Source organism: Pseudophryne corroboree, chromosome 9 (genome assembly GCF_028390025.1).
Source record: "Pseudophryne corroboree isolate aPseCor3 chromosome 9, aPseCor3.hap2, whole genome shotgun sequence".
In the NCBI taxonomy this organism is placed as follows: domain Eukaryota; kingdom Metazoa; phylum Chordata; class Amphibia; order Anura; family Myobatrachidae; genus Pseudophryne; species Pseudophryne corroboree.
Window position 1 is genome coordinate 62,896,392 of NC_086452.1, and position 1,153,433 is coordinate 64,049,824.

Sequence of the window (1,153,433 nt, forward strand, 5' to 3'; positions counted from 1 at the left end):
GGATAACTAAAATTCCCTTCCTTCGAAGGAGTATCATCATTTCGGCCATTACCTTGGTAAAGACCCGGGGTGCCGTGGACCATCCATACGGCAGCATCTGAAACTGATAGTGACAGTTCTGTACCACAAACCTGAGGTACCCTTGGTGAGAAGGGTAAATTGGGACATGAAGGTAAGCATCCTTGATGTCCCGAGACATCATGTAGTCCCCTTCTTCCAGGTTCGCAATCACTGCTCTGAGTGACTCAATATTGAATTTGAACCTCCGTATGTAAGTGTTCAAGATTTTAGATTTAGAATCGGTCTCACCGAGCCGTCCGGCTTCGGTACCACAACAGTGTGGAATAATACCCCGTTCCCTGTTGCAGGAGGGGTACCTTGATTATCACCTGCTGGGAATACAGCTTGTGAATGGCTTCCAAAACTGCCTCCCTGTCAGAGGGAGACATCGGTAAAGCAGACTTTAGGAAACGGCGAGGGGGAGACGTCTCGAATTCCAATTTGTACCCCTGAGATATCACCTGAAGGATCCAGGGGTCTACTTGCGAGTGAGCCCACTGCGCGCTGAAATTAATTGAGACGGGCCCCCACCGTGCCTGATTCTGCTTGTAAAGCCCCAGCGTCATACTGAGGGCTTGGCAGAGGCGGGAGAGGGCTTCTGTTCCTGGGAACTGGCTGATTTCTGCAGCCTTTTTCCTCTCCCTCTGTCACGGGGCAGAAATGAGGAACCTTTTGTCCGCTTGCCCACAAAAGGACTGCGCCTGATAATACGGCGTCTTCTTATGTTGAGAGGCGACCTGGGGTACAAACGTGGATTTCCCAGCTGTTGCCGTGGCCACCAATTCTGAAAGACCGACCCCAAATAACTCCTCCCCTTAATAAGGTAATACTTCCAAATGCCGTTTGGAATCCGCATCACCTGATCACTGTCGTGTCCATAACCCTCTACTGGCAGAAATGGACAACGCACTTAGACTTGATGCCAGTCGGCAAATATTCCGCTGTGCATCACGCATATATAGAAATGCATCTTTTAAATGCTCTATAGGCAATAATATACTGTCCCTATCTAGGGTATCAATATTTTCAGTCAGGGAATCCGACCACGCCAACCCAGCACTGCACATCCAGGCTGAGGCGATAGCTCGTCGCAGTATAACACCAGTATGTGTGTAAATACATTTTAGGATACCCTCCTGCTTTCTATCAGCAGGATCCTTAAGGGCGGCCATCTCAGGAGAGGGTAGAGCCCTTGTTCTTACAAGCGTGTGAGCGCTCTATCCACCCTAGGGGGTGTTTCCCAACGCACCCTAACCTCTGGCGGGAAGGATATAATGCCAATAACATTTTAGAAATTATCAGTTGTTATCGGGGGAAACCCACGCATTATCACACACCTCATTTAATTTCTCAGATTCAGGAAAACTACAGGTAGTTTTTCCTCACCGAACATAATACCCCTTTTTGGTGGTACTCGTATTATCAGAAATGTGTAAAACATTTTTCATTGCCTCAATCATGTAACGTGTGGCCCTACTGGAAGTCACATTTGTCTCTTCACCGTCGACACTGGAGTCAGTATCCGTGTCGGCGTCTATATCTGCCATCTGAGGTAACGGGCGCTTTAGAGCCCCTGACGGCCTATGAGACGTCTGGACAGGCACAAGCTGAGTAGCCGGCTGTCTCATGTCAACCACTGTCTTTTATACAGAGCTGACACTGTCACGTAATTTCTTCCAACAGTTCATCCACTCAGGTGTCGACCCCCTAGGGGGTGACATCACTATTACAGGCAATCTGCTCCGTCTCCACATCATTTTTCTCCTCATACATGTCGACACAAACGTACCGACAGACAGCACACACACAGGGAATGCTCTGATAGAGGACAGGACCCCACTAGCCCTTTGGGGAGACAGAGGGAGAGTTTGCCAGCACACACCAGAGCGCTATATATATATATATATATATATATATATATATATATATATAGGGATAACCTTATATAAGTGTTTTTCCCCTTATAGCTGCTGTATTATTTAATACTGCGCGTAATTAGTGCCCCCCTCTCTTTTTTAACCCTTTCTGTAGTGTAGTGACTGCAGGGGAGAGCCAGGGAGCTTCCCTCCAACAGAGCTGTGAGGGAAAATGGAGCCAGTGTGCTGAGGAGATAGGCTCCGCCCCCTTTTCGGCGGCCTTATCTCCCGTTTTCTGTGTATTCTGGCAGGGGTTAAATTCATCCATATAGCCCAGGAGCTATATGTGATGCATTTTTTTTGCCATCCAAGGTGTTTTATTGCGTCTCAGGGCGCCCCCCCCCCCAGCGCCCTGCACCCTCAGTGACCGGAGTGTGAAGTGTGCCGAGAGCAATGGCGCACAGCTGCAGTGCTGTGCGCTACCTTGTTGAAGACAGGACGTCTTCTGCCGCCGATTTTCCGGACCTCTTCTGGCTCTGTAAGGGGGCCGGCGGCGCGGCTCTGGGACCTATCCATGGCTGGGCCTGTGATCGGTCCCTCTGGAGCTAATGTCCAGTAGCCTAAGAAGCCCAATCCACTCTGCACGCAGGTGAGTTCGCTTCTTCTCCCCTTAGTCCCTCGATGCAGTGAGCCTGTTGCCAGCAGGACTCACTGAAGATAAAAAACCTAAACTTAAACTTTTCACTAAGCAGCTCAGGAGAGCCACCTAGTGTGCACCCTTCTCGTTCGGGCACAAAAATCTAACTGAGGCTTGGAGGAGGGTCATAGGGGGAGGAGCCAGTGCACACCAGGTGACCTAAAAGCTTTTACTTTTGTGCCCAGTCTCCTGCGGAGCCGCTAATCCCCATGGTCCTTACGGAGTCCCCAGCATCCACTAGGACGTCAGAGAAACTATTGGTAGTTTTTTCTCCCCAAACATAATACCCTTTTTTGAGGTACCTGGGTTTATATCAGAAATGTGTAATACCTCTTTCAATCATGCAACGAATGGCCCTAGTGGACATTAAATTTGACTAGTCGTCGACACTGGTATCAGTATCCGTGTCAACATCTGTGTCTGCCATCTGAGGTAGTGGGCGCTTTAGAGCCCCTGATGGCCTTTGAGTTGTCTGGGCAGGCACGAGCTGAGAAGCCGGCTGTCCCGCATTTGGCATGTCGTCAAATTTTTTATGTAAGGAGTCGACACTTGCACGTAATTCCTTCCATAAGTCCATCCACTCCGGTGTCTGCCCCGCAGGGGGTGACATCACATTTATAGGCATCTGCTCCGCCTCCACATAAGCCTCCTCATCAAACATGTCGACACACCGCACACACACAGGGAATGCTCTTAAAGGAGACAGGACCCCACAAAAGCCCTTTGGGGAGACAGAGAGAGAGTATTCCAGCACACACCAGAGCGCTATATAATGCAGGGACTAACTGAATTATGTCCCCTTATAGCTGCTATAAGTTATACTGCGCCTAAATTTAGTGCCCCCCCTCTCTTTTTTACCCTTTCTGTAGTGCAGACTGCAGGGGAGAGCCAGGGAGCTTCCTTCCAGCGGAACTGTCAGGGAGAAATGGCGCCAGTGTGCTGAGGGAGATGGCTCCGCCCCTTTTTCGGCTGACTTTTCTCCCGCTTTTTTATGGATTCTGGCAGGGGTAATTACCACATATATAGCCTCTGGGGCTATATATTGTGGTTATTTTACCAGCCAAGGTGTTTTTATTGCTGCTCAGGGCGCCGCCCCCCCCCCAGCGCCCTGCACCCTCAGTGACCGGAGTGTGAAGTGTGTATGAGGAGCAATGGCGCACAGCTGCAGTGCTGTGCGCTACCTTGGTGAAGACTGAAGTCTTCTGCCGCCGATTTTCCGGACCATCTTCATGCTTCTGGCTCTATAAGGGGGACGGCGGCGCGGCTCCGGGAACGAACACCAAGGACGGGTCCTGCGGTCGATCCCTCTGGAGCTAATGGTGTCCAGTAGCCTAAGAAGCCAAAGCTAGCTGCAAGCAGGTAGGTTCGCTTCTTCTCCCCTTAGTCCCTCGTTGCAGTGAGCCTGTTGCCAGCAGGTCTCACTGTAAAATAAAAAACCTAACATATACTTTCTTTCTAGGGGCTCAGGAGAGCCCCTAGTGTGCATCCAGCTCGGCCGGGCACAGAAATCTAACTGAGGTCTGGAGGAGGGGCATAGAGGGAGGAGCCAGTGCACACCAGATAGTACCAAATCTTTCTTTTAGAGTGCCCAGTCTCCTGCGGAGCCCTTCTATTCCCCATGGTCCTTACGGAGTTCCCAACATCCACTAGGACGTCAGAGAAAAGAAGTGATAATGCCACTGTATAGGTCATTGGTACGGCCCCATCTGGAATACTGTGTCCAGTTCTGGAGACCATATCTCCAGAAGAATATAAATACACTAGAGAGTGTACAAAGAAGGGCAACTAAAAATGGTGCATGGCCTACATCACAAAACATACCCAGAAAGGCTAAAAGATCTTAACATGTATAGTTTGGAGGAGAGAAGGGAAAGGGAAGACATGATAGAAACTTTCAAATATATCAAGGGTCTTAAAGTTCAGGAGGGAAACATTCTTCAAAGGAAGAGAAGTATTAGAACTCGAGGACATACATTGAGACTGGAGGAGGAGGGGAGGGGGGGGGGGGTTCAGGGGAAATTTAAGGAAAAATTACTTCACAGAAAGGGTAGTGGATAAGTGGAATAGCCTCCCATCAGAGGTGGTAGAGGCTAAGACTGTAGACCAATTTAAACATGCTAGGGATAGGCATATGAATATCCTTACAAAGAATTAAGGTTCAAAAAGGGTTGAGATTGCCTAAAGGATAAAAAAAAGAAAAAAAGGGGGCAGATTAGATGGGCCAAGTGGTTCTTATCTGCCGTCAAATTCTATGTTTCTATGAAAGCAGAACGGCTTTCTTTCCTTCCTACCTACCTACCCAGCTGTCGCTCTCTCATCCACCAGCCGCTGGACCAGTATATGCGACTGGCTGCCAAGACGGTGTGACAGCAAAAGTGATTCACCAATGGGCACACTAATTTTCCTCCCACTTGAATTCCGTTGGGGATTATTCTATGATTTATAGCTGCATAAAGGGCAACACTGAGACTACAGTGATAAATTCCTTTACAATCTTAATACTTACCATGGTTAAAATAAGAATTTACTTACCGATAATTCTATTTCTCGTAGTCCGTAGTGGATGCTGGGGACTCAGTCAGGACCATGGGGAATAGCGGCTCCGCAGGAGACAGGGCACAAAAATAAAGCTTTAGGATTAGGTGGTGTGTACTGGCTCCTCCCCCTATGACCCTCCTCCAAGCCTCAGTTAGGATACTGTGCCCGGACGAGCGTACACAATAAGGAAGGATATTGAATCCCGGGTAAGACTCATACCAGCCACACCAATCACACCGTATAACTTGTGATCTGAACCCAGTTAACAGTATGACAAACGTAGGAGCCTCTGAACAGACGGCTCACAACAATAACAACCCGAATTTGTTTGTAACAATAACTATGTACAAGTATTGCAGACAATCCGCACTTGGGATGGGCGCCCAGCATCCACTACGGACTACGAGAAATAGAATTATCGGTAAGTAAATTCTTATTTTCTCTAACGTCCTAAGTGGATGCTGGGGACTCCGTCAGGACCATGGGGATTATACCAAAGCTCCCAAACGGGCGGGAGAGTGCGGATGACTCTGCAGCACCGAATGAGAGAACTCAAGGTCCTCCTCAGCCAGGGTATCAAATTTGTAGAATTTTGCAAACGTGTTTGCCCCTGACCAAGTAGCAGCTCGGCAGAGTTGTAATGCCGAGACCCCCCGGGCAGCCGCCCAGGATGAGCCCACTTTCCTTGTGGAATGGGCCTTGACAGATTTAGGTTGTGGCAAGCCTGCCACAGAATGTGCAAGTTGAATTGTGCTACAAATCCAACGAGCAATCGTCTGCTTAGAAGCAGGAGCACCCATCTTGTTGGGTGCATACAATATAAACAGTGAGTCAGACTTTCTGACTCCCGCCGTTCTTGAAATATATATTTTCAATGCCCGGACCACGTCCAACAACTTGGAATCCTCCAAATCGTTAGTAGCCGCAGGCACCACAATAGGCTGGTTCAGGTGAAACGCTGACACCACCTTAGGCAGAAAATGAGGACGCGTCCGCAGTTCTGCCCTGTCCGTATGGAAAATCAGATATGGGCTCTTATATGATAAAGCCGCCAATTCTGATACTCTCCTGGCTGAAGCCAGGGCCAGTAGCATGGTTACTTTCCATGTAAGATACTTCAACTCCACCGATTTGAGCGGCTCAAACCAATGGGATTTGAGAAAATCCAAGACTACATTAAGATCCCACGGTGCCACTGGGGGCACAACCGGGGGCTGTATATGTAGTACTCCTTTTACAAAAGTCTGGACTTCAGGAACTGAAGCCAATTCTTTCTGGAAGAAAATCGACAGGGCCGAAATTTGAACCTTAATGGACCCCAATTTGAGGCCCATAGACAATCCTGTTTGCAGGAAATGTAGGAATCGACCCAGTTGAAATTCCTCCGTGGGGGCCTTCCTGGCCTCACACCACGCAACATATTTCCTCCAAATGCGGTGATAATGTTGTGCAGTCACCTCCTTCCTGGCTTTTACCAGTGTAGGAATGACCTCTTCCGGAATGCCTTTTTCCCTTAGAATTCGGCGTTCAACCGCCATGCCGTCAAACGCAGCCGCGGTAAGTCTTGGAATAGACACGGTCCCTGCTGAAGCAGGTCCCGTCTTAGAGGTAGAGGCCACGGATCCTCCGTGAGCATCTCTTGAAGTTCCGGGTACCAAGTTCTTCTTGGCCAATCCGGAGCCACTAGTATCGTTCTTACTCCCTTTTGCCGTATAATTCTCAGTACTTTTGGTATGAGAGGCAGAGGAGGGAACACATACACTGACTGGAACACCCACGGTGTTACCAGAGCGTCCACAGCTATTGCCTGAGGGTCTCTTGACCTGGCGCAATACCTGTCCAGTTTTTTGTTGAGGCGGGACGCCATCATATCCACCATTGGTTTTTCCCAACGGTTCACAATCATGTGGAAGACTTCTGGATGAAGTCCCCACTCTCCCGGGTGTAGATCGTGTCTGCTGAGGAAGTCTGCTTCCCAGTTGTCCACTCCCGGAATGAATACTGCTGACAGTGCTATCACATGATCTTCCGCCCAGCGAAGAATCCTTGCAGCTTCTGCCATTGCTGTCCTGCTTCTTGTGCCGCCCTGTCTGTTTACGTGGGCGACTGCCGTGATGTTGTCCGACTGGATCAACACCGGCTGACCCTGAAGCAGGGGTTTTGCCAGACTTAGAGCATTGTAAATCGCTCTTAGCTCCAGTATATTTATGTGAAGAGACATCTCCAGGCTTGACCATACTCCCTGGAAGTTTCTTCCCTGTGTGACCGCTCCCCAGCCTCTCAGACTGGCATCCGTGGTCACCAGGACCCAGTCCTGTATGCCGAATCTGCGGCCCTCTAACAGATGAGCACTCTGCAACCACCACAGAAGAGACACCCTTGTCCGTGGCGATAAGGTTATCCGCTGATGCATCTGCAGATGTGATCCGGACCATTTGTCCAGCAGATCCCACTGAAAAGTTCGTGCGTGGAATCTGCCGAATGGAATCGCTTCGTAAGAAGCCACCATCTTTCCCAGGACTCTTGTGCATTGATGCACAGACACTTTCCCTGGTTTTAGGAGGTTCCTGACAAGTTCGGATAACTCCCTGGCTTTCTCCTCCGGAAGAAACACCTTTTTCTGAACCGTGTCCAGAATCATTCCCAGGAACAGCAGACGTGTCGTCGGGGTCAACTGAGATTTTGGAAAATTCAGAATCCACCCGTGTTGTTGCAGCACTAGTCGGGTTAGTGCTACTCCGTCCTCCAGCTGTTCTCTGGACCTTGCCCTTATCAGGAGATCGTCCAAGTAAGGGATAATTAATACGCCTCTTCTTCGCAGAAGAATCATCATTTCGGCCATTACCTTGGTAAAGACCCGAGGTGCCGTGGACAATCCAAACGGCAGCGTCTGAAACTGATAATGACAGTTTTGCACCACGAACCTGAGGTACCCTTGATGTGAAGGGCAAATTGGGACATGCAGGTAAGCATCCTTTATGTCCAGGGACACCATAAAGTCCCCTTCTTCCAGATTCGCTATCACTGCTCTGAGTGACTCCATCTTGAACTTGAATTTTTGTATGTACAGGTTCAAAGATTTCAGATTTAGAATAGGTCTTACCGAGCCGTCCGGCTTCGGTACCACAAATAGCGTGGAGTAATACCCCTTTCCCTGTTGTAGGAGGGGTACCTTGACTATCACCTGCTGAGAAAACAGCTTGTGAATGGCTTCCAATACCGTCGCCCTGTCTGAGGGAGACGTTGGCAAAGCAGACTTTAGGAACCTGCGAGGGGGAGACTTCTCGAATTCCAACCTGTAACCCTGAGATACTACCTGCAGGATCCAGGGGTCCACCTGTGAGCAAGCCCACTGTGCGCTGAAATTCTTGAGTCGACCCCCCACCGCTCCTGAGTCCGCTTGTAAGGCCCCAGCGTCATGCTGAGGGCTTTGCAGAACCCTGAGGGCTTCTGTTCCTGGGCAGGGGCTGCTTGCTGCCCTCTCTTACCCCTTCCTCTGCCCCGAGGCAGATATGATTGTCCTTTTGTCCGCTTGTTCTTATAGGACCGAAAGGACTGCGGCTGAAAAGACGGTGTCTTTTTCTGTTGGGAGGGGGTCTGAGGTAAAAAGGTGGATTTTCCGGCAGTTGCCGTGGCCACCAGATCCGATAGACCGACGCCAAATAATTCCTCCCCTTTATACGGCAATACTTCCATATGTCGTTTGGAATCCGCATCACCTGACCACTGTCGCGTCCATAAACTCCTTCTGGCAGATATGGACATCGCATTTACTCTCGATGCCAGAGTGCAAATATCTCTCTGAGCATCTCGCATATAAAGGAAAGCATCCTTTAATTGCTCTATAGTCAATAAAATACTGTCCCTATTCAGGGTATCAATATTTTCAGTCAGGGAATCCAACCAGACGACCCCAGCACTGCACATCCAGGCTGAGGCGATGGCTGGTCGCAGTATAACACCAGTATGTGTGTATATACTTTTTAGAGTAGTTTCCAGTCTCCTATCAGCTGGATCCCTGAGGGCGGCCGTATCAGGAGACGGTAACGCCACTTGTTTTGATAAGCGTGTGAGCGCCTTATCCACCCTAGGGGGTGTTTCCCAGCGCGCCCTAACCTCTGGCGGGAAAGGGTATAATGCTAATAACTTTTTTGAAATTAGCACTTTTCTATCTGGGTTAACCCACGCTTCATCACATACAATCATTTAATTCCTCTGATTCAGGAAAAACTACAGGTAGTTTTTTCACCCCCCACATAATACCCCTTTTTGTGGTACTTGCAGTATCAGAGATATGCAAAGCCTCCTTCATTGCCGTGATCATATAACGTGTGGCCCTACTTGAAAATACGTTTGTTTCATCACCGTCGACACTAGATTCAGTGTCTGTGTCTGGGTCGACCGACTGAGGTAAAGGGCGCTTTACAGCCCCTGACGGTGTCTGAGACGCCTGGGCAGGTACTAACTGGTTTGCCGGCCGTCTCATGTCGTCAACTGATTTTTGTAATGTGCTGACATTATCACGTAATTCCATAAACAAAGCCATCCATTCCGGTGTCGACTCCCTGGGGGGTGACATCACCATTATCGGCAATTGCTCTGCCTCCACACCAACATCGTCCTCATACATGTCGACACACACGTACCGACACACAGCAGACACACAGGGAATGCTCTTATCGAAGACAGGACCCCACTAGCCCTTTGGGGAGACAGAGGGAGAGTTTGCCAGCACACACCCAAGCGCTATAATATATATGGGAACAACCTTATATAAGTGTTGTTCCTTATAGCAGCTTAAATATATCAAAATATCGCCAAAAAATGCCCCCCCTCTCTGTTTTACCCTGTTTCTGTAGTGCAGTGCAGGGGAGAGTCCTGGGAGCCTTCCTCACAGCGGAGCTGAGCAGGAAAATGGCGCTGTGTGCTGAGGAGAATAAGCCCCGTCCCCTATTTCGGCGGGCTTTTCTCCCGGAGTTTTAGATATCTGGCATGGGTTAAATACATACATATAGCCTCAATGGCTATATGTGATGTATTCTTTTGCCATAAAGGTATTAAATATTGCTGCCCAGGGCGCCCCCAGCAGCGCCCTGTACCCTCCGTGACCGCTTGGTGTGAAGTGTGTGACAACAATGGCGCACAGCTGCAGTGCTGTGCGCTACCTTCATGAAGACTGAAGAGCCTTCTGCCGCCTGTTTCCGGACCTTCAATCTTCAGCATCTGTAAGGGGGGTCGGCGGCGCGGCTCCGGGACGAACCCCAGGGTGAGACCTGTGTTCCGACTCCCTCTGGAGCTAATGGTGTCCAGTAGCCTAAGAATCCAATCCATCCTGCACGCAAGTGAGTTGAAATTCTCTCCCCTAAGTCCCTCGATGCAGTGAGCCTGTTGCCAGCAGGACTCACTGAAAATAAAAAACCTAAAAACTTTTTCTAAGCAGCTCTTTAGGAGAGCCACCTAGATTGCACCCTGCTCGGACGGGCACAAAAACCTAACTGAGGCTTGGAGGAGGGTCATAGGGGGAGGAGCCAGTACACACCACCTAATCCTAAAGCTTTATTTTTGTGCCCTGTCTCCTGCGGAGCCGCTATTCCCCATGGTCCTGACGGAGTCCCCAGCATCCACTTAGGACGTTAGAGAAATATCCTTTGATGCTTGTCATAAGTCCAATTTATAGGAAGGTTTGGGAACTATTATGACTTCAATATACCCCAATCCTAATTACGGTAAAGGTTTACAGCGCTGTGAAATCAGGCACTTATATGATATGATTCATTATACGGTCAGCAAGTATTTAGGATTATATCTTTTGGTGTCTCATTAAAGTTGGAGTGTAAATAGGAGGACAATATACCTATATCGGCTCAATATTTCAACACCATAGAGGCATGTTTAAACTCTTACGGAACTGACAATAGGAGCACGGTTTTATTTTGTATATAAAAGGGGCAATATGGCTCTATAACATAGTACATAATCCCATGGTACTTACGGAGCATGGATTAATACGGAAAATTTCCAGATATTACTGGTCTGTGATATACCCCTCAAGTCAATTTGATTTTGGAAATATATACGATTTTTCCCGGTGAATAATTTCTATTGAGGTGTTTAACTTGCACATTAGAACTGTACTTAGGTTCACAGGTTATGTGCTTTATATTTCATCCGCACTCCAATTGTGTCTGAACCATGTGAACATCACGGACCAATGACTCTCCAATGCTCCAGTTCCCTCGTGGTTAATGCTGAATAGGTAACTAATCCTCTTTCTGCCAGCTCTCATCCTTGAATTGCGGAGTGGCACCTTGCAATGTCAATAGACAACAGGGTGTCACTACCGCTCTAACAAGGAAAGCAGAACATCTTTCTTTCCTTCCTACCCGGCTGTTACACTCTCATCCACCGGCCGCTGGACCAGTATAGGCGACTGGCTGCCAGTCTTCTTTTTCTCGTGTGACAGCAGAAGTGATTCACCAATGGGATTCGATGGGCACACTGATTTTCCGCCCACTTGAATTCCGTTGGGGACTATTCTATGATTTGTAGCTGCATAAAGGGCAATACTGTGATTACAGCGAGAAATTCCTTTACAATCTCAATACTTACCATGGTTGAATATCCTTTGATGATCGTCATAGTAGGAGTCCAATGTATAGGAAGGTTTGGGAATTATTATGACTCCAATACACCCTAATCCCAATTAGGGTAAAGGTTTACAGTGCTGTGAAAATCAGGCACTTATGATATGATTCATTATACAGTCAGCAAGTATTTAGGATTATATCTTTTGCCGTCTCATTAAAGTTGGCGCATAAATAGGAGGACAATATACCTATATCGGCTCAATATTTCAACACCATTGTGGTGTGTTCTAACTCTTACGGAACTGATGACAGGAGCACAGTTTTATTTAGTATATACGAGGGGCAATATGGCTCTATAACATAGTATATAATCCTGTGGTACTAATTGAGCATGGATTAATACGGGCCAATTACTGGTCTGTGATATACCCCTCAAATCAATTTGATTTTGGAAATATATACGATTTTTTTCGGGTGAATAATTTCTATTGGAGGTGTTTAACTTGCACATTAGAACTGTACTTAGGTTCACAGGTTATGTGCTTTATATTTCTTGTGTGTGTGTATAGCCTAGTCTAACCCCTGTGCCCACTTTAAATGGTAACAATAAAGGTTACATTTTAATATACCCTATTTAGTTGTCTGGTCCAATTTGTCTTTGAAGTAATTCATTTTGAGTGCCCCCATAACAGTCTTCTTTTTCTCGTGTGTGTGTATGCTATTGTGTCCGACTCTGGGGAGAAACAGCAACCCTCTCGCAATCTTAAGAATTTATATTTAATTAATTCTTGAGGTATTTGGTTATGTGTCATCACCAACCTCCTTGTCTAAGTTAACAGTCTATGCCCTTGTGGCAATTTTCTATTCCAAGGAGGGGCCTTGTGCGGACTAGTGCTCGTTGTGTTATTACATAATCATCATTGTTAGCCTGAAATATATGGCTCAGTGTACGCTTTTGTGGACAAATGACAGGTGTCTGAGACGCTGGTATGGGACCTGAATGTCTATTGATCAGATCATCCACAGTCTTAATTGTTGAATCTCTTTCTCAGTATGGGACAATTTAGTAGAAATATTCAAGATCATCCCTTTTAGAGAATCCAACCATGCTGGTTCAGATCCACTAGTCAGAGAATGTGTACTACCCTGAGTACATTGGAGTGATCCCCCTGGGGAAACAAAACACACTCTGCAGTGCATGAAACACTCCTTGCCTGCCATTGTAATGTTAAAGTACACACAGAGAAAAATTATGCCCAGTTAACCCAAATAGAGCCCTTCTAGGGGGACACCGTATGATGGAGCCAGCCACACAGCACCCTTCTTGCTAAAGCTGAGCTTAGCGGGGTCGCAGACTAAATACCCCTAGCAGGGTATTAGTATTCTTATACTGCTCCCCCCCTGCTATGACCCCCTGGTACCGCTGACGTAATCTAGAGTCCTTGTGGAGGAGCCGTGTGCTCTGCCAGTCTGTTCAGTGAGAGCTGCAGAGGGAAAACAGCACTGGTGAGCCGCTGAATCCGCTCAAAGTGAAGCCTCGCCCCCTTAATGGCACGCGGTTTTCCCTGTGTTATTTTATACTGGCTGAGGTTATATTTGTGCTTTACAGTGGGTTAGAACCCCTGTAAGCTTAGTGCCAGTGTGGGTATTAGTTGTGGCTTCTGCGCGCCCCACACAGCGGAACACACAACAGCCTGCATGTCTCTGAAGCCGCAGTCTGCCCGTCAGCGCTGCGCTCCTACCCTCATGCCACCATCACTGGTGGCGACCCGCTAATCGGGACACCAGCCACCTACTCACCACTCTTCTTACTTCAGACTCCATAAGGGGTGGCGGCATGCTGCAGGACTGTACGGTCGCAGTGGTGGGGCTTGCGAATAGGTCCTTCAGGAGCTATGTCCTGTCAGTGGGGAACGGGACCATTAACCCTAAAGGAGGTTGGGACGTTTCTTCCCCTCCCGCATCCCACGAAGCAGGCAGACTGGTGCCAACCAGCCCTGCCTGAAAACAGAAAATAAATGCAGAAAAAACTCTTCAGGAGCTTCCAAGCGTGACCGGCTCCTCCGGGCACATTTTCTAAACAGAGTCTGGTAGGAGGGGCATAGAGGGAAGGGCCAGAGCACACTATTTTTTAAAGTGCCCAAGGCTCCTAGTGGACCCGTCTATACCCCAAGGTACTAGTGTGGACCCCAGTATCCTCTATGACTGGAGAGAAATGGCAATTAGGAGCTGGTTGGTTGGTTCTTTATCTCCATCCCCAACTTAGTAAATAGACGCCTGTGTCACATATTTCTGGCAGAACTGCACATGACTAACTTTTCAAAGGTGTAATTCTATATTAAAGATGTCTTCATTTTTTTATTTGTTGGATTGACCGATTATTATATAGAGGATCTCCACAGATCTAATCCCCACTAGTGTTACTAAACCTGCAGTTAAACTCCAGCAGAGGGCTGGGCATTCATACAAACAGTACATCAAGCACTATAAAGGCCAGTAATAATCATGGCTGTTTATTGCTTAATATTAAAGACAAACTGGTGTCAGTCTGTGCTCTGTCTTTATAGAAACATTGTAAACACATTTAAAAAAACAAAACCTGTACATAACAGCTTCAGTTTAATGTAGGACCTAGTCCGCAACAGAGCTGGTCATAGCATTACACTGCAGACCCAAAAGAATTAAAATCAAAAAAGGTACAGCAGCAACATACCGTATTTACCAGAATACAAGTCATAAAACCCCAATGGCCACCCTCAAAGAAGGAAAGTTAGTACAGAGTTAAAAACAAGTAGTCTTATATTAAGGTAAATTGGGTAAGCGATCTGCAGAGACTGCTGGTTCCCATTGGTCAAGCTGTTTACAAAGACTTTATTAATAGAAAGACAAGTTAGAAATGGACAATGATCACATTAAAATAAGACAAACCAACTATATATAATATATATGCAGCGATGAGACAAATTATACAGGGGGCTCTTGTAGGGTATAGTGTACATTCATTTATTAGGCTTCTGCTTTTTATTGATGTGCTTGCTGGCCTGTTCCTCCATCTGCATGGCCAAGCGCAAGGACGACACACTCTCTGCAAAGAGGAAAACGCATGTTTGGTAAATCAGACATATGGAAGATCTGTGCAGCCACAAAACACCAGGGGATGCCCAGGACGCAGCAAGTGCCCCTTTCCTTTTACTCAGCTGTCCGTGGATAACATGTGCAATACATTCTTGAACCTGCTGTACAGGAAGCCTCTGTTTCCTGCCTTGTATTGCAGATTCATGGCACGTTTTAGAGAAAGAACGCATTAGCTCTCACCGAATTTATTAACCAGACTAATGGAGGAGAGCAGAGGGCAGTGATCTCCAAGTAAGTTGTTTCTTTGTTAAACTCTTTAGACTTGGATTACTGTGCTACAAGTTTGAGGGTAGATCTGCCCCTTTCCTAGTGTAGTTTGATTTGAAGATCAGTCTACTTGTTTGATCCGATTGGCTGTTAAGGAGCCACTCCCCTCTTTGAATGTCAGATATTTAAAAAATAGGACCATTTACTCACCACCCAGGGCAATGAGGACTCTAGAGCGCTCCTGGATGAGGTACTCCGCCTGCATCACAAAACTCTCCAGGTCATAATCTGGTTTCTCAGTCATCTCCAACAAGCTCGTCCATTCCGGTTCTTTCTGCAATAAGATGAAGCCAAACGCATTCACGGACATGTAAGTGGCTCAGTAGGAGACCCATCAATCTACACAAATACAGTCTGAGACAATGATTAGAAAGGTTTACGTCATCTGTACATGGCAGTAGGTGGGAGGAAGATTAACCACTCGAGACGATGTTCCATGACAGTCTATGAGCTATATATTTGGAAATAGACATGCTACTGTTAATAGGATTTGTATTTGAGAGTTCATTGGCGGTCACATTGGCTTCCCAATAAACTCCAGTGTTAGAAATAAGTGATTGAAGCCAGAAGCATTTGGAAAGATTCCACGGAACACCGGTAACAAATAGGTATGAGGTCACTCTAAACCAGTGTACACATGATGTACCAATACAGGTCAGACACTAGAGAGTAGGAGCAGCCGAAAGCTACCAACTTCACAGAATATTACCACTGCAGAACATACCTGCACCAGCTCCTTCAGCTCCTCCACTGCTTTCTCTTCCACCTCCCCTATACGGCTCAGTGCATCCTGGAAACTGTTCATGTGGGATGAGAGTTCTTCATCCTTCAGAGACAGCTGGAGAAAGAGCACAGAGTTCAGTCGCTTTACACCAGCTGAGTAGCTCCGTTACAGAACGCAGCAGAATATGCCATCATAGGACCTGTGAGAGACATCTGCGCTGTACCAGTCCACAAGATGGCACCATGCAGATTTTCAATTTCGGTGACAGAGCCAATATACAAGAGAAAGCAGCCTCTTAAGTCAATAGATAGGACTTGTGATGCAATGTTCATGAAACTGCAGCCTAAATCCTGGAGATGGCTGCTGCCATATTGTAGATATTGGGGAAACTTGAATTTGTGGGTTATATCACAACAAGGAGATCCTAATGAATGTGAAATTACAGACTATTTCTGTATACAGTAAAGCAATAGAAAATACACTAGTCTGAAAATGGTTGAAAATACCCATTTAATCAATAAATATTGGGGTTGGGGGGGAGATATACGCAGACATTCCGTATCATCCAAATGTATGTAGAAGGGACTTAGGAGAGCTGACAGCATCCCCCCCCCCAACAACACCAGAATGGAAAGCATTCCCAAGCTCAGCCCCCCGCAGCAAACTACATCCGCTGTAGATTAATGCACCATTAACCACTTGCCTGGCATGGTCGCATCAGATGCGACCACACCAGCAAGTGTTTTATCTGACCTGGTGGCACAGGATGCGACCAGTCAGATAAAATAGGATTTTAATTACATACCGGTAAAGCCTTTTCTCATAGTCCATAAGGGATATTGAGGAGACTTCGTACGATGGGGACGTCCCAAAGCTTCCAGAACGGGCGGGAATGCGCAAAGACTACTGCAGCACCGCCTGCCCAAACTGGGTAACAAACCTGTAGAACTTAAAAAAAAAAAAAAAAAAAAAAAAAAAAGTGTTCTTCCCCGACAAGGTAGCAGCTCGGCATAGTTGCAAGGCCAAGACTCCCAGGAAGACCCCACTGATCTTGTAGAGTGGGCCTTCAGAGACTTAGGCCTGTTGGATAGTAATCCAAAGCCAACGAGCAATGGACTGCTTAGAAGCAGGACAACCCTCTTCCGCACATCAGAGTACAAACAAATAATCAGTCTTTCTGATCCAAGCCGTGCACTTGACATAGATCTCCAATGCCTCAGGAAGAGAAGTGTCAGAACTTGACGGAACAATAGGTTGATTCAGGTGAAACGCAGAGACAACCTTCGGCAGGAAGTGTTGCAGAGTACGAAGCTCCGCTCTGTCCTCATATAAAAAAAATAAAATAAAAAATAAGATTTTACTTACCGATAAATCTATTTCTCGTAGTCCGTAGTGGATGCTGGGGACTCCGTCAGGACCATGGGGATTAGCGGCTCCGCAGGAGACAGGGCACAAAAATAAAGCTTTAGGATCAGGTGGTGTGCACTGGCTCCTCCCCCTATGACCCTCCTCCAAGCCTCAGTTAGGATACTGTGCCCGGACGAGCGTACACAATAAGGAAGGATTTTGAATCCCGGGTAAGACTCATACCAGCCACACCGTACAACTTGTGATCTGAACCCAGTTAACAGTATGACAACGTAGGAGCCTCTGAACAGACGGCTCACAACAAGAACAACCCGATTTTTTTGTAACAATAACTATGTACAAGTATTGCAGACAATCCGCACTTGGGATGGGCGCCCAGCATCCACTACGGACTACGAGAAATAGATTTATCGGTAAGTAAAATCTTATTTTCTCTGACGTCCTAGTGGATGCTGGGGACTCCGTCAGGACCATGGGGATTATACCAAAGCTCCCAAACGGGCGGGAGTGTGCGGATGACTCTGCAGCACCGAATGAGAGAACTCCAGGTCCTCTTTAGCCAGGGTATCAAATTTGTAGAATTTTACAAACGTGTTCTCCCCCGACCACGTAGCTGCTCGGCAGAGTTGTAATGCCGAGACCCCTCGGGCAGCCGCCCAGGATGAGCCCACCTTCCTTGTGGAATGGGCCTTGACAGATTTAGGTTGTGGCAGGCCTGCCACAGAATGTGCAAGTTGAATTGTGCTACAAATCCAACGAGCAATCGTCTGCTTAGAAGCAGGAGCACCCAGCTTGTTGGGTGCATACAGTATAAACAGCGAGTCAGATTTTCTGACTCCAGCCGTCCTTGAAATATATATTTTCAATGCCCTGACAACGTCCAGCAACTTGGAATCCTCCAAATCGCTAGTAGCCGCAGGCACCACAATAGGCTGGTTCAGGTGAAACGCTGACACCACCTTAGGCAGAAAATGAGGACGCGTCCGCAGTTCTGCCCTGTCCGAATGGAAAATCAGATATGGGCTTTTATACGATAAAGCCGCCAATTCTGACACTCTCCTGGCTGAAGCCAGGGCCAGTAGCATGGTTACTTTCCATGTAAGATATTTCAAATCCGCCGATTTGAGTGGCTCAAACCAATGGGATTTGAGAAAATCCAAAACTACATTAAGGTCCCACGGAGCCACTGGGGGCACAACCGGGGGCTGTATATGTAGTACTCCTTTTACAAAAGTCTGGACTTCAGGAACTAAAGCCAATTCTTTCTGGAAGAAAATCGACAGGGCCGAAATTTGAACCTTAATGGACCCCAACTTGAGGCCCATAGACAATCCTGTTTGCAGGAAATGTAGGAATCGACCCAATTGAAATTCCTCCGTGGGGGCCTTCCTGGCCTCACCACGCAACATATTTTCTCCAAATGCGGTGATAATGTTGTGCAGTCACCTCCTTCCTGGCTTTAACCAGTGTAGGAATGACCTCTTCTGGAATGCCTTTTTCCCTTAGAATTCGGCGTTCAACCGCCACGCCGTCAAACGCAGCCGCGGTAAGTCTTGGAATAGACACGGTCCCTGCTGAATCAGGTCCCGTCTTAGAGGTAGAGGCCACGGATTTTCCGTGAGCATCTCCTGAAGTTCCGGGTACCAAGTTCTTCTTGGCCAATCCGGAGCCACGAGTATGGTTCTTACTCCCCTTTGCCGTATAATTCTCAGTACTTTGGGTATGAGAGACAGAGGAGGAAACACATACACTGACTGGAACACCCACGGTGTTACCAGAGCGTCCACAGCTATTGCCTGAGGGTCTCTTGACCTGGCGCAATACCTGTCCAGTTTTTTGTTGAGGCGAGACGCCATCATATCCACCTTTGGTTTTTCCCAACGGTTCACAATCATGTGGAAGACTTCTGGATGAAGTCCCCACTCTCCCGGGTGTAGATCGTGTCTGCTGAGGAAGTCTGCTTCCCAGTTGTCCACTCCCGGAATGAACACTGCTGACAGTGCTATCACATGATCTTCCGCCCAGCGAAGAATCCTTGCAGCTTCTGCCATTGCTCTCCTGCTTCTTGTGCCGCCCTGTCTGTTTACGTGGGCGACTGCCGTGATGTTGTCCGACTGGATCAACACCGGCTGACCCTGAAGCAGGGGTTTTGCCAGGCTTAGAGCATTGTAAATCGCTCTTAGCTCCAGTATATTTATGTGAAGAGACATCTCCAGGCTTGACCATACTCCCTGGAAGTTTCTTCCCTGTGTGACCGCTCCCCAGCCTCTCAGACTGGCATCCGTGGTCACCAGGACCCAGTCCTGTATGCCGAATCTGCGGCCTTCTAACAGATGAGCACTCTGCAACCACCACAGAAGAGACACCCTTGTCCGTGGCGATAAGGTTATCCGCTGATGCATCTGCAGATGCGATCCGGACCATTTGTCCAGCAGATCCCACTGAAAAGTTTGTGCGTGGAATCTGCCGAATGGGATTGCTTCGTAAGAAGCCACCATCTTTCCCAGGACTCTTGTGCATTGATGCACAGACACTTTTCCTGGTTTTAGGAGGTTCCTGACAAGTTCGGATAACTCCTTGGCTTTCTCCTCCGGAAGAAACACCTTTTTCTGAACCGTGTCCAGAATCATTCCCAGGAACAGCAGACGTGTTGTCGGGGTCAACTGAGATTTTGGAAAATTCAGAATCCACCCGTGTTGTTGCAGCACTACTTGGGTTAGTGCTACTCCGTCCTCCAGCTGTTCTCTGGACCTTGCCCTTATCAGGAGATCGTCCAAGTAAGGGATAATTAATACGCCTCTTCTTCGCAGAAGAATCATCATTTCGGCCATTACCTTGGTAAAGACCCGAGGTGCCGTGGACAATCCAAACGGCAGCGTCTAAAACTGATAATGACAGTTTTGCACCACGAACCTGAGGTACCCTTGATGTGAAGGGCAAATTGGGACATGCAGGTAAGCATCTTTTATGTCCAGGGACACCATAAAGTCCCCTTCTTCCAGATTCGCTATCACTGCTCTGAGTGATTCCATCTTGAACTTGAATTTTTGTATGTACAGGTTCAAAGATTTCAGATTTAGAATAGGTCTTACCGAGCCGTCCGGCTTTGGTACCACAATAGCGTGGAGTAATACCCCTTTTCCTGTTGTAGGAGGGGTACCTTGACTATCACCTGCTGAGAAAACAGCTTGTGAATGGCTTCCAATACCGTCGCCCTTTCTGAGGGAGACGTTGGCAAAGCAGACTTTAGGAACCGGCGAGGGGGAGACTTCTCGAATTCCAACCTGTAACCCTGAGATACTACCTGCAGGATCCAGGGGTCCACCTGTGAGCAAGCCCACTGCGCGCTGAAATTCTTGAGTCGACCCCCCACCGTTCCTGAGTCCGCTTGTAAAGCCCCAGCGTCATGCTGAGGGCTTTGCAGAACCCGCGGATGGCTTCTGTTCCTGGGAAGGAGCTGCTTGCTGCCCTCTCTTACCCTTTCCTCTGCCTCGGGGCAGATATGACTGTCCTTTTGCCCGCTTCTTATAGGACCGAAAGGACTGCGGCTGAAAAGACTGTCTTTTTCTGTTGGGAGGGGGTCTGAGGTAAAAAGGTGGATTTCCCGGCAGTTGCCGTGGCCACCAAATCCGATAGACCGACGCCAAATAATTCCTCCCCTTTATACGGCAATACTTCCATATGCCGTTTGGAATCCGCATCACCTGACCACTGTCGTGTCCATAAACTTCTTCTGGCAGATATGGACATCGCACTTACTCTCGATGCCAGAGTGCAAATATCCCTCTGAGCATCTCGCATATAAAGAAAAGCATCCTTTATCTGTAAAATACTGTCCCTATCCAGGGTATCAATATTTTCAGTCAGGGAATCCGACCAGACCACCCCAGCACTGCACATCCAGGCTGAGGCGATGGCTGGTCGCAGTATAACACCAGTATGTGTGTATATACTTTTTAGGGTAGTTTCCAGTCTCCTATCAGCTGGATCCTTGAGGGCGGCCGTATCAGGAGACGGTAACGCCACTTGTTTTGATAAGCGTGTGAGCGCCTTATCCACCTTAGGGGGTGTTTCCCAGCGCGCCCTAACCTCTGGCGGGAAAGGGTATAATGCCAATAACTTTTTTGAAATTAGCACTTTTCTATCTGGGTTAACCCACGCTTCATCACATACATCATTCAATTCCTCTGATTCAGGAAAAACTACAGGTAGTTTTTTCACCCCCCACATAATACCCCTTTTTGTGGTACTTGTAGTATCAGAGATATGCAAAGCCTCCTTCATTGCCGTGATCATATAACGTGTGGCCCTACTGGAAAATACGTTTGTTTCTTCACCGTCGACACTAGATTCAGTGTCCGTGTCTGGGTCTGTGTCGACCGACTGAGGTAAAGGGCGTTTTACAGCCCCTGACAGTGTCTGAGACGCCTGGGCAGGTACTAACTGGTTTTCCGGCCGTCTCATGTCGTCAACTGATTTTTGTAATGTGCTGACATTATCACGTAATTCCATAAACAAAGCCATCCATTCCGGTGTCGACTCCCTGGGGGGTGACATCACCATTACCGGCAATTGCTCTGCCTCCACACCAACATCGTCCTCATACATGTCGACACACACGTACCGACACAGCAGACACAGGGAATGCTCTATTGAAGACAGGACCCCACTAGCCCTTTGGGGAGACAGAGGGAGAGTTTGCCAGCACACACCCAAGCGCTATAATATATATGGGAACAACCCTATATAAGTGTTGTATCCTTATAGCAGCTTAAATATGGTAATATCGCCAAAAAAAGTGCCCCCCCTCTCTGTTTTACCCTGTTTCTGTAGTGCAGTGCAGGGGAGAGTCCTGGGAGCCTTCCTCACAGCGGAGCTGAGCAGGAAAATGGCGCTGTGTGCCGAGGAGAATAAGCCCCGCCCCCTATTTCGGCGGGCTCTTCTCCGGAGTTTGTGAGATCTGGCAGGGGTTAAATACATCCATATAGCCTCAAGGGCTATATGTGATGTATTATTTAGCCATAAAAAGGTATTATACATTGCTGCCCAGGGCGCCCCCCCAGCGCCCTGCACCCTCCGTGACCGCTGTGTGAAGTGTGCTGACAACAATGGCGCACAGCTGCAGTGCTGTGCGCTACCTCAGGAAGACTGAAAAGTCTTCTGCCGCCTGCTTCTGGACCTCTTCCATCTTCGGCATCTGCAAGGGGGGTCGGCGGCGCGGCTCCGGGACCGGACTCCATGGCTGGGCCCGTGTTCGATCCCTCTGGAGCTAATGGTGTCCAGTAGCCTAAGAAGCCAATCCATCCTACACGCAGGTGAGTTGACTTCTCTCCCCTAAGTCCCTCGATGCAGTGAGCCTGTTGCCAGCAGGATTCACTGAAAATAAAAAAACCTAAAAACTTTCTAAGCAGCTCTTTAGGAGAGCCACCTAGATTGCACCCTGCTCGGACGGGCACAAAAACCTAACTGAGGCTTGGAGGAGGGTCATAGGGGGAGGAGCCAGTGCACACCACCTGATCCTAAAGCTTTATTTTTGTGCCCTGTCTCCTGCGGAGCCGCTAATCCCCATGGTCCTGACGGAGTCCCCAGCATCCACTAGGACGTTAGAGGGGAAAAAAAAAAAAAAAAAAAAAAAAAAGTATGGACTTTTACACGATTAGGCCCCTTATTCTGAGACGCGTCGAGCCGAAGCCAGGGCCAGTAACATCACCGTTTCCCACGTGAGGTACTTGTCTTCTACAGTCAGAGGTTCACACCAGGAGGACTGAAGAAACTCCAACACTACATTCAAATCCCAGGGTGCCGTAGGCGGCACAAAAGGAGGTTGTATGTGGAGTACCCCTTGCAATAAGGTCTGAACTTCTGGAAACACTGCCAGTTTCTTCTGGAAGAAAATGGAGAGCCAAGATCTTGACCTTAATGGAACCCAGACGCAAGCCCTTATCCACACCAGCCTGCAGGAAACGTAAAAAAATGTCCCAAGTGGAACTCTGCAGGTGGATACATGTGTTCCTCGCACCAAGAGACATCTTCTCCAGATATGATGATATTTTGAAGTCACAGGCTTCCTGGCCTGAACCATGGTAAGAATAACCTTCTTGGAAAGGCCTTTGTGAGCTAGGATGTTCCGCTCAACCTCCATGCCGTCAAACAAAGTCGCCGTAAGTTCAGGTAGACGAACGGTCCCTGTAGAAGAGCTCTTAATGGTAGATGCCAAGGGTCTTCGACGGACAAGTCTAGAAGGTCCGCGTACCAAGCCCTCCGAGGCCAATCCGTGGCAATCAGAATTGCCTGGACACCTTGATTTCTGATTCACTTGGAGCACCCTTCGGAGCAATGGAATCAGAGGAAATAGGTAAACCAGTCAGTAAGGCCAAGGTGACGTCAGGGCATCAACTGCCCTCGCCTGAGGGTCCTAGATCAGGAGAAATACCAGTGAAGCTTCTTTTTGAGACGAGAAGCCATCATGTCTAATCTGTGGACTGCCCCACTGGTGGATGATCTGCTGGTGGAGACCTCATTCCCCCGGGTGGAGATCGTGACGACTCTGGAAATCCGCTTCCCAGTTGTCTACTCCCAGAATGAAAATTGCTCTTACATTTCTTTCTGCCCAGAGGAGTATCCTTAACACCTCACATGCATTCTCTGCTTTTTGTCCCTCCTTGTCGATTGAAGTAAGCCACCGCAGTGGCGTTGTCCGACTGTACTTGGATCACGTGATCCTTGAGCAGAGACGAGGCCTGAAGCAGAGCATTGTAGAGCACCAGAAGTTCCAGAATGTTGATCGGAAGGAGGCTTTCGTGAGCTGACCACCTGCCCTGGAACTGCTCCCCTTGGGTGACAGCTCCCCATCCTCTTAGACTCGCATCTGCCGTGAGGGGGATCCAATCCTGAATCCCAAAACTCCGGTCTTCTAGAAGATTGGAGGACTGCAGCCACCATAGGAGGGAAATCCTGGCCTGAGGTGACAGTCAAATCATTCGGTGCATCTGTAGATGTGAGCTGGACCACTTGCTCAGGAGATCCAACTGAAGAGCTCTGGCATGGAACCTCCCATACTGGATCGCCTCGTATGAGGCAACCATCTTTCCAAACAATCTTATGCAAAGATGGATGGACACTCGAGTAGGTCGGATGCACCATGCGGACCATCTTGTGAAGAGCTGCTGAGTTGGCTCCAGGTGGGACTTCTGTAAGTTGAGAATCAACCCATGGTGTTACACAAGTTGGATAGTGCGGTCAATATGGAGGGAGGAACAAAGCTCCTTGGATCTTGCTTTTATCAGAAGATCATCCAGTTAAGGAACAACATTGACCCCCTGGACCCGGAGCTGAAACATCTCCACCATCACCTTAGTGAATACCCTCGGAGCGATGGATAGGCCAAAGGGGAGTGCCTGGAACTTGTAGTGATCGTCTCGCAGGGCAAACCTCAGGTAGCCTGATGAGGCGGCCATATAGGAATATGAAGGTAGGCGTCCGTGATATCCAAGGAAACCATGAATTCCTGTTCTTTCAGGCCGGCCAATCACCGCTCGTAAGGATTCCATTTTAAACTTGTACACCTTCAGGTAAGGATTCAAGGACTTTAGATTCATAATGGGTCTTACCGAACCGTCCAGGCTTTGGTACCACAAAAAAGTTGAAGAAGTAGTAACCCTAGTCTCGTTGAGGTATTGGTACTGGAACAATGACATGGGATGGGACCGGACCAATTTTTGGATGGCCTGTTGCAACGTAACCTGGATATCCTCCAAAACTGGTAAGCTTGATTTGAAAATTTTTTGGGGAGGGGCACCGTCGAATTCCAGCTTGTAGCCCTGAGAAATGAGATCCCTGACCCAGGTATCCTGGCAGGAAACCTCCAGGATGCAGCTGAAGTGACGCAGTCGAGCTCACCTCGGGGTGGGCACAGTCATGCTGAGGTCTTAGTGGAAGCAGCACTAGTGGACTGTTCTTGAGAACCAGTGTTTGCAGGCTTTCGTGTCTTACCTCTAGTGCCTCTAGCCGCATTGGAGGCACCTCTGGCCCTAGATCTAAATCTGTTAGACAGAAAGGACTGAAGAGACGGTCCCGGGTAGGAGCGTCTCGCCGGTGGGGCCCCAGATGGGAGAAACGTAGATTTCCCAGCAGTGACTTTGGAAATCCACGTATCCAACTCAACCCCAAAAAGCCAATTCCCTGAAAGGGGGGGGGGGGGGGGGGGGGGGGTTTCCAGACTGTGCTTTGATTCCACGTCCGCTATCCACAGACGCAACCACAAGGCCATGGCAGAAGTCCTAGCATTAATATTCCCCATCTCCTTGAGCGAATCACAGGACGCATGTAGTGTCCTGGACGTGGTTTCGGAGGGTCACCATAGTGACCAGAGGCATAGCCCCGGAGAGGCCCTCCTGAATTTGAGTGGCCCATGAATGAATGGCATGGGTCATCCAGCAACCCACTATGACCGGCCTTTGCGATACACCTGCTGCCATGTAAATAGATTTGAGTGTAGCTTCTATTTTTTTGTCCCCAGGATCCTTTATGGTAAAGGAACCCGAGGCAGGCAGCACCGCCTTTGACAGCCGAGAGACTGATGCATCAACCCCAGGGGTTTCCTCCCAAAATTACCTACCTTCCAGGAGCAAATGGGAAAGTGCGCAAAAACGTTTTCAACACTTGGAATTTTGTCTGGATTTTTCCAGGCTAACTTGAATAAATCATCTAACTCTGCAGAATCAGGGAAAGTGACATTTGGCTTGTTTTGAGTAAAGAAAAACCAACTGCTGTGACGCAGCATCCTCTTGAGGGAGCATCAACACGTCCCGTATAGCCAGAATTAGGGGTTCAATACCCTGAGCAGAATCAGGATCTCTACTAGCGGGATCCAAGTACTCCCCATCCTCTTGTATATACTCCTCTGTATCAGAGATAGTAAAGCAGGCAAACTACGCTTCTGTGGTCTTGCATGAGTGTAGGGTGGCTGTGTAACATCTGCCCTACCAGATAAATCTGCAACAGCCTGTTGTTGTAGCTGAGTATTCTGAAAATTAGTAGTGATCTGGGATGACATATCAGACGACAGTTTTAAAGAGACCCTAGCCAGGGCGGCTCTGGACCCTCTCCCCCAGCCCCTTCACTGATTTGTGAAGATTGGCTGCATTGTTCACATGAAACAGAAATCAGATGATATGGGAGAGAATCTGGTGTGGCATGCACTGCACAGTTCGTGTTTACCCATGTTTCACAGTAAGCACAACATACACACAGACAGTAATACCGTTCAAGTCTGCCGAGAGAGAGAGAGAGAGAGAGAGAGAGAGAGAGAGAGAGAGAGAGAGAGAGAGAGAGAGAGAGAGAGAGAGAGAGAGAGAGAGAGAGAGAGAGAGAGAGAGAGAGAGAGAGAGAGAGAGAGAGAGAGAGAGAGACACAGACACCAACCTCTAGCTGTACAGCCCCAGTGAGGCAGTCAGCTAACTATATCACAGTAAAAAACACTAATAATTTCTGTCCTAGAGAGGATTCAGATAGTGGGGGTTATGCAGAGTTGTTCGCTCGGTAAATTTCTTCGCATCGCAGCTATTTTCCGCTTAGTGCGCATGCGCAATGTCCGCACTGCGACTGCGCCAAGTAAATTTGCTATGCATTTAGGAATTTTACTCACGGATTTTCCTCGTTCTGGTGATCGTAATGTGATTGACAGGAAGTGGGTGTTTCTGGGCGGAAACTGGCCGTTTTATGGGAGTGTGTGAAAAAACGCTACCGTTTCTGGAAAAAAAGCGGGAGTGGCTGGAGAAATGGAGGAGTGTCTGGGCGAACGCTGGGTGTGTTTGCGACGTCAAACCAGGAACGACAAGCACTGAACTGATCACAGATGCCAAGTCTCGAGTTACTCAGAAACTGCACAGAGATGTCTTATCGCAATATTGCGAATCTTTTGTTCGCAATTTTGATAAGCTAAGATTCACTTCCAGTAGGCGGCGGCTTAGCGTGTGCAAAGCTGCTAAAAGCAGCTTGCGAGCGAACAACTCGGAATGACCCCCAGTGTACAATAGCAGCTCTACCCCTTTGCTACACCCTGTACCAGTTTTCCAGCGTATCTTGTGAGGCACTGTGTGCGCAGTCTGTGGCTGCAGTAAGCAGAGGAAGGCGCCAAAATGCCTCTGGACCTGCTCTGAGGTAGCTCTGCCCCCTCCCAATGGCGCCGGAGCTACAGTGATTTTTTTTATACTAGCAATGTCTCCTGTTTGCTTAAAAACATCTCACAAGTGCTAGTTCAAGCTATTTTTAGCCAGTCTACACGGGGGCGCTCTAGCAGGATCCCCCACAGGAGGGTCCCATATGCCGCGCCAACGTTCAGCTGCACTTTGAACCGGAGCCCCCGGTGTGAAGTCACCATAGACGTCACATTCAGGCAATGTTAGGGGTGTGCTGCGAGTGAGACAGCCAAGGTGCAGTGCCCCGCTGAACAACCACCCCTCAGGACGGTGGTCCTGCAGTGGTGAAGGAGCTCTAACACCAAGTAAGACCGGTGACTGTCCCCATACCTATCTCCACGGTGCAGGTATGCTGTTGCCCAGACAGCATACCGAAAATAACAAACACTGATAAGAAATTGAAGAAAACTCTGGAGCTGCAGATGCGCATCCTCTCCTGAGGGCACTTTGTTCTAAATGGCCTGTGGGAGGGGGCACAGAGGGGTGGAGCCAGAACACCCAGTGAAGAAATTTAAAGTGCACCGGCTCCTTTGGACCGTCTATACCCCATCGTACCAAGTCTCCCCAAAATCCATTATGGATGCTAGAGAAAGTGTTAGCAGTGGCAGGGAAACTTCCCTCCGCTGCTGCTCTCAATGGGACTAGAAGGTCCCTCTGCCTCCCTGCACCCTCCCCTCAGTTAAAAGGGAGGGTAGGGATAGGTGCAAGTACACTAGAGCAAAAAAGGGAGCGACCCGGCACTGGTCATATAGATGATACACATTTAATCAGGAGAAACCAAAATTGGATAATTATATTTATAAATCCTAAGTTCTGTGTCCAGCTTGGTGGTGCGCCCAGAGCCAGAAAAATCATATGTACTGCAAGTACTGCAGATGGGATATAAAACTAGTTCATGATCCAATATTCTACCAGGAAATAGTTTGGGTGGGAGCCAGTGCATTCCAGGAGTCAGTTATTTCAGAACAGTTTGGCCAAGAAGGGGGGACATGGCAGCTCCCCCTTGTGCAGATTCACACAGTTACAGAGAAGGTAGAGCACATATTTAGGAGGAATTACAGCCATGCAATGTACTGAACATTTATCAGCGAGTATTCCAAGCAGCAGCTCCTCTTATATCGGGGGAGTTCCCAGTCACAACCCTGAAGTCCAGCACTAAACATGACATGAGCATTTGTGCAGTGATCATAGGCATTGCTTCGTTCTGGCGTCACCTACATCATCCTGGAAATCCAGCCCTCCCAGAGTGGACTCTGACTCAGACTCATCGCTGTGCTCCGTTTCCATCTGTTGATTATTGGTGGTCTCTGCACTATAAGGGCTCAGCTCTTTCACCCTGGGATGAAGAAAAAATTATTAATGATCAATGGCAAAACAGAAGTGTAATATGCAGAATGTTTCTGGGTTCATACCTGTCTGCATATCTCAGTGTATTGAGCGAGTACTCGCATGAGGAGAACCCTGGAGACAGCATTGCGATCTGCAGGTGACAAGATAAGTGATGGAATTACCTTCAGAGTAGCCTCTTCTACTGCACGCACACTAGTGTGGGAAAACTACCAATAATGTTTATGTAAAGGTTTCCACGCCCCATCATGCACAGACTCTGCTGTATACTGGAGACAGACTATGAGGCCACACCCAGGGGTCAGACCCAGTCTGTGTTGCAGTATAATTACCATGCATGTTCTGGAGTTCTCTCCAATAAAGGAATCTCTCAGGATTTGGGTTAGTTTGCTCTCCCGGAATGGTGTGTGCGCTTTGTTCTGTCCCAAGGCCCGGATGCATTCCTACAGCAGTGATAAAACATTAAAAAAAGTAAAAATAAAAAAGTAAAAATTTATAAATAAAAATAAAATCATCATCATCTACAAAAACAACCCAGAAACCAGACGTTCTATATATCGGGAACAAGATTTTATGTAATTTTTTTTTTTTTATATATGTGAGCAGAAGGCAGCGTTTAGTAGTGGGTGAGGAGCCAAATAGCAAACGGGTTGGGCACAAAAATAGGAATACCTACCGTTAATTCCTTTTCTTGTAGTCTGTAGGGGATACTGGGATGGTCTTCGTACCATGGGGTACAGATTGGGTTCATTGGAGCCTGGCACTTTAAAAAATTCTTCAGAGTGTGCTGGCTCCTCCCTTCTATGCCCCTCCTGCAGGCTCACTCTAGGAAAACTGTGCCCGAGGAGACGGACATACTTGGAGAGGAGGAAAATAAAGAAAAGTGGTGGATAACCAAACTAGCACATGACGAGAGGATAGCCATGCTAAACACAACTTGAAACTAGGGACAGCAACCGCAGACCCAAACAAGAAATTCAAGAATAAAGCTTGCAGGAGAGCAAACGAAGCACAGAGGCGGGTGCTCAGCATCCCCTACGGACTACGAGAAAAGGAATTACCGGTAGGTATTAAATTCCTATTTTCACTAAAATTCCTAGGGGATACTGGGACGGTCTTCGTACCATGGGAAAGTCCCAAAGCTCCCAGACCGGGTGGGAGAGTGCTTAGACCCCTGCAAAACAGAGTGACCAAACTGAAGTTCTTTAGCCAAGGTACTGAACTTTGGGAGGGGGAGGATTTTCAAAACGCGTTGGAACCAGAACAAGTAGTTGCTCGGCACAACTGACAGCCGAGACCTCACGGGCAGCCGCCTATGAAGAGCCCACTGACCGTGTTGAGTGGGCCTGAACAGATCTCAGCAGCGGCAAGGCTGCCAAAGAGTAAGCCTGCTGGATGGTCAGATGGATCCAACAAACAATTGACGGCTTTGGAGCAGGACATCAATTTTGGTAGCGTCAGAACAAAAAGCGAGTCAGATTTCCTGTGACGAGCCGTCCTCTTGACATAAATCTTCAAATCCTGAACCACGTCCCGGGACTTTGGCGTAACGGACGTGTCAGACACCATGTTAACCACTATCAGCTGATTAATGTGAAACACCGACACCACCTTAGGCAAAAACTGTGGGCAAGTTCTGAGCTTCGCTCTATCCTCGTGGAACACCAGATAAGGGCTCTTGCAGGATAAGGCCCCCAACTACAATACTTCATGTCCACCCTATGTAATGGTTCAAACCAATCCGATTAAAGAAAGGTCAGGACCAAATTGAGATCCCACGGAGCCGTGGGAGTTACAAAGGGCGGTTGAATACGAAGGACACCCTTCAAAAACATCTGGACCTCTGGGATCACAGCCAACTGCTGTTGGAAGAAGACAGACAAGGCAGAGACCTGAACTTTAAATGGAGCCTAAAACGTAGGCCCATATCCAAACCTGCCTGCAGGAAGAGTACGAACCAGCCAAGATGAAAATCTACAAGAGAATACTGTCAACCCTCACACCAAGAAACATTTCTTCCATATGCGGTGGTAATGTTTAGATGTTACCACCTTCCTGGCCTGGACCATAGTAGAGATAACCTTGGCAGAAGGCACTTTCCTGGCTAAAATCTCCCTTTCAACCTCCATGCCGTCAACCGAAGCCGCGGTAAGTCTGGATAAACGAACAGCCCTTGCTGAATATCTTCTTGAAGAGGCAGAGGCCAGGGCTCCTCGAGGGACATGACGAGGAGGTTTGCATACCAAGCCATGCAAGGCCAATCCGGGGCAATGAGCACTGCCTGAATGCTTTCCCGTTTTAGTCTTGAGAACTCTGGGAATGAGAGGAAGTGGAGGGAACAGATAGATGAACTAGTAAGCCCTTGGCACTGTCAGAGTGTCCACAGTTGCAGGCTGTGGATCCCTCATCCTCGAGCAGTAGCGACGCAGCTTCTTGTTGAGTCGAGAAGCCATCATGGCGATCAGCCGGCAGACCCACCGTTGAACAGTTGAAACACCTGCAGGTGAAGGCCCCATTCTCCTGGGTGCAGATAGTGTCTGCTGAGGAAGTCCACTTCACAGTTGTCCACTCCCAGAATGAATATGGCAGACATGGCCCTGGCGTTGCGTTCCGCCCAGAGGAGAACCCTGGATACTTCTCGCATTGCGGCCCTGCTTTTTGTTCCTCCCAGTCTGTTTATATATGCCATCACTGGCGTTGTCCGACTGGACCTGCATGGCCTGATGTTGGAGGTAAGAGGCTTGCAGAAGGGCACTGTAAATTGCCCGTAGTTCCAGAATGTTTATCAGAAGAGTATCCTCTTGGTGTGACCACCTTCCCTGAAACCGAGCCCCTTGCTTCACAGTCCCCTCCCCCAACCTCGGAGGCTCTCATCTGTTGTCAACAGAATCCATGACTGAATTCCGGCTTCGTTAAAGAACCACCTGAATTCTGCACCAGTGATCCAGCGGGCGCTGGTCTTACAAGGTTTACCTCAAATTTCCTCTCGCTGCATTTGAGGCACCCCTGGCCCTGCCTCTGAATCAGGCCACAAGAAAGGACCATAGAGATGGGCCGGGGTAAGCCTGTCTACCTGGAGGAGCCGCAGACTCAGATAGGTGGACTTACCAGCTGTTGCTTGTGAAATCCACTTGTTTAGTTCCTCACCAAACAGAGCCTCCCCCGTGAAGGGAAGATTCTCCACGCCTTTTTCGGACTCTGCATCAGCTTACAGGGCGCTATGGCTGCGACAGTGGACACAACCATACCCGTGGCACGTGAATCGATTAGGCCAATCTACTTGATTGCCTCACTCATGAATTAAACAGAATCCTGCATATGTTGTAGGAGCGTCAGAAGTTCATCCTGAGGCAGTGTTGAAGCCCTCTATTACATTACCAAACCATTTAACAATGGCCCTAGATATCCAACCACAAGCAATGGTGGGTCTTTGTGAGACTCCCACTGCAGTGTAAATGGATGAGTGTAGTCTCAATCTTACAATCAGCAGGGTCTTAAGGAGATAGCACCAGGTACAGGCAGAACAATTTTTCTTGACAGCTTGGACACTGGAGGTATCCACAGCTGGAGGATATTCCCACACCTTCCTCTCCTCAGGGGGAAAAAGGGAAGGAGGTTAGCAACCGCTTAAGGGTTTGAAATTTCTTGTCAGGATTAACCCACGTCTCTTTAAAAAGTGTGTTTAATTCCTTAGAGACAGGAAAGGTGGCAGTAGACTCTTGTTTCTCATACGTCCTAGAGGATGCTTCAAGAACCATGGGGTATAGACTGGATCCGCAGGAGACATGGGCACTTTAAAAAGGGTGTGAACTGGCTCCTCCCTCTATGCCCCTCCTCCAGACTCCAGTTAGATTCTGTGCCCAGTGAGACTGGATGCACACTGAGGGGCTCTCCAGAGTTTCTCAGAAAAAAAAAAAAAAAAGACTTTGTTAGGTTTATTATTTTCATGGAGACCTGCTGGCAACAGGCTCCCTGCATCGTGGGACTTAGGGGAGAGAAGCAGACCTACTTCTCCGAGTTCAAAGGCTCTGCTTCTTAGGCTACTGGACACCATTAGCTCCAGAGGGTCCGATCACTTGGTACGCCTAGCTGCTCGTTCCCAGAGCGGCACCGTCACCCCCCCTTGCAGAGCCAGAAGACAGAAGCCGGGTGAGTAAAAGAAGATCAGACGACTTCAGTGACGGCAGAAGACTGCTGTTTGAGGTACCGCGCTGCGGTTGCGCGCCATGCTCCCACATAAGAACGGAACTGTAGGGTGCAGGGGGGGTGCCCTGGGTAGCATAAATCCTCAAATTAGCGACTGGCAAAGTGTATAAAGTGCCTGGGCACCAATTACAGACCCCCGCCAGTATAAATATATAAATTTAAGCGGGACTGAAGTGCGCCATAGGGGGGGCGTGGCTTAGCCCTCACAGCTCTGACCAGCACCATTTTCTCTTCACAGAAGCTGCAGAGACGCTGAGCCTGGCCTCCCACACTGCTGTACAAGTAACAGGGTGCAAAACAGGGGTGGGGGGGTGGGGTGCGTGGGCACAAGAGATTTGGTGCTGATAATTTGAAAATAAAAGCGCTAGCAGGTCTGGCCAGTAATTTACTCGCTTCAGAACCGGGATAGGCGCTGGGTTGTGAGCCGGCAGAACTCCCTCTGTTTCTCCAACAGGCTTTGTTGTGGGTCTGTCTAAAGCCCAGTGTGGTTGTCGGTACGTGTGTCGACATGTCTGAGGCCGAGTGCTCTTCCCAGGAGGAGGCTGGAGTGGGGACAGAAAAAGTTGTGGGAGTGACCGTGTCCGCACCGCCGACGGCTGATTGGGTAAATTTGTTGTGTTTTGAATGCAAATGTGGCTCGGTTGACCAAGAGATTGGATAAATCTGAGTCTAAGAACCAGACATGGCGGAAATCCATGGAAGATGCATTGTAACAAATTCAGACCCCTTCGGGGTCACAGAAACGTGCATTTACCCAGATAGCAGATACGGATACCGACACGGACTCTGATTCCAGTGTCGACTAGAGTGATTCCAGAGTGAATCCTAAACTGGCTAAGAGCATTCAGTACATGATTGTGGCGATAAAAGAAGTGTTGCATATAACAGAGGACCCTGCTGTTCCTGATGCAAGGGTCTGTATGTATAAAGGAAAGAAACCTGAGGTAACTTTTCCTCCCTCTCATGAACTGAAAACTTTTTGAAGAAGCTTGGGAAAATCCTGACAAGAAGGTGCAGGTTCCCAAAAGAATTCCAGTGGCATATCAGTTTCCATTTGGGGACAGGGAAAAGTGGGAGTCAACCCCCATGGTGGACAAAGCTCTATAGAGTCTGTCCAAAAAGGTGGCGCTTCCGTCTCCTGACATGGCAGCCCTAAAGGATCCTGCGGATCGTAAGCAGGAAAATGCACTAAAATCCATTTATGTCACTACGGGTTCACTACTCAGGCCTGCCGTGGCTTCGGCATGGGTGAGTAGCGCTATTGAAAAGTGGGCAGATAACTTGTCGTCATCTGAGATAGATACCCTAGACAGGGAAAGCATGCTTTTGACTCTGGGTCACATCAGGGACGCTGCAGCATATTTAAAAGAAGCTGTAAGGGATATTGGCCTTTTGGGATCAAGGGCCAATGCCATGGCAGTCTCAGCTAGGAGAGCATTGTGGATTCATCAATGGAATGCTGACTCTAAGAAGGCGATGGGAGTCTTTACCGTTTAACGGTAGTGTCTTGTTTGGTGATGGCCTCACTGACCTGGTATCTACGGCTACCGCGGGTAAGTCGTCATTTTTACCTTATGTTCCTGCACAACAGAAGAAAAACGCCCCACTATCAGATGCAGTCCTTTCGGCCCAATAAATTCAAGAAAAGGACAAGGGTCCTCCTTCCTTGCTGCAAAAGGAAAAGGAAAGGGAAAAAGGTCACAGGCTGTGGCAAGTTCCCAAGAGCAGAAGTCCTCTCCGGCTTCTACCAAATCCACCGCATGACGCTGGGGCTCCTCTGCGGGAGTCCACACTGGTGGGGGCACGTCTCAAGCTCTTCAGTCAGGTCTGGGTGCACTCCGACCTGGATCCTTGGATATTCGAAATAGTAACCCAAGGGTACAAATTAGGAGTTTCAAGACGTGCCCCCTCACCGATTTTTCAAATCGGCCTTGCCAGCTTCTCATCTAGAAAGGAAGGTAGTATGCGCTGCAATACTAAAGCAGTGTCAAAATCAAGTCATTATCACAGTACCCCCCGTCACAACAGGGGGAAGGCTTTTATTAGAGTCTGTTCGTGGTCCCGAAGCTGGATGGCTCAGTCAGACAGAATCTGAACCTAAAATCCCTCAATTTCTTTCTGAAAAAATTCAAATTCAAGATGGAATCTGTCCGAGCAGTGATCTCCAGTCTGGAGTAGGGGGATTTTATGGTGTCTGTCAACATAAAGGATGCTTACTTACACATTCCCATATATCCTCCACATCAGGCATACCTGAGGTTTGCTGTTCAGGATTGTCATTACCAATTTCAGACGTTGCCGTTTGGTCTGTCCACAGCACCAAGGATTTCACCAATGTTATGGCGGAAATGATGGTTCTCCTGCGCAAGCAGGGAATTACAATTATCCCGTACTTGGACGATCTCATAAAGGCGAGATCCAGGGAGCAATTGCTGAAAAATGTTGCGCTCTCACTGACTATTCTGCAACAACATGGTTGGCTCCTAAACTTGTCAAAATCACAGTTGGTTCCGATGACACGGCTGTCGTTCCTGGGTATGATTCTGGATACAGAATTACAGAGAGTTTCTCCTCCAGTGGAAAAAGCTCTGGAAATACAGAACATGGTAAAACAGATTCTGAAGCTGGCAAGAGTGTCGATTCATCAATGCACTCTTGCTGGGGAAGATGGTAGCGGCCTACGAGGCCATTCAGTATGGCAGGTTCCATGGCAGGGTGCTCCAGTGGGACCTGTTGGACAAGTGGTCCGGGTCTCACCTAGACATGCACCGGAAAATAATCCTATCTTCCAGGACCAGGATCTCCCTTCTGTGGTGGCTGCACAAGTTCTCACCTTCTGGAGGGGTGCAGGTTTGGGATTCAGGATTGGATCCTGGTGACCACAGATGCAAGTCTCCGAGGCTGGGGAGCAGTCACACAGGGGAGAAACTTTCAGGGAAAGTGGTCAAGCCAGGAAGCTCGTCTCCACATAAACATTCTGGAATTAAGGGCCATTAACAAACAGCATTCTGCAAGCGGAACATCTTCACGGTCTGCCCATCTTGATTCAGTCAGACAACATAACAGCAGTGGCGTACATAAACCGCCAGGGCAGAACAAAGAGCAGAGTGGCGATGGCCGAGGCCACAAAAGTTCTTCGCTGGGCGGAAAGACATGCAAGCGCAGTCAGTGGTCTTCATTCCAGGTGTGGACAACTGGGAAGCAGACTTCCTCAGCAGACACGATCTCCATCCAGTGGGGTCTTCATCAAGAGGTCTTTGCAGAAGTGACAAGGCGTTGGGGAATCCTCAAATAGACATGATGGCGTCCCACCTAAACAAAAAACTTCAGCGATATTGTTTCAGGTCGAGGGACCCTCAAGCAATAGCGGTGGACGCCCTAGTGACACCGTGGGTGTTTCCGTCGGTCTATGTGTTCCCTCCACTTCCACTCATTCCAAAGATGATAAAGATTATAAGAACAAGGGTTCAGGCGATACTCATTGTTCCAGACTGGCCATAGAGGGCCTGGTATCCAGATCTTCAGGAGTTGCTCATAGAAGATCCCTGGCCTCTTCCTCTATGGGAGGACCTGTTACTGCAAGGTCCGTGCGTGTATCAAGACTTACCGCGGCTGCGTTTGACGGCATGGCGGTTGAACGCCAAATCCTAGCCAGAAAAGGTATTCCCAGTGAAGTCATTCCCACACTTCTTCAGGCTAGAAAGGAAGTAACTGCAAAGCATTACCACCGCATTTGGAGAAAATGTGCGTCTTGGTGTGAGTCCAAGAAGGCTCCTATGGAAGAATTTCAGGTGGGAAGTTTGCGCCATTTTTTGCAATCAGGTGTGGGGACGGGCCTAAAGTTAGGCTCTATTAAGGTGCAAATTTCGGCCTTATCAATTTTCTTTCAGAAAGAATTTGCCTCCCTTCCAGAAGTTCAGACCTTCGTGAAAAAGGTGTGCTGCACATCCAACCTCCATTTGTGCCTCCTGTGGCACCGTGGGATCTTAATGTGGTATTGCAGTTCCTGCAATCTCATTGGTTTGAACCTTTACGCAAGGTTGAGTATAAATTCCTTACTTGGAAAGTAGTCATGTTGTTGGCCTTAGCATCCACAAGGCGGGTGTCTGAGTTGGCGGCTTTGTCCCACAAAAGCCCCTATTTAATCTTCCATGCTGATAGAGCGGAGTTGAGAACTCGTCAGCAATTTCTGCCAAAAGTGGTTTCATCATTTCACGTAAACCAGCCTATTGTGGTGCCAGTGGCTACTGACGCCTTGGCAGAATCGAAGTCTCTCGATGTGGTTAGAGCAGGCATGTCCAAACTGCGGCCCTCCAGCTGTTGTGAAACTACATATCCCAGCATTCCCTTACAGTTTTGCTGCCAGTGAATACTAAAGCTGTGTCAAGGCATGCTGGGATATGTAGTTTCTCAACAGCTGGAGGGCCACAGTTTGGACATGCCTGGGTTAGAGCTTTGAAAATCTATGTCACCAGAACGGCGCAGATTAGGAAAACAGAGGCTCGGTTTGTTCTGTGGGCTCCCAACAAGATTGGGGCTCCTGCTTCTAAGCAGACTATTGCGCGCTGGATCTGTAACACGATTCAGCAGGCTCATTCCACGGCAGGATTGCCGTTACCGAAATCGGTGAAAGCCCATTCTACCATAAAAGTGGTCTCTTCCTGGGCGGCTGCCCGAGGGGTCTCGGCATTACAGCTTTGCCGAGCTGCTACTTGGTCGGGTTCAAACACTTTCAAAGTTTTACAAGTTTGATACCCTGGCTGAGGACCACCTCTTGTTTGGTCAATCGGTGCTGCAGAGTCATCTGCACTCTCCCGCCCGTGCTAGAGCTTTGGAATAAACCCCATGGTTCTTGAAGCATCCCCAGCATCCTCTAGGACATATGAGAAAATAGGATTTTAATACCTACCTGTAAATCCTTTTCTCTTAGTCCGTAGAGGATGCTGGGCGCCTGTCCCAGTGCGGGATGTATCTGCAGTTTGGTTTTGGTTACACTCATGTTGAGTTAAGTACAGTCAGTCTGTGGCTGATGTTGGTCATGCCGTTGCATGCGTTGTTGTTGAATGCCATGTTGTACGGCATGTTTGGAGGTGTGAGCTGGTATGTATCTCATCTTAGTTTAAAAATTAATTAAATCCTTTTCCTCGAAATGTCAGTCTCCCTGGGCACAGTTCCTGTAACTGGAGTCTGGAGGAGGGGCATAGAGTGAGGAGCCAGTTCACACCCCTTTTAAAGTCTTAAAGTGCCCATGTCTCCTGCGGATCCAGTCTATACTCCATGGTTCTTGAAGCATCCCCAGCATCCTCTACGGACTAAGAGAAAAGGATTTACCGGTAGGTATTAAAATCCTATTTTTACATTAAACAATCCTCATCAGGGTTCTGCCTCTTTATCAGTGATGTTCAGGACCTCCCTAATATAATAGATAAGTGCTTCCACACCCTGAGACAGAGTAATGTCTTCCTTATCAACCTCTACTTCTTCTTCCAAATCTGGCATGTCATTATCAGTGTCAGACTGGAGCACATGGGGCAGCGTGCGTTTCTGAGAAGCCAGCATAGGGGATTGAGAGACAGGTCTGAGATCAGAAGTCTGAACCAGAAAATCAGCCATAGATTTTTTAAAACACTTATCTGAACTGGCTGCTTCCAGGCAGGAAAGACATGATAGACCTGGGGTGGGGGAAAACTATGTGCCACAGGACCGACATAACATTCTTTCCAGACATGTTTATACAGCAGAACACACACACACACACACACACACGAGCAGTGAAATAATAAGATTTTACTCACCGGTAAATCTATTTCTCGTAGTCCGTAGTGGATGCTGGGAACTCCGTAAGGACCATGGGGAATAGACGGACTCTGCAGGAGACTGGGCACTCTAAAAGAAAGATTAGGTACTACCTGGTGTGCACTGGCTCCTCCCTCTATGCCCCTCCTCCAGACCTCAGTTAGGGAAACTGTGCCCGGAAAAGCTGACATTACAAGGAAAGGATTTGGAATCCAGGGTAAGACTCATACCAGCCACACCGTACAACTTGTGATAACTAAACCCAGTTAACAGCATGAACAATAACTGAGCCTCATTCAATGGATGGCTCATAACAATAACCCTTAAGTTAAGCAATAACTATATACATGTATTGCAGAGAGTCCGCACTTGGGACAGGCGCCCAGCATCCACTACGGACTACGAGAAATAGAATTACCGGTGAGTAAATTCTTATTTTCTCTGACGTCCTAGTGGATGCTGGGAACTCCGTAAGGACCATGGGGATTATACCAAAGCTCCCAAACGGGCGGGAGAGTGCGGATGACTCTGCAGCACCGAATGAGCGAACACTAGGTCCTCCTCAGCCAGGGTATCAAACTTGTAGAATTTAGCAAATGTGTTTGACCCCGACCAAGTAGCTGCTCGGCAAAGTTGTAAAGCCGAGACCCCTCGGGCAGCCGCCCAAGAAGAGCCCACCTTCCTCGTGGAATGGGCTTTCACAGATTTAGGATGCGGCAGTCCAGCCGCAGAATGTGCAAGTTGAATCGTGCTACAGATCCAGCGAGCAATAGTCTGCTTTGAAGCAGGTGCACCCAACTTGTTGGGCGCATGCAGGATAAATAGCGAGTCAGTCTTTCTGACTCCAGCTGTCCTGGAAACATAGATTTTTAGGGCCCGGACTACGTCCAGCAACTTGGAGTCCTCCAAGTCACGAGTAGCTGCAGGCACCACAATAGGCTGGTTCAAATGAAACGCTGAAACCACCTTTGGGAGAAATTGGGGACGAGTCCTCAATTCCGCCCTATCCATATGGAAAATCAGATAAGGGCTTTTACATGACAAAGCCGCCAATTCTGACACACGCCTGGCCGAAGCCAAGGCCAACAGCATGACCACTTTCCACGTGAGATATTTTAGTTCCACGGTTTTAAGTGGTTCAAACCAATGAGACTTTAGGAAATCCAACACCACGTTGAGTTCCCAAGGTGCCACTGGGGGCACAAAAGGGGGCTGAATATGCAGCACTCCCTTAACAAATGTCTGAACTTCAGGCAGTGAAGCCAGTTCTTTTTGGAAGAAAATCGATAGTGCCGAAATCTGGACCTTAATGGAACCCAATTTTAGGCCCATAGTCACCCCTGACTGTAGGAAGTGCAGAAATCGACCTAGCTGAAATTCCTCCGTTGGGGCCTTCCTGTCCTCACACCACGCAACATATTTCCGCCATATGCGGTGATAATGGTTTGCGGTCACTTCTTTCCTAGCTTTAATTAGCGTAGGGATAACTTCCTCCGGAATGCCCTTTTCCTTCAGGATCCGGCGTTCAACCGCCATGCCGTCAAACGCAGCCGCGGTAAGTCTTGGAACAGACAGGGCCCCTGGTGCAGCAGGTCCTGTCTGAGCGGCAGAGGCCATGGGTCCTCTGAGATCATTTCTTGTAGTTCTGGGTACCAAGTTCTTCTTGGCCAATCCGGAACGATGAGTATTGTTCTTACTCCTCTCTTTCTTACTATCCTCAGTACCTTGGGTATGAGAGGAAGAGGAGGGAACACATAAACCGACTGGTACACCCACGGTGTCACTAGTGCGTCCACAGCTATCGCCTGAAGGTCCCTTGACCTGGCGCAATATCTTTTTAGCTTTTTGTTGACGCGGGACGCCATCATGTCCACCTGTGGCAGTTCCCAACGATTTACAATCTGTGTGAAGACTTCTGGATGAAGTCCCCACTCTCCCGGGTGGAGGTCGTGCCTGCTGAGGAAATCTGCTTCCCAGTTGTCCACTCCCGGAATGAACACTGCTGACAGTGCTAGCACGTGATTCTCCGCCCATCGAAGAATCCTTGTGGCTTCTGCCATCGCCATCCTGCTTCTTGTGCCGCCCTGGCGGTTTACATGGGCGACCGCCGTGATGTTGTCTGACTGAATCAGCACCGGTTGGTTTTGAAGCAGGGGCTCTGCTTGACTCAGGGCGTTGTAAATGGCCCTTAGTTCCAGTATATTTATGTGTAGTGAAGTCTCCTGACTTGACCACTGTCCTTGGAAGTTTCTTCCCTGAGTGACTGCCCCCCATCCTCGGAGGCTTGCATCCGTGGTCACCAGGACCCAGTCCTGTATGCCGAATCTGCGGCCCTCGAGAAGATGAGCACTCTGCAGCCACCACAGCAGAGACACCCTGGCCCTCGGGGACAGGGTGATCAACCGATGCATCTGAAGATGTGATCCGGACCATTTGTCTGACAGATCCCACTGAAAGATCCTTGCATGGAACCTGCCGAAGGGAATTGCTTCGTAAGAAGCCACCATCTTTCCCAGGACTCGCGTGCAGTGTTGCACAGACACCTGTTTTGGTTTCAGGAGGTCCCTGACCAGAGATGACAATTCCTGGGCCTTCTCCACCGGGAGAAACACCTTCTGTTCTGTGTCCAGAATCATGCCCAGGAAAAGCAGACGCGTCGCAGGAATCAGCTGCGACTTTGGGATATTCAGAATCCAGCCGTGCAGTTGCAACAACTCCTGAGAGAGTGCTACGCTGACCAACAACTGCTCCCTGGACCTCGCCTTTATAAGGAGATCGTCCAAGTACGGGATAATTATAACTCCCTTCTTCCGAAGGAGTATCATCATTTCGGCCATTACCTTGGTAAATATTCTCGGTGCCGTGGACAGACCAAACGGCAACGTCTGGAATTGGTAATGACAGTCCTGTACCACAAACCTGAGGTACTCCTGATGAGGTGGGTAAATGGAGACATCCAAGTAAGCATCCTTGATGTCCAGCGACACCATAAAATCCCCCTCTTCCAGGCTTGCAATAACCGCCCTGAGCGATTCCATTTTGAACTTGAACTTCCTTATATAAGTGTTCAAGGATTTTAAATTTAGAATGGGTCTCACCGAACCGTCTGGTTTCGGTACCACAAACATTGTGGAATAGTAACCCCGTCCCTGTTGAAGGAGGGGAACCTTGATTACCACCTGCTGGAGGTACAGCTTGTGAATTGCCGCCAGTACTACCTCCCTTTCCCTGGGAGCAGCTGGCAAGGCTGATTTGAGGTAACGGCGAGGGGGAGTCGCCTCGAACTCCAGCTTGTATCCCTGAGATACAATTTGTACAGCCCAGAGATCCACCTGTGAGCGAACCCACTGGTTGCTGAAGTTTCGGAGACGCGCCCCCACCGCACCTGGCTCCGCCTGTGGAGCCCCAGCGTCATGCGGTGGACTTAGTGGAAGCGGGGGAGGATTTTTCTTCCTGGGAACTGGCTGCCTGGTGCAGCTTCTTTCCTCTACGCCTGCCTCTGGCCAGAAAGGATGCGCCTTTGACCCGCTTGCCTTTCTGAAGCCGAAAGGACTGCATTTGATAATACAGTGCTTTCTTAGGCTGTGAGGGAACCTGAGGTAAAAAAGTCGACTTCCCAGCTGTTGCTGTGGATAAGAGGTCCGAGAGACCGTCCCCAAACAATTCCTCACCCTTCTAAGGCAAAACCTCCATGTGTTTTTTAGAATCAGCATCACCTGTCCACTGCCGAGTCCATAATACTCTCCTGGCAGAAATGGACATTGCATTAATTCTAGATGCCAGCAGGCAAATGCCCCTCTGTGCATCCCGCATATATAAGACGACGTCTTTTATATGTTCTATGGTTAGCAAAATAGTATCCCTGTCGAGGGAATCAATGTTGTCTGACAGGGTATCAGTCCATGCTGCTGCAGCACTACACATCCATGCTGAAGCAATAGCAGGTCTCAATATAGTACCAGAGTGTGTATACACAGACTTCAGGATAGCTTCCTGCTTTCTATCCGCAGGCTCCTTTAGGGCGGCCGTATCCTGAGACGGCAGTGCCACCCTTTTTGATAAGCGTGTGAGCGCCTTGTCCACCCTAGGGGATGTTTCCCAACGTAACCTGTCCGTTAGCGGGAAAGGGTACGCCATCAGTAACCTCTTAGAAATCACTAGTTTTTTTTATCAGGGGAACTCCACGCTTCTTCACACAATTCATTTAATTCATCAGATGGGGGAAAAGTCACTGGCTGCTTTTTCTCCCCAAACATAATACCCCTCTTGGTAGTAACCGGGTTAATATCAGAAATGTGCAATACATCTTTCATTGCAGTAATCATGCATCGGATGGCCTTTGTAGACTGTACATTTGTCTCATCCTCATCTACACTGGAGTCAGACTCCGTGTCGACATCTGTGTCTACCATCTGAGCTAGCGGGCGTTTGAGCCCCTGATGGCCTCTGAGTCGCCTGTGCAGGCGCGGGCTGAGATCCCGGCTGTCCCAAGGCTGCTGCGTCATCGAACCTTTTATGTAAGGAGTTGACACTGTCGGTTAAGACCTTCCACATATCCATCCAATCCGGTGTCGGCCCCGTCGGGGGCGACACCACACTTATCTGCCCCTGCTCCGCCTCCACGTAACCCTCCTCAAACATGTCGACACAGCCGTACCGACACCACACACACAGGGAATGCTCTGACTGAGGACAGGACCCCACAAAGTCCTTTGGGGAGACAGAGCGAGAGTATGCCAGCACACACCGGAGCGCTATATAACAGGGATTTACACTATAATGAGTGATTTTTCCCAATAGCTGCTTAATTATCTTATGTGCGCCTAAATGTATGTGCCCCCCCTCTCTTTACCCTTTCTGTATCAGGATACTGCAGGGGATAGCCTGGGGAGCTGCTTCCAGCGGAGCTGTTAAGGGAAAATGGCGCTGGTGTGCTGAGGAAGAAGGCCCCGCCCCCTCAGCGGCGGGCTTCTGTCCCGCGTTTTATGTACTTTAATGGCGGGGTTTTTTACACATATACAGTTATGAGACTGTATTATGTGTATTTTTGCCAAAAGGTATTATAATTGCTGCCCAGGGCGCCCCCCCCAACGCCCTGCACCCTACAGTGACCGGAGTGTGTGGTGTGCTGTGGGATCAATGGCGCACAGCTGCGGTGCTGTGCGCTACCTTAATGAAGACAGGAGTCTTCAGCCACCGATTTGATCGCTTCTCTTCTGTCTTCTGGCTCTGCAAGGGGGGCGGCGGCGCGGCTCCGGGAACGGACGATCGAGGTCAGGCCCTGTGTTCGAACCCTCTGGAGCTAATGGTGTCCAGTAGCCTAAGAAGCACAAGCTAGCTGCAAGCAGGTAGGTTTGCTTCTCTCCCCTCAGTCCTACGTAGCAGTGAGTCTGTTGCCAGCAGATCTCACTGAAAATAAAAAACCTAACAAATACTTTTTCTAGCAAGCTCAGGAGAGCCCACTAGGAGCACCCAGCTCTGGCCGGGCACAGATTCTAACTGAGGTCTGGAGGAGGAGCATAGAGGGAGGAGCCAGTGCACACCAGATAGTACCTAATCTTTCTTTTAGAGTGCCCAGTCTCCTGCGGAGCACGTCTATTCCCCATGGTCCTTACGCAGTTCCCAGCATCCACTAGGACGTCAGAGAAAACAGGGTTAAAACCCCTTTGCTGCGCTAGCGCCAGTGTGGGTATATACAGCGGGCACCACAGCACCGAGTGCCTGTCGCGCCCTTATGCCGCTATATGAACCGGGGACCCGCTAACCACGACCCCCGATTACTGTACTCACCACACCAGTGTCTTCAGCTTTGTTAGGGGTGGCGGCATGCTGTTGGAGTACACGCAAACCCTGGGGGTAATGCGAAACACCTCAGGAGCTGTGTCCTGTCAGCGGGGATCTGGACCATTAACCCTTCAAGAGGTTGGTCCGGTCCCCTCCCCCAAAGTCCCACAACGCAGGCAGACTGCTGCCAGCCAGTGCTGCCTGAAAATAAACTAAAATAAAGTTTTGAAGAAAACACTCTGGAGCTCCAGAGATGTGCACCCGGCTCCTTGGGCACATTTTTCTAAACCGACTGCGCAGGAGTGGCAAAGAGGGGAGGAGCCAGCACACAGAAGGATTTTCCGGTAGGTATTAAAATACTATTTTCTTCAGAGTCTGTAGAGGATGCTGGGGGCTCGAAAAGGACCATGGGGTATAGACGGGATCAGCAGGAGACATGGGCACTTTAAGACTTTAATGGGCGTGAACTGGCTCCTCCCTCTATGCCCCTCCTCCAGACCTCAGTTATAGGAAAAGTGCCCAGAGGAGACGGACAGTGAGGAAAAGGATTTTGTTAAACTAAGGGCGAGATCCATACCAGCTCACACCACACCGTACAACTAAAACCAGTTAACAGCGTGAACCAAAAAGATCAGCAACAGGCTGACCTTTACCAAAACACAACCTTTGTGCAACTTAAGCAATAACTATATACAATTACTGCAGATATAGTCCGCACGGGGACAGGCGCCCAGCATACTCTACGGACTAAGAAAAGGATTTACCGGTAGGTATTAAAATCCTATTTTCTCCTTCATCCTAGAGGATGCTGGGGACTCCAAAAGGACCATGGGGTTTATACCAAAGCTCCAGACCAGCGGGAGAGTGCGGATGACTCTGCAGCACCGATTGAGCAAACATGAGGTCCTCATCAGCCAGGGTATCAAACTTGTAGAATTTTGCAAAAAAGTGTTTGAACCCAACCAAGTAGCTGCTCGGCAAAGCTGTAATGCCGAGACGCCTCGGGTAGCCGCCCAAGATGAGCCCACCTTCCTAGTGGAATGGGTAATCACAGATTTCGGTACCGGCAATCCAGCCGTAGAATGAGCCTGCTGAATCGTATTACAGATCCAGCGTGCAATAGTCTGCTTAGAAGCAGGAGCGCCAACCTTATTGGCCGCATGCAGGACAAACAGCACCTCTGTTTTCCTAACACGAGCTGTTCTGGCTACATAAATTTTCAAAGCTCTGACCACGTCGAGAGACTGAGTCAGCTAAGGCTTCAGTAGCCACATGTACCACAATAGGTTGGTTCATGTGAAACAAAAAAAACACCATTGGCAAAAATTGTTGACGAGTTCTCAACTCCGCTCTATCCTCGTGGAAAATCAAATAGGGGCTTTTGTGAGACAAAGCCGCCAATTCGGACACCCGCCTTGCAGACGCCAAGGCCAATAGCATGACTACTTTCCAAGTGAGAAATTTCAACTCAACCTTTTGTAAAGGTTCAAACCAATGTGACGTAAGGAACTGTAACACCATGTTAAGGTCCCATGGTGCCACCGGGGGCACAAAGGGAGGGTGTATGTGCAGTACACCCTTCACAAAAAAGTCTGAACTTCTGGAAGCGAGGCCAATTCCTTTTGAAAGAAAATTGACAAGGCCGAAACCTGCCCTTTAATGGAGCCCAACTTCAAGCCCGCATCCACACCTGCTTGCAAAAACTGGAGAAAACGACCCAGCTAAAATTCTTCCGTAGGAGCCTTCTTGGATTTACACCAAGACACACATTTCCTCCAAATCCGGAGATAATACTTCGCCGTTACCTCCTTCCTAGCTTTAAGTAGACAGGGGATGACTTCCCCGGGAATACCCTTTCTGGCTAGGATTTGGCGTTCAACCGCCATGCCGTCAAACGCAACCGCGGTAAGTCCTGGAACACGCACGGCCCCTGCTGTAACAGGTCCTCTCTTGGAGGAAGAGGCCAGGGATCTCCTGTGAGCAATTCCTGAAGATCCGGATACCAGGCCCCCCGTGGCCAATCCGGAACAACGAGTATCGCCTGAACCCTTGTTCTTCTTATGATCCTTATCACCTTTGGGATGAGTGGAAGTGGAGGGAACACAGACCAACTGAAACACCCACGGTGTCACTAGTGCGTCCACTGCTACTGCTTGATGGTCCCTCGACCTGGAATAATATGTCTGAAGCTTCTTGTTGAGGCGCAACGCCATCACGTCTATTTGAGGAAGTCCCCAACGACTTGTCACTCTGCAAAGACCTCTGGATGAAGACCCCACTCTCCTGGATGGAGATTGTGTCTGCTGAGGAAGTCTGCTTCCCAGTTGTCTACTCCTGGAATGAAGACCGCTGACAGAGCGCTTGCATGTTTTTCCGCCCAGCGAAGAATCTTGGCGGCCTTCGCCATTGCCGCTCTGCTCCTTGTTCCGCCCTGACTGTTTACGTGCGCCACGGCTGTAATGCTGTCCGACTGAATCAGAACGGGCAGGTCACGAAGAAGATGTTCCTCTTGCCGAAGGACGTTGTAGATTGCCCTTAACTCCAGCACGTTTATGTGCAGACAAACTTCCTGGCTCGACCATTTTCCCTGGAAATTTTGTCCCTGTGTGACTGCTCCCCAACCTGGGAGACTCGCATCAGTGGTCACCAGAATCCAATCCTGGATCCTGAACCTGCGACCCTCTAGAAGGCGATACCTCTGGAGCCACCACAGGAGAGAAACCCTGGCCCTGGGGGACAGGCTTATCTTCCGGTGTATGTGCAGATGGGACCCGGACCACTTGTCCAGCAGGTCCCACTGAAAAGTTCTTGCATGGAATCTGCCGAACGGAATGGCCTCGTAGGCCGCTCCCATTTTCCCCAGCACACGAGCGGTTTCAGAAGTTCTTTGACCATGTTCTGGAGTTCGAGCCTTTTCCAACGGGAGAAAGATCCTCTGCCGTTCCGTGTCCAGAATCATGCCTAAAAACGACAGCCAAGTTGTCGGAATCAACTGCGACTTCGGCAAAATTTAGGAGCCAGCCATGTTGTTGCAGCACCTTCAGGGAAAGCGCAACGCTTTTTAGTAACTGCTCCCTTGACCTCGCCTTTATCAGGAGATCGTTCAAATATGGGATAATTGTGACCCCTTGCTTGCACAGGAGTACCATCATTTCCGCCATTACTTTGGTGAAAATCCTCGGGGCCGTGGAAAGACCAAACGGCAACGTCTGAAATTGTCACTACCAATCACGAACGCCTGATGAGGAGGATGTATGGGGACATGTAGGTATGCATCCTTTATGTCGACTGACACCATAAAATCCCCCCCCCCCCCTCCAGACTGGAGATCAGGAGCTCGGAGAGATTCCATCTTGAATTTTAATCTTTTTAAATACAGGTTGAGGGATTTTAAGTTCAGAAGCGGTCTGACCGAGCCATCCGGCTTCGGGACCACGAACAGGGTTGAATAAAAACCCTTTCCCCTGTTGTAACGGAGGAACCGTGACAATGACTTGCTGTTGACACAGCTTTTGTACTGCCCCACACACTACTACCTCTCTCTGGGTGAGTAAACTAGTAAGGCAGATTTGAAATAAATCAGTGTGGAGGCACGTCTTGGAACTCCAGTTTGTACCCTTGTCTCCCACGGATTGTCTCCATGCTTGGGCCGAGACTCGGATTTGTCTAACCCAAGGATCCAAGCCCGAGCGAACCCAGACCTGAACGAAGAGCTGAAGACGTGCCCCCACCGGTGCGGACTCCCGCAGAGGAGCCCCAGCGTCATGCGGTGGATTTGGCAGAAACCGGGGAGGACTTCTGCTCCTGGGAGCTTGCCACAGCCGGCGATCTTCTTCCTCTTCCCTTATCTCTGGCCGCGAGGAAGGAAAATCCACATCCTTTCCTGAATTTATGAGACCGAAAGGACTGCGTCTGGTATTGAGGTGTTTTCTTTTGCTGTGGAGGGACAAAAGGTAAAGACGACGACTTATCCGCGGTAGCTGTAGAAACCAGGTCCGCGAGGCCTTCACCAAAACACTTCAACTTTGAAGGGCAGGGCTTCCATAGCCTTTTTAGAGTCAGCATCAGCATTCCACTGATGAGTCCACAACGCCCTCCTAGCCGAGACTGCCATGGCATTGCCCCTTGATCCCAAGAGGCCAATATCTCTCGCCGCTTCCCTTAGATATATTGCTACTTCCCTGATATGACCCAGCGTCAAAAGCACGTTATCCTTATCCAGGGTGTCTATGTCAGATGACGTTATCTGCCCACCTTTCAATAGCGCTACTCACCCATGCCGACGCCACGGCCGGCCCGAGCAGCGTACCCATAGTAACAAATAGATTTTAAGGTAGTTTCCTGCTTACGATCCGCAGGATCCTTTAGGGCCGCCGTGTCAGGGGACGGTAGCGCCACCTTCTTGGACAAACGCGCCAGAGCTTTGTCCACCGTGGGTGAGGATTCCCACCGTAACCTATCCTGCGAGGGAAAATGATACGCCATAGCAATCCTCCTGGGAATCTGCAGTCTCTCGTCAGGGGATTCCCAAGCTTTTTCAAAAAGAGCGTGCAGTTCATGAGAGGGAGGAAACATTACCTCAGGTTTCTTTCCCTTAAACATACAGACCCTTGCGTCAGGGACAGTGGGGTCTTCTGTGATACGTAACACCTCTTTAATTGCCACAATCATGTCCTGAATACTTTTGGCCACCTTAGTATGTAACTTGGCATCATAAAATCGACATTGGAGCCGGAATCCGTGTCGGTATCAATGTCTGCTATCTGGGTAAATTAATGTTTCTGCAACCCTGAGGAGGCCTGAGATTGTGACAAAACATCTCCCACGGATTGTCTCCATGCTTGGTTCAGAGACTCAGATTTGTCTAACCGCTTATGTAATAAAGCCACACTTACATTTAAAACACTCCACATATCTACCCAATCAGCAGACGGCAGTGCCGACGGAGTCACTCCCATATTCTGTTCAGTCTCCACACCAGCCTCCTCCTGGGAAGAGCCTTCAACCTCAGACATGCCAACACACGTGTACCGACACCCCCAAACACACTGGGCTATAGGTGACAGACCCACAGTAAGGTCCTTCAGAGAGACAGAAAAGGAGTTTGCCAGCTCACACCCAGTGCCTCACCGGTCTGAAGGAATTAAATAACGCTCCAGACCTGTAAGCGCTTCTATACCAAATAATCAACACCAAACTTTTGTGAGTGTCCCCCCCCCCCTTCTTTTCGTGCACCCAGTTACTAGTGTACAGCAGTGAAGGGCCAGGAGCAGCGTCTCTGCAGCAAGCGGTGGAGAAAATGGCGCTGGTTAGAGCTGAAGGAAGCCCCACCCCCTACATGGCGCGCTCTGGTCCCGCTTTCATTTATACTGGCAGGGGTCTGTATACATTGCCTATGCAATGTATACCGTCATGCCAGTCTCAAAGTGACGATATATTGCTGCCCATGGCGCCCCCCCTGCGCCCATATAGAGCCGCTTTTGTGAGGGAGCAATGGCGCGCAGCACTACCGCTGCGCGGTACCTCAGGAAGATCTGCAGTTTTCTGCCGCTTTTGAAGTCTTCTTGCTTCTACTACTCACCCGGCTTCTCTCTTCAGGGTCTGTGAGGGGGACGGCTGCGCGGCTCTGGGAACGAGCAGCTAGGCGCACCAAGTGATCAGACCCTCTGGAGCTTATGGTGTCCAGTAACCTAAGAAGCAGAGCCTTTGAACTCACAGAAGTACAGTAGGGTTTAAAAGTTTGGGCACCCCAGGCAAAAATTCATTTTAATGTGCAAAAAGAAGCCAAGGAAAGATGGAAAAATCTCCAAAAGGCATCAAATTACAGATTAGACATTCTTATAACATGTCAAAAAAAGTTTGATTTTATTTCCATCATTTACACTTTCAAAAGAACTGAAAACAAAAAATGGCATCTGCAAAAAAGTTTGGGCACCCTGCAGAGTTAATACCTTGTGCTGCACCCTTTGGCAAATATCACAGCTTGTAAACGCTTTTTGTAGCCAGCCAAGAGTCTTTCAATTTTTGTTTGAGGTATCTTCGACCATTCTTCCTTACAAAAAAAGTCTTCCAGTTCTTTGAGATTCCTTGGCTGTCTGATGCACTGCTCTTTTAAGGTCTATCCATAGATTTTCAATTATGTTGAGGTCAGGAGATTGTGAAGGCCATGGCAAAATCTTCAGTTTACGCCTCTTGATGTAATCCATCATGGATTTTGAGGTGTGTTTAGGATCATTATCCATTTGAAGAATCCAGCCTCTTTAAACTTCAGCTTTTTCACAGATGGCATCAAGTTAGCATCCAAAATTTGCTGGAATCTTGTCTAATCCATTTTCATTCTACTCGTGAAAATGGTCCCTGTGCCACTGGCTGCAATACAACCCCAAAGCATGATTGATCCACCCCCATGCTTAACAGTTGGACAGAGGTTCTTTTCATTAAATTCTGTGCCCTTCCTTCTCCAAACGTACCTTTGCTCATTCAGGCCAAAAAGTTCTATTTTAACCTCATGGGTCCAAAGAACTTTATTCCAAAATGCATCAGGCTCGTCTATATGTTCATTTGCAAACTTCAAACGCTGATTTTTGTGGTGAGGACGTAGAAGAGGTTTTCTTCTGATGACTCTTCCATGAAGACCATATTTGTACAAGTATCTCTTTATAGTGGAATAGTGTACCACAACTCCAGTGTCTGCAAGATCTTCCTGGAGGGATCATGCAGTCAAACATGGATTTTTACTTGCTTTTCTCACAATCCTGCGAGCTGGTCTGATATTTTTCTTGGTCTTCCAGATCTTGCTTTAACTTTCACTGTTCCTGATGACTGCCATTTCTTAATTACATTCCGAACAGAGGATATGGGCATCTGATAACGCTTTGCTATCTTATAGCCTTCTCCTGCTTTGTGAGCGTCAGCTATTCTCAGTTTCAGTGTTCTACACAACTGCTTAGAGGAACCCATGGTGCTGATTGTTGGAGCAAGGTCGGAATAGTCTGGGCTTTTAAAACCTTTGAGATTGTCTGGAAAGACCAGGTGATGTCAATGATTGAGAACAATCCATGACACTGCAAGGTCTCAGCTGTCCAAAAGGGGGAGTACAAGGTATTAACTCTGCAGGGTGCCCAAACTTTTGCAGACGCCATTTTTTTGTTTTCTGTTCTTTTGAAAGTGTAAATGATGGAAATAAAATCAAACTTTTGACATGTTATAAGAATGTCTAATCTGTAATTTGATGCCTTTTGGAGATTTTTCCATCTTTCCTTGGCTTCTTTTTGCACATTAAAAATAAGATTTTACTCACCGGTAAATCTATTTCTCGTAGTCCGTAGTGGATGCTGGGAACTCCGTAAGGACCATGGGGAATAGCGGCTCCGCAGGAGACTGGGCACAACTAAAGAAAGCTTTAGGACTACCTGGTGTGCACTGGCTCCTCCCTCTATGACCCTCCTCCAGACCTCAGTTAGGATACTGTGCCCGGAAGAGCTGACACAATAAGGAAAGGATTTGAAACCGGGTAAGACTCCTACCAGCCACACCAATCACACCGTATAACTCGTGATAATATACCCAGTTAACAGTATGAAATATAACTGAGCCTCTCAACAGATGGCTCAACAATAACCCTTTAGTTAAACAATAACTATATACAAGTATTGCAGCCAATCCACACTTGGGACGGGCGCCCAGCATCCACTACGGACTACGAGAAATAGATTTACCAGTGAGCAAAATCTTAATTTCTCTAACGTCCTAAGTGGATGCTGGGAACTCCGTAAGGACCATGGGGATTATACCAAAGCTCCCAAACGGGCGGGATAGTGCGGATGACTCTGCAGCACCGAATGAGCGAACTCCAGGTCCTCCTCAGCCAGGGTATCAAACTTGTAGACTTTAGCAAATGTGTTTGACCCCGACCAAGTAGCTGCTCTGCAAAGTTGTAAAGCCGAGACCCCTCGGGCAGCCGCCCAAGATGAGCCCACCTTCCTCGTGGAATGGGCTTTTACAGATTTAGGATGCGGCAGTCCAACCGCAGAATGTGCAAGTTGAATCGTGCTACAGATCCAGCGAGCAATAGTCTGCTTTGAAGCAGGCGCACCCAACTTGTTGGGTGCATGCAGGATAAATAGCGAGTCAGTCTGACTCCAGCTGTCTTGGAAACAGATTTTTAGGGCCCGGACTACGTCCAGCAACTTGGAATCCTCCAAGTCACGAGTAGCCGCAGGCACCACAATAGGCTGGTTCAAATGAAACGCTGAAACCACCTTTGGGAGAAATTGGGAACGAGTCCTCAATTCCGCCCTATCCTTATGAAAAATCAGATAAGGGCATTTGCATGACAAAGCCGCCAATTCGGATACACGCTTGGCCGACGCCAAGGCCAACAGCATGACCACTGTCCACGTGAGGTATTTTAGCTCCACGGATTTAAGTGGTTCAAACCAATGCGACTTCAGGAAATCCAACACCACGTTGAGATCCCACGGTGCCACTGGAGGCACAAACGGGGGCTGAAAATGCAGCCCTCCCTTAACAAAAGTCTGAACTTCAGGCAATGAAGCCAGTTCTTTTTGGAAGAAAATGTACAGCCGAAAACTGGACCTTACTGGAACCCATTTTAGGCCCATAGTCACTCCTGACTGTAGGAAGTGCAGAAATCAACCCAGTTGAAATTCCTCCGTTGGGGCCTTCCTGGCCTCACACCAAGCAACATATTTTCGCCATATGCGGTGATAATATTTTGCGGTCACATCTTTCCTAACCTTAATCAGCGTAGGAATTACTTTATCCGGAATGCCCTTTTCCTTTAGGATCCGGTGTTCAACCGCCATGCTGTCAAACGCAGCGGCGGTAAGTCTTGGAACAGACAGGGCCACTGCTGCAGCAGGTCCTGTCTGAGCGGCAGAGGCCATGGGTCCTCAGATCATTTCTTGAAGTTCTGGGTACCAAGATCTTCTTGGCCAATCCGGAACCACGAGTATAGTTCTTACTCCTCTCATTATTCTCAGTACCTTGGGTATGAGAGGCAGAGGAAGGAACACATACACCGACTGGTACACCCACGGTGTTACCAGAGCGTCCACAGCTATCGCCTGAGAGTCCCCTGACCTGGCGCAATAAAATTTTTGCTTTTTGTTGAGGCGGGACGCCATCATGTCCACCTGTGGCCCTTCCCAATGGTGTACAATCATTTGGAAGACTTCTGGATGAAGTCCCCACTCTCCCGGGTGGAGGTCGTGTCTGCTGAGAAAGTCTGCTTCCCAGTTGTCCACTCCGGGAATGAACACTGCTGACAGTGCTAACACATGATTTTCCGCCCATCGGAGAATCCTTGTGGCTTCTGCCATTGCCATCCTGCTTCTTGTGCCGCCCTGTCGGTTTACATGGGCAACCGCCGTGATGTTGTCTGACTAGATCAGCACCGGCTGGTTTTGAAGCAGGGGTCTTGCCTGACTTAGGGCATTGCAAATGGCCCTTAGTTCCAGAATATTTATGTGTAGGGAAGTCTCCTGACTTGACCATTGTCCTTGGAAGCTTCTTCCCTGTGTGACTGCCCCCCAACCTCGAAGGCTGGTATCCGTGGTCACCAGGACCCAGTCCTGTATGCCGAATCTGCGGCCCTCTGGAAGATGAGCACTCTGCAGCCATCACAACAGTGACACCCTGGCCCTTGGAGACAGGGTTATCAGCCGATGCATCTGAAGATGCGATCCGGACCACTTGTCCAACAGATCCCACTGAAAGATCCTTGCATGGAACCCTCCGAATGGAATTGCTTCGTAAGAAGCCACCATCTTTCCCAGGACTCGCGTGCAATGGTGCACCGACACCTGTTTTGGTTTTAGGAGGTCTCTGACTAGAGATCACAACTCCTTGGCCTTCTCCTCCGGGAGAAACACTTTTTTCTGTTCTGTGTCGAGAACCATCCCCAGGGACAGTAGACGCGTTGTAGGAACCAGCTGCGACTTCGGAATGTTCAGGATCCAGCCGTGCTGTTGTAGCACTGCCCCAGCTAGTGCTACTCCGATCAACTGTTCCCTGGACCTCGCCTTTATAAAGGAGATCGTCCAAGTACGGGATAATTATAACTCCCTTCCTTCGAAGGAGTATCATCATCTCTGCCATTACCTTGGTAAATACCCTCGGTGCCGTGGACAGATCAAACGGCAACATCTGGAATTGGTAATGACAGTCCTGTACCACAAATCTGAGGTACTCCTGGTGAGGGGGGTAAATGGGGACATGCAGGTAAGCATCCTTGATGTCCAGTGATACCATGTAATCCCCTTCGTCCAGGCTTGCAATAACCGCCCTGAGCGATTCCATTTTGAACTTGAACCTTCGTATATAAGTGTTCAAGGATTTCAAATTTAAAATTGGTCTCACCGAACCGTCCGGTTTCGGTACCACAAACATTGTGGAATAGTAACCCCGTCCCTGTTGAAGAAGGGGTACCTTGACTATCACCTGCTGCGAATACAGCTTGTGAATTGCCTCCAGCACTGCCTCCCTGTCTGAGGGAGCTGTCGGCAAGGCAGATTTGAGGAAACGGCGAGGGGGAGACGTCTCGAATTCCAGCTTGTACCCCTGAGATACTACATGTAGAATCCAGGGATCCACCCGTGAGCGAGCCCACTGGTCGCTGAAATTCTTGAGACGGGCCCCCACCGTACCTGGCTCCGCCTGTGGAGCCCCAGCGTCATGCAGTGGACTTAGAGGAAGCGGGGGGAGGACTTTTGTTCCTGGGAACTGGCTGTATGCTGCAGCTTTTTCCCTCTACCTCTGGGCAGAAAGGACACGCCTTTAACCCGCTTGCCTTTCTGGGGCCGAAAGGACTGTACCTGATAATACGGTGCTTTCTTTGGCTGTGAGGGAACACGGGGCAAAATGTTGATTTCCCAGCTGTAGCTGTGGAAACGAGGTCCGAGAGACCATCCCCAAACAACTCCTCACCCTTGTAAGGCAAAACTTCCATGTGCCTTTTAGAATCAGCATCACCTGTCCACTGCCGAGTTCCTGGCAGAAATGGACATTGCGTTTATTTTAGATGCCAGTCGGCATTATCCCTCTGTGCATCTCTCATGTATAAGACTGCGTCTTTAATATGCTCTATGGTTAGCAATATAGTGTCCCTGTCTAAGGTACAGAGAATCTGACCATGCAGCTGCAGCACTGCACATTCATGCTGAAGCAATAGCTGGTCTCAGTATAATGCCTGAGTGTGTATATACAGACTTCAGGATAGCCTCCTGCATTCTATCTGCAGGCTCCTTTAGGGCGGCTGTGTCCTGAGACGTAGTGCCACCTTCTTTGACAGACGTGCGAGCGCTTTATCCACCCTAGGGGATGTCTCCCAACGTGACCTATCCTCTGGCGGGTAAGGGTACGCCATTAGTAACCTTTTAGAAATTACCAGTTTCTTATCGGGGGAAACTCACGCTTCTTCACACATTTGGTTCATCAGATGGGGGAAAAACCACTGGAAGCTTTTTTCTCCCCAAACATAATACCCTTTTTTGTGGTACCTGGGGTAATATCAGAAATGTGCAACACATTTTTCATTGCCGTAATCATGTAACGGGTGGCTCTATTGGAATGTACAGTAGTCTCATCGTCGACGACACTGGAGTCAGTATCCGTGTCGACATCTGTGTCTGCCATCTGAGGTAGTGGGCGTTTTAGGGCCCTTGATGGCTTTTGAGACGCCTGGGCAGGCACGGGCTGAGAAGCCGGCTGTCCCACATCTGCTATGTCGTCAAACCTTTTATGTAAGGAGTTGACACGGTCACGTAATTCCTTCCACATGTCCATCTACTCAGGTGTCGACCCCGCAGGGGGTGACATCACATTTATCGGCATCTGCTCCGCCTCCACATAAGCCTACTCATCAAACATGTCGACACAGCCGTACCGACACCGCACGCAGGGAATGCTCTGACTGAGGACAGGACCCCACAAAGTCCTTTGGGGAGACAGAGAGAGAGTATTCCAGCACACACCAGAGCGCTATATAATGCAGGGATTCACACTACCCACAGTGATTTTTCCCTTATAGCTGCTATAATACACAGATTTGCGCCTAAATTTAGTGCCCCCCCCTCTCTTTTTAACCCTTTGAGCCTGAAAACTACATGGGAGAGCCTGGGGAGCTGTCTTCCAGCTGCACTGTGAAGAGAAAATGGTGCCAGTGTGCTGAGGGAGATAGCCCCCGCCCCTTTTTCGGCGGACTTCTCCCGCTCTTATAATTATAATGTGGCAGGGGTATTTTACACATATATAGCTTATTAGGCTATATTATGTGTGATTTGCCACTCTTAAGGTACTCTAATTGCTGCCCAGGGCGCCCCCCCCCCCCAGCGCCCTGCACCCATCAGTGACCGGAGTATGTGGTGTGCACAGGGAGCAATGGCGCACAGCTGCAGTGCTGTGCGCTACCTTAATGAAGTCAGGAGTCTTCTGCCGCCGATTTCCTGGACGTTCTTCTTGCTTCTGGCTCTGCAAGGGGGACGGCTGCGCGGCTCCGGGACCGGACGACCGAGGCTGGGCCTGTGTTCGATCCCTCTGGAGCTAATGGTGTCCAGTAGCCTAAGAAGCCCAAGCTAGCTGCAAGCAGGTAGGTCCGCTTCTCTCCCCTAAGTCCCTCGTAGCAGTGAGTCTGTTGCCAGCAGATCTCACTGAAAATAAAAAACCTAAAATATACTTTCTTTTGTAGGAGCTCAGGAGAGCCCCTAGTGTACATCCAGCTCGGCCGGGCACAAAATTCTAACTGAGGTCTGGAGGAGGGTCATAGAGGGAGGAGCCAGTGCACACCAGGTAGTCGTAAAGCTTTCTTTAGTTGTGCCCAGTCTCCTGCGGAGCCGCTATTACCCATGGTCCTTACGGAGTTCCCAGCATCTACTTAGGACGTTAGAGAAATTAATTTTTGCCTGGGGTGCCCAAACTTTCAATCCCCACTGTAGGTCTGCTTCTCTCCCCTCAGTCCCACGAAGCAGGGAGCCTGTTGCCAGCAGTGCTCCCTGAAAATAAACCTAACAAAAAAGTATTTTTTAGAGAAACTCACTAGAGCTCCCCTAGTGTGCACCCAGTCATCTCTGGGCACAGAAATCTGAGGTCTGGAGGAGGGGCATAGAGGGAGAAGCCAGTTCACACGCATTAAAGTCTTAAAGTGCCCATGTCTCCTGCGAATCCCGTCTATACCCCATGGTCTTTTTGGAGTCCCCAGCATCCTCTAGGACGAAGGAGAAAATGTAAAGTGTCATGGCTCCAATGGACCCCATCTGTACCACATGGTACAAAGACCATCCCAGTATCCCCTAGGACGTTAGAGAAATACTGACCGTGGTACACTTCACGGTAATTCCACCCTATTCCTAACCTCCCCTTTCTGAAGCCCAACCCCCTGTAGCCAGACCCCAACACTCCCCCTAGTGCCCAACCCTCAACCCCAGTACTTACCTCCTGGAGGCATCAGGATTCTGACCATAAGGATCCCTAGGGTTACCACCTCATCCCTTTAATTCTGGACACGCTAATTACACAGGTTCTGTGGCTGGCTGACTTCAAGACTCCATTTCACCTGGTTTTAATCAGCCACAGTACCTGTGCAATTAATAAGCTTCCAGAATTAAAGGGATGAGGTGGTAACCCTAAGGATCCCGCAGTTGGTCTTTTGACCGTCAGGATCCCGACTGTCTGTATTTTAACATTCCGTGAACAGATACATTGATACTACAGGTGTTGAGAAGTAACATCGCCATGTCGCCCCCTAGAGGTTACTGGTTTGATAAACAGTGTGGCCAAGCACCAGAGGGAATGTACTGTACTCAATTAAAACAGAACATAATCTAGTTAGAGACTGTAGGGTTTTGTTTTCATTTTTTGTTTTATTCTGTTTAGATTTATGGCAGATGTCTCCGGAATTATATATATTTTTTTCTTCAATATTCCTTCACTCTATGCCTATTCTATTCATGGTCTGCAATATAGTTCTCTGTATCTCTATATTCCTCAGATATAGGTTACTCTCACTTTATCCTGGATATGTGAGCTCACATGGCGCCTGTGGGCTCTTATTGCTTAATGTTATACTGCTGAGTGCTTTATATATCCTGTTTTTGTTGGGCATGTATTGTAATTTTATTTGGTATACATTGTCTGACAGTACTCCTGTCTGCATATTGCATGCTCTACTGTATCTGCCATGATTGTTTGTTGTATTTTATTTATCTTATTTTTTTTTCTTTTCTGGGGGATGTTTTAAAAAACTTACAATAAAGAATACATAATTTATAATAAAAAAAAAAAACGAACATAATCTGATTTTATAATTTACATCACACCAGAAGTTGATTATCTATCCGATTTATTTTATGTAACCATGTGCAGTGTGGCACAGTCACATTCAGAAAACATGTTTGCAGTCACTGCAGGATGATGCTGAAGCCCAGTGTAGCTTTACCTTTAAGGCCAGTAGACTGCGATTTATCTCCGCTCCTTCCATGCGTGTTGTACGGTCCGCACTGGCTGTATCAGCACCGCGCTCGTTTCCAGCCAGATCCACCAGGGAAAACTTGCCATGAAGTTTACCTCGCCGGCGCAGGATGATCTGTAAGCAGGCGTGGGAGCGTGAAGAGCTGCTGTTTGCAAAGGTCTGCCCGGACGTCCTATGGAAAAACAAAAAGGACTATCACGATACATCAGGATAACCCCAGTAACAGTCTAGAAATGAAGAAAATCTGGAACACACTGCCGACACCTGCCAATACCAAGTGCTTGGAGGCAGCTTCCATCAACTTTCCATGCGAGTACAGCGCCCAGTTTACACACCTGCAGGCACTGCCGATCTCAATCATTTTAAAGACATCTTCTGCACAAGTGACCTCTTTCTCAACCAGTCCTACAACCTGTACCTGCTGCTTTGCATCTTCCAAAACACGAAGTTTTGCTTTTTTGTTTAAAAGATCAAATACCTAAAATACACAGAAATATACAAAATGAAGTAAAAAAAAAAAAAAAAAAAAAAAAAAAAAGTGGTTTATTTTATTTTTTAATTAACAAAAAAAAAAAAAAAAATGGAAAAAAAAAAAAAGGAGGACTTTTGTAGTTACTGTAAAATCTGTCTAAAACCATTTTGGGGGACACTGCTGTACCTTGGGATATAGAGAAATCTAGCACTGGAGCAGGGCACAGCTCCACTACATACATGGTCTTTGACTCCCTCCCCCTGGAATGACTTCAGTTTATTACTACAGATAGAGTTCAACCTACAGCTCAGGTGTACTGTGGTTCCATGTCACACCGCCCAGGAAGCACTGACCGATCTGGTGGAATCTACCGTGACCCGATACTGAGCAGATTGCGACCCACCATGACCTGTGTGGAGTTTGTATATTCTCCCCATGCTTGCGTAAGTTCTCTTTACATACCAGAATATATTTTTGGATGTTAAACTGGCTCCAACAACAAAAATAAACCTAGTTTGTATGCGTGTGCACATGTAGTAGGGCAGGGGTGGACAGACTTTTGGGACCTGGGATCTAATCTTTGTTCACTTACCGGTGATCTACTGACGTCAACCACCACCACCAATACTGACGCACACATTTAAAAGTAGCATTAGTAATGACCTTAAATAACAGCACCAATAGTAGTGTCCACATTACAAAATATACGTTATGGAAAGAACTTACCGTTGATAACGGTATTTCTCCTAAGTCCACAGGATAACAATGGGATATGATGAAGCAACAGCGGATATGCACCAATCGGTCAAAGCTTTCTGGCCTACCAGCATGCAACGGGCCCGTCCATATATCCCTCCTGTCTAAATCAGTTGTATTCCAAAGCTGTAGGCAGGAGCATCACGTAGAGCCCTAATCACACAAGAAGAACACACATGCACACCCTTCCGTACAAGAAGGAAGAGGTTAGCGAGTAAAAGGATCCTCAAATCAGGTGCGTCAGGGTGGGATCCCTGTGGACTTAGGAAAAATAGTTAACGGTAAGTTCTTACCACAATGTATATTTCTCCGGCAGGGTCCACAGGATAAAAAATAAGAATTTACTTACCGATAATTCTATTTCTCGGAGTCCGTAGTGGATGCTGGGGTTCCTGAAAGGACCATGGGGAATAGCGGCTCCGCAGGAGACAGGGCACAAAAAGTAAAGCTTTAGGATCAGGTGGTGTGCACTGGCTCCTCCCCCTATGACCCTCCTCCAAGCCTCAGTTAGGATACTGTGCCCGGACGAGCGTACACAATAAGGAAGGATTTTGAATCCCGGGTAAGACTCATACCAGCCACACCAATCACACTGTACAACCTGTGATCTGAACCCAGTTAACAGTATGATAACAGCGGAGCCTCTGAAAAGATGGCTCACAACAATAATAACCCGATTTTTGTAACTATGTACAAGTATTGCAGATAATCCGCACTTGGGATGGGCGCCCAGCATCCACTACGGACTCCGAGAAATAGAATTATCGGTAAGTAAATTCTTATTTTCTCTATCGTCCTAGTGGATGCTGGGGTTCCTGAAAGGACCATGGGGATTATACCAAAGCTCCCAAACGGGCGGGAGAGTGCGGATGACTCTGCAGCACCGAATGAGAGAACTCCAGGTCCTCCTTAGCCAGGGTATCAAATTTGTAGGATTTTACAAACGTGTTTGCCCCTGACTAAATAGCCGCTCGGCAAAGTTGTAAAGCCGAGACCCCTCGGGCAGCCGCCCAAGATGAGCCCACCTTCCTTGTGGAATGGGCATTTACATATTTTGGCTGTGGCAGGCCTGCCACAGAATGTGCAAGCTGAATTGTATTACACATCCAACTAGCAATAGTCTGCTTAGAAGCAAGAGCACCCAGTTTGTTGGGTGCATACAGGATAACAGCAAGTCAGTTTTCCTGACTCCAGCCGTCCTGGAACCTATACTTTCAGGGCCCTGACAACATCCAGCAACTTGGAGTCCTCCAAGTCCCCAGTAGGCGCAAGGCACCACAATAAGCTGGTTCAGGTGAAACACTGACACCACCTTAGGGAGAGAACTGGGGACGAGTCCGCAGCTCTGCCCTGTCCAAATGGACAAACAGATATGGGCTTTTTTGAGAAAAAAAACCACCAATTTGACACTCGCCTGGTCCAGGCCAGGGCCAAGAGCATGGTCACTTTTCATGTGAGATGCTTCAAATCCACAGATTTGACTGGTTTTAAACCAATGTGATTTGAGGAATCCCAGAACTACGTTGAGATCCCACAGTGCCACTGGAGGCACAAAAGGGGGTTGTATATGCAATACTCCCTTGACAAACTTCTGGACTTCAGGAACTGAAGCCAATTCTTTCTGGAAGAAAATCGACAGGGCCGAAATTTGAACCTTAATGGACCCCAATTTGAGGCCCATAGACACTCCTGTTTGCAGGAAATGCAGGAATCGACCGAGTTGAAATTTCTTCGTGGGGCCTTTCTGGCCTCACACCACGCAACATATTTTTGCCACATGTGGTGATAATGTTGTGCGGTCACCTCCTTTCTGGCTTTGACCAGGGTAGGAATGACCTCTTCCGGAATGCCTTTTTCCCTTAGGATCCGGCGTTCCACCGCCATGCCGTCAAACGCAGCTGCGGTAAGTCTTGGAACAGACATGGTACTTGCTGAAACAAGTCCCTTCTTAGCGGCAGAGGCCATAAGTCCTCTGTGAGCATCTCTTGAAGTTCCGGGTACCAAGTCCTTCTTGGCCAATCCGGAGCCATGAGTATAGTTCTTACTCCTCTACGTCTTATAAGTCTCAGTACCTTAGGTATGAGAAGCAGAGGATGGAACACATACACCGACTGGTACACCCACGGTGTTACCAGAACGTCCACAGCTATTGCCTGAGGGTCTCTTAACCTGGCGCAATACCTGTCCCGTTTTTTGTTCAGACGGGACGCCATCATGTCCACCTTTGGTATTTCCCAACGGTTTACAATCATGTGGAAAACTTCCCGATGAAGTTTCCACTCTGCCGGGTGGAGGTCGTGCCTGCTGAGGAAGTCTGCTTCCCAGTTTCCATTCCCGGAATGAAACACTGCTGACAGTGCTATCACATGATTTTCCGCCCAGCGAAAAGTCCTTCAAGTTTTTGCCATTGCCCTCCTGCTTCTTGTGCCGCCCTGTCTATTTACGTGGGCGACTGCCGTGATGTTTTTCCCACTGGATCAATACCGGCTGACCTTGAAGCAGAGGTCTTGCTAAGCTTAGAGCATTATAAATTTACCCTTAGCTCCAGTATATTTATGTGGAGAAAAGTCTCCAGACTTGATAACACTCCCTGGAAATTTTTTCCTTGTGCGACTGCTCCCCAGCCTCTCGGGCTGGCCTCCGTGGTCACCAGCCTCCAATCCTGAATGCCGAATCTGCGGCCCTCTAGAAGATGAGCACTCTGTAACCCCCACAGGAGAGACACCCTTGTCCTTGGATATAGGGTTATCCGCTGATGCATCTGAAGATACGATCCGGACCATTTGTCCAGCAGATCCCACTGAAAAGTTCTTGCGTGAAATCTGCCGAATGGAATTGCTTTGTAGGAAGTCACCATTTTTACCAGGACCCTTGTGCAATGATGCACTGATTTTAGGAGGTTCCTGACTAGCTCGGATAACTCCCTGGCTTTCTCCCCCGGGAGAAACACCTTTTTCTGGACTGTGTCCAGAATCATCCCTAGGCACAGCAGACTTGTCGTCGGGATCAGCTACGATTTTGGAATATTTAGAATCCACCCGTGCTGTTGTAGCAGTATCCGAGATAGTGCTACTCCGACCTCCAACTGTTCCCTGGACTTTGCCCTTATCAGGAGATCGTCCAAGTAAGGGATAATTAAGACGCCTTTTCTTCGAAGAAGAATCATCATTTCGGCCATTACCTTGGTAAAGACCCGGGGTGCCGTGGACAATCCAAACGGCAGCGTCTGAAACGGATAGTGACAGTTCTGTACCACGAACCTGAGGTACCCTTAGTGAGAAGGGCAAATTTGGGACATGGAGGTAAGCATCCCTGATGTCTCGGGACACTATATAGTCCCCTTCTTCCTGGTTCGTTATTACTGCTCTGAGTGACTCCATTTTGATTTGAACCTTTGTAAGTGTTCAAATTTTTTTAGATTTAGAATAGGTCTCACCTAGCCTTCTGGCTTCAGTACCACAATATAGTGTGGGATAATACCCCTTTTCTTGTTGTAGGAGGGGTAATTTGATTATCACCTGCTGGGAATACAGCTTGTGAATTGTTTCCCATACTGCCTCCTTGTCGGAGGGAGACCTTGGTAAAACAGACTTCAGGAGCCTGCGAAGGGGAAACGTCTCGACATTCCAATCTGTACCCCTGGGATACTATTTGTAGGATCCAGGGGTCCTGTACGGTCCCAGCGTCATGCTGAGAGCTTGGCAGAAGCGGTGGAACGCTTCTGTTCCTGGGAATGGGCTGCCTGCTGCAGTCTTCTTCCCTTTCCTCTATCCCTGGGCAGATATGACTCTTATAGGGACGAAAGGACTGAGGCTGAAAAGACGGTGTCTTTTTCTGCAGAGATGTGACTTAGGGTAAAAACGGTGGATTTTCCAGCAGTTGCCGTGGCCACCAGGTCCGATGGACCGACCCCAAATAACTCCTCTTCCTTTATACGGCAATACACCTTTGTGCCGTTTGGAATCTGCATCACCTGACCACTGTCGTGTCCATAAACATCTTCTGGCAGATATGGACATCGCACTTACTCTTGATGCCAGAGTGCAAATATCCCTCTGTGCATCTCGCATATATAGAAATGCATCCTTTAAATGCTCTATAGTCAATAAAATACTGTCCCTGTCAAGGGTATCAATATTTTTAGTCAGGGAATGCGACCAAGCCACCCCAGCTCTGCACATCCAGGCTGAGGCGATCGCTGGTCGCAGTATAACACCAGTATGTGTGTATATACTTTTTATGATATTTTCCAGCCTCCTGTCAGCTGGCTCCTTGAGGACGGCCCTATCTATAGACGGTACCGCCACTTGTTTTGATAAGCGTGTGAGCGCCTTATCCACCCTAAGGGGTGTTTCCCAACGCGCCCTAACTTCTGGCGGGAAAGGGTATACCGCCAATAATTTTCTATCGGGGGGAACCCACGCATCATCACACACTTCATTTAATTTATCTGATTCAGGAAAAACTACGGTAGTTTTTTCACATCCCACATAATACCCTCTTTTGTGGTACTTGTAGTATCAGAAATATGTAACACCTCCTTCATTGCCCTTAACGTGTGGCCCTAATAAGGAATACGTTTGTTTATTCACCGTCGACACTGGATTCAGTGTCCGTGTCTGTGTCGACCGACTAAAGTAAACGGGCGTTTTAAAACCCCTGACGGTGTTTTTGAGACGTCTGGACCGGTACTAATTGTTTGTCGGCCGTCTCATGTCGTCAACCGACCTTGCAGCGTGTTGACATTATCACGTAATTCCCTAAATAAGCCATCCATTCCGGTGTCGACTCCCTAGAGAGTGACATCACCATTACAGGCAATTGCTCCGCCTCCTCACCAACATCGTCCTCATACATGTCGACACACACGTACCGACACACAGCACACACACAGGGAATGCTCTGATAGAGGACAGGACCCACTAGCCCTTTGGAGAGACAGAGGGAGAGTTTGCCAGCACACACCAAAAACGCTATAATTATATAGGGACAACCTTATATAAGTGTTTTCCCTTATAGCATCTTTTTTATATATTTCTAACGCCAAATTAGTGCCCCCCCTCTCTGTTTTAACCCTGTTTCTGTAGTGCAGTGCAGGGGAGAGCCTGGGAGCCTTCCCTCCAGCCTTTCTGTGAGGGAAAATGGCGCTGTGTGCTGAGGAGATAGGCCCCGCCCCTTTTTCGGCGGGCTCGTCTCCCGCTCTTCAACGGATTCTGGCAGGGGTTAAATATCTCCATATAGCCCCCGGAGGCTATATGCGAGGTATTTTTTGCCAAAACATATGTTTACATTGCCTCCCAGGGCGCCCCCCTCCCAGCGCCCTGCACCCTCAGTGACTGCCGTGTGAAGTGTGCTGAGAGCAATGGCGCACAGCTGCAGTGCTGTGCGCTACCTTAAGAAGACTGAGGAGTCTTCTGCCGCCGATTCTGGACCTTCTTCTCTTTTCAGCATCTGCAAGGGGGCCGGCGGCGAGGCTCCGGTGACCATCCAGGCTGTACCTGTGATCGTCCCTCTGGAGGGAATGTCCAGTAGCCAAAGAAGCCAATCCATCCTGCACGCAGGTGAGTTCACTTCTTCTCCCCTAAGTCCCTCGTTGCAGTGATCCTGTTGCCAGCAGGACTCACTGTAAAATAAAAAACCTAAGCTAAACTTTTCTAAGCAGCTCTTTAGGAGAGCCACCTAGATTGCACCCTTCTCGGCCGGGCACAAAAATCTAACTGAGGCTTGGAGGAGGGTCATAGGGGGAGGAGCCAGTGCACACCACCTGATCCTAAAGCTTTACTTTTCGTGCCCTGTCTCCTGCGGAGCCGCTATTCCCCATGGTCCTTTCAGGAACCCCAGCATCCACTAGGACGATAGAGAAATGGGATTTCCCAAAGCAATTTAGTGGTGGGGATGCTCCTGATTGGACAGGAGAATCCTTCGCCTGAATTCAGCATCATGAGAGGCAAAGATATCCATGGCATAAGGTCTAATGAATGTGTTAATGGAAGACCATTTGGCTGCCTTACATATCTGTTCTGTTGAAGCACCACGTTGTGCTGCCCATGAAGGACCTACCTTACGAGTAGAGTGAGCAGAGACATTAACCGGAACAGGGAGATCAGCTTGAGAATATGCTTCTGAAATTGTCATCCGAAGCCATCTTGCCAGTGTCTGCTTATCAGCAGGCCATTCCCTCTTGTGAAAACTGTAGAGTATGAAGAGAGACTGTCTTTCTGATGGCACTGGTACGATCCACGTATATCCGTAAGGCACAGACCACATCCAGCGATGCATCTCCCGCAGAAAGGCCCGGTACTAAAATTTCTTCATTAAGGTGGAATTTAGACACCACCTTCGGAAGATACCCAGATCTAGTTCTGAGAACTGCTTTATCTGGATTAAAAAAAAAAAGAAAAAAAAAAAAAAAAGAAAAAGAAATGGGGAACGACATGATAATACCTCTAAATCTGATACTCTTCTAGCTGACACCATAGCCAGTAGAAGTTTAGCTGTCAACCATTTAAGATCCACTTTATTTAGTGGTTTAAATGGGGCAACTTGAAGGGCTTTCAGAACTAGACTTAAGTCCCAAGGCACTGTAGGAGGAAAAAAAAAAAAAAAAAAAAGGGGAGGTTGAATGAGCAGCATTCCCTGGAAAAAGGTACGCACATCCTGCAAGTTGGCAATTTTCTTTTGAAACCATACAGTCAATGCCGACACTGCTAAGACCCTGGAAACTTTGAAAGACTTAGGGTCCATTTTCCGTTCACTGCACCAATAAATATAAAAAAGTTTGCCATATTCGGTGATAAATGTGAGCGGAGGAAGGTTTCCTTGCTCCGAGCATTGTTTGAATTACCTGTTGTGAGAACCCTCTTGACTTCAGGATAGATGTTTCAAGAGCCACGCCGTCAAAGACAGTCGATCCAGAGGTCTGCGATAACTAGGACCCTGCATCAGCAGATCTGGACGTTGTGGGAGCAGGAGAGGAGCATCCATCAGCATTCTCTGCAGATCTCTGTACCTATGTCTTCTGGGCCAAGCCGGAGCTATTAGTATCACGGCACCCTTTCCTTGATTTATCTTTCTCACCACCCTGGGTAATAGGGTGACTGGAGGAAACACATAAGACAGATTAAAGTCCCATCTCACCAACAAGGCATCTACAAAGATCGCTCTGGGATCCTCTGTTCCTGACCCGTATGCGAGCACTTTGTTGTTCAGACGGGACGCCATGAGGTCTATCTCTGGCAACCCCCACTTGTCTAGAGTCTGGAAGACCTCCAGGTGTAGAGCCCATTCGCTTGCCTGAATGGCGAATCGACTGAGAAAGTCCGCTTCCCAGTTTAGGACTCCCAGAATGAACATTGCGGACAAGGCTTGTTGAAGTTCTGCCCACTTTAGTATGTGACTTACCTCCTTAATCACTTTTCGGCTGCAAGTTCCTCCCTGATGGTTGAGGTATGCTACTGCCGTCGCATTGTCCGAGCGGATCTGAACTGGTTTTCCCTCGAAGAATGTCCTTTGCCTAAATCAGTGCCATGTATATGGCCCGAAGTTCCAATATATTTACAATGCAAAACAAACACTAAAATCAAGCGCTCTGTCACTCTAATCCATATGCAGCCAGTAACATAGGGCTACTCACCCCTATTAGAGTAAAAAAAAAAATCAGACAAAAAAAAAAAAAAAAAAAAAAAGATGAAGAAAAGACTGGTATTACAGCGCATATAGATTAGAACTAAAAAAGTTTTTTTTTATTAAAACACATACAAACATGTATATATATTTATATCTATGCACTTCGTACCACCGGCCGGTCTATCTACTCATTCAATAGTATATTTATAGGCAAACTATATACAACATACAATATAGCCTATTTCTCCTTAGCCACTTGAAGTTTTAGCAACATATGTTACTGTGATCACTAAAATGTATCTCTTCCGATGTTTACGGAGACAAAATAGCACACAGAGTTCTTCTTTCTGTAACTATAGAACAGTCACTTTGGATAATCACTTTTCTCCACAATAAATGTGCGCTCAAAGACTGTTTGACTGTCCCATTTTTGTAGACAAAGTCCGTTTTTATAATGGAAATATATTTCCTTTGAAAAGTGTCTGGCCAGACAAGTGAATAAATGCGATCTCACCACTCTTTTTATATGGATTCTTTCACCAAAAGCGTCCTCCCCGGCTGCTGGTGCTCTACCTTTATCATGCAGTCATCTCTGGGGGATCGTGAATGGAGTAAAGGATCCGTGGAGCGCTGTGGCTGGCTGATGAGATCACCGTACACAGTGGTGTAAATAGCAACTAAACGAGCAAATGACACGTTTCCCCGCCTCCCTCCTGGTTCAGCGGCTTCTCCGGGAGGCGGGGAAACGCGTAATTTGCTCGTTTAGTTGCTATTTGCACCACTGTGTACGGAGATCTCATCAGCCAGCCACAGCGCTCTGCTGAACCCGGAGGGAGGTGGGGAAACGCGTCATTTGCTCGTTTAGTTGCTATTTGCACCACTGTGTACGGAGATCTCATCAGCCAGCCACAGCGCTCCACGGATCCTTTACTCCATTCACGATCCCCCAGAGATGACTGCATGATAAAGGTAGAGCACCAGCAACCAGGGAGGACGCTTTTGGTGAAAGAATCCATATAAAAAAAATAAAAAAAAAAAAAAAAAAAAAGAGAGTGGTGAGATCGCATTTATTCACTTGTCTGGCCAGACACTTTTTAAAGGAAATATATTTCCATTATAAAAACGGACTTGGTCTACAAAAATGGGACAGTCAGTCTTTGAGCACATTTATGGTGGAGAAAAAAAAAAGTGATTATCCAAAGTGACTGTTCTATAGTTACAGAAAGAAGAACTCTGCTATTTTGTCTCCGTAAACATCGGAAGAGATACATTTTAGTGATCACAGTAACATATGTTGATAAAACTTCAAGTGGCTAAGGAGATAATAGGCTATATTGCATGTTGTATATAGTTTGCCTATAAATATACTATTGAATGAGTAGATTGACCGGCCGGTGGTACGAAGTGCATAGATATAAATAAATATATACACACACTATATAATAAATATATATATATATATATATATATATATATATATATATATATATATATATATATATATATATATATATATACACACACATATATATATACACATACATACACGTTTGTATGTGTTTTAATAAAAAAAACTTTAGTTCTAATCTATATGTGCTGTAATACCAGTCTTCTTTTTTTGTCTGATTTTTTATTCCAATATATTTATTGGCAGGTGACCTTCCTTGGTCCATTGCCCGTGGAAACACAACCTTCCTGACACTGCTTCCCAGCCATGTAGACTGGCATCTGTCAGAATTTCCCAGTCTGATATCCAAAAGGTCTCCCCTTGTCCAGATGGGATGTCTGTAGCCACCAGGCTAATGACCTTACTTCTATTGTAAGAACCATAGTCTGCGTTTTTATCATCTGATGCAATCCATTCTATTTGGCAAGAATCAGATGCTGCAGGGGCCTAGAGTGGAACTGTGCATACTCCATGTCGAAAGTGGACACCATCAATCCCATCACATGCATTGCTGCGTGAATGGATACCTTTTGACTGTGTAGCAAGTCCTGAATCCTTGACTGAACCTTGGATATCTTGTTCACAGGTAAAATTACTCTGAAGACTTGAATCCAGTACCACCCCCAAGCGAGTCATCCGCTGTGATGGAACCAGAGACATTTTGTCCAATTTATGAGCGACCTCTGCCTTTGCAGACACACTATCGTCTGTTGCAGATGACATAGGAGCAATTCCTTTGACTGTGCCAGGATTAAAAGATCGTCGAGAAATGGAAAAATTCTTAACCCCTGCTGTCGAAGATAAGGTGCCATTACCACCATAATCTTAGTAAATACTCTGGGGGGCTGTGGCTAACCCAAAAGGTAGGGCATGGAACTGAAAATGTTGTTGGAGGATAGCGAACCTGGGATAAAACTGATGGGACAGTGCTATAGGAACATGTAGGTAAGCATCCTGTATATCCAGGGATACCATAAAATCCCCTGGCTCCATGTCCAAAATGATTGAACGTAAAGGGGTATATTCAATAACTGTCGGAAGCTGCCGTCTTGTCGGAAAGACGGCAGCTTCCGACAGTTTTAGGTCGGAAGGGGTTCCGACCTATTTATTACGGCCCTGTTTGTTCCAACAAGTAGAGTATCCAGACTTGTCGGAATAAACAGGGCCATAATAAATAGGTCGGAACCCCTTCCGACCTAAAACTGTCGGAAGCTGCTGTCTTTCCGACAAGCTTCAGCCGCCGATCAGCATGCATTGTCGGAAACGGGGCCAAACCAGACAGGTTTTAGCCCCGTTTCCGACAATCTCAATCAGACTTTAAAAAAAAAAGTCAGGAGACGGGGGGAGCAGCGGGGAGAGCATGGACCCAGCGGTAGTGTCCACCCGGCTCCAGCAAGCGAGGTCCTGCTTGCTGGAGCCGGGTGGACGCTGCCGTGAGCCTCCTGTTGTCAGCAGCCTCAGCTCCCCCGTCTCCTCCCCATCTGCTCCGTCTCCACCGCCGTGCTGCCCCCAACTCCTTCTGGCGGGCTGTGCCCACACAACCCCCGGCGGGTCACCTACACCTCCTCCCGGCGCCGCAGACAGCAGCAGGGCATGACAACGGGAGCGGCCAAATCAGACAGTCGGATTTGGACACTTTTGAATAGGGGTTGTCGGGTCCATTCCGACAACTGCATGTCGGAATGGACCAGACTTATTAAATATACCCCAAAGTCTCCATGTGAAACAGAGGTACCCAAATGTATTTGTTCAGCACTTTGAGAATGGGCTGAAATGACCCATTTGGCTTCTGAACTAGAAACAGGTTGGAGTAAAAACCCTGTCCTCGTTGTGCAGGAGGAACTGGAATGACTACTCCTGACTAAAGAAATCTCTGAACCATCTCTTGCAAAGCTCTGGCCTAAACAAACCAAAAACACACCTTTCAGGAGGGTGCTTCTTGAAGGCAAAAGCATAATCTAGAGATACCGCTTCCTGCACCCAGGCATCTGTTGTAGACTGCTGCCAGATCTGTGCAAACTGAAGAAGTCGGCTCCCCACACTGGGATCCCCCAGGTGGAGACCCGCACCATCAGGCTAATGGCTTATTTTCTGTTTTATCAAGAGACTTGCTGTACTGGGACTGCCTACCATCACTTTTTCATTTAGCTTCTGTCTTGTATTTTTCAAGAACCCCTGGTGAAAGCTAAAACAATTTGCACACAAACCATCCTGAATCAGATCCTGAGAGGTTAACACAGCTTTGCAAGACAAACATGATAGGAGTATCCTCCTCACCTTTGCAGCTCTTAAACATGATAAACAAATCAACACTTCCCCAGTGTACTACACAATTTGTGACTGTAATCCCTTTAAGCTTTTTAACGTGACATACAATCAGACCCTACCCATGCACCAGCATTGAGGATGGGAATAGAACATAAACTGACTATATAGTAAAATCACACTAGCAGTCAGTCACGTTATACATTAGTATAATAAGCAATATGAGCACATCAACTACATTTCAAGAATGTAGGAAAACATATTACTGAATTATGTTTAAACAGACCTACTGTATTCAGACGCATTGCAAAAGAAACAGTAATAATATACAGACTCATATGCAATAGGCACCTATTCATACTCAAAAGGTCGATAGAGAATTAGTGCTGTATTACGCGTACTCAGAGTGGGGTACAGGGAGACTCGCCTCGCTTCCAGGACCGGTGAATACATTTGCGAACGCTGAGTGGATCCAGACGCTACTAATGTACACTGCCGCTCCATGAACCTATAGCGAACAGACGCTCCGTGAACATTGACGAACTAGTCGCACAGATGCCTATGCCGCCACTAGGTCCCCTTCATGTACAGTGTCTGAGACGGAGCGGGAAACAGTTCATGGCGGGAGACTGAGGAAACGGGTCATGACCAGGAGGGTGACCAGGAGAGCGTCTGACTCCCCACTGCTGACATCAACCCTAGGGATCGCGGTCTCATACTATTCCTGGAGCCTCTGATCCCTAAGGCCTAGCGATGGTGTACCCGAGGCGGCAGCCGCGTCAGCGACTGATCGGTAGTCTCCTCCCAAAACAGTGTGGCTGTGTCCGTATTCCCCTTCTAAGCGGAACCGATGCCTTACCTTCTCCCCGTGCTCCAGCCACAGCCTGGTAATGTCTGCTGGACCTGTTAGTTATGAGACACAGACGCCCGCCGAAACAGCACTGTACTCGTGGGTAAGCTTTGTCGCGACCCGGCAGAGAGTTGTTGGAGCGACTAAGGTACGTATAAGACGCTTTTCAGAAAGATCACTCAAAAAATAAGAATTTACTTACCGATAATTCTATTTCTCGTAGTCCGTAGTGGATGCTGGGGACTTCGTCAGGACCATGGGGAATAGCGGCTCCGCAGGAGACAGGGCACAAAAATAAAGCTTTAGGATTAGGTGGTGTGTACTGGCTCCTCCCCCTATGACCCTCCTCCAAGCCTCAGTTAGGATACTGTGCCCGGACGAGCGTACACAATAAGGAAGGATATTGAATCCCGGGTAAGACTCATACCAGCCACACCAATCACACAGTATAACTTGTGATCTGAACCCAGTTAACAGTATGACAACGTAGGAGCCTCTGAACAGACGGCTCACAACAATAACAACCCGAATTTGTTTGTAACAATAACTATGTACAAGTATTGCAGACAATCCGCACTTGGGATGGGCGCCCAGCATCCACTACGGACTACGAGAAATAGAATTATCGGTAAGTAAATTCTTATTTTCTCTAACGTCCTAAGTGGATGCTGGGGACTCCGTCAGGACCATGGGGATTATACCAAAGCTCCCAAACGGGCGGGAGAGTGCGGATGACTCTGCAGCACCGAATGAGAGAACTCAAGGTCCTCCTCAGCCAGGGTATCAAATTTGTAGAATTTTGCAAATGTGTTTGCCCCTGACCAAGTAGCAGCTCGGCAGAGTTGTAATGCCGAGACCCCCCGGGCAGCCGCCCAGGATGAGCCCACTTTCCTTGTGGAATGGGCCTTGACAGATTTAGGTTGTGGCAAGCCTGCCACAGAATGTGCAAGTTGAATTGTGCTACAAATCCAACGAGCAATCGTCTGCTTAGAAGGAGCACCCATCTTGTTGGGTGCATACAATATAAACAGTGAGTCAGACTTTGACTCCCGCCGTTCTTGAAATATATATTTTCAATGCCCGGACCACGTCCAACAACTTGGAATCCTCCAAATCGTTAGTAGCCGCAGGCACCACAATAGGCTGGTTCAGGTGAAACGCTGACACCACCTTAGGCAGAAAATGAGGACGTGTCCGCAGTTCTGCCCTGTCCGTATGGAAAATCAGATATGGGCTCTTATATGATAAAGCCGCCAATTCTGATACTCTCCTGGCTGAAGCCAGGGCCAGTAGCATGGTCACTTTCCATATAAGATACTTCAACTCCACCGATTTGAGCGGCTCAAACCAATGGGATTTGAGAAAATCCAAGACTACATTAAGATCCCACGGTGCCACTGGGGGCACAACCGGGGGCTGTATATGTAGTACTCCTTTTACAAAAGTCTGGACTTCAGGAACTGAAGCCAATTCTTTCTGGAAGAAAATCGACAGGGCCGAAATTTGAACCTTAATGGACCCCAATTTGAGGCCCATAGACAATCTTGTTTGCAGGAAATGTAGGAATCGACCCAGTTGAAATTCCTCCGTGGGGGCCTTCCTGGCCTCACACCACGCAACATATTTTCTCCAAATGCGGTGATAATGTTGTGCAGTCACCTCCTTCCTGGCTTTTACCAGTGTAGGAATGACCTCTTCCGGAATGCCTTTTTCCCTTAGAATTCGGCGTTCAACCGCCATGCCGTCAAACGCAGCCGCGGTAAGTCTTGGAATAGACACGGTCCCTGCTGAAGCAGGTCCGGTCTTAGAGGTAGAGGCCACGGATCCTCCGTGAGCATCTCTTGAAGTTCCGGGTACCAAGTTCTTCTTGGCCAATCCGGAGCCACTAGTATCGTTCTTACTCCCTTTTGCCGTATAATTCTCAGTACCTTTGGTATGAGAGGCAGAGGAGGGAACACATACACTGACTGGAACACCCACGGTGTTACCAGAGCGTCCACAGCTATTGCCTGAGGGTCTCTTGACCTGGCGCAATACCTGTCCAGTTTTTTGTTGAGGCGGGACGCCATCATATCCACCATTGGTTTTTCCCAACGGTTCACAATCATGTGGAAGACTTCTGGATGAAGTCCCCACTCTCCCGGGTGTAGATCGTGTCTGCTGAGGAAGTCTGCTTCCCAGTTGTCCACTCCCGGAATGAATACTGCTGACAGTGCTATCACATGATCTTCCGCCCAGCGAAGAATCCTTGCAGCTTCTGCCATTGCTGTCCTGCTTCTTGTGCCGCCCTGTCTGTTTACGTGGGCGACTGCCGTGATGTTGTCCGACTGGATCAACACCGGCTGACCCTGAAGCAGGGGTTTTGCCAGGCTTAGAGCATTGTAAATCGCTCTTAGCTCCAGTATAGTTATATGAAGAGACATCTCCAGGCTTGACCATACTCCCTGGAAGTTTCTTCCCTGTGTGACCGCTCCCCAGCCTCTCAGACTGGCATCCGTGGTCACCAGGACCCAGTCCTGTATGCCGTATCTGCGGCCCTCTAACAGATGAGCACTCTGCAACCACCACAGAAGAGACACCCTTGTCCGTGGCGATAAGGTTATCCGCTGATGCATCTGCAGATGCGATCCGGACCATTTGTCCAGCAGATCCCACTGAAAAGTTCGTGCGTGGAATCTGCCGAATGGAATCGCTTCGTAAGAAGCCACCATCTTTCCCAGGACTCTTGTGCATTGATGCACAGACACTTTCCCTGGTTTTAGGAGGTTCCTGACAAGTTCGGATAACTCCCTGGCTTTCTCCTCCGGAAGAAACACCTTTTTCTGAACCGTGTCCAGAATCATTCCGAGGAACAGCAGACGTGTCGTCGGGGTCAACTGAGATTTTGGAAAATTCAGAATCCACCCGTGTTGTTGCAGCACTAGTTGGGTTAGTGCTACTCCGTCCTCCAGCTGTTCTCTGGACCTTGCCCTTATCAGGAGATCGTCCAAGTAAGGGATAATTAATACGCCTCTTCTTCGCAGAAGAATCATCATTTCGGCCATTACCTTGGTAAAGACCCGAGGTGCCGTGGACAATCCAAACGGCAGCGTCTGAAACTGATAATGACAGTTTTGCACCACGAACCTGAGGTACCCTTGATGTGAAGGGCAAATTGGGACATGTAGGTAAGCATCCTTTATGTCCAGGGACACCATAAAGTCCCCTTCTTCCAGATTCGCTATCACTGCTCTGAGTGACTCCATCTTGAACTTGAATTTTTGTATGTACAGGTTCAAAGATTTCAGATTTAGAATAGGTCTTACCGAGCCGTCCGGCTTCGGTACCACAAATAGCGTGGAGTAATACCCCTTTCCCTGTTGTAGGAGGGGTACCTTGACTATCACCTGCTGAGAAAACAGCTTGTGAATGGCTTCCAATACCGTCGCCCTGTCTGAGGGAGACGTTGGCAAAGCAGACTTTAGGAACCGGCGAGGGGGAGACTTCTCGAATTCCAACCTGTAACCCTGAGATACTACCTGCAGAATCCAGGGGTCCACCTGTGAGCAAGCCCACTGTGCGCTGAAATTCTTGAGTCGACCCCCCACCGCTCCTGAGTCCGCTTGTAAGGCCCCAGCGTCATGCTGAGGGCTTTGCAGAACCCTGGGAGGGCTTCTGTTCCTGGGCAGGGGCTGCTTGCTGCCCTCTCTTACCCCTTCCTCTGCCCCGAGGCAGATATGACTGTCCTTTTGTCCGCTTGTTCTTATAGGACCGAAAGGACTGCGGCTGAAAAGACAGTGTCTTTTTCTGTTGGGAGGGGGTCTGAGGTAAAAAGGTGGATTTTCCGGCAGTTGCCGTGGCCACCAGATCCGATAGACAGACGCCAAATAATTCCTCCCCTTTATACGGCAATACTTCCATATGTCGTTTGGAATACGCATCACCTGACCACTGTCGCGTCCATAAACTCCTTCTGGCAGATATGGACATCGCATTTACTCTCGATGCCAGAGTGCAAATATCTCTCTGAGCATCTCGCATTTAAAGGAAAGCATCCTTTAATTGCTCTATAGTCAATAAAATACTGTCCCTATCCAGGGTATCAATATTTTCAGTCAGGGAATCCAACCAGACGACCCCAGCACTGCACATCCAGGCTGAGGCGATGGCTGGTCGCAGTATAACACCAGTATGTGTGTATATACTTTTTAGGGTAGTTTCCATTCTCCTATCAGCTGGATCCCTGAGGGCGGCCGTATCAGGAGACGGTAACGCCACTTGTTTTGATAAGCGTGTGAGCGCCTTATCCACCCTAGGGGGTGTTTCCCAGCGCGCCCTAACCTCTGGCGGGAAAGGGTATAATGCTAATAACTTTTTTGAAATTAGCATTTTTCTATCTGGGTTAACCCACGCTTCATCACATACATCATTTAATTCCTCTGATTCAGGAAAAACTACAGGTAGTTTTTTCACCCCCCACATAATACCCCTTTTTGTGGTACTTGCAGTATCAGAGATATGCAAAGCCTCCTTCATTGCCGTGATCATATAACGTGTGGCCCTACTTGAAAAAAGCAAATTATACTTACCGATAATTTCATTTCTCCGAGATACTTCATGGCAGCCCTTACTCTTGGGATTGTATCCCATTCCTAACTTTAGACAGGGAATTTTTTACTCACTTAGGGACCACCCACTTTGGGTATATAGCCCTGCTCCTCCCCTTCCTCCACTAGTCTTTTGAGTGTCTCCTGCGACCAGGCTATATTAAGACTTTACTAAGGGAGGGTATATTGTAGGCTGCCATGAAGTATCTCGGAGAAATGAAATTATCGGTAAGTATAATTTGCTTTTTTCTCCTACACTACTTCATGGCAGCCCTTACTCTTGGGATATACCAACGCTCAATATTGGGAGGGCAATATAAATATACAAGAGACATTGTCCTAATGCTGAAAAGCATAACTCATTTAATTCAATGCCCCCTTAAAGATACGTTTTCCAAAGTGGACGTCTACAACATCTACCACATAATGGCTAGAGAATGTATGTATGGAAGACCATGCAGCTGCTGCACATAAATCTTTCGCCGAGAGCCGTGCCTTCCTAGCCCAAGAAGCTGCAACAGCCCTGGTAGAGTGTGCCTTTAGCTCCTCCGGAACCTCACGACCATTCTGCTTGTAAATAAAACGTCAGGAGTCCCGTAATCCATCTGAAAATGGTTTGTTTCGTAGGTTTCTCGCCCTTTCTTGCTCCTGAATACAAAACAGGCGCTTTGTTTTACGAAACTCCTCAACTCTTTCAAGTAGACTGAGATTGCTCTTATTAGATCCAAAATATGCATTCTCTCCTCATTCTGCGGATGCGTGTAGAATGATATTAATACAATGTCCTGATTCAAAATGGAAATCTGACACCACTTTAGGCAGAAAATCTGGATTAGCTCTTAGAACAAGTCTATCCGGAAAGAAATTGAGATAGGGCTCCTCGGACCATAGAGCCTGTAGCTCTCCAACTCTTCTGGTGAGGTGATGGCTACCAAAAACACTACTCTCCAAGTTTAGAAATTTCATTGAGACGTCCTGTAACGGTTCAAACGGGGACAACATTAATGAATCCAAAACTAACTTTAAATCACATGGAGCGAGAACCGACCTAATCAGAGGTCTTATCCTTTTAATTGCCTGACAGAACTTCTTCACTAGGCCCTCGTCGGACAATCTTCGCTCCAACAGGACACTCAGAGCTGCTATCTGGACCTTGATAGTGGACACTGCCAGCCCCTTTTCAAAGCCATCAAACAAGAATTGTAAGACCTGAGATGTCCCTGCCTTCTGCGGGCTAAATCTTGAGTCGGACCAAGAAATGAAAGTCTTCCAGACTCTATAATAGACCTTAGAGGATACTTTTTTCTCGACTGAATCAGCAAACTCACGACTTGTTCAGATAAACCTTTGTTTTTCAATAATTGCCATCCAATTTCCATGCCGTCAAATGAAGTTGCTGTAGATTTTGGGTGCAGCAATGGACCCTGACGTAACAGATCCGTTACTAGCGGCAACATCCAAGGTTCTCCTACTGCCATCCTCAGTACTGAGGGAAACCACACTCTCTTCGGCCAATATGGGAGAACCATTATGATCTGCGCCCTTTCTTCCCTGATCTTTCTTAGAATACGTGCGATCATTGGAAACGGAGGGAAACAAATGCAAGCTTTAATCTCCACGGGAGAGAAAAGACATCCACTCCGCCACTCCTGGGAGACGATATCGGGAGAAGAACAGAGGAACTTTCGCATTGATGTGCGTGGCCATTAGATCTACCTGAGGCTGGCCGAATTTCTGTACAATCTGCCGTTCAATTCCCATTGTCCTGGTAGCACCTCTTGTCTGCTGAGGAAATCCGACAGACAAGAATTGTAAACAGAATTGTTTACTCCTGGAACATGTAGCGCTGACAGGGACTCGAAATGACCCTCTGCCCAACATAGTATGTTTGACACCTCTTCCATTAATACCTTGCCAATTGCCACTGCTACATTGTCTGAAAATATCCTGGGATGTCTCCCCTGAAATTGCTCCTGGAAATACTTCATCGCTTTCCACACGGCTCTCATTTCTCTGTGGTTTGAAGACAGTCTTTCTTCTTCCCGGTTCCACCTGCCTTGGCAGTTCTGCTGCAACAGGTGTGCCCCCCATCCGACTGCACTTGCATCTGTCATTAGAATAAGATAGTGACGATCTGACAAAGCAGTCTTTCTGTCGACCAGTTCAGTCTCCATCCACCAGTCTGGGGAGCGCCTTGCTTTTTGACATAACTTTATGCGATAATTCAGGGAATAACGTCTCCGACAGTAGCTTAGGATATCTAGCTGAAGATCCCTCATTCGCCATCTCGCCCAAGGGACCACGTCTATGGTGGAGGCCATCATACCCAAAAGACGCATCCCCTGGCGCAGTGTCACGCTGTTGCACTCTTTTAGCAGAGAAGCCAGATCCCGAATTTTTGAGCACATTTCTTCCGAAATACCTATCATATAACTGATAGTATCCACCTGTACTCCGAGAAACTGGATCTTTTGCCTTGGTTCTAGCTGGCTTTTTTTTTTTTTTTTTTTTTCAGTTTATTAACCAGCCATGCTCTTGTAGGATCTGCAGCGTCACCTCCAATGCTTCCTTTACCTTCCGAACTGACTCTCCACATACTAGTAGGTCGTCCAGACATGACCAGATCGCTATTCCTCATCCTCTTATCACGGACACCAGTGCCGACAGGACCTTGGTAAATATCCCTGGATACGTCTTCAGACCGCAAGGGAGGCACGTAAACTGAAAATGTTTATTAAATTGTCTGCGATCTAGTATAGTCCTGAAGTCTCCAGACGCCTTTTTTATCAGGAATATTGTGGAATAGAACCCGCTCTTTCTTTCTGAAGGCGGGACAGTCTCTACTGCTTTTGCCCTGATTAGTTTTTCTAAACTGTCCTCCGGGGCTCTTAATTCCAGACTCACAGTTGGTCTTTCCGAGATTACGAATTTGTCCTTTCTTGGGACCTCGGAGAACCCTATCCGGTTTCCCTGAGATATCACGTCCAGTACCCACGTATCCCGAATTGAACTCGGCCACTGACTGACAAACTTCTGGAGTCTGGCTCCTACTGGAAAGGATACTGGGACCCTGCAATAGTCATTGTCTTCGTCCACCTTTCCTCTAAGCCCAACAAAAGGGCTGCCTATTCATCCCCGAGGAATATCTCCCCGTATAAGGTCGTCCTGGCCTATAACTTCTTGCCTTCTTAACTGCTGTCTGGAGGAAGGAAATGGAAATCTATTTCTTCTGTCTTGAGGTAACCTCGCTGATTTACTTCCTTACATCTTTTGTATAATGGCCTCTAGTTTATTGCCAAATAGAGCACCCTCGTACGGTAAGGGCACCAGTCGGTTTTTGGAATGCATACCTGCTGACCACGACCGAAGCCACAGGGCCTTTCTGGCCAATACACCTGCCGCCATGGACTTTGCTGCAAAATCCAGCATATCCAAAGAGGCTTCGCACAAATACTCTATGCCTTTAAGCATGAAACCTAGACTTCTTCGCAAATATTGTCTCGAGATCTTTTCCCCCACATCTGTGGACAATACTGATCCCCAAACTCTCAATGCTCTGGAAACAGACGCAACAGCCACACCAGACTTTAAAGACCCCACTGAGGACATGTGTAATTTCTTTATTACACTCTCCATACGCTTATCCATGTCATCCTTCAGGACTGCCCCGTCCTCTAACAGAATAGTAGTTTTGGACACCATTTCTGCCACTGCAGTCGATGCGACTTTAGGCACTGCACACCAGCCCACAAATTGCTCATCCTCTATCGGGAATATACGATCAACTCGTTTAATATTGCCAAGTCTCTTATCAATGTTTTGCCACTCCTTAGACACTACCTCCTTCAATGCTTTGTGAACCGGAAACCACCTGTTCCTTCTGGATTTGTCCCCAAACAGAACATCCTCATCATCATCACCTTTATCCGCCTGCTTATAATTCATGGTCTTAAATATATTCTTTAAGAGACTGCCCACAAGTTCCAAGTTACATTTTCTATCCTCCTCTTTCTCCTCTGACTCCGTACTAGAAGCCTGATAATCAACATAATTGCAATCACCAGAGGCTGATTCATCCTGAGAATCAATACTAGCCAGGGATCTAATCTTTTATTTCCCTGCAAATCAGCCAGCTGTTCCTTAGTAACAAAGTATCTCTTAATCCAGTCCCTTAACACCTGTATCTGTCTGGATTGATTAGCCTGCTGAATATCACTCTGTGTACAGTCCTCACAGAACTTCACCTTCTCAGTAGAGGAAAAATTTTTTATCACAGGCTGCACACTGCCTATTTTTACACAGTCTCTTCTTAGGCGGAGACACACTACAAAATCACACCAAAATACTATTGAAAAAACCTACACTAACCAAGCTTTCCAGATAAAAAATTTAAAACAGAAAACAAAACTGAAAATCTAGAAAAACATGCCCTCTATGAGGACTTACCTCTTTTGGACACTGACTGGCTTTTGGGGGGAAGGCTCTCTTTCCATCCTGCTGGTAAGCACATATATCCTGCCCAGCTCATAGGAGTTTCTCATCACTCCTGGTGTGCAGCGCCATTTATTTTAAAACAAAACCATAGAGACAGGCGCTGAGCAGACCGTCCCACAGCCTAACCAGGACGGCCGCTCCAGCACTTCCGCCCGCTAGCCGCCGCACGCTGCCTCTCCTTACAGCGCTTCCGCCCGCCAGCCGTACATCCCCTTCACTGCGCTGCCCTTCCAGCCACCGCTACTTCCGGGTCCGCCGGAGACATGGGGCGCTGCGGCGAGCGGAGGAAACCTGCACCCGGGGAGACTGCTCTAGGCAGCGGTTCGGGAGGGAGAGGGACCAGCAGCATTACAGAGCGGGCGGACACCTTTAGCTGACAGCGGGGACTTACGTGACTGCCCCAAGCACACACAGCCTTCCCCAGGGAGCCACCCTCTTCCAGTACGGCTGCAATGAGGCGTATTACTGGGAAATAGAGGTAAATCCTGTAGCAAAAAACCATTACCCTGTCAAGCTAGGAGACAGGAAAAAGACTAGTGGAGGAAGGGGAGGAGCAGGGCTATATACCCAAAGTGGGTGGTCCCTAAGTGAGTAAAAAATTCCCTGTCTAAAGTTAGGAATGGGATACAATCCCAAGAGTAAGGGCTGCCATGAAGTAGTGTAGGAGAAAATACGTTTGTTTCATCACCGTCGACACTAGATTCAGTGTCTGTGTCTGGGTCTGTGTCGACCGACTGAGGTAAAGGGCGCTTTACAGCCCCTGACTGTGTCTGAGACGCCTGGGCAGGTACTAACTGGTTTGCCGGCCGTCTCATGTCGTCAACTGATTTTTGTAATGTGCTGACATTATCACGTAATTCCATAAACAAAGCCATCCATTCCGGTGTCGACTCCCTGGGGGGTGACATCACCATTATCGGCAATTGCTCTGCCTCCACACCAACATCGTCCTCATACAGGTCGACACACACGTACCGACACAGCAGACACACAGGGAATGCTCTTATCGAAGACAGGACCCCACTAGCCCTTTGGGGAGACAGAGGGAGAGTTTGCCAGCACACACCCAAGCGCTATAATATATATGGGAACAACCTTATATAAGTGTTGTTCTTTATAGCAGCTTAAATATATCAAAATATCGCCAAAAAAATGGCCCCCCTCTCTGTTTTACCCTGTTTCTGTAGTGCAGTGCAGGGGAGAGTCCTGGGAGCCTTCCTCACAGCGGAGCTGAGCAGGAAAATGGCGCTGTGTGCTGAGGAGAATAAGCTCCGCCCCCTATTTCGGCGGGCTTTTCTCCCGTAGTTTTAGATAACTGGCATGGGTTAAATACATACATATAGCCTCAATGGCTATATGTGATGTATTCTTTTGCCATAAAAGGTATTAAATATTGCTGCCCAGGGCGCCCCCAGCAGCGCCCTGCACCCTCCGTGACCGCTTGGTGTGAAGTGTGTGACAACAATGGCGCACAGCTGCAGTGCTGTGCGCTACCTTCATGAAGACTGAAGAGCCTTCTGCCGCCTGTTTCCGGACCTTCAATCTTCAGCATCTGTAAGGGGGGTCGGCGGCGCGGCTCCGGGACGAACCCCAGGGTGAGACCTGTGTTCCGACTCCCTCTGGAGCTAATGGTGTCCAGTAGCCTAAGAATCCAATCCATCCTGCACGCAGGTGAGTTGAAATTCTCTCCCCTAAGTCCCTCGATGCAGTGAGCCTGTTGCCAGCAGGACTCACTGAAAATAAAAAAACCTAAAAAAAACTTTTTCTAAGCAGCTCTTTAGGAGAGCCACCTAGATTGCACCCTGCTCGGACGGGCACAAAAACCTAACTGAGGCTTGGAGGAGGGTCATAGGGGGGAGGAGCCAGTACACCACCTAATCCTAAAGCTTTATTTTTGTGCCCTGTCTCCTGCGGAGCCGCTATTCCCCATGGTCCTGACGGAGTCCCCAGCATCCACTTAGGACGTTAGAGAAAAAAACATTAAGACTATAAAAATAAAATAAAGCCTAGGGCTGCTAAAAACCAGCAGCCCTCTGACCATGGTCTGGCTCCTGCCGCACCAAACAAAAAAAAAACAAAAACTGATTTGCCCGAGCCAGGAAGCGGGGATATATGGACAGGCCCGCTGCATCCTGGGAGGCCAGAAAGCTTTGACAGATTGGTGCAAATCCACTGTCGCTTCATCATATCCCAATGTTATCTTGTGGATAACCTATGGACCCTGCCGGAAAACAATATATCAATTAACACAATCTTGTTATGATTGTGTGCAGAACATCACACAATTGTAAAGCGCAACGGAATTTGCTGCGCGATATTATAATATATATATATATATATATATATATATATATATATATTATGAAGGCGCACTCAGTGAATCAAGGTATAAAGTAGATTTACTACAAATAACAAGCTCACATACATCAAGGTTTAAAATCACCGGCTCATGGAAATCGAAACCGCTGTCTCCAATGCCACTCGCAGCAGTCCGTCTCTCAGATTGCCGGCATGCAGTGATACTCAGGTCAGCGTCTCAGCTTACGGAACAGGTGTTCTTGGTTGGAACGAACACGTCCTTGTTTAGGCCACGCCCAACGCGTTTCGTCACTGTATGACTTCGTCAGGGGGTGTGGTCAGTATCTCCAACGATGTCTTTTTATATACGCACTGATTATTCACATCTTATATTCAGGTGTAACATATTACTATCAATCTTTATACAACAAATATATTTAGACATCTTATATCTTAATCTACTTGAATAAAAATATATATATTCTAAATAGACTTTATTTACAAAAAAGTATATACTAATATTTAAAAATATTTTCATAAAAAGGTCAGGAGAAAAAAACTATAAAAAGCATATAGCGAGCAGTAATAAAATGTCTATAACGAAGGTTCAATTAAATCAATGTAGAACTTGGGCAATACAGAGCAAATTGCTTACGACTTTTTATGGCACCAAAAACTTTAGACGATGCATATTTTATTCGGTACAAATTTCTGATGGTTTATAGAACGACTGATGGGGGTACGCGCCCACTAAGGAGGGGGCGACCGCACGAGTGAGAACAAACCAAGTCACCACCGCAACAGCCGGTTATCAATAAAAAAGATTATATGGATGAATCACAAAGAATACTGAGTGACGCGTCTACATATAAAACTCTGTGCAATGATCCCAGTGAAGGTATAATAAGTGATCTTAAGAAACTTCTAGATGATGGTTTGTTGAAAAAAAATGTATTGATCAAAATGAATATTCCTACATTCTTAATTTACATCCACGTATAGCTTTATTCTACCAGCTGCCTAAAATCCACAAGAGGTTAAATAAGCCACCGGGACGTCAGAAATTTGTACCGAATAAAATATGCATCGTCTAAAGTTTTTGGTGCCATAAAAAGTCGTAAGCAATTTGCTCTGTATTGCCCAAGTTCTATATTGATTTAATTGAACCTTCGTTATAGACATTTTATTACTGCTCGCTATATGCTTTTTATAGTTTTTTCTCCTGACTTTTTATGAAAATATTTTTAAATATTAGTATATACTTTTTTGTAAATAAAGTCTATTTAGAATATATATATTTTTATTAAAGTAGATTAAGATATCTAAATATATTTGTTGTTGTATAAAGATTGATAGTAATATGTTACACCTGAATATAAGATGTGAATAATCAGTGCGTATATAAAAAGACATCGTTGGAGATACTGACCACACCCCCTGACGAAGTCATACAGTGACGAAACGCGTTGAACGTGGCCTAAACAAGGACGTGTTCGTTCCAACCAAGAACACCTGTTCCGTAAGCTGAGACGCTGACCTGAGTATCACTGCATGCCGGCAATCTGAGAGACGGACTGCTGCGAGTGGCATTGGAGACAGCGGTTTCGATTTCCATGAGCCAGTGATTTTAAACCTTGATGTATGTGAGCTTGTTATTTGTAGTAAATCTACTTTATACCTTGATTCACTGAGTGCGCCTTCATCATTCTTTTTCAGTTAATTCTAACAGTGTGGTTACGCTGTTTAGAAGTGCCAGCACCGACATCAGAAACTACATACGGAGTTTATGGACCTATAACATTGATTGCACAACCTTGTTCTATCTATCTATCCCCCTGTGCAGAATACTCCCTCCCTGTGCAGAATATCTCGCTGTGCAACATACCCCTCTGTGCAGATCCCCCATCCCTTATGCAGATACACCCATCTGCAAAATACCCCTCTTCCCACTGCAGAACATCCTGCTGTGCAACATACAGTCCCCCTTCATGTGCAAATTCCACCAATGCAGATCCCCCTCAGTGCATAATAGACCCCTGTGCACAACTCACGCTGGCTGGACTGCTTCCCACCGCCGCTGTACTCACATCACGTTCCCAATGATGTACTGCACGGGTGCACGGCTGATGTCATGACGTCACCTGCGCAATTCATCATTGGGAACGCTCTGGGTGTGGAGCGCAGCGGCGGCAGCAAATACAGTTGTAATGAGGAAGTTGGTCGCTATCTACCGGTGTGAGCTCCTCAAGCTACCAGTAGATAGCGATCGACGTTTTGCCCAGCACTGTGGTAGGGTATACAGATTATATGCTCCACTGTGGCAGGGATTGGGCAAATATTTTCTCTGCAAAGTGCTGCAGAATGTGGGTGCTGTATCAATATATAGAAATAAATGATAACACATGAATCACAAAATAAGAATTTACTTACCGATAATTCTATTTCTCGGAGTCCGTAGTGGATGCTGGGGTTCCTGAAAGGACCATGGGAATAGCGGCTCCGCAGGAGACAGGGCACAAAAAGTAAAGCTTTAGGATCAGGTGGTGTGCACTGGCTCCTCCCCCTATGACCCTCCTCCAAGCCTCAGTTAGGATACTGTGCCCGGACGAGCGTACACAATAAGGAAGGATTTTGAATCCCGGGTAAGACTCATACCAGTCACACCAATCACACTGTACAACCTGTGATCTGAACCCAGTTAACAGTATGATAACAGCGGAGCCTCTGAAAAGATGGCTCACAACAATAATAACCCGATTTTTGTAACTATGTACAAGTATTGCAGATAATCCGCACTAGGGATGGGCGCCCAGCATCCACTACGGACTCCGAGAAATAGAATTAATCGGTAAGTAAATTCTTATTTTCTCTATCGTCCTAGTGGATGCTGGGGTTCCTGAAAGGACCATGGGGATAATACCAAAGCTCCCAAACGGGCGGGAGAGTGCGGATGACTCTGCAGCACCGAATGAGAGAACTCCAGGTCCTCCTTAGCCAGGGTATCAAATTTGTAGGATTTTACCAACGTGTTTGCCCCTGACTAAATAGCCGCTCGGCAAAGTTGTAAAGCCGAGACCCCTCGGGCAGCCGCCCAAGATAAGCCCACCTTCCTTGTGGAATGGGCATTTACATATTTTGGCTGTGGCAGGCCTGCCACAGAATGTGCAAGCTGAATTGTATTACACATCCAACTAGCAATAGTCTGCTTAGAAGCAAGAGCACCCAGTTTGTTGGGTGCATACAGGATAACAGCAAGTCAGTTTTCCTGACTCCAGCCGTCCTGGAACCTATATTTACAGGGCCCTGACAACATCTAGCAACCTGGAGTCCTCCAAGTCCCTAGTAGGCGCAAGGCACCAAAATAAGCTGGTTCAGGTGAAACACTGACACCACCTTAGGGAGAGAACTGGGGACGAGTCCGCAGCTCTGCCCTGTCCAAATGGACAACCAGATATGGGCTTTTTTGAGAAAAAAACCACCAATTTGACACTCGCCTGGTCCAGGCCAGGGCCAAGAGCATGGTCACTTTTCATGCGAGATGCTTCAAATCCAGATTTGACTGGTTTTAAACCAATGTGATTTGAGGAATCCCAGAACTACGTTGAGATCCCACAGTGCCACTGGAGGCACAAAAGGGGGTTGTATATGCAATACTCCCTTGACAAACTTCTGGACTTCAGGAACTGAAGCCACTTCTTTCTGGAAGAAAATCGACAGGGCCGAAATTTGAACCTTAATGGACCCCAATTTGAGGCCCATAGACACTCCTGTTTGCAGGAAATGCAGGAATCGACCGAGTTGAAATTTCTTCGTGGGGCCTTTCTGGCCTCACACCACGCAACATATTTTTGCCACATGTGGTGATAATGTTGTGCGGTCACCTCCTTTCTGGCTTTGACCAGGGTAGGAATGACCTCTTCCGGAATGCCTTTTTCCCTTAGGATCCGGCGTTCCACCGCCATGCCGTCAAACGCAGCTGCGGTAAGTCTTGGAACAGACATGGTACTTGCTGAAACAAGTCCCTTCTTAGCGGCAGAGGCCATAAGTCCTCTGTGAGCATCTCTTGAAGTTCCGGGTACCAAGTCCTTCTTGGCCAATCCGGAGCCATGAGTATAGTTCTTACTCCTCTACGTCTTATAATTCTCAGTACCTTAGGTATGAGAAGCAGAGGATGGAACACATACACCGACTGGTACATCCATGGTGTTACCAGAACGTCCACAGCTATTGCCTGAGGGTCTCTTAACCTGGCGCAATACCTGTCCCGTTTTTTGTTCAGACGGGACGCCATCATGTCCACCTTTGGTATTTCCCAACGGTTTACAATCATGTGGAAAACTTCCCGATGAAGTTTCCATTCTGCCGGGTGGAGGTCGTGCCTGCTGAGGAAGTCTGCTTCCCAGTTTCCATTCCCGGAATGAAACACTGCTGACAGTGCTATCACATGATTTTCCGCCCAGCGAAAAGTCCTTGCAGTTTTTGCCATTGCCCTCCTGCTTCTTGTGCCGCCCTGTCTATTTACGTGGGCGACTGCCGTGATGTTTTTCCCACTGGATCAATACCGGCTGACCTTGAAGCAGAGGTCTTGCTAAGCTTAGAGTATTATAAATTCACCCTTAGCTCCAGTATATTTATGTGGAGAAAAGTCTCCAGACTTGATCACACTCCCTGGAAATTTTTTCCTTGTGTGACTGCTCCCCAGCCTCTCGGCTGGCCTCCGTGGTCACCAGCATCCAATCCTGAATGCCGAATCTGCGGCCCTCTAGAAGATGAGCACTCTGTAACCACCACAGGAGAGACACCCTTGTCCTTGGATATAGGGTTATCCGCTGATGCATCTGAAGATGCGATCCGGACCATTTGTCCAGCAGATCCCACTGAAAAATTCTTGCGTGAAATCTGCCGAATGGAATTGCTTCGTAGGAAGTCACCATCTTTACCAGGACCCTTGTGCAATGATGCACTGATTTTAGGAGGTTCCCGACTAGCTCGGATAACTCCCTGGCTTTCTCTTCCGGGAGAAACACCTTTTTCTGGACTGTGTCCAGAATCATCCCTAGGCACAGCAGACTTGTCGTCGGGATCAGCTGCGATTTTGGAATATTTAGAATCCACCCGTGCTGTTGTAGCAGTATCCGAGATAGTGCTACTCCGACCTCCAACTGTTCCCTGGACTTTGCCCTTATCAGGAGATCGTCCAAGTAAGGGATAATTAAGACGCCTTTTCTTCGAAGAAGAATCATCATTTCGGCCATTACCTTGGTAAAGACCCGGGGTGCCGTGGACAATCCAAACGGCAGCGTCTGAAACTGATAGTGACAGTTCTGTACCACGAACCTGAGGTACCCTTAGTGAGAAGGGCAAATTTTGGACATGGAGGTAAGCATCCCTGATGTCTCGGGACACTATATAGTCCCCTTCTTCCTGGTTCGTTATCACTGCTCTGAGTGACTCCATCTTGATTTGAACCTTTGTAAGTGTTCAAATTTTTTCAGATTTAGAATAGGTCTCACCTAGCCTTCTGGCTTCAGTACCACAATATAATGTGGAATAATACCCCTTTTCTTGTTGTAGAAGGGGTAATTTGATCATCACCTGCTGGGAATACAGCTTGTGAATTGTTTCCCATACTGCCTCCTTGTCGGAGGGAGACCTTGGTAAACCAGACTTCAGGAGCCTGCGAAGGGGAAACGTCTCGACATTCCAATCTGTACCCCTGGGATACTACATGTAGGATCCAGGGGTCCTGTACGGTCCCAGCGTCATGCTGAGAGCTTGGCAGAAGCGGTGGAACGCTTCTGTTCCTGGGAATGGGCTGCCTGCTGCAGTCTTCTTCCCTTTCCTCTATCCCTGGGCAGATATGACTCTTATAGGGACGAAAGGACTGAGGCTGAAAAGACGGTGTCTTTTTCTGCAGAGATGTGACTTAGGGTAAAAACGGTGGATTTTCCAGCAGTTGCCGTGGCCACCAGGTCCGATGGACCGACCCCAAATAACTCCTCTTCCTTTATACGGCAATACACCTTTGTGCCGTTTGGAATCTGCATCACCTGACCACTGTCGTGTCCATAAACATCTTCTGGCAGATATGGACATCGCACTTACTCTTGATGCCAGAGTGCAAATATCCCTCTGTGCATCTCGCGTATATAGAAAATGCATCCTTTAAATGCTCTATAGTCAATAAAATACTGTCCCTGTCAAGGGTATCAATATTTTTAGTCAGGGAATCCGACCAAGCCACCCCAGCTCTGCACATCCAGGCTGAGGCGATCGCTGGTCGCAGTATAACACCAGTATGTGTGTGTATATACTTTTTATGATATTTTCCAGCCTCCTGTCAGCTGGCTCCTTGAGGACGGCCCTATCTATAGACGGTACCGCCACTTGTTTTGATAAGCGTGTGAGCGCCTTATCCACCCTAAGGGGTGTTTCCCAACGCGCCCTAACTTCTGGCGGGAAAGGGTATACCGCCCATAATTTTCTATCGGGGGGAACCCACGCATCATCACACACTTCATTTAATTTATCTGATTCAGGAAAAACTACGGTAGTTTTTTCACATCCCACATAATACCCTCTTTTGTGGTACTTGTAGTATCAGAAATATGTAACACCTCCTTCATTGCCCTTAACGTGTGGCCCTAATAAGGAATACGTTTGTTTATTCACCGTCGACACTGGATTCAGTGTCCGTGTCCGTGTCTGTGTCGACCGACTAAAGTAAACGGGCGTTTTAAAACCCCTGACGGTGTTTCTGAGACGTCTGGACCGGTACTAATTGTTTGTCGGCCGTCTCATGTCGTCAACCGACCTTGCAGCGTGTTGACATTATCACGTAATTCCCTAAATAAGCCATCCATTCCGGTGTCGACTCCCTAGAGAGTGACATCACCATTACAGGCAATTGCTCCGCCTCCTCACCAACATCGTCCTCATACATGTCGACACACACGTACCGACACAGCACACACACAGGGAATGCTCTGATAGAGGACAGGACCCACTAGCCCTTTGGGGAGACAGAGGGAGAGTTTGCCAGCACACACCAAAAACGCTATAATTATATAGGGACAACCTTATATAAGTGTTTTCCCTTATAGCATCTTTTATATATTTCTAACGCCAAATTAGTGCCCCCCCTCTCTGTTTTAACCCTGTTTCTGTAGTGCAGTGCAGGGGAGAGCCTGGGAGCCTTCCCTCCAGTCTTTCTGTGAGGGAAAATGGCGCTGTGTGCTGAGGAGATAGGCCCCGCCCCTTTTTCGGCGGGCTCGTCTCCCGCTCTTTAATGGATTCTGGCAGGGGTTAAATATCTCCATATAGCCCCCGGAGGCTATATGTGAGGTATTTTTAGCCAAAAAAGGTTTTCATTTGCCTCCCAGGGCGCCCCCCTCCCAGCGCCCTGCACCCTCAGTGACTGCCGTGTGAAGTGTGCTGAGAGGAAATGGCGCACAGCTGCAGTGCTGTGCGCTACCTTAAGAAGACTGAGGAGTCTTCTGCCGCCGATTCTGGACCTCTTCTCGTTTCAGCATCTGCAAGGGGGCCGGCGGCGAGGCTCCGGTGACCATCCAGGCTGTACCTGTGATCGTCCCTCTGGAGCTAATGTCCAGTAGCCAAAGAAGCCAATCCATCCTGCACGCAGGTGAGTTCACTTCTTCTCCCCTAAGTCCCTCGTTGCAGTGATCCTGTTGCCAGCAGGATTCACTGTAAAATAAAAAACCTAAGCTAATCTTTTCTAAGCAGCTCTTTAGGAGAGCCACCTAGATTGCACCCTTCTCGGCCGGGCACAAAAATCTAACTGAGGCTTGGAGGAGGGTCATAGGGGGAGGAGCCAGTGCACACCACCTGATCCTAAAGCTTTACTTTTTGTGCCCTGTCTCCTGCGGAGCCGCTATTCCCATGGTCCTTTCAGGAACCCCAGCATCCACTAGGACGATAGAGAAAATAGGATTTTAATACCCATCGGTAAATACTTTTCTCGTAGTCCATAAGGGATATTGGGGGAAACTAGTATGATGGGGTATAGACTGGGTCCAAAGGAGCCAGTGCACTTTAAATTTCTTCAACTGGGTGTGCTGGCTCCTCCCCTCTATGCCCCCTCCCACAGGCAGTTATAGGTAAAAATGTGCCTGAAGGAGAAAGGACATATGAGAGAGAGACAGAACATAACAAAAAAGGTGGTGAGACTTACATACCAGTACACCACTAACCTAGAACAACCAACAGCAGCAGCAACAGCTGAACAGGTAACTATAGAACAAGAACCTGCAGCAAAGTCACCGCACTGAGGCAGGCGCCCAATATCCCTTATGGACTACGAGAAAAGGATTTACCGGTAGGTATTAAAATCCTATTTTCTCTAGCATCCATAAGGGATATTGGGGGAAACTAGTACGATGGAGACGTCCCAAAGTTTCCAGAACGGGCGGGAACATGCGAAGACTGCTGCAGCACCGCCTGCCCAAACTGGGTATCCTTTGGCCAGGGTATCAAACTTTTAGAACTTCACGAAGGTGTTCTTCCTTGACCAGGAAGCTGCTCGGCATAGTTGCAAGGCCGAGACTCCACGGGCAGCCGCCCAGGAAGAGCCCACTGATCTTTTAGAGTGGCCTTCAGAGACTTAGGAACAGGTAAGGCTGCTGACACACAGGCCTGTTGGATAGTGAGCCTAATCCAACGAGTAATGGACTGCTTTGAAGCAGGGTAACCCTTCTTCTGCGGATCATAGAGCACAAACAAGTAATCTTTCTGACCTGAGCCGTGCGCTTGATATAGATCCTCAAGGCATGCACAGCATCAAATGCCTCCGGAGGAACAGAAGCGTCAGAACTGAATGGAATTTCAATAGGTTGATTCAGGTGAAACGCGGAGACAACCTTCAGCAGGAAGTGCTGCCTAGTCCAGAGCTCCGCTCTGTCCTCGTAAAAGACCAAGTACGGACTTTTACATAAGGCCCCCAATTCGGAGACACGCTTAGCAGAAGCCAGGGACAGTAACATCAGTCTTCCACGTGAGGTACTTGTCCTCTACTGTCAGAGGTTCATACCAAGAGGACTGTAGAAATTCCAACACCACATTAAAATCCCAGGGTGCCATAGGCAGAACAAAAGGAGGCTGTATGTGGAGTACCCCTTTCAAGAAGGTCTGAACTTCTGGCAACACTGCCAATTTCTGCTGAAAGTAAAATTGAGAGAGCGCTGAAATCTGGACCTTAGTGGAACCCAGGCGTAAGCCCTTATCCACACCAACCTGCAGGAAACGTAAGAAATGTCCCAAGTGAAACTCTGCAGGTGGATACGTGCGTTCCTCGCACCAAGAGATATCTTCTCCAGATATGAAGTTACAGGTTTTCTGGCCTGAACCACGGTAGCAATAAAGTTTTTGAAAAGGCCTTTATGATCTAGGATGTTTCGCTCAACCTCCATACCGTCAAACGAAGTCGCCGTAAAACCGGGTAGACGTACGGTCCTTGAAGATCGGCTTTTTAGTGGTAGAGGCCAAGGGTCTTTGACAGACATGTCCAGAAGATCCGCGTACCACACCCTCCGAGGCCAATCAGAATTGCCTGTACTGTTGAACTCCAGCCTGTAGCCATGAGAAACAAGATCACAGGCATCCTGGGAGGAAACCTCCCAGACGCAACTGAAGTGAAGCAGTCAAGCTCCCACCTCGAGATCCCCCTTGGGTGTGGATGGGCACCGTGATGCTGAGGCCTTTGTGTAAGCAGAACCGGTGGACTGTTCCTGAGAGCTGGTGCTTGCCAGTTTTCTGGACTTCCCTCTGGTGCCTCTAGCTGCATTGGAGGCACCTCTGGCCTTAGATCAAAACCTGTGAGACCGAAAGTACTGGAGAGATGGCCCCGGATAGGAGCGTCTTGCCAGCAGGGCCCCAGCGGGGAGAAACGCACAACTTTGGAAATCCAGGTATCTAATTCGAACCCAAAAAGCTATTCACCAGAAAAGGGGGAGGGATTCCACACTAAGTTTAGATTCTGCATCCGCAATCCACGGACACAACCACAAGGCCCTGCACGCCGACACTGCCATGGCAGCTGTCCTAGCATTAATGTTCCCCATCTCCTTAAGCGAATCACAGAGGACACAGGTAGTGTCCTGAATGTGCTTCAGGAGGGTTACCACAGTAACTAAAAGCATATCCCCAGAGAGGCCCCCCTGAATTTGAATGGCCCAAGAATGACTAGCATGGGTCATCCAGCAACCCGCAATGACTGGCCTGTGTGTTATATCGGCTGCTGTGTATATAGATTTCTCTATCGTCCTAAGTGGATGCTGGGGTTCCTGAAAGGACCATGGGGAATAGCGGCTCCGCAGGAGACAGGGCACAAAAGTAAAGCTTTTACAGGTCAGGTGGTGTGTACTGGCCCCTCCCCCTATGACCCTCCTCCAGACTCCAGTTAGATTTTTGTGCCCGGCCGAGAAGGGTGCAATTCTAGGTGGCTCTCATAAAGAGCTGCTTAGAGAGTTTAGCTTAGGTTTTTTATTTTACAGTGATTCCTGCTGGCAACAGGATCACTGCAACGAGGGACAGAGGGGAGAAGAAGTGAACTCACCTGCGTGCAGGATGGATTGGCTTCTTGGCTACTGGACATGAAGCTCCAGAGGGACGATCACAGGTACAGCCTGGATGGTCACCGGAGCCACGCCGCCGGCCCCCTCACAGATGCTGAAGCAAGAAGAGGTCCAGAATCGGCGGCTGAAGACTCCTGCAGTCTTCTTAAGGTAGCGCACAGCACTGCAGCTGTGCGCCATTTTCCTCTCAGCACACTTCACACGGCAGTCACTGAGGGTGCAGGGCGCTGGGAGGGGGGCGCCCTGGGAGGCAAATGAAAACCTTTAAAAAGGCTAAAAATACCTCACATATAGCCCCAGAGGCTATATGGAGATATTTACCCCTGCCTAAATGTACTAAATAGCGGGAGACGAGCCCGCCGAAAAAGGGGCGGGGCCTATCTCCTCAGCACACGGCGCCATTTTCTGTCACAGCTCCGCTGGTCAGGAAGGCTCCCAGGTCTCTCCCCTGCACTGCACTACAGAAACAGGGTATAACAGAGAGGGGGGGCAAAATAAATGGCAATATATATTAATATAAAAGCAGCTATAAGGGAGCACTTAATCATAAGGCTATCCCTGTCATATATAGCGCTTTTTGGTGTGTGCTGGCAGACTCTCCCTCTGTCTCCCCAAAGGGCTAGTGGGTCCTGTCTTCGTATAGAGCATTCCCTGTGTGTCTGCTGTGTGTCGGTACGTGTGTGTCGACATGTATGAGGACGTTATTGGTGTGGAGGCGGAGCAATTGCCAAATATGAGGATGTCACCTCCTAGGGGGTCGACACCAGAATGGATGCCTTTATTTGTGGAATTACGGGATAGCGTCAACTCGCTTAAGCAGTCGTTTGCCGACATGAGGCGGCCGGACACTCAATTAGTGCCTGTCCAGGCGCCTCAAACACCGTCAGGGGCTGTAAAACGCCCCTTGCCTCAGTCGGTCGACACAGACCCAGACACAGGCACTGATTCCGGTGGTGAAGGTGACGAATCAACCGTATTTTCCAGTAGGGCCACACGTTATATGATTTTGGCAATAAAGGAGAGGTTACATTTAGCTGATACTACAGGTACCACTAAACAGGGTATTATGTGGGGTGTGAAAAAACTACCAGTAGTTTTTACCGAATCAGAAGAATTAAATGACGTGTGTGATGAAGCGTGGGGTGCCCAGATAAAAAACTGCTAATTTCAAAGAAGTTATTGGCTTTATACCCTTTCCCGCCAGAGGTTAGGGAGCGCTGGGAAACACCTCCTAGGGTGGACAAAGCGCTAACACGCTTATCAAAACAAGTGGCGTTACCCTCTCCTGAGACGGCCGCACTTAAAGATCCATCAGATAGGAGGATGGAAAATATCCAAAAAGGTATATACACACATGCAGGTGTTATACTACGACCAGCTATTGCGACTGCCTGGATGTGCAGTGCTGGGGTAGTTTGGTCAGAGTCCCTGATCGAAAATATTGATACCCTGGACAGGGACAATATTTTACTGTCGTTAGAACAAATAAAGGATGCATTTCTTTATATGCGTGATGCACAGGGAGATATCTGCACACTGGCATCACGGGTAAGTGCTATGTCCATTTCGGCCAGAAGAGCTTTATGGACACGACAGTGGACAGGCGATGCGTAGAGGAGTTATTTGGGGTCGGTCTATCGGATTTGGTGGCCACGGCTACGGCCCGGAAATCCACCTTTCTACCTCAAGTCACTCCCCAACAGAAAAAGGCACCGACCTTTCAACCGCAGCCCTTTCGTTCCTTTAAAAATAAGAGAGCAAAGGGCTATTCATATCTGCCACGAGGCAGAGGACGAGGGAAGAGACAGCAACAGGCAGCTCCTTCCCAGGAACAGAAGCCCTCCCCGGCTTCTACAAAAGCCTCAGCATGACGCTGGGGCTTCGCAAGCGGACTCGGGGGCGGTAGGCGGTCGTCTCAAGAATTACAGCGCGCAGTGGGCTCACTCGCAGGTAAATCCCTGGATCCTGCAGATAATATCTCAGGGGTACAGGTTGAAATTAGAGACAGAGCCACCTCGCCGTTTCCTGAAGTCTGCTTTACCAACGTCCCCCTCAGAAAGGGAGACGGTTTTGGAAGCCATTCACAAGCTGTATTCTCAGCAGGTGATAGTCAAGGTACCTCTTCTACAACAAGGGAAGGGGTATTATTCCACTCTTTTTGTGGTACCGAAGCCGGATGGCTCGGTAAGGCCTATTCTAAATCTGAAGTCCTTGAACCTGTACATAAAGAAGTTCAAGTTCAAGATGGAGTCACTCAGAGCAGTGATAGCGAACCTGGAAGAAGGGGACTTTATGGTATCCTTGGACATCAAGGATGCGTATCTCCACGTTCCAATTACCCCTCACACCAGGGGTACCTCAGGTTCGTTGTACAAAACTGTCACTATCAGTTTCAGACGCTGCCGTTTGGTTTGTCCACGGCACCTCGGGTCTTTACAAAGGTAATGGCCGAGATAATATTTCTTCTTCGAAGAAAAGGCGTATTAATTATCCCATACTTGGACGATCTCCTAATAAGGGCAAGGTCCAGAGAACAGCTAGAGATGGGTTTAGCACTATCTCAAGAGGTGCTAAAGCAGCACGGATGGATTCTGAATATTCCAAAATCCCAATTAATGCCGACAACTCGTCTGCTGTTCCTGGGGATGATTCTGGACACAGTTCAGAAAAAGGTTTTTCTTCCCGAAGAAAAAGCCAAGGAGTTATCTGACCTGGTCAGGAACCTCCTAAAACCAGGAAAGGTGTCTGTACATCAATGCACAAGAGTCCTGGGAAAAAATGGTAGCTTCTTACGAAGCAATCCCTTTCGGCAGATTCCATGCAAAGGGATCTGTTGGACAAATGGTCAGGGTCGCATCTTCAGATGCACCTGCGGATAACCCTGTCGCCGAGGACAAGGGTATCCCTTCTGTGGTGGTTGCAGGAGGCTCATCTATTGGAGGGCCGCAGATTCGGCATGCAGGATTGGATCCTGGTGACCACGGATGCCAGCCTGAGAGGCTGGGGAGCAGTCACACAGGGAAGAAATTTCCAGGGAGTGTGGTCGAGCCTGAAAAAGTCTCTTCACATAAGCATTCTGGAACTAAGAGCAATCTACAATGCTCTAAGCCAGGCGGAACCTCTGCTTCAAGGAAGACCGGTGTTGATCCAGTCGGACAACATCACGGCAGTCGCCCATGTAAACAGACAGGGCGGCACAAGAAGCAGGAGGGCAATGGCAGAAGCTGCCAGGATCCTTCGCTGGGCGGAGAATCACGTGATAGCACTGTCAGCAGTATTCATCCCGGGCGTGGACAACTGGGAAGCAGACTTCCTCAGCAGACACGACCTTCACCCGGGAGAGTGGGGACTTCATCCAGAAGTTTTCCACATGCTATTAAACCGTTGGGTAAAACCAATGGTGGACATGATGGCGTCTCGCCTCAACAAAACACTGGACAGATATTGCGCCAGGTCAAGAGATCCGCAGGCAATAGCTGTGGACGCGCTGGTAACACCTTGGGTGTACCAGTCGGTATATGTGTTTCCTCCTCTGCCTCTCATACCAAAGGTATTGAGGATTATACGGCAAAGAGGAGTAAGACTAGTGGCTCCGGATTGGCCAAGAAGGACTTGGTACCCGGAACTTCAAGAGATGGTCACGGACGATCCGTGGCCTCTACTTCTGAGAAGGGACCTGCTTCAGCAGGGTCCTTGTCTTTTTCAAGACTTACCGCGGCTGCGTTTGACGGCATGGCGTTTGAATGCCAGATCCTAAAAGGAAAAGGCATTCCGGAAGAAGTCATTCCTACCTTGATAAAGGCAAGGAAGGAAGTCACCGCGAAGCATTATCGCCGTATTTGGCGAAAATATGTTGCGTGGTGCGAGCAGCGGAGTGCTCAGATGGAGGAATTTCAACTGGGTCGTTTTCCTACATTTCCTGCAATCAGGATTGTCTATGGGTCTCAAATTGGGATCTATTAAGGTTCAAATTTCGGCCATATCAATATTCTTCCAAAAAGAATTGGCCTCAGTCCCTGAGGTCCAGATTTTTATCAAAGGAGTACTGCATATACAGCCTCCTGTGGTGCCTAAGGTGGCACCGTGGGATCTAAATGTAGTTTTAGATTTCCTCAAATCCAATTGGTTTGAACCACTAAAGAATGTGGATTTGAAATATCTCACATGGAAAGTGACTATGTTACTGGCCCTGGCTTCGGCCGGGAGAGTATCTGAACTGGCGGCTTTGTTTTATAAAAGCCCTTATTTAATTTTCCATTCGACATAGGGCAGAGCGGCGGACGCGTCCGCATTTTCTCCCTAAGGTGGTATCAGCGTTTCACCTGAACCAGCCTATTGTAGTGCCTGCGGCTACAGACGACTTGAAGGACTCCAAGTTGTTGGACGTTGTCAGAGCCTTAAAAAAATATACATTTAAAGGACGGCTGGAGTCAGAAAATCTGACTCGCTGTTTATACTGTATGCACCCAACAAGTTGGGTGCACCTGCTTCTAAGCAATCGATTGCTCGTTGGATTTGTAACAAAATTCAACTTGTACATTCTGTGGCAGGCCTGCCACAGCCTAAATCTGTTAAGGCCCATTCCGCAAGGAAGGTGGGCTCATCTTGGGCGCCTGCCCGAGGGGTCTCGGCATTACAACTCTGCCGAGCAGCTACGTGGTCAGGGGAGAACACGTTTGTAAATTTTTACAAATTTGATACCCTGGCAAAGGAGGACCTGGAGTTCTCTCATTCGGTGCTGCAGAGTCATCCGCACTCTCCCGCCCGTTTGGGAGCTTTGGTATAATCCCCATGGTCCTTTCAGGAACCCCAGCATCCACTTAGGACGATAAGTAAATTCTTATTTTCTCTACCGATAATTCTATTTCTCGGAGTCCGTAGTGGATGCTGGGCGCCCATCCCAAGTGCGGATTATCTGCAATACTTGTACATAGTTATTGTTAACTAATTCGGGTTATTGTTTAGGAAGCCATCTTTCAGAGGCTCCTCTGTTATCATACTGTTAACTGGGTTTAGATCACAAGTTGTACGGTGTGATTGGTGTGGCTGGTATGAGTCTTACCCGGGATTCAAAATCCTCCCTTATTGTGTACGCTCGTCCGGGCACAGTACCTAACTGGAGTCTGGAGGAGGGTCATAGGGGGAGGGGCCAGTACACACCACCTGACCTGTAAAAGCTTTACTTTTGTGCCCTGTCTCCTGCGGAGCCGCTATTCCCCATGGTCCTTTCAGGAACCCCAGCATCCACTACGGACTCCGAGAAATAGAATTATCGGTAAGTAAATTCTTATTTTTAGTGTAGTCTATCTTCCTATCCCCAGGATCCTTCATGGTAAAAGGAGCCCGGGGCAGAGAACACCGCCTTTTTAGACAGGCGAGATACAGAGACATCCACTCCAGGGGGTTCCTCCCAAAATTAACTATCTTCAGGAGCAAATGGGAAAGTGCGCAAAAACTTTTTGGACACTTGGAATTTGTCTGGATTTTTCCAGACCTGTTTGAATAAGTCATCTAACTCTGTAGAATCGGGGAACGTGACACTAGGCTTGTTTTATACAAAGAAAAACGACTGCTGAGACGCAGTGCCTTCTAGAGGGAGCTTCAACACATCCCTTATAGCCGAAATGAGGGGGTTCAATACCCTGAGCAGCATCTGGATCCCCACCAACGGGATTCAGATCATCCCCATCATCCTGTATATCATCATCTGTATCAGATAGTATAGCAGGTAAACCACGCTTCTGTGGACCTGCATGAGAAAGGGGGGCTGTGCATCTGCCCTAGCAGCTAAATCTACAACAGCTTGTTGCAGCAGCTGAGTTTTCTGCACATCAGCAGTGAGCTGGGATGACATATCTGACATCAGTCTTGAGACCCTAACCAGTGGGGCTCTATACCCTCTTCCCCAGCACCTTCACTGATTTGTGAAAATTGACTGCATTGTTCACAAGAAACAGGGTCATTAGACAAGGGAGAGAAACTAGTGTGACCTACACTGCACAGCTTGTGTTTACCCATATTTCACAGTAAGCACAACATACACACAGACAGTTATAATGCAAGCCTTCCCTACTGTATGTGAGAGGAGACAGGTAGTAAGGACACCAGCATACCCCGAGCTGCACAGCCCCAGTGAGGCTATTAGCTCTCTATAATACAGTAACACTAGCAGTTATTGTCCTAAATAGGCTCAGGATAGTGTACACAAGCAGCTCTCCCCCCTTTGCTACACCCTGTACCAGATATCCACACAAGTGCTAGTCAAGCCCTGTTGTGCCAGTTCTACACAGGGGATCTTAGCGGGGACCCCCAGAGGGTCCCGTACGCCGTGCCCGTGGTCAGCTGCACTTTAAACCAGGGGACCCCCCCTAGCGGGGCCCCCGGTTTGTACCCACATCCGATGTCACCTTCAGGCAGCGTTAGGGGTGTGCGGCATGCTGCAGCTGTGACAGCCAAGGCAGTGCCCCGCTGAACCACCCCCCCTCTAGACGGTGGTCCTGCAGTGGTGAAGCGGCTCTGCACCTCATAAGATCGGTGAAAGCCAAAATCTTTACAGGGAAGGGGAATATGGGGAGAATGCAGAGACCAACAAGTCTCTAGTGTAGTTGCACCATCTAAATGCCAAGGTACAGCAGTGTTCCCCAATATGGAAGAAAGTTTACATTCTATAGATAACATGCAGAAACCACCTTTTATGGAAAATGTGTAAGAAAAATTAGTGACATGAAAAGGAGCAAGTTCAGAGCAGTTACAGCAGATTTATGGGGGGTACTTTTTAAAGCTTGGAGGTATTTTTCCAAACTCTGCCTCCAAACGTTAAGTTAGGAGCGGATTGGTTGTACTTTATAATAAGAGAGCGCAGTGGTTCTCAAACTCTGTCCTCAGGACCCCACACAGTTCATATTTTCCAGATCACCTGTGGATCTTTGAATTGTAAGATTTGTTCATATACCTGTGCCCAGCTAGACGACATGGAAAACGAGTTGTGTGGGGTTCTGAGGACAGACTTTGAGAACAACTTTGTTAGGGGAACAGATTCCTATCCATCAGCTTCTCCAAGCAATAGGTATGAAGTGGTGTAGTTTTAAAGCCTGTCAATGGCTCCATGGATCTAAAAAGGCAATATTGGATGCAAAAGGGAGTATTTTGCAGTTATCATAGCCCTTTAATATATTAAGTCCATAACGCAGCAATAAACTCACTTCAATCGCCTGAAAGGAACTCACCTTTCCATTATAGATCTCAAAAAAGGTCACAAAAACATCAAGATCCAAATCATTGTATCGAGGTTGTGAGAGGAGAAGAAACACGTCACGTGCTGCGGGGAAAAATACAACATAAAGAACAAGACTTAAACGACAATGCCCTCCAACCCACCTGCTTCCCCTCTAGCCGGTATACAACAGAGGAAAAACAGGCAGCTGTAGCCCTTCCACACAACAGATAATTTGAGGTCTTGAACTGGTAACAATATCCCCCAAAATTCTGCATCCAAGGGAAAAAAATAAACGTTTAAAAAAAAAAAAAAAAAAAAAAAAAAAAAGATTAATGGTAGACTCACCATTGTTAATTCTTTCTGTGAAGTACATTGGGTTCCACAGGGAAACATCGGGTGTAGAGATCGATCTTGATCCAGAGAGGCACCAACAGGCTAAAGCTTTAGGCTGTCCCAGGTTGCATTGGGGCCTCCTCTATAACCCTACTTCCAGGCGCTGGAGCTCAGTTTCGTTAACCAGTCCAATGTAGGAGCAGGTAAAAGAGAAGGCAGATGTTAGTCACATAGAACCACATTCTCACAACAGGAGAAGGGTCCAGCGGTTAATGCCATACAAACCCATAAAAGCTAGGTGCGTCAGGGTGGGTACCCTGTGTAACCAAATGTACTTGGCAGAAAGATTTAACAATGGTAAGTCTACCATAACTCCTTTTCTGCAGCAGGGTACATTGGTTTCCACAGGGAAACATCAGGTGATGTCCTGAAGCAGTTCCTCAAGGGAGGGGACGCGCCTTAGCGGGTATGAGAAACCAGCATCCAAAGGAAACATCCTGGGAGGCGGAAGTATCAAAAGGTATAGAACCTAATAAACGTGTGCAGAGAACCACATAGCCGCCTTGCACAATTGTTCAGCGGATGCGCCATGGCGGGCTGCTCAAGAAGGTCCAACAGACAGTAGAATGGGCAATAATAGCAGCAGTCCAGCCTGCACATTCACCATTGTAATCCATGTGGCCAGGGATTGCTTATTCGCAGGCCAGCCACATTTGTGAAAATCAAACCGTACAAAAAAGGGAATCTGACCTCCTGATATAGAGGTAGTCCGCACCCCATATACAGTACAAGTCATAAGGTTGGACACCTTTTATTTGAATGAGGAAGTGTCCAAACTTTTGACTGGTACTGTATATGGACAGCCTGTACCACATCCAAAAGACCGCTCTTTGGAGGATAAAGCCGAAGAGATGAAGGCCGAAACCACAATCTCTAGGTTAAGGTGAAAAGACGGCATCACCTTAGATAAATAACCAGGGCAAGTTCCAAGAACTGCCCGGTCATGATGAAGTATCAGAGAGGGTGGACGACAGGACAAAGTACCCAAGTCTGACACCCTCCTAACAAAGGCAACAGCCAGTAAAAACCGGACCGTGCCCGTAAGCCATTGAAGGTTCACAGACCCAAGAAGTTCACCGAGACTCTTGCAGGGCAATTAGGACAACAGACAGGTCCCATGAAGCCACAGGACAGACATAGGAAGGCTGAATCCGTAAGACACCCAGAGTGAATGTATGAATGTCAGGTATAGACAATCTTTCTCTGAAACCATACAGACAAGGCAGATATGAACCTTGAGGAAGGCCAGACGAAGGCCTAAATCCAGGCCTCGCCACAGAAAAGCCAGATTCTGGTAAACAATCTGACAGTGATCAGGATCGAATCCAGGTCACAGAGTCAAGCGGTGGGTGCTTTCAGTCCACTAGGCTATAGCCCCTAAGATCTGTAAAAGTCATATTTCTTATCAGCACACCAGCTGAAGTAAGAATTCCAGACCCTGTAATAAATCCGGGCAGAAGCCGTTTAGCGAGCTTTCAACACCGTATGGAAAACAGCATTGGAGATTCTCCGGTACTCAGGAGTGACGCTACAAGAGCCACGCCGTCAAAGCCAGTCTGAATAGACACAAGGGCCCTGTACGAGGAGGTCTGGGCATTGAGGAAGTAGAAGGACGCTCTGTCGACAGACCCTGCAGGTCTGAGAACCATTGCCGCCTAGGCCACGAACTTCCGCAGAATCCTGGGCAGGAGTGACACTAGAGGGAACGTAAAAAGCAGCCGAAGTTCCATGGAATGGCTAGTGCGACCACGAACTCTGCTTGAGGATCCATGGTCCTTGATCCGAAGACCGGAACTTTGTGATTATGTCAAGATGCCATCAGGTCTATATCTGGTAAGCCCCACTTGTCCACTAGGAGTTGAAAGACCACCAGATGAAGTCTCCACTCTCCAGCGACCGAGGAAGTCCGCTTCCCAGTTTGGGAATGAACACTGCCGATATTGCTGGCAGATGGCGTTCTGCCCATTGAAGGATTTGACACTTCCATTGTCATGTGGCTTTCAGTGCCGCCTTGATGGTTATGTATGCCACCGTCGTGGGGGCCTGACCATACTTGAACGGGCCTGTTCTGTACTATAGACGGGGCAAGTGAACGCATTGAATACTGCCTGCAACTCCAGATTGTTGATCGAGAGGAGCGATTCCTCCGTGGTTGGAGAGCGTGTTGCTCCAACACCGCATCCCATCCCCACAGACTGGCATCTGTAGTCAGTAGGACTCAGTCTGGGTTCCAGAAGGGACGGCCTCTGTGTAGTTGCTGGTCCTGTAGCCACCAGGTCAGCAATAGACTATCCTCTGGAATCAACGTGATCATGTGAGACCAGATCCGAGGTAGGCCATCCCACTTGTAAAGGATTTACCGCTACAGAGGGCGGGAATGAAAGCGAGCGTACTCTACCATGTCGCAAGCAGACACAGTCAGGCCAAGGACTTGCATTGCCAAGTGTATAGACACTCTGGAGCGAGAAAGGAAGCATCTAATCCTGTCCTGAAACATCAGGACCTTTCCTGGAAACAGAAATAGCTGTTGACTGTGTCCCCAGCAGTGCCCCCCAGGTGCACCATACTTAGCTGTGACCAGCGAGGACTTTTTCCAATGATGACCCACCCATGGGCTTGTAGGAAGCTTACCTTCAGTTGCAGATGACAGAGGAGGACATCGTGGGAGTTCGCCAGAATCAGCAAGTCCTTCAAACACAGCAGGATCTTGACTCCCTGGCGATGTAGATGGGCCGTCATTACGCCCATGACCTTGGGGAAAATCTGAGGAGCCGTAGCCAGTCCAAGTGGCAGAGGTTAGAACCAATAGTTGAGGTAGCCATAAGCAAACCGCAGATACTGCTAATGCGACATGGCAATAGGCATATGCAGGTACACATCCTGTATATCCAGGAATACCATATAGCATCCGGGTTCCATAGCCAGTACAATTAAGCGAGTGTTTCCGTACGGAACTTGGACACTTACACAAACTTGTTGAGAGAGGATGAGAATAGACCGGAAAGACCCATTCGGTTTCGGACTAGAAACAGGGACAGTAACCGCTGGCTCTCTTGACAGAGGTACCGGCTCTCCCACTCCTATATCCGGGAGGGAACTCCTGTTTGCGCCTTTGACAGATCCGAAGGGATAACCATGGAGCAAAACTGGCGAGGGGGATGTCTCCTGAAAGACATTACGTACCCGTGAGAGACCAATTCCAGCACCCATGCATCTGAAGTAGTCTTCAACCAGATACGGGTGAACTGTAGAATTCGGCCTCCCAACTTGGGGTCCCCCAGGGGGAGGCCTGTCCAGTCATGCAGCAGGCTTTTTTCTAGAAACAGGCTGACTGGCAGCCCAGGATTGTTTGGCCTTGGGCTTTGTGGTTATGGGAGCAAGAGATTATCTTGTGTATGCCTGACCTTTGCTTCACCTTGAGGTCGAATGGAGCGAAAGTGGTACCTTAAACCTTCTGTGCAGAAGTAGTATTTGGGAAAAAGGCAATTTTAGCAGCCTCCATTTCCGACACCAACTTATTTAGGTCTTCCCCAAATAAGATGACCCCAGTAAAAGGGAAGTACTTCCAAGGACTTTTGGAGTCCAGTTCCACTTTATGACCTCCGTCACGACGAGCCAGGACAGACATAGTCGACGCCTTGGCTGCTAACACACCCGCCTCAAGGGATGCATCCCAATGTAGTAGGCAGCGGTGGTATTGTGAGACGGTAATGTCTGGCATTGTCAGATATATCCTCGGGCAGCTCTTCCTCTAATGCCTGAACCCATTCTTCAATTCCTTTTGTAGCCCAAGAGGCTGCAACAGTGGTTCTATGTACAACCCCAGTAAGGGAGTAAATAGACTACAGGCATTCCACCACACGCTTATCTGCCAGTTCCTTCAGAGAAGTGACAGTGGTGACAGAGTGGATGACACCACTAGGCAGGTGACACGAGAACCCACCAGCGGCGAATTCTCCCTTGTTACATCACTCTGCAGAGAGGGGATAGCGATCGAAGGCCCTGTTAGAGGGCATTTCTTCCCTGGATTAGACCAGGGTTCCAGCCTGATGTCCACCTAACGGCCAGAATGGAATAGATTTTTAGCCACCTTCTGCTGTTTGAACATACCAGTTTTCTTAGCAACAGTAGTGGAATCCTCATCAGTGCTTTGTAGGATTTACTTAATAGCAACCACAAGGGCAGGGACATCATTTGGCAATGGAGAATCCTTGTCAGAAACACCTGTGCAGTGTCTGACCAGACCTTATGCTCCCCCTCCTCTTCAGATGAAACATCTGAGACATTAGTGGATTGTGAGGAGGAAGCAGTCAGCTTAGAGGACACAGACACAAGAGTGTGACCTGGGGTAGATTCTTCCCTGACATACGACAGAGGTTCCTGCATTAGGAGGTGGTGCAGGCCCTGACATGCCATATGGAGCATTATGAGGTTGCTCCAAGGTAGGTAGCTCTTAAAATAAGAATTTACTCACCGGTAATTCTATTTCTCGTAGTCCATAGTGGATGCTGGGGACTCCGTAAGGACCATGGGGAATAGACGGGCTCCGCAGGAGACTGGGCACACTATAAGAAAGATTTGGTACTACCTGGTGTGCACTGGCTCCTCCCTCTATGCCCCTCCTCCAGACCTCAGTTAGGATACTGTGCCCGGAAGAGCTGACACAACAAGGAAGGATTTTGAATCCCGGGTAAGACTCATACCAGCCACACCAATCACACCGTATAACTCCTGATATTAAACCCAGTTAACAGTATGAAATATAACTGAGCCTCTCAACAGATGGCTCAACAATAACCCTTTAGTTAGGCAATAACTATATACAAGTATTGCAGACAATCCGCACTTGGGATGGGCGCCCAGCATCCACTACGGACTACGAGAAATAAAATTACCGGTGAGTAAATTCTTATTTTCTCTGACGTCCTAGAGGATGCTGGGGACTCCGTAAGGACCATGGGGATTATACCAAAGCTCCCAAACGGGCGGGAGAGGGCGGATGACTCTGCAGCACCGAATGAGAGAACTCAAGGTCCTCCTCAGCCAGGGTATCAAATTTGTAGAATTTAGCAAACGTGTTTGCCCCTGACCAAGTTGCAGCTCGGCAAAGTTGTAAAGCCGAGACCCCACGGGCAGCCGCCCAAGATGAGCCCACCTTCCTCGTGGAATGGGCTTTCACCGATTTAGGATGCGGCAATCCAGCCGCAGAATGCGCCAGCTGAATTGTGCTACAAATCCAGCGAGCAATAGTCTGCTTAGAAGCAGGAGCACCTATTTTGTTGGGTGCATACAGGATAAAAAGAGAGTCAGTTTTCCTGACTCCAGCCGTCCTGGAAACAAATTTTCAAGGCCCTGACTACGTCCAGTAACTTGGAATCTTCCAAGTCCCTAGTAGCCGCAGGCACCACAATAGGTTGGTTCAAGTGAAAAGCTGATACCACCTTAGGGAGAAACTGGGGACGAGTCCTCAATTCTGCCCTATCCATATGGAAAATCAGATAAGAGCTTTTATATGACAAAGCCGCCAATTCTGACACACGCCTGGCCGAAGCCAAGGCCAATAACATGACCACTTTCCACGTGAGATTTCAGATCCACAGTTTTAAGTGGTTCAAACCAATGTGATTTTAGGAAACTCAACACCACATTGAGATCCCAAGGTGCCACAGGAGGCACAAAAGGGGGCCGAATATGAAGCACTCCCTTTACAAAAGTCTGAACTTCAGGCAGTGAAGCCAGTTCTTTCTGGAAGAAAAATCGACAGAGCCGAAATCTGGACCTTAATGGAACCCAATTTTAGGCCCATAGTCACTCCTGACTGTAGGAAGTGCAGAAAACGACCCAGCTGAAATTCCTCTGTAGGGGCCTTCCTGGCCTCACACCACGCAACATATTTTCGCCAAATGCGGTGATAATGATTTGCGGTTACTTCTTTCCTGGCTTTTATCAGCGTAGGAATGACTTCCTCCGGAATGCCTTTTTCCTTTAGGATCCGGAATTCAACCGCCATGCCGTCAAACGCAGCCGCGGTAAGTCTTGGAACAGACAGGGCCCCTGCTGTAGCAGATCCTGTCTGAGCGGTAGAGGCCATGGGTCCTCTGATAACATTTCTTGAAGTTCCGGGTACCAAGCTCTTCTTGGCCAATCCGGAACCACGAGTATCGTTCTTACTCCTCGCCTTATTATTCTCAGTACCTTTGGTATGAGAGGCAGAGAAGGGAACACATAAACCGACTGGTACACCCACGGTGTCACTAGAGCGTCCACAGCTATCGCCTGAGGGTCCCTTGACCTGGCGCAATATCTCTTTAGCTTTTTGTTGAGGCGGGACGCCATCATGTCCACCTGTGGCCTTTCCCAACGGTTTACCAACAGTAGGAAGACTTCTGGATGAAGTCCCCACTCTCCCGGGTGTAGGTCGTGTCTGCTGAGGAAGTCTGCTTCCCAGTTGTCCACTCCCGGAATGAACACTGCTGACAGTGCTATTATGTGATTTTCCGCCCATCGGAGAATCCTTGTGGCTTCTGCCATCGCCATCCTGCTTCTTGTGCCGCCCTGTCGGTTTACATGGGCGACTGCCGTGATGTTGTCTGATTGGATCAGAACCGGCTGGTTTTGAAGCAGGGGCCTTGCCTGACTTAGGGCATTGTAAATGGCCCTCAGTTCCAGAATGTTTATGTGTAGGGACGACTCCTGACTTGACCAAAGTCCCTGGAAAATTTCTTCCCTGTGTGACTGCGCCCCAGCCCCGAAGGCTGGCATCCGTGGTCACCAGGACCCAGTCCTGTATGCCGAATCTGCGGCCCTCTAGAAGATGAGCACTCTGCAGCCACCACAGTAGAGACACCCTGGTCCTTGGAGACAGGGTTATCAGTCGATGCATCTGAAGATGCGATCCCGACCACTTGTCCAAGAGGTCCCACTGGAAGGTCCTTGCATGGAACCTGCCGAATGGAATTGCTTCGTACGAAGCCACCATTTTTCCCAGGACTCGTGTGCAGTGATGCACCGATACCCGTTTTGGTTTTAGGAGGTCTCTGACTAGAGATGACAGCTCCTTGGCTTTCTCCTGCGGGAGAAACTTTTTTCTGTTCTGTGTCCAGAATCAACCCCAGGAACAGTAAGCGTGTGGAAGGAACCAGTTGTGACTTTGGAATGTTTAGAATCCAGCCATGCTGTTGTAGCACTTCCCGAGATAGTGCTACTCCGACCAGTAACTGCTCCCTGGACCTCGCCTTTATTAGGAGATCGTCCAAGTACGGGGTAATTAAAACTCCCTTTTTTCGAAGGAGTATCATCATTTCTGCCATTACCTTGGTAAACACCCTCGGTGCCGTGGACAGTCCAAACGGTAGTGTCTGGAATTGGTAATGGCAATCCTGTACCACAAATCTGAGGTACTCCTGGTGAGGAAGGTAAATTGGGACATGCAGGTAAGCATCCTTGATGTCCAGGGATACCATGTAATCCCCCTCGTCCAGGCTTGCAATAACCGCCCTGAGCGATTCCATCTTGAACTTGATGTATGTGTTCAAGGATTTTAAATATAAAATGGGTCTCACCGAACCGTCCGGTTTCGGTACCACAAACAGTGTGGAATAGTAACCCCGTCCTTGTTGAAGTAGGGGTACTTTGACCATCACCTGCTGGGAATACAGCTTGTGAATTGCCTCTAGTACAGCCTCCCTGCCCGAGGGAGTTGTCGGTAAGGCCGATTTGAGGAAACGGCGGGGGGGGGGGGAGGCGCCTCGAATTCCAGCTTGTACCCCTGAGATACTACTTGAAGGATCCAGGGATCCACCCGTGAGCGAACCCACCGATCGCTGAAATTTTTGAGGCGGCCCCCCACCGTACCTGGCTCCGCCTGTGGAGCCCCACCGTCATGCGGCGGATTTGGAAGAAGCGGGGGAGGACTTTTGTTCCTGGGAACCTGCTGCGTGGTGCAGCTTTTTTCCCCTTACTCTGCCTCTAGGCAGAAAGGACCCGCCTTTTCCCCGCCTGTTTTTCTGGGGTCGAAAGGACTGTACCTGATAATACGGCGCTTTCTTAGGCTGTGAGGGGACATGGGGCAAAAATGCTGACTTCCCAGCTGTTGCTGTGGAAACAAGGTCTGAGAGACCATCCCCGAATAACTCCTCACCCTTATAAGGCAAAACTTCCATGTGCCTTTTAGAATCTGCATCCCCTGTCCACTGCCGAGTCCATAAGCCTCTCCTAGCAGAAATGGACAATGCACTTATTCTAGATGCCAGCCGGCAGATCTCCCTCTGTGCATCTCTCATGTACAAGACTGAGTCTTTTATATGCTCTACGGTTAGCAATATAGTGTCCCTGTCCAGAGTGTCAATATTTTCCGACAGGGAATCTGACCAAGCAGCAGCAGCACTGCACATCCACGCTGAAGCAATATCTGGTCTCAGTATAACACCAGTGTGTGTATATATAGACTTTAGGATAGCCTCCTGCTTTCTATCAGCAGGTTCCTTTAGGGCGGCCGTATCCGGAGACGGTAGTGCCACCTTTTTAGACAAACGTGTGAGCGCTTTATCCACCCTAGGGGGAGTTTCCCAACGTGACCTATCCTCTGGCGAGAAAGGGAACGCCATTAGTAATTTTTTTGAAATCAACAATTTTTTATCAGGGAAAGCCCACGCTTCTTCACACACTTCATTTAATTCTTCAGATGGGGGAAAAACTATTGGTAGTTTTTTCTCCCCAAACATAATACCCTTTTTTGAGGTACCTGGGTTTATATCAGAAATGTGTAAAACCTCTTTCATTGCCTCAATCATGCAACGAATGGCCCTAGTGGACATTAAATTTGACTCATCATCGTCGACACTGGTATCAGTATCCGTGTCGACATCTGTGTCTGCCATCTGAGGTAGTGGGCGTTTTAGAGCCCCTGATGGCCTTTGAATTGCCTGGGCAGGCACGAGCTGAGAAGCCGGCTGTCCCACATTTGGCATGTCGTCAAATTTTTTATGTAAGGAGTCGACACTTGCACGTAATTCCTTCCATAAGTCCATCCACTCAGGTGTCTGCCCCGCAGGGGGTGACATCACATTTATCGGCATCTGCTCCGCCTCCACATAAGTCTCCTCATCAAACATGTCGACACAGCCGTACCGACACACCGCACACACACAGGGAATGCTCTTAAAGGAGACAGGACCCCACAAAAGCCCTTTGGGGAGACAGAGAGAGAGTATGCCAGCACACACCAGAGCGCTATATAATGCAGGGACTAACTGAATTATGTCCCCTATAGCTGCTAGAATATTTACTGCGCCTCAAATTTGTGCCCCCCCTCTCTTTTTTACCCTTTTCTGTAGTGTAGACTGCAGGGGAGAGTCGGGGAGCTTCCTTCCAGCGGAACTGTGAGGGAGAAATGGCGCCAGTGTGCTGAGGGAGATGGCTCCGCCCCTTTTTCTCCCGCTTTTTTCTGTATTCTGGCAGGGGTAATTACCACATATATAGCCTCTGGGGCTATATATTGTGGTTATTTTGCCAGCCAAGGTGATTTTATTGCTGCTCAGGGCGCCCCCCCCCCCCCCTCAGTGACCGGAGTGTGAAGTGTGTATGAGGAGCAATGGCGCACAGCTGCAGTGCTGTGCGCTACCTTGGTGAAGACTGAAGTCTTCTGCCGCCGATTTTCCGGACCATCTTCTTGCTTCTGGCTCTGTAAGGGGGACAGCGGCGCGGCTCCGGGAACGGACACCAAGGACAGGTCCTGCGGTCGATCCCTCTGGAGCTAATGGTGTCCAGTAGCCTAAGAAGCCCAAGCTAGCTGCAAGCAGGTAGGTTCGCTTCTTCTCCCCTTAGTCCCTCGTTGCAGTGAGCCTGTTGCCAGCAGGTCTCACTGTAAAATAAAAAACCTAACATATACTTTCTTTATAGGAGCTCAGGAGAGCCCCTAGTGTGCATCCAGCTCGGCCGGGCACAGAAATCTAACTGAGGTCTGGAGGAGGGGCATAGAGGGAGGAGCCAGTGCACACCAGGTAGTACCAAATCTTTCTTATAGTGTGCCCAGTCTCCTGCGGAGCCCGTCTATTCCCCATGGTCCTTACGGAGTCCCCAGCATCCACTAGGATGTCAGAGAAATATTTTTAAGCCAAGTAAGGAGCCATTATCATGTGGCTCCTTGCTGGTTAATCATAGACCCAGATTGGGGTAATGGAGGTGTGGGGTGTGGTGCCTCTGGACTGGCTGAGCTGGATGGCTTTAGTGTTGCATACCTTTACATTCTATTAACACTTACTACTTACTAATTTCTTTTACACTATTTCTCCATTTTAATTACATCTCATTTTTGTATCACTTCCTTTATAGCTTCGGCTTCCGAACACTAATTTATTAACACTAGTTAATTCACTGGTATGCTGCACTTGACTTTCTGGCTTATGCTGATTTTTTGGGGTGCCACACCCTGCACCTAGATATAGCGCTAGGGACTCCAAATATACAGAGATACCTCGACGCGGCTTTGGGGCTTAGTCATACATTTGCGCAAATATATGTAACCGAGAGCTCTGAATTCCAATAGTGTGGGATTTAAATCTGGTAACTTATCATTCAGGGTGCTGGGGGAAGCCAAATGCCTTTTTCTAGCGTAGATTCTTCCCTGACCAATGAATGCATTATTTGCTGCAGTTGGTTAGACAAATAATCCACCTAAGGCGGAGTAACCATAGGGACAATTTGTGGCTGTAATGGCACAGGTGGTCCCATAGGGGGCATAAGGCATTCCACCGGAGTACCTAGTAGGTTTGTGAACGCAGCCCAGGTTGACTCCTGATTGGTTACAGGAGCTGCGGACTGACTGGGAGATGTATGACTCCATACACAGACCACCATACAAAAACTTCCCCCTCTGGTAAATCTCTGGCGCATGCTCTGCATGATGCAGGAGCATCCCCAGATATACTGCCCTACATTTTAGACATTATACACAAATGCAACAGAGCGGTAATAGTACGATGAAGCCAGACAGTACAATACCTGCGATTAAATCCTTTAGTATGTGATCGAGTACCCAGTACATAACACCTGCGATTAAATCCGGTATTATGTGACAGTGTACAGTAGAATACACATAATGGGTAAATACTGTGACGCACTATAAATGACCCTGATGCACCTAGCCCCTTACGGTACAGAATATAGTGATAGACATATCTGGGAAACACTGAAAGTGAAACCATATAGCAGATACAGACACACAGTGTCAGGATTACAATGCAAATGGTTATCATGACAATAAAATTGCACTGGAACTGTATGTATGTATGTATGTATGTATGTATGTATGTATGTATGTATGTATGTATGTATGTATGTATGTATGTATGTATGTATGTATGTATGTCCTGTAATAGGTACAATCTCTTAACCAACGCTGTCTGTATAAAGACATGTAGAATACTGAAGTGTTTGTAAAGACACAGCACTGTATACAGGCGGCTTTACAAGGGAGACATTGCCCTGCAGTCCTGGAGACCAAGCGCAGCTATGCTTATAAGATGGCACCCAGCGTCTCAGTCAGGGAGTGAGGGAGAGAGTGTGCGGAAGCACCGGGGCGGGAAAATCTGCTCAGCGATGGCACCCTGGGCCGGGACTACAGGTCAAGCGCCGACTCCCCTATGCTGGTCCTCACCACCTGGTACTACGGAGTCTTATTAAACTGGGCGTTAATACCCCCGACCTGTACTCCTATGCTCTGGCAAATATAGTGGGGTCCCTGTGCGTAACAGTGTCCACGCCAGCGTCACAGTCAGTCTCCCTAGACTGCGACCGGAACGCGATTTAGTAGCGGGTCCCGCCTGGGGGACCCTCTTACCTCCTCCCTTCTTAGCAGCCACGCGAACCAGGAGAGCGCCTGCGACAGTGTACCTAGAGCCGGAGCGTCTCCGCCGCAAGCACTGAGAACTGAGCCACGGGAGTATGCAACGTTGCTTGGGAGACGACGGAGCCACAACACAGAATGTCACCCTGACATGTAAGTGCTACGGCCCTTGAAGGCTTCTTAAAAAGCTTTTTCAGGGCTGCCCAGCGCAGCCCTACTGTTAGTAACCTGCTTACTACAGGCACCAACTCAAAACCGAGCTCCAGTGCCTGGAGGTGCGATTAGAGGAGGCCCCAGTGCATCCTGGGACAGCCTAAAGCTTTAGTCTGTTGGTTCCTCTGGATCAAGATCCATCTCTACACCCGGTGTTTCCCTGTGGAAACCAATGTACCCTGCTGCAGAAATAAATCTGCATAGTAAGGTGGACTTTTATATAGACATTAACAAAGCAGGAGAGTCTTTTTACTGCAAAGCACAGATTTCCCACCCAAGCCACTTACATGCAAAAGCATAGACTCCTTTAGTAACATTCTGATTTTTCCCTAAGAAGTCGCCACCCATCGTCTGTAACACAAGAAGCAAACCATGGTTAGTGATCGTCACATAGGGAAAACCTCCTGACTTCCTTCTGGGGACCAAACGTTTTTAAGGGACCCATCTGTCACATGCTGTAGTGAAACCTACACAGCACTGGTATCTTGCAGCTGGCTGTGCACCCTCCCCACACCGCGCAACTGCAGATGTTCCCTGTTCTACACTAGATATGAATAGCAGCAAGTAGTATCATTGTTATTCCTCCATTTTTGGGCCAAGCATAAAACCAGTACAGTTATGTTCCTAAAAATGCAGTGCGTATACTTCAATAATTTTGGGGTCTATGTGGAGGGGGAGAATATTATTATAATATTAAATAAGATTTTACTCGCCGGTAAATCTATTTCTCGTAGTCCGTAGTGGATGCTGGGTACTCCGTAAGGACCATGGGGAATAGACGGGCTCCGCAGGAGACTGGGCACTTCTTTAAAGAAAAGATTAGGTACTACATCTGGTGTGCACTGGCTCCTCCCTCTATGCCCCTCCTCCAGACCTCAGTTAGGGAAACTGTGCCCGGAAGAGCTGACATTACAAGGAAAGGATTTGGAATCCAGGGTAAGACTCATACCAGCCACACCATACAACTCGTGATAACTATACCCAGTTAAAAGTATGAACAACTGAGCCTCAGAACAAAAAACCCTATAGTTAAGCAATAAACTATACACAAGTATTGCAGAATTCTGCACTTGGGACGGGCTCCCAGCATCCACTATGGACTACGAGAAATAGATTAACCGGATGCTGGGTACTCCGTAAGGACCATGGGGATTATACCAAAGCTCCCAAACGGGCGGGAGAGTGCGGATGACTCTGCAGCACCGAATGAGAGAACTCCAGGCCCTCCTCAGCCAGGGTATCAAACTTATAGAATTTTGCAAACTTGTTTGATCCCGACCAGGTAGCAGCTCGGCAAAGTTGTAAAGCCGAGACCCCTCAGGCAGCCGCCCAAGAAGAGCCCACCTTCCTCGTGGAATGGGCTTTGACTGATTTAGGATGCGGCAGTCCAGCCGCAGAATGTGCAAGTTGAATCGTGCTACAGATCCAGCGAGCAATAGTCTGCTTAGAAGCAGGAGCACCCAGCTTGTTGGGTGCATGCAGGATAAACAGCAAGTCCGTTTTTCTGACTATAGCCGTCCTGGAAACATAGATTTTCAGGGCCCGGACTACATCCAGCAACTTGGAAGCCTCCAAGTCCCGAGTAGCCGCAGGCACCACAATAGGTTGGTTCAAATGAAACGCTGATACAACCTTAGGGAGAAATTGGGGACGAGTCCTCAATTCTGCCCTGTCCATATGGAAGATCAGATAGGGGCTTTTACATGACAAAGCCGCCAATTCTGACACACGCCTAGCCGAAGCCAAGGCCAAAAGCATGACCACTTTCCACGTGAGATATTTCAACTCCACGGTCTGAAGTGGCTCAAACCAATGTGATTTTAGAAAATCCAACACAACGTTGAGATCCCACGGTGCCACTGGAGGCACAAAAGGTGGCTGAATATGCAGCACTCCCTTAACAAACGTCTGAACTTCAGGCAGTGAAGCCAGTTCTTTTTGAAAGAAAATAGACAGGGCCGAAATCTGGACTTTAATGGAACCCAATTTTAGGCCCATAGTCACTCCTGACTGTAGGAAGTGCAGAAATCGACCCAGCTGAAATTCTTCTGTTGGGGCCTTCATAGCCTCACACCAAGCAACATATTTTCGCCATATGCGGTGATAATGTTTTGCGGTCACATCCTTCCTAGCTTTTATCAGCGTAGGAATGACTTCAACCGGAATGCCCTTTTCCATCAGGATCCGGCATTCAACCGCCATGCCGTCAAACGCGGTAAGTCTTGGAACAGACAGGGCCCCTGCTGTAGCAGGACCTGTCTGAGAGGCAGAGGCCAAGGGTCCTCTGAGATCATTTCTTGTAGTTCCGGGTACCAAGTCCTTCTTGGCCAATCCGGAACGATGAGTATAGTTCTTACTCCTCTCTTTCTTATTATCCTCAGTACCTTTGGTATGAGAGGAAGAGGAGGAAACACATAAACCGACTGGTACACCCACGGTGTCACTAGAGCGTCCACAGCTAACGCCTGAGGGTCCCTTGACCTGGCGCAATATCTTTTTAGCTTTTTGTTGAGGCGGGACGCCATCATGTCCACCTGTGGCCTTTCCCAACGATTTACAATCAGCTGGAAGACTTCTGGATGAAGTCCCCACTCTCCCGGGAGGAGGTCGTGCCTGCTGAGGAAGTCTGCTTCCCAGTTGTCCACTCCCGGAATGAACACTGCTGACAGTGCTATCACGTGATTTTCCGCCCATCGGAGAATCCTTGTGGCTTCTGCCATCGCCATCCTGCTTCTTGTGCCGCCCTGTCGGTTTACATGGGCGACCGCCGTTATGTTGTCTGATTGAATCAGCACCTGCTGGTTTTGAAGCAGGGGTTTTGCCTGACTTAGGGCATTGTAAATGGCCCTTAGTTCCAGAATATTTATGTGTAGGGAAGTCTCCTGACTCGACCATAGTCCTTGGAAGTTTCTTCACTGAGTGACTGCCCCCCAACCTCGGAGGCTTGCATCCGTGGTCACCAGGACCCAGTCCTGTATGCCGAATCTGCGGCCCTCGAGAAGATGAGCACTCTGCAGCCACCACAGCAGAGACACCCTGGCCCTCGGGGACAGGGTGATCAGCCGATGCATCTGAAGATGCGATCCGGACCACTTGTCTAATATCCCACTGAAAGATCCTTGCATGGAACCTGCCGAATGGAATTGCCTCGTAAGAAGCTACCATCTTTCCCAGGACTCGCGTGCAGTGATGCACAGACACCTGTTTTGGTTTCAGGAGGTCTCTGACCAGAGATGACAACTCCTTGGCCTTCTCCTCCGGGAGAAACACCTTCTGTTCTGTGTCCAGAATCATACCCAGGAACAGCAGACGCGTCGTAGGAACCAGCTGCGACTTTGGGATATTCAGAATCCAGCCGTGCTGTTGTAGAACTTCCCGAGATAGTGCTACTCCGACCAACAACTGCTCCCTGGACCTCGCCTTCATAAGGAGATCGTCCAAGTATGGGATAATTATAACTCCCTTCTTTCGAAGGAGTATCATCATTTCGGCCATTACTTTGGTAAATACCCTCGGTGCCGTGGACAGACCAAACGGCAACGTCTGGAATTGGTAATGGCAGTCCTGTACCACAAAACGGAGGTACACCTGATGAGGTGGGTAAATGGGGACATGTAGGTAAGCATCCTTGATGTCCAGTGATACCATGTAATCCCCCTCTTCCAGGCTTGCAATAACCGCCCTGAGCGATTCCATTTTGAACTTGAACTTCCTTATATAAGTGTTCAAGGATTTCAAAATTAGAATGGGTCTCACCGAACCGCCTGGTTTCGGTACCACAAACATTGTGGAATAGTAACCCCGTCCCTGTTGAAGGAGGGGAACTTTGATTATCACCTGCTGTAGGTACAGCTTGTGAATTGCCGCCAGTACTACCTCCCTGTCCTGGGGAGTAGCTGGCAAGGCTGATTTGAGGTAACGGCGAGGGGGAGACGTCTCGAATTCCAGCTTGTATCCCTGAGATACCACTTGTAGAACCCAGAGATCCACCTGTGAGTGAACCCACTGGTCGCTGAAGTTCCGGAGACGGGCCCCCACCGCACCTGGCTCCACATGTGGAGCCCCAGCGTCATGCGGTGGACTTAGTGGAAGCAGGGGAGGATTTTTGTTCTTGGGAACTGGCTGTATGGTGCAGCTTTTTCCCTCTACCCCTGCCTCTGGGCAGAAAGGACGCGCCTCTAACCCGCTTGCCTTTCTGAGGCCGAAAGGACTGTACTTGATAATACGGTGCTTTCTTAGGCTGTGAGGGAACCGGAGGTAAAAAAGTCGACTTCCCAGCTGTTGCTGTGGATACGAGGTCCGAAAGACAGTCCCCAAACAATTCCTCACCCTTATAAGGCAAAATTTCCATGTGCCTTTTAGAGTCAGCATCACCTGTCCACTGCCGAGTCCATAATACTCTCCGGGCAGAAATGGACATTGCATTAATTCTAGATGCCAGCCGGCAAATGTCCCTCTGTGCATCTCTCATATATAAGACTACGTCTTTAATATGCTCTATGGTTAGCAATATAGTGTCCCTGTCAAGGGAATCAATGTTATCAGACAGGGAATCAGACCACGCTGCTGCAGCACTACACATCCATGCTGAAGCAATAGCAGGTCTCAGTATAGTACCTGGGTGTGTATACACAGACTTCAGGATAGCCTCCTGCTTTCTATCTGCAGGCTCCTTTAAGGCGGCCGTATCCTGAGAAGGCAGTGCCACCTTTTTTGATAAGCGTGTGAGCGCCTTGTCCACCTTAGGGGATGTCTCCCAGCGTAACGTATCCGTTGGCGGGAAAGGGTACGCCATTAGTAACCGCTTAGAAATTACTAGTTTCTTATCTGGGGCACCCCACGCTTCTTCACACAATTCATTTAACTCATCAGATGGGGGAAAAGTCACTGGCTGCTTTTTCTCCCCAAACATAATACCCTTTTTTGTGGTAACCGGGTTAATGTCAGAAATGTGCAACACATTTTTCATTGCCGTAATCATGCATCGGATGGCCCTAGTGGATTGTACATTTGTCTCATCCTTGTCGACACTGGAGTCAGACTCCGTGTCGACATCTGTGTCTGCCATCTGAGGTAGCGGGCGTTTTTGAGCCCCTGACGGCCTCTGAGATGCCTGGCAGGCGCGGGCTGAGATGCCGGCTGTCCCAAAGCTGCGTCATCGAACCTTTTATGCAAGGAGTTGACACGGTCGGTTAATACCTTCCACATACCCATCCATTCAAGTGTCGGCCCCGCACAGCCGTACCAACACACCGCGCACACACACAGGGAATGCTCTGACTGAGGACAGGACCCCACAAAGTCCTTTGGGGAGACAGAGAGAGAGTATGCCAGCACACACCAAAGCGCTATATAACAGAGGGATATACACTATACACAAAGTGAATTTTCCCCCTATAGCTGCTTATATCACAAATTGCGCCTAAATTTATGTGCCCCCCCTCTTTTTTTTTTTACCCTTTCTGTAGTGTATACTGCAGGGGAGAGCCTGGGGAGCGTCCTTCCAGCGGAGCTGTGAAGAGAAAATGGCGTTGGCTGTGCTGAGGAAGATAGCCCCGCCCCTTCAGCGGCGGGCTTCCCGCTCTTTATAACGTTAATGGCGGGGGTTTCTGCACATATACAGTGTTATACACTGTATTATGTGCTTTTTTGTGCCAAAAGGTATACTAATTGCAGCCTAGGGCGCCCCTCCCCCAGCGCCCTGCACCCACCAGTGACCGGAGCGTGTGGTGTGCTGTGGGAGCAATGGCGCACAGCTGCAGTGCTGTGCGCTAACTTATTGAAGACCGGAGTCTTCAGCCGCCGATTTTCTCCGGTTTCTTCCGTCTTCTGGCTCTGCAAGGGGGACGGCGGCGCGGCTCTGGGAATGGACGATCGAGGTCGGGCCCTGTGTTCGATCCCTCTGGAGCTAATGGTGTCCAGTAGCCTAGAAGCACAAGCTAGCTGCAAGCAGGTAGGTTTGCTTCTCTCCCCTAAGTCCCACGTAGCAGCGAGTCTGTTGCCAGCAGATCTCACTGAAAATAAAAAACCTAACAAATACTTTTCTTTATAGTGAACTCAGGAGAGCCCACTAAGTGCATCCAGCTCAGGCCGGGCACAGATTCTAACTGAGGTCTGGAGGAGGGGCATAGAGGGAGGAGCCAGTGCACACCAGATGTAGTACTTAATCTTTTCTTTAAAGAAGTGCCCAGTCTCCTGCGGAGCCCGTCTATTCCCCATGGTCCTTACGGAGTACCCAGCATCCACTAGGACGTCAGAATAATAATAATAATAATAATAATAACAAATAAATAAATAAATAAATAAATAAATAAAAGTGCCAATCATTGGCTGGTGCTTCATCTCTTTCAAAAGCTTAGTACATAGACCCCTTAGTCCTATACGGTGGTCCCCCTCACGAAATCAGAGTTTGACATTATTGCCCTAAAGTAGTCAACAGCTCCCACGCCAAAACCACCAACCACAGCCAGTGCTCAACCCAAACCCATAGATCTAAGCATCACACCGCAAATCCCTGCTTACTTTGGGGGAGCATTATCAAAGCTTGGAGAGGTAGTCATTGTCATTTTACTGGCAGTATTTGAAAAAAATAATAGCTAATTTGTTGGTACTTTCTCTCTTCATTGTATTTCTCTCCGAGCTTTGATAAGTCTCCTCCTATATATATCAGGCTACAATCTACCAACACAACCTACATTATTCGAAGTTCACTTACATGAGTTTTCCCGCTTCCAGTTTGCCCATAAGCAAAACAGGTCGCTTTCCCGCCTTCAAATATGGACTGAACCAGAGGCCGGGCTGTAAACCTGATGAAAAAAGACAAACAATAGAATCTTTCACTCATGAAATTCAACATTTATACACCGCAGAGGTAGTTTAATGGTGCCGCACCTATAAACCATGTCATTTGTCGCAGTCTCATCAAATGTGAAATCAAAACGGAACGCCTGGTTCTCCAGGTACTTGGTCAGATCCACTTTCAGTTTCGGCTCATGCACAAGGACCACACTTCTACTCGGAACAGATATGATGTCAAACTCCTTCTTCGCCAGCTCTGCCGAGGAACAGGAAGTTACGGAAACTTACAGCAAGTAGAGCAAGAGGCATTCCCAGCACAAGGGACAGTGTGTTACCTTGCTTGTTTAAAGGCCGTTTACGGACGCACACACACAGCCGATGCTCTTCTGCCTGCAAATATCAAGAAAAATAAAACCAGGTCGGTCAGAACTGGTTGTCCAAGAGATACTGTCTACACAGTGCTACATTTAAGCCACCATATAGCAATCTACAATATTCTCAGTGCATTACCGTGTCCGCCATGCTGATTTTCTGACAGTCCAGTGTTGCTCTAAATTCTTTAATCATCTTTCCAAACTCCCAATTCGGTACACTTGTGTCATAGTCCTGTACAGAGTATTGTACGGTTAACAGACAAGATACAATAAATCCAGTGGACTGATTGGTTGTTAGTGGGAAGGAAGGAGGAGATTATGCACCAAGGGTACCAACTCCAAGCATGCATTTAGTTTTAAAACACAATTGTTATGCAGATAATTGGTGAGGAGCCCCCCAACCCACCAAGTCCACCAGTGCTGTAGGATTCACAGCTGAAATTTTGGAGGCCTTTGAATTCTATGCCATGTATCATAGACCACAATCTCGGCACTATCCGCATATATGCCACAAGAGATGAGGGCACGCCCTTTAAACCTTTCGCTGTTCTGCAGACATCCCCCCCCCACTAAACAAACCTGCACTCGTTTGGTCCTTAACTCTGTGTGTTGTGTTCTCTGTTCATGACGTTTGCTTTTCATTTTTTCCATTTCTTTAACTATATTTGATTTTCTTCTGGCTGTGAAAAAACAAAAACACAAAAGTTAAGTAGGATTTTAAATTACCTACCGGTAAATCCTTTTCTCATAGTCCATAAGGGATACTGGGGTTCACTTCGTATGACGGAGCCCAAGGTGCACTTTAAATCTTCAAACTGTGTGTGCTGGCTCCTCCCCTCTATGCCCCCTCCCACAGCCAGTCTAGGTAAACTGTGCCTGAAGGAGATGGACATACGCGAGAGAAGGAACATAAGATAACGAGTGGTGAGATTAACACATCACAACAGGAAACAGACCAGCAACATCTGCTTAATATGACCACAACAGCTGATACAGACAAGAATCATACAAGAACAACCTGCAGAAAAGTCAAAAACGCACTGAGGCGGGCACCCGGTATCCCTTATGGACGAGAAAAGAATTTACTGGCAGGTAATTAAAATCCTATTTTCTCCAACATTCATAAGGTATACTGGGGTTCACTTTGTACGATGGGGAGGTCCCAAAGCTTCCAGAATGGGCGGGAACGTGCAGAGATATCTACAGCAATGCCTGCCCAAGTATACTAAATGGTAAAACCACTGTGTCGTCAGAGCGTCCACTTCTGTCACCCGAGGGTCCCTGGTCCTTGAACAATACCACTGAAGCTTCTTGTTGAGCCAAGAGACCATCAGATCGATCTGTGGACAACCCCACTGGTTTGCGATCAGTTGAAAGACCTGTGGGTGGAGGCACCACTCTCCCGGGTAGAGGTCGTGTTGTGTTGACTTAGGAAGTCTGCCTCCCAGTTGTCTACTCCAGAAATGAATATGGCAGATATTACCTTTGCCTTTCTTTCCAGCCAGAGGAGTATCTTGGACACCTCTCGCACGCACACTCTGCTCTTCGTTTCTCCTTGTCGGTTGATGTACGCTACCGCTGTGGCATTGTCCGATTGCTTCAGAATCGGGCCGTTCAGGTTCAAAGGAGAGGCCTGAAGCAGAGCATTGTATATTGTCCAGAGTTCCAGAATGTTGATTGGAAGAAGGGCCTCATGGGTTAACCACCTGCCCTGGAACTGCACCCCTTGGGTGACACAGCTCCCCAACCCCTCAGACTTGTCCGTGGTTATGAGAATCCAATCCTGAATCTCAAAGCTCTGACCTACCATCAGACTGGAGGACTGCAGCCACCACAGGAGAGACATACTGGCCTGAGGTGAGAGACGTATGATCTGATGCATCTTAAGATGTGACCCTGACCACTTGTTCAAAAGATCTAGTTGGAAGGTTTTGGCATGGAATCTTCCGTATTGGACTGCCTCGTATGAGGCCACCATCTTTCCTAAGAGGCATATGCAAACCCGATTCGGTTTTAGAACCGCTCAGAATATTTCCTGAAGCGTCCTCACTTTGTCTGCTGGGAGGAACACCTTCTGAGCCACAGTGTCCAGAATCATTCCCAGAAACTGAACCAGTTTAGTTGGCTCGAGGTGCGATTTTTGCAAATTGCCTAATAGCTGCCTAATGAGGCAGATATTGGTCAATAAACACTCCCTGGATCTTGCTTTTATCAAAAAATCATCCAGGTAGGGAACAATGTTGATCCCCTGAACACAGAGCTGAAACATCATTTATACCTTCGTGAAGACCCTTAGTGCCGTGGAGATACCAAAGGGTAGTACCTGGAATTGGTAGTGATCGTACAGCAGATCAAGCCTGAGGTAAGCCTGATGGGGTGGCCATATTGAAATATGGAGGTAAGCGTCCTTTAGATCCAGAAACTCCTTCTTCCAGGCCTGAGATCACTGCTCGCAAGGATTCCATCCTAAAATTTGAAAACCCACAGATAAGGGTTTAAAAGGATTTTAGATTCAAAATGGGCCGTACCGAACAGTCCGGCTTCGGTACTACAAACAGGTTGGAATAGTATCCCTCTCCCTGCTGTTGTAGTGGAACCGGAACAATGACCTGGGTCCGAACCAATTTTTTAATGGCCGCCTGCAGCGTAACCAGTTTCCCCTAAAGCTGGCAAGCTTGACCTGAAATATCTGTGAGATGGAGTACTGTCGAACTCCAGTTTGTAGACCTGGGAGATCAGATCTTTTACCCAGGCATCATGGCAGGAGTTGCCCCAAATACGGATGAAGTGCCGTAACAGAGCTCCCACCTAGAGATCCCCCAGGGATGGAGAGAGTGTCATGCTGAGGCCTTGGTGGATGCAGAGCTAGTGCTCTGTTCTTATGAACCTGAAGCGGCAGGTTTTCGTGTCTTACCTCTGGCGCCTCTCGCAGCATTTGAGGCACCTCTGGCTCTTGGCTTAAACCTCGTGGTCCAAAAGGACTGCATGGAGGGACCAGGGTAGGAACGTCTGGCCGGTGGAGCCGCAGAGGGGAGATACGTGGATTTCCCTGCTGTAGGTTTTGAATTCCATGTGTCTAACCCCCAAATATCTCCTGTGAAAAGTAGAGCTTCCACACTGCGCTTTGATTCCGTGTCCGCTATCCATTAACGCAACCACAAGGCCCTGCATGCAGAAGCCGCCATGGCAGTGGTCCTCGCGTTGATAGCACCTATATCCTTGATAGAGTAACAAAGGACACGTGCAGTATCCTGACTGTTTCACCAGCGTCACTATTTCTACTAAGGACTTGTCACTTGTTAAGCCCTCCTGAAACTGAGCAGCCACTGTATGAATGGCATGCATCATCCTAAAGCCTGCAATAACAGGCCACTGGGATGCTCCCGCTGCCGTGTAAATAGACTTCGGATTACTTTCTATTTTCCTATTCCCTGGGTCCTTTAATGTAGTAGCTCCAGGAACCGGCAACATTGTTTTCTTAGATCGGCGTGAGACCGAGGCATCCACAGCAAATGGGAAAGTGCCTGAAAAGGTCATCTAATTCTTTGGAATCAGGAAACGTGACATTAGCCTCTCTACGAAGGGAAGAATGACTGCTGTACCTCAGTATCCTCAGCAGGAATATTTAACACATCTCTTATAGTGAGTATAAGGGGTACAATACCCTGTGCTGGAGAGAAATCCGCTAATAAGTTCTAGCTCCTCCCCCTCCTCTTCTGGTATCTCCTCGTCATAGTCTGAGAGGATGTCCGGCAACCCACGCTTGTGTGGCCCTGATTTAGAGAGGGGTGACCCTTCTGTCATCTGCTTTACTAGACAGATCTCCTACAGACTGTTGCAGTCTCCATGTCCCCCGTCTATTAGCAGCTAACTGATTTGACATGTCAGCCATCATGGTCTTTATAGATAATAAACAAGATGGTTCCTGTATATCCCCCCCCAGAAACCCCACTAAGTTGTGAGGACTGGCTGCATTGTTCACATGAGGGAATCATCAATGGAGGGGGAAAACCTGGTGTTACATACAATACATAGTACTTGTTTCACCATGTTGAAAGGAGACAGAAACCCACACAAAGTGCAAGGAAGCCTGCCAAGACTGGTATGTGTGGAAGGGACCAGCACACAAGCCAAGCAGACTCCACAAGACTGCAAGGCTACACTATGTACAATTTAAGCTGTGCACAAAACAAAAGCTTATGAATGTATATATCAAGCATCTCTCCCCCTTTTTACACACGTGTACCAAGAAACCTGGTTGCTGGAGTGTCCCTGGAGGAGCTGGCAATCATGCTGCAGCTGCTGGAATTCAGAAAGAGGCGCCAGGAAGCAGCTGGTACTGCTCTGAGTAAACTACGCTTCCTATAATGGCACCGGAGCTCTCAGTTATACTGGCCAAAGCCTCACAAGTGTAAAATCAGGCCCCAATCACCTGTTTTCACTAATCACTGCCAGTCTACGCGGGAGGAAGGGGGGGGGCTATGGGATCACCCCAGGGAGTGTCCATATGCCCGCCCCAAAGACTCGGGAAACCCCTAGTGGGTCCCTGGTTGTCACTCACCACTCTTCTCATCTTCAGGCTGCTCTCAGAGGTGTATAGCGCAACGCCATGTGGTACACTGCCCTTCAGGGCTGATGTCCTGTCAGCAGGGGATCGGCTCAGGCACCTAATGAGGTCGGTATCAGTTATACCCCTAAGTCCCTCAACGCAGGAAAGCTATTGCCCGGACAGCCTACCCGAAATAACATTTTAAAAACAAATTGAAGAAAAAACCCTGGAGCTTTAGAGTGTGCATCCTCTCCTGAGGGCACATTTTCCTAAACTGGGTGTAGGAGGGGCATAGAGGGGAGGAGCCAGCACACCCTGCTTGAAGATTTAAAAAGCTCCAGCTCCTTTGAGCCCCATCGTACTAAGTGAACCCAAGTATCCCTTATTGATGCTAGAGAAGAAAAAGGAAAAAAAAAAGGGTAACCCCCCCCCCCCCCCCCCCACACACACACACACACACACACAGTGTGAAAACAGTGCAGACCTTGCCAAGAGCTTTACCTTGACCGTTTTTTGCATTCGGAGGCGCAGACTCCTCGACCACTTCAGTCACACGCGGTAGTAGCCTCTGATCACCGATGCTGCTGAGCTTGGTGGATCGGGTTCGTACACCTGTGGAGTAATAAATACAACCTGAAGGATCATTTCTAGAAGAAGACCCTTTTAAATGGTGAAAAAGACGGCTGGGCTACAAGAGGCTGCACCAGTCTAAGTGAGGCATGTTACACCAGGTTGTGAGCAGCTCATAGACCCATATCTGCAATTTGTTTAGGCTTTTTTTGTAGAGAAGCACAATTTAAGCTGCAAGGCCAATAAGGGAAATACACAGCTTGTGAAGTAAGAGGGAACTAAAAAGGTTCAGTACTGTAGCTACCCTAAGAGGTCAAAGGACATAGTTATTACCCACAGAACCTGTATAATCCATCTGTTCCGGTTTAAAAGGGACAGTAAGGTAATTATATATACACACAGTATTCAGAGACTGGATTCGGGTGGGATACAGGGCTATATAAATGTATATTCAGACACTGGATCTTGGGTGGGATACAGCTATCCAGACTACAGTGAGGGAATCTTACCACCTCAGAGGCTGTGAGGTACGTGGTCATTAGGCGAGAGGGACATTAACAGGTGTAATTATCCTGCTCAGTGCCAAGATCAGAGGGTGTGCAGTGCATTATGGGATCAGATCAAGAGAATGATTTACAAGCATGTTATTCAGTCTTATTCATATTTTCTGGTCACATGTTTGGAAAATCTAGAGAACACATGAGCACAATTATTAATCTCTCATACACACATCTGACAAAGGGAAATACAGCACTCACTGGCACTTGTAATTTGCTGTACGACAGGCTGTGGTGCAGGATCCACATCCATCTCATGGTCAGCTGGACGGGTCTCGGGAATGGAGGTCATCCTGGTTGAGCGTGCTCGCAGTGCTAAAAGGTGATCTTGAACAATTAACCGGTGAAGAGCACCAGGCTTGATGATGCATGCAGTTAAAGCCCATGGGTAAGCGAAAGCAACATAACCGCTATCACCAGTAGGTCAAGATCAGATACAGCGATGTACATAAACTTAATTAAAATGGAGGCCACCCTGTTAGAGCTCACAAAAGTTTACTGCCAGGGCCGAAAGCTTTGGAGGCATTTGTATTGGGCGTAAGGTCACACTGGCTTCTAGGTCCTTTCATTCTGCATTATTTTGTCAGTTACGAAACAGATTCAGGGGGAAAGGGGGGGGAATAAATAATAATTTCAACACAGGGTATTCAATTGCGGGCGTTTTATCCTGTTTTTTAATCCATTTTCACCCATGCAGATTCACTTTTGTCAAATCGGCATGGGTGAAAATTGTGCCATATATGGGCAAGAACGCCTGCAAATTCGCCTAAACACATGTATCAGCAGCAAATTCGCCAATATACGTGGTTTTTACTAGTGCCGGATTTTCCGACCAGTCAAAAAAATAAATAAAAAAAAATTACAAATAAATACACCACACGGCAAGGGCATTGAATAAATTGAATGTGAATTAGAGTAAAAATGGAAAAAACAATCACAATGCGCTACCAATGGTGTAGGAGCAGCCTACCACTGACACAGGAACCTTCACCAAAATTCCAAGATATACATATACAAAGAAAAATGGAAAGTGGTGGGCACAACACCATATAATCTTACATATAAGAAAACGATGGACTGAAGGATTCACTTGAGAATTCACTTCAGACCCACTAAGCCCTTGCTGTCGGACTAAGAGAATCCTTCAGTCCATCGTTTTCTTATATGTAAGATTATATGGTGTTGCGCCCACCACTTTCCATTTTTCTTTGTATATGAATGTGAATTAGACCTAAAAACGGGCAAAGAGTGCAGTTTTTTCGAATGGACGAAAAAAAAAACGGCACTAATTGAATACCCTCCTTAGACTAAGGTTTTGTGATGCAGAAAATGAAGGGAAAAAAAAAAAAAAAAAAAAAAAAAAAAACACATTTGTGAAGATTGGAGGGCCTTTAAAATTAAATGTAGCAAATACCACATAAGTGATCAGGGTAGGCAGGCCAGCGGTAGACTTGAAATGTGAGAGAGCAGGGTGAAGGCACCAAAGTATTTAGAAAACCCCATTGTGATTGGTTGGGATTAATGGTTCCATGAAGTTTATCCAGAATGTCACTTTCTCGCAGATTACACATGCATGTCCCTCCTCGCACACTAGTTATATCACTAAATCTATGGAAGTAAATAGAAGTTAATTTAGTTCTATTCAGTGTGTGGTGTTACAGATTGCTTACCCCCACGTAGAACCGCCCTTTTATCTACAGTGGTAAGAACTGTAGAACAAGACTGCAGCCTATCAAATTAGGAACTAGTGAGGTCGCTGGAGGCATGAGGCACACAGTGCCTCAGTGAGGTCAATAGGTTTATAGTGAGACTTGATAGGATATTGGTTAAGCCAATACTCATCCTGTGTAGGACAGACGTGGCCATCACCACAGTCTGCAGAGATCACTAGTAAGGCATGTACAGTCCGTAGGGAAATTCTGGATAAACTCTGGCGGGAAGTATTATGTGCTGAAAAGAGGAGACTGCATTCATCCCATTACCTGTCTGTGCTCCAATCTCCGCTACAACAGAATTCTGCACGGACACTTCAGGGACAGAGAGTGAATTCTAATTAGGCTCAGTCACTACAAATTCAGACTTAATCTGCAAGGTATTATTCATGGCAATAATATCGGAATTCTGGTAGCTGCCATACCCTAGAGCAGTGATGGCTAACCTTGACACTCCAGCTGTTGTTGAACTACACATCCCAGCATGCCCTGCTACAGTTTTATTTGGCCATGCTAAAACTGATGCAGGGCATGCTGGAATGTGTAGTTCAACAGCTGGAGTGTCAAGGTTAGCCATCACTGCCCTAGAGCGACCCTTACTTATATTGGGTGCAGTACCTGCAACTGCCTGTAGGTCTGGTGGCACTGTAGAATGATCTGCCATATACAAAGACAAGGTTGCAAGTGCACAAGTCGAACACTACCAATTCATTAATAATCATTGCAATAAAATTTTGCATTGTCAGAGAGGTTCTTCGCATAATTGTGGCCATAAAAATAGGGATTTATCAGTAGGTATTAAAATCCTCTTAGTCCATAAGGGATATTGGGGAATTTGTACAATGGGGGTATAGACGGGGTCTAAAGGAGCCAGTGCACTTTAAAATTTCTTCAACTGGGTGTGCTGGCGCCTCCCCTCTATGCCCCCTCCCACAGGCAGTTATAAGTAAAAGAGTGCCCGAAGGAGAAAGGGACATGAAAGGGAGGAACATAATGAGTGGTGACATTCAAACACCAACATCAAACGACTAGCAACAGCTGGGAACAAAACAGCAACAGCTGAACAGTTAAATCATATAAGAGACAACCTGCAGAAAAGTCAAAGCACTGAGGCGGGTGCCCAATATCCCTTATTGGACGAGAAAAGGATTTACTGGTAGGTAATTAAAATCCTATTTTCTCTAGCATCCATAAGGTATATTGGGGAATAAGTACGATGGGGACGTCCCAAAGCTTCCAGAATGAGCGGGAATGTACGGAAACACCTGCCGAAACTGGGTATCCTATGGCCAGGGTATCAAACCTGTAGAACGTCAAAGGTGTTCTTCCCTGACCAGGTAGCAGCTCAGCATAGTTGCAAGGCAGAGACTGCACAGGCAGCCGCCCAGGAAGACCCTACTGATCTTGTAGAGTGGGCCTTCAGAAGACTGTGGAACAGGTAAGGCTGCCAACACGAAGGCCTGTTGGATAGTCAACGAGCAATGGACTGCTTAGAAGTAGGGCAACCCTTTTTCTGTGCATCATATAGCATGAACAAGGAACCCATCTTTCTGATCAGAGCCGTTCTCTTGACATAAATCTTCAAGGCTTGCACGGCATCCAATGCCTCTGGAGGAGCAGAAGTGCCAGAACTTGACGGAACCACAATACGTTCATTCAAGTGGAACGCAGAGACTACCTTCGGCAGGAACTGCTGCCTAGTCCGGAGCGCCGCTCTGTCCTCGTAAAAGACCAGGTAGGGACTTTTACACGATAAGGCCAATTCTGAGACACACCTAGCAGAAGCCAGGGCCAATAACATCAGTCTTCCACGTGAGGTACTTGTCTTCTACCGTCAGAGGTTCAAACCAGGAGGACTATAGAAATTCGAACCCCACATTCAAATCTCAGGGTGCCAAAAGGAGGTTGTATGTGAAGTAACCCTTGCAAGAAGGTCAACACCTGGAAGAAAATGGAGAGAGCTGAAATGTGGTCCTTAATGGAACCCAGGCGTAAGCCCTTATCCACATCAGCCTGCAGGAAACGTCCCAAGTGGAACTCAGCAGGCGGATACGTGCTTTCCTCCAGATATGATGATCGTGTTTTGACGTCAGATTTCCTGGCCTGAACCATGGTAGCAATAACCTTTTTGGAAAGGCTTTTGTGAGCTAGAATGTTCCGCTCAACCTCCATGCCGTCAAAGTCGCCGTATGTCCAGGTAGACAAACAGTCCTTGTTGAAGATCTCTTCTCATTGGCAGGGGCCAAGGGTCTTCGGACATGTCCAGAAGATCAGTGTACCACGCGCTCCGAGGCCAATCAGAACAGCCTGGACTTTGATTCCCGATTCACTTGCGCACCCTTGGGAGCAATGGAATCAGAGAAAAACCAGGTAGACCAGCCGGTAAGGCCAAGGCGACGTCAGCGCATCAACTGCCCTCGGCTGAGGGTCCCTGGTTCACGAGCAATACCAGCTAAGCTTCTTGTTGAGTCGAGAAGCCATCATGTCCATTTATGGGCAGCCCCACCGATCGATGATATGCTGAAACACCAGACAGTGGATTCCCCACTCTCCCGGGTGGAGATAGTGACAACTCAGAAAGTATGCTTCCCAGTGGTCTACTCCCAGAATGAAGATTGCTTGACATTGCTTGTGCATTTCTTTCTGCCCAGAGGAGTATCTGATGCCTCTTGCATGCAAGCTCTGCTTTTTGTCCCTCCTTGCCGAATGATTCACGCCACTGCCGTGGCATTGTCCAACTGAACCTGGATCGCGTGATCCCAGAGGAGAGGCCTGAATCAGAGCATTGGCGATCACCTGAAGTACCAGAATGTTGATAGGAAGCAGGGCTTCGTGGGCTGACCACCTGCCCTGGAACCAAGCCCCCTGGGCAACAGCTCCCCATCCTCTCAGACTCATCCATCGTGAGGAGTATCCACTGCTGAATCTCAAAACTTCGACCTTCCAGTAGGTTGGAGGACTGCAGCAACCAAAGGAGGGAAATCCTGGCCTGAGGTGACAGCCGTATTATCTGCTGCATCTGAAGATGTGATATGGACCACTCGCTCAGGAGATCCAATTGAAGTGTTCTGGCATGGAACTTTCCATACTGGATCGCCTCATATGAGGCTACCATCTTCCCCAACAATCTTATGTAAAGATGGATGGAAATCTGAGTAGGCCGGAGAACCATTTATACCATTTCCTGAAGTGTTCTCGCTTTGTCCTCTGGGAGGAACACTTTTTGGGCCACAGTATCCAGCAACAGGAGCCACTGAGTTGGCTCCAGGTGGGAGTTCTGTAAATTGAGGATCCACCCATTGTGTGACATAAGTTGGATAGTATGGAGTGATAAAAGCTCCCTAGATCTCACTTTTAAAAAGAGATCATCCAGATAAGGGACAATATTGACCCCCTGGATCCGGAGTTGGAACATCACCTCCGCCATCACCTTTGTAAAAAACAAACAAACTCGGAGCTGTGGACAGGCTGAATGGTAGCGCCTGGAACTGGTAGTTATCATCCAACAGGGCAAACTTCAGGCAAGCCTGGTGAGGTGGCCAAAAACGGGATATGAAGATAAGCGTCCTTTATATCCAGGGAGACCATGAACTCCCATTCCTCTAGGCCCGCAATCATTGCTCGCAAGGATTCCATCTTGAACATGAAAACCTTTAGGTATGGATTCAAGGATTTTAGAGATTAAAAATGGGCCTTACCAAACCATCCGTTTTTTTTGATACCATGAACAGGTTGGAGTAGTAACCCTTTCCCTGTTGCAGTGGCACTGGAACAATGACTTGGCACTGGACCAATTTTAGGATGGCCTGTTGCAGCGTAACACGCCTTTCTTCCAAAGCTGGTAAGCTTGATCTGAAAAATTATTGGGGAGGAGCGCCGTAGAACGCCAGCCTGTAGCCCTGAGAAATTAGGTCCTGCACCCAGGTATCCTGGCAGAAGCTTTCCCAGATGCGGCTGAAGTGACGCAGTCCAGCTCCCACCTAGAGATCCACTCAGGGTGGGTGGGCACAGTCATGCTGAGGCCTTAGTGGAAGCTGAACTGGTGCTCTCCAGAGAACCTGCGACTGCTGGTTTTCTTGTCTTACCTCTGGTGCCTCTAGCCGCATTGGAGGCACCTCTGGCCCTAGATCGAAATCTGTTAGACCGAAAAGGACTGGGTAGACGGCCCCGGGTAGGAAAGTCTAGCCGGCAGGGCCCCAGAGGGGAGAAACATGGATTTCCCCACAGTAACTTTAGAAATCCACGTATCCAATTCCACCCCGAAGAGCCAATCCCCTGAAAAAGGAAGAGACTCTACGTCTGCTATCCACTGATTCAACCACAAAGCTCTGCACGCCGACACTGCCATTGCAGTGTTCCTAGCATTAATACTGCCTATCTCCTTGAGAGAGTCAAACGGGACAGGTGTAGTGTCCTGAAGGTTTCTTATGAGTCACTGTAGACATATCCCCTGAGAAGCCCTCCTGAATCTGAGTAGCCCACGTACGAATGGCACGAGTCATCCAGCAACCTGCAATGACCGGTCTTTGTGATATACCTGCTGCAGTGTAGATAGACACGTGTAGTCTCTATTTTTCTATCCCCAGGGTCCTTTATGGTAAAAAGGAGCCCCGAGCTGGCAGTACCACCTTTTTAGATAGGAGAGAGACTGATGTCAACAGCCAGGGGTTCTTTCCAGATTTTCCTGCCTTCAGGAGCAAATGGGAAAGTGTGCATAAACAGTCTTGACACTTGGTATTTATCTGGATTTTTCCAGGCTAACTTAAACAGGTCATCTAACTCTGCAGAATCAGGGAAAGGGACACAGTTTGTTCTGTGTTAAGACCCTCCCCTCCCCCCAGGCCCCTCACCGAGTTGTGAGGGCTGGCTGCATTGTTCACACGATATGGAATCACATGTACACTGAGAATCTGGTGTGACATACACTGCATAATTGGCGTTTTACTATGTTCACAGTGACCACTATAAAATATATACACATACACACATATATACACATACACACACACACACACACACACACACAATACAATAGCAAACCTGCCCTTAATGTATGTGCGAGGGAGACAGAAGGGAACAGCACACCCAAGCTAAACAGCCCCAGTGAGGCTGCAAGCTGTTATATCACAGTGTAACAGCAGAGTCTGTCCTTTTAAAGGCACAGATTGTGTACAATAGCAGCTCTCCCCCTTCGCTACACCCCTGTATCAGTTTTCCTGCGTATCCCGAGTGTCTGGAGGAGCTGTGTGTGCATGCTGCTGCAGCTGTAAGCAGAGGGTCCCGTATGCCACCGTATGCGTCTTGCCACACCAAGAACCAACCCCAACTTCCCCCATGGCGCCTGAACAGAACACTTGTGGGATTCAGACACTGGTCTTCTGACCATTGTCGGGATTCTAGCATAGGTATTAGACTACTGGCATCCCAAACTCCAGTATGCTGACCAGATCCCACAGTGATATATTTGTATAAATAATCACAATGCAGACACTCTCTCCTCTCCCCCCGCCCCCCACTGAAGTGTTGCCACACTGATTCTATAGGCTGTGACCTGGGAATAGCCCCGTACCAACAGCCTTCGAGACACTCCTACAATGGAGCTTCGGGTTCTGTCTTTGCACCATCCTGATACTTGACCAGTTCACACTTCCACATTAGATTGCATTTCAGCCATAAAACATGCTGGACCCTGTAAATAGACATCCAGCAGCCCACATGACCAGCCACCTTTCTACAGAACTTGCGCCAGCAACCAAACCTGCTCCAATATGGAAATGCAATTAAAGTCCTATTTATAACTCAGCCTCATTCTGCCTAGAGGACTTCTTGGTTACATCAGGAATGAGTAAACACCCGAAAACCTACTTACAGACAGAGTACAGGATACAACTATAATTTGAAACTCACATCACAGGGTATTAAGTGTAAGATGCCTTCAAGGATAATGCAGCTCCACCTGGCTTAACCAACATATAAACAGATGATGGTACTCCCTATTAACACCGTACAGATCTGTGGCCCATTGCGGACAGTTGCTTACCACATTCAAACAGACACAATCACCCACCTCCCCAGCATGTCCCAAACAATATCAATGTCAGTTTAAAGTAAGAGGGAGGGGAGAAGGGACAATTAAGATACATCTCCAGTAACAATACAGACAGCTTACCTTCTTTGGGAGCGGGGATTCTGGAGACCGTTTTCCTTTTCGGATTCTGGAGCAAAAATAGCTTACATTAGTAATTGCATGGATGCACCAACATAGTAACATAGTAACATAGTATCTGAGGTTGAAAAAAGACAATTGTCCATTGAGTTCAACCTATTTGTGGTGTCCTATGCATGATGATTTGACTAAAATTTCTGACTGATGCTGCTGTCAGCCATTGCATTTTATCCCTATTTATAGTAACTATAATGCATGACTATGCACCATACCCCTGGATATCCTTATCCAATAGGAATTTATCTAACCCATTCTTAAAGGTGTTGACAGATTCCGCCATTACAACTCCCTCGGGCAGGGAATTCCAAACACGTATTGTCCTTACCGTGAAAAAGCCTTTACGCCGTATTGTGCGGAATCTCCTCTCCTCTAACCTGAGCGAGTGTCCACGAGTCCTGTGTTGATCTAACCAAAAACAGATCCCGCGCAAGCTCTGTGTATTGTCCCCTTATATATTTGTAGATGTTGATCATATCCCCTCTTAGTCTCCGCTTTTCCAATGTAAACATGCCTAGTCTTTCAAGCCTTTCCTTGTATTCCATCGTCTCCATGCCCTTAGTTTGGTCGCCCTCCTCTGTACCTTTTCAAGCTCCAGGATATCCTTTGTAGTACGGTGCCCAGAACTGTACACAGTATTCAAGGTGTGGCCTCACTAGTGATTTATATAACGGGAGTATAATACTCTCGTCCCTAGCATCAATACCCCGTTTTATGCATGCTAATATCTTATTAGCCTTCTTTGGGTACTACTGCTTAGCTTGCTATCTATGAGGACACCCAAGTCCTTTTCCAGTACAGAATCCACTAATTTTACCCCATTTAGTAGGTAGGTGTAATTTTTGTTCTTGTTACCACAGTGCATTACCTTACACTTGTCTGTGTTGAAGCGCATTCTCCATTTGGCTGCTCATGCTTCTAATTTAACTAAGTCGTTCTGAAGAGACTAGGCATCCTCCTCTGTATTTATAGCCTTACACAATTTGGTATCCTCTGCAAAAATTGACACCATGCTCTCTAGACCTTCTGTTAAGTCGTTAATGAAAATATTGAACAATAGCGGTCCTAATACTGAGCCTTGCGGCACACCACTTAGCACTTCAGTCCAAGTTGAAAAAGATCCATTAACCACAACGCGCTGCTTCCTATTATCTAACCAGTTTTTGACCCAAGTGCATATTGTGCTTCCTAGCCCTGATTCTTGTAGCATGTATATAAGTCTCATGTGTGGTACAGTATCGAACGCTTTGGCAAAGTCTAAAAAGATTACATCCACGTCTTTACCCTGATCTAGGTTTGCGCTTAATGTTTCATAAAAGCCAAGTAAGTTGGTTTGACAGGATCTGTCCTTCATAAACCCATGTTGATTCCTTTTAATGACCTTAGTTTTCAGAAGCTCCTTGAAACCAATATCTCTTAGAATACCTTCCAATACTTTCCCCACTATAGATGTAAGACTAACTGGTCTATAATTACCTGGTTCAGCTTTACTTCCCTTTTTGAATATAGGCACTACTTCCGCTATACGCCAGTCTTTGGGAACCATACCCGATATAACTGAATCCTTAAAGATCAAAGATAGCGGTTTTGCCAGTTCAGAGTGAAGCTCCATTAGAACCCTTGGATGAATACCATCGGGCCCTGGTGATTTATTAATCTTTAAATGTTTTAATCGGTCACAGACTACTTCCTCGCTTAAATAAGTACCTATCAGTGTGATATTGTCATTATTGAGATTGTGTGTCAGTCCCTGAATTGGGTCCTCTAGTGAATACTGTTGAAAAAAACTCATTTAGTGTGTCCGCTATGTCATTATCATTTTTGCTTAAGACTCCCAACTTGTCTTTCAAAGGGCCTATACTCTCCTTTTTTAATCTCTTGCTATTAATGTATTTAAATAATTTTTTGGGATTCGCTTTGCTACTAGTTTTTCAGTTTCTACTTTAGCCGCTCTTATTTCCTTTTTGCAATTTTTGTTACATTCCTTATAGTGCTGAAATGACTCTGCTTCCCCGTCAGATTTGTATTTTTTAAATGCTCGCCTTTTCTTGCCCATAAGTTCCTTAATCTTTTTGTTAAGCCACATCGGTTTATGATTTTTATTCCCTTTTTTGCTACTCAGGAATATATTTGAGTGTATTTTTAGCTAGCAGGAATTTTAGTACCTCCCATTTCTCCGTAGTATTTTTTCCTAAAAACAAACCTTCCCATTCAATATCCCTGAAAAATACCCTCATCTTTTCAAAATTTGCTTTGCTAAAGTTTAAAGTCCTAGTTGAGCCAGTATAGGGCTGTTTGTAGAAACCGATATTGAATGTGACCATATTGTGGTCGCTGTTTCCTATGGGTTCTCCTACTATAATACCCGATACCAAATCCTGATTGTTTGTTAATACCAGGTCTAAGATTGCATTGTACCTAGTTGGTTCCTCAATTAGTTGGACTAGGTAGTTATCATTTAGTGTGTTTAAAAACATACTGCCCCTAGCAGTATCACATGAATCGTTTTTCCAGTTTATCTCTGGATAGTTAAAATCTCCCATCACTACTATGTCTCCTACTCCTGCTGCTTTTTCAATTTGCTTTAGTAACAATTCATCATCAGATGCGTTGATACCAGGCGGCCTATAGCATACACCCAATACTAACTTTTTTGTTCCTTTTTCCCTGCATGCAATTTCTACCCATAATGTCTCAACAGTGTCTACAGTCCCCTCCTGAATATCTTCCCATATATTAGGTTTTAAAAACAGCTTTACGTACAGACACACCCCTCCACCCTTTTTATTTAGTCTGTGTCTCCTAAACAGTGTATAGCCCTCTAGATTGACTGTCCAATCATGAGATTCATCCCACCAAGTTTCAGTAATGCCTATAATATCATACTGTTTGCTTGCTGCAAGTATTTCTAGTTCACCCTTTTTACCAGTAATGCTTCTGGCGTTTACATACATACAACCAAGATAAGTATTTTCCCTTGCGTTAGGGACATCTTTCACCTTATGTGGCAAGGATGACCTGTAATCGTTATTGGTTAGTGCTTTATTAAAATCCCTTTTAGTTCCCATGTTAGTAACCTTACTGCCTGCTCTTACCCTCCCCCCAACTTCTCCCCCATTTCGTTTACTACCGCCATCCCCACTATTCTCACTGCATGACCCGTAGTTTCTAGCTAAACCCTCCCCCCAGGCTCCTAGTTTAAAATCTCCTCCAACCTTCTAACCATCCTTCCCCCCAGCACCGCTGCCCCCCTCCTCAGTCAGGTGCAATCCGTCACGACAAAAGAGATGGCGCCTGACTGAGAAGTCCGCCCAGTGTTCCAGGAACACAAACCCCTCTTTCCTGCACCAATCCCTAAGCCACACATTTACCTCCCTAATCTCCCTCTGCCTCCCTGGACTAGCGCGTGGCACGGGTAATAATTCCGAGAATATTACCTTAGATGTCCTTGCCTTCAGTTTCTTTCCTAAGTCCCTATAGTCTTTAAGGACATCCCACCTTCCGCTAACTTTGTCATTGGTGCCAACGTGCACCAAGACCGCCGGGTCTTTGCCAGCCCCTCCCAACAATCTATCTACCAGGTCCGCGATGTGCCGTACCCGAGCACCCGGGAGACAAACTGTACGGCGATCACGGTCCCGGTAGCAGATTGCCCTATCTGCCTTCCTGATGATAGAATCCCCATTGTGCTACTTTGGCAGTTCTACTCCCATAAATAAAAATAAATAAATAAATAATAAGATTTTACTTACCGATAAATCTATTTCTCGTAGTCCGTAGTGGATGCTGGGGACTCCGTAAGGACCATGGGGAATAGCGGCTCCGCAGGAGACAGGGCACAAAAGTAAAAGCTTTAGGATCAGGTGGTGTGCACTGGCTCCTCCCCCTATGACCCTCCTCCAAGCCTCAGTTAGGATACTGTGCCCGGACGAGCGTACACAATAATGAAGGATTTTGAATCCCGGGTAAGACTCATACCAGCCACACCAATCACCCTGTACAACCTGTGATCTGAACCCAGTTAACAGCATGATAACAGCGGAGCCTCTGAAAAGATGGCTCACAACAATAATAACCCGATTTTTGTAACAATAACTATGTACAAGTATTGCAGACAATCCGCACTTGGGATGGACGCCCAGCATCCACTACGGACTACGAGAAATAGAATTACCGGTAAGTAAAATCTTATTTTCTCTGACGTCCTAGTGGATGCTGGGGACTCCGTCAGGACCATGGGGATTATACCAAAGCTCCCAAACGGGCGGGAGAGTGCGGATGACTCTGCAGCACCAAATGAGAGAACTCCAGGTCCTCTTTAGCCAGGGTATCAAATTTGTAGAATTTTACAAACGTGTTCTCCCCCGACCACGTAGCTGCTCGGCAGAGTTGTAATGCCGAGACCCCTCGGGCAGCCGCCCAGGATGAGCCCACCTTCCTTGTGGAATGGGCCTTGACAGATTTAGGCTGTGGCAGGCCTGCCACAGAATGTGCAAGTTGAAATGTGCTACAAATCCAACGAGCAATCGTCTGCTTAGAAGCAGGAGCACCCAGTTTGTTGGGTGCATACAGGATAACAGCAAGTCAGTTTTCCTGACTCCAGCCGTCCTGGAAACCTATATTTTCAGGGCCCTGACAACATCTAGCAACTTGGAGTCCTCCAAGTCCCTAGTAGCCGCAGGTACCACAATAAGCTGGTTCAGGTGAAACGCTGACACCACCTTAGGAAGAAACTGGGGACGAGTCCGCAGCTCTGCCCTGTCCGAATGGACAATCAGATATGGCTTTTGTGAGACCAAGCCGCCAATTCTGACACTCGCCTGGCCGAGGCCAGGGCCAACAGCATGGTCACTTTTCATGTGAGATATTTCAAATCCACAGATTTGAGCGGTTTTAAAATGTGATTTGAGGAATCCCAGAACTACGTTGAGATCCCACAGTGCCACTGGAGGCACAAAAAGGGGGTTGTATATGCAATACTCCCTTGACAAACTTCTGGACTTCAGGAACTGAAGCCAATTCTTTCTGGAAGAAAATGGACAGGGCCGAAATTTGAACCTTAATGGACCCCAATTTGAGGCCCATAGACACTCCTGTTTGCAGGAAATGCAGGAATCGACCGAGTTGAAATTTCTTCGTGGGGCCTTCCTGGCCTCACACCACGCAACATATTTTCGCCACATGTGGTGATAATGTTTTGCGGTCACCTCCTTCCTGGCTTTGACCAGGGTAGGAATGACCTCTTCCGGAATGCCTTTTTCCCTTAGGATCTGGTGTTCCACCGCCATGCCGTCAAATGCAGCCGCGGTAAGTCTTGGAACAGACCTGGTACTTGCTGAAGCAAGTCCCTTCTTAGCGGCAGAGGCCATGAGTCCTCTGTGAGCATTTCTTGAAGTTCCGGGTGCCACGTCCTTCTTGGCCAATCCGGAGCCACGAGTATAGTTCTTACTCCTCTACGTCTTATAATTCTCAGTACCTTGGTTATGAGAAGCAGAGGAGGGAACACATACACCAACTGGTACACCCACGGTGTTACCAGAACGTCCACAGATATTGCTTGAGGGTCTCTTGACCTGGCGCAATACCTGTCCAGTTTTTTGTTCAGGCGGGACGCCATCATGTCCACCTTTGGTCTTTCCCAATGGTTCACAATCATGTGGAATACTTCCCGATGAAGTCCCCACTCTCCCGGGTGGAGGTCGTGCCTGCTGAGGAAGTCTGCTTCCCAGTTGTCCACTCCCGGAATGAACACTGCTGACAGTGCTATCACATGATTTTTCGCCCAGCGAAGAATCCTTGCAGTTTCTGCCATTGCCCTCCTGCTTCTTGTGCCGCCCTGTCTGTTTACGTGGGCGACTGCCGTGATGTTGTCCCACTGGATCAATACCGGCTGACCTTGAAGCAGAGGTCTTGCTAAGCTTAGAACATTGTAAATTGCCCTTAGCTCCAGTATATTTATGTGGAGAGAAGTCTCCAGACTTGATCACACTCCCTGGAAATTTTTTTCCCTGTGTGACTGCTCCCCAGCCTCTCAGGCTGGCATCCGTGGTCACCAGGACCCAGTCCTGAATGCCGAATCTGCGGCCCTTTAGTAGATGAGCACTCTGTAGCTACCGCAGAAGAAACACCCTTGTCCTTGGAGACAGGGTTATCCGCTGATGCATCTGAAGATGCGATCCGGACCATTTTTCCAGCAGATCCCACTGAAAAGTTCTTGCGTGAAATCTACCGAATGGAATCGCTTCGTAAGAAGCCACCATTTTTCCCAGGACCCTTGTGCAATGATGCACTGACACTTTTCCTGGTTTTAGGAGGTTCCTGACTAGCTCGGATAACTCCCTGGCTTTCTTCTCCGGGAGAAACACCTTTTTCTGGACTGTGTCCAGAATCATCCCTAGGAACAGCAGACGTGTCGTCGGAAACAGCTGCGGTTTTGGAATATTTAGAATCCACCCGTGCTGTCGTAGAACTACTTGAGATAGTGCTACTCCGACCTCCAACTGTTCTCTGGACCTTGCCCCTATCAGGAGATCGTCCATTTTCTTTGAAGAAGAATCATCATTTCGGCCATTACCTTGGTAAGGACCCGGGGTGCCGTGGACAATCCAACCGGCAGCGTCTGAAACTGATAGTGACAGTTCTGTACTACGAACCCGAGGTACCCTTGGTGAGAAGGGCAAATTGGGACATGGAGGTAAGCATCCCTGATGTCCCGGGACACCATATAGTCCCCTTCTTCCTGGTTCGCTATCACTGCTCTGAGTGACTCCATCTTGATTTGAACCTTTGTATGTAAGTGTTCAACTATTTCAGATTTAGAATAGGTCTCACCGAGCCGTCTGGCTTCAGTACCACAATATAGTGTGGAATAATACCCCTTTCCTTGTTGTAGGAGGGGTACTTTGATTATCACCTGCTAGGAATACAGCTTGTGAATTGTTTCCACTACTGCCTCCCTGTCGGAGGGAGACGTTGGTAAAGCAGACTTCAGGAACCTGCGAGGGGGAGACGTCTCGAATTTCCAATCTGTACCCCTGGGATACTACTTGTAGGATCCCGGGGTCCACTTGCGAGTGAGCCCACTGCGTGCTGAAACTCTTGAGACGACCCCCCCCACCGCACCTGAGTCCGCTTGTACGGCCCCAGCGTCATGCTGAGGACTTGGCAGAAGCGGTGGAGGGCTTCTGTTTCTGGGAATGGGCTGCCTGCTGCAGTCTTCTTCCCTTTCCTCTATCCCATGGCAGATATGACTGGCCTTTTGCCCGCTTGCCCTTATGGGGACGAAAGGACTGAGGCTGAAAAGACGTTGTCTTTTTCTCCATTATACGGCAATACTTCCATGTGCCGTTTGGAATCTGCATCACCTGACCACTGTCGTGTCCATAAACAACTTCTGGCAGATATGGACATCGCACTTACTCTTGATGCCAGAGTGCAGATATCCCTCTGTGCATCTCGCATATATAGAAATGCATCCTTTAAATGCTCTATAGTCAATAAAATACTGTCCCTGTCAAGGGTATCAATATTTTCAGTCAGGGAATCCGACCAAGCCACCCCAGCGCTTTTACTCTAAGCAGCTCTTTAGGAGAGCCACCTAGATTGCACCCTTCTCGGCCGGGCACAAAAATCTGAGGCTTGGAGGAGGGTCATAGGGGGAGGAGCCAGTGCACACCACCTGATCCTAAAGCTTTTACTTTTGTGCCCTGTCTCCTGCGGAGCCGCTATTCCCCATGGTCCTGACGGAGTCCCCAGCATCCACTAGGACGTCAGAGAAAAAATGAAATACACGGCAGAAAACCATCTTTGTTTTTTGGAATGGTGAATGATCATCTTTTATTTCATCACATAGCCCCAAAGGTTAAGCATAACTCAAAAACAATTGGTCTGACCTATTGTTAGGCGAGCTATGCAGCAACATAAAACTTGATTGTTTGGAATGCCGAGTGAACGGTCTTTTTTCGATTTGATTCTTGCGCATCAGGATTGGAATCCCCTCCGTGATACCACGTCTAAAAGCACCCCCAAGATGTTTGTGCAACATGTGTACGCTGAATTTATGTACATGTAACATTCATAATGGAGTATACATCTGTACATTTTTTGCAAGTTATTCTGCATTAACTCACTGATTCACCAAGGATCATTAATGTGACCCTCCGTGCATTTTCCCACTGTTCAGGAAACTGCGCATTTGCAGAATGGGTCCTGTGTTCGCATCGCAGGAATGAGAACACCTCTGCCTGGTTGACAAGCAAGAGGTGGTCGGAGGGAGGGACTGGGGGACGGCGTGGCGGCAAGGCCAGGGACTGCATTGTGGATGCAGTTTCCATGACCACTTGTGATGGTAAATGCAGGTAGGAGGCGGTACGCACCTCCTCCAGCATTTTCCTTGCAATGGATCGCAATTAGAGCTTTGCAAATTCAATCCTTACTGAATTAGGCCCTGTAAATGCATGTCATCAACCTGCAGCCCCATACACTTAGAGGTGGAGCAGACATCCACAGGAGAGCACATTAATGGGCTAATTTGGACACAGGGGCGCCTTTTGCCACAGTGGCATCTGCGTTTTATGCTAATACTGCGGACGATTTCACAGAACCAAGTTGCCCACTTGCAGCGTCTTGAGAAAGCTCATGGAAGGTGCAGTTTCTCCATGCGAGTGCGTAGTTCTGTGCGAGCAGCTGCGAGTCTTTGGATGCAGAAACTTTCAGTGACATGCGTGTTGGCTTAGCCACCTGTTACTTCCCAGGAATGACCACACAAACTCAGAGCCAGTACTGTGTCTGAGCGCCGACAGGATGCCTGCGCAGTGCGACTCTGAAGCAAACTAAACACCCGCTAAGTGTGTGCGGAATTGGCACCGAGTCCGCCTCAGTCATTCCCTACATATGCAACATAATTAGATGTCGTCACATCAAAAGCTTATAGGCAGTTCCTCTTCCAGGTGCTGAAGGGCTGCTGCAATAATCCACAATAATAAAGGCAGACATCAGCAGCTTTTGATTGGCTGTTGGTGTATTGACCCCTTCCAGCTGACCATACTTATACCATTAGCGTCACTGCTAGATTATAGGAAATGGTGATTGACTGCAGTGTTCGTCACCTGACCTTCCCTATTGTATTTTTGTGGCCATTAATAACGGTCAAAACCCCATTCTGTTTAACAATTACACTACATAACATTAGTATATGGTGCTAAAAAGGGTAATACGACTATCAATAACACTGCTGCGTCATATCTGGAGACTGTCATGCGGCGCAGTTACACACATTTGCAGAACAAATGCACAACCTCTAAACATCAGCCATTTTAGCCGGAAAAAAAGAAAAAATAACCCATACACAATGCTTCCATTGCATTATAGTTTATTCAGATTCCAAAATATTTGTAATATTAGAAGTTCAAATTTAAATGAAAAAAAAAAAAAAAAAACCCTATGAAATGTTCTAACTCAAGTGGAATTGGCTGTTTGAAGGTAAAGATAATAGGTCCAGATTAGACATTCAAATATATATAGGCTGATGTGTTCACATTTAAATACATACAGCCTTGGGATACACAGGTTATTTTGCGATTAACACAAAAAAAAAAAAAAAAAGTTACTGACTGTCAGAAAATGAGGTCAATTACTCCATTTCTGAACACCCCTGCCACCATTACAGTATTATTGCGTCACTTACTTGGGTAGACATATTCCTTTGAGGTGGCATGTTCTCTTTTGCACTTGGGGCGTCAAAGGTGGCTTCCAAAAACTCTGGGTTCACAGTCACCACATCGATGAACGAGATCTGCAAGAAACAGTTGACGTATTGCGTGTTCAGTACATGAGGCAGGATGAAGAGCTGGTATACAAGTATATGATCTGGGAACCAGTCCCCATAGGAACATTAGTTTAGTATCCCAGCAATAGAGTGCTGCAGGTATCATCCGGTATCCTCAGTCAGGGCGAGGACTCATTACACGTCTGTGTTCACACAGCAAAGCATTCTCTGTACCAACTCTCATCCCCAGTTCCCAGCAGCTAATCTTAGTAAATCTCTAATCACATCATTACAGTACACGAGCAGTGGGCTGCTGAGGCCAGGAGTCCAATTACCTCAAGAAAACATTTCTTGGATTCCCATTCAATTACACAGGCACAGATATTGCCATCCCAGGCTTTCAGTGACAGATGCTGTATAGAAACTACATCACAGTTTATTTATATAGAGCACACATGACGCAGGCCAATGACAGAATATTTAGTCATTCACATCAGTCCCTGCCCCAGTGGGGCTTACAGTCTATGGGTGAGATTCAAATGATATATCACGCCCAATTTCCTTTCTAAATTGATCTCCGTTATTGCGCCCTTAGTGATCAGGTTTAGCTGTGTAAAGGGTCGGGAGCCTCCCTACTCCGGTGGTAGCGAGCTGAAATAATGATACCACGCCCCTAAAGGCAGAAACAGAACGGGTGTGGAAAGGGGTGAAAAGAATTGAATCCCGCCCTATATGTCCTATCACCTGTACACACACTATGATTAAGTTGTTGGAAACCAATAAACCTTGGAGTGTGGGAAAAAAAACAAAGCACACAGGAAACCCATACAAACATCGGAACGTACAAACTCCACACAGAGGACCTTAGTCAGGAATAGAGGACCTCAGGGGTGTGTGGCAGTAATATTATGCACTACAGCAAACGTATTTGTACTAATCCAAGTACGTTGAAGAGGTAGATATTAACTGATGCATGGGATTACATGGACATTCCCAGAGACTGTATTACAGATACCATGCCGATTTACAGAACATCTGCAAACAGAATCATAGGCACTATATGTTTGGAATCTCTGCTTATTTAATCTATATAATACATCAGTCAACAAGTAGTCTGTTAGCAGACGCATATAAACCCAGCAAGAACAAACCACCCTATATGTTGCATTTTAATTACAACCCCCCCCCCCCCAAACTGTGCTCGCCCTCCTGCCAGCATTCTGGCGGTCGGGATCCCAGCATCAGTACGCTGACCGCCAGGATCTCGTACCCAACCCCCACAACACAATGACTGGATATAGCAGCTTTAATTTTTCATATTCCGTTCATTTAAGCACCTGAACTGACCAGTAACACTCACCTCTTTCCCTTTACTCGTGTCTGCTTCTTTCCATTCTACATGGACAGATGAACGGTCCAGATTGACGGATGTTATGCTCGCGCTGTGTACGACTCCTGAAATGGGCAAGACACGTGACTTACAGCAGAGTCTGGTACTGGACACGAAACCCACACCCATCTATATTCACTAAACTTCAGCAATTACGGCACATTTTTGTATCTATTCTTGTGCTAGATAATTAGAACTGTATCACAGCAGTAAGAAATTTAGGTTCACCCAAACAATCGAAAAATCACATCCAGGGCATGCGAATTAAGCACATCCCTGTGATGCAGCATAAGTGAAATTATCGCCAAGCGGTTCATTAGGACGTGACTGTGCGGGCAGCCATTGCCAGGGAGGGATTCTACCATTACCTCTCCCAGTAAATTCTGTTATGTGGCCCGTAGGCTACAAAGGATAACGTCATCTGAAGACTGAGTTAGCTACCGGGGCCAAGCTCTGGTAAATTCGGCATAAAAACCTATGGGAGCTGGAGTTCAGTATGACTTACCAGCGGCTGGGATACTGGCAGTCAATATACTGACAGCAGCATCCCAGCCAACATTAAGCCTGCAGCGGGGCGAGCGCAAAGAGTCCCCTTGTGGGCTCGGTGGCTAACTGTACTAGTGTTCACTCTAGGAGTGAAAAGGGGCAGGGCGCCGGACTCAGGGGGGCACATGTGCGCGCGCAACGAAGCCGCGCGCGTGCCCGAAATGGGGGCGCGGCCATGCAAATTAGGGGGCGTGGCCACGCCTCTGTCATTTTAGGGGGCGTCTGTGGGCCGCACCGCTACTATAGAGAGCGTCTGTGGCCGGCAACGTCACTGTTGGGGGCGTGCCCAGCACCTCCGTCGGTGCTGGGCTTCCCCCCAGCCCACTCCCAATGCGTGAATGGATGCCGAGCGCATGCGCACGGCATCTATACACGCCGGGAGGGCAGGGAGCGGGCGGCTGTTCTAGCAGGGTGCCGCAAAAGGGGCAGGGCGGGTTTTGCCTGTTAAAAAACGGGCAGGGCGCGGTGCCCTGCTAAAACAGCCTAGAGTGAACACTACTGTACTCGCCCCAGGTTCTATTCCAACTCTATGGGTGTTGTGGACACCCACAAGTGGCAGTAGTCCCATTGCACTGGTATTTCAGCTGCCGGCATTGCCTGCTGTCAGGATTCCGGCGTTGATATCCTTATTGCCGGGATTCCGACAGGTGGCAAACTGAACGTATACTGGAGCTGCTTATCCACATCAGACTCCCCAGGATCTCACCGATGCCTGCAAGTCGCAGGCTATGACATTTATCCCATTGTTTTATAATCTGGTGCGGAGAACTGATCTCTCTGCTGTCCTCACTGGGTTTCGAGCCTATCCATGGTTATTTTGTTATGCATTTTACAGTATCATAGCAGATTACCAGAATCTTGACCAACAAGTGGTCACTACTCCTGCCAACACAGTATTATTTACCCCTATTCCTCACATTATTTTTCTCATTTATTTAGGACAGTCATTCACTTCTGATATTATCTATTGTGTGAAACCACCAATAGGGTGTATAAGGAACACATGGTAATAACAGTAGAGCAGCAGTGGCCAACCTGTGGCTCTTAAGCCGCACGCGGCTCTCTCTTTATTCAAATGTGGCTCTCGACGCTCAGTCACCTGACCACAACACATCCTGGAAACTGGTTCACTCCAACCAGACACAGCAGCACTATGGCGACTGAAAACTGAGGGTGCCAGATACTGGGCTGTAGTGACACAGAAGGATCCTGGTAGGAGAGACATAATGGGGGAGCTGACTGGAGTGATACAGGAGGGTGCTGGCAAGAGTGACACAATGGGGAGCTGGCTGGAGTGACAAAGGAGAATCCTGGCAGGAGACACACAATGGGGAGCTGACTGGAGTGACACAGGAGGGTGCTGGCGGGAGTGACACATTGACACATGGGGGAGCTGGCTGGAGTGAAACATGGAGGAGCTGAAATGTATTATGTGAACATGGCTTTTTCAATATATGTTATGTGGGTCTGGATTTTTTCATTATTATGTGGAAGTGTCTTTTTCAATGTATTTTATGTTGATTCTGGCTTTAAAATGTATTTTATGTGGATCTGGCATTTTCATTGTCTTTTGTACAAGGGGTGTGGCCTAGCAGACAAGGTCACACCCCATTTTTGCACATGCGCCTTCAGCTTGATGTCGGCTCTTTGACGTACCCAACAAGATTTTTTGGCTCTTTGTCTCCTTGCAGTAGAGGGTGCACCAAATCATAGAGAGACCAGGCATATTGGCAGAGATGCCGCCATTAAACGAAGGCACATATCCAGTGATTGTTACTCATTATGTATGCGCAATTGAGTCAGTTTTGTGCATGTGCAATGCTACTGTGCTGACGACACCACTGCTGGGTGTCTACAGCCAAATTTACTAGTTGATTAATGTAAAGTCACCATTGGGAGGAGGTGCACAATGGTTAGCACCCACTGCAAACCCAGCAATGAATGGAAAACCATTTATATTGTGCTAGGAACATGGATTTCTGATGTCCACCTGTAAACAAGACTGGGTAATAACAGGCAAAAAAAAAAGAATTTACTCACCGGTAATTCTATTTCTCATAGTCCGTAGTGGATGCTGGGAACTCCGTAAGGACCATGGGGAATAGACGGGCTCCGCAGGAGACTGGGCACTCTAAAAGAAAGATTAGGTACTATCTGGTGTGCACTGGTTCCTCCCTCTATGCTCCTCCTCCAGACCTCAGTTAGGGAAACTGTGCCCGGAAGAGCTGACATTACAAGGAAAGGAAATTTTGAATCCAGGGTAAGACTCATACCAGCCACACCAATCACAACGTACAACTTGTGATAACCTTACCCAGTTAACAGTATGAACAACAACTGAGCCTTACTCAACGGATGGCTCATAACAATAACCCTTATTTAAGCAATAACTATATACACGTATTGCAGAAAGTCCGCACTTGGGACGGGCGCCCAGCATCCACTACGGACTACGAGAAATAGATTTACCGGTGAGTAAAATCTTATTTTCTCTGACGTCCTAGTGGATGCTGGGAACTCCATAAGGACCATGGGGATTATACCAAAGCTCCCAAACGGGCGGGAGAGTGCGGATGACTCTGCAGCACCGCATGAGCAAACTCAAGGTCCTCAGCCAGGGTATCAAACTTGTAGAACTTTGCAAATGTGTTTGAACCCGACCAAGTAGCCGCTCGGCAAAGCTGTAAAGCAGAGACCCCTCGGGCAGCCGCCCAAGAAGAGCCCACCTTCCTTGTGGAATGGGCTTTCACAGATTTTGGATGCGGCAATCCAGCCACAGAATGAGCCTGCTGAATCGTGCTACAGATCCAGCGAGCAATAGTTTGCTTTGAAGCAGGAGCACCCAGCTTGTTGGGTGCATGCAAGATAAACAGCGAGTCAGTCTTCCTGACTCCAGCCGTTCTGGAAACATATTTTCAAAGCCCTGACTACGTCCAGCAACTTGGAGTCCTCCAAATCCAGAGTAGCCGCAGGCACCACAATAGGTTGGTTCAAATGAAACGATGACACCACCTTTGGGAGAAATTGGGGACGAGTCCTCAATTCTGCCCTGTCCATATGGAAGATCAGATATGGGCTTCTACATGACAAAGCCGCCAACTCGACACACGCCTAGCCGATGCGAAGGCCAACAGCATGACCACTTTCCACGTGAGATACTTTAGTTCCACGGTTTTAAGTGGCTCAAACCAGTGGGATTTCAGGAAATCCAACACAACGTTAAGATCCCAGGGTGCCACTGGTGGTACAAAAGGGGGCTGAATATGCAGCACTCCCTTAACAAATGTCTGAACCTCAGGCAGTGAAGCCAGTTCTCTTTGAAAGAAAATGGATAGGGCCGAAATCTGGACCTTTATGGACCCCAATTTTAGGCCCATAGTCACCCCTGACTGTAGGAAGTGCAGGAAACGACCCAGTTGAAATTCCTCTGTAGGGGCCTTCCTGGCCTCACACCAAGCAACATACTTCCGCCATATACGGTGATCATGCTTTGCCGTCACGTCTTTCCTAGCCTTTATCAGCGTAGGAATAACTTCATCCGGAATGCCTTTTTCCGCTAGGATCCGGCGTTCAACCGCCATGCCGTCAGACGCGGTAAGTCTTGGAACAGACAGGGCCCTTGTTGCAGCAGGTCCTGTCTGAGAGGCAGAGGCCATGGGTCCTCTGTGCGCATTTCTTGCAGTTCCGGGTACCAAGTCCTTCTTGGCCAGTCCGGAACAATGAGTATTGTTCTTATTCCTCTCTTTCTTACTATTCTCAGTACTTTTGGTATGAGAGGAAGAGGAGGAAACCCATATACCGACTGGTACACCCACTGTGTCACTAGGGCGTCCACAGCTACCGCCTGAGGGTCCCTTGACCTGGCGCAATATCTTTTTAGCTTTTTGTTGAGGCGGGACGCCATCATGTCCACCTGTGGCAGTTCCCATCGGTTTGCAATCAGTTGGAAGACTTCTTGATGAAGTCCCCATTCTCCCGGGTGGAGGTAGTGTCTGCTGAGGAAGTCTGCTTCCCAGTTGTCCACTCCCGGAATGAACACTGCTGACAGTGCTTGCACGTGATTCTCCGCCCATCGCAGAATCTTTGTGGCTTCCGCCATTGCCATCCTGCTTCTTGTGCCGCCCTGGCGGTTTACATGAGCGACTGCCGTGATGTTGTCTGACTGAATCAGCACTGGCCGGTTTTGAAGCAGGGGCTCTGCTAGACTCAGGGCGTTGTAACCGGCCCTTAATTACAGTATATTTATGTGTAGAGAAGTCTCCAGACTTAACCACAGCCCTTGGAAGTTTCTTCCCCGAGTGATTGCCCCCCATCCTCGGAGGCTTGCATCCATGGTCACCAGGACCCAGTCCTGAATGCCGAACCTGCGGCCCTCGAGAAGGTGAGCACTCTGCAGCCACCACAGAAGAGACACCCTGGCCCTCGGGGACAGGGTGATCAGCCGATGCATCTGAAGATGCGATCCGGACCACTTGTCCAACAGATCCCACTGAAAGATCCTCGCATGGAACCTGCCGAAGGGAATGGCTTCGTATGAAGCCACCATCTTTGCCAGGACTCGCGTGCAGTGATGCACAGATACCTGTTTTGGTTTCAGGAGGTCCCTGACCAGAGATGCTAATTCCTGGGCTTTCTCCACCAGGAGAAACACCTTCTTCTGGTATGTGTCCAGAATCATGCCCAGGAAAAGCAGACGCGTCGTAGGAATCAGCTGTGACTTTGGAACATTCAGAATTCAGCCGTGCTGTAGTAACACTTCCTGAGAGAGTGCTACGCTGATCAACAACTGCTCCCTGGACCTCGCCTTTATGAGGAGATCGTCCAAGTACGGGATAATTATAACTCCCTTCTGCCGAAGGAGTATCATCATTTCGGCCATTACCTTGGTAAATATTCTCGGTGCAGTGGACAGGCCCAACGGCAACGTCTGGAATTGGTAATGACAGTCCTGTACCACAAATCTGAGGTACTCCTGGTGAGGTGGGTAAATGGGGACATGCAAGTAAGCATCTTTGATGTCCAGCGATACCATAAAATCCCCCTCTTCCAGGCTTGCAATAACCGCTCTGAGCGATTCCATTTTGAACTTGAATTTCTTTATATAAGTGTTCAAGGATTTTAAATTCAGTATGGGTCTCACCGAACCGTCCGGTTTCGGTACCACAAACATTGTGGAATAGTAACCCCTTCCCTGTTGAAGGAGGGGGACCCTGACAATCACTTGCTGGAGGTACAGCTTGTGAATTGCCGCCAGCACTACCTCCCTTTCCATGGGGGAAGCTGGCAAGGCTGATTTGAGTTAACGGCGGGGGGGAGTCGCTTCGAATTCCAGCTTGTATCCCTGAGATACAATTTGTATAGCCCAGAGATCCACCTGTGAGCGAACCCACTGGCTGCAGAATTTTCGGAGACGGGCCCCCACCGCACCTGGCTCCGCCTGTGGAGCCCCAACGTCATGCGGTGGACTTAGTGGAAGCAGGGGAGGACTTTTGTTCCTGGGAACTGGCTGCATGGTGCAGCTTCTTACCTCTACCCCTGCCTCTGGCAAGAAAGGATGCGCCCCTGACCCTCTTGCCTTTTTGGGAGCGAAAGGACTGCATTTGATAATACGGTGCTTTCTTAGGCTGTGAGGAAACCTGAGGCAAGAAAGTCGACTTTCCAGCTGTCGCTGTAGACACAAGGTCCGACAGACCGTCCCCAAACAATTCCTCACCCTTATAAGGCAAAACCTCCATATGTTTTTTAGAATCAGCATCTCCTGTCCATTGCCGAGTCCATAAGACCCTCCTGGCAGAGATGGACATAGCATTAATTCTAGAGCCCAGCAGGCAAATGTCCCTCTGAGCATCCCGCATATATAAGACCACGTCTTTGATATGGCCCAGGGTTAGCAAAACAGTATCTCCGTTGAGGAAATCTATGTCGTCTAACAGAGTATCTGTCCACGCTGCTACAGCACTACACATCCAGGCTGAAGCAATAGCAGGTCTCAGTAGAGTACCAGAGTGTGTATACACTTACTTCAGGATAGCTTCCTGCTTTCTATCCGCAGGCTCCTTAAGGGCGGCCGTATCCTGAGACGGCAGGGCCACCTTTTTAGATAAGCGTGTCAGCGCCTTGTCCACCCTAGGGGATGTTTCCCAACGTAACCTGTCTGTTGGCGGGAAAGGGTACGCCATCAGTAACTTCTTAGAAATCACTAATTTCTTATCAGGGGAACTCCACGCTTCTTCACACAATTCATTTAATTCATCAGATGGGGGAAAAGTCACTGGTTGCTTTTTCTCCCCAAACATATAAACCCTCTTGGTATTAACAGGGTTACTCTCAGAAATGTGTAATACATCTTTCATTGAAATAATCATGTATCGGATGGCCTTGGTCATTTTAGACTGTAAATGTGCCTCATCATTGTCGACACTGGAGTCGGACTCAGTGTCGGCATCTGTGATCTGAGATAGAGAGCGTTTATGAGCCCCTGACGGTTTCTGAGTCGCCTGGGCAGACGCGGGCTGAGACCCCGGCTGTCCCAAGGCTGCAGCGTCATCAAACCTTTTATGTAAAGGAGTTTACATTGTCATTTAAGACCTTCCACATATCCATCCAATAAGGTGTCGGCCCCGACACCACACTTATCTGCCCTTGCTCCGCCTCCACGTAACCTTCCTCAAACATGTCGACACAGCCGTACCGACACACCGCACACACACAGGGAATGCTCAGACTGAGGACAGGACCCCACAAAGTCCTTTGGGGAGACAGAGAGAGAGTATGCCAGCACACACCACAGCGCTATATAACACAGGGATTTTCACTGCTAATAAGTGATTTACCCAATAGCTGCTTTTTTTGTATTTGCGCCTAAATTTATGTGCCCCCCCCCTCTTTTTAACCCGTCTTGTACCTGGATAATGCAGGGGAGAGCCTGGGGAGCTGTGAAGAGAAAATGGCGCTGTTGTGCTGAGGAAGAAGGCCCCGCCCCCTCAGTGGCGGGCTTCTGTCCCGCTTTCCATGTAAAAAAATGGCGTGTTTTTTTTACATATATACAGTGCTAGACTGTATATATGTATGTTTTTATGCCAAAGGTACTTCAATTGCAGCCCAGGCGCCCCCCCCCCCCCCCCCCCTGCACCCTACAGTGACCGGAGTGTGTAAGTGTGCTGGGAGCAATGGCGCACAGCTGCGGTGCTGTGCGCTACCTTAATGAAGACAGGAGTCTTCAGCCGCCGATTTCGTCGTCTTCAAGCTTCTGTTCTTCTGGCTCTGCAAGGGGGACGGCGGCGCGGCTCCGGGAACAGACAATCGAGGACAGGTGCCTGTGTTCGAACCCTCTGGAGCTACTGGTGTCCAGTAGCCTAAGAAGCACAAACTAGCTGCAAGCAGGTAGGTTTGCTTCTCTCCCCTTAGTCCCACGTAGCAGTGAGTCTGTTGCCAGCAGAAGCTCACTGAAAATAAAAAACCTAATAAATACTTTCTTTACTAGTAAGTTCAGGAGAGCCCACTAGGAGCACCCAGCTCTGGCCGGGCACAGATTCTAACTGAGGTCTGGAGGAGGGGCATAGAGGGAGGAGCCAGTGCACACCAGATGTAGTACCTAATCTTTTCTTTAGAGTGCCCAGTCTCCTGCGGAGCCCGTCTATTCCCCATGGTCCTTACGGAGTTCCCAGCATCCACTAGGACGTCAGAGAAATAAGAGGGCACGGCTCACTGGCTAACAGATTATAGGGAAATGAGAATCTGACACAACGATATCCACTACCTTACAATGAGGAGCCACAGAGTTTATGTACAGGTGAGAGGCATGTGGTAATGGCAGAACAAGGTACATAGGGGTTACCCCATACAGTTATGGGAACACCAGGTGTGTGGGGTAAGGGCAGTAAAAGGCACATATGGGCTACCACATACAATTATGGGAACACCAGGTATATAGGGGTGATGGCAGTACAAGGTACATAGCAGTTACCCTATACAATTATGGGAATGCCAAGTATATGATGCTCCTAAAATAACAGTACAATAAGGTATGTACACCATACAGATAGTGAGACACCAGGTGAATAAGAGACGGAGGCACACACAGATGAACACAAGACAGGGTCCAGGGGAGACTCTGGCCAGGGTGGGTGGGTGGGTGGGTATGTATGTATGTATGTATGGCGCCATCTATCGGTAAGAGCACAAAACTACACAATAAGCTTTGATTGAGGCCTAGGGCAGCCAATGGGGTTAGGCGCATGGAGCAGTCTGTCAACAGCTGTCCAATCACAGGACACAATGCCAGCCTGGATGGGCGGGCGCACCGTTTAAATTTTCCATGGCAGCAGCATCTCCGCTGAGCCTGAGGGGAGTCAGAGCTCCCCGGGCCCCACTCACCGTTACTCCGCATGATGTTAATGTCGAGTCCAGCCACCAGTTTTCTCATCACCAGCTGCTCCATAGCGTCACACTGACCGGGCACAGCTACCACAAAGCCGAGGAGAGAGATTCGTCAGACCGCTTCTACCGTATCGCGCTGCCTGCTCTGTTAGTTCTCAGTCGTTTCCGCTGCCCGGAACCGTCACCTCGGGATCATCCGCCGCCACTTTTTAAACAGCGCACACCTCCCGGGCCAACGTCATCGCGCACTGCGTCACGTAAAACTACAACGTCCGTGCGGCTCGGCCTCGGATTCTCGGCGCGCATGCGCACTAGAGGTGGAAAGCAAAGCTACTACTGGAAGACTGTACAACTTGTCTTCAGTACATCCGCCATTTTGTTGGTGTCAACTGGATGCAAAGTATCAATGTATTTGATTCAATCTGTTTCTGCAGTGGATCCCTCACTGCTTTCCATGTGCCCCAAAATATCTGTGCGCTGTAGAACTTCTTTTTTTTTATTTTATGCTTTTAACCTCTTCAGTACTAAGGCCAAGTGGGACTCAGCCTCTACACTGTAGGGGTTCAAATTAGTGGGTGGGACTGGACAGTACTTACCTAAATGTACCCGCCAATATCTACATGCCGACTTTCTGAATGCCCCCCTACAGTACATGAGCAGGTGCATGGTGCAGCATTGGTGGGTCACGCAGATGGCGTGATTGCGCGATTGCATTGTTGTGGGCCCCGCCCCTGCTATACAAAACAGAGATTACAGGCATTGTAATGGTTGAGTGAGGCTACGATGACGCAATTCAGGGAGTATTGTGTCATGGCCTCCTGGACCTCTGATTTCATTTGGGAAGTGGGTGGGTGTTTGGTGGACACTGGCAGCTCTGGGTGACTTGAATAGTCTCGTGCAGCTGGGATCTCCATTTCGAGATTCGGACATTCCAGGAGAATAGGGAAGTCTGCATTAATAGTTGCTACCACTGGTATACAGCAGGAAGAGGGAGTGCCCTCTTTCAAATGATGTCGCCTCTTAGTGCTTATTATCTGGTGATCACTTCATACTTGCTAACATTTCTCTGGCCAGCTCTGGGCCGCTATATAATGCTGCTATTTTTAGCATTGCGCTGTGCAATGAAGTCGGGCCACGATCACGCGTTGCGCCACATCTTCACACCTGCACATTCTCAGGGGTGGCCTTGCTTGAAAAAGGGAAATCTCTTCTTTCAAAGTCAATAGCACCCTGTAGGCCAACTATAGACCGCTTGAAGAAGTCCAGAGATTGGGGAGTTTCTTTCTGATCATCCTGGCATTAATAGACACTGGTGTCCCTTCATCTTGTTTGAAAGTTTACCTTTCAAAATTATGTGCTTTGTTGGGCTAGCATAATTTCTGCTGCGGGGTACACTGGGCTCCACAAGGATAGACATTGGGGTGTAGAGTAGGATCTTGATACGAGGCACCAACAGACTCAAAAGCTTTGACTGTTCCCAATATGCATAGCGCCGCCTCCTCTATAACCCCGCCTCCCTGCACAGGAGCTCAGTTTTGTAGTTGGTGCTGCAGATAGAATGTACATAACAGAGGGGCTGCTCCAGGCAGCCCTAAGAAGAGCTTTTTGTGAAGAAAAAGCGAAGATTACAAGGTCAGCAGCAGTGTGTACATGTCAGGAGACATTCACTGCTGCAGCTCCATCTCTCCCCAGCGGCGCTGTACACTCCCCTGCCCTGGTTGCCGGGTAACTACAGCAGGAGGCTCCGGTTTTCTTCCAGTTAGACACACACGGCTGGGGCTCTCCGGGATCGCATGGCCACGCTTCGGGAGGTGGTAAGTGGGTCCCGTTCGCGGGACCCGCACTGTATCGCGATCCGGCGCGGCAGGTGGGAGGTGGGCCGCGCGCGCTGGCGGTGGACACTGTGGCATGCAGTCAACCCCACTAGGCCACCAGGGCATGGGTACAGGTCAGGTTTTCTCTCATAAACCTATTTATATTGTCCCGCATTACCAGGTGGTTAAGCCAGCAGAGGGGATAAGGCTTAGACCTGTAGCCCCTCCCCCAGTGCGCCATTTACAGTAAATGTTCCCGCCCTGGCACTGCATATCTGTCTCTCCCAGTCAGTGTTTGGGTGCCATTTCTCTCAGCTACACTGTTCCTGGGACTGCTTGGGCAAATCCTCCTTTGTAAAGCCGCCTAATAGTCAGCGCTGTGACTTTACAAGACACTTAAGTATTCTACATGTCATTTAGACAGTGATAGTTAAGAAAAAGTGCATTTAGTCAGGGTTCTCTGGTACAAGTGCCCTGTGATATACATCCAGTTTCTCTAACGTCCTAGTGGATTCTGGGGACTCCGTAAGGACCATGGGGAATAGACGGGCTCCGCAGGAGACAGGGCACTTTAAGAAATAATTTGGATTCTGGTGTGTTCTGGCTCCTCCCTCTATGTCCCTCCTCCAGACCTCAGTTTGAATCTGTGCCCGGACGAGTGTCACGATCCGGGTATCTGGACGCCATTTCTTACCCATCAGATGCCTCCTAAGGCTGGCTCAGCGCTCCAGGACCGGATCCCATCTGTTATCCTGATGTGTACATTCCTGTATCCTCTCCTGTCACTCTGGGACGCTGTCACAGTAAACGCCATATTACACCTGGCATGGCGTCTCCCGCGGCCTCCGCCGCCGTCCCTGCTCTTCTGCATGCAGAGTGTCTGAGTGGCGATTACGTCAGCCGCGGCCTCCGCTGTGTCCGCGTGGTTGGATGTGCATCTGTCAGCCTGGCGCCTCCTGTCTCCGGTGGCCGGCGCCGCCATTACTGTTTTCATTACCACATGGATTACAAACCAAACTTCCCTCCAAGTGTCTGCATGGGCGCAGCCATCTTGGATTCTGTCAGCTGATCATTTCCACCAATCTGTTCTCAGTATTGATAATCTGCATAATTGCCTAGCCAATCCCTTCCTTGCTGCAGGTATAAATACACTGTGCCTGAGCAAGGAAGGCGTCAGTGCTTTGGTTGTCAAACCTAGTTCCTGTTTGTCTCTCTCCTGTGATTGTCTTCCAGGTTCCAGCTCCTGTCTCAAGACTTCCACCATAGAGACCCGCACCAGCATTCCACCTGCGGTGTAGCCTGACTCTCCAATCCATTGTGGATTCATCTGTTTCCAGCTACAACATTACCTGCTTCCAGCTCAGCTTCCAGCAGAGTACAGCTTCCCTTAAAGGGCCGGTGTCCTTTCTACACTTTACCACTCTCCACCGGTATTATTATTTCTCCGCTCTCAAGTTCTACATTTCAGTTCATATTTCATCGCTCCCAAGTTCATTTATTATTTAACTGGTTCCAGCCAGTATCCACTCCGTGCTAACAACAGTCTGGTTCCAGCCAGTATCCACAGCAGCTGTTTTATCTTCAGCAACCCAGCTTTTCCTGGAACACCAGCTGGCACAATCCTGGGTTATCTCCATTGCTACAGTCGGGCCTGGTAAGGACTTTCCATCTAGAAGATCATAAGAACTATCTCACACTACCAGTGCCCTGTGGCTCCTGCCATCCTGTAGTACCCAGGAACTGTATTTATTCTTTGCTGACTTTTACGTTTTCTTTTACTGCTGCTGTGTTGCGGAGTTGTCATAATAAACATCATTGACTTTTATCCAAGTTGTCGTGGTCACGCCTTCGGGCAGTTATTATTTATGTTACTTACATGTCCAGGGGTCTGATACAACCTCCCAGGTTCCGGTACATCTCAGCCCCTACAACTGAGGCTGCCTCCCGTCAGCTCAGGCCCTCAGTTGTGACAGTAAGCACTGACCTAATGAATCCAGCCGGAGACCAGGATCAAGCGGCCAGGCCGATGCAAGAACTGGCAGCCCGACTAGAACATCAGGAGGCTGCACAGGGCCACATCATCCGCTGTCTCCAGGATCTCTCTACTCGGCTGGATGGGATTCAGACAACTCTCCGTGGATCAGGCGCGTCTGGTGCGTCAACCACAGTCACTCCAGCTATAACCCCACCCACCTTACCCATTTCTGCTCCACGTCTTCATCTTCCAACGCCAGCAAAATTTGACGGATCTCCAAGATTCTGCAGGGGATTTCTCAACCAGTGTGAGATTCAGTTTGAGCTACAACCTGGCAATTTTCCCAGTGACCGTACAAAAATTGCCTACATTATTTCTCTTCTCAGTGGCTCAGCCCTTGATTGGGCATCACCGTTATGGGAGAGGTCCGACACCCTGCTATCTTCCTACACTGCCTTCGTGTCAACATTCAGGCGCATCTTCGACGAGCCAGGCCGGGTAACCTCAGCTTCATCCGAGATTCTCCGTTTACGCCAGGGGTCACGTACTGTAGGACAATATCTGATACAGTTCCAGATCCTGGCATCCGAACTGGCATGGAACGACGAGGCCCTGTATGCTGCATTCTGGCATGGCTTATCTGAGCGTATTAAAGATGAGTTAGCTACCAGAGACTTACCTTCTAAGTTAGATGAGCTAATCTCACTCTGCACGAAAGTTGATTTACGTTTCAGAGAGAGAGCAACTGAGCGTGGAAGATCATCTGCTCCAAAATCTTCTGCTCCTCCTCCTCGTCAACTGTCACCATCTAGAGATGAGCCCATGCAACTTGGCCGTTCCCGTTTAACTCCTGCTGAGCGCCGAAGACGTCTCTCCAAGTCTCTTTGTCTTTACTGTGCAGCTCCGTCTCACACCATCAATGCCTGTCCCGAATGTCCGGGAAAACTCCAAACCCTAGCTCGCCCAGGAGAGGGCCGGCTAGGAGTAATGATCTCCTCTCCATCTCCTCATGATTGTAATCTCCCAGTGTCGCTCCAAATTGCTCAACGTTATCGGAACGTCATTGCCCTCCTTGATTCCGGAGCAGCTGGGAACTTTATTACCGAAGCCTATGTTAAACGGTGGTCCCTACCCACCGAGAGACTTCCTTCGTCCATTTCTTTAACTGCCGTGGATGGCAGCAAAATTTTTGATGCAGTTATTTCTTTAAGGACTCTGCCAGTTCGTCTGAGAGTGGGAGTTCTTCATTCCGAACTTATTTCTTTTTTAGTGATTCCAAGAGCCACACATCCTGTGGTCCTGGGCCTTCCATGGCTCCGTCTTCACAATCCTACAATTGATTGGACGACTACGCAAATCCTGGCATGGGGTTCCTCCTGTGCTGAGACATGTTTGTTTAAAGTATTGCCTGTCTGTTCTTCCTCCCCCAGGTCGTCTGATGTTCCACCTCCTCCATATCAAGATTTCACGGATGTGTTCAGTAAAGCTTCTGCTGATATCCTTCCTCCTCATAGAGAATGGGACTGTCCGATTGATCTCGTTCCAGGGAAGGTTCCACCTCGAGGCCGAACTTATCCGTTGTCTCTGCCTGAGACGCATTCTATGGAGGAATATATTAAAGAGAACCTAGCAAAGGGGTTCATTCGACCTTCTTCTCCAGCCGGCGCAGGCTTCTTTTTTGTAAAAAAGAAAGATGGTGGTCTGCGGCCGTGCATCGATTACAGAGGTTTGAACGACATTACCATCAAGAACCGTTATCCTTTACCCCTGATTACTGAGCTCTTTGACAGAGTTAGCGGAGCTACCATCTTTACAAAGCTGGACTTGCGAGGTGCATACAATCTCATCCGGATCCGTGAGGGTGACGAGTGGAAGACCGCCTTTAACACCCGTGACGGACATTATGAGTACCTCGTCATGCCCTTCGGATTGAGCAATGCTCCAGCTGTCTTCCAGCATTTTGTCAATGAGATCTTCAGAGACATTCTATACCGTCATGTCGTGGTCTATCTAGACGATATCCTCATTTTTGCCAACGATTTAGAGGAACATCGTTTTTGGGTTAAAGAGGTTCTGTCCCGTCTCCGTGTCAATCATCTCTATTGCAAATTAGAAAAATGCGTCTTTGAAGTCAAGTCCATTCCGTTTCTAGGGTACATTGTGTCCGGTTCCGGACTAGAGATGGATCCTGAGAAACTACAAGCAATCCAAAATTGGCCGGTACCCTTAACCCTCAAAGGGGTCCAGAGGTTCTTAGGGTTCGCCAACTATTACCGAAAGTTTATACGAGACTTTTCCACCATTGTGGCGCCTATTACTGCTTTCACTAAGAAGGGTGCTAACCCGTCCAAGTGGTCTGAAGAAGCCATGCAAGCATTTCATCTTTTAAAACAAAGGTTCATCTCTGCGCCTGTTCTGAAACAGCCTGACATCGACTCTCCTTTCATCTTAGAGGTGGATGCCTCCTCCGTTGGAGTAGGAGCGGTGTTATCTCAGAGGGCTAAAGATGGCCATTTACACCCTTGCAGTTTCTTCTCCCGGAAGTTCTCCCCAGCTGAGCGCAACTATGCCATTGGCGACCAGGAGTTGCTAGCCATCAAGCTCGCTCTAGAAGAGTGGAGGTATCTGTTGGAGGGAGCTTCTCATTCAATCACCATACTTACAGATCACAAGAACCTTTTATACCTGAAGGGCGCACAATGTCTCAACCCTCGTCAGGCCAGATGGGCACTTTTCTTTTCCAGGTTCGACTTTAAACTCCAGTTCTGTCCGGGCTCTCAGAATCGCAAGGCCGATGCCCTTTCCCGCTCATGGGAGCAAGAAAATGAGTCAGAGTCTTCAGACAAGCATCCTATTATAAATCCGTTGGCATTCTCCACGGTAGGGATGGACTCTACGCCCCCATCAGGGAAAAGTTTTGTGAAGCCGATGCTAAGGAAGAAGCTCATGCATTGGGCCCATGCTTCCCGTTTTGCCGGACATACAGGTATCCAAAAAACCCTGGAGTTTATCTCTAGGTCCTATTGGTGGCCAACTCTGAAAAAGGACGTCTTGGAGTTTATTGCATCTTGCCCAAAGTGTGCCCAACATAAAGTATCCCGCCAGTCGCCTGCGGGGCAACTGGTTCCACTATCCGTTCCCCGTCGACCATGGACCCACTTGTCGATGGATTTCATTACAGACTTACCCATGTGCAACAAGTTCAATACCATCTGGGTGGTAGTTGACCGGTTCACCAAGATGGCACACTTCATTCCTCTCACCGGTCTTCCGTCAGCTTCCAAGTTGGCTCAAGTATTCATACAAGAGATCTTCCGACTCCACGGTCTTCCTGAAGAAATTATCTCAGATCGAGGAGTTCAATTCACAGCCAAATTCTGGCGAAGTTTATGTCAAGTCCTCCAAGTCAAGCTAAAGTTTTCCACGGCTTACCATCCTCAGACCAATGGTCAAACCGAGAGGGTGAATCAGGACTTGGAGGCCTTCCTCCGCATCTATGTGTCCTCCTCTCAAGATGACTGGGTTCAATTACTTCCCTGGGCCGAGTTCTGTCATAACAACCAGTATCATTCTTCATCTGCTTCAACACCATTCTTCACTAACTTTGGATTCCACCCTAAAGTCCCTGAGTTCCAACCGCTTCCAGCAACTTCTGTTCCCGCAGTGGATATCACCTTGCATCAGTTTGCCAATATCTGGAAGAGCGTACGATCAGCTCTGCTCAAGGCATCGTTCAGGTACAAGAAGTTTGCGGATAAGAAGCGTCGAGCAGTTCCTGCTCTCAAGGTGGGTGATCGGGTATGGTTATCCACGAAGAATTTGAGGTTAAGAGTTCCCAGTATGAAGTTTGCACCTCGCTATATCGGTCCTTTCAAGATTGAACAAGTCATCAATCCTGTTGCTTACAGACTCCAGTTGCCTCCCTTCCTAAAAATACCCAGGACATTCCATGTTTCCCTGTTGAAACCGCTGATCTTGAATCGGTTTCATTCCTCACTTCCTCCAACTCCGAAAGTCCAAACTCAACGAGGCGTTGAGTATGAAGTGGCCAAGATCCTGGACTCACGTCACAGTTACGGTCAACTACAATATCTTATTGACTGGAAAGGTTATGGTCCTGAGGAACGTTCATGGACCAATGCTTCTGATGTCCATGCTCCTGCCTTGGTCCGGAGATTCCATTCCAAGTTTCCTCAAAAGCCAAAGAAGTGTCCTGGGGCCACTCCTAAAGGGGGGGGTGCTGTCACGATCCGGGTATCTGGACGCCATTTCTTACCCATCAGATGCCTCCTAAGGCTGGCTCAGCGCTCCAGGACCGGATCCCATCTGTTATCCTGATGTGTACATTCCTGTATCCTCTCCTGTCACTCTGGGACGCTGTCACAGTAAACGCCATATTACACCTGGCATGGCGTCTCCCGCGGCCTCCGCCGCCGTCCCTGCTCTTCTGCATGCAGAGTGTCTGAGTGGCGATTACGTCAGCCGCGGCCTCCGCTGTGTCCGCGTGGTTGGATGTGCATCTGTCAGCCTGGCGCCTCCTGTCTCCGGTGGCCGGCGCCGCCATTACTGTTTTCATTACCACATGGATTACAAACCAAACTTCCCTCCAAGTGTCTGCATGGGCGCAGCCATCTTGGATTCTGTCAGCTGATCATTTCCACCAATCTGTTCTCAGTATTGATAATCTGCATAATTGCCTAGCCAATCCCTTCCTTGCTGCAGGTATAAATACACTGTGCCTGAGCAAGGAAGGCGTCAGTGCTTTGGTTGTCAAACCTAGTTCCTGTTTGTCTCTCTCCTGTGATTGTCTTCCAGGTTCCAGCTCCTGTCTCAAGACTTCCACCATAGAGACCCGCACCAGCATTCCACCTGCGGTGTAGCCTGACTCTCCAATCCATTGTGGATTCATCTGTTTCCAGCTACAACATTACCTGCTTCCAGCTCAGCTTCCAGCAGAGTACAGCTTCCCTTAAAGGGCCGGTGTCCTTTCTACACTTTACCACTCTCCACCGGTATTATTATTTCTCCGCTCTCAAGTTCTACATTTCAGTTCATATTTCATCGCTCCCAAGTTCATTTATTATTTAACTGGTTCCAGCCAGTATCCACTCCGTGCTAACAACAGTCTGGTTCCAGCCAGTATCCACAGCAGCTGTTTTATCTTCAGCAACCCAGCTTTTCCTGGAACACCAGCTGGCACAATCCTGGGTTATCTCCATTGCTACAGTCGGGCCTGGTAAGGACTTTCCATCTAGAAGATCATAAGAACTATCTCACACTACCAGTGCCCTGTGGCTCCTGCCATCCTGTAGTACCCAGGAACTGTATTTATTCTTTGCTGACTTTTACGTTTTCTTTTACTGCTGCTGTGTTGCGGAGTTGTCATAATAAACATCATTGACTTTTATCCAAGTTGTCGTGGTCACGCCTTCGGGCAGTTATTATTTATGTTACTTACATGTCCAGGGGTCTGATACAACCTCCCAGGTTCCGGTACATCTCAGCCCCTACAACTGAGGCTGCCTCCCGTCAGCTCAGGCCCTCAGTTGTGACAGCGAGCTGGGTGCTACTTAGTGGGCTCTCCTGAGCTTACTAAAAAGAAAGTATTTTGTTAGGTTTTTTATTTTCATAGAGATCTGCTGGCAACAGGCTCTCTGCTACGTGGGACTGAGGGGAGAGAAGCAGCCCTACTCTCTGAAGCTAGGTCCTGCTTCTTAGGCTACTGGACACCATTAGCTCCAGAGGGATCGTACACAGGATCGCACCCTTGGTCGTCCGATCCCGGAGCCGCGCCGCCGTCCCCCTCGCAGAGCCAGAAGACAGAAGCCGGTGTCAGAAGCAAGAAGACTTCGAAATCGGCGGCAGAAGACTCCAGTCTTCATATGAGGTAGCGCACAGCACTGCAGCTGTGCGCCATTGCTCCCACACTAAACCCACATACTCCGGTCACTGTAGGGTGCAGGGCGCAGGGGGGGGGCGCCCTGGGCAGCAATTAGAGACTTTGGCAAAAGTTAGCATAATATACAGTTGGGCACTGTATATATGTATGAGCCCCCGCCAAAATTGTACATGAAAGCGGGACAGAAGCCCGCCGTCGAGGGGGCGGGGCTTCTTCCTCAGCACTCACCAGCGCCATGTTTTTTCTCCACAGCACCGCTGAGAGGAAGCTCCCCAGTCTCTCCCCTGCAGTTACACGGTAGAAGAGGGTAAAAAGAGAGGGGGGGGGGGGACATAATTATGCGCAAAAATCAATATAAACAGCAGCTACTGGGTTAACATTAAGTTACTGTATTATTCCTGGGTTAATAGCGCTGGGGTGTGTGCTGGCATACTCTCTCTCTCTGTCTCTCCAAAAGGCCTTATGGGGAAATTGTCTTCAGATGAGCATTGCCTGAGTGTGTGGTGTGTCGGTACATGTGTGTCGACATGTCTGAGGTAAAAGGCTCCCCTAAGGAGGAGATAGAGCAAATATGTGTGTGTGAGGGTGTCTCAGTCGACTACGCCGACACCTGTTTGGATATGTGTAATTAAGTGCTAAGGTGAATTTATTGCACAAAAGATTAGAGAACAGACAGGGAATCTACCCATGTCTGTCCCTATGTCACAGAGACCTTCAGAGTCTCTCAATGATCACTATCCAAAATAATAGACACTGATATCGACACGGAGTCTGACTCCAGTGTCGACTACGATAATGCAAAGTTACAGCCAAAATGGCAGAAAAGTATTCAATATATGATCATTGTAATAAAAGATGATTTGCATATCACTGATGACTCATCTGTCCCTGACACAAGGGTACACATGTTTAAGGGGAAGAAAGCTGAGGTAAATTTCCCTCCTCTCATGATGAAAAAGAGCGGGAATCTCCAGACAAGAGACTGCAGTTTCCCACAAAGAATTCTCAGGCAGTATCCTTTCCCCACTAGGGCCAGGATAGGATGGGAATCTTCCCCTAGGGTGTCACGTTTGCCCAAAAGGGTAGCCCTGACGTAACAGCTATTCTCAGGGATCCTACAGATAGCGTGCACATTCTGGTACACTACTCAGACCGGCGATTGTGTCGGCATGGGTTTATAGCGCTGTGGCAGCGTGGACAGGTACCTTATCAGCAGAGATTGAGACCCTAGTATGTATATAGATATATATATATTGAAGATGCTGTCTTAAGAGATATGTATATCTAAAACATGCCCAAAGAGACATGAGTATACTGGGTCCTAGAGTCAAAGCTATGTCGATTTCTGCTTGACGTGTCCTGTAGAATATGCAATGGACAGATGATGCCGACTTAAGAGGCATATGGAAGGCTGAGGATTGTGTGGAGAAGGGTTCTCGGACCTGGTATCCACAGCTATAGCTGGTAATTCTGATATTTTGCCTTAAATTCCCGCACAGCCTAGGAAAGCACGACATTATCAAATGCAGCCTTTTGAATAAAGAAACAAGAAGGTCCGAGGTGCGTCTTTTCTTGCCAGAGGCGGGGGCAGAGGAAAGAAGCTGCACAACACAGCTAGTTCCCAGGAACAGAAGTCCTCCCCGGCCTCTACAAAAATCCACCGCATGTCGCTGGGGCTCCACAGGCGGAGCTAGGCCCGGTGGGGGCACGCCTTCGTAAGTTCAGCCACAAGTGGGTTCACTCCCTGTTAGATCCCTGGGCAATAGATATTGTGTCTCAGGGATACAAGCTGGACTTTGAGAAGATGCCCCCTCACCGACGGCCCTGCCGGCTTCCCCCCACGAGAGGGAAACAGTGTTAACTGCAATTCACAAATTGTATCTTCAACAGGTGGTGGTCAAGGTTCCCCTCCTTCAACAAGGAGAGGGTTATTATTCGACCATGTTGTAGTCCCGAAACCAGACGGTTCGGTCAGACCCATATTGAATTTAAAATCCCTGAACAAATACCTGAAAAGGTTCAAGTTCAAGATAGAATCGCTAAGAGCGGTCATTGCAAGCCTGAAAAGGGGAGATTTTATGGTGACTCGGGACATAAAGGATGCATACCTTCATGTCCCCATTTATCCACCTCATCAGGCGTACCTCAGAATTGCGGTACGGGATTGTCATTACCAATTTCAGACGTTGCCGTTTGGTCTCTCCACGGCCTTGAGAATATTCACCAAGGTAATGGGGGAAATGATGGTGCTCCTGCGGAAGCAAGGTGTCACTATTATCACGTACTTGGACGATCTCCTCATAAAAGCGAGATCAAGAGAGCAGTTGCTGAACAGCGTATCACTTTCTCTGGAAGTGTAGCGGCAACACGGCTTGATTCTATATATTCCAAAGTCGCAGTTGGTTCCTACAGCTCATCTGCCTCTCCTAGGCATGATCCTAGACACAGACCAGAAAAGGGTTTATCTCCCGATAGAGAGAGCTCAGGAGCTCGTGTCACTGGTCAGGAATCTATTAAAACCAAAACAGGTGTCAGTGCATCACTGCACTCGAGTCCTGGGAAGGAGGGTGGCATCATACGTGGCCATTCCCTTCGGCAGGTTCCATGCGAGGACCTTCCAATGGGACTTACTGGACAAGTGGTCCGGATCACATCTTCAGATGCATCGGTTAATCACCCTATCCCCCAGGGCCAGGGTGTCTCTCCTGTGGTGGCTGCAGAGTGCTCACCTTCTCAAAGGTCGCAGATTCGGCATTCAGGACTGGGTCCTGGTGACCACGGATGCAAGCCTCCGAGGGTGGGGGGCAGTCACACAGGGAAGAAATTTCCAAGGGCTCTGGTCAAGGCAGGAGACTTGCCTTCACATCAATATCCTGGAACTAAGGGCCATATACAACGCCCTAAGTCAAGCGGAGACCCTGCTTCGCGACCAACCGGTTCTGATTCAGTCAGACAATATCACCGCAGTGGCTCATATAAACCGCCAAGGCGGCACAAGGAGCAGGGTGGCGATGGTAGAAGCCACCAGAATTCTTCGCTGGGCGGAGAATCACGTAAGCGCACTGTCAGCAGTGTTCATTCTGGGAGTGGACAACTGGGAAGCAGACTTCCTCAGCAGGCACGACCTCCACCCGGGAGAGTGGGGACTTCATCAAGAAGTCTTCATGCAGATTGCAAGTCGGTGGGAGCTGCCCCAGGTGGACATGATGGCATCCCGCCTCAACAAAAAGCTGCAATATTGCGCCAGGTCAAGAGACCCTCAGGCGATAGCTGTGGACGCACTGGTGACACCGTGGGTGTTCCCGTCGGTCTATGTATTTCCTCCTCTTCCTCTCAGACCCAAGGTGCTGAGAATCATAAGGAAAAGAGGAGTGAGAACAATACTATTTGTTCCGGATTGGTCAAGAAGGACTTGGTATCCAGATCTGCAAGAAATGCTCACAGAGGACCCGTGGCCTCTGCCTCTAGGACAGGACTTATGCAACAGGGGCCCTGTCTGTTCCAAGACTTACTGTGGCTGCGTTTGACGGCATAGCGGTTGAACGCCGGATCCTAGCAGAAAAAGGCATTCCGGATGAGGTCATTCCTACGCTGATAGAGGCAGGAAGGATGTGACGGCTCAACATTATCACCGTATATGGCGAAAATATGTGGCTTGGTGTGAGGCCAGGAATGCCCCTACGGAGGAATTCCAGCTGGGCCTTTTCCTTCACTTCCTACAGTCGGGAGTGACTTTGGGCCTTAAATTGGGTTCCATTAAGGTTCGGATTTCGGCCTTATCCATTTTCTTTCAAAAAGAACTGGCTTCTCTGCCTGAAGTTCAGACGTTTGTAAAGGGAGTGCTGCATATTCAGCCCCCTTTTGTGCCTCCAGTGGCACCTTGGGATCTTAACGTGGTGTTGAGTTTCCTGAAATCACACTGGTTTGAACCACTCAAAACGGTGGAAGTAAAATATCTCACGTGGAAGGTGGTCATGCTATTAGCCTTTGCTTCGGCTAGGCGTGTGTCAGAATTGGCGGCTTTGTCACATAAAAGCCCTTATCTGGTTTTCCATGCGGATAGAGCAGAATTGCGGACCCGCCCACAATTTCTGCCGAAAGTGGTTTCATCCTTTCATATAAACCAACCTATTGTGGTGCCTGTGGCTACTACTGACTTGGAGGATTCCGAGTCACTGGATGTGGTCGGGGCTTTGAAGGTTTATGTAGCCAGAACGGCTAGAGTCAGGAAAACTGAGTCGCTGTTTATCCTGTATGCATCCAACAAGCTGGGTGCTCCTGCTTCAAAGCAAACTATTGCTCGCTGGATCTGTAACACGATTCAGCAGGCTCATTCTGCGGCTGGATTGCCGCTTCCAAAATCAGTAAAAGCCCACTCCACAAGGAAGGTGGGTTCTTCTTGGGCCGCTGCCCGAGGGGTCTCGGCATTACAGCTTTGCCGAGCGGCTACTTGGTCAGGTTCAAACACTTTTGCAAAGTTGTACTAGTTTGATACCCTGGCTGAGGAGGACCTTGTGTTTGCTCATTCGGTGCTGCAGAGTCATCCGCACTCTCCCGCCCGTTTGGGAGCTTTGGTATAATCCCCATTGTCCTTACGGAGTCCCCAGCATCCACTAGGACGTTAGAGAAAATAAGATTTTACTTACCGGTAAATCTATTTCTCGTAGTCCGTAGTGGATGCTGGGCGCCCGTCCCAAGTGCGGACTTCTTCTGCAATGCTTGTATATAGTTATTGCTTAAATAAGGGTTATGTTTGGTTGTATCAGGGTTGATCTGATGCTCCGTTGTTGTTCATACTGTTAACTGGGTAAATTTATCACGAGTGATACGGTATGATTGGTGTGACTGGTATGAGTCTTGCCCTGGATTCCAAAATCCTTTCCTTGTACTGTCAGCTCTTCCGGGCACAGTTTCTCTAACTGAGGTCTGGAGGAGGGACATAGAGGGAGGAGCCAGAACACACCAGAATCCAAATTCTTTCTTAAAGTGCCCTGTCTCCTGCGGAGCCCGTCTACGGACTACGAGAAATAGATTTACCGGTAAGTAAAATCTCATTTTTTTACTGTGCAGTGTTATATCTATTGACTACATAGCTATATATAAGCTAGTCCAGTGCAGTATTATTGTTTGTAATAACCTCTGCATTGTACAACTGTGACTATATGTGTGTGCATTAGCTTGCTGGGTGAATTTCATTTCGTGTCTCTCACTCAACTTGCTATCCCTATATTCTATAACCTGAGGGGGCTTGGTGCGTCACGTTTATAATACTGTAATATAGGATATTCACAAGATATACTCATTGTATTTTTCTCTATGATTTCAGTCACCATATCTCTCCTGTATCCCTGCTTGTGCTGACTACACTGCGCAGGGGTTTGGGCAAGAGGTATTGTGCTGCTGACAATTGTACTGCAAGTTATATCATGTCTGCTTCTGAGGGTAACGGTTCTGGGGCTGAACACACTACCGGCGTTGCTGACGCCACAGATCCCTATGAGGATAATATAGCAGCTGAGGGCTCTGGTTCTGGGAGCTCTTTGCCTCCCAGTGGGACTGTGGGGGTCCATAATGACCCGCTGTGGTCTACTTTCTCAACACTTCTGAATACGCTAGTTACTAAACTAATGCCCCCTATGGGACCTCCTATGCCGGTTCAACCGTATGTGGTCCCCGCGGCTAACCCGCCATGGACAGATAACTTGTCTGCTCAATTGAAGAAATTGAACCAGTCTTTGACTACTAAAAAGTCTGACCCTAGCTCGCCTAAGACCAAAGGGTCCTCTAAGCGAGCTCTTACCTCCTCACAATCCACTGCTGTCACTGACACCTCGTCTGATGAAGATGGCGCTTACACTGACCCCACAGATTCTGACACAGATACTGCTGATGGGGAGGGTAGTTCACAAGTGGATGTTCCTGATCTTTTGGAGGCTATTAAGTTGATACTACAGATTACGGATGATCCCGAGCCATCCGTCCCTCCTAAGAAACCAGATAGGTTCAAGCGTCAGAAGGTGGTTAAACAAGTTTTACCTCATTCTGATCAACTGGTGGATATATGTCAGGAATCCTGGGAAAATCCGGGGAAGAAGTTTGTGCCTCAAAAGAAGATGCTGGCTCGCTATCCCCTCGCGCCAGAGCTGTCAAAAAATTGGGAGACGCCTCCTCCAGTGGACTCGCTGTTACGATCCTGATGCTCAGGACAGGGGAGATCTTATGTAGTGAGTCCTGAGCACCAAGACGGAATACTGGGATTGGGAAATGGGAAGGAAATAGCCCCTAGCACCCTACCTCCGTTGTCTTACCCATGTTATCAATTCACGCCTGAACGACTATGGTTTCTTGGGCCCATGGCAGCCGCGTTTGAAGGGCAGATTAGGTCTGCCCAACTCCGATGCCCCCTCAGGTCTTAAAGAGAGACAAGGCGTGAACTGAGACAGGGTAATAACAAGGGGACCTCTAACTGAAACAACCACGCTAGGGGCTATAAACTACCTAAAAACTAAACGTATGTGCGGCACGCCGCCAAAGGAAAAGAACTACAAAGAAACCACTGTCCACTCCCCTACACGGCACCGCCGAGTTCCGGGGAGGACAGTGAAAGCGGAAACCTCCGCAAATGCACCAATTCACAGTAAAGTAAACACTAAGCGGCATAGGCCGCAACACGCGGCAGAAGCCGCTACTCACGAAACCGGGCGAGAACCCCAGATGACAAACAGGTTCGCAAGGACTAGAAGGATTCCCAGGACCGGCTTCGGACCTCCAAAGTACCAAAGGGCAGGGAGCAAGATCCACCAAACACGGCTGACAGGAACAGAGTTCTGCAAGGCAGGAACAGCATACAAGAAGCTATCACCGGCGGGGCTGCAGTGTGCTGGCTCACATAAAAAGGCCCTGCTGGCCAATAACAGGAGGGCCAGCAGGACCAGCCCCCAGACCCTAATTACTAGTTGCCGTGCAGCTACCCTGCTGCACGAGCAACCTAATTAACTATTCTTAGCAACGGGGAACGCGGTCCACCTGTGGCGTCTCCGTTGCTATGCACCCGGCGGCCCTGCACGCATGGCGTCCTGCGTTGCCAGGGACCCGGCGGCTATCGTGCGCACGGCGTCCTGGCGTTGCTAGGCGCCGTGCGGGGAACAGGGAAGGAGAGAGGCGCGGCGGCCGTGACCGCTGCTCAGTCAGGGCACGGCCGAAGACCGCCGCGCCTAACACTCGCATGTGGCAAGGATGGTGGTTTCCTCAGCTCTACCTGTCACTACCGTCACGTCTCTGAAAGAGCCTACGGATAAACGTGTGCAGGGTTGTCTGAAAGCGATTTACACCCTCACGGGTGCTGCGCAAAGGCCCACTATTGCAGCGACAGGGGTTGCAGAAGCTATTGAAGCGTGGGCCCTAGAGTTGGAAGCTGAAATCTCTTCTGATCATGCTAGACAGTGCTTGTCATATATTGTCACAGCTTCTCACTATATTAAAGAGATGGCTTCTGATGCCGGTATTCTAGCAGCCAAGGCTTCTACTACGTCAGTCCTGGCCCGCCGGATATTGTGGCTGAGATCCTGGTACGTGGATCTGGATTCTAGAAAAACCCTGGAGGTACTCCCTTTTAAGGGAGATATTCTATTTGGGGAGGACTTAAATAAGATAGTGGCTGATTTGGCTACTGCCAAAACTGCCTGTCTGCCAAGTACCGCTCCTTCTGTGCCGAAGGCTAAAAGTACTTCCTTTCGTCCTTCAGGTAAAGCAAAAGGTCAGGCGTACCACAAACAGGCCCGCACTTCCAAACCTGGTAAGCCGAAGCCCAAAAGAGCCTGGGCTGCCCGTCAGCCAGCTTCCAAAACCGATAAGCCTGCCGCATGACGGGTCGGGCCTCCCCCTGGGGGACCCCAGAGTGGGGGGGTCGGCTTCTAGGGTATACCCAGGAATGGTTGAAGACCACTTCAGATGCCTGGGTACGGGAAGTCGTCACTCGAGGTTACGCCATAGCCTTCCAAAACCGCCCCCCTCGTCGATTTTGCCTGACAGACGTTCCTTTGGATCAGGTGAAGGCAAAGACTCTACATTCGGTGATAAAGACCCTCCTGGACACAGGAGTGGTAGTACAGGTGCCGCTTGCTCAGAGGTGCCAGGGGTACTATTCTCCGCTGTTTCTAGTCCCAAAACCGAATGGGTCCTTCCGGCCCTTTCTCAACCTCAAGGCATTGAACAAGTTTGTGAGAATCTCCAAATTCCGTATGGAAACCCTTCGCTCTATTGTTCTGGCCTTAGAACCTGGGGATTATATGGTCTCCCTGGATATACAGGATGCTTACCTGCATATTCCTATAGCAGTGTCACACCAGCAATACCTGAGGTTTGCGGTTGACAACCTCCATTACCAGTTTCGGGCGTTACCTTTTGGTTTAACCACGGCTCCGCGAGTCTTCACCAAAGTTATGGCGGTGATGACAGCGGAACTCCGCCGTCAAGGGGTCAGGATCCTACCGTATCTGGACGACTTGTTGATCCTGGCAAATTCCCCAAAAATTCTCCTACGTCACTTGGATCTGACTGTCCGGTTTCTGCAAGCCCACGGGTGGTTCATCAACTGGAAGAAATCCTCCCTGGTCCCTGCTCAGAGCATGGTGCACCTGGGAGCGATATTGGACACTCACAACCAGTGGTTGTTCTTGTCTCAGGAGAAAGTCCTGAAGCTTCAGGACAGGAATCGTTGCTTCCTTTCTCGTCCGCAAGCGTCGATACATTCGGCGATGCAGGTGCCGGGCCTCATGGTGTCAGCATTCGACATGGTGGAGTATGCTCAATCCGACTGGGTCCTGTTGACGACGGATGCCAGTCTAAGGGGTTGGGGCGCGGTGTTGGAGCAACACTCCCTTCAGGGTCGGTGGACCAAGGAGGAGTCTCTCCTCCCGATCAACATTCTGGAATTGCGGGCGGTCTTCAACTCATTGAACCTGGCCCAGCATTTAATACAGAACCGTCCTGTTCAAGTACAGTCGGACAACGCCACCACAGTGACTTACATAAATCAAGGCGGCACTCGCAGCCGCTTGGCAATGAAGGAAATCTCACGGATTCTTCAATGGGCGGAACGCCATCTACCGGCCATATCGGCAATATTCATTCCGGGAGTCCTGAATTGGGAAGCGGACTTTCTCAGTCGTCAGGACGTACACGTCGGAGAGTGGGGCCTCCATCCAGAAGTGTTTCAACTCATAGTGGAAAGGTGGGGCCTTCCAGACGTGGATCTGATGGCGTCTCGACACAATCACAAGGTTCCGGTCTTCGGAGCAAGGACAAGGGATCCTCAAGCAGCATTCGTGGATGCGCTGGCGGTGCAATGGAGGTTTCGGCTGCCGTACGTGTTCCCTCCGGTGTCACTCCTGCCCAGGGTAATTCGGAAGTTCAAGCAAGAAGCAGGAATCCTGCTTCTCATAGCTCCAGCGTGGCCCAGACAGCATTGGTTCTCAGACCTGCAAGGCCTATCGTCAGAGCATCTGATTTCTCTAACGTCCTAAGTGGATGCTGGGGACTCCGTCAGGACCATGGGGTTTAGCGGCTCCGCAGGAGACAGGGCACAATAATAAAAGCTTTAGGATCAGGTGGTGTGCACTGGCTCCTCCCCCTATGACCCTCCTCCAAGCCTCAGTTAGATTTTTGTGCCCGGCCGAGAAGGGTGCAATCTAGGTGGCTCTCCTGAGCTGCTTAGAATAAAAGTTTAAGTTAGGTTTTTTTCTTTCAGTGAGACCTGCTGGCAACAGGCTCACTGCTACGAGGGACTTAGGGGAGAGAAGTAAACTCACCTGCGTGCAGGATGGATTTGCTTCTTAGGCTACTGGACACCATTAGCTCCAGAGGGAGTCGGAACACAGGTCTCACCCTGGGGTTCGTCCCGGAGCCGTGCCGCCGACCCCCCTTGCAGATGCCGAAGTTGAAGAGGTCCAGAGGTCCAGAAACAGGCGGCAGAAGACTTTCAGTCTTCATAAGGTAGCGCACAGCACTGCAGCTGTGCGCCATTGTTGTCAGCACACTTCACCAACAGTCACCAACTGTCACGGAGGGTGCAGGGCGCTGGGGGGGGGCGCCCTGGGCAGCAATGTATAATACCTTTTTACGGCTAAAATACATCACATATAGCCCTTGAGGCTATATGGATGTATTTAACCCCTGCCAGATCTCACAAACTCCGGGAGAAGAGCCCGCCGAAAAGGGGGCGGGGCCTATTCTCCTCAGCACACGGCGCCATTTTCCTGCTCAGCTCTGCTGTGAGGAAGGCTCCCAGGCTCTCCCCTGCACTGCACTACAGAAACAGGGTTAAAACAGAGAGGGGGGGCACTTATTTGGCGATATGATTACATATATAAAAATGCTATAAGGGAAAACACTTGTATAAGGGGTTGTCCCTGTATAATTATAGCGTTTTTGGTGTGTGCTGGCAAACTCTCCCTCTGTCTCCCCAAAGGGCTAGTGGGGTCCTGTCCTCTATCAGAGCATTCCCTGTGTGTGTGCTGTGTGTCGGTACGTGTGTGTCGACATGTAGGAGGACGATGTTGGTGAGGAGGCGGAGCAAATTGCCTGTATTGGTGATGTCACTCTCTAGGGAGTCGACACCGGAATGGATGGCTTATTTAGGAATTACGTGATAATGTCAACACGATGCAAGGTCGGTTGACGACATGAGACGGCCGGCAAACAAATTAGTACCTGTCCAGGCGTCTCAGACACCGTCAGGGGCTTGTAAAAACGCCCATTTACCTCAGTTGGTCGACACAGACACAGACACGGACACTGACTTCAGTGTCGACGGTGAAGAAACAAACGTATTTTCCTTTAGGGCCACACGTTACATGTTAAGGGCAATGAAGGAGGTGTTATATATTTCTGATACTACAAGTACCACAAATAAGGGTATTATGTAGGGTGGGAATAATCTACTTGTAGTTTTTCCTGAATCAGATAAATTAAAGTGTGTGATGATACGCGGGTTTCCTCCGATAGAAAATTATTGGAGGTATACCCTTTCCCGCCAGAAGTGAGGGCGAGTTGGGAAACACACCTTAGGGTGGATAAGGCGCTCACACGCTTATAAAAACAAGTGGCGTTACCGTCTCCAGATACGGCCGCCCTCAGGGAGCCAGCTGATAGGAAGCTGAAAAATATCCTAAAAAGTATATACACACATACTGGTGTTATACTACGACCAGCAATCGCCTCAGCCTGGATGTGCAGCGCTGGGGGGGCTTGGTCGGATTTCCTGACTGAAAATATTGATACCCTTGACAGGAACAATATTTTATTGACTATAGAGCATTTTAAGGATGCATTTCTATATATGCGAGATGCGCAGAGGGATATTTGCATTCTGGCATCAAGAGTAGATGTGATGTCCATATCTGCCAGACGATGTTTATAGACACGACAGTGGTCAGGTGATGCAGATTCCAGACGGCACATGGAAGTATTGCCGTATAAAGGGGCGGTCCATCGGACCTGGTGGCCATGGCAACAGCTGGAAAATCCACTTTTTTTACCCCCAAGTCACATCTCAGCAGAAAAGGACACAGTCTTTTCAGTCTCAGTCCTTTCGTACCCATAAAGGCAGGCGGGCAAAAGGCCAGTCATATCTGCCCAGGGTTAGAGGAAAGGGAAGAAGACTGCAGCAGGCAGCCCATTCCCAGGAACAGAAGTCCTCCACAGCTTCTGCCAAGTCCGCAGCATGACGCTGGGGCCATACAAGCGGACTCAGGTGCGGTGGGGGGTCATCTCAAGAGTTTCAGCACGCAGTGGGCTCACTCGCAAGTGGACTCCTGGATCCTACACGTAGTATCCCAGGTGTACATTGGAAATTCGAGACGTCTTCCCCTCACAAGTTCCTGAAGTCTGCTTTACCAACGTCTCCCTCCGACAGGGAGGCAGTATTGGGAAAAAATTCACAGGCTGTATTCCCAGCAGGTGATAATCAAAGTACCCCTCCTACAACAAGGGGAGGGGTATTATTCCACACTATATTGTGGTACTGAAGCCAAACGGCTCGGTGAGATCTAAAAGATTTGAACAATTACATACAATGGTTCAAATCAAGATGGAGTCACTCAGAGCAGTGATAGCGAACCAGGACGATATGGTGTCACTGGATATCAGGGACGCTTACCTACATGTCCAAATTTTGCCCTTCTCACCAAGGGTATCTCAGGTTCGTGGTACAGAACTGTCACTATCAGTTCAGACGCTGCCGTTTGGATTGTCCACGGCACCCCGGGTCTTTACCATGGTAATGGCCGAAATGATGATTCTTCCTAAAAGAAATATGGACGCTTTCCTGATAAGGGCAAGGTCCAGAGAACAGTTGGCGGTCGGAGTAGCACTATCTCAAGTAGTTCTACGACAGCACGAGTGGATTCTAAATATTCCAAAATCGCAGCTTTTTCCGACGACACGTCTAATGTTCCTAGGAATGATTCTGGACACAGTCCAGAAAAGGATGTTTTCTCCCGGAGAAGAAGGCCAGGGAGTTATCCGAGCTAGTCAGGAACCTCCTAAAACCAGGAAAAGTATCAGTGCATCATTGCACAAGGGTCCTGTGAAAAATGGTGGTTTCTTACAAAGCGATCCCATTCGGTAGATTTCACGCAAGAACCTTTCAGTGGAATCTGCTGGGAAAATGGTCCGGATCGCATCTTCAGATGCATTAGCGGATAACCCTGTCTCCAAGGACAAGGGTGTTTTCTTCTGCGGTGGCTGCAGAGTGCTCATCTATGAAAGGGCCGCAGATTCGACATTCAGGACTGGGTCCTGGTGACCACGGATGCCAGCCTGAGTGGCTGGGGAGCAGTCACACAAAAATTCTTTTTTCCAGGGAGTGTGATCAAGTCTGGAGACTTCTCTCCACATAAATATACTGGAGCTAAGGGCAATTTACAAGGCTCTAAGCTTAGCAAGACCTCTGCTTCAAGGTCAGCCGGTATTGATCCAGTGGGACAACATCACGGCAGTCGCCCACGTAAACAGACAGGGCGGCACATGAAGCAGGAGGGAAATGGCAGAAACTGCAAGGATTCTTCGCTGGGCGAAAAATCATGTGATAACACTCTCAGCAGTGTTAATTCCGGGAGTGGAAAACTGGGAAGCAGACTTCCTCAGCAGGCATAACCTCCACCCGGGAGAGTGGGGACTTCAGCGGGAAGTCTTCCACATGATTGTAAACCGTTGGGAAAAACCAAAGGTGGACATGATGGCGTCCCGCCTGAACAAAAAACTAGACAGATATTGCGCCAGGTCAAGGGACCCTCAGGCAATAGCGGTGGACGCTCTGGTAACACTGTGGGTGTACCAGTCAGGGTATGTGTTCCCTCCTATGCATCTCATACCAAAAGTACTGAGAATCATAAGAAGGAGATGAGTAAGAACGATACTCGTGATTCCGGATGGGTCAAGAAGGACTTGGTACCCGGAACTTCAAGAGATGCTCACGGAAGAACCGTGGCCTCTACCTTTAAGAGAGGACCTGCTCCAGCAGGGGCCTTGTCTGTTCCAAGACTTACCGCGGCTGCGTTTGACGGCATGGCAGTTGAACGCCGGATCCTGAAAGGGCATTCCAGATGAAGTCATCCCTACCCTGGTCGAAGCCAGGAAGGATGTAACCGCAAAACATTTTCACCGCATTTGGCGAAAATATGTTGCGTGGTGTGAGGCCAAGAAGGTCCCTACAGAGGAATTCCAACTGGGTCGTTTCCTACATTTCCTGAAAACAGGACTGTCTATGGGCCTAAAATTAGGGTCCATTAAGGTTCAAATTTCGACCCTGTCGAATTTCTTCCAGAAAGAACTGGCTTCAGTGCCTGAAGTTCAGACGTTTGTAAAAGGGGTACTGCATATACAGCCTCCTTTTGTGCCACCAGTGGCACCTTGGGATCTCAATGTTGTTTTGAGTTTCCTAAAGTCACATTGGTTTGATCCACTCACCACTGTGGAATTAAAATATTTCACATGGAAGGTGAAGATTCTATTAGCCCTGGCTTCAGCCAGGCGTGTGTCAGAATGGGCGGCTTTATCATATAAAAGCCCTTACTTAATTTTTCATTCTGACAGGGCAGAATTGAGGACTCGTCCTCAATTTCTCCTTAAGGTGTTTTCTGTTTTTCACATGAACCAACCTATTGTGGTACCTGCGGCTACTAGGGACTTGGAGGACTCCAAGTTACTTGACGTTGTCAGGGCCCTGAAAATATATGTTTCCAGGACGACTGGAGTCAAAAAATCTGACTCGCTGTTTAGCCTGTATGCACCCAACAAGATGGGTGTTCCTGCTTCTAAGCAGACGATTGCTCGCTGGATTTGTAGTACAATTCAGCTTGCACATTCTGTGGCAGGCTTGCCACAGCCAAAATCAGTAAAAGCCCATTCCACAAGGAAGTGGGCTCATCTTGGGCGGCTGCCCGAGGGGTCTCGGCTTTACAACTTTGCCGAGCTGCTACTTGGTCAGGGGCACACCCTGACTGAGGAGGACCTGGAGTTCTCTCATTCGGTGCTGCAGAGTCATCCGCACTCTCCCGCCCGTTTGGGAGCTTTGGTATAATCCCCATGGTCCTGACGGAGTCCCCAGCATCCACTAGGACGTCAGAGAAAATAAGATTTTACTTACCGATAAATCTATTTCTCGTAGTCCGTAGTGGATGCTGGGCGCCCATCCCAAGTGCGGATTGTCTGCAATACTTGTACATAGTTATTGTTACAAAAATCGGGTTATTCTTGTTGTGAGCCATCTTTTCAGAGGCTCCTTCGTTGTTATCATACTGTTAACTGGGTTCAGATCACAGGTTGTACGGTGTGATTGGTGTGGCTGGTATGAGTCTTACCCGGGATTCAATATCCTTCCTTATTATGCACGCTCGTCCGGGCACAGTATCCTAACTGAGGCTTGGAGGAGGGTCATAGGGGGAGGAGCCAGTGCACACCACCTGATCCTAAAGCTTTTATTATTGTGCCCTGTCTCCTGCGGAGCCGCTAAACCCCATGGTCCTGACGGAGTCCCCAGCATCCACTACGGACTACGAGAAATAGAATTATCGGTAAGTAAATTCTTATTTTTACTTCCACAACGCTCAGATCTCCTCGTTCAGGGCCCCTGTGTCTAACAGGACCTGGCCCGACTGTCTTTGACGGCGTGGCTCTTGAAGCTTCCGTCTTGAGGGCTAAAGGTTTTTCTGAGGCGGTCATTAAAACTATGTTGCTGACTCGGAAACCGGCTTCTGCTCGGATTTACCATAGGGTCTGGCATTCTTACTTTGTTTGGTGCGCATTTAACAATTATGACGCTTCCAAGTTTAGTACGGCCAAACTTTTGGCTTTTCTGCAGCGGGGTCTAGATGTAGGCCTGCGTCTGGCTTCCCTCAAGGTTCATATTTCTGCCTTGGTGTGGTTTCAGAGAAAAATTGCGACCTTGCCTGATGTTCATACCTTTACTCAGGGTGTGTTGCGTGTCCAACCTCCCTATGTCCCGCCTGTGGCTCCTTGGGACTTGTCGGTGGTGTTGGAGGCGTTGCAAGAGTTCCCATTTGAACCTCTGGGCTCAGCTGACCTTAAGTGGCTTTCCCTTAAGGTGGTGTTTTTGCTGGCTATTGCCTCCTCTAGAAGAGTGTCGGATTTGGGTGCCTTGTCCTGTAGTTCCCCAACTCGTCCCGGATATTTACCTAAGGTGGTATCTTCGTTCCACCTTAACATGGAGATTGTGGTTCCGGCCCTGGTCTCTCCTGACTTGTCTCCCAAAGAGCGGACTTTGGATGTGGTTCGGGCTCTCCATATCTATGTGAAGAGAACTGCTTCTATTAGGAAATCTGATTCTCTCTTTGTTCTGTTCGGTTTTCACAAACGTGGCTGGCCTGCTCACAAGCAGACTTTGGCCAGATGGATTAGAATGGTGATTGCACATGCTTAAGTGAAGGCTGGTCTGTCAGCTCCTGCTCACATTACGGCCCATTCTACTCGGTCTGTTGGACCTTCTTGGGCGGCCCGCCGTGGTGCGACCCTTGAGCAATTGTGCAAGGCGGCTACATGGTGCTCAGTGAACACGTTCATAAGGTTCTATGTCTTCGATACTGCCGCTTCCCAGGATGCTTCCTTTGGACGCCGGGTTCTTGTGCCCGCTACAGTGCGTCCCCTCCCATAAGGAACTGCTTTAGGACATCCCCAATGTCTATCCTTGTGGAGCCCAGTGTACCTCGCAGCAGAAAACGAGTTTTATGGTAATAACTTACCTTTGTTAAAACTCTTTCTGCGAGGTACACTGGGCTCCACAAGGCGCCCACCCTGACGCACTTAGCTTCTTTGGGTTGGTATGGCATTAGCCGCTGACACTTCTCCTGTCGTGAGAATGTGGTGTTTGTGGCTACTAACTTTTGTCGTCTCTTTTCCTGCTACTGCATTGGGCTGGTTAACTAAAAACTGAGCTCCTGTGCAGGGAGGCGGGGTTATAAAGGAGGCGGCGCTATGCATCTTGGGAACAGTCAAAGCTTTTGAGCCTGTTGGTGCCTCGGATCAAGATCCTACTCTACACCCTAATGTCTATCCTTGTGGAGCCCAGTGTACCCCGCAGCAGAAATTATGCTAGCCCAACAAAGCACATCATTTTGAAAGGTAAACTTTCAAATAAGATGAAGGGACACCAGTGTCTATTAATGCCAGGATGATCAGAAAGAAACTCCCCAATCTCTGGACTTCTTCAAGCGGTCTATAGTTGGCCTACAGGGTGCTATTGACTTTGAAAGAAGAGATTTCCCTTTTTCAAGCAAGGCCACCCCTGAGAATGTGCAGGTGTGAAGATGTGGCGCAACGCGTGATCATGGCCCGACTCCATTGCACAGCGCAATGCTAAAAATAGCAGCATTATATAGCGGCCCAGAGCTGGCCAGAGAAATGTTAGCAAGTATGAAGTGATCACCAGATAATAAGCACTAAGAGGCGACATCATTTGAAAGAGGGCACTCCCTCTTCCTTCTGTATACCAGTGGTAGCAACTATTAATGCAGAGTTTTTTTTTTTTTTTTTATTCAATATGTTTTTATTGATTTTTCCAGACAAACAGACAAACCATAACAGTGCATACTTTTTTTTTTTTTTATTCAATATGTGTACACAGAGAAAAACCAACGAATGTTGTATGCATCAACAGACATACGTAAATAAAGTTGCAAACAGCTACAAGTTATACATAACGAGTGTCGTGATTTCTTTTCATTTGTTCATACAATAGTGTTACATTAAGTGACCAGATATCAATGCAAGGCAGAAACACGAGTACACTGGTAGAGTGGAGACGATAACCACCTATCCCATATCTTGTATAATTTATCCGGGGCTTTCCTAGAAATATAAACAAACTTTTCATGGGACACAACCGAGTTCACTAACGGGATCCATTTATTATCAGGGCCCGTAGTCGCCATCCATGAGCGTGCTATCAATACTTTGGCCAAAGCGCACAAATTAAGAATATATCTTCTAGAATGTGCATCCAATATCTCCTCATCTATGACCCCAAGGATACACACAAGGGGGGTAAACACGTCAAAGGGGATTCCTGTAGTGGCTATTATCCATATCACCGCCTGCCAAAAGTCCTGTACCACCGGACAAGCCCACAATAGATGCCAGAAGGTACCATCCGGAGAGGCGCACTTCGGGCACCTAGAGTCACTCCGTCCCCCTATACTGACAAGACGGGTGGGAGTGATGTAGACTCGGTGTAATATAAACAAATGTATCTGTTGAAAACGAGCCGAGGTGGTAGCGGTGCGTGAGGTCCCCAAGGCCTCCTCCCATATATCTAGGGAAACCGGTCCCAAATCAGCTTCACATTTAGATTTAAGGTGTGAGAGACTGTCAGAATGATGGGCACCGAGCAGAGCAGAGTAGAGAGCAGAAACAGTCCCGGAGCCCAGGGTATCAGCCAGGAGCAGGTGTACCGGTGACTTCTGAAGGAGAGGTGGAGCAGCACTAAACTGAGACGCGCATGCGTGGCGAAGCTGAATATATCTATAATAATAGGACGTGGGTATATTAAACTCAATCTGCAGTTGTCCAAAAGAAATAAATGTGCCCGAGGAGTACAAATGATTGAGGGAACAAACACCCTAGCGTCCCCACACCGATCCCATTTGTAGGGAAGTGAAATGAGTAAGAGCACGAGTGTGCATCAATGGGGTGTCAGGATCCCATCCCCCCCCCCCCCCCCCCCCAACATAGAATGTACCTGCCTCCATACCATAATCGCTTGTTTAACCAACGGCATCTTAAGGAGTGCAACATTATCACTAACTAGGGGCTGCAGGGGTGACAAATTGATTTTAGATGCTAGTAATACAGTAGAGATTAATAAATACCCAGACGAGTCAGAGACCCAAGGAATTAGATGGAATAACTGAGCCACTAAGTAATAGAATCGAATTTTAGGAAGGGCCAGACCACCCGAGTCCCGAGGTCTAGTTAGAGTATCTAATTTAATCCGAGCTCTACGGTTGGACCAAACCAGTGATGACAAGAGACCATCTATGATACCAAATAATCTCTGGGGGAGATAGACAGGGGAATGTTGGAGGACATACAGCATTTTAGGTAATACAACCATTTTAATGAGGTTTATCCTACCCGTAACAGAAAGTGGCAGTTTACTCCACACCCTGACACGAGACCGTAGATAGTCCATTTGTGGACGTATATTCAGATCAATAAATTGCGAGGACCGGTTGGTAACCCATACCCCCAGGTATTTAAAAGAGTCCACCCAGCGAAGCGGCAGGTCACCGGGAGGGCAGACAGGACAGAGGCCTCTAAGCGGAAGGACACAGGACTTGTCCCAGTTAATGGACAAACCAGAGAATCCCCCAAAAGTGTTAATTACTTCCAAGATATGAGGCATAGTGGTAAAGTAATCAGATACAAACAACAGAATTGTTAGGCGCCGGGGTCCGCTTGATGGTCTGCGCGGCCCGGCGCCTAGCAACTAGAGACGCCGTGCACGTACAGCCGCCGGCTCCCTAGCAACGCTAGACGTCGGGCGCGCTGAGCCGCACGGACCCTAGCAACGGGGACGCCACTGGCGGACCGCGTTCCCCGTTGCTAGGCTTTAGGAAATTAGATATTCACCTGCTCTCTGGCCGTGCAGCAAGGCAGCTGCACGGCATTTATTCTAATCAGCCTTTAGCAGCTGATTGGAGGACTCCTTGTTAAATACACTCCCAGGGCTTCTCACAGACGCCGGTAATAGCTTCCTGCATGCTGCCTTTGTTTGCTGAGAGTCTGTTTCCAGTCCTGCTGTATCCGGTCATTCCAGTCCTCAGAAGTCCGGTATTCGGGAGTTGTCATCTCATCCCAAGAGGTCGTTTGGTTCCCTGGAGTCCTGACTGTTCACCGTTTTATATCCAGTGGTGTTCGTGAGTTGCGGCTCTGCCGTGTGTTGCGGCTTAGCCGCTTTACCTTTTATATTTTGTGTTTGGAGCATTTGCGGAGGGTTCCGCTTCCACAAGTCCTCTCTGGTACTCGGCGGTGCCGGGTAGGAGAATTGGACAAGTGGATATTTTGGTTGTCCTTTTCCCTGGCGGTTTCTCCGCACATATTATAGTTTTGAGTTTGCTTAGCCCCTGGCCTGGTTGTTTAGTTAGAGGGCCTCTTGTTATCACCCTGTCTCGGGTTTCCCTTTGTCTCTCATTAAGACCAGGGGGCATCGAAGTTGGGCAGACATAATCCGCCCTTCAAACGCGGCTGCCAAGGGCTGAAGAAACCATAGAAAAAGAACAAACGGCTGCGCTGAATATCACGAACGAAACATAATGTACAGAGAGCCAACGTAAAAAATAACAATGTTTATTAATAAAACATATAAAAAGATTAATTATCAAATTACCGGTGAATAATATATATAAATATATATAAGAACAATCACTAGACGTGAACTAGTGGTATATTGTAATAACTCAGCTTTTTGGGGTGAAAAGTTCCGTGATTCACTTGTTAGATAGTTGATAAATACCAGGTGTGTTGGTAGGATCCTAATGAATTAAAAGTCCCTCAGTTGAAATTGATATTCAATACCTTTCCAAAATGGGCTGGTAAGAGCCGAGCGCCCTCGGCTTCAATGTCCTGCAATGCCCATATACGCTGTGCAGCGGAAAGGAATGGACCGTCTCTCTCACAACCCGGTCGTGGCGGCGTGTGCGCTGAAGCCGCTGATGTCGGATGCTGTAGACGGAGGGTGCAGCGGGGACCAAGGAACACCTGGAAGATTTCACCTGAGCTGAGTGTGGATAGGGGCGGGTCCTGACGCGTTTCGTCACGTTCACGTGACTTTCTCGAAGGTAGATACCTGCCTCCTAGGTCATCCGGTATTTAAAGGCTGAGTTGATTAGTGTGGACAGGTGAATGTCATCAGCAATGTTAAAAGCAATAAAAATGCAAAAAACGAAGGCTCTCATGTACTAACACATAACATTATACAGGTTGAGTATCCCTTATCCAAAATGCTTGGGACCAGAGGTATTTTGGATATCGGATTTTTCCGTATTTTGGAATAATTGCATACCATAATGAGATATCATGGCAATGGGACCTAAATCTAAGCACATAATGCATTTATGTTTTATATGCACCTTATACACACAGCCTGAAGGTAATTTTAGCCAATATTTTTTATAACTTTGTGCATTAAACAAAGTGTGTGTACATTCACACAATTCATTTATGTTTCATATACACCTTATATGCACAGTCTGAAGGTCATTTAATACAGTATTTTTAATAACTGTGTGTATTAAACAAAGTTTGTGTACATTGAGCCATCAGAAAACAAAAGTTTCACTATCTCACTCTCGCTCAAAAAAGTCCGTATTTCGGAATATTCCGTATTTCGGATATTTGGATATGGGATACTCAACCTGTATATAGTTGGCAGAAATGACTAGAAAAAGATACATTTATAATAGACTTATTGGTGTCAAAGAAAGGTGTAAATTTAATGTGGTTATACTTTATATTGTAGTAAATAGTAAGCCATTGCAGATCATGGTTTCAGTTCAGGTGTCATGACAGGTGTATTGATTCACCACAAATTAGATCACCTAATAGCTTCACCTATAATGAGTAGCAGACATTTATCACAAGGTTCACTGGACAAATATTATTATAGTTTTACTATATCTAATAACGATGTTGCATACAAAGGATGTTCTAATCACTAATCAGATTCATCTATAGAATTAGGAATATGTCCTTCTATATGAGATATCCATTTGTTAAGGGGGGTACTCACGGAGCGATCGCTGCTTAAAATCTAAGCAATCTGACTAGATTGCTTAGATTTTAAGCACGATCGCTGCGTGTGTAGCCCCCTCAGCGATAGCGATGCGCAGCCCCGCGCATCGCTATCGCTGCTGCTAGATTGGCCTGCATGCAGGCCAATCTAGCGGGTCGCTCACTTCACCCGCTGGGTGAAGTGAGCGGCCCCCCCGTCTCCCCCCGCACGCTCAGCACAGATCGCGCTGTGCTGAGCGCCGGGAGAGATGTGTGCTGAGCGGTTCGCTCAGCACACATCTCTCTGACATCGGCCAGTGAGTACTGGCCTTTAGACTACTCTTACCCTTGTTACAATATATTGAAACAAGCTAATTACTGTGTTTATCTCTCAGTCTGTCCTCTGTATAATCATCAGACTCAGTGGTGCATCAGGTTAGAGGACAGACCAGCATTAGTTTTGAATCCTAGAGTTCGAATCATGTCTATACCAACATTTAAAAAGTTTTCCCTCTTGGTCCGATTTTTTATGCAGAGGTGATTTATATAAATAGATATACTTTTTTCTCTTTGATTAAATTTCTCTTAACCTAAAACGGCACCACTAGTATATACACGGATAATAATATTTGTCCAGTGAACCTTGTGATAAATGTCTGCTACTCATTATAGGTGAAGCTATTAGGTGATCTAATTTGTGGTGAATCAATACACCTGTCATGACACCTGAACTGAAACCATGATCTGCAATGGCTTACTATTTACTACAATATAAAGTATAACCACATTAAATTTACACCTTTCTTTGACACCAATAAGTCTATTATAAATGTATCTTTTTCTAGTCATTTCTGCCAACTATATATAATGTTATGTGTTAGTACATGAGAGCCTTCGTTTTTTGCATTTTTATTGCTTTTAACATTGCTGATGACATTCACCTGTCCACACTAATCAACTCAGCCTTTAAATACCGGATGACCTAGGAGGCAGGTATCTACCTTCGAGAAAGTCACGTGAACGTGACAAAACGCGTCAGGACCCGCCCCTATCCACACTCAGCTCAGGTGAAATCTTCCAGGTGTTCCTTGGTCCCCGCTGCACCCTCCGTCTACAGCATCCGACATCAGCGGCTTCAGCGCACACGCCGCCACGACCGGGTTGTGAGAGAGACGGTCCATTCCTTTCCGCTGCACAGCGTATATGGGCATTGCAGGACATTGAAGCCGAGGACGCTCGGCTCTTACCAGCCCATTTTGGAAAGGTATTGAATATCAATTTCAACTGAGGGACTTTTAATTCATTAGGATCCTACCAACACACCTGGTATTTATCAACTATCTAACAAGTGAATCACGGAACTTTTCACCCCAAAAAGCTGAGTTATTACAATATACCACTAGTTCACGTCTAGTGATTGTTCTTATATATATTTATATATATTATTCACCGGTTATTTGATAATTAATCTTTTTATATGTTTTATTAATAAACATTGTTATTTTTTACGTTGGCTCTCTGTACATTATGTTTCGTTCCTGATATTCAGCACAGCCGTTTGTTCTTTTTCTATGCTATCACCACAATACTACACATAGTATTCCGGCAAGCGCAGACTATCAGGAACATAAAATTGTGATTATCTAATTCTATGAAACACGTATTGGTTTTCACTTTTTATTTTGATGATTAGGCGCTCGTTTGTTGCAGTTTTTTGTCTTGCTCAAGAAACCATAGTCTCGCAGGGGATTTCTGACAACACGGGTGAGACAACAGAGTTAGGGCGCCAGGGGCTATTTTCCTGTCCTGCTCCCTTCCCCAGCATTCTGTTCCAGTGCTCCGGTCCTTGCCATAAGATCTCCTCTGACCAGAGTGCTGGAATCATAACAAGAATATCATCTGCATAAAGAGCAATTTTGTCTGTCCTGCCACCCAAACGGAAGCCCGCTCGCACAAAGAGTTTTAACAAAGGTAAGTTCTTACCATAAAACTAGTTGTTATTATTATGACACTTTTTTTTTTCTTTAATCAACACTCAGGAGAACAAGGGCAATATAAACTAAACATTGGTTTGCACCCAGGATAGGCTTACCATACTATCCCTTTAAACAGGACACTCATGAATTACACAGACTCTGTGGCTGGCCTACTTCAAGACTGAATTTCAGCTGGTTTTAATCATACCCCTTTCACATCGCACAAATATATTGCCGTGTCGTCACGGGTCAAGGTGCGGTGTGAAAGGGGTATGTTACAATTTCCTGGGTTGACTGACCCGGTATTTCAGTTTGGGAATAAAGCAGGGTTATTCCTGGGTTGAAGTGTGGTGTGAATGGGTTGCCGGGACGATGCAACCCCGGACCCCTGTTCACACTATAGCATACCTCCCTACATGACCCTCTCCAGGAGGGACAAAATGCTCTGCTTCTGGACTTTTCTCTTAATTTATGTTTGCCGGCACCTGTTTTAAACAGGTTAATGAATAAGAAAAGTGTTTCAGCACAGGTGATGTCAATCATAAATTAAGAGGGAAGTCCAGGAGCAGAACATTGACCCTCTCCAGAGGGACAAAATAATGCCATTTAATATTATTTACATTCTTCCAGAGGAATGAGAGGTACCAGTAGAAGAGACTGAAGGTGAAAAAGTGGTGATTCTGCTGTTAGTGTTATAATCAGATCACCGAGTGATCTTGGAAGCCAAACAGTGCAGGGCTGGATCAGTACTTGGAAGGGAGACCTCCAAGGAATACCGGGTGTTGTAGAAACGTATGGATTAACATGGGTCAGTGATCTGATTATAACACTAACCGCAGAATCACTACTTTTTTCTTCCTTCATTCTCTTTCACTGGTATCACTCATTCCCCTGGAAGAATGTAACTCATATTAAATGGCATTATTTTGTCTGGTCCAAAAGACTCTGCTTTGAGTCACTTGACTCTGTATTGGTCAGGATAAAACATAGCACCAGTATTTATTAAGCCATTTGTATCATATTACCAAACTATTTAATGATTTGTAACATACTATCTCCATACTCAGTGATTTGCAACATATTATCTCTGTAGGTATAACGATTCTCTCTTGAGCTATCTGACCCTCTCAGGGTCTCATTAATACAGCTTCGTCTTTACTGGTCAAGGTGAAATTGATATAATACTATACTATCCATGTCTACATCTTTTCAATCCATCAGTGATATTGAGTGACCAGAACATTTTTAAATTTTTAACGTAAAAATCCTATATTTTTTCTCTCTCAAGTATTTTACATTTGTTGTCTAGTGGGGACGTATTTATCTTAATAATTACAATAATAAGTTATATTTTATGATCCTGTTTGAGACTAACAATACTGATTGATTAAAACAAGAGTGCGCCCACACAAGAGCTTTCTTTCTCTCTTCTTTTATTTAAACAGCTGCATAGTGTATCCAGCAAGATTTACCACACAAAGTCACCCTTTACATTGTCATAGAAGAATGGTCGCTGTGTATATTGTAGAAGTTCAGATTTATAGAAGAAATATAATAGCACAGAATTATACTTACTCATGCCCACTGGCTGCATCCTGACGTAGTGATCGGTTAGTATAATGTTATTATGAGGCTCGTAGAAATGGGATGTGGTGACCGACCACGGAATCCAGCCCCGGAACCCTGACTGACGGCAGACGGCATCCCGATGGCATTAGGGTTAGGGCCGGGGGGTGGGGGGAGGTTTAGGGCTAGGCACTACAGAGGTGGTTAGCCGCAGCCACCACATGAGGCTTAGCCCTAGCTCCCACCCCTGTGATTAGCCTTAGCCGACACCCCGTGTCCTTAGGCTTAGTCGACACCCCAGGTGGGTTAGGGTATGGGGCATGGGAGGGGTAATTTAATTACCCTGTCCCCTGTCAGCAATCTAAAAGTTAGGATAGTCCTGTGACCACTGGCCAATAGTCATGTGACCGCTGGCAAATCATATCACACCCATACAGAAAGTACAATCTACAGTATGTGGAACTATTGGCAATTATTACCTATTATAAATCCTTTGATTGTCTTGCATGCTTGCTGTTCATTTTCATGATAAGACTTACTTTATGCTACCTTGGAGCCTAGTTCAGATGTAGGCTATGCCAATATTTATGGAACTGAACCATTATCTCACGACTGCGCACGCTTTATGGTCGTACTGCGCACGCACCAAGGTACCTTAGTGATGCTGCTTGCAATGAGGATTCCTTCGCAAAGTGATTGACAATCAGGGGCCATTTTGTGGAGTGGCAGCAAAAACGCAGGCGTGTTAGGACCTTTTTGGGGCATGTCTCAGCCTATAACTGTGATCCAGTACGCAGAAAACATGGCGCCAGCATCTCAGTTACCGTATCTATACTGGGAGATGATTATGGAACTACCTGTGACCACCGCTGCATATTTGTACGCGGTTACTTGGATCTGCAAAGCTGCCCGTGGATATCTCAATACATTTCCAGATGGCCGAGGCATTAGCATATTTGCGTACATTAGCTGCGCATATATTCATAGCTGTGATTGCATTAGAGTACCTCTCTGAGTCAGGCCGTTGGTCCCTCTGGCACCCTACACTTTCACCCGTTCTCTATCTCCCCTCTACCGTGAGATTTGCGAACACCGGGCCTGATTCAGAAGTGGCGCAGTGTTGCGGTCAGACGCAAGCCAATGTTTTAAGTCTGGGCGTCAGCCCGAGTTGCATTGTGCATGTGTTCTGACGGCTGTCTCCGGGGATGCAGAGAGAAAGGCAAATTCAGTGGGTGTTTTTGGGAGGCCAGATGCGGGCGTGTCGCAGTTAGCAACTGCATCTTTTTCCGCAGTTGCGATGATTTCAGCGCCCATTCTGCGCCTCCATAGGGCTGGTGCAATGTCCAATGGTGTGACCGATGTGCAACTGATGGTGTATCATTTTACGCACAGCGGCGGATCAGCGAAGCAGCCGATGAGCCTCTCAGTAGGAAGTCCATCAGCCTGCAGCAAAACTAGTCAGTACGGACAGCATTTTGCCCTGACCTTTTCAATTATCATTGTGTTTTCTGTCTCTTATGTATATTATTTATGTCTAACTTCCAGTAAATAAAGTTCTTAAAAGTAATAATGTCATTTACTAAAAGCTTTAAAGCTCTACTGGGAGACAGGAGTAAACTCGTCCATTGGGAACATAGCAGACATTGGTCTGCCTGCAGCAGGTACAACTTACAGCTCACATTCTAAAGGGTATCCGTTTGGATGGTCGAGCATGTTAAGGTAGACAGTCATTAGGTTGACAATGACATGGTCGACACGGACAAATGGTCGACACAACATATTGACACGTGAAAAAGGTCGACATAGCTTTAAAAAAATCGGCATGGCTTTAAAAAAAAATATTTTTAACTTTTTCATACTTTACCATCCACGTGGACTACGATTGGGAATAGTAACCTGCGCCTAGCGCAGCGGTAGTGGAGCGAGGCACCTTGCCCGCAGCCATGCAAGGGGAAGCGGTACACTAATTGGGGTTACTGGTCATGTTACGGAGAACATGACACCAAAAACAGTTCAAAAAGCCGTCTCGACCTGTCATGTGTCTACCATTTTCATGTGTCGACCATGTCAATGTCGACCAATAGTGGTCAACCTAATGACTGTCGACCTTAACATGGTCGACCATTCATACCGGAACCATTCTAAAGCTGGGTACACACTGGCCGGTCTGTCTGCCTAGTGTGTACCCAGCATAAGATTAAGACAGTATGGAACTTATCGACTAAATGGGGCAACAGGACACACTGTGGAATGTGTGTGCGCTATATTGTACACTTGTTCCTCAACCACAGGGCACAAGGACACAAAATACTGGCAGTGCCAATCACTGGTCAATGGCATAAGTACAGCCCAGTCACTCCTCCGAGTGTCACACCCGATTCCCCACTCTGTTGAGTACCACTCCCCCCCCCTCCTCCCCCCAACAAAGCATTGAGGCTACCTGGCCATAGAAGAGACCTATTATTTTATTCTTAAAAGTTTTATGCAAAGAAGTTGAAAGTGGAGACGGAAAGTGATAATATAGAAAAACAATAAAGGAAACCCAGCAGGAATAATGGGATAAATATATTATTTACTGCATGATATTACATTACATGTCATTATTAAACAAAAACATTCTATTTCCATATTCAATATATAATATACTCCTGGGGCGAGCTGGGGTCTGCACTGGGTGATTGGTGGATTCTTCTCTCGCTCCCTCCTCCGTATGAGTGCGGTCCATCCTGAGATCACTCTGTCACCTCTGTTACTGCAGGAGAAAGAAGATGTCACTGAGACTGACCACTCACTCAGCAGAGCTGATAGACGGAACATCCAGGACTCGGACAGTACTTACTGCCAGGGATGTTCACTTGGTTGGAGATTAGAATTTCAACTTGTACACTGTCCAACTTCATATACAGTATTTCTGCATTCTCCTGCAAGAAGGACGGCAATGGTTCAGTCCAGGTGTCAAAGATATCACTTATCATGTGACTTATGGGGTATTAGATGAACATTTACTGAATACTCTGAAAATTGATAAAAGAATACATAAGGGGCTTATGTAATAGCCAGCGAGATGCAGGCAGGAGTGTGATTCTGGCAAGACTGCCTGTATTTTTAAAGAGGCAATCATTTAAAAGGCAAAACCAACCTGATAGTTGCCTGACCCCTTTACCACTTTTCCACCACGGAAGTGGATCTCAGAGCCGCTGCATATATCTCTAGAAGCTGCGGCACTTGGGACTGGAATATTAGTAACTGAGGGCTCATGGAGCATAGAAGGTGAGGAGCCGTTACACTTCTTGATCAATTTAAAGTGCAAGCTCCCTGTCTATACCCCAGTGTCATCATCTACTCCAGTATCCCCTAGTGGCTGAATGAGAAAAACGAGTCTATCATCTGTGTGTAACCTGGAACTTGTGTTCAGGTGTAGCCCATGCCTCTCTAAGCAAACTATTTATTTATAATAAAAAATAAATACAGCTGCCCAGAAGGATCAAAATCAAGCACCTGACCTGGGAGACTCAGAAGTGTGGAGAGCTGCCCGTCTGCCAGGACGTGTACCCAAAACATCCTGAGCATCACTGAAGCTGCACCACTGGCCACAGGGTACAATTCTGGGCACCCTGCTAGTGAGATGCAGGGGTCATAGGGTTGCAACGGTGCCACCCCGGGGCCCTGCCTTCTGGACAATGGAAGCTCACACAACCACTCCCTATGGCCCTGAAGGTTGGCTTCAGGCTAGAATCTTCAGTGATCAGAGTCCCCTAGTAACATGTATTGCCCCTCATATACTACCCACATTCCATCAAGTTGAAAGACGACTTATCTTACCATCAGCATCTGGAAGAGTTTGTCCCCAATGGTCGTCCTCACTTGTTCCTCAACCACAGGGAACAAGGACACAAAATACTGCAGAGAAAGCCAGAGACATCCGTCAGTATCTGCACATTTACCCCGGTGTCTACAAACAAAGTGTAACCAATCAGCAATTAGCTATCATCCATATAGTGTGAACTAGACAATGAATGCAAGGCTCTGATTGGCTGCTGTGGGTTACTGAATATGTATGCTTTGTTAGTAAATAACATTGTTTTACACTACACTGTGCGTGTATCGGGTTAGTGTTAGGGGCTTATTTCAGTAACAAAGCGAAGCTGCGCAGACGCTCTGACCTCCACGGCAAGGCTGGCCTGCCTTTGGCTCTCTGTGTGTTCCTTATTCCCCATGACAAAGAGCAGATGATGTATCACTCTCAGCTGTATCAGCTCCTCACACAACTCTGTGGATTCACGAGCCAGCGTCCTGAAAACAGATGAATGTATTAGCCTAGTTAGATAGGCACTAGGTAAAGTGCCAGGGCCATGAAAGATACTGCAAATTTCTAACAGGTTGGTATATTTCACTGCAACAAGCAGCACAGCTTCCAGGTAACAATACAACAATGTTTTGTCAAACGAAAGGAGATGAAAATACAACATTCAATGGGGCCGATTCAGCATGAATCGTAGAAGTAGCGATTTCCGCACTTCTGCACGCAGCGGAGACACATCGTTTAGGGGGCAGCGTTGTGGGACACAGTCCGGACATGCCTCCATTTGCTGGGCAGGCCTGGCGATAGCTTGGAAGGCAGGGGCAACCCTTAAGATGCGAGCGCATTGCTGTTTAGCGATGCACTCGCATTTCTGTGGGGGTAGGGGGGGCCCTGCATGCGGAGCGGCCTTTGCCCTGTGCTGGGCGGCCCCCCGCATGCTAGAGAACGGAGTTGTAGATTTGGGAATTCTCGCAAAACTACAACTCAAACTGAATTAGGCCCAATATTTGTTCAGAAAGGAGTTTAATATTTGGTGTTAAATAATGCTGTAGTGATGTAATGGAGGAGAAGGAATATACAGGACATACAACAGGTGACATTTATGAAAACGGTTCTACAGGCAACTGTGTATAGAAGAAGGTAAGTAACCAATCAGAAGTCTGCTCTCACTTTAGTAACTGTACTAGAAAGAAACATAACTACAGTCTGATTAGCAGCTCCAAGCAGCATCTGCTGCAAACACATTTCTCATTGGCATTAAAATGTCAACAGCCCAAATGGAAATATCTGGACCTGAGCCTCGAGCCTAATATTCCGTCCACATATTGTGAACCCTGCTCCTTATTTTACAACACATGTATGCGGCTGCTTTTCTCAGGAACATAGAATATCAGAGGGGATCCGTTCGGGATCCCGGCAGTTGGAATGCCGACGCCAGAATCCTGACACCGCTCGGGACACCGATGCCAAAATCCCAACATGAATCGAAATGCCGGCGCCAGAATCCCGAAAGAAGGACTGCCAAATCATCCATAGTTTATGGTCGATGTTGAATGCTTTTGCCATCGATGGGAGAGAACCAGATGGTTTCCCTCCATCAATGGCACAGTCTAAACAAATATTTTTTATTCTTTTTTTTTTCAAGGTGCCGGGACACGGAGCATGATCACGCCACAGACACCCACTCTGCCCCACCCCCATTTTTTTTATTGGTCCGCGGATCAGCAAGCACGTTTCAGCGGTGGCCATCTAGTGGTGCAAACCATCGGTGGCTATCCCTACTGCGGGTGGGTGGGTTGTGGGTTAGGCTGCGGGTAAGGTGGTTTACCGTTATGGAGGTTAGGGATAGGGGTAGTATACTTATCAACTAGGTGTCGGGATCCTGAGCGTCGGGATGGCGCTGTCGGTATTGTGACTGCCAGCATTCCAAGCACTGGGATCCCACTACCATATCGATCAGAGATATAAATAGATATAAGTGACAACTGCAGGCCAGAGACTAGAGGTTCTTGGTGCAGCTATCCCCATACATACCCTATGGCTTTAGCACAGGCCGCTTGTTGAATAAAAGCCGGCAGTGAGCCCGTCATCTGAGGCACATCAGGATCTAAGAGACAAACACAAAACAAATGACTACAGTTACTTATTTTTACTCGGTATTACATAGATCACAGCCCACTGGTGTGGCATCACTCACTCACAGCATTAGCATATGGAATAGTGGAGGAAATGCAGCTTATTGTGAAGATATCTTCATAGTTTATTACCAAGGAAAAGAGGTAAAAAATACATAGTGTTGGTAATGGGAGAAAATCGAGCCTGCGGGGGCCAGTAACTGGGTGGATGGGGGGCGGGGGTAGAGACTTGGGAGTTTGTAATCACTTACTGAACTCCACTCAGAACTTAACATTAAGTTGTAGATGGAATTAATCTTTAAATGGGTACGTTATTCGTCTGTCTCACAACTACAAACTCCCACACAGGGCCCAGGGACACGGCAACGCTAGATTTTACATCTATACCTCCCAATTTTGAATGAACTTGCGAGAGAACCTGCATAATGGAGGTAGTATACAGAATAAATATTCCGTGCTTAAGAATTGACGTAACATGCTTTTCTACTTAAAACGCTAATCAGTTCGTATTACCTCCTACCTTACGCACAATGGGGGTCATTCCAAGTTGTTCGCTCACTAGCAGTTTTTTGCAGCCATGTAAACGCTATGCCGCCGCCCACTGGGAGTGTATTTTAGCTTAGCAGAAGTGCGAATGAAGGGATCGCAGAGCGGCTACAAAATAATTTTGTGCAGTTTCAGAGTAGCTTCAGACCTACTCAGCGCTTGCGATCACTTCAGACTATTCAGTTCCTGATTTGACGTCACAAACACGCCCTGCGTTCGCCCAGCCACGCCTGCGTTTTTCCTGGCATGCCTGCGTTTTTTCCGAACACTCCCTGAAAACGATCAGTTGACACCCAGAAACGCCCACTTCCTGTCAATAACTCTGCGGCTGCCAGTGCGACTGAAAAGCTTTGCTAGACCTTGTGTAAAAACTACATTGTTCGTTGTAATAGTACATCGTGCGTGCGCATTGTGCCGCATACGCATGCGCAGAAGTGCCGATTTTTTTGGCTCAGCACTGCACAGCGAACGAATGCAGCTAGCGATCAACTCGGAATGACCCCCAATATCAAGAAATGTTCTTAAACCTATTTCATAGAGCCTATTATTCACCTATTCACCAGTATTTGTCAGGCATGTCCGCCTATAGTGAATGTTGCCGCTGTTGTACACCAGAAACAGACCTGATTCCTAGCCATTGACACAAGAGGCCCAATTCAGACCTGATCACTGCTTTGCGTATTCGCACAGCGTACGATTATCGATAGACTGCACATACGCATGCACCGCAATGCGTACGCTTGTTGCCAAACAACAGGCATCACTGAACAGCGACAGGATGGTGCAAAAAATTCAATCGCACAGCCATTCGCATGCTGATTGACAGGAGGAGGCCGTTTGTGGGTGGTAACTGACCGTTTTCTGGGAGTGTCAGGGTAAACGCAGGCGCTCCCAAGCGTTTTCAGGGAGGGTGTGTGACGTCAGCTCCGGCCCCGATCAGCCTGATTCTATCACACTGTATGAGTAAGTCCTGAGCTGCGCACAAACTGCACACAGTGGTAAAAACATTCGATGGTGAGTGAGGTGCGAACGGACTTGCGGCTGTCCACTGACTGACGGACATTTGTAGCACGGCGTATATATGCGATCGCACACTTACACAGTGAATATATACTCCCCTTGGGTGGCGACTATCTGAACGCAGGACAGCAAAATTAGCAGCCCAGCGATCAGGTGTGAATCACCTCCATAGTTTTTTTGGTTGCAAATTCTGCGTTATTCGATGAAACATCTAGTAAACTATTTGCCTTTTATTGCGAAATGGGCGATTTTTGGAATTCTGGCAACTAGAGGGTCACCAAAGGCTGTAAGAAACTATTATCGGCCATTAGTACAGCAGCCCATAAAACTATTTTACCATCATGGATCCTTCCCCATCCACCTTGCCTAACTCTTTTTTTAAAGAGAAACGGTTTAATATATTCCAGATGGATTGGATGGAAATGACTTTAGACAAAGAGAAAATAGCTTCAAAATGTTTTTGATTCTTGGGAGAGCTATAATGTCACTACTCTTACAGTAGACATTCAAATACGGATTAGGGTCTCCCTAAATATATACGGATTGGTATGAGACTAGACTGCTGCTAGGGGATACCCCCATAGTACTTGATAACCACACTTTTTGAGACACTGCGACTTTGGGCTCCTCCTATGCCTGTTAGAAGGGATTCGCTGATTACTGTTTACAACATGTACCAACATCAACTGATTACCCAATGGTGGTCATTCCGAGTTGATCGCTTGCTAGCTGTTTTTAGCAGCCGTGCAAATGCTATGCCGCCGCCCACTGGGAGTGTATTTTATGTTAGCAGAAGTGCGAACGAAAGGATCGCAGAGCGGCGGCAAAAAATTTTTGTGCAATTTTAGAGTAGCTCAATACCTACTCAGCGCTTGCGCTCACTTCAGACTGTTTAGTTCCTGTTTTGACGTCACAAACACGCCCTGCGTTCGCTCAGCCACGCCTGCGCTATTCCTGGCACGCCTGCGTTTATTCGAACACTCCCTGAAAACGGTCAGTTGACACCCAGAAACGCCCACTTCATGTCAATCACTCTGCGGTCAGCAATGCGACTGAAAACCTTCGCTAGACCCTGTGTGAAACTACATCGGACGTTGTGAAAGTACGTTGTGCATGCGCAGAAGTGCCGATTTTTTTCCTCATCGCTGCACAGCGAACGAATGCAGCTAGCGAACAACTCGGAATGACCCCCAATGTGTGCTTGTGACATGCAAACAGGGTATACTTCTGTTAACGATTACTTATGCTACTATGTGTAATTGTGGACATGGAACTGTTTTTCTATTCTTATTGTTCACATCTGAAATTATACTGTATATTGGATGCTTGTGATGTGATGCTTCAAGAAAATAAGAATTTACTTACCGATAATTCTATTTCTCATAGTCCGTAGTGGATGCTGGGGACTCCGTAAGGACCATGGGGAATAGCGGCTCCGCAGGAGACTGGGCACATCTAAAGAAAGCTTTAGGACTAACTGGTGTGCACTGGCTCCTCCCCCTATGACCCTCCTCCAAGCCTCAGTTAGGATACTGTGCCCGGACGAGCGTACACAATAAGGAAGGATTTTGAATCCCGGGTAAGACTCATACCAGCCACACCAATCACACCGTATAACCTGTGATCTGAACCCAGTTAACAGCATGATAACAGAGGAGCCTCTGAAAGATGGCTCACAACAATAATAACCCGATTTTTGTAACAATAACTATGTACAAGTATTGCAGACAATCCGCACTTGGGATGGGCGCCCAGCACCCACTACGGACTATGAGAAATAGAATTATCGGTAAGTAAATTCTTATTTTCTCTAACGTCCTAAGTGGATGCTGGGGACTCCGTAAGGACCATGGGGATTATACCAAAGCTCACAAACGGGCGGGAGAGTGCGGATGACTCTGCAGCACCAAATGAGAGAACTCCAGGTCCTCCTCAGCCAGGATATCAATTTTGTAGAATTTTACAAACGTATTTGCTCCTGACCAAGTAGCTGCTCGGCAAAGTTGTAAAGCCGAGACCCCTCGGGCAGCCGCCCAAGATGAGCCCACCTTCCTTGTGGAGTGGGCATTTACAGATTTTTGGCTGTGGCAGGCCTGCCACAGAATGTGCAAGCCGAATTGTACTACAAATCCAACGAGCAATAGTCTGCTTAGAAGCAGGAGCACCCAGCTTGTTGGGTGCACACAGGATAAACAGCGAGTCAGATTTCCTGACTCCAGCCGTCCTGGAAACATATATTTTCAGGGCACTGACAACGTCTAGCAACTTGGAGGCCTCCAAGTCCCTAGTAGCCGCAGGCACCACCAATAGGCTGGTTCAGGTGAGACGCTGAAACCACCTTGGGGAGAAACTGAGGACGAGTCCTCAATTCCGCCCTGTCCGAATGGAAAATCAGATAAGGGCTTTTTCAGGATAAAGCCGCCAATTCTGACACGCGCCTGGCCCAGGCCAGGGCCAACAGCATGACCACTTTCCATGTGAGATATTTTAACTCCACAGATTTAAGTGGTTCAAACCAATGTGACTTTTGGAACCCAAAGCGACATTGAGATCCCAAAGTGCCACTGGAGGCACAAAAGAAGGCTGTATATGCAGTACCCCTTTTACAAACGTCTGAACTTCAGGGACTGAAGCTAATTCTTTTTGGAAGAAAATTGACAGGGCCGAAAATTTGAACCTTAATGGACCCCAATTTCAGGCCCATAGACACTCCTGTTTGCAGGAAATGTAGGAATCGACCCAGTTGAATTTCCTCCGTCGGGCCTTACTGGCCTCGCACCACGCAACATATTTTCGCCAATTGCGGTGATAATGTTTTTGCGGTTACATCCTTCCTGGCTTTGATCAGGATAGGGATGACTTCATCCGGAATGCCTTTTTTCCTTCAGGATCCGGCGTTCAACCGCCATGCCGTCAAACGCAGCCGCGGTAAGTCTTGGAACAGACAGGGTCCTTGCTGGAGCAGGTCCCTTCTTAGAGGTAGAGGCCACGGATCCTCCGTGAGCATCTCTTGAAGTTCCGGTTACCAAGTCCTTCTTGGCCAATCCGGAGCCACGAATATAGTGCTTTCTCCTCTCCATCTTATCAATCTCAGTACCTTGGGTATGAGAGGCAGAGGAGGGAACACATACACTGACTGGTACACCCACGGTGTTACCAGAGCGTCTACAACTATTGCCTGAGGGTCTCTTGACCTGGCGCAATACCTGTCGAGTTTTTTAATCATGTGGACGACTTCTGGGTGAAGTCCCCACTCTCCCGGGTGGAGGTCGTGCTGAGGAAGTCTGCTTCCCAGTTGTCCACTCCCGGAATGAATACTGTTGACAGTGCTATCACATGATTTTCCGCCCAGCGAAGAATCCCTGCAGCTTCTGCCATTGCCCTCCTGCTTCTTGTGCCACCCTGTCTGTTTACGTTGGTGACTGCCATGATGTTGTCCGACTGGATCAACACCGGCTGACCTTGAAGCAGAGGTCTTGCTAAGCTTAGAGCATTGTAAATGGCCCTTAGCTTCAGGATATTTATGTGAAGTGATGTATCCAGGCTTGACCCTAAGCCCTGGATATTCCTTCCCTGTGTGACTGCTCCCCAGCCTCGCAGGCTGGCATCCGTGGTCACCAGGACCCAGTCCTGAATGCCGAATCTGCGGCCCTCTAGAAGATGAGCACTCTGCAACCACCACATGATGGATACCCTTGTCCTTGGTGACAGGGTTATCCGCTGATGCATCTGAAAATGCGACCCGGACCATTTGTCCAGTAGGTTCCACTGGAAAGTTCTTGCGTGGAATCTAACGAATGGGATTGCTTCGTAGGAAGCCACCATTTTTACCCAGAACCCTTGTGCATTGATGCACTGAGACTTGGTTCGGTTTTAGGAGGTTCCTGACTAGCTCGGATAACTCCCTGGCTTTCTCTTCCGGGAGAAACACCTTTTTTCTGGACTGTGTCCAGGAACATCCCTAGGAAACAGAAGACAAGTCGTCGGAACCAGCTGCGATTTTGGAATATTGAGAATCCAATCGTGCTGCCGCAACACTACCTGAGATAGTGCTACACCGACTTCCAACTGTTCCCTGGATCTTACCCTTATCAGGGAATCGTCCAAGTAAGGGATAACTAAAATTCCCTTCCTTCGAAGGGATATCATTTCGGCCATTACCTTGGTAAAGACCCGGGGTGCCGTGGACCATCCCTACGGCAGCGTCTGAACTGATAGTGACAGTTCTGTACCATAACCTGAGGTACCCTTGGTGAGAAGGGTAAATTTTGACATGAAGGTAAGCATCCTTGATGTCCCGAGACATCATGTAGTCCCCTTCTTCCAGGTTCGCAATCACTGCTCTGAGTGACTCAATCTTGAATTTGAACCTCTGTATGTAAGTGTTCAAAGATTTTAGATTTTAGATTTAGAATCGGTCTCACCGGGCCGTCTGGCTTCGGTACCACAATAGTGTGGAATAATACCCCGTTCCCTATTGCAGGAGGGGTACCTTGATTATCACCTGCTGGGAATACAGCTTGTGAATGGCTTCCAAAACTGCCTCCCTGTCAGAGGGAGACGTCGGTAAAGCCGACTTTTGGAAACGGCGAGGGGGAGACGTCTCGAATTTCAATATGTACCCTTGAGATATTACCTGAAGGATCCAGGGGTCTACTTGCGAGTGAGCCCACTGCGCACTGAAATTCATTGAGAACGGGCCCCCACCGTGCCTGAGCTTGTAAGGCCCTAGCGTCATACTGAGGGCTTTTGCAGAGGCGGGAAAGGATTTCTGTTCCTGGGAACTGGGTAATCTCTTCAGCCTTTTTCCTCTCCCTCTGTCACGAGCAGAAAAGAGGAACCTTTTGTCCGCTTGCCAACAAAGGACTGCGCCTGATAATACGGCGTCTTATTTTGAGAGGCGACCTGGGGTACAAACGTGGATTTCCCAGTTGTTGCCGTGGCCACCAGGTCTAAAAGACCGACCCCAAATGTCCCCTTTCAAAGGCAATACTTCCAAATGCCGTTTGGAATCCGCATCACCTGACCATTTTACTGGTAGAATTGGACAACGCACTTATACTTGATGCCAGTCGGCAAATATTCCGCTGTGCATCATGCATATATAGAAATGCATCTTTTAAATGCTCTATAGGCAATAATATACTATCCTTATCTAGGATATCAATATTTCCAGTCAGGGAATCCGACCATGCCAACCCAGCACTGCACCTCCAGGCTGAGGTGATTGCTGGTCGTAGTATAACACCAGTATGTGTGTGAATACATTTTTGGATACCCTCCTGCTTTCTATCAGCAGGATCCTTAAGGGCGGCCATCTCATGAGAGGGTAGAGCCCTTGTTCTTACAAGCGTGTGAGCGCCTTATCCCCCCTAGGGGGTGTTTCCCAACGCACCCTAACCTCTGGCGGGAAAGGGTATACAGCCAATACTTTTTAAGAAATTATCAATTGTTATCGGGGGGAAACCCACGCATCATCACACACCTCATTTTATTTCTCAGATACAGGAAAACTACAGGTAGTTTTTCCCTCACCGAACATAATACCCCTTTTTGGTGGTACTCGTATTATCAGAAATGTATAAAACATTTTCCATTGTCTCAATCATGTAACGTGTGGCCCTACTGGAAATCACGGTTGTCTCTTCACCGTCGACACAGGAGTCAGTATCCGTGTCGGCGTCTGTATCTGCCATCTGAGGTAACGGGCGATTTAGAGCCCCTGACGGCCTATGAGACGTCTGGACAGGCACAAGCTGAGTAGCCGGCTGTCTCATGTCAACCACTGTTTTTTTTTTATACAGAGCTGACACTGTCACGTAATTTTCAACAGTACATCCACTCAGGTCTCAAACCCCTAGGTGGTGACATCACTGTTACAGACACTCTGCTCCGTCTCCACATCATTTTTCTCCTCATACATGTCGACACAAACGTACCGACACACAGCACACACACAGGGAATGCTCTGATAGAGAACAGGACCCCACTAGCCCTTTGGGGAGACAGAGGGAGAGTATGCCAGCACACACCAGAGCGCTATATATATATACAGGGATAACCTTATATAAGTGTTTTTCCCCTTATAGCTGCTGTATGTTTTAATACTGCGCCTAATTAGTGCCCCCCTCTCTTTTTTTAACCCTTTCTGTAGTGTAGTGACTGCAGGGAAGAGCCAGGGAGCTTCCCTCCAACTGAGCTGTGAGGGAAAATGGCGCCAGTGTGCTGAGGAGATAGGCTCCGCCCCCTTTTCGGCGGCCTTATCTCCCGTTTTTCTGTATATTCTGGCAGGGGTTAAATGCATCCATATAGCCCAGGAGCTATATGTGATGTATTTTTTGCCATGTAAGGTATTTTTATCATGTTTTATTGCGTCTCAGGGCGCCCCCCCCAGCGCCCTGCACCCTCAGTGACCGGAGTATGAAGTGTGCTGAGAGCAATGGCGCACAGCTGCAGTGCTGTGCGCTACCTTATTGAAGACAGGAACGTCTTCTGCCGACGATTTTTCCGGACCTCTTCGCTCTTCTGGCTCTGTAAGGGGGCCGGCGGCGCGGCTCCGGGACCCATCCAGGCTGGGCCTGTGATCGTCCCTCTGGAGCTAATGTCCAGTAGCCAAGAAGCCCAATCCACTCTGCACTCAGGTGAGTTCGCTTCTTCTCCCCTTAGTCCCTCGATGCAGTGAGCCTGTTGCCAGCAGGTCTCACTGAAAATAACAAACCTAAACTAAAACTTTCACTAAGAAGCTCAGGAGAGCCCCTAGTGTGCACCCTTCTCGTCGGGCACAGAAATCTAACTGAGGCTTGGAGGAGGGTCATAGGGGGAGGAGCCAGTGCACACCAGTTAGTCCTAAAGCTTTCTTTAGATGTGCCCAGTCTCCTGCGGAGCCGCTATTCCCCATGGTCCTTACGGAGTCCCCAGCATCCACTTAGGACGTTAGAGAAAAAAAGGTTTATAAAAAGAAGAAGAAGTGACGTTACATTATTGACACAAAGTGGCTTTTAGCAGATACAAATCCCGGGAAAGAGGTCACGCACCATCTAGGATCTGAGGTTTTGTCTTAAAATGTTCTTTGCGCGACGGCCTCAGCAGAGCTACGAGTCCCTGTAACAAGGCCGGACGCACCTCCGTGCTCATCAACTCTTTTATCAGCTGCAGAGCTGTAACCAATAGAAACACAAACATGTCAGTCGCAAATACGCAACATTTATCCACGGCTGGCGTAAAAATAAAGCAGTATATAGCACATTCCATGCAAGGGCGTAGCTACCATGGGTGCAGGCAGTGCAGCTGCTATGGGGCCCAGGGTTAAGAGGGGCCCCTTTTACCTGTCAAAGTTATATGTGTTATATATATATTTCATAATTCGGTGGTACATAAGGGCACTTACAAATATTTAACTTGGAGCCTGCAATCTATATAGTTATGCCCCTGGACCTGTTCATTGTAATGTGGTATAAAATTACCTGGAGGGGAATTATAATGTTGTATAATATGAACTGGGGCCCTGAAATGTGGCACAATATGAAGTGAAAGTACTGTACTGTAGTGTGGCATTGGGGGTCATTCCGAGTTGTTCGCTCGTTGCCGATTTTCGCAACGGATCGATTAAGGCAAAAATGCGCATGCGCATGGTACGCAGTGCGCATGCGGTTAGTATTTTAGCACAAAACTTAGTAGATTTACTCACGTCCGAACGAAGAATTTTCATCGTTGAAGTGATCGTAGTGTGATTGACAGGAAGTGGGTGTTTCTGGGCGGAAACTGACCATTTTCTGGGAGTGTGCGGAAAAACGCAGGCGTGCCAGGGAAAAACGCGGGAGTGTTTGGAGAAACGGGGGAGTGGCTGACCGAAAGCAGGGCGTGTTTGTAACGTCAAACCAGGAATGAAACGGGCTGAGCTGATCGCAGTGTAGGAGTAAGTCTCGAGCTACTCAGAAACTGCTAAGAAATTTCTATTTGCAATTCTGCTAATCTTTCGTTCGCAATTCTGCTAAGCTAATATACACTCCCAGAGGGCGTCGGCCTAGTGTGTGCAATGCTGCTAAAATCTGGTAGCGAGCGAACAACTCGGAATGACCCCCATAATATGAGCTGGGGACACTGTATGCAGGATCGGACTGGCCCACAGGGGTACCAGGGAAACCACCGGCCCACTGCCTGAGGGCCCACTCTTTCCTCTAGGGATCAGGTTCCAAACTATGCACTTGTATTATACATGGTAGATATGTTGCATTACACTGCACTAAACTATTGTGTATTTCAAGCCTCTATGGAGGCTGGCCACACCCCCTTTGTAGGCTGGCCACACCCCTAAGTATGGGCCCCTATAACTGTATCCCCCCCGGTGGGCCATTCATGTCCCAGTCCGACACTGACTGTATGTCATAATGTGAATTGATACTGTGTGGCATAATGTGTACTGGCAGCTCTACAATGTGAATTAGAGCGCTACTATGGTTCACAAGATGAATTAAATCACTGCTATGGGGCATAATATAAACCAAGGCACTACTATGGTCCAGAAAATTAACTAGGGCATTATTATGGGGCATAAAATTAGCAACTGCTGCGGAGAGGTGTCTCTAGAAGTATTTGGGTAGGTGTCCCTTCAAAATGTTGCTATGGGGCCCCGCAAAGTTCTGGCTACGCCTCTGATTTCATGTATAATTCCAGCATGTGCCCTCCAGGAAGAGGGAATTCCATTTTACTGACCCTGAAAAGTTTAGCAATGTTAAGGGCCCTACACACTGGCAGATAATACTGCATGATATGAACGTTCTCGTTCATATCGTGCAGTGTGTAGGCACCAACGATGCGTAGCCCCGCGCTCGTTCATCATTGGTGCCCTGTCGCTTATGCATGCAGGCCAATATGGACGAGATTGGCCATATTAGCATGCATTGCTATGGCGCCGGGTGACAGGGAGAGTGAAGAAACTTCACTCCCCCCGTCACCTCCCCCCCACCGCCGGGTCGCCCCTCGGCCATATCCGCCGTCGGGCAGCTCGGCGGCGGATCTGCCAGTGTGTAGGGCCCATTACAGTGGAACCAAAACTGCAATTAAATCAGCTTTCTATAATCACCTGTGGCAATTTGTACTGTATCTATGTAATAAGGGCAACAATGCTTGGGTTATATATTTATTAAAATGTCTCTACTTGTTTATTAACACTGTGGATTGTTCTGATGTGAGGTCACCATTGTCACACTTTAACAAACCATGCAATTATTAAGAAATATTTTATTATACAAATGGACATCACATAGAAATAACATTTTGTATAGCAACAGTATATGCCACAGGGCTTTACAGTAGGGCAGTGGTTCTCAATCTGTGCCGTGGCACCCTGGGGAGCCTCAGGACACTTGCAGGGGTGCCTTGGATGGGATCCGGCCTCTAGGTCGACAATGTTTAGGTCGACCACTATTGGTCGACAGTAACTAGGTCGACATGCTCTAGGTCAAAAGGTCGACATGTGTTTTTCACATTTTTTTCTTTTTTTGAACTTTTTCATACTTAACGATCCACGCAGTCTACGATTGGGAATAGTAACCTGTACCGAGCGCAGCGGTAGCAGAGCGAGGCACCTTACCCGAAGCATGGCGAGCGAAGCGAGGGGACACGGTGCACTAATTGGGGTTCCCGATCACTGTACAGAGAAAACAACACCAAAAAAACATTAAAAACTCATGTCGACCTTTTGACCTGTCGACCTAGAACAATCACATTGCTCCCCACATAAATCATATTGCTCCCTATATAAATCCTATTGCTCCCCACATGAATTATTGACATTGTTCCCCCCATATATCCTTATTCTCCCCACATAAGTCCTATTGTTCCCCATAGGAGAAATAAAATAACAAATATTAGCCCCTACCGGTCACTGTCCCTCAGTGGCGGGGGTTGTTCATAGTGGAGTGCTGTGAATACTGAGCAGTGGGCGGTCGGGCAGGTGTGGATGTAGGTGGGCAAGGAAAGCTGTGCATGCAGGCAGGAACTGGTAGATGTGTATGCAGGCGGGTGGGCTGGCTGGGTGGTGAGACGCGGCGGCCGTCACCTATGATATCACACCGCTGCGTCTTCAAGGCACAGGTCACGGCCAGAGCACGACTGATCCTCTAAGAAGAGCCCGGGCCAACAATTCACTCTGAAGGTGCAGGAAGCTGCTCTGGCTCCGCGGCACACCTTGCAACTGGTCGCGGCACACTAGTGTGCCACGGCACACTGGTTGAAAAAGCCTGGTGTAGACCTTCTCTAAGACAAGTTTATTCATATGACTAAGAGAGATGCCATGTTTAACAGTTTTTAATATAAATATATGGAACAGACAATTTCAAACAAGTTGTTTGAAAATTAATTCAACTTAAAAGAAAACCCCCCTGAATTTTATGAAACTTGGTTGACAGGTAACTTGTAGGTGATGGACATTGGTTTCCAATGGTTTGCAACCATCAATGTTTTTCTTCCAATGTTAGTGTTTTCACCATTCGATTGCAGCTTTCCGATGGCAGCCATCATCGAATGGTGTGTATGTGATGGCCATCCTATGTTAAAATACAGCTGAATTCAGCTGTATAACATCTGGGATGGCCATGGCTTGCTTTTGCACATGCTTCCAATGTCCATCCCTACTCCGATGGCACATGATATATCAGAATCAAGGGGCCAAATGTAATAGCTTCTGATTTTCCAAAAAGTACAGTTTTGCAACTGAATTTAAAGCGGCGATTTGTCTAAAGGCACAACCGGATTGAGTGTGGCCATATGCTCCACCTACTGCAATGTCCCTGCAGGCTTACAGCTGATAGAACATGCTGGGACATGTAGTTCGCAGCAGCTGGATACGCACAGGTTACTACTTATGGAGTAGAACACACAATGAAATGGCAGAAGGCTCACACAGCCGTCTGGAAATGTCAGGTGCTGTGCGGAAACAGGACAGATTGAAAATAGAGATGCGTCTGATTACCATTTGTTAATCGGTAGTTTTACTTACATTCGGGAGGCCATGCCAATGACATCAATGTGTTAAACACATTAAATGAGGAAAGAAGCATTGGGAAAACCTCAATGGTGCTGGAAATGCGGCCAAACGCAGGGGGTATGAGAATATTGCAAATAGGCACAGGCAATTGGCGGTCCACCATCGATCTTTGGGATCAGCGTGGGATTGCCATATCTGCATTCAATGCAGTAGAAGACCAGGAAAATAACATTGATCTTCTCTGTGATCGTTATATTTGCCACACGTGCTGTTATGGCGTTAGGAAAGGATTGCGCAAATGCATGCGTAGTGGAGCGAGAAAAGCCAGGAAGCAGGTAAGAATATCACAGGTCTTTAGAATTTATTTAAAAAGAAAAAAAAAAGCATCGGGGATAAAATCTTCTTGTTTTGCAATCATCAGATACTGATGGCCATCGCTAATTGGTAAACAGCAGTAAGTGCATTTAGGGGTCTATTCATGCAGCAGAGAAAAGCCCTGTTTTGCGTTAAACAGGGCTTTTCTCTGCTTACCGCAATTCAGAGCCGGTTACCGTGGAGAAGTCTCTGACTTCTCCAGCGGTACCTCCGCTCTCTGCCTGAATCGCATCACCATACCTTTGTATGGTGAGTGCGATTCATGAAGGTGCGGAAAGCTCTGCTTTCCGCTTCTCCATGGAGTTCAGGTTCGCCATCTGAGGACGGCGTAACCTGAACTGCGGTGCGGAGACGTCAGGGAAGCTCATTGCTTCCCTGATCGCTGCTCTGCACCTCGTGCTGGCTCCGCCCCCCGACCTCCCAGCAACCACTGCGGCCTGCCGGGAGGTCATCCAGCTGCGCATGCGCAAAGGGACCCGCCGCTGGACACCGCGCATCGCAGGGAGGGACCGCCGGAGAAGACCTCACCGCAGGAGCCCCAGACACCGCAGCACATCGTCGGAAGGGTGAGTATACATGAATTGCTACTTATCACAGCTATACATCGCATCGAAGAGATGCGATGTATAGTAATAAGTAGCAATTATGTTTTCGTTTTCTACATGAATAGACCCCTTAATTTCATATTTCTACACTCACTTCATGGTTGGTTCTAAATCGAAGTGGGGTAAGGGACCTCTGACGTCACCAGGGGGGCGGAGCCACGGCCGAACAGGGTACCCAAAATGTATCCTCGCGGGCTCACCACGCTTCGGGCTCGCTCCGCTCGCCACCGGATTACTCGCCCTTGTGTCGTGGCTCCTCCCCTGACGTAAAGGGTCCCTTAGGCCACTTGAATCTAGCATCTACCCTCACTTCATCTCTGCAGCCATATAGCATCTCGAATATACACTTGGAATACAGCGCCACAGTAATTAGTAGTAGTAATACTGCTGCCGCAGGACTACAGATCATTTCATTGTGAGGGGGGGATGGAGGGAACAACAACAAAAAGAGCACAGTATAAAATTCTAGAAATATTTGATAATGCCAATAATATGCTGTAAGCAGAACACCTGTATCTCACTGTTTCTCTGCAATAGAAAGTGATCCATAACCCAGCAGCAGCAGAACCTTCCTTATATAACATTACTATTCCACTCACCTACTGCGCTCATTTCTTCTATGATAATTCTATTTTTCACCAGAGAACAAGCCCAGCAGCAGCCGGGCATCAAAAAATTATATTAAACTCATGGTTGTTCCTCTCCACGGAAATCTTTAGTAAAAGGCGAAAGATTTATTCGATCTGAAGAGAAACCAGAGTATACTATAAACAGCGCGAAGCACCAGCCCAGCCGGGAGCGGAGTCTATCACACTCATGGAGAGCTCACTCTACTGTCACTGTCTCCCAGACTATAAAAAACAATCAGACCTGTTTCACATCAGGATTTTCTTTGACCTTCAAAGAATTATAAAAATTAATATAAGAAGAGACGTGCCCCGACGTCCGTGGTGCATCATGGGTATGCAAATGAGCCACAGCAGCTGCAAAGGCTTCAGCTTAATGCACTGTGAGGTAAAGAGATTAATTTCCGTTACACCTACAGCGCCAGCTAGTGGCAGTGCAGAGCTGCTGCAAGTTTGTTGGGAGTCACTGTCAATCCCCTCACAGATAGGAACATGACACTTACAGATAGGAACATGACACTTATACATTAATATTAAACAGAATGCGGCACAGGTAGCAGACATAAAGGTGCAGGAAAAAAAGAAAGAACTTTATTTGTAACAATACATAATGCCAACTTTATATTATTATTACTCATATCTCATCTTATTTAAATCTGGGCTCTGAGTCTCAAGACAGGAAAGATTCCGGATGTTAACGTGAAGCCGCGAGGGACCCCTGTGTAGGGGTGTAGTATGTTATGCCGGCGCTCAGCATACCGGCGTTAGGATCCCAACCGCCGGCTTGCCGGCAGCAGGGCGAGCGCAAATTAACCCCTTGTGGGCTCAGTGCGCTCGCCACGCTGTGGGCACGGTGGCGCCACGCTATTTATTCTCTCTCCAGGGGGGTCGTACACCCCCAAGAGGGAGAATAGTTGTCGGTATGCCATGTGTCGGGATTTCGGCGTCGGTATACTGAGCACTGGGATCCCAATAGCCGGCATACCGAATACCACCCCTGTGTTGGGACCCCACTGGTCTGAAGACTACTGCCCTTAAGGAGCCTTACAACTTTGGGGTCAGGGACATTGGGAAGGGATTTTTTCCTTTCAAAATGACATCTGGCGGTTTCCTCTGAACACTATGCGTTGTAGGGAATCTTAAACCTCCACACACAGCGGCAATTTGAGTTCAGACCCTACGAACACAGGATAATACACCTGGCGGCTGGCGATGAGCAGCAGTTTCAAAACGGACAAAAAGAGCTTGATACATTCCCCCTTATACTGTACATTTCCCCTGGGTAGGAGCTGCCTGCAGCCTCCGTGTGTGGGGCCCGCAGCCTCCGTGTGTGGGGCCCGCAGCCTCCGTGTGTGGGGCCCCCAGCCTCCGTGTGTGGGGCCCCCAGCCTCCGTGTGTGGGGCCCCCAGCCTCCGTGTATGGGCAGCCTCCGTGTGTGGGGCCCCCAGCCTCCGTGTGTGGGACCCCCAGCCTCCGTGTGTGGGGCCCCCAGCCTCCGTGTATGGATGCACTCGCTGCTACAGGACATTTGCTGGTGTCACAGAACGGTCACACATACTGGTGCGAGTTACCACGGAAAGGAAGAGTGTGGGTGGGTTTGTGTGTGTGGAGGCTGCGTCGTGTTACATAGCGCCGATGCCTTTCTTGCTATTAGCCAGAGAAGTAAGAGAGCCAAAGCTGTTTCTTTCTTGATACAGTAAAGAAAATAAAAATATTAGATATGCATTAAAAGAAAATGATTGACTCCCATCACCAATATTCATTAATTCATTTTATTTATTGGCCTTTAACATATATATTATCAAGATTGTGGGCGGGATGTACTAACCCTGGGGTGTACGTCCCACCACACATCGCATCAATACCAATCTCATATGCACTAACATATGCGGTTGGTATTGTGAAGGACAGCTCTCCCGATAAGAGCCGTCCTTCATGATCTGCTCCCTTCCCTGGACTTCCGGGTTTATGACCAAACTGTGCAGCCGAGCGCAGCAAAAACATTTTGTGCAGTTTCTGAGTAGCTCTGGACTTACTCAGCCGCTGCGATCACTTCAGCCTGTCCGGTCCTGGAATTGACGTCAGACACCCGCTTGGACACGCCTGCGTTTTTCCAAACACTCCTAGAAAACGGTCAGTTGACGGGTGTGGTTAGTTTTATCGACAATGTTTAGGTCGACCACTATAGGTCGACAGTCACTAGGTCGACATGGATGGAAGGTCGACAGGGTTTCTAGGTCGACATGTGCTAGGTCGACAGGTCTAAAGGTCGACATGAGGATTTTTTTTGTGTGTGTGTCGTTTTCTTCGTAAAGTGACCGGGATCCCAAATTAGTGCACCGCGTCCCCTCGCATGGCTTGCTTCGCTCGCCATGCTTCGGGCATGGTGCCTTCGCTCCGCTACCGCTTCGCTCGGCACACTTTACCGTTCCAATCGTAGTCCACGTGGATCGTTAAGTATGAAAAAATAAAAAAATAAAAAATTGTGAAAAACTCATGTCGACCTTTAGACCTGTCGACCTAGCACATGTCGACCTAGAAACCCTGTCGACCTTCCATCCATGTCGACCTAGTGACTGTCGACCTATAGTGGTCGACCTAAACATTGTCGACCTAGACACTGTCGATAAAACGACCGGATCCCCAGTTGACCCCCACAAACACCTTCTCACCGCTCACTGGACGTCGGCGTACAATACAGCGCGCTAACCGGGCAGCAGCTGATGTGACTGATGCAGATGAAGTCTGCCCACCAGGCACACACAGGGTTGCTGTCGTTAGGTCGACATGCATTGGGTCGACCACTAACGGTCAACATGCACTAGGTCAACATGGTGTCTAGGTCGACAGGTTCATTAGGTTGACATGTGCAAGGTCGACAGGTCAAAAGGTTTTTCACAATTTTTTTCATTTTTTGACCTCTTTCATACTTTATGATCCACGTAGACTACTAATGGGAACGGTAATCTGTGCCGAGCGCAGCGAGGCACCTTGCCTGAAGCATGATGAGCGAAGCGAGCCATGCGAGTGGACTAATTGGGGATCACCGTCACTGTACGAGAAAAATAACACCAAAAACAGTCAAAAAAGTCGACATTTTGACATGTCGACATTGCACATGTCGACCTAATGACCCTGTCAACCTAGACCATTTGGACCTTTAGTGGTCGACCCAATGCATGTCGATCTAACGACAGCAACCCTGTATGCATGGTGGGCAGACTTCATCTGCATCAGTCACATCAGCTGCTGCCCGGTTAGCGCGCTGTATTGTACGCCGACGTCCAGTAAACTGTCAGCATTGAGATTACATATAGTGTCCATACAGCTGATATTTTGCAAACAATCGACCCAACGACCCATACCCCACACACACGTACGCTGTCATGTCCAGCTATCAGCTCCTGTGTCCCTGTACCAATTCCCTGACCCTGTATCCCTGCACCAGCCCCCTGCCCATGTCCTTTCTGCAGCTCTCTGGCTTTGTGTCCCCCAGCAGGTCATCTCCCTATGTTCCCTTCCCCCAGACCCCTCTAACCTTCTTCTTGTGTGAGCCACAGGATGGGAAGGCTGGGCCGGGCAGAGGAGGACCGTCACCATGGAGCCACTGGGATCTGGCGGGCGGGCGGGCTGGGCGGAGGATGACCGTCACCATGGAGCCGCTGGGATCTGGCGGGCAGGAGGGCCGGGTGGAGGACCATCACCATGGAGCCGCTGGGATCTGGCGGGCGGGAGGGCCGGGCGGAGGAGGACCGTCACCATGGAGCCGCTGGGATCTGGCGGGCAGGAGGGCCAGGTGGAGGAGGACCGTCACCATGGAGCCGCTGGGATCTGGCGGGCGGGAGGGGCGGGCGGAAGAGGACCTCACCATGGAGCCGTTGGGATCTGGCAGGCAGGAGGGCCGGGCGGAGGAGGACCGTCACCATGGAGCCGCTGGGATCTGGCGGGCAGCTGCGGCGCTGTACAGTGACCCACTCACTGTCAGCAGCGGCACCCTCCACTGTCCAGCGCTCTACGCGGTTGCGTAGCCCGTGTATGCGTCAGGCCGGCGCTGGCACCCTGGGGTGCCTCAGGACACTTGCATGGTGTCTTGGATTGGTGGTCCAGGACCAATTCAAATTATTTATGGTCAATGTAACAGGATAATGTAAACCAGCGCTGGTGGCTGCCAATCATACAATATGTGGACGAACAGAAGTGAATATTGTCCCTCACCGCACAACTGAACCTAAGGATGACATATTAACACAATTTACTTCACTTAATATTTCTTTTGAAATTTCTCAAAAAGAAACATTTGGCCTAGGGGTGCCGTTTAAAACAATTCCGATACTCCAGGACGCCGTGATTCCAAAAAGTTTAGTTACCACTGCAGTAGGGGACAAACATTAATACAAGAAGACTGGGTATGAACAGACAGACACTTATAATAAATACTCTGGAAGGAAATCAGCTGCAATAATATTAGATGATTCCTGTAGACATTCTATAAGACAAGTTATATGACTAAGAGATGCCATGTTTAAGAGTTTTTAATATAAATATATGGAACAGACAATTTCAAACAAGATGTTTGAAAATTAATTCAACTTAAAATATATATATTTTTTTAATGATACTTGGTGGACAGGTAACTTGTAGGCGATGGACATCAGTTTCCGATGGTTTGCAAAAATCAATGTTTTTCTTCCAATGTAAGTGTTTTCACCATTCGATGGTGGCTTTCCGATGGTAGCCACCATCGAATGGTGTGGATGTGATGGCCACCCGATGTTAAAATGCAGCTGAATTCAGCTGTATAACATCTGGAACGGCCATGGGTTGCTTTTGCGCATGCACAAGTCAAATGAATACTTTTTTCCATCAAATTCTTTTGATGTGATGGTTAGTTACCATCCCATTGAAAGTTTCAATGGCAGTAGCCCAGCCATCATTTGATGCTGGGCTTCCGATATCTATCCCTACTCTGATGCTGCACTTACTGCAATGTCCCTGCAGGCCTACAGCTGATAGAACATGCTGGGACATGTAGTTCCGCAGCAGCTGGATACGCACAGGTTACTACTTACGGAGTAGAACATACAATGAAATGGCAGCAGCCTCATTGCAGAAGGCTCACACAGCGGGCTGGAAACATGAGAATATCGCAAATAGGCACAGCCAATTGGAGGTCCCGCATCGATCAGCGTCCTTAATATAACCAAGAGTTAGCAGTACATTATCTTTATCCAGAGTATCTATATCATTTGCTAAATTTTCAGCCCATTTAGCAATGGCACTACTCACCCATACCGACGCCACAGCAGGTCTGAGCAATGCACCCGAATTAGTGAAAATGGACTTCAGAGACGTCTCCAGCTTGCGATCCGCCAGATCTTTAAGAGCTGCTGTGTCTGGAGACAGAAGCGCCACCTTCTTAGACAAACGAGATAAAGCTTTGTCAACAGTTGGAGAAGTCTCCCATTTTTCCCTGTCATCAGTGGGAAAGGGATATGCCATGTAAATCCTCTTGGGAATCTGCCATTTCTTATCCAGCGACTCCCAAGCCCTTTCGCAAAGAGTATTCATTTCATGAGATGGAGGAAATTTTACCTCAGGTTTTTTACCCTTGAACAAGCAAATCCTTGTTTCCTGTACCGCAGGTTCATCAGAAATGTGCAAAACGTCTTTTATAGCCACAATCATGTACTGAATACTCTTAACTAAACGGGGATGTAACGCAGCCTCAGTGAAATCGACCTCGGAATCAGATTCCGTGTCGGTATCAGTATCCCCCACCTGATTAAACGGCCGCTTTTGGGACCCAGATGGGGTTTGAACCTGAGACAAAGCCTCTTCCATGGACCTTCTCCATTCCTGGGTCTGCTCCTCAGAATTATCTAACCTTTTTGTCAATGAAGTTACACTCGAGTTTAACGTACTCAGCAATGTCATTAAATCTGGAGCCGGCTGCGTCGACATTCCCAAGTCTAGCCCTGCATCTACTCCCCCAATAACCTCCTCAGGTGAATAAGTTTCAGCCTCAGACATGTCGACACAGAGTACCGACACCACACAACACCTAGAATGTCCCTGTTAGGTGACAGGCCTATAGGAGAAGCCAGATAAAGGACACAGAGGGAGTATGCCAGCTCACACCCCAGCGCCCATATATCGCAACACACGATATATGTGCCCAGCGCTGTTCACCCTAACAAGCACCCAGTACTTTCGGCCCCCTTTAGTAAAAAAGCCCCCGTTTTACTTGTAAGGCAGGAGCGTGGAGGTCCTCCGCAGCGTCTCTCTCTGACCACCTCGTGGAGCAGAGAAAATGGCGCCGGTGAGCTGCGGACCGAAGCTCCGCCCTATTCCCAGCGCGCTTCGGCCCGCCAAATTCAAAAATGTTAAAATGCCGGCGGGGGTCTTTGCTGAGTGCCGAAGCACTCAGGATCCATATGCCGCCCCAAGAACTTCAGTGACATGCTGCCCAGGGCGCCCCCCCCCCCCAGCGCCCTGCACCCAGTAAATACCGTTGGTGAAGTGTGTGGGAGCATGGAGCACAGCGTGACCGCTGTGCTGTACCTGCCGTCTCTGAAGTCTTCTGCCGTCCTGATGTCTTCTGATCTTCTCATACTCACCCGACATCTTTCTTCTGGCTTCTGTGAGGGGATGGACGGCGTGGCTCCGGGAACAAGCAGCTAGGCGCACCAAGTGATCGAACCCTCTGCAGCTAATGGTGTGCAGTAGCCGAGAAGCAGAAGCCTTGAAACTCACAGAAGTAGGTCCTGCTTCTCTCCCCTCACTCCCACGCTGCAGGGAGCCTGTAGCCAGCAGGTCTCCCTGAAAATAAAAAACCTAACAAAAGTCTTTTCTAGAGAAACTCAGTAGAGCTCCCCTAGTGTGTGACCCATCACTCCTGGGCACAAAGTCTAACTGAGGTCTGGAGGAGGGGCATAGAGGGAGGAGCCAGTTCACACCCAGTCTTAAGTCTTTTAGTGTGCCTAAGTTCCTGCGGATCCCGTCTATACCCCATGGTCCTTTTGGAGTCCCCAGCATCCTCTAGGACGTAAGAGAAATACCCAGACGAGTCAGAGACCCAAGGAATTAGATGGAATAACTGAGCCACTAAGTAATAGAATCTAATTTTCGGAAGGGCCAGACCACCCGAGTCCCGAGGTCTAGTTAGAGTATCTAATTTAATCCGAGCTCTACGGTTGGACCAAACCAGTGATGACAAGAGACCATCTATGATACCAAATAATCTCTGGGGGAGATAGACAGGGGAATGTTGGAGGACATACAGCATTTTAGGTAATACAACCATTTTAATGAGGTTTATCCTACCCGTAACAGAAAGTGGCAGTTTACTCCACACCCTGACACGAGACTGTAGATAGTCCATTTGTGGATGTATATTCAGATCAATAAATTGCGAGGACCGGTTGGTAACCCATACCTCCAGGTATTTAAAAGAGTCCACCCAGTGAAGCGGCAGGTCACCGGGAGGGCAGACAGGACAGAGGCCTCTAAGCGGAAAGACACAGGACTTGTCCCAGTTAATGGACAAACCAGAGAATCCCCCAAAAGTGTCAATTACTTCCAAGATATGAGGCATAGTGGTAAAGTAATCAGATACAAACAACAGAATATCATCTGCATAAAGAGCAATTTTGTCTGTCCTGCCACCCAACCGGAAGCCCGCTCGCACAAAGAGTTTTAACAAAGGTAAGTTCTTACCATAAAACTCGTTATTGTTATTATGACACTTTTTTTTTCTTTAATCAACACTCAGGAGAACAAGGGCAATATAAACTAAACATTGGTTTGCACCCAGGATAGGCTTACCATACTATCCCTTTAAACAGGACACTCATGAATTGCACAGACTCTGTGGCTGGCCTACTTCAAGACTGAGTTTCAGCTGGATTTAATCATACCCCTTTCACATCGCACAAATAACCGGGTATATTGCCGGGTCGTCACGGGCCAAGGTGCGGTGTGAAAGGGGTATGTTACAATTTCCTGGGTTGACTGACCTGGTATTTCAGTTTGGGAATAAAGCAGGGTTATTCCTGGGTTGAAGTGTGGTGTGAATGGGTTGCCGGGACGATGCAACCCCAGACCCCCGTTCACACTATAGCATACCTCCCTACATGACCCTCTCCAGGAGGGACAAAATGCTCTGCTTCTGGACTTTTCTCTTAATTTATGATTGCCGGCACCTGTTTTGAACAGGTTAATGAATAAGAAAAGTGTTTCAGCACAGGTGATGTCAATCATAAATTAAGAGGGAAGTCCAGGAGCAGCGCATTGACCATCTCCAGAGGGACAAAATAATGCCATTTAATATTATTTACATTCTTCCAGAGGAATGAGAGATACCAGTAAAAGAGACTGAAGGTGAAAAAGTGGTGATTCTGCTGTTAGTGTTATAATCAGATCACCGAGTGATCTTTTGAAAGCCAAACAGTGCAGGGCTGGGTCAGTACTTGGAAGGGAGACCTCCAAGGAATACCGGGTGTTGCAGAAATGTGTGGATTAACATGGGTCAGTGATATGATTATAACACTAACAGCAGAATCACTACTTCTTTCTTCCTTCATTCTCTTTCACTGGTATCACTCATTCCCCTGGAAGAATGTAACTCCTATTAAATGGCATTATTTTGTCTGGTCCAAAAGACTCTGCTTTGAGTCACTTGAACCCTGAAAGGTCTTAGCAACAGAGACTGGTCTGTATTGGTCAGGATAAAACATAGCACCAGTATTTATTATGCCATTTGTATCATATTACCAAACAATTTAATGATTTGTAACATACTATCTCCATACTCAGTGATTTGCAACATATTATCTCTGTAGGTATAACGATTCTCTCTTGAGCTATCTGACCCTCTCAGGGTCTCATTAATACAGCTTTGTCTGTACTGGTCGGTATCCGGACTCCAGGTCGACAGCACAAAGGTCGACACACCTTATGTCGACGTCAATTGGTCGACGCACCTTAGGTCGACATGGACAAACGGTCGAGAGGAACAAGGTTGACATGGAAAAAGGTCGACATGAGTTTTTCACAATTTTTTTCTTTTTTGGGACCTTTTCATACTTAACGATCCACGTGGACTACGATTGGAACGGTAAAGTGTGCCGAGCGAAGCGGTAGCGGTAGCGGAGCGGAGGCACCATGCCCAAAGCATGGCGAGCGAAGCAAGCCATGCGAGGGGACGCGGTGCACTAATTGGGGTTCACGGTCACTCTACGAAGAAACGACACAAAACCCCCCATAAAAAACTCATGTTGACCTTGTTCCTGTCGACCTTTTGTCCATGTCGACCTTTTGTCCATGTCGACCTAAGGTGTGTCGACCAATTGGCGTCGACCTAAGGTGTGTCGACCTTTGTGCTGTCGACCCTCAGTCCCAGACCCTACTAGTCAAGGTGAAATTGATGTAATACTATACTATCCATGTCTACATCTTTTCAATCCATCAGTGATATTAAGTGACCAGAACATTTTTTTAATTTTTAACGGTAAAAATACTATATTTTTTCTCTCTCAAGTATTTTACATTTGTTGTCTAGTGGGGACGTATTTATCTTAATAATTACAATAATAAGTTATATTTTATGATCCTGTTTGAGACTAACAATATTGATTGATTAAAACAAGAGTTTTCTTTCTCTCTTCTTTTATTTAAACAGCTGCATAGTGTATCCAGCAAGATTTATAACACAAAGTCACCCTTTACATTGTCATAGAAGAATGGTCGCTGTGTATATTGTAGAAGTTCAGATTTATAGAAGAAATATAATAGCACAGAATTATACTTACTCATGCCCACTGGCTGCATCCTGACGTAGTGATCGGTTAGTATAATGTTACTATGAGGCTCGTAGAAATGGGATGTGGTGACCGACCACGGAATCCTGCCCCGGAACCCTGACTGACGGCAGACGGCATCCCGATGGCATTAGGGTTAGGGCCGGGGGGGGGGGGGGGGGGGTTTAGGGCTAGGCACTACAGAGGTGGTTAGCCGCAGCCACCACCTGAGGCTTAGCCCTAACTCCCACCCCTGTGATTAGCCTTAGCCGACACCCCGTGTCCTTAGGCTTAGTCGACACCCCAGGTGGGTTAGGGTATGGGGCATGGGAGGGGTAATTTAATTACCCTGTCCCCTGTCAGCAGTCTAAAAGTTAGGATAGTCCTGTGACCACTGGCCAATAGTCATGTGACCGCTGGCAAATCATATCACACCCATACAGAAAGTACAATCTACAGTATGTGGAACTATTGGCAATTATTACCTATTCTAAATCCTTTGATTGTCTTGCATGCTTGCTGTTCATTTTCATGATAAGACTTACTTTATGCTACCTTGGAGCCTAGTTCAGATGTAGGCTATGCCAATATTTATGGAACTGAACCATTAACTCACGACTGCACACGCTTTATGGTCGTACTGCGCACGCACCAAGTTACCTTAGTGATGCTGCTTGCAATGAGGATTCCTTCGCAAAGTGATTGACAATCAGGGGCCATTTTGTGGAGTGGTGGCAAAAACGCAGGCGTGTTAGGACCTTTTTGGGGCGTGTCTCAGCCTATAACTGTGATCCCGTACGCAGAAAACATGGCGCCAGCATCTCAGTTACCGTATCTATACTGGGAGATGATTATGGAACTACCTGTGACCACCGCTACATATTTGTACGCGGTTACTTGGATCTGCAAAGCTGCCCGTGGATATCTCAATACATTTCCAGATGGCCGAGGCATTAGCATATTTGCGTACATTAGCTGCGCACATATTCATAGCTGTGATTGCATTAGAGTACCTCTCTGAGTCAGGCCGTTGGTCCCTCTGGCACCCTACACTTTCCCCCGTTCTCTATCTCCCCTCTACCGTGAGATTTGCCAACACCGGGCCTGATTCAGAAGTGGCGCAGTGTTGCGGTCAGACGCAAGCCAATGTTTTATGTCTGGGCGTCAGCCCGAGTTGCACTGTGCATGTGTTCTGACGGCTGCCTCCGGGGAATGCAGAGAGAAAGGCAAATTCAGTGGGTGTTTTTGGGAGGCCAGATGCGGACGTGTCGCAGTGAGCAACTGCATCTTTTTCCGCAGTTGCAATGATTTCAGCGCCCATTCTGCGCCTCCATAGGGCTGGTGCAATGTACAATGGTGTGACCGATGTGCGACTGATGGTGTATCATTTTATGCACAGCGGCGGATTAGCGAAGCTGCCGATGAGCCTCTCAGTAGGAAGTCCATCAGCCTGCGGCAAAACTAGTCAGTACGGACCAAATTTTGCCCTGACCTTATCAATTATCATTGTGTTTTCTGTCTCTTACTATTATTTATGTCCAACTTCCAGTAAATAAAGTTCTTAAAAGTAATAATGTCATTTACTAAAAGCTTTAAAGCTCTACTGGGAGACAGGAGTAAACTCGTCCATTGGGAACATAGCAGACACTGGTCTGCCTGCAGCAGGTACAACTTACAGCTCACATTCTAAAGGGTATCCGTTTGGATGGTCGAGCATGTTAAGGTCGACAGTCATTAGGTTGACAATGACATGGTCGACGCGGACAAATGGTCGACACATGACAGATTGACACATGAAAAGGACGACATGGCTTTAAAAAAAAAAGACAAGATTTTTAACTTTTCATACTTTACCATCCACGTGGACTACGATTGGGAATAGTAACCGATGCCGAGCGCACCGGTAGTGGAGCGAGGCACCTTGCCCGCAGCCATGCAAGGGGAAGCGGTACACTAATTGGGGTTACTGGTCATGTTACGGAAAACATGACACCAAAAACAGTTCAAAAGCCGTGTCGACCTGTCATGTGTCTACCATTTTCATGTGTCGACCATGTCAATGTCGACCAATAGTGGTCAACCTAATGACTGTCGACCTTAACATGGTCGACCATTCATACCGGAACCATTCTAAAGCTGGGTACACACTGGCCGGTCTGTCTGCCTAGTGTGTACCCAGCATAAGATTAAGACAGTATGGAACTTATCGACTAAATGGGGCAACAGGACACACTGTGGAATGTGTGTGCGCTATATTGTACACTTGTTCCTCAACCACAGGGCACAAGGACACAAAATACTGGCAGTGCCAATCACTGGTCAATGACATAAGTACAGCCCAGTCACTCCTCCGAGTGTCACACCCGATTCCCCACTCTGTTGAGTACCACGTCCCCCCCCTCCTCCCCCCAACAAAGCATTGAGGCTACCTGGCCATAGAAGAGACCTATTATTTTATTCTTAAAAGTTTTATGCAAAGAAGTTGAAAGTGGAGACGGAAAGTGATAATATAGAAAAACAATAAAGGAAACCCAGCAGGAATAATGGGATAAATATATTATTTACTGCATGATATTACATTACATGTCATTATTAAACAAAAACATTCTATTTCCATATTCAATATATAATATACTCCTGGGGCGAGCTGGGGCTGCACTGGGTGATTGGTGGATTCTTCTCTCGCTCCCTCCTCCATATGAGTGCGGTCCATCCTGAGATCACTCTGTCACCTCTGTTACTGCAGGAGAAAGAAGATGTCACTGAGACTGACCACTCACTCAGCAGAGCTGATAGACGGAACATCCAGGACTCGGACCGTACTTACTGCCAGGGATGTTCACTTGGTTGGAGATTAGAATTTCAACTTGTACACTGTCCAACTTCATATACAGTATTTCTGCATTCTCCTGCAAGAAGGACGGCAATGGTTCAGTCCAGGTGTCAGAGATATCACTTATCATGTGACTTATGGGGTATTAGATGAACATTTACTGAATACTCTGAAAATTGATAAAAGAATACATAAGGGGCTTATGTAATAGCCAGCGAGATGCAGGCAGGAGTGTGATTCTGGCAAGACTGCCTGTATTTTTAAAGAGGCAATCATTTAAAAGGCAAAACCAACCTGATAGTTGCCTGACCCCTTTACCACTTTTCCACCACGGAAGTGGATCTCAGAGCCGCTGCATATATCTCTAGAAGCTGCGGCACTTGGGACTGGAATATTAGTAACTGAGGGCTCATGGAGCATAGAAGGTGAGGAGCCGTTACACTTCTTGATCAATTTAAAGTGCAAGCTCCCTGTCTATACCCCAGTGTCATCATCTACTCCAGTATCCCCTAGTGGCTGAATGAGAAAAACGAGTCTATCATCTGTGTGTAACCTGGAACTTGTGTTCAGGTGTAGCCCATGCCTCTCTAAGCAAACTATTTATTTATAATAAAAAATAAATACAGCTGCCCAGAAGGATCAAAATCAAAATCAAGCACCTGACCTGGGAGACTCAGAAGTGTGGAGAGCTGCCCGTCTGCCAGGACGTGTACCCAAAACATCCTGAGCATCACTGAAGCTGCACCACTGGCCACAGGGTACAATTCTGGGCACCCTGCTAGTGAGATGCAGGGGTCATAGGGTAGCAACGGTGCCACCCCGGGGCCCTGCCTTCTGGACAATGGAAGCTCACACAACCCCTCCTTATGGCCCTGAAGGTTGGCTTCAGGCTAGAATCTTCAGTGATCAGAGTCCCCTAGTAACATGTATTGCCCCTCATATACTACCCACATTCCATCAAGTTGAAAGACGACTTATCTTACCATCAGCATCTGGAAGAGTTTGTCCCCAATGGTCGTCCTCACTTGCTCCTCAACCACAGGGAACAAGGACACAAAATACTGCAGAGAAAGCCAGAGACATCCGTCAGTATCTGCACATTTACCCCGGTGTCTACAAACAAAGTGTAACCAATCAGCAATTAGCTATCATCCATATAGTGTGAACTAGACAATGAATGCAAGGCTCTGATTGGCTGCTGTGGGTTACTGAATCAGTATGCTTTGTTAGTAAATAACATTGTTTTACACTACACTGTGTGTGTATTGGGTTAGTGTTAGGGGCTTATTTCAGTAACAAAGCGAAGCTGCGCAGACGCTCTGACCTCCACGGCAAGGCTGGCCTGTCTTTGGCTCTCTGTGTGTTCCTTATTCCCCATGACAAAGAGCAGATGATGTATCACTCTCAGCTGTATCAGCTCCTCACACAACTCTGTGGATTCACGAGCCAGCGTCCTGAAAACAGATGAATGTATTAGCCTAGTTAGATAGGCACTAGGTAAAGCGCCAGGGCCATGAAAGATACTGCAAATTTCTAACTGGTTGGTATATTTCACTGCAACAAGCAGCACAGCTTCCAGGTAACAATACAACAATGTTTTGTCAAACGAAAGGAGATGAAAATACAACATTCAATGGGGCCGATTCAGCATGAATCGTAGAAGTAGCGATTTCCGCACTTCTGCACGCAGCGGAGACACATCGTTTAGGGGGCAGCGTTGTGGGACACAGTCCGGACACGCCTCCATTTGCTGGGCAGGCCTGGCGATAGCTTGGAAGGCAGGGGCAACCCTTAAGATGCGAGCGCATTGCTGTTTAGCGATGCACTCGCATTTCTGCGGGGGTAGGGGGGGCCCTGCATGCGGAGCGGCCTTTGCCCTGTGCTGGGCGGCCCCCCGCATGCTAGAGAACGGAGTTGTAGATTTGGGAATTCTCGCAAAACTACAACTCAAACTGAATTAGGCCCAATATTATTTGTTCAGAAAGGAGTTTAGTATTTGGTGTTAAATAATGCTGTAGTGATGTAATGGAGGAGAAGGAATATACAGGACATACAACAGGTGACATTTATGAAAACGGTTCTACAGGCAACTGTGTATAGAAGAAGGTAAGTAACCAATCAGAAGTCTGCTTTCACTTTAGTAACTGTACTAGAAAAAAACATAACTACAGTCTGATTAGCAGCTCCAAGCAGCATCTGCTGCAAACACATTTCTCATTGGCATTAAAATGTCAACAGCCCAAATGGAAATATCTGGACCTGAGCCTCGAGCCTAATATTCCGTCCACATATTGTGAACCCTGCTCCTTATTTTACAACACATGTATGCGGCTGCTTTTCTCAGGAACATAGAATATCAGAGGGGATCCGTTCGGGATCCCGGCAGTTGGAATGCCGACGCCAGAATCCTGACACCGCTCGGGACACCGATGCCAAAATCCCAACATGAATCGAAATGCCGGCGCCAGAATCCCGAAAGAAGGACTGCCAAATCATCGATAGTTTATGGTCGATGTTGAATGCTTTTGCCATCGATGGGAAAGAACCAGATGGTTTCCCTCCATCGATGGCACAGTCTAAACAAATATTTTTCATTATTTTTTTTTTCAAGGTGCCGGGACACGGAGCATGGTCACGCCCCAGACACCCACTAAGCCCCACCCCCATTTTTTTTATTGGTCCGCGGATCAGCAAGCACATTTTAGCGGTGGCCATCTAGTGGTGCAAACCATCGGTGGCCATCCCTGCTGCGGGGGGGTTGTGGGTTAGGCTGCGGGTAAGGTGGTTTACCATTATGGAGGTTAGGGATAGGGGTAGTATACTTATCAACTAGGTGTCGGGATCCTGAGCGTCGGGATGGCGCTGTCGGTATTGTGACTGCCAGCATTCCAAGCACTGGGATCCCACTACCATATCGATCAGAGATATAAATAGATATAAGTGACAACTGCAGGCCAGAGACTAGAGGTTCTTGGTGCAGCTATCCCCATACATACCCTATGGCTTTAGCACAGGCCGCTTGTTGAATAAAAGTCGGCAGTGAGCCCGTCATCTGAGGCACATCAGGATCTAAGAGACAAACACAAAACAAATGACTACAGTTACTTATTTTTACTCGGTATTACATAGATCACAGCCCACTGGTGTGGCATCACTCACTCACAGCAATAGCATATGGAATAGTGGAGGAAATGCAGCTTATTGTGAAGATATCTTCATAGTTTATTATCAAGGAAAAGAGGTAAAAAATACATAGTGTTGGTAATGGGAGAAAATCGAGCCTGCGGTGGCCAGTAACTGGGTGGATGGGGGGCGGGGGTAGAGACTTGGGAGTTTGTAATCACTTACTGAACTCCACTCAGAACTTAACATTAAGTTGTAGATGGAATTAATCTTTAAATGGGTACGTTATTCGGCTGTCTCACAACTACAAACTCCCACACAGGGCCCAGGGACACGGCAACGCTAGATTTTACATCTATACCTCCCAATTTTGAATGAACTTGCGAGAGAACCTGCATAATGGAGGTAGTATACAGAATAAATATTCCGTGCTTAAGAATTGACGTAACATGCTTTTCTACTTAAAACGCTAATCAGTTCGTATCACCTCCTACCTTACGCACAATGGGGGTCATTCCAAGTTGTTCGCTCACTAGCAGTTTTTTGCAGCCATGTAAACGCTATGCCGCCGCCCACTGGGAGTGTATTTTATCTTAGCAGAAGTGCGAATGAAGGGATCGCAGAGCGGCTACAAAATAATTGTGTGCAGTTTCAGAGTAGCTTCAGACCTACTCAGCGCTTGCGATCACTTCAGACTATTCAGTTCCTGATTTGACGTCACAAACACGCCCTGCGTTCGCCCAGCCACGCCTGCGTTTTTCCTGGCATGCCTGCGTTTTTTCCGAACACTCCCTGAAAACGATCAGTTGACACCCAGAAACGCCCACTTCCTGTCAATAACTCTGCGGCTGCCAGTGCGACTGAAAAGCTTTGCTAGACCTTGTGTAAAAACTACATTGTTCGTTGTAATAGTACATCGTGCGTGCGCATTGTGCCGCATACGCATGCGCAGAAGTGCCGATTTTTTTGGCTCAGCACTGCACAGCGAACGAATGCAGCTAGCGATCAACTCGGAATGACCCCCAATATCAAGAAATGTTCTTAAACCTATTTCATAGAGCCTATTATTCACCTATTCACCAGTATTTGTCAGGCATGTCCGCCTATAGTGAATGTTGCCGCTGTTGTACACCAGAAACAGACCTGATTCCTAGCCATTGACACAAGGGGCCCAATTCAGACCTGATCACTGCTTTGCGTATTCGCACAGCGGACGATTATCGATAGACTGCACATACGCATGCACCGCAATGCGTACGCTTGTTGCCAAACAACAGGCATCACTGAACAGCGACAGGATGGTGCAAAAAATTCAATCGCACAGCCATTCGCATGCTGATTGACAGGAGGAGGCCGTTTGTGGGTGGTAACTGACCGTTTTCTGGGAGTGTCAGGGTAAACGCAGGCGCTCCCAAGCGTTTTCAGGGAGGGTGTGTGACGTCAGCTCCGGCCCCGATCAGCCTGATTCTATCACACTGTATGAGTAAGTCCTGAGCTGCGCACAAACTGCACACAGTGGTAAAAACATTCGATGGTGAGTGAGGTGCGAACGGACTTGCGGCTGTCCACTGACTGACGGACATTTGTAGCACGGCGTATATATGCGATCGCACACTTACACAGTGAATATATACTCCCCTTGGGTGGCGACTATCTGAACGCAGGACAGCAAAATTAGCAGCCCAGCGATCAGGTGTGAATCACCTCCATAGTTTTTTTGGTTGCAAATTCTGCGTTATTCGATGAAACATCTAGTAAACTATTTGCCTTTTATTGCGAAATGGGCGATTTTTGGAATTCTGGCAACTAGAGGGTCACCAAAGGCTGTAAGAAACTATTATCGGCCATTAGTACAGCAGCCCATAAAACTATTTTACCATCATGGATCCTTCCCCATCCACCTTGCCTAACTCTTTTTTTAAAGGGAAACGGTTTAATATATTCCAGATGGATTGGATGGAAATGACTTTAGACAAAGAGAAAATAGCTTCAAAATGTTTTTGATTCTTGGGAGAGCTATAATGTCACTACTCTTACAGTAGACATTCAAATACGGATTAGGGTCTCCCTAAATATATACGGATTGGTATGAGACTAGACTGCTGCTAGGGGATACCCCCATAGTACTTGATAACCACACTTTTTGAGACACTGCGACTTTGGGCTCCTCCTATGCCTGTTAGAAGGGATCCGCTGATTACTGTTTACAACATGTACCAACATCAACTGATTACCCAATGGTGGTCATTCCGAGTTGATCGCTTGCTAGCTGTTTTTAGCAGCCGTGCAAATGCTATGCCGCCGCCCACTGGGAGTGTATTTTATGTTAGCAGAAGTGCGAACGAAAGGATCGCAGAGCGGCGGCAAAAAAATTTTGTGCAATTTTAGAGTAGCTCAATACCTACTCAGCGCTTGCGCTCACTTCAGACTGTTTAGTTCCTGTTTTGACGTCACGAACACGCCCTGCGTTCGCTCAGCCACGCCTGCGCTATTCCTGGCACGCCTGCGTTTATTCGAACACTCCCTGAAAACGGTCAGTTGACACCCAGAAACGCCCACTTCATGTCAATCACTCTGCGGTCAGCAATGCGACTGAAAACCTTCGCTAGACCCTGTGTGAAACTACATCGGACGTTGTGAAAGTACGTTGTGCATGCGCAGAAGTGCCGATTTTGTTCCTCATCGCTGCACAGCGAACGAATGCAGCTAGCGAACAACTCGGAATGACCCCCAATGTGTGCTTGTGACATGCAAACAGGGTATACTTCTGTTAACGATTACTTATGCTACTATGTGTAATTGTGGACATGGAACTGTTTTTATATTCTTATTGTTCACATCTGAAATTATACTGTATATTGGATGCTTGTGATGTGATGCTTCAAGAAAAAAAGGTTTATAAAAAGAAGAAGAAGTGACGTTACATTATTGACACAAAGTGGCTTTTAGCAGATACAAATCCCGGGAAAGAGGTCACGCACCATCTAGGATCTGAGGTTTTGTCTTAAAATGTTCTTTCCGCGACGGCCTCAGCAGAGCTACGAGTCCCTGTAACAAGGCCGGACGCACCTCCGTGCTCATCAACTCTTTTATCAGCTGCAGAGCTGTAACCAATAGAAACACAAACATGTCAGTCGCAAATACGCAACATTTATCCACGGCTGGCATAAAAATAAAGCAGTATATAGCACATTCCATGCAAGGGCGTAGCTACCATGGGTGCAGGCAGTGCAGCTGCTATGGGGCCCAGGGTTAAGAGGGGCCCCTTTTACCTGTCAAAGTTATATGTGTTATAATAAGATTTTACTTACCGATAAATCTATTTCTCGTAGTCCGTAGTGGATGCTGGGGACTCCGTCAGGACCATGGGGAATAGCGGCTCCGCAGGAGACAGGGCACAAAACTAAAGCTTTAGGATCAGGTGGTGTGTACTGGCTCCTCCCCCTATGACCCTCCTCCAAGCCTCAGTTAGGATACTGTGCCCGGACGAGCGTACACAATAAGGAAGGATATTGAATCCCGGGTAAGACTCATACCAGCCACACCAATCACACCGTATAACTTGTGATCTAAACCCAATTAACAGTATGACAAACGTAGGAGCCTCTGAACAGACGGCTCACAACAAATAACAACCCGATTTTTTTGTAACAATAACTATGTACAAGTATTGCAGACAATCCGCACTTGGGATGGGCGCCCAGCATCCACTACGGACTACGAGAAATAGATTTATCGGTAAGTAAAATCTTATTTTCTCTGACGTCCTAAGTGGATGCTGGGGACTCCGTCAGGACCATGGGGATTATACCAAAGCTCCCAAACGGGCGGGAGAGTGCGGATGACTCTGCAGCACCGAATGAGAGAACTCCAGGTCCTCTTTAGCCAGGGTATCAAATTTGTAGAATTTTACAAACGTGTTCTCCCCCGACCACGTAGCTGCTCGGCAGAGTTGTAATGCCGAGACCCCTCGGGCAGCCGCCCAGGATGAGCCCACCTTCCTTGTGGAATGGGCCTTGACAGATTTAGGCTGTGGCAGGCCTGCCACAGAATGTGCAAGTTGAATTGTGCTACAAATCCAACGAGCAATCGTCTGCTTAGAAGCAGGAGCACCCAGCTTGTTGGGTGCATACAGTATAAACAGCGAGTCAGATTTTCTGACTCCAGCCGTCCTTGAAATGTATATTTTCAATGCCCTGACAACGTCCAGCAACTTGGAATCTTCCAAATCGCTAGTAGCCGCAGGCACCACAATAGGCTGGTTCAGGTGAAACGCTGACACCACCTTAGGCAGAAACTGAGGACGCGTCCGCAGTTCTGCCCTGTCCGAATGGAAAATCAGATATGGGCTCTTATACGATAAAGCCGCCAATTCTGATACTCTCCTGGCTGAAGCCAGGGCCAGTAGCATGGTTACTTTCCATGTAAGATATTTCAAATCCACCGATTTGAGTGGCTCAAACCAATGGGATTTGAGAAAATCCAAAACTACATTCAGGTCCCACGGAGCCACTGGGGGCACAACCGGGGGCTGTATATGTAGTACTCCTTTTACAAAAGTCTGGACTTCAGGAACTGAAGCCAATTCTTTCTGGAAGAAAATCGACAGGGCCGAAATTTGAACCTTAATGGACCCCAATTTGAGGCCCATAGACAATCCTGTTTGCAGGAAATGTAGGAATCGACCCAGTTGAAATTCCTCCGTGGGGGCCTTCCTGGCCTCACACCACGCAACATATTTTCTCCAAATGCGGTGATAATGTTGTGCAGTCACCTCCTTCCTGGCTTTAACCAGTGTAGGAATGACCTCTTCTGGAATGCCTTTTTCCTTTAGAATTCGGCGTTCAACCGCCATGCCGTCAAACGCAGCCGCGGTAAGTCTTGGAATAGACACGGTCCCTGCTGAATCAGGTCCCGTCTTAGAGGTAGAGGCCACGGATTTTCCGTGAGCATCTCCTGAAGTTCCGGGTACCAAGTTCTTCTTGGCCAATCCGGAGCCACGAGTATCGTTCTTATTCCCCTTTGCCGTATAATTCTCAGTACTTTGGGTATGAGAGGCAGCTGAGGAAACACATACACTGACTGGTACACCCACGGTGTTACCAGAGCGTCCACAGCTATTGCCTGAGGGTCTCTTGACCTGGCGCAATACCTGTCCAGTTTTTTGTTGAGGCGAGACGCCATCATATCCACCTTTTGGTTTTTCCCAACGGTTCACAATCATGTGGAAGACTTCTGGATGAAGTCCCCACTCTCCCGGGTGTAGATCGTGTCTGCTGAGGAAGTCTGCTTCCCAATTGTCTACTCCCGGAATGAACACTGCTGACAGTGCTATCACATGATCTTCCGCCCAGCGAAGAATCCTTGCAGCTTCTGCCATTGCTCTCCTGCTTCTTGTGCCGCCCTGTCTGTTTACGTGGGCGACTGCCGTGATGTTGTCCGACTGGATCAACACCGGCTGACCCTGAAGCAGGGGTTTTGCCAGGCTTAGAGCATTGTAAATTGCTCTTAGCTCCAGTATATTTATATGAAGAGACATCTCCAGGCTTGACCATACTCCCTGGAAGTTTCTTCCCTGTGTGACCGCTCCCCAGCCTCTCAGACTGGCATCCGTGGTCACCAGGACCCAGTCCTGTATGCCGAATCTGCGGCCCTCTAACAGATGAGCACTCTGCAACCACCACAGAAGAGACACCCTTGTCCGTGGCGATAAGGTTATCCGCTGATGCATCTGCAGATGCGATCCGGACCATTTGTCCAGCAGATCCCACTGAAAAGTTCGTGCGTGGAATCTGCCGAATGGAATTGCTTCGTAAGAAGCCACCATCTTTCCCAGGACTCTTGTGCATTGATGCACAGACACTTTTCCTGGTTTTAGGAGGTTCCTGACAAGTTCGGATAACTCCTTGGCTTTCTCCTCCGGAAGAAACACCTTTTTCTGAACCGTGTCCAGAATCATTCCCAGGAACAGCAGACGTGTTGTCGGGGTCAACTGAGATTTTGGAAAATTCAGAATCCACCCGTGTTGTTGCAGCACTACTTGGGTTAGTGCTACTCCGTCCTCCAGCTGTTCTCTGGACCTTGCCCTTATCAGGAGATCGTCCAAGTAAGGGATAATTAATACGCCTCTTCTTCGCAGAAGAATCATCATTTCGGCCATTACCTTGGTAAAGACCCGAGGTGCCGTGGACAATCCAAACGGCAGCGTCTGAAACTGATAATGACAGTTTTGCACCACGAACCTGAGGTACCCTTGATGTGAAGGGCAAATTGGGACATGCAGGTAAGCATCCTTTATGTCCAGGGACACCATAAAGTCCCCTTCTTCCAGATTCGCTATCACTGCTCTGAGTGATTCCATCTTGAACTTGAATTTTTGTATGTACAGGTTCAAAGATTTCAGATTTAGAATAGGTCTTACCAAGCCGTCCGGCTTCGGTACCACAAATAGCGTGGAGTAATACCCCTTTCCCTGTTGTAGGAGGGGTACCATGACTATCACCTGCTGAGAAAACAGCTTGTGAATGGCTTCCAATACCGTCGCCCTGTCTGAGGGAGACGTTGGCAAAGCAGACTTTAGGAACCGGCGAGGGGGAGACTTCTCGAATTCCAACCTGTAACCCTGAGATACTACCTGCAGGATCCAAGGGTCCACCTGTGAGCAAGCCCACTGTGCGCTGAAATTCCTGAGTCGACCCCCCCCCCCGCTCCTGAGTCCGCTTGTACAGCCCCAGCGTCATGCTGAGGGCTTTGCAGAACCCTGGGAGGGCTTCTGTTCCTGGGCAGGGGCTGCTTGCTGCCCTCTCTTACCCCTTCCTCTGCCCCGGGGCAGATATGACTGTCCTTTTGCCCTCTTGTTCTTATAGGACCGAAAGGACTGCGGCTGAAAAGACGGTGTCTTTTTCTGTTGGGAGGGGGTCTGAGGTAAAAAGGTGGATTTTCCGGCAGTTGCCGTGGCCACCAGATCCGATAGACCTACGCCAAATAATTCCTCCCCTTTATACGGCAATACTTCCATATGTCGTTTGGAATCCGCATCACCTGACCACTGTCGCGTCCATAAACTTCTTCTGGCAGATATGGACATCGCACTTACTCTCGATGCCAGAGTGCAAATATCCCTCTGAGCATCTCGCATATAAAGAAAAGCATCCTTTAATTACTCTATAGTCAATAAAATACTGTCCCTATCCAGGGTATCAATATTTTTAGTCAGGGAATCCGACCAGACCACCCCAGCACTGCACATCCAGGCTGAGGCGATGGCTGGTCGCAGTATAACACCAGTATGTGTGTATATACTCTTTAGGGTAGTTTCCAGCCTCCTATCAGCTGGATCCTTGAGGGCGGCCGTATCAGGAGACGGTAACGCCACTTGTTTTGATAAGCGTGTGAGCGCCTTATCCACCCTAGGGGGTGTTTCCCAGCGCGCCCTAACCTCTGGCGGGAAAGGGTATAATGCCAATAACTTTTTTGAAATTAGCACTTTTCTATCTGGGTTAACCCACGCTTCATCACATACATCATTCAATTCCTCTGATTCAGGAAAAACTACAGGTAGTTTTTTCACCCCCCACATAATACCCCTTTTTGTGGTACTTGCAGTATCAGAGATATGCAAAGCCTCCTTCATTGCCGTGATCATATAACGTGTGGCTCTACTTGAAAATACGTTTGTTTCTTCACCGTCGACACTAGATTCAGTGTCCGTGTCTGGGTCTGTGTCGACCGACTGAGGTAAAGGGCGTTTTACAGCCCCTGACGGTGTCTGAGACGCCTGGGCAGGTACCAACTGGTTTTCCGGCCGTCTCATGTCGTCAACTGATTTTTGTAATGTGCTGACATTATCACGTAATTCCATAAACAAAGCCATCCATTCCGGTGTCGACTCCCTAGGGGGTGACATCACCATTACCGGCAATTGCTCTGCCTCCACACCAACATCGTCCTCATACATGTCGACACACACGTACCGACACACAGCAGACACACAGGGAATGCTCTTATCGAAGACAGGACCCCACTAGCCCTTTGGGGAGACAGAGGGAGAGTTTGCCAGCACACACCCAAGCGCTATAATATATATGGGAACAACCTTATATAAGTGTTGTATCCTTATAGCAGCTTAAATATATAAAATATCGCCATAAAAAGTGTCCCCCCTCTCTGTTTTACCCTGTTTCTGTAGTGCAGTGCAGGGGAGAGTCCTGGGAGCCTTCCTCACAGCGGAGCTGAGCAGGAAAATGGCGCTGTGTGCTGAGGAGAATAAGCCCCGCCCCCTATTCCGGCGGGCTTTTCTCCCGTAGTTTGTAATATCTGGCAGGGGTTAAATACATCCATATAGCCTCAAGGGCTATATGTGATGTATTTTTTAGCCATAAAAGGTATTTACATTGCTGCCCAGGGCGCCCCCAGCAGCGCCCTGCACCCTCCGTGACCGTTGGTGAGAAGTGTGTGACAAACAATGGCGCACAGCTGCAGTGCTGTGCGCTACCTTCAAGAAGACTGAAGAGCCTTCTGCCGCCGGTTTCTGGACCTTCAATCTTCAGCATCTGCAAGGGGGGTCAGCGGCGCGGCTCCGGGACGAACCCCAGGGTGAGACCTGTGTTCCGACTCCCTCTGGAGCTAATGGTGTCCAGTAGCCTAAGAAGCCAATCCATCCTGCACGCAGGTGAGTTGAACTTCTCTCCCCTAAGTCCCTCGATGCAGTGAGCCTGTTGCCAGCAGGACTCACTGAAAATAATAAACCTAAAAACTTTTTCTAAGCAGCTCCTTAAGAGAGCCACCTAGATTGCACCCTGCTCGGACGGGCACAAAAACCTAACTGAGGCTTGGAGGAGGGTCATAGGGGGAGGAGCCAGTACACACCACCTGATCCTAAAGCTTTAGTTTTGTGCCCTGTCTCCTGCGGAGCCGCTATTCCCCATGGTCCTGACGGAGTCCCCAGCATCCACTTAGGACGTCAGAGAAATATATATTTCATCATTCGGTGGTACATAAGGGCACTTACAAATATTTAACTTGGAGCCTGCAATCTATATAGTTATGCCCCTGGACCTGTTCATTGTATGTGGTATAAAATTACCTGGAGGGGAATTATAATGTTGTATAATATGAACTGGGGCCCTGAAATGTGGCACAATATGAAGTGAAAGTACTGTACTGTAGTGTGGCATTGGGGGTCATTCCGAGTTGTTCGCTCTTTGCCGATTTTCGCAACGGAGCGATTAAGGCAAAAATGCGCATGGTACGCAGTGCGCATGCGCTAAGTATTTTAGCACAAAACTTAGTAGATTTACTCACGTCCGAACGAAGAATTTTCATCGTTGAAGTGATCGGAGTGTGATTGATAGGAAGTGGGTGTTTCTGGGCGGAAACTGACCGTTTTCTGGGAGTGTGCGGAAAAACGCAGGCGTGCCAGGATAAAAAGCAGGAGTGTCTGGAGAAACGGGGGAGTGGCTGACCGAACGCAGGGCGTGTTTGTGACGTCAAACCAGGAATGAAACGGGCTGAGCTGATCGCAGTGTTAGGAGTAAGTCTCGAGCTACTCAGAAACTGCTAAGAAATTTCTATTCGCAATTCTGCTAATCTTTCGTTCGCAATTCTGCTAAGCTAAGATACACTCCCAGAGGGCGGCGGCCTAGCGTGTGCAATGCTGCTAAAATCTGCTAGCGAGCGAACAACTCAGAATGACCCCCATAATATGAGCTGGGGACACTGTATGCAGGATCGGACTGGCCCACAGGGGTACCAGGGAAACCACTGGCCCACTGCCTGAGGGCCCACTCTTTCCTCTAGGGATCACGTTCCAGACTGTGCACTTGTATTATACATGGTAGATATGTTGCATTACACTGCACTAAACTATGGTGTATTTCAAGCCTCTGTGGAGGCTGGCCACACCCCCTTTGTAGGCTGGCCACACCCCTAAGTATGGGCCCCTATAACTGTATTCCCCCCGGTGGGCCATTCATGTCCCAGTCCGACACTGACTGTATGTCATAATGTGAATTGATACTGTGTGGCATAATGTGTACTGGCAGCTCTACAATGTGAATTAGAGCGCTACTATGGTTCACAAGATGAATTAAATCACTGCTATGGGGCATAATATAAACCAAGGCACTACTATGGTCCAGAAAATTAACTAGGGCATTATTATCGGGCATAAAATTAGCAACTGCTGCGGAGAGGTGTCTCTAGAAGTATTTGGGTAGGTGCCCCTTCAAAATGTTGCTATGGGGCCCCGCAAAGTTCTGGCTACGCCTCTGATTTCATGAATAATTCCAGCATGTGCCCTCCAGGAAGAGGGAATTCCATTTTACTGACCCTGAAAAGTTTAGCAATGTTAAGGGCCCTACACACTGGCAGATAGTACTGCACGCCGTGCAGTGTGTAGGCACCAACGATGCGTAGCCCCTCGCTCGTTCATCATTGGTGCCCTGTCGCTTATGCATGCAGGCCAATATGGACGAGATTGGCCATATTAGCATGCATTGCTATGGCGCCTGGTGACAGGGAGAGTGAAGAAACTTCACTCCCCCCGTCACCTCCCCCCCACCGCCGGGTCGCCCCTCGGCCATATCCGCCGTCGGGCAGCTCGGCGGCGGATCTGCCAGTGTGTAGGGCCCATTACAGTGGAACCAAAACTGCAATTAAATCAGCTTTCTATAATCACCTGTGGCAATTTGTACTGTATCTATGTAATAAGGGCTACAATGCTTGGGTTATATATTTATTAAAATGTCTCTACTTGTTTATTAACACTGTGGATTGTTCTGATGTGAGGTCACCATTGTCACACTTTAACAAACCATGCAATTATTAAGAAATATTTTATTATACAAATGGACATCACATAGAAATAACATTTTGTATAGCAACAGTATATGCCACAGGGCTTTACAGTAGGGCAGTGGTTCTCAATCTGTGCCGTGGCACCCTGGGGAGCCTCAGGACACTTGCAGGGGTGCCTTGGATGGGATCCGGCCTCTAGGTCGACAATGTTTAGGTCGACCACTATTGGTCGACAGTAACTAGGTCGACATGCTCTAGGTCAAAAGGTCGACATGTGTTTTTCACATTTTTTTTCTTTTTTTGAACTTTTTCATACTTAACGATCCACGCAGTCTACGATTGGGAATAGTAACCTGTACCGAGCGCAGCGGTAGCAGAGCGAGGCACCTTACCCGAAGCATGGCGAGCGAAGCGAGGGGACACGGTGCACTAATTGGGGTTCCCGATCACTGTACAGAGAAAACAACACCAAAAAAACATTAAAAACTCATGTCGACCTTTTGACCTGTCGACCTAGAACAATCACATTGCTCCCCACATAAATCATATTGCTCCCTATATAAATCCTATTGCTCCCCACATGAATTATTGACATTGTTCCCCCCATATATCCTTATTCTCCCCACATAAGTCCTATTGTTCCCCATAGGAGAAATAAAATAACAAATATTAGCCCCTACCGGTCAGCTGTCCTCCTCCCTGTCCCTCAGTGGCGGGGGTTGTTCATAGTGGAGTGCTGTGAATACTGAGCAGTGGGCGGCCGGGCAGGTGTGGATGTGGGTGGGCAAGGAAAGCTGTGCATGCAGGCAGGAACTGGTAGATGTGTATGCAGGCGGGTGGGCTGGCTGGGTGGTGAGACGCGGCGGCCGTGACCTATGATATCACACCGCCGCGTCACCAAGGCACAGGTCACGGCCAGAGCACGAATGATCCTCTAAGAAGAGCCCGGGCCAACAATTCACTCTGAAGGTGCAGGAAGCTGCTCTGGCTCCACGGCACACCTTGCAACTGGTCGCGGCACACTGGTTGTAGACCTTCTCTAAGACAAGTTTATTCAGAGAGATGCCATGTTTAACAGTTTTGAATATAAATATATGGAACAGACAATTTCAAACAAGATGTTTGAAAAGTAATTCAACTTAAAAGAAAAAAACCCTGAATTTTATGAAACTTGGTTGACAGGTAACTTGTAGGTGATGGACATCTGTTTCTGATGGTTTGCAACCATCAATGTTTTTCTTCCAATGTTAGTGTTTTCACCATTCGATGGCAGCCATCATCTAATGGTGTGGATGTGATGGCCATCCTATGTTAAAATACAGCTGAATTCAGCTGTATAACATCTGGAATGGCCATGGGTTGCTTTTGCACATGCTTCCGATGTCCATCCCTACTCTGATGGCACATGATATATCAGAATCAAGGGGCCAAATGTAATAGCTTCTGATTTTCCAAAAAGTACAGTTTTGCAACTGAATTGAAAGCGGCGATTTGTCTAAAGGCACAACCGGATTGAGTGTGGCCATATGCTCCACCTACTGCAATGTCCCTGCAGGCCTACAGCTGATAGAACATGCTGGGACATGTAGTTCGCAGCAGCTGGCGACGCACAGGTTACTACTTATGGAGCAGAACACACAATGAAATGGCAGAAGGCTCACACAGCCGGCTGGAAATGTCAGGTGCTGTGCGGAAACAGGACAGATTGAAAATAGAGATGCGTCTGATTGCTATTTGTTACTCGGTAGTTTTACTTACATTCGGGAGGCCATGCCAATGACATCAATGTGTTAAACATATTAAATGAGGAAAGAAGCATTGGGAAAACCTCAATGGTGCTGGAAATGCGGCCAAACGCAGTGGGTATGAGAATATTGCAAATAGGCACAGGCAATTGGCGGTCCACCATCGATCTTTGGGATCAGCGTGGGATTGCCATATCTGCATTCAATGCAGTAGAAGACCAGGAAAATAACATTGATCTTCTCTGTGATCGTTATATTTGCCACACGTGCTGTTATGACGTTAGGAAAGGATTGCGCAAATGCATGCGTAGTGGAGCGAGAAAAGCCAGGAAGCAGGTAAGAATATCACAGGTCTTTAGAATTTATTTAAAAAGAAAAAAAAAAATGCATCTGGGATAAAATCTTCTTGTTTTGCAATCATCAGATATTGATGGCCATCGCTAATTGGTAAACAGCAGTAAGTGCATTTAATTTCATATTTCTACACTCACTTCATGGTTGGTTCTAAATCGAAGTGGGGTAAGGGACCTCTGACATCACCAGGGGGCGGAGCCACGGGCGAACAGGGTAACCAAAATGTACCCTCGCAGGCTCGCCACGCTTCGGGCTCGCTCCGCTCGCCACCGGATTACTCGCCCTTGTGTTGTGGCTCCTCCCCTGACGTAAAGGGTCCCTTAGGCCACTTGAATCTAGCCTCACTACATCTCTGCAGCCATATAGCATCTCGAATATACACTTGGAATACAGCGCCACAGTAATTAGTAGTAGTAATACTGCTGCCGCAGGACTACAGATCATTTCATTGTGAGGGGGGGATGGGGGGAACAACAACAAAAAGAGCACAGTATAAAATTCTAGAAATATTTGATAATGCCAATCATATGCTGTAAGCAGAACACCTGTATCTCACTGTTTCCCTGCAATAGAAAGTGATCCATAACCCAGCAGCAACAGAACCTTCCTTATATAACATCACTACTCCACACACCTACTGCGCTCATTTCTTCTATGATAATTCTATTTTTCACCAGAGAACAAGCCCAGCAGCAGCCGGGCATCAAAAAATTATATGAAACTCATGGTTGTTCCTCTCCACGGAAATCTTTAGTAAAAGGCGAAAGATTTATTCGATCTGAAGAGAAACCAGAGTATACTATAAACAGCGCGAAGCACCAGCCCAGCCGGGAGCGGAGTCTATCACACTCATGGAGAGCTCACTCTACTGTCACTGTCTCCCAGACTATAAGATACAATCAGTCCTGTATCACATCAGGATTTTCTTTGACCTTCAAAGAATTATAAAAATTAATATAAGAAGAGACGTGCCCCGACATCCGTGGTGCATCATGGGTATGCAAATAGGCCACAGCAGCTGCAAAGGCTTCAGCTTAATGCACTGTGCGGTAAAGAGATTAATTTCCGTTACACCTACAGCGCCAGCTAGTGGCAGTGCAGAGCTGCTGCAAGTTTGTTGGGTGTCACTGTCAATCCCCTCACAGATAGGAACATGACACTTATACATTAATATTAAACAAAATGCAGCACAGGTAGCAGACATAAAGGTGCAGGGAAAAAAAGAACTTTATTTGTAACAATACATAATGCCAACTTTATATTATTATTACTCATATCTCATCTTATTTAAATCTGGGCTCTGAGTCTCAAGACAGGAGAGATTCCGGATGTTAACGTGAAGCTGCGAGGGACCCCTGTGTAGGGGTGTAGTATGTTATGCCGGCGGTCGGGTTCCTGGCGCTCAGCATACCGGCATTAGGATCCCAACCGCCGGCATGCCGGCAGCAGGGCGAACGCAAATGAACCCCTTGTGGGCTCAGTGCGCTCGCCACGCTGTGGGCATGGTGGCGCCACGCTATTTATTCTCTCTCCAGGGGGGTCGTACACCCCCAAGAGGGAGAATAGTTGTCGGTATGCCATGTGTCAGGATTTCGGCGTCGGTATACTGAGCACTGGGATCCCAATAGCTGGCATACCGAATACCACCCCTGTGTAGGGACCCCACTGGTCTGAAGACTACTGCCCCTTAAGGAGCCTTACAACTTTGGGGTCAGGGACATTGGGAAGGGATTTTTTCCTTTCAAAATGACATCTGGCGGTTTCCCCTGAACACTATGCGTTGTAGGGAATCTTAAACCTCCTCACACAGCGGCAATTTGAGTTCAGACCCTACGAACACAGGATAATACACCTGGCGGCTGGCGATGAGCAGCAGTTTCAAAACGGACAAAAAGAGCTTGATACATTCTCCCTTATACTGTACATTTCCCCTGGGTAGGAGCTGCCTGCAGCCTCCGTGTGTGGTGCCCCCAGCCTCCGTGTGTGGGGCCCGCAGCCTCCGTGTGTGGGGCCCCCAGCCTCCGTGTATGGGCAACCTCCGTGTGTGGGGCCCCCAGCCTCCGTGTATGGGTGCACTCGCTGCTACAGGACATTTGCTGGTGTCACAGAACGGTCACACATACTGGTGCGAGGTAACATGGAAAGGAAGAGTGTGGGTGGGTAACATACTGGTGCGAGGTAACATGGAAAGGAAGAGTGTGGGTGGGTAACATACTGGTGCGAGGTAACATGGAAAGGAAGAGTGTGGGTGGGTAACATACTGGTGCGAGTTACCACGGAAAGGAAGAGTGTGGGTGGGTAACATACTGGTGCGAGGTAACATGGAAAGGAAGAGTGTGGGTGGGTAACATACTGGTGCGAGGTAACACGGAAAGGAAGAGTGTGGGTGGGTAACATACTGGTGCGAGGTAACATGGAAAGGAAGAGTGTGGGTGGGTAACATACTGGTGCGAGTTACCACGGAAAGGAAGAGTGTGGGTGGGTAACATACTGGTGCGAGTTACCACGGAAAGGAAGAGTGTGGGTGGGTAACATACTGGTGCGAGTTACCACGGAAAGGAAGAGTGTGGGTGGGTAACATACTGGTGCGAGGTAACATGGAAAGGAAGCGTGTGGGTGGGTAACATACTGGTGCGAGGTAACATGGAAAGGAAGAGTGTGGGTGGGTTTGTGTGTGCGGAGGCTGCGTCGTGTTACATAGCGCCGATGCCTTTCTTGCTATTAGCCAGAGAAGTAAGAGAGCCAAAGGTGTTTCTTTCTTGATACAGTAAAGAAAATAAAAATATTAGATATGCATTAAAAGAAAATTATTGAATCCTATCACCAATGTTCATTAATTCATTTTATTTATTGGCCTTTAACATATATATTATCAAGATTGTGGGCGGGATGTACTAACCCTGGGGTGTACATTCCACCACACATCGCATCGATACCAATCTCATATGCACTAACATATGCGGTTGGTATTGTGAAGGACAGCTCTCCCGATAAGAGACTTCCTTCGTGATCAGCTCCCGTCCCTGGACCTCTGGGTTTATGACCAAACTGTGCAGCCGAGCGCAGCAAAAACATTTTGTGCAGTTTCTGAGTAGCTCTGGACTTACTCAGCCGCTGCGATCACTTCAGCCTGTCCGGTCCTGGAATTGACGTCAGACACCCGCCATGCAAACGTTTGGACACGCCTGCGTTTTTCCAAACACTCCTAGAAAACGGTCAGTTGACCCCCACAAACACCTTCTCACCGCTCACTGGACGTCGGCGTACAATACAGCGCGCTAACCGGGCAGCAGCTGATGTGACTGATGCAGATGAAGTCTGCCCACCAGGCACACACAGGGTTGCTGTCGTTAGGTCGACATGCATTAGGTCGACATGCATTGGGTCGACCACTAAAGGTCAACATGCACTAGGTCGACATGGTGTCTAGGTCGACAGGTTCATTAGGTCGACATGTGCAAGGTCGACAGGTCAAAAGGTTTTTCACCATTTTTTTAATTTTTTGACCTCTTTCATACTTTATGATCCACGTAGACTACTAATGGGAACGGTGATCTGTGCCGAGCGCAGCGGTAGCGGAGCGCGGCACCTTGCCTGAAGCATGATGAGCGAAGCGAGCCATGCGAGTGGATGCGGTGCACTAATTGGGGATCACCGTCACTGTACGAGAAAAATAACACCAAAAACAGTTAAAAAAACCATGTCGACATTTTGACATGTCGACATTGCACATGTCGACCTAACGACCCTATCAGCCTAGACCATGTTGACCTTTAGCGGTCGACCCAATGCATGTCGATCTAACGACAGCAACCCTGTGTGTGCCTGGTGGGCAGACTTCATCTGCATCAGTCACATCAGCTGCTGCCCGGTTAGCGCGCTGTATTGTACGCCGACGTCCAGTGAACTGTCAGCATTGAGATTACATATAGTGTCCATACAGCTGATATTTTGCAAACAATCGACCCAACGACCCATACCCCACACACACGTATGCTGTCATGTCCAGCTATCAGCTCCTGTGTCCCTGTACCAATTCCCTGACCCTGTATCCCTGCACCAGCCCCCTGCCCATGTCCTTCCTGCAGCTCTCTGGCTTTGTGTCCCCCAGCAGGTCATCTCCCTATGTTCTCTTCCCACAGACTCCTCTAACCTTCTTCTTGTGTGAGCCACAGGATGGGAAGGCTGGGCCGGGCAGAGGAGGACTGTCACCATGGAGCCGCTGGGATCTGGCGGGCAGGCGGGCGGGAGGAGGACCGTCACCATGGAGCCACTGGGATCTGGCGGGCGGGCAGGAGGGCTGGGCGGAGGAGGACCGTCACCATGGAGCCGCTGGGTTCTGGCGGGCAGGAGGGCCGGGTGGAGGAGGACCGTCACCATGGAGCCGCTGGGATCTGGCGGGTGGGAGGGCCAGGCGGAAGAGGACCTCACCATGGAGCCGCTGGGATCTGGCAGGCAGGCGGGCAGGAGGGCCGGGCGGAGGAGGAGGAGGACAGTCACCATGGAGCCGCTGGGATCTGGCAGGCAGCCGCGGCGCTGTACAGTGAGTGACAGTGACCCACTCACTGTCAGCAGTGGCACCCTCCACTGTCCAGCGCTCTACGAGGCTGCGTAGCCTGTGTATGCGTCAGCCCGGCGCTGGCACCCTGGGGTGCCTCAGGACACTTGCATGGTGTCTTGGATTGGTGGTCCAGGACCAATTCAAATTATTTATGGTCAATGCAGCTGATGGCTGCCAATCATACAATATGTGGACGAACAGAAGTGCATATTGTCCCTCACCGCACAACTGAACCTAAGGATGACATATAAACACAATTTACTTCATTTAATATTTCTTTTGAAATTTCTCAAAAAGAAACATTTGGCCTAGGGGTGCCGTTTAAAACAATTCCGATACTCCAGGACGCCGTGATTCCAAAAAGTTTAGTTACCACTGCAGTAGAGGACAAACATTAATACAAGAAGACTGGGTATGAACAGACAGACACTTATAATAAATACTCTGGAAGGAAATCAGCTGCAATAATATTAGATGATTCCTGTAGACATTCTATAAGACAAGTTATATGACTAAAGGTGCATACACACGGAGCGATATAACTGAGCGATTTTGACTATATAGTCAAAATCGCTCAGAAAGTTAGTGCAGATCGCTCCGTGTGTACACAGGCAGCGATAGCGATGCGCGTCCCCGCCAGGTCGCTATCGCTGGGAAAAATAGTCAGTGCAGGCAAGTCAATTTTGGCTATGTCGCTGGGAAAGTTAGTTAAAATCGCTAGAGGCCAGCGATTTTTCCCAGCGATAGCGATGTTGGCGGTGGTGCGGGCGGCGGCGGGTGGTGGCGGCGGTGCGGGCGGCGGCGGGTGGCAGTGTGGGCGGCGGCGGGTTGCGGTGGCGGTGTGGGCGGCGGCGGGTTGAGGCGGTGGTGCGGGCGGCGGCGGTGCGGGCGGGGGAAATTTACCTTTATCTTGCAGAGTTTGGCAGCGGAGCGGTACCAGTTTCAAAAATGGCGCCTCAGCGTCATTTTTGAAATTCAAGATGGCCGCCGCGAGCCAATCACGGCTCGCCGCGTCATCGCCCCGCCCCCTCCCGCTGACTTATATAAGTCAGCGCGAGGCAGCGGCTTTCAGTCCGACGGCGGAGGAGGAGCGGAGAAGAGCTCCTGAAGACTGAAGACGCCGTGGAAGTCCTGGATGGGCGGCGGCTATGCAAAAGAGCTTAGCGGCCGCCGCCCACCAGGTGAAGATGCTGGAAGTCCTGGGAAGGCGGCGGCCATGCAAAAGAGCTTAAAGGCCGCCGCCTCCCAGGTGAAGACGTCGTGGAAGTCCTGGATGGGCGGCGGCTATGCAAAAGAGCTTAGCAGCTGCCGCCCACCAGGTGAAGACGCCGGAGCAAGACCCCAGAAGCCCTGGGGAGGTGGCGCCCCCCCAGGTGAAGACGCCGGAAGCCCTGGGAAGGCGGCGGCCATGCAAAAGAGCTTAAAGGCCGCCGCCTCCCAGGTGAAGACCCAGTTTAATAAAGGATTTTTTAAAGAACGTGTCGTGGTTTTTTTCCAATATTTTCTTTACAGGTGGAGTACAGGTGCCAGTGGGCCCTTTATGTCCGGGCATGCTGGAACTTGTGGTTCTCCAAGTGCCAGCATGCTGGGGCAGGCTTGCTGGGACCTGTAGGCCACCTGTAAAGAACAATATTACTATTGAAAGGCTATCAGCCTCCCATCCACCGCCCACGGATGGGGGGGACAGCCTCGGGCTTCACCCCTGGCCCTTGGGTGGCTGGAGGGGGGACCCCTTGATTTAAGGGGTCCTCACTCCTCCAGTGTACCCCGGCCAGGGGTGACTAGTTGGGGGGGTAATGGCACGGCCGCAGGGACCAATATAAAAGTGTCCCCCGGCTGTGGCATTATCTCCCTGGCTAGTGGAGCCCGGTGCTGGTTTTAAAAATACGGGGGACCCCTATGTCTTTTGTCCCCCGTATTTTTTAAACCAGGACCGGACGCAGGTTGTCTAAATATGGGGGAACCCTACTAATTTTTTCCTCTGTATTTTAACAACCAGGACTGGCTCAAAGAGCCCGAGGCTGGTTTTACATAGGAGGGGGGACCCCACGCAAATTATTTTTTTAACTTTTAGCTATTTAAATACCAGCCACCCTGTAAAATCGTCCTATATATGACACTCATCCCCTTATTTAAATGAGATAGTCAAAATCTCCCATAGCCAAAATCTCCCATAGCCAAAATCTCTTGCATAGTTAGACAAAATCTCTGGTAAAGTTAGTCAAAATCTCCTACTGCCAGTTCAAGGGAAAAGTTAGTCAAAATCTCTCCGTGTGTATGCACCTTTAGAGATGCCATGTTTAAGAGTTTTTAATATAAATATATGGAACAGACAATTTCAAACAAGATGTTTGAAAATTAATTCAACTTAAAATATATATATTTTTTTAATGATACTTGGTGGACAGGTAACTTGTAGGCGATGGACATCAGTTTCCGATGGTTTGCAAAAATCAATGTTTTTCTTCCAATGTAAGTGTTTTCACCATTCGATGGTGGCTTTCCGATGGTAGCCACCATCGAATGGTGTGGATGTGATAGCCACCCGATGTTAAAATGCAGCTGAATTCAGCTGTATAACATCTGGAACGGCCATGGGTTGCTTTTGCGCATGCACAAGTCAAATGAATACTTTTTTCCATCAAATTCTTTTGATGTGATGGTTAGTTACCATCCCATTGAAAGTTTCAATGGCAGAAGCCCAGCCATCATTTGATGCTGGGCTTCCGATATCTATCCCTACTCTGATGCTGCACTTACTGCAATGTCCCTGCAGAACTACAGCTGATAGAACATGCTGGGACATGTAGTTCCGCAGCAGCTGGATACGCACAGGTTACTACTTACGGAGTAAAACATACAATGAAATGGCAGCAGCCTCATGGCAGAAGGCTCACACAGCGGGCTGGAAACATGAGAATATCGCAAATAGGCACAGCCAATTGGCGGTCCCGCATCGATCTTTGGGATCAGCGTGGGATTGCCATATCTGCATTCAGTAGAAGACCAGGAAAATAACATTGATCTTCTCTGTGATCAATATTTTTGCCACATGTGCTGTTATGGCGTTAGGAAAGGATTGCGCAAATTCATGCATAGTGGAGCGAGAAAAGCAGGTAAGAATATCGCAGGTCTTTAGAATGTATTCAAAAATATCACAATACATCGGGCATAAAATCCTACTGTTCTGTAATCATCAGATATCGATGGCCGTCACTAATCGGTAAACAGCAGTAAATGCGTTTAATTTCATATTTCTGCACTCACTTCATCTCTGCAGCCATATAGCATCTCTAATATACACTTGGAATACAGCACCACAGTAATTAGTAGCAGTAATACTGCTGCCGCAGGACTACAGATCATTTCATTGTGAGGAAAACAACAAAAAGAGCACAGTATAAAATTCTAGAAATATTTGATAATGACAATCTCACTGCTTCCCTGCTACAGAAACTAATCCACAACCCAGCAGCAGCAGAACTTTGCTTATAGAACATTACTAGATCACAATAAACAAACATATCTTTCACACATACTGCTCACTTCTCTTCTATGATAATTCTATTCTTCACCAGTGAACAAGCCCAGCAGCAGCCGGGCATCAAAAAATTGTATGAAACTCATGGTTGTTCCTCTCCACGGAAATCTTTAGTAAAAGGCGAAAGATTTATTCGATCTGAAGAGAAACCAGAGTATACTGAAAGCAGCGACAAGCACCAGCCCAGTCGGGAGCGGAGTCTGTCACACTCATGGAGAGCTCACTCTACTGTCACTGTCTCCCAGACTATAAGATACAATCAGACCTGTCTCACATCAGGATTTTCTTTGACCTTCAAAGAATTATAACAATTAATATAAGAAGAGACGTGCCCCGATATCCGTGGTGCATCATGGGTATGCAAATGAGCCACAACAGCCTCAAAGGCTTCAGCTCAATGCACTGTGCGGTAAAGAGATTAATTTGTTACACCTACAGCGCCAGCTAGTGGCAGTGCAGAGCTGCTGCAAGTTTGTTGGGTGTCACTGTCAATCCCCTCACAGATAGGAACATGACACTTGTACATTAATATTAAATAAAATGCAGCACAGGTAGTAGCCATAAAGGTGCAGGGAAAAAGTGCACTTTATTTGTAACAATACATAATGCCAACTTTATATTATTATTACTCATATCTCGTCTTATTTAAATCTGGGCTCTGAGTCTCAAGCCAGGAAAGATTCTGGATGCTAATATGAAGCCGCGAGGCACCCCTGGGTGGGGACCGCTACTGGTCTGAAGACTACTGCCTCCAACTTTGGGGTCAGGGACATTGGGAAGGGATTTTTTACCTTTCAAAATGACATCTGGCGGTTTCCCATGAACACTATGCATTGTAGGGAATCTTAAACCTCCTCACACAGCGGCAATTTTAGTTCAGAGCCTACGAACACAGGATAATACACCTGGGGCTGGCATGAGCACCAGTTTCAAAACAGACAAAAAGATAAGAGCTTGATACATTCCCCCTTATACTGTACATTTCCCCTGGGTAGGAGCTGCCCGCAGCCTCCGTGTGGGGGGCCCGCAGCCTCCGTGTGTGGGACCCCCAGCCTCCGTGTGTGGGGCCCCCAGCCTCCGCGTATGGGGCCCGCAGCCTCCGTGTGTGGGACCCAGAGCCTCCATGTGTGGGGCCCGCAGACTGTGTGTGGGCAGCCTCCGTGTGTGGGGCCCGCAGCTTCCGTGTGTGGGACCCCCAGCCTCCGTGTGTGGGGCCCCCAGCCTCCGCGTATGGGGCCTGCAGCCTCCACGTGTGGGACCCCCAGCCTCCGCGTGTGGGTGCACTCGCTGCTACAGAACATTTGCTGGTGTCACAGAACGGTCACACATACTGGTGCGAGTTGCCATGGAAAGGAAGAGTGTGGGTGGGTTTGTGTGTGCGGAGGCTGCGTCGTGTTACATAGCGCCGATGCCTTTCTTGCTATTAGCCAGAGAAGTAAGAGATCCAAAGGTGTTGCTTTCCAGATACAGTAAAGAAAATAAAAATATTAGATATGCATTAAAAGAAAATGATTGACTCCTATCACCAATGTTCATTAATTAATTTTATTTATTGCACTTTTACATATATATTATAAAGATTGTGGGCGGGATGTACTAACCCTGGGGTGTACGTCCCACCACACATCGCATCGATACCAATCTCCTATGCACTAACATATGTGGTTGGTATTGTGAAGGACAGCTCTCCCAATAAGAGCGGTCCTTCATGATGTGCTCCCTTCCCTGGACCTCCGGGTTTATGACCTGGGAGTCCATCTGCGCATGCGCAGAGACGCGGTGGTCGCGGGGCATGCTAGGAAGGATCCGATCGGTTCCCTCTGACAGCATCCGATGCGGAGTGAAGCCCATAAGCTTCTATAGGGTAACATCGGCTTTTGCCGACATTATCGTTCTGCATCGGAATCCTGGTGGCCGAGGGATTAGTGTATACGGGAAATGCTGCAAAACCCCCAAACCCGGGTTTTTACTGCATTGTCCCATTAGTACATCCCACCCTGTACAGGAACACAGTGGAATATAAAACCAAAGCCATAGGATGTAGTGTGAGTGTATTACACAATGGGGCATAATCAAAATGACCCCAAATACCCCGATATTTGAGTATCGGAGTCGCAGCACGTTGCAGTGTCGGATACCGACTGACTAGAGAAAATAAAGATTTCTCCGAAGCAGCGACATTTGCACGGAAAAGCAGCCGTTCTCACAAACCCTAACACATGCAGTAATGCCGCTGTGCGCATGTGTGACCCGAGTTCATGTACACAGCGGGCGGGTAGGGGAGGAGGTATAAGATCGGATTCTGGCGCTTCTTCTTTCCATAGGAAGCAATGCCATCTTCATAGGTTCCAGTAGGCAAAGACAGAAAACGCTAAATATTAGGTGGCTCCATCCGGCCCCTAATAATGCACAAGGAACAGGCCCATTACTTATGATGAATATGCCCCAATGAGAGCAAAATAAGGATTAAAAATAGGATCCCAAGCTATCCCCCCCCCCCAAAAAAAAAATAATAATAATAAAAAAAAATATATATATATATATATATATATAGATATATATATGTATATATAGATATATTTCATAGGTATACAGTACAGCCACTTGGTAACGGTCTGTCAAATGTTGATATTCATAGAGAAATGTTTCACAGTGTTATAACATAATACCTATTGTCCATTGGCAGCACAGCAGGGTCACAGCTCGGCGCACACGTGGGTGGCCCTGTTCTTCTGGGACATTAGTCCTGAATGGTCTTGATCGTGGAAAGATCAGCAATACTGAGAACGACAGGAGGCTCCCCCAGCAAGTAACCCCTCACCCAGCACACGCAGTCTAAATCCAGCGGAACAGCCCTGATCACATCCTCAGACTGGGCAGCAGGTGGTGAGAGTGAGGAGCCTCTGAGATGGGCAAAACAAGTGGTTTATACATGGTCCCTGAAGGTGATCTCCATGAAAATGGTTCCCTGACTCCTTGGCAGCTGTCACCCAGCTATCCAGCAGGAACGGCTAGGTCCCGTGGTGCAGCGGGTGATCACACAGCAGGCACCCCCAAAATCTTTGCACCCTGATCAGTATATTGATTGATTAAGCGCTGCTCTTAATTGTTAGTTTTTATTTCCAAGTGTAGATCTGATTCGAAGTGATTTACTATATTTACACAAATTAAACTGGAATACTCTATAGCAGGTAGGGTAAATAGTAGGGTAAGTAAGGGGGCCTATGTAATCTATCAGGGGTTAAATATGATATAGCAATTTGTATAGCATTTAGACTTTATTTATAGAGCAACCTGCATTTCTGAATGACCAGACACAGGTGTGCGGCTCTTGGTAGGGGTATTAGGTCTCTCCCAAGTAGCTAGGGGTGGGCGACATGGTGCAGCATATCAGCGACTTCTGTCTCCCCAACAGTTCCAGCCCAGGAATCCAGGACAGCGGGTACGGTCTCAAACAACTGACCAGTGACAATGTAGACATACCACCTGCAAGTTTTATTGAACTACCTACGGATGGTGCTATATTACACCTCACAAGTACCATATACACATGTGCTCACACAGTGGGATCGGTATGTGATCCCAGCGGACAGTATGTCGGCAGTCACAATACCAACACCGGCATCACGATGGTCGCGATCCCAACAGCGGTGAGGTAAGTATTCCACCTAGTGTCGGGAAACACAGTGGTAGAGACCCATATTTAGGGGTGTGGCCAGTCTCCAGAGGGGGTGTGGCCAGCCACCATATTTGTTTTCTTAACCATCAGAGAGTGCATTGGCTGGGAGCTTTGATAAAATATTTAGTAAATTCTGTTAGTGCATGCATGATAATGTAGCAGATTAATAACAGCAATACACCGTAGACAATAAACCATAGTCCTGTGCAGTATTAGGTAACATATTTATAATGTATAATTCAAGAACATAGTCATAAACCTAATCCATAAAGGAGGGGGTGGGGGCCCCAAGAAGTGAGGCCTACTGGGGGTCTCCCCTGTACCCCTGTGGGCCAGTCCAACCCTGATTCCACCTCCCCCCTAATCTTCCCTTAACACAGCCTAACTCTAACCTCCCCCGTAGTGTCTAAACCTAACCCTCCGCCGGTGGTGCATTACCCAAGCCCCCCACCCCCACCCAACTTCCACTCTGTGTAGCCTAACCCCTCCCCTTTTCTGCAGCCTAAACATAACCCTCCCGGCTATACTTACCTTAAAGATACCAATGCTGACTTGATCGGGATTCCGGCGCCAATGTTCTGGCAGCTGTTGGGATCTCTGCGTCGGTATTCCGGCTGCCGGGATCCTGTACGTATACCCGCACAGTTACCGGTTCTGCAGATGGGCACGTGCTTGTAGGGCCGCCAGGCTCCTTTCTGCTGTAACTAATAACCTATAATGGCAAATATCATTGCAAAAAGTTGCTGAGACGCTGATTAACCACTTGGCTCCTGAACCTATTCCACTATATTTCTCCACATCTCACTATTTCAGTGAAATTGATAAGACTATAGATGAATCAATATCCACAATAACTGCTGGGGTTTGGTACATTTTGCTGACATAATATCGACATGGTTGTAATGTCAACATTCATTATAATACTGATAAAATGTCAGCATAACTAGAATGTCAACAAAAAAAGTCCCCAAGGTGCAGCAATCGCTGTGTTCCCTTGCTCTAGAGTTGAACATTTCATAATCCGAGCAATAAATAATTAAAATAAAATAAATAATAATAATTATTAAAAGTTCTGCCTTAGGGATGCAGCAGAAATGAGTACAGCCACATGTCGCATTTATGGCATATCCAGATATGGCCCGGATTAGCAGATTATTATTTGCTGCCTGCAGCCCCATAGTGCCGCATACAAGAATCTGCGAGTCCAGGCTGAGATGGGGCGAGAGGAGGTGCTGTTGCCAGAATTTCCACAACATTGCAAATGGCACCATCTGTCCCGCAGGCCTATAACGGCAACAACTCCAAAGATGTGGGAGGCAGCTTGTTTTATAGGATTGTGCCCACATGCTGCTCTAGGTGTAGCAGAAACGTAAATTCTGCTTGATGTTATGTCCCTGCAGGCCTTTAGCTGGTACATGTAGTTCCACAGCAGCTGAAGACTCATAGGTTGCCTATCAAGGCCATCTTAACAGCATTGCAGGTCCTCGGCAAAGCAATGCACTGGGACCCCCTTTCAATCCGATCACATAAATACATTAAAATAATAACTTATCCACCCTGCAATCCTGCGCCGTCTCTCCACATGCTGCCACACAGTGAATGGCTGTAAGCACTCTGATTGGTAGATTGCTCCAGCCATCCACCAATCAGCATGCTAATAGCCAGGTAGAGATTGCTGTCTAGCTGCTCTGTGTAATTCATAATTAGAGCAGCTGGGCCGCTTCTCTACCTGCCTCACATGAAACTCAGGAGGCACCGGCCATGGGGACAAATGTCCCCTACCCATGCACAAAAGCGCCCCAAGAATTGTAGGGCCCTGGGCAGCTGCCCAGTCAGCCTATATGTTAAAATGGCCCTGTGCCTACTTATGCAGTAGAAAGACACACAATGAAACGGCAATAGACCCACTGCGCATCAGAAATTTTAGATCAATTCTATTAATATAGCATGTCTGCAGAATTGATTTAACAATCACAATGCATGTGGTATTAACAAATCATTGTATGTGCCTTAAAAAATAAGATTTTACTTACCGGTAAATCTATTTCTCGTAGTCCGTAGTGGATGCTGGGGACTCCGTAAGGACCATGGGGAATAGACGGGCTCCGCAGGAGACAGGGCACTCTAAGAAAGAATTAGGAATACTGGTGTGCACTGGCTCCTCCCTCTATGTCCCTCCTCCAGACCTCAGTTAAGGAAACTGTGCCCGGAAGAGCTGACAGTACAAGGAAAGGATTTTGGAATCCAGGGTAAGACTCATACCAGCCACACCAATCACACCGTATAACTCGTGATAAACTTACCCAGTTAACAGCATGAACAACAGAGCATCAGATAACCCTGATGCAACCATAACATAATCCTTATTTAAGCAATAACTATATACAAGTATTGCAGAAGAAGTCCGCACTTGGGATGAGCGCCCAGCATCCACTACGGACTACGAGAAATAGATTTACCGGTAAGTAAAATCTTATTTTCTCTAACGTCCTAGTGGATGTTGGGGACTCCGTAAGGACCATGGGGATTATACCGAAGCTCCCAAACGGGCGGGAGAGTGCGGATGACTCTGCAGCACCGAATGAGCAAACACAAGGTCCTCCTCAGCCAGGGTATCAAACTTGTAGAACTTTGCAAAGGTGTTTGAACCTGACCAAGTAGCCGCTCGGCAAAGCTGTAATGCCGAGACCCCTCGGGCAGCCGCCCAAGAAGAGCCCACCTTCCTAGTGGAATGGGCTTTTACTGATTTTAGAAGCGGCAAGCCAGCCGCAGAATGAGCCTGCTGAATCGTGTTACAGATCCAGCGAGCAATAGTTTGCTTTGAAGCAGGAGCACCCAGCTTGTTGGATGAATACAGGATAAACAACGACTTAGTTTTCCTGACTCTAGCCGTTCTGGCTACATAAACCTTCAAAGCCCTGACTACATCTAGTAACTCGGAATCCTCCAAGTCACGAGTAGCCACAGGCACCACAATAGGTTGGTTCATATGAAAAGATGACACCACTTTTGGCAGAAATTGTGGACGAGTCCGCAATTCTGCCCTGTCCATATGGAAAACCAGATAGGGGCTTTTATGTGACATAGCCGCCAATTCTGACACACACCTAGCCGAAGCCAAGGCTAACAACATGACCACCTACCACGTGAGATATTTTAACTCCACGGTTTTAAGTGGCTCAAACCAGTGTGATTTCAGGAAACTCAACACCACGTTAAGATCCCAAGGTGCCACTGGAGGCACAAACGGGGGCTGAATATGCAGCACTCCCTTTACAAACGTCTGAACTTCAGGAAGAGAAGCCAGTTCTTTTTGAAAGAAAATGGATAGGGACGAAATCTGGACCTTAATGGACCCCAATTTTAGGCCCAAAGTCACTCCCGACTGTAGGAAGTGAAGGAAACGGCCCAGCTGGAATTCCTCTGTAGGGGCATTCCTGGCCTCGCACCAAGCAACATATTTTCGCCATATACGGTGATAATGTTTAGCCGTCACGTCCTTCCTAGCCTTAATTAGCGTAGGAATAACCTCATCCGGAATCCCTTTTTCTGCTAGGATCCGGCATTCAACCGCCATGCCGTCAAACGCAGCCGCGGTAAGTCTTGGAACAGACAGGGCCCCTGCTGTAACAGATCCTGCCTTAGAGGCAGAGGCCATGGGTCCTCTGTGAGCATTTCTTGTAGCTCTGGATACCAAGTCCTTCTTGGCCAATCCGGAACAATTAGTATTGTTCTCACTCCTCTTTTTCTTATGATTCTCAGCACCTTGGGTATGAGAGGAAGAGGAGGAAACACATAAACCGACTGGAACACCCACGGTGTCACCAGTGCGTCTACAGCTATCGCCTGAGGGTCTCTTGACCTGGCACAATACCTCTGTAGCTTTTTGTTGAGGCGGGACGCCATCATGTCCACCTGTGGCAGTTCCCAACGACTTGTAATCTGTGTGAAGACTTCTTGATGAAGTCCCCACTCTCCCGGGTGGAGGTCGTGCCTGCTGAGGAAGTCTGCTTCCCAGTTGTCCACTCCCGGAATGAACACTGCTGACAGTGCTTTTACGTGATTCTCCGCCCAGCGAAGAATTCTGGTGGCTTCCGCCATCGCCACCCTGCTCCTTGTGCCGCCTTGGCGGTTTACATGAGCCACTGCGGTGATGTTGTCTGACTGAATCAGCACCGGTTGGTTGCGAAGCAGAGGCTCCGCTTGACTTAGGGCGTTGTATATGGCCCTTAGTTCCAGAATATTAATGTGCAGACAAGTCACAATTAGTATTGTTCTCACTCCTCTTTTTCTTATGATTCTCAGCGGTGATGTTGTCTGACTGAATCAGCACCGGTTGGTTGCGAAGCAGAGGCTCCGCTTGACTTAGGGCGTTGTATATGGCCCTTAGTTCCAGAATATTAATGTGCAGACAAGTCACAATTAGTATTGTTCTCACTCCTCTTTTTCTTATGATTCTCAGCACCTTGGGTATGAGAGGAAGAGGAGGAAACACATAAACCGACTCCGCTTGACTTAGGGCGTTGTATATGGCCCTTAGTTCCAGAATATTAATGTGCAGACAAGTCACAATTAGTATTGTTCTCACTCCTCTTTTTCTTATGATTCTCAGCGGTGATGTTGTCTGACTGAATCAGCACCGGTTGGTTGCGAAGCAGAGGCTCCGCTTGACTTAGGGCGTTGTATATGGCCCTTAGTTCCAGAATATTAATGTGCAGACAAGTCACAATTAGTATTGTTCTCACTCCTCTTTTTCTTATGATTCTCAGCGGTGATGTTGTCTGACTGAATCAGCACCGGTTGGTTGCGAAGCAGAGGCTCCGCTTGACTTAGGGCGTTGTATATGGCCCTTAGTTCCAGAATATTAATGTGCAGACAAGTCACAATTAGTATTGTTCTCACTCCTCTTTTTCTTATGATTCTCAGCACCTTGGGTATGAGAGGAAGAGGAGGAAACACATAAACCGACTGGAACACCCACGGTGTCACCAGTGCGTCTACAGCTATCGCCTGAGGGTCTCTTGACCTGGCGCAATACCACTGTAGCTTTTTGTTGAGGCGGGACGCCATCATGTCCACCTGTGGCAGTTCCCAACGACTTGTAATCTGTGTGAAGACTTCTTGATGAAGTCCCCACTCTCCCGGGTGGAGGTCGTGCCTGCTGAGGAAGTCTGCTTCCCAGTTGTCCACTCCCGGAATGAACACTGCTGACAGTGCTTTTACGTGATTCTCCGCCCAGCGAAGAATTCTGGTGGCTTCCGCCATCGCCACCCTGCTCCTTGTGCCGCCTTGGCGGTTTACATGAGCCACTGCGGTGATGTTGTCTGACTGAATCAGCACCGGTTGGTTGCGAAGCAGAGGCTCCGCTTGACTTAGGGCGTTGTATATGGCCCTTAGTTCCAGAATATTAATGTGCAGACAAGTCTCCTGACTTGACCACAGACCCTGGAAATTTCTTCCCTGTGTGACTGCCCTCCACCCTCGGAGGCTTGCATCCGTGGTCACCAGGACCCAGTCCTGAATGCCGAACCTGCGACCCTCGAGAAGGTGAGCACTCTGCAGCCACCACAGAAGAGACACCCTGGCCCTGGGGGATAGGGTGATCAGCCGCTGCATCTGAAGATGCGATCTGGACCACTTGTCCAACAGATCCCACTGAAAAGTCCTCGCATGGAACCTGCCGAAGGGAATGGCTTCGTATGACGCCACCATCTTTCCCAGGACTCGCGTGCATTGATGCACCGACACCTGTTTTGGTCTTTAGAGGTCTCTGACCAGAGTCATGAGCTCCTGAGCCTTCTCCACCAGGAGAAAAACCTTCTTCTGGTCTGTGTCCAGAATCATGCCCAGGAAGGGCAGACGCGTCGTAGGAATCAACTGCGACTTTGGAATATTCAGAATCCATTCGTGCTGTTGCAACACTTCCCGAGAGTGTGCTACGCTGATCAGCAACTGCTCTCTGGACCTCGCCTTTATGAGGAGATCGTCCAAGTATGGGATAATTGTGACTCCTTGCTTTCGCAGAAGCACCATCATTTCTGCCATTACCTTGGTAAATATTCTCGGTGCCGTGGACAGACCAAACGGCAACGTCTGGAATTGGTAATGACAGTCCTGTACCACAAATCTGAGGTACTCCTGATGAGGTGGATAAATAGGGACATGCAGGTAAGCATCCTTTATGTCCAGAGACACCATAAAATCCCCCTCTTCCAGGCTTGCAATAACCGCTCTGAGCGATTCCATCTTGAACTTGAACCTTTTCAGGTAAATGTTCAGGGATTTTAAATTCAATATGGGTCTGACCGAACCGTCCGGTTTCGGTACCATAAACATTGTGGAATAGTAACCCCTTCCCTGTTGCAAGAGGGGAACCTTCACCACCACCTGCTGGAGATATAATTTGTGAATTGCCGCTAACACTATTTCCCTCTCTATGGGGGAAGCTGGCAGGGCTGATTTGAGGTAACGGTGAGGGGGCATCACTTCGAATTCCAGCTTGTATCCCTGAGATACAATCTGTATAGCCCAGGGATCCACCCGTGAGCGAACCCACTGGTGGCTGAAATTTCGGAGACGCGCCCCCACCGCTCCTGGCTCCTGTGGAGCCCCAGCGTCATGCGGTGGATTTAGTGGAAGCCGGGGAGGACTTTTGTTCCTGGGAACTAGCTGTATTGTGCAGCTTCTTTCCTCTACCCCTGCTTCTGGCAAGAAAGGACGCACCTCGGACTTTCTTGCCTCTTTGTGATCGAAAGGACTGCATTTGGTAATATGGTGCTTTCTTAGGTTGTGAGGGAATATATGGCAAAAAATTTGACTTCCCAGCCGTAGCTGTGGAAACTAGGTCCGAGAGACTGTCACCAAACAATTCCTCACCCTTATAAGGTAAAACCTCCATGTGCCTTTTTGAGTCGGCATCACCTGTCCATTGCCGAGTCCACAGGACCCTTCTGGCAGAAATCGACATTGCATTTATTCTAGAGCCCAGTAGGCTAATGTCTCTCTGGGCACCTCTCATATATAGGACAGCGTTTTTTATATGCCCCAGGGTCAGCATAATAGTATCCCTGTCTAAGGTATCCATTTCTTCAGACAGATTATCTGTCCACGCTGCTACAGCACTACACATCCACGCCGACGCAATTGCCGGCCTCAGTAGAGTCCCTGAATGTGTATAAACGGACTTCAGGATACCTTCCTGCTTTCTATCATCAGGATCTTTTGAGGTGGCCGTATTCTGTGACGGCAGGGCTACCTTCTTAGATAAGCGTGTCAGAGATTTATCTACCCTAGGGGAGGATTCCCAGCGCACCCTGTCCTCAGGCGGGAAAGGATATGCCATAAGCAACCATTTGGAAATCTGCATTTTCCTATCTGGAGATTCCCAAGCTTTTTCACATAACTCATTTAACTCATGTGAAGGGGGAACGGTCACCTCATGCCTTTTTCCCCCAAACATATAAACCCTCTTGTCAGGGACTGGGTTTTCCTCTGAGATGTGCAATACATCCTTCATTGCTATAATCATGTAGCGGATGGCTTTAGCCATTTTAGTCTGCAACTTTGCATCATCGCCATCGACACTGGAGTCAGAATCCGTGTCGATATCTGTGTCAACAATTTGGGATAGTGGGCGCTTATGAGACCCTGACGGCCTCTGCGCTGTAGGATCAGGCATGGGTTGAGACCCTGACTGTCCCAAGGCTTCAGCTTTATCCAACCTTTTATGCAAGGAAGTAACATTATCATTTAAAACCTTCCACATATCCATCCAATCGGGCGTCGGCGGCGATCCCACATTCATTTGTATCTGCTCTGCTTCCACATAGCCTTCCTCGTCAAACATGCCGACACAAGCGTACCGACACACCACACACACAGGGGATGCTCTCTTTGAGGACAGAACCCCCACAGGGCCTTTTGGAGAGACAGAGAGAGAGTATGCCAGCACACACCCCAGCGCTATATGACACAGGAATTACACAGTAACTTAGTGTTTACCCAGTAGCTGCTGTATACACTGGTTTTGCGCTAAATTTATGTTGCCCCCCCCCCCCTCTTTTTACCCTCTTTCTACCGTGAGTCTGCAGGGGAGAGCCTGGGGAGCGTCCTCTCAGCGGAGCTGTGGAGAGAAAATGGCGCTGGTGAGTGCTGAGGAAGAAGCCCCGCCCCCTCATCGGCGGGCTTCTGTCCCGCGATTTTGTGTAAAATAATGGCGGGGGCTCATGCATATATACAGTGCCCAACTGTATATATGCTGCTTTTGCCAAGAGGTACCTTATCGCTGCCCAGGGCGTCCCCCCCTGCGCCCTGCACCCTACAGTGACCGGAGTATGTGGGTTTAATGTGGGAGCAATGGCGCACAGCTGCAGTGCTGTGCGCTACCTCATATGAAGACTGGAGTCTTCTGCCGCCGCTTTTGACGTCTTCTTGCTTCTCACGCCGGCTTCTGGCTCTGCGAGGGGGACGGCGGCGCGGCTCTGGGATCGGACGACCAAGGGTGCGTTCCTGTGTTCGATCCCTCTGGAGCTAATGGTGTCCAGTAGCCTAAGAAGCATGACCTATCCGCAGTTAGTAGGGCTGCTTCTCTCCCCTCAGTCCCACGTAGCAGAGAGTCTGTTGCCAGCAGATCTCTCTGAAAATAAAAAAATCCTAACAAAATACTTTCTATTTAGCAAGCTCAGGAGAGCTCACTAAGGTGCACCCAGCTCGTCCGGGCACAGATTCAAACTGAGGTCTGGAGGAGGGACATAGAGTGAGGAGCCAGTGCACACCAGTATTCCTAATTCTTTCTTAGAGTGCCCTGTCTCCTGCGGAGCCCGTCTATTCCCCATGGTCCTTACGGAGTCCCCAACATCCACTAGGACGTTAGAGAAAAAACCATTGGAGATCGATCAGTTCCCGACCCTAATCGGGAAAAAAGTTAATCCCAGTGATTAGATGGTTTGTGTTCCATCGATGGCCATCCCTACTCCAATCACACAGTGTCACATAAATGCTGAAAATTTGAACACCTTTCTGCATCTTTTAGATCAATGACTGTCAGCTGCAAAGTACACAAGTAAGATGTATGCATGCAATGCTACCACCGAAAATGCTAAATCTATTTTTCACCAGAGAACAAGCCCAGCAGCAGCCGGGCATCAAAAAATTATATGAAACTCATGTTTGTTCCTCTCCACGGAAATCTTTAGTAAAAGGCGAAAGATTTATTCGATCTGAAGAGAAACCAGAGTATACAGAAAGCAGCGAGAAGCACCAGCCCAGCCGGGAGCGGAGTCTATCACACTCATGGAGAGCTCACTCTACTGACACTGTCACCCAGACTATAATATACAATCAGTCCTGTATCACATCAGGATTTTCCTTGACCTTCAAAGAATTCTAAAAATTAATATAAGAGACGTGCCCCGACGTCCGTGGTGCATCATGGGTATGCAAATGAGGTGCAGTAGCTGCAAAAGCTTCAGCTCAGTGCCGTAAAAAGGGATTCAGATTCTACACAACACAGCAAGTGGGACACAGTCTGTCCCGACTGAGGCAGCTGCAAGATCCAGCACAAACGTCGCTCATTCACACAGAACTCTTGTCAGTTCTATATTAAAGTGAAACGAAACACGCAGGCGTAAGGTGCAGTAACTCATATCTTGTCTTATTCAAATACGGGCTCTGTAACCCAAGAGAGATTCTGGATCTATGTGAAGATCCCAGGGAACCCAGGGTAACGGGACCACACTGGTCTGCATCATGTTACATAGCGCTGCTGACTCTTATTAGCCAGAGAAGTGAAAGATCCAAAAGGTTTATTGATGGGGTAAAGATCTTACAAATATTAAAATATCTGTAAGATATGCATTAAAAGAAAATATTTGTTTCCTATCGCCTATGTTAATTTTGACATTTTACATAAATATTATCAAGAATGCATAAGAGTACAGCGCAATCTAAAACCAAAGCAATGTGACACGCCCACGCTATACACTACATTATATCACACACAATGGGGTATATTCATCAATATGCCCCTAACAACCTTGCAGGCTGGCAAAGGTGGGGAAATCCAGTCAGTTCCCTCTTCGGAACCTGGGACTCCAAGAAGCAAAGATCGAAAAATAATAAAATTTTCTGCAAAATAAGCTCATTTATCAACACTATGCTGACAGGTCCCTGGATGTCAGAGTTATATTACAGTACTGCGCACTAATCAGGCAGCATTGGAAGTGACTGATGTAGATGAAGTCTTCCCACCACGCGCACACACGTACGAGGGGCGTTTCTAGAGGAGGAGGTCCGTGTGCAGGCTCCGTCTAGGCCCCTTCCTCTCTAGCCTGCAGCGCTTAACTCTGGGCACTAGGGTCCCTACGGGATCCTAGCACTGTCCCAGAGACTATAGCGCATGTGCGGATCTCCAGGAAAATGGCGCGGTGGCCATTTTCCCAGTGAATTTTCTACTGCGCATGCGCGAAGCACCAGGAAAGTGGTGCAGCGCCATTTTCCCAGTAATCTCTGCAGCGCTGCTGCTGCACCACGGGACTCCGGAGGGTAAGTATTAAAAATAATGGGAGCAGGGTGTGCGGGATGGGCCCCCCTCAGGGGCCCGTGTCCATCGCACATGCTACACCCATTATAAATACGCCAGTGACACGTATGCTGTCACGCACACACTCTGAGCCCACCACCAACCCAACACAATGTATGGACTCTGAGCCAGGACCATAAGTCTCGCCTGCCCTGACAGCACTCAGCGTCACAGCTTGACGCACACATGGATGGCCCTTTCATTCTGGGACATCAATCATGAAAAGTCTTGATCATGTGGGGATTCCCAATTGAAAAAACACTCATATACGGTGGTGGATTTCCCACTAGGCAAGTGAGGCATGTGTCTAGGGGCGGCACACAAGGCTGATGAGGCATGTGTCTAGGGGCGGCACACGAGGCATGTGTCTAGGGGCGGCACACGAGGCATGTGTCTAGGGGCGGCACACGAGGCATGTGTCTAGGGGCAGCACACGAGGCTAATGAGGCATGTGTCTAGGGACGGCACACGAGGATGATGAGGCATGTGTCTAGGGGCGGCACACGAGGATGATGAGGCATGTGTCTAGGGGCGGCACACAAGGCTGATGAGGCATGTGTCTAGGGGCGGCACACAAGGCTGATGAGGCATGTGTCTAGGGGCGGCACACGAGGCTGATGAGGCATGTGTCTAGGGGCAGCACACGAGGCTGATGAGGCATGTGTCTAGGGGCGGCACACGAGGCTGATGAGGCATGTGTCTAGGGGCAGCACACGAGGCAAGTTGATTTTCTTTTGTCTCATTAGGACTTATTTTTTATATTTTATTTTGCAACTGACGGGAGATGGCCAGTGGGCATCAAATTGTGGTCCGGGAGCTGGTAGTGGGGTGAGGTTGGGGCTGCTCTGGTGGGCTCCAGGAATTCGGACTGGCCTCAAAATAATGGGGGTAGTGATGTAATATGGGGGGAGGCGGCATCCAATAATATGACTAGGGGCCACCTGACCCTTAAATCCGCCCCTGCTCATATAGGAAAACTGAGTTTGCTCTTTGGTGCTGGTACAAAAAGGTCCTGATATTATGCACGCCACAGTAAAGGTGACCTAGAACTTTGCAAGCCCTAGTTCTGGCATCTGATTCTTGTGAACGGGTGAGATGACAGGTCTATCCTACTTACAGTACTAGAGGGAATTAACTGCATCCCCTGCGTTGCCCCCGCCTCTTACATTGTGCGTAAGAGCCGGGAATAGGATGCCCCTCCTCTTTCAAAGGCTGAGCTGTCATTCACAGTTTAGCCCCGGCCCTCGCACGGAATCACCGCCAGCAGCCATGCATGTGCATTAACAAGGATGGTAAAACCATCAGTCTCAATGCACAGAATAGTTTCCCAACATCGATGGAGTGAACAGCAATAGCCCACCCTAGTGTATCCACTATATTTCTGCACGTTTCTCAAGTTCAGTGAAATTGATTCGACTGTATATGGACCAATACCAATAATGTCCACGTGGTCATAATGGTGACATCATGTAGACACTGGTTAAAATGTAGACATGAGTAGAATGCTGACAAAACAGTGCAGGTGGTGCATTGATCACTTACCTGCTAGCGGGTCTGCAGCGGTGTCTTCTGTGTCTGGCAGACTTGCCGGGAACCTGACACTGCCTGGTGTTCGTAGGCTAGTACACTTACCCCATGGAGCCTGATTCAGCGGTGCACGAGGTGGCATGTGCAGCTGCGGTTTTCTTGGCAGTAGGCATGCACAAATATGCTACTGACTCAGCCGCCGCCTTGTGCACAGAGACGCCCGCTGCTGGCCTCTCACATACATAAACGGAAACCCTGGACGAACATCGGTCCATTGAGCAACCCTACGCTGTCTCAGACAAAGCAACGCTCTTCAGACAGGGATCGGTATGAAATACTTCCGGTCGAAATCCCGACAGCAATTGACCGATGGTCAAAATCCCGACAAGGTCAAAATCCCGACATGGACAAAATCCCGACATTTAAAATACCGACAAGGTCAAAATACCGACATGTAAAATGCTGACAGGTCAAAATACTGACATGCCGTTTTCGTTGGTTTTTGTGTGTATGTCGACATAGGTCGACATGGACACCATATAAGTGTACCGCTGCGCTCGCCATGCTTCGGCACGGTGCCTCGCTGCGCTCGGCACACTATTTATTGTATTCCCCCTCCAGGTCCACTGGGATGGTAAAGTATGAACAAGTCGGTTTCAATGAAAAAAATCATGAAAAACTCATGTCTGTATTTTGACCTGTCGGCATTTTACACATCGGTATTTTGACCTTGTCGGTATTTTAAATGACGGTATTTTGTCCATGTCGGGATTTTGACCTTGTCTGGATTTTGACCGTCGGCCAATTGCTGTCGGGATTTCGACCGTCGGGATTTTGATTGGAGGTAAATTGACTGCAACCCCTTCAGACACCGGGGCCCCTCCTGCTGCAAATAAAGCCGTAATAGCTGACTCAGGAACAACCATTAATGGTCCCGACAGGCCTGCATATTTCAAGACGCTCACTTTCCAAATAAACCCTCTGTACGTCTGCAATCGCTAATCATTCTCTGCCCGTGTGCCATGGCAAAAATATAGATCACTCCACTGTGTCAGACTTCAACATTCCACGCAGCTCACAGTCAGGCCTATAAGGAGAAGTGGTACGTTTCAGAGCTTTGTGGGCAAGAGAGGCGTTTGGACAGATAATTAATAGATTGCATTTATTTTCGTTTGCAAAATAGTGGGTGATATTTCTAATTTAAAGAGAGGACATGATCATTTGTGTGGTTACCCTATATAACTGGTTCATGTTCTTATCAGACACAAAATCAAAGTGATTGGCAGAGACATCCATTTTCATCATTATTTTATTATAGCCATCCAATTTCTGTTTCACCCAAATGCCCAAATGGGGGCAAAAGAACAATAGAAACATAGAATATGACGGCAGATAAGATCCACTTGGCCCATTTATTCTGTCTTACATACATGTACATATATACACTTACACACTGGAGTTCATTTTCTTATTGGGAGCCAATAATCTACCAGTATATTTTTTGGATTGTGGGAGGAAACCGGAGTACTCAGAGGAAACCCACACAAGCACAGGGAGAGTATATAAACCCTACACAGATAGGGCCATGGTGGGAATTGAACCCATGACCTCGGTGCTGTGAGGCTGTAATGCTAACCATTACACCAGGCATTCCCAACCACGGTCCTCAAGGCACACCAACAGGGCAGGTTTTAGTGATATCCAGGCTGCAGCACAGATGGTTAAATCAAAATAACAGAGCTACTAATTAAGTCACCTGTGCTGAAGCCTGGATATCACTAAAACCTGCACTGTTGGTGTGCCTTGAGGACCGTGGTTGGGAATGCCTGCATTACACCATACATACTTACTTTTTGAAAACGCATTTTATTGAAGGGATGAGGGCAGTACATAAACAACCTGTGCAGAGGTCCATAAATGAAAGGAGGCACAGCTATAGTACATGTGAAAACATATAAATTGTCACATACAAGTTAAATAGTTGTATGCCCACAATTAGCAATTCTCAGCAGGGATATCCATTAACCATTGATTATTCCAAATCATTGATAGTTTATGACCGATGATGAATACTTTTTCCCATCGATGGGGGAAGAACCAGGTGGCTTACCGCCATTGATGGTACAGATCCACCATTTTTTTTCTCCCTCTACAAGGTGCCAGGGCACAGAACACAGCACCATACGCGCATGTGGGAGGGTTTCCGAGTACCTAGAAATCCCCCCTGCACGCCGATCCATCGCCTCAGCTGACAATGTTTGTTAACCTATGTTTAATCATAGCCGCAGAGAGACTGTGCGGCTGCTGGCAGCTGCCTCCACTGAGTAGGGATAGCCATTGACCATCGATGATTCAAAATCATCTATGGTCTATGACCGATGTCACATACTTTTACCATCGATGGGGAAGAACCAGATGGTTTCCCTCCATCGATGGCTAGGCCTAAAAGAATATTTGTAAAAAAATTTTTTTTACAAGATGCAAGGACACGGAGCATAGCTCCGCTCCGACACCCATGAAGCCCCGCCCCCAGGACTTGATTGGCCCGCGGGTCTTTCACAGAAAGAACAGGGATGGCCATCGATGAGGGAAACCATTGATGGTCTCCCATAGCATTGTTAGTGACCATCGATGGTTACTCTCCATTTCACCATTGATGGTGAACACACCGATGGCCATCCCTACCACTGATTGAGGACGGAGGCAGGCTGGCTGAGTGAAGGGGGAGCTAGCTGTAGAGGAAACTGCAGCTCCTCCCAGGCAGACCTCCCATGTGGTCATCCAAAGGATCTCTGTCATTGATAGCAAAACCATCGGCCATTGGTGGTTAATCAGTGATGGTCGATGGCCATCGCTAAATCATGCTCTGCTTTGGCTAACCATCTCATCGTAACCATTCAATGTTATAATCATCAATGTTTAAACTGTGCAGTCAGAGCTTTGCGCATGTGCACATTAGCTGAGCTGCAGACACCAATTCCGGTAACCACAGCTGAAAAAGAACAGCCAACCATCGGATGGGCATCGTAAAGCTGCATCTGATGGCTGACAACCAGCAGATACGCGAAAATCGCTGGAAGAAGTATTTCAACATCAAAAACGGTAATAAAACAAGACTGACAGATGCAGCCATGTTCTGACAGTGAAATTGCACCAGCCATAGGGTAGAAGCAACCTTAGCTGTTGCGACTGATTCCACTACAATGGTGCATCTTGGTATTTGCTGCAACTGATGGCACATACCACGTGGGCATCTCAGGCTGAGAATCTGTAACAGCATAAAGATGCAGATGATGTTGCAGAAAAAGACAAGAGTGCAAGCACCGCTGAATCGGGCCCATAGTTTCTCCTTTCTGATATACGCAGCAGGAATGACATCAATGGATGCCTATCGATAGTTGACCAACCGATGATGTACTGGATGACAGAAGGGCCGATGGCTTGATGGGCCAGTCCGGCCACCTGAAGGCCTGGCCACACAGCTACACTTATCGGTGCTCTACTCAGCTGGCATACAGAGCCGAGGTGTGTTGCAAGGCCACGCCACATGACTCGTAGCACGCCGCTGTTACCGCGCACACACAAAAAAAAATGCCTAAGCTAATTCTCGCCCCTACTGTGCCCCTGGAAATACCATTGTATACAGTGCTGGAATAACAGAGTATTCAGGAGAACTGTCTACAATAGAAGAAACAATATTCTTAGAGCTTTTCAATAAAATGAACATTTAATGTCAAAAATAATCCTGAAAAATCAGGAAAGAAATAAACAAAAAACAATTTCCATGATACCCGTGGTTGCTTCTCTGAATTCTTTAATACAAGAAACAAATCTGTTTAACGTTTACAAGGTATTACGCACTGGCAGGAATAAGTCATTTATTTATTTATTTTATGTGCTTGTGCTGACCTATACCAATAACAGAGGACAAGCACCGGTGACAGACTCTAGACTCAAGTTAGATTATGTCAGATCTTTAGTGAAAGTGATGTCGAAAGTCCTTTCTACATAAAAGGCCAATGGAAACAGTAATCCAGGAGATGTGGAAGAATCCAGGTATAATATTTCATGTAACAGAAGAACTTGCCAAGATGGATCCACTGCCGGAAGAAGAAGCTGTGATACATCTTCAAATGCGTACAAGTCTAGTGTGTATATGGCAACATTTGGAGTCTTTAGTCCTTTTCATTTATGTATCGATATCTTTGCAATATGCCTGTCTTATAGCAAGTGTGCTGTTTATGTAAAATGGATGAAAACAGAGATTTCAAAAATATAAATCTATGTATTGTCAGCCTCTGAGTTGGGCCCTCCAACCGGGATGCAGTTAAAATGCCGGCTGTCTGGATCACAGTGTGCAGGAAACTGATGCAGGGATCCCAACAGTTGGTGAAATACCAATAGAGGAAATCCTGACCGCCGCCAAGTATACCTAATCGGTTGCTGGGTCCACACCACTAACCGAGTGGGAATAGAACCTGTGGCAAGCGAAGCACAGCGACCCTGCGAGATGACTCACTGCCAGGATTACAGCCGACGGGATGCCATTGTATACTGACAGCCGGCATCCCATCTGCCGGTAAGTCCTTCGGGGTCATTCAGACCCGATCGCACGCTAGCTTTTTTTGCAGCGGTGTGATCGGGTTTGAACTGCACATGCTCCGCAATGCGCAGGCGCATCAGCCAACGGAGATCGCCGGACAGCGACAGAACGAAGAGAGCGATCGCACTGGCGATCGCAAGAAGATCGACAGGAAGAGGCCGTTTGTGGGTGTCAACTGACCGTTTTTAAGGAGTGTCCGGGTGAACGCAGGCGTGTCCAGCCGTTTCAAGGGAGGGTTCCTGATGTCAGCTCCAGGCTGGATTGTCGCAGTGGCTGAGTAAGTCCTGAGCTGTGCAGAGACTGCCCAAACTTTTGTTTGTGCAGCTCTCTGCACAAGCAATCGCACCCCTGCACAGCGACTACCCCCTGCCCCTGTAGGCAGCGACTACCTGATCGCAGGGATGCAAAAAACTGCCTGCATGCGATCAGGTCAGAATCACCCCCTTTGTCTGGTTGTTATTACTCTGGCCCTCATTCCGAGTTGTTCGCTCGCAAGCTGCTTTTAGCAGCATTGCACACGCTAAGCCGCCACCTACTGGGAGTGAATCTTAGCTTAGCAGAATTGCGAACGAAAGATTTGCAATATTGCGAAAACATTTCTCTGTGCAGTTTCTGAGGAGCTCGAGACTTACTCTTCCAGTGCGATCAGTTCAGTGCTTGTCGTTCCTGGTTTGACGTCACAAACACACCCAGCGTTCGCCCAGACACTCCCCCGTTTCTCCAGCCACTCCCGCGTTTTTCCCAGAAACGGTAGCGTTTTTTCACACACTCCCATAAAACGGCCAGTTTCCGCCCAGAAACACCCACTTCCTGTCAATCACACTCCGATCACCTGAACGAAGAAAAAACCTCGTAATGCCGTGAGTAAAATACCAAACTTCTTAGCAAATTTACTTGGCGCAGTCGCAACATTGCGCATGCACAATTATCAGAAAATCGCTGCGATGCAAAGAAAATTACAGAGCGAACAACTCGGAATGAGGGCCTCTGTCTTTTTTTTTCTCATTACGGCTTTATTGACAAATGTAAAGTGTAACCGAATATGCTGGTGCTTTAAAAATAAAGGTTAATAAATAATACTGGCACCAACAATTTTCTTGCATTGCTATTCTCTAAAAGACTTTAAATTAAACCTGCAAACAATAATGAACAAAAATACTAGTATAAAAATGAAAAACTGATTAAGCTAACAAATTCTTGTTGCTAAATAATTATAAAATGTTCACTTTAAAGGTGTATATCAATATTAATATTTTACATCCTTCAAAAAAGTTTCAGGATTGCCAGAAAGATTTTAATTCAGAGATTTGAACCTCATCGCTTCTTCCATTTTTCACTAGTGAATAAGCCCAGTGTTAGCCAGGCAACAAAAAATGACATGAAACTCACGGTTGTTCCTCTCCACAGAAATCTTTAGTAAAAGGCAAACTATTTATCCGATCTGCAGAGAAACCAGAGTATACCAAAGAGCGGTCGCGATAGGGATGACCATATACCATCGATGATTCAAAATCATTGATGGTCTATGACCGATGTTGAATACTTTTACCATCAATGGTGGAGAACTAGATGGTTTTCCACCATCGATGGTTCAGTGCTACCACATTTTTTCCCCCCATCAAAGTGTCAGGGACGGAGCTTAGCCCCGTCCCCCGACCAGTGCCGTAACTAGGCATTTTAGCGCTGTGTGCAAGAAATGGCATCGGCGTCCCCCATGCAAGATAGGGGCATGGCTTCATGGGAAGGGGTGTGGCCACCAAATAATATCAATTCATACTACGGCGCACAGTAGTCTCCATCATTCAAATTACGCAGCCCAGTAGCGCCACTACACCAGGTAGAGCCCCTTTTACACATTATGGCAGACAGTCCCCCTTTTTACACATTACGGCAGACAGCGACCCCTTTTAACACATTACGGCAGACAGTGTCCCCTTTTTACACATTACGGCAGACAGCGTCCCTTTTTTACACATTACGGTAGACAGTGTCCCCCTTTTTACACATTACGGCAAACAGCGTCCCCCTTTTTACACATTACGGTAGACAGCGCCCCCCTTTTTACACATTACGGCAGACAGCGGCTGCCTTTTTACACATTACGGTAGACAGCGTCCCCTTTTTAGACATTACGGCAGACAGAATAGATAGAGAAATAGGGGGAGAGAGAGAGAGAGAGACTTACCATCTCTCCCCGCTGGCAGTCAGGCTCCTCGTGCTGGCAGATCCCTCGGTGCAGGCAGGGGAGAAGGAAGAGGAAGGAACCGCATCCCAGCATTCACAGCAGCACCGAGCAGCCAATACGGAAGGAGAGGGGACTGCTGCAGCTGCATCTCTACCAATTACATAGCGCTGCTGCGGCTCCAGTCCCCCTCCCTTCTACTCCTTCTCCGCTGCATCCGGTGCTGCTGCTCTCCTCACCAGCATGGCGCACACAGCAGAGGCGTCTTGTAATGAGTCAATTTGACTCATTACAAGCTGCTGGCCGTTGCGCCCTCAGGGCAACTGCGCTGTGTGCCAGGCACACCTGGCACACACGTAGTTACGGCCCTGGAATGCATGTATGTATGTATGTATGTATGTATGTATGTATGTATGTATGTATGTATGTATATATGAAGCAATTTTACCCGGCACTCCAGACCCACTGTTTAACTGCCTTTGGTGCCCTCCTCAAAGGCATAGGCCCAGATAGGCATACATTACATGTGGTGGGTGGCACTTAGACGGACATACAGATAGTTAATGCAAAAAAAACCCTGTAGAGTGTTCTTTTAATGTGACGTTTCGGGGTATTTCTCAGTTTCTGTCTGAAGAAGGGGAGAAATACCCCAAAACATCACATAATAAAAGCACACCCTACGGGTTTTTTTTGCAATAACTATCTGTATGCCAGTGTCTGAGTGTCGCCCACCACATGGAATAAATACATACACACATATCCACATATTATATATACACACACACACACACACACACACACACACACACACACACACACACACACACTTTAAATACATATATACACACACACACACTATAAAATACACACTGTACATATATATACATATTCATTTATGTTTATAATAAGATTTTACTTACCGATAAATCTATTTCTCGTAGTCCGTAGTGGATGCTGGGGACTCCGTCAGGACCATAGGGATATAGCGGCTCCGCAGGAGACAGGGCACAATAATAAAAGCTTTAGGATCAGGTGGTGTGCACTGACTCCTCCCCCTATGACCCTCCTCCAAGCCTCAGTTAGGATACTGTGCCCGGACGAGCGTGCATAATAAGGAAGGATATTGAATCCCGGGTAAGACTCATACCAGCCACACCAATCACACCGTACAACCTGTGATCTGAACCCAGTTAACAGTATGATAACAACGAAGGAGCCTCTGAAAAGATGGCTCACAACAAGAATAACCCGATTTTTGTAACAATAACTATGTACAAGTATTGCAGACAATCCGCACTTGGGATGGGCGCCCAGCATCCACTACGGACTACGAGAAATAGATTTATCGGTAAGTAAAATCTTATTTTCTCTGACGTCCTAGTGGATGCTGGGGACTCCGTCAGGACCATGGGGATTATACCAAAGCTCCCAAACGGGCGGGAGAGTGCGGATGACCCTGCAGCACCGAATGAGAGAACTCCATGTCCTCCTCAGCCAGGGTATCAAATTTGTAGAATTTAGCAAACGTGTTTTCCCCTGACCAAGTAACTGCTCGGCAAAGTTGTAAAGCCGAGACCCCTCGGGCAGTCGCCCAAGATGAGCCCCCTTCCTTTTGGAATGGGCTTTTACCGATTTTGGCTGTGGCAGGCCTGCCACAGAATGTGTAAACTGAATTGTATTACAAATCCAGCGAGCAATCGTCTGCTTAGAAGCAGGAGCACCCATCTTGTTGGGTGCATACAGGCTAAACAGCGAGTCAGATTTTCTGACTCCAGCCTTCCTGGAAACATATTTTTCAGGGCCCTGACAACGTCAAGTAACTTGGAGTCCTCCAAGTCCCTAGTACCCGCAGGTACCACAATAGGTTGGTTCATGTGAAAAACAGAAAACACCTTAAGGAGAAATTGAGGACGAGTCCTCAATTCTGCCCTGTCAGAATGAAAAATTAAGTAAGGGCTTTATATATGATAAAGCCGCCAATTCTGACACACGCCTGGCTGAAGCCAGGGCTAATAGCATCGTCACCTTCCATGTGAGATATTTTAAGTCCACAGTGGTGAGTGGTTCAAACCAATGTGACTTTAGGAAACTCAAAACAACATTGAGATCCCAAGGTGCCACTGGGGCACAAAAGGAGGCTGTATATGCAGTACCCCTTTTACAAACATCTGAACGTCAGGCACTAAAGCCAGTTCTTTCTGGAAGAAATTCGACAGGGCCGAAATTTGAACCTTAATGGACCCTAATTTTAGGCCCATAGACAGTCCTGTTTTCAGGAAATGTAGGAAACGACCCAGTTGGAATTCCTCTGTAGGGGCCTTCTTGGCCTCACACCACGCAACATATCTTCGCCAAATGCGGTGAAAATGTTTTGCGGTTACATCCTTCCTGTCTTCGACCAGGGTAGGGATGACTTCATCTGGAATGCCCTTTCAGGATCCGGCGTTCAACCGCCATGCCGTCAAACGCGGCCACGGTAAGTCTTGGAACAGACAAGGCCCCTGCTGGAGCAGGTCCTTTCTTAAAGGTAGAGGCCACGGGTCTTCCGTGAACATCTCTTGAAGTTTCGGGTACCAAGTCCTTCTTGGCCAATCCGGAACCACGAGTATCATTCTTACTCATCTCCCTCTTATGATTCTCAGTACTTTTTGTATGAGAGGCATAGGAGGGAACACATACTCTGACTGGTACATCCACAGTGTTACCAGAGCGTCCACCGCTATTGCCTGAGGGTCCCTTGACCTGGCGCAATATCTAGTTTTTTGTTCAGGCGGGACGCCATCATGTCCACCTTTGGTTTTTCACAACGGTTTACAATCATGTGGAAGACTTCCCGATGAAGTCCCCACTCTCCCGGGTGGAGGTCATGCCTGCTGAGGAAGTCTGCTTCCCAGTTTTCCACTCCCGGAATGAACACTGCTGAGAGTGTTATCACATGATTTTTCGCCCAGCGAAGAATCCTTGCAGTTTCTGCCATTTCCCTCCTGCTTCTTGTGCCGCCCTGTCTGTTTACGTGGGCGACTGCCGTGATGTTGTCCCACTGGATCAATACCGGCTGACCTTGAAGCAGAGGTCTTGCTAAGCTTAGAGCATTGTAAATTGCCCTTAGCTCCAGTATATTTATGTGGAGAGAAGTCTCCAGACTCGATCACACTCTCTGGAAATTTTTTCCTTGTGTGACTGCTCCCCAGCCACTCAGGCTGGCATCCGTGGTCACCAGGACCCAGTCCTGAATGCCGAATCTGCGGCCCTTTCATAGATGAGCACTCTGCAGCCACCGCAGAAGAAACACCCTTGTCCTTGGAGACAGGGTTATCCGCTGATGCATCTGAAGATGCGATCCGGACCATTTTTCCAGCAGATCCCACGTAAAGGTTCTTGCGTGAAATCTACCGAATGGGATCGCTTTGTAAGAAACCACCATTTTTCACAGGATCCTTGTGCAATGATGCACTGATACTTTTCCTGGTTTTAGGAGGTTCCTGACTAGCTCGGATAACTCCCTGGCTTTCTTCTCCGGGAGAAAACATCCTTTTCTGGACTGTGTCCAGAATCATCCCTAGGAACAGTAGACGTGTCGTCGGAAAAAACTGCGATTTTGGAATATTTAGAATCCACTCGTGCTGTCGTAGAACTACTTAAGTGCTACTCCGACCTCCAACTGTTCTCTGGACCTTGCCCTTATCAGGAAAGCGTCCATATTTCTTTGAAGAAGAATCATCATTTCGGCCATTACCTTGGTAAAGACCCGGGGTGCCGTGGACAATCCAAACGGCAGCGTCTGAACTGATAGTGACAGTTCTGTACCACGAACCTGAGGTACCCTTGGTGAGAAGGGCAAATTTGGACATGTAGGTAAGCGTCCCTGATATCCAGTGACACCATATCGTCCCCTTCTTCCTGGTTCGCTATCACTGCTCTGAGTGACTCCATCTTGATTTGAACGCTTGTATGTAAGTGTTCAAATATTTCAGATCTCACCTAGCCGTCTGGCTTCAGTACCACAATATAGTGTGGAATAATACCCCTTCCCTTGTTGTAGAAGGGGTACTTTGATTATCACCTGCTGGGAATACAGCCTGTGAATTGTTCCCAATACTGCCTCCCTGTCGGAGGGAGACGTTGGTAAAGCAGACTTCAGGAACTTGTGAGGGGGAGACGTCTCGAATTTCCAATGTACACCTGGGATACTACGTGTAGGATCCAGGAGTCCACTTGTGAGTGAGCCCACTGCGTGCTGAAACTCTTGAGATGACCCCCTACTGCACCTGAGTCCGCTTGTACGGCCCCAGCGTCATGCTGCGGACTTGGCAGAAGCTGTGGAGGGCTTCTGTTCCTGGGAATGGGCTGCCTGCTGCAGTCTTCTTCCCTTTCCTCTACCCCTGGGCAGATATGACTGGCCCTTTTGCCCGCCTGCCCTTATGGGGACGAAAGGACTGAGACTGAAAAGACTGTGTCCTTTTCTGCTGAGATGTGACTTGGGGTAACAAAAGGTGGATTTTTCAGCTGTTGCCATGGCCACCAGGTCCGATGGACCGCCCCTTTATACGGCAATACTTCCATGTGCCGTCTGGAATCTGCATCACCTGACCACTGTCGTCTGGCAGATATGGACATCACATTTACTCTTGATGCCAGAATGCAAATATCCCTCTGCGCATCTCGCATATATAGAAATGCATCCTTAAAATGCTCTATAGTCAATAAAATCTTGTCCCTGTCAAGGGTATCAATATTTTCAGTCAGGAAATCCGACCAAGCCCCCTCAGCGCTGCACATCCAGGCTGAGGCGATTGCTGGTCGTAGTATAACACCAGTATATGTGTATATACTTTTAGGATATTTTTCAGCTTCCTATCAGCTGGCTCCTTGAGGGCTGCCGTATCTGGAGACGGTAACGCCACTTGTTTTTATAAGCATGTGAGCGCCTTATTCACCCTAAGGTGTGTTTCCCAACTCGCCCTAACTTCTGGCGGGAAAGGGTATACCGCCAATAATTTTCTATCGGAGGAAACCCACGTATCATCACACACTTCATTTAATTTATCTGATTCAGGAAAAACTACAAGTAGTTTATTCACACCCTACATAATACCCTTATTTGTGGTACTTGTAGTATCAGAAATATGTAACACCTCCTTCATTGCCCTTAACATGAAACGTGTGGCCCTAAAGGAAAATACGTTTGTTTCTTCACCGTCGACACTGGAGTCAGTGTCCGTGTCTGTGTCGACCGACTGAGGTAAATGGGCGTTTTTACAAGCCCCTGACGGTGTCTGAGACGCCTGGACAGGTACTAATTTGTTTGCCGGCCGTCTCATGTCGTCAACCGACCTTACAGCGTGTTGACATTATCACGTAATTCCTAAATAAGCCATCCATTCCAGTGTCGACTCCCTAGAGAGTGACATCACCAATACAGGCAATTTGCTCCGCCTCCTCACCAACATCGTCCTCCTACATGTCGACACACACGTACCGACACACAGCACACACACAGGGAATGCTCTGACAGAGGACAGGACCCCACTAGCCCTTTGGGGAGACAGAGGGAGAGTTTGCCAGCACACACCAAAAACGCTATAATTATACAGGGACAACCCCTTATACAAGTGTTTTCCCTTATAGCATTTTTATATATGTAATCATATCGCCAAATAAGTGCCCCCCCCTCTCTGTTTTAACCCTGTTTCTGTAGTGCAGTGCAGGGGAGAGCCTGGGAGCCTTCCTCACAGCAGAGCTGAGCAGGAAAATGGCGCCGTGTGCTGAGGAGAATAGGCCCCGCCCCCTTTTCGGCGGGCTCTTCTCCCGGAGTTTGTGAGATCTGGCAGGGGTTAAATACATCCATATAGCCTCAAGGGCTATATGTGATGTATTTTAGCCATAAAAAGGTATTATACATTGCTGCCCAGGGCGCCCCCCCCAGCGCCCTGCACCCTCAGTGACAGTTGGTGACTGTTGGTGAAGTGTGCTGACAACAATGGCGCACAGCTGCAGTGCTGTGCGCTACCTTATGAAGACTGAAAGTCTTCTGCCGCCTGTTTCTGGACCTCTGGACCTCTTCAACTTCGGCATCTGCAAGGGGGGTCGGCGGCACGGCTCCGGGACGAACCCCAGGGTGAGACCTGTGTTCCGACTCCCTCTGGAGCTAATGGTGTCCAGTAGCCTAAGAAGCAAATCCATCCTGCACGCAGGTGAGTTTTCTTCTCTCCCCTAAGTCCCTCGTAGCAGTGAGCCTGTTGCCAGCAGGACTCACTGAAAATAAAAAACCTAACTTAAACTTTTATTCTAAGCAGCTCAGGAGAGCCACCTAGATTGCACCCTTCTCGTCGGGCACAAAAATCTAACTGAGGCTTGGAGGAGGGTCATAGGGGGAGGAGCCAGTGCACACCACCTGATCCTAAAGCTTTTATTATTGTGCCCTGTCTCCTGCGGAGCCGCTATATCCCTATGGTCCTGACGGAGTCCCCAGCATCCACTAGGACGTCAGAGAAATTATTATTATTATTATTATTATTATTATTATTATTACATTTGGAGTAGAAAAATAAATAAAAAAGTTTAGAGCAGCCCCCAGGCAGCCAGGAGGTATGGGTTGTCTCACCTCGGTCACTGCAATCAGGAGGATCATCAGAGGCTGGGCCGGCCTTCAACGAGCAGCAACCCCCATCATGCTTGTATAGACTGTGTGTGCTTGTACCTTGTGCTGTGATGTGGAGTGAGAAGCGCGGTGGTGCCCTAGCAGAAGCTTCATGGTGTCACGCAGCGTGAAGTCATGTGTTGCGAAGGAGGATGCGGAGAGTCTCCGTGCATACATACATATGCGGCGCATGGAGGACTAGGAGAGCCTTTCACTGCACCGCCTCCATAAGCAAGATATCCATACTGGTGGCATTTGAGCCACCTAATCGCGGCAGTGGTGGGGGAGGAGCGTTGAGGCCGGATGGGGTGCGTCCTGGGACGCTGCAGTAGAAGGAGTTCTTTCCCTTATCTACTGCAGCATACAGCTCTGAAGAATGCGGTGGGCCTATTCGGAGTGTGGGCTTGGAGCTGCAGCTCCATCAGCCCCTTTGTTAATCTGGCCCTGACGCTCCCATGCTCTGTAGTACGGAAGGACCCGCCAACATACCCCAGCCGCTGAGGCGGCTTGCTGTGCTGGGGCGGGCTGCGGAACTGTACGGAGCTCTGATGCTCCGTACAGTGTTGAACAGGGCCGTGACTGCGCTCCCCAGGGCTCTGCGCTGTGTGCGAGGCCCCTCTCGCACACACCTAATTACGGCCCTGCCCCTGACACCCATGAAGCCATGTCCCTGGGCTCTGATTAGCCCGCAGCTCATTTTGCAGTAATACAGGTGTGACCATCAAAGGGTAAAACCAGAAATGGTTCCCTTACAGATGGTTTTATACCATCAAGATTATCCATCAATGGTCACCATTGAAGGTTAACCCCCCAATGACCATCCACACCTAACATAAAATGATTATATTCTTTCACTAACCACTGAACAAGCCCAGCAAAAGCCAGGCATCAAAAAAATTACATGAAACTTATGGTTGTTCCTCTCCACGGAAATCTTTAGTAAAAGGCAAAAGATTTATTCGATCTGAAGAGAAACCAGATTATACTAAGGAAGTGTCAGGATTATCTCTGCGGATTCAAAAAGACCTCTGTTTACCAAAAGAGCGGACAACACAAAAATAGAATGTTCAATGTACAATTTTGAAACGTAGCCTATCTGATTCTAATATATGTACAACTTAAAAGATAAATGTAACTTCTACAATGTAAAAAAAAAAACCCACTGAAATATATCTGATGCATCATGGGTAAATATGCATATGATACTACCATGCAAAGAAAGAACTACATGTCAGAAAGACATTTAAAACCAGTTATTCAACTTGCTAGACTGCCTCCAGACAACATCCTGGTGTACAGTGCTGAAAGATCTCAGCAACAGAGTAGTCAGGAGAATCATCTACAAGAGCAGAAACAATTCTCTTTCCTTAGCTTTCCATCAATAAAAGTCAACAATTAATGTTAAATTCTAAAAAATCCTGAAAAAGAATTTGTGAATTTAACTAGTAAATAAGCCCAGTGTCCATCAGACAGGCAAGAAATTAAATAAAAAACCCATGGTTGCTCCTTTCTTAGAAATCTTTAGTAAATGGTAAAAGATTAATTTGCTCTTCAGAAAAAAAAAAAAGGACTATACCAAGTGTCACTGTTACATCCCCAAATTCAGACAGGTGTCAATTTACCAAGAGAGAGGACAAAAACAAACTCATAATTAACCATTTTCATTCCTATTCTATATAGCCTAAAATAAATGTAATATTTTTCTAAACTACAAAATGATGTTGTGCCTCTTCTGCAATGCTTCTGTCTATATTGGAAGTGATATGCTTATGGATTGTTACTTTCAGACGCCGACAATCTGTGACTGTGTGATTTACGAGACAATATATTCACTTGATGCTTTATCAGTATCATATATGTACAGCTGTTCATACGCTTTATGTGTGTGTATGTAATTTTCAGTTGTGTTTATGTAAATTGTCAATGTTTACTTTGAAAATCTAATAAAAACTATTGAATTTAAAAACTACAAAATGATAAACTTGCAGAGAACCCATGAAATAGACCACTTGCAGGGTGCACTTTGCACTACAGACCAGAGTTTCTACCTTCAACTTTCCAGTTTAATTTTTCCTGGTCAAAACCTGGTACTTAAAATGCTGTGGTACACACATAACATAACATGGAAGATAACAAAACTGCAAGAGTTGACAATATAATTTTAATAGATACGAAGGAACATTTTGTCATAATCAGAATCCAATTTCATTGTAAAAAAAAATAATAATAATGGGAAACCGTAAAACTACTTCTGATCATGGTCAAATTTTACTGCAAACAGTAAAAAAACAAAACAAAATCAGTCCGCTTTATTGGCCAGGTATACTTGCGTATACTGGGAATTTGTCTTCGGTTTGCTATACAACAGCCAAGTAGGTATCAGATAAGCAGGTGGTGTGTGTGTGTGTGTGTGTGTGTGTGTGTGTGTGTGTGGGGGGGGGGGGGGGCAAGTAAAGTCAGACAGATAGGTATACCGTAGGGACACAAGTGAGTTACATGTATGTCTAGTCAGTCAATGTTCAGGAGTTCAGCAGGCAGACCGCTTGGCCAAATAATTTTTTGAGGCTTCCGGTGGACCCAGCGGGGACGGCCCTGTAACGCCTGCCTGAAGGAAGTTAGACATGCTGTGGCCGGGGTGTTGCTGGTCCTTTACTATCTTTGATGGCCGCTTTTTAGCTCTGGACAGATACAGGTCCTGAACTGAGGGAAGGTCGGCCCAATAATCTTCTCTGCGGTTCTGACCACCTTTTGGAGCCTGCACCTGTCCCTCGCGCTGGCGGAGTCGTACCATACCAGTGTCGAGGAGTACAGTACCGACTCCACAATTATGGAGTAGAAAAGGAGCAGAAGCTTCTGTGGGATGTTGAACTTCCTTAATTGCCTGAGGAAGAACAACTTCTGCTGCGCTTTCCCAACAGTGGCGTCAGCATTGGACCCCCATTTAAGGTGCTGGGAGATTGTGGTCCCCAGGACCTTGAAGAAGTCCACTAGCGATACCACACTGTCAGCAATCATTAGTGGAGCTGCACTAGCTGACTTATTCCTGAAGTCCACTATCATCTAGATAGTTTTGAGGGGGTTGAGCTCAAGGTTGTTGTGGCTGCACCACTGGGCCAACTGGTCTACTTCCCGTCTATAGGCCGATTCGTCCCCATCCTTGATGAGGCCGATGACGGTGGTGTTGTCGGCGAATTTGATGATCTTTACTGATTGCGCCTCTGAGGTGCAGTCATTTCTGTACAGGGAGAAGAGCAGGGGTAAGAGGACACAGTCCTGAGGGGCCCCTGTACTAATGGACCACGCTTGGGAGGTGAATTTCCCCGCTTTCACCACCTGTGTCCTATCTGTCAGGAAGTCTACTATCCAGGACCAGGTAGCTTCAGTAACCCCTAGCCAAAGTAATTTGGGGTGGAGGATACTGGGGATTATTGTATTGAAGGCCGAGCTGAAATCGACAAACAGGACCCTCGCGTAGGTACCGGGAATGTCTAGGTGCTGTAAAATGAAGTGCAGGCCCAGGCTGTCTGCATCCTTGACACACCGATTTGATCGATAGGTGATTCAGAACCAGACATTCAAATGTTTCCATGACCACAGACATCCTTGCTATCGGCCTGTAGTCGTTTAGGTTTGTGATAGAGGGTTTCTTGGGGACCGGGATGATAGTGGACCTTTTGAGGCAGGAAGGGACTTTCTGTAGCTCCAGCAATTTGTTGAAGATCTTGGTAAATATGGAGGCGAGCTGACCCGCAAATGCTCTCAGGGCAGATGGTGACCCGAAGCTTTCCTGGGTTTGGCTCTTTTGAACAGTACCTCCACCTCTTCTTGGATGACTTGCAGTGCCTGGAGTTGGCCGTCAGTGTTCGGGGCATCATAGAGGTGATTGTTTGGGTCGCAGGGGACTTCTTTTGCAAACCTGCAATAAAAGTGTTTCAGGTTGTCTGCTAGATCTTGGAGCATGGTGGTGGACTTCGATGTTTTCTTATAGTTGGTTATGGATTGTATTCCTTTTCATACAGATACTGGGTCATTGGTGGAGACCTCGTTTGTCAGCTTGTCCGAGAACCGCTTTTTTGCTAGCCTGATTTCTTTAGTCAGAGAGTTCTTAGTTCGGTTGTATAGTGCTCTGTCACCACTGCTAAGGCCTCCTCTTTGGCCCGACGAAGTTGCCTGAGCTGGGCGCTGAACCAGGGCTTGTTGTTGTAAATGCGGTAAGTCTTGGTAGGTACACACATGTCCTCGCAGTAGGATGTGACAGTGTCTGTCAGGTCATTCAGGTAAGTTGCAGAGGCTTCGAAGACCCACACTTTCTGTGCAGTCGAAGCAGGCCTGGAGCTTCATCTTAGCCTCATTGGTCCATTTCTTAAATCTAAATTTAACTTCCTTCAGATAAAATTGGTGCAATCATCTTGGTAACAAAGTATTTGGCAAGAAAGAAATTTCTACAAATACTGGGGCAGATGTATTAACCTGGAGAAGGCATAAGGAAATGATAAACCAGTGATATGTGCAAGATGATAAAGGCACCAGCCAATCAGATCCTAACTGTTAATTTACATATTGGAGCTGATTGGCTGGTGCCTTTATCACCTTGCACATATCACTGGTTTATCACTTCCTTATGCCTTCTCCAGGTTAATACATCTGCCCCACTATGTCTTTAAGTCAATTGTTATAGTCCATTTTATTTTATTTTTTGGTGCGGCGCTTCATCACCCAGTGAACAGTGCAAAACCGAGCTTAAGGTGTAGGACCCTCTCCAAAAGGGGATAGCCCTGTTACTCCCTAACCCCTCAGAGCCAAAAGGCCGATTGAGGGGAAAAAGGATCTTCGAGGCCCCCTTAAATCACCGACACCCGGAGCCAAAAGGCCCCTTAGCGGGCAAGGGTCTTCAGAATTCCCTTCGCCTCATGGCTCTTTCTTCCCAGGGTTCGACTAAAGCTTTCACCTAGAGAACGAAAACCTTCAGCCTTCCCCAAAAGCAGCGGGCCTCAGCAACAAGTGAAGAGGGTGGCCCATAAGGGTGTTACCTGAATACCACAGAAACGTGACTGACACACACACAAAATTATAGTCTATATTTCACCAATAAATAAGCCCAGCAACAGCCAGGCATCAAAAAATTACATGAAACTCATGGTTGTCCCTCTCCACGGAAATCTTTAGTAAAAGGCGAAAGATTTATTCGTTCTGAAGAGAAACCAGAGTATATACTGAATAACTTTCATGATTATCTCCCCAGATTTACACAGACCTCAATTTACCAAAAGAGAGGACATCACAAATGTAAATTTAGCAAATTTGAAATATAGCCTATTTAATCCTAATATATTTACAAATTAAAAAAAATTAAAAGTTCAAAATGTAACTTACAAATTGTGACAAAAAAAGCAACAACCCTGTATCAGATGCATCATGGGTAAATATGCAAATGTCACTACCAAGCAAAGAAAGAATTACATTTCAAATTCTCAAATGGTTATTTAAAAAAAAGTCCTTTCAACTTGCTAAAGTGACTACAAAGGGTTGGGTACAGAAAAGATCCCGACACATTTTTAGTAAGTCTGCTAACCCTTCTCCTTACCCTCCCCCTAACCCTCCTTACCAACAGCCTAACTCTAACACTCCCATCTCACAGCTTAACTCTAACCCTCCCACAGGCTAACCCTGAACGGCATACTTATGTACGGGATGGTGACTGTTGGGATACAGGCCCTCATTCCGAGTTGTTCGCTCGTTATTTTTCTTTCGCAACGGAGCGATTAGTCGCTAATGCGCATGCGCAATGTCCGCAGTGCGACTGCGCCAAGTAAATTTGCTATGCAGTTAGGTTTTTTACTCATGGCATTACGAGGTTTTTTCTTCGTTCAGGTGATCGTAATGTGATTGACAGGAAGTGGGTGTTTCTGGGCGGAAACTGGCCGTTTTATGGGAGTGTGTGAAAAAACGCTACAGTTTCTGGCAAAAACGCGGGAGTGGCTGGAGAAACGTAGGAGTGTCTGGGCGAACGCTGGGTGTGTTTGTGACGTCAAACCAGGAACGACAAGCACTGAACTGATCGAAGATGCCGAGTAAGTGTGGAGCTACTCAGAAACTGCTAAGAAGTGTCTATTCGCAATTTTGCTAATCTTTCGTTCGCAATTTTGATAGGCTAAGATTCACTCCCAGTAGGCGGCGGCTTAGCGTGTGCAAAGCAGCTAATAGCAGCTTGCGAGCGAACAACTCGGAATGAGGGCCACTGAGCGGTCTTGGGATTCCGGCAACGGTCTTCTGACTGCCGGCATCTTGACTGTTGCCAACTACATCTCCCTACAAACACCATGATGTATTGTACTGGAATAACATCTCGGCAACCAAATATTCAGGAGAATCATCCACGAGAGAAGAAGAAAAACATTTTTTCTCCACATTTTCTCATAAACAAACATTTAACATCAAATTCTTAAGAATTAATAAAAAAATAAAAAAATACATTTCTGAATTTCACTAGTATATTAGGCCAGTGTCCGTCAGACTGGTAGGATTAAAAATAAGAATTTACTTACCGATAATTCTATTTCTCGTAGTCCGTAGTGGATGCTGGGGACTCCGTAAGGACCATGGGGAATAGCGGCTCCGCAGGAGACTGGGCACATCTAAAGAAAGCTTTAGGACTATCTGGTGTGCACTGGCTCCTCCCCCTATGACCCTCCTCCAAGCCTCAGTTAGGATACTGTGCCCGGACGATTGTACACAATAAGGAAGGATTTTGAATCCCGGGTAAGACTCATACCAGCCACACCAATCACACTGTACAACTTGTGATCTGAACCCAGTTAACAGCATGATAACAGAGGAGCCTCTAGAAAAGATGGCTCACTACAGCAATAACCCGATTTTTTGGTAACAATAACTATGTACCAGTATTGCAGACAATCCGCACTTGGGATGGGCGCCCAGCATCCACTACGGACTACGAGAAATAGAATTATCGGTAAGTAAATTCTTATTTTCTCTAACGTCCTAAGTGGATGCTGGGGACTCCGTAAGGACCATGGGGATTATACCAAAGCTCCCAAACGGGCGGGAGAGTGCGGATGACTCTGCAGCACCAAATGAGAGAACTCCAGGTCCTCCTCAGCCAGGGTATCAATTTTGTAGAATTTTACAAACGTATTTGCTCCTGACCAAGTAGCTGCTCGGCAAAGTTGTAAAGCCGAGACCCCTCGGGCAGCCGCCCAAGATGAGCCCACCTTCCTTGTGGAGTGGGCATTTACAGATTTTTGGCTGTGGCAGGCCTGCCACAGAATGTGCAAGCTGAATTGTACTACAAATCCAACGAGCAATAGTCTGCTTAGAAGCAGGAGCACCCAGCTTGTTGGGTGCATACAGGATAAACAGCGAGTCAGATTTCCTGACTCCAGCCGTCCTGGAAACATATATTTTCAGGCCCTGACAACGTCTAGCAACTTGGAGTCCTCCAAGTCCCTAGTAGCCGCAGGCACCACAATAGGTTGGTTCAGGTGAAACGCTGAAACCATCTTAGGGAGAAACTGAGGACGAGTCCTCAATTCCGCCCTGTCCGAATGGAAAATCAGATAAAGGCTTTTACAGGATAAAGCCGCCAATTCTGACACGCGCCTGGCCCAGGCCAGGGCCAACAGCATGACCACTTTCCATGTGAGATATTTTAACTCCACAGATTTAAGTGGTTCAAACCAATGTGACTTTTGGAACCCAAAAACTACATTGAGATCCCAAAGTGCCACTGGAGGCACAAAAGGAGGCTGTATATGCAGTACCCCTTTTACAAACGTCTGAACTTCAGGGACTGAAGCTAGTTCTTTTTGGAAGAAAATTGACAGAGCCGAAATTTGAACCTTAATGGACCCCAATTTCAGGCCCATAGACACTCCTGTTTGCAGGAAATGTAGGAATCGACCCAGTTGAATTTCCTCCGTCGGGCCTTACTGGCCTCGCACCACGCAACATATTTTCGCCAAATGCGGTGATAATGTTTTGCGGTTACATCCTTCCTGGCTTTGATCAGGATAGGGATGACTTCATCCGGAATGCCTTTTTTCCTTCAGGATCCGGCGTTCAACCGCCATGCCGTCAAACGCAGCCGCGGTAAGTCTTGGAACAGACAGGGTCCTTGCTGGAGCAGGTCCCTTCTTAGAGGTAGAGGCCACGGATCCTCCGTGAGCATCTCTTGAAGTTCCGGTTACCAAGTCCTTCTTGGCCAATCCGGAGCCACGAATATAGTGCTTACTCCTCTCCATCTTATCAATCTCAGTACCTTGGGTATGAGAGGCAGAGGAGGGAACACATACACTGACTGGTACACCCACGGTGTTACCAGAGCGTCTACAGCTATTGCCTGAGGGTCCCTTGACCTGGCGCAATACCTGTCGAGTTTTTCCCAACGGTTTATAATCATGTGGAAGACTTCTGGGTGAAGTCCCCACTCTCCCGGGTGGAGGTCGTGCTGAGGAAGTCTGCTTCCCAGTTGTCCACTCCCGGAATGAATACTGCTGACAGTGCTATCACATGATTTTCCGCCCAGCTAAAAAATCCTTGCAGCTTCTGCCATTGCCCTCCTGCTTCTTGTGCCACCCTGTCTGTTTACGTGGGTGACTGCCGTGATGTTGTCCGACTGGATCAACACCGGCTGACCTTGAAGCAGAGGTCTTGCTAAGCTTAGAGCATTGTAAATGGCCCTTAGCTTCAGGATATTTATGTGAAGTGATGTCTCCAGGCTTGACCATAAGCCCTGGATATTCCTTCCCTGTGTGACTGCTCCCCAGCCTCGCAGGCTGGCGTCCGTGGTCACCAGGACCCAGTCCTGAATGCCGAATCTGCGGCCCTCTAGAAGATGAGCACTCTGCAACCACCACAGGAGGGATACCCTTGTCCTTGGTGACAGGGTTATCCGCTGATGCATCTGAAGATGCGACCCGGACCATTTGTCCAGCAGGTCCCACTGGAAAGTTCTTGCGTGGAATCTGCCGAATGGGATTGCTTCGTAGGAAGCCACCATTTTACCCAGAACCCTTGTGCATTGATGCACTGAGACTTGGCTCGGTTTTAGGAGGTTCCTGACTAGCTCGGATAACTCCCTGGCTTTCTCCTCCGGGAGAAACACCTTTTTCTGGACTGTGTCCAGGATCATCCCTAGGAACAGAAGACAAGTCGTCGGAACCAGCTGCGATTTTGGAATATTGAGAATCCAATCGTGCTGCCGCAACACTACCTGAGATAGTGCTACACCGACCTCCAACTGTTCCCTGGATCTTACCCTTATCAGGGAATCGTCCAAGTAAGGTAACTAAAATTCCCTTCCTTCGAAGGAATATCATCATTTCGGTCATTACCTTGGTAAAGACCCGGGGTGCCGTGGACCATCCATACGGCAGCGTCTGAACTGATAGTGACAGTTCTGTACCATAAACCTGAGTTACGCTTGGTGAGAAGGGTAAATTTTGACATGAAGGTAAGCATCCTTGATGTCCCGAGACATCATGTAGTCCCCTTCTTCCAGGTTCGCAATCACTGCTCTGAGTGACTCAATCTTGAATTTGAACCTCTGTATGTAAGTGTTCAAAGATTTTAGATTTAGAATCGGTCTCACCGAGCCGTCTGGCTTCGGTACCACAACAGTGTGGAATAATACCCCGTTCCCTGTTGCAGGAGGGGTACCTTGATTATCACCTGCTGGGAATACAGCTTGTGAATGGCTTCCAAAACTGTCTCCGTGTCAGAAGGAGACATCGGTAAAGCCGACTTTAGGAAACGGCGAGGGGGAGACGTCTCGAATTCTAATTTGTACCCCTGAGATATCACCTGAAGGATCCAGGGGTCTACTTGCGAGTGAGCCCACTGCGCGCTGAAATTCTTTGAGACGGGCCCACCACCGTGCTTGTAAAGCCCCAGCGTCATACTGAGGGCTTGGCAGAGGCGGGAGAGGGTTTCTGTTCCTGGGAACTGGCTGATTTCTGCAGCCTTTTTCCTCTCCCTCTGTCACGGGGCAGAAATGAGGAACCTTTTGCCCCTTGTCCACGAAAAGACTGCGCCTGATAATACGGCGTCTTCTCATGTTGAGAGGCGACCTGGGGTACAAACGTGGATTTCCCAGCTTTTGCCGTGGCCACCAGGTCTGAAAGACCGACCCCAAATAACTCCTCCCCTTAATAAGGCAATACTTCCAAATGCCGTTTGGAATACGCATCACCTGACCACTGACGTGTCCATAACCCTCTACTGGTAGAAATGGACAACGCACTTAGACTTGATGCCAGTCGGCAAATATTCCGCTGTGCATCACGCATATATAGAAATGCATCTTTTAAATGCTCTATAGGCAAAAATATACTGTCCCTATCTAGGGTATCAATATTTTCAGTCAGGGAATCCGACCACGCCAACCCAGCACTGCACATCCAGGCTGAGGCTATTGCTGGTCGCAGTATAACACCAGTATGTGTGTAAATACATTTTAGGATACCCTCCTGCTTTCTATCAGCAGGATCCTTAAGGGCGGCCATCTCAGGAGAGGGTAGAGCCCTTACAAGCGTGTGAGCGCTTTATCCCCCCTAGGGGGTGTTTCCCAACGCACCCTAACCTCTGGCGGGAAAGGATATAATGCCAATAACATTTTAGAAATTATCAGTTGTTATCGGGGGAAAACCACGCATCATCACACACCTCATTTAATTTCTCAGATTCAGGAAAACTACAGGTAGTTTTTCCTCACCGAAAATAATACCCCTTTTTGGTGGTACTCGTATTATCAGAAATGTGTAAAACATTTTTCATTGCCTCAATCATGTAACGTGTGGCCCTACTGGAAGTCACATTTGTCTCTTCACCGTCGACACTGGAGTCAGTATCCGTGTCGGCGTCTATATCTGCCATCTGAGGTAACGGGCGCTTTAGAGCCCCTGACGGCCTATGAGACGTCTGGACAGGCACAAGCTGAGTAGCCGGCTGTCTCATGTCAACCACTGTCTTTTATACAGAGCTGACACTGTCACGTAATTCCTTCCAACAGTTCATCCACTCAGGTGTCGACCCCCTAGGGGGTGACATCCCTATTACAGGCAATCTGCTCCGTCTCCACATCATTTTTCTCCTCATACATGTCGACACAAACGTACCGACATACAGCACACACACAGGGAATGCTCTGATAGAGGACAGGACCCCACTAGCCCTTTGGGGAGACAGAGGGAGAGTTTGCCAGCACACACCAGAGCGCTATATATATATATACACAGGGATAACCTTATATAAGTGTTTTTCCCCTTATAGCTGCTGTATCTTTAATACTGCGCGTAATTAGTGCCCCCCCTCTCTTTTTTAACCCTTTCTGTAGTGTAGTGACTGCAGGGGAGAGACAGGGAGCTTCCCTCCAACGGAGTTGTGAGGGAAAATGGCGCCAGTGTGCTGAGGAGATAGGCTCCGCCCCCTTATCGGCGGCCTTATCTCCCGTTTTTCTATGTATTCTGGCAGGGGTTAAATGCATCCATATAGCCCAGGAGCTATATGTGATGCATTTTTTGCCATCCAAGGTGTTTTTTATTGCGTCTCAGGGCGCCCCCCCCCCAGCGCCCTGCACCCTCAGTGACCGGAGTGTGAAGTGTGCTGAGAGCAATGGCGCACAGCTGCAGTGCTGTGCGCTACCTTGTTGAAGACAGACGTCTTCTGCCGCCGATTTTCCGGACCTCTTCTGCCTTCTGGCTCTGTAAGGGGGCCGGCGGCGCGGCTCTGGGACCCATCCAGGCTGGGCCTGTGATCGTCCCTCTGGAGCTAATATCCAGTAGCCTAAGAAGCCCAATCCACTCTGCACGCAGGTGAGTTCGCTTCTTCTCCCCTTAGTCCCTCGATGCAGTGAGCCTGTTGCCAGCAGGTCTCACTGAAAATAAAAAACCTAAACTAAAACTTTCACTAAGAAGCTCAGGAGAGCCCCTAGTGTGCACCCTTCTCGTTCGGGCACAGAGATCTAACTGAGGCTTGGAGGAGGGTCATAGGGGGAGGAGCCAGTGCACACCAGATAGTCCTAAAGCTTTCTTTAGATGTGCCCAGTCTCCTGCGGAGCCGCTATTCCCCATGGTCCTTACGGAGTCCCAAGCATCCACTTAGGACGTTAGAGAAAAAACAAATTAAATTCATTGTTGCTCCTTTTCCCATCTTTTCCTGCCTCTGTGGGCATGTGAATAAAAACAACAACAACAACAATGGTAAGCAACTGTGCGCACCCTCTTGGTGTATAATCAAGAAAAAGTATATGTATAGTAGCATAGAAATGTATATGTCACAAGATTACACTAATCCCTTTGTATTGGGAATTATAGTGTTACAGTCCAAATCCAGTTCGGTCTCAAAAAAATGGGCTCAAATGTCCGTTATTTTATCTCAATCGTTCCAATTCTCTCCTTTCTCTTGATGGAAGACCAACTCCATATAAACCCAAAAATTGGAAGAGAAAAGAAGATATATAGTGTAATACAGTTTTATTCAATGATTCCACAAAAAATTAAAATGCAACAGGATTTCGCACACTAAATCCACCAATGACTAGGCAAGAAAGCGTACCGGATAAATGGGGGTGTCATATAGTGTCCACCCAAATAAGCATAGTGGTATCCCACGGGTACCTCTCGATCTTTCCAGGTGCCGTGTTCTTCTCTGGATCTGCAGTATCCAAAAGACAAAGTACCTGTTTGCTACAATCTCCCCAATCAGCTCACCAACGCGTTTCTGCTCCCTGGGGAGCCTTTATCAAGGTATAAGGTGGAATAGAACTGGTCTGGGTATTCCCACCAGAGTGGTCTGATTGGTCGAGACTGTGCAGAGCCTAATTAGTATCTAAACCTTTTAGTTTCACTGATTCCCATCCTCTCCTTATGATGTACAGTCAAATCGTTTATTTACTGTCCTCTATGAGTGTATTTAAACATCATAAACAGGCTTAAAATAGCCTTTTGCAGCGTGTGTTCCAAACCCTGGAACACACGCCACTTCCTACTTCCGCCCCTGGCTCCTAACATTGCGGCGTGCGTTCCAACTCCCTGGAACGCACGCCGTTTCCTGTATCCGCCCGCACTATTACCTCGTGGCTCTCCCCGGCGGAAGTGCGTCATTGGAACGCATATTGCTTCCGCGTTCCATAGTGCGCTATTAAAGCACCTCCCCTTAAAACCCCTTTATCCTGTGCAAATACAGCATGATTTCATTAAAAAGATATTTCCATCAGTGCATATAGCTAAAAAAGTGGGCATGTGGTTTCCTCCTCCTGACTCACTGACTCAGTACTGCTCGGCTGCTGTGCACTGTCTGCCAGCTAGCCTGAGCAACCGGCCAATGCCATGTCGCTCTTCTGCGCATGCATGAAACGTTAATTATAGGAATCAATGGTATGACTTTAAATGGTTTCATACCACTGATTGATGAGACACCATCCAGTTTCTCATCTAAAACAATAGAAACATCAGTTCCAGAACCAATGTTTTGCGACCATTGCTTAAAAAAGAGGATTTTGGTACTTACCGTTAAATCCATTTCTCGGAATCCACTCGGGGACACTGGAACTTCTTCATACAGTTGGGGTGTGAAGTATGCAAACAGATGTTGGCACAATCTAACCTAAAAAAAAATAATAAGAATTTACTTACCGATAATTCTATTTCTCATAGTCCGTAGTGGATGCTGGGGACTCCGTAAGGACCATGGGGAATAGCGGCTCCGCAGGAGACTGGGCACAAAAGTAAAAGCTTTAGGACTACCTGGTGTGCACTGGCTCCTCCCCCTATGACCCTCCTCCAAGCCTCAGTTAGGATACTGTGCCCGGACGAGCGTACACAATAAGGAAGGATATTGAATCCCGGGTAAGACTCATACCAGCCACACCAATCACACCGTACAACCTGTGATCTGAACCCAGTTAACAGCATGATAACAGAGGAGCCTCTGAAAAGATGGCTCACAACAATAATAACCCGATTTTTGTAACAATAACTATGTACAAGTATTGCAGACAATCCGCACTTGGGATGGGCGCCCAGCATCCACTACGGACTATGAGAAATAGAATTATCGGTAAGTAAATTCTTATTTTCTCTAACGTCCTAAGTGGATGCTGGGGACTCCGTAAGGACCATGGGGATTATACCAAAGCTCCCAAACGGGCGGGAGAGTGCGGATGACTCTGCAGCACCGAATGAGAGAACTCCAGGTCCTCCTCAGCCAGGGTATCAAATTTGTAGAATTTAGCAAACGTGTTTGCCCCTGACCAAGTAGCTGCTCGGCAAAGTTGTAAAGCCGAGACCCCTCGGGCAGCCGCCCAAGATGAGCCCACCTTCCTTGTGGAATGGGCATTTACAGATTTTGGCTGTGGCAGGCCTGCCACAGAATGTGCAAGCTGAATTGTACTACAAATCCAGCGAGCAATAGTCTGCTTAGAAGCAGGAGCACCCAGCTTGTTGGGTGCATACAGGATAAATAGCGAGTCAGATTTTCTGACTCCAGCCGTCCTGGAAACATATATTTTCAGGGCCCTGACTACGTCCAGCAACTTGGAGTCCTCCAAGTCCCTAGTAGCCGCAGGCACCACAATAGGCTGGTTCAAGTGAAATGCTGAAACCACCTTAGGGAGAAATTGAGGACGAGTCCTCAATTCTGCCCTGTCCGTATGAAAAATTAGGTAAGGGCTTTTATAGGATAAAGCCGCCAATTCTGAGACATGCCTGGCTGAAGCCAGGGCTAACAGCATTACCACCTTCCATGTGAGATATTTTAAGTCCACAGTGGAAAGTGGTTCAAACCAATGTGATTTTAGGAATCCCAAAACTACATTTAGATCCCAAGGTGCCACTGGAGGCACAAAAGGAGGTTGTATATGCAGTACCCCCTTGACAAACGTCTGTACTTCAGGAACTGAAGCCAGTTATTTTTGGAAGAAAATCGACAGGGCCGAAATTTGAACCTTAATGGACCCTAATTTTAGGCCCATAGACAGTCCTGTTTGTAGGAAATGCAGGAAACGACCCAGTTGAAATTCCTCTGTAGGGGCCTTCCTGGCCTCGCACCACGCAACATATTTACGCCAAATACAGTGATAATGTTGTATGGTTACATCCTTCCTGGCTTTGATCAGGGTAGGGATGACTTCATCCGGAATGCCTTTTTCCTTCAGGATCCGGCGTTCAACCGCCATGCCGTCAAACGCAGCCGCGGTAAGTCTTGGAAGAGACAGGGTCCCTGCTGGAGCAGGTCCTTTCTTAGAGGTAGAGGCCACGGGTCCTCTGTGAGCATCTCTTGAAGTTCCGGGTACCAAGTCCTTCTTGGCCAATCCGGAGCCACGAGTATAGTCCCTTCTTATGATCCTCAGTACCTTGGGTATGAGAGGCAGGGGAGGGAACACATACACTGACTGGTACACCCATGGTGTTACCAGAGTGTCCACAGCTATTGCCTGAGGGTCCCTTGACCTGGCGCAATATCTGTCTAGTTTTTTGTTGAGGCGGGACGCCATCATGTCCACCTTTGGTCTTTCCCAACGGTTCACAATCATGTGGAAGACTTCTGGGTGAAGTCCCCACTCCCCCGGGTGGAGGTCGTGTCTGCTGAGGAAGTCTGCTTCCCAGTTGTCCACACCCGGAATGAACACTGCTGACAGTGCTATCACATGATTTTCTGCCCAGCGAAGAATCCTTGCAACTTCTGTCATTGCCCTCCTGCTTCTTGTGCCGCCCTGTCTGTTTACGTGGGCGACTGCCGTGATGTTGTCCGACTGGATCAGCACCGGCTGACCTTGAAGCAGAGGTCTTGCTAGGCTCAGAGCATTGTAGATGGCTCTTAGCTCCAGGATATTTATGTGAAGTGATGTCTCCAGGCTTGACCACAAGCCCTGGAAATTTCTTCCCTGTGTGACTGCTCCCCAGCCTCTCAGGCTGGCATCCGTGGTCACCAGGACCCAGTCCTGAATGCCGAATCTGCGGCCCTCTAGAAGATGAGCACTCTGCAACCACCACAGGAGAGACACCCTTGTCCTTGGAGACAGGGTTATCCGCTGATGCATCTGAAGATGCGATCCGGACCATTTGTCCAGCAGATCCCACTGAAAAGTTCTTGCGTGGAATCTGCCGAATGGAATCGCTTCGTAAGAAGCCACCATTTTTCCCAGGACCCTTGTGCATTGATGCACTGACACTTGGCCTGGTTTTAGGAGGTTCCTGACTAGCTCGGATAACTCCCTGGCTTTCTCCTCCGGGAGAAACACCTTTTTCTGGACTGTGTCCAGAATCATCCCTAGGAACAGCAGACGTGTCGTCGGAATCAGCTGCTAAATTTGGAATATTTAGAATCCACCCGTGCTGTCGTAGCACTACTTGAGATAGTGCTACTCCGACCTCTAACTGTTCCCTGGACCTTGCCCTTATCAGGAGATCGTCCAAGTAAGGGATAATTAAGACGCCTTTTCTTCGAAGAAGAATCATCATTTCGGCCATTACCTTGGTAAAGACCCGGGGTGCCGTGGACAATCCAAACGGCAGCGTCTGAAACTGATAGTGACAGTTCTGTACCACAAACCTGAGGTACCCTTGGTGAGAAGGGCAAATTGGGACATGGAGGTAAGCATCCTTGATGTCCAGAGACACCATATAGTCCCCTTCTTCCAGGTTCGCTATCACTGCTCTGAGTGACTCCATCTTGAATTTGAACCTTTGTATGTAAGTGTTCAAGGATTTCAGATTTAAAATAGGTCTCACCGAGCCGTCCGGCTTCGGTACCACAAACAGCGTGGAATAATACCCCTTTCCCTGTTGTAGGAGGGGTACCTTGATTATCACCTGCTGGGAATACAGCTTGTGAATGGCTTCCAATACCGCCTCCCTGTCGGAGGGAGACGTTGGTAAAGCAGACTTCAGGAACCGGCGAGGGGGAGACGTCTCGAATTCCAATTTGTACCCCTGAGATACTACCTGCAGGATCCAGGGGTCCACTTGCGAGTGAGCCCACTGCGCGCTGAAATTCTTGAGACGACCCCCCACCGTACCTGAGTCCGCTTGTAAGGCCCCAGCGTCATGCTGAGGACTTGGCAGAAGCGGGGGAGGGCTTCTGTTCCTGGGAAGAGGCTGCCTGCTGCAGTCTTTTTCCCCTTCCTCTGCCCCGGGGCAGATATGAGTGGCCTTTTGCCCGCTTGCCCTTATGGGGACGAAAGGATTGAGCCTGAAAAGACTGTGTCTTTTTCTGCTGAGAGGTGACCTGGGGTAAAAAGGTGGATTTCCCAGCCGTTGCCGTGGCCACCAGGTCCGATAGACCGACCCCAAATAACTCCTCCCCTTTATACGGCAATACTTCCATATGCCGTTTGGAATCCGCATCACCTGACCACTGTCGCGTCCATAACCCTCTTCTGGCAGAAATGGACAGCGCACTTACTCTTGATGCCAGAGTGCAAATATCCCTCTGTGCATCTCGCATATATAGAAATGCATCCTTTAAATGCTCTATAGTCAATAATATACTGTCCCTGTCCAGGGTATCAATATTTTCAGTCAGGGAATCCGACCAAGCCACCCCAGCACTGCACATCCAGGCTGAGGCGATTGCTGGTCTCAGTATAACACCAGTATGTGTGTATATACTTTTTAGGATATTTTCCAGCTTTCTATCAGCTGGCTCCTTGAGGGCGGCCGTATCCGGAGACGGTAACGCCACTTGTTTTGATAAGCGTGTGAGCGCCTTATTTACCCTAGGGGGTGTTTCCCAACGCGCCCTAACCTCTGGCGGGAAAGGGTATAATGCCAATCATTTTTTAGAAATTAGCAGTTTTTTTATCGGGGGAAACCCACGCTTCATCACACACCTCATTTAATTCATCTGATTCAGGAAAAACTATGGGTAGTTTTTTCACACCCCACATAATACCCTTTTTTGTGGTACTTGTAGTATCAGAAATGTTCAAAACCTCCTTCATTGCCGTGATCATGTAATGTGTGGCCCTACTGGAAAATACGTTTGTTTCCTCACCGTCGACACTGGAGTCAGTGTCCGTGTCTGGGTCTGTGTCGACCATCTGAGGTAACGGGCGCTTTAGAGCCCCTGACGGTGTTTGAGACGCCTGGACAGGTATTAACTGTTTTTCCGGCTGTCTCATGTCGTCAACAGTCTTTTGTAAAGTGCTGACGCTATCACGTAATTCCTTCCATACGACCATCCAGTCAGGTGTCGACTCCCTAGGGGGTGACATCACTATTACAGGCAATTGCTCCGCCTCCATACCATTTTCCTCCTCATACATGTCGACACAACGTACCGACACACAGCACACACACAGGGAATGCTCTGATAGAGGACAGAGGGGAGACAGAGGGAGAGTTTGCCAGCACACACCAGAGCGCTATATATATACAGGGATAACCTTATATAAGTGTTTTTCCCTTATATAGCTGCTGTATTATTAATCTGCCAAATTTAGTGCCCCCCCTCTCTTGTTTTACCCTGTTTCTGTAGTGCAGGACTGCAGGGGAGAGTCAGGGATCTTCCCTCCAACGGAGCTGTGAGAGAAAATGGCGCTTGTGTGCTGAGGAGATAGGCTCCGCCCCCTTCTCGGCGGCCTTTCTCCCGCTTTTTTAAGGAAAAACTGGCAGGGGTTAAATGCATCCATATAGCCCAGGAGCTATATGTGATGTATTTTTAGCCATCTAAGGTGTTTTTATTGCGTCTCAGGGCGTCCCCCCCCAGCGCCCTGCACCCTCAGTGACCGGAGTGTGAAGTGTGCTGAGAGCAATGGCGCACAGCTGCGGTGCTGTGCGCTACCTTATTGAAGACAGGACGTCTTCTGCCGCCGATTTCCCGGACCTCTTCAGTCTTCTGGCTCTGTAAGGGGGCCGGCGGCACGGCTCTGGAACCCATCCATGGCTGGGCCTGTGATCGTCCCTCTGGAGCTAATGTCCAGTAGCCTAAGAAGCCCAATCCACTCTGCACGCAGGTGAGTTCGCTTCTTCTCCCCTTAGTCCCTCGGTGCAGTGAGCCTGTTGCCAGCAGGTCTCACTGAAAATAAAAAACCTAAAACTAAACTTTTCACTAAGCAGCTCAGGAGAGCCACCTAGTGTGCACCCTTCTCGTTCGGGCACAAAAATCTAACTGAGGCTTGGAGGAGGGTCATAGGGGGAGGAGCCAGTGCACACCAGGTAGTCCTAAAGCTTTTACTTTTGTGCCCCGTCTCCTGCGGAGCCGCTATTCCCCATGGTCCTTACGGAGTCCCCAGCATCCACTTAGGACGTTAGAGAAAATGTATTCACAGCCAGCTCCTCCCCCTTCACGCCCCGCATCCCTCAGTTTGAAAAATTTGAGAGAAGAGGGAACATGAAATTGAAAACAAAGCCCTATGGAGAGGAACCAACCATAGCAACAAGTCAAACAGCTAACAAGAACCACTAACTGAATAATTCAAACTGTTTGAACTAAATTTAACAAGAACACTGCGGGTTGAAAGCACAGAGATGGGCGTCCAGTGTCCCAGAGTGGATTAAGGAGCTCTTTCATCCACTAGGGAACACTGGAACTTCTTCATACAGTTAGGGACGTCCCAAAGATACTCCCATGGGCGGGAGTGCTGTCTGAAGCCTGCAGAACCAAACGTCCAAAACTTGTATCCCTGGATGCAAAAGTATCAAACTTATAGAAACGAGTGAACGTGTGTGCAGATGACCACGTTGTCACCCTGCAAAGTTGAGTAGTGGAGGCTCCTCTAGCCGCCACCGTCGAAGCGCCCACTGATCTGGTGGTATGAGCACCTACCCGAAATGGAACTCTCTTACCCTTAGTGATATAAGCTTGTCGGATGGCAAACCGTATCCATCTGGCTAGAGTCTGCTTTGAAGCCAGCCAACCCTTCTTGGGCCCATCGTACGAAACATCGAGTCAGACTTTCTTATAGAGGATGTAGCCTGTACATAAATCCTCAAGGCTCTGACCACATCCAAAGACAATTCCCCCTCCGCCAATACCTGGAAGGAGGGAACAACAATGGGCTGGTTAATGTGGAAACAAGAAACCACCTTAGGTAGAAACTCTGCTCTTGTACGGAGTCCCGCTCTGTCTTCGTGAAAAACGAGGAAAGGACTCTTACACGACAAAGCTCCCAACTCCGAGAACCTTTTTGCTGATGCCAAAGCTAATAACAGGGTATCTTTCCAGTATATATATTTAAGATCCGCTGTGTCTACCAGCTTGAAAATTGCGGATCCCACGGGGTCGTGGGGGGATGAAACAATGGTTAAATTCTCAACACACCCTGCAAAAACGTCTGAACCTCCTGCAAGGACCCCAGACGTTGTTGAAACAGAATAGAGAGGGCAGAGACTTGTACCTTCAAGGATCCCAACCTCAAACCCCCGTCTAGTCCAGCTTGAAGAAATCGTAAAAGTCTATAGAGGCGGAATTCCTTGGAGCTCCACCCCTTAGAGTGACACCCAGAGGCAGAACTCTGGGAGGCAACGGAGTCAGCTGCCACCGGGCTCCTGCTTTGAAAGGGGGCACCTCTCCTCCTGTTCCGTGTGTTCAGCGACATTAATCAATTAAGTTAATTGACAGCAGCCGGTATCTCTACTGTTGCCGACTTCTCCACTAGTCACTGCACCTTACAATCACGCCCTCTTTATTATAGATATACTGGAAGCAGACACCTTACTGATGAAGCTAATTGCTCCTATAAAGGAAGCATGAGAATTCTAACTACTGTATATGAAGTTATTTCTCTGACAATTACAAGTAAGTTCATATAGTTAGAATTCTCACACATCCTGTGCAAGAGCAGATATCTCCATCAGTAAGGTGCATGCTTTCAGTGTAATAGGTTGTGGGTTCTAATCCTGGATATGACACTTGCAAGTTAATTGTCAGAGAAATAATCAGCATTGTGAGTGACTGAGCAGATCTATGTAGTGTGTGGTTGGACCCCTACATAGTTCTGCCTAATTGCAACTGGTTTTTTAGTAGCTTCATATAGTTAGAATTAGAGATGAGCGTGTTCGATTTTACTCGGTTCTCAAAACGGCATCTTATTGGTTCACGGGTGATATATGGGGGGAGGGGAGGGGGGGGGGCACCAATATTTTTCTTGCCTCCAGGCAACTGGGACAAACTTACACCACTGGTGACACCAGTCCATATACTTCTTCCATATTCTATAATAATGTGTCACTGGGACTGGTTTCCGTGCAGCTAGCATGTTGGGGATAGCCGATTTCGGAATACCCTTGCTTCTTAGAATCCTGGTCTCAATAGCCACGTCGTCAAACGTAAATGGGTCAGGTCTGGATGAAGGAATGGGACTTGTGACAAGTCCTCCCTCTGAGGCAGCCTCCAAGGCTCTTCCGCCAGAAGTCCCATCAGGTCCGAGTACCAAATCCTGCGAGGCCAGTCCAGTGCTATTAGAATCACCCACACTTTTCCCTTTTTTACCTTCTTTAACACTCTAGGTATATGGGGAAATGGCAGGAAGATGTATACCAGATCGTATGACCAAGGAATCGCCAGCGTGTCCACTGCTTCGGCTGCTGGATCCCGCGTTCTGGCTACATACCTTGGTAACTGTTGGTTGTTTTGAGAGGCCATTAGGTCTATCTGTGGTAGACACCACCATTGCGCTACTGTCTCGAAAACCTGTGGGTGTAGACACTATTCCCCTGGATGCATATCTTGGATACTGAGATTGTCCGATTCTCAATTTTCCACTCCTGGTATGAAGACTGCTGACAAGATTATGCTGCGCTTTTCTGCCAAAGGACAGAATTTTTGTGGCTTCCCTTAAAGCCATGCAGCTCTTTGTTCCTCCCTTACAGTTTATGTAAGCCGTTGCTGTCACATTGTCCGACTGTACTCTCACATGTTGCGCCCTCACTAGTACTTCCGCCAGAAGAAGAGCATTGTAGATGGCTCAACTCCAGAATATTTATTGGGAGACTGCTCTCCTGTGGTGACCATCTTCCCTGAAACTGATGGTTCTCCAGTACTGCTCCCCATCCTCTGAGACTGGCATCTGTTGTCAGAATCTTCCAATCCCAGATTCCAAACCTCTTTCCAGCCGCAAGGTTCCTGTGGCCGAGCAGCAAATTTACGAGGTCCTGATTTGGGGCAACAAGCGAATCCTTTGATGGAGAAACCAGTGCATGCCTGCCCCTTGGGCAATCAGATTCATCTGAAAAGTCCTGGAATGGAGCCTGCCGTATTGGATCGCTTTGAAAGATGCCGCCATCTTTCCCAAAAGCTTTACACAAAGATGCAGTGAGACAGTCTGGTCCTTCAGAACCTGACGTACCATTTCCCTGATAACCCGAATCTTGTCTTCTGGGAGAAACACCTTCATATGTATGGTGTCTAAAATGAGACCCAGAAATTGAATCCTCTGTGTTGGTTGAAGGTTGGATTTCTTGAAATTCACGATCCAGCCGTGTCGAATCAAAAATTGATGAGTGGTCTGAGCATCTCGGATCAGTTGTTCCTGAGAGGGAGCCTTGATTAGAAGGTCGTCCAGATATGGGATGATCGTTACCCTTAACAATCTCAATTTTGCAACCATTATAGCCATGATCTTTGTGAAGACTCTCGGAGCTGATGATAAGCCAAATGGTAGGGCTCTGAACTGGTAGTGATTCTTGTCCACTGCAAATCCTGCGTAAGCTTGATGTGGGCTCCAAATCGGAACATGAAGGTACGCATCCTTTTTGTCCATGGACTACATAAACTCCTCCTGTTCCAGTCCTGCAATAACAGATTTAATTGACTCTATCTTGAACCTGTAAACATTCAGGAACGGATTTAAAACTTTTAAATTGAGGATTGGCCTGACAGACCCATCCGGTTTTGGTACCACGAAAAGACTGGAACAGAATCCCGTTCCTCTTTGAGAAGTCGGGACCGGAATAATTACTTCCGTCTGAAGTAACTTCTGAATTGCCGCATCTAAGGCCCTCACTTTCTGAGGACACAGAGGAAGACCTGTTGTAAAGAACTGACTGTGGGGTCATTGTAGAAAATCTATTTGGTATCCCTGGGATATAATCCTGCTGACCCATACTTCTGGAGAAGTTTCTGCCCAGGTGTCCCAAAAACTTTTCAGCCATGCGCCCACCAAAGGAGACTCAAGGTGAGCAGGAAGACCGTCATGCCACGGTCTTGTCAGCAGGCTTAGGGTCTTGCTTTTTGGTTGTAGCTTGGGAGCGTCCTCTACCTCTACTTCCACGAGCCTGACTGCCATAACCTCTTCCTCGGGCTCGAAAGAATTGAGACCTAAAGGAGTTAAATACCGGTCCCGAATAATTTCTTCTGGCCGGTGAAGTGGTCCTAGGATACGCTGTTGGTAGAAAAGTAGACTTCCCTGCTGTTGCCTGAGAAATCCACTTGTCTATCTCCAGACCAAATAATGTCTCTCCTAAAAAGGGCCTCAACTGCCTTTTTGGAGTCAGAATCAACTTGCCGTTCTCTGAGCCACAGAATTCTTCTAGCTGATATGGCCGAAGCCTAAATGCGTATTGCTATTCTGCTAGCGTTTTTTGACAATCTAGCCAGTGAGGCATCCACAATCGGCGGAACCTCCCACTTAGACATGACAGCTTTGGGTAGAGAGTAATTGGTCTCGAACTTCTTTGGAATTTGGAAGCGTTTATCCGGCTGCTTCAATGCTTCTCCCATTTGAACCTGGAGAGTCTGAGGAATTGGAAAAACCGCTGCTAGTGGTTTCTGCGACTGAAATAAATTAAAACCTTCAGATTCCTTAACTTCTTCCTCATTGAAGTTAAGGACCTTTTTTACCGCCTCAATAAGAGAATCTAATCCCTTAACTTCAGGATCCTCCTTCTGCGGACCGACGTCCAATATTGCCTCTACTGACTCACCTTCCTCATCATCAATTACAAGACCCTCCTCCTCCGACGACTCTTCCTGTAGGATAGGGAGTGGTCTCTTCACTGACTTACGCACAGTCTTTTCTGGTTGTGCGGGCCGAGTTATTCTAATTAAGAATTCCTCCATAGTCTTGGAAAACCCTGCTGTCCATTCCGAATGCTGCCTGTGGGATTCCGCCATCTCTCTGGAAATATCAGCTAGGGCACCTTCCCATAAAGCCGACTGACGACTACTCCCAGGTTGGGCACCCATTCCTAAACATGAGTTGCACACCCCGTTACTGCCAACATTAGTGCTCTTCTTACCGCATTTTGAACATACGTAACAAGTCTTGGTGGTCTTGGCTGGTGCTTTTGACCAATGACGTGCGGTGAGGGCAGTGACTAGTGAGGCACTGGCGCCACCCCCCCAAAAAAAACAACAACAAATAGGGTTCCCCTTCTTTTACAAAGACCAGCACTAGGCTGAACCAGACAGGGAGAGTAATGCCATAGCAGGGGAGACATTCAGTATGGGGTCCCCCCTGCCATAGCATTAAACACCCCCCAAACCAGTCAGCCCAGGGTTGGAATTCCTCAGGAAGTGGGGACCCCAAAAATTTTAATGGGGTCCCCCCTTCTGAGCAGCAACCAGCACTGGGCTCAAAAAACCCAGTGCCATGCCCCGCACCTCTGGTGGCGGTGGGTGCGGGGTTCATGGTGTAATAATATTGTGGATCCACTGACCCAATCACATCTTGGGGACTGACAGGGGCGTGCATTCATGTGGGCTGAATGCACGCCCCTGTCATTGAGGCACCTGTACTGGTGCCGCTTCCCCATACAATTTCAATGGGCTTTTAGAGCCCATTGCTTCACCCTGCCACCTGCCCGCCCCCCGCTGCCCGGACTTTAATGTTAGCAGTGGGAGGCACCTCTCCCGATGCCTCCCATCCTACGATGCAGGGGGAAAATGATTAAAAGACTAAAAGATATTTAACAGACTCTGTGGTATAAATATCTTCTTTTTATTATTTTAATCATTATGACAGGGAAGGCACTGCCTCCGCTGACTGCACGTCCCTGGTTTTTAACATATTTGACATACACGCCACTAACAGTCAGCAGTGCTTTCACCCAATTAAAGTAGGAAGAGAAAGACCATAGGGATATAGGGAGCAAGTGAAACTGGTTTAGATACACAGCTGGAACTAATATAAAAAAAAAATTTTTTAAACCAGCCTGACATCTGCAATCCCCACAGCACCCACTGTTAAAACAGCTTGGGTAGACTGGATTGTAATCCTGTTGCTCCTCCTCCTCAGGACCTTTCAGTACAGTCCTTTGGAAGACAAATAAAAGCACTTATTCCTTTTTTCAAGAGATTCAGCAGCAGCAGCAGCAGCAGCAGCAGCAAAGCTTTTGCCCAGCAGAATTTATGTTGCAATCTGCTTCTCTGTGATTGGCTAGCGGAGGATCCTCTCAGAGAGCCTGCATATGCGCGACTTCTAAAAAACCAATATGGCCACAAATTAAATTTTAAGTTAACATCATTAAATCCCCTCAGAGAGATCTCTCTGAGAGATTGCCCTGTCCGCTGCTGTACTCAGAGATCAGCTTCCCTACTGAGCGGCTCTATCCGACGCGCCAGACTGCTAGAAATGAATAGAGCTGCCGAGTCCCTGTACCCTGAGGGAACTCTGTGGCTAACAAAGTGTTCGGGTCCCCGCTGCCTTCTACCCCACCCCCCTTCCCCGCACCCTTACTACAGTGCGCGGCTGCAGGTATATATGGAAAGGGGATTGTTCTGTAAATACTACAGTGCGCGGCTACAGGTATATATGGAAAGGGGATTGTTCTGTAAATACTACAGTGCGCGGCTAACTGTGCTCTCCCTTGCAGCCTGACAAACCGCTGCCCTGGAGGAATACATCTTTCTGACAGACAGCGTGCAACACAGACGCCTTAGCTCTGTGCCCCTGCTGATGCTATTCTACTAGTATCTACTCACAGTTGTTGTCGCTGCTGTCTACTGAGAGAGATGACGACCCCTTCAGTCAGGGTCTTTGTCTCTTAAATAAATAGAAGCTTTTGCCCTCCTTTTAAATAGGCTGGCTCGGCCTCAGATCAATTTTTATAAGAATTATTCTAAGTGGAGCAGGAGCTCCTTTCTTCTGTGTTACACCTCCTAGCACAATTTTTCAAACTGAGGGATGGGGGGCCGGCTGTGTATAATTTTTTTTAGGTTAGATTGAACCACCTCCGGTCTCCATACTTCACATCCCAACTGTATGAAAACGTTCCAGTGTCCCCTAGTGGATGAAAGAGAAATGCAGGTATCCTCAATGTTTACTTTCATAGATTAATACCTACTATCTAATTATATTATTTTATTAACCAGTGAACAAGCCCAGCAGCTGCCAGGAATCCAAAAAATTACATGAAACTCATGGTTGTTCCTCTCCATAAAAATCTTTATTAAAAGGCAAAAGATTTCTTTAAACTGAAGAGAAACCAGAGTATACTAATAGAGAAGTGCCATGATTATTTCCCCCAAACATACCTCAGTTTACCAAGAGAGAAGACAACAAAAATGTATAACAATTTTCAAATATAACCAATACAATCCTATTATATTTACAACATATCAGTTAAAAAAAAAAGGACAATATTTCAATTGCAAAATACTATAAAAAAAACAACAACCTTGAAATGTATCAAATGCATCATAGGGAAGAATGCAAATGAGGCTACCAAAGAGATTTAAATTTCGAATGGTCGAACAGTAATTTAAAACCAGTTCTTCAACTTGCTAGAGTGCCTATAGACATCACCATGTTGTAACAGTGCTGGAATAACATCCCAGCAATAGAGTATACAGAAGACTCATCTATGATAGAACAATCATTGAATTCCACAATTTTTCTAATTAAAAAAAAAATCAAAATTTAATGTCAAATTCTAAACGACTCATGAAAAATTACCAATTTCTGAATTTCACTAGTAAATAAGCTCAGCGTTGGTCAGCCAGCCAGGAGGGAGACAGAAAAAAAGCCTTTCACTGTAAACAGAAAACAAAACCCAAAAAATTGTAAACAGTAAAACTAACTACTTCTGATCATGGTTACATTTTCCAACAAACAGGACAAGAAAATAAGAATTTACTCACCGGTAATTCTATTTCTCGTAGTCCGTAGTGGATGCTGGGAACTCCGTAAGGACCATGGGGAATAGCGGCTCCGCAGGAGACTGGGCACAAATAGAAAGCTTTAGGACTACCTGGTGTGCACTGGCTCCTCCCCCTATGACCCTCCTCCAGACCTCAGTTAGGATACTGTGCCCGGAAGAGCTGACACAATAAGGAAGGATTTTGAATCCCGGGTAAGACTCATACCAGCCACACCTATCACACCGTACAACTTGTGATATGAAACCCAGTTAACAGCATGATAACAGAGGAGCCTCTGAATAGATGGCTCACAACAATAACCCGATTAGTTAACAATAACTATGTACAAGTATTGCAGACAATCCGCACTTGGGATGGGCGCCCAGCATCCACTACGGACTACGAGAAATAGAATTACCGGTGAGTAAATTCTTATTTTCTCTGATGTCCTAGTGGATGCTGTGAACTCCGTAAGGACCATGGGGATTATACCAAAGCTCCCAAACGGGCGGGAGAGTGCAGATGACTCTGCAGCACCGAATGAGAAAACTCAAGGTCCTCCTCAGCCAGGGTGTCAAATTTGTAAAATTTTACAAAGGTATTTGACCCTGACCAAGTTGCAGCTCGGCAAAGTTGTAAAGCCGAGACCCCTCGGCAGCCGCCCAAGATGAGCCCACCTTCCTTGTGGAGTGGGCTTTTACAGATTTTGGCTGTGGCAGTCCTGCCACAGAATGCGCAAGCTGAATTGTACTACAAATCCAGCGAGCAATAGTCTGCTTAGAAGCAGGAGCACCCAGCTTGTTGGGTGCGTACAGGATAAACAGCGAGTCAGATTTTCTGACTCCAGCCGTCCTGGAAACATATATTTTCAGGGCCCTGACAACGTCCAGCAACTTGGAGTCCTCCAAGTCCTTCGTAGCCGCAGGCACCACAATAGGTTGGTTCAGGTGAAACGCTGAAACCACCTTAGGGAGAAACTGAGGACGCGTCCTCAATTCTGCCCTGTCTGTATGAAAAATCAGATAAGGGCTTTTACAAGATAAGGCCGCCAATTCTAACACACGCCTGGCTGAAGCCACTTTCCACGTGAGATATTTTAAATCCACAGTTTTAAGTGGTTCAAACCAATGTGATTTGAGGAACCCCAAAACTACATTGAGATCCCAAGGTGCCACTGGAGGCACAAAAGGAGGCTGTATATGCAGCACACCCTTGACAAACGTCTGAACTTCAGGAACTGAAGACAGTTCTTTCTGGAAGAAAATCGACAGGGCCGAAATCTGAACCTTAATGGATCCCAATTTGAGGCACATAGACACTCCTGTTTGCAGGAAATGCAGGAATCGACCCAGTTGAAATTCCTCCGTCGGGCCCTTCCTGGCCTCACACCACGCAACATATTTTCGCCAAATGCGGTGATAATGTTTTGCAGTTACATCCTTCCTGGCTTTGATCAGGGTAGGGATGACTTCCTCCGGAATGCCTTTTTCCTTCAGGATCCGGCGTTCAACCGCCATGCCGTCAAACGCAGCCACGGTAAGTCTTGGAACAGACAGGGTCCCTGCTGGAGCAGGTCCCGTCTTAGAGGTAGAGGCCATGGGTCCTCTGTGAGCATCTCTTGAAGTTCCGGGTACCAAGCCCTTCTTGGCCAATCCGGAGCCACGAGTATAGTTCTTACTCCTCTCCGTCGTATAATTCTCAGTACCTTGGGTATGAGAGGCAGAGGAGGGAACACATAAACCGACTGGTACACCCACGGCGTCACCAGAGCGTCCACGGCTATCGCCTGAGGGTCCCTTGACCTGGCGCAGTATCTTTTTAGTTTTTTGTTGAGGCGGGACGCCATCATGTCCACCTTTGGTTGTTCCCAACGGTTTACAATCATGTGGAAGACTTCTGGGTGAAGTCCCCACTCTCCCGGGTGGAGGTCGTGCCTGCTGAGGAAGTCTGCTTCCCAGTTGTCCACTCCCGGAATAAACACTGCTGACAGTGCTATCACATGATTTTCCGCCCATCTGAGAATCCTTGCAGCTTCTGCCATCGCCCTCCTGCTTCTTGTGCCGCCCTGTCTGTTTACGTGGGCGACCGCCGTGATGTTGTCTGATTGGATCAGTACCGGCCGGTTCTGAAGCAGGGGCCTTGCTTGACTTAGGGCATTGTAAATGGCCCTTAGCTCCAGAATATTTATGAAGCGAAATTTCCTTGGAAATTTCTTCCCTGTGTGACTGCACCCCAGCCCCGAAGGCTGGCATCCGTGGACACCAGGACCCAGTCCTGTATTCCGAATCTGCAGCCCTCTAGTAGATGAGCCCTCTGCAGCCACCACAGCAGCGACACCCTGTTTCTTGCTGACAGGGTTATCCGCTGTTGTATCTGTAGATGGGACCCGGACCATTTGTCCCACAGGTCCCACTGGAACGTCCTTGCGTGGAACCTTCCGAATGGAATTATGCTTCGTACGAAGCTACCATTTTTCCCAGGACTCGTGTGCATTGATGTACCGACACCTGTCCTGGTTTTAGGATGTCTCTGACTAGAGATGACAACTCCTCGGCTTTTTCCACTGGAAGAAACACTCTTTTCTGGTCTGTGTCCAGAATCATTCCCAGGAACAGAAGACGCGTTGTCGGGACCAGCTGTGACTTTGGAATATTGAGAATCCAGCCGTGCTGTTGTAGCACTTCCCGAGAGAGTGCTACCCCCACTACCAACTGTTCTTTGGACCTCGCCTTTATCAGGAGATCATCCAAGTACGGGATAACAAAAACTTCCTTCTTGCGAAGGAGTATCATCATTTCGGTCATTACCTTGGTAAAGACCTTCGGTGCCGTGGACAACTCCAACGGCAGTGTCTGGAACTGATAGTGACAGTCCTGTACCACATCTCTGAGGTACTCCTGGTGAGGAGGGTAAATGGGGACATGCAGGTACGCATCCTTGATGTCCAGGGAGACCCTGTAATCCCCCTCGTCCAGGCTCGTAATAACCGCCCTGAGCGATTCCATCTTGAACTTGAATCTTCTGATATAAAAAATTCAAGTATTTTAATTTTAAGATGGGTCTCACCGAACCGTTCTGTTTTGGTACCACAACCATTGTGGAATAGTAACCCCTTCCTTGCTGAAGGAGGGGCCCCTTGACAATCACTTGTTGTGATTATAGTGTTGAATAGCCATCAACACCGCCTCTCTGGAAGAGGGAGGTGCCGGTAAGGCAGATTTTAGGAAACAGCGGGGGGAAGAACGTCTCGAACTCCAGCATGTACCCCTGAGATACTACTTGAAGGACCCAGGGATCCATGTGAGAGAGCCCACTGGGCGCTGAAATTTCTGAGACGGGCCCCCACCGTACCCGGGTCCGCCTGAGCAGCCCCAGCGTCATGCTGTGGGCTTACCGGACGCAGGGAGGACTTCTGCTCTTGGGAACTAGTTGTTTGCTGCAGCTTTTTCCTCTACCTTTGCCTCTCGGCAAAAAGGATGAGCCTCTAGCCCTCTTGCTTTTCTGGGGCCGAAAGGACTGTACTTCTTTCTTTTGTTGTGGGGTAACCTGTGGCAACAAAGTCGATTTCCCAGCAGTAGCTGTGGAAACGAGGTCTGAAAAAACCATCCCCAAACAGTTTTACCCCCTTATAGGGCAAACTTCCATGTGCCGATTCAAGTCGGCATCGCCTGACCATTGCCGAGTCCATAACCCCCGTCTGGCGGCAATGGACCTAGCGCTTATTTTTTATGCCAGCCGGCCAATATCCCTCTGTGCATCACGCATGTATAAGACCACGTCTTTTGTATGCTCTATTGTCAGCAAAATATTGTCCCTATCCATAGTTATTTTCCGACAGGGAATCTGACCACGCAGCGGGAGCACTGCACAACCATGCCGAAGCAATGGTTGGTCGCAATATAATGCCCGAGTGTGTGATTATATCTTTTAGGGTAACCTCCTGCTTTCTATCAGCAGGTTCCTTCAGGGCGGCCGTATCCGGAGACGGTAGTGCCACCTTTTCTGATAAGCGTGTAAGCGCTGTATCTACCCTATGGGGTGTTTCCCCACGTGACCTATCCTCTGGCGGGAAAGGGTACGCTGCCAATAACCGTTTAGAAATTATCAATTTTTTACCGGGGGAAGACCACTCTTCCTCACACACCTCATTTAATTCCTCAGATGCAGGAAAAACTACTAATAGTTTTCTCTCACTAAACACAATACCCTTTTATGTGGTACCTGGGGTGTTATCATAAATGTGTAATACATTTTTCATTGCCTCAATCATGTAACGGGTGGACCTATTTGGAGGGTACACTAGTCTCATCGTCGTCGACACTGAAGTTGGTATCCGTGTCGACATCTGTATCTGCCATCTGAGGTAGCGGGCGTTTTTAGAGCCCCCCATGACATTTGAGACGCTGGAACAGGCCCAAGCTGAGTAGCCGGCTGTTCTGTGTCGTCGACCTTTTGTGTAATGGGTTGACACTTTCACGTAATCCTTCCATAAGTCCAACCACGCCGGTGTCGACCCCGCAGGGGGTGACAACATATTTACAGGCATACGCTCCGCCTCCACATCATTATCCTCCACATACATGTCGACACAGCCGTACCGACACACAGCACACACACAGGGAATGCTCTGACAGAGGACAGGACCCCACAAAGCCCTTTGGGGAGACAGAGGGAGAGTATGCCAGCACACACCAGGGCGCTATATGTCACAGAGATATCACCTATAAAAAGTGTTTTCCCTTATAGCTGCATATATATATATATTGTATACTGCGCCTAAAATGTGCCCCCCCCCCCCCTCTCTTTTTAACCCTTTCTGTAGTGTATTAACTGCAGGGGAGAGCCAGGGAGCTTCCCTCCAACGGAGCTGTGAGTGAAAAATGGCGCCAGTGTGCTGAGGGAGATAGCTCCGCCCCTTTTTCGCAGACTTTTCTCCCGCATTTTTATGGATTCTGGCAGGGGTTAAAAAGCACCTATATAGCCTCTGGGGCTATATATGGTGCCAGTTTGCCAGCCAAGGTGTCAGTATTGCTGCTCAGGGCCCCCCCCCCCCCCCCCCCCCCCAGCGCCCTGCACCCATCAGTGACCGCAGTGTGAGGTGTGCATGAGGAGCAATGGCGCACAGCTGCAGTGCTGTGCGCTACCTTGGTGAAGACTGATGTCTTCTGCCGCCGATTTCAGGAACAACTTCTTGCTTCTGGCTCTGTAAGGGGGCCGGCGGCGCGGCTCTGGGACCGGACTCCGAGGCTGGGCCTGTGTTCGATCCCTCTGGAGCTAATGGTGTCCAGTAGCCTAAGAAGCCCAAGCTGGCTGCAAGCAGGCAGGTTCGCTTCTTCTCCCCTTAGTCCCTCGTAGCAGTGAGCCTGTTGCCAGCAGGTCTCACTGAAAATAAAAAACCTAAAAATAAGAATTTACTTACCGATAATTCTATTTCTCGTAGTCCGTAGTGGATGCTGGGGACTCCGTCAGGACCATGGGGAATAGCGGCTCCGCAGGAGACAGGGCACAAAAGTAAAAGCTTTAGGATCAGGTGGTGTGCACTGGCTCCTCCCCCTATGACCCTCCTCCAAGCCTCAGTTAGGATACTGTGCCCGGACGAGCGTACACAATAAGGAAGGATTTTGAATCCCGGGTAAGACTCATACCAGCCACACCAATCACACTGTACAACCTGTGATCTGAACCCAGTTAACAGCATGATAACAGCGGAGCATCTGAAAAGATGGCTCACAACAATAATAACCCGATTTTTGTAACAATAACTATGTACAAGTATTGCAGACAATCCGCACTTGGGATGGGCGCCCAGCATCCACTACGGACTACGAGAAATAGAATTATCGGTAAGTAAATTCTTATTTTCTCTGACGTCCTAAGTGGATGCTGGGGACTCCGTCAGGACCATGGGGATTATACCAAAGCTCCCAAACGGGTGGGAGAGTGCGGATGACTCTGCAGCACCGAATGAGAGAACTCCAGGTCCTCCTCAGTCAGGGTGTGCCCCTGACCAAGTATCAGCTCGGCAAAGTTGTAAAGCCGAGACCCCTCGGGCAGCCGCCCAAGATGAGCCCACCTTCCTTGTGGAATGGGCATTTACATATTTTGGCTGTGGCAGGCCTGCCACAGAATGTGCAAGCTGAATTGTACTACACATCCAACTAGCAATCGTCTGCTTAGAAGCAAGAGCACCCAGTTTGTTGGGTGCATACAGGATAACAGCAAGTCAGTTTTCCTGACTCCAGCCGTCCTGGAAACCTATATTTTCAGGGCCCTGACAACATCTAGCAACTTGGAGTCCTCCAAGTCCCTAGTAGCCGCAGGTACCACAATAAGCTGGTTCGGGTGAAACACTGACACCACCTTAGGGAGAAACTGGGGATGAGTCCGCAGCTCTGCCCTGTCCGAATGGACAATCAGATATGGGCTTTTTTGAGACAAACGCCGCCAATTCTGACACTCGCCTGGCCGAGGCCAGGGCCAACAGCATGATCACTTTCCCTGTGAGATATTTCAAATCCACAGATTTGTTTAAACCAATGTGATTTTAGGAATCCCAGAACTACGTTGAGATCCCACAGTGCCACTGGAGGCACAAAAGGGGGCTGTATATGCAGTACTCCCTTGACAAACTTCTGGACTTCAGGAACTGAAGCCAATTCTTTCTGGAAGAAAATCGACAGGGCCGAAATTTGAACCTTAATGGACCCCAATTTGAGGCCCATAGACACTCCTGTTTGCAGGAAATGCAGGAAACGACCGAGTTGAAATTTCTTCATGGGGCCTTCCTGGCCTCACACCACGCAACATATTTTCGCCACATGTGGTGATAATGTTGTGCGGTCACCTCCTTCCTGGCTTTGACCAGGGTAGGAATGACCTCTTCCGGAATGCCTTTTTCCCTTAGGATCCGGCGTTCAACCGCCATGCCGTCAAACGCAGCCGCGGTAAGTCTTGGAACAGACATGGTACTTGCTGAAGCAAGTCCCTTCTTAGCGGCAGAGGCCATGAGTCCTCTGTGAGCATCTCTTGAAGTTCCGGGTACCAAGTCCTTCTTGGCCAATCCGGAGCCACGAGTATAGTTCTTACTCCTCTACGTCTTATAATTCTCAATACCTTGGGTATGAGAAGCAGAGGAGGGAAGACATACACCGACCGGTACACCCACGGTGTTACCAGAAACGTCCACAGCTATTGCCTGAGGGTCTTTTGACCTGGCGCAATACTTGTCCAGTTTTTTGTTCAGGCGGGACGCCATCATGTCCACCTTTGGTCTTTTCCAACGGTTCACAATCATGTGGAAGACTTCCCGATGAAGTCCCCACTCTCCCGGGTGGAGGTTGCCTGCTGAGGAAGTCTGCTTCCCAGTTGTCCACTCCCGGAATGAACACTGCTGACAGTGCTATCACATGATTTTCCGCCCAGCGAAAAATCCTTGCAGTTTCTACCATTGCCCTCCTGCTTCTTGTGCCGCCCTGTCTGTTTACGTGGGCGACTGCTGTGATGTTGTCCCACTGGATCAATACCGGCTGACCTTGAAGCAGAGGTCTTGCTAAGCTTAGAGCATTGTAAATTGCCCTTAGCTCCAGTATATTTATGTGGAGAAAAATCTCCAGACTTGATCACACTCCCTGGAAATTCTTTCCCTGTGTGACTGCTCCCCAGCCTCTCAGGCTGGCCTCCGTGGTCACCAGCATCCAATCCTGAATGCCGAATCTGCGGCCCTCTAGAAGATGAGCACTCTGTAACCACCACAGGAGAGACACCCTTGTCCTTGGAGATAGGGTTATCCGCTGATGCATCTGAAAATGCGATCCGGACCATTTGTCCAGCAGATCCCACTGAAAAGTTCTTGCGTGGAATCTGCCGAATGGAATCGCTTCGTAATAAGCCACCATTTTTCCCAGGACTCTTGTGCAATGATGCACTGACACTTTTCCTGGTTTTAGGAGGTTCCTGACTAGCTCGGATAACTCCCTGGCTTTCTCCTCCGGGAGAAACACCTTTTTCTGGACTGTGTCCAGAACCATCCCTAGGAACAGCAGACGTGTCGTCGGAAACGGCTGCGATTTTGGATATTTAGAATCCACCCGTGCTGTCGTAGAACTACTTGAGATAGTGCTACTCCGACTTCCAACTGTTCTCTGGACCTTGCCCTTATCAGGAGATCGTCCAAGTAAGGGATAATTAAGACGCCTTTTCTTTGAAGAAGAATCATCATTTCGGCCATTACTTTGGTAAAGACCCGGGGTGCCGTGGACAATCCAAACGGCAGCGTCTGAAACTGATAGTGACAGTTCCGTACCACGAACCTGAGGTACCCTTGGTGAGAAGGGCAATTTGGGACATGGAGGTAAGCATCCTTGATGTCCAGGGACACCATATAGTCCCCTTCTTCCTGGTTCGCTATCACTGCTCTGAGTGACTCCATCTTGATTTGAACCTTCGTATGTAAGTGTTCAAAGATTTCCCATTTAGAATAGGTCTTACCGAGCCGTCTGGCTTCAGTACCACAATATAGTGTGGAATAATACCCCTTTCCTTGTTGTAGGAGGGGTACTTTGATTATCACCTGCTGGGAATACAGCTTGTGAATTGTTTCCAATACTGCCTCCCTGTCGGAGGAAGACGTTGGTAAAGCAGACATCAGGAGCCTGCGAGGGGGAGACGTCTCGAATCTCCAGTCTGTACCCCTGGGATACTACTTGTAGGATCCAGGGGTCCACTTGCGAGTGAGCCCACTACGCGCTGAAACTCTTGAGACGACCCCCCACCGCACTTGAGTCCGCTTGTACGGCCCCAGCGTCATGCTGAGGACTTGGCAGGAGCTGTGGAGGGCTTCTGTTCCTGGGAATGGGCTGCCTGCTGCAGTCTTCTTCCCTTTCCTCTATCCCTGGGCAGATATGACTGGCCTTTTGCCCGCTTGCCCTTATGGGGACGAAAGGACTGAGGCTGAAAAGACGGTGTCTTTTTCTGCTGAGATGTGATTTGGGGTAAAAAAGGTGGATTTTCCAGCTGTTGCCGAGGCCACCAGGTCCGATGGACCGACCCCAAATAACTCCTCCCCTTTATACGGCAATACTTCCATGTGCCGTTTGGAATCTGCATCACCTGACCACTGTCGTGTCCATAAACATCTTCTGGCAGATATGGACATCGCACTTACTCTTGATGCCAGAGTGCAAATATCCCTCTGTGCATCTCGCATATATAGAAATGCATCCTTTAAATGCTCTATAGTCAATAAAATACTGTCCCTGTCAAGGGTATCAATATTTTCAGTCAGGGAATCCGACCAAGCCACCCCAGCGCTGCACATCCAGGCTGAGGCGATCGCTGGTCGCAGTATAACACCAGTATGTGTGTATATACCTTTTTAGGATATTTTCCAGCCTCTCAGCTGGCTCCTTGAGGGCGGCCCTATCTGGAGACGGTACCGCCACTTGTTTTGATAAGCGTGTGAGCGCCTTATCCACCCTAAAGGGTGTTTCCCAACGCGCCCTAACTTCTGGCGGGAAAGGGTATACCGCCAATAATTTTCTATCGGGGGAAACCCACGCATCATCACACACTTCATTTAATTTATCTGATTCAGGAAAAACTACAGGTAGTTTTTTCACACCCCACATAATACCCTTCTTGTGGTACTTGTAGTATCAGAAATATGTAACACCTCCTTCATTGCCCTTAACATGTAACGTGTGGCCCTAAAGGAAAATACGTTTGTTTCTTCACCGTCGACACTGGAGTCAGTGTCCGTGTCTGTGTCTGTGTCGACCGACTGAGGTAAATGAGCGTTTTACAGCCCCTGACGGTGTTTGAGACGCCTGGACAGGTACTAATTTGTTTGCCGGCCGTCTCATGTCGTCAACCGACCTTGCAGCGTGTTGACATTATCACGTAATTCCTTAAATAAGCCATCCATTCCGGTGTCGACTCCCTAGAGAGTGACATCACCATTTCAGGCAATTGCTCCGCCTCCTCACCAACATCGTCCTCATACATGTCGACACACACGTACCGACACACAGCACACACACAGGGAATGCTCTGATAGAGGACAGGACCCCACTAGCCCTTTGGGGAGACAGAGGGAGAGTTTGCCAGCACACACCAAAAACGCTATAATTATACAGGGACAACCTTTATATAAGTGTTTTTCCCTTATAGCATTTTAATATATATATACATATCGCCAAATAAGTGCCCCCCCTCTCTGTTTTAACCCTGTTTCTGTAGTGCAGTGCAGGGGAGAGCCTGGGAGCCTTCCCACCAGCATTTCTGTGAGGGAAAATGGCGCTGTGTGCTGAGGAGAATAGGCCCCGCCCCCTTTTCGGCGGGCTTCTTCTCCCGTTTTTCTGAGACCTGGCAGGGGTTAAATACATCCATATAGCCCCCAGGGACTATATGTGATGTATTTTTAGCCAGAATAAGGTACTATCATTGCTGCCCAGGGCGCCCCCCCCCAGCGCCCTGCACCCTCAGTGACCGCTGCTATGAAGTGTGCTGACAACAATGGCGCACAGCTGCAGTGCTGTGCGCTACCTTATGAAGACTGAAGAGTCTTCTGCCGCCGTTTCTGGACCTTCACTTTTCGGCATCTGCAAGGGGGGTCGGCGGCGCGGCTCCGGGACGAACCCCAGGGTGAGACCTGTGTTCCGACTCCCTCTGGAGCTAATGGTGTCCAGTAGCCTAAGAAGCCAATCCATCCTGCACGCAGGTGAGTTCACTTCTCTCCCCTAAGTCCCTCGTAGCAGTGAGCCTGTTGCCAGCAGGACTCACTGAAAATAAAAAACCTAACAAACTTTTACTCTAAGCAGCTCTTTAGGAGAGCCACCTAGATTGCACCCTTCTCGGCCGGGCACAAAAATCTAACTGAGGCTTGGAGGAGGGTCATAGGGGGAGGAGCCAGTGCACACCACCTGATCCTAAAGCTTTTACTTTTGTGCCCTGTCTCCTGCGGAGCCGCTATTCCCCATGGTCCTGACGGAGTCCCCAGCATCCACTTAGGACGTCAGAGAAACTAACTTTCTATCTAAGAAGCTCAGGAGAGCCCCCTAGTTTGCACCCAGCTCGGCCTGGCACAAAGATCTAACTGAGGTCTGGAGGAGGGTCATAGGGGGAGGAGCCAGTGCACACCAGGTAGTCCTAAAGCTTTCTATTTGTGCCCAGTCTCCTGCGGAGCCGCTATTCCCCATGGTCCTTACGGAGTTCCCAGCATCCACTAGGACGTCAGAGAAAAACAAAAACTAATTTGTTCAACTTCCTTCAGATACCATTAATACCGACATAGCAACAGAGTATTCAAGAAAATAGCTGACCATTTTCATAAATAAAACTCATGAGTGCTCCTTTCCCCATCTTGCCCTGCCTCACTGACTCAGTGTTGCTCAGCTGCAGTGCACTGTCTGCAAGTCAGCCTGAGTATATTGTATCGTTTCCTAGCATTGATTAATGATGTCCTAACCCTGCACAAAATTTTTAAGTAGCCAGTTTACTTTACACCTATAAAAATATAAACATCAGGTTTTAGAAACAATGTTTTGTGACCATGGTTTCAAATCATTGGTTCTATAAATGAATACTTCTGATGCTCAAGCCCTACTATAATATTATATTCTTTTATTAACCAGTAAACAAGCCCAGCGTGAGCCAGGCATCAAAAAATTACATGAAACTCATGATTGTTCCTCTCCACGGAAATCTTTAGTAAAAGGCGAAAGATTTATTCGATCTGAAGAGAAACCAGAGTATGCTAAAGAATTTAGTGATGGGTAGTTCATGAATGATTAGTTCAAAATGAACTAATCTTCAAAGTGAACTAGTTCGTTCAGTTCACAGCTTTGGCAAAGATTAGTTCATCAGGAAGGAGGAGTCAGACACAGACAGAATAGAGCCAGCAGCTGCATTAGGCTTCTCACTGTCTCATTCACTGGATTTTCACTTCCTGAATCTGATGCTGTGAAATGAAAGTTAAAAGTACAACACAGCCCAGCAATACAGATCTAATAAAAAATAGCATCTGCACTGCCTAGCCAAAGTCTATAGGGGTAAATTTACTAAGGTGGGAGAATTTTAGAACTGGTGATGTTGCCCATGGCAACCAATCAGATTCTACTTACCATTTATCTAGCTGCTTCTAGCAGATAATAGATATAATCGGATTGGTTGCTATGGGCAACATCACCAGTTCTAAAAAATCTCCCACCTTAGTAAATTTACCCCTATGTGTGTCTGTGAGTGAGCATGTGTGGTCATGCTGCTCACCTTTCTGTGATACAATCACTGTCCTATTAGTCCAGATGTCCAAACACTTGCTGCTACTTCTGGTACTACTGGCTCCTGTGCATACTGCTGTGCACTGCTGGGTGTTGTGTAGGTGCTGCTGCAGCACTGTTTTTATTCAGCTGTCACTCAGCAATACTCATGAGTCAGTACATCTCTGCTGCCACAGGGGTCACTGCTGTGCTTAGACATGGAGTGGACTCACTGGGGTAAATTTACTAAGATTCGTAATTTCCGAAAAAAGGTCAAAGTTCAATCACGAATGACATCGACAGTGTAAAACTGCAACTTTTTGAATTGATTACGATGGATTTACTAAGCTGTCGTATTCGGGTTTTTCTTTTCTTCCGATGTCGATGTCATTCGTTTTTTTTAACCTATTTTTACGGCAGTGATTAGCAAAACACTGCCGTTTTTTTTTACAATCAATCTCGGCCGGATCTGTGTGATCCGTGCTGGGGTTCTTATTTTTTTTTTTTTTATTAAACAATGTAAAATCCCAAAAAAAAAATGCGTGGGGTCCCCCCTCCTAAGCATAACCAGCCTCGGGCTCTTTGAGCCGATCCTGGTTGCAGAAATATGGGGACAAAATTGACAGGGGTTCCCCCATATTTAAGCAACCAGCATCGGGCTCTGCGCCTGGTCCTGGTTCCAAAAATACGGGGGACAAAAAGAGTAGGGGTCCCCCGTATTTTTAAAACCAGCACCGGGCTCCACTAGCTGGACAGATAATGCCACAGCCGGGGGTCACTTTTATACAGTGCCCTGCGGCCGTGGCATCAAAAATCCAACTAGTCACCCCTGGCCGGGGTACCCTGGGGGAGTGGGGACCCCTTCAATCAAGGGGTCCCCCCCCCCAGCCACCCAAGGGCCAGGGGTGAAGCCCGAGGCTGTCCCCCCCCATCCAATGGGCTGCGGATGGGGAGGCTGATAGCCATTTGTGATAATGAAAAGATATTGTTTTTAGTAGCAGTACTACAAGTCCCAGCAAGCCTCCCCCGCATGCTGGTACTTGGAGAACCACAAGTACCAGCATGCGGCGGAAAAACGGGCCCGCTGGTACCTGTAGTACTACCACTAAAAAAATACCCAAAAAAACACAAGACACACACACCGTGAAAGTATAATTTTATTACATACATACACACATACATACATACTTACCTTATGTTCTCACGCAGGTCGGTCCTCTTCTCCAGTAGAATCCAAGGGCTACCTGTTGAAGAAATTCTACTCACCAGATCCAGTGGTCCAGGCTCCTCGGCAAATCCAGGGATAATCCACGTACTTGAATAAAACAAAAAAACGGTTGCCCGACCTCGAACTGAAAGGTGACCCATGTTTGCACATGGGTCACCTTTCCACGAATGCCAGAAACCCACTTTGCCTTCTGACTAAGTGGGTTTCTTCAGCCAATCAGGGAGTGCCACGTTGTAGCACTCTCCTGATCAGCTGTGTGCTCCTGTCCTCACTGACAGGCAGCACACGGCAGTGTTACAATGTAGCGCCTATGCGCTACATTGTAACCAATGATGGGAACTTTCTGCCCTGCGGTTGACCTAAAGTGACGTCACCGCTGAGCAGAAAGTTCCCAGCATTGGTTACAATGGAGCGCATAGGCGCTACATTGTAACACTGCCGTGTGCCGCCTGTCAGTGAGGACAGCAGCACACAGCTGATCAGGAGAGTGCTACAACGTGGCACTCCCTGATTGGCTGAAGAAACCCACTTAGACAGAAGTCAAAGTGGGTTTCTGGCATTCGTGGGAAGGTGACCCATGTGCAAACATGGGTCCCCTTTCAGTTCGTGGTCGGGACACCGTTTTTTTTTATTTATTCAAGTACGTGGATTAACCCTGGATTTGCCGAGGAGCCTGGACCCATGGATCTGGTGAGTAGAATTTCTTCAACAGGTAGCCCTTGGATTCTACTGGAGAAGAGGACCGACCTGCGTGAGAACATAAGGTAAGTATGTATGTATGTGTGTATGTATGTAATAAAATTATACTTTCACGGTGTGTGTGTCTTGTGTTTTTTGGGGTATTTTTTTAGTGGTAGTACTACAGGTACCAGCGGGCCCGTTTTTCCGCCGCATGCTGGTACTTGTGGTTCTCCAAGTACCAGCATGCGGGGGAGGCTTGCTGGGACTTGTAGTACTGCTACTAAAAACAATATCTTTTCATTATCACAAATGGCTATCAGCCTCCCCATCCGCAGCCCATTGGATGGGGGGGGGACAGCCTCGGGCTTCACCCCTGGCCCTTGGGTGGCTGGGGGGGGGGGGACCCCTTGATTGAAGGGGTCCCCACTCCCCCAGGGTACCCCGGCCAGGGGTGACTAGTTGGATTTTTGATGCCACGGCCGCAGGGCGCTGTATAAAAGTGACCCCCGGCTGTGGCATTATCTGTCCAGCTAGTGGAGCCCGGTGCTGGTTTTAAAAATACGGGGGACCCCTACTCTTTTTGTCCCCCGTATTTTTGGGACCAGGACCAGGCGCAGAGCCCGATGCTGGTTGCTTAAATATGGGGGAACCCCTGTCATTTTCCCCCCCATATTTCTGCAACCAGGATCGGCTCAAAGAGCCCGAGGCTGGTTATGCTTAGGAGGGGGGACCCCACGCAATTTTTTTGGCAAAAATAAGCACTTTCCCACCCCTTCCCACTGATATACATGCACGGATCTCATGGATCCCTGCATGCATCTCAAATCACGGAAAAAAAAGCAGGTCTGTTTTTTTTAGGACTTTTTTACGAGTTGTAATTTTTCACGGCAGTGTTTTGTGTTTTTTTGCTTTGCACTTCTTAGTAAATGACCGAGATTCATATCTAAACAGGCGTAATTTGACCGATGGTGTATTCATTCGTAATTTTTTACCTGAACTAGCAAAAAATTACGAATGCCCTCATCACTGCCGTGATTAGTGTTTAGTAAATGACCGAGATTAACCGAGATGACACTTTGAAGAAAAAACGGCATCTCGGTCAAAATCGGGAGCTTAGTAAATATACCCCACTCTGTGGAGCTGAGTGAACTGCATTGTCCTGACGACTCGTGAGTCATTCTCCTTGCAAGTAGTTCAGTAGTTCAGCAAGTACAGTAGTTCAGTAGTTCAGTGATTCATTACAGTTCACTGATCAGTTCACTGACTCAATGACTCATACAGCCATACGAGTCAGTGCAGTACCTCTAAGCTACCATGTGTGGCACTGCTGTGCTCAGGCATATGCATTGTATGGAGCTGATACTGAACTGCATGTAGCCATGATTAATTCACCTAGCATATTAGGTGGTCACAAGGTACACTGTCACTACCAATCAACCAAAGACAAATTCTGAGTGCTGCATGCTATCCTGTAGGGCAGGCATGTCCAAACTGCGGCCCTCCAGCTGTTGTGAAACTACATATCCCAGCATGCCCTGACACAGTTTTGCTGTCAGAGAATGCTAAAGCTGTGTCAGGGCATGCTGGGATGTGTAGTTTCTCAACAGCTGGAGGGCCGCAGTTTGGACATGCCTGCTGTAGGGTCTGATTACTCTACACAAGACATAGGGGGATATGTATGTCTGTCTGATGAACCTTCAGTCTTGAAATAATTAAAAATATGATGGTACATATACTTAGGTAGTTCTATAGAAGTGATGTTGCCCATAGCAACCAATCAGTGTGTGTGTGTGTGTGTGAGAGAGTGAATACTGAATACTCATGAGTCAGTTTACCTCAGCTGCCACAGGGGTCACTGCTGTGCTCATGGAGTCAGTGGACTCTGTGAAGCTGATTGAACTGCATTGTCCTGACGACTCACGAGTCACTCTCCTTGCAAGTAGTTCAGTAGTTCAGTCAGTGATTCATTACAGTTCACTGATCAGTTCACTGACTCAATGACTCATACAGCCATACGAGTCAGTACAGTACTTCTCAGCTACCATGTGTGGCACTGCTGTGCACAGGCATATGCATTGTATGGAGCTGATGCTGAACTGCATATAGCCATGATTCATTCCCCCAGTATATTAGGTGACAAGCTACACTCCCAATCAGCTAAAGACACAGTGCTGAGTGCTGCATGCTATCCTGTAGGGCAGGCATGTCCAAACTGCGGCCCTCCAGCTGTTGAGAAACTACACATCTCAGCATGCCCTGACACAGCTTTAGCATTCTCTAACGGCAAAACGGTGTCAGGGCATGCTGGGATATGTAGTTTCACAACAGCTGGAGGGCCGCAGTTTGGACATGCCTTCTGTAGGGTATGATTACTCCACACAAGACACAGGGGGATATGTACTATGAACCTTCAAGTGACATAAAGTTGAGCAGTTGCCCCTAGCAACCAATCAGCTTCTGTCACTTTATATACTGTTGAAGATAAATGACAGAAGCTGATGGGTTACTTTGCAACATCTCCACTTTATCTCTCTAAGGTCTGTTACATTGGGGCAAAGGGACTTTTTCTTTTCTTTTAATTACTGTATTTTAAAAGCAGAAAAAACTAAAAGTGATTTATGACATTACTCTGGATTTGGGTCTTTCACATGCATATTTATGAAGTAAAAAGGAGTACCAACAATGGGATTAATATTGCAGAGATACATATGTCACTATAAGGTTGCTATATAACTTATTGCTTTTCTTAAAAATAAAAAATCTGACATATTACACACATCTGATCATTTGAAAAAGATTATAACTCCTACAATGAGCTAGTATTAGAAATGCCTACTCTATGTGTAATAGTCTAGACTAGTTCTAAATCTAATCACTCCTTTCAGTCTCAGAGTCAGTGAGTGAAATGATGAACTAAATGAACTAGATGAACTAATCTTCTGAACTAATATTTTCAGTGAACTAGATCATAATGAACTAATCACTGAACTGAACTAGATTTCCCATCACAGTAAAGATGAGTCAGGATTATCTCCCAGGATGCAAACAGACCTCAGTTGACCAAAAGAGAGAACACCACAAATTTTTTAAATATAGCCTATACGATTCTAATACATTTACAACTGAAGCATTTAAAAAATAAGAATTTACTTACCGATAATTCTATTTCTCGTAGTCCGTAGTGGATGCTGGGGACTCCGTAAGGACCATGGGGGGGTAGCGGCTCCGCAGGAGACTGGGCACAAAAGTAAAGCTTTAGAACTACCTGGTGTGCACTGGCTCCTCCCCCTATGACCCTCCTCCAAGCCTCAGTTAGGATACTGTGCCCGGACGAGCGTACACAATAAGGAAGGATTTTGAATCCCGGGTAAGACTCATACCAGCCACACCAATCACACCGTATAACTCGTGATCTAAACCCAGTTAACAGCATGATAACAGAGGAGCCTCTAGAAAAGATGGCTCACTACAGCAATAACCCGATTTTTTGGTAACAATAACTATGTACCAGTATTGCAGACAATCCGCACTTGGGATGGGCGCCCAGCATCCACTACGGACTACGAGAAATAGAATTATCGGTAAGTAAATTCTTATTTTCTCTAACGTCCTAAGTGGATGCTGGGGACTCCGTAAGGACCATGGGGATTATACCAAAGCTCCCAAACGGGCGGGAGAGTGCGGATGACTCTGCAGCACCAAATGAGAGAACTCCAGGTCCTCCTCAGCCAGGGTATCAATTTTGTAGAATTTTACAAACGTATTTGCTCCTGACCAAGTAGCTGCTCGGCAAAGTTGTAAAGCCGAGACCCCTCGGGCAGCCGCCCAAGATGAGCCCATCTTCCTTGTGGAGTGGGCATTTACAGATTTTTGGCTGTGGCAGGCCTGCCACAGAATGTGCAAGCTGAATTGTACTACAAATCCAACGAGCAATAGTCTGCTTAGAAGCAGGAGCACCCAGCTTGTTGGGTGAATACAGGATAAACAGCGAGTCAGATTTTCTGACTCCAGCCGTCCTGGAAACATATATTTTCAGGGCCCTGATAACGTCTAGCAACTTGGAGTCCTCCAAGTCCCTAGTAGCCGCAGGCACCACAATAGGTTGGTTCAGGTGAAATGCTGAAAACCACCTTAGGGAGAAACTGAGGACGAGTCCTCAATTCCGCCCTGTCCGAATGGAAAATCAGATAAGGGTTTTACAGGATAAAGCCGCCAATTCTGACACGCGCCTGGCCCAGGCCAGGGCCAACAGCATGACCATTTTCCATGTGAGATATTTTAACTCCACAGATTTAAGTGGTTCAAACCAATGTGACTTTTGGAACCCAAAAACTACATTGAGATCTCAAGGTGCCACTGGAGGCACAAAAGGAGGCTGTATATGCAGTACCCCTTTTACAACGTCTGAACTTCAGGGACTGAAGCTAGTTTTTTTTTTGGAAGAAAATTGACAGGGCCGAAATTTGAACCTTAATGGACCCCAATTTTAGGCCCATAGACACTCCTGTTTGCAGGAAATGTAGGAATCGACCCAGTTGAATTTTCTCCGTCGGGCCTTACTGGCCTCGCACCACGCAACATATTTTCGCCAAATGCGGTGATAATGTTTTGCGGTTACATCCTTCCTGGCTTTGATCAGGATAGGGATGACTTCATCCGGAATGCCTTTTTTCCTTCAGGATCCGGCGTTCAACCGCCATGCCGTCAAACGCAGCCGCGGTAAGTCTTGGAACAGACAGGGTCCTTGCTGGAGCAGGTCCCTTCTTAGAGGTAGAGGCCACGGATCCTCCGTGAGCATCTCTTGAAGTTCCGGTTACCAAGTCCTTCTTGGCCAATCCGGAGCCACGAATATAGTGCTTACTCCTCTCCATCTTATCAATCTCAGTACCTTGGGTATGAGAGGCAGATGAGGGAACACATACACTGACTGGTACACCCACGGTGTTACCAGCGCGTCTACAGCTATTGCCTGAGGGTCCCTTGACCTGGCGCAATACCTGTCGAGTTTTTCCCAACGGTTTATAATCATGTGGAAGACTTCTGGGTGAAGTCCCCATTCTCCCGGGTGGAGGTCGTGTCTGCTGAGGAAGTCTGCTTCCCAGTTGTCCACTCCCGGAATTGCTGACAGTGCTATCACATGATTTTCCGCCCAGCGAAGAATCCTTGCAGCTTCTGCCATTGCCCTCCTGCTTCTTGTGCCACCCTGTCTGTTTACGTGGGTGACTGCCGTGATGTTGTCCGACTGGATCAACACCGGCTGACCTTGAAGCAGAGGTCTTGCTAAGCTTAGAGCATTGTAAATGGCCCTTAGCTTCAGGATATTTATGTGAAGTGATGTCTCCAGGCTTGACCATAAGCCCTGGAAATTCCTTCCCTGTGTGACTGCTCCCCAGCCTCGCAGGCTGGCATCAGTGGTCACCAGGACCCAGTCCTGAATGCCGAATCTGCGGCCCTCTAGAAGATGAGCACTCTGCAACCAACACAGGAGGGACACCCTTGTTCTTGGTGACAGGGTTATCCGCTGATGCATCTGAAGATGCGACCCGGACCATTTGTCCAGCAGGTCCCACTGGAAAGTTCTTGCGTGGAATCTGCCGAATGGGATTGCTTCGTAGGAAGCCACCATTTTACCCAGAACCCTTGTGCATTGATGCACTGAGACTTGGCTCGGTTTTAGGAGGTTCCTGACTAGCTCGGATAACTCCCTGGCTTTCTCCTCCGGGAGAAACACCTTTTTCTGGACTGTGTCCAGGATCATCCCTAGGAACAGAAGACGAGTCGTCGGAACCAGCTGCGATTTTGGAATATTGAGAATCCAATCGTGCTGCCGCAACACTACCTGAGATAGTGCTACACCAACCTCCAACTGTTCCCTGGATCTTACCCTTATCAGGGAATCGTCCAAGTAAGGAATAACTAAAATTCCCTTCCTTCGAAGGAATATCATCATTTCGGCCATTACCTTGGTAAAGACCCGGGGTGCCGTGGACCATCCATACGGCAGCGTCTGAACTGATAGTGACAGTTCTGTACCATAAACCTGAGGTACCCTTGGTGAGAAGGGTAAATTTGGACATGAAGGTAAGCATCCTCGATGTCCCGAGACATCATGTAGTCCCCTTCTTCCAGGTTCGCAATCACTGCTCTGAGTGACTCAATCTTGAATTTGAACCTCTGTATGTAAGTGTTCAAAGATTTTAGATTTAGAATCGGTCTCACCGAGCCGTCCGGCTTCGGTACCACAACAGTGTGGAATAATACCCCGTTTCCTGTTGCAGGAGGGGTACCTTGATTATCACCTGCTGGGAATACAGCTTGTGAATGGCTTCCAAAACTGTCTCCCTGTCAGAAGGAGACATCGGTAAAGCCGACTTTAGGAAACGGCGAGGGGGAGACGTCTCGAATTCCAATTTGTACCCCTGAGATATCACCTGAAGGATCCAGGGGTCTACTTGCGAGTGAGCCCACTGCGCGCTGAAATTCATTGAGACGGGCCCCCCACCGTGCCTGATTCTGCTTGTAAAGCCCCAGCGTCATACTGAGGGCTTGGCAGAGGCGGGAGAGGGTTTCTGTTCCTGGGAACTGGCTGATTTCTGCAGCCTTTTTCCTCTCCCTCTGTCACGGGGCAGAAATGAGGAACCTTTTGCCCGCTTGTCCACGAAAAGACTGCGCCTGATAATACGGCGTCTTCTCATGTTCCAAATGCCGTTTGAAAACCGCATCACCTGACCACTGTCATGTCCATAACCCTCTACTGGTAGAAATGGACAACGCACTTAGACTTGATGCCAGTCAGCAAATATTCCGCTGTGCATCACGCATATATAGAAATGCATCTCTATAGGCAAAAATATACTGTCCCTATCTAGGGTATCAATATTTTCAGTCAGGGAATCCGACCACGCCAACCCAGCACTGCACATCCAGGCTGAGGCGATTGCTGGTCGCAGTATAACACCAGTATGTGTGTAAATACATTTTAGGATACCCTCCTGCTTTCTATCAGCAGGATCCTTAAGGGCGGCCATCTCAGGAGAAGGTAGAGCCCTTACAAGCGTGTGAGCGCTTTATCCACCCTAGGGGGTGTTTCCCAACGCACCCTAACCTCTGGCGGGAAAGGATATAATGCCAATAACATTTTAGAAATTATCAGTTGTTATCGGGGGAAACCCACGCATCATCACACACCTCATTTAATTTCTCAGATTCAGGAAAACTACAGGTAGTTTTTCCTCACCGAACATAATACCCCTTTTTGGTGGTACTCGTATTATCAGAAATGTGTAAAACATTTTTCATTGCCTCCATCATGTAACGTGTGGCCCTACTGGAAGTCACATTTGTCTCTTCACCGTCGACACTGGAGTCAGTATCCGTGTCGGCGTCTATATCTGCCATCTGAGGTAACGGGCGCTTTAGAGCCCCTGACGGCCTATGAGACGTCTGGACAGGCACAAGCTGAGTAGCCGGCTGTCTCATGTCAACCACTGTCTTTTATACAGAGCTGACACTGTCACGTAATTCCTTCCAACAGTTCATCCACTCAGGTGTCGACCCCCTAGGGGGTGACATCACTATTACAGGCAATCTGCTCCGTCTCCACATCATTTTTCTCCTCATACATGTCGACACAAACGTACCGACATACAGCACACACACAGGGAATGCTCTGATAGAGGACAGGACCCCACTAGCCCTTTGGGGAGACAGAGGGAGAGTTTGCCAGCACACACCAGAGCGCTATATATATACAGGGATAACCTTATATAAGTGTTTTTCCCCTTATAGCTGCTGTATCTTTAATACTGCGCGTAATTAGTGCCCCCCCTCTCTTTTTTAACCCTTTCTGTAGTGTAGTGACTGCAGGGGAGAGCCAGGGAGCTTCCCTCCAACGGAGCTGTGAGGGAAAATGGCGCCAGTGTGCTGAGGAGATAGGCTCCGCCCCCTTATCGGCGGCCTTATCTCCCATTTTTCTATGTATTCTGGCAGGGGTTAAATGCATCCATATAGCCCAGGAGCTATATGTGATGAATTTTTTTTGCCATCCAAGGTGTTTTTATTGCGTCTCAGGGCGCCCCCCCCCAGCGCCCTGCACCCTCAGTGACCGGAGTGTGAAGTGTGCTGAGAGCAATGGCGCACAGCTGCAGTTGAAGACAGGACGTCTTCTGCCGCCGATTTTCCGGACCTCTTCTGTCTTCTGGCTCTGTAAGGGGGCCGGCGGCGCGGCTCTGGGACCCATCCATGGCTGGGCCTGTGATCGTCCCTCTGGAGCTAATGTCCAGTAGCCTAAGAAGCCCAATCCACTCTGCACGCAGGTGAGTTCGCTTCTTCTCCCCTTAGTCCCTCGATGCAGTGAGCCTGTTGCCAGCAGGTCTCACTGAAAATAAAAAACCTAAAACTAAACTTTTCACTAAGCAGCTCAGGAGAGCCACCTAGTGTGCACCCTTCTCGTTCGGGCACAAAATCTTAACTGAGGCTTGGAGGAGGGTCATAGGGGGAGGAGCCAGTGCACACCAGGTAGTTCTAAAGCTTTACTTTTGTGCCCAGTCTCCTGCGGAGCCGATACCCCCCCATGGTCCTTACGGAGTCCCCAGCATCCACTTAGGACGTTAGAGAAACAAAGAACAAATGTAACTTACAACATGTAAAACTTAACAAAAGCAACTTAATAAAAAAAAAAAAAAAATTCTAAAATGTATGCAATGCATCATGGGTAAATATGCATACGAGACTACCAAGCAAAGAAAGAATTACACAGGAGGAAAGAAATCTGAAACCATTTCTTCAACTTGCTAGACTGCCTCCAGCCAACACCCTGGTGTACAGTGCTGGAACAACATATAAGCAAAAGATTATTCAGGAGAATCATCTACAAGAGAATAAACAACTCTCTTCCATTAGTTTTTATCAATAATATCAACAATTCATGTTAAATTCTAAAACATTCCTGAAATAAATAATTGTGCATTTAACTAGTAAATAAGCCCAATGTCCGTCAGCCAGGCAAGAAATAAAAAAAACTTTGCTCCTTTCTTGGAAATTTTTAGTAAATGGTAAGAGATTTATTTGATCTTAAGAAAAGAAAAAAGGAACTAAAGAACGCATCACTGTAACAGCCCCAGTTTCAGGCAGACCTCAAGTTTACTAAGACAAAGGACAGAACAGACTTATACGGATGGTGTAATGGTTAGCATTACTGCCTCACAGCACTGAGGTCATGGGTTTGATTCCGACCATGGCCCTAACTGTGTGGAGTTTGTATATTCTCTGCGTACTTTCATGGGTTTCCCCCGGGTTCTCTGGTTTCCTCCCACAATCCAAAAAAATACTGGTAGGCTAATTGGCTCCCAACAAAAAAAATATTATCCCTAGTGCAGGCCTGGCCAACCTGTGGCTCTCCAGCTGTTGTAAAACTACAAGTCCCATCATGCTTTGCCACAGTTTTGCTATTAGGGGATGCTAAAACTGTGGCAGGGCATGCAGGGATGTGTAGTTTCACAACATCTGGAGAGCCACAGGTTGGCCAGGCCTGCCCTAGTGAATGTGGCTGTGTGTACATGTGATAGGGAATCTAGATTGTAAATTCCACTGGGGAAGGGACTGATGTGAATGGGCAAAACAGTCTCTGTAAAGTGCTGCGGAATATGTGTGCGCTATATAATAACTTGTAATAATAATTTTAATTCCTATTCTATAAAGTCTGAAATAAATGTAATAAATTTCTAAAATTACAAACCGAGAACCCATGAATTATATCAAACTAGTTACCAGCCCGTCAAAATGACCGAACAACATAACAGTAAATTCAGCACCGGCGTCTGTGCATGCCCGAGTGGAGTAACACTTGAATTCTGCCATATAGAGGCTGCTGGTGCACACAACACTTGATTTCCTCAACAGAGGTGAAGAGCAGCGTTAACCTTTTATTATATAGGACTAGGCGATTCATCGCGCCCTACGGGCGCTCTTCACACCGTCGTTTGTGGCTACGCCCCGTTAACCCCTGCACTCCTTTGAACATACGCAGGCCGGTAGAGAACAGATGCAGAAATGCAGGGCAATATAGAGGGCATACAGAAAAGAGAAAGGTGTAGGGGGGAAGGGGGGGGGGTGTACAGAAACGCTGTGCGATGGGTAAAGGATAGGGAGAGGCAGGGTGGTAGGGAGAGGATAAAGAGAGGCAAGGTGTTACAAAACAAAATACCGCTGCAAAAGGCTACGACCCGTTAACCCCTGCAGGGCTTAAGCTGTGCTAGAATTGTTATTATATGGAGTATTACCTGCCAAAAAATTTATGCTAGTGGGTAAATATTGCAAGGGGGAAAGGCGTGCGATTGTCAAGGGGGCGTAGGCCTTTGTGAGGGGGTGAAGAGTGGCCGCAGGGCACAATGAATAACATAGTGTAGTATATACTGCTAGTGTAATGCAGCGCAGCTTATACACACAGTGGGCACAGGTAATGGAGCAGCGTATACATACAATGGACACAGGTAGCAGCGCAGCTTATACACACAGTGGCCACAGGTAATGGATACGTGTATCCACACAGTGGGCAGAGGTAACAGCGCAGCTTATACACACAATACCCAAAGGTAGCAGAGCCGCTTATACACACAATACCCACAGGTAACAGAGCCGCTTGTACACACACAGTGCCCACAGGTAGCAGAGGCGCGTATACACACACAGTGCCCACAGGTAGCAGAGGCGCTTATACACACAGTGCCCACAGGTAGCAAAGCCGCTTATACACACAGTGCCCACAGGTAGCAGAGCCGCTTATACACACACAGTGCCCACAGGTAGCAGAGGCGCTTATACACACAGTGCCCACAGGTAGCAGAGGCGCTTATACATACAGTGGCCACAGGTAGCAGAGCCGCTTATACACACACAGTGCCCACAGGTAGCAGAGGCGCTTATACACACAGTGCCCACATGTAGCAGAGGCGCTTATACACACAGTGCCCACAGGTAGCAGAGCCGCTTATACACACACAGTGCCCATAGGTAGCAGAGCCGCTTATACACACAGTGACCACAGGTAGCAGAGCCGCTTATACACACACAGTGCCCACAGGTAGCAGAGGCGCTTATACACACAGTGACCACAGGTAGCAGAGGCGCTTATACACACAGTGACCACAGGTAGCAGAGCCGCTTATACACACACGGTGCCCACAGGTAGTGGCCACAGGTAGCAGAGCCGCTTATACACACAGTGACCACAGGTAGCAGAGCCGCTTATACACACAGTGACCACAGGTAGCAGAGCCGCTTATACACACACAGGGGCCACGGGTAGCAGAGGCGCTTATACACACAGTGGCCACAGGTAGCAGTGGTGCTTATACACACACAGTGACCACAGGTAGCAGAGCCGGTTATACACACACAGTGCCCACAGGTAGCAGAGGCGCTTATACACACAGTGGCCACGGGTAGCAGAGGCGCTTATACACACAGTGGCCACAGGTAGCAGTGGTGCTTATACACACAATGACCCCCGGTAGCAGCGTCACTTCTAGACACAATTCCCATAGGTAACAGAGGCGCTTATACACACAGTGGCCACAGGTAGCAGTGGTGTTTATACACACAGTGCCCACAGGTAGCAGCGCCACTTATACACAATGGCCACAGGTATCAGTGTCGCTTAGACACATAATGGGCACAGCATTAGTGTTTCTTATGAATCCAATGTACATTGGTAGCAACTATACTCACAGAAGTTCAGTGTGTGTGGGGGGGGGGTTTGGAAAGGGGGTGGGTTCAGTGAGGTGGAGGTGCGTATCCGTGCCGCTGATCACCGCGATTCAGGGAATCACTTGTAGCGGCTGCGGATGGTGTCCGAGGTGCTACGTGTGGTGGTGGGGTGGGTGCGGGAGGGGGGTATGGGGGTGGGGGAGGTGTGGGGGTGCAGTGGGCGGGGGAGGGGCATCTGAAGCAGATGTGGTGGGTGCTGTGGGTGCCACGGGTGGGGGAGAGGCGGGTGGGTTGTAGGGTGCAGGGGCGAGAAGTGGGTATAAGGGTGGTGCGGGGTTGCCGCAGGTGGGGTGGAGGGTGCGTGGGTGTAGGAGGGGGGGGAGGTGCAGGGGTGCCGCCGGTGGGGGGGTTGTGGGTTGTAGGTGCTATGGGTGGGGGAGGGGGCGTGTCCCGCGGGTGAGGGACGGATGTGGTAGGGGGTGTTGCGGTTGGGGGAGGGAGTGCTGCGGGTGGTGGAGGGGTGGGGGTGCTGAGGGTGTGGGTGCTATGGGTGGGGGAAGGGGCAGGAGTGCCGCGGGTGGGGGAGGGACGTGTGCCACGGGAGGGGGGCGGATGTGGAGGATGCTGTGGGTGCCGTGGGTGTTTAGGTGGGGGAGGGGCGTGTGCCACGGGTGGGGGGCGTATGTGGTGGATGCCGCGGGTAGGGTGGTGGGTTGCAGGGGGTAGAGGTGGGTATGGGGGTGGTGCAGGGTTTTTGGGGTTGGGCCGGTGGGTTTTGCGGGTTGTGGGTGTTACGGGAGGCGGCGGGAGTGCCGTAGGTGGGGGAAGGGTGTGTGCCGTGGGTGGGGGGCGAATGTGGTGGGTGCTGTGGGTGGGGGATGGGCGGGGGGGTGCGGATGTGGTGGATGCTGTGGGTGGGGTGGAGGGTGCGGGGGGGGGGTTAGATAGAGGTAGGTGTGGGGTGGGGGAGGTGGGGGGGGTACTGCGGGTGGGGGATGGGTGGGTGGGGTGGAGGGTGTAGCGGGGGGAGAGGTTGGTCTAGGGGTGGTGCGGGTGGGGGAGGGGCATGGGGTTTTGCGGGGTGTGGGTGTTACGGGTGGGGGAGGGGGCGGGAGGGCCGCTGGTGGGGGAGGGGTGTGTGCTGCGGGTGGGGGAGGGGTGCTGCGGGTGGGGGAGGGGGCGGGAATGCCGCAGGTGGGGGAGGGGGTGGGAGTGCCGCGGGTGGGGGAGGGGTGTGTGCCGGGGGTGGGGGAGGGGTGCTGCGGGTGGGGGAGGGGGCGGTAATGCCGCGGGTGGGGGAGGGGGCGGGAGTGCCGGGGGTGGGGGAGGGGGGGGTGCCGGGGGTGGGGGAGGGGTGGTGCGGGAGGGGGAGGGGGTGTGGCGTGGGTGGGGGAGCGGCGGGAGTGCCGCAGGTGGGGGAGGGGTGTGTGCCGGGGGTGGGGGAGGGGTGCTGCGGGTGGGGGAGGGGGCGGGAGTGCCGCGGGTGGGGGAGGGGTGCCGCGGGTGGGGGAGGGGTGCATACAGCGTAATACGCCTTCTGTATGTGATTCTACAGGATCACATTCATTATATCAGGGTCTGCGCTACTAATATGTACATTGTCTGACACTTAAATGCTTGTGTCTCACTCCCCTGATATCAGTCACTTATCTAGCCTCTTATTTAGGTATGTCCAATATTGGCCGTTTAGCTAAATTTAATGCTGTTCGCTCCATTCACTCTAGTCTGTTCCTTTTGTCCCATTCCAGCACCCGTATACTGGTTTCCATGGTGATAGGTTTACACTGCGTTCTCACCACGCCCCCTGGAGACGCCGGGGCGCCGGCGCGCGCCCATGACGTCAGCAGGTCTCCCGGAGAGCGGTGGTCGTCTGCACATGGGGTGTCACTGGTAATGTATAAATGTCTGTTTAATTTGTGTGTACAGTTGGTCTTGATAAAAGGGCACAGCCCTGAAAATAAGATTTTACTCACCGGTAAAACTATTTCTCGTAGTCCGTAGTGGATGCTGGGGACTCCGTAAGGACCATGGGGAATAGACGGGCTCCGCAGGAGATAGGGTACTCTAGAAAAGAATTAGGTCTACTGGTGTGCACTGGCTCCTCCCTCTATGCCCCTCCTCCAGACCTTAGTTAAGGAAACTGTGCCCGGACGAGCTAACATTACAAGGAAAGGATTTTGGAATCCAGGGTAAGACTCATACCAGCCACACCAATCACACCGTATAACTTGTGATAACCAAACCCAGTTAACAGTATGAACAATTACAAAACATCAGACAACCTGATGTAACATAACATAACCCTTTGTTAAGCAATAACTATATACAAGTATTGCAGAAGAAGTCCGCACTTGGGACGGGCGCCCAGCATCCACTACGGACTACGAGAAATAGATTTACCGGTGAGTAAAATCTTATTTTCTCTAACGTCCTAAGTGGATGCTGGAGACTCCGTAAGGACCATGGGGATTATACCAAAGCACCCCAACGGGCGGGAGAGTGCGGATGACTCTGCAGCACCGAATGAGCTAACTCAAGGTCCTCCTCAGCTAGGGTATCAAACCTGTAGAACTTTGCAAATTTGTTTGAACCCGACCAAGTAGCTGCTCGGCAAAGTTGCAATGCCGAGACCCCTCGGGCAGCCGCCCAAGAAGAGCCCACCTTCCTTGTGGAATGGGTCTTTACTGATTTTGGATGCGGCAACCCAGCCGCAGAATGAGCCTGCTGAATCGTGTCACAGATCCAGCGAGCAATAGTTTGCTTTGAAGCAGGAGCACCCAGCTTATTGGATGCATACAGGATAAACAGCGACTCCGTTTTCCTGACCTTAGCCGTTCTGGCCACATAACTCTTCAAAGCCCGCACTACATCTAGTAACTCGGAATTCTCCCAGCCACTGGTAGCTACAGGCACCACAATAGGTTGTTTCATATGAAAAGATGACACTACCTTCGGCAGAAATTGCTGACGAATCCGCAATTCTGCCCTGTCCATATGAAAAACCAGATAGGGGCTTTATATGTGACAAAGCCGCCCATTCCGACACACGCCTAGCTAAAGCTAAGGCTAAAAACATGACCACCTTCTACGTGAGATATTTTAACTCTACTGATTTTAGTGGTTCAAACCAATGTGATTTCAAGAAAATCAACACCACGTTCAGATCCCAAGGTGCCACTGGAGGCACAAACGGGGCTGTATATGCAGCACTCCCTTACAAAGGTCTGAACTGCAGGAAAAGAAGTCAGTTCCTTTATAAAGAAATGACTAAGCCTGATATCTGGACCTTAATGGATCCTATTCTTAGGCCCAAAGACACTCCTGATTATAGGAAGTGAAAGAAAACGGCCCAGCTGGAATTCCTCAGTAGGAACATTCCTGGCCTCACACCGAGCAACATTTTTTTTTTTTTGCCATATACGGTGATAATGTTCAACCGTCACATTGAACACTGTACATTATAGTAGTCTACACTGGAGTCAAACGCAGTGTCTATCTCAGCGTCCCTTATTTTGGATAGTGAACCTTGAGAGGCTCTAACGATCTCTGCGACATAAGGACAGACATGGGTAGATTTCCTGTCCGTTCTCCAAACTCAGGTGCAATAAATTCACCTTAGCACATATCCAAACAGGTGTCGGCGTCGTCGACGGAGACACCCACTCACACACATATTTGCTCCATCTTCTTGGAACATACAGGGCCCCTGTTGCAACCAAGCCTGTCTTAGAGGCCGAGGCCATGGGTCCTCTGTGAGCATCTCTTGCAGATCTGGATACCAAGTTCTTTTTGGCTAATCCGGAACAATGAGTATTGTGCAGACCCCTCTCTTCCTTATGATTCTCAGTACCTTGGGTATGAGATGACGAGGGGAAAATACATACACCGACTGTAACACCCACGGTGTCATTTGCGTATCCACAGTTATCGCCTGAGGGTCTCTTGACTTGGCGCCATACCGCCGTAGTTTATTGTTGAGGCGAGATGCCATCATGTCTACTTGTGGCAGTTCCCACCGACTCGCCATCAGCGTGAAAACTTCTTGATGAAGTCCCCACTCTCCCGGGTGTAGGCCGTGCCTGCTGAGGAAGTCTGCTTCCCAGTTGCCCGGAATGAACACTGCTGACAGTGCGCTTACGTGATTCTCCGCCCAGCGAAGAAATCTGGTGGCTTCCATCCTCGCCACCCTGCTCCTTGTACCGCCTCGGCGGTTTACATGAGCCACTGCGGTGATGTTGTCTGAGTGAATCAGAACCGGTTGGTCGCGAAGCAGGGTCTCCGCTTGACTTAGGGCGTTGTATATGGCCCTTAGGTCCAGGATGTTAATGTGAAGGCAAGCCTCCTGACTTGACCACAGACCTTGGAAATTTCTTCTCTGTGTTACTGCCCCCCCCACCCTCGGAGGCTTTCATCCGTGGCCACCAGGACCCAGTCCCGATTGCCGAATCAGCGGCCCTCGCGAGGGTGAGAACTCTGCAGCCACCACATGAGAGACACCCTGGCCCTGGGGGATAGGGTGATTAACCGATGCTTCTGAAGCTGTGATCCGGACCACTTGTCCAGTAAGTCCCACTGAAAGGTCCTCGCATGGAACCTGCCGACGGGAATGGCCTCTTATGATGCCACCATCTTTCCCAGGACTCGAGTGCAGTGATGCACTAACACCTTCTTTGTGTATATAGATTTCTGACCAGTGTCACGAGCTCCTGAGCTCTCTCTATTGGGAGATACATCCCTTTCTGGTCTGTGTCTAGGATCATGCCTAGGATGGGCAGATGAGCTGTAGGAACCAACTGCGACTTTGGAATATATAGAATTCAGTCGTGTTACCGTTACACTTCCCGAGAAAATGATACGCTGTTCAGCAACTGCTCTTTTGATCTCGCTTCTATGTAGAGATCTTCTAAATACGTGACAATAGTGACACCTTGCTTCCACAGGATCACCCTCACTTCCGCCATTACCCTGGTCTAAACTGGTAATGACAATCCCGTACCGCAATACTGAGGTACGCCTGATGAGGTGGGTAAATGGGGACCTGAAGGTATTCATCCTTATGTCCCGAACCCCCTTTCAGGCTTACAATGACAGCGATGCCATCTAGAACTTGCCCCTTTTCAGGTATATGTTCAGGGATTTTAATTCAATATGGGTCTGACCAAACCTTTTGGTTTTGGGACCACAACATGGTCAAATAAAAATAATCCCCTCCTTGTTGAATGAGGGGAACCTTGACCACCACCTGTTGAATATACAATTTGTGAAATGCAGTTCACACTGTTTCCCTCTTGTGAACCTTTCCGTCAGGGCCGTCGGTGAGGGGGCATTTTTTCTTGTATCCCTGAGACACAATATCTAACAGGTAGTGAACCCACTTGCGGCTGCACTTCCGAAAGCGTGCCCCCACCGGGCCTAGCTCCGCCTGTGGAACCCCAGCGACATACGGTGGATTATGTAGAGGCCGGGGAGGACTTTTCTCTGCCCCCGCCTCTGGCAAGAAAGGACGCATCTCGGACTTTCTTGTTTCTTTATTCGAAAAGCTACATTTGATAATGTCGTGCTTTCCTAGGCCGTGCAGGGATATAAGGCCAAATATCAGAATTACCAGATATAGCCGTGGAGACCCGATCCGATAAACCATCTCCACCCAATCCTCAGCCTTCCATATGCCTCTTAAGGCTGCATCGTCTGTCCATTGTACAGGACACGTCAAGCAGAAATCGACATAGCTTTGTCACTAGGACCCAGTATACTCATGTCTCTATGGGCATGTTTATATTTATATATATATATATATATATATATATATATAAAAACACACACATCTCTTAAGACAGCATCATTAATAAAATATATATATCCCTACATATATATATATATCTCTATACATACTAGGGTCTCTATCTCTGCTGATAAGGTACCTGTCCACGCTGCCACAGCGCTATAAACCCATGCCGACCCAATCGCCGGTCTAAGTAGTGTACCATAATGTGCACGCTATCTGCAGGATCCCTGAGAATAGCTGTAGCATCAGGGCTGCCTTTTGTGACACCCTAGGGGAAGATTTCCATCTTATCCTGGCCCTAGTGGGTAAAGGATACTGTCTGAGAAATCTTTGTGGGAAGCTGCAGTCTTGTCTGGAGATTCCCGCTGTTTTTCCTCATGAGAGGAGGGAAAGTTACCTCAGCTTCCTTTCCCTTACACCTGTGTGTCAGGGACAGATGAGTCATCAGTGATATGCACATTTTATTACAATACACATATATTGAATACTGTACTGCCAATCTGGCTTTTGCATTATCATAGTCGACACTGGAGTCAAACTCTGTGTCGATATCAGTGTCTATTATCTTGGATAGTGAACATTGAGAGACTCTGACGGACTCTGCGACATAGGGACAGACCTGGGTAGATATCCTGTCTGTTTCCTAACCTTCTTTGTGCAATAACTTTATCTTAGCACTAAATTACACATATCCAAACAGGTGTCGGCGTTGTCGACGGCGACACCTTCTTACACACATATTATCTCCATCTCCTCCTTATGGGAGCCTTCTACATCAGACATGTCGACACACGCGTACCGACACACCATACACACAGGGGAAGCTCTTTTTGAAGACAGCTCCCCCACAAGGCCCTTTGGAGAGTCAGAGAGAGAGTTTGCCAGCACACACCCCAGCACTATATGACCCAGGAAAAAAACACAGTAACTCAGTGTTTACCCAGTAGCTGCTGTATTATATGATTTGCGCCTAAATTTATGTGCCCTCCCCTCTTTTTTTCACCCCTCAATCGTCTGGGGAGCTTCCTTCCAGCGGAGCTGTGAAGAGAAAATGGCGCTGGTGAGTGCTGAGGAAGAAGCCCCGCCCCCTTCATGGCGGCTTTCTGTCCCGCGATTTTGTGTGAATAATGGCGGGGGCTCATGCAGACATACAGTGCCTACCTGTATGTCTGCTTACTTTTGCCAAAAGGTACCTTATTGCTGCCCAGGGCGCCCCCCCTGCGCCCTGCACCCTACAGTGACCGGAGTGTGTGGTGTGCTGTGGGAGCAATGGCGCACAGCTGCAGTGCTGTGCGCTACCTTATATGAAGACAGAAGTCTTCTGCCGCCGATTTCACTCCACGCCGTGCTTCTTGCTTCTGCTCTGCGAGGGGGACGGCGGCGCGGCTCTGGGATCGGACCGCCAATGGTTAGTACCTGTGTTCGATCCCTCTGGAGCTAATGGTGACCAGTAGCCTAAGGAGCGCAACCTATCCCGCAGTTGGTAAGGTTTGCTCCTCTCCCCTCAGTCCCACGTAGCAGAGAGTCTGTTGCCAGCTGAAGCTCTCTGAAAATCAGGGACGTGCAGTCAGGGGAGGCAGGGGAGGCAGTGCCTCCCCTGTCATTAATGAGTAAAATAATACAAAGAAGATACTTATGACACATAAGTATCTTCTTTATTATTTTACCTATCATTAATGTGTGTTAAAATCACTTTGGGAGGCACCGATCGTGGTGCCTCCCGTAGTGATTAGGAAAAGTATGGGGAGCGGGGGGCGGGCGCAGGCGGGCCCTAGCAATGGGCTGGAAAAGCCCATTGAAATAACATGGGAAAGCGGCACCATTAGTGGTGCCGCTTTCCTACAGGGACGTGCTTTCAACCTATGAAAGCACGTCCCTGTGAGTGAGGCCACAGTGATTGGCCAGCGGATCCGTCACTGGATCCGCTGTCAATCACTGTATGGGGCGGCATCGGTACCTGCGGAGGTGCGGGCGGCGGAGGTGCGGGATGCGGCGGGATGCGGCGGGATGCGGCGGAGGTGCTGGCGGCGGAGAGGCGGGCGGCGGTAGCGGCGGCGAGACGCGCTTTCAGGCTCCATGTGCAGAGTTTGGCAGCGGAAGCGGTACCCATTTCAAAAATGGCGCCTCAGCGTCATTTTTTAAATTCAAGATGGCCGCCGCGAGCCAATCATGGCTCGCCGCGTCATCGCCCCGCCCCCTCCCGCTGACTTATATAAGTCAGCGCGAGGCAGCGGCTGTCAGTCCGACGGCGGAGGAGGAGCGGAGAAGAGCTCCTGAAGACTGAAGACGCCGTGGAAGTCCTGGATGGGTGGCGGCTATGCAAAAGAGCTTAGCCGCCGCCGCCCACCAGGTGAAGACGCCGGAGGAAGACCCCAGAAGCCCTGGGGAGGTGGCGCCCTCCCAGGTGAAGATGCCGGAAGCCCTGGGAAGGCGGCGGCCATGCAAAAGAGCTTAAAGGCCGCCGCCCCCAGGTGAAGACCCAGTTTAATAAAGGATTTTTTTAAAGAATGTGTTGTGTTTTTTTTTAAATATTTTCTTTACAGGTGGACTACAGGTGCCAGCGGGCCCTTTATGTCCGGGCATGCTGGCACTTGTGGTTCTCCAAGTGCCAGCATGCTGGGGCAGGCTTGCTGGGACCTGTAGGCCACCTGTAAAGAACAATATTACTATTCTTTGCAGGTGGACTACAGGTGCCAGCGGGCACTTTATGTCCGGGCATGCTGGCACTTGTGGTTCTCCAAGTGCCAGCATGCTGGGGCAGGCTTGCTGGGACCTGTAGGCCACCTGTAAAGAACAATATTACTATTCTTTGCAGGTGGACTACAGGTGCCAGCGGGCCCTTTATGTCCGGGCATGCTGGCACTTGTGGTTCTCCAAGTGCCAGCATGCTGGGGCAGGCTTGCTGGGACCTGTAGGCCACCTGTAAAGAACAATATTACTATTCTTTGCAGGTGGACTACAGGTGCCAGCGGGCCCTTTATGTCCGGGCATGCTGGCACTTGTGGTTCTCCAAGTGCCAGCATGCTGGGGCAGGCTTGCTGGGATCTGTAGGCCACCTGTAAAGAACAGAACATACAATGAACCCCGCACCCACCGCCACCAGGGGTGCGGGGCATAGCACTGGGCTATCAGCCCAGTGCTGGTTGTTGCTCGGGAAGGGGGACCCCATTTTGATTTTTTGGGGGCCCCACTTTCCGAGGAATTCCAGCCCTGGGCTGACTGGTTTGGGGGGTGTTTAATGGCATGGCAGGGGGACCCCACACTGAGTGTTTCCCCTGCTATGGCATTATCCCCCCTGGCTGGATCTGCCTGGTGCTGGTTTTAGTGGTGTGGGGGGATTGCACTTTTTTTTTTTTTTTCGGGGGGGGGGGGGGGGGGGGTGTTGTTTAGCTGCAGTGCCTCCCCAGGCCCTGACCTCACCGCACGTCACTGCTGAAAATAAAAAGCCTTATCAAAATACTTTTCTCTCAGCAAGCTCTGTAGAGCTCACCCTTCTCGTTCGGGCACAGATTCTTAACTGAGGTCTGGAGGAGGGGCATAGAGGGAGGAGCCAGTGCACACCAGTAGACCTAATTCTTTTCTAGAGTGCCCTATCTCCTGCGGAGCCCGTCTATTCCCCATGGTCCTTACGGAGTCCCCAGCATCCACTTAGGACGTTAGAGAAACGTTGACTTAAGCTACTGCATCCTTGTCTTGTTTAAAAGTCTCCATGAGTGCCAGCCTTCTCTCGTATATATATATATATATATATATATATATATATATAGAAATAGGAGTATAGCGCCACGTGTGAGGGAAAACAACACCTGAAAATAAAATATATGTTTATATGTAAAAAACACTCCCTTATAGGTAAAAAAGGGTGTCAGCCGTCCCCTAAAAAGTTTTTCAGCATTGGTAAGGTGCTGAATAGGTTTAAGATGAATATGGGTGGATAGGGGTGATGGCGACCAACTGGTGTTTTTAAATACCAAAAATATTTAGCGGACTAAGGTGATGTATATAGTGGACTGGATTTAAGAAAAAACTCTTTTTTTCGTAAAAAAGAAATAACAATTTATTTTGCCAATAATAAAAAATAAATAGTAATATTTTTTGCACTTGCTTTCTAAACAATATATAAAACCGATTCCTCTACAGTAATAAAAAATGTATTAAAACGGATTATATATTAAAAAAGCAGTTATAAAAATATATTAAGACATAAAATAGAAATTGAATTAGAAGTTTTTTAAAAACAGCTTAACTTGGAGTGGAGGGTCATACAGGAGATCCCAACGCGTTTCGTCTGTCTGACTTCATCAAGGGGTAGTAGCAGAATGATCATAGAGGGTTTAAATACCCACTGATAAGGAGTTAATAGCTATGACATCACTTCCTGTCAATTATTGTTAAGGCGATGTGTTAACATATAGTGCACATATATATCATAAAAGCATAAAAGGAGCAGTGTTAAGACAGGCATGGGGAGGCTTCCCATGCTTTTATATTGAAAAACGAGTACTTTAACATGTTAAAAAACAGTATTATCTAAATTTCAAATTGCGGGTGCGCACTTCCGCCCCACTTCCGGTTCTGGCGGCTTTGAAGTGCGCATGTGTATATATATATACACACACACAATGCAAAACGACCCGGCACTCAGACGTCCTTGTAGATATAGCTTGCTGCCGGTGCCCTCCCTCTAGGTGATAACCCAGAATAATAGAGCAACAGAAGGGCGGCACTCAGAGACTTGGTTTTAACAAATAAAGTGCAGTGACTTTATTGTGAACATCAACGTTTCAAGGTCTGCGCCCCGTCGTCATATATATATATATATATATACACACACACACACACACACACACATACATACATATATATATACTAGGTGCTTCATCGCGCCCTACGGGCGCTCTTCACACCGTCGCAAGGGGCTACGCCCCCTTAACCCTTACATGCCTATCTGCGGTTCAATATTTGTATTATATGGAGTATTATCTGCATTCCTTTGTTAGTGGTTAAATATTGCACAATCAAAGGGCGTGCGATGGTGAAGGAGGCGCAGCCCCTTGCGACGGCGTGAACAGCACCTGCAGAGCACAATGTACAGAATGTAGCGGGTGCGGGGGGGACTGCGGATGGGGGTGGGTGTCTGTAGATGCTGCGGGTGGAGGGGTGGGCCAGGACAGGGGCGACGGGGCCAGGACAGAAATGATAGGGACAGGATAGGGGTGACAGGGCCAGGGTAGGGGCGGCAGGACCAGGACAGAGGTCACAGGGCCAGGATAGGGTTGACAGGGCAAGCACAGGGGTGACAGGGCCAGGATAGGGGTGACAGGGCCAGGATAAGGGTGACAGGGCCAGGATAGGGGTGACAGGGCCAGGATAAGGGTGACAGGGCCAGGATAAGGGTGACAGGGCCAGGATAAGGGTGACAGGCCAGGATAAGGGTGACAGGGCCAGGATAAGGGTGACAGGGCAAGCACAGGGGTGACAGGGCCAGGATAGGGGTGACAGGGCCAGGATAGGGGTGACAGGGCCAGGCCAGGGGTGACAGGGCCAGGTTAGGGGTAACAGGGCCAGGATAAGGGTGACAGGGCCAGGATAAGGGTGACAGGGCAAGGCCAGGGGTTACAGGGACATGACAGAACACAGGGCACGGGAGAGATTGGTATTAGGGACAGAACAGTGGTGACAGACAGATGTGTCTTACCGGAGTCACTGCTGCTGGCTGCTGCTGTTCCACTCCAGCCTGTTGGCATCTGCTGCTGGTGGAGACTTGGCATGGTTGACTCTCTCAGGCTGGAGTCCTGCTTCCTCTGCCTGCCCGCATCCCTCCCCCCTCCTCAGTCACACACCGCGGACCTCGTGCGGCTGCCGGGCACTGTGGTAAGGGGAGACTGGGAGTGACTGGTTAGCCCCCAGGAGACGCTGCGGCTGAAGGGAGGAGGGGGTCGGAGCCTGCAAGCAGCGCGGACTTCTGCAGCGCTACCAGCCGGCTAAAGTGTGTGAAGGAGCTGGGTGCACCTCACTGCGGGTGGTAGCGCAGCAGCTAGCGGTGGGGTTGCCGGGGCTGGAGATAACAGAGGCAGTATGGAACCTGCACAGCGTCAGGTGCCCCACAAAACTGCAGCTAAGAAGCGTGGTGTGTGCCAGAAAGTGACGCTCCTCCGCGCCAGAGAGCCCCTGCTGAGTATGCTGATGTGGGTGGTCAAGCACACAGTGAGCCGTTGCCCGTCTGTCTGTACCGCATACCCCCTCACACACCCCCATACCTCCTAACTGTCCCGATTTTCGCGGGACAGTCCCATTTTTGGGGGTCTGTTCTGCTGTCCCACCAGCAGGCCGCAGTGTCCTGCGGTGGTGGTGGTGGGGGGGGAAGGCAGTTGGGAAGCTCCTGTACTCGCTGTTCTGCTTAGCAGAGCAGCGGGAATAGACTATTTCGTGGAGACAGAGGGAGAGGGGGCATCAGGGGGTACGGATTAAGGGGGGGGGGGTCCGGCAGCAGAGCCGGATTAAGGGGGGGGGCCAGGGGGTACGCACTGTGGGCTCCACAGTTTTAGGGGGCCCCCCGGCTGGAGTAGCTCTGTCCCAGCTCTGAAGCTCCCCCGTCCTGCCAGCAACAGCATTGTGCTAAAGTCAGCACACGCTGCTGCGTGTTGGCAGGTCTGTGGTGTAGCAGGCAGGCAGCAGCCTCCCTGCTTTCTTCTGCCTGTGCGGGTGAGTAGGGGGGAGCGACCACCCCCTCTGGATTTACCCCTAGCTGAGGGGCCAAAATCCCATAAAAAAAAAAGAACCAATTCCCGGAATTTGCATAAGGGGGCGTGGCCACGTGGACACGATTAGGCCACGCCCCCAAACCCACAGCAGGCACAGCAATGAGATAGGCCCCCTGTCTCAAGTGCCCTGAGCCCCCCGGACTCATAATCCACCCATGGGGGCATGCCAGCAGCACATAGAGCGCTGGGCATGCCCCCTCACTGACGAAAACGGGGGCGTGGCTGGTGATAGTGGGTGCTCCCTCAAAGCCACGCCCTTTCCGTTGGCCACGCCCCCTTTTTGCCGTGTGTGTGTGTGTGTGTGTCCCTCCTTCTGCCTGAAGAAAGCTGGGAGGTATGCACCCCTGCCTGTGACATGCCCATACCATCTACTTCTGCTCCTAGTCTCCTATAGATTTGCCCAGATCTGTGACTCATTTGACTAACTCCGCCCAGTGTTGTGACTCCGCCCAGCGTTAGCAAATGAAGCACAAAGTCACAGATCTGGGCTATTATATAGGAGATATATATATATATATATATATATATATATATATATATGAAATTTATGGTTGCTCCCTTTCCCATCTTGTCCTGCCTCTGTGGGCATGTGGTTTCCTCCACCTGCCTCACTGACTCAGTACTGCCCGGCTGCTGTGTACCGTCTGCCAGCTAGCCTGAGCAGCTGGCCAGCGCCATGTCTCTCTTCTGCACATGCATAAAACTTCAATGGTTAGGAATCAATGGTATGATTTTGAATGATTTCATACCACTGATTAATGAGGTATAATCCAGTTTTTCTTCTAAAAAAAACATAGAAACATCAGTTCTAGAACCAATGCTTTGCACCCATAGCCTCAAAATACAAGTTTTCTCAATGTTTACTTACAAAGATTAATACCTACTAATTATATAGTTGTTATATTCTTATATTACCCAATGAACAAGCCCAGCAGCAGCCAGGCATCAAAAAATTACATGAAACTCATGGTTGTTCCTCTCCACAGAAATCTTTAGTAAAAGGCAAAAAATGTATTCATTCTGAAGAGAAACCAGCAGTGTTGCCAACTCTGAAATGAAAAACAAGCAACCGATGTCTGAAAAATAAGTCCAAAACAAGCCCAAACCAATCCTAAAAAGCCCAAAAAAAAGCCCAACTCAAGTTTTTTTTTTAATATAAAAACAAACATTATTGTTTGTCTTATTAAAATACATATCATTATTTATATAATCTGCCTTTAAGGTCTTTACAATGATATTTATCAGCACAAAACTGGCTTTTAAAGAATACTGGAATTTGTATAAATATTATAGTTAGAGTTGTGAATTTAAGATACTATACTTTCATGTTTCCTCTAAAGAAAAATCTCAAGTGAAAATTGCCAGCTGTATATACTGTATCTGTGGTCATTTGTATTCACTGTGAAATATTTATGCGATGGAAAGATAAAACAAATAATCTTACAACATCCAACTTTGTACTTATATTAAATAAATAAAGAGGCCAAATCAAGGTAACAAAACAAAAGATTATTAAGACAATTCAAAATAATAAATGCATATATAAATATTAAATAGTAACTCAATTCAATAAATAACAAAGGAATTACTGAGAGGTAAAGTGCATTGCAGATGGCATACTATGTGAGGTAAAGAGCATGGCACACTGTGTGAAGTATAGTGCATTGCAGATAGCACACTGGGGGTCATTACGAGTTGTTCGCTCGTTGCCGATTTTCGCAACGGAGCGATTAAGGCAAAAATGCGCATGCGCATGGTACGCATTGCGCATGCGCTAAGTATTTTAGCACAAAACTTAGTAGATTTACTCACGTCCGAACGAAGAATTTTCATCGTTGAAGTGATCGGAGTGTGATTGAAAGGAAGTGGGTGTTTCTGGGCGGAAACTGACCATTTTCTGGGAGTGTGCGGAAAAACACAGGCGTGCCAGGATAAAACGCGGGAGTGTCTGGAGAAATGGGGGAGTGGCTGGCCGAACGCAGGGCGTGTTTGTGACGTCAAACCAGGAACGAAACGGGCTGAGCTGATCGCAGTGTAGGAGTAAGTGTGGAGCTACTCAGAAACTGCTAAGAATTATTTATTCGCAATTCTGCTAATCTTTCATTCGCAATTCTGCTAAGCGAAGATACACTCCCAGAGGGCGGCGGCCTAGCGTGTGCAGTGCTGCTAAAAGCAGCTAGCGAGCGAACAACTCGGAATGACCCCCACTGTGTGAGGTAAAGTGCATGGCACACTGTGTGAAGTAAAGTGCATTGCAGATGGCATACTGTGAGGTAAAGTACATAGCACACTGAATTTCAAAGGTTTTATGTAAAATGGATATAAGCAAATTCATCTGAGCTGTCTCCATCGTCTATAGAAGCTTCCATGTTATATATTCCTGAGTTGAAGTGCTGAAGCATATTGGTAGTTGGTTTAAAATCCTTGCAACAAATACCCAAGCGTCTTAAACCATATCTGACATAAAACCACATAAAGTGGTCCTAAATTGCTTCACTGTTGTGTGTCTGGTCAGTGTCTTTGTTGTTGTCATTGTTAAAAACAAATTAGCCCTACTGAATACACACATCCGGCAGTCGGCAACAATAGACATAATGAATGACTCATCATCATTTCTTTAAGACTCTATTCATCCACAACGTCTCACCTACAGTATGTCTGTGTGAGGATCTGTGTTATATGGATGAATGACTAATTATCTCTGAAAGTCGGTGTCAGTGATACCTAAAAACAAAAGAAGCCCAAAAACAAGCAGCAAAAAAAATTATAAGCCCAAAAACAAGCAACAAGCAACCACCCAAAAAAAATAAGCAACCAGAAGAAAAAACAAGCCCAATTCCGCTTGTTATAAGCTGAATTGGCAACTATGGAAACCAGAGTATACTAGAGAAGTGCCACGATTATTTCCCCAGATTCAAACAGACCTCAGTTTACCAAGAGAGAGGACAAAACATATGTATATTTAACAATTTTCACATATAACCAATACAATTCTAATATATTTACAACATATAAATTTAAAAAGGACATTTAAATTGCAAAATGCTATAAAAAAACAACAACCTTGCAAAGTATCAAATGCATCATGGGGAAGTATGCAAATGCGACTACCAAACAAAGAAAGATTTACATTTTGAATGGTCGAATAGTAATTTAAAACCAGTTCTTCAACTTACTAGAGTGCCTACAGCAGTGGTTTCCAAACTTTTTTGAATCACGGCGCCCTAGAATATCAGAATTTTTTTCACGGCACCCCTAGGCCAAAAATTTCTTATTGAGAAATTTAGAAAGAAATATTACATTAAGTAGATCGCGTTTATATGTCATCCTTAGGGTCAGTTGTGTGGTGAGGGACAAGATTTGCTTCTGTTTGGCCACATAGTTTATGACTGGTAGCCACCAGCACTGGTTTTGCCTATTATATTGACCATGAATAATTTTAATTGGTTCTGAACCACCAACCCAGGGCACCCCTGCAAGCGTCCCGAGGCACCCCAGGGAGCCACGGCACACAGTTTAGGAACCTCTGGCCTACAGACATCACGATGTTGTACAGTGCTGGAAAAACATCCCAGCAATAGAGTATACAGGAGACTCATCTATGATAGAACAATCATTGTATTCCACAGTTTTTTCCAATATTAAACAAAAAAAAATCAACATTTAATATCAAATTCTAAAAAACTCATGAAAAATTTACAATTTCGGAATTTCACTAGTAAATAAGCTCTGCGTTGGTCAGCCAGGCAGGAAACAAAAAACAAAAAAACTAACTACTTCTGATCATGGTCAAATTTTCCTACAAACAGGATAAGAAAAACAAAAACTAATTTGTTCAACTTCCTTCAGATACCATTAATACCGACACAGCAACAGAGTATTCAAGAAAATAGCTGACCATTTTCAAAAATGAAACTCATGAGTGCTCCTTTCCCCATCTTGCCCTGCCTCACTGACTCAGTGTTACTCAGCTGCAGTGTACTGTCTGCAAGTCAGCCTGAGTATATTATGTAATTTCATAGCATCGATTGATGATGTCCTATCCCTGCTCTATATTTATAAGTAACCAGTTTACTTTACGCCTGTAAAAATATAAACATCAGTTTCAGAAGCAATGATTTGTGACCATGGTTTCAAATCATGGTTTCTACAAATTAATACTTCCGATGTTCAAACCCTACTTTAATATTATATTCTTTTATTAACCAGTAAACAAGCCCAGCGTGAGCCAGGCATCAAAAAATTACATGAAACTCATGGTTGTTCCTCTCCACGGAAATCTCCTATATATTTGCTTTAGTCTGTGACTCTGTGCCCGTAACGCTGGGCGGAGTCACAGGCACAGATCTGGGCGGCTGGACAGTCCCCTCCCTCTGGGACCGCTGCCCGTCTCCCCCCAGCCGCCCCCGCACTATGCCCGCCCTGCTCCTCCTGCTCCGCGCTGCTCCGGGCTCTGGGACCGCTGCCCGTCTCCCCCCAGCCGCCCCCGCACTATGCCCGCCCCGCTCCTCCTGCTCCGCTCCGTGCTGCTCCTGCCTCTGGCCAGTAGAGCGGACGCGTCCGGCGCTCGGCAGCTCAGGAAGGGAGCTCGCTGGGCCGGGTCCCGCCTCTCCATCCTGCTTCAGCGGCTCTGGGACTGGCTGACATCCGAGGAGTTCCGGCAATCTGTACTGAGCTGCATGCTGTGCGTGATGCGCCTGGCCCGAAAGGTGGGTGCTCTGATCCGGGACACTGCTGGGGATTTGGAAGACAGGAATCCACCCCACCCAACCACGGCACACGGCCCGCGGCATCCACCCAACCCGCGGCACTCCCGCCCCCTCCCCCACCCGCGGCACGCACCCATCCCCAACCCGCAACACGCACCCCTCCCCCACCCGCATCCCGCACCCTCCCATCCGCGGCATCCATCCAACCCGCGGTACTCCCGCCCCCTCCCCCACCCGCGGCACGCACCCCTCCCCCACCCGCGACATGCACCCCACCCGCGGCACGCACCCCTCCCCCACCCCCAAAATGCACCCCTCCCCCTCCCGCACCCCTCCCCCACCCGCCACCCGCAACCCTCCCCAACCCGCACCCCTCCTCCACCCGCAGCACCCCTCCCCCACCCGCTGCACGCACCCATCCCCCACCCGCGGCATGCACCCATCCCCAACCCGCAACACGCACCCCTCCCCCACCCGCGTCACGCACCCCACCCAACCACGGCACACGGCCCGCGGCATCCCGCACCCTCACATCCGTGGCATCCATCCAACCTGCGGCACTCCCGCCCCCTCCCCCACCCGCGTCAAGCACCCCTCCCCCTCCCGCGGCACGCACCCCACCCGCGGCACCCCTCCCCCACCCCTGGAACGCACCCCTCCCCCACCCGCCACACGCACCCCTCCCCCACCCCCGGAACGCACCCCTCCCCCACCCGCCACCCGCACCCCTCCCCCACCCGCAGCACCCCTCCCCCACCCGCCCCATTCCCACCCCCTCCCCCACCCCCCGCACACACCCCTCCCCCACCCACGGCACTCCCACCCCCTCCCCCACCTGTGGCATTCCCGCCCCCTCCACCACCCGCAGCACCCCTCCCCCACCCGCAGCACACACCCCTCCTCCACCCGCTGCACTCCCGCCCCCTCCCCCACCCGTAACACCCACACCCCGCAAAACCCCATACCCCTCCCCCACCCCGATACCAACCTCTCCCCCCGCTACACCCTCCACCCCACCCACCCCTCCCCCACCCGCAGCACCCCCCACCCAACACCTACCTCTACCTACCCCCCCTGCACCCCACCCACAGCATCCACCACATCCGCACCCCCCGCCCCTCCCTCACCCACAGCACCAACCTCATTCGCCCCCCACCTGTGGCACACTCCCCTCCCCCACCCACGGCACTCCCGCCGCCTCCCGTAACACCCACAACCAGCAAAAGCCACCGGCCCAACCCCAAAAACCCCGCACCACCCCCATACCCACCTCTCCCCCCTGCAACACACCACCCTCCCCGCGGCATCCACCACATACGCCCCCCACCCGTGCCACACGCCCCTCCCTCACCTAAACACCCACAGCATCCTTCACATCCGCCCCCCTCCCGTGGCACACGTCCCTCCCCCACCCCCGGCACTCCTGCCCCTTCCCCCACCCATAGCACCCACACCCTCACCTCCACCACCCGCAGCACTCCCTTCCCCAACCGCAACACCCCTTCCCCACTCGTGGCACCCACCGGTATTTTGTTTTGTAACACCTTGCCTCTCTTTATCCTCTCCCTATCCTTTACCCATCGCACAGCCCCCCCCCTTCCCCCCTACGCCTCTCTCTTTTCTGTATGCCCTCTATATTGCCCTGCATTTCTGCATCTGTTCTCTACCGGCCTGCGTATGTTCAAAGGAGTGCAGGGGTTAACGGGGCGTAGCCACAAACGACGGTGTGAAGAGCGCCCGTAGGGCGCGATGAATCACCTAGTCTTTAGTAAAAGGCGAAAGATTTATTCGATCTGAAGAGAAACCAGAGTATGCTAAAGATGTGTCAGGATTATCTCCCCGGATTCAAACTGACCTCAGTTGACCAAAAGAGAGAGCAACATAAATGTAAAATTTTCAATTTTGAAATATAGCCTATATGAGTCTAATAAATGTAAAACTTAAATATTAAAAAAACAACAACACAGAATAAATGCAACTTACAAAATGAAAAAATATAAAAAAAAAACCAACACAACACCTTCGAAAATGTATCCAATGCATCATGGGTAAGTATGCATACGAGACTACCAAGCAAAGACAGAATTACACAGGAGGAAAGAAATCTGAAACCATTTCTTCAACTTGCTAGACTGCCTCCAGACAACACCCTGGTGTACAGTGCTGGAACAACATCTAAGCAAAAGATTATTCAGGAGAATCATCTACAAGAGAATAAACAACTCTCTTCCATTAGTTTTTATCAATAAATATCAACAATTAATGTTAAAATCTAAAAAATTCCTGAAATAAATAATTGCAAATTTAACTAGTAAATAAGCCCAATGTCCGTCAGCCAGGCAAGAAATAAAAAAACTTTGCTCCTTTCTTGGAAATTTTTAGTAAATGATAAAAGAGTTATTTGATCTTAAGAAAAGAAAAATGAACTAAAGAAAGCATCACTGTTACATCCCCAGTTTCAGACAGACCTCAATTTACCAAGACAAAGGACAGAACAAACTTATAATTAACAATTTTCATTCCTATTCTATAAAGTCTGAAATAGATGTAATACATTTCTAAATTACAAACTGATATGCTTATATAATGGTAGATGCTCAATCAGCTTAATGATATCATTCAGGTGCTCGAAAGGGAGGGGTATTTCTAAGCAAGAAAAAAAAAAGAGAGAGAGAGAGACATTGTTACCCCCAGCACCCTGAATGATAACAGTAACCAGATATAAATCCCACATAATATTAGAATTCAGAGATCTTGGTTACACATATTTGCGCAAATGTGTGAATAAGCCCCAAAGCCGCATCAAGGCGTCTCTGTATATTTGGGGTCCCTTAGTGCTATATCTAGGTGCAGGGTGTGGTACCCCAAAACACCAGCATAAGCCAGAAAGCCCAGGGCAGCATACCAGTGAAAAAACTATAGTATTAATAAATTAGTATTTAGGAAGCCGAAGCTATAAAGAAGGTGATACAAAAATGAAATGTAATTAAAATAGAGAAATAGTGTTAAAAAATGAATAAGTGAAAAGTGTTAACAGAATGTAAAGGTATGCCACACTAAAGCCATCCGGCTCAGCCAGTCCAGAGGCACCACACCCCACACCTCCATTTCCCCACTAAAGAAAGCATCATTGTTACATCCCCAGTTTCAGACAGACCTCCATTTACCAAGACAAAGGACAGAACAAACTTATAATTAACAATTTTCATTCCTACTCTATAAAGTCTGAAATAAATGTAATACATTTCTAAATTACAAACTGATAACCTTGCAGAGAAACCATGAAATATATCAAACTAGTTACCAGCCCGTCAAAATGACCGAACAACATAACAGTAAATTCAGCACCGGCGTCTGTGCATGCCCGAGTGGAGTAACACTTGAATTCTGCCATCTAGAGGCTGCTGGTGCACACAACACTTGATTTCCTCAACAGAGGTGAAGAGCAGCGTAAGCCTTTTATTATATAGGATTATTCTTGGTTAAGAGTGCACTTTCCAGATGTCTACCCATTTTTCCTCCTTAAAACTTTGTACTTAAAATGCTGTGGTACATACATAATATGGAAAATAACAAAAACCGCAAGAGTTAAAAATATAATTTTACTAAATACAAAGAGACATTTTGTCAGAATCAAATTTAATTGTAATGAAAAAACAAAACAAAAAAAGGAAATCATAAAACTACTTCTGATCATGGTCAGATTTTCCTGCAAAAAGGGGGGGGGAAAGAATGTGTTCAACTTCCTTTAGATAAAATTAATGCTGTTATCGGAGCACCCGAGTACAACAATTTTTTCTAAAACTAGTAAATTTCTTCACCTCAGATCTTGTAGTCTATATTTCACCAGTGAACAAGCCCAGCAGCAGCCGGGCATCAAAAAATTACATGAAACTCATGATTGTTCCTTTCCACGGAAATCTTTAGTAAAAGGCGAAAGATTTATTTGATCTGAAGAGAAACCAGAGTATGCTAAAGAACTGCCATGATTACCTCCCCGGATTTAAACAGCCCTCAGTTTACCAAGAGAGAGGACAACACATATGTAAATTTTGCAAATGTAAAATATAGCCTATATAATGCTAATATATTTACAAATTCTAAATTTAAAAAAAGGACAAAATGTAACTTCCAAAATGTGAAAAGGACAAAAACAACAACCCTGAAATGCATCAGATGCATCATGGGTAAATACGCAAATGTGACTACCAAGCAAAGTCAGAATTATATTTCAAATTTCAACTTGCTAAAATGCCTAAAAAGGGTTGGGTACAAGATCCCGACAGCCGGGATGCCGACAGAATCCCAACACATTTTTAGTAAGTCTGCTAAACCTTCTCCTTACCCTCCCCCTAACCCTCCTTACATACACCATGGTGTATTGTACTGGAATAACATTTGGGCGGGTGGTCTTCAGTATGCCGGCGGTCGGGCTCCCGGCGATCAGCATACCTGGCGCCGGGAGCCCGACAGCCGGCATACCGACACTTATTCTCCCTCGTGGGGGTCCACGACCCCCCTGGAGGGAGAATAAAATAGTGTGGCGCGCGTAGCCACCGTGCCCGTAGCGTGGCGAGCGCAGTGAGCCCGCAAGGGGCTCATTTGCGCTCGCCACACTGTCGGTAAGCCGGCGGTCGGGCTCCCGGTGCCGGTATGCTGGACGCCGGGAGCCCGACCGCCGGCATATCGTAATGAACCTCATTTGGGCAACAGAATATTCAAGAGAACAAAACCATTTTCCTCCACATTTTGTCATAAACAAAAAAACATTTACCATCAAATTCTTAAGAATTCATGAAAAAAAAAACATTACATTACTGAATTTCACTAGTATATTAGCCCAGTGTCCGTCAGACAGGTAGGAATAAAAAGGAATTTTTTTTTTTATATATATATATATATATATATATATATAGAAAAACAAATGAGAGAGGCGCCCCTAGTGCAATACAGACAATATAAAATGAACCTCCACCAATAGCACCCTAAAATTAGAGGTGTACCGTGTGGGGTGGTCTCATACCACTGTTGATCAACGTTTCTCAGAATAAACAAATGTCGTTCCCCGCTTCTGATAATGGACGTTTTGGTGTACCGGTCACGTCTGCACTTGTGGTCTCACAGTGTACAATGTAAAGGATAGAGTAAAGTACAACATAGTGTGATACCGTTTAAAAAAATTTATTTATCATTAATACATAAAAACAAGTTGCCCGTACCATGAGTTAAACATAAAACAGCTTATCTGTTAATAGGTGTATCCGTCTGTCACGGACCCCCACGAGGGAAAATAATTGTCGGTATTCCGGCTGTCGGGCTCCCGGCGCCGGTATACTGAGCGCCGGGAGCCCGTCCGCCGGCAAACAGAAGACCACCCGTTTTAACAAATAAAGTGCAGTGACTTTATTGTGAACATCAACGTTTCGAGGTCTGCGCCCCGTCGTCATATATATATATATATATATATATATATATATATATTTATATCGAGAAATGGACCGGCACTCTTCTAACTGGTTTTTCTTACCCCGGTGCCTTCTGGTATAAATTTGTAGATTCCAAAAGAAGACCTCGAGTGCCGCTGTCTTCTTTTGGAATCTATCTATCTATATATATATATATATATATATATATATATATACAAATGTACACATCCGGCACTCTGTGCAACAATAGAAATGCCTGGGTGCCCTCCTTGAGATAATGCAGTATCTGTACCTTCCCCACCTGTGGCTCAGGTGTGTCTGGAAAAGGACAAAAGGCGGCACTCCGAGGTCTTGAAAAAACTTTTATATGCAAAGCATAGTGCAAAACAGGGCAATAAAGTGCAAAAAACTAGAAAAACATGGAGGTCTTACGACGTTTCAAAGCATCAAGCCTTTTCCTCAGGTAAGCATACCCATGTGCAGTGTAGTGTGCAGAAAGAGAGAACCAAACCCACAGAATGAATCACTCACCTTTTAAAGCAGTGCAGGAGCAGGTATTCCCGGCGACTGTGTCCGGGACTTCCGGGTACGTCATGCGGGCGGCGCATAGCTGACGTATCCGTTGCTAAGCAACGGTTGCGCAAACAGGCGCCGGGGAGACCCGTCAGGACTGTGAGGGAAATATAAACAGGTCCCGGCCCTGCTTTCCCTCCCTTTCCCCCCCGCCTTACCCATCCCCCACTAACCCATCCCCCACTAACCCCTCCCCCCTCCAACCCCCCCCTCCCCCTTCCCTGCCATTGCCTCACCCCCCCCCTCCCTTCTCTTTTCCCTTCCTTCCCACCCCTTTTCTTTCTCTTCCTCTGTGTCGAGGTGCAGTAACCTAGCTGGGATCCAATCTAATTGCTTATCATCGCTCGTTAGCCCACTTTTCTTATTGTACAACTAGTTGCTATGTATGCATTTTAATCCTTTGTATATATATATATATATATATATATATGAAATTCATGGTTGCCCCCTTTCCCATCTTGTCCTGCCTCTGTGGGCATGTGGTTTCCTCCACCTGCCTCACTGACTCAGTACTGCTCGGCTGCTGTGTACCGTCTGCCAGCTAGCCTGAGCAGCTGGCCAGCGCCATGTCTCTCTTCTGCACATGCATAAAACTTCAATGGTAGGAATCAATGTTATGATTTTGAATGATTTCATACCACTGATTAATGAGGTATAATCCAGTTTTTCTTCTAAAAAAAACATAGAAACATCAGTTCTAGAACCAATGTTTTGCACCCATAGGGGTATATGCAATTGCGGTCGAATTCCCGAAATTGTCGAATTTCGGGTAATTTTCGACCAAAAAAAAAAATTTGCCTATGCAATTCAGTGCTTTCCGACCAAAAAACGGACTTTCAAAATTCGACTTTTTGAAATTCGAATTTTTGCAAATTCGACTTTTCTGCAATGATACAAGTGCTGCAATTCGACCAAAGCATATTCAATTCAAGTTTGGAAATTCGACAGCAGTGCTTTTAGACAGCAAATTCGTCATTTTCAATCCGCCACACTTTGGAGGGTGAAAACAAATAAAAAAAATTTAAACATGTTTTTTTTTGGGGAATAGCAGATCTATTTATATTAGAAGGGATTAGGTACTTTTTTTTTTTTTTTTTGGAGGCACAAATATTATTTATATATTTTTTAAAATATTTTTTTTTTTTTTTTATTGCTGGAACGGTAAAATCCTAAAAAAAAATGGCGTGGGGTCCCCCCTCCAAAGCATAACCAGCCTCGGGCTCTTCGAGCTGGTCCTGGTTCTAAAAATGCGGTGAAAAAATTGACAGGGGATCCCCCGTATTTTTAAAACCAGCACCGGGCTCTGCGCCTGGTGCTGGTGCCAAAAATACGGGGGACAAAAAGCGTAGGGGTCCCCCGTATTTTTAACACCAGCATCGGGCTCCACTAGCTGGACAGATAATGCCACAGCCGGGGGTCACTTTTATGCCGTGCCCTGCGGCCGTGGCATTAAATATCCAACTAGTCACCCCTGGCCGGGGTACCCTGGGGGAGTGGGGACCCCTTCAATCAAGGGGTCCCTCCCCCCCAGCCACCCAAGGGCCAGGGGTGAAGCCCGAGGCTGTCCCCCCCATCCAATGGGCTGCGGATGGGGGGGCTGATAGCCTTTTGTGATCATGAAAAGAATATTGTTTTTTCCAGCAGTACTACAAGTCCCAGCAAGCCTCCCCCGCAAGCTGGTACTTGGAGAACCACAAGTACCAGCATGCGGGAGAAAAGCGGGCCCGCTGGTACCTGTAGTACTACTGGGAAAAAAATACCCAAATAAAAACAGGACACACACACCGTGAAAGTAAAACTTTATTTCATACGTCGACACACACATACTTACCTATGTTCACACGCCGACATCGGTCCTCTTCTCCATGTAGAATCCAGGGGTACCTGAAAATAAAAGATCAATATACTCACCTCAGCCATGGTCCAGAGATAAATCCACGTACTTGTAGAAAAAAACAAAACGCAAATACCCGCTCCATGCCGGACTGAAAGGGGTCCCATGCTGACACATGAGACCCCTATCCCCGAATGCAGAGAGACCTGTCAGTGACAGCTGTCACAGAAAGGTCTCTATAGCCAATCAGGAAGCGCAACTTCGTTGCGCTCACCTGATTGGCTCTGCGCGTCTGAGCAGACAGCGCATCGCACAGCCCAGTCCATTATATTCAATGGTGGGAACTTAGCGGCTAGCGGTGAGGTCACCCGCCGGTCAGCGGCTGACCGCGGGTTAACCCCACCGCTACCCGCAAAGTTCCCACCATTGAAAGTAATGGAGCGGCTTTGCGATGCGCTGTCTGACAGCTCAGACAGCGCACAGCCAATCAGGTGAGCGCCACGGAAGTAGCGCTTCCTGATTGGCTGAAGGGACTTCAGTGACAGGAGTCACATGATGTCCCGGGATTCGGGAGAAAGGGGTCTGATGTGAAAGCATGGGACCCCTTTCTTAGTCCGGTATGGATCGGTGTTCGTTTTTTTTGTTTTGCCAAGTACGTGGATTATCTCTGGACCTGGATGTACCTCTGGACGCTGGAAGGTGAGTATAATTTTTTCACAGGTACCCTCGGATCGTCGGAGACCGTGGCAGTCGGCGTGTCAACATAGGTAAGTATGTGTGTGTCGGTAGTGTGTAATAAAGTTTTACTATCAAGGTGTCTGTGTACTGTTTTTATTTGGGTATTTTTTTTTCAGTAGTACTACAGGTACCAGCGGGCCCGTTTTTCTCCCGCATGCTGGTACTTGTGGTTCTCCAAGTACCAGCTTGCGGGGGAGGCTTGCTGGGACTTGTAGTACTACTGGAAAAAACAATATCTTTTTATTATCACAAAAGGCTATCAGCCCCCCCATCCGCAGCCCATTGGATGGGGGGGGGACAGCCTCGGGCTTCACCCCTGGCCCTTGGGTGGCTGGGGGGGGGGACCCCTTTATTGTAGGGGTCCCCACTCCCCCAGGGTACCCCGGCCAGGGGTGACTAGTTGGATATTTAATGCCACGGCCGCAGGGCACGGCATAAAAGTGACCCCCGGCTGTGGCATTATCTGTCCAGCTAGTGGAGCCCGATGCTGGTGTTAAAAATATGGGGGACCCCTACTCTTTTTGTCCCCCGTATTTTTGGCACCAGCACCAGGCGCAGAGCCCGGTGCTGGTTTTAAAAATACGGGAGATCCCTGCCCAATTTTTCCCCTGCATTTTTAGAACCAGGACCAGCTTGAAGAGCCCGAGGCTGGTTATGCTTTGGAGGGGGGACCCCACGCCATTTTTTTTTCCGGGTTTTTCCCGTTTTTTCCCGTTTTTAAAATCGCGGCAAAATCCGCCAAATCGGCCGATTTTCGCCCGCGATTCTGGCGAATCCGTTTTTCATTGAATATGGTGAATTCCGGAAGCCACCTTCCGGAATTCACCTGTCGAATTAAGTCGAATTAAAAAACGGCGAAAAATTGCCGCGATTCGCCGTGAATTGCATATACCCCATAGCCTCAAAATACAGGTTTTCTCAATGTTTACTTACAAAGATTAATACCTACTATATAGTTATTATATTCTTATATTACCCAGTGAACAAGCCCAGCGTGAGCCAGGCATCAAAAAATTACATGAAACTCATGGTTGTTCCTCTCCACGGAAATCTTTAGTAAAAGGCGAAAGATTTATTCGTTCTGAAGAGAAACCAGAGTATACTAGAGAAGTGCCATGATTATTTCCCCGGATTCAAACAGACCTCAGTTTACCAAGTTAGAGGACAAAACATATGTATATTTAACAATTTTCACATATAACCAATACAATTCTAATATATTTACAACATATAAGTTTAAAAAGGACATTTAAATTGCAAAATGCTATAAAAAAACAACAACCTTGCAAAGTATCAAATGCATCATGGGGAAGTATGCAAATGCGACTACCAAACAAAGGAAGATTTACATTTTGAATGGTCGAATAGTAATTTAAAACCAGTTCTTCAACTTACTAGAGTGCCTACAGCAGTGGTTTCCAAACTTTTTTGAATCACGGCGCCCTAGAATATCAGAATTTTTTTCACGGCACCCCTAGGCCAAAAATTTCTTATTGAGAAATTTAGAAAGAAATATTACATTAAGTAGATCGCGTTTATATGTCATCCTTAGGGTCAGTTGTGTGGTGAGGGACAAGATTTGCTTCTGTTTGGCCACATAGTTTATGACTGGTAGCCACCAGCACTGGTTTTGCCTATTATATTGACCATGAATAATTTTAATTGGTTCTGAACCACCAACCCAGGGCACCCCTGCAAGTGTCCCGAGGCACCCCAGGGAGCCACGGCACACAGTTTAGGAACCTCTGGCCTACAGACATCACGATGTTGTACAGTGCTGGAAAAACATCCCAGTAATAGAGTATACAGGAGACTCATCTATGATAGAACAATCATTGTATTCCACAGTTTTTTCCAATATTAAACAAAAAAAATCAACATTTAATATCAAATTCTAAAAAACTCATGAAAAATTTTACAATTTCGGAATTTCACTAGTAAATAAGCTCTGCGTTGGTCAGCCAGTCAGGAAACAAAAAACAAAAAAACGAACTACTTCTGATCATGGTCAAATTTTCCTACAAACAGGATAAGAAAAACAAAAACTAATTTGTTCAACTTCCTTCAGATACCATTAATACCGACATAGCAACAGAGTATTCAAGAAAATAGCTGACCATTTTCAAAAATGAAACTCATGAGTGCTCCTTTCCCCATCTTGCCCTGCCTCACTGACTCAGTGTTACTCAGCTGCAGTGTACTGTCTGCAAGTCAGCCTGAGTATATTGTGTCATTTCATAGCATCGATTGATGATGTCCTATCCCTGCTCTATATTTATAAGTAAACAGTTTACTTTACACCTGTAAAAATATAAACATCAGTTTCAGAAGCAATGATTTGTGACCATGGTTTCAAATCATGGTTTCTACAAATTAATACTTCCGATGTTCAAACCCTACTTTAATATTATATTCTTTTATTAACCAGTAAACAAGCCCAGCGTGAGCCAGGCATCAAAAAATTACATGAAACTCATGGTTGTTCCTCTCCACGGAAATCTCCTATATATTTGCTTTAGTCTGTGACTCTGTGCCCGTAACGCTGGGCGGAGTCACAGGCACAGATCTGGGCGGCTGGACAGTCCCCTCCCTCTGGGACCGCTGCCCGTCTCCCCCCAGCCGCCCCCGCACTATGCCCGCCCCGCTCCTCCTGCTCCGCTCCGTGCTGCTCCTGCCTCTGGCCAGTAGAGCGGACGCGTCCGGCGCTCGGCAGCTCAGGAAGGGAGCTCGCTGGGCCGGGTCCCGCCTCTCCATCCTGCTTCAGCGGCTCTGGGACTGGCTGACATCCGAGGAGTTCCGGCAATCTGTACTGAGCTGCATGCTGTGCGTGATGCGCCAGGCCCGAAAGGTGGGTGCTCTGATCCGGGAAACTGCTGGGGATTTGGAAGACAGGAATCCACCCCACCCAACCACGGCACACGGCCCGCGGCATCCACCCAACCCGCGGCACTCCCGCCCCCTCCCCCACCCGCGGCACGCACCCCTCCCCCACCCGCGGCACGCACCCATCCCCAACCCGCAACACGCACCCCTCCCCCACCCGCGTCACGCACCCCACCCAACCACGGCACACGGCCCGCGGCATCCCGCACCCTCCCATCCGCGGCATCCATCCAACCCGTGGCACTCCCGCCCCCTCCCCCACCCGCGGCACGCACCCCTCCCCCACCCGCGACATGCACCCCACCCGCGGCACGCACCCCTCCCCCACCCCCAAAACGCACCCCTCCCCCACCCGCCACACGCACCCCTCCCCCACCCGCCACACGCACCCCTCCCCCACCCATCCCCAACCCGCACCCCTCCTCCACCCGCAGCACCCCTCCCCCACCCGCTGCACGCACCCATCCCCCACCCGCGGCATGCACCCATCCCCAACCCGCAACACGCACCCCTCCCCCACCCGCGTCACGCACCCCACCCAACCATGGCACACGGCCCGCGGCATCCCGCACCCTCACATCCGCGGCATCCATCCAACCTGCGGCACTCCCGCCCCCTCCCCCACCCGCGTCACGCACCCCTCCCCCTCCCGCGGCACGCACCCCACCCGCGGCACCCCTCCCCACCCACGGCACGCACCCCTCCCCCACCCGCCACACGCACCCCTCCCCCACCCGCGACACGCACCCCTCCCCCACCCCCGGAACGCACCCCTCCCCCACCCGCCACACGCACCCCTCCCCCACCCGCACCCATCCCCAACCCGCAACCCGCACCCCTCCCCCACCCGCAGCACCCCTCCCCCACCCGCCCCATTCCCACCGTCTCCCCCACCCCCCGCACACACCCCTCCCCCACCCACGGCACTCCCACCCCCTCCCCCACCTGTGGCATTCCCGCCCCCTCCCCCACCCGCAGCACCCCTCCCCCACCCGCAGCACACACCCCTCCTCCACCCGCTGCACTCCCGCCCCCTCCCCCACCCGTAACACCCACACCCCGCAAAATCCCATACCCCTCCGCCACCACCCCCACCCCTATACCAACCTCTCCCCCCGCTACACCCTCCACCCCACCCACCCCTCCCCCACCCGCAGCACCCCCCACCCAACACCTACCTCTACCTACCCCCCCTGCACCCCACCCACAGCATCCACCACATCCGCACCCCCCGCCCCTCCCTCACCACCAACCTCATTCGCCCCCCACCTGTGGCACACACCCCTCCCCCACCCACGGCACTCCCGCCGCCTCCCGTAACACCCACAACCAGCAAAAGCCACCGGCCCAACCCCAAAAACCCCGCACCACCCCCATACCCACCTCTCCCCCCTGCAACACACCACCCTCCCCGCGGCATCCACCACATACGCCCCCCACCCGTGCCACACGCCCCTCCCTCACCTAAACACCCACAGCATCCTTCACATCCGCCCCCCTCCCGCGGCACACGTCCCTCCCCCACCCCCGGCACTCCTGCCCCTTCCCCCACCCATAGCACCCACACCCTCACCTCCACCACCCGCAGCACTCCCTTCCCCAACCGCAACACCCCTTCCCCACTCGTGGCACCCACCGGTATTTTGTTTTGTAACACCTTGCCTCTCTTTATCCTCTCCCTATCCTTTACCCATCGCACAGCCCTCCCTTCCCCCCTACGCTTCTCTCTTTTCTGTATGCCCTCTATATTGCCCTGCATTTCTGCATCTGTTCTCTACCGGCCTGCGTATGTTCAAAGGAGTGCAGGGGTTAACGGGGCGTAGCCACAAACGACGGTGTGAAGAGCGCCCATAGGGCACGATGAATCACCTAGTCTTTAGTAAAAGGCGAAAGATTTATTCGATCTGAAGAGAAACCAGAGTATGCTAAAGATGTGTCAGGATTATCTCCCCGGATTCAAACTGACCTCAGTTGACCAAAAGAGAGAGCAACATAAATGTAAAATTTTCAATTTTGAAATATAGCCTATATGAGTCTAATAAATGTAAAACTTAAATATTAAAAAAACAACAACACAGAATAAATGCAACTTACAAAATGAAAAAATATTTAAAAAAAACCAACACAACACCTTCGAAAATTTATCCAATGCATCATGGGTAAGTATGCATACGAGACTACCAAGCAAAGACAGAATTACACAGGAGGAAAGAAATCTGAAACCATTTCTTCAACTTGCTAGACTGCCTCCAGACAACACCCTGGTGTACAGTGCTGGAACAACATCTAAGCAAAAGATTATTCAGGAGAATCATCTACAAGAGAATAAACAACTCTCTTCCATTAGTTTTTATCAATAAATATCAACAATTAATGTTAAAATCTAAAAAATTCCTGAAATAAATAATTGCAAATTTAACTAGTAAATAAGCCCAATGTCCGTCAGCCAGGCAAGAAATAAAAAAACTTTGCTCCTTTCTTGGAAATTTTTAGTAAATGATAAAAGAGTTATTTGATCTTAAGAAAAGAAAAATGAACTAAAGAAAGCATCACTGTTACATCCCCAGTTTCAGACAGACCTCAATTTACCAAGACAAAGGACAGAACAAACTTATAATTAACAATTTTCATTCCTATTCTATAAAGTCTGAAATAGATGTAATACATTTCTAAATTACAAACTGATATGCTTATATAATGGTAGATGCTCAATCAGCTTAATGATATCATTCAGGTGCTCGAAAGGGAGGGGTATTTCTAAGCAAGAAAAAAAAAGAGAGAGAGAGAGAGAGAGACATTGTTACCCCCAGCACCCTGAATGATAACAGTAACCAGATATAAATCCCACATAATATTAGAATTCAGAGATCTTGGTTACACATATTTGCGCAAATGTGTGAATAAGCCCCAAAGCCGCATCAAGGCGTCTCTGTATATTTGGGGTCCCTTAGTGCTATATCTAGGTGCAGGGTGTGGTACCCCAAAACACCCGCATAAGCCAGAAAGCCCAGGGCAGCATACCAGTGAAAAAACTATAGTATTAATAAATTAGTATTTAGGAAGCCGAAGCTATAAAGAAGGTGATACAAAAATGAAATGTAATTAAAATAGAGAAATAGTGTTAAAAAATTAATAAGTGAAAAGTGTTAACAGAATGTAAAGGTATGCCACACTAAAGCCATCCGGCTCAGCCAGTCCAGAGGCACCACACCCCACACCTCCATTTCCCCACTAAAGAAAGCATCATTGTTACATCCCCAGTTTCAGACAGACCTCCATTTACCAAGACAAAGGACAGAACAAACTTATAATTAACAATTTTCATTCCTACTCTATAAAGTCTGAAATAAATATAATACATTTCTAAATTACAAACTGATAACCTTGCAGAGAAACCATGAAATATATCAAACTAGTTACCAGCCCGTCAAAATGACCGAACAACATAACAGTAAATTCAGCACCGGCGTCTGTGCATGCCCGAGTGGAGTAACACTTGAATTCTGCCATCTAGAGGCTGCTGGTGCACACAACACTTGATTTCCTCAACAGAGGTGAAGAGCAGCGTAAGCCTTTTATTATATAGGATTATTCTTGGTTAAGTGTGCACTTTCCAGATGTCTACCCATTTTTCCTCCTTAAAACTTTGTACTTAAAATGCTGTGGTACAAACATAATATGGAAAATAACAAAAACCGCAAGAGTTAAAAATATAATTTTACTAAATACAAAGAGACATTTTGTCAGAATCAAATTTAATTGTAATGAAAAAACAAAACAAAAAATGGAAATCATAAAACTACTTCTGACCATGGTCAGATTTTCCTGCAAAAAGGGGGGGAAAAAGAATGTGTTCAACTTCCTTTAGATAAAATTAATGCTGTTATTGGAGCACCCGAGTACAACAATTTTTTCTAAAACTAGTAAATTTATTCACCTCAGATCTTGTAGTCTATATTTCACCAGTGAACAAGCCCAGCAGCAGCCGGGCATCAAAAAATTACATGAAACTCATAATTGTTCCTTTCCACGGAAATCTTTAGTAAAAGGCGAAAGATTTATTCGATCTGAAGAGAAACCAGAGTATGCTAAAGAACTGCCATGATTACCTCCCCGGATTTAAACAGCCCTCAGTTTACCAAGAGAGAGGACAACACATATGTAAATTTTGCAAATGTAAAATATAGCCTATATAATGCTAATATATTTACAAATTCTAAATTAAAAAAAAGGACAAAATGTAACTTCCAAAATGTGAAAAGGACAAAAACAACAACCCTGAAATGCATCAGATGCATCATGGGTAAATACGCAAATGTGACTACCAAGCAAAGTCAGAATTATATTTCAAATTTCAACTTGCTAAAATGCCTAAAAAGGGTTGGGTACAAGATCCCGACAGCCGGGATGCCGACAGAATCCCAACACATTTTTAGTAAGTCTGCTAAACCTTCTCCTTACCCTCCCCCTAACCCTCCTTACATACACCATGGTGTATTGTACTGGAATAACATTTGGGCGGGTGGTCTTCAGTATGCCGGCGGTCGGGCTTCCGGCGATCAGCATACCTGGCGCCGGGAGCCCGACAGCCGGCATACCGACACTTATTCTCCCTCGTGGGGGTCCACGACCCCCCTGGAGGGAGAATAAAATAGTGTGGCGCGCGTAACCACCGTGCCCGTAGCGTGGCGAGCGCAGTGAGCCCGCAAGGGGCTCATTTGCGCTCGCCACACTGTCGGTAAGCCGGCGGTCGGGCTCCCGGTGCCGGTATGCTGGACGCCGGGAGCCCGACCGCCGGCATATCGTAATGAACCTCATTTGGGCAACAGAATATTCAAGAGAACAAAACCATTTTCCTCCACATTTTGTCATAAACAAAAAAACATTTACCATCAAATTCTTAAGAATTCATGAAAAAAAAAAACATTACATTACTGAATTTCACTAGTATATTAGCCCAGTGTCCGTCAGACAGGTAGGAATAAAAAGGAATTTTTTTTTATATATATATATATATATATATATATATATATACACACAATGCAAAACGACCCGGCACTCAGACGTCCTTGTAGATATAGCTTGCTGCCGGTGCCCTCCCTCTAGGTGATAACCCAGAATAATAGAGCAACAGAAGGACGGCACTCGGAGACTTGGTTTTAACAAATAAAGTGCAGTGACTTTATTGTGAACATCAACGTTTCGAGGTCTGCGCCCCGTCGTCATATATATATATATATATATATATATTTATATCGAGAAATGGACCGGCACTCTTCTAACTGGTTTTTCTTACCCCGATGCCTTCTGGTATAAATTTGTAGATTCCAAAAGAAGACCTCGAGTGCCGCTGTCTTCTTTTGGAATCTATCTATCTATATATATATATATATATATATATATACAAATGTACACATCCGGCACTCTGTGCAACAATAGAAATGCCTGGGTGCCCTCCTTGAGATAATGCAGTATCTGTACCTTCCCCACCTGTGGCTCAGGTGTGTCTGGAAAAGGACAAAAGGCGGCACTCCGAGGTCTTGAAAAAACTTTTATATGCAAAGCATAGTGCAAAACAGGGCAATAAAGTGCAAAAAACTAGAAAAACATGGAGGTCTTACGACGTTTCAAAGCATCAAGCCTTTTCCTCAGGTAAGCATACCCATGTGCAGTGTAGTGTGCAGAAAGAGAGAACCAAACCCACAGAATGAATCACTCACCTTTTAAAGCAGTGCAGGAGCAGGTATTCCCGGCGTCTGTGTCCGGGACTTCCGGGTACGTCATGCGGGCGGCGCATAGCTGACGTATCCGTTGCTAAGCAACGGTTGCGCAAACAGGCGCCGGGGAGACCCGTCAGGACTGTGAGGGAAATATAAACAGGTCCCGGCCCTGCTTTCCCTCCCTTTCCCCCCCGCCTTACCCATCCCCCACTAACCCCTCCCCCCTCCAACCCCCCCCCCCCTCCCCCTTCCCTGCCATTGCCTCACCCCCCCCCCTCCCTTCTCTTTTCCCTTCCTTCCCACCCCTTTTCTTTCTCTTCCTCTGTGTCGAGGTGCAGTAGCCTAGCTGGGATCCAATCTAATTGCTTATCATCGCTCGTTAGCCCACTTTTCTTATTGTACAACTAGTTGCTATGTATGCATTTTAATCCTTTGTATATATATATATATATATATATATGTATATATATATATATATATATATATATATATGAAATTCATGGTTGCCCCCTTTCCCATCTTGTCCTGCCTCTGTGGGCATGTGGTTTCCTCCACCTGCCTCACTGACTCAGTACTGCTCGGCTGCTGTGTACCGTCTGCCAGCTAGCCTGAGCAGCTGGCCAGTGCCATATTTCTCTTCTGCACATGCATAAAACTTCAATGGTAGGAATCAATGTTATGATTTTGAATGATTTCATACCACTGATTAATGAGGTATAATCCAGTTTTTCTTCTAAAAAAAACATAGAAACATCAGTTCTAGAACCAATGTTTTGCACCCATAGCCTCAAAATACAGGTTTTCTCAATGTTTACTTACAAAGATTAATACCTACTATATAGTTATTATATTCTTATATTACCCAGTGAACAAGCCCAGCGTGAGCCAGGCATCAAAAAATTACATGAAACTCATGGTTGTTCTTCTCCACGGAAATTTTTAGTAAAAGGCGAAAGATTTATTCGTTCTAAAGAGAAACCAGAGTATACTAGAGAAGTGCCATGATTATTTCCCCAGATTCAAACAGACCTCAGTTTACCAAGTGAGAGGACAAAACATATGTATATTAACAATTTTCACATATAACCAATACAATTCTAATATATTTACAACATATAAGTTTAAAAAGGACATTTAAATTGCAAAATGCTATAAAAAAACAACAACCTTGCAAAGTATCAAATGCATCATGGGGAAGTATGCAAATGCGACTACCAAACAAAGAAAGATTTACATTTTGAATGGTCGAATAGTAATTTAAAACCAGTTCTTCAACTTACTAGAGTGCCTACAGCAGTGGTTTCCAAACTTTTTTGAATCACGGCGCCCTAGAATATCAGAATTTTTTTCACGGCACCCCTAGGCCAAAAATTTCTTATTGAGAAATTTAGAAAGAAATATTACATTAAGTAGATCGCGTTTATATGTCATCCTTAGGGTCAGTTGTGTGGTGAGGGACAAGATTTGCTTCTGTTTGGCCACATAGTTTATGACTGGTAGCCACCAGCACTGGTTTTGCCTATTATATTGACCATGAATAATTTTAATTGGTCCTGAAGCACCAACCCAGGGCACCCCTGCAAGTGTCCCGAGGCACCCCAGGGAGCCACGGCACACAGTTTAGGAATCTCTGGCCTACAGACATCACGATGTTGTACAGTGCTGGAAAAACATCCCAGCAATAGAGTATACAGGAGACTCATCTATGATAGAACAATCATTGTATTCCACAGTTTTTTCCAATAATAAACAAAAAAAATCAACATTTAATATCAAATTCTAAAAGACTCATGAAAAATTAACAATTTCGGAATTTCACTAGTAAATAAGCTCTGTGTTGGTCAGCCAGGCAGGAAACAAAATACAAAAAAACAAAAAGCCTTTTACTGTAAACAGAACACAAACAGCAAAAAACTGTAAACAGTAAACTAACTACTTCTGATCATGGTCAAATTTTCCTACAAACAGGATAAGAAAAACAAAAACTAATTTGTTCAACTTCCTTCAGATACCATTAATACCGACACAGCAACAGAGTATTCAAGAAAATAGCTGACCATTTTCAAAAATGAAACTCATGAGTGCTCCTTTCCCCATCTTGCCCTGCCTCACTAATACCCCTTTTACACCTACGAGCACGGGTCGCAGCCGGGAGCCTGACACGGGAGCTGCCCCCTGCTGCGACCCGTGCTCGGTCCCTTTCCCATCAGCAGTCACAACCCGGCATATGCCGGGTTGGTGACGCTTCTAGCTACACGGCAGGGGCGGCGCAGGGAGATCACATGATCTCCCAGCGCCGCCCATCCATACAGTGTAAACGGGAGCCGTGTCGCATCGACACGGCTCCCGTTTACACTACACCCTACCCGGATCATTCCCGTGTCCTACCCAGGTAAATAGCCGGGTAGGATTCACGGGTCACTTGATCCGGGTTGACCCTTTTCCACTTGCCAAAAACACGGGTAAATGCGCGCCCCCGTGCATTTACCCGTGTTTTTTGAGCTAGTGGAAAAGGGGTATGACTCAGTGTTGCTCAGCTGCAGTGCACTGTCTGCAAGTCAGCCTGAGTATATTGTGTCATTTCATAGCATCGATTGATGATGTCCTATCCCTGCTCTATATTTATAAGTAACCAGTTTACTTTACGCCTGTAAAAATATAAACATCAGTTTCAGAAGCAATGATTTGTGACCATGGTTTCAAATCATGGTTTCTACAAATTGATACTTCCGATGTTCAAACCCTACTATAATATTATATTCTTTTATTAACCAGTAAACAAGCCCAGTGTGAGCCAGGCATCAAAAAATTACATGAAACTCATGGTTGTTCCTCTCCACGGAAAACTTTAGTAAAAGGCGAAAGATTTATTCGTTCTGAAGAGAAACCAGAGTATACTAGAGAAGTGCCATGATTATTTCCCCAGATTCAAACAGACCTCAGTTTACCAAGTGAGAGGACAAAACATATGTATATTTAACAATTTTCACATATAACCAATACAATTCTAATATATTTACAACATCTAAGTTTAAAAAGGACATTTAATTTGCAAAATGCTATAAAAAAACAACAACCTTGCAAAGTATCAAATGCATCAAGGGGAAGTATGCAAATGAAACTACCAAACAAAGAAAGATTTACATTTTGAATGGTCAAATAGTAATTTAAACCCAGTTCTTCAACTTACTAGAGTGCCTACAGCAGTGGTTTCCAAACTTTTTTGAATCACGGCGCCCAAGAATATCAGAATTTTTTCACGGCACCCCTAGGCCAAAAATTTCTTATTGAGAAATTTAGAAAGAAATATTACATTAAGTAGATCGCGTTTATATGTCATCCTTAGGGTCAGTTGTGTGGTGAGGGACAAGATTTGCTTCTGTTTGGCCACATAGTTTATGACTGGTAGCCACCAGCACTGGTTTTGCCTATTATATTGACCATGAATAATTTTAATTGGTCCTGAACCACCAACCCAGGGCACCCCTGCAAGTGTCCCGAGGCACCCCAGGGAGCCACGGCACACAGTTTAGGAACCTCTGGCCTACAGACATCACGATGTTGTACAGTGCTGGAAAAACATCCCAGCAATAGAGTATACAGGAGACTCATCTATGATAGAACAATCATTGTATTCCACAGTTTTTTCCAATAATAAACAAAAAAAATCAACATTTAATATCAAATTCTAAAAGACTCATGAAAAATTAACAATTTCGGAATTTCACTAGTAAATAAGCTCTGTGTTGGTCAGCCAGGCAGGAAACAAAAAACAAAAAGCCTTTTACTGTAAACAGAAAACAAACAGCAAAAAACTGTAAACAGTAAACTAACTACTTCTGATCATGGTCAAATTTTCCTACAAACAGGATAAGAAAAACAAAAACTAATTTGTTCAACTTCCTTCAGATACCATTAATACCGACACAGCAACAGAGTATTCAAGAAAATAGCTGACCATTTTCAAAAATGAAACTCATGAGTGCTCCTTTCCCCATCTTGCCCTGCCTCACTGACTCAGTGTTGCTCAGCTGCAGTGCACTGTCTGCAAGTCAGCCTGAGTATATTGTGTCATTTCATAGCATCGATTGATGATGTCCTATCCCTGCTCTATATTTATAAGTAACCAGTTTACTTTACGCCTGTAAAAATATAAACATCAGTTTCAGAAGCAATGATTTGTGACCATGGTTTCAAATCATGGTTTCTACAAATTGATACTTCCGATGTTCAAACCCTACTATAATATTATATTCTTTTATTAACCAGTGAACAAGCCCAGTGTGAGCCAGGCATCAAAAAATTACATGAAACTCATGGTTGTTCCTCTCCACGGAAAACTTTAGTAAAAGGCGAAAGATTTATTCGTTCTGAAGAGAAACCAGAGTATACTAGAGAAGTGCCATGATTATTTCCCCAGATTCAAACAGACCTCAGTTTACCAAGTGAGAGGACAAAACATATGTATATTTAACAATTTTCACATATAACCAATACAATTCTAATATATTTACAACATATAAGTTTAAAAAGGACATTTAATTTGCAAAATGCTATAAAAAAACAACAACCTTGCAAAGTATCAAATGCATCATGGGGAAGTATGCAAATGCGACTACCAAACAAAGAAAGATTTACACTTTGAATGGTCAAATAGTAATTTAAAACCAGTTCTTCAACTTACTAGAGTGCCTACAGCAGTGGTTTCCAAACTTTTTTGAATCACGGCGCCCAAGAATATCAGAATTTTTTTCACGGCACCCCTAGGCCAAAAATTTCTTATTGAGAAATTTAGAAAGAAATATTACATTAAGTAGATCGCGTTTATATGTCATCCTTAGGGTCAGTTGTGTGGTGAGGGACAAGATTTGCTTCTGTTTGGCCACATAGTTTATGACTGGTAGCCACCAGCACTGGTTTTGCCTATTATATTGACCATGAATAATTTTAATTGGTCCTGAAGCACCAACCCAGGGCACCCCTGCAAGTGTCCCGAGGCACCCCAGGGAGCCACGGCACACAGTTTAGGAACCTCTGGCCTACAGACATCACGATGTTGTACAGTGCTGGAAAAACATCCCAGCAATAGAGTATACAGGAGACTCATCTATGATAGAACAATCATTGTATTCCACAGTTTTTTCCAATAATAAACAAAAAAAAATCAACATTTAATATCAAATTCTAAAAGACTCATGAAAAATTAACAATTTCGGAATTTCACTAGTAAATAAGCTCTGTGTTGGTCAGCCAGGCAGGAAACAAAAAACAAAAAAACAAAAAGCCTTTTACTGTAAACAGAAAACAAACAGCAAAAAACTGTAAACAGTAAACTAACTACTTCTGATCATGGTCAAATTTTCCTACAAACAGGATAAGAAAAACAAAAACTAATTTGTTCAACTTCCTTCAGATACCATTAATACCGACACAGCAACAGAGTATTCAAGAAAATAGCTGACCATTTTCAAAAATGAAACTCATGAGTGCTCCTTTCCCCATCTTGCCCTGCCTCACTGACTCAGTGTTGCTCAGCTGCAGTGCACTGTCTGCAAGTCAGCCTGAGTATATTGTGTCATTTCATAGCATCGATTGATGATGTCCTATCCCTGCTCTATATTTATAAGTAACCAGTTTACTTTACGCCTGTAAAAATATAAACATCAGTTTCAGAAGGAATGATTTGTGACCATGGTTTCAAATCATGGTTTCTACAAATTGATACTTCCGATGTTCAAACCCTACTATAATATTATATTCTTTTATTAACCAGTAAACAAGCCCAGCGTGAGCCAGGCATCAAAAAATTACATGAAACTCATGGTTGTTCCTCTCCACGGAAATCTTTAGTAAAAGGCGAAAAATTTATTCATTCTGAAGAGAAACCAGAGTATACTAGAGAAGTGCCACGATTATTTCCCCAGATTCAAACAGACCTCAGTTTACCAAGTGAGAGGACAAAAAATATGTATATTTAACAATTTTCACATATAACCAATACAATTCTAATATATTTACAACATATAAGTTTAAAAAGGACATTTAATTTGCAAAATGCTATAAAAAAACAACAACCCTGCAAAGTATCAAATGCATCATGGGGAAGTATGCAAATGCGACTACCAAACAAAGAAAGATTTACATTTTGAATGGTCGAATAGTAATTTAAAACCAGTTCTTCAACTTACTAGAGTGCCTACAGCAGTGGTTTCCAAACTTTTTTGAATCACGGCGCCCAAGAATATCAGAATTTTTTTCACGGCACCCCTAGGCCAAAAATTTCTTATTGAGAAATTTTGAAAGAAATATTACATTAAGTAGATCGCGTTTATATGTCATCCTTAGGGTCAGTTGTGTGGTGAGGGACAAGATTTGCTTCTGTTTGGCCACATAGTTTATGACTGGTAGCCACCAGCACTGGTTTTGCCTATTATATTGACCATGAATAATTTTAATTGGTCCTGAAGCACCAACCCAGGGCACCCCTGCAAGTGTCCCGAGGCACCCCAGGGAGCCACGGCACACAGTTTAGGAACCTCTGGCCTACAGACATCACGATGTTGTACAGTGCTGGAAAAACATCCCAGCAATAGAGTATACAGGAGACTCATCTATGATAGAACAATCATTGTATTCCACAGTTTTTTCCAATAATAAACAAAAAAAAATCAACATTTAATATCAAATTCTAAAAGACTCATGAAAAATTAACAATTTCGGAATTTCACTAGTAAATAAGCTCTGTGTTGGTCAGCCAGGCAGGAAACAAAAAATAAAAAAACAAAAAGCCTTTTACTGTAAACAGAAAACAAACAGCAAAAAACTGTAAACAGTAAACTAACTACTTCTGATCATGGTCAAATTTTCCTACAAACAGGATAAGAAAAACAAAAACTAATTTGTTCAACTTCCTTCAGATACCATTAATACCGACACAGCAACAGAGTATTCAAGAAAATAGCTGACCATTTTCAAAAATGAAACTCATGAGTGCTCCTTTCCCCATCTTCCCCTGCCTCACTGACTCAGTGTTGCTCAGCTGCAGTGCACTGTCTGCAAGTCAGCCTGAGTATATTGTGTCATTTCATAGCATCGATTGATGATGTCCTATCCCTGCTCTATATTTATAAGTAACCAGTTTACTTTACACCTGTAAAAATATAAACATCAGTTTCAGAAGCAATGATTTGAGACCATGGTTTCAAATCATGGTTTCTACAAATTGATACTTCCGATGTTCAAACCCTACTATAATATTATATTCTTTTATTAACCAGTAAACAAGCCCAGCGTGAGCCAGGCATCAAAAAATTACATGAAACTCATGGTTGTTCCTCTCCACGGAAATCTTTAGTAAAAGGCGAAAGATTTATTCGTTCTGAAGAGAAACCAGAGTATACTAGAGAAGTGCCACGATTATTTCCCCAGATTCAAACAGACCTCAGTTTACCAAGTGAGAGGACAAAACATATGTATATTTAACAATTTTCACATATAACCAATACAATTCTAATATATTTACAACATCTAAGTTTAAAAAGGACATTTAATTTGCAAAATGCTATAAAAAAACAACAACCTTGCAAAGTATCAAATGCATCATGGGGAAGTATGCAAATGAAACTACCAAACAAAGAAAGATTTACATTTTGAATGGTCGAATAGTAATTTAAACCCAGTTCTTCAACTTACTAGAGTGTCTACAGCAGTGGTTTCCAAACTTTTTTGAATCACGGCGCCCAAGAATATCAGAATTTTTTCACGGCACCCCTAGGCCAAAAATTTCTTATTGAGAAATTTAGAAAGAAATATTACATTAAGTAGATCGCGTTTATATGTCATCCTTAGGGTCAGTTGTGTGGTGAGGGACAAGATTTGCTTCTGTTTGGCCACATAGTTTATGACTGGTAGCCACCAGCACTGGTTTTGCCTATTATATTGACCATGAATAATTTTAATTGGTCCTGAACCACCAACCCAGGGCACCCCTGCAAGTGTCCCGAGGCACCCCAGGGAGCCACGGCACACAGTTTAGGAACCTCTGGCCTACAGACATCACGATGTTGTACAGTGCTGGAAAAACATCCCAGCAATAGAGTATACAGGAGACTCATCTATGATAGAACAATCATTGTATTCCACAGTTTTTTCCAATAATAAACAAAAAAAATCAACATTTAATATCAAATTCTAAAAGACTCATGAAAAATTAACAATTTCGGAATTTCACTAGTAAATAAGCTCTGCGTTGGTCAGCCAGGCAGGAAACAAAAAACAAAAAAAAACAAAAAGCCTTTTACTGTAAACAGAAAACAAACAGCAAAAAACTGTAAACAGTAAACTAACTACTTCTGATCATGGTCAAATTTTCCTACAAACAGGATAAGAAAAACAAAAACTAATTTGTTCAACTTCCTTCAGATACCATTAATACCGACACAGCAAGAGAGTATTCAAGAAAATAGCTGACCATTTTCAAAAATGAAACTCAAGAGTGCTCCTTTCCCCATCTTGCCCTGCCTCACTGACTCAGTGTTGCTCAGCTGCAATGCACTGTCTGCAAGTCAGCCTGAGTATATTGTGTCATTTCATAGCATCGATTGATGATGTCCTATCCCTGCTCTATATTTATAAGTAACCAGTTTACTTTACGCCTGTAAAAATATAAACATCAGTTTCAGAAGCAATGATTTGTGACCATGGTTTCAAATCATGGTTTCTACAAATTGATACTTCTGATGTTCAAACCCTACTATAATATTATATTCTTTTATTAACCAGTAAACAAGCCCAGCGTGAGCCAGGCATCAAAAAGTTACATGAAACTCATGGTTGTTCCTCTCCACGGAAATCTTTAGTAAAAGGCGAAAGATTTATTCGTTCTGAAGAGAAACCAGAGTATACTAGAGAAGTGCCACGATTATTTCCCCAGATTCAAACAGACCTCAGTTTACCAAGTGAGAGGACAAAACATATGTATATTTAACAATTTTCACATATAACCAATACAATTCTAATATATTTACAACATCTAAGTTTAAAAAGGACATTTAATTTGCAAAATGCTATAAAAAAACAACAACCTTGCAAAGTATCAAATGCATCATGGGGAAGTATGCAAATGAAACAACCAAACAAAGAAAGATTTACATTTTGAATGGTCGAATAGTAATTTAAACCCAGTTCTTCAACTTACTAGAGTGCCTACAGCAGTGGTTTCCAAACTTTTTTGAATCACGGCGCCCAAGAATATCAGAATTTTTTCACGGCACCCCTAGGCCAAAAATTTCTTATTGAGAAATTTAGAAAGAAATATTACATTAAGTAGATCGCGTTTATATGTCATCCTTAGGGTCAGTTGTGTGGTGAGGGACAAGATTTGCTTCTGTTTGGCCACATAGTTTATGACTGGTAGCCACCAGCACTGGTTTTGCCTATTATATTGACCATGAATAATTTTAATTGGTCCTGAACCACCAACCCAGGGCACCCCTGCAAGTGTCCCGAGGCACCCCAGGGAGCCACGGCACACAGTTTAGGAACCTCTGGCCTACAGACATCACGATGTTGTACAGTGCTGGAAAAACATCCCAGCAATAGAGTATACAGGAGACTCATCTATGATAGAACAATCATTGTATTCCACAGTTTTTTCCAATAATAAACAAAAAAAATCAACATTTAATATCAAATTCTAAAAGACTCATGAAAAATTAACAATTTCGGAATTTCACTAGTAAATAAGCTCTGTGTTGGTCAGCCAGGCAGGAAACAAAAAACAAAAAGCCTTTTACTGTAAACAGAAAACAAACAGCAAAAAACTGTAAACAGTAAACTAACTACTTCTGATCATGGTCAAATTTTCCTACAAACAGGATAAGAAAAACAAAAACTAATTTGTTCAACTTCCTTCAGATACCATTAATACCGACACAGCAACAGAGTATTCAAGAAAATAGCTGACCATTTTCAAAAATGAAACTCATGAGTGCTCCTTTCCCCATCTTGCCCTGCCTCACTGACTCAGTGTTGCTCAGCTGCAGTGCACTGTCTGCAAGTCAGCCTGAGTATATTGTGTCATTTCATAGCATCGATTGATGATGTCCTATCCCTGCTCTATATTTATAAGTAACCAGTTTACTTTACGCCTGTACAAATATAAACATCAGTTTCAGAAGCAATGATTTGTGACCATGGTTTCAAATCATGGTTTCTACAAATTGATACTTCCGATGTTCAAACCCTACTATAATATTATATTCTTTTATTAACCAGTAAACAAGCCCAGCGTGAGCCAGGCATCAAAAAATTACATGAAACTCATGGTTGTTCCTCTCCACGGAAATCTTTAGTAAAAGGCGAAAGATTTATTCGTTCTGAAGAGAAACCAGAGTATACTAGAGAAGTGCCACGATTATTTCCCCAGATTCAAACAGACCTCAGTTTACCAAGTGAGAGGACAAAACATATGTATATTTAACAATTTTCACATATAACCAATACAATTCTAATATATTTACAACATCTAAGTTTAAAAAGGACATTTAATTTGCAAAATGCTATAAAAAAACAACAACCTTGCAAAGTATCAAATGCATCATGGGGAAGTATGCAAATGAAACTACCAAACAAAGAAAGATTTACATTTTGAATGGTCGAATAGTAATTTAAACCCAGTTCTTCAACTTACTAGAGTGCCTACAGCAGTGGTTTCCAAACTTTTTTGAATCACGGCGCCCAAGAATATCAGAATTTTTTCACGGCACCCCTAGGCCAAAAATTTCTTATTGAGAAATTTAGAAATAAATATTACATTAAGTAGATCGCGTTTATATGTCATCCTTAGGGTCAGTTGTGTGGTGAGGGACAAGATTTGCTTCTGTTTGGCCACATAGTTTATGACTGGTAGCCACCAGCACTGGTTTTGCCTATTATATTGACCATGAATAATTTTAATTGGTCCTGAACCACCAACCCAGGGCACCCCTGCAAGTGTCCCGAGGCACCCCAGGGAGCCACGGCACACAGTTTAGGAACCTCTGGCCTACAGACATCACGATGTTGTACAGTGCTGGAAAAACATCCCAGCAATAGAGTATACCAGGAGACTCATCTATGATAGAACAATCATTGTATTTCACATTTTTTTCCAATAATAAACAAAAAAATCAACATTTATTATCAAATTCTAAAAGACTCATGAAAAATTAACAATTTCGGAATTTCACTAGTAAATAAGCTCTGCGTTGGTCAGCCAGGCAGGAAACAAAAAACAAAAAGCCTTTTACTGTAAACAGAAAACAAACAGCAAAAAACTGTAAACAGTAAACTAACTACTTCTGATCATGGTCAAATTTTCCTACAAACAGGATAAGAAAAACAAAAACTAATTTGTTCAACTTCCTTCAGATACCATTAATACCGACACAGCAACAGAGTATTCAAGAAAATAGCTGACCATTTTCAAAAATGAAACTCATGAGTGCTCCTTTCCCCATCTTGCCCTGCCTCACTGACTCAGTGTTGCTCAGCTGCAGTGCACTGTCTGCAAGTCAGCCTGAGTATATTGTGTCATTTCATAGCATCGATTGATGATGTCCTATCCCTGCTCTATATTTATAAGTAACCAGTTTACTTTACGCCTGTAAAAATATAAACATCAGTTTCAGAAGCAATGATTTGTGACCATGGTTTCAAATCATGGTTTCTACAAATTGATACTTCCGATGTTCAAACCCTACTATAATATTATATTCTTTTATTAACCAGTAAACAAGCACAGCGTGAGCCAGGCATCAAAAAATTACATGAAACTCATGGTTGTTCCTCTCCACGGAAATCTTTAGTAAAAGGCGAAAGATTTATTCGTTCTGAAGAGAAACCAGAGTATACTAGAGAAGTGCCACGATTATTTCCCCAGATTCAAACAGACCTCAGTTTACCAAGTGAGAGGACAAAACATATGTATATTTAACAATTTTCACATATAACCAATACAATTCTAATATATTTACAACATCTAAGTTTAAAAAGGACATTTAATTTGCAAAATGCTATAAAAAAACAACAACCTTGCAAAGTATCAAATGCATCATGGGGAAGTATGCAAATGAAACTACCAAACAAAGAAAGATTTACATTTTGAATGGTCGAATAGTAATTTAAACCCAGTTCTTCAACTTACTAGAGTGCCTACAGCAGTGGTTTCCAAACTTTTTTGAATCACGGCGCCCAAGAATATCAGAATTTTTTCACGGCACCCCTAGGCCAAAAATTTCTTATTGAGAAATTTAGAAAGAAATATTACATTAAGTAGATCGCGTTTATATGTCATCCTTAGGGTCAGTTGTGTGGTGAGGGACAAGATTTGCTTCTGTTTGGCCACATAGTTTATGACTGGTTGCCACCAGCACTGGTTTTGCCTATTATATTGACCATGAATAATTTTAATTGGTCCTGAACCACCAACCCAGGGCACCCCTGCAAGTGTCCCGAGGCACCCCAGGGAGCCACGGCACACAGTTTAGGAACCTCTGGCCTACAGACATCACGATGTTGTACAGTGCTGGAAAAACATCCCAGCAATAGAGTATACAGGAGACTCATCTATGATAGAACAATCATTGTATTCCACAGTTTTTTCCAATAATAAACAAAAAAAATCAACATTTAATATCAAATTCTAAAAGACTCATGAAAAATTAACAATTTCGGAATTTCACTAGTAAATAAGCTCTGTGTTGGTCAGCCAGGCAGGAAACAAAAAACAAAAAAACAAAAAGCCTTTTACTGTAAACAGAAAACAAACAGCAAAAAACTGTAAACAGTAAACTAACTACTTCTGATCATGGTCAAATTTTCCTACAAACAGGATAAGAAAAACAAAAACTAATTTGTTCAACTTCCTTCAGATACCATTAATACCGACACAGCAAGAGAGTATTCAAGAAAATAGCTGACCATTTTCAAAAATGAAACTCATGAGTGCTCCTTTCCCCATCTTGCCCTGCCTCACTGACTCAGTGTTGCTCAGCTGCAGTGCACTGTCTGCAAGTCAGCCTGAGTATATTGTGTCATTTCATAGCATCGATTGATGATGTCCTATCCCTGCTCTATATTTATAAGTAACCAGTTTACTTTACGCCTGTAAAAATATAAACATCAGTTTCAGAAGCAATGATTTGTGACCATGGTTTCAAATCATTGTTTCTACAAATTGATACTTCCGATGTTCAAACCCTACTATAATATTATATTCTTTTATTAACCAGTAAACAAGCCCAGCGTGAGCCAGGCATCAAAAAATTACATGAAACTCATGGTTGTTCCTCTCCATCCACAGAAATCTTTAGTAAAAGGCGAAAGATTTATTCGTTCTGAAGAGAAACCAGAGTATACTAGAGAAGTGCCACGATTATTTCCCCAGATTCAAACAGACCTCAGTTTACCAAGTGAGAGGACAAAACATATGTATATTTAACAATTTTCACATATAACCAATACAATTCTAATATATTTACAACATCTAAGTTTAAAAAGGACATTTAATTTGCAAAATGCTATAAAAAAACAACAACCTTGCAAAGTATCAAATGCATCATGGGGAAGTATGCAAATGAAACTACCAAACAAAGAAAGATTTACATTTTGAATGGTCGAATAGTAATTTAAACCCAGTTCTTCAACTTACTAGAGTGCCTACAGCAGTGGTTTCCAAACTTTTTTGAATCACGGCGCCCAAGAATATCAGAATTTTTTCACGGCACCCCTAGGCCAAAAATTTCTTATTGAGAAATTTAGAAAGAAATATTACATTAAGTAGATCGCGTTTATATGTCATCCTTAGGGTCAGTTGTGTGGTGAGGGACAAGATTTGCTTCTGTTTGGCCACATAGTTAATGACTGGTAGCCACCAGCACTGGTTTTGCCTATTATATTGACCATGAATAATTTTAATTGGTCCTGAACCACCAACCCAGGGCACCCCTGCAAGTGTCCCGAGGCACCCCAGGGAGCCACGGCACACAGTTTAGGAACCTCTGGCCTACAGACATCACGATGTTGTACAGTGCTGGAAAAACATCCCAGCAATAGAGTATACAGGAGACTCATCTATGATAGAACAATCATTGTATTCCACAGTTTTTTCCAATAATAAACAAAAAAAATCAACATTTAATATCAAATTCTAAAAGACTCATGAAAAATTAACAATTTCGGAATTTCACTAGTAAATAAGCTCTGCGTTGGTCAGCCAGGCAGGAAACAAAAAACAAAAAAACAAAAAGCCTTTTACTGTAAACAGAAAACAAACAGCAAAAAACTGTAACCAGTAAACTAACTACTTCTGATCATGGTCAAATTTTCCTACAAACAGGATAAGAAAAACAAAAACTAATTTGTTCAACTTCCTTCAGATACCATTAATACCGACACAGCAACAGAGTATTCAAGAAAATAGCTGACCATTTTCAAAAATGAAACTCATGAGTGCTCCTTTCCCCATCTTGCCCTGCCTCACTGACTCAGTGTTGCTCAGCTGCAGTGCACTGTCTGCAAGTCAGCCTGAGTATATTGTGTCATTTCATAGCATTGATTGATGATGTCCTATCCCTGCTCTATATTTATAAGTAACCAGTTTACTTTACGCCTGTAAAAATATAAACATCAGTTTCAGAAGCAATGATTTGTGACCATGGTTTCAAATCATGGTTTCTACAAATTGATACTTCCGATGTTCAAACCCTACTATAATATTATATTCTTTTATTAACCAGTAAACAAGCCCAGCGTGAGCCAGGCATCAAAAAATTATATGAAACTCATGGTTGTTCCTCTCCACGGAAATCTTTAGTAAAAGGCGAAAGATTTATTCGTTCTGAAGAGAAACCAGAGTATACTAGAGAAGTGCCACGATTATTTCCCCAGATTCAAACAGACCTCAGTTTACCAAGTGAGAGGACAAAACATATGTATATTTAACAATTTTCACATATAAGCAATACAATTCTAATATATTTACAACATCAAAGTTTAAAAAGGACATTTAATTTGCAAAATGCTATAAAAAAAACAACAACCTTGCAAAGTATCAAATGCATCATGGGGAAGTATGCAAATGAAACTACCAAACAAAGAAAGATTTACATTTTGAATGGTCAAATAGTAATTTAAACCCAGTTCTTCAACTTACTAGAGTGCCTACAGCAGTGGTTTCCAAACTTTTTTGAATCACGGCGCCCAAGAATATCAGAATTTTTTCACGGCACCCCTAGGCCAAAAATTTCTTATTGAGAAATTTAGAAAGAAATATTACATTAAGTAGATCGCGTTTATATGTCATCCTTAGGGTCAGTTGTGTGGTGAGGGACAAGATTTGCTTCTGTTTGGCCACATAGTTTATGACTGGTAGCCACCAGCACTGGTTTTGCCTATTATATTGACCATGAATAATTTTAATTGGTCCTGAACCACCAACCCAGGGCACCCCTGCAAGTGTCCCGAGGCACCCCAGGGAGCCAAGGCACACAGTTTAGGAACCTCTGGCCTACAGACATCACGATGTTGTACAGTGCTGGAAAAACATCCCAGCAATAGAGTATACAGGAGACTCATCTATGATAGAATAATCATTGTATTCCACAGTTTTTCCCAATAATAAACAAAAAAAATCAACATTTAATATCAAATTCTAAAAGACTCATGAAAAATTAACAATTTCGGAATTTCACTAGTAAATAAGCTCTGCGTTGGTCAGCCAGGCAGGAAACAAAAAAACAAAAAGCCTTTTACTGTAAACAGAAAACAAACAGCAAAAAACTGTAAACAGTAAACTAACTACTTCTGATCATGGTCAAATTTTCCTACAAACAGGATAAGAAAAACAAAAACTAATTTGTTCAACTTCCTTCAGATACCATTAATACCGACACAGCAACAGAGTATTCAAGAAAATAGCTGACCATTTTTGAATCACGGCGCCCAAGAATATCAGAATTTTTTCACGGCACCCCTAGGCCAAAAATTTCTTATTGAGAAATTTAGAAAGAAATATTACATTAAGTAGATCGCGTTTATATGTCATCCTTAGGGTCAGTTGTGTGGTGAGGGACAAGATTTGCTTCTGTTTGGCCACATAGTTTATGACTGGTAGCCACCAGCACTGGTTTTGCCTATTATATTGACCATGAATAATTTTAATTGGTCCTGAATTACCAACCCAGGGCACCCCTGCAAGTGTCCCGAGGCACCCCAGGGAGCCACGGCACACAGTTTAGGAACCTCTGGCCTACAGACATCACGATGTTGTACAGTGCTGGAAAAACATCCCAGCAATAGAGTATACAGGAGACTCATCTATGATAGAACAATCATTGTATTCCACAGTTTTTTCCAATAATAAACAAAAAAAATCAACATTTAATATCAAATTCTAAAAGACTCATGAAAAATTAACAATTTCGGAATTTCACTAGTAAATAAGCTCTGTGTTGGTCAGCCAGGCAGGAAACAAAAAACAAAAAAACAAAAAGCCTTTTACTGTAAACAGAAAACAAACAGCAAAAAACTGTAAACAGTAAACTAACTACTTCTGATCATGGTCAAATTTTCCTACAAACAGGATAAGAAAAACAAAAACTAATTTGTTCAACTTCCTTCAGATACCATTAATACCGACACAGCAACAGAGTATTCAAGAAAATAGCTGACCATTTTTGAATCACGGCGCCCAAGAATATCAGAATTTTTCACGGCACCCCTAGGCCAAAAATTTCTTATTGAGAAATTTAGAAAGAAATATTACATTAAGTAGATCGCGTTTATATGTCATCCTTAGGGTCAGTTGTGTGGTGAGGGACAAGATTTGCTTCTGTTTGGCCACATAGTTTATGACTGGTAGCCACCAGCACTGGTTTTGCCTATTATATTGACCATGAATAATTTTAATTGGTCCTGAACCACCAACCCAGGGCACCCCTGCAAGTGTCCCGAGGCACCCCAGGGAGCCACGGCACACAGTTTAGGAACCTCTGGCCTACAGACATCACGATGTTGTACAGTGCTGGAAAAACATCCCAGCAATAGAGTATACAGGAGACTCATCTATGATAGAACAATCATTGTATTCCACAGTTTTTTCCAATAATAAACAAAAAAAATCAACATTTAATATCAAATTCTAAAAGACTCATGAAAAATTAACAATTTCGGAATTTCACTAGTAAATAAGCTCTGCGTTGGTCAGCCAGGCAGGAAACAAAAAACAAAAAAACAAAAAGCCTTTTACTGTAAACAGAAAACAAACAGCAAAAAACTGTAACCAGTAAACTAACTACTTCTGATCATGGTCAAATTTTCCTACAAACAGGATAAGAAAAACAAAAACTAATTTGTTCAACTTCCTTCAGATACCATTAATACCGACACAGCAACAGAGTATTCAAGAAAATAGCTGACCATTTTCAAAAATGAAACTCATGAGTGCTCCTTTCCCCATCTTGCCCTGCCTCACTGACTCAGTGTTGCTCAGCTGCAGTGCACTGTCTGCAAGTCAGCCTGAGTATATTGTGTCATTTCATAGCATCGATTGATGATGTCCTATCCCTGCTCTATATTTATAAGTAACCAGTTTACTTTACGCCTGTAAAAATATAAACATCAGTTTCAGAAGCAATGATTTGTGACCATGGTTTCAAATCATTGTTTCTACAAATTGATACTTCCGATGTTCAAACCCTACTATAATATTATATTCTTTTTTTTTTTGTACAAACATTTTATTGAGTTTTCACAGTTGTACAGATTCAACAATACAAACGGAAGACATTCCTCCAAACTGGTCAACGTTAGCAGTTACAACATATATAATTTCAAGTGTTGATCGGGGAATGTCCGTTCTTCCAATCAGTTGAAAAATTTTATTACTTTAACCATTTGACAGACAAGACATACAACCAGACAGGAACACTTAGGGCCACATATAGGAAGGGGGGGGGGGGGGGTGGAGTATAACCGGGGGGGAAATAGATGAGTAAAAGCGGGAAAGCCTGGGATACCCGAGTAACATGTTATTGAAAACCTTTACTTTACATATGGATATGGTCTAAAACTCTTAAACTGTAGGTGCTAGAAGGAGATTGTGGGCGGGTGCCTGTTCCTAGTGTTGTGGGGGGGGTGATACAGATAAGGTGGATTATCTTTGGTTGCAAGAGTTACAGGTAGTCAGCAATCAAAGTGGGTTTTTATTCTGGACCAGTCCTGGTTACCAAAAAATAGCGAGAAATTACTTTTAGACTGCGGGTCCAGCGATCTTATGAATGCGTCCCATTTATTATGATATGTAGCGAGAGTTAATGGTTCATTAAGCAGCAGTGATTTCATATCAAAATACATCATTTGGAGGAGGCGAGTTTTCAACTCTAGAATAGTGGGAGCTGTTTTCTTAATCCAGTGCTTCAGAACTAATTTTTTAGCTAGAGTTAAAATAATGACCAGAAAGGGTATTCGGGCGTGCATGCTAGGTCCCAACTTCCATTTGTCAAACCAGAATAATAAGCAAGCCTCCGGGGAGGGTAATAAAGAGACATTGAGAATTTCATTAACATATGTTATCAGCTTGCACCAGAATCTATAGATTTTGGAGCATTCCCAAAAGCAGTGGTAAAACTTTGCGTTAGACATAGAGCATTTCAAGCAGATACCTGATTCCTTATCAGCCATGTGTTTCCTCTGGGCAGGTGAGATATAGGCCCTATGAATGAATCTAAAGTGTGTTTCTTGTAAATAAGCAGATTGCAGATGTTTTGCATATGTGAAATATCTTGTAAACAAGATATCTGGGCTCGCACTGAGAGAGGGTATATCTGTAATCCAGCTTCTAAGAATCTTATTTGAAAGCTGGGTGACCTCTGGTTTCGCGGAGATGAGTCGGGGGTATAAGTAACTAAGTCTATACCCAATGGATGGGCGAGCTTGTAAGAGTTGGATAATGATGTGTGTGTTGGCCGCAGTAGAGGCCTGTCGAGGGAGAGATTGAGCATAGTGTCTGATTTGGAGATATAGGTAAAACATGTTACTGGGAAGAGAGAATTGTTGCTGAATGTCAGCAAAGGGGATAATTTTCCCACCTGGGTCAAAGACCTTGTTCACGAGAGCCACACCTTTCCTCCTCCAGACCCGGAAAGCTGGGTTGTTCAGGGAGGGGGAGAAATCTGGATTACCCCACAGGGGAAGATAAGGAGAGTATCGAAAGTCTCTTTTTAATTTCTTGTGGAGGCTTATCCAGTTGGTGTAAGTGTCATGGAAGATAATATTTGTATAGACTGAAGGTGGTATGATTGAGGACTTGAGGTGTAGTAGAGCGGCGGGGGAAAGGGGAGCAAAAATGGCATTGTCCAGCGCCACGTCTGTGAAAGTGGAATCGTCTAGCAACCAATCACCAGCATAACGGAAGAAAACCGCAGTGGAGTAGGATTTGAAATCAGGAATCCCTAGTCCTCCTAGTTTCTTGGGCAGCATGAGTTTGGTCAGGGCTATTCTAGGGCGCTTTCCATTCCATAAAAAGGAGGAGATGGCAGAGTTGATGGAGAGAATATCACCATTGGAGAGAGCTACAGGGAGCATTTGGATCAGGTAAAATATTTTGGGGAATATAACTGTCTTGACCGCCGTCGCCCTTCCCAGCAAAGAGAGGGGCAGAAGATTCCATGCCTGCATTAAAGCTGTCACTTTTTGAATGATGTGTGAGAAGTTTGCCCTATATATATCCTCCACTTTTCTAGTGATATGAATCCCTAGATATTTAAATTGGGACAAACTAATCTGAAATCGGGAGAAAGCAGAGGTTGATGTTAAGTCCAAGGTATATGATCCTATCGGCATTAATTCTGACTTTTCTACATTAACTTTGTAGCCGGAAACTGCTCCAAAGGCTTCTATCAGAGTCATAATGTGTGGAATTGAGGTGAGTGGGTCCGTGACAAAGAGTAACATGTCATCTGCATATAGTGAGACTTTTAATGTGTAATCAGAGATGGTTATCCCTTTAAACCCCTTTGAGTTGCGTAGGTGGATGGCAAGAGGCTCAATAGCAATTGCAAAAAGGAGAGGAGAGAGAGGGCAACCCTGACGCGTGCCCCTGTGTAGGGGGAAGCGGTCCGAGATCTGGCCGTTACATAATATTTGCGAAAGGGGATTAGTGTATAGGAGTTTAATATATGAGATAAAAGTGGCGGAGAACCCAAAGGAGGCCATGGTTTTGAAAAGATGTGGCCACAGAACCAGGTCAAATGCCTTTTCTGCATCTAGTGAAAGGATGACCCCTGGTGGGGAGGTGTCTGAGGTGTGTTGTAAATGTTGTATTGCTGCAATGACCTTCCGCACATTCAGGACTGAATGTCTACCAGATATAAACCCAGTTTGGTCTGGGTGAATTATAGACGGTAGTACCTTTTTAAGCCTTTCAGATAGGATTTTAGTAAGAATTTTATAGTCCGAGTTCAGCAAGGAAATCGGCCTATACGAGGCTGGTAGGGTCAGATCCCGGCCTGGTTTGGGTAGTACTCTGATATAGGCAGCATTAAAATATAAAGGGGCTTGTCCTGACTGCAGTATGTGGTTAAATACTAGTACTAGTGTGTCCTGAATGTACGGAAGCATCAGTTTGTAGAAGCTGCTACTAAATCCATCGGGGCCCGGGGCCGTTCCCTGCTTTAGGGAGCCAACCACGTAAGTGACCTCCGCTAGGCTTATGGGGGCTGTCAGCCCTGCATCTACCGGTGCATCTAGCTTAGGAGGGGTAAAGTCAGAGGCTGCGTCAGAGGCGAGTAAGTTGGTTGAAAAGGAATCATTCCCAGGGGGTTGAGCAGGGCCCGGGGAGTAAAGGGTAGCATAGAAGTCTTTGAGGACAGAAACTATTTGGGTATTAGAGGATGTCATGGATCCGTCAGCTGTCTGCAAGGGGTGGACTAGAGAGGATGCTCTGGTCCCGTTTAGCATATTAGTTAGCAGTTTGCCAGACTTGTTACCAAATCGATGGTAGCGATAATTGACCGCATATAACGATTTATTACCTCTGGCGTTTAGAAATTCATTAAAGTGAGTCTTGGCATTGAGATAATCTTGCTTATTGGTTGCATGGGGAGTTTGGCAAAATGCTGAGTAAGCAGCGGATAAACGACTCTGCAGTAGTAAGTAGGTGGCAGCATATGATTTGTTTAGCCTTGAAATATAAGACAGTATATGTCCCCGTAGAACCGACTTAGCTGCTTGCCAGAAAAGTGGAGGGTTGTCAGTAGCATGAGACTGATTGTTTTTGTAGTACTCCTCCCACCCAGTCCTAAGCATCGCTTTAAAATCTTGGGATGTCAAAAGGTGGGATGGAAAACGCCATATTATTTTGTTAGGGGGTTCGTCTGATACATGTAAGGCGAACCATTGTAAAGAGTGATCCGAGACAGAGATCGGCTCAATCTCCACTGAAGAGACTCTCGTGAACAAGGACAGTGACAGCAACAGGTAATCTATGCGTGATAGGGTGTGATACGCTGCAGACATACAGGTATACATTTTGACTGTGGGATTTGTGGTTCTCCAAATGTCAACTAGGGATAGTTGTGTGGAGAAATGGGGGATACCATATTTGGGGAGCGTAAATGTGTGTGAGGGGGCAGACGATCTGTCTAGGTAAACATCTGAGACGAGGTTGAAGTCACCACATACTATCAGACCATCATTCATGTATGGTGTCAGTAGTGTGATTAGTTTATTAAAGAAGTGTCTTTTGTATACTGTCGGAGCATATATACTGCATAGCGTGTATTGTTTGGAGAAAAGAGTAATGTGAGCTAAGACATATCTACCTTCTGTGTCGGGAATCACCTTACGAAGCTCCACTGGAAGATGACGTTTAATCAGAATGGCGACACCGCGTGACTTTGAGTTGAAAGATGCACTGGCTAGTAGCTTCCAACCTAACATTTGTAATTTCAACATTTCCGCCTGAACCAAATGTGCCTCCTGCAAAAAAACAATGTCTAAATGCAATCTATTACAGTACAGCAAGATTTTCCTTCGCTTCGCTGGAGAGTTGAAGCCACCTACGTTTAAGGATCCAATCTTAATTTCAGCCATTACATATACACATGCGTTTTAATTTGAACTGTGAGGTATCCCGGGTGAGATAAAATATGACCGGTCTGAGGAAGAGGGGAAACGCTGGGGAGGAAACAAAGGGGAGGGGGGGACACACAAACAAAGACTTAACATTAATGAACACGACTAGCGCGTTCAGGACCGATATGCCGGGTTCCCATAGCTCCCGGGAGCCTGGGACAAATAGGCGCACCTGTAGGTGCCGAGAACAGAACAACATAAACCCGAAGCATTACTCTCTCCGTGCCCGGAGGGAACAGATATTCATGAACCTCAATTGCGCATGTGAGAGATGGAGCTAAAACTTCATAAGAGACTAAGCAACCTAAAACCAAACTTTAGAGTCACCGAACAGCAAGCTGTAAGTTAGGACTCTATGCAGTCGGTGCGCAGCATTCGTGAAGAGACAATTATTGCGGTTTCATTGCTTCAGTTAGTATCAGAGATGTCAGTTTCTGAGCGAGGGCGGCTTTCACATAGGAAATCTGCTGCGTCATCTGGAGTGGTGAAGTCAAAATGTTTATCTTTGTCGAAGATCCGCAATTTGGCGGGGTATATTAATGCAAATTTGATCTTGTCTGCTACAAGCCGGGTACAAATAGGGGAGAAGGCACGGCGTGCTTTTGTCAGTTCAGCAGAAAAGTCTTGAAATAGCCTAAGATTTTTGCCTTCCCAGTTTAGGACAGGCTGTTTCCTGGAGGCCCGCCATATTTCCATCTTATGTATGTAGCTCAGACATTTAAAGATGGTCACTCTGGGGCGTGTGTCGTTCTGGCGGGGAGTGGGGCCAATGCGATGCACTCTTTCTATTACCATTTCTTTACAAGCCTCTTGAATTCCGAGGAGGGAGGGGAGAGTGTTACTGACAAAATTCTCCAAGGAGGCCCCTTTCAGGGTTTCAGGGAGTCCCACAATCCTGATGTTATTACGTCTGGAACGATTTTCAATTTCCTCTAGCTTGTTAATACAGGCGTAGTTGTCTTTTTCCAGACGTTTTATCTCCCTTTGCATATCTGCCATATTGTGGGCTATAGAGCCTATTCTGTTCTCTGCAGTGGAAACCCGTGTATTTAAGTGCTGTAGCTGCGCTGTAATGTCACTCACCGCTTTTGTCAGCAACGGGCCCATGGTGGTTGAGATAGCGTCCACCAGGTCACCATAGAGAAGGGGGCTATCGCGGTGTCTGGGGGAGGCCTCCGGGGAGCCATCCTGCGTATCTGCTACTGACTTCTTGGACGCCGGGGAGTGATCGCGGGAGGCGCCGTCCGGCGCCATGGCTGGAGCCGCTCCTCTCTTCACTTGTAGCAGCGCCTGCTGCTGCGAGCGCGGCGGCTGCGTGGCTGTCATAAATTTGTCCATCTGAAGTTTCCTCAGGCGGGGAGGGTAGTGGGAGTGGAGATTGCGGAGGTTTGGAGGCTTAAAAGCCTTGTAAAAGAGGCAGAATAGCCGGGCACGGAGCGGAGCAGTGAGAGGGAGCAGCTCACTCCATGCACCCGGAACCGGAAGTCAATATTATATTCTTTTATTAACCAGTAAACAAGCCCAGCGTGAGCCAGGCATCAAAAAATTACATGAAACTCATGGTTGTTCCTCTCCACGGAAATCTTTAGTAAAAGGCGAAAGATTTATTCGTTCTGAAGAGAAACCAGAGTATACTAGAGAAGTGCCACGATTATTTCCCCAGATTCAAACAGACCTCAGTTTACCAAGTGAGAGGACAAAACATATGTATATTTAACAATTTTCACATATAACCAATACAATTCTAATATATTTACAACATCTAAGTTTAAAAAGGACATTTAATTTGCAAAATGCTATAAAAAAACAACAACCTTGCAAAGTATCAAATGCATCATGGGGAAGTATGCAAATGAAACTACCAAACAAAGAAAGATTTACATTTTGAATGGTCGAATAGTAATTTAAACCCAGTTCTTCAACTTACTAGAGTGCCTACAGCAGTGGTTTCCAAACTTTTTTGAATCACGGCGCCCAAGAATATCAGAATTTTTTCACGGCACCCCTAGGCCAAAAATTTCTTATTGAGAAATTTAGAAAGAAATATTACATTAAGTAGATTGCGTTTATATGTCATACTTAGGGTCAGTTGTGTGGTGAGGGACAAGATTTGCTTCTGTTTGGCCACATAGTTTATGACTGGTAGCCACCAGCACTGGTTTTGCCTATTATATTGACCATGAATAATTTTAATTGGTCCTGAACCACCAACCCAGGGCACCCCTGCAAGTGTCCCGAGGCACCCCAGGGAGCCACGGCACACAGTTTAGGAACCTCTGGCCTACAGACATCACAATGTTGTACAGTGCTGGAAAAACATCCCAGCAATAGAGTATACAGGAGACTCATCTATGATAGAACAATCATTGTATTCCACAGTTTTTTCCAATAATAAACAAAAAAAATCAACATTTAATATCAAATTCTAAAAGACTCATGAAAAATTAACAATTTCGGAATTTCACTAGTAAATAAGCTCTGTGTTGGTCAGCCAGGCAGGAAACAAAAAACAAAAAAACAAAAAGCCTTTTACTGTAAACAGAAAACAAACAGCAAAAAACTGTAAACAGTAAACTAACTACTTCTGATCATGGTCAAATTTTCCTACAAACAGGATAAGAAAAACAAAAACTAATTTGTTCAACTTCCTTCAGATACCATTAATACCGACACAGCAAGAGAGTATTCAAGAAAATAGCTGACCATTTTCAAAAATGAAACTCATGAGTGCTCCTTTCCCCATCTTGCCCTGCCTCACTGACTCAGTGTTGCTCAGCTGCAGTGCACTGTCTGCAAGTCAGCCTGAGTATATTGTGTCATTTCATAGCATCGATTGATGATGTCCTATCCCTGCTCTATATTTATAAGTAACCAGTTTACTTTACGCCTGTAAAAATATAAACATCAGTTTCAGAAGCAATGATTTGTGACCATGGTTTCAAATCATTGTTTCTACAAATTGATACTTCCGATGTTCAAACCCTACTATAATATTATATTCTTTTATTAACCAGTAAACAAGCCCAGCGTGAGCCAGGCATCAAAAAATTACATGAAACTCATGGTTGTTCCTCTCCACGGAAATCTTTAGTAAAAGGCGAAAGATTTATTTGTTCTGAAGAGAAACCAGAGTATACTAGAGAAGTGCCACGATTATTTCCCCAGATTCAAACAGACCTCAGTTTACCAAGTGAGAGGACAAAACATATGTATATTTAACAATTTTCACATATAACCAATACAATTCTAATATATTTACAACATCTAAGTTTAAAAAGGACATTTAATTTGCAAAATGCTATAAAAAAACAACAACCTTGCAAAGTATCAAATGCATCATGGGGAAGTATGCAAATGAAACTACCAAACAAAGAAAGATTTACATTTTGAATGGTCGAATAGTAATTTAAACCCAGTTCTTCAACTTACTAGAGTGCCTACAGCAGTGGTTTCCAAACTTTTTTGAATCACGGCGCCCAAGAATATCAGAATTTTTTCACGGCACCCCTAGGCCAAAAATTTCTTATTGAGAAATTTAGAAAGAAATATTACATTAAGTAGATCGCGTTTATATGTCATCCTTAGGGTCAGTTGTGTGGTGAGGGACAAGATTTGCTTCTGTTTGGCCACATAGTTTATGACTGGTAGCCACCAGCACTGGTTTTGCCTATTATATTGACCATGAATAATTTTAATTGGTCCTGAACCACCAACCCAGGGCACCCCTGCAAGTGTCCCGAGGCACCCCAGGGAGCCACGGCACACAGTTTAGGAACCTCTGGCCTACAGACATCACGATGTTGTACAGTGCTGGAAAAACATCCCAGCAATAGAGTATACAGGAGACTCATCTATGATAGAACAATCATTGTATTCCACAGTTTTTTCCAATAATAAACAAAAAAAATCAACATTTAATATCAAATTCTAAAAGACTCATGAAAAATTAACAATTTCGGAATTTCACTAGTAAATAAGCTCTGTGTTGGTCAGCCAGGCAGGAAACAAAAAACAAAAAAACAAAAAGCCTTTTACTGTAAACAGAAAATAAACAGCAAAAAACTGTAAACAGTAAACTAACTACTTCTGATCATGGTCAAATTTTCCTACAAACAGGATAAGAAAAACAAAAACTAATTTGTTCAACTTCCTTCAGATACCATTAATACCGACACAGCAACAGAGTATTCAAGAAAATAGCTGACCATTTTTGAATCACGGCGCCCAAGAATATCAGAATTTTTTCACGGCACCCCTAGGCCAAAAATTTCTTATTGAGAAATTTAGAAAGAAATATTACATTAAGTAGATCGCGTTTATATGTCATCCTTAGGGTCAGTTGTGTGGTGAGGGACAAGATTTGCTTCTGTTTGGCCACATAGTTTATGACTGGTAGCCACCAGCACTGGTTTTGCCTATTATATTGACCATGAATAATTTTAATTGGTCCTGAATTACCAACCCAGGGCACCCCTGCAAGTGTCCCGAGGCACCCCAGGGAGCCACGGCACACAGTTTAGGAACCTCTGGCCTACAGACATCACGATGTTGTACAGTGCTGGAAAAACATCCCAGCAATAGAGTATACAGGAGACTCATCTATGATAGAACAATCATTGTATTCCACAGTTTTTTCCAATAATAAACAAAAAAAATCAACATTTAATATCAAATTCTAAAAGACTCATGAAAAATTAACAATTTCGGAATTTCACTAGTAAATAAGCTCTGTGTTGGTCAGCCAGGCAGGAAACAAAAAAACAAAAAGCCTTTTACTGTAAACAGAAAACAAACAGCAAAAAACTGTAAACAGTAAACTAACTACTTCTGATCATGGTCAAATTTTCCTACAAACAGGATAAGAAAAACAAAAACTAATTTGCTCAACTTCCTTCAGATACCATTAATACCGACACAGCAACAGAGTATTCAAGAAAATAGCTGACCATTTTTGAATCACGGCGCCCAAGAATATCAGAATTTTTTCACGGCACCCCTAGGCCAAAAATTTCTTATTGCGAAATTTAGAAAGAAATATTACATTAAGTAGATCGCGTTTATATGTCATCCTTAGGGTCAGTTGTGTGGTGAGGGACAAGATTTGCTTCTGTTTGGCCACATAGTTTATGACTGGTAGCCACCAGCACTGGTTTTGCCTATTATATTGACCATGAATAATTTTAATTGGTCCTGAACCACCAACCCAGGGCACCCCTGCAAGTGTCCCGAGGCACCCCAGGGAGCCACGGCACACAGTTTAGGAACCTCTGGCCTACAGACATCACGATGTTGTACAGTGCTGGAAAAACATCCCAGCAATAGAGTATACAGGAGACTCATCTATGATAGAACAATCATTGTATTCCACAGTTTTTTCCAATAATAAACAAAAAAAATCAACATTTAATATCAAATTCTAAAAGACTCATGAAAAATTAACAATTTCGGAATTTCACTAGTAAATAAGCTCTGCGTTGGTCAGCCAGGCAGGAAACAAAAAACAAAAAAACAAAAAGCCTTTTACTGTAAACAGAAAACAAACAGCAAAAAACTGTAACCAGTAAACTAACTACTTCTGATCATGGTCAAATTTTCCTACAAACAGGATAAGAAAAACAAAAACTAATTTGTTCAACTTCCTTCAGATACCATTAATACCGACACAGCAACAGAGTATTCAAGAAAATAGCTGACCATTTTCAAAAATGAAACTCATGAGTGCTCCTTTCCCCATCTTGCCCTGCCTCACTGACTCAGTGTTGCTCAGCTGCAGTGCACTGTCTGCAAGTCAGCCTGAGTATATTGTGTCATTTCATAGCATCGATTGATGATGTCCTATCCCTGCTCTATATTTATAAGTAACCAGTTTACTTTACGCCTGTAAAAATATAAACATCAGTTTCAGAAGCAATGATTTGTGACCATGGTTTCAAATCATTGTTTCTACAAATTGATACTTCCGATGTTCAAACCCTACTATAATATTATATTCTTTTATTAACCAGTAAACAAGCCCAGCGTGAGCCAGGCATCAAAAAATTACATGAAACTCATGGTTGTTCCGCTCCACGGAAATCTTTAGTAAAAGGCGAAAGATTTATTCGTTCTGAAGAGAAACCAGAGTATACTAGAGAAGTGCCACGATTATTTCCCCAGATTCAAACAGACCTCAGTTTACCAAGTGAGAGGACAAAACATATGTATATTTAACAATTTTCACATATAACCAATACAAATCTAATATATTTACAACATCTAAGTTTAAAAAGGACATTTAATTTGCAAAATGCTATAAAAAAACAACAACCTTGCAAAGTATCAAATGCATCATGGGGAAGTATGCAAATGCAACTACCAAACAAAGAAAGATTTACATTTTGAATGGTCGAATAGTAATTTAAACCCAGTTCTTCAACTTACTAGAGTGCCTACAGCAGTGGTTTCCAAACTTTTTTGAATCACGGCGCCCAAGAATATCAGAATTTTTTCACGGCACCCCTAGGCCAAAAATTTCTTATTGAGAAATTTAGAAAGAAATATTACATTAAGTAGATCGCGTTTATATGTCATCCTTAGGGTCAGTTGTGTGGTGAGGGACAAGATTTGCTTCTGTTTGGCCACATAGTTTATGACTGGTAGCCACCAGCACTGGTTTTGCCTATTATATTGACCATGAATAATTTTAATTGGTCCTGAACCACCAACCCAGGGCACCCCTGCAAGTGTCCCGAGGCACCCCAGGGAGCCACGGCACACAGTTTAGGAACCTCTGGCCTACAGACATCACGATGTTGTACAGTGCTGGAAAAACATCCCAGCAATAGAGTATACAGGAGACTCATCTATGATAGAACAATCATTGTATTCCACAGTTTTTTCCAATAATAAACAAAAAAAATCAACATTTAATATCAAATTCTAAAAGACTCATGAAAAATTAACAATTTCGGAATTTCACTAGTAAATAAGCTCTGTGTTGGTCAGCCAGGCAGGAAACAAAAAACAAAAAAACAAAAAGCCTTTTACTGTAAACAGAAAACAAACAGCAAAAGACTGTAAACAGTAAACTAACTACTTCTGATCATGGTCAAATTTTCCTACAAACAGGATAAGAAAAACAAAAACTAATTTGTTCAACTTCCTTCAGATACCATTAATACCGACACAGCAACAGAGTATTCAAGAAAATAGCTGACCATTTTCAAAAATGAAACTCATGAGTGCTCCTTTCCCCATCTTGCCCTGCCTCACTGACTCAGTGTTGCTCAGCTGCAGTGCACTGTCTGCAAGTCAGCCTGAGTATATTGTGTCATTTCATAGCATCGATTGATGATGTCCTATCCCTGCTCTATATTTATAAGTAACCAGTTTACTTTACGCCTGTAAAAATATAAACATCAGTTTCAGAAGCAATGATTTGTGACCATGGTTTCAAATCATGGTTTCTACAAATTGATACTTCCGATGTTCAAACCCTACTATAATATTATATTCTTTTATTAACCAGTAAACAAGCCCAGCGTGAGCCAGGCATCAAAAAATTACATGAAACTCATGGTTGTCCCTCTCCACGGAAATCTTTAGTAAAAGGCGAAAGATTTATTCGTTCTGAAGAGAAACCAGAGTATACTAGAGAAGTGCCACGATTATTTCCCCAGATTCAAACAGACCTCAGTTTACCAAGTGAGAGGACAAAACATATGTATATTTAACAATTTTCACATATAACCAATACAATTCTAATATATTTACAACATCTAAGTTTAAAAAGGACATTTAATTTGCAAAATGCTATAAAAAAACAACAACCTTGCAAAGTATCAAATGCATCATGGGGAAGTATGCAAATGAAACTACCAAACAAAGAAAGATTTACATTTTGAATGGTCGAATAGTAATTTAAACCCAGTTCTTCAACTTACTAGAGTGCCTACAGCAGTGGTTTCCAAACTTTTTTGAATCACGGCGCCCAAGAATATCAGAATTTTTTCACGGCACCCCTAGGCCAAAAATTTCTTATTGAGAAATTTAGAAAGAAATATTACATTAAGTAGATCGCGTTTATATGTCATCCTTAGGGTCAGTTGTGTGGTGAGGGACAAGATTTGCTTCTGTTTGGCCACATAGTTTATGACTGGTAGCCACCAGCACTGGTTTTGCCTATTATATTGACCATGAATAATTTTAATTGGTCCTGAATTACCAACCCAGGGCACCCCTGCAAGTGTCCCGAGGCACCCCAGGGAGCCACGGCACACAGTTTAGGAACCTCTGGCCTACAGACATCACGATGTTGTACAGTGCTGGAAAATCATCCCAGCAATAGAGTATACAGGAGACTCATCTATGATAGAACAATCATTGTATTCCACAGTTTTTTCCAATAATAAACAAAAAAAATCAACATTTAATATCAAATTCTAAAAGACTCATGAAAAATTAACAATTTCGGAATTTCACTAGTAAATAAGCTCTGTGTTGGTCAGCCAGGCAGGAAACAAAAAACAAAAAAACAAAAAGCCTTTTACTGTAAACAGAAAACAAACAGCAAAAAACTGTAAACAGTAAACTAACTACTTCTGATCATGGTCAAATTTTCCTACAAACAGGATAAGAAAAACAAAAACTAATTTGTTCAACTTCCTTCAGATACCATTAATACCGACACAGCAACAGAGTATTCAAGAAAATAGCTGACCATTTTCAAAAATGAAACTCATGAGTGCTCCTTTCCCCATCTTGCCCTGCCTCACTGACTCAGTGTTGCTCAGCTGCAGTGCACTGTCTGCAAGTCAGCCTGAGTATATTGTGTCATTTCATAGCATCGATTGATGATGTCCTATCCCTGCTCTATATTTATAAGTAACCAGTTTACTTTACGCCTGTAAAAATATAAACATCAGTTTCAGAAGCAATGATTTGTGACCATGGTTTCAAATCATGGTTTCTACAAATTGATACTTCCGATGTTCAAACCCTACTATAATATTATATTCTTTTATTAACCAGTAAACAAGCCCAGCGTGAGCCAGGCATCAAAAAATTATATGAAACTCATGGTTGTTCCTCTCCACGGAAATCTTTAGTAAAAGGCGAAAGATTTATTCGTTCTGAAGAGAAACCAGAGTATACTAGAGAAGTGCCACGATTATTTCCCCAGATTCAAACAGACCTCAGTTTACCAAGTGAGAGGACAAAACATATGTATATTTAACAATTTTCACAAATAACCAATACAATTCTAATATATTTACAACATCTAAGTTTAAAAAGGACATTTAATTTGCAAAATGCTATAAAAAAACAACAACCTTGCAAAGTATCAAATGCATCATGGGGAAGTATGCAAATGAAACTACCAAACAAAGAAAGATTTACATTTTGAATGGTCAAATAGTAATTTAAACCCAGTTCTTCAACTTACTAGAGTGCCTACAGCAGTGGTTTCCAAACTTTTTTGAATCACGGCGCCCAAGAATATCAGAATTTTTTCACGGCACCCCTAGGCCAAAAATTTCTTATTGAGAAATTTAGAAAGAAATATTACATTAAGTAGATCGCGTTTATATGTCATCCTTAGGGTCAGTTGTGTGGTGAGGGACAAGATTTGCTTCTGTTTGGCCACATAGTTTATGACTGGTAGCCACCAGCACTGGTTTTGCCTATTATATTGACCATGAATAATTTTAATTGGTTCTGAACCACCAACCCAGGGCACCCCTGCAAGTGTCCCGAGGCACCCCAGGGAGCCACGGCACACAGTTTAGGAACCTCTGGCCTACAGACATCACGATGTTGTACAGTGCTGGAAAATCATCCCAGCAATAGAGTATACAGGAGACTCATCTATGATAGAACAATCATTGTATTCCACAGTTTTTTCCAATAATAAACAAAAAAAATCAACATTTAATATCAAATTCTAAAAGACTCATGAAAAATTAACAATTTCGGAATTTCACTAGTAAATAAGCTCTGTGTTGGTCAGCCAGGCAGGAAACAAAAAACAAAAAGCCTTTTACTGTAAACAGAAAACAAACAGCAAAAAACTGTAAACAGTAAACTAACTACTTCTGATCATGGTCAAATTTTCCTACAAACAGGATAAGAAAAACAAAAACTAATTTGTTCAACTTCCTTCAGATACCATTAATACCGACACAGCAACAGAGTATTCAAGAAAACAGCTGACCATTTTCAAAAATGAAACTCATGAGTGCTCCTTTCCCCATCTTGCCCTGCCTCACTGACTCAGTGTTGCTCACCTGCAGTGCACTGTCTGCAAGTCAGCCTGAGTATATTGTGTCATTTCATAGCATCGATTGATGATGTCCTATCCCTGCTCTATATTTATAAGTAACCAGTTTACTTTACACCTGTAAAAATATAAACATCAGTTTCAGAAGCAATGATTTGTGACCATGGTTTCAAATCATGGTTTCTACAAATTGATACTTCCGATGTTCAAACCCTACTATAATATTATATTCTTTTATTAACCAGTAAACAAGCCCAGCGTGAGCCAGGCATCAAAAAATTATATGAAACTCATGGTTGTTCCTCTCCACGGAAATCTTTAGTAAAAGGCGAAAGATTTATTCGTTCTGAAGAGAAACCAGAGTATACTAGAGAAGTGCCACGATTATTTCCCCAGATTCAAACAGACCTCAGTTTACCAAGTGAGAGGACAAAACATATGTATATTTAACAATTTTCACATATAACCAATACAATTCTAATATATTTACAACATCTAAGTTTAAAAAGGACATTTAATTTGCAAAATGCTATAAAAAAACAACAACCTTGCAAAGTATCAAATGCATCATGGGGAAGTATGCAAATGAAACTACCAAACAAAGAAAGATTTACATTTTGAATGGTCGAATAGTAATTTAAACCCAGTTCTTCAACTTACTAGAGTGCCTACAGCAGTGGTTTCCAAACTTTTTTGAATCACGGCGCCCAAGAATATCAGAATTTTTTCACGGCACCCCTAGGCCAAAAATTTCTTATTGAGAAATTTAGAAAGAAATATTACATTAAGTAGATCGCGTTTATATGTCATCCTTAGGGTCAGTTGTGTGGTGAGGGACAAGATTTGCTTCTGTTTGGCCACATAGTTTATGACTGGTAGCCACCAGCACTGGTTTTGCCTATTATATTGACCATGAATAATTTTTATTGGTTCTGAACCACCAACCCAGGGCACCCCTGCTAGTGTCCCGAGGCACCCCAGGGAGCCACGGCACACAGTTTAGGAACCTCTGGCCTACAGACATCACGATGTTGTACAGTGCTGGAAAATCATCCCAGCAATAGAGTATACAGGAGACTCATCTATGATAGAACAATCATTGTATTCCACAGTTTTTTCCAATAATAAACAAAAAAAATCAACATTTAATATCAAATTCTAAAAGACTCATGAAAAATTAACAATTTCGGAATTTCACTAGTAAATAAGCTCTGCGTTGGTCAGCCAGGCAGGAAACAAAAAACAAAAAAACAAAAAGCCTTTTACTGTAAACAGAAAACAAACAGCAAAAGACTGTAACCAGTAAACTAACTACTTCTGATCATGGTCAAATTTTCCTACAAACAGGATAAGAAAAACAAAAACTAATTTGTTCAACTTCCTTCAGATACCATTAATACCGACACAGCAACAGAGTATTCAAGAAAATAGCTGACCATTTTCAAAAATGAAACTCATGAGTGCTCCTTTCCCCATCTTGCCCTGCCTCACTGACTCAGTGTTGCTCAGCTGCAGTGCACTGTCTGCAAGTCAGCCTGAGTATATTGTGTCATTTCATAGCATCGATTGATGATGTGATGTCCTATCCCTGCTCTATATTTATAAGTAACCAGTTTACTTTACGCCTGTAAAAATATAAACATCAGTTTCAGAAGCAATGATTTGTGACCATGGTTTCAAATCATGGTTTCTACAAATTGATACTTCCGATGTTCAAACCCTACTATAATATTATATTCTTTTATTAACCAGTAAACAAGCCCAGCGTGAGCCAGGCATCAAAAAAATTACATGAAACTCATGGTTGTTCCTCTCCACGGAAATCTTTAGTAAAAGGCGAAAGATTTATTCGTTCTGAAGAGAAACCAGAGTATACTAGAGAAGTGCCACGATTATTTCCCCAGATTCAAACAGACCTCAGTTTACCAAGTGAGAGGACAAAACATATGTATATTTAACAATTTTCACATATAACCAATACAATTCTAATATATTTACAACATCTAAGTTTAAAAAGGACATTTAATTTGCAAAATGCTATAAAAAAACAACAACCTTGCAAAGTATCAAATGCATCATGGGGAAGTATGCAAATGAAACTACCAAACAAAGAAAGATTTACATTTTGAATGGTCGAATAGTAATTTAAACCCAGTTCTTCAACTTACTAGAGTGCCTACAGCAGTGGTTTCCAAACTTTTTTGAATCACGGCGCCCAAGAATATCAGAATTTTTTCACGGCACCCCTAGGCCAAAAATTTCTTATTGAGAAATTTAGAAAGAAATATTACATTAAGTAGATCGCGTTTATATGTCATCCTTAGGGTCAGTTGTGTGGTGAGGGACAAGATTTGCTTCTGTTTGGCCACATAGTTTATGACTGGTAGCCACCAGCACTGGTTTTGCCTATTATATTGACCATGAATAATTTTAATTGGTCCTGAACCACCAACCCAGGGCACCCCTGCAAGTGTCCCGAGGCACCCCAGGGAGCCACGGCACACAGTTTAGGAACCTCTGGCCTACAGACATCACGATGTTGTACAGTGCTGGAAAAACATCCCAGCAATAGAGTATACAGGAGACTCATCTATGATAGAACAATCATTGTATTCCACAGTTTTTTCCAATAATAAACAAAAAAAATCAACATTTAATATCAAATTCTAAAAGACTCATGAAAAATTAACAATTTCGGAATTTCACTAGTAAATAAGCTCTGTGTTGGTCAGCCAGGCAGGAAACAAAAAACAAAAAGCCTTTTACTGTAAACAGAAAACAAACAGCAAAAAACTGTAAACAGTAAACTAACTACTTCTGATCATGGTCAAATTTTCCTACAAACAGGATAAGAAAAACAAAAACTAATTTGTTCAACTTCCTTCAGATACCATTAATACCGACACAGCAACAGAGTATTCAAGAAAATAGCTGACCATTTTCAAAAATGAAACTCATGAGTGCTCCTTTCCCCATCTTGCCCTGCCTCACTGACTCAGTGTTGCTCAGCTGCAGTGCACTGTCTGCAAGTCAGCCTGAGTATATTGTGTCATTTCATAGCATCGATTGATGATGTCCTATCCCTGCTCTATATTTATAAGTAACCAGTTTACTTTACGCCTGTAAAAATATAAACATCAGTTTCAGAAGCAATGATTTGTGACCATGGTTTCAAATCATGGTTTCTACAAATTGATACTTCCGATGTTCAAACCCTACTATAATATTATATTCTTTTATTAACCAGTAAACAAGCCCAGCGTGAGCCAGGCATCAAAAAATTATTTGAAACTCATGGTTGTTCCTCTCCACGGAAATCTTTAGTAAAAGGCGAAAGATTTATTCGTTCTGAAGAGAAACCAGAGTATACTAGAGAAGTGCCACGATTATTTCCCCAGATTCAAACAGACCTCAGTTTACCAAGTGAGAGGACAAAACATATGTATATTTAACAATTTTCACATATAACCAATACAATTCTAATATATTTACAACATCTAAGTTTAAAAAGGACATTTAATTTGCAAAATGCTATAAAAAAACAACAACCTTGCAAAGTATCAAATGCATCATGGGGAAGTATGCAAATGAAACTACCAAACAAAGAAAGATTTACATTTTGAATGGTCGAATAGTAATTTAAACCCAGTTCTTCAACTTACTAGAGTGCCTACAGCAGTGGTTTCCAAACTTTTTTGAATCACGGCGCCCAAGAATATCAGAATTTTTTCACGGCACCCCTAGGCCAAAAATTTCTTATTGAGAAATTTAGAAAGAAATATTACATTAAGTAGATCGCGTTTATATGTCATCCTTAGGGTCAGTTGTGTGGTGAGGGACAAGATTTGCTTCTGTTTGGCCACATAGTTTATGACTGGTAGCCACCAGCACTGGTTTTGCCTATTATATTGACCATGAATAATTTTAATTGGTCCTGAACCACCAACCCAGGGCACCCCTGCAAGTGTCCCGAGGCACCCCAGGGAGCCACGGCACACAGTTTAGGAACCTCTGGCCTACAGACATCACGATGTTGTACAGTGCTGGAAAAACATCCCAGCAATAGAGTATACAGGAGACTCATCTATGATAGAACAATCATTGTATTCCACAGTTTTTTCCAATAATAAACAAAAAAAATCAACATTTAATATCAAATTCTAAAAGACTCATGAAAAATTAACAATTTCGGAATTTCACTAGTAAATAAGCTCTGTGTTGGTCAGCCAGGCAGGAAACAAAAAACAAAAAGCCTTTTACTGTAAACAGAAAACAAACAGCAAAAAACTGTAAACAGTAAACTAACTACTTCTGATCATGGTCAAATTTTCCTACAAACAGGATAAGAAAAACAAAAACTAATTTGTTCAACTTCCTTCAGATACCATTAATACCGACACAGCAACAGAGTATTCAAGAAAATAGCTGACCATTTTCAAAAATGAAACTCATGAGTGCTCCTTTCCCCATCTTGCCCTGCCTCACTGACTCAGTGTTGCTCAGCTGCAGTGCACTGTCTGCAAGTCAGCCTGAGTATATTGTGTCATTTCATAGCATCGATTGATGATGTCCTATCCCTGCTCTATATTTATAAGTAACCAGTTTACTTTACGCCTGTAAAAATATAAACATCAGTTTCAGAAGCAATGATTTGTGACCATGGTTTCAAATCATGGTTTCTACAAATTGATACTTCCGATGTTCAAACCCTACTATAATATCATATTCTTTTATTAACCAGTAAACAAGCCCAGCGTGAGCCAGGCATCAAAAAATTATATGAAACTCACAGTTATTCCTCTCCACGGAAATCTTTAGTAAAAGGCGAAAGATTTATTCGTTCTGAAGAGAAACCAGAGTATACTAGAGAAGTGCCACGATTATTTCCCCAGATTCAAACAGACCTCAGTTTACCAAGTGAGAGGACAAAACATATGTATATTTAACAATTTTCACATATAACCAATACAATTCTAATATATTTACAACATCTAAGTTTAAAAAGGACATTTAATTTGCAAAATGCTATAAAAAAACAACAACCTTGCAAAGTATCAAATGCATCATGGGGAAGTATGCAAATGAAACTACCAAACAAAGAAAGATTTACATTTTGAATGGTCAAATAGTAATTTAAACCCAGTTCTTCAACTTACTAGAGTGCCTACAGCAGTGGTTTCCAAACTTTTTTGAATCACGGCGCCCAAGAATATCAGAATTTTTTCACGGCACCCCTAGGCCAAAAATTTCTTATTGAGAAATTTAGAAAGAAATATTACATTAAGTAGATCGCGTTTATATGTCATCCTTAGGGTCAGTTGTGTGGTGAGGGACAAGATTTGCTTCTGTTTGGCCACATAGTTTATGACTGGTAGCCACCAGCACTGGTTTTGCCTATTATATTGACCATGAATAATTTTAATTGGTCCTGAACCACCAACCCAGGGCACCCCTGCAAGTGTCCCGAGGCACCCCAGGGAGCCACGGCACACAGTTTAGGAACCTCTGGCCTACAGACATCACGATGTTGTACAGTGCTGGAAAAACATCCCAGCAATAGAGTATACAGGAGACTCATCTATGATAGAACAATCATTGTATTCCACAGTTTTTTCCAATAATAAACAAAAAAAATCAACATTTAATATCAAATTCTAAAAGACTCATGAAAAATTAACAATTTCGGAATTTCACTAGTAAATAAGCTCTGTGTTGGTCAGCCAGGCAGGAAACAAAAAACAAAAAGCCTTTTACTGTAAACAGAAAACAAACAGCAAAAAACTGTAAACAGTAAACTAACTACTTCTGATCATGGTCAAATTTTCCTACAAACAGGATAAGAAAAACAAAAACTAATTTGTTCAACTTCCTTCAGATACCATTAATACCGACACAGCAACAGAGTATTCAAGAAAATAGCTGACCATTTTCAAAAATGAAACTCATGAGTGCTCCTTTCCCCATCTTGCCCTGCCTCACTGACTCAGTGTTGCTCAGCTGCAGTGCACTGTCTGCAAGTCAGCCTGAGTATATTGTGTCATTTCATAGCATCGATTGATGATGTCCTATCCCTGCTCTATATTTATAAGTAACCAGTTTACTTTACGCCTGTAAAAATATAAACATCAGTTTCAGAAGCAATGATTTGTGACCATGGTTTCAAATCATGGTTTCTACAAATTGATACTTCCGATGTTCAAACCCTACTATAATATTATATTCTTTTATTAACCAGTAAACAAGCCCAGCGTGAGCCAGGCATCAAAAAATTATATGAAACTCATGGTTGTTCCTCTCCACGCAAATCTTTAGTAAAAGGCGAAAGATTTATTCGTTCTGAAGAGAAACCAGAGTATACTAGAGAAGTGCCACGATTATTTCCCCAGATTCAAACAGACCTCAGTTTACCAAGTGAGAGGACAAAACATATGTATATTTAACAATTTTCACATATAACCAATACAATTCTAATATATTTACAACATCTAAGTTTAAAAAGGACATTTAATTTGCAAAATGCTATAAAAAAACAACAACCTTGCAAAGCATCAAATGCATCATGGGGAAGTATGCAAATGAAACTACCAAACAAAGAAAGATTTACATTTTGAATGGTCGAATAGTAATTTAAACCCAGTTCTTCAACTTACTAGAGTGCCTACAGCAGTGGTTTCCAAACTTTTTTGAATCACGGCGCCCAAGAATATCAGAATTTTTTCACGGCACCCCTAGGCCAAAAATTTCTTATTGAGAAATTTAGAAAGAAATATTACATTAAGTAGATCGCGTTTATATGTCATCCTTAGGGTCAGTTGTGTGGTGAGGGACAAGATTTGCTTCTGTTTGGCCACATAGTTTATGACTGGTAGCCACCAGCACTGGTTTTGCCTATTATATTGACCATGAATAATTTTAATTGGTCCTGAACCACCAACCCAGGGCACCCCTGCAAGTGTCCCGAGGCACCCCAGGGAGCCACGGCACACAGTTTAGGAACCTCTGGCCTACAGACATCACGATGTTGTACAGTGCTGGAAAAACATCCCAGCAATAGAGTATACAGGAGACTCATCTATGATAGAACAATCATTGTATTCCACAGTTTTTTCCAATAATAAACAAAAAAAATCAACATTTAATATCAAATTCTAAAAGACTCATGAAAAATTAACAATTTCGGAATTTCACTAGTAAATAAGCTCTGTGTTGGTCAGCCAGGCAGGAAACAAAAAACAAAAAAACAAAAAGCCTTTTACTGTAAACAGAAAACAAACAGCAAAAGACTGTAAACAGTAAACTAACTACTTCTGATCATGGTCAAATTTTCCTACAAACAGGATAAGAAAAACAAAAACTAATTTGTTCAACTTCCTTCAGATACCATTAATACCGACACAGCAACAGAGTATTCAAGAAAATAGCTGACCATTTTCAAAAATGAAACTCATGAGTGCTCCTTTCCCCATCTTGCCCTGCCTCACTGACTCAGTGTTGCTCAGCTGCAGTGCACTGTCTGCAAGTCAGCCTGAGTATATTGTGTCATTTCATAGCATCGATTGATGATGTCCTATCCCTGCTCTATATTTATAAGTAACCAGTTTACGCCTGTAAAAATATAAACATCAGTTTCAGAAGCAATGATTTGTGACCATGGTTTCAAATCATGGTTTCTACAAATTGATACTTCCGATGTTCAAACCCTACTATAATATTATATTCTTTTATTAACCAGTAAACAAGCCCAGCGTGAGCCAGGCATCAAAAAATTACATGAAACTCATGGTTGTTCCTCTCCACGGAAATCTTTAGTAAAAGGCGAAAGATTTATTCGTTCTGAAGAGAAACCAGAGTATACTAGAGAAGTGCCACGATTATTTCCCCAGATTCAAACAGACCTCAGTTTACCAAGTGAGAGGACAAAACATATGTATATTTAACAATTTTCACATATAACCAATACAATTCTAATATATTTACAACATCTAAGTTTAAAAAGGACATTTAATTTGCAAAATGCTATAAAAAAACAACAACCTTGCAAAGTATCAAATGCATCATGGGGAAGTATGCAAATGAAACTACCAAACAAAGAAAGATTTACATTTTGAATGGTCGAATAGTAATTTAAACCCAGTTCTTCAACTTACTAGAGTGCCTACAGCAGTGGTTTCCAAACTTTTTTGAATCACGGCGCCCAAGAATATCAGAATTTTTTCACGGCACCCCTAGGCCAAAAATTTCTTATTGAGAAATTTAGAAAGAAATATTACATTAAGTAGATCGCGTTTATATGTCATCCTTAGGGTCAGTTGTGTGGTGAGGGACAAGATTTGCTTCTGTTTGGCCACATAGTTTATGACTGGTTGCCACCAGCACTGGTTTTGCCTATTATATTGACCATGAATAATTTTAATTGGTCCTGAACCACCAACCCAGGGCACCCCTGCAAGTGTCCCGAGGCACCCCAGGGAGCCACGGCACACAGTTTAGGAACCTCTGGCCTACAGACATCACGATGTTGTACAGTGCTGGAAAAACATCCCAGCAATAGAGTATACAGGAGACTCATCTATGATAGAACAATCATTGTATTCCACAGTTTTTTCCAATAATAAACAAAAAAAAATCAACATTTAATATCAAATTCTAAAAGACTCATGAAAAATTAACAATTTCGGAATTTCACTAGTAAATAAGCTCTGTGTTGGTCAGCCAGGCAGGAAACAAAAAACAAAAATACAAAAAGCCTTTTACTGTAAACAGAAAACAAACAGCAAAAAACTGTAACCAGTAAACTAACTACTTCTGATCATGGTCAAATTTTCCTACAAACAGGATAAGAAAAACAAAAACTAATTTGTTCAACTTCCTTCAGATACCATTAATACCGACACAGCAACAGAGTATTCAAGAAAATAGCTGACCATTTTCAAAAATGAAACTCATGAGTGCTCCTTTCCCCATCTTGCCCTGCCTCACTGACTCAGTGTTGCTCAGCTGCAGTGCACTGTCTGCAAGTCAGCCTGAGTATATTGTGTCATTTCATAGCATCGATTGATGATGTCCTATCCCTGCTCTATATTTATAAGTAACCAGTTTACTTTACGCCTGTAAAAATATAAACATCAGTTTCAGAAGCAATGATTTGTGACCATGGTTTCAAATCATGGTTTCTACAAATTGATACTTCCGATGTTCAAACCCTACTATAATATTATATTCTTTTATTAACCAGTAAACAAGCCCAGCGTGAGCCAGGCATCAAAAAATTATATGAAACTCATGGTTGTTCCTCTCCACGGAAATCTTTAGTAAAAGGCGAAAGATTTATTCGTTCTGAAGAGAAACCAGAGTATACTAGAGAAGTGCCACGATTATTTCCCCAGATTCAAACAGACCTCAGTTTACCAAGTGAGAGGACAAAACATATGTATATTTAACAATTTTCACATATAAGCAATACAATTCTAATATATTTACAACATCAAAGTTTAAAAAGGACATTTAATTTGCAAAATGCTATAAAAAAAACAACAACCTTGCAAAGTATCAAATGCATCATGGGGAAGTATGCAAATGAAACTACCAAACAAAGAAAGATTTACATTTTGAATGGTCGAATAGTAATTTAAACCCAGTTCTTCAACTTACTAGAGTGCCTACAGCAGTGGTTTCCAAACTTTTTTGAATCACGGCGCCCAAGAATATCAGAATTTTTTCACGGCACCCCTAGGCCAAAAATTTCTTATTGAGAAATTTAGAAAGAAATATTACATTAAGTAGATCGCGTTTATATGTCATCCTTAGGGTCAGTTGTGTGGTGAGGGACAAGATTTGCTTCTGTTTGGCCACATAGTTTATGACTGGTAGCCACCAGCACTGGTTTTGCCTATTATATTGACCATGAATAATTTTAATTGGTCCTGAACCACCAACCCAGGGCACCCCTGCAAGTGTCCCGAGGCACCCCAGGGAGCCAAGGCACACAGTTTAGGAACCTCTGGCCTACAGACATCACGATGTTGTACAGTGCTGGAAAAACATCCCAGCAATAGAGTATACAGGAGACTCATCTATGATAGAATAATCATTGTATTCCACAGTTTTTCCCAATAATAAACAAAAAAAATCAACATTTAATATCAAATTCTAAAAGACTCATGAAAAATTAACAATTTCGGAATTTCACTAGTAAATAAGCTCTGCGTTGGTCAGCCAGGCAGGAAACAAAAAAACAAAAAGCCTTTTACTGTAAACAGAAAACAAACAGCAAAAAACTGTAAACAGTAAACTAACTACTTCTGATCATGGTCAAATTTTCCTACAAACAGGATAAGAAAAACAAAAACTAATTTGTTCAACTTCCTTCAGATACCATTAATACCGACACAGCAACAGAGTATTCAAGAAAATAGCTGACCATTTTCAAAAATGAAACTCATGAGTGCTCCTTTCCCCATCTTGCCCTGCCTCACTGACTCAGTGTTGCTCAGCTGCAGTGCACTGTCTGCAAGTCAGCCTGAGTATATTGTGTCATTTCATAGCATCGATTGATGATGTCCTATCCCTGCTCTATATTTATAAGTAACCAGTTTACTTTACGCCTGTAAAAATATAAACATCAGTTTCAGAAGCAATGATTTGTGACCATGGTTTCAAATCATGGTTTCTACAAATTGATACTTCCGATGTTCAAACCCTACTATAATATTATATTCTTTTATTAACCAGTAAACAAGCCCAGCGTGAGCCAGGCATCAAAAAATTATATGAAACTCATGGTTGTTCCTCTCCACGGAAATCTTTAGTAAAAGGCGAAAGATTTATTCGTTCTGAAGAGAAACCAGAGTATACTAGAGAAGTGCCACGATTATTTCCCCAGATTCAAACAGACCTCAGTTTACCAAGTGAGAGGACAAAACATATGTATATTTAACAATTTTCACATATAAGCAATACAATTCTAATATATTTACAACATCAAAGTTTAAAAAGGACATTTAATTTGCAAAATGCTATAAAAAAACCAACAACCTTGCAAAGTATCAAATGCATCATGGGGAAGTATGCAAATAAAACTACCAAACAAAGAAAGATTTACATTTTGAATGGTCGAATAGTAATTTAAACCCAGTTCTTCAACTTACTAGAGTGCCTACAGCAGTGGTTTCCAAACTTTTTTGAATCACGGCGCCCAAGAATATCAGAATTTTTTCACGGCACCCCTAGGCCAAAAATTTCTTATTGAGAAATTTAGAAAGAAATATTACATTAAGTAGATCGCGTTTATATGTCATCCTTAGGGTCAGTTGTGTGGTGAGGGACAAGATTTGCTTCTGTTTGGCCACATAGTTTATGACTGGTAGCCACCAGCACTGGTTTTGCCTATTATATTGACCATGAATAATTTTAATTGGTCCTGAACCACCAACCCAGGGCACCCCTGCAAGTGTCCCGAGGCACCCCAGGGAGCCAAGGCACACAGTTTAGGAACCTCTGGCCTACAGACATCACGATGTTGTACAGTGCTGGAAAAACATCCCAGCAATAGAGTATACAGGAGACTCATCTATGATAGAATAATCATTGTATTCCACAGTTTTTCCCAATAATAAACAAAAAAAATCAACATTTAATATCAAATTCTAAAAGACTCATGAAAAATTAACAATTTCGGAATTTCACTAGTAAATAAGCTCTGCGTTGGTCAGCCAGGCAGGAAACAAAAAAACAAAAAGCCTTTTACTGTAAACAGAAAACAAACAGCAAAAAACTGTAAACAGTAAACTAACTACTTCTGATCATGGTCAAATTTTCCTACAAACAGGATAAGAAAAACAAAAACTAATTTGTTCAACTTCCTTCAGATACCATTAATACCGACACAGCAACAGAGTATTCAAGAAAATAGCTGACCATTTTCAAAAATGAAACTCATGAGTGCTCCTTTCCCCATCTTGCCCTGCCTCACTGACTCAGTGTTGCTCAGCTGCAGTGCACTGTCTGCAAGTCAGCCTGAGTATATTGTGTCATTTCATAGCATCGATTGATGATGTCCTATCCCTGCTCTATATTTATAAGTAACCAGTTTACTTTACGCCTGTAAAAATATAAACATCAGTTTCAGAAGCAATGATTTGTGACCATGGTTTCAATTCATGGTTTCTATAAATTGATACTTCCGATGTTCAAACCCTACTATAATATTATATTCTTTTATTAACCAGTAAACAAGCCCAGCGTGAGCCAGGCATCAAAAAATTACATGAAACTCATGGTTGTTCCTCTCCACGGAAATCTTTAGTAAAAGGCGAAAGATTTATTCGTTCTGAAGAGAAACCAGAGTATACTAGAGAAGTGCCACGATTATTTCCCCAGATTCAAACAGACCTCAGTTTACCAAGTGAGAGGACAAAACATATGTATATTTAACAATTTTCACATATAACCAATACAATTCTAATATATTTACAACATCTAAGTTTAAAAAGGACATTTAATTTGCAAAATGCTATAAAAAAACAACAACCTTGCAAAGTATCAAATGCATCATGGGGAAGTATGCAAATGAAACTACCAAACAAAGAAAGATTTACATTTTGAATGGTCGAATAGTAATTTAAACCCAGTTCTTCAACTTACTAGAGTGTCTACAGCAGTGGTTTCCAAACTTTTTTGAATCACGGCGCCCAAGAATATCAGAATTTTTTCACGGCACCCCTAGGCCAAAAATTTCTTATTGAGAAATTTAGAAAGAAATATTACATTAAGTAGATCGCGTTTATATGTCATCCTTAGGGTCAGTTGTGTGGTGAGGGACAAGATTTGCTTCTGTTTGGCCACATAGTTTATGACTGGTAGCCACTAGCACTGGTTTTGCCTATTATATTGACCATGAATAATTTTAATTGGTCCTGAACCACCAACCCAGGGCACCCCTGCAAGTGTCCCGAGGCACCCCAGGGAGCCACGGCACACAGTTTAGGAACCTCTGGCCTACAGACATCACGATGTTGTACAGTGCTGGAAAAACATCCCAGCAATAGAGTATACAGGAGACTCATCTATGATAGAACAATCATTGTATTCCACAGTTTTTTCCAATAATAAACAAAAAAAATCAACATTTAATATCAAATTCTAAAAGACTCATGAAAAATTAACAATTTCGGAATTTCACTAGTAAATAAGCTCTGCGTTGGTCAGCCAGGCAGGAAACAAAAAACAAAAAAACAAAAAGCCTTTTACTGTAAACAGAAAACAAACAGCAAAAAACTGTAAACAGTAAACTAACTACTTCTGATCATGGTCAAATTTTCCTACAAACAGGATAAGAAAAACAAAAACTAATTTGTTCAACTTCCTTCAGATACCATTAATACCGACACAGCAAGAGAGTATTCAAGAAAATAGCTGACCATTTTCAAAAATGAAACTCATGAGTGCTCCTTTCCCCATCTTGCCCTGCCTCACTGACTCAGTGTTGCTCAGCTGCAGTGCACTGTCTGCAAGTCAGCCTGAGTATATTGTGTCATTTCATAGCATCGATTGATGATGTCCTATCCCTGCTCTATATTTATAAGTAACCAGTTTACTTTACGCCTGTAAAAATATAAACATCAGTTTCAGAAGCAATGATTTGTGACCATGGTTTCAATTCATGGTTTCTACAAATTGATACTTCCGATGTTCAAACCCTACTATAATATTATATTCTTTTATTAACCAGTAAACAAGCCCAGCGTGAGCCAGGCATCAAAAAATTATATGAAACTCATGGTTGTTCCTCTCCACGGAAATCTTTAGTAAAAGGCGAAAGATTTATTCGTTCTGAAGAGAAACCAGAGTATACTAGAGAAGTGCCACGATTATTTCCCCAGATTCAAACAGACCTCAGTTTACCAAGTGAGAGGACAAAACATATGTATATTTAACAATTTTCACATATAACCAATACAATTCTAATATATTTACAACATCTAAGTTTAAAAAGGACATTTAATTTGCAAAATGCTATAAAAAAAACAACAACCTTGCAAAGTATCAAATGCATCATGGGGAAGTATGCAAATGAAACTACCAAACAAAGAAAGATTTACATTTTGAATGGTCGAATAGTAATTTAAACCCAGTTCTTCAACTTACTAGAGTGCCTACAGCAGTGGTTTCCAAACTTTTTTGAATCACGGCGCCCAAGAATATCAGAATTTTTTCACGGCACCCCTAGGCCAAAAATTTCTTATTGAGAAATTTAGAAAGAAATATTACATTAAGTAGATCGCGTTTATATGTCATCCTTAGGGTCAGTTGTGTGGTGAGGGACAAGATTTGCTTCTGTTTGGCCACATAGTTTATGACTGGTAGCCACCAGCACTGGTTTTGCCTATTATATTGACCATGAATAATTTTAATTGGTCCTGAACCACCAACCCAGGGCACCCCTGCAAGTGTCCCGAGGCACCCCAGGGAGCCACGGCACACAGTTTAGGAACCTCTGGCCTACAGACATCACGATGTTGTACAGTGCTGGAAAAACATCCCAGCAATAGAGTATACAGGAGACTCATCTATGATAGAACAATCATTGTATTCCACAGTTTTTTCCAATAATAAACAAAAAAAATCAACATTTAATATCAAATTCTAAAAGACTCATGAAAAATTAACAATTTCGGAATTTCACTAGTAAATAAGCTCTGTGTTGGTCAGCCAGGCAGGAAACAAAAAAACAAAAAGCCTTTTACTGTAAACAGAAAACAAACAGCAAAAAACTGTAAACAGTAAACTAACTACTTCTGATCATGGTCAAATTTTCCTACAAACAGGATAAGAAAAACAAAAACTAATTTGTTCAACTTCCTTCAGATACCATTAATACCGACACAGCAACAGAGTATTCAAGAAAATAGCTGACCATTTTCAAAAATGAAACTCATGAGTGCTCCTTTCCCCATCTTGCCCTGCCTCACTGACTCAGTGTTGCTCAGCTGCAGTGCACTGTCTGCAAGTCAGCCTGAGTATATTGTGTCATTTCATAGCATTGATTGATGATGTCCTATCCCTGCTCTATATTTATAAGTAACCAGTTTACTTTACGCCTGTAAAAATATAAACATCAGTTTCAGAAGCAATGATTTGTGACCATGGTTTCAAATCATGGTTTCTACAAATTGATACTTCCGATGTTCAAACCCTACTATAATATTATATTCTTTTATTAACCAGTAAACAAGCCCAGCGTGAGCCAGGCATCAAAAAATTACATGAAACTCATGGTTGTTCCTCTCCACGGAAATCTTTAGTAAAAGGTGAAAGATTTATTCGTTCTGAAGAGAAACCAGAGTATACTAGAGAAGTGCCACGATTATTTCCCCAGATTCAAACAGACCTCAGTTTACCAAGTGAGAGGACAAAACATATGTATATTTAACAATTTTCACATATAACCAATACAATTCTAATATATTTACAACATCTAAGTTTAAAAAGGACATTTAATTTGCAAAATGCTATAAAAAAACAAAAACCTTGCAAAGTATCAAATGCATCATGGGGATGTATGCAAATGAAACTACCAAACAAAGAAAGATTTACATTTTGAATGGTCGAATAGTAATTTAAACCCAGTTCTTCAACTTACTAGAGTGCCTACAGCAGTGGTTTCCAAACTTTTTTGAATCACGGCGCCCAAGAATATCAGAATTTTTTCACGGCACCCCTAGGCCAAAAATTTCTTATTGAGAAATTTAGAAAGAAATATTACATTAAGTAGATCGCGTTTATATGTCATCCTTAGGGTCAGTTGTGTGGTGAGGGACAAGATTTGCTTCTGTTTGGCCACATAGTTTATGACTGGTTGCCACCAGCACTGGTTTTGCCTATTATATTGACCATGAATAATTTTAATTGGTCCTGAACCACCAACCCAGGGCACCCCTGCAAGTGTCCCGAGGCACCCCAGGGAGCCACGGCACACAGTTTAGGAACCTCTGGCCTACAGACATCACGATGTTGTACAGTGCTGGAAAAACATCCCAGCAATAGAGTATACAGGAGACTCATCTATGATAGAACAATCATTGTATTCCACAGTTTTTTCCAATAATAAACAAAAAAAAATCAACATTTAATATCAAATTCTAAAAGACTCATGAAAAATTAACAATTTCGGAATTTCACTAGTAAATAAGCTCTGTGTTGGTCAGCCAGGCAGGAAACAAAAAACAAAAAAACAAAAAGCCTTTTACTGTAAACAGAAAACAAACAGCAAAAAAATGTAAACAGTAAACTAACTACTTCTGATCATGGTCAAATTTTCCTACAAACAGGATAAGAAAAACAAAAACTAATTTGTTCAACTTCCTTCAGATACCATTAATACCGACACAGCAACAGAGTATTCAAGAAAATAGCTGACCATTTTCAAAAATGAAACTCATGAGTGCTCCTTTCCCCATCTTGCCCTGCCTCACTGACTCAGTGTTGCTCAGCTGCAGTGCACTGTCTGCAAGTCAGCCTGAGTATATTGTGTCATTTCATAGCATCGATTGATGATGTCCTATCCCTGCTCTATATTTATAAGTAACCAGTTTACTTTACGCCTGTAAAAATATAAACATCAGTTTCAGAAGCAATGATTTGTGACCATGGTTTCAAATCATGGTTTCTACAAATTGATACTTCCGTTGTTCAAACCCTACTATAATATTATATTCTTTTATTAACCAGTAAACAAGCCCAGCGTGAGCCAGGCATCAAAAAATTATATGAAACTCATGGTTGTTCCTCTCCACGGAAATCTTTAGTAAAAGGCGAAAGATTTATTCGTTCTGAAGAGAAACCAGAGTATACTAGAGAAGTGCCACGATTATTTCCCCAGATTCAAACAGACCTCAGTTTACCAAGTGAGAGGACAAAACATATGTATATTTAACAATTTTCACATATAAGCAATACAATTCTAATATATTTACAACATCAAAGTTTAAAAAGGACATTTAATTTGCAAAATGCTATAAAAAAAAACAACAACCTTGCAAAGTATCAAATGCATCATGGGGAAGTATGCAAATGAAACTACCAAACAAAGAAAGATTTACATTTTGAATGGTCGAATAGTAATTTAAACCCAGTTCTTCAACTTACTAGAGTGCCTACAGCAGTGGTTTCCAAACTTTTTTGAATCACGGCGCCCAAGAATATCAGAATTTTTTCACGGCACCCCTAGGCCAAAAATTTCTTATTGAGAAATTTAGAAAGAAATATTACATTAAGTAGATCGCGTTTATATGTCATCCTTAGGGTCAGTTGTGTGGTGAGGGACAAGATTTGCTTCTGTTTGGCCACATAGTTTATGACTGGTAGCCACCAGCACTGGTTTTGCCTATTATATTGACCATGAATAATTTTAATTGGTCCTGAACCACCAACCCAGGGCACCCCTGCAAGTGTCCCGAGGCACCCCAGGGAGCCAAGGCACACAGTTTAGGAACCTCTGGCCTACAGACATCACGATGTTGTACAGTGCTGGAAAAACATCCCAGCAATAGAGTATACAGGAGACTCATCTATGATAGAATAATCATTGTATTCCACAGTTTTTCCCAATAATAAACAAAAAAAATCAACATTTAATATCAAATTCTAAAAGACTCATGAAAAATTAACAATTTCGGAATTTCACTAGTAAATAAGCTCTGCGTTGGTCAGCCAGGCAGGAAACAAAAAAACAAAAAGCCTTTTACTGTAAACAGAAAACAAACAGCAAAAAACTGTAACCAGTAAACTAACTACTTCTGATCATGGTCAAATTTTCCTACAAACAGGATAAGAAAAACAAAAACTAATTTGTTCAACTTCCTTCAGATACCATTAATACCGACACAGCAACAGAGTATTCAAGAAAATAGCTGACCATTTTCAAAAATGAAACTCATGAGTGCTCCTTTCCCCATCTTGCCCTGCCTCACTGACTCAGTGTTGCTCAGCTGCAGTGCACTGTCTGCAAGTCAGCCTGAGTATATTGTGTCATTTCATAGCATCGATTGATGATGTCCTATCCCTGCTCTATATTTATAAGTAACCAGTTTACTTTACGCCTGTAAAAATATAAACATCAGTTTCAGAAGCAATGATTTGTGACCATGGTTTCAAATCATGGTTTCTACAAATTGATACTTCCGATGTTCAAACCCTACTATAATATTATATTCTTTTATTAACCAGTAAACAAGCCCAGCGTGAGCCAGGCATCAAAAAATTATATGAAACTCATGGTTGTTCCTCTCCACGGAAATCTTTAGTAAAAGGCGAAAGATTTATTCGTTCTGAAGAGAAACCAGAGTATACTAGAGAAGTGCCACGATTATTTCCCCAGATTCAAACAGACCTCAGTTTACCAAGTGAGAGGACAAAACATATGTATATTTAACAATTTTCACATATAAGCAATACAATTCTAATATATTTACAACATCAAAGTTTAAAAAGGACATTTAATTTGCAAAATGCTATAAAAAAAACAACAACCTTGCAAAGTATCAAATGCATCATGGGGAAGTATGCAAATGAAACTACCAAACAAAGAAAGATTTACATTTTGAATGGTCGAATAGTAATTTAAACCCAGTTCTTCAACTTACTAGAGTGCCTACAGCAGTGGTTTCCAAACTTTTTTGAATCACGGCGCCCAAGAATATCAGAATTTTTTCACGGCACCCCTAGGCCAAAAATTTCTTATTGAGAAATTTAGAAAGAAATATTACATTAAGTAGATCGCGTTTATATGTCATCCTTAGGGTCAGTTGTGTGGTGAGGGACAAGATTTGCTTCTGTTTGGCCACATAGTTTATGACTGGTTGCCACCAGCACTGGTTTTGCCTATTATATTGACCATGAATAATTTTAATTGGTCCTGAACCACCAACCCAGGGCACCCCTGCAAGTGTCCCGAGGCACCCCAGGGAGCCACGGCACACAGTTTAGGAACCTCTGGCCTACAGACATCACGATGTTGTACAGTGCTGGAAAAACATCCCAGCAATAGAGTATACAGGAGACTCATCTATGATAGAACAATCATTGTATTCCACAGTTTTTTCCAATAATAAACAAAAAAAAATCAACATTTAATATCAAATTCTAAAAGACTCATGAAAAATTAACAATTTCGGAATTTCACTAGTAAATAAGCTCTGTGTTGGTCAGCCAGGCAGGAAACAAAAAACAAAAAAACAAAAAGCCTTTTACTGTAAACAGAAAACAAACAGCAAAAAAATGTAAACAGTAAACTAACTACTTCTGATCATGGTCAAATTTTCCTACAAACAGGATAAGAAAAACAAAAACTAATTTGTTCAACTTCCTTCAGATACCATTAATACCGACACAGCAACAGAGTATTCAAGAAAATAGCTGACCATTTTCAAAAATGAAACTCATGAGTGCTCCTTTCCCCATCTTGCCCTGCCTCACTGACTCAGTGTTGCTCAGCTGCAGTGCACTGTCTGCAAGTCAGCCTGAGTATATTGTGTCATTTCATAGCATCGATTGATGATGTCCTATCCCTGCTCTATATTTATAAGTAACCAGTTTACTTTACGCCTGTAAAAATATAAACATCAGTTTCAGAAGCAATGATTTGTGACCATGGTTTCAATTCATGGTTTCTATAAATTGATACTTCCGATGTTCAAACCCTACTATAATATTATATTCTTTTATTAACCAGTAAACAAGCCCAGCGTGAGCCAGGCATCAAAAAATTACATGAAACTCATGGTTGTTCCTCTCCACGGAAATCTTTAGTAAAAGGCGAAAGATTTATTCGTTCTGAAGAGAAACCAGAGTATACTAGAGAAGTGCCACGATTATTTCCCCAGATTCAAACAGACCTCAGTTTACCAAGTGAGAGGACAAAACATATGTATATTTAACAATTTTCACATATAACCAATACAATTCTAATATATTTACAACATCTAAGTTTAAAAAGGACATTTAATTTGCAAAATGCTATAAAAAAACAACAACCTTGCAAAGTATCAAATGCATCATGGGGAAGTATGCAAATGAAACTACCAAACAAAGAAAGATTTACATTTTGAATGGTCGAATAGTAATTTAAACCCAGTTCTTCAACTTACTAGAGTGTCTACAGCAGTGGTTTCCAAACTTTTTTGAATCACGGCGCCCAAGAATATCAGAATTTTTTCACGGCACCCCTAGGCCAAAAATTTCTTATTGAGAAATTTAGAAAGAAATATTACATTAAGTAGATCGCGTTTATATGTCATCCTTAGGGTCAGTTGTGTGGTGAGGGACAAGATTTGCTTCTGTTTGGCCACATAGTTTATGACTGGTAGCCACTAGCACTGGTTTTGCCTATTATATTGACCATGAATAATTTTAATTGGTCCTGAACCACCAACCCAGGGCACCCCTGCAAGTGTCCCGAGGCACCCCAGGGAGCCACGGCACACAGTTTAGGAACCTCTGGCCTACAGACATCACGATGTTGTACAGTGCTGGAAAAACATCCCAGCAATAGAGTATACAGGAGACTCATCTATGATAGAACAATCATTGTATTCCACAGTTTTTTCCAATAATAAACAAAAAAAATCAACATTTAATATCAAATTCTAAAAGACTCATGAAAAATTAACAATTTCGGAATTTCACTAGTAAATAAGCTCTGCGTTGGTCAGCCAGGCAGGAAACAAAAAACAAAAAAACAAAAAGCCTTTTACTGTAAACAGAAAACAAACAGCAAAAAACTGTAAACAGTAAACTAACTACTTCTGATCATGGTCAAATTTTCCTACAAACAGGATAAGAAAAACAAAAACTAATTTGTTCAACTTCCTTCAGATACCATTAATACCGACACAGCAAGAGAGTATTCAAGAAAATAGCTGACCATTTTCAAAAATGAAACTCATGAGTGCTCCTTTCCCCATCTTGCCCTGCCTCACTGACTCAGTGTTGCTCAGCTGCAGTGCACTGTCTGCAAGTCAGCCTGAGTATATTGTGTCATTTCATAGCATCGATTGATGATGTCCTATCCCTGCTCTATATTTATAAGTAACCAGTTTACTTTACGCCTGTAAAAATATAAACATCAGTTTCAGAAGCAATGATTTGTGACCATGGTTTCAATTCATGGTTTCTACAAATTGATACTTCCGATGTTCAAACCCTACTATAATATTATATTCTTTTATTAACCAGTAAACAAGCCCAGCGTGAGCCAGGCATCAAAAAATTATATGAAACTCATGGTTGTTCCTCTCCACGGAAATCTTTAGTAAAAGGCGAAAGATTTATTCGTTCTGAAGAGAAACCAGAGTATACTAGAGAAGTGCCACGATTATTTCCCCAGATTCAAACAGACCTCAGTTTACCAAGTGAGAGGACAAAACATATGTATATTTAACAATTTTCACATATAACCAATACAATTCTAATATATTTACAACATCTAAGTTTAAAAAGGACATTTAATTTGCAAAATGCTATAAAAAAAACAACAACCTTGCAAAGTATCAAATGCATCATGGGGAAGTATGCAAATGAAACTACCAAACAAAGAAAGATTTACATTTTGAATGGTCAAATAGTAATTTAAACCCAGTTCTTCAACTTACTAGAGTGCCTACAGCAGTGGTTTCCAAACTTTTTTGAATCACGGCGCCCAAGAATATCAGAATTTTTTCACGGCACCCCTAGGCCAAAAATTTCTTATTGAGAAATTTAGAAAGAAATATTACATTAAGTAGATCGCGTTTATATGTCATCCTTAGGGTCAGTTGTGTGGTGAGGGACAAGATTTGCTTCTGTTTGGCCACATAGTTTATGACTGGTAGCCACCAGCACTGGTTTTGCCTATTATATTGACCATGAATAATTTTAATTGGTCCTGAACCACCAACCCAGGGCACCCCTGCAAGTGTCCCGAGGCACCCCAGGGAGCCACGGCACACAGTTTAGGAACCTCTGGCCTACAGACATCACGATGTTGTACAGTGCTGGAAAAACATCCCAGCAATAGAGTATACAGGAGACTCATCTATGATAGAACAATCATTGTATTCCACAGTTTTTTCCAATAATAAACAAAAAAAATCAACATTTAATATCAAATTCTAAAAGACTCATGAAAAATTAACAATTTCGGAATTTCACTAGTAAATAAGCTCTGTGTTGGTCAGCCAGGCAGGAAACAAAAAAACAAAAAGCCTTTTACTGTAAACAGAAAACAAACAGCAAAAAACTGTAAACAGTAAACTAACTACTTCTGATCATGGTCAAATTTTCCTACAAACAGGATAAGAAAAACAAAAACTAATTTGTTCAACTTCCTTCAGATACCATTAATACCGACACAGCAACAGAGTATTCAAGAAAATAGCTGACCATTTTCAAAAATGAAACTCATGAGTGCTCCTTTCCCCATCTTGCCCTGCCTCACTGACTCAGTGTTGCTCAGCTGCAGTGCACTGTCTGCAAGTCAGCCTGAGTATATTGTGTCATTTCATAGCATTGATTGATGATGTCCTATCCCTGCTCTATATTTATAAGTAACCAGTTTACTTTACGCCTGTAAAAATATAAACATCAGTTTCAGAAGCAATGATTTGTGACCATGGTTTCAAATCATGGTTTCTACAAATTGATACTTCCGATGTTCAAACCCTACTATAATATTATATTCTTTTATTAACCAGTAAACAAGCCCAGCGTGAGCCAGGCATCAAAAAATTACATGAAACTCATGGTTGTTCCTCTCCACGGAAATCTTTAGTAAAAGGCGAAAGATTTATTCGTTCTGAAGAGAAACCAGAGTATACTAGAGAAGTGCCACGATTATTTCCCCAGATTCAAACAGACCTCAGTTTACCAAGTGAGAGGACAAAACATATGTATATTTAACAATTTTCACATATAACCAATACAATTCTAATATATTTACAACATCTAAGTTTAAAAAGGACATTTAATTTGCAAAATGCTATAAAAAAACAAAAACCTTGCAAAGTATCAAATGCATCATGGGGATGTATGCAAATGAAACTACCAAACAAAGAAAGATTTACATTTTGAATGGTCGAATAGTAATTTAAACCCAGTTCTTCAACTTACTAGAGTGCCTACAGCAGTGGTTTCCAAACTTTTTTGAATCACGGCGCCCAAGAATATCAGAATTTTTTCACGGCACCCCTAGGCCAAAAATTTCTTATTGAGAAATTTAGAAAGAAATATTACATTAAGTAGATCGCGTTTATATGTCATCCTTAGGGTCAGTTGTGTGGTGAGGGACAAGATTTGCTTCTGTTTGGCCACATAGTTTATGACTGGTTGCCACCAGCACTGGTTTTGCCTATTATATTGACCATGAATAATTTTAATTGGTCCTGAACCACCAACCCAGGGCACCCCTGCAAGTGTCCCGAGGCACCCCAGGGAGCCACGGCACACAGTTTAGGAACCTCTGGCCTACAGACATCACGATGTTGTACAGTGCTGGAAAAACATCCCAGCAATAGAGTATACAGGAGACTCATCTATGATAGAACAATCATTGTATTCCACAGTTTTTTCCAATAATAAACAAAAAAAAATCAACATTTAATATCAAATTCTAAAAGACTCATGAAAAATTAACAATTTCGGAATTTCACTAGTAAATAAGCTCTGTGTTGGTCAGCCAGGCAGGAAACAAAAAACAAAAAAACAAAAAGCCTTTTACTGTAAACAGAAAACAAACAGCAAAAAAATGTAAACAGTAAACTAACTACTTCTGATCATGGTCAAATTTTCCTACAAACAGGATAAGAAAAACAAAAACTAATTTGTTCAACTTCCTTCAGATACCATTAATACCGACACAGCAACAGAGTATTCAAGAAAATAGCTGACCATTTTCAAAAATGAAACTCATGAGTGCTCCTTTCCCCATCTTGCCCTGCCTCACTGACTCAGTGTTGCTCAGCTGCAGGGCACTGTCTGCAAGTCAGCCTGAGTATATTGTGTCATTTCATAGCATCGATTGATGATGTCCTATCCCTGCTCTATATTTATAAGTAACCAGTTTACTTTACGCCTGTAAAAATATAAACATCAGTTTCAGAAGCAATGATTTGTGACCATGGTTTCAAATCATGGTTTCTACAAATTGATACTTCCGATGTTCAAACCCTACTATAATATTATATTCTTTTATTAACCAGTAAACAAGCCCAGCGTGAGCCAGGCATCAAAAAATTATATGAAACTCATGGTTGTTCCTCTCCACGGAAATCTTTAGTAAAAGGCGAAAGATTTATTCGTTCTGAAGAGAAACCAGAGTATACTAGAGAAGTGCCACGATTATTTCCCCAGATTCAAACAGACCTCAGTTTACCAAGTGAGAGGACAAAACATATGTATATTTAACAATTTTCACATATAAGCAATACAATTCTAATATATTTACAACATCAAAGTTTAAAAAGGACATTTAATTTGCAAAATGCTATAAAAAAAAACAACAACCTTGCAAAGTATCAAATGCATCATGGGGAAGTATGCAAATGAAACTACCAAACAAAGAAAGATTTACATTTTGAATGGTCGAATAGTAATTTAAACCCAGTTCTTCAACTTACTAGAGTGCCTACAGCAGTGGTTTCCAAACTTTTTTGAATCACGGCGCCCAAGAATATCAGAATTTTTTCACGGCACCCCTAGGCCAAAAATTTCTTATTGAGAAATTTAGAAAGAAATATTACATTAAGTAGATCGCGTTTATATGTCATCCTTAGGGTCAGTTGTGTGGTGAGGGACAAGATTTGCTTCTGTTTGGCCACATAGTTTATGACTGGTAGCCACCAGCACTGGTTTTGCCTATTATATTGACCATGAATAATTTTAATTGGTCCTGAACCACCAACCCAGGGCACCCCTGCAAGTGTCCCGAGGCACCCCAGGGAGCCAAGGCACACAGTTTAGGAACCTCTGGCCTACAGACATCACGATGTTGTACAGTGCTGGAAAAACATCCCAGCAATAGAGTATACAGGAGACTCATCTATGATAGAATAATCATTGTATTCCACAGTTTTTCCCAATAATAAACAAAAAAAATCAACATTTAATATCAAATTCTAAAAGACTCATGAAAAATTAACAATTTCGGAATTTCACTAGTAAATAAGCTCTGCGTTGGTCAGCCAGGCAGGAAACAAAAAAACAAAAAGCCTTTTACTGTAAACAGAAAACAAACAGCAAAAAACTGTAACCAGTAAACTAACTACTTCTGATCATGGTCAAATTTTCCTACAAACAGGATAAGAAAAACAAAAACTAATTTGTTCAACTTCCTTCAGATACCATTAATACCGACACAGCAACAGAGTATTCAAGAAAATAGCTGACCATTTTCAAAAATGAAACTCATGAGTGCTCCTTTCCCCATCTTGCCCTGCCTCACTGACTCAGTGTTGCTCAGCTGCAGTGCACTGTCTGCAAGTCAGCCTGAGTATATTGTGTCATTTCATAGCATCGATTGATGATGTCCTATCCCTGCTCTATATTTATAAGTAACCAGTTTACTTTACGCCTGTAAAAATATAAACATCAGTTTCAGAAGCAATGATTTGTGACCATGGTTTCAAATCATGGTTTCTACAAATTGATACTTCCGATGTTCAAACCCTACTATAATATTATATTCTTTTATTAACCAGTAAACAAGCCCAGCGTGAGCCAGGCATCAAAAAATTATATGAAACTCATGGTTGTTCCTCTCCACGGAAATCTTTAGTAAAAGGCGAAAGATTTATTCGTTCTGAAGAGAAACCAGAGTATACTAGAGAAGTGCCACGATTATTTCCCCAGATTCAAACAGACCTCAGTTTACCAAGTGAGAGGACAAAACATATGTATATTTAACAATTTTCACATATAAGCAATACAATTCTAATATATTTACAACATCAAAGTTTAAAAAGGACATTTAATTTGCAAAATGCTATAAAAAAAACAACAACCTTGCAAAGTATCAAATGCATCATGGGGAAGTATGCAAATGAAACTACCAAACAAAGAAAGATTTACATTTTGAATGGTCGAATAGTCATTTAAACCCAGTTCTTCAACTTACTAGAGTGCCTACAGCAGTGGTTTCCAAACTTTTTTGAATCACGGCGCCCAAGAATATCAGAATTTTTTCACGGCACCCCTAGGCCAAAAATTTCTTATTGAGAAATTTAGAAAGAAATATTACATTAAGTAGATCGCGTTTATATGTCATCCTTAGGGTCAGTTGTGTGGTGAGGGACAAGATTTGCTTCTGTTTGGCCACATAGTTTATGACTGGTTGCCACCAGCACTGGTTTTGCCTATTATATTGACCATGAATAATTTTAATTGGTCCTGAACCACCAACCCAGGGCACCCCTGCAAGTGTCCCGAGGCACCCCAGGGAGCCACGGCACACAGTTTAGGAACCTCTGGCCTACAGACATCACGATGTTGTACAGTGCTGGAAAAACATCCCAGCAATAGAGTATACAGGAGACTCATCTATGATAGAACAATCATTGTATTCCACAGTTTTTTCCAATAATAAACAAAAAAAAATCAACATTTAATATCAAATTCTAAAAGACTCATGAAAAATTAACAATTTCGGAATTTCACTAGTAAATAAGCTCTGTGTTGGTCAGCCAGGCAGGAAACAAAAAACAAAAAAACAAAAAGCCTTTTACTGTAAACAGAAAACAAACAGCAAAAAAATGTAAACAGTAAACTAACTACTTCTGATCATGGTCAAATTTTCCTACAAACAGGATAAGAAAAACAAAAACTAATTTGTTCAACTTCCTTCAGATACCATTAATACCGACACAGCAACAGAGTATTCAAGAAAATAGCTGACCATTTTCAAAAATGAAACTCATGAGTGCTCCTTTCCCCATCTTGCCCTGCCTCACTGACTCAGTGTTGCTCAGCTGCAGTGCACTGTCTGCAAGTCAGCCTGAGTATATTGTGTCATTTCATAGCATCGATTGATGATGTCCTATCCCTGCTCTATATTTATAAGTAACCAGTTTACTTTACGCCTGTAAAAATATAAACATCAGTTTCAGAAGCAATGATTTGTGACCATGGTTTCAAATCATGGTTTCTACAAATTGATACTTCCGATGTTCAAACCCTACTATAATATTATATTCTTTTATTAACCAGTAAACAAGCCCAGCGTGAGCCAGGCATCAAAAAATTATATGAAACTCATGGTTGTTCCTCTCCACGGAAATCTTTAGTAAAAGGCGAAAGATTTATTCGTTCTGAAGAGAAACCAGAGTATACTAGAGAAGTGCCACGATTATTTCCCCAGATTCAAACAGACCTCAGTTTACCAAGTGAGAGGACAAAACATATGTATATTTAACAATTTTCACATATAAGCAATACAATTCTAATATATTTACAACATCAAAGTTTAAAAAGGACATTTAATTTGCAAAATGCTATAAAAAAAAACAACAACCTTGCAAAGTATCAAATGCATCATGGGGAAGTATGCAAATGAAACTACCAAACAAAGAAAGATTTACATTTTGAATGGTCGAATAGTAATTTAAACCCAGTTCTTCAACTTACTAGAGTGCCTACAGCAGTGGTTTCCAAACTTTTTTGAATCACGGCGCCCAAGAATATCAGAATTTTTTCACGGCACCCCTAGGCCAAAAATTTCTTATTGAGAAATTTAGAAAGAAATATTACATTAAGTAGATCGCGTTTATATGTCATCCTTAGGGTCAGTTGTGTGGTGAGGGACAAGATTTGCTTCTGTTTGGCCACATAGTTTATGACTGGTAGCCACCAGCACTGGTTTTGCCTATTATATTGACCATGAATAATTTTAATTGGTCCTGAACCACCAACCCAGGGCACCCCTGCAAGTGTCCCGAGGCACCCCAGGGAGCCAAGGCACACAGTTTAGGAACCTCTGGCCTACAGACATCACGATGTTGTACAGTGCTGGAAAAACATCCCAGCAATAGAGTATACAGGAGACTCATCTATGATAGAATAATCATTGTATTCCACAGTTTTTCCCAATAATAAACAAAAAAAATCAACATTTAATATCAAATTCTAAAAGACTCATGAAAAATTAACAATTTCGGAATTTCACTAGTAAATAAGCTCTGCGTTGGTCAGCCAGGCAGGAAACAAAAAAACAAAAAGCCTTTTACTGTAAACAGAAAACAAACAGCAAAAAACTGTAAACAGTAAACTAACTACTTCTGATCATGGTCAAATTTTCCTACAAACAGGATAAGAAAAACAAAAACTAATTTGTTCAACTTCCTTCAGATACCATTAATACCGACACAGCAAGAGAGTATTCAAGAAAATAGCTGACCATTTTCAAAAATGAAACTCATGAGTGCTCCTTTCCCCATCTTGCCCTGCCTCACTGACTCAGTGTTGCTCAGCTGCAGTGCACTGTCTGCAAGTCAGCCTGAGTATATTGTGTCATTTCATAGCATCGATTGATGATGTCCTATCCCTGCTCTATATTTATAAGTAACCAGTTTACTTTACGCCTGTAAAAATATAAACATCAGTTTCAGAAGCAATGATTTGTGACCATGGTTTCAAATCATGGTTTCTACAAATTGATACTTCCGATGTTCAAACCCTACTATAATATTATATTCTTTTATTAACCAGTAAACAAGCCCAGCGTGAGCCAGGCATCAAAAAATTACATGAAACTCATGGTTGTTCCTCTCCACGGAAATCTTTAGTAAAAGGCGAAAGATTTATTCGTTCTGAAGAGAAACCAGAGTATACTAGAGAAGTGCCACGATTATTTCCCCAGATTCAAACAGACCTCAGTTTACCAAGTGAGAGGACAAAACATATGTATATTTAACAATTTTCACATATAACCAATACAATTCTAATATATTTACAACATCTAAGTTTAAAAAGGACATTTAATTTGCAAAATGCTATAAAAAAACAACAACCTTGCAAAGTATCAAATGCATCATGGGGAAGTATGCAAATGAAACTACCAAACAAAGAAAGATTTACATTTTGAATGGTCGAATAGTAATTTAAACCCAGTTCTTCAACTTACTAGAGTGCCTACAGCAGTGGTTTCCAAACTTTTTTGAATCACGGCGCCCAAGAATATCAGCATTTTTTCACGGCACCCCTAGGCCAAAAATTTCTTATTGAGAAATTTAGAAAGAAATATTACATTAAGTAGATCGCGTTTATATGTCATCCTTAGGGTCAGTTGTGTGGTGAGGGACAAGATTTGCTTCTGTTTGGCCACATAGTTAATGACTGGTAGCCACCAGCACTGGTTTTGCCTATTATATTGACCATGAATAATTTTAATTGGTCCTGAACCACCAACCCAGGGCACCCCTGCAAGTGTCCCGAGGCACCCCAGGGAGCCACGGCACACAGTTTAGGAACCTCTGGCCTACAGACATCACGATGTTGTACAGTGCTGGAAAAACATCCCAGCAATAGAGTATACAGGAGACTCATCTATGATAGAACAATCATTGTATTCCACAGTTTTTTCCAATAATAAACAAAAAAAATCAACATTTAATATCAAATTCTAAAAGACTCATGAAAAATTAACAATTTCGGAATTTCACTAGTAAATAAGCTCTGCGTTGGTCAGCCAGGCAGGAAACAAAAAACAAAAAAACAAAAAGCCTTTTACTGTAAACAGAAAACAAACAGCAAAAAACTGTAACCAGTAAACTAACTACTTCTGATCATGGTCAAATTTTCCTACAAACAGGATAAGAAAAACAAAAACTAATTTGTTCAACTTCCTTCAGATACCATTAATACCGACACAGCAACAGAGTATTCAAGAAAATAGCTGACCATTTTCAAAAATGAAACTCATGAGTGCTCCTTTCCCCATCTTGCCCTGCCTCACTGACTCAGTGTTGCTCAGCTGCAGTGCACTGTCTGCAAGTCAGCCTGAGTATATTGTGTCATTTCATAGCATCGATTGATGATGTCCTATCCCTGCTCTATATTTATAAGTAACCAGTTTACTTTACGCCTGTAAAAATATAAACATCAGTTTCAGAAGCAATGATTTGTGACCATGGTTTCAAATCATGGTTTCTACAAATTGATACTTCCGATGTTCAAACCCTACTATAATATTATATTCTTTTATTAACCAGTAAACAAGCCCAGCGTGAGCCAGGCATCAAAAAATTATATGAAACTCATGGTTGCTCCTCTCCACGGAAATCTTTAGTAAAAGGCGAAAGATTTATTCGTTCTGAAGAGAAACCAGAGTATACTAGAGAAGTGCCACGATTATTTCCCCAGATTCAAACAGACCTCAGTTTACCAAGTGAGAGGACAAAACATATGTATATTTAACAATTTTCACATATAAGCAATACAATTCTAATATATTTACAACATCAAAGTTTAAAAAGGACATTTAATTTGCAAAATGCTATAAAAAAAACAACAACCTTGCAAAGTATCAAATGCATCATGGGGAAGTATGCAAATGAAACTACCAAACAAAGAAAGATTTACATTTTGAATGGTCGAATAGTAATTTAAACCCAGTTCTTCAACTTACTAGAGTGCCTACAGCAGTGGTTTCCAAACTTTTTTGAATCACGGCGCCCAAGAATATCAGAATTTTTTCACGGCACCCCTAGGCCAAAAATTTCTTATTGAGAAATTTAGAAAGAAATATTACATTAAGTAGATCGCGTTTATATGTCATCCTTAGGGTCAGTTGTGTGGTGAGGGACAAGATTTGCTTCTGTTTGGCCACATAGTTTATGACTGGTAGCCACCAGCACTGGTTTTGCCTATTATATTGACCATGAATAATTTTAATTGGTCCTGAACCACCAACCCAGGGCACCCCTGCAAGTGTCCCGAGGCACCCCAGGGAGCCAAGGCACACAGTTTAGGAACCTCTGGCCTACAGACATCACGATGTTGTACAGTGCTGGAAAAACATCCCAGCAATAGAGTATACAGGAGACTCATCTATGATAGAATAATCATTGTATTCCACAGTTTTTCCCAATAATAAACAAAAAAAATCAACATTTAATATCAAATTCTAAAAGACTCATGAAAAATTAACAATTTCGGAATTTCACTAGTAAATAAGCTCTGCGTTGGTCAGCCAGGCAGGAAACAAAAAAACAAAAAGCCTTTTACTGTAAACAGAAAACAAACAGCAAAAAACTGTAAACAGTAAACTAACTACTTCTGATCATGGTCAAATTTTCCTACAAACAGGATAAGAAAAACAAAAACTAATTTGTTCAACTTCCTTCAGATACCATTAATACCGACACAGCAACAGAGTATTCAAGAAAATAGCTGACCATTTTCAAAAATGAAACTCATGAGTGCTCCTTTCCCCATCTTGCCCTGCCTCACTGACTCAGTGTTGCTCAGCTGCAGTGCACTGTCTGCAAGTCAGCCTGAGTATATTGTGTCATTTCATAGCATCGATTGATGATGTCCTATCCCTGCTCTATATTTATAAGTAACCAGTTTACTTTACGCCTGTAAAAATATAAACATCAGTTTCAGAAGCAATGATTTGTGACCATGGTTTCAATTCATGGTTTCTATAAATTGATACTTCCGATGTTCAAACCCTACTATAATATTATATTCTTTTATTAACCAGTAAACAAGCCCAGCGTGAGCCAGGCATCAAAAAATTACATGAAACTCATGGTTGTTCCTCTCCACGGAAATCTTTAGTAAAAGGCGAAAGATTTATTCGTTCTGAAGAGAAACCAGAGTATACTAGAGAAGTGCCACGATTATTTCCCCAGATTCAAACAGACCTCAGTTTACCAAGTGAGAGGACAAAACATATGTATATTTAACAATTTTCACATATAACCAATACAATTCTAATATATTTACAACATCTAAGTTTAAAAAGGACATTTAATTTGCAAAATGCTATAAAAAAACAACAACCTTGCAAAGTATCAAATGCATCATGGGGAAGTATGCAAATGAAACTACCAAACAAAGAAAGATTTACATTTTGAATGGTCGAATAGTAATTTAAACCCAGTTCTTCAACTTATTAGAGTGTCTACAGCAGTGGTTTCCAAACTTTTTTGAATCACGGCGCCCAAGAATATCAGAATTTTTTCACGGCACCCCTAGGCCAAAAATTTCTTATTGAGAAATTTAGAAAGAAATATTACATTAAGTAGATCGCGTTTATATGTCATCCTTAGGGTCAGTTGTGTGGTGAGGGACAAGATTTGCTTCTGTTTGGCCACATAGTTTATGACTGGTAGCCACTAGCACTGGTTTTGCCTATTATATTGACCATGAATAATTTTAATTGGTCCTGAACCACCAACCCAGGGCACCCCTGCAAGTGTCCCGAGGCACCCCAGGGAGCCACGGCACACAGTTTAGGAACCTCTGGCCTACAGACATCACGATGTTGTACAGTGCTGGAAAAACATCCCAGCAATAGAGTATACAGGAGACTCATCTATGATAGAACAATCATTGTATTCCACAGTTTTTTCCAATAATAAACAAAAAAAATCAACATTTAATATCAAATTCTAAAAGACTCATGAAAAATTAACAATTTCGGAATTTCACTAGTAAATAAGCTCTGCGTTGGTCAGCCAGGCAGGAAACAAAAAACAAAAAAACAAAAAGCCTTTTACTGTAAACAGAAAACAAACAGCAAAAAACTGTAAACAGTAAACTAACTACTTCTGATCATGGTCAAATTTTCCTACAAACAGGATAAGAAAAACAAAAACTAATTTGTTCAACTTCCTTCAGATACCATTAATACCGACACAGCAAGAGAGTATTCAAGAAAATAGCTGACCATTTTCAAAAATGAAACTCATGAGTGCTCCTTTCCCCATCTTGCCCTGCCTCACTGACTCAGTGTTGCTCAGCTGCAGTGCACTGTCTGCAAGTCAGCCTGAGTATATTGTGTCATTTCATAGCATCGATTGATGATGTCCTATCCCTGCTCTATATTTATAAGTAACCAGTTTACTTTACGCCTGTAAAAATATAAACATCAGTTTCAGAAGCAATGATTTGTGACCATGGTTTCAATTCATGGTTTCTACAAATTGATACTTCCGATGTTCAAACCCTACTATAATATTATATTCTTTTATTAACCAGTAAACAAGCCCAGCGTGAGCCAGGCATCAAAAAATTATATGAAACTCATGGTTGTTCCTCTCCACGGAAATCTTTAGTAAAAGGCAAAAGATTTATTCGTTCTGAAGAGAAACCAGAGTATACTAGAGAAGTGCCACGATTATTTCCCCAGATTCAAACAGACCTCAGTTTACCAAGTGAGAGGACAAAACATATGTATATTTAACAATTTTCACATATAACCAATACAATTCTAATATATTTACAACATCTAAGTTTAAAAAGGACATTTAATTTGCAAAATGCTATAAAAAAAACAACAACCTTGCAAAGTATCAAATGCATCATGGGGAAGTATGCAAATGAAACTACCAAACAAAGAAAGATTTACATTTTGAATGGTCGAATAGTAATTTAAACCCAGTTCTTCAACTTACTAGAGTGCCTACAGCAGTGGTTTCCAAACTTTTTTGAATCACGGCGCCCAAGAATATCAGAATTTTTTCACGGCACCCCTAGGCCAAAAATTTCTTATTGAGAAATTTAGAAAGAAATATTACATTAAGTAGATCGCGTTTATATGTCATCCTTAGGGTCAGTTGTGTGGTGAGGGACAAGATTTGCTTCTGTTTGGCCACATAGTTTATGACTGGTAGCCACCAGCACTGGTTTTGCCTATTATATTGACCATGAATAATTTTAATTGGTCCTGAACCACCAACCCAGGGCACCCCTGCAAGTGTCCCGAGGCACCCCAGGGAGCCACGGCACACAGTTTAGGAACCTCTGGCCTACAGACATCACGATGTTGTACAGTGCTGGAAAAACATCCCAGCAATAGAGTATACAGGAGACTCATCTATGATAGAACAATCATTGTATTCCACAGTTTTTTCCAATAATAAACAAAAAAAATCAACATTTAATATCAAATTCTAAAAGACTCATGAAAAATTAACAATTTCGGAATTTCACTAGTAAATAAGCTCTGTGTTGGTCAGCCAGGCAGGAAACAAAAAACAAAAAAACAAAAAGCCTTTTACTGTAAACAGAAAACAAACAGCAAAAAACTGTAAACAGTAAACTAACTACTTCTGATCATGGTCAAATTTTCCTACAAACAGGATAAGAAAAACAAAAACTAATTTGTTCAACTTCCTTCAGATACCATTAATACCGACACAGCAACAGAGTATTCAAGAAAATAGCTGACCATTTTCAAAAATGAAACTCATGAGTGCTCCTTTCCCCATCTTGCCCTGCCTCACTGACTCAGTGTTGCTCAGCTGCAGTGCACTGTCTGCAAGTCAGCCTGAGTATATTGTGTCATTTCATAGCATTGATTGATGATGTCCTATCCCTGCTCTATATTTATAAGTAACCAGTTTACTTTACGCCTGTAAAAATATAAACATCAGTTTCAGAAGCAATGATTTGTGACCATGGTTTCAAATCATGGTTTCTACAAATTGATACTTCCGATGTTCAAACCCTACTATAATATTATATTCTTTTATTAACCAGTAAACAAGCCCAGCGTGAGCCAGGCATCAAAAAATTACATGAAACTCATGGTTGTTCCTCTCCACGGAAATCTTTAGTAAAAGGCGAAAGATTTATTCGTTCTGAAGAGAAACCAGAGTATACTAGAGAAGTGCCACGATTATTTCCCCAGATTCAAACAGACCTCAGTTTACCAAGTGAGAGGACAAAACATATGTATATTTAACAATTTTCACATATAACCAATACAATTCTAATATATTTACAACATCTAAGTTTAAAAAGGACATTTAATTTGCAAAATGCTATAAAAAAACAAAAACCTTGCAAAGTATCAAATGCATCATGGGGATGTATGCAAATGAAACTACCAAACAAAGAAAGATTTACATTTTGAATGGTCGAATAGTAATTTAAACCCAGTTCTTCAACTTACTAGAGTGCCTACAGCAGTGGTTTCCAAACTTTTTTGAATCACGGCGCCCAAGAATATCAGAATTTTTTCACGGCACCCCTAGGCCAAAAATTTCTTATTGAGAAATTTAGAAAGAAATATTACATTAAGTAGATCGCGTTTATATGTCATCCTTAGGGTCAGTTGTGTGGTGAGGGACAAGATTTGCTTCTGTTTGGCCACATAGTTTATGACTGGTTGCCACCAGCACTGGTTTTGCCTATTATATTGACCATGAATAATTTTAATTGGTCCTGAACCACCAACCCAGGGCACCCCTGCAAGTGTCCCGAGGCACCCCAGGGAGCCACGGCACACAGTTTAGGAACCTCTGGCCTACAGACATCACGATGTTGTACAGTGCTGGAAAAACATCCCAGCAATAGAGTATACAGGAGACTCATCTATGATAGAACAATCATTGTATTCCACAGTTTTTTCCAATAATAAACAAAAAAAAATCAACATTTAATATCAAATTCTAAAAGACTCATGAAAAATTAACAATTTCGGAATTTCACTAGTAAATAAGCTCTGTGTTGGTCAGCCAGGCAGGAAACAAAAAACAAAAAAACAAAAAGCCTTTTACTGTAAACAGAAAACAAACAGCAAAAAAATGTAAACAGTAAACTAACTACTTCTGATCATGGTCAAATTTTCCTACAAACAGGATAAGAAAAACAAAAACTAATTTGTTCAACTTCCTTCAGATACCATTAATACCGACACAGCAACAGAGTATTCAAGAAAATAGCTGACCATTTTCAAAAATGAAACTCATGAGTGCTCCTTTCCCCATCTTGCCCTGCCTCACTGACTCAGTGTTGCTCAGCTGCAGTGCACTGTCTGCAAGTCAGCCTGAGTATATTGTGTCATTTCATAGCATCGATTGATGATGTCCTATCCCTGCTCTATATTTATAAGTAACCAGTTTACTTTACGCCTGTAAAAATATAAACATCAGTTTCAGAAGCAATGATTTGTGACCATGGTTTCAAATCATGGTTTCTACAAATTGATACTTCCGATGTTCAAACCCTACTATAATATTATATTCTTTTATTAACCAGTAAACAATCCCAGCGTGAGCCAGGCATCAAAAAATTATATGAAACTCATGGTTGTTCCTCTCCACGGAAATCTTTAGTAAAAGGCGAAAGATTTATTCGTTCTGAAGAGAAACCAGAGTATACTAGAGAAGTGCCACGATTATTTCCCCAGATTCAAACAGACCTCAGTTTACCAAGTGAGAGGACAAAACATATGTATATTTAACAATTTTCACATATAAGCAATACAATTCTAATATATTTACAACATCAAAGTTTAAAAAGGACATTTAATTTGCAAAATGCTATAAAAAAAAACAACAACCTTGCAAAGTATCAAATGCATCATGGGGAAGTATGCAAATGAAACTACCAAACAAAGAAAGATTTACATTTTGAATGGTCGAATAGTAATTTAAACCCAGTTCTTCAACTTACTAGAGTGCCTACAGCAGTGGTTTCCAAACTTTTTTGAATCACGGCGCCCAAGAATATCAGAATTTTTTCACGGCACCCCTAGGCCAAAAATTTCTTATTGAGAAATTTAGAAAGAAATATTACATTAAGTAGATCGCGTTTATATGTCATCCTTAGGGTCAGTTGTGTGGTGAGGGACAAGATTTGCTTCTGTTTGGCCACATAGTTTATGACTGGTAGCCACCAGCACTGGTTTTGCCTATTATATTGACCATGAATAATTTTAATTGGTCCTGAACCACCAACCCAGGGCACCCCTGCAAGTGTCCCGAGGCACCCCAGGGAGCCAAGGCACACAGTTTAGGAACCTCTGGCCTACAGACATCACGATGTTGTACAGTGCTGGAAAAACATCCCAGCAATAGAGTATACAGGAGACTCATCTATGATAGAATAATCATTGTATTCCACAGTTTTTCCCAATAATAAACAAAAAAAATCAACATTTAATATCAAATTCTAAAAGACTCATGAAAAATTAACAATTTCGGAATTTCACTAGTAAATAAGCTCTGCGTTGGTCAGCCAGGCAGGAAACAAAAAAACAAAAAGCCTTTTACTGTAAACAGAAAACAAACAGCAAAAAACTGTAAACAGTAAACTAACTACTTCTGATCATGGTCAAATTTTCCTACAAACAGGATAAGAAAAACAAAAACTAATTTGTTCAACTTCCTTCAGATACCATTAATACCGACACAGCAACAGAGTATTCAAGAAAATAGCTGACCATTTTCAAAAATGAAACTCATGAGTGCTCCTTTCCCCATCTTGCCCTGCCTCACTGACTCAGTGTTGCTCAGCTGCAGTGCACTGTCTGCAAGTCAGCCTGAGTATATTGTGTCATTTCATAGCATCGATTGATGATGTCCTATCCCTGCTCTATATTTATAAGTAACCAGTTTACTTTACGCCTGTAAAAATATAAACATCAGTTTCAGAAGCAATGATTTGTGACCATGGTTTCAATTCATGGTTTCTATAAATTGATACTTCCGATGTTCAAACCCTACTATAATATTATATTCTTTTATTAACCAGTAAACAAGCCCAGCGTGAGCCAGGCATCAAAAAATTACATGAAACTCATGGTTGTTCCTCTCCACGGAAATCTTTAGTAAAAGGCGAAAGATTTATTCGTTCTGAAGAGAAACCAGAGTATACTAGAGAAGTGCCACGATTATTTCCCCAGATTCAAACAGACCTCAGTTTACCAAGTGAGAGGACAAAACATATGTATATTTAACAATTTTCACATATAACCAATACAATTCTAATATATTTACAACATCTAAGTTTAAAAAGGACATTTAATTTGCAAAATGCTATAAAAAAACAACAACCTTGCAAAGTATCAAATGCATCATGGGGAAGTATGCAAATGAAACTACCAAACAAAGAAAGATTTACATTTTGAATGGTCGAATAGTAATTTAAACCCAGTTCTTCAACTTACTAGAGTGTCTACAGCAGTGGTTTCCAAACTTTTTTGAATCACGGCGCCCAAGAATATCAGAATTTTTTCACGGCACCCCTAGGCCAAAAATTTCTTATTGAGAAATTTAGAAAGAAATATTACATTAAGTAGATCGCGTTTATATGTCATCCTTAGGGTCAGTTGTGTGGTGAGGGACAAGATTTGCTTCTGTTTGGCCACATAGTTTATGACTGGTAGCCACTAGCACTGGTTTTGCCTATTATATTGACCATGAATAATTTTAATTGGTCCTGAACCACCAACCCAGGGCACCCCTGCAAGTGTCCCGAGGCACCCCAGGGAGCCACGGCACACAGTTTAGGAACCTCTGGCCTACAGACATCACGATGTTGTACAGTGCTGGAAAAACATCCCAGCAATAGAGTATACAGGAGACTCATCTATGATAGAACAATCATTGTATTCCACAGTTTTTTCCAATAATAAACAAAAAAAATCAACATTTAATATCAAATTCTAAAAGACTCATGAAAAATTAACAATTTCGGAATTTCACTAGTAAATAAGCTCTGCGTTGGTCAGCCAGGCAGGAAACAAAAAACAAAAAAACAAAAAGCCTTTTACTGTAAACAGAAAACAAACAGCAAAAAACTGTAAACAGTAAACTAACTACTTCTGATCATGGTCAAATTTTCCTACAAACAGGATAAGAAAAACAAAAACTAATTTGTTCAACTTCCTTCAGATACCATTAATACCGACACAGCAAGAGAGTATTCAAGAAAATAGCTGACCATTTTCAAAAATGAAACTCATGAGTGCTCCTTTCCCCATCTTGCCCTGCCTCACTGACTCAGTGTTGCTCAGCTGCAGTGCACTGTCTGCAAGTCAGCCTGAGTATATTGTGTCATTTCATAGCATCGATTGATGATGTCCTATCCCTGCTCTATATTTATAAGTAACCAGTTTACTTTACGCCTGTAAAAATATAAACATCAGTTTCAGAAGCAATGATTTGTGACCATGGTTTCAATTCATGGTTTCTACAAATTGATACTTCCGATGTTCAAACCCTACTATAATATTATATTCTTTTATTAACCAGTAAACAAGCCCAGCGTGAGCCAGGCATCAAAAAATTATATGAAACTCATGGTTGTTCCTCTCCACGGAAATCTTTAGTAAAAGGCAAAAGATTTATTCGTTCTGAAGAGAAACCAGAGTATACTAGAGAAGTGCCACGATTATTTCCCCAGATTCAAACAGACCTCAGTTTACCAAGTGAGAGGACAAAACATATGTATATTTAACAATTTTCACATATAACCAATACAATTCTAATATATTTACAACATCTAAGTTTAAAAAGGACATTTAATTTGCAAAATGCTATAAAAAAAACAACAACCTTGCAAAGTATCAAATGCATCATGGGGAAGTATGCAAATGAAACTACCAAACAAAGAAAGATTTACATTTTGAATGGTCGAATAGTAATTTAAACCCAGTTCTTCAACTTACTAGAGTGCCTACAGCAGTGGTTTCCAAACTTTTTTGAATCACGGCGCCCAAGAATATCAGAATTTTTTCACGGCACCCCTAGGCCAAAAATTTCTTATTGAGAAATTTAGAAAGAAATATTACATTAAGTAGATCGCGTTTATATGTCATCCTTAGGGTCAGTTGTGTGGTGAGGGACAAGATTTGCTTCTGTTTGGCCACATAGTTTATGACTGGTAGCCACCAGCACTGGTTTTGCCTATTATATTGACCATGAATAATTTTAATTGGTCCTGAACCACCAACCCAGGGCACCCCTGCAAGTGTCCCGAGGCACCCCAGGGAGCCACGGCACACAGTTTAGGAACCTCTGGCCTACAGACATCACGATGTTGTACAGTGCTGGAAAAACATCCCAGCAATAGAGTATACAGGAGACTCATCTATGATAGAACAATCATTGTATTCCACAGTTTTTTCCAATAATAAACAAAAAAAATCAACATTTAATATCAAATTCTAAAAGACTCATGAAAAATTAACAATTTCGGAATTTCACTAGTAAATAAGCTCTGTGTTGGTCAGCCAGGCAGGAAACAAAAAACAAAAAAACAAAAAGCCTTTTACTGTAAACAGAAAACAAACAGCAAAAAACTGTAAACAGTAAACTAACTACTTCTGATCATGGTCAAATTTTCCTACAAACAGGATAAGAAAAACAAAAACTAATTTGTTCAACTTCCTTCAGATACCATTAATACCGACACAGCAACAGAGTATTCAAGAAAATAGCTGACCATTTTCAAAAATGAAACTCATGAGTGCTCCTTTCCCCATCTTGCCCTGCCTCACTGACTCAGTGTTGCTCAGCTGCAGTGCACTGTCTGCAAGTCAGCCTGAGTATATTGTGTCATTTCATAGCATTGATTGATGATGTCCTATCCCTGCTCTATATTTATAAGTAACCAGTTTACTTTACGCCTGTAAAAATATAAACATCAGTTTCAGAAGCAATGATTTGTGACCATGGTTTCAAATCATGGTTTCTACAAATTGATACTTCCGATGTTCAAACCCTACTATAATATTATATTCTTTTATTAACCAGTAAACAAGCCCAGCGTGAGCCAGGCATCAAAAAATTACATGAAACTCATGGTTGTTCCTCTCCACGGAAATCTTTAGTAAAAGGCGAAAGATTTATTTGTTCTGAAGAGAAACCAGAGTATACTAGAGAAGTGCCACGATTATTTCCCCAGATTCAAACAGACCTCAGTTTACCAAGTGAGAGGACAAAACATATGTATATTTAACAATTTTCACATATAACCAATACAATTCTAATATATTTACAACATCTAAGTTTAAAAAGGACATTTAATTTGCAAAATGCTATAAAAAAACAAAAACCTTGCAAAGTATCAAATGCATCATGGGGATGTATGCAAATGAAACTACCAAACAAAGAAAGATTTACATTTTGAATGGTCGAATAGTAATTTAAACCCAGTTCTTCAACTTACTAGAGTGCCTACAGCAGTGGTTTCCAAACTTTTTTGAATCACGGCGCCCAAGAATATCAGAATTTTTTCACGGCACCCCTAGGCCAAAAATTTCTTATTGAGAAATTTAGAAAGAAATATTACATTAAGTAGATCGCGTTTATATGTCATCCTTAGGGTCAGTTGTGTGGTGAGGGACAAGATTTGCTTCTGTTTGGCCACATAGTTTATGACTGGTTGCCACCAGCACTGGTTTTGCCTATTATATTGACCATGAATAATTTTAATTGGTCCTGAACCACCAACCCAGGGCACCCCTGCAAGTGTCCCGAGGCACCCCAGGGAGCCACGGCACACAGTTTAGGAACCTCTGGCCTACAGACATCACGATGTTGTACAGTGCTGGAAAAACATCCCAGCAATAGAGTATACAGGAGACTCATCTATGATAGAACAATCATTGTATTCCACAGTTTTTTCCAATAATAAACAAAAAAAAATCAACATTTAATATCAAATTCTAAAAGACTCATGAAAAATTAACAATTTCGGAATTTCACTAGTAAATAAGCTCTGTGTTGGTCAGCCAGGCAGGAAACAAAAAACAAAAAAACAAAAAGCCTTTTACTGTAAACAGAAAACAAACAGCAAAAAAATGTAAACAGTAAACTAACTACTTCTGATCATGGTCAAATTTTCCTACAAACAGGATAAGAAAAACAAAAACTAATTTGTTCAACTTCCTTCAGATACCATTAATACCGACACAGCAACAGAGTATTCAAGAAAATAGCTGACCATTTTCAAAAATGAAACTCATGAGTGCTCCTTTCCCCATCTTGCCCTGCCTCACTGACTCAGTGTTGCTCAGCTGCAGTGCACTGTCTGCAAGTCAGCCTGAGTATATTGTGTCATTTCATAGCATCGATTGATGATGTCCTATCCCTGCTCTATATTTATAAGTAACCAGTTTACTTTACGCCTGTAAAAATATAAACATCAGTTTCAGAAGCAATGATTTGTGACCATGGTTTCAAATCATGGTTTCTACAAATTGATACTTCCGATGTTCAAACCCTACTATAATATTATATTCTTTTATTAACCAGTAAACAATCCCAGCGTGAGCCAGGCATCAAAAAATTATATGAAACTCATGGTTGTTCCTCTCCACGGAAATCTTTAGTAAAAGGCGAAAGATTTATTCGTTCTGAAGAGAAACCAGAGTATACTAGAGAAGTGCCACGATTATTTCCCCAGATTCAAACAGACCTCAGTTTACCAAGTGAGAGGACAAAACATATGTATATTTAACAATTTTCACATATAAGCAATACAATTCTAATATATTTACAACATCAAAGTTTAAAAAGGACATTTAATTTGCAAAATGCTATAAAAAAAAACAACAACCTTGCAAAGTATCAAATGCATCATGGGGAAGTATGCAAATGAAACTACCAAACAAAGAAAGATTTACATTTTGAATGGTCGAATAGTAATTTAAACCCAGTTCTTCAACTTACTAGAGTGCCTACAGCAGTGGTTTCCAAACTTTTTTGAATCACGGCGCCCAAGAATATCAGAATTTTTTCACGGCACCCCTAGGCCAAAAATTTCTTATTGAGAAATTTAGAAAGAAATATTACATTAAGTAGATCGCGTTTATATGTCATCCTTAGGGTCAGTTGTGTGGTGAGGGACAAGATTTGCTTCTGTTTGGCCACATAGTTTATGACTGGTAGCCACCAGCACTGGTTTTGCCTATTATATTGACCATGAATAATTTTAATTGGTCCTGAACCACCAACCCAGGGCACCCCTGCAAGTGTCCCGAGGCACCCCAGGGAGCCAAGGCACACAGTTTAGGAACCTCTGGCCTACAGACATCACGATGTTGTACAGTGCTGGAAAAACATCCCAGCAATAGAGTATACAGGAGACTCATCTATGATAGAATAATCATTGTATTCCACAGTTTTTCCCAATAATAAACAAAAAAAATCAACATTTAATATCAAATTCTAAAAGACTCATGAAAAATTAACAATTTCGGAATTTCACTAGTAAATAAGCTCTGCGTTGGTCAGCCAGGCAGGAAACAAAAAACAAAAAAACAAAAAGCCTTTTACTGTAAACAGAAAACAAACAGCAAAAAACTGTAAACAGTAAACTAACTACTTCTGATCATGGTCAAATTTTCCTACAAACAGGATAAGAAAAACAAAAACTAATTTGTTCAACTTCCTTCAGATACCATTAATACCGACACAGCAAGAGAGTATTCAAGAAAATAGCTGACCATTTTCAAAAATGAAACTCATGAGTGCTCCTTTCCCCATCTTGCCCTGCCTCACTGACTCAGTGTTGCTCAGCTGCAGTGCACTGTCTGCAAGTCAGCCTGAGTATATTGTGTCATTTCATAGCATCGATTGATGATGTCCTATCCCTGCTCTATATTTATAAGTAACCAGTTTACTTTACGCCTGTAAAAATATAAACATCAGTTTCAGAAGCAATGATTTGTGACCATGGTTTCAATTCATGGTTTCTACAAATTGATACTTCCGATGTTCAAACCCTACTATAATATTATATTCTTTTATTAACCAGTAAACAAGCCCAGCGTGAGCCAGGCATCAAAAAATTACATGAAACTCATGGTTGTTCCTCTCCACGGAAATCTTTAGTAAAAGGCGAAAGATTTATTCGTTCTGAAGAGAAACCAGAGTATACTAGAGAAGTGCCACGATTATTTCCCCAGATTCAAACAGACCTCAGTTTACCAAGTGAGAGGACAAAACATATGTATATTTAACAATTTTCACATATAACCAATACAATTCTAATATATTTACAACATCTAAGTTTAAAAAGGACATTTAATTTGCAAAATGCTATAAAAAAACAAAAACCTTGCAAAGTATCAAATGCATCATGGGGATGTATGCAAATGAAACTACCAAACAAAGAAAGATTTACATTTTGAATGGTCGAATAGTAATTTAAACCCAGTTCTTCAACTTACTAGAGTGCCTACAGCAGTGGTTTCCAAACTTTTTTGAATCACGGCGCCCAAGAATATCAGAATTTTTTCACGGCACCCCTAGGCCAAAAATTTCTTATTGAGAAATTTAGAAAGAAATATTACATTAAGTAGATCGCGTTTATATGTCATCCTTAGGGTCAGTTGTGTGGTGAGGGACAAGATTTGCTTCTGTTTGGCCACATAGTTTATGACTGGTTGCCACCAGCACTGGTTTTGCCTATTATATTGACCATGAATAATTTTAATTGGTCCTGAACCACCAACCCAGGGCACCCCTGCAAGTGTCCCGAGGCACCCCAGGGAGCCACGGCACACAGTTTAGGAACCTCTGGCCTACAGACATCACGATGTTGTACAGTGCTGGAAAAACATCCCAGCAATAGAGTATACAGGAGACTCATCTATGATAGAACAATCATTGTATTCCACAGTTTTTTCCAATAATAAACAAAAAAAAAATCAACATTTAATATCAAATTCTAAAAGACTCATGAAAAATTAACAATTTCGGAATTTCACTAGTAAATAAGCTCTGTGTTGGTCAGCCAGGCAGGAAACAAAAAACAAAAAAACAAAAAGCCTTTTACTGTAAACAGAAAACAAACAGCAAAAAAATGTAAACAGTAAACTAACTACTTCTGATCATGGTCAAATTTTCCTACAAACAGGATAAGAAAAACAAAAACTAATTTGTTCAACTTCCTTCAGATACCATTAATACCGACACAGCAACAGAGTATTCAAGAAAATAGCTGACCATTTTCAAAAATGAAACTCATGAGTGCTCCTTTCCCCATCTTGCCCTGCCTCACTGACTCAGTGTTGCTCAGCTGCAGTGCACTGTCTGCAAGTCAGCCTGAGTATATTGTGTCATTTCATAGCATCGATTGATGATGTCCTATCCCTGCTCTATATTTATAAGTAACCAGTTTACTTTACGCCTGTAAAAATATAAACATCAGTTTCAGAAGCAATGATTTGTGACCATGGTTTCAAATCATGGTTTCTACAAATTGATACTTCCGATGTTCAAACCCTACTATAATATTATATTCTTTTATTAACCAGTAAACAATCCCAGCGTGAGCCAGGCATCAAAAAATTATATGAAACTCATGGTTGTTCCTCTCCACGGAAATCTTTAGTAAAAGGCGAAAGATTTATTCGTTCTGAAGAGAAACCAGAGTATACTAGAGAAGTGCCACGATTATTTCCCCAGATTCAAACAGACCTCAGTTTACCAAGTGAGAGGACAAAACATATGTATATTTAACAATTTTCACATATAAGCAATACAATTCTAATATATTTACAACATCAAAGTTTAAAAAGGACATTTAATTTGCAAAATGCTATAAAAAAAAACAACAACCTTGCAAAGTATCAAATGCATCATGGGGAAGTATGCAAATGAAACTACCAAACAAAGAAAGATTTACATTTTGAATGGTCGAATAGTAATTTAAACCCAGTTCTTCAACTTACTAGAGTGCCTACAGCAGTGGTTTCCAAACTTTTTTGAATCACGGCGCCCAAGAATATCAGAATTTTTTCACGGCACCCCTAGGCCAAAAATTTCTTATTGAGAAATTTAGAAAGAAATATTACATTAAGTAGATCGCGTTTATATGTCATCCTTAGGGTCAGTTGTGTGGTGAGGGACAAGATTTGCTTCTGTTTGGCCACATAGTTTATGACTGGTAGCCACCAGCACTGGTTTTGCCTATTATATTGACCATGAATAATTTTAATTGGTCCTGAACCACCAACCCAGGGCACCCCTGCAAGTGTCCCGAGGCACCCCAGGGAGCCAAGGCACACAGTTTAGGAACCTCTGGCCTACAGACATCACGATGTTGTACAGTGCTGGAAAAACATCCCAGCAATAGAGTATACAGGAGACTCATCTATGATAGAATAATCATTGTATTCCACAGTTTTTCCCAATAATAAACAAAAAAAATCAACATTTAATATCAAATTCTAAAAGACTCATGAAAAATTAACAATTTCGGAATTTCACTAGTAAATAAGCTCTGCGTTGGTCAGCCAGGCAGGAAACAAAAAAACAAAAAGCCTTTTACTGTAAACAGAAAACAAACAGCAAAAAACTGTAAACAGTAAACTAACTACTTCTGATCATGGTCAAATTTTCCTACAAACAGGATAAGAAAAACAAAAACTAATTTGTTCAACTTCCTTCAGATACCATTAATACCGACACAGCAAGAGAGTATTCAAGAAAATAGCTGACCATTTTCAAAAATGAAACTCATGAGTGCTCCTTTCCCCATCTTGCCCTGCCTCACTGACTCAGTGTTGCTCAGCTGCAGTGCACTGTCTGCAAGTCAGCCTGAGTATATTGTGTCATTTCATAGCATCGATTGATGATGTCCTATCCCTGCTCTATATTTATAAGTAACCAGTTTACTTTACGCCTGTAAAAATATAAACATCAGTTTCAGAAGCAATGATTTGTGACCATGGTTTCAAATCATGGTTTCTACAAATTGATACTTCCGATGTTCAAACCCTACTATAATATTATATTCTTTTATTAACCAGTAAACAAGCCCAGCGTGAGCCAGGCATCAAAAAATTACATGAAACTCATGGTTGTTCCTCTCCACGGAAATCTTTAGTAAAAGGCGAAAGATTTATTCGTTCTGAAGAGAAACCAGAGTATACTAGAGAAGTGCCACGATTATTTCCCCAGATTCAAACAGACCTCAGTTTACCAAGTGAGAGGACAAAACATATGTATATTTAACAATTTTCACATATAACCAATACAATTCTAATATATTTACAACATCTAAGTTTAAAAAGGACATTTAATTTGCAAAATGCTATAAAAAAACAACAACCTTGCAAAGTATCAAATGCATCATGGGGAAGTATGCAAATGAAACTACCAAACAAAGAAAGATTTACATTTTGAATGGTCGAATAGTAATTTAAACCCAGTTCTTCAACTTACTAGAGTGCCTACAGCAGTGGTTTCCAAACTTTTTTGAATCACGGCGCCCAAGAATATCAGAATTTTTTCACGGCACCCCTAGGCCAAAAATTTCTTATTGAGAAATTTAGAAAGAAATATTACATTAAGTAGATCGCGTTTATATGTCATCCTTAGGGTCAGTTGTGTGGTGAGGGACAAGATTTGCTTCTGTTTGGCCACATAGTTAATGACTGGTAGCCACCAGCACTGGTTTTGCCTATTATATTGACCATGAATAATTTTAATTGGTCCTGAACCACCAACCCAGGGCACCCCTGCAAGTGTCCCGAGGCACCCCAGGGAGCCACGGCACACAGTTTAGGAACCTCTGGCCTACAGACATCACGATGTTGTACAGTGCTGGAAAAACATCCCAGCAATAGAGTATACAGGAGACTCATCTATGATAGAACAATCATTGTATTCCACAGTTTTTTCCAATAATAAACAAAAAAAATCAACATTTAATATCAAATTCTAAAAGACTCATGAAAAATTAACAATTTCGGAATTTCACTAGTAAATAAGCTCTGTGTTGGTCAGCCAGGCAGGAAACAAAAAACAAAAAAACAAAAAGCCTTTTACTGTAAACAGAAAACAAACAGCAAAAAAATGTAAACAGTAAACTAACTACTTCTGATCATGGTCAAATTTTCCTACAAACAGGATAAGAAAAACAAAAACTAATTTGTTCAACTTCCTTCAGATACCATTAATACCGACACAGCAACAGAGTATTCAAGAAAATAGCTGACCATTTTCAAAAATGAAACTCATGAGTGCTCCTTTCCCCATCTTGCCCTGCCTCACTGACTCAGTGTTGCTCAGCTGCAGTGCACTGTCTGCAAGTCAGCCTGAGTATATTGTGTCATTTCATAGCATCGATTGATGATGTCCTATCCCTGCTCTATATTTATAAGTAACCAGTTTACTTTACGCCTGTAAAAATATAAACATCAGTTTCAGAAGCAATGATTTGTGACCATGGTTTCAAATCATGGTTTCTACAAATTGATACTTCCGATGTTCAAACCCTACTATAATATTATATTCTTTTATTAACCAGTAAACAATCCCAGCGTGAGCCAGGCATCAAAAAATTATATGAAACTCATGGTTGTTCCTCTCCACGGAAATCTTTAGTAAAAGGCGAAAGATTTATTCGTTCTGAAGAGAAACCAGAGTATACTAGAGAAGTGCCACGATTATTTCCCCAGATTCAAACAGACCTCAGTTTACCAAGTGAGAGGACAAAACATATGTATATTTAACAATTTTCACATATAAGCAATACAATTCTAATATATTTACAACATCAAAGTTTAAAAAGGACATTTAATTTGCAAAATGCTATAAAAAAAAACAACAACCTTGCAAAGTATCAAATGCATCATGGGGAAGTATGCAAATGAAACTACCAAACAAAGAAAGATTTACATTTTGAATGGTCGAATAGTAATTTAAACCCAGTTCTTCAACTTACTAGAGTGCCTACAGCAGTGGTTTCCAAACTTTTTTGAATCACGGCGCCCAAGAATATCAGAATTTTTTCACGGCACCCCTAGGCCAAAAATTTCTTATTGAGAAATTTAGAAAGAAATATTACATTAAGTAGATCGCGTTTATATGTCATCCTTAGGGTCAGTTGTGTGGTGAGGGACAAGATTTGCTTCTGTTTGGCCACATAGTTTATGACTGGTAGCCACCAGCACTGGTTTTGCCTATTATATTGACCATGAATAATTTTAATTGGTCCTGAACCACCAACCCAGGGCACCCCTGCAAGTGTCCCGAGGCACCCCAGGGAGCCAAGGCACACAGTTTAGGAACCTCTGGCCTACAGACATCACGATGTTGTACAGTGCTGGAAAAACATCCCAGCAATAGAGTATACAGGAGACTCATCTATGATAGAATAATCATTGTATTCCACAGTTTTTCCCAATAATAAACAAAAAAAATCAACATTTAATATCAAATTCTAAAAGACTCATGAAAAATTAACAATTTCGGAATTTCACTAGTAAATAAGCTCTGCGTTGGTCAGCCAGGCAGGAAACAAAAAAACAAAAAGCCTTTTACTGTAAACAGAAAACAAACAGCAAAAAACTGTAAACAGTAAACTAACTACTTCTGATCATGGTCAAATTTTCCTACAAACAGGATAAGAAAAACAAAAACTAATTTGTTCAACTTCCTTCAGATACCATTAATACCGACACAGCAACAGAGTATTCAAGAAAATAGCTGACCATTTTCAAAAATGAAACTCATGAGTGCTCCTTTCCCCATCTTGCCCTGCCTCACTGACTCAGTGTTGCTCAGCTGCAGTGCACTGTCTGCAAGTCAGCCTGAGTATATTGTGTCATTTCATAGCATCGATTGATGATGTCCTATCCCTGCTCTATATTTATAAGTAACCAGTTTACTTTACGCCTGTAAAAATATAAACATCAGTTTCAGAAGCAATGATTTGTGACCATGGTTTCAATTCATGGTTTCTATAAATTGATACTTCCGATGTTCAAACCCTACTATAATATTATATTCTTTTATTAACCAGTAAACAAGCCCAGCGTGAGCCAGGCATCAAAAAATTACATGAAACTCATGGTTGTTCCTCTCCACGGAAATCTTTAGTAAAAGGCGAAAGATTTATTCGTTCTGAAGAGAAACCAGAGTATACTAGAGAAGTGCCACGATTATTTCCCCAGATTCAAACAGACCTCAGTTTACCAAGTGAGAGGACAAAACATATGTATATTTAACAATTTTCACATATAACCAATACAATTCTAATATATTTACAACATCTAAGTTTAAAAAGGACATTTAATTTGCAAAATGCTATAAAAAAACAACAACCTTGCAAAGTATCAAATGCATCATGGGGAAGTATGCAAATGAAACTACCAAACAAAGAAAGATTTACATTTTGAATGGTCGAATAGTAATTTAAACCCAGTTCTTCAACTTACTAGAGTGTCTACAGCAGTGGTTTCCAAACTTTTTTGAATCACGGCGCCCAAGAATATCAGAATTTTTTCACGGCACCCCTAGGCCAAAAATTTCTTATTGAGAAATTTAGAAAGAAATATTACATTAAGTAGATCGCGTTTATATGTCATCCTTAGGGTCAGTTGTGTGGTGAGGGACAAGATTTGCTTCTGTTTGGCCACATAGTTTATGACTGGTAGCCACTAGCACTGGTTTTGCCTATTATATTGACCATGAATAATTTTAATTGGTCCTGAACCACCAACCCAGGGCACCCCTGCAAGTGTCCCGAGGCACCCCAGGGAGCCACGGCACACAGTTTAGGAACCTCTGGCCTACAGACATCACGATGTTGTACAGTGCTGGAAAAACATCCCAGCAATAGAGTATACAGGAGACTCATCTATGATAGAACAATCATTGTATTCCACAGTTTTTTCCAATAATAAACAAAAAAAATCAACATTTAATATCAAATTCTAAAAGACTCATGAAAAATTAACAATTTCGGAATTTCACTAGTAAATAAGCTCTGCGTTGGTCAGCCAGGCAGGAAACAAAAAACAAAAAAACAAAAAGCCTTTTACTGTAAACAGAAAACAAACAGCAAAAAACTGTAAACAGTAAACTAACTACTTCTGATCATGGTCAAATTTTCCTACAAACAGGATAAGAAAAACAAAAACTAATTTGTTCAACTTCCTTCAGATACCATTAATACCGACACAGCAAGAGAGTATTCAAGAAAATAGCTGACCATTTTCAAAAATGAAACTCATGAGTGCTCCTTTCCCCATCTTGCCCTGCCTCACTGACTCAGTGTTGCTCAGCTGCAGTGCACTGTCTGCAAGTCAGCCTGAGTATATTGTGTCATTTCATAGCATCGATTGATGATGTCCTATCCCTGCTCTATATTTATAAGTAACCAGTTTACTTTACGCCTGTAAAAATATAAACATCAGTTTCAGAAGCAATGATTTGTGACCATGGTTTCAATTCATGGTTTCTACAAATTGATACTTCCGATGTTCAAACCCTACTATAATATTATATTCTTTTATTAACCAGTAAACAAGCCCAGCGTGAGCCAGGCATCAAAAAATTATATGAAACTCATGGTTGTTCCTCTCCACGGAAATCTTTAGTAAAAGGCAAAAGATTTATTCGTTCTGAAGAGAAACCAGAGTATACTAGAGAAGTGCCACGATTATTTCCCCAGATTCAAACAGACCTCAGTTTACCAAGTGAGAGGACAAAACATATGTATATTTAACAATTTTCACATATAACCAATACAATTCTAATATATTTACAACATCTAAGTTTAAAAAGGACATTTAATTTGCAAAATGCTATAAAAAAAACAACAACCTTGCAAAGTATCAAATGCATCATGGGGAAGTATGCAAATGAAACTACCAAACAAAGAAAGATTTACATTTTGAATGGTCGAATAGTAATTTAAACCCAGTTCTTCAACTTACTAGAGTGCCTACAGCAGTGGTTTCCAAACTTTTTTGAATCACGGCGCCCAAGAATATCAGAATTTTTTCACGGCACCCCTAGGCCAAAAATTTCTTATTGAGAAATTTAGAAAGAAATATTACATTAAGTAGATCGCGTTTATATGTCATCCTTAGGGTCAGTTGTGTGGTGAGGGACAAGATTTGCTTCTGTTTGGCCACATAGTTTATGACTGGTAGCCACCAGCACTGGTTTTGCCTATTATATTGACCATGAATAATTTTAATTGGTCCTGAACCACCAACCCAGGGCACCCCTGCAAGTGTCCCGAGGCACCCCAGGGAGCCACGGCACACAGTTTAGGAACCTCTGGCCTACAGACATCACGATGTTGTACAGTGCTGGAAAAACATCCCAGCAATAGAGTATACAGGAGACTCATCTATGATAGAACAATCATTGTATTCCACAGTTTTTTCCAATAATAAACAAAAAAAATCAACATTTAATATCAAATTCTAAAAGACTCATGAAAAATTAACAATTTCGGAATTTCACTAGTAAATAAGCTCTGTGTTGGTCAGCCAGGCAGGAAACAAAAAACAAAAAAACAAAAAGCCTTTTACTGTAAACAGAAAACAAACAGCAAAAAACTGTAAACAGTAAACTAACTACTTCTGATCATGGTCAAATTTTCCTACAAACAGGATAAGAAAAACAAAAACTAATTTGTTCAACTTCCTTCAGATACCATTAATACCGACACAGCAACAGAGTATTCAAGAAAATAGCTGACCATTTTCAAAAATGAAACTCATGAGTGCTCCTTTCCCCATCTTGCCCTGCCTCACTGACTCAGTGTTGCTCAGCTGCAGTGCACTGTCTGCAAGTCAGCCTGAGTATATTGTGTCATTTCATAGCATTGATTGATGATGTCCTATCCCTGCTCTATATTTATAAGTAACCAGTTTACTTTACGCCTGTAAAAATATAAACATCAGTTTCAGAAGCAATGATTTGTGACCATGGTTTCAAATCATGGTTTCTACAAATTGATACTTCCGATGTTCAAACCCTACTATAATATTATATTCTTTTATTAACCAGTAAACAAGCCCAGCGTGAGCCAGGCATCAAAAAATTACATGAAACTCATGGTTGTTCCTCTCCACGGAAATCTTTAGTAAAAGGCGAAAGATTTATTTGTTCTGAAGAGAAACCAGAGTATACTAGAGAAGTGCCACGATTATTTCCCCAGATTCAAACAGACCTCAGTTTACCAAGTGAGAGGACAAAACATATGTATATTTAACAATTTTCACATATAACCAATACAATTCTAATATATTTACAACATCTAAGTTTAAAAAGGACATTTAATTTGCAAAATGCTATAAAAAAACAAAAACCTTGCAAAGTATCAAATGCATCATGGGGATGTATGCAAATGAAACTACCAAACAAAGAAAGATTTACATTTTGAATGGTCGAATAGTAATTTAAACCCAGTTCTTCAACTTACTAGAGTGCCTACAGCAGTGGTTTCCAAACTTTTTTGAATCACGGCGCCCAAGAATATCAGAATTTTTTCACGGCACCCCTAGGCCAAAAATTTCTTATTGAGAAATTTAGAAAGAAATATTACATTAAGTAGATCGCGTTTATATGTCATCCTTAGGGTCAGTTGTGTGGTGAGGGACAAGATTTGCTTCTGTTTGGCCACATAGTTTATGACTGGTTGCCACCAGCACTGGTTTTGCCTATTATATTGACCATGAATAATTTTAATTGGTCCTGAACCACCAACCCAGGGCACCCCTGCAAGTGTCCCGAGGCACCCCAGGGAGCCACGGCACACAGTTTAGGAACCTCTGGCCTACAGACATCACGATGTTGTACAGTGCTGGAAAAACATCCCAGCAATAGAGTATACAGGAGACTCATCTATGATAGAACAATCATTGTATTCCACAGTTTTTTCCAATAATAAACAAAAAAAAATCAACATTTAATATCAAATTCTAAAAGACTCATGAAAAATTAACAATTTCGGAATTTCACTAGTAAATAAGCTCTGTGTTGGTCAGCCAGGCAGGAAACAAAAAACAAAAAAACAAAAAGCCTTTTACTGTAAACAGAAAACAAACAGCAAAAAAATGTAAACAGTAAACTAACTACTTCTGATCATGGTCAAATTTTCCTACAAACAGGATAAGAAAAACAAAAACTAATTTGTTCAACTTCCTTCAGATACCATTAATACCGACACAGCAACAGAGTATTCAAGAAAATAGCTGACCATTTTCAAAAATGAAACTCATGAGTGCTCCTTTCCCCATCTTGCCCTGCCTCACTGACTCAGTGTTGCTCAGCTGCAGTGCACTGTCTGCAAGTCAGCCTGAGTATATTGTGTCATTTCATAGCATCGATTGATGATGTCCTATCCCTGCTCTATATTTATAAGTAACCAGTTTACTTTACGCCTGTAAAAATATAAACATCAGTTTCAGAAGCAATGATTTGTGACCATGGTTTCAAATCATGGTTTCTACAAATTGATACTTCCGATGTTCAAACCCTACTATAATATTATATTCTTTTATTAACCAGTAAACAATCCCAGCGTGAGCCAGGCATCAAAAAATTATATGAAACTCATGGTTGTTCCTCTCCACGGAAATCTTTAGTAAAAGGCGAAAGATTTATTCGTTCTGAAGAGAAAACAGAGTATACTAGAGAAGTGCCACGATTATTTCCCCAGATTCAAACAGACCTCAGTTTACCAAGTGAGAGGACAAAACATATGTATATTTAACAATTTTCACATATAAGCAATACAATTCTAATATATTTACAACATCAAAGTTTAAAAAGGACATTTAATTTGCAAAATGCTATAAAAAAAAACAACAACCTTGCAAAGTATCAAATGCATCATGGGGAAGTATGCAAATGAAACTACCAAACAAAGAAAGATTTACATTTTGAATGGTCGAATAGTAATTTAAACCCAGTTCTTCAACTTACTAGAGTGCCTACAGCAGTGGTTTCCAAACTTTTTTGAATCACGGCGCCCAAGAATATCAGAATTTTTTCACGGCACCCCTAGGCCAAAAATTTCTTATTGAGAAATTTAGAAAGAAATATTACATTAAGTAGATCGCGTTTATATGTCATTCTTAGGGTCAGTTGTGTGGTGAGGGACAAGATTTGCTTCTGTTTGGCCACATAGTTTATGACTGGTAGCCACCAGCACTGGTTTTGCCTATTATATTGACCATGAATAATTTTAATTGGTCCTGAACCACCAACCCAGGGCACCCCTGCAAGTGTCCCGAGGCACCCCAGGGAGCCAAGGCACACAGTTTAGGAACCTCTGGCCTACAGACATCACGATGTTGTACAGTGCTGGAAAAACATCCCAGCAATAGAGTATACAGGAGACTCATCTATGATAGAATAATCATTGTATTCCACAGTTTTTCCCAATAATAAACAAAAAAAATCAACATTTAATATCAAATTCTAAAAGACTCATGAAAAATTAACAATTTCGGAATTTCACTAGTAAATAAGCTCTGCGTTGGTCAGCCAGGCAGGAAACAAAAAACAAAAAAACAAAAAGCCTTTTACTGTAAACAGAAAACAAACAGCAAAAAACTGTAAACAGTAAACTAACTACTTCTGATCATGGTCAAATTTTCCTACAAACAGGATAAGAAAAACAAAAACTAATTTGTTCAACTTCCTTCAGATACCATTAATACCGACACAGCAAGAGAGTATTCAAGAAAATAGCTGACCATTTTCAAAAATGAAACTCATGAGTGCTCCTTTCCCCATCTTGCCCTGCCTCACTGACTCAGTGTTGCTCAGCTGCAGTGCACTGTCTGCAAGTCAGCCTGAGTATATTGTGTCATTTCATAGCATCGATTGATGATGTCCTATCCCTGCTCTATATTTATAAGTAACCAGTTTACTTTACGCCTGTAAAAATATAAACATCAGTTTCAGAAGCAATGATTTGTGACCATGGTTTCAATTCATGGTTTCTACAAATTGATACTTCCGATGTTCAAACCCTACTATAATATTATATTCTTTTATTAACCAGTAAACAAGCCCAGCGTGAGCCAGGCATCAAAAAATTACATGAAACTCATGGTTGTTCCTCTCCACGGAAATCTTCAGTAAAAGGCGAAAGATTTATTCGTTCTGAAGAGAAACCAGAGTATACTAGAGAAGTGCCACGATTATTTCCCCAGATTCAAACAGACCTCAGTTTACCAAGTGAGAGGACAAAACATATGTATATTTAACAATTTTCACATATAACCAATACAATTCTAATATATTTACAACATCTAAGTTTAAAAAGGACATTTAATTTGCAAAATGCTATAAAAAAACAAAAACCTTGCAAAGTATCAAATGCATCATGGGGATGTATGCAAATGAAACTACCAAACAAAGAAAGATTTACATTTTGAATGGTCGAATAGTAATTTAAACCCAGTTCTTCAACTTACTAGAGTGCCTACAGCAGTGGTTTCCAAACTTTTTTGAATCACGGCGCCCAAGAATATCAGAATTTTTTCACGGCACCCCTAGGCCAAAAATTTCTTATTGAGAAATTTAGAAAGAAATATTACATTAAGTAGATCGCGTTTATATGTCATCCTTAGGGTCAGTTGTGTGGTGAGGGACAAGATTTGCTTCTGTTTGGCCACATAGTTTATGACTGGTTGCCACCAGCACTGGTTTTGCCTATTATATTGACCATGAATAATTTTAATTGGTCCTGAACCACCAACCCAGGGCACCCCTGCAAGTGTCCCGAGGCACCCCAGGGAGCCACGGCACACAGTTTAGGAACCTCTGGCCTACAGACATCACGATGTTGTACAGTGCTGGAAAAACATCCCAGCAATAGAGTATACAGGAGACTCATCTATGATAGAACAATCATTGTATTCCACAGTTTTTTCCAATAATAAACAAAAAAAAAATCAACATTTAATATCAAATTCTAAAAGACTCATGAAAAATTAACAATTTCGGAATTTCACTAGTAAATAAGCTCTGTGTTGGTCAGCCAGGCAGGAAACAAAAAACAAAAAAACAAAAAGCCTTTTACTGTAAACAGAAAACAAACAGCAAAAAAATGTAAACAGTAAACTAACTACTTCTGATCATGGTCAAATTTTCCTACAAACAGGATAAGAAAAACAAAAACTAATTTGTTCAACTTCCTTCAGATACCATTAATACCGACACAGCAACAGAGTATTCAAGAAAATAGCTGACCATTTTCAAAAATGAAACTCATGAGTGCTCCTTTCCCCATCTTGCCCTGCCTCACTGACTCAGTGTTGCTCAGCTGCAGTGCACTGTCTGCAAGTCAGCCTGAGTATATTGTGTCATTTCATAGCATCGATTGATGATGTCCTATCCCTGCTCTATATTTATAAGTAACCAGTTTACTTTACGCCTGTAAAAATATAAACATCAGTTTCAGAAGCAATGATTTGTGACCATGGTTTCAAATCATGGTTTCTACAAATTGATACTTCCGATGTTCAAACCCTACTATAATATTATATTCTTTTATTAACCAGTAAACAATCCCAGCGTGAGCCAGGCATCAAAAAATTATATGAAACTCATGGTTGTTCCTCTCCACGGAAATCTTTAGTAAAAGGCGAAAGATTTATTCGTTCTGAAGAGAAACCAGAGTATACTAGAGAAGTGCCACGATTATTTCCCCAGATTCAAACAGACCTCAGTTTACCAAGTGAGAGGACAAAACATATGTATATTTAACAATTTTCACATATAAGCAATACAATTCTAATATATTTACAACATCAAAGTTTAAAAAGGACATTTAATTTGCAAAATGCTATAAAAAAAAACAACAACCTTGCAAAGTATCAAATGCATCATGGGGAAGTATGCAAATGAAACTACCAAACAAAGAAAGATTTACATTTTGAATGGTCGAATAGTAATTTAAACCCAGTTCTTCAACTTACTAGAGTGCCTACAGCAGTGGTTTCCAAACTTTTTTGAATCACGGCGCCCAAGAATATCAGAATTTTTTCACGGCACCCCTAGGCCAAAAATTTCTTATTGAGAAATTTAGAAAGAAATATTACATTAAGTAGATCGCGTTTATATGTCATCCTTAGGGTCAGTTGTGTGGTGAGGGACAAGATTTGCTTCTGTTTGGCCACATAGTTTATGACTGGTAGCCACCAGCACTGGTTTTGCCTATTATATTGACCATGAATAATTTTAATTGGTCCTGAACCACCAACCCAGGGCACCCCTGCAAGTGTCCCGAGGCACCCCAGGGAGCCAAGGCACACAGTTTAGGAACCTCTGGCCTACAGACATCACGATGTTGTACAGTGCTGGAAAAACATCCCAGCAATAGAGTATACAGGAGACTCATCTATGATAGAATAATCATTGTATTCCACAGTTTTTCCCAATAATAAACAAAAAAAATCAACATTTAATATCAAATTCTAAAAGACTCATGAAAAATTAACAATTTCGGAATTTCACTAGTAAATAAGCTCTGCGTTGGTCAGCCAGGCAGGAAACAAAAAAACAAAAAGCCTTTTACTGTAAACAGAAAACAAACAGCAAAAAACTGTAAACAGTAAACTAACTACTTCTGATCATGGTCAAATTTTCCTACAAACAGGATAAGAAAAACAAAAACTAATTTGTTCAACTTCCTTCAGATACCATTAATACCGACACAGCAAGAGAGTATTCAAGAAAATAGCTGACCATTTTCAAAAATGAAACTCATGAGTGCTCCTTTCCCCATCTTGCCCTGCCTCACTGACTCAGTGTTGCTCAGCTGCAGTGCACTGTCTGCAAGTCAGCCTGAGTATATTGTGTCATTTCATAGCATCGATTGATGATGTCCTATCCCTGCTCTATATTTATAAGTAACCAGTTTACTTTACGCCTGTAAAAATATAAACATCAGTTTCAGAAGCAATGATTTGTGACCATGGTTTCAAATCATGGTTTCTACAAATTGATACTTCCGATGTTCAAACCCTACTATAATATTATATTCTTTTATTAACCAGTAAACAAGCCCAGCGTGAGCCAGGCATCAAAAAATTACATGAAACTCATGGTTGTTCCTCTCCACGGAAATCTTTAGTAAAAGGCGAAAGATTTATTCGTTCTGAAGAGAAACCAGAGTATACTAGAGAAGTGCCACGATTATTTCCCCAGATTCAAACAGACCTCAGTTTACCAAGTGAGAGGACAAAACATATGTATATTTAACAATTTTCACATATAACCAATACAATTCTAATATATTTACAACATCTAAGTTTAAAAAGGACATTTAATTTGCAAAATGCTATAAAAAAACAACAACCTTGCAAAGTATCAAATGCATCATGGGGAAGTATGCAAATGAAACTACCAAACAAAGAAAGATTTACATTTTGAATGGTCGAATAGTAATTTAAACCCAGTTCTTCAACTTACTAGAGTGCCTACAGCAGTGGTTTCCAAACTTTTTTGAATCACGGCGCCCAAGAATATCAGAATTTTTTCACGGCACCCCTAGGCCAAAAATTTCTTATTGAGAAATTTAGAAAGAAATATTACATTAAGTAGATCGCGTTTATATGTCATCCTTAGGGTCAGTTGTGTGGTGAGGGACAAGATTTGCTTCTGTTTGGCCACATAGTTAATGACTGGTAGCCACCAGCACTGGTTTTGCCTATTATATTGACCATGAATAATTTTAATTGGTCCTGAACCACCAACCCAGGGCACCCCTGCAAGTGTCCCGAGGCACCCCAGGGAGCCACGGCACACAGTTTAGGAACCTCTGGCCTACAGACATCACGATGTTGTACAGTGCTGGAAAAACATCCCAGCAATAGAGTATACAGGAGACTCATCTATGATAGAACAATCATTGTATTCCACAGTTTTTTCCAATAATAAACAAAAAAAATCAACATTTAATATCAAATTCTAAAAGACTCATGAAAAATTAACAATTTCGGAATTTCACTAGTAAATAAGCTCTGTGTTGGTCAGCCAGGCAGGAAACAAAAAACAAAAAAACAAAAAGCCTTTTACTGTAAACAGAAAACAAACAGCAAAAAAATGTAAACAGTAAACTAACTACTTCTGATCATGGTCAAATTTTCCTACAAACAGGATAAGAAAAACAAAAACTAATTTGTTCAACTTCCTTCAGATACCATTAATACCGACACAGCAACAGAGTATTCAAGAAAATAGCTGACCATTTTCAAAAATGAAACTCATGAGTGCTCCTTTCCCCATCTTGCCCTGCCTCACTGACTCAGTGTTGCTCAGCTGCAGTGCACTGTCTGCAAGTCAGCCTGAGTATATTGTGTCATTTCATAGCATCGATTGATGATGTCCTATCCCTGCTCTATATTTATAAGTAACCAGTTTACTTTACGCCTGTAAAAATATAAACATCAGTTTCAGAAGCAATGATTTGTGACCATGGTTTCAAATCATGGTTTCTACAAATTGATACTTCCGATGTTCAAACCCTACTATAATATTATATTCTTTTATTAACCAGTAAACAATCCCAGCGTGAGCCAGGCATCAAAAAATTATATGAAACTCATGGTTGTTCCTCTCCACGGAAATCTTTAGTAAAAGGCGAAAGATTTATTCGTTCTGAAGAGAAACCAGAGTATACTAGAGAAGTGCCACGATTATTTCCCCAGATTCAAACAGACCTCAGTTTACCAAGTGAGAGGACAAAACATATGTATATTTAACAATTTTCACATATAAGCAATACAATTCTAATATATTTACAACATCAAAGTTTAAAAAGGACATTTAATTTGCAAAATGCTATAAAAAAAAACAACAACCTTGCAAAGTATCAAATGCATCATGGGGAAGTATGCAAATGAAACTACCAAACAAAGAAAGATTTACATTTTGAATGGTCGAATAGTAATTTAAACCCAGTTCTTCAACTTACTAGAGTGCCTACAGCAGTGGTTTCCAAACTTTTTTGAATCACGGCGCCCAAGAATATCAGAATTTTTTCACGGCACCCCTAGGCCAAAAATTTCTTATTGAGAAATTTAGAAAGAAATATTACATTAAGTAGATCGCGTTTATATGTCATCCTTAGGGTCAGTTGTGTGGTGAGGGACAAGATTTGCTTCTGTTTGGCCACATAGTTTATGACTGGTAGCCACCAGCACTGGTTTTGCCTATTATATTGACCATGAATAATTTTAATTGGTCCTGAACCACCAACCCAGGGCACCCCTGCAAGTGTCCCGAGGCACCCCAGGGAGCCAAGGCACACAGTTTAGGAACCTCTGGCCTACAGACATCACGATGTTGTACAGTGCTGGAAAAACATCCCAGCAATAGAGTATACAGGAGACTCATCTATGATAGAATAATCATTGTATTCCACAGTTTTTCCCAATAATAAACAAAAAAAATCAACATTTAATATCAAATTCTAAAAGACTCATGAAAAATTAACAATTTCGGAATTTCACTAGTAAATAAGCTCTGCGTTGGTCAGCCAGGCAGGAAACAAAAAAACAAAAAGCCTTTTACTGTAAACAGAAAACAAACAGCAAAAAACTGTAAACAGTAAACTAACTACTTCTGATCATGGTCAAATTTTCCTACAAACAGGATAAGAAAAACAAAAACTAATTTGTTCAACTTCCTTCAGATACCATTAATACCGACACAGCAAGAGAGTATTCAAGAAAATAGCTGACCATTTTCAAAAATGAAACTCATGAGTGCTCCTTTCCCCATCTTGCCCTGCCTCACTGACTCAGTGTTGCTCAGCTGCAGTGCACTGTCTGCAAGTCAGCCTGAGTATATTGTGTCATTTCATAGCATCGATTGATGATGTCCTATCCCTGCTCTATATTTATAAGTAACCAGTTTACTTTACGCCTGTAAAAATATAAACATCAGTTTCAGAAGCAATGATTTGTGACCATGGTTTCAAATCATGGTTTCTACAAATTGATACTTCCGATGTTCAAACCCTACTATAATATTATATTCTTTTATTAACCAGTAAACAAGCCCAGCGTGAGCCAGGCATCAAAAAATTACATGAAACTCATGGTTGTTCCTCTCCACGGAAATCTTTAGTAAAAGGCGAAAGATTTATTCGTTCTGAAGAGAAACCAGAGTATACTAGAGAAGTGCCACGATTATTTCCCCAGATTCAAACAGACCTCAGTTTACCAAGTGAGAGGACAAAACATATGTATATTTAACAATTTTCACATATAACCAATACAATTCTAATATATTTACAACATCTAAGTTTAAAAAGGACATTTAATTTGCAAAATGCTATAAAAAAAACAACAACCTTGCAAAGTATCAAATGCATCATGGGGAAGTATGCAAATGAAACTACCAAACAAAGAAAGATTTACATTTTGAATGGTCGAATAGTAATTTAAACCCAGTTCTTCAACTTACTAGAGTGCCTACAGCAGTGGTTTCCAAACTTTTTTGAATCACGGCGCCCAAGAATATCAGAATTTTTTCACGGCACCCCTAGGCCAAAAATTTCTTATTGAGAAATTTAGAAAGAAATATTACATTAAGTAGATCGCGTTTATATGTCATCCTTAGGGTCAGTTGTGTGGTGAGGGACAAGATTTGCTTCTGTTTGGCCACATAGTTAATGACTGGTAGCCACCAGCACTGGTTTTGCCTATTATATTGACCATGAATAATTTTAATTGGTCCTGAACCACCAACCCAGGGCACCCCTGCAAGTGTCCCGAGGCACCCCAGGGAGCCACGGCACACAGTTTAGGAACCTCTGGCCTACAGACATCACGATGTTGTACAGTGCTGGAAAAACATCCCAGCAATAGAGTATACAGGAGACTCATCTATGATAGAACAATCATTGTATTCCACAGTTTTTTCCAATAATAAACAAAAAAAATCAACATTTAATATCAAATTCTAAAAGACTCATGAAAAATTAACAATTTCGGAATTTCACTAGTAAATAAGCTCTGCGTTGGTCAGCCAGGCAGGAAACAAAAAACAAAAAAACAAAAAGCCTTTTACTGTAAACAGAAAACAAACAGCAAAAAACTGTAACCAGTAAACTAACTACTTCTGATCATGGTCAAATTTTCCTACAAACAGGATAAGAAAAACAAAAACTAATTTGTTCAACTTCCTTCAGATACCATTAATACCGACACAGCAACAGAGTATTCAAGAAAATAGCTGACCATTTTCAAAAATGAAACTCATGAGTGCTCCTTTCCCCATCTTGCCCTGCCTCACTGACTCAGTGTTGCTCAGCTGCAGTGCACTGTCTGCAAGTCAGCCTGAGTATATTGTGTCATTTCATAGCATCGATTGATGATGTCCTATCCCTGCTCTATATTTATAAGTAACCAGTTTACTTTACGCCTGTAAAAATATAAACATCAGTTTCAGAAGCAATGATTTGTGATCATGGTTTCAAATCATGGTTTCTACAAATTGATACTTCCGATGTTCAAACCCTACTATAATATTATATTCTTTTATTAACCAGTAAACAAGCCCAGCGTGAGCCAGGCATCAAAAAATTATATGAAACTCATGGTTGTTCCTCTCCACGGAAATCTTTAGTAAAAGGCGAAAGATTTATTCGTTCTGAAGAGAAACCAGAGTATACTAGAGAAGTGCCACGATTATTTCCCCAGATTCAAACAGACCTCAGTTTACCAAGTGAGAGGACAAAACATATGTATATTTAACAATTTTCACATATAAGCAATACAATTCTAATATATTTACAACATCAAAGTTTAAAAAGGACATTTAATTTGCAAAATGCTATAAAAAAAAACAACAACCTTGCAAAGTATCAAATGCATCATGGGGAAGTATGCAAATGAAACTACCAAACAAAGAAAGATTTACATTTTGAATGGTCGAATAGTAATTTAAACCCAGTTCTTCAACTTACTAGAGTGCCTACAGCAGTGGTTTCCAAACTTTTTGGAATCACGGCGCCCAAGAATATCAGAATTTTTTCACGGCACCCCTAGGCCAAAAATTTCTTATTGAGAAATTTAGAAAGAAATATTACATTAAGTAGATCGCGTTTATATGTCATCCTTAGGGTCAGTTGTGTGGTGAGGGACAAGATTTGCTTCTGTTTGGCCACATAGTTTATGACTGGTTGCCACCAGCACTGGTTTTGCCTATTATATTGACCATGAATAATTTTAATTGGTCCTGAACCACCAACCCAGGGCACCCCTGCAAGTGTCCCGAGGCACCCCAGGGAGCCACGGCACACAGTTTAGGAACCTCTGGCCTACAGACATCACGATGTTGTACAGTGCTGGAAAAACATCCCAGCAATAGAGTATACAGGAGACTCATCTATGATAGAACAATCATTGTATTCCACAGTTTTTTCCAATAATAAACAAAAAAAATCAACATTTAATATCAAATTCTAAAAGACTCATGAAAAATTAACAATTTCGGAATTTCACTAGTAAATAAGCTCTGTGTTGGTCAGCCAGGCAGGAAACAAAAAACAAAAAAACAAAAAGCCTTTTACTGTAAACAGAAAACAAACAGCAAAAAACTGTAAACAGTAAACTAACTACTTCTGATCATGGTCAAATTTTCCTACAAACAGGATAAGAAAAACAAAAACTAATTTGTTCAACTTCCTTCAGATACCATTAATACCGACACAGCAAGAGAGTATTCAAGAAAATAGCTGACCATTTTCAAAAATGAAACTCATGAGTGCTCCTTTCCCCATCTTGCCCTGCCTCACTGACTCAGTGTTGCTCAGCTGCAGTGCACTGTCTGCAAGTCAGCCTGAGTATATTGTGTCATTTCATAGCATCGATTGATGATGTCCTATCCCTGCTCTATATTTATAAGTAACCAGTTTACTTTACGCCTGTAAAAATATAAACATCAGTTTCAGAAGCAATGATTTGTGACCATGGTTTCAAATCATTGTTTCTACAAATTGATACTTCCGATGTTCAAACCCTACTATAATATTATATTCTTTTATTAACCAGTAAACAAGCCCAGCGTGAGCCAGGCATCAAAAAATTATATGAAACTCATGGTTGTTCCTCTCCACGGAAATCTTTAGTAAAAGGCGAAAGATTTATTTGTTCTGAAGAGAAACCAGAGTATACTAGAGAAGTGCCACGATTATTTCCCCAGATTCAAACAGACCTCAGTTTACCAAGTGAGAGGACAAAACATATGTATATTTAACAATTTTCACATATAACCAATACAATTCTAATATATTTACAACATCTAAGTTTAAAAAGGACATTTAATTTGCAAAATGCTATAAAAAAACAACAACCTTGCAAAGTATCAAATGCATCATGGGGAAGTATGCAAATGAAACTACCAAACAAAGAAAGATTTACATTTTGAATGGTCGAATAGTAATTTAAACCCAGTTCTTCAACTTACTAGAGTGCCTACAGCAGTGGTTTCCAAACTTTTTTGAATCACGGCGCCCAAGAATATTAGAATTTTTTCACGGCACCCCTAGGCCAAAAATTTCTTATTGAGAAATTTAGAAAGAAATATTACATTAAGTAGATCGCGTTTATATGTCATCCTTAGGGTCAGTTGTGTGGTGAGGGACAAGATTTGCTTCTGTTTGGCCACATAGTTAATGACTGGTAGCCACCAGTACTGGTTTTGCCTATTATATTGACCATGAATAATTTTAATTGGTCCTGAACCACCAACCCAGGGCACCCCTGCAAGTGTCCCGAGGCACCCCAGGGAGCCACGGCACACAGTTTAGGAACCTCTGGCCTACAGACATCACGATGTTGTACAGTGCTGGAAAAACATCCCAGCAATAGAGTATACAGGAGACTCATCTATGATAGAACAATCATTGTATTCCACAGTTTTTTCCAATAATAAACAAAAAAAATCAACATTTAATATCAAATTCTAAAAGACTCATGAAAAATTAACAATTTCGGAATTTCACTAGTAAATAAGCTCTGCGTTGGTCAGCCAGGCAGGAAACAAAAAACAAAAAAACAAAAAGCCTTTTACTGTAAACAGAAAACAAACAGCAAAAAACTGTAACCAGTAAACTAACTACTTCTGATCATGGTCAAATTTTCCTACAAACAGGATAAGAAAAACAAAAACTAATTTGTTCAACTTCCTTCAGATACCATTAATACCGACACAGCAACAGAGTATTCAAGAAAATAGCTGACCATTTTCAAAAATGAAACTCATGAGTGCTCCTTTCCCCATCTTGCCCTGCCTCACTGACTCAGTGTTGCTCAGCTGCAGTGCACTGTCTGCAAGTCAGCCTGAGTATATTGTGTCATTTCATAGCATCGATTGATGATGTCCTATCCCTGCTCTATATTTATAAGTAACCAGTTTACTTTACGCCTGTAAAAATATAAACATCAGTTTCAGAAGCAATGATTTGTGACCATGGTTTCAAATCATGGTTTCTACAAATTGATACTTCCGATGTTCAAATCCTACTATAATATTATATTCTTTTATTAACCAGTAAACAAGCCCAGCGTGAGCCAGGCATCAAAAAATTATATGAAACTCATGGTTGTTCCTCTCCACGGAAATCTTTAGTAAAAGGCGAAAGATTTATTCGTTCTGAAGAGAAACCAGAGTATACTAGAGAAGTGCCACGATTATTTCCCCAGATTCAAACAGACCTCAGTTTACCAAGTGAGAGGACAAAACATATGTATATTTAACAATTTTCACATATAAGCAATACAATTCTAATATATTTACAACATCAAAGTTTAAAAAGGACATTTAATTTGCAAAATGCTATAAAAAAAACAACAACCTTGCAAAGTATCAAATGCATCATGGGGAAGTATGCAAATGAAACTACCAAACAAAGAAAGATTTACATTTTGAATGGTCGAATAGTAATTTAAACCCAGTTCTTCAACTTACTAGAGTGCCTACAGCAGTGGTTTCCAAACTTTTTTGAATCACGGCGCCCAAGAATATCAGAATTTTTTCACGGCACCCCTAGGCCAAAAATTTCTTATTGAGAAATTTAGAAAGAAATATTACATTAAGTAGATCGCGTTTATATGTCATCCTTAGGGTCAGTTGTGTGGTGAGGGACAAGATTTGCTTCTGTTTGGCCACATAGTTTATGACTGGTTGCCACCAGCACTGGTTTTGCCTATTATATTGACCATGAATAATTTTAATTGGTCCTGAACCACCAACCCAGGGCACCCCTGCAAGTGTCCCGAGGCACCCCAGGGAGCCACGGCACACAGTTTAGGAACCTCTGGCCTACAGACATCACGATGTTGTACAGTGCTGGAAAAACATCCCAGCAATAGAGTATACAGGAGACTCATCTATGATAGAACAATCATTGTATTCCACAGTTTTTTTCCAATAATAAACAAAAAAAATCAACATTTAATATCAAATTCTAAAAGACTCATGAAAAATTAACAATTTCGGAATTTCACTAGTAAATAAGCTCTGTGTTGGTCAGCCAGGCAGGAAACAAAAAACAAAAAAACAAAAAGCCTTTTACTGTAAACAGAAAACAAACAGCAAAAAACTGTAAACAGTAAACTAACTACTTCTGATCATGGTCAAATTTTCCTACAAACAGGATAAGAAAAACAAAAACTAATTTGTTCAACTTCCTTCAGATACCATTAATACCGACACAGCAAGAGAGTATTCAAGAAAATAGCTGACCATTTTCAAAAATGAAACTCATGAGTGCTCCTTTCCCCATCTTGCCCTGCCTCACTGACTCAGTGTTGCTCAGCTGCAGTGCACTGTCTGCAAGTCAGCCTGAGTATATTGTGTCATTTCATAGCATCGATTGATGATGTCCTATCCCTGCTCTATATTTATAAGTAACCAGTTTACTTTACGCCTGTAAAAATATAAACATCAGTTTCAGAAGCAATGATTTGTGACCATGGTTTCAAATCATTGTTTCTACAAATTGATACTTCCGATGTTCAAACCCTACTATAATATTATATTCTTTTATTAACCAGTAAACAAGCCCAGCGTGAGCCAGGCATCAAAAAATTACATGAAACTCATGGTTGTTCCTCTCCACGGAAATCTTTAGTAAAAGGCGAAAGATTTATTCGTTCTGAAGAGAAACCAGAGTATACTAGAGAAGTGCCACGATTATTTCCCCAGATTCAAACAGACCTCAGTTTACCAAGTGAGAGGACAAAACATATGTATATTTAACAATTTTCACATATAACCAATACAATTCTAATATATTTACAACATCTAAGTTTAAAAAGGACATTTAATTTGCAAAATGCTATAAAAAAACAACAACCTTGCAAAGTATCAAATGCATCATGGGGAAGTATGCAAATGAAACTACCAAACAAAGAAAGATTTACATTTTGAATGGTCGAATAGTAATTTAAACCCAGTTCTTCAACTTACTAGAGTGCCTACAGCAGTGGTTTCCAAACTTTTTTGAATCACGGCGCCCAAGAATATCAGAATTTTTTCACGGCACCCCTAGGCCAAAAATTTCTTATTGAGTAATTTAGAAAGAAATATTACATTAAGTAGATCGCATTTATATGTCATCCTTAGGGTCAGTTGTGTGGTGAGGGACAAGATTTGCTTCTGTTTGGCCACATAGTTAATGACTGGTAGCCACCAGCACTGGTTTTGCCTATTATATTGACCATGAATAATTTTAATTGGTCCTGGACCACCAACCCAGGGCACCCCTGCAAGTGTCCCGAGGCACCCCAGGGAGCCACGGCACACAGTTTAGGAACCTCTGGCCTACAGACATCACGATGTTGTACAGTGCTGGAAAAACATCCCAGCAATAGAGTATACAGGAGACTCATCTATGATAGAACAATCATTGTATTCCACAGTTTTTTCCAATAATAAACAAAAAAAATCAACATTTAATATCAAATTCTAAAAGACTCATGAAAAATTAACAATTTCGGAATTTCACTAGTAAATAAGCTCTGTGTTGGTCAGCCAGGCAGGAAACAAAAAACAAAAAAACAAAAAGCCTTTTACTGTAAACAGAAAACAAACAGCAAAAAAATGTAAACAGTAAACTAACTACTTCTGATCATGGTCAAATTTTCCTACAAACAGGATAAGAAAAACAAAAACTAATTTGTTCAACTTCCTTCAGATACCATTAATACCGACACAGCAACAGAGTATTCAAGAAAATAGCTGACCATTTTCAAAAATGAAACTCATGAGTGCTCCTTTCCCCATCTTGCCCTGCCTCACTGACTCAGTGTTGCTCAGCTGCAGTGCACTGTCTGCAAGTCAGCCTGAGTATATTGTGTCATTTCATAGCATCGATTGATGATGTCCTATCCCTGCTCTATATTTATAAGTAACCAGTTTACTTTACGCCTGTAAAAATATAAACATCAGTTTCAGAAGCAATGATTTGTGACCATGGTTTCAAATCATGGTTTCTACAAATTGATACTTCCGATGTTCAAACCCTACTATAATATTATATTCTTTTATTAACCAGTAAACAATCCCAGCGTGAGCCAGGCATCAAAAAATTATATGAAACTCATGGTTGTTCCTCTCCACGGAAATCTTTAGTAAAAGGCGAAAGATTTATTCGTTCTGAAGAGAAACCAGAGTATACTAGAGAAGTGCCACGATTATTTCCCCAGATTCAAACAGACCTCAGTTTACCAAGTGAGAGGACAAAACATATGTATATTTAACAATTTTCACATATAAGCAATACAATTCTAATATATTTACAACATCAAAGTTTAAAAAGGACATTTAATTTGCAAAATGCTATAAAAAAAAACAACAACCTTGCAAAGTATCAAATGCATCATGGGGAAGTATGCAAATGAAACTACCAAACAAAGAAAGATTTACATTTTGAATGGTCGAATAGTAATTTAAACCCAGTTCTTCAACTTACTAGAGTGCCTACAGCAGTGGTTTCCAAACTTTTTTGAATCACGGCGCCCAAGAATATCAGAATTTTTTCACGGCACCCCTAGGCCAAAAATTTCTTATTGAGAAATTTAGAAAGAAATATTACATTAAGTAGATCGCGTTTATATGTCATCCTTAGGGTCAGTTGTGTGGTGAGGGACAAGATTTGCTTCTGTTTGGCCACATAGTTTATGACTGGTAGCCACCAGCACTGGTTTTGCCTATTATATTGACCATGAATAATTTTAATTGGTCCTGAACCACCAACCCAGGGCACCCCTGCAAGTGTCCCGAGGCACCCCAGGGAGCCAAGGCACACAGTTTAGGAACCTCTGGCCTACAGACATCACGATGTTGTACAGTGCTGGAAAAACATCCCAGCAATAGAGTATACAGGAGACTCATCTATGATAGAATAATCATTGTATTCCACAGTTTTTCCCAATAATAAACAAAAAAAATCAACATTTAATATCAAATTCTAAAAGACTCATGAAAAATTAACAATTTCGGAATTTCACTAGTAAATAAGCTCTGCGTTGGTCAGCCAGGCAGGAAACAAAAAAACAAAAAGCCTTTTACTGTAAACAGAAAACAAACAGCAAAAAACTGTAAACAGTAAACTAACTACTTCTGATCATGGTCAAATTTTCCTACAAACAGGATAAGAAAAACAAAAACTAATTTGTTCAACTTCCTTCAGATACCATTAATACCGACACAGCAAGAGAGTATTCAAGAAAATAGCTGACCATTTTCAAAAATGAAACTCATGAGTGCTCCTTTCCCCATCTTGCCCTGCCTCACTGACTCAGTGTTGCTCAGCTGCAGTGCACTGTCTGCAAGTCAGCCTGAGTATATTGTGTCATTTCATAGCATCGATTGATGATGTCCTATCCCTGCTCTATATTTATAAGTAACCAGTTTACTTTACGCCTGTAAAAATATAAACATCAGTTTCAGAAGCAATGATTTGTGACCATGGTTTCAAATCATGGTTTCTACAAATTGATACTTCCGATGTTCAAACCCTACTATAATATTATATTCTTTTATTAACCAGTAAACAAGCCCAGCGTGAGCCAGGCATCAAAAAATTACATGAAACTCATGGTTGTTCCTCTCCACGGAAATCTTTAGTAAAAGGCGAAAGATTTATTCGTTCTGAAGAGAAACCAGAGTATACTAGAGAAGTGCCACGATTATTTCCCCAGATTCAAACAGACCTCAGTTTACCAAGTGAGAGGACAAAACATATGTATATTTAACAATTTTCACATATAACCAATACAATTCTAATATATTTACAACATCTAAGTTTAAAAAGGACATTTAATTTGCAAAATGCTATAAAAAAACAACAACCTTGCAAAGTATCAAATGCATCATGGGGAAGTATGCAAATGAAACTACCAAACAAAGAAAGATTTACATTTTGAATGGTCGAATAGTAATTTAAACCCAGTTCTTCAACTTACTAGAGTGCCTACAGCAGTGGTTTCCAAACTTTTTTGAATCACGGCGCCCAAGAATATCAGAATTTTTTCACGGCACCCCTAGGCCAAAAATTTCTTATTGAGAAATTTAGAAAGAAATATTACATTAAGTAGATCGCGTTTATATGTCATCCTTAGGGTCAGTTGTGTGGTGAGGGACAAGATTTGCTTCTGTTTGGCCACATAGTTAATGACTGGTAGCCACCAGCACTGGTTTTGCCTATTATATTGACCATGAATAATTTTAATTGGTCCTGAACCACCAACCCAGGGCACCCCTGCAAGTGTCCCGAGGCACCCCAGGGAGCCACGGCACACAGTTTAGGAACCTCTGGCCTACAGACATCACGATGTTGTACAGTGCTGGAAAAACATCCCAGCAATAGAGTATACAGGAGACTCATCTATGATAGAACAATCATTGTATTCCACAGTTTTTTCCAATAATAAACAAAAAAAATCAACATTTAATATCAAATTCTAAAAGACTCATGAAAAATTAACAATTTCGGAATTTCACTAGTAAATAAGCTCTGCGTTGGTCAGCCAGGCAGGAAACAAAAAACAAAAAAACAAAAAGCCTTTTACTGTAAACAGAAAACAAACAGCAAAAAACTGTAACCAGTAAACTAACTACTTCTGATCATGGTCAAATTTTCCTACAAACAGGATAAGAAAAACAAAAACTAATTTGTTCAACTTCCTTCAGATACCATTAATACCGACACAGCAAGAGAGTATTCAAGAAAATAGCTGACCATTTTCAAAAATGAAACTCATGAGTGCTCCTTTCCCCATCTTGCCCTGCCTCACTGACTCAGTGTTGCTCAGCTGCAGTGCACTGTCTGCAAGTCAGCCTGAGTATATTGTGTCATTTCATAGCATCGATTGATGATGTCCTATCCCTGCTCTATATTTATAAGTAACCAGTTTACTTTACGCCTGTAAAAATATAAACATCAGTTTCAGAAGCAATGATTTGTGATCATGGTTTCAAATCATGGTTTCTACAAATTGATACTTCCGATGTTCAAACCCTACTATAATATTATATTCTTTTATTAACCAGTAAACAAGCCCAGCGTGAGCCAGGCATCAAAAAATTATATGAAACTCATGGTTGTTCCTCTCCACGGAAATCTTTAGTAAAAGGCGAAAGATTTATTCGTTCTGAAGAGAAACCAGAGTATACTAGAGAAGTGCCACGATTATTTCCCCAGATTCAAACAGACCTCAGTTTACCAAGTGAGAGGACAAAACATATGTATATTTAACAATTTTCACATATAAGCAATACAATTCTAATATATTTACAACATCAAAGTTTAAAAAGGACATTTAATTTGCAAAATGCTATAAAAAAAACAACAACCTTGCAAAGTATCAAATGCATCATGGGGAAGTATGCAAATGAAACTACCAAACAAAGATTTACATTTTGAATGGTCGAATAGTAATTTAAACCCAGTTCTTCAACTTACTAGAGTGCCTACAGCAGTGGTTTCCAAACTTTTTGGAATCACGGCGCCCAAGAATATCAGAATTTTTTCACGGCACCCCTAGGCCAAAAATTTCTTATTGAGAAATTTAGAAAGAAATATTACATTAAGTAGATCGCGTTTATATGTCATCCTTAGGGTCAGTTGTGTGGTGAGGGACAAGATTTGCTTCTGTTTGGCCACATAGTTTATGACTGGTTGCCACCAGCACTGGTTTTGCCTATTATATTGACCATGAATAATTTTAATTGGTCCTGAACCACCAACCCAGGGCACCCCTGCAAGTGTCCCGAGGCACCCCAGGGAGCCACGGCACACAGTTTAGGAACCTCTGGCCTACAGACATCACGATGTTGTACAGTGCTGGAAAAACATCCCAGCAATAGAGTATACAGGAGACTCATCTATGATAGAACAATCATTGTATTCCACAGTTTTTTCCAATAATAAACAAAAAAAATCAACATTTAATATCAAATTCTAAAAGACTCATGAAAAATTAACAATTTCGGAATTTCACTAGTAAATAAGCTCTGTGTTGGTCAGCCAGGCAGGAAACAAAAAACAAAAAAACAAAAAGCCTTTTACTGTAAACAGAAAACAAACAGCAAAAACTGTAAACAGTAAACTAACTACTTCTGATCATGGTCAAATTTTCCTACAAACAGGATAAGAAAAACAAAAACTAATTTGTTCAACTTCCTTCAGATACCATTAATACCGACACAGCAAGAGAGTATTCAAGAAAATAGCTGACCATTTTCAAAAATGAAACTCATGAGTGCTCCTTTCCCCATCTTGCCCTGCCTCACTGACTCAGTGTTGCTCAGCTGCAGTGCACTGTCTGCAAGTCAGCCTGAGTATATTGTGTCATTTCATAGCATCGATTGATGATGTCCTATCCCTGCTCTATATTTATAAGTAACCAGTTTACTTTACGCCTGTAAAAATATAAACATCAGTTTCAGAAGCAATGATTTGTGACCATGGTTTCAAATCATTGTTTCTACAAATTGATACTTCCGATGTTCAAACCCTACTATAATATTATATTCTTTTATTAACCAGTAAACAAGCCCAGCGTGAGCCAGGCATCAAAAAATTACATGAAACTCATGGTTGTTCCTCTCCACGGAAATCTTTAGTAAAAGGCGAAAGATTTATTCGTTCTGAAGAGAAACCAGAGTATACTAGAGAAGTGCCACGATTATTTCCCCAGATTCAAACAGACCTCAGTTTACCAAGTGAGAGGACAAAACATATGTATATTTAACAATTTTCACATATAAGCAATACAATTCTAATATATTTACAACATCAAAGTTTAAAAAGGACATTTAATTTGCAAAATGCTATAAAAAAAAACAACAACCTTGCAAAGTATCAAATGCATCATGGGGAAGTATGCAAATGAAACTACCAAACAAAGAAAGATTTACATTTTGAATGGTCGAATAGTAATTTAAACCCAGTTCTTCAACTTACTAGAGTGCCTACAGCAGTGGTTTCCAAACTTTTTTGAATCACGGCGCCCAAGAATATCAGAATTTTTTCACGGCACCCCTAGGCCAAAAATTTCTTATTGAGAAATTTAGAAAGAAATATTACATTAAGTAGATCGCGTTTATATGTCATCCTTAGGGTCAGTTGTGTGGTGAGGGACAAGATTTGCTTCTGTTTGGCCACATAGTTTATGACTGGTAGCCACCAGCACTGGTTTTGCCTATTATATTGACCATGAATAATTTTAATTGGTCCTGAACCACCAACCCAGGGCACCCCTGCAAGTGTCCCGAGGCACCCCAGGGAGCCAAGGCACACAGTTTAGGAACCTCTGGCCTACAGACATCACGATGTTGTACAGTGCTGGAAAAACATCCCAGCAATAGAGTATACAGGAGACTCATCTATGATAGAATAATCATTGTATTCCACAGTTTTTCCCAATAATAAACAAAAAAAATCAACATTTAATATCAAATTCTAAAAGACTCATGAAAAATTAACAATTTCGGAATTTCACTAGTAAATAAGCTCTGCGTTGGTCAGCCAGGCAGGAAACAAAAAAACAAAAAGCCTTTTACTGTAAACAGAAAACAAACAGCAAAAAACTGTAAACAGTAAACTAACTACTTCTGATCATGGTCAAATTTTCCTACAAACAGGATAAGAAAAACAAAAACTAATTTGTTCAACTTCCTTCAGATACCATTAATACCGACACAGCAAGAGAGTATTCAAGAAAATAGCTGACCATTTTCAAAAATGAAACTCATGAGTGCTCCTTTCCCCATCTTGCCCTGCCTCACTGACTCAGTGTTGCTCAGCTGCAGTGCACTGTCTGCAAGTCAGCCTGAGTATATTGTGTCATTTCATAGCATCGATTGATGATGTCCTATCCCTGCTCTATATTTATAAGTAACCAGTTTACTTTACGCCTGTAAAAATATAAACATCAGTTTCAGAAGCAATGATTTGTGACCATGGTTTCAAATCATGGTTTCTACAAATTGATACTTCCGATGTTCAAACCCTACTATAATATTATATTCTTTTATTAACCAGTAAACAAGCCCAGCGTGAGCCAGGCATCAAAAAATTACATGAAACTCATGGTTGTTCCTCTCCACGGAAATCTTTAGTAAAAGGCGAAAGATTTATTCGTTCTGAAGAGAAACCAGAGTATACTAGAGAAGTGCCACGATTATTTCCCCAGATTCAAACAGACCTCAGTTTACCAAGTGAGAGGACAAAACATATGTATATTTAACAATTTTCACATATAACCAATACAATTCTAATATATTTACAACATCTAAGTTTAAAAAGGACATTTAATTTGCAAAATGCTATAAAAAAACAACAACCTTGCAAAGTATCAAATGCATCATGGGGAAGTATGCAAATGAAACTACCAAACAAAGAAAGATTTACATTTTGAATGGTCGAATAGTAATTTAAACCCAGTTCTTCAACTTACTAGAGTGCCTACAGCAGTGGTTTCCAAACTTTTTTGAATCACGGCGCCCAAGAATATCAGAATTTTTTCACGGCACCCCTAGGCCAAAAATTTCTTATTGAGAAATTTAGAAAGAAATATTACATTAAGTAGATCGCGTTTATATGTCATCCTTAGGGTCAGTTGTGTGGTGAGGGACAAGATTTGCTTCTGTTTGGCCACATAGTTAATGACTGGTAGCCACCAGCACTGGTTTTGCCTATTATATTGACCATGAATAATTTTAATTGGTCCTGAACCACCAACCCAGGGCACCCCTGCAAGTGTCCCGAGGCACCCCAGGGAGCCACGGCACACAGTTTAGGAACCTCTGGCCTACAGACATCACGATGTTGTACAGTGCTGGAAAAACATCCCAGCAATAGAGTATACAGGAGACTCATCTATGATAGAACAATCATTGTATTCCACAGTTTTTTCCAATAATAAACAAAAAAAATCAACATTTAATATCAAATTCTAAAAGACTCATGAAAAATTAACAATTTCGGAATTTCACTAGTAAATAAGCTCTGCGTTGGTCAGCCAGGCAGGAAACAAAAAACAAAAAAACAAAAAGCCTTTTACTGTAAACAGAAAACAAACAGCAAAAAACTGTAACCAGTAAACTAACTACTTCTGATCATGGTCAAATTTTCCTACAAACAGGATAAGAAAAACAAAAACTAATTTGTTCAACTTCCTTCAGATACCATTAATACCGACACAGCAACAGAGTATTCAAGAAAATAGCTGACCATTTTCAAAAATGAAACTCATGAGTGCTCCTTTCCCCATCTTGCCCTGCCTCACTGACTCAGTGTTGCTCAGCTGCAGTGCACTGTCTGCAAGTCAGCCTGAGTATATTGTGTCATTTCATAGCATCGATTGATGATGTCCTATCCCTGCTCTATATTTATAAGTAACCAGTTTACTTTACGCCTGTAAAAATATAAACATCAGTTTCAGAAGCAATGATTTGTGATCATGGTTTCTACAAATTGATACTTCCGATGTTCAAACCCTACTATAATATTATATTCTTTTATTAACCAGTAAACAAGCCCAGCGTGAGCCAGGCATCAAAAAATTATATGAAACTCATGGTTGTTCCTCTCCACGGAAATCTTTAGTAAAAGGCGAAAGATTTATTCGTTCTGAAGAGAAACCAGAGTATACTAGAGAAGTGCCACGATTATTTCCCCAGATTCAAACAGACCTCAGTTTACCAAGTGAGAGGACAAAACATATGTATATTTAACAATTTTCACATATAAGCAATACAATTCTAATATATTTACAACATCAAAGTTTAAAAAGGACATTTAATTTGCAAAATGCTATAAAAAAAACAACAACCTTGCAAAGTATCAAATGCATCATGGGGAAGTATGCAAATGAAACTACCAAACAAAGAAAGATTTACATTTTGAATGGTCGAATAGTAATTTAAACCCAGTTCTTCAACTTACTAGAGTGCCTACAGCAGTGGTTTCCAAACTTTTTGGAATCACGGCGCCCAAGAATATCAGAATTTTTTCACGGCACCCCTAGGCCAAAAATTTCTTATTGAGAAATTTAGAAAGAAATATTACATTAAGTAGATCGCGTTTATATGTCATCCTTAGGGTCAGTTGTGTGGTGAGGGACAAGATTTGCTTCTGTTTGGCCACATAGTTTATGACTGGTTGCCACCAGCACTGGTTTTGCCTATTATATTGACCATGAATAATTTTAATTGGTCCTGAACCACCAACCCAGGGCACCCCTGCAAGTGTCCCGAGGCACCCCAGGGAGCCACGGCACACAGTTTAGGAACCTCTGGCCTACAGACATCACGATGTTGTACAGTGCTGGAAAAACATCCCAGCAATAGAGTATACAGGAGACTCATCTATGATAGAACAATCATTGTATTCCACAGTTTTTTCCAATAATAAACAAAAAAAATCAACATTTAATATCAAATTCTAAAAGACTCATGAAAAATTAACAATTTCGGAATTTCACTAGTAAATAAGCTCTGTGTTGGTCAGCCAGGCAGGAAACAAAAAACAAAAAAACAAAAAGCCTTTTACTGTAAACAGAAAACAAACAGCAAAAAACTGTAAACAGTAAACTAACTACTTCTGATCATGGTCAAATTTTCCTACAAACAGGATAAGAAAAACAAAAACTAATTTGTTCAACTTCCTTCAGATACCATTAATACCGACACAGCAAGAGAGTATTCAAGAAAATAGCTGACCATTTTCAAAAATGAAACTCATGAGTGCTCCTTTCCCCATCTTGCCCTGCCTCACTGACTCAGTGTTGCTCAGCTGCAGTGCACTGTCTGCAAGTCAGCCTGAGTATATTGTGTCATTTCATAGCATCGATTGATGATGTCCTATCCCTGCTCTATATTTATAAGTAACCAGTTTACTTTACGCCTGTAAAAATATAAACATCAGTTTCAGAAGCAATGATTTGTGACCATGGTTTCAAATCATTGTTTCTACAAATTGATACTTCCGATGTTCAAACCCTACTATAATATTATATTCTTTTATTAACCAGTAAACAAGCCCAGCGTGAGCCAGGCATCAAAAAATTACATGAAACTCATGGTTGTTCCTCTCCACGGAAATCTTTAGTAAAAGGCGAAAGATTTATTCGTTCTGAAGAGAAACCAGAGTATACTAGAGAAGTGCCACGATTATTTCCCCAGATTCAAACAGACCTCAGTTTACCAAGTGAGAGGACAAAACATATGTATATTTAACAATTTTCACATATAACCAATACAATTCTAATATATTTACAACATCTAAGTTTAAAAAGGACATTTAATTTGCAAAATGCTATAAAAAAACAACAACCTTGCAAAGTATCAAATGCATCATGGGGAAGTATGCAAATGAAACTACCAAACAAAGAAAGATTTACATTTTGAATGGTCGAATAGTAATTTAAACCCAGTTCTTCAACTTACTAGAGTGCCTACAGCAGTGGTTTCCAAACTTTTTTGAATCACGGCGCCCAAGAATATCAGAATTTTTTCACGGCACCCCTAGGCCAAAAATTTCTTATTGAGAAATTTAGAAAGAAATATTACATTAAGTAGATCGCGTTTATATGTCATCCTTAGGGTCAGTTGTGTGGTGAGGGACAAGATTTGCTTCTGTTTGGCCACATAGTTAATGACTGGTAGCCACCAGCACTGGTTTTGCCTATTATATTGACCATGAATAATTTTAATTGGTCCTGAACCACCAACCCAGGGCACCCCTGCAAGTGTCCCGAGGCACCCCAGGGAGCCACGGCACACAGTTTAGGAACCTCTGGCCTACAGACATCACGATGTTGTACAGTGCTGGAAAAACATCCCAGCAATAGAGTATACAGGAGACTCATCTATGATAGAACAATCATTGTATTCCACAGTTTTTTCCAATAATAAACAAAAAAAATCAACATTTAATATCAAATTCTAAAAGACTCATGAAAAATTAACAATTTCGGAATTTCACTAGTAAATAAGCTCTGCGTTGGTCAGCCAGGCAGGAAACAAAAAACAAAAAAACAAAAAGCCTTTTACTGTAAACAGAAAACAAACAGCAAAAAACTGTAACCAGTAAACTAACTACTTCTGATCATGGTCAAATTTTCCTACAAACAGGATAAGAAAAACAAAAACTAATTTGTTCAACTTCCTTCAGATACCATTAATACCGACACAGCAACAGAGTATTCAAGAAAATAGCTGACCATTTTCAAAAATGAAACTCATGAGTGCTCCTTTCCCCATCTTGCCCTGCCTCACTGACTCAGTGTTGCTCAGCTGCAGTGCACTGTCTGCAAGTCAGCCTGAGTATATTGTGTCATTTCATAGCATCGATTGATGATGTCCTATCCCTGCTCTATATTTATAAGTAACCAGTTTACTTTACGCCTGTAAAAATATAAACATCAGTTTCAGAAGCAATGATTTGTGACCATGGTTTCAAATCATGGTTTCTACAAATTGATACTTCCGATGTTCAAACCCTACTATAATATTATATTCTTTTATTAACCAGTAAACAAGCCCAGCGTGAGCCAGGCATCAAAAAATTATATGAAACTCATGGTTGTTCCTCTCCACGGAAATCTTTAGTAAAAGGCGAAAGATTTATTCGTTCTGAAGAGAAACCAGAGTATACTAGAGAAGTGCCACGATTATTTCCCCAGATTCAAACAGACCTCAGTTTACCAAGTGAGAGGACAAAACATATGTATATTTAACAATTTTCACATATAAGCAATACAATTCTAATATATTTACAACATCAAAGTTTAAAAAGGACATTTAATTTGCAAAATGCTATAAAAAAAACAACAACCTTGCAAAGTATCAAATGCATCATGGGGAAGTATGCAAATGAAACTACCAAACAAAGAAAGATTTACATTTTGAATGGTCGAATAGTAATTTAAACCCAGTTCTTCAACTTACTAGAGTGCCTACAGCAGTGGTTTCCAAACTTTTTTGAATCACGGCGCCCAAGAATATCAGAATTTTTTCACGGCACCCCTAGGCCAAAAATTTCTTATTGAGAAATTTAGAAAGAAATATTACATTAAGTAGATCGCGTTTATATGTCATCCTTAGGGTCAGTTGTGTGGTGAGGGACAAGATTTGCTTCTGTTTGGCCACATAGTTAATGACTGGTAGCCACCAGTACTGGTTTTGCCTATTATATTGACCATGAATAATTTTAATTGGTCCTGAACCACCAACCCAGGGCACCCCTGCAAGTGTCCCGAGGCACCCCAGGGAGCCACGGCACACAGTTTAGGAACCTCTGGCCTACAGACATCACGATGTTGTACAGTGCTGGAAAAACATCCCAGCAATAGAGTATACAGGAGACTCATCTATGATAGAACAATCATTGTATTCCACAGTTTTTTCCAATAATAAACAAAAAAAATCAACATTTAATATCAAATTCTAAAAGACTCATGAAAAATTAACAATTTCGGAATTTCACTAGTAAATAAGCTCTGCGTTGGTCAGCCAGGCAGGAAACAAAAAACAAAAAAACAAAAAGCCTTTTACTGTAAACAGAAAACAAACAGCAAAAAACTGTAACCAGTAAACTAACTACTTCTGATCATGGTCAAATTTTCCTACAAACAGGATAAGAAAAACAAAAACTAATTTGTTCAACTTCCTTCAGATACCATTAATACCGACACAGCAACAGAGTATTCAAGAAAATAGCTGACCATTTTCAAAAATGAAACTCATGAGTGCTCCTTTCCCCATCTTGCCCTGCCTCACTGACTCAGTGTTGCTCAGCTGCAGTGCACTGTCTGCAAGTCAGCCTGAGTATATTGTGTCATTTCATAGCATCGATTGATGATGTCCTATCCCTGCTCTATATTTATAAGTAACCAGTTTACTTTACGCCTGTAAAAATATAAACATCAGTTTCAGAAGCAATGATTTGTGACCATGGTTTCAAATCATGGTTTCTACAAATTGATACTTCCGATGTTCAAACCCTACTATAATATTATATTCTTTTATTAACCAGTAAACAAGCCCAGCGTGAACCAGGCATCAAAAAATTATATGAAACTCATGGTTGTTCCTCTCCACGGAAATCTTTAGTAAAAGGCGAAAGATTTATTCGTTCTGAAGAGAAACCAGAGTATACTAGAGAAGTGCCACGATTATTTCCCCAGATTCAAACAGACCTCAGTTTACCAAGTGAGAGGACAAAACATATGTATATTTAACAATTTTCACATATAAGCAATACAATTCTAATATATTTACAACATCAAAGTTTAAAAAGGACATTTAATTTGCAAAATGCTATAAAAAAAACAACAACCTTGCAAAGTATCAAATGCATCATGGGGAAGTATGCAAATGAAACTACCAAACAAAGAAAGATTTACATTTTGAATGGTCGAATAGTAATTTAAACCCAGTTCTTCAACTTACTAGAGTGCCTACAGCAGTGGTTTCCAAACTTTTTTGAATCACGGCGCCCAAGAATATCAGAATTTTTTCACGGCACCCCTAGGCCAAAAATTTCTTATTGAGAAATTTAGAAAGAAATATTACATTAAGTAGATCGCGTTTATATGTCATCCTTAGGGTCAGTTGTGTGGTGAGGGACAAGATTTGCTTCTGTTTGGCCACATAGTTTATGACTGGTTGCCACCAGCACTGGTTTTGCCTATTATATTGACCATGAATAATTTTAATTGGTCCTGAACCACCAACCCAGGGCACCCCTGCAAGTGTCCCGAGGCACCCCAGGGAGCCACGGCACACAGTTTAGGAACCTCTGGCCTACAGACATCACGATGTTGTACAGTGCTGGAAAAACATCCCAGCAATAGAGTATACAGGAGACTCATCTATGATAGAACAATCATTGTATTCCACAGTTTTTTTCCAATAATAAACAAAAAAAATCAACATTTAATATCAAATTCTAAAAGACTCATGAAAAATTAACAATTTCGGAATTTCACTAGTAAATAAGCTCTGTGTTGGTCAGCCAGGCAGAAAACAAAAAAACAAAAAGCCTTTTACTGTAAACAGAAAACAAACAGCAAAAAACTGTAACCAGTAAACTAACTACTTCTGATCATGGTCAAATTTTCCTACAAACAGGATAAGAAAAACAAAAACTAATTTGTTCAACTTCCTTCAGATACCATTAATACCGACACAGCAAGAGAGTATTCAAGAAAATAGCTGACCATTTTCAAAAATGAAACTCATGAGTGCTCCTTTCCCCATCTTGCCCTGCCTCACTGACTCAGTGTTGCTCAGCTGCAGTGCACTGTCTGCAAGTCAGCCTGAGTATATTGTGTCATTTCATAGCATCGATTGATGATGTCCTATCCCTGCTCTATATTTATAAGTAACCAGTTTACTTTACGCCTGTAAAAATATAAACATCAGTTTCAGAAGCAATGATTTGTGACCATGGTTTCAAATCATTGTTTCTACAAATTGATACTTCCGATGTTCAAACCCTAATATAATATTATATTCTTTTATTAACCAGTAAACAAGCCCAGCGTGAGCCAGGCATCAAAAAATTACATGAAACTCATGGTTGTTCCTCTCCACGGAAATCTTTAGTAAAAGGCGAAAGATTTATTCGTTCTGAAGAGAAACCAGAGTATACTAGAGAAGTGCCACGATTATTTCCCCAGATTCAAACAGACCTCAGTTTACCAAGTGAGAGGACAAAACATATGTATATTTAACAATTTTCACATATAACCAATACAATTCTAATATATTTACAACATCTAAGTTTAAAAAGGACATTTAATTTGCAAAATGCTATAAAAAAACAACAACCTTGCAAAGTATCAAATGCATCATGGGGAAGTATGCAAATGAAACTACCAAACAAAGAAAGATTTACATTTTGAATGGTCGAATAGTAATTTAAACCCAGTTCTTCAACTTACTAGAGTGCCTACAGCAGTGGTTTCCAAACTTTTTTGAATCACGGTGCCCAAGAATATCAGAATTTTTTCACGGCACCCCTAGGCCAAAAATTTCTTATTGAGTAATTTAGAAAGAAATATTACATTAAGTAGATCGCATTTATATGTCATCCTTAGGGTCAGTTGTGTGGTGAGGGACAAGATTTGCTTCTGTTTGGCCACATAGTTAATGACTGGTAGCCACCAGCACTGGTTTTGCCTATTATATTGACCATGAATAATTTTAATTGGTCCTGAACCACCAACCCAGGGCACCCCTGCAAGTGTCCCGAGGCACCCCAGGGAGCCACGGCACACAGTTTAGGAACCTCTGGCCTACAGACATCACGATGTTGTACAGTGCTGGAAAAACATCCCAGCAATAGAGTATACAGGAGACTCATCTATGATAGAACAATCATTGTATTCCACAGTTTTTTCCAATAATAAACAAAAAAAATCAACATTTAATATCAAATTCTAAAAGACTCATGAAAAATTAACAATTTCGGAATTTCACTAGTAAATAAGCTCTGCGTTGGTCAGCCAGGCAGGAAACAAAAAACAAAAAAACAAAAAGCCTTTTACTGTAAACAGAAAACAAACAGCAAAAAACTGTAACCAGTAAACAAACTACTTCTGATCATGGTCAAATTTTCCTACAAACAGGATAAGAAAAACAAAAACTAATTTGTTCAACTTCCTTCAGATACCATTAATACCGACACAGCAACAGAGTATTCAAGAAAATAGCTGACCATTTTCAAAAATGAAACTCATGAGTGCTCCTTTCCCCATCTTGCCCTGCCTCACTGACTCAGTGTTGCTCAGCTGCAGTGCACTGTCTGCAAGTCAGCCTGAGTATATTGTGTCATTTCATAGCATCGATTGATGATGTCCTATCCCTGCTCTATATTTATAAGTAACCAGTTTACTTTACGCCTGTAAAAATATAAACATCAGTTTCAGAAGCAATGATTTGTGACCATGGTTTCAAATCATGGTTTCTACAAATTGATACTTCCGATGTTCAAACCCTACTATAATATTATATTGTTTTATTAACCAGTAAACAAGCCCAGCGTGAGCCAGGCATCAAAAAATTATATGAAACTCATGGTTGTTCCTCTCCACGGAAATCTTTAGTAAAAGGCGAAAGATTTATTCGTTCTGAAGAGAAACCAGAGTATACTAGAGAAGTGCCACGATTATTTCCCCAGATTCAAACAGACCTCAGTTTACCAAGTGAGAGGACAAAACATATGTATATTTAACAATTTTCCCATATAAGCAATACAATTCTAATATATTTACAACATCAAAGTTTAAAAAGGACATTTAATTTGCAAAATGCTATAAAAAAAACAACAACCTTGCAAAGTATCAAATGCATCATGGGGAAGTATGCAAATGAAACTACCAAACAAAGAAAGATTTACATTTTGAATGGTCGAATAGTAATTTAAACCCAGTTCTTCAACTTACTAGAGTGCCTACAGCAGTGGTTTCCAAACTTTTTTGAATCACGGCGCCCAAGAATATCAGAATTTTTTCACGGCACCCCTAGGCCAAAAATTTCTTATTGAGAAATTTAGAAAGAAATATTACATTAAGTAGATCGCGTTTATATGTCATCCTTAGGGTCAGTTGTGTGGTGAGGGACAAGATTTGCTTCTGTTTGGCCACATAGTTTATGACTGGTAGCCACCAGCACTGGTTTTGCCTATTATATTGACCATGAATAATTTTAATTGGTCCTGAACCACCAACCCAGGGCACCCCTGCAAGTGTCCCGAGGCACCCCAGGGAGCCAAGGCACACAGTTTAGGAACCTCTGGCCTACAGACATCACGATGTTGTACAGTGCTGGAAAAACATCCCAGCAATAGAGTATACAGGAGACTCATCTATGATAGAATAATCATTGTATTCCACAGTTTTTCCCAATAATAAACAAAAAAAATCAACATTTAATATCAAATTCTAAAAGACTCATGAAAAATTAACAATTTCGGAATTTCACTAGTAAATAAGCTCTGCGTTGGTCAGCCAGGCAGGAAACAAAAAAACAAAAAGCCTTTTACTGTAAACAGAAAACAAACAGCAAAAAACTGTAAACAGTAAACTAACTACTTCTGATCATGGTCAAATTTTCCTACAAACAGGATAAGAAAAACAAAAACTAATTTGTTCAACTTCCTTCAGATACCATTAATACAGACACAGCAACAGAGTATTCAAGAAAATAGCTGACCATTTTCAAAAATGAAACTCATGAGTGCTCCTTTCCCCATCTTGCCCTGCCTCACTGACTCAGTGTTGCTCAGCTGCAGTGCACTGTCTGCAAGTCAGCCTGAATATATTGTGTCATTTCATAGCATCGATTGATGATGTCCTATCCCTGCTCTATATTTATAAGTAACCAGTTTACTTTACGCCTGTAAAAATATAAACATCAGTTTCAGAAGCAATGATTTGTGACCATGGTTTCAATTCATGGTTTCTACAAATTGATACTTCCGATGTTCAAACCCTACTATAATATTATATTCTTTTATTAACCAGTAAACAAGCCCAGCGTGAGCCAGGCATCAAAAAATTACATGAAACTCATGGTTGTTCCTCTCCACGGAAATCTTTAGTAAAAGGCGAAAGATTTATTCGTTCTGAAGAGAAACCAGAGTATACTAAAGAAGTGCCACGATTATTTCCCCAGATTCAAACAGACCTCAGTTTACCAAGTGAGAGGACAAAACATATGTATATTTAACAATTTTCACATATAACCAATACAATTCTAATATATTTACAACATCTAAGTTTAAAAAGGACATTTAATTTGCAAAATGCTATAAAAAAACAACAACCTTGCAAAGTATCAAATGCATCATGGGGAAGTATGCAAATGAAACTACCAAACAAAGAAAGATTTACATTTTGAATGGTCGAATAGTAATTTAAACCCAGTTCTTCAACTTACTAGAGTGCCTACAGCAGTGGTTTCCAAACTTTTTTGAATCACGGCGCCCAAGAATATCAGAATTTTTTCACGGCACCCCTAGGCCAAAAATTTCTTATTGAGAAATTTAGAAAGAAATATTACATTAAGTAGATCGCGTTTATATGTCATCCTTAGGGTCAGTTGTGTGGTGAGGGACAAGATTTGCTTCTGTTTGGCCACATAGTTTATGACTGGTAGCCACCAGCACTGGTTTTGCCTATTATATTGACCATGAATAATTTTAATTGGTCCTGAACCACCAACCCAGGGCATCCCTGCAAGTGTCCCGAGGCACCCCAGGGAGCCAGGGCACACAGTTTAGGAACCTCTGGCCTACAGACATCACGATGTTGTACAGTGCTGGAAAAACATCCCAGCAATAGAGTATACAGGAGACTCATCTATGATAGAATAATCATTGTATTCCACAGTTTTTCCCAATAATAAACAAAAAAAATCAACATTTAATATCAAATTCTAAAAGACTCATGAAAAATTAACAATTTCGGAATTTCACTAGTAAATAAGCTCTGTGTTGGTCAGCCAGGCAGGAAACAAAAAACAAAAAAACAAAAAGCCTTTTACTGTAAACAGAAAACAAACAGCAAAAAAATGTAAACAGTAAACTAACTACTTCTGATCATGGTCAAATTTTCCTACAAACAGGATAAGAAAAACAAAAACTAATTTGTTCAACTTCCTTCAGATACCATTAATACCGACACAGCAACAGAGTATTCAAGAAAATAGCTGACCATTTTCAAAAATGAAACTCATGAGTGCTCCTTTCCCCATCTTGCCCTGCCTCACTGACTCAGTGTTGCTCAGCTGCAGTGCACTGTCTGCAAGTCAGCCTGAGTATATTGTGTCATTTCATAGCATCGATTGATGATGTCCTATCCCTGCTCTATATTTATAAGTAACCAGTTTACTTTACGCCTGTAAAAATATAAACATCAGTTTCAGAAGCAATGATTTGTGACCATGGTTTCAAATCATGGTTTCTACAAATTGATACTTCCGATGTTCAAACCCTACTATAATATTATATTCTTTTATTAACCAGTAAACAAGCACAGCGTGAGCCAGGCATCAAAAAATTACATGAAACTCATGGTTGTTCCTCTCCACGGAAATCTTTAGTAAAAGGCGAAAGATTTATTCGTTCTGAAGAGAAACCAGAGTATACTAGAGAAGTGCCACGATTATTTCCCCAGATTCAAACAGACCTCAGTTTACCAAGTGAGAGGACAAAACATATGTATATTTAACAATTTTCACATATAACCAATACAATTCTAATATATTTACAACATCTAAGTTTAAAAAGGACATTTAATTTGCAAAATGCTATAAAAAAACAACAACCTTGCAAAGTATCAAATGCATCATGGGGAAGTATGCAAATGAAACTACCAAACAAAGAAAGATTTACATTTTGAATGGTCGAATAGTAATTTAAACCCAGTTCTTCAACTTACTAGAGTGCCTACAGCAGTGGTTTCCAAACTTTTTTGAATCACGGCGCCCAAGAATATCAGAATTTTTTCACGGCACCCCTAGGCCAAAAATTTCTTATTGAGAAATTTAGAAAGAAATATTACATTAAGTAGATCGCGTTTATATGTCATCCTTAGGGTCAGTTGTGTGGTGAGGGACAAGATTTGCTTCTGTTTGGCCACATAGTTTATGACTGGTTGCCACCAGCACTGGTTTTGCCTATTATATTGACCATGAATAATTTTAATTGGTCCTGAACCACCAACCCAGGGCACCCCTGCAAGTGTCCCGAGGCACCCCAGGGAGCCACGGCACACAGTTTAGGAACCTCTGGCCTACAGACATCACGATGTTGTACAGTGCTGGAAAAACATCCCAGCAATAGAGTATACAGGAGACTCATCTATGATAGAACAATCATTGTATTCCACAGTTTTTTCCAATAATAAACAAAAAAAATCAACATTTAATATCAAAATCTAAAAGACTCATGAAAAATTAACAATTTCGGAATTTCACTAGTAAATAAGCTCTGTGTTGGTCAGCCAGGCAGGAAACAAAAAACAAAAAAACAAAAAGCCTTTTACTGTAAACAGAAAACAAACAGCAAAAAACTGTAAACAGTAAACTAACTACTTCTGATCATGGTCAAATTTTCCTACAAACAGGATAAGAAAAACAAAAACTAATTTGTTCAACTTCCTTCAGATACCATTAATACCGACACAGCAAGAGAGTATTCAAGAAAATAGCTGACCATTTTCAAAAATGAAACTCATGAGTGCTCCTTTCCCCATCTTGCCCTGCCTCACTGACTCAGTGTTGCTCAGCTGCAGTGCACTGTCTGCAAGTCAGCCTGAGTATATTGTGTCATTTCATAGCATCGATTGATGATGTCCTATCCCTGCTCTATATTTATAAGTAACCAGTTTACTTTACGCCTGTAAAAATATAAACATCAGTTTCAGAAGCAATGATTTGTGACCATGGTTTCAAATCATTGTTTCTACAAATTGATACTTCCGATGTTCAAACCCTACTATAATATTATATTCTTTTATTAACCAGTAAACAAGCCCAGCGTGAGCCAGGCATCAAAAAATTACATGAAACTCATGGTTGTTCCTCTCCACGGAAATCTTTAGTAAAAGGCGAAAGATTTATTCGTTCTGAAGAGAAACCAGAGTATACTAGAGAAGTGCCACGATTATTTCACCAGATTCAAACAGACCTCAGTTTACCAAGTGAGAGGACAAAACATATGTATATTTAACAATTTTCACATATAACCAATACAATTCTAATATATTTACAACATCTAAGTTTAAAAAGGACATTTAATTTGCAAAATGCTATAAAAAAACAACAACCTTGCAAAGTATCAAATGCATCATGGGGAAGTATGCAAATGAAACTACCAAACAAAGAAAGATTTACATTTTGAATGGTCGAATAGTAATTTAAACCCAGTTCTTCAACTTACTAGAGTGCCTACAGCAGTGGTTTCCAAACTTTTTTGAATCACGGCGCCCAAGAATATCAGAATTTTTTCACGGCACCCCTAGGCCAAAAATTTCTTATTGAGAAATTTAGAAAGAAATATTACATTAAGTAGATCGCGTTTATATGTCATACTTAGGGTCAGTTGTGTGGTGAGGGACAAGATTTGCTTCTGTTTGGCCACATAGTTTATGACTGGTAGCCACCAGCACTGGTTTTGCCTATTATATTGACCATGAATAATTTTAATTGGTCCTGAACCACCAACCCAGGACACCCCTGCAAGTGTCCCGAGGCACCCCAGGGAGCCACGGCACACAGTTTAGGAACCTCTGGCCTACAGACATCACGATGTTGTACAGTGCTGGAAAAACATCCCAGCAATAGAGTATACAGGAGACTCATCTATGATAGAACAATCATTGTATTCCACAGTTTTTTCCAATAATAAACAAAAAAAATCAACATTTAATATCAAATTCTAAAAGACTCATGAAAAATTAACAATTTCGGAATTTCACTAGTAAATAAGCTCTGTGTTGGTCAGCCAGGCAGGAAACAAAAAACAAAAAAACAAAAAGCCTTTTACTGTAAACAGAAAACAAACAGCAAAAAACTGTAAACAGTAAACTAACTACTTCTGATCATGGTCAAATTTTCCTACAAACAGGATAAGAAAAACAAAAACTAATTTGTTCAACTTCCTTCAGATACCATTAATACCGACACAGCAAGAGAGTATTCAAGAAAATAGCTGACCATTTTCAAAAATGAAACTCATGAGTGCTCCTTTCCCCATCTTGCCTTGCCTCACTGACTCAGTGTTGCTCAGCTGCAGTGCACTGTCTGCAAGTCAGCCTGAGTATATTGTGTCATTTCATAGCATCGATTGATGATGTCCTATCCCTGCTCTATATTTATAAGTAACCAGTTTACTTTACGCCTGTAAAAATATAAACATCAGTTTCAGAAGCAATGATTTGTGACCATGGTTTCAAATCATGGTTTCTACAAATTGATACTTCCGATGTTCAAACCCTACTATAATATTATATTCTTTTATTAACCAGTAAACAAGCACAGCGTGAGCCAGGCATCAAAAAATTACATGAAACTCATGGTTGTTCCTCTCCACGGAAATCTTTAGTAAAAGGCGAAAGATTTATTCGTTCTGAAGAGAAACCAGAGTATACTAGAGAAGTGCCACGATTATTTCCCCAGATTCAAACAGACCTCAGTTTACCAAGTGAGAGGACAAAACATATGTATATTTAACAATTTTCACATATAACCAATACAATTCTAATATATTTACAACATCTAAGTTTAAAAAGGACATTTAATTTGCAAAATGCTATAAAAAAACAACAACCTTGCAAAGTATCAAATGCATCATGGGGAAGTATGCAAATGAAACTACCAAACAAAGAAAGATTTACATTTTGAATGGTCGAATAGTAATTTAAACCCAGTTCTTCAACTTACTAGAGTGCCTACAGCAGTGGTTTCCAAACTTTTTTGAATCACGGCGCCCAAGAATATCAGAATTTTTTCACGGCACCCCTAGGCCAAAAATTTCTTATTGAGAAATTTAGAAAGAAATATTACATTAAGTAGATCGCATTTATATGTCATCCTTAGGGTCAGTTGTGTGGTGAGGGACAAGATTTGCTTCTGTTTGGCCACATAGTTTATGACTGGTTGCCACCAGCACTGGTTTTGCCTATTATATTGACCATGAATAATTTTAATTGGTCCTGAACCACCAACCCAGGGCACCCCTGCAAGTGTCCCGAGGCACCCCAGGGAGCCACGGCACACAGTTTAGGAACCTCTGGCCTACAGACATCACGATGTTGTACAGTGCTGGAAAAACATCCCAGCAATAGAGTATACAGGAGACTCATCTATGATAGAACAATCATTGTATTCCACAGTTTTTTCCAATAATAAACAAAAAAAATCAACATTTAATATCAAAATCTAAAAGACTCATGAAAAATTAACAATTTCGGAATTTCACTAGTAAATAAGCTCTGTGTTGGTCAGCCAGGCAGGAAACAAAAAACAAAAAAACAAAAAGCCTTTTACTGTAAACAGAAAACAAACAGCAAAAAACTGTAAACAGTAAACTAACTACTTCTGATCATGGTCAAATTTTCCTACAAACAGGATAAGAAAAACAAAAACTAATTTGTTCAACTTCCTTCAGATACCATTAATACCGACACAGCAAGAGAGTATTCAAGAAAATAGCTGACCATTTTCAAAAATGAAACTCATGAGTGCTCCTTTCCCCATCTTGCCCTGCCTCACTGACTCAGTGTTGCTCAGCTGCAGTGCACTGTCTGCAAGTCAGCCTGAGTATATTGTGTCATTTCATAGCATCGATTGATGATGTCCTATCCCTGCTCTATATTTATAAGTAACCAGTTTACTTTACGCCTGTAAAAATATAAACATCAGTTTCAGAAGCAATGATTTGTGACCATGGTTTCAAATCATTGTTTCTACAAATTGATACTTCCGATGTTCAAACCCTACTATAATATTATATTCTTTTATTAACCAGTAAACAAGCCCAGCGTGAGCCAGGCATCAAAAAATTACATGAAACTCATGGTTGTTCCTCTCCACGGAAATCTTTAGTAAAAGGCGAAAGATTTATTCGTTCTGAAGAGAAACCAGAGTATACTAGAGAAGTGCCACGATTATTTCCCCAGATTCAAACAGACCTCAGTTTACCAAGTGAGAGGACAAAACATATGTATATTTAACAATTTTCACATATAACCAATACAATTCTAATATATTTACAACATCTAAGTTTAAAAAGGACATTTAATTTGCAAAATGCTATAAAAAAACAACAACCTTGCAAAGTATCAAATGCATCATGGGGAAGTATGCAAATGAAACTACCAAACAAAGAAAGATTTACATTTTGAATGGTCGAATAGTAATTTAAACCCAGTTCTTCAACTTACTAGAGTGCCTACAGCAGTGGTTTCCAAACTTTTTTGAATCACGGCGCCCAAGAATATCAGAATTTTTTCACGGCACCCCTAGGCCAAAAATTTCTTATTGAGAAATTTAGAAAGAAATATTACATTAAGTAGATCGCGTTTATATGTCATACTTAGGGTCAGTTGTGTGGTGAGGGACAAGATTTGCTTCTGTTTGGCCACATAGTTTATGACTGGTAGCCACCAGCACTGGTTTTGCCTATTATATTGACCATGAATAATTTTAATTGGTCCTGAACCACCAACCCAGGGCACCCCTGCAAGTGTCCCGAGGCACCCCAGGGAGCCACGGCACACAGTTTAGGAACCTCTGGCCTACAGACATCACGATGTTGTACAGTGCTGGAAAAACATCCCAGCAATAGAGTATACAGGAGACTCATCTATGATAGAACAATCATTGTATTCCACAGTTTTTTCCAATAATAAACAAAAAAAATCAACATTTAATATCAAATTCTAAAAGACTCATGAAAAATTAACAATTTCGGAATTTCACTAGTAAATAAGCTCTGTGTTGGTCAGCCAGGCAGGAAACAAAAAACAAAAAAACAAAAAGCCTTTTACTGTAAACAGAAAATAAACAGCAAAAAACTGTAAACAGTAAACTAACTACTTCTGATCATGGTCAAATTTTCCTACAAACAGGATAAGAAAAACAAAAACTAATTTGTTCAACTTCCTTCAGATACCATTAATACCGACACAGCAACAGAGTATTCAAGAAAATAGCTGACCATTTTTGAATCACGGCGCCCAAGAATATCAGAATTTTTTCACGGCACCCCTAGGCCAAAAATTTCTTATTGAGAAATTTAGAAAGAAATATTACATTAAGTAGATCGCGTTTATATGTCATCCTTAGGGTCAGTTGTGTGGTGAGGGACAAGATTTGCTTCTGTTTGGCCACATAGTTTATGACTGGTAGCCACCAGCACTGGTTTTGCCTATTATATTGACCATGAATAATTTTAATTGGTCCTGAATTACCAACCCAGGGCACCCCTGCAAGTGTCCCGAGGCACCCCAGGGAGCCACGGCACACAGTTTAGGAACCTCTGGCCTACAGACATCACGATGTTGTACAGTGCTGGAAAAACATCCCAGCAATAGAGTATACAGGAGACTCATCTATGATAGAACAATCATTGTATTCCACAGTTTTTTCCAATAATAAACAAAAAAAATCAACATTTAATATTAAATTCTAAAAGACTCATGAAAAATTAACAATTTCGGAATTTCACTAGTAAATAAGCTCTGTGTTGGTCAGCCAGGCAGGAAACAAAAAACAAAAAAACAAAAAGCCTTTTACTGTAAACAGAAAACAAACAGCAAAAAACTGTAAACAGTAAACTAACTACTTCTGATCATGGTCAAATTTTCCTACAAACAGGATAAGAAAAACAAAAACTAATTTGTTCAACTTCCTTCAGATACCATTAATACCGACACAGCAACAGAGTATTCAAGAAAATAGCTGACCATTTTTGAATCACGGCGCCCAAGAATATCAGAATTTTTTCACGGCACCCCTAGGCCAAAAATTTCTTATTGAGAAATTTAGAAAGAAATATTACATTAAGTAGATCGCGTTTATATGTCATCCTTAGGGTCAGTTGTGTGGTGAGGGACAAGATTTGCTTCTGTTTGGCCACATAGTTTATGACTGGTAGCCACCAGCACTGGTTTTGCCTATTATATTGACCATGAATAATTTTAATTGGTCCTGAACCACCAACCCAGGGCACCCCTGCAAGTGTCCCGAGGCACCCCAGGGAGCCACGGCACACAGTTTAGGAACCTCTGGCCTACAGACATCACGATGTTGTACAGTGCTGGAAAAACATCCCAGCAATAGAGTATACAGGAGACTCATCTATGATAGAACAATCATTGTATTCCACAGTTTTTTCCAATAATAAACAAAAAAAATCAACATTTAATATCAAATTCTAAAAGACTCATGAAAAATTAACAATTTCGGAATTTCACTAGTAAATAAGCTCTGCGTTGGTCAGCCAGGCAGGAAACAAAAAACAAAAAAACAAAAAGCCTTTTACTGTAAACAGAAAACAAACAGCAAAAAACTGTAACCAGTAAACTAACTACTTCTGATCATGGTCAAATTTTCCTACAAACAGGATAAGAAAAACAAAAACTAATTTGTTCAACTTCCTTCAGATACCATTAATACCGACACAGCAACAGAGTATTCAAGAAAATAGCTGACCATTTTCAAAAATGAAACTCATGAGTGCTCCTTTCCCCATCTTGCCCTGCCTCACTGACTCAGTGTTGCTCAGCTGCAGTGCACTGTCTGCAAGTCAGCCTGAGTATATTGTGTCATTTCATAGCATCGATTGATGATGTCCTATCCCTGCTCTATATTTATAAGTAACCAGTTTACTTTACGCCTGTAAAAATATAAACATCAGTTTCAGAAGCAATGATTTGTGACCATGGTTTCAAATCATTGTTTCTACAAATTGATACTTCCGATGTTCAAACCCTACTATAATATTATATTCTTTTATTAACCAGTAAACAAGCCCAGCGTGAGCCAGGCATTAAAAAATTACATGAAACTCATGGTTGTTCCTCTCCACGGAAATCTTTAGTAAAAGGCGAAAGATTTATTCGTTCTGAAGAGAAACCAGAGTATACTAGAGAAGTGCCACGATTATTTCCCCAGATTCAAACAGACCTCAGTTTACCAAGTGAGAGGACAAAACATATGTATATTTAACAATTTTCACATATAACCAATACAATTCTAATATATTTACAACATCTAAGTTTAAAAAGGACATTTAATTTGCAAAATGCTATAAAAAAACAACAACCTTGCAAAGTATCAAATGCATCATGGGGAAGTATGCAAATGAAACTACCAAACAAAGAAAGATTTACATTTTGAATGGTCGAATAGTAATTTAAACCCAGTTCTTCAACTTACTAGAGTGCCTACAGCAGTGGTTTCCAAACTTTTTTGAATCACGGCGCCCAAGAATATCAGATTTTTTTCACGGCACCCCTAGGCCAAAAATTTCTTATTGAGAAATTTAGAAAGAAATATTACATTAAGTAGATCGCGTTTATATGTCATCCTTAGGGTCAGTTGTGTGGTGAGGGACAAGATTTGCTTCTGTTTGGCCACATAGTTTATGACTGGTAGCCACCAGCACTGGTTTTGCCTATTATATTGACCATGAATAATTTTAATTGGTCCTGAACCACCAACCCAGGGCACCCCTGCAAGTGTCCCGAGGCACCCCAGGGAGCCACGGCACACAGTTTAGGAACCTCTGGCCTACAGACATCACGATGTTGTACAGTGCTGGAAAAACATCCCAGCAATAGAGTATACAGGAGACTCATCTATGATAGAACAATCATTGTATTCCACAGTTTTTTCCAATAATAAACAAAAAAAAATCAACATTTAATATCAAATTCTAAAAGACTCATGAAAAATTAACAATTTCGGAATTTCACTAGTAAATAAGCTCTGTGTTGGTCAGCCAGGCAGGAAACAAAAAACAAAAAAACAAAAAGCCTTTTACTGTAAACAGAAAACAAACAGCAAAAGACTGTAAACAGTAAACTAACTACTTCTGATCATGGTCAAATTTTCCTACAAACAGGATAAGAAAAACAAAAACTAATTTGTTCAACTTCCTTCAGATACCATTAATACCGACACAGCAACAGAGTATTCAAGAAAATAGCTGACCATTTTCAAAAATGAAACTCATGAGTGCTCCTTTCCCCATCTTGCCCTGCCTCACTGACTCAGTGTTGCTCAGCTGCAGTGCACTGTCTGCAAGTCAGCCTGAGTATATTGTGTCATTTCATAGCATCGATTGATGATGTCCTATCCCTGCTCTATATTTATAAGTAACCAGTTTACGCCTGTAAAAATATAAACATCAGTTTCAGAAGCAATGATTTGTGACCATGGTTTCAAATCATGGTTTTTACAAATTGATACTTCCGATGTTCAAACCCTACTATAATATTATATTCTTTTATTAACCAGTAAACAAGCCCAGCGTGAGCCAGGCATCAAAAAATTACATGAAACTCATGGTTGTTCCTCTCCACGGAAATCTTTAGTAAAAGGCGAAAGATTTATTCGTTCTGAAGAGAAACCAGAGTATACTAGAGAAGTGCCACGATTATTTCCCCAGATTCAAACAGACCTCAGTTTACCAAGTGAGAGGACAAAACATATGTATATTTAACAATTTTCACATATAACCAATACAATTCTAATATATTTACAACATCTAAGTTTAAAAAGGACATTTAATTTGCAAAATGCTATAAAAAAACAACAACCTTGCAAAGTATCAAATGCATCATGGGGAAGTATGCAAATGAAACTACCAAACAAAGAAAGATTTACATTTTGAATGGTCGAATAGTAATTTAAACCCAGTTCTTCAACTTACTAGAGTGCCTACAGCAGTGGTTTCCAAACTTTTTTGAATCACGGCGCCCAAGAATATCAGAATTTTTTCACGGCACCCCTAGGCCAAAAATTTCTTATTGAGAAATTTAGAAAGAAATATTACATTAAGTAGATCGCGTTTATATGTCATCCTTAGGGTCAGTTGTGTGGTGAGGGACAAGATTTGCTTCTGTTTGGCCACATAGTTTATGACTGGTTGCCACCAGCACTGGTTTTGCCTATTATATTGACCATGAATAATTTTAATTGGTCCTGAACCACCAACCCAGGGCACCCCTGCAAGTGTCCCGAGGCACCCCAGGGAGCCACGGCACACAGTTTAGGAACCTCTGGCCTACAGACATCACGATGTTGTACAGTGCTGGAAAAACATCCCAGCAATAGAGTATACAGGAGACTCATCTATGATAGAACAATCATTGTATTCCACAGTTTTTTCCAATAATAAACAAAAAAAAATCAACATTTAATATCAAATTCTAAAAGACTCATGAAAAATTAACAATTTCGGAATTTCACTAGTAAATAAGCTCTGTGTTGGTCAGCCAGGCAGGAAACAAAAAACAAAAAAACAAAAAGCCTTTTACTGTAAACAGAAAACAAACAGCAAAAAACTGTAAACAGTAAACTAACTACTTCTGATCATGGTCAAATTTTCCTACAAACAGGATAAGAAAAACAAAAACTAATTTGTTCAACTTCCTTCAGATACCATTAATACCGACACAGCAACAGAGTATTCAAGAAAATAGCTGACCATTTTCAAAAATGAAACTCATGAGTGCTCCTTTCCCCATCTTGCCCTGCCTCACTGACTCAGTGTTGCTCAGCTGCAGTGCACTGTCTGCAAGTCAGCCTGAGTATATTGTGTCATTTTATAGCATCGATTGATGATGTCCTATCCCTGCTCTATATTTATAAGTAACCAGTTTACTTTACGCCTGTAAAAATATAAACATCAGTTTCAGAAGCAATGATTTGTGACCATGGTTTCAAATCATGGTTTCTACAAATTGATACTTCCGATGTTCAAACCCTACTATAATATTATATTCTTTTATTAACCAGTAAACAAGCCCAGCGTGAGCCAGGCATCAAAAAATTATATGAAACTCATGGTTGTTCCTCTCCACGGAAATCTTTAGTAAAAGGCGAAAGATTTATTCGTTCTGAAGAGAAACCAGAGTATACTAGAGAAGTGCCACGATTATTTCCCCAGATTCAAACAGACCTCAGTTTACCAAGTGAGAGGACAAAACATATGTATATTTAACAATTTTCACATATAAGCAATACAATTCTAATATATTTACAACATCAAAGTTTAAAAAGGACATTTAATTTGCAAAATGCTATAAAAAAAACAACAACCTTGCAAAGTATCAAATGCATCATGGGGAAGTATGCAAATGAAACTACCAAACAAAGAAAGATTTACATTTTGAATGGTTGAATAGTAATTTAAACCCAGTTCTTCAACTTACTAGAGTGCCTACAGCAGTGGTTTCCAAACTTTTTTGAATCACGGCGCCCAAGAATATCAGAATTTTTTCACGGCACCCCTAGGCCAAAAATTTCTTATTGAGAAATTTAGAAAGAAATATTACATTAAGTAGATCGCGTTTATATGTCATCCTTAGGGTCAGTTGTGTGGTGAGGGACAAGATTTGCTTCTGTTTGGCCACATAGTTTATGACTGGTAGCCACCAGCACTGGTTTTGCCTATTATATTGACCATGAATAATTTTAATTGGTCCTGAACCACCAACCCAGGGCACCCCTGCAAGTGTCCCGAGGCACCCCAGGGAGCCAAGGCACACAGTTTAGGAACCTCTGGCCTACAGACATCACGATGTTGTACAGTGCTGGAAAAACATCCCAGCAATAGAGTATACAGGAGACTCATCTATGATAGAATAATCATTGTATTCCACAGTTTTTCCCAATAATAAACAAAAAAAATCAACATTTAATATCAAATTCTAAAAGACTCATGAAAAATTAACAATTTCGGAATTTCACTAGTAAATAAGCTCTGCGTTGGTCAGCCAGGCAGGAAACAAAAAAACAAAAAGCCTTTTACTGTAAACAGAAAACAAACAGCAAAAAACTGTAAACAGTAAACTAACTACTTCTGATCATGGTCAAATTTTCCTACAAACAGGATAAGAAAAACAAAAACTAATTTGTTCAACTTCCTTCAGATACCATTAATACCGACACAGCAACAGAGTATTCAAGAAAATAGCTGACCATTTTCAAAAATGAAACTCATGAGTGCTCCTTTCCCCATCTTGCCCTGCCTCACTGACTCAGTGTTGCTCAGCTGCAGTGCACTGTCTGCAAGTCAGCCTGAGTATATTGTGTCATTTCATAGCATCGATTGATGATGTCCTATCCCTGCTCTATATTTATAAGTAACCAGTTTACTTTACGCCTGTAAAAATATAAACATCAGTTTCAGAAGCAATGATTTGTGACCATGGTTTCAAATCATGGTTTCTACAAATTGATACTTCCGATGTTCAAACCCTACTATAATATTATATTCTTTTATTAACCAGTAAACAAGCACAGCGTGAGCCAGGCATCAAAAAATTACATGAAACTCATGGTTGTTCCTCTCCACGGAAATCTTTAGTAAAAGGCGAAAGATTTATTCGTTCTGAAGAGAAACCAGAGTATACTAGAGAAGTGCCACGATTATTTCCCCAGATTCAAACAGACCTCAGTTTACCAAGTGAGAGGACAAAACATATGTATATTTAACAATTTTCACATATAACCAATACAATTCTAATATATTTACAACATCTAAGTTTAAAAAGGACATTTAATTTGCAAAATGCTATAAAAAAACAACAACCTTGCAAAGTATCAAATGCATCATGGGGAAGTATGCAAATGAAACTACCAAACAAAGAAAGATTTACATTTTGAATGGTCGAATAGTAATTTAAACCCAGTTCTTCAACTTACTAGAGTGCCTACAGCAGTGGTTTCCAAACTTTTTTGAATCACGGCGCCCAAGAATATCAGAATTTTTTCACGGCACCCCTAGGCCAAAAATTTCTTATTGAGAAATTTAGAAAGAAATATTACATTAAGTAGATCGCGTTTATATGTCATCCTTAGGGTCAGTTGTGTGGTGAGGGACAAGATTTGCTTCTGTTTGGCCACATAGTTTATGACTGGTAGCCACCAGCACTGGTTTTGCCTATTATATTGACCATGAATAATTTTAATTGGTCCTGAACCACCAACCCAGGGCACCCCTGCAAGTGTCCCGAGGCACCCCAGGGAGCCACGGCACACAGTTTAGGAACCTCTGGCCTACAGACATCACGATGTTGTACAGTGCTGGAAAAACATCCCAGCAATAGAGTATACAGGAGACTCATCTATGATAGAACAATCATTGTATTCCACAGTTTTTTCCAATAATAAACAAAAAAAAAATCAACATTTAATATCAAATTCTAAAAGACTCATGAAAAATTAACAATTTCGGAATTTCACTAGTAAATAAGCTCTGTGTTGGTCAGCCAGGCAGGAAACAAAAAACAAAAAGCCTTTTACTGTAAACAGAAAACAAACAGCAAAAAACTGTAAACAGTAAACTAACTACTTCTGATCATGGTCAAATTTTCCTACAAACAGGATAAGAAAAACAAAAACTAATTTGTTCAACTTCCTTCAGATACCATTAATACCGACACAGCAACAGAGTATTCAAGAAAATAGCTGACCATTTTCAAAAATGAAACTCATGAGTGCTCCTTTCCCCATCTTGCCCTGCCTCACTGACTCAGTGTTGCTCAGCTGCAGTGCACTGTCTGCAAGTCAGCCTGAGTATATTGTGTCATTTCATAGCATCGATTGATGATGTCCTATCCCTGCTCTATATTTATAAGTAACCAGTTTACTTTACGCCTGTAAAAATATAAACATCAGTTTCAGAAGCAATGATTTGTGACCATGGTTTCAAATCATGGTTTCTACAAATTGATACTTCCGATGTTCAAACCCTACTATAATATTATATTCTTTTATTAACCAGTAAACAAGCCCAGCGTGAGCCAGGCATCAAAAAATTATATGAAACTCATGGTTGTTCCTCTCCACGGAAATCTTTAGTAAAAGGCGAAAGATTTATTCGTTCTGAAGAGAAACCAGAGTATACTAGAGAAGTGCCACGATTATTTCCCCAGATTCAAACAGACCTCAGTTTACCAAGTGAGAGGACAAAACATATGTATATTTAACAATTTTCACATATAACCAATACAATTCTAATATATTTACAACATCTAAGTTTAAAAAGGACATTTAATTTGCAAAATGCTATAAAAAAACAACAACCTTGCAAAGTATCAAATGCATCATGGGGAAGTATGCAAATGAAACTACCAAACAAAGAAAGATTTACATTTTGAATGGTCGAATAGTAATTTAAACCCAGTTCTTCAACTTACTAGAGTGCCTACAGCAGTGGTTTCCAAACTTTTTTGAATCACGGCGCCCAAGAATATCAGAATTTTTTCACGGCACCCCTAGGCCAAAAATTTCTTATTGAGAAATTTAGAAAGAAATATTACATTAAGTAGATCGCGTTTATATGTCATCCTTAGGGTCAGTTGTGTGGTGAGGGACAAGATTTGCTTCTGTTTGGCCACATAGTTTATGACTGGTAGCCACCAGCACTGGTTTTGCCTATTATATTGACCATGAATAATTTTAATTGGTCCTGAACCACCAACCCAGGGCACCCCTGCAAGTGTCCCGAGGCACCCCAGGGAGCCACGGCACACAGTTTAGGAACCTCTGGCCTACAGACATCACGATGTTGTACAGTGCTGGAAAAACATCCCAGCAATAGAGTATACAGGAGACTCATCTATGATAGAACAATCATTGTATTCCACAGTTTTTTCCAATAATAAACAAAAAAAAATCAACATTTAATATCAAATTCTAAAAGACTCATGAAAAATTAACAATTTCGGAATTTCACTAGTAAATAAGCTCTGTGTTGGTCAGCCAGGCAGGAAACAAAAAACAAAAAAACAAAAAGCCTTTTACTGTAAACAGAAAACAAACAGCAAAAGACTGTAAACAGTAAACTAACTACTTCTGATCATGGTCAAATTTTCCTACAAACAGGATAAGAAAAACAAAAACTAATTTGTTCAACTTCCTTCAGATACCATTAATACCGACACAGCAACAGAGTATTCAAGAAAATAGCTGACCATTTTCAAAAATGAAACTCATGAGTGCTCCTTTCCCCATCTTGCCCTGCCTCACTGACTCAGTGTTGCTCAGCTGCAGTGCACTGTCTGCAAGTCAGCCTGAGTATATTGTGTCATTTCATAGCATCGATTGATGATGTCCTATCCCTGCTCTATATTTATAAGTAACCAGTTTACGCCTGTAAAAATATAAACATCAGTTTCAGAAGCAATGATTTGTGACCATGGTTTCAAATCATGGTTTCTACAAATTGATACTTCCGATGTTCAAACCCTACTATAATATTATATTCTTTTATTAACCAGTAAACAAGCCCAGCGTGAGCCAGGCATCAAAAAATTACATGAAACTCATGGTTGTTCCTCTCCACGGAAATCTTTAGTAAAAGGCGAAAGATTTATTCGTTCTGAAGAGAAACCAGAGTATACTAGAGAAGTGCCACGATTATTTCCCCAGATTCAAACAGACCTCAGTTTACCAAGTGAGAGGACAAAACATATGTATATTTAACAATTTTCACATATAACCAATACAATTCTAATATATTTACAACATCTAAGTTTAAAAAGGACATTTAATTTGCAAAATGCTATAAAAAAACAACAACCTTGCAAAGTATCAAATGCATCATGGGGAAGTATGCAAATGAAACTACCAAACAAAGAAAGATTTACATTTTGAATGGTCGAATAGTAATTTAAACCCAGTTCTTCAACTTACTAGAGTGCCTACAGCAGTGGTTTCCAAACTTTTTTGAATCACGGCGCCCAAGAATATCAGAATTTTTTCACGGCACCCCTAGGCCAAAAATTTCTTATTGAGAAATTTAGAAAGAAATATTACATTAAGTAGATCGCGTTTATATGTCATCCTTAGGGTCAGTTGTGTGGTGAGGGACAAGATTTGCTTCTGTTTGGCCACATAGTTTATGACTGGTTGCCACCAGCACTGGTTTTGCCTATTATATTGACCATGAATAATTTTAATTGGTCCTGAACCACCAACCCAGGGCACCCCTGCAAGTGTCCCGAGGCACCCCAGGGAGCCACGGCACACAGTTTAGGAACCTCTGGCCTACAGACATCACGATGTTGTACAGTGCTGGAAAAACATCCCAGCAATAGAGTATACAGGAGACTCATCTATGATAGAACAATCATTGTATTCCACAGTTTTTTCCAATAATAAACAAAAAAAAATCAACATTTAATATCAAATTCTAAAAGACTCATGAAAAATTAACAATTTCGGAATTTCACTAGTAAATAAGCTCTGTGTTGGTCAGCCAGGCAGGAAACAAAAAACAAAAAAACAAAAAGCCTTTTACTGTAAACAGAAAACAAACAGCAAAAAACTGTAACCAGTAAACTAACTACTTCTGATCATGGTCAAATTTTCCTACAAACAGGATAAGAAAAACAAAAACTAATTTGTTCAACTTCCTTCAGATACCATTAATACCGACACAGCAACAGAGTATTCAAGAAAATAGCTGACCATTTTCAAAAATGAAACTCATGAGTGCTCCTTTCCCCATCTTGAACTGCCTCACTGACTCAGTGTTGCTCAGCTGCAGTGCACTGTCTGCAAGTCAGCCTGAGTATATTGTGTCATTTCATAGCATCGATTGATGATGTCCTATCCCTGCTCTATATTTATAAGTAACCAGTTTACTTTACGCCTGTAAAAATATAAACATCAGTTTCAGAAGCAATGATTTGTGACCATGGTTTCAAATCATGGTTTCTACAAATTGATACTTCCGATGTTCAAACCCTACTATAATATTATATTCTTTTATTAACCAGTAAACAAGCCCAGCGTGAGCCAGGCATCAAAAAATTATATGAAACTCATGGTTGTTCCTCTCCACGGAAATCTTTAATAAAAGGCGAAAGATTTATTCGTTCTGAAGAGAAACCAGAGTATACTAGAGAAGTGCCACGATTATTTCCCCAGATTCAAACAGACCTCAGTTTACCAAGTGAGAGGACAAAACATATGTATATTTAACAATTTTCACATATAAGCAATACAATTCTAATATATTTACAACATCAAAGTTTAAAAAGGACATTTAATTTGCAAAATGCTATAAAAAAAACAACAACCTTGCAAAGTATCAAATGCATCATGGGGAAGTATGCAAATGAAACTACCAAACAAAGAAAGATTTACATTTTGAATGGTCGAATAGTAATTTAAACCCAGTTCTTCAACTTACTAGAGTGCCTACAGCAGTGGTTTCCAAACTTTTTTGAATCACGGCGCCCAAGAATATCAGAATTTTTTCACGGCACCCCTAGGCCAAAAATTTCTTATTGAGAAATTTAGAAAGAAATATTACATTAAGTAGATCGCGTTTATATGTCATCCTTAGGGTCAGTTGTGTGGTGAGGGACAAGATTTGCTTCTGTTTGGCCACATAGTTTATGACTGGTAGCCACCAGCACTGGTTTTGCCTATTATATTGACCATGAATAATTTTAATTGGTCCTGAACCACCAACCCAGGGCACCCCTGCAAGTGTCCCGAGGCACCCCAGGGAGCCAAGGCACACAGTTTAGGAACCTCTGGCCTACAGACATCACGATGTTGTACAGTGCTGGAAAAACATCCCAGCAATAGAGTATACAGGAGACTCATCTATGATAGAATAATCATTGTATTCCACAGTTTTTCCCAATAATAAACAAAAAAAATCAACATTTAATATCAAATTCTAAAAGACTCATGAAAAATTAACAATTTCGGAATTTCACTAGTAAATAAGCTCTGCGTTGGTCAGCCAGGCAGGAAACAAAAAAACAAAAAGCCTTTTACTGTAAACAGAAAACAAACAGCAAAAAACTGTAAACAGTAAACTAACTACTTCTGATCATGGTCAAATTTTCCTACAAACAGGATAAGAAAAACAAAAACTAATTTGTTCAACTTCCTTCAGATACCATTAATACCGACACAGCAACAGAGTATTCAAGAAAATAGCTGACCATTTTCAAAAATGAAACTCATGAGTGCTCCTTTCCCCATCTTGCCCTGCCTCACTGACTCAGTGTTGCTCAGCTGCAGTGCACTGTCTGCAAGTCAGCCTGAGTATATTGTGTCATTTCATAGCATCGATTGATGATGTCCTATCCCTGCTCTATATTTATAAGTAACCAGTTTACTTTACGCCTGTAAAAATATAAACATCAGTTTCAGAAGCAATGATTTGTGACCATGGTTTCAAATCATGGTTTCTACAAATTGATACTTCCGATGTTCAAACCCTACTATAATATTATATTCTTTTATTAACCAGTAAACAAGCCCAGCGTGAGCCAGGCATCAAAAAATTATATGAAACTCATGGTTGTTCCTCTCCACGGAAATCTTTAGTAAAAGGCGAAAGATTTATTCGTTCTGAAGAGAAACCAGAGTATACTAGAGAAGTGCCACGATTATTTCCCCAGATTCAAACAGACCTCAGTTTACCAAGTGAGAGGACAAAACATATGTATATTTAACAATTTTCACATATAACCAATACAATTCTAATATATTTACAACATCTAAGTTTAAAAAGGACATTTAATTTGCAAAATGCTATAAAAAAACAACAACCTTGCAAAGTATCAAATGCATCATGGGGAAGTATGCAAATGAAACTACCAAACAAAGAAAGATTTACATTTTGAATGGTCGAATAGTAATTTAAACCCAGTTCTTCAACTTACTAGAGTGCCTACAGCAGTGGTTTCCAAACTTTTTTGAATCACGGCGCCCAAGAATATCAGAATTTTTTCACGGCACCCCTAGGCCAAAAATTTCTTATTGAGAAATTTAGAAAGAAATATTACATTAAGTAGATCGCGTTTATATGTCATCCTTAGGGTCAGTTGTGTGGTGAGGGACAAGATTTGCTTCTGTTTGGCCACATAGTTTATGACTGGTAGCCACCAGCACTGGTTTTGCCTATTATATTGACCATGAATAATTTTAATTGGTCCTGAACCACCAACCCAGGGCACCCCTGCAAGTGTCCCGAGGCACCCCAGGGAGCCACGGCACACAGTTTAGGAACCTCTGGCCTACAGACATCACGATGTTGTACAGTGCTGGAAAAACATCCCAGCAATAGAGTATACAGGAGACTCATCTATGATAGAACAATCATTGTATTCCACAGTTTTTTCCAATAATAAACAAAAAAAAATCAACATTTAATATCAAATTCTAAAAGACTCATGAAAAATTAACAATTTCGGAATTTCACTAGTAAATAAGCTCTGTGTTGGTCAGCCAGGCAGGAAACAAAAAACAAAAAAACAAAAAGCCTTTTACTGTAAACAGAAAACAAACAGCAAAAGACTGTAAACAGTAAACTAACTACTTCTGATCATGGTCAAATTTTCCTACAAACAGGATAAGAAAAACAAAAACTAATTTGTTCAACTTCCTTCAGATACCATTAATACCGACACAGCAACAGAGTATTCAAGAAAATAGCTGACCATTTTCAAAAATGAAACTCATGAGTGCTCCTTTCCCCATCTTGCCCTGCCTCACTGACTCAGTGTTGCTCAGCTGCAGTGCACTGTCTGCAAGTCAGCCTGAGTATATTGTGTCATTTCATAGCATCGATTGATGATGTCCTATCCCTGCTCTATATTTATAAGTAACCAGTTTACGCCTGTAAAAATATAAACATCAGTTTCAGAAGCAATGATTTGTGACCATGGTTTCAAATCATGGTTTCTACAAATTGATACTTCCGATGTTCAAACCCTACTATAATATTATATTCTTTTATTAACCAGTAAACAAGCACAGCGTGAGCCAGGCATCAAAAAATTACATGAAACTCATGGTTGTTCCTCTCCACGGAAATCTTTAGTAAAAGGCGAAAGATTTATTCGTTCTGAAGAGAAACCAGAGTATACTAGAGAAGTGCCACGATTATTTCCCCAGATTCAAACAGACCTCAGTTTACCAAGTGAGAGGACAAAACATATGTATATTTAACAATTTTCACATATAAGCAATACAATTCTAATATATTTACAACATCAAAGTTTAAAAAGGACATTTAATTTGCAAAATGCTATAAAAAAAACAACAACCTTGCAAAGTATCAAATGCATCATGGGGAAGTATGCAAATGAAACTACCAAACAAAGAAAGATTTACATTTTGAATGGTCGAATAGTAATTTAAACCCAGTTCTTCAACTTACTAGAGTGCCTACAGCAGTGGTTTCCAAACTTTTTTGAATCACGGCGCCCAAGAATATCAGAATTTTTTCACGGCACCCCTAGGCCAAAAATTTCTTATTGAGAAATTTAGAAAGAAATATTACATTAAGTAGATCGCGTTTATATGTCATCCTTAGGGTCAGTTGTGTGGTGAGGGACAAGATTTGCTTCTGTTTGGCCACATAGTTTATGACTGGTAGCCACCAGCACTGGTTTTGCCTATTATATTGACCATGAATAATTTTAATTGGTCCTGAACCACCAACCCAGGGCACCCCTGCAAGTGTCCCGAGGCACCCCAGGGAGCCAAGGCACACAGTTTAGGAACCTCTGGCCTACAGACATCACGATGTTGTACAGTGCTGGAAAAACATCCCAGCAATAGAGTATACAGGAGACTCATCTATGATAGAATAATCATTGTATTCCACAGTTTTTCCCAATAATAAACAAAAAAAATCAACATTTAATATCAAATTCTAAAAGACTCATGAAAAATTAACAATTTCGGAATTTCACTAGTAAATAAGCTCTGCGTTGGTCAGCCAGGCAGGAAACAAAAAAACAAAAAGCCTTTTACTGTAAACAGAAAACAAACAGCAAAAAACTGTAAACAGTAAACTAACTACTTCTGATCATGGTCAAATTTTCCTACAAACAGGATAAGAAAAACAAAAACTAATTTGTTCAACTTCCTTCAGATACCATTAATACCGACACAGCAACAGAGTATTCAAGAAAATAGCTGACCATTTTCAAAAATGAAACTCATGAGTGCTCCTTTCCCCATCTTGCCCTGCCTCACTGACTCAGTGTTGCTCAGCTGCAGTGCACTGTCTGCAAGTCAGCCTGAGTATATTGTGTCATTTCATAGCATCGATTGATGATGTCCTATCCCTGCTCTATATTTATAAGTAACCAGTTTACTTTACGCCTGTAAAAATATAAACATCAGTTTCAGAAGCAATGATTTGTGACCATGGTTTCAAATCATGGTTTCTACAAATTGATACTTCCGATGTTCAAACCCTACTATAATATTATATTCTTTTATTAACCAGTAAACAAGCCCAGCGTGAGCCAGGCATCAAAAAATTATATGAAACTCATGGTTGTTCCTCTCCACGGAAATCTTTAGTAAAAGGCGAAAGATTTATTCGTTCTGAAGAGAAACCAGAGTATACTAGAGAAGTGCCACGATTATTTCCCCAGATTCAAACAGACCTCAGTTTACCAAGTGAGAGGACAAAACATATGTATATTTAACAATTTTCACATATAACCAATACAATTCTAATATATTTACAACATCTAAGTTTAAAAAGGACATTTAATTTGCAAAATGCTATAAAAAAACAACAACCTTGCAAAGTATAAAATGCATCATGGGGAAGTATGCAAATGAAACTACCAAACAAAGAAAGATTTACATTTTGAATGGTCGAATAGTAATTTAAACCCAGTTCTTCAACTTACTAGCGTGCCTACAGCAGTGGTTTCCAAACTTTTTTGAATCACGGCGCCCAAGAATATCAGAATTTTTTCACGGCACCCCTAGGCCAAAAATTTCTTATTGAGAAATTTAGAAAGAAATATTACATTAAGTAGATCGCGTTTATATGTCATCCTTAGGGTCAGTTGTATGGTGAGGGACAAGATTTGCTTCTGTTTGGCCACATAGTTTATGACTGGTAGCCACCAGCACTGGTTTTGCCTATTATATTGACCATGAATAATTTTAATTGGTCCTGAACCACCAACCCAGGGCACCCCTGCAAGTGTCCCGAGGCACCCCAGGGAGCCACGGCACACAGTTTAGGAACCTCTGGCCTACAGACATCACGATGTTGTACAGTGCTGGAAAAACATCCCAGCAATAGAGTATACAGGAGACTCATCTATGATAGAACAATCATTGTATTCCACAGTTTTTTCCAATAATAAACAAAAAAAATCAACATTTAATATCAAATTCTAAAAGACTCATGAAAAATTAACAATTTCGGAATTTCACTAGTAAATAAGCTCTGTGTTGGTCAGCCAGGCAGGAAACAAAAAACAAAAAAACAAAAAGCCTTTTACTGTAAACAGAAAACAAACAGCAAAAGACTGTAAACAGTAAACTAACTACTTCTGATCATGGTCAAATTTTCCTACAAACAGGATAAGAAAAACAAAAACTAATTTGTTCAACTTCCTTCAGATACCATTAATACCGACACAGCAACAGAGTATTCAAGAAAATAGCTGACCATTTTCAAAAATGAAACTCATGAGTGCTCCTTTCCCCATCTTGCCCTGCCTCACTGACTCAGTGTTGCTCAGCTGCAGTGCACTGTCTGCAAGTCAGCCTGAGTATATTGTGTCATTTCATAGCATCGATTGATGATGTCCTATCCCTGCTCTATATTTATAAGTAACCAGTTTACGCCTGTAAAAATATAAACATCAGTTTCAGAAGCAATGATTTGTGACCATGGTTTCAAATCATGGTTTCTACAAATTGATACTTCCGATGTTCAAACCCTACTATAATATTATATTCTTTTATTAACCAGTAAACAAGCCCAGCGTGAGCCAGGCATCAAAAAATTACATGAAACTCATGGTTGTTCCTCTCCACGGAAATCTTTAGTAAAAGGCGAAAGATTTATTCGTTCTGAAGAGAAACCAGAGTATACTAGAGAAGTGCCACGATTATTTCCCCAGATTCAAACAGACCTCAGTTTACCAAGTGAGAGGACAAAACATATGTATATTTAACAATTTTCACATATAACCAATACAATTCTAATATATTTACAACATCTAAGTTTAAAAAGGACATTTAATTTGCAAAATGCTATAAAAAAACAACAACCTTGCAAAGTATCAAATGCATCATGGGGAAGTATGCAAATGAAACTACCAAACAAAGAAAGATTTACATTTTGAATGGTCGAATAGTAATTTAAACCCAGTTCTTCAACTTACTAGAGTGCCTACAGCAGTGGTTTCCAAACTTTTTTGAATCACGGCGCCCAAGAATATCAGAATTTTTTCACGGCACCCCTAGGCCAAAAATTTCTTATTGAGAAATTTAGAAAGAAATATTACATTAAGTAGATCGCGTTTATATGTCATCCTTAGGGTCAGTTGTGTGGTGAGGGACAAGATTTGCTTCTGTTTGGCCACATAGTTTATGACTGGTTGCCACCAGCACTGGTTTTGCCTATTATATTGACCATGAATAATTTTAATTGGTCCTGAACCACCAACCCAGGGCACCCCTGCAAGTGTCCCGAGGCACCCCAGGGAGCCACGGCACACAGTTTAGGAACCTCTGGCCTACAGACATCACGATGTTGTACAGTGCTGGAAAAACATCCCAGCAATAGAGTATACAGGAGACTCATCTATGATAGAACAATCATTGTATTCCACAGTTTTTTCCAATAATAAACAAAAAAAAATCAACATTTAATATCAAATTCTAAAAGACTCATGAAAAATTAACAATTTCGGAATTTCACTAGTAAATAAGCTCTGTGTTGGTCAGCCAGGCAGGAAACAAAAAACAAAAAAACAAAAAGCCTTTTACTGTAAACAGAAAACAAACAGCAAAAAACTGTAACCAGTAAACTAACTACTTCTGATCATGGTCAAATTTTCCTACAAACAGGATAAGAAAAACAAAAACTAATTTGTTCAACTTCCTTCAGATACCATTAATACCGACACAGCAACAGAGTATTCAAGAAAATAGCTGACCATTTTCAAAAATGAAACTCATGAGTGCTCCTTTCCCCATCTTGAACTGCCTCACTGACTCAGTGTTGCTCAGCTGCAGTGCACTGTCTGCAAGTCAGCCTGAGTATATTGTGTCATTTCATAGCATCGATTGATGATGTCCTATCCCTGCTCTATATTTATAAGTAACCAGTTTACTTTACGCCTGTAAAAATATAAACATCAGTTTCAGAAGCAATGATTTGTGACCATGGTTTCAAATCATGGTTTCTACAAATTGATACTTCCGATGTTCAAACCCTACTATAATATTATATTCTTTTATTAACCAGTAAACAAGCCCAGCGTGAGCCAGGCATCAAAAAATTATATGAAACTCATGGTTGTTCCTCTCCACGGAAATCTTTAATAAAAGGCGAAAGATTTATTCGTTCTGAAGAGAAACCAGAGTATACTAGAGAAGTGCCACGATTATTTCCCCAGATTCAAACAGACCTCAGTTTACCAAGTGAGAGGACAAAACATATGTATATTTAACAATTTTCACATATAAGCAATACAATTCTAATATATTTACAACATCAAAGTTTAAAAAGGACATTTAATTTGCAAAATGCTATAAAAAAAACAACAACCTTGCAAAGTATCAAATGCATCATGGGGAAGTATGCAAATGAAACTACCAAACAAAGAAAGATTTACATTTTGAATAGTAATTTAAACCCAGTTCTTCAACTTACTAGAGTGCCTACAGCAGTGGTTTCCAAACTTTTTTGAATCACGGCGCCCAAGAATATCAGAATTTTTTCACGGCACCCCTAGGCCAAAAATTTCTTATTGAGAAATTTAGAAAGAAATATTACATTAAGTAGATCGCGTTTATATGTCATCCTTAGGGTCAGTTGTGTGGTGAGGGACAAGATTTGCTTCTGTTTGGCCACATAGTTTATGACTGGTAGCCACCAGCACTGGTTTTGCCTATTATATTGACCATGAATAATTTTAATTGGTCCTGAACCACCAACCCAGGGCACCCCTGCAAGTGTCCCGAGGCACCCCAGGGAGCCAAGGCACACAGTTTAGGAACCTCTGGCCTACAGACATCACGATGTTGTACAGTGCTGGAAAAACATCCCAGCAATAGAGTATACAGGAGACTCATCTATGATAGAATAATCATTGTATTCCACAGTTTTTCCCAATAATAAACAAAAAAAATCAACATTTAATATCAAATTCTAAAAGACTCATGAAAAATTAACAATTTCGGAATTTCACTAGTAAATAAGCTCTGCGTTGGTCAGCCAGGCAGGAAACAAAAAAACAAAAAGCCTTTTACTGTAAACAGAAAACAAACAGCAAAAAACTGTAAACAGTAAACTAACTACTTCTGATCATGGTCAAATTTTCCTACAAACAGGATAAGAAAAACAAAAACTAATTTGTTCAACTTCCTTCAGATACCATTAATACCGACACAGCAACAGAGTATTCAAGAAAATAGCTGACCATTTTCAAAAATGAAACTCATGAGTGCTCCTTTCCCCATCTTGCCCTGCCTCACTGACTCAGTGTTGCTCAGCTGCAGTGCACTGTCTGCAAGTCAGCCTGAGTATATTGTGTCATTTCATAGCATCGATTGATGATGTCCTATCCCTGCTCTATATTTATAAGTAACCAGTTTACTTTACGCCTGTAAAAATATAAACATCAGTTTCAGAAGCAATGATTTGTGACCATGGTTTCAATTCATAGTTTCTACAAATTGATACTTCCGATGTTCAAACCCTACTATAATATTATATTCTTTTATTAACCAGTAAACAAGCCCAGCGTGAGCCAGGCATCAAAAAATTACATGAAACTCATGGTTGTTCCTCTCCACGGAAATCTTTAGTAAAAGGCGAAAGATTTATTCGTTCTGAAGAGAAACCAGAGTATACTAAAGAAGTGCCACGATTATTTCCCCAGATTCAAACAGACCTCAGTTTACCAAGTGAGAGGACAAAACATATGTATATTTAACAATTTTCACATATAACCAATACAATTCTAATATATTTACAACATCTAAGTTTAAAAAGGACATTTAATTTGCAAAATGCTATAAAAAAACAACAACCTTGCAAAGTATCAAATGCATCATGGGGAAGTATGCAAATGAAACTACCAAACAAAGAAAGATTTACATTTTGAATGGTCGAATAGTAATTTAAACCCAGTTCTTCAACTTACTAGAGTGCCTACAGCAGTGGTTTCCAAACTTTTTTGAATCACGGCGCCCAAGAATATCAGAATTTTTTCACGGCACCCCTAGGCCAAAAATTTCTTATTGAGAAATTTAGAAAGAAATATTACATTAAGTAGATCGCGTTTATATGTCATCCTTAGGGTCAGTTGTGTGGTGAGGGACAAGATTTGCTTCTGTTTGGCCACATAGTTTATGACTGGTTGCCACCAGCACTGGTTTTGCCTATTATATTGACCATGAATAATTTTAATTGGTCCTGAACCACCAACCCAGGGCACCCCTGCAAGTGTCCCGAGGCACCCCAGGGAGCCACGGCACACAGTTTAGGAACCTCTGGCCTACAGACATCACGATGTTGTACAGTGCTGGAAAAACATCCCAGCAATAGAGTATACAGGAGACTCATCTATGATAGAACAATCATTGTATTCCACAGTTTTTTCCAATAATAAACAAAAAAAAATCAACATTTAATATCAAATTCTAAAAGACTCATGAAAAATTAACAATTTCGGAATTTCACTAGTAAATAAGCTCTGTGTTGGTCAGCCAGGCAGGAAACAAAAAACAAAAAAACAAAAAGCCTTTTACTGTAAACAGAAAACAAACAGCAAAAAACTGTAAACAGTAAACTAACTACTTCTGATCATGGTCAAATTTTCCTACAAACAGGATAAGAAAAACAAAAACTAATTTGTTCAACTTCCTTCAGATACCATTAATACCGACACAGCAACAGAGTATTCAAGAAAATAGCTGACCATTTTCAAAAATGAAACTCATGAGTGCTCCTTTCCCCATCTTGCCCTGCCTCACTGACTCAGTGTTGCTCAGCTGCAGTGCACTGTCTGCAAGTCAGCCTGAGTATATTGTGTCATTTTATAGCATCGATTGATGATGTCCTATCCCTGCTCTATATTTATAAGTAACCAGTTTACTTTACGCCTGTAAAAATATAAACATCAGTTTCAGAAGCAATGATTTGTGACCATGGTTTCAAATCATGGTTTCTACAAATTGATACTTCCGATGTTCAAACCCTACTATAATATTATATTCTTTTATTAACCAGTAAACAAGCCCAGCGTGAGCCAGGCATCAAAAAATTATATGAAACTCATGGTTGTTCCTCTCCACGGAAATCTTTAGTAAAAGGCGAAAGATTTATTCGTTCTGAAGAGAAACCAGAGTATACTAGAGAAGTGCCACGATTATTTCCCCAGATTCAAACAGACCTCAGTTTACCAAGTGAGAGGACAAAACATATGTATATTTAACAATTTTCACATATAAGCAATACAATTCTAATATATTTACAACATCAAAGTTTAAAAAGGACATTTAATTTGCAAAATGCTATAAAAAAAAACAACAACCTTGCAAAGTATCAAATGCATCATGGGGAAGTATGCAAATGAAACTACCAAACAAAGAAAGATTTACATTTTGAATGGTTGAATAGTAATTTAAACCCAGTTCTTCAACTTACTAGAGTGCCTACAGCAGTGGTTTCCAAACTTTTTTGAATCACGGCGCCCAAGAATATCAGAATTTTTTCACGGCACCCCTAGGCCAAAAATTTCTTATTGAGAAATTTAGAAAGAAATATTACATTAAGTAGATCGCGTTTATATGTCATCCTTAGGGTCAGTTGTGTGGTGAGGGACAAGATTTGCTTCTGTTTGGCCACATAGTTTATGACTGGTAGCCACCAGCACTGGTTTTGCCTATTATATTGACCATGAATAATTTTAATTGGTCCTGAACCACCAACCCAGGGCACCCCTGCAAGTGTCCCGAGGCACCCCAGGGAGCCAAGGCACACAGTTTAGGAACCTCTGGCCTACAGACATCACGATGTTGTACAGTGCTGGAAAAACATCCCAGCAATAGAGTATACAGGAGACTCATCTATGATAGAATAATCATTGTATTCCACAGTTTTTCCCAATAATAAACAAAAAAAATCAACATTTAATATCAAATTCTAAAAGACTCATGAAAAATTAACAATTTCGGAATTTCACTAGTAAATAAGCTCTGCGTTGGTCAGCCAGGCAGGAAACAAAAAAACAAAAAGCCTTTTACTGTAAACAGAAAACAAACAGCAAAAAACTGTAAACAGTAAACTAACTACTTCTGATCATGGTCAAATTTTCCTACAAACAGGATAAGAAAAACAAAAACTAATTTGTTCAACTTCCTTCAGATACCATTAATACCGACACAGCAACAGAGTATTCAAGAAAATAGCTGACCATTTTCAAAAATGAAACTCATGAGTGCTCCTTTCCCCATCTTGCCCTGCCTCACTGACTCAGTGTTGCTCAGCTGCAGTGCACTGTCTGCAAGTCAGCCTGAGTATATTGTGTCATTTCATAGCATCGATTGATGATGTCCTATCCCTGCTCTATATTTATAAGTAACCAGTTTACTTTACGCCTGTAAAAATATAAACATCAGTTTCAGAAGCAATGATTTGTGACCATGGTTTCAAATCATGGTTTCTACAAATTGATACTTCCGATGTTCAAACCCTACTATAATATTATATTCTTTTATTAACCAGTAAACAAGCACAGCGTGAGCCAGGCATCAAAAAATTACATGAAACTCATGGTTGTTCCTCTCCACGGAAATCTTTAGTAAAAGGCGAAAGATTTATTCGTTCTGAAGAGAAACCAGAGTATACTAGAGAAGTGCCACGATTATTTCCCCAGATTCAAACAGACCTCAGTTTACCAAGTGAGAGGACAAAACATATGTATATTTAACAATTTTCACATATAACCAATACAATTCTAATATATTTACAACATCTAAGTTTAAAAAGGACATTTAATTTGCAAAATGCTATAAAAAAACAACAACCTTGCAAAGTATCAAATGCATCATGGGGAAGTATGCAAATGAAACTACCAAACAAAGAAAGATTTACATTTTGAATGGTCGAATAGTAATTTAAACCCAGTTCTTCAACTTACTAGAGTGCCTACAGCAGTGGTTTCCAAACTTTTTTGAATCACGGCGCCCAAGAATATCAGAATTTTTTCACGGCACCCCTAGGCCAAAAATTTCTTATTGAGAAATTTAGAAAGAAATATTACATTAAGTAGATCGCGTTTATATGTCATCCTTAGGGTCAGTTGTGTGGTGAGGGACAAGATTTGCTTCTGTTTGGCCACATAGTTTATGACTGGTAGCCACCAGCACTGGTTTTGCCTATTATATTGACCATGAATAATTTTAATTGGTCCTGAACCACCAACCCAGGGCACCCCTGCAAGTGTCCCGAGGCACCCCAGGGAGCCACGGCACACAGTTTAGGAACCTCTGGCCTACAGACATCACGATGTTGTACAGTGCTGGAAAAACATCCCAGCAATAGAGTATACAGGAGACTCATCTATGATAGAACAATCATTGTATTCCACAGTTTTTTCCAATAATAAACAAAAAAAAAATCAACATTTAATATCAAATTCTAAAAGACTCATGAAAAATTAACAATTTCGGAATTTCACTAGTAAATAAGCTCTGTGTTGGTCAGCCAGGCAGGAAACAAAAAACAAAAAGCCTTTTACTGTAAACAGAAAACAAACAGCAAAAAACTGTAAACAGTAAACTAACTACTTCTGATCATGGTCAAATTTTCCTACAAACAGGATAAGAAAAACAAAAACTAATTTGTTCAACTTCCTTCAGATACCATTAATACCGACACAGCAACAGAGTATTCAAGAAAATAGCTGACCATTTTCAAAAATGAAACTCATGAGTGCTCCTTTCCCCATCTTGCCCTGCCTCACTGACTCAGTGTTGCTCAGCTGCAGTGCACTGTCTGCAAGTCAGCCTGAGTATATTGTGTCATTTCATAGCATCGATTGATGATGTCCTATCCCTGCTCTATATTTATAAGTAACCAGTTTACTTTACGCCTGTAAAAATATAAACATCAGTTTCAGAAGCAATGATTTGTGACCATGGTTTCAAATCATGGTTTCTACAAATTGATACTTCCGATGTTCAAACCCTACTATAATATTATATTCTTTTATTAACCAGTAAACAAGCCCAGCGTGAGCCAGGCATCAAAAAATTATATGAAACTCATGGTTGTTCCTCTCCACGGAAATCTTTAGTAAAAGGCGAAAGATTTATTCGTTCTGAAGAGAAACCAGAGTATACTAGAGAAGTGCCACGATTATTTCCCCAGATTCAAACAGACCTCAGTTTACCAAGTGAGAGGACAAAACATATGTATATTTAACAATTTTCACATATAACCAATACAATTCTAATATATTTACAACATCTAAGTTTAAAAAGGACATTTAATTTGCAAAATGCTATAAAAAAACAACAACCTTGCAAAGTATCAAATGCATCATGGGGAAGTATGCAAATGAAACTACCAAACAAAGAAAGATTTACATTTTGAATGGTCGAATAGTAATTTAAACCCAGTTCTTCAACTTACTAGAGTGCCTACAGCAGTGGTTTCCAAACTTTTTTGAATCACGGCGCCCAAGAATATCAGAATTTTTTCACGGCACCCCTAGGCCAAAAATTTCTTATTGAGAAATTTAGAAAGAAATATTACATTAAGTAGATCGCGTTTATATGTCATCCTTAGGGTCAGTTGTGTGGTGAGGGACAAGATTTGCTTCTGTTTGGCCACATAGTTTATGACTGGTAGCCACCAGCACTGGTTTTGCCTATTATATTGACCATGAATAATTTTAATTGGTCCTGAACCACCAACCCAGGGCACCCCTGCAAGTGTCCCGAGGCACCCCAGGGAGCCACGGCACACAGTTTAGGAACCTCTGGCCTACAGACATCACGATGTTGTACAGTGCTGGAAAAACATCCCAGCAATAGAGTATACAGGAGACTCATCTATGATAGAACAATCATTGTATTCCACAGTTTTTTCCAATAATAAACAAAAAAAAATCAACATTTAATATCAAATTCTAAAAGACTCATGAAAAATTAACAATTTCGGAATTTCACTAGTAAATAAGCTCTGTGTTGGTCAGCCAGGCAGGAAACAAAAAACAAAAAAACAAAAAGCCTTTTACTGTAAACAGAAAACAAACAGCAAAAGACTGTAAACAGTAAACTAACTACTTCTGATCATGGTCAAATTTTCCTACAAACAGGATAAGAAAAACAAAAACTAATTTGTTCAACTTCCTTCAGATACCATTAATACCGACACAGCAACAGAGTATTCAAGAAAATAGCTGACCATTTTCAAAAATGAAACTCATGAGTGCTCCTTTCCCCATCTTGCCCTGCCTCACTGACTCAGTGTTGCTCAGCTGCAGTGCACTGTCTGCAAGTCAGCCTGAGTATATTGTGTCATTTCATAGCATCGATTGATGATGTCCTATCCCTGCTCTATATTTATAAGTAACCAGTTTACGCCTGTAAAAATATAAACATCAGTTTCAGAAGCAATGATTTGTGACCATGGTTTCAAATCATGGTTTCTACAAATTGATACTTCCGATGTTCAAACCCTACTATAATATTATATTCTTTTATTAACCAGTAAACAAGCCCAGCGTGAGCCAGGCATCAAAAAATTACATGAAACTCATGGTTGTTCCTCTCCACGGAAATCTTTAGTAAAAGGCGAAAGATTTATTCGTTCTGAAGAGAAACCAGAGTATACTAGAGAAGTGCCACGATTATTTCCCCAGATTCAAACAGACCTCAGTTTACCAAGTGAGAGGACAAAACATATGTATATTTAACAATTTTCACATATAACCAATACAATTCTAATATATTTACAACATCTAAGTTTAAAAAGGACATTTAATTTGCAAAATGCTATAAAAAAACAACAACCTTGCAAAGTATCAAATGCATCATGGGGAAGTATGCAAATGAAACTACCAAACAAAGAAAGATTTACATTTTGAATGGTCGAATAGTAATTTAAACCCAGTTCTTCAACTTACTAGAGTGCCTACAGCAGTGGTTTCCAAACTTTTTTGAATCACGGCGCCCAAGAATATCAGAATTTTTTCACGGCACCCCTAGGCCAAAAATTTCTTATTGAGAAATTTAGAAAGAAATATTACATTAAGTAGATCGCGTTTATATGTCATCCTTAGGGTCAGTTGTGTGGTGAGGGACAAGATTTGCTTCTGTTTGGCCACATAGTTTATGACTGGTTGCCACCAGCACTGGTTTTGCCTATTATATTGACCATGAATAATTTTAATTGGTCCTGAACCACCAACCCAGGGCACCCCTGCAAGTGTCCCGAGGCACCCCAGGGAGCCACGGCACACAGTTTAGGAACCTCTGGCCTACAGACATCACGATGTTGTACAGTGCTGGAAAAACATCCCAGCAATAGAGTATACAGGAGACTCATCTATGATAGAACAATCATTGTATTCCACAGTTTTTTCCAATAATAAACAAAAAAAAATCAACATTTAATATCAAATTCTAAAAGACTCATGAAAAATTAACAATTTCGGAATTTCACTAGTAAATAAGCTCTGTGTTGGTCAGCCAGGCAGGAAACAAAAAACAAAAAAACAAAAAGCCTTTTACTGTAAACAGAAAACAAACAGCAAAAAACTGTAACCAGTAAACTAACTACTTCTGATCATGGTCAAATTTTCCTACAAACAGGATAAGAAAAACAAAAACTAATTTGTTCAACTTCCTTCAGATACCATTAATACCGACACAGCAACAGAGTATTCAAGAAAATAGCTGACCATTTTCAAAAATGAAACTCATGAGTGCTCCTTTCCCCATCTTGAACTGCCTCACTGACTCAGTGTTGCTCAGCTGCAGTGCACTGTCTGCAAGTCAGCCTGAGTATATTGTGTCATTTCATAGCATCGATTGATGATGTCCTATCCCTGCTCTATATTTATAAGTAACCAGTTTACTTTACGCCTGTAAAAATATAAACATCAGTTTCAGAAGCAATGATTTGTGACCATGGTTTCAAATCATGGTTTCTACAAATTGATACTTCCGATGTTCAAACCCTACTATAATATTATATTCTTTTATTAACCAGTAAACAAGCCCAGCGTGAGCCAGGCATCAAAAAATTATATGAAACTCATGGTTGTTCCTCTCCACGGAAATCTTTAATAAAAGGCGAAAGATTTATTCGTTCTGAAGAGAAACCAGAGTATACTAGAGAAGTGCCACGATTATTTCCCCAGATTCAAACAGACCTCAGTTTACCAAGTGAGAGGACAAAACATATGTATATTTAACAATTTTCACATATAAGCAATACAATTCTAATATATTTACAACATCAAAGTTTAAAAAGGACATTTAATTTGCAAAATGCTATAAAAAAAACAACAACCTTGCAAAGTATCAAATGCATCATGGGGAAGTATGCAAATGAAACTACCAAACAAAGAAAGATTTACATTTTGAATGGTCGAATAGTAATTTAAACCCAGTTCTTCAACTTACTAGAGTGCCTACAGCAGTGGTTTCCAAACTTTTTTGAATCACGGCGCCCAAGAATATCAGAATTTTTTCACGGCACCCCTAGGCCAAAAATTTCTTATTGAGAAATTTAGAAAGAAATATTACATTAAGTAGATCGCGTTTATATGTCATCCTTAGGGTCAGTTGTGTGGTGAGGGACAAGATTTGCTTCTGTTTGGCCACATAGTTTATGACTGGTAGCCACCAGCACTGGTTTTGCCTATTATATTGACCATGAATAATTTTAATTGGTCCTGAACCACCAACCCAGGGCACCCCTGCAAGTGTCCCGAGGCACCCCAGGGAGCCAAGGCACACAGTTTAGGAACCTCTGGCCTACAGACATCACGATGTTGTACAGTGCTGGAAAAACATCCCAGCAATAGAGTATACAGGAGACTCATCTATGATAGAATAATCATTGTATTCCACAGTTTTTCCCAATAATAAACAAAAAAAATCAACATTTAATATCAAATTCTAAAAGACTCATGAAAAATTAACAATTTCGGAATTTCACTAGTAAATAAGCTCTGCGTTGGTCAGCCAGGCAGGAAACAAAAAAACAAAAAGCCTTTTACTGTAAACAGAAAACAAACAGCAAAAAACTGTAAACAGTAAACTAACTACTTCTGATCATGGTCAAATTTTCCTACAAACAGGATAAGAAAAACAAAAACTAATTTGTTCAACTTCCTTCAGATACCATTAATACCGACACAGCAACAGAGTATTCAAGAAAATAGCTGACCATTTTCAAAAATGAAACTCATGAGTGCTCCTTTCCCCATCTTGCCCTGCCTCACTGACTCAGTGTTGCTCAGCTGCAGTGCACTGTCTGCAAGTCAGCCTGAGTATATTGTGTCATTTCATAGCATCGATTGATGATGTCCTATCCCTGCTCTATATTTATAAGTAACCAGTTTACTTTACGCCTGTAAAAATATAAACATCAGTTTCAGAAGCAATGATTTGTGACCATGGTTTCAAATCATGGTTTCTACAAATTGATACTTCCGATGTTCAAACCCTACTATAATATTATATTCTTTTATTAACCAGTAAACAAGCCCAGCGTGAGCCAGGCATCAAAAAATTATATGAAACTCATGGTTGTTCCTCTCCACGGAAATCTTTAGTAAAAGGCGAAAGATTTATTCGTTCTGAAGAGAAACCAGAGTATACTAGAGAAGTGCCACGATTATTTCCCCAGATTCAAACAGACCTCAGTTTACCAAGTGAGAGGACAAAACATATGTATATTTAACAATTTTCACATATAACCAATACAATTCTAATATATTTACAACATCTAAGTTTAAAAAGGACATTTAATTTGCAAAATGCTATAAAAAAACAACAACCTTGCAAAGTATCAAATGCATCATGGGGAAGTATGCAAATGAAACTACCAAACAAAGAAAGATTTACATTTTGAATGGTCGAATAGTAATTTAAACCCAGTTCTTCAACTTACTAGAGTGCCTACAGCAGTGGTTTCCAAACTTTTTTGAATCACGGCGCCCAAGAATATCAGAATTTTTTCACGGCACCCCTAGGCCAAAAATTTCTTATTGAGAAATTTAGAAAGAAATATTACATTAAGTAGATCGCGTTTATATGTCATCCTTAGGGTCAGTTGTGTGGTGAGGGACAAGATTTGCTTCTGTTTGGCCACATAGTTTATGACTGGTAGCCACCAGCACTGGTTTTGCCTATTATATTGACCATGAATAATTTTAATTGGTCCTGAACCACCAACCCAGGGCACCCCTGCAAGTGTCCCGAGGCACCCCAGGGAGCCACGGCACACAGTTTAGGAACCTCTGGCCTACAGACATCACGATGTTGTACAGTGCTGGAAAAACATCCCAGCAATAGAGTATACAGGAGACTCATCTATGATAGAACAATCATTGTATTCCACAGTTTTTTCCAATAATAAACAAAAAAAAATCAACATTTAATATCAAATTCTAAAAGACTCATGAAAAATTAACAATTTCGGAATTTCACTAGTAAATAAGCTCTGTGTTGGTCAGCCAGGCAGGAAACAAAAAACAAAAAAACAAAAAGCCTTTTACTGTAAACAGAAAACAAACAGCAAAAGACTGTAAACAGTAAACTAACTACTTCTGATCATGGTCAAATTTTCCTACAAACAGGATAAGAAAAACAAAAACTAATTTGTTCAACTTCCTTCAGATACCATTAATACCGACACAGCAACAGAGTATTCAAGAAAATAGCTGACCATTTTCAAAAATGAAACTCATGAGTGCTCCTTTCCCCATCTTGCCCTGCCTCACTGACTCAGTGTTGCTCAGCTGCAGTGCACTGTCTGCAAGTCAGCCTGAGTATATTGTGTCATTTCATAGCATCGATTGATGATGTCCTATCCCTGCTCTATATTTATAAGTAACCAGTTTACGCCTGTAAAAATATAAACATCAGTTTCAGAAGCAATGATTTGTGACCATGGTTTCAAATCATGGTTTCTACAAATTGATACTTCCGATGTTCAAACCCTACTATAATATTATATTCTTTTATTAACCAGTAAACAAGCCCAGCGTGAGCCAGGCATCAAAAAATTACATGAAACTCATGGTTGTTCCTCTCCACGGAAATCTTTAGTAAAAGGCGAAAGATTTATTCGTTCTGAAGAGAAACCAGAGTATACTAGAGAAGTGCCATGATTATTTCCCCAGATTCAAACAGACCTCAGTTTACCAAGTGAGAGGACAAAACATATGTATATTTAACAATTTTCACATATAAGCAATACAATTCTAATATATTTACAACATCAAAGTTTAAAAAGGACATTTAATTTGCAAAATGCTATAAAAAAAACAACAACCTTGCAAAGTATCAAATGCATCATGGGGAAGTATGCAAATGAAACTACCAAACAAAGAAAGATTTACATTTTGAATGGTCGAATAGTAATTTAAACCCAGTTCTTCAACTTACTAGAGTGCCTACAGCAGTGGTTTCCAAACTTTTTTGAATCACGGCGCCCAAGAATATCAGAATTTTTTCACGGCACCCCTAGGCCAAAAATTTCTTATTGAGAAATTTAGAAAGAAATATTACATTAAGTAGATCGCGTTTATATGTCATCCTTAGGGTCAGTTGTGTGGTGAGGGACAAGATTTGCTTCTGTTTGGCCACATAGTTTATGACTGGTAGCCACCAGCACTGGTTTTGCCTATTATATTGACCATGAATAATTTTAATTGGTCCTGAACCACCAACCCAGGGCACCCCTGCAAGTGTCCCGAGGCACCCCAGGGAGCCAAGGCACACAGTTTAGGAACCTCTGGCCTACAGACATCACGATGTTGTACAGTGCTGGAAAAACATCCCAGCAATAGAGTATACAGGAGACTCATCTATGATAGAATAATCATTGTATTCCACAGTTTTTCCCAATAATAAACAAAAAAAATCAACATTTAATATCAAATTCTAAAAGACTCATGAAAAATTAACAATTTCGGAATTTCACTAGTAAATAAGCTCTGCGTTGGTCAGCCAGGCAGGAAACAAAAAAACAAAAAGCCTTTTACTGTAAACAGAAAACAAACAGCAAAAAACTGTAAACAGTAAACTAACTACTTCTGATCATGGTCAAATTTTCCTACAAACAGGATAAGAAAAACAAAAACTAATTTGTTCAACTTCCTTCAGATACCATTAATACCGACACAGCAACAGAGTATTCAAGAAAATAGCTGACCATTTTCAAAAATGAAACTCATGAGTGCTCCTTTCCCCATCTTGCCCTGCCTCACTGACTCAGTGTTGCTCAGCTGCAGTGCACTGTCTGCAAGTCAGCCTGAGTATATTGTGTCATTTCATAGCATCGATTGATGATGTCCTATCCCTGCTCTATATTTATAAGTAACCAGTTTACTTTACGCCTGTAAAAATATAAACATCAGTTTCAGAAGCAATGATTTGTGACCATGGTTTCAAATCATGGTTTCTACAAATTGATACTTCCGATGTTCAAACCCTACTATAATATTATATTCTTTTATTAACCAGTAAACAAGCCCAGCGTGAGCCAGGCATCAAAAAATTATATGAAACTCATGGTTGTTCCTCTCCACGGAAATCTTTAGTAAAAGGCGAAAGATTTATTCGTTCTGAAGAGAAACCAGAGTATACTAGAGAAGTGCCACGATTATTTCCCCAGATTCAAACAGACCTCAGTTTACCAAGTGAGAGGACAAAACATATGTATATTTAACAATTTTCACATATAACCAATACAATTCTAATATATTTACAACATCTAAGTTTAAAAAGGACATTTAATTTGCAAAATGCTATAAAAAAACAACAACCTTGCAAAGTATAAAATGCATCATGGGGAAGTATGCAAATGAAACTACCAAACAAAGAAAGATTTACATTTTGAATGGTCGAATAGTAATTTAAACCCAGTTCTTCAACTTACTAGCGTGCCTACAGCAGTGGTTTCCAAACTTTTTTGAATCACGGCGCCCAAGAATATCAGAATTTTTTCACGGCACCCCTAGGCCAAAAATTTCTTATTGAGAAATTTAGAAAGAAATATTACATTAAGTAGATCGCGTTTATATGTCATCCTTAGGGTCAGTTGTATGGTGAGGGACAAGATTTGCTTCTGTTTGGCCACATAGTTTATGACTGGTAGCCACCAGCACTGGTTTTGCCTATTATATTGACCATGAATAATTTTAATTGGTCCTGAACCACCAACCCAGGGCACCCCTGCAAGTGTCCCGAGGCACCCCAGGGAGCCACGGCACACAGTTTAGGAACCTCTGGCCTACAGACATCACGATGTTGTACAGTGCTGGAAAAACATCCCAGCAATAGAGTATACAGGAGACTCATCTATGATAGAACAATCATTGTATTCCACAGTTTTTTCCAATAATAAACAAAAAAAATCAACATTTAATATCAAATTCTAAAAGACTCATGAAAAATTAACAATTTCGGAATTTCACTAGTAAATAAGCTCTGTGTTGGTCAGCCAGGCAGGAAACAAAAAACAAAAAAACAAAAAGCCTTTTACTGTAAACAGAAAACAAACAGCAAAAGACTGTAAACAGTAAACTAACTACTTCTGATCATGGTCAAATTTTCCTACAAACAGGATAAGAAAAACAAAAACTAATTTGTTCAACTTCCTTCAGATACCATTAATACCGACACAGCAACAGAGTATTCAAGAAAATAGCTGACCATTTTCAAAAATGAAACTCATGAGTGCTCCTTTCCCCATCTTGCCCTGCCTCACTGACTCAGTGTTGCTCAGCTGCAGTGCACTGTCTGCAAGTCAGCCTGAGTATATTGTGTCATTTCATAGCATCGATTGATGATGTCCTATCCCTGCTCTATATTTATAAGTAACCAGTTTACGCCTGTAAAAATATAAACATCAGTTTCAGAAGCAATGATTTGTGACCATGGTTTCAAATCATGGTTTCTACAAATTGATACTTCCGATGTTCAAACCCTACTATAATATTATATTCTTTTATTAACCAGTAAACAAGCCCAGCGTGAGCCAGGCATCAAAAAATTACATGAAACTCATGGTTGTTCCTCTCCACGGAAATCTTTAGTAAAAGGCGAAAGATTTATTCGTTCTGAAGAGAAACCAGAGTATACTAGAGAAGTGCCACGATTATTTCCCCAGATTCAAACAGACCTCAGTTTACCAAGTGAGAGGACAAAACATATGTATATTTAACAATTTTCACATATAACCAATACAATTCTAATATATTTACAACATCTAAGTTTAAAAAGGACATTTAATTTGCAAAATGCTATAAAAAAACAACAACCTTGCAAAGTATCAAATGCATCATGGGGAAGTATGCAAATGAAACTACCAAACAAAGAAAGATTTACATTTTGAATGGTCGAATAGTAATTTAAACCCAGTTCTTCAACTTACTAGAGTGCCTACAGCAGTGGTTTCCAAACTTTTTTGAATCACGGCGCCCAAGAATATCAGAATTTTTTCACGGCACCCCTAGGCCAAAAATTTCTTATTGAGAAATTTAGAAAGAAATATTACATTAAGTAGATCGCGTTTATATGTCATCCTTAGGGTCAGTTGTGTGGTGAGGGACAAGATTTGCTTCTGTTTGGCCACATAGTTTATGACTGGTTGCCACCAGCACTGGTTTTGCCTATTATATTGACCATGAATAATTTTAATTGGTCCTGAACCACCAACCCAGGGCACCCCTGCAAGTGTCCCGAGGCACCCCAGGGAGCCACGGCACACAGTTTAGGAACCTCTGGCCTACAGACATCACGATGTTGTACAGTGCTGGAAAAACATCCCAGCAATAGAGTATACAGGAGACTCATCTATGATAGAACAATCATTGTATTCCACAGTTTTTTCCAATAATAAACAAAAAAAAATCAACATTTAATATCAAATTCTAAAAGACTCATGAAAAATTAACAATTTCGGAATTTCACTAGTAAATAAGCTCTGTGTTGGTCAGCCAGGCAGGAAACAAAAAACAAAAAAACAAAAAGCCTTTTACTGTAAACAGAAAACAAACAGCAAAAAACTGTAACCAGTAAACTAACTACTTCTGATCATGGTCAAATTTTCCTACAAACAGGATAAGAAAAACAAAAACTAATTTGTTCAACTTCCTTCAGATACCATTAATACCGACACAGCAACAGAGTATTCAAGAAAATAGCTGACCATTTTCAAAAATGAAACTCATGAGTGCTCCTTTCCCCATCTTGAACTGCCTCACTGACTCAGTGTTGCTCAGCTGCAGTGCACTGTCTGCAAGTCAGCCTGAGTATATTGTGTCATTTCATAGCATCGATTGATGATGTCCTATCCCTGCTCTATATTTATAAGTAACCAGTTTACTTTACGCCTGTAAAAATATAAACATCAGTTTCAGAAGCAATGATTTGTGACCATGGTTTCAAATCATGGTTTCTACAAATTGATACTTCCGATGTTCAAACCCTACTATAATATTATATTCTTTTATTAACCAGTAAACAAGCCCAGCGTGAGCCAGGCATCAAAAAATTATATGAAACTCATGGTTGTTCCTCTCCACGGAAATCTTTAATAAAAGGCGAAAGATTTATTCGTTCTGAAGAGAAACCAGAGTATACTAGAGAAGTGCCACGATTATTTCCCCAGATTCAAACAGACCTCAGTTTACCAAGTGAGAGGACAAAACATATGTATATTTAACAATTTTCACATATAAGCAATACAATTCTAATATATTTACAACATCAAAGTTTAAAAAGGACATTTAATTTGCAAAATGCTATAAAAAAAACAACAACCTTGCAAAGTATCAAATGCATCATGGGGAAGTATGCAAATGAAACTACCAAACAAAGAAAGATTTACATTTTGAATAGTAATTTAAACCCAGTTCTTCAACTTACTAGAGTGCCTACAGCAGTGGTTTCCAAACTTTTTTGAATCACGGCGCCCAAGAATATCAGAATTTTTTCACGGCACCCCTAGGCCAAAAATTTCTTATTGAGAAATTTAGAAAGAAATATTACATTAAGTAGATCGCGTTTATATGTCATCCTTAGGGTCAGTTGTGTGGTGAGGGACAAGATTTGCTTCTGTTTGGCCACATAGTTTATGACTGGTAGCCACCAGCACTGGTTTTGCCTATTATATTGACCATGAATAATTTTAATTGGTCCTGAACCACCAACCCAGGGCACCCCTGCAAGTGTCCCGAGGCACCCCAGGGAGCCAAGGCACACAGTTTAGGAACCTCTGGCCTACAGACATCACGATGTTGTACAGTGCTGGAAAAACATCCCAGCAATAGAGTATACAGGAGACTCATCTATGATAGAATAATCATTGTATTCCACAGTTTTTCCCAATAATAAACAAAAAAAATCAACATTTAATATCAAATTCTAAAAGACTCATGAAAAATTAACAATTTCGGAATTTCACTAGTAAATAAGCTCTGCGTTGGTCAGCCAGGCAGGAAACAAAAAAACAAAAAGCCTTTTACTGTAAACAGAAAACAAACAGCAAAAAACTGTAAACAGTAAACTAACTACTTCTGATCATGGTCAAATTTTCCTACAAACAGGATAAGAAAAACAAAAACTAATTTGTTCAACTTCCTTCAGATACCATTAATACCGACACAGCAACAGAGTATTCAAGAAAATAGCTGACCATTTTCAAAAATGAAACTCATGAGTGCTCCTTTCCCCATCTTGCCCTGCCTCACTGACTCAGTGTTGCTCAGCTGCAGTGCACTGTCTGCAAGTCAGCCTGAGTATATTGTGTCATTTCATAGCATCGATTGATGATGTCCTATCCCTGCTCTATATTTATAAGTAACCAGTTTACTTTACGCCTGTAAAAATATAAACATCAGTTTCAGAAGCAATGATTTGTGACCATGGTTTCAATTCATGGTTTCTACAAATTGATACTTCCGATGTTCAAACCCTACTATAATATTATATTCTTTTATTAACCAGTAAACAAGCCCAGCGTGAGCCAGGCATCAAAAAATTACATGAAACTCATGGTTGTTCCTCTCCACGGAAATCTTTAGTAAAAGGCGAAAGATTTATTCGTTCTGAAGAGAAACCAGAGTATACTAAAGAAGTGCCACGATTATTTCCCCAGATTCAAACAGACCTCAGTTTACCAAGTGAGAGGACAAAACATATGTATATTTAACAATTTTCACATATAACCAATACAATTCTAATATATTTACAACATCTAAGTTTAAAAAGGACATTTAATTTGCAAAATGCTATAAAAAAACAACAACCTTGCAAAGTATCAAATGCATCATGGGGAAGTATGCAAATGAAACTACCAAACAAAGAAAGATTTACATTTTGAATGGTCGAATAGTAATTTAAACCCAGTTCTTCAACTTACTAGAGTGCCTACAGCAGTGGTTTCCAAACTTTTTTGAATCACGGCGCCCAAGAATATCAGAATTTTTTCACGGCACCCCTAGGCCAAAAATTTCTTATTGAGAAATTTAGAAAGAAATATTACATTAAGTAGATCGCGTTTATATGTCATCCTTAGGGTCAGTTGTGTGGTGAGGGACAAGATTTGCTTCTGTTTGGCCACATAGTTTATGACTGGTAGCCACCAGCACTGGTTTTGCCTATTATATTGACCATGAATAATTTTAATTGGTCCTGAACCACCAACCCAGGGCATCCCTGCAAGTGTCCCGAGGCACCCCAGGGAGCCAAGGCACACAGTTTAGGAACCTCTGTCCTACAGACATCACGATGTTGTACAGTGCTGGAAAAACATCCCAGCAATAGAGTATACAGGAGACTCATCTATGATAGAATAATCATTGTATTCCACAGTTTTTCCCAATAATAAACAAAAAAAATCAACATTTAATATCAAATTCTAAAAGACTCATGAAAAATTAACAATTTCGGAATTTCACTAGTAAATAAGCTCTGCGTTGGTCAGCCAGGCAGGAAACAAAAAAACAAAAAGCCTTTTACTGTAAACAGAAAACAAACAGCAAAAAACTGTAAACAGTAAACTAACTACTTCTGATCATGGTCAAATTTTCCTACAAACAGGATAAGAAAAACAAAAACTAATTTGTTCAACTTGCTTCAGATACCATTAATACCGACACAGCAACAGAGTATTCAAGAAAATAGCTGACCATTTTCAAAAATGAAACTCATGAGTGCTCCTTTCCCCATCTTGCCCTGCCTCACTGACTCAGTGTTGCTCAGCTGCAGTGCACTGTCTGCAAGTCAGCCTGAGTATATTGTGTCATTTCATAGCATCGATTGATGATGTCCTATCCCTGCTCTATATTTATAAGTAACCAGTTTACTTTACGCCTGTAAAAATATAAACATCACTTTCAGAAGCAATGATTTGTGACCATGGTTTCAAATCATGGTTTCTACAAATTGATACTTCCGATGTTCAAACCCTACTATAATATTATATTCTTTTATTAACCAGTAAACAAGCACAGCGTGAGCCAGGCATCAAAAAATTACATGAAACTCATGGTTGTTCCTCTCCACGGAAATCTTTAGTAAAAGGCGAAAGATTTATTCGTTCTGAAGAGAAACCAGAGTATACTAGAGAAGTGCCACGATTATTTCCCCAGATTCAAACAGACCTCAGTTTACCAAGTGAGAGGACAAAACATATGTATATTTAACAATTTTCACATATAACCAATACAATTCTAATATATTTACAACATCTAAGTTTAAAAAGGACATTTAATTTGCAAAATGCTATAAAAAAACAACAACCTTGCAAAGTATCAAATGCATCATGGGGAAGTATGCAAATGAAACTACCAAACAAAGAAAGATTTACATTTTGAATGGTCGAATAGTAATTTAAACCCAGTTCTTCAACTTACTAGAGTGCCTACAGCAGTGGTTTCCAAACTTTTTTGAATCACGGCGCCCAAGAATATCAGAATTTTTTCACGGCACCCCTAGGCCAAAAATTTCTTATTGAGAAATTTAGAAAGAAATATTACATTAAGTAGATCGCGTTTATATGTCATCCTTAGGGTCAGTTGTGTGGTGAGGGACAAGATTTGCTTCTGTTTGGCCACATAGTTTATGACTGGTTGCCACCAGCACTGGTTTTGCCTATTATATTGACCATGAATAATTTTAATTGGTCCTGAACCACCAACCCAGGGCACCCCTGCAAGTGTCCCGAGGCACCCCAGGGAGCCACGGCACACAGTTTAGGAACCTCTGGCCTACAGACATCACGATGTTGTACAGTGCTGGAAAAACATCCCAGCAATAGAGTATACAGGAGACTCATCTATGATAGAACAATCATTGTATTCCACAGTTTTTTCCAATAATAAACAAAAAAAATCAACATTTAATATCAAAATCTAAAAGACTCATGAAAAATTAACAATTTCGGAATTTCACTAGTAAATAAGCTCTGTGTTGGTCAGCCAGGCAGGAAACAAAAAAAAAAAACAAAAAAAGCCTTTTACTGTAAACAGAAAACAAACAGCAAAAAACTGTAAACAGTAAACTAACTACTTCTGATCATGGTCAAATTTTCCTACAAACAGGATAAGAAAAACAAAAACTAATTTGTTCAACTTCCTTCAGATACCATTAATACCGACATAGCAAGAGAGTATTCAAGAAAATAGCTGACCATTTTCAAAAATGAAACTCATGAGTGCTCCTTTCCCCATCTTGCCCTGCCTCACTGACTCAGTGTTGCTCAGCTGCAGTGCACTGTCTGCAAGTCAGCCTGAGTATATTGTGTCATTTCATAGCATCGATTGATGATGTCCTATCCCTGCTCTATATTTATAAGTAACCAGTTTACTTTACGCCTGTAAAAATATAAACATCAGTTTCAGAAGCAATGATTTGTGACCATGGTTTCAAATCATTGTTTCTACAAATTGATACTTCCGATGTTCAAACCCTACTATAATATTATATTCTTTTATTAACCAGTAAACAAGCCCAGCGTGAGCCAGGCATCAAAAAATTACATGAAACTCATGGTTGTTCCTCTCCACGGAAATCTTTAGTAAAAGGCGAAAGATTTATTCGTTCTGAAGAGAAACCAGAGTATACTAGAGAAGTGCCACGATTATTTCCCCAGATTCAAACAGACCTCAGTTTACCAAGTGAGAGGACAAAACATATGTATATTTAACAATTTTCACATATAACCAATACAATTCTAATATATTTACAACATCTAAGTTTAAAAAGGACATTTAATTTGCAAAATGCTATAAAAAAACAACAACCTTGCAAAGTATCAAATGCATCATGGGGAAGTATGCAAATGAGACTACCAAACAAAGAAAGATTTACATTTTGAATGGTCGAATAGTAATTTAAACCCAGTTCTTCAACTTACTAGAGTGCCTACAGCAGTGGTTTCCAAACTTTTTTGAATCACGGCGCCCAAGAATATCAGAATTTTTTCACGGCACCCCTAGGCCAAAAATTTCTTATTGAGAAATTTAGAAAGAAATATTACATTAAGTAGATCGCGTTTATATGTCATCCTTAGGGTCAGTTGTGTGGTGAGGGACAAGATTTGCTTCTGTTTGGCCACATAGTTTATGACTGGTAGCCACCAGCACTGGTTTTGCCTATTATATTGACCATGAATAATTTTAATTGGTCCTGAATTACCAACCCAGGGCACCCCTGCAAGTGTCCCGAGGCACCCCAGGGAGCCACGGCACACAGTTTAGGAACCTCTGGCCTACAGACATCACGATGTTGTACAGTGCTGGAAAAACATCCCAGCAATAGAGTATACAGGAGACTCATCTATGATAGAACAATCATTGTATTCCACAGTTTTTTCCAATAATAAACAAAAAAAATCAACATTTAATATCAAATTCTAAAAGACTCATGAAAAATTAACAATTTCGGAATTTCACTAGTAAATAAGCTCTGTGTTGGTCAGCCAGGCAGGAAACAAAAAACAAAAAAACAAAAAGCCTTTTACTGTAAACAGAAAACAAACAGCAAAAAACTGTAAACAGTAAACTAACTACTTCTGATCATGGTCAAATTTTCCTACAAACAGGATAAGAAAAACAAAAACTAATTTGTTCAACTTCCTTCAGATACCATTAATACCGACACAGCAACAGAGTATTCAAGAAAATAGCTGACCATTTTTGAATCACGGCGCCCAAGAATATCAGAATTTTTTCACGGCACCCCTAGGCCAAAAATTTCTTATTGAGAAATTTAGAAAGAAATATTACATTAAGTAGATCGCGTTTATATGTCATCCTTAGGGTCAGTTGTGTGGTGAGGGACAAGATTTGCTTCTGTTTGGCCACATAGTTTATGACTGGTAGCCACCAGCACTGGTTTTGCCTATTATATTGACCATGAATAATTTTAATTGGTCCTGAACCACCAACCCAGGGCACCCCTGCAAGTGTCCCGAGGCATCCCAGGGAGCCACGGCACACAGTTTAGGAACCTCTGGCCTACAGACATCACGATGTTGTACAGTGCTGGAAAAACATCCCAGCAATAGAGTATACAGGAGACTCATCTATGATAGAACAATCATTGTATTCCACAGTTTTTTCCAATAATAAACAAAAAAAATCAACATTTAATATCAAATTCTAAAAGACTCATGAAAAATTAACAATTTCGGAATTTCACTAGTAAATAAGCTCTGCGTTGGTCAGCCAGGCAGGAAACAAAAAACAAAAAAACAAAAAGCCTTTTACTGTAAACAGAAAACAAACAGCAAAAAACTGTAACCAGTAAACTAACTACTTCTGATCATGGTCAAATTTTCCTACAAACAGGATAAGAAAAACAAAAACTAATTTGTTCAACTTCCTTCAGATACCATTAATACCGACACAGCAACAGAGTATTCAAGAAAATAGCTGACCATTTTCAAAAATGAAACTCATGAGTGCTCCTTTCCCCATCTTGCCCTGCCTCACTGACTCAGTGTTGCTCAGCTGCAGTGCACTGTCTGCAAGTCAGCCTGAGTATATTGTGTCATTTCATAGCATCGATTGATGATGTCCTATCCCTGCTCTATATTTATAAGTAACCAGTTTACTTTACGCCTGTAAAAATATAAACATCAGTTTCAGAAGCAATGATTTGTGACCATGGTTTCAAATCATTGTTTCTACAAATTGATACTTCCGATGTTCAAACCCTACTATAATATTATATTCTTTTATTAACCAGTAAACAAGCCCAGCGTGAGCCAGGCATCAAAAAATTACATGAAACTCATGGTTGTTCCTCTCCACGGAAATCTTTAGTAAAAGGCGAAAGATTTATTCGTTCTGAAGAGAAACCAGAGTATACTAGAGAAGTGCCACGATTATTTCCCCAGATTCAAACAGACCTCAGTTTACCAAGTGAGAGGACAAAACATATGTATATTTAACAATTTTCACATATAACCAATACAATTCTAATATATTTACAACATCTAAGTTTAAAAAGGACATTTAATTTGCAAAATGCTATAAAAAAACAACAACCTTGCAAAGTATCAAATGCATCATGGGGAAGTATGCAAATGAAACTACCAAACAAAGAAAGATTTACATTTTGAATGGTCGAATAGTAATTTAAACCCAGTTCTTCAACTTACTAGAGTGCCTACAGCAGTGGTTTCCAAACTTTTTTGAATCACGGCGCCCAAGAATATCAGAATTTTTTCACGGCACCCCTAGGCCAAAAATTTCTTATTGAGAAATTTAGAAAGAAATATTACATTAAGTAGATCGCGTTTATATGTCATCCTTAGGGTCAGTTGTGTGGTGAGGGACAAGATTTGCTTCTGTTTGGCCACATAGTTTATGACTGGTAGCCACCAGCACTGGTTTTGCCTATTATATTGACCATGAATAATTTTAATTGGTCCTGAACCACCAACCCAGGGCACCCCTGCAAGTGTCCCGAGGCACCCCAGGGAGCCACGGCACACAGTTTAGGAACCTCTGGCCTACAGACATCACGATGTTGTACAGTGCTGGAAAAACATCCCAGCAATAGAGTATACAGGAGACTCATCTATGATAGAACAATCATTGTATTCCACAGTTTTTTCCAATAATAAACAAAAAAAATCAACATTTAATATCAAATTCTAAAAGACTCATGAAAAATTAACAATTTCGGAATTTCACTAGTAAATAAGCTCTGTGTTGGTCAGCCAGGCAGGAAACAAAAAACAAAAAAACAAAAAGCCTTTTACTGTAAACAGAAAACAAACAGCAAAAGACTGTAAACAGTAAACTAACTACTTCTGATCATGGTCAAATTTTCCTACAAACAGGATAAGAAAAACAAAAACTAATTTGTTCAACTTCCTTCAGATACCATTAATACCGACACAGCAACAGAGTATTCAAGAAAATAGCTGACCATTTTCAAAAATGAAACTCATGAGTGCTCCTTTCCCCATCTTGCCCTGCCTCACTGACTCAGTGTTGCTCAGCTGCAGTGCACTGTCTGCAAGTCAGCCTGAGTATATTGTGTCATTTCATAGCATCGATTGATGATGTCCTATCCCTGCTCTATATTTATAAGTAACCAGTTTACGCCTGTAAAAATATAAACATCAGTTTCAGAAGCAATGATTTGTGACCATGGTTTCAAATCATGGTTTCTACAAATTGATACTTCCGATGTTCAAACCCTACTATAATATTATATTCTTTTATTAACCAGTAAACAAGCCCAGCGTGAGCCAGGCATCAAAAAATTACATGAAACTCATGGTTGTTCCTCTCCACGGAAATCTTTAGTGAAAGGCGAAAGATTTATTCGTTCTGAAGAGAAACCAGAGTATACTAGAGAAGTGCCACGATTATTTCCCCAGATTCAAACAGACCTCAGTTTACCAAGTGAGAGGACAAAACATATGTATATTTAACAATTTTCACATATAACCAATACAATTCTAATATATTTACAACATCTAAGTTTAAAAAGGACATTTAATTTGCAAAATGCTATAAAAAAACAACAACCTTGCAAAGTATCAAATGCATCATGGGGAAGTATGCAAATGAAACTACCAAACAAAGAAAGATTTACATTTTGAATGGTCGAATAGTAATTTAAACCCAGTTCTTCAACTTACTAGAGTGCCTACAGCAGTGGTTTCCAAACTTTTTTGAATCACGGCGCCCAAGAATATCAGAATTTTTTCACGGCACCCCTAGGCCAAAAATTTCTTATTGAGAAATTTAGAAAGAAATATTACATTAAGTAGATCGCGTTTATATGTCATCCTTAGGGTCAGTTGTGTGGTGAGGGACAAGATTTGCTTCTGTTTGGCCACATAGTTTATGACTGGTTGCCACCAGCACTGGTTTTGCCTATTATATTGACCATGAATAATTTTAATTGGTCCTGAACCACCAACCCAGGGCACCCCTGCAAGTGTCCCGAGGCACCCCAGGGAGCCACGGCACACAGTTTAGGAACCTCTGGCCTACAGACATCACGATGTTGTACAGTGCTGGAAAAACATCCCAGCAATAGAGTATACAGGAGACTCATCTATGATAGAACAATCATTGTATTCCACAGTTTTTTCCAATAATAAACAAAAAAAAATCAACATTTAATATCAAATTCTAAAAGACTCATGAAAAATTAACAATTTCGGAATTTCACTAGTAAATAAGCTCTGTGTTGGTCAGCCAGGCAGGAAACAAAAAACAAAAAAACAAAAAGCCTTTTACTGTAAACAGAAAACAAACAGCAAAAAACTGTAAACAGTAAACTAACTACTTCTGATCATGGTCAAATTTTCCTACAAACAGGATAAGAAAAACAAAAACTAATTTGTTCAACTTCCTTCAGATACCATTAATACCGACACAGCAACAGAGTATTCAAGAAAATAGCTGACCATTTTCAAAAATGAAACTCATGAGTGCTCCTTTCCCCATCTTGCCCTGCCTCACTGACTCAGTGTTGCTCAGCTGCAGTGCACTGTCTGCAAGTCAGCCTGAGTATATTGTGTCATTTCATAGCATCGATTGATGATGTCCTATCCCTGCTCTATATTTATAAGTAACCAGTTTACTTTACGCCTGTAAAAATATAAACATCAGTTTCAGAAGCAATGATTTGTGACCATGGTTTCAAATCATGGTTTCTACAAATTGATACTTCCGATGTTCAAACCCTACTATAATATTATATTCTTTTATTAACCAGTAAACAAGCCCAGCGTGAGCCAGGCATCAAAAAATTATATGAAACTCATGGTTGTTCCTCTCCACGGAAATCTTTAGTAAAAGGCGAAAGATTTATTCGTTCTGAAGAGAAACCAGAGTATACTAGAGAAGTGCCACGATTATTTCCCCAGATTCAAACAGACCTCAGTTTACCAAGTGAGAGGACAAAACATATGTATATTTAACAATTTTCACATATAAGCAATACAATTCTAATATATTTACAACATCAAAGTTTAAAAAGGACATTTAATTTGCAAAATGCTATAAAAAAAAACAACAACCTTGCAAAGTATCAAATGCATCACGGGGAAGTATGCAAATGAAACTACCAAACAAAGAAAGATTTACATTTTGAATGGTCGAATAGTAATTTAAACCCAGTTCTTCAACTTACTAGAGTGCCTACAGCAGTGGTTTCCAAACTTTTTTGAATCACGGCGCCCAAGAATATCAGAATTTTTTCACGGCACCCCTAGGCCAAAAATTTCTTATTGAGAAATTTAGAAAGAAATATTACATTAAGTAGATCGCGTTTATATGTCATCCTTAGGGTCAGTTGTGTGGTGAGGGACAAGATTTGCTTCTGTTTGGCCACATAGTTTATGACTGGTAGCCACCAGCACTGGTTTTGCCTATTATATTGACCATGAATAATTTTAATTGGTCCTGAACCACCAACCCAGGGCACCCCTGCAAGTGTCCCGAGGCACCCCAGGGAGCCAAGGCACACAGTTTAGGAACCTCTGGCCTACAGACATCACGATGTTGTACAGTGCTGGAAAAACATCCCAGCAATAGAGTATACAGGAGACTCATCTATGATAGAATAATCATTGTATTCCACAGTTTTTCCCAATAATAAACAAAAAAAATCAACATTTAATATCAAATTCTAAAAGACTCATGAAAAATTAACAATTTCGGAATTTCACTAGTAAATAAGCTCTGCGTTGGTCAGCCAGGCAGGAAACAAAAAACAAAAAAACAAAAAGCCTTTTACTGTAAACAGAAAACAAACAGCAAAAAACTGTAACCAGTAAACTAACTACTTCTGATCATGGTCAAATTTTCCTACAAACAGGATAAGAAAAACAAAAACTAATTTGTTCAACTTCCTTCAGATACCATTAATACCGACACAGCAACAGAGTATTCAAGAAAATAGCTGACCATTTTCAAAAATGAAACTCATGAGTGCTCCTTTCCCCATCTTGCCCTGCCTCACTGACTCAGTGTTGCTCAGCTGCAGTGCACTGTCTGCAAGTCAGCCTGAGTATATTGTGTCATTTCATAGCATCGATTGATGATGTCCTATCCCTGCTCTATATTTATAAGTAACCAGTTTACTTTACGCCTGTAAAAATATAAACATCAGTTTCAGAAGCAATGATTTGTGACCATGGTTTCAAATCATTGTTTCTACAAATTGATACTTCCGATGTTCAAACCCTACTATAATATTATATTCTTTTATTAACCAGTAAACAAGCCCAGCGTGAGCCAGGCATCAAAAAATTACATGAAACTCATGGTTGTTCCTCTCCACGGAAATCTTTAGTAAAAGGCGAAAGATTTATTCGTTCTGAAGAGAAACCAGAGTATACTAGAGAAGTGCCACGATTATTTCCCCAGATTCAAACAGACCTCAGTTTACCAAGTGAGAGGACAAAACATATGTATATTTAACAATTTTCACATATAACCAATACAATTCTAATATATTTACAACATCTAAGTTTAAAAAGGACATTTAATTTGCAAAATGCTATAAAAAAACAACAACCTTGCAAAGTATCAAATGCATCATGGGGAAGTATGCAAATGAAACTACCAAACAAAGAAAGATTTACATTTTGAATGGTCGAATAGTAATTTAAACCCAGTTCTTCAACTTACTAGAGTGCCTACAGCAGTGGTTTCCAAACTTTTTTGAATCACGGCGCCCAAGAATATCAGAATTTTTTCACGGCACCCCTAGGCCAAAAATTTCTTATTGAGAAATTTAGAAAGAAATATTACATTAAGTAGATCGCGTTTATATGTCATCCTTAGGGTCAGTTGTGTGGTGAGGGACAAGATTTGCTTCTGTTTGGCCACATAGTTAATGACTGGTAGCCACCAGCACTGGTTTTGCCTATTATATTGACCATGAATAATTTTAATTGGTCCTGAACCACCAACCCAGGGCACCCCTGCAAGTGTCCCGAGGCACCCCAGGGAGCCACGGCACACAGTTTAGGAACCTCTGGCCTACAGACATCACGATGTTGTACAGTGCTGGAAAAACATCCCAGCAATAGAGTATACAGGAGACTCATCTATGATAGAACAATCATTGTATTCCACAGTTTTTTCCAATAATAAACAAAAAAAATCAACATTTAATATCAAATTCTAAAAGACTCATGAAAAATTAACAATTTCGGAATTTCACTAGTAAATAAGCTCTGCGTTGGTCAGCCAGGCAGGAAACAAAAAACAAAAAAACAAAAAGCCTTTTACTGTAAACAGAAAACAAACAGCAAAAAACTGTAACCAGTAAACTAACTACTTCTGATCATGGTCACATTTTCCTACAAACAGGATAAGAAAAACAAAAACTAATTTGTTCAACTTCCTTCAGATACCATTAATACCGACACAGCAACAGAGTATTCAAGAAAATAGCTGACCATTTTCAAAAATGAAACTCATGAGTGCTCCTTTCCCCATCTTGCCCTGCCTCACTGACTCAGTGTTGCTCAGCTGCAGTGCACTGTCTGCAAGTCAGCCTGAGTATATTGTGTCATTTCATAGCATCGATTGATGATGTCCTATCCCTGCTCTATATTTATAAGTAACCAGTTTACTTTACGCCTGTAAAAATATAAACATCAGTTTCAGAAGCAATGATTTGTGACCATGGTTTCAAATCATGGTTTCTACAAATTGATACTTCCGATGTTCAAACCCTACTATAATATTATATTCTTTTATTAACCAGTAAACAAGCCCAGCGTGAGCCAGGCATCAAAAAATTATATGAAACTCATGGTTGTTCCTCTCCACGGAAATCTTTAGTAAAAGGCGAAAGATTTATTCGTTCTGAAGAGAAACCAGAGTATACTAGAGAAGTGCCACGATTATTTCCCCAGATTCAAACAGACCTCAGTTTACCAAGTGAGAGGACAAAACATATGTATATTTAACAATTTTCACATATAAGCAATACAATTCTAATATATTTACAACATCAAAGTTTAAAAAGGACATTTAATTTGCAAAATGCTATAAAAAAAACAACAACCTTGCAAAGTATCAAATGCATCATGGGGAAGTATGCAAATGAAACTACCAAACAAAGAAAGATTTACATTTTGAATGGTCGAATAGTAATTTAAACCCAGTTCTTCAACTTACTAGAGTGCCTACAGCAGTGGTTTCCAAACTTTTTTGAATCACGGCGCCCAAGAATATCAGAATTTTTTCACGGCACCCCTAGGCCAAAAATTTCTTATTGAGAAATTTAGAAAGAAATATTACATTAAGTAGATCGCGTTTATATGTCATCCTTAGGGTCAGTTGTGTGGTGAGGGACAAGATTTGCTTCTGTTTGGCCACATAGTTTATGACTGGTTGCCACCAGCACTGGTTTTGCCTATTATATTGACCATGAATAATTTTAATTGGTCCTGAACCACCAACCCAGGGCACCCCTGCAAGTGTCCCGAGGCACCCCAGGGAGCCACGGCACACAGTTTAGGAACCTCTGGCCTACAGACATCACGATGTTGTACAGTGCTGGAAAAACATCCCAGCAATAGAGTATACAGGAGACTCATCTATGATAGAACAATCATTGTATTCCACAGTTTTTCCAATAATAAACAAAAAAAATCAACATTTAATATCAAATTCTAAAAGACTCATGAAAAATTAACAATTTCGGAATTTCACTAGTAAATAAGCTCTGTGTTGGTCAGCCAGGCAGGAAACAAAAAACAAAAAAACAAAAAGCCTTTTACTGTAAACAGAAAACAAACAGCAAAAAACTGTAAACAGTAAACTAACTACTTCTGATCATGGTCAAATTTTCCTACAAACAGGATAAGAAAAACAAAAACTAATTTGTTCAACTTCCTTCAGATACCATTAATACCGACACAGCAAGAGAGTATTCAAGAAAATAGCTGACCATTTTCAAAAATGAAACTCATGAGTGCTCCTTTCCCCATCTTGCCCTGCCTCACTGACTCAGTGTTGCTCAGCTGCAGTGCACTGTCTGCAAGTCAGCCTGAGTATATTGTGTCATTTCATAGCATCGATTGATGATGTCCTATCCCTGCTCTATATTTATAAGTAACCAGTTTACTTTACGCCTGTAAAAATATAAACATCAGTTTCAGAAGCAATGATTTGTGACCATGGTTTCAAATCATTGTTTCTACAAATTGATACTTCCGATGTTCAAACCCTACTATAATATTATATTCTTTTATTAACCAGTAAACAAGCCCAGCGTGAGCCAGGCATCAAAAAATTACATGAAACTCATGGTTGTTCCTCTCCACGGAAATCTTTAATAAAAGGCGAAAGATTTATTCGTTCTGAAGAGAAACCAGAGTATACTAGAGAAGTGCCACGATTATTTCCCCAGATTCAAACAGACCTCAGTTTACCAAGTGAGAGGACAAAACATATGTATATTTAACAATTTTCACATATAACCAATACAATTCTAATATATTTACAACATCTAAGTTTAAAAAGGACATTTAATTTGCAAAATGCTATAAAAAAACAACAACCTTGCAAAGTATCAAATGCATCATGGGGAAGTATGCAAATGAAACTACCAAACAAAGAAAGATTTACATTTTGAATGGTCGAATAGTAATTTAAACCCAGTTCTTCAACTTACTAGAGTGCCTACAGCAGTGGTTTCCAAACTTTTTTGAATCACGGCGCCCAAGAATATCAGAATTTTTTCACGGCACCCCTAGGCCAAAAATTTCTTATTGAGAAATTTAGAAAGAAATATTACATTAAGTAGATCGCGTTTATATGTCATCCTTAGGGTCAGTTGTGTGGTGAGGGACAAGATTTGCTTCTGTTTGGCCACATAGTTAATGACTGGTAGCCACCAGCACTGGTTTTGCCTATTATATTGACCATGAATAATTTTAATTGGTCCTGAACCACCAACCCAGGGCACCCCTGCAAGTGTCCCGAGGCACCCCAGGGAGCCACGGCACACAGTTTAGGAACCTCTGGCCTACAGACATCACGATGTTGTACAGTGCTGGAAAAACATCCCAGCAATAGAGTATACAGGAGACTCATCTATGATAGAACAATCATTGTATTCCACAGTTTTTTCCAATAATAAACAAAAAAAATCAACATTTAATATCAAATTCTAAAAGACTCATGAAAAATTAACAATTTCGGAATTTCACTAGTAAATAAGCTCTGCGTTGGTCAGCCAGGCAGGAAACAAAAAACAAAAAAACAAAAAGCCTTTTACTGTAAACAGAAAACAAACAGCAAAAAACTGTAACCAGTAAACTAACTACTTCTGATCATGGTCAAATTTTCCTACAAACAGGATAAGAAAAACAAAAACTAATTTGTTCAACTTCCTTCAGATACCATTAATACCGACACAGCAACAGAGTATTCAAGAAAATAGCTGACCATTTTCAAAAATGAAACTCATGAGTGCTCCTTTCCCCATCTTGCCCTGCCTCACTGACTCAGTGTTGCTCAGCTGCAGTGCACTGTCTGCAAGTCAGCCTGAGTATATTGTGTCATTTCATAGCATTGATTGATGATGTCCTATCCCTGCTCTATATTTATAAGTAACCAGTTTACTTTACGCCTGTAAAAATATAAACATCAGTTTCAGAAGCAATGATTTGTGACCATGGTTTCAAATCATGGTTTCTACAAATTGATACTTCCGATGTTCAAACCCTACTATAATATTATATTCTTTTATTAACCAGTAAACAAGCCCAGCGTGAGCCAGGCATCAAAAAATTATATGAAACTCATGGTTGTTCCTCTCCACGGAAATCTTTAGTAAAAGGCGAAAGATTTATTCGTTCTGAAGAGAAACCAGAGTATACTAGAGAAGTGCCACGATTATTTCCCCAGATTCAAACAGACCTCAGTTTACCAAGTGAGAGGACAAAACATATGTATATTTAACAATTTTCACATATAAGCAATACAATTCTAATATATTTACAACATCAAAGTTTAAAAAGGACATTTAATTTGCAAAATGCTATAAAAAAAACAACAACCTTGCAAAGTATCAAATGCATCATGGGGAAGTATGCAAATGAAACTACCAAACAAAGAAAGATTTACATTTTGAATGGTCAAATAGTAATTTAAACCCAGTTCTTCAACTTACTAGAGTGCCTACAGCAGTGGTTTCCAAACTTTTTTGAATCACGGCGCCCAAGAATATCAGAATTTTTTCACGGCACCCCTAGGCCAAAAATTTCTTATTGAGAAATTTAGAAAGAAATATTACATTAAGTAGATCGCGTTTATATGTCATCCTTAGGGTCAGTTGTGTGGTGAGGGACAAGATTTGCTTCTGTTTGGCCACATAGTTTATGACTGGTTGCCACCAGCACTGGTTTTGCCTATTATATTGACCATGAATAATTTTAATTGGTCCTGAACCACCAACCCAGGGCACCCCTGCAAGTGTCCCGAGGCACCCCAGGGAGCCACGGCACACAGTTTAGGAACCTCTGGCCTACAGACATCACGATGTTGTACAGTGCTGGAAAAACATCCCAGCAATAGAGTATACAGGAGACTCATCTATGATAGAACAATCATTGTATTCCACAGTTTTTCCAATAATAAACAAAAAAAATCAACATTTAATATCAAATTCTAAAAGACTCATGAAAAATTAACAATTTCGGAATTTCACTAGTAAATAAGCTCTGTGTTGGTCAGCCAGGCAGGAAACAAAAAACAAAAAAACAAAAAGCCTTTTACTGTAAACAGAAAACAAACAGCAAAAAACTGTAAACAGTAAACTAACTACTTCTGATCATGGTCAAATTTTCCTACAAACAGGATAAGAAAAACAAAAACTAATTTGTTCAACTTCCTTCAGATACCATTAATACCGACACAGCAAGAGAGTATTCAAGAAAATAGCTGACCATTTTCAAAAATGAAACTCATGAGTGCTCCTTTCCCCATCTTGCCCTGCCTCACTGACTCAGTGTTGCTCAGCTGCAGTGCACTGTCTGCAAGTCAGCCTGAGTATATTGTGTCATTTCATAGCATCGATTGATGATGTCCTATCCCTGCTCTATATTTATAAGTAACCAGTTTACTTTACGCCTGTAAAAATATAAACATCAGTTTCAGAAGCAATGATTTGTGACCATGGTTTCAAATCATGGTTTCTACAAATTGATACTTCCGATGTTCAAACCCTACTATAATATTATATTCTTTTATTAACCAGTAAACAAGCCCAGCGTGAGCCAGGCATCAAAAAAATTACATGAAACTCATGGTTGTTCCTCTCCACGGAAATCTTTAGTAAAAGGCGAAAGATTTATTCGTTCTGAAGAGAAACCAGAGTATACTAGAGAAGTGCCACGATTATTTCCCCAGATTCAAACAGACCTCAGTTTACCAAGTGAGAGGACAAAACATATGTATATTTAACAATTTTCACAAATAACCAATACAATTCTAATATATTTACAACATCTAAGTTTAAAAAGGACATTTAATTTGCAAAATGCTATAAAAAAACAACAACCTTGCAAAGTATCAAATGCATCATGGGGAAGTATGCAAATGAAACTACCAAACAAAGAAAGATTTACATTTTGAATGGTCGAATAGTAATTTAAACCCAGTTCTTCAACTTACTAGAGTGCCTACAGCAGTGGTTTCCAAACTTTTTTGAATCACGGCGCCCAAGAATATCAGAATTTTTTCACGGCACCCCTAGGCCAAAAATTTCTTATTGAGAAATTTAGAAAGAAATATTACATTAAGTAGATCGCGTTTATATGTCATCCTTAGGGTCAGTTGTGTGGTGAGGGACAAGATTTGCTTCTGTTTGGCCACATAGTTTATGACTGGTAGCCACCAGCACTGGTTTTGCCTATTATATTGACCATGAATAATTTTAATTGGTTCTGAACCACCAACCCAGGGCACCCCTGCAAGTGTCCCGAGGCACCCCAGGGAGCCACGGCACACAGTTTAGGAACCTCTGGCCTACAGACATCACGATGTTGTACAGTGCTGGAAAATCATCCCAGCAATAGAGTATACAGGAGACTCATCTATGATAGAACAATCATTGTATTCCACAGTTTTTTCCAATAATAAACAAAAAAAATCAACATTTAATATCAAATTCTAAAAGACTCATGAAAAATTAACAATTTCGGAATTTCACTAGTAAATAAGCTCTGTGTTGGTCAGCCAGGCAGGAAACAAAAAACAAAAAGCCTTTTACTGTAAACAGAAAACAAACAGCAAAAAACTGTAAACAGTAAACTAACTACTTCTGATCATGGTCAAATTTTCCTACAAACAGGATAAGAAAAACAAAAACTAATTTGTTCAACTTCCTTCAGATACCATTAATACCGACACAGCAACAGAGTATTCAAGAAAATAGCTGACCATTTTCAAAAATGAAACTCATGAGTGCTCCTTTCCCCATCTTGCCCTGCCTCACTGACTCAGTGTTGCTCAGCTGCAGTGCACTGTCTGCAAGTCAGCCTGAGTATATTGTGTCATTTCATAGCATCGATTGATGATGTCCTATCCCTGCTCTATATTTATAAGTAACCAGTTTACTTTACGCCTGTAAAAATATAAACATCAGTTTCAGAAGCAATGATTTGTGACCATGGTTTCAAATCATGGTTTCTACAAATTGATACTTCCGATGTTCAAACCCTACTATAATATTATATTCTTTTATTAACCAGTAAACAAGCCCAGCGTGAGCCAGGCATCAAAAAATTATATGAAACTCACAGTTATTCCTCTCCACGGAAATCTTTAGTAAAAGGCGAAAGATTTATTCGTTCTGAAGAGAAACCAGAGTATACTAGAGAAGTGCCACGATTATTTCCCCAGATTCAAACAGACCTCAGTTTACCAAGTGAGAGGACAAAACATATGTATATTTAACAATTTTCACATATAACCAATACAATTCTAATATATTTACAACATCTAAGTTTAAAAAGGACATTTAATTTGCAAAATGCTATAAAAAAACAACAACCTTGCAAAGTATCAAATGCATCATGGGGAAGTATGCAAATGAAACTACCAAACAAAGAAAGATTTACATTTTGAATGGTCGAATAGTAATTTAAACCCAGTTCTTCAACTTACTAGAGTGCCTACAGCAGTGGTTTCCAAACTTTTTTGAATCACGGCGCCCAAGAATATCAGAATTTTTTCACGGCACCCCTAGGCCAAAAATTTCTTATTGAGAAATTTAGAAAGAAATATTACATTAAGTAGATCGCGTTTATATGTCATCCTTAGGGTCAGTTGTGTGGTGAGGGACAAGATTTGCTTCTGTTTGGCCACATAGTTTATGACTGGTAGCCACCAGCACTGGTTTTGCCTATTATATTGACTATGAATAATTTTAATTGGTCCTGAACCACCAACCCAGGGCACCCCTGCAAGTGTCCCGAGGCACCCCAGGGAGCCACGGCACACAGTTTAGGAACCTCTGGCCTACAGACATCACGATGTTGTACAGTGCTGGAAAAACATCCCAGCAATAGAGTATACAGGAGACTCATCTATGATAGAACAATCATTGTATTCCACAGTTTTTTCCAATAATAAACAAAAAAAATCAACATTTAATATCAAATTCTAAAAGACTCATGAAAAATTAACAATTTCGGAATTTCACTAGTAAATAAGCTCTGTGTTGGTCAGCCAGGCAGGAAACAAAAAACAAAAAGCCTTTTACTGTAAACAGAAAACAAACAGCAAAAAACTGTAAACAGTAAACTAACTACTTCTGATCATGGTCAAATTTTCCTACAAACAGGATAAGAAAAACAAAAACTAATTTGTTCAACTTCCTTCAGATACCATTAATACCGACACAGCAACAGAGTATTCAAGAAAATAGCTGACCATTTTCAAAAATGAAACTCATGAGTGCTCCTTTCCCCATCTTGCCCTGCCTCACTGACTCAGTGTTGCTCAGCTGCAGTGCACTGTCTGCAAGTCAGCCTGAGTATATTGTGTCATTTCATAGCATCGATTGATGATGTCCTATCCCTGCTCTATATTTATAAGTAACCAGTTTACTTTACGCCTGTAAAAATATAAACATCAGTTTCAGAAGCAATGATTTGTGACCATGGTTTCAAATCATGGTTTCTACAAATTGATACTTCCGATGTTCAAACCCTACTATAATATCATATTCTTTTATTAACCAGTAAACAAGCCCAGCGTGAGCCAGGCATCAAAAAATTATATGAAACTCACAGTTATTCCTCTCCACGGAAATCTTTAGTAAAAGGCGAAAGATTTATTCATTCTGAAGAGAAACCAGAGTATACTAGAGAAGTGCCACGATTATTTCCCCAGATTCAAACAGACCTCAGTTTACCAAGTGAGAGGACAAAACATATGTATATTTAACAATTTTCACATATAACCAATACAATTCTAATATATTTACAACATCTAAGTTTAAAAAGGACATTTAATTTGCAAAATGCTATAAAAAAACAACAACCTTGCAAAGTATCAAATGCATCATGGGGAAGTATGCAAATGAAACTACCAAACAAAGAAAGATTTACATTTTGAATGGTCGAATAGTAATTTAAACCCAGTTCTTCAACTTACTAGAGTGCCTACAGCAGTGGTTTCCAAACTTTTTTGAATCACGGCGCCCAAGAATATCAGAATTTTTTCACGGCACCCCTAGGCCAAAAATTTCTTATTGAGAAATTTAGAAAGAAATATTACATTAAGTAGATCGCGTTTATATGTCATCCTTAGGGTCAGTTGTGTGGTGAGGGACAAGATTTGCTTCTGTTTGGCCACATAGTTTATGACTGGTAGCCACCAGCACTGGTTTTGCCTATTATATTGACCATGAATAATTTTAATTGGTCCTGAATTACCAACCCAGGGCACCCCTGCAAGTGTCCCGAGGCACCCCAGGGAGCCACGGCACACAGTTTAGGAACCTCTGGCCTACAGACATCACGATGTTGTACAGTGCTGGAAAATCATCCCAGCAATAGAGTATACAGGAGACTCATCTATGATAGAACAATCATTGTATTCCACAGTTTTTTCCAATAATAAACAAAAAAAATCAACATTTAATATCAAATTCTAAAAGACTCATGAAAAATTAACAATTTCGGAATTTCACTAGTAAATAAGCTCTGTGTTGGTCAGCCAGGCAGGAAACAAAAAACAAAAAAACAAAAAGCCTTTTACTGTAAACAGAAAACAAACAGCAAAAAACTGTAAACAGTAAACTAACTACTTCTGATCATGGTCAAATTTTCCTACAAACAGGATAAGAAAAACAAAAACTAATTTGTTCAACTTCCTTCAGATACCATTAATACCGACACAGCAACAGAGTATTCAAGAAAATAGCTGACCATTTTCAAAAATGAAACTCATGAGTGCTCCTTTCCCCATCTTGCCCTGCCTCACTGACTCAGTGTTGCTCAGCTGCAGTGCACTGTCTGCAAGTCAGCCTGAGTATATTGTGTCATTTCATAGCATCGATTGATGATGTCCTATCCCTGCTCTATATTTATAAGTAACCAGTTTACTTTACGCCTGTAAAAATATAAACATCAGTTTCAGAAGCAATGATTTGTGACCATGGTTTCAAATCATGGTTTCTACAAATTGATACTTCCGATGTTCAAACCCTACTATAATATTATATTCTTTTATTAACCAGTAAACAAGCCCAGCGTGAACCAGGCATCAAAAAATTATATGAAACTCATGGTTGTTCCTCTCCACGGAAATCTTTAGTAAAAGGCGAAAGATTTATTCGTTCTGAAGAGAAACCAGAGTATACTAGAGAAGTGCCACGATTATTTCCCCAGATTCAAACAGACCTCAGTTTACCAAGTGAGAGGACAAAACATATGCATATTTAACAATTTTCACAAATAACCAATACAATTCTAATATATTTACAACATCTAAGTTTAAAAAGGACATTTAATTTGCAAAATGCTATAAAAAAACAACAACCTTGCAAAGTATCAAATGCATCATGGGGAAGTATGCAAATGAAACTACCAAACAAAGAAAGATTTACATTTTGAATGGTCGAATAGTAATTTAAACCCAGTTCTTCAACTTACTAGAGTGCCTACAGCAGTGGTTTCCAAACTTTTTTGAATCACGGCGCCCAAGAATATCAGAATTTTTTCACGGCACCCCTAGGCCAAAAATTTCTTATTGAGAAATTTAGAAAGAAATATTACATTAAGTAGATCGCGTTTATATGTCATCCTTAGGGTCAGTTGTGTGGTGAGGGACAAGATTTGCTTCTGTTTGGCCACATAGTTTATGACTGGTAGCCACCAGCACTGGTTTTGCCTATTATATTGACCATGAATAATTTTAATTGGTTCTGAACCACCAACCCAGGGCACCCCTGCAAGTGTCCCGAGGCACCCCAGGGAGCCACGGCACACAGTGTAGGAACCTCTGGCCTACAGACATCACGATGTTGTACAGTGCTGGAAAATCATCCCAGCAATAGAGTATACAGGAGACTCATCTATGATAGAACAATCATTGTATTCCACAGTTTTTTCCAATAATAAACAAAAAAAATCAACATTTAATATCAAATTCTAAAAGACTCATGAAAAATTAACAATTTCGGAATTTCACTAGTAAATAAGCTCTGTGTTGGTCAGCCAGGCAGGAAACAAAAAACAAAAAAACAAAAAGCCTTTTACTGTAAACAGAAAACAAACAGCAAAAAACTGTAAACAGTAAACTAACTACTTCTGATCATGGTCAAATTTTCCTACAAACAGGATAAGAAAAACAAAAACTAATTTGTTCAACTTCCTTCAGATACCATTAATACCGACACAGCAACAGAGTATTCAAGAAAATAGCTGACCATTTTCAAAAATGAAACTCATGAGTGCTCCTTTCCCCATCTTGCCCTGCCTCACTGACTCAGTGTTGCTCACCTGCAGTGCACTGTCTGCAAGTCAGCCTGAGTATATTGTGTCATTTCATAGCATCGATTGATGATGTCCTATCCCTGCTCTATATTTATAAGTAACCAGTTTACTTTACGCCTGTAAAAATATAAACATCAGTTTCAGAAGCAATGATTTGTGACCATGGTTTCAAATCATGGTTTCTACAAATTGATACTTCCGATGTTCAAACCCTACTATAATATTATATTCTTTTATTAACCAGTAAACAAGCCCAGCGTGAGCCAGGCATCAAAAAATTATATGAAACTCATGGTTGTTCCTCTCCACGGAAATCTTTAGTAAAAGGCGAAAGATTTATTCGTTCTGAAGAGAAACCAGAGTATACTAGAGAAGTGCCACGATTATTTCCCCAGATTCAAACAGACCTCAGTTTACCAAGTGAGAGGACAAAACATATGTATATTTAACAATTTTCACAAATAACCAATACAATTCTAATATATTTACAACATCTAAGTTTAAAAAGGACATTTAATTTGCAAAATGCTATAAAAAAACAACAACCTTGCAAAGTATCAAATGCATCATGGGGAAGTATGCAAATGAAACTACCAAACAAAGAAAGATTTACATTTTGAATGGTCGAATAGTAATTTAAACCCAGTTCTTCAACTTACTAGAGTGCCTACAGCAGTGGTTTCCAAACTTTTTTGAATCACGGCGCCCAAGAATATCAGAATTTTTTCACGGCACCCCTAGGCCAAAAATTTCTTATTGAGAAATTTAGAAAGAAATATTACATTAAGTAGATCGCGTTTATATGTCATCCTTAGGGTCAGTTGTGTGGTGAGGGACAAGATTTGCTTCTGTTTGGCCACATAGTTTATGACTGGTAGCCACCAGCACTGGTTTTGCCTATTATATTGACCATGAATAATTTTAATTGGTCCTGAACCACCAACCCAGGGCACCCCTGCAAGTGTCCCGAGGCACCCCAGGGAGCCACGGCACACAGTTTAGGAACCTCTGGCCTACAGACATCACGATGTTGTACAGTGCTGGAAAAACATCCCAGCAATAGAGTATACAGGAGACTCATCTATGATAGAACAATCATTGTATTCCACAGTTTTTTCCAATAATAAACAAAAAAAATCAACATTTAATATCAAATTCTAAAAGACTCATGAAAAATTAACAATTTCGGAATTTCACTAGTAAATAAGCTCTGTGTTGGTCAGCCAGGCAGGAAACAAAAAACAAAAAGCCTTTTACTGTAAACAGAAAACAAACAGCAAAAAACTGTAAACAGTAAACTAACTACTTCTGATCATGGTCAAATTTTCCTACAAACAGGATAAGAAAAACAAAAACTAATTTGTTCAACTTCCTTCAGATACCATTAATACCGACACAGCAACAGAGTATTCAAGAAAATAGCTGACCATTTTCAAAAATGAAACTCATGAGTGCTCCTTTCCCCATCTTGCCCTGCCTCACTGACTCAGTGTTGCTCAGCTGCAGTGCACTGTCTGCAAGTCAGCCTGAGTATATTGTGTCATTTCATAGCATCGATTGATGATGTCCTATCCCTGCTCTATATTTATAAGTAACCAGTTTACTTTACGCCTGTAAAAATATAAACATCAGTTTCAGAAGCAATGATTTGTGACCATGGTTTCAAATCATGGTTTCTACAAATTGATACTTCCGATGTTCAAACCCTACTATAATATTATATTCTTTTATTAACCAGTAAACAAGCCCAGCGTGAGCCAGGCATCAAAAAATTATATGAAACTCATGGTTGTTCCTCTCCACGGAAATCTTTAGTAAAAGGCGAAAGATTTATTCGTTCTGAAGAGAAACCAGAGTATACTAGAGAAGTGCCACGATTATTTCCCCAGATTCAAACAGACCTCAGTTTACCAAGTGAGAGGACAAAACATATGTATATTTAACAATTTTCACATATAACCAATACAATTCTAATATATTTACAACATCTAAGTTTAAAAAGGACATTTAATTTGCAAAATGCTATAAAAAAACAACAACCTTGCAAAGTATCAAATGCATCATGGGGAAGTATGCAAATGAAACTACCAAACAAAGAAAGATTTACATTTTGAATGGTCGAATAGTAATTTAAACCCAGTTCTTCAACTTACTAGAGTGCCTACAGCAGTGGTTTCCAAACTTTTTTGAATCACGGCGCCCAAGAATATCAGAATTTTTTCACGGCACCCCTAGGCCAAAAATTTCTTATTGAGAAATTTAGAAAGAAATATTACATTAAGTAGATCGCGTTTATATGTCATCCTTAGGGTCAGTTGTGTGGTGAGGGACAAGATTTGCTTCTGTTTGGCCACATAGTTTATGACTGGTAGCCACCAGCACTGGTTTTGCCTATTATATTGACCATGAATAATTTTAATTGGTCCTGAACCACCAACCCAGGGCACCCCTGCAAGTGTCCCGAGGCACCCCAGGGAGCCACGGCACACAGTTTAGGAACCTCTGGCCTACAGACATCACGATGTTGTACAGTGCTGGAAAAACATCCCAGCAATAGAGTATACAGGAGACTCATCTATGATAGAACAATCATTGTATTCCACAGTTTTTTCCAATAATAAACAAAAAAAATCAACATTTAATATCAAATTCTAAAAGACTCATGAAAAATTAACAATTTCGGAATTTCACTAGTAAATAAGCTCTGTGTTGGTCAGCCAGGCAGGAAACAAAAAACAAAAAGCCTTTTACTGTAAACAGAAAACAAACAGCAAAAAACTGTAAACAGTAAACTAACTACTTCTGATCATGGTCAAATTTTCCTACAAACAGGATAAGAAAAACAAAAACTAATTTGTTCAACTTCCTTCAGATACCATTAATACCGACACAGCAACAGAGTATTCAAGAAAATAGCTGACCATTTTCAAAAATGAAACTCATGAGTGCTCCTTTCCCCATCTTGCCCTGCCTCACTGACTCAGTGTTGCTCAGCTGCAGTGCACTGTCTGCAAGTCAGCCTGAGTATATTGTGTCATTTCATAGCATCGATTGATGATGTCCTATCCCTGCTCTATATTTATAAGTAACCAGTTTACTTTACGCCTGTAAAAATATAAACATCAGTTTCAGAAGCAATGATTTGTGACCATGGTTTCAAATCATGGTTTCTACAAATTGATACTTCCGATGTTCAAACCCTACTATAATATTATATTCTTTTATTAACCAGTAAACAAGCCCAGCGTGAGCCAGGCATCAAAAAATTATATGAAACTCATGGTTGTTCCTCTCCACGGAAATCTTTAGTAAAAGGCGAAAGATTTATTCATTCTGAAGAGAAACCAGAGTATACTAGAGAAGTGCCACGATTATTTCCCCAGATTCAAACAGACCTCAGTTTACCAAGTGAGAGGACAAAACATATGTATATTTAACAATTTTCACATATAACCAATACAATTCTAATATATTTACAACATCTAAGTTTAAAAAGGACATTTAATTTGCAAAATGCTATAAAAAAACAACAACCTTGCAAAGTATCAAATGCATCATGGGGAAGTATGCAAATGAAACTACCAAACAAAGAAAGATTTACATTTTGAATGGTCGAATAGTAATTTAAACCCAGTTCTTCAACTTACTAGAGTGCCTACAGCAGTGGTTTCCAAACTTTTTTGAATCACGGCGCCCAAGAATATCAGAATTTTTTCACGGCACCCCTAGGCCAAAAATTTCTTATTGAGAAATTTAGAAAGAAATATTACATTAAGTAGATCGCGTTTATATGTCATCCTTAGGGTCAGTTGTGTGGTGAGGGACAAGATTTGCTTCTGTTTGGCCACATAGTTTATGACTGGTAGCCACCAGCACTGGTTTTGCCTATTATATTGACCATGAATAATTTTAATTGGTCCTGAACCACCAACCCAGGGCACCCCTGCAAGTGTCCCGAGGCACCCCAGGGAGCCACGGCACACAGTTTAGGAACCTCTGGCCTACAGACATCACGATGTTGTACAGTGCTGGAAAAACATCCCAGCAATAGAGTATACAGGAGACTCATCTATGATAGAACAATCATTGTATTCCACAGTTTTTTCCAATAATAAACAAAAAAAATCAACATTTAATATCAAATTCTAAAAGACTCATGAAAAATTAACAATTTCGGAATTTCACTAGTAAATAAGCTCTGTGTTGGTCAGCCAGGCAGGAAACAAAAAACAAAAAGCCTTTTACTGTAAACAGAAAACAAACAGCAAAAAACTGTAAACAGTAAACTAACTACTTCTGATCATGGTCAAATTTTCCTACAAACAGGATAAGAAAAACAAAAACTAATTTGTTCAACTTCCTTCAGATACCATTAATACCGACACAGCAACAGAGTATTCAAGAAAATAGCTGACCATTTTCAAAAATGAAACTCATGAGTGCTCCTTTCCCCATCTTGCCCTGCCTCACTGACTCAGTGTTGCTCAGCTGCAGTGCACTGTCTGCAAGTCAGCCTGAGTATATTGTGTCATTTCATAGCATCGATTGATGATGTCCTATCCCTGCTCTATATTTATAAGTAACCAGTTTACTTTACGCCTGTAAAAATATAAACATCAGTTTCAGAAGCAATGATTTGTGACCATGGTTTCAAATCATGGTTTCTACAAATTGATACTTCCGATGTTCAAACCCTACTATAATATCATATTCTTTTATTAACCAGTAAACAAGCCCAGCGTGAGCCAGGCATCAAAAAATTATATGAAACTCACAGTTATTCCTCTCCACGGAAATCTTTAGTAAAAGGCGAAAGATTTATTCGTTCTGAAGAGAAACCAGAGTATACTAGAGAAGTGCCACGATTATTTCCCCAGATTCAAACAGACCTCAGTTTACCAAGTGAGAGGACAAAACATATGTATATTTAACAATTTTCACATATAACCAATACAATTCTAATATATTTACAACATCTAAGTTTAAAAAGGACATTTAATTTGCAAAATGCTATAAAAAAACAACAACCTTGCAAAGTATCAAATGCATCATGGGGAAGTATGCAAATGAAACTACCAAACAAAGAAAGATTTACATTTTGAATGGTCGAATAGTAATTTAAACCCAGTTCTTCAACTTACTAGAGTGCCTACAGCAGTGGTTTCCAAACTTTTTTGAATCACGGCGCCCAAGAATATCAGAATTTTTTCACGGCACCCCTAGGCCAAAAATTTCTTATTGAGAAATGTAGAAAGAAATATTACATTAAGTAGATCGCGTTTATATGTCATCCTTAGGGTCAGTTGTGTGGTGAGGGACAAGATTTGCTTCTGTTTGGCCACATAGTTTATGACTGGTAGCCACCAGCACTGGTTTTGCCTATTATATTGACCATGAATAATTTTAATTGGTCCTGAACCACCAACCCAGGGCACCCCTGCAAGTGTCCCGAGGCACCCCAGGGAGCCACGGCACACAGTTTAGGAACCTCTGGCCTACAGACATCACGATGTTGTACAGTGCTGGAAAAACATCCCAGCAATAGAGTATACAGGAGACTCATCTATGATAGAACAATCATTGTATTCCACAGTTTTTTCCAATAATAAACAAAAAAAATCAACATTTAATATCAAATTCTAAAAGACTCATGAAAAATTAACAATTTCGGAATTTCACTAGTAAATAAGCTCTGTGTTGGTCAGCCAGGCAGGAAACAAAAAACAAAAAGCCTTTTACTGTAAACAGAAAACAAACAGCAAAAAACTGTAAACAGTAAACTAACTACTTCTGATCATGGTCAAATTTTCCTACAAACAGGATAAGAAAAACAAAAACTAATTTGTTCAACTTCCTTCAGATACCATTAATACCGACACAGCAACAGAGTATTCAAGAAAATAGCTGACCATTTTCAAAAATGAAACTCATGAGTGCTCCTTTCCCCATCTTGCCCTGCCTCACTGACTCAGTGTTGCTCAGCTGCAGTGCACTGTCTGCAAGTCAGCCTGAGTATATTGTGTCATTTCATAGCATCGATTGATGATGTCCTATCCCTGCTCTATATTTATAAGTAACCAGTTTACTTTACGCCTGTAAAAATATAAACATCAGTTTCAGAAGCAATGATTTGTGACCATGGTTTCAAATCATGGTTTCTACAAATTGATACTTCCGATGTTCAAACCCTACTATAATATCATATTCTTTTATTAACCAGTAAACAAGCCCAGCGTGAGCCAGGCATCAAAAAATTATATGAAACTCACAGTTATTCCTCTCCACGGAAATCTTTAGTAAAAGGCGAAAGATTTATTCGTTCTGAAGAGAAACCAGAGTATACTAGAGAAGTGCCACGATTATTTCCCCAGATTCAAACAGACCTCAGTTTACCAAGTGAGAGGACAAAACATATGTATATTTAACAATTTTCACATATAACCAATACAATTCTAATATATTTACAACATCTAAGTTTAAAAAGGACATTTAATTTGCAAAATGCTATAAAAAAACAACAACCTTGCAAAGTATCAAATGCATCATGGGGAAGTATGCAAATGAAACTACCAAACAAAGAAAGATTTACATTTTGAATGGTCGAATAGTAATTTAAACCCAGTTCTTCAACTTACTAGAGTGCCTACAGCAGTGGTTTCCAAACTTTTTTGAATCACGGCGCCCAAGAATATCAGATTTTTTTCACGGCACCCCTAGGCCAAAAATTTCTTATTGAGAAATTTAGAAAGAGATATTACATTAAGTAGATCGCGTTTATATGTCATCCTTAGGGTCAGTTGTGTGGTGAGGGACAAGATTTGCTTCTGTTTGGCCACATAGTTTATGACTGGTAGCCACCAGCACTGGTTTTGCCTATTATATTGACCATGAATAATTTTAATTGGTCCTGAACCACCAACCCAGGGCACCCCTGCAAGTGTCCCGAGGCACCCCAGGGAGCCACGGCACACAGTTTAGGAACCTCTGGCCTACAGACATCACGATGTTGTACAGTGCTGGAAAAACATCCCAGCAATAGAGTATACAGGAGACTCATCTATGATAGAACAATCATTGTATTCCACAGTTTTTTCCAATAATAAACAAAAAAAATCAACATTTAATATCAAATTCTAAAAGACTCATGAAAAATTAACAATTTCGGAATTTCACTAGTAAATAAGCTCTGTGTTGGTCAGCCAGGCAGGAAACAAAAAACAAAAAGCCTTTTACTGTAAACAGAAAACAAACAGCAAAAAACTGTAAACAGTAAACTAACTACTTCTGATCATGGTCAAATTTTCCTACAAACAGGATAAGAAAAACAAAAACTAATTTGTTCAACTTCCTTCAGATACCATTAATACCGACACAGCAACAGAGTATTCAAGAAAATAGCTGACCATTTTCAAAAATGAAACTCATGAGTGCTCCTTTCCCCATCTTGCCCTGCCTCACTGACTCAGTGTTGCTCAGCTGCAGTGCACTGTCTGCAAGTCAGCCTGAGTATATTGTGTCATTTCATAGCATCGATTGATGATGTCCTATCCCTGCTCTATATTTATAAGTAACCAGTTTACTTTACGCCTGTAAAAATATAAACATCAGTTTCAGAAGCAATGATTTGTGACCATGGTTTCAAATCATGGTTTCTACAAATTGATACTTCCGATGTTCAAACCCTACTATAATATTATATTCTTTTATTAACCAGTAAACAAGCCCAGCGTGAGCCAGGCATCAAAAAATTATATGAAACTCATGGTTGTTCCTCTCCACGGAAATCTTTAGTAAAAGGCGAAAGATTTATTCATTCTGAAGAGAAACCAGAGTATACTAGAGAAGTGCCACGATTATTTCCCCAGATTCAAACAGACCTCAGTTTACCAAGTGAGAGGACAAAACATATGTATATTTAACAATTTTCACATATAACCAATACAATTCTAATATATTTACAACATCTAAGTTTAAAAAGGACATTTAATTTGCAAAATGCTATAAAAAAACAACAACCTTGCAAAGTATCAAATGCATCATGGGGAAGTATGCAAATGTAACTACCAAACAAAGAAAGATTTACATTTTGAATGGTCGAATAGTAATTTAAACCCAGTTCTTCAACTTACTAGAGTGCCTACAGCAGTGGTTTCCAAACTTTTTTGAATCACGGCGCCCAAGAATATCAGAATTTTTTCACGGCACCCCTAGGCCAAAAATTTCTTATTGAGAAATTTAGAAAGAAATATTACATTAAGTAGATCGCGTTTATATGTCATCCTTAGGGTCAGTTGTGTGGTGAGGGACAAGATTTGCTTCTGTTTGGCCACATAGTTTATGACTGGTAGCCACCAGCACTGGTTTTGCCTATTATATTGACCATGAATAATTTTAATTGGTCCTGAACCACCAACCCAGGGCACCCCTGCAAGTGTCCCGAGGCACCCCAGGGAGCCACGGCACACAGTTTAGGAACCTCTGGCCTACAGACATCACGATGTTGTACAGTGCTGGAAAAACATCCCAGCAATAGAGTATACAGGAGACTCATCTATGATAGAACAATCATTGTATTCCACAGTTTTTTCCAATAATAAACAAAAAAAATCAACATTTAATATCAAATTCTAAAAGACTCATGAAAAATTAACAATTTCGGAATTTCACTAGTAAATAAGCTCTGTGTTGGTCAGCCAGGCAGGAAACAAAAAACAAAAAGCCTTTTACTGTAAACAGAAAACAAACAGCAAAAAACTGTAAACAGTAAACTAACTACTTCTGATCATGGTCAAATTTTCCTACAAACAGGATAAGAAAAACAAAAACTAATTTGTTCAACTTCCTTCAGATACCATTAATACCGACACAGCAACAGAGTATTCAAGAAAATAGCTGACCATTTTCAAAAATGAAACTCATGAGTGCTCCTTTCCCCATCTTGCCCTGCCTCACTGACTCAGTGTTGCTCAGCTGCAGTGCACTGTCTGCAAGTCAGCCTGAGTATATTGTGTCATTTCATAGCATCGATTGATGATGTCCTATCCCTGCTCTATATTTATAAGTAACCAGTTTACTTTACGCCTGTAAAAATATAAACATCAGTTTCAGAAGCAATGATTTGTGACCATGGTTTCAAATCATGGTTTCTACAAATTGATACTTCCGATGTTCAAACCCTACTATAATATCATATTCTTTTATTAACCAGTAAACAAGCCCAGCGTGAGCCAGGCATCAAAAAATTATATGAAACTCACAGTTTTTCCTCTCCACGGAAATCTTTAGTAAAAGGCGAAAGATTTATTCGTTCTGAAGAGAAACCAGAGTATACTAGAGAAGTGCCACGATTATTTCCCCAGATTCAAACAGACCTCAGTTTACCAAGTGAGAGGACAAAACATATGTATATTTAACAATTTTCACATATAACCAATACAATTCTAATATATTTACAACATCTAAGTTTAAAAAGGACATTTAATTTGCAAAATGCTATAAAAAAACAACAACCTTGCAAAGTATCAAATGCATCATGGGGAAGTATGCAAATGAAACTACCAAACAAAGAAAGATTTACATTTTGAATGGTCGAATAGTAATTTAAACCCAGTTCTTCAACTTACTAGAGTGCCTACAGCAGTGGTTTCCAAACTTTTTTGAATCACGGCGCCCAAGAATATCAGAATTTTTTCACGGCACCCCTAGGCCAAAAATTTCTTATTGAGAAATTTAGAAAGAAATATTACATTAAGTAGATCGCGTTTATATGTCATCCTTAGGGTCAGTTGTGTGGTGAGGGACAAGATTTGCTTCTGTTTGGCCACATAGTTTATGACTGGTAGCCACCAGCACTGGTTTTGCCTATTATATTGACCATGAATAATTTTAATTGGTCCTGAACCACCAACCCAGGGCACCCCTGCAAGTGTCCCGAGGCACCCCAGGGAGCCACGGCACACAGTTTAGGAACCTCTGGCCTACAGACATCACGATGTTGTACAGTGCTGGAAAAACATCCCAGCAATAGAGTATACAGGAGACTCATCTATGATAGAACAATCATTGTATTCCACAGTTTTTTCCAATAATAAACAAAAAAAATCAACATTTAATATCAAATTCTAAAAGACTCATGAAAAATTAACAATTTCGGAATTTCACTAGTAAATAAGCTCTGTGTTGGTCAGCCAGGCAGGAAACAAAAAACAAAAAGCCTTTTACTGTAAACAGAAAACAAACAGCAAAAAACTGTAAACAGTAAACTAACTACTTCTGATCATGGTCAAATTTTCCTACAAACAGGATAAGAAAAACAAAAACTAATTTGTTCAACTTCCTTCAGATACCATTAATACCGACACAGCAACAGAGTATTCAAGAAAATAGCTGACCATTTTCAAAAATGAAACTCATGAGTGCTCCTTTCCCCATCTTGCCCTGCCTCACTGACTCAGTGTTGCTCAGCTGCAGTGCACTGTCTGCAAGTCAGCCTGAGTATATTGTGTCATTTCATAGCATTGATTGATGATGTCCTATCCCTGCTCTATATTTATAAGTAACCAGTTTACTTTACGCCTGTAAAAATATAAACATCAGTTTCAGAAGCAATGATTTGTGACCATGGTTTCAAATCATGGTTTCTACAAATTGATACTTCCGATGTTCAAACCCTACTATAATATTATATTCTTTTATTAACCAGTAAACAAGCCCAGCGTGAGCCAGGCATCAAAAAATTATATGAAACTCATGGTTGTTCCTCTCCACGGAAATCTTTAGTAAAAGGCGAAAGATTTATTCGTTCTGAAGAGAAACCAGAGTATACTAGAGAAGTGCCACGATTATTTCCCCAGATTCAAACAGACCTCAGTTTACCAAGTGAGAGGACAAAACATATGTATATTTAACAATTTTCACATATAACCAATACAATTCTAATATATTTACAACATCTAAGTTTAAAAAGGACATTTAATTTGCAAAATGCTATAAAAAAACAACAACCTTGCAAAGTATCAAATGCATCATGGGGAAGTATGCAAATGAAACTACCAAACAAAGAAAGATTTACATTTTGAATGGTCGAATAGTAATTTAAACCCAGTTCTTCAACTTACTAGAGTGCCTACAGCAGTGGTTTCCAAACTTTTTTGAATCACGGCGCCCAAGAATATCAGATTTTTTTCACGGCACCCCTAGGCCAAAAATTTCTTATTGAGAAATTTAGAAAGAGATATTACATTAAGTAGATCGCGTTTATATGTCATCCTTAGGGTCAGTTGTGTGGTGAGGGACAAGATTTGCTTCTGTTTGGCCACATAGTTTATGACTGGTAGCCACCAGCACTGGTTTTGCCTATTATATTGACCATGAATAATTTTAATTGGTCCTGAACCACCAACCCAGGGCACCCCTGCAAGTGTCCCGAGGCACCCCAGGGAGCCACGGCACACAGTTTAGGAACCTCTGGCCTACAGACATCACGATGTTGTACAGTGCTGGAAAAACATCCCAGCAATAGAGTATACAGGAGACTCATCTATGATAGAACAATCATTGTATTCCACAGTTTTTTCCAATAATAAACAAAAAAAATCAACATTTAATATCAAATTCTAAAAGACTCATGAAAAATTAACAATTTCGGAATTTCACTAGTAAATAAGCTCTGTGTTGGTCAGCCAGGCAGGAAACAAAAAACAAAAAGCCTTTTACTGTAAACAGAAAACAAACAGCAAAAAACTGTAAACAGTAAACTAACTACTTCTGATCATGGTCAAATTTTCCTACAAACAGGATAAGAAAAACAAAAACTAATTTGTTCAACTTCCTTCAGATACCATTAATACCGACACAGCAACAGAGTATTCAAGAAAATAGCTGACCATTTTCAAAAATGAAACTCATGAGTGCTCCTTTCCCCATCTTGCCCTGCCTCACTGACTCAGTGTTGCTCAGCTGCAGTGCACTGTCTGCAAGTCAGCCTGAGTATATTGTGTCATTTCATAGCATCGATTGATGATGTCCTATCCCTGCTCTATATTTATAAGTAACCAGTTTACTTTACGCCTGTAAAAATATAAACATCAGTTTCAGAAGCAATGATTTGTGACCATGGTTTCAAATCATGGTTTCTACAAATTGATACTTCCGATGTTCAAACCCTACTATAATATTATATTCTTTTATTAACCAGTAAACAAGCCCAGCGTGAGCCAGGCATCAAAAAATTATATGAAACTCATGGTTGTTCCTCTCCACGGAAATCTTTAGTAAAAGGCGAAAGATTTATTCATTCTGAAGAGAAACCAGAGTATACTAGAGAAGTGCCACGATTATTTCCCCAGATTCAAACAGACCTCAGTTTACCAAGTGAGAGGACAAAACATATGTATATTTAACAATTTTCACATATAACCAATACAATTCTAATATATTTACAACATCTAAGTTTAAAAAGGACATTTAATTTGCAAAATGCTATAAAAAAACAACAACCTTGCAAAGTATCAAATGCATCATGGGGAAGTATGCAAATGAAACTACCAAACAAAGAAAGATTTACATTTTGAATGGTCGAATAGTAATTTAAACCCAGTTCTTCAACTTACTAGAGTGCCTACAGCAGTGGTTTCCAAACTTTTTTGAATCACGGCGCCCAAGAATATCAGAATTTTTTCACGGCACCCCTAGGCCAAAAATTTCTTATTGAGAAATTTAGAAAGAAATATTACATTAAGTAGATCGCGTTTATATGTCATCCTTAGGGTCAGTTGTGTGGTGAGGGACAAGATTTGCTTCTGTTTGGCCACATAGTTTATGACTGGTAGCCACCAGCACTGGTTTTGCCTATTATATTGACCATGAATAATTTTAATTGGTCCTGAACCACCAACCCAGGGCACCCCTGCAAGTGTCCCGAGGCACCCCAGGGAGCCACGGCACACAGTTTAGGAACCTCTGGCCTACAGACATCACGATGTTGTACAGTGCTGGAAAAACATCCCAGCAATAGAGTATACAGGAGACTCATCTATGATAGAACAATCATTGTATTCCACAGTTTTTTCCAATAATAAACAAAAAAAATCAACATTTAATATCAAATTCTAAAAGACTCATGAAAAATTAACAATTTCGGAATTTCACTAGTAAATAAGCTCTGTGTTGGTCAGCCAGGCAGGAAACAAAAAACAAAAAGCCTTTTACTGTAAACAGAAAACAAACAGCAAAAAACTGTAAACAGTAAACTAACTACTTCTGATCATGGTCAAATTTTCCTACAAACAGGATAAGAAAAACAAAAACTAATTTGTTCAACTTCCTTCAGATACCATTAATACCGACACAGCAACAGAGTATTCAAGAAAATAGCTGACCATTTTCAAAAATGAAACTCATGAGTGCTCCTTTCCCCATCTTGCCCTGCCTCACTGACTCAGTGTTGCTCAGCTGCAGTGCACTGTCTGCAAGTCAGCCTGAGTATATTGTGTCATTTCATAGCATCGATTGATGATGTCCTATCCCTGCTCTATATTTATAAGTAACCAGTTTACTTTACGCCTGTAAAAATATAAACATCAGTTTCAGAAGCAATGATTTGTGACCATGGTTTCAAATCATGGTTTCTACAAATTGATACTTCCGATGTTCAAACCCTACTATAATATCATATTCTTTTATTAACCAGTAAACAAGCCCAGCGTGAGCCAGGCATCAAAAAATTATATGAAACTCACAGTTTTTCCTCTCCACGGAAATCTTTAGTAAAAGGCGAAAGATTTATTCGTTCTGAAGAGAAACCAGAGTATACTAGAGAAGTGCCACGATTATTTCCCCAGATTCAAACAGACCTCAGTTTACCAAGTGAGAGGACAAAACATATGTATATTTAACAATTTTCACATATAACCAATACAATTCTAATATATTTACAACATCTAAGTTTAAAAAGGACATTTAATTTGCAAAATGCTATAAAAAAACAACAACCTTGCAAAGTATCAAATGCATCATGGGGAAGTATGCAAATGAAACTACCAAACAAAGAAAGATTTACATTTTGAATGGTCGAATAGTAATTTAAACCCAGTTCTTCAACTTACTAGAGTGCCTACAGCAGTGGTTTCCAAACTTTTTTGAATCACGGCGCCCAAGAATATCAGAATTTTTTCACGGCACCCCTAGGCCAAAAATTTCTTATTGAGAAATTTAGAAAGAAATATTACATTAAGTAGATCGCGTTTATATGTCATCCTTAGGGTCAGTTGTGTGGTGAGGGACAAGATTTGCTTCTGTTTGGCCACATAGTTTATGACTGGTAGCCACCAGCACTGGTTTTGCCTATTATATTGACCATGAATAATTTTAATTGGTCCTGAACCACCAACCCAGGGCACCCCTGCAAGTGTCCCGAGGCACCCCAGGGAGCCACGGCACACAGTTTAGGAACCTCTGGCCTACAGACATCACGATGTTGTACAGTGCTGGAAAAACATCCCAGCAATAGAGTATACAGGAGACTCATCTATGATAGAACAATCATTGTATTCCACAGTTTTTTCCAATAATAAACAAAAAAAATCAACATTTAATATCAAATTCTAAAAGACTCATGAAAAATTAACAATTTCGGAATTTCACTAGTAAATAAGCTCTGTGTTGGTCAGCCAGGCAGGAAACAAAAAACAAAAAGCCTTTTACTGTAAACAGAAAACAAACAGCAAAAAACTGTAAACAGTAAACTAACTACTTCTGATCATGGTCAAATTTTCCTACAAACAGGATAAGAAAAACAAAAACTAATTTGTTCAACTTCCTTCAGATACCATTAATACCGACACAGCAACAGAGTATTCAAGAAAATAGCTGACCATTTTCAAAAATGAAACTCATGAGTGCTCCTTTCCCCATCTTGCCCTGCCTCACTGACTCAGTGTTGCTCAGCTGCAGTGCACTGTCTGCAAGTCAGCCTGAGTATATTGTGTCATTTCATAGCATTGATTGATGATGTCCTATCCCTGCTCTATATTTATAAGTAACCAGTTTACTTTACGCCTGTAAAAATATAAACATCAGTTTCAGAAGCAATGATTTGTGACCATGGTTTCAAATCATGGTTTCTACAAATTGATACTTCCGATGTTCAAACCCTACTATAATATTATATTCTTTTATTAACCAGTAAACAAGCCCAGCGTGAGCCAGGCATCAAAAAATTATATGAAACTCATGGTTGTTCCTCTCCACGGAAATCTTTAGTAAAAGGCGAAAGATTTATTCGTTCTGAAGAGAAACCAGAGTATACTAGAGAAGTGCCACGATTATTTCCCCAGATTCAAACAGACCTCAGTTTACCAAGTGAGAGGACAAAACATATGTATATTTAACAATTTTCACATATAACCAATACAATTCTAATATATTTACAACATCTAAGTTTAAAAAGGACATTTAATTTGCAAAATGCTATAAAAAAACAACAACCTTGCAAAGTATCAAATGCATCATGGGGAAGTATGCAAATGAAACTACCAAACAAAGAAAGATTTACATTTTGAATGGTCGAATAGTAATTTAAACCCAGTTCTTCAACTTACTAGAGTGCCTACAGCAGTGGTTTCCAAACTTTTTTGAATCACGGCGCCCAAGAATATCAGAATTTTTTCACGGCACCCCTAGGCCAAAAATTTCTTATTGAGAAATTTAGAAAGAAATATTACATTAAGTAGATCGCGTTTATATGTCATCCTTAGGGTCAGTTGTGTGGTGAGGGACAAGATTTGCTTCTGTTTGGCCACATAGTTTATGACTGGTAGCCACCAGCACTGGTTTTGCCTATTATATTGACCATGAATAATTTTAATTGGTCCTGAACCACCAACCCAGGGCACCCCTGCAAGTGTCCCGAGGCACCCCAGGGAGCCACGGCACACAGTTTAGGAACCTCTGGCCTACAGACATCACGATGTTGTACAGTGCTGGAAAAACATCCCAGCAATAGAGTATACAGGAGACTCATCTATGATAGAACAATCATTGTATTCCACAGTTTTTTCCAATAATAAACAAAAAAAATCAACATTTAATATCAAATTCTAAAAGACTCATGAAAAATTAACAATTTCGGAATTTCACTAGTAAATAAGCTCTGTGTTGGTCAGCCAGGCAGGAAACAAAAAACAAAAAGCCTTTTACTGTAAACAGAAAACAAACAGCAAAAAACTGTAAACAGTAAACTAACTACTTCTGATCATGGTCAAATTTTCCTACAAACAGGATAAGAAAAACAAAAACTAATTTGTTCAACTTCCTTCAGATACCATTAATACCGACACAGCAACAGAGTATTCAAGAAAATAGCTGACCATTTTCAAAAATGAAACTCATGAGTGCTCCTTTCCCCATCTTGCCCTGCCTCACTGACTCAGTGTTGCTCAGCTGCAGTGCACTGTCTGCAAGTCAGCCTGAGTATATTGTGTCATTTCATAGCATCGATTGATGATGTCCTATCCCTGCTCTATATTTATAAGTAACCAGTTTACTTTACGCCTGTAAAAATATAAACATCAGTTTCAGAAGCAATGATTTGTGACCATGGTTTCAAATCATGGTTTCTACAAATTGATACTTCCGATGTACAAACCCTACTATAATATTATATTCTTTTATTAACCAGTAAACAAGCCCAGCGTGAGCCAGGCATCAAAAAACTATATGAAACTCATGGTTGTTCCTCTCCACGGAAATCTTTAGTAAAAGGCGAAAGATTTATTCGTTCTGAAGAGAAACCAGAGTATACTAGAGAAGTGCCACGATTATTTCCCCAGATTCAAACAGACCTCAGTTTACCAAGTGAGAGGACAAAACATATGTATATTTAACAATTTTCACATATAACCAATACAATTCTAATATATTTACAACATCTAAGTTTAAAAAGGACATTTAATTTGCAAAATGCTATAAAAAAACAACAACCTTGCAAAGTATCAAATGCATCATGGGGAAGTATGCAAATGAAACTACCAAACAAAGAAAGATTTACATTTTGAATGGTCGAATAGTAATTTAAACCCAGTTCTTCAACTTACTAGAGTGCCTACAGCAGTGGTTTCCAAACTTTTTTGAATCACGGCGCCCAAGAATATCAGAATTTTTTCACGGCACCCCTAGGCCAAAAATTTCTTATTGAGAAATTTAGAAAGAAATATTACATTAAGTAGATCGCGTTTATATGTCATCCTTAGGGTCAGTTGTGTGGTGAGGGACAAGATTTGCTTCTGTTTGGCCACATAGTTTATGACTGGTAGCCACCAGCACTGGTTTTGCCTATTATATTGACCATGAATAATTTTAATTGGTCCTGAACCACCAACCCAGGGCACCCCTGCAAGTGTCCCGAGGCACCCCAGGGAGCCACGGCACACAGTTTAGGAACCTCTGGCCTACAGACATCACGATGTTGTACAGTGCTGGAAAAACATCCCAGCAATAGAGTATACAGGAGACTCATCTATGATAGAACAATCATTGTATTCCACAGTTTTTTCCAATAATAAACAAAAAAAATCAACATTTAATATCAAATTCTAAAAGACTCATGAAAAATTAACAATTTCGGAATTTCACTAGTAAATAAGCTCTGTGTTGGTCAGCCAGGCAGGAAACAAAAAACAAAAAGCCTTTTACTGTAAACAGAAAACAAACAGCAAAAAACTGTAAACAGTAAACTAACTACTTCTGATCATGGTCAAATTTTCCTACAAACAGGATAAGAAAAACAAAAACTAATTTGTTCAACTTCCTTCAGATACCATTAATACCGACACAGCAACAGAGTATTCAAGAAAATAGCTGACCATTTTCAAAAATGAAACTCATGAGTGCTCCTTTCCCCATCTTGCCCTGCCTCACTGACTCAGTGTTGCTCAGCTGCAGTGCACTGTCTGCAAGTCAGCCTGAGTATATTGTGTCATTTCATAGCATCGATTGATGATGTCCTATCCCTGCTCTATATTTATAAGTAACCAGTTTACTTTACGCCTGTAAAAATATAAACATCAGTTTCAGAAGCAATGATTTGTGACCATGGTTTCAAATCATGGTTTCTACAAATTGATACTTCCGATGTTCAAACCCTACTATAATATCATATTCTTTTATTAACCAGTAAACAAGCCCAGCGTGAGCCAGGCATCAAAAAATTATATGAAACTCACAGTTATTCCTCTCCACGGAAATCTTTAGTAAAAGGCGAAAGATTTATTCGTTCTGAAGAGAAACCAGAGTATACTAGAGAAGTGCCACGATTATTTCCCCAGATTCAAACAGACCTCAGTTTACCAAGTGAGAGGACAAAACATATGTATATTTAACAATTTTCACATATAACCAATACAATTCTAATATATTTACAACATCTAAGTTTAAAAAGGACATTTAATTTGCAAAATGCTATAAAAAAACAACAACCTTGCAAAGTATCAAATGCATCATGGGGAAGTATGCAAATGAAACTACCAAACAAAGAAAGATTTACATTTTGAATGGTCGAATAGTAATTTAAACCCAGTTCTTCAACTTACTAGAGTGCCTACAGCAGTGGTTTCCAAACTTTTTTGAATCACGGCGCCCAAGAATATCAGAATTTTTTCACGGCACCCCTAGGCCAAAAATTTCTTATTGAGAAATTTAGAAAGAAATATTACATTAAGTAGATCGCGTTTATATGTCATCCTTAGGGTCAGTTGTGTGGTGAGGGACAAGATTTGCTTCTGTTTGGCCACATAGTTTATGACTGGTAGCCACCAGCACTGGTTTTGCCTATTATATTGACCATGAATAATTTTAATTGGTCCTGAACCACCAACCCAGGGCACCCCTGCAAGTGTCCCGAGGCACCCCAGGGAGCCACGGCACACAGTTTAGGAACCTCTGGCCTACAGACATCACGATGTTGTACAGTGCTGGAAAAACATCCCAGCAATAGAGTATACAGGAGACTCATCTATGATAGAACAATCATTGTATTCCACAGTTTTTTCCAATAATAAACAAAAAAAATCAACATTTAATATCAAATTCTAAAAGACTCATGAAAAATTAACAATTTCGGAATTTCACTAGTAAATAAGCTCTGTGTTGGTCAGCCAGGCAGGAAACAAAAAACAAAAAGCCTTTTACTGTAAACAGAAAACAAACAGCAAAAAACTGTAAACAGTAAACTAACTACTTCTGATCATGGTCAAATTTTCCTACAAACAGGATAAGAAAAACAAAAACTAATTTGTTCAACTTCCTTCAGATACCATTAATACCGACACAGCAACAGAGTATTCAAGAAAATAGCTGACCATTTTCAAAAATGAAACTCATGAGTGCTCCTTTCCCCATCTTGCCCTGCCTCACTGACTCAGTGTTGCTCAGCTGCAGTGCACTGTCTGCAAGTCAGCCTGAGTATATTGTGTCATTTCATAGCATTGATTGATGATGTCCTATCCCTGCTCTATATTTATAAGTAACCAGTTTACTTTACGCCTGTAAAAATATAAACATCAGTTTCAGAAGCAATGATTTGTGACCATGGTTTCAAATCATGGTTTCTACAAATTGATACTTCCGATGTTCAAACCCTACTATAATATTATATTCTTTTATTAACCAGTAAACAAGCCCAGCGTGAGCCAGGCATCAAAAAATTATATGAAACTCATGGTTGTTCCTCTCCACGGAAATCTTTAGTAAAAGGCGAAAGATTTATTCGTTCTGAAGAGAAACCAGAGTATACTAGAGAAGTGCCACGATTATTTCCCCAGATTCAAACAGACCTCAGTTTACCAAGTGAGAGGACAAAACATATGTATATTTAACAATTTTCACATATAACCAATACAATTCTAATATATTTACAACATCTAAGTTTAAAAAGGACATTTAATTTGCAAAATGCTATAAAAAAACAACAACCTTGCAAAGTATCAAATGCATCATGGGGAAGTATGCAAATGAAACTACCAAACAAAGAAAGATTTACATTTTGAATGGTCGAATAGTAATTTAAACCCAGTTCTTCAACTTACTAGAGTGCCTACAGCAGTGGTTTCCAAACTTTTTTGAATCACGGCGCCCAAGAATATCAGAATTTTTTCACGGCACCCCTAGGCCAAAAATTTCTTATTGAGAAATTTAGAAAGAAATATTACATTAAGTAGATCGCGTTTATATGTCATCCTTAGGGTCAGTTGTGTGGTGAGGGACAAGATTTGCTTCTGTTTGGCCACATAGTTTATGACTGGTAGCCACCAGCACTGGTTTTGCCTATTATATTGACCATGAATAATTTTAATTGGTCCTGAACCACCAACCCAGGGCACCCCTGCAAGTGTCCCGAGGCACCCCAGGGAGCCACGGCACACAGTTTAGGAACCTCTGGCCTACAGACATCACGATGTTGTACAGTGCTGGAAAAACATCCCAGCAATAGAGTATACAGGAGACTCATCTATGATAGAACAATCATTGTATTCCACAGTTTTTTCCAATAATAAACAAAAAAAATCAACATTTAATATCAAATTCTAAAAGACTCATGAAAAATTAACAATTTCGGAATTTCACTAGTAAATAAGCTCTGTGTTGGTCAGCCAGGCAGGAAACAAAAAACAAAAAGCCTTTTACTGTAAACAGAAAACAAACAGCAAAAAACTGTAAACAGTAAACTAACTACTTCTGATCATGGTCAAATTTTCCTACAAACAGGATAAGAAAAACAAAAACTAATTTGTTCAACTTCCTTCAGATACCATTAATACCGACACAGCAACAGAGTATTCAAGAAAATAGCTGACCATTTTCAAAAATGAAACTCATGAGTGCTCCTTTCCCCATCTTGCCCTGCCTCACTGACTCAGTGTTGCTCAGCTGCAGTGCACTGTCTGCAAGTCAGCCTGAGTATATTGTGTCATTTCATAGCATTGATTGATGATGTCCTATCCCTGCTCTATATTTATAAGTAACCAGTTTACTTTACGCCTGTAAAAATATAAACATCAGTTTCAGAAGCAATGATTTGTGACCATGGTTTCAAATCATGGTTTCTACAAATTGATACTTCCGATGTTCAAACCCTACTATAATATTATATTCTTTTATTAACCAGTAAACAAGCCCAGCGTGAGCCAGGCATCAAAAAATTATATGAAACTCATGGTTGTTCCTCTCCACGGAAATCTTTAGTAAAAGGCGAAAGATTTATTCGTTCTGAAGAGAAACCAGAGTATACTAGAGAAGTGCCACGATTATTTCCCCAGATTCAAACAGACCTCAGTTTACCAAGTGAGAGGACAAAACATATGTATATTTAACAATTTTCACATATAACCAATACAATTCTAATATATTTACAACATCTAAGTTTAAAAAGGACATTTAATTTGCAAAATGCTATAAAAAAACAACAACCTTGCAAAGTATCAAATGCATCATGGGGAAGTATGCAAATGAAACTACCAAACAAAGAAAGATTTACATTTTGAATGGTCGAATAGTAATTTAAACCCAGTTCTTCAACTTACTAGAGTGCCTACAGCAGTGGTTTCCAAACTTTTTTGAATCACGGCGCCCAAGAATATCAGAATTTTTTCACGGCACCCCTAGGCCAAAAATTTCTTATTGAGAAATTTAGAAAGAAATATTACATTAAGTAGATCGCGTTTATATGTCATCCTTAGGGTCAGTTGTGTGGTGAGGGACAAGATTTGCTTCTGTTTGGCCACATAGTTTATGACTGGTAGCCACCAGCACTGGTTTTGCCTATTATATTGACCATGAATAATTTTAATTGGTCCTGAACCACCAACCCAGGGCACCCCTGCAAGTGTCCCGAGGCACCCCAGGGAGCCACGGCACACAGTTTAGGAACCTCTGGCCTACAGACATCACGATGTTGTACAGTGCTGGAAAAACATCCCAGCAATAGAGTATACAGGAGACTCATCTATGATAGAACAATCATTGTATTCCACAGTTTTTTCCAATAATAAACAAAAAAAATCAACATTTAATATCAAATTCTAAAAGACTCATGAAAAATTAACAATTTCGGAATTTCACTAGTAAATAAGCTCTGTGTTGGTCAGCCAGGCAGGAAACAAAAAACAAAAAGCCTTTTACTGTAAACAGAAAACAAACAGCAAAAAACTGTAAACAGTAAACTAACTACTTCTGATCATGGTCAAATTTTCCTACAAACAGGATAAGAAAAACAAAAACTAATTTGTTCAACTTCCTTCAGATACCATTAATACCGACACAGCAACAGAGTATTCAAGAAAATAGCTGACCATTTTCAAAAATGAAACTCATGAGTGCTCCTTTCCCCATCTTGCCCTGCCTCACTGACTCAGTGTTGCTCAGCTGCAGTGCACTGTCTGCAAGTCAGCCTGAGTATATTGTGTCATTTCATAGCATCGATTGATGATGTCCTATCCCTGCTCTATATTTATAAGTAACCAGTTTACTTTACGCCTGTAAAAATATAAACATCAGTTTCAGAAGCAATGATTTGTGACCATGGTTTCAAATCATGGTTTCTACAAATTGATACTTCCGATGTTCAAACCCTACTATAATATCATATTCTTTTATTAACCAGTAAACAAGCCCAGCGTGAGCCAGGCATCAAAAAATTATATGAAACTCACAGTTATTCCTCTCCACGGAAATCTTTAGTAAAAGGCGAAAGATTTATTCGTTCTGAAGAGAAACCAGAGTATACTAGAGAAGTGCCACGATTATTTCCCCAGATTCAAACAGACCTCAGTTTACCAAGTGAGAGGACAAAACATATGTATATTTAACAATTTTCACATATAACCAATACAATTCTAATATATTTACAACATCTAAGTTTAAAAAGGACATTTAATTTGCAAAATGCTATAAAAAAACAACAACCTTGCAAAGTATCAAATGCATCATGGGGAAGTATGCAAATGAAACTACCAAACAAAGAAAGATTTACATTTTGAATGGTTGAATAGTAATTTAAACCCAGTTCTTCAACTTACTAGAGTGCCTACAGCAGTGGTTTCCAAACTTTTTTGAATCACGGCGCCCAAGAATATCAGAATTTTTTCACGGCACCCCTAGGCCAAAAATTTCTTATTGAGAAATTTAGAAAGAAATATTACATTAAGTAGATCGCGTTTATATGTCATCCTTAGGGTCAGTTGTGTGGTGAGGGACAAGATTTGCTTCTGTTTGGCCACATAGTTTATGACTGGTAGCCACCAGCACTGGTTTTGCCTATTATATTGACCATGAATAATTTTAATTGGTCCTGAACCACCAACCCAGGGCACCCCTGCAAGTGTCCCGAGGCACCCCAGGGAGCCACGGCACACAGTTTAGGAACCTCTGGCCTACAGACATCACGATGTTGTACAGTGCTGGAAAAACATCCCAGCAATAGAGTATACAGGAGACTCATCTATGATAGAACAATCATTGTATTCCACAGTTTTTTCCAATAATAAACAAAAAAAATCAACATTTAATATCAAATTCTAAAAGACTCATGAAAAATTAACAATTTCGGAATTTCAGTAGTAAATAAGCTCTGCGTTGGTCAGCCAGGCAGGAAACAAAAAAATAAGATTTTACTTACCGATAAATCTATTTCTCATAGTCCGTAGTGGATGCTGGGGACTCCGTCAGGACCATGGGAAATAGCGGCTCCGCAGGAGACAGGGCACAAAAGCAAGCTTTTAGGATCACATGGTGTGTACTGGCTCCTCCCCCTATGACCCTCCTCCAAGCCTCAGTTAGGTACTGTGCCCGGACGAGCGTACACAATAAGGAAGGATCTTGAATCCCGGGTAAGACTCATACCAGCCACACCAATCACACCGTACAACTTGTGATTTGAACCCAGTTAACAGTATGATAACAATGAAGTAGCCTCTAAAAAAGATGGCTCACAACAATAATAACCCGATTTTTTTTGTAACAATAACTATGTACAAGTAATGCAGACAATCCGCACTTGGGATGGGCGCCCAGCATCCACTACGGACTATGAGAAATAGATTTATCGGTAAGTAAAATCTTATTTTCTCTAACGTCCTAGTGGATGCTGGGGACTCCGTCAGGACCATGGGGATTATACCAAAGCTCCCAAACGGGCGGGAGAGTGCGGATGACTCTGCAGCACCGAATGAGAGAACTCCAGGTCCTCCTCAGCCAGGGTATCAAATTTGTAGAATTTTGCAAACGTGTTTGCCCCTGACCAAGTAGCTGCTCGGCAAAGTTGTAAAGCCGAGACCCCTCGGGCAGCCGCCCAAGATGAGCCCACCTTCCTTGTGGAATGGGCATTTACAGATTTTGGCTGTGGCAGACCTGCCACAGAATGTGCAAGCTGAATTGTACTACAAATCCAACGAGCAATAGTCTGCTTAGAAGCAGGAGCACCCAGCTTTTTGGGTGCCTACAATATAAACAGCAAGTCAGACTTTCTGACTCCAGCCGTCCTGGAATTATATATATATATATATTTTCAGGGCCCTGACAACGTCTAGCAACTTGGAGTCCTCCAAGTCCCTAGTAGCCGCAGGCACCACAATAGGTTGTTTCAGGTGAAACGCTGACACCACCTTAGGAAGAAACTGGGGACGAGTCCGCAGTTCTGCCCTGTCCCGAATGGAAAATCAAATATGGGCTTTTGTAAGACAAAGCCGCCAATTTTGACAATCGCCTGGCCGAGGCCAGGGCCAACAGCATGGTCACTTTCCATGTGAGATATTTCAAATCCACAGATTTGAGTGGTTCAAACCAATATGATTTGAGGAATCCCAACACTACGTTGAGATCCCACGGTGCCACTGGAGGCACACAAGGGCTGTATATGCAATACTCCCTTGACAAACGTCTGGACTTCAGGAACTGAAGCCAATTCTTTCTGGAAGAAAATCTATAGGGCCGAAACTTGAACCTTAATGGACCCCAATTTGAGGCTCATAGACACTCCTGTTTGCAGGAAGTGCAGAAATCGACCTAGTTGAAATTTTTTTTTCGTGGGGCCTTCCTGGCCTCACCCACGCAACATATTTTTACCACATGTGGTGATAACGTTGTGCGGTCACCTCCTTCCTGGCTTTGACCAGGGTAGGTATGACCTCTTCCGGAATGCCTTTTCCCTTAGGATCCGGCGTTCAAACCGCCATGCCGTCAAACGCAGTCGCGGTAAGTCTTGGAACAGACAAGGTCCCTGCTGGAGCAGGTCCTTTCTTAAAGGCCGATGCCACGGTTCCTCTTGGAACAGACATGGTACTTGCTGAAAGCAAATCCCTTCTTAGCTCCCGAGGCCATTAGTCCTCTTTGAGCATCTCTTGAAGTTCCGGTTACCAAGTCCCTCTTGGCCAATCCGGAGCCACGAGTATAGTTCTTACTCCTCTATGTCTTATAATTCTCAATACCTTGGTTATGAGAAGCAGAGGAGGGAACACATACACCGACTGTTACACCCACGGTGTTACCAGGACGTCCACAGCTATCGCCTGAAGGTCTCGTGACCTGGCGCAATACCTGTCCCATTTTTTGTTCGGGCGGGACGCCATCATGTCCACCTTTGGTCTTTCCCAACGGTTCACAATCATGCGGAAAACTTCCCGATGAAGTTCCCACTCTCCCGGGTGGAGGTCGTGCCTGCTGAGGAAGTCTGCTTCCCAGTCGTCCACTCCCGGAATGAACACTGCTGACAGTGCTATCACATGATTTTCCGCCTAGCGAAAAATCCTTGCAGTTTTGCCACTGCCCTCCTGCTTCTTGTGCCGCCCTTTCTGTTTACGTGGGCGACTGCCGTGATGTTATCCCACTGGATCAATACCGGCTGACCTTGAAGCAGAGGTCTTGCTAAGCTTAGAGCATTATAAATTTGCTCTTAGCTCCAGTATATTTATGTGGAGAGAATTCTCCAGACTTGATCACACTCCTTGTGTGACTGCTCCCCAGCCTCTCAGGCTGGCCTCCGTGGTCACGAGCATCCAATCCTGAATGCCGAATCTGCGGCCCTCTAGAAGATGAGCACTCTGTAATCACCACAGGAGAGACACCCTTGTCCTTGGATATAGGGTTATCCGCTGATGCATCTGAAGATGCGATCCGGACCATTTGTCCAGCAGATCCCACTGAAGAGTTCTTGCGTGAAATCTGCCGAATGGAAGCGCTTCGTAATAAGCCACCATTTTTACCAGGACTCTTGTGCAATGATGCACTGACACTTTTCCTGGTTTTAGGAGGATCCCGATTAGCTCGGATAACTCCCTGGCTTTCTCCTCTGGGAGAAAAACCTTTTCCTGGACTGTGTCCAGAATCATCCCTAGGACCAGCAGACGTGTCGTCGGAACAACTGCGGTTTTGGAATATTAAGAATCCACCCGTGCTGTCGTAGAACTACTTGAGATAGTGCTACTCCGACCTCCAACTGTTCTCTGGACCTTGTTCTTATCAGGAGGTCGTCCATTTTCTTTGAAGACGAATCCTCCTTTCGGTCATTACCTTGGTAAGGACCCGGGGTGCCTTGGACAATCCAACGGCATCGTCTTGAAACTGATAGTGACAGTTCTGTACCACGAACCTGAGGTAACCTTGGTGAGAAAAGGCAAATTTTGGGACATGGAGGTAAGCATCCCTGATGTCCCGGGACACCATATAGTCCCCTTGTTCTTTGCTATCACTGCTCTGAGTGACTCCATCTGGATTTGAACCCTTGTAAGTGTTCAAATTTTTCAGATTTAGAATAGGTCTCACCTAGCCTTCAGTACCACCATATAGTGTGGAGTAATACCCCTTTCCTTGTTGTCGGAGGGGTAATTTTATTATCACCTGCTGGGAATACAGCTTGTGAATTGTTTTCAATACTGCCTCCCTGTCGGAGGGAGACATTGGTACAGCAGACTACAGGAACCTGCGAGGGGGGAAACCTCTTGACATTCCAATCTGTACCCCTTGGATACTACTTGTAGGATCCAGGGGTCCTGTACGGTCCCAGCGTCATGCTGAGAACTTGGTAGAAGCGGTGGAGGGCTTCTGTTCCTGGGAATGGGCTGCCTGCTGCAGTCTTCTTCCCTTTCCTCTATCCCTGGGCAGATATGACTCTTATAGGGACGAAAGGACTGAGGCTGAAAAGACGGTGTCTTTTTCTGCAGAGATGTGACTTAGGGTAAAAAACGGTGGATTTTCCAGCAGTTGCCCTGGCCACCAGGTCCCATGGACCGACCCCAAATAACTCCTCCCCTTTATATGGCAATACATCTTTGTGCCGTTTGGAATCTGCATCACCTGACCACTGTCGTGTCCATAAACATCTTCTTGCAGATATGGACATCGCATTTACTCTTGATGCCAGAGTGCAAATATCCCTCTGCGCATCTCGCATATATAGAAATGCATCCTTTAAATGCTCTATAGTCAATAAAATACTGTCCCTGTCAAAGGTATCAATATTTTTAGTCAGGGAATCCGACCAAGCCACCTCAGCTCTGCACATCCAGGCTGAGGCGATCGCTGGTCGCAGTATAACACCAGCATGTGTGTGTATACTTTTTAGGATATTTTTCAGCCTCCTATCAGCTGGCTCCTTAAGTACGGCCCTATCCGTAGATGGTACCGCCACTTGTTCTGATAAGCGTGTGAGCGCCTTATCCACCCTGAGGGGTGTTTCCCACCGCTCCTTAACTTCTGGCGGGAAAGGGTATACCGCCAATAATTTTCTATCGGGGGAAACCCACGCATCATCACACACTTCATTTAATTTATCTGATTCAGGAAAAACTACAGGTAGTTTTTTCACCTCACATATAATACCCTTTTTTGTGGTACTTGGAGTATCAGAAATATGTAACACCTCCTTCATTGCCCTTAACGTGTGGCCCTAAAAGAAAATACGTTTGTTTCTTCACCGTCGACACTGAAATCAGTGTCCGTGTCTGGGTCTGTGTCGACCGACTGAGGTAAATGGGCATTTTACAGCCCCTGACGGTGTTTGAGACGCCTGGACAGATACTAATTTGTTCGCCGGCCCTCTCATGTCGTCAACCGGCTTGCAGCGTGTTGACATTGTCACGTAATTTCCATAAATAAGCCATCCATTCCGGTGTCGACTCCCTAGAGAGTGACATCACCATTACAGGCAATTTGCTCCGCCTCCTCACCAATATTTTCCTCATACATGTCGACACACACGTACCGACATACAGCACACACATAGGGAATGCTCTGATAGAGGACAGGACCCACTAGCCCTTTGGGGAGACAGAGGGAGAGTTTGCCAGCACACACCAAAACGCTATAATTATCCAGGGACAACCTTTATATAAGTGTTCTTCCCTTATAGCATTTTAATATATATACATATCGCCAAATCAGTGCCCCCCCTCTCTGTTTTAACCCTGTTTCTGTAGTGCAGTGCAGGGGAGAGCATGGGAGCCTTCCCACCAGCCTTTCTGTGAGGGAAAATGGCGCTGTGTGCTGAGGAGAATAGGCCCGCCCCCTTATCGGCGGGCTTCTTCTCCGGAGTTTTAGATATCTGGCAGGGGTTAAATACATCCATATAGCCTCAAGGGCTATATGTGATGTATTTTTCGCCATACAGGTATTATACATTGCTGCCCAGGGCGCCCCCCCCCCCAGCGCCCTGCACCCTCCGTGACCGCTGTGTGAAGTGTGCTGACAACAATGGCGCACAGCTGCAGTGCTGTGCACTACCTGATGAAGACTGAGAGTCTTCTGCCGCCTGGTTCCGGACCTCTTCATCTTCAGCGTCTGCAAGGGGGGTCGGCGGCGCGGCTCCGGGACGAACCCCAGGGCGAGCCCTGTGTTCCGACTCCCTCTGGATTCCAGTAGCCTAAGAATCCAATCCATCCTGCACGCAGGTGAGTTGAAAATCTCTCCCCTAAGTCCCTCGATGCAGTGAGCCTGTTGCCAGCAGGACTCACTGAAAATAAAGAACCTAAAAACTTTTTCTAAGTAACTCTTTAAGAGAGCCACCTAGATTGCACCCTTCTCGGCCGGGCACAAAAACCTAACTGAGGCTTGGAGGAGGGTCATAGGGGGAGGAGCCAGTACACACCATGTGATCCTAAAAGCTTGCTTTTGTGCCCTGTCTCCTGCGGAGCCGCTATTCCCCATGGTCCTGACGGAGTCCCCAGCATCCACTAGGACGTTAGAGAAATAAGATTTTACTCACCGGTAAATCTATTTCTCGTAGTCCATAGTGGATGCTGGGAACTCCGAAAGGACCATGGGGAATAGCGGCTCCGCAGGAGACTGGGCACAACTGAAGAAAGCTTTAGGTCACCTGGTGTGCACTGGCTCCTCCCACTATGACCCTCCTCCAAGCCTCAGTTAGGATACTGTGCCCGGAAGAGCTGACACAATAAGGAAGGATTTTGAATCCCGGGTAAGACTCATACCAGCCACACCAATCACACCGTATAACTCGTGATACTATACCCAGTTAACAGTATGAAAACACTGAGCCTCTCAACAGATGGCTCAACAATAACCTTTTTGTTAACAATAACTATGTACAAGTATTGCAGACAATCCGCACTTGGGATGGGCGTCCAGCATCCACTATGGACTACGAGAAATAGATTTACCGGTGAGTAAAATCTTATTTTCTCTAACGTCCTAGTGGATGCTGGGAACTCCGAAAGGACCATGGGGATTATACCAAAGCTCTCAAATGGGCGGGAGAGTGCGGATGACTCTGCAGCACCGAATGAGAGAACTCAAGGTCCTCCTCAGCCAGGGTATCAAATTTGTAGAATTTTGCAAACGTGTTTGCCCCTGACCAAGTAGCAGCTCGGCAAAGTTGTAAAGCCGAGACCCCTCGGGCAGCCGCCCAAGATGAGCCCACCTTCCTTGTGGAATGGGCTTTTACTGATTTAGGATGCGGCAGTCCAGCCGCAGAATGCGCCTGCTGAATTGTGCTACAAATCCAGCGAGCAATAGTCTGCTTAGAAGCAGGAGCACCCAGTTTGTTGGGTGCATACAGGATAAATAGCGAGTCAGTTTTTCTGACTCTAGCTGTCCTGGAAACATAAATTTTCAAGGCCCTGACTACGTCCAGTAACTTGGAATCCTCCAAGTCCCTTGTAGCCGCAGGCACTACAATAGGTTGGTTCAAGTGAAAGGCTGATACCACCTTAGGGAGAAACTGGGGACGAGTCCTCAATTCTGCCCTATCCATATGGAAAATCAGATAAGGGCTTTTACATGACAAAGCCGCCAATTCTGATACACGCCTGGCCGAAGCCAAGGCCAATAACATGACCACTTTCCACGTAAGATTTTTCAGATCCACGGTTCTTAGTGGCTCAAACCAATGTGATTTTAGGAAATTCAACACCACGATGAGATCCCAAGGTGCCACTGGAGGCACAAAAGGGGGCTGAATATGCAGCACTCCTTTTACAAATGTCTGAACTTCAGGTAGTGAAGCTAGTTCTTTTTGGAAGAAAATCGACAGAGCCGAGATCTGCACCTTAATGCATTTTAGGCCCATAGTCACTCCTGACTGTAGGAAGTGCAGAAATCGACCCAGCTGAAATTCCTCTGTTGGGGCCTTTCTGGCCTCACACCAAGCAACATATTTCCGCCATATGCGGTGATAATGTTTCGCAGTTACATCTTTCCTGGCTTTAATCAGCGTAGGAATGACTTCCTCCGGCATGCCCATTTCCTTTAGGATCCGGCGTTCAACCGCCATGCCGTCAAACGCAGCCGCGGTAAGTCTTGGAACAGACAGGGCCCCTGCTGCAGCAGGTCCTGTCTGAGCGGCAGAGGCCATGGGTCCTCTGAGATCATATCTTGAAGTTCCGGATACCACGCTCGTCTTGGCCAATCCGGAACCACGAGTATTGTTCTTACTCCTCGTTTTCTTATTATTCTCAGTACCTTTGGTATGAGAGACAGAGGAGGGAACACATAATCTGACTGGTACACCCACGGTGTCACTAGAGCGTCCACAGCTATCGCCTGAGGGTCCCTTGACCTGGCGCAATATCTCTCTAGTTTTTTGTTTAGGCGGGACGCCATCATGTCCACCTGTGGCCGTTCCCAACGATTTACAATCAGTGTGAAGACTTCTGATGAAGTCCCCACTCTCCCGGGTGGAGGTCGTGCCTGCTGAGAAAGTCTGCTTCCCAGTTGTCCACTCCCGGAATGAACACTGCTGACAGTGCTAGTAAGTGATTTTCCGCCCATCGGAGAATCCTTGTGGCTTCTGCCATTGCCATCCTGCTTCCTGTGCCGCCCTGTCGGTTTACATGGGCGACTGCCGTGATGTTGTCTGACTGGATCAGTACCGGTTGGTGTAGAAGCAGGGGTTTTGCCTGACTTAGGGCATTGTAAATGGCCCTTAGTTCCAGAATATTTATGTGTAGGGAAGTCTCCTGACTCGACCATAGTCCTTGGAAGTTTCTTCCCTGTGTGACTGCCCCCCAGCCTTGAAGGCTGGCATCCGTGGTCACCAGGACCCAGTCCTGTATGCCGAATCTGCGGCCCTCTAGAAGATGAGCACTCTGCAGCCACAACAGCAGAGACACCCTGGTTCTTGGAGACAGGGTAATTAGGCGATGCATCTGAAGATGCGATCCGGACCATTGGTCCAACAGGTCCCACTGAAAAATTCTGGCATGGAACCTGCCGAAAGGAATTGCTTCGTAAGAAGCCACCATTTTTCCCAGGACTCGCGTGCAGTGATGCACCGAGACCTGTTTTGGTTTCAGGAGGTCTCTGACTAGAGATGACAACTCCTTGGCTTTCTCCTCCGGGAGAAACACTTTTTTTTTTTTTCTGGACTGTGTCCAGAATCATACCCAGAAACAGTAGACGTGTCGTCGGAACCAGCTGTGACTTTGGAATATTCAGAATCCAACCGTGCTGGTGTAGCACCTCCTGAGATAATGCTACTCCTACCAACAACTGCTCCCTGGATCTCGCCTTTATTAGGAGATCGTCCAAGTAAGGGATAATTAAAAACTCCCTTTTTTCGAAGGAGTATCATCATTTCCGCCATTACCTTGGTAAACACCCTCGGTTCCGTGGACAGTCCAAACGGCAGCGTCTGGAATTGATAATGGCAATCATGTACCACAAATCTGAGGTACTCCTGGTGAGGATGGTAAATGGGGACATGCAGGTAAGCATCCTGGATGTCCAGGGATACCATGTAATCCCCCTCGTCCAGGCTTGCAATAACCGCCCTGAGCGATTCCATCTTGAACTTGAATTTTTTTATGTATGTGTTCAAGGATTTCACATTTAAAATGGGTCTCACCGAACCGTCCGGTTCCGGTACCACAAACAGTGTGGAATAGTAACCCCGTCCTTGTTGAAGTAGGGGCACCTTGATTATCACCTGCTGGGAATACAGCTTGTGAATTGCCGCTAGCACAGCCTCCCTGTCTGAGGGAGTAATCGGCAAGGCAGATTTTAGGAACCGGTGGGGTGGAGACGCCTCAAATTCCAGTTTGTACCCCTGAGATACTATTTGAAGGATCCAGGGATCCACCTGTGAGCGAGCCCACTGATCGCTGAAATTTTTGAGGCCGCCCCCCACTGTACCTGGCTCCGCCTGTGGAGCCCCACCGTCATGCTGCGGACTTGGAAGAAGCGGGGGAGGACTTTTGCTCCTGGGAACCTGCTGTTTGTTGCAGCCTTTTTTCCCTACCTCTGCCTCTGGACAGAAAGGACCCGCCTTTTCCTCGCCTGTTTTTCTGGGTCCGAAAGGACTGTACCTGATAAAACGGCGCCTTCTTAGGCTGTGAGGGAACATGGGGTAAAAATGCTGACTTCCCAGCTGTTGCTGTGGAAACTAGGTCCGAGAGACCATCCCCGAATAACTCCTCACCCTTATAAGGCCAAACTTCCATGTGCCTTTTAGAATCTGCATCCCCTGTCCACTGCCGAGTCAATAAGCCTCTCCTAGCAGAAATGGACAATGCACTTATTTTAGATGCCAGCCGGCAGATCTCCCTCTGTGTATCTCTCATGTATAAGACTGAGTCTTTTATATGCTCTATGGTTAGCAGAATAGTGTCCCTGTCTAGGGTGTCAATATTTTCTGACAGGGAATCTGACCACGCAGCGGCAGCACTGCACATCCATGCTGACGCAATAGCTTGTCTAAGTATAATGCCTGAGTGTGTGTATACAGACTTCAGGATCGCCTCCTGCTTCTTATCTGCAGGCTCCTTAAGGGCGGCCGTATCCGGAGACGGTAGTGCCACCTTTTTAGACAAACGTGTGAGCGCTTTATCCACCCTAGGAGGTGTTTCCCAACGTGCCCTATCCTCTGGCGGGAAAGGGAACGCCATTAGTAACTTTTTAGAGATTACCAATCTTTTATCGGGGAAAGCCCACTCTTCTTCACACACTTCATTTAATTCTTCCGATGGGGGAAAAACTACGGGTAGTTTTTTCTCCCCAAACATAATACCCTTTTTAGTGGTACCTGGGTTTATATCAGAAATGTGTAACACCTCTTTCATTGCCTCAATCATGCAACAAATGGCCTTAGTGGACATTAGATTAGACTCATCGTCGTCGACACTGGTATCAGTATCCGTGTCGACATCTGCGTCTGCCATCTGAGGTAGCGGGCGTTTTAAAGCCCCTGATGGCCTTTGAGACGCCTGGGCAGGCACGAGCTGAGAAGCTGGCTATCCCGCATTTGGCATGTCGTCAAATTTTTTGTGTAAGGAGTCGACACTTGCACGTAATTCCTTCCATAAGACCATCCACTCTGGTGTCTGCCCCGCAGGGGGTGACATCACTTCTATAGGCATCTGCTCCGCCTCCACATAATTTTCCTCATCAAACATGTCGACACAGCCGTACCGACACACCGCACACACACAGGGAATGCTCTAACAGAGGACAGGACCCCACAAAAGCCCTTTGGGGAGACAGAGTGAGAGTATGCCAGCACACACCAGCGCGCTATATAATGCAGGGACTAACTGAATTATGTCCCCTATAGCTGCTATTATATTTACTGCGCCTAAATTTAGTGCCCCCCCTCTCTTTTTAACCCTTTTCTGTAGTGCAGACTGCAGGGGAGAGCCAGGGAGCTTCCCTCCAGCTGAGCTGTGAAGGAAAAATGGCGCCAGTGTGCTGAGGGAGATAGCTCCGCCCCTTTTTCGCAGACTTTTCTCCTGCTTTTTAATGGATTCTGGCAGGGGTATTTATCACATATATAGCCTCTGGGGCTATATATTGTGATATATTTGCCAGCCAAGGTGTTTTTATTGCTGCTCAGAGCGCCCCCCCCCCAGCGCCCTGCACCCTCAGTGACCGGAGTGTGAAGTGTGTATGAGGAGCAATGGCGCACAGCTGCAGTGCTGTGCGCTACCTTGGTGAAGACTGATGTCTTCTGCCGCCGATTTTCCGGACCTCTTCTTGCTTCTGGCTCTGTAAGGGGGACGGCGGCGCGGCTCCGGGAACGAACACCAGGGCCAGTTCCATGCGGTCGATCCCTCTGGAGCTAATGGTGTCCAGTAGCCTAAGAAGCCCAAGCTAGCTGCAAGCAGGTAGGTTCGCTTCTTCTCCCCTTAGTCCCTCGTTGCAGTGAGCCTGTTGCCAGCAGGTCTCACTGTAAAATAAAAAACCTAACATATACTTTCTTTCTAGAAGCTCAGGAGAGCCCCTAGTGTGCATCCAGCTCGGCCGGGCACAAAAATCTAACTGAGGCTTGGAGGAGGGTCATAGTGGGAGGAGCCAGTGCACACCAGGTGACCTAAAGCTTTCTTTAGTTGTGCCCAGTCTCCTGCGGAGCCGCTATTCCCCATGGTCCTTTCGGAGTTCCCAGCATCCACTAGGACGTTAGAGAAAACAAAAAGCCTTTTACTGTAAACAGAAAACAAACAGCAAAAAACTATAAACAGTAAACTAACTACTTCTGATCATGGTCAAATTTTCCTACAAACAGGACAAGAAAAACAAAAACTAATTTGTTCAACTTCCTTCAGATACCATTAATACCAACATAGCAACAGAGTATTCAAGAAAATAGCTGACCATTTTCAAAAATGAAACTCATGAGTGCTCCTTTCCCCATCTTGCCCTGCCTCACTGACTCAGTGTTGCTCAGCTGCAGTGCACTGTCTGCAAGTCAGCCTGAGTATATTGTGTCATTTCATAGCATCGATTGATGATGTCCTATCCCTGCTCTATATTTATAAGTAACCAGTTTACTTTACGCCTGTAAAAATATAAACATCAGTTTCAGAAGCAATGATTTGTGACCATGGTTTCAAATCATGGTTTCTACAAATTGATACTTCCGATGTTCAAACCCTACTATAATATTATATTCTTTTATTAACCAGTAAACAAGCCCAGCGTGAGCCAGGCATCAAAAAATTACATGAAACTCATGGTTGTTCCCAGTGCCAGATTAAAGTCCATATGGGCCTGGAGCTGAAATTTACAAAAGGCCTATTGTGTGCCGCTGCACGGGGTGTGACAAATGTTGCAGCAGAATGACTAATGTGGGTGTGTGCTCTACACAGAGGGTGTGGCCTGTGCTGTGGGTGTGGCTACCTTGAACCACTTTATAGTGTAGCTATAACCAGTGCTTAAAGTGGTCCTAGAGACGTGGTGGAACTCACCCCCCCTTCCCGCAGCGCCCATGCAATAAAAGTATTGTGCGCCCCCCCAAAAAGGGGCATGGTCTCTAAATGAAAGGGGCGTGGTCACACAATAGTAATAATGCCCACAGTAGTAGCACCCCTAATACACATAATGCCCACAGTAATAGCACCCCGTAATACACAATGCCCACAGCAGTAGCTCCCCTTATACAATGACCACAGTAGTAGTGCTCCTTATGCAATGTCCACTGTACTGCTAGTGCCCACAGTGGTAGTGCCCCTTATATATAGCCCATAGTAGTGGTGCATCTTAAGCAATGCCCGCAATAGTAGTGCCCCTTATGTCCCCAAGAGTGATGCCCCTTATGAAGTGCCCCCTTTACAATGCCCTCATTAGTAGTGCCCCCATTAGTAATGCCCTTAATGGTAATGCCCCTGTGTAGTATTGCCCGCAGTAGTAATGTCGCCTGTAGTATTGCCCCCAGTCGTTTAGCCCTCTGTAGTTTAGCCCCAGTAGTTTGCCCCCAGTAGTAATGCCCCTGCAGTTATGACCACAGTAGCTTACCCCCACTTTAGTTTAGCCTCCCAGTGGTAATGGCCCCCAGTAGCTTGCCCCCAGTAGTTAGCCCCATGTAGTTTGCCCCAAGTAGTAATGCCCTCTGTAGTTTGCCCCCTTGTAGTTTAGCCCCCCTGTAGTAATGCCCCTAGTAGTAATGGCCTCTGTATTTTGCCCCCTTGTAGTTTAGCCCCCCTGTAGTAATTCCCCTTGCAGTTTAGCCCCCCTGTAGTTTAGTCCCCAAATAGTAATGCCCCCAGTATCTTAGCCCCTGAAGTTATGCCCCCAGTAGTGTGCCCCAAGTAGTTATGCCCCCAGTAGTAATGCGTCCCCGTAGTTTGCCCCCAGTAGACGTGCCTTAAAAAACCCCAAAAGCCACCATACTTACCAAGCCCCGCTCCCACGTCCGACCGCTGTGATCTCCTGGCGTCTGCCTCCATGCACTATGAGAGAGACGTCATGACGTCTCTCTCATAGCGCGCACTGAGCCGGGAGCTGGAAGCAGGAGCTCAGTAGTGAGCTCCTGCCACCGGGCTTCCACTGTACAAGGAGAGCCGGGCGCCGCTGCTAACAGCGGGCGCCCGGTATCTCCCTGCGGCCATCGGGTGAGTTGAGCTAGAGAAGGCGGAACTGCGTTCCGTCTCCAAGTGGAACTGACGGAACGCAGTTCCGCCCAGTTCCAGCTCACTTTGACCCCTGGCTATAACAAGAAAAAGTTTTGTGTTTTTTTTTTTTGTGTGTGTGTGAAAGGGTGAGATATATATTGCCTACCTTTCCTTGAGTGCTAGAGTAGCTGAAATTATAAAAAAAATAAAAAAAAAATAAAGTTGTTCAATGTTATTGCCATATTTATTTAAGTGTTCATCCCACATTTCTAGCCACTGCAGTAAATTATAAAATCAGCTATCTTCTTAGCTGTTGCCTTTTTAGTAAAATAATTAGCTGCAATGGCAATAATGCACCAGGGTGGTAAGGATTAACTTACTGCTTTGCAGATGTGCATGTATAAGCCAGCTTTGGCTCTCAGTTTTACTTTTTAACTAAAAATTCCAAATACATTTTTATATTTAAAAAAAAAATCTCAAAAAGTCTTTATATATATATATATACATTTTAAACTGTCTGTGCCATCCTGAGATACAGTAGTGGTAATAGAGCAGGCAATGCGGCAGTGCAATTACCACTACAATACTAGTTAAATAGGTTTCTCCATGCAAAGGATGTGGGAAGCCTTCATCAGATAGCAGATATCACTTCCCAATGGTAAATTTTATGTTTACAGAAAAAGTAACGTTGTTGTTGTTGTTGTTGTTGTTGTTGTTGTTGTTGGAATAGCTAAAACATTATGTTTATGGCAAAGCAAAACCATTTTCAACCTCTTTATGATTAAATGTTTAGTATAATACTGTACATATAATACAGACCGCATCACAGTGATTGACATATAATACAGAGAGCATAGCTGCTATATAATACAGACAGCATCATAGTGACTGCCATATATTACAGTGAGCATCAGTGATCACCATATATTACAGAGAACATCAGTGACCACCATGTAATACTGAGAGCATCAATGACCACCGTATATTACAGAGAGCATCAGTGACAGGGGCAGGCCAGCTGTACCGGAGTCAGGCTAGCTGTACCAGAGGAAGGCCAGTGAACACAGAAAGCTGCAGGGACGAAAGGGGCAGGACATGTGCCAGGTGAGAAGCGCAGGTCACAACTGGGATCTGCTGACACTGAGAGGCTGAAAAAATAAGTAATTAATCTAGTATACTAGCGACTGCAGAAACACATGGGGCAAAATGTAATAGTCAGTGATTTACGGAAGCTGGGGCGATTCTGGAGTGAATGTCACTAGATTTAAAGTGGCAAATACTGTAGTTTAAAGGCAAAATTGGGCTATTACATTTGGCCGACGATGATGGTGATGACCGTGGCAGGTAGTGTTTTTGGGGAGGTTATTTCCTCAATCTAATATGAATAATTTGCTTAAAAAATGTAAACTGCCCGCAGTAGTAACGCCGCTCACACACATACTGCCCGCAGTAGTAACGCCGCTCACACACATACTACCCGCAGTAGTAACGCCGCTCACACACATTCTGCCCGCAGTAGTAACGCCGCTCACACACATACTGCCCACAGTAGTAACGCCGCTCATACACATACTGCCCGCGGTAGTAACGCTGCTCACACACATACTGCCCGCGGTAGTAACGCCGCTCACACACATACTACCCGCGGTAGTAACGCCGCTCACACACATACTACCCGCAGTAGTAACGCCGCTCACACACATACTGCCCGCGGTAGTAACGCCGCTCACACACATACTACCCGCGGTAGTAACGCCGCTCACACACATACTACCCGCAGTAGTAACGCCGCTCACACACATTCTGCCCACAGTAGTAACGCCGCTCACACACATACTACCCGCGGTAGTAACGCCACTCACACACATACTGCCCGCGGTAGTAACACCGCTCACACACATACTGCCCGCGGTAGTAACGCCGCTCACACACATACTATCCGCGGTAGTAACGCCACTCACACACATACTGCCCGCGGTAGTAACACCGCTCACACACATACTGCCCGCGGTAGTAACGCCGCTCACACACATACTATCCGCGGTAGTAACGCCACTCACACACATACTACCCGCGGTAGTAACGCCGCTCACACACATACTGCCCGTGGTAGTAACGCCGCTCACACACATACTGCCCGCGGTAGTAACGCCGCTCACACACATACTACCCGCGGTAGTAACGCCGCTCACACACATTCTGACCGCAGTAGTAACGCCGCTCACACACATACTGCCCGCGGTAGTAAAGCCGCTCACACACATAATGCCCACTTAAAAGTAACCCCAGAGTGTAGCTGCACTGCTGAAGAGGTAGTTCTTACCAGCGGGAGGTATGAGCACAGTAACCAGCTCTCAGGAATCTTTGTGCTCAGTGTCCACATGGGTCCTCTTGATGCAGCTGGAGTGCCAGACCCGCAATTGCACAGTGGACTATCTCATTCATTCCCACGGCCAGCCAGGGGAGAAGGACTGCAGTAGGCGGGCTGCCAAGTCAATCACTGTGCCTACGGCCTCGGTGGGCGGTGCAAAGTGGAGCAGCCAGACAGGAGACAGCCATAGCGACCCTATGGAAGCCTGAGCCTCTGTCATAGGACATTCCCCGTCAGGCTGCCAGACACAAGGTGTGGATGCGGAACTTACGGCAGTCAGTGGAGCGCAGCTTCAGCGGATTAACCGGGGCGGAGCTTATCACGATCGGGGGTGGGGCTTATTGCCGTCTCGGGTAGGAGCTTCTGGTGATGTGGGGTCGGAGAGGGGTTTGGAGCAACTGTGAAAGGATGTTGGCGTCCGGGAGGGAATAGGCGGCCCGCGACCAGTGGACTCTAATGGGGAAATAGTATCAGTGATGACCGGAAAAAAAGGTGTTTTTTTTCTGTCAACACAATCTGCACTGTCAGGACACCTGTGGGCCTATTTTCAATGGGGGGCCTGGAGCTGCAGCTCCATCCGCCCCATTGTTAATCCAGCCCTGGTTGTTCCTCTCCACGGAAATCTTTAGTAAAAGGCAAAAGATTTATTTGATCTGAAGAGAAACCAGAGTATGCTAAAGATGTGTCAGGATTATCTCCCCGGATTCAAACTGACCTCAGTTGACCAAAAGAGAGACCAACATAAATGTAAAATTTTCAATTTTGAAATATAGCCTATATGAGCCTAATAAATGTAAAACTTAAATATTAAAAAAAAAAAAACAACACAGAACAAATGCACTTACAAAATGAAAAAATATATAAAAAAAACAACAACACAACACCTTCTAAAATGTATCCAATGCATCATGGGTAAGTATGTATACGAGACTACCAAGCAAAGACAGAATTACACAGGAGGAAAGAAATCTGAAACCATTTCTTCAACTTGCTAGACTGCCTCCAGACAACACCCTGGTGTACAGTGCTGGAACAACATCTAAGCAAAAGATTATTCAGGAGAATCATCTACAAGACAATAAACAACTCTCTTCCATTAGTTTTTATTAATAAATATCAACAATTAATGTTAAAATCTAAAAAATTCCTGAAATAAATAATTGTGAATTTAACTAGTAAATAAGCCCAATGTCCGTCAGCCAGGCAAGAAATAAAAAAACTTTGCTCCTTTCTTGGAAATTTTTAGTAAATGATAAGAGATTTATTTGATCTTAAGAAAAGAAAAATGAACTAAAGAAAGCATCACTGTTACATCCCCAGTTTCAGACAGACCTCAATTTACCAAGACAAAGGACAGAACAAACTTATAATTAACAATTTTCATTCCTATTCTATAAAGTCTGAAATAGATGTAATACATTTCTAAATTACAAACTGATATGCTTATATAATGGTAGATGCTCAATCAGCTTAATGATATCATTCAGGTGCTCGAAAGGGAGGGGTATATCTAAGCAAGAAAAAAAAAAAGAGAGAGAGACATTGTTACCCCCAGCACCATGAATGATAACAGTAACCAGATATAAATCCCACATAATATTAGAATTCAGAGATCTTGGTTACACATATTTGCGCAAATGTGTGAATAAGCCCCAAAGCCGCATCAAGGCATCTCTGTATATTTGGGGTCCCTTAGTGCTATATCTAGGTGCAGGGTGTGGCACCCCAAAACACCCGCATAAGCCAGAAAGCCCAGGGCAGCATACCAGTGAAAAAACTATAGTGTTAATAAATTAGTATTTAGGAAGCCGAAGCTATAAAGAAGGTGATACAAAAATGAAATGTAATTAAAATAGAGAAATAGTGTTAAAAAATTAATAAGTGAAAAGTGTTAACAGAATGTAAAGGTATGCCACACTAAAGCCATCCGGCTCAGCCAGTCCAGAGGCACCACACCCCACACCTCCATTACCCCACTAAAGAAAGCATCATTGTTACATCCCCAGTTTCAGACAGACCTCAATTTACCAAGACAAAGGACAGAACAAACTTAAAATTAACAATTTTCATTCCTATTCTATAAAGTCTGAAATAAATGTAATACATTTCTAAATTACAAACTGATAACCTTGCAGAGAACCCATGAAATATATCAAACTAGTTACCAGCCCGTCCAAATGACCGAACAACATAACAGTAAATGTCAGCACTGGCATCTGTGCATGCCCGAGTGGAGCAACACTTGAATTGTGCCATCTAGAGGCTGCTGGTGCACACAACACTTGATTTCCTCAACAGAGGTGAAGAGCAGCGTTAGCCTTTTATTATGTAGGAGTAATCTTGGTTAAGTGTGCACTTTCCAGATTTCTACCCATTTTTCCTCCTTAAAAATTTGTACTTAAAATGCTGTGGTACAAACATAATATGGAAAATAACAAAACCGCAAGAGTTGAAAATATAATTTTACTAAATACAAAAGGGACATTTTGTCAGAATCAAATGTAATTGTAAAGAGAAAAAAAAATAGGATTTTAAATAGGATCCTTTTCTCGTAGTCCATAAGGGATATTGGGGACACATTAGTACGATGGGTATAGACGGGGTCCAAAGGAGTAAGTGCACTTTAAATTTCTTCACTGGGTGTGCTGGCTCCTCCCCTCTATGCCCCCTCCTACAGACAGTCATAGGTAAAACGGTGCCCGAAGGAGAAATTACATACTTGAGAGAAGGAACATAACAATGAGAAGTGTGTTGAGATTTATACACCAGCACACCATAGCACAACAGGGCCAGCAACAGCTGGCAACATAAACAGCAACGTCTGAACATGTAATATCTAACCTGCATAAAGTCACCGCACAGAGGCGAGCGCCCAATATCCCTTATGGACTACGAGAAAAGGATTTACCGGTAGGTATTTAAAATCCTATTTTCTCTTGCATCCATAAGGGATATTGGGGGCACATTAGTACGATGGTGATGTCCCAAAGCTTCCAGAACAGGCGGGAACGTGTGGAGACATCTGCAGCACCGCCTGCCCAAACTGGGTATCCTCTTTGGCCAGGGTATCAAACTTGTAGAACTTCACAAAGGTATTCTTCCCCGACCAGGTTGCGGCCCTGCACAGTTGCAAGGCCGAAACTCCACAGGCAGCCGCCCAGGAAAAGCCCACCGATCTAGTAGAGTGGGCTTTTAGAGACTTAGGAGCAGGTAAGGCTGCCGATACATAGGCCTGTTGGATAGTAAGTCGAATCCAACGAGCAATGGACTGCTTGGAAGCAGGGTAACCCTTTTTCTGCGCATCATAGAGCACAAACAAGGAATCAGTTTTTCTGATCCGATCTGTACGCTTGACGTAGATCTTTCAGGCACGCACAGCATCCAATGTCTCCGGAGGAGCAGAAGCATCAGAACAGGATGGAATCACAATAGGTTGATTTAGATGAAACGCCGAAACAACCTTCGGCAGGAACTGCTGTCTAGTTCGGAGCGCAGCTCTGTCCTTGTAAAAGACCAAGTATGGACTTTTGTACGATAAGGCCCCCAATTCTGAGATATGTCTAGCAGAAGCCAGGACCAGTAACATCACTGTCTTCCACGTGAGGTACTTGTCTTCTAGCATCAGAGGTTCAAACCAGGAGGACTGTAGAAATGTCAACACCACATCCAAATCCCAGGGTGCCATAGGCAGCACAAAGGGAGGTTGTATATGGAGTACTCCTTGCAAGAAGGGCTGAACTTCTGGCAACACTGCCAATTTCTTCTGAAAGAAAATGGAGAGAGATGAAATCTGGTCCTTAATGGAACCCAGACGTAAGCCCTTATCCACAACAGCCTGCAGGAAAGGTTCCAAGTGAAACACTGCAGGCGGATATGTGCGTTCCTCGCACCAAGAGACATATCTCCACCAGATATGACGATAGTGTCTTGACGTCACAGGTTTCCTGGCCTGAACCATGGTTGCAATAACCTTCTTGGAAAGACCCTTGTGAGCTAGGATGTTCCACTCAACCTCTATGTTGTCAAACGTAGAAGCCGTAAGTCCGGGTAGACGAACGGTCCTTGTTGAAGAAGATCTCTTCTGAGTGGTAGAGGCCAAGGGTCTTTGACGGACATGTCCAGAAGATCCGTGTACCACGCTCTCTGGGGCACGCAGAATTGCTTGTATTCCTTGATGCTGGATCCTCTTGAGCACCTTCGGGATCAACAGGATCGGAGGAAATATGTAGACCAGCCGGTAAGGCCAAGGCGACGTCAGTGCATCCACTGCGCATGCCTGAGGGTCTCTGGCTCGCGAGCAATAGGAGCAAAGTTTTTTGTTGAGGCGAGACGCCATCATGTCGATCTTGGGGCAACCCCACCGGTCGATCAGCTGAAACACTTGAGGACATAGGCCCTACTCCCCTGGGTGGAGATCGTGGCGACTCAGGAAGTCCGCTTCCCAGTTGTCTACTCCTGGAATGAAGATTGCGGACAGTGCCATTGCATTTCTTTCCACCCATAGGAGTATTCTTGATACTTCTCTCATACAGGCCCTGCTTTTTGTCCCTCCTTGTCGATTGATGGGTGCAGTTGTCCGTCTGTACCTGGATTACTCGATCCTGGAGCAGAAGGGAGGCCTGAATCAGGGCATTGTATTGCATTGGGTGACCGCACCCCATCCTCGCAGACTCGCATCCGTTGTGAGGAGAATCCAATTCTGAATTCCGAAGCATCAACCTTCTTGGAGATTAGAAGACTGCAGCCACCACAAGAGTGATAACCTGGCCCGGGGTGACCGTTGATTCATCCGGTGCATCTGAAGATGGGAACTGGACCACTTGTTCAGGATGTCCAGTTGAAAGGGTCTGGCATGGAACCGTCCATACTGAATGGCCTTGTACGAGGCTACCATCTTTCCCAATAATCTTATATAAAGATGAATGGAAACCCGAGTCGGTCGGAGAACCATGCAAACCATTTCCTGGAGGGTTCTCACTTTGTCCTCTTGGAGGAACACTTTCTGCGCAACAGTATCCAGTAGCATTCCCAGAAACAGGAGCCCGAGACGGTTCCAGGTGGGACTTCTGTAGATTGAAGCCGTGGTGAGTCAGAAGGTGTATAGTGTGATCTATATGGAGCAGAAGGATCTCCCTGAAACTCGCTTTTATCAGGAGTTCATCCAGGTAAGTAACCACGTTGACTCTGAGCAGGAACATAATTTCCGCCATCACCTTTGTGAACACCCTTGGAGCTGTAGACAGGCCGAAGGGTAACGCCTGGAACTGGTAGTGGTCGTTCAGCAGGGCGAACCTCAGATAGGCCTGATGAGGAGGCCAAATTGGGATATGGAGGTAGGCGTCCTTGATGTCCAGGGACACTAGGAATTCCTGATGTTCCAGGCCTGCAATCACTGCTCTCAAAGATTCCATCTTGAATTTGAAAACCTTCAGGTAAGGATTCAAGGACTTCAGATTCAAAATTGGCCTCACAGACCCGTCTGGTTTTGGCACTACGAACAGACTGGAGTAGTAACCCTTCCCTTGCTGTTGCAGGGGTACTGGAACAATAACTTGGAACTGGACCAACTTTGTGATGGCCTGTAGTAGTGTAACACGCATATTTTCCACAGCTGGCAAGCTTGATTTGAAAAAGCGTTGGGGGGGAGCACCATCGAACTCCAGCTTGTAACCCTGAGAAATAAGGTCCCTTACCCAGGCGTCCTGGCAGGAACTTTCCCAGACATGGCTGAAGTGATGTAACCAGGCTCCCACCTAGAGATCCTCCCGGTGTGGGCGGGCACCGTCATGCTGAGGTCTTTGCGGAAGCTGAACTGGTGCTCTGTTCTTGAGATCCGGCGACGGCTGGTTTCATAGGCTTACCTCTGGTGCCTCTAGCTGCATTTGATGCAGCTCTGGCCCTAGAACGAAATCTGGTGGACTGAAAGGACTGAGTAGACGGTCCTGGGTAGGTACGTCTAGCAGGCGATGTCCCCGAAGCAAGAAACGCGGATTTCCCAGCAGTAGCTTTGGAGATCCATGCATCCAATTCGCCTCCGAAAAGCCATTCACTCGTAAAGGGAAGAGATTCCACATTGCATTTGGAGTCAGCGTCTGCAACCCACTGATGCAACCATATGGCTCTGCGTGCTGACACAGCCATAGCAGTGGTCCTAGCATTAATATTGCCACTCTCTTTTTGGGAGTCACAGAGGACTCTTGCCGTGTCCTGAATATGCTTTAGGAAAGTCACCGTAGTAACTAGGGTCATGTCACTCAAGAGATCCTCCTGAATTTGAGTAGCCCAGGAGTGAATCGCATGTGTCATCCAACAACCTGCAATAGCCGGTTTTTGAGATACACCTGCAGCAATGTAGATGGATTTCATTGTAGCTTCAATTTTCCTATCCCCCGGGTCTTTTACCATAAAGGAGCCAGGAGCTGGGAGTACCGTCTTCTTAGAGAGGGGAGAGACTGTAATGTCTACAGCCAGAGATTCTTCACAAAATTTTCTACCCTCCGGAGCAAAGGGGAATGTATTCAAAAACCGTTTTGACACCAATTTTTTATCTAGATTCTTCCAGGCCTACTTAAAAAAAAAATCATCTAATTCTTTAGAATCAGGAAATGTGACAGTCAGTTTGTCTTGAGGGAGGAAAAATGACTGCTGATTTGCAGCATCCTCTAGGGGGAGCTTTAGCAAATCCCTAATAGCTAAAATGAGGATTTCAATACCCTGTGTAGGAGTGGAATCCCCACTTAAGGGATCTACACTGTCCCCATCATCCTGTACAGTGCCAGATTAAGGTCCACATGGGCCTGGAGCTGAAATTTATGAAGGGCCTACTGTGTGTGCCGCAGGAAGTGTGAGATCAGCATGGCGAGGGTGTGAGTACTGATGAGGGGGTAGGGTGTGACCAGTTTTGTGGGGGTATGGTCTTTAAAGGGGCTGTAGCATATATGATGCAAACACCCTTGTTATCACAGGCGTGCGCAGAGACTGACTGGCGGGTGCCGCTCCGGACTTCGCCCCCTCCACGGCATTATAGTGTTCTCTCACCTCCCCTGTCCTGGATATAGACTGCTCACCTGGTCCGCTCACCTGGGCCGCCCAGGTGAGCAGTTTATATCCAGGACAGGGGAGGTGAGAGAACATTATAATGCCGTGGAGGGGGGGAAGTCCGGAGCGGCACCCGCCAGTCAGTCTCTGCGCACGCCTGTGCTTGTTATATTATTGAACACTGCATAACCCCCCCACCCCCCCATGGCTTATCTATAATATGCTTACTTACAGTGCTTTGACAGAAACATATACATGAAAATTGGTAATTTCCCAATATCTAGCTTTGAACATGAAAGCATATGTAATAATAATAAATAAAGCCAATACGTGACCTTCATTATGCATATGCCGCTCCAAAGCCCTCCCCTTGTGTATAAGTATGTGTGCGAATGTGCAAGGACTTAAATGCCCACTGTCAGTTTCTTTAAATGCTGTAATACCAATTGGTGCATTTCCTTGTTCCTGTCTGGTGCTTAGACACCATTATTGGCTGCACCATGGAAACTTGCACCAGTCCTTGGGTAAGTGCAGAGTTTCCACCTGAGTGTGGGCTCCAGTGTGATTGATGAAGCATTTGTGTGCGCAAACACTTTAGCCTCATGTATGCAACATGCCCATGAGACGGACCATTTTTGCGCTCATTAATAGCCATCTACCATTCATTGCCCGGGACATTTACCAGACATTTCTGATACAGTGCATCTCAGTCGCAGCTGCACTTCTGTGTGCACGCACAGGGCCTAATTCAGATCTGATCTGTGATTTTTGCTGCCCTGCACCAGGGCCGGTTCCAGCCCTTGTGGCGCCCGGGCGAAATGGCTTCATACAGGGACGTGGTCAGTTACGCCCCCTGTAGAGTTGTGCCCCCATTTGTGCCCCCTGTAGAGTAGCGCCGCTTACAAAAAAAATACAAAAAATACTTACTATCCCTGCTCCTGATTCCCAACCGCTGCTGACCTCCGCCGTCGCAGCTCCTCGGATCTATGGGAGAGACGTCATGACGTCTCTCCCATAGCACAGCATAAACACTAGAGGTCAATTATGACCCCTAGCGTCTGTGTCAGTCCCACAATGCTATGTGGTGCGCGATGACGTCATTGCGCACCGCACAGCAAAGGTCCTCTCCACGAAGGGAAACTAGACGGGTAGCGTCTACTTTCCTTCACAGCGCCGCACAGCACCGGGGGGCACTGACCAACATTAGCGGATCTTGCCATGGTACGGCACCCTCCGGACGGCAGCGGCGCCCCAGGCAATAATCCTGTGTGCCCGTAGCAAGATCCGCTACTGGCTGCAATCAATTAGTCGCCGCCTACAGGGGAAGTGATTTTTCGCTGTGCAAATGTGTGAATGCATGTGTAGCAGAGTTGTACAAACTGATTTTGGGGGTCATTCCGAGTTGATCGCTCGTTGCCAATTTTCGCAACGGAGCGATTAAGGCAAAAATGCGCATGCGCTAAGTATTTTTGCACAAAACTTAGTAGATTCACTCACGTCCGAACAAAGAATTTTCATCGTTGAAGTGATCGGAGTGTGATTGACAGGAAGTGGGTGTTTCTGGGCGGAAACTGCCCGTTTTCTGGGAGTGTGCTGAAAAACGCTGGCGTGTCAGGGAAAAACGTGGGAGTGTCTGGAGAAACGGGGGAGTGGATGGCCGAACGCAGGGCGTGTTTGTGACGTCAAACCAGGAACGAAATGGCCTGAGCTGATTGCAATCTGTGAGTAGGTCTGGAGATACTCAGAAACTGCTAAGAATTTTCTATTCGCAACTCTGCTAATCTTTCTTTCGCAATTCTGCTAAGCGAAGATACACTCCCAGGGGGCGGCAGCTTAGCGTGTGCAATGCTGCTAAAAGCAGCTAGCGAGCGATCAACTCGGAATCACCCCCTTTGTGCAGTCTCTGTGTAGCCCAGGACTTAGGGGTACATTTACTAAGCAGTGATAAGAGCAGAGAAGTGAGCCAGTGGAGATATTTCCGCATCAACCAATCATCAGCTCTGTATCATTTTAAAGTATGCAAATTATAGATGTTACTTCAGTGCTGATTGGTTGCCATGGGCAACTTCTCCACTGGCTCACTTCTCTGCTCTTATCACTGCTTAGTAAATGTACCCCTTACTCTTCCTGTGTGATGGAATCTTGCTGATCGGGGCTGGACCTGACGTCAGACACCCTCCCTGAAAACGCTTGAGCAAGCCTGCATTTTTCCGGACACTCCCTGAAAATGGTCAGTTGCCACCTACAAATGGCTTCTTCCTGTCAATCTCCTTGCGAATGCCCGTGCGAATAGATTCTTCAAACCATCCCTTCGCAGGGTGCCGATACCCGTTGCAGCCGTGCGACACTCCAGTGCGGTGCATGCGCTTTTCGAATCTGATCGCCTGCTGTGTGAAAACGCACAGCAGCCATCAGATCTGAATGACCCCCACAGTGTACCCTAACCAAAATGCTGCAATAACACTGAAACGCTGGTCACTGTCATTGGAGAGAATTCAGTTAGCATTGTGGGGATGTAGCTCCCAGGTTAAGTGCCTGAGCTATTTAGTTGAACACATCATGTCCGGCTTTTAACCCAGGAAATGCACCTTGCCGTGACTAAAGCCCAGGGCTTAGTTGCAGTAAACTGCACCTCCTGGGTTAAGTGCAGGGCGTGATGCTATTATAACACAGTAACACCGCAACTAGCCTTAAGGCAATACTTGATGCAGATTTCTGCTCGCCCCCTCAGGATGCTGTGAGTAGAAATCCGCTAGTAGCAAGTTAACCACATAATCGATTGAATAGCCTGGACACTTAACCAAGGAGTTACATCCCCGCGATGTTAATTGACTCCCCCCCCCCCCCCATTGTTTTCTATAACTAACTTAAACACCGCAATCTGCACTTAAGAAGCACCAAAAAAAATTCAATAAGCCAACTGTACTGCACACACACACTGTCATGTGTGCTTGCATGTAGTCATGATTAGACAGCAAAAGGCCTGCCACCCCCCGTGACCAGACATCCCCATCATCTCTTAAGACAGCAGCTCCCGCTGATTCACAGCATACAGATGATCCGTGGCTGCTGTCCCTGGATCTCTTCATCTTAACAAAACCGGAACCATTATCTTCACTAGCCCAGCCATGTTCCTTCTGCCACCGACGTCTGCTATCTGGGATCAGAGGGGATCTGTGTCTCCCGCCCTCAATGCAGGTACCAAAGCGCTGGCTCCTAATGTCGGGTACACATTAGACAATGCGTGTACCTGTCAATATCTGAGTGCCGCCAGCGACGAATGACGGCACGGTCCATGCTGCATTCGGCAGCATGGCCCTCGCTGGCGATATCGCCCATTGGACATGCATGCACAGCTGATGGGCGATGCCGCTGATGACGCGCTGGGCGCGCATCATCAGCGCCATAGTGCATGCACACTAGCCAGTATCATGGACGATGTGTCATTATTGTCTACTTTATCGTCTAGTGCGTACCCAGCTTTAGTCCTACTGTACATCCCCTGCTCAGCTTCTCTCCCAGCAGTGTCCTGGAGTCAGCTTGGCACCTCCCCTGGTCACATGCATATGTGTGAAGCTATATACATTATGTGTGTATATATATATATATATATATATATCCAGAATCACGGCGGCACTCACGGCATTCAATAAAGAAGCAGACGCAGGTCTGATATCAACGTTTCAATGTTTAGTCAAACATTTTCGTCAGGATAACGAAAATGTTTGACTAAACATTGAAACGTTGATATCAGACCTGCGTCTGCTTCTTTATTGAATGCCGTGAGTGCCGCCGTGATTCTGGATGTATTATTGGACACAGCGCCAGCTGTAACCATCGGAAGGCACCGGCTTTTTCACTGTGTTTTAAACCACAGCTGAGGACTTAGTGAGTGCCGTGCTCTATGCTTTGATATATATATATATATATATATATATATACACACACACACAACTCCTACCACTTCAATATACTGTGTATACACCCCTCCTGTATTTCGCAAACCATGTGTATGTACACACACCGCCATCATACAGTATATACACCACTCCTGTACATTCACATACTCCCCCTTATATGCATAAATCCCTCATGTATATACACATACCCCTCCTTTATATATAAATACACCCTACTGTACATGCACATACCTCCATTGTACAGTACATATATACAAAAACCCTGCTTATACACATCCCCGTCAAGGGCCCTCATTCCGAGTTGATCGCTCGCTAGCTGCTTTTAGCAACAATGCACACGCTAGGCCGCCGCCCTCTGGGAGTGTATCTTAGCTTAGCAGGAGTGCGAACAAAAGATTAGCAGAACTGCTCGAAAATAATTTCTTGCAGTTTCTGACCAGCTCCAGACCTACTAACAGATTGCGATCACCTCAGTCCGTTTAGTTCCTGCTTTGACGTCACAAACACGCCCTGCGTTCGGCCATCCACTCCCCCGTTTCCCCAGACACGTCTGCGTTTTCATCTGACACGCCTGCGTTTTTTAGCACACTCCCGGAAAACGGTCAGTTACCACCCAGAAACGCCCCTTTCCTGTCAATCACACACCGATCAACACAGCGACAGAAAAGCGTCGCTTGACCTTGTGTAAACCTGCATAGTTTTGTGTGAAAGTACTTCGCGTGTGCGTACTGCGGCCCGTACGCATGCGTAGAAATGCCGATTTTTAGCCTGATCGCTGCGCTGCGAACAACGGCAGCTAGCGATCAACTCGGAATGAGGGCCAATAAACATATATACACCCTCCTGTATATACACATAAACCCAATATACTGTAATAATATACACCCTTACTATACATATTCATGTCATATACAGTATATTGCACCACACTGCACCAGCACACACAGGGTTACACCACACTGCACCAGCACACACAGGGTTACACCACACTGTACCAGCGCACACGGGGTTACACCACACTGCACCAGCGCACACAGGGTTACACCACACTGCACCAGCGCACACAGGGTTACACCAGCACACACAGGGTTATGCCATACAGTGGCAGTACACACAGAGTTACACTGCACTGCACACATCATACAATGGAAGCACACAGGGTTACACCGCACTGCTCCAGCACCCACAGGGTTACCCCATACAGTGGCAGCATACACAAGGTAAATCTGTACAGTGGCAGAACACACTGGCCCTCATTCCGAGTTGATCGCACGCTGCCACTTTTTGCAGACCATGCGATCAACTAGACGCCGCCTATGGGGGAGTGTAATTTTGCATAGCAAGGCTGCGAACGCAAATCTAGACTAGGGTAAGACCAGAGCCGGCCCTAACCAATATGATGCCCTAGGCAAGATTTTGGCTGGTGCCCCCTAGCACCACCGCTGGTTCAGCCTCTGACCTTGTACCCCCTATATTTTAAATAGGAACAGTTCGCACATTTGGCGCACAGCCCAAAAAGGGGTGTGTTTTTGCTGGCAAGGGGCATGGCCACACGATAACCCCAGTTCCAATTACGCCACACAATACTGCAACTTTATTCACATATGATCATGCGATAGTGTCCATAATTCATATTACATCCCACAGTAGTATCACTTTACCTTATAAACGTTACTCCTCACAGTAGAGCGCCTTATTCACATTACACCACACCCTATTGCTCTTTATTTACATTAGACGACACAGTAGTGCCCTTTCTATATGCAACACTACATAGTAGAGCACCTTTTACACATAATGCCACACATTAGTAATGCATTTATACACATTCCACACAGTAATGCCCCTTACACATATGAGACACCTTATTAATGTCCTTATAAACATAATGCACCTTATACATTGTGACCTTTATTAATGCCCTTTTACACATAATGCCCCTTACACATATGCCGCACATTATTAATGCCCTTATGCACATAATGACACACATAGTGCCCCCTACACATTTGCTGCACATTATTAGTGTCCCTATACACATAATGACACACATAAAGTAGTACCCTGTTACACATATGCCGCACATTATTAATGCCCTTATACACATAATGACACACATAGTGCCCCTTACACATATGTTGCACATGATTAATGCATTTTTACATGACACATATAATGCTCCTTACACATATTCTGAACACTACTGCACAACCAACCCACACACATGCACACAGCACTCACACTGCCACTAACACTGTGACCTCTGCCCCTGCTTGGATACAGATGTGTCCTCATAAATATTGCCTCAATGCTAACGTCGGGCACACCTTTTTTTTATGAAAGTGCATCTTATTTGCATTGCTATGTGGCTAGGATGCACAAGCAGCTTCTGCTGATTAAAATGATATGCAGCATGCCTATATACTGTGTGAGACTAAGGCTGTATCTGCATATGAAATGCTACACACAGAATATAGGCATGCTGCATATCATTTTAATCAGCAGAAGCTGCTGATGCCCCTAGGAATATCAAATGCCCTAGGCAATTGCCTAGTTTGCCTATGCCTATGGCCGGCTCTGGGTAAGACCTACTTACCCTGTGCGATCACTTCAGCAATGCAGGTCCCGAAATTGACGTCAGACATTTGCACTCCAAACACCTCGACATGCCTGCGTTCGGATCTTCACGCCCCGAAAACGGTGAGATGACGCCTGGATCCGCCTTCCTGTCAATCTTCTTGTGGTCGCAGCTGCGGTCGTTTTGTTCTTTGGAGGCATCGCTGCGTCGCCGGGCAATGACGCGCCTGCGCAATGTGGCCGCCGAGCATGCGCAGTTCCGACCCGAATGCACGGCTTCCGAAGAAGTGCAGCGTATGATCGGGTCGGAATGACCCCCACTGCACAGACCAATAAACACTGGATATGTACATAAATCACCATATGGGCCTTTGCAGACAGCTTCAAGGAATACAACCAAGTAGGGAAAAATTGGTTGTACAGTAGCACTCACTACTCCTGGGTTGCAGAGATCCAAGGCTGTAGATGTTCCAGGTTTCAGGGTATCCAGGTACTGACATGTCCTGTGTAGTCCTAATGAGTCACACGCACACACACACACCAATCCATAGATTCTTTAGATGGCTGGTAAGGGGAGCTTTAGAGCAAGCAGGGGGCTACCACACTGGTGACTCATTTTCAGGTGTACAGGGGTAGAGTTTAGGGCGATTGTGGATGATGCTAAACGCAACCAGGGGGTTAGAAAAACCAGGGAGTTCCACACTGGTGACTGGTGAGGTGACACTGGGTGAGGTGACACTGCTTCTGATGGCGGGGGCGGAGTTTAGTGCGGCCAGGGGGCGGAGTTTAGTGCGGCCAGGGGGCGGAGTTTGGTGCAACCAGGGAGTTCCACACTGCTGACTGCATCTGATATCCAAGGGCAGAATTTAGTGTGGGTAGGGGGCAGAGTTTAGCTGACCGGAGGAGAAGCTTACAGAAACCAGGGTGTTAGACAACACTGCTTCTGATGGCTGGGGGCGGAGCTTATTGCGAACAGGGGCGGAGCTTCTGACGGCTTCGTAGAGGTAGGTAATCGGCAGCCGGGGGGTGGGTGTTGAGTGGGAGGGCTTCGAGCAGCCAGGACTCAGTATAAAGTGCTGGGCTGTTGGTTACAGTGGAGACAGGAAAAACAAAATTCTTCTCATCACTGGTTTCACTGCAGGGGATGCCGTGGGCCTATTTTCATGGGAGGCCTGGAGCTGCAGCTCCATCCGCCCCATTGATAATCCGGCCCTGATCCTGTATATCATCAGAATCTGATAGAAGTGCAGGTAAAGCATGTTTTGTGCACCTGTATAAAATAGGGGGGATGGGGGACATCAGCCCTGGCAGCTAGATCTGTTACTGCTTTTTGCAGTTCTTGTGCTTTATTGGCATTCGCAGTGAGCAGAGATTACATATCAGACATCATAGTTTTGATAGCCCTCAGCCAGGTGGGCTCATGACTCTCCCCCTCATGATCCTCAGCATTTTGTGAGGATTGACTACACTGCTCACATGATATGGAATCATATGAAAGAGGGGAAAATCTGGTATGACACACACTGCATAACTTTTGTTTTACCATTATGAAAACACACAGTACACATACAACAGACTGATAACAATGCCCTATTGCATGTGAGAGGAGACACAAATAAGAGAGCACCCAGCACACACCACGCTGCAGAGCGCCAGTGAGGTTGTCAGCGTTTTAATCTAACAGTGAGAACTGTTTTTACAATGTAAATCCCTCCGAGGAATATTATCTGTGCACAAATAGCGGCTCTCCCTCTAACTAAACACCCTGTACCAGTGATCCAGCGTGTGACAGTCTAGAGGAGCTGTGTAAGGCTGCTGCTGCTTATGCAGAGAAAGGCGCCAAAATGCTGCTGAGCCCGCACTGATGTAGCTCCGCCCCCTCACTCACCACCGACGATCACCTTCAGGCTATGTTAGGGATGTGCAGCGCGCTGGTTGCAACAGCCAAGGCGCAGTGCCCCGCTGAACAAACAACCCCTCAGAACGGTGGTCCTACAGCGGTGAAGCGGCTCTGCACCTCAGGAGGCTGGTGACCGTTCCCTCCCCTAACTTCCACGGCGCAGGTATGCTGTTGCCCAAACACCATACTGAAATAAACAAACGTTTAAAATAAAAATAAATTGAAGTAAAACTTTGGAGCTAGCAGAGTGTGCATCCTCTCCTGAGGGTTCTTTTTTCTAAACTGCCTGTAGGAGGAGGCATAGAGGGGAGGAGCCAGCACACCTAGTGGAAGAAATTTAAAGTGCACTGGCTCCTTTGGACCCCATCTATACCCATCATACTAATGTGTCCCCAATATCCCTTATGGATGCTAGAGAAAAAGGGAAATCATAAAACTACTGTTCTGATCAAGGTCAAATTTTCCTGCAAACAGGGTAAAAAGAAAAAGTGTTCAACTTTCATCATATAAAATTAACTAGGTGCTTTATCGCGCCCTACGGGCGCTCTTCACACCGTCGCAAGGGGCTATGTTCCCTTAACCCTTGCATGCCTTTCTGGGGTTCAATATTTGTATTATATGGAGTATTACCTGCATTCCTTTGTTAGTGGTTAAATATTGCACAATGAAAGGGCATGCGATGTTGAAGGAGGCGCAGCCCCTTGCGACGGCGTGAACAGCACCTGCAGGGCACGATGTACATAATGTAGCAGGTGCGGGGGGGACTGCGGATGGGGGAGGGTGTCTGTAGATGCTGCGGGTGGAGGGGGGGCGGAAGCGGGGGGGGGAGGGGCGCCCGGATAGGGAAGGGTCGGGAGGTGCTGCAGGTGGGGGAGGGGCAGAGGAGTGGGGGCTGCAGATGGGGGAGGGGTCCGGAGGCACTGTAGGTGGGGGAGTGGCAGGGGTGCCACGGGTGGGAGAGGGGCAGGTGCGGTGATGTTGCGGATGGGTGAAGGGTTCCGTAGATGCTGTGGGATGGGAAAGGCGGGGGTGCGGTAGGGGGTCCGGAGGTGCCGTGGGTAGGGGAGGGGATGGTACGGGTGGTGCGGCGGATGGGGAAGGGGGTCCGGAGGTGCTGCAGGTGGTGGAGGGGCAGGTGCGGGGGTGCCATGGGTGGGGGAGGGGTGGATGAGGGGGGGACCGCAGATGGAGGAGTGTCTGAAGATGCTGCGGGTGGAGGGGGGCAGGTGTGGGGGGAGACATATATGGGGGGTGGATGGTGGAGGGGGTCTGGAGGTGCTGTGGGTGGTGGAGGGGCGGAGGAGTGGGAGCCACGGGTGGTGGAGGGGGTCTGGAGGCACAGCGTGTGGGGGAGGGGTGGAGTGCCGCATGTGGTGGAGGAGAAGGTGCGGAGGTGTGGTGCATTGAGGAGGGGTCTGGAGGCGCTGCGGGTACTGTACCTGCCAAAAAGGTGGTTGGAGGGCATGCAGTAACAGGGCCAGGACAGGAGTTACGGGGTCAGAACAGGGGTGACGGGGCCAGGACAGGGGTGACGGGGTCAGGACAGGGGTGACGGGGCCAGGACAGGGGTGACGGGGCCAGGACAGGGGTGACGGGGCCAGGACAGGGGCGACGGGGCCAGGACAGGGGCGACGGGGCCAGGACAGGGGCGACGGGGCTAGGACAGGGGCGACGGGGCCAGGACAGGGGCGACGGGGCTAGGACAGGGGCGACGGGGCTAGGACAGAAATGACAGGGACAGGATAGGGGTGACAGGGCCAGGGAAGGGGCGACAGGGCCAGTATAGGGTTGACAGGGCAAGCACAGGGGTGACAGGGCCAGGATAGGGGTAACAGGGCCAGCATAAGGGTGAAAGGGCAAGGCCAGGGGTGACAGGGACATGACAGAACACAGGGCACGGGAGAGATTGGTATTAGGGACAAAACAGTGGTGACAGACAGATGTGTCTTACCGGAGTCACTGCTGCTGGCTGCTGCTGTTACAATCCAACCTGTTGGGGTCTGCTGCTGGTGGAGACTTGGCATGGCTGACTCTCTCAGGCTGGAGTCCTGCTTCCTCTGCCCGTCAGCATCCCTCACCCCCTCCTCAGTCACACACCGCAGACCTCGCGCAGCTGCCGGGCACTGTGGTAAGGGGAGACTGGGAGTGACTGGTTAGCCCCCAGGAGACGCTGCGACTGGACGGAGGAGGGGGTCATAGCATGCACACGGCGTGGACCTCGTGGCTGCTGGGCACTGTGGTAAGGGGAGACTGGGCGTGACTGGTTGGCTCCCAGGAGACGCTGCGGCTGGAGGGAGGAGGGGGTCGGAGCCTGCAAGCAGCTCAGACTTCTGCAGCGCTACCCGCTGGCTAAAGTGTGTGAAGGAGCTGGGCGCACCTCACAGCGGGCGGCAGCACTGCAGCTAGCGGTGGGGTTGCCGGGGCTGGAAATAACAGAGGCAGTACGGAACCTGCACAGCAGCAGGTGCCCCACAAAACTGCAGTTAAGAAGCGTGGAGTGTGCCAGAAAGTGACGCTCCTCCATGCCAGAGAGCCCCTGCTGAGTATGCTGATGTGGGGGGTCAAGCACACAGTGAGCCGGTGCCCGTCTGTCTGTACGGCATACCCCCTCACACCCCCCCATACCTCCCAACTGTCCCGGGGTTCCGGCAGCAGAGCCGGATTAAGGGGGGGCCAGGGGGTACGTACTGTGGGCCCCACAGTTTTAGGGGGCCCCCCGGCTGGAGTAGCTCTGTCCCAGCTCAGAAGCTACCCCGTCCTGCCAGCAACAGCGGCAGCATTGTGCTACAGTCAGCACACGCTGCTGCGTGTTGGCAGGTCTGTGGTGTTGCAGGGAGGCAGCAGTCTCCCTTTCTTCTGCCTGTGCGGGTGTGTAGGGGGGAGCGACCACCTCCTCTGGATTTAGCCCTAGCTGAGGGGCCAAAATTCCATATATATAAAAAAAAAAAATCCCGGAATTTGCATAAGGAGGCGTGGCCACGCATCCCTCGGTTAGGCCACGCCCCCAGCCCCACAGCAGGCACAGCAACGAGATAGGGCTCCCCTGTCTCAAGTGCCCTGGGCCCCCCGGACTCATAATCCGCCTCTGGAAGCATGCCAGCAGCTCACAGAGCGCTGGGCATGCCCCCTCACTGACGAAAACGGGGGCCCTCCCATGAAGCCACGCCCCTTTTCACCACACGTGTACCCCTCCTTCTGCCTGAAGAAAGTTGGGAGGTATGCACCCCTGCCTGTGCCATGCCTATACTATCTGCTTCTGCTCCTAGTCTCCTATAGATTTGCCCAGATCTGTGACTCATTTGACTAACTCCGCCCAGTGTTGTGACTCCGCCCAGCATTAGCAAATGAGTCACAAAGTCACAGATTTGGGCTATTATATAAGAGATTATTATATTCTTATATTAACCAGTGAACAAGCCCAGCGTGAGCCACGCATCAAAAAATTACATGAAACTCATGGTTGTTCCTCTCCACGGAAATCTTTAGTAAAAGGCGAAAGATTTATTCGATCTGAAAAGAAACCAGAGTATACTGAAAAAGTGCCATGATTATTTCCCCGGATTCAAACAGACCTCAGTTTACCAAGAGAGATGACAACACATATGTATATTTAACAATTTTCACATATAACCAATACAATCCTAATATATTAACAACATATAAGTTAAAAAAGGACAACATTTCAATTATAAAATGCTATAAAAAATAACAACCTTGAAATGTATCAAATGCATCATGGGGAAGTATGCAAATGAGACTACCAAACAAAGAAATATTTAAATTTTGAATGGTTGAATAGTAATTTAAAAACAATTCTTCAACTTACTAGCGTGCCTACAGACATCATCATGTTGTACAGTGCTGGAAAAACAGAGTATACAGGAGACTCATCTGTGATAGAACAATCATTGAATTCCACCGTTTTTCCAATAATAATAAAAAAAAAAAAAAAATAATATCAACATTTAATATCAAATTCTAAAAGACTCATGAAAATTTTACAGTTTCGTAATTTCACTCGTAAATCAGCTCAGCGTTGGTCAGCCAGGCAGGAAAACAAACAAACAAACAAAAAGCCTTTCACTGTAAACAAAAAACAAACACCCCCCAAAAAAACCTGTAAACAGTAAAACTAACTACTTCTGATCATGGTCAAATTTTCCTACAAACAGGACAAGAAAATCAAAAACTAATTTGTTCAACTTCCTTCAGATACCATTAATACCGACATAGCAACAGAGTATTCAAGAAAATAGCTGACCATTTGGAAGGGGAGTGTAGATGCTGTTGGTGGGGGAGGGGTGGGTGTGGGGGGCTGTGGATGAAGGAGGGGGTCTGGAGGTGGTGTGCGTGGGGGAGGGGCGATGTAGTGGGAGTGTGTTTGGGGAGGTGGGGTTGCAGGAGGGGTGAGGTTGGGTTCTAGAAGTGCTGCGGGTGGAGGAGGGGTGGCTGCAGGGGAGCCGTGGATGGGGTCCGGAGGTGCTGTGGGACATGGTCCAGAGGTGCTGCGGGTGGGGGAGGTGTGGTAGGTCCACGAATGGGGGAAGGTGTCTATAGATGATGTGGGTGGGGGAGAGGGCCGAGGGGCTAGGGTTGGGGGAGTGGCAGCTGCGGGGGCGTGGTGGGGGTACGGATGCACTGTGGGCAGGGGAAGGGGCGGAGGGTGCTGCGGGTGTGGGTGCTACGGGTTGGGGAGGGGGCGGGAGTGCAGCGGGTGGGAGGGGGATGTTGTGGATGGGGGGGGCGTGTGCTGCGGGTGGGGGGCAGATGTGGTGGATGCTGTTGGTGCCGCGGGTGGGGGACGGGTGGGTGGGGTGGAGGGTGTGGGGGTGTAGCGGGGGGAGAGGTGGGTATGGGGGTGCCGTGGGTGGGGGAGGGGTGGCGGGTGCTGCAGGTGTGGGTGCTACGGGTGGTGGAGGGACGTGTTCCACGGGTGGGGGGCGGATGTGGTAGACGCTGTGGGTGCCACGGGTGGGGGAGGTGCGGGTGGGGTGGAGAGTGAGAGGTGGGTATGGAGGTGGGTTGGGGGAGGGTGGGGTGGAGGGTGCGGGGGTGTAGCGGGGGGGAGAAGTGGGTATGGGGGTGGGGGAGGTACGGGTGTGCCGCGGGTGGGGGAGGGGCGGGGGTTTTGCAGGTTGTGGGCGATACGGGTAGGGGAGGGGGCGGGAGTGCCGTGGGTGGGAGAGGGGCATGTGCCGTGGGTGGGGGCCGGCTGTGTTGGGTGCCGCGGGTGGGGAAGGGGCGGGGGTGCTGCGGGCGGGCGGTGGATGGGGGAGGGATCCGTGTTGGAGGTGTGGGTGCTATGGGTGGGGTAGGGGACGTGAGGCGGATGTGGTGGATGCCGCGGATGTGGTGGATACTGTGGGTGGCGCGGGTGGGGTAGGTGCAACAGGTGGGGGAGGGGCGGGAGTGCCGCGGCTGGGGGAGGGGCGGGGGGTGCTGTAGGTGTGGGTGCCGCCGGTGGGAGGGTGCGAGGTGGTGCGAGGCAGGTGGGGTGGAGGGTGCGGGGGTGTAGATGGGGGGGTGGATATGGGGGGCGGGGGTGCAGCGGGTTGTGGGTGCTATGGGTGGGGGAGGGGGCGGGAGTGCTGCAGGTGGGGGAGGGGCGTGTGCCGTGGGTGGGGGAGGGATGTGGTGGGTGCTGCGGGTGGGGTGGAGGGTGCGGTGGTGTAGCGGTGGGAAAGGTGGGTTTGGGGGTGAGGGAGGTGCGGGGGGTGCTAGGGGTGGGCAGGAGTGCAGCGCACGTGGGAGGGGCGTGTGCCGCAGGTGGGTGCTGATGTGGTGGATGCTGTGGGTGCCGCGGGTTGGGGAGGGGCGGGTGGGGTGTAGGGTGCGGGGGTGTAGCAGGGTGGGGGAGGTGCGGGGGTGGTTCGGGTGGGGTAGGGGGTGCTGCAGGTGGGGGAGGTAGTGCAGCGGGCGGGGGTGGGTGTGTGGTGCGAGTGGGGGGGCAGATGTGGTGGATGCTGTGGGTGTCGTGGGCGGGTGAGGTGCGGGGGGGAGAGTTGGGTATGGGGGTGGGGTAGGGGCGGGTGGGGTGGAGGGTGCAGGGGTGTAGTGGGGGGGAGAGATGGGGTGGGGGAGGTGCGGGGGTGCTGCGGGTGGGAGAGGGGCAGGGGTTTTGCGGGTTGTGGGTTATATGGGTGAGGGAGGGGGTGGGAGTGCCTGGGGCGGGGGAGGAGCGTGTGCCGGTGTTGGGGATAGATTTGGTGGGTGCGGCGGGTGGGGAAGGGGCGAGGGGTGCTACGGGTGGGGGCGCAAGTGCCGCGGGTGGGGGAGGGGCGGGGGGTGCTGCGGGTGTGGGTGGTACGGGTGGGGGAGGGGGTGGGAGTGCCGTTGTTGGGGGCGGATGTGGTGGATACTGTGGGTGCGGCAGGTGGGGGAGCCGCGGGTGGGGGTGGGGTGAAGGGTGTAGCGGGGGGAGAGGTGGGTATGGGGACAGGAGAGGGGCGGGGGTGCCGCGGTGGGGGAGGGGCGGCGGGTGCTGAGGTTTGAGGGTGCTACGGGTGGGGGAGGGGGCGGGAGTGGTGCGGGTGGAAAGGGGCGTGTACCATGGGTGGAGGACAGATGTGGTGGGTGGTGTGGGTGCCACGGGTGGGGGAGGGGCGGGGGGTTCCGCGGGTGGGGAGGGGGTGCTGCAGGTGTGGGTGCTACGGGTGGGGGAGGGAGTGCCGTGGGTGGGGGAGGGGCATGTACCGCGGGTGCTGGAGGGGCGGGAATGCCGCGGGTGGGGGAGGGGCGGGGGGTGCTTCAGGTGTGGGTGCAATGGGTGGGGGAGGGGGCGAGAGTGCCTTGCGTGGGGGAGGGGCGTCTGCCGCGGGTGCTGGAGGGGCGGGAGTGCTGCGGGTGGGGGAGGGGTGGGGGGGTGCTTCAGGTGTGGGTTATACGGGTGGGGGAGGGGGCGGGAGTGCCGCAGGTGGGGGAGGGGCATCTGTCGCGGGTGGGGGAGGGGCAGGAGTGCCGCGGGTGGGGGAGCTGCAGATGTGGGTGCAATGGGTGGGGGAGGGGGGCGGGAGTGCTGAGGGTGGGGGAGGGGCGTCTGCCGCGGGTGGGCGAGGGGCGCTGCAGGTGTGGGTGCCGCGGGTGGGAGGGTGCGGGGTGGCACAGGGCATGTGCCGCGGGTGGGGGCGTATATTGTGGAGGCTGTGGGTGTCGCGGGTGGGAGCAGGCCGAGGTCGTCCACAGCATTCTCAGCCGCACTGTCTGGCAAGACTCACTGGCTGCAGTGTCACAACTCACCAGGGTGCAGGGAGTGTATGGGGAGGAGGGAAAGAGGGGACTGGGCGGAGATGGGGAGGGGACTGGGCGGGGATGGGCGGACCGAGGGAGGGGACTGTTCCTGGCCTGCATCCAGCCACCCAGATCTGTGCCTGTGACTCCGCCCAGCGTTAGAGGGCCAGGCACAGACAAGGCTAATATATAGGAGATGAAATTCATGGTTGTTCCTTTTCTCATCTAGTCCTGCCTCTGTGGGCATGTTATTTCCTCCACCTGCCTCACTGAGTCAGGAGAGGGGTCCTGGGGTGCACACCGGTAATGAGAGGTGCGACCCTGCGGAGTCCTTTCAGTAGAACTGCATACAAAGAAAAAGGTTGCAGGTGCACAATCCAAACATTACCAATTTATTAATAATAATAATTGCAATAAAATTTTGCATTTTAAGCGAGGTTCTTCACCTAGTTATGGCCATAAGTAACGGCTTGCCCACCGCGTCCAGGTGACCTCATTAGTCGAGCAAGTCCCTAACATTTTGGGGGGTACAAATGTTTGAATTGTGCACCTGCAACCTTTTTCTTTGTATGCAGTTCTACTGAAAGGTCTCCGCAGGGTCGCACCTCTCATTACTGGTGTGCACCCCAGGACCCCTCTCCTGTATACCTAATGGTGTGTATTTACATACACAATAGAAGGCCAGAGACCCCTTCTACCTGGTGGTAGCACCCACGCCCACCTGTTCTATATATTGGTTTTACCCCCCAAAATGTTAGAGACTTGCTCGACTAATTAGGTCACCTGGACGCGATGGGCAAGCCATTACTTATGGCCATAACTATGCGAAGAACCTCGCTTAAAATGCAAAATGTTATTGCAATTATTATTATTAATAAATTGGTAATGTTTGAATTGTGCACCTGCAACCTTTTTCTATGTATGCAGTTCTACTGAAAGGTCTCCGCAGGGTCACACCTCTCATTACCGGTGTGCACTCCGGCTGCTGTGTACTGTCTGCCAGCTAGCCTGAGCAGCCGGCCAGTGCCATGTCTCTCTTCTGCACATGCATGAAACTAACAATGGTTGGAATCAATGTTATGATTTTGAATGGTTTCATACCACTGATTAATGAGGTATTATCCAGTTTTCCTTCTAAAAAAAATAGACACATCAGTTCTAGAACTAATGTTTTGCAACCATTGCTTCAAAATGCAGGTTTTCTCAATGTTTACTTACAAAGATTAATACCTGCTATATAATTATGATATTCTTTTATTAACCAGTGATCAAGCCCAGCAACAGTCAGGCATCAAAAAAATTACATGAAACTCACGGTTGTTCCTCTCCACGAAAATCTTTAGTAAAAGGCGAAAGATTTATTCGATCTGAAGAGAAACCAGAGTATACTAGAGAAGTGCCATGATTATTTCCATGGATTCAAAACGGACCTCAGTTTACCAAGAGAGAGGACAACACATATGTATATTTAACAATTTTTCAAATATAACCTATATAATCCTAATATATTTATAACTTAATATTTTTTTTTTTTTAAAGTTCCTTATTCGATAGGACTTCTGAGTCGGGAAAGAAAAAAGGCGGTGGTCTCTGTATATATATCCATGATCGATGGTGCTCCAACGTGGATCTGATTGAGACCTTTTGTTCTGCTGATTTGGAACTCATGCTTATGAGGTGCAGACCATTTTATTTGCCCCGGGGATTTTCTGTGGTTTTTGTAGCCGCAGTGTAGATCCCCCCGCAAGCGAATATTGCCTTGGCATTAGATATCTTGCTCATTTGTTTTTCCAAACAGATAACCCTACACCCAGACTGTGCGTTTATTGTTGCCGGAGATTTTAATCAGGCGAATTTAAGATCTGTGTTTCCCAAATTTGTACAGAATGTTTTGGTACCAACTCGGGAGGCTAACACTCTTGACCATGTTTATACTAATAAAAAGAGGGGGGATGAGGGTTACAGCGACCAACGGTGTCAAATAAAAAATATGAAGAGACTAACTGGATACGTAAAAAAATAGTAGTATATTTATTAATACAAAAAATATAAAACCAAGGTATAAAACCAGTTATAATAAAATGTCACAGTGGGTTTAAAAGCCGGAGGGTATATGCTAAAAATTAATACCAACTAAAAGGTATTACCCCCTGATGAAGTCAGAGTGACGAAACGCGTTGGGTGTACCTCCATTGACTCTCCACCTTAAAAAGATAAGCAGCATTCTCTCTTTTTTTGGATATTCTATCATCACTGCCTTTATACTATTTATATTATTGTTTTAGCTATCCTTTTAGTTGGTATTAATTTTTAGCATATACCCTCCGGCTTTTAAACCCACTGTGACATTTTATTATAACTGGTTTTATACCTTGGTTTTATATTTTTTGTATTAATAAATATACTACTATTTTTTTACGTATCCAGTTAGTCTCTTCATATTTTTTATTTGACACCGTTGGTCGCTGTAACCCTCATCCCCCCTCTTTTTATACAATTTAACCTAGGCAGTTTATCCCTGCCTAATACTTGAGGGTTAGCTGACGCCTTGAATTATTTAAGGAGTGTCTGATTCTGTCATATTTATCTATCTCACACACACCTGTGGCGCCATACTTCCACTGTCCAATGTTTATACTAATGTTAAACATGCATACAAATGTCTTTTGTGTCCTCATGTTGGGCAGTCCGATCACTCATCACTCTGGTTAATTCCAAGATATTTGTCGGTATTAGGAAGGGATCGACCCAATTACTAAGGAAGTTGAGATCTGGCCAGAGGGAGCTTTATTAAGTTTGCAGGGTTGCTTCGAGTGTACCGACTGGGATCAGTTTATTGAGGAGGCTACTGGGGATTTAGGTGTTGATAATGATCGTCTTGCATCAGTGGTGTCATTGTATATTAATTGTTGCATAGAAAGTGTTACTAAGAGGAAGGTAGTTCGTATCTTCTCAAATGACAAACCTTGGATGAACAGTGAGGTTCGTTCCCTATTGAGAGCTAGGGATAGGGCGTTTAGAGTAAAAGATAAATTAGCTTATATGATTGCCCGTTCTAACCTTTAAAAAAAAAAAGTATTCGTCTTGCTAAGGAAGCTTATTTGAGTAAGATTGAAAACCATTTTAAGGAATCAGGTGATGCAAGAACGATGTGGAGAGGAATTAAATGCATCTCTGATTACAAAAGTTCTACTTCTGCCAGGACAGGCGGTCCTTCGGCTGATGAGCTAAATCATTTTTATGCACGCTTTGAAGAGGTTGACTTTTCTACTGGTAATTCCTCTAGATTCCACTCAGATAGTTTTTTGACCCTGACTGAAGTTGAGGTTTGGGATTGTTTCAGCAGAACGAATGTAAGAAAGGCTCCTGGACCGGATTGTATTCCAAGCAGAGTATTACTGGGCGTGTGCTGAGCAGCTGGCAGGCATTTTTACAAAGATTTTTAACTTTTCATTGAGTCACTGTTCCACGGTGTTTTAAAACTTCCTAAGACTGCGTCGGTCATTGGTCGGTCATTGGTCTGAATGACTATAGGCCGATTGTTCTCACTTCACTGATTATGAAATGTTTTGAGAGAATTGTTTTGGTCCATCTAAAAAGTGTCATTCCATCGGGATTTGACCCTAATCAGTTTGCCTATCGGTCGAACAGATCAACTGATGACGCAGCTCTTACGGTGCTTCATAGAGTACTTTGTCATCTTGAAAATAGAGACACCTATGCTAGATTGTTATTTGTGGATTAACGCGGTAGTGCTGGCGGTGTTAGTAAAAAAGCTTTTAAAGATCGGATATGATACGGCCATATGTAATTGGCTGTTGGATTTCCTGACAGATCGCCCGCAGATAGTCAGACTGGGCTCTGACTTGTCTTCGGAACTGGTGTTAAACATAGGCGTTCCGCAGGGTTGTGTTTTAAGTCCCTTCTTATATTCTTTGCATATCTCCGACTGTGAGTCTAATTCGGAGACAATCTTTGTGATTAAGTTTGCGGATGATACCACTCTGGTGGGTTTGATAACTGGTGGAGATGAGAGTGGTTATAGAGAGGAAGTGAGAAGGCTCGCTGAGTGGGAGGTAAAAAAACAACCTGTTATTAAACGGTAAGAAAACTAAGGAGGTTGTGATAGATTTTAGGAAATATAAAAAAAACTAGCATCTGCCCGTTGATTCTGAATGGTGGGGAGGTGGAAAGGGTCACTGATGTGAAATTTTTTGGGATCAAATTCACGGAGGATTTATCATGGTCCTTGCATATCACGTCAGTGGTCGGGAAGGCTCAGCAGTGTCTTTTTTTCTTATGGAAGCTCCGAGTACCAGGTCTGCAGCAATCTACTCTAGTTAACTTCTATCGCTGCGTGATTGAGAGCTTGCTGACCTACGCGATCATGGTGTGGTATGGTAATGCTAAGTGTTCGGATCTTGTTGCCTTAGAAAGAGTGATTAAATCTGCGGAGAGGATCATTGGCCAACCCTTGGCTAGGTTGGCAGATGTACTCACCGCGAGGAGTCTGTCAAAGGCAATCAAGATGATTGAGGATAGGGGTCACCCCTGTAATATGTTTTTTTCCATTTTGCCATTAGGGAGACGTTATAGGTGTTTAAAATGTCGTACCACTAGTTTAAGGAATAGTTCTTCCCTTCTGTAATTGTTGGTCTGAATTCTCAACTTTGCTAAATTTATGTGATGTATTTTATCTGGTGTATATGACATGAGAACTGTATGTCATTTTGCTATACATGTCCATGTACAGTGACAATAAATTGTTGTTATCTTATATTAAAATGTAACATCCAAAATGTGAAAAAAATAAAATAAAAAAACACAACCATGCTGAAACGCATCAGATGCATAACGGGTAAATATGCAAATTCGACTACCAGGCAAAGAAAGAATTACATTTTGAATTGTCAGTTGTAATTTAAAACCAGTCCCTCAAGTTGTAAGAGTGCCTACAAGCAACATCATGGAGTTTTGTACTGGAATATTATCATGGCAATTGAGTATACATTTCTGAATTTCACTAAAATTAGCCCAGTGTCCGTCAGACAGGTAGGAATAAAAAAAAAATAAAAAAAAATTAAACTTGTGGTTGTTCCTTTTCTCATCTTGTCCTGCCTCCTAGGGCTTGTAGTTTCCGCCTCCTGCCTCACTGACTTAGTGCTGCTTGGCTGCTGTGCACTGTCTGCGAGCTAGCCTGAGCAGCCGGCCAGTGCCACATGTCACTTCTGCATATACAAGAAACTTCAATGACAAATTGTATAGTTTCATGCCATTGATTTATGATGTACTATCCCTACACAATGGGGTTAATCCAATTATATGCGATGAGCTCACACCCACTTTATGGTGGCCCGAACTTTCACAAAATTGTTCGCTTTCCTATAGGGCTCCGAGCAATTTTGTGCAAATTCAGGTAGAAATCAGCCCACGAGGATTCAGAGTTCGGGTGCCGTTGGCGGCAACTCACACCCTTCACAAGTAATGACATTGACCCCTAAATAAATAAAAAAATTAGGAATATCAGTTCCAGAAACAATGTTTTGTTACCATTGTTTAAAAATATGGTTTCTATAAATGTTTACTTCCGATGTTCAATCCATACTATAAAATCATTATATTTTTTTATTAACCAGCGAATAAGCAGAGTGTTAGCCAGGCATCAAAAAGTTACATGAAACTCATGGTTGTTCCTCTCCAAAATATGAAGAGAAATCAGAGTATACTGAATAAGTGTCATGATTCATATAGACATCCACTCACCAAGAGAAAGGACAGCACAAAATTATATGAATCAAATTTCCAAATATAACCAATATAATCCTAATATATTTACAACTTAAAAATGTTAAAAAAAATAAAAATACATAAATAAATAAATAAAAAAGGTTAAAATTTAAATTGCAAAATATATATATATATAAAAATCTAGAAGATGCATAATGGGTAAATGGTTGAATAGTAATTTGAAAACCAGTTCTTCAACTTGCTAGAGTGACTACAGACATCACCATGATATAGTGCAGGAACAACATTTCGGCAATAGAGTATTCAGGTGAATCATCTATGATAGAATCATTTTCTTCCAGTTTGTCCATCAATAAAATTCAACATTTAATGTAAAATTCTAAAGGACTCATAAAAAAAATTACATTTCTGAATTTCATTAATAAATAAGCCTAGCATCCAGACAGCCAGGCAACAAAAAAAAAAAAAAAAAATGTAAAAAAAAAAGGAAGAAAAACATAAAACAAAAAAAATGATGGTTGCTCTCTTCCCCCCCCCCCCCCCTAAATCTTTAGTAAAAGACAAAAGATTTATTTAATCTTGAGAAAAAGGAAAGTATACTAAGTGTCACTGTTACCTCTCTAGATTCAGAGACACCTCAATTTACCAAAAGGAAAGAACAAACTTCTATTTAACAATTCTTATTCTATATAATCCTAAATAAATGTTAAACTTTTCATTCGAAAATGATCTACTTGCAAAGAAGCCATGAAATATACGAGATGAATCATGGAAACGGGATCCGGTCTCTAGGTCGACAAGACTTAGGTCGACAGTGTCTAGGTCGACCACTATTGGTTGACAGTAAGTAGGTCTACATGTACTAGGTCGACATGACAAAAGGTCGACATGAGTTTTTCACTTTTTCGTACTTTACAATCCACGTGGACTACATTTGGGAACGGTAACCTGTGCCGAGTGCAGCGGTAGCGGATCGAGGCACCTTGCCTGAAGCATGGCGAGCCATGCGAGGGAACACTGTGCACTAATTGGGGTTCCCCGTCACTCTACGAAGAAAACCACACCCGAAAAATGTAAAATACTCATGTCGACCTTTTTTCATGTCGACCTAGAGTCCCTGTCAACCTACAAACCATGTCGACCTACTTACTGTCAACCAATAGTGGTCGGCCTAGACACTGTCGACCTAAGTCTATTCTATCTAACATACCACACCCATGGAAACACTGCACTTTACATTACAGAGCAGTGTTTCCACTTTTAATTTTCCAGATCTCTACCTATTTTTCCAAGTCAAAAAGTTGCTGTTAATATGCTGCAGCATACACTTAACATGGAAGATATCAAAACTGCAGTATTCAAAAAGGTGAAAAATTTGATTTTTCCAGAGATAAAGGAAATTTTTCCCATAATCAAAATCAAATTTCAATGTTAACAGAACCCTCCCCCCCACCCCAGAATTGGTAACAGTAAAAATAACTACTTCTGATCATGATGAAACTTTCCTGAAAGCAGCAAAAAAAGCACACAAACTAACTTGTTCAATAACATTAATACCGTCATCATGGTAACAGTATATTCAAGAAAATAATCTACAACATAGCTATGTTTATTCTTCTGAAACAATTCTCTCTTTCTATTACTAACCAGTGAATAAGACCATCTATCTAATTGAAAAGTGCATCTTATCTGCATATATAAAACCTGGAAGCGACAAAATTCAATTTGCAAAGGAGTCTGAATTTGTATACTGTACCTGTAATTTGCTCCAGGTACTGAGAACCCGATAACAACCCTAAATGGCTGCCTAGCTGAGCGCCAAGAGTGGACGAGTACCAGTTGGCTGCGACTGAATCCTGATAAAACAGAGGTCCTTATGATAGGACCTCAACATCAAAGAACAAGACTGTTGCATAACCAACCCACTGAACTTACACTTGGGGGTTCAAAATTACAAAACACTGATCATGTACGGAATCATGGTGTTGTTGTGGATGGTGTCTTGAAACTTAAACATTAAATATCAGCCACAATCAAACCCTCATCCTTTCATCTTAGAACATATCCAGACTCAATCCCTTAATCCCCCCTGAAGATCTGCCAAAAGTCATACATGCATTTGTATCATCTCAATTAGAATTCTGCAATGCCCTATACCCTGATCTCCCAGCAAAAGAATTGCACCGCTTATAGCTGGTACAAAATGCTGCAGCCAAGCTGTTAACCAACTAGCCTTGTTCCAGCCACGTAACACCCATTCTCTACTCCCTCCACTAAGTGCCTGTAAAATGGCAAATATCTTTCAAGATTGACTTACTGATTTTCAAAGCCCTACATGACCAGGGCCCTAAGTATCTGATGCACCTTTTGATTCCATGGGCAGGCTCCGTGGCCCAGTGGTTAAGTTCCCTGCACACAGAGTCACTGGTTCGAATCCCGGTTTCGACCTTCTGATTTCATACTGCCCTGCTCGATTACTGCGATCTATAGATGATGGACTTTTAGCAGTCCCTAGAATCTCCCGTAATTGATCTGGGGTCGAGCTTTTAGACATGCTGCTCTGACTCTATGGAACTCACTTCCACGCACAGTGCGAGAGGCCCTCCACTCTAGAATCCTTCAAAAACAGACTCAAGACTTTCCTGTTTTTTTGTTTTGTTTTGTTTTAACTTGAGTAATTTTTTTATTATTTTCTTTTTTCAAGGAAAAAAAAACAAGAAGAAAAAAAAACACACACAAAAACATACAGTGAATAAACAGATGCAATCCATGTCACAATGTCATATACATATCAATAAAGAGTGCCATGTTTATATCAATACATAAGGGTTTTGTAATCATTAATCTCTCACATAGTATTATCAATCAGAGAGTTGAGCTGGAGCAGCCATAGCCGTAGCTAGATGGGAGGTGTTCCACCTGTTCCACTTATTGAGATAATGGGGCAGGGTCCCTTTAGACCTATGTGTAAACCTTTCGTGTCCAGATACCTCATTTACCAGAGCCCGCCAGTTGTATAGGTTAGGAGTGGAGGCAGCAAACCAGTTCCGCGCAATAATCACCTTCGCTAAGGTAGTCAAGCAAAGAACATATTTATAAAGTATCGGACAGTAGGTTTCCTCTAAATCTGGGGCAAACATACACAATTTAGGAGAGAAGGTGGGTAACGTCGGTTCAGTAATTAGTATGTCTGACCAAATCGCTTCCCAGAAAGCATACACAGTTGGGCATAACAATAATAAGTGCCAGAAATTAGCTCCAGAGGCACCACACCTCGGGCAAGTATCATTAGGCCGCAGCCCCGCTTTAAAAAGAGAGAGACTGGAGTTCTATACGACCTATGAAGAATAAAAAAGACTTGTTGATATCTGATACATGGAGTAGTATACTTAAGAGAGCACAACACCTGGAGCCACTGGTCATCTTCAAGCGGACCTATGTCCTGCTCCCATTTAAGGTTAAGCGGGTCAAAAACATTCAGGCAAATGTGGTAATTAAGGCTGTCATCTAAAGTGGAAACTTGAGGTCTTGTACCCAGGTCCACAACCAATTTTTTAATTAGCGAATTAGAAATGGTCGGAGACGAAACCCCAAATTGTGCCTGCACCGCATGATGGAGCTGTAGGTAATGATAAAAGGATTTATTGGATATATCAAGCTCCTCCCGTAGCTGCGCAAAAGATTTGAAAACACCATTATCATATAGCTGTGAAATTGTTTTAAGGCCCGCACTAATCCATATATTATCTTGTGTGAGATGCAATAGTTCCCTATATGCTGTGTTAAACTAAAGGGGCGTATTGGAATCTGTATCGCTCCAGTCATAAAAAGAGTGAGCCAGTCGCCATACAAGTAGCGATTGATGGAGTAGAGGGGGAATTATTATTATTACATTTTATTTATAAGGCGCCACGTGTTTCGCAGCGCCGTACAAAAGACAGTACAGGGGACAAAACATTGCATTACAGTAAATAAATAACAGAAATAGAGTACAGGTAACAGAGCACCACACATTCTCAAGACATAGTACAGCTAAGATGTAAGTATCGAGGGAGTGATCATCGTACTACTAGAGGCTGGTGGTCATAGATGGAGATGAGCCTTTACTAGCAGGATAAAGATGGTCGTTGAGTAGGGGAGAGCTGTGAGTGAAATGTGTTGAGACGAGGGCTTAGATAACAAGAGGAAAGAGGGCCCTGCTCTGAAGAGCTAACAATCTATTGGGGAGGGGCGACAGACAGATGACAAGAGGTGCAGGCAAGTGGGAGGTAGCCTGATGGCAGTATGCAAGCAAAGCGGAGATGTTCACGGCATGAGGCAGGGGGGTGGAGGCGCAGCTTCAGCTCTGGGTTATGCATCAGAAGGGTACGCTTTGATGAATAGGTGGGTTTTTAGTGACCGTTTGAAGCTTTGCAAGGTTGGGGAGAGTCTAATGGAGCGGGGGAGTGCGTTCCACTGAAGGGGTGCAGCACGGGCAAAATCCTGAACTCGTGCATGGGAAGCAGTGACCAGGGCGGTGGAGAGGCGACGGTCATTAGTCGACCGTAGAGGGCGGGAGGGAGTATGAAGGGAAAGGAGGTGGGAGATGTAGGGAGCAGTGGAAATAGAGATGGCCTTGGATGTGAGGGTGAGGAGTTTGAAGAGGATTCTGTAGGGGAATGGGAGTCAGTGTAGATTTTGTTGAAGGGGAGTGGCAGATGTGGTGCGGCGTGAGAGGAAGATAAGCCTAGCTGCGGAGTTCAGGACAGATTGGAGGGGAGCAAGATGGGAGCAAGCGAGGCCAGTGAGGAGGACATTGCAGTAGTCAAGTCGTGTGATGACCAGTGAGTGGATGATGAGTTTAGTTGCACTCTGGGAGAGATATGGCCTGATACGAGCAATGTTGCGTAGCTGGAAACGACAGGATTGTGCCAGAGCTTGGATGTGGGGTGCAAAGGAGAGGGAGGAGTCAAGAGTGACGCCCAGGCAGCGGAGTTGGGAAACGAGGGAGATGGTGGTGTTGTCAACAATGATGGAAATATTGGTCGGGGGTGTTGCTCTGGATGGGGGGAAGATGATGAGTTCAGTTTTGTCCATGTTGAGCTTTAGAGAGCGTTCAGACATCCAGGAGGAGATTGCAGAGAGGCAGCTCGAAACCTGAGAGAGGACAGAGGGGGACAGATCAGGAGATGAGAGGTAGAGTTGTGTGTCATCAGCATAGAGGTGGTATTGAAGGCCAAATGAGTTAATGAGCGCACCCAGGGAAGAGGTATACAGGGAGAACAGAAGGGGTCCAAGGACAGAACCCTGAGGGACACCAACAGGAAGGATGGAAGGGTGTGAGGTGGTGCTTGAGGCAGACACAGAGAAGGAGCGGTTAGTGAGGTAAGAAGAAAACCAGTCAAGGACAGTGTTAGAGAGGCCAGCGTTTTGGAGTGTGCCGAGGAGGAGAGGATGATCTACGGTATCAAAGGCAGCAGAGAGGTCCAGAAGGATGAGCAGAGAGAAGTGGCCCCTGGATTTGGCCGAAAGCAGGTCATTGGTGACTTTCACCAGGGCAGTTTCAGTTGAGTGGAGTGGGCGAAAGCCAGATTGTAGTGGATCGAGGATGGAGTTGTCAGAGAGGTAGCTTGTGAGACGGCTGTAGACTAGTCATTCAAGTAATTTGGAGGCGAAAGGGAGAAGAGAGATGGGGCGGTAGTTAGTGGGTGATGAGGGGTCGAGGTTGGGTTTTTTGAGAATAGGTGAGACCAGAGCATGTTTGAATGGTGAGGGGAAAATGCCGGTGGAGAGGGACAGGTTAAAGAGGTGAGCAAGGTGGGAGCAGGCAGTGGGGGAGAGGGAGCGGAGAAGACGGGAGGGGAGGGGGTCCAGGGGGCAGGTGGTGGGGGGGGGAGGATAAGATGAGGGAGTGGACTTCCTTTTCTGAAGTCGGATGGAAGGAGGACAGGGTGGGATAGATGGAGGGGAGGGATAGGGGGGGCAGGGGGGTAGCAGAGGGGTGACGGCAGGAGATGTCGTGTCGGATATCCTCAATTTTGGAGATGAAGAAGGAGGCAAAGTCAGTGGCAGTGAGGGAGGATGGGAGGGGAGGAGGAGGGGGGCGAAGGAGAGTGTTGAAAGTTTCAAAGAGACGGCGTGGACAGGAGGACTGAGAAGAGATGAGTGCTTGGAAAAAGGATTGCTTGGCGAGGGAAAGAGCAGAGTTGTAGGAGGAGAGAATAAACTTGAAATGGAGGAAGTCCGCCAGAGAGTGAGATCTCCTCCAGGAGCGTTCAGCAGAGCGTGAGCATTTTTGTAAGAAAATAACCAGCAGTAGAAGAGGCTGAAAGAAGCAACTAAACAGGGGAGAAGCGAGACCCCACACACTCGGCAAAAAATCTCACAAACGTGGGACTATCCCTATTTAGAGTCCAATTGGACAAATGTACAAGTTGAGCAGCCAGATAGTAAGCGTGCATATTAGGAAAACCCAATCCTCCAGCAGATTTAGCCTTAACCAGAGCTCTCAGGGCAACCCTAGGCGTCTTGTTACCCCAAACAAATGAAGTGAGTACACTATCAATGCCAGAGAATACCTTCATAGGGATATAAACAGGAGAATGTTGTAATAGGTAAAGAAATTTCGGTTGGATCACCATTTTAATTAGATTAATGCGACCCGTGACAGTAAGGGGAAGCTTCTTCCATACATGGACACGACGCTTCAAATCCTCCACGACCCGGTCTATGTTATGATGTCCAAAAGTTGTGACATGAGGAGTGATCCAGACACCAAGATATCGAAAGCGGAGGGTCCGCTTCAGTGAGCAAACAATAGGCAACGGGTCAGGGATAATACTAGATAAGGGGCGGATATTAGATTTATTCCAATTGATAGACAAGCCAGAATAGAAGCCAAATGTGTCAACAATATTCAGGAGGGAGGTCAGGGAAACATCGGTATCATTGAGAAACAAGAGCATATCATCAGCATACAATGCGATAACATCTTCATGTCCATCAATAGTAATGCCCCTAACATCAGGGGACATCCTAACAAAACTCGCAAGTGGTTCTATAGCTAGAGCAAAGAGGGAAGGGGACAACGGGCAGCCCTGTCTAGTACCACGATAAAAAGCGATGGGGGACGTAACAAAACCATTGACAGATAGACGAGCCATAGGAGAGGGGTAGAGCAACTGCAACCATCGTATAAATTTGGGGCCAAAAGCTAATTTTCTAAGGACTTCCCAAAGGTAATCCCATTCCACTGAGTCAAATGCCTTAGCGGCGTCCAAGGAAACCACCACGGCATCCGATCCAGATTGATCCCCCCTCTGCAGATGACAAAACAGCCGCCTTAAGTTTTGTAAGGTATACTTGCCTGGCATAAACCCTGTCTGGTTATCATGAATAATTGATGCTATAACAGTATTAAGTCGTATCGCCAAAATCTTGGCCAAAATTTTTATATCAGTGGATAGCAATGATATTGGGAAGTAGGAGTCTGGGACCGTAGGGTCCTTACCTGGCTTAAGGATCACTACAATAAGAGCTTCCGACATAGAAGGGGGCAAACAACCACCCTCCAGTAGAGCGTGAAAAAGATTTAGAAGATAAGGGCCAAAATATTCACGATACTGTTTATAGACCTCAATAGGTATACCGTCACCACCCGGGGCTTTCTTATTCGGGAAGGAGGCAATAGCCGCCTCAACCTCCTCAACAGAGATACCACTATCAATAAAATCAATAGCTTGTTGTGATAAGTGGGGAAAATCAACACCAGAGAGGTACTGTTGCAATTGACCTAAGGTATAAGTGCTTCTAGAAGTATATAACGAGGAGGAGTAAAAGGACTGGAAAACTTATGCTATCTCAGGGGTAGTATAGACTATTGCGCCTTGGGGGTCACAAATCTTTTGAATGGATCCTCCAGCTCTCTCCTCCCGCGCCAGAAAAGCTAAATAACTACCGCCTGTGTCCGACTGTGAATTTAGGGCATGTTGCGAGAAAAGCAGTTTACGTTTGGATTTATCTAATAAGTGGTATCTCGCCATATCCCACTTCCAACGGTCACTAAGGGTTCTGGTACAAAGATAAACAGATTCACTTTGGGAACAGGCAAGCTCCAGGCGTGATTCCTCTTCGCTGCTAGATTTCTTAACAGAAGCAATGCGCTGTACAAAAGAGCCCCTCATCGAAGCCTTAAATGTATCGTGTTTAATAAGTGGGTCTAAACAAGTTATATTATGTGTTTCGAAGTCCCTCCACTCATGAACCAGGGTGTCATGATCAGTCAGCAAGGTCAACCAAAAGGGGTTTAGCTTCCACATTTTGGCTCCACAGGCAGGTATCGTATCTAGGACCACCAGCAAGGGCGAGTGGTCCGAGATCCCTCTCTGTAAATATCGGACATCAACTATTCTAGGGGTGAGATCAGGGGAAACCAGGGCCAAATCTATCCTTGGAAACAACAAACACAAAAACACAATAAAGTGATCCCCTGGCGCTAATTCTTAATTTGTTTGTGTATATGTCCTATACCAGAATATTTAAAAAATCTACATGCAGCTCACTGTAAAGGGGGAATTCTCTACCCCCTTACCTCAATGCACTTGAAAAAATAAAAAATAAATACAGACAGCGCAGGTAGATTTCTTATTAAAATACCTTTTTATTTTTACTTTTATTTTTACTCTTATATTCTGTAAAGAAGCTCCTTTCTTACCGCTAGCACTATTTTCACATAAAACAATTAATTTCTAAAAAGACATGGCATAACAATAATAATTTATAATCTAGCACAATTCAATGCTCTGCTCTGTGCAATAATTTTCTACACACTCTTAGATAGGCAGCTAGATGCAATTAGCTCAAACTGTTTCCTTTCAGTCTTGCAAGACCTTCAGCCACTATATTGATACTTTAAGTTGGAAACTTTATTAATTAATTCCCAAGCTGAAGAGCAATAGTTGTTACAAAGTCTCTTATTCAAGCTGTGCGTCAAGGGGGTAAATTGGGTTTAAAGGGGTCACTGGGACTGGGTATGTGTGTGAGAGAGAGAGACACACACACACACAGAAAAAAAGGAGAGACATGGAGAGAGATTAGACATACCCCTTTCACATCGCACTGAAAACCCGGTATCGACACGGCATATTGCCGTGTCGAAACGGGTCCGTGTGCGATGTGAAATGTCCTTTGTTAAATTAGCGGGTCGTCTGACCCGGTAATTCAACCCGGTAAAAAAGAAGGGTTCTTACCGGGTTGATTACCGGGTCAGATGCAGTGTGAATGGGAGCCGTTCCGATGCGAATCGGCTCCCATTCACAGCATAGGCAGAGGCGGCGCAGGAGATGAGCTCATCTCCCGGCGCCGCCTCCACCCCCGCTGCTGCTGCGCCCTCCGCTGCTATGGCAACCGACCCGGTATATTGCCGGGTCGGAAAGCCAGCAGAGGAGCGCAAATGCCGGATCCCACCCGGTAAGTACACGTTTCTCTTACCGGGTAGGATCCGGCATTTGAGATCTGAATGCAGCAATAGAGAGAGAGAGAGAGAGAGAGAGAGAGAGATACATACATGTATATCTGTGTGAGAGATGTATGTGTGGGCGCGAGTGTGCGAGACTTAAAAATTAGTCAGACGTGGATAGAGAGAGAGACAGAGTGATATAGATGCGTGTGCGAGAGAGGCAGAAAAATGAGAGACATAGAGAGGGAGACAGGGAAAAAAAGAGAGGCAGAAAAAGGGAGAGAGAAAAACAGACAGACATGGAGAGAGACATAAAGAGAGAAAGCCATGAAAAGAAGAACATGTGTGTGTGAGAGAGAGAGAGACAGAAACATGTAGGGAGAGAGAGACAGAGAAAAAGAGAGACATGGAGAGACAGAGAAAAAGAGAGCGACTTGAAGAGACATGAAAAGAGAAACATACTGTATGTATGTGTGAGAGAGATGTGTACAGAATGTGTGTGTGTGTGTGTGTGTGTGTGTGTGTGTGTGTGTGTGTGTGTGTGTGTGTGTGTGTGTGTGTCAAAAAAATGAGAGAGAGAGAGACATGAAAAGAGATAGAGATATGAAGCAAGAGGCATGAAAAGAGAGACAGGAAGAGACATGAAAAGGAGACACACATGCAGGGAGACATGAAGAGAGAGAGAAGGACATAAGAGAAAGAAGGTGATAGACATGAGAGCGCGAGGCATGAAAAGAGAGGCACACAAACATGAAGAGACATCAGAGGCGGAACTACCGGCAGTGCAAGCAGTGCATTGCACTGGGGCCCGCCTCTGTCCAGGGGCCCAAGCATGTAATGAGTCAAACTGACTCATTACATGCCGCTGTGCGCTGTGGGCAACCGCTGCCCGCAGCGCACAGCCGCCCGGAGAGGAGAGGAGCAGTGGCACGGACGGGGGAAGGAGGAGGAGGGAGGTGAAGGAGGGAGCCGCAGCAGCGCTTTGTTACTGGTGGAGGCACTGCTGCTGCTGCCCCTCTGCTTCACTATAGGCTGTCTTCCGAGAACAGCCTATAGTGAAGCAGAGGGGCAGCAGCAGCAGCGCCTCCACCAATGAAACAGCGCTGCAGCGGCTCCCTCCTCCACCTCCTCTACTGCCCGGGAATCGTCTGACGCTGCACCGAGGAGCCTGAGCCAGCGGAGAGGGTAAGTATAATTCTTTCTTTCTTTCTTTCTCTTTCTTTCTTTGTTGGGACTGCCTGCCGCTAAGTGTAAAAATGGGGGACTGCCTGCCGCTATGTGTAAAAATGGGGGACTGCCTGCCGCTATGTGTAAAACTGGGGAATCTGCCTGCCGCAATGTGTAAAACTGGGGAATCTGCCTGCCGCAATGTGTAAAACTGGGGAATCTGCCTGCCGCAATGTGTAAAACTGGGGAATCTGCCTGCCGCAATGTGTAAAAATGGGGAATCTGCCTGCCTTAATGTGTAAAAATGGGGAATCTGCCTGCCATAATATGTAAAAAGGGGGAATCTGCCTGCCATAATGTGTAAAAAGGGGGAATCTGCCTGCCATAATGTGTAAAAAGGGGGACGCTGTCTGCCGCTATGTGTAACAAGGGCACGCTGTCTGCCGTTATGTGTAAAAAGTGCACGCTGTCTGCCGTTATGTGTAAAAAGTGCACGCTGTCTGCCGTTATGTGTAAAAAGTGCACGCTGTCTGCCGTTATGTGTAAAAAGTGCACGCTGTCTGCCGTTATGTGTAAAAAGGGGGACGCTGTCTGCCGTAATGTGTAAAAAGTGCACGCTGTCTGCTGTAATGTGTAAAAAGAGGAATCTGTCCGCTGTAAGGTGTAAAAGGGTCTCTACCTGGTGTAGTGGTGCTGCTGTGCGGCGTAATTTGAAGAATGGAGACTACTGTGCACCGTTTTATGAATTGGTATTATTTTGTGGCCACACCCCTTCCCCACGAAGCCACGCCACTATGTATTTTTGCGCGCGCCTACGGCGCGCACTGCCCCTGTTTTGCATGCAGGGGTGGGGCTCCGATGCGGTTTCTTGCACACAGTGCTAAAAATGTCTAGTTACGCCACTGTTGCTAGGTATCCATTTCTCTGGCCCTGAGCAGCCCCCCTCACCAGATCCTCTCCAGGGGTGAGGGGGTGGACTTGGATGGGATGTGTGTGTGTGTGGGGGGGGGATGTGGGGGGGCCCAAAGCATTTTGTCGCACCTGGGCCCACCGCTCGCTAGTTCCGCCACTGAGAGACATGAAAAGAGAGATACAGAGAAAAAGAGACATGGAGAGAGAGAGAGAGAGAGAGAGAGAGAGAGAGAGAGAGAGATGAAAAGAGATACAGAGAAAGATACACACATGAAAAGAGACATAAAGAGAGCGAGAGACACAGACATGGAGAGAGACAGATTGACATGAAGAGAGACAGATTGACATGAAGAGAGAGAGAGAGAGAACACATGAACGGAGAGAGAAACACACATGAACGGAGAGAGAGAGAGAGAGAGAGAGAGAGAGAGAAGGTGATAGACATGAGAGCGCGAGGCATGAAAAGAGAGGCACACAAACATGAAGAGACATGAAAAGAGAGATACAGAGAAAAAGAGACATGGAGAGAGAGAGAGAGAGAGAGAGAGAGAGAGAAGGTGATAGACATGAGAGCGCGAGGCATGAAAAGAGAGGCACACAAACATGAAGAGACATGAAAAGAGAGATACAGAGAAAAAGAGATATGGAGAGAGAGAGAGAGAGATATGAAAAGAGATACAGAGAAAGATACACACATGAAAAGAGACATGAAGAGAGAGCGAGAGACACAGACATGGAGAGAGACAGATTGACATGAAGAGAGAGAGAGAGAGAGAGAGAGAGAGAGAGAGACACACATGAACGGAGAGAGAGAGACACACATGAGCGGAGAGAGAGAGAGAGAGATGAAAAGAGAGGCACATGAAAACAGAGATACAGAGAAAAAGAGACATGAAAAGAGAGAAATAGACATGGAGAGAGAGAGAGACAGAGTGACATGAAAAGAGACAAGAAAAGAGAGAGTCATGAAAAGAGAGTGAGAGATTAAGAGAGACATGAAAAGAGAGAGAGAGAGAGAAAAAAAGGAAAAAAGACACACATGGAGAGACATGAAGAGAGAGAGAGAGAGAGAGAGACACACACACACACGAAAAGAGAGTTAGGCACATGAAAAGAGAGACATGAAGTGTGAATTACAGAGAAAAAAAAAAGTGTGACACACAAAAGAGACATTAAAAAAGAGAGAGAGACACATATGAAAGGAGAGATAGGCATATAAAAAGAGAGAGACAGAGTGAGATGAAAAGAGAGACAGAGAAAGATACACACATGAAGAGAGACATGAAGAGAGAGCGAGAGACACATGAAATGAGAGACACAGACATGGAGAGAGACATAGATTGACATGAAAAGAGAGAGAGAGAGAGAGAGAGACACATGAACGGAGAGAGAGAGAGAGAGAGAGAGAGAGAGAGAGAGAGATATGAAAAGAGAGCACAAGATTGATGAAGCAATAACTAGCCCAGTCCATGGCTCAAGCCAACTGCAGCAGGGTGTCCTCACCTGGCCCAGTGGCAAACACAGGATTTTGAAAGGGGGGTTTCCAAATAACTGGTTACAGACAAAATAAAAAAAATTATTACACTCGACCAAGAGACCGCCTCCTCCTTCGTTACGGACCGCAGCCGTGCATGCTCAGCAATACAAATTTATAAAGATGAGTCAGTATAATTAAGTTTCACTCATCTGGGCCCCATTATTGTCGTGGGCCCCTGTGCATTGCACCCCCTGCAGCGGTGGAAGTTCCGCTACTGCCCCTAACCATAACCTCCGTCCCGCAGCCTAACCCTAACCCTCTGCTGCCAGTATGTGGATATTCTGCCAATGTAGACATCATAAATGTCAAAAAAAATCTGAATTCCCCTAGCAAATAAGCCCAGGTTCTGTCAGCCAAATAGGAAATAAACATAAAAAATAGGATTTTAATTACCTACTGGTAAATCCTTTTCTCGCAGTCCGTAGAGGATGCTGGGGGTCCACATTAGTACCTTGGGGTATAGACGGGTCCACCAGGAGCCATTGGCTCTTCAAGAGTTTCAGAGTGTGGGCTGGCTCCTCCCTCTATGCCCCTCCTACCAGACTCAGTCTAGAAACTGTGCCCGAGGAGACGGACAACTTTGAGAGAAGGATTTTACACAGATAGTGGTGAGATTCACACCAGCTCACACACAAGGCAAACCAAGCTAACCAGCTTGAAACATCAGCAACGGCTGAACAATATTACTTAACCAAGTAACAAAACAGTACTGAACTAAGTAACCACTGCAGGAACATGAAGCGCTGGGCGGGCGCCCAGCATCCTCTACGGACTACGAGAAAAGGATTTACCGGTAGGTAATTAAAATCCTATTTTCTCTTACATCATAGAGGATGCTGGGGTCCACATTAGTACCTTGGGGATGAACCAAAGCTCCCATAACGGGAGGGAGAGCGCAGAGGCTCCTGCAGAACTAATTGACCAAACTTCAGGTCCTCAGCGGCCAAGGTATCGAACTTGTAGAACTTTGCAAACGTGTTCGACCCCGACCAAGTAGCCGCTCGGCATAGTTGTATAGCCGAGACACCCCGGACAGCCGTAGAATTCGCATGCTGGATAGTGAAACTGATCCAGCGAGAGATCGTCTGCTTAGAAGCAGGATACCCAAGTTTCTTGGGATCATACAGGATAAACAGGGGAGTCTGATTTTCTGTGACGAGTAGTCCTCTTCACATAGATTTTCAGAGCCCTTACAACATCCAAAGACTTAGATGAAATTGAGGAGTTAGTAGCAATTGGCATCACAATAGGTTGCTTGATATGAAATGCCGACACAACCTTCGGAAGGAATTGCTGACATGTCCGGAGCTCAGCTCTATCTTCAAGGAAGATCAAGTAGGGGCTCTTATAAGACAAAGCCCCCAGCTCGAACACACGTCTAGCAGAAGCTAAGGCCAACAAAGTGACAGCCTTCCATGTGAGAAACTTGACCTCACATTCCTGTAGAGGCTCGAACCAATCCGATTGGAGAAACTGCAGCACCACGTTAAGATCCCATGGTGCCGTAGGTGGCACAAAGGGAGGCTGAATGTGCAGAACCCCTTTCAAAAAGGTCTGAACCTCCGGGAGGAAAGCCAACTGTTTCTGGAAGAATATGGATAGGGCCGATATCTGGACCTTTACAGGTCCCAACCTCAGGCCCATATCCACACCTGCTTGCAGCAAGAGGAGAAACCGTCCCAGTTGAAACTCCACCGCAGGAAACCTCTCGGACTCGCACCAAGATACATATTTTTTCCAAATACGACGGTAATGTTTAGACGTTACTCCTTTCCTAGCCTGTATCTGGGTAGGAATAACCTTGTTCGGAATGCCCTTCCGAGCTAATATCTGGCGTTCAACCTCCATGCCGTCAAACGTAGCCGCGGTAAGTCTTGATAAGCGATCGGCCCCTGCTGCAGCAGGTCCTCCCGAAGAGGAATAGGCCTTGGCTCTTCTAGCAGTAGATCCAGAAGATCTGCATACCAAGCACTTCTTGGCCAGTCCGGAGCAATGAGGATACAGTGATCGCAAAAACGCGCTATAGCGCGTATTTTACCCGCTTCTGCTGTCCAGGGACTCACTTATCTAAAATAGGAGGGTCCCTGAGGACGCGCTCCGCAGCAGCAAATCAGTGAGCCTGTGCTTATAAATAGAGGAGGTGGAGCCTTACCGCTCCTCTCCTGGTTGCACGTACTGCCTTCACAGGGTCCCGACATGATGGCGCGGCTCCCTGGAACAGTGTCACGAAGACGGTGCGTCTCTGCTATAGCCGTATTTCAGGGGGATCCAGCGGCTACCAGGTGCGTGTGTGAGCGCCGGTGACTGTATGTGGTTGCTGTGTATGTGCAGCGGGGATGGGGGGAGGTGAGTGCCGGTGACTGTGTGTGCGGGGGATGAGGTGAGAGTTGGTTGCTGGGTATGTGCAGCGGGGATGGGGGGTGATGAGTGCCGGTGACTGTGTGTGCGCGCGGTGCGGGGGGAGAGGTGCGAGCTGGTTGCTGTGTATGTGCTGCGGGGGTGGGGGGTTATTAGAGGTGAGCAGTCCCCTACATGTGTCACACTGGGCTCAGACGGACTGACCCCGGTCCGGCCCCCCTGTACCCTGGCCGGCTATGAGTCCCAGCAGCACAGGAGGGACTTTGTCTCGGAGATGGTAACACACAGTAAGCCCCGCCCCCTCGTGGATATAATGCCGCGATTCGCGGGTGCATGGGGAAGGGGGCGGAGCCTAACATCATGAAGTGCCTTACACATATCAGTGACCTACTGTTGCTGTAGCCCAACAGGTATTGTTTATCCAGCTTTATTAATCTCTCTCCCCTCACTGACACTCTCTCTCCCCCTCCTCCCCCACTTGGATCCCCTCCCCCTGTCTTCCTGACTCTCACTCTCTCCTCTCTCTATCTTCCTGACTCTCTCTCTACCTCACTGACACCTTCTGTCTCTCTCTTGCCCCCCCCCCCCTTCCTCTGTCTTCCAGGCTCTCTCTCTCCCTCCCTGACAGCCTCTTTTCCTCGCTTGTTTCCCCCTCTCGCTCTGTCTACCTCCCTGACTCTCTCCTGCTCGCACCCCCTCCCTATTTCTGTCTTCCTGACTCTCTCCCTCTCTCTTGCTCCCCCTTCTCTATATCAGTCTCTCTCCCTCTCTGACACCCTTTATCTCTCTCCCTCACTCGCTTGTACCTCTCTGTCTTTCTCTCTCTGACACTGCCTTAATCACTCGCCCTCTCCCTCTTTAATGATAGCAACAGTGTGCACAGTCAGTTTTATTGGTGGGGGCCCCCACACCTTTGTTGCCTGGAACCCCCACTAGCCTTAATGCGGCTCTGACTACGTCAGTCGTTGTCACTCCTCCCCTTGGCACCCCCACTGACATATGCGATGACTGTGGGCACCCCCTTCCCTCGCTGACACCCACGATCACTGTGTATAAGTGCTCTACCTGGCGCAGTGTGAGTGATGTACTGCGAATTGGTACTATAATGTGGCCACACCCCCTCCTCCACAAAGTTACACCCCTAAACTTTTGCTGCACACCGTCTATTCTTTGTTTGTTGTTGGGGGGCACCAAAATGTCTAGTTACAGCTTTGGTGCAAGTGTCATGTATACTACACAGCCCAGCAACATAGTCACCCCTTTCCAACACTTTAGTAGTGTCCACATCAAGTCCTTGTTTTTATATTTGAATAATTAATAAGAATATTTATTCCGATGGGACCCAGAAAAGGACAGGTAGGACCCCAATTTTTAAAAGTATGGGGTCCCTGGGACCCACTTTTTTTTTTGCTCAGCACGATCGCTGGGATCGCCTGAACTCTTGTTCTCCTTATGAGTTTTAGAACTCTTGGAATGAGTGGAAGTGGAGGAAACACATACACCGACTGGAACACCCACGGAGTCATTAGGGCATCCACTGCCACGGCTTGCGGGTCCCTTGACCTGGAACAATACCGCCGAAGCTTCTTGTTGAGACGAGAGGCCATCAAGTCTATTTGAGGTACACCCCAAAGATCTGTTACCTCCGTGAACACCCGGATGGAGCCCCCACTCTCCTGGATGGAGATCGTGTCTGCTGAGGAAGTCCGCTTCCTAGTTGTCTACTCCCGAAATGAAGACTGCCGACAGCGCCAACATGTGTTTTTCTGCCCAGAGGATGATTCTTGTTACCTCTGACATTGCAGCTCTGCTCTTCGTTCCACCCTGTCTGTTTATGTTAGTCACTGTCGTTACATTGTCCGACTGCACTTGAATGGCTCGATCTCGCAGAAGATGGGCCACTTGGAGAAGACAGTTGTAGATGGCTCTTAGTTCCAGAATGTTTATTGGTAGGCTGGATTCCAGACTTGACCACCTTCCTTGGAAGGTCTCCCCTTGAGTGACTGCGCCCCATCCCCGGAGACTTGCATCCATGGTTAGAAGGTTCCAGTCCTGAATCCCGAACCTGCGGCCCTCCAGAAGGTAGTTGTAGCCACCAGAGGAGTGAAATCCTAGCTTTTGGCGACAGATGTATTCTCTGGTGCATGTGTAGATGAGATCCTGACCACTTGTCCAGGAGATCCAGGTGGAAGGGCTGAGCATGAAACCTTCCGTACTGTAGAGCCTCGTAAAAGGCCACCACCTTCCCCAGAAGGCGAAAGCACTGTTGAACCGAAACCCGGGCTGGCTTCAGGACATCCCGGACCATTGTTTGTATCACCAACACTTTCTCCTCCGGAAGAAACACCCTCTGCACTTCTGTGTCGGGGATCATTCCCAGAAAAGACAACCTCCTGGTCGGCTCCAAATGTGATTTTGGAAGATTCAGGATCCAACCATGTTCCCTGACCAGATGAGTCGTGAGAACAATGGACTGCAACAGCATCTCCCTGGACGATGCCTTTATTAGCAGATCATCCAGATATGGGATTATGTTCACCCCCTGACTGCGGAGAACCATCATCTCCGCCATCACCTTGGTAAACACACTCGGTGCCGTGGAGAGGCCGAATGGCAGTGCCTGGAACTGAAAATTACTGTCTAAGTGCGAATCGGAGAAAAGCCTGATGCGGCGGCCAAATCGGAATGTGAGGGTACGCATCCTTGATATCCAGGGATACCAGAAATTCACCCTCCTCCAGACCTGAGATCACCGCCCTCAGAGACTCCATTTTGAACATGAACTCCCTCAAAAAAGGGTTTAGCGATTTCAAGTTCAAATGGGCCTGACCAAACTATCTGGTTTCGGTACCACAAAAAGGTTCGAATAATAACCTATGTTTAGCAGATGAGGTGGAACTGGTACAATGACCTGTGACTCTGCCAACTTTTGGATGGCTTCCTGTAGGACAGCCCTGTCTGCCAGCAAAGCTGTCAAGCCTAATTTGAAGAACCGGTGAGGCGGGAGTTCCTGAAACTCCAGCCTGTACCCCTGGGACACAATATCCCGCACCCAAGGGTCCAGGCCTGAGGATACCCAGATGTGGCTGAACCATCTGAGCCTCGCCCCCAACAGCCCGACCTCCAGGACGCGTGGTCCTCTGTCATGCTGAGGATTTTGATGTACATGAAGCAGGTTTCTGTTCCTGGGAACCCGCAGTAGCAGGTTTTTAGGATTTGGCTCTAAAGAAGGTGTTAGACGGCTTGGTCTGTCTGGATTTGGCAGTCCGAAAGGACTGTAACGCAGCTGAAGAAGAAGGTTTCTTCGTAGCAGGCGCAGCTGAGGTAAGAAAAGGTGACTTACCCGCGGTTGCCGTGGAAATCCACGCATCAACGCTTCCCAAAGAGAGCCTGACCTGTGTAGGGTAGGTTCTCCTCACCTCTCCTGGATTCCGCGTCAGCAGACCACTGGCGCAGCCAAAGTCCTTTGCGAGCTGAGACAGCCATGGAAGATATCCATGCATCCATCAAACCCAGGTCTTTCATGGATTCCACCATAAATCCTGCAGAATCCTGTATGTTACGTAAAAACAATGCAACGTCACCTTTATCCATTGTATCCGAATCTTATCGTGCCTGACCACTTTACTATAGCTTTAGAAATCCATACACAGGCAATAGTAGGACGTAATATCGCCCCTGAAGCTGTGTATATGGATTTGAGCATAGTGTCAATCTTGCGATCAGCCGGTTCTTTTAACGCAGTAGATCCTGGAACAGGTAAAACCACCTTTTTTGAGAGTGTGGAAACAGATGCGTCAACTATGGGTGGGTTTTCCCATTTCTTCCTATCATCCTCAGGAAAAGGAAAAGCAAGCAGAACCTTTCTAGGGATCTGGAATTTTTTTCTCCGGGCTTTCCTAGGATTTTTCAAATATAGCGTTTCATTATTTGGACGCAGGGAAGGTTAGTGAGGTTTTCTTATCATCAGTGAAGTAAGCCTCCTCAACCTGCTCAGGTGTTGTGCCAGCAATATTCAACACATCTCTAATGGCCTCAATCATCAACTGCACACCTTTTGAAAGAGAGGCGGCCCCCCCTGCAGCACATCCCCATAACCGTCTGCTGTGTCAGAATCAGTATCCGTGTCATCTTGCATAATCTGGGCAAGAGCACGTTTTTGAGAGTGTACGTTAGGGGGCCCTGACGGAACAGAACCGGACCAAACTACCATAGAGTTCTGTAAAACCTGAGTTGCAGTCTCATTCTGTGCAACCCTAGTAGAAATCTGAGAACTCATACCTTTAAGAGAGGCTAAACACTCAGGCTCCCTTACAGGGACCTGCGCTAAAACAGTGCAATCCGGATGACATGGAATTGGATCATCCTAAGAGAAATTATCCTCTGCAGCATATGACACAGAGTCCCTAGACATGGCTTTTTGGAGACAACAAACACCCCACACACACAGGGAAAGGGCAGACCGAGTTTCACTCCCAAGAATGCCAAGAGAGCCACAGAGATTGGAGCCAACCCACACACAGCGCTTTAAGATATAGGGAAGCCCCTACCCAGCACTTACTGTGCACCTTAATAGGCTACACAGTACGCATATATAGCCTCCCCCCCTTCTACAACCCCCGTACAAGATAGCTGGAGTTGACTTGGAGGGACACCTCTCCCAGTCAGCGCTTCTGCAGGCAGGAAAATGGCGCTGAACACTGCTGTGTCCGCTCTGAGGAAAAGCTACGTGTTAGGGTCTCCTGCCCTGTGCTGCCACGTCGTCATGGCAACCGGGAGACAAGTGCTAGCGGAGTAACCTGAGCGCAGCTGATACTCTGGTTCGGGTCTTTTGCTGTGCAGTGGTTACAGGCTCTGTGCACGGCAGGGGATCCGGTGCTGGTTTTTGTGCTCACAGTCTGTGAGGTCTGAGTGGGGCATGGACAGCACCTGCTATATAAGGCCTCTTCTCAGGTTAAGCAGATGCTGCTGAATCTTTGTTGGTTAGTCAGTTCCTGAAAGTTAGCCAGTACTGTGTAGCTTTGTATTTGTTGTTGCTTACTGCAAATAGGCCTGGGGATTTGGTACTACACTCTGCCAATCCAAACCTAGCAGTAAGACTGGAGTCAGTCGTTTAACTTGCTGGGGTTCTTTTGCTACTCTGTGAACTTAGCAAGTTTGCGGCTGTATTCTCAGATTTGCCTGCCTAAATCCTGTCTCACTGTGCAAGGAGTTCAGGTGTCAGTTTAGTGGCAGTAAGCTGAACCTGTGCACTGCAAGTGAGGATTAGGATTGTGGAGATTCTCCTTGTGTCTATCATTCCATCTCTGACCAAGGAGTTTACTGCCACACCCGTTGGTAACCCTTTTGTTAGGCGCCGAGGGTCCGCCCATCAGTGCGGCCCGGCGCCTAGCAACTAGGGACGCCGCAGGCAGACAGCCGCCGGCTCCCTAGCAACGCTAGACGCCGGGCGCACGGAGCCGCTCAGACCCTAGCAACGGGGACGCCACGGTCAGACCGCGTTCCCCGTTGCTGGGTCTTAATTAATCAGTGCTTGTGTATTCTGGCCGTGCAGCATGCAGCTGCACGGCATCATTATGTGATTACCCTGTCTGGATCATGATTGGAGGGCTCCCAAATTTAAGCACTCTCAGGACTTCTCACAGACGCCGGTGATAGCTTCCTGTTTGCTGTGTCAGTTACAGAGAGTTTCCAGTCCTGCTCAACCCGGTTGTTCCTGTCCTCAGTGATCCAGTACTCGGAATTTGTCATCTATTCCTGGAGTCCGACCGAGCACCTTTAACATCCTGTGGTGTTCGTGAGTCGCGGCGTAGCCGTGTGTTGCGGCTTGACCGCTACTATTTATTATTTAGTTTATTGTGTTCTGGAGCTTTTGCGGAGGATTCCGCTCCCACAAATCCACTCTGGTATCCAGCGGTGCTGGATAGGAGTAACGGATCAGTGGATCTTTGGTTGTCCTTTTCCCTGGCGGTTTGTCCGCACATACTTTTGGTTTAAGTTAGATAGCTTGTAACCCCTGGCCTGGTTGCTTAGTCAGAGGACCCCTTGTTATCACCCTGTCTCGGATTTCCCTTTGTATCCCATTAAGACCTGAGGGGGCATCGGGGTTGGGCAGACATAATCCGCCCTTCGAACGCGGCTGCCATGGGCTCAAGCAACCATAGTCTCGCAGGGGATTTCTGATAACACGGGCGAGACAACGGAGTTAGGGCGCCAGGGGTTACTAGGCTTTCCGGCTCCCGTACCAGCATATCCTTCCAGTACTCAGACCTCTGCCATAAAGATCTCCTCTGGTCTGGAGTACGGGAATCATAACATTATCACCGGCCTAACTAAAATTTAAAATTAAACAGGAGTTAATTTTTTCCCTTATTCTGTTGGGAGATTTGTCAGCCTCATGAATCCCTCCGGTGTTGGGCCAAATCCTGGCCAGCTTTTAGTTAGCCAGATTCAAGAGCTTACTCAGATGGTTCAAGATCTGTCCCTTCGGGTGAGGTCACAGGAAGATCTGTTACGGACTTCCCCGAGGGTCATTCCTGAACCAAAAATGCATCTGCCTGACCGTTTTTCTGGGGATAGAAAGCAGTTTTTTAATTTTAAAGAGTCTTGTAAACTGTATTTTCGTTTAAGACCAGTCTCCTCAGGTACGGAATCTCAGCGGGTAGGAATTATTATTTCTTTGCTACAGGGGGATCCTCAGACCTGGGCTTTTGGCTTAAAGACAGACGATCCGGCTTTATTGTCTGTAGACGCCTTTCTGGGGTCTTTAGGGCTATTGTATGACGACCCTGATAGAGAGGCATCCGCCGAGAGTCAGTTGCGTGCTCTCAGACAGGGTAGGAATCCCGCAGAGATTTATTGTACGGAGTTTCGCCGTTGGTCGAACGACTGTGGATGGAATGACCCAGCCCTGCGCAGTCAGTTTCGCCTCGGCTTATCCGAGTCTATAAAAGACAGTCTCCTTCAGTATCCCGCTCCCGAGACTCTCGATAAACTCATGGAGCTCTCTATTAAGATTGATCGTCGTCTCAGAGAGCGGAGGGCTGAAAAAAGGAGCATCTGTCGGGTCTTCTCCTTGTGTTTTTTCCATTCCTGTGGACATAGAGGAGCCCATGCAGATAGGCCTCTCCAAACTGTCTCCTGAAGAAAGAACCAGAAGGCAAAATTCTGGTCTTTGTTTATACTGTGGGGGTAAGGGACATTTTGCCCGTAGTTGTCCGAACAAGTCGGGAAACGCCTCGACCAAGTGAGTTGTGAGGGGGTTCACTTTGGTCTGCAGCTTATCTCCTCAAATAATTCACTGTTGGTTCCAGCTAAAGTTTCCTTTGGCAGCCTCTGTTCCTCGGTCTCGGCTTTTGTGGACAGTGGAGCTGCAGGGAACTTTATGGATTTAACATGGGCTAAGGCCTTAGGTATTCCTCAGTTAGCCTTGGGTAGGTGTATCACCATGCATGGTTTAGATGGGAGTCCCTTGTCCAATGGGGTTATTTCTCTCTGTACACCTCCTGTTCTACTTTCGGTAGGAGCTCTGCATTCTGAAAAGATTGAGTTTTTCCTTACCCATTGCCCAGCAGTTCCTGTGGTTCTGGGTCACCCTTGGCTGGCCTTTCATAATCCCATCATTGATTGGCAGTCGGGGGAGATCTTACAATGGGGTACCATCTGTAATAAGGAATGTATTACGCTTCCCATCAGAATAGCTGCTGTCATTCCCGCACCCATTCCTGTGGAATACCAGGATTTTGTTGATGTATTTTCCAAGGGCAATGCAAATATTCTGCCTCCCCATAGGCCTTATGATTGTGCTATCGAGTTAATTCCTGGTGCCACTTTGCCTAAGGGAAGGTTATATGCATTGTCCGGACCTGAAACTGTGGCCATGAATGAGTATGTTAAAGAAAGCCTAGGGAAAGGATTTATCAGGCCATCTAAATCCCCTTTAAGTGCAGGCTTCTTCTTCGTGGAGAAGAAGGATGGATCACTCAGACCTTGCATTGACTTTAGAGCCTTGAATAAAATCTCAGTAAAGAATACTTACCCTTTGCCGCTGATTTCTGTCCTCTTTGATCAGCTACGTTCGGCTGTGATTTTTTCTAAGATTGACCTGAGAGGAGCATATAACCTCATCAGAATCAAGTCAGGGGATGAGTGGAAAACGGCATTCAGTACTCAATCAGGCCACTATGAGTATCTGGTTATGCCATTCGGCCTGTCCAACGCTCCGGCAGTTTTCCAGGATCTCATTAACGATGTGCTCCGTGAATTTCTTGGAAGATTCGTTGTAGTCTACTTAGACGATATTTTGATATATTCTGACTCTATTGAACAACATGTTACCCAGGTGCGTCAGGTTCTAAAAAAATTACGTGAAAATCACCTATATGCCAAGCTGGAGAAGTGTGAATTTCATGTCACGGAGGTATCCTTTTTAGGGTACATTATTTCCCCTCGGGGATTCTGTATGGAACCAAAGAAGCTCCAAGCCATCCTTAGTTGGGCGCAACCCACCAATTTAAAAGCAATTCAGCGCTTTTTAGGGTTTGCGAATTACTATAGAAGATTTATTCACTCTTTCTCTGACCTAGTTGCTCCCATTGTGGCACTGACTAAAAAGGGAGCAGATCCTACCAACTGGTCACGTGAAGCGGAGTTATCTTTTCAGGCCTTGAAACAAGCCTTTGTCTCAGCCCCGGTCCTCAGACATCCCAACCCAGAATTGCCTTTCATTGTTGAGGTTGATGCCTCGGAGGTTGGAGTAGGGGCTATCCTATCTCAGAAGGATCCGGATTCCCTGGAATTACATCCTTGTGCCTTTATGTCCAGGAAATTCTCATCTGCTGAATCCAACTACGATGTTGGTAACCGGGAATTACTGGCTATTAAATGGGCTTTTGAGGAGTGGAGGCATTGGCTTGAAGGAGCCACTCATACCATTTCAGTTTTGACTGATCACAAAAATCTTCAATACATTGAATCAGCTAAACGGCTGAATGCCCGGCAAGCTCGTTGGGCTTTATTTTTTACTCGTTTCAAGTTCATTATCACCTTCAGGCCAGGTTCCAAGAATACCAAGGCAGATGCCCTGTCACGCAGTTTTCTTCCAGTTCAAGACAACAGTCCTGTTACTCCCATACTTCCGTCTTCAGTCATTCGGGCAGGTCTCACACAAGATTTATTTACCCAGTTAAAGCAGCTTCAACATCAAGCTCCTGGAAATACTCCTGCTGGTCGTCTTTTTGTCCCCGAGTTTTTGAGAGCAACGGTTTTGACGGAGTTTCATGATAGCAAGGTTGCCGGGCATCCGGGGATCGCTAAAACTTTTGAATTAGTTTCCCGCTCGGTATGGTGGCCTGGTCTTTCCAAAGACATTAAGGAGTTTGTTTTTTCTTGTCAGGTCTGTGCACAGCATAAGGTTCCCCGTTCCTTGCCTATCGGTCAACTTATGCCCTTGAATGTTCCTCTTAGGCCATGGTCTCATATTTCCATGGATTTTGTGGTGGACCTCCCTCTGTCAGCCGGATGCCGAGTCATATGGGTGGTAGTGGACCGTTTTAGCAAAATGGCCCATTTCATTGCTCTTCCCCGATTGCCATCTGCCCAGGGATTGGCAGTCTTGTTCCTCCGCCATGTTTTCAGACTCCATGGGTTACCCACTGATATTGTTTCTGATCGGGGTCCACAATTCATTGCACAATTTTGGAAGTCTTTTTGTGCCTCATTAAAGATGAAATTATCTTTAACGTCTGGCTACCATCCCCAATCCAACGGGCAGACTGAGCGAGTTAATCAATCATTAAAACAATATTTGCGTTTGTACTCGGCCAAACTCCAAAATGACTGGTCTGAGTTTCTTCCGTTTGCAGAGTTTGCTTACAACAATGCCTGTCATTCCTCCACCAATGTATCTCCATTTTTTACAGTTTTTGGTTTTCACCCCAGAGCTAATTCCTTTTTTCAACATTCCTCTGTCTCCTCACTGACCTTGACCTCTCATCTCAAACTCATTTGGAGAAAAGTGCACCTGGCTCTCAGAAAAGCGGCATTTCGGGAGAAAAAATTTTCTGACAGGCTCCGGCGGCCGTGCACTTTTAAAGTTGGAGATAGGGTATGGTTGTCGACTCGCAACATTAAACTTCGACAAACCTCAGCCAGATTGGGTCCTAAATTTATTGGACCATTTCATATTATCAAAAAAGTCAATCCAGTGGCTTTCCGGTTACAATTACCAAAAACTTTACGGATCGGAAATACCTTCCATTGCTCCTTGTTAAAACCATATGTTTCGTCCAGTAGATTTCCTCGCAAGATCTCTCAGGGGAAATCACCAATAGATGTACAGGGTCAGCAGGAGTTCTTAGTGGAGAAGGTTCTCGATTCCAAGTTGTCCCGGGGTCGGCTTTATTTTTTGGTACATTGGAGAGGTTATGGTCCAGAAGAAAGGTCTTGGGTCCTGGATGAGGATCTCCATGCCCCGAGGCTCAAAAGGGCATTTTTTCGAGAATTTCCTCAGAAACCTGGCCTTAGGGGTTCCTTGACCCCTCCTCAAGGGGGGGGTACTGTTAGGCGCCGAGGGTCCGCCCATCAGTGCGGCCCGGCGCCTAGCAACTAGGGACGCCGCAGGCAGACAGCCGCAACGCTAGACGCCGGGCGCACGGAGCCGCTCAGACCCTAGCAACGGGGACGCCACGGTCAGACCGCGTTCCCCGTTGCTGGGTCTTAATTAATCAGTGCTTGTGTATTCTGGCCGTGCAGCATGCAGCTGCACGCATCATTATGTGATTACCCTGTCTGGATCATGATTGGAGGGCTCCCAAATTTAAGCACTCTCAGGACTTCTCACAGACGCCGGTGATAGCTTCCTGTTTGCTGTGTCAGTTACAGAGAGTTTCCAGTCCTGCTCAACCCGGTTGTTCCTGTCCTCAGTGATCCAGTACTCGGAATTTGTCATCTATTCCTGGAGTCCGACCGAGCACCTTTAACATCCTGTGGTGTTCGTGAGTCGCGGCGTAGCCGTGTGTTGCGGCTTGACCGCTACTATTTATTATTTAGTTTATTGTGTTCTGGAGCTTTTGCGGAGGATTCCGCTCCCACAAATCCACTCTGGTATCCAGCGGTGCTGGATAGGAGTAACGGATCAGTGGATCTTTGGTTGTCCTTTTCCCTGGCGGTTTGTCCGCACATACTTTTGGTTTAAGTTAGATAGCTTGTAACCCCTGGCCTGGTTGCTTAGTCAGAGGGCCCCTTGTTATCACCCTGTTTCGGATTTCCCTTTGTCTCCCATTAAGACCTGAGGGGGCATCGGGGTTGGGCAGACATAATCCGCCCTTCGAACGCGGCTGCCATGGGCTCAAGCAACCATAGTCTCGCAGGGGATTTCTGATAACACGGGCGAGACAACGGAGTTAGGGCGCCAGGGGTTACTAGGCTTTCCGGCTCCCGTACCAGCATATCCTTCCAGTACTCAGACCTCTGCCATAAAGATCTCCTCTGGTCTGGAGTACGGGAATCATAACACCTTTAGGGTTTTGCTGTTGCCCTTAGCAACAGCATTTCGGGTTCTCTACGTATTAAAACACAACATCTTGCTTTTTCCATCTGAGCATTACTAATACTAGGGAGACACCCAGTTTCTTAGCCTCTGGGCTTCTCTGTTCACTCTGTGTTTATTTTGTTACCCTATCACCTTCTGTGTACGTAATGTCATATTCCCCAGTCTGTCTGTAAGTTCATTTGTTTTGCATCCCTATCCGTTCAGACACCAGTACATTCCTGCAGGCACTGGTGTGCATAACAGTTCAAACACCAGTACATTCCTGCAGGCACTGGTGTGCATAACAGTTCAGACACCAGTACATTCCTGCAGGCACTGGTGTGCATAACATATTCAGCAGCCTAATACTCCTGTTGAAATTTTGTGGGAATATGGAGCATACCCCTCAAAATACGTTGCAACAGGTGGTCGATCAGGTGCAGGTCCTGACTCGACAATTTAATGATTTGTCCATTAAAATGCACACCTCCCAGGCCGCTGGCGGAGCTCCCGCAGCAGCAGCACCTTCAGGGGTTAAGGAGCCGAAAGTAAATCTCCCGGATCGTTTTTCTGGAGATCGCTCGCAGTTCTTTTGTTTCAAGGAGAGCTGCAAGCTATACTTCCGGCTTAGGCCTCAGTCTTCTGGGTCGGAGATTCAGCGGGTGGGCATAGTGATTTCCTTGCTACAAGGAGACCCACAGGTCTGGGCATATGGGTTGCAGCCTGACTGTCCGTCGCTTAAAAGTGTTGATGCTTTTTTTACAGCACTGGGCATGTTGTATGATGACCCTGACAAGACGGCCTCAGCCGAGTCTCAGATTTCGATCCTTAAGCAAGGGCGAAGGCCAGTTGAGGTTTACTGTACGGAGTTTCGGAGGTTGGCCCATGATACCCAGTGGAATGACCCAGCCCTGAGACACCAGTACCGAAGAGGTCTTTCTAACCAGATAAAAGACCAACTGGTACAATATCCCTTGCCTGATAGCTTGGATCAGCTCATGCAGTTATCCATCCGGGTGGATAGACGACTGAGAGAGCGTAGGCTTGAAAGGGAGACCGAGGTTTCCTTCTTTCCCAAGGGAACCTCAGACTCTGAGGAATTTTCCGAGGAGCCTATGCAGATTGGGGCTACCCGCCTCTCCTCGCGTGAGAAGACGCGGAGGAGACAGCAGGGGTTGTGTTTGTACTGTGGGAATAAAGGTCATGTGGTAGTATCTTGCCCAGAAAAGCCGGAAAACTTCAGGGCCTGAGGGTGATGGGAAATATCCTGTCAGGCCAGAAGTCAGAATTTCCCAAGAAGACTTTTATCATTCCGGTGACCTTGAAGATCCTCGGTCAAACTGTCAAGACTGAGGCCTTTGTGGACAGTGGGGCCGACGGGGTTTTTATGGACCGCCAATTCGCCCTGAAACACTCTGTTCCCTTAGTACCCTTGGCATCGGAAATTGAGATTTGTGGGTTAAACGGGGAACCATTATCCCAAGGTAAAATTACCTCTTGCACTAGCCAGATTTCTTTGTTTATTGGAGCCACACACTCTGAAAAATTGTCCTTTTATGTGACTGTCTGTACTTTTGCCCCATTGGTGTTGGGGTTACCCTGGTTAAGGGCCCACAATCCTCAATTTGACTGGGTCTCTGGGGAGATTCTTAGTTGGGGTACCGATTGTTTCAGGAGTTGCTTGAGCCTTCCAGTCAGGCTCTCGCAGCTAAGTTTGCCAGGATTGCCAGGGAGTTATGCAGATTTTGCGGACGTGTTCTCCAAAAAAGTTGCAGAGGTACTACCTCCCCATCGCCCCTATGACTGTGCCATTGATTTGTTGCCAAATGCTAAGCTTCCCAAGAGCAGGTTGTACTCCCTGTCACGTCCTGAGACTCAGGCTATGGCAGAGTACATTCAGGAGAACTTGGCTAAGGGATTTATCAGACCTTCACAGTCTCCAGTTGGGTCGGTGTTCTTCTTCGTGGGTAAAAAGGACGGTTCGTTGCGACCCTGCATCGACTTCAGGGAATTGAACCGTATCACGAATAAAAACTCATACCCACTGCCTCTCATTTCGGTCTTGTTTGACCAGCTTCGTACTGCCACCATTTTTTCTAAGATTGACCTACGCGGTGCGTACAATCTAATCCGAATAAGAGAGGGGGATGAATGGAAGACTGCCTTTAATACCCACTCAGGGCATTATGAATATTTGGTGATGCCTTTTGGGCTCTGTAATGCCCCGGCAGTCTTCCAGGATTTCATGAATGATGTACTCAGGGAATATTTGGATAGATTCTTAGTTGTATACTTAGATGACATCCTAATCTTCTCCCATTCCCTGGAGGAACATCGGAAGCATGTACGCTTAGTCCTCCAGAAACTCAGAGACCACCGGCTTGGGGCGAAGCTGGAGAAGTGCAAATTTGAAGTTCAGCAAATCGCATTTCTAGGATATATTATCTCCCCAGAAGGTTTCCAAATGGAGGGTTCCAAGGTACAGGCAGTCCTGGATTGGGTGCAGCCCACTAGTTAGAAGGCGCTTCAGCGTTCCCTGGGCTTTGCAAATTTTTATAGACGATTTATCGCTGGATTTTCGTCTATAGTGGCGCTCTTGGTGGCACTCACTAAGAAAGGGGCGGATGTTGCTCACTGGTCTTGTGAGGCCAAAGCGGCTTTTGCCCGTCTCAAAAGGGCATTTGTCTCGGCCAAGGTGCTGCGACACCCAGATCCAGAGCGTCCTTTTGTGGTGGAGGTGGATGCCTCTGAGATGGGTATTGGGGCAGTGCTCTCTCAGATGGGAGTGTCTGATAATCGCCTTCATCCCTGTGCTTACTTTTCCCGTAAATTTTCGCCTGCCGAGATGAATTATGACGTGGGTAACCGGGAATTGTTGGCTATTAAGGATGCACTCGAGGAGTGGAGACACTGGCTTGAGGGGGCTAAGTTTGTGGTCTCAATTCTCACCGACCATAAGAATCTGGCATATTTAGAGTCAGCGAAGCGTCTCAATGCCAGGCAGGCACGATGGGCTTTGTTTTTTGCTCGCTTTAATTTTTTGATAACATATCGCCCTGGGTCAAAAAACATCAAGGCTGATGCGCTCTCGCAGAGTTTTGCTCCAATCCAGGAGACCACCGAGGAGCCATTGCCCATTGTGTCCCCATCATGTATTAAAGTGGGCATTACCCAGGACCTCTTATCATTAGTCCTTAGAGCACAGGAGCAGGCTCCTCCAGACCTTCCGGTAGGTCTTTTGTTTGTGCCTCCTAGGTTAAGACAGCGAGTGTTCCTGGAATTCCATGCCAAGAAGTCGGCAGGTCACCCGGGTATTGCCAGAACTCGGGAGTTGCTATCTAGGGCGGTGTGGTGGCCCTCGGTGGCTAAGGATGTGGATCAGTGGGTTCGGGCATGTGACATCTGTGCCCGAAATAAGACTCCTAGAGGGGTTCCTGTTGGCCCATTACATCCACTCTCTATCCCATCTAAGCCATGGACCCACATTTCAATGGATTTTGTGGTGGACTTGCCCAAATCCTCGGGGATGACAGCCATCTGGGTTGTCGTTGACAGGTTTTCGAAGATGGCGCACTTCGTTCCACTGGTTGGGCTGCCATCGGCCAGACGCCTGTCTGAATTATTTATGCTGCATGTTGTGCGTCTCCACGGGTTGCCACTTGATGTGGTCTCTGACCGCGGATCCCAGTTTGTGGCCAAATTCTGGAGGGCATTTTGTTCCGATCTCCAGATTTCTGTCAGCTTGTCGTCAGGCTACCATCCGCAGTCTAATGGGCAGACTGAAAGGGTGAACCAGTCCTTGGAGCAGTTCCTCAGGTGTTATGTCTCCAAGTGTCAGACTGACTGGGTTGCTCATCTGTCCATGGCGGAGTTTGCCTATAACAACGCGGCTCACTCTGCTACAGGGATCTCTCCCTTCCTTTGTGTGTATGGGCATCATCCTAAGGCCAATTCTTTTGACCCCCTGGACTCCACGCCTGGTGGTTCCTCTGTGGTTTCAGTCCTTAGAGGTATTTGGAGGAAAGTGAAGAAAGCCCTTGTGTCTGTGTCATTAGTGACCAAAAGTGTTTTTGATAAGCGGAAAAGACCCTGCAGCTTCAAATTAGGAGACTTCGTCTGGTTGTCTACCAAGAATTTGAAGTTGAGACAGCCATCTCATAAGTTAGGCCCCTGGTTCATCGGCCCTTATAAGATCACCAGGGTTATTAATCCGGTGGCATTTCAGTTAGATCTGCCCCGTTCTTTGGGTATCAATAAAACATTTCATTGTTCCCTTTTAAAACGGGCGATTAGTAATCCTTCTTCCAGTGGAAGACCTTCCCCTCTTCTGATACGTGGCCAGAGGGAGTTTGTTGTTGAAAGGATTCTTGACTCCAAGATGGTTCGGGGTCGGCTGTCATTTTTGGTGCACTGGAAGGGGTATGGCCCGGAGGAGCGGTCATGGGTGCGCAGTTGTGATCTTCATGCCCCCAGACTGATACGCTCTTTCTTCTCGCAGTTCCCCGATAAAACCGGTGGTAGGGGTTCTTTGACCCCTCGTCAGAGGGGGGGTACTGTTAGGGTCTCCTGCCCTGTGCTGCCACGTCGTCATGGCAACCGGGAGACAAGTGCTAGCGGAGTAACCTGAGCGCAGCTGATACTCCGGTTCGGGTCTTTTGCTGTGCAGTGGTTACAGGCTCTGTGCACGGCAGGGGATCCGGTGCTGGTTTTTGTGCTCACAGTCTGTGAGGTCTGAGTGGGGCGTGGACAGCACCTGCTATATAAGGCCTCTTCTCAGGTTAAGCAGATGCTGCTGAATCTTTGTTGGTTAGTCAGTTCCTGAAAGTTAGCCAGTACTGTGTAGCTTTGTATTTGTTGTTGCTTACTGCAAATAGGCCTGGGGATTTGGTACTACACTCTGCCAATCCAGACCTAGCAGTAAGACTGGAGTCAGTCGTTTAACTTGCTGGGGTTCTTTTGCTACTCTGTGAACTTAGCAAGTTTGCGGCTGTATTCTCAGATTTGCCTGCCTAAATCCTGTCTCACTGTGCAAGGAGTTCAGGTGTCAGTTTAGTGGCAGTAAGCTGAACCTGTGCACTGCAAGTGAGGATTAGGATTGTGGAGATTCTCCTTGTGTCTATCATTCCATCTCTGACCAAGGAGTTTACTGCCACACCCGTTGGTAACCCTTTAGGGTTTTGCTGTTGCCCTTAGCAACAGCATTTCGGGTTCTCTACGTATTAAAACACAACATCTTGCTTTTTCCATCTGAGCATTACTAATACTAGGGAGACACCCAGTTTCTTAGCCTCTGGGCTTCTCTGTTCACTCTGTGTTTATTTTGTTACCCTATCACCTTCTGTGTACGTAATGTCATATTCCCCAGTCTGTCTGTAAGTTCATTTGTTTTGCATCCCTATCCGTTCAGACACCAGTACATTCCTGCAGGCACTGGTGTGCATAACAGTTCAAACACCAGTACATTCCTGCAGGCACTGGTGTGCATAACAGTTCAGACACCAGTACATTCCTGCAGGCACTGGTGTGCATAACACTACGCCCCCTTTCATGGCGCTGCTTCCAGCTCTCCTGTAGTTTATACTGGCCTGAGGAACTGTGCTGGCAGCGATCCTGGGACCCTGACAGGCTTGCTGGACAGTGTAGGGTGTAGGCGCTGGCTCAGGTCGCCCCTCACAGCGCCGCACCATGTACCGCTGAGCCCCCGGAGCGCAGTTAGTACTGCGCTCCCGACCCTGTTGCCGCCATCTTCACACCGGCTCCCTGCTTGCCAGGGGGGGGGGGGGGGGCGGTGACTAACTCGCCACTGAAGTCTTCTGGCTCTGTAAGGGGGTGACGGCTTGCTGCTGGGGTGAGCGATCCCCTGTGGCGGCGATCGTTCGATCCCCTCGGGAGCTCAGTGTCCTGTCAGTGGAGATAGTGGCTCAGACCCCGCAGGAAAGACACTACTCCCCCCCTTAGTCTCTCAAAGCAGGGAGGCTGTTGCCAGCAGCCTTCCTGTGCCTAAACTCTATATAAAAAACCTAAAAGAACTACTATGGAGCTTCCCTAACTGTGACAGGCTCCTCTGAGCACATTTTGTAAACTGAGTCTGGTAGGAGGCGCATAGAGGGAGGAGTCAGCCCACACTCTCAAACTCTTAAAGTGTCAGTGGCTCCTAGTGGACCCATCTATACCCCATGGTACTAATGTGGACCCCAGCATCCTCTAGGACGTAAGAGAAAAAAAACTTAGATGAAACTCTAGGTTGCTCCTTCCACTGTCATATTTAGTAAAAGACAAAATTATTTATTTTATCCCTGGATCCAGACAGATCTCAATTTACTAAGAGAGAGGACAGAATAAGCTTGTATTTAACACCTCTCAAACCCATCCTACTGAATCCTAAATCAATGTAACACTTTTCTAAGGTGAAAAAAAAAGACTTGCAGAGAACCATGAAATGTATCAGACGGCTCATGCTGACACCGATAAGCTCTAACTGTTCCAATCCTTGGCGCTTCCATGGTTCTTGCGCATACGGGACCTTTTCTCTTTTTAACTGGGCATGTGCGAGCTGTCCGATCTGCGCAAGTCCACAAACCCCATTGATCCAGAAAACAATCACTATTAATTGCTCTGATTAATCTTTGCATTATACATCTCGCTTCCTACAGTGACGGGTTTAGCCGTGTAAAACGGCTAACCCAGATCGAGTTCTGGGCACAACACAAAAAGTTGTTGCTGGAGGATGTTCATGCCCGAATGGAGCAACAATTGAATTGCTCCGTCAGGTGCTCGGCAGGGACAGCGGCCGATACAAACTACTGAATTGTCCCTATCAAGCGGACGATCGGTTAAGCGAGCTCTGCAAGTACCTAAAATCCTACATTGTGATTAAAGGGTTAATAGCAACATCTCGGTGTGCCATAGGGATGGACATCGGAATCCGATGGTTATCAACCATCAATGTTTTAAATTTGATGAAAATACTTTTTCCATTGACTTGCAGGAATCCGACGGTTGCAGCTTTCCGATGTGCGACTTAATTTTTCAACTAAGCTAGTGCGCATACATGAAGTCTAAGCATCGCGATGGTATCACCATATGATGGTTGTGATTCGATGGCTTTCATAGGGATGGCCATCGACAATCGATGACTGAAAATCGATGGTTTATGGTCGCTGTTGAATACTTTTGTAATCGATGGAGGAGAAACAGATGGTTTCCCTCTATCTGTGGCATAACCAATTTTTCTTTTCATTTTTAACAAGTTGCCAAGACATTGACCATAGCTCCACTACCTGACACCTGTGAAGCCCTGCCCCCGTGTTCTGATTGGCCCTAGGGATGGTCATCGACCATTGAGGATTTAAAATCATCGATGTCAATGCCCGATGTTAAAATAAGAATTTACTTACCGATAATTCTATTTCTCATAGTCCGTAGTGGATGCTGGGACTCCGTAAGGACCATGGGGAATAGCGGCTCCGCAGGAGACTGGGCACAAAAGTAAAAGCTTGAACTAGCTGGTGTGCACTGGCTCCTCCCCCTATGACCCTCCTCCAAGCCTCAGTTAGGATACTGTGCCCGGACGAGCGTACATAATAAGGAAGGATATTGAATCCCGGGTAAGACTCATACCAGCCACACCAATCACACCGTACAACCTGTGATCTGAACCCAGTTAACAGTATGATAAACGAGGGAGCCTCTGAAAAGATGGCTCACAACAATAATAACCCGAATTTTGTAACAATAACTATATACAAGTATTGCAGACAATCCGCACTTGGGATGGGCGCCCAGCATCCACTACGGACTATGAGAAATAGAATTATCGGTAAGTAAATTCTTATTTTCTCTAACGTCCTAAGTGGATGCTGGGACTCCGTAAGGACCATGGGGATTATACCAAAGCTCCCAAACGGGCGGGAGAGTGCGGATGACTCTGCAGCACCGAATGAGAGAACTCCAGGTCCTCCTCAGCCAGGGTATCAAATTTGTAGAATTTAGCAAACGTGTTTGGCCCTGACCAAGTAGCTGCTCGGCAAAGTTGTAAAGCCGAGACCCCTCGGGCAGCCGCCCAAGATGAGCCCACCTTCCTTGTGGAATGGGCTTTTACAGATTTTGGCTGTGGCAGGCCTGCCACAGAATCTGCAAGCTGAATTGTACTACAAATCCAACGAGCAATCGTCTGCTTAGAAGCAGGAGCACCCAGCTTGTTGGGTGCATACAGGATAAACAGCGAGTCAGATTTCCTGACTCCAGCCGTCCTGGAAATATATATTTTCAGGGCCCTGACTACGTCCAGTAACTTGGAGTCCTCCAAGTCCCTAGTAGCCGCAGGCACCACAATAGGCTGGTTCACGTGAAACGCTGAAACCACCTTTGGGAGAAATTGAGGACGAGTCCTCAATTCTGCCCTATCCGTGTGAAAAATCAGGTAAGGGCTTTTATAAGATAAAGCCGTCAATTCTGAGACACGCCTGGCTGAAGCCAGGGCTAACAGCATTACCACCTTCCATGTGAGATATTTTAATTCCACAGTGGTAAGTGGTTCAAACCAATGTGATTTTAGGAACCCCAAAACCACATTGAGATCCCAAGGTGCCACCGGGGGCACAAAAGGAGGCTGTATATGCAGTACCCCTTTGACAAACGTCTGGACTTCAGGCACTGAAGCCAGTTCTTTTTGGAAGAAAATCGACAGGGCCGAAATTTGAACCTTAATGGACCCTAATTTTAGGCCCATAGACAGTCCTGTTTGCAGGAAATGTAGGAAGCGACCCAGTTGAAATTCCTCTGTAGGGGCCTCTTTGGCCTCACACCACGCAACATATTTTCGCCAAATGCGGTGATAATGTTTTGCGGTTACATCCTTCCTGGCCTTTATCAGGGTAGGGATGACTTCTTCTGGAATGCCTTTTTCCTTCAGGATCCGGCGTTCAACCGCCATGCCGTCAAACGCAGCCGCGGTAAGTCTTGGAACAGACAAGGTCCCTGCTGGAGCAGGTCCTTTCTTAGAGGTAGAGGCCACGGGTCCTCCGTGAGCATCTCTTGAAGTTCCGGGTACCAAGTCCTTCTTGGCCAATCCGGAACCACGAGTATAGTTCTTACTCCTCTCCTTTTTATGATTCTCAGTACTTTTGGTATGAGAGGCAGAGGAGGGAACACATACACTGACTGGTACACCCATGGTGTTACCAGAGCGTCCACCGCTATTGCCTGAGGGTCCCTTGACCTGGCGCAATATCTGTCTAGTTTTTTGTTGAGACGGGACGCCATCATGTCCACCTTTGGTTTTTCCCAATGGTTCACCATCTCTTGGAAGACTTCTGGATGAAGTCCCCACTCCCCCGGGTGAAGGTCGTGTCTGCTGAGGAAGTCCGCTTCCCAGTTGTCCACTCCCGGAATGAACACTGCTGACAGTGCTATCACATGATTCTCCGCCCAGCGAAGAATCCTTGCAGCTTCTACCATCGCCCTCCTGCTTCTCGTGCCGCCCTGTCTGTTTACGTGGGCGACTGACGTGATGTTGTCCGATTGGATCAATACCGCCTGACCCTGAAGCAGGGGTTTTGCTTGACTTAGGGCATTGTAAATGGCCCTTAGTTCCAGAATGTTTATATGAAGAGATGTTTCCATGCTTGACCACAAGCCCTGGAAATTTTGTCCCTGTGTGACTGCTCCCCAGCCTCTCAGGCTGGCATCTGTGGTCACCAGGATCCAATCCTGAATGCCGAATCTGCGGCCCTCTAGTAGATGAGCACTCTGCAGCCACCACAGAAGAGACACCCTTGTCCTTGGCGACAGGGTTATCCGCTGATGCATCTGAAGATGCGATCCGGACCATTTGTCCAGAAGATCCCACTGAAACGTTCTTGCATGGAATCTTCCGAATGGAATCGCTTCGTAAGAAGCCACCATTTTTCCCAGGACCCTCGTGTACTGATGCACTGACACCTGGCCTGGTTTTAGGAGATTCCTGACTAGCTCGGATAACTCCCTGGCCTTCTCCTCTGGGAGAAACACCTTTTTCTGGACTGTGTCCAGAATCATTCCTAGGAACAGGAGACGTGTCGTTGGAATCAGCTGCGATTTTGGAATATTTAGAATCCACCCGTGCTGACGTAACACTAACTGAGATAGTGCTACTCCGACTTCTAACTGTTCCCTGGACCTTGCCCTTATCAGGAGATCGTCCAAGTAAGGGATAATTAAAACGCCTTTTCTTCGAAGAAGAATCATCATTTCGGCCATTACCTTGGTAAAGACCCGAGGTGCCGTGGACAACCCAAACGGCAGCGTCTGAAACTGATAATGACAGTTTTGTACTACAAACCTGAGGTACCCTTGGTGAGAAGGGTAGATTGGGACGTGGAGATAAGCATCTTTGATGTCCAGAGACACCATATAGTCCCCTTCTTCCAGGTTTGCCATCACTGCTCTGAGTGACTCCATCTTGAATTTGAACCTCTTTATGTAAGTGTTCAAGGATTTTAGATTTAAAATTGGTCTCACCGAGCCGTCCGGCTTCGGTACCACAAACAGCGTGGAATAATACCCCTTTCCCTGTTGTAGGAGAGGTACCTTGATTATCACCTGCTGGGAATACAGCTTGTGAATGGCTTCCAAAACTGCCTCCCTGTCGGAGGGAGACTTTGGTAGAGCAGACTTCAGGAACCGGCGAGGGGGAGACGTCTCGAATTCCAGTTTGTACCCCTGTGATACTACCTGCAGAATCCAGGGGTCCACTTGCGAGTGAGCCCACTGCGCGTTGAAATTTTTGAGACGGGCCCCCACCGTGTCCGAGTCCGCTTGTAAAGCCCCAGCGTCATGCTGAAGACTTGGCAGAAGCAGAGGAGGGCTTCTGCTCCTGGGAAGAGGCTGCCTGGTGCAGTCTTTTTCCTCTTCCTCTGCCCCGGGGCAGAAATGAGTGGCCTTTTGCCCGCTTGTACTTATGGGAACGAAAGGACTGAGTTTGAAAAGACGGTGTCTTTTTCTGCTGAGAGGTGACCTGGGGTAAAAAGGTGGACTTTCCGGCCGTTGCCGTGGCCACCAGGTCCGATAGACCGGCCCCAAATAACTCCTCCCCTTTATACGGCAATACTTCCATATGTCGTTTGGAATCCGCATCCCCTGACCACTGTCGCGTCCATAACGCTCTTCTGGCAGAAATGGACATAGCACTCACTCTTGATGCCAGGGTGCAAATATCCCTCTGTGCATCACGCATATATAGTAATGCATCCTTCAAATGCTCTATAGTTAGTAATATACTGTCCCTATCCAGGGTATCAATATTTTCAGTCAGGGAATCCGACCACGCCACTCCAGCACTGCACATCCAGGCTGAGGTGATTGCAGGTCGCAGTATAACACCAGTATGTGTGTATATACCCTTCAGGATATTTTCCAGCCTTCTATCCGCTGGTTCTTTGAGGGCGGCCGTATCAGGAGACGGTAACGCTACTTGTTTAGATAAACGTGTGAGCGCTTTATCTACTCTAGGGGGTGTTTCCCAACGCGCCCTAACCTCTGGCGGGAAAGGGTATAGTGCCAATAATTTATTAGAAATTAGCACTTTTTTATCGGGGGAAACCCACGCTTTATCACACACCTCATTTAATTCATCTGACTCAGGAAAAGCTACTGGTAGTTTTTTCACTCCCCACATAATACCCTTCTTTGTGGTACTTGTAGTGTCAGAAATGTTCAATGCCTCCTTCATTGCCGTGATCATGTAACGTGTGGCCCTACTGGACATTACGTTTGTCTCCTCACCGTCGACACTGGACTCAGTATCCGTGTCTGGGTCTGTGTCGACCCACTGAGGTAACGGGCGTTTTATCGCCCCTGACGGTGTCTGAGACGCCTGGACAGGCACTAATTGATTTGTCGGCTGTCTCATGTCGTCAACAGTTTTTTGTAAAGTGCTGACATTGTCACGTAGTTCTTTAAATACAACCATCCAGTCAGGTGTCGACTCCCTAGGGGGTGACATCACTAACACAGGCAATTGCTCTGCTTCCACATCATTTTCCTCCTCATACATGTCGACACAATCGTACCGACACCCAGCACACACACAGGGAATGCTCTGATAGAGGACAGGACCCCACTAGCCCTTTGGGGAGACAGAGGGAGAGTTTGCCAGCACACACCAGAGCGCTATATATATATATAGGGATAACCTTATATAAGTGTTACTCCCTTTTATAGCTGCTGTTTATAATTTAGCTGCCAATAGTGCCCCCCCTCTCTCGTTTTTACCCTGATTCTGTAGGGACTGCAGGGGAGAGTCAGGGAGCCGTCCTTCCAGCGGAACTGTGAGGGAAAATGGCGCTTGTGTGCTGAGGAGATAGGCTCCGCCCCTTCACGACGGCCTTATCTCCCGCTTTTTTCTGGAAAACTGGCAGGGGTTAAATACATCCATATAGCCCAGGAGCTATATGTGATGTATTTCTTTTGCCATCCTAAGGTATTTCTGTTTTTATTGCGTCTCAGGGCGCTCCCCCCCAGCGCCCTGCACCCTCAGTGACCGGAGTGTGAAGTGTGCTGAGAGCAATGGCGCACAGCTGCAGTGCTGTGCGCTACCTTAGTTGAAGACAGGAACGTCTTCTGCCGCCGATTTCACCGGACCTCTTCGTTCTTCTGGCTCTGTAAGGGGGCCGGCGGCGCGGCTCCGGGACCCATCCAGGCTGAACCTGTGATCGTCCCTCTGGAGCTAATGTCCAGTAGCCTAAGAAACCCAATCCACTCTGCACGCAGGTGAGTTCGTTTCTTCTCACCTTAGTCCCACGATGCAGTGAGCCTGTTGCCAGCAGGACTCACTGAAAATAAAAAACCTAAAATAAACTTTTACTCTAAGCAGCTCAGGAGAGCCACCTAGCATGCACCCTTCTCGTTCGGGCACAAAAATCTAACTGAGGCTTGGAGGAGGGTCATAGGGGGAGGAGCCAGTGCACACCAGCTAGTTCAAGCTTTTACTTTTGTGCCCAGTCTCCTGCGGAGCCGCTATTCCCCATGGTCCTTACGGAGTCCCAGCATCCACTTAGGACGTTAGAGAAATACTCTTACCATCAATGGGGGAGAATCAAATAGTTTTGTTTTTTTATGAGTGCCGAAACACAGCGCATAGCTCAGCCCCTCTACAGGCTGTGATTGGCTCGAGGACCTGTCAATTAAAGGACTGGGATGACCATCGGTGTGTGATTTCGTCAATGGCCCTTCATAGCACAGTATGTTAGATGGAGAGCACACCGATGGACATCCCTAATTAGCCCACACGCCAGTCAGTGTAAGAAATTGGATGACCATCGGATGGTCATTCATTACATCGTTGGCAACTATTGATGGTTACCACATCGATGTAGGGATGGCGAATACTTTTAGTGATGGCTTCCCTCCTCCCCTGCCATTTTCAGTCCTGCTGTTGCCGCACAGTGTTAGTAAGCTGTCAGCCTGCAGTCCTGCGCTGCCCCCGCCGCTTACACCACGTATAAGAGGTGGGAATGGGATATCCTAACTGTTTCACAGGATGAGCTGTCATTCACAGTTCAGCCCTAGGTATGGCCATCAATGATTCAAAATCATCGAAGGTTTATGGCCAATGTAGAATACTTTTGCCATCGATGGGGTAGAACCAAATGGTTTCACTCCATCGATAGAAAGGTATAACCAAATTATTATTTTTTTTGTATGTGGTCAGGTGCCAGGACTTGGCGCATAGCCCCGCCCCTTGTTTGTCAATGGTCCGCGGTCCAGCCTGCACCTTTCAGTGCTGGGCATCAAGTGGTGTAAACCATAGATGGTTTGTGTACCATCGATGGACACCACACCAATGATAACTACACAACATAGCATTCACTATAGCACTGCCATCTCTAGTCTCAACTTGCCTTACATTTTTTTTATTGAGTTATTTTGATCTATTATTAACAAGAGAACAAGCCCGGCAGCAGCCGGGCATCAAAAAATTGTATGAAACTCATGGTTGTTCCTCTCCACGGAAATCTTTAGTAAAAGGCGAAAGATTTATTCGATCTGAAGAGAAACCAGAGTATACTGAAAACAGCGCGGTGAACCAGCCCAGCCGGGAGCAGAGTCTATCACACTCATGGAGAGCATACCACTTACTGTGAAAGAACATAATTACTCCCATCAGCGTCTTTACCATCATCATATTTAATTTGGTGCTTGATTTACATTTTTCACATTCTAAAAATGAAATCAAAGCAGCATGAGAAAAGCACATAGCTCTGATGCATCATGGGTATGCAAATGAGCGAGACACAAACTCTAACTTCAAAGCAGAAACGCCGTCACAAACACGGTGGATTAACCGTTTACTGTCCACAATACCGCCTCTACTGGCTCACACAGGGCAGAAACAGAAGTGTCATGACCACAGATTACAGACGAGACCTGCTCCTTCACTTTTCTGACTTGTCAGATATAGAATACAGCACTGGAAGCTAACGCAGATGCGGTTGGCGGACATCTTTGTTTTGGGCGAGTGCTCCAGTAGTTAGTATACTGAATTCAATAAAAGAGCAGGATAGTACTAGTAATCCAGAATCCCCAGGACAGGAGACTGAGGAGAGGAGAATGGAGGCTGTAATACTATAATCTACCTGTCCCAGAATCAGGGTTATGTCATCTGCCACCCAGTGATTTCCTGCTGCTGTACACAGTGTCATAAGTCAGAACTGCCAGTATATAGTTACATACACTCGTATAGGGAAAGCCTATGTCACTGCGGAAAATACACACCCACCAATCGGCTCTATGTAATACACAGGGTGAGCCCCACTTACCTTCATACTGCACCTCTAGGTGCATAGACTGCAGCACCCCCAGAAGGGGCTCCGCTATGGCCGGGTGAGCCGTCTGCACAATCCCCTGCAGGTAAAAAAGAATAATAAACTCAGAACATGGGATCAGGATAGCTCAGCAGTGCCGCAGGCAATAAGGAGAGCCCTGAGTGTGCATATATGGCCCTCAACAATGCAGGCAGTAAGGATATCCCTGAGTGTGCATCAACAGCCCTCAGCAATGCAGGCAATATGGATAGCCCTGAGTGATCATCAACAGCCCTCAGCAATGCAGGCAATAAGGATAGCCCTGAGTGTGCATCAACAGCCCTCAGCAATGCAGGCGATAAGGATAGCCATGAGTGATCATCAACAGCTCTCAGCAATGCAGGCAATATGGATAGCCCTAAGTGAGCAGAAACAGCTCTCAGCAATGCAGGCAATAAGAATAGCCCTGAGTGTAGTGTGCATCAACAGCTCTCAGCAATGCAGGTGATATGGATAGCCCCGGGGGAGCAGAAACAGCTCTCAGCAATGCAGGTGATATGGATTGCCCTGAGTAAGCAGAAACAGTCATCAGCATCCTTAAGGAAGCACTTGCAGACTATAGAGATGGGATATCATTGGCCTGCAGCAATAACAATAACAAACAATAAGGATATTCCTACTACTTCTACTCTGCTATAAGGAAGGAAATCCCAAGAAGCATGAATTCCACTTGTAGTCGGTGAAAAGATCTCGCACACGTTAGTCTTTTTAGTTCTTCATTTCTTCTCAGGTATAAGTCTTCTATTACACACCTTGTCTTGACCAGTGCCACCCTCCCACTGACAGTAAAGAGATTCAGTCAACTTAAGGAGTGTATATTATTTTTATGGATCGGTTATAATTAACTTTTATTTATATCACACATTTATAGCATCCACATCAATACCTGTCCCAATAGAGCTTACGCTCTAAGTTCCCCATCCATTAATTTCACAAAGGCGCATACTCGTATGCTATGGTCTCAATAGCAGACACATATAAAGTACAGAGGATGCACAGGGAATGGTTTGCATAACTAATTACAACTGGCTTCTTCTGCACCACGCTATCATATGAGGGCCTGAAACACATGAACTACTATATAATGTGCACTGGACCGTCCACTGTCACCCCCTCCTCCTGCCAGGGCTCTTCTGCTTCATAGTGTTCCACCGCACGCACAATTACTGCACGCACCTAGCCTGCATTATTAATTAGTGATAGACACACCCATCACAGCAATGAAATAATCAGCACAAGTACTCGCAATGAATAGTAAATGAAGTGGGAAGTTTGAGATCAGTGCATTCTGCATTAGGTGGGGTTGCAAACTGATCCTAATTACCTAGGACAGCCCCAGGTGAGCGTCATCACTGGACAGGTCTTGTTTCAATGATGGACTGCATAATAAAATCCCTATTTCTCTGTCTGCTGCATGCACATCTCATCATCCATCCCTGTTTCCTGGGTATTACAGGCTGATATTTATAGAAGAATAGTCTTTAGGATGCATTTGTTAGAATCAGGTTCCTAAACATGACATGATGGGTACGTAGTACTTCAGAGTCCATTAAATGTTTCTAGAAATTAGTTTCAACCATTGGCAACAAGAGAAGGGTCACATTGGATGGTCCGAGTGCCGAATGGGTGAAAGTGTACAAAAATATATAAATAAAAAAAGGGTTCTTAAAGGGGATTTTCCTGTATCTCCCACACCCTACCCTGAGACTCGTGTGGCCCCTCCTTGCCTTAGGACATGACATTTGGGAACCTCTGACCCATCTCGGTTCCAATCCAGGTCAGACCTAGGACAGACCCCATATGGCGGTCACATAACCTCCCCCTACATTCAATTCTGCGGGCGTCTGAAATCCTGGTAATGACCATGAGGTCACCATTAGTGTGCCCTTGTGGCATAGATGGGTGGTTGCTTATTTTTAATTTCCTGTGACTACACAGGGCAAGGGGCTTACGCTGGCAGAACCGATCTGATGGGCTCATGAGTACTGATAATGAAGATACCCACAGAACCCTGGCACAGGAATGAGAACCAATGACCCGGAGAATCAGTACTGACACAGCTCACCTGCACGATACGGAGCGTTTGTAGAGCCAGGTGCTGAGCCTTGGGCGACGTGCAGGCCAGGAGGGCGATCAGACCCTTATACACCTGGATTTGATATTTGGGATTCCCGTGAGCCAAAAGTTCCAGTAGCACTTGGGCCTGTTCTTGAGTCTCTTCCAACTTGGATTCTGCAAGACACTCAGCTACTGCTCGCACTCCTGTCCAGAGACACATTGGGCAACAATTATACCGGGCACAGAATTACAATCACTCAGAATGTGGCACTAAAACAACATTAATGCAGGTTTATTATCAACATGTATTTACATAGCACCATCATAGTCTATATTAGTTTACTATATGCAGCAAATCGAGTAATAAAACGAGACTGGGTATTAACAGACAGACACAGTGGCTATAGAACAATAGGAGTTTGTACAGGAGGGTAATTGACACATATTGCGTAGAGGTCCAGCCAGATTGTACTGGGGAAAGTGATTGTCACACAGTCACACAATCACACAGCACACAGTCACACAATACACAGCACACAATCACACAACACACAGTCACACAGCAAGCTTGGTCTTGTGAGCTGGATGAGCTTAGAACAAATGTATGTTGTGCGAACTGTGTAGAGGGGGTAATCGGGAAGTATGTATGTTATACGTGTCTATGTGTAAATGTCACCCTTAGCAACTGTCTTTCATTTACAGCTGTTCCATATTCCGGCAATCAGATGCTGCAATGACTCCAGCGGGTAGTAGGGAAGTAATCAGTTTGTCGACAGGTAGAATAGTGACAATAAGTATGTGGACAGTGTAATGCCGATGACATAATACCGGTGTGGTACTTACTAATGCTAATTAAACCATTTTAGCTGTGTCGGCATTATAGCCTAAAAATTATGCTTTACCCGGGTTGGACTGGCCCTGCAGGAGGTTAGATAATTCCCTAGTGCTTCAAGGCACACCCTTTTTGTACAGGGCAGGGCTCAGCGAGCCACAATCAGGGGTGTTGTTTGGGGGATCCGGACTGAAAGTCGACAGTAACTAGGTCGACAATGTCTAGGTCGACCACTATTGGTCGACAGTAACTAGATCGACAGGGTGTCTAGGTCAACAAGGTCTTTAGGTCGACGTGTTCTAGGTCGACAGGTCAAAAGGTCGACATAAGTTTTTCACAATTTTTTTCTTTTTTTGAACCTTTTCATACTTAACGATCCACGTGGACTACGATTGGAACAGTAATCTGTGCCGAGCGCAGCGGTAGTGGAGCGAAGGCACCATGCCCGAAGCATGGCGAGCGAAGCGACGCGGTGCACTAATTGGGGTTCCTGGTCACTCTACGAAGAAAACGACACCAAAATAACATTAAAAACTCATGTCGACCTTTTGACCTGTCGACCTAGACAGGAAAGTGGCAGGACAGTGCCTGAAAAGTGTGACTGAACCACCAAAATTAGGACATTTGGGAGGTATGCCTATAGTGGATTTGTTCCCACCCACATTGGGGCTATGCTGCAGCCACTAAACCAGGTCTTAGTGGTAATAAGCCTACAATCAATCAATCAATCAATCAATCAATCGCAACCACTCCATTAAATATGTGACGCAAGACAAAATCTCAGTTTTACATGTAGGCACAAAATGAGGCACTGACCCAAAATATTTTCCCATCCAGCAAGGAATGCCTTGATCTATAATCCCATGAAAAGGAACCACAATTTTGCACTTCCGTAGTCCATACCTGCCTACTTATGAAAAATTCATATCAACAGAGTAAATAATAGCCCAGTGAATAATTACAGCGACCAAAGCGAAGACTCAAATAATACACTCTAATCAAGGGTTGGAGATAGACAGAATAGTACTGAAGAATTCCAAAGGTCAGGGCAAGCAACACAACTCCGTAGTCAATAAGCAAAGCCAAGATCAGAATAGAATAAACAGTATACAGAATCAGTTCTCGGAGCACTGGTAGAAACCACGGAGGCAGAAACTATCACCGGCAGGGAGGATAAGTCCTTCCTGAGTATTTAAACTCACAGCAACCAATGAGAATACCCCCAATCAGATCCTCAGGACAAGATAATAATTGAGGTCATGTAACCGCTGCAGAGTTCGGCACCCTCTATCACCATTGTCCCGTTCTGTCCCCAGGATAAAGCAACTTTGCCGTTTTGTTTAGGGTTGAAGGCTACAGCTACGTACACTCCACTGGGTGGAAAGATCACGTACTTCTCACCTTCTATAGATACTGTATATAAAAAAACTCTTCTTAGACGGCAGATGTGGAGGATATAGGAAGATTTAAGGGTAGATTTACTGAAAGCTTCCACAAATGAAAAGTGAGGATGTTGCCTATAGCAACCAATCAGATTATGTTTATAATTTCTCCATTGCATCCTAGAAAATGATAGACAGAATCTGATTGGATACTTGGGAACAGCACCACTTTTTATTTTTTGAAGCTTTAGTGAAATTAGCAACTGTGACTCCACTATAGCATAGTTGTGTACTCACAAATGAACTAGAGATAGATGTAGAAAAAGAGGATCCGCCAGACCCCCCCCCGCTACTCACCGTAGCTCTCGCAGACCAGTTCTTTATATTTCCGGCCAGCTCTAGACAAAATTTGAAGGATCTTCAGCGCTTCCATCTTCTGTTGTTCATTCAAGTGTTTCAAACCCAAAATTTCCAACAGTGTTAGTATTCCCCCGACCTCCACAAACTCCACCTTATAGCGGCTGCTGCAGATGCAAAACACATGCGTATGGTCAGGATAGCCCTGTATTGTATGAGAGAGCTGCTTAGTACACCCTGAGACAGTGTGTGTGGGTGGCAGGATTCAGCAAATGTGGGCTGTGCTGGTGTGCAACTGCTGATCCCTATGTGACGTGTTTGTGATGCCGTACAATCAGGAGCGTAGCTAGAACATTATGGGCCCCATAGTAACATTCTGAAGGGGCCACTGTCCCAATGCTTCTACAGAGACACCTCTCCGCAGCAGATGATCATTTTATGCCCAATTTTACTGCCCTGTAGTAGTGCCATAGTAGAACGTTAGTCAATGTTATGCCCCATAGTAGCGCCCTAGTTTATTTTCTTCCCCATAGTAGTGCCATAGGTCACATTATGTCAAATTCTAAAAGTTGGAACGCCGGGGTCGGTCATGTGACCACTGGCAGCCCGAAACACTGTCATTAGGTTTCACACCCAACAAGGGATTTGGTCAGCATCCTGGTGGTCTGGATTCTGGCGGTCATGTGACAATGGCCCCTATGGAAACAGTGTGAGAGGATGTATAGAAACTGCTTCCTGTGGAAAGATGAGAGTATCAGGATTTATAGACACTGCTTCCTCTGGAAATATGTGTGTGGAAACGTATAGTCCTTGCCCCCTGTTTAGTGTGTACATGCTGTCCCTTATATTACACGAGGGGTGCAGCCTAGTCCCCTCTAGAAGTATTTAATACCTGATCATCTCTCTGTAACTCTGCTGTCTGTATACCCCCACCACCACCGTACGTGTGTCTCTCTCTATCACCTACTGTCTCTGTTCAACAATTGTGTTTACCTCTGTCTTCAGTAGGGATGGCCATCAACCATCGATGATTCAAAATCATCGATGGTTTATGGCCGATGTAGAATACTTTTGCCATCGATGGGGGAGAACCATATGGTTTCCCTCCATCGATGGAAAGTATAACCAAATACTTCTTTTTTTTTTTATGCGGTGCTGCCCCCTGACACTCGCTAAGCCCTGCCCCTGTTTTTTCATAGGTCCACAGACCAGCCAGCACCTTTCAGTGGTGGCCATCGAGTGGTGCAAACCACTGATGGTTCACCATAGATGGTTTGTGTACCATCGATGGTTATTGTTGATGGTATCATCGATGGCAACCATCGATGGACAGTCTTCAGTTTTGTATGTGTACCTGACTTCCTCGCTGTCTCCCATGTTTGCCCGCTTTGTTTATGTGTGTCTCTGTCTGATCTTTGTGTCTTTTCTCTTTAACTTATGAGCTTGTCAGCCACAGATTCAGTGACCCGGTGCCCGTTGGAATTAACGGATCAGTCAGAATCTGTCTGTCATTTGTATAACGCTTAAGCATCAGAAGTCTACATAGATTTGACTATTTTTGTTGTAAGGTACAAATAAGGAATTCCCAAAGATACACTGTAAGTAACTCTCTCATGAATGATGACACTATTTTAGACCATAGGTGTCCCTCTGTCTTAAGTTCCCTGGGCCCCCAAAGACTTAATCTAGTGCTGCTGATGCTATGACCCAGAGCTGGGTGAGATGGAATCTTTCCCATATGGAGTTATACACACTATGGGGGTCATTCAGAGTTGATCGCTCACTAGCTATTTTTTGCAGCGCTGTGATTAGGTCAAAACTCAGCAAAACTGCGCATGCGTAAGCACCGCAATGCGCAGGCGTGTCGTACGGGTACAAAGAGGATCAGTACTGTGCGATGGATTTAAGGAAAAATCAATTCGCACAGCTGATCGCAAGGTGATTGACAGGAAGAAGGCGTTTGTGGGTGTCAACTGACCGTTTTCTGGGAGTGTTTGGAAAAACGCAGACGTGTCCAAGCGTTTGCAGGGCGGGTGTCTGATGTCAATTCCGGGAACAAAAAGTCTGAAGTGATCGCAGTGGCTGAGTAAGTCCAGAGCTACTCAGAAACTGCAAAAAACTTTTTTGTACCGCTCGGCTGCAAAAGCGTTTGCACACTTGCAAAGCGAAAATACTCTCCCCCATAGTCGGCGACTATCTGATCGCAGCGCTGCAAAAAATAGCTAGCGAGCGAACAACTCGGAATGACCCCCTATATTTTAATGAGGAGAATATTGGAGACATTCCTCCAGTGGGGTATACCTGCCAGCAGCTGCAAGAAATATTGATATTGCCTGAAGAATCTCCTTTACACATGTACCAAACATATATCTAGATGCAGGTTAAGGAAATTCCAAACCCAGAGAAACAAATTGTGCGGCCAGTACCAGTCTGATGTTCTTCCCTGGGGGGAAGAGGGAGAGTCCAGGGATCATGTGAATCTTTATATCTGGGACTGAGCACAAAGACATACAACAAATTACTTTCAGAAAAGATACTACGCACTATGCCACAGAGATGTACTTGTGGCATCAGCTGCAATGGCCACGCAGTCATCCCTTAGACAAACCTCACACATTTACGTTTGTATAATATACACTATAAAATCCAAGCAGCACCACTTCAAAGCTGCCAACTTATAACAATTTGCCGACCCCAGAATGTGCTGACAGCCGCCTTAGTTTGCCTCATTTTGCAGCACAGCTTCAGGGCCAGCAACAGACCTCATGGGGCCCGGTACACTGATGTCTCCGGGGGTGCCCCTACCTCGACCCCCTACACACACATATATACCCTCCATCTCTTGGAGATCTGTTATTCTTTGAGAGAATGTCCAGTCCAGCCAGAAGGCAAGTGTAACATCAGAGGTAGGGGGGGGCCCCGGAGACATCAGTGTACCGGGCGGCGGGCCCCATAATTTCTGTTGCCGGCCCTGTACATAGGTTTTGTATTAGTCTGTATACATTTATATTTATGTGGTTTTAAATATAAAAATAAGATTTTACTTACCGGTAAATCTATTTCTCGTAGTCCGTAGAGGATGCTGGGGACTCCGTAAGGACCATGGGGAATAGACGGGCTCCGCAGGAGATAGGGCACTTTAAGAAAGACTTTGGATTCTGGGTGTGCACTGGCTCCTCCCTCTATGCCCCTCCTCCAGACCTCAGTTAGGGAAACTGTGCCCAGAGGAGATTGACAGTACGAGGAAAGGATTTTTGTTAATCCAAGGGCAAGATTCACCATTCACACCGTATAACTTGTGATAACTTGTTAGGGTCTCCTGCTCTGTGCTGCCACGTCGTCATGGCAACCGGGAGACAAGTGCTAGCGGAGTAACCTGAGCGTAGCTGATACTCCGGTTCGGGTCTTTTGCTGTGCAGTGGTTACAGGCTCTGTGCACGGCAGGGGATCCGGTGCTGGTTTTTGTGCTCACAGTCTGTGAGGTCTGAGTGGGGCGTGGACAGCACCTGCTATATAAACCCTCTTCTCAGGTTAGGCAGATGCTGCTGAATCTTTGTTGGTTAGTCAGTTCCTGAAAGCTAGCTAGTACTGTGTAAACTTTGTATTTGTTTGTTGCTTACTGCAAATAGGCCTTGGGATTTGGTATTACACTCTGCCAATCCAGACCTAGCAGTAAGACTGGAGTCAGTCGTTTAACCTGCTGGGGTTCTTTTGCTACTCTGTGAACCTAGCAAGTTTGCGGCTGTATTCTCAGACTTGCCTGCCAAAATCCTTTCTCACTGTGCAAGGTGTTCAGGTGTCAGTTTAGTGGCAGTAAGCTGAACCAGTGCACTGCAAGTGAGGACTAGGATTGTGGAGACTCTCCTTGTGTCTATTATTCCATCTCTGACCAAGGAGTTTACTGCCACACCCGTTGGTAACCCTTTAGGGTTTTGCTGTTGCCCTTAGCAACAGCATTTCGGGTTCTCTACGTATTAAATCACTACATCTCGCTTCTTTCCATCTGAGCATTCCTAATACTAGGGAGACACCCAGTTTCTTAGCCTTTGGGCTTCTCTGTTCACTTTGTGTTTATTTTGTTACCCTATCACCTTCTGTGTATGTAATGTCATATTCCCCAGTCTGTCTGTGAGTTCATTTATTTTGCATCCCTCACCGTTCAGACACCAGTACATTCCTGCTGGCACTGGTGTGCATAACATATTCAGCAGCCCAATACTCCTGTTGAAATTTTGTGGGAATATGGAGCATACCCCTCAAAATACTTTGCAACAGGTGGTCGATCAGGTGCAGGTCCTGACTCGACAATTTAATGATTTGTCCATTAAAATGCACACCTCACAGGCCGCTGGCGGAGCTCCCGCAGCAGCAGTACCTTCAGGGGTTAAGGAGCCGAAAGTAAATCTCCCGGATCGTTTTTCTGGAGATCGCTCGCAGTTCTTTTGTTTCAAGGAGAGTTGCAAGCTATATTTCCAGCTTAGGCCTCAGTCTTCTGGGTCGGAGATTCAGCGGGTGGGCATAGTGATTTCCTTGCTACAAGGAGACCCACAGGTCTGGGCATATGGGTTGCAGCCTGACTGTCCGTCGCTTAAAAGTGTTGATGCTTTTTTTACGGCACTGGGCATGTTGTATGATGACCCTGACAAGACGGCCTCAGCCGAGGCTCAGATTTCGATCCTTAAGCAAGGGCGAAGGCCAGTTGAGGTTTATTGTACGGAGTTTCGGAGGTTGGCCCATGATACCCAGTGGAATGACCCAGCCCTGAGACACCAGTACCGAAGAGGTCTTTCTAACCAGTTAAAAGACCAACTGGTACAATATCCCTTGCCTGATAGCTTGGATCAGCTCATGCAGTTATCCATTCGGGTGGATAGACGGCTGAGAGAGCGCAGGCTTGAAAGGGAGACCGAGGTTTCCTTCTTTCCCAAGGGAACCTCAGACTCTGAGGAATTTTCCGAGGAGCCTATGCAGATTGGAGCTACCCGCCTCTCCTCGCGTGAGAAGACGCGGAGGAGACAGCAGGGGTTATGTTTGTACTGTGGGAATAAAGGTCATGTGGTAGTATCATGCCCAGAAAAGCCGGAAAACTTCAGGGCCTGAGGGTGATGGGAAATATCCTGTCAGGCCAGAAGTCAGAATTTCCCAAGAAGACTTTTGTCATTCCGGTGACTTTGAAGATCCTCGGTCAAACTGTCAAGACTGAGGCCTTTGTGGACAGTGGGGCCGACGGGGTTTTTATGGACCGCCAATTCGCCCTGAAACACTCTGTTCCCTTAGTACCCTTGGCATCGGAAATTGAGATTTGTGGGTTAACCGGGGAACCATTATCCCAGGGTAAAATTACCTCTTGCACTAGCCAGATTTCTTTGTTTATTGGAGCCACACACTCTGAAAAATTGTCCTTTTATGTGACTGTCTGTACTTTTGCCCCATTGGTGTTGGGGTTACCCTGGTTAAGGGCCCACAATCCTCAATTTGACTGGGTCTCTGGGGAGATTCTTAGTTGGGGTACTGATTGTTTCAGGAGTTGCTTGAGCCTTCCAGTCAGGCTTTCGCAGCTAAGTTTGCCAGGATTGCCAGGATGTTATGCAGATTTTGCGGACGTGTTCTCCAAAAGAGTTGCAGAGGTACTACCTCCCCATCGCCCCTATGACTGTGCCATTGATTTGTTGCCGAATGCTAAGCTTCCCAAGAGCAGGTTGTACTCCCTGTCACGTCCTGAGACTCAGGCTTTGGCAGAGTACATTCAGGAGAACTTGGCTAAGGGATTTATCAGACCTTCACAGTCTCCAGTTGGGTCGGGGTTCTTCTTCGTGGGTAAAAAGGACGGTTCGTTGCAACCCTGCATCGACTTCAGGGAATTGAACCGTATCACGATTAAAAACTCATACCCACTGCCTCTCATTTCGGTCTTGTTTGACCAGCTTCGTACTGCCACCATTTTTTCTAAGATTGACCTACGCGGTGCGTACAATCTAATCCGAATAAGAGAGGGGGATGAATGGAAGACTGCCTTTAATACCCACTCAGGGCATTATTAATATTTGGTGATGCCTTTTGGGCTCTGTAATGCCCCGGCAGTCTTCCAGGACTTCATGAACGATGTGCTCAGGGAATATTTGGATAGATTCTTAGTTGTATACTTAGATGACATCCTAATCTTCTCCCATTCCCTGGAGGAACATCGGAAGCATGTACGCTTAGTCCTCCAGAAACTCAGAGACCACCGGCTTGGGGCGAAGCTGGAGAAGTGCGAATTTGAAGTTCAGCAAATCGCATTTCTAGGATATATTATCTCCCCAGAAGGTTTCCAAATGGAGGGTTCCAAGGTACAGGCAGTCCTGGATTGGGTGCAGCCCACTAGTTTGAAGGCGCTTCAGCGTTTTCTGGGCTTTGCGAATTTTTATAGACGATTTATCGCTGGATTTTCGTCTATAGTGGCGCCCTTGGTGGCACTCACTAAGAAAGGGGCGGATGTTGCTCACTGGTCTTGTGAGGCCAAAGCGGCTTTTGCCCGTCTCGAAAGGGCATTTGTCTCGGCCAAGGTGCTGCGACACCCAGATCCAGAGCGTCCTTTTGTGGTGGAGGTGGATGCCTCTGAGATGGGTATTGGGGCAGTGCTCTCTCAGATGGGGGTGTCTGATAATCGCCTTCATCCCTGTGCTTACTTTTCCCGTAAATTTTCGCCTGCCGAGATGAATTATGACGTGGGTAACCGGGAATTGTTGGCTATTAAGGATGCACTCGAGGAGTGGAGACACTGGCTTGAGGGGGCTAAGTTTGTGGTCTCAATTCTCACCGACCATAAGAATTTGGCATATTTAGAGTCAGCGAAGCGCCTCAATGCCAGGCAGGCACGATGGGCTTTGTTTTTTGCTTGCTTTAATTTTTTGATAACATATCGCCCTGGGTCAAAAAACATCAAGGCTGATGCTCTCTCGCGGAGTTTTGCTCTAATCCAGGAGACCACCGAGGAGCCGTTGCCCATTGTGTCCCCATCATGTATTAAAGTGGGCATTACCCAGGACCTCTTGTCATTAGTCCTTAGAGCACAGGAGCAGGCTCCTCCAGACCTTCCGGTAGGTCTTTTGTTTGTGCCTCCTAGGTTAAGACAGCGAGTGTTCCTGGAATTCCATGCCAAGAAGTCGGCAGGTCACCCGGGTATTGCCAGAACTCGGGAGTTGCTATCTAGGGCGGTGTGGTGGCCCTCGGTGGCTAGGGATGTGGATCAGTGGGTTCGGGCATGTGACATCTGTGCCCGAAATAAGACTCCTAGAGGGGTTCCTGTTGGCCCATTACATCCACTCTCTATTCCATCTAAGCCATGGACCCACATTTCAATGGATTTTGTGGTGGACTTGCCCAAATCCTCGGGGATGACAGCCATCTGGGTTGTCGTTGACAGGTTTTCGAAGATGGCGCACTTCGTTCCATTGGTTGGGCTGCCATCGGCCAGACGCCTGTCTGAATTATTTATGCTGCATGTTGTGCGCCTCCACGGGTTGCCACTTGATGTTGTCTCTGACCGCGGATCCCAGTTTGTGGCCAAATTCTAGAGGGCATTTTGTTCCGATCTCCAGATTTCTGTCAGCTTGTCGTCAGGCTACCATCCGCAGTCTAATGGGCAGACTGAAAGGGTGAACCAGTCCTTGGAGCAGTTCCTCAGGTGTTATGTCTCCAAGTGTCAGACTGACTGGGTTGCTCATCTGTCCATGGCGGAGTTTGCCTATAACAACGCGGCTCACTCTGCTACAGGGATCTCTCCCTTCCTTTGTGTGTATGGGCATCATCCTAAGGCCAATTCTTTTGACCCCCTGGACTCCACGCCTGGTGGTTCCTCTGTGGTTTCGGTCCTTAGAGGTATTTGGAGGAAAGTGAAGAAAGCCCTTGTGTCTGTGTCATTAGTGACCAAAAGGGTTTTTGATAAGCGGAAAAGACCCTGCAGCTTCAAATTAGGAGACTTCATCTGGTTGTCTACCAAGAATTTGAAGTTGAGACAGCCATCTCATAAGTTAGGCCCCCGGTTCATCGGTCCTTATAAGATCACTAGGGTTATCAATCCGGTGGCATTTCAGTTAGATCTACCCCGTTCTTTGGGTATCAATAAAACATTTAATTGTTCCCTTTAAAAACGGCCGATTAGTAATCCTTCTTCCAGTGGAAGACCTTCCCCTCTTCTGATACGTGGCCAGAGGGAGTTTGTTGTTGAAAGGATTCTTGACTCCAAGATGGTGGGGGTCGGCTGTCATTTTTGGTGCACTGGAAGGGGTATGGCCCGGAGGAGCGGTCGTGGGTGCGCAGTTGTGATCTTCATGCCCCCAGACTGTTACGCTCTTTCTTCTCGCAGTTCCCCGATAAACCCGGTGGTAGGGGTTCTTTGACCCCTCGTCAGAGGGGGGGTACTGTTAGGGTCTCCTGCTCTGTGCTGCCACATCGTCATGGCAACCGGGAGACAAGTGCTAGCGGAGTAACCTGAGCGTAGCTGATACTCCGGTTCGGGTCTTTTGCTGTGCAGTGGTTACAGGCTCTGTGCACGGCAGGGGATCCGGTGCTGGTTTTTGTGCTCACAGTCTGTGAGGTCTGAGTGGGGCGTGGACAGCACCTGCTATATAAACCCTCTTCTCAGGTTAGGCAGATGCTGCTGAATCTTTGTTGGTTAGTCAGTTCCTGAAAGCTAGCTAGTACTGTGTAAACTTTGTATTTGTTTGTTGCTTACTGCAAATAGGCCTTGGGATTTGGTATTACACTCTGCCAATCCAGACCTAGCAGTAAGACTGGAGTCAGTCGTTTAACCTGCTGGGGTTCTTTTGCTACTCTGTGAACCTAGCAAGTTTGCGGCTGTATTCTCAGACTTGCCTGCCAAAATCCTTTCTCACTGTGCAAGGTGTTCAGGTGTCAGTTTAGTGGCAGTAAGCTGAACCAGTGCACTGCAAGTGAGGACTAGGATTGTGGAGACTCTCCTTGTGTCTATTATTCCATCTCTGACCAAGGAGTTTACTGCCACACCCGTTGGTAACCCTTTAGGGTTTTGCTGTTGCCCTTAGCAACAGCATTTCGGGTTCTCTACGTATTAAATCACTACATCTCGCTTCTTTCCATCTGAGCATTCCTAATACTAGGGAGACACCCAGTTTCTTAGCCTTTGGGCTTCTCTGTTCACTTTGTGTTTATTTTGTTACCCTATCACCTTCTGTGTATGTAATGTCATATTCCCCAGTCTGTCTGTGAGTTCATTTGTTTTGCATCCCTCACCGTTCAGACACCAGTACATTCCTGCTGGCACTGGTGTGCATAACATAACTATCCAGTTAACAGCATGAACAACAACATAGCCTAGGTTCAAACCGATGAAGCTATAACATAACCCTTATGTAAGCAATAACTATATACAAGTCTTGCAGAAGAAGTCCGCACTTGGGACGGGCGCCCAGCATCCTCTACGGACTACGAGAAATAGATTTACCGGTAAGTAAAATCTTATTTTCTCTAACGTCCTAGAGGATGCTGGGGACTCCGTAAGGACCATGGGGATTATACCAAAGCTCCCAAACGGGCGGGAGAGTGCGGATGACTCTGCAGCACCGACTGAGCAAACAGGAGGTCCTCCTCAGCCAGGGTATCAAATTTATAGAACTTAGCAAAGGTGTTTGACCCCGACCAAGTAGCTGCTCGGCACAACTGTAATGCGGAGACCCCTCGGGCAGCCGCCCAAGAAGAGCCCACCTTCCTAATGGAATGGGCCATAACCGATTTAGGCAATGGCAATCCAGCCGTAGAATACGCCTGCTGAATCGTATTACAGATCCAGCGAGCAATAGTCTGCTTTGAAGCAGGAGCGCCAACCTTGTTGGCCGCATACAGAACAAACAGAGCTTCAGTCTTCCTGATCCTAGCTGTTCTGGAGACATAAATCTTCAAAGCCCTGAACACATCCAGGGACTCGGAATCCCCCAAGTCCCGCGTAGCCACAGGCACGACAATAGGTTGGTTCATATGAAAAGATGAGACCACCTTTGGCAGAAGTTGAGGACGAGTCCTCAATTCTGCCCTATCTACATGAAAAACCAGGTAGGGGCTTTTATATGACAAAGCCGCCAATTCCGAAACACGCCTTGCAGAAGCCAAGGCCAATAACATAACCACTTTCCAAGTGAGATATTTCAATTCCACCATCTTGAGTGGTTCAAACCAACGTGACTTGAGGAAACCTAATACCACGTTAAAATCCCAAGGCGCCACCGGAGGTACAAAGGGAGGCTGAATATGCAGTACCCCCTTCACAAATGTCTGTACTTCAGGAAGAGAAGACAATTCTTTTTGGAAGAAAATGGATAATGTTTCGATGTCACGTCCTTCCTAGCCTTGATCAGGGTAGGAATGACCTCCTCCGGAATGCCTTTTTCCGCTAGGATCCGGCATTCAACCGCCATGCCATCAAACGCAGCCGCGGTAAGTCTTGGAACAGACAGGGCCCCTGCTGCAGCAGATCCTGCCGTAGGGGAAGAGGCCACGGATCTTCTGTGAGCAACTCTTGTAGATCCGGATACCAATTCCTTCTTGGCCAATCCGGAACAATGAGGATCGTTCCGACTCCTCTTAGCCTTATTATTCTCAACACCTTGGGTATGAGAGGTAGAGGCGGGAACACAGAGACCGATCCGAACACCCAAGGTGTCACTAGAGCGTCTACCGCTACGGCCTGAGGGGACCTGGACCTGGCGCAATACCGCTTTAGCTTTTTGTTGAGACGGGACGCCATCATGTCTATCTGAGGCAGTCCCCACCGACCCACGATCTGTGCGAAGACTTCTGGATGTCCCCACTCTCCCGGATGCAGGTTGTGTCTGCTGAGGAAGTCCGCTTCCCAGTTGTCCACCCCTGGGATGAATACTGCTGACAGGGCGCTTACATGGCTTTCCGCCCAGCGAAGAATCCTGGTCGCTTCTGCCATGGCCACCCTGCTCCTTGTGCCGCCTTGGCGGTTTACGTGAGCCACTGCTGTGACATTGTCTGACTGAATCAGAACCGGTTTGTCCTGAAGCAATGCCTCCGCTTGGCGCAGGGCGTTGTATATGGCCCTCAACTCCAGGACATTGTCAAAGTCAGAAAAATGTCTTAGTGCACACTGCCATATTTGCACCGCACACTGGTCCGTGCTGCGCATGCGTACGCTCTCCCGTGGAAGCGCATACCCGCAATAGCGTGCACTCGCACGCGCAGTATGCGCATTTACGGTAGAGTTTATGTGATCGTAGCGTGCGACTCATTCGTTACAAAAGTTCACAATTAATGTAGTTTATAGATCATGTTCCCCTCAATAGTTTCTGTAAGTTTGGTTTAGATAGAATGTCCCTGAGCGGAGGAATCCCTCTTTGTATTGCACGAAGGGTCTAACAGGAGTCATACAGCAGTGTTTGATACCCATCGGAAGAGTATTTAATTAGCAATATTCCGGTGTTGGTTTGGAGCGTATTAATCGCTCGTGCGAATAGTTATGGACATAAGAAGTTTATGTCCATTTCTATGATTTGCACATACTCAGGTATGCGGCGGGAAACCCAGTTCCCCACCCACCTGAGCTGTTGGAAATCAGCACAGCCCACCTGTATGAATCAACCTATGACCTTTGGTTACAGTACAGGGCCGAATTCCTGTGTCCAATAAACTGTAGGATTGTAGGGACTAGGAGATTGCATTGTGTGTGGGGCATAAATAGGCAGACCGACCACATCCAGCTCTCACTCTCTCATCAACGGTTATCTGCTGATAATCGGGAGCTGGATATCGAGGCGCAGGCGATCATACCCTTTGTGCGTAAGTTCTCTCCGTAATCATTGTCTTTCTGTGAGCCAATTTCTCTCTCTCTATTCTCTCTTTTCTCTAATATCTCCCCTAGACTAAACTTTATTGTATTGTATTGTATTGTATTAGATCAGGATAGTATTGTAGTTTATCCCTTAGTTAGGTGTTTGGTTAGGAAGTCTTTGTTATATTGTAGTGTATCATTTGTACTGTGTTACTCTTTTACAAGTATACTAGATATAATACAGATTATAGGCTTTGGAACCCTAAACCAGTATCTGTGTATTTACTATAGTATTAAGTGTTCACTTGAGCGTCGGTGACGCTCAAACAGCTTTGTAGATAGTCAGGTTACACAAGGTTGCATTTACACCCTGTACTCACATTAAGGTATTCTGTGTGTTTCATCGGTATAAGGTTTAATATCAAGGTATAGTGTTGTGAGCGTCTGCACCGCTGGTGACCTCCTCGTGGTCTCTAGCGTATGCTACGTTACAGCGAATCTTTCCCCTAGACATAACCAATAACGTGTCCTGTGATCACTGGGCCGTGAGCGAACGTGACGCTTGAGCGTCTCGCCTACGGCTGAGCGATCGTTACGCAATTAGCGTATCATTACGGTATTTCTTAAGTAAGCAGCGTACAGTGTTCTTAGCTTCATAAGGGTTGTTTATACGACAAAGGAATTTAGCATTGTCAATTGCGGGCTCGTCCGGTCCTTTTCACATCTGCACTAGGTAGATCAGCAGACATTATCCCTCCAGCAAAGGGTGGGAGGTTGTCTCATAGTGCTGGCGGGATAAGCGTCTGCTTCGCTTAGGTAAAGAGTGCTGAAGGAATCCGGTAACCGGAAGTAAGAACAAAACGCTTGTGTCTTTTAAAACTGTTTATTTTTCTTTTGTCTTGCGTACGCATACATTTATCTGCATTTCTTTTTCAAATTTCGTATATCACTATTCCTGTTTGCCAATTTTTTTATAGTTGATAGAAAGTGCTAAAAAGAGATTTGCTGTTATTTAAAAGTAGAGGTAATAGTTAAAGTATAGAACAAACACACGGTTTGTCTGAGATACAAGGCAGTCAGTGTGGATTGCGGTAGATGATCAGGGATCATCTACATTGATAAATAAAAATATTGTGTTACGGTGGATCCTTTGCATTGCGTACACGTGTCGCTAACAAAGACTAGCGTACGCAATCCAAAAGGCAGACGCACGCAGCGTTCATTACGCAACGTAGCGTCTGGTTACGCCCACGTAGCCCAAGTCACGAAAAGCGATAATTAGCGCAAAAGCGATAAGTAACGCACAGCGGTAGATAACGCGACGCGGTAAATAACGCAAATCTATTTTTTTGGAAAATCTGAAATTTAGTTTAACAGATCCTGCTCCTAATTGGTAACACTTTTGGCCTGAAGACAATTTCTGCGCAGAAATAGATATAGAAACAAAGTGTACATGTGTTGAGTGAGTGTGTTTTGTATACAAAAGTTTATATAACTTTAAGGTGGAACCAAAAGGAAAGTCGGGTACTCGTCAAGGGACATACGTGTAAGTGACATATACGGTGGCCAGGGAGGCATCCCTGGTTAAATAATATTTGAGCATTAGAGTATAGCGGACCATAAGGTAACAAGACCAGGAGGTCATAAGGAACAAGACCAGGAGGTCGTAAGGTAAAAGGTCCGCTATAAAAGTCCAGTGGCACAACGCCTGGGGTGTTGGTGCAGAACCCATATAGGCCATAAGCTCTTGCTGAAGGAATCGCGGCCGGAAACATCGATTCCATTGGTCTTTCAGTACATGACAAGTAGTGCTCGTGTACTGAACGATTGGACCACACGTAATTGTGTGCAGTAGTTAGTAATCTGACCTAAATACCATTAGAGTAAAGTGGTCACAAACGCTATTTGTACATTCTGACGTGATTTGTGTAATTTTTTATTTTTGGAAGGGAAGTTCGCTGGTCACTCAGGAACTATCTAACAACCCCAACTTTACTGGAAAGAGTAAGTGTCCTGCGGGTAACCCTCATATGTTCCAGTAAACTGAAGGTTCCATAGGGGCCCTGTATCGAGTACGCTGGCATCATAACGGTGTTTACAGGTCGTATTGGTCGAGGTGGGCGAGTGAGTGGGGTACTCGGTAAACCGCCACCGCCGGCCTACTGTGGAGTAATTTGGTTGTCTGTAAAGGCTTGCTGAAAACCTTGATACAGAAAATCCAAGGAGGACTAAGCAACACCTACAGACTATGGGGGCCAGTTGCTCAGGTAGGGGGCGATCAACCCTGGTTCAGGTTGATTCTGTGAACCGACCAGTTGGGTCGGCACGATATGTAATGTGTGAAAAATATGGAATTCACACCGAATCTTTATGTGATGAATGGGAGAGAATGACTGTACAAGACAGGGACAAGTTCCCAAGAATAGGTAGCTTCAGTCCAGAGGTGTTACAAAATTTAAGGAGGAGGATATGTCTCGTAAAATCAGCAAAGAGACGAATTCAGCATCATGATTATTTACAGTTATGGCACCAGGAAGGTGAGATACAGAGAGGTTTGGCTCTGGCGGCGGGATCTGGGGCAGTCAGGAAGTTGATTGCCACAGCTCCTCCCCCACCATACATTGCAGGAGAGAAGTTGATTGCGGAGAGAAACGCACAGGGTTGTAAAACACAAACTCTTAGTAACACTGTAAATGTTAATGATGTTAACCAAATAACTCATGCAAGTATTAACCCGTGCAAGATGTACCCTGTTTTGAACCTTCCTCAGGAGTGTGATCAAGAAGACGATTCAGCAACAATTTCAGCTCTCTCTCTTGCAGCCACCATAGCAGAGACCACAGTAGGCACAGCGACACCCACGAGATTAGTGAAAGCCCCTAGCGGAGGGATAGGTGAGGTCGTGTCAACGGGTAAGTACGGCACCATGCACTACACTGAAACAATTGTACCACAACAAGCTGTAGAATCTACACAGGAAGAGGCTGTTAGAATTGCTCCTGTAAGGGTAATAGCAGTTCCCAATGGAAAAACAGATGTGTCTGGAGCCACTCCCATAAGGAACATTGCCATGTACACTCCATTTTCCAGAATGGAATTAAGAACAATAGTGTCCGAATTTCCTGACCCCAGGAAGGATTTAGTTGCTAGCCAAAAATACATCAGGGATTTAGGTAACACGGTAGAACCCAACAACAAGGATTGGCAGATACTGCTAAGAGCTTGTTTACCTTCCAATGTTGATGCAACTCAGTTTTTAGCTGATTGTGCATTGGATAAAGATGTACCGCTTACAGACGTGTACAATAAGGATAATGTAAAAAGGATAAATTTACAGCTAAAAGAGTATTTCCCAGCCGTTGTTAAATGGAATAAAATATTTTCCATTAAGCAAAAGTAGTCCGAAACGGCAATAGAATATTTTCACCGGGCACTATTAGAAATGGCAAAGTACACTGGTATAGAAGACATAAAGACCAACCCAAACCATCGAGAAGTAGCAGTATCTGTACTGATGGATGGTTTGAAAGAAACATTAAAAGCTAGGGTACAGACCACGCAGCCATGTTGGCGAGGTCTGTCAGTGTCCACCTTGAGAGAGGCTGCTATTGATCACGACAGAAATATCACTAGGCACAGGGAGTCGCAAAGTGATAAGTTGATGTCCGTAAGTATACAGGCGCTGACCACAAGGCAGCCTGCGTATGTACCACCGAATCCTGTGGGTAAGGCAAGTGTAATAACATGTTTTTCTTGTAACAAACCAGGACATTTTGCACGAGACTGTAGAGTAAGAAATGTACAAAGATCTTTTCAACCCCCTAGACAACAACACCACACACGACATTGGGAGCAGGGTCCACAGAGGCGGAGTTTTGAGCCACATACAGGGGAAACAAAAAGATATCCCCCAAACAGAGATTGGCATGCCTCTGGTAGTTCCCAGCTAACTCCCTCACAAGTAGTTGCTGCCAGCGGGATTCAGGGAGGTCAGCATACCCAATAGGGGTGTGGCCATACCTGTAATCTGCAACCGGTTAAATTGATTGCCAGTCTTGGAAGCGAACCAGAGATTGCAATCAATGTAGCCGGTAAAACTTTAAACTTTCTTGTAGACACAGGGGCGGCCAAGTCAGTGATCAATTCGACAGTGGGCATGAGAACCACTGGTAGGACAGTTCCAGCCATAGGAGTAACAGGAGTAGTCCAGCACTACCCTGTTAGCAAACCAGCCGAGATTACAATAGGGCCTTTGCATACCAAGCATTCCTTTTTGCTGGCTGCATCGGCACCGACCAATCTCCTGGGAAGAGACTTACTATGTAAAATGGGTTGCGTCATTTATTGTACTCCTGAAGGTGTATTCTTGGACATCCCTGAGAATCACGCTCAGGAAGTACGAGACATGTTAGACTCCCCATCAAAATTAATGTCACATTCCATTATGACAAATAGGAATCCATCCCAAGTAGAAGAGATGACATCTCAGATACCAGAGTCGCTTTGGACAAAAGATGGACAGGACACTGGATTAATGGCAAACGTAGCTCCAGTAGTAGTACAAGTAAAAGATGGTAGGATAGCTCCAAAAATCCCACAGTATCCTCTGAAGCCAGAGGTGGAGTTAGGAGTTTTCCCGGTAATAGAGCGCTTGCTACAACAGGGCATTCTAGTAAGAACGTCCAGCACAGCAAATAGTCCCATCTTCCCTGTTAAAAAGAGTGGGGGGAGGGGTTACAGGCTAGTGCAGGATCTAAGGGGGATTAACAAAATAGTTGAGAGTCAGTTCCCCGTAGTGCCTAATCCAGCTGTCATCCTAATGCAAATTCCTCCCACTGCCAAATTTTTCACTGTTATTGACCTCTGCTCCGCTTTCTTTTCGGTACCTCTGCACCCTGACAGCCAATATTTGTTTGCATTCACATACAGAGGAGTCCAATACACGTGGACTCGGTTACCCCAAGGTTTCATAGATAGTCCAAGTATATTTTCTCAGGCTTTGCATGATTGTTTACAGTCTTTCCAACCGGAAAGTGGATCAGTGTTGATACAGTACGTGGATGATCTACTGCTGTGTTCTGATTCATTGGAGGCATCCCTGAAGGATACGAAACAGCTCCTGTTTCATCTTTCAGACACAGGTCACAAGGTCTCCAAAGACAAGTTGCAATTATGCCAAGCTAAGGTAAAATACTTGGGACACTGTCTAACACAAGGACTGAGACACCTGACCGCTGATAGAATCCAAGCCATTAGAGACATGACACTGCCACAAACCCAGCAACAGATCAGGACGTTTTTAGGAATGTGTGGGTATTGCCGTAATTGGATCCCAGGGTTTTCCATATTGGCGCTACCTTTGCAGGAAATGGTCTCTTCAAACAAACCTGATCGGATTTCGCATACAGACGAATCCGAAACAGCATTTGAGAGACTCAAACAGTGCCTAACGCAGGCACCAGCATTAGGTATGCCAGACTATGGGAAACCCTTTGAACTATACGGAACAGAAAGTGCTGGGTGCGCAGCAGGTGTACTAACACAAAAACACGGTGATGCCAGCAGGCCAATTGCATACTACAGCGCTCAGCTAGACACGGTAGCGCGATCCCTCCCCACATGCTTGCGTAGCGTTGCGGCGATAGCATTGCTAGTGACGAAAAGCGAAGATGTCGTGCTAGGCCACAACCTCACAATCCATACACCACATGCGGTATCGGCCTTATTGAATTCTGCCCAAACCAGACATGTCTCATCAGCAAGGTTTACGAGATGGGAATTGGCACTAATGGCCCCAGTAAACATCACCATAAGGAGATGCAGCGCATTAAACCCTGCAACATTTCTCCCAGGTGTGCCTGGACAGGCACAAAGGGTGGGAGGTGAGAGTGATGGGGAAGGAGGATTTAATGCAAAGGAAGATACACATGATTGTATGGAATATTTGACCCAAAATTTTACCGCAAGGCCTGACATCAGTGACAATCCACTAGAAGATGCAGAACTCACGTTCTACACGGACGGTAGTTGTCACAGACAGTCAGACTCGGGAGACTTGTGTACTGGATACGCAGTCGTAGATGACCAAGACACCATAGAAGCGGAACCGCTAGGCCCACCTCACTCAGCCCAGGTTGCTGAACTGGTCGCCCTAACCAGAGCATGTGAATTGGCTAAGGGTAAGTCTGCCAATATCTACACCGATTCTAGATACGCGTTCGGGGTAGTCCATGATTTCGGAGCGCTATGGCGTCTCAGAAATTTCATGACGGCAGCTGGTACACCGATAGCGCATGCAGCTCACATAAAAAGGCTTCTAACAGCGATACAGGAACCCGACAGAGTGGCTGTTATCAAATGTAAAGCACATACATATAGTCAAGACCCAGTATCCCTTGGTAACAGCCGAGCAGACGAAGCTGCAAAGCTTGCAGCTGCTACCCCCATACGGACAGACACCACACAACTGATGGTATTTAATACCATCAACACACAAAAGTTGTGTGAAATGCAGAATTTGTGTTCCACTCAGGAGAAGGCAGTCTGGAAGGCAAAGGGATATGGCCAGGAGTCCTCAGGGCTCTGGACGGATGGACATGGTAAACCAGTGGCCCCCAGGGCATACCTTCCGTGTCTGGCTGAAGCAGCTCACGGGCTGACTCATCTAGGCAAGGAGGGGATGTGCAAGTTGGTAAGAGCATACTGGTGCGCCCCAGGATTCTCCTCTCATGCTAGTAAAAGAGCAATGTCATGCCTTACCTGTCTGAGAAAGAATATTGGAAAAGCAATACCAACAGAACCATCCCATATCCCACCTGCCGGCGGCCCTTTCCAAGTAATACAAATTGACTTCATTCAATTACCCCCATGTAGAAATTTGAAATATGTACTTGTTTGTATAGATGTTTTCTCGAATTGGGTCGAAGCTTTTCCAACAGCTACAAATACCGCTATGTTTACAGCTAAGAAAATTGTGCAGGAATTTGTATGTAGATATGGTATCCCTAGAATCATTGAAAGTGATAGGGGTACCCATTTTACAGGTGATGTCTTTCAAGGAATGTGTAAGTTGATGGGAATTGATAGTAAGCTGCACACTCCGTACCGTCCACAGGCGAGCGCGAAGGTCGAAAGAGTGAACAGCACTATTAAAAATAAATTGAGTAAAGTAATGGCAGAGACAGGATTGACGTGGCCAGAAGCTTTACCCATTGTTTTGTATAGCATCAGAACCACTCCCAGGTCCCCTCTTAATCTGTCCCCTTTTGAAATCTTGTTTGGTCGACAACCGCATGTCATGATTAACCCTCAGGATGATTTGAAATGTAACAATGAAGTAACTGTAAAGTACTTGATTAACATGAGTAAACAGTTGAGGAATCAAAATGATAATCTGAAGTTGGTGATTCCTGATTTACCAGATAGTAATTGTCATGACATTGAACCTGGGGATTATGTAATGATACGAAATTTTCTACGCTCAGGTTGTCTTATTGATAGATGGGAAGGACCATACCAGGTCTTATTGACTAGCACCACAGCATTGAAGGTTGCTGAGAGAGAGACTTGGGTCCATTCATCCCACTGCAAGAAGGTTGCTGATCCAGAGAAGTCCCGTGATAAGGAACAGACGGTAGAGGTTGTATCACTAGAGTGTCTGTTCCAGGAGGACTGAGGCGGCACCTGAGCCTTGAAGACCGAAAGCAGCTGTCGACTCCCCTCTCCCTTTTATTGTTTTCTCCACTTCCCATCCCCTCTCCTTTAAAATTTCTTTTTCCCCCTTCTCATTCTTCTCTATTTCCTCCTCAAAGATGGACTTGCCCCAAGAGACTGTGGTCCGGATTTTGATGTTAACCATGATGTTGACCAGAGCAGTCTGTTCCGGCGAGAGTACCATAGAGGTCGAAAGAGGTTCTGGAATGGGTTCCGATTATGATGATGGAGGCGTAGTTTTCCAAGATCAACCAAGCCAACAAGCAAAGGCGAGTATCAGAAAACGATCCGATAGAAGAAATTGTGATGGATTGTTAGCTGAGGAAAATTGTATCTGTAGGCTCTGTGATAATCTGGTTGAAGATGGATGCATAAAGAAATGTCAATCTAGTTTTAATATCCATATAGACCGGCATCCATTGAGTGACTATCACTCCTTAGTGGGTAACGTGTTAAACCAAACAGATTGTTGGGTATGCTCTCAAGTACCTCAGGGTCACAGTAAATCAGGGCTAGTACCATTTCCTTTAACGTTAGGGGAGGTACTTGAGCTAAGTGGTGGGAGACCGGTGGACCGGAGGTTTAACATCTCCAGCCCTCCTAGTTTGAAGCTCCACCAATACCATGTGGATAGGTCCCTCATATGTTTTAACATCTCCAATCCCAGAAAACCGGGAAATTGGGAAGTGTCATGGAGCAACCTTACCATGACCTTTTCACACAGAGCAGATAGAATGCCTACAGATACAGAGCTCGTACGCCACATAGCCAGTAGAGGAAAATCATTCCGGTATCGATATACCTTAGGAAATAGGATTACTAAAGTTGGAGAGGTATCACCAGGATACTGTGCACATATCGTACAAACTGATACGTGCATTAGACAGATGGAAGAATTAGGGTCAGGAGATTTCACCTGGAAGGTTTGTAACATGGTCATGTCCTTCTCCGTCCCTTATGTTCTCCCCGATGATGCATATTTCATATGCGGGAGAAAGGCGTACAAGTGGCTTGCCCCAAACTCTGAAGGATTGTGTTATATTGGAAAAGTATTGCCTGAAGTAATGACTGTTACACATGACAAAATGAAGGACATACACCGTGGTGCCCAAGCTCCTTATACTCACACTCACTACGAGCACCTTGTTAAAAGACAACTGTCAGAAAGGTTAGAGCATCCGGCCTCTGATCTTATCCATGAATCCACCGGGATTCAGGTTCTGGTAGCGTTAGATTTCACTCGCACCGCTCGAGGTGTGATGAATTATAGATACATTTCCGCACTCGCCAATTTGTTAGATAATATCACTGAAATGTATGATGACACGTTTAGATACACTGGAAGAGAACTTCAAGCTTACAAAACAGAACTAGTTCAGCATAGGATGATTCTTAATTATCTTACAGCAGTAACAGGCGGATATTGTGTTACATTGGCAACACAGTACGGCATAAAGTGTTGCACGTACATCACAAATAGTACCGAGGATCCGGTAGAGGTCATAGACCAAAAGATGGATGATATTCTGCAATTAAAGTGGGAATTTCGTCGGAAAACACAATCTCACCCTTGCTGCTGTAGGTAATGAGCTGACTGGTTGGGTGTCATGGTTGAACCCGCGAAATTGGTTCTCCGGTTTAGGAGACTGGGCTCAAGGAGTCATAATGGATGTTGGAAAGTTTCTCCTATGTATTTTGGGTGTCGTTATATCGTTTGGATTGATATTTAGATGCGGGCAGGCTTTGATGAGGTGCAAGCAAAGTACGAAAGTGATGAGCTTAAGGAGTGAGGAAACTGTAATTAACCTGGATTTGATTTATGACCCAATGCTAGAAACCATGACGTAATGATGTAATGAGTATACGGTCCGCCTTTCACCCATTTCTATGTTTTCCTCCGAGGTACAAAGACCCACGTAGACGAAGGATTTGATGAGCCAAGGGGCCGACAACGGAAAGATGGAAAGAAGAAGAGCAGACGACCTGATAAACAAGATTTTGATGGACAATGCCATGGGTACCCCAGTTTCCCTAGGAACTTTAAAATCACGCTAGCCCAACATTTTTTGTAAATCCATGGACGTTGTATGCTTTACTCACGATTTATGAGCAAAAGCACAAAGAAGAAGACTCCAATCAACCGACACCAATCAAGACCTCAATCGACGAACGTACATTACCCTGACATAGAATATCATTGCATTTTTCGTAAGTGTTCTTTATCTTCATCTCTGCAACCCTCAGGCAATAACACACATAGTCGATAGGGAATACAGGCACAGATAGCAGCAACCACATACCCCCCCCAATTCATGTATCATCAACTAAAATGTGCATCCCCATTGTGTTACAACCACAGCCGAAATGAGCTCGGTAGAGTTTGACAGCCCATCCACAGACCTGTACCACAGGATAAGAAGGAATTCAAATGTATACTTCGCAATACCTCGAAGCTTGATTTACCACACGTACGGCACGATGATACATGACCCTCCAAACATGGACTCATACACACATGCTTCTACTTTCTCACTAGGTCATACTCTCTTCACACCTACTCCATTCTTCTTCCTTTCCCCACCATGGAAATCAATTAACCCCTGACTTACATTTTTCTCCTTAAATATTTTGTGGCAGTTATTATTGACTGCCAAAGGGTGGACTGTCAAAGTCAGAAAAATGTCTTAGTGCACACTGCCATATTTGCACCGCACACTGGTCCGTGCTGCGCATGCGTACGCTCTCCCGTGGAAGCGCATACCCGCAATAGCGTGCACTCGCACGCGCAGTATGCGCATTTACGGTAGAGTTTATGTGATCGTAGCGTGCGACTCATTCGTTACAAAAGTTCACAATTAATGTAGTTTATAGATCATGTTCCCCTCAATAGTTTCTGTAAGTTTGGTTTAGATAGAATGTCCCTGAGCGGAGGAATCCCTCTTTGTATTGCACGAAGGGTCTAACAGGAGTCATACAGCAGTGTTTGATACCCATCGGAAGAGTATTTAATTAGCAATATTCCGGTGTTGGTTTGGAGCGTATTAATCGCTCGTGCGAATAGTTATGGACATAAGAAGTTTATGTCCATTTCTATGATTTGCACATACTCAGGTATGCGGCGGGAAACCCAGTTCCCCACCCACCTGAGCTGTTGGAAATCAGCACAGCCCACCTGTATGAATCAACCTATGACCTTTGGTTACAGTACAGGGCCGAATTCCTGTGTCCAATAAACTGTAGGATTGTAGGGACTAGGAGATTGCATTGTGTGTGGGGCATAAATAGGCAGACCGACCACATCCAGCTCTCACTCTCTCATCAACGGTTATCTGCTGATAATCGGGAGCTGGATATCGAGGCGCAGGCGATCATACCCTTTGTGCGTAAGTTCTCTCCGTAATCATTGTCTTTCTGTGAGCCAATTTCTCTCTCTCTATTCTCTCTTTTCTCTAATATCTCCCCTAGACTAAACTTTATTGTATTGTATTGTATTGTATTAGATCAGGATAGTATTGTAGTTTATCCCTTAGTTAGGTGTTTGGTTAGGAAGTCTTTGTTATATTGTAGTGTATCATTTGTACTGTGTTACTCTTTTACAAGTATACTAGATATAATACAGATTATAGGCTTTGGAACCCTAAACCAGTATCTGTGTATTTACTATAGTATTAAGTGTTCACTTGAGCGTCGGTGACGCTCAAACAGCTTTGTAGATAGTCAGGTTACACAAGGTTGCATTTACACCCTGTACTCACATTAAGGTATTCTGTGTGTTTCATCGGTATAAGGTTTAATATCAAGGTATAGTGTTGTGAGCGTCTGCACCGCTGGTGACCTCCTCGTGGTCTCTAGCGTATGCTACGTTACAGCGAATCTTTCCCCTAGACATAACCAATAACGTGTCCTGTGATCACTGGGCCGTGAGCGAACGTGACGCTTGAGCGTCTCGCCTACGGCTGAGCGATCGTTACGCAATTAGCGTATCATTACGGTATTTCTTAAGTAAGCAGCGTACAGTGTTCTTAGCTTCATAAGGGTTGTTTATACGACAAAGGAATTTAGCATTGTCACATTGATGTGGAGACCAGTCTCTAGATTTGACCAGAGACCTTGGAAATTTCTTCCCAGTGTGACTGCTCCCCACCCTAGGAGGCTTGCGTCCGTGGTCACCAGGATCCAGTCTTGAATTCCGAACCTGCGGCCTTCTAGGAGGTGAGCACTGTGCAGCCACCACAGAAGAGATACCCTGGCTCTGGGAGACAGGGTGATCCTCTGCTGCATTTGTAAATGGGACCCGGACCATTTGTCCAGTAGATCCCATTGAAAAGTCCTCGCGTGGAACCTGCCGAAGGGAATGGCCTCGTACGAAGCCACCATCTTCCCCAGAGGTTCCGGTATGAATGGTCGACCATGTTATGGTTGACAGTCATTAGGTCGACCACTATTGGTCGACATTGACATGGTCGACATGGACACATGGTCGACACATGAAACTGGTCGACACGTGAAAGGTCGACATATGAAAAGGTCGACATGAGTTTTTTAACTTTTTTTTGTGTCGTTTTTTGCGTAAAGTGACTGGGAACCCCAATTAGTGCACCGCGTCCCCTCGCATGGCTCGCTTCGCTCGCCATGCTTCGGGCATGGTGCCTTCGCTCGGCACACTTTACCGTTCCAAACGTAGTCCATGTGGATCGTAAAGTATGGAAAAGTTCCCCAAAAGAAAAAAAAGTTAAAAAACTCATGTCGACCTTTTCATGTGTCGACCATTTTCATGTGTCGACCATGTGTCCATGTCGACCATGTCAATGTCGACCAATAGTGGTCGACCTAATGACTGTCGACCATAACATGGTCGACCATGTGAACGGATACCTTCCCCAGGACACGTGTGCAATGATGCACTGAAACCGTTTTTAGCTTTAATAGGTTCCTGACCAGGGCTATGAGCTCCTGAGCCTTTTCCATCGGAAGAAATACCTTTTTCTGGTCTGTGTCTAGAATCAGACCCAGAAAAGTCAGGCGCATTGTAGGGACTAGCTGGGACTTCGGTAAATTGAGAATCCAGCCGTGCCCTCCAGGCTGGCGATGATCGCTCTGAGCGATTCCATCTTGAACTTGAACTTCTTCAAGTACAAGTTCAGGGATTTTAGATTCAGAATGGGCCTGACCGAACCGTCCGGTTTCGGGACCACAAACAGGGTTGAGTAATACCCCTTTCCTTGCTGGAGAAGAGGAACTTTGACTATCACCTGTTGAAGATACAATTTTTGAATTGCATTCAACACTAACTCCCTTTCTGACGGGGAAGTTGGCAGAGCCGATTTGAAAAACCGGCGAGGAGGCAAGTCTTCGAATTCCAGCCTGTATACCTGAGAAACAATCTCTATAGCCCAGGGATCCACCTGCAAGTGAACCCAGACCTGGCTGAAAAGTCGAAGACGTGCCCCCACTTGAGCTGACTCCCCCCGGAAAGCCCCAGCGTCATGCGGTGGACTTTGCAGAGGTAGGGGAGGACTTCTGCTCCTGGGAACTAGCTGTATGCAGCTTTTTTCCCTGCCTCTTCCTCTGGCAATGAAGGACAATCCCCGTCCCTTCTTGTTTTTATTGGAACGAAAAAACTGCATCTGATAATGATGTGCCTTTTTTGTATGCTGCGGGGGGACATAAGGCAAGAAATTCGTTTTACCGGCCGTAGCAGTAGAGACAAGATCCGAGAGGCCTTCTCCAAACAACTCCTCCCCCTTGTAAGGCAACGACTCCATATGCCGCTTTGAGTCGTCATCCCCCGTCTACTGTCGGGTCCACAGGAGTCGCCTAGCAGAAATAGACATAGCATTTATTCTGGAGCTTAGTAAACAAATGTCTCTTTGAGCATCCCTCATATATAAAGCAGCATCTTTGATATGCTCTAGGGTCATTTGAATGGAATCCTTATCTAGGGTTTCAAGTTACGTAGATAAGGAATCTGCCCATGCCGCGATAGCACTACACACCCAGGCCGATGCCATAGCTTGCCTAACGATAGTACCGGAATGTGTGTAAATGTGCGTCATGGTAACCTCCTGCTTACAATCAGCATGATCCTTGAGGGAAGCCGTATCCTGAGAAGGCAGTGCCACCTTCTTGGATAAGCGTGTCAGCGCCTTGTTTAACTTCGGCCACGATTCCCATCGTATCCTATCCTTTTGTGGAAAGGGATACGCCACAAGAATCCTTTTGGGAACCTGTAGTCTCCTATCTGGAGTTTCCCAAGCCTTCTCGCACAAGTCGCTTAGTTCAAATGAGGACGGGAAAGTGACCTCAGGCTTTTTCCCTTTATACATGTGTACCCTCGTGTCAGGGACCGGGGGTTCCTCAGTGATATGCAAAACCTCTTTAATGGCCACAATCATGTAACGAATACCTTTTGCCACCTTCGGCTGTAATTTTGCATCCTCAAAGTCGACACTAGAGTCAGTCTCTGTGTTGGTATCTGTGTCAGTGATCTGGGATATGGTGCGTTTTTGAGACCCCGAAGGTCCTGGTGCCACAGGGACAGGCATGGTCTGACTACCTGACTGCTCCCTAGCCTCAGCCTTGTCTTTCCGTTTATGCAGTAAATTCACATTATTATTCAAGACATTCCACATATCCACCCAGTCTGGTGTCGGCGTTGCCGACGGCGACCTGACCATCATGTACTCCCCCTCCTCCTTAGGTGAGCCTTCCTCGTCAAACATGTCGACACACACGTACCGACACTGCACACACACACAGGGAATCTCTTTTCTGAAGACAGGTTCCCCTGAGGCCCTTTGGAGAGACAGAGAGAGAGTATGCCAGCACACACCCCAGCGCTATATTACCCTGGAGAAAAACACAGAATGTTTACCCAGTAGCGCTGTTTGTAGTGTATAACGCCAATAATGTACCCCCCCTCTACTTTAAAACCCCCTTTCACCGTGTGTCAAGCAGGGGAGAGTCCGGGGAGCTTCCTCTCAGCGGTGTTGTGTAGAGAAAATGGCGCTGGTGAGTGCTGTGGGAGAAGCCCCGCCCCCTCGGTGGCGGGCTTCTATCCCGCTCAAACTTACTAAAAAATGGCGGGGGCTCTTTTATATACATGTACAGTGCCCACCTGTACATGTATATACTCTTTTGCCATAGGAGAGGTTTTATATTGCTGCCCAGGGTTTTGTTTTCTGACTTCCAAAAACAAAGCCTTCTTGAATGATACAGGAACAGCATGTTACCGCAACTGCTGTACCGTCTAAGCTTGTTGCTGAATAACACTGAAAAATGATCGTGTCCTATCGATATTGGGGGTAATTCAGATCTGATCGCAGCAGCAAATTTGTTAGCAGTTGGGCAAAACCATGTGCACTGCAGGGGGGGGGGGGGGCAGATATAACATTTGCAGAGAGAGTTAGATTTGGATGGGTTATATTGTTTCTGTGCAGGGTCAATACTGGCTGCTGTACTTTTACACTACAATTTGGATTTTAGTTTGAACACACCCCACCCAAATCTAACTCTCTCTGCACAAGTCACACCTGCCCCTCCTGCAGTGCACATGGTTTTGCCCAACTGCTAACAAATTTGCTGCTGCGATCAACTCTGAATTAGGCCCATTGGGGGTAATTCCAAGTTGATCGCAGCAGGAATTTTTTTAGCAGTTGGGCAAAACCATGTGCACTGCAGGGGGGGGGGGGGGCAGATATAACATTTGCAGAGAGAGTTAGATTTGGGTGGATTATTTTGTTTCTGTGCAGGGTAAATACTGTCTGCTTTATTTTTACACTGCAATTTAGATTGCAGATTGAACTCACCACACCCAAATCTAACTCTCTCTGCACATGTTATATCTGCCTCCCCTGCAGTGCACATGGTTTTGCCCAACTGCTAAACAATTTCCACTCAGAATTACCCCCATTGTCCGATAATAATTGGGACAATATTGAGATTTTTTGCTGAATAAAGGGCAACATAAACTTATCCATGCTTAAATAGTTGAGGCTCTTATTACATACATTCAAATAGCAAATCCATCTGGGAATATTACATCCATAACAAAGACCAAGAAAACTGATCAATTAAAAATACAAAAGAAGAGGCAAGATCAGCCACTCCCAGCTACAAATCCCCACACATCGCACTACAACATCATCTCACATCCAAGGATACGAGAGCCTCAGCCAAGTCGTCAGCCGAGCCAAGAACAAGCTGCCGCCCTGCGAGAATTCCTGCTCCAGCTCCGGAGCCATCTTTCCTTGGTTGAAAGCGATAAAATTGTTCAGTATCCGGCTACGAGTGACCCTGTTCCCATTGTCCCAGTCTTTAAAGAAAGCCATGAGCCGGCTGATGGCTTCTTGCTCCTTGACAGAGGACATGGTGATCAGATGTCCCTATGGCTCTGTGGAAGAGAGAAGTCAGTAACACTGAATAATAACAGAGGAAGTTCTGCGACATGAGTCAGTAAACTAGCAAGTGCCTTCTCTTTCATTGCATTCCAAATATAACCAAGCAGGAGCCCTGTGACTGACATACACTGTGTCTTTATAGAGACCAGAGGCCTCATTTAGAGCTAGGAGCAAATCCATTCAGCTAAAGGACCAAACCATGTTGTACATTGGATAGGAAGGGGGGGGGAATACATGCAGAGGAAATGGGTGTGGTTCATCAAATCGACAGTGTCTAGGTCGACAATGTTTAGGTAGACCACTATAGGTCGACAGTCACTAGGTCGACATGGATGGAAGGTCGACAGGGTTTCTAGGTCGACATGTGCTAGGTCGACAGGTCTAAAGGTCGACATGAGGATTTTTTTTTTTTTTTTGTGCCGTTTTCTTCGTAGAGTGACCGGGATCTCAAATGAGTGCACCGCGTCCCCTCGCATGGCTCGCTTCGCTCGCCATGCTTCGGGCATGGTGCCTTCGCTCCGCTACCGATTCGTTCGCCACACTTTACCATTCCAATCGTAGTCCACGTGGATCGTTAAGTATGAAAAATTGTTTTTTTTTTTTTTTTAAACTCATGTCGACCTTTAGACCTGTCGACCTAGAAACCCTGTCGACCTTCCATCCATGTCGACCTAGTGACTGTCGACCTATAGTGGTCGATCTAAACATTGTCGACCTAGACACTGTCGATCTTCAGACCGGATCCCAGAGGAAATACAGACTGCTTTTGAGCACAGGCTGTGAATACACTCTGCATACCTCCCAACTTTAGAAAGTTGGGAGGAGGGACACAGACACGCGCCGAAGGTATGCGCCCCAGGGGCGTGACCTTGTGGGTAGCGGTGTGGCCTCACGGAAGTACCACGATCGCGGGTCATGCCCCTTGTTTTCGCGGCTGTGGGGGGCATGCCACGTGCTGTGAGCTGCTGGCATGCCCCGTCCCTCTCTCCCAGTGAACAGGCGCTGTGCGCATACGCACAGCATCTATTTACCGCTGCTCTGCTTAGCAAAGCAGCAAGTGAGAGAGGGTCTCCCAATTGCCCCGCCCCCACCGCGGGACACTGCGACCCACGGGTGAGACAGCGGGACTGTCCCACCAAAATTGGGACAGCTGGGAGGTGTGCTCTATGGCAGTGGTTGCCAAAATGTGTGCCGTGGAACCCTAGGGTGCTTCGGGACACTTGCACATTGACCATTATTTATGGTCAATGTAACAAGCTAAACCAGTGCCGGTGGCTCATAGCCAGATTAAGGAGGCGGTGCAGGGCATACTGTACCCTGGGCCCCACTCTGTCAGGGTGTTCTTGGGCAGCCACGTGGCTGCGGAGGCAGGAAGGCTGCCACAAATCAGCGAAGTGATCACAATTGCATTGCGATTGCATCGCTGCCGGATATTTGCATGCTGTGCAGCCCCCAGCCAGCATGCCATCGCAGCCAGTTGCAGTATTGCTAAAATCAGTCCTATGTGCCTAATTCATACCCCTCCCGCAGACATGCTCAAAGCATCGCACGGCGGCGATGCTTTCGCACCTGACGAGTAGCTCTCTACCTAGGCAGGCGGCTACCCGACACGTTTAGGGTCGCAGCGGCTGTGTGTGATGTCACGCAGCCTCCGCAGCCCACCCCGCAAATGGTCAGGGCATGCCTGCGTTGTCCGGACGGCACCCCCCAAACGCCCAATGTTCCCTACCACATGTACACCACACACATTCAGGCTAAGGTTGGGAGCCTGTTAACCTACCGGTATATGTTTGGAGTGTGGGAGGACACCGGAGTATCCAGTGGAAACCACGCATATCATTACATTCATACTATTAGTACATTATCATTTTATTATTACCACTATTATAGTAAAAGTCATAAATGTATTATTATTACCCTCAGTATATCACAGCTGGGAGGATCCCACTACAGCACCTCATAAAGCCTCACAGGCTCAGCACAGTGATTCCTTCCTTATCCCAATTCTCAGGGGTCACAGTGACCCCACAAATACGCCTCACCCCAGACCCCAAACAATACACTCACCCCGGTCTCTGTCACCGTAACTCATCAGAGACATCTGACAACCAATCACACCAGCGCCTACCGGCGCGCAGCCAATCAGAGCTCTCAGGTACGGGTAAGGCGCAGGATATCGGGTGAAAGAGCGGTCACGTTGCTGAGCAACGGTAACTACAGACTCTGTGGTTGCCGAGGTACATGGTCCACTGGGCTGGGCGTGTCGGTATCACCTGACCTCCTCCCGAGCTGCTGATTGGCTGACAGGTGGAGCGAGAACTTCCGGCGGGTGTGGGGTAGTGTCCATGCTGCTGGTCCCGGGGTCAGAGTAGCGGAGAATGGGGGACTCCGACTTGGACTACACCATTGTCCTGCCAGAGGCGACCCTGCAAGGTGAGTGAGGCAATACACGGGCTGCAGTCATCTATGTATAGTATTATACAGCTGTGACTATAGCCGCTGGAGGACTACAAGTCACAGCATGGCATGCTAGATACAAGCGTGAAGTAGGGGCCCCTGCTACCTGGATTATAAGTCCCAGCGTGTCCTATTAGCCAGAGGTATGAGGTTGGCGCCCCTGTCAGATGGACTATAAGTCCCAGCATGCCCTACTAGCCAGAGGTATGAGGTAGGTGCATCTGGCATATGCACTTAAGCCTCAGAATGTTGTACCGGCGAGAGGCATGAAGTAGGTTTCCTCTGTTTCATGCACTGTAAGTCCCAGCATGTCCTACAAACCAGAGGCATGAGGTAAGTGCCCATGTCACATGGACTATAAGTTCCAGCATGTCCTATAAACTAAAGGCAAGAGGTAGGTTTCCTCTGTCACATGTACTTAAGTCCCAGACTGTCGTGCTGGCTGTGGACATGAAGCTGGTGTCCCAGCCACACGAACTATAAGTCCCAGAATGTTGTACCCAGGTGGGTACACACTGGGCGATATATCGGCCGTTCTATTGAACGGCCGATATATCGCAGGTCCGTCGGCCAGTGTGTACGGCCGATATGTCTGTGCACTCCGTTGTTCACAGACATATCGCGTCGGCCCCGCAGCACAGCCGACCGGCAATATATCTACTGATATATTGGTGCGCCGCTGTGTATTTAAGGGCGGTCAGCCGACCGCCCATATACATGCTGTGGCAGCCGGCGGGGATTGACAGCAGAACTGGGTGGGCGTGCCCGCCCAGTTCATGACGTCCGTCCCCGACGGATCGGGCAGGGTGTATGCACAGCACACTGCCCGATCCGTCCATAGATATATCTGCCGATCAGTTGATCTGCAGATATATCTATCAGTGTGTACCCACCTTCAGGGGTTCCGGTATAAAAGATAGATAGTGTCTAGTTCAGGCATGTCCAAACTGCGGCCCTCCAGCTGTTGTGAAACTACATATCCCAGCATGCCCTGACACAGTTTTGCTGTCAGAGAATGCTAAAGCTGTGTCAGGGCATGCTGGGATGTGTAGTTTCTCCACAGCTGGAGGGCCGCAGTTTGGACATGCCTGGTCTAGTTAGACAGTCAATAGATAGGCACCATATGTTAGACAGACATTAGGTCGACAGGGTCAAAAGGTCGACATGAAAAAGGTAGACACCATGTTTTTTGCATTTTTGTGGTTTGTGTGGATAGTTTTGTCATCTGGGACCCCCAATTGTAGAAAGGCATACGCTCGCGGGGCTCGCCACGCTTCGGGCACGGTGGCTCGCTGCGCATGCCACAAGGTTTATAACCAACTCTATGCCGACATGGATAGAGAAAGTATGAAATAGTCCAAAAACATCTTAAATTAAAAAAAATTTTGTCTGTCTTTTTTATGTCGACCATTTTCATGTCGACCTTTTGACCCCGTCTAGCTTTTGACCCCGTCGACCTAATGTCTATCTAACATGGTGTCTATCTATTGACTGTCTAACTAGACACTGTCTATCAAACGGATACCCCTTCAGGCACATGTAAGGTATAACAACACAAGTTACTCTGGAGCTGTTTTTACCTGTTTAGTTGAGTTTTATACAGAGCACAGTGGTCACATCATCACATGAGCTAATTGTTACAGCTGCAGAGACACTGGCGTGCTTATGGAAATCTACACACAGCATATATTAGGGTGATTCAGCGGTCTGGTATATGGTGTTTTCATTCATATCGGACCTCTGGTTTAGGAGCGCAGAACACACCAATAAAATTAACCCTTTCACATGGACTACAAGTCCCAGCATGTTATACCCGCCAGACCTATGAGTGCATTAATTTGTCACATGGACTGCATGTCCCGTTATTTTCTACTAGCCGAGGCATAAGTAAGGTGTATTTGTCACATGATCTACAAGTCCCAGAACTTCCTACCATCCAGAGGTATGAGGTACACAGGGATGTGCAGTGAGGTAAATTGCTGAGGAGGCACTGGCTAGCACTAGAGCCTGGTTTCCACAGCCAGGTGCACTGCCTCAACTGTCATAGACTTTTTACTCCAGCGTTTTGACTGTAAAAATGATTGGAATAAAACAAAGAAGGTATTTTTACTATATTCTTTGTATTATTCATATACTTTATATGGTCAAAACTCTGGCTTATACGTTAGTATGACAGGAAAGGCCCAGCCTCACCTCGCCACACGTGACTGGAGGTACAGTAGGTGCCTTTATTGGATGAACTGCAAGGAAATTCTACCAATCAGTGGATGACGGCTTTTAGCCTGGGGGTAAATGCAACCAGGTGACTCCAGCGTTTCTACCGGCATAGGGTAACGGAAATACGTGGGTATGGGTTTTATGTCACAGAGCTACAATTATGTACAACTGCCAGCCCTGTCTTACCAAGCAGAAACTGTTCTGGTGACCTTTGTCCAATCCAGAGAGCATAGTCTAGTCGGGGTAATTCCAAGTTGATCGCAGCAGGATTTTTGATAGCAATTGGGAAAAACCATGTGCACTGCAGGGGAGGCAGATATAACATGTGCAGAGAGAGTTAGATTTGGGTGGGTTATTTTATTTCTGTGCAGGGTAAATACTGGCTGCTTTATTTTTACACTGCAATTTAGATTGCAGACTGAACACACCCCACCCAAATCTAACTCTCTCTGCACATGTTACAGGTTTGCCCAATTGCTAACAAAAATCCTGCTGCGATCAACTTGGAATTACCCCCAGTGTCCTCTATATATAATACATAGAGCATTCCAGCACCCTCTCTCTATACAGGGAGTATTCCAGTAACCAATACATATATACACATGCTAGTGATATTTATACAGTACCAGAGAGCATAGCCTAGTGTCCTTTATATATAATACACTCAGCATTCCAGCACCCTCTGTACAGGGAGTAACCAATACATATATACAGCATTCTAGTGACCAGTATACAGTACCAGAGAGCATAGTCTAGTGTCCTCTATATATAATACACAGAGCATTCCAGCACCATCTATACAGGGAGTATTCCAGTAACCAATACATATATACACATTCTAGTGATCTTTATACAGTATCAGAGAGCATAGTCTAGTGTCCTCTATATATAATATACAGAGCATTTCAGCACCCTCTATACAGGGAGTAACTAATACATATATACACATGCTAGTGATCTTTATACAGTACCAGAGAGCATAGTCTAGTGTCCTCTATATATAATACACTCAGCATTCCAGCACCCTCTGTACAGGGAGTAATCCAGTAACCAATACATATATACAGCATTCTGGGATCCGGTCTCTAGGTCAACAAGCCTTAGGTCGACACTGTCTAGGTCAACCACTGTTGGTCGACATGGTTTCTAGGTCAACAGAGACTCTAGGTCAACATGACAAAAGGTCGACATGAGTTTTTCACATTTTTCTCTTACGTCCTAGAGGATGCTGGGGACTCCGTAAGGACCATGGGGATAGACGGGCTCCGCAGGAGACATGGGCACTAAAAAAGAACTTTAGGTATGGGTGTGCACTGGCTCCTCCCTCTATGCCCATCCTCCAGACCTCAGTTTGATACGTTGCCCAGAGGAGACTGGGTGCATTACAGGGAGCTCTCCTGAGTTTCCTGAAAGAAAGTATTTTTAGTTAGATGTTTTATTTTTAGGGAGCCTGCTGGCAACAGGCTCCCTGCATCGTGGGACTGAGGGGAGAGAAGCAGACCTACTTAAATGCTAGGCTCTGCTTCTTAGGCTACTGGACACCATTAGCTCCAGAGGGAGTCGGAACGCAGGTCTCACCCTCGCCGTTCGTCCCGGAGCCGCGCCGCCGTCCTCCTCACAGACCTGGAAGATAGAAGCCGGGTGAGTATGTGAAGATAGAAGACTTCAGAGGCGGCAGAAGACTTCGGTTCTTCACTGAGGTAACGCGCAGTGGTAACGCTGCGCGCCATTGCTCCCACACAACACACACACAGCAGGCAATGTAAGGGTGCAGGGCGCAGGGGGGGCGCCCTGGGCAGCAATTAAACCTCAGATCTGGCTGAAATATAGATATATAGGCTCTATACACATATATATATATATATATATATATATATATATATATATATATATATATATATATATATATATATATATATATATATTCTCTGACGTCCTAGTGGATGCTGGGGACTCCGTCAGGACCATGGGGAATAGCGGCTCCGCAGGAGACAGGGCACAAAAGTAAAAGCTTTAGGATCAGGTGGTGTGCACTGGCTCCTCCCCCTATGACCCTCCTCCAAGCCTCAGTTAGATTTTTGTGCCCGGCCGAGAAGGGTGCAATCTAGGTGGCTCTCCTAAAGAGCTGCTTAGAGTAAAAGTTTGTTAGGTTTTTTATTTTCAGTGAGTCCTGCTGGCAACAGGCTCACTGCATCGAGGGACTTAGGGGAGAGAAGTGAACTCACCTGCGTGCAGGATGGATTGGCTTCTTAGGCTACTGGACACCATTAGCTCCAGAGGGAGTCGGAACACAGGTCTCACCCTGGGGTTCGTCCCGGAGCCGCGCCGCCGACCCCCTTGCAGATGCCGAAAAGTGAAGAGGTCCAGAAACCGGCGGCAGAAGACTTTTCAGTCTTCATAAGGTAGCGCACAGCACTGCAGCTGTGCGCCATTGTTGTCAGCACACTTTCATAGCAGCGGTCACTGAGGGTGCAGGGCGCTGGGGGGGGCGCCCTGGGCAGCAATGATAGTACCTTTCTGGCTAAAAATACATCACATATAGCCCCTGGGGGCTATATGGATGTATTTAACCCCTGCCAGGTCTCAGAAAAACGGGAGAAGAAGCCCGCCGAAAAGGGGGCGGGGCCTATTCTCCTCAGCACACAGCGCCATTTTCCCTCACAGAAATGCTGGTGGGAAGGCTCCCAGGCTCTCCCCTGCACTGCACTACAGAAACAGGGTTAAAACAGAGAGGGGGGGCACTTATTTGGCGATATGACTATATATATTAAAATGCTATAAGGGAAAAACACTTATATAAAGGTTGTCCCTGTATAATTATAGCGTTTTTGGTGTGTGCTGGCAAACTCTCCCTCTGTCTCCCCAAAGGGCTAGTGGGGTCCTGTCCTCTATCAGAGCATTCCCTGTGTGTGTGCTGTGTGTCGGTACGTGTGTGTCGACATGTATGAGGACGATGTTGGTGAGGAGGCGGAGCAATTGCCTGTAATGGTGATGTCACTCTCTAGGGAGTCGACACCGGAATGGATGGCTTATTTAAGGAATTACGTGATAATGTCAACACGCTGCAAGGTCGGTTGACGACATGAGACGGCTGGCAAACCAATTAGTACCTGTCCAGGCGTCTCAAACACCGTCAGGGGCGTTAAAACGTCCTTTTACCTCAGTCGGTCGACACAGACACAGACATGGACACTGACTCCAGTGTCGACGGTGAAGAAACAAACGTATTTTCCTTTAGGGCCACACGTTACTTGTTAAGGGCAATGAAGGAGGTGTTACATATTTCTGATACTACAAGTACCACAAAAAAGGGTATTATGTGGAGTGTGAAAAAACTACCTGTAGTTTTTCCTGAATCAGATAAATTAAATGGTGTGTGATGATGCGTGGGTTTCCCCCGATAGAAAATTATTGGCGGTATACCCTTTCCCGCCAGAAGTTAGGGCGCGTTGGGAAACACCCCTTAGGGTGGATAAGGCGCTCACACGCTTATCAAAACAAGTGGCGGTACCGTCTCCAGATAGGGCCGCCCTCAAGGAGCCAGCTGATAGAAGGCTGGAAAATATCCTAAAAAGTATATACACACATACTGGTGTTATACTGCGACCAGCGATCGCCTCAGCCTGGATGTGCAGCGCTGGGGTGGCTTGGTCGGATTCCCTGACTGAAAATATTGATACCCTTGACAGGGACAGTATTTTATTGACTATAGAGCATTTAAAGGATGCATTTCTATATATGCGAGATGCACAGAGGGATATTTGCACTCTGGCATCAAGAGTAAGTGCGATGTCCATATCTGCCAGAAGTTGTTTATGGACACGACAGTGGTCAGGTGATGCAGATTCCAAACGGCACATGGAAGTATTGCCGTATAAAGGAGAAAAAGACAACGTCTTTTCAGCCTCAGTCCTTTCGCCCCATAAGGGCAAGCGGGCAAAAGGCCAGTCATATCTGCCATGGGATAGAGGAAAGGGAAGAAGACTGCAGCAGGCAGCCCATTCCCAGAAACAGAAGCCCTCCACCGCTTCTGCCAAGTCCTCAGCATGACGCTGGGGCCGTACAAGCGGACTCAGGTGCGGTGGGGGGGGTCGTCTCAAGAGTTTCAGCACGCAGTGGGCTCACTCGCAAGTGGACCCCTGGATCCTACAAGTAGTATCCCAGGGGTACAGATTGGAAATTCGAGACGTCTCCCCCTCGCAGGTTCCTGAAGTCTGCTTTACCAACGTCTCCCTCCGACAGGGAGGCAGTAGTGGAAACAATTCACAAGCTGTATTCCCAGCAGGTGATAATCAAAGTACCCCTCCTACAACAAGGAAAGGGGTATTATTCCACACTATATTGTGGTACTGAAGCCAGACGGCTCGGTGAGACCTATTCTAAATCTGAAATAGTTGAACACTTACATACAAAGGTTCAAATCAAGATGGAGTCACTCAGAGCAGTGATAGCGAACCAGGAGGAAGGGGACTATATGGTGTCCCGGGACATCAGGGATGCTTACCTCCATGTCCCAATTTGCCCTTCTCACCAAGGGTACCTCAGGTTCGTGGTACAGAACTGTCACTATCAGTTTCAGACGCTGCCGGTTGGATTGTCCACGGCACCCCGGGTCCTTACCAAGGTAATGGCCGAAATGATGATTCTTCTTCAAAGAAAATGGACGATCTCCTGATAGGGGCAAGGTCCAGAGAACAGTTGGAGGTCGGAGTAGCACTATCTCAAGTAGTTCTACGACAGCACGGGTGGATTCTAAATATTCCAAAACCGCAGCTGTTTCCGACGACACGTCTGCTGTTCCTAGGGATGATTCTGGACACAGTCCAGAAAAAGGTGTTTCTCCCGGAGAAGAAAGCCAGGGAGTTATCCGAGCTAGTCAGGAACCTCCTAAAACCAGGAAAAGTGTCAGTGCATCATTGCACAAGGGTCCTGGGAAAAATGGTGGCTTCTTACGAAGCGATTCCATTCGGTAGATTTCACGCAAGAACTTTTCAGTGGGATCTGCTGGAAAAATGGTCCGGATCGCATCTTCAGATGCATCAGCGGATAACCCTGTCTCCAAGGACAAGGGTGTTTCTTCTGCGGTGGCTGCAGAGTGCTCATCTACTAAAGGGCCGCAGATTCGGCATTCAGGACTGGGTCCTGGTGACCACGGATGCCAGCCTGAGAGGCTGGGGAGCAGTCACACAGGGAAAAAATTTCCAGGGAGTGTGATCAAGTCTGGAGACTTCTCTCCACATAAATATACTGGAGCTAAGGGCAATTTACAATGTTCTAAGCTTAGCAAGACCTCTGCTTCAAGGTCAGCCGGTATTGATCCAGTGGGACAACATCACGGCAGTCGCCCACGTAAACAGACAGGGCGGCACAAGAAGCAGGAGGGCAATGGCAGAAACTGCAAGGATTCTTCGCTGGGCGAAAAATCATGTGATAGCACTGTCAGCAGTGTTCATTCCGGGAGTGGACAACTGGGAAGCAGACTTCCTCAGCAGGCACGACCTCCACCCGGGAGAGTGGGGACTTCATCGGGAAGTATTCCACATGATTGTGAACCGTTGGGAAAGACCAAAGGTGGACATGATGGCGTCCCGCCTGAACAAAAAACTGGACAGGTATTGCGCCAGGTCAAGAGACCCTCAAGCAATATCTGTGGACGTTCTGGTAACACCGTGGGTGTACCAGTCGGTGTATGTGTTCCCTCCTCTGCTTCTCATAACCAAGGTACTGAGAATTATAAGACGTAGAGGAGTAAGAACTATACTCGTGGCTCCGGATTGGCCAAGAAGGACGTGGCACCCGGAACTTCAAGAAATGCTCACAGAGGACTCATGGCCTCTGCCGCTAAGAAGGGACTTGCTTCAGCAAGTACCAGGTCTGTTCCAAGACTTACCGCGGCTGCGTTGACGGCATGGCGGTGGAACGCCAGATCCTAAGGGAAAAAGGCATTCCGGAAGAGGTCATTCCTACCCTGGTCAAAGCCAGGAAGGAGGTGACCGCAAAACATTATCACCACATGTGGCGAAAATATGTTGCGTGGTGTGAGGCCAGGAAGGCCCCACGAAGAAATTTCAACTCTGTCGATTCCTGCATTTCCTGCAAACAGGAGTGTCTATGGGCCTCAAATTGGGGTCCATTAAGGTTCAAATTTCGGCCCTGTCAATTTTCTTCCAGAAAGAATTGGCTTCAGTTCCTGAAGTCCAGAAGTTTGTCAAGGGAGTATTGCATATACAACCCCCTTTTTGTGCCTCCAGTGGCACTGTGGGATCTCAACGTAGTTCTGGGATTCCTCAAATCACATTTTAAACCGCTCAAATCTGTGGATTTGAAATATCTCGCATGAAAAGTGACCATGCTGTTGGCCCTGGCCTCGGCCAGGCGAGTGTCAGAATTGGCGGCTTTGTCTCACAAAAGCCATATCTGATTGTCCATTCGGACAGGGCAGAGCTGCGGACTCGTCCCCAGTTTCTTCCTAAGGTGGTGTCAGCGTTTCACCTGAACCAGCTTATTGTGGTACCTGCGGCTACTAGGGACTTGGAGGACTCCAAGTTGCTAGATGTTGTCAGGGCCCTGAAAATATAGGTTTCCAGGACGGCTGGAGTCAGGAAAACTGACTCGCTGTTATCCTGTATGCACCCAACTAACTGGGTGCTCTTGCGTCTAAGCAGACGATTGCTCGTTGGATTTGTAGCACATTTCAACTTGCACATTCTGTGGCAGGCCTGCCGCAGCCTAAATCTGTCAAGGCCCATTCCACAAGGAAGGTGGGCTCATCCTGGGCGGCTGCCCGAGGGGTCTCGGCATTACAACTCTGCCGAGCAGCTACGTGGTCGGAGGAGAACACGTTTGTAAAATTCTACAAATTTGATACCCTGGCTAAAGAGGACCTGGAGTTCTCTCATTCGGTGCTGCAGAGTCATCCGCACTCTCCCGCCCGTTTGGGAGCTTTGGTATAATCCCCATGGTCCTGACGGAGTCCCCAGCATCCACTAGGACGTCAGAGAAAATAAGATTTTACTTACCGATAAATCTATTTCTCGTAGTCCGTAGTGGATGCTGGGCGCCCATCCCAAGTGCGGATAGTCTGCAATACTTGTACATAGTTATTGTTACAAAAATCGGGTTATTATTGTTGTGAGCCATCTTTTCAGAGGCTCCGCTGTTATCATGCTGTTAACTGGGTTCAGATCACAGGTTGTACAGTGTGGCTGGTATGAGTCTTACCCGGGATTCAAAATCCTTCCTTATTGTGTACGCTCGTCCGGGCACAGTATCCTAACTGAGGCTTGGAGGAGGGTCATAGGGGGAGGAGCCAGTGCACACCACCTGATCCTAAAGCTTTTACTTTTGTGCCCTGTCTCCTGCGGAGCCGCTATTCCCCATGGTCCTGACGGAGTCCCCAGCATCCACTACGGACTACGAGAAATAGATTTATCGGTAAGTAAAATCTTATTATATATATATATATATATATATATATATATATATATATATATATATATATATATATATATATATATATATATATATATATATATATGAGATCCCCTGCCAGTTTTGAAAGATTTTAGCTGGACCGAAGCCTGCCGCTGAGGGGGCGGAGCTTGATCCTCCGCACTCACCAGCTCCATTTTCTCCACAGCACACAGCTGAGAGGAAGCTCCCCGGACTCTCCCCTGCTGAACACGGTGAAAGTGGGTTTGAAAAAAGAGGGTGGGCACATAATTTGGCGCAGTGTAATAATAAAAAAGCGCTATCTGGGTAAAGATATTTATTTTTCCCTGGGTCACTGGCGCTGTGTGTGTGCTGGCATACTCTCTCTCTGTCTCTCCAAAGGGCCTTGTGGGGGAACTGTCTTCAGATAAGAGAATTCCCTGAGTGTGTGGTGTGTCGGTACGTGTGTGTCGAGGTAGAAGGCTCTCCTAGGGAGGAGGTGGAGCAAATGTGTGTGGTGTCTCCGTCGGCAACACCGACACCTGACTGGGTTGGATATGTGGAATGTTTTAAGTGCTAATGTGAATTTATTGCACAAAAGGTTAGACAAAGCTGAGTCCAGGGAGTGTACAGGGAGTCAAACCCTGCCTGCCCCTATGTCACAGGGACCTTCTGGGTCTCAAAAGCGCCCACTATCTCAAATGGTAGACACTAATACCAACACGGATTCTGACTCCAGTGTCGACTACGATGATGCGAAGTTACAGCCAAAATTGGCTAAAAGTATTCAATATATGATTATTGCAATAAAGGATGTACTGCATATCACAGATGACCCCTCTGTCCCTGACACGAGGGTACACATGTTTAAGGAAAAGAAACTTGAGGTAAACTTCCCCCATCTCATGAGCTGAACGAGTTATTTGAAAAGGCTTGGGAATCTCCAGACAAGAAACTGCAGATTCCCAAAAGGATTCTTATGGCGTATCCTTTCCCAACTACGGACAGGATACGGTGGGAATCCTCCCTGAGGGTGGACAAAGCGTTGACACGTTTATCCATTATTGACCCTGGGTCATATTAAAGATGCTGTCTTATATATGAGAGATGCTCAAAGAGACATTGGCCTACAGGGTTCTAGAGTCAACGCTATGGCGATTTCTGCTAGACGAGTCTTATGGACCCGACAATGGACGGGTGATGCCGACTCGAAGAGGCATATGGAGGTTTTACCTTACAAGGGTGAGGAATTGTTTGGGGAAGGTCTCTCGGACCTAGTTTCCACGGCCACGGCAGGTAAATCAACTTTTTTGCCTTATGTTTCCTCACAGCCTAAGAAAGCGCCACATTATCAGATGCAGTCCTTTCGGTCGCATAAAAACAAGAGAGTACGGGGATCGTCCTTTCTTGCCAGAGGTAAGGGCAGGGGGAAAAAGCTGCCAACCACAGCTAGTTCCCAGGAGCAGAAGTCCTCCCCGGCCTCTACAAAATACACCGCATGACGCTGGGGCTCCGCTGAGGGAGTCCGCCCCAGTGGGGGCACGTCTTCGACTTTTCAGCCACATCTGGGTTCACTCACAGGTGGATCCCTGGGCAATAGAAATTGTTTCCCAGGGTTACAAGCTGGAATTCGAAGAGGTGCCTCCACGCCGCTTTTTCAAATCGGCCCTACCAGCTTCTTCCCCAGAGAGGGAGATAGTTTTAAATGCAATTCAAAAATTGTGTCTTCAACAAGTGGTGGTCAAAGTTCCCCTGCTTCAACAAGGGATGGGGTATTACTCAACCCTGTTTGTAGTCCCGAAACCGGACGGTTCGGTCAGACCCATTTTAAATTTAAAATCCTTAAACCTATACTTAAAAAGGTTCAAGTTCAAGATGGAATCGCTCAGAGCGGTCATCGCCAGCCTGGAAGGGGAGGATTATATGGTGTCCCTGGACATAAAGGATGCATACCTTCATGTTCCCATATATCCACCTCATCAGGCATACCTGAGATTTGCGGTACAGGATTGTCATTACCAATTTCAGACGTTGCCGTTTGGGCTTTCCACAGCCCCGAGGATTTTCACCAAGGTGATGGCGGAAATGATGGTGCTCCTGCGCAAGCAGGGTGTCACAATTATCCCGTACTTGGACGATCTCCTGATAAAAGCGAGATCACGAGAGCAGTTGCTGAACAGCGTATCACTCTCGCTGAAGGTGTTACAACAACACGGTTGGATTCTCAATATCCCGAAGTCACAGTTGGTTCCTACGAATCGTTTGCCCTTCTTAGGCATGATTCTGGATACGGACCAGAAAAGGGTTTATCTTCCAATAGAAAAGGTCCAGGAACTCATGACTCTGGTCAGGGACCTATTGAAGCCAAAAAGGGTGTCAGTGCATCACTGCACTCGAGTCCTGGGAAAGATGGTGGCGTCTTACGAGGCCATTCCCTTCGGCAGGTTCCATGCGAGAACTTTCCAATTGGACCTACTGGACAAGTGGTCCGGGTCACATCTACAGATTCATCAGATAATCACCCTGTCCCCCAGGGCCAGGGTATCTCTCCTGTGGTGGCTGCAGAGTGCTCACCTTCTAGAGGGTCGCAGGTTCGGCATTCAGGACTGGATTCTGGTAACCACGGACGCGAGCCTCCGAGGTTGGGGAGCAGTCACACAGGGAAGAAACTTCCAAGGTCTCTGGTCAAGCCAGGAGGCTTGTCTTCACATCAACGTCCTGGAATTGAGGACAATATACAACGCCCTTCGACAAGCGGAGAATTTGCTTCGCGACCTACCGGTTCTGATTCAGTCAGACAACATCACCGCAGTGGCTCATGTAAACCGCCAAGGCGGAACAAAGAGCAGGATGGCAATGGCTGAAACCACCAGGATTCTTCGCTGGGCGGAAAATCCATGTAAGCGCACTGACAGCAGTGTTCATTCCGGGAGTGGACAACTGGGAAGCAGACTTCCTCAGCAGACACGATCTACATCCAGGAGAGTGGGGACTTCATCAGGAAGTCTTCGCACAGATTGCAAGTCAGTGGGGACTACCCCAGATAGACATGATGGCGTCCCGCTTCAACAAGAAACTGCAGAGGTATTGCGCCAGGTCAAGAGACCCTCAGGCGGTGGCAGTGGACGCCCTGGTGACACCGTGGGTGTTTCAGTCGGTCTATGTGTTTCCTCCTCTTCCTCTCATCCCCAAGGTATTGAGAATCATAAGAAGAAGAGGAGTACAGACAATTCTCATTGTTCCAGATTGGCCGCGAAGGGCCTGGTATCTGGATCTGCAGGAAATGCTCACAGAAGATCCGTGGCCTCTTCCTCTAAGACAGGACCTGTTGCAACAGGGGCCCTGTCTGTTCCAAGACTTACCGCGGTTGCGTTTGACGTCATGGCGGTTGAACGCCGGACCCTAGCGGAAAAGGGCATTCCGGATGAGGTCATTCCTACTCTGATAAAGGCTAGGAAGGACATGACAGCTAAACATTATCACCGTATATGGCGGAAGTATGTTTCTTGGTGTGAGTCCAGGAATGCTCCTTTCCTTCACTTCCTACAGACTGGAGTGAATTTGGGCCTAAAATTAGGCTCCATTAAGGTTCAGATTTCGGCCCTATCCATCTTCTTTCAGAAAAAATTGGCTTCTCTCCCAGAAGAACAGACTTTTGTCAAGGGAGTGCTGCATATTCAGCCTCCTTTTGTACCTCCAGTGGCACCCGGGGACCTTAACGTGGTGTTGCGGTTCCTTAAGTCTCACTGGTTTGAACCACTTAAAACGGTGGAATTAAAATATCTCACTTGGAAAGTGGTCATGTTGTTAGCCTTGGCATCAGCTAGGCGAGTGTCGGAGTTGGCGGCTTTGTCTCACAAAAGCCCCTATCTGGTTTTCCATGTGTATAGAGCAGAATTGCGGACTCGTCCTCAATTCTTGCCCAAGGTGTTTTCATCTTTTCATATGAACCAACCTATTGTGGTGCCTGTGGCTACGCGAGACTTGGAGGATTCCGAGTCCCTTGATGTGGTCAGGGCTTTGAAAATTTACGTGACCAGAACGGCTCGGGTCAGAAAAACAGAGGCACTGTTTGTCCTGTATGCAGTCAACAAGGTTGGCGCTCCTGCTTCTAAGCAGACTATTGCTCGCTGGATCTGTAACACGATTCAGCAGGCTCATTCTACGGCTGGACTGCCGTTACCAAAATCGGTTAAGGACCATTCCACTAGGTGGGCTATTCTTGGGCGGCTGCCCGAGGGGTCTCGGCATTACAGCTGTGCCAAGCTGCTACTTGGTCGGGTTCAAACACCTTTGCAAAGTTCTACAAGTTTGATACCCTGGCTGAGGAAGACCTCATGTTTGCTCAATCGGTGCTGCAGAGTCATCCGCACTCTCCCACCCGTTTGGGAGCTTTGGTATAATCCCCATGGTCCTTACGGAGTCCCCAGCATCCTCTAGGACGTAAGAGAAAATAAGATTTTAAACCTACCGGTAAATCTTTTTTTCCTAGTCCGTAGAGGATGCTGGGCGCCCGTCCCAGTGCGGACTACATCTGCAAGACTTGTATATAGCGTTTGCTTAAATAAGGGTTATGTTACAGTTTTGATCAGTCTTGGGCTGATGCTGTTTTGTTTCATACTGTTGACTGGTTCGTATATTCCAAGTTATATGGTGTGGGCTGGTATGTATCTTGCCCTTAGATTAACAAAAATCCTTTCCTCGTACTGTCCGTCTCCTTTGGGCACAGTATCAAATTGAGGTCTGGAGGAGGGGCATAGAGGGAGGAGCCAGTGCACACCCATACCTAAAGTTCTTTTTTAGTGCCCATGTCTCCTGCGGAGCCCGTCTATCCCCATGGTCCTTACGGAGTCCCCAGCATCCTCTACGGACTAGGAGAAAAAGATTTACCGGTAGGTTTAAAATCTTATTTATCTTCCTTTTTTTTTACTTTTTCATACTTTACAATCCACGTGGACTGCAATTGGGAACGGTAACCTTGCCGAGGGGACACGGTGCACTAATTGGGGTTCCCGGTCACTCTACAAAGAAAACGACACCAAAAAATTAAAAAAACTTGTGTTGACCTTTTTTTCATGTCGACCTAGAAACCATGTCGACCTACTTACTGTTGACCAGTGGTGGTCGACCTAGACACTGTCGACCTAAGTCTATTCTATCTGTACCAGAGAGCTAAAATGTCACTAGGTCCTCCTCAGCTTTTATAGAACCGCTGCTCCCCTTTTTTATCAGTCCGAACTCCAACGGATGTAGTAGATCTATAAAAAAAAAAGCATATATAGGGGGCGCTCCATAGTGCATAAATGTATTTAATAAAATGACATTAAAAACATATATGGTAAAATTCAACTCGTACCAACTGGCAACCAGTGTGGGCTAGTTACCACATGATTTCACAAGACAGTTCCCTGGCAATACTGGAACCGAAGGCCACCCGGCTATAGTGGAGTCCTCACCCCGCCGTGGATCGCTGCCGTTGGAGAGCCGCGGGTAGGATCACACCTGCCGTCGGCTTCAGGATTCAACAGCCCCGGATATGCAAGTGTCCGTAGACTCCGCGGAGTCTACTGACGCTTCGGTTCCAGTATTGCCGGGGAACTGTCTTGTGAAATCATGTGGTAACCAGCCCACACTGGTAGATATATATATATATTACACACACACATTCTAGAGACCTTTATACAGTACTAGAGAGCATAGCCTAGTGTTTATCTATATATCTATATCTATATATATATTTATTACACAGAGCATTCCAGCACCCCCTATACAGAAAGTATTCCAGTAACCAATACATATATACGGCATCCTAGAGACCTTTATACAGTACCAGAGAGCATAGCCAAGTGTCCTGTGTGTGTATGTGTGTATATATATATATATATATATATATATAAAATACACAGAGCATTCCAGCACCCTCTATACAGGGAGTTTCTCCTGCAGGGTCCACGGGTTATCCACAGGATAACATTGGGATATGATGAAGCGACAGCGGATTTGCACCAATTGGTCAAAGTTTTTCGGCCTCCCAGCATATATCCCCGCCTCCTGGCTCGGGCAAATCAGTTTGTTTGGTGCGGCATGGTCAGAGTGCTGCTGGTTTTTAACAGCCCTAAGCTTTTTTATTTTATTTTTATAGTCTTACTATTTCTCTGACGTCCTAGTGGATGCTGGGACTCCGTAAGGACCATGGGGAATAGCGGCTCCGCAGGAGACAGGGCACAAAATAAAAGCTTAAGGATCAGGTGGTGTGCACTGGCTCCTCCCCCTATGACCCTCCTCCAAGCCTCAGTTAGATTTTTGTGCCCGGCCGAGAAGGGTGCAATCTAGGTGGCTCTCCTGAGCTGCTTAGAATAAAAGTTTAGTTAGGTTTTTTTATTTTCAGTGAGTCCTGCTGGCAACAGGCTCACTGCATCGTGGGACTAAGGGGAGAAGAAACGGACTCACCTGAGTGCAGAGTGGATCGGGTTTCTTAGGCTACTGGACACTAGCTCCAGAGGAACGATCACAGGTTCAGCCTGGATGGGTCACCGGAGCCGCGCCGCCGTCCCCCTTACAGAGCCAGAAGAGACGAAGAGGTCCGGTGAAATCGGCGGCAGAAGACATCCTGTCTTCAGACTAAGGTAGCGCACAGCACTGCAGCTGTGCGCCATTGCTCTCAGCACACTTCACACTCCGGTCACTGAGGGTGCAGGGCGCTGGGGGGGGAGCGCCCTGAGACGCAATATAACAGAATACCTTAGGTGGCAAAACAGAATACATCACATATAGCTCCTGGGCTATATGGATGTATTTTAATCCCCTGCCATTTTACACAAAAAAGCGGGAGATAAGGACGTCGTGAAGGGGCGGAGCCTATCTCCTCAGCACACAAGCGCCATTTTCCCTCACGGCTCCGCTGGAAGGACGGCTCCCTGACTCTCCCCTGCAGTCCTGCTTCAGAATCAGGGTAAAAAAGAGAAGGGGGGGCACGTTTGGCAGCAAATAAATATATTAACAGCAGCTATAAGGGAGTAACACTTATATAAGGTTATCCCTGTATATATATATATATATAGCGCTGGGTGTGTGCTGGCAGACTCTCCCTCTGTCTCTCCAAAGGGCTAAGTGGGGTCCTGTCCTCTATCAGAGCATTCCCGGTGTGTGTGCTGTGTGTCGGTACGCGTGTGTCGACATGTATGAGGAGGAAAATGATGTGGAGGCGGAGCAGTTGCCTGTGTTGGTGATGTCACCCCCTAGGGAGTCGACACCTGACTGGATGATTGTATTTAAACAATTAAGTGATAATGTCAGCAATTTGCAAAAAACTGTTGACGACATGAGACAGCCGGCAAATCAATTAGTGCCTGTCCAGGCGTCTCAAACACCGTCAGGGGCGCTAAAACGCCCGTTACCTCAGTGGGTCGACACAGACCCTGACACAGATACTGAGTCTAGTGTCGACGGTGACGAGACAAACGTAATGTCCAGTAGGGCCACACGTTACATGATCACGGCAATGAAAGAGGCATTGAACCTTTCTGACACTACAAGTACCACAAAGAAGGGTATTATGTGGGGTGAGAAAAAAAAACTACCAATATTTTTTCCTGAGTCAGAGGAAATAAATGAGGTGTGTGAAAAAGCGTGGGTTTCCCCCGATAAAAAACAGCTAATTTCTAAAAAATTATTAGCATTATATCCTTTCCCGCCAGAGGTTAGGGCGCGTTGGGAAACACCCCCTAGGGTAGATAAGGCGCTCACACGTTTATCAAAACAAGTAGCGTTACCGTCTCCTGATACGGCTACCCTCAAAGAACCAGCTGATAGAAGGCTGGAAAATACTGGTGTTATACTGCGACCAGCAATCGCCTCAGCCTGGATGTGCAGTGCTGGAGTCGCATGGTCGGATTCCCTGACCGAGAATATTGATACCCTGGATAGGGACAATATTTTGTTAACTATAGAACATTTAAAGGATGCATTACTATATATGCGTGATGCACAGAGGGATATTTGCACCCTGGCATCAAGAGTAAGTGCTATGTCCATCTCTGCCAGAAGAGCGTTATGGACGCGACAGTGGTCAGGGGATGCGGATTCCAAACGGCACATGGAAGTATTGCCGTATAAAGGGGAGGAGTTATTTGGGGCTGGTCTATCGGACCTGGTGGCCACGGCAACGGCTGGAAAATCCACCTTTTTACCCCAGGTCACTCCACATCAGCAGAAAAAGACACCGTCTTTTCAAACTCAGTCCTTTCGTTCCCATAAGTACAAGCGAGCAAAAGGCCACTCCTTTCTGCCCCGGGGCAGAGGAAGAGGAAAAAGACTGCACCATGCAGCCGCTTCCCAGGAGCAGAAGCCCTCCCCTGCTTCTGCCAAGTCTTCAGCATGACGCTGGGGCTTTACAAGCAGACTCAGATATGGTGGGGGCCCGTCTCAAGAATTTCAACGCGCAGTGGGCTCACTCGCAAGTGGATCCCTGGATTCTACAGGTAGTATCGCAGGGTTACAAACTGGAATTCGAGGCGTTTCCCCCTCATCGGTTCCTGAAGTCTGCTTTACCAAAGTCTCCCTCCGACAGGGAGGCAGTTTTGGAAGCCATTCACAAGCTGTATTCCCAGCAGGTGATAATCAAGGTACCCCTCCTGCAACAGGGAAAGGGGTATTATTCCACGCTGTTTGTGGTACCGAAGCCGGACGGCTCGGTGAGACCAATTTTAAATCTGAAATCCTTGAACACTTACATAAAAAGGTTCAAATTCAAGATGGAGTCACTCAGAGCAGTGATAGCGAACCTGGAAGAAGGGGACTATATGGTGTCTCTGGACATCAAAGATGCTTATCTCCACGTCCCAATATACCCTTCTCACCAAGGGTACCTCAGGTTTGTAGTACAAAACTGTCATTATCAGTTTCAGACGCTGCCGTTTGGATTGTCCACGGCACCTCGGGTCTTTACCAAGGTAATGGCCGAAATGATGATTCTTCTACGAAGAAAAGGCATTTTAATTATCCCAGACTTGGACGATCTCCTGATAAGGGCAAGATCCAGGGAACAGTTAGAAGTCGGAGTAGCACTATCTCAGGTAGTGTTACGTCAGCACGGGTGGATTCTAAATATTCCAAAATCGCAGCTGATTCCAACGACACGTCTACTGTTCCTAGGAATGATTCTGGACACAGTCCAGAAGAAGGTGTTTCTCCCGGAGGAGAAGGCCAGGGAGTTATCCGAGCTAGTCAGGAACCTCCTAAAACCAGGACAGGTCTCAGTGCATCAGTGCACGAGGGTCCTGGGAAAAATGGTGGCTTCTTACGAAGCGATTCCATTCGGAAGATTCCATGCAAGAACGTTTCAGTGGGATCTACTGGACAAATGGTCCGGATCGCAACTGCAGATGCATCAGCGGATAACCCTGTCGCCAAGGACAAGGGTGTCTCTCCTGTGGTGGCTGCAGAGTGCTCATCTACTAGAGGGCCGCAGATTTGGCATTCAGGATTGGATCCTGGTAACCACGGATGCCAGCCTGAGAGGCTGGGGAGCAGTCACACAGGGAAGGAATTTCCAGGGCTTGTGGTCAAGCATGGAAACATCTCTTCATATAAACATTCTGGAACTAAGGGCCATTTACAATGCCCTAAGTCAAGCAAAACCTCTGCTTCAGGGTCAGGCGGTGTTGATCCAATCGGACAACATCACGTCAGTCGCCCACGTAAACAGACAGGGCGGCACGAGAAGCAGGAGGGCAATGGCAGAAGCTGCAAGGATTCTTCGCTGGGCGGAAAATCATGTGATAGCACTGTCAGCAGTGTTCATTCCGGGAGTGGACAACTGGGAAGCAGACTTCCTCAGCAGACACGACCTTCACCCGGGAGAGTGGGGACTTCACCCAGAAGTCTTCCACCTGATTGTAAACCGTTGGGAAAAACCAAAGGTGGACATGATGGCGTCACGTCTAAACAAAAAACTGGACAGATATTGCGCCAGGTCAAGGGACCCTCAGGCAATAGCAGTGGACGCTCTGGTAACGCCGTGGGTGTACCAGTCAGTGTATGTGTTCCCTCCTCTGCCTCTCATACCAAAAGTACTGAGAATCATAAGAAGGAGAGGAGTAAGAACTATACTCGTGGTTCCGGATTGGCCAAGAAGGACTTGGTACCCGGAACTTCAAGAGATGCTCACGGACGAACCGTGTCCTCTACCTCTAAGAAAGGACCTGCTACTGCAGGGGCCTTGTCTGTTCCAAGACTTACCGCGGCTGCGTTTGACGGCATGGCGGTTGAACGCCGGATCCTGAGGGAAAAAGGCATTCCAGAAGAAGTCATCCCTACTCTGGTCAAAGCCAGGAAGGACGTAACCGCAAAACATTATCACCGCATTTGGCGTAAATATGTTGCGTGGTGTGAGGCCAAGAAGGCCCCTACAGAGGAATTTCAACTGGGTCGTTTCCTTCATTTCCTGCAAACAGGACTGTCTATGGGCCTAAAATTGGGGTCCATTAAGGTTCAAATTTCGGCCCTGTCGATTTTCTTCCAGAAAGAACTGGCTTCAGTACCTGAAGTTCAGACTTTTGTAAAAGGGGTGCTGCACATACAGCCTCCTTTTTGTGCCTCCAGTGGCACCTTGGGATCTCAATGTTGTGTTGAGTTTTCTAAAGTCACATTGGTTTGAACCACTTTCCACTGTGGACTTAAAATATCTCACATGGAAGGTGTCAATGCTGTTAGCCTTGGCTTCAGCCAGGCGTGTGTCAGAATTGGCGGCTTTATCATATAAAAGCCCTTACTTAATTTTTCATTCTGACAGGGCGGAATTGAGGACTCGTCCTCAATTTCTACCTAAGGTGGTTTCTGCATTTCACATGAACCAACCTATTGTGGTACCTGCGGCTACCAGGGACTTAGAGGACTCTAAGTTGCTTGACGTTGTCAGGGCCTTGAAAATATATGTTTCCAGGACGGCTGGAGTCAGAAAATCTGACTCGCTGTTTATCCTGTATGCACCCAACAAGCTGGGTGCTCCTGCTTCAAAGCAGACGATTGCTCGTTGGATTTGTAGTACAATTCAGCTTGCACATTCTGTGGCAGGATTGCCACAACCAAAATCAGTAAAAGCCCATTCCACAAGGAAAGTGGGCTCATCTTGGGCGGCTGCCCGAGGGGTCTCGGCTTTACAACTTTGCCGAGCAGCTACTTGGTCAGGGGCAAACACGTTTGCTAAATTCTACAAATTTGATACCCTGGCTGAGGAGGACCTGGAGTTCTCTCATTCGGTGCTGCAGAGTCATCCGCACTCTCCCGCCCGTTTGGGAGCTTTGGTATAATCCCCATGGTCCTTACGGAGTCCCAGCATCCACTAGGACGTCAGAGAAAATAAGATTTTACTTACCGATAAATCTATTTCTCGTAGTCCGTAGTGGATGCTGGGCGCCCATCCCTAGTGCGGATTGTCTGCAATACTTGTATATAGTTATTGTTACAAAAATTCGGGTTATTATTGTTGTGAGCCATCTTTTCAGAGGCTCCTTTGCGTTTATCATACTGTTAACTGGGTTCAGATCACGAGTTGTACGGTGTGATTGGTGTGGCTGGTATGAGTCTTACCCGGGATTCAATATCCTTCCTTATTATGTACGCTCGTCCGGGCACAGTATCCTAACTGAGGCTTGGAGGAGGGTCATAGGGGGAGGAGCCAGTGCACACCACCTGATCCTTAAGCTTTTATTTTGTGCCCTGTCTCCTGCGGAGCCGCTATTCCCCATGGTCCTTACGGAGTCCCAGCATCCACTACGGACTACGAGAAATAGATTTATCGGTAAGTAAAATCTTATTTTTTTCTTGAGTGATCTTTCTAAAAAGCATTTTATACGTACCTTAGAAAGAGATGCTCCAACAACTCTCCGCCGGGTCGCGACAACGCTTACCCACGAGTACAGTGCCGTTTCGGCGGGCGTCTGTGTCGGATATACTAGCAGGTCCAGCAGACGTTACCAGGCTGTGGCCGGAGCACGGGGAGAAGGTAAGGCATCGGTTCCGCTTAGAAGGGGAATACGGACACCGCCGCACTGTTTTGGGAGGAGACTACCAAACAGTCGCTGACGCGGCTGCCACCTCGGGTGCACCAGTGCTAGGCTTTTGGGATCATAGGCTCCAGGAATAGTATGAGGCCGCGATCCCTATGGTTGATGTCAGCAGTGGGGAGTCATTTCCTTGTCGCCCCTCCCTCTGGTTCATGACCAGTTTCCTCCGAGTCTCCCGCCATGAACTGTTTTCCTGCTTCCGTCTCAGACGCTGTACACGAAGGAGACCCAGTCACAGCATAGGCGGCTGTGTGATTGGCGCGTCTGTGTTCACTATAGGTTCATGGAGCGGCAGTGTACACTAGTAGCGTCTGGATACACTCAGCGTTCACAAACGTATTGATCGGTCCTGGAAGTGAGGTGAGTCTCCCTGTATCCCACTCTACAAGTTCAGGTAAATCAGCACTAAGTCTCTACCTACCTTTTTGAGTACAAATAGTTGGATACATGCCTATTGCATATGAGTCTGTATACTATTACTATTGTTTCTTTTGCTATGCATCTGAATACGGTAGATCTGTTTAAACATGATTCAGTAATATGTTCTCCATACTTGAAATGTAGTTGTAGTTGATGATCTCATATTGCTTATTATACTAATGTATAACATGTGACTGACTGCTAGTGTGATTGCTGACTTTACTATATATTCTGTCAGTTTTTTTCTATTCCGATCCTCAATGCTGGTGCATGGGTAGGGTCAGATTGTATGTCACTTTAAAAAGCTTAAAGTGATTTCAGTCAGAAATTGTGTGGTACACTGTGGAAGTGATGATTATTTATCATATCTAAGAGTGGCAAGGGTGAGGAAGATACATTCACAGCAACACCAACACTCATATCATGTTTGTCTTGCAAAGCTGTGTTAACCTCTCAAGATCTGGTTCAGGATGGTTTGTGTGAAAATTGTTTTAGCTTTCACCAGGGTTTCTTGAAAAATACAAGGCATGATCCACCTTGGGCTATGTTTGCACAGACATTAGCCAGTATAGCTGAACGGATAATTCCTCCAACTCCTGTACCAGGGATAGGTTACACAATTAACCCTTACATGCAGCTTCCCACCTGCGGTTTGTCACTTCCAGCAGCAGCCTCTCAAATGAAACAGGCTGATAAGCCAGTGGTAAGTAAATCTTCATCCTCAGGCTACACATGATTCAGATGAGGCTTCATAGGAGGATGACAGCTCTATAAATTCTACATTGGCATACGGAGAGGAGGAGGAAGGTCTCGGCTCAATGGATATAGCTGAGTTAATTAAAGCAATGAAAGCCATTCTATCCTTAAAGGATTCAGCAGAGACTGTTAAAAACCAAGGCACCTGTGTTTAAATGTCCCAAAACAGTTAAGACTGAGTTTCCATGGTCAGATCAGCTGACTGAAATCATGGAAGAGGCTTGGGCTACGCCCAATAAGAAGTTTAGAATTCCTAAGAAATGGAATTCAAATTATCCTCTTCCAGCTGGGGATTGTTTAAAAAGGGAGGTGGCTCCTAAAGTAGATACACATGTGATTCGATTAGTGCGAAAATCTACATTACCTCTGCCTTCAACGTAATTAAATGATGTCACGGATAGGAGAGTGCATGATTTCTAAAAAACTTTTTTTTTTCCTGTCTGGGGCAGTCAATAAGGCCAGCCATGGCTTCAGCTTGGATGGCAAAGTCAGTGGCTGCCTGGGCTGATGCATTGGAAGGGGATTTTTCAATAGCATCTAGAGAGCAAAAATCCTATATAGCACATATAAAAGAGGCTGCAAGGGCATCAGCTTCAACAATAGCTGCTCGCAGAGCAGTTTGGCTACGTACGTGGAAAGCTGATTCAGAATCAAAGAAAGTTTTGGAATCTTTGCCTTTTTCTGGCGATTTTCTTTTTGGTAAAGAATTGACAGATATTCTGGAGTCAGAAGCAGACTCTAAGAAGGTAGAGTTTCCTTCCGCATACAATTTCAAAGCTACATTTTCTGCTTTTCTGCCCTTTCGGTCTCGGGGAAAAGCTAAAGGAAAAACTGATGGCAGGCAGTCCCAATACAACAAGTCTGGTAAGACTAAAAAGCAGTGGGCTTCCAGAGGACCTCACATGGCTCGCTGCGCTCGGCATCCTATTATATACTTCTCCTGGTCCACTGGCATGGTAAAGTATGAACAAGTCAGTTTCGATTTAAATAATCATGAAAAGCTCATGTTGACTTTTTGACCTGTCAACATTTTAAATGCCGTAATTTTGAACATGTCGGTATTTTGACCACGTCAGTATTTTGATTGTAGGTAACTTGACCGTATCCCATACAGGGAGTATTCCTGTAACCAATACATACATACAGCATTCTAGTGACCTTTGTACAATTAGTGTAGTCTATATATACACTATCCAAAAAAAACAAAGAAATCCCGCACCAGAATATTCTGATAATAGATAGTGGTCACAGGGATATAGTCTCTTTAATAACTTATAAATTACAAATACATAGTTTTAGACTGGTGCTACCCACTGATCCTAAAATACATGCGAACAAAGTAAAGAAAAGGGGATCAGTTTCTCTGGGTGCACTCTTTCCCAAGACCAATAAAGATTTTTGGTATTAAATCTGTGTTTCTTTACTTTTTTCTCTAACGTCCTAAGTGGATGCTGGGACTCCGTAAGGACCATGGGAAATAGCGGCTCCGCAGGAGACTGGGCACAAAAGTAAAAGCTTGAACTAGCTGGTGTGCACTGGCTCCTCCCCCTATGACCCTCCTCCAAGCCTCAGTTAGATTTTTGTGCCCGAACGAGAAGGGTGCATGCTAGGTGGCTCTCCTGAGCTGCTTAGAGTAAAAGTTTATTTTAGGTTTTTTATTTTCAGTGAGTCCTGCTGGCAACAGGCTCACTGCATCGTGGGACTAAGGGGAGAAGAAACGAACTCACCTGCGTGCAGAGTGGATTGGGTTTCTTAGGCTACTGGACATTAGCTCCAGAGGGACGATCACAGGATCAGCCTGGATGGGTCCCGGAGCCGCGCCGCCGGCCCCCTTACAGAGCCAGAAGAACGAAGAGGTCCGGTGAAATCGGCGGCAGAAGACGTTCCTGTCTTCAACTAAGGTAGCGCACAGCACTGCAGCTGTGCGCCATTGCTCTCAGCACACTTCACACTCCGGTCACTGAGGGTGCAGGGCGCTGGGGGGGAGCGCCCTGAGACGCAATAAAAACAAAAATACCTTAGGATGGCAAAAGAAATACATCACATATAGCTCCTGGGCTATATGGATGTATTTAACCCCTGCCAGTTTTCCAGAAAAAAGCGGGAGATAAGGCCGTCGTGAAGGGGCGGAGCCTATCTCCTCAGCACACAAGCGCCATTTTCCCTCACAGTTCCGCTGGAAGGACGGCTCCCTGACTCTCCCCTGCAGTCCCTACAGAATCAGGGTAAAAACGAGAGAGGGGGGGCACTATTGGCAGCTAAATTATAAACAGCAGCTATAAAAGGGAGTAACACTTATATAAGGTTATCCCTATATATATATATATATATATATATAGCGCTCTGGTGTGTGCTGGCAAACTCTCCCTCTGTCTCCCCAAAGGGCTAGTGGGGTCCTGTCCTCTATCAGAGCATTCCCTGTGTGTGTGCTGGGTGTCGGTACGATTGTGTCGACATGTATGAGGAGGAAAATTATGTGGAAGCAGAGCAATTGCCTGTATTAGTGATGTCACCCCCTAGGGAGTCGATACCTGACTGGATGGTTGTATTTAAAGAACTACGTGACAATGTCAGCACTTTACAAAAAACTGTTGACGACATGAGACAGCCGACAAATCAATTAGTGCCTGTCCAGGCGTCTCAGACACTGTCAGGGGTGATAAAACGCCCGTTACCTCAGTGGGTCGACACAGACCCAGACACGGATACTGAGTCCAGTGTCGACGGTGAGGAGACAAACGTAATGTCCAGTAGGGCCACACGTTACATGATCACGGCAATGAAGGAGGCATTGAACATTTCTGACACTACAAGTACCACAAAGAAGGGTATTATGTGGGGAGTGAAAAAACTACCAGTAGCTTTTCCTGAGTCAGATGAATTAAATGAGGTGTGTGATAAAGCGTGGGTTTCCCCCGATAAAAAAGTGCTAATTTCTAATAAATTATTGGCACTATACCCTTTCCCGCCAGAGGTTAGGGCGCGTTGGGAAACACCCCCTAAAGTAGATAAAGCGCTCACACGTTTATCTAAACAAGTAGCGTTACCGTCTCCTGATACGGCCGCCCTCAAAGAACCAACGGATAGAAGGCTGGAAAATATCCTGAAGGGTATATACACACATACTGGTGTTATACTGCGACCAGCAATCGCATCAGCCTGGATGTCTTCAAGCATGCAGTTATTACTCCCATTTTAAAAAAACAAAATTCTGACCCTAATGCTCTCTCAAACTACCGCCCTATCTCTCAGCTCCCTTGTCTCTCTAAGCTACTTGAGAGACTTGCCTACACTCGACTCACACACTTTCTTAACTCATACACTCTGTTGGACCCACTTCAGTCAGGCTTCCGTTCCCAACATTCCACAGAGACGGCACTGACTAAAGTGGTTAATGATTTGGTCACTACGAAGTCTAAAGGCCATTACTCACTACTTATTCTTCTAGAACTATCTGCTGCATTTGACACTGTAGACCACTCTCTTCTCATACAGACACTACAATCCCTAGGTCTTAAAGAGACAGCCCTTTCTTGGTTCCTCTCGTACCTATCTAATCGCTCCTTCAGTGTTCGCTTCTCTGAATCCACCTCCTCTTCGCTACCTCTTTCAGTTGGAGTACCGCAAGGTTCAGTCTTGGGTCCTCTGCTTTTCTCTATCTATACCTCATCTCTTGGTAAACTAATCAGCTCTTTTGGTTTTCAGTATCATCTGTACGCAGATGATACTCAAATCTACCTATCCTCCCCTGACTTGTCCCTATCTGTACTGGACCGTGTCACTGAATGCCTTTCTGCTATCTCATCCTGGATGACATCTCGCCACCTCAAACTTAATATTTCAAAGACAGAGTTAATTATATTTCCACCGGCCAATAGTAGGTACCAACCTGATATCTCTATCACTGTTGAAAACTCGACTATCTACCCTACCCCACAAGCTCGCTGCCTAGGTGTCATCCTTGACTCTGATCTGTCCTTTGTTCCCCACATTCAATCTGTCTCAAGATCATGTTACATGCATCTAAAAAACATATCCAAAATACGACCATACCTTACACAAGACACTGCTAAAACTCTAATCCACGCTCTCATTATCTCCCGCATTGATTATTGCAATAGTCTCCTAACTGGTCTTCCCAAAACGAGACTCTCACCACTACAATCCATTCTGAATGCAGCGGCGAGGCTTATCTTCCTCACTAGACGTTCATCGTCTGCAGATCCACTCTGTCAGTCCCTCCATTGGTTACCTGTATTCTACCGCATTCAATATAAAATACTTTTACTCACACACAAGGCCATTAACCAAACTACACCAACGTACATCACTTCGCTTATCACAAAATATCTCCCAACCCGACCTCTGCGCTCTTCACAAGACCTGCGTCTCTCATCCACACTCATTACTCGCTCCCACTCACGACTGCAGGACTTTCATCGGGCTGCACCCACTCTGTGGAATGCCCTACCACACACAATAAGACTCTCCTCTAGTCTCCAAACCTTCAAGCGTTCCCTCAAAACTCACCTCTTTAGGCAAGCGTATCAAATTCCTGAACCGCCCACATAACTTTCATAAACCTTGCTATCAAATTACATCCACTCTGTACAGTCCACACATATCCTCACATGTCTTCTCATTCTATGCAATAGATAGCACCTTTCCTTATGTACATATGCCTATAGATTGTAAGCTTGCGAGCAGGGCCTTCCTACCTCTATGACTGTTATCACCCAGTTTGTAATTGTTATTTCAAATTGTAAAGCGCAACGGAATTTGCTGCGCTATATAAGAAACTGTTAATAAATAAATAAATAATGTGCAGTGCTGGAGTGGCGTGGTCGGATTCCCTGACTGAAAATATTGATACCCTGGATAGGGACAGTATATTACTGACTATAGAGCATTTGAAGGATGCATTACTATATATGCGTGATGCACAGAGGGATATTTGCACCCTGGCATCAAGAGTGAGTGCTATGTCCATTTCGGCCAGAAGAGCGTTATGGACGCGACAGTGGTCAGGGGATGCGGATTCCAAACGACATATGGAAGTATTGCCGTTTAAAGGAGAGGAGTTATTTGGGGCCGGTCTATCGGACCTGGTGGCCACGGCAACGGCCGGAAAGTCCACCTTTTTACCCCAGGTCACCTCTCAGCAGAAAAAGACACCGTCTTTTCAAACTCAGTCCTTTCGTTCCCATAAGTACAGGCGGGCAAAAGGCCACTCATTTCTGCCCCGGGGCAGAGGAAGAGGAAAAAGACTGCACCAGGCAGCCTCTTCCCAGGAGCAGAAGCCCTCCTCTGCTTCTGCCAAGTCTTCAGCATGACGCTGGGGCTTTACAAGCGGACGGTGGGGGCCCGTCTCAAAAATTTCAACGCGCAGTGGTCTCACTCGCAAGTGGACCCCTGGATTCTGCAGGTAGTATCACAGGGGTACAAACTGGAATTCGAGACGTCTCCCCCTCGCCGGTTCCTGAAGTCTGCTCTACCAAAGTCTCCCTCCGACAGGGAGGCAGTTTTGGAAGCCATTCACAAGCTGTATTCCCAGCAGGTGATAATCAAGGTACCTCTCCTACAACAGGGAAAGGGGTATTATTCCACGCTGTTTGTGGTACCGAAGCCGGACGGCTCGGTGAGACCAATTTTAAATCTAAAATCCTTGAACACTTACATAAAGAGGTTCAAATTCAAGATGGAGTCACTCAGAGCAGTGATAGCAAACCTGGAAGAAGGGGACTATATGGTGTCTCTGGACATCAAAGATGCTTATCTCCACGTCCCAATATACCCTTCTCACCAAGGGTACCTCAGGTTTGTAGTACAAAACTGTCATTATCAGTTTCAGACGCTGCCGTTTGGGTTGTCCACGGCACCTCGGGTCTTTACCAAGGTAATGGCCGAAATGATGATTCTTCTTCGAAGAAAAGGCGTTTTAATTATCCCTTACTTGGACGATCTCCTGATAAGGGCAAGGTCCAGGGAACAGTTAGAAGTCGGAGTAGCACTTTCTCAGTTAGTGTTACGTCAGCACGGGTGGATCCTAAATATTCCAAAATCGCAGCTGATTCCAACGACACGTCTCCTGTTCCTAGGAATGATTCTGGACACAGTCCAGAAAAAGGTGTTTCTCCCAGAGGAGAAGGCCAGGGAGTTATCCGAGCTAGTCAGGAATCTCCTAAAACCAGGCCAGGTGTCAGTGCATCAGTGCACGAGGGTCCTGGGAAAAATGGTGGCTTCTTACGAAGCGATTCCATTTGGAAGATTCCATGCAAGAACGTTTCAGTGGGATCTTCTGGACAAATGGTCCGGATCGCATCTTCAGATGCATCAACGGATAACCCTGTCGCCAAGGACAAGGGTGTCTCTTCTGTGGTGGCTGCAGAGTGCTCATCTACTAGAGGGCCGCAGATTCGGCATTCGGGATTGGATCCTGGTGACCACAGATGCCAGCCTGAGAGGCTGGGGAGCAGTCACACAGGGACAAAATTTCCAAGGCTTGTGGTCAAGCATGGAAACATCTCTTCATATAAACATTCTGGAACTAAGGGCCATTTACAATGCCCTAAGTCAAGCAAAACCTCTGCTTCAGGGTCAGTCGGTATTGATCCAATCGGACAACATCACGTCAGTCGCCCACGTAAACAGACAGGGCGGCACGAGAAGCAGGAGGGCGATGGCAGAAGCTGCAAGGATTCTTCGCTGGGCGGAGAATCATGTGATAGCACTGTCAGCAGTGTTCATTCCGGGAGTGGACAACTGGGAAGCGGACTTCCTCAGCAGACACGACCTTCACCCGGGGGAGTGGGGACTTCATCCAGAAGTCTTCCAAGAGATGGTAAACCGTTGGGAAAAACCAAAGGTGGACATGATGGCGTCCCGTCTCAACAAAAAACTAGACAGATATTGCGCCAGGTCAAGGGACCCTCAGGCAATAGCGGTGGACGCTCTGGTAACACCATGGGTGTACCAGTCAGTGTATGTGTTCCCTCCTCTGCCTCTCATACCAAAAGTACTGAGAATCATAAAAAGGAGAGGAGTAAGAACTATACTCGTGGTTCCGGATTGGCCAAGAAGGACTTGGTACCCGGAACTTCAAGAGATGCTCACGGAGGACCCGTGGCCTCTACCTCTAAGAAAGGACCTGCTCCAGCAGGGACCTTGTCTGTTCCAAGACTTACCGCGGCTGCGTTTGACGGCATGGCGGTTGAACGCCGGATCCTGAAGGAAAAAGGCATTCCAGATGAAGTCATCCCTACCCTGATAAAGGCCAGGAAGGATGTAACCGCAAAACATTATCACCGCATTTGGCGAAAATATGTTGCGTGGTGTGAGGCCAAAGAGGCCCCTACAGAGGAATTTCAACTGGGTCGCTTCCTACATTTCCTGCAAACAGGACTGTCTATGGGCCTAAAATTAGGGTCCATTAAGGTTCAAATTTCGGCCCTGTCGATTTTCTTCCAAAAAGAACTGGCTTCAGTGCCTGAAGTCCAGACGTTTGTCAAAGGGGTACTGCATATACAGCCTCCTTTTGTGGCACCTTGGGATCTCAATGTGGTTTTGGGGTTCCTAAAATCACATTGGTTTGAACCACTCACCACTGTGGAATTAAAATATCTCACATGGAAGGTGGTAATGCTGTTAGCCCTGGCTTCAGCCAGGCGTGTCTCAGAATTGGCGGCTTTATCTTATAAAAGCCCTTACCTGATTTTTCACACGGATAGGGCAGAATTGAGGACTCGTCCTCAATTTCTCCCAAAGGTGGTTTCAGCGTTTCACGTGAACCAGCCTATTGTGGTGCCTGCGGCTACTAGGGACTTGGAGGACTCCAAGTTACTGGACGTAGTCAGGGCCCTCAAAATATATATTTCCAGGACGGCTGGAGTCAGGAAATCTGACTCGCTGTTTATCCTGTATGCACCCAACAAGCTGGGTGCTCCTGCTTCTAAGCAGACGATTGCTCGTTGGATTTGTAGTACAATTCAGCTTGCGCATTCTGTGGCAGGCCTGCCACAGCCAAAATCTGTAAAAGCCCATTCCACAAGGAAGGTGGGCTCATCTTGGGCGGCTGCCCGAGGGGTCTCGGCTTTACAACTTTGCCGAGCAGCTACTTGGTCAGGGGCAAACACGTTTGCTAAATTCTACAAATTTGATACCCTGGCTGAGGAGGACCTGGAGTTCTCTCATTCGGTGCTGCAGAGTCATCCGCACTCTCCCGCCCGTTTGGGAGCTTTGGTATAATCCCCATGGTCCTTACGGAGTCCCAGCATCCACTTAGGACGTTAGAGAAAATAAGAATTTACTTACCGATAATTCTATTTCTCATAGTCCGTAGTGGATGCTGGGCGCCCATCCCAAGTGCGGATTGTCTGCAATACTTGTATATAGTTATTGTTACAAAATTCGGGTTATTATTGTTGTGAGCCATCTTTTCAGAGGCTCCTTCGTTTATCATACTGTTAACTGGGTTCAGATCACAGGTTGTACGGTGTGATTGGTGTGGCTGGTATGAGTCTTACCCGGGATTCAATATCCTTCCTTATTATGTACGCTCGTCCGGGCACAGTATCCTAACTGAGGCTTGGAGGAGGGTCATAGGGGGAGGAGCCAGTGCACACCAGCTAGTTCAAGCTTTTACTTTTGTGCCCAGTCTCCTGCGGAGCCGCTATTCCCCATGGTCCTTACGGAGTCCCAGCATCCACTACGGACTATGAGAAATAGAATTATCGGTAAGTAAATTCTTATTTTTTTATATATATATCTATATTAACACTTGATTTATGTTACCTACCAATACCCATATGGAATGAATGAACTTTATTAATGTCCCATATGAAGTATTATGACCCTAAATTGGGCCGTGAAAGTGAAGTATAAAAACAATATAGAAAGATAGACGTGAATCAGAAAAATGGACAAATAAAGAAAAGATGCATTATTTCTTATTGGGACTATATAGCACACGAATGTACAACAATCCAAGCAGGAGAATATAAATTGATTTCTTTCAGAAAGGTGTGTGTGTGTGATCATTGTGCAATGATATCAGCTTGAAAGGCTGTATAACATAATAAATAAATCTTACATGCATGCACTATACAGACACATATGACTGCTTGGTTATAATAAAGACCTTAATGTGTATTGTGCTCATAATAAGAAACCACCTCCAACCATACTTTATTTAGCAAGAGATGCTGCAGCTCTCCATTTACAAGACAATATGGTTACAACATAGCTAGATATCGTGCTTAAAATTAGCAACATTTGTATCGAGACAGCACTCTGGGACCAGGTGCAACATTTAAAAGTATCTTTGGTAGGATTGAAGCACAGAATATCTGCACTGGGAATCCTTGCCCTTATTAAAAACAACAAAAGGCTTATATATAAATCTGGAGCAAATTTTGTTCATAATAATACAATAAGGTTGTTATAGATTTATGAAGAATTCTATCAATCAGGGATTATTACATTAAGAATACATAAATAGATATACATATATCCCACTTCTTCTCTTCTTAGAAATATAACATTGGAATATAAAGCTATATAAAACATCAATAAATGACAGGCGGCACACGGCTTTGATTTTAATCTTCTTTATTATTTGACACTAGGACAAATAAACTCCCTTTTCTCTGACGTCCTAGTGGATGCTGGGACTCCGTAAGGACCATGGGGAATAGCGGCTCCGCAGGAGACAGGGCACAAGAATAAAAGCTTTAGGATCAGGTGGTGTGCACTGGCTCCTCCCCCTATGACCCTCCTCCAAGCCTCAGTTAGATTTTTGTGCCCGAACGAGAAGGGTGCAGGCTAGGTGGCTCTCCTGAGCTGCTTAGAATAAAAGTTTAATTTAGGTTTTTTATTTTCAGTGAGTCCTGCTGGCAACAGGCTCACTGCATCGTGGGACTAAGGGGAGAAGAAACGGACTCACCTGCGTGCAGAGTGGATCGGGTTTCTTAGGCTACTGGACATTAGCTCCAGAGGGACGATCACAGGTTCAGCCTGGATGGGTCACCGGAGCCGCGCCGCCGTCCCCCTTACAGAGCCAGAAGAGACGAAGAGGTCCGGTGAAATCGGCGGCAGAAGACAATCCTGTCTTCAGACTAAGGTAGCGCACAGCACCGCAGCTGTGCGCCATTGCTCTCAGCACACTTCACACTCCGGTCACTGAGGGTGCAGGGCGCTTGGGGGGGAGCGCCCTGAGACGCAATATAGATGACAAATACCTTAGGTGGCAAAAGAATACATCACATATAGCTCCTGGGCTATATGGATGTATTTTAACCCCTGCCATTTTTACACAAAAAAGCGGGAGATAAGGACGTCGTGAAGGGGCGGGGCCTATCTCCTCAGCACACAAGCGCCATTTTCCCTCACAGTTCCGCTGGAAGGACGGCTCCCTGGCTCTCCCCTGCAGTCCTGCTTCAGAATCAGGGTAAAAAAGAGAAGGGGGGGCACTATTGGCAGCAAATGACAATATAAACAGCAGCTATAAGGGAATAACACTTTTATATAAGGTTATCCCTGTATATATATATATATATATATATATAGCGCTGGGTGTGTGCTGGCAGACTCTCCCTCTGTCTCTCCAAAGGGCTCGTGGGGTCCTGTCCTCTATCAGAGCATTCCCGGTGTGTGTGCTGTGTGTCGGTACGTGTGTGTCGACATGTATGAGGAGGAAAATGATGTGGAGGCGGAGCAATTGCCTGCGTTAGTGATGTCACCCCCTAGGGAGTCGACACCTGACTGGATGATCGTGTTCAAACAATTAAGTGATAATGTCAACACTTTGCAAAAAACTGTTGACGACATGAGACAGCCGGCAAATCAATTAGTGCCTGTCCAGGCGTCTCAGACACCGTCAGGGGCCCTAAAACGCCCGTTACCTCAGTGGGTCGACACAGACCCAGACACAGATACGGAGTCTAGTGTCGACGGTGATGAGTCGAACGTAATGTCCAGTAGGGCCACACGTTACATGATCACGGCAATGAAAGAAGCATTGCACATTTCTGACACTACAAATACCACTAAGAAGGGTATTATGTGGGGGGTGAAAAAACTACCAATAGTTTTTCCTGAGTCAGATGAATTGAATGAGGTGTGTGATAAAGCGTGGGTTTCTCCCGACAAAAAACTGCTAATTTCTAATAAATTATTGGCACTATATCCTTTCCCATCAGAGGTTAGGACACGTTGGGAAACACCCCCTAGGGTAGATAAGGCGCTCACACGTTTATCAAAACAAGTAGCGTTACCGTATAAAGGGGAGGAGTTATTTGGGGCTGGTCTTTCGGACCTGGTGGCCACGGCAACGGCTGGAAAGTCCACCTTCTTACCCCAGGTCACTTCACATCAACAGAAAAAGACACCGTCTTTTCAAACTCAGTCCTTTCGTTCCCATAAATACAAGCGAGCAAAAGGCCATTCCTTTCTGCCCGGGGCAGAGGAAGGGGAAAAAGACTGCACCATGCAGCCGCTTCCCAGGATCAGAAGCCTTCCCCTGCTTCTGCCAAGTCTTCAGCATGACGCTGGGGCTTTACAAGCAGACTCAGGCTTGGTGGGGGCCCGTCTCAAGAATTTCAACGCGCAGTGGGCTCACTCGCAAGTGGATCCCTGGATTCTTCAGGTAGTATCGCAGGGGTACAAACTGGAATTCGAGGCGTTTCCCCCTCGCCGGTTCCTGAAGTCTGCTCTGCCAAAGTCTCCCTCCGACAGGGAGGCAGTTCTGGAAGCCATTCACAAGCTGTATTCCCAGCAGGTGATAATCAAGGTACCCCTCCTACAACAAGGAAAGGGTTGTTATTCCACACTGTTTGTGGTACCGAAACCGGACGGCTCGGTGAGACCAATTTTAAATCTGAAATCCTTGAACACTTACATAAAAAGGTTCAAATTCAAGATGGAATCACTCAGAGCGGTGATAGCGAACCTGGAAGAAGGGGACTATATGGTGTCTCTGGACATCAAAGATGCTTATCTCCACGTCCCAATCTACCCTTCTCACCAAGGGTATCTCAGTTTTGTAGTACAAGACTGTCATTATCAGTTTCAGACGCTGCCGTTTGGGTTGTCCACGGCACCTCGGGTCTTTACCAAGGTAATGGCCGAAATGATGATTCTTCTTCGAAGAAAAGGCGTATTAATTATCCCTTACTTGGACGATCTCCTGATAAGGGCAAGGTCCAGGGAACGGTTAGAAGTCGGAGTAGCACTATCTCAGATAGTGTTACGTCAGCACGGGTGGATCCTAAATATTCCAAAATCGCAGCTGATTCCAACGACACGTCTTCTGTTCCTAGGAATGATTCTGGACACAGTCCAGAAGAAGGTTTTTCTCCCGGAGGAGAAGGCCAAGGAGTTATCCGAGCTAGTCAGGAACCTCCTAAAACCAGCCCAGGTGTCAGTGCATCAGTGCACGAGGGTCCTGGGAAAAATGGTGGCTTCTTACGAAGCAATTCCATTCGGAAGATTCCAGGCAAGAGTGTCTCTCCTGTGGTGGTTGCAGAGTGCTCATCTTCTAGAGGGCCGCAGATTCGGCATTCAGGATTGGATCCTGGTGACCACGGATGCGAGCCTGAGAGGCTGGGGAGCAGTCACACAGGGAAAAAACTTCCAGGGCTTGTGGTCAAGCATGGAAACATCTCTTCATATAAACATTCTGGAACTACGGGCCATTTACAATGCCCTAAGTCAAGCGAAACCCCTGCTTCAGGGTCAGGCGGTATTGATCCAATCGGACAACATCACGTCAGTCGCCCACGTAAACAGACAGGGCGGCACGAGAAGCAGGAGGGCAATGGCAGAGGCTGCAAGGATTCTTCGCTGGGCGGAAAATCATGTGATAGCTCTGTCAGCAGTGTTCATTCCGGGAGTGGACAACTGGGAAGCAGACTTCCTCAGCACACACGACCTTCACCCGGGAGAGTGGGGACTTCACCCAGAAGTCTTCCACCTGATTGTAAACCGTTGGGAAAAACCAAAGGTGGACATGATGGCGTCACGTCTAAACAAAAAATTAGACAGATATTGCGCCAGGTCAAGGGACCCTCAGGCAATAGCGGTGGACGCTCTGGTGACACCGTGGGTGTACCAGTCAGTGTATGTGTTCCCTCCTCTGCCTCTCATACCAAAAGTACTGAGAATCATAAGAAGGAGAGGAGTAAGAACGATACTCGTGGTTCCGGATTGGCCAAGAAGGACTTGGTACCCGGAACTTCAGGAGATGCTCACGGAAGACCCGTGGCCTCTACCTCTAAGAAAGGACCTGCACCAGCAGGGGCCTTGTCTGTTCCAAGACTTACCGCGGCTGCGTTTGACGGCATGGCGGTTGAACGCCGGATCCTGAAGGAAAAAGGCATTCCAGATGAAGTCATCCCTACCCTGGTCAAAGCCAGGAAGGATGTAACCGCAAAACATTATCACCGCATTTGGCGAAAATATGTTGCGTGGTGTGAGGCCAAGAAGGCCCCTACAGAGGAATTTCAACTGGGTCGTTTCCTCCATTTCCTGCAAACAGGACTGTCTATGGGACTAAAATTAGGGTCCATTAAGGTTCAAATTTCGGCCCTGTCGATTTTCTTCCAGAAAGAACTGGCTTCAGTACCTGAAGTTCAGACATTTGTAAAAAGGGTACTGCATATACAACCTCCTTTTGTGCCTCCAGTGGCACCTTGGGATCTCAATGTTGTTTTGAGGTTCCTTAAGTCACATTGATTTGAACCACTCACCACTGTGGACTTAAAATATCTCACATGGAAGGTGACGATGCTGTTAGCCCTGGCTTCAGCCAGGCGTGTGTCAGAATTGGCGGCTTTATCATATAAAAGCCCTTACTTAATTTTTCATTCTGACAGGGCGGAATTGAGGACTCGTCCTCAATTTCTCCCTAAGGTGGTTTCTGCTTTTCACATGAACCAACCTATTGTGGTGCCTGCGGCTACTAGGGACTTGGAGGACTCCAAGTTACTTGACGTTGTCAGGGCCCTGAAAATATGTTTCCAGGACGGCTGGAGTCAGAAAGTCTGACTCGCTGTTTATCCTGTATGCACCCAACAAGCTGGGTGCTCCTGCTTCTAAGCAGACTATTGCTCGTTGGATTTGTAGCACAATTCAACTTGCACATTCTGTGGCAGGCCTGCCACAGCCTAAATCGGTAAAAGCCCATTCCACAAGGAAAGTGGGCTCATCTTGGGCGGCTGCCCGAGGGGTCTCGGCTTTACAACTTTGCCGAGCAGCTACTTGGTCAGGGGCAAACACGTTTGCTAAATTCTACAAATTTGATACCCTGGCTGAGGAGGACCTGGAGTTCTCTCATTCGGTGCTGCAGAGTCATCCGCACTCTCCCGCCCGTTTGGGAGCTTTGGTATAATCCCCATGGTCCTTACGGAGTCCCAGCATCCACTAGGACGTCAGAGAAAATAAGATTTTACTTACCGATAAATCTATTTCTCATAGTCCGTAGTGGATGCTGGGCACCCATCCCAAGTGCGGATTGTCTGCAATACTTGTATATAGTTATTGTTAACAAAATCGGGTTATTGTTGTTGTGAGCCATCTTTTCAGAGGCTCCTTCGTTGTTGTCATACTGTTAACTGGGTTCAGATCACGAGTTGTACGGTGTGATTGGTGTGGCTGGTATGAGTCTTACCCGGGATTCAATATCCTTCCTTATTATGTACGCTCGTCCGGGCACAGTATCCTAACTGAGGCTTGGAGGAGGGTCATAGGGGGAGGAGCCAGTGCACACCACCTGATCCTAAAGCTTTTATTCTTGTGCCCTGTCTCCTGCGGAGCCGCTATTCCCCATGGTCCTTACGGAGTCCCAGCATCCACTACGGACTATGAGAAATAGATTTATCGGTAAGTAAAATCTTATTTTTTCTTTTTGTCCATTTTTCTGATTCACGTCTATCTTTCTATATTGTTTTTATACTTCACTTTCACGGCCCAATTTAGGGTCATAATACTTCATATGGGACATTAATAAAGTTCATTCATTCCATATGGGTATTGGTAGGTAACATAAATCAAGTGTTAATATAGATATACATATAAAAAAAGTATAGAAACACAGATTTAATACCAAAAATCTTTATTGGTCTTGGGAAAGAGTGCACCCAGAGAAACTGATCCCCTTTTCTTTACTTTGTTCGTATATATACACTATGTAGACAAAAGTGATTGGACACCTTTGCGCAAGAGAAATGGTGTGCTCCAGGAGCAGACACCTGTTCGTGAAGGTATAACATGGGTAGAGAGGCACGGATTAGATAACTTGCTAACAAAATGGCTTGCCGGAAGGAGCTTACCGAGTTTGAAAAGGGATCATTGTAGGCTGCTCCATCGGGGGTATGAATGTGAGCAGCGCTGCGGATGGTAGGAACAGTCCTAAATCCACTGTGTCTTTTGTCATTAATGCGTGGAAGAACGGTCATTGCAGGAATGCACCTCGCCCTGGAAGACCCCCGAAACTGCAACCCAGGAACCGGAGAGAGCTAACCAGGGAGCTGTGAAAGAACAGGGGTTGTCCCATGCATACCATGGCACTAATGTGCTGGTATTGACATAAACGCATCGTAGAGAGGCCCATGCACTTGGATATTATGGCCGAGCAGCTGCTCATAAACCTCTAATCACAAAGAAGAATGCAGCCCAGCGCTTATGATCGTGTAGAGAGTGCAAAAACTGGACAATGGAACAATGGCGGCGAGTGTTACGGAGTGACGCATCGCGATTTACACTTTTCTCTGACGTCCTAGTGGATGCTGGGGACTCCGTAAGGACCATGGGGAATAGCGGCTCCGCAGGAGACTGGGCACAGCTAAGAAAGATTTAGGACTACCTGGTGTGCACTGGCTCCTCCCACTATGACCCTCCTCCAGACTTCAGTTAGAATCCTGTGCCCGGCTGAGCTGGATGCACACTAGGGGCTCTCCTGAGCTCCTAGAGAGAAAGTATATTTTAGGTTTTTTATTTTACAGTGAGATCTGCTGGCAACAGACTCACTGCAGCGAGGGACTAAGGGGAAAAGAAGCGAACCTACCTAACTGGTGGTAGCTTGGGCTTCTTAGGCTACTGGACACCATTAGCTCAAGAGGGATCGACCGCATGGAACCGGCCATTGATGTTCGGTCCCGGAGCCGCGCCGCCGGCCCCCTTACAGAGCCAGAAGCAAGAAGAATCCGGAAAATCGGCGGCAGAAGACTTCAGTCTTCACCAAGGTAGCGCACAGCACTGCAGCTGTGCGCATTTGCTCCTCATACACACTTCACACTCCGGTCACTGAGGGTGCAGGGCGCTGGGGGGGGGGGGCGCCCTGAGAAGCAATAAATACACCTTGGCTGGCAAATATATCACAATATATAGCCCCAGAGGCTATATATGTGATAAATACCCCTGCCAGAATCCATAAAAAAGCGGGAGAAAAGTCAGCCGAAAAAGGGGCGGAGCTATCTCCCTCAGCACACTGGCGCCATTTCTCCCTCACAGCTCCGCTGGAAGGAAGCTCCCTGGCTCTCCCCTGCATTCTACACTACAGAAAAGGGTAAAAAAGAGAGGGGGGGCACTAAATTTAGGCGCAATATACATATAGCAGCTATAAGGGGATATAATTTAGTTAATCCCTGATTTATATAGCGCTCTGGTGTGTGCTGGCATACTCTCTCTCTGTCTCCCCAAAGGGCTTTGTGGGGTCCTGTCTTCTGTCAGAGCATTCCCTGTGTGTGTGCGGTGTGTCGGTACGGCTGTGTCGACATGTTTGATGAGGATACTTATGTGGAGGAGGAGCAGGTGCCTATAAATGTGTTGCCACCCCCTGCGTTGCAGACACCGGAGTGGATGGACTTGTGGAAGGAATTACGCGAAAGTGTCGACTCCTTACATAAAAAATTTGACGACATGCCAAATGCGGGGCAGCCGGCTTCTCAGCCCGTGCCTGCCCGGACGTCTCAAAAGTCATCAGGGGCTCTAAAACGCCCGCTACCTCAGATGGCAGACACAGATGTCGACACGGATACTGATACCAGTGTCGACGACGAAGAGACTAATGTAATGTCCAATAGGGCCACTCGTTATATGATTGAGGCAATGAAAAATGTTTTACACATTTCTGAGGTGACCCCAGGTACCACGAAAAAGGGTATTATGTTTGGGGAGAAAAAACTACCAGTAGTTTTTCCCCCTTCTGAAGAATTGAATGAAGTGTGTGAACTAGCGTGGGCTTCCCCCGATAAAAAATTGGTAATTTCAAAAAAATTACTAATGGCGTACCCTTTCCCGCCAGAGGATAGGTCACGTTGGGAAACACCCCCTAGGGTGGATAAAGCACTTACGCGCTTATCAAAAAAGGTGGCACTGCCGTCCCAGGATACGGCCGCCCGAAAGGAACCTGCTGACAGAAAGCAGGAGGCTCTCCAGAAAGCTATATATACACACACTGGTATTATACTGAGACCAGCTATTGCCTCAGCATGGATGTGCAGTGCTGCAGCTGCATGGTCAGACTCCCTGTCAGAAAACATTGACACCCTAGACAGGGACACTATATTGCTAAACGTAGAGCATATTAAAGACGCTGTCTTTTACATAAGAGATGCACAGAGGGATATTTGCCGGCTGGCATCAAAAATAAGTGCACTGTCCATTTGTGTCAGGAGAGGGTTATGGACCCGGCAGTGGACAGGTGATGCAGATTCTAAAAGGCACATGGAAGTTTTGCCTTATAAGGGTGAGGAGTTGTTCGGGGATGGTCTTTCAGACTTAGTGTCCACAGCAACAGCTGGGAAGTCAGCATTTTTGCCACATGTCCCCTCACAACCAAAGAGAGCACCGTATTATCAGGTGCAGTCCTTTCGCCCCCAAAAGAGCAGACGGGGTAGAGGTGCGTCCTTTCTACCCAGAGGCAGAGGTAGGGGAAAAAAGCTGCAGCATACAGCCACTTCCCAGGAACAAAAGTCCTCCCCCGCTTCTTCTGCTAAGTCCGCCGCATGAAGCTGGGGCTCAGCAGGCGGAGCCAGGTACGGTGGGGGGCCGTCTCAAAAACTTCAGCAATCAGTGGGCTCGCTCACAGGTAGATCCCTGGATCCTTCAAGTGGTATCTCAGGGGTACAGGCTGGAATTCAAGACATCCCCCCCCCCCCCCCGCCGTTTCCTCAAATCTGCCTTACCAACGACTACTTCAGAAAAAGAGGCTGTGTTAGAGGCAATTCACAAGCTGTATTCCCAGCAGGTGATAGTCAAGGTGCCCCTACTTCAACAAGGACGGGGTTACTATTCCACAATGTTTGTGGTACCGAAACCGGACGGTTCGGTGAGACCCATTTTAAATTCGAAATCCTTGAACACATATTTAAGAAAATTCAAGTTCAAGATGGAATCGCTCAGGGCGGTTATTGCAAGCCTGGAAGAGGGAGATTACATGGTATCTCTGGACATCAAGGATGCTTACCTGCATGTCCCCATTTACCATCCTCACCAGGAGTGCCTCAGATTTGTGGTACAGGATTGTCATTACCAATTCCAGACGTTGCCGTTCGGCCTGTCCACGGCACCGAGGGTATTTACCAAGGTAATGGCCGAAATGATGATACTCCTTCGGAAAAAGGGAGTTTTAATTATCCCATACTTGGACGATCTCCTGATAAGGGCGAGGTCCAGAGAGCAGTTGTTGGTCGGCGTAGCATTATCTCAGGAGGTGCTACACCAGCACGGTTGGATTCTGAATATTCCAAAGTCTCAGCTGGTTCCGGCGACACGCCTACTGTTCCTGGGGATGATTCTGGACACAGTCCAGAAAAAAAGTGTTTCTCCCAGAGGAGAAAGCCAAGGAGCTGTCATCTCTAGTGAGAGGCCTCCTGAAACCAAAACAGGTGTCGGTGCATCATTGCACGCGAGTCCTGGGAAAGATGGTAGCTTCCTACGAAGCGATTCCATTCGGCAGGTTCCATGCCAGAACCTTTCAGTGGGACCTGTTGGACCAATGGTCCGGATCGCATCTTCAAATGCATCGGTTGATAACCCTGTCTCCAAGGACCAGGGTGTCTCTGCTGTGGTGGCTGCAGAGTGCTCATCTCAGAGAGGGCCGCAGATTCGGCATACAGGACTGGGTCCTGGTGACCACGGATGCCAGCCTTCGGGGCTGGGGTGCAGTCACACGGGGAAGAAACTTCCAAGGACTTTGGTCAAGTCAGGAGACTTCCCTACACGTAAATGTTCTGGAACTGAGGGCCATTTACAATGCCCTAAGTCAAGCAAAGCCCCTGCTTCAAAACCAGCCAGTTCTGATCCAGTCAGACAACATCACGGCAGTCGCCCATGTAAATCGACAGGGCGGCACAAGAAGCAGGACGGCGATGGCAGAAGCCACAAGGATTCTCCGATGGGCGGAAAATCACGTGTTAGCACTGTCAGCAGTGTTCATTCCGGGAGTGGACAACTGGGAAGCAGACTTCCTCAGCAGGCACGACCTCCACCCGGGAGAGTGGGGACTTCATCCAGAAGTCTTCCAACTGATTGTAAACCGTTGGGAAAAGCCACAGGTGGACATGATGGCGTCCCGCTTAAACAAAAAGCTAGAAAAATATTGCGCCAGGTCAAGAGACCCTCAGGCGATAGCTGTGGACGCTCTAGTGACACCGTGGGTGTACTGGTCGGTTTATGTGTTCCCTCCTCTTCCTCTCATACCCAAGGTACTGAGGATAATAAAGAAAAGAGGAGTAAGAACTATTCTCATTGTTCCAGATTGGCCAAGAAGGTCTTGGTACCCGGAACTTCAAGAATTAATCTCAGAGGACCCATGGCCTCTGCCGCTCAGACAGGACCTGCTGCTGCAGGGGCCCTGTCTGTTCCAAGACTTAACGCGGCTGCGTTTAACGGCATGGCGGTTGAACACCGGATCCTAAAAGAAAAGGGTATTCCGGAGGAAGTCATTCCTACGCTTATTAAAGCTAGAAAAGATGTAACCGTACAACATTATCACCGCATATGGCGAAAATATGTTGCGTGGTGTGAGGCCAGGAAGGCCCCAACGGAGGAATTCCAGCTAGGTCGATTTCTGCACTTCCTACAGTCAGGGGTGACTATGGGCCTAAAACTGGGTTCCATTAAGGTCCAGATTTAGGCTGTCGATTTTCTTCCAAAAAGAACTGGCTTCACTGCCTGAAGTTCAGACATTTGTCAAGGGAGTGCTGCATATTCAGCCTCCATTTGTGCCTCCAGTGGCACCGTGGGATCTCAACGTGGTGTTGGGTTTCCTAAAGTCACATTGGTTTGAGCCACTCAAAACCGTGGATTTAAAATATCTCACGTGGAAAGTGGTCATGCTTTTGGCCTTGGCTTCGGCAAGGCGTGTGTCAGAATTGGCGGCTTTGTCATGTAAAAGCCGCTATTTGATTTTCCATATGGATAGGGCAGAATTGAGGACTCGTCCCCAGTTTCTTCCTAAGGTGGTATCAGCTTTTCACTTGAACCAACCTATCGTGGTGCCTGCGGCTACTAGGGACTTGGAGGACTCCAAGTTACTGGACGTAGTCAGGGCCTTGAAAATTTATGTTTCCAGGATGGCTGGAGTCAGGAAGACTGACTCGCTATTTATCCTGTATGCACCAAACAAGATGGGTGCTCCTGCTTCAAAGCAGACTATTGCTCGCTGGATTTGTAGCACAATTCAGCTTGCGCATTCTGTGGCTGGCCTGCCGCAGCCTAAATCTGTAAAAGCCCATTCCACGAGGAAAGTGGGCTCTTCTTGGGCGGCTGCCCGAGGGGTCTCGGCTTTACAACTTTGCCGAGCTGCTACTTGGTCAGGGGCAAACACGTTTGCAAAATTCTACAAATTTGATACCCTGGCTGAGGAGGACCTTGAGTTCTCTCATTCGGTGCTGCAGAGTCATCCGCACTCTCCCGCCCGTTTGGGAGCTTTGGTATAATCCCCATGGTCCTTACGGAGTCCCCAGCATCCACTAGGACGTCAGAGAAAATAAGATTTTACTCACCGGTAAATCTATTTCTCGTAGTCCGTAGTGGATGCTGGGCGCCCGTCCCAAGTGCGGACTGTCTGCAATACTTGTATATAGTTATTGTTAACTACAAGGGTTATTGTTGAGCCATCTTTTGAGAGGCTCTGTTGTGTTCATACTGTTAACTGGGTATATTATCACGAGTTATACGGTGTGATTGGTGTGGCTGGTATGAGTCTTACCCGGGATTCAAAATCCTTCCTTATTGTGTCAGCTCTTCCGGGCACAGTATCCTTACTGAAGTCTGGAGGAGGGTCATAGTGGGAGGAGCCAGTGCACACCACGTAGTCCTAAATCTTTCTTAGCTGTGCCCAGTCTCCTGCGGAGCCGCTATTCCCCATGGTCCTTACGGAGTCCCCAGCATCCACTACGGACTACGAGAAATAGATTTACCGGTGAGTAAAATCTTATTTTCAGATCAGATGGACATGTTTGGTAATTGCCAGGAGAACATCTGACGCCAGAGTGTACAGTACCTACAGTACAGCATGGAGGTGGTGGCGTTATGCTGTGGGGCTGTTTCAGCTGGTTTGGCATGAGTCCACTCTAATGCATGGTCACATTAACAATGAGAAGTATAGAGATGTTCTCGATAATTCTGTGCTCCCCACATTGTGGCAGTTCTACGGAAATGCAAATGTTTTTATCTGGACGACAATGCCACCTGCCATGTTTCCAGGGCGAGGCTGGACTGGTATACAGAAAATTCTATAACCTGGATGGACTGGCCAGTTCAGAGTCCAGATCTTAAGCCCAATGAGAACCTCGGATGAATAAGAGCAATGCGTTCTAGGCCGACTCGACCTTCAGCGTCACAGTTGATCACTGTACTTAAGGCATAATGGTAAAACATACAGGAGAGGTACCCACTCTTCCGGGGGTGCGAGGGGTTACCTGAAAAATCAGGTGTCTCCCACAGGATCCAGAAGAGTAGGCAATTATGCTTCTATATGTTCTATTCCATTAACCAATACATATATGCAGCATTCTAGTGACCTTTATACTATCCAGAGAGTGTAGTCTATTGTCGGATATATATGATACACGCAGCATTCTAGCAGCCTCTATACCAGGGGCGTCCAAGCTGCGGCTAGCGGGCCAAACATGGGCTTCCACCTGCTGCAATACGGCCCCCTGATAATATTGCAGTTTGGGGTCTTCGATCTGCAGCTACACCCCTGCACCTCCACTACTGCGAGTGAGGAGAACTGAGCACGCCATGTTTCAGAGACAGGTGGAGATGAGGCAGCAGCCTGCCCAGGTATCCCGCCCCTAGGTTGTCCCTCCAACCCACCTCCTTGCCTTCAACCCTGCCGCAGTCATACACAGAGTGGATACGTACACCTACAGTACTGGTAAAATAAATGATCGTTTCCCAGTGGTTTCTTACATTAAACATTAGACTCTAGATTTGTTTTCAGCGCAGGAACAGAACCTATCACCACTCCCCAGCAGTGCCGCTAAGCCACGCTCCCTTCCCCCAATTGGTCCAGCCAGTGAATTGTTAACCCATTGATGGTCATCCCTAGTTCATCGTTTCACCACAGCATCTTCCTGCATAGACCAAGTTCTTATAGCGGAGACCTTGATCGTAGCGAAGTCCTTTGTGTCATCTCCTGCAGTAGCACTGGCTGTTTTCCTGATAGGACGTCTGCAGGTAACTGCATCTGCTCCGCAGGTGCCTGTGTGTGTTTTACTGTAAATGTGGGTACACTGTAGGCGACGTGCTCTGTGAGCGACATCGCCTAGTGTTTCCCCTCCAGGGCCGGGCGGTTGGCGGCAGCGCATACACACTGAGCGATATGACGACCGTATTGCTCAGTGACGACAGTCCAAATTGAGCTGCCTGCACGGCCAACAGCGAGGGTCGGTACCGACCCGCAGGGTCACATAACGCTGGGCGACATCAGCATACACAGATGCCAAAAAAATGAGCAACGTCGCTCAGGAAGGGTGAACATGAGTGACGTCACCCATTTTCTCGGCAAGTGTGTATGCACCATTACAGTGAACTGTTTACTAGGAATAAATTTAGATTTAAGTTAAAAATAAAGCTCTTTTGCAAGAAAAAAAGAAATGTAGCCTTTGACCCACAATACAGCATCATATAGGTCAACAGTCCCAATTCTTGGTGGCCAAGACGCGGCATTGTCTTATGAATAAATTGCTTTTAAAGCACCATTTATGTCTCAGCATGGAACGGCTGATAACAGAGAACAGCAGCTTGTACTCTGCTTCAAAATGCCAGTAAATACGTTGTCCGATATATCTGGTTCGATTATGGTACAGATACTTTTTTTTTTCTTAAATGTGTGTAATGGCCCTTTAAATAACCTCCTTTTATTGCTCATGCAGGTTGCCAATGGGACCAGCAGAGGGAGCCGGTGGTGATCCTGCTAGGCTGGGCGGGGTGTAAGGACAAGTACCTGGCTAAATATAGCTCCATCTACCATAATCAAGTAAGTAGTGGCTGGGACTACGTAGCAGTGCTGTACTAGGGCACTTCGGCCCACCTTCCCCCATGCATGCATGAGGTCTTGAATTCAAATACGCTACAGAGTAGAGGGTGGCAGCAGGCAACTGGGCGCCTTTCAGGGCACCCCACAAGATGGACATGGCAACTGCGCCCCTTCAGCCTTACGCCTGATCAGCGGCTCCAGTTGTACCACCCTGGGATGTATATATCTACTTGTTTCTCTGGTGACCCCCATTGTATTGCAGAATTAAAATCTATATTTTATTGTTTTTTTGTGCTGATATCCCAGTTATACAGGAGACGTCAGGCTCTACACATTGATGATAATATTCAGAATTTACTAGTTTTAGGATCACTTTACTCTGACTGATGTTTGTTTTCCTGGCTTTTCTGTCTTTTTGGGAGTTTTACGACCCCTGATATATAATGATTATCATACACTAAGGGGATCTGGGATAGGCAGCCTCCTAAATTACTGTGACGGATGTCACCTGTACCAGGAAATCCAATTATTTCCTGAGTGAAACATGTGACACATAGCAAATGTATATAGATATATTGCATAATGGAGTTTGCCAAAAGTCCTCCATCAGGAGGATCGGGCTGAGATAATCTCGTTGGAACAAAAGTCAAAATATATTTAAAGTAACATTTAGGAGCGGAGTGTTCACAATCCGCACTACACACTCCTTCAGACACTGGGCCAGGTTCAGCATGAATGGTAGATGTAAGAAAAATGTCACAGCTGCGATCCATTACACTGACGTGCGGGGGGACATCCAGCGCAAAACAAGTCCTCCCCGCATGCTGGATCCAGCCCCCGCACACATGCGAAAGCCATCACACGGCGGCGTTCGCATGTTTAAGGTAGCTTTGTGCTAGGGCAGCCTAGCTGCTAATGTTTCTGGTCGCAGCGGCTGCGGATGCTGTCGCACAGCTGCCATGGCCCGCACCAGCAAATGGTCCGGACCGTGCCCCCTAATGCCGCCACGACGCCCACTTCCCTCCCTGGGAACGCCTGTGCCTGTCAATCAGGCAGAGGCGTTCGCAGATGTGTGATGCCGTCTCATCTCACAGTGTGCGCACACTTCACAGCGCTTATCCTGAGGTTTTTAAATTTTTCCATTAAAAAAAAAAAAATCCCTATAAATTATTTCAGCTGACTTGTCCTATAGCCGAGGATTTCTACTGTATTACAAGATTTATGGTGGAAATTTAAATTGACGCGATGAGCCGTTTCCGTGTCCATCCTCATTGCAAGATGCTCAGGAAAGGCAGTATTGTAACTAGACGATATATGCAGCGCACCGCGGCGATGTTTGTTGGCGCATCACTGATGGTCGAAAATCCCCTTTTCTGTTTAGTTTTAAGAAAGTAAAATTAAAAAAAGAAAAACACTAAAAACATGGGTATGCTGGCGATCAAGGCTGGTGATTGATTTTATTAAATAATATTTACACCCCTTATTACTCTGATTACCAGTCTCCTCTGTCCAGCACTGTTATGGTATAGTAAATAAAACCCACATCATTTTGCCTTAGTCCTGATAACTCCTCGCTTTGTTGCAGGGCTGTGTTGTGATCCGATACACCGCTGCCTGGAGGACCGTCTTCTTCGCGGAGTCCTTCGGCTTCAGATCTCTCCGGCACCAGGCGCAGAAGCTTCTGGAGCTGCTATTTGACTATGAAATTGAGAAGAACCCCATCATCTTCCACGTCTTCAGCAACGGTGGATTCATGTTATACCGCTACGTAGTGGAGTTACTGCGCACAGACTGGCAGCTGAGCAAACTGCAAGTGGTTGGCACCATATTTGACAGCGCTCCAGGAAACCGCAATGTCCGCGGATCAGTGCGAGCGTTGAACACAATCCTCGAGCCCAAAACCAATCGGCTGCTGCGTTACTTAGCTCTGGCTGCTTTTGCTGCGCTGGTATTTGTTCTCCGAATTATCCTCTACCCGATGACGAGATTGCTCCATGAAAATCACTATGACACCATGAAAAAGGACCCTTCGCTCTGGCCCCAGCTCTATCTCTACTCCCGAGGCGACAGCATCATCTCCTACGTAGACGTGGAGAAGATGATAGCGTTTCGCCAGTGCCGGAACCTCCCCACAGAGTGCATAGATTTCCAGGAATCGGAGCACGTGAGCCATTACCGCCGGTACCCGCAGAGATACACTGAGATCTGCATCTCTTTTCTCAGAGACTGCGTCTGTAAGGCATCCAGATCCTCATTTATGAGTGGACACCAGTCTTTTTAAATGGCAGCGTGCAGTGTGCAACAACTTAAGAAATTACCTTTAGAGCACGCTTTGTGCCTGATTGTTATGTGAATATATAATATGAGCGGTTGCAGCGCTGTGGCTGTTTGTGGTTTTAAATATACATTTTTAAAAGGTGACTTACAGTATAACAATGATAATGTGTCCAGAACAGTAGACGAAGTTAATCTCGCGTTAGAACAAAGTTTATTTTTAAATGACCGTTATCATGTTGCACTTATCAACGCTTTATCACTTATCCAGGTTAATACATCTACACCTATAGTTGCTGCACAGCTGAGCTGTGACCTTCCCAGACAATACCCAGCTGGAGTCTCTCCTGGGATCACCGACTGGAAGCCCCCTTTTTAAAAAGAAAAAATTCTGCAACCTTAAAATGTTATCTCCTGTTCTGAAAAAAAAAAACTTAAAGCCTTTATGCATGTTTGCAAATTTTATGAGTATCTTGTATTCTAGCACAGTTAATGATCTTTTAAAAGTCTTTACAGCTAATTAATTCACTGTGAATTTAAAATATATATTTAATTTCTGTATACTAAATTGCAGTTCTTAAATAGCGCCATCTATTGGTTACACTGGATTTTATCAGCCTTTCTTACGTATTAAATGAGCGCCATCTACTGGTGCTAACGTGCTTGAGTCAGGTGTTATTCAAGACTGTATAAGCGCCCTCTTTTGGTTGTAATGTGATGAGCGAGTAAGGAGCAAAGTGTGGTAAGAGCGCCATCTACTGGTGTTTCAATTATTAACAGCCTCTCTGGATAATAGGGCAAATTGTAAATCCCTGCTCCTAATATTTCATAAAACATTGTAATAAAACAGAACACACAATGCACAGGATTTTCTTTATTTTGACACACACTGACTCCGTAATAGGGTCCTAGTGTGAGAAGTATAAATATTGGGTGTTTGTGTTATTCTTGTATAACAGGTTACACTTGGTTGTTTAGTGCACATGGATTTTCAGAGTGTGTACTTTAGCCTTAATGTCCACTGGAATTTATATTTGATTTTAAAATGCCACAAAGGTATTATATTTTCTTCTACTTCCCCCGTTACACAAAATAGCAGACTGTTCAGTGAAAGGGTTTAACAAAAATGTAGAAACTTGTGGTCTATAAAGAGAAAGCAGAGAAATTGCACTTCTGGTATGTACTGTATGTGTTTTTAGATTTGTTTAATTACATAGGAGATATTAAAAAAGCAAACATATTTTTAATAAAGTTGTATTCTCTTTACACTTTATAGCCGTGTGATTCCTCCACTGCATTACAGCGCCATCTATTGGTAACTGATACTCATTGTAGTTACAGCATGCTTCAAACAACGATAAAATGTGTGAATTATTAAAATGAGTTCACTAGTATGTGTGCACTTACGTATACATCTGCACTTTTGCACACTTATGTTCACAAGAAGAGTTCCTTAAAATCGGAATGTGTATTCTCCCAATGCCTTGATGGTGGTTTCCAGTTTCCTGATTTAATTGTCACAATTATGTGTGTCACTATTGTTTGTTTGTTTGTTTGTTTGTTTGTTTTTTTATATCCTAATTCTATTATGAAACACTATTGTAAGTATAACTTGTGTATACTTGCTATTTAATTGTAATTTTCTGCTGCGGGGTACACTGGGCTCCACAAGGATAGACATTGTGGTGTAGAGTAGGATCTTGATCCGAAGCACCAACAGGCTCAAAAGCTTTGACCTTCTTCCCAAGATGCATAGCGCCGCCTCCTATATCACCCCGCCTCCGTGCACAGGAGCGCAGTTTGTAGTTGGTGCTTGCAGTGCAAGCATGTGACAGGAAGAGCTGCTCACAGCAGCTCTAGATAAAGCTTTTTCTGAGGAAAAAAGACTACAAGGGCTGCAGCAGAGGCACAGATTGTGTTAGATGTCAGTAGACATTGCCTGCTGCAGCTCCATCTCTCCCCCAGCGGCGCTGTACACTCCCGAGCCCTGGTTGCCAGGTACATACAGCAGGAGGCTTCGGTTTTCTTCCAAGTTAGTCACACACGGCTGGGGCTCTCCTGGATCGCGTGGCCGCACTTTGGGAGGAGGTAAGTGGGTCCCGCTCGCGGGACCCGCACTTTATCGCGATCCGGCGCTGCCGGTGGACACTGTGGCAGTACAGGCGATCCCACTAGATCACCAGGGCATGGGTGCAGGTCAGGTTTTCTCTCTAAACCTTTTTACAAGTAGACCGCAGTACCCGGTGGTTTTGCCAGCAGAGGGGATAAGGCTTAGACCTGGAGCCCCTCCCCCAGCCCCAGGGCGCCATTTCCAGCAAATGTTCCCGCTTTGGAGCTGCATATCTCTCTCCCTCACTCCCTGTCAGTGTTTGGGCGCCATTTCTCTCAGCTACACTGTTCCTGGGACTGCCTGGGCAAATCCTCCTTTGTTAAGCCACCTGGTTGTCAGCGCTGTTAATTTACATGACACTTTAGTATTCTACATGTCAATTAGTGTTAGTTAAGAAAGCGTGCATTTAGTCAGGGTTCTCTGGTACAAGTACCCTGTGATATACATCCAGTTCTTACTGTGCAGTGTTATATCTATTGACTATATAGCTATATATATATATATAAGCTGGTCCAGTGCAGTATTATTGTTAGTAATAACCTCTGCATTGTATAACTGTGACTATATGTGTGTGCATTAACTTGCTGAGTAGTTTCCATTTCGTGTCTCTCACTCAACTTGCTATCCCTATATTCTATAACCTGAGGGGGCTTGGTGCGTCAGGTTTTATAATTATATAGGATTTTCACAAGATATACTTTAATACGTATTTTTCTTTGTGATTTTAGTCACCATATCTCTCCTGTATCTCTGCTTGTGCTGACTACACTGCGCAGGGGTTTGGGCAAGAGGTATTGTGCTGCTGACAATTGTACTGTGTTACCTGATACTGCAAGTAATATCATGTCTGCTTCTGAAGGTAACGGTTCTGGGGCTGAACACACTGCCGGTGTTGCTGAAGCCGCAGATACCTATGAGGAGAATATAGCAGCTGTGGGCTCTGGTTCTGGGGGCTCCTTGCCCCCCAGTAGGACTGTAGCAACGGGGGTACATAATGACCCAACGTGGGCTACTTTCTCCACGCTTCTACATACGCTAGTTACTAAACTAACACCCCCTATGGGACCTCCTATGCCGGTGCAGCCGTATGTGGTCCCCGCAGCTCACCCGCCGTGGATGGATAATTTGTTTGCTCAATTGAAGAAGTTGAACCAGTCCTTGACTACTAAAAAGTCTGACCCTCGCTCGCCTAAGACCAAGGGGTCCTCTAAGCGAGCTCTTATCTCCTCACAATCCACTGCTGTCACTGACACTTCGTCTGATGAAGATGGCGCTTACACTGACCCCACAGATTCTGACACAGATACTGCTGATGGGGAGGGTAGTTCACATGTGGATGTTCCTGATCTTTTGGAGGCTATTAAGTTGATTTTACAGATTACGGATGATCCCGAGCCATCCGTCCCTCCTAAGAAACCAGATAGGTTCAAGCGTCAGAAGGTGGTTAAACAAGTTTTACCTCACTCTGACCACCTAGTGGATATACGTCAGGAAGCCCGGGAAAGAAGTTTGTGCCTAAAAATAAGATGCTGGCTCACTATCCCCTCGTGCCAGAGCGGTCTAAAAATTAGGAAACGCCTCCTCCAATAGACTCACATGTGGCTAGGATGGTGGTTTCCTCAGCTCTACCTGTCACTATCGTCACGTCTCTAAAAGAGCCTACGGATAAACGTGTGAAAGGTTGTCGGAAAGCGATTTACTCCCCCCTACGGGTGCTGCACAAAGGCCCACTATTGCAGCAACATGGGCTGCAGAGGCTATTGAAGCAAGGGCCCTAGAGTTGGAAGTTGAAATCTCTTCTGACCATGCTAGACAATGCTTGTCATATATTCTCACAGCTTCTCACTATATTAAAGAGGCGGCTTCTGATGCCGGTATTCTAGCAGCCAAGGCCTCTACTACATCAGTCCTGGCTCGCCGGATATTGTGGCTGAGATCCTGGTCTGTGGATCTGGACTCTAGAAAAACCCTGGAGGTACTCCCTTTCAAGGGAGTTATTCTGTTTGGGGAAGACTTAAATAAGATAGTGGCTGACTTGGCTACTGCCAAAACGGCCTGTCTGCCAAGTACCGCTCCTTCTGTGTCGAAGGCTGAAAGTACTTCCTTTCGCCCCTTTCGTCCTTCAGGTAAAGCAAAAGGTCAGGCGTACAACAAGCAGGCCCGCACTTCCAAACCTGGTAAGCCGAAGCCCAAAAGAGCCTGGGATGCCCATCAGCCAGCGTCCAAGACGGATAAGCCTGCCGCATGACGGGGCGGGTCTCCCCCTGGGGGATCCCAGGGTGGGGGGCCGGCTTCTAGGGTATACCCAGGAATGGTTGAAGACCACTTCAGATGCCTGGGTACGGGAAGTCGTCACTCGAGGTTACGCCATAGCCTTCAAAAACCGTCCCCCCTCATCGATTTTGCCAGACAGACGTCCCGTTGGACCAAAGGCAAACACTCTACATTCGGTGGTACAGACCCTCCTGGATACAGGAGTCGTAGTACAGGTGCCTCTTGCTCAGAGGGGCCGGGGTACTATTCTCCGCTGTTTCTAGTCCCGAAACCGAATGGGTCCTCTCGGCCCATTCTCAATCTCAAGGCATTGAACAGGTTTGTGAAAGTTTCCAAGTTCTGTATGGAAACCCTTCGCTCTATAGTTCTGGCCTTGGAACCTGGGGATTACATTGTCTCCCTGGACATACAGGATGCTTACCTGCATATTCCTAAAGCAGTGTCACATCAGCAATACCTGAGGTTTGCGATTGGCAACCTCCATTACCAGTTTCGGGCGTTACCTTTTTGGTTTATTTACGGCTCCGCGAGTCTTCACCAAAGTTATGGCGGTGAAGACGGTGGTACTCCGCCGTCAAGGGGTCAGGATCCTGCCGTATCTGGACGACTTGTTAATCCTGGCAAATTCCCCAGAACTTCTCCTACGTCATCTGGATAGGACTGTCCGGTTTCTACAAGCCCACGGGTGGCTCATCAACTGGAAGAAATCCCCCCTGGTCCCTGCTCAGAGCATGGTGCACCTGGGAGCGCTATTGGACACTCACAACCAGTGGTTGTTCTAGTCCCAGGAGAAAGTCCTGAAGCTTCGGGACAGGATTCGTTGCTTCCTTTCTCGTCCGCAAGTGTCGATACATTCGGCGATGCAGGTGCTGGGCCTCATGGTGTCAGCATTCGACATGGTGGAGTATGCTCAATTCCGTTCTCACCCCCTACAGAGGCTGATTCTAGCCAAGTGGGAAGGCATGCCTCACCGGATCAAGTCTCACATGATCTCATTGACTCCGGAGGTCCGTCTGTCGCTGCACTGGTGGCTCCAGGACCAACGATTGTGCAAGGGCCGTCCCTTCTGGGTATCCGACTGGGTCCTGTTGATGACAGATGCCAGTCTAAGAGGTTGGGGCGCGGTGCTGGAGCAACACTCCCTTCACGGCCGGAGGATCTCCTCTCGATCAACACTCTGGAATTGCGGGCGGTCTTCAATTCGTTGAACCTGGCCCAGCATTTAATTCAGAACCGTCCTGTTCAAGTACAGTCGGACAACGCCACCACAGTGGCTTACATAAATCATCAAGGCGGCACTCTAAGCCGTTTGGCAATGAAGGAAGTTTTACGGATTCTGCAATGGGCGGAACGCCATCTACCGGCCATATCGGCAATATTCATTCCGGGAGTCCTGAATTGGGAAGCGGACTTTCTCAGTCGTCAGGACGTACACGCCGGAGAGTGGGGCCTCCATCCAGCAGTGTTTCAACTCCTAGTGGAAAAGTGGGGCTTTCCAGACATAGATCTGATGGCGTCTCGACACAATCACAAGGCTCCGGTCTTCGGAGCAAGGACAAGGGATCCTCAAGCAGCATTCGTGGATGCGCTGGCAGTGCCGTGGAGGTTTCGGCTGCCGTACGTGTTCCCTCCGGTGTCTCTCCTGCCCAGAGTAATTCGGAAGTTCAAGCAAGAAAGAGGAATTCTGCTTCTCATAGCTCCAGCGTGGCCCAGACGGCACTGGTTCTCAGACCTGCAGGGCCTATCGTCAGAGCGTCCAATTCTACTTCCACAGTGCCCAGACCTCCTCGTTCAGTACCCCTGTGTCTACCAGGACCTAGCCCAGCTGTCTTTTGACGGCGTGGCTCTTGAAGCTTTCGTCATTCAAACTATGTTGCGGGCCCGGAAACCGGCTTCTGCTTGGATTTACCATAGGGTCTAGCATTCTTACTTTATTTGGTGCGCATCTAACAATTATGACACTTCCAAGTTTATTACAGCCAAGTTGTTGTCCTTTCTTCAGCAGGGCCTGGACTTAGGCCTGCGTCTGGCCTCCCTCAAGGTTCAAATATCTGCCTTGTCGGTGTGGTTTCAGAGAAAGATTGCGACCTTCCTGGTGTGCATACCTTTACTCAGGGTGTGTTGCGTATCCAACCTCCCTATGTCCCGCCTGTGGCTCCTTGGGACTTGTCGGTGGTTTTGGAGGCGTTACAAGAGTCTCTGTTTGAACCTCTTGGTTCAGCTGATCTTAAGTGGCTTTCCCTTAAGGTGGTGTTTTTTGCTGGCTATTGCGTCAGTTAGAAGAGTGTCGGATTTGGGTGCCTTGTCTTGTAGTTCCCCATATCTGATATTTCACCCTGACCGGGCGGTTCTTAGGACTCGTCCCGGTTATTTGCCTAAGGTGGTTTCTTCGTTCCACCTTAATCAGGAGATTGTGGTACCGGCATTTGTCTCACCTGATCTGTCTCCCAAAGAGCGCTCTTTGGATGTGATACGGGCTCTCCGTATCTATGTGAAGAGAACTGCTTCTGTTAGGAAATCTGATTCTCTCTTTATTCTGTTTGGGTTTCACAAATGGGGCTGGCCTGCTAACAAGCAGACTTTGGCCATATGGATTAGAATGGTGATTGCACATGCTTATGTGAAGGCTGGTCGATCAGCTCCTGCTCACATTACGGCCCATTCTACTCGGTCCGTTGGACCTTCTTGAGCGGCCCGCCGTGGTGCGACCCTTGAATAATTGTGCAAGGTGGCTACGTGGTCCTCAGTGAACACGTTCATAGGGTTCTATGCCTTCAATACTGCCGCTTCCCAGGATGCTTCCTTTGGACGCCGGGTTCTTGTGCCCGCTACAGTGCGTCCCCTCCCATAAGGAACTGCTTTAGGACATCCCCAATGTCTATCCTTGTGGAGCCCAGTGTACCCCGCAGCAGAAAACGAGTTTTATGGTAAGAACTTACCTTTGTTAAAACTCTTTCTGCGAGGTACACTGGGCTCCACAAGGCGCCCACCCTGACGCACTTAGCTTCTTTGGGTTGGTATGGCATTAGCCGCTGACACTTCTCCTGTCAGGAGAGTGTGGTGTTTGTGGCAACTTGCAGTTGTTGTCTCTTTTTCTTGCTACTGCATTGGGCTGGTTAACAAAACTGAGCTCCTGTGCACGGAGGTGGGGTGATATAGGAGGCGGCGCTATGCATCTTGGGAAGAAGGTCAAAACTTTTGAGCCTGTTGGTGCTTCGGATCAAGATCCTACTTTACACCCCAATGGCTATCCTTGTGGAGCCCAGTGTACCTCGCAGAAAGCGTTTTAACAAAGGTAAGTTCTTACCATAAAACTCGTTATTGATAACTGGTGTTCTCATCACAAAGCAGGGTCCTAGACTTTTTGCTGTAAAACTTCCCTAGACCAAACAGAATAACTATTTATTAATCTAACCAAACCCCCTTCCCCCCCCAAATAATGGCCAACAGCAGGCAGATTGTATGATAGACGATACTAGCCGATTTAACATAGCCCGAGCTGAGGAGATATCTACTGGGTTAGGCAAGCTAAGGATTCAGGCTGCAGCCCCAATTTGTGTTTTTCAGTGGGGAATATGGTTTGTCTTAATTAAGCAGTTTTGGAGTTTGGGCCCGTTGGCTAATGTAATCATGCAGTCTATGGTCTATAGCAGGGTTTCTCAAACTCTGTCTACAAGGAACTGAACAATCCAGGTTTTAAGGATATCTATGCTTGTGCACAGACAGTGCAATCAAACTGACAGTGGTTCTAAAAAAATCAAATGTGTTTTAGCATGGATATACTTAAAACCTGGACTTTTATGGTGCATTCATGAGTAGGTTCTAATTCTAACCAAGGAAACAGCTGCAGTCTCTATTGTCCCAGCTCATGATTTACAGGGGAGCTATTCACCTATAGAGATTCCAGAGACCATATACACTAATATTCATCTGTATTACTGTAGATGACCCATCTCATAGGGCAGCAGTAAAGAGGTTGCTGTGGCTGAAATGGCTGATATTTGGACTTTCTGCAGCAGGGTGCATTGGTTTCCACAGGGAAACATCGGATGTAGAGTGGATCTTGATCCAGAGAGGCACCAACAGGCTAAAGCTTTAGGCTGTCCCAGGATGCATTGTGGGGCCTTCTCTATAACCCCGCCTCCAGGCACTGTGAGCTCAGTTTTGAGTTGGTGCCTGTAGAAGCGGTCACTAAAAGGAGGGTTGCACTGGGCTGCCCTGAAAAAGTTTTTTTCTGACAGAAAATGTCTTCAATACTGGGCTTTTAGCGCTGTATGTCATGGTGACACTTCAGCGCTGCAGCTCCATCCCCTCCCAAGCGGCGTTGCATACTCCCGCGGCCTGTTCCAGGGTACTTGCGGCGGAGACGCTCCGGCTCTATACACACGGTCGCAGAAGTTCTCCTGGTTCGCGTAGCTGCTACGGGGAGGAGGTAAGCGGGTCCCCCAGGCAGGACCCGCCACTAAATCGCATTCTTGTCACAATCTAGGGAGGCGGACTGCGACGCTGGCGTGGACACTAACTGAGCAGAGACCCCACTATATCCACCAGGGCATAGGAGTACAGGTCGGATATACTAGTATCCATTTTAATAACTCCATAGTACCAGGTGGTGAAGTCCAGCATAGGGGAACCGGCACTTGACCTGTAGCCTCTCCCCTGGCCCAGGGCGCCATCTACTGCTGGTGTTCCCGCCCAGGAGCTGCCTCACACTCTCCCTCACTCCCTGACTAAGACGCTGGGCGCCATATTCTAAAGTAGATGCGACTGGTCTCCGAGACTGCAGGGCAAGGTCTCCTTTGTAAACCTGCCTGTACATCAGCACTGTGGTTTTACAAGCACTTAAGTATTCTACATGTCGATATTAAGACAGCGTTCGTTAAGAACAAGTGTACCTGTGCCAGAATATATTGTACGAGTATTCTGATATATACATCCGGTTTCAGACCGTGCATTGTTATATATAATATACATATACTAGTACAGTGCAGTTTTATTGGATTCCTAAAATAATTATCTGCATTGTCACTGGGACTGTGTGTGCCTGTATCTGCTGTGTGGATTTCACTTTCAGTGTATCCCAGCTATATTTATCACTGTATTCTGTACCCTGAAGGACTAGGTGCATCAGGGTTCATATATAGTGCTTCACAGTATTTACTGATTAAAGTGTACTCTACTGTGTACTCAGTCACCTAATGCCGGATTTATTCGCTGGTGTTGTGTACTGCGGGCTCAGTCGCATAATACCGGACTTATTCGCTGGTGTTTGTGTACTGTGTATGCAGTCACATACTAGAGAATTTATTCGCAGGTATTGTACTCTGGCTGTATTGGACTAATACGCTCTGCGGTTGCATTCACTAATAATGTCTAACACAAAGGGCGGGAAATCCGAGGATGCTCCTGCATCCTGCTGCGCATGCGCCAAGGATTTGCCTGAGGGGGAACTTTTGTATAACGGTCTGTGTACTATGTGCCATACATTTGCCAGTCAGTCCATGGCTCCTGTAACCAATCAGAAGCCACCTTGGGCAGCGTTCTCAACTATGCTCAATACGCTTGTGACATGCCTTACGCCCCCTATGGGACTTCCTGTGCAAGTACAGCCACATATTGTCCCTATGGTAAATCCGCCTTGGGCAGATAATTTGTCTACCCAGTTGCAGCAATGGAGTCACTCCTTGGTTAGACATAAAACTGCCCCAAGTCACTCTCGCATCACAGGGTCATCTAAGCGGGCTACTTCCTCCTCACAATCCACTAATCTCTCAGAAGATTCTTCTGATGAGGATGGGGAGTATACTGTCCCGCCAGACACTGACACAACTGCTTCTGACGAGGAATCCACTACTCAGGTTGATGTCCCTAACTTAGTGGTTGCTATTAAGTAGATCCTACAAATCACTGATGATGATGAGGATTTCACTACAGTGTCTAAGAAACCTGATAGGTTTGAACGTCAGAAGGCAACTAAAACGTTATTACTTCTGACCATCTAGTGGACATACGACAAGATCCCTGGTCTTTTCCAGGAATTAAATTCTCCCTGTTTAAAAGGATGGTAGCTCGCTATCCTCTCCCTACGGAGTTGTGTAACAAATGGGAAAATTCACCAGCGGTGGATTCCCATGTCACCTGTCTAGTGGTGTCATCTACTCTGCCTCTCACCACTGTCACCTCACTGAAGGAACCGACAGATAAGCGTGTGGAAGGATGCCTGAAGTCTATTTACTCCCTTACAGGTGCTGTGCATAGACCCACTATAGCAGCCTCTTGGGCTGCAAAAAGGAATTGAAGCATGGGTTCAGGCATTAGAGGAAGAGCTGCCTCAGGATATATCTGACATTGCCAGATAGTACCTGTCTCACATGACCACCGCCGCCTATTACAATCAGGAGGCGTCCTCTGAGGCAAGTGTGTTGGCGGCCATGACATCAACTACGTCCAGCCTGGCTCGCAGTATTCTGTGGTTGAGGTCATGGAAAGTGGACCTGGACTCCAAAAAGACCTTGGAGGTACTCCCTTGTAAGGGAGACATCCTGTTTGCGGAAGACCTCACTAAAATTGTGGCTGACTTGGCGGCTGCTAAGACTGCCTTTCTCCCTAACACTACTCCTTCTGCACAGAAGACAAAAGGTACCACTTTTCGCTCCTTTCGGCCTCAAGGGAAAGCAAAAGGTCAGGCATACCCGAGACAATCTTGTGTTTCCAAAACCACAAAGCCTAAGGCTAAACAATCCTGGGCATACCGTCAGCCTGCTTCTAAACACGACAAGCCTGCTGAATGACGGGACAAGCCTCCCCCTGGTGGATCCCAGGGTGGGAGGCCAACTTCTGCAACTCACCCAGGTCTGGTTAAAGACCACTTCAGATGCATGGGTGCGATAAGTTGTCTCTCACGGGTACGCAGTCTCTTTCAAGTGGCATCGCCCTCACCAGTTCTGCACAACGGTTATCCCTTCTGATCCGTTACAGGCGCAAACTCTACAAATGGTTGTGAGTTCCCTCCTGGATACAGGAGTGGTGGTGCCGGTACCTCTATCCCAGAAAGGTAGAGGATACTACTCGACCCTGTTTCTAGTACCGAAACCCAATGGGTCTTTCTGGCCTATACTCAAATCACTGAACAAGTTTGTGAGAGTATCCAAGTTCCGTATGAAAACACTGCGCTCAATTGTACTGGCCATGGAACCTGGAGATTATATGGTATCCCTGGATATACAAGATGCTTGCCTGCATATACTGTACCTATTGCCATATCTATCAACAATATCTGCGATTTGCTATTGGCAACCTTCACTATCATTTCCAGGCTCTGCCGTTTAGACTGGCCATGGCCCCTCGGATCTTCACCAAGGTTATGGCCGTGATGATGGCTCATCTCCGTCGCTAGGGAGTAAGGATCCTGCCGTAACTGGATGACTTGCTGATCCTAGCAAACTCCCACGATGTCCTCCTCAGTCATCTGACGGTAAACTTCCTACAAGCCCACAGATGGCTCATCAACTGGAAGAAGTCCTCGCTGGTCCCTGCTTTGAGCATGATGCTCCTGGGGGCACTGCTGGACACACACAGTCAACGGCTGTTTCTGTCTCCAGAGAAGGTCCTGAAGCTTCAGGACAGGATAAGATACTTCCTCTCTTGCCCAAGGGTGTCGATACACTGATAGTGTCGGCTTTCGACATGGTAGAGCAGTGGTTCTCAACCGCGGTCCTGTGGTTCTCCAACAGTTCATGTTTTTCAAGTCTCCTCACAGGATTGCAAGTGAAATAATTTGCTCCACCTGTGGGTCTTTTAAAATGTGTCAGTGAGTAATGAATACACCTGTTCAACTGCTCGGTAACCTGGAAAACATGAACTGTTGGGGGTACTTGAGGACCGAGTTTGAGAACCACTGTGGTAGAGTACGCTCAATTTCATTCCCGCCCTCTGCAGAGGTTAATCCTTTCCAAGTGGGTCGGCCTACCTCATCGGATCAGGTGTCACATGATCGCCTTGACTCCGGAGGTTCGTCTATCACTGACCTGTTGGCTACAGGACCAGCAGTTCAACAGGGGCCGTCCCTTCTGGATCCCTAACTGGGTCTTACTCAATACGGTTGCCAGTCTGAGGGGCTGGGGCGCGGTGTTTGAGCAACACTCTTTCCAGGGTCGGTGGGCCAGGAGGAATCACTCCTCCCGATAAACATTCTGGAATTGTGGGCAGTGTTCAATGCTTTGTCTCTCGCCCTGCCTCTGTTAAAGAACAGGCCTGTTCAAGTACGGTCAGACAACGCCACCACGGTGGCATACATAAACCATCAAGGAGGCAATCGAAGCCGCATGGCAATGATGGAAGTGTAAAAAAATTCTTCATTGGGTGGAACGCCATCTGCCAGCAATATCGGCAGTGTTCGTTCCGGGAGTCCTCAAGTGGGAAGCGGATTTCCCCAGTCAGGACGTGCATGCCGGAGAGTGGAGTCTTCATCAGGAAGTCTTTCAACTCCTAGCGGACATATGGGGCCTACCAGACGTAAACCTGATGGCGTCTCGACACAATCACAAAGTTCCGGTCTTCGGATCAAGAACCAGGGATCCTCCAGCAGCGTTTGTGGACGCACTGGCAATTCCATGGAACTTTCGGCTGCCCTATGTGTTCCCTCCAGTGTCATTGCTGCACAGGGTACTACTGAAGTTCAAACAAGAAGGAGGAATACTACTTCTAGTCGCTCCAGCATGGCCCAGACGGCATTGGTTCTCAGACCTGCAGGGTCTATCGATACAGCGTCCTCTTCTACTTCCTCAAAGCCCAGACCTACTCGTTCAGGGCCCTTGTATCTTCCCGGACCTGGCCAGACTGGCTTTGACGGCGTGGCTCTTGAGGCATCACTCCTGAGGGCCAAAGGATTCTCAGAGGAGATTATCCAAACTATGCTAAAGGCCCGAAAACCGGCATTTGCACGGATATATTACAGGGTCTGGAATTCTTACTTCACCTGGTGTGCTGCTAAGAATTACGATGCATACAAATTCGGAACTTCCAGACTTCTTGCTTTTCTGCAACAAGGCCTGGACTTCGGCTTTTGTCTGGCCTCCCTCAAGGTTCATATATCTACCTTGTCGGTGTGGTTTCAGAGAAAAATTGTGTCTATTCCTGACATTCATACTTTCACTCAGGGTGTTTTACGGATTCAGCCTCCCTTTGCCCTCCTGTGGCTCCATGGGAATCTGTCTGTTGTCCTGAATGCCCTGCAAGAGTCTCCATTTGAACCTCTTGAGTCAGTAGACCTTAAATGGCTCACGGTCAAGGTCCTGTTCCTACTGGCTATTGCCTCTGCTAGGAGGGTGTCAGACCTAGGCGCTTTGTCCTGTCGTCCACCCTTCCTGATATTTTTTTTTTTTTAAACACATTTTATTAGATGGATCACAAATTGGTTACAATAATAACAGAACACCCAGACAAAATGGGCATTTAAAGAACAAATGTAGCTACAATAAATTGTTACATCAACTGAGTAGATCCTTTTTTTTTTTTTTTCTTTTGTAAAAGATTAAAGTTAAGGCATTTGAAGTGGGTAACTCTCGGCAACGGAGTGGCCGTCCGTCAAAGAGAGTTAGCGGAGGAAATAAGAAGAAAAGAATACTCAGAGAGAGAATAGAAGGGGTCGGAAAGGTAGAGGGGGCAGAGCATATCAATTCAGAAAAGAAGGAAGGGGGGTAGAAGGGGGTGGAGGGGAGGCCTTCAGGGACAAGAGGTGGGCAGATCTGCGGTGTGCCATGTCATGTTGCAAATGGGGAGGGAGCCTGTTGTAGGCTTAGCCACGGGGACCATACTTTATCAAATTGCTTTGAGGTGTTACGTATGACAGCGGTCATATATTCCATTTTGTGGACATACCAAATTCGGGAGATTATCACCGGCATTGGGGAGGGAGTCGGGCTCTTCCAGTCCGTGGCTATTTGGCATGTCATTGCCGAAACTACATGTCGAAATAGCTTGTTTTGGTGTCTGTTAAGAGTAGGGAGGGTCATGGGTAGTGAAAAGTATTGGGGGTCAGGAGGGATGGAGGTGTCAAATAAGCGCGAGAGCAAGGTAATAAGTTCACCCCAAATTTTAAAGATTTTTGGGCAGGTCCACCATATGTGTAAGAACGAACCAACATCCGCACAACCCCTCCAGCATCTATCTGGAGTGTCAGGGAACATAGTATGTAGACGGGAAGGAACATAATACCAGCGGTATAGTAATTTGTAGACATTTTCTTTTATTCTCACACATATGGAGCTGGAGGCCGCATTATCCCAGATGTCAACCCAATCTTCATTATCTATAGTAAATCCCAGCTCCTTTTCCCATGCTAACTCGTGGGGGGTCCGGGATGAAGTGGGGTAATCGCTAAGTAAAGTATAAATATCTGAAATGAGGCCCTTGGTGCTGGTGCGTTTCCAGCTAATGTATTCGAAGGGGGATAATTGTCTGTGGAGAAGGGTAGTGGTAGTGGTGGAGTGGAAATGTCTAATTTGCAGATAACGAAAGAAGTCTGAGGGAGGGATTACCGTTCCTTCTCGGATATCTGCGAATTGTGGGAAGGTGGCATTGGAGGTGATGTCGTTAACATATAGCAAACCACTCGAGCGCCAGGATGTATGCGAGGTTCTACACATACCTGGGGGGAAGGCTGGATTATGAAAGAGCGGAATTAGCAGGGACGGGTATGGGGCCAAACTGAACCGTCTGTTTGTCAGGTCCCATGTCGCTAGTGAGCGACTTACTACAGGGTGTGAGAGGGCTGTCCGGGGGCGTTGGTTCCGGTGGAGCCATAATAGGGAGGATAGTGTAGCTAGTCCCGTCTCCTCTGCCTCGATCCCCACCCAAACCTTCCGCGTCCCGCCCTCGTTGCACCATTGTGCACATTGAGAGAGTTGCGCAGCATAAAAATATTTCTGAAAGTCCGGAATACCCAGGCCCCCACTTCTGGTGGGGCGCTGAAGCAATTTGAGTCTAACGCGGGGACGTTTATGATTCCAGATAAAAAGGGAGGATTGGCGTTGTAATGTCTTAAAGACGTAGGTAGGAACATAAATCGGGAGAGTCTGAAATAAATACAGAAGTCGAGGGAGCACGCTCATCTTGACGGAGTTTATTCTGCCTATCCATGAGATGAAATAGCTGGACCATTCCAGCAAATCTTCCTGGATTGTCTGCAATAAGCGGGGATAGTTTGCTTGGAAAAGCTGATGGTGATGATGGGTCAAGTACACACCGAGGTATTTGATTTTCTTTGTATACCAGTTACAGGGAAGGATAGTTTGAAGGTCTTGTTTGAGAGCTGCCGGGATATGAAAGTTGAGGACCTCTGTTTTGTTAACATTTATTTTATAACCAGATAACTGTGAATACGAATTGATCTCAGATAAGAGAGCGGGGAGGGATTGGGCTGGGTCTGTGAGGGAGATCAGGACATCATCAGCATATAACGCTATCTTGTGTTCGGATAGGCCTGTGGATATTCCGTGGATAGTGGTGTTATCACGGATCTTTGCTGCAAGGGGTTCCATGACTAGTGCGAAGATTAAAGGGGAGAGGGGGCATCCCTGCCTGGTACCATTGGTAATCCCAAAGCTGGTGGATGAGACACCGTTAACCAAAACCTGGGCCGACGGGGAGCGGTAGAGTGCTTTAATCCCCTCTAGGAATTTTCCAGAGAATCCCATTTTGTCTAGGACTGCAAAGGCAAAAGACCACGAAATGCGGTCGAAGGCCTTCTCTGCGTCGAGAGCCAGAATGAGAGAGGGAGATTTCCGTTTTTGAATTGAGTAAATTAGATCTATAGCCCTTCTAGTGTTATCAGACGCCTGGCGTCCAGGGATGAAGCTGACCTGATCGGGGTGGACCAGACCGGGCATCAGGGGAGCCAGACGGTTAGCTAATATTTTCGCATATATTTTCAGGTCGACATTCAATAGTGAGATTGGTCTATAATTTAAGCAACTAGTCGGGTCTTTGTCAGGCTTTGGGATTACCACTATGTCGGTCCGGGTCGTCTCTGGCAGGAAGGAGGCTCCCTCAAGAATATCGTTAAATAGGGAGGATAGGTGTGGGGCAAGCTCTTTCGCGAACAGTTTATAATATTGGGCTGTGAAACCATCCGGACCCGGGGCGGCTGACGAGCGCATGGAACGTATGGCGGCTATTGTCTCCTCCTCCGAGATCTGATTATTAAGGGATTCTAACTGAGTGTCAGATAAAGCTTGGAGGGGGGTATCAGACAAGTATGAGCGCGCTCCCCCAACCCTGTCAGGCGACAGAGGGGGCGGGTCAGACAGGTTATAAAGGGAGCTATAAAACAGGCGGAAATCTTCGGTCATCACTTCAGGGTCATATGTATAAGTTCCCCTTTGTGGCGAGTACAACTTATCTATTGCGCCCAGCGCCTGCTTGCGACGTAGTTTGTTGGCCAGTAAGGAGTCTATTTTGTCCATTTTATCATAAAAACGTTGCTGCAGCTTCCGAAGAATTAGTGCTGCACGGTTAGAGAGGAGGGTGTTAAGTTGTCCCCGGAGGGAGTCGATCTGAGGAAGCAGGGAAGCGTCGGGGGATGCTTTATGTTTGGATAGTAAGGTGGCTATTTCTGATTCGAGGGAGGCGATCTCCTGCACGTTTTTTTTCCTAATTGCCGACGATTTCGCCAGCAAAGCGCCGCGAATCATGGCTTTGTGAGCTTCCCAAAGGACATTAAGTGAGATGTCAGGAGACATATTTTCGGTGAAATAGTGTGTGATTGCCAGTCTAATTTCCTCCAGTGCAGAGGGGTGTTGCAAGAGCGAGTCGTCAAGACGCCATTTATATTTCCGACGGGGCGTGCGGTATATATCTATGAGAAAGTAGACCCCAGCATGGTCTGTCCATGTCAGTGGCGTGATGCCCGCATCAGTAATCAGAGGTACGAGGGCAGAGGAGATGTGAATCATATCGATCCTGGAATAGTGTTGGTGCGGAGCTGAGAAATGGGTAAAATCTTTGGTGTGGGGGTGTTGGGAACGCCAAGTGTCACAAAGGCCATGGTGTTTCATGGTGGCGGTGAGTGTGCGGGAGGCCCAAGGTAGGGTCGTCATGGAAGCGTGAGGTGGAGGGCCGGATCTATCTATCGACGGGTCGATAATGGTATTAAAATCACCACCCATGATAATGCTTCCCTGTGCTTCTCGTGACAGGCGTTTAGAGAGAGAGTCAAAAAACAGAGATTGGTCTTGGTTGGGGGCGTAGGTGGAGACCAAAGTGAGAGCCATAGAGCGGAGGGTACCCATTACCATAAGGAACCGTCCGTCTGGGTCTGTCACTGTCCTAGAGTGGATAAACGGGATGTTGCGGTGAATTCAAATGGCCACACCACGTTTTTTACAGTCTGCAGAGGCGAAGTAGGACTGGGAGAACCATTTGCCCTTAAGCTGAGTGTGGGAACCGGTGAGATGTGTTTCCTGAAGGAATGCTATGTCGACTTTCTCACGTCTGCAAGCACTCAGAAACACAGTACCCTTCCTAGGGGAGTTCAGGCCATTTACATTGACCGAAAATATTTTAAGGGACATGGCTACTCACGTGAGGGAATATGACAGATTGCCAAACATGATCCGATAACGTACAGTTTGAGCCAGGAGGAGGCCACCCCTCTGGGCAGAGCAAGAAAAGGAGCGGGAAGGTCAAGCAGAGGCCACAAGAAAAAAGAGAGGGGGAAGAACATAGAGAAGAAAAACCCCAAACGGGGAAACATCCCTGAAATTGTGGGTCCCATCCGGGGGCCGCAGGGAAAAAAAATTGTATAAGTAACAATATAAGCAACAATAAGGGATTGTGGGGGGGTAACTGAGATACCATGTGAGAGGGTGTATGTCACCCGGGCCACAAGGGTTGAGAATGGTCGTGGCCATTTTTCATTTATAAAGAACAGAGTATAATATAGAACATGGAGAACTGTGTCCAGGCAATAAAATTACAAACAAAAAGTTAAGAAAAAAAAGGGGAGGGGGGGGGGAGAGAAAAAACAAAAAAAAGGGGGGATACCACAGGAGTACAAATTAATTAAACTTAACTATAACAGCAATAACAAAGAATAGTTACGACATTAGATTTTGGACGGAGGTCAAATTTTCGTCAGCCATTGCTCGTTTCAGAGCATGGAGGCGCTGCACCAACATTTCGTGGACAAACCGCAGCGGGGGGTCACCCCAGGTCAGGGAGGGTCGCTGTCCACAGTGCGTTGTCGTGTCACCCTTGTCCATTCAGGCAGGGGAGACTGAGAGTGTGGCGGCTTAGATGATGAGGCCGCCATGTCGGCTACAGATGATGCAGGGAGGAGATCCAGCTTTGCAAGCAATTCCTGGCCTTGAGTTAAAGTCTTGACAGAGTGAACAGAGTTGTTGGCCGAGACGTGGAGTTGAAAGGGGAATCCCCATCTGTATCTGATCTGGTGCTGTCGCAGGACCCGGGTGACCGATTGGAGGTCCCGTCGTTTTTGGATAGTGGAGGGAGCCAGGTCCTGAAAGATCTGTAGCTGCATACCTTTAAACAGGATCTCTGGGGAGTCTCGGACGGAGGATAGGATTTTCTCTTTTGAACGGAAATAATGGAAACGGACAATAACATCCCTGGGCGGTTGAGCGGGAGACGGTTTAGCACGAAGTGCTCTATGAGCCCTGTCACAGAGACACTCTTCGGTCGTGAGGTCTGGTACGAGGTGTTTGAAGAATTCTCTCAGAAATGACGGCAGCGAAGGGCCGAGGACCGATTCTGGAACACTGCGTATGCGCAAATTATTTCCACGCGAGCGATTTTCCTGGTCCTCTTGTCGCTCTTTAAGGGTCTCCATTTCCTCGTGTAGCCTAGTGAGCTCTCTGTCAAGGCGATGTTGGGAGCGGCAGAGATCGTCGGTCTTTGTTTCCAAGGCGTCCGTTCGGTTGCCGAGGGCTGTGAGATCCGACTTAAATTCTGCAATGGCGTTCGAGAGTTCCTGTTTGAATGCAGACTGCACTCCCTCCAGTAGGCTCGACATTACCGCCTGTATCTGGGGATCGATACCCACTTCCGAAGAGCACGGAGAGGGAGGGGAACTCGCGGTCATGTTGGGGTTTTGTGGGCCCTTAGACTTTGAGCCAAAGAAGTTAGTCGGGGTTTGCGTTACTTTTTTGTTCTTGGACATAATGGCATGTATAAAAAGGGGGGTGGGAGTGGGAGAGAAAAAGAAAAAGGATCGGAAAATTATTGGAGGATGGACACAGTCCGTAAATTGTACAGTGAGCGAGTAATCCAGGCAGGTCAGGTTGCTGGTCCACCACTCCGCGCCGGGTTCCTATGGGAATGGAAAACAAGTATTGCAGGCTCCAGCGAGCCCGGAGGACGGAGGAGGGAGCCGCAGCAAGTACGTAGAGAGTAATCGGGGTCCAAACTGCGACGTATTCCGGGCTTCAGTTAGTGTAGAACAAGTAGCTAACAGTAACGGGTGCCAGAGGGGGATGGATTTGCCAGCTTTAGGTACTCCAGCCACGGAGTTGGGAGTAAAGTGCCAGAGAGTGTTATATATAAAGTCCAGCTACTTAATTATGGCACGCGTAGTATTTTATTGTGTTGCGTTAAATCATCTTGAGGGTGTTTCGGGGATGTGTGGATCCGAGCGTCACAGTAATGGAGCCGTAACCCTTTCAGGTGCTATCCCTGCATCTGGGGTGGATCGCAGCCCGACCTTTCACATAGTGGCCCAGGCACGCATGGTGGGTGTTAAAGCATTTTCATAGTCGTCTCCACTACGGGCAGAGGCGCGGACCAAATCTGTAATCCTGCAGGAGTGAGGAGAGTGTGAGGTAGTGCAACTTATCTTTACTCTGGCTGGTTGCCAGGAAGCAAGATGGCGGCCCTGGACTCCTGTCACAGGCTTCTATGGAGCAGGGGTGCAAACAAGGAATGGCTGCTGTGGCAGCAACAGTTACTCACTATATTTCAGATGGGCTGGGCACTGAAGGGAATGCAGCCTTCATGTGTGTTATATAGACATCCAGGGCTGCACACAAGAGTGCACAGCTTACTCCAGACTGTGTCCCCGGAATCCAAGATGGCCGCCGCAGCACACACAGAGCTGCTTCTCTCCCCTCTTCTACCTCCTGTGGGGCTGTGTGGGGGTCCCCCCTACTGCTGCAGGGGAGCAGGCCCCAGGGAGTGCAGGTAGGAGATGTGGGGATGTCAGGTGGGGTCCCTTGTCGATTTCCGGCCCGATCGCGGGGCACCCGCGCCGTGGAGCTCAAGTCGCGGATCGGCCCCAAACTCCAGTCCCCGGCTTTCCGGCTCGCCTAGGCCACAACCCGCAGGGACAGAGCAGGCTGTCCCCCGGCTCCGTGACCGTCGGCGGCCGGCTCCAGGGGGTCTCAGGTAGACAGGGAAAGCCCGATGTCCGCAGCAGGAGGCACTTTGCAGGGGTTTTAGTCCGCTGGGCCCCGGAGCTCTTTAGAAGCACGTCCTTGCTGTGCAGACGCTAGGCCACGCCCCCCCCCTCCTGATATTTCACCGTGACTGGGCAGTTCTTAGAACTCGCCCTGGTTATTTACCTAAGGTGGTGTCATATTTTCACCTAAACCAAGAGATAGTGGTTCCGACCTTCATCTCTTCTGGTTTGTCCTCCAAAGAGCGGTCTTTGGATGGATACGGGATCTCCGTATATACGTGGAGAGGACTGCCTCTATCTGTAGGTCAGATTCCCTTTTTGTACCGTTTGGTTTTCACAAACGTGGCTGGCCTGCGAATAAGCAATTCCTGGCCAGATGGATTAGAATGGTGAATGCACAAGCTTAAGCACAGGCTGGTCTCCCAGTTCCTGCTGCTATTATTGCCTATTCTACTCGGTCTGTTGGACCTTCTGTTGGCCCGCCATGGCGCGTTCACTGAACAATTGTGCAAGGCGGCTACGTGGTCCTCAGTGAACACGTTCATTAGGTTCTATGTCTTTTGATACTTCTGCCTCCCAGGATGCTTCCTTTGGACGCCGGGTTCTCATACCTGCTAAGGCGCGTCCCCTCCCTTGAGGAACTGCTTTAGGACATCACCCGATGTTTCCCTTTGGAAACCAATGTACCCTGCTGCAGAAAAGGAGATTTATGGTAGACTTACCATTGTTAAATATCTTTCTGCAAAGTACATTGGTTTCCACAGGGCGCCCAACCTGACGCACCTAGCTTCTATGGGTTTGTATGGCATTAGCCGCTGGTCCCTTCTCCTGTCGTGAGACTGTGGTTCTATGTGACTAACATCTGCCTTCTCATTTGCCTGCTCCGACATTGTACTGGTTAACAAAACTGAGCTCACAGTGCCTGGAGGCGGGGTTATAGAGGAGGCCCCACAATGCATCCTGGGACAGCCTAAAGCTTTAGCCTGTTGGTGCCTCTCTGGATCAAGATCAACTCTACACCCTATGTTTCCCTGTGGAACCCAATGTACTTTGCAGAAAGAGATTTATGTAGGATAAATATGGACTCTTGCAATAAATAACTTCTGGTTGTATTTTGGGATTAAACCTACGGCTTTAGTCAGTGGTTCTCAAACTCAGCCCTCGGGACCCCAAACAGCTCATGTTTCCAGATCACCTGTGGATATGTAAAATGTGACAGTTGGTGATAACAGGGCCTGGGACATGTGACCTGTGTGGGGTCCTGAAGACAGAGTTTAAGAACCACTGACCTAATTCAACTTGCTTGTTTACAGTATTAAAGTAATAGCTGGATTTCCCAGCCTGGTGTACTATAAAAAAAACAAAAAAACACTGAAATAGTTTTATTATGGTTCAGTCTATTGGAATGCGTACAACTGAATTCAGTTCCAACTATCAATAATGAAAGCTAACACTAATAATGGTCACATACTATATTGTATGACATGGGTGCTTCTATGACCAGGAGTAAGAGTTTGTGGCCTGGTTTTCCATATGAAAGGGATTTCCAACAGGTGGGCCCTCCAAGCCTTCACGTGGGGCCCTAAGCTCCTTGTCCTTTTACTGTATGGCATTTGGACCCAGGACCATATGTATGTATGTATGTATGTATGTATGTATGTAATGTAGGTGGTCGGACCTAGTGTTTTGTTTCCTTTTTCTTGGAGAGTGAAGGACTCAGACCCTTCAGTTGACCACAGAAGAATTGGGCTTCCATAGCCCTTTGCATTTCTATATCCCATCTGCCAATACCACATTGGCCTGTTGGTAGGTCCCTAGCTCTGCTTGTCCCAGGTGGTTTGTGTTGCCAGGGCAGAGCGCTGTCTGTATACAGCAGTGATAAATGTTCTTTATAGACTGGGTCATGCTTAGTGTTGGCCATTGAGGCCTCTATCATGGTTTTAAACTCTTGGTAGAAAACCATTGATGGCTGAGTACTACACATGTGCAGACTGTGTCCATCGGGCCAGAAACCACTGATGTTTTCTCTACATTGGGTGCCACTATCATGGTGCATCATCGATAGAAAAGAATAAAAAACATTGACATAAACCATCAATAGTTCTGGAACTATCGATGACCATCCTTAGTCATGATTAACGATCCTCCAACATGACCCCTTTCTATGGGTTAGGGCTAGATATCAGAAGCCCGACATCGAACGGTTGTCAGGCTTTTTTTTACATCAAATCATGCAATAGGATGGCTATCGGCAATCGCATCATAACCATATAATGGTATAACCATCGATATGCAGAAGTATCCAAAGCTTTGCACATGCGCACACCAGCTGAGCTGCAGCCACCATTCCCGGGCTTCTGCAGCTGAATCCAAACAGTCAGCCATCAGCTGGGCATTGAAAAACCATTGAACACTCAGTATTGGATGCAAATACAGTACTTCCATCGGATCATGAACATCGATGGTTGCTGGCCATGAGTTTCCGATGTCCATCCATTCTCCGGGTACAAAATACCCTGCAATCATAAATCGGTGGGAAGTCCAGTAGCAGAACATTTTGTACCTGGTGAAAGTGGGGGTGTGGTTCATTAGGTCGACATACATTGGGTCGACCACTAATGGTCGACATGTACTAGGTCGACATGGAAAAAGGTCGACATGAGTTTTTGGACTCTTTTTGGTGTCGTTTTTTTCGTAAAGTGACGGGGAACCCCAATTAGTGCACTGTGTCCCCTAGCATGGCTCGCTGGGCAAGGTGCCTCGCTCCGCTACCACCGCGTTCAGCACAGGTTACCGTTCCCAGTTGTTGTCCACGTGGATCGTTAAGTATGAAAAAGGTAAAAAAAATGAAAAGAATTGTGAAAAACTCATGTCGACCTAATGACCGCCATCCGGAAGTGGTTATAGTGTAAAGTCTGGCTCAGAACAGGCACCATCCAATAGGTGGCGCTGTCCACCCTGTCCAATAGGTGGCGCTGCAGCAGGGGTGCTCCATTAACACTAATGGAATGTTATTCCGATACTGTAAGTCCAGGATATAATTATTATAAAGTACCTCATCAGCACTATAACCATTCACATTTGTACAGGCGATTCTCATCATTTAGTTTAATGTCAGTTGGTGAAATAACTTTATTCTATTATTTAATTGTGACCCACGGGATTGCTGGATATTGGCAGAGATTGGATCACCGGTGACAATGTCTAATGGAACCCAGGTCACATAGCTAAAGCTGGCACATTAAATTTAATGACATATACTTGTTATAATAAGGAAGGAAAAGGACAAAATCGTTTTAAACATCTTGACTGGCGCCCAAACTAGCTCCTAACCTGGCAGGATGCTGAATGTCTGGTCAGGTTAAATACAGGTGGTGTGAAATGAGAATTGCCATGTGAGAGGAGAGCAATCAGCAGCTGGAAGCTTCCTGTAATTACATTTTACATTTATGTATTATCTTAGGTATTTGCATCCATTGTAGTAATTGTGTGAAGATAATAAGCATGGTGTAGCAGCGCTGTATGGCCTATAGAGGGCAGCATATCTATGATAATTACACGGCATATGCTATTATCTGGCTGGTTTTCTTATGGGCACTTTCTATAGGTGCGGGTTATGGGGGTCATTCCGAGTTGATCGCTAGCTGCATTTGTTCGCAGCTCAGTGATCAGGCTAAAAAAGGCAGTTCTGGGCGTGCGGCGCAATGCGCACGCGCGACGCAAGGGCACAACGAACGATGCCGTTTTGCACAGGATCTAGCGATGCATTTTAGCCGCACTGGTTGCCGCAGAGTGATTGACATGAAGTGGGGGTTTCTGGTTGTCAACTGACTGTTTTCAGGGAGTGTTCGGAAAAATGCAGGCGTGACAGGAAAAATGCAGGCGTGGCTGGGTGAACGCAGGGCGTGTTCATGACGTCAAATCCGGAACTGAATAGCCTGAAGTGATCGCAAGCGCTGAGTGGGTTTTGAGGTACTCTGAAACGACACAAACATTTTTTGCAGGCGCACTGCGATACAACCGTTCACACTTCTGCTAATCTAAAATACACTCCCAGAGGACGGCGGAATAGTGTTTGCACGGCTGCTAAAAACTGCTAGCGAGCGATCAACTCGGAATGACCCCCTATAGGCGAGATAAGAGATAAATAACAGCACAGCACAAGTAATAAATTATAATGGGAGTCAGGTCTTCTGTTTAGGTAAATATAGCAGTTTCTTGCACAATAAAGTAATGAGACTGTTATACATCCTTTACATGAGTTTTCACATTTGTTTTCCTGTTGTTTTCAGTGTAAATACGTGAGTTATTGTTACTAGTTAAACCTTTTAAATAAAAGCTAATAGTAATAATACTAAAACTAAACTGCTAGCAGCGCCATCTATTGGCTGATATACGCTAGTGCGAGTGAGGCTGTGGTGACAGGGAGATAGGTCACCCCAAGAGGGAGAATAGTTGTCGGTATGCCGGCTGTCGGGATTCTGGCGTCGGTATGGTGAGCGCCGGGATCCCGACAGCCGGCATATGAAATGCTTCCCATTACAGAGCTACAATGTGAAATCAGTTGAGATTAAATTGACAGATAACTTCCTTGCAGGATATTTCTCATCATCATACGTATTAAAGCTGTAACAGTAAATGGTTATTTAATACTGACTTATGTTTTGGCACTTTCTGTATATGGGCAATACTAGCGTAATTTGGGCACCTCTGCTTTATGTGTAATACTGCCCCAATCCGGTATAACCCAGACACCTGGTGTCTGTGCAGCTGTGCTATAATCCAGGTGCCTCTGGCATATGGAGAATTTTGACCTTATCTGGGCACCTTTTGTATAAACTGGGCACCTGTGGTATACGGTCATTGCTAGACCTATCTCCCTGTCTCACCAGTCACCTATCTCCCTGTCACCCCTGCCTCCTCACCAGTCACCTATCTCCCTGTCACCCTGCCTCACCCGTCACCTATCTCCCTGTCACCACTGCCTCACCCGTCACCTATCTCCCTGTCACCCCTGCCTCACCCGTCACCACTACCTCACCCGACACCTATCTCCCTGTCACCACTGCCTCACCTGTCACCTATCTCCCTGTCATCACTGCCTCAACCAGTCACCTATCTCCCCCTGCCTCACCAGTCACCTATCTCCCTGTCACCACTGCCTCACCCGTCACCACTACCTCACCCGACACCTATCTCCCTGTCACCACTGCCTCACCTGTCACCTATCTCCCTGTCATCACTGCCTCACCAGTCACCTATCTCCCCCTGCCTCACCAGTCACCTATCTCCCTGTCACCACTGCCTCACCAGTCACCTATCTCCCTGTCACCACTGCCTCACCAGTCACCTATCTCCCTGTCATCACTGCCTCACCAGTCACCTATCTCTCCCTGCCTCACCAGTCACCTATCTCCCTGTCACCACTGCCTCACCAGTCACCTATCTCCCTGTCACCCTGCCTCACCCGTCACCTATCTCCCTGTCACCACTGCCTCAGCAGTCACCTCTACCTCACCCGTCACCTATCTCCCTGTCACCACTGCCTCACCAGTCACCTATCTCCCTGTCATCACTGCCTCACCAGTCACCTATCTCTCCCTGCCTCACCAGTCACCTATCTCCCTGTCACCACTGCCTCACCAGTCACCTATCTCCCTGTCACCCTGCCTCACCCGTCACCTATCTCCCTGTCACCACTGCCTCACCCGTCACCTATCTCCCTGTCATCACTGCCTCACCAGTCACCTATCTCCCTGTCACCCTGCCTCACCAGTCACCTATCTCCCTGTCACCACTACCTCACCAGTCACCTATCTCCCTGTCACCACTGCCTCACCAGTCACCTATCTCCCTGTCACCCTGCCTCAACAGTCACCTATCTCCCTGTCACCCTGCCTCACCAGTCACTTATCTCCCTGTCACCCTGCCTCACCCGTCACCTATCTCCCTGTCATCACTGCCTCACCAGTCACCTATCTCCCTGTCACCCCTGCCTCAGCAGTCACCCATCTCCCTGTCATCACTGCCTCACCAGTCACCTATCTCCCTGTCACCACTACCTCACCAGTCACCTATCTCCCTGTCACCACTGCCTCACCAGTCACCTATCTCCCTGTCACCCTGCCTCACCAGTCACCTATCTCCCTGTCACCCTGCCTCACCAGTCACTTATCTCCCTGTCACCCTGCCTCACAGTCACCTATCTCCCTGTCACCAGTGCCTCACCAGTCACCTATCTCCCTGTCACCACTGCCTCACCAGTCACATATCTCCCTGTCACCCTGCCTCACCAGTCACCTATCTCCCTGTCACCAGTGCCTCACCAGTCACCTATCTCCCTGTCACCCTGCCTCACCCGTCACCTATCTCCCTGTCACCCTGCCTCACCCGTCACCTATCTCCCTGTCACCACTGCCTCACCCGTCACCTATCTTCCTGTCACCCTGCCTCACCAGTCACCTATCTCCCTGTCACCACTGCCTCACCAGTCACCTATCTCCCTGTCACCACTGCCTCACCCGTCACCTATCTCCCTGTCATCACTGCCTCACCAGTCACCTATCTCCCTGTCACCCTGCCTCACCAGTCACCTATCTCCCTGTCACCACTACCTCACCAGTCACCTATCTCCCTGTCACCACTGCCTCACCAGTCACCTATCTCCCTGTCACCCTGCCTCAACAGTCACCTATCTCCCTGTCACCCTGCCTCACCAGTCACTTATCTCCCTGTCACCCTGCCTCACCCGTCACCTATCTCCCTGTCATCACTGCCTCACCAGTCACCTATCTCCCTGTCACCCCTGCCTCAGCAGTCACCCATCTCCCTGTCATCACTGCCTCACCAGTCACCTATCTCCCTGTCACCACTACCTCACCAGTCACCTATCTCCCTGTCACCACTGCCTCACCAGTCACCTATCTCCCTGTCACCCTGCCTCACCAGTCACCTATCTCCCTGTCACCCTGCCTCACCAGTCACTTATCTCCCTGTCACCCTGCCTCACCAGTCACCTATCTCCCTGTCACCAGTGCCTCACCAGTCACCTATCTCCCTGTCACCACTGCCTCACCAGTCACATATCTCCCTGTCACCCTGCCTCACCAGTCACCTATCTCCCTGTCACCCTGCCTCACCAGTCACTTATCTCCCTGTCACCCTGCCTCACCAGTCACCTATCTCCCTGTCACCACTGCCTCACCAGTCACCTATCTCCCTGTCACCCTGCCTCACCCGTCACCTATCTCCCTGTCACCACTGCCTCAGCAGTCACCTCTACCTCACCCGTCACCTATCTCCCTGTCACCACTGCCTCACCAGTCACCTATCTCCCTGTCATCACTGCCTCACCAGTCACCTATCTCTCCCTGCCTCACCAGTCACCTATCTCCCTGTCACCACTGCCTCACCAGTCACCTATCTCCCTGTCACCCTGCCTCACCCGTCACCTATCTCCCTGTCACCACTGCCTCACCCGTCACCTATCTCCCTGTCATCACTGCCTCACCAGTCACCTATCTCCCTGTCACCCTGCCTCACCAGTCACCTATCTCCCTGTCACCACTACCTCACCAGTCACCTATCTCCCTGTCACCACTGCCTCACCAGTCACCTATCTCCCTGTCACCCTGCCTCAACAGTCACCTATCTCCCTGTCACCCTGCCTCACCAGTCACTTATCTCCCTGTCACCCTGCCTCACCCGTCACCTATCTCCCTGTCATCACTGCCTCACCAGTCACCTATCTCCCTGTCACCCCTGCCTCAGCAGTCACCCATCTCCCTGTCATCACTGCCTCACCAGTCACCCATCTCCCTGTCACCACTACCTCACCAGTCACCTATCTCCCTGTCACCACTGCCTCACCAGTCACCTATCTCCCTGTCACCCTGCCTCACCAGTCACCTATCTCCCTGTCACCCTGCCTCACCAGTCACTTATCTCCCTGTCACCCTGCCTCACCAGTCACCTATCTCCCTGTCACCAGTGCCTCACCAGTCACCTATCTCCCTGTCACCACTGCCTCACCAGTCACATATCTCCCTGTCACCCTGCCTCACCAGTCACCTATCTCCCTGTCACCAGTGCCTCACCAGTCACCTATCTCCCTGTCACCCTGCCTCACCAGTCACCTATCTCCCTGTCACCCTGCCTCACCCGTCACCTATCTCCCTGTCACCACTGCCTCACCCGTCACCTATCTTCCTGTCACCCTGCCTCACCAGTCACCTATCTCCCTGTCACCACTGCCTCACCAGTCACCTATCTCCCTGTCACCACTGCCTCACCCGTCACCTATCTCCCTGTCATCACTGCCTCACCAGTCACCTATCTCCCTGTCACCCTGCCTCACCAGTCACCTATCTCCCTGTCACCACTACCTCACCAGTCACCTATCTCCCTGTCACCACTGCCTCACCAGTCACCTATCTCCCTGTCACCCTGCCTCAACAGTCACCTATCTCCCTGTCACCCTGCCTCACCAGTCACTTATCTCCCTGTCACCCTGCCTCACCCGTCACCTATCTCCCTGTCATCACTGCCTCACCAGTCACCTATCTCCCTGTCACCACTGCCTCACCAGTCACCTATCTCCCTGTCACCCTGCCTCACCCGTCACCTATCTCCCTGTCACCACTGCCTCACCCGTCACCTATCTCCCTGTCATCACTGCCTCACCAGTCACCTATCTCCCTGTCACCCTGCCTCACCAGTCACCTATCTCCCTGTCACCACTACCTCACCAGTCACCTATCTCCCTGTCACCACTGCCTCACCAGTCACCTATCTCCCTGTCACCCTGCCTCAACAGTCACCTATCTCCCTGTCACCCTGCCTCACCAGTCACTTATCTCCCTGTCACCCTGCCTCACCCGTCACCTATCTCCCTGTCATCACTGCCTCACCAGTCACCTATCTCCCTGTCACCCCTGCCTCAGCAGTCACCCATCTCCCTGTCATCACTGCCTCACCAGTCACCTATCTCCCTGTCACCACTACCTCACCAGTCACCTATCTCCCTGTCACCACTGCCTCACCAGTCACCTATCTCCCTGTCACCCTGCCTCACCAGTCACCTATCTCCCTGTCACCCTGCCTCACCAGTCACTTATCTCCCTGTCACCCTGCCTCACAGTCACCTATCTCCCTGTCACCAGTGCCTCACCAGTCACCTATCTCCCTGTCACCACTGCCTCACCAGTCACATATCTCCCTGTCACCCTGCCTCACCAGTCACCTATCTCCCTGTCACCAGTGCCTCACCAGTCACCTATCTCCCTGTCACCCTGCCTCACCCGTCACCTATCTCCCTGTCACCCTGCCTCACCCGTCACCTATCTCCCTGTCACCACTGCCTCACCCGTCACCTATCTTCCTGTCACCCTGCCTCACCAGTCACCTATCTCCCTGTCACCACTGCCTCACCAGTCACCTATCTCCCTGTCACCACTGCCTCACCCGTCACCTATCTCCCTGTCATCACTGCCTCACCAGTCACCTATCTCCCTGTCACCCTGCCTCACCAGTCACCTATCTCCCTGTCACCACTACCTCACCAGTCACCTATCTCCCTGTCACCACTGCCTCACCAGTCACCTATCTCCCTGTCACCCTGCCTCAACAGTCACCTATCTCCCTGTCACCCTGCCTCACCAGTCACTTATCTCCCTGTCACCCTGCCTCACCCGTCACCTATCTCCCTGTCATCACTGCCTCACCAGTCACCTATCTCCCTGTCACCCCTGCCTCAGCAGTCACCCATCTCCCTGTCATCACTGCCTCACCAGTCACCTATCTCCCTGTCACCACTACCTCACCAGTCACCTATCTCCCTGTCACCACTGCCTCACCAGTCACCTATCTCCCTGTCACCCTGCCTCACCAGTCACCTATCTCCCTGTCACCCTGCCTCACCAGTCACTTATCTCCCTGTCACCCTGCCTCACCAGTCACCTATCTCCCTGTCACCAGTGCCTCACCAGTCACCTATCTCCCTGTCACCACTGCCTCACCAGTCACATATCTCCCTGTCACCCTGCCTCACCAGTCACCTATCTCCCTGTCACCCTGCCTCACCAGTCACTTATCTCCCTGTCACCCTGCCTCACCAGTCACCTATCTCCCTGTCACCACTGCCTCACCAGTCACCTATCTCCCTGTCACCCTGCCTCACCCGTCACCTATCTCCCTGTCACCACTGCCTCAGCAGTCACCTCTACCTCACCCGTCACCTATCTCCCTGTCACCACTGCCTCACCAGTCACCTATCTCCCTGTCATCACTGCCTCACCAGTCACCTATCTCTCCCTGCCTCACCAGTCACCTATCTCCCTGTCACCACTGCCTCACCAGTCACCTATCTCCCTGTCACCCTGCCTCACCCGTCACCTATCTCCCTGTCACCACTGCCTCACCCGTCACCTATCTCCCTGTCATCACTGCCTCACCAGTCACCTATCTCCCTGTCACCCTGCCTCACCAGTCACCTATCTCCCTGTCACCACTACCTCACCAGTCACCTATCTCCCTGTCACCACTGCCTCACCAGTCACCTATCTCCCTGTCACCCTGCCTCAACAGTCACCTATCTCCCTGTCACCCTGCCTCACCAGTCACTTATCTCCCTGTCACCCTGCCTCACCCGTCACCTATCTCCCTGTCATCACTGCCTCACCAGTCACCTATCTCCCTGTCACCCCTGCCTCAGCAGTCACCCATCTCCCTGTCATCACTGCCTCACCAGTCACCTATCTCCCTGTCACCACTACCTCACCAGTCACCTATCTCCCTGTCACCACTGCCTCACCAGTCACCTATCTCCCTGTCACCCTGCCTCACCAGTCACCTATCTCCCTGTCACCCTGCCTCACCAGTCACTTATCTCCCTGTCACCCTGCCTCACCAGTCACCTATCTCCCTGTCACCAGTGCCTCACCAGTCACCTATCTCCCTGTCACCACTGCCTCACCAGTCACATATCTCCCTGTCACCCTGCCTCACCAGTCACCTATCTCCCTGTCACCAGTGCCTCACCAGTCACCTATCTCCCTGTCACCCTGCCTCACCAGTCACCTATCTCCCTGTCACCCTGCCTCACCCGTCACCTATCTCCCTGTCACCACTGCCTCACCCGTCACCTATCTTCCTGTCACCCTGCCTCACCAGTCACCTATCTCCCTGTCACCACTGCCTCACCAGTCACCTATCTCCCTGTCACCACTGCCTCACCCGTCACCTATCTCCCTGTCATCACTGCCTCACCAGTCACCTATCTCCCTGTCACCCTGCCTCACCAGTCACCTATCTCCCTGTCACCACTACCTCACCAGTCACCTATCTCCCTGTCACCACTGCCTCACCAGTCACCTATCTCCCTGTCACCCTGCCTCAACAGTCACCTATCTCCCTGTCACCCTGCCTCACCAGTCACTTATCTCCCTGTCACCCTGCCTCACCCGTCACCTATCTCCCTGTCATCACTGCCTCACCAGTCACCTATCTCCCTGTCACCCCTGCCTCAGCAGTCACCCATCTCCCTGTCATCACTGCCTCACCAGTCACCTATCTCCCTGTCACCACTACCTCACCAGTCACCTATCTCCCTGTCACCACTGCCTCACCAGTCACCTATCTCCCTGTCACCCTGCCTCACCAGTCACCTATCTCCCTGTCACCCTGCCTCACCAGTCACTTATCTCCCTGTCACCCTGCCTCACCAGTCACCTATCTCCCTGTCACCAGTGCCTCACCAGTCACCTATCTCCCTGTCACCACTGCCTCACCAGTCACATATCTCCCTGTCACCCTGCCTCACCAGTCACCTATCTCCCTGTCACCCTGCCTCACCAGTCACTTATCTCCCTGTCACCCTGCCTCACCAGTCACCTATCTCCCTGTCACCAGTGCCTCACCAGTCACCTATCTCCCTGTCACCCTGCCTCACCCGTCACCTATCTCCCTGTCACCCTGCCTCACCCGTCACCTATCTCCCTGTCACCACTGCCTCACCTGTCACCTATCTTCCTGTCACCCTGCCTCACCAGTCACCTATCTCCCTGTCACCACTGCCTCACCAGTCACCTATCTCCCTGTCACCACTGCCTCACCCGTCACCTATCTCCCTGTCACCCTGCCTCACCCGTCACCTATCTCCCTGTCACCACTGCCTCACCCGTCACCTATCTTCCTGTCACCCTGCCTAACCAGTCACCTATCTCCCTGTCACCCTGCCTCACCAGTCACCTATCTCCCTGTCACCACTGCCTCACCAGTCACCTATCTCCCTGTTCCCCCTGCATCCCTTGTCACCCACTATCTACTGTACCTGTCACCCCTGCCTTTCCAATCACCGATTATCCCCCTGTCACCTCCATCGCATCAGTTACCTACTACCTACCTGTCAGCTCTGCCTCCCCAATTACCTACTATCTCCCTGTACCCTTTGGGGTACAATTGTGTGGTCACGCCCCTTTCTTGTGACACCACCCCCTTAAAGACGTTTATCCCATCAAGGGGCACCAAAATTTATATTTGCTTACCCAAAAAAATAAGCTTGGGCCGGCCCTGCCAATACACGTGGTATTATACTTGTATTGAGGAGGGGGAATGACTCCACAGTGATTAATGGGACCCAGCGTGGATGTCACAATACTTTGCACTAGGCCTGAGCCAATTGATCCCCGTAAACGCAGTGATCTGAAAATAGTTAAAAGATTATTTTATTCAAAATGCCGCCTAATAGCACAGATCCCAACCCGCTAAAGACTAAAGATGGACATTGATGACAGATCTTATGTAAGGATTGATGTTCATGTCTGATACAACGCGTTTATAGATTATTTTATTGATTCTGGAGATATGATGTTTTCATAGAACGATCCGAAAACCCAGATTCGGCATCAGCGATATTCCAACCTGTTCGCCGGTGTATCTGTTCTGCACATGCGTCAGTGCATCCACGGTGTCTCCTGTAAGGTGACCAGACTATCCCTTTAACCTGGAACACTCATGAATTACACAGGTTCTGTGGCTGGCTGACTACAAGCCTGCATTTCACCTGGTTTTAAGCAGCCACAGAACCTGTGTAATTCATGAGTGTCCCAGGTTAAAGGGATAGTCTGGTCACCCAATCTCCTGCAACAGTGCGCCAGAGTCAGCTGTTTTTTTTTTACCTGCATCTGCGCATGAAAAGTACTAATCTAACAGCTAATAGCGCCTGCGTCAAAACAATATGGATCCTAGAGAGGAGCTATATTATTTTGCTGATCTACTGCATTAAATGTAGACCCCATATCGATCCAAAAGATTGATGCAATACATCCGGTTGGCCATCCGTACCAAGGCCCTCATTCCGAGTTGTTCGCTCGTTCTTTTTCATCGCATCGCAGCGATTTTCCGCAAACTGCGCATGCGCAATGTTCGCACTGTGGCTGCGCCAAGTAAATTTGCTAAGAAGTTTGGTATTTTACTCACGGCATTACGAGGTTTTTTCTTCGTTCTGGTGATCGTTGTGTGATTGACAGGAAGTGGGTGTTTCTGGGCGGAAACTGGCCGTTTTATGGGAGTGTGTGAAAAACCGCTTCCGTTTCTGGGAAAAACGCGGGAGTGGCTGGAGAAACGGGGGAGTGTCTGGGCGAACGCTGGGTGTGTTTGTGACGTCAAACCAGGAATGAAACTGACTGAACTGATCGCAGTGGCAGAGTAAGTATCGAGCTACTCAGAAACTGCAAATAAATTTCTATTCGCAATTTTGAGAATCTTTCGTTCGCAATTTTGCTAAGCTAAGATTCACTCCCAGTAGGCGGCGGTTTAGCGTGTGCAATGCTGCTAAAAGCAGCTTGCGAGCGAACAACTCAGAATGAGGGCCCAAATGCATTAGTCTGGGTAATGGCCACTCTTACAATGATATGGACACACCCCAGTGTTGGGAAATGTATGTGTTCAGTGCAACCCTGCACAATGTTTTGCTCTCCAAATCCTACTATTAAAATAGTAATTCTGCAGATTATTGATACTGTCCGCTGTGCAGATCTGCAAAATATTGGGGCTAATTCCAAGTTGATCGCAGCAGGAAATTTTTTTAGCAGTTGGGCCAAACCATGTGCACTGCAGGGGAGGCAGATATAACATGTGCAGAGAGAGTTAGATTTGGGTGGGTTATTTTATTTCTGTGCAGGGTAAATACTGCCTGCTTTATTTTTACACTGCAATTTAGATTGCAGATTGAATTCACCACACCCAAATCTATCTCTCTCTGCACATGTTATATCTGCCTCCCCTGCAGTGCACATGGTTTTGCCCGACTGCTAAAAAATTTCCTGCTGCGATCAACTTGGAATTACCCCCATTGTTCTTTTCCATCTACCCCCCATTTATTCCCCTCCATCTTTGGATGCAGTTGCTCTGCGCAAATATGCTATTGCCGTAGGAGGAGTCTTGTGTGAACAGACGGCTCCTGCCTGCTTCTCTGATCATCTGTGAGGACATCGGACATCTGAGTACTTCTTCTTGACATTGGGCCTAGGCCCTCATTCCGAGTTGATCGCTAGCTGCTTTCTTTCGCAGCACAGCGTTCAGGCAAAAAAACGGCTGTTCTGCGCATGCATATGCGGCGCAATGCGCATGCACGTCGTACTCTTATAACGAACGATGTAGTTTCACACAAGGTCTAACGAAGCTTTTCAGTCGCACTGCTGACCGCAGAGTGATTGACAGGAAGTGGGCGTTTCTGGGTGTCAACTGACCGTTTTCAGGGAGTAAAAAAACGCTGGCATGCCAGATAAAAACGCAGGCGTGGCTGTTGAAACATAGGCGTGGCTGGCCGAACGCAGGGCGTGTTCATGACGTCAAAACAGGAAGTAAATAGTCTGCAGTGATCGCAAGCTAGGAGTAGGTCTGGAGCTACTCTGAAGCTGCACAAAATTATTTTGTAGCCGCTCTGCGATTGTTTCGTTCGCACTTCTGCTAAGCTAAAATACACTCCCAGAGGGCGGCGGCCTAGCATTTGCACGCGAGTGATCAACTCGGAATGAGGGCCTTAATTCAGACCTGATCGCTCCTCTGCAAATTTGCAGAGGGCTGTGATCAGATAGTCGCCACCCATAGAGAGTGAAAACCAGCCCCGTGCAAGTGTGCAAATGCATGTGTACGTTGTGCGAACACTTCGCCAGGCAGCGTACATCTGCACATCAGTTCGCAACTCACTCACCATCAAATGATTTTTCCAGTCTGTGCGTAGCCCAGGACTTACTCCTACAGTGCGATACAATCAGGCTGATCGGGGCCGGAGCTGACGTCACACCCCCTGCGTTTTTCCTGACACTCACAGAAAACGGACAGTTACCACCCACAAACATCCGCTTCCTGTCAATCACCTTGCGTACGCCTAGCAATCTAAATTTTTGCACCTTTCTGTCGCTGTTTGGACTCATGCCTGCACATTGCGGTGCGTACGCATGCGCAGACATTCGATAATCGGCCGCTGTGCGATTTCGCACAACAGCGATCAAGTCTGATTAGGCCCATCATGCGCTCAGGTGGTATGGCCGCCGAGGGTGCTAGTGAGCCCTGTTACACCGCTGCCTATCATCTTCAAAGGTGAATCTGCAGTCAGCCAATCACAAGCGGGAAGTTAGCGAGTGTGTACGTGCACCAGCCCTTAGGCACCAGCAAGTGATACGTCTCCTGACAAGATTATCTGCGTCTCTGTGTCGGCCTGCCTCAGTTTGCAATTCCTCAAGCACGCTCTTACTGTATGCGGGCTCCACTTGCTCGTCGCGTCACTCCCCCGCCCCACTTCTCTAACCACAGATACATTTGAATATGTCTCCTTCTGCGTGCACGCCCAACTACATATCAGCCCCAGTATGCGAAAGTAGCGTCTGCTGCCCCTTCAGATTTACCACACGGAATAAAATCATATATTTTTGTATTGGAATACATACAGTACTATTTAGGATGCTGTCTGTCAATATCCCGACAGCGGAATCCCGTCTGTCAGACTGCCGGCAGCGGGGTGTGCACTAAGAGTCCCCTTGCGGGCTCGTTGCTCTCGCCACAGGATCTATTCCCACTCTATGGGTGTCGTGGACACCCACGAGTGGGATTAGCCCTGTTGTTCCAGGATTCCGGTTGTTGATATTGTCGGCTGTTGGAATTTCAGTGTCGGTATCCTGAAAGCCGGGATCCTAACAGCCGGCGTTTTAACTTCATCCCTTTTGTATTATTTGTTCATAAATGCTGGGGACGCTGTCAGAAGATCGACAGCAGAATCCCAACAGATCCCGCCGGTAAGTAGTGGGGTTAGGGTTAGGCTGCGCTGGTGGGGGAGGATAGGGTTAGGCTCAGGAAGGGTGGAGGTGGGGGGGGATTTAGGGTTAGACTGCAGTAAAGAGAGGATAGGGTTAGGATGCGGATGGCGGAAGAGGTTAGGGTTAGGCTCAGGAAGGGTGGGGGGGGACTTAGGGTTAGACTGCAGTAAAGAGAGGTTAGGGTTAGGATGCGGATGGCGGGAGAGGTTAAGGTTAGGCTCAGGAAGGATGGGGGGTTTAGGGTTAGACTGCAGTATTGGGAGGTTAGGGTTAGGCTGCGGTGGTGGGGGAGGTTAGGGTTAGGCTCAGGAAGGGTGGGGGGACTTAGGGTTAGACAGCAGTAAAGAGAGGTTAGGGTTAGGATGCGGAAGGCGGGAGAGGTTAGGGTTAGGCTCAGGAAGGGTGGGGGGGGGTTAGGGTTAGACTGCAGTAAGGGGAGGTTAGGGTTAGGCTCAGGGAGGGTGGAGGGGGTTTAGGGTTAGACTGCAGTAAGGGGAGGTTAGGGTTAGGCTGCGGTGTTGGGGGAGGTTAGGGTTAGGCTCAGGAAGGGTGGGGGGGATTTAGGTTTAGATAGCAGTATGGGGAGGTTAGGATATGGCTGCGGTGGTGGGAGAGGTTCGGGTTAGGCTCAGGAAGGGTGGGGGGGGGGATTTAGGGTTAGATTGCAGTAAGGGGAAGTTAGGGTTAGGGTGCAGAAGGGGGAGGTTAGGGTTAGGCTGCGGTGGTGGGAGAGGTTAGGGTTAGGCTCAGGGAGAGTGGGGGGGATTTAGGGTTAGACTGCAGTAAGGGGAAGTTAGGGTTAGGGTGCAGGAGGGGGAAGTTAGGGTTAGGCTGTGGTGGTGGGAGAGGTTAGGGTAAGGCTCAGGGAGGGTGGGGGGGTTTAAGGTTAGACTGCAGTAAAGGGAGGTTAGGGTTAGACTGCGGTGGTGGGGGTAGTTAGGGTTAGGCTCAGGAAGGGTGGGGGGGATTTAGGTTTAGATTGCAGTAAGGGGAGGTTAGGGTTATACTGCGGTGGTGGGAGAGTTTAGGGTTAGACTCAGGAAGGGTGGGGGGGATTTAGGGTTAGACTGCAGTAAGGGGAGGTTAGGGTTAGGCTGTGGGAAGAAAGGGTAAGAGTTAATATTGTTGCCGAGATCTGTTGGGACTCCACTATTGGTCTTCTGACTGTCGGGATTTCAGACTCAACCCATATTTCATACACAGTGATAGCACCTGTGAGCGAAAGATGGTCATTATTGTTTATTCAATGTAACATACTAGAATTACTGGCCTGAGATGATTAAAGAGTTAATTGGTGTGTTTGGGGGCCCCGCTGTGTTAATTTGTCATTTGTTCTGTTAACTGCACCCTTCCCATTTGATTAATGAGCGAGAGCTATCTCATTGATAAAGGATTAAGCACAGCTGGACTCTGGCCTGGTCTCTATAGACCTACATGATAACATGGCGGTAATAGTTCTATAGCTGGAACCGGCCACTGACGTACAGATCATTATTACATGGCTGCTTGGGTACACTGCCCTCTTCTTACTCATATACAGCAATTACAAAGATTTTCTACCACTGCTTATTGCACATCTCTCTCTGGGCGTGCTGGCGCAATCTGACGCACTCTTTGGGTCCTCCGTTTCAGAGCTGCCCCTTTGCACTGACCTCCAATGTCCTTTACATATTAAGGGACTTGTGATTATATATTACTTATTGTATAATATAATAATAAATCACTATAATGTGTGTTTTATCTTATGCCATAAAGGTGCAATCAAGCGTAGGTACATATAATCAATATTCTGTGGAATAAATGATATGTGACTGAACCTTTGCCTGCAAGTTATATGAGAGGTCATCACTGGGACCTATATTGTAACATTAACAAATGTCTGGGGCCTCATACCACCAGGATACAGCCCCAGCAATGGCCACCGATGGCAGGAGAACATTATGGCAGCTCAGTAGTGTCATATTGAGGCTTCTCATGTCTCCAGACCACTGACCAATCAGAGAGAGGCAGCGGGAGTCAGCGTCTGCAGAATGGCCATGGTTCCAGGGATTGGTCTCTGCAGTTCTGATCCTTTGGCGGGATATTTAATAATATGCAAAAAAATATATTTGTGTGGATATCTCTTTAGGAAGAATTACTGGACAGCAAAATCCCTAAACTGGCGATATCATACTGTATTTCCTATTATATTTATTATTTATTAACAGTTATTTTTCATACAAACGCCAGAAAGACAGGGCCTTGGTTAAAAATTGATTTGATGGTCTCGGTTTTCTGAAGGAGCAATGCTAACCACTACAGCACTGTGCTATATATAATTTCAAGAGGAAAGAAAGAATAATGCTGTTTTGACCCAATTACCGCAGCATCTGTGGGGCTGATTCAGAGACGGTGCAGATCACACAGACGTGGCATCTTTGTACGCAATGGCTGCGCGATAATATGCCGATGCAGCAGGGGGCGCCTTGTGTAAACAGACACCTCCTTCCGGCTTCTCTGATCCTCTGCTGTGCCCAAAGACGCAGTATCGGATCATCCGTGAGAACATCGGTCATCATCGGAGATGTATGGAAACATTAGGCTTGCATGGATCTCTCGCCATATTACAGGCTTTGTTTGAAAAATTACAGCTATTTGCTGATCGGTTGGCACTTTGGGGGTAACTATAGTTGTGGGCAACGGGTGCGAATTGCCATTGCTGCATCATTTAAATGCTGGCACTGGCACCGCATCTCTCGCACCCGTCACCCGCTCGGCTGACTCCCGAATTCACAGAAAAACACTCGCATCCCTATGGGAGTACGAGCAGTTTTGTGTGAGACCGGGTTGCCTATAAAGTGTGGCTGTTGCTGCGCTGATTTGGCCGTGCAAAGACATCTACCCATAATTGAATTCCCCCTTTATTGCCACTCTCCACTTTATCTCTCTCCAAGGATTAGAAAATAGACCCCATAGGGCCCCATTTAACAGTTTTAATACCAATGGCAAATTTCACTAAATTATTGCACGGATACTAATGAGCAGTGTCGGACTAGGGTATAAAGGGTCCATCGGGGGAAGGTAGTAGTAGTGGCCCACGTTTAGGGGTGTGGCCATTCGGGGGGGGGGGGGGGACAATACAGAGGCTTGGCTAACCATTAGAGAGTGAATTATGTAGACCCCGTGCAGGACTGGTGCTAGGGTGTTCGGCACCCCCCTGCAAACTATAAATATGCGCCCTCCCATACATTACAAAGGGACAGCGCACATAATGCTTTTACACATATGCTCCCTGTAGTAGTGCCGCACACACACGTAACGCCCCCTGTGGTAGTGCCGCTTATACACAACGCACCCTGTAGTAGTGGCACTTACACACGTAACGCCCCCTGCAGTAGTTATTATTATTATTATTATTATTATTATCCTTTATTTATTTATATGGTGCCACAAGGGTTCCGCAGCGCCCAATTACAGAGTACATAAGCACATAATCAAAACAGGAAAACAGTGACTTACAGTTGAAGACAAAATAGGACAAGTACAGGGTAGCTAAGCATAACTACACCAGTGAATGACAGAGATAAGTTCCAGGTGGCCAAAAACTGCGAGATTTGGGCAGTAGAGGATTATTAAAGTAAGAAAAGGATAAGCACATGAGGGAAGAGGGCCCTACTCATGAGAGCTTACATTCTAAGGGGAGGGGTAGGCAGACAGGGGTGACACAGATGGGGTACATAGAGAGCGTGGAACAGAGGGTTAGGATGAGATTTGGCTGGGTTTGGTAAAGAAATGGGTCTTAAGAGCCCGTTTGAAGTTTTGTAGAGAGGTGGAGAGGTAAAGAATTCCAGAGGAAGGGAGCAGCACGTGAAAAATCTTGGAGATAGGAGTGGGAGGAAGTAATCAGAAGGCAGGAGAGGCGGCATGCATTAGCAGAGCGAAGAGGACGGGTGGGAGAGTAAAGGGAGATAAGGTCAGAGATGTAACTGGGAGAGGAGTGGGTGAGGGCTTTGTAAGTGAGTGTGAGAAGTTTGAATTGGATTCTGATAGGGAAGGGAAGGGGAGCCAGTGAAGGGCTCGTAGGAGAGGGGAGGTGGACGTAGTGCATTTGGTGAGGAAGATAAGCCGGGCAGCGGCATTGAGGATAGATTAGAGTGGAGAGAGGTAATTGTCAGGGAGGCCAGTTAGGAGGAGATTACAGTAGTCCAGTCTGGAAATAATCAGTGAGTGAATAATGATCTTAGTGGCATCCTGGGTGAGAAAAGGTCTGATCCTGGAAATGTTTTTGAGATGAAAATGACAGGTTTGTGAGAGGTGCTGAATGTGTGGTTTGAAGGAGAGGGAGGAGTCAAGGATTACACCAAGACAGCGTACTTGAGGGCTAGAGGAGATAGTCGTGCCATCAATGGATAATTAAATTGTGGGAGGTGAGGTTGTGCGGGAGGGTGGGAAGATGAACAGCTCAGTCTTAGACATGTTGAGTTTAAGAAAGCGCTGGGACATTCAGGAAGAGATAGCAGAAAGACAGTTAGAGGTACGAGTGAGGAGAGCTGTGGAGAGATCAGGGGAGGAGAGGTAGATTTGAGTGTCATCAGCATAGAGGTGATACTGGAAGTTAAAAGAACTAATGAGTTCACCTAAAGAGGACGTATAGAGAGAGAAAAGGAGAGGACCAAGAACAGAACCTTGGGGGACACCAACAGTTAGTGGAAGTGGGGGCGAGATAGCATCATGAGAGGAGACAGAGAAGGAACGATCAGAGAGGTAGGAGGACAGCCAATAGAGGGCAGTATCACGTAGACCAAGAGAGTGAAGAATTTGCAGAAGGAGAGGGTGGTCCACAGTGTCAAAAGCAGCAGAGAGGTCAAGAAGAATAAGCAGAGAGTAGAGGCCCTTAGATTTGGCTGCATGGAGGTCATTGCAGACTTTTGTGAGGGCAGTTTCAGTGGAGTGGAGAGAGCGGAAACCAGACTGGAATGGGTCAAGCAGTGAGTGAGAGGAAAGAAAGGCAGTGAGGCGATTATAGACAATACGCTCAAGAAGTTTGGAGGCAAAAGGGAGGAGAGAGATGGGTCGATAGTTGGAGAGAGTGTTAGGATCAAGGGTAGGTTTTTTAAGAATAGGGGAGACAAGAGCATGCTTGAAGGCAGAGGGGACAGTGCCTGATGAGAGGGACAGATTGAGAAGGAGGGCAAGATGAGAACAGGCAGAAGGAGAGAGGAAGCGGAGGAGGCGGGAGGGGATAGGGTCAAGTGGGGAGGTTGTGGGGGAGGAGGAATGTATGAGGGCCATGACTTCCTCGCCAGATACATGGGAGAAAGATGTCAGAGTTGGTAAGAAAGAAGGGGAGGGGTGGCAAAGGATGGGTGGTGGCTGGTTGCTGGTCTGGTGGGATGTGATGTCCTGACGTATGGAGTCAATCTTGGATGTGCAATAAGTGGCAAAGTCAAGAGCAGACAACGAGGAAGGGAGAGGAGGTGGTGGTGGGCAGAGGAGGGAGTTAACAGTGGCAAAGAGGTGCCAGGGGTTGGAAGACTGGGTAGAGATGAGGATTTTGAAGTATGATTGTTTAGCGAGGGAAAGGGCAGCACTGAAGGATGAGAGCATGAATTTGAAATAGAGAAAGTCTGCTTTAGAGCGTGATTTCCTCCATTGTCGCTCGGCAGTACGTGAGCATTTTTGTAGATATCTGGTGCATTTAGTTTAGCCAGGGTTGAGGTGTTGATCTGCGAGGGTGAATAGTGGTTGGCGGAGCAACAGAGTCAAGGGCTGAAGTAAGAGATGCATTGTATAGGGATGTGGCTTGTTCAGGGCATGTGAGAGAGAGAAGAGGAGAGAGAAGCGAGTCAAACGGAGGATAGGGATGAGGTGTCAATGGCCTCAATGTTACGCTTAGTGATGGTAGCCTTAGGAGGGAGAGATGGGGGAGCAGAGATAGATAAGTTGAACGAGAGCAAGTGGTGGTCAGAGAGGGGAAAAGGGGAATTGGAGAAATTAGAAATATCACAGCGGTGAGTGAAAACCAGATCCAGTGAGCTCCCGTTCACATGGAAGGGTGAGGTGGTCCACTGGAAGAGACCGAGTGAAGAGGTGAGGTTAAGGAGTTTAGAGGCAGGTGGTTTTGTGGGGTTATCGATAGGGATGTTGAAATCACCTAGGATAATGGAGGGAATGTCAGAAGAGAGGAAGTGAGGTAGCCAGGAAGCAAAGTTGTCGAGGAATTTTGAGGAAATGCCAGGTGGACGGTAAATGACAGCAACTCGAAGATTAGTAGGTTGGTAGAGGCGTATTGCATGGACCTCAAATGTAGAGAATGTAGGAGATGGTTCTGGAGGTATAAATTGGTAGCTTGAGGGTAAAAGGATCCCAACACCACCCCCATGACGACCCCCAGGTCGGGGGGGGGTGTGAGAATGTGAGGCCCCCAGCAGGAGAAGCGGTGTCACACGTAACGCCCCCCTGCAGCAGTGACGCTTACACATGTAATGCACCCTGTAGCAGTGACGCTTACACACGTAACGCCCCCTGTACTAGTGACACTTACACATGCAACACCCCCTGTACCAGTGATGCATACACATGCAACACCCCCTGTACCAGTGACACTTACAGACGTAATGCCTCTGTACCAGTGACGCTTACACATGCAACGCCCCCTGTACCAGTGACACATACGCAACACCCCCAGTACCAGTGACGCTTACACAAGCAATGCCCCCTGTACCAGTGACACACACGCAACGCCCCCAGTACCAGTGATGCTTACATAAGCAACGCCCCCTGTACCAGTGACACTTACACACGCAACGCCTCCAATACCAGTGACACTTATACACATTATGCTGCACAGTCACAAATACACCACATACACATATACACACTCACACATACTGTACATACATTACACACATACAGTCACACATACATATACACAGATACTGTGTACACACACACACACACACACACACACACACACACACACACACACACACACACACTGTAGTGTATACATACACTCACACACACTTTCACTCACTCTTTCCAGCCACTTACATAAAGAGTCTGGCAATTCGTCCTTCTGTCTCTAGCCTGGAGTCTACTTGCTTTGCATCCCTTTGCTGAACGGTAAATGTTGGGCCTGACCCCATGCTAAGCGCAAATGAGTATCTCTGCTTCTGGTGGCAAAACAGATTTAGTAGCTCGGATATTCCCATCAAATAAAAAAAATAAAAAACACAGCACATCTGCAAGGGTTGTTCCCTGCTTTACCTTAAGGGGCCCATTTATCATTGTATATTTGCACCTGGGTGGTTTCAGGGGGTTAGCCGCAAATATTAGGTAACTGCTGAATGCATGTAGAAGGGACTGCAGCAGGTACTGTATACCCGAAACCTGGTGTCAGTGTGGGACTGGGACATGAAGGGCCCACTGGGGAATGCAGTAATAGGGGCCCTTGTTTAGGGATCTCTAGAGGGGGTATGGCCAGCTGCCACAAAGGTTTGACTAACCATTAGAGAGTACTGCACCTAGCCTGGGACCCTTGATAAATATATACAGTAGTAAATACTGCTAGTGCACGCATGATAATCTACAAGACTAATAATGGTAATGCACTGTAGAAAATACAGCATAGTCCCAAGAGGAGGTGGTCTTCCCCCTTCCCTCCTGTACCTCTGTGGGCCAGTCCAACCCTGTCTTGTGTGATTCCTCCATTCCTGACGATAGCGCATCTCCTATACGTTTTTAGGGGGTATGCGATGCTGCCCGATTTACCAATTTCCAGAATGTGAAGCATTCCCAATATAGGGGGTCATTCCGAGTTGATCGCACGTAGCAACTTTTTGCTGCTGGTGCGATCAACCTGACGCCACCTATGGGGGAGTGTATTTTAGCATATTCAGGGCTGCGATCGCTTGTGCAGCCCTGCTATGCTAAAAAAGTTTCCTGCAAAACAAGACCAGGGTCAGACCTACTTACCCGGTGAGACGGATCCAGCGACGAAGGTCCCGGAATTGACGTCAGACATCCGCCCTCCAAACGCCCGGACAAGCCTGCGTTCAGATCTCCATGCCCGGAAAATGGTGAGTAGACGCCCCGGAATGCCTCCCCGCTGCCAATCTTCTTGCGATCGCACTAGCGATCACTTTCTTCTTTGTTCTAGCCACTGCCCGGGCAACGACACGTGTGCGCATTGCGCCCGCCACACATGCGCTGTTCCGACCCATTCGTACCGCAGCGAAGAACCGCTGCATGCGAACGAGTCGGAATGACCCCCTTTGGCTTATGGGCTACACATCACATAGCTGGGCGGCAGAGGTTTCCCCGGAACCCTTCCCGGACATGGCCGCTGTGCGGTGCGGTCTTAGTTGACTGCGCATGTGCAGACCCCAGACAGCCGTCACAGCACATCACAGGGAAGGGATCCTTTCGGAGCCCTTGTCTCTGCGGGTACTGATTACATCAGCCCGATGTGATCACATATTGCAATGAGATCCTGGGTGGTAAGATCCCGCCCAGATCGCATGACAAATGTGATCAATGATAACTGGCCCCCTTAGCCTCTTGCTGCCCGCAAAGCATCACTGTAAAATGTGCATGTGCCGTTTCTTTTGTTTTATAATTGTGAAGATACTGCAGCCGCCATAGCAGGCTAGGGGTAGGTGGTATGTAAAATACAGCAAGAGATATCAGTTATTGGTCTTCAGTATCCCTTTTTCTAACCAGAAGCGGTGCTAACACTTAACTATGGGAAAAAGACAGTCCAGAGAAAGTGGTTACCACTGCTTAATAAATAGACCCATAACTTGAAACAAAACCGGTACTGAAAATAAAATACAATATGCAAAACATGATACTGTGCAGTATATTTACTAAGGTGTGAGTGTTTTAGAAGTGGAGATGTTACCCAGAGCAACCAATCATATTCTATCTGTTATCTTCTAGAAGCAGCTAGATAAATGTTAAGTGGAATCTGATTAATTGCTATGGGCAACATCACCAGTTCTAAAAAAATTTACCTCAGTATATTACACAAAACATGTTTTCTCTTATGTCCTTGAGGATACTGGGGTCCACATTAGTACCATGAGGTATAGACGGGTCCACTAGGAGCCATGGGCACTTTAAGAAATTGATAGTGTGCACTGGCTCCTCCCTCTATGCCCCTCCTACCAGACTCAGTTTAGAAAATGTGCCCGGAGGAGCCGGTCACGCTTAGGGAAGCTCCTGAAGAGTTTTCTACATTTATTTTGTGGTTTATTTTCAGACAGCGCTGTTTGGCAACAGTCTGCCTGCTTCGTAGGACTTAGGGGGGGGGGGGGGGCCCAACCTCCTACAGGGTTAATGGTCCCGTTCCCTGCTAACAGGACACTAAGCTCCTGAAGGTCCTATTCGCAATATTCGCAAGCCCCACCAGTGGGGGGGAATGCAGCCCTGTCTCAAGGAATACAGGCCCTGATAGAAGCTATTAGGGAGGTCCTGCACATCTAAGTGTCACGATCCGGGTAACTGAACGTCATTTTCTACCTGTTAGGTGTCTCCTGAGATTGACTCAGCGTGCCAGGGCCAGGTTATAACTATGTGTTCCTTACAGCTCTTTTGGTATTGCCCACAGCACTGGCTCAGCGACCTTCTCAGAGTACTCACTTAACTGTGGAATGGCGCTCTCAGTCCCGTCGTGGCCGTCACCGCCGCGCCTGTGGTCTCACCTTATGAAAGCTGAGTGCGGTGTCCTCCATGTGCTGCGGCCGCTGTTGTCCTCCCTGTGGCCGCTGTGCGCGTGTGGGTGTGCGTGGAGCCCCTGCTGCTGCGGCCCTTGCCGCCATTACTGTTTGGCACATGGTCCCTCTGGATCATCTTTTCCCCTTCAAACCCGGTCATGTGCGCAGCCATCTTGGACAGAATCACATGTTGCTTTCCTCACCAATCCGCAGTGCTGCTGCGGCCTGTGCATAATTGTCAGGCAATCCCTGTTACTCTGCAGGTATAAATATCCTGTCCCAGCACCCAGGAAATTGTCAGTGCTTCAATTGTCCTTCTAGAGATCCCAGTGTGCAGTTCACTAAAGATTCTCCTGTGAATGCTCTCTCCGGTTCAGCCTGATTCCTCTGTGTCTACCCTCTGCGGAGCAGCTCCAACTCTCCTGGGGTTATTCTGTGGTGCTACCTGTCTCCAATGTGGGTGTGGTTCGTTTTATCGGCATTCGTCCATTCGACAATGCTTTGATCGACCACGGTAGTTCGACAAGTACACCTCATCGACTGTATATCGACAGTAACATTAGTTCGAAATGTATTTGTTCGACCGTAACAAATGATCGACAGTATTTTAGTTAGACATAACATACTGGTCGACGTAATATACATAGACATTGATTAAGATCGACAGTAGTTTGTTGGACCACAGCGTTAGATCGAAAGCCGTTAGATCTACAGTAACTAGTTTGACAGTTAATAGACCGACTGCCATTAGTTCCAACATCTTTTATTTCGACATCAACTAGTTCGAAAGTTGTTTTATCGACCGCTAATAGGTCGACCGCAAATAGTTCAAACATCTATTTGGTCGACAAAACTTACATCGACAAAACTTAGATCGACAATATTAAGATCGACACTTAATAGGGTCGACAGGTAATAGGTCGACATATACAAGATCGACAAAACTTAGATCGACACTAAATGCTGGCAGACATGGGTGGGGTCTTTCATGAAGGGTGTTACTGTGCTACCAGAGCGGGGAGCAGTGCCAGGGCGTTGTGTTACTTGTAGTGCCACGGGGAAACATAGAGCGCGTAAGGCAGTGGGGTGTATCGCTAGGCGTGTAAATGTAGACGGGAAGCAGGGTGACTAGGAGGGGATGGCGGCGGCTTTTATGTTTGAACGGGTATCGGGGTGGATAGCAGGTGGGGGGAGGGGTGCAGCGTTGCAGATGTGCAGCAAGTCAGGGGATTGTGTAGGTGGTGGATGTAAAGGCTGGCTGGGAGCTGTAGTTCCATGAATGGAAGCAGAGGTAGCGCTGTAGAGCGTTTTTCTATACTTGGCCTATTTATTATATGTCGATATATTAACTGTCGAAGTATTTAGTGTTGATCTAAGTTTTGTCGATCTTGTATATGTCAAGCTATTACCTGTCGACCCAATTAAGTTTCGATCTAAGTTTTGTCGATCTAAGTTTTGTCTGTCTATGTTTTGTCGATCTTCTGTATGTCAATCTATTTGTTTGTCGAACAATTACATGTCGATGAGTTTTTGGTCGAACTTGTTCCTGTCGATGATTTGTTTGTCGATTTTTTGTTTGTCGATCTTACGTTGTGTCTCTGTTGTGCGTGATCGATCAGGTGTTGTGTCGATCTACTGTTTGTCGAATATACGTCTTGTCGATTTTCGGTGTTTGTCGATGTAGTGTTTGTCGATGTTGCTGATATGTCGATCTTGTGTTTGTCGATGTTCGATCACTGTCGATGTAGGTGTTGTCGATGTTGCGTGGTCGATGTTAGCGTTGTCGAACTAGCGGGTGCCGATCCATCGACCGGATACCCTCCAATGTTCCCGCACCCAGTATTGGCAGAGTGTGTATCCCGGCTTCCAGCAGCCACTCTCCAACGGTTCTCTGTTTCCCATTACCATTAGTACATCTGGTGTGTTTAACCTGCGATCCTTAGCATCACTTGTGTGCTTCACTTGCGATCCCCAGCATCACTTGTGTATTTAACCTGCGATCCCCAGCATCATTTAATGTTCCATCTGAGATCCACAGCATAACCCATTGCTCTACCTGTGCTCCAAAGCTTCACAAGGCATTGTACACTTATACTCCGGTTACTCGTCTCAAACCAGTAGGAACTCAGAGACTTTCTCTTTAACAGTTATTGTTTTGTTGCACTTTCTATGACTTTTATTATTTAATAAACACCCTTAAAGGCAGTTCCTGTTGTCGTGGTCACGCCTTCGGGCCTGGTACTAGTGATCCAGCGCATGTCTAAGAGTCCCATCTCACCTCCTACATTCAGGTACCCCTCAGCCCCTACAACTGAGGCTTCCCGCTACTGACACCAGCCCTCAGTTGTGACAGTAAGCACTGACCTAATGGATCCGGTCGGAGATCAAGTCCAAGGGACCAGGCCGATGCAAGAACTGGCAGCCCGCCTTGAACATCAGGAGGCTGCACAAGGCCATGTTGTCCAATGTCTTCAGGACCTTTCCTCCCGACTGGATGAAATTCAAGCCACCCTCCGTGGGTCAGGGGCGTCCAGTGCGCCGACTGTAGTACCTCTGGTGGTGTCCCCACCCACCATACCCATTTCTTCTCCACGTCTCCACTTGCCGACACCTGCTAAATATGATGGATCCCCAAAGGCCTGCAGGGGTTTCTTGAACCAGTGCGAGATCCACTTCGAGTTGTAACCTGGCAGTTTTCCAACAGACCGCACTAAAGTTGCTTATATCATCTCCTTACTCAGTGGCTCCGCTCTCGACTGGGCATCACCCTTATGGGAAAGATCAGATACTCTGCTGTCATCCTACTCTGACTTTGTGGCAACATTCAGACGAATCTTTGATGAGCCAGGTCGAGTGTCGTCAGCTTCTTCTGATATTCTCTGGCTTCGTCAGGGGACACGAACTGTCGGCCAGTATTTAGTTAAATTCCAGACTTTGGCGTCAGAAGTTTCCTGGAATGAGGAAGCCCTCTATGCAGCTTTTTGGCAGGGCCTGTCTGAGCGTATTAAAGATGAGCTTGCTACTAAAGACTTGCCCCCAAAATTGAATGAGCTCGTATCGCTCTGCATTAAAGTAGACCTACGATTCCGTGAAAGGGCTATGGAGCAAGGCAGGTCAATAGTTTCTAAGACTCCTTCTGCTCCTCCTCCTCGTCAGCCATCTCCATCCAAAGACGAACCTATGCAGATAGGTCATTCACGATTGTCTCCAGCAGAGCGTAGAAGACGTTTATCTAATTGTCTTTGCCTATATTGCGCTGCACCTTCCCACCTCATTAACACCTGTCATGAGCTTCCGGAAAACTCCAAGTCCTAGCCCGCCAAGGAGAGGGTCGGCTAGGAGCAATGAATTCCTCTCCATCTTCAAGTGACTGCAACCTCTCAGTTTCTCTTCAGGTGGCTCAACGTACTAAGAATCTTCTTGCCTTGTTGGATTCTGGAGCAGCCGGAAACTTTATAACTGAGAAGTTTGTTAAGCAGTGGTCCTTACCCACTGAGAGACTGTCATCTCCTATATCTTTAACTGCTGTGGACGGTAGTAAGATTTCTGATGCAGTGATTACTTCCAAGACCCTACCTATCCGTCTGAAGGTAGGGGTTCTGCATACAGAACTGATTTCTTTCCTGGTAATCCCAAGGGCCACCCATCCAGTAGTTCTAGGCCTCCCATGGCTTTGTTTGCATAACCCCCAAGTTGATTGGAGGATGACCCATATCCTGGCATGGGGTCCTTCTTGTTCTGAAACATGTCTACATAAAGTGCTTTCAGTTTGCAAATCCTCCTCTAAGTCTCCTGATGTTCCGCCTTCTCCATATCAGGAATTCACCGATGTATTCAGCAAGTCTTCAGCTGATATTCTTCCTCCCCATAGGGAATGGGATTGCCCTATCGATCTCTTTCCAGGGAAAACTCCTCCTCGTGGACGCACGTATCCATTTTCATTGCCTGAGACCCACTCCATGGAGGAGTATATCAAGGAAAATCCGGCTAAAGGATTTATCCGGCCTTCATCTTCTCCAGCTGGCGCAGGCTTCTTCTTCGTAAAGAAGAAAGATGGCGGCATGCGGCCTTGTATTGACTAACGGGGTCTTAATGACATCACAGTGAAGAATCGGTACCCTCTGCCGCTTATCACCGAGCTATTTGACCACGTCAGTGGAGCCACTATCTTCACAAAGTTAGATCTGAGGGGTGCTTATAATCTCATCCGAATCCGGAAGGGTGACGAGTGGAAGACCGCTTTTAACACCCGTGATGGACATTACGAGTACCTCGTCATGTCTTTCGGACTCAGCAATGCTCCAGCGGTATTTCAACACTTCATGAATGAAATTTTCAGAGACATTCTCTATCATCATGTTGTGGTGTATCTCGATGATATCCTTATCTTCGTGAATGATCTGGAGGAACGTCGGTTCTGGGTGAAAGAGGTTTTGTCCCGTCTCCGTATCAATCATCTGTATTGCAAACTGGAAAAATGCGTCTTTGAAGTTAAATCCATCCCGTTCCTGGGGTATATTGTATCCGGTTCCGGTCTGGAGATGGATCCTGAGAATCTCCAAGCAATCCGAGATTGGCCGATTCCTGTAACTCTCAAGGGCATCCAGAGATTCCTAGGGTTTGCCAATTATTACAGGAAATTTATTAGAGACTTTTCCACCATTGTAGCGCCTGTTACAGCTCTTACTAAGAAGGGCGCCAATCCTACCCAAGCCTTTCATTTGTTGAAACAAAGATTTGTCTCTGCTCCGGTTTTTAAACAGCCAGATACCAGCTCGCCCTTCATCCTTGAGGTGGACGCCTCTTCTGTTGGAATGGGCGCAGTACTGTCTCAAAGAGCTGACGGTCATCTACATCCTTGTGGCTTCTTCTCATGGAAGTTCTCTCCTGCCGAGCGTAATTACGCCATTGGCGATCAAGAACTTTTGGCGATCAAGCTCGCTTTGGAAGAGTGGAGGGACTTATTAGGAGCTTCTCATACCATCGCCATCATGACGGATCACAAGAATCTCCTGTATCTAAAAGGCACTCAATGTCTTAACCCTCGCCAAGCCAGGTGGGCACTTTTCTTTTCCAGATTTGACTTCAAACTGCAGTTTTGTCCAGGGTCACAGAATCGCAAGGCTGATGCCCTTTCCCACTCCTGGGAGCAAGAAAATAAGTCTGAGTCTACTGACAAGCATTATATTATTGATCCAGGGGCGTTCTCCGCAGTGAGGATGGACTCTATGCCCCCGCCAGCGAAAAGTTTCGTGAAGCCGGCTGTCAGAAGGAAGCTCTTGCATTGGGCACACTCCTCTCGCTTCGCCGGACACGTGGGTATATACAAGACCTTAGAATTCATTTACAGATCATACTGGTTGCCGACCCTAAAAAAGGACATTGCTGAATTTGTGGCCTCCTGCCCAAAATGTGCCCAACACAAAGTATCCCGCCAGTCACCCACTGGGCAACTGGTCCCTTTGTCTGTTCCTCATCGTCCGTGGACTCATCTTTCGATGGATTTCATCACGGATCTCCCTGTGTGCGATAAATTCAACACCATCTGGGTGGTAGTAGACCGGTTTACCAAAATGGCTCATTTCATTCCCCTCACCGGTCTTCCGTCAGCTTCCAAGTTGGCACAAATTTTCATTAAAGAGATCTTCAGATTACACGGTATCCCTGTGGAGATAATTTCTGATATAGGTGTTCAGTTTGTGGCCAAGTTCTGGCAAAGTCTTTGCCAGGCGCTCCAAGTCAAGTTGAAATTTTCTACAGCCTATCACCCCCAAACCAATGGGCAAACTGAGAGGGTGAATCAGGACTTGGAGGCCTTCCTCCGTATCTATGTATCCTCTTCCCAGGATGATTGGGTTCAACTCCTCCCATGGGCTGAATTTTCCCACAACAATCAGTACCATTCTTCATCTTCTTCCACGCCATTCTTCACCAACTATGGGTTCCACCCGAAAGTCCCAGAGTTCCAACCGCTTCCAGCAACAGTGGTGCCTGCAGCTAATATCACGCTCCAGCAGTTTTTGTAAAAACTGGAAGAATGTTCGTGCAGCTCTTTTGAAAGCACCCTACAGGTACAAGAGATTTGTGGATAGGAAGCGTAGGGCAATTCCAGCCCTTAAAGTTGATGACCGGGTTTGGCTGTCTACGAAGAATTTACGACCGAGGGTCCCGAGTATGAAATTTGCCCCCCCCCCCGCTATATCAGACCTTTCCTGATTGAACAAGTCGTCAACCCAGTGGCTTACAAGCTTCAGCTACCTCCGTTTTTAAAAGTTCCTAAGACTTTCCATGTTTCTCTCCTTCAACCAGTGATTTTGAATAGCTTTCATTCAACGCTTCCCTCTGCTCCCAAAGTTCAGACTCAGCGTGGTGTTGAGTATGAGGTCGCCAAAATCCTGGATTCACGTATTAGATATGACATCTCCAGTATCTGATCGATTGAAAGCGCTTTGGTCCCGAAGAACGTTCCTGGACGAATGCATCGGATGTCCATGCTCCTAAATTGGTCCAGAAATTCCATACCAGATTTACGCAAAAACCTAAGAAGTGTCCTAGGCCACTCCTAAAGGGGGGGGGGGGGGGTGCTGTCACGATTAGGGTAACTGAATACAATTTTCCTGAGATTGGCTCAGCGTGCCAGGGCCAGGTTATAACTATGTGTTCCTTACAGCTCTTTTGGTATTGCCCACAGCACTGGCTCAGCGGCCTTCTCAGAGTACTCACTTAACTGTGGAATGGCGCTCTCAGTCCCGTCGCGGCTGTCACCACCGCGCCTGTGGTCTCACCTTATGAAAGCTGAGTGCGGCGTCCTCCATGTGCTGCGGCCGCTGTTGTCATCCCTGTGGCCGCTGTGCGCGTGTGGGTGTGCGTGGAGCCCCTGCTGCTGCGGCCCTTGCCGCCATTACTGTTTGGCACATGGTCCCTCTGGATCATCTTTTCCCCTTCAAACCCGGTCATGGGCGCAGCCATCTTGGACAGAATCACATGTTGCTTTCCTCACCAATCCGCAGCGCTGCTGCGGCCTGTGCATAATTGTCAGCCAATCCCTGTTACTCTGCAGGTATAAATATCCTGTCCCAGCACCCAGGAAATTGTCAGTGCTTCATTTGTCCTTCTAGAGATCCCAGTCTGCAGTTCACTAAAGATTCTCCTGTGAATGCTCTCTCCGGTTCAGCCTGATTCCTCTGTGTCTACCCTCTGCGGAGCAGCTCCAACTCTCCTGGGGTTATTCTGTGGTGCTACCTGTCTCCAACTTTCCCGCACCCAGTATTGGCAGAGTGTGTATCCCGGCTTCCAGCAGCCACTCTCCAACAGTTCTCTGTTTACCATTACCATTAGTACATCTGGTGTGCTTAACCTGCGATCCCCAGCATTACTTAATACTTGCCTGCGATCCCCAGCATCCCTTGTGTGCTTCACCTGTGATTCCCAGCATCACTTGTGTGTTTAACCTGCGATCCCCAGCATCACTTGTGTATTTAATCTGCGATCCCCAGCATCATTTAATGTTCCATCTGAGATCCACAGCATAACCCATTGCTCTACCTGTGCTCCAAAGCTTCACAAGGCATTGTACACTTATACTCCGGTTACTGGTCTCAAACCAGTAGGAACTCAGAGACTTTCTCTATAACAGTTATTGTTTTGTTGCACTTTCTATGACTTTTATTATTTAATAAACACCCTTAAAGGCACTTCCTGTTGTCGTGGTCACGCCTTCGGGCCTGGTACTAGTGATCCAGCGCATGTCTAAGAGTCCCATCTCACCTCCTACATTCAGGTACCCCTCAGCCCCTACAACTGAGGCTTCCCGCTACCGACACCAGCCCTCAGTTGTGACAGTAAGCACTGACCTAATGGATCCGGTCGGAGATCAAGTCCAAGAGCGAATTACTGTTTTTTGGCCGGGCAGCGCCGCTGAGCTCTAGCGCTTGGCTCAGCCTCAGACGCTGCCCGACCCCGGCTGCCTTGCTGTGCGCAGCGTGACGTCAGCAAGGTCACGCTGGGCAGCCCCAGCCATGCCCGCCGCGTCTGCCTTCAGCGCGCCTGCCCGTCAGTGAGTCCACCCGCCTTCAATACAAAGCTGGTGAACGGCTCTGCTGCAGTGTGGTCACTGTGCCGCTGCTGCTGCTGCTGCCTGCCTCTCAACCTTGGGGACCCTTTTATTTACTGTAGTGAGTATGTTCTTTTTTTTTCTGATTTTGAAATGGGGCTGTAGATTATAGTACAGTTCAATCCCGGGATCCCAGGAATCCCGGGATTGAGCATTTTTCAATCCCGAATCCCGGGATTGAAAAAACAGTCCGGGATTGGCCTCCCTAGTCACGCCTTCGGGCCTCGTACTACTTATCCTGCGCATGTCCAGGAGTCCCATCTCACCTCCTACATTCAGGTACCCCTCAGCCCCTACAACTGAGGCTTCCCGCTACCGACACCAGCCCTCAGTTGTGACACAAAGATGATACGGTGACAGGAGAGGATGAGGAATCTTATTCTAATGTAAAAAAGAAATCCTCTGCTACTTTTCCGGCATCAAAGGAATTAAATTCCCTATTTGAAGAAACTTGGGTTAATCCTGACAAGACGTTTCAGATCCCTAAGAGGTTAGTTACATCCTTCCCTTTTCCTCAGGATGATAGGAAAAAATGGGAAAACCCACCGATAGTTGATGCATCGGTTTCTAGGCTGTCTTGTAAGATAGTTTTACCCAGTGTCGGACTGGAGCATGAAGGGCACACCGGGGGTATGCAGTGGTAGGGGCCCATGATTAGAGGTGTGGCCAGCCAACAAAGGGGGTGTGGCCAGCCACCACAGAGGTTTGGCTAACCATTATAGAGAACCTGGTCTGGACTTCTTGATAATTTATATAGTAATTAATGCTAGTGCATGCATGATAATGTGCCAGATTAATGAGAGCAATGTGCTGTAGAGAATACATCATAATCCTATGCAGTATAAGGTAACATATGTATAATATATAATTTAAGTGCACAGTCTAGAACCTGATCCCTAGAGGAGGAGGGCCCCCCAGGAAGTAGGGCCTACCGGTAGTTTCCCCTGTTCCCCTGTGGGCCAGTCCGAGCCTGGTTTTACCTGTTCCTGGGGCAGCTTCCTTGAAGGATGCTGCAGACTGCAACATTGAGACCACTCTGAAATCTCTGTACACAGCTGCGGGGGTGGTCCAGAGACCCACTATAGCTTGTGCATGGATCTCTAGGGCCATTGCTAAATGGTCAGGTAATCTAACTGACGGATTAGATTCCTTGTCCAGGGGGGAGATAATTTTACTCCTACAGCATATACAAGATTCTGCTAACTTTATGGTGGCGGCCATAAAGGAAATTGGTTTACTCAATGCACGCTCCAGTGCCATGGCAGTGTCAGCACGCAGGGGTTTGTGGCTACGCCAGTGGACTACGGACGCGGATTCCAGGAATACCCGGATATCGGTGCATCTGTGCATTCGCCTTCTGGGGAAGATGGTAGCAGCTTACGAGGCGCTGCAGTACGGAAGGTTTCACGCAAGGCCCTTCCAGCTGGATCTGTTGGACAAATGGTCCGGATCGCATCTTCACATGCACCAGAGGATTGGTCTGTTGCCAAAAGGCAGGATCTCTCTTCTGTGGTGGCTTCAGACTTCTCACCTGACCGAAGGCTGGCGGTTCGGGATTCAAAATTGGATTCTGCTAACCACAGACGCAAGCCTCAGAGGTTGAGGAGCAGTCACCCAGGGAGAACAGTTTCAAGGAAGATGGTCAAGCCAGGAAGCCATTCTTCCTATCAACATTCTATAACTAAGGGCCATATGCAACGCCCTTCTACAGGCATCGCATCTTCTTCAAGCTCAAGCTATTCAGGTTCAGTCAGACAATGTGATGGCAGTAACGTACATAAACCCACAGGGTGAGCTCCACCCAGGAGAGTGGGGCCTTCATCCGGAGGTGTTCGGGGGCTTGACACGTCGGTAGGGAATTCCACAAATCGACATGATGGCCTCTCGTCTCAACAAAAAGCTCAAGTGCTATTGTTCCAGGTCGAGGGACCCACAAGCAGTGGTGGTGGACGCTCTGGTGACTCCATGAGTCTACCAGATGGTGTACGTGTTTCCACCACTCCCACTGATCCCAAAGATTCTCAAAAGAATAAAAAGGGAAGGGTTCAAGCAATTCTCATTGCTCCGGACTGACCAAGAAGGGCCTGGTATGCGGATCTACTTGAGGTGCTCCTGGAGGACCCGTGGCCTCTACCTCTTCGCGAGAACCTTCTCCAACAGGGGCCGTTCGTTTATCAAGACTTACTGCAGCTTCCTTTGATGGCATGGAGGTTAAGCGTCGAATTCTAGCCTGGAAAGGGATCCCGGATAGGGTTATCCCAACCCTGATACAAGCCAGAAAGGAGGTAACGTCTAAACATTACCACTGTATTTGGAAAAAATACGTCTCTTGGTGTGAGAACAGGAAATTACCTGCGGTGGAATTTCAACTGGGACGTTTTCTCCTTTTTCTGCAGTCAGGTGTCGGTTTGGGCTCCATAAAAGTCCAGATTTTGGCCTTATCTATTTTCTTTCAGAAACAATTGGCTTCTCTCCCGGAGGTTCAAACATTTTTGAAAGGGGTTCTGCACATCCAACCGCCCTTTATGCCTCCTACGGCACCTTATAATCTCAATGTGGTGTTGCAGTTCCTGCTGTTGGATTGGTTTGAGCCTTTACAGGACGTTGATGTCAAGTTTCTTACGTGGAAGGCCGTCACGCTACTGGCCTTGGCTTCTGCGAGGCGTGTGTCGGCGCTGGGGGCGTTGTCTCACAAAAGCCCCTATTTGATTTTCCATTTAGATAGGGCTGAACTCAGAACTCGTCAGTAATTTCTTCCAAAGGTGGTGTCTGCATTTCATATCAACCAACCTATTGTGGTTCCGGTGGTTACCGACACCTCTGCTACTTCAAAGTCCTTGGATGTTGTGAGGCTTTGAAGATCTAAGTGAAGAGGACAGCTCATCACAGAAAATCGGACTTTCTGTTTGTGCTCTATGATCCCAATAAAATTGGGCGTCCTGCTTCAAAGCAGACAATTGCGCGCTGGATCAGGCTTGCTATCCAGCATGCTTATTCCATGGCAGGTTTTCCGTGTCCAAAATCTGTACAGGCCCACTCTACTAGGTCGGTGGGTTCTTCCTGGGTGGCTGTCCGGGGTGTCGAGTGCCGAGCAGCTACTTAGTCAGGTTCGAACACTTTTGTTAAGTTCTACACGTTCGATACTTGGCCTCTGAGGACCTTCAGTTTGGTCAATCAGTTCTGCAGGAACCTCAGCACTCTCCCACCCGGTTTGGGAGCTTTGGTACATCCCCATGGTACTAATCTGGACCCCAGTATCCTTTAGGACGTACCTACCGGTAAATCCTTTTCTCGTAGTCTATAGAGGATACTGGGCGCCCGCCCAGCACTTTGTTTCTTCCTGCTCTGTTACTTGGTTAAGTATTGTGGGTTCAGCTGTTGCTGTTCCTGGTTTACAGTTTGGTTAGCTTAGCTTTCCTCTAGTGTGTGTGTGCTGGTTCGGAATCTCACCACTATACTTTTATATCCTTCTCTCAAAGTATGTCCGTCTCCTCGGGCACAGTTTCCTAGACTGAGTCTGGTAGGAGGGGCATAGAGGGAGGAGCCAGCCTTCACTATCAATTTCTTAAAGTGCCCATGGCTCCTAGTAGACCCGCCTATACCCCATGGTACTAATGTGGAACCCTGTATCCTCTACGGACTACGAGAAAAGGATTTACTGGTAGGTAATTAAAATCCTATTATTATTAGAGCTAAGCCATACTTTAGCCATTATGAGTATTGGGGCAGAACATTTCGCAGAGATGTGACGTTCTAGCGAGTTAACCTGCGCGGTCATCGGAATTCCATGTTGCATTATTTTTGGCATTATACAAGCTGGCTCAGATAATTGTGCTGTGCAGCTGGCGTAGGGCCGCGGCGTTTCAATACGGCTGCAAATATAACACAAAACAGTTTTGAAAATTTTGCTCATCTTCTTGTTACCTTCGCTCCCTGTTGTGTTTATAGCGTGGCATTGTCCTCGGAATAACAGGACGGGCTGTTAATAAGTATCACATTATCTCTGACTTTTATGCACTTTGTAAATTAAGAATCAAGTAGAGAAAAAAAATGATCTTAATGAAAACTCGTAATAACAATCGTCTCACTTTCCGCTGGTTCCTCGTTCGTGCTGTGATGTGCGTTGGTTTAATTAAGTGTTGCGCCTGCTGGGACAGGCTTATTTCCATAACAAACTCTAGAGTCTGTCTTAATGCGACGCACCTCATTCATTACTGGTAATTAGATATAGATTCGCCAACAACAGTGTCCTTTTTGATAAATTGCCCCCCAGGCGCTCACTGTCACACTATTAGCATGTTTTCCATGTATTAGATAAATCATTACTGCTCCCTTCTTTTCTTATCTCGCAGGGGCGGAGAGTATATATTTTACATCAAATATTCCTCCATTCCTGTGATTTATTCTCTTTCTATGGACTAGAATCTCTCATCTCCATGTGAAGTGCTGAATTATTTACATTTATTTCTGCTGCTGAAATCTGATCTGATTTTAATGCTCGTTTCAGGGTGAGAAGAGGATTTGTTGGAGAGACTCGGATCTGGGCGAGAAGCGGCAGAATGAAGGGATCGGAGTGTAATAGCTGGTGGGAGCAGGGCACCAACCGGCGCAACCTTCACTCTTATCACTAGAGATTACTAGGGGTCCTATTTATCAAGCCACTTTTACCTGCAGATCAACGGTGGTGATTAAGGTATCAGAGCTATTTAACAAGAGCCTAATGCGGGAGATATCATAAGCATCGAATGCATTAGGCTAACTAACGGGGCAAATCACAGTCCCAATAATTCCTAATGGGCACTACGGCCTGGTTTTATTTATCTTTATTGGTTAGCACCATTTCAAGATGGCATTAGCCTCTTAGTAGTTAACCATTGATGGATGAGGGACAAGTGGTTCTTGTCTACCGTCACATTCTCTGTTTCTATGTAACCCCATTTGTAGGTTTATGTGGAAAAAAGGGGTTAAACATAGAAACATAGGCCCTCATTCCGAGTTGTTCGCTCGCTAGCTGCTTTTAGCAGCATTGCACACGCTAGGCCGCCGCCCTCTGGGAGTGTATCTTAGCTTAGCAGAATTGCGAACGAAAGATTAGCAGAACTGCTACTAAATAATTCTTTGCAGTTTCTGAGTAGCTCCAGACCTACTCCTAGACTGCGATCACCTCAGTCCGTTTAGTTCCTGGTTTGACGTCACAAACACGCCCTGCGTTCGGCCAGCCACTCCCCCGTTTCTCCACACACTCCCGCGTCTTTCCCTGACACGCCTGCGTTTTTTAGCACACTCCCGGAAAACGCTCAGTTACCACCCAGAAACGCCCCTTTCCTGTCAATCACTCACCGATCAGCAGAGCGACTTAAAAGCGCCGCAGGATCCACAGCAAATCTACTAAGTTTGTAGTTAAATAACTAAGTGCATGTACCCTGCGTGCCTTGCGCATGCGCATTTAGCAACAAATCGCAGCATAGCGAAAATCGGCAACGAGCGAACAACTCGGAATGACCACCATAGGGCGGAATTCAATTGTTTGAAAAGTCAGTTGGGTGTCTGTTTTTGCTGTCCATTAAAACAGACACCCAACTGACTTTTTAAACAATTGAATACCCCCCATAGAGTTTGACAGCTGATTACAACCACTTCGCCCATCTAGTCCGCCCATGCACTGTACATACTCACACTTCCACACTAGGGTTAATTTGTTGTCTGGTGCTACTTAACCTGCCAGTATATTTTTGGATAGTGTGAGGTAACCAGAGTACCCGGAGAATATACAAACTCCACACACGCAAATCATTACACCACCCATTACCAGTACGTCAGCAATTTAACAAGAGGTTTACCTGTGGTTACTGTCATTTTGCATCATCATAGCCTGGTATAGGGACTGCAATGTATTGTCAATGACATGGTGATAAACTAAGATTATCGCATTTTGTGGATCAACCTAATGTCATCTCAGAATGGCGTTATGCGGTGCTTGCCTGTCAGTGATCCACTGTAAAATCAGTACAGCACGTGTGTGTATTCCGTCTCGCGCATGTGCAGTACAGATGGAAGTTACAGTGTAAACTGGGCATGCGTCCGACGTCGAATGCCCGCTACGGAGACATGTGCAGCTGTTTTCTACTCATGCTCAGGCTCTCCTGCCCGTGCACGCACTATACCGTGAAATACTCTGTGCTTGGAGAAAAACTCTACGGCAAAGCATTACGCTACTGGCGAGGGCTTCCTAGAACTTCGCAGGGAGATCAGATTTGCGCAGGACATCGGGAAACACCCCAAGGTGGGTGTCTGATGATAAATAGCAGCAGAATGTCATTTGGTATTACTAAGACACAGGGATCTATTCATGTAGCAGTGAAAAGAGTGGAGAAGTGGGCCAGTGGAGAAGTACAGAATATGTACCGCTGCTAGAGGAACAATTACTAGAATCCAAAGTTGTTTTACAGAATGGGAATGGCTGTGTACGGCAAGGCTTGCCACTGGGATATGGGCTGTCTCCATCCCTTTATCTCATTACACTTCCGCACTGCTCAGCCAACCAAGGTGCACGGGTCCATCTTCTCCACTCAACCACTGGGAACGTAAAGGCTTCAACAGAGTCACCGACTCAGCAAATGGTTATCCCAAAACACGTCAATACAGAACAGGGCCTAACCCAAAAAGAATTATAGGATGTTCCCTTGTCTAAGGTGTAAGAGCTCTGTCCCTGGATCTTATCTTTTATCCTCTCTCCAAATTGTGGTGATTGGACATTTTATCAGGCAAAACCTCCAGAGGAGACGGAAACACAGCAGCAGTCTGTATCTTGGCTGCCGCTCTGCATCCCACACGTTCTGAGAGTGACACCGCTAAATGGGAAGTCAGGTCTCCCTATAAATGTTTAGCGGGAAATGGAGAGTAAGATGAGAGCCTGATCCATCCTTCCATAGATCGTCGCTCTCACTAACTGAATCAGCAGCGCCTGGCCTGCAACCGGAGACGCTGGTGTGGGCCTCTGTGTGCCCGACGAGGTGTAAATTACCAGTGGAACAGACAGAAAATGTAATGAAGGAATTGTGAGGACAAGGGACAAGAACACTGCAGCATCGATCAGTCTCCAGAAATGTTTGTAAACTGGCGATAATGGCGCCACATTCTGCTTCCCCGTCGCTCCTGCCCCTGACCTCCAAATGCAATTTCTATAGATCTGCACCTGAGTGCTGTATAACAGGTACCATATCACTTAGGATGCAGCCGCACTGTAACCCAACACCACGCTCTCTGGCCTACTAATGCAAAGTATATAGATCTGTTTGGGCTGCAGATTGTGTTTCCCTTTCTTCCCTCCCCTCCCGCTCTGTCAAGAAAATTTGAAAGTAATGCAGCTTTCCTGACTTCATTAGATCTTGGTTAAACCAAAGCAACACTTCCTATGTCCCCTCCTCTGTCCCCCCTCCTCCCCCCTCGTGCCCTCCAGCTTAACGAAAACCTTTCACCTCTCCCAAACCTTATTGACGAGGTGAAGGGCTAACGCACACATGCCCAAACCGGTCGATTCAAATTGACTTTTCATATCTCATCTGTGATCAGGGAGCCTCTAATTCCCCCGATGAGGCTGTGTTTGTTTTAAACTATGTGTGCCCACCGTGATAAGGAAATTGATGTGGGTTAAACAGCTCGTTGGCCTCCACACCCCCTACGAGAGCCGAGAGCAAGGTGATCGCACGAAGGCCAAAGTCAAAGATCCCGTCAGGGAAAAAAGTTCAAGAGAGAGAGGCAGTAATCGCAGTACATGGAAGAGACAGGTATTGACCTGGAACATTGACTCGTACACAGTTTTATTCAACAATTCCAGGTTTGCCAGCTGTCCCCAATTTCCAGGGATTCTAAAGATTTGTCTCTGGGATTTTCCTTACACTTTACTATGGGCCGGCTCCACCCGACTGCACAATTTTTTTTATTCTGTAGATTAGGTGCAGTTCTCTAGGTCAGGGGTATTCAACATGCACCAAAATTTTCCTTTTAGGGCATACTAAAATTGTGTCAGGGCTTGCTGGGATGTGTAGTTCCACAGCAGCTGGGGGCTGCGTGTGGAATATCCTTGTTCTAGGCATTACTCTATATTGAAGAGGAATATCTCAAATGCACAAAAATATATAATAAGCAATTCTGTAAATATCTCATTCTGGGATTTATAGTTCACCAACATCCACCAACACATTTCTGTACATGACACGCTTATATGCAACCTACAGTATGTAACATAAGAACACATATAGGACCATAATTATGTCTCATGACACTCCTACCACCAATAGGACTCAGTACATTAGGACATCATTAGAAATCCACAACGGAATTTGCTTGGGCTATATATTATTTATTATTTATTTATTATTTATTAACAGTTTCTTATATAGCGCAGCAAATTCCGTTGCGCTTTACAATTTGAAATAACAATAACAAACTGGGTGATAACAGTCATAGAGGTAGGAAGGCCCTGCTCGCAAGCTTACAATCTATAGGGAAATAGGCATATGTACACAAGGAAAGGTGCTATCTATTGTATAGAATGAGAAGACATGTGAGGATATGTGTGGACTGTACAGAGTGGATGTAATTTGATAGGAAGGTTTATGAAAGTTATGTGGGCGGTTCAGGAATTTGATACGCTTGCCTAAAGAGGTGAGTTTTGAGGGAACGTTTGGAGACTAGAGGAGAGTCTTATTGTGTGTGGTAGGGCATTCCACAGAGTGGGTGCAGCCCGATGAAAGTCCTGCAGTCGTGAGTGGGAGCGAGTAATGAGTGTGGATGAGAGACGCAGGTCTTGTGAAGAGCGAAGAGGTCGGGTTGGGAGATATTTTGAGATAAGCGAAGTGATGTACGTTGGTGTAGTTAGGTTAATGGCCTTGTGTGTGAGTAAAAGTATTTTATATTGAATGCGGTAGAGTACAGGTAACCAATGGAGGGACTGACAGAGTGGATCTGCAGACGATGAACATCTAGCGAGGAAGATAAGCCTCGCCGCTGCATTCAGAATGGATTGTAGTGGTGAGAGTCTCGTTTTGGGAAGACCAGTTAGGAGACTATTGCAATAATCAATGCGGGAGATAATGAGAGCGTGGATTAGAGTTTTAGCAGTGTCTTGTGTAAGGTATGGTCGTATTTTGGATATGTTTTTTAGATGCATGTAACATGATCTTGAGACAGATTGAATGTGGGGAACAAAGGACAGATCAGAGTCAAGGATGACACCTAGGCAGCGAGCTTGTGGGGTAAAAAAATTAATATAAATAAAATAATAATAATAATAATTATAATAATAATTAATAGTCGCCAATGTCGTGCAATTACTCGGACACATTGCTGCTGTCAGTGGCAAACGCAGAATTTCTAAGGGGGGGGGGGGGGGGGGTTTCCAAATGCAATCCACAATCTCTTACTCTGCAGAACATGGAATACAGCATTAATATATAACACTATAGATGGTCTATATTATAGGCTGTATTAAACATATTTACATAATATAAATAAATGGTCAGGAAAAGGTTAAATACACTATAATGAATAAATATACAAATATAATAGAACCAGTATTGCACTTTCTAAGCACACATTCTCCCACCTCATGGTAAGGCTCCTGTCTCTTCTTCCTGGTAGCTACTCTCTGGTCCAGGTCACTGATTGAGGACTCACATCCACACACCGCAGATTGGTAGAAGCAGCTACCACTGGGCACTTGCAGCAACTATGCTCTGTCCCTTAAACTGTATGATGTGGTGGCAGCTCTATTAATCATATTATATACCATTACTATTGTTGTCATAATTTGAGCCAGATGCCAAGAGGAGGGGGGTTTCTGGGCAACCGGAACCCCCCCTGCGTTTGCCTATGGCTGCTGTGATTGGTGCCTCCAGACACATGTCGTGAGATACTGTCTCCCAGGACCTTGGAGTATGACTGTTCTCATCACATACACTTGACCAAACCTGATTATAATGCGCTTTATCTTTGAATTTTAAATCTTACAATCTTACATCACCTTGAGGATAAGAACAGACGTTAAGAATTGCAACCTATACGCCTAAGAAGATACAATTGTGTTGTGCAGTTGCTTAACTCTGAAAAATAGGGACTGTCCCTGGAAATTAGTGTGTACGACATTCAGTACCTGGAATACATCTTTCACAGAATATTTCTCAGCAAAGTAGACTGCTAGTTGTCCAATAAAACAAATACTTAAATAACACATCTAACTATAACCTGAGGTACTTACATAGATTGGCCAGCAGGTGTCAGCATTGCCTAATCCTAAACAATTCTCATTTTTTACCTGTTATTCAGGTGTTTTAGGACAATCCACATGTCCACATGCAAACCAGCAACATTTTCATAGAACTTTCTGCCAGGACCATGTATGCGGTACAGAATATTTGATTAAAACTCAAAGTAATCAAATGATTCTGTGAATAATGTCTGTATAAATGAATGGAAAATGTTCACTTGGTAGGAATATTTATTGACATGTTCAGTATATATAATGTAGACGCCAGACCAGGGTAAGGAGGCAATGGCGCAGTTGCACTCTGTGACTCTCTATGACCTGCACTTGTGCACATGATAATTATTGTAGTTTATTATGTCACTTTGCATTTCTCGTGAATTATTTTTATGACCTGTCTTATAAATAAACCTAATGTAAATACTTATTTCAAGTCTCAATGTAACAGGCAGTTTTAATTAATATGTGATAAAAAGATAAATCGTTAATACAGTAGATGTTGGCCTAGAAATTGTCCATTCTTAGCTTATGGAGCGGGAGCAGCCATGATGATCTCCCAGTGGAGATCTCTCTGATTTATGGAAATATGACGCACAGACAAGGAAAGGCAAATCATGATGTATAGTTGTAACAGCTGAATGATTTCTAGTTTATTTTGTTTTGGAATACTTTCATATTGCCTCCTATGTTTATTAACAGGCGCTCGGACAGGAAACATCCATGCACCACTAACAGCTCTGATTACCTTTATGTGATTAGTTCTATTGTGTAGTATGATAGGAGCACAAACAAAACTCTTATAGCTCTGGCCCTCATTCCGAGTTGATCGCTAGCTGCTTTCGGTCGCAGCGCGGCGATTAGGTGAAAAAGGGGCATTTCTGCGCATGCGTACGGGCCGCAGTACGCACGCGCCAAGTACTTTCACACAAAACTATGCAGTTTTACACAAGGGCGAGCGACGCTTTTCTGTCGCTCTGTTAATCGGTGATTGATTGACAGGAAATGGGTGTTTCTGGGTGGTAACTGGCCGTTTTCAGGGAGTGTGCTAAAAAACGCAGGCGTGACAGGTAAAAATGCAGGCGTGCCTGGGGAAACGGTGGGAGTGGCTGGCCGAACGCAGGGCGTGTTTGTGACGTCAAAGCAGGAACTAAACTGAGTGAAGTGATCGCAAGGTAGGAGTAGGTTTGGAGCTGCTCAGAAACTGCATGAAAATTTTTACGTGCAGTTCTGCTAACCTTTTGTTCGCACTTCTGCTAAGCTAAGATACACTCCCAGCGGGCGGCGGCCTAGCGTGTGCACTGCTGCTAAAAGCAGCTAGCGACCGATCAACTCGGAATGAGGGCCTATGTGTGCAAATGTAAGGAGCTTAGGAAATAAAATCCCAGAGCTAACTGCAAATTACAAGGGATGATCTGGCTATTGTGGCTATTACAGAGTCATGGTGCAATTAAAATAATTTCTTGAACATAGCTATACCAGGATATACTTTATTTAGGAAGGACAGAGTGAGAAGAATCATAGGAGGGGTAGCAATGTATGTGAAAAGGCATAAATTCTATCTTAATACAAAGTAGTGCCGAAAAAACTGAGGCCCTTTGGATGACAATAGAAGATGATTCTTCATATTGCGGTGATCTACAGACCACCAGGTCAGGAAAAGTATCTGGACAAGAACCTATTGCAGGACATCACTAAAATGGCATTAAAAGGAGAGGTATCAATCATGGGAGACTTTACCTGATGTAAAGAGGGAGGTGTCTGTTGCAAGTTCCACTAAAAGTAGGGACATTCTGAATTCCTTGCAGGAAAGGTCCCTCCAGAAACTGGTGAGGGACCCCACTCCTAAAGATGCAGTATTAAACATAATACTTACAAATGGTGACAGAATATCTGACATAAATGTGGGTGAAAACCTGGGATCCAGTGATCATCAAGCAGTATAGTTTAGAATAAAGACAGAGACAGACTCACACAAAAACAAAGGTGTTAGATTTTAGGAAGGCTGATTTTGCAGAGATGGGAACATGTGTAAGTCATTCTTTGGGAGAGTGGAGGAACTTGGAATACGTGCAGGAGAGGTGGGAAAATTAAAAAGTGCAATACTAAAGGCAACAGACCTTTGTATCAAAAGGGTTAGGAAAAGGAAGCCAGTGTGGTTTGCGAAAGAAGTAACAAGTATTGTGCAAGCAAAAAAGATGGTCTTTAGGAAATATGAGCAGACAATCGAAACATGAAGACAAACAGGTGTATCTTGTTAGACAGAAGAAGACAACTCATATCACTTTCAGTCTGAAAGTCCCGGCAATTACCCGGCATTTCAATGCTGGGCCGTCTTGCCAGGACCTGCCTGAACCCCCCCCCCCCCCCCCCCCCCCTTCCCTTCCCTTTCACACAGACATGCAAATTACCGGGTCGAGAGTTTTGATCCAGTAATTTTCAGATCAACACGGGTATTTTGTCTGTGTTAACCCGGGTTGAAATTTTAGGGTCTCCGACCCTGGTAGATTCCAGGGTCAACGTCCCGGGTATTTCTACCGTTTCACACAGAAAAAGGACTCATGTGTTTCATGAAATTACCTGGTGGAACTGCTTCTCACGCTAATTTCATTTTCTGTCTGAAAGGGGTATAATAAGGTAATCTGATGTGTAAAGGCAGAAGCTGAAGAGAAAATGTCAAAGTCAGTGGGCAAAAGAGGTCAAACTTTTTTTGTAGGTATAAAAGTGAAAGGAGAAAAACTCTACAGAGAGTGGGAGTCTTGATGGAAACTGTGTCATCAGTGTCGGATTACCAAATAGACAGAGTAGGCACCGGCCCATGGGCCCCGCGCCTTTAAGGGGCCCGCAACAGCGGATTCAAATAATATTGTTTTGGTCTTGAAATAAAATTCCAATCAAGCTTTCTTAAATTGTTTCCAAAAGATAGAAAAAATTAATCAACTTAAAGAAACTAAAACTTTACATTAAAGACACTATAGAGAAAATACTGTATTAATGTAATGTGCCCATTAACAACCTAAAGTACATAAACCGTAGACATCACATTCACATTACAGTGTCCAGTTCATAGACTGTTGGATGGTAAAATGAAAAAAAGTATTAGGAGATAATTTGCGAGCCCCCCCCCCCCAAACCACAATTAAGTTACAAGTACATTCAAAAAAATTAGGTAGATACAAATATATTTACAGAGGACATAGGGCCTAATTCAGATCTGTTTGCAGCAGCAAATTTGTTAGCAGATGGGCAAAACCATGTGCACTGCAGGGGGGCAGATATAACATTTGCAGAGAGAGTTAGATTTGGGTGGGTTATTTTGTTTCTGTGCAGGGTAAATACTGGCTGCTTTATTTTTACACTGCAATTTAGATTTCAGTTTTAACATACCCCACCCAAATCTAACTCTCTCTGCACATGTTATATCTGCCTCCCCTGCAGTGCACATGGTTTTGCCCAACTGCTAACAAAAATCCTGCTGCGATCAACTCAGAATTACCCCCTATGTGCCATACATCTCCCAGTCAGTCCACGGCTCTGCACATGGCTTTGCCCATCTGCCAACAAATTTGCTGCTACGATCAGGTCTGAATTAGGCCCATAGCCCTAACACAACTCTCAAAACTGAAAGTGGATAAATTAATGGGACCAGATGGGATACATCCAAGGATACTAAAATAGCTTAAAGGGTGCTGGTAACACCATTAGCAGAATTATTCAACCAGTCGCTAGATACAGGAGTAATTCCAGAGGACTGGGAAAGAGTTAATGTAGTCCCGCTGCACAAAAGTGGAAGCAAGGAAGAAGCAAGTAACCAGTGACTAGTGAGCCCTACATCAGTAGTAGGGAAATTGATGGAAACACTCTTAGAAGAAAGACTTGAAGAATATCTGAAATCCAGCAATTTACAGGATCCCAAACAGCATGAATTTACTGGGGTGAGATCATGTCAATCAAACCTTATTTACTTTTTTTTTTTACAGGGTGACTAAAGTGATGGATCAAGGGGGGGGGGGGAGTGTCTGTAGATGTAGCTTATCTAGACTTAAGTAAGGTTTTTGACACTGTCAGGGAATGCTGAATAAACTTTAAAGCTTCGGGTTCGATTTTAAAATGGGTGAATGGGTAAAGATCTTGGTTCCAGGATAGACATCAGTATTGTAGTAAATGGAGTGTATTCATAGGAGGGAAATGTTACCAGTGGAGTACCGCAGAGATCTGTACTTGGGTCAGTGCTTTTTAATATCTTTGTTAGTGACATTGCAGATGGTATTGAAGTGAAAGTATACCTTTTTGCAGATGACTCAAAGGTATACAACAGGGTAGACACTCCGGGAGAGGTGACACAAATGATTGATGATCTAGGTAGACTAGAGGAATGGGCAAGAACGTGGCAACTACAGTTTAAATAAAAATAAAAAAATGCAAAATCATGCACTTTGGTCTCTATAGTAGAACTACTTAGGAGGAAGGGGATCAGGTGACTATTTTAGGGTACTAAAAGGCAGGAAAGCAATGTAACAAAGCAATGAGGAAGACAAGTCAGATTCTTGGTTGCATAGAGAGAAAAATCAAAGGACGAAAGAAGTAATTATGCCACTGTATAGGTCATTGGTACGGCCTCATCTAGAACGCTATATTCAGTTCTGTAGACCACATCTCCAGAAGGTAGTGACATTCGGCATCCCGTACGCCGGGTTCCCATTCCAATCCCCTCAAGAACGATATTAATACATTAGAGACTGTACAAAACAGGGCAGCTAAAATGGTGCATGGCCTACATCACATAACTTACCCAGAAAGACTAAAATCTCTCAATATGTATAGTTTTGGAGCAGAGATGGGAAAGGGGGGACATGATAGAAACTTTCAAATATATCAAGGGTTTTACCGAGGTACCGGAGAGACATTCTCCAAAGGAAGAGAACTAGAACACGAAGACATGCACTGACAATGGAGGGATGTAGGCAGGGGAAACATGAGGAAATATACGTTATGGTAAGAACTTACCGTTGATAACGGTATTTCTCCTAAGTCCACAGGTTCCACAGGATAACAATGGGATATGATGGAGCGACAGCGGATTGGCACCAAACGATCACAAGCTTTCAGTCCTCCCAGGATGCAACGGGCCCGTCCATATATCCCCGCCCACTGTCTCAGGCAAATCAGTTGTATTCCAAAGCATTTAGGCAGGAGCATCATGTAGAGCCCTAATCAGGCGAGAAGAACACACATGCACACCCTTACGTACAAGAAGGAAGAGGTTTAGTGAGTAGAAAGATCCTAAAATCAGGTGCGTCAGGGTGGGATCCCTGTGGACTTAGGAGAAATACCATTATCAATGGTAAGTTCGTACCATAACGTATATTTCTCCGGCAGGGTCCACAAGTTATCCACAGGATAACAAAGGGATTTCCCAAAGCAATTTAGTGGTGGGGACGCTTCTGATTAGACAGGAAAACCTTTCGCCCGAATTCAGCGTCATGAGAGGCAAAAGTATCCAAGGAATAATGTCTAATGAATATGTTAATGGAAGACCATGTGGCTGCCTTACATATCTGTTCTGCTGAAGCACCATTTTGTGCTACCCATGAAGGACCTACCTTACGTGTAGAGTGAGCAGAGACATTATCCGGAACAGGGAGATCAGCTCGAGAATATGCTTCTGAAATCGTCATTCGAAGCCATCTTGCCAGCGTTTGTTTAGTAGCAGGCCATCCTCTCTTGTGAAATCCTAGAGAATGAAGAGAGAATCTGTCTTTCTGATGGCACTGGTACGATCCACGTAGATCCTTAATGCCCGGACTACGTCCAGCAACGCTTCTCCCGCAGAAAGTCCCATACCTGAAAAGCCGTGACTACAATTTCTTCATTAAGGTGGAATTTAGACACCACCTTCGGAAGATACCCAGATCTAGTTCTTAGATAAAAAGTCAGAAAAGAAGAACAACAAGACAGTGCTCCTAAATCTGATACTCTTCTAGCTGATGCCATAGTCAGTGGAAAGAGAACTTTAGCTGTCAACCATTTAAGATCCACTTTATTAAGTGGTTCAAATGGAGCAACTTGAAGGGCTTTCAGGACTAAATTTAAGTCCCAAAGCACTGTAGGAGGAACAAAGGGAGGTTGAATGCGCAGCATTCCCTGGAAGAAAGTGCGCACATCCTGTAAATTGCCAATTTTCTTTTGAAACCATACAGTCAATGCTGATACTTGTACTCTCAAGGAAGCCACCTTCAAACCTTTATCCACTCCCGCCTGAAGGAAATCTAAGACCCTAGAAATTTGGAAAGATTTCGGGTCCATATTTATTTCACTGCACCAATGAATATAGGCCTGCCATATTCGGTGATAAATGCGAGCTGAGGAGGGTTTCCTTGCTCCGAGCATTGTTTGAATTACCTGTTGTGAGAATCCTCTTCACTTCAGGATAGAGGTTTCAAGAGCCACGCCGTCAACGATAGTCGTTCCAGATGCTTGTGGTAACAAGGACCCTGCATTAGTAGATCTGGACGTTGAGGTAGCAGAAGTGGAGCATCCATTGACATTCTCTGCAGATCTGTGTACCAATGCTTTCTGGGCCAAGCCGGAGCTATTAGAATCACGGCAACCTTTGCTTCTTTTATTTTCCTCACTACCCTGGGTAGCAGGATGATCGGAGAAAACAGGTACGCCAGATGAAATTCCCATTTCACTGACAGGGCGTCCACAGAGATTGCTCCGTGATCCTTTGTTCTTGACCCGTATATGGGTACTTTGTTGTTCAGACGGGACGCCATGAGATCTATCTCTGGCAAACCCCACTTGTCTACTAGAGTCTGAAAGACCTCCGGGTGTAGAGCCCATTCGCTTGCTTGAATGGCGTGTCGACTGAGAAAGTCTGCTTCCCAGTTTAGGACTCCCGGAACGAATACTGTGGACAATGCTGGAAGATAGAGTTCTGCTCATTTTAGTATGTGACTTACCTACTTCATTGCTGTTTGACTGCGCGTTCCTTCCTGATGGTTGAGGTACGCTACCGCTGTTACATTGTCCGAGCAGATCTGGACTGGACTTCCTTGAATCAGTGCCATGTATATGGCCCGAAGTTCTAACAGATTTATTGGCAGGCGACTTTCTTCTGTGGTCCATTGTCCCTGGAACCATAGTCTCCCGGAAACTGCTCCCCAGCCCTGAAGCATCTGTTGTCAGGATCTCCCAATCTGATATCCAAAAGGGTCTCCCACCAGGCTAATGACTTACTTACCTTGTGTGAAAGTACCATAGTCTGTTTCTTTATTGTCTGATGTATTCCATTCCATCTGGCCAGAATCAGACACTGCCGAGGTCTTGAGTGGAATTGTGCATACTCCACCATGTGGAATGTTGACACCATCAAACCCATCAGTCGCATTGCTGCGTGGATTGATATTGTTTGACTTTGTAACAACTCCTGAGTTCTTGACTGTACCTTGGATATCTTGTCCCGAGGTAAAAATATTTTCTGCAGACTTGAATCCAGTACAGCCCCCAAGTGAGTCATCCATTGTGACGGAACTAGAGACGATTTTGCCCAATTTATGAGCCATCCGTGCCTCTGCAGACATGTTACTGTCTGTTGGAGATGGTCCAGGAGCATTTCCTGGGATTGTGCTAGAATTAACAGATCGTCGAGGTATGGAAAAATTCTTACCCCTGCTTGCGAAGATAAGCTGCCATAACCACCATGATCTTAGTAAATACTCTGGGTGCCGTGGCTAACCCAAAAGGTAATGCCTGGAACTGAAAATGCTGCTAGAGGATAGCGAACCTGAGATAGCACTGATGGGAAAGTATGTAGGAGTACATATTACTGAATTCTGTTTTATACAGATCTTAAAGTGTCTAACTCCCCACCGCTGACATCAACCCTAGGGATCGCAGCCTCATACTAATCCTGGTGCCTTATGATCTCTAAGGCCTAGCGCTGGAGCACCCGTGGTGGCGGCGTGTCAGCTACTGTTTGGTAGTCTCCTCCCAATACAGTGCGGCTGTGTCCAAATCCCCCGGACTACATGGAACCGATGCCTTACCTTCTCCCCGTGCTCCGGCCACAACCTGGTAATGTCTGCAGGACCTGCTGGTATATCCGACACAGACGCCCGTCGAGACAGCACTGTACACATGCGTAAGCGTTGTTGCGACCCGGCGGAGAGTTGTTGGAGCAACTCTTTCCAATATGCGTATAAGACGCTGTTAGGAAAAGTCGCTCAAAAACATAGTAAGACTATAAAAATAAAATAAGAAAGCTTAGGGCTGCCAAGACCATTGTCCGGCTCCTGCCGCACCAAACAAAAAATTGATTTGCCTGAGCTAGTGGGCTGGGATATATGGATGGGCCCATTGCATCCTGGGAGGACTGAAAGCTTGTGATCGTTTGGTGCCAATCTGCTGTCGCTCCATCATATCCCATTGTTATCTTGTGGATAACCTGTGGACCCTGCCGGAGAAAAATTACTTCACAGAAACGGTAGTGGACAAGTGGAATAGCCTCCCAGCAGAGATGGTAGAGGCTAAGACAGTAGAGCAATTTAAACATGCATGGGATAGACATAAGGATATCCTTACAAAGAAATAAGGATCGAATAGGGTTTAAAGTAACAATAAAGCAGACTAGATCGGCCAAGTGGTTCTTATCTGCCGTCAAATTCTATGTTGTTTTATTTTTCAGTATGCAACTCAATATGGGTTATATTTGCAGAAATTGAAATATTCAACGTGTTCCCTTCTACCGACAATCAGCAGCATTTTGCACATATGTGATGTCTATCTAAATCATTACCTAGAAAGTTCCTAAAAACAGAATAAAATCATAATATTCTGGTTACAATTTAATGATAGCGAAATGCCCAAGGCCAGGGCTGTAACTAGGGGTGGGCAAAGAGCCTAGGGGTCGGGAACCATGGCACCAGCATTTGTCCTGCAGGCTGCTTGGAACAGCACCCTAAAGAGCCGCACTCTGGGCACTCAGCTTCTTCCCAGTCTCAGTTATTATTATCCTTTATTTATATGGCGACACAAGGGTTCCGCAGCGCCCAATTACAGAGTACATAAACAAATAATCAAACAGGAAAACAGCAACTTACAGTTGACAATATAGGACAAGTACAGGGTAAATAAACACAGTTACATCAGCAGATGACACTGGAATAAGTATCAGGTGGCAGAAGACTGCTGGATTTGGTGCAGTTGAAGATTATTAAAGTAAGAAAGGATAAGCACATGAGGGAAGAGGGCCCTGCTCGTGAGAGCTTACATTCTAAAGCCCCACCCCTTCACCGTGACATCACATTTGGGGGGGAGGCGGGGCGGCACAGGCCGAATAGCCCTGCTAGGAGTATCTCTCGCTGGTGTACTGGTACAACAAGGTGCAATCATTTTGAACTATCCGATCACTACTCTGATTGGCTGATTGAGTGAAATTATTAGTGTGGCGATATATAATAATTGTATTATTTATGTAGTGCTTTTCTCCAGCAGGACTCAGTCGCTTTACAAGCATCGAAAACATAGCAGAGATTTAGTATTGCAGCACGAAGAAAATACGTAATAGGCACAACGAGCTTAATGCAGGGTTACGGCAACCAGCTTGATTAAAATGAAGTTGCTGCCGTCTGTTCGCATTACGTAAAGGACACTGCATTAAATAAAAAAAAAAGGTTTCCCATTTGATTTATGAAGGGGAAGGGTCTGGGACTCAGGGTCGACAACAAAAAGGTTGACACACCTTAGGTCGATGCCAATTGGTCGACACACCTTAGGTCGACATGGACAAAAGGTCGACAGGAACAAGGTCGACATGGACAAAAGGTCGACATTAGTTTTTTTGGTGTCGTTTTCTTCGTAGAGTGACCGGGAACCCCAATTAGTGCACCGCGTCCCCCTCGCATGGCTCGCCATGCTTCGGGCATGGTGCCTTCGCTCCGCTGCCGCTTCACTCGGCACAGATTACCATTCCAATCGTAGTCCACGTGGATCGTTAAGTATGAAAAGGTTCCAAAAAAGAAAAAAATCGTGAAACTCATGTCAACCTTTTTCCATGTCGACCTTGTTCCTGTCGACCTTTTGTCCAAGTCGACCTAAGGTGTGTCAACCTTTTTGTTGTCGACCTGGAGTCCGGATACCGAAGGGGAAAACAATAGCTCTTTGTATATAATACGGAATGCATTTTTCTTGTATTTCATTATAATGCATATGGAACATGCAACTTTCCAGTTACTATTCTCTTCTGTGTTTATAACACTTTGTTACGTTTTTTACATGGTGCATAGAAAGGCAGGGAGGTCTCTGTGAGAGCCTTGTCCTCACTTTGCCAGTCTGCTGCGCATATGCAGGTCTCCGGGAAAATGGCCACCAAGAAAGGGACTGCAAAATATCTCTATAATGGTGGGCTAACCCTTAAAATACTTGTGTTCCTAATAAAGTAACAAAATCAGCAGTCACAGATAGATAGATAGATAGATAGGATAGATTTATGGAACACGAACATTGTATCAAAGTTACTGCTCTCAAGTGTATTCATTATGCAGCATTTGAATCTAGACCTGAAACACGGAGACACACACAGAGATTTATACTTGTTTAATGTCAAATGTAGTTAACAAATGGTAATGACAAGTAGCTGACTCTGATATAATATACACGGACACACGTCATTAACACGACTGAAAGCACCATCGCTGGTGTCTTTGGGCAACTTTTTTTTTTATTATTATATTTCTCAGCTTTTTCCGAAGAAATTCAGCTTTCCATTTTTTTATTTATTTTCTAACAAAACAACAAATTTCCACAAACTCCCCAACCGTAAAGAAAATGTACAAAATAAATACTGGGAAAACACCAGATCTTTACATCCGGCCTCTGGCCCCACCATGGGTTTCTAAATGCTGGAAGATTTCGGCACAAAATGTTATGGATATAACCCTCAGTGGCTTCAGTAGGAGGAGCAAAAGTATTTTGGAAGAACAAAAGTAGGAAGATACTCCCTGCGGAATGCATAATATCTGCGCACACTACACGTTACAATTTCAAATCATGATATATTTTTTCATCTTCTATGCAGATTAATCAGTCTGCCCCTATTTGGTGTGAATGCAGCTGTTTAATAGTGTACAAATGAGTCCCTGTTGCTCTAGAACAGTGGTTCTCAAACTCGATCCTCAGGACCCCACACAGTGCATGTTTTGCAGGTAACCCAGCTGGTACACAGGTGTATTAATTACTCACTGACACATTTTAAAAGGTCCACAGGTGGAAATAATTATTTCACTTGTGATTCTGTGAGGAGACCTGCAAAACATGCACTGTGTGGGGTCCTGAGGACCGAGTTTGAGAACCTGTGCTCTAGAACACAGGTTCTCAAACTCGGTCCTCAGGACCCCACACAGTGCATGTTTTGCAGGTCTCCTCACAGAATCACAAGTGACATCATTAGCTTCACCTGTGGACTTTTTAAAATGTGTCAGTGCGTAATTAATACACCTGTGCACTTGCTGGGCTACCTGCAAAACATGCACTGTGTGGGGTCCTGAGGACCGAGTTTGAGAACCACTGCTCTAGAACACAGGTTCTCAAACTCGGTCCTCAGGACCCCACACGGTGCATGTTTTGCAGGTCTCCTCACAGAATCACAAGTGACATCATTAGCTTCACCTGTGGACTTTTTAAAATGTGTCAGTGCGTAATTAATACACCTGTGCACTTGCTGGGTTACCTGCAAAACATGCACTGTGTGGGGTCCTGAGGACCGAGTTTGAGAACCACTGCTCTAGAACACAGGTTCTCAAACTCGGTCCTCAGGACCCCACACGGTGCATGTTCTGCAGGTCTCCTCACAGAATCACAAGTGACATCATTAGCTCCACCTGTGGACCTTTTAAAATGTGTCAGTGCGTAATTAATACACCTGTGCACTTGCTGGGTTACCTGCAAAACATGCACTGTGTGGGGTCCTGAGGACTGAGTTTGAGAACCTGTGCTCTAGAAAGTAGCAGAAAATCTTGTTCTCAGGGATAATTTACAAGCAGCACATTGTTGGAGTGTTTAAGGAAAATATTTAAAACAGCAAGTCCATCCATGGCATATTTTGCTTTGACTAATATTGGCGATTTAAATCTCCTGCTTTAAGCTTCCACTTTATCGCTTATGACTTTGTTTTGTTTTTTTGCTAAGGATTAAGATCGGTTTGGTCTTAGCCTATATATCAGTTCTGTGTATCATTTTTGGAGGTGTTTAAAAGAAAATATAGGGAGGGATAGCAATATTTAACTGCGATAACTACGTTGTAATACTTTTCTAGGCTTAAAGTAATGCTTCAGAATTAAGTGTATGCCTCTGATGGTTTTATAATTTACAAATGGATGAATCTGCCATTACCGGGCAGAATAGATACTCGCGCACCATCCTCCACAGCACTAATTTTATGGGTAGAAACGCCACCGTCAGAGGAATTTCATTCCCCTTTCTGGCTGAGCTCCTGTTTTCTACGACAGGGGACCATGTGTATCTCCCATGATTGTGAACACCCCAGAAAGTCGGTAAAAGTATGCATTTTATATCTATAGATTTATGGGTTTATATATGTTCTATATCCTCTAACCAGGGCCTGGAAGACAACATTTGCATCTCTCTGTTCTGTTACATGAAAAATTGATTAAAAAAGTGACTAAAGAAAAATGGCTGCCAAATTAATGACGCAATAAGTAGTAACCATCGAAACACTGATCATTGGAATGTTATATGCCATTAAGTACATACAGGCTGTCAGAGGTATTATAGTGCACAGTATATAATAATTCAGAATAATCTGTGGAATTACACCCACCTTGTAACTGCACAGAAGGCAGGGCAATGTACTATTATGCTGCTTTCAGACATGTGACCCGGGAATTTTCCAGGTCTAGGAGCCGGTAAATTCCCGGGTCTCAGCTCCGGCACCCTGGCTGGGAAGAGGGTTGGGGACCCGGGACTTAATCCCAGGTTGGTTCTTCACACATGCAGATATACCTGGTTGATGCGCATTCATGTACAAAAGCCCAGGATTTAGCTGCATGTGTGAAAGGGGTATTACAAAGCTACTATTACTATCATAGTTATTAGGGCAGCCATATGAAGGGATGAACCAATATTCATGAGACTACAGCCTATCCCTTCTTTGAGAACCAGTAACCTCACTGTCAGACAGTGCCTCGTGCCTCAAGGGTTGTCCCAGTGCATTAATGGGCTGAATGCTCAGAAATAAGGTTATCTCATATAATTGTTGCCTGCAGAGGATATATCTGATTTTTATATATAAAGGACAGTAAGATTTATGCATGATACAGGTCAGAGACAATATTTCATGCTGAAAAGCAGCAGGTTTTTTAGGAAGAAATGTCACATTTTGGGGTGACAGCTTTCGGGGGTTACCCCATCGACTGGCATCCCCTTTATACCTTGCAGTGGTTGTCCTGCAGAACTTGTTTCTGTTCCTTTATATTACAGATCGTGACGGAGGGGGAATATTTATACTTCTTTGCAGATGAAAAAAATAATTGAATAATAACTTTTTTTTATCCGATTTAAATTTTAGAGTAAAATAACTTTTTGTCATCATTTATTTATTAGCCTATTTAGTTTCTGGTCTCAGTGGTGCAGATGTATTAAGCCTGGATAAGTGATAAAGCAGTGATAAGTGCTAGGTGATAACACACCAGCCAATATATAAATCGACAGGCGCTGACTGTCTGGTGCGTTACCACTTTGCACTTATCACTTCTCCAGGCATAATACATCTGCCCCGGTGTAACTTATGCTCTGGATGTTGTGAGGGGGTGTGTGTGTGTGTGTGTGTGTGTGTGTGTGTGTATATATATATATATATATACATATGTGTGTATATTTATTTTATGGGTTTGTGTTCATTTAAAAATATTTTCTCATTTAGGACTGTGGACACCTGTAATCTGCCGGTTATAGGCTGGTACTGGAGATATCTCTATAACACAGTCTGTGCTGCACTTACACCTTAATAAGCCTTTTCATTAATTACAAGTGGTTGGTATTTGTGAATATTCAAATTGCTGCCAGAGATTAGGACCCAACATGCCCCAGCAGGATGCAGAGGGGTCCGACCAGCTGGAGGTCACTACAGACCATTGCATAGGGTGACAGCTGCCAGAGATCCGGGTCACTAACGTACTAACCTACTAATTCCCTTCCTGCCAACTCCAATACATATCGAATAGAAATCAATCTCATATTCTTAACCCTTCCCTGACAAGCAGTAAGGAGGGGGGAGCCAGAGGCAGGCACAAGCTATGATTTACAGAGCTCATCCCTGCAGTAAAAGGGTCAATTAGCAGTCACACTTCACTGCCTCCAGGCTGGAGCTCAGCTGTGAGCTTGGGCCAAGGGATGAGATGCGGCTTCTTTCAGAATAATCATTGCAGCATCTCCGGTGAGGACAAGACAATAAAAAGGAGGAAAATATTATTTTGGAGAAAATGTAACAGAAGACTGAGCAGATCCTAGAGTATTTCACTTTATGTCATCACTGTGATATTGTAGCATCTGTGCTGCACCGGGACACATCTGCGTTACTTGTGCAGTTGGAGGAGACCGTTGTGAAGTGGGTGACACCCGTTACCGCCAGTTTGTCCCATTGAGGCAATATAACTTACTACTAGAAGGGAGAACGGGAGGCGCACAGTATATAGGAGAGGTAAAAGATCTGTGTGAGAAAACAAGAAACCACTGTCACATGACGTCTCCTCAACGCCAGAGAGCCGCTAGCAATACGAGCAAATTGGGGAGAGTCGGTCGAGGCAGCAGGAAAATATAAACCCGATAACTGGCGCGATCGGCCCATAACACCAAACCGGACACGTCTGCCTCCTAAGCCTCCAGCAATTCTAAGCCACACTGTTATCACCTGTAGTCTCACCGTAACACAGCTGTTCATTAGCAGGGGGCATCTGCTTTGCAGTGCGGGAAGGGTTAATTCAGTGCTGAGTACCTGACGCGTGTGTACGGTGGGAGTGACGGATTTACAGATATGCTGGAATAATACATTTCCCAAAGAAAAAAAAAATCCCCAAAATAAATTACATTTACATTTTTCAACCCATTCTGGAAAAGCAACAAATAATAAAAATAATAAAATAAACCCTTTAAAGGCCCCGTCCCATAAAAGGAAGAGTATTTAGTAACATTTTGAGTCTATTCAATTTATACACAACATTGTAAACATATAATTTATATTACATGTGCTTCGCATATCTTTCAGTTTTCTTCTTTTCCCTGCTTTTTTTACAGTTAAAACAAAATAAAAACCACATAAACAGCGCGGAGGGATCAAAACAAAATCAGAGGAACTTTATAAAACACAAAAAAAGAAAATGGTCATCGTGGTGTTGTCTGTACAGGTCTCTGCCGGAAGCCCACCGCCGCTGGCAGGCTTGTGGGGTTATCCAGTTTTGCAGTCCAGAGTGAAGATGTGGAGAGAGAGTGCAGTGGGAAGGTTGATGTAAACAAATTGAACAGGGGCTGCGAGTTCTCGGCCCTATCCGGTCCTTCGGAGACATCAAAAATCAGCAGCAGGTACAGAGAGAAGAGAAAACCTGGAGAGTGCTGCGGGGAATCGGATCTTTTGCGGCTTCTCCCCGTTAGTGCTAAGTGGAAGGAACAAAGCGGGTCAAGGTTCTGGAAGTCACAATAGTTCGGTAAGTTCGGAAAAGTGTTTATTTCTCTTTCAATGTCATTTGCTCCACTACTTATAAAAGTGTCTTTGAGCTTCCAAAACTACCACGATCACATGACAGACCCGGACAAAAAAACCTCAGGCTCCAGAAAGCGGAGTAGTGAGGACACAAAAGGGGTACGAGTCCTGGGGGTGAGATTGGAGCAACATCAGTCCCTCTTCACAAGTAGACGCGTCTCAGGTCACCTGGTGATGTGATGGTGTTACACTGCGGACACAGCTTCTTGGCGCCCTGCGAAGCATACAAGAGGCACTTTACCACCAAACGTAAGAGGGAGATACTATATAAAACTCATCCTATAACATATAAACAAATACCCCCATATAATAAAAGTATTTTATGGACTTAATACAAAGAAATACAGTTTAACTAGCAACTAAGAGGTTATGTAATGGGTTCAGATTTCACGAAAGCAGACAGGACTTAGGCGAGACTGCTGTTAAATTTAAAGCGGCAATCTTAACACAGTTATAAGGCTGATTGAGCCTTGTAACAGATTGCCGCTTTAAATTTAGCAGCAATTTTGCTGAAATCCGTCTGGTTCTGTGAAATCAGAATCCCATTATGTAAGCCCCACAGTGTGGGACCACCAACTATGAGGACCCTAATAGCTGATTATTTTTAAACCTGGGCTCTGCCCCAGCCCATCACCTGCCGCCAATAAGGACCCTAGCCTCAAGAGCCATAACCAGTCACACCTGCCCTACTAGGCTCATTGTGTTTGCGGGGTGAGATATTGGCCTCTTTCATCCACTTTCATATAAAAATGCTTTCCTTCTGCGTGCTATCCCGTGCCTCCCCTTCAAGACTATTAAAATCCAAATTGTTTATTGCAAAGTGTAAAAAAGACGTTTTTTAGTCACAGTGAATGAGAGTACACAGGACAGTTCCTCTGTACGGCATTAAGTGCATTAATTACTGGTTTTATATCGCCCCTTTTATTATATACACTTTATTCACTTTCCTGGATGAAAAAGGAGATAACTTTATTAGCACAACACAGATCTGACACATGAAAATCCAGCTGTAGCCGTTAAATTAGTGAAGGGGTAGGTGCAAAGACGGGGTATAAGAAAAGGGGGGTAACTTTTGAGGTAAAGGAAAAGTGGGCTGAGGGCGAGGGGGGCGTTGTTGGAAGGGGTAAAGGGCAGACTTAACGAGATTACACACATCGACTTTGATCAAGACACAAAAGCAGCGAGGCGTTCCAAGGCTTTTATTGCAGTCTTCAGGCTACGTTTTAATGGTTACATTAGTAGTGAGCTATTTCAGGCAGGGAGGACTGGTTTAATAAATTGAGGTCTGGGCGGTGGGGGGAGAGAGGCTCGTGGAACATGAGAGGATGCTTATTAATTGTTTCCCAGCACAAGTGCCAAGTTCCGTAATGTGTGTATGTTTCTGATCCTCCGGCGAGGAACACTCAGACCACAATACGGCCAAGATACAGCACTGCTACAAATAGCGCATTCTGGCTACAGTCGCCACTAAATCCCTGCCAGCGTCCAGAGCTACCATCACTACCCGAAGCTGAAGGTGGCACACAGTGGATCTCTGGCAGGACATGTGAGGACTGCTGGAGAGCCACAGGATGGCCACATCCAATCTAACATCCTGGCCACATCCAACATATTACATCCTGGCAACTGGACAACAAATGCTTTGCCAGATCCATCCTGGTCCTCTTCTCCTCCCGAAATCAAAAAAGAACAGCACCTTCCCATGTCTTTCCTCCATGAGACCACTGAGGACGCTATTCCATTGTCTACGGCTGATATCATTTACTCTGCCAAGCAAACTTTGTCCTAGTAATACATGGAAACAGAAGTCTCTGTGTATGTGTGTTCCTGAACAGCACTGATACTTTATATAAGCAGACTTTATTGGCACCCTAGAGTGTATGGGAGGCGGTCACAAAACAGACGCCGGAATCCCGCTCCCTTACAGTCCCCGCCCCCCCAGCAGACAGTACACAGGCACTGTGCTACAAGCAGTGTGCTGGTTATATTATTCATACCACAGGGGGCATCAGCGAGCACACAGGCACTGTGCTGGTTATATTATTTATACCACAGGGGGCAGCAGCGAGCACACAGGCACTGTGCTACAAGCAGTTTGCTGGTTATATTATTTATACCACAGGGGGCAGCAGCGAGCACACAGGCACTGTGCTACAAGCTGTGTGCTGGTTATATTATTCATACCACAGGGGGCAGCAGCGAGCACACAGGCACTGTGCTACAAGCAGTGTGCTAGTTACATTATTCATACCACAGGGGGCAGCAGCGAGCACACAGGCACTGTGCTACATGCAGTGTGCTAGTTAGATTATTCATACCACAGGGGGCAGCAGAGAGCACACAGGCACTGTGCTACAAGCTGTGTGCTGGTTATATTATTCATACCACAGGGGGCAGCAGCGAGCACACAGGCACTGTGCTACAAGCAGTGTGCTGGCTACATTATTTATACCACAGGGGGCAGCAGTGAGCACACAGGCACTGTGCTACATGCAGCATGTTCATTATACTGTAAAAGGTCTGTCAGCATCAACAGTCCTAATACAGGATGGTCTCGCTGTAATGTCTATCAGAGTGTGGTCAGAGAGCCCACCCATAAACCTCCTCAGGACTGTTTTAGGAGACTGACGTGACCCCAGCAATTAGAAGCATGTGATCTTAGCCCCGATGCACGCAGCACATGAAAGAGCCCCAGTAATGATGTGAGGTAGAAGGGAGGGGATGTGGAGTAATCTGCCCGGAGGAAGGACTGCGCTTATAAAAGAGGCAGCAGATTTTCTGTTCTGTAATTAGAGCCCGGTAGATGCCGCCTCCTCCCACCCCGGCCAGCTGTGTAATGGCCCAGAGCCTTACCAGAGTCCGCAGCCAGCATTCCTCGCAGTGCACGTGCCAGCACTGAATGGACGTCAGGGGCATTGTGTAGGAATCCTGGCGAGAAAAGATGGGGAGATTAATTGTACAATATTCACCACAACCTGCCATTAACCCTTACACCGCCGGATCTCATTACTCAGAACATTCTCTTGTTGGAAGATGCACCATTCGCTGGCACAATTTTCTCCCCTTGTATCCATTACCATCACAGAAACCGACCACTGATTGTGAGAACGCGGCACGTGGGATTCACTAGCACAAGTTACCCCCATACTGTTTACACTGGGTAAGTAACGACCATACAAGCCACAGGTTTAAGGACAACTGTGTCTACCTTTAATTAGGCCACATTCTGGTCACTGAAAAGTAATCAGGTTGAAAGAAGGTGCAACTGCAAATCAAACCATCCGCAAAACGAGCCTCCCCACTGCAGAAATGATGGCACACTTAGGGGACGCTCCCTGGGAGAAGCGCCATGTTCCCACTGGACGCGGCGATGGACAGAGCCACTCACCATGCAGATCAGGCATTTGTAGCGGTCCCCTCGGGATAACTGTCTTTCCAACTCCCGGATGCGCGCTTTTAATGCTTCAAACGTCGTTACTGCGGAGTCTTCTGTGATCCTGAAATGAGAGGAAAGGGATTTTGGGCTCAGTGCTCACTACTATTAATCAAATAAAAAGTTTTTTTTAAAAATGCATCTTTTCAGGCTAAAATATAAATATAAAATTTACAGGTAATGCCTGTTCACAGCAAAGAGACGCACTGTACGGCCCATGCAGTGCTGTGGAGGAAAGTATATACGGAACGCTTGCGTGCCTCCCGATACGTTAAAAATAACATAGGAGCCAGGACCAATAAGCAGCATTATACCAAATACTGGATGAGGTTATGTCTTCACACGCAGTATAAAAGGTAACTCTCAGAATCAGACAGCCAAGCAAAATATCTCATCATACCTGTAAGTCTTCCAGTGGAACTACAAGTCTCAGCATTCCCACCTACTGGCTATGACTCACAGGGGCAGATGTAGTAACCTGGAGAAGGGATAAAGACGTGTAGTGGAAGGTGATAACGCACCAGCCAATCATTACGAATTTGAAAAATGACAGGAGCTGATTGGCTGGTGCGTTATCACCTCCCACTTATCACTGCTTTATCTCCTCTCCAGGCTTAATACATCTGCCCCATAACGCCATAACAGAAGCCACCAGGTGACCCTCTCTAGTAAATTGATATAATAGATGGGGTCATTTATGAGAGATTCACTGATAACACAAGTCGCATTTCCTGCGTATTTTGCGGTGGTCTGTATCACATGAGCTTTTCATACATGTGTTCCGTCTGTAGCATCTTCACATGAAAGTGTCGCCCCCCCCCCCCCTTATTTACTTTCTTTTTTTGAAAACAAAAGTAGAAAAGAAAGCGTGGAACCGGCTGATGCGTGGAGATGGCGCGGAATGATTTATCTGGAGGCAGGGGATAAAGTTTAGAGCCAGTCAGGTACAAAAGACAATCAATAGCTGGACTGTAGATCAGGGCGCTAGTTAGCTGGAAAATGAACGCACCGCTCGCTGCGTCACGCTGCAGGGAACCTGGACAAATCAATGGCAGAGGTATTGATTTAGTTATTATCACTTCATACGCTTCCAGACATTGTTAAATATCCATTTATTAACAAGAGAAGGGAGCCGGGGAGGGAGGAATCCTCAGATCAGGGGCCTTCATCTGCAGCTAATCAAAAGTGCAATGGCGACCCCTAGACGAGAAGAATGCTTTACATCGCCGTTCCCGTATACCCCCTGCTGCCTGCAAACTAGGCTAAGATCCTACGCCTGCCATTCTCCTTATTAAAACATATAGGGACAAGTTGGGGGAGCTGCCCCCGCTGGGAACGGTTCAGTAATAAAGGCATCACGTGGCAGGAGGCCTATTAACCCCGCTTTCTCCAGCAGGAGCGGGGAATGATCTGAGCCTCGCACATTACATCCGCGCCTCTGTGCCCCCAGAATGCCGCCGCAATGATTTCCTGTTACTGGATCTTACCCTCTCTAGCAATGAGCACCGTCATCCGGATGGGATCCGGTCTCTAGGTCGTCAAGACTTAGGTTGACACGGTCTAGGACAGGTCGACCACTACTGGTCAACAGCAAGTAGGTCGACATGGTTTCTATGTTGACAGGGACTCTAGATCCAAATGTACTAGGTCGACATGACAAAAGGTCGACATGAGTTTTTAAAAAATAAAAAATAAATAATTTTTGAACTTTTTCCTACTTTACGATCCACGTGGACTGCAATTGGGAACGGTAATCTGTGTCGAGCGCAGCGGTAGCGGAGCGAGGCACCTTGCCCGAACCATGGCGAGCCATGCGAGGGGACACGGTGCACTAATTGGGGTTCCCGGTAACTCTACGAAGAAAACGACACCCAATTTTTTTTTATTTTTTTTTTACAAACTAATGTCGACCTTTTGACCTGGCGACCTGGAGTCCCTGTCGACCGACTTACTGTTGACCAATAGTGGTCGACCCAAGTCTATTCTATCTAACATACCACACCCATCCGGATACCAGACCATTGTTAGCTCTACACATTTTGCACGTAGGCGATTAATATTCATTACGGCGTTTTCCTGTGGTTGGCCGGTGTGCAGTCTCATTACCCGTCAGACCCTTATAGAACACAGGTTATCTTGGGCCCACCCCCACGTTGTGCTCTCATTTAATCACACGCTTACTCGTAGATACATCTTTGTAGCTCAAAATTAAATTGAGCAATCTCAGCGCTGTCCCCGAGGACTGTTCTGTTAATTAAATTATTTCTGAATTTGCAGGAGTAGAATCTTAATTGACTCTAAGATTGTGCTTCCTAAACAAAAATACATCAGAGATTACACAAGAAAACACAGATCCTCAGGTTACGCTCTCCACACATTAAATGCGGGCAGTAAATTCACACGTAGGTCACAACGTAACTCGATATTCGCACACTTATAAATTCATCAGTAGCTCGGTCTGCTGTCGCTCCTAACTCACGGTCAGGAGAGGGGTCAACGTGTGAAAGACCATTTGGCTTCCCATCTATTACTTTCATGCGTATGAAGAGAGATCCATCACATGGTGTTATAACCAGGGGTTTTAATTTTGGGTGTATTGGTCTTTAAAGGGAAACCACACTGAACCATTATGTATCACAGGCATCCTCTTGGAAAGGATGAGAACTCTGTTCCATTGGAATTCAAGGTTGACATTAATCAGGAACATCACCGTCTGCCCAGCGGTGCAAACATGAGCAGAAATACGACGTACTGGGCAGAACGACTGAACATTTATACAGAATAAAGGAGGAAATAAACCTAGAAAAAACAACAACGATTGGAGTTCACCAGCCGGCCTTCTCTCCCAGCCGGTTACCCCAGAGACTCCGTCTGAATAGGGATTTTGGTGTTAAATTTGGCAGAAGCCTCAACTTTCAACGCTACAGAAAAAAGCTCCCATGTAGTGCAAATAATTATTAGTGTTACACAAACGTAATCCAGTGCTGTGAGGGATGATGACTGCTTGGCAGGTACGGCTGGAATTTTAGGTAGCCAAACAGGAGGGCGATACAAAGTGGTTTCTCACTTTGGAAGCGCGATCATCTGGAAAATCCAAATGGCTTCCAGCAACCCCACCCACGACCGCTCTTCAGAGGAGCAAAGGTGAAGCGTAAGACGCTGTATGGAGATACGGCACAGATCCAGGAATAAGTTCTTCTACACGGATGTGACAGAGGTGAGCATTCCACATTCCCTTCAGTGTGTCACCAGGGGCCCCATCCTAAAGGCCAAGAAACTCTCCGTCAACCAAAAGATATTTAATTGGAAATCAGAATACACCCTTCACTCCTGGCTTGGTAAAACAGCAATGCATCATGCTTGTTTACAACTTGACATGACCTCAAAATTATATCCCGTTTGCAAAATCAGTAATCTTTATAGAGAATTTTTATCCGTTACCTAGGAAACCGCAAGTCTGTAAACGAAATATATGACACTTCAGGTGTCTATGCTTCCCAAAACTCGTCAGGAGTCATGCACAGCTCAAGTGCAAATTCCCTCACTCAATCTAAGGAACTAAACAATTCACTATTCAGCACAGAACGCAGAACCATTTCTGTAATAGTATAATATTCTCCATAGTGGCTGTACTTGGGATGATCTAGAGACTCCGCTTCGGGGCGTAACATGGTGACTGTCTATGTACATGGAGGATATGGAAAATTATACTCTGTGTTTGATCACCAAAGTCTGAATTTACACAGAATACAGAAATCACTCTTTTGTTGTCGATACTTTTCTGGTTGGCTGATCGCCTCCAAAAAGAGCTGTAACGGCGAATTACATAAGAGGACAATAATTGGATTAGAACGCGCTGATGTATGATAGCTTCCAGTAAGTGGTCCAGCCTGGGACAACCCCAATATGGCTAGAGCGTTCACAGATATCACACAATGCAACAGAATCACTGTCAGGGATTTGTTTCCTAACCTGTGACAACAAGCAGGAGCGGAGTTTGGCTTCAAGCCCTGGGCAACCCGGATGCCAAATTACCATGGTTGTCCCTGCAGTGTCATGAATTGAGAAAACAATTTACAGTGCACAAGAAGCCCCTGAACTCATCCTCCTCTGCATCCAGAACTATCCAGACTGTGACACCTGAAAACCTGCACAGCTGCCTGGACAGTTAGGGGAGATGTGCAGAAAAGAAATTGAATACCCAGACTGCTGAGATGCATCACTGGAAGCAGCCTTTGTAGTTATACAATCAATGTCCCCATTTAACCAAGGATATGGCTGTAACAGACGGGGCTGCACACAGGACAGAGGCTACCTTGTTTGCTTTCATGCTGACACCATGTGGTATCCAAACAGAAGCAAATAGTCTGGGTCTTCCTGTGTCAGCCAAACACACAGACACCCAATCAGAATCAATATTCAGCCTATTAAATGACTAGGAATTAGAAACAAGACAGACGCCAACTGTCCCAAGGTCCAATCGCAATGCCTGTTGGTTGAGCAGCATAACTGCAGCTTCTGCTTCCTGTTCAGGTGACGGGTCCAGATCAAGTCTATTTCAATCAAGGTTTGAAAAGGTCAGAAAATTAAGTTAGAAGGAACAAAAATAATAATAATCTGGGAACAGAAATGATTTCTCAACAGAATTCGTCTGATCAGAGGCTTTGGAGTTGATGGGTCTTTATGTAACACACGGGAAAACGGCGTGATGCAGGGTATATTACCGTTAACAGTGATTTTGCCATAGGCTGTGGCACACGGAAGCAAGACAGACTAGTTGCGTACAACCGCCATTATTGTGCCTTGATTTTGGTGTCAGAAAATTAAGTTAGAAGGAACAAAAATAATAATAATCTGGGAACTGAAATGATTTCTCAACAGAATTCGTCTTATCAGAGGCTTTGGAGTTGATGGGTCTTTATGTAACACACGGGAAAACGGCGTGATGCAGGGTATATTACCGTTAACAGTGATTTTGCCATAGGCTGTGGCACACGGAAGCAAGACAGACTAGTTGCGTACAACCGCCATTATTGTGCCTTGATTTTGGTGTGGGGCTTAAAACCCCCACAAAATATTACTATATATGCTGAACAACATAATTTGATAACGATAGACCTAAATTTTATTGCGGTATAAACTTTTTCCAAGTTTTCCTCCTCTAATTAAAATTTCTAAATTAAAAAAGTGAACTCTGTTGTTTCACTAAGCGCAGAGAATCTACATTCACAGGCTAAGGTGCACCTGAAAGTCACGCAGTATGCTCAGACGAATGTGTCTGCAGAGCTGACGGGTACTGAACACAGACCTCTCCTGTCACTGGAGAGACAAATACAATTATAATCAGTATTTTTACACCGCACACAAACACTGCACAGTCGCCGTAATCCGTAAAGGCTTCTTCTTGCCTGAGCATCCCTCTTTTTTTTCCCCCTTCCGTCTGAGTAATGATCTTGTCGTTCTGATTGATGACTCACCCCAGCAGATTAGAGTCTCCTGTTCCACCCACCTTCCCCTGCAACCTCCCCTCCCTACTTCTGGAGCTCCTTCTGCACCAGGGCTGGAAATATTAGAGAATTATTAAATAAACATTCATACGTCATGTCTCTTCCCATAGCACTCGGCCCTCTCGCAGAGCCGCTGTCCTGTTTGCTTTCATGCTGACACCAAACAGCTGGAGTGATTCATGGAGAGGATGGCTGAGACGTTGGGGTGTCGTACATCATGTTGGCCAGAGCGCTCCATGGCCTGACTGAGATAAAGTGATCAACCGCAACCGGATAGAATGAATTTATGACAACACAAAACTGAAGAAAACAAATGGGAGGTGACCTGGCAGGCCAGTCACCTCGCACACTTCCCTTGGCCTGCAATCTGGTTCCGTGGCAAAAAGCAAAAATTGAGCAGTGACATTCTAAATTAAGATGCTGCCCCAAGATCTCAGGGGAGGAGGAACGCTTGGAAAAGGAAGGCGACTTTGGGCACGTTTAAAAAGGAAAGTAATTAAAAACTAAAAAACAAAACAAGTTGAGCTGGAATTACAGATGAGTGTGTAATAACAGAGAACATGGAGAAGGGGGGACACCAAAACCAGGCTGTATCATTTTAAATATATCAAATGCAAATGAAACATGATACGAGCCGGGGGAACCTAAAATATTAATATAAACGTGGTAATTTTTGGAGCAGAAATGGTAAAATTAGAGGGATCCCTGGTCTCCAGCAGCAGATGTGGCTCCGTGACTGGGTCACTGCTGACCGAATGCGGAGCGTAATCAGGCTCATTAGTTACCAGCGGCCCAGGTCGTGTTAGAGGCCGAAGATGCATAATGAGCGCGAGTTAATTTTCAGAATGAAACGATCGCTCAGGAAAGGGGGAACGCGCTGTGACAAGGGGCGATGAAGCTGGGCTTACTAAACACATTTGTTTTGGTAAACGTTAATCGGAAAGGCTAAACATGGAATAATCAATAACAGCGGGATTTTAAAAGAACAGAAAGCGAGAGTTATGAAAAATGAAGGCGCTCGAGGCCTGGCCTAAGTGCTCAGTGCTGCTGCCACCCTCACCAGCAAAGAAGAAAAATGAAACCAATTTAGCTCCAGATTAAGAAACAGCAACTGGAGATGAATCAATTTAGCCTGCCGGGCTGGGTCGCCATATATCATGGCTCAGCGCTGGAGTCGTTAGCAGGCAGATGGGTACACGGACGCCCCACTCACACACTAGCTTTTGAATACTCATAAGGCCGGGGCCTAGTTATCAATTCATTTAACAGACACATCCACAAAGATACACCTGGGGGCAGAATGTCCAGGCAGGCATTAACACTGGGACTGGAGCTATTTATTACAGGGAAATCCAGTCTTCCAAAGATAGTAATAAGAGTCTCCCGCGGGATGGAGGACTGATGACTAGAGAATGCTGCCAGGACATATACACAGGCAGTGATAAATACATTGGGCACAGCATCCTTCACTGTATATTAACTAGTGAGCTAGAAGGACTAGCGTCTTCCTCTTGGCAATCTCCAGCGAGTCTAGACATCCGGCTCCCGGCCAGGACGCCATTACCAGAAGAAAGTTCTCAGCGATACAGAATAAAACCACAGAAACGACCATTTCCTTTGATCGGCGAGTAGGGTATAATTACTTTACCGCATTATAAAACCAAAATTCAGGTCACCAACCGGGAAATGTGGGAACTAGGGAAAGTACTGGTGTTTTATGACCATACTGTAGAATATAAAGCACTGAGTGGCCCTTTAAATGCGTTCCACAACTTCACCAAAAGGAGTTGGAGGAGAGACCCGTTGTCTGCTGTTTCTAGAAATTCTAGAACTCCTGTAATGTTCTTAAAGGCAATGAGAAAAGTTTTCCTGTACATGACAACTTGGACAGTTAGCTTTACTAGAGCTGGGAATAGCAGGGAACATCTTGAAGACAGAGATCAGCTTTCACTGATGATAAAAAGCAAAATTACAGACATTTCCAATTAACAATAGCTGCACCCTGTAAATACGGGAAAAAAGGAGATTTATGGTAGACTTACCATTGTTAAATCTCTTTCTGCGAGGTACACTGGATTCCACAGCGAATAACATTGCGGTGTAGAGTTGGATCTTGATCCGAGGCACCAACAGGCTAAAAACTTTGACTGTTCCCAGGATGCACTGCACCTCCTCTATATAACCCCTCCTCCGTGCACAGGAGCTCAGTTTTGTTAACCAGTCAAATGCAGTAGCAGGTAAAGAGACGGTAGATGTTAGTCACATAGAACCGCGTTCTCACGACAGGAGAAGGGACCAGCAGCTAATGCCATACAAACCCAAAGAAGCTAAGTGCCTCAGGATGGGCGCCCTGTGGAATCCAGTATACCTTGCAGAAAGAGATTTAACAATGGTAAGTCTACCATAAATCTCCCTTTCTGCAGCGAGGTATTCCACAGTGAATAACATCGGGGGTGTCCTAAAGCAGTTCCTCATGGTAGAGGGCCTACTGTAGCGGGCACAAGAACCCGGCGTCCAAAGGAGGCGGAAGTATCAAAGGCATAGAACCTGATGAACATGTTCAGAGGACCACGTAGCCGCCTTGCACAATTGTTCTGCGGACGTGCCACGGCGGGCCGCCCAAGAAGGTCCAACAGACAGAGTAGAATGGGCCTTGAGAGCAGCAGGAGCTGGTAGACCAGCCTGCGCATAAGCTTGTGCAATCACCATGCTAATTCATCTGGCCAAAGTTTGCTTCTTTGCAGGCCAGCCACATTTGTGAAAACCAAACAGTACAAAGAGGGAATCAGACCTACAAATGGAGGCAGTCCTCTCCACATATATACGGAGAGCCCGTACCACATCCAAAGACCTTTCTTTGGAAGACAAAGCAGGGTAGATAATGGCCGGAACCACAATCTCTTGGTTAAGGTGGAAAGATGACACCACCTTAGGCAGATAACCAGGGCGAGTACGGAGAACTGCCCAGTCACGATGAAATATCAGGAAGGGTGGACGACAGGACAAAGCACCTAAGTCTGACACTCTTCTAGCAGAGGCAATAGCCAACAGGAACAGGACCTTAATAGTAAGCCATTTCAGGTCCACTGAATCAAGAGGCTCAAAGGGAGACCCTCGCAGGGCATTTAAAACAGACAGATCCCATGGAGCCACAGGAGGGACATAGGGAGGTTGTATCCGCAAGACACCCTGAGTGAAGGTATGAACATAGACGCAAGGTTCCTCTGAAACCACACCGACAAGGCAGAAATATGAACCTTGAGGGAGGCCAGACGAAGGTCTAAGTCCAGGCCTTGTTGCAGAAAAGACAGAAGCCATGGGGTTCTGAACTTGTAAACATCGTAGTTCTTAGCAGCACACCAGGTGAAGTAAGAGTTCCAGACCCTGTAGTAAATCCGAGCCGTAGTTTGGATGACCGCCTCAGAAAAACCTTTTGCCCTCAGGAGTGACGCTTCAAGAGCCACTCCGTCAAAGCCAGTCTGGCCAGGTCTGGGTAGACACAGGGGCCCTGAACGAGGAGGTCTGGGCTAGGAGAAAGTAGTAGAGGATGTTCCATCGACAGACCCTGCAGGTCTGAGAACCAATGCCGTCTGGGCCACGCTGGAGCGACTAGAAGTAGCATTTCTTATTCTTGCTTGAACTTCCGCAGAACCCTGGGCAGGAGTGACACCAGAGGGAACACGTATGGCAGTCAAAATTTCCATGGAATTGCCAGTGCATCCACGAATGCTGCTTGAGGATCCCTTGTCCGTGATCCGAAGACCGGAACTTTGTGATTGTGTTGAGATGCCATCAGGTCTACGTCTGGTAGGCCCCACTTGTCCAATAGGAGTTGAAACACCTCCGGATGAAGGCTCCACTCTTCGGTGTGTACGTCCTGACGACTGAGGAAATCCGCTTCCCAGTTGAGGACACCCGGAATGAACACTGCCGATATTGCTGGCAGGTGGCGTTACGTCCATTGAAGAATTCTGGACACTTCCATCATTGCTTTTCGGCTTTGAGTGCCGCCTTGACGATTTATGTACGCTACAGCGGTGTTGTCCGACTGTACTTGAACAGGCCTTTTCCTTAACAGAGGCAGGGCTAGTGTCAAGGCATTGAACACTGCCCGCAGTTCCAGAATGTTGATGGGGAGGAGAGACTCCTCCTTGGTCCAGCGACCCTGGAGAGTGTGTTGCTCGAACATCACGCCCCATCCCCGCAGACTGGCGTCCGCCGCCAGGAGGACCCAGTGGGGAATCCAGAAGGGACGGCCCCCTGCTCAACTGTTGATCCTGTAGCCACCAGGACAGGGATATGCGGACCTCCGGAGTCAGGACCATCATTTGAGACCTGAGCCGCTGAGGCAGACTGTCCCACTTGGATAGGATTAACCGTTGCAGAGGGCGAGAATGGAATTGAGCATACTCCACCATGTCGAAAGTCGACACCATAAGGCCTAGTACTTGCATCGCCAAGTGAATGGACACTCTTGGGCGAGAGAGGAAGTATCTGATCCTGTCCTGAAGCCTCAGGACCTTCTCTGGAGACAGAAACAGCCTCTGGCTGTGCATATCCAGCAGGACCCCCAGGTGCACCATGTGCAGCGCAGGGACCAGGGAGGACTTTTTCCAATTGATCAGCCATCCGTGGGCTGTGAGGAATTGCACAGTCAGCTGGAGATAACTCAGGAAGACATCTTGGGAGCTTGCCAGGATCAGCAGGTCATCCAGATACGGCAGGATCCTGATTCCCTGTTGACGGAGATGAGCTGTCATCACGGCCATTACCTTGGTGAAAATCCGAGGGGCCGTAGTAAGTCCAAACGGCACAGCCCTGAATTGATAATGGAGGTTGCCAATAGCAAACCACAGATATTGCTGATGCGAAATGGCAATAGGTATATGCAAATAAGCATCCTGTATATCCAGGGAAACCATGTAGTCCCCAGGTTCCATGACCAGTACAATGGAGCGCAGTGTTTCCATACGGAACTTGGAAACTCTCACAAACTTGTTCAGTGACTTGAGGTTGAGAATAGGCCAGAAAGATCCATTGGGTTTCCGTACTAGAAACAGGGTCGAGTAGTAGCCCCTCCCTGTTTGGGAGATGGGCACTGGCATCACCACTCCTGTCTCCAGGAGGGATTGGACAACCAAGTGTAGAGCTTGCGCCTTCAGCGGGTCCGATGGGATGACCGTTGCGCAGAACTGGCGAGGGGGACGGCTCTTGAAAGAGACAGCATACCCGTGAGAGACAACTTCCTGCACTCACACGTCTGAAGTGGTCCTTAACCAGACCTGGGTGAACTGCAGGAGTCGGCCTCACACCCACCCTGGGGTCTCCCAGAGGGAGGCCCGCCCCGTCATGCTGCAGGCTTGTCCTGTTTGGAAGCAGGTTGACGGGCAGCCTAGGATTGTTTCGATTTGGGCTTACCGGTCTTGGAAGTACGAGGCTTGCTTGAGTACCCCTGACCCTTTGATTTACCTGAGGTCCGAAAGGAACAAAAAGTAGTACTTTTAGCTTTCGGAGCAGAAGGAGCAGTATTAGGAAGGCACGAAGTCTTAGCAGAGGCTAAGTCAGTCACTATCTTATTAAGATCTTCTCCAAAAAAGATGTTTCCCTTAAAAGGGAGCACCTCCAGATTCTTCTTAGAATCTAGGTCCACCTTCCAGGACCGCAACCACAGAATACGGCGAGCCAAAATAGACGTAGTGGACACTTTGGATGCCAGAATACATGCCTCAGAGGACGCCTCTTCAATATAATGGGAGGTAGTGGTAATATGAGACAGACACCGTTTGGCAATGTCAGAAATATCCTGAGGTAGCTCTTCCTCCAGTACCTGGACCACGCATCAATAGCTTTTGCAGCCCAGGAGGCCGCAATAGTGGGCCCGTAAATTGCCCCCGTTAGGGAATAAATACACTTCAGGCATCCTTCAGGGAGGCGACAGTGGTGACACGCAGAGAAGAGGAAACCACGATCCGTGCAACATGCGAGTCGACCGGACGTGGAATTTCCCACTTGTTAGTTAACTACGCAGGGATAGGAAAACGAGCCAACATCTTCTTGGATAGGACAAACTTCTTTCCTGGGGAGACCCAAGCCTCTTGATGTATGCCAATTAAAAGGTCAGAGTGAAGAAAAAATAAGATTTTAAACCTACCGGTAAATCTTTTTCTCCTAGTCCGTAGAGGATGCTGGGGACTCCGTAAGGACCATGGGGTATAGACGGGCTCCGCAGGAGACATGGGCACTATAAAGAACTTTAGATGGGTGTGCACTGGCTCCTCCCTCTATGCCCCTCCTCCAGACCTCAGTTAGAGAAAGGACGAAAGAAAATTCTGGCGCCGGCTGGATTTCAAATAATGAGCGGATGCAAGTTTAGCAATAAAAAGTTATTCATACATTTATTAAAATTAAACTAAAAATGATTACAACAAATCTAATTGTCAAATGGGTAATCTATTGGATAAGGAATTGAGAGTCTCTCAAATTATCATGTGACCACTTATATTTCCACTCAGGCAATGTGCACTGGTATTCTGGCTAGGACTCAGTCCTCCAAGGTATCCTCAGTAAATTTTAGATATGGATATTACCATGGTCTCAGGAAGAAGTCCCCTTGGTTCTCAATTGCAGATCGAGGTCCAATAGCAGCAGGGGAGTGTTCAGAGATTCCAAATGGATGGCACTAGTAAGGATCCTATGGAAGTTTGTAAGTCCAATGATTGCCAGATAATTGAGAATGGCAAGTGCAGTGCCCGTGGTCAGAAGGAAAAAGGGCTCAACGCGTTTCGCTGGTATTGGTCACCACCAGCTTCCTCAGTTAGAAAAACTGTGCCCAGAGGAGACGGACAGTACGAGGAAAGGATTTTTGTTAATCTAAGGGCAAGATTCATACCAGCCCACACCATCCACACCGTATAACCTGGAATATACGCAACCAGTTAACAGCATGAACAAAACAGTATCAGTCAACGACTGATCTTAACTGTAACATAACCTTTATGTAAGCAACAACTATATACAAGTCATGCAGAAATATGTCCGCACTGGGACGGGCGCCCAACATCCTCTACGGACTAGGAGAAAAAGATTTACCGGTAGGGTTAAAATCTTATTTTCTCTTACGTCCTAGAGGATGCTGGGGACTCCGTAAGGACCATGGAGATTATACCAAAGCTCCAAAACGGGCGGGAGAGTGCGGATGACTCTGCAGCACCGACTGAGCAAACATGAGGTCCTCATCAGCCAGGGTATCAAACTTGTAGAATTTTGCAAAAGTGTTTGAACCCGACCAAGTAGCCGCTCGGCAAAGCTGTAATGCCGAGACGCCTCGGGCAGCCGCCCAAGAAGAGCCCACCTTCCTAGTGGAATGGGCCTTTACCGAATTTGGTACCGGCAATCCAGCCGTAGAATGGGCCTGCTGTATCGTGTTACAGATCCAGCGAGCAATAGTCTGCTTAGAAGCAGGAGCGCCAACTTTGTAGGCTGCATACAGGACAAACAGTGCCTCTGTTTTCCTAATCCGAGCCGTCCTGGCTACGTAAATTTTTAAGGCCCTGACTACATCAAGGGACTTGGAATCCTCCAAGTCTCCCGTAGCCACAGGCAACACAATAGGTTGGTTCATATGAAATGATGATACCACCTTAGGCAAAAATTGAGGACGAGTCCTCAACTCAGTTCTATCCACATGGAAAATGAGATAGGGGCTCTTATGAGACAAGGCCGTCAATTCGGACACCCGCCTTGCAGATGCCAAGGCCAATAACATGACCACCTTCCAAGTGAGATTTTAGGAACTGTAACACCACGTTAAGGTCCCATGGTGCCACTGGGGGCACAAAAGGAGGCTGGATGTGTAGCACTCCCTTTACAAAAGTCTGGACTTCTGGGAGAGAAGCCAATACCTTCTGGAAGAAAATTGATAGGGCCGAAATCTGTACCTTAATGGAGCCTAACTTTAGGCCCATATCCACTCCTGTCTGTAGAAAGTGGAGAAAACGGCCCAAGTGGAAATCTTCCATAGGAGCATTCTTGGCTTCACACCAAGATACATATTTCCTCCACATACGGTGATAATGTTTCGCCGTCACCTCCTTCCTAGCCTTTATCAGAGTAGGGATGACTTCCTCCGGAATACCCTTCCCAGCTAGGATTCGGTGTTCAACCGCCATGCCGTCAAACGTAACCGCGGTAAGTCTTGGAACACGCAGGGCCCCTGCTGCAACAGGTCCTCCCTGAGAGGAAGAGGCCATGGATCTTCTGTGAGCATCTCCTGAAGATCTGAATACCAGGCCATTCGAGGCCAATCTGGAACAATGAGTATTGTCTGCACTCTTTTTCGTCTTATGATTCTCAATATTTTTGAGATGAGAGGAAGAGGAGGGAACACATAGACCGACTGAAACACCCATGTTGTCACCAGGGCGTCCACCGCTACTGCCTGAGGATCCCTTGACCTGGCACAATACCTCCGAAGCTTCTTGTTGAGGCGTGACGCCATCATGTCTATTTGAGGAAGTCCCCAAAGACTTATCTCTGCAAAAACTTCGTGATGAAGTCCCCACTCTTCTGGATGGAGATCGTGTCTGCTGAGGAAGTCTGCTTCCCAGTTGTCCACTCCCGGAATGAATACCGCTGACAGAGCGCTTACGTGATTTTCTGCCCAGCGCAGAATCCTGGTGGCTTCCGCCATTGCCACTCTGCTCCTTGTCCCGCCTTGGCGGTTTACATGAGCCACAGCTGTGACGTTGTCTGATTGAATCAGAACCGGTAGGTCGCGAAGAAGATTTCCCGCTTGTCGAAGGCCGTTGTATATGGCCCTTAATTCCAGTATGTTAATGTGTAGACAAGCCTCTTGGTTTGACCATAGTCCCTGAAAGTTCCTTACCTGTGTGACTACTCTCCATCCTCGGAGGCTCGCGTCCGTGGCACCAGAACCCAGTCTTGAATGCCGAACCTGCGACCCTCTAGAAGAGCAGCCACCACAGGGTTATTTTCTGATGTATTTGAAGATGGGACCCGGACCACTTGTCCAGAAGGTCCCACTGAAAAGTCCTCGCATGAAACCTGCCGAAGGGGATGGCCTCGTAGGTCGCCACCATTTTCCCCAGTACTCGAGTGCATTGACGTACTGACACTCTCGTCGGTTTTAACAGGTCTCTGACCATGTTCTGGAGTTCCTGGGCTTTTTCCATTGGGAGAAAAACCCTCTTTTGTTCTGTGTCCAGAATCATGCCTAAGAACGACAGCCGAGTCGTAGGAACTTGAACCTTTTTAAGTACAGGTTTAGGGATTTTAAGTTTAGAATGGGTCTGACTGAGACATCCGGTTTCAGGACCACAAACAGGGTTGAATAGTACCCCTTTCCCTGTTGAATTAGGGGAATCTTGATAATCACTTGCTGTTGACACAGCTTTTGAATTGCAGCTAAAACTATCTCCCTCTCTGGGGGAGAAGCTGCTAAAAAGCCGATTTGAAGAATCGACGAGGAGGCACGTCTTCGAATTCCAGCTTGTAGCCTTGGGATACAATTTCCATCACCCAAGGATCCACGTCCGACTGAACCCAGACGTGGTTGAAAAGTCGAAGACTCCCTCAGTGGAGCCCCCGCGTCATGCGGTAGATTTAGTAGAAGCCGGGGAGGACTTCTGCTCCTGGAAACTAGCCGTAGCAGGCATTCTTTTCCCTCTACCCTTACCTCAGGCGAGGAAGGAAGGTCCCCGACCTCTTCTGGACTTATGCGACCGAAAGGACTGCATTTGATACTGTGGTGTTTTCTTTTGCTGTGGGGGAACATAAGGCAAAAAGGTAGATTTACCCGCGGTAGCTGTGGAAACCAGGTCCGTGAGACCTTCCCCAAATAAAACTTCACCCTTGTAAGGCAAAACTTCCATATGCCTTTTTGAGTCGGCATCACCCGTCCATTGGCGGGTCCACAGTGCTCGCCTAGCAGAAATGGCCATGGCTTTGGCTCTTGAACCTAGCAGCCCAACGTCTCTCATATATAAGACTGCGTCTTTAATGTGACCTAAGGTCAATAAAAAGGTATCCCTATCTAGGGTATCAATATCAGCTGACAAGGTATCTGTCCAAGCTGCTACAGCGCTACAAACCCAAGCCGATGCTATCGCCGGTCTGAGTAAAGCACCCGTATGTGTATATATTGATTTTAAAGTCGTTTCCTGTCTGCGATCAGCAGGATCCTTGAGGGCTGCCGTGTCTGGAGACGGTAGCGCCACCTTCTTGGATTAGCGCGTTAAAGCCTTGTCCACCCTGGGCGAGGACTCCCACCATACCCTGTCCTGTGCAGGGAAAGGATACGCCATAAGAATTCTTTTGGGAATCTGCAGTTTCTTGTCTGGAGATTCCCAAGCCTTTTCAAATAACGCATTCAGCTCATGAGATGGGGGAAAGGTTACCTCAGGTTTCTTTTCCTTAAACATGTGTACCCTCGTGTCAGGGACATATGCAAAACATCTTTTATTGCAATAATCATATAATGAATGCTTTTGGCCACCCTTGGGTGCAACCTCGCATCATTGTAGTCGACACTGGAGTCAGAATCCGTGTCGGTATCAGTGTCTGCTATTTGGGATAGGGGACGTTTTTGAGACCCTGAAGGGCCCTGTGACACCGTCAAAGCCATTGATTGACTCCCTGTATTATCCCTGGACTCTGCTTTGTCTAATCTCTTATGTAACAAAGTCACATTTGCATTTAAAACATTCCACATGTCCAACCAATCAGGTGTCGGCATTGCCGACGGAGACACCACAATCATCTGCTCCACCTCCTCCTTAGATGAGCCGTCCGCTTCAGACATGCCGACACACGCGTACCGACACCCCCCCACACACACACACAGGGATATATTTATATGGAGACAGTTCTTCAATAAGGCCCTTTGGAGAGACAGAGAGAGTATGCCAGCACCCACCCAGCGCCAACTGACACTGGAAACAAAATTCCCAGATAACAGCATTTTTATATGATTATCTGTATATACCTATACACTCACTGCGCCTTACAAGTGCCCCCCCCCCTCTTTTTTGCCCTGTGTCACCGTGTTCAGCAGGGGAGAGTCCGGGGAGCCAGCTTCTCTGCATGTGCTGTGGAGAAAAATGGCGCTGGTTAGTGCTGTGGGATCAAGCTCCGCCCCCTCAGCGGCGAGCTTCGGTCCCGCTAAATTTGTTTAATACTGGTCGGGGATTTAATATATATTGCCACCTCAGCTTATATATGCCTTTTAGCCAGTCCTAGAGGTCTTTTATTGCTGCCCAGGGCGCCCCTCCCCCCTGCACCCATCTGTGCCTGTGTGGGAGCAATGGTGCGCAGCGTTACCTCAGAGAAGACCTGAAGTCTTCTGCAGCCTTTGACGTCTTCTTTCTTCTTATACTCACCCAGTTTCTATCTTCCGGCTCTGCGAGGACGAGGGCGGCGCGGCTCTGGGACGAACGGCGAGGGTGAGACCTGCGTTCCGACCCTCTGGAGCTAATGGTGTCCAGTAGCCTAAGAAGCAGAGCCTAGCATTTAAGTAGGTCTGCTTCTCTCCCCTCAGTCCCACGATGCAGGGAGCCTGTTGCCAGCAGTGCTCCTTGAAAATAAAAAACCTAACAAAATTATTTTTCAGAGAAACTCAGGAGAGCTCCCCTGTAATGCACCCAGTCTCCTCTGGGCACAGGATCTAACTGAGGTCTGGAGGAGGGGCATAGAGGGAGGAGCCAGTGCACACCCATCTAAAGTTCTTTATAGTGCCCGTGTCTACTGCGGAGCCCGTCTATACCCCATGGTCCTTACGGAGTCCCCAGCATCCTCTAGGACGTAAGAGAAAATAAGATTTTACTTACCGATAAATCTATTTCTCGTAGTCCGTAGTGGATGCTGGGGACTCCGTCAGGACCATGGGGATATAGCGGCTCCGCAGGAGACAGGGCACAATAATAAAAGCTTTAGGATCAGGTGGTGTGCACTGGCTCCTCCCCCTATGACCCTCCTCCAAGCCTCAGTTAGGATACTGTGCCCGGACGAGCGTGCATAATAAGGAAGGATATTGAATCCCGGGTAAGACTCATACCAGCCACACCAATCACACCGTACAACCTGTGATCTGAACCCAGTTAACAGTATGATAACAACGAAGGAGCCTCTGAAAAGATAGCTCACAACAAGAATAACCCGATTTTTGTAACAATAACTATGTACAAGTATTGCAGACAATCCGCACTTGGGATGGGCGCCCAGCATCCACTACGGACTACGAGAAATAGATTTATCGGTAAGTAAAATCTTATTTTCTCTGACGTCCTAGTGGATGCTGGGGACTCCGTCAGGACCATGGGGATTATACCAAAGCTCCCAAACGGGCGGGAGAGTGCGGATGACCCTGCAGCACCGAATGAGAGAACTCCATGTCCTCCTCAGCCAGGGTATCAAATTTGTAGAATTTAGCAAACGTGTTTGCCCCTGACCAAGTAACTGCTCGGCAAAGTTGTAAAACCGAGACCCCTCGGGCAGTCGCCCAAGATGAGCCCCCTTCCTTTTGGAATGGGCTTTTACCGATTTTGGCTGTGGCAGGCCTGCCACAGAATGTGTAAACTGAATTGTATTACAAATCCAGCGAGCAATCGTCTGCTTAGAAGCAGGAGCACCCATCTTGTTGGGTGCATACAGGCTAAACAGCGAGTCAGATTTTCTGACTCCAGCCTTCCTGGAAACATATTTTTCAGGGCCCTGACAACGTCAAGTAACTTGGAGTCCTCCAAGTCCCTAGTACCCGCAGGTACCACAATAGGTTGGTTCATGTGAAAAACAGAAAACGCCTTAAGGAGAAATTGAGGACGAGTCCTCAATTCTGCCCTGTCAGAATGAAAAATTAAGTAAGGGCTTTATATATGATAAAGCCGCCAATTCTGACACACGCCTGGCTGAAGCCAGGGCTAATAGCATCGTCACCTTCCATGTGAGATATTTTAAGTCCACAGTGGTGAGTGGTTCAAACCAATGTGACTTTAGGAAACTCAAAACAACATTGAGATCCCAAGGTGCCACTGGGGCACAAAAGGAGGCTGTATATGCAGTACCCCTTTTACAAACATCTGAACGTCAGGCACTAAAGCCAGTTCTTTCTGGAAGAAATTCGACAGGGCCGAAATTTGAACCTTAATGGACCCTAATTTTAGGCCCATAGACAGTCCTGTTTTCAGGAAATGTAGGAAACGACCCAGTTGGAATTCCTCTGTAGGGGCCTTCTTGGCCTCACACCACGCAACATATCTTCGCCAAATGCGGTGAAAATGTTTTGCGGTTACATCCTTCCTGTCTTCGACCAGGGTAGGGATGACTTCATCTGGAATGCCCTTTCAGGATCCGGCGTTCAACCTCCATGCCGTCAAACGCGGCCGCGGTAAGTCTTGGAACAGACAAGGCCCCTGCTGGAGCAGGTCCTTTCTTAAAGGTAGAGGCCACGGGTCTTCCGTGAACATCTCTTGAAGTTTCGGGTACCAAGTCCTTCTTGGCCAATCCGGAACCACGAGTATCGTTCTTACTCATCTCCCTCTTATGATTCTCAGTACTTTTGGTATGAGAGGCATAGGAGGGAACACATACTCTGACTGGTACACCCACAGTGTTACCAGAGCGTCCACCGCTATTGCCTGAGGGTCCCTTGACCTGGCGCAATATCTAGTTTTTTGTTCAGGCGGGACGCCATCATGTCCACCTTTGGTTTTTCCCAACGGTTTACAATCATGTGGAAGACTTCCCGATGAAGTCCCCACTCTCCCGGGTGGAGGTCATGCCTGCTGAGGAAGTCTGCTTCCCAGTTTTCCACTCCCGGAATGAACACTGCTGAGAGTGTTATCACATGATTTTTCGCCCAGCGAAGAATCCTTGCAGTTTCTGCCATTTCCCTCCTGCTTCTTGTGCCGCCCTGTCTGTTTACGTGGGCGACTGCCGTGATGTTGTCCCACTGGATCAATACCGGCTGACCTTGAAGCAGAGGTCTTGCTAAGCTTAGAGCATTGTAAATTGCCCTTAGCTCCAGCATATTTATGTGGAGAGAAGTCTCCAGACTTGATCACACTCTCTGGAAATTTTTTCCTTGTGTGACTGCTCCCCAGCCACTCAGGCTGGCATCCGTGGTCACCAGGACCCAGTCCTGAATGCCGAATCTGCGGCCCTTTCATAGATGAGCACTCTGCAGCCACCGCAGAAGAAACACCCTTGTCCTTGGAGACAGGGTTATCCGCTGATGCATCTGAAGATGCGATCCGGACCATTTTTCCAGCAGATCCCACGGAAAGGTTCTTGCGTAAAATCTACCGAATGGGATCGCTTTGTAAGAAACCACCATTTTTCACAGGATCCTTGTGCAATGATGCACTGATACTTTTCCTGGTTTTAGGAGGTTCCTGACTAGCTCGGATAACTCCCTGGCTTTCTTCTCCGGGAGAAAACATCCTTTTCTGGACTGTGTCCAGAATCATCTCTAGGAACAGTAGACGTGTTGTCGGAAAAAAAACTGCGATTTTGGAATATTTAGAATCCACTCGTGCTGTCGTAGAACTACTTAAGATAGTGCTACTCCGACCTCCAACTGTTCTCTGGACCTTGCCCTTATCAGGAAAGCGTCCATATTTCTTTTAAGAAGAATCATCATTTCGGCCATTACCTTGGTAAAGACCTGGGGTGCCGTGGACAATCCAAACGGCAGCGTCTGAACTGATAGTGACAGTTCTGTACCACGAACCTGAGGTACCCTTGGTGAGAAGGGCAAATTTGGACATGTAGGTAAGCGTCCCTGATATCCAGTGACACCATATCGTCCCCTTCTTCCTGGTTCGCTATCAATGCTCTGAGTGACTCCATCTTGATTTGAACGCTTGTATGTAAGTGTTCAAATATTTCAGATCTCACCGAGCCGTCTGGCTTCAGTACCACAATATAGTGTGGAATAATACCCCTTCCCTTGTTGTAGAAGGAGTACTTTGATTATCACCTGCTGGGAATACAGCCTGTGAATTGTTCCCAATACTGCCTCCCTGTCGGAGGGAGACGTTGGTAAAGCAGACTTCAGGAACTTGTGAGGGGGAGACGTCTCGAATTTCCAATGTACACCTGGGATACTACGTGTAGGATCCAGGAGTCCACTTGTGAGTGAGCCCACTGCGTGCTGAAACTCTTGAGATGACCCCCTACCGCACCTGAGTCCGCTTGTACGGCCCCAGCGTCATGCTGCGGACTTGGCAGAAGCTGTGGAGGGCTTCTGTTCCTGGGAATGGGCTGCCTGCTGCAGTCTTCTTCCCTTTCCTCTACCCCTGGGCAGATATGACTGGCCCTTTTGCCCGCCTGCCCTTATGGGGACGAAAGGACTGAGACTGAAAAGACTGTGTCCTTTTCTGCTGAGATGTGACTTGGGGTAACAAAAGGTGGATTTTTCAGCTGTTGCCATGGCCACCAGGTCCGATGGACCGCCCCTTTATACGGCAATACTTCCATGTGCCGTCTGGAATCTGCATCACCTGACCACTGTCGTGTCTTCGTCTGGCAGATATGGACATCACATTTACTGTTGATGCCAGAATGCAAATATCCCTCTGCGCATCTCGCATATATAGAAATGCATCCTTAAAATGCTCTATAGTCAATAAAATCTTGTCCCTTTCAAGGGTATCAATATTTTCAGTCAGGAAATCCGACCAAGCCCCCTCAGCGCTGCACATCCAGGCTGAGGCGATTGCTGGTCGTAGTATAACACCAGTATGTGTGTATATACTTTTAGGATATTTTTCAGCTTCCTATCAGCTGGCTCCTTGAGGGCTGCCGTATCTGGAGACGGTAACGCCACCTGTTTTTATAAGCGTGTGAGCGCCTTATTCACCCTAAGGTGTGTTTCCCAACTCGTTTAATTTATCTGATTCAGGAAAAACTACAAGTAGTTTATTCACACCCTACATAATACCCTTATTTGTGGTACTTGTAGTATCAGAAATATGTAACACCTCCTTCATTGCCCTTAACATGAAACGTGTGGCCCTAAAGGAAAATACGTTTGTTTCTTCACCGTCGACACTGGAGTCAGTGTCCGTGTCTGTGTCGACCGACTGAGGTAAATGGGCGTTTTTACAAGCCCCTGACGGTGTCTGAGACGCCTGGACAGGTACTAATTTGTTTGCCGGCCGTCTCATGTCGTCAACCGACCTTGCAGCGTGTTGACATTATCACGTAATTCCTAAATAAGCCATTCATTCCAGTGTCGACTCCCTAGAGAGTGACATCACCAATACAGGCAATTTGCTCCGCCTCCTCACCAACATCGTCCTCCTACATGTCAACACACACGTACCGACACACAGCACACACACAGGGAATGCTCTGACAGAGGACAGGACCCCACTAGCCCTTTGGGGAGACAGAGGGAGAGTTTGCCAGCACACACCAAAAACGCTATAATCATACAGGGACAACCCCTTATACAAGTGTTTTCCCTTATAGCATTATTATATATGTAATCATATCGCCAAATAAGTGCCCCCCCTCTCTGTTTTAACCCTGTTTCTGTAGTGCAGTGCAGGGGAGAGCCTGGGAGCCTTCCTCACAGCAGAGCTGAGCAGGAAAATGGCGCCGTGTGCTGAGGAGAATAGGCCCCGCCCCCTTTTCGGCGGGCTCTTCTCCCGGAGTTTGTGAGATCTGGCAGGGGTTAAATACATCCATATAGCCTCAAGGGCTATATGTGATGTATTTTAGCCATAAAAAGGTATTATACATTGCTGCCCAGGGCGCCCCCCCCAGCGCCCTGCACCCTCAGTGACAGTTGGTGACTGTTGGTGAAGTGTGCTGACAACAATGGCGCACAGCTGCAGTGCTGTGCGCTACCTTATGAAGACTGAAAGTCTTCTGCCGCCTGTTTCTGGACCTCTTCAACTTCGGCATCTGCAAGGGGGGTCGGCGGCACGGCTCCGGGACCGGACTCCATGGCTGGGCCTGTGTTCGATCCCTCTGGAGCTAATGGTGTCCAGTAGCCTAAGAAGCAAATCCATCCTGCACGCAGGTGAGTTTACTTCTCTCCCCTAAGTCCCTCGTAGCAGTGAGCCTGTTGCCAGCAGGACTCACTGAAAATAAAAAACCTAACTTAAACTTTTATTCTAAGCAGCTCAGGAGAGCCACCTAGATTGCACCCTTCTCGTCGGGCACAAAAATCTAACTGAGGCTTGGAGGAGGGTCATAGGGGGAGGAGCCAGTGCACACCACCTGATCCTAAAGCTTTTATTATTGTGCCCTGTCTCCTGCGGAGCCGCTATATCCCCATGGTCCTGACGGAGTCCCCAGCATCCACTAGGACGTCAGAGAAACTACCTTTGCCACCTTCTGACGCTTGAATTTATCAGGCTTTTTTGATGCTGTGGTTGGATCAGCTTCATCATCAATCTGGAGAACTATTTTGATAGCTTCCACTAATTCAGGGACACCAACCTGAGGTACACGGTCCCCATCAGAGTCCGCTGAGTCAGAATCAGTCGGATCAGTATAGGCCCCATGTTCATCAGAAGAAGTATCTGAAACATGAGTGGATTGAGAGGAGGAAATCATACACTTAGAGGATCCCTTAGCCCCAGAGGGCTGAGATGTAGACTTCTGTTTAACCAAGGATTTATTCAAAACCGATATCTGGTTAGATAGTGTGTCCGCCCAAGGCGGGTTAGCTACAGGGACAATTTGTGGCTGCAATGGCACAGGCAGTCCCACAGGGGGCGTAAGACGTGTTACCAAAGTATTTAACATACAAGAAAAGGCGGCCCACGGTGGCTCTTGGTTGGCCACAGGTGGAATGGAAGATGTAAGAGACCCAGTACCCACATCCGCAGCAGCGGGATCCCCTCTCGGTAAATCTGTGGAAGCAGCACTGCCTGATGCAGGAGCGTCCACGGAATTCCCACCCTGTGTGGCAGACATTATGAGGAATGTAGCCGTGGGGCACACAGTACAATATAGCCAAACAATAGTAATACCGCAATCCCCTGATTTCTGTGCTAATAAAAGCAGGACACAAACAGAGAAATTAATTGGTATGGGGTGACTGAAAATACACAGAAAAAATACAGAGATGTATAGACTGTGTAGCACTATATATGTATATTTAACAGTGATCGCAAAATACGCGCGCGCTACGGGCAGAGGGACTCGGATTTTAAAAGTGAGCGGGTCCCGCAGGACGCGCTGTTTTTCGCTGACCGTCGCCTCACAGCCAATAGAAATCCCCAAGCCCTGCCTCACCAGCCAATAGCCGCCGGCAGCGTCTCCCAATGCAAGCGCCACCTCAGACGTCTGTCCCTCCTCCCTACCCTGCCTTCAACCCATTGAATGTGCAGCTGGCAACCGGGCGGGGACATCACGATGACGGGTATGGAAGATGCAGGAGGGAGCCGAGGAGAAGGAGAGGAGCGCCTTCACCACGGGCAGCCCGGTGGGTCTGCTGCAGAGAACATGAGCTGGGGCCAGCGGAACATCTCAGTGCGGTCGAGGACACCACAACCGCAAAGTATCAAGAGGTCAGAGCGCTGCGGGCGGGCTCAAGAAGAGAGCGCGGGGCCTGGGATCAACGAGACAATCTGATGGTTCATAGACATGCGGGTGGTTACTGGCGAGTGATCAATCTAGTTTCACATACATGCGGGTGGCTGTCACGAGTGATAAATAATGCGACCTGGGGGAATGGTGTTAAATCTTTCGTTTCACGAACGTGTGGGCGGGCCTTTCCTATATGTATTTAATGGCCAATACCTGCACATTATACCTGTGAGGGTGCAGGCGGGAAACTAGGTGCACTTCCTGTTACTCTGCATCTTATTCCCCCAGCGTCCATTCCACTCCCAACTACTAATGCACACATCCTGCCCCCTGCTACCACTACTGCACCCATCCTGCACCTATCTTACCCCCTGCTACCTATCCTGCACCTATCTTACCCCCTGCTACCACTACTGCACCTATCCTACCACTACTGCACCCATCCTGCACCTATCTTACCCCCTGCTACCACTACTGCACCTATCTTACCCCCTGCTACCACTACTGCACCTATCCTACCACTACTGCACCTATCTTACCCCCTGCTACCACTACTGCACCTATCCTACCACTACTGCACCCATCCTGCCCGCTGCTACCACCACTAATGCACCCATCCTGCCCCCTACCACTGCTGCACCTATCTTACCCCCTGCTACCACTACTGCACCCATCCTGCCCGCTGCTACCACCACTACTGCACCCATCCTGCCCCCTACCACTGCTGCACCTATCTTACCCCCTGCTACCACTACTGCACCCATCCTGCCCCCTGCTACCACCACTACTGCACCCATCCTGCCCCCTACCACTGCTGCACCTATCTTACCCCCTGCTACCACTACTGCACCTATCCTACCACTGCTGCACCCATCCTGCCCGCTGCTACCACCACTACTGCACCCATCCTGCCCCCTACCACTACTGCACCCATCCTGCACCTATCTTACCCCCTGCTACCACTACTGCACCTATCCTTCCCCCTGCTACCACTACTGCACCCATCCTGCCCCCTGCTACCACCACTACTGCACCCATCCTGCCCCCTGTTACCACCACTACTGCACCTATCTTACCCCCTGGTACCACTACTGCACCTATCCTGCCCCCTGCTACCACTACTGCACCCATCCTGCCCGCTACAACTACTGCACCCATCCTGCCCCCTACAACTACTGCACCCATCCTGCCCCCTGTTACCACCACTACTGCACCTATCTTACCCCCTGGTACCACTACTGCACCCATCCTGCCCCCTACCACTGCTGCACCTATCTTAACCCCTGCTACCACTACTGCACCTATCCTACCACTGCTGCACCCATCCTGCCCGCTGCTACCACCACTACTGCACCCATCCTGCCCCCTACCACTACTGCACCCATCCTGCACCTATCTTACCCCCTGCTACCACTACTGCACCTATCCTTCCCCCTGCTACCACTACTGCACCCATCCTGCCCCCTGCTACCACCACTACTGCACCCATCCTGCCCCCTGTTACCACCACTACTGCACCTATCTTACCCCCTGGTACCACTACTGCACCTATCCTGCCCCCTGCTACCACTACTGCACCCATCCTGCCCCCTACCACTGCTGCACCTATCTTACCCCCTGCTACCACTACTGCACCTATCCTGCCCCCTACCACTACTGCACCTATCTTATACCCTGCTACCACTACTGCACCCATCCTGCCCCCTGCTACCACCACTACTGCACCTATCCTGCCCCCTACAACTACTGCACCCATCCTGCCCCCTGTTACCACCACTACTGCACCTATCTTACCCCCTGCTACCACTACTGTACCTATCCTACCCCCTACCGCTACTGCACCCATCCTGCTACCACCACTACTGCACCTATCCTGCCCCCTACCACTACTGCACCCATCCTGCCCCGTTACCACCACTACTGCACCTATCTTACCCCCTGCTACCACTACTGCACCTATCCTACCCCCTACCACTACTGCACCTATCCTGCTACCACCACTACTGCACCTAACCTACCCCCTACCACTACTGCACCTAATCTACCCCTACCACTACTGCACCCATCCTGCTACCACCACTACTGCACCTATCTTACCCCGTGCTACCACTACTGCACCCATGCTGCTACCACTACTGCACCTATCCTACCCCCTGCTACCACTACTGCACCTATCCTACCCCCTACCACTACTGTACCCATCCTACCCCCTACCACTACTGTACCCATCCTGCCCCCCTGCTACCACTACTGCACCTATCCTGCCCCCTACCACTACTGCACCCATCCTGCCCCCTGCTACCACCACTACTGCACCTATCCTGCCCCCTACCACTACTGCACCCATCCTGCCCCGTTACCACCACTACTGCACCTATCTTACCCCCTGCTACCACTACTGCACCTATCCTACCCCCTGCTACCACTACTGCACCTATCTTACCCCCTGCTACCACTACTGCACCTATCCTACCCCCTACCACTACTGCACCTATCCTGCTACCACCACTACTGCACCTAACCTACCCCCTACCACTACTGCACCTAATCTACCCCCTACCACTACTGCACCCATCCTGCTACCACCACTACTGCACCTATCTTACCCCCTGCTACCACTACTGCACCCATGCTGCTACCACTACTGCACCTATCCTACCCCCTGCTACCACTACTGCACCTATCCTACCCCCTACCACTACTGCACCCATCCTGCTACCACCACTACTGCACCTATCCTAACCCCTACCACTACTGCACCCATCCTGCTACCACCACTACTGCACCTATCCTACCCCCTGCTACCACGTCACCTATCCCTACCACTACTGCACCCACCCTGCTACCAGTACTGCACCTATCCTACCACCTTCCACCTCTACTGCACCCATTCTACCCCACATACCCACACAGTGCCCATTATAAACACCCCCATACCGCTCAGTATTCACACCCCCATAGTGACCATCATATGCACACCCCAATACCGCACAGTCTATTATACACCCCCCACAGCTCTCATATCACTCTATACCCACACAGTACTCATTATACACACTTACAATGCTCATAGCACCCTCTATACCCACACACACCTGCACAGTGGCCATCATACGCACAACCCATGCCCACACAGTGCTCATTATACACCCCCCCCCCCACCACCACCACACACACACACACACACAGCGCCTAGCATATGGGTACTCAATACCCACAGTGCCCAGGATACATCCCCCCATACACAGTGACCAGCATACATAAAATCCCATATCCACACACAGTGCTCAGCATAGACACAATTGCCACACCCACACAGTGCTCAGCATACACACAAACAATCCCCAAACCAAAGCAGTGCCCAGCATATGCACCCACCCCATACTCAGACAGTGCCCAGCATACGCACACACCTCGTGTTATAGCGGTAGGGCTTCAAGAAGGACACGGAGAAGCTGATCTTAAAAGTTGACGGGGAGCAGGAAGCACCGAATCCTGGGTACTGATGCCTCCCTACCCCTAACACTGCCTACAGCACTACCTGCACCTAACCCCCTACTTGCCTCCCAATACTGCCATAACTGCTATCTACCATGTTGGGTGGTCTAATGCTATGTGGGGAGGCATGAGGGGAGCTCAAAAGCATACATTGCTATGGGACCCAGAAACTGTGAAGTAGGACCCCAATTTTTTAAAGTGAGGGGTCCCCGGGACCCACAATTTTTTCTGCTCGGCGCGATCACTGTATTTATATTTAAATAAATGTGGACCCTGACGCACTTATCCTCACAGGGTTCAGAATATAGTGATAGCAAGGGTGTGACACACTTGAAAAGGAGAGCACACACAGCAGCTATATGGCACACTCAGTCACAAACACAATGCAGGAATAATGTACACAACAATATTACTGCACTGGACAGGCAATTTACATACAATAGCAGATCTGTATATGCAGAGAGATATAACAATGCACAGCAGTACTGGATATATATCACAGAATAATTGTACCACCTATTCTGTCAGCAACACACTTATTTCTTAACTAAAACAGTCAAAAGACAGGTAGAATACTCAAGTGTCCTGTATAAGCAAAGCGCTGGAACAGGCAGCTATACAGAGGAGACAGCACCCAGCAATCCCATAGAGAGCAGCCCTTCAGCTAAAATGGCGCCAGGTCTCAGCAGGGAGTGAGGGGAAAGTGAAAGCAGCTCCAGGGCGGGAACATCTGCAGTAGATGGTGCCCGGAGCTAGGTGGGAGGGGCTACAGGCAGCGCTCTATCCCCACAGTGCTGAACTTCACCACCGGTACTTAGTGGAGCCTAAAATATATGCCTGTGCTCCGTTTACTGCCCTGGTGGAGAGTGGGGTCCCTGAGCAGTACAGTGTCCACGCCAGCCGCACGGTCCGTATCCCATGGGCCGCGCGCGAATCACGATTTGTACCCCCCCAGGAGGGCCCTCTTACCTCCTCCCCAAGTCCTGCATCCACACGAGCCTGGAGATGATGCAACGGTGGTGTGCCAAAATACCAGTGCGTCTCCGCTGTAAGTACCCGGGAACCAGGTCGCGGGAGTATACAGCACCGCAAAGGGGAGGTGATGGAGCCGCAGCACGGCATGTCTCCCAGACATAGAAGTGCTGCGGCTCAGTCAGCATAGTAAAAGCTTTCTTCATTTTTCAAAGTCTTCAGGGCTTCCTCAGGCAGCCCCCTCTGTTAGTGACCAGGCACCAACTTTAAAACTGAGCTCCTGTGCACGGAGGAGGGGCTATATAGAGGAGGCAATGCGCAGTGCATCCTGGGAACAGTCAAAGTTTTTAGCCTGTTGGTGCCTCGGATCAAGATCCAACTCTACACCCCGATGTTATTCCCTATGGAATACCAGTGTACCCTGCTGCAGAAACACATGTATATTCCTGCAGAGGGCAGCAATGGCACAAGGACATTCGTGGCACTACTCACTTTTCTATGTCACTATTCTTGCACGTTTTCTGTATAGCTTCCTGTTTACTGCTCTCTCCGTTACTCGTCGATGGCATTTCTGAAAGAAGATGGTAGAAGTCAGTATAATCGAGTTAACAGCAAGTTAAACACATTTCCTGATATAGTCTACATTCCCCCACCCCTTCCCCGCCCCATATGTACTTTACCAGCTTCCACACAAAATGCAACGCTCACTTGGTGGAATGTAGAACAATTGGCGTTTGGAACTCACCGTCACTGGCCCACTTGGAGAATTCCGTTGTTATCCTGGTGCTGGGCGTTCCACCACTGGAATTGAAAAGAGCAATTTACGGTCATTTATATTTTACTTGCTCAAAGCATTTATTTTATTGCTATTAATTGCAGTACTTAAGGATAGGTCTACTTTCTACCACACACTAGAACCGGAGTCAGTTACACAGTGGCCATTCCGTCATCCAGGACAGCACATTTGTATTTTCTGTATTTTGTTTTTTTGTTTTGCATAACATGAAATGCTTTTATTACATCCCCTACCCCCTCTCTCTCTAAGGAGGTAATTCTGAGTTGCTCGCAGCAGCAAATCTGTTAGCAGATGGGCAAAACCATGTGTACTGCAGGGGAGGTAGATATAACATGTGCAGAGAGAGTTAGATTTGGGTGTGGTGTGTTCAAACTGAAATCTAAATTGCAGTGTAAAAATAAAGCAGCCAGTATTTACCCTGCACAGAAACAAAATAACCCACCCAAATCTAACTCTTTCTGCACATGGTGTATCTGCCTCCCCTGCAGTGCACATGGTTTTGCCCATCTGCTAACAAATTTGCTGCTGTGATCAACTTTGAATTACCCTCTAAATTACCTGGAACACTCTCTGAATATTGTTAGGCCCGTCTCTGGGATCAGCCTGTGGATCCCCTTACATAGTAACATAGTATTTGAGGTAGAATAGAGGCAAATTGCCCATCGTGTTCAACCTGTTTTAAGTTGTGATGATTCTACATACTCGCTAAATAAAGTTTTAGGACTAGTTAGCTACTATAACTCATGTTACCCCCGGATTAACCACGCCTCTTTTCTAGTGTATACATATTCAGCCTAGTAAGTCTTTCCTTATAGTCCAGTCCTTCTAGGCCTTTAATCAATTTAGTAGCTCACCTTTGAACACTTTCAAGTTCACTGATATCTTTTTTATACAATGGTGCCCAAAACTGAACACAATATTCCAGGTGCGGACGTACCAATGCCTTATACAGAGGCATGATTACATCCGAGTACCTTGTCTCAATTCCCCGTTTTATGCACGCTAGCACCTTACTTACCTTCTTTACTGCGCCAGAACAGGTGCCAGAACGTTCCTCCTATTCAGTGACTGGTCTCCATGTAACATTGGGATTAAGTCACATGCCAGGGGGAGGTGTGGGCTTGTTTGCTTAATCTGCTAATCACAAAAGCTCTGTCCTTTAATATCTACTAACACTGGGCTACGTAAGAATGACTCACTTTAACACTGCTCCTCGGAGTGCCTCTCGCTCCCTGGCTTCCCCGGGCTCCTCTCCGGTACATGGGATAATATCGGCTTCAGTGTACCTAAGTAACACACCGCTAAGGAAAACATCTGATCCCATCCCAACACAACAGCAACGTCACTATATAAGAAAATGTATCTCTAGTGGGCAGCAGGTGCTGCCGGGACCACAGCTTCTATTTCCGCTCACTGTAGCTGGCGTTTTGGAGTGAGGACAGGGAGGAAGGAGTAGAGGAAGTGAGGTTCCCCGGAATAACAGCCCCATAAAAGGATACTGTGCTTTTCCATATTCAAGTGTGTCATCTCCATCCACATCCAGATCAGCGTCGCTGTCATGAGTTTCTTTGCTGCTACACATTATAAAACCAGATCCTACGGAACAAATAAAAAAAAAAAGCAGACATTAAGAACATTTGCCACTAATTTCTGGTTGTTTTCATTAACCCTCTCAGGACCTAGATCGCCGCAGATGGCGCTTACAATTAAAAGCCTACGCGAAAAAAAGTGAGACAAGAACAGGTAAGGAGGGTAGAGAATACGTCTTGGAAGCTGATCCAAGCACATTATTGGTCCCAAGGAGGAGAATTGATAGCTGGTGTGTGAGGGCAATTCTAGGTTTTCAGTCATAGGCCCCTTAACCCAACTATTATCTCCCCCCTATATTATCGCATAGGGGGGGGAGGGGTCATTCCGAGTTGATCGCTAGCTGAATTTGTTCTGCGTATGCGGCGCAATGCGCACGCACGACGTACGGGCACAACGAACAATGTAGTTTCACACAGGGTCTAGCGATGCATTTCAGTCGCACTGGTTGCCGCAGAGTGATTGACATGAAGTGGCCGTTTCTGGGTGGCAACTGACCGTTTTCAGGGAGTGTTCGGAAAACACAGGCGTGCCAGGGAAAACGCAGGCGTGGCTGGGCGGGTGTGTGACGTCAAATCCAGAACTGAATAGTCTGAAGTGATCGCAAGCGACGAGTAGGTTTTTTTTTTTTTTAAATAAAGTATTTTTATTTCGAAGGAGAGTAGTTTGCATACAGACATTGCATAACAGGAACACATTAAACACGTAATGACATGTCCTCATCGGGGAACAGCATTCACTTTCGACTTATTTTCAAACTATGTCATTTGCTCATAGGCGCATAGGAATGTACAGTTATATATACCATTATTTTGCATTATCCGTACACTCTAGTATTCATGAAATCACATTATACTTTGTTTTGTTTCCCCCCCCCCCCCCCCCTCAAATATAACTCTTACGGACAATCCGTCCGAGTAAAACCCTTTAAAAGAGAAGAAAACAATCAGAAACCAAACACAGAGAACCCCAGAAATAAAAAAAATTAAAAAAACAAAGAGACAAAAAACATTATGGGGAAGAGGACGCATTGGGGGATACTAGCACTCTAAATCCTACCCTGTCCAGATGGGCACAGAGCCACTCTCTCATTCACAACCCATTGGGTGAGAGGGAAGCCTATGGCCCTAGAAGATCATAACTTGGCAAATCCAGGACCTGTTAGCCGAGTAGGTTTTGAGCTACTCTGAAACTACACAAAAATTATTTGTAGCCGCTCTACGATACAACCGTTCGCACTTCTGCTAAGCTAAAATACACTCCCAGTGGGCGGCGGCCTAGCGTTTGCACAGCTGGTAAAACTAGCTAGCGAGAGAGCAACTCGGAATGACCCCCTTAGTAATGTAGTCCATGCCAGCTAAGAGTGGAGGTCGCCCATCCATGGTGTATTTGGAAGTCTTTGTGCAGGGGTTAACAACCACGGTCCTCAAGGCACACTAACAGTCCAGGTTTTAAGGTTAGCCATACTTGAGCACACCTGACCTAATTAGTACCTCAGTTATTTTGATTTAACCATCTGTTCTCAAGCATATATATCACTAAAACCTAAACTGTTAGGGGGGTATCCAATTATCAGAGAAGAAACATTGGACGCGCAATTTTTCCAGATGTTTCACCTGTATTATTATTAAAAAAAAATTTTTTCTTTTTTACAGGCTATCCAAATTTGGTCCTGTTAAAAAAACCAAAAACATTCTCTCACAAAGACACACAGGTTCAGTGAAACCTGTGTGTTTTCAGTAGAAACAGCACCGTTTTCTAAAAACGAGGTCGTTTTTCGGGAATTTGGTTTCGCCTGCCTGAGGCAGATGAAACAAAATCCCAGATAAACCGTGTCTCGCGCCGGTTTATTGGGGCCAATAGGATAGCCCCTGCACGTAAATTAGCCGCAGTAAGTAACCATGGCTAATTGGATACCTTCCTTAGAGTACCTTGAGGGCCAAGGTTGGGACAGGGAGGTAGGCGACTATCTAGGATCAATAAGGAGATCACCCGTTCCGCAAATACCCAGACTTGGAAGCGCTTCAAATGGTTAACCAGGAGAAGGTTTTTTCTATCATTACAAAAAAAAAGATAAGGTCAATCCTAACATGGCCCCAAAATGAGACAGAAAAACTTGTAGCAGTTAGAACGGGAAAGGCTTTATGTAGCGTCCAAAATAACGTGGCCTGGAAGGAGTTCCAAAGGCTTGTTCTTTATGTATCCCTGGCATGGAAGCATGGGAAGTGTGCCGCTAGATAAACTGGTGCAGACAGAGGTGGCCTCCAACCATGCGCCTCCCCCCATTTCTATGGGACAGGAGGCAGTCTCTAGTCTTCCTTCGCTACAGCCTCTTCATCAGCTAATGCGCCAAAGTATGTTACATAACCATGCGCCTGAAAACGTAAGTCAAACCAGCTCACCGTGCTAGCAACACAAAGATCTGAGAGAAACCAGCTTCCCTTCCCCATACGCACGGAGCTTTAGATAAAATACCAACATGACACCAAATACGCTGGATGGACCGTTTGTTGCAAGAGACTTGGCCAATAACGTGTGATGTTTATTGGTACTAAAGTTGCTTATTCCAGGGATGGGCCGTGTTATCTGTGGCAGAGAGAACTGTTTTGTGTCCGCCTTGCGGCAGAGATGTTTGTGGCAGAATAAGGGGGACTATAATGTTATATATGGATCTGGCTTGCTACAATTCCAATTTAATCAGTAAGTCCCTGATCACTGCTTTGTGGACAGCAGAAGTCATCTTTTAATAGACAGCATTGAGCTTCCTCAACCTCCGTCCTTCGCTTTGTCCCAGAACTAACCAGGCAAATGGTCAGTTTAAGAAACGGACTATTTAACCAGGCAATCATGTCTCATTCTGTGCCTTATGCCTCAGGGATGTCACTAGCTCCTAGTGAACGGATAGGCTGAATAAGGGTACAGCACACAATACAGTTGCTTCCACTTTGGGTGCCCTGTAAGTAAAGGAAACAGCAGCAGCTCCTGGGTACCGCTCTTCACCCCATGGCTGAATTTACAAGATGATCGCAGCAGCGGTTAATGAGCTCAGGAAATCATGCCCAGGCCCCAGGTGCTGTCCGACAACTGTTCCCAGAAGCCGAGGTGAAGAAGTCTATGTGCCGCGGATCTTGCCAGGGTTACACATTTGGTGACAGTTTTAAACAGTATCCCTGTGGAGGATGACCCCCGGTTTCCTGCTGTCGTCTCTGTGCGAGCGCCAATGAAAACGTCGAGCAGCTGTTCAAATATTTGACGTCTGAACGCGTTCGGCTCTAGATCAGCGGCCAATTCTAGCTGGTATTTCTCTGCAGTTATGATGAAGACCGGATTCTGGGGCCTGTGTGTTACACATGGCGGCTCTGTCCTGACACTGCACAGCACATCGCCCACCCTGTCATCTCCACTTCCACATTTCTAGGAAGTCTCAGGAGATGGAAACAGCCCGACCTTCTCACCAATTAACCTTGTTACATGAGAAATACATGTGTATAGGATGATCAGCGCTGTGACCTGCACAGAGAAATCTAAAAGGTCACACTTTCCAGATTCCTCTCTGCTACACAAGTTACGCTGCTTACCCAGGTATAATTGGGTTACAGACATATTACGGCCACTAAGTAGAGAACCACACTTCATACAACCAATATGACACCAGGAATGGTCACTGAGAGGCAGGGCAATTATAATGCATCAATTAATAAAACATAGTGCGCCAGAACACTAGATGTAGAATGTGACATTTAAAGCCTTTGTTGTACGGTGTACATGCTGTATTGTTAGTGCTTTGCACTATACCATAGGGATATACCCATCGTCTACACAGCAGGGACCGCATTTGGGTGTAGTATGGTATGCCGGAGGCCAGGCTCCCGGCGGCCAGCATACTGGCACCGGAATCCCAACTGCCGGCATACCGACAGCTGGGCGAGCGCAAATGAGCCCCTTGCGGGCTCGCCACGCTATCTATTCTCCATCCAGGGGGGTCGTGGACCCCCAAGAGGGAGAAAAGGCGTCGGAATGCCGGGTGTCGGGATTCCAGCGCCGGTATACTGTGCGCCGGGATCCCGACAGCCGGCAAACTGAAGACCACACCCACATTTTACTGATGAATACAATATTCACAGCGCTGCCTAACAATTCACAGAGGCTCCAATCACGATCCAAAGTTCCTGCCTTGGTAGCGGTCTCATCCATAGGCAGGCGTCTGATGCAGCGGACATCTTGTCTATACGCAGGTGTCAGATTGCGTTGCCCATCTCGTCCGTGCAAAGTGTTACAAATCGAACCAGTGTTTGTACCCAATGCTGCTGCTTTCTAGCAGTTCATCACTCACCTGTCCCTGCATTCCAGGTATCCTCTGCACTGGAGCCAGTGCCGTCGGGACATGGCACCGCCATACTGTGTCCAGTCAGGTGATCGCAAATAAGCCAGTCCAGAACCATCCCTTCTTCTTTGCTTACAATATTGGCCTCACCGTTTCCTGCTAGATACTGTGTATTTCTTCAGCAGGTTAGCAGGTTCCTGTGAGTTACTAATCAGCATCAGCTGTGATATCTGCTGTATAAGTTACTTTCTGCTGCAGCCAGCCTTGTTTTCTAGAATTCCAGTGTGTTAACTCTTGATCAGCAAGCACCTAGCAGTCTGCTGTTTCCAGTGTACTGCTTGCTCTCCCAGTTAGCATCCAGCTACAGCAATGGCAGTCTCACCCATACGCAGAGATTGGGTATATTGGCAGTCTCACCCATATGAAGCCGGCAGGTGCATTGGCCATCTTGTCAACGCGCAGGTGGTTAGGGGTGTGCCGTATCTTCCCTATGCAGGTGTTGGGTACAGTGTCTGTCACGTCTATATGTTGGCGTTGGGCGTACTGTCCATCTCCTCTTTGTGTAGGCTTCTGTTGTGGTGTCATCTGAAACACTGGCTGGATGTGGAGAGAAGGCACTGGAGGGATAGCTGCCATTTGGGATCCGGTCTGAAGATCGACACTGTCTAGGTCGACTATGTTTAGGTCGACCACTATAGGTCGACAGTCACTAGGTCGACAGGGTTGGGAGGTCGACAGGTCAAAAGGTCGACATGAGTTTTTCAAAACAATTTTCTTTTTTTTGAACTTTTTCATACTTTATCCACGTGGACTACGATTGGAACGGTAATCTGGGCCGAGCGAAGCGAGGCACTTTGCCCGAAGCATGGCGAGCGAAGCGAGCCATGCGAGGGGACATGGTGCACTAATTGGGGTTCCCGGTCACACTACGAAGAAAACGACACCCAAAAAAAAAAACCTCATGTCATCCTTTAGACCCGTCGACCTAACACGTCGACCTAGAAACCCTGTTGACCTAGTGACTGTCGACCTAAACATTGTCGACCTAGACACTGTCAATCTAATGATCCACACCCCTGCCAATTACAGGTCTCAACCCACCAGAAGAACTGTCCAACTGACAGCCCGCGGAAACCTCCCAAGCCTCTAATGCCTACTGCTGGGACAGGTCCGTTCCCAAAGCTGGGGGAGGAGCCACAAGGTGTCCTCCTCTGCTGTTCTGCATGAGACTGAGCACAGACAGAAGAGAATAAAACAGCGTGACCGTCATCCAGTACAAGGTATGGAGATGTTTTCTGCGTCTTATCTGTGTTATACATCAATAGATACAAACTTGCCTGATGGCCGCGTCACAGCACATGAAAACAAAGTCAGACCTAATAAAGTACTGACAATTAATGCCCATTTTCTAAATGGCAAAATGGCCTAGCAAACGCTTCCCCATAACACCGTCTACATAGCTTCGGTTCAAGGAGAGGACGTCTGAATATTGTTCAATGCAAGTGGAATCGCTGTAACAGATCACACCGAGTTTTACACTGTGGACCCGATTCAGAACCTGAAGGATCTGTGGCAGCAGGCACAAAGTACAGATGGCCGGTGCTTTACACATGCGCCTGAACTGTACTGCGCATGTGCGTCGTCGGAAGCACCGTTTTGGGGCAGCAACGGCGGCAGTTTTTGGGGGAGGGCTGAGGCCAGGATCTTCGTCGGAAGACGGGAGATTTCATGGCCTCTAGATAAGAGCTTCAGTAGCCGGCTTGCACGGCCCCATGGGTCGATGGGGGTCACAAATGCACGCAGGAGGCGTCTACTAATATCAGACTCCTCCTGCTGTATTACCATATCAGAACATCCAACTAAGCAGCAGCGACGCTCCCTCCATCCACATATGAATCAGGCCCTGTGTCTGGAAATGTGCACTTTGCGGCATGTATGGGTCTATGAATAGAGGGGCAGATGTATTAAGCCTGGTGAAGTGATAAAGTGGAAGGCGATAACGCACCAGCCAGTCAGCTCCTAACTGTAATTACTCAAACCCAGCCTGCAACACGGAAGTTAGGAGCGGATTGACTGGTGCGTTATCACCTTCCACTATATCTCTTCACCAGGCTTAATAAATCTGCCCCTGAGTTATGGTAAGGATGGTCCGTCCAGTCTGTGCTGCGGCTGGAAAACCTGATTTCAGATCCCAACAGCAAAAAATAAATTTTGATGCCAAGTGGAACGAGGTAAACCTTTAGTGGAACGGAACGCCTTTTTGTTGTTGTTGTTCATCTCTAGATCACATTTATAGTAAAATGACGGTGTTCCAAATAGGGTTCGGTAAGATTTGCTGACATTCATGTCGACATGTATCACATGTCGACACTGCTGAAATGCTCAGAATGTCGACAAAACAGTGGGTCCCAGCAGAATGGTGATCACTTACCACAGTTATGCTCCAACAGGGTCTTCTGGTTCCGGCATTGTCAGGTGGTGCAGAGTTCCAGCGGTGTCATATGATCCACTGGTTATGGTGGCGAGTACGTTACCCCTAATACCTGACCCTCCCCCCACAGCAAAGTCAACATCATAAGTGTTGACATTCTGATAATGACATTACGACTGCCAATATTGTGATTGCCCAAATGACCCAGAAATAATGCTCATTAAGCATGAGATAAGCTGGATTATTCAGCATCATGTGTATGTGGTTTCTTCCCCATAACACGTTATTTAGAGCAGCAGTTTCATGTGCATGGTGTATTAACCATCTCTTAGGGGTATATTCAATAAGAGTCTGGTCCATTCTGACATGCAGTTGTCGGAATGGACCAGACAACTCCCATTCAAAAGAGCGGCCAAATCCGACTGTCGGATTTGGCCGCTCCAGTTGTCCTGACCTGCTGCCATTAGCGGGGGGAGCAGTCAGCGGCGCAGGGGGAAGGGAGCCGTCTGCGGTGCCGGGAGGAGGCGACATCTGCGGCGAAAGAGAGATGTCTGCCACGCGCGGGGGGGAGGGGGATGGGGCTGATCGGGCTGAAGCCGCCGATCGGCGTTAATTCCGAAAGCATTCCGACAAGTCGGGTTTCTCGACTTGTCGGAATAAATGGGGCCGTAATGAATAGGTCGGAACCCCTTCCGACCTAAAACTGTCGGAAGCTGCCGTCTTTCCAACAAGACGGCAGCTTCCGACAGTTAATGAATATACCCCTTAGTTGGGAAGCTGTAGACTTCTCACATAATAGGAAATATGGTGTAGTTGCTCATCACTACAAGTGACAATACAGGGAGCTCTGAATGAATGACAATACCAAGTTATCTATGGATATTAGACATATCCTGCGCATTAATATTTATTTTCTGCTGAAACAATGAAAGAGTAGAATAAGGTACTCTATAAAACACATTCCAGGGTTGTGATGGAAAAAACAGGGTGTAATAAAGATTGACCAAAAGGGCAGAGAGTAGACTGAAAAACAAAGCAAAGTTCCAGCTCGTCTCCAACCATCACTCTCACTCAGGCAGTGACTGGCACCTCTATAAACCAACTGACAGTCTAGAGACAAACTCCCCCGATCAATCAGAGACCGGCTTTCAGGATTACTTACACCCCAACCCTGTGATGGCTGTTTGCACACCGGCTGCCTTTCCACAGATCAACCTACTACCTTGTATTGCCGCGCTGAAAACAGTTTCTGCAAATCTCACTTAGCCCCTGACATTTAGTGCCCGTTTGATAGAATCAAAAGAAAACTAACCGATGTGCACGGTTTCAACGGAACAAAAAAAAGTTTACTGGGCAGAACATTTTAACCCTTTTCACATCCTTAAAGGCCCTACACACTGGGTGATATCACTGAAAGATATGAACGATCTCGTCCATTAATGAACGAGATACCGTTCATATCTTTGTGTGGAGGCACCAGCGATGAACGATGTGCGGCCCCGCGCTCGTTCATCGTTGGTGCCCCGTCGTTTGTGCATGCAGGCTAATAGGAGTTGAATTTAGAAAAATCCCTGCTTAGTGGGTGGCTGCAAATAACGGTCACAGTTTTCAGACCAACCAGCAGGTCACATGTTCCAGGTCACCCAGCAGGTGAAAAGGGAGAGTTCACCAACTGTTACATTTTCCAGAGCACAATGGTGATGCACTGTAAATGGCAGGTTTTGCCACGTAACTCCGAAACAAAGCTACGGACCGAGATTCATTATGCGTTCTGCTCAGATAACAGCATTATAGAAATAGGTCACTCATAAAAAAGTCGTCCTTCTGTTATTAATATATAGATGGTGTTCTAAACTACAACACGGGCTCAAACACAAGTACAGGACAAAAAATAAGAATTTACTCACCGGTAATTCTATTTCTCGTAGTCCGTAGTGGATGCTGGGGACTCCATAAGGACCATGGGGATTAGCGGCTCCGCAGGAGACTGGGCACAACTAAGAAAGATTTAGGACTACCTGGTGTGCACTGGCTCCTCCCTCTATGCCCCTCCTCCAGACCTCAGTTAGGAAACTGTGCCCGGCAGAGCTGACACAATAAGGAAAGGATTTGGAATCCCGGGTAAGACTCATACCAGCCACACCAATCACACCATACAACTCGTGATACTATACCCAGTGAACAGTATGAATAACAACTGAGCCTCTCAAACAGATGGCTCCAAACAATAACCCTTTAGTTAGGCAATAACTATATACAAGTATTGCAGACAATCCGCACTTGGGATGGGCGCCCAGCATCCACTACGGACTACGAGAAATAGAATTACCGGTGAGTAAAATCTTATTTTCTCTAACGTCCAAGTGGATGCTGGGGACTCCGTAAGGACCATGGGGATTATACCAAAGCTCCCAAACGGGCGGGAGAGTGCGGATGACTCTGCAGCACCGAATTAGCAAACTCAAGGTCCTCCTCAGCCAGGGTATCAAACTTGTAGAATTTAGCAAATGTGTTTGAACCCGACCAAGTAGCAGCTCGGCAAAGTTGTAAAGCCGAGACCCCTCGGTCAGCCGCCCAAGAAGAGCCCACCTTCCTCGTGGAATGGGCTTTTACAGATTTAGGATGCGGCAGTCCAGCCGCAGAATGTGCAAGTTGAATCGTACTACAGATCCAGCGAGCAATAAACTACTTTGAAGCAGGAGCACCCAGCTTGTTGGGCGCATACAGGATAAATAGCGAGTCAGTTTTCCTGACTCCAGCCGTCCTGGAAACATAGATTTTCAGGGCCCTGACTACGTCCAGCAACTTGGAATCCTCCAAGTCCTTAGTAGCCGCAGGCACCACAATAGGTTGGTTCAAATGAAAAGCTGATACCACCTTAGGAAGAAATTGGGGACGAGTCCTCAATTCCGCCCTATCCATATGGAAAATCAGATAAGGGCTTTTACATGACAAAGCCGCCAATTCTGACACACGCCTGGCCGAAGCCAAGGCCAACAGCATGACCACTTTCCACGTGAGATATATTAGTTCCACGGTTTTAAGTGGCTCAAACCAATGTGACTTAAGGAAATCCAACACCACGTTGAGATCCCAAGGTGCCACTGGAGGCACAAAAGGGGGCTGAATATGCAGCACTCCTTTAACAAACGTCTGAACTTCAGGCAGTGAAGCCAGTTCTTTTTGGAAGAAAATCGACAGAGCCGAAATCTGGACCTTAATGGAACCTAATTTGAGGCCCATAGTCACCCCTGACTGTAGGAAGTGCAGAAAACGACCCAGCTGAAATTCCTCCGTCGGGGCCCTTCTGGCCTCACACCACGCAACATATTTTCGCCATATGCGGTGATAATGGTTTGCGGTCACCTCCTTCCTAGTTTTAATCAGCGTAGGGATGACTTCCTCCGGAATGCCCTTTTCTTTTAGGATCCGATGTTCAACCGCCATGCCGTCAAACGCAGCCGCGGTAAGTCTTGGAACAGACAGGGCCCCTGCTGCAGCAGGTCCTGTCTGAGCGGCAGAGGCCATGGGTCCTCTGAGATCATTTCTTGAAGTTCTGGGTACCAAGTTCTTCTTGGCCAATCCGGAACCACAAGTATAGTTCTTACTCCTCTCCTTATTATTCTCAGTACCTTGGGTCTGAGAGGCAGAGGAGGGAACACATAAACCGACTGGTACACCCACGGTGTCACTAGAGCGTCCACAGCTATCGCCTGAGGGTCCCTTGACCTGGCGCAATATCTTTTTAGCTTTTTGTTGAGGCGGGACGCCATCATGTCCACCTGTGGCCTTTCCCAACGGTGTACAATCATTTGGAAGACTTCTGGATGAAGTCCCCACTCTCCCGGGTGGAGGTCGTGCCTGCTGAGGAAGTCTGCTTCCCAGTTGTCCACTCCGGGAATGAACACTGCTGACAGTGCTAACACATGATTTTCCGCCCATCGGAGAATTCTTGTGGCTTCTGCCATCGCCATCCTGCTTCTTGTGCCGCCCTGTCGGTTTACATGGGCGACCGCCGTGATGTTGTCTGACTGGATCAGCACCGGCTGGTGTTGAAGCAGGGGTCTTGCCTGACTTAGGGCATTGTAAATGGCCCTAAGTTCCAGAATATTTATGTGTAGGGAAGTCTCCTGACTCGACCATTGTCCCTGGAAGTTTCTTCCCTGTGTGACTGCCCCCCAACCTCGAAGGCTGGCATCCGTGGTCACCAGGATCCAGTCCTGTATGCCGAATCTGCGGCCCTCTAGAAGATGAGCACTCTGCAGCCACCACAGCAGCGACACCCTGGCCCTTGGAGACAGTGTTATCAGCCGATGCATCTGGAGATGCGATCCGGACCACTTGTCTAACAGATCCCACTGAAAGATCCTTGCATGGAACCTTCCGAATGGAATTGCTTCGTAAGAAGCCACCATCTTTCCCAGGACTCGCGTGCAGTGGTGCACCGACACCTGTTTTGGTTTTAGGAGGTCTCTGACTAGAGATGACAACACCTTGGCCTTCTCCTCCGGGAGAAACACCTTTTTCTGTTCTGTGTCCAGAACCATCCCCAGGAACAGCAGACGCGTTGTAGGAACCAGCTGCGACTTTGGAATATTCAGGATCCAGCCGTGCTGTTGTAGCACTTTCCCGAGCTAGTGCTACTCCGATCAACAACTGTTCCCTGGACCTCGCCTTTATAAGGAGATCGTCCAAGTACGGGATAATTAAAACTCCCTTTTTCCGAAGGAGTATCATCATTTCGGCCATTACCTTGGTATATACCCTGGGTGCCGTGGACAGACCAAACGGCAACGTCTGGAATTGGTAATGACAGTCCTGTACCACAAATCTGAGGTACTCCTGGTGAGGAGGGTAAATGGGGACATGCAGGTAAGCATCCTTGATGTCCAGTGATACCATGTAATCCCCTTCGTCCAGGCTTGCAATCACCGCCCTGAGCGATTCCATCTTGAACTTGAACCTTCTTATATAAGTGTTCAAGGATTTTAAATTTAAAATGGGTCTCACCGAACCGTCCGGTTTCGGTACCACAAACATTGTGGAATAGTAACCCCGTCCTTGTTGAAGGAGGGGTACCTTGATTATCACCTGCTGAGAATACAGCTTGTGAATCGCCTCCAGCACTGCCTCCCTGTCCCGGGGAGCTGTCGGCAAGGCAGATTTGAGGAAACGGCGAGGGGGAGACGTCTCGAATTCCAGCTTGTACCCCTGAGATACTACTTGTAGAATCCAGGGATCCACCCGTGAGCGAGCCCACTGGTCGCTGAAGTTCTTGAGACGGGCCCCCACCGTACCTGGCTCCGCCTGTGGAGCCCCAGCGTCACGCGGTGGACTTAGAGGAAGCGGGGGAGGACTTTTGTTCCTGGGAACTGGCTGTATGTTGCAGCTTTTTCCCTCTGCCTCTGGGCAGAAAGGACGCGCCTCTAACCCGCTTGCCTTTCCGGGGCCGAAAGGACTGTACCTGATAATACGGTGCTTTCTTTGGCTGTGAGGGAACATGGGGTAAAAATGCTGACTTCCCAGCTGTCGCTGTGGAAACGAGGTCCGAGAGACCATCCCCAAACAACTCCTCACCCTTGTAAGGCAAAACTTCCATGTGCCTTTTAGAATCTGCATCTCCTGTCCACTGCCGAGTCCACAATCCTCTCCTGGCAGAAATGGACATTGCGTTTATTTTAGATGCCAGCCGGCAAATATCCCTCTGTGCATCTCTCATGTATAAGACAGCGTCTTTTTGTGGTACCTGGGGTAATATCAGAAATGTGCAACACATTTTTCATTGCCGTAATCATATAACGAGTGGCTCTATTGGAATGTACACTAGTCTCATCGTCGTCGACACTGGAGTCAGTACCCGTGTCGACATCTGTGTCTGCCATCTGAGGTAGTGGGCGTTTTAGAGCCCCTGATGGCTTTTGAGACGCCTGGGCAGGCACGGGCAGAGAAGCCGGCTGTCCCACATCTGTTATGTCGTCAAACCTTTTATGCAAGGAGTTGACACTGTCGCGTAATTCCTTCCACATGTCCATCCATTCAGGTGTCGACCCCGCAGGGGGTGACATCACATTTAATCGGCACCTGCTCCGCCTCCCCATAAGCCTCCTCATCAAACATGTCGACACAGCCGTACCGACACACCGCACACACACAGGGAATGCTCTGACTGAGGACAGGACCCCACAAAGTCCTTTGGGGAGACAGAGAGAGAGTATGCCAGCACACACCAGAGCGCTATATAATGCAGGGATACACACTACACACAGTGATTTTTCCCCTATAGCTGCTATAATACACAGTTTGCGCCTAAATTTAGTGCCCCCCCTCTCTTTTTTACCCTATTGAGCCTGGAAACTGCAGGGGAGAGCCTTGGGAGCGTCCTTCCAGCGGAGCTGTGAGAGGAAATGGCGCCAGTGTGCTGAGGGAGATAGCCCCGCCCCCTTCACGGCGGACTTCTCCCGCTTTTTTCAGGATATTTTTGGCAGGGGATTTTACACATATATAGTCTTACTGACTATATTATGTGTTTATTTGCCAAGCTAAGGTACTCTTATTGCAGCCCAGGGCGCCCCCCCCAGCGCCCTGCACCCATCAGTGACCGGAGTGTGTGGTGTGCATGGGGAGAAATGGCGCACAGCTGCAGTGCTGTGCGCTACCTTAATGAATACCGGAGTCTTCAGCCGCCGATTTTCTGGACGTTCTTCTTGCTTCTGGCTCTGCAAGGGGGACGGCGGCGCGGCTCCGGGACCGGACGACCGAGGCTGGGCCTGTGTTCGATCCCTCTGGAGCTAATGGTGTCCAGTAGCCTAAGAAGCCCAAGCTAGCTGCAAGCAGGTAGGTTCGCTTCTTCTCCCCTCAGTCCCTCGTAGCAGTGAGTCTGTTGCCAGCAGATCTCACTGAAAATAAAAAACCTAAATATACTTTCTTTTCTAAGAGCTCAGGAGAGGCCCTAGTGTGCAACCAGCTCGGCCGGGCACAAAATTCTAACTGAGGTCTGGAGGAGGGGCATAGAGGGAGGAGCCAGTGCACACCAGGTAGTCCTAAATCTTTCTTAGTTGTGCCCAGTCTCCTGCGGAGCCGCTAATCCCCATGGTCCTTACGGAGTCCCCAGCATCCACTAGGACGTCAGAGAAATACAGGTGACCTTTAAATCTCCAGCTATGGTAGCACTACAAATCCCAGCACCCCGTGGTTCTGCTCATTAACAAAACCATTTTATTTTAAATAGACTATACAGAAGTAGCACTACTCTATTGTTACATGTCACACTACAGAGTATCCTTTCTCCCTGTAATATTGTACTTATTGGGGAGAGTAGGAGCGGCTATATCATTTGTCCGGCACAGTTGAAATTAGATAAAACTTGCGACATCGCTGAGGCATAAATAAGTGGCGTTTCCAGTCCTAATGAACCTACTGGCTGAGAATTGGCCCAGGTAACACCACGGTGGCCTCTACTTTACAGCCTGGAGGTAAGACGTTTCATCTCTCACCTGTAGGCTGCTGCGCTCAGTGAGCACTACACAAAAGGAGGGAGCGGCTTTAGCCGCTGAGCCAGCCACATTTCAGGGGAAATAACTAGTGCTGACAGGAAAGGGATCAGAGGAGTTTAGCAACTGGGGTAATCAAATATGAGATTTAAAGCAGGGGGGGTGGGGGTCCCTGCACCTGAGGACTCCGCACTGTGGCTGGCAAACAGCTGGAAGTTATACACAACATCCCCAAGCACCACTGCAGGCCTCAGTGCTGCCTCCTTCAAGTAATTAATGACATGCCGAAAGCTCTCTGCTTTTAAAGGAGAGAAGTGAAAATATGCAAGTGTTGAAATGCTAAATTTCATTAAAGGGGAATAACGCAGCTCTTTAACCCCAAACTAGATTTTTTTTATGACCCTGCCAGCAGAATGAAATTCACTGTTAATTTAATCAATTAATCAGCATATTGATTCACAAAGCAGGGTTGGCAGGAGGCCATGTGTAGTGGTTTTCTCCACACCTGCAGCCTGGGCTAGAACGCACAGCAACGTATACAACACATGGCACAGCTGCACACTGCCTCCTGGTACATGCAGTCCTCCTCTCTGAGGAGTCTCCTTACAGGAACACCATAACCATCTGACCACTGCTCTACATCAGCCTGAGGTCACTACACAGATTCCCATTGATGAGTAGTGTGTATTTCCCTGTGAAAGGAAAACGTTTCCATGCGCTACCATCATAGCAAGAAATAGCACTATGTGCAACAAATGGACGCCACCTATAGGTCACACTAGGAGCAACAGATGGACGCCACCTATAGGTCACACTAGGAGCAACAGATGGACGCCACCTATAGGTCACACTAGGAGCAACAAATGGACACCACCTATAGGTCACACTAGGAGCAACAAATGGACACCACCTATAGGTCACACTAGGAGCAACAGATGGACGCCACCTATAGGTCACACTAGGAGCAACAGATGGACGCCACCTATAGGTCACACTAGGAGCAACAAATGGGCGCCACCTATAGGTCACACTAGGAGCAACAGATGGACGCCACCTATAGGTCACACTAGGAGCAACAAATGGACGCCACCTATAGGTCACACTAGGAGCAACAGATGGACACCACCTATAGGTCACACAAGGTGCTAGAGATGGACGCCACCTATAGGTCACACTAGGAGCAACAGATGGACGCCACCTATAGGTCACACTAGGAGCAACAGATGGACGCCACCTATAGGTCACACTAGGAGCAACAAATGGACGCCACCTATAGGTCACACTAGGAGCAACAGATGGACGCCACCTATAGGTCACACTAGGAGCAACAGATGGACACCACCTATAGATTACACAAGGTGCTAGAGATGGACGCCACCTAAAGGTGCAACAGACGAAAGCCACCTATTGGTTACACTAGGCGCGACAGATGGACCCCACCTATAGGTTACACTAGATGCGACAGATGAACGCCACCTATTGGTTACACTAGATGCGACAGATGAACGCCACCTATTGGTTACACAAGGTGCTAGAGATGGACGCCACCTATAGATCACACTTAGTGTAACCTATAGGTGGCTTCATCTGTCACACCTAGTGTAACCTATAGGTGGCTTCATCTGTCGCACAAGGTGCTACAGACGGACGCCACCTATAGATTACACTAGGTATGACAGATGGACACCACCTACTGGTTACACAAGGTGCGACAGATGGAACCCACCTAAAGGTGCAACAGAAGAAAGCCACCTATTGGTTACACTTGGCACGACAGATGGACCCCACCTATAGGTTATAACTATATCATATGCCAAGAAGTAAACAGGACTTCAGGACTCTATAAATGGTGGTGAATGGTTGGGGGCGATTCAATAGTTTGTCTGAATTTAGCTCCCATCTGAAGTTACCAGGAGCTATACAATTGTTTGCACTACCAGCCTCGGGTTTGCACTTGTTGTGAAGTTCTGATCACACCATCCTAATATGCGAGCAGAAATCCACGTAAAGTAGGGTTTCTGGGCTGGTCGTGAGGGCCCGACGCTCAATACCTGCAGCGCACCCTGCACTTAGCACGGGGGAAGCTGCTTAATGCGGCTAATCCTGTGTATTTGGGTGAGAGAGGTAGTCACAGGAATTAAAAGCTCCTGGGCACTTAGCCCGGGAGCTAAATTCTTGACCAAAAATGGAATCACCCCATTGTGCAACGATGAGGAAAACATTTTTCAATCACGTTTACTGAAGAGATAGTATTGCAGATTAACAGAAGAATATAATCTGGGGGGTCTCACATTGAGGGTGACTAATAACCCTCCAATGGAGGTGACCACTAAGATAGAGAAGTTTGGGGGTGAGGCGGGGGTAGCAAGGAATACAGAGAACACATTACATAGTGTAGAACATACCACCAAAAGACATCATGTATATGGAAGGAACCTCAATTCAATTAACAAAGACAATTAGAATCCAAGATGTCAGTTTGGGATAATCAAGTATATTAGGATTGGCCGGTTTTAGGATAAAAGGAACTACCCAGCACTTTGGAAGTGTTGCTAGATCATATACTACAATATTAAACACAAGAGAAAGTGTGCAACCTACTCTGCAGTAATGTGGGTATTTAAACCCCATACAATTATGGCAATGTGTTACACGCACGGGTGGGGAGGTTACAGAGAACACAGACACACATAGGCAGATCCGGTGGGGGTCACAGCCGTGTCATTTTTATTTCGGTATCCGCCCTTGCAGACCCACAAGTGTATTTAACATTATAGAAATAGGGGATCTGGTGTTGGAAAAAGGGTCGTACACTTTATACACGAAATCTGGATAAAATGCTACAAATATTCCACATCTCTCGGAACCAGGAAATATAAAACTGACTGGGAAGAAGGCAGAAAAATGTCTTTGTTATAAGAGGTTTTCTGTCTGGTTAATTTGGAAGCCGGACTGGTAATAGGGTTGACTTAGTCATTCGCTTCCCTGGTTCACAGGGCTGCAGATACTTTCCATTAAACCGGGCAGTCCTTGGGGAAATTCTCTCCCTCGCAGCTCATGTTCCGCACCCGTCACTGCTGGCAGCTTTTATACACATTTCCAGCTCTTTAATTAAAAGTCACAGAGCTGCACGGCCAATCAGCTCAGAGATGGGAGGATAACAACCTGCCAGACTTATTTAGAAATGAGTACAGGCAAAAACAAGGAAGGAGTGATTACCAGAGATGCGGAGAACACCAGCAATTAACTAACACTGCGCCTGACGCATTGCTATTCCCTTAACCAAAAATGTGGCAATATTATAAGTGTAAATGCAGAATTACAACCTCAAGTGTGACATCACCGGATCTCTCATCTTCCTTATTTGAGCCATAGAGCTAAAGTCTAACAGCACTGTGCTCTATATACCGGTGGAACGCAACGCTTCTATTTTGCCGTGAACCCCAAATGAGTGTGTTTTCTAGATCCCCGCAATATACAGTATTCCCTTTGGAATGTATATGAGACTACCTTTGCAAAGGTTAACGTTGACTCCCTGGACCAACAAAAGAAAAAGTATGCTAAATTTCCTGTATGCCCTGGGTGGCCGGGTACATTCTATAGTTACCACAGCACGCTACCTTATAGAACGTGCGTCTACATTTACATTTCTGTTCAACTGGAATTAATGGAGGGCAATGTTCTGTTCATACAATCGTTACACTGATGAGAGAAGTGATCCAACATCACTATCTTGTCTCTCTCCTACTGGTTAATTCTTTTCGATGTATGTCTATGCTGTAAAAAATTAGCTGTGTGTGGCATCAATGACGACATCACCTATAGCTCGGAGTTACTAAGGCGTCATGGTGTATAGGGTAGAAATGCCACCATCTATGCATTGACTGCTGTGTAAGGCTACGGCAGAAACAGTACGAAGGACACACAGTAATCGGAATTCAAAACAGATAGAAAAATATTAATCGGCATTTAGGAGTCAATACAGTTAGCCACAAGGGGGGGGGGGGGCGAGTTTCTGTTGCAACGGTATCGATACGACAGCAACGGCACCTGAACTCGACCATGACAATTTTTTGTGTAGGCAGCCCTATGTCCTCCGGTCTGATTGAAACGCCCCCCAAATTACAGGAAAGATTCTATATTTTCTTCAAAAGAGAAGGACGCAAACTATTTATCTGAAAGTTCTGAGGACAAATTACACTTGCAGACACGCGGTCCTTCCAGGATAAACTTTTCTCTTTCCTTAAAAATAGATTGTAATTTCCCGACTCGCTCTTATTGCCCTTAACTGCCATCTTGCCCAGCAGGCAGAGCAGTAACAGAACCTGGCCGCAGAGCCTACGTGAGTCTTAGTAACTCACATCTGATGGGATTTGACGTTAACTTATCAGTAAAGGGAGCGACCTGCGGTAGATTTCCAATGTCAACGTAGATCAGGCTGCTGCCCATTTCCTGGCATAACCTGGAAAAAGCTCTGCACAAAGGTCGCAGCGCTACAATCAGATCTCTAATCCACCAATCATAGGCTGGCAGCACGTTTGTTCACCAGGAAATAAAAAAAAAAACAAAAAAAAAAAAAACCCTGTCTGACATAAAAAGCAGAAGGGACACAGGGCGCATTTCATGGAAGACCTCTACGAGGGGTGCTGCAGGCAGCACTAGCTGCTAGCCGAGAATCCCCATCTCTCTCGGAATCTGACTGGACAGCCTTCTGAAGCTGGCGTTATCACTCCCTCTAACCACTCTTGGCAGGCAATCTAATTTCCCCTGAAAAGGTCACCGCCATTTTAACTGCCTTTCAATCACATTAAGCACGCTGCTGCTCGTGCTCAGAGGCATGTGCAAAGCTGGGAGATCGATAGACTGACACCGCTCGCCCCCTGCACCCAGAGACGCTTCCGACAACTTCCAAACAGCACTTATTACGTTTGTCCCACAACAGCATACGCAGCGGACACCGAGACGGAACCACAGGGAGAGAGAAGGCAGCCACAGCAGTGTTCATTGAGTCACTTCGTGCCTCTAGGAGGAAATGCCATGAAATCTGGAATACAGCACTACAGGCTATGTATCCATCAATTGTCTGCAATTCCCAAGGAATTAGAATAAAAAGGATGAATAGATAATATTTGTTAAGCTGACAACCACCCACACATGTAGCTAGCAAAAACATTAAAGCAGCAGAACATACTGGTATATTACAGTAACTATAACTTTATTCTCCATACAGCTAACAACTGGTTAAAAAGAAGCTTAGGAGCCGATACCTCCTCAATATCACTGTTGTCTTATCCGATCCCCCCCACCCCCTGCTGTGATGGCAGCGAGAGCCCCACAGCTCCAAGATTTGTGTGTTCTACATTGATCTGTGTTAGACACTGCTCTAAGTTCTTCCCTTTTAACTGTGTTAAGCCGTTAAAGAGATGACAAGCGCGCCTCTTGCAGCGCGGATGATGCCATTGGTTTCAGATCCATTCTGCAGCAGAAGCAACAAACAAAGCGCTTAAATCAAAGCCAGCACTCGCTCATCAAACAGGACATTACTCTGTATTATGGCACATTTAGCTTTAATGTGATGCACACAGCAGAGTCTGGAAAAATATTGTTTACAGCGCGGGTAGTGCTGAAGTCACAATAGCGCTACTTTGATTTGACAGAAAAAAAAAAAAATGCGGAAAAAAAAAAAATCATACATTCGGTGTCCCTCCGCCAGCAACACAAAGAGGTAACTTTCATTTCTGTGCAGTGATAAGCGTCAGCAGTACAAGTCAGCCTGTGATCTCCCCCCAATATATCCCAGTATACAGCGTTGTCTGCATCATATACTGTCAGATTGTGCGCAGACCCAGAACCACTCAAGTCAGACTCAAAAATACACATGAAAAAGATCACTAGAACCACTGCATGAGGACCTGCAGTACTGCTGTAACCCCCATCGTGCCCGGGAACTCCTAGGAAAGATAATTCAGGAGAAATTCTATGGCTTTCACGAAAAAGGGAAAAGTTGTACACCTATTAAGAACTGGAGACTCCACCATCCCTATAACTTGTGGAAACACTAATGTGAAAGGAGCGGGTTCCACCAATCCCTTTAAGGGATAATGAAGATGATTCCTTACTATGTATGCCCATCTCAGTGTATAGCAACTAGTATTTTGAACCCATCGTTCACCGGGTTACTAGCTATTGTGCTAAATGGTGCAGGGTTTTTCTCTCTTACAACACCCGATCCTTTCTCTCCCCCTCTTCCCCTGTCTCTCTGCCATCTCTGTATAACTTTGTCTCTCTCTCTCAACCCTCCTTCCTGTCTCTCCCTACCTCTCCGCCACCTCCATATGACTCTCCCTCTTTGTCTCTCTCGCCCCTTCCTTCCCGTCTCTCGGTCCCTTCCCCTCCTTTTTCTCCCTGCCCCTCTTTTCTCTCTTCCGTTCCTTCCACGGTAGCCATACGGCCTCCTGCAGTTACATATCCTCACTGGCTGCGCGGGCCTTTTTAGTGGGGGCCAGTATATAGTGTTCCTAGTTGGACAGGCGGGTAACGAATGCCTGTCACTAACTTTTTCTATGATATAACTGCCACCAACAGGGGGCAGCCTATCAACAGTGCCCAGCACGCTTGCGCTATTCACACAGATACACGATTACATAACAGACTTGCAACTGTGTTCCGACAGAAGTGTGGGTCACAGAGTATAAACACTCAAGACATGGTTAGATTTAAGGAACTCATCGATGCCAATGAATAATGCCGAGGGACGCCATTGTAGGGTTTTGCTGCATGGGTTCATATAAATGGAATGTCCGGGTGTCACTGTATTCCAGTAAGGCAGCAAATTCTTATTTTAATGATATTTAAAAGCTCAATGGTGGCACAGAAATCTCATCACTAAAACAAACGCTCAGACAACACAGTATTGTGATCGTACTTGACCAAATAAGGAAAACATAGATCTATAAAATGAAACAGAAGATAGCGTTCATCTTTGTGAATGGGGAGAAGTTCAGTTTGCTCACAGTGACTTATTTATCAGCCTAGCAGGGGGACAAATTTATTAACGGACCTTAAAATATTTGATGCCACTGCTGATGTGACTTCTCCACCTCACTCAGTGCTGCAGGTAGGGATCGGAGCACAGGGATGTGCTTTATAGAATCGCCATACTATTACACTCGCAGCATTTTATTTTAGAGCAGTGGTTCTCAAACTCGGCCCTCAGGACCCCCACATAGTGCATGTTTTGCAGGTAACCCAGCAGGTGCACAGGTGTATTAATTACTCACTGACACATTTTAAAAAGGGCCACAGGTGGTGCTAATTAGGTCACTTGGGATTCTGTGAGACCTGCAAAACATGCACCGTGTGGGGTCCTGAGGCCAGAGTATGAGAACCTGTGTTTTAGAGCATCGCAAACATCCAAATATGAATTTTCCAAAAACTGAAATCTCACCGAGAACTGCACCATGCCACTTTTAAACAATTTACTGGTACACAAATGCTACTTTTTATTTGGGAACATGTACATGAGCATTACGTTTCTTTGCATAATGGTACGTACCACGGAAGCCACCTTCCAACAGAGTTGTGGCCCTAATTCTTTTCTGTCCGCACCACTCGTATTCTTCAAACCGGTGCCCGTTTTCATTTTCAATATCTACAGAGTCATCTTCATTCATACAGGTCTCCCTCTGTAACAACACAAGAACAGGAGATGAGGGGAACGTTCCCTGGAAAACCCCAGAGACTAAAACTTTATACACTACCCCTTACTAATTTATAGTACCAAACTATGATAGTATAATTGGAAGAAAGAACAAGTGTCTCAAGTCTGTTACTCCACACACATAGTGTTAGTGACAGCACCAATGATTTGTGCCTGGGCCAGTACGAATAGTGATATGTGCAGCAGAGCTGACAATCTACACATCCCCGGTGTTAAGCAGCAGAGGAGAGAGACAGGGAAGCAACAGAAGACAACAGGTGGCAAGAAGCGCCTCCTGCTCCACTACCTTTGCGAGACACAGTTCCACATGTCTACTCATCTCCTCCTCGGACCCCGACAATGGCCGGCTGCAGAGCGGACATACCTGCCCCTCATCTTGCTTTCGCCGCTTCATCTTTCCAATACGGGCTGAGTGCGCAGAGGAGAAAACAAGAAAAAGATTTGCATCAGTACAGCCTTCATACAAGTATGTGCAGATCATATTATAAAGTCTTAAGCTAGGTACACGCTATACAATTATCTGTCAGATAATCTGTCAGATCTAGCTGGCTGGAATGAAAATCTGGTAATGGATGAGAGCAATTTACAATCTATCATTTGTTCCCAAACACTGGAAAACTGTCAAAAACAGTCGTTCTTCCAAGTTGGTTAAATTTGTGTTTAACCAATTTGTATGAACGAGAGGTTTTGTTCGTTTTCCAGTGTTTGAGAACAAAAGATAGATTGTAATTTGCTCTCATCCATTACCAGATTTTCATTCCAGCCAGCTAAATCTGACAGATTATTTGACAGATAATTGTATAGTGTGTACCTAGCTTAACTGTCATACAGAGACTCTTTATAATTTTCTTAATTTACAACCATTGCCTAACATACAACATCCATAGAGTTTCAATGGTTTTGGATTTAAATGAGCAGCAACACTTCTCACACTCACATTGTATACCTCATAGAAACTATATATATATATATATATATATATAAAATAAGAATTTACTTACCGATAATTCTATTTCTCGGAGTCCGTAGTGGATGCTGGGGTTCCTGAAAGGACCATGGGGAATAGCGGCTCCGCAGGAGACAGGGCACAAAAAGTAAAGCTTTAGGATCAGGTGGTGTGCACTGGCTCCTCCCCCTATGACCCTCCTCCAAGCCTCAGTTAGGATACTGTGCCCGGACGAGCGTACACAATAAGGAAGGATTTATGAATCCCGGGTAAGACTCATACCAGCCACACCAATCACACTGTACAACCTGTGATCTGAACCCAGTTAACAGTATGATAACAGCGGAGCCTCTGAAAGATGGCTCACAACAATAATAACCCGATTTTTGTAACTATGTACAAGTATTGCAGATAATCCGCACTTGGGATGGGCGCCCAGCATCCACTACGGACTCCGAGAAATAGAATTATCGGTAAGTAAATTCTTATTTTCTCTATCGTCCTAGTGGATGCTGGGGTTCCTGAAAGGACCATGGGGATTATACCAAAGCTCCCAAACGGGCGGGAGAGTGCGGATGACTCTGCAGCACCGAATGAGAGAACTCCAGGTCCTCCTTAGCCAGGTTATCAAATTTGTAGGATTTTACAAACGTGTTTGCCCCTGACTAAATAGCCGCTCGGCAAAGTTGTAAAGCCGAGACCCCTCGGGCAGCCGCCCAAGATGAGCCCACCTTCCTTGTGGAATGGGCATTTACATATTTTGGCTGTGGCAGGCCTGCCACAGAATGTGCAAGCTGAATTGTATTACACATCCAACTAGCAAAAGTCTGCTTAGAAGCAAGAGCACCCAGTTTTTTGGGTGCATACAGGATAACAGCAAGTCAGTTTTCCTGACTCCAGCCGTCCTGGAACCTATATTTTCAGGGCCCTGACCACATCTAGCAACTTGGAGTCCTCCAAGTCCCTAGTAGGCGCAAGACACCACAATAAGCTGGTTCAGGTGAAACACTGACACCACCTTAGGGAGAGAACTGGGGACGAGTCCGCAGCTCTGCCCTGTCCGAATGGACAAACAGATATGGGCTTTTTTGAGAAAAAAACCACCAATTTGACACTCGCCTGGTCCAGGCCAGGTCCAAGAGCATGTTCACTTTTCATGTGAGATGCTTCAAATCCACAGATTTGACTGGTTTTAAACCAATGTGTTTTGAGGAATCCCAGAACTACGTTGAGATCCCACAGTGCCACTGGAGGCACAAAAGGGGGTTGTATATGCAATACTCCCTTGACAAACTTCTGGACTTCAGGAACTGAAGCCAATTCTTTCTGGAAGAAAAATCGACAGGGCCGAAATTTGAACCTTAATGGACCCCAATTTGAGGCCCATAGACACTCCTGTTTGCAGGAAATGCAGGAATCGACCGAGTTGAAATTTCTTCGTGGGGCCTTCCTGGCCTCACACCACGCAACATATTTTCGCCACATGTGGTGATAATGTTGTGCGGTCACCTCCTTTCTGGCTTTGACCAGGGTAGGAATGACCTCTTCCTGAATGCCTTTTCCCTTAGGATCCGGCGTTCCACCGCCATGCCGTCAAACGCAGCTGCGGTAAGTCTTGGAACAGACATGGTACTTGCTGAAACAAGTCCCTTCTTAGCGGCAGAGGCCATGAGTCCTCTGTGAGCATCTCTTGAAGTTCCGGGTACCAAGTCCTTCTTGGCCAATCCGGAGCCATGAGTATAGTTCTTACTCCTCTACGTCTTATAATTCTCAGTACCTTAGGTATGAAAAGCAGAGGATGGAACACATACACCGACTGGTACACCCACGGTGTTACCAGAACGTCCACAGCTATTGCCTGAGGGTCTCTTAACCTGGCGCAATACCTGTCCCGTTTTTTGTTCAGACGGGACGCCATCATGTCCACCTTTGGTAATTCCCAACGGTTTACAATCATGTGGAAAACTTCCCCATGAAGTTCCCACTCTGCCGGGTGGAGGTCGTGCCTACTGAGGAAGTCTGCTTCCCAGTTTCCATTCCCGGAATGAAACACTGCTGACAGTGCTATCACATGATTTTCCGCCCAGCGAAAAGTCCTTGCAGTTTTTGCCACTGCCCTCCTGCTTCTTGTGCCGCCCTGTCTATTTACGTGGGCGACTGCCGTGATGTTTTATCCCACTGGATCAATACCGGCTGACCTTGAAGCAGAGGTCTTGCTAAGCTTAGAGCATTATAAATTTACCCTTAGCTATATTTATGTGGAGAAAAGTCTCCAGACTTGATCACACTCCCTGGAAATTTTTTCCTTGTGTGACTGCTCCCCAGCCTCTCGGGCTGGCCTCCGTGGTCACCAACATCCAAAACTGAATGCCGAATCTGCGGCCCTCTAGAAGATGAGCACTCTGTAACCACCACAGGAGAGACACCCTTGTCCTTGGATATAGGGTTATCCGCTGATGCATCTGAAAATGCGATCCGGACCATTTGTCCAGCAGATCCCACTGAAAAGTTCTTGCATGAAAACTGCCGACTGGAATTGCTTCGAAGGAAGTCACCATTTTTTTACCATGGCCCTTGTGCAATGATGCACTGATTTTAGGAGGTTCCTGACTAGCTCGGATAACTCCCTGGCTTTCTCTTCCGGGAGAAACACCTTTTTCTGGACTGTGTCCAGAATCATCCCTAAGCACAGGAGACTTGTTGTCGGGATCAGCTGCGATTTTGGAATATTTAGAATCCACCCCTGCTGTTGTAACAGTATCCGAGATAGTGCTACTCCGACCTCCAACTGTTCCCTGGACTTTGCCCTTATCAGGAGATCGTCCAAGTAAGGGATAATTAAGACGCCTTTTCTTCGAAGAAGAACCATCATTTCGGCCATTACCTTGGTAAAGACCCGGGGTGCCGTGGACAATCCAAACGGCAGCGTCTGAAACTGATAGTGACAGTTCTGTACCACGAACCTGAGGTACCCTTAGTGATAAGGGCAAATTTGGGACATGGAGGTAAGCATCCCTGATGTCTCGGGACACCATATAGTCCCCTTCTTCCCGGTTCGTTATCACTGCTCTGAGTGACTCCATCTTGATTTGAACTTTTGTAAGTGTTCAAATTTTTTTAGATTTAGAATAAGTCTCACCTAGCCTTCTGGCTTCAGTACCACAATATAGTGTGGAATAATACCCCTTTTCTTGTTGTAGGAGGGGTAATTTAATTATCACCTGCTGGGAATACAGCTCGTGAATTGTTTCCCATACCGCCTCCTTGTCGGAGGGAGACCTTGGTAAAGCAGACTTCAGGAGCCTGCGCAGGGGAAACGTCTCGACATTCCAATCTGTACCCCTGGGATACTACTTGTAGGATCCAGGGGTCCTGTACGGTCTCAGCGTCATGCTGAGAGCTTGTCAGAAGCGGTGGGACGCTTCTGTTCCTGGGAATGGGCTGCCTGCTGCAGTCTTCTTCCCTTTCCTCTATCCCTGGGCAGATATGACTCTTATAGGGACGAAAGGACTGAAGCTGAAAAGACGGTGTCTTTTTCTGCAGAGATGTGACTTAGGGTAAAAAACGGTGGATTTTCCAGCAGTTGCCGTGGCCACCAGGTCCGATGGACCGACCCCAAATAACTCCTCTTCCTTTATACGGCAATACACCTTTGTGCCGTTTGGAATCTGCATCACCTGACCACTGTCGTGTCCATAAACATCTTCTGGCAGATATGGACATCGCACTTACTCTTGATGCCAGAGTGCAAATATCCCTCTGTGCATCTCGCATATATAGAAATGCATCCTTTAAATGCTCTATAGTCAATAAAATACTGTCCCTGTCAAGGGTATCAATATTTTTAGTCAGGGAATCCGACCAAGCCACCCCAGCTCTGCACATCCAGGCTGAGGCGATCGCTGGTCGCAGTATAACACCAGTATGTGTGTATATACTTTTTATGATATTTTCCAGCCTCCTGTCAGCTGGCTCCTTGAGGACGGCCCTATCTATAGACGGTACCGCCACTTGTTCTGATAAGCGTGTGAGCGCCTTATCCACCCTAAGGGGTGTTTCCCAACGCGCCCTAACTTCTGGCGGGAAAGGGTATACCGCCCATATTTTCTATCGGGGGGAACCCACGCATCATCACACACTTCATTTAATTTATCTGATTCAGGAAAAACTACGGTAGTTTTTTCACATCCCACATAATACCCTCTTTTGTGGTACTTGTAGTATCAGAAATATGTAACACCTCCTTCATTGCCCTTAACGTGTGGCCCTAATAAGGAATACGTTTGTTTATTCACCGTCGACACTGGATTCAGTGTCCCTGTCTGTGTCTGTGTCGACCGACTAAAGTAAACGGGCGTTTTAAAACCCCTGACGGTGTTTTTGAGACGTCTGGACCGGTACTAATTGTTTGTCGGCCGTCTCATGTCGTCAACCGACCTTGCCGCGTGTTGACATTATCACGTAATTCCCTAAATAAGCCATCCATTCCGGTGTCGACTCCCTAGAGAGTGACATCACCATTACAGGCAATTGCTCCGCCTCCTCACCAACATCGTCCTCATACATGTCGACACACACGTACCGACACACAGCACACACACAGGGAATGCTCTGATAGAGGACAGGACCTACTAGCCCTTTGGAGAGACAGAGGGAGAGTTTGCCAGCACACACCAAAAACGCTATAATTATATAGGGACAACCTTATATAAGTGTTTTCCCTTATAGCATCTTTTTTATATATTTCTAACGCCAAATGAGTGCCCCCCCTCTCTGTTTTAACCCTGTTTCTGTAGTGCAGTGCAGGGGAGAGCCTGGGAGCCTTCCCTCCAGCCTTTCTGTGAGGGAAAATGGCGCTGTGTGCTGAGGAGATAGGCCCCGCCCCTTTTTCGGCGGCCTCGTCTCCCGCTCTTAACGGATTCTGGCAGGGGTTAAATATCTCCATATAGCCCCCGGAGGCTATATGTGAGGTATTTTTAGCCAAAAATAGGTTTTCATTGCCTCCCAGGGCGCCCCCCTTCCAGCGCCCTGCACCCTCAGTGACTGCCGTGTGAAGTGTGCTGAGAGGAAATGGCGCACAGCTGCAGTGCTGTGCGCTACCTTAAGAAGACTGAGGAGTCTTCATGCCGCCGATTCTGGACCTTCTTCTTGTTTCAGCATCTGCAAGGGGGCCGGCGGCGAGGCTCCGGTGACCATCCAGGCTGTACCTGTGATCGTCCCTCTGGAGCTAATGTCCAGTAGCCAAAGAAGCCAATCCATCCTGCACGCAGGTGAGTTCACTTCTTCTCCCCTAAGTCCCTCGTTGCAGTGATCCTGTTGCCAGCAGGACTCACTGTAAAATAAAAAACCTAAGCTAAACTTTTCTAAGCAGCTCTTTAGGAGAGCCACCTAGATTGCACCCTTCTCGGCCGGGCACAAAAATCTAACTGAGGCTTGGAGGAGGGTCATAGGGGGAGGAGCCAGTGCACACCACCTGATCCTAAAGCTTTACTTTTTGTGCCCTGTCTCCTGCGGAGCCGCTATTCCCCATGGTCCTTTCAGGAACCCCAGCATCCACTAGGACGATAGAGAAATATATATATATATATATATATATATCAAAATCGACGGCACTCCCTGGTCCCCAAAGTAAATGTAACAATGAATGTAGTGCCGGTGCCCTCCCTAAGGTATACAGTGCACCTGTATCCTGATATGTAGAATGTAGACACGGGCGGCACTCTCGGCGTGAATGAAGACAGACAAGCAAGTCTTTAAGTTATCAACGTTTCAATGACCAAAGCGGCATTTTATCCTGACGAAAATGCCGCTTTGGTCATTGAAACGTTGATAACTTAAAGACTTGCTTGTCTGTCTTCATTCACGCCGAGAGTGCCGCCCGTGTCTACATTTTATATATATATATATATATATATATATATATATATATATATATATATATATATATATATATATATATATATATATATATATATATATATATATATATATATATATATATATATATATATATATATATATATATCTATTAGAACCGGCACTCCCCCTCTGTAGATATTAATGCTCCGGTGCCCTCTGGAAATATACACATATACCCATAGGAGAACAAACAGCGGCACTCAGGAGACTTTCTTGGAGATAATAAAGTGCAAAAATGTAATCCATGTTGTAATCAGGTGACCAACGTTTTGGGGCCGTGGCGCCCCTTTGTCAAGGTATCACCTTTACAAAGGGGCGCCACGGCCCCGAAACGTTGGTCCCCTGATTACAACATGGATTAAATTTTTGCACTTTATTATCTCCAAGAAAGTCTCCTGAGTGCCGCTGTTTGTTCTCCTATGGGTATGTATGTATGTATGTATGTATGTATGTATGTATGTATGTATGTATGTATATATATATATATATATATATATATATATATATATATATATATATATATATATATACACACATACATACATATAAAATCAATGTTTCGGAGACTAGGGGGCAGATGTAGTAACCTGGAGAAGGCATAAGGAAGTGATAAACCAGTGATATGTGCAAGGTGATAAAGGCACCAGCCAATCAGCTCCTAACTGTTAACTTACATATTGGAGCTGATTGGCTGGTGCCTTTATCACCTTGCACATATCACTGGTTTTTCACTTCCTTATGCCTTCTCCAGGTTAATACATCTGCCCCTAGCTCCTTTATGAAGTTTGATAATCCTTGATAAAGGAGCTAGTCTCCGAAACTTTGGAAAAACGTTTGTGATTTGCATTATTCACTAAAGATAGTCTCCTAGAGTGCCGACCTCCAGACCAGAATATAACTTCTTTATAGAAAGGATGAGCACCGGAGCAAGTTGCTTTTGCTGACCGGGAGTGCAAGGTATTTTGGAAAATGTATTATATATATATATATTATATATATATATATATATATATATATATATATATATATATATATATATATATATGAATTTACTTACCGATAATTCTATTTCTCGTAGTCCGTAGTGGATGCTGGGGACTCCGTCAGGACCATGGGGAATAGCGGCTCCGCAGGAGACAGGGCACAAAAGTAAAAGCTTTAGGATCAGGTGGTGTGCACTGGCTCCTCCCCCTATGACCCTCCTCCAAGCCTCAGTTAGGATACTGTGCCCGGACGAGCGTACACAATAAGGAAGGATTTTGAATCCCGGGTAAGACTCATACCAGCCACACCAATCACACTGTACAACCTGTGATCTGAACCCAGTTAACAGCATGATAACAGCGGAGCCTCTGAAAAGATGGCTCACAACAATAATAACCCGATTTTTGTAACAATAACTATGTACAAGTATTGCAGACAATCCGCACTTGGGATGGGCGCCCAGCATCCACTACGGACTACGAGAAATAGAATTATCGGTAAGTAAATTCTTATTTTCTCTGACGTCCTAAGTGGATGCTGGGGACTCCGTCAGGACCATGGGGATTATACCAAAGCTCCCAAACGGGCGGGAGAGTGCGGATGACTCTGCAGCACCGAGTGAGAGAACTCCAGGTCCTCCTCAGCCAGGGTGTGCACCTGACCAAGTAGCAGCTCGGCAAAGTTGTAAAGCCGAGACCCCTTGGGCAGCCGCCCAAGATGAGCCCATCTTCCTTGTGGAATGGGCATTTACATATTTTGGCTGTGGCAGGCCTGCCACAGAATGTGCAAGCTGAATTGTACTACACATCCAACTAGCAATCGTCTGCTTAGAAGCAAGAGCACCCAGTTTGTTGGGTGCATACAGGATAACAGCAAGTCAGTTTTCCTGACTCCAGCCGTCCTGGAAACCTATATTTTCAGGGCCCTGACAACATCTAGCAACTTGGAGTCCTCCAAGTCCCTAGTAGCCGCAGGTACCACAATAAGCTGGTTCAGGTGAAACGCTGACACCACCTTAGGGAGAAACTGGGGACGAGTCCGCAGCTCTGCCCTGTCCGAATGGACAATCAGATATGGGCTTTTGTGAGACAAAGCCGCCAATTCTGACACTCGCCTGGCCGAGGCCAGGGCCAACATCATGGTCACTTTCCATGTGAGATATTTCAAATCCACAGATTTGAGCGGTTTAAACCAATGTGATTTGAGGAATCCCAGAACTACGTTGAGATCCCACAGTGCCACTGGAGGCACAAAAGGGGGTTGTATATGCAGTACTCCCTTGACAAACTTCTGGACTTCAGGAACTGAAGCCAATTCTTTCAGGAAGAAAATCGACAGGGCCGAAATTTGAACCTTAATGGACCCCAATTTGAGGCCCATAGACACTCCTGTTTGCAGGAAATGCAGGAATCGACCGAGTTGAAATTTCTTCGTGGGGCCTTCCTGGCCTCACACCACGCAACATATTTTCGCCACATGTGGTGATAATGTTGTGCGGTCACCTCCTTCCTGGCTTTGACCAGGGTAGGAATGACCTCTTCCGGAATGCCTTTTTCCCTTAGGATCCGGCGTTCAACCGCCATGCCGTCAAACGCAGCCGCGGTAAGTCTTGGAACAGACATGGTACTTGCTGAAGCAAGTCCCTTCTTAGCGGCAGAGGCCATGAGTCCTCTGTGAGCATCTCTTGAAGTTCCGGGTACCAAGTCCTTCTTGGCCAATCCGGAGCCACGAGTATAGTTCTTACTCCTCTACGTCTTATAATTCTCAGTACCTTAGGTATGAGAAGCAGAGGAGGGAACACATACACCGACTGGTACACCCACGGTGTTACCAGAACGTCCACAGCTATTGCCTGAGGGTCTCTTGACCTGGCGCAATACCTGTCCAGTTTTTTGTTCAGGCGGGACGCCATCATGTCCACCTTTGGTCTTTCCCAACGGTTCACAATCATGTGGAAGACTTCCCGATGAAGTCCCTACTCTCCCGGGTGGAGGTCGTGCTGAGGAAGTCTGCTTCCCAGTTGTCCACTCCCGGAATGAACACTGCTGACAGTGCTATCACATGATTTTCCGCCCAGCGAAGAATCCTTGCAGTTTCTGCCATTGTCCTCCTGCTTCTTGTGCCGCCCTGTCTGTTTACGTGGGCGACTGCCGTGATGTTGTCCCACTGGATCAATACCGGCTGACCTTGAAGCAGAGGTCTTGCTAAGCTTAGAGCATTGTAAATTGCTCTTAGCTCCAGTATATTTATGTGGAGAGAAGTCTCCAGACTTGATCACACTCCCTGGAAATTTTTTCCTTGTGTGACTGCTCCCCAGCCTTTCAGGCTGGCATCCGTGGTCACCAGGACCCAGTCCTGAATGCCGAATCTGTGGCCCTTTAGTAGATGAGCACTCTGCAGCCACCACAGAAGAGACACCCTTGTCCTTGGAGACAGGGTTATCCGCTGATGCATCTGAAGATGCGATCCGGACCATTTTTCCAGCAGATCCCACTGAAAAGTTCTTGCGTGAAATCTGCCGAATGGAATCGCTTCGTAAGAAGCCACCATTTTTCCCAGGACCCTTGTGCAATGATGCACTGACACTTTTCCTGGTTTTAGGAGGTTCCTGACTAGCTCGGATAACTCCCTGGCTTTCTCCTCCGGGAGAAACACCTTTTTCTGGACTGTGTCCAGAATCATCCCTAGGAACAGCAGACGTGTCGTCGGAGACAGCTGCGATTTTGGAATATTTAGAATCCACCCGTGCTGTCGTAGAACTACTTGAGATAGTGCTACTCCGACCTCCAACTGTTCTCTGGACCTTGCCCTTATCAGGAGATCGTCCAAGTAAGGGATAATTAAGACGCCTTTTCTTTGAAGAAGAATCATCATTTCGGCCATTACCTTGGTAAAGACCCGGGGTGCCGTGGACAATCCAAACGGCAGCGTCTGAAACTGATAGTGACAGTTTTGTACCACGAACCTGAGGTACCCTTGGTGAGAAGGGCAAATTGGGACATGGAGGTAAGCATCCTTGATGTCCAGGGACACCATATAGTCCCCTTCTTCCTGGTTCGCTATCACTGCTCTGAGTGACTCCATCTTGATTTGAACCTTTGTATGTAAGTGTTCAAATATTTCAGATTTAGAATAGGTCTCACCGAGCCGTCTGGCTTCAGTACCACAATATAGTGTGGAATAATACCCCTTTCCTTGTTGTAGGAGGGGTACTTTGATTATCACCTGCTGGGAATACAGCTTGTGAATTGTTTCCAATACTGCCTCCCTGTCGGAGGGAGACGTTGGTAAAGCAAACTTCAGGAACCTGCGAGGGGGAGACGTCTCGAATTTCCAATCTGTACCCCTGGGATACTACTTGTAGGATCCAGGGGTCCACTTGCGAGTGAGCCCACTGCGTGCTGAAACTCTTGAGACGACCCCCCACCGCACCTGTTTGTACGGCCCCAGCGTCATGCTGAGGACTTGGCAGAAGCGGTGGAAGGCTTCTGTTCCTGGGAATGGGCTGCCTGCTGCAGTCTTCTTCCCTTACCTCTATCCCTGGGCAGATATGACTGGCCTTTTGCCCGCTTGCCCTTATGGGGACGAAAGGACTGAGGCTGAAAAGACAATGTCTTTTTCTGCTGAGATGTGACTTGGGGTAAAAAAGGTGGATTTTCCAGCTGTTGCCGTGGCCACCAGGTCCGATGGACCGACCCCAAATAACTCCTCCCCTTTATACGGCAATACTTCCATGTGCCGTTTGGAATCTGCATCACCTGACCACTGTCGTGTCCATAAACATCTTCTGGCAGATATGGACATCGCACTTACTCTTGATGCCAGAGTGCAAATACCCCTCTGTGCATCTCGCATATATAGAAATGCATCCTTTAAATGCTCTATAGTCAATAAAATACTGTCCCTGTTAAGGGTATGAATATTTCCAGTCTGGGAATCCGACCAAGCCACCCCAGCGCTGCCCATCCAGGCTGAGGCGATCGCTGGTCGCAGTATAACACCAGTATGTGTGTATATACTTTTTAGGATATTTTCCAGCCTCCTATCAGTTGGCTCCTTGAGGGCGGCCGTATCTGGAGACGGTAACGCCACTTGTTTTGATAAGCGTGTGAGCGCCTTATCCACCCTAAGGGGTGTTTCCCAACGCGCCATAACTTCTGGCGGGAAAGGGTATACCGCCAATAATTTTCTATCGGGGGAAACCCACGCATCATCACACACTTCATTTAATTTATCTGATTCAGGAAAAACCACATGTAGTTTTTTCACACTCCACATAATACCCTTTTTTGTGGTACTTGTAGTATCAGAAATATGTAACATCTCCTTCCCACCAGCATTTCTGTGAGGGAAAATGGCGCTGTGTGCTGAGGAGAATAGGCCCCGCCCCCTTTTCGGCGGGCTTCTTCTCCCGTTTTTCTGAGACCTGGCAGGGGTTAAATACATCCATATAGCCCCCAGGGGATATATGTGATGTATTTTTAGCCAGAATAAGGTACTATCATTGCTGCCCAGGGCGCCCCCCCCAGCGCCCTGCACCCTCAGTGACCGCTGCTATGAAGTGTGCTGACAACAATGGCGCACAGCTGCAGTGCTGTGCGCTACCTTATGAAGACTGAAAAGTCTTCTGCCGCCGGTTTCTGGACCTCTTCACTTTTCGGCATCTGCAAGGGGGTCGGCGGCGCGGCTCCGGGACGAACCCCAGGGTGAGACCTGTGTTCCGACTCCCTCTGGAGCTAATGGTGTCCAGTAGCCTAAGAAGCCAATCCATCCTGCACGCAGGTGAGTTCACTTCTCTCCCCTAAGTCCCTCGATGCAGTGAGCCTGTTGCCAGCAGGACTCACTGAAAATAAAAAAAAAACCTAACAAAACTTTTACTCTAAGCAGCTCTTTAGGAGAGCCACCTAGATTGCACCCTTCTCGGCCGGGCACAAAAATCTAACTGAGGCTTGGAGGAGGGTCATAGGGGGAGGAGCCAGTGCACACCACCTGATCCTAAAGCTTTTACTTTTGTGCCCTGTCTCCTGCGGAGCCGCTATTCCCCATGGTCCTGACGGAGTCCCCAGCATCCACTTAGGACGTCAGAGAAATATATATATATATATATATATATATATATATATATATATATATATATATAATTTTTAATTATTAACAATGAGACATAAAAAATAAATAAAATGGTCCTGGAGCCATAGGGTGACCATCCGCCATCCTACGAGGGAAAAGATTAAAAAGAACAGGCAAGCGAGACCAGAGTCTGACTAATTAATAGAGATGGGTGAAATCATTTCTAATTAGCTGACAAATCCCCCCCGTCTTGCTCTCCTGTCATCAGAACGGCTTCAGCCAACATTTCCCACCTTCCCTGACTAATCAGAAGTGAAGAAACAGGAATTGTACTTGCGGTGGTCAGGAAAAAAAAAAAATGTAATTCGGCTACAAAGCGGCGATGGGAAAAGTCGGCTCGGTATGAAATAGTGGCGCTGATCTTTTCTTATTACTCAAACCTTATGGCCGCAGGTGAAGAGTTGAGCAGTCATAATGTGAACATTGCTATGAAAAAGGTCTTAACATCATTAAGGTCTAAACTTCAGGGTATAACAGCTGCTCCCTGTCTTTTAGTACAAGACGAGGGAAGCAATTAGAACCTGGATAGAAAAGGTCAACAGATTTTTTATTTTTTCTCTCCGTTCCCTCGCCTGGTGGTAGGAATGGGCTGATCGCCAATGCTACACAGTGAGGTCTTTCTATCCAGGGTGGAACAAATTCTGACTACATGGTACAAGACAGTGTACAAGCAGCTGAACATGACTGATGAGCCGAGGTGTTACATCCTTTCCACAAATGGGACGGTATGGAAAGGGCACGCTGGAGGCCTGCGACAGCGAGATCTGGTGCTATGTCAAACCTGGACAGAACAAGTTGATGATACAACTTAATAATAAGACGGGAAAGGGGGGGGAGGGGGGGTGACATATACAGTTACTTGTTTACAGTAAGGAGTCTTGCCCCCTAAGACAGCAAAGAGATGGCAGTGTAAGATCTGCTCTTACTCCACCTGCTGAATTAATTGAGGAATTCTCTTCCTCTACTGACAATACATAGCTGTTCCCTTTCACTGCAATTCCCGCTGTATTCTGCCAGTCCCCCACCCCCTCCGCCTGCAGTGCTTAGGTGCACATTACCCAAGTCTAACCAGAAACTTTAGGACTGTTGGTGAACGGTTATTGTTTCCACTTAAAACATGCCAGGCATCATACTCAGATAGAAAGAGTTGACATCAGCACACACCAGTCATTATAAAGCAGTTTACAAGTTTTCTGGGCTGTGTGTGACAGGATATCACTAGGGAGGCCAATCCCGGGCCGTTTTTTCAATCCCGGGATTCGGGATTGAAAAACGGTCAATCCTGGGAATTCCCGGGATTGCAGTAGGGATTAGAGAAAATTGTAGGGAGCAGCGCTGGAGGGAGGGTGTAGGTAGCGGTGCGGGAGGTGTAGGTAGCGGTGCGGGAGGTAGGGAGTGTGTAGGTAGCGGTGCGGGAGGTAGGGAGTGTGTAGGTAGCGGTGCGGGAGGTAGGGAGTGTGTAGGTAGCGGTGCGGGAGGTAGGGAGTGTGTAGGTAGCGGTGCGGGAGGTAGGGAGTGTGTAGGTAGCGGTGCGGGAGGTAGGGAGTGTGTAGGTAGCGTGTAGGTAGCGATGCGGGAGGTAGGGAGGGTATAGGTAGCGATGCGGGAGGTAGGGAGGGTGTAGGTAGCGGTACGGGACTCAGGACAGAGGGTGTAGGTCGCGGGAGGTAGGGAGGGAGGGAGGGAGGAAGGCTGCACGGAGGGAGAGAGGATCATGTGTGTAAGTAATAGTGCTTACTATTAGACGGGCGGCAACCATTAACACACTGAACGCGGCGGCATTTCAAATGAAGCGCCGGCCGCCAGCCAACCAGAGCTGGCGGACCGGCAGCCAATCAGGGAAACGGCCGCAGCAGTCGCTCCTGATTGGCTGCTGCTGCAGCTTCCCTGATTGGCTGCCGGTCCGCCAGCTCTGATTGGCTGGCGGCCGGCGCTACATTTGAAGTGCCGCGCGCGTTCAACTTGTTCATGGCTGCTGTCCGCCTAAATGAGTAAGTACTATTACTTACACACCCACCCTCCCGCCGCCGCGCATGCGCAGTATAATCCCGTGAATCCCGGGATTGGATGCTCCAATCCCGGGATTCAAATCCCGGCATTTTTGGGCCCAAATCCCGGGATCCCGCCGATCCCGGGATTGGCCTCCCTAGATGTCACCCATATACACTGACTGTACTCTGAAGCCACTTCTCTTCACTCTCATCCATGTGTTAACAACAGAACATGCTGCCAGCAGGTGCTACTAATACGTCAAACTAAACAATGAACAATGGACCTAAATCAGACCGGATCGTAGCAGCAAATTTGTTTGTTAGCAGATGGGCAAAACCATGTGCACTGAAGAGGAGGGGAGGGGGGGGGGGGGGGGGGGAGATATAACATGTGCAGAGATTTATGCACCCTACACATTGGGCGATAATACTGAAAGATATTGACGATCTTGTTCATTAATGAACGAGATACCGTTCATATCTTTCAGTGTGGAGGCAGCAACGATGAATGATGCGCGGCCCCGCGCTCGTTCATCGTTGCTGCCCCGCCGCTTGTGCATGCAGGCCAATATGGACGATCTCGTCCATAATTGCCTGCACTGCTATGGAGCCGGGTGGAGTGAAGAAACTTACGTATATATCACAGAGTGTACCACTGGCTTCAGATGCTGATCCCTGAAAAGTTACTGTACAACACTGCTCACCTGTTATATATGTTGGCTATCTATGGCTGATGATGATGAATTACCTACTTCAATTTTCAAAGTAGTATAAAAAAATATGAAATGTCTAATGAAGCGCATATGCCAAGGACCATACAAGGGATGTGGAAAATGGTCCAGAGTGATGTCAGGTGTTGGTAATTATAATCAATAATGCAATGGAAAGGAATGTAAATAAAAGGTCATCACTTGGTGGCAGGAATGTACGGGCAATAGTTTCAATGTAATAAGAACGCGGAAGAGCATATTAATCACTGCAGGAAAATTATTATAGCTCCTTTGGAACTGGTAGTACATAGATACAAAAAGTATATAGATGGTCTGAGGAACGTGGAAAACATCTGACCCCAAGTTCTCACCCTAGAGATGGCCATCGACCATTCTGAATCATCGATGGTGTGTGGCTGATGCCACATGCTTTTGCAATCGATGGGGAGGAACCAGATGTTTTCCCTCCATTGATGGCACAACATAACTAAACGGGACAGGGAGCATATCCCGCCACTGACACACCCGAAGCCCCACCTCCATGTTCTGATTGGCCCACGGGCCAGTCAGTCAAAGTACAGGGATGACCACTTGCCGTATTGCCATTGATGGTAACCCCACCGATAGCCATACCTATCTCACCCTAATATGCCCCTATATTCTTCCTTGCCAGTCTCCATCCTCCCGTCACTCAAATATATGTGAGGAGGACTCCTGGTCCCACGTGGAAATGGAGCCGGTAGAGGTCAGTGGGAATTAAGGGACAACCCCTATCAGGCACCGAGACACTATACTGACCTCTCTGGTCTCTGTAATATACACGGTATGCATTAAGGTGAGGACACGGGATAAAAAGTTCTCGTTCCTCAGGCCATCTGGATACATCTTGTTTCCCTGCATAATCCAACCCGCTCCAAATGGCATGCATGCTTTCACTCAGTGCATAAAATACTGCTTTAGGTCTATATTCCAGCCACCAGATTTTGATGCTCTCTATTAAGCTGCCTTTTCATTGCATTATTTATGCCAATTACCAATACCTGCCATCATTTTGGACCTTTTTCCCCACACCCTTGCCATATGCACTGACCTACAGACTTCATAATAGTTTGTAGAGGAGGTGGTTTAAATGATCACCAAATACTGGAAGATGCATGTAGAAAAGATTCATGCAGATTTAGAAGTTCTAATGGGCCCTACACATTACCCAACGCCGAGCTGCCCGACGGCGGATACGGCCGACGGGCGACCCGGCGGCAGGGGGAGGTGACGGGGGAGTGGTTTCTTCACTCCCCCCGGCACCCGGCTCCGTAGCAACGCATGCTAATATGGACGAGATTGTCCATATTGGCCTGCATGCATAAGTGGCCCAGCACAAGCGATGAACGAGCGCGGGGCCACACATCGTTTATCGTTGGTGCCTACACACTTAACGATATGAACGAGTTCTAATTCATTAATGAACAAGAACGTTCATATTGTTTCGTGAAATCTATAAGTGTGTAGAGCCCTTTATGCTTTATCAACAAATAACACAATATTATTCACACATAGCAGAAAATAAAATGCAAATCATCTACAAACATTTCCATCAGGGAAACCAAAGTTCAGCAAATATTAACTCATATTATCATATTAATGTTGGCCTTACAAAATGATACAGTCCTCACATGAAATAATTTAGCTCAGCAAGCTTAGTTGACATTAGAGTACATGAATAAAGGTCAAAGAAACCATAAATGCACAAGATGAAGCAGCATCCCACAAAATGCAGTAAGTAATGAAAAGGACTAAAAATCGCATCCGACCAATATGAAGACAGCCGATATATGAACACCAGTCAGTCAGGGAGTTTGCTGCCAGGAGGGGGTTCATGGCGTTGGGGATGACAGTCAGAAGCTGTGGTACCCGAGGTACACATGCCTGTCAGGATCCATGGTGCTGGAGGTCAGCACCATCAGTCATAGGGCCTAATTCAGAGCTGATCACTCCTCTGCGAATTTGTAGAGGTTTGTGATCAGACAGTGGCCGCCCAGACAGAGTGAATACCCGCCCCGTGCAAGTCTGCGTACGCCGTGCAAAAAGCTTTGCAGACGCTGGTCAGCTGCAAATCCGTTCGCAACTCACTCACCATGGAATTATTTTTCCAGTATGTGCAGTCTGTGAGCAGCCCAGGACCTACTCCTACAGTGCCATAGAATCAGGCTAATCGGGGCCAGAGCCGACGTCACACACCCTCCACAAAAACGCTTGGGAACGCCTGCGTTTTTCCTGACACTCCCAGAAAATGGGCAGTTACCACCCCCAAACGCCCGCTTCCTGTCAAACAACTTGCGTACGCCTAGCGATCAAAAGAGGCACAGGATTTTTTTTTATTGCAGTTTGGCCTCGCGCTTACGCAGTCGATGAAACATTGTTCGCCTTGTGAATTCGCACAACAGCTATCAGGTCTGAATTAGGCCTATTGACCATGATGCTGTAGATGCGCACAACAGTCAGTCAGGGATCGTGATCAGCACCATTGTCCCGGAGATATGCATGGCAGCTACTTACAGACCAATCAGGGGCCATGATGCTGGAGGGGCCATCTGTGGTGACGGAGATGTGCACGGCAGGAAAACATGGGCCGTGATGTTGTTGATGCGCACGTCAGTCACCCATAAGCAATGATGATGGAGATGCGCACACGGGTCAGTCAGAAGCTGTGGTGCCAGAGATGCACACGCTTGTCATTCAGAGGCCGGACATGAGCACGCCATTCAATTAGGGGCCAGAGATGCGCACCAGTCAGTAAGAAGCTGTGGGGCCAGAGAAGAATGCGCCAATCAGTCAGGGCCTGGGGAGGCCCGCGCCAGTCAGTCAGGGGCCGGAGAGGCCCGCGCCAGTCAGTCAGGGGCCGGAGAGGAATGCGCCAATCAGTCAGGGCCTGGGGAGGCCCGCGCCAGTCAGTCAGGGGCCGGAGAGGCCCGCGCCAGTCAGTCAGGGGCCGGAGAGGCCCGCGCCAGTCAGTCAGGGGCCGGAGAGGCCCGCGCCAGTCAGTCAGGGGCCGGAGAGGCCCGCGCCAGTCAGTCAGGGGCCGGAGAGGCCCGCGCCAGTCAGTCAGGGGCCGGGATGCCAAAGATGCAGTCAGTCATCGGCTGGGGAAATTCCATCAGGCAAGGAGATGTAGATGCACACATTATGAATAACACAGTAATAAACATATATCTTTATTATATGCACAGTAAATATATATATATATATATATATATATATAGGACCAGCACTCACCGTTCAGGCGTGTCTGCCTATTGGCTCTGACTCTCAGGAAGGTCTGCGAGAAGAGAATAGACAGATGATTAGTGATTGCAGGCCGTTATCGGGGACCCATCATCATCATCACCACCACCGCATCCCCCCCCCTCTCCCGTGTCTCCGCCGCAGGTGTAAACAAACCTACTTCCTTTCTGCCCCCGGAGCTGCTCTCCCTCTGCATGACAACTAGGGGGCGTTCGCCTAGCTGAGCTCAGATATCGGCCTCCGGGGGCGCGCTGCCGGCTGTCATGCTCGGGTTGGGCGGGGGCGCTGTACCGGTCTCCCGGGCCCCGAGCCGATGGCGGCGGATTATAACGGCTTCTCACAGCCAAACTCGGCTCGTAGCGGGCGCCATTTTTGCTGCGGTCATGTGATCGCCAGACGCAGGAATGCAGGCACGTCGACGTAACCACGCTCGCCGCGTTCCCATAGTAACCGGCGCCGCGCGCCTTCTCCTACATAGCCCTCCGCTGATCATCATTGCCTCTGTGACTGACAATCACTGCAGAGCGCACAGCCACAGATATGTGATGATGGTGCATCTGCAGAGCCTAGACAGTGTGACGCTGCAGAGCGCAGTGTTTCAGTGTGATGGTGCAGAACCTGAACCAGAGCATACTATAAGAGTGTGACAGTATAGCGAGTATGAGGGTGCAGAGCATTGAGAGTCACTGGAGCAGAGCTCGGGTGTAGAACACACAGAGAGGGACTGTGAAAGTGCAGAGCACAGAGATTGTGATGGTGCAGCACGCAGAGGGTGACAGTGTTGTTGCAGAACACAGAAAAGTTTAACCATAAAATAAATACAGCATTCCCCTTGACATTGCATACATTTTGTGACTACAGTGACAGGAAGCTGCTACAAAGTAACTGCAGACACTAATGTGCAGCACAGGATCAGGTATGATATATCCGCACATGGATGCCGGCTGTCAGTATACTGCCAGCGGAATACTGGCAGCGAGGCAGTAAGTCCCCTTGTCGGCTCGCTGTGGTCGACACACGCTTAGGGCCTGGTGGCGAGCTTCACTTGCCACAAGTTCTATTCCCACTCGTTTGGTGGCGTAGACACACCATCCGAGTGGGAATTACGGACGGGTGTCGGTATGGCGTCCGTCGGTAGAACGATGGGATCCAGACAGCAGGCATTTTGAGTGCATCCCGCAGTAACTCCCCATTGCTGTCGTATTCTGAGCCCTGCATTACAGCTTAAGCTAAGTACATATGGTGAATATTTTTGGTTGGGCCTACAACTGGGACGAGTATTCGTCCAGAGGGGGATCCCGATTTCTGTATTTCGTCCTTTGAAAAATTGCCGGATTTCTCGTGAAATCAGACTCAACCACGCACTACCTTATTGCGGTGTGGTGTTTAAACAGGGCCTGGGACATTGGGCCTAATTCTGAGTTGATCGCAGCATCAAATTTGTTAGCAGTTGGGCAAAATCATGTGCACTGGGGGGGGGGGGGGGGGGGGGGCAGATGTAACATGTGCAGAGAGAGTTAGATTTGGGTGCGGCGTGTTCAAACTGAAATCTAAATTGCAGTGTAAAAATAAAGCAGCCAGTATTTACCCTGCACAGAAACAAAATAGCCCACCCAAATCTAACTCTCTCTGCAAATGTTATATCTGCCCCCCCTGCAGTGCACATGGGCCCTCATTCCGAGTTGTTCGCTCTGTAATTTTCTTCGCATCGCAGCGATTTTCCGCTAACTGCGCATGCGCAATGTTCGCACTGCGACTGCGCCAAGTAAATTTGCTATGAAGATTGGTATTTTACTCACAGCATTACGAGGTTTTTTCTTCGTACTGGAGATCGGAGTGTGATTGACAGGAAGTGGGTGTTTCTGGGCGGAAACTGGCCGTTTTATGGGAGTGTGTGAAAAAACGCTACAGTTTCTGGGAAAAACGCGTGAATGGCTGGAGAAACGGAGGAGTGTCTGGGCGAACGCTGGGTGTGTTTGTGACGTCAAACCAGGAACGACAAGCACTGAACTGATCGCACTGGAAGAGTAAGTCTCGAGCTATTTAGAAACTGCACAAGAAGTCTTTTCGCAATATTTCGAATCTTTCGTTCACAATTTTGATAAGCTAAGATTCACTGCCAGTAATAAAAAAGCAGCTTGCGAGCGAACAACTCGGAATGAGGGCCATGGTTTTGCCCAACTGCTAACAAAGTTCCTGCTGCGTTCAACTCAGAATTACCCCCACTATACGACAAAATAGGCTGATGTGACCATTATTGGCATATTGGCCCAATAACTGTATAGCCCTCTCTCATCCTGAGCAATCCTGTCGAATTTGGCCCTGTTTCCCTCAAAAGTACATGAATTGGCAGCTATACCGCCGATTCACGTACTATTCGAGAAGTCGAATTCCCCGACTTGTTGAATAAAAACAGCTGGGATTGAATAGGTCGAATCACAATTCGACCTTAAAAAGTCGAAAACTGCCGTCTTTTCGACAGACAAACAACAGACAGAGAGGAGGGGGGTGCAAATCCCCACCCCTAAATTCCCTTCCGCACACTGAAAATTACCTGTAACCATCCCTGAACCTATCTGGTAATAAAATTCAGAGAATTAGTCACAAATGTTTGCAAACACATGTTTAGCTGCTGGCCACGTCACGGCTTCTCCGATACAGCAGTCCTAACCTACATAATAGCAGTGCCCACATAGGGCCATGTAATTTGTCACAGTAGGCCTCATGATAAAGGCTATTACCAAAACACTTCCAGACAGAGAGCTAACTTACCCAGGAGCCACCCCCAGGATCTCCCATTGGCACTACAAGGAACAGCATGCCTTCCAAATGCTGCTCCCATTTAATGCCTCTTGCACACAAGCAGACAAACAATTTGGCAGTTGCTCAATCATATCTGGAGTCTTTTCGACAGACGACAGCTTTCGACCCTAATTGAATATACCCCTAAATCTACTATGAATAGGATATTCCAATTATTTTCATGAGAACTCTGCTCCTGGATGTATGTGTGCAGGAGGAAGTGCAGTATGCACAGACGCCATCACTGGCGCTTCTTCCTGCGGCAGTGCAATCACTGACAGCGCAAGTCTACAATGGGGATATTAACTCATACTGTCAGACACTGCGCTTTACCTTAGTAGGGAATCCTGTTTTTTTTCCCTGATCCGTGCTGCTTGGCATCTCCACATGGATTGGAGCTGCCTATTACAAAGCAGCCTCGCCAAGTTCTCACCATCTTGCTGCTATGTTATTTTATAGCCTTTGTGTTACAGCATAGTGACTGGATCTCATTTTCCATCAAGAATCAGTTACTCAGAACTTTCTCCTAACAGCCAGACCATGCGTTTAATTCAACTTGGATCGCTATTGAGACAGAAATTGTGATTTTCTCAATCCTGCTTCTGCTAAACGCATGTGAAGAGCCGCCCAGAAAGGTAAAATACGCCCACCGATGCAATCGCAAAATTGCGTATGCATTAGCAGAATTGCAATGCATACGCAGAAATCGAGTACCACAGACAATTGTGGTTGACCCAGGGCTACTCAGTATAATGAGAATATAGGGGGTCATTCCGAGTTGATCGTAGCTGTGCTAAATTTAGCACAGCTACGATCATCTTTCCTGACATGCGGGGGGACGCCCTGCACAGCCTGCCCCGCATGTCACTGCCGCCCCCCCCCCCCCCCCCCCCCCCCGCATAAGTGCAAAGGCATCGCACAGCGGCGATGCCTTTGCACTTCAGGAGTAGCTCCCGACCAGCGCAGCTTTAGCGTGCTGGCCGGGAGCTACTCCTCGCTCCCCGGCCCGCAGCGGCAGCGTATGACATCACACAGCCGCTGCGGCCCGCCCCCCGTTCGGTCCGGCCACGCCTGCGTTGGCCGCCGTTTCATTTTCCCAACCACTCCCCACAGACGCCATGTTAACACCCACAAACGGTCCCTTCCTGTCAATCAAATTGCAATTGCATTTCACTAAATTTGCTGCACAAGATAGCAGAGACAGCTTATACAGTGCCTTGAGGTATAGACATATTATGTCCTGTGACTAGAGGAACGCAATGAGTCACTTCTATGGGGCATAACAGATATTGTGGCCATTGAGGTGAGATACACAATAATCTATTTTAACTAATATCTAAAATGTTATATTAGTATTAGTATATTATAGCTTAGGAGCGTGACACAACATGTCTAGGATTTTGCCCTTAAAAGCTAAAATGTGCCCTCCTTGGTGAACAGCACCCTTCCCAGATAACTCCTTAACGGGTCCTGTTTCTGCCACTTGGGATCTTTAGCTTTGAAATTGTGACTCCTGAGTTACCACATTAATAGCGCTAGCTGGAATAGACTCCTACAGCTGAGGTGATGGTAATGCATTTGGCTCCGCAGGAGACCTTCCTGGGCATTGTAAATAGATGGATATGTAATTATTTGCTTGTGCTCTGTGAGAGGACAACAGTGACTCACAAACACAGAACACAGCAAATTGTATTATTTCCCGGTTCTGCAGCTAGCAAGTCAATGAACGCTCCCGTCATATCTGCGACCCGCTGTCCTTGCCTTATGTGTTAATGGCATTACAACTTGCTTAGCTACAATGAAGACAACAAGGAGAGACATTCTGAAGCCTGGGTTATTTTTAAAATCCTACATGTAGTGTACACTTACTATTAATAATCATTGCTCTTTACGTTGAATATGTCTGCAAACGTAACACTTCTCAGAGCCCTGCAGTACTGCATAAAATATAAACAGCAACCAATGACACAACCTGATATATGCCTATTAAGGACTTTGGGGATATCTTATTATCTGCAGTAATTTGCGACACAAAAGAAATGGGCTTTAATCGCGATAACAGCCAGATGGTCATTATCAGTCTATCCAATTATGGGGGTCATTCCGAGTTGATCGGTCACTAGCAGTTTTTATCAGCCGTGCAAACGCATAGTCGCCGCCCACGGGGGAGTGTATTTTCGCTTTGCAGGAGTCTGAACGCCTGTGCAGCAGAGCGCCTGCAAACACATTTTGTGCAAAACAAGACCAGCCCTGTAATTACTTATCCTGTGCGATAATTGCTGCGACGAGTGACACGGTAATGATGTCAGATACCCGCCCAGCAAACGCCCGGCCACGCCTGCGTTTTTCCAAACACTCCCAGAAAACGGTCAGTTGACACCCATAAGCGCCCTCTTTCTGTCAATCTTCTTGCGTTCGGCTGTGCGATTGGAACTGTCGCTAGAACCAGTGCAAAACCACAAAGGACTTCGTACCCGTACGACTCGCGTGCGCATTGCGGTGCATACGCATGCGCAGATTAACCGTTTTTTTCACTGATCACTACGCAGCGAACAATGGCAGCTAGCGATCAACTCGGAATTGCCCCAATAGCCCTTTTTTTTGTGCAACAAATTACTCTATATCACATGAAAACACACACTGTAGGTTCCACAAAAAGTTGCAGACCTATGTGTTTTTGCTGCAGCTAATACCAAAAAATGGTTACATATTAATCCCCAATAAATGCCAAAATCGGGGCAAATAGAAAAGCCCCGAGTGAGTCAATTATTATTTGTATTTACAGTTTCTTATATAGCGCAGCATATTGCGCTTTACAATTGCAAACAATAGTGATGAGATAAACTGGGTAATCTCAGACAGCTGACGGAAACGCTCCGTTCCCAAGGCGGAGACGGAGCGTTGCGGCGGCTTCCCAATGGGGACGTGGTAGCCAGGCTGCGCCGGTAGGAGTCTTCCCTGATTTCTGCGACCACATTTTTGACGCCACTCCTTGTTACCTTCTCCAAATGGCCCTTCATGTCAATCACTCTGCGATAAAAAATTCACTGCAAGCATCATCGTAAAGGTACCTTGGCGCATGTGCAGTGCGATCCCCGCACATGCGCAGTCTGACGATAATTGCTCAGTTGCATGAACATCGGCACGGAGTACAAACCTGAGGGGCAGATGTATTAACCTGGACACTGCATAAGGAAGTGATAAACCAGTGATATGTGCAAGGTGATAAACACGCCAGCCAATCAGATCCTAACTGTTAATTTACATATTGGAGCTGATTGGCTGCTGCGTTTATCACCTTGCACATATCACTGGTTTATCACTTCCTTATGCCTTCTCCAGGTTAATACATCTGCCCCTGAGTTACTAAAATTCTAAAATAGTCTCATTACACACTTTGCTGCATAGCTGGCTAATCTACGCACATCAATCATGATACGGTCTCAGTCAGGGCCGGATTAAGTCTTCGGGGGGCCCGGGGCACTTGGGATAGGGGGGCCTCTCCCACATGTCAGCACCACACCACTGGCTGTGGTACACAGTGATAATGATTAGATTCATATATAATGGAGATACTTATGACACAGAATATGTGTCATAAGTATCTTCTTTGTATTATTGTAATCATTAATGACAGGAGAGGCACTGCCTCCTACCTCCCCTGCCTCCCCTGACTGCACGTTCCTGGTTCTCACACACGGGGAGCTGCTGACAGCCGCACGGACACCTGCCAAATCCAACAGTCGGATTAGTCTCAAATCCGACAGTCGGGTTTGGCCACTCGTTTAATAGGGGTTGTCGGATCCATTCCGACAAATGCATGTCGGAATGGATCCGACTCTTATTGAATATACGGGATCAGTACGAAATCCCGCTGGACGGGATACAGACACCAGAATCCCGACCAGCACAATCCCGACAGGGGTGGCGAGCGGAACGCAGCCCCTTGCGAGCTCGCTGCGTTCGCCACGCTGCGGGCACGGTGCCTCGCTACTGCGGGCACACTAATTTATTCTCCCTCTATGGGTGTCGTGGACACCCACGGAGGGAGAATATGTCGGGATTGTGCCAGTCGGGATTCTGGTGTCGGTATGTTGACCGCCGGGATTCCGTCCGGCGGGATGTTGACCGCATCCCGAATATACCCCTATACATATGTTACATTATACTGAACAGGACTATGGTGCATGTTCTACATTGCATTCCTGTTATCATACATGCACTAGCAGTATTTACTAAATATATTAATAATAGGGCCCAGACCATGCACTCTCACACCTCTGTAGTGGCTGGCCATACTCCTACACATGGGCCTCTACACTGCATTCCCCCATTGGGCCCTTTATGCCCCAGTCCAACACTGGTTGGTAAGTACTCTCTGCTGGAGAGGCCTGAGGACAGGTCTGACAACTAGGGGCCTAATTCAGACCTGATCACTCGCTAGCTATTTTTTGCAGTCCTACGATCAGATAGGCGCCGCCTACAGGGGAGTGTATTTTAGCTGTGCAAGTGTGCGAATGCATGTGCAGCCGAGTGGTACTCTTCAGGACTTACTCACCCGCTGCGATCACTTCAGCCTGTCCCGGGCCGGAATTGACGTCAGACACCCGCCCTGCAAACGCTTGGACACACCTGCGTTTCCCCAACCACTCCCAGAAAACGGTCAGGTGCCACCCACAAACGCCTTGTTCCTGTCAATCACCTTGCGATCGGCTGTGCGAATGGATTCTTTGTAAAACCCATCGCACAGCAACGATCCGCTTTGTACCTGTGCGACGCGCCTGTGCATTGCGGTGCATACGCATGCGCAGTTCTGACCTGATCACAGTGCTGCAAAAAAAGCTAGCGTGCGATCAGGTCTGAATTAGGCCCTAGGTCTGTTTGTTTCATTTTGTGCATCTTAAATCTGAAGTTCATAAAGTACTAAGTAGGCACACTTGCAGTGCCCACTGTCTACATTCTAGGGGTAGTAGAACATTGTCTGTGAAAGTGTACCCTCCTCTGTTGCTACATTTACTATTACCACACGACTAGCGCCTGCATACTGCCTAAGTCCGAAAGCGCATTTTAGGCCTATATTTTATAAATCACTATTAAGGTGCATACACACGGTGAGATTCGGGCTAAGCCCGATTCTCACTATGCGACAGGGGCTAGGTCGGCATCGCAAGCACATAATGACTGTGCTTGCGATATTGACTATGGCCCTCATTCCGAGTTGTTCGCTCGCTAGCTGCTTTTAGCAGCCGTGCAAACGCTAGGCCGCCGCCCTCTGGGAGTGTATCTTAGCTTAGCAGAAGTGCGAACGAAAGGATCGCAGCGCTGCTACAAAAAAAGATTGTGCAGTTTCTGAGCAGCTCGAGACCTACTCCTAGCTTGCGATCACTTCAGACTGTTTAGTTCCTGTTTTGACGTCACGAACACGCCCTGCGTTTGGCCAGCCACGCCTACGTTTCCCCAGGCACGCCTGCGTTTTTATCTGGCACGCCTGCATTTTAACACACACTCCCCCGAAAACGGTCAGTTACCACCCAGAAACACCCACTTCCTGTCAATCACTCTGCGGCCAGCAGCGCGACTGAAAAGCGTCGCTAGAGCTTGTGTAAAACTGCATCGGCTTTTGTGAAAGTACGTCGCGCGTGTGCATTGAGCCACATACGCATGCGCAGAAATGCCGATTTTTATCCTGATCGCTGCGCTGCGGACAACGGCAGCTAGCGATCAACTCGGAATGAGGGCCAATGTGCGATTTTGGCTAAGTGTCAATTTTGACTATCTCTTCTATAGAGATCGTCAAAATTGACTTGCCTGCACAGTCTATCTAGGCTTTCGATGCCGACCGTGCGGAACCGCGCATTGGTATCGAGTCGGGATCGCAAGGTGACTTTCGACTTGCGATCTGCACTAACTTTTCTTACGATTTTGACTATATAGTCAAAATCGTAAGACAATATCTCACTGTGTGTACACACCAATAGTCAATATCTCACAGTGTGTACACACCAATAGTCAATATCTCACAGTGTGTACACACCATTACTCTACCAGGCACCAATATAACATCAGTACAGCAGGAGACACAGTTTACATAAAACTGATAGGGTAAACATCGGAAGATAACTAGTTTATGAGTTCCACGTGTTTACATATTAAACCCTAGCAATGCATCTCTTTGTTACAACGTTTCCTTGCCTTAAGGTGCATACACACGGAGCGATATAACTGAGCGATTTTGACTATATAGTCAAAATCGCTCAGAAAGTTAGTGCAGATCGCTCCGTGTGTATACAGGCAGCGATAGCGATGCGCGTCCCCGCTAAGTCGCTGTCGCTGGGAAAAATAGTCAGTGCCGGCAAGTCAATTTTGGCTATGTCGCTGGTAAAGTTAGTTAAAATCGCTAGAGGCCAGCGATTTTTCCCAGCGATAGCGATGTTGCAGGCGGCGGTGGTGCGGGCGGCGGCGGGTTGTGGCGGGGGTGCGTGCGGCGGCGGGTTGCGGTGTGGGCGGCGGCGGGTTGCGGCGGCGGTGCGGGTGGCGGTGTGGGTGGCGGCGGTGCGGGTGGCGGTGTGGGCGGCGGCGGTGCGGGCGGCGGAAATTTACCTTTCTCTTGCAGAGTTTGGCAGCGGAGCGGTACCAGTTTCAAAAATGGCGCCTCAGCGTCATTTTTGAAATTCAAGATGGCCGCCGCGAGCCAATCACGGCTCGCCGCGTCATCGCCCCGCCCCCTCCCGCTGACTTATATAAGTCAGCGCGAGGCAGCGGCTTTCAGTCCGACGGCGGAGGAGGAGCGGAGAAGAGCTCCTGAAGACGCCGTGGAAGTCCTGGATGGGCGGCGGCTATGCAAAAGAGCTTAGCAGCCGCCGCCCACCAGGTGAAGACGCCGGAGCAAGACCCCAGAAGCCCTGGGGAGGTGGCGCCCCCCCAGGTGAAGACGCCGGAAGCCCTGGGAAGGCGGCGGCCATGCAAAAGAGCTTAAAGGCCGCCGCCCCCAGGTGAAGACCCAGTTTAATAAAGGATTTTTAAAAGAATGTGTTGTGGTTTTTTTTAAAATATTTTCTTTACAGGTGGACTACAGGTGCCAGCGGGCCCTTTATGTCCGGGCATGCTGGCACTTGTGGTTCTCCAAGTGCCAGCATGCTGGGGCAGGCTTGCTGGGACCTATAGGCCTCCTGTAAAGAACAATATTACTATTGAAAGGCTATCAGCCTCCCATCCACCGGCCCACGGATGGGGGGGACAGCCTCGGGCTTCACCCCTGGCCCTTGGGTGGCTGGAGGGGGGGACCCCTTGATTTAAGGGGTCCTCACTCCAGTGTACCCCGGCCAGGGGTGACTAGTTGGGGGGGGTAATGGCACGGCCGCAGGGACCAATATAAAAGTGTCCCCCGGCTGTGGCATTATCTCCCTGGCTAGTGGAGCCCGGTGCTGGTTTTAAAAATACGGGGGACCCCTATGTCTTTTGTCCCCCGTATTTTTTAAACCAGGACCGGACGCAGAGCCCGGTGCTGGTTGTCTAAATATGGGGGAACCCTACTCATTTTTTCCTCTGTATTTTAACAACCAGGACTGGCTCAAAGAGCCCGAGGCTGGTTTTACATAGGAGGGGGGACCCCACGCAAAAATTTTTTTTTAACTTTTAGCTATTTAAATACCAGCCACCCTGTAAATTCATCCTATATATGACACTCATCCCCTTATTTAAATGAGATAGTCAAAATCTCCCATAGCCAAAATCTCTTGCATAGTTAGACAAAATCTCTGGTAAAGTTAGTCAAAATCTCCTACTGCCAGTTCAAGGGAAAAGTTAGTCAAAATCTCTCATAGCCAAAATCTCTCCGTGTGTATGCACCTTTAGTCTGTGACTATTCTATTTTTAGCAGGTTGCAATTCCGCAGTTGTCAGCTTGGGAGAATCTCACATCCACGAGGCTGTCTGTACTAATGGTTCTCAGACAGAAACATGTCACTCCGGCTGTAATGACAGAGGTACCAGTGCTCTCTCTGGGCTGGGCGACTCATATCTGCCAAGTGCCAACATTAACGCTTATGCCGCTGAAGGTACACAGTCACTCTCGGGCGTGACAGCTTGACTCGGAGACATGAAAAGCGCTCCTTGTTTCGGAGACATGTGCGGGATGTGTCAGGATATCGCACACAATTTGCTGCTGTTTTGCATGAAGTCACAGTGTTAGAATATAACATATTCAGTCACTGCTGGATAGGTAACATTAATTAACATTACAAGGAATTATTTGACTTTTTGTATTGTTTTTAACCTTTGCATTCCACATTTCCTTCGTCGTAAAAGAAAAGACATATATCCTACCGGTAATTCAATATATGCATTGCTTTATCAGTACAGCTATACACAAAATAAAAAAATTGCCTTGAATTCTAAACATCTCAGAGAATTTCAAGTCCCAGGGGGTCAATCCAATTAGGTACGAGTTGTGTCCAGTGCTACCAAGAGGGGGGGTGGGGGGGTGAGCGGGTCCCACTGAAACTCCTCCCTCTTTCCCATCGCAGAAAGCCAGACAAGAGAGGGGCCTCAAATTCCCCCCAAAATCACCTTTTTAACACTTTTTTAAATTTACTTAGTTTGTAATTAAACACAATTATTTCGCTTTTAATAAATAAAATAAATCAGTCATTTGACACCTTTAAGAGCGTCCAGTACTTTCCTTATGCCCACTAACAGCCTTCTATATGAGTCTGCAAATAATTTTGTCCCTTTTTTGGGGTCCTGGAAGGTCCCCCCACTTTTTCATGCCCTTCTCCCAGGTTGCATTTTGTAGAATTTGCACACCCTTGCCGCGAGGACCGCAAATAGGCATTTCTAAGTGGATCTTGCTGATTCGTGCGAAGTCTGCTTGTTTCATGAAACAAACTCACATTTGCAGACTCGCACCTATTTGTACTGAGTCCCCAGACGCATTGTCCCATAGCCTGGCAATTCTCAGACGTACAGAGTGTGAGCCTCTTCTCAGCATGCGATGCAAATCTCATCCTCTGAGAGCAAAGTGGGGGTCTGGGGTCCCCCTTACCTCTGGGTTTCTTAGCGTCATGGTCCCTTTCTTTCTGCTACCCTTCCACGAGTGCAAGCAGGAATCAATTATACACAGACTGGTCTTACTATCCTAAGCCAAAGGTAATATGTGCTCTGCATTATATGTCAGTGCTATATGATAATAATATTATTATTATTATTATTATTATTATTATTATTATTATCATCCTTTATTTATATGGTGCCACAAGGGATCCGCAGCACCTATTACACAGATACATAAAGTATAAGCATAATAAACTAAGGTTAATAATGTAGATATGGAAACTGAATTGTACCCTTTTACCCTAAGGCCAGATTAAGGGACACATGGTCCTATGGCTGAAAATGATCAGGGACCTTTTGTGAGAAGCAGAGGAGGTGTGACCAGTGCTGTGTGGGTGTGGCCAGAGCCATGTGGGTGGGGTCAGAGCCATGTGGGTGTGTATACTTCATACACTATCAGCCCCAATGTCTCCTGAAACATCTCAACGCAGAAAAATTCCATCATTATATGAGGGACATAGCAATACAATTTTAATCCTTGATACTTTGATTTATGTCTGACCTTGTGGCCAGCTAGTTATCATCATGCTGTCATGATGTGGGGCCTATATTTATGTGAAGGCCTGGTGCTGTAGTCCCATCTGCTTCATTGTTATCCGGGCCAAAACCTAATATCCCTAATGTGTAGGATCTCAGAACTGGATGTTGATGTAATTTAATATCACCACCACAATTGTAGGTTGGGGCCCATTACACAAACTTTCATGAAGTTAAATTGACAGTCGCCTGTGTAGCTTATCACATAGAATAGAATAAAAGAAACTATTTCATGTAATAAAACACCCAACAGGATAGAAATGAATCAAGCTCTGTAGAGTTCCAGCTGTATCAGTGAAAGACTATTATCCCACTGTGTTATCGGCTTCAATGGCAGCCGCGTAGTAATTAACCACTCGTCTCATCGTTTGTATTGCCCTCTATTCAGCATTACTGAAGCCGCGCACCTGGTATCTGTCCGAATGGTGAATGTCGTCCGCGGAGTGCGGCGAAGACGTTGGCGATTCCCCTTCTCGCTTGATTGTAGCTGATAACAAGATAGACTGCAGAAAAAACAGACAGAAGGGGGTTAAAAGGTCACAAAATTGTGAGACATCAGAACATTCTGCAGCATTTGTGCAGTATTTTTGTGTGTCCCCTCTGTTCTATTGTGATGTTCCACCTTCCAAAACACAAAAGCTTATTTGATCATTTGTGAAAGCGGAACATCTTTGTAACGCTGCAGCCATATCTGGGCTCAGTGGGGCTGCAGCCGGAGAAGTGATCTTTCATCATGTAGAAGACCCACAAAAAGCACAGACGGTCAGTTTGAATGCTATTAGTCAGCACAGATTTGTGTAATTACAGGTCCCACAAAGATTAAACTCTCCTCCCATCTTTTTTTCTCTCACCTTCAAGTATGGTTTTATCGCAACTAATAATGAAGGGGTAGAGGGGACCGCAGGGTGCTGGAAAAAAAAAACAACAAAGAAAGTGCAACTGTAACGTAATATAGTTCTGTGAAAAATGGCCCAGAAGACAGTAAGTGAAACGTTATGTATTGGTCTTTTCTGAGCAGCTCCCTGGGAAGACCACGGGGCCCATTTATTTCAGCATTCTTCCTGAGCGCCATGGAGATGACCTCTAGAAAAAAAACAGGGCTAAACTAATCCCGGGGATGTCAATCTCAAGGTCTCTTCTACATGTGCTTGCAGTTTAGATTAATAAACTGTCTATTTTTAAATTGTGTGGAAACCACTTCAATTGTAAATACCCAGCTCGCATGTTAAGTATAGCGCAATTCATGCCAAGTCACACTCCCCCCCCACCCAAGCGAGAAAATTCTACTTCATTTGTGATAAGCAGCGGGGCGGATGAATCTGGAACATTAGATGGTGGGTGGGGGTGGACGTGGGATTAAGACCAGTCTTCAGTTTTAGCAATCTCTACATAATCATTTAATAGGAACATTTAAGGCCATATTACATTTTCTAGTAACATTTTTATGATATTTATGTCTTGCTAAAATAACATTAGTGTCACTTCCTCAAAAGCTTTCCTTTTATTTGATTTTTGTCTGAGCAGAACTTCAGTGTCCTTGAGCTGGGAGTAACTCTGTTCAGGTAAAGACGCATCATCAGTTTGTCAACCTAGGACCCCGCCTAATGCCCTCTGAACTCTTAGGAGGCCGGATTGCTCTAACCAAGTTGTAGAATTTTCTTAGACAAACGGGTGTGGGAGAGTGGCCCCAGGGGTCTTAATCCAGCTCTGCTTGCTTAAATGACACAACCAACATCTTCCTCTATACCTGGGAGATGCTCAGAATCTACTGTTTATCTGGATACTTCAATCAAACACATTATTTTTCCCTATCTCTGAAAGGATAGTGTTATCCTTTTGTGTACATCACAGGCTGTTATTGAGAAATCCATTCAGAAGGTGCCTGTCTTAAACCTAAGCAATAGCCCAGAGGTTCTCAAATGTGGTCCTCAAGGCACCCAAAACGGTCCAGGTATCCATGCTTGGCCACAGGTGACTTAATTATCACTAACCATCACTATCTAATCATTTAACCATCTATGCCGAGCCATGGACCCTAGAGGACCACGTTTGAAAACCTCTGCAATACCCTCTTGTCTGGTTTTAGTTTCAGGGCTTTCATTTATATTTTAGTGAATCTATGTTCCATGCTAATATGCAACTGGAAAATCTCATCTGGGCACAAAACAAAAGAACAATAGCCCAAGGTGGCCGCAGGCACTGCAAAATCACATCTGATACTGACCTTATATTACAGTGTGTGTGGCTCTAGAATGGCCCACGTGCTGACACTAAACTAGGCATAGTAATTTGGTTCATTATCAGTTATGTTGGTAAATAAGTGGGTGCTATTATCATGAAGCGTTAGGGACCACCAGTATCAGAGAAGCCTTGCTGAGGCCTGGTGGCATAACTGTATGTTTGCAAATATATGCAACTAAGATCTCTGAATGTTCTATTATCAGGATGTAGTTATGTAACCGGCGGTCACAATACCGACCCCAGCATCCGCCCACACAAAATCCCGACTGTCGGCATGCCAACTAGCAGGGACTATTCCCCCCCCACCCCCCCACCTCCGGCATTCTGCTGCTGGGATCCCATGGTTGGTATACTGATTGTCGGGATCCCCAGCGCCGGTCCAGCATACCCAACCCCTATTTTCTCTGACGTCCTAGTGGATGCTGGGAACTCCGTAAGGACCATGGGGAATAGCGGCTCCGCAGGAGTCTGGGCACATCTAAAGAAAGCTTTAGGACTACCTGGTGTGCACTGGCTCCTCCCCCTATGACCCTCCTCCAAGCCTCAGTTAGATCTCTGTGCCCGAACGAGAAGGGTGCACACTAGGGGCTCTCCTGAGCTCTTTGTGAAAGTTTTAGTTTAGGTTTATTATTTTCAGTGAGACCTGCTGGCAACAGGCTCACTGCATCGAGGGACTAAGGGGAGAAGAAGCGAACTCACCTGCGTGCAGAGTGGATTGGGCTTCTTGGCTACTGGACATTAGCTCCAGAGGGACGATCACAGGTCCAGCCTGGATGGGTCCCGGAGCCGCGCCGCCGGCCCCCTTACAGAGCCAGAAGAGCGAAGAGGTCCGGAAAATCGGCGGCAGAAGACGGTCCTGTCTTCAGATAAGGTAGCGCACAGCACCGCAGCTGTGCGCCATTGCTCTCAGCACACTTCACACTCCGGTCACTGAGGGTGCAGGGCGCTGGGGGGGCAGCGCCCTGAGACGCAATAAATCGATAAAAACCTTATATGGCTAAAATAAATGCATCACATATAGCTCCTGGGCTATATGGATGCATTTAACCCCTGCCAGAACATACAGAAAAACGGATGATAAGGCCGCCGAGAAGGGGGCGGAGCCTATCTCCTCAGCACACTGGCGCCATTTTCCCTCACAGCTCCGTTGGAGGGAAGCTCCCTGGCTCTCCCCTGCAGTCACTACACTACAGAAAGGGGTTAAAAAAGAGAGGGGGGCACTAATTAGGCGCAGTATAAATAATACAGCAGCTATAAAGGGGAAAACACTTATATAAGGTTATCCCTGTATATATATAGCGCTCTGGTGTGTGCTGGCAAACTCTCCCTCTGTCTCCCCAAAGGGCTAGTGGGGTCCTGTCCTCTATCAGAGCATTCCCTGTGTGTGTGCTGTGTGTCGGTACGTTTGTGTCGACATGTATGAGGAGAAAAATGATGTGGAGACGGAGCAGAGTGTCTGTAATAGTGATGTCACCCCCTAGGGGGTCGACACCTGAGTGGATGTACTGTTGAAAATTACGTGACAGTGTCAGCTCTGTATAAAAGACAGTGGTTGACATGAGACAGCCGGCTACTCAGCTTGTGCATGTCCAGACGTCTCATGGGCCGTCAGGGGCTCTAAAGCGCCCGTTACCTCAGATGGCAAATACAGACGCCGACACGGATACTGACTCCTGTGTCGACGGTGAAGAGACAAACCGTGTTTTCCAATAGGGCCACACGTTACATGATTGAGGCAAAGGAAAATGTTTACACATTTCTGATAATATGAGTACCACCAAAAAGGGGTATTATGTTGGTGAGGAAAAACTACTTGTAGTTTTCCTGAATCTGAGTGTGTGATGATGCGTGGGTTTCCCCCCGATAACAATTGATAATTTCTAAAAAGTTATTGGCAGTATACCTTTTCCCGCCAGAGGTTAGGGTGCGTTGGGAAACACCCCCTAGGGGGGATAAGGCGCTCACACGCTTGTAAGAACAAGGGCTCTACCCTCTCCTGAGATGGCCGCCCTTAAGGATCCTGCTGATAGAAAGCAGGAGGGTATCCTAAAATGTATTTGCACACATACTGGTGTTATACTGCGACCAGCAATCGCCTCAGCCTGGATGTGCAGTGCTGGGTTGGCGTGGTCGGATTCCCTGACTGGAAATATTGATATCCTAGATAAGGACAGTATATTATTGCCTATAGAGCAATTAAAAGATGCATTTCTATATATGCATGATGCACAGCGGAATATTTGCCGACTGGCATCAAGTATAAGTGCGTTGTCCAATTCTACCAGTAAAGTGGTCAGGTGATGCGGATTCCAAACGGCATTTGGAAGTATTGCCTTAAAAAAGGGGACATTTGGGGTCGGTCTTTCAGACATGGTGGCCACGGCAACAGCTGGGATATCCACGTTTGTACCCCAGGTCGCCTCTCAAAATAAGACGCCGTATTATCAGGCGCAGTCCTATTTGGCAAGCGGACAAAAGGGTTCCTCTTTTCTGCTCGTGACAGAGGGAGAGGAAAATGGCTGCAGTGATCAGCCAGTTCCCAGGAACAGAAACCCTTTTCCGCCTCTGCCAAGCCCTCAGTATGACGCTAGGGCTTTACAAGCTCAGGCACGGTGGGGGCCCGTTCTCAATGAATTTCAGTGCGCAGTGGGCTCACTCGCAAGTAGACCCCTGGATCCTTCAGGTAATATTTCAGGGGTACAAATTGGAATTCGAGACGTATTCCCCTCGCCGTTTCCAAAAGTCTGTTTTACCGACGTCTCCCGCTGACAGGGAGGCAGTTTTGGAAGCCATTCACAAGCTGTATTCCCAGCAGGTGATAATTAAATACCCCTCCTGCAACAGGGAACGGGGTATTATTCCACACTATTGTGGTACCGAAGCCAGACGGCTCGGTGAGACCGATTTTAAAATCTAAAAGCTTTGAACACTTACATACAGAGGTTCAAATTCAAGATTGAGTCACTCAGAGCAGTGATTGCGAACCTGGAAGAAGGGGACTACATGATGTCTCGGGACATCAAGGATGCTTACCTTCATGTCAAAATTTACCCTTCTCACCAAGGGTATCTCAGGTTATGATACAGAACTGTCACTATCAGTTCAGACGCTGCCGTAGGGATGGTCCACGGCACCCGGGGTCTTTACTGAAGTAATGACCGAAATGATGATATTCCTTCGAAGGAAGGGAATTTTAGTTATCCTTTACTTGGACGATTCCCTGATAAGGGTAAGATCCAGGGAACAGTTGGAGATCGGTGTAGCACTATCTCAGGTAGTGTTGCGGCAGCACGATTGGATTCTCAATATTCCAAAATCGCAGCTGGTTCCGACGACTTGTCTTCGGTTCCTAGGGATGATCCTGGACACAGTCCAGAAAGAAGGTGTTTCTCCCGGAGGAGAAAGCCAGGGAGTTATCCGAGCTAGTCAGGAACCTCCTAAAACCGAACCAAGTCTCAGTGCATCAATGCACAAGGGTTCTGGGTAAAAATGGTGGCTTCCTACGAAGCAATCCCATTCGGCAGATTCCACGCAAGACTTTCCAGTGGAACCTACTGGACAAATGGTCCGGGTCGCATCTTTAGATGCATCAGCGGATAACCCTGTCACCAAGGACAAGGGTATCCCTCCTGTGGTGGTTGCAGAGTGCTCATCTTCTAGAGGGCCGCAGATTCGGCATTCAGGACTGGGTCCTGGTGACCACGGATGCCAGCCTGCGAGGCTGGGGAGCAGTCACACAGGGAAGGAATATCCAGGGCTTATGGTCAAGCCTGGAGACATCACTTCACATAAATATCCTGAAGCTAAGGGCCATTTACAATGCTCTAAGCTTAGCAAGACCTCTGCTTCAAGGTCAGCCGGTGTTGATCCAGTCGGACAACATTACGGCAGTCACCCACGTAAACAGACAGGGTGCCACAAGAAGCAGGAGGGCAATGGCAGAAGCTGCAAGGATTCTTCGCTGGGCGAAAAACCATGTGATAGCACTGTCAGCAGTTTTCATTCCGGGAGTGGACAACTGGGAAGCAGATTTCCTCAGCACGACCTCCACCCGGGAGAGTGGGGACTTCACCCAGAAGTCTTCCACATGATTATAAACCGTTGAGAAAAACTCGACAGGTATTGCGCCAGGTCAAGGGACCCTCAGGCAATAGCTGTAGATGCTCTGGTAACACCGTGGGTGTACCAATCAGTGTATGGGTTCCCTCCTCTGCCTCTCATACCCAAGGTACTGAGATTGATAAGATGGAGAGGAGTAAGCACTATATTCGTGGCTCCGGATTGGCCAAGAAGGACTTGGTAACCGGAACTTCAAGAGATGCTCACGGAGGATCCGTGGCCTATACCTCTAAGAAGGGACCTGCTCCAGCAAGGACCTTGTCTGTTCCAAGACTTACCGCGGCTGCGTTGACGGCATGGCGGTTGAACGCCGGATCCTGAAGGAAAAAGGCATTCCGGATGAAGTCATCCCTATCCTGATCAAAGCCAGGAAGGATGTAACCGCAAAACATTATCACCGCATTTGGCGAAAATATGTTGCGTGGTGCGAGGCCAGTAAGGCCCGACGGAGGAAATTCAACTGGATCGATTCCTACATTTCCTGCAAACAGGAGTATCTATGGGCCTGAAATTGGGGTCCATTAAGGTTCAAATTTCGGCTCTGTCAATTTTCTTCCAAAAAGAACTAGCTTCAGTCCCTGAAGTTCAGATGTTTGTTAAAGGGGTACTGCGTATACAGCCTCCTTTTGTGCCTTCAGTGGCACTTTGGGATCTCAAGGTAGTTTTTGGGTTCCAAAAGTCACATTGGTTTGACCCACTTAAATCTGTGGAGTTAAAATATCTCACAGGAAAAGTGGTCATGCTGTTGGCTCTGGCCTGGGCCAGGCGCGTGTCAGAATTGGCGGCTTTATCCTGAAAAAGCCCTTATCTGATTTTCCATTCGGACAGGGCGGAATTGAGGACTCGTCCTCAGTTTCTTCCTAAGGTGGTTTCAGCGTTCACCTGAACCAAACCTATTGTGGTGCCTGCGGCTACTAGGGACTTGGAGGACTCCAAGTTGCTAGACGTTGTCAGGACCCGGAAAATATATGTTTCCAGGACGGCTGGAGTCAGGAAATCTGACTCGCTGTTTATCCTGTAGGCACCCAACAAGCTGGGTGCTCCTGCTACTAAGCAGACTATTGCTCGTTGGATTTGTAGTACAATTCAGCTTGCACATTCTGTGGCAGGCCTGCCACAGCCAAAAAATCTGTAAATGCCCACTCCACAAGGAAGGTGGGCTCATCTTGGGCAGCTGCCCAAGGGGTATCGGCTTTACAACTTTGCCGAGCAGCTACTTGGTCAGGAGCAAATACGTTTGTAAAATTCTACAAATTTGATACCCTGGCTGAGGAGGACCGGGAGTTCTCTCATTTGGTGCTGCAGAGTCATCCGCACTCTCCCGCCCGTTTGGGAGCTTTGGTATAATCCCCATGGTCCTTACGGAGTTCCCAGCATCCACTAGGACGTCGGAGAAAATAAGAATTTACTTACCGATAATTCTATTTCTCGTAGTCCGTAGTGGATGCTGGGCGCCCATCCCAAGTGCGGATTGTCTGCAATACTGGTACATAATTATTGTTACCAAAAAATTCGGGTTATTGCTGTAGTGAGCCATCTTTTCTAGAGGCTCCTCTATTATCATGCTGTTAACTGGGTTCAGATCACAAGTTGTACAGTGTGATTGGTGTGGCTGGTATGAGTCTTACCCGGGATTCAAAATCCTTCCTTATTGTGTACGCTCGTCCGGGCACAGTATCCTAACTGAGGCTTGGAGGAGGGTCATAGGGGGAGGAGCCAGTGCACACCAGGTAGTCCTAAAGCTTTCTTTAGATGTGCCCAGACTCCTGCGGAGCCGCTATTCCCCATGGTCCTTACGGAGTTCCCAGCATCCACTACGGACTACGAGAAATAGAATTATCGGTAAGTAAATTCTTATTATCATGTAGTGTTCAAGTCTTATTGATGATACTTTTTGGTGTGCTAGAGGAAAACTTTTCTCTTTTTCTTGTTTAGAATAGCCACTCCCTTTCATGCACTTGAAAAATATCACAAAATTGACTGAGCAGCTACCATTTTATATTGATGTTGGTAAATGCTATCAGCACATGTGCACGGACGCTTCTCATGGTATAACAGATCATCTGGCACATTGTAAAGGCATTACTCTCCCAGCACATTGAACAGATGAGTATCATGCTATTTCCCCACATATATGCGTGATCATATCAGACTCTGTCTATTGGTGCTGGGTCTGCATGCAGGGCCGGACTGCCCATCTGGCAAATGCCATGAGGGGCGATGGATTGGTGGGCCGGTCCACAGAGAGCCAGAGCTGCAGCGCAACTCCCGACTCTCTGGTTTGTCCCGCGCTGCCGCCGCCCGTAGTGCCCTGTTGCCAAGCAATATGGGGGGTGCCGCGAGACCATGCCCCCCCCCCCCCCCCCCGAGCTGCGGCACCCCCCCATTTGCGGTGTCCACGTGCCCCTTTCTCATTGCGTGTGCCCTCTTTCACGTGCACCAATAGACGTGCACACGGATGCCAGGGCCAGAATTAGACCCCAGTCAGTCCCTGCCTGCATGTGAGTGGTATTGGCTATCTCTGTGTACTTTGAGCCAATATTCAGACAATGCACTCTATCCATTCCCTTAAAAATAGTGACATTACTGGACTGCACTGATGGGCGGGATACTGGGCCCACCAATAAAATGGCTGCCTTCTTTTAATACACTGGGCCTGATTCAGGGCTGTATGGTAATGCAGCCGAAGCTGCAATTGTGTACACAGCAACTGTGCGAAAATATGCAAATTCTGCAGCCACCTAGATTTATATAGAGATCCCCCTTGGCGGCTTTGCAATTCCCAGTGGCGTACAAGGACGCAACGGAGGTTACTGTGATTATGGAACTTCTCTGTAGCCCTATGGCCGAAGGAATTAAGACACCGCAGCCATCGGAGCTGCAGGTGGGATTCGCAGTCTCAGGCTAAGACACGCTCCCAAACGGTCCATGACTGTCAATCACTGTGCAAATAAATTCTCATTACGAACACTGTCACAAGACCATCACAGCAAATATGCAGAGTGACTTAGGGGGATATTTACTAAGCAGTGATAAGAGCGGAGAAGTGAGCCAGTGGAGAAGTTGCCCATGGCAACCAATCAGCACTGAAGTAACATCTATAATTTGTATAATTTGCATACTATAAAATGATACAGAGCTGCTGATTGGTTGATGGGACAATTTCTCTACTGGCTCACTTCTCCGCTCTTATCACTGCTTAGTAAATGTACCCATGTGATCCTTGCGCAGTCGGCTGATAATTGCTCAACTATGTAAAAATCGCACATGTCTGAATTGGGGTCACTGTCGGATAACTGGGCAGTACAAAACACTACACACGATTTGCTGTAAATACAGAAGCAACAAACGCCACCAGTCCATGGCCCTCACTCCGAGTTGTTCGCTCGCAAGCTGCTTTTAGCAGCATTGCACACGCTAAGCCGCTGCCTACTGGGAGTGAATCTTAGCTTCTCAAAATTGCGAACGAAAGAGTCGCAATATTGCGAAAAGACTTCTCTGTGCAGTTTCTGAGTAGCTCGAGACTTACTCTGCCAGTGCGATCAGTTCAGTGCTTGTCGTTCCTGGTTTGACGTCACAAACACACCCAGCGTTCGCCCAGACACTCCTCCGTTTCTCCAGCCACTCCTGCGTTTTTCCCAGAAACGGTAGCGTTTTTTCACACACTCCCATAAAACGGCCAGTTTCCGCCCAGAAACACCCACTTCCTGTCAATCACACTACGATCACCAGAACGAAGAAAAAACCTTGTAATGCCGTGAGTAAAATACCAAACTTCATAGCAAACTTACTTGGCGCAGTCGCAGTGCGAACATTGCGCATGCGCAATAAGCGGAAAGTCGCTGCGATGCGAAGAAAATTACCGAGCGAACAACTCGGAATGACCACCCATATTTGCTGAGGAAATATTAATTTACTTTCGCATAAAAATTACTGTGCACCAAAAAAAAGGTTAAAAGAATGAAAAAGACAATTTTAGATTGGAACAAAGTGTCATTTTCTAGGGCAAGGTGTGAAGTTGGAATATAACTCCCATCCACTTGGTTCCCTCAGGATGTGGGGCGCTGCAGTTCACGGCATGTAACAGCAGGAAACAACCTGCGGGCCCATTCTTAATGTGTATTTTTCAGCCACAGTGGAGACGTTATCTTCTAGAGCTGGCTGCATGGCATGTTTTCTATAATCTATACAAATAACTGAGCGGAAAACGTTTGGAATAGATCAGAAAATCATACAGATGTTTACAGCAGTTAAAGTTATTTTCAATGCACAGAAGTGATGAAGACGAGTTTTGCCAGCACCTGGCAGCTTAGCGAAAAGGTCACTAGCGTTTTTAAAAACCGAACATTGGAGCAAAAAAAAAAAAAAGCTGTAAATGTGTTTAAGCAAAAAAAAAAGAAAAGAAATGTATAAAAGAGGGGAAGATGTCAGCATTAAATCATGGCTTTTCCTTGTTTAACTCATTAAAAATGGCCTTTTGCAAGGTAAAATTATCATTGTGAGCAATAAGATCTAAAAGAAAAAAAATAATTCACAGCTCTCTCACCCTTTAATATGATAGTCGCCACCGGCTAATTTTTCCCTTAATGGCAACACAGCTATAAATCCATCGGCAGCTGCGCTCTTCTCACCTTCTCGCTCTCTCTTGGCAGCGGCGTTTCTGAATCCGTCCACTTATACCAGTGAGTGGCGCTCACTGTCTCACTCTACTAACTCATAGCACTGCAATGGTGCAAGTAGACGGGAATGGCAGCTTCTGTAATAAGATTATCTGCAGGAACGGAGTTTCGTGAAGAACTGCAGAACCATGATCCAGTTATTAAATGCATCTAGGGGGTAATTCCAAGTTGATCGCAGCAGGAAATTTTTTAGCAGTTGGGCAAAACCATGGCCCTCATTCCGAGTTGATCGGTCGCAAGGCGAATTTAGCAGAGTTACACACGCTAAGCCGCCGCCTACTGGGAGTGAATCTTAGCTTCTTAAAATTGCGACCGATGTATTCGCAATATTGCGATTACTAACTACTTAGCAGTTTCAGAGTAGCTCCAGGCTTACTCTGCCTGTGCGATCATTTCAGTGCTTGTCGTTCCTGGTTGACGTCACAAACACACCCAGCGTTCGCCCAGGCACTCCCACCGTTTCCCCGGCCACTCCTGCGTTTTTTCCGGAAACGGTAGCGTTTTCAGTCACACGCCCCTGAAACGCCGTGTTTCCGCCCAGTAACACCCATTTCCTGTCAATCACATTACGATCGCCGGAGCGAAGAAAAAGCCGTGAGTAAAAATACTTTCTTCATAGTAAAGTTACTTGGCGCAGTCGCAGTGCGAACATTGCGCATGCGTACTACGCGGATTTTCACTGCGATGCGATGAAAAATACCGAGCGAACAACTCGGAATGAGGGCCCATGTGCACTGCAGGGGAGGCAGATATAACATGTGCAGAGAGAGTTAGATTTGGGTGGGTTATATTGTTTCTGTGCAGGGTAAATACTGGCTGCTTTACTTTTACACTGCAATTTAGATTGCAGATTGAACTCACCACACCCAAATCTATCTCTCTCTGCACATGTTATATCTGCCCCCCCTGCAGTGCACATGGTTTTGCCCAACTGCTAAAAAAGTTGCTCCTGCGATCAACTTGGAATTACCCCCCTAGTTGTTTCACGTTTAGTTAAGGCCCCGGTCTGATTAGAATAGCTGCAAACTGCCTTTATTATATGAATCGTTGTTTGGTTATTATTGGGAATTAGTTAAGAAGCCAATTCCTCTCCAATACTACAGTGTTTCTTCCCTGGGTTTGTTCCTTCCAGAATAGTTGCAGATATTTACGGAACGTAGGAAAAGCGATCATAGGGGTAAATTGCAGATGAAGGGTGCTAATTGACGTTGCTGCTGCACTTAAATGCTGGTAACGGCACCCTGTGTCGCACCCTTGGCCGGCCGATTTTGCACAAAAGTGCTCGCTACCCTAAGGGGTAGCAATCACTTTTGTGCGAGATCCCGCTGCTGTAAAGTGCGGTGGGTGCCACACAGATTCGACCAGGTAAACAATTGCCGGCAACTGAATTCCCATGTCACACAAATCGTGGCAGGTTCCTTGCAGGGGGATGTAGTCAGAATCCCGGTGGTCAGAATCCCGACGGTCAGAATACCGACGCTGGGATCCTGACCGCCAGAATGCCAGCAGCGCTGCCACAGCTACTCCTACTCCTGGGTGTCCACGACACCCATGGAGTGGGAATAGAACCTGTGGAGAGCACAGTGAGCCCGCAGCGTGGCGAACGCAGCGAGCCTGCAAGTGGCTTCTTTGCGCTCGCCCCCCCTACCGGCATTCTGGCATTCGGGATCCCGGCCCCGGTATACTGACTGCTGGGATCCCATACTCAACATGGCAGGGCAGTAACTAGGGTGGTGCGGATAGTGCTCAGCATACAGAGCATTTGCCCTGTGGTAGCACCTGCCGCATCACTCGCCTAGCTGCAGAGCTTCCGTTTGTATAATAGTAGTGGTGTGCCTGGCTCCTTCTCTGCCGGAAGCACTGTTGCTAATATACAATACAGCAGGCAGTCCCATGTGCTCCACCCCCCATCTCGTCTCCTGCAGTGTATGCAGGGACTGGAAGAGACGTCTCTCCAGAGGGACTTCCACAGGCCACAGGAGCCGTTCTATGACTGGCTGCTGCTGCTGGGCACAACAAAGGAGAGCAGCAGCGAACCTGCTCCAGGGGTGAGAGGAATGATTAGAAGGAGGAATGAGAGGGGGCTCTACCTGGCATAAATGTATAAGGGGCTTTACCTAGCATAATGTGTATAAGGGGCTTTACCTGGTATAAAGTGTAAAAAGGCCTCTACCTGGCATAATGTGTATAATAGGCTTTACCTGGCATAATGTGTAATTGAGGCTTTACCTGATATAATGTGTAAAAGGCCCTCTGCCTGGCATAATGTGTATAAGAGGCTTTACCTGGCATAATGTGTATGGGACTTTACATGGCATAATGTGTATAAGTGACTCTAGCTGGCATAATGTGTATAAGGGGCTCTAATGTGGCGCAACATATATAAGCGGCTCTACTGTGGTGTAATGTGTGAAAGGGGCTCTACCATGGCATAATGTGTATAAGTGGCTCTTCTGTGGTGTGACGTGTGTAAGGGGCTCTACTGCGTGGCATAACGTGTATAAGGGGCTCTACTAGGTGGCGTAATGTGTATAAGGGGTACTACTGTGTGGCGTAATGTGACTAACGGACACTACTGTGCCGTGTAATGTAAATTGGTACTTCTCTGTGGCCATGCCGCTGCCCCTTAAGGTCACGCACCTTGCCCATAAAGCCACACCTATATTTTTGGCATGCATATTCACCGTGCATTGTCTTTATTTTGATTATAGGGTGAGGGGGCACCAAAATGTCTAGCTACGGCTCTGCTCTAAATTATATTGCTAGCACCTTTTTGAATCCACACTACAAAGAACTCGGGCTCCCCTGGGGCAATAATAAAGCAGCAATGTTCTAATATGTCAGTGCTTAATAGAGTAAAACAATATGGTTAATACCAGGGACGTGCAGTCAGGGGAGGCAGTGCCTCCCCTGTGATTAATTAGTAAAATAATACATAGAAGATACTTATGACACATATTCATGTCATAAGTATCTTCTTGATGCAATGCCATATTTTTTATTGTATAAAATGACTTTGGGAGGCACTGATAGCAGTGCCTCCCATACATAATAGGAACGGGGAGAGAGCGGGGGGCGGAGACTAGCACTGGGCTTTAAAAGCCCATTGAAAAACAGTGGGAAAGCGGCACTGAAAAAAGTGCCTCGCTGACAGGGACACCACCCCCATGTCAGCGAGGCAGCTGTGATTGGACTGCGGATCCGTCCGCTTGTCCAATCACCCAGACGTGGCGGGAGGCAGAAGTTGGGACGGGAGCAGCGGTGGGTCTGCGGTCACTGCTGCTCTCCCGTCATGCTCTGCCGGCTCCGTTCCCCCCCTCCCGCTCACAGGCACCAGACGTCTCTCCTGTGGGCGGCTGTCACCTGCCAGAGTCCGGCGGCTCCGTCCTCCCCTCTCGCTGACAGCCACTTGTCCTCTGTGCTGCTCTCCCCTGTCATGCTCCGCCGGCTCCGTCCCCCCCTCCCGCTCACAGGCACCAGACGTCTCTCTCCTCTGGGCGGCTCTCACCTGGAAGTGTCCGGCGGCTCCGTCCGCACACAGCAGCAGGCAGGTTTTTTTTTTTCCCTCTCTCTCTCTCTCTGAAAAAAGGAGACTGGCTGCCGTAATGTGTAAAAAGGGGGACTGGCTGCCGTAATGTGTAAAAAGGGGGACGCTATCTTCCGTAATGTGTAAAAAGGGGGACTGTCTGCCGTAATGTGTAAAAAGGGGGACGCTGTCTGCCGTAATGTGTAAAAAGTGGACGCTGTTTGCCGTAATGTGTAAAAAGGGGGGTGCTGTCTGCCGTAATGTGTAAAAAAGAGCGCGCTGTCTGCCGTAATGTGTAACAAGGGGGGCGCTGTCTGCCGTAATGTGTAAAAAAAGGGCGCGCTGTCTGCCGTAATGTGTAAAAAAGGGCGCGCTGTCTGCCGTAATGTGTAAAAAAGGGCGCGCTGTCTGCCGTAATGTGTAACAAGGGGGGCGCTGTCTGCCGTAATGTGTAAAAAAAGGGCGCGCTGTCTGCCGTAATGTGTAAAAAAGGGCGCGCTGTCTGCCGTAATGTGTAAAAAGGGCGCGCTGTCTGCCGTAATGTGTAAAAAGGGGATGCTGTCTGCCGTAATGTGTAAAAAGGGGAAGCTGTCTGCCATAATTTGTATTCTCTCTCTCTCTCTCTCTCCTTTTCCCCCCTCCTATGGGTTGAAATTTTTATGTGTAACTTTCTTATTTTCCAGGTAATGGATTCTACTGGACAAGTGGACGTGATCGGTGTGGGATGTAGGTAAGTAATCTCTCTAATTTTTACAGGTACCCCTACCCTATTGGATTCTACATGGACAAGTGGACGTGACCGGCGTGGGATGTAGGTAAGTATGTGTGAGTGTGTACGTGTGTTATAAGAAAATTTTACTGTCACGGTGTGTGTGTTGTGTTTTTATTTGGGTATTTTTTTTGATGTAGAACTACAGGTACCAGCGGACCCTTTATTTCCCCGCATGCTGGTACTTGAGGTTCTCCAAGTACCAGCAAGTGGGGGAGGCTTGCTGGCCCTTGTAGTTCCACAACAAAAAACAATATTATTTTTTTACACACATGGCTATCAGCCCGGCACCCACCGCCCAGGGGTGCTGGGGACAGCCTCGGGCTTCACCCCTGGCCCTTGGGTGCCAGGAGGGGAGGACCCCCTTGATTTAAGGGTTCCCCATTCCTCCAGGGAACCCCGGCTAGCGGTGACTAGTTGGGGGGGTAATGCCACGGCCGCAGAGACCTACATAAATGTGTCCTCCGGCTGTGGCATTATGTCCCTGGCTAGTGAAGCCCGGTGCTGGTTTTAAAAATACGGGGGACCCCTACATCTTTTGTTCCCCATATTTTTGGAACCAGGACCGGACTAAGAGCCCGGTGCTGGTTGTCTAAATACGGGGAACCCCTGTCCAATTTTTCCCCCAGTATTTAAACAACCAGGACCGGCGCAAAGAGCCCGAGGCTGGTTATACTTAGGAGGGGGGGGGCCTCACGCATTTTTTTTTTTACATCAAGTTGCTGGAAGCCCTGGACAACAAAATTGCATTCATGTCCTCCTCCTGCTCCCTTCCCAGTCCCAAACACTAATTTTTATTTTTTTATGATGAGCAGACAGGCAGCGGGCATTGGCGGCATCGGACTGAGATGCAAATTAGTGGCAGAGGGCTGGGTCAGTTGATGGTGGCCGCAGGCATCGGCTCAGAGGCAGTAGCGGGCATTGGCTCGGCGGCGGTAGGGGTCATCGCCAGGATTCGGTGGACATTATGGTAGTGCCTCACCAGCCACTGACCTCACCGCACGCCACTGGTTAATACCATAAGTATGGAAGATTGTGTCGTCCCCCAGTGTTATATCCATACATGCCCCTGTGCATTTGTCCCGTCAGCTTCAACAGACCCATATATCGCTGCCTACATTTGCCAGCATCATAATCTGCGGCCTGTGCTGAAATGCAGCTTTAACAGAACAACTAAGTTGTCATTTCACACCATTAGGCAATGAGCTTTGGGTCCTGATAGCTGCGGCAATGTAAACACACAGATCTTTTTTCCCTGGAACTATCCATCAGCGACGCCTGTCAGCAAAACAAATAACCGTGTTTTTATACAGCTATCCAGCCTGTTTTTATGCCAGCACAAAGTGTTTCCTGGGCTCTAACGCTCCTAACTAAATAGGTACTTATCAGAGAACACAGAAGTGGCGGAGTGACACATTTTCTGCCTGTCTGCCCCACATACCCTCCTGGAAGCATTAACACTGATACTAATAGCTGTGATCATGTAGAACGTGTAACCTGTGAGCGATAAATGATGGCAGGAACCCAGCTGGGTGATTTTATTTTCATTATACATTTATTTTGCTGTCTCTATATCCTACCTTAACACAGTATGGGAATCCTGAAGGCGGCTGTTGGTAAATAATAATGAAACAACAACAACAACAACAACAAAAAACCTGTGGTGATATCTTCAGAAACCCAGTATTTCAGCATCCAGTGGGAAATTTCCCCCTGAGCACTAAACAGCTGGACTGTGCGGACTGGGATCTACATCTGGACACAGATCTGGGGGGTCTATTCATGAAGCAGTGAAACGTGTGGAGAAGTGAGCCGGTGGAGAAGTTGCCCATGGCAACCAATCAGCATTGGAGTAACATTTACAATTTGCATACTATACAATTGTACGGAGCAGCTGATTGGTTGCCATGGGCAACTTCTCCACAGGCTCACTTCTCCACACTTTTCACTGCTTCATGAATAGACCCCTGGTTCTTTATGCAGAGACTGAACCTACCTAGAGGGACATGTACTAAGCATGCTGATTGGTTGCCATGGGCAACTTTTCCACTGGCCCACTTCTCCACTTTTATCACTGCTTACTACATCCCCCTAAGGGCACCGTTACTCCAGAACCTCCAAAGATATCTATAAAGCATTGCTGCCCCCTAACAATTATTAGCATCTAATGATGTAGCCCCAGCATTCTCCCTACAGCTTTACAATATTAACCAGCAATGATCATCATATGGTGGGGGGGCGTCCCGTGCATTAGGAATGGTCTCTGCTGCCACCTCTGGAACCTACTTCTACATTCTGACCACCACCTGCCACGCAGATATTGCCCCAGATGGAGCATACAGCCACCTTGTATATAATAACCCCCTCAGTGGAAATCAGACTCCCACTATGAGACTAACAGGGACTATTCCCACTCGTGGGAACAGAACCTGTGGCAAGCGCAGCTCGCCACCGAGCCCGCAGCGTGGCAAGCACAGCGGAATCCCGCTGTCAGTATTGTGCCGCCGGTCACACATACCCAACCCGAACCCATCACATGCTGCATGCATTTCACAATGCTGAAACGGAGGTGTTACTTTTTTCACGTTTAACGTCTCCGCCGCAGCAATTATGTCAATATTGCAATCTAATGAGCTGATGCTCCCTGCTGCCCCCTACAGGGACAGAGTGGAAATACATGACTCTGGTGGGGAAGTCTGCTGCAATATCAGGACGTCTCCTCACTGTACAGACCAGCACTCTAACCTAAACATTTATTACTTGCTAGATTTGTTTTAATCTCTTATTTATTTGAAGAAGAAGAGTAGACAGAACACGTCGGCGGACATGAAAATAAAACAGTTTGAAGCCACTTTAAAGAAAGAAGCGACTTTATGTAAATAAGAAAGTTTGGGAGCCGGCGAGTACTCCGGATCGAGGCGCTTTAAAGCTCTGTCTGATGCCTAATGAAAGCGTTTGTCCACAGGCATTGGGGTTTTTATGGCGGATTGCTGAGGTTTCTGTAAGGAAAATAGAAGAAGGCCAGACCTGCCAGACACAGCTGGTCCCTTTCTACTTGGAAACACTCCACGGCCCTATTTAATTCGCACTCATGACACAGATGAGGTTGTTTGTCGGCTAAAATGGTTTCCTGCCGGGAGCTGGGACCTTGCAGAGAGTGTGACCGGTTCTCCGTCTGTAGACTCCTGTGCACTGCTACAGAGATTAACAGACAAGGAAAACAAGTAGCCCGGGGGCACTTAGAGGGTCTCGGGCAAGATGTCTTTGTAATGGCACCACGTCAAGAACGCTCTGTGGGATGAAAGCAAACACTTGTTAAATGACGGCCCTGCCAGGACCAACTGTGTGATTGTTCCTTCCAGTCGGAGCCAGCGTAGAGTCTGCACCTGTGCGCTTCACCATGCAGGCACTACCCATATGCCAGCATTAAGTATTAGTGACTCACTGTGCCCTGCGTAGAAAGGGCAGAGTCACGTATGATACAGGCTATGCTGGACTGTAGGTGTAGAGAACGGAATCATTTCCTAGTGCTGGCCACGAATAACGGTAACTACACTGCACCAGGAATTCAGGTGTTTTTTTGTGGCGCTGTATTCCATTCACTACGTTTCTTCCACATGGATGATGTAAACAAAAAAAAAATATGTCCGACTGCGCGGGAACAGCCACTGCTTCTGAATACCGGATCTGTACGACATGATTCAGACGATTATCTTATTTCTCATCTCAGCAGTCAGAAGGGGCAATATCCTGTGAAATTGCACTAAAAGTAAATTAGACTTAACACTATCTTAATCCTTTCTGCTCTTGTGACTGGATCCGCTAGTGATATGAATCAAATGTCTCACTGTAATAGGGAGTGATCTGTGAAAACTGACAAATTGCCAGGGAGACAAGACGCTTGGCTTAACCTCTCACTAGCCAGAGTGACAGCCTCTTACCCGAATAAGCCTGAAATATTACTAGAAAATTATATTTTTAGGCTATATATATATCTATTGGCTGCTGATTACAGGGGACCCTAGTGTGTGTGATAAGGAATTTATACTGTGAGTTCCAATGGGACAAGGACCAATTGACAAAATATTATGTGTACAGCCTTACATAGGTTCTAATTCAGAGGTGCTGGCAGCAGCGTCGATTGGTGGTCGCCCATCTGCGACTTTATACAAACGTCTCTACAATCTCCTTCCCTGGAGTACATCCCTGAAGCTGAATGGTCAAGGACTGAGACGACCACTTTCCCGATCATACAGATTTAGGGAGGGGCCTGCAATAAGCTCCGATCATTTCGGAGCTAATGAATTCGCCCCACTGAGTATTCAATTAGAGACGTTTTCAACCGTTTTGAAGGCATTTTCGCCAATGCCTTTTCACCTTCTTTTTTAAGGCAAAATGGCCACATTTTCGACGGAAAATCTGTTGATTCGCCAATCCACATGTTTTCCGCCCCTGCCGCATTTTTCGCCTAGGCAAAATTCCGGCCCTGCTATTGCATATGGTGAATCCCCATTTGCCCTAAAAATAGCGAAAAGCTCAGTTTTTCCGCCTAGGCGAAAACAACGGAGCTAATTGCATACCCCCCATAGAGTGCGACAAGAAATATGACAATATGGGTAACAATAAACAATCTGGTTGCAGTACTGCATAAATGTCACACAGTAAAATAAGGCCATAGGGTGATCAAGGAGATGGCAGTAATTGAAAACAAACATAAAGAAACCTTCATCTTTGCATAAAAGAAACAACTGAAAGGGGAGGGATGGGTGTGCTATATAAATGAATGATAAACTTTATATCCTATTAATACCCTCTTCAGACAGAACAGTCTGAAAGTCCCGGCAATTACCCGGCATTTCAGTGCCAGGTCGTTTTGCCGGGACCTGCCTGACCCCCCCCCTTTCACACAGACATGCAAGTTACCGGGTCGAAAATTTCGACCTGGTAATTTGCAGATCAACACGGGTATTTTGTCTGTGTGAAAGAGTCAACCCGTGTCTCCGACCCTGGTAAATTCCTGGGTCGAAGTCCCGGGAATTATAACACGGGTTGACCCTGTCACACAGAAAAAGGACCCGCGTGTTTCATTAAATTACCGAGTGGAAATGCATCACCCGGTAATTTCACTTTCTGTCTGTCAAAACGTGTATAACACTCAGAGGGTAGAGAGGTATTAGTGAGAAACTACACATTCGAGTGTTTCCATGTAGCCCATTGAGGGTGTATATTCCTATATATGCTATATGCTGACCAGTTGGACAAGAATACATCGATATTACAACAAATTTGGAGAAGATACCATACAGTATAGAGGGAGACGTCTGACACTCACCTTTGGTGTACCGGGTGTCATGATATCTTTCTGTGCAGAATTCTTACTGCCGGTAAAGAGAATACAGAGAAGGGGTCAGTAAAAAAGATAGATAAAATATATGTACAGTTCAAGTAAACATAGGAAAAACATTTTTGTATACAGATTTTGCATATCAGTGTTCTACACGGTTGAGTCACATTGTTATGACCACCTCCTACATTTGACGTTGGCAGCGTGTAGCCCATGAAGTACGTCATGTGTCGTGCGCTGGCTTGGTGGGTATATAAGGTGTGTGATAGGCCGTCTGCACACATATAACTCGTTGCTGTCATGGGTAAATGGGGCGATTTATCAGTTACAAAAAGGGATGATTAACGGCTGTCGGGCCAGGGGTGGTGGTATTTCTGACACAACGCAGTGTGTGACCTGTTTGTGTGCTGCTGTGGTGAAGGTGCATCGTGACTGGACAAATGGCACCATTGCGAATAACTGATATGGAAACTGCAGAGCACCACGTGCCATTGACGTGAGAGGTGGACGTCGGCTACGAAGGTGCGTGAGGGCTGACCGACACGCTACAGTGGAGCAGCTCACCGTCAAAATGAACCTGGGGGCTACCAGACGTGTGTCTACAATGACAGTTCAGCGAATGTCTGGCTGCTGCGGTTACTCTGGCTATTAGCTGGTGGTCATAGTAATGTGACTCAACCGTGTACATGTTAATAATAGATATCCCAGTTTCCCTCCTACGTATTATTGTACTCTAGCAAAAAAAAAAATCTAAAACAGCAGCTACTTTATAGTGATCCAATCAGCTGCACAGCAGAGGCGGCTGCTGCATGGCTCAGACCGGAGCACGGGAGCATGCGGCCTATTAGCTCATTAGTAGACCTGGCAGCGGTCCCACACTTTTCGCAGAATTGTCTCCATTTTGAAAAATGATCTGGCAAAACGCAAAGGAACGTGGGAGAGATATGGGCAGAACGGATGCGCCTTGGAAGTATTGGCGTGCGGCCTAAACTGTGAACTAGTGATACCACTGGGGAACGAGGTACATGATACATATTTCCGATTTGTGGCTCATGCCTCACTGACTTGACTGGTGACTACGGCGTTGGTCTACTTAATTATTGGGAATATTGGTTCAGCCTGCATAATGATACTCTCAGTTTTATTGTGATTTACAATATAACATACTGTAGTAACATAGTCACTGATAGGGAAAGAAGTAACATAAAAAACTAGGGAGAACAGAGAGAGAGAGAGAGAGAGCAGGTGGGTGGGTGGGTGGGTGGGTGGGGGGCTGACAAAGGGTATAATTGGAGTACGCAGTATTAGGTGTAATAAAAGTACAGCTTATTTACAAACATTGCAATTTGGTTAGAAATTGTCTCTAAACCACATAATCCAGTCAGATATTGTCTTCATTTGCATAATTTGAACTAGACATATGTAAAAGCTAATTTCTGATTGGATACTGTGGTCCCAGTTTAGTAAATGGGCAGCATTCCGTCAAGCAAATCTTATCACAAAATCTATAAGAATAAATTTTCATACCACAAGGTTCATATATATAGATTTCCCGTTGTCACTGTACATAATACGTTATTACATCACTGTTACAAATGATAACAATTCCCCTACAGTGTTGCTATGTGTAGTCATACTGCCATCAATGATCCAAATATCTGTGTACAGCTCCTGATACCAAGAGGGTACCCGGTCAGAATGTCGACACGTACATTAGGTCGTTATGTAAAATGCCGGCATTCACCAGTGTCAACATGGTCAAATTTGTTAATGTTGACATTTAGCATGTTGACACCAGAATGTTGACAGTACACTTGTGTGTTATTTTTAGGTTTAGAGATAGGTTTTAACGATAGGCTAAAATAGCCAAAACACTGTATGTTGACATTCTGGTGTCGACATGACAGACTTCGACATTATGAACATGTCAGTATTCTAGGCATGTCTGCATTGACAAATGTCGACATTTTCACCGCTGACTTAATGGCCATGTCGACAGTCTGTTTGTCAACATTTAAAACTTGCCGACATTCTGGTGTCAACATTCTGTTGACTTTTCATACCACACCCAGATATAGTGACACCTAAGACCTCACTGGTAAGTCTATTGCATCTCTACTACCCAAACACGACCACATAGTAAGGCAAAAGCAGTCAGTAGTTTGGTACCCTCTGAACAGGTGAAAGACAGACACGTAAATTACTTATAAAGTCACCGGAGAACATTGTATGTCCTATGTAAAATCTTCAAAGTAGTTTCACTAATGTGAACATGTCCATGTAGAGAATACAGCACAACATGCGTGTCGTTTAGCCAGGGAGCATGTGCGGTCACGTGACGTCTCATTCCTATTTCAACCTAAAGGCCCATTGGGTTAAAATGGGAATGAGAAGTGACTGTACTTTCTCCCCGTCTACACGGCAGGCATATTGTAAAGGGGCGTAGAAGTGACAGGCGGTAGTGGATTAAAGTTGGAGTAATGAAAAAATATTCACCCCATAACCCCTGGAGTCCTGTCACAGAATAAGTCATAGGGGTCCTTTATATTGAGTAAAGGCCTCAGATTGTTGAGAAATGTATGGAGACCACTTCACACCCACTGACACTTGGTCATCCTCTCCAGACCTGAATTAAAGTCTGGGTTGTCAACATACATTAGAGGGAGGAAGTGCCACCTAGGCCTGATGAAACGTCAAAGTGTCATAAACAAGTATGATACACGCATGGTGGAGATTAGGTAACAATCTGAGGTAGAGGAGAGAGGAGTCGTACGTGCTCCACATTATGACTGACCAAGTGATAACCTCATAACCTCTCTCATTTAGGATGGAATTTAACGATGATGGTAATTTCATCCCTAAGTAAGGGAAATTATTGAAGCTTTAGCCCCAGATTTGTCTGCTGTGGATAAAAGGTTAGGAAGAGAAATGTCAAAGGCTTTGTCCTCTCCAAAACAAGGCCATCTGCAAACAGGCAAGTTCTATATTCCTCCAAACCCACCTTCAGGTATATCTGTTTGTTTCCAGCTGCTGATAGTGAGGACTCACTTACAAGAGGGAAAAGTGTCAGTGACAGGGGCCAACTCTGCAATGGTGCACTGTCTATACTGATCGAGGATGACAATGAGTCCGGGAAGTTGTAAAATATCTTTGGTCACCTTCTAGTATGTTCTTACCTTGATGCCCATGGTATCCAATTAAGGCGTTCTGAAGACATATCCTGACCCAGTGCTGCAGGGCCCCTCAAGCCAACAATACAGCAATTGTTTTAAGACTTGGCGTCCCAGGTATAAAACCAGTTCACTTTTTGGGGCAGCATTGTCACCAACAATATACTATACAGCTGGGACCAATGGTGTAACTACCATATGTGCAGTGTGGGGCCCACAGCTGGGGAGAGGGTGGGAGACACACAACCCTGTCTTCCTTGTCTGTTCCATGTTTCTATGCAAGTTTTTTTTTCCTTTGAGGCATATAGGACCCTTACACATGTTGACATGGGAACCACTAATGACTAGGTACTCCCCTGGTTGGGATGACTGTAATTGGATACATTTAGTTAGGGCGAAGAGACGGGAAAGATGAATATTTTACATGCCATATTATGATAGATACATCTACTAGACTGTCTGCTAAATCATCATTAAAGTCCTTATGCTAAATACCAGAACGACCAACAGGGTAATCTTCCCATTTCTCAGTGCCTTAATGCTGTCCATTTATTTGGGTGATATCTTTATTAATTAGTCAAGGTGTCCTCAAAAAGTACTAGTCACTATTTCTGTAAGAAACCGTATCGCTCCTTAGTGGAGCCTTGGAACCTACAGGAGTATAGAGATTTGCAGTAGTCCAGAAGGATCACAGTAATCTTGTTCTGACCAGGAGTAAACAATATTTCTGCCCACTTTTGTTTTCGGTTGAGAAGCCAACGGTCTAAGGGGGACATTTACTAAGCAGTGATAAGAGCGGAGAAGTGAGCCAGTGGAGAAGTTGCTCCATCAACCAATCAGCAGCTCTGTCTAATTGTTACTTCAGTGCTGATTGGTTGCCATGGGCAACTTCTCCACTGGCTCACTTCTCCGCTCTTATCGCTGCTTAGTAAATGTCCTTCTAAATGTCGTATTATCTTTCATTAAATGCGTTTTTTGTCCATCAAAGGGTCCTCCCCACCTCTCGGATGCTGGTTACATAAAGGGATATCCTTGCTCCCCTGATCTGGGGAAGAAGGTTTGATTATATTTTCTCCCGAGCTAACAACCTAAAGCTCGTCTTTGGCGGATAATGGAAGGGCCACGTAGGGAAGGCCTCAAACGGCCACTAGGAGTGCAGAATGACTACTGGACATTTGTAGAAGGCTGGTGATGGTGGATCTCTTGAAGGTGGGAGTGATCAGGAGATTAATGGGTACACTTTACATTGTAATACCAGAAATCTGTAAATATTATTTCTCACCAAACAAAATCAATACTATAAGAAAATGAAAGAAACAAAATTAGATGTTTCACAATAGCCGGTTCTCTAGCAGTCGGACGCCCAAGTCTACTTTGCACAATGGAGCATGACATATCTTTACTGAGTGACTATGTTTAGTTATTTACCTTTTAATATCTCCTCCTTGTCCTTTGCTAGTGGCAATGTATGTAGGAGGCATTCTAGTAGTGTAAAATAAAAGGTGCCTCTGTAACATCCTGGAGAAAAATTTCAAGATAATCACAAAAGTTTCTTTCCGTTTAACATACAATCAAAAAGACACAATTCGTATTCGTTATTCTATAGACACAAAATGTGGTTCACATGTGGGATTGGGCAGGTTCCCTTTATCAATTGGGTTTCATTTATCCATCAGAGATAATTAAACTAACTTGGCACAAAGACAGACTAGGGTTCCTTCAAAGCCACATTCTGCCACGTACATTGGGAGTCATTCCGAGTTGATCACTCGCTAGCAGTTTTTAGCAGCCGTGCAAACGCTAAGCTGCTGCCCTCTGGGAGTGTATTTTAGCTTTGCAGAAGTGCGAACGAAATGATCGCATAGCGGCTACAAAAAAAAATTGTGTCGTTTCAGAGTAGCTCTAAACCTACTCAGCGCTAGCGATCACTTCAGACTGTTCAGTTCCTGTTTTGACGTCACAAACATGCCCTGCGTTTGCCCAGCCACGCCTGCGTTTTTCCTGGCACGCCTGCGTTTTTCCGAATACTCCCCGAAAACGGTCAGTTGACACCCAGAAACGCCCACTTCATATCAATCACTCTGCGGCCAGCAGTGCGACTGAAAAGCTTAGCTAGACCTTGTGTGAAACTACATCGTCAGTTGTGAAAGTACGTTGCGCGTGTGCATTGCGCCGCATACGCATGCACAGAAGTGCCGTTTTTTTGCATCATCGCTGCGCAGCGAACAGTTTCAGCTAGCGATCAACTCGGAATGACCCCTCCATTATCAATGGCGAAAATAAGTACAAGACTACATAACAGTGACTAAGTCAGGCCTCAGAGAAACACATCAACAATGGTTTTGTGGTAGTGATTTGTTATATATGCTATTGGTTGTTGCACTGTCTGCCAATACAAATCCCCCTCTCCCCCGCCTCGCCGCCGCTCCCCAAGCAATAGGCCTGAAATTTAATAACGCCATTTCCCCCTTAAGACAGGTTACATTTGAAACAATTATATATTAAAGCCAACGTCCCCAAACAGGACTGAGCTGTAATTTTTGGGTTATTAAAGTAATTTTTTCTGATGTAAATTCTCTGGCTAACATGCTGTAAACAGCAGCAGAAATAAATTATTTTTCCCTGATTCAATTTGTCAGGTCACAAATCACCTGGAGGTCTACGGAATCTTGAAATATGTTTCAACCGCTGCAAAGGCTGGTAGGAACATTTACAGCGGGCGGCCCATTGCCCCTGATCCGACATACGTTTCTTGTAGCCCCCTGGCTCTGATGGATGGGAGGGGGGTGGGGGGGGGAGACTGTGTATTTAATAACAGAATTTGTATGCGAGCCCGCAGTCAGGAGCTAAGGATGAGCAACCAGGAGGCGGCAAGTATTAGAAGACGCTCGCTAAACAGATGCTTACAATAGAAAGAGACATATTAAATCAGATCTAGTCCGTATTAATATCCAGGCGCTCCCGCGCATACACACATACTCACACTCCAGCACACACAGCCGCCCCTCCAAAACATCAATACATTTTTATGAGACTTTTTTAGGAGATCAGCACATGAGATGTGACAGAGAAAACGATGCCGCTGTCATGATCAGTTTGCTGAGGGCACTTTAGTCCCAGATGCTGAGCAGCCGTGGCATGGGGGAGAAATTGAATTTGGCTCTCTTTAATGCTCCTATATTTGGCAGATGGCTGGCTGCGTGGAAAAGAGAAGTTATTGGAGAGGATATCTTCTGCGGGAGCTACATGCTTATCCTTGTCTAGCCTATCCTAGCTGTGAGCTTCAGAAAACAAGCTCCAATAGAGAACAGATGCACTGCAGAAGTCCAAACGCCACTAGTACCAAACCCACTGGTATAATATAGATTTATGCTCCCTGCACCTCTTCCAGATACGTAGAGGCGCTATCTCTTAATTTCTGATGTTTCGTTGGGCCAAGGCGATCATTGCAGTCATCACTGCAAACCCTTCACTGCCAATTTCATTTACCGGCATATCTAACGGTATGATGAAGAGGATGCATGGAAAAAATGAAATTCAGAAGTAGCAATAGAATGGCGCCATCCGGTGGTCAAACTGTAACTTGGCTCTCAGCCACAGTGGCCAAACTCTGTACCTATGAACCGAAATACAAAAATAAATCTACCCGCAGATAGGCCAGCCGACCGAGCAGCTGATTTGGTAAGCTATACACACAAATTGGCCACTCGATATGTCTGGCCATTGTCAGCAGTTTCTGCGGCAGCATCAAGGGTCAGTCTGCGAGTCGCTCGTCCACATATCTAGATGCATCAGAAGATGCGGGGCTGACGCGATATGTCTGTGAACACCTACCGATTCCCTAGCAATATATCGTTCGACGATCAAATGAACGATATACTGTAAAAAGTGTGTTCCCAGCTTTAAAGTTAAAAGAGAAACGGTTTAGACTTAGAAGCCTGAAATATCATTTATAAAAATCCCCAGTTGATGTACCTTATATGCTTTGGTGGCAACCTGTAGCATCTGGAGAACTACAAGTGCCAGCATGCCCTGCCAAATGGTATTGTATTTTCACACCATGTGGAGAATCACAGAGCGCCTGCCTATACCTCTAACCCAGTAAATCTCCCAATGATCTTACACACAGAATAGTCTGCACTGTCCCCCCGGTGATCACTTATCCAGCCTGGGCATTGGAATAATGATCCATTTACCCAGTAATAGCCCATCCCAGAATCTACACTTCCTCCTCTGCACCTCAGTGATACATGTGTTTTAAATGATAACATGTACACAGGAAATTAGTAACCAAGTATGATATTAATAGCCTGGCATGACACTTTTAATTAAGGTGATTTACACAAAGTTATCCTTTGAAAATAAAAAACGCTACCCTGCATCCCAATAAAATATCATAATTGCAGCCAATCTTTTTTTTTTTTTTTTTTTACTTACCGTTTGTTCTAATCTGTTTGGGGAATTGGTAAGTAGTTTGTTACAAAAGACAACTTCATTTTCTTGCTTTTAATCTCTGCTTTTTTAGCTGAAATTAACGGCTGTCCAATTTTTGTAAATTGTGACATTATGAACCATTCCTGGAATCCACAGACAAAGTCATTTCAGGAACTTTCATTGTTTATTCAGTCATAATGTTTCTTTTCACTGTATTTTTCTAGAAATGCTCAGTAACACATACAAGTAAGTACAGTATATGGGGGACTACTTATAAATGCAGTAGTAATCCTTCTCCAACTTTTTTTGCAAAATAAAAAGGATTATTCCTGCCTTATTTACCAAATGGTAAACAAGATCATTGATGGTTGATGGACGATGTCAAATAGTTTTGCCATCAATGGCAGAGATCCAATGGTTCTCCACTATCGATGGTAGAGACACCACAATGGTGCCCCCCCCCCTTAATGCCAGATAAGGAGCACAGCTCCACCCCCTGATGGACACACAAAACCCCGCCCCCCAGCCTCTGATTGACCGACGGCTTGCTCATGCATAACAGAGGGATGACCGTCGGTGGTTAAAACCATCGGTGGATTACCTGTGAATTGTTTTGTACCATCAAAGTTAACCATCGATGGTACAATCGATGGCCATCCCTAAGGCAAACCACTATCTACCGCTTATCGCTGTCCCCATAGACCTTTATGGGGATGGCAACCTTACTCAATTTAACAAGCTATGGGGGTAATTTCAATTTGATCGCAGCAGGAAATTTTTTAGCAATTGGGCAAAACCATGTGCACTGCAGGGGGGCAGATATAACATTTGCAGAGAGAGTTAGATTTGGGTGGGTTATTTTGTTTCTGTGCAGGGTAAATACTGGCTGCTTTATTTTTACACTGCAATTTAGATTGCAGATTGAACTCACCACACCCAAATCTAACTCTCTCTGCACATGTTATATCTGCCTCCCCTGCAGTGCACATGGTTTTGCCCAACTGCTAACCAAATTCCTGCTGCGATCAACTTGGAATTACCCCCTATGCTTTTCAGTCCAATCACTCATATCCACATCAACAGCCTATGTATAAATGGAATCTATGGCCCAGATTTATCAAGCCTTGGAGAGTGATAAATAGCACGGTGATAAAGTACCAACCAACCCGCTCCTAGCTGTCCTTTTTTAAACACTGTGGGGCAGATGTATTAACCTGGAGAAGACATAAGGAAGTGATAAACCAGTGATATGTGCAAAGTGATACACGCACCAGCCAATCAGCTCCAATATGTAAATTAACACTTAGATCTGATTGGCTGGTGCCTTTATCACCTTGCACATATCACTGGTTTATCACTTCCTTATGTCTTCTCCAGGTTAATACATCTGCCCCACAGCCTGTAACGTTGCAGTTAGTAGCTGATTGGCTGGTACTTTATCTCTCTCCACTTTATCTCTCTCCAAGGCTTAGTACGTTCACTATACACATGTGCAGATGATAGCCACATGTGCATACCCCGTTTACCCGATGCCGGCAGCAGTAGTAAAACTCTTGGTGTGAAGATGGGCGTTCACATGGGCCCACAAAGGAGCCCTGGCTTGCTAAATTGCAGTGGTACATCATTATGTAGGCAGTACGGATGGTGTAGTGGTGAGCATTACTGCCTCACAGCACTGAGGTCATGGGTTTGATTCCCACCATGGCTCTACCTGTGTGGAGTTTGTATATTCTCTCCGTACTTGCGTGGGTTTCCTTCGGGTACTCAGGTTTCCTCCCACAATCCAAAAATATACTGGTAGATTAATTGGATCCCAATAAAATTAACCCTAGCATGAATGTGTGTGTTGTTGCCTTATAGGTAATTGTCTGCACTTAGTATAATATTAGGGCAATGGATATTGTCTGAATCAAAATATAATTCATTATAAATAGGCGATGTTACCATAGTGGACAGTATACTGGATATATATAGTAAGGAATAGATATGAAATAAGTTTGAATGTATGAGGTAATGTTTAGCTGATTTAAGAAATTAGGTTTGTGTATGTGTTTATATAGATATACTGTATATTTGTGTTTTACAGCAAGATGGTAAAAAATAGTGTAGGGAACAGGTTTATTCTGCTCTAGTCATAAATAAGGCCAGAGAGGTTACAGTAAGATCAAGAGTCATTGTAGAGAAAAGGTATTAGGCCATAAATGATAATAGGTATGTGACAGAGCTCTGTTGGTCATTGGAATTCACAGGTGTGCTTACAGTAGATCAGAATCTACTGGTTTGTCTATTGTCCAGTGAAGGTTAAAAGCTAGGGAGTATAAATTAACTACTATGAAAAGAGATCACATCCATTGATAAAACATTGTGTAACCGACCCCAGGAAAACTTGTCAATACAACAGAACTTTGGATGAAAAGACATTCCAGATTTTACAATACTATACTTGCTTAAGGCAGTGTGGACACCACACTTTTATGACACCATGCCTCCGTGAACAGGACACGACAGCCCAGTTCAATGTTTGTTTTATTACACCTTGGAATCTGACAAACCTATAATTACCTATTCCATTGGAAACTATGAGAATATGATAGTTTGAATTGGTAAAATATGAGATAAAAGGACCAGACTTGTAGTTAGGAGTTAGAAGGAAGAGGGAGAGGGAGAAGAAGAAGGAGAAGGAAGGAAGTCAGTCAGGAGGAGAAGTCATGGAGAACATGCAGAAGGAATGATTCTTGGGATGGCAATCTTTAACTTGCAAGTATACATTTTATGTTAGCAATTGAAACTGTTTGTGAAACTTATGTCATGTTGTTTTATGTTATGTAACGAAGGAAGCATATATAATTATAATTAGTATATATATCACTACTGTGTATATCTTATTCTGTACGATTTGATCTGCCTGTAAATAAAGAATCATATAAAAAGAGCGGTAATATTCAAGCTTGAACTCTCTTTAAGGAATCTTAACTTAATAACTTCATAAGTCATATGTATAAGGACTGCATATATGTATCAGCCAATTAGTTTGTAAGCCTGACATAATATATTTGCAGATATATATGATAAATGCATATTAATTGAAATATATCCATATATTAAATACCATATATGATATATTAAATATTAATATTCATAAATATGATTCCATAAATCAATATTGGCGACCACGAATTGGACTTGTTATTACTGAATCTGATTATCTGATCTATAATATTTATGAGGAGTAGCAGATGCTATAAGCTGGCTACCAAATCTGCAGAATCACGGTGGGGATGTATCTATGAAAATTTATTACCATTGTGTAATGTCAATTTTGTATTCTGTATAACCTAGGATAAATGTGTTAGTGCAATATACGTTATTTTAACTAACATAATATCTATTAGGAAGCAGCACCAAAGGCTATAAGCCTGCTGGCAAAATACAAGATCACAGTGGAATAGGTTACAAATGAGAATAAAGAATTTAAAGGCCTAGAATAGAAAATGTGCACAGTGGAAAAGAGTATTTCCAAATAAATGTATAAATGTACCAGGTATTAGAGTTTAACCTTAAGACACCGGTCAATCTTAAGGAGAGGATACCTTCAGTACTAAAAACAAAGAATATATAAATTTAGCATTTTAAAAATGCAAAAGTTTTCTGTAGCATTTAGAAAAATGCGCAGAACTGCGGCTCTAGAAGCCAAACAGAAATGTAAAGAAGAATCAGGTTCACGTCTTCGTAAGGCGTGCCTGACCATTAATGCAAAAATGCATTCGTTATTTAAGTCCCTTAAACAGAAAAATAAACAGAAAAAGTTTGGGGCAGAAGCGAAAAGCCTGACAGTTTGTAATCAAATTGTCAAGATCTCTGATGAAGAGATAACATCCAGCAAGCAAGCTGAGATAGAAACACCAAACAGGAATAGTGTTGAGGTATGTGAAACTCTGTACACAGAGTCTACAGGAGTCAGAAATGACTTAATCAGTCAAGATCCTAAAATTAAGGAAAGTTACATGTTGCAGGACTGCATCAATGTGCAGCGCATGGAGTCTGCTATGGTCACACAGACCACCAGCAGAACAGCCTCTGTGGTAAAGGAAGAAAGTAGCAATGTGCCGGATGTGTCTATCATCAGACAGCACATTAATGTAAAGGAGGTAGCAGCAATAGGAGATGTCCCCTATACTGTGTCTAGTAAGGGGGAAGATCATTGTAACTCAGATTATGAGTATTCTGCTGAATACACTCTCAGAGTTCCCAATGTAAATGAAGAATTTGTTATGCCCTTAGGCAAAGGTGAATTGTCAGCAGATTTAAACACTGATAGCAGCAGTACAGTGCACACAGGGGTGGGGAAGTTCCCCATGGTGAAAACTCCCATGGCAACCAGAGTTGCAAACCTTGAAATGTATTCACCTGGAAACATGTTTAAAGGGAAAATCCATGAAATTAATTCAGGAATGCATGTTTACAAACAAAGTTCCCAAACTTATGTAACCCCCACAGAGCACTCAGAGACTTCTAGTGATGGTGCAAATGTTTGCATGCTCTCAGAGAGACCACATGCAGAGTGTCATTCTGCAAACCACACACCAATTAACAATGACAAAAAGGATCACCAGGATGAAAATGTTTTTATGCCCTGGTGCCATAACCATTTTATTACAGGTGTGGAAAGACAGAAAGCCCTGGGACCTGCAATACATATTTGGCAAAGTTTAACAAGTTTCTCTCCCCACAAAAGTAGGTTTTTTCAGAAGCTCCAAGATTCTTCCAAACTAAGGAGCCACACCAAGCAGCAAACGCTATGGTTAAAGACAGTCTGGGACCAGGCTGCATCACAAGGGAGTATGGTCACAAGTGAATACGGTAGTATCATTCCTTTACTTGTTAGATCCAATGAAGCCATTGTTTGCTTTGATGTTCAAACAGCCACAGTTTCCAAATTAAACCTGCATCATATCTGCAGCGACAATTGTGCTGTCATTGACACACAATGTGACAGGAAAGATTGGCACAGGCCAGAAACAATTGTTTGTTTGTTATTCAATCGTTAAAAGACACATTTGTAAATTCTGTACCTGATAACATGCAGCAGATAGGACAGAATGCATAGCAAGCTATGTTAAATCACTGTATAAATATCTGTGATAGTCATTGTATGTATTTTTGTTTGATTCATAGTAATCCTGGCAACCTGTATACAGAATGGTGCAAGACTCCAAAAAGACTCCAATTTACAAGGGAAAAGGTCTTCATTAACCCTTTCATCGCTGCTATCCAGCAAAATCTACATAGCATCCCTAAAGACTGATATATGGACAAATCCTCAAGGAGTTTTCTAGTTTCACAAGAAAGGGGAATGTTTTCATTAACCTTTTCATCACAAGTAATCATTACTTGTCTTTCAAACTACATGTACACTCCCAAAACAGTGTACAGCACATCTCATCACTGTGATTATACAGAACTGTCTCATCCCTTCATATACCTTAATCACATATATGTAAACATTTGTCTGATATATATATATATATTATGTAATTGTATTATATACCTTGTAAATATTTTATGTTTTTTTTAATATTACACAGTAGATACTACCTATGCTTCCTTCGTAAAAGCTTCAAAAGTAATTAAATATCTAATACAGGATGGTATACCGCGTTATAACAAATTGGGCCGAGATTATTAAGTGGGATGAATAATTCTCTTAATAAAGACTGTCACAAGTCTAAGATAATTATTTGTAGCATAACAGGGTCACTGTATATGCACATGGCTGCATATAAAATAATATTGGATGGAATTAGATATATTTAAAGCCATTCCTAAATGATATTTAATATCTGTTTGAAGCAAAATTATATTCATTTATTGTATTGATAGGATGTTACTATATACACATCAAAAGCATTTTAAATAATTATTAGTCAAAATATAGGTAGGATAGAAAACGCCTTTATATGGGTTAAACTGGTATAAGTTTATGTAAGATTGAGATGTATAAATAGGTACAAGGTAGAATAAGGAGATTTAAGACTGCATGGTAATTTATTCAGTGAGGAAATACAGAACAGAGTAGGTGTACTACTCACAGCCATTTGTGGTACTATTGCCCGAAGACAATTAAGACCTACTATTAACAAGCAAGGAAAGAAAGAAAGAAAGAAAAAAAAAAAAAAGACTGTTTCATATATGCCTGTTCTATTCAAAATCACAACCTGTTTGTGCAAAAGCAATATGGACACTGGTCACAACTGCGGCATTGGATAAACGCAAAGGAAACAGAACTGCTAAAGACTGTATAAAGACTATTACTATTACTGAGGGTCGTCACAAGTACTGAATGTTCAAGACACAGCACTCGACGTACACAGCCCTCTGCCTCAAACAGCGAAATGGCAAGCAAAGGAGCAGCTGCTACGAAGAATTCTACTTCTAGTAATGGTGCAAATGTTGCAAACGCAAGGCCATAATGCAAACGCAAGGCATCTCCAATTGCAAGCAAACCACGCAGATGACAGTCTTATCCCAGTAAATTGCTACATACAAGAACAGCAAAAATGTCCAAACGTACTGATCCAGATACAGAAAAAAGGTCTACAATTGGGCTATGGTATTCCAAATGTCTGTAGAAATTAGTTTTCCTCATGAATACTGAATAAAAACCTCAGTTTTGTCTGCTTTAGTTAAAAAGTAGAATAAGGTTAGGTAAGCTAAGAATTTTTAGAGATTTTTAAAATCATAATGGTTATTATTATTACACTTATGGTATATATTATGGTTACAACGAAAGTTATGTTTGAAGGAATATTTTGAAATGTATTTGGAAGCAATTACGCTAGTTTAATGTGTGGCCAATCAAAAGAATTTCTCATGGCCACAAGGGGGCGACTGTTGCCTTATAGGTAATTGTCTGCACTTAGTATAATATTAGGGCAATGGATATTGTCTGAATCAAAATATAATTCATTATAAATAGGCGATGTTACCATAGTGGACAGTATACTGGATATATATAGTAAGGAATAGATATGAAATAAGTTTGAATGTATGAGGTAATGTTTAGCTGATTTAAGAAATTAGGTTTGTGTATGTGTTTATATAGATATACTGTATATTTGTGTTTTACAGCAAGATGGTAAAAAATAGTGTAGGGAACAGGTTTATTCTGCTCTAGTCATAAATAAGGCCAGAGAGGTTACAGTAAGATCAAGAGTCATTGTAGAGAAAAGGTATTAGGCCATAAATGATAATAGGTATGTGACAGAGCTCTGTTGGTCATTGGAATTCACAGGTGTGCTTACAGTAGATCAGAATCTACTGGTTTGTCTATTGTCCAGTGAAGGTTAAAAGCTAGGGAGTATAAATTAACTACTATGAAAAGAGATCACATCCATTGATAAAACATTGTGTAACCGACCCCAGGAAAACTTGTCAATACAACAGAACTTTGGATGAAAAGACATTCCAGATTTTACAATACTATACTTGCTTAAGGCAGTGTGGACACCACACTTTTATGACACCATGCCTCCGTGAACAGGACACGACAGCCCAGTTCAATGTTTGTTTTATTACACCTTGGAATCTGACAAACCTATAATTACCTATTCCATTGGAAACTATGAGAATATGATAGTTTGAATTGGTAAAATATGAGATAAAAGGACCAGACTTGTAGTTAGGAGTTAGAAGGAAGAGGGAGAGGGAGAAGAAGAAGGAGAAGGAAGGAAGTCAGTCAGGAGGAGAAGTCATGGAGAACATGCAGAAGGAATGATTCTTGGGATGGCAATCTTTAACTTGCAAGTATACATTTTATGTTAGCAATTGAAACTGTTTGTGAAACTTATGTCATGTTGTTTTATGTTATGTAACGAAGGAAGCATATATAATTATAATTAGTATATATATCACTACTGTGTATATCTTATTCTGTACGATTTGATCTGCCTGTAAATAAAGAATCATATAAAAAGAGCGGTAATATTCAAGCTTGAACTCTCTTTAAGGAATCTTAACTTAATAACTTCATAAGTCATATGTATAAGGACTGCATATATGTATCAGCCAATTAGTTTGTAAGCCTGACATAATATATTTGCAGATATATATGATAAATGCATATTAATTGAAATATATCCATATATTAAATACCATATATGATATATTAAATATTAATATTCATAAATATGATTCCATAAATCAATATTATCATATTTATGAATATTAATATTTAATATATCATATATGGTATTTAATATATGGATATATTTCAATTAATATGCATTTATCATATATATCTGCAAATATATTATGTCAGGCTTACAAACTAATTGGCTGATACATATATGCAGTCCTTATACATATGACTTATGAAGTTATTAAGTTAAGATTCCTTAAAGAGAGTTCAAGCTTGAATATTACCGCTCTTTTTATATGATTCTTTATTTACAGGCAGATCAAATCGTACAGAATAAGATATACACAGTAGTGATATATATACTAATTATAATTATATATGCTTCCTTCGTTACATAACATAAAACAACATGACATAAGTTTCACAAACAGTTTCAATTGCTAACATAAAATGTATACTTGCAAGTTAAAGATTGCCATCCCAAGAATCATTCCTTCTGCATGTTCTCCATGACTTCTCCTCCTGACTGACTTCCTTCCTTCTCCTTCTTCTTCTCCCTCTCCCTCTTCCTTCTAACTCCTAACTACAAGTCTGGTCCTTTTATCTCATATTTTACCAATTCAAACTATCATATTCTCATAGTTTCCAATGGAATAGGTAATTATAGGTTTGTCAGATTCCAAGGTGTAATAAAACAAACATTGAACTGGGCTGTCGTGTCCTGTTCACGGAGGCATGGTGTCATAAAAGTGTGGTGTCCACACTGCCTTAAGCAAGTATAGTATTGTAAAATCTGGAATGTCTTTTCATCCAAAGTTCTGTTGTATTGACAAGTTTTCCTGGGGTCGGTTACACAATGTTTTATCAATGGATGTGATCTCTTTTCATAGTAGTTAATTTATACTCCCTAGCTTTTAACCTTCACTGGACAATAGACAAACCAGTAGATTCTGATCTACTGTAAGCACACCTGTGAATTCCAATGACCAACAGAGCTCTGTCACATACCTATTATCATTTATGGCCTAATACCTTTTCTCTACAATGACTCTTGATCTTACTGTAACCTCTCTGGCCTTATTTATGACTAGAGCAGAATAAACCTGTTCCCTACACTATTTTTTACCATCTTGCTGTAAAACACAAATATACAGTATATCTATATAAACACATACACAAACCTAATTTCTTAAATCAGCTAAACATTACCTCATACATTCAAACTTATTTCATATCTATTCCTTACTATATATATCCAGTATACTGTCCACTATGGTAACATCGCCTATTTATAATGAATTATATTTTGATTCAGACAATATCCATTGCCCTAATATTATACTAAGTGCAGACAATTACCTATAAGGCAACAGTGTGTACATGTGATAGGGAATATAGATTGTAAGCTCACTGGGACAGGAACTGTCGTGAATGGCCAAATATTCTCTGTACAGCGCTGCGGAATATGTGTGCGCTATATAAATAACTGGTAAAAAAATAAATAAATAGTTATGTATCACATCGATATGCAGTGACACACAATGACTGATACCGTACACCCCCAAGTCATTCTGTAAGGAAAAACAAATATTTATATTTATACTTGCACTTTAGTAGAGGGCCGCCATATTAACAGGGGAAAAAATCATATACGTCACAGAAACAGCTTCCCTAATGGGCAAAGTTGGATAGGACAAAGTACCACTGTTGTTCAACAGGAAAAGCGCTACAAAACAACTTCTGTAAATAACTCAATATATTTTGCCTCGGGTCTGTCTAATTACCATGAAGCAGGATTTGTGTTGGTTCGCGAGCTCCTGTTGCGCAGGAATAAGTGCCGCTTTGCATTTTCCTCTGCTAGAGGGGTGGGTGGAGTTCCCGGGCGGTACATCCTGTCACCCCCAGTGATAGAGAGCGGACTCTCACCTCTGTGATTAATGAGCCCCAGCGAGGGTAAAGGACAGTTATTACAGGATAGCAGAGAGAGAATAAATTCACAATATCAACACCAAGGACAGATAATAAACAGATGGCTTTCATCATAAATGTCCGCTCCTTTTCCCCACCTACCTGACGTGGCTTGGGACAGCCTGGGAACGCAACCTAAAACCTGCAGAGTTTTCACAGTAGTCAGAATTTCTCAGTGGGAATTTGAACATTTGTTTTTTTACTAAATATTCATAGTTTACGTATATACAGTACATACCATAGAAATGGGATCCGGTCTGAAGATCTACACTGTCTAGGTCGACAATGTTTAGGTCGACCACTATAGGTCGACAGGGTTGGAAGGTCAACAGGGTTTCTAGGTTGACATGTGCTAGGTCGACAGGTCAAAAGGTCGACATGAATTTTTCATATTTTTTATTTTTTTTAACTTTTTCATACTTAACGATCCAAGTGGACTACGATTTGGAACGGTAACCTGTGCCGAGCAAAGAGGTAGCGGAGCGAGGCACCTTGCCCCAAGCATGGCGAGCGGACATGGTGCACTAATTCAGCTTCCCGGTCACTGTACGCAGAAAACGGAAAAAAACACACAAAAACCTCATGTCGACATTTTGACCTGTCAACCTTGCACATGTCGACCTTCCAACCCTGTCGACACAGGGCTGTCGACCTATAGTGGTCGACCTAAACATTGTTGACCTAAACACTGTCGATCTAATGATCCACACCCATAGAAATTATACATTTAGTTTATAGGGCAGCATGGTGGGTGTAGTGGTCAGCGCTACAACCTTATAGCACTATGGGCCTGATTGAGATGTTGCCGTTAACTTAATGCCAATGATGGAGCATTTGAGCGAATATTTGCTGCTGCGTATGCGCAAATTCTCCTTGAAACCCCTACGGCACCTGTATTGCTCTAATTGTAAACACAAAGGTGCTATTTAATACGGGACCACTGTCATCGGAAATGGTGTAGTCATGCGATGGGCTTTCCTGAGCGGTGACTGGGAGGTGGCGTTGAAGAGAACGCGAAAAAAATATCCGCCATGCGATACATGCATACAGCAGCAAAGGGAATGGGTGTCTCAGGACTGCACTCTCTGGCACACAATAGTGCACAAGGGGGAGGCTGAAACTAGCATTTGCATATTACTGCGCCTGTTTCTCCAAGGAGCGCTAGAGCAGACGCAGAAGCGTCCATCCCTGAATCACACCCGGTTAGTCATGAGTTCAGTTCCTATTCATGGCCATTCTGTGTGGAGTTTGTCTGATGTCCCATTATTTGTGTGGATTTCCTCACGGTGCTCTGGTTTCTTTCCACACTCCAAAAAATATACTTGCAGTTAATTAGATGCTGACAAAAATGTAACCCTAGTGTGTGTCTACATGTGACAGTGAATATAGATTAAAGAGAAAATGCAGGTGCACACTCTAAACACTTAGAACACTGGTAATCAGAACAATTATAATAAACTCTGACATTTAACATGGAGTAAAATTGAGGTCTTCAGCATAATTTTTGGCCAAAAAATATGGACCCACCTACCTCAGCCAACTGTGACTTCTCACTAGTGTGATGCCTTGGGGCAGTTCGGTTGTGCTGGCCCAGGGGGCAGTCCATGCTGTGGACTCGAACCTTAGGAATGTACCTACTTGAATAGGTCACCAGGCCATGGTAGTTAGGCCCATATTTTTCCTACAAATTATACTAAGAACCTCAATTTTACTCCATGTTAAATTGCAGTTTATTATAATTGTTCTGAATGCCAGCGTTCTTAGTATTTAGAGTATGCTCCTGCATTTTTTCTTTTTTTTTGTGTGTGTGGCACTACAAGTCTCAACATGGTTGCCCCTCTTATTATGTTGAACTAGAAGTCTGTTAAGTCATCATAACTAAGAAATTACTTTTTTTTAAAGTTGTGACACTGTGAGGGTTATTCGAAGAAATGCAAAGTAAGGGCGATGCAGACGAGCTGCCTTTGTGATGGTGTATGCACTCCAGCAATAACCATCCAACATCATCCGTTTTAACACCCACCGCAGAGGGACTTGCAAGGAAAACGCACAAGGGGCCTAATTCAGACCTGATCATATCACACAGACGTGCGGGGGGATGGCCAGCACAGGGCTAGTCCGCCCCGCATGTCAGGCCCGACCCATCCCCACCGCAGAAGTACAAAAGCATTGCACAGCGGCGATGCTTTTGTACTTCAGGAGTAGCTCCCGGCGAGCGCAGCTCCTGCACGCTGGCTGGTTGCTACTCGTCGCTGCTTGGGTCGCAGCGGCTGCGTGTGATGTCACGCAGCTGCCGCGGTTCACACTCTCTAAACGCCGGCTTAACACCGCCGTCCCGCCCCTTCCCGCCCAGCGACCGCCTCTGCCTGTCAATCAGGCATAGGCGATCGCTGGGCTACGGCAGCCATTGGCTGTCTGCCATCCGCCGGCACACTGCGGCAGCGGCGCATGCGCAGTTCAGGCCTGATTGCTGCTGTGCGAACACGCACAACACCGATCAGGTCTGAATTAACCCCAATGTCAGGCCACCATATGTGCAGGAAATGTGTGAACTGAACATCGCTCGTATCTAGCACCAGAACATGCGATATTTGCATTGCATGTTTACTGAACTAACCCCGTATATAAATGTGACCCATATGTTACCAATTAGCTGTATTCCATGCAAAAAAAACAAAACAAACAACATATAGGCCAATCTGTGGTGAAACAGCAAAGGTATTAAATGAAACTCGGGCAATAATAACTCTTGCACTAAAAGTGTGGACTTCATGTCATTCCCTTCTGATGAATATCCATAACTTTCTTTATTGGGCGCCTTCCTCTTGAGCTGCCCATGTACAAATTCATGTAATTCAATTATAACATAATAATAAAGAAAAACATACAAAATTGAAGAATCCACTTAACGTCAGCTGCCGCTGCCATTTCAATCCATAGCTGGCACAAATGATGTTAAAGCAATTTGTTGGTACATGTGCTGAGATTCTGTTAGTGGGAGATCGGTACAGCTGATATAAAGTGGCAGTTACACTTGCAGCAGGATATTTATCAACAGTCACAAATAGGCAATAAAAGGCTATAAGATTATTTGTTTCACACAGGGCCTTATTATGTCAATGTATCAACATGCCAGGCCTCCCATTCGCTCCGCTCACTACAAGAGCTGTTCTTTCTATAGAGGGCGTTTTCGGGTAATCAGATAATTATACCAAGATCTTGTACAGATTAATCTGTTCTCTCTCCCCCCTGCCATGCACGTAGCTGGCAGAGGTTATGAAATTAGGTGACTGTTCTCCTAACTATTATTTATAGATAAACCACCGCCTCCTAGCTTGAAACGGGTTATATTCCGGCATTTTACGCCCATTGAAATTGTTATTCCATTTCTGCGTTGTGCTAAAAACATCTGCAATCAGTTTCACTGAAAGGCTTAAATCAGACGGCAGGAAAATATTGATTTTCGTATCAAATCTTATCAAATCATTCTCGTGAAAAGGATGCAGAGCAATTTATTTCCCCCGGAACTGTAAAAATGTTTATGGAACATAGGGTTCGGAACAAGTCCTCGTTTCTTTCACCGGCTCTGCGGCCTTGAAGAGCGTTGGTTTAGCAGATGAGATGATGGGATATAGGAAGTTATCCTGCCTGATCTGCCTGGTTTACGGACAGCCTACACAGGGATTAAGTTAAGTCGTACTGAAAACCTGCCCGAGCCTTTGCAAACTGAAAGTGTAATGATGGTTCTTCCAGGGAAATCTCCAGATGGAGAATGATCTCAGATACGGATCTGCTCTTCTCTACAGGTTCAAACACCTCTTGATCTGCCTGGAGCAGATTGGAAGATGACAGCTGTCACCTCACCTGTCCTTGTTCCACACTGAGAGGTTATCTGCTGCCTTGTTATCAGATAATAAGTATGTAGGTTTTCTGTTGCATGAATAAGATGTGTGTGGCTATAACCGGAGCTGAAATAATGAAAATATTCCAAATTGCACCCGGTTTCCAGATGTAGTATAATGATTTCATTCTATACATAAAGCTGTCAGGATCTGATAAGTATACTACATATGTTATTAGCTAGAAACAATAGAACAACATTCGTCCCAGATCACAATAATGATGCACATTTCTCAGGTCACTGACCCCAGAAATGTAAAAAAAATTATAATTGTGAGACAGGATTGTGAACATGATACAGTTCCATACATTACTCCTCCGCTCTCCCAGCGGTGGTAAGGAGCAAGCAGGGCCGGATCTAGGGGGGGGGATTGAAGGGGGCGACCCCCCCCCCCCCCCCGCCCCCTAACACAGTCATAGCCATGCCCACATTTGAGCAGAAGAGAGCTCTCCGGGGAGAGCCTGAGGCAGAACGATGTGCTGCAGCTTATACCACAGCAGCACAGAGGAGCCAGGAGAGCAAGGGTTACAGAGCATTTGCCCCTCACTTGCTGGTGTGTGGGTACTAGGGCTGATAAATACAATTACATCATAACACAGTCACATGTACATAGAACCATCACAAAGCTCTATCTGAGTCTCACTCAAAAAGTTCAGTCAGAATTGAGAGGAGGAGGATTTAGGATTGCAGATGGGAGGAGTTGGGACTGTAGAGGAAGGAGTCAAGATTAAACAGTAAACTGCCCTCCCTAAAGAAAAGTCTAGATCCGTCCCTGGGAGCAAGCTATATAGATGTAGGGAATGTCTAATACAGTGATTTTTAACCTTTTTTTACTCACGGCACACCGAACAATATATTAAAATTGCCAAGGCACAGCATCAGTTCCCCACAGAAAAAAAACAAAACACACACATTGGCCCTCACAGTAACAAAAAAAAAAAAATTGGCCTTCACAGAAAAAACAATCACATTGTCCCCCCCCCCCATAAATCCATAAATTCTTATTCTCCCCAAATATAAAATAAAATAACAAATATTATCAGCTGTCCTCCTCCCTGTCCCTCAGTGGCGAGGGTTGTTCATAGTGGAGTGCTGTGAATACTGAGCAGCGGGCGGTCGGGCAGGTGTGGGTTGGGCAGGTGTGGTGTGGGTGGGCAAGGAAAGCTGTGTATGCAGGCGGGAACTGGAAGATGTGTATGCAGGCGGGTGGGCTGGCTGGGTGGTGAGACGCGGCGGCTGTGACCTATGATATCACACCGTTTTCACGGCATAGGTCATGGCCGGAGCACGACTGATTTTCTAAGAAGCCAACAGTTCACTCTGAAGGTGCAGGAAGCTGCTCTGGCTCTGCGGCACACCTTGCAACTGGTCGCGGCACACTAGTGTGCCACGGCACACTGGTTGAAAAAGCCTGCTCTAATATATTTAGGGGTGCAAATAAGTATGTTATACTGCACAGAACTTTGTAACAATCAAAAAGTTCCTGAGTGGCAGTTCTAGCACTATTTAAGGTTCTAGTGCTGGGACTGTCAATCAACAGGATGTCCATAATAGGGTGCGAAGAGCTTAATGTTCTCATCCAAGGTTTCTTGACTTGTAGCAGAATGTTTTCCTCCTGACAGCCAGGGGAAACGAATGCAAATCCATGTTCATCCAGGCAATAGTATACGTTCAAGCGATTAAATCCATACTTGCCTACCCTCCCGGAATGGCCGGGAGGCTCCCGAAAATCGTGTGACCCTCCCGGCCCCCCGGAAGAGCAGGCAAGTCTCCCGATTACAGGGGTCCCCCCCTGCCCAGCTGCCCACTTAGCGAGTGAAGTGGGCGGTCCGGGCAGGCGATGACGCGATTCTTGTTGAATCGCGTCATGCAAGACACGCCCCCCACTGTATAATGCCGGTAATTGCGGCATTACACAGTGGGGGGCGTGGCTTGCATGGTGCGATCCAGCAACCACGCCCCCGTCCCTCCTAGTGCCTCCTCTGGCCCGCCTCCAGCCCGCCCCCGTCCTCACATCAACTCACTGCCCGCCCCCCTGCTGAGCCGACTGGCTGCTCTCTCCCGGAGAGAGCAGCCCAAAAGTCGGCAACTATGATTAAATCACAAAACAGAAATACGCACAACTAAAATTTTGACTTAATAGAGCTTATTCATCCTTAAACATAGTGCTAGCCTGCTTCCAAACACCTGCAGGATTTCTTTTGTGCTGCACCAATTCGCTGGAATACTCTTCCGCATTCACCGGGGCCTGATTCTGAGACACTCGCAGGTCTGAATGCAGCCTCATTCTGAACGCGAATGGATTGCAAACGGGATGCTAACGCGAAAATACATACGTCAATGCCTGCACATTGCCGCGCCCAATTTTTTCAAAATGGCCAACCAGAAATGCCCGTTTCACGGACGAAAATAAGTGTCCAAGTCAGAATCGTTCGAAGAAAATGTGTATGATTGCTATGGTGCAGGCGCTATGACTCTCTAGGTGAATCAGACCCAGAGTCTCCTGACCTTTAAACGCTCATTTAAAACTCAACTCCAGAACGCTCGTAACAACTAGATTCCCAAATGTAATCAGTTTCCCAACCAAAATAACTTACCATAATGTTTTAGAATGCAAGCCTACCATTGATGCGGGTGTGCTATCTCACATCATTCCATTTTTCCTCTTAGATTGTAAGCTCTTGTACACATGATCATCATTTTGACTGTTTCCTTCATGGACTGTAACTATTACAGCATGTTAGTAAACGACACTGGGGCTTTTTTGTCTCCTTTTAATCTGAAGTAACAAATGTTTTTAAGGACAGGCAACCTGCAGGATTGGTTCTATTCCGAATAAGAGCCAATGTGTATTATGTAGATAAGTGGAATGATGAGTGTGAAGGGGTTAATCGTCTATGCTCTGCGTCCATTCTGGAATGAATTTATCAGCGGCGTTCCACCTTGTCACTGCCACCCTTATTAGCTTTCATGTCCTTTTACCTTAAATTATAGCGGACAGAACTTGTGGCATCTTAAATATCTCTCACTGTTCCCTCTTCTGCTGCATCACCAAACGCACCCGTTACCATCGTTGCCGAGGTGCAAGGAGAAGGGAGCGCTGATAGGGTCGCCAGCAGAACTCTAGCTGAATTTATCATGCGACCAATTACAGTGTTAATTGGCAAGTCCCAAAAATCAATTAATTCGCAAATTTTTTCAATTAAAAATTGATATAAATCATAGAGATCTTATTAAGGAAAGGCCAAACCAGTCAACTTTTTTTTTTTTTCTTGCAGGCATCTGAATTTTTGTAAAATAAAAATGCAGGATTGCCAGGGTCTAATGCCCTTGAGTGTCTTTGCAGGAGAGGGGGGATGTCATCAGCAGGACTGGGCTGAAGACAGATAAAAAAATATCGACCGGCCGGCCGGACTGCCTTCTCTCCTTTATTGATTAGGTGGGATTTTAACTTGCTGTGCATATCCACAGTGTCAGCAAGTGCCAAGGGGTATTTTAGAAGCAGTCAGCTTGGAGGTGTCACTTTGACATGAAAGGGGAGGGAGAAAACACACTGATATCACAGGAGCCGGCGTAGCAAACCAAAGGGGAGCGTGGAGGTGACAGGGAACTGGAAACAAACAGAGAGAGGGAGGAATAGCAAGGATAGCCTGTCACAGAAGAGAGGTCAGACAGGCAGGGAAAAGAGACATCAGGATATGCTGTCATGGGTGGATGGTAACTCAAGAGCGCTGTAAGACATCAGGGCATTTGGTATCAAAGCTCAGTATACTACAAACTCTATTCTGTACATTAAAGATTAAGGCCATAGGGCCTAATTCAAGGTTGATTGCAGAACAACATTTTCCTCTAATGGGCAAAACCACGTGCACTACAGGGGGGGGGGGGGGGGGGCAAATGTAACGTGCAGAGAGAGTTAGATTTGGGTGGACCATGAGCTGAAAATGTCATGGGCCTATTGGGAGGAGCAGAAGAGGTGTGGTCAATGCCGTGTGGGCGTGTACACCCCTACACTATCAGCCCCATTGTCTCCCTAAATGTCTAAAAAAGTAGAAATTGGCAGCGTTTTGGAAGGCAGATAGAAATGTAATTATAAGGACAAGCATGTGGGCCTATTTTTATGTAGATGCCTGGAGATGTAATCCCATACGCCCCATTGTGAATCGGGCTGATTCTGAGTTTGAAAAAAAAGCAAAAAGTAAAAAATAATAAGTAACTTTGCACACTGGTGAAACCATGCTGCGCTGCAGGAGGGTAGACTGCAGTGAGACGCATATCTAAATTTAAGTGTCAAAATAATGCTGTCCATCATTTGTGGGCTGCATGCAAAAGCAACCAGTATTTATCCTGCATGTAAAACACCATAACGACATGGTTTGTCCACATGCAAAACAAAGTTACTTGCTTTTTTATTTTGTTTACTTTAATCACTCAGAATCAGCCCAATAATATTGATGTCTAGATATGGGCAAATGCCCGTTTATCCAACACCTCTTTTATTTTACTGGTTGCTTATTAATGGAGAATAAAAAGGCGATAAAATGGACCTAAATTAATGTCTATGTTGTCACTGGACAGTTCTACAACCCCATGCACTCACCCTGGCAGCCTCTGTGGTACAGCCCTGATAAAGGTGATTCTTGTGGCACCCCTATGTCTTTTATCAGCTGTTGGAAAACCAGAGACCCCAATAAGCAGAATTAAATATACGGTACGTGTATCCAAACTATGAATTCAATGTGTCTGTACATATGGCATACACTTATTATATATAATCATATTTCTGTATCAGTACCAATTCCTGCTATATCTGTATAAGTATATAGACACACACACACACACACACACACACACACACACACACACACACGCACGCACACACACACACACACACACACACACACACACACACACACACACACACTTGCAGTTCATTCACATTCATTACATCATATTCTTCTAAGGCAATGTTACTTCCTCACAGGCAGATAAAGGGTTACAGACTGAATCTGCCACTGGATATTTTGTATCTATAACTGTTTCCACTAGATGGTGCCACTGAGTACTCAGATCATAAAGTGACATTAAGCACATGAAACTCGACTACACTACACTACCTTATAATATTGCAAATTATACTGTAGATATACAGTATACATATAGATAGATAGATAGATAGATAGATAGATAGATAGATAGATAGATAGATAGATAGATAGATAGATAGATAGATAGATAGATAGATAGATAGATAGATAGATAGATATAGATAGATATAATATTATTGGAGATAGAGAAGATGGAATCCACCAATTTCTTTTTAATATATGTGGTGCTAGCTATATATGAAATAGTAGTTTCCAGTGCATTATTGCTTACTTTAAGAAAAATTAAGAAAAATTACTTTTTTTCCAAGCAAATCATTGGAGCTGACTTTTTAAGATGATTGTGTGGCATGCATAGACAGTGGCCGCACCAACAGCGCTGGCCCCTATGCCGTGGTGTGTAATAAGTGTGAGATAAATTAAACTCTAAAACGCTATAACTGAATATTTTAGAGCCATATCTTGGGTGGCAAAACGTACCTATGCCCCAGGTTCAAAACATAGGGCATAGGGGAAGCGGCCCCTATATAAAGTACAATCATGCTTTTTTTTCTTGTAAATGAATCTGATGCTTTATATATGGTTGATTCTTAAGCTGGGTACACACTGAGACGATATTGGCCTGATTTGTCATTTCCGGCCAAACTGGAACGCCAAATTGGGCATATCGCTTAGTGTCTATGCCTGATTTGCGGGTGCCTGTGGTTTCTAGCGACATTGCCCGGTCTTGCTGCACGGTTATCCTGTATGCAATATATGTGCTGGCTGGTTTCCGCAGGGATCGGATGCGTTGAGCGTATATCTGGAGCCGTGTGGAACCCGGTAATCAGCATAAGGCATCACACTCCTTCTACGCCCACCCCCAGACTCCCATTGGCTAGTTTCACAGGAGTCTAGGGGCAGGGTTAGGAGTGTGTAAAACCTTATTCTTATTCACGAATGTCGCACAGCGCCAGATACATTCAGCGTTACCTACTAATCGTGCGTTGTGCGTATGCATCATGGATGCCAAATTCAGTTGCTTCTCTTGCAGCACCTAGCATAGACTAGATTAAAGTACTGCTGCTGATGATGTGACAGCTACTCTCTCACATGGAAGAGCGGGTGGTGCAATCACATAGTTGCGTATAACAGTGAACGTGCATACAGTCACGTTAGCATTCCGTTTTCTATCCATTCGCATTCCACCCACAACAGGCCTCCACAGTTGCGTTTGCATTAAGGGCCTGATTCAAGCCAGGTCTCTATACCCAAAAACACACAATGTACTGATGTTCAGTATACTGCGCATCGCTCGCAAAGTGGCTGCATTTGCCAGGTGACTGACAGTCTGGAGCCGTTTGGGGGGCCGGGGAGGGGGAGGCAATGGGCTTTGTTTCACAAAACTGATCCGTGATGCCTCCGTTTTGTGGTAGTGCCGCAGCCAGGGTCTCCGTCTTCCGACAGATTTCCTGGCCTGTGTGACGGATCTGCGGCTGCCGTTCTGCCTAACCTCAAGGGTTACTGAGTCGGCCGATGGTGTCGCAGAGTGATCCAATGCTGCTTCCTCGGGCTCGCCACTGGATCACACATGCATGCAGGAGACGTATACTTATACCAGACACCAGTACTGCTGCTGCATTGCCGTAAGTAAGCATCACTGCTGCTTCCAAAGAAACAGCAGCTATGCTTAATACAACCACACCTGAATCAGGCCTTAAGTGCGACTCTGGCTCTATATCCTTAGGTGGAGAGGGTAATTTAATGAACTCTTTACCAGTCTGGACACAAGCAGCGTGGTAATCCCTACATTGCCAGTGCTGCTCAGATCTGAGTATCCAGGATATTTAAGCTCTTGATGTACAAGGCTGTGACCCAGCATGAGAGTAGCAGCTCACTTCCTGCTCGTGCTGGGACACCGAGATTCATGGCCTGTAGAGGTGTAGAGCCAAGTGCTCTCTCGCTGGCTGCAGCAGCGTCAGGTGCTTCCTCTGCCACTCAGAGATTGTGGAGGCCGAGCAGGAACCCAGCCAGAAATCTGAGGCAGCACTTTCCGCTCACAGTTTGGCGGCTGAAGAATGAAGGCACGATGGAGGGAGGGGGGGATAAATGGCCTTCCCCAGAGTAAGGGAAATGAGGGTAGAAGATTTAGGTGTTAAGCAAAATGATCCAAAATTGTCTTTCTATACTTCTAATGACCACGAGCGGTGGCTCCACAGAATTAGAGAGCGAGTTATGAGAAATCCATAAGCTGGCAAAGGAGAGAGCACGATGGAGGAGGAATGTCAGGGCGCTCCTAAGACGCTCACCTTTTGTCTGTTTCTGCAAGCAATTGCTTTATCCTCTGAACAGAATTACAGCGTAAGCTCCGTGGGCTAAGAATTTCTAAGTGTGTGAGAAGCAATACATATAGACGGAAGTGCAGGTGAGGTCAGAAGCATGCCAGGCTTTCATAATATGCTTGTTAAAGCAGAGCTGAGTTAGGCAAAATAACGAAGCCTATCATTGAAGGCGTGTGATACAGGATCCCGGTGGTCGGGGTGTCGGAGGTCACATGACAGACACTGGCATGGCGACAAGGAACAAGATAATTATTTTACCCCTCTCCTGTCCCCTACCCTAACCCACCTCGGGTGGCAGCTAGGGCAAAGATAGTAGGGCTGGCGGCTAGGGCTAAGACACCAGGGGTGGCGGCTAGGGCTAGGACTGTGGGGGGTGGCAGCTACAGCTAACCCTCCCTCTAGTGCCTAACCCTAACTCCCCCTCTGGGTCCTAACCCTAACAGTGGACCCGATACCTTCGAGAGGTTGGCGTTCGATGTTCCGGTGTCGGGATTCCTGCGTTGGTCACATGACTGCTGGCATCCCAACTTCCAGGATGCTAACCGCATCCCCACTGAAGACCCACCATATGTTGATAGCCTTAAAGGGCACCTATTATCTACTCTTAGTGGAGACAGCCATGTTATTGTTGGCTGAACATGATTCCAGAACTAGAACTAAGTGCCTCATGCCTCAGTGGTGCCTTTAGTCAATGGAATAGCTACTGTCATAAAGAAATTGTTTCAATCTACAAACAACTGCACTACAATACCTGCAGACGCCCCAATTATGGTGGTCCAGGGGAATCTCCTGCTGACCATGTGTCACCTTATTATTATAATGCTGTTAGCTTGCATAGGCGATTCATCCTCTTTGTGGATCTGCAGCTCCATATACAGCCACAAATAACGATCTTCCCTAACTGTGCAGAAGAGAATATACGTATTCCTGCGCAGCTCCGGGCGGTTAGGAGACACACGAATCTCTCCTTGCATGGAATATGCATTGCAGGGAGACAGTGTTGTGTTTGCACATATAAGGTAGTAAATCTGACTTCCGCAGCTTTCCGCAATCACCGCCCTTTGGCGACCTACTCAGAATCAGACACAAATAGTCTATTTGGTTCTGTTGCTGGAAGGAGATGCTTGACTTCCTTATCCAACATAAATGAATATTGTGGCCAGGTAATTGGGCTTTCAGTATCCCATATTCTCCCATTTACTTTTTATTCTAAATGTGTTGCTGAATCTAGTTGAAAACTGTGGGGCTGGGATGCGGCCAGGATCCCAACAGTCGGTCTACCAACAGTCAGAATCCGGCCGGATCCTGCTGATAAGTACCAGGTCAGTAACCAGGAGGAGGATTAGGGTTAGGCCGTGGTGGTGGAGGAGGATTAGGGTTAGGCCGTGGTGGTGGAGGAGGTTAGGGTTAGGCCGTGGTGGTGGAGGAGGTCAGGGTTAGGCTGTGGTGGTGGAGGAGGTTAGGGTTAGGCTATATGTGGATTGGGGGACAGTTGGGGTTAGGCTGCAGGGAGAGGTGGATAGGGTTAGACTGTGCGATGGGAAGGTTAGGGGTTAGGCTTCTGGTATGGGGGAGGGGTTAGGTTTAGACTGCAGAAGGAAATGGTTAGGGTTAGGCTGTGGGAGGGGTGGGTTGGGGTAGGGTTTAAATACTTACCAGGATCCGTTAGGATTTTGACTGTCGGGAACCTGAGCATCGGGACTTTGTACCCAACCTGTGGGGTTGATGCAGTGAGTACTACGATAGTTGGAGTGCACCTATGCAGACCCGTGCTCCTTTTGCACATCTCAAACCATATTACTTTAGAGGCAGAACAGAGGTAGAACAGGGGGTTCTTATATTGATTCATTACAGTATTAATTACAGTAAAAGTTTGTACACACGGTGAGATAAATCTGTAAGATATTGACTATATATCAAAATCTTAATATAGGCCCTCATTCCGAGTTGTTCGCTCATTGACGATTTTCTCTATATTGCGATTAGTCGCTTACTGCGCATGCGCAATGTTCGCAGAGCGCATGCGCTTAGTTATTTTACTCAAAAGTTAGGTGTTTTACTCACGGCTTTACGAGGATTTTTCTTCGTTCTGGTGATCGGAGTGTGATTGACAGGAAGTGGGTGTTTCTGGGCGGAAACTGGCCGTTTTATGGGTGTGTGTGAAAAAACGCTGCCGTTTCTGGGAAAAACGCGGGAGTGGCTGGAGAAACGGGGGAGTGCCTGGGCGAACGCTGGGTGTGTTTGTGACGTCAAACCAGGAACGAAACTGACTGAACTGATCGCAGTGGCAGAGTAAGTCTGGAGCTACTCAGAAACTGCTAAGAAATTTCTGTTCGCAATTTTGCGAATCTTTCGTTCGCAATTCTGCTAAGCTAAGATACACTCCCAGAGGGCGGCGGCTTAGCGTGTGCAATGCTGCTAAAAGCAGCTAGCGAGCGAACAACTCGGAATGAGGGCCATAGTCAAAATCTTTAGGAAAGTCAGTGCACATCTTAAGATATTGAGTTACCAATTCGATCCCGATGTGCACTCCCGTGGGGTTGGTGTCGCAAGGCTAGAAACTCAGAGAAGAGACAAATACGGCAGAGAAAGTAGAATCATTTATGGGTGCTCAGGGGCTGGTGCAAATAGCAGATAATAACAGTCGTTAGCACTAACAAACCGCTTGTGATTTGCTGCTTGCGAATGCTCCGCTGGCATTGCTTGGTACCTCCTCCATTGCTCGGGCAGAGCTTATGCTTTTGCAAACATTTTTACCTTATTTTCTTTCGTGAGCACAAGACGGGGAATAGTTTCTGCTGTATTGCAAAGGCCTTTGGGGGTCATTCCGACCCGATCGCATGCTGCAGTTGTTCGTAGCGGTGCGATCGGGTCAGAACTGCGCATGCGCCGGCGCCACAGTGCGCCGGCGCATAGCAAACGGCTGAAGGCCATCGTTGTCTAGCGATCGCCTCTGCCTGATTGAGAGGCAGAGGTGGTCGCTGGGCGGGAGGGGGTGGCACGGCGGCATTTAGCCGTCGTTTTAGGGGCGCAGTCCAGCCAGTCCAGCGACAAGTATCTCCCGGCCAGTCGCAGGAGCTGCGCTGGCCGGGAGTTACTCTACAAGTACAAAAGCATTGCCGCTGTGCGATGCTTTTGTACTTGTGTGTGTGTGTGTGCGGGGGGCCGGCCTGACATGCGGGGCGGACTAGCCCTGTGCTGGGCGTCCCCCCGCATGTCAGTATAAGTGATTGTAGCTGTGCTAAATTTAGCACAGCTACGATCAGGTCGGAATGACCCCCTTTGTACTTTACATAAAATGGGCAACACAGGTGTAAGTGGCACATAAGTGTCTGTGACGTGTGCCTGGCGTAGACCAGACGCATATGCTAGTGTTGCAGTCCGGAACGCATCCTGTGCGCTGCATATGGGCAGAAATGCGCAGTGTCCATGTGCATATTTCCGGTGCACCCATTTTTCTCCCAATTCTGCACCAGCCCCTGTATGTGCAAACATGCCGCATTCTGTTTCTGTCATCAGCATACGATCGAGATTAAGGCTTAATAAAATAGATTCAATGTTTAGCTGTAGTTCTCAGTGTTCTTCTAATTTAGCCAAAAAATGTTCCATCAATAAAAAACAAAATAGATTTTTTTTTTCAATTTTATTTTAGGAAGACATATTAAATAAAGAAAAAATATAATTTGTGAAATCGGAATGTTTTTTTCCGGCATGGGGAGAGTCAAAGAATCACCCTGTACATTTCTCCTTTTTTTTTTTTTTCAATTTACATTTTTGGCTTAAAGTGAAAAGCTGGAAGGAAAATAATACAACTGGTGACATATTCTAAGAGAGAGCAGTTACAATGTGTTAAGCACTTCAGAATCTCATATATTCACTCGGCCCCTGGCAAACACATCTGCCTAATGTTAGAGTTTAAATATCCTTTTCCATTTTACATGCATTCAAGTCTCATTTGAGGGAAATGAAACGGTATTATTAAAGGGAGATTTTGCACAAATGGCCTGAATTTGACATGTCAGGTTCAATGAGGCTGCTACATATGTAACAAGGAGAAGGGCTCAAAGGCGACAAGCCTCTTTGGAGAGAAAGTCCCAGATTCTGAAATTAAATTTGCATGCCGCGTACCCAGCGTCCTTCACTTCCCTGCCCCCCACTCCTCACGCTAGCTGTCAGAAGCTGTCTCTTATGTGTGGCAGAGAGGCACAGTACAACTTCCCCATTTCTGTTAAATTAGGGAAAGGGGAGCCCCTACAGAAAACAAGTTTCCATATTGGAACCAATGTCCTTTATTACACAAAACACTAACAAGACAAACTGGTGATTTAACTGTTAAATAAATAAACAAGATCGATCGATCTATCTATCTATCTATCTATCTATCTATCTATCTATCTATCTATCTATCTATCATTAAAAAATAGATAGATAGATAGATAGATAGATAGATAGATAGATAGATAGATAGATAGATAGATAGATAGACTGTCTACATGTATTTAGTAGCACTGCGAATGAGGAGAATGCTCACATTACTTATTATTTAAGGCCAGTTTTAATTCACTGTATAAGTGACGCCTTGTAAAAGCACAGACAAAACTTGGTACTTTATCTTGCTATTAACACTGGTGGTCATTCCGAGTTGATCGCTAGCTGCATTCATTCGCTGTGCAGCGATGAGGCAAAAAAACTGCAGTTCTGCGCATGCGTATGCGGCGCAATGCGCACGCGCGGCATACTATTACAACGAACTATGTCGTTTTACACAAGGTCTAGCGATGCTTTTCAGTCGCACAGGCAGCCGCAGAGTGATTGACAGGAAGAGGGCGTTTCTGGGTGTCAACTGACCGTTTTCAGGGAGTGTTCGGAAAAACGCAGGCGTTCCAGGATAAACGCAGGCGTGGCTGGGCGAACGCAGGGCGTGTTTGTGATGTCAAATCCGGAACTGAATGGCAAGCGCTGAGTAGGTTTGAAGCTACTCTAAAACTGCACAAAATTGTTTTGTAGCCGCTCTGCAATCCCTTCATTCGCACTTCTGCTAAGCTAACATACACTCCCAGTGGGCGGCGGCATAGTGTTTGCACGGCTGCTAAAAACTGCTAGCGAGCAAACAACTCGGAATGACCCCCACAGTGTTGGAATGTGCTGGTGTTATGTGCTCATGATCGCAAAGCAAACTTTTGTCAGGAAGAGTGCATGTACAGGCCAATTTTTATACCTCTTTTCCACTGAAGTCCGAGACCCGAAACAAACCCTTTTTCCACCGTAGTTCCGATCCGGGTAATTCCCGGATTGGCGCCGTTCACATTGCACACGGGTGCAGTCCCAGCGCTTGCAGATGACATCATCTCCTTGCACCGGAATGCCTCTCTCCCCATGCTGGAAATGGGTCCCGGGTCGCCTGACCCGTTACCACTGCAGCGCACCCGGGACCTTTCTACGTAAAATCCCGCTAGATACCCGGGAAGGATTCTCGGATGACGGGACCCGGGTGGAGCCATTTCTAATGACAAAAATCCCACCCGGTATCCGTTTCCAGCACGGGGAGAGACGCACTCCGGCGCAAGGATATGATGTCATCTCCAAACGCCAGCACTGCATCCGGGTAAATCCCAGATCATCGATGCGATGGAAAAGGGGTATGTCTCAGGTCTGACTCGGTTTGGAGCTGTGTTGCAAATGTCGGGTCGGAACAGGGACTTCAGTGGAAAGAGGTTTCAATGTGTTTTCCAGGCAAAAGATGAGCGGAAATGCCTCCTGTGTACAAACCCTTATTCTGCAATCATTTCCAACACAACATTCAGGCAGATTTGTTGCAAAATGCATTAGAGGTGAAATGTATTAATGCTGCGGCCCTGCTATGTGTCCAGGGTTGTAATATGGACACATTAGTGGGAGACAAGGCCTGAGCGTATGCCGGGGTGACACAGAGAGGGGGCAAGCTGAGGACGCCCTGTGAGAGTGACTGAGAGACCTGCCCTTTGCTGCAGATTACTTTGAATTGCCTCAATGCATGGAATAGATTGGATGTTATCTATCATGGCGCGGCCCAGGTCGTTATTTAATAATTAATAGAGACTTCTTATTCTCCCTTCGCTTGCTAAAGGGCTGATTGCAGCAAGGCTATCCGCTTAAAGAGAGCCAGTCTCTCGCCTCCTTAACTGCCGCGCTTAGTTATAGGAATAACCCCATCCTTTTTCATTTGTCAGCGGGATCACAATGGAAACTTGTCAGGTGTATGATTTAGAGATTCCCCTGTTTCCCATTAAACCCCAGGCTCACCTCCCCCCACTCCCCCCTCCCGGAGGGCTGCTACCTTTACTGTCCCTTTCCCAACAGCTCCCTCCCTGCCCCTCACTTCCTTGATGGCTTTTTCTGGCGGCGCTAATTGCTTCTCTTCATTTAAACCGCTGCGCTAATTTGCAGTGGCTCTTTATTAGGTTGGATGAGACCCAAATTACGCCATCAATTACAAACACTCCTTCTGAAACTCTCATATTAGGTGTCAAAGGGGGGGGCGGATGAAAGAGGGGTCTTCTATAAACTCAGAACCCCAACCTACGTTTTATATAGACACAGAGATATGCGGCAGAAAAATAGTTATACCTATGCCTTGTTCTGCAGAAAACATATAGCAACATGACATAGCAGGTGCGAGTCTCTGTATAATGTATATGTGAGATGTCTGTACATTTCTTTGTACTTGTAGCACCCTGGACCCGTTACAGCTGTAACTACTGCATTTACTAGTACAGTATAGATATCAACAGTCCTAAATCTTTCTTTAGAGTGCCCAGTCTCCTGCGGAGCCCGTCTAATCCCCATGGTCCTTACGGAGTCCCCAGCATCCACTAGGACGTTAGAGAAATCAACAGTCCTTAGGGCTCTCTCTCCCCTGTCCTCAGCTTGATATCACTCGCTGCTTGCTGAAGGCATCTGTTACCCACGGTGGATGCCTGGATCACGCATCATACATTCTCACATGTGCATAGCATGTGCTCAACACGTTTAAACATGATGCTTCCAACATGTTTACATACTTATACATATCTGGCTGCACCATGTAAGCTCTGACTCTGCAAATATAGCTCTATAATCATTATTTGCAATGAAGTTATCCTTTACTCAGACAGATTTGTTCGAGCGTTGCTGCTTGGCTACTAAACCCCTCAAGGTAAAGGCTCCAACTACAAAAGTTATAGCTTTGACTACTGCCCAGTTTAACCCATCTTTCGCCCCCTCCCCATTCATTACCTTTTTAAAAGATAACTTTGGGCCTAATTCAGACTTGATCGCAGCAGCAAAATTTTTCTCTAATGGGCAAAATGGACTGAAAACCATGTGCAGTGCAGGTGGGGTAGATGTAACATGTGCAGGGAGAGTTAGATTTGGATGGGATGTGTTCAAATTGAAATCTAAATTGCAGTGTGAAAATAAAGCAGCCAGTATTTATCCTGCACAGAAACAATATAACCCACCCAAATCTAACTGTCTCTGCCAGGGGCGGATTGGGAACAAAAAGCGTCCCTGGAAAAATTTGTACTAGTGGCCCCACATGGGTAGCACCAGAGGTGTAAGGTCTAGCCATGGGCCATGGCAGCAGCACCCTCCTCCCAAGACTTTCCAGATAGTGGTGATGTCCAGCATCAAGGGGGGAGTTAAAAAGAAATAAAATTAAATATTATGAGCACATTATATGATACACCTTTAGAATTTAGGAAACTATATCATTCTTTAGAAAGATATATTTTCTTGCTTATTACACCAACCGTATCCCAATCACTATTCACTCAATCTTATATGTCAGCCAAGCAGGCAGACAGAGCATACACTAGATCATCTGCAATCACAGGCTAAGTGGCAAAGTCATTTTCATATATGCAAATTATTTTGCATCTTATTCATTATGTCTATAAAAAGGACCACATGTCCTCAAACAAAACAGGCCCTGCAGGTGCGTCGGCCCTCCGGGAATCTTCCCTGTGAACCCTATGGCCAATCTGCCTCTGCTCTCTGCACATTACATCTGCCCCACCTGCAGTGCAGCATGGTTTTGCCCATTACAGAAACATTTTGCTGCTGCGATCAGGTCTGAATTAGACCCTTTGTCCCTGATTGAGTTATTGTTTCACTCATGAAACTGGTTTATTGACAAGTTCCTCTTCCTCACACCCGCGCTTAGCCTGGTGCACAACTGTAATAGATGGCGGGAGAGAAGCATATAACTACTGCGCCCAGCGTCATCTGGTCGATCAGGTAGAAGCTCTCAGTGTAACTCCATCCTCTGGTGTATGTACTTCTATAAATGTCTTTCACATAGATCCTGGCCTAGGGAGTTCTCAGCTGCACATAAGCGGTTACAGTACATAAAGGTGGAACATTCCCTTAGCCATAGACGTTCCCTTCCCTCGTGTGGGGCCTAATTCTCAGTCAGACGCAAACTGGAAGTCTGCAGCAGCTAGATTTACTACCTTATGCTAATCACGTATCCGTCCATCTGCAGGCTTAGGGTCACACCGCCCACTGTGCCCGTCTGCAGCGACGTCATTAGCCACGTCACTATGCCCAGCCCATGCTGGAAGCAAATGATCCGTCTTAAAAAGATGTCCAATCTCTGCCTGTACGCCGTGTAGCACGCACGGAAGTCAGGCTACACACCGCACTGGCATAATCATGGCAGTTGCACAAGATGGATCTATAACATGCATCCGGATGGTAACTGCCCAGTTGCTGCCCATTTTACGGGTGCGGCCTGCTGATAATCACGGGAAAACGTCCGCTTTTGGACTTGCGTATAACTTAGAATCAGGCCTGTGGCACCCGGCGTGTGGTAAACGGGGCAACCCTTAGCGTTCACACCTGCGATTGGTGCTTTCTAAAGATAAAGTGCGCATATATGTATTTATGGTTTTTTTTTTTTTACATTTTCTTCAAGTCATCGGAGGGGCATTTCAGGAGCATCTTCATTTCTCTTAATCCTCTTAGGGCTCTATGTACTAATCCTTGGATGGAGATAAAGTGGACAGAGATAAAGTAGCAGCCAATCAGCTCCCAACTGCCACGTTACAGGCTGTGGGGCAGATGTATTAATCTGGAGAAGGCATAAGGAAGTGATAAACCAGTGATATGTGCAAGGTGATAAAGGCACCAGCCAATCAGCTCCAATATGTAAATTAACAGTTAGGATCTGATTGGCTGCTGCCTTTATCACCTTGCACATATCACTGGTTTATCACTTCCTTATGCCTTCTACAGGTTAATACATCTGCCCCTTTTTTTTTTTTTACCTCTGTCCACTTTACCTCATTCCAAGGCTTAGTAAATAGACCCCGTTAGTTTCTAATGACAGGATTCATGTATTGTCATGTTATCCCTCTCTATCTATTGTGCACATTATTAGCCATGTGTATTACTTCATGCGGCCCCCTCAGTAATGATAGTGCTTTCCCGCTGCTGGCCGCTGCTCGCCTGGCACTGAAAGGGTTAATGTGCGCCTCTTACCTGACGTTGACTTGCATTAGTTTGTCTAGTTCCTGTTCCATGTGCTCCTGTAACTCCCCCGGACGCAGCAGCACCTGACATATCGGGCAGATCGGAGCCTGGCTGTCAAACAGCGCCACTTTTTTTTTACCTGTAGGAGGAGAGAAGATGTAGTTATTATAGACATTAATGAGTCATTATGCTGGCAAGACCCCAGCACTGCAGTGGTTAAAGAAGTTATAGTCTTATGTTTACATTATTATTATTATTATTATTATTATTATTATTATTGTTGTTATTATTATTATTACTACAGTAATCAAACACACCATTTGTTACATAGGTGAAAAAATGGTCATTCATTCTGTATTGCAATAACAACACCATCGTGTATAGATGAAATTTATTGTGATATGTTACTTCATTACTGCATATGGTGAATATGATAGAAAAGACACATATTATTACTGTGTATAGTGGAAGTGGTATACTATGATATAAGTCGTTATTGTGCATAGTAAATGTGATATATACTGTTATTGTGTATAGTGGATGTGATGTATACTGTTATTGTCTATAGTGGATGTGATGTATACTGTTATTGTGTATAGTGGATGCTATATATACTGTTATTGTGTATAGTGGATGCTATATATACTGTTATTGTGTATAGTGGATGTGATATATACTGTTATTGTGTATAGTGGATGTGATATATACTGTTATTGTGTATAGTGGATGTGATATATACTGTTATTGTGTATAGTGGATGTGATATATACTGTTATTGTGTATAGTGGATGTGATGTTTACTGTCATTGTGTATAGTGGATGTGATGTATACTGTTATTGTGTATAGTGGATGTGATATATACTGTTATTGTGTATAGTTGATGTGATATATACTGTTATTGTGTATAGTGGATGTGATATATACTGTTATTGTGTATAGTGAATGTGATATATACTGTTATTGTGTATAGTTGATGTGATATATACTGTTATTGTGCATAGTGAATGTGATATATACTGTTATTGTGTATAGTGGATGTGATATATACTGTTATTGTGTATAGTGGATGTGATATATACTGTTATTGTGTATAGTGGATGTGATATATACTGTTATTGTGTATAGTGGATGTGATGTATACTGTCATTGTGTATAGTGGATGTGATGTATACTGTTATTGTGTATAGTGGATGTGATATATACTGTTATTGTGTATAGTGGATGTGATATATACTGTTATTGTGTATAGTGGATGTGATATATACTGTTATTGTGTATAGTGGATGTGATATATACTGTTATTGTGTATAGTAGATGTGATATATACTGTTACTGGGTATAGTGGATGTGATATATACTGTTATTGTGTATAGTGGATGTGATATATACTGTTATTGTGTATAGTGGATGTGATATATACTGTTATTGTGTATAGTAGATGTGATATATACTGTTACTGGGTATAGTGAATGTGATATATACTGTTATTGTGTATAGTGAATGTGATATATACTGTTATTGGGTATAGTGGATGTGATATATACTGCTATTGTGTATAGTGGATGTGATATATACTGCTATTGTGTATAGTGGATGTGATATATACTGCTATTGTGTATAGTGGATGTGATATATACTGTTATTGTGTATAGTAGATGTGATATATACTGTTATTGTATATAGTAGATGTGATATATACTGTTATTGTATATAGTGGATGTGATATATACTGTTATTGTAAATATAAGATGTGATGTATACTGCTATTGTGTATAGTGGATGTAATATATACTGCTATTGTCTATAGTGGATGTGATATATACTTGTTATTGTGTATAGTAGATGTGATATATACTGTTATTGTATATAGTGGATGTGATATATACTGTTATTGTAAATATAAGATGTGATATATACTGTTATTGTGTATAGTGGATGTGATATATACTGTTATTGTGTATAGTGGATGTGATGTATACTGCTATTGTGTATAGTGGATGTGATGTATACTGTTATTGTGTATAGTGGATGTGATGTATACTGTTATTGTGTATAGTAGATGTGATATATACTTATTGTGTATAGTGGATGTGATATATACTGTTATTGTGTATAGTGGATGTGATATATACTGTTATTGTGTATAGTGGATGTGATATATACTGTTATTGTGTATAGTGGATGTTATATATACTGTTACTGGGTATAGTGGATGTGATATATACTGTTATTGTGTATAGTGGATGTTATATATACTGTTACTGGGTATAGTGGATGTGATATATACTGTTATTGTGTATAGTGGATGTGATATATACTGTTATTGTGTATAGTGGATGTGATGTATACTGTTATTGTGTATAGTGGATGTGATATATACTGTTATTGTGTATAGTGGATGTGATGTATACTGTTATTGTGTATAGTGGATGTGATATATACTGTTATTGTGTATAGTGGATGTGATATATACTGTTATTGTGTATAGTGGATGTGATATATACTGTTATTGTGTATAGTGGATGCTATATATACTGTTACTGGGTATAGTGGATGTGATATATACTGTTATTGTGTATAGTGGATGTGATATATACTGTTATTGTGTATAGTGGATGTGATATATACTGTTATTGTGTATAGTAGATGTGATATATACTGTTATTGTGTATAGTGGATGTGATATATACTGTTATTGTGTATAGTGGATGCTATATATACTGTTACTGAGTATAGTGGATGTGATATATACTGTTATTGTGTATAGTGGATGTGATATATACTGTTATTGTGTATAGTGGATGTGATATATACTGTTATTGTGTATAGTGGATGTGATATATACTGTTATTGTGTACACTGGATGTGATATATACTGTTATTGTGTATAGTGGATGTGATATATACTGTTATTGTGTATAGTGGATGTGATATATACTGTTAGTGTGTATAGTGGATGTGATATATACTGTTATTGTGTATAGTGGATGTGATGTATACTGTTATTGTCTATAGTGGATGTGATGTATACTGTTATTGTGTATAGTAGATGTGATGTATACTGTTATTGTGTATAGTGGATGTGATGTATACTGTTATTGTGTATAGTGGATGTGATGTATACTGTTATTGTGTATAGTGGATGTGATATATACTGTTATTGTGTATAGTGGATGTGATATATACTGTTATTGTGTATAGTGGATGTGATGTATACTGTTATTGTGTATAGTGGATGTGATATATACTGTTATTGTGTATAGTGGATGTGATGTATACTGTTATTGTGTATAGTGGATGTGATATATACTGTTATTGTGTATAGTGGATGTGATATATACTGTTATTGTGTATAGTGGATGTGATATATACTGTTATTGTGTATAGTGGATGTGATATATACTGTTATTGTGTATAGTGGATGTGATATATACTGTTATTGTGTATAGTGGATGTGATGTATACTGTTATTGTGTATAGTGGATGTGATGTATACTGTTATTGTGTACACTGGGTGTGATACATTGTGGTATACTGTACCCCTGCATTGTGCTGCACAAGCAGGAATAGTCTGTGTACGGATGACAGGGTACAAACTATCTGTAATACAGGGTGATGGAAGGATGCTGTAAAAATGCAAATTGCTGCTAATTAAGATGTTTATTGTAAAACAATGCTGTTCTTAATGCTACCCACGTGGTCGCTGACACTGTGAGACTGCAATGAAGCAGCTCATAAATAATCTGTGATGAGGAATCTGCTGCAGTTCCATAGACCCTGACAAAGTGTACATCACACAGGATCTGAGATTAACCCTCACACATCTAACGACAGTCCTACTGCCTCATTTATTACCAGTGTCAGTAATTCTCCTTATCTTCCTGGGATTATTAGTAAAACAAAGAAATCAAGAAATGCATGTCTGTATGTGGTTGCAGAGAATAGCATTGTTTTGACGTATCAGACATCCACAACTTTAGACTCCAATGGAACAGTGCCCCTTGTGGAATCATGATGAATGACACCAATGATGTCTTCTCTGTAAGCCAGGAAATCCTTTTCTCAATGAAGAAACCATAAGTTGTATTTAAAGAATCATTAAACCCTTAAATTAAAACTTCCTGACATCAACCATAAAGGTAAAATACATTGTTTAGTGTTAACTTTACTCTTCTACAGCTGTTATAAAGTATTGCCACCTATCTCACTTCAACAGTTGAAGCACCTCTGAAATCTGTAGGCCTGTGATCTGATGCTAATTGATATGATGCAAAGAGAAGAGACTGCATTCATTTGAGCTGCTGTGACATAATTGTGCCCAAACCTTTGCTTTAATCAACCAGTCTACACAGTTCAATTTCTGCAAAGCAAGACTACAAAGCTGTAAGTCACACTGTATCTGCTCCATTAAAGAGCCCTTCCCCCAAACAGGTGTGCTAATATTGGTAGGCCAGGATGGCACTAGCCAGAGGTGCCGGCTAAAGGTGGAGGGGGGAGTAGGAGGGGGGGGGGGGGGGGGGTTTCAATTTAACTCCACTACTCACATGGCCACCCAACGTTAGGAAAGATTCTCCACAAATGACTCCAGCCCTCCTTTTGCTCTGTGCTACTGGCTGTGGGTGTTGCCATGGTGCCTTCATGATGTTGGGCAGAAGTGCAGAGCAGGTGACGCCATGATGAAGGTAAGTTGAAGTTTCGGTTAGTTCAGTCCTTCACTTTGCCAGGGGCACTCGGTCTCTGGATACAGTGCTACCCCAAAATATAGCTGCCTGGATCAGAGGCGTGAGAGAGACTTTGATAGACATATCTTACTGAACATTTAATGTACATAGGGCCTAATTCCCTATGGATCGCTATTGAGGCTGAAATTGCAATTTTCCCAAACCTGCTACTGCTAAAAATCGCATGTGAAGAGCCACCCAGAAAAGATAAAAGATGCCCACTGATGCGTTCACAAATCTGCGTATGCATCAGCAGAATCGCAATGCATACGCAAAAAATGTACACAATCGACAGTTGCGGCTGACCCATGCCTACTCAAAGTAATGAGAATGCAGTTGCACCGGGCGCCAGGTTTTTCATCGCAGTTTGCAGGTGGTGTACGATACACAAAAACAACATGCCTGCGTTTTCCCAACCACTCCCCACAAACGCCATGTTACCACCCACGAACGGTCACTTCCTGTCAATCAAATTGCGATCTCTTTACCCTTAGGCTGCATACACAGAGTGATCGCATTTTGGCCCTCATTCCGAGTTGTTCGCTCGCTAGCTGCTTTTAGCAGCATTGCACACGCTAAGCCGCCGCCCTTTGGGAGTGTATCTTAGCTTAGCAGAATAGCGAACGAAAGATTAGCAGAACTGCTACTAAATAATTCTCTGCAGTTTCTGAGTAGCTCCAGACCTACTCACAGATTGCGATCACCTCAGTCCGTTTAGTTCCTGGTTTGACGTCACAAACACACCCTGCGTTCTGCCAGCCACTCCCCAGTTTCTCCAGACACTCCCGCATTTTTTCCCTGACACGCCTGCGTTTTTTAGCACACTCCCGGAAAACGCACAGTTACCACCCAGAAACGCCCCTTTCCTGTCAATCACTCACCGATCAGCAGAGCGACTGAAAAGCGCAGCAAAATCCACAGCAAATCTGCTAAGTTTTTAGTTAAATAACTAAGCGCATGCGCCCTGCGTGCCTTGCGCATGCGCCCTGCGTGCCTTGCGCATGCGCATTTTGCAACAAATCGCAGCATAGCGAAAATCGGCAACGAGCGAACAACTCGGAATGACCCCCTTCGACCTTTGCACACGTACAATGCATCGAATACGCAGTGTGCTGCTAATCGCTCAGTGCATGCGTTCTCACATTAGCAAATGATAGTGAATTAGGTCCTTAGCACAGTATTTTGCTCAGTAGTCCACATAATTGATATATAGTAATGTCGGGATGCAGTCAATTTACCGATAATCGAAATCCCGACGGTCAAAATACTCATTTTTAAGCACACAGAAAGCAACTGGTGGACATTACAGGATCGGTATGAAATACCTACAATCAAAATACCGACGGTCAAAATACCGACAGCAATTGACCAACAAGGTCAAAATACCGACAAGGTCAAAATCCCGACATGATCAAAATACCGACATTTAAAATAGAGACAAGGTCAAAATACCGACATGTAAAATGTTGACAGGTCAAAATGCTGACATGATTTTTTTTATGATTTTTCCATTGAAACCGACTTGTTCATACTTTACCATCCCAGTGGACCTGGAGGGGGAATATAATAGTGTGCAGAGCCCAGCGAGGCACCGTGCCCGAAGCATGGCGAGCGAAGCGGCACGGTACACTTATATGGTGTCCATGTCGACCTATGTCTACATACACACACAAAAACCGATGAAAAACTCATGTCGGCATCTTGACCTGTCGACATTTTACATGTCGGTATTTTGACCTTGCCGGTATTTTAAATGTCTGTATTTTGTCCATGTCGGGATTTTGACCTTGTCGGTATTTTGACCGTCTGTATTTTGATTGTAGGTATTTCATACCGATCCCGTATTGTCCACCAGTTGCTTTCTGTGTACTTAAAAATGAGTTGTACTACTGGATTTAAAATCTGCCTGTCACATATACACTGGGGGAAGCTATTTTGAAGGTGGACGTAAGAAGCCAGCCTATCAGTTAACAGGGATCTAGAATGGTGCATTCTCCTGATACACATTAAAAAGATCCAAAAACACCTTAATTTGGATTAGAATATTCCTGCTGTTACGGTGGAGGGTACAACAAAGACGTTGGTTTGGGGGGCCTTCCTCATGGCTCCACAGTGGTGTTACACAGCTGGCTGGCCAGCTTCAAAGTAAGAAAGCCTTTGGCAAGTCAATATCATAAGATATAAACTATGCTTTGTCCTCGTTGTCCTGGCCGAGCCACCAGCTAAGTGCCTGGGAGCCGTATTTCCAAACACTACTGGAAGACAGGGAGATTCTTGTGTTTTATCAAGCTCACAGACAGCCAGAAATAGCCCAGAGAGGTTTCATTGAGCACTATTTATAGGTCCAACCTCCGGCAGCAGACAATGGGGGTGCACGGTTAGCCTTTTCCTAAATAAACAAGCCCTTGTTTAGGAGCAGAGGATATCCTGCTGGATTGTCAGGTCTCTTGTAGAGGACACACAGCGAGATGAGTGCCGTACCCTTGGCTCTGCCAAGCGGCATAATGTAACATTACTAGACACCATTAATACATGGAACCTGACAGCAGATAACAACCATTCAGCTGGTTTAATTTGCCGATTTTTCTTGCCTTCCAGCATAGCCGTCATGCCACTAAATCTGAGGTTATATTATCTCGCTCATAATCTCCAGGGCTTGCTCGTGTTCATGCAATCCTCTCTCACATAAGATGTTTCGCAAAAGCCTGTGCCGGGTTGTCAGCCAAGGCGCACGTAAAAGCCTGCCAATTCCCAGGCAGACAGAAATGTTGTGTTGTTATGTCTAGAACAAGTATGAAAAATACTAAATAAAAATCTATTGTATCTCTCTGTTGTGTGAATTGAAAATAATATCTGACACAGAGCGTTTGGAACAACTTAGACTAGACACCTATGTATTTAGCAGGAAATTCCAATCAATAGCTTCTACCCCAGTGCCGGAGAGCGGCGATTGCGTGCCTGTAGGATTACAATGCAGTCACATACAGAGATTAGAATACCAATGTTTAACTAGAGGAAAGCCTACTTATTAAAAAATGTTTGAGTTTTCTTTTGGGCTGTTTTGAAAGGGTGATTTTATTGTACCTACAAACTAATACAATGGGGTATATTTACTAAAATTCGTATTTTTCCGAATGAGGTTAAAGTTCAAACACGAATGACATCGAAAGTGTAAATTTGCAACTTTTTGAATTTATTACGACTAATTTACTAAGCTGTCGTATTCTGCATTTTCGTATTTACCGATGTCGATGTCATTCGTATTTTCTGGCAGTGTTTTACGGGAGTGAATTGTAAAACACTGCCGACTTTAACACAATGAATCTCGGCCGGATCTGTGAGATCTGTGCTGGGCTTCATTGTGCACCTTTCGTTAAAAATAAAACATTGTTAAAAAAAAAAAAAAATGCGTGGGGTCCCCCCTCCTAAGCAAAACCAGCCTTGGGCTCATTGAGCCGGTCCTGGTTGAAAAAATATGGGGAAAAAAGTGACAGGGGTTCCCCCATATTTAATCAACCAGCACCGGGCTCTGCGCCTGGTCCTGGTTCCAAAAATACGGGGGACAAAAAGCGTAGGGGTCCCCCGTATTTCTGAAACCAGCACCGGGCTCCACTAGCCAGATACATAATGCCACAGCCGGGGGACACTTTTATATTGGTCCCTGCGGCCCTGGCATTACATACCCAACTAGTCACCCCTGGCCGGAGTACCCTGGAGGAGTGGGAACCCCTTAAATCAAGGGGTTCCCCCCTCCAGCCACCCAAGGGCCAGGGGTGAAGCCCGAGGCTGTCCCCCCCATCCAAGGGCGGCGGATGGGGGGCTGATAGCCTTTTTGACAAAATGTGAATATTGTTTTTAGTAGCAGTACTACAAGTCCCAGCAAGCCTCCCCCGCAAGCTGGTACTTGGAGAACCACAAGTACCAGCATGCGGAGGAAAACCGGGCCCGCTGGTACCTGTAGTACTACTACTAAAAAAATACCCCAATAAAAACAGGAGACACACACCTTGAAAGTAATAGTTTATTACATACATCCACACCACCAAACATACATACTTACCTATGTTCACACGAGGGTCGGTCCTCTTCTCCATGTAGAATCCATGGGGTACCTGTAGGAAAAATTATACTCACATAATCCAGTGTAGATCGGTCCTCTTCTGTTCTATTTGAAATCCACGTACTTTGCAAAATAAAAAAACGGACACCCGACCATGCACTGAAAGGGGCCCCATGTTTTCACATGGGACCCCTTTCTCCGACTGCCAGGAACCCCCCCCTGACTTCTGTCTAAGAGGGTTCCTTCAGCCAATCAGGGAGTGCCATGTCGTGGCACCCTCCTGATTGGCTGTGTGCTCCTGTAGTGTCTGTCAGGCAGCACACGGCAGTGATACAATGTAGCGCCTATGCGCTCCATTGTAACCAATGGTGGGAACTTTGTGGTCAGCGGTGAGGTTACTTTCGGTCAACCGTTGACCACAAAGTTCCCACCATTGGTTACACTTTTTCCCCCATATTTTTTCAACCAGGACCGGCTCAATGAGCCCGAGGCTGGTTTTGCTTAGGAGGGGGGACCCTACGCATTTTTTTTTCAAAAAATTTAACACTTTCCCACCCCTTCCCACTGATAAACATGCACGGATCTCATGGATCCGTGCATGTCTATCAGAACACGGTAAAAAAAAGCAGGTCTGTTTTATTTTAGCACTTTTTTACGATTTGTATTTTTTCACGGCAGTGTTTGGCTATTGCCGGCAGTGTTTGTGAATTACACTTTTTAGTAAATGACCGAGTTCTACCAAATTTCAGGCGTATTTGACCGATGGTGTATTCATTCGTAATTTTTTTCTTTGAATTCCAAAAAAATACGAATGCCCTCATCACTGCCGTGATTTGAGTTTAGTAAATTCCCGAGATGACACTTTGAAGAAAAAACACCATCTCGGTCAAAATCGGGACCTTAGTAAATATACCCCAATGTGTGTTTTTCAGCATTCCGATATGTGTTTGAACCAGTTCCAGTATACCGGACATTTTAGATTACTTCTGTACTTTTAATAGGGCTGAGGGTATCTCCAGCTACAACCAGGGCTGTCACTAGGGGGGGACTAATATTGCTGCTGCTAAGTGTGGAAGGCTGGCAAATACCAACCCAAGTAAAGCGCAAGTCGACACAAGGCCAGAGAATTTGAAAGCATAAACCACATTTATCGTAAAAGAATAACTTCCAACCAGATCTGGATTGACAACAGGGCAGCCGGGTCCACATGCGCTGGGGGCCACAAAACACATAGCTACATCACCAGCGAGGGGGGCAATTCTGCCAATGCAAACTGGGTTTTCTGTGTGGCATAATGTGAGTTGGGGCTACTACAGTGTGTTTACCACGTTGGTGATGCTGGGAGTATTTACACATAATACTTTTTAATAACATTGCCAGCATAGCTTATTTGAGTTGGGGTTGGGTGACCGGCGATCCTGTGATCAGAGGTCATCATACCGACGCTGGGCTACCTAGCTCCAGAATGCCGACAGTGGGGCGAACGCAATAAAACTCGCCACGCTGTGCTCGTTACAGGTTCTATTCCCACTCTATGGGTGGGAATAGCCCTGGGCCCCCTGCCAGCCGGGATCCCGCCATCAGTATGCTGTCCACCGGGATCCCAACCGTCAGTCATCTGACTACATCCCACTTATTGCCAGTGGTAGTGGACCCACAAGTTAGTTGACCTGAAGCCCCCAAAATCTTTAATATCTGCTTTTCCTTCTAATCCGAATGGTGGACCTCAAAAGAGAGCAAGACTTTTAGGTGAAAATCAGTGACGTAATACCCAAAAGTCCCCGATTTGGGCCTAAGTACGGTGGGGTGTTTAGCAGATGGAGAAGGGCATTTTTTCGTGTCTGACTTTTAGTCCATATGCTGTGAGCTTAGCAGATGTCGTAAAAAAATCTGAAGTTTGCAGATAAATGAATAGATTTCTAAATGTTTATAGTGTCATTTTACTAAAATACAAGAAAAAAACCATCTGAATCAGTAACGTATAATTTTTATTGATCCCCATGTTACGGTAAATCCTTTATATAATTCATCGGTAACATTTCTTACACTAATGGAACTTTTTCTGGTTTCTAGTAAGTAACATTACAGCGAAGAGAAAGGGGTTGCGATATTTCCAGCAATTTGTGTAGCTTGTCAGGCACTCCTACTTATTTATCTACACAACTGGAACATGTAGTTTGTTGTATACCGTGTGATCATTAAAGACGTGAAACAGCCCGGAATAAGGGAGTAAAAGCAGAAGACCAGGATAACTGTGAATGATTGAAATAACGCAGAAATATACAGAATCCTTTATCAGAGAGTAGGATGGAAATAAACAACTGCAAAGGACCATTATTATCCTGTCCTCCGTGTCACTAGCTGGGTGACACACAAGTTTGTAACCTGGCCTCTCAGAAAATGCTTCTTAAATTAGCTTTCTATCAGCCTGCAACAGTTTGCGTAAACCCGAGCGGCTCGGCCATTCACGGGCTCTGCTGAACCGAGTGTAGGATGACAGAGATTGTCGAGGAAGGGGCCGCAGCCAGCTAATGGACGGGTGCTAATGACAGAGCACTTATCACAGAGGCAGTTTACATGTCAAAACAGAGAGGACCTTAAATAGCAGCACCCCAGGATAGAAAGCACTTTTAAAACCATGTAATAAGATCTTACAGATATTTTATTTTTACAATGCAATTTGATGCAGGGTGTTGCGCTCCAAATATCTATTTAGAAGGCCAGAGAATGCCATTACTGAAACAAAGGGACACAGGAAGCTGGATGCATTGTCCTCGCATGCAAGGTGCCTTCCTGTCCTCCTCTCAGCTGACAAATTGAGCTGGTTAAGGTTTCATTTCCATATTAAACCCCATTTATAAATCATATTTATTTTCCATTTTATTCACTTAAGAGTAAAATGGGTTTCTCTCTATATATCTGCATGTTTAAGTATGGATGTGAGCGGCTATGATGCTGCCTCATTAGGTGTGGGCGCAGGAGAACCATATCCCGCCCCAGTTTGTGAGACATCACTTTATCTGCCATGTGCGGTCTTGCAGGATGGAAACGAGGGAGATATTGGAGAACAGATAATCTCATTTAGAAGACATGGGGGCGGTCATTCCGAGTTGATCGCTAGCTGCATTTGTTCGCAGCGCAGCGATCAGGCTAAAAAACGTCAGTTCTGCGCATGCATATGCGGCGCAATGCGCACTTGCGACGTACGGGCACAACGAACAATGTAGTTTTACACAGGGCCTAGCGATGCATTTCAGTCGCACTGCTTGCCGCAGAGTGATTGACATGAAGTGGGTGTTTCTGGGTGGCAACTGACCGTTTTCAGGGAGTGTTCGTAAAACACAGGCGTGCCAGAAAAAAACGCAGGCGTGGCTGGGCGAATGCTGGGCGGGTTTGTGACGTCAAATCCGGAACTGAATAGTCTGAAGTGATCGCAAGCGCTGAGTAGGTTTTCAGCTACTCTGAAACTACACAAAAAAATGTTGTAGCCGCTCTGCGATAGAACCGTTCGCACTTCTGCTAAGCTAAAATACACTCCCAGTGGGCGGTGGCATAGCGTTTGCATGGCTGCTAAAAAATGCTAGCGAGCGATCAACTCGGAATGACCCCCATGGCATGTAATGGAAGGCCATCAGTGAACCCAGTTATACAAATGTGTAAAAGAGAGAATATCCTGGACCCACCAAAAAAGGAACTTGCTGCGGCCTAGTGATGGGGCCTGGATGAGAAGAAACTGGAGTAAACGTTTATTGTCTCCCATCTGAAAAGCAACATGTACTTAGCTTTAAATAATGGGTCTTTAGTTGCAATCATGGTTTTCTACATGTGTGATTGGGATGTGGTCATGTGACCGGCGCTCGGGATCCTTGCGGTCAACATGCCGACACCGGAATCCCGACAGATCACAATGCCACATTACGGAATGCCGACACACAGGGTCTTTTCACACTCGAGGGTGTCCATGACATACATGGAGTGGGAACAGAACCTGTGGCGAGCACGGCGAGCCACCCAGCCCACTGCATGGCGAGCGCAGCAGGCCCGCAAGGGGCTCTGTTGTGCCAGCCCACCCCACATTCTGCTGCTGGGATCCCGTGGTCGATATGCTAACCACCGGGATCCCGGCCGCTGGCAAAACATTAACAACCCGTGTGATCAGATTCAGATTTTGTGGCAAAAAACTCCTACATAAACGATAAAAGAATGGGAAACACTCAATTATCATTACCCCAAATGACAACGTTATAACCTAAAGACAAATATAGCACTCAAACTTTGTATATTTAAAATTGCTGTTTTAAATTTTCATCTTAAACATCGATGCAAAAACCCGGATTATTGCCAGGTTAACCCAGGTCGCGGCTCAGTGTGAAAGGGTCCCTGAAAAATAACCGGGCTAAGGGGAGGTGTGAATGGGTAACCTGGGTCTTCCGATCTGGGTCCCGTTGACACACTATGGAGAACCGGCTCACTGGTGTTTGGAGATTAAGGGTGGGATCTAATCCCGCACGGCCACCGAACTCCGATGTTTTTTAAAGGGGCACTCATTTACAAGGCAAAACCATGCCTTGGAAGTGATTGCCCCTTTAAGAAAACGTCCGAGTTCGGATCACGTGCGACCGCCGAACTTGGGGGGCATTACATCCCGCCCGATGTCATCTCCAAGCGCTGGCAGAAGAGAAGCCCCAGCAGTAACCCAGGTCCAGCCTGTGGCGTGAATGGGTTTCAAGTCGCTGTGACAGGGTATGAAAGGGGTTTTAGTAAATGTACCAAACAGTGGATCACCTGACATACCATCGGCCGTCTACGTGACCCATGAGGTCGCACAAGCCGGTCGCCACAGTTCCTACAAAGAGGCCAAGAAATCTCTGTCTACCGAAGGAGAACCTGGCCTCAGCACTTCCCCAAAACTTCTGCGACATGCCCGTTTTGGGAAACAGATTCCATTGACGCCCCTCCCTGCCCCCAAATGGTTGCAGACTGTCAATCTACTGACATCTGCAGCATAGTACGTCCAACGCAAGACCCGTATTGAACGTGCGCAGCAGGAGAACGGCGCAGGCGCAAAGAGCCAAACATCTGTACTTTGCGTCATGAGCCTCAGGTGTGATGGAATTAGGTCCAGTGTCTGCATAAAACATCAGAGTATAGATGTCTCAGCGACGTTTCAGAGCAACATTTGGTAATGCAAAGCGATTTCATTCTTCTATGTGCAACTACTGCAAAGTGTGGCTTAGCAATGGTGGTGATGCTACTACATACAGGGGGTCATTCCGAGTTGAACGCTCGCTGGCTAGTTTTAGCAGCCGTGCAAACGCTATGCCGCCGCCCACTGGGGAGTGTACTTTAGCTTAGCAGAAGTGCGAACGCATGTGCAGCCGAGCTCTGCAAAAACAGTTTGTGCAGTATCTCTGAACCTACTCAGCGCTTGCGATCACTTCAGCCTATTCCTGTCCGGATTTGACGTCATACACCCGCCCAGCGAACGCCCAGCCACGCCTACGTTTTTTCAGACACGCCTGCGTTTTTGCAAACACTCCCTGAAAACGGTCAGTTGACACCCAGAAACGCCCCCTTCATGTCAATCTTCTTGCGGCCGCCAGTGCGACTGAAAACTTCGGTAGAACCTGTGCAAAACACCAAATGCCTTTGTACCCGTACGTCGCGCGTGCGCATTGCGGTGCATACGCAGAAATGCCGAATTTTAGCCTGATCACTGCGCTGCGAACAACGGCAGCTAGCCATCAACTCGGAATGACCCCCCACAGTTCTATAATGTAAGTGTGAGTGGGTGGCATGAACAGTATTATTATTGTATTAGTACAAAGCAATGAATGAAGAATGGAACGTGGGATTTCATGTTTGACAACAGGAGAAAACGGGAGCGATTGAGGAGTGCAGTAATCTGATCAGTGGTCACAGGAGTGCTTGGTCCTATTATGCACCTGCAGGATGCTTGGTGCGGGATTAGTGAGCAGCCTCTGGCCCAGCTCAGCAGATTTTGATAACAATTAAAACTGGACAATCCTCTCCACATCTTGGAAGCCACTGACTGGCTAGCAGTTGATCCTGCGTCTGTAATTATGGCTGGTACAGGAATTTTTCCAAGACAAAGGGACAGGGGATTTGGCGCATAGAATGAACGGCATTTGACATGCGCTGCACCGCCACGGCTGGTTCTGACACCATGATTACCTGGCAACTTCCAGACGAGGCATGGGTCCAAGGCAGGGTGCCATCCTAACAGATGGAGGAGGGAGGCGGCTGCAGCAAAGCAGTGTCTGGGAATCCGGGGATGTGAGCGTTATATCTAGCCGCGGTTATCTAGGATTTCAGTCTTGAAGAAGCTGTGAAGGCTGCCTACGCAGACATAATTTATCATGGCTAACATCAGAATTACAGTGCATGTCAGTAACATGAAACAACGAGCCAAGTTCTGCCAGTCTTTTCTGTTATCCCCCAGGCTGCCCTGCACCAGTGCAAATTCAACCCTTTAATTAGTAACTGTGAGACAAGATTCTCACTGGAGAAATAGCAGCTGGTCAACATGGAAGATCTCAATAAAGGAAATGAACTCAGAATAAACGGTGTTGTCCTACGGCTGGACAAATCAACACAGACTAAAGGGCCCTACACATTTAGCGATCCGCCGCCGAATTGTCCGACGGCGGATACGGCCGACGGGCGACCCGGCGGCAGGGGGTGAGGTGACGGGGGGAGTGAAGTTTATTCACTCCCCCCGTCACCCGGCTCCATAGCAGCGCAGGGAAATATGGACGAGATCGTCCATATTGGCCTGCATGCACAGGCGACGGGGCACCAGCGATGAACGAGCGCGGGGCCGCGCATCGTTCATCGCTGGAGCCTCCACACTCAAAGATATGAAGGGTATCTCGTTCATTAATGAACGAGATCGTTCATATCTTTGACTATTATCAAACTATATATATATATATATATACACTGCTCAAAAAAATAAAGGGAACACTAAAATAACAAATCCTAGATCTGAATGAATGAAATATTCTTATTAAATACTTTGTTCTTTACATAGTTGAATGTGCTGACAACAAAATCACACAAAAATTATCAATGGAAATCAAATTTATTAACCCATGGAGGTCTGGATTTGGCGTCACACTCAAAATTAAAGTGGAAAAACACACTACAGGCTGATCCAACTTTGATGTAATGTCCTTAAAACAAGTCAAAATGAGACTCAGTAGTGTGTGTGGCCTCCACGTGCCTGTATGACCTCCCTGCAACCCACACAAGTGGTTCAGGTAGTGCAGCTCATCCAGGATGGCACATCAATGCGAGCTGTGGCTAGAAGGTTTGCTGTGTCTGTCAGCATAGTGTCCAGAGCATGGAGGCGCTACCAGGAGACAGGCCAGTACATCAGGAGACGTGGAGGAGGCCGTAGGAGGGCAACAACCCAGCAGCAGGACCGCTACCTCCGCCTTTGTGCAAGGAGGAACAAGAGAAGCACTGACAGAGCCCTGCAAAATGACCTCCAGCAAGCCACAAATGTGCATGTGTCTACTCAAATGATCAGAAACAGACTCCATTAGGGTGGTATGAGGGCCCGACGCCCACAGGTGGGGGTTGTGCTTACAGCCCAACACCGTGCAGGACGTTTGGCATTTGCTAGAGAACACCAAGATTGGGAAATTCGCCACTGGCGCCCAGTGCTCTTCACAGATAAAAGCAGGTTCTCACTGAGCACATGTGACAGACGTGACAGAGTCTGGAGACGCCAAGGAGAGCGTTCTGCTGCCTGCAACATCCTCCAGCATGACCGGTTTGGCAGTGGGTCAGTAATGGTGTGGGGTGGCATTTCTTTGGGGGGCCACACAGCCCTCCATGTGCTCGCCAGAGGTTGCCTGACTGCCATTAGGTACTGAGATGAGATCCTCAGACCCCTTGTGAGACCATATGCTGGTGCGGTTGGCCCTGGGTTCCTCCTAATGCAAGACAATGCTAGACCTCATGTGCCTGGAGTGTGTCAGCAGTTCCTGCAAGACGAAGGCATTGATGCTATGGACTGGCCCGCCCGTTCCCCAGACCTGAATCCAAATGAACACATCTGGGACATCATATCTCGCTCCATCCACCAATGCCACGTTGCACCACAGACTGTCCAGGAGTTGGCGGATGCTTTAGTCCAGGTCTGGGAGGAGATTCCTCAGGAGACCATCCGCCACCTCATCAGGAACATGCAAAGGCATTGTAGGGAGGTCATACAGGCACGTGGAGGCCACACACACTACGGAGCCTCATTTTGACTTTTTTTAAGGACATTACATCAAAGTTGGATCAGCCTGTAGTGTGTTTTTCCACTTTAATTTTGAGGGTGACTCCAAATCCAGACCTCCATGGGTTAATAAACTTGATTTCCATTGATAATGTTTGTGTGATTTTGTTGTCAGCACATTCAACTATGTAAAGAACAAAGTATTTAATAAGAATATTTCATTCATTCAGATCTAGGATGTGTTATTTTAGTGTTCCCTTTATTTTTTTGAGCAGTGTATATATATATATATGGGTGGTAGTCATGTGACCGCTGGTCGGCTGACCGACAGTCACATGACCTCCTCCGTGAGCCCGACGGCTCACTATCCCGATGGTCGGCATGCCGACCAACAGGGACTATTTCCACTCGTGGGTGTCCACGACACCCATAGAGTGGGAATAGAACCCGTGGCGACCGCAGTTCGCCACCGAGCCCGCAGCGTGGCGAGCGCAGCGAGCCCGCAAGGGGCTTGCTGCACTCGCCCCTCCCCGCCGGGATCCCGGCGTCGGTATGCTGCCGGAATCCCGGCGTCGGTAAGGTAACCGGCGGTCAGGAGACTGCCGGTCACCCGTACTACACCCTATATATATATATATATATATATTTGACTATTATGGTCAAAATACCGGCATGGTCAAAATACCAACATTTAAAATGTCGGCAGGTCAAAAAGTCGACACAAGTGTCTTTAAAAATTAGTGTGCATGTCGACATAGGTCGAATAGGACACAGTATAAGTGAACCGCGTCCCTATTATATTCCCTCTCCACGTCCACTGGGATGGTAAAGTCGGTTTCAAAGAAAAAATCATGGAAAATCTCATGTCGATTTTTGACCTGACGACATTTTAAATGTCTGTATTTTGATAGTGTCGGTATTTTGACCTTGTCTGTATTTTAACCATCAATCAATGGTTGTTGGCATTTTGACCGTTGGGATTTTGATTGTAGGTAAATTGACTGCATCCCGTCCACCATAAGGGCCAATTCCGATCAGATCGCTAGGCTACGTTTTTCGCGGGCGGTCAGGCACAAACTGCGCATGCACCGCAATGCGCAGGTGCGTTGCACGACTACAAAGCGGATCACTGCTCAGCGATAGGTTTGTGTGACGGATCCGTTCACACGGGCGATCGCAAGGAGATTGACAGGAGTGTTTGGAAAAAATGCAGGCGTGTCCATGCGTTTGCAGGGAGGGTCCCTGATGTAAATTCCGGTCCCGGACAGGCTGATGTGATCGCAGCGGCTGAGTAAGTCCTGGGCTGCGCAGAGACTGCACAAAATCTGTTTGTACAGCTCTGCTACACATGCGATCGCACACCTGCACAGCAAAAATACACTCCCCCGTAGGCGGCGACTATCGATCGCAGGGCTGCAAAAATCACTGCCCAGCGATCTGGTCTTAATTAGCCCCATAGCTTGTTGCGTTGATGAATTCCTCTTATATCAGAACCTGACCAAGTCATGAAAACTGTATTATGCTGTGTGATAACAACTGAAAAAATACAAACAATGGGCTGCATACAGAGATGTACATGATATAGTTACACAGCTGAGGGACTACCGGCTGACTGCGCATGTGTCATGTTTGCACTGAGTATGTGCTTAGATTCCCTAGTGATACCGCTCGCATTGAGCATTTATTTGCAAAGTAATTGGCAGTTGGGGGCCATTGGGAGGTGGTAATAGGGAATGGCTGCAAAAACACAGGAGTGTGACGATCGTTATTGGGGCATGTTGCACCCTACATCTGTGTTCTCGTATGCAGAAAACATGGCGCTAGCGTCTCAGTTCCCGCAGCCCACAGCCATTCTGCGTGACCATAGGTTACCCAGATGGTCAATTACTGAAGGATCTGTGATTGACGCTGCGTCTATGTACGCAGATGGTGAAATCTGCGAGGTCACCGTTGGGCGTCTCAATCCATTTTCAGGTGGCTGCAGCGTTAGTACATTTCTGCACCTCCACTGCGTGTGGGATCACAGCTGAGGATGCATTAGCATACAGGTCTGGATCAGGACCAGTATTTATACATTTGCTATTTCAGCTGAACTCCGTTCCTCAGCCCTGGAACCAAAAGGTACCACTGCCAGTCCACGTCTGAGGATTCCACACTTTGGGGAGCCCTCATTTTCCTTTCTCTTTTGCATACAAAACATTTGTCTGAAGCTGGTTACTTAGATGTAGAACATACATCTCCGGTAATGGGCTGCTGTCATCAGTAAACAGATGAAGAATCATCTTGTAGGTTCTTACACACAAGTTAAGTTGTTGACAGCAAATTTCAAGGCAATACGTTCCCTTCCCCCTTCATAGGGCAAGATATCAGCAGTAGGGAAGACGAGGAGAGGAAGAGAAAGAAAAAGAGAGAGAGACAAATGTACAGGGTAATAATTTAAGAAACTTGGAGAATCTGCGCCATCACTTTATAAATTAGGAACGGGAGGCAAGAGGGAGGTGGAGGAAAGTTAAAAGGCTGAGAGAAATGTATCACAATTACTGGCTGAGCTGTAATGAGGCTGCTGTCACTGAGCTGTCACCCGGCTTTTCACCAACTACTTCGATTTAATAATAATAATAACATGAAAATGGTGGAAGATGCGGAATGAAAAAAAAAAAGGGATGGAGAAATGCGAACACAAGTTCAGCCTGGGCTCCCTTCATTTCTGGCCGTGCAAAATAAGATGCGACACTCAGCAGCCTGAGATAAAATTGATAGGGAGGGTGGGTGGTGGAAGAGTGGGAGAGAAAGGAGGCTACCGGCTCTGATCGATATCACTAAAAGCCGTGAGACACGGTGATGGAGTGCAATTTTTTTGTCTTTGCTAAAGTATGGTATCAGGGCGATGGTGAATCATGATTCTAACGCACAGCGGCTAACTGGAGGCTGACAAGACAATGAATCCTAGATGAGAGGAACTTCAACTTCTCAAAAACGGGAGGAAGATAGAGCATAAAGGGGAGATGATAGAGAAGCGTGCGACAGCTGGAGGGCAGAACAGCGATTTGGAGAGGGGCTAAACTGCCCTAAACCGGAGCCGTCACCTTCAATGCCTGGGACAAGAAAGAAATCTTCCATGCTTTTAAACTATTAAATTAACTGAGAGGGATTCAATTGTTTTATCGCCGGCAGCCAGTACATGGCGCCCAACGGAGCTATTCAATTGTTGCTTCGTTTGGGCGTGGAGGCACCAGCATTTCAGCTCACACCTGCCGGCAGTTGCGAGCTGAAATAAACAAAAATGGACCCCTTTCAGCGCTGAAATGGGACTTTTCACATCACACACCCATTAGTTTGGTCTTTTTTAGCCGCTATGCGCAATGAAAAAGAACAATTGAATATCGCCCCCACAATCTCCCGACGGGAGATCTAGCGCAATATAACAATTGAATACCTACCCACTGTGTCTCCAATTCAGCTTTGCACCCTAGGCCACTGGTTCCTAAACTCAGTCCTCATGGAACTCTTACGGTCCAGGTTTTTAGTATACCCATGGCTGAGCACAGATCGCTTACTCAATATTAATGACGTACTTATTAAGGCACCTGTGTGCAAGCATAGATAACTTTAAGACCTATATTGCTAGGGTGCCTTGAAGGCCGAGTTCAGGACCAATGACCCATGGCAGTTGCCTCTCTCAAGTAGCTCTAGTTATTGGTCCTGCTAATCACTAATACATATAACTAATTCATACACTTAAGCCCGGTACACACAATGCTGATCACTCAGCAGAACAGATCCTCTGGGCAGTTATCCCACCAGTGTGTACCGGGTACAGTGTGTACCGGGTATTTTTAGCTCACTGTGTACTTTCTTCAATGGGTCGGGAGGTTAGGCATCTTTAAAAGTAACTATAAATAAGATGCGACCTCCCGATACAACCGCTTGCAGGAGCGTTGTAAGCCATTTATCAGCTAACACTCCTTCACACATAACTATACTATTACTAGTTACCACCCCGTCAAAGTGACGGAACAACAAGTAACAAGCGGATGTGCATGCCCGAACGGAACAATTGAATTGCACCATTTGGTGCCATCTAGTGGTCACCGGCGTGCAAAACACCTGAATTCTCCCTATAGCGGTGAGGAGCAGTGTAAGACTTTTATTATATAGTATAGGTCCGATTAGCCAATATCAGCTAATTGTACCGATAATTGTAAAGTCTTAGTGAAATGACTGCCAATTTGTGCAAAGAGAGTGTTTCTCTTACAAGAAGTGACTATGGGGGTCATTCAGAGTTGATCGCTAGTGAAAAATGTTTGCTGCGCTGCGAATAAGTAAAAATCCGGCACTTCTGCGCATGCGTATGCGGCGCAGTGCGCACGTGCAACGTACTTTCACAATGGCCGATGTATTTTTACACAAGGTTTAGCAAAGCTTTTCAGTCGCGATGGCAGCCACAGAGTGATTGACATGAAGGGGGCGTTTCTGGGTGTCAACTGACCGTTTTCAGGGAGTGCTCGAAAAAACGCAGGCGTGCCAGGAAAAATGCAGGCGTGGCTGGGAGAACGCAGGGCGTGTTTGTGACGTCAAATCCGGAATTGAGCAGTCTAAAGTGATCGCAAGCACTGAGTAGGTCTGGAGCTACTCTGAAGCGGCACACAATTATTTTGTAGCCGCTGTGCGATCCTTTTGTTCACACTTCTGCTAAGCTAAAATACACTCCCAGTGGGAGGTGGCATAGTGCTTGCACGGCTGCTAAAAACAGATAGCGAGCGATCAACTCGGAATGACCCCCTATGTTACTACTGAAATACTCACCGTTCCTGTCATTTACTACAAATGTAGAAATTTTCGGTTTAGAAACCTCTTTAGAAATCAGCCTAGTTTTGCCCTGTCCTAACAAGCCATTGCCAGATAATGGTAGACATATTCTGCAGAACATCTCATACAGGATCCAGAGACTGAACCATACAGTAACTGGACTCATCATATCCCTAATATATGACGTGTTTTAGGGAACTTAGGGGCAGGTTTAACAACGAGTGATACTCTTGTTACCACTCACTCCTAACTGTTATGTGTTTGAAAAATGACAGGAGCTGATTGGTTGGAGCACCATTAACATTCGTAATGAGTAATAACAAGAGTATCTACCTCTTACTTCCTGCAATTTAGGGATGGTTATCGGATCTACCGCCATCAATGCTTTCCATCGATGATGATGATGATTAGACAAACCATCGATGACAGCTAAGTATTCTGTGCATAGCTATCAATGTTTTTATCGTCTGTGTTTATGCGCGTGTGCGGGTGCTTGCTCTTCTGTTGTGTAAGAGCGGGGGATGGGGCTGAGTTGTGAGTGACAGCTTAGCCTCTTAAAGAGGAGGTACATCCCATTCCCGCTGCGCGGGGCTGCTGGCTGACATCCTAGCACCACTGTGCAGCAACAGGCAGCCTTAAAATCGAAAAGTGGGGGTAAAATCATGCATACAGCTACCATCATGGTGTATAACATCTAGTTATACACCATTAATGGTAAAAGTATTTAACATCGGCTATAGACCATTGATGATTTAGTATCATCGATGGTCCAATTAGGGGCAGTTGTATCAAATCTTCAACAGAAGACAAGTGGAGAAGCTGCTCTTAACAACCAATTAGCTTCTAGCTACCATTCTAGTACATTCTAAAAAATGATTGCTAGAAGCTGATTGGATGGTTGATATAGGCAACTTCTCTACATGTACTTTTTGGAAAGTTTTATACATTTCCCCCATAATCTGTTAGAGGAGCTTCACTGCCACAAAACAAGTGATGTATAATGGACAAGAATCTGCTGCACTGTACTAAGGGGGTCATTCCGAGTTGTTCGCTCGGTAAAAATCTTCGCATCGCAGCGATTTTCCGCTTAATGCGCATGCGCAATGTCCGCACTGCGACTGCGCCAAGTAAATTTGCTATGCACTTAGGAATTTTACTCACGGCATTTTCATCGTTCTGGCGATCGTAATGTGATTGACAGGAAATGGGTGTTACTGGGCAGAAACAGGCCGTTTTATGGGCGTGTGGGAAAAAACGCTACCGTTTCCGGAAAAAACGCAGGAGTGGCCGGAGAAACGGGGGAGTGTCTGGGCGAACGCTGGGTGTGTTTGTGACGTCAAACCAGGAACGACAAGCACTGAAATGATCGCAGATGCCGAGTAAGTCTGGAGCTACTCAGAAACTGCTATGAGGTGTGTAATCGCAATATTGCGAATACTTCGTTCGCAATTTTAAGATGCTAAGATTCACTCCCAGTAGGCGGCGGCTTAGCATGAGCAAATCTGCTAAAATCCGCTTGCGAGCGAACAACTCGGAATGACCCCCTAAGTGTTGTACAATGTGTCAGTTTGTATTAGATGTGAGATGAGTGTATGGTCCTAGCACCCTCCCAGAGTTGGGCTTTATTAATACTTATACACAACTAAATGCGACAGCCCCTGAGCTTATCACCATGTCACATAATAATCCAGCCATTGTCCATCGCACGGTTTATTTGGCGCTGTGAATCCCGTCTTGCGCCTGATTAAACTCTTGCACGCACACGCCCTCCTTTCGGAGACACAGGGAAGTAATGTTTTCATCCCTCTGACGTTAGAAGCCTGAAGTTCAATACACATGCCACTGTACAGTTGTAATAGTTATATCTGTACACTTTACAAACAAAATAGAGGCTTTAACAATAAAATAAAAGACAGAATCTAGCACTGAAACCAGCTGATAAGCAGGAGGGTGAGATGCGGAGCAGTCAGTGATGCTGCATTATTATCACTACTGAATGTACAAAGATCCCAGATGTGTCCCTTCCCATCTGCTACAACTCCTTCACTGCATTGATTTTGCCTCAAAACTAAAAGACGCACATTAAAAAGGACTAGAGACCCAAACCCAGGGGAACAGGGGGGTAAGGGTATACTACAAAGGGTTTGGCGGTCTTATGACATTTCTGTGTGAAATCAGCAATTTACATCTCAGCCTAAACCACCCAAAAATCATGATTCCCCTCACTGTAATTACTCTGTGCTACCAATATCACTGGGTGACAGGCAAACAATGATTTCCTTATTAGATAGATAGATAGATAGATAGATAGATAGATAGATAGATAGATAGACAGACAGATAGAGACAGATAGGATAGATAGATAGATAGATAGATAGATAGATAGATAGATAGACAGACAGACAGACAGACAGACAGACAGACCAGACAGACAAATAGATATAGATAAATAGACAGATAGATAGATCGATAGATAGATAGATAGATAGATAAATAGATCGATCGATCGATAGATAGATAGATAGATAGATAGATAGATAGATAGATAGATAGATAGATAGATAGATAGATAGATACAGATAGGATAGATAGATAGATATAGATAAATAGACAGACAGACAGACAGTTAGACAGACAGACAGACAAAGACAGACAGACAGACGGATAGATAGATAGATAGATAGATAGATAGATAGATAGATAGATAGATAGATAGATAGATAGATAGATAGATAGATACAGATATGATAGATAGATAGATAGATAGATAGATAGACAGACAGACAGACAGACAGACAGACAGACAGATAGATAGATAGATAGATAGACAGACTCTCCACCTCTCTACAAAACTTCAAACGGGCTCTCAAGACCCACTTCTTCACCAAACCCAGCCAAATCTCATTCTAACCCTCTGTTCTACGCTCTCTATGTACCCCAACTGTGTCACCCCTGTCTGTCTACCCCTCCCCTCTTAGAATGTAAGCTCTCATGAGCAGGGCCCTCTTCCCTCATGTGCTTATCCTTTCTTACTTTAATAATCTTCAACTGCACCAATTCCATCAGTCTTCTGCCACCTGATACTTATTCCAGTGTCATCTGCTGATGTAACTATGTTTATTTACCCTGTACTTGTCCTATACTGTCATCAACTGTAAGTTGCTGTTTTCCTGTTTGATTATTTGTTTATGTACTCTGTAATTGGGCGCTGCGGAACCCTTGTGGCGCCATATAAATAAAGGATAATAATAATAATAATAATAATAATAATAGATAGATAGATAGATAGATAGATAGATAGATAGATAGACAGACAGACAGAGATGCTAGATATGAGAGAAAGAGGAGAGAGAGAAAGGGGGAGGGGGCAGAGATGAGATAAATAGAATATTGGATAGAAGGTAACTTTCTATATATGAGGATTTACTGGCATTGTGGGCTGTTTGTTCCAGCAAACACTTTAATTGTAAACAAATTCCTTCTGATAAAAACAATCTGTAGAAAGTAAAAGTGAAGGAACATAAAACAGTGTTCCTATTGCCTGTCATAGGTCAATAACCCCCTCACTTCTGCTCTGTCACCTCTCCCTCCACCGCGCGCACATGAGGACGCATACAAAATGCCCATTCCAGCCACTGGCACTTTATTCTGCACCTCTGGGCTGCTAAATGACTTTGAGAAATGGATAATCGATTGTCATTCAGTGAAGACCCTCCTTCCCCCCAGGTTTCAGCCTCTCCACTTGTAAGCTGCATCTCCCTGCTCACAGGCACCACTGCTCCATTTCATTCATTAGAACAAAATCCAGCACTTTGTAATTAAGTCTATATGACTTAATTGTACCCATGTTGACAGAAGCCCTTTGTTTAATCAGGAGATGAATCTCGGTAGCTCTCTCTAGAAACGTTCTGTGCACTGCATCCTAAGAGAACAGTCACCAATCCAGAGTCAATCTGCCCCATGCAGCCTGATCCAGCATACAAGGGTAAATGGCCCTAATTCCGAGTTGTTCGCTCGCTAGCCGCTTTTAGCAGCCGTGCAAACGCTAGGCCGCCGCCCTCTGGGAGTGTATCTTAGCTTAGCAGAAATGCGAACGAAAGATTAGCAGAACTGCTCCAAAAAAAGATTGTGCCGTTTCTGAGCAGCTCGAAACTTACTCCTAGCTAGTGATCACTTCAGTCTGTTTAGTTCCTGATTTGACGTCACAAACACGCCCTGCGTTCGGCCAGCCACTCCTGCGTTTTTATCGGGCATGCCTGCGTTTTTACACACACTCCCCGAAAACGGTCAGTTTACGCCCAGAAACACCCACTTCCTGTCAATCACTCAACGATCAGCAGTGCGGTTGAAAAGCGTCGCTAGACCTTGTGTGAAACTGCATCGTTTTGTGTGAAAGTACGTTGCGCGTGCGCACTGCGCACCATATGCATGTGCAGATATGCAGTTTTTTCACATATTCGCCACGCTGCGACTGAAAGCAGCTAGCGATCAACTCGGAATGAGGGCCAATGCTGGGTTGCACCCAGGATTTTGTTCACGGGTCCAACCTGTGTGCGACCCAGCTGAGAACCCATTCCGGCAGGCGTCAGGACCCGGCTTATTGTAGGGGCGGTGATGTCAACGCCCACAGGTGCAGCACCCGGCACTTGGAGATGAGATCATATCTTAGCGCCGCCAGCCGTCCCTCCTCATGCTGTAAACAAATGCCAGGTCACATTAACCTGATATATGGGGTCACATTGCGGTGGGATACGTGAGTCACACAGTGCTGATATATGTGGGTCACATTGCGGTGGGATACGTGAGTCACACAGTGCTGATATATGTGGGTCACATTGCGGTGGGATACGTGAGTCACACAGTGCTGATATATGGGGGTAAGAATTGTGGTGGAATACGGGAGTCACACAGTGCTGATATATGTGGGTCACATTGCGGTGGGATACGTGAGTCACACAGTGCTGATATATGGGGGTCACATTGTGGTGGGATACGGGAGTCACACAGCGCTGATATATGGGGGTCGGAATTGTGGTGGAATATGGGAGTCACTCAGTGCTGATATATGGGGGTCGGAATGGTGGTGGAATACGGGAGTCACACAGTGCTGATATATGGGTGTCAGAATTGTGGTGGGATACGGGAGTCACTCAGTGCTGATATATGGGAGTCGGAATTGTGGTGGGATACGGGAGTCACACAGTGCTGATATATGGGTGTCACAATTGTACTGGGATACGGGAGTCACACAGTGCTGATATATGGGGTCACATTATGGTGGAATACGGGACTCACACAGTGCTGATACATAAGGTCACATTGTGGTGAAATAAGAGAGTCACACAGTGCTGATAAATGGGGGTCACATTGTGGTGGAATAAGGGAGTTACACAGTGCTGATAAATGGGGGTCACATTGTGGTGGAATAAGGGAGTTACACAGTGCTGATATATGAAAGTACCATATTGGGATGGAAAGCAGGAGTCACACAGTGCTGATACATAAGGTCACATTGTGGTGAAATAAGAGAGTCACACAGTGCTGATAAATGGGGGTCACATTGTGGTGGAATAAGGGAGTTACACAGTGCTGATATATGAAAGTACCATATTGGGATGGAAAGCAGGAGTCACACGGTGCTGATATATGGGGTCACATTATGGTGGAATATGGGTGCTGATACATGGCGCCACAATGTGGTGAAATAAGAGAGTCACATTGTGGTGGAATACAGGAGTCACACAGTGCTGATATATGAGCGTTGCATTGTGATGGAATATGGTGGTCACACAGCGCTGATATATGGGGGTCAAAATTGTAGTGGAATACGGGAGTCACTAAGTGCTGATATATGGGGGTCAAAATTGTGGTGGAATACGGGAGTCACTCAGTGCTGATATATGGGAGTCGGAATTGTGGTGGAATACGGGAGTCACACAGTGCTGATATATGGGGGCCACACTGGGGGGATACGGGAGTCACACAGTGCTGATATAAGGGGCTCACATTGTGGTGGAATATGGGAGTTACACGGTGCCGATATATGGGGGTCACATTGTGGTGGAATAAGGGAGTTACACAGTGCTGATATATGGGGGTCACATTGTGGTGGAATAAGGGAGTTACACAGTGCTGATATATGGGGGTCACATTGTGGTGGAATAAGGGAGTTACACAGTGCTGATATATGGGGTCACATTGTGGTGGAATAAGGGAGTTACACAGTGCTGATATATGGAGTACCATATTGGGATGGAATGCAGGAGTCACACAGTGCTGATAAATGGGGGTCACATTGTGGTGGAATACAGGAGTCACACTATGCTGATATATGAGCGTTGCATTGTGATTAAATACGGGAGTCACACAGTGCTGATGTAAGGGGTTCACATTGTGGTGGAATAAGGGAGTTACACAGTGCTGATATAGTGGGGTCACATTGTGGTGGAATACAGGAGTCACGCAGTGCTGTTTTATCAGCGTTACATTGTGATGGAATATGGGCATCACACAGTGCTGATAAATGGGGGTCACATTGTGGTGAAATACAGGAGTCACACAGTGCTGTTATATCAGCGTTGATATATGGGGGTTACATTGTGGTGAAATATTAAGGTTCTGATATGTGGGGGTCATATTAATGTGGAATATGCTGCTGAAATATGGGGGTACCATTGTGGTGGAATACAGGTGGGGGTTACACACTGCTATAATATGAGGGAACCACTGTGCTGGAATACAGGATGGATTTCAGAATCACACACTACTGCAATATATTGGGGTCCCATTGCTCTGGAAAACAGGGTCACAAACTGCTGGCATATAGGGGGTCACATGGCGGTGCTATATGAGGGTCACCCATTGCATTAATATGGGGGTCAGCTGCTGCAGGAATATTGGGATTATTCACTGCTGAAATAGGGAAGGGGGGGGGGGTCACAAGATGATAGATTATGAGAGTCACTGGATGCTAGATCACTGGGGTCAGGCAGCCTTCGAATAAGGGTGTCACATGGCCAATCAGAATGGGGTCAGGTATCACACCCCCTAAAATAATTTTTTTCTCAAATGATCAAGTTCTGCTGAGTGACTTCAAAAACACTGGCATAAGAGATACAGGGATCACTAGCATAAGAGATACAGGAATGACTAGTATAAGAGACACATGAATCACTAGCATAAGAGATACAGGAATCACTAGCATAAGAGATACAGGAATCACTAGCATAAGAGATACAGGAATCACTAGCATAAGAGATACAGGAATCACTAGCATAAGAGATACAGGAATCACTAGCATAAGAGATACAGGAATCACTAGTATAAGAGATACAGGAATCACCAGCATAAGAGATACAGGAATCACTATCATAAGAGATACAGGAATCACTAGCATAAGAGATACAGGGATCACTAGCATAAGAGATATAGGAATCACTAGCATAAGAGATACAGGAATCACTAGCATAAGAGATACAGGAATCACTAGTATAAGAGACACAGGAATCACTAGCATAAGAGATACAGGAATCACTAGCATAAGAGATACAGGGATCACTAGCATAAGAGATACAGGAATGACTAGTATAAGAGACACATGAATCACTAGCATAAGAGATACAGGAATCACTAGCATAAGAGATACAGGAATCACTAGCATAAGAGATACAGGAATCACTAGTATAAGAGATACAGGAATCACTAGCATAAGAGACACAGGAATCACTAGCATAAGAGATACAGGAATCACTAGCATAAGAGATACAGGGATCACTAGCATAAGAGACACATGAATCACTAGCATAAGAGATACAGGAATCACTAGCATAAGAGATACAGGAATCACTAGCATAAGCGATAGAGGAATCACTAGTATAAGAGATACAGGAATCACTAGTATAAGAGATACAGGAATCACTAGTATAAGAGACACAGGAATCACTAGCATAAGAGATACAGGAATCACTAGCATAAGAGATATAGGAATCACTAGTATAAGAGATACAGGAATCACCAGCATAAGAGACACAGGAATCACTAGCATAAGAGATACAGAAATCACCAGCATAAGAGATACAGAAATCACTAGCATACGAGATACAGGAATCACCAGCATAAGAGACACAAGAATCACCAGCATAAGAGATACAGAAATCACCAGCATAAGAGATACAGGAATCACCAGCATAAGAGACACAGGAATCACTAGCATAAGAGATACAGGAATCACCAGCATAAGAGATACAGGAATCACCAGCATAAGAGATACAGGAATCACTAGTATAAGAGATACAGGAATCACTAGTATAAGAGATACAGGAATCACCAGCATAAGAGATACAGGAATCACTAGCATAAGAGATACAGGAATCACCAGCATAAGAGATACAGGAATCACTAGTATAAGAGATACAGGAATCACTAGTATAAGAGATACAGGAATCACTAGCATAAGAGATACAGGAATCACCAGCATAAGAGATACAGGAATCACTAGTATAAGAGATACAGGAATCACTAGTATAAGAGACACAGGAATCACTAGCATAAGAGATCCAGGAATCACTAGCATAAGAGATACAGGAATCACTAGCATAAGAGATACAGGAATCACTAGCATAAGAGTTACAGGAATCACCAGCATAAGATATACAGGAATCATTAGTATAAGAGATACAGGAATCACTAGTATAAGAGATACAGGAATCACTAGCATAAGAGATACAGGAATCACTAGTATAAGAGATACAGGAATCACTAGTATAAGAGACACATGAATCACTAGCATAAGAGATACAGGAATCACTAGTATAAGAGATACAGGAATCACTAGTATAAGAGATACAGGAATCATTAGTATAAGAGATACAGGAATCACCAGCATAAGAGATACAGGAATCACTAGCATAAGAGATACAGGAATCACTAGCATAAGAGATACAGGAATCACTAGTATAGAGATACAGGAATCACTAGCATAAGAGATCCAGGAATCACTAGCATAAGAGATACAGGAATCACTAGTATAAGAGATACAGGAATCACCAGCATAGGAGATACAGGAATCACTAGTATAGAGATACAGGAATCACTAGCATAAGAGATCCAGGAATCACTAGCATAAGAGATACAGGAATCACCAGCATAAGAGATACAGGAATCACTAGTATAAGAGATACAGGAATCACTAGCATAAGAGATACAGGAATCACCAGCATAAGAGACACAGGAATCACCAGCATAAGAGATACAGGAATCACTAGCATAAGAGATACAGTAATCACTAGTATAAGAGATACAGGAATCACCAGCATAAGAGACACAGGAATCACTAGCCTAAGAGATACAGGAATCACTAGCATAAGAGATCCAGGAATCACTAGCATAAGAGATCCAGGAATCACTAGCATAAGAGATACAGGAATCACTAGTATAAGAGATACAGGAATCACTAGCATAAGAGATCCAGGAATCACTAGCATAAGAGATCCAGGAATCACTAGCATAAGAGATCCAGGAATCACTAGCATAAGAGATACAGGAATCACTAGTATAAGAGATACAGGAATCACTAGTATAAGAGATACAGGAATCACCAGCATAAGAGACACGGGAATCACTAGTATAAGAGATACAGGAATCACCAGCATAAGAGACACAGGAATCACTAGCAGAAGAGATACAGGAATCACTAGTATAAGAGATACAGAAATCACCAGCATAAGAGATACAGGAATCACTAGTATAAGAGATCCAGGAATCACTAACATAAGAGATACAGGAATCACTAGTATAAGAGATACAGGAATCACTAGTACAAGAGATACAGGAATCACTAGTATAAGAGATACAGGAATCACTAGCATAAGAGACACAGGAATCACTAGCATAAGAGATACAGGAATCACTAGTATAAGAGATACAGGAATCACTAGTATAAGAGATACAGGAAGCACTAATATAAGAGATACAGGAATCACTAGTATAAGAGATACAGGGATCACTAGCATAAGAGACACAGGAATCACTAGCATAAGAGATACAGAAATCACCAGCATAAGAGATACAGGAATCACTAGTATAAGAGATTCAGGAATCACTAGCATAAGAGATACAGGAATCACTAGCATAAGAGATCCAGGAATCACTAGCATAAGAGATCCAGGAATCACTAGCATAAGAGATACAGGAATCACTAGTATAAGAGATACAGGAATCACTAGTATAAGAGATACAGGAATCACCAGCATAAGAGACACGGGAATCACTAGTATAAGAGATACAGGAATCACCAGCATAAGAGACACAGGAATCACTAGCATAAGAGATACAGGAATCACTAGTATAAGAGATACAGAAATCACCAGCATAAGAGATACAGGAATCACTAGTATAAGAGATCCAGGAATCACTAACATAAGAGATACAGGAATCACTAGTATAAGAGATACAGGAATCACTAGTACAAGAGATACAGGAATCACTAGTATAAGAGATACAGGAATCACTAGCATAAGAGACACAGGAATCACTAGCATAAGAGATACAGGAATCACTAGTATAAGAGATACAGGAATCACTAGTATAAGAGATACAGGAAGCACTAATATAAGAGATACAGGAATCACTAGTATAAGAGATACAGGGATCACTAGCATAAGAGACACAGGAATCACTAGCATAAGAGATACAGAAATCACCAGCATAAGAGATACAGGAATCACTAGTATAAGAGATTCAGGAATCACTAGCATAAGAGATACAGGAATCACTAGTATAAGAGATACAGGAATCACTAGTATAAGAGATACAGGGATCACTAGCATAAGAGATACAGGAATCACCAGCATAAGAGACACAGGAATCACCAGCATAAGAGATACAGGAATCACTAGCATAAGATATACAGGAATCACTAGTATAAGAGATACAGGAATCACTAGCATAAGATATACAGGAATCACTAGTATAAGAGATACAGGAATCACTAGTATAAGAGATACAGGGATCACTAGCATAAGATATACAGGAATCACCAGCATAAGAGATACAGGAATCACCAGCATAAGAGACACAGGAATCACCAGCATAAGAGATACAGGAATCACCAGCATAAGAGATACAGGAATCACTAGCATAAGAGATACAGGAATCACCAGCATAAGAGACACAAGAATCACCAGCATAAAGAGATACAGGAATCACTAGATTAAGATATACAGGAATCACCAGCATAAGAGATACAGGAATCACTAGTATAAGAGATACAGGAATCACTAGAATAAGAGATACAGGGATCACTAGCATAAGAGATACAGGAATCACTAGTATAAGAGATACAGGAATCACTAGTATAAGAGATCCAGGAATCACTAGCATAAGAGATACAGGAATCACTAGCATAAGAGATACAGGAATCACTAGTATAAGAGATACAGGAATCACTAGTATAAGAGATACAGGAATCACTAGTATAAGAGATACAGGAATCACTAGTATAAGAGATACAAGAAATCACCAGCATAAGAGATACAGGAATCACTAGTATAAGAGATACAGGAATCACTAGTATAAGAGATACAGGAATCACTAGTATAAGAGACACAGGAATCACCAGCATAAGAGATACAGGAATCACTAGTATAAGAGATACAGGAATCATTAGTATAAGAGATACAGGAATCACTAGTATAAGAGATACAGGAATCATTAGTATAAGAGATACAGGAATCACTAGCATAAGAGATACAGGAATCACTAGTATAAGAGATACAGGAATCACTAGTATAAGAGATACAGGAATCACTAGTATAAGAGATACAGGAATCACTAGTATAAGAGATACAGGAATCACTAGTATAAGAGATACAGGAATCACCAGCATAAGAGACACAGGAATCACCAGCATAAGAGACACAGGAATCACTAGCATAAGAGATACAGGAATCACTAGTATAAGAGATACAGGAATCACTAGTATAAGAGATACAGGAATCACTAGTATAAGAGATACAGGAATCACTAGTATAAGAGATACAGGAATCACTAGTATAAGAGATACAGGAATCACCAGCATAAGAGACACAGGAATCACCAGCATAAGAGACACAGGAATCACTAGCATAAAGGGGGGTACTCACGGAGCGATCGCTGCTTAAAATCTAAGCAATCTGACTGGATTGCTTAGATTTTAAGCAGTGATCTCTCCGTGTGTACCCCCCACAGCGATAGCGATGTGCAGGCCAATCTAGCAGGTCGCTCACTTCACCCACTGGGTGAAATGAGCGCCCCCCCCCTCCCCCCGCTCCCCCCGCACGCTCAGCCCACATCGCGCTGTGCTGAGCAGGGGGGGAGATGTGTGCTGAGCGAACCGCTCAGCACACATCTCTCCCTAGATCTGCCAGTGAATACGGGCCTTATGAGAGACGGGAGTCACTAGCATTAGAGATACAATGTAACAGCTAAGCTTTGAACTATGAACTTATTCCCATTATAAGAAGATGCACAGTCGACATAGTGATGTATCTGTGTCTCCTGGTCTCTGGTCTACAGTGTCTAGATAGTCAATAGGTCGTCACTGAATGGAATGGTTGGCATGCATTAGGTTGACATGGTCAAAAGGTCGACATGTAAACGGTTGCTTATTGTCGACAGGTACAAAAGGTCAACAGGCATACATGTTCGACACATATATGGTCAACAAGCTTTTTAAAAAAAAAACAATGTCAGCATTTTTTCAACTTTTTAATACTGTACCATCCACATGGACTACAATTGGGAATCGTGACCTTTCCCAAAGCATGGCAAGCGAAGCGAGCCATGTGAGGGGTCGTGGTACATTAATTGGGGCTCTCTGTACTGTGACAGTCAAGACGACACCCAAACAAACTTTCAAATGTTGTGTCAACCTTTTTTGTGTCGACCTTTTGTCATGTTGACCTTTAAATGTGTCGACCTTTTGACCCTGTTGACTTTTTTCTACTGTCTACCTTTCTCGTGTCAACATAATGACCATGTAGACCTTTTGCTTGTAGATCTAATGAGCCACACCCTCCTCTCCTGACAAAGAGTCTATGGACAGCCAGAGCCAGACTAAGGGGTCAGGGGGGTACATTACCCAGGTTCTGTCCCTCTCTGGGGCCCCCTGTCACTGATATCCACGACCGGATATTTGCATGCATACATGTTTTTTGAATGTTAGTTTTTTGAATGAAGTTTAGCCCCCATATGTTCAGCGGTCACCAACTCTCCCTCAATGCACCTAAGCTGAGTACCCAGCGCGGCCAGCAGACATTAGTGCCGATCTACATCTGCCGTCCGAGGAGACCATCACACACACAGAAGAAGCAGCCTCACAGATCACAGCTGTCCCGTACCACGAGACTCTATACAGCCCCAGCAGCAGCCACCCAACTGCACTGACAGAAGTCTACAAGTGTAGCTCCGTGTTGTCTCCACAGAAGAGCCGAGTGCTTTTAAGGCAGACTTTATCAGCTACAATTAGACTATATTAAAAGGAAAATTGCAGCTCAGCTGCTTCTGATTAGAGCAGAAAGTCAAACAGGAGCAGTTGGTGGTTTTATATATATATATATATATATATATATATATATACGATGTGGTGATCCTGGCACTCCCTCTCCCACTGGTAACGTGCTGCGGTGCCCTCCTAAAAGACCAATGCTGATCCTCAATGTAGGCTGCAAAAAACGGCGGCACTCAAGCAGACTCAAATCGTTGTAGTCAAACAGCGGTTAGTTTTAATCCGACATGTTTCGGGGGATTCCCCGTCCTCAGGGCATAACAACCAAAACTAAACCACAATACATCCTTATATACCCACCAAACATTAAATGAAACTTACATACATGACCGTGCTCACCTGTGTCACGGCGCCAAACGTCCGCCCCGGAGTCCCGCACACGCCGGAGTCGCCAGCCTGTGACATCATCAGTGGGCGTCGCGCCGACCATCGTCATGGTAACAGGACGCTCCACCTGCTGCTGCACTATCCGTCCCGGCCGGAAACATCCATGCGCGTCACCGGACCCCGTGCATCACGATTGGTCCGCGACCCAGGAGAGCTACCATGACAACCTAAACAATAACAAAAAATGTAAACAAGACAAGACAAATGCTGTAAAGATGTACAACACAGCAGATCAACAACATTTAGACATACATTTAAAAACAACAGTTATCTGGGATAGTGATCCCTGGTATCCAAAATCGTATCAAGCTGTTTAACCCTAAAGTAGATCCCAAGTAGTTAGGCTGGTGAATTAACTAAGGGGCTCCCTAGTGAAAGAACATGTGTGACCTATAAAAAGCACTGTAGTCCCAAATTCTCATTAAGACCTCCTGGGGACAATGTTCCCAAAGTGAAGATCCAACGGGTCTCCCTTTGTAATAGTGTCCTACCCCTGTCTCCACCCCTAGGGGAGGCAGGCACCTGATCAATTATGATAGCTCTGATACTCGCCACACCGTGTTTAGCAACTAAGCAATGGCGCGCAAAGGGTTGTTCACTGTTCCCTTTTTCATGTGCCTTCTTAATGGCACTTCTATGAAGGGCCATGCGTTCGCGAAACTGCCTTATGGTCTTACCCACATAGGAAAGACCACAAGGGCATGTTAATAAATAAACCACATGTGTGGACGTGCATGTGAGACGGTGCCTGATAGTAAATTTTTTACCAGTCATAGGGTGGTTAAATGATGTGCCTGTGATTAATGTGTTACAAGTTGCACATCCTAAACATCTAAAACAGCCTTTTTTAGACCTAAGGAAATGCTTTTCCTGATACTTGGTTAAACTAGACACATCCAATTTAACTACATGATCACCGATGTTTCGGCCCCGTGTGTAACTGGGTAACAGGGACGTTTGAGCTAAGGAAGTCAACGCGGGATCGGTCTGGACCATGGGCCACAATAGTTTGGCTCGTTTGGTCCTATCATCAGATCCAACTGTATATTTATTAACCCAAGGTAACCTACGTCTAGATAAGGTCTGCATCTTGGGTCTGGGGCATAATGCTGTTTCACGAGGGATATCCATAGCCCGCTTACGAGCCTGCTGTAGAGCTTTTAGTGGATAACCCCTTTCTGCAAATTTAACTAGCATGGCTTCCATAGCTTTATCAGTTTCAACCGGATCAGTAGTGATCCGGCGTACTCGCATAAACTGCGAGAATGGTAGGCCTCTGCGTAGGGCAGGCGGGTGGTGGCTCTGGTAACTCATTAATGTGTTGCGATCTGTGCTCTTGACATAAAGAGAAGTGGCCAGTTGACCATCCCGTAGCGTAATGGTAACGTCTAAATAATTGTTTGATTTATCGTCAATTACAAACGTAAATTGAACCGCATGCTGTGTGGCATTGTGCTCCTCCCATAATGAACTTAATTTATCCCTAGGGCCCCGCCACAACACCAACAGGTCGTCTATGAAACGTCGGTACAAGACGACCGCCGGCGCTATTGCGGGGTCCAGGGAGAACATTTTCTTTTCCACTTGGTACATGAATGCGTTCGCGTACGATGGGGCCACGGCGGACCCCATCGCACATCCCGCAGTCTGTAACCAGATTTTGCCATTAAATATAAAGTCATTACATCTGAGAATGCGGTTCAGTAATGATAAAAAGAAGGACACATCAGGGCCTGTATAAGCCTCATTGTCCTGAATCAGCAAACGAACAGCCTCCACACCTGCATCATGCGGGATGCAGGTGTAGAGGCTAGTATCGTCAGCACTACATAATAGAATACCATCGGGAAAGGGACCCAGTCGCTGCAATTGAAGAAGCAGGTCTGTAGTATCCTTCAGATACGAAGGTAGTGCCTGTACACAAGGATTGAGAAAGGAGTCTAAATAGACTGATATTGGGTGGTATAAGGATCCCAAAGTGAAGATCCAACGATTTGAGTCTGCTTGAGTGCCGCCGTTTTTTGCAGCCTACATTGAGGATCAGCATTGGTCTTTTAGGAGGGCACCGCAGCACGTTACCAGTGGGAGAGGGAGTGCCAGGATCACCACATCGTATGTTTTGGAAGTTAAGGGTTACGGCGTTTGCCAGCGTTTTCCCTGATTTCATCCAAGGCACCCCTCCATTTGAGACCATTATATGTTACTTCATACAGGACTAAGCTTTCCCTTAGTTGGGAGTTATTTGTATCCATTTTCGGACTTCTAGCTGGATACCTTTGGGATAGTTCTTACCACCTACAACTATACAGGACCACGACGGTGCCTGGTGATATAGAACATGTCTGACATTAATTCTGAGGTGGACAGTGCTCTGGACCTGATTCAGCGTGATGCAAGCGAGCGTTTGAGCTTTTCGGATGTGGAGGCTAGAGCCATATTGGTGGACAGACGGCTCGGCTCGCTGATGACACTGTGAAGAGCACTAATGATGAGCTTTATAGAAAATGGCTTAGAATGAAACAAAAAGAATGTGATTTCACGTATCACGGAATAAGTCTGTCTGATTACTACAGGAGCAACATGATCCCACGTGGGTTTAGGATTCACAATACACCCACTATTGGCCGGTTCAACACCTCGTTTTGCCGTAGATGGGTGGCAATCCTAAACAAATGCTCGATGGACCTCATATTGCTAGTAGTGGAGGAATCCACTAGAGAGCTCAACAACATCAGAGAGCAGCTCCTAGCTTTTGAGGGTGAGCATAAACCTACTCTCCAACTTGATACTCAAACCGACTGGATGACCAGACTTAACAGCCAAGTCGATCAGTATAGACAGGACTTGGTGCGCTTTAAAAAAGAGAAGCTCATCACAGTCCAGAGGGACTATCAGCAGCGACAAGTGTATCCCTGGTTGAATGGAACTCGCACTACACAGGATTCCCAATATCCCAATCGGCGTCAACACTCACGTCGATGGCGGGAACCACGAGGTGGTACAAGCACCTCTGCTAGCGATTCGGAAGGAGCATCCGGTAGGACCAGAACAGCAGAGGGTCAATTCCCTTTAGGCCAGCACCCACGGGGGGTACAAGCTCAGTCCATCCGCACACCAGGCACAGGACGCGGACGAGGACGCGGAGGGCGGGGCAGAACCAAAGATACATAAGCTCCCAAGCCCCCAAGAAATTAAAAGAGACTGTGTTCAACCTGTCCTCTACACCCCTGACGGATATTGAATATCGGACATTATCTAAAGGACTTTCTTTTGTCCCTACCACCTTTCCGGATGCCCTGGAAAGAAAGGTGGAAGTCCAACGTCTGGGCAGAACGCTCCGGAGACGGGAACATTTTAACCATAGAGGGGAGGATGATGCAAGTATTTCTAGCCAAAATATCCCCCCACAACTTCAAAAGATAGTCCCTCGGTCACAATTTGACCCTCCTAGCCTTAACCCCACGATCCGTACGTTTACAAGAATGTTGGAGACAGAGGCTCAGCCTTGCTCAAGAAGGGACATTCAATTAAATTTATCCAAACTTGAATTAGATGCCTTGAATGGACTCTCTATACGATCGGACATAGTAATCCGTAAGGCTGACAAGGGGGGGTCCATAGTGATACAGGATCTTACCAACTATGTCAAGGAATGTGAGCGACAGCTTGGCGACTCAAGTACTTACTCACGTCTCACTATGGATCCTACCCGAAGCTTTAAACAAGACCTTGATACTTTTTTAAACACTTCTATGGATCAGGGTTTGATTACTAAACATATTTGTCAAAGTTTGCAGGTTGAACATCCACGGGTACCGTTGTTTTATACAGTGCCCAAGGTTCATAAAAGGTTGGTGGACCCCCCTGGCCGTCCCATTGTGTCGGCCAGGGGATCCTTATACCACCCAATATCAGTCTATTTAGACTCCTTTCTCAATCCTTGTGTACAGGCACTACCTTCGTATCTGAAGGATACTACAGACCTGCTTCTTCAATTGCAGCGACTGGGTCCCTTTCCCGATGGTATTCTATTATGTAGTGCTGACGTTACTAGCCTCTACACCTGCATCCCGCATGATGCAGGTGTGGAGGCTGTTCGTTTGCTGATTCAGGACAATGAGGCTTATACAGGCCCTGATGTGTCCTTCTTTTTATCATTACTGAACCGCATTCTCAGATGTAATGACTTTATATTTAATGGCAAAATCTGGTTACAGACTGCGGGATGTGCGATGGGGTCCGCCGTGGCCCCATCGTACGCGAACGCATTCATGTACCAAGTGGAAAAGAAAATGTTCTCCCTGGACCCCGCAATAGCGCCGGCGGTCGTCTTGTACCGACGTTTCATAGACGACCTGTTGGTGTTGTGGCGGGGCCCTAGGGATAAATTAAGTTCATTATGGGAGGAGCACAATGCCACACAGCATGCGGTTCAATTTACGTTTGTAATTGACGATAAATCAATCAATTATTTAGAGGTTACCATTACGCTACGGGATGGTCAACTGGCCACTTCTTTTTATGTCAAGAGCACAGATCGCAACACATTAATGAGTTACCAGAGCCACCACCCGCCTGCCTTACGCAGAGGCCTACCATTCTCGCAGTTTATGCGAGTACGCCGGATCACTACTGATCCGGTTGAAACTGATAAAGCTATGGAAGCCATGCTAGTTAAATTTGCAGAAAGGGGTTATCCACTAAAAGCTCTACAGCAGGCTCGTAAGCGGGCTATGGATATCCCTCGTGAAACAGCATTATGCCCCAGACCCAAGATGCAGACCTTATCTAGACGTAGGTTACCTTGGGTTAATAAATATACAGTTGGATCTGATGATAGGACCAAACGAGCCAAACTATTGTGGCCCATGGTCCAGACCGATCCCGCGTTGACTTCCTTAGCTCAAACGTCCCTGTTACCCAGTTACACACGGGGCCGAAACATCGGTGATCATGTAGTTAAATTGGATGTGTCTAGTTTAACCAAGTATCAGGAAAAGCATTTCCTTAGGTCTAAAAAAGGCTGTTTTAGATGTTTAGGATGTGCAACTTGTAACACATTAATCACAGGCACATCATTTAACCACCCTATGACTGGTAAAAAATTTACTATCAGGCACCGTCTCACATGCACGTCCACACATGTGGTTTATTTATTAACATGCCCTTGTGGTCTTTCCTATGTGGGTAAGACCATAAGGCAGTTTCGCGAACGCATGGCCCTTCATAGAAGTGCCATTAAGAAGGCACATGAAAAAGGGAACAGTGAACAACCCTTTGCGCGCCATTGCTTAGTTGCTAAACACGGTGTGGCGAGTATCAGAGCTATCATAATTGATCAGGTGCCTGCCTCCCCTAGGGGTGGAGACAGGGGTAGGACACTATTACAAAGGGAGACCCGTTGGATCTTCACTTTGGGAACATTGTCCCCAGGAGGTCTTAATGAGAATTTGGGACTACAGTGCTTTTTATAGGTCACACATGTTCTTTCACTAGGGAGCCCCTTAGTTAATTCACCAGCCTAACTACTTGGGATCTACTTTAGGGTTAAACAGCTTGATACGATTTTGGATACCAGGGATCACTATCCCAGATAACTGTTGTTTTTAAATGTATGTCTAAATGTTGTTGATCTGCTGTGTTGTACATCTTTACAGCATTTGTCTTGTCTTGTTTACATTTTTTGTTATTGTTTAGGTTGTCATGGTAGCTCTCCTGGGTCGCGGACCAATCGTGATGCACGGGGTCCGGTGACGCGCATGGATGTTTCCGGCCGGGACGGATAGTGCAGCAGCACGTGGGGTGTCCTGTTACCATGACGATGGTCGGCGCGACGCCCACTGATGATGTCACAGGCTGGCGACTCCGGCGTGTGCGGGACTCCGGGGCGGACGTTTGGCGCCGTGACACAGGTGAGCACGGTCATGTATGTAAGTTTCATTTAATGTTTGGTGGGTATATAAGGATGTATTGTGGTTTAGTTTTGGTTGTTATGCCCTGAGGACGGGGAATCCCCCGAAACATGTCGGATTAAAACTAACCGCTGTTTGACTACAACGATTTGAGTCTGCTTGAGTGCCGCCGTTTTTTGCAGCCTATATATATATATATATATATATATATATATATATACACAGTACTGTGCAAAAGTTTTAGGCAGGTGCGGAAAATTGCTGCAAGTTAAGAATGCTTTGAAAAATAGAACCCTTTGCCTTCAAAGCAGAATAAATGATTCTAGGTACACTTGCACACAGGTTTTGAAGGAACTCGGCAGAGAGGTTGTTCTAAACATCTTGGAGAACTAACCACAGATCTTCTGTGGATGTAGGCTTGCTCAAATCCTTCTGTCTCTTCATGTAATCCCAGACAGACTCGATTATGTTGAGATCAGGGCTCTGTTGGGGACATATCATCACTTCCAGGACTATTCGTTCTTCTTTACGTTGAAGATAGTTCTTAATGACATTGGCTGTATGTTTGGGGCCGTTGCCCTGTTGCAGAATAAATTTGGATCCAATCAGATGCCTCCCTGATGGTATTGCATGATGGATAAGTACCTGCCTGTATTTCTCGGCATTGAGGACGCCATTAATCCTAATCAAAGCCCTAACTCCATTTGCTGAAATGCAGCCCCAAACTGGCAAGGAACCTCCACTATGCTTTACTGTTGCCTGTAGACACTCATCTTTGTACCACTCTCCAGTTCTTCGGCGAAATTCTGTTACAAACAAATATTTTAAATTTTGACTCATCAGTCCAGGGCACCTGCAGCCAGGGCCGGCAACAGAAATCTTGGGGCCCGGTACACTGATATCCCTGTGGGCCCCCCCGATATACAAATATAGGGGCGTGACCACAGAGCTCCTTTTACACATTACGTCAGGCAGAGTCTCCCTTTTTACACATTACAGCAGCAGAGTCCCATTTTTTACACATTATGGCAGCAGAATCCCCTTTTTTACACATTAGGCAGGCAGAGTCCCCCATTTTTACACATTATGGCAGGCAGTCCCCATTTTTACACATTATGGGAGGGGGAGAGAGTTATACTCACCTGTAACGAGCCAGCATGCCCCACCATAATGGCCATCCCTACCTTTTCTCGCCCTGCAATCTTCGCTCTTACCTACAGTAATACCAGGTTTACAGGGCAGATGTAATGCATGCACAGCCCATCCCAAACCCAAAGCCCCAAACTCCTGCTGGAGAGCCGAGTGCACCTGTAGTGCAGACACTTGACTTACCAGACACAGCCGCCGGCGCCGTGAATCAACGAGGCTCAGCCTCCGAGTGACCAGCTTGATGCACCCCGCCGCAACAAGCTGCCAGCAGTCCCGCAATCCTGCTCCTGCCTGCCTGCTCACGCTCCTCACAGCAGAGACAGGGCGGGCGGGGATGACTGGGAGAGGAGAGGAGGTCCGGAGGTAGCGTTGTGTGACAGATGACCTGGGGCTGGGCTTGGGGATGCTAAGTGGTGACCACATATCATGGGGGTAGAGGAGCTGAAAAAAAAGGTCAGTTATTGATTACTTTTAACTGCACAGCGGGCGGCCCGCAGCTGGTGCGATGCCGCAATATATATAATTATTTAGATCTGTTACATGCTGCCGCCGCTCAGGGGCGGATCCAGAAGAAAATGATAGGGGGGGCACCATGGAAGGGGCAAGTACATTTGCGTGCGGCTTCGGTGCATGGTGCAGTGTGCAGGGGCAGCGTTTGAGGGACAGGGGGCAGCGTGTGAAGGTCAAGGTGCAGGGGGAAATGTGTGTGGTGCTGGGTACAGGGGGCAGTGTGTGAGGGGCAGGGGGCAGCGTAATAATGCCCACAGTAGTAGCACCCCGTAATACACATAATGCCCACCACAGTAGCGCTTCTTATACAATGCCCACAGTTGTAGCGCTCATTATGCAATGTCCATTGTACTGGTAGTGCCCCTTATACAGACCCCATAGTAGTGGTGCCCCTTATGCAATGCCCGTATTGCCCCCAGTAGTAATGTTGCCTGTAGTAATACCCCCAGTCATTTAGCACCCTAGTAGTTATGCCCCCAGTGGTAATGCCCCTGCAGTTATGACCCCAGTAGTTCACCCCCCCTTTAGTTTAGCCTCCCAGTAGTAATGCCCCCAGTAGTTTGCCTGCTTGTAGTTTAGCCACCAATAGTAATGCCCCCCTGTAGTTTGCACCATTGTAGTTATGCCCCCCTTGTAGTTTAGCCCCCAGTAGTAATGCCCCCAGTAGTTTGGCCCCTGTAGTTATCGCCCAGTAGTTTGGCCTCCCTGTAGTTTAGCCCCCAAGTAGTAATGCCCCTGTAGTTACGCCGCCAGTAGTAATACCCTGTAGTTACGCCGCCAGTAGTAATGCCCCTGTAGTTACGCCGCCAGTAGTAATGCCCCTGTAGTTACGCCGCCAGTAGTAATGCCCCTGTAGTTACGCCGCCAGTAGTAATGCCCTCCTGCAGTATGCCCCTAGTAGTTAGCCCTTTGTAGTTTGCCCCCTTGTAGCTTACCCCCAGTGGTTTGCCCCAGTAATAATGTCCCCCAGTAGTTTGCCCCCAGTAGATGCCCCCCAGTAATAATGTCCCCCAGCAGTTTGCCCCCAGTAAAAATATCCCCCAGTAATAATGCCCCCAGTAGTAATGCCCCAATAGATGACTCCCCCCCAGTAGTAATGCCCCCCAGTAATAATGCCCCCAGTAGTAATGCCCCAATAGATGACTCCCCCCAGTGGTAATGCCCCCCAGTAATAATGCCCCCAGTAGTAATGCCCCAATAGATGACTCCCCCCCAGTAGTAATGCCCCCCAGTAATAATGCCCCCAGTAGTAATGCCCCAATAGATGACTCCCCCCCAGTGGTAATGCCCCCCAGTAATAATGCCCCAAGTAGTAATGCCCCAATAGATGACTCCCCCCCAGTAGCAATGCACCCCAGTAATAATGCCCCCAGCAGTAATGCCCCCCCAGCAGTAATGCCCCTTGCTGCTGCCCCCTCGTCAGTAGTAATGTCCCCCGTAAATTGCCCCCAGTAGGTGCCCCCGCTGCACTAAGAAAGATAAAAAAAAAAGGACATACTTACCGATCCCCGTTCCCGCTTCCAGACATCCTCCTGGCGTCCTCTCCTCAGCACTATGAGAGAGACGTCATGACTGACGTCTCTCCCATAGCGCACGCAGCACACAGTGACGGCGCCGGAGGCAGGAGCTCAGTACTGAGCTCCTGCTCCGGCTGCCGCTGTGCAGGGAGACGGGCGCCCGCTGGTAACACAATCTCAGCGGGCGCCCGTCATTTTCCTGTGCGGCGGCGCGGGGACGGACGACGGAGGGAGAACGGACAGGGGGGCCACTGCCGCCGCTGGACCTTGGGGCCCCTCACAACGTCGGGGCCCGGGACGGCTGTCCCCTTTGACCCCCCCTGTCGCCGGGCCTGCCTGCAGCCACACCGGTTCCTATGTTTTCATGCATATCTGAGTCGCATGGCCTTGCTTCCACGTCAAAGATATGGCTTTTTGTACGCAATTCTATCATGAAGACCACTTCTGGCCAGACTTTTCCAAACAGTAGATGGGTGTACCTGGGTCTCACTGGTTTCTGCCAGTTCTGAGCTGATGGCACTGCTAGACATCTTCCGATTTTGAAGGGAAGAAAGCATGTATCTTTCATCTGATGCAAGTTTCCTTGGCCGACCACTGTGTCTACAATTGCTGCCCGTTTCTTTGGGCTTTCTCAAAAGAGCTTGAACAGCACTTCTTGAAACCGCAGTCTGCTTGAAATCTTTTGCACAGTAATATATATATATATATATATATATATATTTTATATACTTTATTTCAGTCCATGTGGGCTCCCTTCGCTTTAGTGCCTCGGGCCTCCTGGACCCTTATTCCAGCTCTGTGGACAGCAAGTGTTGTGGCTGGGGGCTTTCACTGGTCTGATCCCCCTTACCATGAGTTTTGATTCCATTTCTAAGAGAAAGATCTTTTCCTTTGTCTTCTGGTCCCTTTCCTACAATTATTGCTTGCAGATTCTTCATAGGGAACTATGGACACGATCCAGGTGGAGACGCTTCTGACATGCGACCGCATTATTACATTTTCGAGGCCACTGATCGCATTGCCGAGAATGCCTCTGCCTGATTAGCAGGCAGAGGCATTGGCGGGGCGTTGACTCTGCGTTGGGCGGGCATGGAGTGGGAAACGGGGTTGGGTTCGAGGCGGTTGCGTGACGTCACACACGGTCGCTGCTGTGACCCAAAAAATGTCTCTCCTGCGCCTGACTTCGCAGGGGGGGCTTTCACAAATCAGCAATGCGATCGCAATTGTATTTGCTGCCGGGTATTTGCATACTGGGTGTTCTTTCCCTGTGCTGTGCGGCCCCCAGCATGCGATCGCATGAAGCTGAATAAGGTCCAATATAGTATACTTCTATTCCACCATGTTCTATCAGAACATGTGGTTGTTGCTGCTATGTTACTGGGGGTCATTCCGAGTTGATCGTAGCTGTGCTAAATTTAGCACAGCTACGATCATTCACACTAACATGCGGGGGGACGCCCAGCACAGGGTTAGTCCGCCCCGCATGTCAGTGCCGCCCTCCCCATCCCCCGCAGAAGTGCAAAGACATCGCACAGCGGCGATGCCTTTGCACTTCAAGAGTAGCTCCCGACCAGCGCCGCTTTAGCGTGCTGGCCGGGAGCTACTCGTCGCTCCCCGGCCCGCAGCAGCTGCGTGTGACGTCACGCAGCTGCCGCGGCCCGCCCCCCAACAGTCCGGCCATGCCTGCGTTGGCCGGACCGCTCCCCCTAAACTGGCGGCTTAATGCAGACGTCCAGCCCCCTTCCGCACAGCAACCGCCTCTGCCACAGAGGCGATTGCTAGACAACGACGGCTGCCATGCGCCGGCGCACTGCGACAAACTGCAGCGAGCGATCGGGTCGGAATAACCCCCACTGTCTCCAGCACTTTATATTCCCTGCTTCCTTATACAACATTTTTGTGATAACATTTTTACATTGGGGGTAATTCCAAGTTGATCGCAGCAGTAATTTGGTTAGCAGTTGGGCAAAACCATGTGCACTGCAGGGGAGGCAGATTTAACATGTGCAGAGAGAGTTAGATTTGGGTGTGGTGTGTTCAATCTGCAATCTAATTTGCAGTGTAAAAGTAAAGCAGCCAGTATTTACCCTGCACAGAAACAAAATAACCCACCCAAATCTAACTCTTTCTGCACATGTTATATCTGCCTCCCCTGCAGTGCACATGGTTTTGCCCAACTTGTAAAAAAAATTCCTGCTGCGATCAACTTGGAATTACCCCCAATGTGTGTAGAACTTTCTTGAAATATTCCATGGCCATTATATTCTTTACTCTTTTTGCACAATTAGGATTTTGTGTGTTTAAGCTGAGTTTCTGTAGGAATTCCATATCTTATTTTAATGCGATATGCTACAATCATGAATCTACATACAAACTGTTGGATACATTGATATTCAGGAGATGATAAATCGTTGCTCTCGAGCCTGCAGCCCGATAAACCATCCTAATTACCGTAAGCAAATAAAATCCGTCCAGGCCTTGAACTTCTAAAAGAACTTAACTGGTTCACGCCTGCGGCTACGTGTGGCATGCCCTTGGTATTTGGAAATTAAACCAATGGGGTTTGAAGATTCAACAAATCAAATAAACAGAAAGCAGCACAATTTTGAAATCTATACTATATGAACGATGTCAGCATTATCCAGGTAGTTGTGATTCTTTTGGTCGGTTTTACATGAGACAACAGTCAAACGGGAACAAAATAAAATGGCCGAAGTGTTAGCCTAAGAAACAACATGTATATTGGATAGAAATTGTCCTCACCTTCAATGACTGCCAAATTAGATACATGAATAATGTCAATATTATCCAGTGTCCGTCATTTTCCAATTAGGAGAGATCCTTTTGTTAGACTGAATTTAACTAAAGGTGCATACACACTTGCCAATAAAATGAACAACGTCGCTCATTTTCACCATTCCTTAGCAACGTCGCTCACTTTCTCGGCAAGAGTGTATGCCGGAGACAACGACCGATGCGCGGTCCCGTGGGTCGTTAACGACCATCGCTGTCAGCCGTGCATGCATGCTCAATCTGGACTGTCGTCCAAGAGCTGCTTGCACGGGCCGGCCGCTGAGCGATATGAACGTCATATCGCTCAGTGTGTACAGCCGGCCGCCGACCGCCTGGTCCGGGAGGGGGAAACACTAGACAACGTCGCTCATAGAGCACGTCGTCTAGTGTGTATGCACCTTAAGACCAAGAAGCAAGTACATTCATTTCTGTAAAGTGTGAAATTCTGTCTCCATTGCTGCAGATATTTCCATCGTGAGAACCTGCGGATTTCCCAGTACATTAAGACACATAGTGACTGTGTTTGAGGGTGCTGGCCAAGAATCTGCTGCTTTTCAGGTAAGGTCGTACATCTCCGTCTGCTTTCTGGTGCCTCTTCTATAATGTACGGTACATGATTTTCTAAGTTTCCTTGTGCCATTGAGAGGTTCCATTGCAGATCTCCTATTAAATCGCTGTCACTATACCGCATGTTATTCACACACTCAGAATACTAAATATTGTGTCTGTAACTGATGAAATCACCTTGATGTCATTTTTGGACCGAGATCAGATTTAAATAAAGTTTTTTATATTTCTATAAAGAATACGTGACACACTGGGGCAGGTGTACTAATCCTTGGTGAGTGATAAAGTGTAGAGAGATAAGGAACCAGCCAATCAGCTCCTAGCTGCCATTTTTTTAAACACAGCCTGTAACATGGCAGTAAGGAGCTGATTGGCTGGTACTTTATTTCTGTCCGCTTTATCTCTCTTCGAGGCTTAGTACGTCTGCCCCATTATACGATATATATCAGAGGTGTGCAAATTACATCACATGAATTTCCTTTCGGCATCGAGAACGGGGGAAAAGTATAAAAATATACAGTATATAAATAAATGGATAAATAAGTAAATAACAACCAGAGGGAGGGAAAACCCTGTATACGGAAACCAATATTGTCTCTGTCAGACATCAGCCCTTTAGCCAAGGTAGAACATTTCGCTGCCAATCATCCCACTTGCCAATCAATCTACGGTGTGCGTGCTGATGTCATACGAGCCGCTAATGTTTTTCTTATAGACACGTTTATGCCCAAGCTGTGTTTACACCCGGGAAGTAAATCAGAAGATGTCACACAAGACTGATAGCCCAATTTCCACAGCTGATGGGTGGGGAGTTAAAAAAAAAAAAATCTACTTCACCTGTCGTTCTCCTCCACCTATTCCCTAAGGAATATGTATTCAGGACAGCAGCCGCTCCCCTCACCTTGCACTCAGCCCCCCCCCCCCCCCCTCCTTTACTTCCCGCTCCTGTCTCCCCGTCTCATCTGCTTTTGACGGATAGTCCTCGCCATGGGCGCAATGAGATAAATTTGAAGGCCCCCGGCGTGCGTCTGTCAAAGTTAAAGATGATAAATGGGTGAGGTGAGGAGGGACAGGCCTGCAGCATCTCTAGGTAATGGATAAGGTTTATCGTGGACGGATACACAGCGTTATGATCCTGCGTTAATCTCGGGGTGGCGAGGGGAGAGGAGAGAGGTGGGGAAGGTGGGAGGGCGACAGAAGCCAGACTGATAACTAGGAAATAGGGATGACAACATTTTTTAGCTAACAGATTCTTCACAAAAATGCCACCCCGCTTCTGGCTGTGACAAGAGGCTGATTAAATAGGGAGGTAGTGGAAAAGGGTAGAGGTACGTAGGGGAGGGCAGAAGGAGATGGATCATTTCATTTCTAAGTATTTATTAGCATGTTCACTCAAGAGGAGGGGGAGGGGGGGGTGCGGCGGTGACACTACGGCAGCTTCACGCCGGGGGCCCGCACTAAACAAGACGTGAGTTTCTCCCCAGATAATGGGAAACACTCACAGGCTATTTATCAAGGCGAAAAATAGGCACCGGCAGCAGAAGTATGGAAAGCTGTTTAAAATACGGCCTGTGTTTGTCAGACGTAATCTGCTAATGGTATGCCAGTCATTTTTTTTGCCTGTAATTGTGTGAGCTAAGTGTCAGTGTGCAGTAATTAGAATACAGGCACAGTAAATAAAGTGGACTTTAATGACCTACTAAAGATGGAACTTTGGATATATTTTATATTTTACAGTACAGTCAGAGCTGGTGTCTAATACTCAACAGCAGAATGGAATAAAACCATTTTCTGCAAGCAAATGTATGTGTCACTTATCTGTGTTAACAATGAAGATAAGGAGATGGATTTTTTTTTATATACATCTCTTTTTCTCCAATAATTTACGGTCAAGTAAAAATGATCTTTGCCGGTCTGTATTATCGATGTTGGGGGTTATGACTGACGGTAACCTGCCTACTCTTCAACTGACGCTCCTGGAAAGATCATTTTACCTGGAAGTGGAACGTCAGGTAATTAAGACTTAATTTAGGTATTAACTCTTTTGCTGGCAGTGAACAGTTAAACAGAAAAAAAAATATATATTTTGTGTCTGTATTGCAGCTGCTGGCGACCCTGCCAAAGAGGCGGTGACGGCGGCCACATGTCCTGTTACTCTGGACAGCTGCGTCGTGCCTTCCAGCAGTGCAGGTGTAACTACCTAAATTGCTCCAAACAAACGACAAGCAGGTGACATAATTAAGCGCCCTCATGCTACATCAAAAGCGGCTCGCTTTATTACAGGTGCCGCATTCCAGGAGCCACGGGGGGGGGGCACGCAGTCGGCTGTAGGAAACTCTGCTACCGAGACCCCTTTTTTTTTTTAATGTGTGCTTAATAATACTGGATTAATAAAAAAAACTGCTGCTTAAAAGACATTTCTGAGGACTAGCAGATTTTATTCCAGGAGGATAATTACCAATAAATAGAGGGACAATAACTATTAATATTTTATGGCTGTGCTTAATGAGCTGCAGAGAACAGTCCTCGTACTTGGCCCCCTCCCTCCGTCTCCTAAGGATCCTGTATTTGTATAGCGTTAAGAGAAAAGCCTTTCACTCGCGCCCCCCTCTCTCTCTGTCTGCCCCCCACCGCATCACCCGCACATGTGAATAAATATTATGTGACCAGAACTTATGTGCCAGTAATGAACGAGCAGTAAGCAGGACCACTAAGCTGTGTCAGTAGCAGTTTCTTTATGTCTTGGAGCTGTGTATTGCCGGGTTTACATCTAGCAGTCACACTCTGCGGATCCCGGTAAAACAGGCAGAACTTGGACAAAACTAAGCACTTCTAACAGAGACTAAGATTATTATTTTTTTTTACTTGCATTTAAATTCAGAGGCGGCGTTATATGTTGGCCCCTGAGCACACTGTAAGCTGGGGCCCACCAATAGTCAGCAGAATAAGGCCAAGATAATAATAGAGTTCGAGTAACAAAGACTGGGACTGACATTCAGACGAACAATTTTCAACAGGTATAATAATAATTATAATATATAATATATATATATAGAGAGAGACAGCTGGATCGGCACTCTTATGATGGGTTAATCATACCTGCGTGCCATTGTAAAAATTTGTAAACAGCAAAGTAATCTCCCCTGGCAGGGAGAGTAACACACAGCACTGCAGGATTTGTAGGTAGCAAAAGCAAAATTGTTACAAATCCTGCAGTGCTGTGTGCTACTCTCCCTGCCAGGGGAGATTACTTTGCTGTATATATATATATATATATATATATATGTGTGTAATCATGAGTGATAATATACAGCTCTAACTCGTATCTGATATTAAAAGTATAATAATTCATGATGGGGGGTTGACAGTGCACCCTCCCTAAACCATAGTCTTGCTTTGTAAAGAAAACTAAAATAAAGTAACAAATAAAACCATGTTTAAGTGCCCCTAATATCAGACTTGTCTTGCGATTATATGTAAATATGTATAACACAATACAACATCGTAGTTTACTGCAAAAACACTGATAGAAGTAAACAAATGGGTTCAGGTTCTAATAGTCACCAAATAACATTCTGAATATAATCTAAATAATAGACTTTTCCTAATATTACATCAAGATACAGAGCCGCACTACGCCACAGCGTTGTGTAACTTGCATTAGACAGAGAAAAGTTAATCGCTAGATGGATGCTATAATATTACACTGCTCGGTATGTTCTAAATATGTCACGGGTGACATATACTTTTATAGTCCTCTAAACTATGAGCATTTAATATATTATATATTTTATATACAAAAAAAAATTGATGTTGACAAATTATAAATTATTTACTAAGACATAACAAATTACAAAATAACATTCTAAAATCTAAAGTGTCATTTGTCATATTGGATGAAGGTAAAATATAATAAGACTGCACCCCACGCACTGCTACGGGGGTGATAATGGGAGGCTGGAGGCAGCCCAGACCAGACGTGCACCAACACTACCTTTTTAACGCTTAAGTCTGGACAACTTGGCCTCTTGACCAGGGCCCCTAAGTGTTGACAGATGGTATTATTATCCATCAGTCAGAGGGATAAAAGTCTCTGTGAACATGATTGGAAAGTTCTGGATTTCATCAATATGTAATCTGTCATAGTTTATCGGCATTTCCCATCGCCCAGGACTGAACAATGCTGCAGCTTTTATTAATACGTCAAACACATTATCTGTGTAATATACTTGTGTGCTTCCTGCAGCTCCCAGCTGTCGCTGCCCCGTTTTCTTGCTTCTCATACCTGATTTATCGATGCACTTTACATACATGTGTGTCTAAATTTGTCAGGATTAATACCAGTGCGTGTGATGCAGACAGAGGTAGATCGGGCTGGTTTGAACCTTTTGGTAATTATCGGCTGCCATATGTACCACACAGAGCTGTCTCTCAATCAACATCACCTTAAACAGTCTGCGTCCTATACATAGCCTTGCCTCAAAATGAACCGAAATTACCACTATGGAATTATCTTCTTTTTCTTTAATTTTATATATATATATATATATATATATATATATATATATATATATATACACACACACACACACACACACACACACACACACACACACACACACACACACATATACAGTATATATATAATGATACATTTCATTCAGGGTACACTTTGTATGTGTTTCCTCCACAATCCAGAGACAAAGTGGTTGGACAACTGTCCCCTAAATCTGCAGGTGCCTTAGGAAAATTAGGCCCAGTTTTATAAAGCCTTGGAGATTGGTTGGTTCTTTAGAACAGTGTTATATATCAATCAGCTCCTGTCTTTCATTTTTTGCACACAGCCTGTAAGATGGAAGTTAGGAGCTGATTGGCTAGTACTTTATCACCATGCTATTTATCACTCTCCAAGGCTTGATAATTGGGGGCGTTAGACTGTTAGCTGTACAGGTCCAGGCAGAGCTGGCCTTAGGCATAGGTAAACTAGGCAAATACCTAGGGCATTTGGTATGCTTAGGGACACCAGCAGCTTCTGCTGATTAAAATGATATGCGGCATGCCTATATTCTGTGTGTGACGGCGGCTGTATCTGCATCCGAAATGCTACGCTGCAGTGTATTCCTGGAAATCACTGTAATGTAGCATTTCATATGCAGATACATACATAGTAATACAAATAATATGATGCATTTTCATAAACAAAAGGAGCCCGACGTTAGCAGAGCTGCCAGCTGACTCATGCCAGGCATCTCCTGCAGAACTAGCGGTGGTGCTAGGGGGCACCAGCCAAAATTTCGCCTAGGGCATCATATTTGTTAGGGCCGGCTCTGGGTCCAGGTGTGCCTGAATAAGGTTTTCTGACTGTACAGGACAGCACATGTATGGTGATTTCTGAATTACTATGCACAGTACTTTTTAACGGGTGTGGTACAAAATGTTGACATTCTGAATGCCAAAGGTTTTGATAATTGAAGTTAAAGTTTTTGGTGTCTCGAGGCATGAGGTACAAAGTACCTCAGTGATGTCACCCGTTCCTAGTTATCTGGTAGACTGCGTCCATAGTGTATAGGTGACTGGTCCACATTAAGTTTAAAGTTATTGTGACTGGGCCTCAATCCTAACCGGGTTTAGTGGGGAGGGGGTGGGTGGAGCCCTCCCCAAAATGCTGTAAATGACTGTGAACAGCACTTGAAGCCTGAACTCCAACCCTGATGGCTTCAACGACTGATCGTGGCAAACTGGCTCAAGATTAAAGAAAAGCCCCTCTATTAAGAAAGGAAGGTGTGGGGGCACAGCCAGCCCCCTCCCACCCCAAAAAACAACAGGCCTTTCTTGTATCCGGCGTAAGTGCTAACACTGTAATATTTTAAGTAGAGAAAATCTGAGTCCTTGGGGCCCCCCGCAGAGCTTTATACTGGGCTTATAAAAATTAAGTGGTAAGACGCACAGCTGCTGCCATAAATCCAGTAACGCTGCAAATTTCATCTCCACGTGAAGGGACAGGTCCAGGGGGCACCTGAGGGTGCTGGGCACCTGCGCTGCAGACACTGCCGCATAGCGAGTTAATTAGCAAATTACCCGGCAGACAAGGGCACGTCCTATTCAAGAACAAGTTCAATAACTAGATTAAGTATCAAAATGATACAATTCCTGTAATCGGGCCATAGAGCAGTGTTTCTCATTATTATTGTTGTTAGGCTGAGTTCAGCTACACTTCATACTCCCTTCCCCATTTACTGCACCTTACAGCATTTTTTTTTTCTGTGTCTTTTCTCTGGAAAATTAAATGTAGATGTGAAATGTTATTTGTAAAACCAGGAATTAATAAGAAGGTGATTTTGTTTTATTTTTACACAGGTCTGAATAATGATAAAATGAAACATGCGGCACAACGCACATGCCACTGTGACCTAATGTCTGCTGGCGATTTCATTGTTCCGTCATCTAATTATCTCCCTGGTGGCTGCAAAACTTTCTGGCCGCAGGGTAAAAGGTGCAATTGCCGCACATCTGGATGTGACGCAGCACAGTTATGCAGGGCAGTATTTTATTTAATAAGACAGTATATAATGCTGAATTCTATATATACACTGAACTCACACACACACACACACACACACACACACACACACACACACACACACACACACACACACAGGTTAAGTATCCCATATCCAAAATGCTTGGGACCAGAAGTATTTTGGATATCGGATTTTTCCGTATTTTGGAATAATTGCATTCCATAGTGAGATATCATGGGGATGGGACACAAGTTTAAGCACAGAATCTATTTATGTTTCATATACACCTTATACACACAGCCAATTCAGAGTTGGTCGCAGCAGCAAATTTGTTAGCAGTTGGGCAAAACCATGTGCACTGCGGGGGGGGGCAGATATAACATGTGCAGTGAGAGTTAGATTTGGGTGGGTTATTTTGTTTCTGTGCAGGGTAAATACTTGCTGCTTTATTATTACACTGTAATTTAGATTTCAGATTGAACACATCCCACCCAAATCTAACTCTCTGCACATGTTACATCTGCACCCCCTGCAGTGCACATGGTTTTGCCCAACTGCTAACAAATTTGCTGCTGCAATCAACTCTGAATTACCCCCTTTGTGCATTAAACAAAGTTTGTGTACATACACACAATTCATTTATGCTTCATATGCGCCTTATATACACAGCCTGAAGGCCATTTAATACAATATCTTTCATAACTGTGTATAATATTACATTAAGTTTGTGTATATTGAGCCATCAGAAAACAAAGGTTTCACTATCTCAGTCTCACTCAAAAAATTCCATATTTCGGAATTTTTGGATATGGTATACTATATATATATATATATATATATATATATATACAGAATTTTTTGAGTGAGAGTCAAGGGCCCCGTACACTAGAATTATTATGCCCGATTTCAGCCCAATTCGGGCATTCGGGACGATATATTGGGTGAAATCGGGCTTTTTGGCTGTGTATCCGATCCGATGCGCGGCCCCTAGACCGTTAGTGCTGCACTCGTGATATGGCGGTTCCCGCAGGTATGGCTGGGATCGCATACAATATATTGCATGCAAAATGTACCAAATCGTTTGGAATCATATGGTACCACTCCCGGGAAGCTCCCGGGAGAGTTCAAGGGATATCGCCTCCGACTTCAGCCTCAGACATATCGTTCTAGTGTATGGGGAACTTTAGATATTGAAACCTTTGTTTTCTGATGGCTCAATTTACACAAACTTTGTTTAATACACAAAGTTATTAAAAATATTGTATTAAATGACCTTCAGTCTTTGTGTATAAGGTGTATATAAAACATAAATGAATTGTGTGTATGTACACACACTTTGTGTATAAAACTAAGTTATTAAAAATATTAGCTAAAATGACCTTCAGACTGTGTATATAAGGTGTATATGAAACATAAATGCATTCTGTGCTTAGACTTGGGTCCCATCGCCATAATATCTCATTATGGTATGCAATTATTCCAAAATACGGAAAAATCCGATATCCAAAATACTTCTGGTCCCAAGCATTTTGAAACAGGGATACTCAACCTGTATATATATAAAAAAAACAAAAAAACACAATATATACATACGTGCGCGCATGCAAAACATAAATCTGGAGCTATTTACTGAAATTGTAAAAAGATGCAACTCTGACATCAGCGAATCAGCAATGAGCTCTTATCTGGAGGTGCAAATTGGCTTTAGTACTAGATTGCACCTTCCATCAATGTTAGTGAACAACCCTTAAGGTGCAGTAAGTTGTTTTGTTTCGCTTTTCAGTAATTTTATTTTTACAATGAGACCCCAGGATTGTGGGACAAAGCTAAGTGCTTTATGGTAACTTGCTGGATTAATGCATTTCCTCCCTGGCATTTTACCACATTGGTGCTAACAAAACACTAAAGCAACACGTTGTCGATGTCTTTGGCACTGACGCAGAGTCTTATTACAGGAGCAGGACGGAAGTCTGCCAGTAAAAAGACAATTATCTAGGGCAGGAGAGAGGCAGTGATGGTATAAAAACCTCCGTTAGTGCTTTTATTGTGTTTTTTTTTTTTTTTTGAGGAACCAAAGGGTAGTGTCTGAAGTTCTAGTGAGAGCCCTCTCATCTGAAGATCAATTAGCATCAATTACCGACTTCATTTAATTGTCGTAGAAGATGAATTTGTCATTTTTAGTCTTGAATTAATGGCAGACCTTCAACTTTCCTTTGGCAGAACCATCCGGACCTCATGCGGAAGAGACCTGCACGCACGGAGCAGGGAGGGAACGACAGGATTGGAGAGAGCTAAGAGACAGGGCAGGAATGGAGACTAGTGATGTGACAGAGGATGAGAAATAGCAATGGAGGGAAGACGAGCAATTATAATTATACAGTATATATATATATATATATATATATATATATAGTATATATATATATATATATATATATATATATATAGTATATATAGCGCTGCCATTATTCAGACAATTATGTAAAAGTTGCTCACTGCCCTTGTCATATTTTTTGTGAACGTTCATCCCAAAATCCAAGTACTTTACTTGGCTTACTAAATTACCTACCTTGCAGCAATCTTTAATAATAATAATAATTATTATTATTATTATTATTATTATTAACATTCACTTATATAGCGCCAGCATATTCTGTGGCGCTGTACAACTGCATGCTTTCCCTCTTATTCTATGTGCATATCATCATCATAGAGTTTCTGAATTAATTGTTCTTTCCTTTAGCACAGTGCAGCCGAGAACAGTATACAGTATATGAAAAAGAGAGAAATGAACATGGCAGCTCCTAGTCCACAAAACAAAGACTGAAGAACTGATGTAAGAACAAAAGGCATTCTTACGAATTAATGGGTTAGGATTTCCCCCATTATATTTCTTGGACACAGTAGTAGTGAGGGTCCCTGACCTAGGAAGGCTGGTAGGGGTGCAATGCGGCTGGTGGATTAAATTTTACCAATGAGAAAGAGTGGTGAGATCTGCTGATCTTCTTGTATGTTGGATACAGTCTGTGCCACTTAATTTTTCAGAAAACAACATGGCTGCCTCTAAGGGCAGGTGATGCCTCTAAGGAAAGAGGCATCAGCAATGGCAGCTGGGGCACACATATACATTGTGGTTCTATGCATTTTTATTTGCGTTTTTGGTCTGCTAACGCTCAATGCCTCCGAACCAAAGTGAAAAGAAGTCCATGAGGGACTAGCTAATTTACAGGCCACAGTCATTTTCCAGTAAGAGGCATCTTATTTCATATGGTGAAAAGCATAAATGTATCCGATAGCGACCAATCAAATATCTACTTTTATGTTAAGACTACATGGCAAGCAATAGCTGATATTTCATTGGTTGTTACGGAACAGTACAGGATTGTGTTAAATATCTTCGTACAATTGCTCAGGACAGGAAATAAAACCCATCAGGCGCAACTATAACACTAGCAGGGTAATTAAAGGGGGCAGCTAGGTCACCACAGCTTCTGTGCAGCTCTTTGGGGAAGTTCTGTCTTCTGGGGAAAGGATGGGATGAGCAGACAGGGGTGGGACCCTCTTGGTGAGAGAGCTGACAGCTCGGTGGCCATCAATCACCCAGCCTGAGATCTCTGGCAGAAATTGAGTTTTGACTCACAGGGGAGAATATAGCAAATTAATAGACCATTACCCAAGCTGTGACCTGAGAAATATGTGTGAGAGTACGGGGTGGGGCGCAGGATAATGTAACCCAATAAGGTCACAGACTTCTTAACCCTTTGCATCCTGAATGCAGTTTGGAGATAGATTGGTGGCGCTGCAGAACTCTGGGCATCTATGAAGAATTAAAGTTTTTTTACTGGGAATTACTGATCAGAAGATGTAAAAAAAAATAAAAAAAATAATGGCAACATATTTCTATGGCGCGAAGTGAAAGGCAGTGGAGGGTTAACCGACTGGTATTAATTAAGCAGTGAAAGTGCTGATAAGGATATTATTGACTTGAATGGGAGTTTTGGTGCAGTTGTGCCCCACTGGCACTATTTCAGCTTCATGAATTACCCTCCCTGACAAGCAAATAAAACAAACTACACTGTTGAGCAAGCAGAGGGGTGCGGAGCCCCCAGTCGCCTCTGACGAAGCTGCCTCTCCTTTCCCACAGACCCCCCCTTTCCTCCTGGCCTGGATCTGACTTTCCACATGGCTGAGCGCTAGTATTAATTACTGCAGCCAATTCACTCTTTGTAACTGTGATGTTTTAACTAATTAGCACTAATGGCCGACACCAGTGGGCAATCAGCTTCATTTATTTTCCATCGCAAAGCTCTCATTAGTTACCAGTCCTGGTGAGAAGATCTGGAGGACAAGAGGAAGCTGATAAGAAGGAGCTTATTGTGAACTGTGGACAGATAAGCGCAAAACATTGATTTAAGTCACATGAACAGTCAAGAGTTATTGATAACTATTATTCATGTTTAACATGCCAACATATACTTAGGTGCAGTACAATGAAAACAAAATAACGTGTAAATAAATATTTGCAAAATCCATCAAACAAAATAACACAACACATTTGATAGAAATATATTGATTCCATTTCCAACACCCTCTGATCTGAAACACTCCCTATTCTGGGGTGATTTCAGCACGCTACAAAAGTCACGTTACCTAACCATTGGTGCATTTTGAAAGCAATTTACTGTATGTGTATTTTTAATGTTTGTAAACCGTATGTAGAAGGATCTGGCTCTAAAACCCCCTGTTCCGTGGTTGGGTTTTGACTCGCGCTCCACTACCTACTCTTGTGCTGTGGTTGCTTTTTACGGAATGCTACAAGTTCCATTTGCGCGCGTTAGGAAAGTATACAAAAGCAAGTAAAGACGTATAACAAACATCTTCATATTTGATATGTGCTTGAATACAGAAAAGCATGCAAGTACTGTAAATTGCCAGGGAGTGCGTAACCCTAAAGGCGGCACCATGTACTGCTGTATTGCTATAACAGTATACGCAGTGGTAATACCACTGGGTCTGATAATGGAGTCATAAAATTACCCTCATGCCCAATACTAATCCAAATGGACTAGATCGTTATTGCATATTGGTGAAAGTGGTTAGTAGAATATTATAGCGGGTGTGACACAATATGTCGACATCTGAATGTTGACATTCATTGGGCGGTATTCAATTATTTCCGCCCCCTTCCATATCGGTTCTGTTTCTGCTGACGGGTATGGTATCATCATTTCAGCTCGCTACCCCTGAGGTAACCCTTTACGCCCTAACCCTTTACGCAGCTAAATCTGATTACTATGGACGCAATATACGCAATAACGGGGATCACTTTAGTCGTGTGTAAATCCTTTCAATACCGCCCATAATGTGACATGGGGTCTGTATGTCGACAGTTGTCACATGTCAACGCAATGTTTTTACAGTATTTAAACCCTAAACTTAACACTACAACTGACTACATACCAACTGCAGATGACCACTATGGATTGGGGCCACCAGCCTCAATGTGATATAGATGGATATGGAGGCAATATTGATTCATGAAAGTGCAGTTTTATATGACCCAGGGTTGCCACTAGTTCCCAGTGACTTGATGTGTTCAATATTGACACGGTCAACAAAATGGCTGCCGCCACCCTAAGAAGTGCAACAGGTATGTTTCAGGGTCACATCTGAGGTTCGCACGCTTATTCTTGATTTCTGAATTATTACTAATGGCTCACGGTGGAAACGGTCTCACTTCCCAGAACAGAACCATATAGGCGGGTGAATAATACAGCCTGATATCCCCAATCCTGGCAGCTCTGCTCTGTGATAAGGAGAGGAATGACTGACATGCAGCAGATAGCAGGAAAGCAGGTATTTAACCCACTTACTGAAGTGTCAAACTGCTGAGTACTACAATAAATGGATTAACTTTCCATTCTCCTTCTTTGTGCGTCTTCACCCTCTTCCTCTCATCGCATGGAGTTTCTAGATTTAATGCGATAAACCTCGCTCAGGCCTGTCTGATGAAAGGCTCAGGCATTGTATGTACTCTCTGTATTTACAGCATACCAAGAATGGTTTCACATCAATTTCTCTCCACGTACAGAATTGCCCAATATTGCCTAGAATAATACCTTTCAGCAAAGAATCTTGTTTCCTCAATTACCTGTAATAAAACAGCACAGTACAGGACAAAAAAAGAGTTAGGGACATGTACTAAGCAGTGATAAAAGTGGAGAAATGAGCCATTGGAGAAGTTGCCCATGGCAACCAATCAGCTGCTCTGTATATGTTTATAGTATGCAAATTATAAATGTTATGCCATTGCTGATTGGTTGCCATGGGCTACTTCTCCACTGGCTCACTTCTCCACTTTTATCACTGCTTAGTACATGTCCCCAAGACTTGGGTTATGGCTCTTTGGAGAAAGAATTGACTGCATAGGAGAGGAATGGGTTAAACATCCTGTGAGGGGTGGACCTAGCTGTGAGGTAGTACAGCCTTAGGAAAAGGGGGAGGGTTAGGGTATATATACACTGCAGTGGCCATTTTGGGCCTCTTTGCTGTTTTCAATTTCCTTGGGGTGAGTTCTGCCTGGCAGATTGTTCACCCTTCTATAGTTACTGCAATTTGTTAGTTGTATCCTATTCTAATATGTCCTCCAGCCGCCCACGGCGATCCGCAGGCGCGCCCGCCCGTTACCAGGCCAGCGAGGCTGAGCCCGGGGCCGGGAGGTCCGGCGCCGAGGGGACCGTTACTACACATGGGGCTGCTCAAAGGTCGTTGGGTACGGGGCGCAGGACGCGCTCCTCCGGCGACCCTGCGGTCACGGGTGTAGCTGCTGGCGGCCGCGGTGTGCGGCCCGTGGCGGTCCGGAGGTCTGATCTCCTGGGAAGAGAGGACCAACGGTCCTCGCCTCCGGGAGCGTTCGGGGGTGTCGGGACGGTGGGAACCCGCGGGCGCGCGCTGGCGCGCCTCGCTGGACGCCGCTCGGCACCCGCTGCTGTAACACCCGGCCGGTCCCGCTTGCCAGGGCCGCTTGTAGGCCCCACGCGGCGGGGGAGAGCTGGACGGGTGTCGGAAGTATCGGCGATCAGGCCTGGGCCCGTCGGTGAGCCCAGCGCAGGATCGTCGGATGGAAATGTTCAGCAAGAGGCTGCATCGGCAGCGGGGGGCGCCAGGACAGGAGGCGGTGGGGCGCGCGCACGACGTGCGCGCGCGCCAACGCGCGGCTCCGGCGGTGTCGCTCGCACACGGGTGCGCGCAGCGACGCCGCATCGTTCCGTGTCCCCTCAGCCCTCCTCGCTGCGGATAGCTTCCGGCGGGGCGAGGAGGGTAAGCGGGCCTGGTAGAGATCAACCAGGTTTCCGGGGTCTTTCGCCCAGCGGTGCTGATAACACGGCACTGAGGGCGCCGGATGAATCACAGTGCAGGGCCTCCCGGGCTGGACGTGGCAACTCAGCCGGGCGGCAGGCTAGCCCCGGGTTAGGGGCGGGGCGAGAGGCGGGCAACATTTCCAGGGGAACTGGGCGGGCGGACACAGGAAGTAGGGGGGGGGTTATGTCCAGGGTGAGGTGCCCGGGCATTACGGACCTTTCCCCACAGGGCCGACCGATTTGTGGTCCGGATGGGTCATGGCTTCCCATGCCCAGCGGCGGGTCCACACGGCGCGTTCCGCCCGCTCGGCAACCAGCAGCCGACGCGCGTGCGTCACGAAGTACAAATCTTACGCAAGGCGCGTTCGCTGCGGCCCTCGCCACGGTGGTGGCAGCTTTGGGTCCGCTATCAGCGGCCCCCGAGCGCGAGGTTGGGTCCGGGGGGTTGCCTAGCGGATCGGGCGCGGGTGCAGGCTCGGCCGCGCAGAGGGTAGCGCGTGCGTGCCGCGAGCTTGGTGCGGCCGCGGCTCAGCTGCAGCAGCAGCCACGGCGAGATGAGAATGTGCGTTCACCTGGCACGCCATCGCCTGGAAGGGCTAGGCGCTCGCCTCCGTGTGTCTCTGGGTCCTCTCCCCCTTTTTTGCCCGCAGTTGCTCAGACGGATTCGGAGGAAGCGGAAGCGGACGTTGAGGACGTTTCGTACATCGCGCCTGATGAATCTGGATCCGACCATTCTACGGCTTCAGGTGAGGCGGAGCAGTCTGTGTCGGTTGCAAGTACTCCTTTAAGTTCGCGCAGCTCGTCCCCTTCGTCATCTTCTTCCTCTTCTTCCTCCTCCTCCCTTTCCTCGGCGGTGTCCGACATAAGTAGCACGGCGAGGGCGAAGAAAAGGGCGAATAAATACGCCAAAAAGGCGGCTGGGAGGCAGGAGAGGCATAAGAGGCGAAGGCGGGTTAGCAAAGAATCTCGCAAGGCTAGGAAGCGGCGCGACTTACCAGGCGTGGTTCGCTGCGAATATACCGCTGTCATGCGGGGGCTTAGGGATAGCTGCAGAAAAAGCATTCGTAGGGGGGACTACGTGGACGTCTTCGTCTTGACGAAAAGCGCGAAGAAAGAGTTCAAGGCAGCTACCGCTAAGAAGGGCATAGGGCCCGAGGCATTTCGCACGTTCGATAACTGGCTGGCGGGGTTTTGGGTTTTCGCGGCTTGCTACCTGGAGGACAGGCCAGACGAACATATGAATGTCATCCGGTACCTGCACCTCGTGCATGATATGCAACGCACGTCGGCGGGTGACGAATGGCGTAGGTATGATGAGGAGTTCAGGGAGAAACAGGACGGGTTGCACGTTATGGACTTCGGGTTCAAGGACGTGGAGGTCTGGCTTAGGGTCACCAGGGCCTCACAACAGGCCAAGGAGCCCCGGAGCGCAGGGGCGGACGGACACCGGGTCGGGCCGTCCGCCCACGCGCTCGGCGGGGACGGCGGGTCGTCCAAGCCAGTTAGGTCGGCCGTCCGGACGGGTAAACAGACAGGAACCAAAGGGTTATGCTTCGCGTTTAACAACGCGGCATGTACCTACGGCAAGCAGTGTCGGTTCCGTCACGCTTGCCTACATTGCGGGGGTTCCCACCCGGCCTCCTCCTGTTTCAAGAATACTCGGCAGGGTCCCCGCGCTAAGCAACCCTACGCTAGAGGAGCACCCGGCGGGAGTGCTCCGCAGGGCGCCAACGCCAATTAGGCTAGAGGCTATGCGAAAATGGTTGAATTGGTATCCGAATAAGGAGGATGCCGGGTTTTTGTTCGAAGGTTTTAGTTTTGGTTTCCGCTTGCCCGTTGCAAGCGAGGTTACAGTTAGGGCGCAGAGGAACCTTCAGTCGGCTAGGTCCTTGCCTTTAGTGTTGCGGGAAAAAGTCGATAAGGAGGTCAGGCTGGGCAGGATGGAGGGGCCTTTTGCTTCACCCCCCGTGGCTGACCTCGTCATCTCCCCGGTGGGGGTGGTGCCCAAGAAGACACCTGGGGCCTTCCGTCTAATACAGCACCTTTCCTACCCACCGGGGGCCTCGGTCAACGACGCTATACCTCAGGGGCATTGCTCGGTGGTATATCAATCGTTTGACGAGGCGCTCAATTTGGTCCGCAGCTACGGAAATGGGGCCCTCATGGCAAAGATTGACGTCGAATCCGCGTTCAGGTTGCTACCCCTCCATCCGGACTCATTTCGTTTTATGGGTTTCCGGATTGGGTCGGAATATTTCATCGACAAATGTTTGCCGATGGGATGTTCCGTTTCATGCTCGTATTTTGAACGTTTTAGCACCTTCCTGCATTGGTGCGTGGAGTCTTCGTCGGGGGGGCACGGTGTTGCCCATTACCTCGATGATTTCCTTTGTACGGGTCCGGCGGGGTCGCCGCGGTGCGGCAACCTGCTTTTCAGTATAAGAGCATTGTTTTGTCACTTCGGAGTGCCGGTTGCCGAAGACAAAACGGAGGGGCCGATCTCTTGCCTGTCATTTCTAGGTATAGAGATCGACACGGTGGCAGGCGAGTGTCGTCTGCCTTTGGACAAAGTGGCGAAGCTTCGCGAGACCATTGGCCAGTTCATGGGCTCGCGTAAGGTTAAGCTACGGCAGGCGCAATCCTTGCTGGGCATGTTTAACTTTGCTTGTCGGGTCATCCCGATGGGCAGGGTTTTCTGCCGGAAGCTGGAAAGAGCAACCGCGGGATGTGCCAGGCCGCACCACTTTGTAAGGTTGCCAGCCGAGATAAAAAGAGATCTGGCAGTGTGGGCCTCGTTCCTGGAAGATTTTAACGGGGTTCGAATATGGCAAGCACCAACGATAGATAGCGCCAGATTGCAGCTTTTCACCGACGCGGCGGGAGCATCCGGTTTTGGGTGCTATCTTGAGGGATCTTGGTGCGCGGCAGCGTGGCCAGCGGAATGGCATCAGGCTGGTTTCACTAGGGACCTTCTGCTCCTGGAGCTTTTTCCCATCATGGTTGCGCTGGAAATTTGGGGCGAGCGGCTAGCGCATCGCAGCATCCTGTTCAGATGCGACAATCTGGGCGTGGTGCACGCGATTAACAACCAAAGGGCTAAATCGCTGGTGGTGCTGCGGGTCCTAGGGCAGTTGCTGCTTACTTGTCTGCGCAGGAACGTGTGGTTCCGCGCTCAGCACGTGCCGGGTCTGGAGAACGGGGTCGCTGATGCGCTATCGCGAGGGCATTGGGATAGGTTTCACTTGTTGGCTCCAGAGGCCGACCAACGGGGTTTTCATTGTCCCGGTTATGTCTGGCAGGTCATCGAGCCGGACTGGAAGGTCTAGCACTGCGATCGGTCGCGCCATCCACGCTTAAGGCTTACGAACAGGCCTGGAGCGAATGGGAAGAGTTTGCTAGAGGACGGAAGCAACGAGGTAAGAGCGGGCATCGGATGATGCTTTCTTTTATTTGGCAGCTTTATGTTTCGGGTAGGTCTAGAGCGGTGGTGTCCCGGTACTTGGCTGGCATTGCGTTCTTCTGCAGAATTAAGGGCGTTCCCGACCTGACGAAAAGCGGGATTCTGCTTAAGGCTATGAAAGGATGGGCGCGCGTTGCACCTACGCCACCTGACAGGAGGCGGCCCATTGATGCAGCTTTGCTGCCTGACATCATTGGGTCGGTGGGGGACATAGCATCGTCTATGTTTGAATCGCTGCTTTTTAGGTTGGCTTTTTCTATGGCCTACCACGGTGCCTTTAGGATTTCGGAGTTGGTAGCGCCTTCTAAGCAGACGGATTCGCGCATGCTGGTGGGTGACGTAGTGGTGAGTGGGGGGTCCCTGCTGTGCAGATTGCGACGCTCTAAGACGGACCAGGTGGGGAAGGGCCGATGGGTCACCCTGGTTCCGGCACTGGAGGAGAGCATATGCCCAGTACGGTTGGCGGTACAATATGAGGCAGTAAGGCCCGACTGTCGGGGGTCGTGGTTGCTGCACTATGATGGGCTGCCAGTGACAAAGTTCCAATTTCGGTGGATGATGGGTCGCTGTCTGACGAGCTTGGGCCTTTCCCCCTCCCACTTCGGTACACACTCCTTCCGCATTGGGGCTGCTACGGCGGCAGCGGCAGCGGGTTTTTCGGGAGCCCAGATCCAGGCGGTGGGACGATGGAAGTCGTCCTGTTATAAGCGGTACATTCGCCCCGTCGCCTGAGATACTTTGCATAAGCGTAGCTGGCATCAATAAGTTAGAGTAAGATAAGGTTTGCTTGGGTTATGCATATGTTATGTTCACTATATGTTGTTTCGGTTACCCGTTTGTGATCCTACTCAGGGATTAGCCACTTGCCGCTGCGGGCGTGAGCCGGCAGCGGGGGTCTGGAGTTATTTTGCTATTTTTGCCTGACTTGACGGACTGAATTCTAATCATTAATTCGGCTAATCTGTGCTATCAAAGTCCCTCAGCAGGTTTTTATGCTTTCACCTCCAGCTGAGTTATTTCATGTTCTACCCTATTTTTTCATACCCCTCCCCCCTCCCCTTCCACCCCCCCCCCCCCCCCCCTGTTTTATTTCATTTTGATTTTTTACCTTTCCCTTAAAGTCTTAATGCTTGGCTTCAAATTCATTAGAACGGGAGATCGGCTAGGCCGTGACTGCTGCGACTTAGGAAGCTATTATCAAAGAAAATTTTTCTTTTTTGGCAGATCCTTCAGGTTAACGCAATTTCTATTTCTGGGATAGATTTTAGTAACACATTTTACCCCTTTTCCTTCCATTCAGGTTGTTTCGCTGATGGCTTGTCCGTTTGGGTGGTCGGCCACTCTTATGTCTTTTGGGCAGCTAGGTTCTGGGCCTCTGATACGGCTCAGAGGTTCCCTGGAGGTCAGGGAATCAGATGGCTTGGTTGGCGAGGAATGATGTGGACAGATCTATTGAGTAGATTAGTCAGTCAAGCTAGGAAGCATGGTGTTCCCAAGGTGTTGGTTGTCCACTTAGGTGGAAACGACCTTGGGAAGAGGACTTCCTTGGAGCTAAGGTGGGCCATGATACAGGATCTGGCAAAGGTGGCCGCAGCATGGACCAATTGTGTATTGGTTTTTTCCCTGATGGTGCCAAGGTTGAGTTGGCGCGGTGTGGAGGACGGACGCGTAATAGACGAGGCCAGGATAAAGGTGAATGGCGCGGTGGCGAAGTGGGTCTTGGCCCACGGGGGCAAAGTGGTTCGCCACCCTAGGATTCGGTTCCGAGACAAACACCTTTTTCGGCCTGATGGCGTACATCTAACCAATGAGGGGATGATGTTTTTCCTGGAGGATCTGTTCCTAGTGTTGCAGGAGTTAGGGTAGGTTATGGTGGCGGTGCGAGGACTCTGGGAGGGAGTCCTTCGCTTTTGGCGGAAAAGAACGGCAGTTTGTAGTTGTATCGCTTATTTAGGTAGTAAGTTTCAGTTTATTTGGTTTAGGTGCACTCACCTCCATCGACTTAATGGCCGCTCGACCACCCATCCGGGAGGCAGCGGCAGGGCACCCAGGAGCGGTGGGAAGTCACTGTGGGGGTTGTGTTGACACCTATTACCGGTTTTTGATAAGGTGTTTGGACGGTTTCGGTCAGTTTACCAATTTAAGTTCAACAATAGTTTTATAGAGCCGTTCTTTTTTCTGCCACCATTTTGCCGGGGATTCGGCAGCTTAACAAATTTTCCATTTACAGGTTTGCTATGGTTAGGGTCAAATAAATAGCTAGCAATTTTTCTGCCAAAATCATGTCTCCGTGTCTTTATTTACTGGTTTTAGAAGGTAACTAAGGTTTACTTTAATAAAGAGGGTCCACCAAATATCACTAGGATGTTTAGGAGAAAGAATTGACTGCATAGGAGAGGAATGGGTTAAACATCCTGTGAGGGGTGGACCTAGCTGTGAGGTAGTACAGCCTTAGGAAAAGGGGGAGGGTTAGGGTATATATACACTGCAGTGGCCATTTTGGGCCTCTTTGCTGTTTTCAATTTCCTTCCCGCCCTCCCGCCCTATGGCATGTGGTTGTTTTGTTTGATGCGGAGTGCATTGGCGTTTTGATTGCTGGCTGGTTTTCATTCGTTGGCTATTTATAGGCGGAAAAGAACGGCAGTTTGTAGTTGTATCGCTTATTTAGGTAGTAAGTTTCAGTTTATTTGGTTTAGGTGCACTCACCTCCATCGACTTAATGGCCGCTCGACCACCCATCCGGGAGGCAGCGGCAGGGCACCCAGGAGCGGTGGGAAGTCACTGTGGGGGTTGTGTTGACACCTATTACCGGTTTTTGATAAGGTGTTTGGACGGTTTCGGTCAGTTTACCAATTTAAGTTCAACAATAGTTTTATAGAGCCGTTCTTTTTTCTGCCACCATTTTGCCGGGGATTCGGCAGCTTAACAAATTTTCCATTTACAGGTTTGCTATGGTTAGGGTCAAATAAATAGCTAGCAATTTTTCTGCCAAAATCATGTCTCCGTGTCTTTATTTACTGGTTTTAGAAGGTAACTAAGGTTTACTTTAATAAAGAGGGTCCACCAAATATCACTAGGATGTTTAAAGGACTGTCCTGCTGTTGGAGACTTTTCTCCCAATGTCCCGGAAGTCTCAGGTAATACAGAACATTAGCAATGTGTCTTGTGTGATATCGATCGTAGTGGGTAGTACAAGAGCGATCCCATCCCAAACATCGGGGGGCTCCAGGTTCCACCCAACACGCAGACAGTCATGAATGCTAGTAAATCAGGATTAGTTAAGATCAAGTGCAGGTAGAGTAGACTTTTGCCGTAAATGAGGTATGATTATATCTCAACCCCCGCCAAATATGCTGCATTACTTCTTCATGTGCAGGTCCCACAAACGCCACAAGAGGGCTCTGTTATGTGATCTTACAATCGTCTCTCTCCCCGCCATACAGCTCCCATCCTGCTCATCTTTCCACTTTCACAGATCTGTTTGTCTTGCAGGCTTAGCACAGCCTATGAATGTTGACAATTGCTATTTCTGCGACTGGGAGAAAACCATTTAAGCACTAAGCCCTCTTGGCTTTAGCTGGATGAATCCCTTCTCCAGGAGCTCTCAGAACAACACCTGTTAGTGCGTCAAACAAGAAGGAAAAACGAATTAATCCCCAGACTGACCAATTTCAGCTGCTTTGACAGACCCCCTCCCCAAGCAGCTCTGAGGAAAAAGTCCCTGAAGATCCATACTTCATCTGTCAGTGTCCGGACACGAGACAGTGACATATAGCAAGCAAGAGAACGCTGGTCACATACTGTCTCCACAATGGGGCAAATGTAAAAATAATTCTCCCCCTAATAAATCTCTCCGCTTGGTAGGATGAGAGAAGATATTGGTGACATAAATATGAAACTTTTTAGAGATTGTCAGCGCCACTGGTTCCTCACCATGAACTGTCCCTATACCTGTGTTGTTTCATCTTGCCTGTGAGTGGATATATGAGAAGCTAGAATAGATCAAGAATCAGCATGGTTGGCAAAGTGGCTAACATTACTGCCTCATAGCAATGACGTCATGAGTTCAAGTACTGGGCGATATGTGTGGAGTTTGTATGTTCTCCCAAGTTTGTAAGGGTTTCTTCTGGGCGCTCCAGTTCCCTTCCACAGTCCAAAAACATATGGTAGGTTAATTGGCTGCTGACAAAAAAATAGATAAATAGTCCTAGTGTATATGTGCCCATGTGGTAGGGAATATAGACTGTAAACTTCACTGGAGCAGGGATTGATGTGAATGACTCAAATATTCCCCTTAACGCGCTGCGGAATATGTGTGCGCTCTATAAATCACTGTAACTAAATAGCTAAAAATAAAGTTAAATACACATTTTTGTCCCCGAAGAACGAGGCCCTGGGTCTGGACATACGCCCATGGTAACAGGGGCATCACTGGGTTCAGTGACCCCTAGTGCACTAAACAGCACCCTCTGCAAGCGCCTTTGGCGCGTGTGACTGAAAAGGGGTGTGACCTTGTGGGAAAGAGCATGTCCTCATGGCCCGCATTTCGCACCCCCCAATTGATGCCTCTGCATGGTAACGCTGTATGCGTTCATTGTATTTATTAGCATTTAATGCAATGTACCTCGTGCCTCAGTGATGTTCCAGTGCGTCCACACACAGGCACACAAACACGCAACATAATTTGTAGGGGTGGGTGCAGTTTAATTCCCCCTCATGAGATGATGAGAAGGAATCATATGCTGGTATGATTTGTACCCCTTATGTTGTAACCTGAACTGTGTGTGTGTGTGTGTGTGTGTGTGTGTGTGTGTGTGTGTGTGTGTGTGTGTGTGTGTGTGTGTGTGTGTGTGTGTGTGTGTGTGTACATCATTGTGCGTATGTACAAGCATGTGTGTCGGTGTGTATCATTGTGTCTGAATGATTGTGTGTGTATGTATTTGTGTGATGTAATATATGTGTGTTTTATAGTGTGCTTGTGAGTCTGTGTGTATACCAGCATATGGAAGTCTGTGAGTGTCTGTGCGTGTTTGGGAGGTGTGTTAATCTGCATTAAATCAATCAATAAGAACTCTACACCCTCAACTTAAAAAAAAAAAAATCACAGCTCTGATCTTTAAACAGCCCGTGGCTCCCAGCGCTCTCTCTCTCCTCATTAATATTTAGTTCTTCATTTCAGAATATTGATGTTTCGCTTAGAATACAGATGTTCAGCAGCCCAGGAGGGGTGACAGGGAAGCAAAGTGGCGCTCGGCAGCGCTTACTACTGGAATCACTAACTGTAATTGCAGGTACTAGGCCAACATGGCGGAGGTCTGGTCACCACACAACGGTCTGAGTCGCCGAGCAGAAGAAATATTCCTTGCTTGTTGACTAATGAGGATAACAAAGCACAGATATGGAAGAATGGAAATCAGAAATGTGAACTCTTGTAATATCGTTACCATATGGACCCTATTACCAAGCTTTACACAACAGCGGCTAACATTCCGACTCATAACCAGCCTAGACCAACATGTTCTTCCACGCATAACTACGCCAGCGTGTTCCCGATTTCTCGGATCGGGATAGAAACAAGGAGATGATCTGGTAATTTTTCCCACAATCCCAGACAGGTCTCTTTATGACAGATTCTCCAATGTCTCCTGACACAAATGTTTGGACAGTTGGAGGGGACAGAGCTGTGTGTCTGAGCGATATTACAATGACACACTGTACAGTGAGGTCACAATCACACTCAGCTATGCGTCCCGCCTGGCACAGGGTGGGGATGAAACCAGCTTCTGACAATGGCACAGACGGAGCACATTGCGTAATGAGTCTCTCACTGACTGACACTACGAGGCTGATAAAAGTCATTGTTTCAGTCATGCACAAAAAGGCAGGAAGGTGATGGCATTGTATAGCTGAATATTCCAGCTTTATCACCCAGCCTTTATATTGTCCACGCTGTCAGAATTTCCCCAGAGAGAGGGAGGTATACTGAGCAATACCCCACTGAGGATTCTGGGAGGTCTGAGGCCTGGCGCTCTTTTCTTCCATCCATGTAAAGTTTTCTACAGCCACTATGCCACGGGAGCCACCAATGGTCATAAGAATGCGGCCTACCAATTCATAGAGGCACGAGGCACACTGTGAGGTGCATTTTAATTGTCAAAATGACTTTTAAACAGTTGTTGTCTTGTGCTTAATGTACCCATTTTATATTGATTTCCTGGAATAATGACATTAAGGGATGGAATCCAATGATTGTAGCGTCTCCCATTACGGGGACCCGCAGAGTGTAACAGGAAGAGAGAACCTCTTGTACCCGGGCAGGAATTCAGCTGGAGTAGCTGTTTACTATTAGATGCAACATCATTTGGATTTCACCACAAAATAATTAAAGTTTGGATTAACCATTATTTTTGGTTTTCCTAACGTTTCTTCATCCCCTCCTCATTTACTGTACCTCTCCGTGTTATGTCTCCTGTCCTACAGTAACTACATATATGTTCTGCGGTCAGCCCTGCTCTGGCTATGTGGGGACATTTTCCCTAATTCCCTTACTTTGTTTTATTCTTCCTTTCCCCCTCACACATTCACACATTCCCTTTATCTTTGCATTGTAAGCTCTCTTGATCAGGAACTACTATACCATGGGCCCGATTCAGACCAGATCGCTGCTGTGCGCTTTCAAATGACTGCGCATGCATATGCACAGCAATGCACACGCGCGTCGCCGAACAGCGACAAGCTTGTGCGAAAATTTGGATCGCACAGCCATTTGCATGCTGATTGACAGGAAGTGGACGTTTGTGGGTGGTAACTGACCATTTTCTGGGGGTGTCAGGGAAACCGCAGAGGTTCCCAAGTGTTTTCAGGGAGCGTGTGTGACGTCAGCTCCGGCCCCGATCAGCCCGTTCTCATCGCACTGTAGGAGTAAGTCCTCGGCTGTGCACAGACTGCACACACAGGGCAAATCATTCGATGGTGAGTGAGTTGCGAACGGATTTGCAGCTGTCCGCTGACTGAGGGACATTTTCGCACGGCGTACACATGCGATCGCACACTTGCACGGGCGAATTTACACTCCCCATGGGTGGCGACTATCTGATCGCAGGACAACAAAATTTGCAGCACAGCGATCAGGCATACTTACCTACTCTCCCGGAAGAGTGGGCAGGTCTCCCGCATCCTGCTCGCACCCTAGTGATGCGAGCAGGATGGAGAGACAACCTCCCGCATTCGCGGGTCCGTCGGGTGGAGAAGGGGTTAAAATGACGCAAATTGCGTCATTTTAGCCCCGCCCCCTTCCTGCGGACCTGCGAATCGCGGCATTTCCCGATACGGGGGCGGGGCTTAGTGATGTCACAGTCCGCCCCCGCCCCCCGAAGACACCTGCAGGGTCTCCTCTCTGGGCTTCTCCAGGAGAGGAGACTTACAATGTAGGTAAGTATGCGATCAGGTCTGAATCACCCCCCATATCTCTTATGTTGGTTACTGAAGCCCCCCAATATTTGCATAGCATTGTGGTTTATGTTGGCAATTTGCAAATATTTAATAGCAATACTACCAATAGACAGACCTACCAACATCAGCGAGGTCCTGGGCTTCCCAGCCTCCTACCCTCACCCCCACCATTGTCACATGATGTTCTCACCTGCAGCAGTGAAAGAGTGCTTCCACCAACCTTCCAGCACCCCACCACCACTGCACATTGTGGTTCATTGGCGGGATAGCAGGATGGTGCCCAAAAAGCGGGACTGGCCCACAAAAGTTGGACAATTGGAGTTATGCTAAAAAGAATATTTAATAATAATGTCTCTTTTCCTATGTAACTCAGCCAAGGTGTGTATATTGGGGGTCATTCCGAGTTGATCGCTCGATAGCAACTTTTTGCAGTGCTGTGATCAGGTTAAATCTCGGGAAAACTGCACATGCACCGCAATGTGCAGGCGCGTCGTACGAGTACAAAGAGGATCGGTGCTCGGCGATGGATTTAACGAAGAATCCATTCACACAGCCGATCGCAAGGTGACTGACAGTAAGAGGGCGTTTGTGGGTGTCAACTGAACATTTTCTGGGAGTGTTTGGAAAAACGCAGGCGTGTCCAAGTGTTTGCAGGGCGGGTGTCTGACGTCAATTCTGCGGCCAAATAGACTAAAGTGATCGCAGCGGCTGAATAAGTCCAGAGCTACTCACAAATTACAAAAAACTTTTTGGTGCCGTCGGCTGCAAAAGCATTCGCACACTTGCAAAGCGAAAATACACTCCCCCATAGGCGGCGACTATCTGATCGCAGCGTTGCAAAAAGTTGCTAGCGAGCGATCAACTCGGAATGACCCCCATTGTTCTGATTAAGCCTCAGCTACACTGCAATTTGACTTAACACTTTCATATCTCGTCTCCTGAACGGACAGTGGGGATCATTCCGAGTTGTTCGCTAGCTGCATTCATTCGCTGTGCAGTGATGAGGCAAAAAAATGGCACTTCTGCGCATGCGTATGAGGCGCAATGCGCACGCATGATGTACTAATACAACGAACGATGTAGTTTCACACAGCTTTTCAGTCGCACTGCTGGCCGCAGAGTGATTGACATGAAGTGGGTGTTTCTGGGTGTCAACTGACCGTTTTCAGGGAGTGTTCGAAAAAACTCAGGCGTGCCAGGAAAAACGCAGGCGTGGCTGGGTGAACGCAGGGCGTGTTTGTGACGTCAAATCCGGAACTGAACAGTCTGCAGCCATCGCAAGCTCTGAGTAGGTCTGGAGCTACTCTAAAACTGCACAAAAAAACTTTGCCGCCGCTCTGCGTTCCTTTCGTTCGCACTTCTGCTAATCTAAAATACACTCCCAGTGGGAGGCGGCATAGCGTTTGCACGGCTGCTAAAAACTGCTAGCAAGCGATCAACTCGGAATGACCACCAGTGTCATTATGTGACTGCACGCTCAGCACTCACTGATGAGTGTGGGGATTTACAAATCAAGCTGCATCACCATGGCACGGCCCTCTCCTCCTTGGTGTAGCTGCTAGTCCAGGTTGTCTGGAAGAATATCCGCAAATATATTAAGCGAAAATGGTTACTATCCCAATAAAAATTCCAGGATGAAGAGGGTTAAACTCAGCCTCTGCTCCGGGGTCTGGTCACAGTTGAGAACTCTAGAGCACAATTGCCCAGTGAGCAGGCACCAGAGCTAATATGGGTTTGCTATACTAGTTCGACGGTGACCATGTCAACATTCATACTGGCGAAATGGTGATAATGTTGATAGACAGACATCATTCTGACATTCAGCATGCTGACACTGATTATATGTTCCTATGTCCGAATAATATGTATTCCCAGCGGACGGGATGCTGGCTGTCAAGATCCCGACAGCGGCATACCACCTGCCAGAATGCCGGCAGCGATGCGAGCGCAAAGAGCTCTCCTGCGAGCTCGGAGGCTCGCCACGGGTTCTATTCCCACTCTATGGGTGTTGTGGACAACCACGAGTGGGAATAGCCCCTGTGTTCCAGGATTCCTGCTGCCGGCATTGTTGGCTGTCGGTATTCCGGCGTCGGTATCCTGGCCGCCGGTATGCCGACAGCCGGGAAATGAATTGCATCCCGCCATGTCGGGCAGCGGCCAGAACAAAGAAGAAAGTGATCGTTAGCGCGATCGCAAGAAGATTGACAGGGAGGAGGCATTCCGAGGCGTCTACTCACCGTTTTCCGGGCGTGGAGATCCGAACGCAGGCGTGTCCAGGCGTTTGGAGGGCGGATGTCTGACATCAATCCCGGGAGTTTCGTCGCTGGATCCGTCGCACAGGGTAAGTAGGTCTGACCCTGCTCTTGTTTTGCAGGAAACTTTTTCAGCATAGCAGGGCTGCACAACGATCGCAGCCATGCTATGCTAAAATACACTCCCCCATAGGCGGCGTCTAGTTGATCGCACCAGCAGTATAAGGTTGCTACGTGCGATCAACTCGGAATGACCACCTGTATTTCCATGCAGAATGGCTGCAAGAGTTGCGACGCTGTTACCATGTTTTATGCGTACAAGATCGCAGACACACGCCCCCAGAAAACGGTCACGACATGCCTGCGTTTTTGCAGACACTCCCCGTTACCTCCCACCAAACGGCCTCTTCCTGTCACTCACTCTGCGACTGATTCCTTACTGTGCGCAGCATCGCAACGGTACCTTGGGGCGTGCACACCGTAGCCGTGATGCATGAACGGACTGCCGATAATCGCTCAGTTGCAACACCATCAAAGTTGCGACCGCATCTGAATCAGCCCCAAGGATCACTACAGTTTGTGCTGCACTTGCCGTTTGTTATAGAACTGCATACCCTAAAAATGTGTGCATCAGCAATTGTTCCCTCTACCCGCCTTCACAGACCTTGTTCTCACCTGGAGTTTATCAGGCCTAGCCTCCAGCCCAAAGTCATATAAATAGAACATAAACTATGATAAACACCTCCGTTTACAAATCATAAAGTTATTAGATTTCTCAGCTACTGCTCAGAAAAACCTGGCAGGGAGGGGGAGAGAGGAAGCGGTCAGGAGCTGAAATGTCAGATACAAATGCCCCGTTTACCTGATAGCTGATCGGCAAGTTCACCACCACATCAATAACGTTTAACATACTGTATCGGATGAATTGAGAGGCAGCGACTTTGATCTCTTTAATCTTAAAAGATATTGGGGAACATCCCGTGCAGAAATTGCAATCATGAGGCACTACTGTAGGTGACAGATTTTTAAATGGTCCCTGTTTCTCATCTCTTAAGATGTCTTGTGATATTAAAAATAAAAGGATAAAAATGTCTTAAATATGTCTCTAGTTATTTAAGGCCAATGATGCAGATGGCGGACATATTCTTTACATGGTATCCGGTATATAGAGCTACAGTGTCTAGATGGACAGTCAACAGGTCGACACCAAATAGATCAATATGGTCAAAAAGTCCACCTAGTCATTAAATTGACATGTAAATGGCCGGCAGTGCTTATGGTCGACAAGTACAAAAGATCGACATTAGGTCGACATGTAAATGGCCGACAGTGCTTATGATCGACCGGTACAAAAGATCGACACTCAAATGGTCAACATGAGGGTTTTATTTATTTTATTTTTTTCAACTTTTTCATACTTTACCATCCACGTAAACTAGACAACACAAAGAAAAACCCTTAAAAATGTTGTGTCGACCTTTTGTCATGTAGGCCTTTTTACGTGTTGACCTTTTGACTCTGTCAACATTTTCTAATGTGTACCATTCTCATGTCGACCTAATGACGTGTTGACCTTTTGAACCTGTCCACCTTTTCCATGTCGACCTTGAGGGATCGACCTATTGACTGTAGAACTTTTGGGGGTCATACCGAGTTGATCGTAGCTGTGCTAACTTTAGCACAGCGACGATCATCTTCCCTGACATGCGGGCGGACGCCCAGCACAGGGCTAGTCCGGCCCGCATGTCATTGCCCCCCTCCCCCTTCCCGCACAAATACAAAAGCATTGCACAGCGGCAGAAGCTGCGCTGGCCGGGAGTTGTTCGTCCCTGCCGCTGGCCGCAGTGGCTACGTGAGATGTCATGCAGCCGCCGCGTTCCGCCCCCCCCAACGGTCCACCCACGCCTGCGTTGGCCGCGCCGCGCCCCCTAAACGGTGGATTAACGCCGCCGTCCAGCCCCCTCCCGCCCAGCGACCGCCTCTGTCTCAGAGGCGATCGTTGGGCAACGACGACTGCCGTGCGCAGTTCCGCCCCGATCGCTGCGCTGCGACAAACTGCAGCGAGCGATCGGGTCGGAATGACCCCCTTTGTTCGTAGCTCTAATGATCCGCACCCTCTTTACATACTGACCAGGAACCGTTTTGCATTAAATGGAACATTTGGAATTTTACTGGAAATTCGTAAGGTTTTTTTTTTTCTCTTAACTCAGCCACAACGTGAAACTTTGCCAGGAACGTCCCAACAAAATAATTTCACTCGCTATACCTAGCCCAGAAGATAATGACTGCCGCTCCTATGCAAAAAAAATCAATAGTAGCGTCTCAGACAAGAAGGGTTAAAGAAAAAGTACAACTGCCTTAAGTTCATCAAAGCTCTTGATAAGCGCAGCCTTCGACGCCAAGGCTCCCCTCTAATAACTGAAAACCTTTCTATCATCCCTTTATTTTCTGCACATGCCATAAAAAAATAGGAAAATCAACATCTAAATGATCTTGTTTATGGCAAGTAAATCGGCTGCATGTGCTTAATGTTGGGGACTAATGAATTTATTGCTTGGTTTGGAATTTGACAGGAGTTGTAAAAAAGTAATTAACTTTTAGCAGTGTGTTTTTACACGTCACCTTCACTGTTACCCCCACCCTTCTCCAACGCCCACCCGACTGTCACCCACCCCTTCACCAGACTTCCAGGTCAATGTTCACAAATCAGAAATAATGATCTATTTCCTTTTAATCATCTTAATAGAGATTGCAGATTGATTGTGGTGATTCATATAGCCAAGCCGCGGTGGGCTGTTAACAAACATATTTATAGATTAAATATTAAAATATTTTCAAGGTCAGCAAAAGATATGTTGAATAAACTTTTAGTTCCAAGGACCTGACAGAGGACAATCTTCAGGTTTGAATGGAGTAGATAGGAAGGATTCTTTACAGTAAGAGCAGTGAAGTTGTGGAATACCTGATGACACAATGCCTACTAAAAGAATTGAATCCTGTCTTAGATGAAATATTCTCTGTCCCTATACCTATACTGTCCCTAAATATTCAATGTCCCTAAAGGACATTGGGGGTAATTCAGATCTGATCATAGATGTGCTAAATTTAGCACATCCATGATCAGTTACTCTGACATGTGGGGGGACGCCCAGCACAGGGCTAGTCTGCCCCGTATGCAGGCCCTACCGGCCTTCCCCCCCAAGAGTGCAAAAGCATAGCACGGCATCAATTCTTTTTTTACCCGCTGAGTAGCTCCCTGCCTGCTGGCAGGCGGCTACTCGCCGCGTTCCGGGTCGCAACGGCTGCGTGTGACGTAATGCAGCTGTCGCGGGCCGCCCCCGCAATGGTCTGGACACGCCAGCGTTGTTTGGACCGCCCCCCCCCCCCCCCCCAATCCAATCAGACAGAGGCAGTTGCAGCCCTGAGACGCTGTTAGCATCTCACTGGGCCTCCCGGAGTGCGCACGCGCACAAAGGGCTTCAGACTACGATCGCTGCCGCTGCAGCAATCCAGTCTGAATTACCCCAATTATTAGCATGACTGATCCAGGAATTGGTGGCAATTACGTGGAAAGATATTTCCCCATGTGAGGTTAAACTAACAAATGGAATGATTGCTTTTGGTACCACATACAGTCAGGTGTCCACAGCAGTCACCATCGCAGCATGTATATGTAAGACAGACTTTATATGGCCACTGTCACAGCCTTCTTTCAGGTGACTAGGTCACGTGTGACCACGAGAGCACATGACATGTTGGCAAAATGTTAGTTGTCTATCCGGGTTGCGAGAACATGTCAGACTGGCACTGTATTACCGTTTTATGTCTGGAATGTCTCCAGGATAGAGATCCATTATGCAGTCTGGCTCTCCTGTCGGGTATGGGTCATTAGGTCGACCACACTTAGGTTGACAGTCATTAGGTGGACCACTATTGGTCGACATGCATTAGGGGGACATGGTCGCTAGGTCGACATGGAAAAGGGTCAACGTGATTTTTGAAAACTTTTTTTGGTGTTGTTTTCTTCGTAAAGTGACGGGGAAGCCCAATTAGTGCACTGTGTCCCCTCGTATGGCTCGCGTCACTAGCCATGCTTCGGGCAAGGTGCCTCGCTCCCCTACCGCTGCGCTCGGCACAGGTTACCATTCCCAATCATAGTCCAAGTGGATCGTAAAGTATGAAAAAGTTGTTGTTTTTTTAAAGTGAAAAAAACTCATGTCGACCTTTTCAAAGTCAACATATCACATGCCGACCTAGTGACCATGTCGGCCTAATGCATGTCAACCAATAGTGGTCGACCTAATGACCGTATCCCCTCCTGCCTAGAGCCCAGTGGGCAACAATCAGCCTGGAATACTACAACACAGGGGTCACAAATCAAGGATCTTGTCAAAGGTCTCATGAGGTTTAAATCAAACTAAGGGGAACATTTACTAAGCAATGATAAGAGCGGAGAAGTGAGCCAGTGGAGAAGTTGCCCATGGCAACCGATCAGCACTGAAGTAACATCTATAATTTGCATACTATAACAACATACAGAGCTGCTGATTGGTTGATGGGGAAATTTCTCCACTGGCTCACTTCTCCACTCTTATCACTGCTTAGTAAATGTACCCCTAAATTTTCTGAACTGACTTACATGGGCGGGACAGGTTATTAAACACAGAACTCCCGATGCCTGACTGACCTGTGTCAACTGTAGTGGCAGGAGCTAGAGCGGAGGAGGGCCCTGTAGGCGGGTGAGGGAGGAGATGGAGCAGCCGGAAAGGGGATTATATCTATCCTGGCACTGCACTGTAAAGTAATACCCCGTCCCCTGTCTGCATTCTCAATGTCGGGATGCCAGTGTTGGTCATGTGACTGCCGACATCCCAACAGCCGGGATCCCATTCCGAACTCTGATTAACATGTTACCTTATGCAACATATTTCAGTCTATCCTGTGTACGGGTGGTCTTCAGGTTGCCGGCGGCCGGGCTCCGGGCGACCACCATACCGGCACCGGAATCCCGACCGCCGGCATACCGACATCTTTTCTCCCTCTTGGGTGTCCACAACCCCCCTGGAGGGAGAATAGACAGTGTGCGCGACCGTGCCCCCAGCGTGGTGAGCGCAGAGAGCCCGCAAATGGCACATTGGCGCTTGACCAGCTGTCGGAATGCCGGCGCCGGTATGCTGGTTGCCGGGACCCCGACTGCCGGCAAACCATACTACACCCCTGTGTACAGTACATGTTCAAGGCTTGGGTTAACCTATAGGTATGCCCTACTACCTGGTGCAAGCTCACTGCCAAACCATGAGTGATGGCGCTGCAGGGCGATCTGTGGGCAATAGCGTGAACCTGAGTGATGGTGCTGCAGGGCGATCTGTGGGCAATAGCGTGAACCTGAGTGATGGTGCTGCAGGGCGATCTGTGGGCAATAGCGTAAACCATATCTATACCCCCAGAACAGGCGTGAGGTTACATATGTAATATAGATCTATACTGTGCATTGGGAAACAGGTTACAGACTACGGGACACACCCTTTAAATAAGTCTGCAGGAGATAACCAGCTGTTTGGCACTGATTAGAGAAACTGAGCATGGCGCCAGGTGCTCTTGTTCCAGGAGTTGTTCTGTACAACTGCTAGGGGATATATATTCCATCACTATAAGGACATACACTCACAGAAAGCGAAAGCACAGTCACCCTTCCTTCAGCCGTTAAAAGACTCAAAATAACCCCCCAACTGCCCCAACGCACTCAGCACCGTGTTCAGGAAAGGCTGCCCACCAAACCTGTAAATCCTGCCAAGGTGTCAAACCGATCACATCTGTGAGCCCACAAGACCATCTGCGCCCCCCCGGCCGAGCCGCAGCTCCACCAACGTGCAATCTGAGCACTACTCCTGCATCTGTCCACATCCAGCTTCTCTTGTGTCATTTGTGTTATGTAATAAATATCTCTGTGCCGGGGATAATCGCCCGCTTCTGACAAACCCCCTCCTCACAATGCAGAGCAGGGTGATTTTCCAGCCGGCCTGCCAGATATAAATATGAGGTCACGCTGCTCTGATGTGTGATGATAATACATTAAGGCTTTTGATGTACGAGTCCATCAGCATCTTTGTCCACAGCCTGTTTTGTGGCTGCTTGAACAAGCAATTACAAATTATAGGCTGTGATGCCCATAAGTCATTGCTCTGCGTTTGGAAATGGGGCATTTGTCTCAGGAGCCGCACGGCCTTAACCCCTCGGCTGCCGGACAAGGCTCATCCATACGGCTACATTAGTAAAGGACACGTGAAGTTATCTCTTCGAAGGCCGTCAGCACAAATTTACATTGCAGAACATATGGACTGTAGGGTGCACTCACCTGGAGCAGCCGAGGTTGTCACAGAGACAAGTGCCTGAACGTACAGGTAAAGGTGGACAAATAGGTCCTCGGCAACATATAACTGTCCAGCGGCATCTGACCTGGTCCCAGACATTCCTACGACTTCCACGTAAAAACAATGGGGGTCATTCCGAGTTGATCGTAGCTGTGCTAAATTTAGCACAGCTACGATCATAAACTCAGACATGCGGGGGGACGCCCAGCACAGGGCCAGTCCGCCCCGCATGTCTGTGCCCCCCCCCCCCCCCGCACAAATACAAAAGCATCGCACAGCTGCGATGCCTTTGTATTTGAGGAGAAATTCCCAGCCAGCGCAGCTCCTGCGACTGGCCGGGAGTTACTTGTCGATCCGGCTGGCCGCCGACGTTCAGCCCCCTCCCGCCCAGCGACCGCCTCTGTCTCAGAGGCGATCGCTGGGCACCGACGACTGCCATGCGCCGGCGCACTGCGGCACCGGTGCATGCGCAGTTCCGACCCGATCGCTGCGCTGCGACAAACTGCAGCGAGCGATCAGGTTGGAATGACCCCCATTGGGCGGTATTCAAATATGTCACGCCCAATCTCCTTTCTAAAGTGATCCCCTTATCGCGCATATTGAGCCCATAGTAATCAGGTTTAGGGCGCCTCGCTACCCCGGGGTAAGCAGGTTGAAATGATGATACCACACCCGTCAGCAGAACCAGAACGGGTGTGGAAGGTGGCAGAAAGAATTGAATACCGCCCAATGGGGGTGATTCCGAGTTGTTCGCTCGCTAGCTGCTTTTAGCAGCAATGCACACGCTAAGCCGCCACCCTCTGGGAGTGTATCTTAGCATAGCAGAATTGCAAACGAAAGCTTCGCTAATTTTCTCGTAACGATTACCCCGCAGTTTCTGAGTAGCTCCAGACTTACTCTGCCATTGCGACCAGCTCAGTCCTTTTCGTTCCTGGTTTGACGTCACAAACACACCCAGCGTTCGTCCAGCCACTCCCCCGTTTCTCCAGCCACTCCCGCGTTTTGGAACTCGAACGCCTGCGTTTTTCCGCACACTCCCATAAAACGTCCAGTTTCCGCCCAGAAACACCCACTTCCTGTCAATCACACTACGATCTGCACAGCGATGAAAAAGCTTTGTTATGCCGTGAGTAAAATACCAAACTTTTGTGTAAAATAACTAAGCGCAGTTAGCGGTTAATCGCAGTATAGCGAAAATCGGCAACGAGCGAACAACTCGGAATGACCCCAATGTTACTAATGCAGCCAAAGTAAAGATAAAACAATAAAGACGGACACATCCCTACTTACACTGGCCTCAGAAAAGCTGTCTCTGGTACTGTGATTTTTTTTGAGCTTGTGGTAGAGTGCAAGCTCCGCTGGCCAGGGCAGGGACTAGTGTGTCGGAATACATTTTCTGATCTTACAGTGCTGTGTATTATGCTGGCGCAATAAAAAAGATAATTATGATGATGGGTAAATCACAATACATTGTATAGCTACATTCAGACGTTTAGGGGCTTATTATCTGTATTCTAACATAAGGTCTGGAGCATTAGAGGCTTGGGCCCTCATTCCGAGTTGATCGCTAGCTGCTTTCGGTCGCAGCGCGGCGATTAGGTGAAAAAGCGGCATTTCTGCGCATGCATACGGGCCGCAGTACACACGCGCGAAGTACTTTCACACAAAACTATGCAGTTTACACAAGGGCGAGCGACGCTTTTCTGTCACTCTGTTGATCGGTGAGTGATTGACAGGAAGTGGGTTTTTCTGGGTGGTAACTGGGCGTTTTCAGGGAGTGTGCTAAAAAAACGCAGGCGTGACAGGTAAAAACGCAGGCGTGCCTGGGGAAACGGGGGAGTGGCTGGCCGAACGCAGGGCGTGTTTGTGACGTCAAAGCAGGAACTAAACGGACTGAGGTGATCGCAAGGTAGGAGTAGGTTTTGAGCTGCTCAGAAACTGCATGAAAAGATTTTCGAGCAGTTCTGCTAATCTTTCATTCGCACTTCTGCTAAGCTAAGATACACTCCCAGAGGGCGGCGGCCTAGCGTGTGCATTGCTGCTAAAAGCAGCAAGCGAGCGATCAACTCGGAATGAGGGCCGATGTGCAATATACTTGAATAGACCACACAATGGAGCAGATGTATTAAGCCTGGAGAAGTGATAAAGCAGTGATAAGTGCAAGGTGATAATGCACCAGCCAATCAGCTCCTAACTGTCATTTTTCAGACCGGTAATGATTGGCTGGTGCCTTATCACTTTACACTTATCACTGCTTTATCAATTCTTTATCTCTTCTCCAGGTTAATACATCTGCCCCAATTTTCTTTATTCTGCTTCACATCCCTGTGTGTCCCTGCCTGGGGGTAAGTACTAGATACTTTAGTTAATGGGGGATTATCCCATGTGCGGAATTCATGCGATGTGTCGATATGAGATCACCATGAAAAATCTCTTTCCTCTTTCTAAGGTCTCCGCTATTAACCAGCCAGACAGCTTGACTGGAATTTCTTTTATAGGATGTACAACCTGATGCCGCCAACGCTAATTGCTTTCACTGATTCTCGCTGAGCCCTGTGAGAAATTCTACAAATAAAAGCAGACAAATATCACACGCAATAGATATATCGCACGCTTCCCAGTCGCCATCCTTATATTTAATCCATTAACTTTTTCTTTTTTTTTTAGGAAGCTGCCGTCATAACTTATTTGCACTCTACGGCACACTATGTGATGACACCGACAAATAAAGTCATATTTTGTTTACATTTGCAGCTTATACAGACATATATTTTATTTGATTGTTATAATAAAAGTTATTAATTCAATATATGTGTCAAAAACTGAGCATTACGTTCAACAACCAATGATTAAAATGCAAAATGGAACACTTTCTTTAAAAGTATGAGTAACTAAAACTGGGATCAATAGCCTGCGAGAAATGTTTGCAGATAAATAAGTCAGGTAAAGGTGAGAGAGGAGGTTAATGAACAGTGCGAGATTTCAAGAGAATCGATTGCAGTGTGTTTGGCAGGTTTCATGGTGATCAGTGACACATACAACTATTTCCGAAGCAGGAGGGAATTAGGGGAGTAGTGACCAGATGTACTGAGAAGTGTAAGACCCTGTGTATTCACAGTCCAGAAGTAGACACATGGATCCCTCTGACCTAAGAATTAACGCAACAGGCACTGACACCCTTGTGTAACACGCCTGTGAGTGACATACTGCTGGTACCAGGTTTTCATTTTCACCTTTCTACATCAATTACCTGACATTACAAGTTTATGTTACTGGTTGTTTGCACTAAAGGAAGAGTGGGTTGCAGATGAGTGAGAGGAGTATGAAAGGGGTGCACAGCTATCCAATGAGCAGAGAGCACTAATTTGGGGGTGCAAACATGGGAACAGATGAGTAAGGTGGGAGATCAGTGAGGGTTGAGGTGACAGATGAGAGAGGGGTGAGGTGGTAGATGAGAGAGAGGTGAGGTGGCAGATGAGCGAGGGGTGAGGTGGTAGATGAGAGAGAGGTGAGGTGGTAGATGAGAGAGAGGTGAGGCAGGAGATGAGGGGGTGAGATGTGAGAGCGGGAATAAGAGAGGGGTGACATCACATGGGAGATGAGTGAGGGGTGAGGTGGCAGATGAGTGAGGGGTGAGGTGGCAGATGAGTGAGGGGTGAGGTGGGAGATGAGATAGAGCAGAGGCAGGAGATGAGGGGGTGAGATGTGAGAGCGGGAATAAGAGAGGGGTGACATCACATGAGAGATGAGTGAGAGGTGAGGTGGCAGATGAGAGAGGGGTGAGGTGGGAGATGAAATGGGAGAGTGGTGGGGTGGGAGATGAGAGAGGTGAGGTAGAAGATGAGAGAGAGGTGAGGTGGCAGATGAGAGAGGGGTGAGGTGGGAGATGAAATGGGAGAGTGGTGGGGTGGGAGATGAGAGAGGTGAGGTAGAAGATGAGAGAGAGGTGAGGTGGCAGATGAGAGAGGGGTGAGGTGGGAGATGAAATGGGAGAGTGGTGGGGTGGGAGATGAGACAGGTGAGGTAGAAGATGAGAGAGAGGTGAGGTGGCAGATGAGAGAGGGGTGAGGTGGGAGATGAAATGGGAGAGTGGTGGGGTGGGAGATGAGACAGGTGAGGTAGAAGATGAGAGAGAGGTGAGGTGGCAGATGAGAGAGGGGTGAGGTGGGAGATGAAATGGGAGAGTGGTGGGGTGGGAGATGAGACAGGTGAGGTAGAAGATGAGAGAGAGGTGAGGTGGCAGATGAGAGAGGGGTGAGGTGGGAGATGAAATGGGAGAGTGGTGGGGTGGGAGATGAGACAGGTGAGGTAGAAGATGAGAGAGAGGTGAGGTGGCAGATGAGAGAGGGGTGAGGTGGGAGATGAAATGGGAGAGTGGTGGGGTGGGAGATGAGACAGGTGAGGTAGAAGATGAGAGAGAGGTGAGGTGGCAGATGAGAGAGGGGTGAGGTGGGAGATGAAATGGGAGAGTGGTGGGGTGGGAGATGAGAGAGGTGAGGTAGGAGATGAGAGAGAGAGGTGAGATGGCAGATGAGAGAGTGGTGAGGTATGAGTTGATGAGAAGTGAGAGTAGTGGGTGGGAGATGAGCCAGAGGTGAGGTGGGAGATTAGATGAGAGATTGGTGAGGTGGGAGATGAGAGACTGGTGGGGTGGGAAATGAGAGAGAGGTAAGGTAAGAAATAAAAGAGATGTGAGGTGGGAGGCGATAGAGGAGTCAGGTGAGAGATGACAAAAGAGGGAAAGGGAAGAGTGAGGTGGGAGATGAGTGAGAGGGGAGATAAGAGAGGGGTGACTTCACATGGGACATGGTGAGAGGTGAGGTGGCAGAGGAGAGTAGTGGGGTGGGAGATTGAGATGGGAGAGTGGTGAGGTGGTGGATGAGAGAGGGTTAAGGCAGGAGATAAGAGAGGGTGACGTCACATGGGAGATGAGTGAGAGGTGACGTCACATGGAAGATGAGTGTGAGGTGAGAGATGAGAGAGTGGTGAGGTGGGAGATGGGAGATGAGAGAGTGGTGAAGTGGGAGAGAGATGGGAAACGAGAGAGTGGAGATGACGGGGTGAGAGGAGGGATAAGAGAGGGGTGACTTCACAAGGAAGATGAGTGAGAGGTGAGGTGGGAGATAAGAGAGTGGTGGAGTGGGAGATGAGAGAAAAGTGAGGTAAGAAATGAAAGAAATGTGAGGTGGGAGGTGAAAGAGGTGAGAGGTGACAGAAGGGGGAAAGGGAAGGGTGAGGTGGAAGATGAGTGAAGGGTGCAATAGGAGATAAGTGATGGGAGATGAGAGAGGGGGAGATGGGGGGGGATTTAGAGAGTGGACCTTCCTGGGCTGCTACTCAGAAGCAGCTAATGAATCCTGATGGGAGAGGTGACCTTTTCCAAATGTCACATGTCATTGGATTTTATATCACACCCGGACAATATGCCATGGGTATAAAAATCGTTTTTCCAATAGAGTTATGTGTATGTGCGGCCGTGGTGTGGGAAAAATAATAATTAAGAGAAAGAAATTAGCCTTGACTTCCCGAGGAGGCAGAATAACCTGTCGAGCCCCCACAGGTGCTGTGTAGATTAACCCCGCGCTGGCTGTGAGCAGCTGCCATGTTAACCTTCATTACTGGGGCATTCTCGGGCCTCCTGATTAATGAATCCCCTTTTCCCAGCCAGCACCCATTTGTTTTCTCAGACGTTCTTAAACGTAATAAAATCAGGTTTGACAATCCGGCTGCCCAGGCAAGATGAAGCAGGCAGCCTGTTGTAATGCGATTTGGTAGTGAACCCAGCACACTGCACCGTGATCTCTCACCCTCCAAGGGCCCTCACCCAAATTCCATGTTGCTTTAGTGCTTTCTGTATCTATATCTGGAACGAGAGTGAAAATGTGAACATTCTGCCTCCCTTATAAGAAAATAACCTTATTTTGGGGATCGATAGGGGCTAAACCATTCCTGAAATCTATCAAACCAATATTGCTGGGGCAGTTGGAGCCAAAAAATAAAAAAACATTTTTTAAACCTTTTCATTTGTTAAAAATAAAAGAACATGTAAAATGTAAGAACAGGTGCAGTGGACTAAACCAATATTCAGGGGACTCCTGCCTCACTGATGTCAGTAACAACAAGTGAATAGTCTGCATTCTCATGAAGAACAGTTCATCCCACAAATGGTTCCTTCCACTTTGTCTAGAGATGGTGGGTACAGCGATAGCTTCTGTTCTTAAAATTCAGCCAATGGTGGAATGTTCTGAAATGTGGACATTCCCAATGAACAATGTTCCTTTCACTAGAAAATATTTACAAAGTCTACATTTATGAGGCTGGTTTTGAGTCGAACGCAGCGGCAATGGCGAACGTAGAGGAACGCAGTTTGTCGTCTGTGCGTGTATCTCAGTCACACCGCGCAGGCAGCCCTGTTTTGTTTTTACAGTCGCAGCTCAAATTTAGACGCTAGGGGCAGAATGCTAAAAATTAAGGCCCAGATGTATCAAGCCTTGGAGAGTGATAAATTGCAGAATGAATAAGTACCAATCAATCAATCAATCAATCAATCAATCAATCAATCAATCAGCTCCTGTCATTTTTCAAACACAGCCTGTAACATGGCAGTTAAGAGCTGATTGGTTTGTACTTTCTCACTGTGCAATTGTTCACTCTCCAAGGCTTGATAAATCCAGGCTTAAATATACTGAAAACTTATGAAAAACTGCAACACTAGCACTGGGGCTATAATATCTAAAAACTGAGTCAAAATAATAAAATATTTCTATTATCTAAAGAAAAACAGTACATTTTGGATAAATGGCCATGCCCCCATGATACACCGCCATGCTGGGTTTCTACCAATTACCTTGTTTGTTCTGTGGGCCTAATTCAGATATGATCGCAGCAGCAAATTTGTTCGCTAATGAGCAAAACCATGTGCACTGCAGGGGGGGGGGGGGGCAGATGTAACATGTGCAGAGAGAGTTAGATTTGGGTGGGGTGTGTTCAAACTGAAATCTAAATTGCAGTGTCAAAATAAAGCCGCTAGTATTTACCCTGCACAGAAACAACCCACCCAAATCGAACTCTCTCTGCACATGTTATATCTGCCCCACCTGCAGTGCACATGGTTTTGCCCATTAGCTAACAAATTTGCTGCTGCGATCAGATCTGAATGAGGCTCTATGGGGGGTCATTCCGAGTTGTTCGCTCGTTGCAGATTTTCGCAACGGAGAGATTAAGGCAAAAATGCGCATGCGCATGGTACGCAGTGCGCATGTGCTAAGTATTTTAGCACAAAACTTAGCAGATTTACTCACGTCCGAACTAAGAATTTTCATTGTTGAAGTGATCGGAGTGTGATTGACAGGAAGTGAGTGTTTCTGGGCGGAAACTGACCGTTTTCTGGGCGTGTGCGGAAAAACGCAGGCGTGCCAGGATAAAATGCAGGAGTGTCTGGAGAAACGGGGGAGTGGCTGGCCGAACGCAGGGCGTGTTTGTGACGTCAAACCAGGAACAAAACGGGCTGAGCTGATCGCAGTGTAGGAGTAAGTCTCGAGCTACTCAGAAACTGCTAAGAATTTTCTATTCACAATTCTGCTAATCTTTCGTTCGCAATTCTGCTATGCTAAGATACACTCCCAGAGGGCGGCGGCTTAGCGTGTGCAATGCTGCTAAAATCTGCTAGCGAGCGAACAACTCAGAAAATATACATAAAAATATACATGCGATGATGTGACCCCAGGTTAGTTAAGTACTTGTCTCCTGAACACACGTTACGGGGGGTGGGGTGGGGGGGGGGGAGCAGTTGTATGCGCAGCCACTGAAACATCTGTCACCTTTATTTTGGGAGGGGGCAGGTGTCACAAAACCACCTTAAAGTGGCAGTGTACCCAGAGCATTGTCTTGCACTCAGTCAGCACATCCGCTCCCGCAGACTGCAACAGCTCAATTAGTAAAGTGAATATATTATATAAAGTCTAAAAGATTAAACCATCATCGTCAGCCCATAATTTCAGCAAGAAGTCAGAGAAGCGGTTCTCTCTTATTAACTCCCTAACAAATGTGATGAAAATGTTCAAACAGAATGTTAATGCAATGTTACGTGCAATTTTCCCAGGCGGCTCTCTGCTGAAATATTTCTTTATTAATAGTAATTGAGGGTATAAATTATGAATGGGAAAGATTTTCTCCTTTCAGAAGGAGACTCATCATAATGACAATAAGTCTTTATAATTGTCTTTTTTTGTCGAGAGAAGCGTTTGGGGGTCATAGAGGGAGTAGAAGAAGGGGGGCAAGGGAAAAAGGGCAAATTAGCTGGCACAGGGGGAAATAAGGTCCACTGGGATATGTACTGCTCTTTGTGATGATATCACATCAATGCGTTGCCTCGTAGGGGTGCTGGTGCCTTAGAGAGGATTTGGTGCCTCAAAGTGCCTGGTGCCTCACAGAGGACTTTTTGCCTCACAGAGGTTGCATGGTACCTCCCAGAGTGGCTAGTACCTCACAGGCTGGATAGTGCTTCACAAAGGTTGTAAGGTGCCTCACAAATTGTCTGGTGCCTCGCTAACCTAAGTGCAGGGCAAGAGAATGCCCCAGGGTCCCAAATGTCCTGCTTGTACTTTGACTGATCTGTATTGCTGGGTTAGCAGCTATAAAGTAACAATATTCGCCTAAATTTGCATTTCATTGTATTCATTCGGGAATTCTTTTCACCGATTAACACAAAATACCATAACGTTAAAAAAATTATCTATTGTGAAACATTTTCTTAATTTCAAACAGTAATCAGACAAAAACATCGGTATACCGAAACTAAAGGCCAAATTGTCAAACCGTTTGGGGGAGCTCCCGCTACTCTTCCATCATATGAGTAAAAAATACCATTGTTACGATTAGCGGCTGCATCAGCACAAATAATGGGGGGACTGTTTGGGTCTCTCCCAGGTTACACATATTCCGAGTTGTTCGCTCGCTAGCTGCTTATAGCAGCATTGCACACGTTAGGCCGCCGCCCTCTGGGAGTGTATCTTAGCATAGCAGAATATCGAACGAAAGATTAGCAGATTTGCTACTAAATATTTTCTTGCAGTTTCTGAGTAGCTCCAGACCTACTCCTAGACTGCGATCACCTCAGTCCGTTTAGTTCCTGGTTTGACGTCACAAACACACCCTGCGTTCAGCCAGTCACTCCCCCGTTTCTCCAGACACTCCCGCGTTTTTCCATGACACGCCTGCGTTTTTTAGCACACTCCCGGAAAACGCTCAGTTACCACCCAGAAACGCCCCTTTCCTGTCAATCACTCACCGATCAGCAGAGCGACTGAAAAGCGTCGCACGAACACCAACAAATCTACTAAGTTTTGTGTTAAATAACTTAGCGCATGTGCCCTGCGTACCATGCGCATGCGCATTTAGCAACAAATCGCAGCATAGTGAAAATCGGCAGCGAGCGAACAACTCGGAATGACCACCTTGAATCCTAGGCTTGTGAAGTCTGTTGCACGGTAATGCACAAGGGGAAATGCTTACACTGCCATTTTCATATGTTCACACTTGAGAATCCGTGAGAAATCGCAGCCTCTGAATCAGATCAGTTGAACCATACTGAAACCTGTTATCAGAGACATGTTACATACATACTTGTGATGATCAGTGAAGGGGTCCAGCTGCTGCCGCTGTATAATGTATCTCTGTAATGTACTCCTATATCTAGAATAATATATACCTCTATACCCAGCTTCCAGCTGTCCAATAAGTAAGTCAGGGTTTCTTTCTATTCATACTTGTTCCACTATTCTCCATCAAATCAAATCCCTAAATTATTAATCATTTGTTTGTGGTATGAGGGATGTAGAGAAATATGTATAAGCCGGAATACATAGGAAATGCTGGCGGTCACATGACCGACCACGGGGTCCCAAGACTGAAGATGTCAATATAGAAGGGGGTAAGTAATTCTACCTGACCCTACCCTATTCTACCCTGACCCTACCCTACCCTCGGAGGGTGTCGGCTAGGGATAACCCTCCAGGGATGTAATCTACGGCTAACCCTCAGGAAGGGGTGGCTAGGGCTGACACCCCTCCCACGCCATTGCCTAACCCTAGCCCCCCCTAGTGCCTACCCCCCCCCCTCCTCCCTAAGTTTGAAGCCCTAACCCTCGGAGGGTGTCGGCTAGGGATAACCCTCCAGGGGTGTAATCTACGGCTAACCCGCAGGGAGGGGTGGCTAGGGCTGACACCCCTCCCACACCATTGCCTAACCCTAGACCCCCTAGTGCCTAACCCCCCCCCCCTCCTCCTCCCTAAGCTTGAAGCCCAATATTCACCTTTGGGATGTCAGCTGTCGGTGATCCGGCGCCGGTCACCTCAGTGATATCGGGATTCAGGCGTTGGTCACATGACTGCCGGCATCCCGTCAGCCAGGACGCTTAGCACAACCCGTATAAGCCATGCATGTAGGTGTAACATTGGTGTTCTCTGTTTAGTGATTAGACAGTGCAGAAGGACTCTTGTAGGAGGTCCCATGGAATGTGCATTATTATTATTATTATTATTATTATTATTCTCCTCACATAAGCACTGTGACCACAAACTGCATCCTATTCCTCTACACACTGTACTATGGACCACATACTGTGGCCAGACTACCAGAGCAGCCCACCGGATATTAGCATTCACCAGCTTGGAGTACGATAATTAATGGATGAGCCATCTGATTAGTTGCTATAGGTATCTATGGAATTGCACCATGTTATAGTACTACTATCCTTTTCTAGTATATTGTTCTGTGACTGTATATGAAATTGGCTGGAGAAAAACATGAGTGCCTTCAGTCACCACATTTACCATCATTACTGGTACAGAATAGGGAGGGCAGTCAGAGGGGTCATCCGGTGTGACCCTTCTGGTCTCTGCTCCATCTCTGGCCAATCACTGTCCAATTACCTGTAATTTATGGTAAAACGAGAGGCAGGATTAGTTCCTGGTCCCAATGGTCATGATGCTGATAACTGGATAGATGAGAGTGGACTCTGGTTTTCTCATTCTTTTTTCAAACGTTTACACAAACCGAGTGAGTAAAACTGTCACACAGGCTACAACAAGATGGCAGACCCAGGTTTCTCTCTGTGACGCATTACTTTCTAGTGAAATCTGTGTAGAACATGGATGACGGAAACATATGAAACTTACAACGAGTCCATCTGCAGAAACGTCTCATCTCCGTTGGGCAGCTGGACGACGTGCTAAAAAGCCGTTCACCCCCGAGCTCACCTCAACGCGAGAGTGGGTAATTCAGTTAGGGCGATGGCATTAGCCGTTTGAGGAATAGAGCGACACAGAATTGCTCCAGGGCTGACACATTATTAAGCGCTTTCTGCGCGCTGCAGGCGACATTAGGCAGATTTAATCGGTTTATAGATGCACTCACCCCAAGTTCCTCCTCAGTCACTGCTTTTTAACCGTGTTACTCCGCTCACAAGGAGTTTGACGCTGTAAAATAGCCTTTACTGGATATTCACCTCCACAGAAACTTTGCCTTTTTGACCTTGCCAGTCTGTAACCCCACCCCTAGTGACACCACTTTTTTATGAAGCCAAATCAGTGTCTTATAGTCTAACCCCAAATAAATTGCATCTAGCCTATAGGAAACTGTCATTACGTAGCCTATTTACTAAATATATCTATTAATTAAGAGCTATGGAATATGGATTTTTTATGTTTTTTTTCTAAAGATAAACTTTGATGTATTGTTATTTTTTTCGATAGATGTTCCCTCATATACTGAACAACTTTACGCTATACGCCGTTTTCGAAGGTTTGGCCGCAAATTACACATTGCTACATCCCACCCCTCAGTCACACACAGATGTATTAAAGTCACAAATCCTAGTGATATGCGTATGCTAGCAATACAGTTAGTTTAATTTGTGCAAATGTTAAATGAATATCTGGAACCTTGCGCACCGGGAGGGACTGTTTGACGCGACTGAAGCCACAGTGTAAAAGGACACCTATATAAAGGTAACTAACAGACTTAAAAATCTCAGGAAATTTTGTTAAATACATCTCAGTCTGTTATAAAGTGACTTTCACACAATAATGTGCAACAAAACTATTACATTTTCTTTCATTTTCCACAAATAATTTCTGCCATATTAGGTGAACGATCGGACACAATAAATGATGCACAGAAATAGTTTTCGCAAGAAAGGTCTCAGGGGCGTCAACTTTTGCAATCATGTTTTATTGTATTGTATATTGAAGGGTTACAGGGATTTAATTTACTCCCCCCCCCCCCCCCCCCCCAGTTTACCGTAAACCTCAAGTGATTTAAAGGCACAAGGGGGGATGTAAAGGGCTTTTGGATCTGACTAAAACATACGGCGTGAATGAGCCAGCGAGATTATTGCGCTAGCAGCCGGTATACGGCCTCTGGCTCTGCGCGGCCTCTGATTACGACTTGCCTCTTTAGGTAATGAATTTTTTAGCATGACCATCTCTTCTGCTGTTGAATTGCTGACCTGGTGCTGATGCAAATACTACACAGCGGAGGGGATGTAAAGTTCACGCTGGGAAAATCGTACCGCAAAAAAAGTGTCATTAACTCATTTGTCGTAGCTCTAGAGAATAAAACTGCAGGGTGACACATCCTCCCCATATGGGGGCAAGATACCCCGGCTTTTCACCCAGGAGTGGTTAAAAATAAGAATTTACTTACCGATAATTCTATTTCTCGGAGTCCGTAGTGGATGCTGGGGTTCCTGAAAGGACCATGGGGAATAGCGGCTCCGCAGGAGACAGGGCACAAAAGTAAAGCTTTCCGATCAGGTGGTGTGCACTGGCTCCTCCCCCTATGACCCTCCTCCAAGCCAGTTAGGTACTGTGCCCGGACGAGCGTACACAATAAGGGAGGAATTTTGAATCCCGGGTAAGACTCATACCAGCCACACCAATCACACCGTACAACTTGTGATCTAAACCCAGTTAACAGTATGATAACAGCGGAGCCTCTGAAAAGATGGCTCACAACAATAATAACCCGATTTTTGTAACTATGTACAAGTATTGCAGATAATCCGCACTTGGGATGGGCGCCCAGCATCCACTACGGACTCCGAGAAATAGAATTATCGGTAAGTAAATTCTTATTTTCTCTATCGTCCTAGTGGATGCTGGGGTTCCTGAAAGGACCATGGGGATTATACCAAAGCTCCCAAACGGGCGGGAGAGTGCGGATGACTCTGCAGCACCGAATGAGAGAACTCCAGGTCCTCCTTAGCCAGGGTATCAAATTTGTAGAATTTAGCAAACGTGTTTGCCCCTGACCAAGTAGCTGCTCGGCAAAGTTGTAAAGCCGAGACCCCTCGGGCAGCCGCCCAAGATGAGCCCACCTTCCTTGTGGAATGGGCATTTACATATTTTGGCTGTGGCAGGCCTGCCACAGAATGTGCAAGCTGAATTGTATTACACATCCAACTAGCAATAGTCTGCTTAGAAGCAAGAGCACCCAGTTTGTTGGGTGCATACAGGATAACAGCAAGTCAGTTTTCCTGACTCCAGCCGTCCTGGAACATATTTTCAGGGCCCTGACAACATCTAGCAACTTGGAGTCCTCCAAGTCCCTAGTAGGTGCAAGGCACCACAATAAGCTGGTTCAGGTGAAACACTGACACCACCTTAGGGAGAGAACTGGGGACGAGTCCGCAGCTCTGCCCTGTCCGAATGGACAAACAGATATGGGCTTTTTTGAGAAAAAAACCACCAATTTGACACTCGCCTGGTCCAGGCCAGGGCCAAGAGCATGGTCACTTTTCATGTGAGATGCTTCAAATCCACAGATTTGACTGGTTTTAAACCAATGTGATTTGAGGAATCCCAGAACTACGTTGAGATCCCACAGTGCCACTGGAGGCACAAAAGGGGGTTGTATATGCAATACTCCCTTGACAAACTTCTGGACTTCAGGAACTGAAGCCAATTCTTTCTGGAAGAAAATCGACAGGGCCGAAATTTGAACCTTAATGGACCCCAATTTGAGGCCCATAGACACTCCTGTTTGCAGGAAATGCAGGAAACGACCGAGTTGAACTTTCTTTGTGGGGCCTTCCTGGCCTCACACCACGCAACATATTTTCGCCACATGTGGTGATAATGTTGTGCGGTCACCTCCTTTCTGGCTTTGACCAGGGTAGGAATGGCCTCTTCCGGAATGCCTTTTTCCCTTAGGATCCGGCTTTCCACCGCCATGCCGACAAACGCAGCTGCGGTAAGTCTTGGAACAGACATGGTACTTGCTGAAGCAAGTCCCTTCTTAGCGGCAGAGGCCATAAGACCTCTGTAAGCATCTCTTGAAGTTCCGGGTACCAAGTCCTTCTTGGCCAATCCGGAGCCATGAGTATAGTTCTTACTCCGCTACGTCTTATAATTCTCAGCACCTTAGGTATGAGAAGCAGAGGAGGGAACACATACACCGACTGGTACACCCACGGTGTTACCAGAACGTCCACAGCTATTGCCTGAGGGTCTCTTGACCTGGCGCAATACCTGTCCCGTTTTTTGTTCAGACGGGACGCCATCATGTCCACCTTTGGTATTTCCCAACGGTTTACAATCATGTGGAAAAAACTTCCCGATGAAGTTTCCACTCTCCCGGGTGGAGGTCGTGCCTGCTGAGGAAGTCTGCTTCCCAGTTTCCATTCCCGGGATGAAACACTGCTGACAGTGCTATCACATGATTTTCCGCCCAGCGAAAAGTTCTTGCAGTTTTTGCCATTGCCCTCCTGCTTCTTGTGTCGCCCTGTCTGTTTACGTGGGCGACTGCCGTGATGTTTTTCCCACTGGATCAATACCGGCTGACCTTGAAGCAGAGGTCTTGCAAAGCTTAGAGCATTATAAATTTACCCTTAGCTCCAGTATATTTATGTGGAGAAAAGTCTCCAGACTTGATCACACTCCCTGGAAATTTTTTCCTTGTGTGACTGCTCCCCAGTCTCTCGGGCTGGGCTCCGTGGTCACCAGCATCCAATCCTGAATGCCGAATCTGCGGCCCTCTAGAAGATGAGCACTCTATAACCACCACAGGAGAGACACCCTTGTCCTTGGATATAGGGTTATCCGCTGATGCATCTGAAGATGCGATCCGGACCATTTGTCCAGCAGATCCCACTGAAAAGTTCTTGCGTGAAATCTGCCGAATGGAATTGCTTCGTAGGAAGCCACCATTTTTACCAGGATCCTTGTGCAATGATGCACTGTTTTTAGGAGGTTCCTGACTAGCTCGGATAACTCCCTGGCTTTCTCTTCCGGGAGAAACACCTTTTTCTGGACTGTGTCCAGAATCATCCCTAGGCACAGCAGACGTGTCGTCGGGATCAGCTGCGATTTTGGAATATTTAGAATCCACCCGTGCTGTTGTAGCAGTATCCGAGATAGTGCTACTCCGACCTCCAACTGTTCCCTGGACTATGCCCTTATCAGGAGATCGTCCAAGTAAGGGATAATTAAGACGCCTTTTCTTCGAAGAAGAATCATTATTTCGGCCATTACCTTGGTAAAGACCCGGGGTGCCGTGGACAATCCAAACGGCAGCGTCTGAAACTGATAGTGACAGTTCTGCACCACGAACCTGAGGTACCCTTAGTGAGAAGGGCAAATTTGGGACATAGAGGTAAGCATCCCTGATGTCCCGGGACACTATATAGTCCCCTTCTTCCTGGTTCGTTATCACTGCTCTGAGTGACTCCATCTTGATTTGAACCTTTGTAAGTGTTCAAAAAAATTTTTTTAGAATAAGTCTCACCTAGCCTTCTGGCTTCAGTACCACAATATAGTGTGGAATAATACCCCTTTTCTTGTAGTAGGAGGGGTAATTTAATTATCACCTGCTGGAATACAGCTTGTGAATTTTTTTTTTTCCCATACTGCCTCCTTGTCGGAGGGAGACCTTGGTAAAGCAGACTTCAGGAGCCTGCGAAGGGGAAACGTCTCGACATTCCAATCTGTACCCCTGGGATACTACTTGTAGGATCCAGGGGTCCTGTACGGTCTCAGCGCCATGCTGAGAACTTGTCAGAAGCGGTGGAACGCTTCTGTTCCTGGGAATGGGCTGCCTGCTGCAGTCTTCTTCCCTTTCCTCTATCCCTGGGCAGATATGATCTTATAGGGACGAAAGGACTGAGGCTGAAAAGACGGTGTCTTTTTCTGCAGAGATGTGACTTAGGGTAAAAACGGCGGATTTTCCAGCAGTTGCCGTGGCCACCAGGTCCGATGGACCGACCCCAAATAACTCCTCTTCCTTTATACGGCAATACACCTTTGTGCCGTTTGGAATCTGCATCACCTGACCACTGTCGTGTCCATAACATCTTCTGGCAGATATGGACATCGCATTTACTCTTGATGCCAGAGTGCAAATATCCCTCTGTGCATCTCGCATATATAGAAATGCATCCTTTAAATGCTCTATAGTCAATAAAATACTGTCCCTGTCAAGGGTATCAATATTTTTAGTCAGGGAATCCGACCAAGCCACCCAGCTCTGCACATCCAGGCTGAGGCGATCGCTGGTCGCAGTATAACACCAGTATGTGTGTATATACTTTTTATGATATTTTCCAGCCTCCTGTCAGCTGGTCCTTGAGGACGGCCCTATCTATAGACGGTACCGCCACTTGTTTTGATAAGCGTGTGAGCGCCTTATCCACCCTAAGGGGTGTTTCCCAACGCGCCCTAACTTCTGGCGGGAAAGGGTATACCGCCCATAATTTTCTATCGGGGGGAACCCACGCATCATCACACACTTTATTTAATTTATCTGATTCAGGAAAAACTACGGTAGTTTTTTCACATCCCACATAATACCCTCTTTTGTGGTACTTGTAGTATCAGAAATATGTAACACCTCCTTCATTGCCTTTAACGTGTGGCCCTAATAAGGAATACGTTTGTTTATTCACCGTCGACACTGGATTCAGTGTCCCTGTCTGTGTCTGTGTCGACCGACTAAAGTAAACGGGCGTTTTAAAAACCCCTGACGGTGTTTTTGAGACGTCTGGACCGGTACTAATTGTTTGTCGGCCGTCTCATGTCGTCAACCGACCTTGCAGCGTGTTGACATTATCACGTAATTTCCTAAATAAGCCATCCATTCCGGTGTCGACTCCCTAGAGAGTGACATCACCATTACAGGCAATTGCTCCGCCTCCACACCAATATCGTCCTCATACATGTCGACACACACGTACCGACACACAGCAGACACACAGGGAATGCTCTTAACGAAGACAGGACCCCACTAGCCCTTTGGGGAGACAGAGGGAGAGTTTGCCAGCACACACCAAAAGCGCTATATATGACAGGGATAGCCTTATAATAAGTGCTCCCTGTATAGCTGCTTTTATAATATAATTTTTGCCACTATTTTGCCCCCCCTCTCTTGTTTTACCCTGTTTCTGTAGTGCAGTGCAGGGGAGAGACCTGGGAGCCGTCCTGACCAGCGGAGCTGTGTAAGGAAAATGGCGCTGTGTGCTGAGGAGATAGGCCCCGCCCCTTTTCCGGCGGGCTCGTCTCCCGCTCTTTAGTGTATTCTGGCAGGGGTTAAATATCTCCATATAGCCCCGGAGGCTATATGTGAGGTATTTTTTAGCCAAATAGGTTTTCATTTGCCTCCCAGGGCGCTCCCCTCCCAGCGCCCTGCACCCTCAGTGACTGCCGTGTGAAGTGTGCTGAGAGGAAAATGGCGCACAGCTGCAGTGCTGTGCGCTACCTTTAGAAGACTGAGGAGTCTTCTGCCGCCGATTCTGGACCTCTTCATGTGTCAGCATCTGCAAGGGGGCCGGCGGCGAGGCTCCGGTGACCATCCAGGCTGTACCTGTGATCGTCCCTCTGGAGCTGATGTCCAGTAGCCAAGAAGCCAATCCATCCTGCACGCAGGTGAGTTCACTTCTTCTCCCCTAAGTCCCTCGTTGCAGTGATCCTGTTGCCAGCAGGACTCACTGTAAAATAAAAAACCTAAGCTAAACTTTCTCTAAGCAGCTCTTTAGGAGAGCCACCTAGATTGCACCCTTCTCGGCCGGGCACAAAAATCTAACTGGCTTGGAGGAGGGTCATAGGGGGAGGAGCCAGTGCACACCACCTGATCGGAAAGCTTTACTTTTGTGCCCTGTCTCCTGCGGAGCCGCTATTCCCCATGGTCCTTTCAGGAACCCCAGCATCCACTAGGACGATAGAGAAAGGTATTTTCGTTGCTATAAGACTAAGGCTGAAATATGTTTTTTACTCCCAATACACGTTTTGTAATAATGTCATTTTTATTCTCTACCATTCAACCTTAAATGCCACATATTGGGGGTAATTCCAAGTTGATCGCAGCAGGAATTTTGTTAGCAGTTGGGCAAAACCATGTGCACTGCAGTGGATGCATATTTAACATGTGCAGAGAGAGATAGATTTGGGTGGGGTGTGTTCAATCTGCAATCTAATTTGCAGTGTAAAAATAAAGCAGCCAGTATGTACCCTGCACAGAAACAAAATAACCCACCCAAATCTAACTCTTTCTGCACATGTTATATCTGCCTCCCCTGCAGTGCACATGGTTTTGCCCAACTGCTAACAAAATTCCTGCTGCGATCAGCTTGGAATTACCCCCATTAGTAGCTCATTGTGCTTCGTTTTATAGGCCTAATTCAGACCTGATCGCAACAGCAACATTTTCCTCTAATGGACAAAGGGGGTCATTCCGTGTTGATCGCTCGCTAGCTGTTTTTAGCAGCCATGCAAACGCTAAGCCGCCGCCCTCTGGGAGTGTATTTTAGCTTAGCAGAAGTGCAAATGTTTTTATCGCAGAGCGGCTACAAAAATAATTTGTGCAGTTTCAGAGTAGCTCCAGACCTACTCCTAGCTTGCGATCACTTCAGACTGTTCAGTTTCGGATTTGACGTCACAAACACGCCCTGCGTTTGGCCAGCCACGCCTGCGTTTTTTTGAACACTCCCCGAAAACAGTCAGTTGACACCCAGAAACGCCCTCTTCCTGTCAATCACTCTGAGGCAGCCAGTGCGACTGAAATGTGTCGCTAGACCTTGTGTAAAATTACATCGGCCGTTGTGAAAGTATGTTGCGCGTGCGCATTGCGCCTCATACGCATGCGCAGAAGTGCCGCTTTTTCACTTAATCGCTGCGAAAATGTTTCACTAGCGATCAACTCGGAATGAGCCCCAAAAAACCATGGTGGTCATTCCGAGTTGTTCGCTCGCAAGCTGCTTTTAGCAGCATTGCACACACTAAGTCGCCGCCCTCTGGGAGTGAATCTTAGCTTATCAAAATTGCGAACGAAAGATTCGCAATATTGCGAAAAGACTTCTCTGTGCAGTTTCTGAGTAGCTCGAGACTTACTCTTCCAGTGCGATCAGTTCAGTGCTTGTCGTTCCTGGTTTGACGTCACAAACACACCCAGCGTTCGCCCAGACACTCCTCCGTTTCTCCAGCCACTCCCGCGTTTTTCCCAGAAACGGCAGCGTTTTTTCAAACACTCCCATAAAACGGCCAGTTTCCGCCCACAAACACCCACTTCCTGTCAATCACACTCCGATCTCCAGAACGAAGAAAAAACCTTGTAATGCCGTGAGTAAAATACCAATCTTCATAGCAAATTTACTTGGCGCAGTCGCAGTGCGAACATTGCGCATGCGCAATTAGCGGAAAATCGCTGCAATGCGAAGAAAATTACCGAGCGAACAACTCGGAATAACCACCCATGTGCAGTGCAGGGGGGGCAGATATAACATGTGCAGAGAGAGTTAGATTTGAGTGGGGTGTGTTCAAACTGAAATCTAAATTGCAGTGTAAAAATAAAGCAGCCAGTATTTACTCTGCACAGAAACAATATAACCCACCCAAATGTAACTCTCTCTGCACATGTTATATCTGCCCCCCCCTGCAGTGCACATGGGTGGTCATTCCGAGTTGTTCGCTCGGTAATTTTCTTCGCATCGCAGCGATTTTCCGCTTAATGCGCAATGTTCGCACTGCGACTGCGCCAAGTAAATTTGCTAAGCAGTTAGGAATATTACTCACGTTTTTTTCATCGTTCTGGTGATCGTAATGTGATTGACAGGAAGTGGGTGTTTCTGGGCGGAAACAGGCCGTTTTAGGGGCGTGTGGGAAAAAACGCTACCGTTTCTGGGAAAAACGCGGGAGTGGCTGGAGAAACGGAGGAGTGTCTGGGCGAACGCTGGGTGTGTTTGTGACGTCAAACCAGGAACGACAAGCACTGAACTGATCGCACTGGCAGAGTAAGTCTCGAGCTACTCAGAAACTGCACAGAGATGTCTTATCGCAATATTGCGAATCTTTCGTTCGCAATTTTAAGATGCTAAGATTCACTCCCAGTAGGCGGCGGCTTAGCGTGTGCAATGCTGCTAAAAGCAGCTTGCGAGCGAACAACTCGGAATGAGGGCCATGGTTTTTTGTCCATTAGAGAAAGATTTTGCTTTTGTGATCAGGTCTGAATTAGGCCCTATATCTGTTGTGTGACTTATTTTTTTAAACCAGATTTCTCCCGTTTCTGCACTTTCTCCCTTATCTATTAAAGTTCCCCTCTTGTCGCCCTCCTCATCTCCTCAGTTACCTCTCACTCTACCACCATAATGTCTTTCTCCTCCAGGGGGGAGACTGCCACTGACACAGTGGACTCAGCTATGTGCAGACCCCTTCGGTCAGAGGAGATTTAAGACCTTCCCATATCTCTGGCAGTAAATGGCCACATAAAACTGACAGAGAGACGCACATAGGGCCGCCTGTTAAAATTTTATTACTAATCACTTGCAGGCTGGTCAGTCTATTTAACCTGAGCTTGTTCCATAGAGGGATGTGCCGTCTCCTTGACATTCGGGTGCGGCATTAACCGCCATTTTGATCCGCAGTAGGTAGAGGTGCCATTTGCGAGATACGAAAATGCAGATGGATATTTAATAATGATCATTCTGTATAGATCAGTCTACGCCTGTGATCCCAAAACAAGTGACAGATTTTTTATATGAAATTGATAAAGATTAGAAGCGTAATAATGCTTGCTGATACAGGAATCATTGGCAGATCTGTTTGAAGGTCGACCATGAAAATTGGTGAGAACTTACGGAACGAATGGAACACACAAGCTATGCACTCATCTTAGAAATGAGACCAAGTGATCAAACAGCCAAAACCCTGGGAAGGACGTCAGAATGTCTCCAAGACTTGGGGGTCAATGTACTAAGCCGTGGAGAAAGATAATGTGGACAGAGAAAAAGTACCAGCCAATCAGCTCCCAACTGTCATGTTGCAGGCTGTGTTTGAAAAATGACAGTTAGGAGCTGGTTATTATTATTATTATCCTTTATTTATATGGCGCCACAAAGGTTCCGCAGCGCCCAATTACAGGGTACATAAACAAATAATCAAACAGGAAAACAACAACTTACAGTTGATGACAGTATAGGACAAGTACAGGGTAAATAAACATAGTTACATCAGCAGATGACACTGGAATAAGTATCAGGTAGCAGAAGACTGCTGGATTTGGGAAGAGGGCCCTGCTCGTGAGAGCTTACATTCTAAAGGGGAGGGGTAGACAGACAGGGGTGACACATATGGGGTACATAGAGAGCGTAGAACAGAGGGTTAGGATGAGATTTGGCTGGGTTTGGTGAAGAAGTGGGTCTTGAGAGCCCGTTTGAAGTTTTGTAGAGAGGTGGAGAGTCTGAGGGGGAGAGGTAGGGAATTCCAGAGAAGTGGTGCAGCACATTAGCAGAGCGAAGAGGACGGGTGGGAGTGTAAAGGGAGATAAGGTCAGAGATGTAGATGGGAGAGGAGTGGGCGAGGGCTTTGTGAGCGAGTGTGAGAAGCTTGAAATGGATTCTGAAAGGGAAGGGGAGCCAGTGAAGGTCTAGTAAGAGAGGAGAGGTGGACGTAGTGCGTTTGGTGAGGAAGATGAGTCGGGCAGCAGCATTGAGGATAGATTGGAGTGGAGAGAGGTATTTGTCAGGAATGCCAGTCAGCAGGAGATTACAGGAGTCCAGTCTGGAGATGACCAGTGAGTGGATAAGAGTCTTAGTAGCATCCTGGGTCAGAAAGGGTCTGATCCTGGAAATATTTTTTAGATGAAAATGGCAGGTTTGTGAGAGGTGCTGAATGTGTGGTTTGAAGGAGAGGGAGGAGTCAATGATTACTCCAAGACAGCGCACTTGGGGGTTAGAGGAGATAGTTGTGCCATCAATAGATAATGAGATTGTAGGAGGTGAGGTTATGCGGGAGGGGTCTGGAGAGGAAAGATAGATTTGGGTGTCATCAGCATAGAGATGATATTGGAAACCAAATGAACTAATGAGCTTACCTAGTGAGGACGTATAGAGAGAGAAGAGAAGAGGACCAAGGACAGAACCTTGGGGTACCCCTACAGTTAGTGGAAGTGAGGGGGAGGGGGAGTCATGAGAGGAGACAGAGAAAGAACGGTCAGAAAGGTAGGAGGACAGCCAAGAGAGGGCAGTGTCACGCAGACCAATGGAGTGAAGAATTTGCAGTAGGAGAGGATGGTCCACAGTGTCAAAAGCAGCATAGAGATCAAGTAGAATAAGTATAGAGTAGTGTCCCTTAGATTTAGCAGCATGGAGGTCATTGCATACTTTTGTAAGGGCAGTTTCAGTGGAGTGGAGAGGACGGAAGCCAGACTGGAATGGGTCAAGCAGTGAGTGTGAGGAAAGAAAGGAAGTAAGGCGGTTGTAGACAATACGCTCAAGGAGTTTGGAGGCAAAAGGGAGGAGAGAGATGGGTCGGTAGTTGGAGAGAGTGTTTGGATCAAGGGTAGGTTTTTTAAGAATAGGAGAGATGAGTGCATGCTTGAAGGCAGAGGGGACAGTGCCTGATGAGAGGGATAGATTGAGAAGGTGGGAAAGGTGGGAACAAGCAGAAGGAGAGAGGTAGCGGAGGAGGCGGGAGGGGATAGGGTCAAGTGGGGAGGTAGTGAGGGGACAGGAACGAATGAGGGCCATGACTTCCTCTCCAGATGCATGGGAGAAAGATGTCAGAGTAGATGCGAGGGATGGGGAGGGTTGGTAAGGGATGGGAGAAAGCTGGTTACTGATGGTCTGGTGTGATGTGATGTCCTGACGTATGGAGTCAATTTTGGATGTGAAGTAAGTGGCAAAGTCAAGAGCAGAGAGTGAGGAAGGGAGACGAGGTGGAGGTGGACAGAGGAGTGAGTTGAGAGTGGCAAAGAGGCGCCGGGGGTTGGAAGACTGGGAGGAGATGAGGTTCTTGAAGTATGACTGTTTAGCAAGAGAAAGGGCAGCACTGAAGGATGAGTGTCACGATCCGGGTATCTGGACGCCATTACTTACCCTTCAGATGCCTCCTGAGGCTGGCTCAGCGTTCCAGGACCGGATCCCATCCGTTACACTGATGTCCACATTCCTGCCTCCTCTCCTGTCACTCTGAGACGCGGTCACCGCGGCGCCATGTTACATCTGGAATGGCGTTCCCCGCGGCCTCCACCGCTGTCCCTGAGTTCCTGCATGCAGAGTGTCAGAGTGGCGATTACGTCAGCCGTGGCCTCCGCTGTGCCCGCGTGGTTTAGATGTGCAATCATCAGTCTGGCGTCTCCTGTCTCCTGTGGCCGGCGCCGCCATTGCTGTTTCAATTCTCACATGGATTACAAACCAAACTTTCCTCCAAGTGTCTGCATGGGCGCAGCCATCTTGGATTTTGTCATCTGATCATTTCCACCAATCTGCTGCCTGTATTGTTAATCTGCATAATTGCCTAGCCAACCCCTTCCTTGCTGCAGGTATAAATATGCTGTGCCTGAGCAAGGAAGGCGTCAGTGCTTTGGTTGTCAAACCTAGTTCCAGTTTGTCTCTCTCCTGTGGTTGTTTTCCAGGTTCCAGTTCCTATCTCCAAACCTCCACTAAAGAGACCCGCACCAGCATTCCACCTGCGGTGTAGCCTGACTCTCCTATCCTCATTGGATTCATCTGCTTCCAGCTACAGAACCACCTGCTTTCAGCATCCAGCTTCCAGCAGAGGTCAGCTCTTCTTAAAGTGCCGGTACCCTTTTCTACATATTATCATTTATCACCGGCATTATAATTTCACCGCTCTCAATCTCCAAACTTCATTCCATATTTCATCGCTCTCAAGTTACATTTATTATTTAACTGGTTCCAGCCAGTATTCACTCCGTGTCAACATCAGTCTGGTTCCAGCCAGTACCCACAGCAGCCGTTTTACCCACAGCAGCCCAGCTTTTCCTGGAACACCAGCTGGTACGATCCTGGGCTATTTCCATTGCTACAGTCGGGCCTGGTAAGGACTTTCCACCTAGAAGATTATAAGAACTATCTCACACTACCAGAGCCCTGTGGCCCTTGCCACCCTGTAGTACCCAGGAACTGTATTTATTCTCTGCTGATTTTTATGTTTTCTTTTTACTACTGCTGTGTTACGGAGTTTTGTCATAAATAAACATCATTGACTTTTATCCTGGTTGTCGTGGTCACGCCTTCGGGCAATTCTGTTACATGTTACTTACATGTCTAGGGGTCTGATACAACCTCCCAGGTTCCACTATACCTCAGCCCCTACAACTGAGGCTGCCTCCTGTCAGCTCAGGCCCTCAGTTGTGACAGTAAGCACTGACCATATGAATCCAGCCGGAGACCAGGATCAAGCGGCCAGGCCGATGCAAGAACTGGCAGCCCGACTTGAACATCAGGAGGCTGCACAGGGCCACATCATCCGCTGTCTCCAGGATCTCTCTACTCGGCTGGATGGGATTCAGACAACCCTCCGTGGATCAGACGCGTCCGGTGCGTCAACCACAGTGACTCCAGCTATAACCCCACCCACCTTACCCATTTCTGCTCCACGTCTTCATCTTCCAACGCCAGCAAAATTTGACGGATCTCCAAGATTCTGCAGGGGATTTCTCAACCAGTGTGAGATTCAGTTTGGGCTACAACCTGGCAATTTTCCCAGTGACCGTACAAAAATTGCCTACATTATCTCTCTTCTCAGTGGCTCGGCCCTTGATTGGGCATCACCGTTATGGGAGAGGTCTGACACCCTGCTATCCTCCTACACTGCATTCGTGTCAACATTCAGGCGTATCTTCGACGAGCCAGGCCGGGTAGCTTCGGCTTCATCTGGGATTCTCCGTTTGCGCCAGGGATCACGTGCTGTGGGACAGTGTCTTATGCAGTTCCGGATCCTGGCATCCGAGCTGGCATGGAACGACGAGGCCCTGTATGCTGCATTCTGGCATGGCTTATCTGAGCGTATTAGGGATGAGTTAGCTATCAGAGACTTGCCTTCCGGGTTGGATGAGCTAGTCTCACTCTGCACGGGGGTTGGTTTGCGTTTCAGAGAGAGAGCAACTGAGCGTGGAGGATCGTCTGCTCCAGAGTCTTCTGCTCCTCCTCCTCGCCAACTGTCACCATCTAGGGATGAGCCCATGCAAATTGGCCGTTCCCGTTTAGCTCCTGCTGAGCGCCGAAGACGTCTCTTTGAGTCTCTTTGTCTTTACTGTGCAGCTCCGTCTCACACCATCAATGCCTGTCCCGAACGTCCGGGAAAACTCCAAACCCTAGCTCGCCCAGGAGAGGGCCGGCTAGGAGTAATGATCTCCTCTCCATCTCCTCATGATTGTAATCTCCCAGTCTCGCTTCAAGTTGCTCAACGTTATCGGAACGTCATTGCCCTCCTTGATTCCGGAGCAGCTGGGAACTTTATTACCGAAGCCTATGTTAAACGGTGGTCCCTACCCACCGAAAGACTTCCTTCATCCATCTCCTTAACTGCCGTGGATGGCAGCAAGATTTTTGATACAGTTATTTCTCTAAGGACTCTACCAGTTCGTCTGAGAGTGGGAGTTCTTCATTCCGAACTTATTTCTTTTTTAGTGATTCCAAGAGCCACACATCCTGTGGTCCTGGGCCTTCCATGGCTCCGTCTTCACAATCCTACAATTGATTGGACGACTACGCAAATTCTGGCATGGGGTTCCTCCTGTGCTGAGACATGTTTGTTTAAAGTATTGCCTGTCTGTTCTTCCTCCCCCAGGTCGTCTGATGTTCCACCTCCTCCATATCAAGATTTCACGGATGTGTTCAGTAAAGCTTCTGCTGATATCCTTCCTCCTCATAGAGAATGGGACTGCCCGATTGATCTCGTTCCAGGGAAGGTTCCACCTCGAGGCCGAACTTATCCGTTGTCTCTGCCTGAGACGCATTCTATGGAGGAATACATTAAAGAGAACCTAGCAAAGGGGTTCATTCGACCTTCTTCTTCTCCAGCCGGCGCAGGCTTCTTTTTTGTAAAGAAGAAAGATGGTGGTCTGCGGCCGTGCATCGACTATAGAGGTTTGAACGACATTACCATCAAGAACCGCTATCCTTTACCCCTGATTACTGAGCTCTTTGATAGAGTTAGCGGAGCTACCATCTTCACAAAGCTGGACTTGAGAGGTGCGTACAATCTCATCCGGATCCGTGAGGGTGACGAGTGGAAGACCGCCTTTAACACCCGTGACGGACATTATGAGTACCTCGTCATGCCCTTCGGATTGAGCAATGCTCCAGCTGTCTTCCAGCATTTTGTCAATGAGATCTTCAGAGACATTCTATACCGTCATGTCGTGGTCTATCTAGACGATATCCTCATTTTTGCCAACGATTTAGAGGAACATCGTTTTTGGGTTAAAGAGGTTCTGTCCCGTCTCCGTGTCAATCATCTCTATTGCAAATTAGAGAAATGCGTCTTTGAAGTCAAGTCCATTCCGTTTCTAGGGTACATTGTGTCCGGTTCCGGACTAGAGATGGATCCTGAGAAACTACAAGCAATCCAAAATTGGCCGGTACCCTTAACCCTCAAAGGGGTCCAGAGGTTCTTGGGGTTCGCCAACTATTACCGAAAGTTTATACGAGACTTTTCCACCATTGTGGCGCCTATTACTGCTTTCACTAAGAAGGGTGCTAACCCGTCCAAGTGGTCTGAAGAAGCCATGCAAGCATTTCATCTTTTAAAACAAAGATTCATCTCTGCGCCTGTTCTGAAACAGCCTGACATCGACTCTCCTTTCATCTTAGAGGTGGATGCCTCCTCCGTTGGAGTAGGAGCGGTGTTATCTCAGAGGGCTAAAGATGGCCATTTACACCCTTGCAGTTTCTTCTCCCGGAAGTTCTCCCCAGCTGAGCGCAACTATGCCATTGGCGACCAGGAGTTGCTAGCCATCAAGCTCGCTCTAGAAGAGTGGAGGTATCTGTTGGAGGGAGCTTCTCATTCAATCACCATACTTACAGACCACAAGAACCTTTTATATCTGAAAGGCGCACAATGTCTCAACCCTCGTCAGGCCAGATGGGCACTTTTCTTTTCCAGGTTCGACTTTAAACTCCAGTTCTGTCCGGGCTCTCAGAATCGCAAGGCCGATGCCCTTTCCCGCTCATGGGAGCAAGAAAATGAGTCAGAGTCTTCAGACAAGCATCCTATTATAAATCTGTTGGCATTCTCCACGGTAGGGATGGACTCTACGCCCCCACCAGGGAAAAGTTTTGTGAAGCCGATGCTAAGGAAGAAGCTCATGCATTGGGCCCATGCTTCCCGTTTTGCCGGACATACAGGTATCCAAAAAACCCTGGAGTTTATCTCTAGGTCCTATTGGTGGCCAACTCTGAAAAAGGACGTCATGGAGTTTATTGCATCTTGCCCAAAGTGTGCCCAACATAAGGTATCCCGCCAGTCGCCTGCGGGGCAACTGGTTCCTCTATCCGTTCCCCGTCGACCATGGACCCATTTGTCGATGGATTTCATTACAGACTTACCCATGTGCAACAAGTTCAATACCATCTGGGTGGTAGTTGACCGGTTCACCAAGATGGCGCACTTCATTCCTCTCACCGGTCTTCCGTCAGCTTCCAAGTTGGCTCAAGTATTCATACAAGAGATCTTCCGACTCCACGGTCTTCCTGAAGAAATTATCTCAGATCGAGGAGTTCAATTCACAGCCAAATTCTGGCGAAGTTTATGTCAAGTCCTCCAAGTCAAACTAAAGTTTTCCACGGCTTACCATCCTCAGACCAATGGTCAAACTGAGAGGGTGAATCAGGACTTGGAGGCCTTCCTCCGCATCTATGTGTCTTCCTCTCAAGATGACTGGGTTCAATTACTTCCCTGGGCCGAGTTCTGTCATAACAACCAGTATCATTCCTCATCTTCTTCAACACCATTCTTCACTAACTTTGGATTCCACCCTAAAGTCCCTGAGTTCCAACCGCTTCCAGCAACTTCTGTTCCAGCAGTGGATATCACCTTGCATCAGTTTGCAAATAACTGGAAGAGCGTACGATCAGCTCTGCTCAAGGCATCGTTCAGGTACAAGAAGTTTGCGGATAAGAAGCGTAGAGCAGTTCCTGCTCTCAAGGTGGGTGATCGGGTATGGTTATCCACGAAGAATTTGAGGTTAAGAGTTCCCAGTATGAAGTTTGCACCTCGCTACATCGGTCCTTTTAAAATTGAACAAGTCATCAATCCTGTTGCTTACAGACTCCAGTTGCCTCCCTTCTTAAAAATACCCAGGACATTCCATGTTTCCCTGTTGAAACCGCTGATCCTGAATCGGTTTCATTCCTCACTTCCTCCAACTCCGAAAGTCCAAACTCAACGAGGCGTTGAGTATGAAGTGGCCAAGATCCTGGACTCACGTCACCGTTACGGTCAACTACAGTATCTTATTGACTGGAAGGGTTACGGCCCTGAGGAACGCTCATGGACCAATGCTTCTGATGTCCATGCTCCTGCCTTGGTCCGGAGATTCCATTCCAAGTTTCCTCAAAAGCCAAAGAAGTGTCCTGGGGCCACTCCTAAAGGGGGGGGTGCTGTCACGATCCGGGTATCTGGACGCCATTACTTACCCTTCAGATGCCTCCTGAGGCTGGCTCAGCGTTCCAGGACCGGATCCCATCCGTTACACTGATGTCCACATTCCTGCCTCCTCTCCTGTCACTCTGAGACGCGGTCACCGCGGCGCCATGTTACATCTGGAATGGCGTTCCCCGCGGCCTCCACCGCTGTCCCTGAGTTCCTGCATGCAGAGTGTCAGAGTGGCGATTACGTCAGCCGCGGCCTCCGCTGTGCCCGCGTGGTTTAGATGTGCAATCATCAGTCTGGCGTCTCCTGTCTCCTGTGGCCGGCGCCGCCATTGCTGTTTCAATTCTCACATGGATTACAAACCAAACTTCCCTCCAAGTGTCTGCATGGGCGCAGCCATCTTGGATTTTGTCATCTGATCATTTCCACCAATCTGCTGCCTGTATTGTTAATCTGCATAATTGCCTAGCCAACCCCTTCCTTGCTGCAGGTATAAATATGCTGTGCCTGAGCAAGGAAGGCGTCAGTGCTTTGGTTGTCAAACCTAGTTCCAGTTTGTCTCTCTCCTGTGGTTGTTTTCCAGGTTCCAGTTCCTATCTCCAAACCTCCACTAAAGAGACCCGCACCAGCATTCCACCTGCGGTGTAGCCTGACTCTCCTATCCTCATTGGATTCATCTGCTTCCAGCTACAGAACCACCTGCTTTCAGCATCCAGCTTCCAGCAGAGGTCAGCTCTTCTTAAAGTGCCGGTACCCTTTTCTACATATTATCATTTATCACCGGCATTATAATTTCACCGCTCTCAATCTCCAAACTTCATTCCATATTTCATCGCTCTCAAGTTACATTTATTATTTAACTGGTTCCAGCCAGTATTCACTCCGTGTCAACATCAGTCTGGTTCCAGCCAGTACCCACAGCAGCCGTTTTACCCACAGCAGCCCAGCTTTTCCTGGAACACCAGCTGGTACGATCCTGGGCTATTTCCATTGCTACAGTCGGGCCTGGTAAGGACTTTCCACCTAGAAGATTATAAGAACTATCTCACACTACCAGAGCCCTGTGGCCCTTGCCACCCTGTAGTACCCAGGAACTGTATTTATTCTCTGCTGATTTTTATGTTTTCTTTTTACTACTGCTGTGTTACGGAGTTTTGTCATAAATAAACATCATTGACTTTTATCCTGGTTGTCGTGGTCACGCCTTCGGGCAATTCTGTTACATGTTACTTACATGTCTAGGGGTCTGATACAACCTCCCAGGTTCCACTATACCTCAGCCCCTACAACTGAGGCTGCCTCCTGTCAGCTCAGGCCCTCAGTTGTGACAATGAGAGCATAAGTTTGAAATGGAGGAAGTCTGCCTTAGAGCGCGATTTCCTCCAGTGTCGCTCAGCAGTACGTGAGCATTTTTGCAGATATCTGGTGCATTTGGTGTGCCAGGGTTGAGGTGTTAATTTGCGAGGGTGAATAGTGGTTGGTGGAGCAACAGAGTCAAGAGCAGAAGTAAGGGATGCATTGTATGTGCAAGTGGCTTGTTCAGGGCATGAGAGAGAGAGAATAGGAGAGAGAAGTGAGTCAAACAGGGAGGAAAGGAATGTGGTGTCAATAGCTTCAATGTTACGCTTAGTGATGGTAGCCTTAGGAGGTAGAGATGGGGAAGTCGAGAGAGATAGGTTAAAGGAGAGCAGGTGGAGGTCAGAGAGGGGAAATGGGGAGTTGGAAAAATCAGAAATATCACAGCGGTGAGTGAAGACCAGATCCAGTGAGCTCCCATTGACATGGGAGGGTGAGGAGGTCCACTGGGAGAGACCAAGTGAAGAGGTGAGGTTAAGGAGTTTAGAAGCAGGGGATTGTGTGGGGATGTCAATAGGGATGTTGAAATCGCCTATGATAATGGAGGGAATGTCAGAAGAGAGGAAGTGAGGAAGCCAGGAGGCAAAGTTGTCGATGAATTTGGAAGCAGTGCCAGGAGGGCGGTAAATGACAGCTACTCTAAGATGGACTGGTTGGAAGAGGCGTATGGCATGGACCTCAAATGTAGAGAATGTAAGGGATGGTTCGGGTGGTATGAGTTGGTAGGAGTAACTAGAAGGTAAAAGGACCCCAACACCACCCCCATGGCGACCCCCAGCTCGGGGTGTGTGTGTGAATGTGAGGCCTCCAGCAGAGAGAGCAGCAGGAGAAGTAGTGTCAGACGGTGTAATCCAAGTTTCAGTAATGGCTAGTAGGTGTAGGGAATTGGAAATGAAAAGGTCATGAGTGGGGACCAGTTTGTTACAAACAGATCTGGCATTCCAGAGGGCACAGGATAGGGGGTATGAGTTTGTGGGAGAGATGTGAATGAGATTTTCAGGGTTGCTGTAGCGACGAGGTGAGATTAACTTTGAGGGCAGGGATGATGAGAGAGTAGTGATGGTACGGGTGCCTGAGCTAGGAGGGGAAACTGCAGGAGGTGGGCAGGGAGGGAGGTCAGTGTGATGTGGATGGGGGTGTGGGGAGGTGACAGGGAAGGGAGAGAGGGAGCAGGGCTGAGTTGTGGGGTAGCAGGACCATGGGGCAGAGGTAAATGAAAGTGGGGTAACAGTAAAGGAGGGGGAAGGAAACAGAGGGATGGAGGGGAGACAGAGGAGGAGGTGTAGGAGACTAGGGTGGAAGGATAAAGATACATTATTTGGTAGACACTGAGTGATGTGGGGAGTATAAGAAAGCCTTGACATAGTGTTAAGTAGGTAAATAGGTTGAGGGAAAGTGGAAGTAGGAGAGGAGACTGTAAGGGAATCAAAGCAGAAGAATTGCAGAAATACAGGTGAGAAAAGCAGTGTAGGCTCAATGGGTGTAGATTTAGTATGAAATGAGTCAAAAGCGTAGATAAAATGGGTGCAGAAATGTATTTGGGCTGTAAGAAATGAAAGGATTGTGAGAGGGTTAAGAAGCAATGGTAATTCTGTTTGATTTTTTAAGTGTTTGTAGATGAGAAGATGAACTCACAATTGTCCCAAAGAAGATCTTTGTGATCCTGATTATGGATGGAAACTTGATCTTACATACTGTATGTTCTTTTCTGCAAATGGGTTGCATAGTGTTCACAGAGTGAAAGTTGGAGGGTGATAAATTTGCAAATACAGTTGATATTGATAAGTAGTTCATCTGTTGTTGTTTGTGTTGTTTGAGGTTTTCTTTCAGTTTTTCGTCCAGTTTAAGTCCAGGCTAAGTCCAGGCTTTGATATTAAAATTACATATCTGCTCCCTTTGATCCTACTCCCTTCGAGTCCTACACCCTGGATCAATCAGCCAGGCTTAATCAGCCTGCTATACTCTAATATGAACTAACATCAACATGTGTAAGGTATAGGTTGGTTGTTATATCACATTAACAACTCTGATGCACATTGGGGAAACTATAGAATATAAAATAAATATAAAACTAGCTGTTCTACATATTCTTCGCACGGGAGTTTCTGATTTTCACGGTTGTAATTGCAACAAAATTTGGGTAAATCTATAGAGATGTAAATTTTAGACGTCTAAATGTAAGTAAATATTAATCCATGGTTCTTGGTGTTACCCGAGGAGCACCCGTAGCAGATACGGTAAAAAGTGACAGGACCATTTTTGTAGTTTATTAAATTCTACTCACTGGAGGAGCAATCCAAATTTTGATCCAATTGTCCGCATGGGCGTTATCGTTCACGCAACGTAAGCCACGCATCAGTAATGACGTCATTATGTCAACCCCCTTTTCATCTCCTTAGAGGAGGTTTATTAAAATTCGAATTATGTTGTTTGCCTACTTCCCACCTGAAGAATACCTATGTTAAATTTCAGTTTCCTAACGTATCGGGAAGTAAGAGAATTAGTGATCAGTCAGTCAGTCAGTCAGTCAGTCAGTCAGTGAGGGCTTTCACATTTCTATATATAGATATGTAGAATATAAAATATTAAATAAAGCCTCATGCCATCCACCGACTGTTCATTCTACCCACGAATAGCCTCATGCCATCCACTGATTGTTCATTCTACCCACGAATAGCCTCATGTCATCCACTGACTGTTCATACTACCCACGAATAGCCTCATGTCATCCACTGACTGTTCATACTACCCACGAATAGCCTCATGCCATCCACCGACTGTTCATTCTACCCACAAATACCCTCATTCCCCCCACTGATTGTTCATACAACCCGCAAATAGACTAATCCCATCCACAGATTGTTCATACCACTCACGAGATACCAGGTGAGGCAGTCATCTTTGGCCCACTACATTACAGTGGGCAAGATAAGCAACATGGGACTATAATCTTGGGGACATGCAACAGATAAAGATATAGGACATGCGCTGGAGGATGTGGAGAAATTCTGTAAACTGAGGATGGGGTGGACATTAAGGATGCAATGCTTATATGGGGAAGCTCAAGAGTGAAGGCCATATGGGGTATTTGAGTTTTGCTGTGGAAGAACCAGGTAGTGGCTCCGTTCAGGTGGGATGGGGGGGTAGTGGTTCAGTTTGTATGGGATTGGTGGTGAGTGGATAATTCGAGCACCAGTGCTGAGAGGCAGCCTGGCGACCGATGTGGAACCACGCTGCTGGTGTTTATGTTTATGGACTCTAAAGGATCAATCAGGCAATTAGAAATGGGGGCAAGCGGAAGTGGAGAGTATGATGCCACTGCAGGTGGCCTCTCTATGTTTGTATACAAAGAATTATCTGGAATCCGTGTAATGTGGAAATCAGAAGCTACTATTTCCGGAAGGAAGAAATGTTTGCCAACATATTTGGGAGAGAGTCAGCGTTTAAGTGGTGTAGAGTTTGAAAACAATTTTTCTTAAGGGCTGAAGATGCCATTGACCTCTGTTCTTTTGACACCGAATTAGGTACCGCTAGTGACCAACAGATGTCTGACATTAAACATGTTATTCACAGACAAGACAGGTCCGTGTTGCTGGGTCATGTGCATCGCATGGAGACAGGTGTCCAAAATGCAGACCCACAACAAATGCTGACAATGAGTTATCTGACCTCCGTGGGGTCACAGGAGAGGTCGGAGGTCAGCTATGTGTTGTCTGGATGCATTTCCAGCACAAGGAAAACAAAGTGTTAAATGTTCAGTAATTAGCGGTGTTAAATGAACATGATACTTTACTTACTGCAGACAGCCTGCATCCTTCAGAATGGGGTCCACGCCACTCAGCGCAGATGAGAAGGTGCTATAATAGTATTACTATAGAGAAAATATAAGCTGCATCCTAAAATCTTTATCCCTCTAATCGCTGCTAATTATTAACTATAGTTACTCTAGTCTTCATTAATCAAAGATATAGAAGATTGATGTAGCTATGTTTATTTACCCTGTACTTGTGCTATATTGTTATTTGTTTATGTACTCTGTAATTGGGCGCTGCGGAACCCTTGTGGCGGAGGGGATGGCAGATTGGGGGGGGGTGGGGCTGGGTTGCTGCATGGTATTATAAATAATGCGCAGTACGATTAATAACACAATGCTGGGTATGTCCTGAGAAAAATCAGCACAGTATAGCATATAAGAGGAAGATTGTTTATGTAGTGTGTGTGTTTTGTTGTATTTGAAGTGTGCATTTGCAGTGTGTGTTGTTCATGTCTGTTGCATTGCCCAGGCTCACATCAGGCTGCGACCCACTACCCAGCTGCCACAAATCTATCACACTGTCCCCAGAATTCATACTAACAGCAACACATCTCCAAGCTGGGACCCTGGGCCAATTAACCCACCAGCACTGAAAACTTCCTAAAGCTGTAGCGGATTTTCGAGGCAGCTGTGTGGTTAATTCCTTGTCCACTAATTGGCCAAGTAAAGGGGTTAAAGTTCTGTGTTGTGGCTCCCAAGATGGTAATTTCATTTGCTCTGTAATCTGCAGTTATTTGGCTTTGATAGGTCCTGTCCCTACCCCCTTCCCGCTCCTTTTATTCCCTCTTCTCATTTTGTGTATTGATTTGGTCCTAATGGAGGAATCAGACACCAGACCCTCCCTGCGTCTCCCCCCAGTTTGGGAGAGGCAATCAATGGCTGCAACAACCAGAGGGTCCTAATCCACTTGGAGCAACTCACTGCATTTATAACAACCATCCTCACTGGAGGCAACCGGCATACATCCAGACATATGCGGTGTTATTTGAGCAGAATTAGGCAAAAGGGGAAAAGCTTCAATACATACAGGAGTTAATTTTATTTGTCAACAAAAGATCAATAAGCATTTGGGACAAACTTTGGGCCTGATTCAGCATGGGTTGTAGTTGTGTGAAAAATGGCACAACAACAAAGTCGTTAGTCCTCTGTGTTGAGCGGGGGGATGCTCAGCACAGGACAAGTGTCCCCCCGCATGCCGTGTCCTGCCCCCCCTTCCTCCCTCTAACATGCAAGCGCTTCACTCAGCAACGAAGCAGTCGCATGATTACGGTTGCCCCCTGCCAACGTAGCCTAACTGTGAAAGCAGTCGATGGTCAGCCATCTTTTGGGTCACAGGGGCCTCGTGTGACATCACGCATCCGCTGCAGACCGCCCCACTAACAGTCCGGACACACCTCCATTGTCCAGACCGCGCCCCCTCCCAAAGGAGTTAACGCCCACAAAATGCAGCATTAACGCCCCCTGTCACCGCCCACCGACAGCACTTAAGACTGCGTTCTGAAGAAAACGCAGTTTAAGACCTTTCACGCCGGTACGCACATTCGCTGAAGTGCTAAAATCAGCAAATAGCGATTTTAGCACTATAGCATATAATGCTGAAATAGCTCCTTAATATTTTCATGAATATCTATGTGTATTAAAATAAGTGTGTAGGGGATAGCCATAGATTCCAAAAAAGCAACCCCCCCCCTACAGACTCTGGAGTGGTAAAGGGCCTTTTGCATGTAGGCAAAGTTAGTTGAGGATGCATTAACGGAATTGCGGGCTATAGAACATTTTGTATACACCCAATTATGTGTTCTTAGACAACTGAGCATTGACAATGAAGACAGCTATTAAACCAAGCGTACGGATAGGTGATGTAGAGATGCGCGGAACTCTCCGACGGGCAAACATGCACATAACTGCAGGAGGAATAACTGCCAACTTGAATTCTACTCCACATCATCCCGAATAGGTCAAATCTCGGAATGTAAAACTCTTTCAACTGTCTGAAGATTTTCTCCATGATCAGGATGAACAACATTTTTTCCTAATCCTTTGAATGGCAGAAACAAAGAGCATTTAACAACTCCAGCCACATGTGCTCCACAGCTTCTGCAAGCCTTTTAAACGTTGTGAGATATCAAGAAATTAGGCAGTGTATTATTTTTGGCAGCCCTGGGAGTACAGATGCAGAGACCCAGTGTAAATCCCACACTCTGGCATCTGTGCTCTGGGGAAGGAAGCCCCCTCATCAGGGTCCGGCGCTCGTGACAAGAGCCTGAAAAGAAAGGTGGAACTCGAACCTCCTGGATTCAATTGTGTCAGCATGTTAAATGTCCAGATCAATGGATTTCACACAGCAGGCTTCCGAGGCCTTTCTAAGCCGGAGTGTGAGCATTTCAAACCCTGAGCTGAGGTTGTAACACAAACCTGCAACTCAATAATTTAAAGGGGGAGCCATGACTGTCTTCTCAGCCATCCACAGCACAGAGCAAATTGTGAGACTTGTCAATGAGTCAAAACAGTACGTGTGATGCCTTGGGTGAATGTCAGCAAGGTTAAACAATACTGAGAAGGCCAGGGGTGGGAGGGGTGGGTATTAATGATATCACCTTACCGCTCATGAGATAATCAAAGCTGAACACACGGCCCCGACAGCAGCCCAACTCTTCATTCTGAGTTAGAACTCTCATCATTCCATTGTCTTCCCCTATCTTATCCATATGTTCATCTACAGCTCAACATGTTCAAAACATCCATCCATCTTCATGAAAGGTCAAGTATCAGCGTATTTGGACATTTGACATTTTCATGTCCTGGTGAGCAATCGACAGGGGGGATGTCAGGCCAGAGGCAAAAGGTTGATTGCCATAAAATAGGTGATATGTCGGTTATGGAGAATCAGGACTAGGATGTGGAGTACAGATGGAAGACAATGTCCTGCTAGACCTACATCTGCGGCAATTGCTGCATCTCAACAATATTCCAAAAGAATAATGAAAACAGAAGAAAAAAACGTTGTGATCTTTCAAAAACTTGTATTTCTATCATTAAAGTAATGAAGGAGCTTTAATATTATTGGTAAAATTCCACAAATGTAATAATGCAGAGGGGAATGCTGCTAATTTAATATTACACTGCGGTACTACTGTTTTACATACATAATCCTTTTTACTCAATCTTGATTTGTGTTTTAGCATATAATATTTTATATTGACATTCTGATACATTTTAGGACCCTACACGCTGTGATATCGGACAAGATGGCTATTATTGCTATAAATATTGTGGCATGTGCAGCCGGTGTCACTTATTTTCAGGTTTGGCCTAATGTGAACCTTGGGAAAAGGCTATTATTGTCCCCCACACCCTATGTGAGTGGGATTCTAGGTAAGGCTTTACAAATTAGAGAGGAAATGAAAGTGAGCTCCACTGAACACACTAACATTAACATATGGATAATGGATGGAGCTAATTGTGGAATAGTTAGGGTCACCAAGGTCATTCATATTTACATACATTTACAGAGAATATATGTTAGATTTGAGATCCAGCTATTCTGAAGTTCAATAATCAGTATCTGTTAAAGCAAGTTTCATACCCCTCCCCCCCCCCTCCCCCCCAATAAATAACTATTTGACTATGGTATGGTAATGGCCCTGTATAACATTAGAGACATTCTCCATTGCTGACGTGGCGATAATCGCCATAGGTGGGGGGACGGATGGCTTTCAGTTTATACAGGACAAACTTTTCCTCGGATTTACGCATCAGAGAGCAAAAGGATGGACCACACACAGATTGTAACACAGGTGATACGAGATTCGGATGAAGCGCTCACAGTGGGTAATATTCTGCATCTAGGAGCTTTGAAGTAATTTGTACAACAGCTGAATAATCACATTCTGGCAGTAAAGAGAAAGAGAGAGAGTGTAGAAGGAGAGAGAGAGAGAGAGAGTGTAGAGGGAAAGAAAGACATAGACTGTGAGGGAGAAAAAGAGAGAGAGGCAATAGGGAGTGAAAGAGAGGATAGAGGGAGAGAGAGAGACTGGGTAAAAGACACTGACAGGGAGGAACAGAACGAGAGGGAGTGGGTAAGAGACACTGACAGGGAGGGAGGGACAGAAAGAGAGAGCAACAGGGAGTGGGTGAGAGGCACTGACAGGGAGGGACAGAACGAGAGAGGGAGAGAGAGGGACTGGGTAAGAGACACTGACAGGGAGGGACAGAAAGAGAGAGGGAGGGAGATAGAGGGACTGGGTAAGAGACACTGACAGGGAGGGACAGAAAGAGAGGCACTGACAGAGAGGGACAGAAAGAGAGAGAGGGACTGGGTAAGAGACACTGACAGAGCGACAGAGAGAGGGAGTGGGTGAGAGGCACTGACAGGGAGGGACAGAAAGAGAGAGGGAGATAGAGGGACTGGGTAAGAGACACTGACAGGGAGGGACAGAGAGAGAGAGAGAGAGAGAGAGAGAGAGAGAGGGACTGAGTAAGAGGCACTGACAAGGAGGGACAGAGAGAGAGAGAGAGAGAGAGAGAGAGAGAGAGAGAGAGAGAGAGGGACTGAGTAAGAGGCACTGACAAGGAGGGACAGAAAGAGAGGGAGAGAGAAAGACAGGAACTGGGAGGGAGATAGGAAGAGTTTGAAGTTAACAGAGTAGAGATAGGGGAGAAGGGAGATGAGAATAAGAAAGGGGTGAGAGATGGGGAGTGGTAGAGAGAGACAGCTAGAGGGTAAGAGAGGAGAAAGAGAAAAATGTAGGGAAAGAGATAGGAGAAAGGAGGAGGGAGTGAAGGAGAGTGAGAAGCAGCCTGACAAACAGAGATGCTTCATTGGGACTGAAAATGTTGTGACAGCAGAAATAGGGCAATATCCTGTGAAGTACAGGTCATTGCAGGTTTCTAGGAACATAAAAGGTTCAAGGAGGGTCCTACCTTGGCTGCCTCTGTAACTTGCTATTCTGCAACTCTTGGCTTTTAATTTCCACACTTTAGCAGTTAATTGTAGGTAATGCGAGTTCTGCTGATCAACCACTAGTAACGGTGACTTCATATCCATTCCTGGGGCGGTTTGGATTCTTCTTGAACCCTATGGGTGGTGTTGTCCTTTCTTTGCAGTTTGGGTGGTGCGAACAAGCAGAACGCGGGGACCTCATGCTGCTTGTTTGCTTAACATGTGAAACATATGTCACCCCAACAAGACAGCATTTATTTTACATCGCAGCCCCCGGGGTTTCGGCTCTTCTACTTACTGCAGTATTTATTTTTTCCTTTGCTTTTAAATCACTTTTGGAACATTTGAGGCTGAAAGAGGACTAACGACTTTGGACCACACCGAAGAAAACTGCATGTCCATTCCTCTTGCCGGATTCCTGGAGAAAATGTATATAGCTCATGTACATACACATTAAACAATGTAATGAATTTACACCACCACCATAGGATCTTCTGGGTTCTATAGGTATTACATAGAACCTTATGTAATAGAACACAGCTCTGCAGAAAACAGAGCAGACCTGTTGCAGGATTTCTGCGTGGCAAAGGGAATATAAGACCGTGGAAAAAAGGCCAAATAGTAGTGATTAATATATTAATATAATTACCATGCTGGTGCCCTTTTTGCACTTTTTCTTCTCCCACCACCTCACCCTCAGACGCCCATGCTGGAGCTAGCCAATGGATTTCATAACTGTGTTTTATAGGATAATGTTAAAAAATAAAATATCACACTATATTTGCCTTATTTTCAAAATAAAGCATTTTTTTTTTAAATACAGTATTTTTTAAAATGTTTTTAATATATGTAATCTATTTAAGTTCCACCAAGCCAAGTCGTACACAGACGATGGCCTGCTGAAGTGGTAAATTAACCCTTAACAGGCCAGAATCACTCAGTCACCCTGGAGAGATTTTTCCTTAAATGACAGCAATTTTTCCTAACTCTGCAAAAAGAATGAAAAAAAAATTAAATAAAAAAATTTATTACCGTAATTGTGGTTGTAATGACAAATATACCCCAGAGAGAAAAGATGAACAATGACAAGCTTTAAAAACCATAATAACAACCTCAAATAAAAAAATAGGGGGGTCATTCCGAGTTGTTCGCTCGGTAAAAATCTTCGCATCGCAGCGATTTTCCGCTTAATGCGCATGCGCAATGTCCGCACTGCGACTGCGCCAAGTAAATTTGCTATGCAGTTAGGAATTTTACTCACGGCTTTTTCATCGTTCTGGCGATCGTAATGTGATTGACAGGAAATGGGTGTTACTGGGCGGAAACAGGCCGTTTTATGGGCGTGTGGGAAAAACGCTACCGTTTCCGGAAAAAACGCAGGAGTGGCTGGAGAAACGGGGGAGTGTCTGGGCGAACGCTGGGTGTGTTTGTGACGTCAAACCAGGAACGACAAGCACTGAACTGATCACAGATGCCGAGTAAGTCTGAAGCTACTCAGAAACTGCTACGAGGTGTGTAATCGCAATATTGCGAATACATCGTTTGCAATTTTAAGATGCTAAGATTCACTCCCAGTAGGCGGCGGCTTAGCATGAGCAAATCTGCTAAAATCCGCTTGCGAGCGAACAACTCGGAATGAGGGCCTAGAATCTAACATGCGATAACAGAGGTCAGGTGTAATTATGATCTCAGATTGGAACTATAAAATCAGATTTCTGTCCAGTGAGGGGTGTCCTGGCACCTGATAATGCAGTGTATGCACTGAACCTTCCTGCCTCGCAGTCATCAGCTGCTGGGCAAGAAACTAAAAGAGACGGAGGGGGTAAATTCAGAGTTGATCGCAGCAGCAAATTTGTTAGCAGTTGGGCAGAACCATGGGGGAACATTCCGACCCGTTCGCACGCAGCGGTTTTCGCTGCTGTGTGAACGGGTGCGGAATGCGCATGCGTTGTGGGCGCAGGGCGCGCGCGTGCCGTTGCCCGGCGACAGGGGTCACCGGGTTACGTCGCGGCTACCGACGGGAGCGATCGCAGCGGCGACCGCTAAGAAGATTGACAGCAAGGAGGCGTGGATCCACACTGTTGGAGAGCGTTTTCAGGGAGTGGTGAGTAAAATGCAGGCGTGTCCAGGACAACGGAGGGCGGAGGAGTGACGTCAAAGCCGGGCCCATCATCGCTGGATCCATCGCACGGGGTAAGTATGTCCAGGGCTACTCTTCTTCTGCTTTAATTTTTTTTAGCTTAGCAGGGCTGCACAAGCGATCGCAGCCCTGCTAAGCTAAAATACACTCCCCCATAGGCGTGGACTATTGATCGCAGCAGCAGCTAAAAGTTGCTAGCTGCGATCAACTCGGAATGACCACCCATGTGCACTGCAGGGGGGGCAGATATAACATGTGCAGAGAGAGTTAGATTTGGGTGGGTTATTTTGTTTCTGTGCAGGGTAAATACTGGCTGCTTTATTTTTACACTGCAATTTAGATTTCAGTTTGAACATACCCCACCCAAATTTAATTCTCTCTGCACATGTTATATCTCCCCACCCTCCCCTGCAGTGCACATGGTTTTTCCCAACTGCTAACAAATTTGCTGCTGCGATCAACTCTGAATTAGGCCCGTTGAGAAACACCCAACTAAAAAGTTTCTTTCTATCATAGGAAAGTGGAACGATTTGCACAGAGAGTATAGAGAAGCCTGGAAATAGTATATAATCTATAGGAGGCGTCTTATCATACGATGTGTGTCTATTTATGAACAAAGGGTGATTTTTTTATGTGGCCAGTAAGTGTACAAGAGAAAGCGGTGACAATGGGTCTGCAAAATCGTATGGTGCAGCAAGGGGGAGGCCGCTGCACGGAGGGATGGGAGATAGAGCAAAAAATAGATGCATCTTTTAGCAACCTGATCCTCAAGCACGGACCCCTAGAGATGTGAGCAAACCATGCTTTACAGAATTAAAGGAGCAACATTTCATGTGAAATTCAATAAATGATCCTGTATAGCCAGACGTCTGTAAACAAAGGTCTCCAAATTGAATCACGCTCTGGACTCCAGGCCGCATTTATGGCATGAATGCCGGAATAATACCCCAAACATCTTTAGCTATTTTAAGGGAGGAGCATTGATGTCATTATCCAAAAAGGGACATTGACAATGTATTGCAAAAATGACTTTGCAAGAAAAGTTTACTTCATCCACATGTATAGGTACTGGCAAAGATTTTATATGGGCCCATAAATTCTTCCTGCACGAAATCTGTGATCCGCAGCCAAATCCCCGCAAAAGGCGGCTCAGGAGCAGCAAGGCTGCCGTTCTACATAGGGCACATGTGTGGTCTATAGATGCTGCTATATTTTGGCAGCTAACGTTTTTTGGATGCCAATGAAAACTGACTACTACATGCAATAACTCCACCAGAAAAAAATGCAACGCACCAGTAGAGTTGTAGGCATCTCAGATGTATCTCCACTTGCATATAAGTGGGGCACAACAGGATGCCAACTAGGCAACGTTTAGTGGGGGCGCCTTTGCACCAGGGGTGGGGCTGCTGCATGGGTGCACTTTTAATGATGTTGTGTGTTCTTTGGCCCCTTTGTATCAGTGATTAAACACCTAGCTACCCCTTGCTCAAAGCACACATCTGTTCCTCATAATGATGTGGAAGTGGCGAATGGAAACTAAAGTTCCGTTTCCCAAACCATGAACCAAAAAAAAATACTAAAAAGTTAAATAAAATCTCATTTACATGTATGTACAGAACTCTTATTTTCATTGTTACACGCCTTTTACACACAATTGTACACAAATCAATTCCATTGTGGTGGTTGTGGGAAATTCTTATGCAAACGGGCCCCGAATATCACTGGAAAACCCAACTTCTTTGCATTTTGTGTTTGTTCATTGTTTGTTGTAAATAATAAAAATTATTCTGGGTAGCGGTCATGCACAGACAGACCTTGTTTTCTGTGGAAGTAACAGGGACATGCGAGCACCAACCTGTCAGGCCTCTTCTGTTCTCATGTCATGTTAGGGTCCAACAGATAGAATTGACGGGTGGATGGGTGTGGGGGTGTGGGGTATAAACTATAACCACCTCCTGTCACTGTGTCAGGGAGATATTTGTCTGTGTCACTAAACAGACATAACACTGCTCCCACCCACAGCTCCATAGTTGTGGGAAGGTCTGCCAGTCCAGGATAGCCCAGCAAGTCTGTGTGCCAGTGGGTGCCGCAGGCCCAATATCGGAGACTAGACACCAGCGAGATATCAAGATTGTGAATACGAATCCCCCTGAACTGGGAACTGGTCCTGCTGGGCCGAGACAGCACCCTAGGACCTGTGCAGGAGGGACACAGTAACACCTCTCCGATTTCATAACTTCCTGTACCATTGCTACCCACGTGTTCGGTCTGACATCCTGGCGGTCAGGATGCTGGCGGTCACATGACCGACATCGGCATCCTGACAATGAAGATCCCGACATCGGAGGGGGTAAGAATTTTACCCTCCCCTACCCCTACCAATCCGGGGGTGGCGGTTAGTGCTAACCTTCCGGGGGTGGCGGCTAGGGCTAACCCTTGGGGGGTGGCGGTTAGGGCTAACCCACCCTTGTGCCTATCCCTAAATCACACTACTGCTTAACTCTAAACCATGGGCCCTAACCTGAACCCCGATACTTACCTATGGGTTGTCGTCTGACGGTGTTACGGCGCCAGTGTCCTAAATGGTGTCAGGAATTCGGCGTCGGTCACATGACCGTCGAGGATGCAAATGCATCCCCTACCGACGCACTGTAAACAAGAAGCGTCAAATCCTCTGTTTTATCCTAAGACAGAAATAATTCTAATATACATAATATATAAACCTCTGTAACAATGGAATAATATCTGTATAGTTGGAGGTATTCTGATGTCATTGCTTGTAATTGGTAAGTTATGATGTCATCTCTCCTGTGTTCCTCTAGAAAATGTGTGTAAAATAAGGAATAATGGGGGTCATTCCGAATTGATCGCTCGCTGCTAATTTTCGCAGCGCAGCGATCAGGTAAAAAAAACGTCAAAACTGCGCATGCGTATGCACCGCAATGCGCAGGCTCGTCGTACGGGTACAAAGAGGATCGGTGCTGGGCAATGAATTTAGCGAAGATTCCAATCGCACAACCGAACGCAAGGTGATTGACACAAAGAGGGCGTTTCTGGGAGTCAACTGACCGTTTTCTGGGAGTGTTTGGGAAATCGTAGGCGTGTCCAGGCGTTTGCAGGGCGGGTGTCTGACGTCAATTCCGGCAACAAAACGACTGAAGTGATTGCAAAACGAAAATACACTCCCCCGTGGGCGGCGACTATGCGTTTGCACAGCTGCGAGCGATCAACCCGGAATGACCCCCAATGCCTCCTCAGTGTAAATGATTGTGAAGCAACCTCTAGAAGCTGCAGTCTTTACATGCGTACGGTCCGCTTCTGCGCTGTCTAACACCCTTGTAATGTACAGTAGAGGAACCCTTCTAATAAAGACAACATTTATAAGTAGCTCACAAGTTTGTGCATGAATGAGATTGCCCCAAAACTTTTTCTTTTGCGTATAAAATCGAGGACTCTTGTGGATATAATACTGCTGACATAACTTGTGACAGGCAAAAGCAGCTTATTTGGGACCACTTAATGTTATGTGATTAAGGTTTGTTAACTCATTAATCCCCGGGCAGAGAAAATGATCTTTCTGCACTATACGGCTGTCCACTTAATTCACTGACAATAGGAGCAGAAATCTCTCTCACTTTCACTCCTCCTGCAAATTGACTTCATGTTGTTCATGGTGACTAAAGATCTTCAGCATGTTTCTGGCAGGAGAGAGGATTCATGAAGCCCCCCCACTTGCTCAGCCTTGTTACCCCCCTGCAGTTTGGACTTTCTCTATGCTGCTTATATCAATGGCTGGAGAAAAGGCCCCACTTTGTCATGTCATGTACAGCTGTTAACCTCCTGTGGTCCCCAGCGGGAGGACATAGTGCTTTTATTTATGTATTTGCCAGTGTGACAATGGAATGGCCGGGGTCCTGCTAAGCCCACTATAATAGTACCACCAGCATCACTCTGTCACGGATTCTCATTCTTCCCAGCCTTCCTGCCTCTCCTCCTCCTCCTCCCATCTCTCCCTCTATCTGCCTTAGCCCGCTTCTGCAGGTGTTCAGTTGAATTAACCCATTGCATAGTTATAGGCACCATAGAAACGCAAATCAGACCTAACAGCGAGTGTGGGGAGGGGAAGGGGGCTTATTAGTTCACTTGGAGGTCCCAACTCAGGAATAGAAATAAGAGAAAGAGAAGGAGGGAGATGAGCCAAGAGCTGGTGGAGTGACAAGGCTGCTGTCTCAGCACCACACTGACTTAAATACGTGTTAATAAATGGCTCAGGAAACTGTAACTATGAAGCTACACAGTTCTATAATTTAGTAGGAGAATAGTGACCCTGAAATGCAAATATTTAAAACTGAAATGTCTAACTTATAACTGCGGGGCCTCCTTACTAAGGGGTGGCAATAACTAAGATCTTTCATCGCCGCTTACTGCAGAGATAGAAATCTTGTTTTGCCTCAATTTAATAGGAAAATGTCTCCAGAGAAACTGAGTGGAACTCAGCTCTCCTTGCAATACTGGTTGGCAGCGGTACAAGTGCTGGGCTTTGCCAGTCACACATACACAGTGGGCTGGTAACCAGGCGGTATATTTACTAAAGGTTGATTTTGTTTGTTTTTTGTTCGATGTTAGATCGATGTTAAATCGATTTTAATCGATGTTGGGCTTCCAGGGTCAAAACACACATTTATTTATTATCAGTTACTTATATAGCGCACACATATTCCGCAGCGCTTTACAGAGAATATTTGCCCATTCACATCAGTCCCTGCCCCAGTGGAGCTTACAATCTATATTCCCTACCACATGTACACACACACACATTCACTCTAGGGTTAAATTTGTTGGGATCCAATTAACCTACCAGTATATTTTTGGATTGTGGGAGAAAACCGGAGTACCCGGAGAAAATCCACGCAAGTACGGGGAGAATATACAAACTCCACACAGTTAGAGCCATGGTGGGAATCGAACCCATGACCTCAGTGCTGTGAGGCAGTAATGCTAACTATTACACCATCCATACATTTACTAACATTTAAAAATCAATATAAAAAATCATCTGCTAGTAAATGTGTGTTTTAACCCTGGAAGACCAACATCGATTAAAATCGATTTAAAATCGCTCTAACATCAAACAAAAACAAACAAAATCAACCATTAGTAAATATACCCCCAGGACGTGAACTTCCACTACAAAAAAAAAATAATAATAGAATTTTTTTAATACATTCAAAATAGAAAAAATGACTATTGAAATAATAAAACATTTGGACCTCCAATGATCGCCCGCTATCAACGTGCTGAGCTGGTAATAGCGATAAGACAAGAGCAGGTGTACATGTAATAATAAGATTTTAAACCTACCGGTAAATCTTTTTCTCGTAGTCCGTAGAGGATGCTGGGGACTCCGTAAGGACCATGGGGATAGACGGGCTCCGCAGGAGACATGGGCACTTTAAGAAAAAACTTTAGGTATGGGTGTGCAATGGCCCCTCCCTCTATGCCCCTCCTCCAGACCTCAGTTAGAGAAACTGTGCCCAGAGGAGACGGACAGTACGAGGAAAGAATTTTTGTTAATCCAAGGGCAAGATTCACACTGTATAACTTGCGATATACTACCCAGTTACCAGTATGAAAACAATATAGCATCAGTCCGAAACCGATAAAAACTATAACATAACCCTTATGTAAGCAAAACTATATACAAGTCTTGCATAAGTAATCCGCACTTGGGACGGGCGCCCAGCATCCTCTACGGACTACGAGAAAAAGATTTACCGGTAGGTTTAAAATCTTATTTTCTCTTACGTCCTAGAGGATGCTGGGGACTCCGTAAGGACCATGGGGATTATACCAAAGCTCCCAAACGGGCGGGAGAGTGCGGATGACTCTGCAGCACCGATTGAGCAAACAGAAGGTCCTCCTCAGTCAGGGTATCAAACTTATAGAACTTTGCAAAGGTGTTTGAACCCGACCAAGTAGCAGCTCGGCACAGCTGTAGTGCCGAGACCCCTCGGGCAGCTGCCCAAGAAGAGCCCACCTTCCTAGTGGAATGGGCCTTTACCGATTTTGGTAACGGCAATCCAGCCGTAGAATGAGCCTGCTGAATCGTATTACAGATCCAGCGAGCAATAGTCTGCTTTTAAGCATGAGTGCCAACCTTGTTGGCTGCATACAGGACAAACAGTGCTTCTGTTTTTCTGACTCTAGCCGTTCTGGCCACGTAAATTTTTAAAACCCTGACTACATCAAGGGACTCGGATCCTCCAAGTCTCGCGTAGCCACAGGCACCACAATAGGTTGGTTCATATGAAAAGATGACACCACCTTAGGCAAGAATTGAGGACGGGTCCGCAATTCCGCTCTATCTATATGGAAAACCAGATAGGGGCTTTTATGAGACAAAGCCGTTGATTTTTGACACTCGCCTAGCCGAAGCCAAGGCTAACAACATGACCACCTTCCAAGTGAGATATTTTAACTCCACCGTTTTAAGTGGTTCAAACCAGTGCGACTTAAGGAAACTCAACACCACGTTAAGGTCCCAAGGCGCCACCGGAGGTACAAAAGGCGGCTGAATATGCAGCACTCCCTTCACAAAAGTCTGTACCTCTGGGAGAGAAGCCAATTCTTTTTGAAAGAAAATGGATAAGGCCGAAATCTGAACCTTAATGGAGCCTAATTTTAGGCCCAAATTCACTCCAGTTTGTAGGAAGTGAAGGAAACGGCCCAGATGGAATTCTTCCGTAGGAGCATTCCTGGCCTCACAACAAGAAACATATTTTCGCCATATACGGTGATAATGTTTAGCTGTCATGTCCTTCCTAGCCTTTATCAGAGTAGGAATGACCTCATCCGGAATTCCCTTTTTCGCTTGGATCCGGCGTTCAACCGCCATGCCGTCAAACGCAGCCACGGTAAGTCTTGGAACAGACAGGGCCCCTGTTGCAACAGGTCCTGTCTTAGAGGAAGAGGCCACGGATCTACTGTGAGCATCTCCTGCAGATCCGAATACCAGGCCCTTCGTGGCCAATCTGGAACAATGAGAATTTTCTGTACTCCTCTTTTTCTTATTATTCTCAACACCTTTGGGATGAGAGGAAGAGGAGGAAACACATAGACCGACTGTAACACCCACGGTGTCACTAGGGCGTCCACAGCTTCCGCCTGAGGGTCTCTTGACCTGGTGCAATACCTCTGCAGCTTTTTGTTGAGGCGGGACGCCATCATGTCTATCTGGGGCAGTCCCCACTGACTTGCAATCTGTGCGAAGACTTCCTGATGAAGTCCCCACTCTCCTGGATGCAGGTCGTGTCTCCTGAGGAAGTCTGCTTCCCAGTTGTCCACTCCCGGAATGAACACTGCTGACAGTGCGCTTACATGATTTTCCGCCCAGCGAAGAATCCTGGTGGCTTCTGCCATTGCCACTCTGCTCCTTGTGCCGCCCTGGCGGTTTACATGAGCCACTGCGGTGATGTTGTCTTACTGGATCAGAACTGGTAAATCGCGAAGCAAGGTCTTCGCCTGACGAAGGGCATTGTATATGGACCTCAGCTCCAGAACGTTGATGTGAAGGCAAGTCTCTTGACTTGACCAAAGACCCTGGAAGTTTCTTCCTTGTGTGACTGCTCCCCAACCTCGGAGGCTCGCGTCCGTGGTCACCAGAACCCAGTCCTGAATGCCGAACCTGCAGCCCTCTAGAAGGTGAGCACTCTGCAGCCACCACAGGAGAGATATCCTGACCCTGGGGGACAGGGTGATCAACTGATGAATCTGTAGATGTGACCCGGACCACTTGTCCAGTAGGTCCCATTGGAAGGTCCTCGCATGGAACCTGCCGAATGGAATGGCCTCGTAAGATGCCACCATCTTTCCCAGGACTCGAGTGCAGTGATGCACTGACACCTGTTTTGGTTTCAATAGGTTCCTGACCAGAGTCATGAGTTCTTGAGCCTTTTCCATTGGGAGATAAACCCTTTTCTGGTTCGTATCCAGAATCATGCCCAAGAAGGTCAGACGAGTCGTAGGAACCAGCTGCAACTTCGGGATATTGAGAATCCAGCCGTGTTGCTGTAACACCTTCAGTGAAAGTGACACGCTGTTCAGTAACTGCTCTCGTGATCTCGCTTTTATGAGGAGATCGTCCAAGTACGGGATAATTGTGACACTCTGCTTGTGCAGGAGCACCATCATTTCCGCCATTACCTTGGTGAAAATTCTCGGATCCGTGGAAAGCCCAAACGGCAACGTCTGAAATTGGTAATGACAATCCTGTACCGCAAATCTCAGGTACGCCTGATGAGGTGGATATATGGGAACATGAAGGTATGCATCCTTTATGTCCAGGGATACCATAAAATCCACCCCTTCCAGGCTGGCGATGACCGCTCTGAGCGATTCATCTTGAACTTGAACCTTTTCAAGTATAGGTTCAAGGATTTTAAATTTAAAATGGGTCTGACCGAACCGTCCGGTTTCGGGACTACAAACAGGGTTGAGTAATATCCCCTCCCTTGTTGAAGTAGGGGAACCTTGATCACCACCTGTTGAAGATACAATTTGCGAATTGCATTTTACACTATCTCCCTTTCTGGGGGAGAAGTCGTCAGGGCCGATTTGAAAAACCGGCGAGGAGGCATCTCTTCGAATTCCAGCTTGTAACCCTGAGAAACAATTTCTATTGCCCAGGGATCCATCTCTCATATATAAGACAGCATTATTAATATGACCCAGGGTCAATAAAATGGTACCCTTATCCAGGGTATCAATTTCCGTCGATAAGGTACCTATCCACGCTGCTACAGCGCTACAAACTCCAGCCGACACTATCGCCGGTCTGAGTAAGGTACTAGAATGTATGTAAATGGACTTTAAGGTAGCCTGCTGTTTGCGATCAACAGGATCCCTGAGGGTAGCCATATCTTGGGATGGCAGCTCTACCTTTTTGGATAAGCGTGTCCACGCTTTTTTCCCCCCTTGGGGAAGATTCTCACCGTATCCTGTCCTTACTCGGGAAAGGATACACCCTAAGAATCCTTTTGGGAATCTGCAGTTTCTTGTCTGGAGATTCCCAAGCCTTTTCAATAACTCGTTCATGAGATGGGGGAAAGGTTACCTCAGGTTTCTTTACCCTGTACATGTGTACCCTCGTGTCAGGGACAGGGGGTTTCTCTGTGATATGCAAAACATCTTTTATTACAATAATCATATATTGAATACTATTTGCCAATTCTGGCTGTAACTTTGCATCATCGTAGTCGACACTGGAGTCAGAATCCGTGTCGGCGTCAGTGTCTACTATTTTGGATAGTGGGCGCTTTTGAGACCCCGGGGGTCCCTGTGACATAGGGGAAAGGCAGGGTTTGACGCCTGTACATTCTCTAGACTCAGTGCAATAAATTCACATTAGCACTAAAACATTCCACATATCCAACCAGTCAGGTGTCGGTGTTGCCGACGGAGACACCACAGTCATTTACTGCACCTCCTCCCTATGAGAGCCTTCTACCTCAGACATGCCGACACACACGTACCGACACACCACACACTCAGGGAGTCCTCTTATCTGAAGACAGTTCCCCCACAAGGCCCTTTGGAGAGACATAGAGAGAGAGTATGCCCGCACACACCCAGCGCTAATGACCCAGGAAAAAACACACAATATGTTTACCCAGATAGCGCTGTAATCTTTATTTTTGCGCCAAATTATGTGCCCCCCCCCCCCCCCCCCCTTCTTTAAAACCCTCTTTCACTGTGGATAAGCAGGGGAGAGTCCGGGGAGCTTCCTCTCAGCGCTGTGCTGTGGAGAAAATGGCGCTGGTGAGTGCTGATGAAGAAGCCCCGCCCCCTCAGCGGCGGGCTTCTGTCCCGCTCAAATATGTAAAAAAAACCTGTCTGGGGCTCTTTATATATAGAGTGCCCAGCTGTATATATACACTTTTGCCAGAAAACGAGGTTTATTGCTGACCAGGGCACCCCCCCTGCGCCCTGCACCCTTACAGTGTCTGCCTGTGTGTGCTGTGTGGGAGCAATGGCGCACAGCTTACTGCTGTGCGTTACCTCAGTGAAGATCTGAAGTCTTCTGCCGCCTCTGAAGTCTTCTTGCTTCTCATACTCACCCGGCTTCTATCTTCCGGCTCTGCGAGGAGGACGGCGGCGCGGCTCTGGGACGGACGGCAAGGGTGAGACCTGCATACCGATCCCTCTGGAGCTAATGGTGTCCAGTAGCCTAAGAAGCAGAGCCTTGAAACTCACAGAAGTAGGTCTGCTTCTCTCTCCTCAGTCCCACGATGCAGGGAGCCTGTTGCCAGCAGGCTCCCTGAAAATAAAAAACCTAACAAAATACTTTCTTTCAGGAAACTCAGAAGAGCTCCCTGTAATGCACCCAGTCTCCTCTGGGCACAGTGTGAATGGTGTGGGCTGGTATGAATCTTGCCCTTGGATTAACAAAAATCCTTTCCTCGTACTGTCCGTCTCCTCTGGGCACAGTTTCTCTAACTGAGGTCTGGAGGAGGGGCATAGAGGGAGGAGCCAGTGCACACCCATACCTAAAGTTTTTTCTTAAAGTGCCCATGTCTCCTGCGGAGCCCGTCTATCCCCATGGTCCTTACGGAGTCCCCAGCATCCTCTAGGACGTAAGAGAAACTGTGATTTGTTTTCCCTGTGTTTAGCGTCAGGAAGACAGTTCCAGATAGACTCTGCAATGGTGATAACCAGCGATAGTTATCACCAACTGAGGGGGCTTTTCTCCGGAGAAGGGTCTTTCTCCATTACACGTGTGTGATTATATATGTGAAGTGTTTTCAATACTTTAATTCACCAAAATATCTCTGAGACTTTTCATCCTTTCTTCCCAGGCTGCCCCAGCTTGTTCAGTCGCTGACAATACAGGGCTCATTCTGAAAGTGTGACTAAGACCATACTGCGTTGGTGTCAACTGTCCCTATTTTTCACAGAGATTTGAAGTTACTGCGGTGTTGGTAAGCCTAATGCAGAGGTGGACACAATGCATAGTTGTGCAGTTGAGCACTCTGTTTTTGTACTGCGCATATGTCAGAGTGGTGCGCTCGGCAATTGATTAGCGGCGACGGTTTCACTGAGGATCTGTTGGCAAGTGAGTGACAGATAGTGAGCATCTGTAGGAGGTAACGGAGGGGGGGATGTTAGAAACATATGCGTGTCGCGACCGTTTCAGGGGCGTGTCTGGTCCTCCAACTGTGTCTCTATATAAAGCTGTAAATGCTCCGGTGGCTTACTTGCGACAGACATTCTAAGCAACCATAGGGTTGCTCGGAAATACGATGGTGCGTCTTTGTATGCAAGTGGAGGATTATAGACGCTGCCGGTGGGCCTCTTAAATACCCGTGGCTGTGGGATTACCATATTTTCGCAGATCCACTACATATGGGATCTCAGTGGCTACAGAATTTGCGTCCATCTCTGTATGTCCCTTTTTTTCAAGTAGACAGTACTCTAATTCAGTACAATAAATGCAGTTCTATTCCATTCGCAATTATTGAAGAGGAGTATTCAATATGTAAAACTATTTACATTTTGTCCAAGTTCATTATAAAGACATCCTGATGGTCATTGCTGGGGATGTAGTAAGTATCCTGACAGTCAGGATGCCGACGGTCACAATACCGACAGCATCATCCCGACTGTCAGAATACCTTCACATTCCACCGGTAAGTAAGTAATAGGGTTAGGATTATGCTGCAGAAGGAGGGGTGGGTTAGGGTTAGGCGGCGGGAGGGGGAGGTCAGGATTAGGCTGCGGGAGGGGAAGGATAGGGTTAGGCTGCAGGGGGGAGAGGTTAGGGTTAGGCTGCGGGAGGGGGAGGTTAGGGTTAGGCTGCAGGAGGGGGAGGTTAAGGTTAGGCTGCAGGAGGGGTGGTTAGGGTTAGGCTGCGGGAGAAGGAGGTTAGGGTTAGGCTGCGGGAGGAAAAGGATAGGGTTAGGCTGCGGGAGAAGGAGGTTAGGGTTAGGCTGCGGGAGGAAAAGGATAGGGTTAGGCTGCAGGGGGGAGAGGTTAGGCTTAGGAAGCGGGAGGGGGAGGTTACGGTTAGGCTACAGGAGGGGGACGGTTAGGCTGTGGGAGGGGAAAGGTAGGGTTAGACTGCGGGAGGGGGAGGATACGGTTAGGCCGCTGGAGCGGTGGGTTAAGGTTAGACTGTGGGAGGGGTGGTTAGGGTTAGGCTGAAGGAGGGGGAGGTAAGGGTTAGGCTGTGCGGCGGGGGGGCACGGTTAAAATGGTAGGATTAGGCTGTGGGAAGGAGAGGTTAGGGCTAGGCTGCGGGAGGGGAAGGTTGGGGTTAGGCTTCGGTAGCGGGAGGGTTAGCCTGAGGGAGGATTAGGCTGGAGAGGGGAGGATTAGAGTTAGGCTGCGGCAAGGGGAGGTTAGGGTTAGGCTACAGGAGTGGTGGGTTAGGGTTAGGGTGCGAGAGGGGAAGGTTAGGGTTAGGCTGTGTAAAGGAGAGGTTAGGATTATGCTGCGGGAAGGGGAGGTTAGGGTTAGGCTACAGAAGGGAAAGGTTAGGGTTAGACTGCGGGAAGGGGAGTTTAGGGTTAGACTGCGGGAAGGGGAGTTTAGGGTTAGACTACAGGAGGGGGAGGTTAGGGTTAAGCTGCGGGAGGCAACGGTTAGGGTTAGGCTGAGGGAGGCGAGGATTAGAGTTAGGTGGTGGAAAGGGTGGGTTAGGGATAGGCTATGGAAGGGGTGGTTAATGTTAGGCTTTGGGAGGGGGAGGTTAGGTTTAGACTGCGGGAAAGGGAGGTTAGGGTTAGCCTGCATGAAGGGGAGGTTAGGGATAGGCTGCTGGAGGGGAGGGTTAGAATCAGGCTGAAGGAGGGGTGGGTTAGGGGGAGAGTAAGGGTAAGGGTTCCAGTACTTACCATAATGTGAAGGGATTATGACAGTCGGGATCCCGTACCCAAACCGATTGTAGTGCACCAATGTCAGAACTGTACATTGTGGGAGACTAGGAAAAAGATACTGCACAAAACTTAGGCCCAAATGTATTAAGCCTTAAAAAGAAATAAAGTTGAGTCGCATAAAGATTGATAAGTACCAGCCAACGAGATCCTGTCATTTTTCAAACACAGCCTGTGGCAGTTAGGAAGCTGATTGGCTGGTACTTTATCACTCCTTATGCGTCTTAACTTTATCTCCTGTTAAGGCTTAATACATTTGGGCATTAAGCAGTAGACTCAATTAAGTGTGAGGTCTAGTAAGAATTTCCAGTAATGAGACTCTGCAGGATTCTGGTAAGAAACATTGGCCCTCATTCCGAGTTGTTCGCTCGGAGTTTTTCATCGCATCGCAGTGAGAATTCTCTTAGTGCGCATGCGCAATGTTCGCACTGCGACTGCGCCAAGTAACTTTACTATGAAGAAAGTATTTTTACTCACGGCATTTTCATCGCTCCGACGTTCGCATTGTGATTGACAGGAAATGGGTGTTACTGGGCGGATGCACGGCGTTTTAGGGGCGTGTGGCTGGAAACGCTACCGTTTCCGGAAAAAACGCAGGAGTGGCCGGAGAAACGGTGGGAGTGCCTGGGCGAACGCTGGGTGTGTTTATGACGTCAGCCAGGAACGAAAAGCACTGAACTGATCGCACAGGCAGAGTAAGTCTGAAGCTACTCAGAAACTGCTAACTCGTTTGTAATCGCAATATTGCGCGTACGTCGGTCGCAATTTTAAGAAGCTAAGATTCACTCCCAGTAGGCGGCGGCTTAGCGTGTGTAACTCTGCTACATTCGCCTTGCGAGCGAACAACTCGGAATGAGGGCCATTGTTCATAGAGGTGCGAGCAAAAACATTTGCCTACTGTAAACCCCAGGAACTGGTTGTAGTCCCTTTAGGGACTGACACTTGTTTGTGAATCTCACACTGCACATGATCTGGAACTAAATCTAAGCGAGTACGGGTGTTTTAGAGTCGTACGCATTGTAACTTCATCTTCACTTGTGACTCTAGGGGCATACCTTGGCAGCTACGGGGTACACTTACGTGGGGAATGCTTGTATCAATGGAATTGCGGGCTGCCTAGAGCAGCTGAAAGTGCCTGTCTCCAGATGCATCTTTGGCGCCAAGATAGGGCTGATGCAAGTGATGATGATGGTAGGTATCAGACCATGCGTACAGATGAGGGTGGTCCGCTCACAAAGATGCCTACTACTATGCATATATGTATTTATTCCAAAGCTGTGTTGCCAAAGAGGCCGATTCAGCTGTGGACACTAACTGTGGTACGAAAATCTGCAAAAGCCACAGGAGGCGTCTTAAGTTAAAAGACGTCGGCTTCCGTGATCCTCTGCTGCACCCCCTGAGAATGTAGCATCGGATCAACTGCGTGACCATCGGACATCTGGGTAACTCTCAGATTACTCAGGATGTCCGGTGAACTCACGCTGCGGAGGCCAGTGAAGCTGCGTCCGCAACTGGCTTCAGCACGACCAGAAAATAAGGCCACCATGCCCCCATTTTCTATAACGCTGTAGCTACCATAGGTGCAGGCAGTGCAGCTGCTATGGGGCCCAGAGCTGAGAGGAGCCCACCTTCCCTGTCACAGTTACATGTGTTATATACATTTTCCGCCATTGGGTCGTACGTAGGGGTCATTTCAAACCTTTTTCTTGGGGCCTGCAATATATCTAGGTATGCCACTGCACCTGCTCATTGTAGTGTGGTATAATATGAACTGGAGGGCATTTTAATGTTATATAATATGCACCGGGGCACTGTAATGAGGCACAATATGAACGGGGAGTACTATATATCACAATGTGAATTGGGGGAACTGTGCGGCATAATGTGTACTGGCAGCTATGAAATGTGACATAGGGTGAACTTAAGCACTACTGCGATTCATAAAAGAAACTAGGGCACTACTATGGGGCATAACATTAAATAAGGCTCTACTATGGTTCAGAAAATGAACTAGGGCACTATTATGGGGCATAACATTAACAACTGCTGCAGAGAAGTGTCTCTCTAGAAGCATTGGGATGGGGCCCCCTTCAAAATGTTGCTATGGGGCCCACAAAGTTCTGGCTACGCCCCTGGTACTGCCTTAACTCTTGCCAAGGCCGAATTGAATGTTGCTTAACTTTTAAAGATCATCTGTTACCACCAGTTACCACCAGCATGTTGGAAGTGCCCTGATTGGGGCACAGTGTGGTTACTCAGTGCCATGCGCTCTTAGTTACCAGACAAAAAATAAGATTTTACTTACCGATAAATCTATTTCTCGTAGTCCGTAGTGGATGCTGGGACTCCGTCAGGACCATGGGGAACAGCGGCTCCGCAGGAGACAGGGCACAAAATTTTAAAGTTTGACCACTAGGTGGTGTGTACTGGCTCCTCCCCCTATGACCCTCCTCCAAGCCTCAGTTAGGATACTGTGCCCGGACGAGCGTACACAATAAGGAAGGATTTTGAATCCCGGGTAAGACTCATACCAGCCACACCAATCACACCGTACAACTTGTGATCTGAACCCAGTTAACAGTATGACAAACGTAGGAGCCTCTGAACAGACGGCTCACAACAATAACAACCCGATTTTTTTGTAACAATAACTATGTACAAGTATTGCAGACAATCCGCACTTGGGATGGGCGCCCAGCATCCACTACGGACTACGAGAAATAGATTTATCGGTAAGTAAAATCTTATTTTCTCTGACGTCCTAGTGGATGCTGAGACTCCGTCAGGACCATGGGGATTATACCAAAGCTCCCAAACGGGCGGGAGAGTGCGGATGACTCTGCAGCACCGAATGAGAGAACTCCAGGTCCTCCTTAGCCAGGGTATCAAATTTGTAGAATTTTACAAACGTGTTCTCCCCTGACCACGTAGCTGCTCGGCAGAGTTGTAATGCCGAGACCCCTCGGGCAGCCGCCCAAGATGAGCCCACCTTCCTTGTGGAATGGGCCTTGACAGATTTAGGCTGTGGCAGGCCTGCCACAGAATGTGCAAGTTGAATTGTGCTACAAATCCAACGAGCAATCGTCTGCTTAGAAGCAGGAGCACCCAGCTTGTTGGGTGCATACAGTATAAACAGCGAGTCAGATTTTCTGACTCCAGCCGTCCTTGAAATATATATTTTCAATGCTCTGACAACGTCCAGCAACTTGGAATCCTCCAAATCGCTAGTAGCCGCAGGCACCACAATAGGCTGGTTCAGGTGAAACGCTGAAACCACCTTAGGCAGAAAGTGAGGACGCGTCCGCAGTTCTGCCCTGTCCGAATGGAAAATCAGATATGGGCTTTTATACGATAAAGCCGCCAATTCTGACACTCTCCTGGCTGAAGCCAGGGCCAGTAGCATGGTTACTTTCCATGTAAGATATTTCAAATCCACCGATTTGAGTGGCTCAAACCAATGGGATTTGAGAAAATCCAAAACTACATTAAGATCCCACGGTGCCACTGGGGGCACAACCGGGGGCTGTATATGTAGTACTCCTTTTACAAAAGTCTGGACTTCAGGAACTGAAGCCAATTCTTTCTGGAAGAAAATCGACAGGGCCGAAATTTGAACCTTAATGGACCCTAATTTGAGGCCCATAGACAATCCTGTTTGCAGGAAATGTAGGAATCGACCCAGTTGAAATTCCTCCGTCGGGGCCTTCCTGGCCTCACACCACGCAACATATTTTCTCCAAATGCGGTGATAATGTTGTGCAGTCACCTCCTTCCTGGCTTTTACCAGGGTAGGGATGACCTCTTCCGGAATGCCTTTTTCCCTTAGGATTCGGCGTTCAACCGCCATGCCGTCAAACGCAGCTGCGGTAAGTCTTGGAATAGACACGGTCCCTGCTGAAGCAGGTCCCGTCTTAGAGGTAGAGGCCACGGATCTTCCGTGAGCATCTCCTGAAGTTCCGGGTACCAAGTTCTTCTTGGCCAATCCGGAGCCACGAGTATCGTTCTTACTCCCCTTTGCCGTATAATTCTCAGTACTTTTGGTATGAGAGGCAGAGGAGGAAACACATACACTGACTGGTACACCCATGGTGTTACCAGAGCGTCTACAGCTATTGCCTGAGGGTCTCTTGACCTGGCGCAATACCTGTCCAGTTTTTTGTTGAGGCGGGACGCCATCATGTCCACCATTGGTCTTTCCCAATGGACCACAATCATGTGGAAGACTTCTGGATGAAGTCCCCACTCTCCCGGGTGCAGATCGTGTCTGCTGAGGAAGTCTGCTTCCCAGTTGTCCACTCCCGGGATGAACACAGCTGACAGTGCTAACACATGATTTTCTGCCCAGCGGAGAATCCTTGCAGCTTCTGCCATTGCCCTCCTGCTTCTTGTGCCGCCCTGTCTGTTTACGTGGGCGACTGCCGTGATGTTGTCCGACTGAATCAACACCGGCTGACCCTGAAGCAGAGGTTTTGCCAGGCTTAGAGCATTGTAGATTGCTCTTAGCTCCAGTATATTTATGTGAAGAGACGTCTCCAGGCTTGACCACACGCCCTGGAAGTTTCTTCCCTGTGTGACCGCTCCCCAGCCTCTCAGGCTGGCATCCGTGGTCACTAGGACCCAGTTCTGTATGCCGAATCTGCGGCCCTCTAACAGATGAGCACTCTGCAACCACCATAGCAGAGACACTCTTGTCCTTGTGGACAATTTTATCCGCTGATGCATCTGCAGATGCGATCCGGACCATTTGTCCAGCAGATCCCACTGAAAAGTTCGTGCATGGAATCTGCCGAATGGAATCGCTTCGTAAGAAGCTACCATTTTTCCCAGGACTCTTGTGCATTGATGCACAGATACTTTTCCTGGTTTTAGGAGGTTCCTGACTAGATCGGATAACTCCCTGGCTTTCTCCTCCGGAAGAAATACCTTTTTCTGAACAGTGTCCAGAATCATCCCTAGGAACAACAGACGTGTCGTCGGGATCAGTTGGGATTTTGGAAAATTCAGAATCCACCCGTGTTGTTGGAGCACTACTTGGGTTAGTGCTACTCCGACCTCCAGCTGTTCTCTGGATCTTGCCCTTATCAGGAGATCGTCCAAGTAAGGGATAATTAAGACGCCTTCTCTTCGAAGAAGGATCATCATTTCGGCCATTACCTTGGTAAAGACCCGGGGTGCCGTGGACAATCCAAACGGCAGCGTCTGAAACTGATAATGACAGTTTTGGACCACGAACCTGAGGTACCCTTGGTGTGAAGGACAAATTGGAACATGAAGGTAAGCATCCTTGATGTCCAAGGACACCATAAAATCCCCTTCTTCCAGATTCGCTATCACTGCTCTGAGTGACTCCATCTTGAACTTGAATTTTTGTATGTACAGGTTCAGAGATTTTAGATTTAGAATCGGTCTTACCGAGCCGTCCGGCTTCGGTACCACAAATAGCGTGGAGTAATACCCCTGTCCCTGTTGTAGGAGGGGTACCTTGACTATCACCTGCTGAGAATACAGCTTGTGAATGGCCTCCAATACCGTCGCCCTGTCGGGGGGAGACGTTGGCAAAGCAGACTTTAGGAAACGGCGAGGAGGGGACTTCTCGAATTCCAACCTGTAACCCTGAGATACTACCTGCAGGATCCAGGGGTCCACCTGCGAGTGAGCCCACTGTGCGCTGAAATGTTTGAGGCGACCCCCCACCGCCCCTGAGTCTGCTTGTAAGGTCCCAGCGTCATGCTGACGCCTTTGTAGAAGCCGGGGAGGGCTTCTGCTCCTGGGAAGGAGCTGCTTGTTGCAGTCTCTTACCCTTTCCTTTGCCTCGGGGCAAATAGGAATGTCCTTTTGCTCGTTTGTTCTTATAGAAACGAAAGGCCTGCGGCTTTTTCTGCTGGGAGGTGACCTGGGGTAAAAAGGTGGATTTTCCGGCCGTTGCCGTGGCCACCAGATCCGATAGACCGACCCCAAATAATTCCTCCCCCTTATACGGCAATACTTCCATATGTCGTTTGGAATCCGCATCACCTGACCACTGGCGCGTCCATAAACTTCTTCTGGCAGATATGGACATCGCACTTACTCTTGATGCCAGAGTGCAAATATCTCTCTGTGCATCTCGCATATAAAGAAATGCATCCTTTAACTGCTCTATAGTCAGTAAAATACTCTCCCTATCCAGGGTATCAATATTTTCAGACAGTGACTCCGACCAAGCCACGCCAGCACTGCACATCCAGGCTGAGGCGATTGCTGGTCTCAGTATAACACCCGTATGTGTGTATATACTTTTTAATGTATTCTCCAGCCTCCTATCAGCTGGATCCTTGAGGGCGGCCGTATCAGGAGACGGTAACGCCACTTGCTTTGATAAGCGTGTGAGCGCCTTATCCACCCTAGGTGTTTCCCAGCGCGCCCTAACCTCTGGCGGGAAAGGGTATAATGCCAATAACTTCTTTGAAATTAGCAGTTTTCTATCTGGGGTAACCCACGCTTCATCACACACTTCATTCAGTTCCTCTGATTCAGGAAAAACTATCGGTAGTTTTTTCACACCCCACATAATACCCCTTTTTGTGGTACTTGCAGTATCAGAGATATGCAAAGCCTCCTTCATTGCCGTGATCATAAAAATGGCCCTACTGGAAAATACGTTTGTTTCTTCACCGTCGACACTGGATTCAGTGTCAGTGTCTGGGTCTGTGTCGACCGACTGAGGTAAAGGGCGTTTTACAGCCCCTGACGGTGTCTGAGACGCCTGGACAGGTACTAACTGGTTTGCCGGCTGTCTCATGTCGTCAACCGACTTTTGTAGCGTGCTGACACTATCCCGTAATTCCATAAACAAAGCCATCCATTCTGGTGTCGACTCCCTAGGGGGTGACATCACCATTACAGGCAATTGCTCCGCCTCCACGCCAACATCGTCCTCATACATGTCGACACACACGTACCGACACACAGCAGACACACAGGGAATGCTCTGATAGAAGACAGGACCCCACTAGCCCTTTGGGGAGACAGAGGGAGAGTTTGCCAGCACACACCCAAGCGCTATAAATATATATAGGGACAACCTTAATAAGTGTGTTCCCTTTATAGCAGCTCAAATATTATAAATATCGCCAATAAGTGCCCCCCCTCTCTGTTTTTACCCTGTTTCTGTAGTGCAGTGCAGGGGAGAGTCCTGGGAGCCTTCCTCGCAGCGGAGCTGGGCAGGAAAATGGCGCTGTGTGCTGAGGAGAATAGGCCCCGCCCCCTTTTCGGCGGGCTTCTTCTCCCGGTTTTTTTGGAACCTGGCAGGGGTTAAATACATCCATATAGCCCCAGGGGCTATATGTGATATATTTTAGCCAGAATAGGTATATTACATTGCTGCCCAGGGCGCCCCCCCCAGCGCCCTGCACCCTCAGTGACCGCTGGTGTGAAGTGTGCGGAGAGCAATGGCGCACAGCTGCAGTGCTGTGCGCTACCTCATGAAGACTGAGACGTCTTCTGCCGCCGGTTTCTGGACCTCTTCTCTATTCGGCATCTGCAAGGGGGTCGGCGGCGCGGCTCCGGTGACCCATCCAGGCTGTACCTGTGATCGTCCCTCTGGAGCTAGTGTCCAGTAGCCTAAGAAGCAAATCCATCCTGCACGCAGGTGAGTTCACTTCTTCTCCCCTAAGTCCCTCGTTGCAGTGAGCCTGTTGCCAGCAGGACTCACTGAAAATAAAAAACCTAACAAACTTTTTCTAAGCAGCTCTTTAGGAGAGCCACCTAGATTGCACCCTGCTCGGACGGGCACAAAAACCTAACTGAGGCTTGGAGGAGGGTCATAGGGGGAGGAGCCAGTACACACCACCTAGTGGTCAAACTTTTAAATTTTGTGCCCTGTCTCCTGCGGAGCCGCTGTTCCCCATGGTCCTGACGGAGTCCCAGCATCCACTAGGACGTCAGAGAAATACTGCTTGGGGCTGGGTCATTTATTTTATTTTTTATTTAATCTATATCTGCAGTTTTTCCACCATTACAAAAGACACAAGCACGCTACGTTTCAAATCTTTCCGACTCTGCACGTCATAAAAAAAATATAAAAAAAAGTATCAAGGAGGGAGAGAGAGAGGGGGGCGGAAAAAAAAGAAAGATGTTTTTAAGTTGCTAATAAAACTCAAAATGTAGACAGTTTGCAGTGAAATGAGCTGGGAGCTGGCTGCTTTCAGTTAAGCATCTTTCAGCCATAAATAACCCTTGAATAAGGAGGGAAGGAAGGAAAGAACCAGCATTGCTTGTGTGTGTGCGTGTGTGCGTGTGTGTTTTTTTTTATTTTATTTTTCTCCATAAATCATTTCAGTGAGCGATAATATTTGTTTTCTGTAATGAGTCTCTTGTGATCCATTCTGGGACTCGGCATCAGGGACTGTCGAGGCTGATGTGTTGCCTCCTCTCCTCCCCTCCACAAAGCTGCCAGTTATATACACAATATTCTCCCACCCAGGCCCTGTGTTAAGTGGTAACCCTTGCATAGCCGCAGTGAGTGATACTCGTCCTACAAGACAATCTGTCTATTCTTACAGATAAAACTACTGCGGAATAACTGCCAGCAGCCAACGTTTTGCTGTTATAGGCGTGTTCCTCAGACAACAGTCTGCAAAAACTCACACTAGCGTGGGTAACTGACTTCACAAAAAGGATGCTAAGTCCAGGGGGCTGTTATCATGCTACTGAGATATAAATATATATATATATATATATATATATATATATATTTTAGTCTGGTACAAGTGTAGACGTCAAAAGACTCGCAAGTGGACACTGCAGGCAAACCGTTTATAAAAAAGTCAGATAATATTATGCCCCTGACTTTGTGGAATACTGTGGTCACATTGATGATTTCAAAGTTCTTTAAATTAACTTTCAGATAGAACTATTTTTTCAACTTTTTTTTTTATTGAAGGAATTTCATGCAAACGGCCTACACAAACGTTGTGATAACTTGACATACAGTACTCTAGTCTAGATGATACAAAACATTTTAACTTTCTCAAATAACTCAGACTATGGTAACATGATCACAGCTTATAGGGTAATTTCTGATGGGCGCTGTTGCAAACGCCTGAGACTACTTCGATTTAGGCTCGGAAACATTTGCATGTCTATCAGTGTGCGAAGCTGTTAAGTTGATAATATATATAATAAGCTAATAATATATAATAACCATTCCTAAGGCTGATATATACGTGTGGATAGAAAGAAGGTACCATGTTCTGTTCTGTAGAGATATTAATAATTACAGGAATAGGTTTGGAAAGTTTCCTGCAGATGGGAGAAGGAATTCAATCTCCTTGAAAGGACAGAAACAATTTGCCCCCGTTTTCTGGAAGTTATGCTGCAGATCTGGCCAGAAAGATCTGGAGAATGGAAACTATATCCCCGCATTCTCCTTTTATCCTCTGCCCTTTCCTTGCGGTTGGGTCCTAACAAGCTGCTTGCTTCTGCCTATGGAGTCTAATTATTCCAGGCAGACATTGTTCCCTGTCTAGAGCCTCTTTTAGGTTTATTAATATTACTCAGGACCATTACAGTAATAAGGCTTCCCGCAGAATGGGATGTGCGCGATCCACTGGGACTGGCTATAACAATCATTATTTGTATTTGGTCAATGGCAATGTTTGTGGCAGTGCCCTCAGCTCCAAACCCCAACGCTGTATTACGTTCCTGGTGCCACAAAGACTTATTATCATTGCTTTCTTAATGCCAAAAGTCCTAAAGTATATTAGCAGCTTTATTATTCCGGCAACTGTGCTATTTGGTGATATTACAGTGTGTTTTCTGCAAAACCACATTTAACTTTTTTGGCTACTGCGTTACATTTAGATTGCAAGCTCTTCAGAACAATTATTCCATTACATAAATGACTTTCACACTTTGTCAGATCTCGCAGCTGGATATGTTTTATGGATCTCCTTACAGCTATATCAGACTGTCCGGACACTAATGACCCCCAATTGGCACTATATAGGTAACGTTATAAATGGTTCTTGTATTGTGTATTAGTAGCGGATCAATTGCTGATCTACATGTGTTTGTCTTATCCAAGTCAAACCAACTGATTTCAAATATAAAATACCAGTTCTTTAGTAATACAGCCACAAAGACAGGACAATAAGGTGGGAATTCAATTCTGCGTGATAAGTTGCCGGACAGTACCACAATGCCCAACTGCACACAGTACTATCGATTACGGTACCCAATTATCATCGATACTGGTTGCGAAGTGTCTTCGTCCGACTGTTCCGAAGACACATCACCACTATCGTGCTGAATTAAATTCCACCCAAGACCTTATTATCCATTCGCAACTTTTTGGGACAAAAGTCGATGTTTTCATTAATACTGGGCCAAGATAAAGGTTTTACTGTGTTTTGTTGTTTGATTATTTCTAAGTTCTTTCTATATTAAATGATGTATCTTGGTTGAACGTGCCCTTTGATTATCTGGTTTCATAGCTAACTGTCATAGGTACAGATATTCAAGTTTTCGCTATGTTATTAGCGCAATTCTTATTACCGTTAATTATATTAATTAATTATTTATATTGTGGAGGGGGAAAAACAGGTCATCAAGTAAATAAAAATTAATTGTTCAATCATTCCATGTTTATGCATAGCATTAATTGACAATATATACAGTACCGTTCTCTGCTTTGACGTATTATAAATAATTTAAGAATTACTATTAAAGCAGGATAGATCTCCTCTAGGAAGTGCGGTCTGTCGCAGGACAGTAAACCGCAGAGAAGACGGTTAAAGGACAGACAGATAGACGCTTTCATGGGCAGATTTTATCCTTGATTCACAAGTGCATAATAAAACACTTGTAATATACTAGAACTTGTGTGGTCTTGGGGCCTCATTTGCATACTAATTACTGAGTGCAAATGGGAATAAGGGCTGCCGAAGGGAGGTGCAGAGAGCAGGGGAGCCGAAGAGGGGGAAGGCGGGGGGGTGTACTACAATATGTTGTGGGGTGTTAAAAACGCTAGGGACTTCACAGCAATAGCACCTCATATCATGCTAACAAGCTAATCCGCCGTTCCGTTACCCTCTGATATACAACTTCTCATTAGTATTATAATAAAGTACATGAAACAGCTATAAAACATTATATACTGCACAAGTGTTGTTTTCTTGCCAATTATCTGCAGCCGGATTTATCACCGCAGTGGTGGAAAATTCCCCTCGGTGAGGAGCAGGAGAATGAGGAAGGTGTACATCGGGGGAGAATAAGGGTTGAGAGGGGAGGGGGCACACTGAGGGGTAAACCATGTCCTGGCATGAGTATTACGTACAGTTATCCGTCTTACGTATTTTTACTTTCGGGAAGAGGAGGCTAAGACCGAAGGGGTGGGGAGAGGTGGGGTGCTGTAATAATACCCACAACACACAGGTCACTGGGTGACCTTGCCCATTAAATTTTAACTCTAAACTAGCCAGTAGATGCCCAGTCACGGAGCTCATTCCAATCGCCTTTAACGATTTTCACAATGCGGATTTTATGGCAGATTAGAAAGCAAATTGTTCATGATATTACTGGGAAGAAAAACAACTTTGGTACTAAAACCCAACGATGTATTTCCTAATCGTTCATAAATGACTAAAATTCAGATGGAGAAAAGATCACGAGTGACATTTTTACAGTCGGGACCAGAAAGCATTGCACCCCTGCCACCACAGACCAAGCAGAATCCGCGGGCAGATATCTACCCACACAGCCTAGAATGCCAACACGTCACCAGTAAACACAGACGTTTAACTCTTCATCTGTGCCACCAGCCGCTACATATTTTGGGGCTGGCATCGGTTTTATGGTCCATTAAACAAGTAACAAACATACATACTTATTACAGCAATTTAAAAATGACAGAGGAACCCACTATCGTCTCGTGGCAACTTTTGTACGCATACAGGGAGACGCATGACTGCAGCTACCCCAGACGTGGCCAGACACGGGGGGTGGGGGGTGAGATGCCCAACTCACCGCCGCGACTTCTAGGGGAGAAATTACACTATATGGGAAATGGACACCCTCAGTTGCAGATCCCATTGTGCACACACCGCCCGCAAACCGTTTGATCACATACTAAGTGATTATCTTCTGTTTTCAAACTTCTATTCCAAATGGGAAGTAGAGATCTTTGAAGTGGAAAGAAAACGAGGCAGAAAAGCTCTTTATCTGCCACCAATAGTCTTGTTACATCAAATGCGGCGAGTTCTCTTCTTTATACATAAAAATCTCTCTCTCTATATATTTTCTTCGTATACAGCCAATTAATTCAGCCAGTGACAAAACTGCAAAGTGTCCGAGCTTCTCAGTTCCCTCCACGAGATAACTACACAATGAGAGTACAGCTTATTAAACGAGAATTATTTTGTGTGTGTAAAGAGAAAAAGGAAAATGTTCCTGATGCTTCTCACTTTTCCAAACGGAGCCGTACTGGGGAGAACCCTGGCTGCTTATCAGTCGCGTAAATAAAGGTGGCTTTCAATCAGTATATTCTCCCAAACTGCTGGGAAAAAGAGGACAGACGTATTTTATAACGGTCTGTCTGCATTTCAAAAGCTCGGCTAAAGCCCTCTGCTAACTCAGATAAGCCCCGAGCTCTCAGCTTCTTAAATACCTCTGACAAGCTATACATTACCGCGCTAATAATTTGCCAAATTTGCGCCCATAATATGATATCTGTAAAACGTCAAGGGCTGTAATACGATTAGCATTCTCAAATGAATTATCGAACATTCAGCGTTTAGACCCAGGGAATGGGAAGGAAGGAAAGAAAATCAATTTCTGGAGGTAAAAAAAAATAGAAAGAAAGAAAATAAACGGCAAATAAAAGTAAGGAAAAAAGCAATAAACATGCGATAAAAAGATAAATATCATACGTGTGTTTATGTAATACAGCAAGTCACTTAGTGATCACGGTCTGAAATATATATATATAAAACTGGGGTGGTCACTGTAACAAAGTGGCTGCCATCTTTACTGACATGACCTAACGTCATTCAAAGAGCCCCCATTACAACAAAAGGTGCTGGCCGAGTATCCCTGGTAAAATTAGCGCTAACAATATTACTTGGCCAGAAGCATATGAGAGACGGGAAGACCGGTATTTTCTTTATAAAACCCTAAATATAAGGGGAATTTGATGGGAAAGGTTCCCAATCCCATCAAACTTTTATCATAAAACTCCATTACCTCTATTTATAAATGGACTTTTTTGGATTTGCAGGAAATCGCTGGAATGTAAAGTGGGAAATAGCATCCGGTCACCGTGGCAACCTGGGAGAAATTAAGATGGGGGAGTAAAAGGCCATTGACTCTGAGCGCCCCCCTCCTGTGCAGCTTAGGTCCATAAAACACAGGAAGTTAGATTACTAGCACTGTAAGGGTGGGCTCAGACCCCCATCTCGTCAGCAGAGGTGTGGGAGTCGTAATGCGCTAATTATTTGGAACCACTGTGAGAAAACACAACACGCTGCAGACTAAACACCAGCATCTAACACCTGCAGTTTTATGGGCCGACCGTATGCAACGAGGACGACTTCCCCCCATTTCTGTGTGCCGAATACTGGAAGCGTAGAGCCCCAACCAGCTGTGAACACTAAACAATAATGATATTAACTTGTATTTATACTTCAGAAGCGTTCATGCAGCCAGCTCCGGGGTGGAGCCCCTAACCGCCATATTTCAGACAGCGCGTTATAGTGCCCAATTAAAGATATAGCTAGGGATCAATATGTGTGACAGGATCTATTTATAGATGTGTCCCCGAATCTGTGACGCGTGGCAAGCGGTGTAGTGTCTTACATGCGCGAACGTGCATCTTCATTGCAATGCTATGTGACAAATCCGCTTCTGGAGATTGAACTGATTCATTTGATATGTGACACGACTGAATCTGAATCGGATATACAAATGTCGCGTATCAAACTAATTTGTGAAGTCTCGCAAAGCAGGGTGCCGAGAGGGGTTGTTTAGGACGACTGCAGTAACAGTGTATAGGACACATCTGTATAGCGCCTACCTAGTCAGTGGCAATGAGTGATCATAGGACCACTGAACTAACGTACTGTTTATCTACAGCTTTATACAATATTTCCTATCTATCTATCTATCTATCTATCTATCTATCTATCTATCTATCTATCTATCTATTGATGATCTATTGATCCATCCAGTCATCTGTCTCATATATAGCTGTAAACCTCCCAACTGTCCCCATTTTTGCGGGACAGTCTTGATTTTCCTGGACTGTCCCACTGTCCCATTCGCAGGCCGTAGTGTTCCGTGGGGGGGGGGGCAGTTGGGAGGAGAGCAGAGCAGTGGTGAACAGACGCTGGTGATGCCCCCACAGTGACAAAAATAGGTCCGTGACTCACGATAGCAAAGCTACCCCCCCTTTGATGAGTCCCCCCCCCCCTTTTTCGGACATGTGCGCCAGTGGCGTGTGGGAGAGTCCCGAAACTCCTCCACTAGATGTTGGGAGGTATGTAGCTGTTTATTATTGTTATTAGAATTACGTTGTTTCTATATCGCACATACATTATGCGGCACTTTACAGAGAATATTTCAGTCCTTCACATTAGGAATGTTACCAAATGGCATTGGAAGATGGCCTCTATGGACCTGTGTGCCCTCACCTTCACCCCGAATCTCTAGTAGAAAGTGATCCTGTGAGCTGGCCGTCATGGTAGGTGGCAGGGTGACAATGTGGCAGTAAAGTAAATATTTGTCTGGGCAGGGGTAGATGGAACAGGGCCGAGATCACCAAATCCCTTGAATTGTTACATAATGAATCAGCACATTTTTGGCGAAACAGATAAACGGGGTCACTCTATGAATGAAGAGCGCCGAAGTTCTGGATAATGTAACTAGGAAAGAGAATCTCCTTGAGCCAGAACATATCACAGTAACTTGCTGATAGACGCCAGAGAGCGACTTTATCTTATTAAAAAAAAGAAAAAGAAAAAAAGACGTCTTTATATTAATTATCCCCAAACCAGGAATAATCCGACTGCTGACATGGGAATACAGGGAGAATTCCGAAGAACCCAGGCTTGCGGCAGAGATTGGATTGTCAGCTCTTCCACTTTGTCCCCTTCGTACGCGCTGCTGCAATTTGGATGGAGAACAATTTTTCTTCACTTCAGGACAATAAATGTGTCAACACATTTTACCAATAAGCTGTTAGTTAAAAATATTAGCATTAGAGGCAGAGAATCCCTAAGTGCACGAGACACCAAGAGCCAGATGGAAACGTGGGGCGGGTGCGAACTGGGGGTGGGAGTGGGCTGTATTGCAGCAGAGCAGGAATGAGTGATCCCCAGACTAGCATGGAATGGCTATTACTGTACTACGGCATTACGACTCATTAGAGCCAAGTACACTCGGGAACCCCCTCAGACGAAAACTACTTCCCCAGATGTTGGGCTCTCAGGATGTGTGTGTGAGTGGTGGTGGTGGTTGACGGGCTGAGGGGGGGATATTGGGGGGTACACCCACCTTTCCGATTCAGCTTCTCCAGACACAAACATTCCCAAATCAGCCGGGGACCTGCCTTGGACCCTCAGCCTTGCTGATGCTTTCTAGGTCATTCGTTTATTCATGTGCAGCTGCCCCCCCTCCCCCCCTTTAGAACTAATGTTCAAAGACCCAATAGCAAGACATGTTCTACGAGCTGGGTTCAACTTTTCTCACCCCATCAGGTGCAAATCTGACGTCTCCATTCCACTCGTCCCTTGGCTTGTTTGCGCTTGTAGAGCTCAGGAGTCTGGACGCATACCAATAAAGTAACCATATCACATCTGGCAGCGTGAAGAGAAATCGTGGTGTCACAAGCCCTCACTGCTTCCCGGCTTACAGAAGTCTGAAACGAATGTGCTTACCAGGGCCATGCTGTAATTGTCACTTGTTAAGTTGTTAAACCTGGCTGTTATCCCGTATACAGCACACGTACATTACACTCAGGCAACCGGAGGCTACTGGGTATATTTACTAAAGGTCCATTTTGATCTATTTCATATCCATCTCAATCGATGTTGGGCTTCCAGGGCTAAAACACACATTTACTAACATTTAGAAATTAATATAAAAAAATTATCTGTAAACATCAGTAAATGTGTGTTTTAACCCTAGAAGCCCAACATCGATTAAGATCGCTTTTTAATCGATAGGAAATCGCTCCAAATCGACCTTTAGTAAGTAAACCCCTGCAAGTCCCACTAAGGCTGGCACTGCATGCTGGGACGTGCAGTTCTACAACAGCTAGAGCAGAACAGGATTCCTCCGGGATACATATGATATCCGGACAGACGGGATGTCGGCTGTCATTATACCGTCAGCGGCAATCCCGTCGGCCGGAATCCCAGCGGCCAGGCACACGTTGGGCTCGGTGGCCCGCTTAGCTTGCCACAGGTTCTATTCCCAATCGTTTGGTATCGTGGACCCACTAACTGAGTAGCAATATCCGGTGGTGGTCGGGATTCCGGCCGTCGGTATATCACCGGCTGTTGGGATTCCGGCGTCGGTCTCTTGAACGTCGGGATCACGACAGCCGGTAAACTGACTGCATCTCAATTCCTTCCTCTGATGTCTCTTAGCATGTCACTTGCATTTTTCATTGTGCACAGACCTAACCACCTGTCCCTTGACGGTTAGAGGCCCAAGCAGCAGAGATTGGCTTTAAGGGTAAGAAGTGAACCGATGGGATGATAATGTACACAGAAATACATCTGTGCTTCTCGCCCTTTTAAGTCAGCGTCTGTTTATCTGTTTATCATGGGGCACAAGCTGGAACGCAGGTCCGGGCAGTTAAACAGCGCTTGCTTTACTTGGCTGAGACGACGGCTTTTGTGTCTGCCGCTGAGCACATCCAATGTTTGGGTAACCTCTCTGCTGTTCCACTGCCGTCTGCAAATCCGAACTCGACTAGCAGCCAAAATAAAGGTACATGATATAAAATATATTGTCTCTGTGTTCCAAAAATAATTCTTACTTTAACTAAAAGACTCCGCTCACCTGAAGAATATCTGTAATCAGCTCAAATCATTGCGGACAGAGGAAACTCGGTATAGACAAATAAAATCAGCTAGATGCCGTCCAGTTAGAATCTGGCAGAGCTTGCCGAACCAAATCCCACGAGTTTCTGGGTGTAATACAGTTATAATTCTTTCCTAATAGGTCCTGATAGGAGAAGAGGGGGAGTATTCACTAAATGGTGATAAGTGGGAATTCCCATGTTTCTCAGGATCGGCAGATCCCGTTATCACCACTTAGTGAATCTCTTACAAAACCTTTAAACACTTCATACTTTGTATTAACAACATAAATCAAAAAAATAAAGTGGTGTTTGGATGATGACGCTGATAGTAACATGCACAAACATTCTGGAACTTGTCAGAGCTATAGATAACTCAAATAAGGCTGCAAAAGGGAGAAGTAATTGTTTTATGCACATCACTAATTGAGCCTCTAATGCTTGATATAGAGCAGCGTGTTATTATCATTATTGCTTATTTATATAGCATCGCCATATTGAGTGCCGCTGTACTACTGTTCCCCGGTGCTGGATAAAATGTATGATATTAGAACCTTTACAAATGTACATGGAAAGTGTAACAAGATGTGTAAACGTTAGTAATAGCGAGATAAGAGGCAGACGGAATGGAGGAGTACGGACGACAGCGCAGATAGTTGAAGGCAGAATGTGAGATTGACTAGAGAGATCCTGGGAGGAGAAGACAGTGAGATGACAGCTGAGAGAATAGAATATAGGGAGTGACACAGAATGAATATCACAATGGTAGAAATAAAGCGTAAAAATAACCAGGGCATATATACCAGAAGTGCAATTTCACCCATAAGACGTATAATTTTGTGTGTAAATTTTCTTTACTTAACACATGGCTTTGTGAGATGTGATATTGGGCCTGTCAAAGACAAGTCAATTACTGCTATTACAGGACTCCGAGCATCTTCCGTTAAACACAGAGCCGCCAATTCTGAGCAATAAACAAGCTCTGTGTTCCCTACACAATTCTAGGTGCTAATACAGATCTATACAGTCTGCCTGTCTTTGTCGCAGGCCATTGCTCTATATAAATCTTTGGCCAGTTTAATGTATTCTTCTGGAGGCAAAATCTACATCATCCAACCATATCTCTGGGACACTGATTAGAAAAATGCCAGAAACAGACAAAGGGAAACAGTGTGTCATGATGTTATGGAAAACTTTTTTTTTTTTTCACAAATTCAGACCACATAAGCTCAATGAAGCACAGTCCACATAAGGTCTATGAAGCACAGTCCACATAAGGTGTATAAAGCACAGTCCACATAATCTCTATGAAGCACAGTCCACATAATCTCTATGAAGCACAGTCCACATAAGGTGTATAAAGCACAGTCCACATCAGCTCTATGAAGCACAGTCCACATAAGCTCTATGAAGCACATTCCACATAAGGTGTATAAAGCACAAGCCACATAAGATCTACGAAGCACAGTCCACATAAGGTCTATGAAGCACAATCCACATAAGGTCTATGAAGCACAAGCCACATAAGATCTAAGAAGCACAGTTCACATAAGGTCTAAGAAGCACAAGCCACATAAGGTCTATGAAGCACAATCCACAAAAGTTCTATGAAGCACAGTCCACATAAGCTTTATGAAGCACAGTCCACATAAGCTCTATGAAGCACAGTCCACATAAGCTCTATGAAGCACAGTCCACATAAGCTCTATGAAGCACAGTCCACATAAGCTCTATGAAGCACAGTCCACATAAGCTCTATGAAGCACAGTCCACATAAGCTCTATGAAGCACAGTCCACATAAGCTCTATGAAGCACAGTCCACATAAGTTCTATGAAGCAGTCCACATAAGCTCTATGAAGCACAGTCCACATAAGCTTTATGAAGCACAAGCCACATAAGCTTTATGAAGCACAGTCCACATAAGCTCTATGAAGCACAGTCAACATAAGCTTTATGAAGCACAGCCCACATAAGCTCTATGAAGCACAGTCCACGTAAGCTCTATGAAGCACAAGCCACATAAGGTTTATGAAGCACAGTCCACATAAGCTCTACGAATCACAGTCCACATAAGCTCTATGAAGCACAGTCCACATAAGCTCTATGAAGCACAGTCCACATATGCTCTATTATGAAGCAACGTCTACATAAGCTCTAAGAAGCACAGTCCACATAAGATCTATGAAGCATGGTCCACATAAACTCTATGAAGCACAGTCCACATAAGAGACTTTCCTCTCTAGTCTTTCCACCATGACCTGTCCCAACCAGGCAGCCTCCTTCTATAAATCTTCCCTAACCTCTGCTCTCTCCTCTGTGCCCCTCCCCCTCTCCTCTGTCCCCCTCCGCCGCTCTAAACCCCAACCCTGGCACACCAAAGTAACACGATTCTTACAAAAATGTTCACGCTCCGCTGAAGGCTTCTGGAGGAAATCTCACTCTCTGGCGGACTTCCTCCATTTCAAGGTTATTGTCTCCTCCTACGGCTCTTCTCTTTCCCTCGCCAAGCATTCCTTTTTCCAAGTACTCATCTCTTCTCAGTCCTCCAGTCCACACCGTCTCTTTGAAACTTTCAACACTCTCCTTCGCCCCCCTTCTCTTCCCCTCCCATCCTCCCTCACTGTCACTGACTTTGCCTCCTTCTTCACCTCCAAAATTGAGGAAATCCAACACGATATCTCCTCCCGTCACCCCTCTGCTGCCCCCCTGCCCCCATCATCCTTCCCCTCCATCTATCCCAGTGTGTCCTCCTTCCATCCCACTACAGACAAGGACGTCAACTCCCTCATATTATCCCCCCCCCCCCTCAACGTGCCCCCTGGACCCCCTCCCCTCCCATCTTCTCCGCTCCCTCTCCCCCACTGCCTGCTTCCAACTTGATCACCTCTTCAACCTATCACTCTCTACCGTACCGGCATCTTTCCCTCACCATTCAAACGTGCTCTAGTCTCACCTATTCTAAAAAAACAACAACCTCGACCATTCATCACTCACTAGCTACCGCCCCATCTCTCTTCTCCCATTCGCCTCCAAACTACTTGAACAACTGGTCTACAGCCGTATCACAAGTTACCTCTCTGACAACTCCATCCTTGATCCCCTACAATCTGGCTTTCACCCACTCCACTCCACGCCACTGAGACTGCCCTGGTGAAAGTCACCAATGACCTGCTTTTTGCCAAATCCAGGAGCCACTTCTCTCTGCTTATCCTTCTGGTTCTCTGCTGCCTTTGACACTGTGATCATCCTCTATTTCTCCGCACATTCCAAAACATTGGCCTCTCTAGCACTGTCCTTGACTAGTTTACCTCTTACCTCACTAACCACTCCTTCTCTGTGTCTGCCAACAGCACCACCTCACACCCTTCCATCCTTCCTGTTGGTGTCCCTCAGGGTTCTGTCCTCGGCCCCATTCTGTTATCCATGTACACCTCTTCCCTGGGTGCGCTCATTAACTCCTTTGGCCTTCAATACTACCTCTATGCTGATGACACACAACTCTATCTCTCCTCTCATCTGTCCCCCTCTGTCCTCTCTCAGGTTTCCAGTTGCCTCTCCGCCATCTCCTCCTGGATGGCTGAGCACTCTCTGAAGCTCAACATGGACAAAATTTAACTCATTATCTTTCCCCCAGCCAGAGTAACACCCCCTACGAATATCTCTATCACTGTTGACAACACCATCATCTCCTCCGTTCCCCAACTCCGCTGCTTGGGCATCACTCTTGACTCCTCCCTCTCCTTTGCACCCCACATCCAAGATCTGGCACAATCCTGTCGGTTCCAGCTACGCAACATTGCTCGCATCAGGCCATTTCTCTCCCAGAGTACAACTAAACTTCTCATCCACTCACTGGTCATCTAACGGCTCGACTACTGCAACATTCTCCTCACTGGCCTCACTTGCTCCCATCTTGTTCCTCTCCAATCTGTCCTCAACTCCGCAGCTAGGCTTATCTTCCTCTCCCACCACTCCACATCTGCCACTCCCCTTCAACAAAATCTGCACTGGCTCCCATTCCCCTACAGAATCCTCTTTAAACTCCTCACCCTCACATACAAAGCCATCTCTAATTCCACTGCTCCCTACATCTCCAACCTCCTCTCCCTTCATACTCCCTCCCGCCCCCTATGGTCGGCCAATGACGGTCGCCTCTCTTCTACCCTGGTCACTGTTTCCCATGCTCGAGTTCAAGATTTTGCCCGTGCTGCACCCCTTCAGTGGAACGCGCTACCCCGCTCCATTAGACTCTCCCCAACCTCGCAAAGCTTCAAACGGGCACTGAAAACTGAACTATTGATCAAAGCGTACCCTTCTGATGCATAACCTAGTCCTGAGGCTGCTCCTCCATCCCCCTGCCTCATGCCTTGACCATCTCTGCTTTGCTTACATCCTGCCATTAGGCTACCTCCCGCTTGCTTGCACCTCATGTAATCTGTCTGTCGCCCCTTCCTACTAGATTGTTAGCTCCTCAGAGCAGGGCCCTCTATCCTCTTGTTGTCAAAACCCTCTTCTCGACACATTTCACTCACAGCCCTCTCCTACTCAGCGACCATCTTTACCCGTTTTTTTCTCCTGCTGGTAAAGGCTCATCAATTAGAACAACAGTAATAGAAAAAAAACTGGGTAAAAACAGACAGACATAGAGGTAGGAAGGCTCTGCTCGCAAGCTTACAATCTATGGCCACCAGCTCCTAGTTGCATGCTGATCACTCACTCGCTACTTACATCTAAGCTGTATTATGTATTGAGAATTGTGCTGCTTTTTGTTACCTGTACTCTTTTTTTTGTTATTTATTTACTGTAATGTTAAGGTTTGTCTCCCTGTACTGTCCTTTGTACGGCGCTGCGAAACACTTGTGGCGTCTTATAAATAAAATGTAATAATAAGGTTTATGAAGCACCGTCCACATAAGGTCTATGAAGCACAGTCCACATAAGCTCTATACAGCAAGGTCCACATAAGTCAGGCATGTCCAAACTGTGGCCCTCCAGCTGTTGTGAAACGACATATCCCAGCATGCCCTGACAGTTTTGCTGTCAGAGAATGCTAAAGCTGTGTCAGGGCATGCTGGGATGTGTAGTTTCTCAACAGCTGGAGGGCCGCAGTTTGGACATGCCTGACATAAGTCACTGAAGCACAGATAATGCTAAATAATTTGAATAGCCAAACTTTATTCATTAAGATTTTTCAACAATGGGTAGTTACTAATCTCTTGCGGTAGTAGATGTTTTGGCCTTAAGTTGCCGCATGTCTTAAGAACTGAGTGATGGGACCACTGTACAATTTGGCTATAAACATAGAATGCTTAACTGGGTGATAGCTGGCATCATTGGGTGTCTTAGTGTAGTCAGATGATGATAAAGATCTACAAATTCAACTTCCAAATGTATTTACCAGTTGGCCTGGTTATGGTCCTTTTGATTTTGGTTCATTTATAAGCATTACAGTTTAGGCCCTTACATTCTACAGAGCTAGTTGTCCACCATATTGCAGCGTGACTGTCTAGCTAGGATCACTTGCTAAGAACTGCAGTACGCTGGGTTATGATATAATCAGATGTACCCAAGGTTTGCTTTACATTTATTATAGATGAAGGTGAGACCAAAGTTACAGATCTCTACTAGAAAACAGACATTTTCCCAACTTTTCACACTCTGCTTCTAGTTTTCAAATTATACTGACGCACAAATCAATGTCTGTGACGGATTGGAGATATCCCTCACACCAGTCTAACTCCTGCCATCACCTCAGGCTACAAAGTGCTTGGGATGAGGGCTTGAAATGAACAAACTGAGGATCAATAGAGGACAATCAGCCTGACACTCAATGGTTTCCTATCCACCTATGCTTCTTAGTACTCATCATTCACTGCAATAATTGGGAGAGCATAGTCATGGGTTATACGGGCAAGGGGGATTGGTGGGGGGAAAAAAAGAAGAAGCAGGAGGAAAACGAGTAAGGAGGATCAAAAATCAGAGAGAATAGTATGCAGGAAAGATAGAGACATGGAGGATAAAGGGTACTGGCAGACATTTGGGGACATAAAGGAATGGGGCAGAGATGAAGAACATGGTCACAGAAGAGAGGGTTAAGAGAGATTGGGGGCAGAGATGATAGATGGCAGAGAGGATATTTGAAGAAAAGATAAGGGGTAGGAATAAAGGGAGGGCAAGAAATAATAGGAGGCTGAGGGCAGAGATGAACGGGGCACGTACTGTAGGATACAGGCAGACAGAATAGAGAGCAAAGATGATAAGGGGCAGATAGTAAAGGTAAATGGGAGAATAAAGTCAGGAAGAATAGGGTGCAGAGTGGATCGGTAGCAGAGAACATAGGGGGAAGGGATGATAGGGGCAGAGAGGATAGGATGCAACGATAATAGGGGGCAAATAATACAGAGAGCAGGATGGAGAGGCAAAAGGATAGGGAGCAGAGAGCATAGGAAGCAGAGAGGATAGACAGCAGAGTGGATATGGTGCAGGTAGGATAGACAGCAGAGCGGATAGACAGCAGAGAGGATATGGTGCAGGTAGGATAGACAGCAGAGCGGATAGACAGCAGAGAGGATATGGTGCAGGTAGGATAGACAGCAGAACGGATATGGTGCATGTAGGATAGGCAGCAGAGAGGATAGACAGCAGAGAGGATATGGTGCAGGTAGGATAGGGAGCAGAGAGGATAGACAGCAGAGAGGATATGGTGCAGGTAGGATAGACAGCAGAGAGGATAGACAGCAGAGAGGATATGGTGCAGGTAGGATAGGGAGCCGAGAGGATAGGCAGCAGAGCGGATATGGTGCAGGTAGGATAGGCAGCAGAGAGAATATGGTGCAGGTAGGATAGGCAGCAGAGAGGATATGGTGCAGGTAGGATAGGCAGCAGAGAGGATATGGTGCAGGTAGGATAGGCAGCAGAGAGGATATGGTGCAGGTAGGATAAGCAGCAGACAGGATAGACAGCAGAGAGGATATGGTGCATGTAGGATAGACAGCAGAGAGGATAGACAGCAGAGAGGATAGACAGCAGAGAGGATATGGTGCATGTAGGATAGGCAGCAGAGCGGATATGGTGCAGGTAGGATAGGCAGCAGAGAGGATATGGTGCAGGTAGGATAGGCAGCAGAGAGGATATGGTGCAGGTAGGATAGGGAGCAGAGAGGATAGACAGCAGACAGGATATGGTGCAGGTAGGATAGGGAGCAGAGAGGATATGGTGCAGGTAGGATAAGCAGCAGAGAGGATAGACAGCAGAGAGGATATGGTGCAGGTAGGATAGACAGCAGGGAGGATAGACAGCAGACAGGATATGGTGCAGGTAGGATAGGGAGCAGAGAGGATAGACAGCAGAGAGGATAGACAGCAGAGCGGATATGGTGCAGGTAGGATAGGGAGCAGAGAGGATAGACAACAGAGAGGATATGGTGCAGGTAGGATAGGCAGCAGAGAGGATAGACAGCAGGGAGGATAGACAGCAGAGCGGATAGGCAGCAGAGAGGATAGACAGCAGAGAGGATAGACAGCAGAGAGGATAGGCAGCAGAGAGTATACACAGCAGAGAGGATATGGTGCAGGTAGGATAGGGAGCAGAGAGGATAGACAGCAGAGCGGATATGGTGCAGGTAGGATAGGGAGCAGAGAGGATATGGTGCAGGTAGGATAGGGAGCAGAGAGGATAGACAGCAGAGCGGATATGGTGCAGGTAGGATAGGGAGCAGAGAGGATATGGTGCAGGTAGGATAGGGAGCAGAGAGGATAGACAGCAGAGAGGATAGACAGCAGAGAGGATATGGTGCAGGTAGGATAGGGAGCAGAGAGGATAGACAGCAGAGAGGATATGGTGCAGGTAGGATAGGGAGCATAGAGGATAGACAGCAGAGCGGATATGGTGCAGGTAGGATAGGGAGCAGAGAGGATAGACAGCAGAGCGGATATGGTGCAGGTAGGATAGGGAGCAGAGAGGATAGACAGCAGAGCGGATATGGTGCAGGTAGGATAGGGAGCAGAGAGGATATGGTGCAGGTAGGATAGGGAGCAGAGAGGATAGACAGCAGAGAGGATAGACAGCAGAGAGGATATGGTGCAGGTAGGATAGGGAGCAGAGAGGATAGACAGCAGAGAGGATATGGTGCAGGTAGGATAGGGAGCAGAGAGGATAGACAGCAGAGAGGATATGGTGCAGGTAGGATAGGGAGCATAGAGGATAGACAGCAGAGCGGATATGGTGCAGGTAGGATAGGCAGCAGAGAGGATAGACAGCAGAGAGGATATGGTGCACGTAGGATAGGCAGCAGAGCGGATATGGGCCCTCATTCCGAGTTGTTCGCTCGCAAGGCGATTTTAGCAGAGTTACACACGCTAAGCCGCCGCCTACTGGGAGTGAATCTTAGCTTCTTAAAATTGCGAACGATGTATTCGCAATATTGCGATTACAAACTACTTAGCAGTTTCAGAGTAGCTTCAGACTTACTCGGCATCTGCGATCAGTTCACTGCTTGTCGTTCCTGGTTTGACGTCATAAACACACCCAGCGTTCGCCCAGACACTCCTCCGTTTCTCCAGCCACTCCCGCGTTTTTTCCGGAAACGGTAGCGTTTTTATCCACACGCCCATAAAACGCCGTGTTTCCGCCCAGTAACACCCATTTCCTGTCAATCACACTACGATCGCCGGAGCGAAGAAAAAGCCGTGAGTAAAAAAACTATCTTCATAGCAAAATTACTTGGCGCAGTCGCAGTGCGAACATTGCGCATGCGTACTAAGCAGAAAAACGCTGCGATGCGAAGAAAATTACCGAGCGAACGACTCGGAATGAGGGCCATGGTGCAGGTAGGATAGACAGCAGAGAGGATAGGCAGCAGAGAGGATATGGTGCAGGTAGGATAGGCAGCAGAGAGGATAGACAGCAGAGCGGATAGGCAGCAGAGAGGATATGGTGCAGGTAGGATAGGCAGCAGAGAGGATAGACAGCAGAGCGGATAGGCAGCAGAGAGGATATGGTGCAGGTAGGATAGGGAGCAGAGAGGATAGACAGCAGAGCGGATATGGTGCAGGTAGGATAGACAGCAGAGAGGATATGGTGCAGGTAGGATAGGGAGCAGAGAGGATATGGTGCAGGTAGGATAGGGAGCAGAGAGGATATGGTGCAGGTAGGATAGGCAGCAGAGAGGATAGACAGCAGAGAGGATATGGTGCAGGTAGGATAGACAGCAGAGAGGATATGGTGCAGGTAGGATAGGGAGCAGAGAGGATAGACAGCAGAGAGGATATGGTGCAGGTAGGATAGGGAGCAGAGAGGATAGACAGCAGAGAGGATATGGTGCAGGTAGGATAGGGAGCAGAGAGGATAGACAGCAGAGAGGATATGGTGCAGGTAGGATAGGGAGCAGAGAGGATAGACAGCAGAGAGGATATGGTGCAGGTAGGATAGACAGCAGAGAGGATATGGTGCAGGTAGGATAGGGAGCAGAGAGGATAGACAGCAGAGAGGATATGGTGCAGGTAGGATAGGGAGCAGAGAGGATAGACAGCAGAGAGGATATGGTGCAGGTAGGATAGGGAGCAGAGAGGATAGACAGCAGAGACGATATGGTGCAGGTAGGATAGACAGCAGAGAGGATAGGCAGCAGAGAGGATATGGTGCAGGTAGGATAGGGAGCAGAGAGGATAGACAGCAGAGAGGATATGGTGCAGGTAGGATAGACAGCAGAGAGGATAGACAGCAGAGAGGATATGGTGCAGGTAGGATAGACAGCAGAGAGGATATGGTGCAGGTAGGATAGGCAGCAGAGAGGATAGACAGCAGAGCGGATAGGCAGCAGAGCGGATATGGTGCAGGTAGGATAGGGAGCAGAGAGGATAGACAGCAGAGAGGATATGGTGCAGGTAGGATAGGGAGCAGAGAGGATATGGTGCAGGTAGGATAGGGAGCAGAGAGGATATGGTGCAGGTAGGATAGGGAGCAGAGAGGATAGACAGCAGAGAGGATATGGTGCAGGTAGGATAGGCAGCAGAGAGGATATGGTGCAGGTAGGATAGGGAGCAGAGAGGATATGGTGCAGGTAGGATAGGGAGCAGAGAGGATAGGCAGCAGAGAGAATATGGTGCAGGTAGGATAGGGAGCAGAGAGGATATGGTGCAGGTAGGATAGGCAGCAGAGAGGATAGACAGCAGAGAGGATATCGTGCAGGTAGGATAGGGAGCAGAGAGGATAGGCAGCAGAGAGAATATGGTGCAGGTAGGATAGGGAGCAGAGAGGATAGGGAGCAGAGAGGATATGGTGCAGGTAGGATAGGCAGCAGAGAGGATATGGTGCAGGTAGGATAGGCAGCAGAGAGGATAGACAGTAGAGAGGATATCGTGCAGGTAGGATAGGCAGCAAAGAAGATAGTGAGACAGAGCGGATTGAGGCAGGGAGGAAAGAGGGCAGAGAGGATAGTGGGCAGGGAGGATAGGGACCTGGGAAGATATGCACAAGAAGGATGAAGAGCAGAGAGAGTAGGGAGCATCGGGGATAGGAAGATAGAGGCAAATAGGATACAGCAGGGAGGATAGGGAGCAGGAAGGACGGGAGCAGGGAGGATGGGGGCAGGGAGGACGGGGAGCAGGGAGGATAGGGAGCAGGAAGGACGGGGAGCAGAGAGGATAGGGAGCAGGAAGGACGGGGAGCAGGGAGGATAGGGAGCAGGAAGGACGGGGAGCAGAGAGGATAGGGAGCAGGAAGGACGGGGAGCAGGGAGGATAGGGAGCAGGAAGGACGGGGAGCAGGGAGGATAGGGAGCAGGAAGGACGGGGAGCAGGGAGGATAGGGAGCAGGAAGGACGGGGAGCAGGGAGGATAGGGAGCAGGAAGGACGGGGAGCAGGGAGGATAGGGAGCAGGAAGGACGGGGAGCAGGGAGGATAGGGAGCAGGAAGGACGGGGAGCAGGGAGGATAGGGAGCAGGAAGGACGGGGAGCAGGGAGGATAGGGAGCAGGAAGGACGGGGAGCAGGGAGGATAGGGAGCAGGAAGGACGGGGAGCAGGGAGGATAGGGAGCAGGAAGGACGGGGAGCAGGGAGGATAGGGAGCAGGAAGGACGGGGAGCAGGGAGGATAGGGAGCAGGAAGGACGGGGAGCAGGAAGGATAGGGAGCAGGAAGGACGGGGAGCAGAGAGGATAGGAAGCAGGAAGGACGGGGAGCATGGAGGATAGGGAGAAGGGAGGATGGGGGCAGGGAGGAAAGAGCACATAGAGGATAGGGGCGGAGAGTATAGGAGCAGAAAGTATAGAGAGAGGATAGGGGAGCAAGAAGGATATAGCAGAGAGGATATGGAACAGACAGGATAGGGGGCAGAGAGGATGAAGGCAGAGAGAAAATAGAGGGAAGGGAGGATGGGGGGCAGAGAGGATAGGTGGTCATGGTGGATAGGGGATATGGAGGATAGAAAGTAGAAAGGGTAGGTGCAGAGATAATAGCGTCCTGAGAGAATAAGGGTCAGAGAGGACAGGGGTCAGACTGGTAGACATGAGGAATAGTAAGGAGGAATTTGCATCACCATTCTGCACTACATTTGTACATTGGGCATTTAGGGGCTGATTCTGAGTTGGGAGTAAAGCAAGTAGCCAGTAACTGTGCACCTGGGTAAAAATAAGAATTTACTCACCGGTAATTCTATTTCTCGTAGTCCGTAGTGGATGCTGGGAACTCCGTAAGGACCATGGGGAATAGCGGGCTCCGAAGGAGGCTGGGCACTCTAGAAAGATCTTAGACTACCTGGTGTGCACTGGCTCCTCCCACTATGACCCTCCTCCAAGCCTCAGTTAGGTACTGTGCCCGGACGAGCGTACACAATAAGGAAGGATTTTGAATCCCGGGTAAGACTCATACCAGCCACACCAATCACACCGTACAACTCGTGATATGAAACACAGTTAACAGTATGAAACAATAGAGCATCTCAACAGATGGCTCAACAATAACCCTATTTAGTTAACAATAACTATGTACAAGTATTGCAGATAAACCGCACTTGGGATGGGCGCCCAGCATCCACTACGGACTACGAGAAATAGAATTACCGGTGAGTAAATTCTTATTTTCTCTGACGTCCTAGTGGATGCTGGGAACTCCGTAAGGACCATGGGGATTATACCAAAGCTCCCAAACGGGCGGGAGAGTGCGGATGACTCTGCAGCACCGAATGAGAGAACTCCAGGTCCTCCTCAGCCAGGGTATCAAATTTATAGAATTTTGCAAACGTGTTTGCCGCTGACCAAGTAGCAGCTCGGCAAAGTTGTAAAGCCGAGACCCCTCGGGCAGCCGCCCAAGATGAGCCCACCTTCCTTGTGGAATGGGCATTGACAGATTTTGGCTGTGGCAGGCCTGCCACAGTATGTGCAAGCTGAATTGTACTACAAATCCAACGAGCAATAGTCTGCTTAGAAGCAGGAGCACCCAGCTTGTTGGGTGCATACAGGATAAACAGCGAGTCAGATTTCCTGACTCCAGCCGTCCTGGAAACATATATTTTCAGGGCCCTGACAACGTCTAGCAACTTGGAGTCCTCCAAATCCTTAGTAGCCGCAGGCCCCACAATAGGCTGGTTCAGGTGAAACGCTGACACCACCTTAGGGAGAAACTGGGGACGAGTCCTCAATTCTGCCCTGTCCATATGGAAAATCAGATAAGGGCTTTTACATGATAAAGCCGCCAACTCTGACACTCGCCTGGCTGAAGCCAAGGCCAATAACATGACCACTTTCCACGTGAGATATTTCAGATCCACGGTTTTTAGTGGCTCAAACCAATGTGATTTTAAGAAACTCAACATCACGTTGAGAACCCAAGGTGCCACAGGAGGCACAAATGGGGGCTGAATATGCAGTACTCCTTTCACAAATGTCTGAACTTCAGGTACTGAAGCTAGTTCTTTTTGAAAGAAAATTGACAGAGCCGAGATCTGTACCTTAATGGAGCCCAGTTTTAGGCCCATATTCACTCCTGCTTGCAGGAAATGCAGAAATCGACCTAGTTGAAATTTCTCTGTTGGGGCCTTTTTGGCCTCGCACCATGCAACATATTTCCGCCATATGCGGTGATAATGCTTTGCCGTAACATCTTTCCTGGCTTTAATAAGCGTAGGAATGACTTCCTCCGGAATGCCCTTTTCCTTCAGGATCCGGCGTTCAACCGCCATGCCGTCAAACGCAGCCGCGGTAAGTCTTGGAACAGACAGGGGCCCTGCTGCAGCAGGTCCAGTCTGAGCGGCAGAGACCACGGGTCCTCTGAGATCATCTCTTGAAGTTCCGGGTACCACGCTCTTCTCGGCCAATCCGGAACCACGAGAATTGTGTTTACTCCTCGCTTTCTTATTATTCTCAATACCTTTGGTATGAGAGGTAGAGGAGGGAACACATAAACTGACCGGTACACCCACGGTGTCACTAGAGCGTCCACAGCTATCGCCTGAGGGTTTCTTGACCTGGCGCAATACTTCTCTAGTTTTTTGTTTAGGCGTGACGCCATCATGTCCACCTGTGGACGACCCCATTGATTTACAATCATTTGGAAGACTTCTGGATGAAGTCCCCACTCTCCCGGGTGGAGGTCATGCCTGCTGAGAAAGTCTGCTTCCCAGTTGTCCACTCCCGGGATGAACACTGCTGACAGTGCTAGTACATGATTCTCCGCCCATCGGAGAATTTTTGTGGCTTCTGCCATCGCCGTCCTGCTTCTTGTGCCGCCCTGTCGATTCACATGGGCGACTGCCGTGATGTTGTCTGACTGGATCAGCACCGGCTGGTGTAGGAGCAGGGATTTTGCTTGACTTAGGGCATTGTAAATGGCCCTTAGTTCCAGAATATTTATGTGAAGGGCAGTCTCCTGACTTGACCATAGTCCTTGGAAATTTCTTCCCTTTGTGACTGCCCCCCAGCCTCGTAGGCTGGCATCCGTGGTCACCAGGACCCAGTCCTGTATGCCGAATCTGCGGCCCTCCAGAAGATGAGCACTGTGCAGCCACCACAGAAGAGACACCCTGGTTCGTGGAGACAGGGTTATTAAACGATGCATCTGAAGATGCGATCCGGACCACTTGTCCAACAGGTCCCACTGAAAAATTCTGGCATGGAACCTGCCGAATGGAATTGCTTCGTAAGAAGCTACCATCTTTCCCAGGACCCGCGTGCAGTGATGCACCGATACCTGTTTTGGTTTTAGGAGGTCTCTGACTAGAGAAGACAACTCCCTGGCTTTCTCCTCCGGGAGAAACACTTTTTTCTGGGCCGTGTCCAGAATCATTCCCAGGAACATTAGACGTGTCGTGGGGACCAGCTGTGACTTTGGGATATTCAGAATCCAACCGTGCTGGCTCAGCACTTCCTGAGATAGTGCTACTCCCACTAACAATTGTTCCTTGGATCGTGCCTTTATTAGGAGATCGTCCAAGTATGGGATAATTAAAACTCCCTTTTTTCGAAGGAGTATCATCATTTCCGCCATAACCTTGGTAAATACCCTCGGTGCCGTGGAGAGTCCAAACGGCAGCGTCTGGAATTGGTAATGGCAATCCTGTACCACAAATCTGAGGTACTCCTGGTGAGAATTGTAAATGGGGACATGCAGGTAAGCATCCTTGATGTCCAGGGATACCATGTAATCCCCCTCGTCCAGGCTTGCAATAACCGCCCTGAGCGATTCCATCTTGAACTTGAATTTTTTTATGTATGTGTTCAAGGATTTCAAATTTAAAATGGGTCTCACCGAACCGTCCGGTTTCGGCACCACAAATAGTGTGGAATAGTAACCCCGGCCTTGTTGAAGTAGGGGTACCTTGATTATCACCTGCTGGGAATACAGCTTGTGAATCGCTGCTAGCACCGCCTCCCTGTCTGAGGGAGCAATCGGCAAGGCGGATTTTAGGAAACGGCGGGGTGGAGTCGCCTCGAATTCCAGCCTGTATCCCTGAGTTACTATTTGAAGGATCCAGGGATCCACCTGTGAGCGAGCCCACTGATCGCTGAAATTCCTGAGGCGGGCCCCCACCGTACCTGGCTCCGCCTGTGAAGCCCCACCGTCATGCGGTGGACTTGGAAGAGGAAGCGGGGGAGGACTTTTGTTCCTGGGAACCTGCTGTTTGTTGCAGCCTTTTTCCCCTGCCTCTGCCTCTTGACAGAAAAGACCCTCCTTTTCCCCGCTTATTTTTCTGGGACCGAAAGGACTGAACCTGATAAAATGGCGCCTTCTTAGGCTGTGAGGGGACATGGGGTAAAAATGCTGACTTCCCAGACGTTGCTGTGGAAACTAGGTCGGAGAGACCATCCCCAAATAATTCCTCCCCCTTATAAGGCAAAACTTCCATGTGCCTTTTGGAATCTGCATCTCCAGTCCACTGGCGAGTCCATAAGCATCTCCTAGCAGAGATGGATAATGCACTTACTTTAGATGCCAGCCGGCAGATTTCCCTCTGTGCATCTCTCATGTATAAGACTGAGTCTTTGATATGGTCAATTGTTAGCAGGATCGTGTCTCTGTCTAACGTGTCAATATCTTCTGACAGTTTATCTGACCACGCAGCGGCAGCACTGCACATCCATGCTGACGCAATAGCTGGTCTGAGTATAATGCCTGAGTGTGTATATACAGACTTCAGGATCGCCTCCTGCTTTCTATCAACAGGTTCCTTAAGGGCGGCCGTATCCTGGGACGGTAGTGCCACCTTTTTAGACAAACGTGTGAGCGCTTTATCCACCTTCGGGGGTGTTTCCCAACGTAACCTATCCTCTGGCGGGAAAGGGAACGCCATTAGTAGCTTCTTAGGAATTACCAATTTCTTATCAGGGGAAGCCCACGCTTCTTCACACACTTCATTTAATTCATCTGACGGGGGAAAAACTACAGGTAGTTTTTTCTCCCCAAACATAATACCCTTTTTTGTGGTACCTGGATGTAAATCAGAAATATTTAACACCTCTTTCATTGCCTCAATCATGCAGTGAATGGCCTTAACGGGCATTAAATTTGACTTATCGTCGTCGACACTGGTGTCAGTATCCGTGTCGACATCTACTTGTGCCACCTGAGATAGCGGGCGTTTCAGAGCCCCTGATGACTTTTGAGACACCTGGACAGGCACGAGCTGAAGACTCGGCTGTCCCACAGTCGGCATGTCGTCAAATTTTTTATGTAAGGAGTCTATACGTGCACTCATTTCCTGCCATAATACCATCCACTCAGGTGTCTGACCCCCAGGGGGTGACATCCCTGCTAAAGGCATCTGCTCCCCCTCCACATCATTATCCTCCTCAAACATGTCGACACAGCCGTACCGACACACTCCACGCACACAGGGAATGCTCCAACAGAGGACAGGACCCACAAAAGCCCTTTGGGGGGACAGAGTAAGAGTATGCCAGCACACACCAGAGCGCTATATATATACAGGGACTAACTGAGTTATGTCCCTAATAGCTGCTTTTCAATATAATATACTGTATACAGTGCCAATTTTAATGCCCCCCCTCTCTTTTCCCTCTTACTGTACTGTAGAATTGCAGGGAAGAGCCAGGGAGCTTCCTTCCAGCCGAGCTGTGAGGGAAAAATGGCGCCAGTGTGCTGAGGAGATAGGCTCCGCCCCTTTTTCACGGCGTATTCTCCCGCTTTTTATGGGATTCTGGTAGGGGTATTTACCTCATATATAGCCCCAGGGGCTATATATTGAGGTATTTTAGCCAGCCAAGGTGTTTTTATTGCTGCCTCAGGGCGCCCCGCCCCAGCGCCCTGCACCCTCAGTGACCGGAGTGTGAAGTGTGTATGAGGAGCAATGGCGCACAGCTGCAGTGCTGTGCGCTACCTTGGTGAAGACAGGATGTCTTCATGCCGCCGATTTTCCGGACCATCTTCTTGCTTCTGGCTCTGTAAGGGGGACAGCGGCGCGGCTCCGGGACCGAACATCAAGGCTGGGCCTGCGGTCGATCCCTCTGGAGCTAATGGTGTCCAGTAGCCTAAGAAGCCCAATCCGGCTGCAAGCAGGCGAGTTCGCTTCTTCTCCCCTTAGTCCCTCGCTGCAGTGAGCCTGTTGCCAGCAGGTCTCACTGAAAATAACAAATTCTAAGACTATAACTTTCTAAGAGCTCAGGAGAGCCCCTAGTGTGCATCCAACCTCGGCCGGGCACGAAATCTAACTGAGGAGAGTCATAGTGGGAGGAGCCAGTGCACACCAGGTAGTCTAAGATCTTTCTAGAGTGCCCAGCCTCCTTCGGAGCCCGCTATTCCCCATGGTCCTTATGGAGTTCCCAGCATCCACTAGGACGTCAGAGAAACCATGCTGCGCCGCAGGTGGAGCAGATGTACCATGTGAAGAGAGATTTAAACTTGGGAAGGAAGGACATGTCCAAGCTCAACTATAACCTGCAGAGTAAAAATAAAGCTGTCCAGCAACTGTGGAATACATGCAAAAGCCAGGGGCACCGAGAGCGGCCACTGGTCCATGTACTGAGTGGAGAGCGTGACCAAATCCGGGGAGACTTGGCCACGCCCTTCATGAATTACGGCTTCACGGGGGGGCTTTAGCAGCTGACCCCGGCACTGGCTGAGTCCCCACCGGGCCCCTCCAACAAATCTGAGCCCGGGTAATTAGTATGCACCCCCCTCCCTCTCTGTGTCACTGATGCCTGGGTCGGGGTTCATGAGAAAACAGATCGCTGATCATCGATGTCTCCCAACTGGCGGATTCGATCAGCGTTGAAGGGATAAATTTACTAAAAGTCAAAAGAGGTGATGTAGCCCATAGCAACCAATAAGATATCACTCTATCATTTCTTTATTGCAGCCTAGGAAATGATAGAGAAAATCTGATTGGTTGCTATGGGCGACATAACCTCTGTACCCCATAGTTAGAGCTCATAGAATAATGGTGTACGGCAGTGGTTCCCAACCGTTTTTGAATCGCGGCACCATAGAGTATCAGTATTTTATTCACGCCACTCCTCGGCCAAAAGTTTCTTATTGAGAAATCTACAAACATTTTTTTTTTTATTAAGTAAATTATGTTTTTAAGTTCCGTTATGAGGTGAGGGACAGGATTCGCTTCCGTTTGTCCACATGTTTTATGATTGGAAGCCACAAACACTGTTTTTGCCTATTACATTGGCCATAAATAATTTGAATTGCTCCTGGACCACCAATCCAAGGCACCCCTGCAAGAGGCCCGAGGCACCCCAGGATGCCACGGCACACTTTTTGAGAACCACTGGTGTATGGTATGAAAGTAGTATAATAATGAAAAATGATAGAGGGCATTTGCCACATCCCACCAGAGAAAGTACAAAATTCTGCAGCAACTGTGGGATGAGGAACAAACTCTGTGCAATAGTATTTTACATTTTGCTGGCCTCTATAGAGGCTGGTATGGCGGTACAGAGGCCAAGAGATTAAATAAGAGAGGACAAGCCATAGAGGGTGTTAGCAGATATTATAACTTTCAAGTTCTTTTTGATACTTCTTAATTAAAGTGAAAAAGGTTTAAAGGGAACATATCACTCCCCAGCATGGCAGAGACTGGAGGACCTGTTTGGAAGATGACCCTGTCCGTACTATACCCAGCCTCTCCATTGGCTTTCATATTCGAAAGGACAATCATTCTGGAACAGACCCCCCACAGCAGAGTGCAGGAACAGACACTAAGCCCACCAGCCCGTCCCACCTCCGCATGTTTACCATCCCAATGGCTGAGTGTGTACAGCAGACATCTCCTATTGTTGGGTACACGGTGTATTGGACATGCTTCTTACAGACAATACCCCAGAGAGATTCCGAAATCTCCCAGAGGATATACACAATGTGTATTACACTGCAATATAATCCCATCACATTGCTCTGTTTGTAGATAAATAACATAGGAAAATACAGGGTAATAAATACTAATTATATTATGAAATGAGCATTACTGCCTTGTCTGCTCTGGTAATGTAATTACACTATAACCGCTTTTTATCTCTACCGATACTTTATAAGCATAATGGAACAAACCACAAAAGTGTCCTCTCAGTGATTCATCACACCACACGCAGAATGAGATCCTACAGTGGTCACACAGCTGCCATATTGTCCTGGAATAAAGCATGGATGCAAGATAGAATTCTATTTCTAGAATAATGTGTCTACAGCACTTTAAAGGGGTCTGGGACTCAGGGTCGACAACAAAAAGGTCGACACACCTTAGGTCGACGCCAATTGGTCGACACACCTTAGGTCGACATGGACAAAAGGTCGACAGGAACAAGGTCGACATGAGTTTTTAATGTTTTTTTTGGTGTAGTTTTCTTCGTAGAGTGACCGGGAACCCCAATTAGTGCACCGCGTCCCCTCGCATGGCTCGCTTCGCTCGCCATGCTTCGGGCATGGTGCCTGCGCTCCGCTACCGCTGCGCTCGGCACACTTTACCGTTCCAATCGTAGTCCACATGGATCGTTAAGTATGAAAAGGTTCGAAAAAAGAAAAAAAACATTAAAAAAATAAGAATTTACTTACCGATAATTCTATTTCTCGGAGTCCGTAGTGGATGCTGGGGTTCCTGAAAGGACCATGGGGAATAGCGGCTCCGCAGGAGACAGGGCACAAAAGTAAAGCTTTCCGATCAGGTGGTGTGCACTGGCTCCTCCCCCTATGACCCTCCTCCAAGCCAGTTAGGTACTGTGCCCGGACGAGCGTACACAATAAGGGAGGAATTTTGAATCCCGGGTAAGACTCATACCAGCCACACCAATCACACCGTACAACTTGTGATCAAAACCAGTTAACAGTATGATAACAGAGGAGCCTCTGAAAGATGGCTTCTTAACAATAACCCGAATTAGTTAACAATAACTATGTACAATTATTGCAGATAATCCGCACTTGGGATGGGCGCCCAGCATCCACTACGGACTCCGAGAAATAGAATTATCGGTAAGTAAATTCTTATTTTCTCTATCGTCCTAGTGGATGCTGGGGTTCCTGAAAGGACCATGGGGATTATACCAAAGCTCCCAAACGGGCGGGAGAGTGCGGATGACTCTGCAGCACCGAATGAGAGAACTCCAGGTCCTCCTTAGCCAGAGTATCAAATTTGTAAAATTTTACAAACGTGTTCTCCCCTGACCACGTAGCTGCTCGGCAAAGTTGTAATGCCGAGACCCCTCGGGCAGCCGCCCAAGATGAGCCCACCTTCCTTGTGGAGTGGGCCTTTACAGATTTAGGCTGTGGCAGGCCTGCCACAGAATGTGCAAGTTGGATTGTGCTACAGATCCAACGAGCAATCGTCTGCTTAGACGCAGGAGCACCCATCTTGTTGGGTGCATACAATATAAACAACGAGTCAGATTTTCTGACTCCAGCTGTCCTTGCAATATATATTTTTAATGCTCTGACAACGTCCAGTAACTTGGAGTCCTCCAAGTCATTTGTAGCCGCAGGCACTACAATAGGCTGGTTCAGATGAAATGCTGACACCACCTTAGGGAGAAAATGCGGACGAGTCCGCAGTTCTGCCCTGTCCGAATGGAAAATCAGATATGGGCTTTTGTAAGATAAAGCTGCCAGTTCTGACACTCTCCTGGCCGAAGCCAGGGCTAGTAACATGGTCACTTTCCATGTGAGATATTTTAAATCCACCTTTTTTAGTGGTTCAAACCAATGAGATTTTAGAAATTCCAAAACCACATTGAGATCCCACGGTGCCACTGGAGGCACCACAGGAGGCTGTATATGCAGCACTCCCTTAACAAAAGTCTGGACTTCAGGAACTGAAGCCAATTCTTTTTGAAAGAAAATCGACAGGGCCGAAATTTGAACCTTAATAGATCCCAATTTGAGACCCATAGACAATCCTGATTGCAGGAAATGTAGGAATCGACCCAGTTGAAATTCCTCCGTCGGAGCACTCCGATCCTCGCACCACGCAACATATCTTCGCCAAATGCGGTGATAGTGTTGCACGGTTACTTCCTTCCTTGCTTTAATCAAAGTAGGAATGACTTCTTCCGGCATGCCTTTTTCCTTTAGGATCCGGCGTTCAACCGCCATGCCGTCAAACGCAGCCGCGGTAAGTCTTGAAACAGACAGGGACCCTGCTGAAGCAAGTCCCTCCTTAGAGGTAGAGGCCACGGATCTTCCGTGATCATCTCTTGAAGTTCCGGGTACCAAGTCCTTCTTGGCCAATCCGGAACCACTAGTATCGTTCTTACGCCTCTTTGCCGTATAATTCTCAATACTTTTGGTATGAGAGGCAGAGGAGGAAACACATACACCGACTGGTACACCCAAGGCGTTACCAGCGCGTCCACAGCTATTGCCTGCGGATCTCTTGACCTGGCGCAATACCTGTCCAGTTTTTTGTTGAGGCGAGACGCCATCATGTCCACCATTGGTCTTTCCCAACGGGTTACTAGCATGTGGAAGACTTCCGGATGAAGTCCCCACTCTCCCGGGTGAAGGTCGTGTCTGCTGAGGAAGTCTGCTTCCCAGTTGTCCACTCCCGGGATGAACACTGCTGACAGTGCTATCACATGATTCTCTGCCCAGCGAAGAATCCTTGCAGCTTCTGCCATTGCACTCCTGCTTCTTGTGCCGCCCTGTCTGTTCACATGGGCGACTGCCGTGATGTTGTCCGACTGGATCAACACCGGTTTTCCTTGAAGCAGAGGTTCTGCCTGGCTTAGAGCATTGTAGATTGCTCTTAGTTCCAGAATGTTTATGTGAAGAGACGTTTCCAGGCTCGTCCACACTCCCTGGAAGTTTCTTCCTTGTGTGACTGCTCCCCAGCCTCTCAGGCTGGCGTCCGTGGTCACCAGGATCCAATCCTGTATGCCGAATCTGCGGCCCTCCAATAGATGAGCACTCTGCAACCACCACAGAAGAGATACCCTTGTCCTTGGAGACAGGGTTATCCGCTGGTGCATCTGAAGATGCGACCCTGACCATTTGTCTAACAGATCCCTCTGGAAAATTCGTGCATGGAATCTGCCGAATGGAATTGCTTCGTAAGAAGCCACCATTTTTCCCAGGACTCTTGTGCATTGATGTACAGACACCTTTCCTGGTTTTAGGAGGTTCCTGACAAGCTCGGACAACTCCTTGGCTTTTTCCTCCGGGAGAAAAACCTTTTTCTGAACCGTGTCCAGAATCATCCCTAGGAACAGCAGACGAGTTGTCGGCATTAACTGGGATTTTGGAATATTCAGAATCCAGCCGTGTTGTTTTAGCACTTCTTGAGACAGTGCTAATCCCCTCTCTAGCTGTTCTCTGGACCTTGCCCTTATTAGGAGATCGTCCAAGTATGGGATAATTAATACGCCTTTTCTTCGAAGAAGAATCATCATCTCGGCCATTACCTTTGTAAAGACCCGAGGTGCCGTGGACAATCCGAACGGCAGCGTCTGAAACTGATAGTGACAGTTTTGTACAACGAACCTGAGGTACCCCTGGTGTGAGGGGTAAATTGGAACGTGGAGGTACGCATCCTTGATGTCCAAGGACACCATAAAGTCCCCTTCTTCCAGGTTCGCTATCACTGCTCTGAGTGACTCCATTTTGAACTTGAACTTCTTTATGTACAGGTTCAAGGACTTCAGATTTAGAATAGGTCTTACCGAGCCGTCCGGCTTCGGTACCACAAATAGAGTGGAATAATACCCCTTTCCCTGTTGTAGAAGAGGTACCTTGACTATCACCTGCTGAGAGTACAGCTTGTGAATGGCTTCCAAAACCGTCTCCCTTTCGGAGGGGGACGTTGGTAAAGCAGACTTCAGGAAACGGCGAGGCGGATCTGTCTCTAGTTCCAACCTGTACCCCTGAGATATTATCTGCAGGATCCAGGGATCTACCTGCGAGTGAGCCCACTGCGCGCTGAAATGCTTGAGACGACCGCCCACCGCCCCCGAGTCCGCTTGAGAAGCCCCAGCGTCATGCTGAGGCTTTTGTAGAAGCGGGGGAGGGCTTCTGTTCCTGGGAAGGAGCTGCCTGTTGGTGTCTCTTCCCCCTTCCTCTGCCTCGTGGCAGATATGAATATCCCTTTGCTCTCTTGTTTTTAAAGGAACGAAAGGACTGCGGTTGAAAAGTCGGTGTCTTTTTCTGTTGGGGAGTAGCTTGAGGTAAAAAGGTGGATTTCCCGGCTGTAGCCGTGGCCACCAAATCTGATAGACCGACTCCAAATAACTCCTCCCCTTTATACGGCAAAACTTCCATATGCCGTTTTGAGTCCGCATCGCCTGACCACTGTCGCGTCCATAAACTTCTTCTGGCCGAAATGGACATAGCACTTACCCGTGATGCCAGTGTGCAGATATCCCTCTGTGCATCACGCATATAAAGAAATGCATCCTTTATTTGCTCTAAAGACAGTAAAACATTGTCCCTATCCAGGGTATCAATATTTTCAATCAGGGACTCTGACCAAACTACTCCAGCACTGCACATCCAGGCTGACGCTATAGCTGGTCGTAGTATAACACCTGTATGTGTGTATATACTTTTTTGGATATTTTCCATCCTCCTATCTGTTGGATCTTTAAGTGCGGCCGTCTCAGGAGAGGGTAACGCCACTTGTTTAGATAAGCGTGTGAGCGCCTTATCCACCCTAGGAGGTGTTTCCCAGCGCGCCCTAACCTCTGACGGGAAAGGGTATAAAGCTAATAACTTCTTTGAAATTAGCATCTTTTTATCGGGGGCAATCCACGCTTCATCACATACATCATTTAGTTCTTCTGATTCAGGAAAAACTATAGGTAGTTTTTTCACACCCCACATAATACCCTGTTTAGTGGTACCAGTAGTATCAGCTAAATGTAACGCCTCCTTCATTGCCAAAATCATATAACGTGTGGCCCTACAGGAAAATACGGTTGATTTGTCACCGTCGCCACTGGAATCAGTGCCTGTGTCTGGGTCTGTGTCGACCGACTGAGGCAAAGGGCGTTTTACAGCCCCTGACGGTGTTTGAGGCGCCTGGACAGGCACTAACTGATTGTCCGGCCGTCTCATGTCGACAAACGACTGCTTTAGCGTGTTGACACTATCCCGTAATTCCATAAATAAAGGCATCCATTCTGGTGTCGACCCCCTAGGAGGTGACATCCCCATATTTGGCAATTGCTCCGCCTCCACACCAATATCGTCCTCATACATGTCGACACACACGTACCGACACACAGCAGACACACAGGGAATGCTCTTAACGAAGACAGGACCCCACTAGCCCTTTGGGGAGACAGAGGGAGAGTTTGCCAGCACACACCAAAAGCGCTATATATGACAGGGATAGCCTTATAATAAGTGCTCCCTGTATAGCTGCTTTTATAATATAATTTTTGCCACTATTTTGCCCCCCCTCTCTTGTTTTACCCTGTTTCTGTAGTGCAGTGCAGGGGAGAGACCTGGGAGCCGTCCTGACCAGCGGAGCTGTGTAAGGAAAATGGCGCTGTGTGCTGAGGAGATAGGCCCCGCCCCTTTTCCGGCGGGCTCGTCTCCCGCTCTTTAGTGTATTCTGGCAGGGGTTAAATATCTCCATATAGCCCCGGAGGCTATATGTGAGGTATTTTTTTTAGCCAAATAGGTTTTCATTTGCCTCCCAGGGCGCTCCCCTCCCAGCGCCCTGCACCCTCAGTGACTGCCGTGTGAAGTGTGCTGAGAGGAAAATGGCGCACAGCTGCAGTGCTGTGCGCTACCTTTAGAAGACTGAGGAGTCTTCTGCCGCCGATTCTGGACCTCTTCATGTTTCAGCATCTGCAAGGGGGCCGGCGGCGAGGCTCCGGTGACCATCCAGGCTGTACCTGTGATCGTCCCTCTGGAGCTGATGTCCAGTAGCCAAGAAGACAATCCATCCTGCACGCAGGTGAGTTCACTTCTTCTCCCCTAAGTCCCTCGTTGCAGTGATCCTGTTGCCAGCAGGATTCACTGTAAAATAAAAAACCTAAGCTAAACTTTCTCTAAGCAGCTCTTTAGGAGAGCCACCTAGATTGCACCCTTCTCGGCCGGGCACAAAAATCTAACTGGCTTGGAGGAGGGTCATAGGGGGAGGAGCCAGTGCACACCACCTGATCGGAAAGCTTTACTTTTGTGCCCTGTCTCCTGTGGAGCCGCTATTCCCCATGGTCCTTTCAGGAACCCCAGCATCCACTAGGACGATAGAGAAAACTAATGTCGACATTTTTCCATGTCGACCTTTTGTCAATGTCGACATTTTGTCCATGTCGAACTAAGGTGTGTCGACCAATTGGTGTCGACCTAAGGTGTGTCGATCCTTTTGTTGTCGATCTGGAGTCCGGATACCCTTTAAAGGAGACGGGAGTATTGCAGAACTGAGGGGCAGATGTATTAACCTGGAGAAGGCATCAGGAAGTGATAGACCAGTGATATGTGCAAGGTGATAAACGCACCAGACAATCAGCTCCAATATGCAAATTGACAGGAGCTGACTGGCTGGTGCGTTTATCACCTTGCACTTATCACAGGTTTATCACCTTGCACTTATCACAGGTTTATCACTTCCTTATCACTTATTCCAGCACCGGGAGGAGACGTGTGCTGGGAGTCCTCCTCCTCCTCCCTGCAGCCGGAAGGAGACAAGGCTGTGATGCGAGAAGGAGGAGGCGGGGGATCCTGGAGCCAAAGAAGCAGGCTGCCAGGACACAGGTGAGGGGGGGGGGGGGGGGTTGGCGCGAGCGGCGGGTTGCGGAGAGAAGCCCATAGGCTTCTATAGGGTATCGCCATAAAAAGATGGCGATACCCTCCGTGGCAATACATGGGCAGCCGGGTCTTAGTACATTTGAAAATGCAGTAAAACACCCGAAAACAGGGGTTTTACCGCATTTTTCCCTTAGCACATCCTGCCCAAAGAGAGGTATCCAATTATCCCGGAAAATGTTGCGCTGGCGAAAAATAGGAGGTTTCGCAAATTTTTAAAACATTTTTGCCATTTTAATTTTGCCAGTATCTTATTATTCTGCACACACACTCTTCTCGTGAAGATACATAGGGTCTTTGAAAAGACACAGACCTATGTATTTTCACAACTGCAACTGCTTAAAAAAATAAGCCAGCTTATCGAGGATTTGGCGAAACCAAACACCAGTTAGGCGACGGCATCAGGGGATAAGCGCCAGCTATCGAGGTTACTTGGATAGCCTTCCCCCCCGTGAATCTGTTATCTGCTGTAAATTGTAGCGGATAATTGGATACCCCCAAAGTATCAGCCAATCAGCTCCTAACTGCTATGTTACAGGCTGTGTTTCAAAAATGATTGGCTGGTACTTTATTTGTCTCCACTTTATCACTCTCCAAGGCTTTGTACATATGTCCCTATGTGAGATACACTATAAGCAAAGAACAATAAGAAAGTAAAAGTAAAAAATAGTTCTCAAAGCAGTTCAATAACTAATCAGATGTAGTATAATGAAATCACAGTCCCAAGCAACATACTGTATAATACTACTCAGACTGTTTCAATATCTACTGTACCAGTATTCATAGTAAGAGGTGCCACCTGTTTGTGTTTGATTGCCACAACTTGTTGCAGATCGAGGGAGGAGGAACAGGATGGGGGCAGTTAATGCTATTTAATATTTCAGCTCCGCTGGGTAGTTCTCACCACAGATGGTTCCATAACACGATCTCTGTACCCTCTAAATCACCCCCCCCCCCCCCTCGTGCCCGCCCTGCAAGAAAAATACACACTCTCAAGGCAAGCGTGAGCTTAAGAGGAATACAAAAAAAGGCAAATTCTCACAAAAGAGCATTCAGTGTCTCCTTTTCAAGGACTCCCAGATGGGTGTCGAGTAGGGAGGAGGGACGAGGGAGAGATACTTCCAATTTCATCTATTCGCAAAGACGAGTTTATAGGGGTCAGAAGACAGGCCAATGCCTGGGCCTATGAGACATGGGGGACATTTGGCAGCTTGGTTGCTAGAAGAAAGGACGAGACGATGGAAGCGCTATTTTCATTTTGGGGGCCTGATGAAGACTCGGAGACCCCTTTCAAGCTGTACTCCACTGTTGAAGGAAAACAAACAAACACATTTCAGATCTGACAAATCTCCCATCTGCAGGTCTGGCCGCAGCTGTCAGAACCTCTCCACGGCTCACAGTGGGCGCTGACACCGCGGTTCCTGGAGATTAGACAGAGGAAAGAAAATGTACCAGAAAATACATTGAATGTTATAAATGATTTTGAATGTTATAAGCCTACAAGTGAGTGCATCCGTGAGTCTATTGGGTATATTCAATTGAAGTCGAAAGCTGCCGTCTGTCGAAAAGACGGCACTTTTCGACTTTTTTAGGTCGGAAGGGGTTCCGACCTATTCAATCTAACTCCCAAATTATTCGACAAGTCGAGGAATTCGACTTGTCGAAAAGCACGTGGATCGGCGGAATAGCTGCCGGGAGCAGAGATGGGGTGAGCCGCGGGCAGACGGGGAGAGCAGCGCCGGAGGATGTGTCACAGCAGCGTCCACCTGGCTCCAGCAAGCGAGACCTCGCTTGCTGGAGCCGGGTGGACGCTGCCGTGAGCGGCGGCTGTGATGCGGGGACGTGGAGAGGCAGAGACGAGGGGGGGGGGGGGGAGAGAGACTGGGGAGAGCCGCGGGCAGATGGGGAAGTGCAGCGCTACAGCAGAGCCGCTGCTGTAGCACTGCTCTCCCCCGTCTGCCCGCGGCTCTCCCCCATCTCAGCTCCCACATCTCAATTCGACTTTTTTTGAAAGTCGAATTGAGAATGTATTGAATAGAGGGGAGGGGTCCTGAGGTGCACACCAGTAATGAGAGGTGCGACCCTGCGGAGACCTTTCAGTAGAACTGCATACAAAGAAAAAGGTTGCAGGTGCACAATTCAAACATTACCAATTTATTAATAATAATCATTGCAATAAAATGTTGCATTTTGAGCGAGGTTCTTCGCATAGTTATGGCCATAAGTAACGGCTTTCCCACCGCGTCCAGGTGACCTCATTAGTAATGTATTGAATAGCCCAGGTCGGATCCATTCCGACAAATGAATGTCTGAATGGATCCGACTTCAATTGAATATACCACTATGAGAGAGTCTTTAAATTAATAAATGTGTGTAAGAAAAAGAACAGGGAAGACTAGATTGGCCAAGTGGTTCTTATCTGCCATCAAGTTCTATTAATAAATGTGTGAGTCTCTATGAGTGAATGAGTGTGTGAGTCTGGGTCAATAAGTATGTGAGTGTGAATGAGTGAACGTGTGAGTCTAATGGGGCGATTCAATTATCAGCGCTGCCCCGCCAAACATCCCACAATCTTTTGCTGCATACATTTTCACCTCCTATGGAAGCTCAGCATCACTCATTTTGATGCATCCCTCTATGGGGAAAAACTAGTGGTGTAGCTGGTTGTGATGTGTCTCCGAGTCATTAACTGAATCACCCCCATGAGTGTCTTATTCTGAGTATGAGTCTCAAGGAATGATCGAAAGTCTATGAGTGACTGAGTGTGTGAGTCTCAGTGAATGAGTTAGTCTGAGCGACTGAGTGTGTGAGTCTTAGCGAATGAGTAAGTCTGAGCGACTGAGTGTGTGAGTCTCACCGAATGAGTAAGTCTGAGCGACTGAGTGTGTGAGTCTCAGCGAATGAGTGAGATAGAGAAATATAGAAACATAGTATTTTGACGGCAGATGAGAACCACTTGGCCCATCCAGTCTGCCCATGCACACACACGCACTTACATGCTAGGGTTACTTTTGTCAGGAGCCAATTAACCTACCAGTATATGTTTGGCGTGTGGGAAGAAATCAGAGTACTCGGAGGAAACCCAGGCAAGCTTGGGGAGAATATACAAACTCCGCACAGTTAGGGCCATCATGGGAATTGAACCCATGACGTCAGTGCTGTGAGTGAATGACTGTGTTAGTCTGAGTGAGTAAGTGAGTGTGTGTGGGACTAACAGTGAATGAATGTGTCTATGAGTGAGTGAGTGAGTGTGTGAGTCTGAGTGAATTAGTGTGTCTCCATCAATGAATAAGTGTGTGTCTGAGTGACTAAAGGGCTAATTCAGGTTGGATTGCAAACAGACGTTCGCGGGACGGTGGGGTCAGCAACGCTCCGTTTCCTAAGCGGAGATGGAGTGTTTTGGGGGTGGGGGCTTCAAGACGGGTACATGATCCCGTTGGGATTTCACTTTTGAAATTTTCATTTATGATTAAAATTGAGGGTCCGGGGCTTATGTTTTTTTTCCATATATCGATCACATATAGCGATCACAAAAATGGCGGCCTCCTGCGATCGTAATTTCAGCTTTTCCAAAGGGGGGGGGGGGGGCTTTAGTATGCTGGATGGCCTTGCCCTGCGATAGGTGACCCCCAGCATGCGATGATTTGCAATCCTTACTAAATCAGGTCCTAAGTGTGGGCATCTAATTGTGAATGAGGGTAAGTCTGAGTCAATGTGTATGAGTGAGTGAGTCTAGTGTGTGGGACTGTCAGTGGTGTGTGTCTCTCTAAGTGAATACCTGTGTGAGTCTGAATACGTGTGTACTGTACATCTAATTGTGAATGAGTGATGAGCGAGCGTGTGTATGAGTGAATGAGTCTGAGCCTGACTGACTGTGTGTGTCCATAAGCCTATGAGGGTGCCCATACATGTAAAAATATCTGTATGTATATTTATTTGTTTGTAAAGTGAACAAGTGTGATTCTATGACTGAACAAGTGGATGAGTGTGTAATCCCCCCTCCATGTACTACTCACGTTACCCAATTCATATTTCATATGACACTTGTCCAAAAGGAAAATTGAATCTTCTTCTATTTCAAGTGACAAAAAGTTTAAGGTGACGGCCTGTAGCATGCGGTTAAAGCATGGAAATATCTCCCACACTTCCCAATCATTTTAATTTTAGTTTTTTGCCCCTTAATCTCTCTGTGGAAGTGGGATTCAGCAGTGAGCAGACCGCCCAAGAACAACCCAGTCCTACTGGAGAATTTGTCCAGTCCTCATTTTTATAAAAAAAAAAAAACACACCAAAAACCTGTGTACAAACCTCAAAAATGGGTGCAAGGCTGCAGCAGTATTCGCAGGACGCTTAGAAATTGAATCTACATATAAAATGTTTCTCTGTTTTGGGTTTGGCTTCGCCTGAGTATCAGAGGGTTATACACATTTAGCAGATCTGTGTTTTTGTCTTTTACATTTCCCCTATCCTGGTGGGGGAGATGTACTAAGCAGTGAAAAGAGCGGAGAAGTGAGCCAGTGGAGAAGTTGTCCATGGCAACCAATCAGCTGCTCTGTATAATTTTATAGTACGCAAATGATAAATGTTACTTCAATGCTGATTGGTTGCCATGGGCAACTTCTCCACTGGCTTACTGCTCCACTCCATATGAGTGTTGGAAGGGAACACAGATCCACTAAGCTTGGGTGAAAGACTTTGGTGACTTTACAGTAACACAACTACAGTCTAATTGGAGGGTGCCGGAAGCTGCACTTCAGACACGCGGTTACTAGGCCTTGATCCATATTTTTTCACTTATGCAGTAACTGTTCCCACTCCCCATCACGGCACAAAATGAGCCAAGTAGAGCGCTGCGTTGAGACGGTACATTATGTGCACATGAATATGGTATGTCATTTTAACACGTACTACACATAGGCACGCAGCAGGCAAAGAAGTTTACAAGACACTTTATAAGAGGGAGAACTGCAGGGAGGTCGATCCTAATTTGGACTAAGGGACCTCTCCCCTTTCCCCCTTCTTTCTTCTGGCTGTGTACACCGGATTTGGAAACATTTGCAGGCTCGGAGGGTGAATGACTGCTGACAGGATGAGGAGCAGATGAGAGCCGCGCCGATAACTTTTCAGAGACCGCAGGGAAACCTAAAATCACCTGGCTCTTATTAACAAGGTCCCGGATAATTTTCCCTATTGCTCCAACCCCTAATTAGAAATATTACAAAAGAATAGGAGGCCAATAAAGGCCCTACAGTGGAAACAGGATTTGTCCACAAAAAGCTTAGAACCTGCTTTTATAGCGTCTGGGGCCTATTGTGAATTCCAGTACCCCGACATGCAGAGGGGATTGGAAATGAAAGGCAATGCCAGATTGTGTGTTTTCGTGCGAAGCACAAACATTTTCCGTGACAACCACTTATGACATGTGCCAACAACTATAATTGATATTTCAGTGAAATTTAGTGATGATGTGGGAAAAAAATCTGTTTTCTGAATATCTCCTCTTGGGCATTGTCTGATAGTTATAAGGCAGTGATATGCAACAAAAACATCAATGAAACATCGGGAAATATCACCCGATGCTTCATAGGCAGTAACTGAATATACCTCTATGCCTTGGAGAGAGATAAAGTGGACAATTTGGGGGCTATTCAATTACTGCCGATGAAGCATCGGGTGATATTTCCCGATGTTTCATCAATGTTTTTTCACCTGGAAGAAAACATTCTTTTCACTCAAAAACACGCAGGTTCAGCGAAACCTGTGTGTTTTCGGTAGCTACGTTTACACCCGACAGTCAGTCCAGATAATTCAATATCCCCCTTAATCTCTCTTCAAGGCTTAACACATAGACCCTTAATGAGAACAATCTGAGAGTCTGCATTAAGAATCCACTGTTCAGTGCAACCCTGCATAATGGACTTTCCCTAAATAAAAAATAACCATTTAACAATCTCATACCTTAGAGGGAACAATAATTGTCCTTACACAGTGGGGGTCATTCCTACCCGATCACTCGCTGCAGTTTATCGCAGCGCAGCGTTCGGGTCGGATCTGCGCATGCACCGGCGCCGCAGTGCGCCGGCGCATGCTGGACGGCCGAAGGCCGTCGCTCCCTGGCGATCGCCTCTGCCTGATTGACGGCGGGAGGGGGCTGGACGGCGGCGTTAAGACGCCGTTTAGGGGGCGCAGTCCGGCCAAAGCAGGCGTGGCCGGACCGTTGGGGGGGCGGGCTGCAGCGGCTGCGTGACGTCACGTGCAGCCGCTGAGACCCGGGCAGCGAAGAGGTTCTCCCGGCCATCCGCAGGAGCTGCGCTGGCCGGGAGTTACTCCTCACATGCAAAAGCATCGCCGCTGTGCGATGCTTTTGCACTTCTGCGGGGGGGGTGGGCCGGCACTGACATGCGGGGAGGACTAGCCCTGTCCTGGGCGTCCCCCCGCATGTCTGAGTGCCTGAGCGTAGCTGTGCTAAATTTAGCACGGCTACGATCAACTTGGAATGACCCCCAATGTTATGTAGGACATATTCTATAGCAGGGGTAGACGTGAAACTACTCATTCCAATATGCCCTGCTACAGTTTTGCTGTTAGGGTGTGCTAGAAGTGTGTGGCAGGGCATTCTGGAATCTGTAGTTTCACAGCAGCTGGAGTGCCACACATTGCATACCCCTGTTCTATACCAACCCTATGTAATCCAGGATGAGAATCACGGATCTTTACTATTACACATAAACAGGGGGGTAACCAGAACTTTGTGGGCCCCATAGCAACATACTGAACGGGCCCCTGTCCCAATGCTTCTTTTTTTCCGGCGGACAGGATACCGGCTGTCATGATCCCGACAGCGGGATCCCAGCCACCAGTATGCCGGCAGTGGGGCAAGCGCTAGAAAGCCTCTTGCGGGCTTCACTCGCCACAGGTTATATTCTCCCTCTATGGGTGTCGTGTCCCTCCAGTTCAAATGATGCCACCCTATAGTGCCTCCATTTCATATTGTGCCGCATTAAAGTGTCCCAGTTCTTATTATGTAACATTATAATGCCATCCACATTAAAGCAAGCAGATCACATTACAGGGGCCTCCAAATCAAATGATGCCGCATTACAGTGCCCCCTTACTATTATAACATCCACTACACACGCCTTTCACTGAAAATGTAATGTCATAAAATTAAGGCTGGACAATAGATCAGGCCCAATTGCTTAGCAGTCAAATCTGGGAAATTGGTATGCAACTTTATAATCTGGGTCCATGGCCCCCTAATCCTCTGGGCCCCATAGCAATGGCAAAACTTGCACCCTCTATAGTTACGCCCATGCACATAAAGATCATTGTATATTATAATGCCAGAGGTATTAGGATTTAAGGTAGACATTATTGTAACATTTTAGTGGTCTATATGACTTGAAGTATTATTTTTACTAGCTGCTAAGGAAAGTTACCAGAGTGGCACATTTTTTTAAGCTACACAGGACAGAATTTCCCACATTTCAGGAGGAATTGATTTTGGCCAGGATACTGAAACAATTCTGGTAGTCAAGAAGCTGATTGGTCAGGATCACCACATGTGAGATTACAGCAGCCAATGAGAAGTATCCTATAGGATGACAACAAAGGTATTAATAAATGATATAAGTTATTCTCCACTTTGACAGCCTATCTTAGTACTGCTGGGGTTCGGTATGATATACCGGCAGACTGGATGTCGGCTGTCAGTATACCGACAGCGTCATCCTTTGCTTCGGGCCTAGTGGCTCGCCTCACTTGCCACAGGTTCTATTCCCGCTCAGTTGGTGGCATGGACTCTCAAACCGAGTGGGTATACTGGGCGGCCCTTAGGATTTTGTCATTTCACTGGCTGTTGGGATTCTGGCGTCGGTCTCCTGAACGCCAGAATCCCGACAGCCGTATTCTATTAAAATGTAAAAAAAAAAAAATCTGCATGTTGCCAAAGACCAGAAAAAGTTCCTCTCTCTGTCTGTGCTAATCAGGAGGCACGGAACCTGCAATAGCTATGATA

The 1,153,433-nt window shown here is 45.6% G+C and overlaps 5 protein-coding genes, 146 non-coding genes and 1 pseudogene across 155 annotated transcripts in view; 1 reads left to right on the forward strand and 151 right to left on the reverse strand.

Moving 5' to 3' along the window:
* Nucleotides 1-14,235: 14,235 nt before the first annotated feature.
* Nucleotides 14,236-155,203, reverse strand: KIF2C (kinesin family member 2C). Of its 2 annotated transcripts, XM_063939458.1 has the most exons (22): nt 154,964-155,203; nt 146,012-146,106; nt 144,571-144,678; nt 134,832-134,877; nt 128,933-128,977; nt 127,152-127,265; nt 126,325-126,435; nt 121,854-121,954; nt 121,411-121,506; nt 121,236-121,290; nt 120,994-121,156; nt 120,818-120,908; nt 114,390-114,453; nt 101,662-101,753; nt 59,388-59,530; nt 59,020-59,224; nt 29,111-29,221; nt 28,844-28,911; nt 28,650-28,767; nt 15,865-15,978; nt 15,291-15,414; nt 14,236-14,823 (listed from the first exon to the last, which is right to left on the reverse strand). In XM_063939458.1, exons 1-22 carry the CDS (start codon nt 155,025-155,027, stop codon nt 14,738-14,740), a joined length of 2,214 nt encoding a protein of 737 aa, XP_063795528.1. In that variant the 5' UTR covers nt 155,028-155,203; the 3' UTR covers nt 14,236-14,737. The 2 variants fall into 2 exon arrangements, with proteins under 2 accessions (XP_063795528.1, XP_063795529.1); XM_063939459.1 differs by lacking the exon at nt 128,933-128,977.
* Nucleotides 155,204-192,033: 36,830 nt separating this feature from the next.
* LOC134956681 (armadillo-like helical domain containing protein 1) lies at nt 192,034-209,883 on the reverse strand. Its single transcript, XM_063938697.1, has 7 exons — nt 209,551-209,883; nt 204,019-204,141; nt 195,318-195,390; nt 193,645-193,774; nt 193,304-193,381; nt 192,321-192,402; nt 192,034-192,233 (listed from the first exon to the last, which is right to left on the reverse strand). Exons 1-7 carry the CDS (start codon nt 209,618-209,620, stop codon nt 192,214-192,216), a joined length of 576 nt encoding a protein of 191 aa, XP_063794767.1. The 5' UTR covers nt 209,621-209,883; the 3' UTR covers nt 192,034-192,213.
* LOC134959302 (U5 spliceosomal RNA) lies at nt 209,600-209,714 on the reverse strand. The gene has a single exon (XR_010187351.1). It is a non-coding gene; the product is annotated as a U5 spliceosomal RNA (small nuclear RNA).
* Nucleotides 209,884-221,915: 12,032 nt separating the features above from the next.
* Nucleotides 221,916-690,140, reverse strand: LOC134957493 (armadillo-like helical domain containing protein 1). Of its 2 annotated transcripts, none has more exons than XM_063939460.1 (12): nt 690,026-690,140; nt 687,723-687,951; nt 662,342-662,410; nt 660,041-660,207; nt 657,477-657,673; nt 655,367-655,451; nt 228,312-228,434; nt 225,204-225,276; nt 223,532-223,661; nt 223,191-223,268; nt 222,202-222,283; nt 221,916-222,114 (listed from the first exon to the last, which is right to left on the reverse strand). In XM_063939460.1, exons 2-12 carry the CDS (start codon nt 687,926-687,928, stop codon nt 222,095-222,097), a joined length of 1,230 nt encoding a protein of 409 aa, XP_063795530.1. In that variant the 5' UTR covers nt 687,929-687,951; nt 690,026-690,140; the 3' UTR covers nt 221,916-222,094. The 2 variants fall into 2 exon arrangements, with proteins under 2 accessions (XP_063795530.1, XP_063795531.1); XM_063939461.1 differs by lacking the exon at nt 690,026-690,140 and adding an exon at nt 689,876-690,008.
* LOC134959310 (U5 spliceosomal RNA) lies at nt 238,910-239,024 on the reverse strand. Its single transcript, XR_010187358.1, has one exon. It is a non-coding gene; the product is annotated as a U5 spliceosomal RNA (small nuclear RNA).
* Nucleotides 246,372-246,486, reverse strand: LOC134959303 (U5 spliceosomal RNA). The gene has a single exon (XR_010187352.1). It is a non-coding gene; the product is annotated as a U5 spliceosomal RNA (small nuclear RNA).
* On the reverse strand, nt 259,131-259,245 carry LOC134959311 (U5 spliceosomal RNA). The gene has a single exon (XR_010187360.1). It is a non-coding gene; the product is annotated as a U5 spliceosomal RNA (small nuclear RNA).
* Nucleotides 268,063-268,177, reverse strand: LOC134959513 (U5 spliceosomal RNA). Its single transcript, XR_010187541.1, has one exon. It is a non-coding gene; the product is annotated as a U5 spliceosomal RNA (small nuclear RNA).
* Nucleotides 276,407-276,522, reverse strand: LOC134959486 (U5 spliceosomal RNA). The gene has a single exon (XR_010187517.1). It is a non-coding gene; the product is annotated as a U5 spliceosomal RNA (small nuclear RNA).
* Nucleotides 280,634-280,748, reverse strand: LOC134959425 (U5 spliceosomal RNA). Its single transcript, XR_010187463.1, has one exon. It is a non-coding gene; the product is annotated as a U5 spliceosomal RNA (small nuclear RNA).
* On the reverse strand, nt 301,816-301,931 carry LOC134959516 (U5 spliceosomal RNA). Its single transcript, XR_010187542.1, has one exon. It is a non-coding gene; the product is annotated as a U5 spliceosomal RNA (small nuclear RNA).
* On the reverse strand, nt 314,214-314,328 carry LOC134959366 (U5 spliceosomal RNA). The gene has a single exon (XR_010187413.1). It is a non-coding gene; the product is annotated as a U5 spliceosomal RNA (small nuclear RNA).
* LOC134959502 (U5 spliceosomal RNA) lies at nt 341,921-342,035 on the reverse strand. The gene has a single exon (XR_010187533.1). It is a non-coding gene; the product is annotated as a U5 spliceosomal RNA (small nuclear RNA).
* Nucleotides 349,561-349,675, reverse strand: LOC134959457 (U5 spliceosomal RNA). Its single transcript, XR_010187492.1, has one exon. It is a non-coding gene; the product is annotated as a U5 spliceosomal RNA (small nuclear RNA).
* Nucleotides 355,262-355,376, reverse strand: LOC134959377 (U5 spliceosomal RNA). The gene has a single exon (XR_010187422.1). It is a non-coding gene; the product is annotated as a U5 spliceosomal RNA (small nuclear RNA).
* LOC134959367 (U5 spliceosomal RNA) lies at nt 361,131-361,245 on the reverse strand. The gene has a single exon (XR_010187414.1). It is a non-coding gene; the product is annotated as a U5 spliceosomal RNA (small nuclear RNA).
* Nucleotides 363,751-363,865, reverse strand: LOC134959492 (U5 spliceosomal RNA). Its single transcript, XR_010187524.1, has one exon. It is a non-coding gene; the product is annotated as a U5 spliceosomal RNA (small nuclear RNA).
* On the reverse strand, nt 365,660-365,774 carry LOC134959478 (U5 spliceosomal RNA). The gene has a single exon (XR_010187512.1). It is a non-coding gene; the product is annotated as a U5 spliceosomal RNA (small nuclear RNA).
* LOC134959479 (U5 spliceosomal RNA) lies at nt 367,154-367,268 on the reverse strand. The gene has a single exon (XR_010187513.1). It is a non-coding gene; the product is annotated as a U5 spliceosomal RNA (small nuclear RNA).
* On the reverse strand, nt 368,658-368,772 carry LOC134959473 (U5 spliceosomal RNA). The gene has a single exon (XR_010187506.1). It is a non-coding gene; the product is annotated as a U5 spliceosomal RNA (small nuclear RNA).
* LOC134959378 (U5 spliceosomal RNA) lies at nt 370,162-370,276 on the reverse strand. Its single transcript, XR_010187423.1, has one exon. It is a non-coding gene; the product is annotated as a U5 spliceosomal RNA (small nuclear RNA).
* On the reverse strand, nt 371,666-371,780 carry LOC134959451 (U5 spliceosomal RNA). The gene has a single exon (XR_010187486.1). It is a non-coding gene; the product is annotated as a U5 spliceosomal RNA (small nuclear RNA).
* Nucleotides 373,160-373,274, reverse strand: LOC134959379 (U5 spliceosomal RNA). Its single transcript, XR_010187424.1, has one exon. It is a non-coding gene; the product is annotated as a U5 spliceosomal RNA (small nuclear RNA).
* On the reverse strand, nt 374,654-374,768 carry LOC134959464 (U5 spliceosomal RNA). The gene has a single exon (XR_010187498.1). It is a non-coding gene; the product is annotated as a U5 spliceosomal RNA (small nuclear RNA).
* On the reverse strand, nt 376,156-376,274 carry LOC134959496 (U5 spliceosomal RNA). The gene has a single exon (XR_010187526.1). It is a non-coding gene; the product is annotated as a U5 spliceosomal RNA (small nuclear RNA).
* On the reverse strand, nt 377,662-377,776 carry LOC134959319 (U5 spliceosomal RNA). Its single transcript, XR_010187367.1, has one exon. It is a non-coding gene; the product is annotated as a U5 spliceosomal RNA (small nuclear RNA).
* On the reverse strand, nt 386,570-386,684 carry LOC134959380 (U5 spliceosomal RNA). Its single transcript, XR_010187425.1, has one exon. It is a non-coding gene; the product is annotated as a U5 spliceosomal RNA (small nuclear RNA).
* On the reverse strand, nt 388,072-388,186 carry LOC134959445 (U5 spliceosomal RNA). Its single transcript, XR_010187481.1, has one exon. It is a non-coding gene; the product is annotated as a U5 spliceosomal RNA (small nuclear RNA).
* Nucleotides 391,063-391,177, reverse strand: LOC134959454 (U5 spliceosomal RNA). The gene has a single exon (XR_010187489.1). It is a non-coding gene; the product is annotated as a U5 spliceosomal RNA (small nuclear RNA).
* LOC134959435 (U5 spliceosomal RNA) lies at nt 392,565-392,679 on the reverse strand. The gene has a single exon (XR_010187472.1). It is a non-coding gene; the product is annotated as a U5 spliceosomal RNA (small nuclear RNA).
* LOC134959320 (U5 spliceosomal RNA) lies at nt 394,067-394,181 on the reverse strand. The gene has a single exon (XR_010187368.1). It is a non-coding gene; the product is annotated as a U5 spliceosomal RNA (small nuclear RNA).
* LOC134959322 (U5 spliceosomal RNA) lies at nt 395,561-395,675 on the reverse strand. Its single transcript, XR_010187371.1, has one exon. It is a non-coding gene; the product is annotated as a U5 spliceosomal RNA (small nuclear RNA).
* Nucleotides 397,068-397,183, reverse strand: LOC134959423 (U5 spliceosomal RNA). Its single transcript, XR_010187461.1, has one exon. It is a non-coding gene; the product is annotated as a U5 spliceosomal RNA (small nuclear RNA).
* On the reverse strand, nt 398,563-398,677 carry LOC134959317 (U5 spliceosomal RNA). The gene has a single exon (XR_010187365.1). It is a non-coding gene; the product is annotated as a U5 spliceosomal RNA (small nuclear RNA).
* On the reverse strand, nt 400,057-400,171 carry LOC134959436 (U5 spliceosomal RNA). Its single transcript, XR_010187473.1, has one exon. It is a non-coding gene; the product is annotated as a U5 spliceosomal RNA (small nuclear RNA).
* On the reverse strand, nt 401,551-401,665 carry LOC134959483 (U5 spliceosomal RNA). Its single transcript, XR_010187515.1, has one exon. It is a non-coding gene; the product is annotated as a U5 spliceosomal RNA (small nuclear RNA).
* On the reverse strand, nt 403,048-403,162 carry LOC134959381 (U5 spliceosomal RNA). The gene has a single exon (XR_010187426.1). It is a non-coding gene; the product is annotated as a U5 spliceosomal RNA (small nuclear RNA).
* On the reverse strand, nt 404,551-404,665 carry LOC134959323 (U5 spliceosomal RNA). Its single transcript, XR_010187372.1, has one exon. It is a non-coding gene; the product is annotated as a U5 spliceosomal RNA (small nuclear RNA).
* Nucleotides 406,047-406,161, reverse strand: LOC134959324 (U5 spliceosomal RNA). The gene has a single exon (XR_010187373.1). It is a non-coding gene; the product is annotated as a U5 spliceosomal RNA (small nuclear RNA).
* On the reverse strand, nt 407,543-407,657 carry LOC134959384 (U5 spliceosomal RNA). The gene has a single exon (XR_010187427.1). It is a non-coding gene; the product is annotated as a U5 spliceosomal RNA (small nuclear RNA).
* On the reverse strand, nt 409,045-409,159 carry LOC134959325 (U5 spliceosomal RNA). Its single transcript, XR_010187374.1, has one exon. It is a non-coding gene; the product is annotated as a U5 spliceosomal RNA (small nuclear RNA).
* On the reverse strand, nt 410,541-410,655 carry LOC134959474 (U5 spliceosomal RNA). Its single transcript, XR_010187507.1, has one exon. It is a non-coding gene; the product is annotated as a U5 spliceosomal RNA (small nuclear RNA).
* On the reverse strand, nt 412,044-412,158 carry LOC134959326 (U5 spliceosomal RNA). Its single transcript, XR_010187375.1, has one exon. It is a non-coding gene; the product is annotated as a U5 spliceosomal RNA (small nuclear RNA).
* On the reverse strand, nt 413,541-413,655 carry LOC134959328 (U5 spliceosomal RNA). The gene has a single exon (XR_010187376.1). It is a non-coding gene; the product is annotated as a U5 spliceosomal RNA (small nuclear RNA).
* On the reverse strand, nt 415,045-415,159 carry LOC134959385 (U5 spliceosomal RNA). The gene has a single exon (XR_010187428.1). It is a non-coding gene; the product is annotated as a U5 spliceosomal RNA (small nuclear RNA).
* On the reverse strand, nt 416,547-416,661 carry LOC134959329 (U5 spliceosomal RNA). The gene has a single exon (XR_010187377.1). It is a non-coding gene; the product is annotated as a U5 spliceosomal RNA (small nuclear RNA).
* On the reverse strand, nt 418,043-418,157 carry LOC134959386 (U5 spliceosomal RNA). Its single transcript, XR_010187429.1, has one exon. It is a non-coding gene; the product is annotated as a U5 spliceosomal RNA (small nuclear RNA).
* On the reverse strand, nt 419,546-419,660 carry LOC134959330 (U5 spliceosomal RNA). Its single transcript, XR_010187378.1, has one exon. It is a non-coding gene; the product is annotated as a U5 spliceosomal RNA (small nuclear RNA).
* LOC134959331 (U5 spliceosomal RNA) lies at nt 421,043-421,157 on the reverse strand. Its single transcript, XR_010187379.1, has one exon. It is a non-coding gene; the product is annotated as a U5 spliceosomal RNA (small nuclear RNA).
* Nucleotides 422,547-422,661, reverse strand: LOC134959332 (U5 spliceosomal RNA). Its single transcript, XR_010187380.1, has one exon. It is a non-coding gene; the product is annotated as a U5 spliceosomal RNA (small nuclear RNA).
* On the reverse strand, nt 424,044-424,158 carry LOC134959387 (U5 spliceosomal RNA). Its single transcript, XR_010187430.1, has one exon. It is a non-coding gene; the product is annotated as a U5 spliceosomal RNA (small nuclear RNA).
* LOC134959428 (U5 spliceosomal RNA) lies at nt 425,546-425,660 on the reverse strand. Its single transcript, XR_010187465.1, has one exon. It is a non-coding gene; the product is annotated as a U5 spliceosomal RNA (small nuclear RNA).
* Nucleotides 427,042-427,156, reverse strand: LOC134959388 (U5 spliceosomal RNA). The gene has a single exon (XR_010187431.1). It is a non-coding gene; the product is annotated as a U5 spliceosomal RNA (small nuclear RNA).
* Nucleotides 428,544-428,658, reverse strand: LOC134959363 (U5 spliceosomal RNA). The gene has a single exon (XR_010187409.1). It is a non-coding gene; the product is annotated as a U5 spliceosomal RNA (small nuclear RNA).
* On the reverse strand, nt 430,047-430,161 carry LOC134959389 (U5 spliceosomal RNA). The gene has a single exon (XR_010187432.1). It is a non-coding gene; the product is annotated as a U5 spliceosomal RNA (small nuclear RNA).
* LOC134959368 (U5 spliceosomal RNA) lies at nt 431,551-431,664 on the reverse strand. Its single transcript, XR_010187415.1, has one exon. It is a non-coding gene; the product is annotated as a U5 spliceosomal RNA (small nuclear RNA).
* On the reverse strand, nt 433,047-433,161 carry LOC134959390 (U5 spliceosomal RNA). The gene has a single exon (XR_010187433.1). It is a non-coding gene; the product is annotated as a U5 spliceosomal RNA (small nuclear RNA).
* On the reverse strand, nt 434,549-434,663 carry LOC134959364 (U5 spliceosomal RNA). The gene has a single exon (XR_010187410.1). It is a non-coding gene; the product is annotated as a U5 spliceosomal RNA (small nuclear RNA).
* Nucleotides 436,052-436,166, reverse strand: LOC134959446 (U5 spliceosomal RNA). Its single transcript, XR_010187482.1, has one exon. It is a non-coding gene; the product is annotated as a U5 spliceosomal RNA (small nuclear RNA).
* Nucleotides 437,556-437,669, reverse strand: LOC134959369 (U5 spliceosomal RNA). The gene has a single exon (XR_010187416.1). It is a non-coding gene; the product is annotated as a U5 spliceosomal RNA (small nuclear RNA).
* Nucleotides 439,059-439,173, reverse strand: LOC134959391 (U5 spliceosomal RNA). The gene has a single exon (XR_010187434.1). It is a non-coding gene; the product is annotated as a U5 spliceosomal RNA (small nuclear RNA).
* LOC134959372 (U5 spliceosomal RNA) lies at nt 440,564-440,677 on the reverse strand. Its single transcript, XR_010187417.1, has one exon. It is a non-coding gene; the product is annotated as a U5 spliceosomal RNA (small nuclear RNA).
* Nucleotides 442,060-442,174, reverse strand: LOC134959392 (U5 spliceosomal RNA). The gene has a single exon (XR_010187435.1). It is a non-coding gene; the product is annotated as a U5 spliceosomal RNA (small nuclear RNA).
* Nucleotides 443,563-443,676, reverse strand: LOC134959373 (U5 spliceosomal RNA). The gene has a single exon (XR_010187418.1). It is a non-coding gene; the product is annotated as a U5 spliceosomal RNA (small nuclear RNA).
* Nucleotides 445,059-445,173, reverse strand: LOC134959394 (U5 spliceosomal RNA). The gene has a single exon (XR_010187436.1). It is a non-coding gene; the product is annotated as a U5 spliceosomal RNA (small nuclear RNA).
* Nucleotides 446,561-446,675, reverse strand: LOC134959365 (U5 spliceosomal RNA). The gene has a single exon (XR_010187411.1). It is a non-coding gene; the product is annotated as a U5 spliceosomal RNA (small nuclear RNA).
* LOC134959447 (U5 spliceosomal RNA) lies at nt 448,064-448,178 on the reverse strand. The gene has a single exon (XR_010187483.1). It is a non-coding gene; the product is annotated as a U5 spliceosomal RNA (small nuclear RNA).
* On the reverse strand, nt 449,568-449,681 carry LOC134959453 (U5 spliceosomal RNA). The gene has a single exon (XR_010187488.1). It is a non-coding gene; the product is annotated as a U5 spliceosomal RNA (small nuclear RNA).
* On the reverse strand, nt 451,071-451,185 carry LOC134959480 (U5 spliceosomal RNA). The gene has a single exon (XR_010187514.1). It is a non-coding gene; the product is annotated as a U5 spliceosomal RNA (small nuclear RNA).
* LOC134959374 (U5 spliceosomal RNA) lies at nt 452,576-452,689 on the reverse strand. Its single transcript, XR_010187419.1, has one exon. It is a non-coding gene; the product is annotated as a U5 spliceosomal RNA (small nuclear RNA).
* LOC134959396 (U5 spliceosomal RNA) lies at nt 454,072-454,186 on the reverse strand. The gene has a single exon (XR_010187437.1). It is a non-coding gene; the product is annotated as a U5 spliceosomal RNA (small nuclear RNA).
* Nucleotides 455,575-455,688, reverse strand: LOC134959375 (U5 spliceosomal RNA). The gene has a single exon (XR_010187420.1). It is a non-coding gene; the product is annotated as a U5 spliceosomal RNA (small nuclear RNA).
* On the reverse strand, nt 457,071-457,185 carry LOC134959397 (U5 spliceosomal RNA). The gene has a single exon (XR_010187438.1). It is a non-coding gene; the product is annotated as a U5 spliceosomal RNA (small nuclear RNA).
* On the reverse strand, nt 458,574-458,688 carry LOC134959334 (U5 spliceosomal RNA). Its single transcript, XR_010187382.1, has one exon. It is a non-coding gene; the product is annotated as a U5 spliceosomal RNA (small nuclear RNA).
* LOC134959443 (U5 spliceosomal RNA) lies at nt 460,078-460,192 on the reverse strand. Its single transcript, XR_010187479.1, has one exon. It is a non-coding gene; the product is annotated as a U5 spliceosomal RNA (small nuclear RNA).
* LOC134959335 (U5 spliceosomal RNA) lies at nt 461,580-461,694 on the reverse strand. Its single transcript, XR_010187383.1, has one exon. It is a non-coding gene; the product is annotated as a U5 spliceosomal RNA (small nuclear RNA).
* LOC134959398 (U5 spliceosomal RNA) lies at nt 463,084-463,198 on the reverse strand. The gene has a single exon (XR_010187439.1). It is a non-coding gene; the product is annotated as a U5 spliceosomal RNA (small nuclear RNA).
* LOC134959376 (U5 spliceosomal RNA) lies at nt 464,587-464,700 on the reverse strand. Its single transcript, XR_010187421.1, has one exon. It is a non-coding gene; the product is annotated as a U5 spliceosomal RNA (small nuclear RNA).
* On the reverse strand, nt 466,083-466,197 carry LOC134959400 (U5 spliceosomal RNA). Its single transcript, XR_010187441.1, has one exon. It is a non-coding gene; the product is annotated as a U5 spliceosomal RNA (small nuclear RNA).
* On the reverse strand, nt 467,585-467,699 carry LOC134959336 (U5 spliceosomal RNA). Its single transcript, XR_010187384.1, has one exon. It is a non-coding gene; the product is annotated as a U5 spliceosomal RNA (small nuclear RNA).
* On the reverse strand, nt 469,083-469,197 carry LOC134959401 (U5 spliceosomal RNA). The gene has a single exon (XR_010187442.1). It is a non-coding gene; the product is annotated as a U5 spliceosomal RNA (small nuclear RNA).
* On the reverse strand, nt 470,580-470,694 carry LOC134959402 (U5 spliceosomal RNA). The gene has a single exon (XR_010187443.1). It is a non-coding gene; the product is annotated as a U5 spliceosomal RNA (small nuclear RNA).
* On the reverse strand, nt 472,069-472,183 carry LOC134959337 (U5 spliceosomal RNA). Its single transcript, XR_010187385.1, has one exon. It is a non-coding gene; the product is annotated as a U5 spliceosomal RNA (small nuclear RNA).
* LOC134959403 (U5 spliceosomal RNA) lies at nt 473,572-473,686 on the reverse strand. Its single transcript, XR_010187444.1, has one exon. It is a non-coding gene; the product is annotated as a U5 spliceosomal RNA (small nuclear RNA).
* Nucleotides 475,074-475,188, reverse strand: LOC134959339 (U5 spliceosomal RNA). The gene has a single exon (XR_010187386.1). It is a non-coding gene; the product is annotated as a U5 spliceosomal RNA (small nuclear RNA).
* Nucleotides 476,577-476,691, reverse strand: LOC134959314 (U5 spliceosomal RNA). The gene has a single exon (XR_010187363.1). It is a non-coding gene; the product is annotated as a U5 spliceosomal RNA (small nuclear RNA).
* LOC134959404 (U5 spliceosomal RNA) lies at nt 478,074-478,188 on the reverse strand. The gene has a single exon (XR_010187445.1). It is a non-coding gene; the product is annotated as a U5 spliceosomal RNA (small nuclear RNA).
* LOC134959340 (U5 spliceosomal RNA) lies at nt 479,576-479,690 on the reverse strand. The gene has a single exon (XR_010187387.1). It is a non-coding gene; the product is annotated as a U5 spliceosomal RNA (small nuclear RNA).
* LOC134959406 (U5 spliceosomal RNA) lies at nt 481,072-481,186 on the reverse strand. Its single transcript, XR_010187446.1, has one exon. It is a non-coding gene; the product is annotated as a U5 spliceosomal RNA (small nuclear RNA).
* On the reverse strand, nt 482,574-482,688 carry LOC134959465 (U5 spliceosomal RNA). Its single transcript, XR_010187499.1, has one exon. It is a non-coding gene; the product is annotated as a U5 spliceosomal RNA (small nuclear RNA).
* LOC134959407 (U5 spliceosomal RNA) lies at nt 484,076-484,190 on the reverse strand. The gene has a single exon (XR_010187447.1). It is a non-coding gene; the product is annotated as a U5 spliceosomal RNA (small nuclear RNA).
* Nucleotides 485,578-485,692, reverse strand: LOC134959466 (U5 spliceosomal RNA). The gene has a single exon (XR_010187501.1). It is a non-coding gene; the product is annotated as a U5 spliceosomal RNA (small nuclear RNA).
* On the reverse strand, nt 487,080-487,194 carry LOC134959409 (U5 spliceosomal RNA). Its single transcript, XR_010187448.1, has one exon. It is a non-coding gene; the product is annotated as a U5 spliceosomal RNA (small nuclear RNA).
* On the reverse strand, nt 490,078-490,192 carry LOC134959429 (U5 spliceosomal RNA). The gene has a single exon (XR_010187466.1). It is a non-coding gene; the product is annotated as a U5 spliceosomal RNA (small nuclear RNA).
* Nucleotides 491,576-491,690, reverse strand: LOC134959410 (U5 spliceosomal RNA). Its single transcript, XR_010187449.1, has one exon. It is a non-coding gene; the product is annotated as a U5 spliceosomal RNA (small nuclear RNA).
* LOC134959341 (U5 spliceosomal RNA) lies at nt 493,079-493,193 on the reverse strand. Its single transcript, XR_010187388.1, has one exon. It is a non-coding gene; the product is annotated as a U5 spliceosomal RNA (small nuclear RNA).
* On the reverse strand, nt 494,575-494,689 carry LOC134959467 (U5 spliceosomal RNA). The gene has a single exon (XR_010187502.1). It is a non-coding gene; the product is annotated as a U5 spliceosomal RNA (small nuclear RNA).
* Nucleotides 496,071-496,185, reverse strand: LOC134959342 (U5 spliceosomal RNA). Its single transcript, XR_010187389.1, has one exon. It is a non-coding gene; the product is annotated as a U5 spliceosomal RNA (small nuclear RNA).
* On the reverse strand, nt 497,569-497,683 carry LOC134959411 (U5 spliceosomal RNA). The gene has a single exon (XR_010187450.1). It is a non-coding gene; the product is annotated as a U5 spliceosomal RNA (small nuclear RNA).
* LOC134959459 (U5 spliceosomal RNA) lies at nt 499,072-499,186 on the reverse strand. The gene has a single exon (XR_010187494.1). It is a non-coding gene; the product is annotated as a U5 spliceosomal RNA (small nuclear RNA).
* Nucleotides 500,568-500,682, reverse strand: LOC134959343 (U5 spliceosomal RNA). Its single transcript, XR_010187390.1, has one exon. It is a non-coding gene; the product is annotated as a U5 spliceosomal RNA (small nuclear RNA).
* On the reverse strand, nt 502,066-502,180 carry LOC134959469 (U5 spliceosomal RNA). The gene has a single exon (XR_010187503.1). It is a non-coding gene; the product is annotated as a U5 spliceosomal RNA (small nuclear RNA).
* LOC134959344 (U5 spliceosomal RNA) lies at nt 503,562-503,676 on the reverse strand. Its single transcript, XR_010187393.1, has one exon. It is a non-coding gene; the product is annotated as a U5 spliceosomal RNA (small nuclear RNA).
* LOC134959412 (U5 spliceosomal RNA) lies at nt 505,059-505,173 on the reverse strand. Its single transcript, XR_010187451.1, has one exon. It is a non-coding gene; the product is annotated as a U5 spliceosomal RNA (small nuclear RNA).
* LOC134959461 (U5 spliceosomal RNA) lies at nt 506,562-506,676 on the reverse strand. The gene has a single exon (XR_010187495.1). It is a non-coding gene; the product is annotated as a U5 spliceosomal RNA (small nuclear RNA).
* Nucleotides 508,050-508,164, reverse strand: LOC134959413 (U5 spliceosomal RNA). The gene has a single exon (XR_010187452.1). It is a non-coding gene; the product is annotated as a U5 spliceosomal RNA (small nuclear RNA).
* LOC134959346 (U5 spliceosomal RNA) lies at nt 509,553-509,667 on the reverse strand. Its single transcript, XR_010187394.1, has one exon. It is a non-coding gene; the product is annotated as a U5 spliceosomal RNA (small nuclear RNA).
* Nucleotides 511,050-511,164, reverse strand: LOC134959470 (U5 spliceosomal RNA). The gene has a single exon (XR_010187504.1). It is a non-coding gene; the product is annotated as a U5 spliceosomal RNA (small nuclear RNA).
* On the reverse strand, nt 512,546-512,660 carry LOC134959347 (U5 spliceosomal RNA). The gene has a single exon (XR_010187395.1). It is a non-coding gene; the product is annotated as a U5 spliceosomal RNA (small nuclear RNA).
* Nucleotides 514,044-514,158, reverse strand: LOC134959414 (U5 spliceosomal RNA). The gene has a single exon (XR_010187453.1). It is a non-coding gene; the product is annotated as a U5 spliceosomal RNA (small nuclear RNA).
* LOC134959462 (U5 spliceosomal RNA) lies at nt 515,547-515,661 on the reverse strand. The gene has a single exon (XR_010187496.1). It is a non-coding gene; the product is annotated as a U5 spliceosomal RNA (small nuclear RNA).
* On the reverse strand, nt 517,043-517,157 carry LOC134959348 (U5 spliceosomal RNA). The gene has a single exon (XR_010187396.1). It is a non-coding gene; the product is annotated as a U5 spliceosomal RNA (small nuclear RNA).
* Nucleotides 518,541-518,655, reverse strand: LOC134959415 (U5 spliceosomal RNA). The gene has a single exon (XR_010187454.1). It is a non-coding gene; the product is annotated as a U5 spliceosomal RNA (small nuclear RNA).
* On the reverse strand, nt 520,037-520,151 carry LOC134959350 (U5 spliceosomal RNA). Its single transcript, XR_010187397.1, has one exon. It is a non-coding gene; the product is annotated as a U5 spliceosomal RNA (small nuclear RNA).
* On the reverse strand, nt 521,534-521,648 carry LOC134959417 (U5 spliceosomal RNA). The gene has a single exon (XR_010187455.1). It is a non-coding gene; the product is annotated as a U5 spliceosomal RNA (small nuclear RNA).
* On the reverse strand, nt 523,037-523,151 carry LOC134959463 (U5 spliceosomal RNA). The gene has a single exon (XR_010187497.1). It is a non-coding gene; the product is annotated as a U5 spliceosomal RNA (small nuclear RNA).
* On the reverse strand, nt 524,525-524,639 carry LOC134959418 (U5 spliceosomal RNA). Its single transcript, XR_010187456.1, has one exon. It is a non-coding gene; the product is annotated as a U5 spliceosomal RNA (small nuclear RNA).
* LOC134959472 (U5 spliceosomal RNA) lies at nt 526,020-526,134 on the reverse strand. Its single transcript, XR_010187505.1, has one exon. It is a non-coding gene; the product is annotated as a U5 spliceosomal RNA (small nuclear RNA).
* Nucleotides 527,522-527,636, reverse strand: LOC134959419 (U5 spliceosomal RNA). The gene has a single exon (XR_010187457.1). It is a non-coding gene; the product is annotated as a U5 spliceosomal RNA (small nuclear RNA).
* Nucleotides 529,772-529,886, reverse strand: LOC134959421 (U5 spliceosomal RNA). Its single transcript, XR_010187458.1, has one exon. It is a non-coding gene; the product is annotated as a U5 spliceosomal RNA (small nuclear RNA).
* LOC134959476 (U5 spliceosomal RNA) lies at nt 531,269-531,383 on the reverse strand. Its single transcript, XR_010187509.1, has one exon. It is a non-coding gene; the product is annotated as a U5 spliceosomal RNA (small nuclear RNA).
* Nucleotides 532,772-532,886, reverse strand: LOC134959351 (U5 spliceosomal RNA). Its single transcript, XR_010187398.1, has one exon. It is a non-coding gene; the product is annotated as a U5 spliceosomal RNA (small nuclear RNA).
* Nucleotides 534,276-534,390, reverse strand: LOC134959422 (U5 spliceosomal RNA). Its single transcript, XR_010187460.1, has one exon. It is a non-coding gene; the product is annotated as a U5 spliceosomal RNA (small nuclear RNA).
* On the reverse strand, nt 535,778-535,892 carry LOC134959353 (U5 spliceosomal RNA). Its single transcript, XR_010187400.1, has one exon. It is a non-coding gene; the product is annotated as a U5 spliceosomal RNA (small nuclear RNA).
* On the reverse strand, nt 537,280-537,394 carry LOC134959477 (U5 spliceosomal RNA). Its single transcript, XR_010187511.1, has one exon. It is a non-coding gene; the product is annotated as a U5 spliceosomal RNA (small nuclear RNA).
* LOC134959354 (U5 spliceosomal RNA) lies at nt 538,782-538,896 on the reverse strand. Its single transcript, XR_010187401.1, has one exon. It is a non-coding gene; the product is annotated as a U5 spliceosomal RNA (small nuclear RNA).
* On the reverse strand, nt 540,284-540,399 carry LOC134959424 (U5 spliceosomal RNA). Its single transcript, XR_010187462.1, has one exon. It is a non-coding gene; the product is annotated as a U5 spliceosomal RNA (small nuclear RNA).
* On the reverse strand, nt 541,779-541,893 carry LOC134959437 (U5 spliceosomal RNA). The gene has a single exon (XR_010187474.1). It is a non-coding gene; the product is annotated as a U5 spliceosomal RNA (small nuclear RNA).
* On the reverse strand, nt 543,273-543,387 carry LOC134959458 (U5 spliceosomal RNA). The gene has a single exon (XR_010187493.1). It is a non-coding gene; the product is annotated as a U5 spliceosomal RNA (small nuclear RNA).
* Nucleotides 544,775-544,889, reverse strand: LOC134959315 (U5 spliceosomal RNA). The gene has a single exon (XR_010187364.1). It is a non-coding gene; the product is annotated as a U5 spliceosomal RNA (small nuclear RNA).
* On the reverse strand, nt 546,277-546,391 carry LOC134959355 (U5 spliceosomal RNA). The gene has a single exon (XR_010187403.1). It is a non-coding gene; the product is annotated as a U5 spliceosomal RNA (small nuclear RNA).
* Nucleotides 547,771-547,885, reverse strand: LOC134959356 (U5 spliceosomal RNA). Its single transcript, XR_010187404.1, has one exon. It is a non-coding gene; the product is annotated as a U5 spliceosomal RNA (small nuclear RNA).
* LOC134959430 (U5 spliceosomal RNA) lies at nt 549,265-549,379 on the reverse strand. Its single transcript, XR_010187467.1, has one exon. It is a non-coding gene; the product is annotated as a U5 spliceosomal RNA (small nuclear RNA).
* On the reverse strand, nt 550,759-550,873 carry LOC134959439 (U5 spliceosomal RNA). Its single transcript, XR_010187475.1, has one exon. It is a non-coding gene; the product is annotated as a U5 spliceosomal RNA (small nuclear RNA).
* On the reverse strand, nt 552,253-552,367 carry LOC134959440 (U5 spliceosomal RNA). The gene has a single exon (XR_010187476.1). It is a non-coding gene; the product is annotated as a U5 spliceosomal RNA (small nuclear RNA).
* Nucleotides 553,747-553,861, reverse strand: LOC134959431 (U5 spliceosomal RNA). The gene has a single exon (XR_010187468.1). It is a non-coding gene; the product is annotated as a U5 spliceosomal RNA (small nuclear RNA).
* Nucleotides 555,241-555,355, reverse strand: LOC134959448 (U5 spliceosomal RNA). Its single transcript, XR_010187484.1, has one exon. It is a non-coding gene; the product is annotated as a U5 spliceosomal RNA (small nuclear RNA).
* Nucleotides 556,735-556,849, reverse strand: LOC134959357 (U5 spliceosomal RNA). The gene has a single exon (XR_010187405.1). It is a non-coding gene; the product is annotated as a U5 spliceosomal RNA (small nuclear RNA).
* On the reverse strand, nt 558,229-558,343 carry LOC134959433 (U5 spliceosomal RNA). Its single transcript, XR_010187470.1, has one exon. It is a non-coding gene; the product is annotated as a U5 spliceosomal RNA (small nuclear RNA).
* Nucleotides 559,723-559,837, reverse strand: LOC134959450 (U5 spliceosomal RNA). Its single transcript, XR_010187485.1, has one exon. It is a non-coding gene; the product is annotated as a U5 spliceosomal RNA (small nuclear RNA).
* Nucleotides 561,217-561,331, reverse strand: LOC134959359 (U5 spliceosomal RNA). The gene has a single exon (XR_010187406.1). It is a non-coding gene; the product is annotated as a U5 spliceosomal RNA (small nuclear RNA).
* LOC134959434 (U5 spliceosomal RNA) lies at nt 562,711-562,825 on the reverse strand. The gene has a single exon (XR_010187471.1). It is a non-coding gene; the product is annotated as a U5 spliceosomal RNA (small nuclear RNA).
* LOC134959441 (U5 spliceosomal RNA) lies at nt 564,205-564,319 on the reverse strand. The gene has a single exon (XR_010187477.1). It is a non-coding gene; the product is annotated as a U5 spliceosomal RNA (small nuclear RNA).
* On the reverse strand, nt 565,699-565,813 carry LOC134959361 (U5 spliceosomal RNA). The gene has a single exon (XR_010187407.1). It is a non-coding gene; the product is annotated as a U5 spliceosomal RNA (small nuclear RNA).
* LOC134959362 (U5 spliceosomal RNA) lies at nt 567,193-567,307 on the reverse strand. The gene has a single exon (XR_010187408.1). It is a non-coding gene; the product is annotated as a U5 spliceosomal RNA (small nuclear RNA).
* On the reverse strand, nt 568,687-568,801 carry LOC134959442 (U5 spliceosomal RNA). The gene has a single exon (XR_010187478.1). It is a non-coding gene; the product is annotated as a U5 spliceosomal RNA (small nuclear RNA).
* Nucleotides 585,778-585,891, reverse strand: LOC134959522 (U5 spliceosomal RNA). Its single transcript, XR_010187548.1, has one exon. It is a non-coding gene; the product is annotated as a U5 spliceosomal RNA (small nuclear RNA).
* LOC134959484 (U5 spliceosomal RNA) lies at nt 604,074-604,183 on the reverse strand (annotated as a pseudogene).
* Nucleotides 609,152-609,267, reverse strand: LOC134959488 (U5 spliceosomal RNA). Its single transcript, XR_010187520.1, has one exon. It is a non-coding gene; the product is annotated as a U5 spliceosomal RNA (small nuclear RNA).
* On the reverse strand, nt 654,499-654,613 carry LOC134959300 (U5 spliceosomal RNA). The gene has a single exon (XR_010187349.1). It is a non-coding gene; the product is annotated as a U5 spliceosomal RNA (small nuclear RNA).
* A 26-nt stretch (nt 690,141-690,166) lies between the features above and the next one.
* On the forward strand, nt 690,167-740,336 carry TMEM53 (transmembrane protein 53). Its single transcript, XM_063939462.1, has 3 exons — nt 690,167-690,391; nt 736,686-736,789; nt 738,375-740,336. The coding sequence occupies exons 1-3, from the start codon at nt 690,337-690,339 to the stop codon at nt 739,068-739,070; spliced, it is 855 nt and encodes a 284-aa protein (XP_063795532.1). The 5' UTR covers nt 690,167-690,336; the 3' UTR covers nt 739,071-740,336.
* Nucleotides 740,337-819,451: 79,115 nt separating this feature from the next.
* The window catches only part of RNF220 (ring finger protein 220), a 355,867-nt gene continuing 21,885 nt past the window's right edge, over nt 819,452-1,153,433 (reverse strand). Inside the window, exons 2-14 of one of the 3 annotated variants that reach the window (XM_063939465.1) lie at nt 966,961-967,090; nt 928,412-928,457; nt 908,153-908,248; nt 895,288-895,330; nt 876,702-876,745; nt 876,173-876,302; nt 854,285-854,381; nt 853,985-854,071; nt 852,735-852,790; nt 852,482-852,560; nt 823,407-823,515; nt 822,872-822,946; nt 819,452-820,232 (exon numbers count right to left, since the gene is read on the reverse strand). In XM_063939465.1, coding sequence (XP_063795535.1) covers nt 820,161-820,232; nt 822,872-822,946; nt 823,407-823,515; nt 852,482-852,560; nt 852,735-852,790; nt 853,985-854,071; nt 854,285-854,381; nt 876,173-876,302; nt 876,702-876,745; nt 895,288-895,330; nt 908,153-908,248; nt 928,412-928,457; nt 966,961-967,090 — 1,064 coding nt within the window. In that variant the 3' untranslated portion in view covers nt 819,452-820,160. Of the gene's footprint in view, nt 820,233-822,871; nt 822,947-823,406; nt 823,516-852,481; nt 852,561-852,734; nt 852,791-853,984; nt 854,072-854,284; nt 854,382-876,172; nt 876,303-876,623; nt 876,746-895,287; nt 895,331-895,456; nt 895,698-908,152; nt 908,249-928,411; nt 928,458-966,960; nt 967,091-1,153,433 lie in introns of those variants that run through there. The other 2 variants (XM_063939464.1, XM_063939463.1) reach the window with 2 other exon arrangements.

Bases quoted from the DNA above. Each gene is read 5' to 3' on its own strand.
- LOC134956681 (XM_063938697.1), bottom strand. From the start codon at position 209,620: ATGCCCGGCTGCTGCTGGGCTTGTTCTCTGGTGAAAAATAGAATTATC. The intron at 204,142-209,550 runs GTGAGTGGAATA...TATTGGTTACAG, and splicing joins AGAAGAAATGAGCGCAGTAG to CTCTGCAGCTGATAAAAGAG. The intron at 193,382-193,644 runs GTCAGAGCGTCT...CTTTCTCTGCAG, and splicing joins AGGCCAGCCTTGCCGTGGAG to TATTTTGTGTCCTTGTTCCC.
- KIF2C (XM_063939458.1), bottom strand. From the start codon at position 155,027: ATGGAGCAGCTGGTGATGAGAAAACTGGTGGCTGGACTCGACATTAAC. The intron at 134,878-144,570 runs GTAAGTGACGCA...TTTTTGCTCCAG, and splicing joins AAAGGAATATGTCTACCCAA to AATCCGAAAAGGAAAACGGT. The intron at 15,415-15,864 runs GTATGTTCTGCA...ATCTTATTGCAG, and splicing joins AGCTGAAGGAGCTGGTGCAG to AAAGAACCGGAATGGACGAG.
- LOC134957493 (XM_063939460.1), bottom strand. From the start codon at position 687,928: ATGTCCTCTGTCAAGGAGCAAGAAGCCATCAGCCGGCTCATGGCTTTC. The intron at 660,208-662,341 runs GTATACCCCACT...TTGCATCTGCAG, and splicing joins TTTCTTGCAGCTGCTGGCAG to CAGCCGCTATAAGGTGGAGT. The intron at 655,452-657,476 runs GTGAGCTGTGTC...TTTTACCTGCAG, and splicing joins AAACGCTCCGTATCGTGCAG to GGGATTGTGCAGACGGCTCA.
- TMEM53 (XM_063939462.1), top strand. From the start codon at position 690,337: ATGGGGGACTCCGACTTGGACTACACCATTGTCCTGCCAGAGGCGACC. The intron at 690,392-736,685 runs GTGAGTGAGGCA...TTGCTCATGCAG, and splicing joins GCCAGAGGCGACCCTGCAAG to GTTGCCAATGGGACCAGCAG. The intron at 736,790-738,374 runs GTAAGTAGTGGC...GCTTTGTTGCAG, and splicing joins GCTCCATCTACCATAATCAA to GGCTGTGTTGTGATCCGATA.